We start from the raw sequence: 1138194 nt of genomic DNA on the forward strand, positions 1-1138194 counted from the left end.
ATTCCACAAATTCCTCTGGCTAAAAAAATTTCACCTCATCTTTGTTCTATTCTGAGGCTGTGCCCTCTGATCCTAGATTTCCTCATTTTAGGAAACTTTCTCTTCTATCTAGGCCTTTCGAAGTTCAATAGTTTTCAATGAGATTCCTCCCATATTCTTCTGGACTCCAGCAAATACAGGGCCAGATCTGGAAGGGCCACTTAGCCCCTTGGATTGTGAAGAGAGAGGATGTGAAGGGACAAGTGTTGCATCTCCCTTGGTTGCAAAGGAAAATGTCAGGGGAGGGAGATAGGTAGGTAGTGAGCATTAAGCAAGCCAGTGTTCCCTGAAGAAAGCACAAATGGATGGGGAGGGGCAGATGTAACTGGTGGTGAGATGGCATTGCTGCTGCTGGAAATAATAAAAAGTGATGTGCCGGAGGTTGATGGGGATGATATGGGAGGATCAACAGAACTCCGTCTGAGAAAGGGTGGTGAGAGTGCAAGTCTGGGAAATGGAGGAGTTGTGGATGTGGACTCCATCAACCACAGTAGAAGAGAAGCCACACTTCTTGAAAAAGGAGGGCATTTTAGATGTCTAGGAATGGAAAACATCATCTTGAGACTAGATGCAGTGGAAACTTGAAACATTGACATATTCCATATTCTTGCTATAACACCTTACCTACCTCAAAGTTCAAGTATGGAAATAACTGGCCATGTGGAGAACCTCAGGGCAGGAACCAAAAACATACCCATTTACACTTCAGGAACGCTCTGTTTTATTGGATCCCTCTCATGGACTGATGCTTTGTAAGATTGTCATTACCCATATACATATCTCTGGTCATATACTCAAGCCAGGACTGCACCCTCCATGGAGAACACGGTCACTACGACTTTCAACTTCCTTGCAACATGACCTTTCCAAGCAAAATAAAACTTTTGCAATATATTACAATTTGGTGCGCAGGAAGGTCACCCAGGTACTGTTTTCACATTAAAAATTTTCTTTGTACATACAATAAAATTATAATTAGGACAGGAACTGGCCCTTTGAACCTGCTATGCTATTATTCAACATCATTGCTAATCTTCAGCCTCAGCTCCATTTCCTTCACTGTCCTCATATTTCTTTATTCCCTCAATATCTAGAAATCTGTTGCTCTTTGTTTCCAACAGACTCAATGATTAAGTCTCCAAAATAATCTGAGGTAACAATTTCCAAAATTCCCTACACTTTGTCGGGGTTTTCTTTATTTCAGACCGAAATGAGTCTGATAGTATCCCTTAAACTGAGACTGGAATCCCTTACCTCTCAGCCAAGGGGGGCATCTACTCTGCATGCAACCCAAAAAGCCATGTAAGAGTGTTGTATGTTGTAGAGAGATCAGTTTTAATCATTCTAAACTTCAGAGAATATGGCACTGCTGGATATCCCCTCTGGGCAAATCAGATCTCCCAAGAACATGCTTGGAAAATCTTTAATACATTCCGTTTATGAAACGTGTATCTTTTTTTTTGCAAGGAGGACAAAATTGTGCAAAGTACTCCAGGTGTTGTTTCACTGAGGTTCTGCAGCCGTAGCTGTTTCCAGTTATAGAAAGGTGGTGACTAAGAACATAAGAAATAGGAGCAGGGGTAGGCCATCTGGCCCATTGAACCTGCTCCACATTTAGTGAGGAAGCAGATTTATGTTCACCAAAGGAAAAATAATTGGATGGTGTAAATCTGAAATAAAAGCTAAATATGCTGATAATACTTAGCAGATGGAGCAGCATTAGCAGAATATCTTTGATAATTTCAAACAATAATTCAGCCTTTTCACATCTTCTAGATTTTAATTATGTTGCATGAAATACCTTTTATGTTGTTAAATCACTTTCTTCAGAATCAGAATCAAGTTTAATATCACCGGCATACATCGTGAAATTTGTTAACTGAGTGGCAGCAGTACAATACATGGTAATATAGAAAACAGGTAAATCAATTACAGTAAGTATATATATGTATATTAAATAGTTAAATTAAAAACAGAAATAATTTTAAAAAGTGAGTAAGTGGTCATGGGTTCAATGTCCATTTAAGAATTGGATGGCAGAGGTGAAGAAGCTGATCCACCTTATCATGTATATACCTTGCTCTTTGTCCTTTCAATCACTCCAACCATTTTGTCTAAAATCTGTCAATCTTCTACTATTCCTCTTGGTGATATGAGTTTATGAAATACTGGCTGTTTGCTTCTCTTAATGGCTCCAACAACTTCTAGATTTTTATAGAATTAACAACATTGCTAAAAAAAATTAGAGACATGAAGAAATATTCCTTTTCCTTTGTAAAGTGTTTCCTGAACTTGAGAACAGTTACAATTTTAAGTCTATAAAGATAAATAATTGAAGGGAAAATTTGTGCAGGACTTTGGTGAAAAAGGTAGGGTTAAATGGAGTGTGATTAGATTATATTAAAGTTGGAATAGATTGTACGTCTTGTTTTCATTTCAATTTTCAGGTCACTTCACACCATTCCTTGAAATTGTGCCAGATAACAGTGCAGCATCCTTTACTACTAAAAAAAAGTGTTTGAACCCTCCAAAAAGTTTCACACTCCACTATGTTGCACATTGTAGGGACATTTTTGGTAAGGTAAGTGTTACATCCAAGCCTGCATATTTATGGAGAGATTTTATTTTGAAAGTTTAGGAAGTAATATTTTAAATTTTCAGATAACATAACTTCATATAATGACAACTTCTACAATGTATATTCTATTTTAATAAGTTTTTTCTTACAAATTGAAAGTTGACATGGCTTTGTCAATTCCTGTTCACGCAGTCACCATCTGTGAAAACTGAAAATTAATAAAAAAAACACTTCCACAGATTTTAAAAACATCATGGATATTAAACAAAGATTAACTATATTTCAACTCGAGATTGTGACCATCATTTTGCATACAGCAAATGTATCCGTGTTCTAAATATTAGTCCGATGACAAACTGGTATTGCTCGTTATGTAATTCATTCCAAGGTCAGTCTGGTTAATTATTCAAGCAACTGAAAAATAACTGGATATGAGATGGGATGAAATTGATTTAATTTTACCGCTGAAACGGTAAACAAACATTATCCAGAACTCACATAAATTAGTACAGCGTAAGTGGCAGAAGCCTATACAATACATACAAAGTGTGAATGCCCTTCAAATCTATATTTACATTTAAAAATACCCACAGCTCCCTCGCTTGTTGTGTGACCCATAGCGTGGCCGGACGAGAACGAGGTACGTCTTCGGTCTGCGGCCCGCCATTTTGTGGAAGTGCTCGGAAGCCGGGCGTGCTTTGGGGCCTGCTGCTGGTAGCGGGAGCGGAGTTGGGGGGCGGGGGGGTACGCTGGTTATTATCCAGGGCACGAAAGCGCCTCCTGGGGAGCCGGGAGAAGGGGAGGGAGGCTGAGCTGGGCACGCTGATCCTAGGAGGCACTGCCGGATCTCCAGCTTAACCAGGCGGGCGAGTGAGAACCCGGAACGAGAGGGGAGAGAGCGGCGAGACGGGATCGGAAGGCGCCGGGACCGTTGCAGAGCAGAGACATGTCGAAGCGGCACCGCGTGGACCTGGGGGACGATTACTCGTCCAGTAAGAAGCGCGTCACCTCGGACGGGTAGGTTAATCCGCGGTGTACGGCGGCGGGCTGCCTGTTTGAATGAGATCGCTGGGCGCTGGGTCACGCCGAACCGACGGCATCACGGCCTTGTCCACCAGGAGTTTTTTTTTGGGGGGGCGGAGGAGGGTGTTGATGTGGGGGGTTGTCGAGGAGCGGCAATCTCGGCTGGGCAGCGTGCGGACTGACTGACTGAGCGGAAGGGGTGGCTGCGGCGGTTCCGTCTCTGCCGCTTGCGGACAGACCGCTCGCTGGCGATCGGGAGCAGCAGCGAGGCCCAAGGCGAGGCCTGCGAGGGCTCGAGTGTAGGACCTTGCGACCCGGAGTCACCGGCCTGTGGGCTTTTCTGCCCATGTCTCGTTTCAGGTAGCTTTTGTTCTCTCTTGTTGCTTCCAAACGCCGCCTTGGTGGCTCGACGTCTTTGGCTTGGTTAGATAATGGATGCAGCCTCACGAATAGGCGCTGCTGCCCTGCTCTTGTTTATTCACATGGCCGGGCCACGTTTCCAAGGCCATGCCGGCTCTATTAAGAACCTATGCAGAACCCTAGAGTGAGGATGAAGAAGCGCAGCGGTGAAGTTTTTCGCATCCATCGATATGGCGCCGGAACTAATATTACTATACATTATTTTTTTTTCTGTTTGAAGTTTTATTTTTCGCATAGGTGTTTTTTGGTCGTATCTGGAAAAGGCATAGAATGGCTGTTTTTTTTTCCTGTTCACTTTAAGAATAAGGTTTCGGGATACAAGAATATGGGTTTTTTTGGCTTATTAAAAAGTGCTTTTTTAAAATCTTCACTCCCCCCCCCCCACCATTATGCCAGGGCTGCTGGGTAGGCTTGAAATCGTCACTAAAATGGTGCCCAACACTGTTGTCTTTGCGTAGGGAGATAAAGAACGACGGGTAGGAATAGGCCATCCAATTGAATAGCTGATCCTGCTCCAGTCAATAAGGTGTAGGATTCGATTGTTTCGTTGCTTCTGGGAAGATTGACTCTTCCTATTACAATTCATAATTGCCGTTTTTTTTGTTATTTTGCCCAAATATTTTGTTCATTTATTCATTGCTGGTCCAGCTGTTCACAACAAAACAAAGGGCAAAATAATTACATAAGTTCTTCATGAAAGAGAACCCAAATAATTTTCCCAAATCATAAGCGAGAATAAAGAGTCTGCAGAAAAATTGGAAATAGTGGAAATTATTGCTAGTTACAAAAAACCTGCTAGATAAATCAATAACACAAAGGATACAATCCTAGGGTCTGATATTCAATATCCCAGAGTATTCAAAGAGCAGGTGTGGAAATAGTGGTGTTTTGGTTGTCATCTTCTGAAATCTTACGGGTGGATCTGTTGCTGTGTATCAGAGAATGTCGAATGTAACCAGCCTGTTTTTTTAATGGATGGGGGGGGTGGTATAAAAGCAGGATTCTAGATTGATTAGCCAAACACCAGAAAACATCGGAAAATGATAAAACCTACAATGAAGGATGTGAAAATGGGGCATCTAGATGGATGGGAACAGAACATGTAATATTTTTCAGGTAGTTGACAGTTTGAAACTGGTAAAGATTGTAAGTTGCAAGAAGGATGCAAAGAACTTCAAGATTTAGATAAACTGAGTAAGAGGGCAAAGTCATTGCTGGTGTAGTATAATATAGAGAAAACTGAATCTACCTGATATAATGACAGTATTTTTAAATAGTGAGAGATTGGGAAATGTTGACATTCAAAGGGACTTGTCCATCTTTGTACACTATTCACTTAATGCAGAAGGCAAATAAATTATCTCACTAAGTGACAGCAGGCTCAAAAGTCCTATTTTCTATTTCTTGTATCAGCCAGTTTCAGTGTGATTAAAGAATGTTTCAGATCAGAAGACTTGCAATTCTATTTTTATTTACAAATCTAACTGAATTTAAAAGGCCCCTCACTGAGGGTGAAGGGGCTTGGGAGGAAGGGTGAGAAGGGACAAACAATAACCAAAGATGTAGTCTGTGCATGATTATAACTACAAGATGTAGTTCAAAGTAGCTAAAGGTTATGTTTTACAGAATGGCTGCATTACGTATAAGAATAGCTGGAACTTTAGCTGCATTAAGTTCAGTCTTGGAATGGTGCAAAGATCTTGAGAGATTGTAGAGATGGGAGTGGGGTAAAAGACCATATAGAATATTTAAAACAATGAGAGAATGAAATTGGGTTGCTGTGCAACTGAGAAACTAGGTTAGATTAGTGAGTGCAGAGATGATGGATGAATGGTCTCAGTATGATAGAGGATACAGACACAGTATTTTATTGAGATAGCATGGAATAGGCCCTTCTGGCCCTTCGAGCTGCGCCACCCCAGTCACCCCCAGTTTAACCCTAGTCTAATCACAATTTACAATGACAAATTAACTCACTAACTGGTATGTCTTTGGACTGTGGAAGGAAACCTGAGCACCTGGAGAAAACTCGCACATTCCTCTGGACTCTGTACAGATCATGTCAGAATTGAATTCCAAACTCTGACGCCTGAGCTGTAATAACGTCACGCTGTCTGTGACACTACTGTAGCTGATGAGCTCTAGGTTAAGGAAGATGGAGCTGGCTTGGGTAGCATTTGGCTTAGTGGAGTCCGTAGTTAAATATTGCTAGAGTTGTGGTTTAGGCAGTCAATGAGGCAGGAGTGTGGTCAGATGGTATTAGAGGTTGAAATGGTTGGTCTAAATGATAGCATGGTGTGTGGTTGGAACATATCTTAATGTAAAATATGACATAGGTTGAGAGCTATCAGGCTTGGTGTTGGTGGCCAAGACAAGGAGTCATTGTTTCTCCTAAAAGTTTACAGTTTCTACCCCTTCTCCCCAACTTTCTATTCTATCCCTTTAGCTCATGTTGTCCTTTTGTGAACGATGCTTCCACCTTTCCATTGCTTACTCTTCACCTTCCCTCTTTCCACTCCTCATCCTTTGCAAGCTGCTGCTGTGTTCTGGGGAATTTTTGCATATTTTTTGCTGAATGTTGGACAAATTAGACAAAATATGGTGCAGTAGCGGTCATTAATGCTTGAATACATGTAGATGAGAAATAATGTTGGGTTAAAGATGTATCCTGTCAGAACCTCACAGATAATACCAGTAGAAAATCGCCCTTTTCAGATGATTTTCTGACTAACTGGGGATAAAGGGACAATGATGCAGTCGAATGATTGAGGTACTGAGAAAAGGTTGTATGGTCAGCTGTGGCAAAAATGGCTGGCAGGTCAAAAGAGGTGTTAATTTACCACAGTTACAGCAAATAAGGTAGTTAAGCAGGTGTGTGGATTGTTTGCTTTTAATTGGATGAAGAACAACTGAAAAGCAGGGAAGTTGTGTTAAAGCTTAAACATATTTTTGCACAGAATGGCCATTTGATGCGCTGGGAATTCGTTGCATCCCAGTTGAACAAACCTATTGGTCCAATTCTTGCTCTTGTGCCCATCAATTCCTTTTTGATTATTTTGCCACCTCATTCCAAGGGATATTTATAATAGATGATTAATCTACCAGTGTGACTTGGACATGTGCAGAATCCGCATGGTTACAGGGAGAAGATGCAGATTTCACATGTGGCACCTGACACTGCTGGAGATGTGATGCACCGCCACTCTTCACAGCAGCTAGGCTTCACCTGGAGTCTTGTGAATAGTTATGGTTATCAGATTACCGGAAGAATGTGATAATGCTGGAGAGAGTGCAGCAAGAAGTTAAGGATGTTGTCAGGCTGGAGAACTATGATTGAGGAAAGGCAGGCTTGGAGTGCCTTTTTTTGGAACAAAGGATTCTCGAACAGCAGTTTAATTGAGATGTATGGAAATTGGGCAGCTTTAGAAAGGAGGAAACAATTGACTGTGGGGCTGTATTTTACAGTCTGAAGGTTGAGATTTGCAGTAGGAAGTGTATTTCAAAACTTTAATTGTTGCGACAAAGCTTGATCTTTCCAGATAATATTGTAGTCTCTTTAAATGGGAGAGTGTAGAGAAAATTTATTTTAGGCTGACATCTTTGTAAAATATGGGAAGATGGCCCTGCTATCCTTTTTAGTGGGTTTAACAGACCTAAATTCTATCAGTTCAAGCAGACTTTCTACCCTGAAATGGTGAGGACACTATTGATACATTCAAAAAGAGTAGCAGCCAAGATAATGATCTGCAGCTGTGTGAGTGGGGAGTCAAAAGTTTGTGTAGGTGGTGCTTGATGAGTTTGGGGGGGTGGGTCGATTGCATTGCTGAACACTGCTTTTGTATGGTGTTGTCTGAGGGACTTGAAGGTCAAGTTCAATTATCATTCAACCACACAAATACCCATGAATATAGCCAAACGAAACCATGTTCCTCTGGGACCAATGTACAAAACACAGCACTGATAGTCACACACATCACAAGGCACATAAGATAGCAAGTAAACATACAGTATATAGCCCAAGTCGTGAGAGACATTCCTTTAAATTAATGGTGCATGGGTGTTATCAGCATGAACGAGCAGCTCTCAGCAGTCAGCACATGGAAAGTATGCACGCGTGCAATCCAGTTTTCTTCCATTGACCGAACACTGGATGGCAGCACTGACGAGAGGGTCCAGCCCCCAACCCAGCATGGACACCACGTTACACTGCCTCCATATCTCCTCTCCTGGACTGCTGCAACAGGGAGGTCCCCCACTGTCTCATCAATAAACAAGGGAAATGGACTTGCAACATTTTACAGTACCAATTTCCAACAGGATCTTGTGATTACTCACTGTTAGGCTGCATACTGACTCCAATGCTTTTCTGTAGTAGGCAATTACACAGTTCACACCAAGTCCAGCTCCTGCATCAATGACAGCTCACTATTGGGGTAGACCTGCCATACCATACTTGAAGTTCTTAACGTTCAGCATTGTCTTGAGATAGTTTAAAAAAAAGATGTTTTTTAAAAAACGGTCAAAACACTTGGTTGGCCCCTGCATCTGAATGTACCACCATCTTACCTGAAGGAAGTGCTTGAGGTCTTCCTGTGTAATTCTCTGCTAGCTTGACTGGCCCTGGGCTAGAGTTCACCCACAAATGAATGAGGGTTTTGTATTTTCTCTTCTAACAAACTTGGTAGATTTCCTTAAAACATGTATTGTGCTGCTTGTCTTCTTAAGTTCATTACTTCTACTGGGCAGAGGCTGCCGATAGCTCGCCAGAGTCCTCTTTCCTAGGCTGGTCTTCCATTTTCACAAAGTGTAGCCAATCAAAGATCCTTGCTCTTCCAAGGATGAGTTCTTTGAAACTTCTGTTGGTGCTTCTGTGTAGCAATGGGTTTTTATGGGATGGGGTTGCTTGCCCAATGCTGAACTCTCCTTTTGCCGCCAGGCTTGGGACCGTTCATGGCAGAGTTGCTGCCTGTCATAGTTGTTTAGAATGTTGAGTTCCTGTTAAGTGAGTGGTTCATGTGAATGAACTGGAGACACAAGTAAGGACAGATGGAGCAGCACAAAGCATTGGAGGAACTCTGGGATAGTTGGCATCTGTGGCAGGAATTGGACAGTCAACATTTTGGTTCAGGACCCTTCATCTGCCCACTTCCTCTGCAGATGCTGCTTTACCCCCTGAGTTCTCCAGTGCGTTGTGGTTCCTCCAGATTCTATCATCTGCCGTCTCTTGTCTACTGAGTTCAAAACATGTCGCAGTGTTTGAGTGCACATCTATTTGTGTCCCATTGGTTTTGCAGAAGCTTGCTTTGTGCAATTTTTTTGTTTCCTACACGATACAAGTTAAATAGTATTTAAAAGGTACTTGGATTTAATTAGGTCATATGATCCTGATTTGAGTGCTTTACTCTTTATTTTAAATCTTAAGATGAAGCGAATTTTCTCTGTTCAAAACTTGTGTTCTAGTGCTACCCACTGTCTTACTACTGCTGCTATAAGCTGTTAGCACATTTTGGGTTTCAAATACAGTATTGTAGACTTGCATCAATAGTGGATAAAAAAATAAAATATTCCCGAGTACTATCTCTAAGCACGAGTCCTTCTAACTTTTCAATAACAACTTGGCCTGTTGAATGAATAAAATGTTTAACTGAGTAGTAAATGGAGTTCAAGCAACACACTCAAAATGCTGGGGGAACGCAGCAGGTCAGGGAGCATATATTGGAAGAGGTACAGTTGACGTTTCGGGCCAAGACCCTTTGTCAGGACTAACTGAAAGAAGAGATTTAAAATCTTTCAATACCTCTTCCAATAGATTCTGCTTGGCCTGCTGCATTCCACCAGCATTTTGGGTGTGTTGCCTGAATTTCCTGCATCTGCAGATTTCCTCGTGTTTGCGAGTAAATAGCATTTATTAATTTAAGCCATAAAGTTGCTGTGTTGAATCCTTTTGTCAATCAATTCATTTTTGTTAGGTATGAAAAATCTGGAAAATAATTCTGTGCTGTTCTAGATCTCTTACCTCATGGGGTATTAGGGCTCAAGGGCCTTGAGAAGTGTGTATGATTTAGTTCTGTAATGTAATCCCTTAGGCATGCAATGCTTCACCTTTGCTGCATGCTTGGCATATTTTGACATTCATGATGTTTCTTTATCATAGCTGACTCTTTCACAGTGCTGAAATTGCATTTCATTGTCAGCTACTTATCCTGCTTAAGTGAACAAAATTGGCAAAATCATTTTCTTTAAAACGTCCTGTTTTATGTCTCATTCCTCTGCTTTATTCCTTGTATTCTATGTATGTTATTATTTTTGAGTCTCATTTTTCTTTTGATGGTTTTTATCCCTTTTCCATTTGCCCACCTTGTCCTCATTGTGCTCAGCCAATCATCTTGCTCTCTGGACAAGTTTAAAGCCATGTTCCAGACCACTCTTGCTTTTTCACTCCTCAGTTGATTATTTTCTTTCTCTTGACTCCATGCTTTTGTGATATTTTTTAAGTGACCTAAAGAATATTTTATTCATCTCATTCAGAATGAAGCTACCAGAGAAGCCACAGTACCACTACCTGTTAAAACTATTGGAAGTTAGTTTATTGTGGTTTACATCCATAGTGGGGGAGGGGGGAGGAATCTTTTGGAAGTCATACTGTTCAAGTTTGGATCAGAACAGCAAGAGAAGTAAGGATTTGCATTCGCATCCTTAAGTAAATTTTTGAAATTGTTATGCTTTATGTAAGTTTTTTTTAATCTGCAGAATAGACTTTGCAGCAGTCTTTGAGGCAAACTGTCTATTCATAGGCAAGTAAAACTGTGTAGATGGCAATAGAGGATGATCAAAACAGGCGGGAAGCATTGATTGACATCCAGTTTCCCTGCCTAGCTTCCCACATCATCACCCAATGCGATTAGAGAGGGGAATTAAAAAAAAATAAATTTCTAATATAGTTTAAATTATTAATGGGTTAATTCTTCTTGGACTGGGCAAATCAACAGTGCAAAATTTGATTATAGTTAATTTAATCTATTTGGAACAAAGTTTTTGAACATTATATTGAGGAGCCAACTAGGGAGTAGATTGTCTTGGGCTTTATTTTGTGTAATGAAATGAAGTTAATTAGTATTCTGCAAATGATCCTGTAGAGCAAGGCTGCGGGGGTGGGGGGGTCCCAACCTGGGGTCCATGGACCCCTTGCTTAATGGTATTAGTCCATAGCATAAGTAAAATTGGGAACCCCAGCTCCTGGACGACATTTCTTAACTGGCAGGTGACCCAGTTTTTACATCGCTACACCCCATGTGGCATCATGCAAATGGTAACATGGAAATTGTGCCATGATGGCAGCCTACCAAATGCTGTGCCACAGGTCTTCCATTGCCATGAGTTTGTTGACTATCTAACCTTGAGTCTTTGCATATTCTAGAGTGCACCACTGCACTGGGGCTGTGAGGCACTGCCGCATAGGGGCTGGCTATTCTAGTAAATGTTATTGGTTGGACATATTGACTGACAGCTGCTGATGTCCTGCCCACCACCACACCCGTCACTTATATTTAATGTTTGTTTGTCATTTGCTTTTGGGTACACACAGAAACACAGATTCACTCAGAATAAAAATTATTTCAAATAAATTATGTTTTTAAAACCACCAAAACCATGCTGTAAATAAGCTGAAATCATTTAATGATGCAATGAAACTTTGGAAGTTCCACTTAACTTTTTCCACAAACCAGTTTCTTTCTACATTTAAATGTAATTTCAGTTACATTTAATTATAGCTGTAAACCTAGCACAGTTTTGATAGATGGAATTTATTGCTTATTGGCAGAAGTTGTTGAAATTCCCAGAATGGATCCACTGGTGCAATGTTGGATTAGCCAACAGCCCAAACAGCAGTAAGGCAACGATCTTCCTGACCAGGTACAGCTACAGATTATGTCCCTCATAACTTATACACTAAGAGTTGTCGGAGTGAATTGTTTTTGACAAAATAAAATTAAAAGTGTCATATAGTAGGGTATATTGCCTTACTTTTGCATGACTTTAGCAGCCTTCATATTTCAAAACATCAATTTTTAATAACTGATATGTACTCTGAATGATTTTGAGATCTTTTGGAGCTCCTGGTCACATGTTTTACTTCCACCTCTAATGTAACCATAGAACCATAGAAACTACAGCACAGAAACAGGCCCTTTGGCCCTTCTTGGCTATGCCGAACCATTTTCTGCCTAGTCCCACTGACCTGCACACGGACCATATCCCTCCATACACCTCCCATCCGTGGATCTGTCCAATTTATTCTTAAATGTTAAAAAAGAACCCGCATTTACCACCTCGTCTGGCAGCTCATTCCATACTCCCACCACTCTGTGTGAAGAAGCCCCCCCTAATGTTCCCTTTAAACTTTTCCCCCCTCACCCTTAATCCATGTCCTCCGGTTTTTTCTCCCCTTGCCTCAGTGGAAAAAGCCTGCTTGCATTCACTCTATCTATACCCATCATAATTTTATATACCTCTATCAAATCTCCCCTCATTCTTCTACGCTCCAGGGAATAAAGTCCTAACCTAGTCAACCTTCCTCTGTAACTGAGTTTCTCAAGTCCCGGCAACATCCTTGTAAGCCTTCTCTGCACTCTTTCAACCTTATTTATATCCTTCCTGTAATTTGGTGACCAAAACTGAACACAATACTCCAGATTCAGCCTCACCAATGCCTTATACAACCTCATCATAACATTCCAGATCTTATACTCAATACTTTGATTAATAAAGGCCAATGTACCAAAAGCTCTCTTTACGACCCTATCTACCTGTGACAACACTTTTAGGGAATTTTGTATCTGTGTTCCCAGATCCCTGTGTTCCACTGCACTCCTCAGTGCCTTACCATTAACCCTGTATGTTCTACGTTGGTTTGTCCTTCCAACGTGCAATACCTCACACTTGTCAGTATTAAACTCCATCTGCCATTTTTCAGCCCATTTTTCCAGCTGGCCCAAGTCCCTCTGCAGGCTCTGAAAACCTTCCTCACTGTCTACTACACCTCCAATCTTTGTATCATCAGCAAACTTGCTGATCCAATTTACCACATTATCATCCAGATCATTGATATAGATGACAAATAACAATGGACCCAGCACTGATCCCTGTGGCACACCACTAGTCACAGGCCTCCACTCAGAGAAGCAATTCTCTACCACCACTCTCTGGCTTCTTCCATCGAGCCAATGTCTAATCCAATTTACCATCTCTCCATGTATACCTAGCGACTGAATTTTCCTAACTAACCTCCCATGCGGGACCTTGTCAAAGGCCTTACTGAAGTCCATGTAGACAATATCCACTGCCTTCCCTTCATCCACTTTCCTGGTAACCTCCTCGAAAAACTCCCAACAGATTGGTCAAACATGACCTACCACGCACAAAGCCATGTTGACTCTCCCTAATAAGCCCCTGTCTATGCTATTTCTGCTGCTGAAAACATCATCCATATTTTACATTCCAACTTGGCGATTCCAATACTTTTCTGGTTGGACTCTCATACTGTCAGTTTACCTGAAGGTCTGCTGTGTTCCTTGAATCTAACTTTGTGTCATTCACTCAACACTTTTTTTTGCCTATGGACTTTTCCTTTCATCCCATTGATGCGTTCATGTAACCCTTATTGGCTTTAAACCTCTCATCTTAGTTTCCTGATAATGTGGCTATGATAGTGTGTGATGTGACATTTTCACAGTAAGGATGCTTTACATTATCACCATCCAAAAAGCGCACCATCATTGAGGCATTCCTTCCAATACTGGACAGGAATTGGCTTAGATTGTGATTATGAAATATCTGGTATGGGGTTGAAAGATGGACATTGTGCAGTGAGTGCTTCTGCATATGTCTCTGAATTTCCACTGTCCTCTCTTTCTTCAGGCCCTCTCCCAGTCCACCTTGTTTGTGAGATCCATCTAATCTTTTGTTGCTTCTTGTCTCCCCTATTAAGTGAAATTTCCCATCTTCAAATTGTTGTCACTTACCAGCTCCTCAAGAAATTAAAATTTGATCTTCTGTCTTTGTGAGCATTTGCTGCACCGCCAACATACTTGTTACATCCCAAATTTTTGTATGTGCTGCTTCCTCAGGTCTGAGCTTTCTGCATGCTCTTACAGCACAGCACTAAAAGGTTTTCTTAAAAATCAAGTGGCATCCTGTTTTGTGATAAAGTTAATCATCCTGCATGACTGTTGCCTTTGGCACAATTACACTATTTCTTCCCTAAACCTCTGTTATCTGTACCTGCCTACTTCAGTGTTTTGCAGTCTTAGACAAATACTTGAAGTAAATGGCATTCCTTATTTCCTCATTGTTGTCTTTGATTTTTTTTTTGACAGCCTGTCCTCGTCATCCTATTGCTCAGCCGTGGTGATGTTTCTGAAAATGGGGCATTCCCATTCTTTCCCTCTCTTGCTTGTTGTGGAAGCAAAGGTTATTTCAGAATTTAAAAAAGGTTTTAAAAATGTTGGGAAAGAGAATGGAAAATCGAAGGGTGAATTGTATCCTTGTATATGAACATGAATAAGAGATGAAAAGATAATAGAAAACCTACTCAATGATGTGATAGTGTACAGAAAGGTGATTTCAAGCTGTCATGCATATGATGGACTAATCTTTTTGAATTCCTTTAAGTGATTGAAGGATATAAGGTTGTGAGAATTTTTTTTTGCATACTGGTCTTCAGAAAATGGCTTTTTGCTCGTGACTAAGGTTAGAACACAAGTATGTGAATATCTATCAGACTAAACAGCATTCTCATTGCAAAGCAACAAACATTAAATGTTGGCAGCACAAGGCAAGTGCTTAAGGCCACTGGTGTAGGCAGTTTACATTAACAATGTGAAACTTTCATCAGAAGCACTAGAAATAATAACATTTGTGGATGGAAGCAAATTTTGGTTGCAGATGTTCCCCAAGATTGCAAACAAATGTGAATGATCGGTAGGAAAAGTGGAAATGATTTTGAGGCTATATGGAAATGTGCAGAAGCCATACATTTTTTCCCCCAGTAAGTTATGTGCTGTCAAGTGTCAGGGAAAATTAGCCTTGCGGTTTCACCAAGAAGTTGAAGTGACAACAATTGTCGTGGTGATACAGTTTGCTTGGAGCCCTGGTACTGAGCCTGGATCCCATTAAAAGAAAACGTAGCAAGTTTTGCAAAGGCTATGGATCTTCAATTGGCCAAAAACGGTCGTCACCATCAAGCTTTGGGCACAAACTCAAGCAAGCCCCTAGACAAAGAAAATACCCTATAGCCGACGGCATCATGGGGAGTTGTAACCTATTGGCTGGGTTCTTAACTCGAGTGGTTTCTTAGCAAGACATTAGAGGCCAGCTTGAATGCAATAGAGAGAGAGAAATTCAGCAGGACGGGTAGAATCCTTTTTTTTCCACCAGTTGGGATTGATACAGGCACATCAGCTGCCTTCTTTGCACCATGTCTGAATCATATTTTAGACAATTAGCAATAGCTCACAGGATTGTCCTTTGACAATCCTGTGGGCTATTATTAATTGTGTAAAAACTCTCATACCACTGATGTGGCTTATTTTTGAGAATTAATGTGACTGCTGAAGTGTATTTTGAACAAAATAATGTTTTTTTTCAATAGCTTTCTCCAAGTCTCCTGCCAGGAGCTTTGAGATCAATTTTCCAGTGTGGTCTTGATACTAATTCTGAACTTGTAATAATGTCTGGAAGTGTTTATAAAGCTACATTCAGATTTGACAAGTCTGTCAAAGGATGCATATACATCTTAGTGTTACCACCTCTAAACAGTTCAGTGTGACCCGGATCTGACTGTATTGGTGCAATACTTGATTGTATCTTTATTTTGTGCGACTAATGCCACCCATTTTGTAGAGAGGTAATTGGCAAGAGTAACATTTTATAAGGAATAGAGGAACAATTTGGATTATGAGACAGTTCTGTGCTTTGGCACTTGTAAATCATGCATGGTTCACTTGGTACGTAATTTGAATGAAGCCACATTCAGTTGGACTAATGTCCTTTTGCTAATGTGTACTGAACTTGGCATCAATGCATGACTGGTTTAAGAAAATTGCTACTGAATCAGCTGGAATGAGAAAATTGTTTAGTTTTGTTATTCACCAGCATTGATCTAGGTTGAATTTAATGTTGGTTCTGCAAAGGTAAATCAAACATTCTTCTGTTAAGTGTTCATGGGATGAGAAGGTTGGAGGATACAAAAGTGGATAAATGCATAGGTCAGCAATAGGAAGGAACTATTAACGAACATAGCTTAGTACTGGACTAGATGCTGTCTTATTCAGTTAATCTTCCATATTTATGTGTTTTGTTCTCCTCAAGCTGCTCCCAAGCTTCAAACATCCTAAAATAATTCTTGGCCTTATTGCAGTTTAGGAATTAGTTATTCTTGATGTACTTGGCTTGTTTTCCAACTTGGTTATTTTGCTCTGGCTTAACTTAATTCTTCTGTTTTTTTTAATCTTGTGTCAGGTTCCTTTAGATCTGATTAGTGCTTATTTTAACCTTCTGCCGGTGACGTTTACTAGTCAGCTTTACTCCATTAGGTTTTGCACTTACGCGGTTGACAGACTGGATATTATGGACAATGTGCACTATTGCTTGCCTTTGTAAAACAGCTGCTTTTGATTTCAGGTCGGATTGTTTTACTAATTGCTGTTGAATGACTCAACAGTTGTTTATTTCCACTCATTCAGCTTGATCATTTTGATAGTTTTACCTGATCTCTATACCAGAAAGTTTTGACAAAGGTGTTTCACCTTGAGCCTGCAAGATAGTTCGTAGATTCCCTCTTCTGTATGCACCTCCGTTATTTGTTTGTTTGTTGAGAAACAGCACGGAATTGGCTCTTCGAGCTGTGCTGCAGAGCAACCCCAGATTTAACACAAGCCAGATCACTGGACAATTAAGTTGCTAACTGGTATGTCTTTAGACTGTGGGAGGAAACTGGAGCAGCCAGAGGAAGCCTGTGCTGTCGGGTGGAATGTGCAAACTCCTTACAGACAGCAGTAGGAAATGAACCTGGGTTGCTGGTACTGTAAAACCACAATGCTACCAAAACATATGACCCCAACCTGTCATAAATTTTCAGTTTAACCTGTCTGACAAAATTACTCAGCAGGTTGAGGTAGAGAGTAAATAAATGTTGACATTTCAAGTTTTGATCAGAATAATTTCCATAAGACCATGAGATTTTGGACCGGTTTAATATCGACAATATTCTTGCATACTGGGGGCGGGGGGAGGTGGTGGGAGTTGGTAGGGTTGCCAATGAACAAGAGTAGCAGTCAAATACGTTGTGTTTGCCCCGAAAAGACTACATTGACCATGAAGCCTTGCACGGGCACTTCTGTGCGCATGCGTGTATGTGCCGATTTTTTTTTCTACAAATCGTTTTTGGCAATTCTGTTCAGTGAAACTAGGCTGTGTACTTATCATATAATTCCTGCTTTTACTATATGTTAGTGTTATTTTAGGTTTTATGTTATTTGGTATGATTTGGTAGGTTATTTTTGGGGTCTGGGAACGCTCAAAAAAATTTTCCCATTGTAACGATGTGCTACATACAGAGCTAGAAATAATGACACGCAGTCTGTAAGTTGCACTAGAGACTAGTTTATTCAAACTTCACGGTACTGGCTTTTACGCAGTTCCGTTCCCGTCTTCTCCGGGTGGAAATGATGTCAGAGGTGCGTTACAAAAGTCTCATCCTGTGTGTGGGCTTTCTTCCCTTGCTGGTGAAGAAAAAGGCCCAACGCCATTTTGGGGCTGGCCTCTCTGCTGACACGCGTGCCATTTTGTGAGCCGCTTCGCCTATGTAGAAAGTGGGTCGCCACACCATATAAATTAATGGTAATTACTTCTTCATTTTATGCCAGTTCGGCACGAAAGGTTTCATAGGAACGCTGTACTTAGCGGGGGAAATACGGGACAAGGGCGGTCCCGTATGCCCGTATGAGACAAACCAATTTAGCCCAATATATGGGATGCCTGGCTAATACGGGACAGTTGGCAACCCGGGGGGGGGGCGGGGGTGTTAATCACGACCGGAATATAGGTGATAGTCAACTATAAGTCACATAAGTGGCTAATACACTCAATTTCGTTTCTAAAAGGGTTTATCTAATGAATTTAATATTAAAGACAGTGCATATTTTCCTTGAATGAATATAGTGATAAGTCAATTATGTCACTTATAAGTCAATAGCATCATAACATTTTAAGTAACGTTTGGATATTAAACACACAGCACATTTTCCCCGTATGAACGTATAAAATCATTGCAACACACCACTGTCGCTGTATCAGTGGGAGCCCTGGGCTTGTTTCCCTGCAACAAGACAGTGCCATCGAGGGGTGATGGGAGACAGCGATACTCAAAGGGGGTTTCTTATGTCCAGTCTATTCCACAATTTAGTTTTCATTGCATTCATTGCAGAAAAGCCCACTTCGCAGAGATATGTTGGAAATGGGAGCAACGTTTTCAGTGCTTTCGTGGCTATCTCAGGATATTTAGCCTTGACTTTGATCCAGAATGCCAGTAGAGATGTTATGTCAAACATACTTTTCAGCCCACCGTCATTTGCAAGCTCGAAGAGTTGATGATCTTCCCGCGCTGACATGGATGATGCATGCGTAATGACCTCGTGTGCGTTCAAGTTCAACAGTGGGTGTGACAAGGAATGAGGAAAGGTGCCACTGACTCATATCGCCAAATCATATCGTTTCCTCATGGCCCGGTAGCTGTTGGGGACCGCTGAATTAGATCATTTGGTCCATCATGTCTGCTCTGCCATTTCATCATGGCTGATCCAATTTCCTTCTCATCTCCATTCTAAAAATCTGCCCCTTTATTCTGAGGCTTTGTCCTCTTGTCTTAGACTCTCTCACCATAGGAAACAACCTCTCCACATCCACTCTATCAAGGCCTTTCACCATTCGATAGGCTTCAATGAGGTCACCCCTCATTCCTCTGAATTCTAGTGAATATAGGTTTAAAGCCATTTGACGCTCTTCATATGGCAAGCTATTCAATTCTGGTATCATTTTTGTGAACTTCCTTTGAACCCTCTCTCCAGCTTCAACACATCCTTTCTAAGATTAGAGGCCCAAATGTGCTCTCAGTACTCCCAAGTGATACTTCACCAGTGCTTTATAAAGTTTGGACATTACATCCTTGCTTTTACATTCTAGTCCTCTTGAAATGAATGCTAGCATCACATTTGCCTTACTCACCACAGTCTCAACCTGCAAGTTAATCATTAGGGAATCCTGCCCAAGAACTCCCAAGTCACTTTGCACCTTTTTTTTGTATTTTCTCTCCATTTGGGAAATACCCTGCAGTCAACCCTTTCATTTTTTCTTCCCGACACTGTTTTCCATCTGCCATTTCTTTGCCCATTCCCCTAATCTATCTAAGTTTTTCTGTGGCCTCTCTACTTCCTCAAAACTACCTGCCCCTCCATTTATCTCCATATCGCCTGCAAACTTTGCAACAAAGCCATCAATTCCATTATCCAAATCATTGACATATAACGTAAGAAGAATTCGTTCCAACGCAGACCCCTATGGACCACTATTGGTCACTGGTAGCCAGTCAGGAAAGGCCCCCTTTATTCCTACTCTCTGCCTCCTGCCAATCAGCCATTGCTTTATTTATGCTAGAATCTTTCCTGTAATACCATGGGCTTGTAGTTCGTTTAGCAACCTCATGTATTGCATTTTGAAAATCCAAGCACACATCAGGTGATTCTCCTTTGTCTATCCTGCTTGTTATTTCTTCACAGAATTGCGACAGATTTGTCAGGCAAGATTTTCCATTGAGGAAACAATGCTGACTACAGCCTATTTTATCATATGCCTCCAAGTACCCCTCATCCTTAATCGACTTCAACATCTTCCCAACCACTGAAGTCAGATTAACTGGCCGATAGTTTCTTTCCTTTTGCCTCTCTCTCTCCTTAAAAAGTGGAGGGACATTTGCAGTTTTCTGGTGTTTCAAAGCCATTCCAGAATCTAGTGATTCTTTAAAGATTGTTACTAAAGCCTCCATGAACTCTTCAACCACTTCTTTCAGAATTTAGGGGTGTACACCATGTGGTGCAGGTGGCTTGTTGACCTTCAGACCTCAGTTTCCCAAGAACCTTTTTCTCTAGTAATGACAACTTCACTCTTACTAAGATTTAATTTATAACCTGAAAAGAGACTAAATTGTGCTAATAACTCTAAAACAGCAGGGATGGATTTTTGAGGATTAGAAATATATAAAAGTAAGTCATCAGCATAGAGTGATATTTTATGGGACTTTAAGCCCCGAGTTATCCCAGTAATATTTGCAGATTCTCGAATGGCAATTGCAAGAGGTTCTAATGCAATATCAAATAATAAAGGACTAAGAGGACAGCCTTGTCGAGTACCTCGAAAAAGAAGGAAAAAAGGTGAGCTTAGAGAGTTAGTACGGACCGAGGCCACAGGAGAATGATATAACAGTTTGATCCAGGATATAAATTTCGAGCTAAAATTAAACATTTCAAGCACCTTAAATAAGTAGGGCCATTCTACTCTATCAAAAGCTTTCTCAGCATCTAAAGAGATAACACACTCAGGAACATTTTGTGAGGGGGGTATAAACAATATTTAACAGTGTGCGAATGTTATAAAAAGAGTAACGACCTTTAATAAAACCCGTTTGGTCTTCCGAAATAATAAAAGGAAGTACTTTTTCTAATCTGTTTGCTAATAACTTAGAAAAAATTTTAGAGTCAACATTTAATAAAGATATTGGTCTATAAGATGCACATTGAGCAGGATCTTTATCCTTCTTTAATATTAGAGAGATTGATGCTCTATTAAAAGATTCAGGAAGTTTACGGATCGTGCTTTTCAAATTTGGAAGACTAAGGGTATTTCACGGTTTTTGGATTTATTTTTAGATGGTTCCCTTATGTCTTTTGAACAATTATCTAATAAATATAATTTATCAAGAATACATTTTTTTAGATACCTACAAGTTAGAAATTTCCTAAGTACTATACTTTCTTCTTTTCCAATGCTTCCTCCTACTTACATTTTAGATACTATAATTAACCTTAATCCATGTCAGAAAGGTGCATCGGCTATGATTTATAATATTATTATGAAACTTAGGAAAGCTCCATTTGATAAGATTAGGGTAGGTTGGGAACAGGAATTGGGGTCTATCATTTCTGTGGATGACTGGGAGCAGATTTTACAATTAGTCAATACTTCCTCTATCTGTGCTAAACATTCCCTAATTCAATTTAAAGTTGTTCATAGAGCACATATGTCCAAAGATAAATTAGCTTGCTTTTATTCTCATATTAATCCTTTTTGTGATAGATGTCCGGGGCAGATAGCCTCTTTAACTCGTATGTTTGGGTCTTGTCCTACTCCGGAAACTTTTTGGGGAGACATTTTTAATATTATCTCAAAGGTATTGAATATAGATATCTCTCCTCACCCTATTACTGCTATCTTTGGACTACCTAAAATTTCCAGTAATCTTTTTCCTTCAGCCCATAGAATGATTGCATTTCTTACTTTAATGGCGAAAAGATGTATCTTACAACGTTGGAAAGAGCTTAATGCTCCAACCACCTTTTTTTGGTTTTCTCAGACGATATTATGCTTGAATTTGGAGAAAATTAGAAGCAATCTCTATGATTCCTCACTTAAATTTGAACAGACCTGGAGATCTTTTATTCAATATTTTCATTTAATGTAATTTTTTTTCTTCTCTTTTTGTTCCATATTTATATACCCTTCTTGTTTTTTTTTACTGTTTTTAATGGAGGTCGGGTTTGAGGACGTGATTTTAAGTTCTTTAACTCTATTTGGTTCCAAGTTAGCCCATTGCTTTGCTTTGCTTTTAGTTTAGTTGCATGGTGGGGTTTTTTTTGGGGGGGGGTTCTTTTCTCTATTGATATATATATAAAAATTAGTATACTATTATGTTACCTTAGTATGTTATGTTTAAATTACATTGTTTGTATCACTTTTTTTTCTGTATTAATATCTCCTGTAATTTTATTATATTCTAACAATGTATTAGTGCCTATATGGCTTACCCTTTTGTATACTTATTCAATAAAAAGATTTAAAAAGAAAGAAAGACAACTTCACACACTTCATGTCCCCTGATACATGGAACTTCCTCCTGGCTGTGTCTTTCCCCATCTCCTTACAGATGCTCATCAATCGACTGATTTCTCCATCAGATTTGCCTGCTTCAGATGCAGCATTTTCATTCTCTTGAACTTCATGGCAATTTTTATTCCCCTGAGTATATTTGAAGGCAAGACATGTATTGAGCTAGCATCATTTTATGCCCTTTCCAAGATGTATTGCTAAATAGGAGAACAGTGTCTCTGACAAGATTAGCTTTATTCCCCAATTATTCTGCTAACTACTGTTGCAAAAGTAACTTGTAGTGTCCCATCTTCCTAGAATAGTGAAAACATCCACACTTGGATAAAGTGTGAACAATTAAACTTATACCGCGTGTTTCCATGTCTGTTATTCCGTGATAAAGCTATGCCAACAATGTGCTTTGTGATTGAGGATGTATTTATGGGGCATCTTGCTACTGTAGTCTCCTCTGGTTGCTTTTGGGCCACTAATCATCATGCTTATGTTAACATCCTTGGATTCCTGATGCACAACCAGAGCTAACTTGGTTTTATTCTAATATGATCCCTCCCCCCAGTGTGTGTGTGTGTGTATAAGGGAATGAAGAATTAAGGAAAGGTACTTTGCATCCGGAGTTTCTCCGGTTAGCGGATTATTTCCCTCTACACCTCTCTGACATAGTGGGGAACCACGTATGAGGCAAGTTGCAGCTGTGGTTTGCCATTGCCTTCTGCCGGGTGAGTTTCCAGAGATCACTAGCTCGTAACCCAGCACGGATGGAAAGCGTGCAGGGGAGCCAGCCGGAGCTGGATTCGAACTTGGGACCTTTCGTCCCGAAGTCCGTTGATGCCACTACGCCACCAGCCATGTCCAAATGAAGAATAAATAACTCCATAAAGTTGGTTTTTCAACTCCTGTTTCTTGATGCATGTGCACGTGAGGTGGTTTGATACAGAAAAATCATGATGTTTGTTTTTTTTGAATACCAGCCTTCCAGTAGTATAGGGTGTTATTTTTATTGTCACTAAATCCAATTGTGTGATTTGTTATTTGCTCACCTATCTAAGCTTCATTTGGCTGCCTTAAACCAATTTAAATTGTGTGTGAGTCTGATTTAAAAGGCAATATATGGGGCAGTCTATGATGTCCATTGACTATTACAAAGGCAGAGTCAACTTTTGAGAATGTGTTAAAGTATCTAACTCAGAAGATACTTCAAGTATATGGAATCAAAATTAATTGCTCTTATCTAAGCTGAATTAATTGTTCTTAATTGAAGTCCCTAAGGCAGTCCTATGTTGAGTTCAACGCGGACTGACTACTCCCGTGCTGCCGCTGGTACCAAACTGTTATCAGTTCGGTCTCTGGTGTTCCTTTGGATTAATCAGCTGTGTAGCGGGGCAACAGCTTGCTATGTGGGCAACAGTTTGCTCCCCATGTCATCCTGCTCTGACTTGAGTACTGGCTTGTGTGTCGTGTAGACAGCTGAGATGCAACATCCACAGTTGATCCTGACCAGTGGAGGGCCTCTGAGGTGACTGACACAAGTTTGATATTATATTTTATAATTTTATGTGGGAGACTGAAGAAATAGTTCAGAGGAAATTCACAAAGCATCACTTTTAACAGAAACTGAATGTCATTAAGTATGCAGTTGTGCAATCTATGATTTGACCATTGCGATGTAATGACATTCCCTTGGATTAACAAAGGATCAACTGAGTTATAGATTGTCAGTTCATTGATTGGTAGTATGGTAAGTTATGGAGTATTTAGTTCAACCGAACATTTAATTGAAGTTCATGTCACAAGCAGTTTAAATAAATGTCAATAAACGGATCAGTAAGAGTGAAGACAATGAACTGGTATAGAGAATGGAGTGAATATCTATTGTTTTCCCATAAATGCTTTGGTAGAAACAAAATTAAAATCTATCTGCTATCTTTTATCTGCAGGATGAAAGAGTATGCATTTAGAGTATTTCACATCACACAAAAGCATTTTAATTCCTTTGTGAATACTTAGTTTTTGGTGAACAGTACATTATGGATAAAGTTGCTTTTTATTGTTCAGCATTTCACTCTTCTGCAGTACACTTATGTCTGGTATTGGGTTGGAATAACAAGCTTGTTTAAATTCTGTCACTTTAGCCAGTGTTGTTTACCTTATTGCTGATGGCCACCAAATAAACTTTTTAAGTTTTCCTTTGAGTAATTGGAGCTAACGTTTTGCATATAATAAATGGTACTATTTTTATGTCATATGCCATCAGAACACGCTTCATACCTTAAGTATCATCTTTTGCTCTAACCTCAAAGTAATGCGGGTAAAATTCTAGATTGCCACACCTTTATGTGGAGCCACGTATGAAATGTCTTTGACAATGTTCAGTGAGTTCTTGCAGTTGTGTTCAAGCGTAACCCAGAACATTTGAAAAAAGATACTGAAATGCAATTGCACAATCAAATATATTGCTTTAACTTGGCATCATCAGGATTCATTTATTCAGTATTAAGATTGATATTTGGGGAAGTTAGTTTAGATAAGCCACCATGTAAACTAACTTGCTTTAACTAGCAGGTCTGTTGAATTATTGAAATGCTTTTCATGTTGTTCTTGATGATCTTGCGGCTTTAGGAAATACTCCAGAAGGTTATAAAACCTTTTTCTCCTGAGTTGGCAGAGCAGCATTTACTTTTTCACCTGACTCCAGAATGTTGTGCTTGTCTTTGGGGCTTGGGTACAAAGATGCTCTATCTGTTACCATCACAGTCCTATGTTCAGATGACCCTTCTCTTAGTTTAGCTTGTACCAATTTAACTCATTGGGTTGTAATGGATTACTTACCTATGTGTGCTCCAAAAAAATTGTTAGACATGAAAGCTACTAATCACTTATGTTCTCCCACCTTTTCACAATGTGGTTCCTTCTTAATAAAGCTCTTTGTTTCTATTTCCCCCCCACATTTTCTTTTTTTTCCCCCCTCTATGGTCACAATTAATATCTTTTTGTGTTTTGTTTTTAATTAAGTCTGTCCTTGGAATCAAGATTACAGAGGTAATTGTGTATCACAGTATCGCCTGGACCCTTATCAATACTCATGATTGTTAGTTAGGAGCATTATATTATGTTCCATTCAAGAAATAAACACTAACAGCAGCACCAACAAAATAAGATTATTTTTGTGTACTCACCTTGAAACCTTTACTGAATCGACAGGGTCATTATGAACTAACAAAGCGTTTAATTTATTCAACATTGGTGGGGGTTTTTTTTTGCATCTATTAAGGAGTTGAGAATTTGTGTATGCCTGAATTTTTAATCTATTTTTGCTGGTTGTTATACAGCATCTTCGCAGTCAGAGCAAAATAAAATCTTTGTATTGTATTTCCAGTGCGTGCCTATCTTTTATAAACTGAGAAAAGCGCAAAAGTTGTTGAAACCAAACGTATATGCATGGGGTGGGTGGGATCTGGTATCCTGTTAGTCAGTCTCTCGGTAGGGTCTTTGCAAATATTGGTCTAGTGGTGTATTGTCATTGGTTACTTTTCTGCTGTACTTGATTATAGAATCATGTACCATGAAAACAGATTCTTTGTCCCATCAAGTGACCATTTAGGCCCGGCTGAGATGACCTGATTCCATGACCTTTTAATTTAACCTGATCATTGCATTTAGGAGGACAGTAATTTATTGCTTTGTTTTCCTGTTTCCTGTGTGTCAGGTTTGAGGGCTTCAATATGAATTATGAGTTAACCAAATACTTTTGTCTGAAGAAAAGCAGTACTTTGGGGATATTCTATTAAAGCACTCTTTTGGTGACAAATTATGGAAATGTCCTTTCTTTTCATTGTATTGTGTATCCGGAATGCTAAAGAACCAATTAGGGGCCAGGCTAACCTCGATTGGGGACTGTGCTAAACAGGTTAGTTAATAATCTTGCAGCACAGGGTTCATCAGTGAAGATTGACCATAATTAGAATTCTTCATTAAGGTGGAAAGTGAAGCAATTCGCTCAAACTGAAGTTTGATTCAATCTGATCATGGCTCCGAAAAAAAATTAGGGAACATTAGATTGAAAGAGAATTTAGAACAGTTCAAAACTCAGCAGAAGTAGACCTAGATTGATTAAGAGAGCAAAAATGAGATAGGTATAAAAGTACATTGTTTGAAATATTATAGAGATGTGTAAAATTAGTGAAGACAAATATAGGTCTCTTGTCAGAAACTGCAGCATTTATAATGGTGAGCAAAGCAATTCAGCAGAACTTTAGTTCTGTCTTCATGGGAGAGAACACAAATGGCTTTACAGAAATGCTAGGGAATCAAACCTAATGAAAGTGGTGGGGGATTAAGTGTTGGAAAAAATTGAGGCGTTCAGAGTAGACTTAAATTAGTTTTGATGAGGTCCCTTGAATGAGTGTATAATACAACATGAAAGGTGATGGTAGTAAAGCAGATGCAATTTCAATGGATTGAAATTAGTTAATAGAGAAGGAGTAAATGCATGTTCTTCATGACGACTCATGGATACCATGGAGATGAGTGCTTGGGACCCTGACAGGAAATGTATCTCAGAGATCTGGATGAGGGAATGAAATATAGTTCTGAGTGGATGGCATTGAGAGATGCAAGGAGGATGTAAAAAATCTTAAGCTGATTTAAGATTTTGAGTAAATGGGCAAAAGCATGACAGAAGCAATATAATAGGGATACATTTGGTAGGAAAGTTAGAAAGTTAGAGTATTTGAGAAATGTCAATCTACAGTGGGATGTACATTACTAATTTAAAGCACACAGTAAAGACATCAAGAGAGTTCGAGTACTGGAACAGGATGTCTTGTCGCAATTATGCAACTGCACCAGTGTTGTGAGCAGTCCTGCTTTGCTTAACCAATGGTATACTTACCATAGCAGGAATGCAATAAAAGTTTTATCAGACTAATTACTGGGATAGCGGGACTGTCATATGAGGAATCAGTGCCTAGGCAGGTATTCACTGGAGTTTGTATAATTAAGAGAAGGTCTTGTTAAAACGTGTAGAAATTCTGACAGGGATGGATGTTGGGCAGATATTTTCCTTGGCTCGGGATGGTATGTCAGGGTCAGTGGTGTCAGGTATGAGTTAGTCTCGGGGCATGTCGTGCAGCACCACAAGACAAACTAAGAAATGTACTAAGAAATTTCCTCTCAGGAAAGTGACTGATTCACAGAAGGTGGAGGCTGCTAATTTGCTGAATGTATTTTAAGAAGGAGATGGATAACTGTCTGAACATCAAGGGCATTAAGGGGAATGGTGGATAATGGGAAAGAAATGAATATGATTGGGACAGAAAATTAACCGTGATATATTGATTGGCCAAGTAGGCGCAAAGGTTCAAATGGCCTCTCCTGTTTTTGTTTTCTTTTGCACTTTGCTTATGAACATATTCAATGGTCCATGAGCTGCTTTCAGAGCAATTACCGATAGACTTGCTGTTTTTGGCACTTGACTATTTTCTAGTCTGACTGTTTACATCTTCTAATGTTGCATTTTAATTAGGAATGGAGACCTAAGAAAGCTGGATGTAAAATGCAGCCTCTTTATTTTCAGCAGCCAGATAGGTGGGTACTGAAACAGAAAGATTGATTATTTGAAGCCCTGAGTTATCAACAGTGATCAAAGCCAATAGGAATGAGATTTAAAAGAAAAATATCTAATTGCTCTTTTCCCTTCAGAATTTTCCTTTGTTATTCTGCTCGCCACTATCTGCAGTTATAAAGGACCCTGTTGAAATTGCACCTAGAATTTCATGCAACAGGTTCACTAAATTGATTTGTGGTATGGGGAGCCGTACGAGGAAGGTATCAAATAGCCTTACTCTAACGTCTAAAGTTTCAAGGAATGAGAGGTGCTCTCTTGAATATTAGAATGGGTATTTCACTGGACTGGATTGTTTACAACTAGGGCTCACTACCTTTAAACAGGGAATCCTCATTTCAAGGCAGAGATACAAAGGCATTTCACCTAACATAGAGAGTAGTAAGTATTTGGAATTCTCTGTCCGAGGCCTGTGAAGGCTTATTCAAAAGGAGTGATACAGTAGCATAGTGGTTAGCACAACTTTTCACAATACAGGTGACCTCGGTTCAAATTCTAATCCCCCCGCCCCCCCCCCAATGCCTGTAAGAAGTTTGTACATTTTCCCTGTGTCCTTCAGTTGCTCCAGTGTACTTCCACAGGCCACAAAAGTTTCAGTTGGTCGGTTAATAGGTCATTGTAAATTGTCCTGTGATTAGGCTAGGATTAAATGGGGGAAATGCTGGACAGTGTGGTTTGAAGAGCCAGAAGGGTCTATTCTGCATTGTATCTCAATAAATAAATAAATATATTTAAGGTTGACAAGGTTTAGATATGAAGTGGTATATAGTTTAGCACAAGAGAATGATGAGAGAAAAGAACAGCTCTGGCAATCTACTCTTTCACTTCATTCATCTCTCTTACAGTTGCAGTATTCCATTCACTTAAGGTTCGCCCTTAACATTGGCGATAGCCTGAAAGATAGCCCTGTATTTGAACAACTAGCTTCCTAGTTCTTGTTTATCCCAGACGCAACCAATCCTGCTTCACCTCCAAGACAATCTGGAGGCCCTCTGCTTTTATAAGATCCATACTGGTGTTCATAACAACTGCCCTCCAGTAGCTGAACTACCTCTGCACTGAGTAGTAGCACTTTGGTTGTGTTAATATTTTCCAAATTTGAAATGGAAAATTTAAATGGAAAACGGAAAGCATTGTAACTATTTAGGTCAGGCAGCATCTGTGGAGAGGGAAATAGTTAACTTTTCAAAATGACGTTATCATTTTTCATCTCCACAGATATTGCCTACCTGCTGAGTATTTCCATTATCTGATTTTATTCTCCAAAGAACACAGTACTGCAGGAAGATGCTATTTTAGGAATCTTCGCGAGTCTATGGATATGTGGAACATCAGCTTTGCTAATTTCCACCCTTTTCTAACTTCACACAGCCCATCTGATAATTCCCTTACCTTCTCTTCTCTTAATTTATCAGTGTCAACTTGGGACTTTTCATTATTAGTTCCAGATTTCCATTGCCAGTTTGATTACATTTGTACTCCATTTCCTGTAAAGAATTCTACTTTCTTAGGTTCTCTTTTGGTTACATCCATTCTGATGATGCTAATTTAATACTGCTTCTGCCTTCTTTGTGTCCTCTACTTGTCTTTCTGCTGTGATTGACAGAGTAATTAACTATGCTTTTTCTACATCTTGCGTTTCTGCTCTTTTTCCTCCCACCTAACCTGAAAAATTACACTGTACACATTGTCTTTACACCCACCTTGCCGGTCTCCCCTTCGAATGGGATCTGGGAGGAATGAACAAGAATGAATGTCATTATGATCACTTATAGTGTGATGTCACAGCAGAGCACAGCTCCTCTCATTTTGATATTCCCTTGGGCTGTTTCTTCTCTGTGTCCTTCCGACAGTACATTCCCTTGCATGTCAAAGCAATGCAATGCCTATCCTTTACCTTCTCGCTTCTCATTGTTCCAGACAGCAAACACATTTCCCTAATGAAAAATATGACTTCCAATTGAGTGTTCTGTATCTAATGTAATTCTGCTTTTGGTGTGGCCTCCTTTGCATTGGGAGGAGCTAATGTAAAATGAATGTTTGCAGATTAAAACATAAAGTTTAACTCTTTTGCAGATGGTGCTTGACCTGAGTATTTCTAGCATTCATTTTTTAAAAATATTATTCATTTGCTAATCCCAGAATCTTGTTGCACTGTAATCTAAATCGGCATGAGACTAAGTCACCAAACATCAAAGTTGGATTAGGCTTTTTCACTGTTTAATTCAATTGTTTTTTTCCTTGGCAAATTCATATGACTGTTTACAATATTGAGGTTAAAAAATACTTTGCCAATAGGCTAAAATGTAATCTCAATGTAATAGGCAAAATTGAAATGAAACTAAGCATAGTAGTGTATTGGTAAGTTCATATTGGTAGTAAAACGTAAAACATTTTTTATTTCCAACAGACGAAAAGATAGAGACAGAGACCGAGACAAAGATTATGATCGCTCAAAGGACCGGGATCGGGATAGGGATCGGGAAAGGGATCGGGATCGTGACCGTGATAGAGATCGGGATCGTGATCGGGATCGGGATCGTGATAAGGATTCAAGGAACTTGTCTAATCCGGCTTTAACCGCGGGAGGCAATATGCCCCTCATTACAACTCCGGCACTTCATCAACAGGCTATCAATCCATTTACCAATTTACCCCACACCCCACGCTATTATGAGATCCTGAAAAAAAGACTACAATTGCCTGTGTGGGATTACAAGGAAAGGTTCAGTGACATCTTGACTAAACACCAGTCTTTTGTGCTTGTTGGTGAGACTGGCTCTGGAAAAACAACACAGGTTGGTAATGTTGAGTTGATGTGGAATTGTAAAAATGTATAGCCATTCCCAAAGTATTCATAGTTGTGACAGCACAGAAATGGGCCCTACAGCACTTCATGCCAACGTGCTGATTGTTTTGCCTATCTATGCTAATACCATTTCCCATATTAGTTGTGTACCCTTTTATCTCTTATTTAAGTGCCTTTCCAAATTTCTCTTGAATTTAATGATTTATATCTGACTCCACCACTTACTCTGGCATGTTCAAGATACCAACCACTCTATAGTTCATTAAAAATATTCCCTCAGGGCTCATTTTAAACTCTTTCCTTTCGCCTTAAACCTTTGCTCACTTGTTTGTGATATCCCTACCATGTGGAAAATGATTCTCATTATTTACCTTATCCCGGGTAAAGCCTTCCCTTCCATTGAGTGCATCCACATCGAGCATATTGCAGGAAAGCAGCATCCATCATGAACTCCCCCACCACCAATCATCCAGGCCATGCTCTCTTCTTGCTACTGCCATCAGGAAGTAGTTTAAAGGAGCCTTGGGACTCACACCACCAGTTTCAGGAACAGTTATTGCCCTTCAATCATCAGACTCCTGAACAAGAGGGGATAACTTCATTCAACTTGACTTGCCCCATCACTGAACTGTTCCCACAACCAATGGACTCACTTTCAAGGATTCTTTGTCTCACGTTCTCAACGTTTGTTGTTTATTTATTATTATTATTATTATTTTACTTTCTGTATTTGCACAGTCTTGTCTTTTGCTGGTTGGTTGTTTGCCCATTCTGTTGGGTACGGTTTTTCATTGATTCCATTATGGTTCTTCGATTTACTGAATATGCCTGCAAGCAAATGAATCTTAGGGTTATATGTGAGGACATATATGTACTTTGATAATAAACTTACTTTGATATCTGCCTCTCATAATTTTATGCTCCTCCATCATGTTACTCAGCTTCCTTCATTCCAGGGCAAGACAAATAAGCCCAGCCTATTGAGTTTGTTCCCATAAGTAAAGTCACCCAATCTAGTCAACATCCTGGTGAATCTCCTGTGCAATCACATCGTACCCATCATTGCTGTTGTGTGGTGACTCACACTGCATACAGTACTTTATATGTAGTTTAACTACTGTTCTGTAAAGTTGCAAGTCGATTTGATTTATGATTCAGTTTAGATAACTGACCATTCTCTCAAGTTGTCTAATTAGTGTTGTAATTGAGGGCATATAAGAAGCAAATATGCAGCATTCAGTTGCTGTGTGATCCATGAGTGCTCTGCATATTGAAATGGTGTTTTAATCAACAAATCAAAAGAACAACAGATCAGAGAGCTTTCTGAGTAATTTAGTTTGTTAGTATGTAAGTTATAAATATTCAATTTTCCCTGTTTTCCCGCTGGAGTTGACGTGGTACATGGATGTATTGGCATTCACTCCATAGATGATCTGTGCTTTGTTTTAGAGTGTTTTGACACATTTACTGGTGATGAGGCTAGGCAGCCAACAGCTGACTCAATATTTAAGTAAATTAACCAATGTCCATCCATCCCTGCATTCAGCAGTTCATCCCAGCAGTTGGTTAGTTTCTAGTGATTTGGTAACACATTGGATGTGGGAGAGGATAAGGATAAAAATTGACCTGATGATTTTTTTCCATCATATATTATCATGGCCAGTTACTTGATTCTGATAGACAGTTTTGGTAGATTAACATTTAAAGATCGCTGGTGCTGTACAGTGTTGCAATAACCATTATGTCAGTTGCTGTCTTTGTTTCCCCAAGAAACTACATTTCTCTCCAGCCGGCTTATACCCTGGATTTTTTTTATTTTCTACTGTATTGCAAAATTGGGCTGCATCATGGCATCACCCCATGGATGTAAGGGATGCCTTCATCCTCCAGGCTTCAATTAATTGGAATTGAAGGAAAAAAAGAGATTAAATATGTCAACTACTGAGATAACTTTGTGGTCTGTGATTTCTTCAGCATAGAAGTTCAGTTAGAGAACTCAAAGCAGTAAAACTTGGCAACAGCTGTTCATTCTGACAACGAGCATTTTGTACTGGTGGGAAGTTTTTAAAGGCAAAAGAAATAAGACCTTCATTTCAAAATAGCAACTTGTAAGCACTTGGGCATACATTTGCTTTTTCTTGCGCTTTGAGAGGCAGCAGTCAATAGAGGAGAGGAAAATAAAAGCTGATTGCGCTGCATGATTTTATTCCATGTTCATACTCCTTTCCTGATAGAAGACAGAATCTATCATGGATTGTGTAGTTGTGACTGGTTTGTATTTCATGCTAGATTGGAAAATCTGTTGCTACCTGATGCAACGCAGCCATTGTTCAGATGATAGACTAGCTAGTGCTGAGAGCAGTTGTTTTTTGTATACTTATTTTTAGAGCATGCATCAAGATTTATGCATTTATATTTGCAAAGTACAATATCCTGAGAGTTTTTTTTGCATAACTGTGGGTTTAAATGCGTATTAAGCTCAATTTGCTTGATTAACTGAAATTAATGCTTTCACCTCTTCAGCTGTTTCTTTGCCCTTCCCATTTTCAAAATCTGTCCCTCCAGTTCATGGCACCATTAACTAAATGTCTATTTATTCAGTAGCTCTATAAATCACCATTGTGGCTGCGTAAAGGTTTGTACAAAGTCTACTTAAACTTTGTGATTTTTGGCATTGGTTTAACCTTTGAAAGTATAGAGTTTGTTTTGATCTCTTCTGACTTTTTACATTGAGTTGGTCAGTAATTTAAAGAGGCTGTAATGTTTGTTCTTGAATGGACTTGCAGATTCCTCAGTGGTGCGTTGACTATGTGCGAGCCATGGTTGGACCCAAACGGGGAGTGGCCTGTACTCAGCCCAGAAGAGTCGCTGCCATGAGTGTAGCTCAGCGAGTGGCTGATGAAATGGATGTGATGCTGGGTCAGGAGGTCGGCTACTCCATTAGATTTGAAGACTGCAGCAGTGCAAAAACCTGCCTGAAGTAAGTGAATTTTCTTTTTCTGTTGGTCACATGCAGCCAAGTTTGTTGCAATTATCAATGCATCTTGAGGCCCTCCGTTGGTTGGGTTAACCATGGATATTGTATCCCAGCTGTCTTGTGTGATATACCAGCCACGGCAATACGATATGGAGAGCAAGCTGTTGCAAATGCAGTAGGCTCTCCCTCTCCACGCAGCTGATGAATCCAGAGGAACAGTAGAGACCAATACAGTTTGGCACCAGCAGCATCGGAGTTGCTAGTCAGTGTTGAATTCAAAGTAGGACTGCCTTAGGAAATCTAGCTCCGGATTTTTCCTCAGGGGTTTACTCCCAAGTCTTCCTTGTGAATGGGTTTGGCCGTAAGGCAGCGGAGGTTTGAAAACAGTTTTCATTCTAGATGATCTGCTTACCATGGCTGATGAGACCATCTTTCTAGAGTGACTGGTTTTATGGAGCCAGTAACCTGCCTTTGCCCCTTCTCCTGTCATTAGAATTGGTTCCTCTGGACTTAGTAGCTTAGGAGCTGGACTTAGTTGTCAGAAGCTATTTGAGACACTTGAAGCATTTAATAGGTAGTGGGAGTTTATCCCCACTATCACTTCCTGGCTATAACAACCTTAACGAACACATTTTACAAACTGTTTCAATTACATTACGATTTTCCCACATGCTCACATCAGAATGAAAGCAGAGTAGCTGAGAGCACCTGTTCGCTTCGTATGAATACCTAAATTGCAATATTTTACTTGAAATTTGATGTAATGTAGGGCTGCTATTCGTACACGTTGAAAGCATAGAGGTCTTTTCAGCTTATTCATCTTTGTATAAGTGATTCAGAGACTCCCTGATATCAGCAGCTCATTCCACATCCTAATTAATCACTTAAAATCTGCACCCATAGATTATCAAGATTAGTACTATATGTCATCTCAAGAAAGAATGAAATATTAGAGCTGGTTACTATGTCTTTTCACAGCCACTTGAATTGCTCAGGTGAATAGAAACTAGTTCAAGAGCCCGATGGTTGCAGGACTATGACTACTCCTGAGTTTGGTAGCATGGACCCAAGATCTCCTGCACCACTTGTCTGATGGTAGCAGCGAGTAAAGAGGGAAAGGGGTCAAGCCCAGGCAGATGGGACGAGCCAGGGTGGAGGTATATGGCAGAGAGGGGAAGAAATAAAAATAAATACCTTAGTTTCTATGAAAAAGGTCTCCATTTCTAAAATACTGCTCAAATCTACTCTTTTGGGACAAATTCAATCCTTATTCACTTCAGTAGCTGTTAAGTTCGGAAAGCACAGCCTGTAAATTGGCAGGGCAAACACATATTTGGTGAACGATTGGGTGGAGATGAAGTGTACAGGATACTAGCTGAGCAGGTATTCTAGGAAACAAAAGTCACATATATTCTGCCTGGTCAATGGACTAACTGGCACAAAATCAAAAACTACTAGATGTTGAGTGTGAGGTAGGGAGATAAATATTTTAAATTTAAAAGCAAATACTGTAAGATGACTGATAATTGCTTATCCAGCCGAAATATACTTTAAACATAATTTAAACATGGTGAAATTGGAGTTCATTTCAGTTTTTCTCCAAAGGAAAGCATTGTTGGCTTATCTGTTAGCAAATAGACTTGCCGAGTATATATCGTTGAACTGTGTTCAATCTGAGCAGTTCAGAATTGAACTCAATTTTCATTATTGGCCCTTGGTACAAAATGTTGGGTACCACATGGTTAGCCTGTATAAACAGTAATAGCATGATTGCTATGAACTCAGTTACACTGTTCATGCCACAGTGTTATCATTAGAACACTTGAATCCACTTCCACAGTTTGGAGTGTAGTTGCTCAGTGTTGCAGATAATCAAAATTCTGATGCGTAGGTCATTGAAAGAGGTTTGACAAGTAAGGCAGGTGAACTTGGGTTGATAGGAGACTCCATTGTCAGAGAAACAGGAGATTTTGTGAGTGAGGTAGACACACCCAGATGGTATGTTGCCTCCTGGTGCCTGGGTCAGGGATGTCTCAGATTTGGTCCATGGCATTCTCAAGTCAGAAGTCTTGGTGTATATTGGCATTAATGACATGGGTAGGCAAGGTGAGGAGATCCTGAAGAAAGATTTTAGGGGGTTAGGTAGAAAGCTGGAAAACAAGACCTCCAGGGTCGTAATCTCTGGACTGTTGCCTGTGCCACATGCCAGTGAAGGTAAGAATAGGATGATTTGGCAGGTGAATTCATTGCTGAGGAAATGGCGCAGGGAGCAGGGATTCAGATTTATAGATCATTGGGATCCCTTGGAGAAAGTATCCCCTGTACAAAAGGGACGGGTTGCACCTGAACCCATGGGGGATCAATATCCTTGAAGGCAGGTTTGTTAGAGTAGTTTGGCAGGTTTTAAACTAATTCGGAAAGGGAGGGAAGGAATGTTGACTCAGACCGTGAGAGGCCTGCATCGGGCATTTTCATGCCTTACAAGGTGCAGATTAGAAGTCTGTGTGGCGTGCCACTCCTCGCACAGGCACTAGAGCAATGTGTAGTTAAGTGCCTTGCTCAAGGACACAAACACACTGCCACAGCTGAGGCTCGAACTAGCGACCTTCAGATCACTGGACGAATGCCTTAACCACTTGGCCACGTGCCCAACTTTGGAAAAGGGGATGGGAACCAGTGATAGTGTTGAGGTGAGGTAGTTGGTTAACAAACAAAGGCACTCTGTAGTGAGACTTCTAGCAAGGAGAGGCTGATGATAGTGCAAAATTGCAGCCAACAGTATAAGTTGCAATGTAAATGGTGAACAAAATCGAAAAGGGTGATGAATAAGGACTGAAGATGTTGTATTTGAATGCATGCAGCATAAGTTAGATGAACTTGTAGCACCGTTACAGATAGGCACATGTGATGTTGTAGACATCACTGAATCATGGCTGTAAGAAAATTATAGCTGGGAGCTTAACGTCCAAGGACACACAGTGTATCAAAAGGACAGGCAGGTAGGCAGAGGGGGTGTTGTGGCTCTGGTCTAAAAAAAAATCAAATGGTTTGAAAGTGTGATATCGTTATGGATAGAGCTGAGGAACTGCATAGGTAAAAAAACTGAGATTTTATAGAGACCCCCAAACAGTAGTAAAGATGTGGTCTACAAATTACAATAGGAGATAGAAAATGCATGCCAAAAGGGCGGTGTTACAATAGTCATGGGGATTTCAATATGCAGGTAGATTGGGGAAAATCAGGTTGGTGCTGGATCCCAAGGGGGGAAATTTCAAGAATGCCTGTGAGATGGCTTTTTAGGCAGCTCATGGTTAAGCCCAGTAGAAGACCAGATATTCTTGATTGGGTATAGTGCAATGAACCAGAATTGATCAGAGACCTTGGGGGCAAATAATCATAATATGATCAAATTCACCCTGATATTTGAGCAGGAGAAGCTAAAGTCAAATGTGTTAGTATTACAGTGAGTAAAGGGAATTATAGAGGCATGAGACGGGAGTTGGCCAGAATTGATTGGAAAAGAACACTGGCAGGGATGATAGTAGAGCAGCAATGGTGAAAATTTCTGGAAGCAATTCAGAAGGCACAGGATATATTCATCTGAAGAAGAAAGAAATAGTTTAAAGGCAAGATGACACAACCAAAGAGAGGATATATGATAGAGCAAAAATTAGTGGGCTGTTAGAGGATTGGGAAGCTTTTAAAAACCAACAGAAGGCAGCCAAAAAAGTCATTAAGAAGGAAAAATGGAGAATGAAAGTAAGCTAGCCAATAAAATTAAAGAGGTTACCAAAAGTTTCTTCAGATACATGTCTAAAAGAGATCTGAGAGTGGGTATCAGACCACTGGAAAATGATGCTGGAGAGACAGTAATGGGGGACAAGGAAATGGCGGACAAACTGAATAACTATTTTGTATCAGTCTTCACTGTGGAAGACACTAGCAGTATGGTGGAAGTTCCAGAATGTCAGGGGCCAGAAGTGTGTAAAGTTACCATTACTAGGGAGAGAGGTGTTCGGAAACTGAAAGGTCTAAAGGTAGATAAATTACCAGGACCAGATGGTGTACACCAGTGGTCCCCAACCTCTGGGCTGCAGACCGATACGTTGCCGCGAAGAATGCAGTGGTGCAGCGGTAGTCAGAACGCACCCAGCACATCTTTAAGAAAAAAGCCGAAGTAGACAATCTAATTAATTAGGTGCTGCCTGGCCCAGGTCATCTGCTTTTTTTTCTTAAAGATGTGCTGGGTGCGTTCCGACTACTGCTGCACCACTGCATTCTTCACAGCAATGTATCGGTCCGCAGCCCGGAGGTTGGGGACCACTGGTGTACACTGCAAGGTTTGGACAGAGGTGGCTGAAGAGATCGTGGAGGCATAAGTAATGATCATTCAAGAATCACTAGATTCCAGAATAGTTTTAGAAGACTGGAAAATTTCAAATGTGACTCCACTCCTCAAAAAGGGAGAGAGGCAGAAGAAAAGAAATTGTAAGCCAGTTAGTCTGACCACAGTGGTTGGGAATATGTTGGAGTTGATTGTTATGGATGTGGTTCAGGGTTTGGAGGCACATGATAAAATAGGCTGTAGTCAGCATGGTTTCTTCAAGGGAAAATCTTACCTGAAAAGTCTGTTGGAATTCTTTGAAAAAATTATAAGCAGGATAGACAGAGGAGAGTTGGTTGATGTTGTGTACTTGGATTTTCAGAAGGCCTTTTGACAAAGTGCCATGCATGAGGCTGCTTAGCAAGTTAAAAACCCATGGTATTACAGGAAAGATACTGGCATGGATAAAACAGTGGCTGATTAGCAGGAGGCAAAGAGTGGAAATAAAGAGAGCCTTTACTGGTTGGTTGCAGGTGACTAGTTTTGTTTCACAGTGGTCTGTATTGGGACCACTTTATGTTATATGTCAGTGACTTGGATGATGAAATTGATGGCTTTGTTGCAAAGTTTATGGATAATACAAAGATAGGTGGACGGGCTGGTAGTTTTGAGGAAGTATAGAGGGGCTTAGATAGATTAGGAGAATGGGCAAAGAAGTGGCAGATGGAATACAGTGTTGGAAAGTGTATGGTCATGGACTTTGGTAGAAGTAAAAAGGTAGACCATTTTCTAAATGGGGAGAAAATACTAAAAGCTGGGGTGCAAAGGGACTTCTAATTTGGGCAGGACTCCCTAAAGGTAGAATCTGTGGTGAGGAGGGCAAATGCACTGTTAGTGTTCATTTCAAGAGGACTAGAATATAAAAGCAGGGAGGTAATGTTGAGACTTTATAATGCACTGGTGAGGCCTTACTTGGAGTTTTGTGAGCAGTTTTGAGCCCCTTATCTTAGAAAGGATGTGCTGAAACAGGAGAGGGTTCAAAAGAGGTTCTATAAAATGATTCCAGGATTGAATGGCTTGTCATATGAAGAGTGTTTGATGGCTCTGGACCTGCATTCACTGGAATTCAGAAGAATGAATTGAAAAATATCGAATAGTGAAAGGCCTTGATAAGAGTGGATGTGGAGAGGAGGATCTTTCCTATGGTGGGAGAGTTTAGGACCAGAGGACATGGCCTCAGAATAGAGGGGTGTCCTTTTAAAATGGAGATGAGGAATTTCTTTAGCCAGAGTGGTCAATCTGTAGAATTAGCTGCTGCAGGCAGTGTGGAAGGCAAGTCTTTATGAATATTTAAAGCAGAGGTTGATAGATTCTTGGTTCGTCAGGGCATGAAGGGATATGGGGAGAAGGTCAGAGATTGGGGCAAAGAGGAAAATTGGGCCAGTCGTGCTGAAATGGAGGAGCAGACGATGGGCTGAATGGTCTAATTCTGCTCCCACATCTTACGGTCTAGTAACTAGAGAGCCCCATTCAGGAGAGGGCAAAGCTCAGCCTGCTGTTCGGTAATATGGTGGGGCAAATGATTGCAGTGACAGTGGGAGAGTACTTTGGAACTTAGTGACCATAGTTCTGTTAGTTTTCAAATAGTTAAGTAAAGTATATAATTAGTTCACAGGTTAAAGTCTTTAATTGGGACAAGTTTAATTTTGATGATGAGCTTGCAAAGAATGAGATGTTGAGAGCCCATGTTCTGCATGTTTCTGTTAAAGTAATGGACAAGGCTGTTAGGAGTTGGGAACCCTGGATGATAATGGATATTGTGGCACTGGACATGAAAAAGGAGTCATTGTGGGTCACATGCAGACAGGTGGAATCAAGTAAATTCTTTTGAGAATAAGAAGGACAAAAAGGGTGGCATGAGATAACTAGCAGCGAAGACTTCGGAAAATCCAAAGTTATTTTAAAGTAAGAGGAGTAACTAGAGAGAGAATAAAGGCCCCTAGAAGACCTATGTGTGGAGCTGCTGGAGATGGGCAAGGTTCTTAATGAATATTTCTCAGGTTTTACTGTGGAGAAAGACGTAAACTTCAGAACTAGAAAAAAGTAAATGGGGAGGTCTCTGGAATAGACCATATTACAGTGGTGGAGGTGCTGGATATTTTGACAGGTATGAAGGCAGATATCTACACAACCTGACCCAAGAACACTGAGTGGCTAGAGAAAAAACTTTAGGATCCCAGGCTGACATATTTGCAGTTTTTTTTAGTCATAGATGAGGTGCTGTTAGACAGGAAGTTAGTGAATGTTGTACCTTTTATTTCAGAAGGATGCAAACAAAGGAAAAGCCTGGGAACTATAGGCGAGTAGCATTAACATTTGTGGTAGGCAAGTTGCTGGAAATGATTCTGAGGAAATAAAATAAGTATGCATTAGCAAGTATGGATTGGTTAAGAGTCGGCAACATGGCTTTGTGCATTGGAGATAATGTCCAACGAAGTGATTTAGTGTTTTTTTTTGATGAGGTGATCAAGACAGTTGATGAGGCTTTTGAAGTTGCATGTGGCAGGCTAAAAGGTAGGTCTTTCACAGTGAACAGCAAAACCCTGGAGAATATTGTAGTATAGAGGGACGGATTACAAATACGATTCCCTGCAACTGGAGTCACAAGTAGGCAAAGTGGTGAAGAAGGCTTTTGGCATACTGGCTTTCATAAGTCAGAGCACTGTGTATAAAAAAGTTGGGAAGTCATGGTACAGTTGCGTAGGAGGCTGCTGAGGTTACATTTGGAGTGTTGTGTTCATCCTTGGTCATCCTGCTATAGGAGAGATGTTCTTAAGCTAGAATGAGTGCAGTAAAGATTTACATGGATGTTGCCAGGGACTAAGTTACAGGGAGAGGTTGAGCAAGGTAAGTCTTAATTCCTTAGAGAATAGAAGACTAAGATGTGATGTTATAGAGGTTTATAAAGTCATGAGGGGCTTGGATAGGGTGAATCCATTGTCCTGTTCCTGAATTGGGGAATCAAGAACTAGAGGGCAGAGGTTTAAAATGAGAGGGAAAAATTTTATGGAAACTTCATGTGCAGCATAAAGTGCCACAGGAAGTGATTGGTGTTTACAGTTTTGGACAGCTATCTGGAGATGTTCAGAAAGTTAAGGGCTAGATACTGGCAAATGGGACTAGCTTGAATGGGATATCTTGGTCAGCATGGACCAGTTGAACAAAAGCAAGCGTTTCCAAGACGCATAACACTGAATTTGTTGTCTGAAGCTCTGAGTTATAAATTTTTCCTTTTTGCTGGAAAAATTGTACATCAGCGTTCGAGAAAATAGAGGAAATACGGCAAATACAAACCAGTGTGTAATAATTTTAAATTTGGTATGGTGTGCCTGAAAACAAAAAGTTTGGTTGATCAAGAGTTCTGGCATGGATTTATGAAGGGCTAATCATGCCTATTAAAGTTAATCTTTTCAAGTTTACTGAACTCAGGATTGTCTGTAGATGGAATTTGTATCTGGACTTTCATAATGAAAGGGCTTATCAAAGTTTTTCAAGTTCCATTAACTTCAGTTTTTTGATGAAGCAACAAAGAAGTCGTGACATTGATCCTTGTTGATAAAGCCTCTAAGATGAATTTAATGTTTGTGAAATTGAAGACAAATCCTTAGATTGTATGAGGCATTGGCTGTGTTAATGTGATAATAGTCATACCTTCAGCATTACCAAATGGCCATGGATATTTGAAAAGAACTGTGACAAAAGTTCTCGATTATATTTAAACTACTTGTTGGAAGCCTTCTAAAGTTGTCATAATCCATTCTGAGTCTAGCCAGCCTTTCCAGTACATTCTTTTCATCTGTTTTCAGCCCATTCATTATCTCTACTGTTTGCTTTGACCAAATTTTTGTCAACAGCATCTTCAGTTAAGATGTAAAGTATTTAAATCACCTTTTTATTCCCTCCTACCTCCCCCCACCCATCAAAGCTGCCTATCCCTATCTGTTATTATCTGCATTCTATTTACATGTTGATTGAAGATTCATCTTGTGTTAACTGCCATGCCAGTCTCCTATTCATTCTTCGAACTTCATTTTCCTGTTTTATTGTCATCTCAATTTCTTCTATTCAGCCTAGTTCCTGATTGAAATGCCTGATATATATTATAAAGCCTTTTGTTTCCTCACATTCTCATCATCCATGTACAGATGGCTTTGTTTCCCTTTTGTGAACATGTTCTTAGATGTATCTGAAAAATATTTGACTTTGGTTTTTCCTCAATGTTCTTTGCTTGCAATTCACTCTGCACACATCTCATACAAATTATGCTTTGGATTGTTTTTCTACATTTCTGATACAATAATCATACTCGGTCAGTGTTTGCGAACTTCATTCCAGGTCCTGCAGTGCCTCTTTCCTAGTTGCACATGGATACACTGGTGAGAATTTGAACCAGTGTGAACATTGCCAGTACAAAGGTCATAGCCTCTCTTGCTGTTTCTCAGTTCTGACTAAACCATTTCACATCTTGCCCCTTCATAGGTATCCTGTGTTCCAACACTGCTGTATCTGACCTAATTTAATACTGCCATTCCACCTCCCTTTTCTAGCTTTTGAACCCATGAATATTAAGTGATGAGTTCACACAATTTTTGAGCCACACTTAAGTTATTGTATTATATATTTTGACATGACTTAATACGAATTGCTTACCATCCATGTTCATTTTATCCACCTAGGTGCGTGCATTCTAAATCTGCTTTTTTATTCTTCATCTGTTAAGCAATCTAGTACTATCTGCATTGGTACTTTGGACCTCTTCTGTGAAAATCAATTGATGATGCTAGGTCAGTTACTAATGTTCAAATTGAAATTGGTTAACAAAAATATCAAGGGATAAGAAAGAAATAGTGGGTATGTGAGAAGTAGTGATGAGAGATGGCTTGATCTCATTCAGTGGCAGAATCACAGGTTCTATGGTGACATGTGCAATCAAGTGCTGAAGTTTTTATTTTTCTGTTTTGACTACTGCTGTGGTGTTGGCCTGTTGCGATCTCTCTACATAGATTGAGTTGAACTGTTGTTGAATTCTGCTTCATGGCATTGTGTCAACCACACCACTATCGATCAAGGGTTGAATGGCTGACTAATTAAATTTGTCCTGTTTTCCATAATCAATAGTTTGTTGGAAAACTTTTCACAAGATTTGATAGAGCCAGCATCATAGCTATATTAGTGGAATGGCTTGGCTATAGGTGTGCCCAAGAAGTAGACACAAGATGGGGTGTTGCTCAAAGTTTTTTCTCCATTGTCCACTCTTCATTCTGCTTACAGCTTTTTATTGCAGGTTTATTAACTGAATTTGCTCTTTTCTATCAGTGTGTGATTGAGCACAGTAGCAAGTAGTTAAATTGCTGTATGTCATTGCTTCACAGCGTATGCAAGAACGTTTTAGAACATATCAACATTGTATTGTTGATTAGCTATGTAACCCCCAGGTTCGGTGGGCTGCGTTAGTCTAGGGGAAGGCACTTTGCGGCCCGCCAAACTTGTGAAATTTCGTTTCTGTCGCTGCTACGTGATGTTTTCCCCTGTTACAAATCAGTACCACAAAATAACAAACAGTACACCATATGCAATTAAATGATTTAGCTTTATAATTCTTAATTTGACTAGAGGGTTAGTAAAGGACAAAAAAAAGAAAAGGGCCCATTTTAATGAAACAGTCTAATGCGCACGTTGGAGCTCACAACTTTCCTGTCTGTTCGTTTTCCATTGATTTCCCCTGGGCATCGTTGACTCCTGACCCCATTCCACATCAACTCAGTCCTGCAGTCTACGACCTCTCCGTTCTGGCATCTTCTGCCAAACAAAAGCCCGTGAATCCCTTGCTCTCAGGCACACAAGAAAGAAAACCACTCCCCTCACTGGCACATTCCAAAGCCCTATCTCTAGTCATAGCCTAAACACACTGCTGCTACAGAGAAACCATTATATTAGCAGTGAAATCTTTCCCAGGACATTACAGCTACATAACTAATAAGATGTTTTTAAATAATTTAAACAATATCTTATCAATGTTAACAGCAGTACTTCACAGAAGTGCCATTGGAGGATCATCGCACTGTTAGTAAAATTTGGAGTATGCTCTCAAAATAATACATGAACAATTGACAGATCTTTCAAAAGAAAATATAAATTTTGTCTTGCAGTAGGTCATTAAGAAATCTGAGACAAAAGTAGGTACTCATGTTAAGTTTCTTGGTCTGCACATAGCAGAGTCAGTAATCTATATTTTACATGCAGCATAAGTAGTAAAGTATTAAAATAGCAATATTGTAAATGTCATTTTAAAAACTTACTGGAAAAAGTATACATATTTTTTTTGGATTGACCAGATGTAATGTGTGACCAATGAATTAATTGGTGCTGCAGCTTCAACTTGCAATTAATGGGTATGATTGCTAACTTTGCTGATGGCACAGAGGTAGATAGAAAATTAAGTTCATATGGTCTAGTGCAGCTTTAAGTAGATAACCTGTGAAATTAACGGGTAAAAATCAGGCAAATGTGATTGCCTAAAATGGCCTGGAAAATGAGAGTATTTTATCTAACAGGTGAGAGATTGTAGAGTCCCTCGCTTTGGGAGCCTTGGTATAAAAGGCTAGTGTGTAGGTATACCAAATAATTGGGAAAGCTAGCAGAATGTTATCGCTTACTGTTCAGTAAATTGAACACAAATGGAAGTTGTCCTTCAGTTATTTAGGACATTGGTGAAATCGTCTCTGCACCACAGTGTATAGAACTAGTCTAAACAAAAAGTTGCTTATATATTGGAAGCAAATAATAGGTTTTGTGAGGAAAGATGCACAGAAAGATCAGCTTGAGTTTGAAAGAATAAGAAGGCTTGGTGGATATGGAGAGATTTCTTGTTGAAGAACTTAGAACTAAGGGTCGCTGTTTAAGCAGAAAGGGTGGCCTGTTTACAGCAGAGATGAAGTTTCCACCTCTGATTCATGACTATTTTGAACTATTTTTCTCAGACTGGAGGAAAAAATTCTTTAGAGGCAGAGGGAGATGCATCATATTGAAATGAATGAATGGCTAACATGGATGAATATGAATTAAGATCAGAATCGAATCAGCCATGATGCTTGATTGCAAGCCATGATGCTCGACTGCAGAACAAGTTTATGGGGCCAATATCCCTGCTTTTTTGTCTGCCAGTGTGAAGAGAACTGAACAGATTCTTCCAGCAACAGATAGAGTATAGCTATATAAATATCCTGTAGCATGGATGGAATTATAAAGTATCTCTGGGAGGAACCTAAGTTATAAAATTTGCCAAAATTGTAAAAGTGGAAGAATCACAGATGTGAGCTTCTGAATTCTTAATGTGCTGTCAAAGAGGTAATGTGTATATGTAGTTGTAAATAAGTGCTTTGTTGGAAGAAATAGTTCCATGACATTCATGAGCAAAATATCATTAACATTGTGTTTCTAAGAGAACCATCAGCAGATGTGTTGAAATTAAAGGAGAAATGTTTCCAAGACCTTTTGGACTTGGGCCTGAAGTTAAGTTTAGTATTTTTTTTGTTCCTTTGAACTGCGACTTAAGTTAGCATAAATACTTTTGTATATAGGGAAAACTTGAATTCTGTAGCTTAACTATTAAAGGATCATGATGAGAAAGTTTTGGTGATTGGGATATCATGTGTGTACCTTTTTAAATAATGTCTTAAGTTGCTGAATGCAAGTTCTTATATTTTAGTGGTCACTTTATTACATATCTCATGTACCTAACAAGGTGTAGGTGATCTGCTGCTCTTGTTCATCCACTTCAAGGTTAGTGTTGCGCGTTCTGAGATGCTCTTCTGCATACCACTGTTGTAATGCATGGTTATTTGAGTTGCTATTGCATTCCTGTCAGCTTGACCTAGTCTGCCCACACTCATTAATAAGGCATTTTCACACACAGCACTACTGCTCACTGGATGTTTTTTGTTTCTCATACCATTTAATGTAAACTCTAGATGCTGTTGTGTGTGAAAATCCCAGGAGATAAGCAGTTTCTGAGATACTTAAACTACCCTGTCTGGCACCAACAATCATTCCACGATTAAGGTAACAAAGAATGGGGGAAGAAATGTGATCTTACATTTGGTCTGAATAACAACTGAATGTCTTGACCTTGTTTTTTGCATTAAGTAGCTGCCATGTGATTGGCTGATGAGATATTTGTGTTAACGAGCAGGTGTACCTAATAAAGTGGCCACTGAGTGAAGTTTGGGATCATTCACCACTTGACAATACTTGGTTGTTTCTATTTTTGTATGAGCTGGCATTTACACATGTAACAACAGCTTTATCTTATGAAATTGTTAATAGGTACATGACTGATGGTATGTTGCTTCGAGAAGCTATGAATGACCCTCTACTAGAGAGATATGGAGTCATCATACTTGACGAGGCTCATGAGCGTACATTAGCAACGGACATTCTTATGGGTGTATTGAAAGAAGTTGTGAAGCAGAGATCAGATTTGAAGGTAAGGATTTTCTGGGGTGGGGCTAGAGGTTGGTGGTGGTCATGATGAATGATTAGACGACTAATTTTCTGTCAATTTTAACAGGAATGTTATAGCCTGAAGGACTTGCTTATCGTTTGTAATCGTAGGACAAGCCAGAATGCTCCCTGTAAATTGCTAATTTGATCGCAAGTGCCCATTGTAAGGAAAAACAATTACAGTTGCATTTTGTGATTAGGATTGATGTGTATTGATCATTAGGTTATTGCTTTCCTTTCTGTATTGGGATAAATGTTAGCTAGGACAGACCAAGAACCACTGCATTTTGAACTGTACGAGGGGTGATTGATAAATTTGTGGCCTAAGGTAGAAGGAGTCAATTTTAGAAAACCTAGCACATTTATTTTTCGACATAGTCCCCTCCTACATTTACACACTTAGTCCAGCAGCCGTGGAGCATACAGATCTTAGACCTCCAGAAAGTGCCCACAGCAGAGGTGATTGATAAGTTCATGGCCTAAGGTAGAAGGAGATGAATTATACAGCTCTTGTTACATGCAGGTCAACTCTTTGAGTGATTATGCAGAAAGTTTGAAGTTAATAACTCATCTCCTTCTACCTTAGGCCACAAACTTATCACCCCTGATGAGTTATTAACCTCAAACTTTCTGCATAATCACTCGAAAGAGTTGACCTGCATGTGCATGTAATGAGAGCTGTATAACTCATCTCCTTCTACCTTGGGCCACGAACTTATCAATCACCCATCTGTGGACACTTTCTCGAGGTCCAAGATCTGTATGCTCCACGACCTCTGGACTAAGTATGTAAATATAGGAGGGGACTATGTTGAAAAATAAATGTGCTAGGTTTTCTAAAATTGACGCCTGCCTTAGGCCACGAACTTATCAATCACCCCTCATATCAGAATATTTTTGGTGCACTTAAGGGGACACAGAATGCCTGATTTAATATCTCATATGAAATACAGCACTTATGAGAGTACCGCTCCTCCTTTGTACTGCATTATACTGTCAGCCTACATCACCAACTGAAGTCTTTTGAATGTGGCTAGCCTCTATGGCCTTCTGACTTGAAGACAAGAGTGCTACCATGGCTACCTTCTGCTTTGGTTAAGAATTTGCCTGAAGCAAAATCATCTGTTTGGCATACAAATCTCTGCAATGAAACAAACTTGGCCTTTGCTCTTACAGGCATATGTACCAGAAAACTAGTCTTTAGACTGTAAGTGTTTATTTCACTTTACTGAACCAAGAATTTAAACTTCATATACCAAGATGCCTTAAGTGTAGATGGGCCAAAAAATAATACTGGATTAAATTCATTTATCCTTAGAATAACCAACTGCATCCTAAAAAGCTGTGGGTGGGACCAGCTAGACTCCTATTGGAAAACTTAGCTGTGACTTCATCCCATAGTTGCAGGAAATGTGAAATCATGATGGTGTTCTTTAAATAGTTTTGTCTCACCCCCGCCCCCCAGTATCAGCTCATGCATTCTAATAATAGTGACAATAGTAGAATTCAAACAAGTGAACCTTTGCAGTCTGTTGTGTACTATAGGTAAACCTTGACTTGAATGAGCAATATGTCCCTTTTTCAAGATGGAAGCTCATTTGCTGTTGCCTCTAATTTTGGGGAATAATAAACATGTTAGGCTCCTTTAATTTGAAAGGAGGAAATAGTTTTGCTTTGCATGTGGGGTATTGTTTTTAAAACCAAATCCCTAGACTGTCAATATGATTGATTTCAGTCAGGAAAACCGTAACAACACAGAAAATAACAATTGTTTTGGAATAAGGAGAGAAAATAGTCTGAGTTTTTCACGTTAGCATGTTGTTCTTTCAGCTCTCTGTATATAGTTTGATGTTGAGTAAACTAGGCATTAAAATTCCTTGCTGTAGATTATTTGGAAAGGATCTGTATCACCAAAATGAAAGCTTTGGGGGGTGGGGGGGGGGAGAATGGATTTGACAAGGAATAAATGTAACTAACGAAAACAAGTTCACAAAACCAGATCCAAAAATGTGGAAGAAAAGTCAAAGTCAAAATAACCTGCAACTGTGAATCTGACCAACAGATCTGTGTGCAAACAGCATTGTTGTTACCTACTTTATTGGCAAATCATAAATGAATTATTTAAGGGAATGGGCATCACTTCAATAAGTTTTACAGTTCACGTTCATAGCTTCAATCTACATTTAATTAGAATCCCTTGGCTGCAGGAAGAATAGTAGAACAAATAGTCATTTGGCTTATAGATTAAATGTAGATATGGCATGCAAGCTTACACATTTGATGTATAGTTGCATCATGCTTCACACAGATTTGAAACTCATACTTGTGAAGATTTTAGTTTTGTACAGCAATGTTTGCAATTAGAATATGGTAATACATATATTTGATGGAATATATGCTTTTTCAGAGAGAGTCTGAGATTTACTTTTGTGGGTTTAGCTCTTGATGTGGATTGAGACGCAAGTGCATCTTTTTTTTCCAGATTATCATCATGAGTGCTACACTTGATGCAGGCAAGTTTCAGGTCTATTTTGATAGTTGTCCACTGCTTACCATTCCTGGACGTACACATCCTGTAGAAATATTCTATACTCCTGAACCAGAAAGAGATTATCTGGAGTCAGCCATTCGAACAGTTATTCAGATACATATGTGTGAAGAAGAAGAGGGAGACGTTCTTCTTTTCCTCACAGGTCAAGAGGTAAGAGTCTCAGCTTTATTTTTATAAACTCAGAATTGAATTCTATTATTAAGTACAGCTGTATTTGCTTAATTTATTATTTAAATCAAGAACCTAAAATTTAACATCTTATTAAAGCCATTGAGCAAGAGAAGTATGACTTAATATTTCTTCTTTATTCATTCAGTGAATTGTTTAGTTATAAAATGTTCATGCTAAGAAGTAAATTTGACGTGATTAAACTATATCTGATAGGGTATGTACTGTTTGAAGATTCATTTCTGAACTTAATCACCACAGTATTACTTTCTTTGTCACTGGTTACCACATGAATTCTGCTTTCCAATGTGTCAATTAAAAAAAAAGCTTCTGAATTATTTTGTTCTGAGAAGATAGCTGGGAGAAAATTGTACAATGTTCTTCTAGGTTGTTTAACAAAGTTTCAGTTTTATATATGAGAGGGGAACGGCAGAAAAATTTAGTCAGGAAATTTTAGCATCTGGGGCCTAGTTGAGCAAGTCATGGAAGAGGAGGGAACATTGGATCAGATATCTTTGGAGTGTGGTGTTGATGTAGATAAGTAGGCTTTGAAAGCAATAAAAGAAAATGAGATTTTTAAGTTTTGTTGGAATGACTAGATCAGTTAATATAAGAAAACATTGTTAGTTGGAATGTGTAAATACAGGTGAATATTTAATAGACAACACAAAAACAAGAATGGTTGGGAATTTTAACACCAAGAGATTGTAGAGGTGCTGAATTAAGTAGTATTCCTCAATTGGAAATGGGTATCCTTTTGAAAGAGCAAATTTGGATGAAACCTCGGTTTAAAGTTGACTAGAATTTCAGTGCAGTGAACACCTAGGTTCAACTTCGAACAGAGATTGGGTTAATTGTGATGAAGGTTAAGGATCGTATTGGTCTTCTGCCTGTTTAATTGGCAAAACCTATAGTAAATTCCAATATCAACCAATGCAAGTTCTTCCACTGAGTAAGGTAGAAGAGTTGCCTGTCATAGCAGCTTATAATCTCATGGTGCTGTGTAGATAAATGGGGGTTTCTGGAGGGACTCCAGATGAAGTGGGGTGATTTTTAAGAAGGGGAGCTATTGCTGGAGGTACTTGGTTATGATTGGGTATACAAAAGTGAGTCCAGCTGAAAGTTGAGCCGTAGACATGATACAAAATGTTTAGAGTGGGAAATAAGGGTAGCATAGTGGTGTAGCGGTTAATGCAACTGCTTTACAATGCCAATGATCACTGATAGGGATTTAATTCCTGCTACTATCTGTAAGGAGTTTTTATGTTCTCCCCGTGACCTCCAGGTGTTCTGGTTTCTTCCCGCATTCCAAAGACACTAGGGTTATTAAGTTGTGGGCGTACTATATTGGTGCTTGAACCATGACGACACTTGCAGACTGTTCCCATTACATCCACATTTGCGTTGGTTGTTGACTTTGTGGGCATGTGGCCAAGTGGTTAAGGCGTTCGTCTAGTGATCTCAAGGTCGCTAGTTCGAGCCTCAGCTGTGGCAGCATGTTTGTGTCCTTGAGCAAGGTGCTTAATTACACATTGCTCTAGTGTCTGTGTGAGGAGTGGCGCCCCACACAGACTTCCAATCTGTGCCTCTCATGGTCTGAGTCGACATTCCGTCCCCTAAGAAGAGCTGAAAGGATGAGCTGGGAATGACTGACCAATGAGCCTGTTACCAGTGCTGGGAAGTTACTGGAGGGAATTCTGAGAGACAGGATCTGTCTGCATTTGGAAGAACAATGATTAATAATGGTCAGCATGGCTTAGTGCATGAGAAATCGTGCCTTGTGAATTTGATGTGAGTTATTGTGAAGTGGCGATCAAGAGGATTGTTGAGGGTAAGGTGGTAGACTGATTTTAGCAGGTCTCCCATCATCTCATCTGCAAGATGAAATCACATGGGATCCTGGGTGAGCTAGCCAATTGGATATAAAATTTGCTTGGAAGGAATCAAAGGATGATAGTGGAGGATTTTTCCCTCCAGATTAGAGACCTGTGACTCTTGTGCCACATTGATGCTGTGTCCCCTATTTGTACTATTTGGATGAGAACATAGGTAGCATGATTAGTGTTTGTGGATAACACCGAGATTTTGGGTGTGGGAGATGGTAAAGAAGTTTGAACCTGTTGTAATAACAGGGAAGGTGGATGAAGGAATGGCAGATGGAATTGAACTCGTACAAGTGCAAAGTATTCATTTTTGCAAGTTAAACCAGGGCAAAATGTGCATAGTGAAAGAGGGTCCCTGGGAGCGTTCTAGAACAGAAATCTTGAGCATACAGTATAGTTCCTTGAAAATGGTGACACAGGTAGGCAAAATGGTGAAGTGAGCACATGGCACACTTGCCTTCATTAGGGCATTAATTATGAGAGTTGGGCTATCATGTTACAGCTATCCAAGTTGGTGGTGAGATTAAACCTGGAATGTGTGGGGTTGTGGTTATCGTAATGTAGGAAGGATGTGATTCAGCTGGAGAGGGTGCAGAAACAATTTGCGAGGATATTGCTGAGACTGCAAAGCTTGAGTTGCAAGGAAAGACTGAATGAGTTGGAGCTGTTTGCCTGGAGTGATAAGAGATGAAGGGTAACCTTAAGAGGTTCTTAAAATGTTGCTAAAGTGAATGCTCACTGTTTTTACCCAAGGACAGGCGGTCTAAAACTATAAAACATAGGTTCAAAGAGAAAATGGAAAAACTGAAAAGAGGACTTGAAGGCGGTGGGTATATGATTCAGAAATGGCGGAGGAGGATACAATTACAATGCTTAAAAGACATTTGGGATGTGTATGGATAGAAAAGGTTTAGAGGAATGTGGGCCAAATACAATCAAATGGGATGAGTTCAGAAGGCGTGATTATTGGCTTGGACAGATTGGGGTGAAGGTCTGTTTCAGTGCTGTATGGCTTGGTGGTAGACATGACTGATGGTGGTCATTTACCCCACAATGTGAAAACTGGTAAATATAAATCTGTCTGACCTTATCTACACCTGTACGAGGTCTTCAGCTACACCACGCATCCTTGAAAAATGGCAAGGGTTTATCCCTCTGCTATCATTTTCAGGCAGTGACTTTCTTAGTGGAAAGAATCATCTTCTCCTTCTACTCAAACCAATTACTATCTGTATATGCCAGTTAGTTTTAGTTGATGCAGAGAGAAATGTTATTGTTTATTTTGTCAAGACCTTTAATTTTCTGCATTACTATTAAGAATCCCTCAGCGTCTTAGTCCAGCATATGAGGTAGATGAGAAGGCCAGTAATATGGAGCATGTGGGATACAACTCTGAAAGTAACAGTGTTTGGAGCCTTCTGGGGCTTGGTGGAATGCTGAGAAGGGCGTAGGGTAATTGGACAGACAACTTATCCAAGAGAATTCAGGATTAGGACGTCATTAATAACAGTAGTAATGGTGGGATGAGTCAAAAGGAGGCTGAAATGGAAAAGGCAGTCTTCAACTGACCATCATGTCAGGGGCTTAAGGATGGTCTATACAAGCTTTGCAGAGATAATGAGATGCTTCATGGTTATAAGTAGGGTAGCCTTAAAGTCATCAGTTAGTGTAGGGATTAGAGTCGAACCAGCTTGAACAGGTTTAAAGGGTTGTTATGTTCAAATGAATCTTGGAGATGTTTGAGTGGAGTATCTGATTTTTAATTGTTTGCAGAGCAGCCGAGAACAGTAAGGTTGATAAAGAAGAATTAAGCCCAGGGAAACAGTAGTCATTTCACAACTGGGAGCTGTTTCTAGGATCCATTACAGAGTGCTGAGGATTGTAGAGGGTAGCAGGTGTTGGAGAAAAGGACACATTCCAGTTAGGAACTACTGTTCTGAAGGTTGAAGGAAGTCAATGACTAAAGAAAACAAGGTTTTGTGTGTGTTCAGGAGAGAGGGGACAGAGGAACGCAGTGAGGAAGTGCCAAGTAGCTGTTCAGGATGTGAGCAGAATCTAGACCTGGAAAGGAACAGCAGGAACAGGTGAAAGCTTGCCTCAAATAAATGGAAACCAGCCTACTGAGCCACAATGAGATATAAGTGGGTCAGCAGAGAATAGTCACCATGGAAAGTGTTGGGCAAGCAAATGAATGATGTGAGAAACTACCAAAATAGTTCAGACTGGCTGAAGATGGATTTCTGTCTAAGATCCAACCTGTTTGTAAAGTGAAACAGAAGCCAACTGAGTATGGTCTTAATTTCCCAAAGATAAAATTCACTGTCTTCCTGTTCTACTTTTCCAAATCAGTAGCAACACTCACTGTGTATTATTGTGTTTTTAGAACTGTTATCTAACAGACATCTTTTTTTGCCCTTGCGCCTGGGGCTGTGAGGCAACATTTGGCGTTGTTAAATACAAGTACTCGTAATTAAGTAATGAAAGTGTGCACTTTTTCCAGAGTCAAACAATTATTTCAAAGTGCAGTCATAATTATGTAGAAACACAAAACAGCAGTTGGTGCACACCTGTATGAGAATCACTTTTTGGTGATCTCAGCTAATACTAACATCCCACACCCATGCTCACTCTTTCTCTCTCCTCTCACTGCTGGCAGTAGGGTCAATTTAAGAACAGCTCGTCATGTGATTGCCTTTGGCAATCAGAAGCCTTGCCTATGATGCCAGTGACACAAGGAGAATGTGATGATCCATTCAACAGAGGAATGGTGATGCATTGGAATTGTAATGGAGCTAGATTTGTGTATCAGTGAGACATTGTAGTATTCTTCACTCATAAATCTGCATGTTACCCTTTTAAAAACAGGAAGCTGAAAGCTCAGTGCTAAATAAAAGATTCAGTTTAGAGTATAATGACTTAGCAGCAAAGATTATTGAATATTAATACTTGAAATGCCTTTTATTTGCAATTCTATTCAAATTGCAGTTTCATTTTCATTGTGTCTATTTATATTTTCAGAGCTGGGTATAAACTAACAAAGCCAGTGGCATTTACCTTATCTGCATTTTCCCTTTAACTGAGTGATTTGCTTGGCCACTCCTGCTATTTAATAGTTAACCAGTCAATGGGTCTTTAGACAGAATGGCTGAGGATGGCAGATCTCCTCCAAGGTGTCCCCTGAAATGCATTAGGAAAAAAGCCCCAATGCATTTTTATGACAGCCTTGTAGCTTTCCTGATAATCATGCCAATGAATAGTTTTATTAATTTCTAGCTGATAAACTGACTTCAAATTTCATAGCTATCATGGTGTGATATGAACTCTGGTCTCTAGATTTCAGAAACTAGAATTCCCAAAATAATATCTGCATTTTCCTATTTTGCAAAGTTCTAAAAGGGGATTACCTTATTGAACACTTTCTTTCTGACTTAAAATGTTGTGGATCCATTTCAAACAGCTAATAAATTTTATGTGGCATTACTGCCTTGGGAATTTCACTCAAGTGAAACAGATTAGCTATTTCCTTAGGAGGTGGCAAGTAACACATGACAGATGTTGTATTCACTAGTTGTTCCACTCTTGGTGTACACAAGGTACAACCAGTTCTGAAATCTATTGGCAGGAAATGTTCTCTGAGGAGGATGCAGTGCAGTTGTCCTTTTGAGAGTGCTAGAAGGCTCCGAAGAATAGATTAAAAAAAAACTCAGGACCGGTTGTATCTAAATAAAATACTTGATCACATGAATGTTTGTGTAGTTCAGAAGGTATAGGTATACCTGTGTTGAAAATGTTTTCTTAAAAATTTGCACAGTTAATTTTAAAAGAAATTTGCATAATAGGAGAGACTTCCCATAGAAGCCACAGGAAAGCTTTAAATAACTGGAAAATTATATTTTTATGTAAATCTTCACTGACACCGCTTAATTTTCTTTCTCTTGTACTGTCCTTGGTTGCATGTGTAGTAGTTTATCTTTGTGGTCTCACTGATTTGGCCAGGAAGTGTATGTGCTACCTCCATTGCCTCGATAGTGGGTTAATATTATCACAATAATACCCATTATACCTGTGGTTTTGTTTGCATGCCATCCAGTCAAATCATCACAAATGTAAGTACATTGGGTGGTACAAAAGAGGGAAAAAGAACAATGCAGTATGTAGTGTTAGAATTACAGAGAAAGAACAGTTCAGGTTGACAGTGCAAGGGCTGTGACAAGGTAAACTGAGGGATCAAGTAGTTCATTCGTTATGTGTCTTTATCATACTAGATGTCTTATACTAGCAGGATAGAGGTGGTCCTTGTGCCTGGTAATGTGTTCTCAAGTTTTTTGTATCTTCTGAAACACACTGAAAATGCTGCAGGAACTCAGCAGGCCAAGCAGCATCTATGGAAGAGTAGACAGCTGACATTTAGGGCTGAAATCTTTCAGGACTTGAGGATGAAGGGCCTTGCCCAAAACGTCGACAGTTTACTCTTTTCCATAGATGCTGCCTGGCCTGCTGAGTTCCTCCAGCATTTTGTATATTTTGGTTTTGTATCTTCTACCAGGTGGGAGGGAGAAAAGCGAATGAGCAGGGTAGGAAGGGTCCTTGAGTATGTTGGCTGCTTTCACGAGGGGGGTGGAAATTAATAGAGGGGAGGCTGGTTTGTGTTAGGAACTGGGTTGTGTCTGCAACTCTGCAATCTTTTCAGGTCTTGGGCTGATAAGTTGCCTCACCAATCTGTGATGCATCTGGACACGATGCCTTCAGTAGTTTATTCGTTATGTATAGTGTTGACTTCAGTGGTGCAGCTGTTAAAATAGGCATGTCACTGGAGACATGCTGAATTTCTTTACCCTTCTGAGGATCTGCTGGTTTGCTTTCCTGGCCATGTTGTTTGTTACTTGGAAAATTGTTGGTGATGTCTACACATACAAGTTGAAGCTCTCATCTGTCTCCATCTTGGCACTCAGCATTGTTGGGATTGCTTAGGGAAATTTGGTAAATTTGTATCTTTTCATGCAACTATTGTATCCAAACAGGTACCAAACTGATGAGAGGTAAATCCATGCAGTACAGTATGTGGTAACATGTAGCTGTTATTTCAGTAGTCCTCCATTCTAATTAAATAAACATTTGATTAAATAATTAGTTATTTGGGTCCAAATAATTAGACCAGTTACTGTCTCCTTGCAGGCACTGAGATCACTGTTACTGAATGCGGATTTGGCTCCTTCAAATTCTAATTAGATTTGTATTGCTTGGTTCAGCCTCAAAATAATGTTGTTTTGATCTTTAATTGGCAAGTTAGATTTCTAGTGTTCTATAATTAGGACATGTCACATGTGCAAGTCTCTGCATGTTTCTCAGTATATTGCTAATCAGGATGGATGTTTCATTAGGTAATTGTATCAGGATTTAAATGCACTGTATTAAGATTTGTATATTTATTTTTTCAATAATCAATATTCTATTACCACAAATTATTGGTTCATTTAAGCAAAGTGTTAAATCCTACAGGCTGACTTGACAGAAGTATAGTGTGATTTAACTGTGGGGATGTAAATCTTCTATTTTTGGTGTTAATGACCTGAAGGTACAATATGAATTGACTCCTATTAATCGTGACTTGTCAGAACAAAGATAACCTTCATCAGGAGCATCACTGCAACTGTGATTGTCATTCTGTCCTACTTAATCTTCAAATATTAATCATTTTCAGGAAAGACCTCTCGAGGGAGAAAATTTTCCTAAAATTGGAAGTGTTATAGCATGATTATTATGGTTACTATAGTGATAAAGGATCAGTATTTTGTTAAAGTTTGTAATAGCTGGGTCTTTAGATCTTAGGAAGAGCCCGATGTTCTGGGCAAAATAGCTTCCAACATTTAAAGAACACTTCTGAGCCAAGGATTTCTAATTGGAGCTTGTGTTTTAGTAAGTTCATTCTGAGTATCTTTCTATCCAGCACAAATCATTTGATTCCTCTATACTTGATAATAAATGGTATTTTGGGACTAACACAATTTTGGAAGTTTCTCTTTAATCCAGGAAAGTAACATATATTTGCAGCTGTGTCTGCTTTTCGTCTTTTTACCAAAGCCCCTGTGTTGGTAGTGGGATTCAAATGAAAATTGAGCCTGATGCCAGTTCATTCTTGCTGCTTCAATGTTATATCCAATGTCTGTGCATCCATAGAGTAAATCTAGTTAACACCTCACCTAAAGTGAAAATAGCATTAATAATTGTTGAAAAAGATGGTCTGTAAAAGTCTAACCATATATTATACCAATTCACTTAACTAATAGGATTTAAAACCTTTGAATTAAAAATTGTGAGTTCAAATGCCAGAAAGTGACATCAATTATAGGCTCTCACTCAAATATGTGCTGAGATACTGTCTCTTAGTGCAGCAATCAAAGGTGTTTTGTGAAAGAAAATGTGAACTCTTGACCAATATTCTTAAAATTGTTGAAACAAATTTCCTGACCATTATCACTGCTATTTACATAGAACGTAAGAAAGCAGGAGTATGCCATCTGGCCCGTAGAGCCTGCTCTGCCATTCAGTAAGAACACGGCTGATCTGGCCATGGACTCATCTTCACCTACCTGCCTTTTCCACATAACCTTTAATTCTCCTATTATGCAAAAACCTTGCTTAAATATATTTTTACTGAAGTAGCCTCCACTACTTCAGTGGTGGGCAGAAAAGTCCACAGATTCACCACTCTTTGGGAAAAGCAATTCTTCCTCATCTGTCCTAAATCTGTTATTCCGAATCTTGAGGCTATGTCCTGTAATTCTAGTATCACCTGCCTGTGGAAACCACTTTCCTGCCTCTACATTATCTATCCCTTTCATAATTTTGTTTCTATAGGATCTCCTCTCATTTTTCTGTATTCCAGTGAGTACGTTCCCAGGTGACTCAATCTCTCCTCATAGTCTAACCCCCCCAACTCTGGAAACAACCTGGTGATCCTCCTCTGCATTGCCTCCAAAGCCAGTGTATCCTTCCTCAAGTAAGGAGACCAGAACTATACACGGTACTTCAGGTGTGGCCCCACCAGTACCCTGTACAGTTGCAGTATAGCCTCCCTGCTCTTAAATTTAATCCCTGTAGCAATGAAGATCAACATTCTATTTGTCTTCTTGATAGCCTGCTGCACCTGCAAACCAAATTTGGAAAATCAGCAGTTGTATTTCTCACAATTTAAGCAATAGTGGCTTATCAGGAGCTTCCCACAGTGGAAATTGCCATTTTTGTTTGTAGTAACACATGTAAAATGCTGGAGCAAGTTTAACAGCATCCATGGACATTATTCAACTGTTGGCAATTCTGGCTGATTTCCTTCATGAGAACGGAAGGGGGGAAAGCCAAAATAAGAGAATGGGGAGAGGGTAAGGATAACAAGTTTGAAGGTGACAAGTGAAGCTTTGTGGGTGGGGAGGGAGTATGAAGTGAGAAACTGGGAGTTGATAGGTGAAAAAGGTAAAGGGCTGAAGACGGAGAATCTGATGGAGAGGTGAGTGGACCACGGGAGAAAGGGAAGGAAATTACAGGAAGTTAGAGAAGTCAATGTTTGTGCCATCGGGTTGGAAGCTACCCAGGCAGAATGAGGATTCGAGTACAGGAGCAGGGAGGTACTACTGCAGTTGTACAAGGCCTTGGTGAGACCACACCTGGAGTATTGTGTGCAGTTTTGGTCCCCTAATCTGAGGAAAGACATTCTTGCCATAGAGGGAGTACAAAGAAGGTTCACCAGATTGATTCCTGGGATGGCAGGACTTTCATATGATGAAAGACTGGATGGACTAGGCTTATACTAGTTGGAATTTAGAAGATTGAGGGGGGATCTATTGAAACGTATAAATTCCTAAAGGGATTGGACTGGTTTGATGCAGGAAGATTGTTCCCGATGTTGGGGAAGTCCAGAATGAGGGATCACAGTTTGAGGGTAAAGGGGAAGCCTTTTAGGACCGAGATTAGGAAAAACTTCTTCACACAGAGAGTGGTGAATTTGTGGAATTCTCTGCCACAGGAAACAGTTGAGACCAGTTCATTGGCTATGTTTAAGAGGGTGTTAGATATGGCCCTTGTGGCTAAAGGGATCAGGGGGTATGGAGAGAAGGCAGGTACAGGGTTCTGAGTTGGATGATCAACCATGATCATACTAAGTGGCGGTGCAGGCTCGAAGGGCCGAATGGCCTACTCCTGCACCTATTTTCTATGTTTCTATAGCAGAAGTGGAAGCCATGGACCAACATATGGGAATTGGGATTGGAATTAAAATGGTTGGCCATGGGAAAATGCTGCTTGTTGCAGATCAACAAAGCAGTACCCAAATTTACATCAAGTCTCACTAATGTCAAGGAGGTCGCAATGGGAGTGCCGGACACAGTAGACAATCCCAACAAACTTCCAGGTGAAGTGTTGCCTCACTTGCAAGGACTGTTTGGCACCGTGAATAGAGGTGAGGGAGGTGGTGAATGCAGTACTTGCAGGGATAAGTTTGTTTGGAGTTGCATTTTGATGTAAGGTTCAAGCTTTGAACATCCATTTTCTAGAAAGGCATAGTGTAGCTTATTTCTTGAAGGAGAATTGCTTGAAAAAAATTAGCCCTCACTTTAGTTTGCTTGTGATCATAAATGTTTCTCCTGTAAAGTCTCCTGTTATGAAATTTAGAATGCCCCTTGTATAATACTGAAGGGACTACTGATAAAGACTTGATTAAATATGTGCAAGTTGGTAAACAAACTTTGATTGACTTTATAACTTCTGTGTGTGGCCTCCAAAAGGGGAAGGTGGGCACTAGATAGAAACGGAAATGCTTTACTACTTTATCATTATGTCCAAAGTTTGTTGGTAACCTCAAAATGGAACTATTAAGCCATTGCTCTTCAATTTGAAACATTAATTATTTATCTTCCCAGCCTGACTTGACGAGTCTTTCCAGCATTGTCTGTTTTCATTTTATAACGTTAAACCAGAATTTTAAAGTACAGGTCAACCTTCACTAATCTGGCACCATTGGGACCTGAGGAGTGCCGGATTAGTGAAAATGCCGAATTACAGAAAGATCACATTAAGCATAATTAATGCTGGATTATCGAAGGAACCGGATTGCAGGTAGTCAGATTAGTGAAGGTCGACCTGTACATGGAAAGCTTGAATCTGTTGGAAAACTCTGTGCAGACAAATAAACTATTTATGGTCTATTGCTTGTAGGTTAAATGTGAAAATCCCCCTCTATTCTTCACTGAAATCATCTTAATCAAGGTTTTATGGCAATAGAAATAAAAGCAGCAAATGCTGGGAACATTCAACAGGTCAAGCTCCATCTGTGAAAATGAAACAAAGCTGATGTTTCAGGGGTCAGCGGAAAGAGGAGAAACGGTTAACATTTCGGGTTATGATGGGCCCAGGAAATGGAACTACGTTTATGGCTCTACCATAAAACTGGGCAAATTGATCTTCTGGTGTACTGCAGCATTTTCTGAGTTTATATAATAGCAGTTCAATACAATTTACATATTCAAACATTCCTAGAATAATAAAATAATTCAGCACACAAATAGGCATATTAGGCCCACCCTGTCCTTGCTGACTACAGTGCTTATCTGTGCTAATCTCACTTCCCTGCATTTAACTTGTATTTAAGTCTCTATGCCTTACCAATTTAAGATACTGCCTAAACGTCTTTTAAACATTGTGATTGTACCTGCCTCTACCACCCCTTCTGACAGATTTTCCAAATAAACGTAACCTTCTATGTGAAAAACGTGTCCCTTAGATCTCTTTTAAATTGCAATGTCTATTTTTATGAAATCAGATTTCAGGAATACTTTAGGAAAGCCAATTTTGTTCATAAAATCAGTTTGTACATGTAAATTTAAATTGAAAAATGAATAACTTGAAACTTCATGAAATCTGAATAAAATGAATTTAATTCAATGGCACTGATGTTTTAAAAAAATCTGTTTTTTTGGAGCAACTTAAAATCCATAATCCCCTGGAACCTGTACCAATAGTAAAAACTACCCAGTATTATTGCTGTGTACCATGGCATTATAAAACAGTAGTTCTATTATTAAAGTATATTAAATATTTCATGTAGTTTTAAAACCCTTTGGTAAAATAATGGTAATGGTGTGGGATTATTTTTGTTGCTGGTTTGCTGATGTACATTCACATAATACATAGTGCAGGTTTACAAGACTAATTCTAGTACCAGAAATCTTTTGAATCTATATTGCACAAGCAAAAATTTGGTTGCTTGCATGTGTCTGTGATAGAGAATTTTGCTAAGTAATTTGTAGAGTTACTATTTATACATTTGTATGTCACTTCATCACGCACTGGCTAATTGCCTGAAGTGTTTTTAGATGTTTCCTCTTAATATACCATAAATTCAGTGTTCTAAATTAACCCTTGAATTAAATGAAGGAGAGGGATGAAGAGGAAACAGTGTTGCAGTCATGGAAAGATGTTCATTTGTGTGAAATTAGGTTAAACATTTATTCACAAGATACTTGAATCATTAGCAGTCTTAATATGTTCATGCATTGCCAAAGTTGCAGTGTTCTGCATTTTTGAAATTTGACTTGCAACTTGATAAGATTTTTATTTTGCTGTCCACTTTCTATAATTTTTTTTTGCTTGCTAATCCCAATGACTCATGCTGACGTACATGCAGTTCTCTGGGCACAAGATGTTCCTCATCTGAATGAGTATTCTCTGTGTGAGCTTCATTGGGGAATATTGGCAGATATTTTTCACAGCCGACTCGGCCATCCTTGCAAATATTCTGATGTTGAGCAGGTGCTGTTGTGTTGGAGGTCAGTCATAAAAATTCTGTTTTCCTTCTCTAGGATTGCAGAACCATAGATGTTTACAATAGATAGGAGAGCATTTAACACTGGTCCTTTACCTTGTAAGTTACACCATATTCAAGAGCTTCTCAGTACATTTTAAAAGGAGAAGGTGGTTTCTACCTCCATTAGGCAGAATTTTCCAGACCCACACAACCAAAGAATAGAGAAAAAATTGCCAATTTCTCCCCATCTTCCAGATGAACTTGTCTGCCCAGTTGCCACTAATCTCAATATTGACTTCACTGTATCAAATGAGGTCAAAATTGATGGTTTTCTGATCCACAAATTGTTATTCTCTTAACTGTACCCAGAGCTGTAAATAATTACCTAAACATTGGGCATTCAACTGCTTGCATAACATCAGCTACATTAATGGTACAATTTCAAAGGATTTTGTAACTTTCACAAGTTAATTATTGTTTTTTTTGGACTAGGTTTTTTTTATATAAGAGCGAATGTATGTAGTTCAGTTCAAAGGTTAGTACTTTTAGCCAAAGACTTGAGAACCAACCAGTGAATTGAAAGCATTCGTTGTACCCCACTCTGACCTGGAATGTGATGCAGATCTAGAAGGTGGGATGCTTGCCTAAAAATCTTTTTTCTGATGATTCTTTAAGAAAAGTAATAATTTTTAGAGTACTGCTTTTTGCCGTCAAGCCCTGAAGTATTTTTGCATATGTCATACAGCTTGTGTTTGTGAAATGTTATCTTGCTACTGGAATGCATCAGTCCTGTCAAATGCTTAGAGATTCCATCAATAAATTTAACAACTGTATGTTTCCTTCCACAAAAGGATATTCATAAACTAATTGCCTTTATGACAACCCAACTGTTTGATTGGTACCACTTTTAAAATTATTTTTGACCATGATTCAAATTTGCACATTGGGATTTGATTGTAATTATATCTCAAGAAGGGATAGCTATGACTGAGGCAGCAGGCCAGTTCAGCCGCATTCTTGCTGCTGAGGTGACTAACCTGAACTTTAGAACGTGAAGCAGGAATAGGCCCGTCAGTCTGTGTTGTGCCAAACAAATTAATGGAGAAATCAATTGGAGATCTGAAGCCTGACAATACGTAGTCCACTCAGATTCGCCGATTGAGTAGATAAGACAGTGACTTGCGGCAGTCTAGTGTATTGAGCAGTGATCAGGATTGATCAGCAAGAACAAATAAAAAGGCAGGGGCAAGTGTAGCAGCCATTGTTGGAGTGGACAGAGTTAGAATGGGGAGTTTTAGACTTGAGCTCTCCTGAGGCTTCAGCCAGGAGAGGCTTGAGAGAAAACGAAAAGCTTTGGGTAGATTCTGTGTGTGTGAGACGCAGAGACACCCTACCCCCCACCTTTTCCTTCTTTATATTTGCTCAGTTAGAACACTAGGGATGTCAGCCGCTAGTTGAATGCTCCTCTTGAGGGATGTGGGAAGGCAGGGGGACCTCCAGTGTCCATGACGACTAAGAGAAGAGCATTCAGCTGCAGCTTCTAACACTCCATATTAAGGAGTTGGAGTTGGAGTTGGAACTGGAACTGAATGAACTCCAGATCATTCGGGAGGCTGAGCAGGTGATACATAGGACATACAGAGAGGTATTTACACCCAAGGTGCAGGACACAGAAAACTGGGCAACATTCAGGAAGGGGAAAGGGATTAACCAGCCAGTGCAGGGTACCCCTGTGGCCATCGCCCTCAACAACAGGTGCTGGGTTGGGGGTGGGGGGGAGCAGGGAGGTGACCTAGCAGAAGCAATCACTGCGGTCAGGTGTCTGGCACTGAGTCTGGTTCTGTGACTCAGAAGGGAAGGGGGAGAAAAGAGGCGAGTTGGGGTGATTGGGGACTTGTTAGTGAGGGGTACAGAAGAGGGGTTCTGTGGATGAGAATGAGATTCCCGATGGTATGTTGCCTCCTGGATGTCAGGGTTCAGGATATCCTCAGCATTCTTAAGTGAGAAGGTGAGCAGCTAAGGAGAGGTTGTTGTCCATGTCGGGATCAATGACATGGGTAGGAAGAGTGACGAGGTTCTACAAAGTGAGTTCATGGAGTTAGGTGCTATGTTGAAGGGCAGGGCCTCCAGGGCTGTGATCTCAGGATTGCTACCCATGCCACATGCTAGTGAAGCCAAACATAGGAAGATTTACAGTTTAGCATGTGGCTAAGGAGATGGTGTAGGAGGGAGGACATCAGATTTTTTGGATCATTGGGATCTTTTCCAGGGAATGTGGTACTGTACACAAGAGATAGTTTGCACCTGAACTGGAAGGGACTGATATCCTAGAGGGGGAGGGGCATGGGGTTTAAACTAGAGTTGTTAGTGGTTGGGAACCAGAGTGCCAGAACAGATGGTGGAGAGGTTGTGGAGGCGGATGAAGACAAAGTCAGGAATAAAAGGGTTGAGCATGGCGTGACTAATATCCTGAGCTCTGTATATTTCAGTGCAAGAAGTATTGTAGGAAAAGCAGGAGAGCTCAGGGCATGGATCAACACTATCATTATGATATTGTAGCCATTAGTGAGATGTGGATGCAGGAGGGGCAGGACTAGCAGCTCAAAATTCTGGGTGCTCTGTTAGGATGGACTGGAGAACTTGATTAGTGAGGCATTATGAGAAATACGAAAGTTATGATCATGTTAATGGGTTGATATTACAGACCACCCAAAAATCTGTGGGATTCAGAGGTACAAATTTGTAGAGAGAAACATAACTTGGATAGATATTTTATCGATCCCAAAGGAAATTACGGTGTCACAGTAGCACAAGAAGTGTTTGTGTATAAATATAGATACACAAATGTAGAAATATTAGAAGAAAAGTAAGAAAGAATAAAAAAAAAGTTGTTTCAAATAGTCTAATGGTTGGGGGCGGGGGGGGTGGGATTCATCACTTCTCTGGCTATAGGTTGACTCATTGTAAAGCCTAATGGTTGAGGGTAAGAATAACCTCATTGGGGCTCTTTGGAGCAGCACAGTTGTCTTTGTCTATTACTAGTTCAGCTCCTCTGTTCAGCCAAGGTGGCATGCAGAGGGTGAGTAACATTGTCCAAAATTGCCAGGATTTTCCATAGAGGCCTTTGTTCTGCTACAGCTTCCAGTGTGTCCAGTTTGACTCCTATAATAGAGCCAGCCTTTCTAATCAGTTTATTGAGCCTGTTGGCATCACCCATGTGATGCCATTGCCACAGCACACCATCGCATAGAAGATTGTACTGGCATCAGCAGACTGGTAGAACATGTGAAGGAGAGGCCTGCATACTCCAAGGGAGCTCAGTCTCCTCAGGAAGTAGAGGTGACTCTGGCCTTTGTGCATAGGTTGTTGTCGTAGGTGATTTTAACTTTTCACATATTGACTGGGACTCCCATACTGTAAAATGACGAGATGGGATAGAGTTTATCAAATGTGTTTAGAAAAGTTTCCTTAAACTGTAGTAATCCCAATGAGAAAGTGTGCAATACTGATCTGCTATTAGGACAGGTGATAGAAGTTTGTGTGAAGAATAACTTTCATCTAGTGATCATAATGCCATTAGTTTCAAGGTAAGTATATAAAAAGATAGGTTGATCCCTGGCTTGAGATTCTAAATTGGAGAAAGGCCATAGGCAAATGTCGATTGGGACAGGTGTAGTTGCTAAGAGGGAGGTCTTCAAAAGTGAAATTTTTTATGCTGTCAGAGTAAAAGGTAAAGGTAACAGGTTTAGGGAAACTTGGTTTTCAAGTGATTGAGGCCCTGGTTAAGGAAAGAAAGATGTGAATAGCAGGTATCGGCAGGAAGGAAAAAGTGAGGTTGTTACGATGAATAAGAAATGCAAGAGAATACTTGAAGGAAATCAGGAGTTCTAAAAGAAGGTATGAGGTTACCCTTGCAGACAAGGTGAAGAAGAATCCTAAGGGGTTCTATAGATATGTTTAGAGCAAAGGATTGCAAGGATCAAAGTTGGACCTCTGAAAGATCAGAATGGTGATCTATGCGTGGAACCAAAGGAGATGGGGGAGATCGTAAATTGTTTTTTTTTGCATCTATGTTTACTCAGGAGACAGTCCACAGAAATGAAGCAAAGCAGCACCAACTTCATCGACCTTGTACGAATTACAGAGGAGGAGGTGTTTGCTGTCTTGAGGCGGATTAGGGTAGATAAATCCTCAGCATCTGACAAGGTGTTCCCTCAGACCCACTGGGAGGCAATTCCAGGGGCACTAGCAGAGACATTTAAATCATCCTTAGTGACAGGTGAGGTACTAGAGGATTGGAAGATAGCTGATGATGTTCCGCTGTGTAAGAAAGGCTCTAAAAATAAACCAGGAAATTATAGACCATTAGTAGTGGGTTAGATATTGGAAGGTATTTTAAGGGACTGGATGTGAGTATTTGGATAGAGATGGTCAGTATGCCTTCGTGCATGGTAGGTCATGTCTAACCAATCTTGTAGAATTTTTCAAAGAAGTTACCAGGAAGTTGATGAAGGCAAGGCAGTGGATGTTGTCTTCATGGATTTTAGCAAGGCATTTGACAGAGTCTTGCATGGAAGGATTGGTGAAAAAAGTTCAGTTGCTCAACATTCAAGATGAGGTAGTAAATTCGATTGGATATTGGCTTTGTGGGAGAAGCCAGAGAGTGCTAGTTGATAGTTGCCACTCTGGAGTCCTGTGCCAAGTGTTTGTCATCTATGTCAATGATCTGGATGATGTGGTTAACTGAATCAGCAAATTTGTAGATGACACCAAGATTGGGAGTGTAGTAGACAGCGAGGGAGACTATATCAGAGCTTGCAGCGGAATCTGGACCAGCTGGAAACATACTTTATTGTCGCCAAACAATTGATACTAGAACATATAATCATCACAGCGATATTTGATTCTGCGCTTCCTGCTCCCTGGATTACAAATACTAAATAATAAAATACTAAACATAGTAAAAATTAGTAAATATTTAAAATTTAAATTATAAATCATAAATAGAAAATAGAAAAATGGAAAGTAAGGTAGTGCGAAAAAAAAACGAGAGGCAGGTCCGGATATTTGGAGGGTACGGCCCAGATCCGGGTCAGAATCCGTTCAGCTGTCTTAACACAGTTGGAAAGAAGCTGTTCCCAAATCTGGCCGTACGAGTCTTCAAGCTCCTGAGCCTTCTCCCGGAGGGAAGAGGGAGGAAAAGTGTGTTGGCTAGGTGGGTCCTGTCCTTGATTATCCTGGCAGCATTGCTCCGACAGCGTGTGGTGTAAAGTGAGTCCAGGGACGGAAGACTGGTTTCTGTGATGTTCTGCGCCATGTTCACGATCTTCTGCAGCTTCTTTCGGTCTTGGACAGGGCAACTTCCAAACCAGGCTGTGATGCACCCTAGAAGAATGCTTTCTACGGTGCATCTATAAAAATTAGTGAGGGTTTTAGGGGACAGGCCAAATTTCTTTAGTTTTCTCAGGAAGTAAAGGCGCTGGTGGGCCTTCTTGGCAGTGAACTCTGCTTGGTTGGACCAAGTCAGGTCATTTATGATATTGACCCTGAGGAACTTAAAGCTGTAAAATGGCAGATGGAACTTAATGCAGAGAAGTGTGATGTGTTGTACTTTGTAAGTCTTGCACAGTGAACAGTAGGGCACTGAGGAGTCTGGTAGAACAAAGGGATCTGAGAATACATGTCCATAATTCATTTAAAGTTGTGGCACAGGTAGATAGGATTGTAAAAAGAACTTTTGGCACTGAGTTCAGAAGATGGGATGTGATATTGAAATTGTATAGGACATTGGTGAAGCCTAATTTATAGTATTATATGCAGTTTTGTCACCTACCTACCTACAGAAAAGATGTAAATAGGGTTGAAAGAGTACAGAGAAAGTACCGGGACTGGAGGTAGAAGATTAAGGGGAGATTTGATAGCCGTTTTCAAAATTATGAGAAGTATAGATGGGATCAATGTAAGCAGGCTTCTTCCAGTGAGATTAGGTGGACTACAACTAGAGATCATGGATTAGGGGTGAAAAGTGAAAAATTTTAAGGGGAACATGAATGGAAGCGTCACTCAAAGGGTCATGAGAGTGTGGAACAAGCTGCCAGTGTACACACCAGCTCAGTTTCAACACTTAAGAGAAGTTTGGATATATACATGGATGGTAGGGATATGGAGGGCTATGGTCCCAGTGCAGGTAGATGGCAGTAGACCATTTAAATGGTTTGGCACAGACTAGATGAGCCAAAGGGTCTGTTTCTGTGCTGCTCTTTTCTATGACTATTGGCCTGAATATTGAGTTGTCATTAAAAACCTGTATCCTGCACAAGAATAAACTGTCCAGTAGCTTAACTGCAACATGATGTGGTATTGTTCCTGCACATTTGCAGCCAACTTCAGTAGCTGCTATTCTTGTCCAAGCAGTATGCCTGTCTAGAACATCCAAACCCAAAATGCATGTATTAGTGGAAAGTTTATTGTATTTGATGTCAACACATGTAAGAGTTCTCTGAGCAATCAGTATATTTCCTGTTATGGGAACTCTGTAAATGTGTTTCGCTCAATTGTTACATTTCCAACATAATATTTCAGATTGTAGATTTTGGTCACTCCTGAACTGTGGCTGAGTGATTTACTCGATTGTGGGTACTGCCACCTTTTGGATGAAATGTTAAACTGAAAATGTTAATCCTAGCCACCTGTCCAAGTGGATGTAAAATACAGCAACATATAATCCAGTGAGCAAAAGGGATATTCTTCAATCTAACAAATAACTATTTTTTTAAAAACTCAACCTAAATCAAGAATGATCATTCTTGATTGCATGGTGGGATGTTCCTGTATATGAAGTTGGAGTCAGATGTCTATTTAATGATGACAGCAGTACAAATGTAATTTATTGTCTAGGGTCACAGAGGCATGGTGGGTGATTCTTAATGTGTGTGTGTGTGTGTGTGTGTGTGTAGCATGGTGGTTGGCACAATGTTTTATAGTACAGGCGACTTGGGTTCAATTCCTGCCTCTGCCTACAAGGAGTTTGTATGTTCTTCCCATGACTGTGTGTGTTTCTTTTGGGTGCTCTGGTTTCCTCCCACAGTCCAAAGGCTTAGTGGTTGGTAGGTTAATTGGACATAGTAAGTTGTTTGTGTTTTGGCCAGGACTAAATTCGGCGATTGCTGGGCTGCATGGCTTGAAGAGCTGTGGGGGGGGGGGGGGGGAGGGTTGCTATTCTGCGCTGTAGCTCAGTAGTAATATTTTTTAAGTATATTTAGTTCTTAAAATATTTAATTAAGCAAAAAAAGAACCAATAAGGGGTTAAGCAACACACACAAGATGCTGGTGAACGCAGCAGGCCAGACAGCATCTATAGGAAGAAGCACAGTCGACGTTTCGGGCTGAGACCCTTCGTCAGGACTAACTGGAAGAGGAGATAGTAAGAGATTTGAGAGGAGGAGGGGGAGATCCAAAATGATAGGAGAAGACAGGAGGGGGAGGGTTAGAGCTCCGATCTGGAAAGTTGATTGGCAAAAGGGATACAAAGCTGGAGAAGGGGGAGGATCATGGGACGGGAGGCCTACGGAGAAAGAAAGGGGGAGGGGAGCGCCAGAGGAAGATGGAGAGCAGGCAAGGAGTAATTGTGAGAGGGACAGAGAGAGAAAAAAGGAAAAAAATAATAATAAATAAATACGGGATAGGGTAAGAATGGGAGGAGGGGCATTAACGAAAGCTAGAGAAGCCAGTGTTCATCTCATCAGATTGGAGGCTACTCAGACGGAATACAAGGTGTTGTTCCTCCAACCTGAGTGTGGCTTCATCTTGACAGTAGAGGAGGCCATGGATAGGCATATCAGAATGGGAATGGGACGTGGAATTAAAATGTGTGGCCACTGGGAGATCCTGCAGACAGAGCGTAGGTGTTCAGCGAAATGGTCTCCCAGTTTGCATCGGGTCTCATCAATATATAGAAGGGCACCCCGGGAGCACTGGACGCAGTACATCACACCAGCCAACTCACAGGTGAAGTGTCGCCTCACCTGGAAGGACTGTCTGGGTCCCTGAATGGTGGTAAGGGAGGAAGTGGAAGGGCATGTGTAGCACTTGTTCTGCTTACAAGGATAAGTGCCGGGAACGAGATCGGTGGGAAGGGATGGGGGGGTACGAATGGATAAGGGAGTCGTGTAGGGAGCAAGATGTGCTTGGTTGTGGGATTCCATTGGAGATGGCGGAAGTAACGGAGAATTATATGTTGGACCCAGAGGCTGGTGGGGTGGTAGGTGAGAACAAGGGGAACCCTATCCCTAGTGGGGTGACAGGAGGATGGGGTGAGAGCAGATGTGCGTGAAATAGGAGAGATGAGTTTGAGGGCAGAGTTGATGGTGGAGGAAGGGTAGCCCCTTTTTTTTAAAAAAGGAAGACATCTTCGTCCTGGAATGAAAGGCCACATCCTGAGAGCAGATGCGGCGGAGATGGAGGAATTGCGAGAAGGGGATGGCATTTTTGCAAGAGATAGGGTGGGAAGTAGGAATAGTCCAGGTAGTTGTGAGAGTCGGTAGGCTTATAGTAGACATCAGTAGATAAACTGTGTCCAGAGATAGAGACAGAAAGATCAAGAAAGCGGGGGAGTGTCGGAAATGGATCAGGTAAATTTGAGGGCAGGGTGAAAGTTGGAGGCAAAGTTAATGAAGTCAACGAGCTCAGCATGCGTGCAGGAAACAGCGCCAATGCAGTCGTCGATGTAGCGAAGGAAAAGTGGGGGACGGATACCAGTATAGGCTTGGAACATGGACTGTTCCACAAAGCTAACAAAAAGGCAGGCATAGCTAGGACCCATATGGGTGCCCGTGGCTACACCTTTAGTTTGGAGGAAGTGGGAGGAGCCAAAGGAGAAATTATTAAGAGTAAGGATGAATTCCACTGGACAGAGGAGAGTGGTGGTAGAGGGGAACTGGTTAAATCTGGAATCCAAAAAGAAGTGGAGAGCTTTGAGACCTTCCTGGTGGGGGGTGGAGGTATATAGGGACTGGACATCCATGGTGAAAATAAGGCGGTGGGGGCCAGGGAACTTAAAATCATTGAAAATATCCAGAGTGTGAGAAGTGTCAGGAACATAGGTGGGAATGGATTGAACAAGTGGGGATAAAACAGTGTCGAGGTACGCAGAAATGAGTTCGGTGGGGCAGGAGCAAGCTGAGACGATGGGTCTACCTGGACAGGCAGGTTTGTGGATCTTGGGTAGGGTGTGGGAACTATAAGGTTGGTAGCAGTGGATGGGAGATCCCCAGAGATGATAAGGTTGTTGATGGTGTGGGAGACAATGGCCTGGTGCTCCTTGGTGGGGTCATGAACAAGGGGTAAGTAAGAGGAGGTATCAGCAAGTTGTTGCTGCGCCTCGGCAAGGTAGAGGTCAGTATGCCAGACAACAACAGCGCCCCCCTTATCAGCGGGTTTTATAGTAAGGTGAGGATTGGTGTGGAGGGAGTGGAGAGCAGAGCATTTGGAGGGGGTGGGTTGGAATTGGACCAAGGTGTGGTGAAGTAATTGCAAATATTTGGATGTATTTTTCTTTTATCTTTATTACAATTTGATTCTATTAACTGCCTCGACATTTAATATTTGAAGTGATTAGTTTAAAGTACTATATTAATTCTCAGCAAGGAATGTTTTCAGCTAACAGTTTTATTTTCCACTAGTGGAGGGGAGTGGAAGAATCGAGCAGTTTATAATCTAGCAGTTTATTTCAAATCTCTTGGAGACTAGGTTCAAATTTCCATTAATTAAAATGTAGAATTTGCTCGACATTTTCAAGCAAATATTGTACAGTTAAACTAACTGGTGACTTTGAGTTACAATAGCCTACTAGCACTGTGGCTTTTGTCAAGATGTTGTCTCTGTGTGGACCTAAATTCCCAGATGTACACCAGGATATTTATTGTGTTTTACATTTTGGGTGAGCAAGGAAAAGCCTCATTCTACTTGGGATATAACCTTGGAATTTATTACTATTCTTACAGGAAATTGATGAAGCTTGTAAAAGGATAAAACGAGAGATTGATGACCTCGGACCTGAAGTTGGAGACATCAAGATCATTCCTCTTTATTCCACGCTTCCACCCCAACAGCAACAAAGGATATTTGAGCCGCCACCGCCAAAAAAACCAAATGGAGCCATAGGAAGAAAGGTACACGGCTCTTGAGTTTTGAACAGTCACTTTTTCCTGGTGTTAAATATGGCACAGATGCAGTAGAGTGAGGGGCAGCTAGTTAAGTTGCTGCTGTATAAATCCAACAGTTCATTCAATCCTGACTTTTGGGACTGCCTCTGTGATGTTTGCAAGCTCTCTCCACAACCTGTGTGAGTTTCATTTGAGTGCTCTGATTTATTCATACATTCCAAAAATCTACTCGTAGGTTAATTGACCACTAAATTGTTCCTAAGGTGGGTGAGTGGTACACTCAAAGGAAAGGAGCAGAGAATTGTGTTTACATGAAATGTGTGTGTGTAAATGAGATTTATTACAAAAGATAGGCTTTTTGCACTGTTTGGGAACTGAATGATCTGAAAGCCTTGGTGTATTATTTAAGCAACACACATCAAAGTTGGTCAGGTCAGGATGAAAGGTCTCGGCCTGAAACGTCGACTGTACCTCTTCCTAGAGATGCTGCCTGGCCTGCTGTGTTCACCAGCAACTTTGATGTGTGTTGCTTGAATTTCCAGCATCTACAGAATTCCTGTTGTTTGTGTATTATTTAATGTAGTCACTATGCTGTATTTAACTAGTGGATCTGTAAATTTGTCCTGGTAGCTCCTCTTAAAGTAAACCTTGTTCTATACTAATAAACTTTTGTACAGGTGTTGTAACCCAGTCGGTTAGATGCACATGTTTTACATACATTTTGATAAAAGAGCAGAAGTATTGGATACTTTGTTTCATTCCCCTATAACTTCAGTACTGTAGTCCATTATTGTGTGTGCAGTACTGCTTTGTTGGTAATCACTAACACAATAAACACCATTAATCAAATGTGCTACCCTCTGTATGCTTTATCAGTCAGTGCCTTGTGAGATGGCTTTAGGCAGAATTTTCAGTTTCTTCAAGTAGATTGGGGGGTCTGATTTGTATTCGCTCTTTCTGAAATCCCTCCTGGTCATCTAAAGGAGCCGTTATCCTATGCCATTTCTTCTGTGCACTGACGTTAGCCGTATATGAAAGACCAGGTTTTCTGTCTACTATTGGACATAGAAACTGGAGGCAAAAACTTCGAAATGTACCTTTAGAAAAACATGAAGTATTTTTTCCCTTTCAAAACTAAGAGAATACCTAATCGTGCTTTGGACATTGGCCATTATCTTTAAGGATTTTTAAAAAAATATGCGTGTGCACGCACACACTCACCCACCCACCAACCACCCAAACATCTGGCCAAGCATGAGGTATTGTCAGAAGTCAGATGAAAGAAGAAAGTATACAGTTAATCGTCAACCCCTAATAGCATTGAAGTACGGAGGGATCTTGAGATCCACATCTATAGTTCAGTGAAAGTAGGAACACAAGTGTATAAGTTCGTAAAGAAGGTTTATGGCAATCTTGCCACCATTTGTAAGGGTGTTGAGTATCAGAATAACAAAACCATACTGTAGCTATTTCAAACTTTAATCAGCCTACACTTGGGATATTGAGTACAGTTCTGGTCACTTCATTATATGAAGGATGTGGAGACTGGAAAGCGTGCAAAAGAGATTTATCAGGGTGCTGTCTGGATTAGAGGAGATGAGCTTATAAGAAAGGTTAAATAAGTGTTGGTTGCTCTCCCTAGAGCGTCAGAGGCTAAGGGGAGACCTGAGAAAGGTTTTTAAAATTGAGGGACAGGGTTGCGGTAGACAGAATCTTTTTCCCGGGGTAGCAGTGTCAAACATGAGTGGACATGCTTTTAAGGTTAGTGAGGGGAAGTGTAAAGGTGATGAGTTTGGCACGTTTATTACAGTGTAGCAGGTTCCTGGAATAAGTTACCAGGGATGGGAGTGGAATCGGGCAGTGTGGAGGAGTTGGAAGCTTCTGGATAGACTTGTGAATCTGAAGGGAAAGCAGGATATAGATAATACATAGGAGAGGATTTAATATAAATTGGAATCAAGACTGGCACAACATCCATGGCAGAATAGCCTTTCCAGTCCTGTGCTGTTCTACACTCAGGCTACTTCATTACATATAGTAGTGGAACCCAGTGTGATCTTCTGCACACCACTGTTGTAACATGTGGTTCTTAGAATTACTGTTTCCTTCCTGTCAGCTTGAATCAGTCTGGCCATTCTCTAACCTCTCTCGTTTAAAAAGTCATCTTTGCCCATGTACCTACTGCTCACTGGATCTTTTTTGTTTTTTGCATCCTTTTCTAAAATCTGGAGACTTATGCATGAAAAGTCCTAGGCAATCAGCAGTTTCTGAGATCACCTTGTGTAACACAAACAATTATTCTATGATTGTACTCTTTTTAAAGAAACATTTTTCTTCATATCAGGAGGCTTTCTGTTGTTTAAGACATTGGAGTAGAATTAGGCCATGGTGTATCGCATCTGTTCCACCATTTTATCATGGCTGTTTTATTATTCCTCTCAACCCCATACTCCTGCCTTCTCCCCATAACCTTTGATGCCCTGACTAACCAAGAATCTATCATCCTCCACTTTAAGTATACTCGATGACTTGACCTCCACAGCTGTCCGTGGCAATGAATTCCACAGACTGGCTACAGAAATTCCTTATCTCTGTTCTAAATGCATGTCCCTTTATTCTGAGGCCGTGCCTTCTGGTCCGAGACACACCACTATAGGAAACATCCTCACTACATCCACTCCCTCTAGGAATTTTCAAAATTTGATAGGTTTCAATGAGCCCCCCTTCATTTTTCTAAACTGCAGCAAGTACAAGACCAGAGCCTTCAAACATGCCTTATTAACTCTTTCATTCCTGGAATTATTCTTATGAACCAGCCCTGGACATTCCGAAGTCAGTGCACCTTTTCTTAGATAAGGGCCCAAAACTGCTCCTAATACTCCAATCTGAGTAATACCTTAAAGCCTCAGCATCCTTACTCTTACGTTCTAGTCTTCTCAAAATGAACGCTAACATTGTATTTGCCTTACTTACCACTGTCTTAACCTACAAGTTAATCTTTAGGAAATCCTGCACAATGACTCCCAAATCCCTTTGCACCTCTGTTAGTGAATTTTCTCCCTGTTTAGAAAATATTCTGCGCCTTTATTCTTTCTACCAAAGTTCATGACCATACACTTCCCTACACTATATTCCACCTGCCACTTCTTTACCTATTCTCACAATCTGTTCAAGTTTTTCTATAGACAGCCTGCTTCCTCAACATTCAACGTTACCTGTCCCTTCATCTATTCTTTGTATTGTCTGCAAACTTGGTTAGAAAGCCATCAATTCCATCATCGGAATCGTTGACATATTTGTGAAAAGAAGCGGTCACAATACAAACCCCTGTGGAACACCACTAATCACTGGCAGCCGGCCGGAAAAGGTCCCTTTTATTCCCACTCTTTTCCTCCTGCCAGTCATCCAATCCATGTCAATACTTTTCCTGTGATACCATGGACTCTTATCTTTGTAAGCAGCCTCATGTGCAGCACCTTGTTAAAGGACTTCTGAAAATCCAAGTAAGCAACTCCTTTGTCTATCCTGCTTATTATTTCCTCAACAAATTTCACCAGATGGTGACTTATTTCACCAGATAAGTCAAGGTTTTCACTTGAGGAAACCATGCTACCTTTTGTTTATTTTATCATGCACCTCCAAGTACCTCTAAACTTCATCCTTAATAATGGTAATGGACTCCAATATCATCCCATCCACTGAGGTCAGGAATCTAGCCTATAATTTTCTTTCTTCTTCTGTCCTCCCCTCTTGGATGGGTGGAGTGGTATTTGCAATTTTCCAATCCTTGGAAACTAGAATGTAGTGATTCTTGAGAGATTATCACTAATGCCTGCACCTTCTGTTCAGCTACCTCGTTCTACACATGAGACGTAGTCCATCCACCGTTTAGAATACTACTTAATCTTTGTGATTTATCTATACTGCATCTTCGGAATTGCTTACAGAAACTCCTGCTGTCATCCCTGCTCACGTCACCTTCCAATCAGCTTTGGCCGGCTCCTCTCTCATGCCTCGGTAATTCCCTTTACTCCACTGTAATAAATCTGTCTTTAGCTCTCCCTCTCAATCAGCAGGGTGAATTCTATCCTGTTTTGATCACTGTCTCCAAAGGGTTCCTTTACCTTAAGCTCCTGAATCAAATCTGGTTCATTTCACAACACCCAATCCAGAATTGCCTTTCCCTTAGAGGGCTCAATCACAAGCTGCTTTTTAAAAAGCCACCTTGTAGGTATTCTACAAATTCTCTCTTGATCCAGCACCAACCTGATTTTCCCAATCTATCTGCATATTGAAATCTCCCATGACTATCAATTGAATTGACTTTTATTACTTGCATCCTTCATATACATGAGTAAAAATCTTTGCATTACATTTCCATCTAAATGTGCAAAGTGCAATTATAAGAATTAATAAATATGTACAACAGGATAGTCAATATAACATAGAAATACAGTTGCACCAGCATGAATTAAGCTGTCTGATGGCCTGGTGGAAGAAGCTGCCCCGGAGCCTGCTGGTCCTGGCTTTTATGCTGCAGTACCATTTCCCAGATGGTAGCAGCTGGGACAGTTTGTGGTTGGGGTGACTCTGGTCTCCAGTGATCCTTCGGGCCCTTTTTACACACCTGTCTTTGTAAATGTCCTGAATAGTGGGAAGCTCACATCTAAAGATGCACTGGGCTGTGCGCACCACTCTCTGCGGAGTCCTGTGATTGAGGGAAGTACTGTTCCCATACCAGGCAGTGATGCAGCCAGTCAGGATGCTCTCAATTGTGCCCCTATAGAAAGTTCTTAGTATTTGGGAGGGCCATACCAAACTTTTTCAACCGTCTGAGGTGAAAGATGTGCTGCTGTGCCTTTTTTTTTCACCACTCAGCCGCAATGTACAGACCACATGAGCTCTTCAGTGACGTCTATGCCAAGGAACTTAAATCTGCTCACCCTCTCAAATCCAGATCCAATGAGGTCTATAGGGGTTAGTCTGTCTCCATTCCTCCTGTAGTCCACAACCGGCTCCTTTGTTTTTGTGACATTGAGGGAGAGCTTGTTTTCTTGACACCACTGTGTCAGGGTGATGATTTCTTCTCTGTAGGCTGCCTCATTATTATTTGCGATTAGGCCAATCAGTGTAGTGTCATCAGCAAATTTAATTAGCTGATTGAAGCTATGGGTGGCAGCACAGTCATGGGTATACAGAGAGTAAAGGAGGGGGCTCAGGACACAGCCCTGAGAGGCACCTGTGTTGAGGGTCAGAAGGACAGCCATGAGGGAGTCCACTCTTACCACCTGCTGGCAATCTGACGGGAAGTCCAGTATCCAGCTACACAAGGCAGAGTGAAGGCCAGGGACTCTGAGCTTTTTGTCAAGCCTGGAGAGAATTATGGTGTTGAATGCTGAACTGTAGTCCAAGACCAGCATTCTCACATAAGCATCCTTCGGGTGCATAAGGACGGTGTGTGGAGCTGTAGCTATTGTGTTGTCTGTGGATTGGTTGTGTCAGTAGGTGAATTGTAGGGGGTCCAATGTGGGTGGCAGTATGCTGCAGATGTAGTCCTTGACCAGCCTCTCAAAGTATTTGCTTATTATTGTGTGATTGGTTGTTATTATTATACTGCCCTTAGTACATGCCTACCTATTTCCTGTTGAAATTTGTATTGCACATCCTGGCTACTGTTCGGAGGCGGCCAGTAAATAACTTCCATCAGGATCTTTTTACCCTTGCAGATTCTAAACTGTACCCACCAGGACACTCTATCTTCCGATCCTATGTCACCTCTTTTCTAAGGATTTGATTTCATTTTTTTTTTACCAACAGAACCACCCCATTCCCTCTGCCTGTCCTTTTAATGCAGGGTGTATCCTTGGATGTTAGGCTTACGACTATAATTTTCTTTCAGTCACGACTCGGTGATGCCCACAATTTCATGCCTGCCAATCTCTAACAGTGCTACAAGATCAGCTATCTCTTTTATAAACCGCGTGCATTCGAATACAACACCTTCAGTTCCGTATTCATCACCTTTTTTGATTTTTGCCCCCACGTTATAATTCAGCTCATCGTACTAACTACATTTTTGCCCTCTCATCTACGCATGACCAACTGTGACATCTTGCAGGCGGCTTACAAAGGATTGTTCTGAACTGCAATTGATTACAGCCTGTAATTTCCTTTTGAGGAATGTATTTTTGTGCTGACTGATTTGGCATTTCTGTGATCTGGAGGATTCGGCATGGATGAAATTATGTGCCGATTCCTAATGATGGAGCACGAAGCTGTGGTCAGCTCCGTTACTCTGCATTGATTAAAGCAACCAAGATTTAATTGTTGAGGATGAGAGCGGAAAACAAGCAGGTGTCCAGCGCTGTCTGCCAGTGTTTGACTGGCCTCTCTCACTGCTGCTGACATACAGAAAGTGCAGGTATTATGTCCCACGCCACTGGGTTCGGGAGCGGCTGTTGTCTGGTAGCCATTGGGCTTCAGGATGAACTTGCTTCAGGGCTTAACATGCTGCACAGTTGTGGATCGCTTTGAAGACTCTTTAGTTCATGTTCCTTGTGTTTTTTGTTTACTACTTTACTCTGCATAATTTGACTGGGGATACTTCATCACTGAGCTATCTGCAGCTGTGTCCCCGGCCATCAGCACAGTGCTGAGGACTACCAGGAAGGCAATGAACCATCCTGGCTTCTGTTTTGCAGCTGCAGAATCTGCTATCTGTCATTCTAACTATTCTATCACTACCGCTTTGCCTGACTGTACTCTTCTCTGCTGAGCCTCGTAACTGGCCACAGTGTCACTGGCCTGGCTACTATTACTGTGCCCTGATATGTCACCAACTCCCCCCCCCACCCCACCCCAACCTCTTAACTTCTCTAAATAATTTCTAGCTTGTGCTTGTTGAGCCAAAGCTGACTACTGTAACACAGTCCGTGCCGACAATAGCGTAGCAGTTAGTGTGACACTATTACAGCTCAGGGTGTTCCGGAGATCAGAGTTCAATTCTCGCAATGATCTGGAAGGAGTCTCTGTACATCCTCCCTGTGGAATGCGTGGGTTTTCCCCGTGTGCTCTAGTTTCCTACCACAGTCCAGAGATGTACTGGGTAGGTTAACTGGTCATTGTAAACTGTCCCATGATTAGGTTATGGTTAATCGTGTTTGTGTGGTTGCTGGGGCAGCATGACTTGAAGGGCCTACTGGACACTGTATTGCTAAATAAATGGCCACTTAGATTAAACTCGTTTCTTTTTATTGGCCCGTGTAATTAACCTTGCCCTTACTATTAATCCAAGCAATCTTCTGCTCTGCAAACAAGTCCTGACAGGCCCAACTCACTTTTTAAAGCTGGCGCAGTAAGTCCGCAAGGAATTGTTTCCAACTTGCTCTCAGGTCTGCTGCTGCACAGTATCCAGTTCTTCCTTTCAGATTACTTTTATACCTTCTCCAGTGGTTGAGTGTTCTTGTGCTAGAAGCAACCTGACTAATATTTAATTGAACATGACTTATTATTACAATTACTATTATCTTAGAAGTAAATCTGGTGTCGTTTAACATTTTTAGTTGTTTTGCACTACTGCTTTTAATTGGTTCACTTGTGTATCTTGATCTTTTCTTCTTCCACTGCTTTGCATTTCTTTTTAATGCAAATGCCATATTCCTATTTTTTTTTCCACCATAGTTATTCACTTGTTTATCTATTTTCAAAGCAGTTTGCTATTTGGCAGCTTTACCACATCAATTTCTCCTCCTGTTTTTTCCTCTTCTCTTTGTCACTGTTGAGAGCTGATGCATCTTTAAGCCATTTGGCCTTAAAGTATGGTTGGTAAATTGACCTTTAGTGCTCAATTTGGGACGGAGGAAAAAGCCTATTTGGCTCAGCAGATCTGGCATGTGTCCTCAGAGAGTGGAGCAATTTAGTTTGCGCCACTCTTCTCTGTTTGAACCAGGTTTGGTCCAACTGATGTAGAGTTCTGGTGAAAGGTCATTACTTGAAATATTTTTTTCCTCTATGTTGGCCTCATCAATATACCCAGCATTTTTTGCTTTCTAAATTATTCATCCAGTGTATTTTATTGGGGTGGCACTTTATTTGGCTGTTCAGTCCCAAATCTCTTGGACAAAACTGGGTAATTTTTGTTGTCGTGTGCATAATTTGCTCTAAAGTCAAATCAAATGGAAAAACCTGCCAAAAGCCAGCCACTTAATGTTATTCCCTTCTCTCTTAGCAGTACTGTTATGTTTGAAATCATTTACTTCACTTTAAAAAGCATCATGGATTGTATCTTCATTCCAGTCTAGAAACTATTTTAACTGATTTAACTATTTTCCTGATGTCTTCATTTATCCTTCTATCCCTTCTGGTTACCGACCCATTCAAAGATGGTGGTGGTTCATGATTTGCCGATCAACACTTGTCATGAATTTGTATGCCAGTCATTTTGTCATCGAACACGGCTCCACTTTCCTTTTCTTGAAATGGCTCTTGCTTCCTTTTTGATGCCAGGCATTCAAAATTATGACATGTTTTAAACCGCATTTGAACTTTGCTTTTGAACTCATTGCATCTACCAAAATCCTAGGATTCCTTAACTAATTAAATAGCATTATTGAAATATCAGAACCCTTAAGTCTCTGTTAGTTAATAAAGAAAATATTAAATGTTTTTCAGCCTTACAAACTGCACTCCTTTGCATTTTTCCAAATTCAAAATTGTATGGTGTCTATTTGCCTGTCCTTAGATGGTTCTTCAAGACAGCTATCCATGAAAGATGAAAAATACACTTTGTGTGTAATTCTTGTCTTTCTTGCATGTAGATTTTGAGTTGATGATTTGAACTTTGAAGTCTGTGCTTCCTGCATATTATGATTGGTTTCCATTTTAGTGGGAAGCCCATGCAGAATTGCAAGCTATTTTACCCTGGCTGATAACTAGATGCTAATGAGAGATTTGGATTTGACATACCTTGGGGTGTGAAACAGTATGATATGAATGAGCAAGGCATTGGTTGGGGGGGTATGAAATTAATACAGACAGATAGATGGACATGATGGTCGGCATGGATACCAAAGGCCAGATAGCCTGTTTCTATGCTGTGACTCTTACATCTTGTTTTTACTGTCTGTTGGATACCATTTTGTAGATTGGCTTGTCTGAGGGTAGATGGTTGATGGTTTCCCTTGCTAAAGTGTCTGGAATTGAGGCATTCTCGAAATAAAGGTCATTCAGGTCAGAGGTGAAAAGAAAACTATTCAGTCTCAGGGTGGCCCTCTACTCTGTTATTCTCCAGAGGAGTTTTCTGTTTCATTTATAATGTACCCATGGTATTGTATGTTTAGGGTGCTGTTAAACTTTGATTGAGAGAGATAGACACCGAATCCTCACTAACCATCATAATTAACAGTAGCCAGTTATCCTAACAACAGGCATGACTTGTGGATGTGGGAGGAGACCCACATAGTTACAAAGAGAACATGGAAGTTCCACACTGACGTCCTAAGGTGAGGATTGAATCCAGGATTCTGGCACTGCGAGGCAGTGGCTGCTCTGTGATACAATATCAGTAGTGAGAATGCTGATAAGCTCTTTTGATGACCAGCCTGCAGAATATTGTTGACCTACTGCACACTTGACTAAAACTGTGCAGAGTGTAGCTGCTTCACACTACCGTGCCGTCTTTGTTTATGTGGTGGCAGTTACTTTTATGCTAATTGTTTTTCCTAACACATGAGAAAGTGTCTAATGTGTGTTGCAGTTGAAGTTTGGGCAAAATTATTCAACTTTTAAGGTACTTACTGTATATTAGGGGAAAAATGCCTTTTTGATTAGCAATTTTGATGCTACCTGGGTCTTTCTGTGGACTGGCAGGACTGCTTCATTGTTGATGTGATTATCAGCTCTATACTTGACCCCATCACAGATGGAAGGTCATTGGTGAAACAACAAATTGTTTATGGGTGTTCTGTGGATCCTTTCCTTTTCCTTTGTGACTCATTCCTGCATAGAGTGCTTTGAGAAAGCTCCCATTGATTTGTTGATCTCTTACTTTGTATCTATTGGGATGAGTTCTGCAGTGAGGACTGGAATATCATGATTATGATATGAGTGTTGCAACAAGGTGTGTTGCTATTTACTGTTCAGTTCCTCACGTATCGCATTCCTTTGCTGATAAAGGGAACCAGGGCAGTCATTGGAAGGGTGCACCAGTGTATTTTTTCCGATCTTTGTGGTAAGCCCCGAAGTTGTAGTCGCAGTGAAGAAACTAGTTCAGATTATTGTAGAGCAGAGTTCTTCAATATTTCCATCAGGATGTTAATTGAAGCCCAGGATCTTTGTTTTCATTGCACTGAGTATCTCCATCTCATGGGATGAATTAAGTGTTCAGGATACCAACACTATTGCGTATGGGTAGGTTTTATGTAGCCAAATGGAGGATGCTTGCAGACCTAAATTTCGTCTCTTGTATTTGCATATTGAGCTTCATTTTTGAAAATAGAAATTGTTGTATCATGCTGATTTAGGCTGCAATTTGTGGCCTCTATTCTAGAACCAAACCTAATCCAACTTCAGTCATCAAGCTCCAATACTCTGCGCACACTCGGAGGCATGTTCACTAAAACATCTGAAAGAGTTGCTCTAAGGGTCCTCTTATCAACTTGCCCTTGCTTTATGATGCTTCCAAACAGTAAAGATCCACTATGAAATTATGAAGTGCCTGATCACTTTCTATAACATTCTATCTTTCAGGGAAGTAGACTTGAATGAAGAAATTCTCCATCATTATTGATGTTGCAGAGTGGGCTTTGACTGTTTGAGGGCAAGAGCTCAAAGATCCTTTGGTCTAGCATTAACTTTGTAGTCCAGGCAATCATGCCCAGCAGAAAGATTCTAATAATCTTTAGCCAACTTCAGACTCTTCAAAACTTCATTGTGACAAAAGATTTTCAGGAGATATAGGAAATGAGAACATCTTCAGGACATACCACTCACATTGATTTGTAGGAATATTGACTGTATCCACTGGAAATGAAGGAGGAACATCCAGGATGGTGCTAGACAACTTGCTCTCGGGAGAATGTAAAAACCAATCATGAGCACCACGTGCTTAAAGCATCACAAAACATCCATCCATCTGAGTGGCAAAATTCATGCATCTTTTGTAGGCTTTATGAGCTTAGAGGTAGCTTGGCAGAATGACTGTTCTGTGATTTATTGAGTGTATTGTTGTAAGTTACTGTTATATGCTGCATTCTGTTAAGTTGGTAATGTAGTCTGCTTTAAATGCTGAAGCACATTTTTCGTAAAGATGCCAGTCTGTGTTACACTGTGTTGAAAAATAACAGCCTAAAAGATGTGCCCATTTTTGGAGTGATTACAAGCCTACTTGCGCCTGTCCAGATTAATTTTTTTGTAAATGAAAATTAAGCATCGCTGAGTTTGCTTCAGATTGAAAAGAAACGTAAGTATTTATAGTTTAAATCAAAAAAAGTAGATTACTTAGAATGCTGAATCTCAGCAGGTTAAATCCTTAAATGCAGATAGCTGTCAATTTCACATAAAGACTTGTGCTTCATTGCAGACTAAGCATTCTCTTTTTATGCCTGAGGTTTCTCATCAATTTTTGAGTAAATGTTGGAACTTCTATCAAATGGATATGCAAGTGCTTTTGGGAAAGGAAAGTGAGGGAGTCAATATGGAATAACTGGCTTGCATTGTTGATAGCAGGGGTCCAGAGATTAGTCCCGTGTGTGAAAGGCAGACTGCTGAATATTTTAATGTTTAATCAGTGAGCAGCTGAGCCATATGACTAAATCTCTTGGCACCTTCACTTTAGAGAGTCAAGTGGTATTTATGAAAAATCTCACGTGATTATTATTGCAGGGACACCTTGGGTTAATCTATTTCTCTATTTTATGTGTCAGCTCATTTAGTCAATGACTATAAATTGTCAACAAAAGTAATGCTGTAAGTAAGTGTTTAAAATGTGTGCAGTATGCATACATTTTATTCAAAAGATTGCATGTTGATTAAGTATTATGATTATGAATATAACTAGATCTGTGTAACTCACCCAGTAACATCGATCATTCTAATTTATTTCTGATAATGATTGTATTGAGGGGAAGTACTATTTTCACTGTCTGTAAGTCATTGTAACAGTGCCAATGAATTATTAGTGAAAGAAAGGAAGTAGGAATGTGTAATTTAAGTGCAATTCAGACTTGGAAAGCAGTTGACAAAAGTGAAGGAGATTGAGCTGGATTGGAGCCACTATTTTCAGAGGGGACAATGTTTTTTTTAAAAGGATAAAGAAAGTAAGAAAAGATGTTCATTGAAAATGCAGTACTCTTGGTAGAAAAATATCTATTATAATTAATGTTTGGCATGCTTGGAACAAATAGTGAGCTTATAATGGGAAACCTGATCAAATGTACTATATTTTTAACAAGGTTCTTGGCTATTTTTAGCCTGTGGATGTTGATTTCATCCTTTGGCAGTATTCCAAATATGATTGTTGTCATCTACCACTTTGCCACAGTTTGAACTATTGGCAGGTCAAGATGGTCTTGACGGAAGAAGCCAACTTTGGTCCTGGTTTTGACATGATTTTAGTGAAAATTGCTAAGATGTAAACAGAACTAGAAGCTCTTTCTCCATCTTCCTATAACTACAGAAGGAATTGCACAAATAATTTCTGAATAATTGAATCTGAGATTTTTAGTCCACATTACTCAAGTAGATGTTGCAGGTTTGTATTCAAGTTCTTCCTGTCCATTGACCCTAGGCAGACTGGCCTACATTGGATCCTGATTAGCACATCTGGATTTCAAAATTGTTTTCAAAATATAATACAGCTTTACTCTCACTAGCTGGCAACACAAGGGATTGCTGGAGAAACTGAACGGGTCAGCAGCATCTTTGGAGGCAGAGGGATTGCCATGTGCGATATGGAGGCTCATTCACTCTGAAATGGTGGGTTTTGCTGTACAAATCCATAAGACAGGGGTCCTCTACCAATTTGCCTCTGTTGCATAATGCTGCCTCTGAACAGGTCCACAATGAGATGTAGAAAAAGTTTCTATGAAGAGGCACTTTTCATGGATATATCAACCTCTGCCTTAAATATACAGGTTTCCCCTGCTATCCGAAAGTAGAGCGTTCCTATGAAACGGTTCGTAAACTGAAATGGCGTAGAGTGAAGAAGCAATTACCATTAAATTATATGGGAAAAATTTTTGAGCATTCCCAGATCCAAAAAATAACCTACCAAATCATACCAAATACCACACAAAACCTAAAATAACACTAACATATAGTAAGAGCAGGAATGATATGATAAATACACAGCCTATATAAAGTAGAAATAATGTATGTACAGTGTAGTTTCACTTAGCAGAATCAGGAAGATTTAGCCAAAACCAACTTGTAGAAAAAAATTGGCATGTGCATGCATGCGCACACACCTGCCTGCGCAAGGCTTCACGGTCATTGTAGTCTTTCTCGGGGTAAACACGTTTAAAGCAGGTGCCTTTTTTCGTAAAAGCGAAAATCCTCTTCGGATTTCTTTTGGTTAGCGAAGACAGGTACTGATGTAGGTCTTTTGTAAAAGCGAAGTGGTGTAAAGCGGGGGACACCTGTACATAAAGACCTGGCCTCCACAGCTGCTTGTGGGAAATCATTCCACAGATTCACCATTCTGGCTAAAGAAATTCCTCCTCATCTCAATTCTATGAGGACAGACTTTACTCATCCATTCTGTAAAGGGCTTTCACTATTTGATAGATTTCAATGTGGTCACCCCACATTCTTCTGAATTCTAGTGAATACAAGCCCAGTGCTATCAAACATTCTTCATACAACAAGCCATTCAATCCTGGAATCATTTTCATGAGCCTCCTTTGAACCCTCTCCAGTTTCAGCACATCCTTTCTAAGGTAAGCTGCACGCAATGCTCCAAGTGAGGCCTTGCCAGTGTTTTATAAAATCTCAACTTAAACAAGTGGGATATCAAGTAGAGACAAACTTTGCAAGTAGAATCGTACAGCCCAGAGGAGGCCATTCAGCACATTGCACCAGCTCCTGGAAACAACATCCGTTTAATCCCTCTCCTCTCATTGTCATGTAACTTTCCCACTTACTCATGCCATTACTTCGAGCATGCAATTCAGATATGTTAAGATAACTAAGCAGTTTATTCAGTATTTGCATGAGTATATTGTAAATTAAACCTGCTTTATTTATGAATTGTTAATCATTTGGGCTCTCTGACTAGCCAGCACCTTGCTGGGATTATAAAGTCCTGGAGGTTTATAGCACGAACTATCCACCCTCATCCAGCAGGGTGGCTTTGGTTGCAACACAGCACTCGTGCAAGTAATTTCTGCCACTATCTGAGGCAGGGAATTCCAATGTCTTTTCTTTTCCCCAGCTCTCCTTTAGCCATCCCACCCCCCCTCTCCCGGTTTATCTTCAATCTATGACTCTTAATTAATTTCAGCAGTTGTTGCAAGCTCCTCCTGTCTCCTGCACCATCTGTATGTCTGTTCTGTCTCTGTTGTAAGGATCCAGTCTTGATCTTGTGTTCCCAGTTTGGACAATAAAGGAAAGCAACGCATACTTCCTAGACAAGATTACCTAACTGGCTTGGTGATTTTAGGGACCACTGGACATGTGCATGAAGGTCACTTTGTTGTTCCACTCTTGTTATTTATTGAATCCCTCTTAAAACACATTGCTTTGTATCTCTGAATTGACTTGCATTTCAGTTTTCTTCTTACCTGACCAATCATTTAACCGGGGCAACCTGGATATTGCAGTGATTGAAGTGGTAAAATGCTACTTGAAATGCTCATCTTTATGAAGCAGGAAATATTTTCTTTTGAAGGTCATAACTTGCTGAATCAATATACTTGCATCAGGCTCTTGGCTTCACAGTAATTGCTGTTTCTTAGCAAGCTGCCATGTATACAAAATTGATGAAAACATCAAAATTCTTGACTGTACAATAGATGTCTCTTTGGGATACCTCCTGATACATCATTGGCCTAGATAGCAAGCATTGGTCAATTCTTATTTGAAATAAGTTTAAGGTTTTATTTTGAATTAAACCAGAAAATTGTAACACCAACCTAAACAATCAAGTGTTGCCTAATCTCTGACTAAATATTGTTGTTGGATTGTGCTCTTTAACAAATTACTGATTCTCGAAGGTTGCTTTTTGATTACTATTTGATCCTACATGTCCTTATTCCAGTCTAAGTGGTCACCTTTGTTGGGTTGTTATTCTCCTATTTCCAATATAAATTCCTTGCTCTGTATTTTACAATGGAAATTCATCATAGTTTCAATTCCCCATCCCCAGCCTCCTCACCTCCCCACCAGTTCAAGCTCTGCAGAGCTTGTCTTCAAGAAAAAATCCATATAACAAGCTTGAACATCAGAAGACTGGGCAGGGATAGACCACATGACCCAACTTGTTGAGCTGCTGTGTAGCTTTGCAGATCCTTGTTGTCAATTCCACTTTCTTCCCTGAACTCCACACCAAATCATGGGGGAAAAGAAATCTTGGCTTTGAAATGTGATAGCTGGATTTACACAATCTTTTGGATTCTTTATCCTGAGATGCAGATTTTCTAACCAGGAGAGAGTTGGGATGAAGACGTCTTAGGATTCACCTTGACAAGTCAAATCTTGTTTCATTCAAAATTCTTCGGTGCATGTAGGCTCTTCATTTGCTTCTCACAAGGTTACTCGTCAACCAACCATCTTTGAGCTTCCTTTGATATTCCACCCTTTTTGAAACAATAGCTGATCTCTGTAGCTTACTCTTCATTGGTCTTACCTAAACCATCAATGGGCAGCAGTATGATTTCCTCGTTGCACTCCCAAGTCCCATAATACAATTGCCTGCTGTACAATGTTTTATATACAGGGTGGCCCATACCTCTGTGAATACCAGGGTTCACTAGCTTTTCATTTTCTACCATTTTCTGTTCTTTCCATTAAAACGAATAACCTGACAAACATCAATCTTATTATTTCTTAATTAACATGCATTTATTTCCTTACAGATCCATAGTTAATAGTTAATTTCCCCACTCAGCTTAGTTATTTTGGAGGAGAAAAATGATTATACATTCTCAATAGCTTGGGCCCTAGTACTGATTCTTGTGGGACTCCGTAGTAGGCAGCTTGCTAGTCTATAAATAGCACATTTATTTTATCTGCTCTTCAAAGAATTCTCTCTCCATATTCTTATTTTCCCTTCAACATTTTCTTTGCTCTGCTAATTGCTTGCCCTACACCTGTGCGTTAATTTTGTTTAGTATATGTGGTGATCCATGTCTTTCTGGGCACTTGCATCTATGGTTCACTAAAATTGACATTTTTTGTTCTAAATGTGTTTTGTAAAAATTGTGCATAATTTGTTGAATTACGCGAATGCTACTTATGTGAAGCTGTGTGTTTATGATGCTGTTGCAAGTGAGTTTTTCACTGCACCTGTGCATAGATGTGCATATGACAATAAACTCTACTTGACTTGATTTTATAACCTTTTTATATGCTATATTATTAGATGCCTTTTGAAAATCTAAATATAGTACAACTTTTGATTGCAGTTAGCAAACATAGCAAAGGATTGTAGCGCTTTCAATCTCTTATCTGCACATGGGCTTGACATTTGTCAAGTTAAAATCACAGACTTTGAAAGAAGGATATTTTGGAGAGGTCGTCAACTTCTCACTCTGACTTCATTTGTCACTTGGTCAACATGCACCCTCCGATATTTGCCATTATTTAAACAAAAAGATCCATGTCTCTACACTGGCATATATGTAAAATTTAAAAATCTGCTGCTGATTTCAAATGGGGATGCTTACCTTGATTTTGTTATGATGACATAATTGGCACTTTGAAGCAGCAGACATTTTGACAGTTGTTCAAACTGACTGACCTAACTGTAGGACAATTCTTCTAGACCTAGTTCTTTATGGAACCTGCCCAAATTCATTTTACCATAGGGAAACAAATATTCATAATGGGCTTCCAGACCCCCCCCCATGAAATAAATGATCTAAAATTCTGGAGGGTAGTGAAGCCACTGATCCAGATCTAATTCTGCCTTCCTGTGTGGCCTCCTGAACCACTGGGGAACACTTTTTTAAACTAATTATTGTTAAAGAACAATGATGTATGCTGACTTGTACGCAGAGGAGGAAATATGGGGATAGTAACTCACAGGTGAAACACTCTTTCAAAAGTATAGTATTTAAATTTATGTGAACTTTTCACCACTTTACTAAAATGCAGTGTACCTAGTCACTATACAGTCATATACAGTCAGTACACTGGTGATGTACCAGTGATGATATAAACCCATGGGTACAATACAGAAAATCAAAATCAGAGCTGAATTGTCACCTCATTGCTAAGGATACAAACTAAATTTTTATGTACGTTTTCTGAGACTCCTATTATCATGATTTTTTTTTTTAAAAAATGACACTTGCCAGTTTTTAAGAATTTTCATTTGTCAAGATATTTCACTGGTTTCAAATGTGCTTAGATGTACACTCAGAGCAGAGTTAAATTCCTCTCTGTAATAATAACAGGGCAGAAGTCATTCTAATCACCCATCAACACAGAACATCTGTCATTTTATGATGGAAATCATTTTGATAGCTCTGAGCAATTTGATATTAGTGCACCTAATACATTTGTATCATACTGAGAACTTTCTCTGTCCAATCAGTAAAACTTTGTTCCTAGAATTATAGAAATTTATGACACAAGAAGTCAGGTGATATTTGGATTAATCTAAACTTCCAGTCTGTAGCCTTGTAGGTTACGACATATCATGCTCTCCCAGTTATTTTTTCCAGATTGCTTCTGCTTTTGCTACCATTTTGAACAATGAATGTTCTATATCGCCACAGCTCTGAGTGAAAACATTTTCCTTAACTTTCCCTTTAATCCTCCTACGAGTGACTTTAAGTCTGAGTCTGTACCTGGCTTTATCTACTTAAGAAGATTCTTACAATTCAGCGCAGCAACAATACCTTTTCAGTTGCTAAATAATTATTTATTATTATTTATTGTAATGCCTGCACTGTTTTGTGCAATTTATGCAGTCCTGGATAGGTCTGTAGTCTAGTGTAGTTTTTGTGTTGTTTTACATAATTCAGTGTAGTTTTTGTATTGTTTCATGTAGCACCATGGTCCTGAAAAACATTGTCTCATTTTTACTGTGTACTGTACCAGCAGTTATGGTTGAAATGACAACTAAAAGTGACTTGAATAGGCTAGTTTTTTTGTCATCTTTTTCATTCAAAGTATTCATGAAACATTGGAGGTTGTGTCTTTTGATTCTTACATGGCAGTTTTTGATTTACTTGTTCTGCTCACTAGATTCCTGTTTTAATATCCTGCAGTTCTGTGCTGCTGTTTTTTTTATTCTAGTCTACTGGACTTTCATGATCTTACAACTTTTTGTCACCTGATCCTCTGTAAAATTGTCGGAATTTGGAACCCGCCACCCCCATCCTTACCCTTGCTTTAATTGAAGCATATTTAGTATGTTTATGTTGCAAAATTTGCCTTTAAAACTGAAGAGCAAATGTTTTGAAAGTTTGTATTCCCAGAAAACTATATCCAAGTACATCCTTTCTCCAAATGTAATCAAGTTGGGAGTGGGGTGTGGTGGCGTTTTCCAGCTTCATTGAATATGTGAACTGTATTTTTCAGTGATTTGTCTTCATGATACTTTGCTCAAATCCTCATCTAGCATTGAAGTACTGACAGCTGCAGTAGAATGGGCTGCCTACTTTAAATTGTCGACTAAGATAGAAAACCAACTTCTGACATTCCATGATGCAAATTGTTTTTAACCTGATGCTGACCTTTCCTGTTCATTTTGATCAGTGAGTGCGGTTTTCATTTCAACTGTTTAATTGTTTAACACCAATTATGCTACCGTGTCACCTGATTATTCTGGTGATTGAATATTTGAATAAATTAGATTTTAAAATAGTACCAGTTTCTGGTTTTGATGTGCAGAAGTGTTGTCAAGCAGAATAAAATCCTGTGATTACATTTTTTAATCTAGCAGTTTTCTTCCTATCTGCAGCAGTTTCATTTACCAGCTTTGTATTGAAAGCCTAACATGTTTTTAAAAAAAAATGCAAACCAATTTAAAATAGAAATCAAGCAACACACATCAAAGTTGCTGGTGAACGCAGCAGGCCAGGCAGCATCTCTAGGAAGAGGTGCAGTCGACGGTTCAGGACGAGACTCTTCGTCAGGACTAACTGAAGGAAGAGTGAGTAAGAGACTTCTTTCAGTTAGTCCTGATGAAGGGTCTCATCCTGAAACGTCGACTGCACCTCTTCCTAGAGATGCTGCCTGGCCTGCTGCGTTCACCAGCAACTTTGATGTGTGTTGCTTGAATTTCCAGAATCTGCAGAATTCCTGTTGTTTGCGTTTTTAAAATAGAAATCAGTTTGCTTTGACTATGACCCATCATTGGAGCTCATTTGTTCTAATAACAGAGCAAAAAGTATTTTAATAATACAAATTTAGAAGGATAGTCCCAAGGGAGATGTACTGTATAGTGGTAGTGTGGCATGCCTGTTGATAAAGATAACTGTTATACTTGGAATCATCACAGACTATCTCTTTTCAATGAGGGTCCATAGGGTAAAAATTGCTGGAAGTTTTAATAAAAATAATGTAGTTTTACTATTGAAACACTATGGAAGAAGAAATGTTCTGTGTTGGCTGTCCTCTATTAGCTTGACAGAATTTCTATCAAGGGTGTGTATTGCCCAATAGAGATGCCACCAAATCCACAAGACCTGTCATAGTTCTATAGATAACAATGGGGTCATAAATTTGTTAAGTGTATAAAGAGATTGCATGGTTGATAAATGCTTTTCATGTAGGCTTGTGAAATTCAGGAGGAGCTGGGTATTGCAGTCCTGAGAAATAGCCACTATTTTTGCAATGGAACAAATTAGCGTTGAAGAGCTTGGCAATGATAATACCAGAAAGTAAATCTGGAGCAGCATCAGAAGCCTAAGATGGTTGGTTTTGCTCATCTCACCCATATGACTTCAGCCACTGTAAGTTTACCCCTGATCCCCAATGAGTTAATTTTATCTCCGCTCCTTTTGTTTTTTTTAATATTCGGGATTAAAGGCATCCGTTAGTTTCCCATGATGGGGGGGTCTAGTACGAGAGGGCATGACTTCAGGATTGAACGGCGCCCTTTCAGAACAGAAATGCGAAGAAATTTTTTTAGTCAGAGGGTGGTGAATCTATGGAATTTGTTGCCACGGGCAGCAGTGGAGGCCAAGTCATTGGGTGTATTTAAGGCAGAGATTGATAGGTATCTGAGTAGCCAGGGCATCAAAGGTTATGGTGAGAAGGTGGGGCAGTGGGACTAAATAGGATAAAATGGATCAGCTCATGATAAAATGGCGGAGCAGACTCGATGGGCCGAATAGCCTACTTCTGCTCCTTTGTCTTATGGTCTCAGTCTTGCGAGACCATGGATCTGCGCCTTGAAAGTCTTCACTCTCCAGGGCGCAGGCCTGGGCAAAGTTGTATGGAAGACCAGCAGTTGCCCATGCTACAAGTCTCCCCTCTCCACGACACCAATGTTGTCCAAGGGAAGGACATTAGGACCCATACAGCTTGGCACCAGTGTCGTCGCAGAGCAATGTGTGATTAAGTGCCTTGCTCAAGGACACAACACGTTCCCTCGGCTGGGGCTCGAACTCACGACATTCAGGTTGCTAGTCCAATGCCTTAACCACTTGGCCACATGCCCACATTCAGGATAGTCTCATTGTTATAACAATGTTTAAATCTTTCTGGTTGTACTGTTTTCCAGGTTAAAACAGATTGCTTCAGGTCAAATAAAAACTCAGTCAAATTTTCCTTTTCTGTTGGTAGATTCACTTGCCACTGCTTTTGCAATTTCAGATTTGGACCATAAAATGGGAAGTGACAAAATCGACATTGGTTTTTCAGAGTCCCTTTTTTAAAGAGATTGAGTCTGATGGAGTAATTGACAGCTGAGCATTTGATGCTGGACTCTCATTATAACCTCATTAGATGATCCCCAGCTACAGTTATGAATGCTGCAGACCACTAGAAGATAGTTCAATTTGTCATATGTACATTGAAGCATACAGTGAAATGCATCGTCAACAACCAACACAGCCAGCAGCTGTGCTGGTGACATGCTGCAAGTGTCTCCATGTTTCAGGTGCCAATATAGCATGCCCACATTCACTAACCCTGTGTATACATCCTTTTAGAATGCGGGTGAAAACCGGAGCACCTGGAGAAAGTCCACATGGTCATGGGGAGAACATGCAAACTCCTTACAGACAATGGCTGGAACTAAACTCCGATCTTAAAATTGCTAGTTCTGTAAATTGTTATGCTACTATGCCACCCTTGAGTTTGACATTTCAAGAGCTGCTGCTTCCTGAACCAGGAGTGTTTCTCTTAGTAACTGTAAGACAGGAGTTGCCTTGGACCAAATTTGAGCCACAGGCTCTAATTTCTAACCTCACATGTACATGTAGATGCTCAAGCATACTATCTGGGGCAGTGATCTTTTAGGACTTTTGTCATTTAAATTGTACTGATGGGATTAAGTAATGTCACTACCCTTTGGAGGCATCTGAGGTTGGTATAGTTGGTAAATAATGTGATTGGATTGCTTTTGAGATTTTAACTCTTAAAAAGGAGAAATATATTTAATTTGCCTTAAATAACAGCTGTGCTTGTTTAAACCTTGAGAGTGCAAGAAATGTGGTATGAGGCCATGGAAGATGAGAATGACCCCTGATATCTGAAAAATGTTTTCAGTCGTTTAAAGACTAAATAAAAATGTGATTAGTTTGCAAACGTGTATTTTAATTTTCACTTGATTTCATGGGGAGGTAGTTCAGCGTGGTTTTATGTTGAAATCTGATGATCTAGCACAACAGAGGAAGTAATTTGACTACCAAATATTGGATGGAAGGCACCTTTTTTAAAAAAAAAGACTTGTAACCCTCTCACGAGGATCGTATGCAAACTTGGCTCACTAGCTCAGCTAACAGCCACGTAACTCAGTGGTGAAAAGGCCATCTTTCATAAATAATATGTCTAGGGTCTGTATGATTTGGGGCTCAACCAAGCAGGAAGATCGTGATGTTCTGCTTAAAGAAACATCAATTTGAACGAATGCTGTGTAAATGCTACCCATAAAGAATTGTTGGTTGGCCAGAAATAACAGATCATGCACCACATAAAATTATAAAGGAAGTATATTTACAAATTTCAGCTTTATCAAACGGTTAATAAGGAAAAGACAATAAAAGGGCTTTTTACGGTTAAACCAGTCCAGTGTGCACAAGACCATTGGAGTTCATACTGGAGTCGTCTTTTACTTGTGCCTGGATCCACTGTCTGCATGAAGCACACACTGCATTCCGAACTTCCAACTCAAAACCCAACTTGAGCAAACTGGCTCTCTCTCAGGAATATTGGTCCTTCCTCCTTGGAGCCATTCATCTACACAAAGCACTTCATGCAATGGGGAATATCCTTCCACTGGCATTCTGCGGCGTCTTCCCTTCTGTCCCGCTCCACAGCTCCCTCCAAAACCCCCGAACCAGACTACTGGTCTTCAGAAAACTTCCCACAATCCTGATTGGCTGACTCACATTCCTAAGTTGGATAACATTTGTCCTTATCTTAGCCAAAGCCAAAACACACTTTCCAGCATGTCACACTGCTTTTACAGAAAACTACTAATATAAGCTACCTCACAGCAGAGCAGTAGAAATCTTAATCAGGGCATTACATACTTTTAAAGCATTAAAAGGTAGAGCAAAAACGTGCAATCATTTATGTAGCTAAAAATAGCATTTATGCACGAGTTGTACTAATACACCAGGCTAGATTGCCACTATGTAAAAGTAGTGGTATTATTTTCAACCAGTTCTAGAATGCTGTGCGATTGAACTGGTTTCGGACCATTTAACCATCAACCTGTGCATTAAGCCTTCCTTGCAATTTTAGTTTGTTACGTACTCTGTAACTGGGTTACCAAACCAGCAGAAATGGATCACTCAGTTGGAGGCTGGATTACTAGAACTAAGAAAGTTTTATTAAAGAAACGAGCAACACAGTAATCGAAAGGATAATAAATGCAACAGTTCAGTAATGATAAACACACATGTGCACAGAATTAAGATAACAGCATCAATCAAGCTCTATCGTTGTCTAGGGGTAAATGACCAAATTTCAAAGTGACACAAAAGTTCAGTTCGCAGTAATCGTTGCCATGGCGATGGACAATGTGGGGGGAGAGAGAACAAGAACGACTGATCATTCAGAAACAGCTTCCACTCACAGACCGGCGATATTGCTCACAAGCAGCTCCCGGGTGGGTCCTTTGTGATGTCACCTGCGGTCACCGACTGTGACCCCTCCTCCAGATGCGGTCGATCCTCTGCAGTGAACCCGGCACCCAAGCGAGGGTGGACACACACCGGGTTCCCGCTGATCGTACCTTTCCGCCCTGTGCGTTTAAGGTCCGGTACTTCCCACCGACTCGTGAGAGGCGCACCGCTTCCAGGGTCTCGTTACCTCGGGTGTCGTGTGTGTTGCCTTAGCGAACCTGTCCCTTTTTATCCCCCTGCTGGGGTATCGCCTGTCCATCACTTCAAACAGTTCAGGGTTCAAAGGGGGAGCCGCTCCAGACAGCTCTCTCTCCCGTCCCTTCATTACACATCTCCAGACGCTGCTCCATTGTTCCTCATCTCTCCTTCCCCTGAGGACAGGTGGCAGACCACTTGCTGATGCCACTGATGCTAACCCAGGCCAGCAAACATCTTAATTTTATGTGTATTCTCGTCACAAGTTGTAATCAGCGCACACATTGTGGCTTGCACACAAAGCTATTAGCCTGCATTTCTCAGCCATAGTTTCAATGTCCAGGTTTGAAAGCGTGAAGAATGTTGTGTGAGAATGTTGCAGCCATTTGTGAGAGAGGAATGCTCTTGGGTAAGGTTTATCATTGTTGTTATAAGTAAGTTTAACTAACTGTCAGAGGTGCAGAGGTTTGCATTTTTTTCAACATCTCATTTTAAAAAGGTTATTGCTGTAAGCTGTCAGTGGGGGCAAATGTAACTTGATGGTCATTTCAAGTGGTTCTCCATTTGAGAGCACAGCTGTCCGACTTATGACTCTTGCAAGCTTGGACGACATTGCACACACATCATTTGGAAGAACTGAAGGAAAACTGGAGATTACTTTGGCGTCATAGGAAGTCATTCCTGCCTGTGGCCATCAAACTTTACAACTCCTCCCTTGGAGGGTCAGACACCCTGAGTCAATAGGCTGGTCCTGGACTTATTTCATAATTTACTGGCATAATTTAAGTATTACTATTTAACTATTTATTATTATTTTCTACTACTATTCTATGACTATTTATTATTTCTATTAGTATTACTATTTACTAATAGTAATATTATTATTACTATTTCTATTACTATTTATTATTTATGGTGCAACTGTAACAAAAACCAATTTCCCCTGGGATCAATAAAGTATGACTATGTTATGATAAGTTTAAGAGTCACAGTTATATAGCATGGAAGCAAAACCCTTTAACCAAACATGTCCATATGAACCAAAATGCTACCTAAGCTGGTCCTATTTGACCCATGCCCCTCTGTTTTTCTTGTATTCCTGTACCTGTCCAAACAGCTGTTAAATGTAACTGTATCTCCCTCCACCACTGGTGCAGCTATAACATGATGCTCTAACTCTTTAATGCTGTATCTAATGAAGGCAAGCATGACATATGTCTCTTTCATCACCTTGTCTTTCTGTGCCAGCATTTTCAGGGGAGTTTCTCTGTTCCACATCACTCCCCTGGGCCCTTATAATGTTTGTTCCCTCTGATTTGTAAAATTTGTTGTAAATCAGTTATCTGCAAAATAGTTTTGTTTTGACCAGGTACAGACATGATATATTGTAGTTTTTGATCCTTTACAGGAAAGGGTAGTCTAAAGGATGGCATTCTATTGCAAACTTATACTGGCAGCTTTGGATGTGAAATGTTTAAAGCAGAATTGCTGTGATGCTCTCAGCCCAAAACATTGACTGTTACTCCCTGTTATTGATGCTGCCTGACCTGCTGAGCTCCTCCAGCATTTTGTGTTGCTGTGGATTTCCAACATCTGCAGAATCTTCTGTGTTGATGATTTGCTGTGATACTAACTGCATTTCCTTATTTTCTACATTAGGTCGTCGTGTCTACAAATATTGCTGAAACTTCGCTCACTATTGATGGTGTTGTGTTTGTGATTGATCCAGGCTTTGCCAAACAGAAGGCAAGTATTAAAATGTCCTTAAGGTATGGCAAAGATTTGCAGCTCCTTTCCTATCTGTGCCTCTTCTGGATTTTTACCTTGTTTTGTGGTGCTCAAGCTTCCCTCTTTGTTTACATGGTGTCTATCTTCATCGAACTAAATTCTCTAAGCTTTCCTCTCTGCCAACTAAACAGGCTTAGCTTGTGGGTTTTGTTTTCCCACCTTCCCCACATATGACTGAATGACGTCGTAAACACAAAATAATCTGCAGATGCTGGGGTCAAAGCAACACTCACAACACGCTGGAGGAACTCAGCAGGTCGGGCAGCATCCGTGGAAAAGATCAATCGACGTTTCGGGCCGGAACCCTTCGTCAGGACTGTAGGAGAAAGGGGCAGAGGCCTTATAAAGAAGGTCGGGGGAGGGTGGGAAGGAGAAGGCTGGTAGGTTCCAGGAGAAAAACCAGTAAGGGGAAAGATAAAGGGGTGGGGGAAGGGAGGCAGGGAGGTGATAGGCAGGAAAGGTGAAGAAAGAATAAGGGGAAAACACAATGGGTAGTAGAAGGAGGTGGAACCAAGAGGGAGGAGGTAGGCAGCTGGGGGAGGGGGCAGAATGACATAGGGATAGGGGAAGGGAGGGGGAGGGAATTACCGGAAGTTGGAGAATTCTATGTTCGTACCAAGGGGCTGGAGACTACTTAGACGGTCTATGTCAGAGTTGCTCCTCCAACCTGAGTTTAGCCTCATCATGGCAGTAGAGGAGGCCATGTATGGACATATCTGCCACCCACTTCAACTCTGCTTCCCACTCCCATTCAGATATGTCCATACATGGCCTCCTCTACTGCCATGATGAGGCTAAACTCAGGTTGGAGGAGCAACACCTCATATACCGTCTAGGTAGTCTCCAGCCCCTTGGTACGAACATAGAATTCTCCAACTTCCGGTAATTCCCTATGTCACTCTGCCCCTTCCCCCAGCTGCCTACCTCCTCCCTCTTGGTTCCGCCTCCTTCTACTACCCATTGTGTTTTCCCCTATTCTTTCTTCACCTTTCCTGCCTATCACCTCCCTGCCTCCCTTCCTCCACCCCTTTATCTTTCCCCTTACTGCTTTTTTCTCCTGGAACCTACCAGCCTTCTCCTTCCCACCCTCCCCCCACCTTCTTTATAAGGCCTCTGCCCCTTCCTCCTACAGTCCTGACGAAGGGTTCCGGCCCGAAACGTCGATCGATCTTTTCCACGGATGCTGCCTGACCTGCTTCCTCCAACGTGTTGTGAGTGTTGACTGAATGACCTTAATGGTATTGAGTCAAAACGGTAATATTAGAAAACTGTAACTGTCTTGGAATCACTCAGCAATTCCCCGGAAGTGGAAACAAAAGCAAATCTTGTGTTTCTGAATTTTGGCGTATGGGGCCAATTCCATGCCTGAATGGAAGCTCAGTTGATTCTTGTGTTACGGAGCACTGTACCTCCCCTCAAACTCCTTTGCTGTAAAGGCAACAACTCCAACTTGTCCTACCTAATTTTATAATTGAAATCCTTTTATTCTTCATCCGTAAAATGATTTTGCTATATTTCCTCTAAACTCTTAATCTTTTACATGATTATTTTTCTCTACTTGTGAATATCATTTACTGACCTTTGTGTTTGGCTTACTAGGTTTCTTTGGACTTCATTTGCTTCTGGCTTTCTCGCCATTTAGAAAATAATCAGCTTTATCACTTTAAGCTCCAAAATGGACAACTCACATACATGCATCAAAATTCTTTTTGTGAGCTTTTCCCATTCACCCAGTCTGTTGGCAGTGAAAATAGATCTACTTAATTACAATGCTGCACATTTTTGTCATCATCAGTTTCCAATCCAGTCATCCAAGTCTCTTTCAGCTGTGTTGAATAATTATGGTATCAGCGAGTACTCATGGGTGCCGCAAGCCATGTCCTTCCAATTTGAATACCTGCCCATATTCCATAACTTGTCAGCCAGTTTCCTAGCTAAGTTGGTATAGGCATTTTAATTCAGTGTATTTTTTGTTTGAACTAACCTTTTTTGTGGTGTCTTTGTGTTATCCCCATTGGACATAAATAACCATTGACATTCCAGTGTCCACAGTATTAATCACCAGATAATTCACTGAGGTTTGTTGGATGTGATTTCTATTTGCAAGTCTGAGCTAGCACAGTCTGATCAGCTGAAACTTTTCAAGTGGTTGAGCGAGCCTGTCTTTAATTGCTGTAATAAATTCCCCACAGAAAATATTGGAAAAACTGGTTGTTAATACTTCGATTTCCACACCCTTGCCTGTCACTGTTTTTAAATGTCAAGTGATAAATACAATTTTTCAAGCAAAAGGAAAATTTCTTGAATTGTGAACATTTGTGGAGATTAGGGTTAAACTTGTCTACAGTGATATAAAGTTTCACTGACTTTATATCCTGGGATGGAAACCTTCTGTTGCAGAGAATTTATCATTCAATAATGTCTTTGTTTTCCATCACTATTCTTTTGCTTACCATAACCCTGGCAAGATCTGTTCCTGATTCAGTACTACATTTCTTCAGGATGTCAGTCACACTATCTGATTCTGTTGTAAATATCTGTGAAATGTAGTTGTCTACTTAACACAATGACATTGTAATGTTTGTAGGGCTTGCACATTGCTTCAGAAACCACTTGCTTTTTCCTTATTTTGACTTTTAACATTTTTCACATTCCTTTTTCACTATTTTATTGTTAATACATTTTTACCCTCTTATTAGCATCTCCCAGTCACTAATAACTTTGTAGAATTTACCCCTCATTTGTGGTTCCATGAAAAGTGAAAACTATTTAATCATTCTTTGAACTCCTGATTTGCCAAACAAGAAACCCATTTTGATGTTGGAGTCAGTGGCTGGTATTACAAGTATTTTCTTAATTTACAGGTGTATAATCCAAGGATCAGAGTTGAATCATTATTGGTGACTGCCATCAGCAAAGCATCAGCACAGCAAAGAGCTGGCCGTGCTGGTCGTACTCGACCAGGGAAGTGCTTTAGACTTTACACTGAAAAAGCCTATAAAACTGAAATGCAGGTAAGCTTTCTATCATAGCTCTTGTTCTTCTGTCTTTGGAGAATTCTGGTGCAGGTTGCCAGAACTGTCCAGCTATTCTCCTGATAGCCTATTAGATGAATTTGTTTCCTGATTTGAATGGATTTTGAAGAACCAAGCCTTTAGAACCAGAAACTTATCTGGAATGAACAGGTACCTGTTACTTCGTGGCTACACTGAGGTCAGATTTGCAGGTAATTTTTTTGGGGATGCTCAGATGTTCTTGATTTTATTGATATGTTCTTCTCATGATGTTGGGACATGCTTTTTTCTTGCCTGAATGTTGGGGGGCAGCAAGATTAAGTTGGGCTAATGCAAACTCAGTCATATTTCAGTATTTGCTGTTTACAAAGTGGTGAAACACTTACAAGTTCTTTGAATTCTTGACTTTTTGAAAAATCATCCAAGTATTCCACTGATCTAGTAACTGAGTCTCTTTCATTTAACCTTTTTTTTTGTAGTTGATTGCTTCCTCTGATTTGCAATTGGTTATATTCAGTGTATAAGATGAGCAAGGGAAATTTCAGGCAAGGATCTATATATATATATATAAAAAAATACTATGATGTCATTGTTGAAGGACCTTGTCCTTCATAGTGCTTCTAAGATGACCTTGTTTCACGCTTGTGAAGGCAGCCCTCCCAGACAGGTAATCTTCATTAATAACATTTTGATGGTTGCTATTTTCTAGGCCTGATTCTGGTGTTCAGTGCATTTGTAATGCGAAAGCTTTTAGATGGTCTGTGTAATATAATGTATTCTGGTTGTTTTCCTAAATGCTTAGCTGTTAGTAGGAAGCAGGAAGCATTTAGTATAGTTTTATTTTACACTATTTATGACCTTTGTGAATGCTTTTATTTGAGATGTCTTGCTTTTTATTTTCGGGGGAAAAAAATTACCAGGACAACACATACCCTGAAATTTTGAGGTCCAATCTGGGTTCTGTAGTTCTTCAACTGAAGAAACTTGGCATTGATGACTTGGTACATTTTGACTTCATGGATCCACCTGGTAAGTGTCTCTCCTTGGGCTGTTTCTGATGGAAACTTCTAGAACAGCATTATCCACCATAAATCAAGTCGTTGTTCGGAATCATGTTTCAAATTTCAGAATTTATTTGTGCTTGGCCAACCCAAAACATTTATTACATTATTTATAATGTTATAAATAATACATTGGATCTGTTGGAAGACAAAAGAATAACCTTGAGTTTGTAGGGATAGAAAAATAATTAATCCTTACTAGTGAATGTGCCCCAATAACTCTTCTGTTTACCATGAAGAAAACTGAATGTACTTTCTGTGGTAATGTCTCTGTCCAAGTAATGCTCTTACAAAACTCCCTTTAGAAGCAGATCTTGGGCTGCATATTGGAGCAGGTGGGACCTGTACAAAAGGGATAGGTTGCATTTGAGTCCGAGGGGGCCAGTATTCTTGCAGGCAGATTCACTAAAGCTGTTGGGAGTGGTTTAAACTAATATCAGAGGGGGATGGGAACCAGTATGATAGAGCCGAGGATGAGCCAGCAAGTTTACAAGTAGGTGATGGGTGTAACATGAATGTAAGGAAGGTCAAGCCAGTGATTGGGTACAAATGCAGACAGAGCAAAGAGTTAAATTGTACCACAGAGGCAAAATTCAAAAGGGTAAAGAATGCAGGAACGAAGATGCTGTATTTAAATGCACCTAGCATTTGGAATAAGGTGGCAGAACTTGTAGTGCAATCAAAAATTTGGTTGCTTCGATGTTGTGGGCATCACTGAGTCGTGGCTGAAAGCACGCCATAGTTGAACTTAACATCAAAGAATATACTTTGTATCGAAAGGACATGCAGAAAGGCATAGGCGGTGGTGTGGCTCTGTTGGTAAGAGATGGAATGACATCTTTAGAAAGGTGACATAGGGCAGAGAATGTTGAATTGTCATTGGTGGAGTTAAGAGACTGCAAGGGTTTTAAAAGAAACACATTATGGGAATCATATATAGCCCTCCATATAGTAGCCAAGATGTGGTGGTGACTGGAAAGCTGAAAGCTGGAAAAGGCATGTAATAAATTGTAATGAGCGACTTTGATATGCAAGGGGATTGGAAAAATCAGGTTGGTGTCAGATCATGAGAGAGGGAATTTGTTTAACGCCAACAAGATGGCTCTTTAGAGCAGCTTGTGCTTGAGCCTACTTGGGGAAGGGCTATCATAGATTGGGTGTTGTGTAATAACCCAGATATTACTAGGGAACCCTTAGAAGGTAGTGATCATAGTATGATTGAATCTATACTGCAAATTGAGAGGGAGAAACAAAAATCACATGTATCAGTATCACATTGAAATAAAGGGGATTATAAGGAATGAGAGAGGAGCTGGCCCAGGTAGAATGGAGGAGGATACTGGCGGGGATGATGGCAGAGCAGAGATGAGTGACGTTTTTGGGAATAGTTCGCAAGGCACAGGATAGATATGTCCCACTGAAGAAGTTGTTCTCAAATGGCAGGGGTAGGCAACCATGGCAGACAACGGAAGTTAAGGACTGCATAAAAGCCAAGGAAGGGGCATATAAGATAACAAATGTGAGTGGGAAGTTGGATGATTGGGATGCTTTTAAAATCAAACAAAAGGCAACTAAAGCTGTAAGAAGGGAAAAGATGAAATATGAGGGCAAACTAGCCAATATGAAGCAGGATACCAAAAGTTTTTTCAGTTGTATAAAAAGTAAAAGGGAGGTGAGAGTTGTTATTGGACCACAGGAAAATGATGCTGGTGTGGTAGTATTGGGGGACAAAGAATTGGTTGATGAGCTTAATGGGTACTTTGCATATGTCTTCACTGTGGAAGACACTAGCAGTGTGCCAGAGGTCCATGAGTGTCGGGGGGGTGGGGGGGCAGGAGTGAGTGCCACTGCTATTACAAAGGAAAAAGTGCTAGGTAAACTGAAAGGCCTTAAGGTGGATAAGTCACCTGGACCGGATGGACTACATCCCAGAGTCCTGAGAGAGGTTGCTGAAGAGATAACAATGCATTGATCATGATCTTTCAAGGATCACTCGATTCTGGCGTGATCCCAGAGGACTGGAATATTGCAAATATCACTCCACTCCTTAAGAAGGGAGGAAGGCAAAAGAAAAGAAATTATAAGGCCAGTTAGCCTAACCTCAGTGGTTGGGAAAGTGTTGGGGTCTATTATTCACGTTGAGGTTTCAAGGTACCTGGAGACTGATGATAACTTAAGACCAAGTCAGTCTGTAAAGGGAAATCTTACCTGACAAATCTGTTACTTTGAGGAAGCAGTAAGCAGTGTGGATAAAGGAGAGGCAGTGGATGTCATTTATTTGAATTTTTAGAAGCTGTTTGATAAGGTGCCACACATGAGGCTGCTTAACAAGATAAAATTCCTATGGTGTTACAGGAACGATACTGCCATGGATAGCAGAATCACTGACAGGCAGGAGGCAGTGAGTGGGAATAAAAGGGGCCTTTTCTGGTTGGCTGCCAGTGACTAGTGGTGTTCCTCAGGGGTCAGTATTGGGTCTGTTGCTTTTAACATTGTTTGTTAATAATTTAGATAGTAGAATTGATGGCTTTGTGGTAAAGTTTGCGGATTATACAAAGATAGGTGGGGGGGTAGGTAGTGCTGAGGAAGCAATACAATTGCATCAGGACAGACAAATTGGAAGAATGGGCAAAAATGTGGCAGGTTGAATAAAGTGTTGGGAAATGTATGATAATCCATTTTGGTAAAATGAAAAATAGTGCAGACTATTAACTAAATGGGGAAAAGGTTCAAACAGCAGAGCTGCTGAGAGACTTGGGAGTCCTTGTGCAAGACTCCCAAAAGTTTAATTTACCGGTTAAGTCTGTGGTAAAGAAGGCAAATGCAATGTTGGCATTGATTTCAAGGAAAATAGAATATAAAAGCAAGGAGATAATGCTGAGATAATAATAAGACACCAGTCAGGCTGCACTTGGAGTATTGTCAACAGTTTTGGGCCCCATATCTCAAAGGATGTGCTGTCATTAGAGAGAGTCCAGATGAGGTTCATGAGGATGATTCCAGGAATGAAGGTGTTAACATATAAGGAGCATTTGGGAGCTTTGGGCCTGTACTCACTGGAATTTAGAAGAATGCAGGGGGATCTCATTGAAACCTAACCAAATGTTGAAAGGACTAGATAGGGTGGATGTGGAGAGGATATTTCTCATGGTGAAGGTATCCAGAACTAGAGGGTACAGCCTCAAAATTGAGTGTTGACTATTTAGAACAGAGGTAAGGGGGGATTTTTTTTTTATAGCTAGAGAGTAGTAAATTTGTGGACTGCTCTGCATAGACTGCACTGGAGGCCAAGTCCGTGCATATATTTAAAATGGAAGTTGATCATTTCCTGATCAGTCAGGATATCAAAGGATATGGCGAGAAGCCAGGTGTGTGGGGTTGACTGGAATCCGGGATCAGCCATGATGGAATGGCAGAGCAGACTCAAAGGGCTGAGAGCCTAATTCTGCTATGATTTATGATCTTATGGTCTTGTACCTCATGAGTTTCTTTCACATCCATGTGTGGAATCATTTGTGCGGAATCATTTGTGCTCTTGCTTTAGCCTCTTGTGAAAGGCAACATCTTGACAGATGCACTGCACTGGAGTTTCAGGCTGATTAGTGTGTTTGAAGTCTTGAAGAGGAGCACAAGCCTTTTGGTTCCTCTGGAACATCCGTTGTACCATGCTGGCATTTCATGTCAACAAGATGGGTTGAGCAAACTGGGGCTTTTGAAGTGAAGGAGGACGAGGTATGTCTTTATAGAGGTGTAGGAGATGGTAAAAGACATTTATCAAGTGGATAGCTGTGGACTTTTTTCCAGGACGGAAATGGCTAAATATCAAGGTTCATAATTTTAAGGTGATTGGAGGAAAATGTACGAGGAAGTCAAGAGGTCAGTTTTATACACAGAGTGGTGAGTCCGTGGAATGTTCTGCTAGGGCTGGTGGTAGAGGCAGATACATTAAGGGTGTTTAATAAACTTAGATTAGGCACATGGATGATAGAAAAATGGAGGCACAATATTATGGGCAAAAGGGCCTGTAATATGCTCTGTGTTGTAAGATGAACTGCAGGAGGGTTGTACATTGATATAGGAATGCTGATATTGGAAACTCTGTGATTGGGGCTTTTTGGGTTGACCAAATTTAAGTTCAGCTTCTTTAGTCATTGAAATCTTGCGTAAACGGTAAATAAAATAAAATCTAGCCAGATGTTTGTAATATAAATGTGAATCCATTCCCTGCCCAAGAAAATGTCTTTGGGGTGTATTTTGCACCCTTCTTTTCCTCTCTGCACTGATTATTCCTGGCTTTGTGTTCTTCCAGTCTCCCATGCTAGTTGATCTTTGAGTTAATTATTCATTCTTAAGGTTAGAGCCACATGAAATGTTAGCTGCAGTCAGTTGAGCTGTATAGTTTCAATCATCATCAATGATTTGGAGTACAGATCAGCGCACAGATGTCATTTGCTCAAAAAGTTTTTTGGAGTGAACTATGACTACTTTGAGCTTCATGTTGAAAGACTTGGACAGAATGAGGGTGACAAGTATGCACTTAAGTGATTTTGTCATCAGAGGTTTTGTTCATGACTCGTTGTTACAAATTACTTTTCAGCACCTGAGACACTGATGAGGGCCTTGGAGCTTTTGAATTATCTGGCTGCACTGAATGACGATGGTGATCTCACTGAACTTGGGTCCATGATGGCAGAATTCCCATTAGATCCACAGTTGGCCAAGATGGTTATTGCCAGCTGTGAACACAACTGTTCAAATGAGATTCTCTCCATCACTGCAATGTTGTCAGGTAATAGCGGGGATGAAATTGTCAAGACATGCCTTGCAGTTAAATTAAACAAATTATTAGGGAGAATTTCTCATGGAGTTGATCTTTTGCAAGATTATGTTTGGGATGCCTGTTTAAAAACAGAATGATAATTGTGCATTTGAATGTTTGTGCTAAGTACTGATGAAATTTTGATAGGTACTTTGAGAATTTATAAGCACAGCATATTAATCATGATTACAGTTTTCAGATTTGGTGCTTAGCTTTAGGTATTTTTTGTTTTTTTTTAATGTTTTACCCTGGCTGAAAATCAGTTCTATTTAAGCAGATGACTAGGAGAAGCCTATAAGAGCTTAATATAGGAGAGGTATTGATGAATATTGAGACTGCTCAGCCTAGTTCATGTTTCATGAGCAAAACAAAAACTGTCTTAGAATTTTAATAATACAGAAATTCTACACTTAATCTTCCCCTATGATTTAGGCAGACCACATACTTTAAGATATAATTGAGATATGGCTATCAAAAGCTTCCGTTAAAGCATTAGATTGAAAATATCTGTTGAATTAAACATCAAGAATAACATGATTTGTGGTCATTTTAGGGAATCCCTTTGGATGTGGACAACACTACATTGTTCATTTTGACTTGAACATTGGTCACTTATTTCACAGTTCTGGTTTTGTATTCCATTAATACTGATTCTATGCTGTTCAAGGCTTGTACAAAACCAATAATAGCCTGATTACATTTTGTAAGTAATATTTAGCAAGGCAACAGACTTGAACTCTGTCAGTAGGGTACTATAGATTAAATCAGATTCAGAGCAGCTGGGCAGGGCAGAATTTCACCCTTGCTTCCTTTGTTCTTGGTTTTTAACTTGTAGGCAAGGATGAGATTCAAGTCATCTGTTAACAGCATCACACACTTCAAATACTAAATGTTTGACAGCTACTTATCACTTTTTTGGCAGGTTAGGAAAATGCTTACGAAGGCATTCATTTAATACATTATTATAGTTCTGTATTTCCCTGTGCACCGCCTTTTTTCACTAAAAATTGGTAATTGTGTAGCTTCTGAAACACTCTTGTCTTGCAGATGTGAGTAGGTGTTGATGTTTGGTACCAAGCCAAGGTAGTAGACAATCCAAGATGCAGTTGGTGACCATATCCCATCATGCCCTGCCCAATGCTCTCTGAACTGACCTAGCTAGGCCTTGTTCCTGTGTCTGTGAATGAGTGACTCATCCATATGGGCGTCTGTGTTGGGCCCATACCAACATTGTTTAGTCCCACAGTGTTTTGTTCGCCCAACGGAAGCTAAGAAAGCAGCTGACGAAGCCAAGATGCGGTTCGCACATATAGATGGAGATCACCTGACCCTGCTCAACGTTTACCATGCATTCAAGCAGAGTGAGTAAACTATACTTCTATTTTTCAATTCCATAGTTAAGTATTTGCTAAACAGCCATTTTAATGAATTTTCAAAGCTCTTCGCACCTCAGACTGGTTAACTAATAGGTTATTAAGCAGTTACATTCTCTGCACAGATCATATGAGGGCATTTTGCGTTCTTAAGATTATATTCAATGAAACTACAAGTAGCGGAATAGTTATCCTTCTTGTGTTCCAGTTTCTAACAGGAGTAGTTTTAAATAATAACCAGGGCATTAATGCGCAGAAAGTGATTTTTTTTTAAAGCTTGGTATGTGGTACTGGTCCATACAAATCATGGGTTTGTAGCTTAATTTTAGTACATTCATTTAGATAGATGGAAAATTGAGCATTAGCACTTGTGATTTTCTCCAGGAAACACCCTTTCTCCAATTACCATGTCTATTTCAAATTGTATTCCATCTGTTCTCTGCTCTGTTTGTAGAACATCTTTACCTTCCAACCAATTTACTGGTACAGGGTCACATAAACATAGATGGTGAAATAAAGAAACAGGTAATGGAAGAGTTGGCCACAGGATTGCGACAAATGACAGCAAAAGTAGCAAAGAAATGGCAAAACAAAAAGTCCCATATGTATTGCAGGGATGGTGGCAAGATCAATCTATAGGCTGTGGCTAATATTGTTTTCTGGTGTTGCTGTCAAAGACTTACGTTTAGATGATGGGTAAATCCTTGGTCAATTAATTAGGGTAGGGTAAATCTCACAAATCTAATTAATTCAAGCTTGCAGCTTTATCGAGTTTATGACATCAACACAAATATCCACGCAAGTTTTGTTGACCCAGGATGAACTACTACTTCCTCTTATCACAGTTAGACTGTATCATCTCAAATGTGACCTCCACTGCTCTTCTACCAGTCTGATCTTTCCCAGTCCACTTCTGCCAATTATATCCTCGTTTTGTTCATTTTCTTCATTTAACATAAAAATGTATGTTTCAGACCCAGGGTGTTCATCCTCAAACTGAATTTTAAATTCTACCAGTTTATTCCTATTCTTTTCACAAGACAGGATTAATTGATATCATCAATTAATCTTGTCTCATTTAATTATACCCAATGTAAAATAACTTGCTCTGTAATGCATGCTGTAAACTTGTACTGACCTGATAAATCTCAATATCCTCCTTCCAAGTCTCTACTAGCCTTGCAATAGTGTTCAGAATTAAACTCTATTCTCCAGCTGTGGTCTTCTGGATAAACAGGGCAGCGGTCATTACTCTTATGTTTAGTAATACCCTGGTAATCCATTGTACAACTGTTTGTGAATCTCCATTCTTTTAGCAGCTGGCCCACCAGGTGATACGTGCCACACTCGGTTCACCAGTGTCTGCACTGCTTCAATCTCGCTGAATTTATGGGATAACTTATAGTTAGATATACTTTAATAATCCCAAGGGAAATTTGGTTTCGTTACAGCCACACCAACCAAGAATAGAGCGTAGGTATAGCAATACAAAAAACCCCCAACAATCAAACAACAAAATGCAAACTATGCCAGATGGAAAATAAGTCCAGGACCAGTCTATTTGGCTCAGGGTGTCTGACCCTCCACAGGAAGAGCTGCACGTTCGATGACCACAGGCAGGAACGACCTCCCGTGCCACCAAGTGTTGTATCACGGTGGAATGTGGCCAAAGTCCAACAGTAAAAAGTTCAATATCCAGTCCGCAAACATGTTCCTCGATCGTAATATGCCCCAGGTTGCACCATCCGTTGTTAGCCAGAACAGTAAGCACCCAACTCCTTTACGCTTACTGCTCTCAATGCACTTCTGGTCAGGTGGAAAGGGATTACCCACCGAACTCCTCTTCTCCAGAAGTCTCTGTTGTCTCGAATCAGTCCTCTTTCCTCGGCTTTGTGATCCCCTTCTGCATCCTCTGTGTGTTTTCCTCCGGATTTCAGCAGGGGTGTCTGCTGCTCTGCTCGCTAAACCGGCCGGCATTTGCTGGTCCGTGGAATACACAATGCGACCTTGCTTCTGTCCTGCGTGTCGGGTTGTAACCATTTCCAGCGCTAAAGAAAACCCAAATAAAACTCTCTACCAGCATGTTAGAGAGGGTGCAGCTTCGACATGTTACCGTGAGAAAAAAGATACAAAAAATAACGTAAATTAAAAAGTAAGAAGAAGAAAGTAAGAATAGATTGGAACGACTGTACCAGGCTGCATGCATGACCAATGCGCATAATAGTGTTGTGTAGCCTCTTAAACTGTATAAGCTTATAACATCTATAAAAGTATAGTGATTGGAATAGCATTTAGTCATTGATGAGTTCAGCAGTGTCAAAGCCCCGAGCATGCTGGATTGTCATCATTTTTGTGTGCATGTAGTCTGGAGCACCTCTGTCTCTTTTTTTTTGTACTTAATCATCGTGATGTTATTTTAGGTCACATTAGACATTTTTGCATCTTGCTTATTTGCTTAACACTTTGTTCATCTGTTTAATGTATTAATATCTTTGTATTTCCATACTTTTCAACTACTCTGTTTACAATGCCATCTATCACTGTGTCATTGGTAAACTTGAATTTCTGACTTGCAATCCCATCGTCCAAATGATTAATAAGCATAGTGAGAAGTTGAAGTCCAAGACAGATGCCTGTAGGACGATGCTTAAATGTAAAGCTGTTCATTGTAAAGTAATCCTAAAATTCCCCAATTTGGTAAAATCTAATAGGTACAGTTATTTCTATTTCATAAGTGAAATTGTGGATGGCATTTTTACTTTGAGTTGATTTATTGCCTATCAATAATATGAATGCCATGTAACTTAGTACAATATTGCTTTAAAAAGGAATCTATTGCTTCAAAAGATGTTTGATCTTTCGAGCAGAGTCTTAAATTGCACCATTGATAATGTAGTACAGATTATTTCGAAAGCTTGAGTAATTTTATGTTATACTGTCCATGTAGGATGAGAGGCTGCCCTGGATCAATGAGTTTCCCAGAAGCTTTATGCTGGGCATGTCCCTGAAATGTTTAATAAAGGAGTAAAATACTGGAACTGCTGTCAGATACTCAATAGGTCATGTAGGATCAGCAGATTCAGAAACACACTTCAGATGAATGTCTTTCATTTAAAAAGGGGGTACAGAGTGATAATAGGGAGCAAAATAATGCATGTAGGATTAAATTATATTAATTGAAAGAAATAAAGCTTAAATTATATTAATTGAAAGAAATAAAGAAATAAATTTTAATGCACACCAGTTCTGACATGTTATCCAATACAGCCTAAGTTTGGCTCTAGATCCACAGCAGTAAAGTTGTTATTTAACTGCCTTCTGCAAAGGCCTAATCAGCCATACAGTTAGAATAAGGTCAGAAGTAATTGCTGCTGTCATCCGCTTTACCCCCCAATTTCATTCATCAATCAGAAAAAGCAGTTGTTTGCTACATAAACAACCTGCAAGCATTCATAGAGAGAATAATCACAGAAGCCCTTTGTTCCTTAGCATAAATGGTTTATTGTAAACTAAACTGCTGCTTTCTTCAAATATAGAAAGGAAATGTTGCTGTGTATTTTCATGTCTATCCACAGCCTCCTCTACTGTAAAGATGAAGCCACACTCAGGTTGGAGGAACAACACCTTATATTCCGTCTGGGTAGCCTCCAACCTGATGGCATGAACATTGACTTCTCTAATTTCCGCTAATGCCCGACCTCCCCCTCGTACCCCGTCCGTTATTTATTTTCATACACACACTCTTTCTCTCACTCTCCTTTTTCTCCCTCTGTCCCTCTGTCTACACCCCCTGCCCATACTCTGGTTCCCCCCCCCCCTTGTCTTTCTCCCCGGACCTCCTGTCCCATGATCCTCTCATATCCCCTTTGCCAATCACCTGTCCAGCTCTTGGCTCCATCCCTCCCCCTCCTGTCTTCTCCTATCATTTTGGATCTCCCCCTCCCCCTCTCACTTTCAAATCTCTTACTAACTCTTCCTTCAGTTAGTCCTGACGAAGGGTCTCGGCCTGAAACGTCGACTGTACCTCTTCCTAGAGATGCTGCCTGGCCTGCTGCGTTCACCAGCAACTTTGATGTGTGTTGCTTGAATTTCCAGCATCTGCAGAATTCCTGTTGTTTGTGTATTTTCATGCAGTTTTTCAGAAAAAAAAACTGGATGCACTTAAATTTTAGAAACCAAAGGCATTTGGCCTGTTGGGCATTTTATATTTTCAAGAATGCACGCGCTGTTTTACTGTTAGACAGTTGAATATTTTGCTTTATTTTAGTTTTTTCCATGATATTGTTTGATCATGAACAGATACTTCTGTTATCTGTTAGAGAGTAGGTGAAGCATAAATTATTTCTTGGTTGACATCTGTTCAGATATAAAATTTAAAAGCTTATCTAAAGTGGATCTAGACACAGATCTGTCCAGAACTTGAATACACATAATTTTTTCCAGTAGGTAGTCCATGATTCAGTACAACAAAAGACCAGGCCTTTCAGCCCACACAATGCCAAAGTAAACTAAATCTTCTCTGCCTGTGCATAATCCTCCTTTCTCCATTCCTGTATACTCAAATGTCTATTTTTAAAGCCTTTTATACAGCACTACCCCTGGCAGCCTGTTTCAGGCACCTACATCTGCTGAGTAGTTTAAAAAAAGAAGTGCTTACATGTATCTTCCTAAGCTCTCCCCTCACACCTGAAATGCATGTCTTTCAGTATTAGACATTTCTACCATGGGGAGGGGAAGAATGTGCTTGTCTACTGTATCTGTGCCTCTCATAATTTTATAAACTTCTTAATTAGGTCTCCTCTCAGAGTTCAGTGTTCCAAAGAAAACAACCCACATTTGTCCAATCACCTTCAAGCTTGTAACTTCCAATTCAGGCAGCATCCTTCTTTCTGTGCCTTTTCCTGTTACATATGCATGGACGAAGAACTACAACAGATTAGCATAATTAAACCTTTTTACTGAGTCAAGTTAGTAACGGAACATGTTGGGCAACTGGCAGCGTGGGAGCAACAAACCGTGCCCACTGAGATGAAAAACATGCACATTCAAAAGGCGAGTACAGCCTGCACGTAGGAGGGCTCATCTATTCACCCCACGATCAATCATCCGATTGCACACTCATCACATTGTAGTTGATCTGATATGGTATATCTTCAAAGCCTCCTTATCCTCATAATCAGAGAACCAAAACAGCACATAGTGGAGCCTAACCAATTTTATATATAGGTACAATATGTATTCCTTACTCTTATACTCAATTCCTTTTTTACCACTGTGTCTACTTGAGCTTGGACCCTAAGTTCCCTCTGTATGTCAGTGCTGATGAGGGTTCTGCCAGGTACTATATACTTTCCTCTTTCATTACACCTCTCAAAGTGCAATACCCCAGACTTGGCTGGATTAAACTCCACCTGCCATTTCTCAGCCCATACACATAACTGATCTGTATTCTGTTGCCTGGAACTCTACTAACCTTTATGCTGTCTTGATTCGACCATTGCCTGAAATATATCCATTAAAAAACAGGCTGATGGAAAATGCACAACATTGTTCTAAGTTGACCTTTTTATGACTTCCTGCATACTTGAAGATATTTGAAATCATCCATGGTTTAACTTATTTTATTTAGCATAATGCTGCATTCGCTTGTATTTCATGGTCCATTAGAATTTGAATTATTCAGGGATCACTTGTTCTTTTTAGTGCTAACTATTTGGAAATTATGCTGTCAGAGTTATGTTCTTCATTTAGACCTTTAGTATTTATGCTGTTTATGCCCCCAATGTATGTATGCAGGAATGGAATAAAACAATATGCTTTCCATTGAAGTGGCCATGAAATAGTGGAGGATGAAATTTGAACCCTGTCGGCAGCTTACAGCTTGTCTGTACTGGGGATGGACTGTAAAAGGATATGGCAGTAATTCCCTGTCCTTTTGAGCAAATTTTTAAGTGGATGGGATCTGTTGAGACCTTTTGGTTTCCTGATGTGAGTTACTGTGTCATACTTGCCCATACCAGTCAGGAATGTTTTGCTGTGTTATTGATCCTATTGGAGGGATATACCTCTTGACGGCTGCATCGTGCTCCGAATAGTTGTAGATTCCAGCTCCGTAGAACATTTGGGTACCTTTTAGGAAGACAAAAAGCAAGTTCAGAATAGACTCATAGCCTCTTGATACTCTTGTTTACACATGAGAAATGACTCATGTCATCTGATTTAGAATAGTATGGCTATATGAATTGTCATTTTTGAGAGAAGAGGAGCTGGCAGGGGGCAAATTATCGTCAGAATAGTTGGTAGATCAAAATTTGTTGTCTTTCCTTTTCTGCAGCATGTTGCTGTTCAACAATTTTCCCTGCCATCTTTGCTTCTTGGAAATTTCAGTTAATTTTCAGATACAAAGCTTTTCTGATTATGACCTTGCGCTTTGAATGGATTAGTTCCAGTAATGCATAATTCTACGTTCATTACGATCCCCCGTAGTGATGTTGCAGAGAATTGAGTGAAACATTAGTATCCAAGGAGAGCTGCCTCTGCTTCTGATGTAGGTGCATTTTTTTTCCTGACTAAACAGTGTATGGGAAAGATCCCAAGTACAAATTGAAGTCTGTAAGGAGCATATTGATATATGTGAGCATTATTCTTGATGTCATTGGAACATTTTAGTGAACTGAGTCCACTTACCAAATATTGATTTTCAATAATACAAAGTAAGATATCAAAATGACTATCCACTGCAAAGAGTCAAATAACTAGAATTGTGACTGAGTTTTTATAAACCAGGAGAAAAAACATGACGGCCATATTTAGACCAATGTTGTGGTCCGTATATTTTTATAAAATGTCGGTGAAGTCAGTGAAAGAAATACCTGTACGATATACTCACAACAATATTGGATTAATATGGCAGTCATGTTCTTTCTCCTGGTTTATAATCTGAAATGTTTCTGAAGAACAGGGAACCTGTTAAGTTTCACCATTTCTGATGGTCAAGAGTGTTGCTACCAGACTACATAAATTTGATTAGTATGTTTCTTATACACTAATAGTTGTGACTGTGTGTATGTGTGTCCAGTTTTGCCATTTAATGCCATGGCTTATATTTGCTCATATTGTTCTAACTGGATGGGTATTTTGTGTATGGTAAATGAGCCTTTCTGAAAACTGATCAGAAGAAGAGCCTGAAGGCAACGGGATCAGATACTCATGAATCGATTCCTTTCATTCCACTTGACTCTTTTTCACAACAACAAATCATTTTCAGAACTGAGATCTGGGTAGCACTGTTTCAAAGTTATGAATTTGCTGGGGAGATCTCAGTAGATCTGTTTTTATGCCTTAAAGAGGTCTGTTTGAAATAAAATCGCATTTTTATTAATCATACACTATTTTTTATTTTTAGATCATGAGTCGGTTCAGTGGTGCTATGACAACTTTATTAACTACAGATCCTTGATGTCTGCTGACAATGTACGTCAACAGCTGTCACGAATCATGGATAGATTCAACCTGCCTCGGAGGAGTACAGAATTCACGAGTCGGGATTATTATATAAACATTAGAAAAGCACTGGTTTCTGGCTACTTTATGCAGGTATGCTTAAATATATTGCTGATTGTGATGTTTGTGTGAAATAGACAAATTCTCTGTCATTCATTTTAAATCTGACTGTACATGTTAAAACATGTACCAGTTGTCTGTATTATGATTGTTCTCATTGCAGGTTCTTAGAAAGCACTTTTAAGAGGATACAAGTAAAGGAGTAAAGCAGAAAGATTAAAAAAAAGCAGGGATGAGACCTCAGAGGAACTGGAAGTGATATGTGACAAATCAGTCAGAGGTAGAATAAAGTTAAAATGATATGGATGAAATGGAATGTAAAGGAGAATGGTAGAACTGTTCAAGCAAATGCAGGAGAAGCAGGAGTGAGCCATCTGGCCCTTGCATCCTAGTTACTACTAGATGTTTGCTAAGGATTTGGCTGATCATTGTATGTGCCTTCTAAAATTCCATTATTCTTTTGGAGTCTAAAAACTCTGTAGGTCACTGCCTCATGTATTCAATAACAGTATCACAGGCTTGTGAGATTGAGATTTTGTGGGTGAAAGATTCCCATCTCTCAAGTGAAGCTGTTTCTTGAACCCGGTCCCAAATGCCCGAATCAAGTAGTAGTTGGGAGTTGGGGAGAGGGAACATTATGTTTGCCAACTGCCTAACTCTAAAGGCAGGAAATGTGGCATCATCATATCGTTGTTGGAGAAAATCAGTTATTAGTTGTGACTGCCTGCTTGTGCTTACTATGTTGGAAAGCTGAACTCAATTTTGGGGCTCCTTCATCTCTTTGAAACTCAAACTTCTGACAAAGCTCAACAAACTTGATACAGCGTGGTTTTCCCTGGCTTTAGGAGTATTGATCATCATTTCAGGTTCTCAATGTTTATTGCTTGCTTGTTTATTTTTTTGTATTTGTACAGTCTGTTGCCTCTTGCACATTGGTTGGTTGTCCATCCAGTTGGGTGCAGTCTTCCATTGATTCTGTTGTGTTTCTTGGAATTACTGGGCTGTATATGGTGACATATGGTGCCTATAAAAAGTGTTCATGTCCCTTGGAAGTTTTTGTTTTATTGTTTTGCAACATTGAGTCACAATGGATTTAATTTGGCTTTTTTAACACTGATCAACAGAAATGACTTCCATGTTAGAGTGAAAACACGTTTCTACAAATTGGTCTAAATTTATTACAATTTTGAAACATAAAATAATTGATTGCATAATTACTCACCCCCTTCAAGTCAGTAATTAGTAGATGCACCTTTGGCAGCAATTACAGCATTAAGTCTTTGTGGATAGGTCTCTATCAGCTTTGCACATCTGGACACTGCAATTTTCCCCCCATTCTGTACAAAACTGCTCAAGCACTGTCAGCTTGCATGGGGATCGTGAGCAAACAGCCCTTTTCAAGCCCAGCCTCATTCTCAATTGGATTGAGGTCTGGACTCTGACTTGGCCACTCCAGGACATTACCTTTGTTGTGCTTAAGCCATTCCTCTGTAGCTTTGGCTTTATGCTGCAGGTCATTGTCTTGCTGGAAAACAAATTTTCTCCCAAGTCACAGTTGTCTTGCAGACTGCATCATGTTTTCCTCCACGGTTTCCCTGTATTTTGCAACATTAATTTTACCCTCTACCTTCACGAGCCTTCCAGGGCCTGCTGTTGTGAAACATCGCCAACATGCAGCCACCAATATGCTTCACGGTAGAGATGGTGTGTATTTGATGATGTGATGTGCTGTGCTTGGCTTATGCAAAGCATAGCATTTGGTCTGATGGCCAAAAAGCTCAATTTTGGTTTTATTAGACCATAGAACCACCTTCCAGCTGACTTCAGAGTTCCCACATGCCTTCTGGCAAACTCCAGCCAAATTCGAAGTGAGATTTTTTTTCAACTGTTGCTTTCCTTTTTCCACTCTCCCATCTCAGCCACTGAAGCTTGCAACTCCTCCAGAGTTGTCGTAGGTCTCTTGGTGGCCTCCCTCACTAGTCCCCTTCTTGCACGGTCACTCGGTTTTTGAGGATGGCCTGCTCTCAGCAGATTTACACCTGTGCTATATTCTTTGCATGTCCTGACTGACTTCCCTGTACTCCGAGAAATATTCAGTGACTTGGAATTGTTCTTGTATCTGTCTCCTAGCTTGTGCTTTTCAATAACTTGTTTGTGGAGTTGCTTGGAGTGTTCTCTTGTCACCTTGGTGTAGTTTTTGTCAGGATACTGACTCACCAGCAATTGGACCTTCCAGATACAAGTATATTTTTACTAGAATCATTTGAAACACCTTGACTGCACACAGGTTATCTCCATTTAACTAATTGTGTGACTTCTTAAACCAGTTGGCTGCACCAATGATGATTTGGTGTATCATACTAAAGGGGCAATCAATTATTGTGCGTGTTACGTGTGTAATTAATTTAAATCACTTTGTCAAGATTTGTTTTCATTTTGACACGAAAGTCTTCTGTTGATCAGTGTTTTTAAAAAACACAAATTAAATATGAAAACTTCCAAGGAGGATGAATACTTTTTTGTAGGCACTATGTATTTTGATAGTAAATTTACTTTGAACTGCCATATGAGGTAAGGGGGTTGTGAACTGTCATCCACAGAATGTTGTTCAGAGCAAGTTACTGAACGTGCTGTTCCAGTCACAAACGATATTAATGAGAATGGGGAGAGAGCGGGAATATAGTACTGAGACATAGGATTAGCCACGGTTGTGTTGAATGGTAGGGCAAGCTTGAAGGACCAACTGACTTCTACTTCTTCTATATTTTTTTCTGTATTTCTATGATTTGAATTAGCAGGGCTAATTGTACAAAAAAAAGACCAGGGCAAAAACCTCAGGTGTGAAATAAAACAGTGAGAAATGTATTTTTGAAGTCAGTCTCAAGTCCTTTGTTAGATATTGGACAGTAACAGGAATGTGTTATACACTCCAATAAACTTGTTTCAGAATTCAGTGAGATTATGGTTGATATGTATTTTCATGTCCACTGAGTGAGTATGTTTGCACTCTGACAAGTTATACCTGTGGTTTAATGACTTCAATAACGTGCCCCTCTATTTCAAAAAATATATTTTATTAGCCATGTTCTAGTTTGATGGTTATCAATTCTAAATTCATCTACCAGCCAAGAGCTTTGAATGGGTATATAAATTGAAGTTGTGAGCAAGCTTGTATTTCAGCAATAGAAATCAGATTAGGTGTTTTGATAAGCTGGTAGTGAAATTTAAACTTGTGCAGCTATGATAACCCATTAGATTGGTCTGCAGCTGAAAATGTTTCCAACCTTTTATTCACACGAGCTTTCCTTCCCTTTTTTCTATTGTCATCTTTATGATAGTGTTTTGTTAATTATCCTCGTATTGTGATAGCCGGGGGTTGGGGGGGGGTGGTTGGTTCCTAAAATAGTGCATTACAGAAAACCATTTGTGTAACCAGAGTATTGCATATTGGTAAAGTTGCAACCATGTGACAACCATTGCGGAAATAAGGATGTACAACTTAAGTCCATGATCTAGTTAAAAATTGCTTATCATTATTGATCTTCTTGACTAGACTGAAAGCTTGTTCTTTCTTTACATGGAAATAATCTTAAAAACACACCTTTGAGCTTTTCTTAATGAAATGGTTCTTTTTTTAGAGAATGTATCCAACCTGCAGACATCCATGGAAAAACCCCAGAGGAATGAACAGAAAAAATGTTAGAACCCCAAAGCCTTTCTCCCATTCCCTGCTCAAACAGCAGGAAAGCACCAACCTCCCTCCTCCCTCCCCCCCCACCCATTTCAGCAAAAACCATCATTGCCCACCACCCACAAACCCGCAAGGCACCCAGAGAGACAGTGATCTGCAGTCAACAAAAACTATTGTTAACCAACAGTTTGACATGACACAGTCAGTCTCCCACTCTCCACCCCTGCGGCTGGAGAATGTTGGAAAATGGCTGGCTGGCGAGCTCCAGCAGAGAGAACTCACCCACTATGGAAAAACCACAGTTTTGAGTGCCATTGCAGATCAGGGACCTAGATAGAATCCCAGCCGCCTTGAACCAGGGAAAAAAAGCCATTTAAAGAGAGGAATTCAAGCTGTTTCTGCAGATGAGCTCAAGGCAGCCATTTAGTGCCATCATTTGAGGCAATCAGTCAATTTGGTCTCTTGGATCTGTTTCAAGGTTCCACTGGATAATTCCTTAAGCAAAAGACTGCAGGTGCCGAAATTATGAAATAAAGCAAGATACTGGAAATACTTGGGTCATTTGAGTGAGAATTAATCTTTCAGCACTATTATAACTTGCATTATGAAGAGTGCTGTGTCTTTGTTGTGTGGCATTCTATGTAGCAAGCCAGAAAATACACTATCTTGCCTATTTCTTTTGTGTTTGGTGTTTCTCAGCTCCTTGTTTTCTGTAACTGAATTTGTTTTTTTTTAAAGCTAGCTTTTCCTTAAAATGAAATTAGCTATTCCTACTTACCAGAAGTGAAGGAGCTTTTTATTTTTCTAGCTTAGTTTCTGTGTACATTTGCTTGGAAATGACAACTTTCCTCATTGGTGTGTGTGATCCCTTAAATGTTGACATCTGACAGAATGACCCATTGTGTAGTTTCACAGTATTTGTGTCCCATAAACCAAATTTAATGCACAAACTATAATAGCTTTCCCCAATTATCTGATGTTAATGGGAATGTTTTGAGATATGTAAAGCTTAAGTGATTATTTTACCATGAGTTCTGTATGGTTTGGTATCAGTGTAGTCATTGCTGTTGAATATTGGTGCTAATTTTTGGGGTGGAGAGAAAGCAGTGGTATTATTTTTCATATTCAGAACCACAAGACATATAAATAGGCTTCTTGAGGCTTCAGCAAAACGCTTTCATGCATTTTTGGAAAATGATTTTATTTGAAACCAATGCATGGAGATGAAGTGGGTTATCAAATACTGATCTAAAATTTGTAACAATACGATCTTGCTCTAAATACCTGTTGAGTATGCAGATTAAATGTGGACAGATATAATCAGGTAGTTATTGTCTGAAGATGGAAAGTGCTTTTCCACAAGAATTATTTGACCTTCAACATAAATTAAAACTAATTTGAATAGGGTAATTGTATTATTAAAGGTCTTGCTCATACATAAGTAATTTTTTGTGTGCTTTGAAAAACTCAAGGCATATGATAGAATATATGGTGGAAACAAATTGATCAGTCTATGACATCACATCTTAAAAATCTGCCATGAAAATCAAAAAGCCTTGAAATAGATTTAGGTTATTATATGATATGAGTCATGCTTTTCAGAGGAACAGTAGATATTGATATTTTAATGGAATGCTGGTGCTTTGCAGTGAACTAATATGTTCATGTGGTCTTTTTGAAACTCTTGGCAGATATGTAAGCATTATTCTGAATGCTTTTTTGAACCATTAGATCAAATATAACCTTGTTGTTTATACTTAGTGCCAAGTGAGTACTTCAAGTTTAAGTAAATTATTGTATTTCTAACATCACAAGGTTTTCTGAAACACCTGTGCATGTCTATGTAAAGTGATGAGGTTTCACCAAGGTCAACTCAAACAACCCAATTGAAAGCAGTGGGAAAATATCAAAAGCATTAGGACGGTGGATATTAAATGGTCTTCACAACACATTTCAGTGATGCAGTATGTTGATTAGTAAGACTCAATAATTATTTGCTTTAAGAAAGATACCTTTTGTGTCCAAGATAAACCCCCTATAAATAGAATGAATGTGATATAATGACTGACACATGCATTGTGATGAATGTGATTTATTATTTTTTATTGAGACACTGCACGGAATACGCCCTTCTGGTCCTTCCAGTTGTGCCACCCAGCAATCCCTCGATTTAATCCTAGCCTAATCGTGAGACAATTTACAATGATCAATTAATCTACCGACCAGTATATCTTGGGACTGTGGGGGTGGGGAACCAGAGCACCTGGAGGAGATGCACGTGGTCACAGGGAGAACTTACACATTCCTTCCATGCAGCGGTGGGAATTGAACCTGGATCACCTGTACTGTTTTTAAAAAAAAGTTGTACTAACCACTGTGGTACCTTGTCACCCCAATGAATCCTAATATGGGTTTCCATTTCAAGCCCTCGATTTTTCTCTTTTGTACTTAATCTTTTCCTTTGCTGTCCACGTTGGAAAGATTAGTACTTATTTCCTGGTCATATTGTTAAGATATTTTCATCTTGTTAATTTTTGAAAGAATGTTGTCACATGCTTCAGCCAGAAGTTAACGGGAGATGTTCGCTGCTTGTACAGGTAAAGGAAAATTAGGTAAGACATCAAGGAAACTGACTTGTCATGAAAGCATTATGGATAGTAGACAGTTTTGTTGACATCCTAAAATAAGCATATGCTTCAAGCATTGATGGATTATTGTTTCTTTCCTCTTTCCACCCATCTGCCTCACCCCAATTTTCAACTGCAGTGTTTCGCAATTGCTCATTGAGCACTTTCTTCCACTTCTTTTTAGGTGGCTCACTTAGAACGCACAGGCCATTACTTGACAGTGAAAGATAACCAGGTTGTGCAGCTTCATCCTTCTACTGTCCTGGACCATAAACCTGAATGGGTGCTATACAATGAATTTGTACTCACCACAAAAAACTACATCCGGACCTGTACAGATATCAAACCTGAATGGTAATGTACTGAGATGTGGGTTTTGAAGAACTTGACTCTGCTGTAAATTGTTCCTAGTATCAATCATTGAATTCTAGTTTGAGATCCAATCTGAAATTTCAGATTGGGCTCATAAGAAGGAATTAAACTTCACAGCAGATGAGCACTGTAATTTAATGTAATTACATTTGCATAGCATCTAACTCATTTGTTTATTATTATTTTTGGTCTCAACCTTCCAGTTTCATAATTTTATCAAGATAAGGAAAAACCCCGCAGCAGGCTTTTAATATTGTAAAAGATGAGGTTAAAATAGTCTCAATCAATATGCTGATGTACAGTTTTTGCAAAAAATTCAGAGCAGACCTACATTTAAATTGGTGGAAAAAGAATATAGTTGTTGGATAAAATTGATATGGCTGAAGCACAGCACACCACTAGGAGAGCAGTGATTACTGTTGCCTTGAAATGGTCACTTCTGATACTTAGCTACAATCAAATACCTATAATCAGGCTGTAGACATCATGACAAATCACATTTAAATGATTTAGACTGAGTCATTTAATAGCATTTGTATGTGGAATTGTAGCGGTTGCATACTATTGACTGATGATCTGCCTGAACACAAGTTGCAGAGCCCGGAAAATGTAAGACAGACATAATGGGGTTCTTTTTCTTTCTTGCATCCAGTGCCTTAAAAAGAATTCAGCCCCCACAACTATTTTCACATTTTACTGTCCCATTTTCTAAATTTAAAATATATTGAAGTAGGATATTTTGAGATAAACCACAAAACATTGCGCATCATGGCAAACCAAAAGAGAAATTCCAAAACCTGTCAGCAATTTACTAAAACCTAACAACCAAACTTGCGATGCTATAGAAGTATTCATTCCCTATATAATCACTACACAAACTTTCATTGGGTGCAATACTGTTTATTATTGTACCACCTCACCCAAATTGTTGATGTAGAAAATTGGAGGATCACCTGAATAAATACCTCCTCTCTGTAAGGTCCAGCACTATGGTAGATTTTCAACAGACCAAAGCAAAATGAAGACAAGAGCATTCAAGGCAAGTCAGGAAAATGATGATAGAGGCACCTTCCCATCAAAGAAAGGGGCTTCCCTTCCTCCACTATCAACACTGTCCTCACCCGCATTGCTTCTATTTTACGCATGTCTGTCTGCCCTCAACCCATTCTCCTGCCACCCCACCAGAGATAGGGTTCCTCTTGTCCTCACTTACCACCTCACCAGCCTCTGCTTCCAGCACAGAATTCATTGTAGCTTCTGCCATCTCCAACAGTATCCCACTACCAAGCACATCTTCCCCACCCTTCCCCTGTTTTTGCAGGGATCACTCCCTACATTACTTCTTTGTCCATTCGTCCCTCCCGCTGATCTCCCTCCTTGCACTTATCCTTGCAAGTGGAATAAGTGCTACACCTGCCCCTACACCTCCTCCCTCACTACCATTCTACCATTCAGAGCCCCAAGCAGTTCTTCCAGGTGAGTCGATACTTCACCTGTGTGCATGTTGAGGTCATCTACTGCTCTCAGTATGGTCACCTGTATATCAGTGAGACCCAATGTAGACTGGGAGACCGCTTCGCCAAGCACCCATGTCCTGTTCAACAGGAAAAGCGGGATCTCCCCGTGGCCACCCATTTTAATTTTGCTTCCTATTCCAATCTGTTAGTTCTTGGCCTCCTCTACTGTCGTGATGAGGCCACACTTAGGTTGGTGGAGCAACACCTTGTATTCTGTCTGATTAGCCTCCAACCTGATGGCATGAACATAGATTTCTCAAACTTGCAGTATTGGCCTCTGCCCCTCTCCTTTACCATCCCCCATCCAATTTCCCCCCTCACCATATCTCCTTATCTGCCCATTATCTCCCTCTAGTGCTCCTCCCCTTTTTCTTTCTTCCATGACCTTCTGTCCTCTCCTATCAGATTACCCCTTCACTGGCCCTTAACTCTTTCACCAATCAACTTCTCAGTTCTTTACTTCACCCCTCCCCCTCTCCTGGTTTCACTTACCACCTGCTACCTTGTATTTCTTCCTCCCCCCACCTTCTTACACTGGTTTCTCATCTGTTTTTATCCAGTCCTGATGAATCAAGGGTCTCGGTCCAAAACATCGACTGTTTACACTTTTCCATAGATGCTGCCTGGCCTCCTCTGTTCCTCCAGCATTTTGCATCTGCAGATTTTCTTTTTGTTTTTGATAGAGAAGCACAAATCTGGAGAAGGATACAAGACCTTCTCAAAAGCACTGAACAGACTTCGAAGCTCAGTGCAGTCCGTCAAGAGAAAGTGGGGAAAAATGTGAAACCACAGCCACACTGCCTAGGTTAGGCCACCCTTCTAAACTCAATCACTGGAGAAGAATGGCACTTGTGAGACAGGCCACTGTGATACCAACAGTAACTGAGTGAGATGCAGAAGGCAGTGGCTGCAACCAGAGCCCTGGCTTAAAAAAAACATAACCTTGCTAGTAAAGACTTAGCAAAATATCACTGTGAAGATGTGGAAGTAGGTCTTGTGGGCAGATGAGACTAAAGTGGAACTTGGCCTCCACACTAAGCTGTATGTGTGACGTAAATCTAATACTGCGCATCAGCCAGCTAACACCATCCCTACTGCTAAGTATAGTGGAGGTAGCATAATGCTGTAGAGATGCTTTTCAATAGCAGGGACTGGAAATCTGGTCAGGATTGATGGGAAGGTGGATGTTACTAAATGCAGAGACCCTGATTTTAAAAACCTGCTAGCCTATGCCAGAAAGATTAAACTGGGGAGGAAGTTCATCTTTCAGCAGGACAAGACCAAAAGCACAGTGCCAGAGCAACCATTGAGTGGCTTCAACTGAAGAAAACTGATGTCCTTGAGTGAGAAGTCCTTACCTTAACCCGACTTCAGGACTTAGGTCTACCACCACTTCCCAACTAACCTGGCACAATTTTGCAAGGAGGAATGGGAATATCTTGCTCCATCATGATGTGCAAAGCAAATAGAGACTTAACCAAAAAGTCTACTGGCTCTGAGATGAGAAAATCTACAGATGCTGAAAATCCAACGAACACACAAAATGCTGGAGGAACTCAGCAGGTCAGGCAGCATCTATGGAAAAGAGTAAACAGTCAGCTATCCAGGCCAAGATCCTTCAGCAGGACTGGTCCTGATTCCTGATGAACGGTCTCAGCCCAAAATGTCAACTGTTTACTCTTCAATCAATGCTGAGACTACTGGCTTTACTAGCTGTGAGAGGTGGTTCAATGAAGTACTGAGCAAATGGGGATGTATACCTTTTAACTGCTGACATTTCAGTTTTTAAAATTTTACTTTTTCATGCTTTATTATTTTCCCTGTTTCTTTTTGTTTGGGCTGTGCTGTGGGGGTGGGGGAGGGAGCATGTGATTCGCCAATAAAAATTCTCAGTTAAAAATTGATCAAAGTCCCTGCTTGTAATGCTCATTTATGTGAACAAAGGGTTGGGGCTGAGTATTTTTACAAGGCACTAGAGAGAATAGTCTTGACAAATATAGTTCAGATAGTTCAATAGCAATTAGAAAGGTAAAAAAAACCACAAATATAATCGAAAAGATATTTGGACACCTGCTTTCAAAGTGGAGACCAGTACTATGGAATTCTTTGAAGAAGTACAATGAATGAACTGGTTTAATGCTCTAAAATATGTTGGATCATCATGAAACTAATTTATAACCAAGTTTACAGTACACAAAATGAGAAGATAGGTGGCAGAGTTAATAGCATGTTGATTATAAACTAGAAAAAAGTAATGAAGGTTAATTTTTCAAAAAAAGAAGCACTAAGTTTTTTCTTTAGATTTCTTCCATTTTTTTTTTAAATACATGAATTGCCTTAGCTCCCTGCTAGTTCTCTCATTATCTGCAAATTTAGATTATCATTTTCAATCATCATTCTAAATCTTAAGTAATCATCACAATTGTCTTGAAATTCCTCTTTCACTCCAGATTTCAAAATGTAGCAGTGATAATTCTCATTAAATTTCTTACATGCTGGATAATAAAAGTGTCTTAAATGTACAATTAAAAAACCTGCCATCCCTATTTTCTTCCCTCTTGCCAATTCATTTAGTGCAGGCAACATATCCCAAACAATTATACTTGAATTCGTTTATTTCATATTCAGAGATGAAAACATAGAATTGTTAAACCTTGATTAGACCATATTTCATTCTGTGCACTGTTCTGTCTTGATCAGAAAATAATATAGGAGCACTCGAGATGATGCAAGGAAGATTAATAAGGTTGTTAACTAGAATTGAAAGGTTAAATTTATCAGGAAGATTGAACAGACAGAAGCTTGTCGCACTAGATAATTTTGGCAAAAATAGACATGAAGCATTTTCAGTTGTAGAGAATATCAGAAGTAAACATTTGTTTATTCAGACCATTTGGGATGTAGAATTTCAAGTTCAAAGTAAATTTATTGTCAAAGTTCTTTAATTTTTTACTATATACTACCCTGAGGCTACGTCCACACTAGACTGGATAAATCTGTAACCGAAGCTTTTTCTCTTCATTTTGACCCTCTGTCCACACTGAAATGGCATTTTCCTCCCCTAAAAACGGAGATTTTCAGAAACGCTGTCCAGAGTGAATAAATCTGAAAACGCCTAATATCCGGCGTAGTGTGTACGGGGAACTGGCTATTTTTAAAACCGCTGTCATGACGTGCTGGAACAAATGGTGACGGCAGCGCTGCATTTCATTGTTTTCCTGAGGAGATTCATCCAAATATCCATTTTAATGTGGACAGGTATTTTAAAAAATGCCTAGTGTGGGCGCCTGTCGTTTTTACATGAAACCAGCATTTTCGAAATTATCCGGTCTAGTGTGGACGTCGCCTCAGATTCATGTCCTGCTGGGCTGTCACAGTAGATACAAAGAAACACAATGGGATCAATGAAAAAAAAACTACACGCAAGAGAAAGACAAACAATCAGTGTGCAAAAAGACGACAAATTGTGCAAATGCAAAAAGAAAAATAAAATAATTAATATTGAAGTCATTAAGTTGTAATGTCCTTGAAAGTGAATCCATAGTTGTCGAATCAGTTCAGTGTTGAGATAAGTAAAGTTATCCATTATGGTTCAGGAGCCTGATGACTGAGGGGTATAACTGTTGGTGAACCTGGTGGTATGAGACCCAAGGGTCCTGTACTTCCTTCCCTGTAGCAGCAGTGAGAAGACAGCATTACCTGGATGGTAGAGGTCCTTGATGAAGGATGCTGCTTTCCTGTGACAGCATTCCTTGTTGATGTGCTCAGTCGTGGGGAGGGCTTTTCCTATGACGGACTGGACTGTATCCACTACTTTTTGTTGGCTCTTCCGCACAAGGGCATTGGTGTTTTCATATGATGCAACCAGTCAGGATACTCTACACAGTACACCTATAAAAGTTTGTCAAAGTTTTAGATGACATGCTGAATGTTCGCAAACTTCTAAGAAAGTAGAGGAGCTTCTTTGTAACGGCACTTGTTTACTGGTCCCAGGACAGATCCTCTGAAATGGTAAAGCTGAGGAATTTAAAGTACTGGCCTTTGAGATGAATAGATGTATTTAAGGGGAGGTCCAAAGAGGGCAAAATGAAGACAATAATGAGCTGTAACAGTTTAATTCCAAGGATCTCTACCAACATTGACCAGTAGTTAAATGCCCTTATTTCCGTATTGTGGACTCCATTCAAGAAGATAGAATGCACCCATTTGAACTTCATAATATATAATATCCTCACAATGAAAGTTCAAGGGTTTGGGATTTTTTTTCTGATCAGTCAAATTGAAGAAATGTACTTTTTGAATCAGATTTCCTTTGATATGCTTAGGTATGCAGGTATGTTTGGTAACGTACATTTTAAGAAAGTGAAACAGATTTTCTGATCTGGTAATCACTTTGCAATATTTGGGCATCATTTTGATATTAACACTGGCACAAAATTTTAAGGAGGCTTAACAGTAGAATTTGAGATACTTTGCTAGCAGAAGAGTCATGAACAAGGCGATGTACAGTAGTTGCAAAATAAGGAGCCATTCATTTAATATTGAGGTGCATTCTTTGGGTAGTGAATCTCTAGCATTTCTACCCTTAAAAGTAGCAGAAGGCAGATCACCAGATATATTTAAGGTGGATCAGGGAATCGAGCCTTGTGAGGGACTTGCACAGAAGAGGAGTGGAGATCAGCATTGATTATCCATGGTTATATTGAATGGTGGGGTAAGCTTGAAGGGTTTTGCAGCCTACTCCTGTTCCTATCTTCTTGCCTCCTACTTAGCATATACAGTTGCAAGAAGTTTGTGAACCCTTTGCAATTACCTTGTTTTCTGCATTAATTACACATAAAATATGGTCTGATCTTCATCTGAGTCACAATAATAGATAAGCACATCTGCCTAAACTAATTACACACAAACAATTGTACTACTTCTCATCAATACCGAGTACAACCATTTAAACAATCAGTTCAGATTGAAAAAAAGTATGTGAACCTCTGAGCTAATGCCTTCTTCATAAGTTTTTTGCAGTCAGGTGTTCCAGTCAATCAGATTGGAGATGTGAGTTGCAGAGGTGCCCTGCCCTATATATAAAAAAAACAAAAGACGCACGAAGTCAGGTTACTGACAGAGCCTGTTCTTCTCAAAAAGATCAGTTTATGTGCATCATGCCTCGATCAAAACAACTTTCAGATGACCTTAGAAGAAAAATTGTAGAGATGCATGAAGCTGGAAAAGGCTACAAAAGCATTTGTAAAGACCTGAGTGTTCATCAATCAACAGAGAAATTGTCTACAAATGGAGGAAATTCAGCACTGTTGTGACGTTCTCTAGGAGTGGGCTTCCTGCAAAGATCACACCAAGAGCACAACGTTCAATGCTGAAGGGGCGGGGGGGGTGAAAAAGAACCCAAGGGTAACAGCAAAAGATCTGCAGAAATGTTTAGAACTTGCTAAAGTCTCTGTTCAGCTGTCCACTATAAGAAAACCACTGAACAAAAAAGGTGTTCATGGAAGGACACTATGGAGGAAACCACTGCTCTCCAAAAAAAACATTGCTGCACATCTCATGTGCAAAAGACCACCTGGATGTTCTGCGATGCTTCTGGGACAATGTTTTGTGGACAGATCAGACAAAAGTTGAACTTTTTGGCACAAATACACAGTGCTCTGTTTGAAGGAAAAAGGGCACTGCACACACCAAAACCTCATCTCAGCTAAGGAGCATCATGGTTTGGGCTGCTTTGTTGCCTCAGAGCATGGACAGGTTGCAATATTTGAGGGAACAATGAATTCAAAATTGTATCAAAACATTTTACAAGAGAACGTCAGGGTATTGGTCCATCAGATGAAGCTCAATAGAAGTTGAATGATGCAACAAGGCGATGATCTGAAATACAATAGTAAATCAACAGAGTGATTTAAAAAGAAGAAAATGCATGTTTGGAATGGCCAAGTTAGAGTCCAGACCTTAACCCAATTGAGATGCTGTGGCATGGCCTGAAGAGAGCTGTTCATGCAAGCTAACGCAGAAATATTGATGAACTGAGATAGTTTTGTATGGAGGAATGGTCTAAAATTCCTTTTTGCCACTGTGTGAGTCTAATCAGCGGCTGCAGAAAACATTTGGTGGAGGTTATTGCTGCTAAAAGTTCTACCAGTTATTAAATACAAGGGTTCACCTACCTTTTCCAACCTGGACTGTGAATGATTAAGCAGTCAGTTCAATAAAGACATGAAAAGTAGTTTAGGCGGATTATGTTTGTCTATTATTGTGACTTAGTTGAAGATGAGACCACATTTTATGAGTAATTAATGCAGAAAGGCAGGTAATTGCAAAGGGTTCACAAACTTCTTGCAACTGTATTCTATGGCATTAGTTGAAGAACTGCATTCACATGAATTTAAGGCTTGTTTCAGTAAAATATGCATTCTATTTTTCTCTGGTATGTTATGCCAGCAATTTTATTGCATTAATATTATAATTTCCAAAGCCCGCTCAACATTATTCTGCTTTCCAGTAAATTTCATGCTGTAAAATATCAGGGAGATCAATTGCATAGTTTTAAAAGTGTCTTACCTATTTCAATGAAATGCCAGCATTTTTTTTTCGAAATCAGAGTTCAAGCTCTGGTTTACTAATTTTTAGAGGTGCGTATGTAATCAAAAATAGTAACATGTACTTTCTGTTTAAATAGGTTGGTGAAGATAGCTCCTCAATATTATGAAATGGGCAACTTTCCTCAGTGCGAAGCCAAACGACAACTGGAACGCATTATTGGCAAACTTCAATCGAAGGAATATTCTCAGTATTGAAGTTACGCTGTTGTAGGAGGCTAGGCAAATTAAGATTTCATATTGAAGAAATATGGACTTCAGATTCTGCCCAAATATAACAAATTTGTCTGTTAAAGAAAACCCATGGATGTTTTCTTTCTAATGGCTGGACAATTCCTCACTTTTATTTTTTAAAAGAAATCCTTGTTTATGGCAGGTTGTGTAACACTTTGTTGAGCAACATAATATGTTGCTGGTGTTATGTGGCTTTTTTATTGTTATGTTAACTTTTTTCATAGACCCTGTTGGGCTTTGAATGGTTGGGGTGGGCAAAGTTTCAGAATAATGCTGTAACTGTTAATTTTTAAAGTTTCATCATTATTACAAATATTGTCTGAATTTCTCATAGTGATTCAGAGTTGGCAATTAAAGTATGTATTTCTTGACCACATACTGCATGATTCTGCCCATGTTGACATTCTTAATAGAAAGTTGTAGCTATTCAAAGAACATGGAAAGCTTATATGTAGGCACCTCTGAATTTTTCCCGACACAATTTTTGACTTAAATAAAGGTATAGTGACAAGTTAAATATTGTGTAAACAGTGTTTTATTGGAAGAAGTGATTTAAAGGAAATGTATTCTCATTCACTCCATTTTTCCAATAAATTGGCCTGCTAGGGAAAGATAACTACAGATAATGCCCATACGAAGAATAGGAGTCAGCTGTGCCGTTCACTGTTTATGACTCAAATTTTGGTCTTTAACTCAGTTTACCTCCCTAATTCCCACTCAGTCCTATAATCTATCTGAATCTCAAATATGCACAGAATCTAAACCTCTGTGTGCAAAAGCACAAGGATCCATATTTCCCTGTGACAAAGGAGGCCACCATTTCGGCCATCGAAATGGGCCACTCACAGATCAGTCCTTTTCCCCCATCTATTGACCCTGTACCTGGTCTCCCTATATTCCCATCATTCTCTCAACTGCCCGCCAGCAGCCACCCTCAATTCCAGCACTTGGCTAAACAGAAGAGGCCATTTATAGTAGCTAATAAACCTTCTGTTCACATATATTTGAGATATGAGAGAAAACTCTCAGTCATAGGAATAAGATGCAGACTCCACACAGGTGCCACTGGAGGTCAGGGTTAAACTTGGGTCTACTGGCTGTGTCAATTGTCTCTGGGAAGAAATTCCCCACTTACCCTGGTCCTTAGCCATCTACCCCTCACGTCCCCTCAGAATCCTGTATTTTTCTATGGGATTATCTCTTATTCTTTTCAAAAGCCTAGAATATAGGGTCAGTTTGCTTAGTAATTCCTTCTAAAACAAGTTTCCTTTCCTACATATCAGTTGAGTAAACCTTGGTAAAGCTTCCTCTAAGATGGGTGTACTCTTCCTTAAATAAGGACACCAGAATTATACTTCAGATGTGGTCTTGCCAAAGTACTATTCTCCCATTCTCTTCTCTTGAATTGCTCTTTTTGTTAAAACTTGGAACATTCCAGAATCTAAAGCATTTTGAAAACTGAACAAATGTATGTCATCTCTGCTGCCACTCTTTTGGAATGCGGAGTGTCAATTCCAGGGGATTTGGGAGTCTTTAGAGAAAAACACTAGGGAAACTAGTGATGTTGATTTATTGTAAATTATCTATTATTCACTGATGACTTACTGTTATCAGTGCATCCTTCACCATGAAATTCAGCACACTATTTAACATCTTTTTGTGTTCCTAATTTACCACTGTTAATTTTTCTGTCTTCTGAGGGGCCAACTTTTAATTTTTGCATCTCTATGCATGTTTGCAGCAAGCCTCCAGATTTGAATTCGTATTTCTAGCTAGTTTAACATATAACAATTACAGCATGGAAACAGGCCATCTCAGCCCTTCTAGTCCGTGCTGAACTCTTACTCTTACCTAGTCCCACCGACCTGCACTCAGCCCATAATCCTCTATTCCGTTCCTGTCCATATAGCTGTCCAACTTAACTTTAAACAACAACATCGAACCTGCCTCAACCACTTCGGCTGGAAGCTCGTTCCACAGAGCTACCACTCTGAGTAAAGAAGTTCCCCCTCATGTTACCCCTAAACTTTTGCCCTTTAACTCTCAACTCATGTCCTCTTGTTTGAATCTCCCCCACTCTCAATGGAAAAAGCCTATCCACGTCAACTCTATCTCTCTCCCTCATAATTTTAAATACCTCTATCAAGTCCCCCCTCAACCTTCTACGTTCCAAAGAATAAAGTCCCAACTTGTTCGACCTTTCTCTGTAACTTAGATGATGAAACCCAGGTAACATTCTAGTAAATCTTCTCTGTACTCCCTATTTTGTTGACATCTTTCCTATAATTGGGTGACCAAAACTGTACACAATACTCCAAATTTGGCCTCACCAGTGCCTTGTACAATTTCAACATTACATCCCAACACCTATACTCAATGCTCTGATTTGTAAAGGCCAGTATACCAAAAGCTTTCTTCACCACCCTATCCACATGAGATTCCACCTTCAGGGAACTATGCACCATTATTCCTAGATCCCTCTGTTCTACTGCATTCTTCATTGCCCTACCATTTACCATGTATGTCCTATTTTGATTAGTCCTACCAAAATGTAGCACCTCACATTTATCAGTATTAAACTCCATCTGCCATCTTTCAGTCCACTCTTCTAACTGGCCTAAATCTGTCTGCAAGCTTTGAAAACCTACTTCATTATCCACAACTCCACCTATCTTAGTGTCATCTGCATATTTACTAATCCAATTTACCACCCCATCATCCAGATCATTAATGTATATGACAAACAACATTGGACCCAGTACAGATCCCTGAAGCACACCACTAGTCACTGGCCTCCAATCTGACAAACAGTTATCCACCACTACTTTCTGGCGTCTCCCATCCAGCCACTGCTGAATCCAATTTACTACTTCAATATGAATACCTGTCGATTGAACCTTCCTAACTAATCTTCCATGTGGGACCTTGTCAAAGGCCTTACTGAAGTCCATATAGACAACATCCACCGCTTTACCCTCGTCAACTTTCCTAGTAACCTCTTCAAAAATTTTAATAAGATCTGTCAAACATGACCTTCCACGCACAAATCCATCTTGACTGTTCCTAATCAGACCCTGTCTATCCAGATAATTATACCATCTTTAAGAATACTTTCCATCAATTTACCCACCACTGACGTCAAACTCACAGGTGGATAATTGCTAGGTTTACTATTAGAACCCTTTTTAAACAATGGAACAACATGAACAATACACCAATCCTCCAGCACCATCCCTGTTTCTAATGACATTTGAAATATTTCTGTCAGAGCCCCTGCTATTTCCACACTAACTTCCCTCAAGGTCCTAGGAAATATCCTGTCAGGTCCCAGAGACTTATCCACTTTTATATTCCTTAAAAGTGCCAGTACTTGCTCTTCTTTAATCAAATTCTATTAATTAATGTAATCAAATTCCATTTTCAATTTCTGCTGGTTTATTAATAAACTTCCAGTCCATGAGCCTACTTCCTACCATTTGCATCATCAATTAAGTACTATTCCTAACTACCATAAGCTGCTAATGGATCACTTCCTAAATAGGATTTCTAAAATAAAATTTGTCATTAATTGGAATTATGACATTTACTGAAACATTTGCTCATGTTTATTCAGCCATCCCCCTCCTCATTTTGACCTAACTTTCCAGTTGCAGAATTGTATTTTGTTGCTGAAACTGTATATGAAATCTTATCATTTTGATTATTTATCTCCAAAGGATCTCCCACTCAGATTACTATTTAATTCTGTCTGACTATACATGACCAGATCTAAAATAACCTGTTTTCCAGTTGGTTCACATTAATTTGGGGAAGTACCTTAAATGCACTTCATGAAATTGTCCTTGGGACCACCTTTGCCAATTCAAAATGCCCAGTCTGTATAAAAATAAAAGTTGCTGAAGGTAATTCTGTCACCTTTCATCCAAGTCCCCAATAGTGTAGATATCTCCAGAGCCTGTGTGTCGTTTTCTTTATTTCTTCATTTATCTATTCTGTTTCCTAAGCTGATCTATGATCACTCTTGTCCTTGCACCATTTACCTCACGCACACGCACACACTCACCCCTCACAATTTCCATAACTTCTGCTGTCTTTTCTCCTGGATTTCCTTTGATTGCTGCCTTTTTAAGCCAGGGGATCTGCGCTTTCTGCTTATGTTGAATTCTCCCAGACAAATTCCCACCACCGCTACTGTTTGGAGTATTGACTCATTTTTTGTATTGTGCATGCAAGGTTTTGTTTTCTGCTCTCTGCTATATTCCCTCTACATGTACCATCTTCTAGTTTACTTGCATTGGTATTGTAAGTAGCTATTTTTGAGACAACTCTTTTTGTTTCATGGCATATGGTGATTCTTTTTACACTTCGTATACAATTTGGAGTTTTAAGATGTTAGCTAACTATGGACGTACAATCAGTCAGTGGCCATGGTTGGATTTTGAGATCAGATACTGCTGATGCATCATTGTGGCAGATAAAACACTTTGAAAGTTAAAACACTTTATTGAGAGCACAAGAATTGCCTTTTGGCTGCACTGACCAAGGGTTTGATGAACAGCTGAGACAAGAATTTCTTTCAGAATGCTAACCAATATGCATGCAATAGAACAATGAAGGAGAGGCTCCAGATTCTGAAATTAATGTAAAGTTATTAATTTGAAACAATTCTGCTCAAAATTTAACAGGATAGAATCAATAACCTGTAACATAGCCTTGAAATAGTTGCTTAATTTAGTCCCACAGTTGAGCTCTTCTCTATTACCTTGCAAATTAGTCCTCTAAGTATTTGACCAATTACTTCCAGCTTCCACCACCCTTTCAGGTAGTGCATTTCTGATCCTAACAACCCTCTGTGGAGAAAGTTGTCATCTCATTTTTCCTCTACTTCCTTTGCTAATGATTTTAAATTTTATTACCTCAATTGTCAACTTGTTTGCCAGTTTCTTCCTGCTTGTTTAATAAAAACTGGTTTTCTGAAGTAAAGAAATCAATCTCAGTTTCAAAAATCTATCCATGTAACTGAAGTCTTTTATCACCAATATCATGTTCTGTATTCTCTTCAAGACCATGTACTTATTTCCTAAAATACAGTACAAGAATTGCTCACAATGCTTTACAGCAGAGGTCTAATTAATAATTTGTTTAAAATGAAAGCTCACAGCCTTCCCTGTGTTCGTATTCAGTGTCACTATCTTCAAAGCTAATTAAACAGTCATAGGCATTGAACAAAGAATAGGCCCTTCAGCTCACCATCAAGTATCCCTCTATATTAATCCTATTTGCCAGCATTTGGTGTGTAGTCCAGTCCTTGGTAATTCAAGTACTCATCCAGACACTTAAATATTGTGACGGTCTCTTCCTCTGCCATCCTGTTAGACAGTGTTCCATACTCCAACCACTCCAGGTGGGAAAACAACTGTCTCAGGTTCTCTTTAGTCTCTTACCTATGCCTTCTGTTGATAGCAAGGGGATCAGTCACTCCAGTAATGGAAATGTTCCACCCCAAACAAAATCCTGGCAACTCTCCGCACCTTCTCCAGTGGAATCAGGTACTTGATTCGTGTCTAGTGACCAGAACTGCATACAAAGTTCTAGCTGTGCCTAGCAAAAATTCCATTACATATGCTTTTTTCTCCACCTTATTTACCTGTGCTGTCACTTCTTGAGATCGATGGCATTGTATACCAAGGTCTTCCTGTTAATCAATACTCAATCTAGTGTGTGACATACCCTTATCAAACCTCCCTAAATGCATCATCTTGCACTAGTCTGGATTAAATTCCATCTGCTATTGTTCTACCAAACTTATCAGGTAATCATTATCATTCTGTAATCCAAAACTGTTTACAGTTTCTCGTGTCACCACTATTTCAGGTCATCTGAAAATTTACTAAACACGCATCCAACACTCGCACCCAAGACATTAATGTATACAAGAAACTGGAAGTGACACAGTGTTGGTCCATGCAGTAAACCACTGATCACAAGCTTCTCCACTGCTAAAGCAACTGCCATCATCCTGTTTCCTATTATCAAGTCAACTTTTGATTCACTAGGCTAGTTTGGATTGGATCCACAAAACGACAATGTTTTGGGTCGTGTAAGGCTTTGACAAATGCCTTACTGAAGTTCACGTACATTACACTAACTGCATTGCCTTCTTCAATACATTTTGTTACTTTAAAAAAATCAAAATTGACAGAAGAAAACTTCCTATCTTTGATGTTAGACTTATTGCCCTTGAATAAAGAGGCCATATTTGGTGTCTTCCTGTCATCTAGCAACTTGGGGAATAAAAATCTCAGTCAAGACCTGCAAAACCCAATCATGTAGCTATCCAATCAGGACCAGAAACCCTGCTCCTTTTAGCAACCTGCTTAGTACAGATTTTGATAGATGGTAACCAATCATGATTAAAAGGGACTTATAAAATATTAACTGGTTCGCTGCAGCTATTGCTTGTCCAGCTGAGTATTTCCAGCATTGCTTTATTTATAACTTGTATGTCAAAGATATATTGCATCATCAAAAAGGTGGCATCTACCATTGAGGACCCCCTCCACCCAAGGCATGTCCTCTTCTCATTACTACCATCAGAGAGGGACAAGAGCCTGAAGCTTCTTGTACAGCATCTTCCCTCCCGTCTGCCTTTACTTTTGCTCTCTTTTTGCACTACTTGTTAATTCTTTTTGTACATATTTCTTATTATAATTTATAGTATATTTTGTGTATTACACTGTACTGCACTGTACAAATTTCACAACAGATGCCAGTGATGATAACCCAGATCCTGATGGTGATATTTATGCAAAATACGCACCTGTTTTCATATGCATTTATGATGAAAGTGCTGCGTGACTAAGCCAATCTAAGTGACCTGCGGCACTTTTATCAGGAATATATAATCATAAGATAATCAATTGTGACTCAATTACAGTTTCATTTATTTCAGTTGAATACCTTATTCCTCTCATAGGTGCAGTTGCTGGGCTATATTAGCCCCGAAGTCTTTGCATTTATGTTTTGTCTCGCTTAGAGTCATGGAAGTACAGCATAGAAACAGGCCTTCAGCCCCACCATATTTATGCCAATCTATTAATCCAACTTGCCTCATTTTCAATGTCCCTCTATGCCTGTTCTTTCTGTGCAGTCCTGTGGTACACACTATGATATAAATGAACTTGAGTCCACAGCTGAGGCATTTTTGCAAAATTGCTTCTTAAAATTATAAAGTAGGCCACAACAGATAGATGGCGCTGAGGCCGTGCTTGTTGGCTTTATGTATTAAAGTTTTTTGGCTCTTACTGCAGTTTATGTATTTTATCTTTCTCCTAATCTGTGAGAAGACAGTTTTCATCTTTGGTGTAGCTTATTTAAAGTCTTTGCTCTGAGCAGCTGAGCTATTCAGGTAAAACTTTCTTTGAGTTAGTACTGAGATCTGGGCATTGCCCAAATTTTTTAATGTTCTTGAGGAAGTGATGACGAGCCACCATTTTAAATTGCTGAATTCCTCTGGTGAAGTTATTCCCATAGTACCATTAAATGAACAACCAGAAGACAGCAGATGAGAGCCAGGAGAAATCCAGCCATGGTTGCCACCACCACCACATATACATGTCCCACCTGCAATAGAGCTTGTGGGTCCAGGATAGGACTGTATAGTCATCAAAGATATCACCATTAAAGTAGTGGACATTGTCATCGGATTTCGAAGGACAACCGAAGACCATTAAATGGAGAGTTCCAGGATTTAGACCCAGCAATGATGAGCAGATGATGTAATTCAATATGAGCAGCTTGGCAAGAACCCGCAGGTGGTGGTGTTTTCATATATCTGTTGCCCTTGTCCTTGATGGTAGTGGTCACTGGTTAGTAAACTGCTGTTTGAAGTAGTCTGGATGGATAACTGCGATGCAAAGTATAGTTGGTATACACTGCAGTCACAGGGACTGTGCTTATGATGGGATAAGGATTGTGCTGGACCAGTTTGGCACATTGATTCTGCAACTGTGACTATGTCAGATTTTTCCTTGACTATTCTGAGGGTTAGCACCCATGGTTTAAACACCGATCACACATCTGTGCAAAGTTGACTGGCTAGAGGTGACTTTAGTGTATTTGATTTTGGTGCCTAGGCTACCATTTTAAAAGTTCATCCAATTTTAAACCCTCTGATTGACTGTAGATGTAATGGTGCGACTAACTTGCATACTGGGCCACTTCGGAGGGTACATAAGAATAAATCTCATTAGGTGCTTCTAGAGCAGGGGTTCCTAACCTGGGGTCTGTAGATAGATTCCAGAGGGTCCATGAACTTGGATGTAAAAATTTACATCTTTATTTTCACTAACCTCTAACTGGAATTGAGCATTTCCTTCAATTATAAATGTAGGCAACAAACCACAATAGTGTTAGCAGTACCTGTCACTTACTCACCAATAGAAATCACAGATATCTTCATATCCGATTACAGTTGTTACAAATATCTCAAAATATTGTTTATGGTATGCTCATCACTAATTCAAAATTATGGTAGTTATTAGACCTGCCACTAGATCGAGCGTGATCTTAGTCTTCCTGTCTGCAGATACTCATTTGATGTAGCTGGCCAGCTGTCGGGCAGCCCTGCGCCTAGTAGTTGTTCAGCCGCCAAATGGTGAAGTTACATGTTCTTGCATTGGGACCTAGACATCTACGTTGCCCTCCATTATTCTCTATCTACAATTGCTTGTTGGTCAATATGTAGAAAGAGGTGAGTTGTATTTGTTGTTTGTTAAAGTTTTGCAAAACTGGACTGTTCAAATGAGAACTTTTAACTCTCTGTAAGGTCGCGTGGCCTTTTGTAATATCACGTAACTTGATGCACAATAGCTGAATTCCAGGAAGGACACGATGCCTTAACTACTTTTGTAATCCCTGTGTCTATCTGAGTGTCTAAAAGCCACTGAAAGTGTGAAAACCTTGGATCAATTGTAAAATCTGCCTTATTTTACTTACTTGGCATACACATTTGTTGATTAACATGTGGATTATTTATTTCTTTGCAGATATTGCAAACAAATCACTTGAAAAACATACAAAAATTAAGTTTCAAAAATGTCAATTGAATCAAATATTTTATTTTATCTTTATTTATTATATTTTTGCAGACCCAATTTAAGTTGAAATATTGAAGAAAAGCAAGTATGATTAAAACTACGTATTATATAGTTTCACGCGCGTATATCTATGTAATGGGACACAAAAGCCATGGTGCTTTTTGTGCATAAAAATTATTGCAAACAGAAGTATGAAGTTAGCAAAACTGTAAGAGCACCTCACACCTGTCTATCCTGAAAATGCACCGAGAGATGCGGGTTTTCTTTGTGTGAAGAAAGCTCAATTTGAAAAATTTCTAAAAGCATCCTATAAAGTTGCTTACCAGATGCCAAACAAAAGAAGCCCCACACTATTGGAGAGACTTTAGTAAAGCCATGTGTACTGTCTGGAAATGGTCGAGCTGGTCTGTAGACTGGAACAGAGAGTAAAACTAGAAGTGGTTCCCTTATCAAATAATTTGATACATTCTCGAACAGTTGATACTTCTAACATTTTGAAGCAGGTCATTGAGGAATTGGCAGCCTCACAATACCCATTCAGTATGCAACTGGATGAAACTACATTTAGTCAGCTCAAACAACAGGAATTCTGCAGATGCTGGAAATTCAAGCAACACACATAAAAACTCGGCCTGAAACGTCGACTGCACCTCTTCCTAGAGATGCTGCCTGGCCTGCTGCGTTCACCAGCAACTTTTATATTTAGTCAGCTCCTTGTTTTTGTTCGTTATGCATATGCTGATGCAATCAAAGAAGAACTCCTATTTTATGAGTCTCTTTTGGAAACACAAAGGCAGTCAATGGTTTGGAAATGGTAAAAAAAATTTGCCAAACAAAATTTTGACTGGAAAAATAAACTTCACACTCTTTGCACAGATGGAGCTCCTGTGATACTTGGTAATACATCTGGTTTTGCTACTTTAATGAAAAAGGAAACTCCTCACATCGTCATCACTCATTGATTTTTACACAGACATTGGCAACAAAGACTCTTCCAATAACCCTGAAAAAAGTTTTGTCATCAGCTATGAAAGTCATCAACTTTATTAAAAGTAGGTCTTTGAATAATCACATTTTAAGAAGACTTGGTCAAGAAATGTGTGTAGAATATGAAGTGCTTCTCAACCACACAGAAGTTTGCTCAGTTTCAAGAGGACGTCTTGAAGTGCTTGTTCAAACTACGTACAGAAGTTTCACTTTTTTGAAAGTAAAACCCACTCTTGGGACAGTTTGAAAAAAAGGATTGTATCCATGGTTGGCTTACCTGGCAGATCGTTTTACCCATATGAATGAAATAAATCTTTCAATTCAACATTCTGAAATCACCATTAAGGACGCTGCTGAAAAAATTATGTGTTTTCTTGGCTAAGCTGCTGATATGGAAGAAGAAAGTAGAGGCAGACATCTTTGTAAACTTTCAAATGCCGGAGGAAGTGCTTTGCCAAGATGAAGTTAAGATACAAATTTCTCTGACAATTTCTTTGAAGCGAGACATCTATGAACACCTGGAAACTCTCCAGAACTTTCAAAAATTATTTCCATTTTGATGGTATTAAAGTTGACCCATGAATCTGCAATCCTCTTTCTGATGTAAACTTTATGAAATATGTTGATCTTGCCAAAGATGAACTCATTGATCTTGGGACAAAAAAACTTACTTCAATTGGAGTTTAACACAAAAAGCCAAGGAGAATTCTGGTGGTTCTTGAGAGAAACCTATCATCTTGCTGTAAAGCTAGATCTGGAAGCTTCAATTCCATTTGAAACTATATATCTTTGCAACTCAGGATTTTCAATGCTTGTAACCATTAAAACAAAAAGCCAAAATCAACTGGATGTCCAACGTGACATACGTGTTGCTTTGTCAAAGTCCACACCACAGCTTAATATTTTTGTTCAAGCTAAGCAACAACAGCCTTAAGACTGATATGTCTTTAAAAAATAAAACTTAATTTTATCTTGCCAATATTTTAAATGTATGGTCTTGTTATTTAATGGGATAATAAAGAAGTGCATATATTACTATATCACAAATTTGTGTTTTTAATATTTTGATAACTATATTTCAATATAATTGGTTTCTTTTGTGATCCTATTTGTCTTATTCCATATATTTAAATAATTATTCTGAGAAGGGGTCCATGGGCTTCACCGGACTGCCAAAGGGGTCCATCGCATAAAAAAGGTTAAGAACTCCTGACTTAGAGTCACATGGAGGCCCGTGTGGATGAAAATGGTCAATTTCCTGCTCTAAAGGATGATTTTTTACAGAAATTGTGTAATTTTCAAGATCACCATTACTAAAAGGAATTGATGTTTTTGTCCACCAATGTTCAGATTATTAACTGAATTTAAATTCCATTGCCGATGTATTGGATTTTGAATTCTATTATTTGGATTATTTGTTGATGATTTATGATGAGTAAGAATATCATGAGAGCATGACAATTTTATTGCCCACACTTGTTTTATAAAAAAAAGCAAATCTTTTTGTTTAGTTATAAACATACTAAGAGATATCCTATCGGTTACCTACACATCCTGATCATGATGGAAATCCAGTTGTGATATGATTTTGACTGTACATTTTGTTGAAATTTGAATACCCCTCAATAGTGCACCAGATTGTTTCAAGTTACTTATCAGCCTTTCTGGCTGAACTTTCCTAGCTAGTATGAACTGAAGGAACCTTTTTCCCATGTTAGAAATTACTGCTTTTGCAACATTAATATTAAATTCAATTTGAAATCTCATGTTAGTTATGAACAAGAAAAGCCAATCAACTGTATACTGTAAATGTCATTAATCCAGAAGATCTCAAGCATCTTTTCTTATGCAATTTGTGAGTTTCCACCTCTATGCCACTCTGGAAATTTGTTTTCTTATCCTACTCCCATGATTTAATTTCCTTAGTTTAACCTTTCCATAAGATTTCCAATCTTTGTTCCACATAATGGCTTTTGTTGCTGTTTTCCAAACTGTGAAGTCTCCTTTCTAATCCTTCCTTATCACCCAAACCTTAAAACAGGAGAGGTAAGCCACTTGCTTCCTTTTTGCACTGCTTCCAGCACTCCAACTCTCGTGTGTCTTATGATCAGAAATGGACACGCGTTTGATGTGTTTCTATCAGTGATGCTGAAAGGATTACAGTACAAGTCAGCACCACTCTGCTCAAAGAGAAAACCTCCTAACACTTTGACTTTAACACTTTTCTATTAGCTACTGGTTAAGAATCATCTTGTATTGCCAAAGAATCTCGTGCAGGAGTGCTACCCATGGTCTGACTAGTTTTAAGCAATTGTAGCTTTAAGTAATTGGAATAATCTGTATATCTTGACCATGCACCAAGGGAAAATGAGTGCCAGATGATGTAAGTGCCTACATTTTCTGAGACTTGTCTGTGGAAGACTTTGGCAAGCTTAATTAATGTCTCAGCTACTTGTGTTTAATAACCTGTTAATTTTATTTCTGATACGAGCACTTTTGTTCTCAAGAGTACAGTGGCAATCTAGGTACATTGATTTTTTAAAATATCTTCAGTCTCTTCCATTGCTATTATTTGAAGGGTGAAATAGTGTTTACTGTTACAAAAGAAAAATGAACCTGAATGTTAATATTGTTGAAATTGAGTGTAGCTGAAAGGAGCAAGTAAGTTGAATAAAAATGTTAGAAAATCTTTTCAGTTGTTCTGCATAGAACTTAAACTTGGCACAAAATGTAGCTCATTAGTCAGGCGAATAAATTATACAGTTTTACCTTCTGGCAGGAAATAAACCTGCAGGTAAGATCAATGAATACTTTACTGGACAGATTGGCCACTTTCTGTCCTGGATCACTACCAATGCAATCTGATTATCGAGGAACTGAGTTATTGCTGAGTGCTACGAATCTAACCAGTTCTGATGGAGTCATTTTTGGTGGAGGGGAAGAAGCTGTTCCTAACTCGACAAGTGCGGGTTTTCAGACCGTTGTACCTCTCCCTGATGTTAGTTACAAGAAAAGGGCATAGCCTGGGTGCCATCTTCTACAGGCAGCAGCTTTTGAAGATGTCCTCAAAGATAGGGAGCGTTGTGCCATGATGGAGCTGGCCGAGTAGAACAATAAACATGCTCTTGTAATTCTGTGCATTGAAGTCTCCATACCGGGCTGTGATGCAACCATTCAGAATACTCCACCATACATCTATAGGAATTTTCAAGTCTTTGATGATGTACCAAATCTCAAACTGCAGATGAAGCAGAACCACTGGCATGCCTTCTTTGTGTTTGCATTAATGTGTTGCACCCAGGATAGATCTTCCAAGTTGTTTTCACCCAGAAGTATGAAGCTCACCCTTTCCACTCTTGACCCCCCCCCCTCAATGAGGTGTATGTTCTCCCAACTTCCCCTTCCTGAAATCCACAATCAGTTCCTTGGTCTTCCTGATGTTCAGTGCAAGACTGGTATTGCAACACCACTCAACCAGCTGATCTATGTCACTCCTGTACGCCTCCTCATCGTCATCTGAGATTCTACCAACAACAGTGGTATTTACATATGCTGTTTGGGTTGTGCTTAGCCACACAGTTATGAATATAGAGGGGGAGGAGCAGTGGGCCAAGCACACATCCTTGAATTGATAGTCAGTGAGGAGGAAACATTATAACCAATCTGCGCTGACTGTGTCCTCCCAATAAGGAAGTCAAGAATCCAATTGCAGAGGGAGGTACAGAGGTCATAGTTTGAAGCTTGCTTGTTAGTACTGTGAGAATGATTGTATTGAACAATGAACTGTAATTGATAAACATATGACTTGCATGTAAGCCTGTCATATGCCTTTCGGTTGTCTAGGTGCTCAAAAGAGAGACAGGGCAGTTAACTATGTTAAACTTGCAGCATCTTCAAATGATATGGACAGGTGGGGGCAGCTCACCTACTGTACTTGTGCTTGAGGTAATGGGTTTTACCTTTGGAAGGTGAAGTTATTATTGAAGTCCCACCATGGATTGGATTATCCAACACTTCCAGGGTCTTTGACCTTCATCTGAGTCACCCACAGAGTCTCTGGACTCCGTCTCGGGTACCTGCAAGGTCACTGCTCTCCGTAATCACTCCAGGGTTCTGAAATAGCTCTTGTCCATTTCCTAGTGCGCCTTACACCTCCTTTGGTAGAGACGTATCCCCACCCGGCACCCAATATGTTCTGAACATTTATATAAAACTTGTTCGTATGGTTTAAAAGCAAAATGCTGAAATGAAATTGATTGTGAAAGACTTGACTTGAAACACTGTTTCTGTCTCATCACAGTTGCTGCCTAAATATTTCCAGCATCTGTTTTGTTTTAATTTTCTGCTTTAGTTTAAGCTGTTTTCTCCAGAAATAAAGATATTTACTGAAATTGGCAAATCACTGCCAGTAAATATTACTTTACAGCAATTTTGTCTGTGCCTCAGCTGCAATGTTTTTGAATTTTGTCCTGTAATTTAGGTAGAAGCTTAGTTATTATGTTATATTGAACAAGCACAGCCAGATTAAAAATAAGCTATCGTACTGCCCTTTATCAGCAATGTGTTTTGCCTGCAATCTGAAGAATTCCCAGAGCAGCACTGATTTTCTTGTACCAGGATCAACTATTAAAGAGACAGATCATTTCAGCATGTGTTGCAAGCTGCAGTCATTTGGAAAGATTCCATTCTGCCCTTTGCAGCCACCAGCAAAAAAAGATTTTTGTGTTATTTTGGTCAACAAGTTGGATAATTTCTTTGCCATTACAACATATACTATCTTCAGTTTTATACGTGTACAGTATCTGATAAAACATCTAACCTACATAATTACACAGAACAATGCCATCAACCTTGCAATCAAAAATTGTGTGAAATTATTGAAGAGAAATAATGAAATAATGTTCTAAAATGGCTGTTTGCACCACAGAGTCACAAAGACAGCAGGAATTTGATTTCTAACAATGTAAAAACATGACTTCTCATTATAATATTTAATTTATCAAACCCTTTGATACAATACAATTTAGTGTTTCATTACAGCATTTCAAACTGTTTGCCATGCTGAGATGGTTTTACCTTTTCAGCGTTATCTTCCTGTCCCTGCTTTTCTGGATCCATAGCTTAGTTCTGAACAACCTCTGATGAACTTTTGCCATAGAGGCCTTGATGAAAATCCCAGATTTCAAAAGTTTTAGTGTTATTACCATCTTTGAGAGAAAGAGCCAGGATCTTTGAAAATTCAATTTAAACTAACCTTTGCTACAGTACTGTTTGGTCTTTGCAAGAAACAGAAGTAATATAAAGCATATTGACACTCTGACAGTGAGTCTGAATCCTGCTCATAAAGATTAAAAGACCATTCCTTAGAAATATATGCCTAGTTGGTGGTACAAAATGCACTACTTTGTTGCATGATTAGTGCTAAACATCAGGGATGAATTTGTAGGTACGTGTCCTCATTTACTATGTCAAGCAGATCTTCAGATTTATTGCATTGTATTCAGGAATGTTTATTCTAGTGATTTTTTAGGTTATAATAGGATTTAGCTTATGTTGTTTAAGTGCTGGTCTTTCATACTTTGCTTGAGGACCCTGGTATGACATTCATTTGTATTAATGGATTCTCATATCATTACTTAGTCAAAGTATCAGAAGCTAAAGTACCTTGCCATCTGTATTTTCAACTTCCATAGGAAATAGGAGCAGGAGTTGGCCACTTGGCTTGTTGAGCCTGCTTCAACATTCAATAAGATCATGGATGATCTGGCCTTGGTCTCATCTCCGTTTCCCTGCTTTTCTCCCCCCATATTCCTTAATTCCCTTGCTATGCAAAAATCTATCTAACCGTGTCTTAATTCTACTTAATGAGGTAGTCTGTACTGCTTCCATGGGCAGAGAATTCCACAGGTTCATAACTCTGTGAGAAAGACATTTCCTCCACATCTCCATCCTACATCTATCATCCTGAATCTTGAGGCTATATCTCTTAGTTCTAGTCTCACACAACAGTGGAAACAACTTTCCTCCCTCTTTTATCTATCCCTTCCATAATATTATGCGATTCTATAAGATCCCCTTTCATTCTTTTGAATTCTAGCAAGTATAGTCCTAGGTGAATCAATCGCTCCTCATACGTTAACCTCCTCATCTCCAGAATCAACCTTGTGAACCTCCTTCAGGTGTTGACCATCCAGTTTATACTGTTCCCGTCTCCCCCCAGAACTGATTTGATTGCCCCAGGAACCTGAAACCCTTCCTCTTCTACCATTGCTCAAGCAATGGTAACTTTGCTGCTACTCCTACTCTGACTAGCATGTGGCACAGGTAGAATTGTGATATAATTAACTTGAGGTCCTACTTTTTAATTTATCTACTAACTCCCTAAATTCCCTTATAGAGCCTTCCACTTGTTTCCTATGTCATTGGTACCTACATGCACCCTCACAACTCCATTTCCAAAATGCCCATCAGCCACTCTGAGACATCCCTGACCCTTGCATCTGGAAGGCAACACATCAACCGGGAGTCATATCCATGGCCACAAAAGCTCCTGTCTATTTGCCTTATCATTTAATCCTTTCCTGTGAAACTTCTGCCCCTCTATTTTCTGCCATCCTGTGCATCTTGATAGAATTTCTCCGTCATTTTCTACTATCTACAAAAATTTTTAAAAATTCACCAAGACAGTAGTGAAAGTATCTTGAATTGGATTTCCCTTGAACATATCTATCAAAAGAAAATTAATAACCACCTTCAGTGGGTCTGTTCCCCCTGTATGAATGGTTGAACGCTGCCTGTTTTTTGAGGCTCATCATGGTCTATTATGAACATTAATCTATTAGAACATTGTGAAAAATTGACCATAGTATTTCTAAGGATCAATGCTGTTCTCTGGTATGTTAATAGCTTTGCCCTGGGTGCAAGGTAAGATTCCCAAATCTGTGGACATCAAGTCTGTATATGTGGTAAATAGCAAGGAGGAGATTAGTATGCTCCAAGAAGACTTAGGCCGGTTGAATGAGTGAAAAAGTGTGAGAAAATTGTGAAGTAATACACTCTGGAAGAACGAATGGGAGCTTATATAAACCATCTGGCAGAGTTTTATAATGGGTGTGCAGACTGATATGGACCTTTGTGTCTGTGTGTAGAAAGTGTGAGGGTAAGTTGAGAGAAGATTAAGCAAAAAGCATGGGATCCTGATGATAAATAACCACAGAATACAAAAGTGGGGGGGTGGGGGGGATGATATGTTGAACCTGTAAAACTGACGTCAAATTTCAAAGGAATGCAAAGGTAGTAGAGAGACAGTGTACAGGAAAGATTTATTTAAGTGTATCCAGGAATGAGGTACTTCAGCTTTGTGGGATGAAAGACGTTTAAAGGAGACTTAATAGAGGTGTACAAGGCTTGACTGATTTAAACATGGCAGCTTGTAGGAAACTGTTCCCATGAACAGGTAGCTGAAGTTGTAGGTGACCCAATTAAGTTTATGGACAAGATACAAAGGGTAAGTGAGGAAAAAGCTTTTTCATTTGGTGCACTTGGGTACTGGAATTCACTGCCTGTAATGTGTGTGTGTATGTGGCGGGGGGAGACAAATTCAATTGGTGCTCTCAGAATGGAGGTGGATGGATATTTGAGATTGAATAATTTGTAGGCCCTTGGGGAAACAGTGAGTGACTGGGACAGATGGACTAGGAGCTGACATAGACTTGATGGGCCAAATGCCACCTTCTGTGCCATGCCAATTCTTGCATTGTACTTATGAAATAAGCTAATAGCTAGGATCCCACTGGAATAGTCACCTATAAAGTCATCTAACAATTTTGAGAAAGTTACTTCCTATTTCCAGCCAGCATGTGAGCAGGATAAATGAGACGATAAGTTATTGTGAGCAAAATAGAATGTTTGTGGATGACAACCTTCTGATTAATGATGAAGAGTAGTTGTTTTGCACTTCACTGAACTCAGCTTGATTAAATCTTTACAGAGCTGGAACCCGTACCTGTGAAGTTACAACATTTCAACATGGTAAAATTCTCCAATTAAATCAATGGTTCAAGTCTAAATAACTTGATGCTGGAAAATGTAATTACGATGAGATTTATTTCATTTTGAAGACAAGAAAATGCAAAGTTGGCTGAGTAAAGTTTAGTTAGCATGTTTACCTGTTGTTCACACATTGGCATCTCAGTCATCAGGAAGTCTTTCTACTAACTGCCAAGGGAGTAGAAGTTGTACATGTTATATCACATACTTATATCTTCTCTCTTTTACTAATATCTTGAATAGAGAATCTATTTGACTTGTTTGAAGGGAAATCAAGCAACACAAGGCAAAAGAAATATAAAAGTAAAATGGTGTGCGCTGAAGAGGATAAATGAAGATTCAGATTGTTGCATTGGTCTGTTGACTTGCATGGACTGTGTTTGTGATTTTTAAGTATTAGAGGAACTTGTTGTTTTGAAATAAACACCTTCTTAAAAATTTGTTTTTTTCAAATTTGATCTTTCTTTTTGTGATGCTGCCAATATTATGGACCAGATCACTGATTCCCTTCTCCATTTCTGGACTCACCAATGATGGAGCTTTTTGAAGGAAGGATTCATTTGCACTTTGCATCTGTCTTTAACTTTCACTAGGGAAGGGGATCCTCTGCATTTTATTCTAAGATTTCTAATTACAGTCATTGGCCACTGCATTTGGTACACCTGTACACCCACTTGTTAATACAAACATATAATCAGCCAATCGTGTGGCAGCAACTCAATGCATGCGCACATGCAGACATGGCCAAAAGGTTCAGTTGTTTAGACTAAGCATCAGACTGGGGAAGGAATGTGACCTAAGTGGCTTTGACAGTGGAATGATTGTTGGTGCCAGGCAAGGTGGCTTACGGTTAAGTTACGGTTACAAATTCCACAAGCTGTCTGGGTCGTAAGAGTGCTGTACAGATGAGCACAGCATCGGTGGCCTCCATCTCTCACGGTTGTGGGTGAGTGCTTGAGTTGCAGCAAAGCTCTCTCCGGTCCACTCTGCAATGTTGTCCGCCCATTTCTTCTTCTGTCTGCCCCTTTTTTTCTTTTCCCCTGCACTGTTCCCTGAAGAAGGGTCTTTGATAGTCCACTTGATCTTCTTATGTGGCCATACCATCTCTGTTTCCTCTTTACTGTGGACAGTAGATCTTCGTAGTGTCTCATGAGTTGGGTGATAGTTCTTCGTACTTCATCATTTGAGATATGGTCTTTATAGGAGAAGCCGAGGAACCTTCTGAAACATCTTATCTCTACTGCCTGGATCTTCTTTTGCAGTTCTGCTGTCAAAGTCCGTGATCCATGTACATACAAGAAGATGGAGGGCACAAGCGCATGCAGGAGTTTCAACTTGGATCTGAGAGCAATGTTATTGTCTTTTCAGATTGGTTTCAGTTTAGCCAATGTTGCTGTTGTTTGGGCTGTCCTTGCAAGGACTTCAGGCTTTGAACTTCTTTGGTTGATGATGGCACTAAGATATTTGAACTGTTTGACAGTCCCTGGTTCTTGTCCACCGACTGTGATTTTTGTTGTGATTGGCTCCTCACTGTTTCTCATCAGCTTGGTTTTCTCTGTGCTGACCTCCATGCCATATCTGGTAGATATACTGTTCAGATGGTTCACAAGGCAGGCCAATTCACCCTCACTTCCTGCCAGCCCATCAATGGTATTAGCGAACCTGAGGTTGGCTATGACCTGTCCTCCAATGCTGATTGTGCTGATATGGTCTTCCAGGGCATCTGTCATTACTTGCTCCAGGAAAATGTTCAACAATATGGATGAAAGGAGGCAGCCTTGTTGGACTCCAACTGATGTTTGGAACCACCCTCCAACTGTGCCTTGAACAAGTACTGCACTGATAGGTTTGGTGTAGAGCCTCTTGATGATTGGGATCAGCGTCTGGCCCAGGTTGTATCTCTTCATTATGATCCAGAGTGCATCATGCCACGCCCTATCAAATGCCTTCTTGAAGTCTATGAACACGTGGATGAAGTCCTGTTGATGTTGGTTGTATTTCTCGCACAGTACTCGGAGTTTGAATATTTGTTCTTTTGTACTTCTTCCACTTCTGAATCCAGCCTGCTCTCTGGCGGTTATTTCTTCTGCTGTGATTTCAGTCTGTTCAAGATGACTTTCAACATCACTTTGCTTGCATGGCTAGTAAGATTTATGGGTCTATAATTCTGGCACTGCCGTAAGTTGCCTTTCTTGGGGAGAGTGAAAGTGAGTGATTTTGTCCTGGGTGTTGCCCATTCTCTGGTCTGCCAGATTTTGTTGTAGATATTGGTGAGGATGTCTATCACTGTCTCTCCTCCATGTTTGATCAGCTCAGTCAGGCTGTTGCCTATTCTTGCAGCTTTCCCATTCTTCAGTGATCTTACGGCTGCTTCTACTTCTTCCCACAGAATTGGAAAGTCATCGTCATTTGATGAGCCCTGGCTTGCGAGTACGCCGGATTCTCTTTGGGTCTGTCAGTTGTAAAGGTCTGAAAATACTCAGTCCATCCGTTGAGAATATCTTAATCTTCTGTGAGACAGTTTCTTCTTTGTCTTGGATGCTGCTGACTCATGAGTGTCTCTGTTTAGTGAGGTCCTTCACAATTTAAAATGTTTGCCTGCTGTTGTTCTTGTTCAGGCTATCTTCTGTCGCTGTACACTGTCTCTCAGTCCATTCTTCCTTGGCATTGATCGTGTTTTTCCTGATCTTCTTGCTGATTCCTCTATACGTTACAGCTCCTGTTGTTGTCTTCTTAGTTTTCTTCAGGTTTCTTCTAGTGTCACATGTTTCCAGGATCTCCTGAGTTACCCAGGGTTGGTTTTTCTGGTGGTGTTTTCCAAGTATCTTATTGGCTGTTTCTGTTATTACTTCATCGGACTTAGCTGTCAATGTTTCAGCATCTTTGTCAAGCATCAGACGTGGTGCAAATTTTCTGCCAACTGTGGCTTTGAAGGTTCGGTGATGGAAGGGTCCTTCAGTCTGTCTAAGCTGCATTTCGTTCTGATGTTCTTGGGCTTCTTGACTTCCTTCAACCTAAATATAAAGTTCATTACCAGCAGGCCATGGTCACTTCCAAGGTGGTTTGAATACCTCACAAACTGCTGATCTCCTGGGATTTTCACGCACAACAATCTCTAGAGGTTACAAAGAGTGGAGCAAAAAAACCCAAAAAAAATCCAATGAGGAGCAGTTCTGTGGGCTAAAACACCTTGCTATTGAGGTAAGAGGAGAACTACTTGACTGGTTCAAGCTGACAGGAAAGCGTCAGTAACACAAAGAGCATCTCTAAGTGCACATCACATCAAACCTTGAAGTGTATGGGTTACGGCAGCAGAAGACCACACCAGTTTCCACCGCTGGTCTTATTGAAACCTAACAAATATTGAAAGGCCTGGATAGAATGGATGTGGGGGGATGTTTCCTATAGCAGGTGAATCTAGGACCATAGGGCACAGCCTCGGAATAGAGGGATATCCTTATGAAAGAGAGATGAGGAGGAATTTCTTTAGCTGGGGGTAGTGAATTTGTGGAATTCATTGCCACAAACAGCTGAGGAGGCCAAGTCATTGAGTTTTTTTAAAGCGGTGGTTGATAGGCTCTTGATTAGTAAGGGCCTCAAAGGTTACGGGGGAGAAGGCAGGAGAATGGGATTGAGATGGATAATAAATCGGCCATGATGGAATGACGGAGCAGACTCAATGGGCCCAATAGCCTAATTTTGCTCATATGTTTTATGGTCTTAAGGTCAATGCACACTCTTTTTATTGTTAATTTACATTTCATCTTACCTTATAAAACCATGGATCATATGAGCCCACTACTATCTCAATATTTACTTTTGGTTCAGTTACAACAGTCTGCAATGGTTTTCTGTCATATTATTCCTAACATATAATATTAATGTGACTACCTTGTTTCTTCTCAGTCATTTGCACAAGGCACAATTCTTTCATGAATGAGCCCTCGATTATTTCTGCATCTGCTTTACCTAAGCTTGCCATATTTATAGCAACAGACACGGATGCTTCTACATTGCATCAACTCCAGCTGTTCCTATGGACAGAAGCGGTTTGGCTGCATTATGTTAAAGGGCTCATTCAGATCATTACCCAAAGAACCCCCTCTCTATCTCTTCAGATTTTCATGAAGGATAAACCATTGTGGAAATGGAGCTCCTATTGAGTATCACTGCAAGCCTGTGATTTAATGACATACAGACAAAATAGTGGGATTATTGGCAGTGCCTCTATTATAATGTTTAGATTCTCACAGCATTCCTTTCTCCATTTTAACAATCAATATCTTAGTTTTGAACAAGGACAAGTGTGTCTGTTCCATATAAACAAATCAGAAACTCTATGGTGTCCCCTTTACTTATTTTGAAAGCCTCTGAATAATATCTGGCTATTTCGAATATTTGGCCAACCTCAAAAATAAGTTCCGGACCTATGAAAATTGCATTAGTAGAATTTCTATTGCATGCACTTAACTTAGTCTACTGATTCTATAATTTTTGAGTAGGTGTTATACGTAGTGTGGAGATAAATGTGACTGGGTCAAAGATAATTTTTATTTTGAAGATAAAGAAAAATATGATGCAAAACAGAAGTGGAGGCTTGACTAACTCATGGTTTATAGTTTCAGCTATCCATGGCCATAACATAACCACAATATTTGCTGCTGTTTGCAGCATTGTGTCTGAACTTACAATAAATTATGCAAAATACATTTCACCTCATGCCTTAAAGCAGTCTGTAGCTCTTGGTAACTTAAGAGTATTTGAGAATAAATGCAAAGAAATTGTTCTTTTTACCCCAAAGGTATATATTGCACACATGTGAGCATTATTGTTAACTGAAGCATATATAGCTATGACATAAGTATATATCATAAGACCATAAGACATAGGAGCAGAATTACGTCATTTAGCCGATCAACTTTGCTCCACATTCAATAATGGCTGATCCTTTTCTCCAGTCCTCAGCCCCACTTCCTAGTCTTTTCCCCATAACCTTTGATGCCATGGCCAATCAAGAACCTATCATTCTCCGCCTTAAATACACCCAACGACCTGGCCTCCACAGCTGCCTGTGGTAATAAATTCCACAAGTTCACCAACCTCTGGCTAAAGAAATTTCTCTGCATCTCTGTTTTAAATGGACACCCCTCTATCCCGAGGCTCTGCTCTCTTGTCTGAGACTTCCCCCCCCCCCACCACTATAGGAAACTTCCTTTCCGCATTTACCATGTCTTGGGCCTTCGAACATTCAAAAGGTTCAAATGAGGTTCCCCCTCATCCTTCTAAATTCCAGCGAGTACAGGCCCAGAGCCATCAAACGTTCCTCATATGATAACACTTCCATTCCTGGGATCATCCTTGTGAACCTCCTCAAGTCAAGACATGTGAAGTTTATTGTCATTTAACTACATATATGTATATAACGAATATAACCATGTAATATATATAGAATCAAGAAGTTTATTTGAACCAGTGTGTAAAGCTCGGTAGCACACAAAACACATGATAACATATGAAGGTAAAGACAAAACCTACAGATGAATCACACATAAATAACAAACTAAAGTGCATTAATTTAAATATTGAAAGTTACAGAATAGATTAACCAGTGACACTCTGAATACGATACAGCCGGGAGTTCAGAAGCCTAATTGCCTGGGGGAAGAAACTGTTTCTCATCCTGACAGTTCTTGCTTTTATGGATCGGAGTCTCCTGCCTGATGGTAGAAAGTCAAAGAGGATGCTGGACAGATGGGTGGGATCCTTATTAATACTAAGGGTCCTGCGCTTTTGAGCATTTATGCAGATGACAGATTGAAGGCACTGAATGAATGCTGCTAAATTTTTTGTTGATTACAACAGAACAATGTACCATAGTGCCACATATTTGCTTTAAACCTCAATGTTGTGAATTATTAGCTGCCTAATTTATTTAGATTTTTATTTACTGAAAACAAAGCCTCCATCTTTCACATACGAGAACAAAACTTTCTGAGATCATATTGATACAGAGTCTCACTGACTGTTTGGGTAGATTGGAGAGTCAGGTGTGCTTGACTTGCATTTCAGTAATCTGAGGCAGAAAAAAACTTGACTACACTAATAGCAAACAGGCGTCTCATAAACATTTTGATGATTAATGTCAGGTGCTATAATAAAACTTTGGGTGAGAAGTTAGTTATAGTGTGTGCTTTGTGCATTGAAACCCAAGAACATAAAAAAATTCTTAAAGAATCTATTTGCTGGAACAACTGTTTGTAGTGGTTACATCTTGATGCAGTTCGCTTCATATATTTGTTGGTTTTGTTGATAAACTTGCCATTTTTCTACGTCAAAATTTTCTTGCATTAGTTTTGATTATTAAGGGGATTTGAATCACAATTGAACAGAGCTCAGATAATAAAAGAAATCAAGATGCAATAAAAAGTGAGGCATTTTCTTGACACTGGTTAGCAGCCTTACAACTATGTTTCTATGCCCACTTCAACCTAAATTTTTTGTCCCTCCCTCCCAAGAATGCTTGCACTGGAACAGTTTTACCTGCTGAAGGATATGGTCATAGAGCACACAGCACAGAATCAGGCACATTGGCCCATGTTGTCCTTTCTGAGCTATTACTCTGCTTAGTCCCATCAACCCATACATGGGCTGTAGCCCCCTATACCTCTCCCATCCACATACTTATCTTAAATGTACTTAATACCATTCATGGCCCTCTATACCTCTCCCATCCACGTACTTATCTTAAATGTACTTAATCCCATCCATGGCCCTCTATACCTCTCCCATCCACGTACTTATCTTAAATGTTGCAATCAAACCTGCATCCATCGCTTTTGGTGGTAGCTCAAACCACACTCACACCACTCTCTGTGTGAAGATGTTTCCCACCCCAGGTTCTTACTAAATATTTCACATTTCAACCTTTACCTATCACCTCCAGTTTCAGTCCCACCCAACCTCAGTGGAAAAAAGTTTGCTTGCACTTACCTTATCTACCTGCAATAGTGGTGTCTCTTCCCAATGTGATAGGTTACTAATATATCTTCTTCATATAATAAAACCTCAAAGATATGAATCAAGCAAAAGAAAACTGCTGAGGGGAAAGATGGTATCAAATGTACAAAATATCCAGTTTAATTTGGTGGAGCTTTTTTGACATGTATGTTTTGTAAATGGCATTTGTACAGACAAGGGGAATCTTCGCATCAACATTATAAACTTAACAAAATGTGGATTTGTACCTAATAATTATTTAGGTGGTGTGTGACTTCAGATCCACATTGGTGGCAATTATCTAAGAAGCAGTAGGAGGTATGAAAATTGCAGCACAAAAAAAGGTCATTTGTTTGAATCAGATGCTTACAAGGAAATAGATATAATCACATTCACCCATTTGATATTTTTTAATCTCGTTTATCATAATACAATAAGTCATAGGAGCAAAATTAGGCTATTCAGCCCATTGAATCTGCTCTGCTATTCCATCATCACTGATTTATTATCCCTCTCAAACACATTCTCCTGCTTTCTCCCTGTAACCTTTGGTACCTTTACTAATCAAGAACATATCAACCTCCTCTTTAAATAAATCCAATGATTTGGCCTCCACAACCATCTGTGGCAGTGAATTCCACAGATTCAGCACCCTCTGGCTTAAGAAATTTCTTTTCGTCTCTGTTCTAAAGGGACATTCTTCTATTCTGAGGCTGTTCTCCTGGTCCTAGACTCCCCTGTGATAGGAAACATCTTCACCATGTCCACTCCATCTTGGCCTTTCAATATTTGATAGGTTTCAATGAAATCACCCTCATTATGCTTAACTCCAGTGAATAGAGGCCCAGAGACATCAATTCATTCCTGGGATCATTTTTGTGAACCTCTTCTGGACCCTCTCCAATGCCAGTACATCCTTTCTTAGATAAGGGGTCCAAAACTCTAACTCAGACTCTAAGTGCAGTCTGATCAATGCCCTACATCTGTATCCAATCCAGGTTTGAATGTTGACATAGTTTCTGCCTTTTATTATATGTAGAGTGCCTTGTAAAAGTATTCAATGCCCAAACCTTTGTTCACATAAATGAGCATTACATCCAGTGATTTTGATCAATTTAATAGAGAATTTTTATTTGTGAATCACATGCTCCTTTTTTTCACAGTAGAAACCAAAAAAAAAGAGAAAATTGTAATGTGTGAAAATTCAAAAACTGAAATGCCGGCAGAACAAAAAGTATTCATCCCCCTTTGCTCAGTACTTAGTTGAACGACATTTTGCGGCTATTACAGCCAGTAGTCTTTTTAGATTTGTCTAGGTTAGCTTGCACAACATGATGGAGTAAGATCTGACCATTCATCCTTGCAAAATTGCTCAAGCTGGGTCAGGTTAGTTGTGGAGCGGCAATGGACAGCAATCTCAAAGTCTTGCCAGGGATGTTCAATTTTCTTCAGTTGAAGCCACTCAGTGGTTGCTCTGGCACTGTGCTGTGGGTCTTGTCCTGCTGAAAGATGAACTTCCTCCCCAGTTTAATCTTTCCGGCAGAGACTAGCAGGTTTTTATCCAGGATCTCTCTGTATTTAGCAGCATCCATCTTCCCAACAATCCTGACCAGATTTCCAGTCACTGCTGCTGAAAAGCATCCCCATAGCATGATGCTACCTCCATCATGCTGCACATTAGGGGTGGTGTTACTGACTGATGTGCAGTATTAGGGTTACCCCACATTTACAGCTTAATGTTGAGGACAAAAGAATCCACTTTAGTCTTGTCTGACCACAAGAGCTCCTTCCACATCTTTACAGTATCTTCTAAGTGTTGCTTTGCAAAGTCTTTATGGGCAAGGATATGCAGCATCTATAGGAAGAAGTACAATTGACATTTTGGGCCGAGACCCTTCGTCAGGACTAACTGAAAGAAGAGATAGTAAGAGATTAGAAAGTGGGAGGGGGAGGGGGAGGACCGAAATGATAGGAGGAGACAGGAGGGGGAGGGATGGAGCCAAGAGCTGGAAAGTTGATTGGCAAAAGGGATACAGAGTTGGAGAAGGGAGAGGATCATGGGTTCGGGAGGCCTAGGGAGAAAGAAAGGGGGAGGGGAGCACCAGAGGAAGATGGAGAGCAGGCAAGGAGTTACTGTGAGAGGGACAGAGAGAGAAAAAAAGGAAAACAATAATAAATAAATAAATAAATAAATAAGGGATGGGGTACGAGGGGGAGGTGGGGCATTAGCGGAAGTTAGAGAAGTCAATGATCATGCCATCAGTTTGGAGGCTATCCAGATGGAATATAAGGTGTTGTTCCTCCAACCTGAGTGTGGCTTCATCGTTACAGTAGAGGAGGCTGTGGATAGACATATCAGAATGGGAATGGAACATGGAATGAAGCCACACTCAGGTTGGAGGAACAACATCTCATATTCCGTCTGGGTAGCCTCCAACCTGATGGAATGAACATTGACTTCTCTAACTTCCGTTAATAACCCCCCTCCCGTTCTAACCCCATCCCTTACTTATTTATTTATTTTTATTTTTCCCTTTTTTTCTCTCTCTCTCTGTCCCTCTCACAATAACTCCTTGCCTGCTCTCCATCTTCCTCTGGTGCTCCCCTCCCCCTTTCTTTCTCCCTAGGCCTCCCATCCCATGATCCTCCCCCTTCTCCAACTTTGTATCCCTTTTGCCAATCAACTTTCCAGATCTTGGCTCCATCCCTCCCCCTCACACTTTCAAATCTCTTACTAGCTCTTCTTTCAGTTAGTCCTGACGAAGGGTCTCGGCCCGAAACATTGATTGTACTTCTTCCTATAGATGTTGCCTGGCCTGCTACACTCCACCAGCATTTTGTGTGTGTTGCTTGAATTTCCAGTATCTGCAGATTTCCGCATGTATGGACAAGGATATTTTTTGTTTAGCCAGATCTCCTACTTTGCTACTCTTCCATTTTGTGCAAGGCCTCGGAGATTAGGAAGCCGTGACTTCATCTCCAGTTGCAGCAACTGACTTCTGCAGCTCATTCAGAGTGACTGTTGGCACCACAGTGGCCTCTCTTACAAGTGCTATTATTCTCTGGCCACTTACTTTAGAGGAGAGGTCTGACCTAGGCAGTGTGGCTGTGGATTCACACTTTTTTCCAGTTTTCACAATAGGCTGCACTGAGCTCCAAGGTATGTTCAGTGCCTTTGAGATAGTTTTGTACCCTTCCTCAAATTTGTTACTCTGCTACTTAAGAAGGGTGGGAGGCAGCAGAAAGGAAACTATAGACCTGTTAGCCTGACATCAGTGGTTGGGAAGTTGTTGGAATCGATTGTTAGGGATGAAATTATGAAGTAGCTGGAGGCACATGACAAGATAGACCAAAGCCAGCATGGATTCCTGAAAGGAAAATCCCTCCTGACAAACCTACTGCAATTTTTTGAGGAAGTTACAAGCGGAGTAGACGAAAGAGATGCAGTAGATGTGGTGTACTTGGATTTTCTGAAGGCCTTTGACAAGGTGCCACACATGAGGCTGCTTAGCAAGATAAGAGCCCATGGAATTACAGGGAAATTACTAGCATGGGTGGAGCATTGGCTGATCGGCAGAAAGCAGAGAGTGGGAATAAAGGGATCCTATTCTGGCTGGCTGCTGGTTACCAGTGGAGTTCCACAGGGGTTCGTGTTGGAACTGTTGCTTTTTATGATGAATGTCAACGATTTGGACTATGGGATGACTGGATTTGTGGCTAAATTTGCCGATGATACAAAGATAGGTGGAGGAGTTGGTAGTGTTGAGGAAACAGAGAGCCTGCAGAGAGACTTAGATAGTTTAGAGGAATGGACAAAGAAGTGGCAAATGAAATACAATGTTGGAAAGTGTATGGTCATGTACTTTGGTGGAAGAAATTAATGGACAGACTATTATTTAGATGGGGAGAGAATTCAAAATGCAGAGATGCAAAGGGACCTGGGAGTCCTTGTGCAGGATACCCCAAAGGTTAACCTCCAGGTTAAGTCAGTGGTGAAGAAGGCGAATGCAATGTTGGCATTCATTTCTAGAGGTAGGGAATATAAGAGCAGGGATGTGATGTTGAGGCTCTATAAGGCACTCGTGAGACCACACTTGGAGTATTGTGTGCAGTTTTGGGCTCCTTATTTTAGAAAGGATACACTGATATTGGAGAGGGTTCAGAGAAGATTCACGAGAATGATTCCAGGAATGAAAGGGTTACCTTATGAGGAATGTCTGGCAGCTCTTGGGCTGTATTCCTTGGAGTTCAGGAGAATGAGGGGGGGATCTCATAGAAACATTCCGAATGTTAAAAGGCCTGAACAGATTAGATATGGAACAGTTATTTCCCATGGTAGGGGAGTCCTGGTCAAGAGCGCACCACTTTAGGATCGATTTAGAACAGAGATACAGAGAAATGACTTTTGTCAGAAGGTGATAAATCTGTGGAATTTGTTGCCAAAAGTGGCTGTGGAGGCCAAGTCACTGGGTGCATTTAAGGGTGAGATAGATAGGTTCTTGATTAACCAGGGCTTTAAAGGGTATGGGGAGAAGGCAGGGGAGTGGTGATAACTGGAAGAATTGGATCAGCCCATGATTGAACGGTGGAGCAGACTCAATGGGCTGAATGGCCTACTTCTACTCCTATATCTTATGGTCTTATTTGTGCTTCTCTATTATCATTTCCCTGACTTACCATGAATGCTCTTTTGTCTTCTCTTTTTGTTTGGTCTGTCAAAAATCTACCATGCTGCTAGACCTTACAGAGAGAGGGGGTATTTATTCAGGCAATCCTCCAATTTTCTTCATGAATAAATTGGGTGAGTTGGTAAGGTAGTACTGTATATTGCACCTGAGGAAAGTTAGCATAGTAATTATAAATGGGATGAATACTTCTTTAGCCTCACAATTTTGGTTTTTAATTTTTAGTAAATTGTTGACAGGTTTTGGAATTTTTCTTTTGATTTTACGTGATGCACAATCCTTTGTAGATTAGCTCAAAAATCCTACTTCAATATATTTTAAATTTAGAAAATGAAACAGTAAAATGTGAAAATAGTTGAGGGGAAAATAGTTGAATTCTTTTTCAAGGCACTTTATCATGAGCTGAGATATATATTTTATCACTCATTCCTAAAAGTCCTTCAAAGGTGGTGGGTATGGATCTTCTTTCTGAATTACTTCAATCTGTCTGTCTGGTGAAAGTACCCCACAGTGATGCTGTATAGGGAATTTTGAGATTTACATCTGTTGACAAGGAAGCATTGATGATATAGTTCTAAGTCAGGATAATATGTTAGTTGGAAGAAAGATTGTAGGTAATATGCACATTAATTCCCAATTCTGCTTTGGCAGAGTTAATATTTGGGTTGGCAAATACAGTGCCAATCAAGTGCACTGCTTTGCCCCGTACAGTGTTGAATTCTAAAGTGTTGTTGGAGCTGCTCTCATCCAGGCAAGTAGAGAGTATTTCATCAAACTACTAAAGTGTCTTGTGGATAATGCAAAAGGCTTGGAGAATTAGAATGTGGGGCACTTTCTAACTAGCTCTTGCAGATGCAATATTGGTAAGTATGGTCCAGTTAAGTTTCTAGTCATAAGAACAGAAATTATCAGAAATACTCAGAAGTTCAGGCAGCATCTGTGGGAAGAGTGAGACAGAGTTCATATTTCAGATCAAAGAACTTTCATTTTTGACTGAAGCCTGAACCTTGTTTAATTCTGTTTCTCTTTCCAAAGATTCTGCCTGACCTCCGAGCGATTCCTTTATTTTCTGTTTTATGCCCGATTTCAGCACCTGTAGGTTTTGATTTTCAAGTTTCTAGTTGTTTATGATCCACAGGATAATGATGAAGGGAGATTTGGCAATAGTATTGTAATCACACTCATTCCGGATATGGTCGTTACCTATTAGTGTGTCACAGATGATACTTGCCATTGAATGTTATCCTGGTCATGCTGTATGCAAACAATTTCTTAAGTGGCGAAACTAAACATTGCAGTCATTAGGGAATATTATATATTTGACAATTCCAGGGAGGGGTCAAAGATGAAGCTGTTGAAAATGGTTGGGCTCAGAACACTGTTGTGATGAGCTCCTGAAATCATTTCCTTGTTGAATTGAATGATCTCTGATCTTAACCATTTTCCTTCCTGATTGGCATGTGGAGGGTTTTCCCTTTGATACCCATGGCTGAGTTTTATAAGGGCTTTATGATGAAATATTATCCAATGTTGCTTTAAGGTTGAGGACAGTCACTCGTCAACTCTTCAGTTCATGTTTGATCTAGGTCTGTAATGGAGTAGAGAGTTATTGGTGGTAACAACAAAATTATTATAAAACACAAATAGTTCATTGATGTCATTTAGTAAGGCCTATAGGTGAATTCCAGATCCACCCATAAGACTGACTCTTAACTGTCTTCTCCACCCCCACAAGAAGGGATTGTTATAGCTGTTGTTGACATGTTCCATCGTATTGCTGTTGATAATAGACAATCAGGGAGAAATGATTGTTTTGCCTTTTGTGTAAAGAAGAGTCTGGGTAATATTCCACATTATTAGGTAGTGCTGTAACCAAACTTGAGCAAGTCAAACTGCAACTTGTTTGGAGCATTACCTTAAAGCGACGTTCCCTCTTATTTTTTTTAGGGTTGCGCAGACCACCCATTTCTCTGCAGGAAATGTTTACACAGCCTGAGAACTGTGTGGAACTTTAATACTAACATTATATAAAAGAAAATTCCAGCTGCGTGACAATAAAGTCTCTGTGTGCAGGAACATTTCAGTTACTGCTCAGCTGTGCACCTGTGCCCTGAAGCCAGAATATAGCCTAGTTCCACGGATTCTGATGTACGCAGAGCACTTAAACATTTCTCGATAACATGCAGATTGAAGTAGCTGAAAACTAGAATGTTTAATGATGACACACCTGGTTGAAGATAGTTGTGTGTGTTTTAATATTTTCTTTGGGGCTTAGATGCTGGACTCCACCATTGCTCATTAAGGTTTTCCTTGATCCTCCCCTGAGTTGTTCAGTTATTCACAATCATTCATGTAAGGAGATGCTGGTCCTGCAGTTTTTATCTTATCTGATGATTAGCTCTTCTCACATAGTGCCACTTTCAATATTCACTATGTACTTAAACCTGCATTTTATTATCATCAGGTTGGAACTTCACTTTTATTTCTACTTGGCGTTGCTCTGTCGCGCTCCCTTATAGTCCACTTTGAACCAGGTTTTATAGGAATGGCAGGATGGGGGAAATGCTGATCACGATCCACCGTACCTAATCGAGTTCCGGTTTTGAGTTGTTGGATCTGTTCTGAATATATCTCATTTTGCACAATGAATGCTGTCTTCAGTATAAAGATGGGAATTTTGTTCCTTTAAGGGCTCTGTGATGAAATCACAGACAAAAGCATCTGCAATAGGTAAGTGGATGATGGGAACATTGATAATGCGCTTCATTGAAATGGTTTGTGAATATTAAATCACAAAGTATACAATGAAAATGTAACTATTTTCATGTAAAGAGGAAATAGCTGAATCCTACTTCTCAGTTCAATTAATTGCCATTGATGGATTAATATCAATCATTTGTAATTACAATACAGTATGCATAAATAATGGTAATAAAGAAACAGAAACTCTCTCTCCTTTTGGAAGGCCTGTTTGTTAACCAATTATCCTTGACCCTTCCCAAAAAAATATATCTTCTTCATTAATATTAATGACCCCTTCTTATGTTCATTTTCACAATTTTATGAATACAATTGACATAAAGTCTTCCTTGAATGGGGAGATTGCAATTACAGCAAAATTATTCAGCAGCATTAGCCCAAAGTTGAAACCAATAGCATTCAGTTTTTGGTTGGTTGTAGCAAAATGTTTTGAAATTACTTGAAGTTTAGGAAACAATCATGATGGTTCAGTTTGCAAATCGTTCATGGAAATATAAATTGAGATTTTTATTTATAGGACTGAATCTCTTGTATGTAAAGTTGCACTGGAAAGCAATATGATGACAGAGACTTTTCTTGATTCAATAAAGGAGTTTTTTTCCTGAAATATTACAGGCTAACTACCTTGATTTAGATACAACTATTTTAGTTTTCAATGTTTACTTGGAAGTCAGGCATTGTAATTTCTGCTAATATGATCACAATTAAACTATATAATGCAATTAATATTTCTGTGCAATGGATATCACAACTTTTCTAACTATACTCCTAGCAACTAATCTTTAACTATCAACACATTACTGATGGGTGTACCTCATACAATTCACGCTTCACAGTTTACACCAGTAATGGTAATCATGAAATTATCGGATTGTCATAATGGTTCATTAATGTCATTCAGTAGGGTCTCTCAGGGAATTCTAGATCCACCAATATGACCGACATTTAACTGTCTGCTCTATTTTCAAAAGTAGAGATGGAGAATAAATGGTAACATGGCCAGTGATATGAAGAAGTAAAATGCCATCCCTTTTCTCTGGGACTACGGCTTACTTTGGGCAATTGATGCTAAATTAACTTACAGAGATGATGCATTAATTGAATAAAATGGATTGGCAATGTCATGTAGCTGCTCACACCTTGTGTAAAACACAATTATCCCTCATTAGGTACAAAATTAGCATGGTATCTAACTCCTACCAATGTAGGCCCTTCTTGCAGGCTTGCAGGGCTGGATACCTTTCAGCTTCCTTTTAAAATGAATTTGATAGTTTGACCACCACTTGAATAAATATGGCCTTTAATGTTTTTTTAGACTTGAGATATAGCTGCCTTTTGTTGTCCCATGTGCTGTTCCAAATTCTGGAGCCTAAAAATTACTGATTATACTGTACCTTGGGAGCCTTCAGCTTTACTATTTTTGTCTGTGCATCCTGTAAATTCACGCAACAAGGATGTCTGTGAATAATCATGTGCATTTACGGCCATCACAATTTAACCAGGGAACAGATAGTTAGGAAATCTAGGAACTGTTGGTTAAAGGAGTTGTTATCTGTCTCTAGATATTGTTTGAACCATGTGTGTTATATTTTAAAGGATGGGCACTGTCTGTTTTAAAGTTCTAAAAGCATTTGGTAATTATATCCTGGGAGGACATGTAACTGTTGAAGCAGCTAATGCTAAGGTTCTTCACAGTTGCTGCTGCAGTGGTTCTTGCTGAAGTGGAAGCACTAATTTTAATTTATTTTTAAGAATTAACCATGTGATAAAATGTAAGTTTATTTGTTGCTCCAGTATTGTATACATTGGACAAATGATGTCATTTATTTCACTGGATATTTGTCAAACAACTTTACAAATACAAGTAAAAATAGAAAATGCTGGAAATATTCAGTAGATCAGGCAGCATCTGTGAACAGAAGTAGAGAATTAACATTTAAGGACAATGACCTTTTCTTTGACTTTGTGACCTTTGAGCTAAGTTTAGTTATATTCATCCAGATTACATTCTGATGAAAGGACATCAATATGAACTATCTAGTTTATGCTTCCTAAACAACTGGTTCTGATGCAAGGTGATTGACCTGAAATATTATCTATCTTTCACGTGCCTCAGATTATGGATGATTGATGTGTATTTCAGATTTCCAGCATCTGCAACTTTCGGTTTTTGATCACTATTAGAAATATTTTAGTTATTTCATTGTATTTTGAAGAACCTTGCTGTGCACAAATTGGCAGCTGTGCTTCACAAACTTACAGCAAGTTGCATTCCAAATGTAAGCTATAGAACGTTTTGAGACATCCTGAAGTTGGGAAAGGTAGAATTTCATATGATTTAAGGTGCTCCATGATTTAAGGTGTTACATGGTGTTAGCATTGGTAACCTATCTCTTTATTTTCCCAAATCCATAAAATTGTAGACATGGCCTTGCAGTAGATTTAGATTCAGTGTTTTCACCTCTTCTTCAAGATTAGAATCAGTCTTGACTGATAGGATGAAAGCCTCACTTTGATAATTGTATGATTTCCAGCTGAAATGTGTTTCAACATTCTTAAACCAATCCCTAGTGGACACACAGTTCAGCACTAATGCAGACACTGAATCAGCGGTTGCACTCATATAAACTGATAGCATTGCTGGTGTGGGAAATGGAAAGGTCTCGCTGATGCAATTGAAATTGTTATTCTGAGATTGAATTTAAAGCACATTGTTGGATTAATGTGAAGTAAATCAATAATATTTGTGTAGCAACCAGCCGTTATAATGAATGCATTTATGTCTTTGGGAAGACCATTAAAACAAAATATAAGATGCTGGACGAATTAAAAACTTTGGCCCCAAATTAAAATCCATACCCTTGTTTTCCATTTAGTATTAAGTTGCTTAATTCAAGAACTACCATTTATATTCCCTCTCCTACTCTGTAAAGATGAAAATAAGTCCAAAAATATTTAAAAATTATAAGTATATTAAAAACGTTTTGGAGTAAAAGCACAATTGTACCAATTATAACCCCCACCCACTGCATTCTCTTCTCCACAAGCACCTGGCCACTAGGTTTCTTCTCATTTTATTACCTTTCCCATATCCTCCCCTCTGCTCCTCCACCACTTGGTTTCATCTGTCCATCATCGCCCCCTCTCCCTGTTGCAATCTTTCCTTTACCACCTCATACCTTTTATTGTCCCAAGTGCTACTTGACCTGATGAGTTCTTCCTATGTTCTGTTTCTTTTCTTCTTCCCGATTCCATCTTAGCAGGCTAAATCATTCTGACCTGCTGCCTGGTCTTGCCATACAGAGTGTCCATCCCACTCTTTATGTTCATATGGCAATAATCAGTTACTCCCAATTACAAACCTACATTAAAATTTTGATGAGGGAACTGTGTTGAGTTTCTACAACTTAAAATTTAAAATTAAGTCTAGCATTTTTTCTAATCCTTAAGTAGTCACTCAGGATTGAGGATGACAAGTTGTGTGAGTTCTGAGGTAGTTGGTATTGCCCATGCAGGATCTACAGACTCTATCATGGGTGTGGCAAGGAAATGCTTGATGTGGTGGGTGATGGTTTGCTTGGGAGGCTCTGCTTCAAAGAGGATATTTTCTTTACTATTTGCAATGCATTTATTGATGATACATTTCTATATTTAAAAGTACCCGTGAGTGGGATGCAAAGAAGCTAGAGAAGGAGATGATACAGTTTTAATGAGTGAAGAAAGTAGTAATGTATGAAATATAATGAAAAATTGGTCATTTTACTAAATCTCATGACTTAGATGGCCCTGTACAAAAATCGCAAAGTTAATCTGCAGCAAGCAATCAGAAAAGATGATAGCATGTTAGCCTTTGTTGCAGGAGGAGTACTCTACTGGAGTAAAGAATTTTGTGGTTATTATATGGGCCACACTTTTATCGGAATATGGTGTGGAGGTTTGGTCTTTTTAACAAAAGTAAGATCAAATTGCCTTAAATAGGATGTAATTGAAGCTTGACAACATTGATTTCTGGGATGACAGAGCTGCCTCTGGAGTTTAGAAGAGTAAGAGGTCAATGAAATATTTAGTCCTGGAGCTTAGAGGAGAGACAGGTGATTTCCTGAGTATTTGATGTGGTAGATGTTGAGGTGTTGTCCAATCCTGCTAGAAAATCTACAAACTTGTGAATGGACCATTTGCTATGAAAATGAGAATTCTTTGGAATTGTAAATCTTTGGAAATCTCTATCTTTATGTGCTGTGATGTTTAGTTGTTGAATATATTCAAAATGTGAGAGGAGTAAAGTGAAGATGAGTGATGATCTCATTGAATGGCTGTTTGGCTTACCCTTTGAGGATATGGAATGGCAATAATGAAGGTGAAAGAGAGATGGCTAGAATTATCCATGACCTTGGTATTAAATAAACTATCTTTGACCATTTAACTTTTTAAGCAATTTTATTTTAATTAAGTTTAAAAGTTCTAATTTTTTATTTCAACCAATTCTTACACAATATATTGAATTTTATATTTATTACTTCTAAAAAGTAGTTTAAACAAGTACATAAATATTTACAATGGCATTTTAAGTAAGATTAACTGATTCCTTGTAAATTCTGTAATTTTAAGGGATTTATACAGTTTATTAATAAAGAACAGAAATAGTAAGGGACAGAGGGTCCAGTGAGATGGAGGAACTGAGTGAAATACATGTTAGTAGGGAAGTGGTGTTAGGTAAATTGAAGGGATTGAAGGCAGATAAATCCCCAGGGCCAGATGGTCTGCATCCTAGAGTGCTTAAGGAAGTAGCCTAAGAAATAGTGGATGCATTAGTGATAATTTTTCAAAACTCGTTAGATTCTGGACTAGTTCCTGAGGATTGGAGGGTGGCTAATGTAACCCCAATTTTTAAAAAAGGAGGGAGAGAGAAACCGGGGAATTATAGACCGGTTAGCCTAACGTCGGTGGTGGGGAAACTGCTGGAGTCAGTTATCAAGGATGTGATAACAGCACATTTGGAAAGCGGAGAAATGATCGGACAAAGTCAGCATGGATTTGTGAAAGGAAAGTCATGTCTGACGAATCTCATAGAATTTTTTGAGGATGTAACTAGTAGAGTGGATAGGGGAGAACCAGTGGATGTGGTATATTTGGATTTTCAAAAGGCTTTTGACAAGGTCCCATACAGGAGATTAGTGTGCAAACTTAAAGCACACGGTATTGGGGGTAAGGTATTGGTGTGGGTGGAGAATTGGTTAGCAGACAGGAAGCAAAGAGTGGGAATAAACGGGACCTTTTCAGAATGGCAGGCGGTGACTAGTGGGGTACCGCAAGGCTCAGTGCTGGGACCCCAGTTGTTTACAATATATATTATTGACTTGGATGAGGGAATTAAATGCAGCATCTCCAAGTTTGCGGATGACACGAAGCTGGGTGGCAGTGTTAGCAGTGAGGAGGATGCTAAGAGGATGCAGGGTGACTTGGATAGGTTGGGTGAGTGGGCAAACTCATGGCAGATGCAATTTAATGTGGATAAATGTGAAGTTATCCACTTTGGTGGCAAAAATAGGAAAACAGATTATTATCTGAATGGTGGCCGATTAGGAAAAGGGGAGGTGCAACGAGACCTGGGTGTCATTATACACCAGTCATTGAAAGTGGGCATGCAGGTACAGCAGGCGGTGAAAAAGGCGAATGGTATGCTGGCATTTATAGCGAGAGGATTCGAGTACAGGAGCAGGGAGGTACTACTGCAGTTGTGCAAGGCCTTGGTGAGACCACACCTGGAGTATTGTGTGCAGTTTTGGTCCCCTAATCTGAGGAAAGACATCTTTGCCATAGAGGGAGTACAAAGAAGGTTCACCAGATTGATTCCTGGGATGGCAGGATTTTCATATGAAGAAAGACTGGACGAACTGGGCTTGTACTCGTTGGAATTTAGAAGATTGAGGGGGGATCTGATTGAAACGTATAAGATCCTAAAGGGATTGGACAGGCTAGATGCAGGAAGATTGTTCCCGATGTTGGGGAAGTCCAGAACGAGGGGTCACAGTTTGAGGATAGAGGGGAAGCCTTTTAGGACCGAGATTAGGAAAAACTTCTTCACACAGAGAGTGGTGAATCTGTGGAATTCTCTGCCACAGCAAACTGTTGAGGCCAGTTCATTGGCTATGTTTAAGAGGGAGTTAGATATGGCCCTTGTGGCTACAGGGGTCAGGGGGTATGGAGGGAAGGCTGGGGCGGGGTTCTGAGTTGGAGGATCAGCCATGATCATAATAAATGGCGGTGCAGGCTCTATGTTTCTATGTTTCTATGTAAGAACATTATTTGAAGCATTTAAATTTTTGCTTTGGTTCAAAGAATTTTCAAAGGATATTTGCATCTATTTCTACTTGTATTTATTAATTAATTGGAGGATGTTAATTTTTCACGATTTTTCAAATTGTGATTGATAATTGGCTTTGTTGCTACTTCAGACCTGCTTATTCATATGTTCTATGCTACTCATGATTTGCTGTCATCTCTTGAACATGACATTTGTGTTAATCAGATGCTAACGTTGACACATTCCATCTATATAAATTTTGATTCCTTAGTTAAAATGGACACAGGCACATGTTAAATGTAAGACTTTTATACCTAGTGGCAAGCAGTGTGCTACCAGTCAAACAAAAAGAGAAACCTCAAGGATCCTCCTGAATTCACTGTTCTTTCTAAGCTGCATGGGTGTGTGCTTGCACAGCTACGCAGTAACTGAAATGCTCCCATGCACGTAGCCTTGGTTACTGTGCAGCTGGAGTTTTCTTTTATATAATAATATAATTTTGACATCTATGTTAATATAATTGTGAAATACATTGTAATTAATTATGTGTTAATGAATATAAATCATAAATCTTCTGAACAATAAACATACCACAACCTTTACTTTGAAACATTTTAGAGTTTCAACGTATTTACATTATCAGGGTTTCAAGTTACAACCTTGTTACAAATTGTAATAATAAAAACAGAATGGAAGTTGGTAGCTCATTGTTAATAAATCACTGGCCTGTTGAATGCAACACCGTCTCATCAATGTTCATAGCATGCATGTTACAAAAAAAAGTACTATGTAGTTTTCAGGCCACGTAAAAATTTTCTGCTCAGAGCAATGGTTGGTCTGTGCAGTTGTAAAAGAAATTAGAGGGAACATTGCACTTTGCCCAGTCTTTAGGATGCTACAAATTCACGGCAGTTTAGAAGTCCACATTACTCCTTAGTAATTTCATCCTAAGAATAAAGTTGCAGAATCTCAGGAATACTGTCGTTGGACCCCATAGGCATTGTGAAAGATTTGGCCCCACACTCCTGAAACCATTAATTAATTGCAAGGGCCCTCATTGCATGCCCTGGTTGTAATTTATTTTGTAAGGACGAATACTTATAGTCCTTTTTGGAGCAACTGGGTGCAGATGGAATGATTTTCACCAAGGTGTTATAATGCTTTAGAGGCTCAGGCTTGCTATTTCCTGAGCTTAGAAACTGACCTGTATCCATTTACACATAATGCTTCAACCAATAGGGTTTCTGCTGATCCAAACAGGCAATATGCAGTAAGAACGTAAGCAAATGGAACCCCTGAAGCTATCTCAGCCACTTGTTTAAGTTTTGGCTGCTTTGATTTTTAGCCATTTTGCTGCTTAATACTTGATTCTCTTAATGCCAAAAAATCTATCTCAGCCTTGAATTTACTTAGTGATTTGGTATCCACAGCTCTCTTACACTGGTTTAGATCTTCAGAACAATGTCATTTAGATCTTCAGAACAATGGAGAACGGGAGAATGGGAAAACGATATCAATATCCTGCACAGAAGGCTACGAGTTACATCATGCTGCTGGAAGTCTTCTTACTCTTGCATCTTACCTGAATTAACTTTTGAGTAACAGTCCCATTTAATCTGGTTGATTGTTGCAAATGTTATCATGCACAATTTCAGCTGCATACTACTACAGTTTGCTGGCCGGTGGAGTAGTTGGCATCCGCACTGGTGAGTGGTCCTGGGTTCGAATCCGATTGGCTCCCTGTACACTTTCCATCTGTGCTGGATTGAGTGTCAAGCAAGCAGCTCAGCCTTATAAAAAGCAAATGTTGAAGATTGCTGCCCGATGCACCAAACAAGCTATGGAAAGGAACAAAAAGAACTACAGGTAGTTCTGCTACAACATCTGTTTCCATGATGCAAATTGGTTATAATGCAATTAATAGATTAGGGGCATTATTTGCATAAAATGGGGGGGGGGATATTGATTATAGCAAGATCACAATCAGGAAAACCTGTTTAAATATGTGCATTGAAGGCAACTACAGACTGCTATAATATGACATTCTGTTACACAAGGCTTTTTAAGAAGGTAACGAAGTGTTATAGCAGAAATGCCTATAGGTCAAATATTATTCAGTTTGAAAATTGGAAACCTTTTATTCTGTTTCAGGTAAGACAATCCAAAAAATGCATAAAATGGAATGTCAGACTTTTTGTTAGAGTAGGTAAGAATCTCTTCAAATCTGAGTTCAACACTATGTATTGGAGAGGTGTTGTGAATTGTCAAAAGCTACAGGAGTGTGTTCCACCATGATCTGCTGAATCAGTTACTCTTTTAACCTTGGTTCAATGAGAAGTGTAGAATAGCATGTCAGGAGAAGCTTTAGATATACCTGAGAATAGATGCTAGCTGATGAAGCTGCGTACCTGCTACTACTAGACTTAAGCACAAATTATTTAGGTTCAAAGCTCTGGATTTCCGGACATGAAATTATGTATGGCTCAGCAAAATTATTCAACTAACTGAGTCCAGAACTTTGCGTGAAGAGTTCCTTAGGTCTTTTGCCAGGGCCTAAACATCTTACCTCCTACATCAGTGACCTCCACCATGCCAACAACTGACCAAACATCCACACTGTAAGATTAAAAGTGTGGATATCACAGAACACAATGTTCAGTCCTATTCATAATTCCCGGGATAATGAATCTGAATCCTTAGTTTGGTAGAAATGCAGATATGTGCCCAGTTCACAAGTTACATAAAATTGCACATAGATTCTAAGTCCAATTTTCAGCAACATACAAAGAGTTATCCTGTCCTTGATTTCAAATTATTGAATCCTCCAATGTCAACACCCTAGGTGTTGCTAGCTATCAAAATTTTCCCTGGACCAACCACACACAAGCTGGTCTAAAATATTAGATTAAAGTCTGTGTCCTCTGTGAGAAGCTACTCACCTTTTGCATTACTAACATTTTTTGTCACAAACATAACACAACTCAAGCTGGTGATGGAGTATTCTTTACTTACCAACAAGTGTTTTCTCATCCAACTTTTGTAAGTATATTAAACAAAACCTAATTTCTACTTTGAATGTTATTGTACAATACTTTTGTAGCCAGCAGAAGCTTTTCAGGAGATGAAACACTGGACTGATTACTGATTTCTTTAAGAAATACTCAGTATAGGGTACAGTGTTTCTGGTCAGAATCAGCAGAGCATAGGGAGCACAGGAGAAAATTGCTGTATTTCCACAGAGAAAAGAACTAATTGGCCCAAAACCCGAGCTACTGGCATTATGTATCCATCGACCTCTCTTAACTGCAAGACAAACAAGCACTGCTAGAAACCTTGTGAAGTGACCTGATGATGGCAGGCAAGATTAGAAAACTATCACTACTTCATTCCACTTGGGCATCTGGGAACTCCTTCAATGAGTATCCATAAACGGAATAAAAATGCTTATGCACTTCAATTCCATGCTTCTCTATCATTTGCTAGCAATGCATATTTGGAACTCAAGTCATAATTGTCTTCCTGCAAAGCCAACATTTCACAGTAAAAGTTCCTCTTTAATTCTGTTTTGTTCCCCAGTTAAAGAAACTGTTGCTAATTGGATATTGGGCTCATAATTTTGGAGGAGGTGGGTGAATGAGATAGTGATCTGGATAAATGTGTCATAAATGCAGATAAGACTGAGGCATGGAGTTATTAGGAGGCACTTTGAGCAATAGTGAAGTGGGACTGATTTAACTGAATATATGCAAAAGCATTGCTTGCATGCACCGTAGAACTTTAGAAAAAACAGCTACCAATTGTATCCCCAAATATTTTAATTTTGCCAATCTCCTGGTCAAATAATTCCTTCCGTAAATCATCTGCAGCTAAGGGAGAAGGAGGACTTTGATGGAAAGGATGATAACAATGAACATGATCCCTCTAATTATATCCTTTGCTAATCAATTTCTCATGTTACTTCTCTTTTATACTCATCAACACAGACATTCACACGAGGATTGATTAGGAAGATGTTTTCATTATGAAAGTATTATAAGGGTAAATGATGGGCATTTACTATGAAAATAATGCTGAGGCTAGGAACAGTTGCCATTGTTTGAGTGTAAAATGTATAGTTATATGCAAAGTAAAAATTAATGCCCAAGGTGATACCTGGTTGCTAAGTGAACTCTCTGTTTTATCATTTCCTGATTTGTCAGTGGAATGCAATGAATGGTGTTAATGATTCTGTTCCTGAATAGCAGAAATGAAGTTCCCACAGAAAGTCAAAGCTTCTGCATTTTACTCAAGTAACTTTCTTAAGTTGTGTGAATTGTATCAATTAATTGTAATTATGAAAGTCACATTCCTTTGATCTTTATCAGTAGATTAAAATTAGATTAAGAAAGCTCATGAATCTTTTTTTGTTTATATTCTATATCTCAGTTTTCCATCTTTATTTTGCTTTCTGTATTTGGGTTGATATTGAGTTCGAAATCCTAACCTGCACTTCCTAATTCTGACTGCTGTTTAAACCTCAATTTTTCAAACTGGTTAAAGAAAAACACAATTGTCAGGTGACACACTCTCCTTCTATCGAGGTTTGAGCCTGAACTCTGGTACTGTCGAGTTTGCACATTCTCCCTGTGAATGGATTTGTTTTCTCCCACATCCCAAGGATGTGCAGATTGGTAGGTTAAGTGGCTGATGCACCTTATTTCTAATGTGCAAATGCATGATACAATCTGGAAGGTGTGGTGATAGTCCAATATTGATGGGAATGGAGTGGCGGAGAGAATAAAATATGATTAATGTAGAATTAATGTAAATGGATGCTTGATGCTCAATGGTTGGTATGGAGTCAGATTGACCATTATATAATATGACAATTGCTCAAAAAGCAAAAAAAAGGCATTTGTTGGAAATTTGAAATTAAACATGGAATACTGAAAAGTGTTTCAGCATTTTAAACATTAATATTAACAATTGTCTGTGAAATGAAATAAAAATACACACTACCTAAGATTAAACTTTTCTGGAAGAGGAAGAAAGTGTTGCGTGTTCCAACTCCTGACCCACATCACTGTAAGTCAATACATTCCTGGCTTAGCAATTCTCTTTGCAATCTGGGCTAATATTTGTTCTTCAACCACAATCATTACATGAATGCTGTTAATGGGACTTTAATGTGTTCAGATAGCTATGTTTCCTTCATCAGAGTAGTGCCTACATTTCTATAGACCTTATTTATAAAATTCTTCGGGATCTTAGAAGCTCATGAAAATCTATTTAACTGCAAGTCTTTATTCCTTCCCAGGGCAAATGTGTTGCTTTGAGCACCATTTTGAGAGAATACTTACACGTATCTCCATAAGAATCAAAGAAATCCAACGTATTTTCAGTTATTTTCTGCCTAACAACCAAGCATTGTTCAATGGGGACACAAGAGACTGCAGATGCTGGAATCTTCAGCAACACAAAAGTCAAGTGAGAAACTCAGTGGGTGAAGCAGCATGTTTGGAATGAAATGAACAATCATTCTTTTGGATTGAGACTGAAGGAACTCAATCAAGGGGTCTTGAACCAAATTGTCACCTGTCCAATGCCTATAGATGATTTGTGTGTTGCTTCAGCATCATTCAAGACTATTTTACTTATCATTAGTTTTAATGACTTCAAACCCACAAATTATGAATTCACAGGTATGTACACTCCATAAAATGCAGGAAAATTCATCCTATTTAATTGCTATCTGACCATTTGTCAGCAAAGTAATGGAAGATTGTGGTTGTAATTAGTCGATCAGATCACTCGCTAGATAACCCTGAAGAATTCCCTCAGTAAAGTTCTTTGTCAAACCTGCAGCTGTTTCATCATCATCATCATCATCACAAGGTCAGAGCTGGCAGTTCAAAGGCAACAACCATCTCCAAAAACAGAGGACCTAATTCTTTTCCAGGGCAAGTGTGCAACACTGAACACCATAATGAGAAAACATTCACATCAGATTGCATAAGAATCAAAGGAATCAAGCAGGTTTACTCGCCCCCACTTTTTTTCTGAACAAAATACAGCCACTTTTAATGTAATTTTACCCATCATTAGATTTACTGAGCTTAAGTTCACAAATTATGAACCTACCATATATGCACTGTTCCCAAAAAGCTGGACAAATTCAATCACTACCAACTTCATGTGTGTGTGTGTGTGTGTGTGTGTGTGTGTGTGTGCGCGCGGGTGGAAGATGAGAAAGGGGTGGGGAGGCAATATCCCTTGACCAGAGAATCGAATGGGGAATGTAAATATGGTGGCTGTAAGAATGGGTGAGCAGGCTGTGTATACTGCAGAAAGAAAGTTACTTTATACTTTATTGTCACCAAACAATTAATACTAGAACGTACAATCATCATAGCAATATTTGATTCTGTGCTTCCCGCTCCCTGGATTACAAATCGATAGTAAATATTAAAATTTTAAATTATACATCATAAATAGAAAGTATAAAAATGCAAAGTAAGGTAGTGCAAAAAAAACGAGATGCAGGTCCGGATATTTGGAGGGTACGGCCCAGATCCGGGTCAGGATCCGTTCAGTAGTCTTATCATAGTTGGAAAGAAGCTGTTCCCAAATCTGGCCGTACGAGTTTCCAAGCTCCTGAGCCTTCTCCCGGGGGGAAGAGAGATGAAAAGTGTTTTGGCTGGGTGGGTCGTGTCCTTGATTATCCTGGCAGCACTGCTTCGACAGCGTCTGGTGTAAAGTGAGTCCAGAGACAAAAGGTTGGTTTGTGTGATGTGCTGCGCCATGTTCACGATCTTCTGCAGCTTCTTTCAGTCTTGGACAGGACAACTTCCATACCAGGTTGTGATGCACCCTAGAAGAATGCTTTCTACGGTGCATCTATAAAAATTAGTGAGGGTTTTAGGGGACAGGCCAAATTTCTTTAGTTTTCTCAGGAAGTAAAGGCGCTGGTGGGCCTTCTTGGCAGTGGACTCTGCTTGGTTGGACCAAGTCAGGTCATTTGTGATATTGACCCCGAGGAACTTAAAGCTTTTGACCTGTTCCACTTGCGCACCACCGATGTAAATTGGGTCATGCGGTCCGCTACTCCTTCTGAAGTCAACAATTCCTTTGTCTTGCCGACATTGAGGGATAGGTTATTGTCTTCGCACCATACCACCAGGTTCTTAATTTCCTCTCTGTACTCAAACTCATCATTACCCGAGATACCCGAGTTACCTCCTGATACCCCTCTATAATAATGCAGAAGCTGGGCTGTGACAGAATGCCCTTGCTTGTATGTGTGTGGCTCCAAAATTCCTCAGGAAGCTTGATATCATATAGTACAAAATTAGCCTTTTGACTTGCATCCTATCCACCAACAGTGCAGTCTTACCTGCCATGTATAGAAATGACAAAGTATATTGGAATCTAGAGCAACACACAAGTCAATGGGCAAATTCAGTGGGCCAGGCAGCATCTATCAATGGAAATGGACAGTTATTGTTTTGGCTACCGCATCAGCAGTTCAGAATCTCCTGATCTCACATTAAGAACAAGAGCAGAGGACCACGGGATCCACTACATGAACATACAACTTCAACTATCCCATTTTTGTCACTGGGTCAACCAAAACTGTGGGAGTACCTTCACTAAAAATCTGTAGTATTTAAGAAGGTAGCTCGCTATCATATTTTCAAATTATTGCTGGGCAATAAATGCTGGTTTTGCCAATATTATGAATAAAAATAACAGCTATATTCTCAGGGGTGTATGATCCATTTTTGTTGCTTCAGAACAAAACTGCACAGAAAGAGCTTATCTTTAAAGTTTCATTTGGCTTTTGGTGAAAGGATTGCACGTTCAGGGTTCCTGAATTGTTTATAAAAACATAACATGCTGGAAATACTCAGCAGGTCAGGCAGTAACTGTAGAGGATAAATGGGCTCACTGGTTTATGTCAAGGACCCTTCATCAATTTTCCACCAACTGCAGACTCTGCCATGGCTTGAGCAGGAGGCATTTGGCATGGTAATGGGGGCATGGTGGGTTTCTTCTGCAGTTGTTGATGGGCTTTCACATGCTTCCAATAAAACTCTTCAAAGTTCCCAATGGAGTCCTGGTTGTTTCTTCTCTACTCAGAGTGTTTGTGGGGAGTGGATTCCCATAAGGACTTCTCATTTTTTTATGAGGAAGTTTGGGATTATTCTTGATCCTGTTCTCCCAGAACAGAGGTTGGAATATAGTGCTCTTTTCAGGAATCTGATGTTGGGAATATGAATGCTGTGGTCCGATGGAAGTCAACTTGGTATAATCAGCAGTATACCCGACACTATCAGCAGTATACCAGACACTCAAGTGTGCCGGGGAAGAGAAGTGTGCGCAGTCACAATTACAACAGAGAAAGTACTCAGGAAGCTGAATAGTCTAAAGGTAGATAAATCTCCCGGACCAGATGGAATGCACCCTTGTGTTCTGAAGGTAGTAGCTGTGGAGATTGTGGAGGCATTAGCGATGATCTTTCAAAAGTCGATAGATTCTGGCATGGTTCCGGAGGACTGGAAGATTGCAAATGTCACTCTGCTATTTAAGAAGGGGGCAAGGAAGCAAAAAGGAAATTATAGACCTGTTAGCTTGACATCGGTGGTTGGGAAGTTGTTGGAGTCGATTGTCAAGGATGAGGTTACAGAGTACCTGGAGGCATATGACAAGTTAGGCAGAACTCAGCATGGATTCCTTAAAGGAAAATCCTGTCTGACAAACCTATTACAATTTTTTGAGGAAATTACAAGTAGGCAAGACAAGGGAGATGCAGTGGATTTTGTATATTTGGATTTTCAGAAGGCCTTTGACAAGGTGCCACACCTGAGGCTACTTAACAAGATAAGAGCCCATGGAATTATGGGAAAGTTACATATGTGGATAGAGCGTTGGCTGATTGGCAGGAAACAGAGAGTGGGAATAAAGGGATCCTATTCTGGTTGGCTGCCGGTTACCAGTGGTGTTCCACAGGGGTCCGTGTTGGGGCCGCTTCTTTTTACATTGTACATCAACGATTTGGATTATAGAATAGGTGGCTTTGTGGCTAAGTTTGCTGACGATACGAAGATAGGTGGAGGGGCCGGTAGTGCTGAGGAAACAGAGAGTCTGCAGAGAGACTTGGATAGATTGGAAGAATGGGCAAAGAAGTGGCAAATGAAATACAATGTTGGAAAGTGTATGGTTATGCACTTTGGCAGAAGAAATAAACAGGCAGACTATTATTTAAATGGGGAAACAATTCAAAGTTCTGAGATGCAACGGGGCTTGGGAGTCCTCGTACAGGATACCCTTAAAGTTAACCTCCAGGTTGAGTCAGTAGTGAAGAAGGCGAATGCAATGTTGGCATTCATTTCTAGAGGAATAGAGTATAGGAGCAGGGATGTGATGTTGAGGCTTTATAAGGCGCTGGTGAGACCTCACTTGGAGTACTGTGGGCCGTTTTGGTCTCCTTATTTAAGAAAGGATGTGCTGATGTTGGAGAGGGTACAGAGAAGATTCACGAGAATGATTCCGGGAATGAGAGGGTTAACATATGAGGAACGTTTGTCCGCTCTTGGACTCATTTCCTTGGAGTTTAGAAGAATGAGGGGAGACCTCACAGAAACATTTCAAATGTTGAAAGGCATGGACGGAGTGGATGTGGCAAAGTTGTTTCCCATGATGGGGGGAGTCTAGTACGAGACGGCATGACTTTAAGGATTGAAGGGCGCCCATTCAGAACAGAAATGCGAAAAAATTTTTTTAGCCAGAGGGTGGTGAATCTATGGAATTTGTTGCCACTGGCAGCAGTGGAGGCCAAGTCATTGGGTGTATTTAAGGCAGAGATTCATAGGTATCTGAGTAGCCAGGGCATCAAAGGCTACTCAGAAGGCGGGGGAGTGGGACTAAATGGGAGAATGGATCAGCTCATGATAAAATGGCGGAGCAGACTCGATGGGCCGAACGACCGACTTCTGCTCCTTTGTCTTATGGTCTTAATTAGGGCCTTGATATAAAGTATATAGTATGGGAGAGGAGGCTGAGATTGGTTTGTCTATTTTGCCAGTGGATTTGGAGGACTTTCCAGAGATAGATTGGTACTATCTCTCCAGAGCTTTGAGGTTCCTGCTGTTGGTAGTTCAGGTCAAAAGCCTCAGCTAGATATAATTCTTGAATCAGATTTGAGGTTTTAATCTTCAATTTCACTTCGTAGTCAAAACTGAACTACCATGGAGGGAGTGATGAATTTCTTCACTGACGCCTAACTTCGCTGAGATGTGGTTCCCCAGATAAACACAATACCCTCCATGGTCGAGGAGTAGTTGGACTAACTCAGAAATTCCCCAATGCATTTTCTGTTGCTATTAAGAAATCTAAATTACTTTTGACAATGCTGGGCACAAATACTTCGAAACTAAGATGACACGAAGTGCGCTGTCGAGTATAACACCAAAATATATCTTGAAAACGAGATTAATCAATCTTCTAAAAAATAAACATTTTAGAACCAGGAATGTCTTACGCTGGTGCATCGGTTGGATCTACCTTTTATTTGAAAATCACATTATCGAGGCATTATCCATTTCAAGACTTGCTTGTTTAGCAATTTGGAAAGTACTACCAAAGGCAGCCAAAATCTCTCAAATCAAACCGCTTTCTAGTCTGAATTTCAAGAATATCACTCATTAGATAATCCGATAATTTCTGGGATCGAAAGCAACATGTATTTAGAACAGCACGAGTCTGAGTGTCTTTGACCTGGTTTGTGCCTGTGCAAATGCATTCATGAATCCTGGAGAATTTCGGTGTATCATGGTGTAGCTTTCAATAATTCTAACTTGCAGTGTTATCATCGATGCAGCACGACGCGGGGAAAGCGGTATCAATCACATGGCAACGAGTTCCCACAGCGTATCTAATTAATATCAAAAGAAAATGCCAAGTAGACAAGCAGTGCTGGTCCGGACGCAACCTGACACTCACATGCACACAGGCACTTCTAAACACATGTGATCAACGTGTCTGAATATTCCATTATGCGGAAATGAATTTATAAACAGAATGATTTTCCATTCATAGCTTCCCACAGCTTTACAAAGCCTGAATACTGTATTGAAGCCAAACAGACTACGTACAAAAGTTGCTACTACAAAATCCAAGCACCAGTAAAATTGCCGTGAAGTAAACTTCCAGTACAAGTTATTGTAAATATACGTTTTACCAACATCATGTTTTTGTTGCCGACCCCGCCTATATTATAATACTTATGAAAAGGTTGCTTTATTCGTGTATAGTTTAAAAACAATCTCACTAGTCTTTACAGGAAAACAGTATTGGCTGCGGCTAACTCCACAAATCAGTAAAAGCGACGCTGCCTTTTCCCACGATAGGCTCGCTGTGTTATATTTGGTCGAGGCCACCCCACAGAATTCTGTGCACGGCGTGTTTATTCATTGCCCGGTTAGTGGTCGCGAACCCAAACTTTGCTTCCTGTGAAGCAGGCGAGGTTCATCTAGTTTACACTGCTGATTCTTCTGGAAAGCTGGGCTCCGGGACTTCAGCGTCACAAGCACTCGGAATTAAAGGGAAATCGCGTTGGTTTCACCAGATCCTCCGATGGCTTTCCTGTTGTTTAAACCTTTTTGGGTGAGACCACGGCTGAATGTTTGGGTGTATTAATAGGCTGTACTATAGTGTTGTGGAGTATAGGTCGATAGCAACGGAACTCTCCAAGGTTTCAGACGTTTCCATTACGTATTCGCCACCTGCATTGACACTCAGCTCATCATCCTCACATGACCTGGAAACACGCTTTTTATATCAACCTGTGCAGTCAGGAGGAAATATTTTGGAGGATGTTAAATAAGAGCTAGACGTTAAAAAACCAACTTGCAGACAGAACCTTTACCGCCGGCCTGATTTCCTATCTGGATATAAGGTGGTCGACTGAGAAAAGAGGAATGTGGAGTTTCAGCATTTCATAAACAATCTCCAATTCTAGTCTGAGCGGAAGTGGTGGCCCGAATAACTATCTTTCATGCGAACTGGACGAGGGAAGTAGGATTGTGGCATTCCTTGGACTTAAACCGTGTGGCAGATACCGCGCTGTCGTCTAACTAGCTCCGGTAATGAAGCAATGATCTAGCCCCTGATCTCGGCTTAAAGTGGCTAATCAGGGGAAGAGAACTGTATTTCACATAAATGACGAGCTGGTGATCTAAGTTTAAAGCGTGCAGTTTGCCTATCGGAAGTTAAACGTGAATTCGGGATTGCAAATATTGTTGGTGGCAGCTGGACTCACGCTAAAGGCACTGATGTTCTTCGTCTGGAAAACTTACTGTAACCGGCTGGTGTTAAAGTGCCGATTTTAGTGCGGGCCCGGTAAGTTTTAAATAAACGGCTCCGTCTTCACTACGGACTGTCTCCGTTTGGACTCGTGCGAAGACTGTGAAAACAGTTCCGCAGGGAATTAAGTGATCATCTTTGATACACTGTATAAACATGACCCCTGGCGGGAATTGATTCATTTAATCATATTACACCAGTCTTGTAGATCTGAACGCTGGATGTGCGAACGGTGGGCACACTCTCCTGGGACTTACAGTGAAAGTTAAAAGGAGAAGTGAGATCTCAGGTGCTGAACCTCACTGAACAGGGGTGGCATAACCCCACGTACGCTCATTGCACCGTCTGGATTCGTGACCAACGCGAAGACGACACACTGTCAAGGGAAATAAATCAAAGGAAGAGATCCGTACCATTTCACTCTCAACGCCCCACGCCTTCCCATTCAGGGATCTCCAGCATCTGTGACAGGAATAGGTGCCCAATTGAAACAAAGTCTACCTGTAATTCCCAGCCCCCTCTGCTGGCCTTGCCAGGAAGCCGGGACCGTGCACGTGACACTTTTGCCTTATTTCCCAGGAGGAGAAATTACGAGAGCGGGAGAGAGGGAGGAAAAGTCTCATCGTTGTAATTTTCCCGTATTAACAGTGGCGCTTCGGAGCACGATTTGAAACCTCTAATCATCTACCTCTGAGTCTGACTTGACAACATTTGAATCAACCTCCGGAGCAGTCTGTCTCTCTGGACTTGTGTCACGCTAGCTGGAGAAAGAAAGCGCGTTCCCGGCTGCCTGCGCGCGACTGCAGGTTGCACGAGCCCAGAGGGGGCTTCGCTCAGCAAAGCCAATCAGCGGCCGAGCTTGGTGCTTGCGGTGCACCGCGCGCCACTGATAGCAGGGGGCGTGCAACAGGTGGCCCGAGAGGCTTCAGCTTGGCGCGGTTCAGCTGCGTGGGTCCAGGCGCGCGGTTGGACTCCAGACCCGGAGCAGGCGCTCGCTCACGTGACTGCGGCTCGGACAGCGACTGTGGGCGCTCGCTCCCGCGCTCAGCCCCGCACCCGCCTCCCTCCTCCCCATCCCATCGCCCACTGAGGATGGCGGGCTGTGGACTAAACGAAGACCTCTTCTTCTCCTCGTTTCTCTTCAGCTACATCAAGGAGAGCCCATTCACTCAGCAGGTAAGTGGATATAAGATGGGAGATTGGAGTGCTCGGTGGGCTCGTAGCATCCACTTGATATGCCGCTGCTGCCTGTTGGGTTAATTCTTTTTCACAGAGACCGAAAAGGGTAATCGCCACATTGCGAAAAGGGTGAGTACAAACCGAGTTCACGGGTATCCTGTGAGGGAAAATGAACTTGTCAATGCAAATGTTCATCTTGTGTGCATTACCACGTATTTCCCCCAAACAATTGCTGGAAGCGTGTCCGAAGCGGAATGCCATTTATGTAAATAATGCATGGACAGTAATACAGTAACTACGTAACCGAGAACTGTGAAAAGTGCATCGCGGAGGCTGGCAGGTGACAATTCTATTTGCAATAAGTGGGTTAGCATCAGTTTGGAGTGATTTCGTGTTCAAAAACCTGGAAAGATGGAAAGGCTTTTGCCGAAGTGGCTAGGTTAGCAACTCAATGGGAATCGGTGCAGACTCCTCGTGTGGCAAAAGTGCTGCTGATCTAATGGAAGAGGAAAGGCAGTCGAGAGTCACCGTCTCCAGGACACTCGAGACCAAACTTCCCGTTGCCAGTGTAATGTTACTGATTAGCCGCCGATCAAGAAACAGGGCAGGTTAATAATACATTAATATATTAACATAATGGATAGAGGCGCTAACATTTGCGGAGTAAATTACTGTCTTAACTCGGACAGATATTCGGTGCTAACTCAATTACCGTATATTTCAAATAACATGCATCTTCTCAACGTGATCGAGGAATTATACCCTAAAAAGGTTAATAAATCATATTTGGTCTGCCCTGCTATCTGTGCGTTAAAATATCATGACTCCAGTAAAATATTCATTATTTGGTGCTTTAACCAGAGGTTGAAATCATAATGCAAAGTTCTCAGGCAGCTACGTTAGTTAGTGTGGTGCTTCCGAGTGGAGAGCCGGGGTTTGAAACGTCTGATTATTTCACACTCGGGTAAACCACTGCCTGATGTAACCAAAAGCGTTGTCCCTGTGGATGGCTATTGTTCTAATTACGTACCGCTCAGGGATCTAATGTACAGATACGCCTGGGGAATTTCCAAGCTAGGATCAGAGCATTGGCGCTAAAAGGTGGTGGATTATCAGGAATATGGGGGCGGGGAATTGAAAGGGATAGTGGTTAATTTAGGTTAAAATTTAGGGCATTGCTGGCGTTCATTAGCGACGGAAGTCGAACAAGACACTTTTACTCTGAACCGCTTTATGTATTCGAAGTACTGAAGTATTTTGCTGCACACGCACGGTTTACAGTATCCGAAACGTTCGGGTGTTATTAATTTTGGTTCTCCTCAGTAGCGGGTAGCGCTGTAATTAAGAGATTGACTTCTCACACACAATCAATCGAGCGGTAACTTTGATAAACTCAGCCACCAAGGCTAACACTTTTGCCTGAGGGGCTTAGTCATCTAATCATTTTCACGCTTCATGATAGCGACCAAACGTTGTTTCAGTCGAGTTGAAATCAAATTGTTTAAATATTTGATTGGCGTACACAGCGTTTGTGGGAGAGAACGCGGCGTGTAGGAACGTGAAATGTCAAATGTTATTGAAAGGACTTCGATGCGGAAAATTTGAAGATGATATTCTGGCGTAATTCACGGAATGTGACAGGGTGTACATTTGGGCTAAGAATTACAGTACCAGCTCAGGTTCAGCGAAGGCTGAGTGAGGAGTTTGAAATTTCTCTTATTGTAAAACATGAGACAGAGAATTGACATTGGCGACACTGCGGAAGGCCACACACTGAATTCTTACAGCTGATTCTTACAGCTTCAACATAATTAGTAGTAAGCACCGTCGAATATTTGTTTTTAAAGCATGGACTGTCCAGACGTTGTAATACAGGACCGGTGATCACATTAGACAATTATTGCACAACAATATAGACTCTGCTTGTACTGTCGTACCAGGTTAGAAGAAGATCAAATAAATTTCAACCGAAGATCATTTTCTAGAAAATGAAACATCTCAAGAATATGTCCAGTCTTCACTGACTTTTTAACCAAGCAGATTATTTGCTGGTTCTCCCTGTAACAGCAATTTAAGCTCAAACAAATATATTTAAAATATTATCATACTGTAAGTTTGTAGGCTTTCTGAGGGCGAGAGTTGGCTTTTACCATGACCTTTAAGCCCTGCTTGTTTGTTCAAGACGACCAACGACTAGCCTGGTGGTGGGAGAAAAGGTAACAAGCTGCTCTGTAGAAATGTTTTCGTGTGTTCCCAGTGTTTTCCACGAAGGCTGCGCAGCTAGCTCCAGTATTATTTAGGCAGGTGCATGTGCAGCAGGTACAATGACCCATCCCTTTGTAATAACTTCATGGCCCATTCTTTACAAGGTTATATCAGAGTTTACAATTATTTGTTAGATTCATTTGTTAAATGGCAAGGTCAATCATGGGATATTATTTCTTTTGACCTCGTGCCGAGTTTGTGACATTAAGGGACTGGACATGCTAGAGGCAGGAAACATGTTCCCGATGTTGGGGGAGTCCAGAACCAGAGGCCACAGTTTAAGAATAAGGGGTAGACAATTTAGAACGGAGTCGAGGAAAAACTTTTTCACACAGAGGGTTGTAGTTCTGTGGAATGCTCTGCTTCAGAAGGCAGTGGAGGCTAATTCTCTGGATTCTTTCAAGAAAGAGTTAGATAGAGCTCAATGATAGCGGAGTGAAGGGATATGGGGAGAAGGCAGGAAAAGGGTAGATTGTGGATAATCAGCCAGGATCACAGTGAATGGTGGTGCTGGCTGGAAGGGCTGAATGGCCTACTCCTGCACCTATTGTCTATCATCTATTGTGACCATGGTTCTCTGTGCCTTCAAAGTTTAATCATGAACTAAGTGTGCTCTTTGTTCATCAGGTTGTTTTGGTACAGCAGTGAGTACACTTACTTTTACTTGGAGGGTTTGAATTCAGGTCCTGGGTGTAGATGAGAGCCGGAGAGAGTTACTGCATTCAATCAGGCTGTTAGGTCCACCAAGTCTGCACTGCCCATCAACCACCCAAGTAGAGGATCAATTACTTCCATCCATTCCGTAAGCTTTCTGTGATTGTAAAAATGACTGCATTTCAGAGTATTTTACTGTTTATGGATCTCTTTCAGGCTATTAATATTAACAATATTAGGTTAATATTGTCATCACTTCTCTCCTGCCTATTTGATCATCAGTAATGACCATCCCTTCCCACATCTTCCCCTGATATAGCTTGTGAATTTAATCTTGGTTCCATCTTATTACATATTTCTGTGGACCTCCTCTGCAATATCACTTACAACATGTTTCAGTTTCACATGCACCTGGTTGAGACTGACTGATGGTCCAATATTCGCAAGCGGATGAGCAAAGCCTTCCTCCAGTGTTGAACAGAATGTTCAGTTTACATTTATAAACTTCGGGCCCCAGCTGTAAAATGTTTGAAACCAAGCCGGATAATTGACTGCATATTATATTTGGCCATAGGTTGTGTTTTTGTCCTTTTATACATGTTCACCTCAATATGTTGCCATGTTTTAGCTAAAACTCCCTTTCATGCCTAAGCTATCTCTAACTACTGTATATTTGTTCTGATTAGGCTCCTAATTGGTCTCCCGTATTTTGTTCTCAACAAACCTGAAGTCATCTATTCCCTAATTCATGCTTATTCTAATCTTCCTTTCCTCTCCATGACTGGCAGTTATGGCTTCAGCTATCAAGCTCCTACATTCTGGTATTTCCTTGTAAAGCCCTTCCACCTCTCTACTTTTCAGTTAACTTTTTAGATGATCCTACTTCCTGGACCTGAAATGGAAGCTGTAAGGTTATGGAAAGAACTATATAGATTCGTGTTCTTTTTATTTTTACCAAATGACTGTTGAAACTATAACATTTCATTTACACCATAACAAATAGTACATTACTTGCATTTAATGCCCATGTGAGACTTTGGTATTTCTATAGTGTTATAAAATTATTTTATAAGGGATTTGAATGCTATATTTAATATTTTTGGATATATTTTGCTACTTAAAATCATTTTATAAATTAAGTTTGTTGCTCTTTAATTGTGTTTCTTGATATTATATTTTATGGTTAACTGAGAACTTCAAATCTATAATTGGTCAAGCATTTTTGTAAATATTCTTTTTTTTAAAGCACTGTTTTCAATGTCTGTGTGTAGTAATTGTCAACTTCTACAAACAGCCTTTGAAACTTGAAGTAGGTGGCTTTGTGATGCTGTGTGTGCTGCAGAGTTATAGGATGATGTTACATGACCAAGATTTCCAGAGAACATATTGAATGGAGGTCACTAAGTGAACATAAATTTGGAGTGAGAGATAATCCAAATCCTTTGTGCATTTCCTAATGTCTGGTTACAAATCAGCACTGGCACAGAATTTTTTCCTGGTTGCCAGCTTAGTTCCACAGCTGGATATAATGTTTAGCTAGAGAGAGCCAAGTGAAAGCAGAAGTAAGTAGATTATAAAAGAGGATGTTAAAAGTGCAAAATCACATCACATTACATCTACAGTACATAAAATCACTTAATACATAATGCATATTGACAGAGTAGTTGTTTATAATAATTTTAATAACAGTTAAGACTATACTTTTACAATGTTCTGATCTCCTACTTAAATTTGGTGATATGTTGACATCAAAAATGCTTGGATCTGGTTCTTGGATATCATACATTGATCACAGGTGCTAGATTGATGTATGGTAACTTTGCTGGTTAATGACTTTTTCATTCACTTTTTCTTGCATTCCTCTCAGGTGCTGATTTGTGTCAGTAAGAGAAGAATTTCAGTCTTGGGAAATTTTACAGCTTACTATAAATCTTATCTGTACTTTCCCCAGTGTTAAAGTATCCTTTTTGAGTTCAGTGGCGGACTGTATATGATAATTGAAGTGCAGATTTATCACGATTTTATATATATTTCAATGTTTTCTTTCACTCTTTTAGTATTTTCTTCCTCTAAAAAAAGAAAAAAACATACTTTGCTTGCATTCTCAACTTGTATTGGTGCTTCAAACAAGTTGTTCATGTTTATTTCCAAATCCTGAACCTGAATCTCCAGTGAGTAGATGGTCTCTTTCTATCTGTCTCTAAAATGAGCATCCTAATACTGTTTTTATCAGATGGGTAGGAGTACAGATGCCCTTCATTTCCAATCTTGTGAATGAAATGCAGAAAAATGATATTTATTTTGTAAATCTATTATTTGAAGAATTCTATAAAGACGTTTCTTGATATATTTACTCTTGTGATTTATCTTATCAATTTCATTTTTCTGCCTTCAATTTTAATTTGCTCCCATGACCAGCTATTTACATAAATTAAATAAAATCGCAAGAGGTGAGAATCTTATTTGTAGATCATGTTGTCGCTTTCCAGTGCTTCCAATTCCCCAGGGTTTGGAAATTGAATATCGTGACTGTTTATCTGAATTTTTCTTTGTTTTGTGTCTCTATTGCATGCCTACACTGAATTGATCTTGTACATTTATGACTCTTACTAATTATTATTTTACATCATTAATGAGAAAGTAATACCTGCTTTCATGTATGGGAATAATACTGCTTGGGTGGACAACATGGCAGATTGTAGCTCTGGACAACGCTGAAGAAGGCATTTATTTTCCTGCCCTGTGCTTTGTGCACATTTTGCAATAGTCCCATTCACCATATACTGTTACTGTGGTTCTGTGAATTTTCTAGCTGAAATGCGCATGCATATAATTCTCTCCAAGTCTGGCCATTGTTGTGTACTTTATATTTGAGTAATACTGTAATTATATTTTTAAGCATTTAAAAAAATCATTTAAATAATTCATTATGGGCTATACATAATAGTAAGTGAATTGCATATGTCATGATGCTTCCACAAGATGAATGCATGCATCACTTAAAGTAAACACAAAGTCAGACTCACAATTTGTACTTCTTTGCTTTCCTTTCCATTAATTTTGTGTTTTGGAGTTACAAAACATAACGGTGGTGATGAGGTATTTTAAAAACAAATCCGAGACAACTACTTACCTGTTGAAGCGCAGTGAGACATTGGAATTTTTTTTTTTAGAAAAAGCAGTGCAGTATGTGTTCTTTGGAAGGAAAGATGATCAAGTTTAAAACAAAAGGCAGAAAGGTGGGTCATAAACAGTGAGTACTGGGTCATAATAGTCATTTAAAAAAAAAAGCAGAAATTGCCAGCTACATCAGAAAGATAGATTTGTTCCATTTCACAACAGATAAATGGATTTTGTGTACTGAATGGATTGAGCAAAATTTTAAAGCAAGTGCCAATTTCACTGATTGCATTGGATTTAAAGCCATAAGTTTGCTTCAAAGTTTAACTGTTCCAACCAAACTAGCTGAAATGAGCTTTGCTGATAATCTTGAAAGTAATGTAGGTACTTTTAGAACTGAAGTTGTTGTTGATTGCAGAATACTTTAGGTTTCATAAACGGAATCAAAGTGAAGGGGAGTCTATTTCCTTGTACATGGCTGAATCAAAGAGATTATCTGAACATTGTCTTTTCGATGATAGATTTAATAATGCACTGAGAGATCAGTTAGTTTGTGGAATCTTGCAAGAAAGCACTCAAAAACAGCTCCTAACTGAAGTACAACTTGCATTTAAAAGAGCAATTGAAACAGCTATATCAATGGAAACAGCAAAGAGGGACTTCAGTCAGGAGTGAATGTGAGCATGAACAAAATTGCAATGTCTAAGCAGAAACCAGCTTAGCTGAACAAATAGTATTACCATTGTGGCAGGATCTGACATACACCAGACCAATGCGGGTTTAAAGGCAGAACTTGCAGAAAATACCACAAAGTAGAACACATACTAGGAACATGTTTGGTAGACAAAAATAAATGGACTGCACAGTGAAGAGAAAAGCTTAAAAAGTCAAGTCACAGTTTAAAAAAAGCACTAATCTGCATGCTGTTAATGAAAAATGTGACAATGATGAGAGTGACTCAGGACCAAGTAGCCTTGAGATTTTCGGTGTGAAAACTAACATGAGACAAGCAAATGGCTTGCACCAGAAGTGAACAGGAAATTAATTAAAATTGAATTGAACACTGGCTTGGCTGTTTCGGTCATTTCACAAAATAGGTTTGAACAACATTTCAAAGATACTGACCTGAAGCTTGCAGATATCCAATAAGAACTTGTACTGGAGAAAAGGTAATCCCCTGTGGGAATGACATTTGTAACAGTGAAATACAACAACTATCAAACCACTCTGGGCTTGCAAATAATAAAAGAAACAGGAGGGCCAGCATTGTGGGGTCGTGATTGGCTGAGACAACTGAACTTCATTGTCCATACATCTATCGTTTGCATGCCAGATTCCATGCAATAGAGTCAACTGAAAGCGAATTAAAAAAGGTATTGGATGATACCATAACTGTCTGTCCATGCTGTACACCATACATGAGCTGTCGCCCAACTGAGGACATGCAGGTGTGGGTGCGAACCTCTGTGCCTCCAGCTGAAAGCATATTAACCAAGGAAGGACCATGCTGCTTAGAGGAATCGTGAAAGTGAGGAGTTCAGTTCTCTGACTACAACAGTTTATGTAGGCAACATAGCTGAGTAAGCTTCCACTATGCTAATCAAGCAGTTTCTTGAGAAATGTGGCTTGATTTTAAGCTGGGCGAGAGTTCAAGGAGCTTCAGGAAAGTTCAGCTTTTGTGGGTATAAAGAACCAGAATCTACTCGGTGTGCATTAAGATTATTGCATGAATTTCAAGTGGGAGACAAAAAGCTGCTGGTAAAATTTAGATGCAGAGACCAAAGCCCAGCTGGATGAATAGAAGGCCAAAAGGAAAGGAGCCAATGGAGATGGGAAAACAGGATTTGTCAGATGATGTTGTGGATGAGGAAACCAAGAGGAGTGATCAGAGTGTAAAGGGAGCGATAGAAGTGTTAATCAGAAAATACTTCAATCAGTTAGATGTACCTTCCCAAGAGCAAGGTGTACACCCTAGAAAGAAGGAAAAGGAAAAGAGGAGGATGGTATAAGTGCTTTGGAAATGGAAGGGGACAAATGAGACCTAATTTCTTGAGAAATTAGCAAATTCAGAGATACAAGAAACTAGAAGAAGAAAAAGGAAGGAAAGAAAAGGAAAGACAGAATTGAAAAGGAGAAAAGCAAGCATCGAAGTAGATACAGTGAGAAAAGAAGAAGAAAAGCTGTTGGAATCACTCCCTGCAGTCCTGGAGTCAACTCCTGCAACCAGCATAGAGGAGGCCCTAGAACTTGAGGTTGTTTCACATCCATAAGTCTTACCTGCCAAGGAGAGTGATCACCTTTGTCAGCAAAGACATTATCCCACAAGAATAAGAAAGCCTCCGCAGCAATTAAATCTGTAGGCCTGAATGGGACAATTTAAAATTTACTGTGTTGTGGATGTCTGTGCAGTAGTTGTATTATATAGTATACTGTATATATAGTTGGGATGCATTCTATATTGAGTTGGTGTTTGTGGCTAAGCAAGGAGGAGTGTTCTGTATTTAATATTTCAATAATATTTGAATAATATAGATGTATTTGATTAAGCAGTTTTGTTAGTTTAAATAATTCATTACAGGTTGTATGTAAAAATATGTGAATTATATAACGTCATGATACTACCACCTGATATGTGTGCGATTCGCTTAAAGTAAACATGAAGTTAGACTTGCATTTCAAACTACTTTGTTTTCCTTTCAATGAAGTTTATGTTTTGGAGTTACAAACATAACCATCATCATTGTTTCAGGTAATAAGTTCATAATGGTTTCCTATGGTAAAATATATCTCCTTATCATCCCTAGTTCTTTTTCTCAGTTATCTTTAAATCTGGGTCTGATGGCTATCAGTTCTCACAACAATACGAATAGTTTCTTTACATCTACTCTGTTAAACCATTCATAATTTTGAATACTTCTTTTAAATTCCAAACCTCTATTCATAAGTAGGTAGCAATCCAATAATTGGTAAACATCCCATGGCTTTTGGCCCATTAAAATTAACGGAGAGAAAAGCATTGACAACTTGTTTACAATTTCCTGCAATGCATAACCTGTACATGCACAATTATGGAATCTCAACATGACTGTCCAGTAAATTGTATTCAGAGATGCTTTCCACTTCTCTCCCCAATGTTATTTTGAAACTAATACTACCTTTTTATTGTAATGAAATACTATATGAAAATGTTTAACTGACTTTTAGAAAAAGCACCTTATCTAAATGGTTGTCTGTTGCTACTTGATGTAAATGGCAGTATTAAAATATCTTGTATTTTTGCATTGTTTACTGATTGATGTTGCAAATTAAATTAATCTGACATGTTACCTACAGCACTGCGCCCAATGTTTTAGTTTGACTGGCAGCAAAGTTACAGACAAATTAATGACCGGGGATTTTAGGGGACACAGCAGAGTTTTTGTTTATTTGATTGTGATCCATATTATATTATGAAGTGTTGGGAAGAAATAGTAGAAGTTTTCCTAGTCATAGACTCTCAAACAGGGAAACATTTCAGAATATCAGTTGTTTAATTAGTGGCACTGAATATAAAGTTTACAAAAATAAAATGCTTCATATAGGGTCACACAATTTTGCTGCAAGATTCAAGGTCAGTCTGATTTACATGACATGAAAACATTTTGTCTCATGCTAAATCTGCAAAAAGCAGTGGAGTTATTTGTTTACTTTTATGTTGGGGTAAATTATTTGGGTGGTGGGTCAGGCGGTTATGAAGTAGAGTGTGTTTTGCCATAAAGTACAATTTAATGAAGTATATTTTCAAAGAAACAAACATATTACTACCATCACTAAATTCTTGTTCATCAGATCAGTAATAACACTAACAACAGAGGTGAATGGCTTTAATATATTGTTGTTGGGTCTATTTCAACTTGGCTGCTTTTGCTGTCTCATCCCTTTTGACATTATCTATCATATACCTTGATGGTTTTTCTCAGATTCCTGTTGCGTGCACAGTACTGTGAAATATTTCTGGATGTTTCAGTTCTTGAAACTTGCTCAAGTTATAATCATTTTTTTTTTTGGAACTTCTTGTACAATCCATAACTCACATTCACCTATCAATCAGAATGCTGTTGTATCAAGTCTCATTTGCATGGTCATTTGCACAAAATTTGGGATAATATACTGTGCCGTACCGAAAGAGTCCTGTGCTGTTAGAGGTACCATATTTTGACTTCAAAGCGAGATTCCATATATTTTGTTCTGGTCATAAAATAGTGCATAGCACTATTTAAAGAAAAAATAGCCAGTAGAGTTCATTCCTGGTCAATATTTATGACCAAAAGAAGAATGATCATTATCAGATTGCTGCTGCACAACACTTAAGTACTTGCATGGCTGGAAAACTCCAGAGATAGTGAAGTGTGCTATATACAGTGTCTATAAAAAGTATTCACCCCCTCCCCTGGAAGTTTTTGTGTTTTCTTGCTTTACAACATTAAATCACAGTGGATATAAATTGGCTTTTTTGACACTGATCAACAGAAAAAGATTCTTGTGTCAAAATGAAAGCAGATCTCTACAAAGTGATCTAAATTAATTACAGATACAAAACACAAACAATTTATTACCGAAATATTCACCCCCTAAATCATCACTGGTGCAGCCAATGGGTCTTAGAAGTCACATGATTAGTTAAATGGCAATCACCTGTGTGCATTCAAGCTGCTTCAATTGATTATAGTAAAAATATATTTGTATCTGGAAGGTCCAACTGCTGGTAGGTTAGTATGCCGGCAAAAGCTACTCCATGAAGACAAAAGAACAGTCCAAGCAACTCTACAAAAAGGTTATAGAAAAGCACAAGTCAGCAGATGGATACAAGAAAACTTCCAAGCAACTGAATATCCCTTGGAATACAGTTAAGTCAATCATCAAGAAATGAAAAGAATATGGCATAGCTGTAAATCTACCTGGAGAAGGCTGTCCTCAAAAACTGAGTGACTGTGCAGGAAGGGGACCATCAAGAGACCAATGACAGCTCTGGAGGTGTTACAAGCTTCAGTGGCTGAGATGCGAGATTGTGCTTAATAACAACTGTTGTCCAGGTGCTTCGTCAGTCACAGCAAAAAGAAAGCCACTATTGGTGGTGGTGGGGGACTCACATGAAATTCTGCTAGAGTTTGCCAGAAGGCATGGGTGGCCGGACTCTGAAGTCAGCTGAAAGAAGAATCTATGGCCTGATGAAATCAAAATTGAGTGTTCTGGCCATCAGACTAAATGCTATGTTTGGCATAAGCCAAACACCGCACATCATCAAAAACACACATCCCTGCTCTGAAGCATGGTGGTGGCTGCATCATGCTGTGGGGATCCTTCACTGCAGCAGGCCTTGGAAGACTTGTGAAGATAGAGGGTAAATTTAATGCAGCAAAATACAAGGAAATCCTGGAGGAAAACCTGATGCAGTCTGCAAGAGAACTGACTTGGGCGAAGATTTGTTTCCAACAAGACAATGACCCACAGCATAAAGCCAAAGCTACACAGGAATGGCTTAAAAACAACAAAGTTAATGTCCTGGAATGGCCATGTCAGAGTTCAGACCTTAATGCAATTGAGATTTTGTGGCTGTACTTGAAAAGGGCTGTTCACTCATGATTCCCATGCAATCTGACAGATCTTAGTGGTTTTGTAAAGAAGACTGGGGGTGAGTAATTATGCAATCAATTATTTTGTGTTTAGTAATTGTAATAAATTTAGATCAATTTGTAGAAACTCCTTTTCACTTTCACATGAAAGGGTCTTTTTGGTGGTGTAGTGGCATCAGCATCGGACTTCGGGAGGAAAGGTCCTGGGTTCAAATCCAGCCAGCTGGCTCCCCTGCACTCTTTCCATCCGTGCAGGGTTACCAGCTGGTGATCTCTTTGGAAACTCACCCGGCAGAAGGCAATGGCAAACCACTGCTGTAACTTGCCTCGTATGCGATTCCCCACTACGTCAGAGAGGCATGGAGGGAAATCGTCCGCTAACCGGAGAAACTCCAGATGCGATGTACCTTTCCTTTACTGTCAAAAAAAGCCAAATTAAATCCACTGTGATTCAACGTTGTAAAACATGAAAATTTCCAAGGGGGATGAATACTTTTCATGGGCACCGTAAATGCAAAATCCTTTTTTAATATAATTTTCCTTTTACATTTTTTATATACTGTAACACTTGATTTATTTGTGCCCTCCATTTACAAGCAGAGGCTAATGCTGATCTAAAATTTATTGTTAAATTAACATTTAATTGGTCCATATCATTATTACCTTAATTATCTGGCAATTTGGGGTATGGAGAAAACACACAATGTTTTGTGAATCATCATATGTTGTTGGATGATTTGAGCTGTACTGCTTTTAGGTAAGTAAAAATTTAGCTTGCGAATTCATGATGTTGCTACTTTTGCACCTTGTTGCAGAGCATGCTGTAGAAAATTAAGCCTGCTACTTAACAGCTAAAGTAACAAGGAGATTTGTATTCGTGCAGTCTTTCAATCTTGTTGGTCCCGAAAGGAAGAAATTAAACACTGGAATTCTTATTCTTATGACAGTAAAATCTTGTTCAGGAATTAGATTCTGCAAATGACTAGGACACAGTGCAAGAATGGAAAATCACTTACTTAAGCATATCAAATGTCTTTTTTAAATATAGTAAATGTTTTTGGGCCAAATGGCCTAATACTACTCCTATGTCTTATGGTTTTGCATTTCATAAATAAACTTTGTGGTGATTGTAACTTTCTGTCATCTGTATCAGATGATGCAATGAATTTTAAGTCCACTGACAATGAAAAGACAAAAAATTGTAGCTGTTTGTTTTGAAGTTTTTTATGTAACCTAAAGTCAGACTGAGACATGACAGCTGCTTTATGAAACAAGTTCAGGTCCTTGCATGTAAGTTCCCAGTGGATACAAGAAACCAAACTGCTCATCATTTGGGTCTCACTTGAAGATGGTGTGGTCCAATAAGTTTTGGAAAGATAGAAAATCTAAATACTGCAATTAATGAACCTGAAATGAAGAAGTAGAAATTTTGGAACTCAACAATATCTGTGAAATGAATCATCATTTTCATTAGATGAAAAACACTTCATACTTGGTTCAGAAACAAATTCCTACAATGTTGTAGGGAATGCCCTGATGAGACTGGGCACATGTTCAAATAACTACACTTAATAACTAATTAACGACACTTTGCATTCAATATACTTGTTTATATTTGGACTGTTAAGCTATATCCTCGGTAGTTTTGATGCATTATTGAAGCAAATCTGCCTAATGGAAAACACTTACTGTACATCACAAATGAAATATTGCTGCATCATCTCTACTAAAAAGTATTGTGTACCTAAATGTTGAGGTTATTGTCGTGTAACTGTAGAATGCTTCCGTATGAACATATGAAGTCATATTAACCTAGTGTTAATTTTATTTCTAATATGTTAGTGTACTTATAATATACAATCATATGTGGCTCTGCATGCATTGGTTTGTACACATATAACACTCTGATTTTCTCTAAAAGACATCTGTAGGCTTTGGCTTAAGTACTAACCAGTCAGTAAGCAGAAGTATGGCGCTGCCTGTGTGATGGTCAGATTTACCTCATGCATGCCAACATTATTTTTATAGCAAGTGTACCTGATTTGAGAGGATTTGTTGGTGATGTTGAGAGAAGGGAATCTTATCAGGAGGCCTGGGTTTATTTATATTGCTGCAGACATCACTCATCTTCCATAGGTCATTAGTATGTATTTAAATTAACTGTATAGGGTTCTAAATTATTTGACTTGTGTGCATAGGAGGCATATATGATCAAAAAATACCTGGGTGGATTTTTCCTTCCCTGATGCCAGCCAGGAGAAACACTGTGAAATGCTGTTTTTTTTAAACTTGTGAAGTATTGGATCTTGGGTTTTTGATGCAGCTGAAAGATTGTGGTGAAACATACCTCCAGTGTAATGCAAAGTGGAACTCCTACATGCTGTGTCACCACATTTATTTAGAAAGGTATTTTTGTCATTTTCTTTCTCTCCTATTGCCTCATACTCTGATAATTGTGTGGATAGGTATGATATTCTCATTTTTCTCCCTATGCCATTGAGCGATCAGGCATTAACAGTGTTCAGTGCTGTTTTTTTTCAGCCAATCTTTTCAAAATGGGGAAGCACTCAGTTTCAGTTTATTCTTTGCTCTACAGCAAGCTGAGACTGAAAGCTGATTGCAAGAATAAGTACGTTAAGACAACTTGAAATATTTATAGTCTAAACTTTGAAATCATTTATACTCAAGAATTTAGACCACCAGTATATTGTCAACCATAAACATGTGGTTAATATAGAAGAAACTATTCCTTAAGATTTATTTTTCAGGGTATTGTTTATTTGAAATACTGATCTGCTTAACAAAAATTATATTCTAATATAACTGTTGTGAATATCATCATGATTGCAAAACATTTTATTTTTATTAAGTTCTTACTCATTATTTCCTGAACATTAATAGACTTTGGTTACTTTTATTTTAGAATTAAAAAAAATACATGTCATTTAAAAAGGACTGAGTAAAGGTTTATATATCAATGGCCCGATGCCAGTAAAAGCATTTATTTATTGTTTTCTATTTCAAATAGTATAGCTATCATAATAAAACATGTACTTTATATTCTAAATTTAAAATAGCAAAATATTCAAATATGCTTCACTGGATCTACAGTATATTAAACAAAATTTATGAAATGGTAAGTAGTATTTTATCTTCTGTTTCTGTGAATTTGGATTGTCACACATATCAATCGAGTTGCTGCAGTAATGCAGATTTTGTACAAGATGTCAGTCACATAAGGCAGCTATTATGATTCCAATTTAGCAGAGCAAACTTAGTTGTAGTGGTTTTCATTCTTTCTCCCGTACTGGTCATTAGCAAACATGCAATTTTCTTAAGAAAGATAATCTTTTATTTGTTTCTGGAGATAACACTGCTAAATTGGACCATATATCTATCTCTTCTAATCCTAGTTAATCTGAAAATATTGAGGGTATCTATTTTTTCGTCATAATTATGTTTACTGTGGCTCACTATGTCATTCCAGTTAGTATGTTGTACTCCTGTCACTTGTGGAAGGACCAGGGAAAACAACTATTTTGCCAAAGGGTATTAATATACCAATTGGTGCTTACACAACTTGCGGTCTGAGAGTGCATCACACTGCCTGAGTGCGGGGTGGAGGCAGGTGCGCTCACGACACTGAAGAAGTATTTAGACAAGTGCTTGAATTTCCTAGGCACTGAAGGCTGTGGGCAGAATGATGGTAAGTAAGATTAGACTAGATGAGTGCTTGGTGGGTCAAGAGGACTGTTTCTATGCTCTGACTCTATGAACGTACAATAATTCCAGAGGTTGGTTGTGAGTTTTCATTTTTCATGGGGCAAGTAGTCCTAGAGTTGTATTTCAAACAGGAAGTTATGAATCCATCAGTTGAGCTTCTGCTGAAAAATTGATCTGATTTGGAAAGTAAAAGCATGGTGAGTTATTTTTAAATGCCAGTTGAACTGCAGAAGGCCCAACCTGAGAAACTTGAGACCTCAATGTTTATGAATATACATTGAATATGAAAGTTGTGCAGAATAGACTGGCCCCATACCAAGTGATTGTTAATGTTTGCTTCTTGCACTGCATTTTTGTTCTGTAATTCTGAACTGCGATTCTTTGGGTCTCTTGCAACGGACTCACTGACACCATTTTTAAAGATGGTGCAAGCACAGAGAATGGGAACAGCTATCTGTGTTTCCTTATGATAGATAAAATCACAACAAAAAACTTTCATTGGGATATATCACCCATAGAAATGATCTGCTTTTAACTAGAGTATTTTTAAAAACCTCATGATCTATCCATATGATAGGCCAGATGGAAACTAGATAAGAATGAACAGAAATAAACACCACTTAATCTGTGCAATATCTCCTGTTTTATGTTTATAATTAAGTTCTGCTGAAGTACCATTTTAAAATGGGCTGATGTGTCTGTGTTAAATTCTATTGCCAGTAATTTAGGAACTAAATTTTATAAAAGGTAAAGTAATAATATATGCAAAGCTACTGATATCATAATGTGTTTTTTTTAACAAAAAAGAATCAGAATCAGGTTTATTAATACCAGCATGTGTCGTGAAATTTGTTAACTTAGCAGCAGCAGCAGTTCAATGCAATACATAATATAGAAAAAGAAAAAAACAATAAATAAGTAAATCAATTACAGTATACGTATATCGAATAGATTTAAAAAATCTTCCAAAACGGAAATGATATATGTTAAAAAAAGTGAGGTAGTGTTCATGGGTGCAATGTCCATTTAGGAATCGGATGGCAGAGGGGAAGAAGCTGTTTCTGAATCACTGAGTGTGTGCCTTCAGGCTTCTGTATCTCCTACCTGAAGGTAACAGTGAGAAAAGAGCATGCCCTGTGTGCTGGGCATCCTTAATAATGGACGCTGCCTTTCTGAGACTCCGCTCCCTAAAGATATCCTGGGTACTTTGTAGGCTAGTGCCCAAGATGGAGCCAACTAAATTTACGAACCTCTACAGCTTCTTTCGGTCCTGTGCAGTAATCCCCGCATACCACACAGTGATGCAGCCTGTCAGAGTGCTCTCCATGGTACATCTATAGAAGTTTTTGTGTGTTTTTATTGACATGCCAAATCTCTTCAAACTCCTAATGAAGTATAGCCACTGTCTTGCCTTCTTTATGGCTGCCTCAATATGTTGGGACCAGGTTAGGTCCTCAGAGATCTTGACATCCAGGAACTTGAAACTGACCCCTCTGTGAGGATTGGTATGTGTTCCTTCCGGAAGTCCACAATCGGCTCTTTTCGTCTTACTGATGTTGAGTGCAAGGTTGTTGCTGTGACACCACTCCACTAGTTGGCATATCTCGCTCCAGTACACCCTCTCAGCTCCATCTGAGATTCTACCAACAATGGTTGTATCATCAGCAAATTTATAGATGGCATTTGAGCTATGCCTAGTCACACAGTCATGTATATAAAGAGTAGAGCAATGGGCTAAGCACACACCCCTGAGGTGCACTAGTGTTGATCGTCAGCAAGGAGAAGATATTATCACCAATCCGCACAGATTGTGGTCTTCCAGTTAGGAAGTCGAGGATCCAATTGCAGAGGGAAGTACAGAGGCCCAGGTTCTGCAACTTCTTAATCAGGGTTGTTGGAATGATGGTGTTAAATGCTGAGCGATAGTCAATAAACAGCATCCTGACATAGGTGTTTGTATTGTCCAGGTGGTCTAAGGCTGTGTGAAGAGCCATTGAGATTGTATCTGCTGTTGACCTATTGTGGCGATAGGTAAACTGCAGTAGGTCCAGGACCTTGCTGATGTAGGAGTTCAGTCTAGTCATGACCAACCTCTCAAATCATTTCATCACTGTCGATCAGAGTGCTACTGGGCGATAGTCACTTAGGCAGCTCACATTATTCATGGTTGCCTTTTTGAAGCAAGTGAGAACTTCCACCCGTAGCATTGAGAGGTTGAACCACCAAAAAAAAGACAAATATTTGTAATTGCACATGAAAAGAAAAATAATGTCTTAAATATCAAATTACTATTAAGAATTCATAGTAAAATAAGGGGAAGTAGGTGTTTTGTTTCCCCAAGTTAAACCTGTTGTCCCAGAAATTAATCAGCCGTGAAGGTCTCTTTTGCCAAAAGGCAAAAGAGATCATGTAGAATTACCATTTTCTCAGCCATTCCTTTCAAAGAAAATTATGACCTGAACAATTTGACAAGAAAACTGCACCTGCATTTAGTTAGATGTAGTATGGTTAAGATAAAAAGAGTTGTCACTATAAAGTGCCAAAAGTTCACATCTTGACTGACTAGTTATTGATTCAAGTCCTAACAGTCTATCAGTCTCTGGTATTATGGATTTTTTGATGACACTTTGAAGAGGATGATAAAAGCTGATCTCTCATAAGATTCATAAAGAAAAATGGTTACTCCATGAATGATGAAATGATATGTTTGTAATAACCCCACTTAACTATTTCTGACTGAAGAAATTCCTGAATGACCCTTTGAATTCTGAAAGAGAATTTAAACCTTTTTAAGCAAACTACTAAATTATTTTGTAAAATAATTTATAAGCTATTAATTAATTTATGAATTTCAGTAATGGAATACTTCCTTTAAGCCATATATGAGGGACAACATATGAAATGTAATTTCTTTCCAAATACTGTACTAGTTATAAATTAACATAAAATCACAAATATGCAACAAATATTAAATTCTAACCTGTTATTTATTGTATTTCCTGTGAATGTTTAAATAAAATTAATTGTGGCGTATCTAACAGCAGTGACTCGATATAATTTTCTTGTACGTCCTAGGCCATGTTATGGGGAATTCAGATTCATTTGTATATGTGTGTTTACTACTAGTCATGATGATGATGCTGTTTTAACTAACAAAGCATGTTCAATTCAGTTAGACAAAAAATAAATTTAATTCCACCAGACACTTGGCATTATCTACTATTGAGAATACTGATTCTAAAGATGGATTTTTTTTTTTGAAGAAATATAAATTTCACTATCAGACCTGTAACATAAATATTTTACTAATTGTGAAGGCATTTAGAATTTACCTGCATTTTATCCAGAGTGCATGGGCAAAATGATGTGGCTGAGGGGATCAGCATTTATGATTAGTTTCCCACAACAAATACACAAGTGAACAGGAATTTTGTGCTGTGCATCAATTACAGAAACTTTACAGTTGAGGCAAAGTAATACCTTGTACCTGTTTTACACTTGTGTCCAGGGAGATTTTAATGGTCCTGCTTCGCAAGCTGATTTGAGTTTTGCAGTGTTTACACTTGTTGACGTCCAACCTTGGAGCCTAATCCTGCAGGCATCTGAAAGAGATGGCAAATGATCAATTCTTTGTTAATCTGCGACATGCTGTGGATCAAAGGATGCTATTGCTCTTGTATTGAGGAGATATTTAACATTGACCGATTCTGTGAATCTAACGGCTGAGGGATGAATATTTTTACTGATGACAGCGATTACATTATGACATGAATGATTGTTATGTACTGGAAAACATGTGGACTAGACATGGGGAACTGCAAGAGAGGGAGTACTAACTGTTTGTCTGTTCAGGAGAAATCTAAGATTAATTTGTCTAAAATGTCTCTGCATCCTATTTCATTTTGATTATTTTCTAGTTTTTTTTCTCAGAGACAAAAGGTTTGCAAATAAATAAAATGTGGAAACTATATAGATATTATTTAATATGTTATATTAAATAATATCTGTTATGATATTTAATCCATTGCTAAACTGTACTGTTCTATCAATACTCTCCTCCTCCTTGTGGAACATTGGCTGCCTAGTCAGCGGTGATTCTCATCCATTGTACCAAATATTTGAGATTTCATTCCAAAGTTATTGGGAAACATTTTTGGATATGGCAACTAGCTGTAAAAGCAAAACCTGTTGTAAGACTTTATTGAATTGTGCAAAAAGCAAGTGTATTCAATTGTTCTTTTTCCTCCAAGTATATTACTGAGAGAGCAGACAAAATAATGCTATTGATGTATACTTGGCCATGTAAGTACTTTAAAAATCTATGTTGATAGAGAATGAAATTGATTAGAAAATTGGCTTTAAATAAGAAACAGGAGATAGTCATTGATGGGAAATTTACAGGTCGAAATGAAGTTATGGGCATGGTACCAAAGATCTTTCTCCAGACCACTATACTCATTATATATATATATATATATATATATATATATATATTAACAAATATCATTAAAATATTGTACAGGATTATGAATGATACTTAAATAGGGAGCTGACAGTTACTAAATTCTAAAAGATCTTGATCTTTTGGGTAACTGGGTTAGAAGTCAGAAGTTGTAATTCATTAGTGTAGTAAGGGACCAATAAAGGGCTTGAATATTAAATCTAGTACTTTCTGAATGGCTGGTCACTTAACACAAAGGATATTGAAATTCTGAATGGCTTCAGAGCTGAGCATGAGAAATGATCCTGGAAATGAAGACCTTGAGTTATTTGGAGATATGAAAGAAATTAGGCCTATTTACTTTGGAAAACAAATCTATTGACAGTTTAAAATTGAAATTGGCAAAAAATGGAACCATGCAAATGATATACGTACAATAGTGATGGTTGAATACAAGTTGGTATATCTACTAAGTGAAATGAATACTTCAAATATGGATCATTGTGAATCATGGTAGTCGTTCGAACTGAAGTTAACCCTCTAACAAAACCACAAGTGTGGTGAAACTCGAGATGTTGAGGATTTACTGATAATTGTAACTCTAATTTTTCTTTGCATTGGACTCCACATGGAACCTAGTGGCCCAGTGGCAGGGCTTGGTTTTGCTTGGATTCCTGGGCTTCTCCTCCTTCAGTTCAGACCCGATGAAGGATCTGACAGCCCAATGGTTTTAACAGGTTTTTATAAGATAAAGATTAAGGAGGGAAGGGAAAGGTAAATTGCTCTTTTAAAATTAATTTGCCGTATTCTAGTTTTACATTTTCACAGATTTCTAACTTTTTGTCTTATGAACTTCAGAATTTCATTCTGAAAGCAGTGGTACATTATTTTTTCTTTTACTATTTACTTCAGTTTTAATAATAATTAAAAGTGAATTGCAGCCTTAACAGCAAATAAAGCTCTGCTTTCACCTTTGATTTCCATCAGGTATCTTGTGGGGTAGAAACTATTCCTCTACTGTATGCCATACCCACACAGTCACTGTCTGGTATGACTGCTGGTATCCAGGGTCCAGAGGACCATCAAAACGTGTCCTTCCTATTTGTTCTAGGTAAATACGAGTGGGTGATGTCTGCAAGCTGCAATTCTGTCCTTTGTGTTGTTGAGAAGGCTGGCTCCCAGTTGATTGGCAGATTAAGAGTAATGCAACATCTCTCTGGGTGCAAGTGACCTGCTCTGCTCTTGAACGGCCTCGGCGGCTGTTGAAGTCATGCTCCTAGGCTCATTGATTGTCCAAGAGTTTGCTGATCTGTTTTGAGTAACACTTCCTCAATCTATCTACTAAAAGTAGCTTGTATTTTGTTAGCAAAGAAAGTTTCATTCTAAACCTAAACAGAAAATCAACTGCAACTCCTGCCCCTGATAAATAACTCAGGACTATTGCTAGTAAATGTCTACACATTGATGTGTATGGTTCAGTTCAGGAATGACTGGTGTCCCCCAACAATCACAAACATTCTGGCCCACATGGCCAGTATGTTAACAGAATTGTATCTCAGAATGAGTATGTGCCTTTGAATAAGTAAAGACAAATAAAGGAGATTTCATGTCAAGTTGATGGTAAAATATAATTCACTGTATGGTTAAAGTATTCATTCCTTTAGTTTGAAAGCAAGATTACAAGCATTTAAAATGAACTGTATGAGGGGGAGTGACAACCATGCAGGAAGCAATTAACTTTAGCTGCACTCCGTTGGAATACTTGAATCTACTCATTTAATTCAGATTCAAAATTTTCCATTTACCCTGTTAGGTATTTCTATCTTAACAAATGCATATCATCCAGAAATCCAGCAAATGCCTCCAGTTATTCATGCTGACATGGCAAAATTCTCTTTTTGGTACAATACAGATTTTAAAATTAACTTTTTGTATTAATGACCTCCAGTGTAATATACATATATTAGAAATTTGTTTATTATATTTGAATAGCAGCAATCCCTCTTATTGGGGTAGTCAGTGGAAGTTGTCTACAACCAGTTCCCCTCTACCACCACTCTGCTCCGTCTAGTGGAATTAGTCCTTACTCTTAAAAATTTCTCCTTTGGTTCCTCCCACTTCCTCCAAACTAAAGGTGTAGCTATGGGCACCCGTATGGGTCCTAGCTATGCCTGCCTTTTTGTTGGCTTTGTGGAACAATCTATGTTCCAAACCTATTCTGGTATCTGTCCCCCACTTTTCCTTCGCTACATCGACGACTGCGTTGGTGCTGCTTCCTGCATGCATGCTGAGCTCGTTGACTTCATTAACTTTGCCTCCAACTTTCACCCTGCCCTCAAGTTTACCTGGTCCATTTCTGACACCTCCCTTCCCTTTCTGGATCTTTCTGTCTCTGTCTCTGGAGACAGCATATCTACTGATGTCTACTATAAGCCTACAGACTCTCACAGCTATCTGGACTATTCCTCTTCTCACCCTGTCCCTTGCAAAAATGCCATCCCCTTCTCGCAGTTCCTTCGTCTCCACCGCATCTGCTGTCAGGATGAGACTTTTCATTCCAGGATGAGGGGGATGTCCTTTTTTTTTAAAGAAAAGGGCTTCCCTTCCTCCACCATCAACTCTGCTCTCAAATGCATCTCCCCCATTTCACACACATCTGCTCTCACTCCATCCTCCTGCCACCCCACTAGGAATAGGGTTCCCCTTGTCCTCACCTACCACCCCACCACCCTCCGGGTCCAACATATTGTTCTCCGTAACTTCCGCCACCTCCAACAGAATCCCACCACTACGCACATCTTTCCCTCCCTTCCCCCCCCCCCGCTTTCCGCAGGGATTGCTCCCTACGCGACTCACTTGTCCATTCGTTCCCCCCCCATCCCTCCCCACCGATCTCCCTCCTGGCACTTATCCTTGTAAGCGGAACAAGTGCTACACATGCCCTTACACTTCCTCCCTTACCACCATTCAGGTCCCAGACAGTCCTTCCAGGTGAGGCGACGCTTCACCTGTGAGTCGGCTGGGGTGATATACTGCGTCCGGTGCTCCCGATGTGGCCTTTTATATATTGGCGAGACCCGACGCAGACTGGGAGACCGCTTTGCTGAACACCTACGCTTTGTCCGCCAGAGAAAGCAGGATCTCCCAGTGGCCACACATTTTAATTCCACAACCCATTCCCATTCTGACATGTCTATCCACGGCCTCCTCTACTGTAAAGATGAAGCCACACTCAGGTTGGAGGAACAACACCTTGTATTCCGTCTGGGTAGCCTCCAACGTGATGGCATGAACATTGACTTCTCAAACTTCCGCTAAAGCCCCACCTCCCCCTTCCCCTCGTACCCCATCTGTTATTTATTTATATACACACATTCTTTTTCTCCCTCTCCTTTTTCTCCCTCTGTCCCTCTGACTATACCCATTGCCCATCCTATGGTTTCCCCACTCCGCCTTTTCTTTCTCCCTAGGCCTCCTGTCCAATGATCCTCTCATATCCCTTTTACCAATCAACTGTCCAGCTCTTGGCTCCATCCCTCCCCCTCCTGTCTTCTCCTATCATTTTGGATCTCCCCTCCCCCTCCCACTTTCAAATCTCCTACTAGCTCTTCTTTCAGTTAGTCCTGACGAAGGGACTTGGCCCGAAACGTCGACTGTACCTCTTCCTAGAGATGCTGCCTGGCCTGCTGCATTCACCAGCAACTTTGATGTATGTTGCTTGAATTTCCAGCATCTGCAGATTTCCTCGTGTTTGCGTTGCCAACAATGATTTGGTATTCGAATGGGCCCTGCATTAGAAATGATAACTTGGAGAATTGATCATTCAATTATTAATAGGTGCTGCTGGAACTGTTTCAGTGCAGCAGGTGGCTGAGCAATTGGCTTGCAATAATAAGGGTGAAGGTCATGAACAAGTGGACCTTGGTTATAAGTGTCCTGTGATTCATTTGAAGCCTGTAGTAGATATCCCAAGAGCAATGGGAAAAATTAATCTTCATTGAAGATTTGCTGCCCCCTCGTCCTTTGATGTTGCCCGCTGGTGGCGTAGTGGCATCAGCACTGGACTTCGGAGCAAAGGCTCCCGAGTTCGAATCCAGCCGGCTCCCTTGCATGCTTTCCATCTGTGCTGGGTTGAGTGTCGAGCTAGCAACTTGGCCTCTTAAAAATAAGAAAGCCTGCTAAAAAAAAAATGCCGTTATGATGGCGTCCCGATGATTCCACTCGGAATTAAGTGCTTTCTTCTTCTCTTCTTCTTCCTTTGATGTGCAAGTGTGTCTTGTTGGATGGAGTAATAATGGGGAGTGAGGAAAAAGCAGCCAGATCTTGTGGTGGATTTTGTGCTGAATTTTGTGTCGTTATGCGGGTATTGCTAGATTGGTGTGTGATGAATTTATAGGACTATTAGTGTGTTGTCTATTAGAAGTTAGGCATTCCACCTAAGGCCTGTGACTGTCAAGAAATGCCAAAGGTCTGAGGAGAGACCTGGCTATTGTGTGTTTAACTGCAGGCTTGGCATCTGAATTGTAGATCTACCTCAGGCCTCAAAGGATTGGTACCAGAGTACACTGTATGGATGAATGGGTGGCTGGAATGAGATTTGATCTGCCATTTAAAAAAAAATTGGGGTTCAAAGGGCGAATTGAGTATAGCATTGAGAAGTGAACTATTGGGGAGGCCAGTGGCAGTGTTGAGGAGGAGACTGGGAGCTCTGGCCTTAGAATAAATGTGTTGGGATTAGGAGCCCTGGGGATGGGAAGGGATGCTGAGTTATGGAAATTAATATGTTAGAAGCAACTAAACTTGAATGCTGCCTGACAGTTAATGGAAAATTTATGCTAGACTATTTTAATATATGAGGTAGAGGTTTATCAGAAACATTAGCAAACCTACTGCTTGTACTACAAAGAGGCCAAATTTCCTAGATTGGGTTACTAGTTGACCCTCTTTGAAAGATTATAAATTTAATATAGGGCAATCTGCCTATCTGTTGAGTTGTTTGTGAAAGTTTGTTAAAGTTTTAGTATCGGGCAGGTTAAAACTTCTTTGACATTTTCATTGTATTGGAGATCCTATTTTGTTATTAAAGTAGACCACATTTGATGGTATAAGTCTGACACAAAAGTGATTCAGTACTAGCATTTCCACATTGTAGTGCATTCTATATTATAATTGCACAAATACTGCATTTTAAGCAGTCAGATGATGAATGAAACTCAAGCTGATATTTTGTCTATACCAATAATAAATTGTTAATTGGAGTTTCTATCTATTTCTTGTGTAAGTTACTTAAACTATAAGTTTTAATTAATCGTTACGGTCCATAAAATGTGCACCTATGTCCACTTTCTTGACGTGTGGGAATGTTGTTTAAATTCCCATTGCAAATTGCAGTGATCAGCATTAATTGTATCACCTGGATTGCACTAACTCAATATGACAGAGCATGAAAGATGGAGGCTTAAGATCATAAGGAAAACATTCTCTTTAATTGGACTATCAAGCCTACTTTGTAAGAAAATACTGCTGCAATGCACACAATGAATTAAGCCAAGCATGATTTAGTTGCAAATACATTGCTTGACATCACAATTAGTTGACATAAAGCGATATTAATTCTGCAGAAAATTAAGGAACATTAGAAATAAACATGATTATTTAAATTTATAAAGTTATCAGACAAATTGATAATATTAGTCATAGTCATACTTTATTGATCCTGGGGGAAATTGGTTTTCGTTACAGTTGCACCATAAATAATAAGTAGTAACAGAAATAGTAATACTCATAGAAATAATAAATAGTCATAGAATAGTAGTAGAAAATAGTAATCAATAGTTAAATAGTAATATGTAAATTATGAAATAAGTCCAGGACCAGCCTATCGGCTCAGGGTGTCTGACCCTCCAAGGGAGGAGTTGTAAAGTTTGATGGCCACAGGCAGGAATGACTTCCTGTGACGCTCTGTGCTGCATCTCGGAGGAATGAGTCTCTGGCTGAATGTACTCCTGTGCCCACCCAGTACATTATGTAGTGGATGGGAGACATTGACCAAGATGGCATGCAACTTAGATAGCATCCCCTTTTCAGACACCACCATGAGAGAGTCCAGTTCCATCCCCACAACATCATTGGCCTTACGAATGAGTTTGTTGATTCTCTTGGTGTCTGCTACCCTCAGCCTGCTGCCCCAGCACACAACAGCAAACGTGATAGCACTGGCCACCACAGACTCGTAGAATATCCTCAGCATCGTCCGGCAGATGTTAAAGGACCTCAGTCTCCTCAGGAAATAGAGACGGCTCTGACCCTTCTTGTAGACAGCCTCAGTGTTCTTAGACCAGTCCAGTTTATTGTCAATTCGTATCGCCAGGTATTTGTAATCCTCCACCATGTCCACAATGATCCCCTGGATGGAAACAGGGGTCACCGGTACCTTAGCTCTCCTCAGGTCTACCACCAGCTCCTTAGTCTTTTTCACATTAAACTGCAGATAATTCTGCTCACACCATGTGACAAAGTTTCCTACTGTAGCCCTGTACTCAACCTCATCTGCTTTGCTGATGCATCCAACGATGGCAGAGGTATTAAGTAGTCTGAAGAATAGATATGTCATTTTGTTGCTGGGATGGAGTACAATACTGGTTGAATGAGTGTTTAAATAATCAAATAGACAAAAGCAACTGAATTCCCCAAGTATATATGAACAAAATAGTTGGTGGTTATTTTAAGAAGATTGATGTGCTGCTAATTTGAGAAAGATTAAAAGCAACATTTCCTGAATGATAAGTATATTCTGGTGTGTGTGTGTTGGGGGGGGGTGGGGGGAGATAAATCGTTGCATGTATGTAGATAGGTTTGCCTTTGTGAAGCTTCAGTACCAAGAAAGAAGATTAGAAACTGGGTAAAAGATCATGTAATAGGTGTCACTTATCAATGGGATATAGACTGGTGGAAAAGAAAGGGATGAATAAATTAGTATTGATCAAGTAACACTAATTCTGAGATTTCAGAATTTTTTTTTTTGTAAAGGAAAGCTTTAAACTTTTAGGAATTTGTAAGTATATTGAGAAGAGCCCATACATGCTTGAGTATGTACCGGTGCCTGCTCCAATTACTACTGAGATTCAGAAGTAATGTTATACATTTAGTTTTTTTGATTCTTAGCAAAATAAACAACAATGTAAAGATTTAAAAACATATATTACAATATATCTTTCATGTTTTTTTTAGGTGCACTTAACTCAAAATTTCATATTTTCCCAGTGCACTACAGAAAGATCTGTTTTTTAAAAATTCCCGTTTCAGTGAAAATCCTTTCAGGAAAATCGTGCAGGACATACTGAAATATTCTATTAACTATTATCAGTCTTCAAGCAATCTCTGGGTGATTTCTAAAGATGTTTCCTTTCTAGTCTGCATAATAGGCAGCTATCCTTTTGATGAAGATTTCTTCTTTCATGATGGATAAGCCATACTTCATAATTAAAAGCATCAATATCACTGAAAAGTTCCAGAAAAGGAAAACACAATTCTGGCCATTGTTTGTTTCTAACTGTAGAATTTTTTTACATCATGTGATACATACTATTATCTTTCCATATAATTACAATGAGAGAATCAAATCTATTTGGTTAGTGACAGTAATTTCCATATATTTTAACCAATAGTTCAGAGAGCGAACGTTTTGAAGCAGAATTCACTACTGATGCTCTTTATCTCTATAAATAGGACAACATTTGTTTTCACAAACCATATTCCTTATTTACTATATCTCAGGAATAGAACTCTGCCATTCACTATTGTAGACTATGAAGAGCTTAGACTATACCCCCACTCTATAAGCCTAAATGCTTTGAAATTCTACAGAACAGAGAATTAAGAACAGTACTACACAGGAGCAGGCTCTTAGGCCCACAGTGTTTTGCCTAGCTAATTAAATTAGTTATCAAATGCCCAACAAAACCAATTTCACTCTCTAAACAATGTTAATGTCCTTCTATTTCTTGCACATTCATGTGCTTACCTGAAAGCCTCTTGAACATCTCTGTTGTATTTGCCACTACCACCACCTCAGGTAGCGCATTCCAGTCACCCACTCCTTGTGTCTCCTTTGAACTTGCCCTCTTCACCTTAAATGCGTACCCTTTGGTATTAGACATTTCAACCCTGGAAAAAAAAGATGCTGGCTGCCTGACCATGTTTCTCATAATCTAACAAACACCTATCAGATTTAGCCACAGCTTCTGTCACTCCAGAGAATACAATCCAAATTTGTCCACTCTTTCCTTATAGCACATGACCCTCTAAACCAGGCAGCATCCTGGTAAACTTACTCTACACATTCTCCAAAGGCTCAACTTCCTTCCTATAACGAGGAGGTCAGAAATGAATGCAGTACTCCAGATGCGGCCTAACTAGGGCTTTTTTAAAGCTGCAATGTAATTTCTCAGCTCTTGAACTCAATTCCTTGACTAATAAATACAAGCATACCATATGCCTTTAAACCCCTATCAACCTGAATAGCCACTTTTGGGGAGCTATAGACTTGGATACCAACATCCCCCTGCACGCCAACACTATTAAGGGTGTGCCATTTATAGTGTACTGTCTCTACAGTAATTCCAGAGTGCAACACTTCAGATTTGGCCAAGTTAAACTCCATTTACTATTTCTCCATTCTTATTTGCAACTGATCTATATCTCATTTTATCCTTTGCCAGTCTTCTATGCTATCCACAATACCACTCGTCTTTAATAGAACATAGAATAGTACAGCACAGTACAGGCCCTTCGGCCCACAATGTTGTGCTGACCCTCAAATCCTGCATCCCATACAAGCCCCCACCTTAAATTCCTCCATATACCTGTCTAGTAGTCTCTTAAACTTCACGAGTGTATCTGCCTCCACCACTGACTCAGGCAGTGCATTCCACGCACCAAACACTCTCTGAGTAAAAAGCCTTCCTCTAATATCCCCCTTGAACTTCCCACCCCTTACCTTAAAGCCATGTTCTCTTCTATTGAGCAGTGGTGCCCTGGGGAAGAGGCACTGACTATCCACTCTATCTATTCCTCTTATTATCTTGTACACCTTTATCATGTCTCCTCTCATCCTCCTTCTCTCCAAAGAGTAAAGCCCTAGCTCCCTTAATCTCTGATCATAATGCATACTTTCTAAACCAGGCAGCATCCTGGTAAATCTCCTCTGTACCCTTTCCAATGCTTCCACATCCTTCCTATAGTGAGGTGACAGAACTGGACACAGTACTCCGAAGTGTGGCCTAACCAGAGTTTTATAGAGCGGCATCATTAAATCGCGACTCTTAAACTCTATCCCTCGACTTATGAAAGCTAACACCCCATAAGCTTTCTTAACTACCCTATCCAACTGTGAGGCAACTTTCAGGGAACTGTGGACATGTACCCCGAGATCCCTTTGCTCCTCCACACTACCAAGTATCCTGCCATTTACTTTGTACTCTGCCTATATCGTCTGAAAACCTACTAGCAAATGGACAAGTCACTCTGCATCCCATGCACCTTTTGACCTGGTCAAAAGCCTTACTGAAATCCATGTAGTCAACATCTACAGCGCTACCTTTATCAATCGACTTCATCACCTTCTCAGAAAACTCAATCAAGTTACCAAGACACGACTTGCCTCACATAAAGCCATGTTGACTGTCCCTAATTAGGCCATGATTTTCTAATTGCTTATGAATCCTCTCCAGTATCTTCCTTACTAATGATGTGAGGGTCACCCATCAGTAGTTTCCAGGATTATCCTTAGCTACATGCTAGTTCTGTGGGACATTGCTTGTGGCTAGAGAGGACACAAGTATATTGGCCAAGGCCCCAACAATCTTATTTCTTCCTCATCTCAGTAAATGGAGTCTTGTCCCATCAGGCCTTGGAGACTTAACCACTTTAATGTTCTTTAAGAGACCCAGTGTTACCTCCTTTCTTTATCTTGAAATTACCTAGCACATTGGCATGCTCCACACTAATCTCCCTATCCTCTACATTCTTCTCCTTGATAAATACTGATGCAAAGTTATAATTTAGGATCTCACTCACATCTTTTGTTCATGTAAAGAGAACAAGTGGATTATGCTCAGCTCCTCAGAATCTTTTTCTACACTGGTCTTTGCTTAATTCAACCAATTAGATGTTTATAATATGCCATGTAGCAGTTTCTGTTCAGTAGTCTTTTGCTGCTAATTGAGAAAGCTAGAGGGAAAATTTAAAAATTTGTATTGTTGAAATAAATATTCAATTAGATAAAGGCTCGGGCATGAGGACTAATCTTTGTGCAGTACATTAGGTTAAATGATAGTGTGATGAAAGACGTTCAAAATTGAAGTAAAATTTTGAATAAATGGAGCAAAAAAATTGAAGTGATATGAAACCTCTGGGGTAGGAGCATGATTTAAGGGAGGATGGACCTGTCGATCAGTGTTCTTGCAATCTCTTAAAAGTTGTTCCATTTTATTATATTCCATCTACTCATTTACCCTAGCTTTATAAACAATGGAATCATGTAGCCATAGAGTTGTAAAGCACAGAAACAGGCCCTTTGGTCCACTACACCTGCACCAACCATTGCACCCATCAATCCTAATTTCATTTACCTGCAATAGATACAATTTTCATGATTGTCGTTTAGAATATAAAACATAGAACAGTACAGCACACCACAAGCCCTTCGGTCCACAATGTTGTGCTGACCTTTTAACCTAAGCTGAGATCAATCTAACCTTTCCCTCCTACATAGCCCTCTGTTATCCATGTGCCTATCTCTGATCCTCAGTTTATCACTTATTAGTTATTACCTGTTCTAAGTTATTTCTGTGCAAAGACAATGGCGAGCCATGTTTTGAACTGCTGCAGTTGTTTTGGAGAAGGTACTCCCAAAGTGCTGTTAATGCAGAGAGTGTCAAATTTCAAAGTGATTTTACTGTATTATCAAAGTATATATATATCACCATATACAACCCTGAGATTAGTTTTCTAGTGGCCATACACAGTAAATCCAAGATACATAATAGAATCAATCAAAGATTGCACCCAGCAGGATGGACAAACAACCAATGTGTAAAGAATAAGAAACTGTGCAAATACAAAAGAGAAAATATAATAATAAATAAGTAATAAATATAGAGAACATGAAATGACGAAGTCCATAGGTTGTGGGAACATTTCAGTGATGGGACAAGTGAAGTTAGCCCATCTGGTTCAGCATCCTGATGGTTGAGGGGTAGTAACAGTTCCTGAACTTGGTGGTGTGGGTCCTGGGGCTCCTGTACCTTGTTGACAGCAGTGAGAAGAAAGCATAGCTTGAGTGGTGGGGGTTCTTGATGATGGATGTTATTCTCCTGTGATAGCAGTCAGTGTAGATGCGCTCAGTGATCAGGAGAGCTTTTCCTGTAATGGCCTAGACCATATCCACTACTCTTTGTAGGATTTTTCATTCAAGGGCATTGGCGTTTCCATTGCAGGCTGTGAGCAACCAATTAGTATACTCTCTACCGCACACTTATGGAAGTCTGTCAAAGTTTTACCGTTTGTAGATATGCCGAATCTTCACAAACTTCTAAGGAAGTAGAAGCTCTGTCATGCTTTCTTTATAACTGCATTTATATGCTAGGTCCAGGGCAGATACTCTGAAATGATAACACAAAGGAATTTAAATTTACTGACCCTCTCAACCTCCTCCCCCCCCCATGAGGATTGGCCCATGGACCTCCAGTTTCCTTCTCCTGAAGTCAAATATCAGCTCCTTGGTCTTGCTGACATTGAGTGAAAGAGATGGTTGTTATGGCACCACTGAGCAAGATTTTCAGTCTCTCTCCTCCATGCTGATATGTCACCACCTTTGATTCGGCTAATGACAGTGGTGTAGTCAGCAAACTTAAATATGACATTAGAGCTCTATAGTCCTAAGTATAAAGCAAGTAGAGCAGGGAGCTAAGAAATGGTATTACTCTGGGGCTGAAGTGCAAAACAGTACCAATAGTCATACACAGTTTAAGGCACACATAGCGCATATAAGACAACAGTAAAATATAGGCACACAACAAAAATTATAGTCCAAATCCCTGTGTCCATGAATGTTGCAACAGTCTGTAGTCAATATATATTGTCTTCTGCTGAATGAACATTGGAGGGTAGCACTGACTCCAGCACAAACACAGTGCATCACCAGCACTCCAGTGGTGCACACCAACTCTGATGCTGCCACCTGGGACTGAGGGAAACAGACAAAACCATTGTTTGAGGCATAGTCTTCTCTATGACTGAGGCCACCCATGGTTTACCAATAAAACAGTGAATCTGACTTGCAGAATTCTACATTACCAATGTCCAACAGGGTGTTGTCATCACAAGAAAAGCAACTAAGATGATCGCTTGCTGCACACCGGCTTTGTGCACTGACTCTTCTCTGTTGCAGGCAGCAGCATGGTCTGCACCAAGTCTAGCTCATTCAGTTTCTCTGCCAATAAGCAACTTGCTGAGGGGATAGACCTGAAGTACTTTAAGTTCTTGATGTCCAGCAGAGTTTTGTGATTTTAAAAAAAAGACAACTCCTTTTGTTGGCTCCTAGAAGCCACTGCTTCCAAGTGCGATGCCATCTTATTGGAAGTCCTCCATAAAAGTACCTCTATGTTTTGATAGTCAAAGCGGACATTGAAGGTATTGAGCTCATCTGGGAGCAAAGCTTTATTGACACCTATGTTGCTTGGTTACACTATGTAAGAGGTAGTAGCATTCAAACCCTGCCACAGCTGTCGAGTATCCTTCAGTGATTCAGGTTTGGTATGGAATTGCCACTTCACACGTGAGATGGCTTTCTGGAAATCGTACCTAGACATCTTGTATCTTACTTGGTCACCAGACCTGAATGCCACTAATCTGGCCCTAGGCAGATTGTGGATCTCATGGTTTATCCAGGGCTTCTGTTTGGAGAAGATTTTGAATGATTTTGTGGAGACACTTGTCTACGACTGTCTTTATAAAGTCATTGACAGCCGTGATGTACTTATTCAGAACCTCTGAGTCCTCGAACACTGACCAGTTCACTGACTCCAAGTAATCCCTTCGCCACTTCGCAGCCTCCCGTGACCACCTCTTGTTGTCCTCATCTCTGAAACCTTCCTCTTTAGCCTCTGCCTGTATGGAGGTATGAGAAAGACAGCCAAGCAGTCAGATTTCCTGAAATATGGGGTCTAGATCTAAGATTGTTTGAAAGACCTGCATATATTTCTAAGTGGATCCTTGATTTCCTTACTTGCAAACCCAAGTCAGACTCAAGACCTTACCTTGAATATTGTGAACAGTCTTGGGCTCCTTATTTCAGAAAAGATGTACTGGCATTGCAGAGAGTTCAGAGGAAGTTCATAAGGATGATTCCGGGAATGAAAGCGTTATCATATGTGGAACGTTTGATGGCTCTGGGTCTGTACTTGCTGGAATGTAGAAGGGTGGGGGGGGGGTGGAATCTCACTGAAATCTTTTGAATGTTGACAGAGTAGATGTGGAAAGGACAAGAAGGCACAGTCTCAGGTAAGAGAGGTGTCCATTTAAAACAGATGTGGAGAAATTTCTTTAGCCAGAAGGTGGTCGCTTTGTAGAATTTGTTACCGCAAGCAACTGTGGAGGCCGGGCCATTAGGTGTATTTAAGGCGGAGATTAATAGGTTCTTGATTGGATACAACATCAAAGGTTACGGGGAGAAGTCTGAGGAGGGGGAGAAAAGAATCAGCCATGATGAAATGGTGGAGTAGACTTCATAGGTCAAATGGTCTAATTCTGCTCCTATGTCTTATGATATTGTGGATTGCAACAACTTCTCTACAATCACCATCAGCACAGATACACCATAATGCTGTGTGCTTAGTGCCCTACTCTACTCGCTTTATACTTATAACTGTGAGGCTAAGTATACTTCCAATGCTATATTCAAGTTTGCTGATGACACCACTGCTGTTGGCCAAATCAAAGGTGCTGACAAATTGGCATGTAGGAGGTGATTGAAAATCTGGCTGAGTCGTGTCATGTTAACAAACTCTCACTCAAAGTCATCAAAACCTAAGAGCTGATTATTGACTGCAGGATGTCCATGAGCCTGTCCTCATCAGAGGATCGGAGGATTTGGGTGGGGGGTGGTGGTGTCAGCAACTTTATATTCCTTGGCATTATCATTTCAGCAAATCTGTCTTGGGGCTAGCACATAAATGCCATTACAAAGAACTTACGGCAGTACCTTTACTTTCTTAGTTTCACAGATTCGGCATGTTATCTAAAAAAGATTTGACAAACTTCCATAGATGAACAGTGGTTGCATCATGGCCTGGAGTGGAAACAGCAATGCCTGTGAATGGAAAAGGTCTACAAAAAGTAGTGGATAGAGCCCAGCTATTACAGGAAAAGCCCTCTCCACCATTGAGGATAGCTACAAGGAGCTCTGCCACAAGCATCATGCTCTCTTCTTGCTGCTGCCATTGGGAGATGCAGAAGCCTTAGGTCCTACACCACCAGGTTGAGGAACAGTTCAACTTTCAACCATCAAACTCTTGCACCAGCATGGATAACTTTACTCACCTCAACACTGAGCTGATTTCACACCCTATGGATTCACTTTCAAAGACTGCAACTCATGTTCTCAATATTTTATTTATTGTGTTTGCGTACTTTGTCTTTTACACATTGGTTGTCCATCTTTGAGTCACTGTTTAATTGTTTCTGTTGTGTTTCTTTGCATGTACTGTGAATGTCTGAAAGAAAATGAATCTCGGGAATGTACCATAACATGTATGTACTTTGCTAATAAATTTTCTTTGAACTTTGAACTATTTGAACTTTTGATTTGAGGCAAATATACAGGTTGTGGTGGTCCTCCAAATTGCTGCTTTTTAATATAAGTTGAGGGATTGGGAAATGATATAGGAGTAATGCAGGAGAGTAATTAGTGTATTTCGTAGCTCATACACAGAGCAGTCATGATAGATGGTACCAGTCAACTAAACTACTTTGTGCTGAATGAGTGTCATCTGAGCTGAGGACGTCTAGGTAAGTAGAAAATACACCACCGTGTTCCTGTGAAGATGGTGGGGTGGGGGAAGAGTGGTGAGACTTTAATGTAAAAGGAAGTGAGTCACCTGGCCAGCTTCTGACCCATTATATTTATGTGGTAAATCCAGCTGAGTTGCAGATCAATGTTAATTCCAGGATTCAGATTCCAATTTATTCAGATTTATTTATCACATGTACAGTGAAATGCAACATTTGTGTTAACAATCAACCCAACCCAAGGATGTGCTGATGCAGCCTGCAAGTGTCGCTGTACGTTCCAGTGGCAACATAGCATACCCATAATGATCAGCAGAACAACACAAATTGCAGCAACATCAACAATTAGACAACAGCAAAACAAGCCTCTTTTATACACCCACACCCCCAGGACAAGATGGCCCCAAACTTGCAGACATCGGGCCTCTGACTTCCAGGCAAGCCAACCCAGGGGCTTCAATCTTTGGCCTCTAACATAGGACTCATTAACTTTGTTCTTTGACCTTTGGGGTTCTACATCCAGACTTGCCAACATCCGGGTATCAACCCAGGACGCACTGATCACTGGTTTGGCCTGCAGGCCTCAATCCAAGGAATTGCTGATCATTGGTTTGATCTTGGGTTTGATATTGGGAACTTGATAACTGAGCTCGCCTGGACCTCTGTCCCAGGTGACCTGGGTGGTCACTGGTTCTTGTGACTCCCACTTGTATGGACTCTCTCAAACTGAGAGGGTCAGTAGCCCTTGTAACTCCTGCCTGCAAAGAACCTCTGACCTAGGACTTGCTAACCTGGGGATTTGCTGGTCTGCTCCGCGCCTGCCAAACTGCCATCTGGGATTGCTAACCTTTGACTGGGGAGTTACTCTGACTTGGACCAAACACCGGCTCCTGCCCTTGACACTTTATTACTGCCCTTGATCTCTAACCCTTGATGGGGACAGCCGTGAAAGCGCAGAGGAACATCTAGAGAAACTTCTGAAATGCCTGCTTCGCTGCCGCTGCTACTGTCCAATCGAGAATCTCCGGAGATGTAGGCCCCAAATCCTTGGCTTTGCTTATCACCTGTTGCCGGGGCTGGGGTCGAAACGCTCGGCAGAGATGATGCTCGGTGCATTGGTGTCAGGAGGTGGTCGGAGGCTCGGAGTTTTTCGGACGGACTCAGGTTGGGCTGTGGTTGGATGCTTCCGGGATGCTGCATCAGCAAGTTGCCGGTGCTGGGGGTTTACTGTCTGCGTGAGATGATGGGACTTCCGAGAGACTCTGAGACTTTTACTGTGCCATGGTCTGTTCTTATCAAACTACGGTATTGCTTTGCACTGTTGTAACTATATGTTATAATTATGAGGTTTTTAGTTTTTATCAATTCTTAATGCGTGCATTACTAAATGACAATAAAAGGGAACTGCGTGTTCTCATAATCATAATAACTCTTCGTCATCCATGTCCCCGTACTCTGACTTGACCCCTAATTTCTGATACCATCCCTACGAACCTCAAGAAACTGCCACCTCAGAGCAACTAAGTCTGAGGATGTTGAAGGTAGGGTACTCAACGTTGATAATTCATTTAAACATTAAGTGGTTAGACTCATTTGCCGGAGGTGGACTTTGGCACTTTTTTTGTACTAATATTCTTGCCACTTATCAACTTGTGTCTGAATACTATCCAAATCTTGCTTCATCTCTCGTGATGAAAAGCAACTGAAGATGGCCAGGATAAGTAAGTGCCCTGAGGAATTCCTGCTGCGTTTCCCGAAGCTGGGATGAATGACTTCCAACAATTAAAATCCTTATTCTTTGTACAAGAAGTGACTCCCATTTTTTTTTTTTTGGACGGTTTTCCCTTTGAAGTCTATTGACTTCAGTTTTACTGTGGTCCGTTGATGCTGCACTGGATCATATGCTGGCTTGATTTAAAATTAGTCACTTTCAAACTGTCTCTGGAATTCAGCTCTTTGGTTCATGTTTGGACAAATGTTGTGCTGAGGCTGGAGTTGAGTGAGTCTTATGAAACTCAGACGGGGCATTGATGACCGGCTTTTTGGACAGGAAGTGCCATTTGATAACGTCGTTGGGAGTATTCTTCATTTTGTGAGCAAGATATTTTTGTGTATTTTTTTATGTTGTTAGGTCAAAACCGGTGCTGTAAATGTATTGGAATAGTTTGGTTCAAGGTGTGACCAGTTCTAGAGAGCACATTTTCAGTATAACTGCCAGGATGTTGACTGGTCACATAGCCCTTGCTGTATGCAGCACCTTCAGTTGTTTCTTAATATCAAATGCAGTGAACTGAATTCACTGGAAGATGGATTTCTGTGATGATGGGAATCCCAGAAGGAAGCCAAGATAAATTGTTCACTTAATGTTTCTGGTAAACATGGCTGTAAGCATTTCAACCGTTGTCATTCACATATAGTGTAAGACCATGATTAGAAGTGATTCATGACAAAATGGGGTAGAACTGCAGTATTTTATTCTGATCTGTTGGTTTGTGAGTTGCATAACTTTGTCTGTTGCATGCCGATTTTACTGCTAAACATGCATGTACAGTACTCCCATGTAGTAGCATCACAAGTACCTTATAAAACCTTGCTTTTATATTCTAGTCCTCTCGAAATGACTGCTAACAATGCTTTTGCCTTTCTCACCACTGACTCAACTTGCAAATTAACCTTTAGAGAATCCTGCAGAAGGACCAATTTCTCCCTATTTTCATTCCTTCTACCAAAGTGCATGACCATACACTTCCCAACACTGCGTTCAATCTGCCACCTCTTTGCCCATTCTTCTAATCTGTCTAAGTCCATCAGCAGCCTCCCTGCTTCCTCAACACTATCTAACACCTATCTTTGTTTCATCTGCAGACTTGGACACAAAGCTATAAATTCTGTCATCCAAATCATTAACATGCAACGTAAAAAGGAGCAGTCCCAACATTGACCCCTGCAAAACACCACTAGTCACCGGCAGCCAGCCAGAAAAGACTCCCTTTATTCCTACTCTTTGCCTTCTGCCAATCAGCCAATGCTTTATCCATGCTAGCATCTTTCCTGCAATACCATGAGCTCATGTCTTGTTAAGCAGCCTCATGTGCATTACCTTGTCAAAGGCCTTTTGAAAATCTAAGTACACAAATTCTACTGATTCTCCTTTTAACTATCCTGTTTGTTATTTCTTCAAAGAATTTCAACAGATTTGTCAGGCAAGATTTTCTCTTGAAAGAAATCATGCTGACTTTGCCCTATTTTATCATGTGCCTCCAAATACCCCAAAATCTCATCCTTAATAATGGACCAACATCTTCCCAAACACTGAGGTCAGGCTTATTGGCCTATAATTTCCTTTCTTCTTTCTCCCTCCTTTCTTGATGAGTGGAATGACATTTGCAATTTTCCAATCCTCTGGAGCCATTCCAGAATCTAGTGATTCTTGAAAGATCCTAACTATTGCCTCCGCAATCTATTCAGTTACTTGGGGTGTAGTCCATCTGGTTCATGTGATCCAGTTAGTAGGTTAATTGGTTATTGTAAATTGTCCTGTGATTAGGCTAGTGTTAAGTCAGTGGGTTGCTGGGCAGCGCAAAAGGGCCTGTTCTGCGCTGCAGCTCTAAATGAAATAAATAAATTGTGTTCTTATTATGGGAAGGATGTGGGGTCTTTGGAAAGGATGCAGGAGAGGTTTACCAGGATGCTGCCTGGATTAGAGGGTATGCACTATAAGGAGAGGTTAAACAAACTTGGCGGTTGTTGTTGTTGGTTTTATTTTTTTGGAGCAGTGGACAATGACAGGAGACCAGAGGACAATGACGGGAGACCAGATGGAAATTTATATGTAACGCTCAGTTATATTGGCTCGTATATGTCTAGGGGAAATCCCACCCAGCACCTGCCTAAATGCTTCCCACAGAGTCGGTTGGTGCACCACTGCCGCCCGAATCAATCCCAAACATCAATCATCATCCAGCACACCCAGTACGTTTTACCAAGTACACTTTATAGATATTACTAAGTCTATGAAATTAATATAAATTCAATACAGCAAAGGAAGTAATGGAAAAAAAAGCGCCAGACTTATCAAAGCCCAAGTTCTTCGTGCGCAACCGTTGGAGCTCAATCAATTCCTGACGACCACCCGGATCCTGTCGACTCACGGCTCGGGACCACCCGAAGTGATCGACCGGAGCCTTACTGCACGTCCGCCATCCTCCCCGTCTCTCCTCCGACTCCCCGCCAAAAACCCCGTTCCCACTCATGAGACAGCATTATCATCCGAAAAAAACGATACGTGAACACCCATTGGCTAATAGAACCCTGCTATCTGTATTAACCCAAGCAAATGTCCAGCTAGAGACTTTCTCAGCGTTTAACATAACAAAGAAGCCATTTTAAATTTAACATACAATATAAAGGAGCCCGTACATATAAAATTATCGGCGGCTCGGAGTGGTAGTATAGGGATGTATCTCTACCAAAGGAGGTGTGAGGCACTCCTTCCCTCTGCTTGCTTGCAGGTTACTCTCAGGCAATGTTTAGCACCTGCTTAGCACCCTGATCAGAGTCACATGAAGCCACGGCAGCAGATGTTGGGTGGTTGCATTAACAGCTGGTGCATAACACAAGTCCTGATATGCGACCACTGACACCAGGCAGACAATCTCTGCAGTGTATTGACAATGGTTGGGGTCACCCATTTTGTAAAGGCACTGCCCGGAAGAAGGTGATGGCAAAGTACTTCTGTAAAAAAATTTGCCAAGAACATCTTTTTCACCGAGTGGTGGCTGCCTTGAATTGGCAGCCATAGAAAATAGTGGAAACAAATAAGATAGATGCTTCTAAGAGGCTCTTAGGCACATTAATGTACAGAAAATGGGTGGGCAAGGAAGTTATGTAGACAGTAGAGATTTGTTTAGATAGGTGTTTAATTACTAATTTGATTAGTTTGGCATAACTTTGTGGGATAAAGTGTCTACTCCTGTGCTGTACTGTTCCTTGTTTTAAGAACAAAATAGGAATGATAACTGGAATGTTGCTGGTTCAAGACTGAGCAAATATCTCTTCAATGGATAAAATGCCAGAATTTTGAAAAGTATTTCCTTTTTAAGAAGTGTAGTTTTAAAGATCTGAGGGAAGAATTTAATTTCTCTATCACAGTTTCCAGGTGTACAATATAGTAGAGTGAGTATGTGTCGACCACAGTAGAGTGTGTACTACTCTGTTATGTAGTAAGTACATGTGACTGAGGACAAAGCTCTTCTTGTCTTGCCTCATAGGTTTCTTGCTACTAATTTAAAATTTCTGCAGTTTCAATCTAAACATCTGTGATCCAGATAAAAATCAGAATATAGGTTTTTTTTATTGGAGGAGAAAGAATAGGATGAAAACCTAGCTGCTTTTCTTGCTGCAGAAAGGGCTATTTACATTTGATCTTTCCTAAGCACAAATAATGTGGAATATCCAAGGAAACACAGAAGGAAATGCTGCAGAAGGAATGTAATTGATGTATGTTGAAATATTACCTACCAAAGACCTTCACTGCAAGGATCATACTATCAATGTTTGTCAAAGTCACCACTGTGTGAACTTTGATGCTCTACGACAATATATTGACAAGATCAGAACATTCTCATTGCACAAATGCATCAAATGTGTCAGTAGTTCACATTGTTTGTTATGGCAGTGGAAAGTACTAAAATAATGCAGCTTATGGTAGAACATTTCTACAAATGTAAAATACATTATTTTTGAAACATTAGCTTCTCTTGCCTCCCTGCAGATTCTAACTGACCTTTGAATTTGCCATTCTCTTTCTTTGCTTTCACTTCATTTCATTTTCCCAGTCTTTGAGCACATTTTCATCATTTTCCCTATGGAAAAGCAGTAACACAGTAAGGGCACCCTGCAAGTTTTACATATTTGCAGATTTCCCCAAGCTCTAGAAAGTTATTGATGACAAGCATATGGCCATCTGGGTTGCCCCCCACAAAAAAAAATATTAAAATAAAGGATTTTAAGTTTTATGTGTTTTCCACACTCAGGGTTCTTAAAGACTTAAAAAATATATTAAATGTTGTCAAATTCTGTGCAGGAGTTTCTGAGAAATACAAATGATGTGAATGACTAGTTAATTTGTTTATGTGGGTGATGGTTGATAGAAGGGTGTCAAGTAGAACACTGATGGAATTCAGTACTTTTACACTCAATGCTCTGGGTTCTTATCCATTTATCAGTTTCTGGGCAGAGAAAGTTCAGATTAATTACTTTATAAAGATTCAATTTCTAAGATTACAGTATTCTCTCAGTATTGTACTGAAATATCAGTTGGAAAATAACATGAACGACAGACCTGGTGTCAGCCAAAAGATGTGGGTTATATCTCATCATCATGCAGTTAAATGCCGTTTCTCAGGCTGTTGTAATGATACTGTCATTTTAAGTTTTAAAACGAACCCGAGATGACTACCTACCTGTTGAAGCACAGCGAGTCAGTAAAGTTTTTTTTAAAAAAAGGTGCAGCACATTTCTCTTCGGAAAGGGATAGAGAGATGTTTGAGTCAAAAAAAAGCCCAGCTTTCTTTTTCTCTCTTCGCAATAGGAGAGAGAGTCGTTTTTTTTAAAAAAGGCAGTACATGGACAAAATTCATTGGTTCATAAACAGTCAGTACTGGGCGATGATGATAAATTAATGAAAAGCAGAAATGGCTGGCTACATCAGAAAGACAGACACATTCAATTGCATAACAGATAACTGGATGATGTTTACTGGATGAATTGAGCTATATTTTAAAGCAAATGATATAGCCAATAAGAAATGATTGCAATTGGTGGAAAAGCATAAAGTTTGCTTAGAAGTTTAACTGCTCCAAACAAATAAGCTGAAATGAACTTTGCTGGTATCAAGAGAGTAACACAAGAACATCTAGAACTGAAACCTTTGTTGATTGCAGAATGCTTTAGGTTTCTTAAGTGAAACCAAAAGGAAGGGGAATCCATTTCAGCATGTGTGGCTGAATTGAAGAAAATGTCCGAGCAATGTCACTTCAGTGATGAGCTCAGTGATGCACCGAGAGATCATTTAGTTTGAAATCTTGCAAGAAAGCATTCAAAAACAGCTTCTAATTGAATCACAACTCCCATTTAAAAGAGCAGTTGAAATGGCTTAATCAATGGATATAGCAGCCAGAGATGCAAGTGAGTTGCAGTCAGGATTGAAAATGAGCGTGAACAAAATTGCAATGCCTAAACAGAAATCTGTCCAGTTGAACAAATTGTCTTATTATTGTGACAGGAGCTCACATATACCAGACCAATGCAGGTTTAAAGGCAAAACTTGAAGAAAATGCAAAAGAGTAGAACACATACAAAGAGCATGTCGGGCAGATAAAAATAAATGGGTGCCACAGGGAAGAGAACTTGTGGTTTCAAAAAGAGAACTTATCTGCATGCTGTTGTTGAAAATTCTGATAATGATGAGAGTGATACAGGACTGAGTAGGCTTGAGATTTACAATGTGAAAACTAACAAGCATAATGACTTGGACCCAAAGTTGATGACAAATTAATTGAAACAGAATTAGACATTGGCTTGGCTGTTTCAGTGATAAAATGAGTTTGAACGGCATTTAAGCTGATATCCAACTAACAACCTGTACTTGTCCTGTGGGAATGACCTGTGTTGCAGTGAAATTCAACAAGCCACATTAGGCTTGTGTGTGGTAAAAACAGAAGGGCCGCTATTGTGGGGCCGTGATTAGCTGAGCCAACTACAACTTGATTGGAGATCCATCCATCTTTTGCATGTCACATCCCCTCCAATAGAGTCGACTGAATGTGAATTAAAAAAAGTAAAAAAAAAGTACTAGATGATGCAACAGCAGTGTTCAAGGTTGGCACTGGAAAACTCAAACATATCAAGGGTAAAATAGCGTTAAATGAAAATGCCACACCCAAGTTTTATAAAGCCTGTCTGCTTCCTTATACCATCTGTGATAAAGTAACCAGAGAACTAGATCATATGGAGGCCAAAGGAATTCTATCCAAGCTTGAGTGGAGTCCATGGGCATCACCAATGGTCTTAGTGGCCAAGAAGGATAAGTTTGTCAGGAACTGTGGTGATTTTAAGGTCACCATCAACCCAATACTGAAAGTAGATCAGTACCCTCTACATATGATGGAGGATATTTTTGCAAACCTTTCTGGAGGGAAACACTTCAGCAAGATGGACTTAGATGAGGCCTACCTACAGATGGAGATGCAAGAAGAGTCCAAAATGTTTCTTGCCATAAGCAATCACAAAGAGCTTTATCACTTCTAGGCTTATTTTTAGAGTAGCATTGCCCCTACACTCTGGTGGAAAGCTATGGAGCAGATGCTACAAGGCAGTCCAGGCACTCAGTGTTACCGGGAAGACATCACTTTTACCAGTGAGGATGACAAGGAACATCTCCAAAATCTGAAGACAGTAATAAAAAGATTAGAAGATTATGGGTTCAGAGCACAACACGGCAAGAATGAATTCTTTAAAACAAGCTTTACTTAAACTGTGGTTGCAGTATTGACACATAAGGATTACACAAATGTGCTGAGAAAAACAAAGGATGTGTCACAGTTGTAGTCCTTTTTAGGATTTGTCAATAACTATAACAGGTTCCAACCAAAACTGGCTATTGTGCTCCACTCCTTGAGCTCATTACTATAGATCGGGAGTAAACAGCAGAGTGAAGTAGCTTTCTAAAAGACGACAAGGGAAACGGTGACATCAGAGACTGTCCTCAGAGAAGCTTGCCTGTGATGCCTCACCTTGTGGTGTAGGTGCAGTCATGTCACATGTTGTGAGTGATGGATGTGAACACCCCTTAGCCTTTGCATCACTTTCCCTTAACACTACAGAGAAAAATTACACACAGATTGACAGAAAGGTGTAAAACGATTCAACCAGTACCTGTATGGGAGAGAGTTTATCCTCATTACTGATCATCAATCACTAGTGTTCATTTCCACCTGCAGAAGAGTGTTCCACTAACAGCAGCAGGATAAGTGCAGAGATGGGCTCTGTTTCTTGAAAGACATAATTGTCCTCTTTACCCTTGGGAAAGGAAATACAAAAATTTTACAAAAGAAGACATTCCTCTTGATATATTCTCCCCAATGTAAAAGGAAAGTCTCCGTATTACAGCAGAGATAATCCAAAGGGAAACTAGAAAAGATCCCACACTGTCCCAGGTGTAAATGGCCAGCCAAAATGGCTGGAATATGCAGCAGAACTTTCAATTGCCCCATTTTTACAAGTGTTGGAATGTACTTGTCTCTTACAGGGGTTGCCTCATGTAGGGGTTGAGAGTTGTTGTTCCATCCATGCTGAGAGCTAAAGCGCTGTAGGAGCTGCATGCCATTTATCTAGTGTATTCAACTGGAAGCTCCAAGCTGTGTTTGGTGTTGTGGGATAGATCAGAGATCAGCTTGCCATGCACTGTTCAGGATGCTAACATATCCTGAAGATGCAAACAGCATCACTTCTCCATCCCTGGGAATGGCCTACATTGCCCTGGCAGAGGACGATGTGGACTTTGCTGGACTATTCATGGAGACAGATTTCTTGGTGGTAGTGAATGCAGCTACAAAGTGGCCAGAAGTGTTCCCATAGCCCCCACTACAGCCTTGCACACTGCTGATGTGTTGAGAAGCCTATTCTTAAGGACTGGTGTTCCAGAACACTTAGTCAGGGACAATGGATCACAGTTTATTGCAGAACAGTTTCAGTGATTCCTGAAAATGAATGGAATAAAACATATTACATCTGCACCGTCACCCAGCTACAATTGGCTTGGTGGAAAGATTTGTCCAGAGTCCAAAGAATGCACTGCGAACTATGTCAGCTGAACACACTACACTGACACTGAATGAGAAGCTCACTAATTCCCTCCTTGCATATCACAATGCAGCACACTCCACAACCAACAACTCACCAGCTATGCTGTTCCTCAGTTGTTCCTTGCACACGTGCTTGGGTCTCTTCAAACCCAATCTCAGAAGATGTGTCTAGGGCAACCAGCTGGGACAAATTGAGAGCTCCTCAAACAAGTTTTGGTGTTTCACTCTTGGACAAGCAGTCCTGGTGAGGGACTACAAAGCTATGCAAAGTGGGTACTTTGAAAGATTCAAGGATGGAACTGGATCACTGTCCTACCCAGTAGAGATTGTGTCTGATGGCATCTAGAATGGCACATCAATCAATTGAGGAGGGCAGAGTCAATTGTTAGAGAAGGAAATTGTCCAGAGCTGTCAAAACCATTTCCTGTAGTCCCAGAGTCAACTCTGACAAATGCCATAGAGGAGGCCCTAGAACCTGAGACAGCCACAAGTCTCTCCTGCCAAGCAGAGTGACTCCCCTCGTCAAGACAGATGTTATCCCACGAGAGTAAGAAATGCTCCACAGCGATTAAATCTTTAGGCCTGAATGGGACAATTTAAAGTTTACTATGCCATGCTAGTTTACTGTCCTGTATAGTAGTTACTTAAATATAGTGGACTGTGTGTATGTAGACTAGGGAGTAACATGTTATATCTTAGAATCGAGACGCATTCTATATTGAGTTGGAGTTTATAGCTAAGCAGGGATGAGTGTTGTGTATTTAGTATCTCAATAATATCTGAGTAATATTGTAAATATACTTGAATAAGCATTCTTGTGTTTTTACTTAATCCATTACAGGTTATCTGTAAAAAGTATGTGAATAGCATATGTCATTATGCCACCTTGTCATACATGGGTGCCTCGCTCAAGTAAAATGAAGTAGACACATTTATCCCCGGCTCCTGTGTTTTTCTTTCAATTAGTTTCTGAAGTTCGAAAACATAACAGGCTCCAAGGTGCTTCTCTTCATGCCATGCACATTGATCTTCAGGCATACATAATAACAGCTGAACAAAGAATTCAAAAGATTCCCATATTGCCACTAAGGTCATTATCAAACACACTGCAGGCATCTTGAAGGAGCAATTTAGATGCATTTACAGATTAGGGGACACTTTGCGATATTATACCATCAAGGTCTCAAAGGTTATCATAATCTCTTATAACAATGCATTAATTTGTCATTCAGGGGCCCTTCTCTGGGTTTGTGCCTCCACTGTAAAATGTGTCTTGTGCTGCTCCTACCAGGCTGCTACATACTCTATAGGCAGCCTTTCTCAACCTTTTTGCCCTGGAGGAACCCTTGAAATAATTTTCAGGTCTCAGGGAACCCCGGCATAAAAAAAACTATTATATCTTCAGCTCACGGTATGTTAGTGTGATCAGTAAGTTGTAGATATAATATCCAAAAATAATTGACAATGCTCTTTTGAGTAGAGAATGAATTTTTAGCCTATCTTTCTTTGGGAGGGGGGAACAGGTAGTTAAGCTTAGCTTACCTCTCTTGAAATTAATTTCTTTCTTTCCCTTTCATAAATTTTAAAAGCTCATAAGGCTACAGAAATTTATTATGTTTAAGTAACAGGCTTAAGCCAAAATGGGATTTAATTTTTCTAAGGTAAGCTTGGTGGATTTAGTTTAAATTGTAAATTGATTTTAATTAATGCTATTTAGAACATGAAAATTTATTGACAATGTTGAAGCAGTGTGTTTGACATTGTCAGAATTTTGTTTTACAAGAGAAATGAAACTTCTCATGTATCTAACCATTGATGAGGCACCATCAGTACAGATGCTAACATAGTTTCTCCAAGACAGACCTTTTGTTTCCAAATATGAAGAAAAAAAATTAAATATATATTGGCCTTTGCTTGTTTCCGGCAGCTCTTGGCAACAGAAAAAGTTTTCTTGAATTTCACCATCATTTACAAATCTTACAAATGCTACAACATGACATTTATTGGTGAAATCTGTTGACTCTTCAACCTTGATAGAAAAGCAGTTGTTTTTCAGTTCATCACACACCTCTTCAGTACATATGACATGTCATCAACACATCAACTTATCCTACTGTTAGGGAGTGGAACATTTTCAATTTCTCATACTGCATCTTGTCCTAGCATTTTACTCACTATAATTTTACATGCTGGCATCAGTAGGTTCTCACCAACTGAGTGACTTTTCCTTTTCTGGGTAATAACTTGTGCTCCTAAATAACTTGCTTCCTGAGTCTTTTTATTGTGACTTTATTAACATATGTTTTACTCTGTTTTGAGATTCCAGTAGCAGTTTAAAATAATCAGCACTTCTACATATGGCTGTGATTTGTAGTTAAGTGTCTTTTCAGTTTTGCTGGAGCCATTGCTGCTTTTGTTAGTTGTTTTGCCACAGACTAGTCTCAATGGAATGGGACAACTTGGATCACCAGTCCATGTAACACTTCACAATCCAATTCACTTCTGACCTGCACAATCCACCTGTTGCAATGTTTACAACAACAGCAAAGTGGCAGGCCAGCAGCTGAGTAGCGGTGCATAAAAATTCCTTCTCTAGAAAGAAAATTTCCCTCTAATTTTCTACTACACCAGTAGTTTGTCCTCTCCCACAAGTCAGTCGGCAGCGTGCAAGGGGAAGTTGGGGGAGGTAATTTGGGAGGGAGAGGCTGATGTCGCAGTCCAAGTTTGGCGAGTCCATGAAATGCTCAGAAAACGCACATCATGCTTATCATCAGCCTGCTGTCCTCCCCTTCATGCAACACAACGCTCACCAATTATCAACGGCCTCCCCTATCTCGTGTCAAAACCTGAGAATGGACTCAAGCAAATAAACATGGTCTTACTGTGCACTGCCGTACTGGGCTGAAAGACCTCTAATGAAATTGCTAATGGGGTGCTGGGTGACTGCCCACCACTGGTTAGCATCGCGCAATTCGCAAAGTTCAAAAAACAATATCTCTTGTGGAACCCTGAGATTCCAGGGAATCCCAGTTGAGAAACCCTGCTCTATAGTGAGTGACTTGCTCGTGGGTGAGCTTCTTTCTCATGCCGTAGTATAAATCTGCTGATGATCCACAGCTTTGTTAGGTCTGCTCTTTGTTTCTCAAGCTTATGAAGGTCGATGATATACTGTCTCACAATAGAAATTGAATATTAATAGAATTGACGTATGAAATTCTCCCAACTGATTACTACTTTTCCCTACATGGCAAAACCTATTGGGAATGATTATAGAATTTGTGTGCATATCTATCGAGGGGTCTTGAAGGAAAAGATGTTGCTGGGGTCACATTTGTTGCTCATTTGCAGGTATCATGAATCAGAATTTCAGGCTTTGCTGCTTAGCAAAATCATGATCTTGCTCTCCAGCCATCAGGTCCACTGCCACTGCTGTGAATTTGTGGTCTGTGATTTATCCAGCACACCCTCAAACTCAGCTGTCCAAAACCACTCAATTAGATGCACATGCTGGGCTGCTGGCCATCTGGAGTAAGTCAAGTTGGCTGTAAGAAAAACACATTAAGTTTCTGGCTGCGATATACTCTTCAAGCATTTGAAACGTCTGATGTGACCATGTACTTTAGTGGGTATAAATGAAGAAGAATGGTGTGAGCACACAGTTTTACAACTGACCTATTCCTTCAGAATGTTATGCTCTAAGCCCAGAAGATTTAAAAGTGTGTGTTCCTCTACCTGTTTGGCTTGATTACTGCTAACTGAACATAGTTTTGTCAGTAACGTGATTTTAGACACTTGAAGCACATGCATTCAATTGTTTAGATCTCAGTCTTTTAGGAGTAAAGGAATATGGAATGAGGTTACTTTGAATTTAGCATTGAGAAACTTCCTATTGACGACAACAGCAACAAAACTTGCCATTATTGAGTCAAGCATGCGTGTGATGATCCCCAGGTTTTTTTTTCAAGCCAGTTTTAGAATCTCACACATCAGCAGTATGTATAGCTAATTCATGGATATGTGATGTAACATTCTTAGTTCATAATGCATACAAAATCCTGGAGATATATCTGTTATTTTCCACTATGCACTCCCTAGTAGTAAGGCTTCCGATTGGGAGTCCAAATGTAAATAGAGATCTGTTACACTGATAGTGTAATGTTTCTTTAGACTAAGAGTACCACCTGAATCATGATAGGTCATATCAATTTCTCGGTTACCTGACCACCTGCTGTATGTAGTGAAGGCAATGAAATGAAATACTTTCTCATGCCTTTCCTCTTCTTTCAGAATTGAGTGTCACTAAATCACTTTCTTCTTGTGGTGATTATAACTTGCAAAGTGAAGTTGCACATCCGTACTTCTGTGAATACCACGCAGGAAAACATTCTCTAGGGAAACTTTCTGGTTAACTTTTTCTTCACTGACCAGCAGAGAATTAAAATTAAAGAGCAGCAATGGCCCATTTACACCATTTCTGCTGTACCTGCACAATTGTAGGTAAATCCAATCCATTTAGATTCTGCAAATATCTAGTAAGGCTGAACTTGAGAATTGTTTTACTAAATACAAGTTTAGTCTATACAGAACAACTTTTATTACCAGGTCATAGCATATAAGTCATTACTTCACATCGTTCCCATGCTTCGTTACATCATAGGAGGTGGGCATTCTCTCTGGTGGTCTTCAATGTAAAGCCAACCCTCAGAGCAATCTTAAAACCCCGCTTATTTCCCTATAAACTCTGCTCTCATAGGCCTTTATAAAAGACTAGTCAGGCTGCACTTGGAGTTTTGCCAACAGTTTTGGGCCCCATATTTCAGAAAGGATGTGTTGTCATTGGAGAGAGTCCAGAGGAGGTTCAGGAGGGTGATTCCGGGAATGAAGGGGTTAACATATGGGGAGCGTTTGGCAGCTTTGAGCCTGTACTCACTGGAATTTAGAAAAATGCAAGGGGATCGCACTGAAAACTACCGAATGTTGGAAGGACTAGATAAAGTAGATGTGGAGAGTATGTTTCCTATGGTGGGGGTATCCAGATCTAGAGGGCACAGCCTGAAAACTAAGGAGTGCCCCTTTAATACAGAAGTAAGGAGGATTTTTTTTTTTAGCCAGAAAATGATGAATCTGTGGAACGCTGTACTACAGACTGCAGTGGAGGCCAAGTCCGTGTGTATATTGGAAGTTGGTATTTCCTGATCGGTCAGGGCATCAGAGGATATGGCGAGAAGGCAGATCTATGGGGTTGAATGGGATCCAGGATCAGCCATGATGGAATGGCAGAGCAGACTTAATGGGCTGAATGACCAAATTCTGCTCGTATGTCTTGTGGTCTTATGCCTAATGATACCACCCTAGGGATAATTTGGAGTGGATAATTCACCTAACAACCAGCATGTCATTAAAATATGAGAGAAAACCAGAGCACCAGGGGAAAACAAAAAAATGATCACAAGGAGAATGTCCAAACACCAGACAGACATCTCTGGAGGTATGACTCCAATCTGAATTGCTGGGGCTGAGACAACTGCAATGCCTGCAGCACTGCAGAGTGATCAGGAGACTGCAGTCTTTGCTATCATATTTTTTGTGACATGGTTGAGTTGTGTTTCTAGATCAAAACCCAATGTAAATGGGGCTTAGCAAGACCATTATGCAGTAGAAATAGAATACCTGTCATCTCTCCAGGACTATTGTGGAGCTCTGAAAGTGCTGAGATCTTAAATCACAATGCCAGAAAGATGCCAATTTCCTTAGATTGTGCCCTTTAATTTTTTGTTAAAACATTTTTATCAATGTATTCCAGAGTTTGATCTGACTGAGTAGTGTGATTTAAACTATTTATTTCCTGTTAGCCACTTAGAGTCACAGACCACTACAGCGCAGACACTGGTGCCAACTTGCATCACCCTCTGAATGAAGAAGAGCCCCTCAAGTTCCCCTTAAATATTTTACCTTTCACCTGAAACCACTGACTTTTAGTTCTAGTCTCACCCAGCCTCACAAGAAAAAAATCTGCATGTATTTAACCTATCTATACCCCTCATAATTTTGTTTACCTCCATCATTAATCAATTTCCTTCGGAATCAATAAAGTATGACTATGGTCAAATATCCCCTTATTCTCCTACACTCCAGGGAATTAAGTCCTAACCTGTTCAACCTTTTCCTATAACTCAGGACCTCATGTCCTTGCAACGCCCTTGGAAATTTTCTCTGGACAGTTTCAAGCCTATTGATATTGTTTTTGTAGGGAAGTGACCAGGATACTCCAAATTTGGCCTCATGAATGCCGTATACTTCCAAAACATAACATTCCAGCTCCTTTACTCGATATTCTGATTTATGAAAGCCAATGTGCGAAAAGCTTTATGGCTCCACTTGCCTGTGACACCACTTTCAAGGAATTATAGATCTGTATTTCCAGATCCTTCTGTTCTACTGGACTCCTCAGTGCCCTTCCATTCACCATATTAGTTCTACCCTAGCCACAGGCCTCCAGTCAGAGATACAAGCATATACTACCACTCTCTGTCTTTTCTAGCGAGGTCAATGCTGAATCCAGTGGACTACTTCATCCAGATTGCCAAATACTAAACCTTCTGGACCAGCCTCCCATGCAGGACTCTGTCAAAAATATTGCTAAAATCCATGTAGATAATGGTCAGTGCCTTTCCCATCCAATCCTTTTACAGTATGGGCGTTGCTGTCAATATGCAGAAAGTTAAAATCACCACCTTACTTTTTTTTTCAATTGCTGCTATCTTTCTACAGATTTGCTCCTCTAAATCCAACTTACTATTGGGAGGTTTATAACATAAACTTATTAATGTGATCATCCCTTAATTATTTCTCAGTTCCATCCATATAATTTCTGTAGATGAGACCTTGAATACTGCCATGACATTTTCCCTGTTAAGTAATGTCCATCTGTCATGTGTAAAACAATAAAACCCTGGAATATTGAGCTGCCATTCCTGCCCCTCCAGCATCAAAGTCTCAGTAATGGGTACAGTATCATAATTCCACATGCTTATCTATGCTCTGGTTAGTACATTTGCCTTACTTACAATACACCTTGCATTGAAATATTTGCAACTCAGAACAGTAGTCCCGCCATTTTGGTTTTTGTCTTTATATGTAGGCTTAATAGCTACTTTCTCCACAGCCACTCCACTTGCTGATCTGCCACTTTGGTTTCCACCACCCTGCAACTCTAGTTTAAATCACCCAGAGCAGCACTAGTACACCTTCCCTCAAGGGGATCAGAAGGGTCTAATATCACTGGCATAGTTGTGAAATTTGTTGTTTTGCAACAGCAGTACATTGTAAAATATAATTTATAAAACTAACTTACAATAAGAAATATATATAAAAATTAAATGAAGTAAGTAGTGTTAGAAGAGAGCAAAAGGTACTGAGGTAGTGTTCATAGGTTTATTGTCCATTCAGAAATCTGATGGCAGAGGAGAAGAAGCTGTTCTGAAACGTTGAGTGTTTTTTTTTCAGGCTCTTGTATCCCTTCCTTGATGGTAGCACTAAGTATTGGGCATGTCAAGGACTCTATACAGATTAGAGGAGGAGATGTTTGCCGCCTTGAGGCAAATTTGAGTGGATAAATCCCAGGGCCTGACAAGGTGTTCTCTCTGATCCCGTGGAAGGCAAGTGAAGAAATTGCAGGGGCCCCAGCAGAAATATTTATATCATTCTCAGCAACAGATGAGGTACCAGAGGATTAGAGGATAGCTGATGTTCTGCTGTTTAAGGAAGGCTCTAAAAATAAACCAGGGAATTACAGGCCAAGGAGCCTGAAATCATTAATGTGAAAGTTATTGGAAGGTATTCTAAAGGACTGCATATATGAAGATTTGGATAGATAGGGACTGATTAAGGATAGTCAGCGTGGCTTTGTGTGTGGTAGGTCATGTCTAACCAATCGTAGAGTTTTTCAAGGAAGTTACCAGGAAAGTTGATAATGACGAGGCAATAGATGCTGTCAGCAAGGCCGTTGCCAAGGTCCTGCGTGGGAGGGTGGTCTGGAAATTACAGTCACTTGGCATTCAAGATGAGGTAGTAAATTGGATTAGTCATTAGCTTTGCGAAAGAAGCCAGGGAGTAGCTGTTGATGGTGATGCACCATCAGTAACTCCAAAAGACTGGAAGCAGAGTAAATACTGAAAGGCTTTTATTAGCGGTAAAATGTGACCTCCATCATACTGAGTATCTGCTCCTGGACTGAGGAGGAGGAGCAATGGCGCAATTGCCTTTATTCAGGGGTCTGTGGGAGGATCCACAGGGGCAGTCAGCAGAGGGGTGTGTCCAGACAGCTAACCCAGTTGCAACATATATACATGGTTTACCACATTCACCCCTCTTTTTTTAAAAGAGTCCTGCGGGGTGAAGTGACTGACAATATTTACAACAAGTATATTTACAGGTTGTCTATCAGGCGGTCGAGTCCGTCGCTGTGATCTACGTAGCACCGGTGGTGATTGCATCGGCGATGGTGGTTGTGTTGGCTCCGGCCTGACTTGAGGTGCCAGCATGTTAGGCGTTAATCCCTCGTGCGTGTGCATCGTGCCCGGTATGGGAGAGTCGTGTGGTGTCTGTGTAGGGTTTGGAGTGCGTGGTGTCTCGTAGGTACATACATTGGTGGGTACGGGGTCAATAGTCACCACGGAGTGTTCAGGGTAGGGGCCCGGAGCTCCTGCGGGCGCCAGTTTGCGGATGGAGACCGTGTCCTCCCGCCCATCAGGTAAAACCACGTGGGCATACTGAGGGTTCGCATGAGGTAAGTGAACCCTCTCGACCATCGGGGAGTATTTATTGCTCCTCGCATGTTTCCGGCGCAGCACTGGCCCCGGGGACATCAGCCAAGTTGGTAGGGTGGTCCCAGTGGTTGACTTTCTGGGAAAAGAAAAGAGCCGCTCATGAGGGGTGGCATTGGTGGCTGTGCATAACAGGGAGTGGATGGAGTGGAGTGCCTCGGGAAGGACCTCCTGCCAGCGGGAGACCAGCAGTCCCTTTGACCTGAGGGCTAAGAGGGTGGCTTTCCACACCGTGGCATTCTCCTTCTCTACCTGTCCATTCCCCCTGGGATTATACCTCGTGGTCCTACTAGTTGCAATTCCCCTAGCCAGCAGGTATTGGCACAGCTCATCACTCATAAACGAGGACCCTCTGTCACTGTGGATATAGCATAGGTATCCGAACAGAGTGAAGAGCTTGCGCAGGGCTTTTATAACTGACGTGGTAGTGGTATCGGGGCAGGGGAAGGCGAAGGGGAACCGCGAGTACTCGTCGATAACATTAAGAAAGTACACATTGCGGTCGATGGAGGGAAAGGGGCCCTTAAAGTCAACACTCAGTTGCTCAAAGGGGCGGGTGGCCTTGATGAGTTGTGCCTTTTTGGGTCAGTAGAAGTGCGGTTTGCACTCTGCGCAGAGTTGGCAGTCCCTGGTCATCGTCCTGATCTCCTCAAGGGAGTAAGGCAGGTTCCGGGCTTTCATGAAGTGGAAAAGCCGGGTGACCCCCGGGTGGCAAAGGTCTACATGTAGGGCGTATAGCTGGTCGATCTGCGCGCTGGCGCATGTTCCCTGGGATAGGGCATCGGAGGGCTTGTTGAGCTTCCCAGGCCTGTACATGATGTCATAGTTGTAGGTAGAGAGTTCGATTCTCCACCTCAGAATTTTATCATTTTTGATTTTGCCCCGCTGTTGGTTACTAAACATGAATGCGACTGAGTGCTGGTCAGTCAGCAAGGTGAACCTTTTGCCAGTGAAATAGTGCCTCCAGTGCCTTATAGCTTCCACTATGGCCTGGGCCTCTTTCTCCACCGCGGAGTGCCGAAGCTCAGGGCCTTGAAGCGTATGGGAGAAGAATGCCACTGGTCTTCCCGCCTGGTTGAGGGTAGCAGCCAGTGCGAAGTCAGAGGCGTCACTCTGTACTTGGAAGGGAATGGCCTCATCCACTGCATGCATTGCTGCTTTGGCAATGTCTCCTTTAATGCGGCTGAAGGCCACGCGGGCCTTGGCTGAGAGGGGGAATGTGGTGGACTTGACTGGGGGCGGGCCTTGTCTGCATAGTTAGAGACCCATTGGGCGTAATATGAAAAGAAGCCCAGGCACCTTTTGAGGGCTCTGAGGGTGTTGGGTAGAGGGAGTTCCAACAAGGGGCGCATACGGTCGGGGTCAGGGCCAATGACTCCATTCTCCACGACACTCCCAAGGATAGCAAGTCGGGTGGTTCCGAACACACACTTGTCCTTGTTATAGGTGAGATTGAAAGCTTTGGCCGCTTGGAAAAATTTTTGGAGGTTGTTGTCGTGATCTTGCCGGTTGTGACCGCAGATGGTGCTGTTATCCAGATATGGGAACGTAGCCTTCAGTTGGCACTGGTCTACCATCCGGTCCATTGCCCTCTGGAAGACAGAAACACCATTCGTGACACTGAAGTGGACGCGCAGGAAGTGATAAAACCTGCCGTCCTCCTCGAAGGCAGTGTAAGGGCAATCCTCCCGGCAGATGGGGAGCTGATGGTAAGCGGATTTTAGGTCTATGGTTGAGTACACTTTGTACTATGCTATCTGATTGACCATATCTGCGATGCGGGGTAGAGGGTACACGTCGAGCTGCGTGAACCTGTTGATGGTCTGGCTATAGTCCACGACCATCCTATTCTTCTCCCCGTTCCGAACTACCACCACCTGCGCCCTCCACGGACTTGTGCCTGCCTCAATGACCCCCTCCCTGAGCAGCTGCTGCACCTCCGACTTAATGAAAGCTCTGTCCCCCGCGCTGTACCTCCTGCTTTTAGTTGCCACAGGTTTACAGTCGGGGGTCAGGTTGGCGAACAGCGGTGGGGGGAGGGATCCTGAGGGGGGAGAGGCCACTAGTGGTGTCGGTAGTGCGGCTGTTGGCTTGGTGTTCGGTGGGATGTGTGGATCGGTGTGTGTGTGGTCAGTAGCGGAGGTATGTGACATATCCCTATAAAACTGGGGATTTACGACAGTAATTGGTGGGAGGGGCCCATCATACTTCATTGTCACGCTTTTCAGGTGGCTCTGGAAGTTGAGCCCCAATAGCACAGGGGCACACAGTTGAGGCATAACCAGTAGCGTAAAGTCTCGATATTCTGTGCCCTGCACCACTAGCGTTGCTACACAACCCCCTCAGATGTCTGTTGTATGCAACCCGGAATCCATGGCGACCCTCTGACTTACTGGCCGTGTCGCGAATCCGCAATGCTGCACCATGTCTGGGTGGATAAAACTCTCCGTGCTGCCCGTGTCAAACAGGCAGCTTGTCCTGCAGCCTTCCACCAGGATGTCCATCATTGAACTTGCGAGTTGGTGGGGAGCACTTTGGTCGAGGGTCACAGAGGCCAGGGTTGAGTCGCTGTCTTGGTCCGGCACGGTGGGGTGACCCATGAGCACTCATTGGTTGTAGGCGGTGGGAGGTCGCGCCGACCAAAATGGCCGCCCCCATGTCTCGCATGTAGTGGTGGCGTGCAGGGAAGATGGCGGCAGGCAAGATGGCGACCCTCCCCATGCCTCGCATGTGGCGCAGCTCGATCCCGCTCACAGTTTGGACTTACAGACCTTGGCGAAGTGGCCCTTCTTTCCACAGCTGGAGCAGGTAGCTTCTTGGGTGGGCAGCGTTTCTGGGGGTGTTTCTCGAGTCTGCAGAAGTAACACTTTGCGGACTTGCGACTGGCAGCAGCCGAGGTCAATTCGCCAGTGGGTTATGAGGTCTGCGGTGTCCACGAGGCCATCAGGGGATCACGTGCCTGGAGAGCCTCAGAGTTGTGCAGAGCGGCCTCCAGTGTGTCGGCCAGCTCAATTGCCGAACATAATGTAAGATCAGCTTGTTCCAGCAGCCGCTGGCGCACATACACTGACCTGGTCCCCATGACGAAGGCGTCTCTTGTTAGGAGCTCCGCATACTGTTCTGCCGTCAGTTCTTGGCAGCCGCAGGTCCACACGAGTGTCTGTAGTGTCTGGACAAACACAGCACTCGACTTCCCGGGCCGCTGCTGGTGTGTCGCTAAGCGATGCTGTGCGTAGACGGTGCTTACCGGCCGCAGGTATTGTCTTTTGAGGCCGCTCATCGCGCCGTCGTAGCTTGGCTGGTCTCTGATCATCGAATAGACCCGTGGACTGACCCTGGAGAGGAGAACTCTGTGCTTCGCGGCGGACTCTGTCACTTCAATCTCCTCCAGGTATGATTCAAAGCAGGCCAGCCAGAGTTCAAAAGCGTTTCCAGCTTCAGGTGTTTGCGGGTCGAGGTCTAACTTGTTGGGTCTCAGGATGTGTTCCATGCTTTAAAATTACTGCTAATAAAATTGATGCATCATTAATAACTCCAAAAGACTGGAAGTAGAGTAAATACTGAAAGGCTTTTATTAGCAGTAAAATGTGACCTCCATCATGCTGAGTAGATCGCCTTTATTCAGGCGTCTGTGGGAGGAGCCACAGGAGCAGTCAGCAGAGGGGCGTGTCCAACTGGTAACCCAGTTATAATATATATATAGTTTACCACAGATGGTTGCCTCTCTGATTGGACGACTGTGACCAGTGGACTACCACAGTTATTGTTGTTGGGTCCATTGTTTGTCATCTACATCAATGATCTGAATGATAATGTAGTTAACGGAATCAGCAAATTGCAGATGATACCAGCATTTGCAGACGTTCCCACCAATAATAAGTATATCATTTTGGGTACTGTTGATGGGGACGACCTACCAGGGACAACTTGCAGTGTTTGCTTCTCTGGCACCGAGATGGGACCCTCAGCTCAGAAGGGGAGGAGGGAAAAGAGGAGAGCAGTAGTGATAGGGGATTCGATAGTTAGGGGGATAGATAAGAGGTTCTGTGGGAGAGATCGAGAATCCCGGATGGTCTGTTGCCTCCCTGGTGCCAAGGTCCGCGATATCTCAGATCGAGTTCTCAGTATTCTCAAGAGGGAGGGTGAGCAGCCGGATGTCGTGGTCCATGTAGTGACCAATGACATGGGTAGGAAGAGTGAGGAGGTCCTGAAAGGTGAGTTTAGGGAGTTAGGCGCCAAGTTAAAGGACAGGACCTCCAGGATAGCTATCTCAGGATTGCTACCAGTGTCACATGCAGGTAGGTTTAGAAATAGTAAGATAGCGCAGATCAACACGTGGCTGAAGACATGGTGCAGGAGGGAGGGCTTCAGATTTATAGATAATTGGGCAGTTTTCCAGGGAAGGTGGGACCTGTTCCAGCAGGACGGTTTACATCTGAACCGGAGGGGGACAAATATTCTTGCAGGTAGGTTTGCTGGAGAGGCTCCAATGGATTTAAACTAGATACAAGGGGGGAGGGGAACTAGAGTGTAGGAACAGATGCAGGGGAGAAGGAAGAAAAAGAAAGTAGTAAAGTTGTTTGCACTGTTAGTGATAAACAGAGAGTAAGAACTGGAAAATTTCTTAAATGCATTTATTTTAATGCTGGGAGCATTGTAAGAAAAGTGTATGAGCTTAGAGCATGGATTGATACATGGAAGTATGATGTTGTAGCTATTGGTGAAACATGGTTGCAGGAGGAGTGTGATTGGCAACTAAATATTCCTGGATTTTGTTGCTTCAGGTGTGATAGAATCGGAGGGACAAGAGGGTTGCGTTGCTTGTCAGAGAAAATATTACAGCTAAATAGATCAGAGGGCTCGTCTAGGGAGGCTATTTGAGTGGAATTGAGGAAAGGGAAAGGTGTAGTAACACTTATAGGGGTGTATTATAGACCACCTAATGGGGAGTGAGAAGTGGAGGAGCAAATTTGTAAGGAGATAGCAAATATTTGTAGTAAGCACAAGGTTGTGATTGTGGGAGATTTTAATTTTCCACACATGGACTGGGAAGCCCATACTGTAAAAGGGCTGGATGGTTTGGAGTTTGTAAAATGTGTGCAGGATAGTATTTTGCAGCAATACATAGAGGTACCAACTAGAGAAGGGGCGGTGTTAGATCTCCTGTTAGGGAATGAGATAGGTCAGGTGACGGAGGTGTGTGTTGGGGAACACTTTGGGTCCAGTGATCACAATGCCATTAGTTTCAATATAATTACGGAGAAGGATAGGTCTGGACCCAGGGTTGAGATTTTTGATTGGAGAAAGGCTAACTTTGAGGAGATACGATAGGATTTACAAGGAGTGGATTGGGACAAGTTGTTTTATGGGGAAGGATGTAGTAGAGAAATGGAGGTCATTTAAAGGTGAAATTTTGAGGGTACAGAATCTTTATGTTCCTGTTAGGTTGAAAGGAAAGGTTAAAAGTTTGACAGAGCCATGGTTTTCAAGGGATATTGGAAACTTGGTTCAGAAAAAGAGAGGGATTTACAATAAATATAGGTAGCATGGAGTAAATGAGGTGCTTGAGGAATATAAAGAATGTAAAATGAATCTTAAGAAAGAAATTAGAAAAGCTAAAAGAAGATGCGAGGTTGCTTTGGCAAGTAAGGTGAAAATAAATCCAAAGGGTTTCTACAGTTATATTAATAGCAAAAGGATAGTGAGGGATAAAATTGGTCCCTTAGAGAATAATTGTGGACAGCTATGTGTGGAACCAAAAGAGATGGGAGAGATTTTGAACAATTTCTTTTCTTCAGTATTCACTAAGGGGAAGGATATTGAATTGTGTAAGGTATGGGAAACAGGTAGGGAAACTATGATGATTAAAGAAGAGGAAGTACTGGCGCTTTTAAGGAATATAAAAGTGGATAAGTCTCCGGGTCCTGGCAGGATATTCCCTAGGACCTTGAGGGAAGTTGTTGTAGAAATAGCAGGGGCTCTAACAGAAATATTTCAAATGTCATTAGAAACGGGGATGGTGCTGGAGGATTGGCGTATTGCTCATGTTGTTCCATTGTTTAAAAAGGTTCTAAGAGTAAACCTAGCAATTATCCACCTGTGAGTTTGACGTCAGTGGTGGGTAAATTGATGGAAAGTATTCTTAGAGATGGTATATATAATTATCTGGATAGACAGGGTCTGATTAGGAACAGTCAACATGGATTTGTGCGTGGAAGGTCAAGTTTGACAAATCTTATTGAATTTTTTGAAGAGGTTACTAGGAAAGTTGACGAGGGTAAAGCAGTGGATGTTGTCTATATGGATTTTAGTAAGGCCTTTGATAAGGTTCCACATGGAAGGTTAGTTAGGAAGGTTCAATTGTTAGGTATTAATATTAAAGTAGTAAAATGGATTCAGCAGTGGCTGGATGGGAGATGCCAGAGAGTAGTGGTGGATAACTGTTTGTCAGATTGGAGGCCGGTGACTAGTGATGTGCCTCCGGGATCTGTACTGGGTCCAATGTTGTTTGTCATATACATTAATAATCTGGATGATGGAGTGGTAAATTGGATTAGTAAGTATGCAAATGATACTAAGATAGGTGGCGTGGATAATGAAGTGGGTTTTCAAAGCTTGCAGAGAGATTTGGGCCAGTTAGAAGAGTGGGCTGAAAGATGGCAGATGGAGTTTAATGCTGATAAATGTGAGGTGCTACATTTTGGTAGGACTAATCAAAATAGGACATACATGGTAAATGGTAGGGCATTGAAGAATGCAGTAGAACAGAGGGATCCAGGAATATTGGTGCATAGTTCCCTGAAGGTGGAACCTCAAGTGGATAGGGTGGTGAAGAAAGCTTTTGGTGTGCTGGGCTCTATAAATCAGAGCATTGAGTATAGGAGTGGGATGTAATGTTAAAATTATACAAGGCATTGGTAAGGCCAAATTTGGAGTATTGTGTACGGTTCTGGTCACCGAATTATAGGAAAGATGTCAACAAAATAGAGAGAGTACAGAGAAGATTTACTAGAATGTTACCTGGATTTCAGCACCTAAGTTACAGAGAAAGGTTGAATAAGTTGGGTCTTTATTCATTGGAGCGTAGAAGGTTGAAGGGGGACTTGATAGAGGTATTTAAAATTATGAGCGGGATAGGTAGAGTTGATGTGGATAGGCTTTTTCCATTGAGAGTAGGGGAGATTCAAACAAGAGGACATGAGTTGAGAGTTAGGGGGCAAAAGTTTAGGGGTAACATGAGGGGGAACTTCTTTACTCAGAGAGTGGTAGCTGTGTGGAATAAGCTTCCAGCAGAAGTGGTAGAGGCAGGTTTGATATTGTCATTTAAAGTAAAATTGGATAACTATATGGACAGGAAAGGAATGGAGGGTTATGGGCTGAGTGCAGATCGGTGGGACTAGGTGAGAGTAAGCGTTCGGTACGGTCTAGAAGGGCCAAGATGGCCTGTTTTTGTGCTGTAATTGTTGTATGGTTATATGGTTATTGGGGGTATAGTGGACAGTGAGGAAGACTATCGAAGGTTGCAGTGGAATCATGACCCGCTGGAAAAATGGCAAACTGACTTTAATGCAGCCAAGTGTGAGGTGTTGCACTTCGGTAAGACCAACCAGGGTAGGTTTTACACGGTGAATGGTGTGCTATAGAACAAAGGGATCTGGGAATACAGGTCCATAATTCATAGATGGGACGGCAGATGGGGTCATGGAGAAGGCTTTTGGCATGTTGCCTTAAATAATTCAAAGCACTGAGTACAAGGGATTGGATGTTGTTTTGAAGTTGTATAAGACATTGATGATGCTTTTGTATAAGACATTGGTGATGCATTGGTAATTTGGAGTATTGTGTGCAGTTTTGGTCACCTACTACAGGAAAGGTGTAAATAAGTTTGAAAGAGTGCAGAGAAAATTTACAAGGATGTTCCTGAGACTGGAGGACCTGAGTTATAAGGAAAGATTGAATAGGTTAGGACTTTATTCCTTGGAATGTAGAAGATTGAGGTTCAGGTGCAAACTGCAAAACATCTCACTCCACTTTTCTATTTCATTCATTCTCAGGTTACATGTTTTGAAAAGAATCTCTGTACATTTAATTCAGTGTACTGCTGGACTCAGAACTAAGCTTCAAATCTCCCAACACATTCATCATCTAAAATGCCTATTCCCACTTCTGTAATTTGCCTATTTCAGTCAAAGCGGCATTGGCCCACTCCTGAAACTAATCCAGGTCTTTATCAGCTGCAGGCATAACTTCTTCTATGCCTCCTGAATTTTATCCAAAACTTCAGAGTCCAAGACTTTTTGGCAAATTCCAAGCACCTGTCACTATTTTTCTTATTAACCTTCATGGCACCTTGTCTCATACATATTAATTTTAAGCAGGTTTGTCCCTTTAATGATTCCCTATAAAGCTTCACTCACCCTGTGTCTGCTTCTTTTTGATGTATGCTGTGATTTGCATTACTTATCACATGTGTACCCCTTCTTGCCACCTTGCCATCATTGGCAGCTTTCAGCTATCATAACTCTTGCGTGCTGCCCCTTGAGAAATCATTTAAAAACAATGTCCATTCCCACAACACACATCTTGACTTCTTCAGCATTCTTAACTATCCCTAACACCCCTTCCTCCCAACTTTCCATAAATTGTAAATGGCTGATCTAAGCTAATTTCCTTGGCCCTGTAGTAAACTCGGCATATCAATTTGTCAACTGTCTACATGTTTGTTTGTAACTTTGGTGTCATAGTTGATCAAGGCGATTTTTGGATTCTATTTCTGAATTATTATTTGTATTCCACAGACTGTATTTCCACCACTGCTTCTGCAGCGGTCATCCCTGTCATCTGTATGCTTCTGACCTTCACACTTGATCATTCCACTTATTGCTCGTGGTTCTCTCTTGAAGTTGTCTTGATTTGACCCTGCATCTGTGGTTATTTATGAAAATAGAGGATTCTGAGAATGTAGGAGTGAACTCTGGCTCAGTATAGCCAGAAGTTCACTAGCCAAGACTATATGTACACATTTAATGTAGCTATACGTTATGCTTGGTTGAAGTCTTGACTCAGTTAAAACATAAAATTCCCAAGCGTGAAATGTAGTTTTTGAAATCTCTGCTACCTGTGTCTCACTGATCCCATTTATTCATCACCACCGAGCTTACTGACCTAATTTGGCTCCTGGTTGAGCAGTGTTCTGATTTTAAAATTTTCACCCTTGTTTCAGATCCCAACATTGTCACAACCCATTCTCTCAGTAATCTCCGCTGGCCCATTCACTTCTCTGTGAATTAGCCTCCTCTTCATCTGGAATTTATTTACTCCACTACTGCTGGCATCTCCACCAAGGCTCTATGATCCCTACGTTCCTTTTGACCCTTTCTTTAATTTTTCATTTTTAAGATGCTCCTTTTTAAACCTGCTTCTTTGATCCAGATTTAGAGTATATGCTCTTATGTTGTCTTGTGTAACTTGCCATCAAATTTAGTTTGTTTTACCCTTAAAAGACTGAATTTGGAAAGATGAGATTCTGGCTAACTCCGTACCGCTTGTCAATCATCGGAATGCAGGTGAGCTACTTGACTGTCTTCTGTTTACACTGATGACATTTAATGCTTGACCCTCTCAGGAGATTGATGGGAAAACTCTTTGAGATGTTTTTTGATGTGTCCCTTTTGGCGTACAGACCTCATAAGCACCGAAATCCCTAATATGGACGCAGCCGTTATTTGTCACTAAAGATATCCATATATCTTATTTGGAAGGTATGTGTAAAACAGATGTATACTACATATAAAAGTAACTTTGCAGGCTGGTTTACCCCTTTTAATTACATGAATTTAATCCTCTTTGTGATACTAAAGACCACCATATTCCTTCCTCACAACAGAACTGATCCTCTCTCCTACACCACCTTAGGTTTTTTTCTTCCTCTTGGACCACCTCATAATCAAATACCATGTTCTTGCTTAGTGTGTCACACAGTCGACAATCTCTCATCACTCAGGAACCTAGGTGCCCTCATAAACCTAGGCAGACCCTGGGTCACTGGAAGAAGAGACCACGTGGTCTGCAAGAGTAAGCACTCAGCTTTATGGCAAAGTGCTGAAAATGACCCCCGGCCACAGCAGTTCGAAGGTGAACTTGAGTAAAGACCAATTACTAGCAGTGATTGGATTAGAACATATAGTCCATTGCAAATTGTTGTATTTAATACATCCCTGCTTGTGTATCAAAGATTTTACAAAATCTAAGTTTTCCTCTAATTCTGTTTGGAGTTCATTTTCTCTCACGTTATCATATGAATGCATGAAAATGCTGTTTCCTACAGTCATTTAATGGAAGTTACATTTTGTGTCTTTTCTTCAAACCTTGTAAAGTATTTTGGAAGGTATGTCATCTTAGTTTAGTGACTTAACTTTTTGATTTCTGATTTCATTTTTTTTCAATCCATTTGCTATGCGGGGTGATTCTTTCAGAGACCCATTTTAAACAATTGTAACCCTCGGGCTCAGCCAGCACGTGTTCGTCTAGGGGAAGACAACTTCTGGCCCAGCCAAACTGAGAAATCTCGTTTGTGTGGATGCTGTGAGATGTGTTGCCCGGTTACAAATCTGCATCGCTAAATATCAGATAGTACACCATATGCAATTAACTGATTAATCTTTGTAAATCTTAATCCGGATATAGGGTTAGTAATGATAATAAAAAGAAAAAGGGCGCATTTTAAGAGTAAAGTCAAAAGTGCACGTTGGAGCTCACAAATACGGCCATTCGTCAACTATCGACCTCCTCCGAGCATCACCAACCTTCAGACCCTCGCTCCCGGTCCACTCCGTCCAGTGCTCTACCAGCTCTCTCCACACGCGTCTTCCTTCTTCTCCTCTTGCCGACCAAAGACTGCGAAAATCTCTTTTCCAGACTCACAAGAACCAACAACAGCATTCCAAACCCCGTTATCTCTAGTCATACCCAAACATTGCTGCTACAGAGAAACCATTACATTAGCAGTGAAATATTACAGAGAGGCCATTACACTAGCAGTGACACCTTACAGCGTGCTACACAATTATTGCCCATTTGAACTCCCATCTGCTGTGATGAAGTGCTTTGATAGGATGGTCATGGCCAGAATCAGATCCTGCCAAAGCAAGGATTTGGACCAGCTGCAATTTGCCTATTGCCACTATAGGTTTACAGTGGGTGCAGTGGCATGCCACTGAGCATTGGACCAACTGGACAATAACAATATTGTCAGGCTGCTGTTAATTGCTTATAGCTCAACTTTCAATAACATCATATTCTCAGTACTCTGCAACAAGCTCCAAAACCTGGGCCTCTGCACCTCCTTCTGCGATTGGATCCTTGACTTCCTCATTGGGAGACTACAGTCAGTGTGGATTGGAAATAACATCTCCTCCTCGCTGACAATCAACTCTGGAGCAACTCAAGGATGTGTGCTTAGCACACTACTCTACACTCTACATCCACTTACCAATTTGCTAATGACACAACTATTATTGGTAGAATTTCAGATGATGATGAGGGGGCGTACAGGAGTGAGATGGATCAGTTGGTTGTTGCAACAACAACCTTGCACTCAATGTCAGTAAGTCAAAGAAATTGATTTTGGACTTCAGGAAGGGGAATCAGCAAATTTATAGTTGGTGTTTGAGCCGTGCCTAGCCACACACTCATTGGTGTAGAGAGAGTAGAGCAGTGGGCTAAGTGCACATCCTTGAGGTACGCCAGTCCTCATTGAGAGACCAGCAGTGGAAAGGGTGCAACCGACATAAAAATTGCTGGTGAACGCAGCAGGCCAGGTAGCATCTATAGGAAGAGATACAATTGACGTTTTGGGCCAAGACCCTTCGTAAGGACTAACTGAAAGAAGAGAGAGTAAGAGAATCGTCGACTGTACCTCTTGCTATTTTTGTGTGTGTTGCTTGAAATTCCAGCATCTGCAGATTTCCTTGTGTTTGAGTGGAAAGTATGAATAGTTTCAAGTTCCTGGCTGTCAACATCTCTGAAGAACTATCCTGGGCCCAACATATTGATGCAATTGCAAAGAAGGCACACCAGCTGCAACATTTCATTAGAGTTTGAGGAGAAATGGTAGGTGAACAAAGACACTCGCACGTTTCTACAGATGTACATCTGAATGGTATGGAGGGGCCACGTTACGGAATTGGAAAAAGCTGCAGAAACTCAGTTCCATCATGTGGATGAGCCTTCCCATCATCGCCAACATCGTCAACAGGCGACGCCTCAAAAAGGCGGCATTTGTCATTAAGGACCCCCATCACCTCGGACATGCCACCTTCTCATTACTACCATCAAGGAAGAGGTACAGGAGTCTGATGACACACACCCAATGTTTTAGATGTTTTAAGTACAGCTGTATCGCTTCTTTCCCTCTGCCATCAGAATTCTGCATGAACAATTAGGTCATTTAGCCCATTGAATCTGCTATGTGTGCATATTGTAATTTATAGTTTTTTCTATTATGCATTGCACTGTTCTGCAAAACAACAAATTTCATGGTATATACCAATGATATTAAAGCTGATTCTTCTAAACCATCGTTTATGTTCTTCCTTTCCTATTTTCTCGAAGGCCCTAAGCATCCTGTCTCTTCCTTAATTTTATGTGGACCAAAATTAATACTTTCAGACAATGGGATTCAAGTTTCTGACACTCACAAGCCTTTAGATCATGTGTTAATTTCTTTGTGATGTTCAGTAGTGAACATCAAGTATTTTTGCCACAGAGGTGTAAATTTGAGTTTCTTTGTCAATTCTAAATTAGAGCAGAAATCTTTAGAGGCTTACTTGATGAGATTGAGCCTGCTAAGGCCAGTTTGGATCTGAATACGGCTATACAGTTTCTGTTGACTATTCTCCTTACTGATTTTAAATTTCAATTGTCATTAATTGGTACCATTTGGAATTTGTAGTTACTTTTAAGAAAACTGAAGAGTGGCACATGATACAGTTTACCCACAGAGCAGCATGGTTGATTGAATAAGTGTAGGACTTAACGTGGTAACTCTTGAAAATGTGCCTGGAATGATAAAAGAGGAGAGCAACACTACTTGTGACAAACTAATGATGGTAGAGTTACACAACCCAGTTTTGAAGAGAAGGTTTTGGGGTTTGGTCCCCTGGTGAAGATTTCACCACAAACATACCGCTGCCTTGATCTTTAAAAAATCAAAACTGTCCAATACTCATGCTTCAGATTCTTTCAAAATTTCTTACTTAGGGCTGTTGTTCAGACAGCTTCTTTGGGAACGCCCAGTGGTGAATCTCCGAACACGTGTCAACCACTGCTCAGCATGTAAGTGACGGGCTCAGAGAGTACCTCAGCCAGTTGGACCTGTGTGGATATGCATGCCTTGGATCTGCCTCCTGAGGCTGTCTACACTCTCCCATCAAACCCCAACACCACAATGCTACTGCTGAAAAGCAAAGCTGTAACCTTGCACTGTAAGAGGTGTGTGCTGGCACTAACAGTGTATATGCTGTGGACCGTGCTTTCATACGTATGTCGCCATATAAAACCCTGATACTCATTTTCTTGTGGGCAATCACAGTAGCTACAAGAAACAACAGAATCAATGAAGGACCACACCCAACAGGACAGACAAGAAGCAATGTGCAAAAATGAAGAGTTGCACATTTGGAGATGCTGTCTTATGGGTGAGAATTAAACTAAAATAAGTCGCCTGGATTTCTGGTCCATATTTATTCAGTCCTCAATGAACACAGTGATGAAGTGCTTTGAGAGGTTGGCGATGAAACATCAACTCCTCCCTGAGAAGGGTCTTGGATCCACCCCAGTTTGCCTAACAGCACAACAGGTCCACAGCAAATGCCATTTCCTTGCCTCTTCGCTCAACCCTGGAACATCTGGACAGCAGAGATACATAATCAGGATGCACTTTATTGACTACAGATTAGCATTTAGTACTATCATCCCCTCAAAACTAATCAATAAGCTTCAAGACCTTGTCCTCAATACCTCTTTGTGCAATTAGATCCTCGATTTCCTCATTTGCAGACCTCAGTCACTTCGGATTGGCAATAACATCTCCTCCACAGTCTCCATCAGTATAGGTGCACCACTGCTCTACTCACTTTACACTTATGACTGTGTGGCTAAGCACAGCTCTGATGCCATATTTAAGTTTTCTGATGACACCACTGTCATAGGCCAAATTAAAAATGGTGATGAATCAGCATGTAGGAAGGAGATTGTAAATCTGGCTGAGTGGTCCCACAACAACAACATCTTTCTCAATGTCCTCCAGACCAAGGAGCGAATATTGACTTCAGGAGGAGGAAACCAGAGGTCCATGAGCATTTTTTCATTGGGGATTCAGAGGAGGAAACTTTAATTCAAATCGAATCAAATTCAATTCTCATTTAACCATACATGAATAAAATCGAATGAGACAGCGTTCCTCTGGGGCCAAGGTACAAAACATACATAGCACATTCAAAATAATGAGAAAAAAACATAGTCACACAAAAAATAATATATGTATTAGCCAAAATCCCTGAGTGAAATGTTCCGCAATTTGATGTTGCAGTTCTCAGCAGCGTGCAAACATATGGCCGCAATCCAGCAAGTTATTCCACCGATTGAACACTGGAGGGCTGCCCCCAACTGAGCACAGAAGCCACCCCCACTGCCTCTGGCATCTCTTCTCCTGGATTGCATTCGCAGGCAAGCCCGTGGCTTGAGGCCTAGTTCTCGCTACAACCGAGGCCACGCAGCTACCCCGCAGTCTGCTGCACCACCAAGCAAGGGAAACAGGCGTGCAGAATCTTGCATTGTCAATGTTCAACAGGATCTTGTGATCGTAAGAGAAACATCCAGGGCAATCACTCACCGTTATACTGCACATTGCCTTCACGCACCAACTCTGATGCCTTTGATGGCTTCCTGAAGCAGGCAGCAAATGGCCTGGACCTAGTCAATCTTCTCCGTCACCCAGACTGGCTCTGCCCACACCCAGTCCAGCTACTCCGATCAATGAGCGGCTCACTGATGGGGTAGACCCACAGAACCCTAAGTTCTTGAGTCTAGCATTATCTTGTGATCGTAAAAAAGCCACTTAACAAAGAAAAAACACCTTTTGTTAGCCACTGACAGGCCCTGTCCTAGGCCTTTACGAAGTGCAATTACAAAGAAAGCCTCTACTTCCTTTAGAAGTTTGCAAAGATTCGGCATGACATCTAAGACTTTGACAAACTAATATAGCGAGCGGTGTAGTGAAGGGTATATTCACTGGCTGCATGACAGCCTAGTAATGAAAGCACCAATGCCCTTGAATGGAAAATCCTACAAAATCAGCGTAGTTCATCATGGGTAAAGCCCTCCCCACCACTGAGCACATCTACATGGAATGTTGTTATTGGAAGGCAGCAACCACCACCCAGGTCATGCTTTCTTCTCTCTGCTGACATCAGGAAGAAGGTACAGGAGCCTTAGGACTTAACCAGAGGAGATCACTTCACTCAGCTTCATTTGCCCCATCACTGAACTGTTCCCACAATTCACTTTCAAGGACTCTTCATCTCATTTTCTCAATACTTACTAACTGACTAACTATTTATTTATTTGTTTATTTAAAACATGTTTTTGAATTTGCAGAGTTTGTTGTCTTTTGCACACTGGTTGTCCTCCACGTTGGTGTGGTCTTTCATTGATTCTATTATGCTTATTGATTTATTGAGTATGCCCACGAGAGAATGAATCCGAGGATTGTATGTAGTGACATATATGTACTTCGATAAATTTATTTTGAACTTCGAACATTAAGCACATCGAGCTCACTTGGTATTTCATTTCTTTCTGTTTACGAAACTTGATTTTATAATAGAGCGTGTTATGGGAGCATTACTAGTATATCTGGAGTTAGATTATGCAATTATATTTATGATTTCATTGAAATTATCAAGGACTTTATTTTGAAAAATCAAATGAAGTGAAAGGAAAGATTTTTAAGGCTGCTCTGCTGGTTGTTATGGCTCTGGTCCCATGGTCCCCTTTCTATCTTTAGATTGTAGTTCAAAGAAAAAGACCCTTGATCTTGTGCTCTCTGCTCATAAATTCTGCCATCCTGTTCTTCCTGTTCCTAAACTCTGGGAGTGTTCATATATTTACTTCATGCAACTTATGTTCTTTTGGTGCTTTTGATTTTGGATATGGTCTGGAATATTATAATGCCTGTCCTATACTGCCAATTTCTCCTAGGCTCAGGCAGATTTTAGCTCAGTTAGTTATTCCTTGTAGTACCAGACCAAAGTACCTTCCATAGTCAATATGCATATTCAAGAATAAATTCTTATCACTTTAAATATAACTGACTCCTATAGTACTTACCTCAACTTGGAATATTCTGACCCTGGTTCTAACACATGCTGGTAATCACTTTCAGCTAACTACAAATTCCTTTAAAGAATTGGGAGCACCATCTCAGTTCTATTATTCCTTGTAACTCCGTTTTCATTGACAGAGAGCTCCAAGCTCTCAGATTCCTGGCCACCTCTCCAATGCTGGACAGCGTCCTTCACTCTTTTCCAGTTACAGTTGTTGCTTGATATCTGATTCGTCCAGCTATAACCATAGTCCTTTTCCAGTGCAGCCAAATTGTTGCTTCTACTGACAGAATTCCTTATACCAATGTCCTCAGTACAACTTCTCCAGAGTTCCCAAACCCAAGGACACTCTCACTATTGATAAACTGTGTAGTACTTGGCTGAAAAACACCAAGAAATATTTAAATAGTTAAACACATATTCACCACAATCCTCACATCACTCTTACCCTTCCTAAATGCTATTAAACAACAGATATCCTATTCACATTGTACTCATCTTTCAAAAAAAGTTCTCCATTTCTATTATATAAGAAGCAATTCCATTCAGATACAACCTCTTTTAGATATGGCCACTTTTTGGAGTAATTCTGCACATCCTTTTGGCCTTTCTGTCACCTATTTTTCTTTTTACCTTCCTATTTGAATTGCAATCATTCTGGCCTTCCAAACCTTCGTTGCATTCTTCTCATTTTCCCAGTTCCGATGACAAATCAGTGAGGCAAGGGATTAACACTGTTTTTCTCCCCACGGATGCTGCACAATCTACGGAGTATTTCCAGCACTTGCAATTTTGTGTTTATTTATAATTGGACCCCAAAATCCTTGTATCACAGTTTGTCCTGAAATATAATGTGTCCTGTCACAATGTGTAATGTGAAGTCCCATAAACAGTAAATTAATGACCTCATTATTGTTTGGTATCAGCAAGGATCCTGGAAAGATGCCCCACACTTTTTCAAACTGATGAATAAGATCTTTTCAATCCCATCGATTTATCATTTGATGTACACCTTACGAACAGAAGTGCAAGACGCCAGCCTCACCTCTTCTCTTTTCCATCAGTCTATCAATAGAATCAAAGGAGCTCTGAATAGCATTGACAGAGAATTGGCACAAGAGTAATGTGTATGCTTTACATCCGCTTTAGGACTTCAGGTTTGCTTTGGAAAATGAAGCACCATGGCACTGAAACATTCCCACATTATTATCCTGGACTGTCTGCTTGTGTCCATAATGAAGCTTGATTCCTAAAGGACCTTCTGCCTTGGGAGAAAACTAAACCGGGGCAACTCAATCATTTGATAGCTATTTCACTGTTGTTAAATTTCATATACCTATCTCCACTCTCTTGTATGATACTCATATATCCCAGTGGTACTTTTTCACAAATATGCAATGAGTCAAAATGTATTCTTTGCCATAATTATCTGTGATTCTACAGGAGATCAAAATTAAATGTGAACAAAACAAGCATCCGATAACAATCTGAATCATTCATTTTATTATATTCATACAAGAATGTAATGTTGCAATCCAGTCACTGCAGCTAAATTCTGTGTTGGTACATTGTGTTTTGTACAACGTAACCTATTTTGTAACCTATTGTTACAAAATAGTGTGCTCACTTTCATTCTTCAATTGATACTTAAAAGCAGGATCAGTACCAAACATCTGCTGCCTGTCGCTTTGTCTGCTGTCACGTGTTAATTTCTTTGGCACACTGTAAAGACATCTATAGAAAAGCATGACGACCCTTAAGAAACCCAAAATAACACAATCTGGATATTCTTAAGTTTTTAATTGATATTTGCATGAATTTCTCCAGTGCTTGCGTGCAGTAATTAGACACTGTTGTCTGAAAGGAATTCAGACAGAAGAAAATGCACTGCCCTAGAAACTCACTGGTGCCTCAGAGATGGGTTAATTCATTGCACAACATACTGGTGTCTCTTTTAGTTATGGGCCCGCCCTTTAAAAACTCAATAGTGCCTGTGTCCCAAGGTGCAGGTCCTACTGAATGGTGGTTACAAGCTTTTCTTCGTACATTGATTTTTAAAATCTGACTTTCACTTGCCCCTCCTAATACCTCTTTCTTTGGCTTTGTGCCAATTTATGTCTGATCACATTACAGGGAAGTGCCTTTTTCTTATTTTTCAGAGTTGCAGTTGAAAAATAAATGTGAGTTATCAATCCTGCATTATAAAGCTCTAAATTCTCTGGCTGTACAGTAAACAGAACCACAGAAGACTTGTTTGTAAATTATGCATGTATTGTGATGTAACTGATGCAAACAACCTTTAAGTGCTGTATCTTAATTTTGCTTTTTAAAGGCTTGTATGTTTAGGTTTAGACCTTGAAGGAACAGGGCTAATTCAAAGACATTTTATTCCAGTAGTTCATTTTACTGCAGGAAGAGGGTGTTTTCTGTTAAAGCTGCCTTTTATTTAAGATGAGGACTCCTCGTTAAACTCAAGTGAGTGATATTTCCTTTTGCAATGTTCTGTAAGACAGAGGAGCTGACAGGCTATTCAGACCATTGAGTTACTCCACCATTCCATCATGGCTGATTTATTGTCCCTCTCAACCCCATTTTCCTGCCTCCTCTCTGTAACCTTTGACACCATGACTAATCAAGAACTCATCAACAATATTAAATGTACTCGACGACTTGGCCTTCACAGTTGTCTGTGGCAATGAATTCCACAGATACACTATCCTCTTGTTAAAGACATTCCTCCTCATCTCTGTTCTAAATGGGCAACCCTCTATTCTGAGGTTGTGCCCTCAGGTCCTCGACTCCACCACTATAGGATCCTCTCTACATACTCTCTGTCTGTATTTAAAAGGTTTCAATGATATTCCCCCCATCATTCTTCTAAAGTCAGGTGAATACAAGCCTGGAACCATCAAATGCTCCACCTACATTAACCCTTTCATTCCCAGAATATTTCTCATGAAGCTCTCTAGACCCACCCTAAAACCAGCACATACTTACTTGGATAAGGGGCCCTTTATCCTCCCTTTAGAATAATCCCTCATCTCTGGGATGTATCTATCCTGCAGCTTTCAAATTGCTCACAGTAACTCCAGTCATTGCCGTTCTATCATCATCCCTGCTAGTGTCCTCTTCCAATCAACTTTGGCCAGCCCTCTCTCATGCCTCTAATTCCTTTTACTCCACTGTAATACTGATACATCTGACTTTAGTTTCTCCCTTTCAAACTGCAGGGTGAATTCTGTCATATTGTGATCATTGTTTCCTAAGTGTTCCTTTACCATAAGCTTCCTAATCAAATCTGGTTCAATACACAACACCCAATCCAGAATTGCCTTTCCCTTAGTGGGCTCAACCTCAAGCTGCTCTAAAACCTATCTCCCAGGCATTCTACAAGTGCCTTCTATTGGGATCCAGCACCAATCTAATTTTCCCAATCTACCTGCATATTGAAATCCTCCATGACTGTCGTATCATTGCCTTTATTTCGTGCCTTTTCTATCACCCATTGTAATTTGTATCCCACATCCCTGGCATAAAAGATGAAGGTAAATCTCTGCCACGTCCTGACTGAAATTTATCCGGCAACCGGTAACTTAGGCCAGGCAGTCTGTTTGTACATTGTATTCCTGTCAGTAGATTTTTGCTGAGAATTTCTTGTGTTGCTATTGTGACCACACTTCAAAACAGGTTCTTTGATTGTAAACTAATTTAGGGTGCCCTAAAGCTTTGAAAGCTCTATTATAAATGAATTATTTTTTCCTCACTAAAACAAATTAGAATTACTTGGTATAATACTAATGCCATTCTAATTAGATTGAACTCTGAATGGTATGTCAATTGCTGTGGCTTTTGGTCAGGATCCAGAGTAACTTGACTTCAGTAATAAGTAGAATTTGAGCCGGTTGTTGAAGTTTGAGTTAAGAAGCTGTAGAAAATGTGATACTCCTGTATTTGTATTTTTGTTTCCCAAATTTAAATTCAAATTAATGTTGACATTAGGTTTTAAATTTCAGAGCAATCTATTGCAAATAACAATAGGTGTTCAAATCAAGTGACCCTGACCTGTACAAGAAAACGAGATACAACCTCCATAAAGCTATCAGGGATTGCCAAGAAATAATACCAGTCCAAATCCAATTCCTAAAACAGCCATCGTTTCCTGATGAGCTTGGTATTGGTTTATTATCGTCTAGTGAAAAGCTTGTGTTGCATACTGTTCATATAACACAGTGAACAGTTAAACATTGCATTGAGGTAAAACACAGTAAAACAATAAAGTGTAAAAGCTACAGAGAAGGTGTAGTGCATGTAAAAAATATAAAATGCAGGGTTATAATGAGGTAGATTGTGAGGTCAAGTGTCTACCTTATTGTTAAAGAGCCCGATAATAGCAAGATAGAAGCTGTCCTTGAGCCTGGTGGTACATCCTTCAGGCTTTTTAATCATCTGTCCAATGGAAGGGGGAGGCGAGACAATGTCTGGGGTGGGTGTAGTCTTTGATAATGCTGGCTGCTTTACTGAGACAGGGAGAAGTACAGACTGAGTCCATAGGGCAGTAGTTCCCAACCTTTTTTATGCCCTGGACCTTACCCATTCACTGGTCCCTGCCATAGAGAGAAGGCTTGTTCCTTAGTGTACTGAGCTATGTCCGCAATTCCTGTGGTCATGTGCAGAACAGTTGCCATTTCAGGCTGTTATGCAATAGAATGTTTTCTACAGTGCATCAGTAAAAATTGGAAGGGTTAACAGAGACATGCCAAATTTCTTTGCATCCTTGGGAAGTAGAGGCATTGGTGAGCTTTCTTGGCCGCGACATCAGTGTGATTTGGTCAGGACAGGCGTTTGGTAATGTTCGCTTCTTAGAACTTGAAGCTCTCAACCTGAACACTGTTGATCTGGGCAAAAGCATATGTGTTGCCCCCTTCCTGAAATCAATGATAGACTGTCTTGTTTTCGCTCTATGTACCTGTCCAAGTGCCTCTTAAATTCTGTTAATATACCTGCCTTGACCACTTCCTCTGGCAGCTCATTCCATATATTGACCACTCTCTAGGTGATACGATTGCCGTCTCATGTTCCTATTAAATCTTTCCCCTCTCACCTTAAACATATGTCCATTATTTCTTGATTTCCCCAAACCTGGGGAACATTATGTGCATTCATCCTTTCTACATCCCTCATAATTTTATACACCTCTGTAATATCACCCCTTGTTCTCCTATTGGTTAGTGTAAAAAAAAAATCCCATCCTGCTCAACCTTTCTCCATAACATAGACTTTCAAGTCATGGAATGTCCTCATAAATCTCCTCTGCACTCTTTCCAGCTTAATAGCATCTTGTACAACTACAACTACAATAGTTTGGACTATTGTCCAAACTAATATACTCAATGCCTGACTGATGAAGGCCATTGTGTCAAAAGTCTCTTTCACCACCCTGTCTACCCGTGACTCCACTTTCAGGGAACTATGTATTTGAACTCCTAGGTCCCACAACACGCCCTGGGCTCCACAAACACGGTGAAAGCACTCCAAAGTGCAACACATTGTACTTAACTGAATTAAACTCTGTTTGCCTTTTTACTGCCCACTTACCCAGCTCCATTAGGCCTGGTAACCATTTTCACTGTCAATGATATCACCTGTTTTAGAATCACCTGCACACTTAGTAGCAATGTCTTATACATTCTCATCTGAATCATTGATATAGATGACAAATTACAATGGGCCTAGTACAGACCCCCTGAGGCTACCACTGATCAAGAGCCTCCAGTTTGAGAACCAACCTTCCACCATCATCTCGTCTGCTTCATGCCACTAAGCCAATTCTGTATCCGTTTCGCCAGCTTTCCCTGGATCCCATGCAATCTAACTTTCCATTGCAGCCTTCCATGTAGAGCCTTACTGAAGTTCATGTAGACTATGTCTACCACTCTGCACTAATGTTCATGAGTTATTTAATCAAAAAACTCAAATTCCTAAGAAATTATCTCCCATATAAAAAGCTGTGCTTACTATCCTTAATTGATCATGCCCCTTCTCTCCCCTGTCTTTGCAAATGCTTGTATATTTTGTCCTTCAGAATTCCCTTAAGTGACTTGTCTACTACAGATGTTAGGCTTACTGATCTATTGTTCCCAGGCTTTTTATTTGCAGCCCTTCTTAAGTAAAGGCATAGCATTAGCCATGATCCAGTCTTATAGCACTTCAACTGCCAATGATGATGCATATTCTCAGTGGCCACATTATTAGGTACCCCCTGTTTATCAGGATGTTGCATGGATTAGAGGGTACCTGCTATGACTCAAGGTTAGACAAACTTGTGTGGTTTTCTCTGGAGTAGTGGAGGCTAAAGGGAGATCTGATAGAGGTTTATAAGGCTATGCGAGGCATAGCTAGTGTCTTTTTTTTCCAGGGTTGAAATGTCTAATCCCAAAGGGCCTGCATTTAAGGTTAGAGGGGTAATTTCAAAGGAGATGTGAGGGGCATTTTTTTTTACACAGAGTGGTGAGTCTCTGAAATGTGCAGCCTGCGGGCGGTGGTAGTAGCTGATACATGACGGACTTCAAAGAGATGTTTAGATAAGAACACTAATGTGAGGGAAGTGTAAGGATGGACATTGTGTAGGCAGAAGAGATTAGTTCAGTTGGCCGTTTGATTACTAATTTCAAACAACAGGAATTCTGCAGATGCTGGAAATTCAAGCTTCCTCCACTATCAACTCTGCTCTTAAACGCATCTCCCCCATTTCACGTACATCTGCTCTCACTCCATCCTCCCACCACCCCACTAGGAATAGGGTTCCCCGGTCCTCACCTACCACCCCACCAGCCTCCGGGTCCAACATATTATTCTCCGTAACTTCCGCCACCTCCAACGGGATCCCACCACTAAGCACATCTTTCCCTCCCCCCCCCGCATTCCGCAGGGATCGCTCCCTACACAACTCCCTTGTCCATTCGTCCCCCCCATCCCTCCCCACTGATCTCCCTCCTGGCACTTATCCGTGTAAGCGGAACAAGTGCTACACATGCCCATACACTTCCTCCCTTACCACCATTCAGGGCCCCAAACAGTCCTTCCAGGTGAGGCATCACTTCACCTGTGAGTCGACTGGGGTGATATACTGCGTCCGGTGCTCCCGATGTGGCCTTTTATATATTGGTGAGACCCGACGCAGATTGGGAGACTGCTTTGCTGAACATCTACGCTCTGTCCGCCAGAGAAAACAGGATCTCCCAGTGGCCACACATTTTAATTCCACATCCCATTCCCATTCTGACATGTCTATCCACGGCCTCCTCTACTGTAAAGATGAAGCCACACTCAGGTTGGAGGAACAACACCTTATATTCCGTCTGGGTAGCCTCCAACCTGATGGCATGAACATCGACTTCTCTAACTTCCGCGAAGGCCCCACCTCCCCCTCGTACCCCATCTGTTACTCATTTTTATGCACACATTCTTTCTCTCACTCTCCTTTTTCTCCCTCTGTCCCTCCGAATATACCTCTTGCCCATCCTCTGGGTCACCCCCCCCCCGTCTTTCTTCCCGGACCTCCTGTCCCATGATCCTCTCGTATCCCCTTTTGCCTATCACCTGTCCAGCTCTCGGCTCTATCCCTCCCCCTCCTGTCTTCTCCTATCATTTTGCATCTCCCCCTCCCCCTTCAGCTTTCAAATTCCTTACTCACTCTTCCTTCAGTTAGTCCTGACGAAGGGTCTCGGCCTGAAACGTCGACTGCACCTGTTCCTAGAGATGCTGCTTGGCCTGCTGCGTTCACCAGCAACTTTGATGTATGTTGATTACTAATTTCATTGGTTTGGTTCAACATTGTGGGCCGAATGGCCTGTGCTGTGCTGTTCTATGCTCTGTGTTTTATGTCTGCATGGTTTTATGCGTTGAGTTGCTGCCACATGATTTGCTGATTAGATATTTGCATTAACAAGCAGGTGTACAGTTGTACCTATAAAAGTGGGCATCTCAGCTCAGGCTCTTGCAGTTTCTTTTCTAGTTTCTCAAGTTCTTAACTTTAAAGTTTAAAAGCATTTTATGATTTTGATTATTATGGAAAGAATTAGTAAAGTGTAAACTAAGGAACTGTTGCTGGGTCCATCTAAAGCATACAGTAACTATTGTAAGTACTTGTGCTGAGAACATCCCAGTGGCACAATGGCTTCAAAATCCATTGCAGCCACCTGTATCCGAAATGTGCTGATCAGAAAATGAATGCTCATTATGAGCAGGAGATTCTGTGCCTGGTATATTAATAAAGGCCATTGATAGCCCCAAAATGGGGATGCTTACAGTGATTCATATCTTAATGTAATATCATTGTGCAACTGATGTGAACATTTCAGCTTGTTTCACCAACTTGCAACATCACTATGAATTGCAAATCTTTTAGATTTAGAGCAGTATCTGCTTGACCAGAGCAATATCCATGGAATGATTACTGTGGGATTAATTTAAACGAATTATTTAATTGCTAATCAGTTAAGTTGTAAAACACTGATGCTTTGAGAATGAGAATAAATGTTCCCTTAAATCAGTAAATCATAATTCCTTTATCATCTATTTTTGGAAACCAATATACTGTACTGAATTCTTTAGAACAATGAGACTCATGTTAAATTGTACTGAGATATCTGTAGGAAATAAAGCTAATGAAGTAATAAAACAAAAAATACAGATGCTAGAAATCTGAAATAAAGAATGTACAAAGAAGATTGATCTGCATTTCTACAAAACAAAATCGAAGTGTTATCTTTGCCTACTTTAGACTGTCATCTATTGAGTGGCTGCATTTAAAATACTTAAATATTTTAATGTAGAAATTTATTTTTAATGTTGCTTACATTTTAACATCATAAACTCAAGAAAGTCTGCAGATGCTGGGAATCCAAGTAACACACACAAAATGCTGGAGGAACTCAGCAGGTCAGGCAGCATCTATGGAAATGAATAAACAGTTGATGTTTCGGGCTGAGACCCTTCTTCAGGATTCAATTGGAAAAATAATTCTACATTAAAATATTTTTATAAAAAAGTATTTCAAATGCATCAGTCACTCAATAGCTAACAGACAAAAGTAGGCAAAAATAACACCTCCATTTTGTTTTGTTGCATTTTTAACATGTTTCTTTTCACTGTGAATCGCAGATTTATTTTACTGGTTCTACTTTATTAGGTATTGTACATCTGTACACCTATTTGTTTATGCAGATATCTAAACAGCCAATCATGTGCAGCAACTCAGTGTATAAAAGCATGCTGACATGGTAAGGGGGTTTAGTTGTTCAAACCAAACGTCAGAGTGGGAAAGAAATGTGATCTATGTGACTTTGACTGTGGAATGATTGTTGGTGTCAGATGGGGTGGTAAATAGCCAAATTTTGCAACAGAAGTATGTAGAAGAGCATCTCTGAACACAGAACACGTCGAACCTTGAAATAGATGGGTTACAGCAGCAGAAGACTATGAGCATATACTCAGTCGCTACTTTATAAGATATAGGAAATTCCTAATAAAGTGGACAATGAATGTATGAAAAGCTTCTTAAACATTGCAACATTGGTTAATCAGGGCAGCTGCTTATTTGGGATAACTCTTAAACAACAATAACTAATTGAGAAAATAGTCGGGGTTTCCTTCATTTATTTGGGACTCTGTTGCTTAATTATGGCAGGACCCTGTTGCTGAACAATTTGTAACTAGCGTCAGACATGGGCACTTGTGAGGCCATTGAACTCTACACCATGCTTAGAGTGATCAGATTTTAAATAGCATCAGTTGCTTGTGTACAAAAAGCAGCCATTTTTGTCACTGATAGTTGGCTGATTGTTGATAAGCAATAAGACAATTCAGAACTGTTTTGTGGTTTTAAGCATTCAGCCTTGGAGACTGGGATAAACGTGTACGCTTAGTTTCTTTACTTTAGTGAGACATGCACTTATGACGTGGTGGCATAATGACATATGTCATTCATGTACCTTTACATATAACCCGCAATGAATTATATAAACAGCAAAGAATGCTTAATCAGACAATGTATTTACATTATTACTGAAATATGTTGTTCCTCTACATGCTTTGTGGTGCATCAGGCAGCAGTCTTCTTGTTTCTTTAGCATGTATCTTTTTTATGAGGCAGAGTTGCTACCTCGACACTCTACCCAGCACAGATGGAAAACGTGCAAGGAACTAGCCGGATTTGAACCATTTGCCTCAAAGTCTGGTGCTGATGCCACTATACCACTGGCCGGCTTACTCAAATATTTCTGAAATATTAAGTACATAACACTCCTCCCTGCCTAGTTGTAAACTCTATCTCAATATAGAATGCAACTCAACTTGTAGACATACATATCCAGATGACATCAGATGCAATCTCCACTGTGTAGGGGAGTTATCCAGTCTGAGGGGACACAAGCGTGAACGTATAGGAAAACCCAGGAACAACATAGCTGGTGAGTTGTTGGTTGTGGACTGTGCTGCATTGCGATATGCAAAGAGGAAAATGGCGAGCTTCTGATTCAGTGTCAGTGTAGTGTGTTCTGCTGACATTGCTCACAGTGCATTCTTTAGACTCTGGACAGATCTTTCCACCAAGCTAATTGTAGCTGGGTGGTACAGTGCAAATGTAATATGCCTTATTCCATTCATTGTCAGGAATGACTGAAACTGTTCTGCAATAAACTGTGGTCCATTGTCCCTGACTAAGTGTTCTGGAACACCAGTCCTTAAGAATAGGCTTCTCATCAATACATCAACAGTGAGCGAGGCTGTTTCCCATGGTGGGGGAATTCTAGGACAAGAGGGCACAGCCTTAGGATAGAGGGGCATCCATTTAAAACCAATGTGGAGAAATTTCTTTACCCAGAATGTAGTGAATTTGTTGAATTTGTAGAATTTGTGTTCCTGCAGACAGCTATGGAGTCCAGGTTTTTGGGTGTATTTAAGGTGGAGATTGATAGGTTCTTGATTGGCAATGCTATCAAAGGTTATGAGGAGAAGGCTGTGGGGCTGAGGAGGGAAACAAAAAAGGATCAGCCATGATTGAATGGTGTAGCAGACTTAATGGGCCAAATAGTCTAATTCTGGTCCTATGCCTTATAGTCTTATGGAGGCTGTGGTGGAGGTTATTGGGAACAGTTCTGGCCGTGTAGCTGGCATGTAGATCCTTCAACACTTTAGCTCTCAACTTGGATGGGACAAAAACTCTCAATCCTCACATAAGGCAACTTCCATCAATGGCAAGTTGCATGCTGGTGCTGGTAAAAAAAAATTGGGGAACTGAAATTTCTGTGGCATATTCCAGTCATTTTGAGTGTCTCTGTAGTTCTGTGGTTTGCCTTTGGACATCTCTGCTGTAATAGGAAGACTTTTGACTTGCATTAGGGCAAATACATCTTGAGGAGTGCCCCCTTTTGTAACTTTTTCAGGCATTTCCTTTTCCAAGGGTAAAGGGACGACCCATCAGCATTTCCATGATTAGTTGTCCTCTTGAATTCAACCTTGTAATTGTATCCTCCAAGAAACAGAGCATCTCTGCACTCGTGCTGCTGCTGTTAGTGGAAAACCCTATGTGGATTGAAATTGCTAGTGGTTGATGATCAGTAATGAGGGTAAACTCTGTCCCAGAGAAGTACTGGTTGAAACATTTTACACCCCAAACCAGTCTCAAGACCCCTCTGTCAGTCTGTACATAATTTTTCTTTTCAGTGGTAAGGGAACATGACGCAAAGGCTATGGGGTGTTCACTTCATCACTCATATCATGTGACATGACTGCACCTATACCGTAAGGCGAGGCATCACAGGCAAGCTTAACTGGATGATCTGGGTCATATTGTGTGAAAACAGTGCCTGATGTCTCCATTTCCTTTCTTTTGGAAAGCCGCCTCACTCTTCTTTGTCCAGTGTCATTTCTTCCTCATCTGTAATAATGAGTTCAAGGAGTGGAGCACAGTAGCTATGTTTGGCAGAAACCTATTGGACTTGGGGCATTCAGCACTGCTTGAGTTTTCTCAGCATATGTATTTCATTCTTGTGCATCAGTGGTATGACCATAGTAAGTGGCGCTTGGTTTAAAGAATTCACATTTGTTGCACTGTGCTCTGAGCCCATAATCATCTAATCTTTTTAACACTGTCTTAAGGTTTTGAAGATGTTTCTTGTCATCCTTAACGGTAACAATGATATCATCCAATACTGAATGCCTGAGTAGCCTTGCAGAATCTGGCCCATAGCTTTTTGCTACAGTGTAGGCAGATGCTGATGCTACTGTATTCTAAAAATAAGCCTGCTATAGTGATAAAGCCCTTTGTGAGTGTTTATGGTGAGGAACACTTTGGACTTTTCTTCTATCTCCATCTGCATGTAGGCCTCAGCTGTTCACTTTGCCAAAATGTTTTCCTCCAGAAAGGTTTGCAAATATATCCTTTATTCTGGGCAGAGGTTCTTGATCTACTTAAAGTATTGGGATGATGGTGACCCTGACAGACACCACTTTCTTGGCTACTGGGACTATTGCATTGCCCATAGGTTACAGTCAAGCGAGGAAAGAATTAGTTCATCCTCCATGACTATCATGGATCATGTAAGGAACCAGATAGGCCTTGGAAAACTTGGGTGTGGCATTTTCTTGTAACATTATTTGACCCTCACTATTATATCTCTCCATACAAGTCCTTAGTTGGATATCTGTAGGCTTCAGTTCAGTAGCCTTAAAATGCCATTCAAACTCATTTTGTGGAAAGACAAACAGCCAAACCAGTGTCCCATTCATTTTAATTAATTTGCTGCTCAGTTCTGGTGTAAGGCACATTCCTTGTTTATTGTTAATTTTCACATTATAAATCTCAAGGCCACCCATTCCTGTGTCATTCTTGTATTTATCAGAGTTTTCATCAACAACATGCAGATTGGTGCTCTATTCCAGTGGTCCCCAACCACCGGGCCGCAAGGAAATGATATGATTTGGCGATATGAACCGGTATGAGTCAGCTGCACCTTTCTTCATTCACTATCACGCCCACTGTTGAACTTGAACGCATGCAAGGTCCGTAAGAATATTGTCAATATTAAACCGGTCCGCGGTGCACAAAAGGCTGGGGACCCCTGCTCTACTTTACCTGACTTTTTATCATTTTCTCTTCCCTGGGCGGTCTAGTTATTTTCATCTTCCTGACGTGTTCTTTGTATGTGTCCTACTTTGTGGCATTTTCTGCAAGTTTCACCTGTCAACCTGCAGTAGTTTGGTGTATATGAGCCTCTGACACAATGGTAACACAATTTGTTCAGCCAGGCTGGTTTCTGTTTCGGCATTGCAATTTTGTTCATGCTCACTTTTATTCCTGATTGCAACTCAATTGTGTCTCAGGCTGCTGTTTCCATTGATACAGCAAGTTCAACTGCTCTTTTAAATTCTAGTTATGCTTCAGTTAGGAGCCAATTTTGAATGCTTTTTTGTAAGATTCCATAATCTACATGATCTCCCAGTACATCATTAAGCCCATCATTGAACTGACAATGCTCAGACAATTTCTTCAATTCAGCCATGCAAGCTGTTAATGGACTTCCCTTCCTTTTGATTTCAATTAGGAAACCTAAAGTGTTCTGCAATCAAAAATGGGTTTGATTCTAAATATTCCTGCATTACTTGCATGATATCAGCCAAGCACATTTAGTGTGTTTGGTTGGAGCAGTTAAACTTAGCAGTTAAACTTCTAACTTGGAGCAGTTAAACTTCTAAGCCTTTCCACACAATGCACTCAGCAAAACTGGCACTAGCTTTTCAGGGGTTATTTCATTTACTTCAAAATACTGTTCAATTCACTCAGTATACAATATCTGGTTACAGTGCCTATAAAAAGTATTCACCCTCTCCCCTTGGAAGTTTTCATGTTTTATTGTTTAACAACATGAAATCAGTGGATTTAATTTGGCTCTTTTGACACGATCAACAGAAAAAGACGCTTTTGTGTCAAAGTGAAAACAAATTTCTAAGAGTAGGGCCAAATTTATTACAGTTATTAAACACACAATAATTGTTTGCAGAAGTATTCATCTCCTTCAAGTCAGTATTTAGTAAATGCACCTTTGGCAACAATTGCAGCATTGTGTCTGTGTGGATAGGTCTATCAGCTTTGCACATCTGGACACTGCAATTTTTCCACATTCTTCTTTACAAAACTGCTCAAGCTCTGTCAGATTGCATGGGGATCAGAGTGAACAGCCCTTTTCAAGTCCAGCCACAAATTCTCAATTGCTTTGAGGTCTGTACTCCTACTTGGCCATTCACTTTGTTGTTTTTAAGCCATTCCAGTGAAGCTTTGGCTTTATGCTCGGGCCATTGTCTTGCTGTCACAGTTCTCTTGCAGACTGCATCAGGTTTTCCTTCAGGATTTCTCTGTATTTTGCTGCAACCATTTTACCCTGTACCTTCACAAGCCTTCCAGGGCCTGCTGCAGTGCAGCCAGGTGGGATGTTATGTTTTTGATGATATGTAGTGTTTGGCTTACGCCAAACATAGCATTTAGTCTGATGGCCAAAAAGCTCAATTTTGGTTTCATCAGACCATAGAACCTTCTTCCAGCTGACTTCAGAGTCACCCTTATGGCTTCTGGCAAAGTCCAGCTGAATTTTATGAGTTTTTTTTCCCTCTTTGCCATTCTCCCAAAAAGCTGCAACTGATGAAGCACTTAGGCAACAGTTGTTTCTCCCATCTCAGCTGTTGAAGCTTGTAACCCTGCCAAAGTTGTCATAGTCTGTCACTAGTCCCCTTCTTGCATGGTCACTCAGTTTTGTGAGGGTGGCCTACTCTAGGCAGATTCACCATATTGTTTCCATTTCTTGATGGTTGACTTAACTCTACTCCAAGGTCTATTCAGTGATTGGAAATTTGTATCCATCTTCTGATTTGTGCTTTTCTATAACCTTTTCACAGAGTTGCTTGGAGTGTTTTTTTGTCTTCCTGGTGTAGTTTTTGCTAGGATACTGACTCACCAACAGTTGGACCTTCCAGATACAGGTGTATTTTTACTACAATCAATTGAAACACCTTGACTATACACAGGTGATCTCCATTTATCTAATTAAGTGACTTCAAAAAACAACTGGCTGTACCAGTGTTATGTTGGGGGCGGGGGTGAATGTTTATGTAATCAGTTATTTTGTGTTTTATATTTGTAATTAATTTAGATCACTTTGTAGAGATCTGTTTTCACTTTGACACCAAAGAATCCTTTTCTGTTGATCAGTGGGGGAAAAAAAGCCAAATTGAATCCACTGTGATTCTTTGTTGCAAGACATAAAACGTGAAAACTTCCAAGGCAGGTGAATACTTTTTATGGGTACTGTATACCTTGTTCAATCTAATGCATCTATTGCCCACAATCTGGTACTCACTGTTTGAATCCATGAATTTCTTTCATTTTCTGCTTTTTTTTAAAATTCAACCATCTCAATCCTTTTTCAGAAGGAAAAAACCCATGCTGCCTTTTTCAAAAAAACTTGAACATTTCATTGTGGTTGAATAGATCGGTAGCCATTTCAGGTTCGTCTTAAAGCTACCTCTCTCCACTGTTGTTTTGTACTTCAGTGAGATGTGTACTTTGGACATGGTGGCATAACGATGTGTGCCATTCATATACTTTTACATGTAGCCCGTAATGAAGTATGTAAGCAACAAAGAATGCTTAATCAAGCAATATATTGACAATATTAATCAAATGTTACTGAAATTTTAAAGACACAACGTTAGGAACTATGAAAAATTTGTTTTGTACTGTGTGTGGGATGTATGAAGTCTGGGAGACCTCCAGTCTCCTGGATAAACACATTTGCACCAGGTGCACTGAGCTGCAACTCCTGCTGCCTGTCCATTTGATACAAAGTGTATCCTTGAACATTAAGCTCCAAACCATAATCTTCCTTCAGCATGATTCAGTGATGTCTGCAACATCGTACATGCCAATCTATAACTGTGCAACAAGTTCACCTACCTTATTCTGTAAACTGCGGGCATTCCCATGTCACACCTTCGGTCCTGTGTACACCCCTTCTGATTCTGTTCGCCTTTTACATTGTAACTCATCCTATTGACTGTAGTTTTGTCCTATCAACAGTCTCTCCTCACTTCACATTATCTGTGTTTGTAAACCAGCTACCTCATCTTCAGCACTATCACTCCAGTTCCCATCCCCCTGCCAAATTAGTTTGAACCCTCCTGAACAACTCTAGCAAGGATATTGGGCTCCCTCTGGTTCAGGTGTAACCTATCCCTGTTGTACAGGTTGCCCCTTCCCCAGAAGAGATTCCAATGATCCATAAACCTGAAACCCTGTCCCTGACACCAGTTCCTCAGCCACGCATTCACCTGCCAAATCTGCCATAGACCTGACCTGAGACATCCCTGACACTGGCACCAGGGAGGCAACGTGCCATCCAAGTGTCTCTATTGCACCCACAGAACCTAGTCTCTGTTCCTCTGACTCAGGAATCTTCAATCAACATTGCAGTCCTCTTCACACCTCAGATCTTCTGAGCCACAGCACCAGACTCAGTGCCAGAAGCCCAGTCACTGTGGTTCCCCCTAGTAGGGCATACCCCTCGATAGTATCTAAAGTTATAAAGTTACTACTGAGGGGAATGACTACAGGTGCACTATACACTGGTTGTGTATTTCCCCTCCTTCTCCTAACGGCCACCCAGTTACCTGTCTCCTGCAATCTCAGGGTGACTACCTCCCTGTAGCTCCAGTCTGTCATCTCCTCATTTTCCCATTTGAGTCGAAGGTCAACGAGCTGCAGCTCCAGTTCCTTAATAACGTTCTCTCAGGAGCTGCAACTCAGTGCACCTGAAGTCACAAAAAGTCGCTCCACTCTTTAAGAAGGAGAGAGGCAAAGGACAGGCCAGTTAGCCACACGGGTGGCTTGCAAGGTATTAAAGACCATTATTAAGGGTGAGATTGCAGGACATTTGGAGACACACAGTGAAATTGGCCAACATCAGCATGGTATACTTGAGGAAATTTTGCCTAACAAATCAGTTAGAATTCTTTGAGGAAATTGCAGGCAGGATAGACAAAGAAGAGACAGTGTATGTTGTATACTTGGCCTTTGACAAGGTTCCATACATGAACCTACTAAACAATTAAAAAAAAAAAATCATATTACAGGAAAGATACTAGTATGGACAGAAACACGAGGAAATCTGCAGATGCTGGAAATTCAAGCAACACACACAAAATGCTGGTGGAATGCAGCAGGCCAGGCAGCGTTTATTGGAAGAAGTACAGTCGATGTTTCGGGCTGAGACCCTTTATCAGGATTAACTGAAAGAAGAGCTAGTAAGAGATTTGAAAGTGGGAGGGGGAGATCTGAAATGATAGGAGAAGACAGGAGGGGGAGTGATGGAGCCAAGAGCTGGAAAGTTGATTGGCAAAAGGGATACAAGGCCGGAAAAGGGTGAGGATCATGGGACAGGAAGCCTCGGGAGACAGAAAGGAGTAGGAGAGACCCAAGGAAGATGGAGAGCAGACAAGGAGTTATAGTGAGAGGGACAGAGGAAGAAAAAAAAGAGAAAGATAAATAAATAAATAAATAAATAAATATTGGATGGGGTAAGAAGGGGAGGAGGGGCATTAACGGAAGTTAGAGAAGTCAATGTTCATGCCACCAGGTTGGAGGCTACCCAGAGGGAATATAAGGTGTTGTTCCTCCAACCTGAGTGTGGCTTCGTCTTGACAGTAGATGAGACCGAGGATAGACATATCAGAATGGGAATGGGATGTGGAATTAAAATGTGTGGCCACTGGGAGATCCTGCTTTCTCTGGTGGACAGAGCGTAGGTGTTCAGCGATGTATGGACAGAAGATCAGCTTACTGGCAGAAAGAAGAGTGTGAATAAAGGAGGGTTTTCCTGGTTGGCTGCTAGTGGTGTTCCGAACCAATAATATTAAATTCCAAAAGTTTCTTCAGATATATAAAGTGTAAAAGAGAAGTGAGAGTGGATAATAGACCACTGGAAGACAATGCTGGAGAGATAGTAATGGGGGACAATGAAATGGCGGATAAACTAAGTAACTTCACTGTGGAAGACATGATCAGTTTGGTAGAAGTTCCAGGTGCCAGGGGGCATGGCATTATAGGAGAGAAGGTTTTTGGGAATCTAAAAGGTCTGAAAGTAGAGAAGTTGCATGGACCAGATGATGTACACCCCAGGGTTCTGAAGGAGGTGGCTGAAGAGATCGTGGAGGCATTAGTAATGATCTTTCAAGATTCACTGGATTCTGGAATGGTTCTGGAAGACTGGAAAATTGCAAATGATACTCCACTCTTCAAGAAGGGAGAGAGGCAGGAGAAAGGAAACTATACGTTTGTTAGGCTGTCCTTAGTGGTTGAGATGTTGGAGTCAATTATCAATGATGAGGTCTCAGGGTACTTGGAGACACATGATAAAATGGGCCATAGTCTACATGGTTTCTTCAAGTCTGTTGGAAATCTTTGAACAAATAACAAGCTGGATAGACAAAGGAGAATTGGTTGATATGTGTTTGGATTTTCAGAAGGCCTTTGACAAGGTGCCACACATGAGGCTGCTTAACAAGCTACGAGCCATGGTATTACAGGAAAGATTCTAGCATGGATAAAGCAGTGGCTGGTTGGCAGGAGGCAAAGAGTGGAAATAAAGGAAGCCTTTTTTGGTTGGCTGCCAGTGACCAGTAGTGTTCCATTGGAATCTGTGTTGGGACTGATTCTTTATACATTACATATCAGTGATTTGGATGATGGAATTGATGGCTTTATTGCAAACGATATGAAGTTAGATGGAGGTTCAGGTAGTTTTGAGGAAGTGGAGAGACTCCAGAAGGACATAGACAGAATAGGAGAATGGGCAAATAAATGGCAGATGGAATACAGTGCCGGGAAGGATATGGTCATACACTTTGGTAGAAGAAGTGAAAGGGTTGACTGAATGGAGAGAAAGTACAAAAAAAAGCTGAGGTGCAAAGGGACTTGAGTTCTTGTGTAGGATTCCCTAAAGGTTAATTTGCAAGCAGAGTTTGTGGTGTGGAAGACAATTGTGCTGTTTGTATTCATTTCAAGAGGACTAGAATACGAAAGCAAGGATGCAATGATGAGACTTTATAAAGCACTGGTGAGGTCTCACTTGGATTATTGTGAGCAGTTTTGGGCCCCTCATCTTAGAAAGGATGTGTGGAAACTGGAGAAAGTGCAAAGGAAGTTCATGAAAATGATTCCAGGATTGAATGGCTTGTCATTAAGAGTGTTTGATGTCTCTGGGCCTGTATTCACTAGAATACAGAAGAATGAGGGGTGACCTAATTGAATCCTCTCAAATGGTGAAAAGGCTAGATAGAGTGGATGTGGAGAGAATGTTTCCCATCGTGGGAGAGTCTAAGACCAGAGGACACATCCTCAGAATAGAGGGGCATCCTTTTAGAATGGAGATGGGGAGGAATTTCTTTAGCCAGAGAGTGCTGAATATGTGGAATTCTTTGCCATAGGCAGCTGTGGAGGCCAGTTCTTTATGTATATTTAAGGCAGAAGTTGATAGAATCTTGATTGGTCATGGCATGAAGGAATACGGGAAGAATGCAGGAGAATGGGGCCGAGAGGAAAATCGGATCAGTCATGATGAAATGACGGAGCAGACTTCATGGGCCAAATGGCCTAATTCTGCTTCTATATCTTATGGTCTTATGGAATTTGAAAGTATGAACAATCATCTTGAATGTAACAATGAAAATGAAGGTTTGGAAAATTGAATTGTTGAAATTTGTATGAAGGCAGTCCATTATCTGCACTAGGTGTCTGTGCTGATTTTGTTCATTTACAGTCAGTCAAGAGAACATAGCACTATACACTGGATGAATTCCTCTGATAATTGTTAGGAACTAATAGACAACTTTATAGTACTGTAGTAGTATTGGTAATGTTCTAATTTGTTCTGTTTTTCATTTAAATACACAATTTGTTACCCAGTTTAATTCTAATTTGCCTTTTTTTATACCCTTTTAACTATTTTCATGAAACTTTGGCTAATTGGGGCAGCTGCTAAATTGGGCCAAAATGTACTGGTCCCCTTGTGTCCCAATTAACCAGAAACCTCTATTATATTTTTATTGAAAGTGGAAAAAATGGATCACAGTTATCCATATTGCCTGCCTTATGATGGAGCAGGGTGTAGAAAATAATTTTGTAGAACTGGATAGTATTTAAAAGAGCCTGTCTTTCTGATATTGCTAAATAATCATAAGTTAATATCTTGCAGTTAAGAATTTTCAGCAGAACACAGATTTGTTTTGAAAAATTTTGCAATCATTGTGACAGTTATTCAGGCAAGATCTTGGGGAAAAGAGACAGAATTAATGTTTCAGGTCAACAATGTTCCATCAGGTAGCAGAATGGCTAGAATTCTTAAGTGGTTTTTCCATAATACTTGGTTATGAATACTGTGCTATTATTTTACAGGGCTGTGTATAAAAACACTAATTAAGAAAAATTAGCAGAAATGGTTGTGAATCATGCTTGAATGCTGCAAACATTGTTAGCATTTCATGCTGAGACTCTATAAGGACTGTTGGTGCCACTTACAATCCAAAAATACTTCTTGAACACGTGCCACTTCCATGTGGGCATTACTGTACAAAGAAATCTGGTGTAATATTTCTACACCAACAGTCTCATGACCTCAGAATATTGCCAAGTGCTGTTTAAAAATAAAACAATCTATGCTCATGTAAAACAATACATAATGGTTTGTATCCCTAATTCAATTTTAGAAAACTTTACAGACACTTAGATTTATTCTTAGTGCAAAAATATTGAGTTGGTTCTGCAGCAATTTTGCATGTAATATATTCGAGAGTCCTCCCCTGGTACTGCAGACAAGCAGCCACTTGTGACGCAATGGGAGTTTTTACCTCATCCTTGGACGTCATTGGACTGAGTTGGACAGTGTCCTTTCTATGAATAACCCTGATTATAAGTCAGTATTCCCTTATATAGGAGCATTTTTAATTCACCGTTTAATGCAGCTGTCAGATCGTGGAGGAAAAAATTGTTATTGTTGTTACTACTATTATCAGAAAACCAAATTTGCAAAAGAACATTTAATCTTTTACATATTTTTATAATACACTCTGCTTTCTCTTCAGTAAAAGTTTATAAATATCACTATAATTCTGATATTTTCTATGTTTTAAATTCTTGCAAATGCAGCACCAGCAGTTGCTTTAAAGGGCTAAATATTTGTCAGCATAATCATTTTATAAGGAGAGATTATAGACTTCTATCATCCATTGTAGTCACTCATGCGTAAGCTAACCTTAGGCTGGTGTGAAGGACCGGTTAGGGCAGAAGGGTATTTTTTTAAAATTGATGACAAGCTGATCCAGTGGGTGTACATTTTTTTTTCTCTGTCTTATGTTTGACTACCTATTCCATCCTTAAGCCCAGAAGGGGGAAAAGAATAATTGACTAAGCATAATGGAAATCCAGCAAAGAAGGGAATAAATAAATGTTGCCTTCCCGTGTTAAGTCTTACGCCGGCCTAATTGTGGAGTATGTCCAGTTGAGTAGAAGACAGAATGAAGCATAGTAAAAACAAACTAGCGTAAAGGAATAATGTGGATTGAAGTAGATCCCAGGAGAATGTAAACTTGCACTCCTGTTCAACACTCACATTCATCTTGTATGGCCTCAGGAGAAGAATGTGTGGTTCTTTTCCTCTGGCTTGCTGCTCTGGTTGGAAATATATTTTGTATTTTTTTTACATTTGAAGCCTAAATAAGTTATTTTTTAAAATTAAATAACACTCTGTATATAAAACACAGCTTTAAAGGACAGTTGGTCTTTATGGTCATAAAGTGGTATTTTTTCCTAGGCGAATGTTGCAGCATTGAAAGAGGTGGCAGGAGCAGAATTTTGACTAACTGCTATTTGCTGATCCAGGGGAGAGGACAAATGCTTTCTCTCAATATTTTATTGAAATAAACCTTTAGTTTATGAAAGCAATTATTTATTATCGTGATTTTTAAAAAACATTTCCTCATGAAAACTTTACTTGTAGTATAATGTAGATTTCAAAACCCCATGTGGATTCTCTGTGAACTACAGTACTTGGAGATGACATCAGCATTTACTTGGTAGATCTGTTTAGGTTAAATTAGAGTTAAAGGTTTTGTTGCAGTTGCTATACTGATGTATAATTTCTGTATTTAATGTTTTATTGTTTTACAATATTGAATCACAGTGGATTTAATTTTGCTTTTTTGACTCTGATCAACAGAAAAAGACTGTCAAAGTGAAAACAAATTTCTACAAATAGGTCCAAATTTATAACAATTATTAAACACATGATAATTGTTTGCATAATTACTCACCCCTTTCAATATTTAGTCGATGCACCTTTGGCAGCAATTATGGCCTTGAATCTGTGTGGATAGGTCTCTATTAACTTTGCACATCTCTACACTGCAATGTTTCCCCGTTCTTCTTTACAAAACTGCTCAAGCTCTGTCAGATTGCATAGGGATCGTGAATGAACCTCCTTTTTCACGTCCAGCCAAAATTCTCCATTGGATTGAGGTCCGGACTCTCCAGAACATTAACTTTGTTGTCTTAAAGTCATTCCTGTACAACTTTGGCTTTATGTTTAGGGTCATTGTCTTGCTAGAAAACAACTCTTCTCTCAAGTCACAGTTCTCTTGCAGACTGCATCAGGTTTTCCTCCAGGATTTCCTTGTATTTCGCTGCAATCATTTTACCCTCTACCTTCACAAGCTTTCCAGGTCCTGCAGCAGTGAAGCATCCCCGCAGCATGATGCAGTCGCCACCATGCTTCACGATACAGATGGTGTGCTTTTGATGATGTGTGGTGTTTGGCTTATGCCAAACATAGCGTTTAGTCTGATGGCCAAAAAACTCATTTTTGGTTTCATCAGACCATAGAACCTTCTTCCAGCTGACTTTTGAGTCTCCCACATGCCATCTGGCAAACTTCAACTGAGATTTCATGTGAATTTTTTTCACCAGAGGCTTTCTCTTTGCCACTGTCCCATAAAGCTGTGCCTGGTGAAACACGCGGATAACAGTTGTTTCTCTCATCTCAGCCATTGAAGCTTGTAACTCCTCTAGAGTTGTCATAGGTCTCTTGGTGTCCTCCCTCACTTGTCCCCTTCTTGCACGGTCACTCATTTTTAAGAGGACGTCCTGCTCTTGGCAGATTTACATTTGTGCCATATTATTTCCATTTCTTGATGACGGACTTAACTGTACTCCAAGGGTATTCAGCGACTTGGAAGCTTTCTTGTATCCATCTCTGGATTTGTGATTTTCAGTGACCTTTATGCAGAGCTGCTTGGAGTGTTCATGGTGTAGCTTTTGCCAGGATACTGACTCACCTGCAGTTGGACCTTCCAGATACAGGTGTATCTTTACTACAACCATCTGAAACACCTTGACTGCACACAGGTGATTTCCATTTAGCTAATTATGTGACTTCTAAAACCAGTTAGCTACACCAGTGATGATTTGGTGTGTCATATTAAGGGGGGGGGGTGGGGTGTGAAAACTTATGTAATCAATTATTTTGTGTTTTGTATTTGTAATTAATTTTGATCACTTTGTAGAGATCTGCTTTCACTTTAACATGGAATATTTTTCTGGTGGTCAGTGTCAAAAAAAGCCAAATTAAATATGCTGTGATTCAATGTTGTAAAACAATAAAAAGGTAAAACTTCCGGGGGGGAGGGGAATACTTTTTACAGGCACTGAAGAAAGATTTTCCTACATTTATTCTTCCTCCCTTTGCAACGAAGACCAAAATTCCATTTGTTTCCTAATTACTTGTTTAGCTATAGGCAATAAGAGTTTTCTTAAGTCAGGAAATTCAGATACCTCTCTAGCATAACATTCTGCAGTTTCTTAATTTAAAACAATAATCTCTTCTACTTTTACTTTTTATTACTTAAAGACAGAGCACACTAGCAAGCCCCCCGGTCCACCAAGCTGGTGTCACCGACTTACACCCATGTGACCGATTAGCCTATTAACCTAGGCAACTCGCACAAAATGCTGGGGGATCTCATCAGGTCAGACAACATTTATGGAAAAGTGTAAACAGACGATGTTTCGGGCCAAGACCCTTCATCGGGACTGGAGAAGAAAAGGTGAGAAGTCAGAGTAAGAGGGCATTGGGAGGGAATGAAGATGTAGAAGGTAGTAGGTGATGGGTGAAACTGGGAGGAGGAGAGGAGTGAAGTGAAGAGCTGGGATGTTGATTGGTGAAAGAGGTAAAGGGCTGGAGAAGGGGGAATCTGGTAGGCCATGGAAGAAAGAGGAGGGGGAGAAGCACTAGAGAGAGGTGATGAGTTGGTAAGGAGATAAGGAAAAGGGGATGGGGAATGGTGAAGGAGAGGGTGGGGGATGTGGGTACATTACCAGAAGTTTGAGAAATTGGTGTTCATACCATCAGATTGGAGGCTACCCAGAAAAAATATTAGGTGTTGCTCCTCCAATCTGAGTGTGGCCTCGTTGCGACAGCAGAGGAGGCCATGGACTGATATGTCAGAATAGGAGTGGGAAGTAGAATTAAAATGGGTGGCCATTGTGAGAGTTTGCTTTTTCTGGTGGACAGAGCGTAGATGCTCAGTGATGCGGTCTCCCAATCTATGTTGGGTCTCACTGATAAACAGGAGGCCACATCGGGAGCACCAGATACAGTAACTAACCCCGACAGACTCACAGGTGAAGTGTCTCCTCACTTGGGATGACTGTTTGGGGCCCTGAATGGTAGGCAGTAAGGGAGGAGGTCTAGGGATGGGTGTACCACTTGTTCCGCTTGCAAGGATAAGTGCCAGGAGGGAGATCAGTGGGGAGGATTGAGTGGACAAGAGAGTCGTGGATGGAGCAATCCCTGTGGAAAGCAGAAAGTGGGGGTGTGGGTGGGTGAAAGATGTCCTTGGTGGTGGGATCCCGTTGGAGATGGCAGAAGTTAAGGAGAATTATGTGCTGGATGTGGAGGCTGGTGGGGTGGTAGGTGAGGACAAGGGTCTCGGCCTGAAACGTCAGCTGTTCTCTTTTGCAGTCACCAGGAGAACACACAAACACCTTTCAGACACGGGCAGAATTGAATCTGATTTGCTTTTGCTGTCATAGTGTTACACTAACCACTACACTACCCTACCACTATGTTCTTCTTACCAAAATGGAAAACATATTTTCCTGTATTGCACTCTATCTGCTAAAATTTTTTTCCCTTTGATTCATCTATTAATACCACTATATATATACTTTGTATTCTCCTCCTGGCCTGTTTTCTCGCCTGTCTTTGTACTGTAACCACATTTGACCACAGTGCACTTGGTTCTTTATCTACTGTATGTTTGGATTTTCTATGGTGCTAAATTTTTTAACATGCTGTTTAGATTAGTTAGTTTCTTCTTGTTTGGGAATTAAGACAGAGCTTCTTTCCGCTGAGCTGAGGGTCATCTTGGCAAAGTAACTACTGTGAAGCAAAGAGGTAAATCGCGAATCAGAACCACTGACTTATCTCATGAAATTTGTTGTTTGTGGCAGCACACAGTGCAAGACATAAAATAACTATAAGTTTCAAAAATATATAGTGTAAAAGATAAATCACAAGGTAATGTTCAGAAATCTGATGTCTGAGGGGAAGAAGCCATTTCTAAAACAATGAATGTTGGTGTTCAGGCTCCTGAACATCTTCCTTGATGGCAGTGACATGAAGAGGGCCTATCCCAGATGGTGAAGGTCTTTAATAATGGTTGCAGCCACCTTGAAGCACTGCCTCTTGCAGATGTCCTCATTGGTAGGGAGGGTTTTGCTCGTGAAGGAACTGGGTGAGTCTACAACTTCCTGCAGCTTTTTGTGATTCTGTGCATTGGAGCCTTCATATTAGGCTGTGATGCCGTAAGTGGACATTTTCAAGAGTATTTGGTGACATACCAATTTCCTCAAGCTCCCAGAAGTGGAGTTGCTCATGTGCCACCTTCATGAATGTGTCATTGTGGTGGGCCCAAGAGCACAGGAGCTTGAAGCTGCTCACCCTTTTCATTGCTGATCCTCATTGAGGACAAGTGTGTGTTTTCCCCCAGTTTCCTTTTCATGAAGTTCACAAGCAGTTGTTCCCTGGTCTTAATGACATTGAGTGCAAGGTTGTTGTTAGATCAACACTCAACCCACCAATCTGCCTCATTCAAGTACACATCCTTGTTGCTGTTTGAGATTCTGGTATCAATAGTGGTGCCATCTCATTTTTGTAGAAGAAATGGTGGCACAGCATTAAAGAAATTGTTAAATATCATTCCAGCTGTTCTACTGAAGGTCCCAGCTAGGGCCATTGGTCTGAGGGAGAAAAGATCCGTGAGGGAAAACATTACCATTTTCCAAGACTCATTGAAATCTCCCATCCCCCCCCCCCCGGCAAAAATCATATTCCTTTTCCAGGTCAGTGTTGAAACAAGATCAATGAAGAATCTTGACAATAATTTTGAGGTGACTCCCAATATTTGAGTCCATTGCTTCTGTGCTTGGTAGCCCACTAAGTTATATTTACAAGAATGTCTAATTTGTAATGTAAGATGTTATATCTGAGCACTTGGTGCTGGAATGGCAATAGTACTTACAATTTTGATACAGATGTTGTAGTAATTGGGTCTGTGGTAATAGATTAAGGTTTAGTAAATTGAAGAGGCTAAAAATAATATTTTCTTTGTTAATCCTTTGAAGAAGCTTATGGATAAGTTGGCACACATAGAAAAGCTTTGAATATAGGGTCTTGTAGTTAGGCTTACAAATAGTGTGACATCCTTTGTAAGAGTCAATGAGGTAGTGGCAGAATAATTTGTAAATTACTAACAAAACATGCAGGAAAATGTCACAAAGCACCAAGTCAAACAACATAATACATTGACAAAGAAGTATTGCTTCCAAAAGCAATGTAGCAATTGAGGATGATTAGTAAGAAAAATACATATAGAAAAGGTCAGAAACTTTTGATTAAAATAGGTTTTCCTAGTGGAAATTAAAATCAGAATATGTTACTTTCATATTCTTGCAGCACATTTCTCCCTGTTGGTGAGGTTGACATTTTTGTTGTAAATCCATACATAGTGATGAGGATCTTTAAATCTATTTGAATTACAAAGTAAAATCTTCACTTCTGCACTAAGACAAAACCTTGGATCACATCTTATTATAAGAATATCCCAAATTTCTTCACTGATAAATGTAGGAAAGCTGCTGGGCCATGACGAGAAAGGTTAGCACAAAGAAATTGGCTTTGGGAATATATTTAATGGAGGTGGAAAGAATTCCAGGGAGCAGGACCCAGGTGGATAAAATTACAGAGCCATAGCATCACTCAACATAGAAACAAGCATTTGAGTCCACCATGTTTATGCTAACAATCAAATACTAATAATATCTATACCAGGGGTTCCTAACCTGGGGTCCACAGACTCCTTTGTTAATGGTAGGGGTTCATAGCATAGAAAAAGTTGGGAACCCCTGATCTCATTTGCTGGCACATGTTATGTAGCTCATTATGTAATTCAAGTGCCTGCAATATTTTAATCCATGCTTTATTGTATATGGTGTGGATTAACTGTCACCACCTTTTAAAATTTGACATAGACAATAGACAATAGGTGCAGGAGTAGGCTATTTGGCCCTTCGAGCCAGCACCGCCATTCACTGTGATCATGGCTGATCATCCACTATCAGTATCCAGTTCCTGCCTTATCCCCATAACCTTTGATTCCGCTATCTTTAAGAGCTCTATCCATCTTTTTTGAAAGCATCCAGAGACTTGGCCTCCACAGCCTTCTGGGGCAGAGCATTCCATATATCCACCGCGCTCTGGGTGAAAAAGTTTTTCCTCAACTCTGTTCTAAATGGCCTACCCCTAATTCTTAAACTGTGGCCTCTGGTTCTGGACTCGCTCATCAGCGGGAACATGCTTCCTGCCTGCAGCGTGTCCAATCCCTTAATAATCTTATATATTTCAATAAGATCCCCTCTCAGCCTTCTAAATTCCAGAGTATACAAGCCCAGTCGCTCCAATCTTTTGACATATGACAGTCCCGCCATCCCGGGAATTAACCTTGTGAACCTACGCTGCACTCCCTCAATAGCAAGAATGTCCTTCCTCAAATTTGGAGACCAAAACTTCACACAGTCCTCCAGGTGTGGTCTCACCAGGGCCCTGTACAGCTGCAGTAGGACCTCTTTGTGCTTGTACTCAATTCCCCTTGTTATGAAGGCCAGCATGCACGTAGTTTTTAATTGCCAAAGGTGTAGAATTAGTTGACCTTCTGCTTAGAACTGCGATTTAAAACAAAACTTCTCGACAATGAGAATTACATATATTAGCACATGGGATTCTTGTTCATCTTAAAGCACAAATTCTTGCTGCCAAAAGCATGGTCTTGGGCTGTATATTCTGAGTGTCAGTGGTGCATACTGGCTGGAAGGTAAGATGGCAAGTTCATTCATGAGAGTGAATACTATCATCTTGAGCGAAATGAGATTTTCACTGCCACTCCAAAGTGGTACCTCAGTAAATCTTGAAATCTGCTGAAAGCCAGACACATATAATAATCCAGTTAATCACACTGTCAAACTCCACCTATTTGGAGAGTGGAGGAGACTGAATCCTGCATAGATCTCACTTGTTACCTCAGAGCCCATGGAGCTGTGGTGCAGGAATGCCATCCTTAACCATGAGGAACTGCAGAAGAAGAAAAGCCTGAACTTGCATGACAGAGTCTGAGCATCAACCATTGGGTGGTTCCTGGCTGTATTGTGTTATAAAGTGAAATATCAGCCACAAGCTGCCTCAGTGTGGTTGGATGGGGTATCCCTTTCTTCTATGCTGGAGAGAATGGCGCTGTAGTCTGTGTATGTTGGGGGCTCATTGACAAAACTTTCAGACTTTTTGACTGTCAGTACAATGTACATAGGCATTTAATTACGCACACCCAGTACCCTTAATCCTTGGGTTACCTGGTCAAAGTTTTTATCTGAATCTTCTGAATCAGAAATGGTGTAACCATTAATATCCAAAGAGCTTCTGGTCATGGTCATCCTTGTGGACATCACTTGCAGATCCCAGTATTTGTGTTGGTACCTAGATTATGTAATAAGTCAAGCAACATTGTGGCTTTATTTCTGGATGAGGGCTCATTGAAGGTTCAGCAGCCTTGAGTTCCTAGGTGTCAACATTTCCAGGGATCAGTCCTGTACCCTTTGAAAGGATAGGAATATCATCTTCGAGTATCACACAACGTATTTATACGCATTAGAGTTAGGTAGTCATAAGCAATGTTGCAACTTGTCAGATATGGGTGTGAAACTTATAGATATTGGTCATCAAACCACTCAACAACATACGTTGTGGATCTACAACCTATGGACTCACTTTCAAGGACTCCCCATCTCATGTTCTTGATAATTATTGCTTATCTATCTATCTATTTTTTAAATTTTGTGTTTGCAGAGTTTTTTTTGTCTTTTGCACATTGGTTGTTTGTCTGTCCTGTTGGGTGTGATCTTTCATTGATTCTATTGTGCTTCTTGGATTTACTGAGTATGCCCGCAAGAAAATTAATCTCAGGGTTGCATATGGTGACATAAATTTGATTAAAAAATTACTTTGAACTTTGGTTGTGAGCTGTGAATAGTGACTTTTAGTAATTGAATTATGGGTACTTGGTCCTTTTTAGCACTTTATGATGTCAGTGGAGTAGTTGATAGGATATGGCATTTGAAAATATGGTCATTAATTTTTTGGCTCGACGTAACCAGATCTTATGAGTTTGATTTCTAGCATTAACTGCCTGAGCTGTCTCTTTCATTAGTAAAATGTGCCAAGAGAGTTTCCTTCTCTTTGACTAATGCTACCAGTGCAATATTCAGTATTCCTTTATGTCCTTGTTGTACCATATCTTCCATGAGATTGAAATCAGCTCTAAAATGATTTGAATGGCATCCACATGCCATTTCTTTTTAAAAAGGTTTTACCCTGAATTGGTGGTGGCTGTTCATGAAATTGGCCCTGATATTGATACGTTAAGGCAAACAATACATTCAGTTCCAGCTGGCCACTAAAATCTTGACAGTGAACTAGCAGCACAGTGTGACCAAGGCCATGCAATCTGAACCAGGATGAATGGGCATCATGCTTCATGGTCCCTGTGAGGTTTTCTAGTAGTGTCCAATACAGCCAAATTATGTTATGGTAACAAAATCAAACATTGCATTTTAGTTCTTCTGGATGTTTTCACTTGCTGAATTATGGACTTCATTTATTTATTTTGCTTACATTCATTTATTTTAAATGAATGTAAGCGAAAACTCTCTTTTGTATGCTCAAACGATTCCTAAAGTAATCAAAGGTTCTTTTGGCCAATCAAACTGGGCGCTGTGCAGAAACTAATAATGTTCATTATTTTGTAACATTGCATGTAAGTTAAAATAAATTGAGTAAGATTTTATTGTTGCTTGCTTTGCTCATTTATTATGGAATTAAACTATTTAATAATTCATGCATGGGTATGCACAACATTCGACATTTCTTGAGAAACGTCGGATAGTTGTTTATGCAAAAATCAAGATTGTCTAACTTGGTTAAACAAAAGGATCTGGGAATACAGGTTCATAATTCCTCAAAAATGGTGCCTCGAATTGTAAAGAGAGCTTTTGGCACATTGGCCTTCATGAATCAAAAGACGCAGTTCTTGAATTAGAATGTTATGTTGAAGGTATACAAGACGATGGTGAGGCCAGATTTGGAGTAATGTGTGCAGTTCTGGTATCGACTTGCAGGAAAGATAGTCATAGTCATACTTTATTAATCCCGGGGGAAATTGGTATTCATTACAGTTGCACCATAAATAATAAATAGTAATAGAACCATAAATAGTTAAATACTAATATGTAAATTATGCCAGTAAATTATGAAATAAGTCCAGGACCAGCCTATCGACTCAGGGTGTCTGACCCTCCAAGGGAGGAGTTGTAAAGTTTGATGGCCACAGGCAAGAATGACTTCCTATGACACTCTGTGCTCCATCTCGGAGGAATGAGTCTCTGGCTGAATGTACTCCTGTGCCCACCCAGTACATTATGTAGTGGATGGGAACATTGACCAAGACGGCAGGCAACTTAGACAGCATCCTCTTTTCAGACACCACAGTGAGAGAGTCCAGTTCCATCCCACAATATCACTGGCCTTATGAATGAGTTTGTTGATTCTGTTGGTGTCTGCTACCCTCAGCCTGCTGCCCCAGCACACAACAGCAAACATGATAGCACCGGCCACCACAGACTCGTAGAACATCCTCAGCATCGTCCAGCAGATGTTAAATGACCTCAGTCTCCTCAGGAAATAGAGATGGCTCTGACCCTTCTTGTAGACAGCCTCAGTGTTCTTTGACCAGTCCAGTTTATTGTCTATTCGTATCCCCAGGTATTTGTAATCCTCCACCATGTCCACACTGACCCCCTGGATGGAAACAGGGGTCACCAGTACCTTAGCTCTCCTCAGGTCTACCACCAGCTCCTTAGTCTTTTTCACATTAAGCTGCAGATAATTCTGCTCACACCATGTGACAAAGTTTCCTACCGTAGCCCTGTACTCAGCCTCATCTCCTTTGCTGATGCATCCAACTATGGCAAAGTCATCCGAAATCTTCTGAAGATGACAAGACTCTCTGTGCAGTAGTTGAAGTCCGAGGTGTAAATGGTGAAGAGAAAGAGAGACAAGACAGTCCCCTGTGGAGCCCCAGTGCTGCTGATCACTCTGTTGGACACACAGTGTTGCAAGCACACGTACTGTGGTCTGCCAGTCAGGTAATCAAGAATCCATGATACCAGGGAAGCATCCACCTGCATCGCTGTCAGCTTCTCCCCCAGGAGAGCAGGGTGGATGGTGTTGAATGCACTGGAGAAGTCAAAAAACATGACCCTTACAGTGCTCGCTGGCTTGTCCAGGTGGGTGTAGACACGGTTCAGCAGGTAGACGCTGGCATCCTCAACTCCTACTCGGGGCTGGTAGGCAAACTGGAGGGGATCTAAGTGTGGCCTGACCATAGGCCGGAGCAGCTCCAGAACAAGTCTGTCCAGGGTCTTCATGATGTGGGAGGTCAATGCCACCGGTCTGTAGTCATTGAGGCCGCTGGGGTACGGCGTCTTCGGCACAGGGACGAGGCAGGACGTCTTCCACAGTACAGGAGCCCTCTGGAGCCTCAGGCTCAGGTTGAATACATGGTGAAGTACTCCACATAGCTGAGGGGCACAGGCTTTGAGCACCCTTGTACTGACACCATCCGGTCCTGCAGCCTTGCTTGGGTTGAGACGCTTCAGCTGTCTTCTCACCTGTTCAGCTGTGAAGCCCACTGTGGTGGTTTCTTGTGGGGGAGGGGTATAGTCATGAGAGCAGGGTGGGGGACTGTGAGGAGGGGTAGGAGGGGAGAGTGGAATATCTGTTGGTTGGGGGCCGACAACAGATGACTCGTGGGGGATGGGCAGGGGCCACATTGTCAAATCTGTTAAAGAACAGGTTAAATTCATTGGCCCTGTCCACACTGCCTCCAGCTCCTCTGTTGCTAGTTTGCTGGAACCCAGTAATGGTCCTCATCCCCCTCCAGGACCTCTCTCATGTTGTTCTGCTGGAGTTTCCACTCAAGCTTCTTCCTGTACCTGTCTTTAGCCTCCCTGATCCTGGCTTTCAGGTCCCTCTGTATTGCCCTCAGCTCAGAGGGCAATAAGATTGAAATAGTACAGAGAAGATTGACAAGGATGTTGCCAGGTCTTGAGTTATAGGGGAAGGTTGAATAGTTAGGGCTTTATTCCCTGTAGTGTAGAAGAATGCAGGGAGACGATGGAAGAATGCAAAATTATGAGAGGTATGGACAGATAAAACGCAAGTAGGCTTTTTCCAATGTGGAAACAACATTGGGTGAGGTGAGAACTAGAAGTCGTAGGTGAAGGGTGAAATATTTAAGGGGATGCTGAGGGGGAAATTCTTCACTCAGAGTGATGCAAGTGTGAAATGAGCTGCCAGTGGAACTGGAGGATGTGTGTTCAGCTGCAACATTTAAGAAGAGTTTGGGTAAGTACATGGAATGGGAATGGTATGGCGAGCTGTGGTCCAGGTGTAGGCAGAATAATAGTTCAGAATGGACTAGATGGGTAGAAGGTCCTGTTTCTGTGCTGTAGTACTCCATGACTATGTCATAGGTGTAGGAGTGGGGGTGGCAATATTGTTGCAGTCTGATAATGTGTTATTGTAAAGATAAATATTGGCTAATGCAGATATAACTCCACATAAAAACTGCTCTGACCAATTATGGAACGAGTAGGGCACTTGTATAATTGAGACTATTACCTTATATTTGTAACTGTTTGGATTATGCTATTAACTTTATTCATTTTTTCCATGAATGGGAGGGAACAAATATGGATATTTGGACTGTGTAGATTTGTGCTGAATTTAGTAAGTGGTGTGTACTTAACGTAAAAAGCTGTTTATCTTTAGAACTGTAGCAGGAATATTACCAGGATGCATAGTTTTCGCATTGTCCAGTGGATTGTTTTTTGAGTAAGTAAGTAGAAGCAGTAGTAATCCCAGGTTGCACAAGACCTCAGATTGTATTCATCAGCTGCTATTTAAAACCTTTGTTTTCAAATGGAGGAACATCTACCTGGTAACTGCTGCTACATCTGTCTTTGAAGTCTCTGGATCAGCAGAAAACCATCTGTTTCAAGGACACTGCAGCTATCATCTATTATATACTGGCATCACCAATGGCAGTAACAGTCAACTGGCTCCTTGAGTCCTTGCGCTATACATCCCTAAAGGTGTGTAGTAATTCTGTCCTATAAATGGATCTTTTACAGGAGTGGGAGATAGGGATTTTCTCTTTACTGCCATCTCATTGTGAACCTCTTCCTTTTCATACAGGGAATTGGTGTGTTCCAGTACTTGTCGCTTTGTTATGGATGTGCTTTTGTAGCTCCAAATTCATTTTGCAAGCCACTGAGTTTTGCTGCATAATTTTGTTACCCTGCAGAATGATGGCAAAAAATTTTTTAAAAGGTAGTTGATAGCTACTAAAAGCCTGCAAGAGATTAACTTATTTCAAAGGTACATTTAAAAATGTTATTATCAAAGTATGCATGCAGAATACAATTCTGAGACTTTTCTTTTCCAGATAGCCATAAAATACAGAAAACCATAGAAGCAGTTGAAAGAAAGACATCGATACCCCCTGCATCTAAAGAAAAATAAACAAAAACTCACAAAACCCCACACCAAAGTTGACAGATCACCCATATGTAGAAACAGCAAGAATATCAAGTCGCAAAACCCCAGCCCGCCAGTCAGCAACAAGAAAGAATGGGCAAAGGCATGAGAAAAAAACCATAGATGAGAAAATCTTCAGAAGCTGGAAATCATACCAATACCCACAAAATGCTGGAGAAACTCAGCAGGCCAGGCAGCAACTATGGAAAAAAGTACAGTTGCCATTTCAGGCCAAGAACCTTCGAAGAGTCTCGGCCCGAACGTCGACTGTACTTTTTTTCCATTGGTGTTGCCTGGCCTGTTGGGTTCCTCCAGCATTTTGTATTTGGAAATAAACATAGAACTGAAAGAGCCAATATGAACTACTGTTAGTCTGAGCTATAGTCCAATCCATAAATCTCAGAATTTCGATAACATCGCTGAGAGCAGTGACTTGAACCCAGCGGCCCCTCCGAGGGTAGCGACTCAAACCCAGTGGCCTCTCTGAGAACTGCTCGCTGTTCTTTGCATTTGCCTCGATGTTTCAATCTTCCTCAAAGCTTTAATCGGCAAGAAATGTAGTCGATCATGGCCTCTCGTCTTGTTTCTGAGCTTCTCCTTGTGGTAGCTCATGCTTGCATTTCTCTCCTGGAGTTTTCTCGGGACAGCAGAGTGCTAGCTCACTTGATTGAACTACAGACTGTAAGTAACAGTTTCAAAAGCAAAATTAAGATAAAAAGAAAAAGCAGAATGCATAGAAAAACTGAAATGATTGACTATCAGGAAGAAATGTTGGCACTGTCATGACCGGGAGAGCTCTTATGTGATCTTGATTTTATTTGCCAGTTAATTGCAGAAAAGTAGGATTTAAACACAATTCTGCACCTGCCATTCTTATCCTAGGCCAATAACCCTTACTCATCCACACCATGTAAATGAAATTTGCCTTGCAAAATCAAGAAGTGTCACTATGTTTATGAGATGGACAATGTATTAACATTTGCATTGTTCAAGAATATCTAACTGTTTGCCTAGTCAGAAAATATATTTCATTAAATGAAACTTTCATTGCGAATCAGAATCAGGTTAAGTATCACTGGTATATGTCATGAAATTTGTTTTTTTTTGCGGCAGCAGTACATTGCAATACATAATAAAAACTAGAAATTACAATGCGTATATATAAAAAGAAATAAGTAGTGCAAAAAAAGAGGTAGTATCCAGTTGCAGAAGGAGGTACACAGGCTCAGGTTTTGGAGCTTGTTGATTAGAACTGAGGGTACGAAGGTGTTGAAAGCTGAATTATAGTCAATAAATATTTGTGTTGGGCAATGGGCCAAGTAGTTAAGGCATTCGCCTAGTGATCTGAAGGTCGCTAGTTTGAGCCTCAGCTGCAGCAGCGTGTTTGTGTCCTTGAGCAAGGCACTTAACCACACATTGCTCTACTGTCTGTGCGAGGAGTGGCGTCCCACACAGACTTCCAATCTGCGCCTTGTAAGGCATGAAAATGCCCGACTCAGGCCTCTCATGGTCTGAGTCGACGTTCCCCTCCCTTGTTCTAATTGAAGGCCACTGGGTTGGAGAGCCAGTGAGACTGCTTCTGCTGTAGATCTAGCGGATAGTGAGGAAGACTATCAAAGCTTGCAGTGTGATCTGGACGGGCTGGAAAAATGGGATGAAAAATAGCAGATGGAATTTATTGCAGATAAGCGTGAGGTGTTGCACTTTCGGAGGACTAACCAGTGTAGATCTTGCACGGTGAGTGGTAGGGCGGTGAGGAGTATGCTAGAATAGAGGGATATAGGAATACAGATCCAAAGTTCCTTGGAAGTGGTGTCACAGGTTGATAGGGTTGTAAAGAAAAGGTTTTGGCGTTTTGGCTTTAATAAATCAATGTATTGAGTCCAGAGTTGGGATGTTATGTTGAAATTGTATAAAACGTTAGTGAGGCCTAATTTGGAGTATCATGTGCAGTTTTGGACACCTACCTACAGGAAAGATGAAATAAGATTGAAAGCGTACAGAGAAAATTTACAAGGATTGAGAACCTGGTTTGTAGGGAAAGGTTGTGTAGGTTAGGACCTTAATCCCTAGAATGTGGAAGATTGAGAGGATATTTGACAGAAGTATATAAAATTATGAGGGCTAATGCACGTAGGCTTTTACCACTCAGGTAGTGTGAGACTCCTACTAGAGGCCATGGGATAAGGTTGAAAGGTGAAATGTTTAAGGAAAACATGAGTGGGGTGAGTGTGTAATGAGCTGCCAGTGCAAGTGGTGGATATGGCTTTGATTTCAATATTTAAAAAAATTATGGTTAAATGCATGGGTGATGGGTATGATTCAGGTGCATGTTGATGGGATAAAGCAGATTAATCGTTCAGCACAGACTAGATGGGCCGAAGGGCCTGTTTCTGTGCTGTAGTGTCATGTGACTCTATAAAGTCTACAAAAAAATAATGAATCATTCAAATTGAGCACACACAGAAAACAGCAGCCTTGGGATGCACTTCTTTTGTGGATCAATTGGAGGAGGTAACAAAAGAAATAAATTTCAGTAAAGTGAGAGAAAGGATTTGAAATTCCACTAGAATTCTTGTACTACTTTCCATTGGCAACTCTGGTGGTGCTCTGATGAAATGTCAAGGAAATTAGCAGTGAATCACTTCCATCAGTATTGATTTCTCTGTATACAAAAGACCAGAACAGCATGACTGCTGAAGTGAGAGAAGAGGTGGGGTCTTTTAAGCTGGATGTTTATCCATTTGTTCTTCATTTGAGACCAAGCCTTAATATTTTTAATGGTATAGAAACAGCATTCTGTGTCACCATAATGATGTTTTAAAGAGGCCTATAATCATTTCACTTATCAGTTGTGGGGACTACAGATCAGTGTTCTTGTATTTCCTGGTGTAACACCATGCTGTGATAGCCTCCGAGCACGCCATTGCTTTAATCTTTTGCAAACCTTACACCTGTTGGCATTCAACCTCACTGTGTGCCCTTGACAGTCTGCTCTTGAGAATGTGCCACAATAGAATGCAGCTATCTTCCAGTTGCTACTGATAATGCATTGCCTAATACAAGATTTTCATTGCAGTGCTTCACAGGCATGCCAGAAAGTAAGAAAGCAAAGGCTTTTATTGTCCTAGAATGCAAACATTTTTAGGGCAGCTGTATGATATTACCATGCAATCTTTTTAAATAATAATAAATAAAAGTTTGTTATTTAACTATTCAAGCCTGTTCTGCCATTCCATGATATCACTGCTGATCCATATTATTTCTGCACAGGTTTGCTGCCTCATAGCTCCAGTCAATTATGACAGTTCTGTCTGTGTAAAGTTGCATGTTCTTCACCGATTTCTTCTCGGTGTTCCAGTTTCCTGCCACATCCCAAAGATGTCTGGGTTGGTAGGTTAATAGGCCACTGTAAATTATTCCTAATTGTAAGTCAGTGGTATGTTTGGAGGGTTGGGGTGGGAATAGGGGACTGATTGAACTTGGGGAGAACAACATATGGGATTAATTTAGAACTAGTGTAAAGTGGGTGCTTGATGGTTGATATGAACCAAATAGTGCATACCTGGTGTTGTGCGACTCTGATAATTTTGAATATGACAATGCCTATATCATTGATTCTTGTAATATTCAAATATCAATTGGTTTTGAACATACTCAGCAACTGAGTTATCTGTACAGCTCCTAAGAACCACAAATCTTTGGGTGAAGACGTTACTCCACAGCCTTGTCCTTGTAACCTTTCAGTTCAACACTTCCTAGTATTTAGATATTTTATTCCAGTGTCTATGTACTCAAGACCCATAAGAGCTTTATCTTTCTATAAGATTGTCTCTTTTGTTTTAAAACACTAGTGGGGAAAATGTTTAATCTCTTCAATATTTCCTCAGAAATAAATCCGTTCATTGGAATCAATCTAGTGAAATACTGCGTATGTTCTCAGACAAATATATTATTCTTTCGATAAAGCAACCCTGATAATGTATTGGAGATCTGGTTGCACCCAAGTTCTGTACAAGACTTATTTACAATTGCTATTGTTATACTTTTACAGTATTCTAATAAATGCTAGAACGTCAGTTATTTCCTAATTTCTTATTGAACCTTTACATTATGCTTTATGTACAGGGCTCGTCTGAATACTTTCATTTCCAGTCTCTTCACATTCACAAAATATTCTACTTATCTCTTTTTTTGCTAGCATCACATTTCTAAACTTTTTTTTATTATTGGCTTCAATGATTGTTTTATCATCACATTTTGGCTGACTACAGAATTTGCAGACTTTGTGGACTGAAATTTGTACAACCCATGCAAACAAATACTAAAATGAAATTCTGAGATGGATCTCTACTTGTTTCTTTGCCATTAATTTTCATGTCCACATCTTGCTTTGCTGAATTATGTTAAATACTCCATTACTATGCATTATATTTGTCACCGGCAGCCAGCCAGAAAAGGCTTCCTTCATTCCCACTCTTTGCCTTCTGCCAATCAGCCACTGTTTTATCCATGCTAGAGTTTTTCCTGTAATATCATGGGCTTGTAGCTTGTTCAGCATCCTTATGTGTGGCACCTTCTCAAAGGCCTTTTGAAAATTCAAATACACAACATCACCCAATTTTCCTTTGTCTATCCAGCTTGGAAACCATGCTGACTATTGCCTATTTTATCATGTACCTCCAAATATCCTGAGACCTCATCCTTAATAATCGGCTCCAACATCTTCCCAACCACTGAGGTCAGACTAACTGGCCTATAGTTTCCTTTCTTCCAGAATAGCTGATCCTCTAGAACCGTAGAGCCATAGAAACTACAGCACAGAAACAGGCCTTTTGGACCTTCTTGGCTGTGCCGAACCATTTTCTGCCTAGTCCCACTGACCTGCACACGGACCATATCCCTCCATACACCTCCCATCCATGTATCTGTCCAATTTATTCTTAAATGTTAAAAAAGAACCCGCATTTACCACCTCGTCTGGCAGCTCATTCCATACTCCCACCACTCTCTGTGTGAAGAAGCCCCCCCTAATGTTCCCTTTAAACTTTTTCCCCCCTCACCCTTAACCCATGTCCTCTGTTTTTTTTCTCCCCTTGCCTCAGTGGAAAAAGCCTGCTTGCATTCGCTCTATCTATACCCATCATAATTTTATATACCTCTATCAAATCTCCCCTCATTCTTCTACGCTCCAGGGAATAAAGTCCTAACCTATTCAACCTTTCTCTGTAACTGAGTTTCTCAAGTCCCGGCAACATCCTTGTAAACCTTCTCTGCACTCTTTCAACCTTCTTAATATCCTTCCTGTAATTTGGTGACCAAAACTGAACACAATACTCCAGATTCGGCCTCACCAATGCCTTATACAACCTCATCATAACATTCCAGCTCTTATACTCACTACTTCGAATAATAAAGGCCAATGTACCAAAAGCTCTCTTTACGACCCTATCTACCTGTGACGACACTTTTAGGGAATTTTGTATCTGTATTCCCAGATCCCTCTGTTCCACTGCACTCCTCAGTGCCTTACCCTTAACCCTGTATGTTCTACGTTGGTTTGTCCTTCCAACGTGCAGTACCTCACACTTGTCAGTATTAAACTCCATCTGCCATTTTTCAGCCTATTTTTCCAGATGGTCCAAGTCCCTCTGCAGGCTCTGAAAACCTTCCTCACTGTCTACTACACCTCCAATCTTTGTATCATCAGCAAACTTGCTGATCCAATTTACCACATTATCATCCAGATCATTGATATAGATGAGAAATAACAATGGACCCAGCACTGATCCCTGTGGCACACCACTAGTCACAGGTCTCCACTCAGAGAAGCAATTTTCTACCACCACTCTCTGGCTTCTTCCATCGAGCCAATGTCTAATCCAATTTACCACCTCTCCATGTATACCTAGCGACTGAATTTTCCTAACTAACCTCCCATGCGGGACCTTGTCAAAGGCCTTACTGAAGTCCATGTAGACAATATCCACTGCCTTCCCTTCATCCACTTTCCTGGTAACCTCCTCGAAAAACTCCAACAGATTGGTCAAACATGACCTACCACGCACAAAGCCATGTTGACTCTCCCTAATAAGCCCCTGTCTATCCAAATGCTTGTAGATTCTGTCCCTTAGTACTCCCTCCAATAACTTACCTACTACCGACGTTAAACTCACCGGCCTATAATTTCCAGGATTACTTTTCAATCCTTTTTTAAACAACTGAACAACATGGGCCACTCTCCAATCCTCCGGCACTTCACCCGTAGACAGCGACATTTTAAATATTTCTGCCAGGGCCCCCGCAATTTCAACACTAGTCTCCTTCAAGGTCCGAGGGAACACTCTGTCAGGTCCCGGGGATTTATCCACTTTAATTTTCCTCAAGACAGCAAGCACCTCCTCCTTTTCAATCTGTACAGTTTCCATGGTCTCACTACTTGATTCCCTCAATTCCATAGATTTCATGCCAGCTTCCTTAGTAAATACAGACGCAAAAAACCTATTTACGATCTCCCCCATTTCCTTTGGTTCCGCACAAAGCCGACCACTCTGATCTTCAAGAGGACCAATTTTATCCCTTACAATCCTTTTGCTCTTAATATGCTTGTAAAAGCTCTTTGGATTATCCTTCACTTTGACTGCCAAGGCAACCTCATGTCTTCTTTTAGCCCTCCTGATTTCTTTCTTAAGTATTTTCTTGCACTTCTTATACTCCTCAAGCACCTGATTTGCCCCCTGTTTCCTATACATTTCATACAACTCCCTCTTCTTCTTTATCAGAGTTGCAATATCCCTTGAGAACCAAGGTTCCTTATTCCTATTCAATTTGCCTTTAATCCTGACAGGAACAAACAAACTCTGCACTCTCAAAATTTCCCCTTTGAAGGCTTCCCACCTACCAATCACATCTTTGCCAGAGAACAATCTGTCCCAATCCACGCTTTTTAGATCCTTTCTCATTTCTTCAAATTTGGCCTTCTTCCAGTTCAGAACCTCAACCCTAGGACCAGATCTATCCTTGTCCATGTTCAAATTGAAACTAAAGGTGTTATGATCACTGGAACCAAAGTGCTCCCCTACACAGACTTGCGTCACTTGCCCTAATTCGTTTCCTAACAGGAGATCCAATATTGCATCCCCTCTAGTTGGTCCCTCTATATACTGATTTAGAAAACTTTCCTGAACACGTTTTACAAACTCTAAACCATCTAGACCCCTAACAGTATGGGAGTCCCAATCAATGTATGGAAAATTAAAATCTCCTACCACCACAACTTTATGTTTCCTGCAGTTGCCTGCTATTTCTCTGCAGATTTGCTCTTCCAAGTCTCATTGACTATTGGGTGGTCTGTAATACAATCCCACTAATGTGGCCATACCTTTCCTGTTTCTCAGCTCCACCCATAAGGACTCAGTAGACAAGCCCTCTAAGCTGTCCTGCCTGAGCACTGCTGTAATATTTTCCCTAACAAACAATGCTACTCCCCCACCTTTCATTCCTCTGCCTCGATCACATCTGAAACATCGGAACCCTGGAATATTAAGCTGCCAGTCCTGCCCCTCCTGTACCAAGTCATAATTCCACGTGTCAATCCACGCCCTCAACTCATCCGCCTTCCCCGCAATACTCCTAGCATTGAAATATATACACCTCAGAAGATTTTTACCACCACTCACAACCTTTCTATCAGCGGATTTGCTTAAACTTTCAACATCATTTATTTTCACCCCAGCCACACTGTCAGCTCTGGCACTCTGGTTCCCATCCCCCTGCAAATCTAGTTTAAAGCCTCCCCAATAGCACTAACAAACCTCCCTGAAAGGATATTGGTCCCCCTGTGGTTCAAGTGTAACCCGTCTCTCTTGTACAGGTCCCACCTGCCCCAGAAGGGGTCCCAATGATCCTGAAATCTGAAACTCTGCCCCCTACACCAGTTCCTCAGCCACTTGTTCCTCCTCCAGAGCATCCTATTCCTACCCTCACTGGCACCTAGCACAGGTAGCAATCCTGAGATTACCACCCTTGAGGTCCTGCTTTTCAACTTCCTACCAAGCTCTCTATACTCACTGTCCAGGACCTCTTCACTCTTCCTTGTTATGTCATTGGTACCGATGTGCACCACGACATCTGGCTGGTCACCCTTCCACTTCAGAATGTCATGCAATTGATCAGAGACATCCTTGACCCTGGCACCTGGGAGGCAACAAACCATCCTGGATTGTCTGTCACGACCACAGAACCAGAGATTCGGTTACTGCAGCTAGTCCCAGGTAAGTCACCCCCCCCAACAGTATCCAATGCAGTATACTTGTTGTTGAGGTGAATGGCCACAGGGGAACCCTGCTCTGCCTGCCGTTTCCTCTTCCCTCGCCTGACAGTGACCCAATTTCCTGTCCTCTGCTCCTTTGGCATAACTACCTCCCTGTAGCTACTATCTATAATCTCCTCATTCTCCCGAATGATCCGCAGGTCATTCAGTTCTTGCTCCAGTTCCCTAACACGGTTTGTTAGGAGCTGCAGCTGGATGCACTTCTTGCAGGTGTCGTTGTCAGGGACACCGGAGGGCTCCCTGACTTCCCATATCCTGCAAGAGGAGCATTCCAACGTCCTGCCTGGCATTCTCTCTATTCTAAAGAATCTGAACAAAAAACTTACCAGAACCTACCCTGGCCTCTGCCTGCTCTCGTCGAAGCCTGTTTGAGCCAAAGCCGTCCCACTCTGACTCAGTCCACTCTGACGATGGCCGCTACAACGATGGCCGCTGTATATGGTGCTCTGCTTTTTAAACCTTGGCGCGCTACGTCACGCGCCTGCGCAGTGCAGACCCTTTTCCCCGAGCAGTGTTTAAAAAAAAAAAAGACTTTTTCTACCCGATTTCTTCACTCCTTCTCAGCTGCTTGCTTTGACTGAAACAAGAACCGTTGAAAATTTCTCTTTTTAAACCTTGGCTCTAGTAGGCTCAACTATGAGCTGCTCTAAAAAGCCATCGCATAGGCATTCTAGCAATTCCCCAACTTGGGATCCAGCACTAACCTGACAGATTCCTGCTATCTCTTCGGAGGTTGCCAAATATATCAGTTCTCTCTCTTTTGAGTGGGTAGTTCATAGGTGAAGGCGTTATAAGAATGTAAATGAACATGCTTGATGCATTAACTGCTTAAGCATGCTGCTGAAAAGCCTGCAGCAGATATCAAGGAACCTGAGTAGGTCAGCTCCAAACTTTAACAAAGCTTTTCCTGGACACGGGAGATCATCCGCCCTAACAAGATGAAGATGGTTAGCTCTGTGCCAGAAGGTGTAACTCGTCCATGGGTCAGCAGGTGCTATCTGAAGGTTTGGTTGTTATTGAAGTACAACCAAACATGTTTCATTACTGCAGTGGAAAATCAGATTGCTGCTATCCAGAGCTAGTCCACTGTTATCCTAGTGTTGGACTCCACTTTTAGCTAATATCCAGAGATCATGACAGCAGCAGTGTGATTAGTCCTTGAGCATGTTGCAAAGTTATTTGATACTCTGGCTTGCGTAGGGAAATTGGATCTGTAATCCATGTTTTTTTTTTGTTAACCGTGAGGAGAATACTTACAAATTTAAGAAGCATACAGGCACATTTGGGAATATGCAGATTCACAAAGGATACGAATTAAGGCAGAGAAATGTGAAGAGATATTTTTGTAAGAATGAAGGTAGGCAATTTAAACAATAGTGTAATTAGAGGAAACATAGAGACAGGGGTATATAATACATACACATGTCAGAAAGTGGCCAAACAAGTAGAGAGTAGTGGTTAATTGTTGATTATCAGGGAACAAAAACAAAATAATTATGTTAAACTTTCATGAAGCATGAATGAGCTGGGGTATTATGGTAAATGGTCCAGAAATTATCAAAGCCCTGAAGAGGGTACAGAGGAAATTTACTGAAATCAAATGTATGAGGGAGTTCATTGAAGTGAGTAGATTTGAGACCTCCTTTAAAAAAAATTCTTCAGTCAGGGTGTTTTATTAATGTAGAGAAGGTATACAGTTAACATCACCAGAATGCTCCAGTTTCCATTCAAGAATACTGTAAATACTAGCCCAACTTGAAATAGGAAAGATTCGGAAAGGATTATTTAAGGAAACAACTCAGCACATAAATAATGCCAGAAAATATATCCTATTCAAGACGCCATATCAAAGGACGACGTCACACAGAATTTAAATTTGCCCAACAGATTTTATTAGAATGAAAAAGACCACTTGACTCATCTTGCTTGCAGTGTTTCTATTCTTAGGTGATATTCATCTCGCCCTATTCTCTCGCCCTTTTATAAACTCTTTATAACGGGAATAGAAAGTGATACATACATTAAACATGTACTCTATATATCTTCACTAGGAATAACATTTAAAAATCCAGAAATAGTAAAGAGCCAAAGGTCCAACAGAAACTATAAATTTGTAAGGAAAGAGTGTAGGGGAAAAAATAAATGAGGTGAAAGTCCAGAAGCCAATGCTTAGGTTTCAGCCAGTCGCAATCTATATCAATCTAAAAGGAAAATAACCGTATGCAAAAAATAATCATGTTTGCACAATTATCATCAGCTCCTTGTACCAATGAATTAAGAAAATCATAAATAAAAAGAAAAGCAATAATCTGTTCCCATATTGGTTTTCTGATGCCAATTTCAGTATTTTATCCATCACCTATAATGAATGCAATTTGTCACATCAGTGTTCAGTGAACAATAACATAACTGTACAATTGGTTAATTATCTCTTGTACCTTGGAGAGACCAAATGCAGATTCTGTGATCACTTTATGGATTACCTGCAGTCTTCAAGGATGACCTGGAGTTCCTTCTCTTTTGCCTGCTGCTTTCATTCTCCATCCCGCTATCACTCTGACCCGTCTGTCAGTGGCCACCTGTACTGTTTCATTGAAGCCCATTGTAAACTTGAGATGTATCAGCCCACCTTCCATCTGGACACATTTCAGCCTAATGGATTTAATATTGGAAGCATAGATTAAACTTTGTTCATTGAAATAAATGCTGTTTAACTTTCCCTACTTATACTGTGACCCTATCTGTCTTGATTACAAAACTTGCTCTTGCTGGCTACCACTTTATTGTATGACTTGCTCCTACTCGGAGTCCCATTCCCCTGTCAACCTAGTTTAACACTATCCATGTAGCATTAACCTCTCTGCTTCATGTGCAACATTTCCCTCTTGTATAGGTCACCTTTACCCCAGAAGAGATCCTAACGGTTCAAGAACTTGAAGCCACCTGCACCAGCTTCTCAGCCATATATTCATCTGGCCTATCCTTTTACTTCTGACCTCCTGAGCATGTGACACTGGGAGTGATCTAGAGATGTCCATCCTCAAAGTTGAAAGTAAATTTATTGTCACCATATACAACCCTGAGATTTCTTGTGGGCATACTCAGTAATTCCATAATAGAATAATAACCAGAAGAGAATCAATGAAAGACCACATCAACTTGGCCATTCAACCAGTGTGCAAAAGACAACAAAGTGTGCAAATACAAAAAGAAATAAATAATAATAAGAAATAAATAAGCAAAAATATTCAGAACATGAGGTAAAGAATTCTTGAAAGTGAGTCCATTGGTTGTGGGAACATTTCAATGATAGGGCAAGTGAAGTTGAGTGAAGTTCTCCCCTTTGGTTCAAGAGTCTAATAGTTCAGGGGTAACAACTGTGCCTGGTGGTGTGAGTTCTAAGGCTTCTGCACTACCTTCCCGATGGCAGCAGCAAGAAGAGAGCATGACCTGGGTGGTGGGCATCCCTGATGACGGATGCTGCTTTTCTGCAACAATGCTCCATGTAGGTGTGCTCATTGGTGGAAAGGGCTTTACCTGTGATGGAGTGGGCAGTATCCACTACTTTTTGTAGGAATTTCTGTTCAATGGCATTGATGCTTCCATATCAGCCTGTGATGCAGCCAGTTAATATACTCTCCAGCATACATCTATAGAATTTTGTCAAAGATTTGGATGTCATGCTCTCCACCAACTTATAAGAAAGTAGAGGCTCTGCTGGAGTTTCTTTGAAATTGCAGTTAATGGCTGGGCCCAGAACAGGTAGTCTGAAATGATAATACCGAGGAATATAAAGTTGTTGACCCTCTACACCTCTGATCCTCTGATGAGGACTGGTTCGAAGACCTTGTTGACCTCCTCCTGAAGTCAATAATCAGCTCCTTTGTTTTGATGACTTTGAGTAAGAGGTAGTTGTTGTGGCACCACTCAGTAGATTTTCAATCTTCCTCCTATGTGCTGATTCCTCACCACCTTTGATTTGGCTTACGACAGTGCTGGCATCAGCAAACTTGAATATGACATTGAAGCTGTGCCTAGCCGCACAGTCACAAGTGTAAAGCAGGTAGAGCAGGGGGCTAAGTACACAGCCTTGTGGTGCACCTGTGCTGTTGGAGATTGTGGAGGAGATGTTGTTGCTAATTCACACTGAGTAGAGTCTGCATATGAGGAAATCGAAGATCCAGTTGCATAAGGAAGTATTGGGGCCAAGGTCTTGAGGCTTATTGATTAGTTTTGAGGGCATGATGGTATTGAATTCTGAGCTGTAGTCGATAAAGAGCATCCTGATGTATGCATCTTTGCTGTCCAGATGTTCCAGATTGAGTGACGAGCTAATGAGATGGTGTCTGCTGTGGACCTGTTGTACCAGTAGGTGAATTGGAGCAGATCCATGTTGTTTCTCAGGAAGGAGTTTGATTATGTTTTATCACCAGCATCTCAAAAAAATTTATCACTATGAATGTCAGCGCTACTAGATGATAGATCTCAGTGATCGCTCCAGCTAGTTGAACAGCTCATGTCTTTAGTACTTGGCCAGGTACCCCATCCTTTTCATGGGTTCACCCTCCTGAAGGCTGCTTGTATGTTGGGCTCAGAGACTGAAGTTCCAGGATCATTGGGGACTGTAGGATTTCGTGATTGTTCCTCCATGTTTTGACAGTCAGTGTTAACGTAGAAGGTATTGAGCTCATCTGGAAGCAAAGCCCTTTGGTCGCCTGTGTTGCTTGATTTTTCTTTATAGAAGGTGATAGGATTCAAGCTCTAGCACAACTGTCAAGTATCCTTCGTTGATTCAAGTTTAGTTCGGAATTGCCACTTTGTTGTGAGATATCTTTCAGGAGTTCGTAACTGGACCTCCTGTAACCTTCTTGGTCACCAGACTTGAATGCCTCTGATCTGGCCCTCAGCAGATTGTAGATCTCATGGTTCATCCAAAGCTTCTGGTTGGAGAAGACTCTGAATGATTTTGTGGGGACACACCTGGCTGCAACTCAGGGTCCTGCATCTTAACTTTTTTTTAACCTAGATCTATAATTATTCTGCAGGATCTCTTTCCTTGTCCTACCTGTGTTGTTTGTATCAACATGTACAACAACTTCTAGCTGTTTACCCTCTCCCTCAAGTATTTCCTGTAGCAATTCAGAAACGTCATTGACCCTGTGCCCCGGGTGGCTACACACCATCTTGGAACCTTTTCTGCAGCCCAGAGTCTTCTGTCTGCCCTCCTCAATATTAAGTCTCCTATCACTATAACACTGCCTGACTGCACCTTTTCCTCAAAGCCTCGAAGCCAGAGATATGACTGCTGATGCTAGCCCCTTTTTACAAAAAAATCTCCCTCAACAATATCCAAACAAAGATACTTGTTGGTGAGGGGAATGTCCATAGGGAAATCTTGAATCAACTGCTACTCCCCTTACTTTTCCTGCTTGTCTATAATGCTCACAGATAAATGTTTAAAAATGTAAAGTATTTTAAACTGATGAACTTTTATAATACTTAAAACTTGTATGACATCTCAACTTCTGTGTTGTCCTGACTTTGTATAAAATGGTTAAACTGTTAGAAATTCTGATGTTTATTCCTGTTTTGTTACTTACATGAATTCTTCAATGTGATTGGGTGCTCAGTCAGTTTTTAACACCACTGTTGCTGCATGCCAAGAATCTTCTAGGTATGACACCTGTCAGTAACCAACATCAGAAATGCAGAATTCCATGATAGGGATAATCAGATCTTTGTGGGCGGTTTTCTTCAAGTTTTTTTAATGAATGTTATTTTTTGATGTTGATCACAACAATCGAAGGTTTTCCTGATAACATTGTTAGGTTGATCTGGTATATGGGGATTTTCTCCACCCTCTTTACCAAAGTAATGAAAGACTGTTTCTGTTTGTCTGTCTACATGAATTGGGAAAATGATCTGCCTGTTGTGTTTCGGAACTATCCTGGGTAAGTTGTGGAAGATCTAACTGTCAGAGCTTGCTGCTTCGTGGAAGACCAAACTGTCCCAGTACAGCACAATAACATCAAGCTGTTATGGAAAGAGCTGAAAAAGATAACTACGATCCAATCACATACAGCATGCTCTGCCTATCTTTGCCTGATTTATATTAGGAAAATGCAGTCCAAAAATACTGTTTGTGGAACAAATGAGCAGCAGTTTGTGCACAAAGGTAGAGTTAATATTTCAGGTCAATGACCTTGCATCAAAATGTGAAACAATAACTGCTTTGCTTTCTGGAAATTTTACCTAATTTGGTGAGTGTTTCCAGCATTTCATATCAGATTTCTAATATGTGCAGTATTTTAGCTTTGAAATAAGAGTTGTTAGTGGGAATCAGCAGTACAGTCAGCCAACACAGTTTGAGGTGAAAAGTTTTGGATTAACTGGATTTTTTAATGAGTGAAGAAAGAAACATTCTATCAAGGGGAATGTTTGATTTATCAGTTCTCAATTAGCAGTGATGTATACCAGATGAGGCTTATCTGCTTTGCGGGCAGCATTGCATGAAGGCTTGCTGAGCCTCTGTAACCCCCCAACTACACTACCATTTCTGCCACAAAAACATAGGATCAACTGGAAATAGAAGTATGAAATATAAAAAAAAATCAAATGCATTATGCCTCAAAGCCACCCACTTGCAGTTTTAATGAGGTCAGGAGGCTAGTCCAACCCAGGATGTGGGCTACTTACTTAACTGTTTTGACGAGTCCTTGAAGGTCATATTTTATTTCTTTTCCTTCTTAATATTGACTTGAGCTTCTGAGAAATCCTTCATGGAAGAAGCAAGTACTTTTCAGCATTGTGAATAGGAGGAAAGGGAATATTCCCACCCAACCTCACCCCTTCCTTCCAACCAAACGTGATGATATCCCCAAGAATTAGACTATTCCCAATTTCTGCCTAAATATTTCTAGATATACTTTCAATATTTGCTCAATTTTAGTTGATAATTCAAAGTTCAAAGTAAATTTATTATCAAAGTCCATATATGTTCCTTTTTTTGTGGACATGCTCAATAAATGCAATAACCATAATCAACTCAATGAATGACCACATCAACTGGGGGAACAACCAATGTGCAAAAGAGAAAAAAAACTGAACATATAAAAAGAAAGAAAAAAGAAATACTAAAAATTATAAATAAATCAGCAATAAATAGTGAGAACATGAGATGAAGAGTCCATGGGCAAGTGAAGTTGAATGAAGTTATCCACTTTAGCTTAAGAACCCGATGGTTAGGGAGAGGTTCCTGAACCTGGCAGCGTGATTCCTCAGGTTCCTGTACCTTTTTCCTGATGGCATCAGTGAGAAGGGAGCATGACTGGGTGGTGGCAGTCCCTGATGATGGATGCTGCTTTCCTGTGACAGCGCTCAGTGGTAGAGAGGCCTTTACCTGTGATCGACTGGGTTATATTCACTACTTTTTGTAGGATTTTCTATTCAGGGGCATTGATGGTGCCATAATGGGCTGTGATGCAGCCGGTCAACATGCTTTCCATCACACATCTATAGAAATTTGTCAAAGTTTTTGATGTCATGCTAAATCGTCGCTGACTCCTAAGGACATAGAGGCACTGCTGTGCTTTCTTCATAATTGCATATACATGCTGGGCCCATGGCCGGTCTTCAGAAATGATAAAAGTAAGGAATTGAAATTTGCTGACGCTCTCCACCACTGATCCCCCAATGTGGACTGGCAGATGGACCTGATGTCAACCACCAGATCCTTGGTCTTGCTGACATTGAGTAAGAGGTTGTTGTGGCACCACTGTGCAAGATTTTCAATCTCCCTCCTAAATGCTGATGAGTCACCACCTTTGACTTGGCCCACAACAGTGGTGTCATCAGCAAAGTTAAATATGGCATTGGAGCTGAGCTTAGCCACACAGTCATTAAGTGTAAAGCGAGTAGAACAGGGGGCTGTTGTGCATAGACTTGTGGTGCACCTGTGATGATGGAGATTGTGGAGGACATGTTGATGCCAATTTGAACTGACTGGGGTCTGCACATGAGCAAATGGAGGATCCGATTGCAAATGGAAGTATTGAGGCCAAGGTCTTGAGGCTTATTGATTAGTTTTGAGGGGATGATGGTATTGAGTGGCGAGCTATAATTGATAAAGAGCATCCTGATTTATGCACCTTTGCTGTCCAAATGTTCCAGGGTTGAGTGAAGAACCAATGAAATACTTTATACTTTATTGTTGCCAAACAATTGGTACTAGAACGTACGATCATCACAGCGATTTTTGATTCTGCGCTTTCACACTCCCTGGATTACAAATATTAAATATTAAAAATAGTAAAAATTAGTAAATATTAAAAATTTAAATTATAAATCATAAATAGAAAATAGAAAAATGGGAAGTAAGGTAGTGCAAAAAAACCGAGAGGCAGGTCCGGATATTTGGAGGGTACGGCCCAGATCCGGGTCAGGATCCGTTCAGCAGTCTTATCACAGTTGGAAAGAAGCTGTTCCCAAATCTGGCCGTACGAGTCTTCAAGGTCCTGAACCTTCTCCCGGAGGGAAGAGGGACGAAAAGTGTGTTGGCTGGGTGGGTCATGTCCTTGATTACCCTGGCAGCACTGCTCCGACAGCGTGTGGTGTAAAGTGAGTCCAGGGATGGAAGATTGGTTTGTGTGATGTGCTGCGCCGTGTTCACGATCTTCTGCAGCTTCTTTCGGTCTTGGACAGGACAACTTCCATACCAGGCTGTGATGCACCCTAGAAGAATGCTTTCTATGGTGCATCTGTAAAAATTAGTGAGGGTTTTAGGGGACAGGCCAAATTTCTTTAGTTTTCTCAGGAAATAAAGGCGCTGGTGGGCCTTCTTGGCAGTGAACTCTGCTTGGTTGGACCAAGTCAGGTCATTTGTGATATTGACCCTGAGGAACTTAAAGCTTTTGACCTGTTCCACTTGCGCACCACCGATGTAAGTTGGGTCATGCGGTCCGCTACTCCTTCTGAAGTCAACAACCAATTCCTTCGTCTTGCTGACATTGAGGGAGAGGTTATTGTCTTTGCACCATGCCACCAGGTTCTTAATTTCCTCTCTGTACTCAAACTCATCATTATCTGAGATACGGCCTACAATTGTTGTGTCATCAGCAAACATATATATTGAGGTTGATGGAAACTTGGCTACACAATCATGGGTGTACAGTGAGTGCAGCAGGGGGCTGGTTACACAGCCTTGTTGGGGAACCGCTGCTCAGAGTGATTGTAGAGGAGAGCTTGTCCCCTAGTTTTACAGCCTGGGTCCTGTCTGTGAGGAAGTTGAAGATCCAGCTGCAGATCTGAGTGCTAAGGCCCAGGTTCCAGAGCTTAGGAATCAGTTTATTTGGAATGATGGTATTAAAGGCAGAGCTGTAGTCAATGAAAAGGAGCCTTATGTATGCGTCTTTATTCTCCAGGTGTTCTAAGGAGGAATGTAGGGCCAGAGAAATGGCATCTGCTGTTGACCTGTTGCTCCGGTAGGCGATTTGCAAAGCGTCGAGGTTGACCGGTAGGCTGTGGTTGATGTGTGCCATAACCAATCGCTCGAAGCACTTCATAGCAATTGATGTCAGAGCCACAGGTCGATAATCATTCAGGCATGCCACCTTGCTCTTCTTCAGCACCAGGATTATCGTTGCCTTCTTAAAACACTAGGGGATCTTAGACTGAAGCAAGGAGCGGTTGAAAATGTCAGCAAACTCTCCAGCTAGCTCGCTTGCACAGGCCTGGAGAACCCATCCCGGGATGCCATCTGGGCCCGTTGCCTTCCTTGGATTTATCTTTATGAAGGCCCTTCTAACGTCCTCCTCGGTGACGATGAATTTCGATACCACCAGGTCCGGTTAATCTGGAGGGAGCGGGACGCGCCTCTTTCTTTCGAATCTTGCGTAGAATACGTTAGGTTCGTCAGGAAGAGAAGCGCCACAGTTATTGATATTCCCAGCCTTTTCTTTGCGCCCAGTGATCTCATTTAGAAATGGCATTTGCTGTGAACCTGTTACTCCAGTAGGCAAATTGAAGTGGATTCCAGTCGCTTCTCAGACAGGAGTTGATATGTTTCATCAGCAAGCTCTCGAAACACTTCATCACTCTGGATGCAACTGCTTCTGGACAAATGTCATTGAGGCAAGTCACCATGATGTTCAGTGCCGGAATAATTGAAACCTTTTTGAGTGGGTGTGTATGTCAGACTACCAAAGCAAGAGGTTGAAGATCTCAGTGAACACTCAAGCCATTTGATCAGCATAGGTCTTTAGTACTTGGCCAAGTACCCCATCTGAGCTGGATGCTCCCACCTGGTTCGGCTGCTTTCTGTGGGTTCACTCTCCTGAAGGCTGCTCACATGTTGACCTCAGAGACTGAAATCACAGGGTCATCGGAACCTGTGGGAAGCTGCCAGTGCGAGTGTAGAAGGCATTGAGCTGATCTGGAAGCGAAGCCCCATTGTTTGATTTCAGTTTGTAAGAGGTAATAGCATTCACACCCTGCCACCACTGTTGAGCACTCAGGCTTAGTCCGGAATTGTCACTTTGCTCATGAGATGGCTTTCCAGAGATTGTACTGGGCATCGTGTAACCCTCCTGGTTGTCACACTTCAGTGGTTCTGATCTGGCCCTCAGCAGATTGCAGATCTCATGGTTCATTCAGTGCTTCTGAATGGGGAAGATTCTGAAAGATTTTGTGGGTCACTGTTGTATATGACTGCTTTGATAAAGTCTGTGACAACCATTGTGTATTCATTCAGATCCACAACTGAGCCCCTGAACTGGCCCATTTCACCGACTTGAAGCAATCCTGCAGCCGCTCTTCTGCCTCCTGCAAACACCTCTTTGTTGCCCTTAACCTCTGGAGCCTTGCCCTTTCGCCTATTTGATATTTATAGTTCTAGTATTTACATGCTGCATTAAGCTTTACACATTTAGTGTCTATTACTCATTATCCAAATGAGAACATTATCAGATGTGAATGTCAATTTTCCTCATATTTGTGGATTACCATAGGGCAATCTTCTTTTTAAAATCAGAGAGGCTTATAGCATGGAAACAGATCTTCTGACCCATCAAAACTCTGCCAACCATCAAGCACTCTTTTACACATATCCACTTTGTTCTCCACATATTCACATCAATTTTGCAATACTCTGCCAGTACCCCAGTGTATGCTCACCTACACAATGGGAGTTATTTACATGGGCCAATTAACCTACCAGCCTACGTGTCTTCAGTGTGTTGGAGGACAAGAGGAGGAAACTTGCATGGTCACAGGGAGAATGTGCAAAGTCAACATGTGCTACTGGAACCATGTAGCTATGTACCTGTAGAAGGGTCTCGGCCTGAAACGTCAGCTCTACTCTTTTCCATGGATGCAGACTGGCCTACTGGGTTCCTCTAGCATTTTGTGTGAGTAGCTATGTACCTGGAATTGTAAAGCAGCTCTGTATTGCTTTATCATTACATTTACAATATAAAGGATAAGGCATTTGTGTCTTTGTGCTAGAATAAGGATAGGATCCTTCTCATTTTAAGCTGCCCCCTCTATGTTCCAGAAGTACACATTTTTGTCTGTTCCACTTTTAACCTGCTCTAAACAAAATGATAAATTTATTTTGCCTGTAACATTGGCATATGTAATCCCATTTTCTCAATTCTTCTTTGCTTCATTGCTTTCTTTCTGTACTTGAATTTTATTGGTGACCAGAAACAATTTTTTCTAATGACCTTGTATACCAAAATAATATTTTCTCTGTTTAAGATTCATTTCAGGCCATGCCATTACTTATGTTTTCGCAATTCAATGTTAGTAAGTTTAAAAAAAAATTCTTCCTTATTAAACAGAGTAATTTTTCCCAATACTCTGCATTCATTTCTACTCATTTTTACTGTGCATTTTTGTGCCTTTTTAGTGTAATCCAATCAGCTTGATTTTGATTTTCATTATCTTTTTGAGGATGTGCAATTGAAACCGTTGGAAACATAATTCCATGTAAAATCAAATTGCCACATTGGACCAGATTCACCTGACAGCTAACTGCACCATTCTTTTCCTTTGCTGCAGGAAATTAATTTGCATGTGACCCATTTAAATGAGCCTGCACGTCATTAGCGTGTATTTTGTTAATTGCGTAGGAGATGCCATTAGACACTAATTTAATGCATTGGAGCTACTCATATGGTATCCAAGTGAAAAACACAATTTAAAAAAATAACACAAATATACTTTGTATTACACCTTTACCCAAGTTTCATCTCCTTTCAATCAAATTTGAAGGACATTGGAACGCAAGGTAAAATTACAAACTATTACCAAACACAGCTAATTATTCATGCACACGCAAGAGATTCTGCAGATACTGGAAATCCAAAGCAACACACACAAAATGCTGGAGGAACTCAGCAGGTCAGGCAGCATTCATGGAAATGAATAAACAGTCGACATTTTGGGCTGGAACCCTTCTTCAGGACAATTATTCACGTAGCATTCAACAATTAAAAATTGCCATTAAGGTTTAGTGCATTGAGACGGGAAATCTACAGAAATCCACATAGAGAGAAGAGTGAGGGTTTGAATTGAAAGGGAAATATTCTCCATTGAAAGTCTGCAAAAGTTGCCATTTACAAGCAGTTAATTTCTCCTCAGTTAGAGAAAAACACTTTGTTTTACCATAGTGACAAGTGCAAAGGAAAATTTTAAAAGATTGGCTGTGTTCAGTAATATCTAAGATGGATTTACAATGCATGTACTATACTTTCAAAACAATATTTCATTGATAATCATTCTTAATATTACTATTAGATTTGTAAATATGTATGTAACCAGTACTGATCTGTTTCATCTGGTTCTTACATTTGAATCACTGGTTGTATTGTTTTGCAATTTGTTAATGTTATGGAGTTGAATTATTGGGTTAACAAGTTAAGTATAATTGTAAAATGACATGGTACAGTAATTTCTCTAGTGCAGTGTACAGTGTTATTTTCAATAGCCTCTAGCACAGCAGTCTGTTTACATTCTTTGGCATACAGTATCATAGCAGAGTCAGAGTATGCAGCATAGAAATAGTCTCCAAGTCATTCAAGACGTCCTGCTGAGCTCGTTCCATTTGTCTGCCTGTAGTCCATAACCCTCAAAATGTTGCTGAAAAATTTACCCATACAAGTATCTCTTAAACATTGTATTTTTAATCACTGTACCACTTTCTCTGGCAGCTCTTTCTAATGTCAGTTTAAGGCCACAATTCTCAGCATGGAGAATTTCTAATCAAAGGTTGTTTCCTAAGGGATACTCGTGCTTGATGAATTAGAGGAGAGAAAAAGTCATCATCATAGAATGTACTTGTGCACAATGAGTACCACTAGCCCTATTCTAACTATCCTTGACCCCTGCCACCATTCTCCCCATCCCACATCCTACAACAACAGACCATAACCCAAGCTGTAAGCATTATCCTTTGACAAGAGCTCCCTCATCCAAATTCTAAAACAGAGAATTCCTAATTTGGAAGGAGAGCATCCCACAGTGATGGCCAAAAAATACTGTATAAGCAGAGTTAATAATCTGAAATGTAAAATACTAGCCTTAGAAAAAATGATCATACAACTACTGGATTGTCATAAGCACCTGCATGACCCACTAATGTCCTGTGGGAAATCTGGCATCTTACCTAGTCTAGTTGATATGTGACTCCAAAATCTGTGGCAGTACTGCTCACTTTTAACTATTCTCTGACATGCCCCAAAATCTATTCATTTGTACCATAACTGGTACAATAAAACAGTAGAAGAGTAAAATTAGACTGTCCATTGACCTAGATACTAACTGGGCACTGCAAACTTGCTCATATTGCAATGATCCTTGCAATTTACTGTGCGACAATTGTGCTAAATGGCTTAGTCTCAAAACTGATATGGCATCTTAAACCCAAAAATCTTTGGATCATTGTGAACTATCTATAGCAGAAGAACTGTATGCCATTTTAATCTGTAATATCTTGAGCATATTCCCCTGACTGTATTCTTACAATCAAGATACAGATCAGCCTGGTTTTATGAGCACATAGCTAGAGCAGCATCATGAATGATGAAGCTGCAGCACGAGACTATAACTAGCGTGGCATGAAACATACAGGACTAGATGACGCTGTAACTGATGGATGGGACTGGAGCTTTGCAATTGTGTTGCATGTGGATGTGAATGACAGTGGCCAATTAAGCAGAAAGAGGACATCCTCAGTAATGGTAGATCCCAGCATTGTGAATGCTAAAAATAAAGGTGAAGTATTATTAACAATGTTGAGCTGGAAATGCTGAGTGGACAATCTACGTCAAGCTTCCACTTAAGTTTTTTGTATTGGTAGGTAATTTTCTACCATTGTAGAAAATTTATCTTTAACTATTTTGAATTACCCGATTAAGAAACAAGTCAGGGCACAGGATCAGGCAAAGTGTACAAGACCTGGCAACGCCATGACTGCAGTATTGAAAATGTGGAAAGTTATCCAAGTTTGTCCTAAAAGAAATGACAAAATCTAGCTCATTACTAACCAGTCAGTCTACTCTCAAACATCGGCATGTGATTAAAATGTATTACAGACAGTACTATTAATTATTAACTGAACAGTAACTTGTTCATTAATATCCAGTATGTTTCCAAGGACTTTTCGCTTTTGGATTTCATCAGGCCTTTTTCCAAGCATGGACACAGAGATGAATTCCAGGGGAGAGGCGAGAGTAACTGCCCTTGATTTTAAGGCAGCAGTTTATCATGTTTTGCACCAATAGTGTTGGTGAAATTGATGTCTGTGCACATTGAGGGACAACATTCAAATGCCATGCAAAAGGAACAAGGTTGTGGTTGTTGTAGGTTAATTATTTCAGCCTCAAGATTGCTTCTGCAGTCGTCCTCAGGCCAGTTTCTAGTCCCAATCATCTTCAGGTGCTTTATCAGTAATATTTCTTCCATCATGAGGTCAGAGGTAGAGATGTTTGCTATTGGATTAGAGTATAAAATTGTTACTTTTCTCCTAGTTTTCATCTGGTTTCTGATTAGTCCGGTCATCAAAGTTACGGAGAGAAGATAGGAGAATTTGGTTGGGAGGGATAATAAGTCAACCATGATGGAATGGCATAGTAGATTCAATGGGTGGAATGGCCTAATTCTGCTCCTTTGTCTTATGGTAGTGTTCCTATACAATGCTGCCCTTAAGGTTCCTGGTGGCAGAGGTAAATGTTTGGAAGGTGTTGTCAAAGCATTTGTATCAATGCAGTTCGCTTTGTAGATGGTACTTCCTATATCCAAGTCACCATTATTATGTGTGCAATTAGTGCAGTGGATGGAATACCGATGAAATGGATTGCTTTGCTCTGGATGACGTTCACAGTGTTCTCAGGGTTGTACATATCCAGGCATTCCATCAAAATACATCCAACACTGTAGGTGCGAACTATTTCATTTGTTTATGCCTTGTAGATTGTGGGCATCAGGAGGTGATTCAGCCGCTGCAGGATTCCCAGACTCCCATACTTTTAATTCTCAACTACCGTACATATGTGGCTGGTCAAATTAAAGAAGGCACCCAGAATGTTGATAGAGGAACAATGTTATTATCCCTCTTAGCCCCATTCTCCTGCCCTCCCCATAAACTTTGATGCCCTGACCAATCAAGAACCCATCACTCTCCACTTTAAATATACCATATGTATGTTCCCCTCCACATTGCACATCGTCCTTACTGAGAATCTTTCCCATTGTTCCTTCATTGCTCCTTAGTCTAACCCCTGGAATCCCACATATAACAGCAATGGAGAGGCATCTTTTGACTCTTGTAAAGCTTTTGACTGGGTCCCTCATAGTAGGCTGATCCAGAAGATTAAGGTACAACAGATCCCTAAAGACTTGGTAGATTGTTCATGATTGTTCATCAGTCACTGAAAGTAAACATACAGGTACAGCAGGCAGTGAAGCAAGCTTAATGGCATGTTGGCCTTCATAACAAGAAGAGTTGAGTATAGGAGCAAAGAGGACCTTCTGCAGTTGTACAGGGCCCTGGTGACACCTCACTTGGAGTATTGTGTGCAGTTTTGGTCTCCAAATTTGAGGAAGGACATTCTTGCTATGGAGGGAGTGCAGCGTAGGTTTACTGGGTTAATTCCAGGGATGGCGGGAATGTCATATGTTGAAAGATTGGAGCGACTGGGTTTGTATACACTGGAATTTAGAAGGATGAGAGGGGATCTGATTGAAACATATAATATTATTAAGGGATTGGACACGCTAGAGGTAAGAATCATGTTCCCGATGTTGGTGGAGTCCAGAACCAGAGGCCACGGTTTAAGAATAAGGGGTAGACCACTTAGAACGGAGTTGAGGAAAAGCTTTTTCACGCAGAGGGTTGTGGATCTGTGGAATGCTCTACCTCAGAAGGCAGTGGAGGCCAATTCTCTGGATTCTTTCAAGATAGAGCTCTTAAAGATAGTGGAGTCAAGGGATATGGGGAGAAGGCAGGAAAAGGGTACTGATTGTGGATGATCAGCCATGATCACAGTGAATGGCGGTGCTGGCTTGAAGGGCTGAATGGCCTACTCCTGCACCTATGGTCTGTTGTATTCAAAATTGGCTTAGCCGTGGAAGACAGTGTGTGTGGTGGAAGGGTGTTATTACGGCTGGAGGTCTGTGATCAGGATCTTTTGCAAGGATCAGTGCTGGGACCCATGTGGTTTATAAGATGTATATGATTTAGATTTTAAAAAATGGTGGGCTGATTAGTAAGTTTGCAGATGCACATAAAGTTGGCAAAATTGTGGACAGTGAGGAGGGTTATGGAAGGATTCAGAAAGATATAGGTCAGCTGAAACTATGTGCAGAGGAATGGCAGATTGAGTTTAATCTGTTCAGGTGTGAAGTGTTGCACCTTGGGAGGTCAAATGTAAGAGGAAAGTATACAGTGAATGTTTGGACCCTTAAGAGAAGTGATGTATTGATGGATTTTGGGGTGCAAGTCCATAGCTCTTTGGAGGTGGCAACCCAACTGGATATGTTTGTAAAGAAGGCATATGGCATAGTTGCCTTCATTATTGGAATGTTGATTATTACATCAGGATGTCATGTTGCAGCTATGTGCAATAGTCTAAATGTTCGTTAGGTAACTTTAGGAGTATTGCATACAGTTCTGGTCACTCCAGAAAGGATTTGGAGGGTTGGAGAGGGTGCAGAAGTGATTCAATAGAATGTTGCCTGGATTAGAGAGCATTAACTACAAAGAGAGGTGTGACAACTTGGATTGGTTTCTCTGGAGCACTGGATGCTGAGGGGCAACCTGTAAAGGGTTTATAAAATTAAGAGTGGCCTAGATAGTATTGATAGAATTTTCTCCAGAGGGTAGAATTGTCAAATGATATCAGAGGGCATTGTTTTAAGGTGAGAGAAGAAACATTTAAAGGAGATCTATGAGGCAAGTGTTTTTTACATGAAGTTGTATGCAGATGCCTGGGATGATTTGCCAGGAGGGAGTGGCAGATATGATAGTAACATTTAAGAGGCATTTAAGATAGATGAACAGATTATGGAGGAGTGTAGACCATGTACAAAGCAATGTGCAGTTTAAATTGGCACCTTGGTCAGCACAGACCTTTTGGGCCAAAGGACCCGTTCCTGTGCTGTATTGTTCTATGTTCTATATTCTTTCTTCTCCAGAAGATAGTACTGCTTCAGAAATATGACTGATCGCCATCTTTTGAAAGGAAACTAAGCTGATCTTTTCAGGGATGACCGTGTCCTGAGAATTAACAGGATTTATTTGAATTGCCACAACAAAAGCAGATATGTTTAAAAACATTAATTTAAAAACCTTTATGATTCTCACTGATGCCTTTGAAAATTTGTAGACTATTTCAGTGGTAACATTAATTCTTTACCCAGGTTAGCAAGGAGGAGTCTTAATTATTGACTTAATATTCTTCTTTTCTGAGGGGTTGACTTCTTGCCAGGTTTTAGTGCATATAATCTAGTTGACTTATTTCTCTCACTGATACTCATATTTAAGTATCAACTGAGCATATTGGAAGACTAGCTAACTTTTGGGAGCTCCAGAATTGAGCCAGAACCTATTCTTACTTCATAGCCACACTAGTACAAGGGTCATTTAACATTAATAATTAACAGAAAGCCTGGTTAATTTCTTAAAAAGTCAAAAAATACTGGAAATAATCAGGAGGAGGAGAAGATGGCGGCGCTATGCAGCACCCGCGGCCTCTCCGGTGATGAATATCTGTCATCTGTCAAGTAGGAGGCCGTGCACAATTCTGATTTGATGGAAGCAGGCGTGAGAGCACGGAGGAACATCTGGTGAAACTCCTGAAATGCCTGCTTTGCTGCTGCTGCTACTGTGTGATCTGAAATCTCCGGAGGGGAAGGCCCCGAATCCTCGGCTTTGCTTGGCGGCCAGGGCTGGGGTCGAAGCGCTCAGCAGAGATGGTGCTCGGTGCTCGGTGTTGTTGGAGGCTCGAAGTTTTCGGGTGGACTCAGAGTTGGACTGTGGTCGGGTGCTTCCAGGATGCTGCATTGGCAAGTTGGCGGCGCTGGAAGCTCATGGCAGGGAGAGTTTCTTCCTTCTACCGTCTGCGTGAATGAGATGTTAGGGCTATCGGGACTTTGAGACTTCTTTTACTGTGCCCGTGGTCTGCTCTTATCAAATTACGGTATTGCTTTGCACTATTGTAACTATATGTTATAATTATGTGGCTTTTGTCAGTTTTAGTCTTGGTTTGTCTTGTGTTTTTGTGATAACATACCGGAGGAACATTGAATTATATTTTAATGCATGCATTTCTAAACGACAATAAACGAGGACTGAGTGTCCTCATTATCATAATCATCATAAATAATCAGCAAGTCAGACAGCATCTGTGACCAAAAAAAACCCAGAGGTAATGTTTGAGCTCAGTGATTTCCATCAGATTAGTTTATCTCCTTTTTGACAGAAGATTGCAGGCAACTTTATGATCCTTGGCAAGAGATCAGCCATCTTCACTTAAATTTGTATTGAGCCTTTATTGCCAAGTACACATCTGTTTATTCTAATAAGCACAACCTGGAACTCCAAGTTACTTGTCATTTTAATTCTTCATCCTGTTTCCACTCTGACACCTGTCCTCAGCTTCCAGTGAAGCTTACAGTAGGTTCAAGGAGCAGAGTTTCATCCTCATATGATTGCTTTCTGTATCAGTACTGAATTTTACAGAAAGTCAGGAACTGCATCCTATATGCCTCTCATGATTCCAGTGATAAGTTTGTTTTTCCAAGTAACTACAGGGTCAATATGTGCATCTCATCAAAACCTATCATTGTTATTCACGAATGCTTTTTCTACCATTATCATTTTGTTTTGTATTTGAATCTCTCCCCGAGTTTTCTCTGCAAGTTAAAAGTTATTTCATCACTAATCTTCGTCTCCGTCTCCGAGCCTACTTCTTCAGCAAGGACTCTTCCACCCCTGCTGATGACCCCTTCTCCCGTCTTCAACCCTCCTCTTCTTCATGGACACCCCGCTCTAGTCTTCTGCCTGCTCTGGATCTCCTTATCACTAACTGCCGATGGGACATCAACTGTCTCGACTTTACTGCACCTTGTCCCCATTCCAACCTCACTCCTTCGGAACGCTCTGCTCTCCGCTCCCTCCGCACTAATCCTAACCTTATTATTAAACCTGCCGATAAGGGGGGGGTGCTGTCGTAGTCTGGCGTACTGACCTCTACCTTGCCGAGGCACAGCGACAACTCACAGATACCTCCTCTTATTTACCCCTCGATTGTGACCCCACTAAGGAGCACCAGGCCATTGTCTCCCACACCATCACCGACTTTATCCGCTCAGGGGATCTCCCATCCACTGCTACCAACCTTATAGTTCCCACACCCCGCACTTCCCGTTTCTACCTCCTACCCAAGATCCACAAACCTGCCTGTCCTGGCCGACCTATTGTCTCAGCTTGCTCCTGCCCCACCGAACTCATTTCTGCATACCTCGACACTGTTTTATCACCCCTTGTTCAATCCCTTCCGACCTATGTTCGTGACACTTCTCACGCTCTTAAACTTTTCGATGATTTTAAGTTCCCTGGCCCCCACCGCTTTATTTTCACCATGGATGTCCAGTCCTTACATACTTCCATCCCCCATCAGGAAGGTCTCAAAGCTCTATGCTTCTTTTTGGATTCCAGACCTAATCAGTTCCCCTCTACCACCACTCTGCTCCGTCTAGCGGAATTAGTCCTTACTCTTAATAATTTCTCCTTTGGCTCCTCCCACTTCCTCCAAACTAAAGGTGTAGCTATGGGCACCCGTATGGGTCCTAGCTATGCCTGCCTTTTTGTTGGGTTTGTGGAACAATCTATGTTCCGTGTCTATTCTGGTATCTGTCCCCCACTTTTCCTTCGCTACATCGACGACTGCATTGGCGCTGCTTCCTGCACGCATGCAGAACTCGTTGACTTTATTAACTTTGCCTCCAACTTTCACCCTGCCCTCAAGTTTACCTGGTCCATTTCCGACACCTCCCTCCCCTTTCTAGATCTTTCTGTCTCTGCCTCTGGAGACAGATTATCCACTGCTGTCTACTATAAGCCTACTGACTCTCACAGTTATCTGGACTATTCCTCTTCTCACCCTGTCTCTTGGAAAAACGCCATCCCCTTCTCGCAATTCCTCCATCTCTGCCGCATCTGCTCTCAGGATGAGGCTTTTCATTCTAGGACGAGGGAGGTGTCTTCCTTTTTTAAAGAAAGGGGCTTCCCTTCCTCCACTATCAACTCTGCTCTTAAACGCATCTCCCCCATTTCACGTACATCTGCTCTCACTCCATCCTCCCGCCACCCCACTAGGAATAGGGTTCTCCTGGTCCTCACCTACCACCCCACCAGCCTCCGGGTCCAACATATTATTCTCCGTAACTTCCGCCACCTCCAACAGGATCCCACCACTAAGCACATCTTTCCCTCCCCCCCCTTGCTTTCCGCAGGGATCGCTCCCTACGCGACTCACTTGTCCATTCGTCCCCCCCCATCCCTCCCCACTGATCTCCCTCCTGGCACTTATACTTGTAAGTGGAACAAGTGCTACACATGCCCTTACACTTCCTCCCTTACCACCATTCAGGTCCCAGACAGTCCTTCCAGGTGAGGCAACGCTTCACCTGTGAGTCGGCTGGGGTGATATACTGCGTCCGGTGCTCCCGATGTGGTCTTTTATATATTGGCGAGACCCGACGCAGACTGGGAGATCGTTTTGCTGAACACCTACGCTTTGTCCGCCAGAGAAAGCAGGATCTCCCAGTGGCCACACATTTTAATTCCACATCCCATTCCCATTCTGACATGTCTATCCATGGCCTCCTCTACTGTAAAGATGAAGCCACACTCAGGTTGGAGGAACAACACCTTATATTCCGTCTGGGTAGCCTCCAACCTGATGGCATGAACATCGACTTCTCTAACTTCCGTTAGGCCCCACCTCCCCCTCGTACCCCATCTGTTACTCATTTTTATGCACATATTCTTTCTCTCACTCTCCTTTTTCTCCCTCTGTCCCTCTGAATATACCTCTTGCCCATCCTCTGGGTCCCCCCCCACCTTGTCTTTCTCCCCGGACCTCCTGTCCCATGATCCTCTCATATCCCTTTTGCCTATCACCTGTCCAGCTCTTGGCTCTATCCCTCCCCCTCCTGTCTTCTCCTATCATTTTGGATCTCCCCCTCCCCCTCCAACTTTCAAATCCCTTACTCACTCTTCCTTCAGTTAGCCCTGACGAAGGGTCTCGGCCTGAAACGTCGACTGCACCTCTTCCTACAGATTCTGCCTGGCCTGCTGCGTTCACCAGCAACTTTGATGTGTGTTGTTCGAATTTCCAGCATCTGCAGAATTCCTGTTGTTTGCGTTTCATCACTAATCTTTCCCAGTTCCAATGAAAGATCATTGATCTGAAATATTAACTCTATTTCTTTCTCCACAGATGCTGTCAGTACTGTTGCATATTTTCATTATTTTCCATAAGACCACAAGACAAAGGAGCAGAAGTCGGCCATTTGGCCCATCGACTCTGCTCCGCCATTTTATCATGAGCTGATCATTTCTCCCATTTAGTCCCACTCCCCCGCCTTCTCACCATAACCTTTGATGCCCTGGCTACTCAGATACCTATCAATCTCTGCCTTAAATACACCCAATGACTTGGTCTCCACTGCCACCTGTGGCAACAAATTCCATAGATTCGCCACCCTCTGGCTAAAAAAATTTCTTCGCATCTCTGTTCTGAATAGGTGCCCTTCAATCCATAAGTCATGCCCTCTCGTACTAGACTCTCCCATCATAGGAAACAACTTTGCCACATCCACTCTGTCCATGCCTTTCAACATTCGAAATGTTTCTATGAGGTCCCCCCTCATTCTTCTAAACTCCAAGGAATACAGTCCAAGAGCGGACAAATGTTCCTCATATGTTAACGCTCTCATTCCCGGAATCATTCTAGTGAATCTTCTCTGTACCCTCTCTAACGTCAGCACATCCTTTCTTAAATAAAGGGCCCAAAACTGCCCACAGTACTCCAAGTGAGGTCTCACCAGGTCCTTATAGAGCCTCAACATCACATCCCTGCTCCTATACTGTATTCCTCTAGAAATGAATGCCAACATTGCATTCGCCTTCTTCACCACCAACTCAACCTGGAGGTTACCCTCAAGGGTATCCTGCACGAGGACTCCCAAGTCCTGTTGCATCTCAGAAGTTTGAATTCTCTCCCTATTTAAATAATTGTCTACCCGTTTATCTCTTCTGCCGAAGTGCATAACCATACACTTTCCAACATTATTTCATTTGCCACTTCTTTGCCCATTCTTCCAATTTATCCAAGTCTCTCTGCAGACACTCTGTTTTCTCAGCACTACCAGCCCCTCCACCTATCTTCGTTTCGTCAGCAAACTTAGCCACAAAGCCATCTATTTCATAATCCACATCGTTGGTGTATGAAGTAAAAAGAAGCAGCCCCAAAACGGACCCCTGTGGAACACCACTGGTAACCGGCAGCCAACCAGAATACGATCCCTTTATTCCCACTCTCTGTTTCCTGCCAATCGGCCAATGCCCTATCCACGTATGTAACTTTCCCGTAATTCCATGGGCTCTTATCTTGTTAAGCAGCCTCATGTGTGGCACCTTGTCAAAGGCCTTCTGAAAATCTAAATATACAACATCCACTGCATCTCCCTTTCGAGTTCTAAATTGCCATTTTTTTCCATTGATTATACCTCCATTTTTATGCAAATCTTTCATGCTTTCCTAAATCATTTTCTAATCAGTAACTTTACATTCAGTGATTAAGAACTAATCAGCTCAATTATTTTTGCTGTTGGTACAATATTTTATAGTCTTCCAACAATAACGTATTCAAGATTGACCCAAAGGATATCCTTTCTTTCAGATGTAATAGGAATAATCTTCTATTGTCTGATTTATAGCATTCCTTATAGTTATAATTAACTCATAATCATCATACCAAATAGAACTATTCATTATACAAATCCCTAGGTCATTAATTGAACTATGAAAGTGGAATAATAAGCACTTAAATCCATTTTCACTTCAGCATTTTATAATAGCTGAATTAGAAGAAATTAAAACAAAATCAATTCCAAAGAGAGCGGAGGGGAAGTGCTGAAACTTTGTAAACATTTGTGGCAGTGATATGGTCAAACTTCTCTAAAACCAAATGATACCAAACTCCTCTTTTGGCATTCTGCTTTTTAACTATAATTTGCTGGCAGGAGCCCGCCAATCATAACATTTGTGTCAATAACTTGCATGGGAAAGTCCAAGGTATCTCAAAGTCTAATGATGGGGCCTTGAGTGGTGGCAGTACCTTGGGCAATGCTGTGGAGGGTCTAAGATTCCCAAACTCCACATTTCACTTCTAGTCTTGATTTTATCCTGATGTCAGCAAGAACACCTTCCCATTTTAAATACGTCCTAATGTAGCGAAAGCTCAGCTACTCATATTCAGGTCCTCATTATCCTTCTCCTTGCTGCAAAACTTTGCTTCTTAGTTCTCTTAAATTCAATTTGAAACATATTATGATGCTCAAGTCTCTTCATTGTGTCAGTTTAGCACTACACACTCTTTGTTATTGCTAACTCTCCATTTAGTAATCTGGCTTTTTATGTTGGAATGCAGTGGATATTTTCAGACTTTCAGTCAGTAGCTAGTAGTGTGACACAGGTATCAGTGCCAGGGCTTCAAATACTTATAGCCCATATTGAAAACTTGAATGAACAGACCTTGTGTACCGTGGTCAAATTTGCTGACGATATACAGTAAATAAGTGTGTCAGCAGATTGTGAGGAGGAAATAAAGAGGCTCTAAAGGGATATGGAGAGATTGAGAGAGTAAGCAGAAATTTGGCAGATGGAGGATAATGTGTGATGATGTGAGCTTAATATAAAAATAGAAAATGCTGGAAAAAACAGCAGATCTCGCCACATTTATGGGAAGAGAAACAGAACAGTCTTTGACCAAAAACGTTAACCATGCTTCTCTTCCCACAAATACAGACTGACCTGCTGTGTATTTCTAGCATTTTCAGTTATTACTTTAAATTTCCAACATCTGTTGCTTCCTTTTGATTTCCATGTGCAATTATCTCCTTTGGAGGGAAGAAGCAAATTATTGTTTCAGTGGAGTGAGACTACAAAATCCTTTCAGTACAAATGGACCTGTTTGTAATAAATCATTGAGATAAGACACAACAAAGTTAGCTTTCAGGTATAGCAAGTAATGAGGAATATTAATAGAGTAATGATCTGTAGTAGAAGTATGGAGTATAAAATGGTTTTGGTGTAACTTTATAGAGTGCTGGTAAGCCTGCACCTGGAGTACTGAGTGTAATTTTGGTCCTCATGTTTATGGAAAGCTGTATTTACATTGGAGGTAATACAAATGAGAATCACCAGGTTGATTCCTGTGAAGAAGTTATTGAGGTAGTAAAGGTTGATTAGATTAGGTGTATACTTACTGTAGTTCAGAAGAGTAAGCGATCTTATGCAACATATTATATCCTAAATGGGTTTGACGCAGTAGGTTCAAAGGATAGTTGGGGCATCTGGAACAAGGAAGCAGAGTTTTGGGATAATCCCTAAAATAGGGAAGATGATAATTTTTTCCCTCGGCTATGAATCTTAAATTCATCACTTTTAACAACCTACAATATTTTTAATCACTTCTTAAAAATATTTATCTCCTCAATGATCAAGATTTAGCTTTTTTTTGCTGATTACCATTTGTACATCACTTTTTCCTCTGATGTTAAGTATTATATTATTCATTGTATAATAGCACTAGCTAACAATTATAATGTTCAAATAAACAATAAAAATACAATGTAGAAATCTGAGCATACTTGTTATTCTGGTTTAATCTTTAGTGTGTCAATTAACAAAATACAGTCTAAGTTACATTGGAATAGTTAATCCCATGATTCATAGATCAGTAATGATCGGGTCTCGAATTAATACCTCCAAATAAAAGTTTCAATGTTTTGAAAGAAAAGGCTTTGGATGTGTGAAGGAAATATGCAAAAAGATTAGATTTAGATGTGTACTGGAGAGGTAATAGGAAAATAAGACATGATCCTATTGGGGAAGAAGTTCATGCTTAGCCAGAAGTTTAGGTACATGGCACAGTTGTGGAGTGTGCTATGCTCCATTTAAGTGTTGCTGAATTTTAGAAACAGAATGGATAGAATATGCAGCAAGAATAAATTTTCAGGTTTTCAATTGTGTTTTCATAGAAGTTCTTGTGATTTCCTACTTGGATGTCAGCCAGGGATAAGGGAAATTATGTAACTGTTTTCATCTTTTTGCGCTGTTTACTTCCCTCACCTATTATATATTGGAATAGCAGAGCAGTTTGTAACATTCAATTTCAATAGGGATCAACAAATCCTGTGCTGTATTATCCAGATGGAAAAATTGTCAATGTTCGCTGTAACGGATGTTGTATCTACAGGTTAGGGATATACTTTGTCTACATGGGGTTGAAGTGAACTTCTCAGTTTTTCTGATGAGTTGAATTGATTGCTGTATAAATTGTGCACGAATGTTGTAAAATTTAAAACACAGATTGATGCAAATTTGTAAGTTTTAAAAATACAGGCTTCTGCCTGTGGATTGGCATGTGACAGAGAAACCATCTCAAACTGGATGAAATTTTGGGTTCAGTTTGAACTTGGGCAGCCAATTTCATCCGCTGTGGAAGTGTGATTGTAATCTAATATATGTTTTGGCAGAAATGGCAAATTGAAACAGAGTAATATTTGGGGGAAACATACTGAAGACCAGATGGTTGAAAGCCAAAGAAGTACACAATGCTATGCTGAAATGAGGAACTATTGCCACTAAAAGTGCAGCATTTGGATAAAATATAATAGTAAGGAAAGGAGTGTATTGGGGAAAGTTATGCAAGGGAGGAAATGTGAATCAAGGAGGAAATAATGATAGGGTTGGAGTGGTGATGGTTGTGGCATGACTGCATTTGGTAATTTTGGGTATGTGACGTGCTAATTTGTTTCAAAGCTGATTGTGAAAATAATCATAGCAACATCCTCCTGAAGTTTTCTTAAGCATCTTTGGTCTCTTTCTCCTCTCACACTTGCTACACAAGCCCAAATCCAGCTTATCCCTGTCTAGATATAGCGTTCAACTTGTGTCACATTGTATTACACTTGGTTTGCCCCTGATGCTTGTAATTTTTCTCAACACAGCCTTTGTGGTTTATATTGGATATTCCTTCTTAATGTTAAGTTCCAGTCATGGCATCTGTTGGTATCTTGTTTTTTTTTACTAAGTTGGGTTCTGATTTTGTTCATCTCTTTAGTCTGCTTCTGAGGTAGTTGTCTAACTTTTAATCTATTTTTTGTAAATTTTCCAGACATCTCCTGCTGCATAATTTTCTACTGTTTCTCCCGTGTTTCTCTCTGTTAAAAATAAACTCCCCTAGCATGTGTTTCTGATTTTTCAAGGCAGCTCTTCTCAAGTGTGCTCCAGTGCCTGGCTTTTTATATTTTTAAGCCCTACTGCTGATCTTACTCATTTTATTTTACTCACAAGACTGGTATTTATCCTTTTTTTGATATCCACCCACAATTTCTAAATATAATTTTGTTATTTCCTTTCAACTTCGGCGTCAACAGTTTCATTCCCTATTTTTGGTGTCATTCAGGGTATTTTAGAGTTTCAGTACTCCTCTTTAATTGAATTTATTTTACTTTCATATGCTTGTATTTTTAACTCTAGTCTGTGCTATCTCTTTTAATCTTCAGTCTCTGTTGCTCTTTTGTTTAGACTTGCTTTCACTTTGAAGGTTAAAATCATCTTTTCCCATTCAACTGCAAATACTAAGCTTCAAGTATCTAGTATTCCTTTCAATTCTTCCTCCAACTTCTCTGTTTTCATAATAAAATCACTATTTCACAAATGCAGCTTAAATGTAATATTTTTAAACTTAATATTTCTTTCAGAAATTTCTTTACGATGATCATTCTACGATCTTCTTCTATGCCAGTAGAAAACTAGCTCAGGAAGGTTTGAGGAATGATCTCCTGCAATTGTAAAGACGGGGTGAATCAATGAAGGTTCCCCTTTCATCAGCCTTCGGTGTGACTTCGACCTTGTGTTTGTTTGTCCAGATCCCAAAGTTGTCTTTCATGTTAATGCAGTTTCCTGCTCCCTTAATGTATCAGCACAGAAGAGTTAACATGTCTATGACATTAACTTGTGGGTTTAACATGTGTACAGTAATTGTCCTGACGAAGAGTCTTGGTCCAAAATGACGACTATTTATTCATAGATGCTGCCTGACCTGCTGAGTTCCTCTGGCATTTTGTGTGCTGCTATAGTAATTGTACATTCTTTCTGCACGGTGGATGAAACACAGAAATATCTTGAGCAATGACAGTAGGGTTTCACTTCTCTTCTCCCTGAAACCTTGAAGCAGCCTCTGCCATCCTTGAAAGAAATGTCAAAATAGCTGGTAAATCTGGAAGAAGACCATGTGCAATAGCAGCTTTTCTCCAGGACATTCCTCATGAAAAGATCTCAGTTGCAGGGGTTCCCATCACTGAGATCCTTCACTGTCATCCTGTTAATTTTTGCAAATGCCTTGTCCTCTTCCAGATGGATATTTTGCTGCAGTAGCCATTGTGATGGAGCAGACTATTGTAGGTTATACAGTATTTGCAGATTCAGAATCAAGTGTATTATCACTGCCTTATGTTGTTCATTGTTTTGTAGCAGCAGTACAACACAGTACATAAAAATTAAGTGAGCAAAATAGTGAGGTAGTGTTCATGGGTTCATGAATCGTTCAGAAATCTGATGGTAGAGGGGAAGAAGCTGTTCCTAAAATATTGAGTGTGCATCTTCTGGCTCCGGTACTTCCTCCCTGGTGGTAGTAATGAGAAGTAGGTGAAGGTCATTAATAATGGATGCCATTTTCTTGGGGCTTTGCCTTTTGAAGATGTTCTTGATGCAGGAAAGGAGCATCAGGTTGGTCTTCTAATTAGCTCAAAGATCCACCTGCATGTCAGAAGATTATGTTCTCTTCAGGCAGCCACTCAATCAGAAAAGAATCTCAAAGGGTCTTAGTCACCTTCTTGTCATCTTCCTCACCTTCGTCATAGCCCTGATTGTCGCTGTAGAAGGCTAGTCCAGATCCGACTTCTCTGTTGTGGCAATCACCTGAGCCATATTCTACTGCACTTGGGTATGGGTTGAATGCAGTGACCAGCACATCCTAGGATATATCTCAGCATCATGGGGGTAGGGGGAGGCTTGGGGGGGGTAGGGGGAGGCTTGGGGGGGGTAGGGGGAGGCTTGGGGGGGCAAGTGTACGCATCATTGCCCTTGTCCTGATGCCTACCTGTGCAAATGAGTGTACGTAGAACAGAAGTATGCAAACACTAAGTGTCACCATGTGCTGAGGTTGAACATTGCTATGCAATGTTCCATGCAGTTGGGACTTTGCTGTACCATCTTTCCTCTATAGAACATTCTTTTCAGTAAATATCTTTGACTATTTAAGTCAGATTTTTGTAAGAAAACACATGCCAAAAACGTTAATGATAATTGCAAAGGATGCAAAATAAATAATAATTTTGAAGGCAACCAGATTTTACAAAGAGCTCTGTACCTTTTGGTCAACAGATTTTTTTTTTAACTTCAAAGACGTTCTTTGTGCCTTGAAAATAATATTACCAATCACTGAGGGGCAAACATGCCCATTGACCATGAAATCTCATGAGATGGACAAAAGTTTTGTAATTTCACAAATGCCACAGGATTGTCAGAAATTGATTACTCACCTCAAATAGGTGGTAAAAGACAAAAAGAATACAATGAAGGAAAATGAAAAACACACCAAAGAAGCCCTGAGGTGCGAAAAAACACTTACTTATTTTTAGTGCATGATTTCTAAGCTGTTCCATCTATCCTATGAAGGAGAAATGATGTCCTTTAATGTTAACAGTTCGATAAGTGAAAAAGTATACTTTTTCTTGCTTACAAAACATTAGCAACAAAGATATATCATTCGCTCATAACTCTTGTTGACAACTCAGATATAAAGAAAGATCCTGTTACTAAGGTCCTTTACTTGGGAAGAATCTTTGCATTAGTGGCATGATTGAAGTGATTTACATAGAACATAGAACATAGAACATAGAATAGTACAGCACAGTACAGGCCCTTCGGCCCACAATGTTGTACCAACCCTTAAACCCTGCCTCCCATATAAGCCCCCACCTTAAATTCCTCCATATACCTGTCTAGTAGTCTCTTAAACTTCACTAGTGTATCTGCCTCCACCACTGACTCAGGCACTGCATTCCACGAACCAACCACTCTCTGAGTAAAAAACCTTCCTCTAATATCCCCCTTGAACTTCCCACCCCTTACCTTAAAGCCATGTCCTCCTGTATTGAGCAGTGGTGCCCTGAGGAAGAAGCGCTGGCTATCCACTCTATCTATTCCTCTTAATATCTTGTACACCTCTATCACGTCTCCTCTCATCCTCCTTCTCTCCAAAGCCTAGCTCCCTTAATCTCTGATCATAATGCATAATGCAAACCAGGCAGCATTCTGGTAAATCTCCTCTGTACCCTTTCCAATGCTTCCACATCCTTCCTATAGTGAGGCGACCAGAACTGGACACAGTACTCCAAGTGTGGCCTAACCAGAGTTTTATAGAGCTGCATCATTACATCGGGACTCTTAAACTCTATCCTTCGACTCATGAAAGCTAACACCCGATAAGCTTTCTTAACTATCCTATCCACCTGTGAGGCAACTTTCAGGGATCTGTGGACATGTACCCCCAGATCCCTCTGCTCCTCCACACTACCAAGTATCCTGCCATTTACTTTGTACTCTGCCTTGGAGTTTGTCCTTTCAAAGTGTACCACCTCACACTTCTCCGGGTTGAACTCCATCTTGCACTTCTCAGCCCACTTCTGCATCCTATCAATGTCTCTCTGCAATCTTTGACAATCCTCTACACTATCTACAACACCACCAACCTTTGTGTCATCTGCAAACTTGCCAACCCACCCTTCTGCCCCCACATCCAGGTCGTTAATAAAAATTACAAAAAGTAGAGGTCCCAGAACAGATCCTTGTGGGACACCACTAGTCACAATCCTCCAATCTGAATGTACTCCCTCCACCATGGCCCTCTGCCTTCTGCAGGCAAGCCAATTCTGAATCCACCTGGCCAAACTTCCCTGGATCCCATGCCTTCTGACTTTCTGAATAAGCCTAGCATGTGGAACCTTGTCAAATGCCTTACTAAAATCCATATAGGTCACATCCACTGCAGTACCCTCATCTATATGCCTGGTCACCTCCTCAAAGAACTCTATCAGGCTTGTTAGACACGATCTGCCCTTCACAAAGCCATACTGACTGTCCCTGATCAGACCATGATTCTCTAAATGCCCAGAGATCCTATCTCTAAGAACCTTTTCCAACAGCTTTCCCACCACAGACGTAAGGCTCACTGGTCTATAATTACCCGGACTATCCCTACTACCTTTTTTGAACAAGGGGACAATATTCGCCTCCCTCCAATCCTCCGGTACCATTCCCATGGACAACGAGGACATAAAGATCCTAGCCAGAGGCTCAGCAATCTCTTCCCTCGCCTCATGGAGCAGCCTGGGGAATATTCCGTCAGGCCCCGGGGACTTATCCGTTCTAAAGTATTTTAACAACTCCCAACACCTCCTCTCCCTTAATATCAACATGCTCCAGAACATCAACCTCACTCATATTGTCCTCACCATCATCAAGTTCCCTCTCATTGGTGAATACCGAAGAGACGTTTTCATTGAGGACCTCTCTCGCTTCCATAGCCTCCAGGCACATCTTCCCACCTTTATCTCTTATCGGTCCTACCTTCACTCCTGTCATCCTTTCTTTTCTTCACATAATTGAAGAATGCCTTGGGGTTTTCCTTTACCCTACTCACCAAGGCCTTCTCATGCCCCCTTCTTGCTCTTCTCAGCCCCTTCTTAAGCTCCTTTCTTGCTTCCCTATATTCCTCAATAGACCCATCTGATCCTTGCTTCCTAAACCTCATGTATGCTGCCTTCTTCCACCTGACTAGATTTTCCACCTCACTTGTCACCCATGGTTCCTTCACCCTACTATTCTTTATCTTCCTCATTGGGACAAGTTTATCCCTAATATCCTGCAAGAGATCTCTAAACATCGACCACATGTCTGTAGTACCTTTCCCTGCAAAAACATCATCCCAATTCAAACCCGCAAGTTCTAGCCTTATAGCCTCATAATTCACCCTTCCCCAATTAAAAATTTTCCTGTCCTCTCTGATTCTACCCTTTTCCATGATAATGCTAAAGGCCAGGGAGCGGTGGTCACTGTCCCCCAGATGCTCACCCACTGAGAGATCTGTGACCTAACCCGGTTCATTACCAAGTACTAGATCTAGTATGGCATTCCCCCTAGTCAGCCTGTCCACATACTATGACAGGAATCCATCCTGGACACATTTAACAAACTCTGCCCCATCTGAACCCTTGGAACTAATCAGAATTGAATTGACTTTATTTCTTACATCCTTCACATACATGAGGAGTAAAAATCTTTATGTTATGTCTCTGTCTAAATGTGCAATGTGCAATTTATAGTAATTTGTAATTAATAGTATCTACAACAGGACAGTCAAGATAGCATAGAAATACAATCGTATCAGCGTGAATTAATCAGTCTGATGGCCTGGTGGAAGAAGCTGTCCCAGAGCTTGTTAGTACCGTCAGGCTTTTATGCTGTAGTACTGTTTTCTGCATGGTAGTAGCTGGAGGAGTTTGTGGTTGGGTGACTTGGGTCACCAATGATCCTTCGGGCCCTCTTTGCGCACCTGTCTCTATAAATGTTCTGGATAGTGGGGAGCTCACATCAACAGATGCGCTGGGCTGTCCGCACCACTCTCTGCAGAGTCCTGCAATTGAGGGAAGTACAGTTCCCATACCAGGCAGTGATGCAGCCAGTCAGGATGCTCTCAATTGTGCCCCTGTAGAAAGTCCATAGAATTTGGGGATTCATACCAAACTACTTCAACCATCTGAGGTGAAAGAGGCACTGTTTTGCCCTTTTCACCACACAGCCGGTATGTACAGATCACGTGAGATCCTCAGTGATTTGTATGCCAAGGAACTTAAAGCTGTTCACCCTCTCAATCTCAGATCTATTGATGTCAATAGGGGTTAGCCAGTCTCCATTCCCACAACCAGCTCCTTTGTTTTTGTGACATTGAGGGAGAGGTTGTTTTCTTGACACCACTGTGTCAGGGTGATGACTTCTTCTGTGTAGGCTGCCTCATTATTATTTGAGATTAAACCAATCAGTGTAGTGTCGTCAGCAAATTTAATTAGCAGATTGGAGCTGTGGATGGTGACACAGTTGTGGTTATACAGGGAGTAAAGGAGGGGGCCTAGTACACAGCCCTGTGGGGCTCCTGTGTTGAGGGTCATAGGCGCAGAGGTGAGGGAGCCCACTCTTACCACCTGCCGGCGATCTGACAGGAAGTCCAGTATCCAGCTGCACAAGGCAGGGTGAAGGCCGAGGTTTCTGAGCTTCTTGTCAAGCCTGGAGGGAATTATGGTGTTGAATGTTGAACTGTAGTCCAAAACCAGCATTCCCACAGAAGCATCCCTTTTCTCCAGATGTGTAAGGACAGTGTGTAGAGCTGTGGCTATTGTGTCATCTGTCGATGATCAGTTGTGTCAGTGAGTGAATTGTAGGGAGTCCAGTGTGGGTGGTAGCATGCTGCAGATGTAATCCTTGACCAGCATCTTAAAGCATTTGCTTATTATTGATTTGAGTGCGACAGGACGCCAGTCATTCAGACATGTTACCTTGGTCTTTTTAGGTACCAGAACAATGGTGGATGTTTTGAAGCAGGAGGGCACTCTGCACTGGAATTGGGAGGGATTAAAAATGTCTGTAAGTACACCTGCCAGTTGTGCTGCGCACATCCTGAGTACCTGCTCTGCAATGCTGTCTGGTTCCACTGCCTTGTGACTGGCCACTCATTGGAAACATCTGTGTACTTCAGCCTCAGAGATGATCAAGGTGCAGGTCACTTTCGTGGCTCTCCTCGGGGGCTCAGTGTTGGCGATATTGAACCGAGCATAAAAATAATTTAGCTCATCTGGGAGAGAGGCAGTGATGTTGGCAGTACCATTGCGCTTAGCTTTGAAGTCTGTGACGGTGTGCAGACCTTGCCATAAGCTGCGTGTGTTGTTGGTGGAGAGCTGTGTCTGGATCTTGTCCCTGTATTGTCATTTTGCTGCCTTGATGAGTTTGCGTAGATTATAGCTGCATTTCTTGAAATCCTGCTGATTATTGGCAATGTAAGCTCTATCTCGAGTGATAAGTGCTGCTTGCATGGAACTGTTGATCCAAGGTTTCTGGTTTGGATAGACCCTGACCAATTTTTGAGGGACAACAACCTCGATGCACTCCCAGATGGCTGGCTGGTGGCGCAATGGCATCAGCGCCGGACTCCAGAGCGAAGGCTCCCGAGTCGAATCCAAGTTGGGTCACCCCCCCCCCCGCCCCGAGCACACTTTCCTTCCATCCCGGGTTGAGCGTCGAGCTAGCCACTCGGCCTCGTAAAAAAAAAAGGGTCAAGTCAGGAACGTTCGTATGTGACCAGTTAATCCAAAAGGAGGCCAATCCTGACACCACGTGCCAGACAAGAATGACTGACTGTCTGATGCGACACGCAAAAAAAAACTTCCAGATGAAGCTCATGACCCAATCCATGAACTCGGAGACATCCTCATCACGAAAGACATTCCAGTTGATGTAATCAAAGCAGTCCTGTAGCATGGAGACCGATTGGTTGGACCAACAGTGGACGGTCTTAACTATGGTCGCCTCTTGTTTCAGCTTCTGCTTGTATATGGGCAGAAGCAAGATGGAGGAGTGATCCAACTTTCCAAATGGTGGACAGAGGAGTACTTCGTAAGCATTGTGGAAGGAAGAGTAGTAGTGGTCGAGTATGCTGTCTCTCCGTCTGCTCACCTGGTTGGGTTGACAAAACTTCGAAGAGACTTTAGACGCGACGCTCTATTAAAGTCTCCAGCGATGATAAAGGCAGCCTCGGGGTGTACCGTCTCCAGGGTGCTGATGGTCTCGTACAGTTCTTGAGAGCCAGGTCGGTATCAGCCTGCCGCAGAATATACGCCACTATGATAATGACAGCCATGAAGTCTCTAGGCAGCCAGAAAGGTCTACGCAGCAGCACAAGGTACTCCGGATCTAGGGAACAAAAGGATTTGAGAGCATGCACATTCCAGGGGTCGCACCAAACATTATTGACCATGAAGCATACCCCACCTGCTTTATTCTTCCTCGAGAGGAAGAATATCCGTTCTGTCCATTCAGAACAGGGAGAACCCAGAGGGCTGGATGCCGTGATCCAGTATCTCCTTCATCAGCCAAGTTTCCACAAAGCACAAAATGTTACGCTTCTTTGTTTCCTGCTGATAGGAGATTCTGGCTCTCAGTTCACCCAGCTTGTTGTCTAGGGATTGAACGTTACTCAGGAGTATGCTGGGGAACGGTGGCCGATTAGCACGCCATCTCAACCTCACCAGGATGCCAGCCCTCTCCCTTGCCTGCGATGCTGCTTCTGAGGTAGCAGCGGTGTAATAAATGAGCATCCCATAGATCACGTAAGCTGGGGTTCCCAAAGGCGAGCAACACATATCCAAGGACTCCTGACGAAGGGTCTCGGCCTGAAACATCGACTGTACCTCTTCCTAGAGATGCTGCCTGGCCTGCTGTGTTCACCAGCAACTTTGATGTGTGTTGATTGATTTTCCAGCATCTGCGGATTTCCTCGTGTTTGCGTAGAAAAGGCGACATGCTGTGAGTAAATGCTATCTTGCTGATGTTCAGAAGAGACAGTATCATATCTGATGTGGCAAACAGCTTCTTGAACAAGAAATGCGAAGGAAATTGCAGAAATATGCTTGCAACACGACTGCCATATGCAGTGCCATCTCAATGTTGTCTAGTATTCCCTTACCAGAGTTAATAGGGTATTTGTGAAAATTATAATTCTTTTGACTTCTACATTGTATGCTGTCACATAAATACTATAGATGTTACTGCAAAAATGTTTGCATCTGACTGTACAATGGAGGAGCTGGGAGGCAAGTGGATTCCACACAGGCCAATATTAATGTGAGAAAGTTCTCATCTTACATGACATACTAGTTCTAATGATTTCACTAAGGTCAATGGAGTGAGAACTCCCAGTATTAGGAATACTGTCTTTTTCTTTGACCCATTGCTTTTCATATCACTGTTTTTGTGAGAGAAGGGGTAGTGTTGAATAGTTGCCAATGCAAGAGCTATCAGAATCTCTGACAATATCATAAGAAGTAAGTTGGAATTGCCAAATAAATGTAGTCCCTTTGTCCGTGTGGTTTTTTAAATCATTGACTTATTTTTAATATTATATGGATATATTTGAGCTTTTGCATGATTCCTCTAAGGCTTCTACAGCTATTCAACCTATTGTGATTGTTAGAATCCCTACTGTTTTCGTTAATCAATCATCAGTTGGTTATATTCTTGTTTCATAAAGATCAGGACCTGAGTGTCTGATAAGGGTGTAATAAATTGGGTGTATCTTTCCAGATGAGGCATAACATAGAATTAAATTTGAATGCTTTCATTTGCACATGGAAAATGTTATGGCATTGTACGGAATCCCTCCAAGCCTTCTACCCCAAATAAGGCGTGTAATTATTCATTTAATTTTATCCCTGTTGGGAGAAAGTTGTTTTCATGTTTGCTTACAAAAGATCAATGATCATACTTCAAAATAAACCTGCCCTATGGAAATGTTTTGGGATTTACAAGAATTGGATAAACTCTGAAACAAAAAAAAACAAATTGTTTTCCTTATTCATAAGTACGTAGTCACATTGCTAATAGAGGTGAGGATAAACAAACACTTCAGTTTTTTGAAATACAAATTGTTTTTCTCTCTTTTTCAATTGTTACTGTCATTCCAGTGTTTAATTACATTTAACATAATTGTGGAACCATGTGTTTCTTGATCATTCAATTTATTCATCCTCCTGAGTACGACTGTGGTAGTTTCTGGCATGTTTAGTTAAGTATCTAGCACTTTTCAGCATGCAAGTCCTATTACGTGAATGCTGTCCTTGCACATCAATATCCTTCCCTGTGTCCTAAGTAAGAAATGGTGCCAGTTGTTATGATAGCATAGTGCTCAGATCCGTTTTAAATTCTTCATATAATCCAAAGGCCATGCCTTCATGCAGCAAGATATGGACATGTTCTAGGGTTGGGATGTGTTGTTTGAGTTGTACCAAGTTGTAATATGGGAACTAAACATTTTCAACAATAGAGGACATAACCACATCCCATTTAATTGGATAGTATATGTACACCTGGTTGACAAGAACACCTTTAATATTAATCTTTCATTGAGACACAGTAATTAATCTGGTATGGTTCCTTTCTGCTCTCATAGGGTGGGTTATCTGTATTGAATAATAGGAGTGATATTTTACTAATAGGTGGAACTGATCTGGGAATCAATATATCTGGATTCTTCCCATTTTAAGGCCTTCTGATGGACTTAAGTTACTGTTTTCGTAGAGGATTCATGTACAACAATGCTGTGAATTTTGATCGTGATACAGAGCTTGGGAGGTTATTATTCTTTTGAAATATTCCTACCTTTTTAATATCTATCATGAAAGTGTGTGAAGTTTAACTCTAATTCTGCTCATCTCCAATACTACCTAAAATTTTCTTCAGAATACTATATTATTATGACGAATTTCATTGTTCCACCCCAAATATTTTGAAAATGTAAAAAAAAGCTCGCTAGCATTTTTCTAATGCTCTTAATTAATATTTCAGCATTACTATTTTTAAAATATATGATTGCTCACTAAGGTTTTTGTCAATAGCATGTTATGAAAAATGAAGCATTTTCACTCTGGGGTGATACTGACTGACTAGGAATTCATAAATGCTATGATCTGGATTTAAATGAATGACAGGATAGGATGAAGAGTCAAAAGTAGCTCAGAATCATTCCTTGATTTTTTGAAAAAGAATCAGGCCCTTCATTTAGGTTGGTATTGGTGGCCATTCCTGAAACATTGGTTTCATCAAAGGATAATCAAACAAAACATAAATTTAGTGATTTAAGTATGTTTGATTGCAACAATCGAGCAGTATCTGCTGAAATGTAAACTCTTAGGGGCAACTCTGTTGCAGGAGTCATCAAATAATAATCCAAATTCTGATCACTTTCTCAAAGTTCAAAGTAAATTTATTACCAAAGTACGTAGATGTTACTATATACTACCCTGAGTCATTTTCTTATAGACAATTGCAGTTTAAAAAAAAAAGAGTTTTATGAAAACTATACATAAACTGACTAAGACTAATCAGAAACCAACGTGCAAAAAAAGAAAAACTGTGTAGATAAACATAATATTGAGAACATGAGTTGTGAAGAGTCTATGGAAGTGAGTTTTAGGTCATAGAATCAGTTCAGAGCTGTGGTGAATGAAATTATCTCCTGCTGTTTTTTGGAGCATGATGGTTGTAGGGTGATAACTATTCCTGAACTTGATGGTGTGGGAAACAATGCTTCTGAAATTCTCTTGAATTTTACTTCACCTGAAGGGCAGACTTCCACATAGAACAAGAAATTTGTACATACAGTATTTGGTGATGTGGTGTCATAGGTTATATCGTAAGGTTTACACGTGATTTAACTGTTGAAATTTGATTAATTCTTATGTTGATAAAACTAGTATATTAATTATAAGACTATTTTTGTTTAGAAATTGTTCAATAATGACAATATATCAGAAAGGTGGAATCTAATAGTACAGCAGTACCGGTAAAGCTCTTTGCCTTGATGCTTTTTGTTTATGTGAAGCCATACTGTTGTTACTAAATACACCTAGCATCATAACTAGGTTATTTACAATATGTTATACACATTGCATCATGAAAACAATGCATCAGAGAGCCAGATTTTAGTTTGCTTGTGCCATAGTACAATATTTCCTGGGCCAAAGTTAACTGCTGGCACACATACAAAGCAGAGAAAGAATCCATGCACGATGAGAAGAAAGCAGGGAGAGGAACAATGGCTGGAAGATGAGATAGAGACAGACCGCCAGAGACTAATGATATCAAAGCAAAGCAGAGAAGGAAGCAAGAGATTAGCAAAAGAGATCAGTGAAACAGAGGGATTACTAAACGGGTTTAACCAAAGAGAAGGTGGGGGGGGGGAATAATTATCAGAAGGGATCAGCTTGAGAGAAAGATCAACCATTCTGGGTTCATATTGGTTGTAAGAATAATATGTACAAAGAGAAGCACTGGAATGTGATGTGGTGAGAAAAGAAATAGCAGAGTTCTGTATTCTTGCTTGAAATGTCAACCTGAGAAAACCTGAGCTGATGGGACAGAAAGGAGAAGCTCTGGATATTAGTCCAGATTTCAAACTAATGTGGGGCTTGTACTTACAACATTTGTTTTTAAAAAAACATTGATAGTACAGTATGCTGCCAAAGTGCAGTATGCTGACATTATCAAATACAGAAGCAGAAGGATATAATGTGAAACTTGATAGGCTGCAATTTGACGATTGAGTACAATTCAAAACAAAATGAAAAATAATGTGGATGCAACAATAAATAATGAGAATTACACCAGGATCAAGAAAAACGTAGCCTTTGTATCCTGAAATAAAGTTAATTTTCAAATGCTCCATAAGATATTCTTTGAAAGAAGGAAAGCCAACACCTCCAGGCAAAAAACCACAATTATCGTATTTTGAAAAAAAGTTGATTATTAGAAGAGAGAATGCTTTTACCCAAATTACCATGTGACTGCTGAAAAGAGACCACAACATAACATACCAAGCACTGGTAAAGTATTTGAAAAGAAAAAAAGAATGTCGAAGTGTACTGGAAAATAGAGAACTCTAGAGTAAGAATATTTTATCATTTAACTGGCATAACAAGAGTGACTACCAAGTATGATACAGACTGTATGAAGGCTCAGGAAAGAAAAGGAAAGGTGAGAGATAAGAAGGGAGAGAATTAAAGATACTGGAAGGGCATGATCTAAACAAGCGCAAAAGCTAAGAATCAAGCAGGGCTTTTATAATGATAATTCTGTATGATTCAAACGTAATCTGATCAGTTCCTATTACACTGATAAACTACAACATGCGTTCCTTTTACAGTGTTAAAAATCCCTGATTTGTTACAAAGCTAATGATGGGAACAATAAAATGTTACTATTGCACTTCTTTTGACATTGAAGGTTGCCATTAATTTCAGTGTCAAAGTTAAAGCAGGTTTGAAGACATTACAGACACAATGCATAAGTCAGATATTTGGGGTAATCTTTAGCAATGGAATCAAAGAATTTTACAAGGCATGTCACTATTGGCCAAAAAAGGCTTTGTTTTCATTTACAATAATGTGACAGATTATTGATCGCACCTATTCATATCGCTATCAGTGATATGTTTAAATGGGAAACATGCAAATTATATATGGTCACTGCAAAAATACAAATATATTTAATGATAAATACGAGAGATTCTGCAGATGCTAGAAATCCAGAGTGACACACACAAAATGCCGGAAGAACTCAGCAGGTCAGGCAGCATCAATGGAGAGGAATAAACAGTTGATGCTTTGGGCTGAGAGCCTTCAACAGGACAGGATCCTAAATATGGATTCTATACTTAATTCATATATTATTAAATATATTTAATGATTCAGTTTTGATGTGTAAACTGGGTGATGCGAGATCGGCTACCTTACTTCTTTCTCCTTGATAAGATTGTTAAAATGATGTAAGCTAAGGTATGAAATATTATGATAGAGAGAGGCATTACAATGAACACGAATGATAACAGTGAGCCAGGGAAGAGTAAAATTACAAAAAAACATCCAGGACAAGGGGTATAGTCAGAAAGAAGGTTCAATCACCATTAACACAAAGGGCCATACACTGTATTATGCTCTTGAGACTTTCGGACACATGTGTATTGACTGTAGTATCCTTTGTCTTACTTTTAGGTTTATTTATAAAGATTAGTTTTGGATGACAGAAGTGAAATTGTTTTTAACTAGTGTTGTATTTTGTTGCCTAAATGAAGAAGTGTTGACTTACCGAGCACTATGATTGAAAGCTGAACTACACTCCTTTTACAATTGCATCGTATAGCTTTCTCTAAACCATTCATTTCATTGATTTCCTAAATGTTATTCTGCCTTTAACAATGTTTGCCTTCATAACAGTGGCTGAATCCATAAAAATATCTCAGTCATTGGCTGGTTAAATTGCTATAATAATACACATGCTGAGATGACCTATTTTTAAATGATCTTGTTTTTCTGCCATGCCATTTTGGTTTCCAGAGTCATGAGAAATAAAAACAAGTATAGGATATTCAGTCTCTTGTACACGTTCTGTCTTTTAACCAGATGATGATGGCTGGTCTTTTACGTTTGCACTAACTCCATACCCTTTATTTCTTTAATATATAAAAATCTATCAACAACTGACTTCTTGATCCCCATTATCTAAAAATCTATCAATCATACTTTCTGTATTATCCCATCTTAATGGCACTGAAAAGTGGAAGGAGCATAATACAACCTTAGTGATTAGAGAATGCACCGAAGGATGACCGTACTTCTGACTAATGCACTCTAAAAGATCTAAGATCCACAACTCTTGTCTTTTGAAGCATTTTGTGCTAATATTACATAGGTGTCTTCGTGCCTCAGAATAAACAATGTATTTTTTTTACTTGATGTGTAAACCTTTTTATTTAATGATACATGTGCTTAACCTTCCTACGTAGTTGTGGACATACTGTATATCCTCCAGGAGAGCCAAAGCTTTCTTTTGGAGGTTTTGTCTGGAGGACCAGTTGGCCTATTCTGACCAGTTGGACTATCCACAAATGCAGAAGGGCTGCATTAAAGCTGCAGATATGACAACCGGTATTCTTGATCGATTTCATTTTGTAATAAAGAAACTTATGTTATTTCACAATATTCAGTGTGAACATAATGGTGTAAGTTAAAACATTTAGACTGATCTTTAGGGTGAGAGGATCATTACCATTATCCATACTTTGCTATGTAACATTTCTATTTTTCATTGATGTATATATTCTTAAAGGGCAGAGAAAATGTTTCCAAACTTGTAGTGCCCTGATCCTGCACACCCACATCGACCTCCTGTCCAAGATGTGAGACAGGATGGGCAGACTTATTCTTTCAGCATTCTGTTTCCCCTGGTCCAGTCACTTCCTACAATACTCTTCAGATATCTTCCAGTACTTCGACGGTTTCCAATTCCCTGGTCTCAACCAGCTCATCTTTATCGTATTTATAAATATCCTTTATACCTCCATCCCCCATTAGGAAGATTGAGTGTCCTCTGCTTCTTCCTTCCCTAATTAGTTTCCCTCCATTAAAGTAGTCATCCTTGAAATCCACTCACTTCCTCCAGTTTAAAGGAGTAACTGTGGTATATCCATGAGGCCAAGTTATGACTCCATTTTTGTGGAAGATATAGAACAATTTTTATCTGAGTTTTATGTGAGTCTTATTTGAGCCCACTCACTGAACTATTTCCAGACATAGATGACTGCTTGATGCTCCTTCCTGCATCCATGCAGAGCTCAGAAGTTCACTGCTTTTGCCGCCAATATGCACCTTGCTTAGACCCTCACATGGTCCATTTTTGACCCTTCCCTTCCCTTCCTGGGTCTCGCAACTGGGGAGAAGACTATCCAGAAATAACTATTACAATCCTACAGATTTTCACAACCATCTTGACTTTCAGCTTGACTCCTGTATGGCTGTAATTCATTCTCCCATTTCCTCCATCACCAATGCATTGATTCTGAAAACACGACTTGCTGTACAAGCACCTTTGAAATACCTTCTTTCTCCCTATACCGAAGACAGAGCTCTATGCATCTCTACTACTTCCTGCACCTCTTCTCTCATTTTCTCTCCTTCTAGAATATGGACAATTATCCTGGTCTTCGCCTACCACTACTACAGCCTCTTTACTGTATTTGATAGGTTATCCTTTGCAATTTCCACCAGCTCTTGCATTCAGTTTTGTCAAAGGACTTTTCTGTTTGTGACTTCCTGGTCTGCTCTTCCATCGCCACCAAACATTCCCTATCTTCTGGCACTTTAATTTGGAAATACAGGAAATGCATCTCCTGTTTTTTCACCTTTTTCCTTTCCACCACCCATTTCCATTTTCTTCCATTTGCACTTCTTCCAATCTAGTGTATTGTATATATGTGGTTCACTGTGTGGTTTGCACTACACCGGAGTAAACAAATGGGTGAATGCTTTGCAGATCTTCTGTGTTCCGTCAGCAGGAGCGGATATCTGGTTACAAATGAGAAAATTTGCAGATGCTGGAAACCAAACTGTTGAAGTTACGGGCTTAGACCCTTCAACAGGACCCTGCTGGAATTCCGATGAAGGGTCTTGGCCCAAAACATCAACTGTTTACTCTTTTCCATAGATGCTGCCTGGCCTGCTGAGTTCATCTGGCATTTTGTGTGTATTACGCGGATCTCTGGTTACCTGTCACTTTAATTTTCCATCCCATTCCTGCTCTTTGCTATCTGTCTGCGGGTTCCTGTGCTGTTGTAACAAGATCTAAAGAAGGCTTGACAAATATTATCTTACCTTCTGTTGGAGCACTTGGCAACCTTCTGAACTCTGTATTGGATTTCAGGAACTCACATTTTCTGTGTCAATCACGCCAGCTTTTTCGAAGATATTGACTTTTCTCTCTCCAGTAGCATAACCTGACCACTGGGATCATCCCTGCAATTAACAACACCCCTCTGATTGCCTCTATTAACCCATTTGATGGATAACTTCCATAACTCTTGTCTATGTCAAGCCTGGCCTCATCGTTTCACAGACATTCCTGTTGCCCTGTGCATTATTCCCACCACCTTGCCTAGTCTGGAAAAGTAGATCATATGGGATATGGGGTGAGCTAGCCAACTGGATACAAAGTTGTCTTTGTGGAAGGAGAGAGGGAATGGTAGTGGAGGTTTGTTTCAGATTCAAGGTTTGTGAGCACTTATTGACATAATCACTGCTGTTTGTCATCTACATTAAAGCTTTGAATGACAGTGTTGTTAAAATGATTAATAAGTCTGAAGTTGTCACCAAAATGGGTGGTTTTGTGGATGGTGAAGAAAGTTATGTAAGATTGAACAGGATCTAGATGAATTGGAGAAATGAGCTAAAGAATGGAAGGTGGAATCTAACACTGACATATACGAGGTGTTACATTTTGGTTGATTAACCAAGATGCTGGAGAGTGTTGTAGAAAAGAGAAACCTAGTATTACAGGTACCTAGATTCCTGAAAGTGGTAACACAGGCAGACCAGATTGTAAAGAAAGCATTTGGCATACTTGCCTTTAGTGCAATGAGAACACTGTTAGGATGCCATGCCACAACTATGCAAGTTGCTTGTAAGACCACTTTTGGAGTGTTGCATGTGTTTCTGGTCGCCGGCCTATAGGAAGGATGTCAATAAGCTCGAAAGATTGAAGAGGATGTTGTTTGACAGAAGGCTTGAGTTATAAGGAGAGGATGAATAGTTTGGGACTCTTTTCCTTGGAGAGTCAGATGCTGATGGGTGACCTTGTAGAGGCATATTAAAACATGAAGGACATACTGTAGGTAAGGTGGATAGTTTTTTTTTTCCCCCAGTGTAGGGGAGTCTAAAACTGGAAGAAGTAGATTTAAGGTGAGAAGCGAAAGATCTAAAAGGAATCTTAAGGGTGAAATTTTTTATACAGTGGGTGGTGGGGTTATGAAATGAGCTGCCAGAAGAAGATGTAGAGGTGAGTACAATTACAATGTTTAAATGACAATTAGATAGATACATGGGTAGATCAGGTTTAGAGGAATGTGGGCCAAACCCAGGCAAATGGGACTAGCTTAGACAGATATTATTGTCAGCATGGATAAGTTGGGCCAAAGGGCTTGTTTCTGTGCTCTACAATTCTAAGGCTTTCTCCACAACTTGAAGTCCCTTTTCCAGCTCATTTCCACTTCAAATTAAAGTTTATTATCATTCAACTTTATACATGTATACTACCAAGTGAAACAATGTTCCTCCAGACCAAGGTGCACAACACAGTACATATAACGCACAACACATAAACTAATATTGCCACAAATAAATTAACAAATAAAATATGATGATGGGTATTTGACCTGAGACATTTTGAAATGTTTTACTGCAATATATAATAATTTTAACTCTGTCTTTAATGCTATTTATTTTCTCCTCCCCCCCCCTTTGTATTTTATTGTCTTCATCTCCTTTTAGAGAAAAGGAGCTGATGTGATATTTACCTTCACTGAGCACCCTAATTTCTCACCTGCCACGTATTTTCAATCAATTGGGCAAATATTGTGTTTTTCACCTCAGCAGCCTATGAATAAGACAGTATAAAAGCTGGTTCAAGATTATAAGATAATTAAAAATAAGAAAAACTATTTGGTACATCCCACATTTTGCCTTTGCAGCATCTCATTATAAGAGATCACTGTGCAGACAGGTAAATTGAATTAAACCCAAATATTATTTGCCTGGTCAGGTGGTTATGAAACAACTGTTGAATATATGGGGAAGAGGAATATGATGGATCAACGGCTGTCCTGGTTAATACACCTCTCCAATTTTATGATTAAAACATTTGGTGTTTTTAAAACCTAATTTATATTGGTGAGATCTCACTAAGCTATTGTAATTCCCTGGAAATGCTATTGTAATTCCCTGGAATTCAATTGTCAAGATTCATCAGAAACTTTAAAGTGTGAAGTGCTATAGGATATCCTCAGTCATGGGAAGTGTTTTATGATCCAAATTCATACTTTCCTTGCTTTTCTTTATTGTATTTCTCACTGATGAGGTTTATTTCAAGTGTATTCAACTCTTTTGAGGAATTATGAGAGGTGCAGATAGGGTAGATAGTCAAAGTCTTTTTCCCAGGGTGGAAGTTTCAACAACTAGAAAGCATAATTTTAAGCTGAGAAGTGAAAAGTTCAAAGGAGATGCAAGAGGCAAATTTTTACACAAGAGTGTGGTAGATGCTTGGAACATGCTGCCATGGGATGTAGTGGAAGCAGATAAGATAGAAGTATTTAAGAGACATTTAGACAAAAGCATGAACAGGTAAGAGATATTCTCTTTACTCAAGCTGATGGGCCTGATATTGTGCTCTTTGATGTTATGTACTGTTGTGTATTCTAAATTCTTTGCATGAGGAAATTACAACTGATTCCATATTATATTTGATGTATTTGTTATCTGATTAAGTTACTAACTTCAAGAATAAAAATTGACATATTTTACAAAACATAATCATTGTTGCTGAACTACAGCCATTACTTATCAGCACTTAGTTGTCTTTTGGATGAGAGAATAATCTGAGGTACAGTAAATCTCAGCTGCATAAAGACGATACTATGGCACTAAAAAAAGAATGCCAAGCGAAGTTTCATCTGAATCTTAAAAAACAGAAGATTTGTTATCTTGTTGTTTTGGAAACATTGCTAATTGTAAATTAACTGCCACATTTCCCTGTAACCCATTGGTGGCTACCCTTCAAAAGTACAGTATTAAGTGATAAATTTTGCTGTATAAATGCAGGTTTTCTTTTATCATTGAAAATGTGTCTCTCTGTTTTAATCCTGTAATCTATAGCTACTGTATATTCCTAATTAATTTGCGTCATGCTTTGAATTCGCTGAAAGGTTTGAACCTCTCTTGCCTTTTTCCTTTACAGGGACCACTGTCACCTTTGTGACTCTGTGACCTCACTAAAGTACAGTAGCATCGAGAACTAGACACAATACTAAAGAAATGACCAAACTATGAGATTAATCATGATGCTTGTGATTCTATTGAATAATTTCAAGTAGTTTAGCATTCTGTTGCCTTTGTTAATTTGTCAGTCAATTGTCGAGCCTCTATAAAACTCTTTAATATCATAAGAACATATTAACATTGAGCAGGAGTGCACCGCTTCAGCACTCCTGTGTCTCGCCTGGTCAGCTATTTCGTAATATGCTGATATGACTGAAACTTCAATTCTATCTCCATGAAAGGTTATTTGGAAGAGAATTCCAAATTCTCATCACCCCTTGTGAGAAAGATAGATTCTTCTTGTCTCATGAGAGGGGTATGGAGGGCCATGGTTCAGATGCAGGTTGATGGGACTAGGCAGGATAATAGTTTGGCACCAGAAGAATTGTCCTCTCTATATCCAAATTAGGATCTTGCATGTTTCATCCTTGTTTTTCTAAACTTGGATACAAACCCAGCCTCTACAGCCTTTTTTCATAAGTTAACCCATGGGCGTCAGATCAGTGAATTGTCTCTGTACTGCATCCAGTGAATTAATAGTCTTTCTTAAATAAGAAATCAATACTGTACAAAGTACTACAGATATGGTCTTACTAAATGTAACTTTCTTATATTTGTATTCAATCCACGCTACAAATAACAAAAACATTCTTTTTGTTTTCCTAATTACTTCCTGTTTGGCATACTAGCCTTTTGCCAATCATGCACTAGGACACCTAAATCCTTCTGCATTTCAGAGTTCTGCAGCCTCTTACCAATTAAATAATACACTAAATTTTTATGCTATCCTACCAAAAAGGACATTTTTACATTTCCCACATTACCTCCAGTTGCCAGATTTTTCATGTGTTTTTCACTTCTTTCCTTTGCAAATTTCTGCTACTCTTCCACTCTTTGCTATCTTTACTTACCATCTAAGGGACAGGATATGAAAGTATTTGGATATGTAGGGCCTGATTAAGGATAGTCAGCATGCATTTGTGTGTGGAAGGTTATGTCAAACCTAACTTCTCTCGCATGTCTAGAGACCTGTGTGAGAAGACATGAGGGAAAACTCCCAGTATGAAAAAGGTTCATGATGGCATCAGGAGCCTGAAAAGGCATTGGTCCTGACTGGATCCCAGGAGAGATCCTTTAAGAAAGGTGGACTAACACGCCTGTAGCACATACATGCCTTGCTCCTGAAGGTCTGGGAAAAGGAGAGCTCAGGGATTCACTAATGGTGACCATTTTCAAGAAGGGAGATACAGCAGATTGTAGCAATTACAGAGGTATCTCCTCCCTGTCAACAACAGGCAAAGTGTTTCCAGGTATCCTTATCAACTGACTCCTTCCGCCATCTGAAGTACTCTTGGAATCACAATGTGGTTTCTGCTCACCTAGAGGTACTGCAGACATAATCTTCACAACACACCAATTAAAGGGAAAACGCCATGAGCAAAGATGACCCTTGTACTTGGTTTTCATAGATCTGACAAAGATATTTGATGCAGTAGATTTCCAAGGTCTCTGGCTTATGCTATTAAGACATGGCTGTTCTAACAACTATTTACAAATATTGAGGCATATTAGCCATATATACTGTGGCTAATACGCATGAGGGCATATCAGGCACAGTGCTCAGCAGTAGTGGCGCTGAATCAGAACCCTTCACAGAAGTCGAACAGGGCTGTATCTTGCACCCACCCTATTTGCCATCCTTATTGCTGTCATCCTTCACCTCATTGGCCAAGACCTGCCATAGGGAATCCCAGTCGTATACAGCAGGCTTTTCAACTGGAACTGGTTCAAGGCCAAGAACAAGGACAGCACCACCACTATCATGGAGCTTCAGTATGGGAATGAAAGCACCGTTGCACCATACTCTGAGGAAGATCTCCAATGTATCTTGACTGCCTTTGCCAATGCTCTGGATCTTGTTTTAAATATGAAAAGGACAGAGCTCCTATATCACCCACTGCCCAACCAGTCATTGATCCAGCCTTCCATAAAAGTTGATGATGTTGCCCCATGAAAATTTAGACTACTTTCCCTACCTTGGCAGCATTCTCTTCTCAAAAGCAGAATCAACTTAGAGATCCACCACTGCCTGAGCAGTGCTCATGGAGCCTATGCAAGATTAAGAAAAAGAGTCTTTGAAGACTGTGACCTACAGGTCCAAACAAAGCCTTTGGTTGCTACGGCAGTTGTCTTTCCTACATGATTGTATGGAGCTGAATCATGGACCACCTGACAGCTCTGGAATAATGCCGCCCAAGAATCTTATAAAAGGTTTTGAGCTGGAAGGACAGATGCACAGTGTACTGGAGGAGGCCAACTTGAGCAGCATTTCCACCATAATAAAGCAACACCAACTCTGATGGATAGGTCATGTCATTCAGATGTCTTAATTCATGCCATCCCAAACAGATCCTTTACTCCCAGTTGACGGATGGTCAGTGAGCTTCTGGTGGGCAAAGGAAATGCTTCAAAGATAATATCAAAATCAGCCTGAAGAAATTCAGCATTACATCAAAAAACTGGGTAGACATTGCACTCAATAGATACACCTGGAAGAAACCTGTTCAAGAGGGAGCTGCACTACATGAGAGTGACCTCCACTGTGCCTCAGAGAGCAAGCTGCAGCTGTGAAAGGAGAGAATAGGCAACCAAAATACTCAACCACTAACCACTTACTCACATCCACACTGCACCAGAATATGTGGATTCCAGCTTGGCCTCTGCAGTCACCTAGGACTCATCACTAGACAACCATTTAGGAGAACAAGTGATCACAGTACAACAACATGTCTGACCAATCTAATCAAGATTTTTGAGGAGATAATCAGGGAAGTTGATGAAGGAAGGGTAATGGAAGTTGCCCACATGGACTTTAGCAGACCTCTTACAAAGTCCTGAATGGGAGGCTGGTCAAGAACGTTCAGTTGCATGCCATTCAGGATGCAGTAGTAAATTGGGTTTGACATTGGGTTAGTGGGAGAAGCCAAGGAGTGATAGTAGATGGTTGCCACTGGAGACCTATGACTCATGGTGTACTGCAGGGATTGGTGCTGGGTCCGTTGCTGTTCTTCATTTGTAGCAATGATTTGGATCATGATGTGGTAAACTGGATCAGCAAATTTGCAGGTAATACCATGACTGGGGGTGTACTGGACTGCAAGGAAGGCTATCAAAGCTTGGAATGGGATCTGGACCAGCTGGAAAAATGGGCTGAAAATGGCAGATGGAATTTAATGCCCACAAGTGTGAGGTGTTGCACTTTGATAAGACTAATCAGGGTAGGGCACTGAGGAGTGCAGTAGAATGAAAAGAACTGGGAATACAGATCCGTAATTCTTTGAAAGTGACATCACAGGTGGATAGAGTCATAAAGAGAGCTTTTGGCATATTAGCCTTCATAAATCAGAGTACTGACCACAGGAGTTGGGATGCTGAAGTTGTACAAGTTCCAAGTAAATTTATTATCAAAGTACAGATATGTCACCATATACAACCCTGAGATTCATTTTCTTGCGGGCATACTCAATAAATCCAATGACCATAACAAAATCAACGAAAGACAGCATGAACAGGGTGGACAACCAGTGTGCAAAAGACAACAAACTCTTCAGATACAAAAAGGAAGAAAAAAAGGAAATAATAATAATAATAGTAATATTAAATAAATAAGGAATTAACTATTGGGAAAATGAGGTGAAGAATCCTTGAAAGGGAGTCCATAGGTTTTGTGAACAGTTCAGTGAGAAGTAAGTGAATTAAGTGATGGTAGTCCCTCTGGTTCAGGAAGCTGATGGTTGAGGGGTAATAATTGTTCCTGAACCTGCTGGTGTGAGTTCCGAGGCTCCTGTATCACCTTCCTGATGGCAGCAGTGAGAAGAAAGCATGACCTGGGTGGTGGGGGTCTTTTATGCTGAATGCTGCTTTTCTGTGACAATGCTCCATGTAGAGGCGCTCAGTGGTGGGGAGGGCTTTACTTGAGCTGGACTGGGCTGTATCCACTACCCTTTGCAGGATTTTCCATTTAAGGGCATTGGTGTTTCCATACCAGGCCATGATACAACCAGTCAATAAACTCTCCACCACACATTTATAGAAGTTAGTCAAGGTTATAGATATCATGCTGAATGTTTGCAAACTCCTAAGGAAGTAGAGGCTCTGCTGTGCTTTCTTCATAATTGCACTTATGTGCTGGGCCCAGGAGCTGTCCTCTGAAGTGATAGGTCTAAAGAATTTAAAGTTGCTGACCCTCTTCACCTCCGATCCCCTGATGATGACTCATGGACCTCCCGTTTCCTCCTCCTGAAGTCAATAATCTGGTCTTGGTCTTGCTGACCAATACTCTTGGTCTTGTTGACATTGAGTAAGAGGTATAAGACATTGGTATGGCCAAATTTGGAGTATTGTGTGCAATTCTGTTCACCTGCTTACAGGAAAGATATCAATAAGATTGAAAGTGTACAGAAAAAATTTACAAGGATGTTTTTGGGACTTGAGGACCTGAGTTCCAGGGAAAGATTTTAGTCGGAGTTTAGGAGAATGAGGGGAGATTTGATAGAGGTAAATTATGAAGGGTATAGATAGGGTAATTGCCAACAGGCTTTTCGGACTGATATTAGGTGAGACTAGAACTAGGGGTCATAGGTTAAAGGTGAAAAGTGAAATATTTAGGGGGAACCCCAGGGGGAACAACTTCACTCAGAGTGTGGTGCGAGTGCGGAATAAGCTGCCAGAGGAAATGGTAGATGTGGGTTTGTTTGCAAAATGTAAGTGAAGTTTGATAGGTACATAGATGGGAGAGGTATGGAGGGCTATTGTCCAGGTGTGGGTCGATGGAACTAGGAAGAATAACAGTTTGGCACAGACTAGATGGGCTAAAGGGCCTGTTTCTGTGCTTTAGAGCTTTATGACCCTCCAACACTTGGGAACCTTTGGATGCATTTCCAATTGTATCTGAAATTCAGGTTCCCAACAGGCAGAGCTTACAGTAATTGTTTGGGACCTATTTCGTTGTATATGTTATTCTCCTGCTTCACTGGGGAAAAGCGAGATGAAATATGGATAACCATTGACGTGTAAAGATGCAGAACTTGCTTTCCAGTTAGTAACATAAATGCTCATAGAACATAGGTAATGAATTAGCTATTTAAGGTGAAGTCAGGTGGTTTGAAAAGTGCCTTCGAGATCCAGTGAAATCTTATTAAACCATGTTTGACGTTGCACTCCATTAAAGGTTCCAGATTCTCACCTGCTTTAATTCTCAGATTTGTTAAACTGAAGAGAAGCTGCATTAATTTATAATTCTGGCTACAGAATAAGCAAAAAAAAAACTTGCTGCACCTGTGGATAATAGCCTGCTGGAAAGGTGGAGACAAAGCTATTATATATGATGCATGTGTCAACATATTACACCATATTCCCTTCAGATGTGTGAATTGCTTCATAAAGCAGGTTACCACTGCTCTAAGCCTCAAATATCCATTGTCAGCTTGTTACTGACTGTAAATGCAAAAGGTAATCTATATTATGCATTAATATTTCTGCTCTCATTCACAGTAATGTGCAAATAGCAATGTAAGAAAATGTAGTAACAGCTTTATTGCTTTCCATATGGCAAAATACATTACAATGTTTTGTATGTTTTATTCTGGTCGTAGTTTGGAAGTAAATTTCCATACTTGGTAATGAAAATCTTAAGTATTTTGAAATTAAGTTAGGATTTTCCATACTAAATTTTTAATAATGTTACAGTCATTATTAAAACTATTTTTTCAAATGTATTTCTGTTGCTAATCTTCCAATTGCAGCATGTGAAAGGTTGAAAATAAAAATGGGAACTGGATAGTAAAGGACATCTATTGTATTTAGTTGTAAAAGTTTTCACTACTTGAAATATGTATATTTCATTATTTCATTCATGTATGAAAAAATGATCAGTTTGGATATTGATCAGATTATGTCTTGTCCTTGCATTTTAGATCTGGGTCATGTCCAGCCTAGACTTATAACAGTGAAAACCTTACAAATTTCTGCCTAGATTTTCATGGGTCCGCAGCACAAAATTTCCCCTCATTCAATGCTAACTGACTTAGTGGCATTAAAATCCAAATACAGACTACTGTAATTTCTTAGTACTGCAACTGAAAATTGATTTAATTTCATGAGGTGACATGAGTCCCAATGAAGGGTCTTGGGCCAAAATGTTGACTATTTACCCTTTTCCATAGATGTTGTCTGGCCTGCTAAGTTCCTTCAGCATTTTGTGTGTGTTGCTTTGGATTTCCAGCATCTGCAGATTTTCTTATGTTTGCAGTAGAGATAACTGCACTATTTTATGTTTCTGGGTTATTTACAACAGGCATTTCAAAGCACTAGAAGGATACCAGTACCAAATCCTCCAAATTCACTGTCAGAATTAGTGAACAAACCTCAGTGTCCTTTCCTCAGGCATTGGTTACACTTAGTTAACTACATTAGGCAAACTATATCATTCACATGTCTGCAGTGAGATTCTTGTAGAGAAATTGAGATCAAATGATAATCATGGAAAAATGATTGGATGGGTATAGGAAAAGCTTCCTTCAAAAAAATTCAACATCCCCACTTTTTTTCCAGGCATCTCAGGCTCATTACTACTCAAAGTGATGCAGGAACATTCAGGATTGTATTGAGACCAAGCAAGACCAAGGAGCTGGTTATTTACTTAAGGAGGAGGAATACCAGAAATCCTCGAACTAGTCCTCTTTGAGAGTTCAGAGCTAGAAAGGGTCAGCAACTTTGAATTCCTTGGAGTTGTCATTCCAGAGAATCTGTACTCAGCCCAGTATGTAAGTGCAATTAGGAAGAAAGCACAGCCACACCTCTGCTTCATAAGAGTTTGCAAAGATTCAGCATGACATCTAAAACTTTGACAAACTTCTATAGATGTGTGGAAGAGAGTATATTGACTGGCTGGATCACAGCCTGATATGGAAACACCAATGCCCTTGAACAGAAAATTCTTGCAAAATGTAGTGGATATGACCCAGTTTATCATAGGTAAAACCCTCCCCATCATTGAGCACATCTACATGGAGTGCTGTTGCAGGAAAGCAACATCCATCATCAGAGAGTCAGACAGGCAATTCTGTGGACAGAGGGAAGAAACTCTGATAGTAGTTTGCCTCCCAGGTGCCAGGGTCCAGGATGTTTCTGATCGCGTTCAAGATACCCTGCAGTGGGAGGGAGAACAGCCAGAGGTCGTGGTACATATTGGTACCAATGACATAGGTAGGAAAAGGGAAGAGGTCCTGAAAACAGACTACAGGGAGTTAAGAAGGAAGTTGAGAAGCAGGACAGCAAAGGTAGTAATCTCGGGATTACTGCCTGTGCCACGTGCCGGTGAGTATAGGAATAGAACGAGGTGGAGGATAAATGCGTGGCTGAGGGATTGGAGCAGGGGGCAGGGATTCAGATTTCTGGATCATTGGGTCTTTTGGGGCAGGTGTGACTGGTACAAAAAGGGCGGATTGCCCTTGAATCCCAGGGGGACCAATATCCTGGTGGGGCGGTTTGCTAAGGCTACTGGGGAGAGTTTAAACTAGAATTGTTGAGGGGTGGGAACTAAACTGAAGAGACTGAGGAAGAGGCGGTTGGCTCACAAATAGAGAAAGCTTGGAGACAGTGTGAGGGAGGATAGGCAGGTGATGGAGAAGGGATGCACTCAGACCGACAGTTTGAGATGTGTCTATTTTAACGCAAGGAATATTGTGAACAAAGCGGATGAGCTTAGAACGTGGATCAGTACTTGGAGCTATGATGTGGTGGCCATTACAGAGACTTGGATGGCTCAGGGACAGGAATGGTTACTTCAAGTGCTGGGTTTTAGATGTTTCGGAAAGGACAGGGAGGGAGGCAAAAGAGGTGGGACGTGGCACTGTTGATCAGAGATAGTGTCACGGCTGCAGAAAAGGTGGATGTCATGGAGGGGTCGTCTACAGACTCTCTGTGGGTGGAGGTTAGGAACAGGAAGGAGTCAATAACTTTACTGGGTGTTTTTTATAGGCCGCCCAATAGTAACAGGGATATTGAGGAGCAGATAGGGAAACAGATCCTGGAAAGGTGTAATAATAACAGAGTTGTCCTGGTGGGAGATTTTAATTTCCCAAACATGGGTTGGCATCTCCCTAGAGCAAGGGGTTTATATGGGGTGGAGTTTGTTAGGTGTGTTCAGGAAGGTTTCTTGACTCAGTATGTAGATAAGCCTACATGAGGAGAGACTATACTTGATTTGGTATTGGGAAAGGAACCCGGTCAGGTGTCAGATCTCTCAGTGGGAGAGCATTTTGGAGATAGTGATCATAATTCTATCTCCTTTATAATAGCATTGGAGAGGGATAGGAACAGATGAGTTAGGAAAGCGTTTAATTGGAGTAAGGGGAAATATGAAGCTATCAGGCAGGAACTTGGAAGCATAAATTGGGAACAGGTATTCTCAGGGAACTGTACGGAAGAAATGTGGCAAATGTTCAGGGGATACTTGTGTGGACAGGGAGGTTATGGTAGGGTACAGGAACTGTGGTGTACAAAGGCTGTAATAAATCTAGTCAAAAAGAAAAGAGAAGCTTACAAAAAGTTCAGAAAGCTAGGTAATGTTAGAGATCTAGAAGATTATAAGGCCAACAGGAAGGAGCTTAAGAAGGAAATTAGGAGAGCCAGAAGGGGGCATGAGAAGGCCTTGGCGGACAGGATTAAGGAAAACCCCAAGGCATTCTTCAAGTATGTGAAGAGCAAGAGGATAAGACGTGAAGGAATAGGACCTATCAAGTGTGACAGTAGGAAAGTGTGTATGGAACCGGAGGAAATAGCAATAGAGGAAATAGAAACTTAATGAATACTTTACTTCAGTATTCACTACGGAACAGTGTCTTGGTGATTGTAGCAATGACTTACAGTGGACTGAAAAGCTTGAGCATGTAGATGTTAAGAAAGAGGATGTGCTGGAGCTTTTGGAAAGCATCAAGTTGGATAAGTCACTGGGACCAGATGGGATGTACTCCAGGCTACTGTGGGAGGTGAAGGAGGAGATTGCTGAGCTTCTGGTGATGATCTTTGCATCATCAATGGGGACGGGAGAGGTTCTGGAGGATTGGAGGGTTGCGGATGTTGTTCCTTTATTCAAGAAAGGGAGTAGAGATAGCCCAGGAAATTATAGACCAGTGAGTCTTACTTCAGTGGTTGGTAAGTTGATGGAGAAGACCCTGAGAGGCAGGATTTATGAACATTTGGAGAGGTATAATATGATTAGGAATAGTCAGCATGGCTTTGTCAAGGGCAGATTGTGCCTTACGAGCCTGATTGAATTTTTTGAGGATGTAGCTAAACACATTGATGAAGGAAGAGCAGTAGATGTAGTGTTTCTGGATTTCAGCAAGGCATTTGATAAGGTACCCCATACAAGGCTTATTGAGAGAGTAAGGAGGCATGGGATCCAAGAGGACATTGCTTTGTGGATCCAGAATTGGCTTGCCCACAGAAGGCAAAGAGTGGTTGTAGATGGGTCATATTCTGCATGGAGGTCGGTGACCAGTGGTGTGCCTCAGGGATCTGTTTTGGGACCCTTACTCTTCAGGATTTTTATAAATGACCTGGACGAGGAAGTGGACGGAGGGGTTAGTAAGTTTGCTGATGACACAAAGGTTGGAGGTGTTGTGGATAGTGTGGAGAGCTGTCAGAGGTTACAGCTGGACATTGATAGGATGCAAAACTGGGCTGAGAAGTGGCAGATGGAGTTCAACCCAGATAAGTATGAAGTGGCTCATTTTAGTAGGTCAAATATGATGGCAGAATATAGTATTACTGTAATGGTAAGACTCTTGGCAGTGTGGAGGATCAGAGGGATCTTGGGGTTCGAGTCCATAGGATGCTCAAAGCTGCTGCACAGGTTGACACTGTGGTTAAGAAGGCATACGGTGTATTGGCCTTCATCAATCATGGAATTGAATTTAGGAGTCGAGAACTAATGTTGCAGCTATATAGGACCCTGGTCAGACCCCACTTGGAGTATTGTGCTCAGTTCTGGTTGCCTTACTACAGGAAAGATGTGGAAACTATAGAAAGGGTGCAGAGGATATTTACAAGGATGTTGCCTGGATTGGGGAGCATGCCTTATGAGAGTAGGTTGAGTGAATTTTGCCTTTTCTCCTTGGAGCAACGGAGGATGAGAGGTGACCTGATAGAGATGTATAAGATGATGAGAGGCATTGATCGTGTAGATAGTCAGAGGCTTTTTCCCAGGGCTGAAATGGTTGCCACAAGAGGACACAGCTTTAAGGTTCTGGGGAGTAGGTACAGAGAAGATGTCTGGGGTAAGTTTTTTACGCAGAGAGTGGTAAGTGTGTGGAATGGACTGCCGGCAACAGTGGTGGAGGCAGATACAATAGGGTGTTTTAAGAGACTTTTAGATAGGTACATGGAGCTTAGAAAAATAGAGGGCTATGGGTAAGCCTAGTCATTTCTAATGTAGGGACATGTTCGGCACAACTTTGTGGGCCGAAGGGCCTGTATTGTGCTGTAGATTTTCTATGTTTCTATGTTAGAGACCCCCACCACCCAGGCCATGGTCTTTTCTCATAGCTGCCATCAGGAAGAAGGCACAGGAGCCTCAGGACTCACACTGCCAGATTCAAGAACAATTATTACCCCTCAATCATCAGACTCTTGAACCTGTGGGGATAACTTCACTCAGCTTCACTTGCCCCATCACTGAACTGTTCCCACAACCTATGGACTCACTTTCAAAGACTCTTCATCTCATGTTCTCAATATTTATTATTTGTTTACTGTTATCTCTTTTTTGCTTTCGTATTTGAAATTTCTTGTCTTTTGTGCATTGGTTGTTTGGTGTGGTGATTCCGTTATGGTTCTTGGATTTACTGCCTGCAAGAAAATGAATTTCAGGGTTGTATACGGTGAGATATGTACCTTAATAATAATACTTTGAAATTTGAAGCTTAAGTCTACATAGCAGCAGCAGCCAGAAGCCATGTGTATGTAAGCACATGGAAGGAACACACCCCCTCTCAAACCAGTTACTAATCTGTCCGAAAAGGGACTTCCTTGATCAGCTGTGGAAGAGTCTGTGGTTCCCACATTGGTCTCAAAAGCCACTTCAGAACCCACAAAAACAGTGGAAACAGTCAGCCTCATTCTCAAAGGACTGCAGAAGAAGAATAGGGAAAATGGTATAATGTTAAAAATCATGTAATTGCATGGCATTTAGAAGATATCGACAGGGTTAAACAAGGTCAAACTAGACGATATAACCAATAGGCTAGATAAAGATGAATCAGTGGATGTGAAGTATTTGGATCTTTGAAGGGCTTTGATACAGTCCATTGTGAGAGATCAGCATGGGCTTGTGAGGTAATATGTAAGCCTGGATTAAAAATTAGTTGACAAAGAAAGGTAGGCAGTGATTTGTGTGGCACCAAACGGATCAGTGTTTGAGGCCTCACATTATATATCTATGACTTGGATGAGGGGAGCAGATGTAATATTTCTAAGTTTGCCAGCGACACAAAGCTGAAAGAGATGTAAGCTGTGAGGAGGATAAAAAGGTTCAAGGCACTTCAGACACTTTGATTCAGTGTGGAACTAACTGGCAAATGCAGTATAATATGAATGAATGAAATTATCCAATTCTGTACAGATAACTGAAAGGAGGAATACTGTTTAAGTGGTGATTGATTGGAAACTGTTCATGCAAGTAGACCTAAGTGTCTTTGTATGCTAGTCACTGAAAGCAAACAAGCGGGTGCATAAGGCAAGTTGTTGTAAGAAGTATTAAGAACAGAAACAAGGATCTCTTGCCACAGTTATACATGGCATTAGTGTTATTTTATCTGGAATATTGTGTGCAGTTTTGATCTTGCCTAAGAAAAAATGCTCTTTTCTTCGGGAGTTTAGAGAGTTAGAGTTAAGAGAGTCTAGTAATGATTCATTAGGCCGTTTCTGGGATGGTTGATTGCTTTCCAAGAGGGTTTAGAGGAATGAAAGTAGATCTCATTGAAACATAGAGACTTTGTTAGGACTCTGGATGAAGAAAGCATGTTTTCCATGATTTAAGAGTGTAACACCAGGAGTCACAATCTGAGGATACAGAGTGAGACATTTAAGATAGATCAGGAGAAATCTCTTCATTCAGAGTGATGAATCTGTAGAAATCTCTATCACAGAAGCCAAGTTATTGACTATATTTTGTAAAAAGGAGATGGTGATTTCTCTAGGAGATTACTAGATACATAAAAATTAACAGTAGGGAAAGGGTGTGAATATGATATTGAGATAGAAGATCAGCTATGATCACTTGGGATGGTGGAATGCAATGGGAGGAAGATATTTTTGCAGCTGTTTAGCACTTCTGACTAATCTACAGTTGTAGACATTTGAGTTACATATTTAAGTGGCATGATTATCTGTTACCTATTTCCAGATTTCTTCTAATTTTCATTTGTCTCAGGGAATTGCAGAACTATTTTCTTCACAGTATTTTGGACATGATATTTGTAAAATATGATCTAGTGCAGCCTGTTTCTATTTTTGATAGTACTCTAGAATAATTTGATTTTACAAACTTTTATTTTTTTTAATGAGAGAAACATTAAATTTCTTTCTGGTATCTTCCTCCCTCCTTTCCAGCCCCAAAGAAGGGTCCCAACCTGAAATGTCAACTGTTTATCTGTTTATTCCTCTCCATAGATGCTGCCTGACCTGCTGAGTTCCTCCAGCACTTTGTGTATGTTAGATTATATACCTGAATGAGTAATTTAGCCCAGTGTAAGACTAGCTGAAAGCAGGTAGTGTTCAGTCATATGCCACAAAATAATCTCATTTGCAGTCTTTTCCTTCAAAATGACTGAAAATGCCTTTATAACAGCAGAGGAAATGATTGAAGAAAGAGGTGAGTGATGAGTTGGTTGGGAGTTTGTTGGTGAAAAATGTAGACGTCAACTGTTAACATTTAAGATGAACTGAATTTTGTTTTACTTGCAGATGCCCTCCTTATTCACAGGTGAGAATTAAAACAATACAATTAAGCTTTAATGGGAATTACTTATTTCCATCAATACTTGCAAAATGGAGATCGCTATACAGCAGATCTAAAGCTTCTAAATTTCTGATGGTATTGGGCTTGCTGACTGCAAAGTTCTGAACTCAGATGAAGACCTTAAGTCCTATCAGATAAAAATAACCACATGTGCTCACATTAAAAGAAGATTATACTGTAACTGCCCAGTCTTCAAAGACTAGATTACTTTCCTGTTTGTTCTCATGGTGTGTTTAGATGGCAATACCCACTATTCGAATCATGGGTCCTCTCTCCGTACCAAGGAGAAGGTACTTCCAGCCAACCAAATAGATTAAATCACAGCTTATTTATTTACGGTAATATATGTTTAAATCTAAACAAGATTCCTAAAACACATTTAAAACTCAGAGGATTTCCATCTTAAACACTTCCAAATTACAAATAATTTCCAAAACACTAACCATTTCATAAACAGAAAGTACAAAGCATAAAGGATTAAGCACCGAGCATATCCAAAACACAGGTACAATTCCTATAAATGAAAAAGACTTACCACAGTGCAGACAATGTGGTTATCTGTTGCAGAAACCGTAGGTAGAGAAATGGAATATAGTTCATCCCAGTTTCTTCCACATATCTTCTTGATGTTTTTTACTCCATTCCTAATAACCCTGAACTACTCTTTAATTTTATACCCTTTCTCTACCACTTGGATGTCTTAACATACATATGATATTTCCTCAGATGTACAAATGTTTGTACTTCCGAGTACATAAAACTCCCAACTATAAGCACATCAGTTATTGACATGTTAAATAATATTACTCAGCTGATCTGCAAACTTCCTTGAACTAAGCAACTTAAGAGTCAGCTTGTCTGTTTGAAACAACCCAGATTAAACATCTCATTGTCTTACACCACATCTTGAGTAGTAATAAAGCATGTGCAGTGACTACATTTATGGTCCGTTAAGCTGCTCTATAGACAATACTTTGTTTTAACTTCAACCTGATTACTGCTTTCCACTTACACACTAAGAACTGAATATTGGCTTCCTTATATGAGCAGAAACTAAACACACAGAAGTTTACTTGCAGTTGTTTTTGATTTTACAAGTGGCAGATACTGTATTTAGAAAACAAAGTCAGCAAAACTTGAGCGAGAGGCCTACTGGCCTAGGACAGGAAAAATCCATCACAAGTTTATATTCTGGATTGCAAAGTACTTCTTGAAAAATGAATTGAAAATAATCAATTTAAATCTTACAAAACAAATCTGAGTTGTGTGCTTTTCTTCAGGACATTTGGGACTACCCATTTTATCTGTGATTAAACTACTGGACTACAAGATGGGTATTTCAGTAAAACTGATTTATGAGTGACTCTCAGTGATGTAGTGCATAGGATTATGTGCTGTAAGGGAGTTTATTATCTTGTGGTAGCTGCACCAGTCTGTAATTAGCACCAGTATAGTGCTGAGCACCATATCAGTGACTTGGGAATAAAGGTCAATCAAAAAAGAGGCTTCACCATAAATGGACAGAAAGCAAAACACAGCTGCCTATTGAAGGTGAAGTGTCATATTGCAGTATATCAGAAACATGTTTATGCATTTTAACCTATTAAAATACATTTTTTGTTTGATTATTTAAATAGTAAAATGCATTTAGTTCCAATTACATTAAATTTGAATTTACAGTTTAAGTATTAATTTTGTTGCTTTGTAGTGATTAAAATAACCTGATTATGTATTTATTGTGAAGGGAAGTTTGATTAGATGTTTGTAATGGCATGTTAACATATATTTCTAGATGCTTAGGGCAATAAACAGAAAAATGTAAAGATGCTGCTACCATTTTAGCTGCAGATGAACTCATGACTAGTCAATTGAATATTAAATTTCAAAGCCTCCCGGAGTTTGCAATCTCAGTGGCAGATCAGAGAAAGACTTTCAGTCACATGCAAACATCATGCTTATAAATATCTTGAACCAGTCTAAAATAAATCTCAGCTATAGTTTATTTTAGTGCCTTGCACTGTAATGATGTCAGTGACCTTGGAGAAATTACCATGTGGTCATTTCCATTCACATTTTACTAAATGATTTCCAAATCGGGATGTAATTGCTCATTTCATACTTTGCATTCCAGACGTGACCACGAGGAGTCTTCCAGCACCCCCAAATTTGATCTTTTGGTTATTTCACGTTAACATGATGCAGTTATTGATGTTTAGTGTCCTCAGTGCAATGACTGAGTTGTGTAGGTCTAAAAAAAATCTGGAACTGTGCCCAGCACTCACTTTGTAACTGTATATCAGGAAGCATGAGGCAATTTGAGGTTTTGACCTGGAAAATCAAAGACACATTTCAGCTGAGAAGTTAATTCAAAATATAGAATTTATAGGTACAAGGTCACAGTGCTACATATTGTCGTACAATGCTCTGTATTAAGCGATCAGATATTGGAAGATCTCTAAAGTACTCTGTGAAGGAACTTGTGAAGGACTTTCATTTCTGTTCAACAGAAGGAAGGCTACAATTTATCATGTACTTCTCAATAAATATATAATAATGAACCATTAGGATCTTGAATATTAAAATCAATGAGGATCAATTACACAGTGTCCTATGATAAATCTTGGCACACTCTATATCTCAACTCTGAGTTGTGTAAAAGAATAAAGGACAGCTGATATTTTTTTGAAAATGCCACTAAGAAACTAATTAACAAAGTTATTGTAATTTCAGACTCAAAGTATGTTACAATAATTTTCTTGTGCCAAATAACACAATCATGTTATATTCCTGATTGGTTTGATTAATGTCCTTTGAGCTGCCTCTGTAGCAACACAGCTAATTATGAATAATGCTGTAGCAAATCCCAGTGCTGATAAGTGAAAGGTAAAATAGCCATTTTCATTTTTACACATGCAGTCTGTCCTGTTGTTCCTAGGACATGAATAGAAACTATCAATTAAGCCGTGTAACTAAATAATTCCCACATTTAATGTAGCACTTGGACACGTGTTTAAGGAAATGCAGCGGCTACACTAATGATTACAATTATAATAATGAATAAAATTTCAAGTAAATTATTATTTAAAAGGCAGTGAGTGTCCCTGAAGGCATTTCACAGAATTTCTCAGGCTGATACACAGCTTTCCTAGACACTTTACTTTGGAATCAACTTCCACTGTTCATGCATTGGTGTTAATTTAGCAATTCTGTGTGTTGGAAAAAACATGTCATTACAACTACATCAGTCCTAAAAAGTTATAAAATATGATATTTTCACTTACTCTAGCCCAAAGATTTTCCCTCAGTATCTTTATTGTAATATATAAAGATTTTTCAATAGTACTGTACTTTGTCCTATGTACAGTGACAAATCATCAGCATGCAGCAATCTATTCGGCAGTATCCAAATGGTGCAGATCTATTGTCAGCCAGTAGGGAGCAATCACAACCTGCTAGCTGTTTATTATGAGGGATCCCAGCCTAAGGTACCAAACCATTGTTAAAAAATATAGAAAATATTATGACAATTGGCACAAGATGGTGGAAGTGCTAATATTTTAGCTAGACATGAAATACCAACACTTTGTTCTGTTCTAGACATTTAATGATAAATCTTCAGCAGTTTTTAGTTTGTATTTATTGCAAAATTCCATTATTTATGTTACTTTTATTATATTACTGTGATTAACATCAACCATCCATAAATATATGGCAAAAAAGATTTTGTTCTTTTTCCATGTAATTTCTCTGTTTCAGCAAAATATAGAAGTTGAAAAGAACAAATTTATAGGGTCAAACGCTACCTCCAGGAAGCTATTGAGTTGATGTTTCATTTAGGAAATGAGTACCTATTGTAGACTGATGTACCACTCTGGTTATGTTGACTCTCAACTTCTGCATTCCCCAAACCAGGAAAGCTTTTCAGGCTGGAATATAAATTGCACTGTTCATCACAATATGTTCTGCAATAATTTTTCAGAAAATTTTAATGAGAATTAAAAAGGTGATAAATTTTAATTTCCAGTCTAGGCTTCCTGAAGACAGCCATATTTCTTCATTAAATTGTTCAGTACTTTTACCACATTTATTAAGATATGTAATCATATTTCATTTCATTTGAATACTGATACCACTGCTCCTGTGACGTGTTAATGATCAACTTCTTCCTTGGATTGCCCCAGCAAATGAGAGTAATATTTGTGTGAATGATGATTAATTTGTGTAGCTGCACGGGTAACCTGTACAATTCAAGTATGCAACACCATGCACCACCTAAGAATTATGCTTTATTCTTTTTAATGTTACCATGGATCAACTGGCCACTGTTTCTGATTCAGTAGAAGGTGCTTATTATGAACTTAATTATTTTATGAACTATTAAACTGTGAGGCTGGATAACTCTCAAGAAATTAATGAGTAAATTGAGCAGGATTCCTAAAAATCACCTTGCAGAGCTCACATTGTAAGGGAAATGCTAATACTTACAGCTGGAAAAACACCCCCCAGAAGTAAATCTGATGGTGAAGTGTTTAATGAAGAGAAATTATTTCTACTGATAGGAAAATTTGTAGGCACAAAGCACAGATTTACAGTATTTGGCAAAAGAATAGAGGCAACAGTAAGAAAGTATGCAAATATTTTTATGACTTGGAATGGAAGTGTGAATCACTAATAACTTTCAAAGAGAATTGGGCAAATTTTCGAAGTGAAAACATTCTGCTGGATTTTCGTGGAAAGAGCCAAGGGTGTTGTTGTAATTGGAGAACTTTTCAAAAGAGCTGACAGCAGTATGATGGCTGAGTGACTGCGTTGTCTTGCATTGTTCCAAAAATTCTATAATTCAGATAAGTTATTGTGTTGGTGCAAGTCTTGTGTGAGCAATTTGAGAAAAATAGGTATTAATTGGAATGGTTTATACCCAAGTGTATGATGAATTTTGATTAATTTATTTGATGATATTGAAAATGTAATTGTAGAGTTTTGAAATGAAGTTATATCCAGCAATTGTAGAGCAGTGAAATAAGTGGGAGAGAGAACTCTTATAGGTCCTGTAGGTTGTTGTTAATGACTCTGTGAGTGATCTAACTGTTAAGAATAGTTTGAGAGCATAGTCTTATATTAACTGTTATAGTTACATCATTGAATGGTTAATTGGATTACAGCAGTACAATTCCCCTTATATTGACATGGTCAACATTTTCTTTTGCCTTTCTCAGTGAACTGGAAAGCTGAAAGGCTTTCAGTCTTCCTTGGGTGCAGAAGATTGGCTTTCTTTTTTTAACATGCTGTTGTAGGCTGTGAAAGCATTATTGGTAAATATTAATGTTCTCTTACTTTATCCAACAGCCATTTAATAATTAGAAATTCTTCCTGATGGGTGTGGCCTGAATGCACTTCCACGTTAAGGCATGCTGGCAGTCTTGAAGTCCATTAGACCTGGAGCCAGTGAGTGGTGTGATGATTGCTGTCTGCACACCTGCAGGATTATAATCAGGGGCACTGTCTGAACCCACACTATCACGTGCAGGCAAAAACGTGCAGTGCTACTGTGCATTTTCCACCTTTATCACTCCATGTGCTGCATTCATTTATTGATCTTATCTCTATGTGTATGACTTATCTGATGTTGACTAAAATGGAAAAGAAATATTCATGGGTATGACTGAAATTAAGGGCCAATGTCATGTTTAACTTTAATTATTGATGCATGGTACAGAGTAATGTGTAGTAATGTTTAGATTTAAATACACAGTGCTCATGATATCATCAGTCAGGAGCTCTTTTGATAGAGAGAATGGAATAGAATTGTGTGTATGTTTGCATAAGCACAGTCATGTGCATATTAAGTGGGGAGATATTTTCAGTTATGCTTTAAGTATGTTTGTTGTTGCTTAGTTATTAGTTATGTGAATGTTTTGGTAAGTCATATTTGTAGGGCAACTTTATATACTGTAAAGTTTGTATACTGCTTGAAGATAGACATGGACATCTCATTGCCATGTCCGTAACGGTATCTGGCTGAGGGGGACAGCAATTAGCTTTTTATTTTTAATCTGCCAATGGCTAATGGAAAAGTAATTCTGAACATGTCGGTTTGGATTTCTTCTCAGCATTGGGGCATGATCTGCTACAGCTTTGATCCTTCCTTAATCCCAATCATGTTTTTGGACTGGGTCTCTCTGGCATACAGAAAAGGTTTCTGGAGGAATATCTCTGCCAAAAGAATGTGTCACTGTGACTGGAGGAAATTCTACCAGGACCGTTGCAGGTTTTGGCTGAGACTGGTCCCTGAAAAGGTTATTCCTAAGAGTGGATCAGAAGAGTAATCAGGTGTCACGTGTTACTTTCTCTTGCCTCTGAGTCAAATGATTACAATTTGAAGAAGCTTCGCCACAAAATCTGGGGCAGTGCCACTGCAGTACTGAAATATTGCTGAGCTATTAGAGGTGCTGTCTGTTGGATGAGACATTACACTAAGACTACATATGCTCTCATCAGAGATGAGGTACAGGGGCTTGAAGACACACACTCAACATTTTTGGAACAGCTTTTCTCATCCACCATCAGATTTCTGAACGGACAATGAATCAACCCATAAACACTGTCTCTCTATTTTTGCACTACTTATTTAATTTAATATTTAATACATATTTCTTATAGTATTATATTAAATTATGGTCATTAGATTATGTTTCCTATACTAAAGTTATAGTAATTTATAGTTTTTTTTATGTATTGTACTGTACTGCAGCCGCAAAGCAGCAAATTTATACAGTGATATTGATTCTGATGCTGACACAATCCTTTTTGGGAAAGTGAAAGCATCCCATTTCACAATTATTTTGAAATCTAACCAATAATTATTACTTAACAAATACATATAAATGGATTCCAGTTATTTAGGACACATCAGGACCAGTACATTTTGGCTCAATTAAGCAGCTGCACTAATTAGCTGAAGTTTCATGGAAATAGTTAAAAAGAAGAACTACTGTTTAACTGAGTAAATAAAATAATGTATTTACCTGAAATATAGAAGAAATGAAAACACTACCAATATTATTACAGCGCTATAAAAACTGTGTATAAGTTCCTGATCTCAATCAACTTCTTGCTCAATGTCAGCAAGACCCAGGAGCTGATTATTGACTTTAGGAGGAGGAAAGTGGAGTTTTGTGGCCCAGTCATCATCAGGGGATCAGAGATGGAGAGGGTCAGCAACTTTTAAGTTCCTTGGTGTTATCACTTCAGAAGATCTGTCCTGGGCCCAACACATGAATACAGTTACCAAGAAAGCACAACAGTGCCTTTACTTCCTTAGAAGTTTTCAAAGATTCGGCATGACATCAAATACTTTGACAGACTTCTGTAGATGTGTGGTGGAGAGTTTATTGACTAGTTGCATCATAGTCTGGTGTGGAAACACCAATTCCCTTGAAAGGAATATCCTGCAAAAAGTAATGGATTAGGCCCAGTCCATCATGGGTAAAGCTGTCCTCATCATTGGGGCATATCTACACAGAGCACTACTGCAGAAAATCATCGAGGACTCCCACCACTCAGAGCATGCTTTCTTTTTGCTGTTTCCATCAGAAAGAAGGTACAGGAGCCTAAAGATCAGGCTAGAAACAGTTATTACCCTGTAACCATTGGTCTGTTGAACTACTCATATCACTGAACTGTTCCCACAACCTAAGGACTCACTTTCAAGGTCTCTTCATCTCATGTTTTTGATTTTATTGCTTATTTATTATTATTAATTTTTTATCCTTTGTATTTTGCAGTTTGTTGACCTCACATATTGGTTGTTTGTCCATAATGTTAGGTGCGGTCTTTCATTGATTTTATTGTTTCTTGGATTTACTGTGTAGGCCCGCAAGTAAACATATCTCGGGGTTGTATATGGCGGTGTATACTGTATGTACTTTGATAATAAATTTAGTTTTGAACTCTTTAAAATAATTATGGATGGAGGGTGTGCTGCATGTTCTTGTGATTGATTATGAATGAACAAAATCAGTGCAAGCACCTAAAGCAGATAATGGACTACCTTCATACAATGCTTTTGACGACTGCTTCCTCTAAATCTTAATTTTCATTGTGACATTCAAGTTGATCGTTGTTACTTTCAAATTCTTCTTAGTTCCTAACTTGTTGAAGCAGTGAACTTGTTTTATTTTCACTCCTGGCTGCTTCTGGCATCTCCATGTCTGAATGCTTGAAACTGCAGTAAGCAAAACAGCTCTAAATTTTATTACTGCTTCTTTCTTCCCCACCATCAGTGACAAAAATCATTGGTTTTGAACACAAGCACATGCGACTGACGCTATTTAAAAACTGTTCTCCCTAAGCACAGTGCAGTGTCTAATGGCTTCACAACTGCACATGATTGACGTTAGTTAGAAACTGTTCACGACAGTCTCCTGTCAGAATTAAGCTATATATATATATATATATATAAAATATCTGTAACCTCCTCACTGGGCTCATATGCAAACTTTGCTCATTAGCCAGCTCTGCTAACAGCTGCGGACTCATTGGCAAAAAGGCCACCTTTCATAAACAATTTAAAGTTACAAATTTCAGCCATCGTGATTGGCTGACACAGCATTCCTAAGCTGAGCAACAAACACAACTTCTTGTCTCTAGCTGAAGTCAAAACATTTTACCAGCAAAACACACTGTATTTGCAGAATTTGCTAAAATGAAATATCTACAGCATCTCAGGCTACGTCCACACTACGCTGGATAATTTTGAAAATGAAGCTTTTTCTCTTCGTTTTGACCCTCCGTCCACACTAAAGTGGCGTTTTCATCCCCCAAAAACGGAGATTTTCAGAAACGGTCTTCAGAGTAAATAAATCTGAAAACGCCTAATATCCATTGTAGTGTGTATGGGGTAACTGGAGAAATTTAAAAATGCCAACGCCACAACAACAATGCTTTTTCTGCTTCTGCTTGGTACTGTGCAAGCACTGCCGTACGGCTGTTATAACGTGCAGTCAGTGTGAACGGCGTGAGAGGTAAATTGTAAAGTGAGCTTGTTTGACTATTTAAAAATGCTGTCATGACATGATGGAACAGATGGCCGCAGCACGGCATTTCGTTGTTTTCTTGAACGCAACCCCCAACATAACCTAACAATTTCAGAACGGACCGTAACAAGACTGAAGCCAGAAGAGTTAGAAATGTACTCACCAAATACTTTGACCCATAGCTTACTGAATAAATAAGTATACTCACTTTGACCTGTTTTCTGTCCTTGCTTGTATGAAGGTGGTTTACCTATTTATGCAAGTACTTCTCTGACAATAGATGTGTAACAGCCTAATGTAACATTGTATGGAAATACAAGATAACACTGAAGTAGACATGTTTTATACATTTAACAAGGTGCTTTATTAATGCAACAGAGATAGTCAGTTTTTCAGTGTTCGCCGTCAGCTGGGTCATACTGTCCGTGAACTCCCTGTCGGTTGCCTCCATACGCTCCAGTATTTGTTTTTTTTTTAGTTTTAAGTCCTCCTGTGTGAGAGCCAAGAGCAATTCCTTTAAAGTTTTTCTACTCAGTAACTGGACAAACGTGCACCAAGTATACTGTTTCCTCTTCGCTTGTTTTCTGTGTGTCCTGTGCATGCCCAGTAGGAGGAGATTCACCCAAATATCCACCTAATGTAGACGGAGATATTTTGAAAAACGCTTAGTGTGGACGCCTGTCGTTTTTACTCGAAACCGGCGTTTTCATAATTATCCAGCTTAGTGTAGACGTAGCCTCAGTAGAGATCTTAACCAGGGCATTATAGTCTACCCTTCCTTCCCCCCCCCCCACCAAAAATAGTCATGTCTTCATGACTTTTGAATTTATTAAACCAAATCTTAATCCCTGTGGCGTCCATTGTAAAGTACCTTGATACTTTCCCCGATACTAATTTAAACACATGCTGAAGCACACACACTGCTTAATCAATTCTTAACAGCAACTGCAGAGCATTCTGACAATCTCCAGGTGATGACCCCACAGATGTAACCCCCTCACTGAGCTTGTATACATACAAACTTGGCTCGTTGGCCGGCTCTGCTAACTGGACTCGGTGGTGAGAAGGCCACCTTCCATAAACAATATACGTCTAGGTTCGCTATGATTTGGGGTTCAGCCAAACAGGAGTGTCATGATGTTCTGATTAAAGGAACCTCAATTTGAGTGAACGTGGTGTAAATACTGCCCATACACAATTATTGGTTGGCTAGACATAACAGACCATACACTGTATAAAATGATAAAGAATGTACATTTACAAATTTCAGCTTTATTGAACAGTTAGTAGGAAAAAGAAAATAAAAAAGAATAAAAGGATCCATTACAGTTAAACCAGTCCAAATGTGCACATAAAGTTGGAGTTCATCTTGGAGTTGTATTTTTACTCACACTCTGGGTGAAAGCACACACCACATACTGAGCGTTGCTCGAAATCCATCTCGAAAAAATGGCCCTCTCTTGGGAGTATTGGCTCTTCCTCCTTGGAAGAGCCAATACATAACATGTTGTGCAAAAGTGACACTCAATTCCACAACATTCTCAACCATCTTCCCTCCTGTCCTCCCTGCAGCTCCTGTCAAAAAGACCCCAAACCAGCCTACTGTCCATCTCAATCTCTCTGCACCCTGTTCTCTTGAACTTTCAACCAATTCCACCATCCTGATTGACTGAAACAATGTTCCTAAGTTGAGGAGCAGGGCTTCTTATCTTTAGCTGAAAACAAAGCTTTGTACCAACAGGACGAACTGCTTTTGCAGAAGCTGCTAAGATGAAATATCTACAGCATAACAGTAGAAATCTAAACCAGGGCATTACATATTTCTATGCATTAAAATACTTTGAAAAGTACTGGAATTTTGAAAGATGTATAAATGAAGGTCTTTTCTTCCTTTCATCCCTTTTTGCTTTTTTTTCTTTTTTGTAATTTATTTTTTATTGAATTTCATCATTAAACAAACATTTCCATAAGATGTATTTCAGATACTGTACATCTATATCATATAATCTTATTTGTCACAAATCTCCACATAATATTTATCTGAGGTATACACTTATAGAAAGGGGAGGAAAGAAAAAACAATCAAAAGAACAAAACTATGTACAGAGTAGGGAGTGATTTTGTTTACAACATATTCATTGACTTGTGAGAATAAAATCAGGCCTATGAGGTGTTATGTAGTTAAACCATTTTTTCTAGTATGAATAAAATTGTTCCAACTTATGATTTACTGTTATAATGGGATTTCTGAGAGGGTGTAATAAAATATCTTATCAAGTTTTTCCACCCGAACTCCCTCCATTTCTGTGAACTGGTACATTTCCATTGATACCTCCATATTATTGTCCAGTCTTCCTCAGATATTTTTATCCCTCCTTCCTTCACCCATTTTGTTTTAATTTATGAAGTCGAATATGTTTTAAGATTTGACAAACCCTTATAAACACTTGAAATTATTCTACTACTATTATCTGAATTATATGCTTTTCTAAATAGCTCTATCAAACATGTACTTGTCTTCGTTACATTTTTAACCCTCCAATTAACATACTGTAAATACCGGAAAAGTCTTGTTTTTCTACTAAGTGTTTCTCTTTGAGCATTTCAAAACTGAACTGTATTCCTTCTTCCATTATATTGCAAATAGCTGTTATTCCTTTAGCTGTCCAGTCCTTAAATCTAGCATCCAGTTTATTCGGCATAAAATCCGAGTCATATGCACACCATTTAAGAATTGCAATCTCTCTCTAGTTTATATTCTTTTATAATAGTTTTTCATATTTGAAGAGTCCATTTCACTCACGGGTTGTCAACATTATTTATGTAACTTTGTAGGTTGTTATCAGCCAAAATTGTCTGTATGGGGATGGAAGGTACCCTCTCCTCAATGTTTTTCCATTGAGTGTCATATGATGGATTGCACCAGCATATCACAGCTCTCAACTGTGCTGCAAAATAGTAATCTCTAAGAGAAGGTAAGCCCCATCCCCCCTTTTCCTTGGATAATTGCAAAGTTTTGAAATGAACTCTAGGCCTTTTACCTTGCCATATATATCTTGTTAGCATCTTGTTCCATTCATTGAATTGATTTTGGTTACTCTCTATTGGTAGGTTCTGAAAGAGATATAGTAGTCTGGGCAGTATATTCATTTTAATAGATTCAATCCTTGAACTGAGACCAAGAAAAGGAATTAGGTTCCATCTTGTTATATCTTCCTTAATTTTTTTATATATAGGCTGATAATTGTATTCTGATAATTTTGCCAAATCTTTTGGCATAATGATGCCCAAATATTTGACAGACTCTGTTTGCCGTGCCCAAGGATATCTACTTTCAATTTCTCTTGGTGGGCTATAGTTATATGCAAGTAGTTAGGTTTTATCTGTGTTGATCTTGTATCCTGATAATTGGCCATATTGTTCAAAGGATTGCATCAATTTAGGTAAAGAGTTTGTTGGTTTCCCTAGACAGATCAAAATGTCATCCATGTAACAGGCCAATTTATGCTCTGTCCCTTTAATAGTAATTCCCCTGATATCTTCATTTTGTCTGATGTATTGAGCTAATAGTTCCAGATATAATGCGAAGAGTAGCGGTGACCATGCACAACCCTGTCTCGTGCCCCTTTCTAGGGTAAAACTATTTGATAAATACCCATTGATTTTAATCCTGGCAGTAGGATTGTCGTATAGTGCCTGTATAGTTTTAATAATTGTGTCATGTCGACCAAATCTACGTAAAACTCTGTAAAGAAAATTCCAGTTAACTGAATCAAATGCCTTTTCAGCGTCCATGCTTATCACTATTGCTTCAATTTCATTTTTAAAAATATGATCCATAATGTGAAGTGTCCTTCGTATATTGTCTTGTGTTTGGCGTTGTTGTATAAAACCTGTCTGATCATTATGTATCAGTGTGGGTAGAAACTCTTCTAATCGTTTGGCCATGATGGAGGTAAATAATCTATAATCCACATTAAGAATAGATATTGGTCTAAATGACCCACATTCTACTTTATCCTTGCCTTCTTTCGGTGTAGCTGAGATTATCGCCTCCTTCCAGCTGGGTGGCATTTGCGCCTTTTTTAGGGCCCAGTTCAGTGTGGGGAGTAAAATAGGAATTAACTCACTTCTAAACTCTTTATACCACTCTGCCGTATATCCATCTGATGCTGGTGATTTGCTTAATTTAAGCCTACAAATTGCAGTTTTTAGTTCAGCTTCAGTTATGTCAGCAGTGATCTTTCTATTTTGTTCTTTGCTTAAAGTGGGTAACTCTAAAGAATTCAGGAAGGTGTCAATTTGGGTTATGCTTCCCCCGGAACTTTGGAATATAGGGTTTTGTAAAACATTTCAAAAGCTTCTTGAATTTCACTTAGCTTATTTTTTTTATCATTTTTGTTCTCGGATCCCTTATTCTATGTATTTCTTCTATCTTTTTTTTCAGTTTCCATGCCAGTATTTTGATAGATTTAGATCCACTTTCATAGTGCCTCTGTTTCAGAAACATTAAATTTTTACTAATTTCTTGTGTAGCCAAATTTAATTTCATTCCTAATTTTTAAAATCTCCTCTATCCTGTGCCAAACTCAATTTGTGTTTTTTTTTCTAATTCCTTCAGCTTATTTTGTAATTCCTCTAATGTTCTAATCCTTATCTTTTTTTTATATGAAGATATTGCTATAAGACAGCCTTCAGAGTATCCTATAGAATGGGAGGTGAAACCTTTCCATTATCATTGAATTCTAAGTAAAGACCAATTTCTTTTTTAATTTGTTCCTTAAAATAGGGATCATTGAGTAGACTTGAATTTAGTTTCCAAATAGTATTCTTTGGTTGTTGGTCAAAATCAACAGATAAATATATAGGTATATGGTCACTTACATCTATTGTCCCAATTCCACAGTTGATTATTTTGTATCTATCTTTTCCACGTTATGAAATAGTCTATTCTTGTATATGTGGAATGGGTGGCAGGATAATGAGTGTAATCCCTTCTGTCGGGGAAAAGGTCCCTCCATATATCAATTAGACCAACATCTTCAAAAAGAGTGTTAACTTTCTTATGTAAGGACTTTGTTTCATAAGTTTTTCTATTGGAAGAGTCTAACTTTGGTTGTAATTGTAAATTTAAGTCTCCCCCACATATCAAGAGACCTTCTGTTTCTGTTACCATAATATTAGTAACTTTCTGGAAGAAACTAATATCACTTCCTGGGGGTGCATATATATTCAATAAGGGAGGGGAACATCGACTCAGGCCATGAGAGGCCTGTGTCGGGCATTTTCATGCCTTACAAGGCACAGATTGGAAGTCTGTGTGGGGCTTCAATAAAGTAACTGGATTTCCATCTTATTCCCCCTTACTAGAATATATCTGCCCTCCTTATCTTCCATTTTGAATACTTTTTCAAAAATTAGCTTACTTGAGATGAGAATGAGAATAGCTGAGAATAGCAACTCCCCTTATATGTCCTGATTTATATGAGGAGAAAAACAAATTAGTGAAGTCCATTCTCTTTAATTTTCCACGCTCATTATCACTTACGTGAGTTTCCTGTAAATATACTACATGGGCTTGTTCTTTTTTCATTTTTGTTAGAATTCTACTGCGCTTGACTGGATTCAACAGCTCATTGACATTAAAAGCAATGAATTTTACTTTGTCCTTAGCCATGTGTATTTATCTGTTAATATATCATTGAAATTTGCAGAATATAACTTAATCAATCTACTCCCTGAACAAATAAGAGCCAAGAAATGTGAATAATAAAATAAAGGTAACAAAGGTGTGATTCCAAGGCTGGAGCCTCTATATGACCCTGGGTTGGGCTAGAAGAAAAGTCTAGCCGTGGGGGATAGCCCCTCCTACCTGTGGGTTGAGGGCCTCCGCTGCAGTACCTATAAAAGTAAAAAAAGCTATGTCCATTACACAGAAATGATTTCCCTGTGTGTTCCTCCCATGTATATATTCTCATTTAGGTGGGGAAAAAGGAATGAATAAATGAATTAAAAAAAAATTGAGTAATATAAAATCCACATTATAACACGTATTTCTTGAGATAGGTATATCACCATCTAATTTTGCTTCCGTTTAGTTTATCAGCACTTTTAAAGTTAGCCAAACCTTATGGCTCTTCTGGAGGAGGTGAGGTCTGCCCTCGGAGAACTGACAGTCTCTTCCTAATATCCTTCCCTCATCCTGCTCCCGTCCCCTGCTTTCTAGGTTGTCTTACTGTTCCCCAAGCAGTTCGGGATAACTGCTCAGCCAGACTTTCCCTTGGTTTGACCACGCTAATGGACAGTCCTCTGTTGTTCATGTCTGTAGCCGCCTCTTCCACCGTCTGGTATAGTCGTATCCCTTCTTGGTAAAATACCCTCCGTTTAGCAGGGTACGGGGTTTGGAATTTAATCTTTTCTTGCTTTAATATTAGTTTTGCTTCGGAATATTCCTTCCATTTCTGTAGGACCGCCGGGGGGTAATCATGATCGAAGTATATTAACTTCTCTTTCCAGAAAAACCCTCTTCTTACCCCAGGCCCTTCGTAGAATCTGCGCCTTGCTCTTGAATCGAAGGAATTTAAGTACTATTGAGCGCTGTTTACTTTGTCTGTCTCCGGGAGGCCGCTAGAAGAGCGAACGATGCGCTCTCTCAATTTCAATCTCCATAGTCCGGGGAATTTCCAGCGCTTCCTGCAGCAGCTTGTCTACAAAGTCCATTATCGACGATCCCTCTGCTCCTTGGGGATCATTATAAATCCTGATATTTTTCCGCCGCAATCTTCCCTCCTGGTCAAACAATTTACTTTCATCCCCTTTTTCATTCCATTGAAGAATGATGTGCTACCTAAACCATGTTGTACTGTTATTTTGAGGCACACTAAAGCATTTCATTTGGCTGTCCATCTCCAGATCTGGTGAAGAAAATGGTAAAGAATGAAATTTTCTAGAGTTCTTGATCCTTTAGCTGACTTTTACACTGGACCTTTGATGGTATAAGATTTCATCTCTTCTTACAGAGCGTTGTTTAATAAAATTTGACATCAGGTACACAGAGAGGTATTCAGGCAATTGGTCAAAGTTCTGGTTGCAGAAATAGGTTTGCAGAGTCCTCAGAGGGTTACACCAGGATTTCCAGAGCTCAAGAAACTAGTTAGTCAAAAACAATGATGGAATTATTGCAATTAGGTAAGATTAAGAAATAAGAATTGAAAAAGTACAGAATCTAAGAGGACCATTTGATAAGGAGTGATAACTAGAACAGGATGAAGTAAGAGCATGAAAGGATGATGAACATTTTATCCTTACAATGTTACTTGATTGGTAGACCATGTTGATCAATGAGCTTGGGAATGACTGAACATGATACTGTGGGTGGAGACACCAGCAGTACTGATCCTTGTGGTACCCCAATACTAACAGCTTGACAACCTGATAAACACAGTTTGTTCCAGTTTATTCCTACTTAGTTCTCTGTTCTTTTACCAATCATATTTTAATACTGATATACTGTATTACATTCACCCAATGAACCTTATAAGAGGTGGATCAAGTGAATGGAATGTAAGGCAGATAATGGGTGTTTGGCTGGGGATTTGTGTTGGGGTTGAGATTTGTGGTTAATTGCAGTGGAAAGGAGATTGGGACACTCAGTAAAGATGGACATTAAAGAAGGCAACTTCCTGGCGGAGGAAATGTCACCTCCAGTAGTGGACAGGGTAGAGCTCATCCTGAAACAAGCCTACATCCTTATGTTAAGGATCTCATTGGGCTTATATGGACAAGATGAACTTCGCCATATCTAGTGGATTGTGCTTACTAATGTATTACGTTCGTACATGCATAGGAGTGTCAGCTGCAGTACTTGTTCATAGTTACCCTGAGAACAAGCTGTATATGTGTTCAAAGTACTGCTGCAATACTGATCCAGAAGTATTAATGATGCATGTTAGGTTGATTTCAGTTGGTGCACCCATGATCCTGCAGCTCTTGACTTTTGTGCTGCTAGAGATAAAGTCATGGCATGTTACTAATGAAGAGGGTGGCTGCCTAAACTTGTGCTTGAGTTGCTATTAAGGTTTACTGATTTACTTTGGTTGTTATGGAGCATGGGTGCACAATGTATGGCTTGCAGGCTAAAAGTAGCCCGATGTATATCTCAGTTTGTGTCTTGAAGGTACAATGATATTCTCCCAGGAACTCAAGTACAATACAAGGCATCATGCACAAGGGGAGTATTTGAGGCTTATCTTGTTTGATTTCCTGCCATTGTGGAGAGCAGAGATAAAGTGAATTGAGGAAAGAAGCACCCATGAGGAAGATGATAGGAGAGGATCATAGGAGATGAGGCTGGTTTGGAGACAGAGTTGCTTGCATTTTGAGGAAGGTATCTGAGAAGGTTTTATAGAGAGGAATGGGATCAGGCATATCACGGAGGGCAGTCCGAGGACTTCAGAGGAGATGGTGGCAATGGTCAATGAAGACTGCTATCAGGACGTGACCTCTGATGAGCCTGGACGACCCAAAGGTGGGTGTTATCATTTTCAATAAGGCTGGCTGTAGTGTTCTTGCTGACCTGTTCTCATGTAGACAGTTGCATAAAAAATGTCAAACTCATTTTATACTATAGCACATGTCCAGGGCTTTGTGCATTGACCTACCAAGTGCACAAAGGTGCTAGGTGTCATCAGCCCTTACTGTGCCCTGAAAAGGAACTACCAAATCCCATTGTTTGGGCACCCTGAGACCACTTATTCTAATCCATTTTATAGGAGTATTTCATCACATTTCTAACATGCTTTGATGAGTCGTTTGGTGTGATGTATTTGCAGAATATTCTACCTCTTACTTGTGTTACTAGAGAAGGAATATGTGTTGGTTCATTGAAGAGTTGTCAAACCTGATCCCTGTGATAGTGAGGAATTCAGTAAGGAAGGTGCAATTGAGTGTGAGGTGATGATGGTAAGACTCTGACTCGTGTTTGAAATTGCCACTTTTTGACCTGTTTATTGCAAAGGTATTGATTACCACTTATTAACCCAAGCCTTCATGTTTTCAACAGTTCATGATAGCATAGACTTATTAATGATGAGAAATTGTGAATAGAAGTGAAAACAGCAAAATACTCCACCACTCTGAATATTGAAAGCTATTAATGAAGCAACTAAAGACATGGGAACTGGGAACTCTTGCACAATGACTCAAGCCCAAGTAACAGGCCTCCGGAAACCATTATCATTGTCAATTGTTGCATTTAAGTCACTGGTGAATTTTACCCTAATCCTTATAGTAATTCAGTATTTCTTGGGATTTGTGGTGCCACACTGGTTCCTTGATGACAAGGTCAGTCATTCACAAATCACCTTTGGACTTGAGCTTCCCTTGTTTTCAATATTTTTATTAGTTTCTACATAGAAGAATACAGAGTACAAGAAAGTGTATATAACAGGTCAAAAAAAAATTTTAAAACTACCAATTAGATTATATCCATTCATAATAACAATCTCATTACCCCGTATTCATATGTTAGTCAATAGTTATATTGAAATATAATAATTTATTACAGAAAAAAAGCCTAACCCCTACTAAGACCGAAGCTGTTTATTAAGGAGAAAAAAGGTGAAATACCTTCTCGTATAATAAGAAATTAATAATAGCCAACATCTGAATTTAAACAACGAATTGAGGGTTTTGAAAGTTTTGAAAATAATTCAAAAAGGGTCCCCACAATGTTTGAAAGTCTTGACAAGATTCAGAAATTGAACAACGAATCTTCTCTAAATCTAAGCATGACATAACACTGCGTAATCATTGAGCATGAGTAAGAGGAAAAACATCTTTCCATTTGAACAAAAGTGCAAGACAGCTAAAGGCCAAAATATGTAAATCAGATGTCTTCAGCTTGATATCTTGTCCTGCAACAATACCGAATAGGGCTGTCAGAGGATTAGGCTTAAAATTGACTTTGAAAAGTAAAGAAAAAGTTTGAAAACTTACTTCCAATGTTTTCCAAGACACGGACAAGTCCAAAACATATGGATTAATGAAGCTTCTCTATTATTACATCTGTCACAGTAGGGAGATTTATCTGAATAAAAACGAGATAGCTTATGGACTCTATGTACCACCTTAAATTGTATGAGGGAATGGCGAGCACATAGCGATGAAGTATTAATCAGTTAAAAAATTTCTTTCCATTGCTTTTCGAGAATCTAATGATATTTGTGGTATTCTAAGAAGAGGTATCACCCACAAAATCTCCCTTTACGCTGATGATATATTGCTTTTTATCTCTAATGTTGAGACCTTGTTACCTTGCATACTTTCTTTACTCTCCCATTTTAGCCAGTTTTCAGGATATAAGTTGAACCTACATAAGAGTGAATTATTTCCTTTAAATAATTTGGTATCAACTAATACTAATCTTTTTAAATTTGTAAGGAATCAATTTACTTATTTGGGTGTAACAGTGACTAAGAATTACAAACACCTGTTTAAAGAAAACTTTCTTACTTTATTGAACCATGTAAAAAAGATATCATTAAATTGGTCACCTCTTCCAATATTGTTGATTGGATGAATTATTTCTATTAAAATGAATATTCTACCTAAATTTATATATCTTTTTCAGGCTTTACCTGTTTTTATTCCTAAATCCTTTTTTTGACTTTCTTGAATCTATTTTATCCTCATATGTATAGAAAAATAAATGTCCTTGTTTAATTAATGTTCATCTTCAAAAACCTATAAAGTCTGGAGGTTTAGCCTGATCTAATTTTAGGTTTTATTACTGGGCAGTTAATATATGATAGCTTATGATTTGGCTACATTATATTAATCGTGTAGACTGTCTGGTATGGGTTTCTTTAGAAGCTAACTCTGTTAGTAAATCTTCTATTATTTCTCTTCTTGGATCCTCACTTCCTTTATTTGTAAGTAAACTAACTGATAATTTAATAGTTAAACATACTCTGAGGATCTGGATACAATTTAGAAAACATTTTGGTTTATTGAGATTTTCCCTTTCTAGTCCCATTTATTCTAATTTTTTTAAACCCTCCATGACTGATTTAGTTTTTAAAGAATGGGACAGGTTGGGTATTAAATGTTTTTGGGATTTGTTTGTTGGAGGAAATTTTTTCTCATTTGAGCAATTGTCAGCTAAGTATAGCTTACCCAAAACTTACTTTTTTAGATATCTACAAATCAGAAACTTTCTAAGATCTCAATTATGCACATTTCCTATAAGCTCAGATAGGAACTTACAAGACGTAATTTTTAATTTGACACCTTTTCATAATGGTTCAATATCTAATATTTATGGTATGTTACTGGAGACGGGGAATGTTCCTTTAGACAAAATTAAGAATCTCTGGGAACAAGATTTACAGACATCAATATCTGAAGAAACTTGGAATTAAATTTTTAAAAACTGGACTTTAGCTTCCTATATAAGCTGTATAAATCCAGATATCAGTATAATCTCTGTTAATGTGAGCAACATAATGTAAGCCAATATTCCTGATGCTTTCAAGTATATCAATTTGTTCTTTAATAAAAGTTTTATTACAATATTTTGCTTATTTATTATAGGGGCTGCCCAAATTATTATGAATGATCTGACTTACCGATATCCAGTTGTATGTAAATTCTCCAAAATATTCTTAAAGCAGTTTTCAAGCAGGTAATACTAATAATAAGGAAATATTTCATAGTATTTACTAATATCTGGATACAATATATATTCCATTGGTTTAATTATGGGTAGAGTTATGGTGATTATTCAATTAATGAATGGATTATAGTGAGTATGTGGAGTGCTACAATATGGGTAGCTGAAGTAAGCAGATGTTTCTGACTTCTGGAAAAATCCGCTTACAAACAGTTCTCAGGAATAGATCCCATTTTGCAATTTGGGGACTGCCTCTGTTTGTCAAAATTTTAATCTAGGTCCGTGGCAATTCTATTAATCCCGTTGGAAAAAAATTTTCAATATTTAAAATGTGTAATAAACTAACATACAAGTGTAACACTCGCTTTGCCTAGTGGCCTGATCTCGGGGTGATATCCCCTGCCCAGCCAAATCTTAGAACTCTCATTTGGGTGAATGCTGTGCGATGTGTCCCATGTTTCAAATCAGTACCCCGTAATGACAAGCCGTACACAGGATGCGGTTAAATAATTAAGATTTTATCATTCTTATTTGAACTATGGAGTTAGTAGAGAACCAAAATATAAAATAAAATAAAGGTGCCACTATATCTTTATTCAGTCTGTGCACAAATAATTCGTTGGAGCTCACGCAATATCCACTTTCCACCATTCGAACTCCGCTGGGCCCCAAGACCCTGCTCAGGGTTCGCTCCTCTCACTGGGTCACAGCATCTCTTCGGGTGCGTCTTCTCTGTTCTTCCCCAGGGCGCGTCCTGTCCAAATCCCATACAGACAACGGCTTACAGACACACGAGAAAGAATAACATCTATCCCAATTGGTTAGCAAATGAAATCAAGTCCCATTATCAGTAATTATGACCCAAACATGTGGCTACAGAAAACCCCTTACATCAGCAGTTAACATTACAAAGAAGCCATTTTATTATACTTAGCAAGTAACATGAAGGAAGAACCCCTTATATAAGGACTCTCGGAAAGGCTTTATATTGCTTTGCTTACATCTGACCTCTCTGAGAACTATTTTCTGTTTTTTTTAAGGTTATTGACCAACTAAAAGTTGGAAAATCTGCAGGTTACTTCTGTGTATATCTTGAAGAGCAGTGCTTAATGTATAGCTTGATTTGACCAGAATATAAATTATTCTATATTTAACAAACATCTTGTTGATAAATTTCAATGTGTGTTTGTTACCTGGTCTGACCCCTGGATTACTGGAGCTGTGTCAATGTGGAATCCATAGTTGTTGCACACACTGCATGACTGTTAATAAACAGAAAGGTCACCAGAATTGGATTTCACATCTTATAATCTTCACATTTAAATTTTCAAATGGAGACAATTCCATAAAATTTTAATGTACTTTGGAAATAATTGTAATCAATTCTCCATCCATCTTATTAGCAAAGAACGCTTTAAGAAGAAAGTTACATCATGTTCTTTGAAATTATGTCATGATAGTTTTGTACTTTAGCATATTCTATCCTTCAATATTTTAAAGACATTTTTATGAAATAAGATGAGCTCAGATTGGTGACACTCTGCAGAATGAGAGGAGTTGAGTGGGTAAAGATCTACAATCTGCAGAGTATTTTCACTCAGAGTATGGAGCAGGACAGGTGGCAGAGGCGATGTTGAAAGAAGGAAGTAAGTGATGATCCAAGGGGCAGCAGAAAAGAATGAAGCAATAAGATCTCCATTAATAAAGTCCTGTACTTAGCCCTTTTAGTACATCCCAACATATTTCACTGTGTTGTTGCTGTTATAATTTGTGAAGTACAGCAGCTACTTTGTATAGAGCAAGCCTCCTGTAAACAGAACATAGAATGGTATAGACCCACAATATCTGTGCCAAGATTTACACCACTTGACATTGATGGCCTTTTGTGGAGATTGAGAGTTAGTGGATCATCCAAGCTAGGAGCTAAAGGTTAGGAGCAGTTACCTCTAGGACCTCTTCTAGCTGTGGTCAAAATGAAAGTGTTGGCTTGAAGCTTTGTCTGGTGTCCTGGGATAGATCAGCAGATCACGCAGCTTGTCCAGAAGGAGGGTGTGCACAGCTGTTAGAAGCACACCCTATAGTCCCAGAGTTAGCCCCTACAACCACCACAGAGGCCCCAGAACTGGTTGTTTCACAGCCTGCCAAGCAGAGTGATGCCCCTCCCCCTTGTCAGGAAAGATATTATCTCACAAGATCAAGAAATCCACAGCAATGAAGTCTTTTGGGCTGAATGGGGCAATTTAAAATTTACTATGCTGTGGATGTCTATACAGTAGTTTTATGATATAGTCTGTGTATATACAAGGTGACTAGAGAGCAATGTATTACATATTTGAGTTGACGTACATTTTATATTGATTTGGAGTTTATAGTGAAGCAGGGAGTAGTGTAACAAAACCCATTATCAGAAGTATGGATTTCCACCTGTTTATATTACTTAATTTCCCCAGATTACTATGGGAGCTGAAGTGTATGTAGGATGTCTATAATTATTGACCAATCAAAGTTGGGTTGTTAATATGTGAATTTCAGACTTCTTTCAAGATAGATGTTGGTTTATCCTGCACTTTATCTATCAATCTGTTTCTCAGCTGAATTTGTTACAACATTATTCCAATAACAATATACGTCTTTAGCTGTGGCATTAGTTTGGTAGCACAAGTGGATCATCATAACATTCCGAGTTGGAGAATGGTAGTTTTGATATCTCACATGTACTATTTGAACTGTTATTCTGGTTGTTCGTGTGTAACACAAGACATTTTCAGCTGTGTGGGATAAAGACATTGAATGGATCGAAACTAGATGCATAGCAGTCAATGGAACTTTAATTGCTAACTGTGCTTCTTATTACATTACCTTACCAATTGCAGTTTGTGCTTGTGGACATGCATGAAAATTCCTGAAATCCATGGATATTTAGATAGTTTTTTTAAAACGTTACCATTGAATTTACACCGGACCATTTTGTAGCCTCCTTAAGAGTTTAGAATTGGACAATTACATTTTGGTGAAAATCAAGTAAAATCTGCAGTTACTTAAAATCTGAGATGCAAACAGAAAATGCTGGAAATATTCGGCAGGTCAAGCAAATTCTATGGAAAGATATGTGGTGTTAATGTTTCAGGTTGAAGACCCTTGGATTCTGTTGGAGGTTCTCTGACATGAAATGTTAATATTTTGTTCTTCTGCAAAATGCATAGGACAGAATCTTGCATAGGTCAGTAGCCATATATTTGTGTAGTTTTGATGAAATTTTTGTAAACCATTTGATCATGATCCTAGTATAGGAATATTTTGCAAACTTTTGAAGTGTATTTTGCCGCTCCAGCATTTTTGTGTAGTGGAGAAACATAGATAAATTGGATTAGGTCACTTGGCCTTTTAAGCTTGCTCTGCTTTTCAATACCATCAAAGCTGTCATCTACAGCAATACCTTATGGTTACTGAGGTTCCATACCTCATGATGCTTTTAATATCTGGAAATCTGTTTATTTCCTTCTTAAACATATTTAATGGCTTGGCCTCATCTCTATAAGGAACCTGGATGTCCACAGGTTCACTATCTTCTGAAGAAATATAACATCACCTATAGTCCGTAGTGAATTTCCCTAAATCCTAGAATATGTTGACATTAAGAAAAAGGATGTGCTGGAACTAAAGAAAAACATTGGGATAGATAAGACCCTGAGGCCAGACGAGATGTACCCCAGGATACAATGGGAAGTGAGGTAAGAGATTGCTATATCTTTGGCCATGAGCTTTACATCCTTACTGACCATGGACAGGTGTGGAGTAGGATAACCCTGGGAATTGTAGAGCAGCGAGTCTTGCTTTAGTGGAGATTATTGGAGAAAAATCTTAGAGGCAGGACTTGCGAGCATTTGGAGAAGCATAGTCTGATTAAGGATATTTAGCATGGCTTTGTGAGGGGCAGGTCGTGCCACTTGAGACTGATTGAATTCTTTGAGTATGTGACAAAGCATATGGATGAAAGTAGAACAGTGGTATAATTTATATGGATTTCAGTAAGGTGTTTGGTAACTTTCCTATGGTAGACACATTCAGAAAGTCAGGAAGCGCGGTATTAGAGGCAAAACATACAGTAGCTGAATGGGTTCAGAATTGGCTTGCCCACGGATGGTAGAGGTGAATGTAGATGGAACATATTCACCCTGGGAATTGGTGACCAGTGGTGTTCTTCAGGGATCTGTTCTGGGATCCCTGCTGTTTGTGATTTTTATAAATGACTTGAATGAGGAGGTGGAAGGATGGGTTAGTAAGTTTGCAGATGATATGAATATTGGTGGAGTTGTGGTTAGCTTAAAAGGCTGTCAAGTGTTACAATGGATTATTGACAAGATGCAGAGCTGAGCAGAGAAGAAGCAGATGGATTTCAACCTAGAGAAGTGTGAAGTGATTCACTTTAGAAGGTCAAATTTAAAGGCAGAATACAGGGTTAATAGAAGAATTCTTAGCAGTGTGGAGGAACAAATGTATCTTGGGGTCCACTTTCGTAGATTCCAAAATTGCCACACATTGATAAGAAGGCAGATGGTGTTGCCGTCATTAGTTGGGAGATTTAGCTTAGGGGCTGTAAGATAATGCTGCAGCTACATAAAGCCCAGGTTAGACCACACTTTGAATATCCTGTTTAGTTCTGGTCACCTCATTATGGGAAGCACGTTGAAGCTTTAGAGAGGTTGCAGGGGAGATTTGCTAGGATGCTGCTGGATTAGAGAGCATGTTTTTTGAGGATGAGTTCAGTGAGCTAGGGCTTCCCTCTTTGGAGTGAAGGAGGATGAGAGGTATACATAATGGTAAAAGGCATAGCTTCAGTGGATAGCCAGAGATTTTTTCCCCTGGGCAAAATGGCTGATAGGTGGTGGCATAATTTGAAGGTGTGAAAGGGAAGTATGGGAGATGTCAGAATAAGTTTTTTACGCAGAGAGCGGTATGTGCATGGGATACCCTGTCAGGAGTGGTAGTTGAGACAGATACATGCTGGGCAGTTAAGAAACTCTTAGACAGGCATATGGATGATAGAACATGAAGAATAGGTTAAAAGGTTGGCACAGATTCATGGGCCAGAGGTCATGTCCTGTGCTGTAATGTTCAATGTTCTATAAGTAAAGGCAGTGGATTGTAACTTTCACAAATATGAATTATGGACGTGCATCCAAAACACCAATAAGTATCTGAAATTCATTGTAATCAATGCAACTTTTTGATTTTTATTGATTTGCTTTAACCATGGCCTAGATTGTAGCTTTTAATGTAGAACTCGATATTGGTTATTCATTGTTGTACAAATCAGTGTTTCTGTGATTACGTTATCCATTTTGAACTCTCTCATCGGCTTTGATGAACTTTTCATGTTGGAATGATCATGGTGGGAGTAGACATCACAGGACAAAAGCATGTAAAGCAGCTCATATGAAAAGTCAGAATACATACCTACCCAAAACAAAATGTCTGAGGTGAATGAAGAACAAAGTGATTGGACAAGTTGACCAGAAAACAGAGGTTATGGTTATAGTTCATTGTTATTAAAGTCAGCATTATGTGTAATAATCTGTAGCGTGTCCGGAAGAATTATGAACTACTCTGTGCTTTAATTTTGGCTCCAAAATAGTTAAATAATGAGGACAAGTTGTATATGGGGCTGAGCTTTACTTCTGCTGAATGTGAATAATGATTTGTTGATAAAAGGATTGATGGATGAACATATCCTCTGATGGGACTAATCTTCTGCTTATTTCCTCATCAGAGGATAAAGCCTGTTGCAGTTGCCGAGGATGGAGATGCTGGAGCTGGCAGTGTGTGGCTGGATTCAGTGCTGGGTTGGAGGCCAGCACCTCCCATCGGGGCTGCTCTCCAGTGCTCGCTCGGTGGGACACAAACTGGATTGTGTTCAACTGCGGCTGCACTATGCAATATGAAGAATTGTTATGGGCTGTTCTTGCAGAAATATGCCTCCAGGACAACACCCATGCACCATCAATCCACAGGCCATGACACTCAGGGACTTGAACTATTATATTATTACTATTATTATTAATTTTTTTGTAACTATGTTTATCTGCTATCAATTACATATGCTATATGTGCTCTCTATGACTGTCAGTTCTGTATTTAGCACCTTAGCCTCAGAGGGACACGTTGTTGTTTGGCTGTATTCAAGTGTATGGTTGAATAACAATTAAACTTGAACTTAGACAGGGGCTAAAATGACCTATTCTTTTTTGTATGTTCTTAACTATGGGGAAACCAAGTCAAAGCTTATAATAAGACTGCTGAACTGATCCTGACCCAGACCTGGGCCGTACCCTCCAAATATCCGGACCTGCCTCTCGTTTTTTTTGCACTACCTTACTTTCCACTTTTTATTTTCTATTTATGATTTATAATTTAAATTTTTAATATTTACTATTGATTTGTAGTCCAGGGAGCGTGAAGCGCAGAATCAAATATCGATGTGATGATTGTACGCTCTAGTATCAATTGTTTGGCGACTATAAAGTATAAAGTACTGGAGGAGGGTTAATGTCGTTGAAGCCAAGATACAGGTTATGAAATTGGAATGAGATATGAGAGGGAATGGATATTTTAGAAGGTAGTTACCCAGTTGCAATTTGTTCTTCCATTAGCAAGGAGACCATACCATGAGCACTGAATACAGTATACCAGATAGGAAGGAATACATTTGAACTCGTGTCTCACAGTGAAATCTTGTAGCTGATCCTGGATATAGGTGTGGGAAAAGACGAATAATCCTGTGTGGCTCTGAAAATGGCCAATGAATCATGAATGTCACTGAAATGTTCCTTAGGAACAATGTGCTTTGTGATGGGATGTGCAGTTAGAAATGATAGAAAGTTACCTGGAAAACAGAAGAGTTGAAGGTGATGTAAAGAGGACACATTAATGAGATGGCTGATTGGAAAGGTGAGAGAGAAGTACAAAAAGTGGGACACACTAATAAAGAGAAACTACTCTGCTTTCTGAAAAAATGCTAACAGTGCAAAAATAGAGAAAAAAAAAGTTCGCTGATCACTTCCTTCTAGGCAAAAGTAACCTGGCCTATAAGTAAGATTAATGATAATCGGTGTAATTAATAACTTCTGAATTTACTCAGAGGTTTTCAAACAATCCCTGTAGATCGAAGATGTTTATCCTAGCATACAGATGTCAATGAGTGGGCATACTGGAGTGGGAGAGTATGGCTGTTTAAGTGGTGTTGCAATGACAACCTTGCACTCAAGGTCAGCAAGATCAACTGTAGATTTCAGGAAGAGGAAGTCAGGAAAACAAACACCTATTATCTGGAAGAGGTCAGTGGTGGTAAGAGTGAGCAGCTTTAAGTTCCTGGGTGTCAACATCTTGGAGGATCTATCCAGGGCCCAACCATTAATGCAATCACAAAGAAGGCACATCAGCAACTCTTCTTTGTTAGGAGTTTGAGGAGATTTGGTAAGTCACCAAAGAATCTTGCAGATTTCTACAGATGTACAGAGCACACTGACTGTTTACCTCACAACCTGGTATGGATATTCCAATTGACAGGACTGCAAGAGGCTGTAGAGAGTTATTGTCATGGTTCCTCATAAATAGAAGTTCCAACATGATTTTCTGATGAAATGATGTTGCTGTAAAAACAGTGAAAGACTTTATTTGTGGTTTATGAGGAAAAGATCTGTGCAAAAAAATTCTGGCAGGCAGGATGTCAGTTTTCTTGAGTTGGAGCTCATTATGAATGTCAAATGGACTCCTTGAGGGATTATCATCATCAGTAATCAGTCTGCCAGTGTAAAGCAAGAAATTTGATAATGCATCTCTGGAAGATCCAGCACAATATAGAGGCATATATTCGATGCAGTTTGGGAATCAAGATCACGGAAGGCCTTTACATCATTCAAGGTTTTGGAAATGGATGGAAGGAAAGTAAGGTAATTCTCTATGGAGCACCTTAGGGCATTTCCTGTCACTCTCTCAGTCTACTGCAGTTCTTGGGAAAATGAGCAAAAAGAAAGGATATTTGTTAAATCTTGGATTCAAACTTCTCCATTCTTTTTTGCCGCTTTCCTTTACACAAATAAACACATGTACCGTGTACTGTACACTGTATATGCATATGTATACACAAAGATACAAATGAAGGAGAGCGAAGGAGTAGCAATTTCATCAATAAAGGGAGTTCCAAAATGGATAGTCTAGGACTTGTCTAGGTACTCCTCTGATACTTTTAATGTAGAGAGTTGAAAGAATAATACTCTTCATCCTATCCTTTGACAAAACTATGGTCAATAAACATAAACAGGGATTCACTGTAACAAAGAAGATAAATTAATGACAAGTAGGAAGCAGCTGCTACTTGTTGGGATGGTTGCAGTGTCTTCACAAATGAATGAAGGCACAGAGAATATAGAACAGTATAGTACAGGAACAGGCCTTTTGGCCCGTGATGTCAGTGTCAACCCATGTGCCAACTAATTCAATCTGCCTTCTCATCAATAATATCCCTCCAGTCCCTGCCTGTTCACGCACCTGTGGAAATGTCTCTTAAACATTGCCTTTGTATCTGTTTCCCCTGGCAAAGCATTGCAGGCACTTACCATTCACTATCTAAAAATATTTCCCTCCTAAATCTTTTACCCATGTTACCTTAAAGCTATGTACTATGGTATTTGATATTTCCACTCGGGGAAAAGACTCTCTATCCTGTCTCTGCCTTATATAATTTTATATACTTCTACCAGATTGCTCTTCATCATCTAACACTCCAGAGAAAGTATCGAAGATTTTTCCTACTCTTCATATCTTATTCTCTCTAATCCAGGTAACATCCTCTGAACCTGTTCTGAACACTTTTCAAAGCCTCCACATCCTTCCTGTAATGCTTTGACCAGAAATGCACTTAACACTCCAAAGATGTAATAGCTTAAAAATTCCCGTAGTTCAGCAGTGGGTGGAGGAATATTTTTGGCAATATAGTGTCAGGGTAGTGCTAAAGACAATTTAATGTTCAAGCAGGTTGATCAGTTGCTTCCAAAGTTCAGTTTGGATTATATGTTGGGAGTGGGATGAAGATTGCAGAAATTGGGTATCAGGGAACAGATAACTTTACGGAAAAACAAAAACATATCAAGGGCTTCAGGAATTTGAGAGAAGATGATGTATGTTACGGAGTTAGCTGCCTGGATCACTTTGTTGCCAATGGAAAAGCAAAGGGATGCTTAGAGGGGGAATGGAGGAATGAGAGAGGTTTGATGTTCTTATTTTCTACAATGATAGAGACCAATATAAATTGCAATTTAAGCATTGTTTACAGTAGTCTCATCCCATTGACAGCATTCAAGAGAGGCATTAGATCACAGTGAGAAAGATAATCATTTTCATTTGAATACTATTCTTAAATCGTTTTTTTCCTAATTTCACTGTCCTTCTTTCAGCAATTTATTTGCTTTTCCTGCTTCAAACTTCATTATACATTTCTGCTTAGGTGTTACCCAAAGTTGTTTCTTACCAATACATTGTCATTTACTGAATTTCCTGGGTGTTTCTCAAGCCGTTTTGAAACAGTTATGCTTTGCTTGGCCTGTTTGGGTCAGAAATAGTAATATAATCATCTACTAAGTATTCGGTAATAAAGATTTAGGATTTGGTATAATTAACACAAGGGTAATATAGCATGATTTGAACTACCCCATTAGGACATGTTGAAAACAATTAATTAATCCAAAATTATGTCTAAATAAACTGGTTACAAGAAAATAATAAATATTTTATTAACAATTACTAGGAAAGCAGATGGTTTCTTTGGAACTGCCAGATGGCATTAGTCCTGAGTTACCTTAGTACACTAAAATCCTTTGGCAGTGTTTGAATTTCAACCACTAATTTGTCAAATGTAACTCAATACTTATACATACAATCATTTAAGATAGTATATAATTTTATTGAAGTAAGTTCAGGCCTGTGTTTTATGAATGGTAGCTACATGTTCTGGTACTAAAAGAATATAATTTTTTTCTGAAAAAATGCTAAATTATGTCCTCATCACATTCCATCAAACTCCTTAATGTTAGTATTCTTACTCAGCACTGCTATACCAAAATAATTTCCTGAAGGGAAAATAAAGATTAATCTTGTCGAGCTTTTACATTTCAACTAATGGACTAAGAGAGTTCCCAATGCTTCAACTTGCCTTCAAGCAATTGTCTTTGCCTTAAAAATGTTGACTGCAGCTCAAATAACAAGATCTTAGTAGCACTCCAGGGTATTGTTCTATATATGAGCAGAATGAATCTTGAGTTGTTTTTAAACCTGTGATTTTGAAGGAAAGTGAGTTAATGAGCATTCAATGGCCCATACAACTTGCTATTCTTGTCTTGCTGTTCTTCTCCAGGTTCTGAAATTACCTTAAAGCAATATACTGCAGATTCTGGAAACTTGAAATAAAAACAGTAAATGCAGGAAAGATGCTGATGAACAGCTACTGACTTGAAATGTCAACCCTGCTTCTCTTTCCACAGATGTTGTGACTTGCTGAGTATCTCCAGCATTTTCTGCTTTATATTTCTCATCTGGGCAGAGAAAAGAGATGTTTACTGATATCAGTAGGGCCCTACTTTAGCTATGAATGTCAGATCTGATGACATATTAGTTCCCACCAAGTATTTTTACGAGCCCCAAAAAAGGAAATAAATATAGTTGAGGCCGCAATGTTGTAAGAACAGTAGTCCTGTTTAGAGTACGGCAAGGAGCTTCCCTGCCTTACCTTCCTTCAGCTACCCCTATCGGAAGCCCATTCTGGCCACTTAATCCAGTACCTGGATTATTCCTTTGGCTCTTAATGGTAGTTTTCTGCTCTCTATTGGAACTCCTTCCCATTTGTGTATCACCACTGTCCACCAGTGTTTCTGTAGGAGCTTTGTGAAAGGGATATAGAGGAATAACCAGGAGTTAAATTTCCTAGGTTTAACTCTGGCACAATTGGAATGGATTGCTGGCAGGCATTGTTTTGACCTGCAAGACTTTGCATTCAATTTAGAATTACAGATTTTAAAATTTAATGTGATGAGCATTATATTACATAAATGCAATGTCTGGTGCCTTGGAATCCTAGATGTTGTCTGGAACTAACGACGTCAAAGAGTTGGAGAGACAGAAAGCCTTGCAACATTTAAGAAGTACTCAGATGAGCCCTTCAAATGCTGTAATTTCCAAGGCAATTAACCCGAAGTTGGGAATTTTTTCAGCCAGCATAGATTGTGAGCCAAATAGCCTTCCACTGTGCCACGAATGTTTATGATTTTATTCCTGCATTTATTGATTAAGAATACATAGAGCAGCAAATGGTCTATAAATGTCTGCATTGAAATTCATCCTTGATGAATAATGCTAAATGCTTTATATAATAACACAGAGACTACTGGTCCTCTGGCTTCAATTCTATTGACTTTATTACAGGTGAATTTGTGAGGAAGGGTGCAATGATCTACGTGCAACTCTAGTTTGAAGTGCATGCTTGTGGAGAATGAACTGATTTGTAAACCTTTGGCTATTGACTAATATTTGAGTTCTAAAACTTCTGTAGAAATAAGTTTACCTTTTTATTTTATTTTAATGTGAAGATGTTAAAATAGCTGCACCACGTAATTATGAGCAACCAAGAGACCAAATAACTTTATTTGTTAAGACCGTAAGACCAAAAGACCCTAAGATATCGAAGCAGAATTAGGCCATTTGGCCCATCGAGTCTCCTCTGCCATTTCATCATGGCTGATCCATTTTCTCTCTCAGCCCCAATCTCCTGCCTCTCCCCATATCCCTTCATGATCTGACAAATCAAGAATCCATCGAACTCTGCCTTAAATATTCATAAAGACTTGGTCTCCCCAGATGCCTGTGGCTACAAATTCCACAGATTCACCACGCTCTGGCTAAAGAATTTCCTCCTCATCTCCTTTCTAAAAACATGCCCCCCTATTCTGAGGCTGTCCCCTCTGGTCTTAGACTCTCCACATCCGCTCTATCAAAGCCATCAAACACTTCATATGACAAGCCATTCAATTCTAGATTCATATTGATGAGCCTTCTTTGAACCCTCTCCAATTTCATCTCATCCATTCTAAGATAAAGGGCTAAAAACTGCACACAATACTCCAAGTGAGGCCTCCCTAATGCCATATAAAGTCTCAAAATTACAACCTTCCCTTTACATTCTAATCCTCTTGAAATGAATGTTAACATCACATTTACCTTCCACACCACAGACTCGACCTGCAAATTAACCTTTAGGGAATCCTGGACAAGGACTCCAAAGTCCCTTTGCGCCTCAGATGTTTGCATTTTCTCTGCATTTAGAAAAGTATCAACCCTTTTATTTCTTCTACAAAAGTGCATGACCATTCACATCCTGACACTGTATTCCATTTGCCACTTTGCCCATTCTCTTCATCTATCTAAGTCCTCCTGTAGCCTCTCTACTTCTTCAAAACTACCTGCCCTGCCACCTATCTTCATATCATCTGCGAACTTTGCAACATAACCATTAATTCTATCGTCCAAGTCATTGATATATAGCATAAAAAGAATTGGTCCCAACACAGATCTCTGGCAGCCAACCAGAAAAGGCTCCCTTTATTTCCACACTTCATCTCCTGCCAATCAACCACTGCTTTATCCATGCGAGAATCTTTCCTGTAATATCATGGGCTTGTAGCTTTTTAAGTGGCCTCATGTGCCACACCTTGTCAAAGGCCTTCTGAAAATCTAAGTACACAACATCAGCCAATTCTTCTTTGTCTAGCAACACACATAAAAGTTGCTGGTGAACACAGCAGGCCAGGCAGCATCTCTAGGAAGAGGTGCAGTCGACGTTTCAGGCCGAGACCCTTCGTCAGGACTAACTGAAGGAAGAGTGAGTAAGAGATTTGAAAGTTGGAGGGGGAGGGGGAGATCCAAAATGATAGGAGAAGACAGGAGGGGGAGGGATGGAGCCAAGAGCTGGACAGGTGATAGGCAAAAGGGATACGAGAAGATCATGGGACAGGAGGTCCGGGAAGAAAGACAAGGTGGGGGGGGACCCAGAGGATGGGCAAGGGGTATATTCAGAGGGACAGAGGGAGAAAAAGGAGAGTGAGAGAAAGAATGTGTGTATAAAAATAAGTAACAGATGGGGTACGAGGGGGAGGTGGGGCATTAGCGGAAGTTAGAGAAGTCGATGTTCATGCCATCAGGTTGGAGGCTACCCAGACGGAATATAAGATGTTGTTCCTCCAACCTGAGTGTGGCTTCATCTTTACAGTAGACGAGGCCGTGGATAGACATGTCAGAATGGGAATGGGATGTGGAATTAAAATGTGTGGCCACTGGGAGATCCTGCTTTCTCTGGCGGACAGAGCGTAGATGTTCAGCAAAGCGGTCTCCCAGTCTGCGTCGGGTCTCGCCAATATATAAAAGGCTACATCGGGAGCACCGGACGCAGTATATCACCCCAGCCGACTCACAGGTGAAGTGTTGCTACACATGCCCTTACACTTCCTCCCTTACCACCATTCAGGGCCCCAAACAGTCCTTCCAGGTGAGACAACACTTCACCTGTGAGTCGGCTGGGGTGATATACTGCGTCCGGTGCTCCCGATGTGGCCTTTTATATATTGGCGAGACCCGCCGCAGACTGGGAGACCGCTTTGCTGAACACCTACGCTCTGTCCGCCAGAGAAAGCAGGATCTCCCAGTGGCCACACATTTTAATTCCACATCCCATTCCCATTCTGACATGTCTATCCACGGCCTCGTTTACTGTAAAGATGAAGCCACACTCAGGTTGGAGGAACAACATCTTATATTCCGTCTGGGTAGCCTCCAACCTGATGGCATGAACATCGACTTCTCTAACTTCCGCTAATGCCCCACCTCCCCCTCGTACCCCATCTGTTACTTATTTTTATACACACATTCTTTCTTTCACTCTCCTTTTTCTCCCTCTGTCCCTCTGAATATACCCCTTTCCCATCCTCTGGGTCCCCCCACCCCTTGTCTTTCTTCCCGGACCTCCTGTCCCATGATCCTCTCGTATCTCTTTTGCCTATCACCTGTCCAGCTCTTGGCTCCATCCCTCCCCCTCCTGTCTTCTCCTATCATTTTGGATCTCCCCCTCCCCCTCCAACTTTCAAATCCCTTACTCACTCTTCCTTCAGTTAGTCCTAACGAAGGGTCTCGGCCTGAAACGTCGACTGCACCTCTTCCTAGAGATGCTGCCTGGCCTGCTGCATTCACCAGCAACTTTTATGTGTGTTGCTTGAATTTCCAGCATCTGCAGAATTCCTGTTGTTTCTTCTTTGTCTATCCTGCTTGTTATTTCCTCAAAAACTTCCAACAGATTTGTGAAACAAAATTTTCCCTTAAAGAAACAATGTGCTAACTATGGCCTATTTTATCATGTGTCTCCAAGTACCCCAAAACCACATTCTTAACAATCAACTCCAACATCTTCCCAACCACTGTGGTCAGATTAACTGGCCTATAATTTCCTTTCTTCTGCTTCTCTTCCTTCTTGAAGAATGGAGTGACATTTGCAATTTTCCAGTCTTCCAGAACCATTTCAGAATCTAGTGATTCTTGAAAGATCATTATAATTACCTCCATGATCTTTTCAGCCACCTCTGTCAGAACCCTGGGGCGTAGATCACCTGGTCTAGGTGTCTTACCTACCTTCTCCCTGGTAATGGTAACTTCACACACTTCATGATACCTGACAGATGGAACTTTCACCATGCTGCTAGTGTCTTCCAGAGTGAAGACTGATGCAAGATATTTATTCAATTCATCTGCCATTTCCTTGTCCCCCATTAAAACCTCTCCAGAATTGTTTTCCAACTGTCTGATATCCACTCTCACCTCTCTTTTACACTATGTATCTGAAGAAACTTTTGGTATCCTCTTTAATATTATTGCCTAGTTTACTTTCCTATTCTATCTTTACCTTAATGACTTTTTTGTTGCCTTCTGTTGGGTTTTAAAAGCTTCCCAATCCTCTAACATCTCACTAATTTTTGCTCTGTTATATGCCCTCTCCTTGGCTTTGACTTTTCTTGTTAGCCATAGTTGCGTAATCTTTCCTTTAGGATACATCCTCTTTGGGATGTACGTATCCTGTGCTTTCTGAATTGCTTTCAGAAATTCTAACCATTGCCGCTCTGCCATTATCCCTGCTAGTGGTCTTTTTCAATCAATTCTGGCCAACTCCTCTCTCAAGCCTCAGTAATCCTCTTTACTCTTCTGTAATACTGATACATCTGACTTTAGCTTCTCCTTCTCAAATTTCAGGGTGAATTTGATCATATTGTGATCACTTGCCCCTCAGGGTTCTTTTACCTTAATCTCTCTAATCAAATCTGGTTCTTTGTATAACAACCAATTCAGGATAGCTGATCCCATAGTGTGCTCAACCACGAGCTGCTCTAAAAAGCCATCTCATAGGCATTCTAGAAATTCCCCCTCTTGGAATCCAGTACCAACCTGATTTTCCCAATGTGCCTGCGTATTATTATTTCCCATGACTATTGTAATATTGCCCTTTTGGCATGCATTTTCCATCTCCTGTTGTAATTTATAGACCACATCCTTACTATTATTTAGGGGTCTATATATAAATTCCATCAGGATCTTTTTACCCTTGTAATTCCTTAGTTTTATCCATAAAGGTTTAATGTCTTCTAACCCTATGACACCTCTTTCTTATGATTTGACTTCATTTTTTACCAACAGAGCAACGCCTCCCCACGCCTCCCTGCCTGTTCTTTAAATACAATGTGTATCATAGAACATAGAACACAGAACATAGAACAGTACACAACAGTACAGGCCCTTCGGCCCACAATGTTGTGCCGACCCTTAAACCCTGCCTCCCATATAACCCCCTACCTTAAATTCCTCCATATACCTGTCTAGTAGCCTCTTAAATTTCACTAGTATATCTGCCTCCACCACTGACTCAGGCAGTGCGTTCCACGCACCAACCACTCTCTGAGTAAAAAAACCTTCCTCTAACATCCCCCTTGAACTTCCCACCCCTTACCTGAAAGCCATGTCCTCTTGTATTGAGCAATGGTGCCCTGGGGAAGAGACGCTGGCTGTCCACTCTATCTATTCCTCTTATTATCTTGTACACCTCTATCATGTCTCCTCTCATCCTCCTTCTCTCCAGAGAGTAAAGCCCTAGCTCCCTTAATCTCTGATCATAATGCATACTCTCTAAACCAGGCAGCATCCTGGTAAATCTCCTTTGTACCCTTTCCAATGCTTCCACGTCCTTCCTATAGTGAGGCGACCAGAACTGGACACAGTACTCCAAGTGTGGCCTAACCAGAGTTTTATAGAGCTGCATCATTACCCCATGACTCTTAAAGTCTATCCCTCGACTTATGAAAGCTAACACTCCATAAGCTTTCTTAACTACTCTATCTACCTGTGAGGCAACTTTCAGGGATCTGTGGACATGTACCCCCAGATCCCTCTGCTCCTCCTCACTTCCAAGTATCCTGCCATTTACTTTGTACTCTGCCTTGGAGTTTGTCCTTCCAAAGTGTACCACCTTACACTTCTCCGGGTTGAACTTGTCATGGTTTTACAAATGACAAAGAAGCGCCGAAGATTCTTCAAGAAATTTTAAACTTTAATTTGCAAATCAAAGCTGAGACGGACAGTGGGCTAGGCTCTGTGAGTCTGCCACTGAATGCCCACCTGTCTGTTTCACACAGCAATTTTTATAGGCCTCTTCTCGCATTAGCATACTGTTGTAAGTTTCACTCTAGCTAATAAATCAATTGCTCTTATCTCTCTTACTTGGCTACATTCATTTTTCTCGAGGGGTCAAAAATACACAGGTTTCATTCTAACTAATGAATCAATGGTTACATAGTCGAAATATCATAATAATCCCCTACACACTCAATAACAGACTCTTAATGCATAGTAAAGGCATGGTCAACATCTGAATAAACACTTGATGCGCAATAAAAGCACACTTAAATAAACACTTAGAAAACAGAGTATTACAATGTTTTCCAATATAATATCTCCTTTGAGATCTATAAGGTCTCACACTGAGAGAGGAAACTATGAGTCCACACACAAAAGCTCAAATAAAATCCAGAATTTACTCCCAAATCTGGGTCAAACTATAATTTCTTGTGCTGAGAACTGAAAGTGTTCTCTCCCTTCCTTCCTAGGCCACTGGGCCAAAAACCTGTCCCTTGGTGTCTGAGACAGGAAAAAAGACTCAGGAGCCTTTACAGTCTACTGCCACATTATCATTTCCCTCCTGTACATCTTGCATGTCGTGTAAGCTGTAACAGTACATCATCGGTGTTTCTCTTTCCACTGGGCTTGATTCAGCAATTTCCAGGAGCATCAGAAAGCGTTTTGTTGCAGCCTGCGCTATAAGAGACTTGAGACACGGAAGAAAACAGCACAAAACAGTCGCACAGCTTACCAATACAATACCTACAGTTATCGCTATCTTGGTTAGCCATGCTCTCCATCCCCCTAGTTTACTATCTAACCAGTCAAGTAACTGATGTCCGAACCCTGCATTCTGTCTAACCTCTCTTAGACTTTTCAATTTGTTCATTGCTCTGGTAAATGATCCCTCCGGACTAGTGTTATTTGGTATAAAAGTACAGCACTGTTCTCCAAACATTACACAAACTCCTCCTTTTTCTGCCAACAGCCAGTCTAGCACCTGTCTATTCTGCCACGCCACTCTACTAGTTGCATCCAGCTGTTGTGCTAGTGCCTCCAGCGCATCATCGGTGTAGTTAATGAATCTCTGTTGATTATAATATATATAATTTATCCACTCAATGTTTTTGTTAACCCCTATTACAGGTGTGATCGCTTCCCAGCCAGCAGCAATCTTGTTTCTTGCCTTAAACTCGTTAGGTATACCTCTTGGCTGTCCTATACTATCGATTCGGATCGTTGGGTCAGGTTCATATTTTTGCCTCGGAGCATCAAATTGTACTTCAGGGGATACTACAACATGTTGAATCAGCAAAACCCGTGTACATGTACCTGCCCAACTAAGGGGAAGTGTAGTCATAAACGAGTTGCCTTCCACTTCTTGCTCAGTCTCTAGTCTCCACCTTTTTAACTGATTTTCTACATAGGCTGCTGGATTCTCAGTGTCCCCCAGCAGATCCCCTTTCAGAGCTTTGGGGTCCACTTTGTGTGGGTAAAGCTTCCTGAGGGTCTGCCATACCTTCTGCCTCACTTGTTCAAAGCTGGTCCCGTCAGTCATTGGGCTGAACACATTTAGTAATCCAGCCGTTTCCATCAGCTCTTTTAATTTGGAGGTTCCCATCAACCTTATCAACAGTGCCTTCAAATCTCCCATAGCCAATAACCGTCCTGTAGTTTCTTCTTCAGAGGCTCTAATCCACTTCCCTGCTCCTTCATGTAAGCTCGGCAGGGTGTTTTTCAGCCCTTCCAGGTCCTGGGAGCCCCAAGGAACATACTGTACTTGTCCTGACCCTTTTACTAACAACGGCATCACTTTTTCCTTCTCACCCCGTATTCTGATTTTCCTCCTCACTCGACTCCTCAGTATCCCAGACTTTAAACTTTCCCCCCAGTTCTAGTTCTCTTGATAACACAGGGCACTGTTTAAGAGTCTCCTTCTCGTAATAAGGGGAAGGGGTTTCTGCATTTCTCGGGTCTGGGTATAGAGTCGGCTCTTTATTCCGTTTCTCCTGTGATTTACCAAACTGCTTTTCTTGTTTCTCGGTGTCTTTTTTACTTGCTACTGATATTCGTCCTTTCTTTCTCAATCTTTCTCCCTCCATCCTATAGAGTTTTAACACTTCTATCTCCTATTTTCTTTTTTTCTCTCTTTTCTTGGATTTATCTCTTGGTTTGTAATTTTTAATCAGCGCTTCCATTTCCTCACATAAACTTACATCAAATGTTCCTTCTTTCGGCCACTTGGCGTGACCAGATTTTTGGTTTTTTTTCCCCATTTTTCTGAAGTTTCCGCGATCCTACCTTGACACACCGGGAATATTTTACTCAATATTTCTACTGCTGTTGCTTTCCCTGTCATGTTATTCTTCCCCTTTTTAAGGTATTCTTAACATCTCACACCTTGGTAATACTATTTTCTGTAACCTATTTCTCTATCTAGCCTTATGGTTTCTTCTCACCCACGTCTAAATTATCTACCTAAGCTGTCCTTATCTTCTATTCTGTTCTGCCCGTGCAGACCCCTTTCTCGGGCAGTATCCGCAGAACTTTCTTTTTGCACCTCGCCTATTCAGACCCTTACTTTTCTTAAGGTGGTATTCACGAGGATTTTCTCTTTTCTTTCTTTCTTTCCCTGCCCGTTCAGACCTTCGTCTTGTACGAAGCGGTATCCACAGAGACTTACCAACACCACGTGGAATTTTTCTTACTTAACTTCTCGTTACCTTATTCATACTCACCCCCCTCGCTGCAGTGTTCTTGATTAATCCAACAAGCCTCCTTTTAACCCTCAATTCTGCCAGATTCTTTGAATTGGAGAGACCCTTTGGCAGTTGTTTCACACTTCTGAGTCCCCAAGATCTCCCCAAAAACCAACAGAACTCTTAGTCCAAATTGTCGCTAAAAAGCACTTACCTTTGTTCGGGTGCACCCTGAATTCTGTTAGCTCTGTGGAGGTCCCCCAGGGACCAGGAAGCGCCCTCAATCTGCCGTTTCCTTCTTCCATGGGTCTCTTCCCGATCCTGCCCGACTACGCCAGTTTTGTCGTGGTTTTACAAATGACAAGGAAGTGCCGAAGATTCTTCAAGAAATTTTAAACTTTAATTTGCAAATCAAAGCTGAGACAAACAGTGGGCTAGGCTCTGTGAGTCTGCCACTGAATGCCCGCCTGTCTGTTTCACACAACAATTTTTATAGGCCCCTTCTCGTATTAGCATACTGCTGCAAGTTTCACTCTAGCTAATAAATCAATTGCTCTTATCTCTCTTACTTGGCTACATTCATTTTTCTCGAGGGGTCAAAAATACACAGGTTTCATTCTAACTAATGAATCAATGGTTACATAGTCGAAATACCATAATAATCCCCTACACACTCAATAACAGACAATTAATAGATAGTAAAGGCATGGTCAACATCTGAATAAACACTTGATGCGCAATAAAAGCACACTTAAATAAACACTTAGAAAACAGAGTATTGCAATGTTTTCCAATAAACTCCATCTGCCACTTCTCAGCCCACTTCTGCATCCTATCAATGAACATTGGTATTTTACTTCAGAAGTTCAATGCAACTATCAGAAAAAAACATAATAATTTATTTCACAGTTGATAAGTAAAGGAAAAAGTAAAACATCTATTTTATTCATAGGTTTCTGGTCCTCAAGCTATCAAATTGTATGCAGGAATTTAAACTTGAATGTGTTTGAAAGGCATACTAAACATGCATGCATCAGAAGAAATAATAAAATCACAAAAGTTCAGTTATAATGTTTGATTTCATTTTGTTGGAGCGTAACTGCAAGAATCTGCAGGGATCTGTAGAGAGTTATGGACACAGCTCAGCATATCATGGAATTTAGACTCCCCTCCATGAATTCTGTCTATACTTCGCATTGTCTCTTTAAAGCAATCAACATAATCATAAACCCCACACACCCAGATATTCTCTCTTCTCCTCCAGCCCTGTGATCAGACAGAGGTCTGAAAGCACATGGCCCATGGTGATGTACATCTATTCTATTGTTATAAGACTATTGAATGGTCCCCTAATATGACAAAAATGCACTCCTAATCTCACAATCTACTTCATTATGGTCTTGCACTGCGCTTTCTTTGTCACATTTTATTCTGCATTCTGTTATTATTTTCCTTTTATTACTTCAATGCACTGATGTTATGAAGTTATCTGTATAGATGCCAAGCAGACAAAGGTTTTGAATGTATGTTGGTACACGTAACGATAATAAACCAATTTGCTAATTTATATGCATATATTTAAATTATACCAAATGCATTTCTATCTTTCTAAATGGGACCTTTTTTGAAAATCTAGAATGTTAAATAATTGACTTTTACCAAAGTTACTGAAATATGGGACTATGATTTCTGAAAAATCTGATTTGTGTTCTATTGAAATATTCCCTTGGGAGTCACATGCTGAAATAATCTCTAGAATTCAATTCATATCATCAGCTGGGTGCCAAACGAACACTATTTTGCTTTCATCTACCAAAATGCAAGTGCAGTTATGCATACGCTTTCTTCTGGTGCTGCAGCCATTTATTGTAAGAAGTGGTGTTTTTTCTATACTCTTTTGTTTTGCCATTACCTTTGCATACCCTGTTATTAACTTTGCAAATAATTTGCATTATATAATGTAAATAATGCATTACATCTATTAAATTTACCGAAGTCTAATGTCTGTCATAAAAATCTGGCAACTGTATAGGTACACAGTGCCTATAAAAAGTATTCACCCCCCCCCCACCAGAAGTTTTCATGTTTACATTGAACCACAGTGGACTTAATTTGGCTTTTTGACACTGATCAACAGAAAATATTCTTTTATGTCAAAGTGAAAACAGATTTCTGCAAATTTATTACAATTATGAAATACAAAATACAGTTGACCTTCACTAATCCGACTACCTGTAACCTGGTTCCTTCAATAATCTGGCACTGATTTCAAATTTTCCGTGCAACTGTAATTTCAAATTTCCCGGGCCACCGTACCAATCTGCTGTGCATTGTTTTGGTTGCGTTAGATCTGTTCACGTGTTGGCACGCTCTTGTAAGCACAAACAGGCGATTCCTGCTTGTTTTCCTGCATTTATTAATATCATTGGCTCTTTTTTACCCCCAATTATGGCCCCAGTGAGTAAAGGAAATGCACCTCGTGCTGTGAAGCGAAAACACCACACATTATCCATTAAAGATAAAGTTCAACTCTTGAAAAAACTGGACGGTGGTGTATCGGTGAAAAGCTTGTGCGAGTGTTACAACATTGGCTCTTCCACAGTGTACGATATAAAGAAACAGAAAGAAAAACTGCTACATTTTTTTGCTGATAGTAGCTCAAAGAAACAGATGTGCGTAAGAAAAACAATGAAAGATAGAAGAAGTTCGGAACTAGATAAAGTGCTGATAACGTGGTTTAATCTTCGTGTAAGTGAAGGTATTGGACTATCTGGAGATATGGTGAAGGAACAAGCAGAAGTGTTTCATGAAGAACGAGGACTAGATTATGAGTGTGACTATAGTGAAGGCTGGCTTTAGCGGTGCAAGCAGCGTCATGGCTTACAATTTCGTGCAGTGTGTGGTGAAAAACGTTCAGCAGACAAGGAAGCAGCAGCAGAGTTTGTTCAAGATGAAGATGTTCATGATCCTGACAACCCCACACTTGCAGATGTGTAACTTTGCCTGAAGGTATGTTAAACGTAGGCTTCCGGTTTGGTTGCCGGCTGCTCGACCATGGTTTCCGGTCTGGCGCTGGACGCTTGGAGAGATTCGGTGGGGGGCAGGCGCCCAGCGCTTGGCTGGGGGCCGGGGTCGAGTGGTCGGCGACTTGGGCCAGCTCCCCCACCGGACTTAGTCTGGTGAGGAGGGTGTGAGGACACCCAGCAGGACTCAAAAAAGCAAGACCTGACAAAGGGCGGATGAGCTCCTTGTGAGCCAACGGCCATCTTCCGTGGAAGAGATTAAAGTCTCACCACGTATCTACGAATCATTTGCTATGCACCTAGTTAGAAGAGATATGATGAACTTGGGTGCTGCCCCGTGTGCCCGGACCTGCCCAGGGCCTCCACCTAAGGAAGGGCTGAGATCGAAGATGTGGCCGTGGCTGGAGGCCGATATGGCCTTGGGCTTGAGTTCGGCGGGGGCGGCTGCGGGTGGTGCCAAGGCGGCCAGTGAGAATAAACTGGAGGAGAGGCTGTACTTGGTGCTGTCACAAGATCGAAGAAGATAGAGGTGCATAGCCGCCAACCCTGGATTCAGGACGGCACCCACTGACTGACTGACTGATATTAAACGCCTCACTTTAGAAGCAGAAGCGCTCAACTTTTCTGTATAAGTTAATTCCTGTACGTTTACCTGTACCCTTTATTTTATCTGTGCCTGTACAGTATATTACTTTATTAAAATTTCACTTGATATTTAATATTTCTGTTTCATTATTATCTAACTCGTACTGATTTACATGATATTTTAAAGGTATGATGAGGCGGTTAGCTATTGGTTAATGTGATCCTTCTGTAATTCCGCATTTTCACTAATCCGGCACTCCTCAGGTCCCAATGGTGCCGGATTAGTGAAGGTCGACCTGTAATTGATTGCATAATTTCTCACCTCGTTCAAGTCTGTATTTAGTAGATGCACCTTGGAGAGCAATTACAGCCTTGAGTCTGTGTGAATAGGTGTCTTATCAGCTTTACACATCTGGACATTTAATTTTTCCCTCTTCTTTACAAAACTCTGCCAGATTGAATGGGGATCATGTGTGAGCAGCCATTTTCAATTCCAGCCACAAGTTCTCAATTGCATTGAGATCTGGACTCTGACTTGGCCACTCATGGACATTAACTTTGTTGTTTTTAAGCCATTCCTATGTAGCTTTGGCTTTTTGCTTGGGGTCATTATCTTGCTGGCAAATAAATCTTCTCCCAATTCTTAGTTCACTTACAGACTGTAGCAGGTTTTTGCTCCAGGATTTCCCTGTATTTGCTGCTTTCATTTTACCCTCTACCTTCAAAAGCCTTCCAAAGCCTGCTGCAGTAAAGCATCTCCACAGCATGATACAGCCACCACCATGCTTCACGGTAGGGATGGTGACATTTCACATGAGTTTTTTTCAACAGCAGCTTTCTCTTTGCCACTCTCCCATAAAGCTGTGACTGGTTAAAAGTTGTTGTATGTGCAGTCTCTCCCATCTCAGTCAGTGAAGCCTAAAACTCCTCCAGATTTCTCATAGGTCTCTTGGTGGCTTCCTTCACTAGTCCCTTTCTTGCACAGTCACTCAGTTTTTGAACATGGCCTGCTCTAGCCAGATTTACAGCTGTGCCATATTATTTTCATTTGATGATTGACTTAACTGTACTCCAAGGGATATTCAGTGACTTGGAAATTTTCTTGTATCCATCTCCTGACCTGTGCTTTTCAATAACCTTTTTGCAGAGATGCTTAGAGTGTTCTTTAGTCTTCATGGTGCAGTTTTTGTCAGGATACTGACTCATCAGCAGTTGGACCTTCTAGATACAGGTGTATTTTTATTACAATCAATTGAAACACCTTGATTGTACGTGGTGATCCATTTAACTAACTATGTGACGTCTAAAACCATTTGGCTGCACCAGTGATAATTTGGTGTGTCATATTAAAGGAAATGAATGCTTATGCAATCAATTATTTTGTGTTTTATATTTGTAATTAATTTAGTTCACTTTGAAGAGCCCTCCTAACCTCCAGCTATCACTTTGACATGAAAGAGTCTTTTTCTGTTGATCGCTGTCCAATAAAAGCCAAATTAAATCCACTGTGATTCAATGTTGTAAAGCAATAAGGCATGAAAACTTCCGAGGGGGTTAGTACTTTTTATAGCACTGTAGTATAATGTTGCACAGAAATGGGCCACTGCATTCTATGCCTTGTCAATTTAATTACTTGTGAGAAAATCTGCCACCACTCAGGGAGTGCAAGAGTTGATAGGTGTTTTAGAAGTTAAGGGAATCAAGGGACTATGGGGTTAATACAGAAAAATGGAGCTGAGGCAAGATATCAACCATCATTTTATTGAATGGCAGAACAGATAGGAAGTGCAAAATGACCTAGTCCTACTTCTGTTTCATATATTCTTATGTTCTAATCCATGTTCTCTGTCGCCGTGTAAATTGCCTCATTTTGTTTCTGGACACTTCCACTAATAACATCACAGCACTTTTTGAGTTTAAATTTCCACAGAATATTTCTGTGTTGTGACTAGTTTCTTCTTGTCCTCTCTCTTAGCCGTTTTCTTTGCTGGTTCCACTCTGAAATTCATCTGGGTTAACGACTTAGCATCTGTCACATGCACTTTACTCTACTCTACTCTGTGTTTTATTTAGTCTTCCTTCATGTTCTGGCTTTGGGTCCCTCATCCATCTCCCTTGTGGGAATGCACTTAAGACAGTAGCCGAGGTCTCCAGTTGTCTTTCATTGGCTGCCAATTCTGATTGCAGTTTACCTCGCCAAACATGTTCACATCCCATTGGAATTGCCAGCTGATTATTTTTACCTTGGAGTCATCTATATATTATCTTGGTTTGTATTTTTATGCTTTCTCACTATGTTTATTTGCTTTACCTCAAACACAATGACTCCATTGTTCTGGGTACTAGTACCTGAGCTGGTGCTTCAAAGATGAAACATTTAGTACAATAGCAGTTGTAGATTGTTGCTTAAAGGAGAAGAAGTAGTGGCATTTATTAAGACTCGCAAAACAATTAAGATCATGAGGACTCTTACACATAGATCAACTATATGGCAGAAATGAAAATTGATAGGGCTGAGGAAAAGAGAATTTTAACCTCAAAAGCTTGCTGGGTAGTGTCAGGTTTCAAATGGTAAAATACTGAAATTTAAACCATACTCACCTGACTAATTTTTGGATTAATATGCAGTGAAAGAGCTGGAATAGCAACCATCTGCATATTTGGTAATTTAATAGATTTTTTTGGTTTCTTGTGCTAGGGAAATCAATTAGCATTGGCCACTAATTCAGCTGGTAGGTCTGGGATCAGATATAATTGGTTGCTTTAGCCTCCGGATCAGAAATATTTTCCATGCAAGCAAATAAAGCCCTCCTGACCTCCAGCCATTAGAGGTGAACTGGACCCTGCTTGAATTCTGCCACACTCTTCCATGTGACCTCTGCCTATAATGCCTTGAATCTGCCACTTTTTTCCACCCCTTCATCTTCTTGCCACCCCTACCCCTACTATTTCTTGCTCTGGCTTGTTTGTTTCTCGATTGTTGCCTTGGATTTACAGCTTTTTCTATGCTGGTCAATATAGTAATCTTGTTGATTATTGGATTGAAAATTCCATATAGGTCTGAGATATAATTTAGTAGCATGTCTGGTATGAAGTTTCCCAACCAGACACAATCACTCCTTTTTCATACCCTTAAATTTTAAGGGCATCATATGTGAAGCATTGGTACAAAGAGGGAAGTTTTACCATTGATGTGGCATAGTGCCATCATACACCTCCCAGACTTAGCTTAGAAATTTCTGAAATGCTTAGATCTCAAATGCTTAAATGCTTATTCAATCAATCAATCAATCTGGCTTTTTTCAGTGAGATATTGGTGTATTCTCAATGCTCTGACAAGCCTTAACTCGCAAAGCCACATTAATGAAGATAATGTGCCTGAACTAGGAAAACAAAACTCCCTCAATGATCCATTCCTTCTCACAATTTTGTGATTGGAGCGCTTTCCATGATATGATATTCTTTTGCTGTTCATCTTGAAGGTGCATTGTTCATTTTTTGTTGTTATTCCATCAAAAACAAAATGATGGCCATGCAAAGTTCAAAGTAAACTTATTAATAAGTACATATATGTCACCAGATGCAATCCAAAGATTCATTTTCTTGTGGGCATATTCAATAAATCAATACAATAATAACCATAATAGAATCAATGAAAGTCCATACCAACTTGGGCATTCTACCAGTGTGTAAAAGACAACAAACTGAAAGAAATAATAATAATAATGCTTAAATAAGCAATTAATATTGAGAACATGAGATGAAGAGTCCTTGAAAGTGAGTCCACAGGTTGTAGGAACATTTCAATGAAGGGGCAAGTGAAGTTAATCACTTTGGTTATAGTTGAGGGGTAATAACTATTCCGGAACCTGGTGGTGTGAGGCCTGTGGCTCCTGTACCACCTTCCCGATTACAGCAGTGAAAAGTGAATCTTTGCAAACTCCTAAGAAAGTAGAAGTACTGCCGTTCTTTCTTCGTAATTGCATTTATATGCACTTACCAATGATTGTATAGATTTTTAATCAATATTTCAATCAATATATTTCAAGAAAAGGGATCTTCTATTAGAACTTTATAATGATCTTGAAGGTTCTTGGCATTTTCTGCATGTTGGACTGTATTGTATTGTCACCTTGAATTGACTACAGGTATTGAATTGGCCTAGGCACAAGGGGTATCATTGACTTCCACTAGTACTCTCAGCTCTCCAGTTAGTAATGTCAGATTCAGGAGTGTGACTCTCCCCTTGTGAAGTGAAAATATTTACTTAAATGTTTCAGAAGCGTAGGTGTCTGGTTTTGTATACTTGGGGGAGGGGGTGCAAATAACAATTTTTAATTGTAGCTGTGTGAAATCTTGCTGGCAAAATTCCAAATCAAAGATTAGTAAAAACAAACTGAAACATTTAATTTCTGTAAGCCAGAAATAGAAAAAATATAGATGGTCCACTTCATTAAACAACTTCCTGTAAGGCCTTCTATGCCTGAGTCTCATTGTTCATTTTCTAAATAAGAAAGTACACAATGATTTCCCATGGGTAAAATCTTGCATGTGTTTATTTCCGTTTCATTATTATTTGTTAACATGTTAAAATGTAGCTTACTTATGGTTTCAGCAAGGTTCATTAGAGTAACTGAAAGCTCGCATTGGAACGTATGAAAATTGCAGTTCCAGGATGAGTAATATCCAACCACAATTTTCAATCCTAGAATGATTCAATCCAATTTGTTATTTTGTAATGGCAACAACAAAATTGATTATATGTTTTTTTTTGATATCCAGGACCAACATAATTGCTTTATTGAAGAATATCTCTTATTTGTTCCACATTTCTAATCCAGGTTAGATACTTCACAATTTCTGACATCAGCTGACTTATTAATACAAAGCAAAAATAATGACAGTTTCAGTTTATCATCAGTTCTAATTAAAAATCGATTTGCTATTTTAATATTGTTTGATTTATAAATCATTTACTACATTAATATAGCCTGTCATCCATTAGCAAACACATACCTAATATCTTGTGCATCTTGGCACTATCTGCTTGGTTTTAATAATCAGCTGCTTAACGGGATGGCACATTATAGCTTTTCATGTATAATAATGCCATTTTCATGTATCAATTTATTTTGTATCTCAACAGCAGAGATATGCCGGAGAAATGATTTTATGTTTTCTTTGTCACAAATACTAACTGTAATTATAAACATTAATATCTTCATAGGCAACTCAACATTTTAAAGGAAAATATTTGCAGGTTGTAAATAAATACTGTATCTTCAAATTGTGTTCCCTGTTTGAATGAACGAGCATTCAATTATGCTGTGACTTTCCATAATGCAAAATATCTGGGAGTTGCTCACAGCTAACGATGTACTTTATAAACTGTAGTGAGAATGCTGTAGTGTAGATAAACACAACAAACTTATAGACACAAGGTCCCAGAAAAACCACCAAGATTAATGACCAGATAATACATTTTCCAAGAGGATGGTAATGGGATAAATGTTAGTCACAACATATAGAGAAACACCTTCCTGATTTTTTTGTTTGAATAATACTAAGGGATCTTTATGCCCACGTGTGAGCAGACAGCTTTGGTTTAATGTCTAATCTGAATGACATACAAGGGGTGATTGATAAATTCGTGGCCTAAGGTAGAAGGAGTCAATTTTAGAAAACCTAGCACATTTATTTTTCAACATAGTCCCCTCCTACATTTACACACTTAATCCAACGGTCGTGGAGCATACGGATCCCTTCTTTGTAGAAGTCAGCATCTTGGACCTCTGGGAGGTGGTCCACAGCAGGGGTGATTGATAAATTTGTGGCCTAAGGTAGAAGGGGATGAGTTATACAGCTCTCGTTACATGCAGTTCAACTCTTTGAGTGATTATGCAGAAAGTTTGAAGTTAATAACACATCTCCTTCTACCTTAGGCCACAAACTTATCAATCACCCCTGCTGTGGACCATATGCTCCACGACCGCTGATCTAAGTGTGTAAATGTAGGAGGGGACTATGTTGAAAAATAAATGTGCTAGATTTTCTAAAATTGACTCCTTCTACCTTAGGCCACGAACTTATCAATCACTGCTCGCATAGCTTTTCTGGCTGAGATATTTTATCAAGATCAAAATGGTCAACAACTTTTAAAATTGTTTGCATTGTAATGTTATGCAAGAATGTTGCTCAATGCGTTAAAAATGGGACTAATGTAACCGTTAGCATAAAGCTATCACAATGGAGGTGTCCTGGTTTCAATCCTGCCACTGTCTTTAAGGAGTTTGTACGTTCTCCCCATGACTGTGTGGGTTTCCTCTGAATGCTCCCAGTTTCTTCCCACATTCCAAAGATGTACAGGTTGGTAGGTTAATTGATCACATCGGTGATACTGGGCAGCATAGACTCATTGAGCCAGAGGGGCTTGTCACCATTCTGTATCTCTAAATAATTATGTAATATTCAACAGAACAAATCACCCTGCTCTCATGACTATACCCCTTCCCCACACGAAACCACCACAGTGGGCTTCACAGCTGAATAGGTGAGAAGACAGCTGAAACGTCTCAACCCAAGCAAGGCTGCAGGACTGGATGGTGTCAGTACCAGGGTGCTCAAAGCTTGTGCCCCTCAGCTATGTGGAGTACTTTGCCATGTATTCAACATGAGCCTGAGGCTCCGGAGGGTTCCTGTACTGTGGAAGATGTCCTGCCTCGTCCCTGTGCCGAAGACGCCGTGCTCCAGCGGCCTCAATGACTACAGACCAGTGGCATTGACCTCCCACATCATGAAGACCCTGGAGAGACTTGTTCTGGAGCTGCTCCAGCCTATGGTCAGGCCACACTTAGATCCCCTCCAGTTCGCCTACCAGCCCCGAGTAGGAGTTGAGGATGTCATCGTCTACCTGCTGAACCGTATCTACACCCACCTGGACAAGCCAGCGAGCACAGTGAGGGTCATGTTTTTTGACTTCTCCAGTGCGTTCAACACCATCCGCCCTGCTCTGCTGGGGGACAAGCTGACAGCGATGCAGGTGGATGCTTCCCTGGTATCATGGATTCTTGATTACCTGACGGGCAGACCACAGTACATGTGCTTGCAACACTGTGTGTCCAACAGAGTGATCAGCAGCACTGGGGCTCCACAGGGGACTGTCTTGTCTCCCTTTCTCTTCACCATTTACACCTCAGACTTCAACCACTGCATAGAGTCTTGTCATCTTCAGAAGTTTTCGGATGACTCTGCCATAGTTGGATGCATCAGCAAGGGAGATAAGGCTGAGTACAGGGCTATGGTAGGAAACTTTGTCACATGGTGTGAGCAGAATTATCTGCAGCTTAATGTGAAAAAGACTAAGGAGCTGGTGGTAGACCTGAGGAGAGCTAAGGTACCGGTGACCCCTGTTTCCATCCGGGGGTCAGTGTGGACATGGTGGAGGATTACAAATACCTGGGGCTATGAATTGACAATAAACTGGACTGGTCAAAGAACACTGAGGCTGTCTACAAGAAGGGTCAGAGCCGTCTCTATTTTCTGAGGAGACTGAGGTCCTTTAACATCTGCCGGACGATGCTGAGGATGTTCTACGAGTTGGTGGTGGCCAGTGCTATCATGTTTGCTGTTGTGTGCTGGGACAGCAGGCTGAGGGTAGCAGACACCAACAGAATCAACAAACTTATTCGTAAGGCCAATGATGTTGTGGGGATGGAACTGGACTCTTTCACGGTGGTGTCTGAAAAGAGGATGCTATCTAAGTTGCATGCCATCTTGGACAATGTCTCCCATCCACTACATAATGTACTGGGTGGGCACAGGAGTACATTCAGCCAGAGACTCATTCCACCGTGATGCAACACAGAGCGTCATAGGAAGTCATTCCTGCCTGTGGCCATCAAACTTTACAACTCCTCCCTTGGAGGGTCAGACACCCTGAGCCAATAGGCTGGTCCTGGACTTATTTCATAATTTACTGGCATAATTTACATACTACTATTTAACTTTTTATGGTTTTATTACTGTTTATTATTTATGGTGCAACTGTAACGAAAACCAATTTCCCCCGGGATCAATAAAGTATGACTATGACTATTCCTATGACTATTTGTTGAGTTTGGAAAACAACTCACTGAATTTTTTCTTTTTTCCATTACATGAAGATAATTAACTTGGATAGGTATTGATATCTTTGTTAACATTTGTAAATTCTTTGATTTTATTTCAGTTATAACTTTATAATTACTCCATGGAATTATTTGTTTTCTCAGTCTCCATCAGCTTAACTGGACAAGCGACCCATTCAGTCGAGATTGGTTAGAATGTAGAAATTACACCCACATTGATATGTTGAGATGAATCAAATGTGTCCATTTAAGAGGATGTGAGATTAGCAAATGAAGGAGAAAGGAGCAGAAGGTCATGCTGATAGGATGAAATGAATATGGGAGAGAGAAAGTTCACTTGGAGCCCAAAAATGTGCTTTAGGGTTATTAACTAGTTGAGCCAAATGGTCCTTTTTTTGTATTCTGTATTATATGTAATTCTGTGGAACTGGCATTCTTTTACTTGAGTTTTACCACCAGATTCTATGCTGCATGACTTCTGGTCAATTTAATTAGTTAACTATTTTTTAGTCTGGATATTTAGGTAAAAGGCTTGTTATTTTGCCTTTATCTAGTCAAATACTTGTGGTGTAACAATACGATAATGTGGTTTCACAGATCTTGCTGACTTGAATATAAGCTTCCAAACGTTGTTTCTGCTTGGAGCACAGTGACAAGTAATGTATCTTAAGTATAAATATAGCCTGTTATTGATCAATTGCAATATGTGTCTTCAGTGTAAAAGAATTAATAAAAAATCTTTGAGAAGCAAAATTGCTTTCAGACAGCAGGGGAATTCATTTTACCTAGCTTGGCATTTCCCTGTGCTGAAAAGGCAACCTTCTTGCCTGAAGGCTGTAATCAATGCTTGGAAGAAGCAGGAATACAGCTGGGTGGAAGGTTTTAATGTAATAAATCAGCTTCTGGGTTATATTTTTCAGATTGCTGGAATCATGAATTATAACTGTTTGTAATACAACAATGATACTTCTGTACTTTGGGAAGAAAAAAGAAAACATCTGTTTCCCTTGTAGTCACATGCAGCGTTAGGCAGTAAAAAAACACTTAGTTTACTCTAAAATAGCACAGTTATTTTAGAAAAAATTACAGCTCCTGCAGTAACTGAGCTACTGGAGACACCTCATCAAGGTATATAAATCAAAAAGGACAAGATGTTGAGCTGAAATGTAGTCACTTATTTTTAAATATATGCATTGCTGGGTATACGGTAGTGTTCAAAACAAGGTAACGTTATTTTGTTGGCAGTTTAGTTGAAAACAATTGATTATTCCATAAATATAAGTTCTGATCAATTAGAGTATGGTTAATTAATATGGCACTTGAATCTCCTTTTATTGAGGGTTGTAGGGTGATTGAAAAAATACATTTGAATGGCATTGTTGATTTGTGTAAGTTTCTTAATACCATTGTTAAAATATATTAGTATCTTTGTCAATCAACTTTCTAACATGGCAGTTATATTTGAGGATTACCACCAGATTCTATACTGCATGACTTCTGGTCAATTTAATTATTTAGCTATTTTTCAGTCTAGATATTTAGACAAAAGGGCAATTTAACCCATGCACCTTTGGGATGTGAATGGAAACCAGGATACCTGGGGAGGGGAGTCCAGACCAGAAGGAGATCATGCAAAATCCACACAGACAGCACAAGAAGTCAGCATTGAAGTTAGATTGCTAATGCTCTGAGGCTGCAGCATTGCTTTCTGAGCCACTGCCCTTCTCTGGAACCGTATACATGCTGCCTCTATGTATCAAGTAGTTTACAGTTGTATAGGCAGCCCTGAAGCTTGTTTGTACTTGCTCATTTTGGTAACCGTGCTCATGAAGTGGGCTGGAAATATTGTTTATGAACAGAAGGCAAAAGAAAGAGCCAAATTTTGCTATCTGACTAAAAATTTTGGAACTGGTGAGATTAACCGAAAGGTGTTAATAACAAAATTGCTAAATACACCAGAGTGAACAATATGCCTAATTTATTTTATATATTTACTCAGAAGGAAACAATAATAGTAACTGCGGAAAAAATGGACTCCGTTGGTTACCTTGTGTAAAGTCATTTCTGTTTTCCAGCACAAATCAGTCTGGTGATGGAACAAATGGAAATATTTTTTCCCTACCTACAACCATTTACTGGATATAACATTTAGGGAGATGCATTCTCCTCAACCCTGGCTCTTAAACTTGTAAGGCTTTGTCTCTCTCTCTCTCACAATTTTGCAAACTTTTAGTTTATGGAGACAGATGCACAAGAGATACTGCAGATACTGGAAATCTCGAGCAACACACACAAGAGCAGCACGGTGGTGTAGCAGTTGGTGACTATTACAGCGCAAACAACCCCGGTTCAGTTCTGCAGCTATCTGTAAGGGATATGTATGTTCTCCCTGCAACCATGTGGGTTTCCTCCGGGTACTCCCATATTGTAAGGACGTATGGGATAGTAGACTAATTGATCACATGGGTGTAATTGGGCAGCGTAAGCTTGTTGTGCCAGAAGGGTCTGTTATTGTGCTGCATCACTAAATAAAAATATAAAATAAAAATGCAAGAGAAACTCAACACGCTGGGGAGCATTCATGGAGGGAAATGAACAGTTGACATTTTGAGCTGTGACTCTTCATCATGACTGGGAAGGAAGGGGGCGGAAGCCAGAATAAAAAAGTGGGGCCAGGTGAGGGAAAAGTTAGGTGGGTGGATGGCCGAGGGTGGATGATGTAAGAGGCAGAGAGGTGATAGGTGGAAGAGGTAAAGGGCTGAAGAAGAAGAAATCTGATAGGTGAGGATGTAGGATAAAGGGAAGGGGGTGGTGAACCGGTGATGGGCAGGACATAAGGGTAGGGGAAGATGAGACAGTAGAATGGGTAAATAAACAAAAAAATGTTTTTTAGACAGCAGTCCCCACCAGCCTTGCTACTCTTCCTCTCTGTGTTCTGCATCTGGCTCTCTGCACTTTATTTCCCTACCCAGCCTCACCCTATCCCAAGTCTCCCCTTTTAATCTTGCAGCCTGCTGCTTTCTCTATTCTGCCCAAAACTGCCTTCTACTTTGATTTACTCTCACCTCCCGCTGCAGTGCCGGTTACCTTGGCTCATCCGTGGTCATACTGTGGTCATCGGTTTGTTTCTTCACCAGCCTCGGTTCTGTGCTGCGCTGCCTGGATCTTTACCTTTATCTTGGGATACTCCTTCCCCCTGATTTCTTCTGCTTCCTACTTGTCCTAGCTACCAGCTACCGATTTCAGTGTTCTCCTTATTTCTCATTCACTTGTCAGGGATAAAACCAAACTGTTTCGCAGCACCATGCTTCAGAGTTCAGACTATGTTACAAGATATTTCCTCAACATACTGTATTGTCTGATGGAAAATGAGACTCCATTGACAGGATTCACATATTTATAGGTAGTGATATCATATTGTATTCCACCACTTTCTAATTGTGATGCTTTGAGTTTTTCAGGTAGAATTTTAAATCAAGAGTAATAGCAATTATAGTCAAAGTAAATTGATTGAAGTTAATCTATAAGAGCATTTTGTCATTTAAAAATAATAGGCTTGATTTTTTGGTTGTAATTACAGTCGTATTATTGGCATGCACTGCTATTATACTGCTGTAAGACTGACGGTAGCTTCTGGAGTTTGCAGCCTGCACATCTGCAGTTACACACATAAATCTAGAGACTGCTATCAGTGATTCCCTGTTTATCCACAGAGCCTTGTTTTGCAGCTCTCTTTATAATAATCCTATGAAATCAATGAACAGATGAGAACTCAAGGCAGTAACAAAATATTCTTGCTGCAAGAAGCCTTGAAAATATCATACTGCATCGTATAAAGTCTAAGTTAATTACTTAAGGCTGTTAACCCTGACAACTAGCAATAAGCTATGGCCCTAAAAATAATTTTATGCATGTGGATTGTAAATCTTTAGGGGCAAATATTGCAACAGGAATTAGTTATTTTTTAATTTAAGTTTTAAAATGATTTGATCTTCCAGTTTCCACTTTATGCTTAAATGTGCATTCAAATTTTTTTTTATGCTTGTAGAATGTTAAAAAAAATACTTTAAGAAAATCAAATACTTTTCTTCCTGGTATGCTTGGTGTAAGAATCATCATTGAGATTGCATGACCAGCTTGATGATCTGCTTGGGCTGATGCCTGTCAGCAACGAGCACAAGAAAAGGCTAAGTTCATTCTGCAGAATTCTAGACCTTTGAGGTTGGTAGCAAATTATATAGTTTCATCCAGACAGAAAAAATCCAGCCTTCTATTTTTACTGGAACTGGCGTAATCAGAGAAGTGTAATAAATAGCATCTCTGCATTTCATATGTGAGAATTTGTATGGTTGATAATAGATCAGCTTTTGCCCTTAAAATTAGAATGAAGCTAAGGATGTTTGCAATTATTTATGCATAAAGTGTTTTACAGTGTCAGGTGTGATGCAATTTATCCACATATATGGATAATTGCCAGATTTCAATAACTATTCAAGAAAGGAAGGAGATAGAGGAAGGAAACTTATATGCCAGTTAGTCTAACTGTCATTGGGAAAATGTTGGAATCTGTTTATAAAAACATAGTGGCAAGAAAATTAAATGGTTACAAGACAATAAACAGAATCAATATGGATTAATGAAAGGGAAATCATGTGTAAAGGTAAAGTAGTAGACATAACATATTTGGGTTTCCAAAAGAAATTTAGTAACACTGGACAACAATTTTTTTCAGAAGTGTTGCTTCCTCAGAATTCTTTTTTTGTTTATGATAGACTGTTTGAAGATTAACACAAATATAATTTCAGACTACTTGTATCACGTAGGAATTTGGAGAAATAACAAATTAAGTTTTATTGAATATAATGTGTTTAATTGCATAATGGTGCTGATGCTTTGCAATAGTTCAACTAAATTAAAAATATTTTGTTAATGATTTTCATTTGTACTCAGTGTCTAAGGCTTCTCGCTTAAGTGTCCAACAATAATTCACCAGCATTGATGGATTCCAGTTGCCCTGGTATCTTTTCTCCATGACCGTAGTGTCCTGGTGAAACCTTTCACCATGCTTGTCACTAACAGCATCAGGATTTGCAGGGAAGAAGTCTAAATGGGAATGCAGAAAATGAATCTTTAGTGACATGTTGCATTTCATGGTTTTAAATGCTTGAAGCATGCTTTCACCCAGCGGCATGTAGTTTGGTGCTCTGTAGATGCCAAGAAAAATTTCAACAACTTCCTTGGATGCCTTCCATGTGATTTTCTCTGGTCCCACTGGAAATTCTTCAAATTGCCTGTCATTGATGACCTGTTTAATTTGTGGACCAACATTAATCTTCGCGTCAGTTATTCTGGAAAGCATCTGTCTCAAATATCAAAGTCCTTCATAGAAATTTTTGTGCCTGGTGATAGCAAATTCGATCCTTACAGTCCTGAACCTGATAATTATTACTAAAAGCTGTCCTGTCATGCAGCAGCCATGCTGCCTAAGCATGCCCAAGCATGCCTGGACAAGATAGGAAACTTTCCAGTTTACATAGTAGGCAACATTTTAATTGACTTGAATTATGAATTGAGATAATAAACATAAGTTTATTAAAATATGGTGTGTGATAGGGAAATTTCATGGCGATCTTCATGATCAGTAGCCCAAAATTCGTAAGATACACCTAAAAGTATTCAGGAAGCAAAATCTTTGTTGTCCAGTGTAGTTTGATACACAGACCGTTCCTGCATAAGGTAAGAGTTTCATAGCATTGTTGGATGGTGGGTGTGAGGATGGGGGTTGTTGTTAATATATTTGTATGTTTAGATTATAGGTTAATCATTGGAGAACAGAGAATAATAAATAAGTCATTTTTAGGCTGAGAAGCTGAAATTATTTTGGAACACCAGGATTAATGCTGCGACTCAATTACTTGCAATCCATAATAATTTGATAAAGGATCTCAGTGTATCGCAGCCAAGTTTTCTGATGAAATAAAGATAGGTGGCAAAACAAGCTGTATAGCAGATACAAAGAGTCTGCAAAAGGATATAGATGGGTGAGAGGGGAGAAATTCAGCAGATGAAGTTTGATATGGGTGAATCTACTTTTTCAGTAGGAATAGACCAACAGAATATTACTTAAATGGAAAGATTCTATGGAGTACGTATTGTGGTACAGATGTACCTGGTTAAAATTGTTCAAGAAACACAAATTTAGCATGCATATGCGTAAAGTAATGAGGAAGGCAATTGGAACATCGGCAGATACTGTAATGCTGATGGACTACAAAATTAGGGATGTCTTGTTAAAACTGTGTGTTCCTGGTGGAGCTACACCTGGAGTACTGCATAAGAGTTTTGCACTATTGCTTCAGGAAGCCAATATTTTTAATTGGGGACAGACAGTTCAGAGAATTTCTGGGATGAACTGCTTGTCCTATGGTGCAAGTCTGATCAGTACTCATTGGAGTTTAGAAGAACTAAATGTAATTTTTTTGAAACTGAGGCAGACCAGTTCATCCATGACCCAACTGAAATGATGCAGGAGTAGGACTGAAGGGTCATGTAGCCTACTCCTGCACCCACTTCTTGCTTTCTTACATCCAACCGTTGTGGAGTTACAAAGCTCTGATGACATTTTCTTCACAGACGTAAGCATTTCATTTTCTGCCTTCCCACTGAAATTCATTGAATGTTATGACATTGCTTTACAAGCGCAAGAAATTTTTGTGACGTTTGTTAATCATTTTCAATTAGCCACTCATCCAGAATTAGTCACTTGAAAATGCAGGCTATTGTTTTTTGGAGTTTTTATAAATAAGAAATTTTAATTTGTTTCATTACTTCTTGCTCTCTCTTAATTCAGTTTTTCCTTCCATTTTATTCTTTGTATCTGATTTGACACTGAATACACTTTTTTAAAATTGATTTTTTGAGATACAGCACGGAGCAGTCTTTGAGCCATGGCACTCATCAATTCCCTGATTTAATCTGAGCCTAATCACGGGACAATTTACAATGACCAGTTAGCCTTCCAACTGATATGTCTTTGGACTGTGGGAGGAAACCAAAGCACCTGACGGAAGCCCACGCAGTCACGAGGAGAATGTACAAACTCCTCAGAGGCAGTGGCAGGGGTTGAACCCGGGTTGCTGCTACTGTAAAAAGTTGTGCTAACCTCTGTGTTACTGTTTTAATTTGTGTTTCTCTCTTTATCATTCCACTGTTGGTTTGTCAAACCTTCAAGTGAATTACTTGAGGAGATGATAAGCTTTTTTATTCACTGTGCCTTTATTATCATGCATGGAAAAAATATTTTGAGCTGAAGGGTGCAGGGCATTTCTAGATAATTGCGCCTGCAGATTATATGAACCTTAGTGGTCTGTTCTGGGGAAAGTGTAAACAATGAAACAGTGCATTCTATATTATATACTAAACCAATGCCTGTATTTTCTCGACATATACAATGGATTAATGTTCCCTGTCAAAATTGATGGCATTCAGAGTATTTACTATAGCTGCCATGAAGGTTTACAAGATACTTAAATTATATTATTGTTCATTGCAAGGAATATTTTGTCTATCAAGTCAATATGCAAAACATTTTAGTATCTATTTTGTTACTTGATTATCTATTATTAATACTGTGATATATCAATGTTTGAACGCCTATTAGTGACAAAAGATCACACCCTTGATATGAAAAGCTGTGCCTTCTATGAGAATGTGACCTGTCTCTCAGGGGTAGTGTAACTGCTATCCTGAGACAGGAAAAAATGGAGTAAAATTAAATCTGATATGTTCCAGTCCAATATTGAATGCTGTCAGCTGTGCTGCCACTGCAGTTGCAATGGAGTTGTAAAACCACTGCTAACATGAATATTAACAAAGGGAAATATAACTTATCAGTACCTCTTTGTGCTAATGTGAGTTTTGAATAAAAATGCTTGTGTTTAAAATCATATGTGCATGATATATAATTTGATGTTTAAAATTCCTTTTTCTTACTGTTCTCGTTATGCTAATACAATATAGTAAAAACAATAGCAATATCTAACAGTGGAAAATTGGCACAACTGACTCTTTATTGGCACAAGTTCGTTTTTTTTTGTTGGATTATTTCTAGCTAGGACTAAGCTAAAAAAGCTATGCTGATGTTGGCTTGAACTTGTCTGAGCTATTGCAAATTCAGTTCTCTTTGGCAATTCAATACCTGAAAGTCAGAACATGGCAGGTTTCATTTTACATGAGTTTTGGGTTTAAAATCTAATAAATGTCCATAGTGGATTTATTTATTTAATAATTGCATATATCATTGTCTAAAATGTCCATTGTTGAGGAGGAGGAGAAGATGGTGGCGCGACGGCAACACGCGCGGCCACTTAGGTGGTGATGTCTGTAATCTGTCAAGTAGGGGACCGTGCACAATTCTGATTTGATGGAGACAGACGTGAGAGTACGGAGGAACATCGGGAAGACTTCTGAAATGCCCACTTCGCTGCCGCTGCTGCTGTGTGGTAACCGGAATCTCCGGTGCAGAAGGCCCCAAAATCCTCAGCTCTGCGTGTTTCAGTGGCTGGGGTGAGATCAAAGGCGCTCAGCAGAGGATGGCGCTCGGGAGGCTGTATCGGAGAGGCTGTTTGGAAGCTGAAGTTTTCAGATGGATGGATTCAGTGTCGGCTGTGGTCGGCTGCTTCCAAGGCATCGGCAAGTTGACGGTGCCTGGAGGTTTATGGCAGGGAGTTTCTCCCTTCTGCCACCTGCTATCGGGGACTCGGGAGTCGATTGACTCGGGGACTTCTGAGACTTTATTTACCGTACCCATGATTTGTTCTTCATCAAATTATGGTATTGCTTTGCACTGCTCTAACTATATGTTATAATTATGTGGTTCTGTCAGTGTTAGTCTTTGGTTTGTTCTGTTTTATGTGATATCACTCCGGAGAAACATTGTATCATTTCTTAATGCCTGAATGCATTTCTAAATGACAATAAAAGGGGACTGAGTGCTCTCATAATCTAATCTAAAAACAAACAAGCAAAAAACATATTGAATGCTACTGGAACTCAACAAACTGCAGGAATTTTTTAACAAAATTAGTTAGAATTGGAATGAAATGTGATGTGAAATAAAGATTTGCATGCTACAACAAGAAAGTAATTTTAAAAAATCAGCATTCGATTAGTTATTCAACTAAACTTAAAGGTAACACCAGCTGTATTTGTGGTAATTTTAATAGTAGATTCAGATAATAGTATATTTCTATATCAGTTCATAGAACTTTAATGCATTTAGATTTCATTTTTCAGCCGATATAATGTATCAACTGCCAAGCTTAATATTCTTGTTGTCTCATTGACATCAAATTGTCAGCTGGGTTTTGTTGAAGGACAGTTTGATGTCCATTTCCAATATGTGCATAGTTTCTTTGTCGTTCTGGCTTGCAGGTGCATTTGAATGATGTGTTATAGCCAGTCAGTTAAACAGTAATAATATGAAAATGGTATTGATGATGTCAAGAGTATTCTTTTTTCTTTAGGTAATGCAAGGCCCTGGATGAGTTTTTTTAATGCTAACATGCAGTCCTAGTATTGAATGCTGGTTAGAAAACTGAAACTTGCTAATTCTCCTTTCATGCATGGGATAAACGTTCTGCTGTAAAGGTCAGCAGTTATTGCCTTTGAACCGAGTGGCAGTTCACAGTCAAGTGCTGTGGATCTGGAGTCACTTATTAACTAAATTAGTTATAGCTTACAAATGTCCTTCCCAAAAACATATAAGTGAAGGTATTCTTTCTTTCTTTCTTTCTTTGTAATTTATTTTTTATTGAAGTTCATCATCAAACAAAACTTTCCGTAAGATGTATTTCAGATACTGTACATATACATCATATAGTCATATTTGTCACAAATCTCCACATAATATTTATCTGAGGTATACACTTATAGAAAAGAGAGGAAAGAAGGAACAATCGAAAGAAGAAAACTATGTACAAAGTAGGGAGTGATTTTTTACAACATATTCCTTGACTTGTGAGAATAAAATGAGGCCTATGAGGTGTTATGTAGTTAAACCATTTTTCCCAGTATGAATCAAATTGTTCCAACTTATGATTATCAGATGCTGTTATCTTCTCCATTTTGTAAATGTCCATTGTAATTTCCATCCACACATTTAAAGTTGGGCTCTCCTGTGATAACCATTTCCTGGTAAGAGTCTTTTTACCAGCCGCCAGCAGTATATTCATTAAATATTTATCTCTTTTCAACCATTCTTGAGGTATATACCCAAAAAATATGGTCTTACTTTCTAAGGGCGTTCCACATTTAAAGATGTCTTGTAGGGCATTGTATATCCCACTCCAATTGTCTTTGATAACGGGGCATTCCCAGAAAATATGATAATGGTTTGCTCTTTGATTTCCACAATTTCTCCAGCAACCAGGGAGGTTACTATCATAATGGGATTTCTGAGAGGGTGTAGTAAAATATCTTATCAATTTTTTCCACCTGAACTCCCTCCACTTCTGTGAACTGGTACACTTCTATTGATACCTCCATATTATTGTCCATTCTTCCTCAGATATTTTTATCCCTCCTTCCTTCTCCCATTTTGTTTTAATGTATGAAGTCGAATGTGTTTTAAGATTTGACAAACCCTTATAAACGCTTGAAATTATTCTACTACCATTCTCTGAATTGTATGCTTTTCTAAATTGCTCTATCAGACATGTACTTGCCTTGGTTACATTTTTAACCATCCTATTAACATACTGTCGCATCTGTAAATACCGGAAAAGTCTTGTTTTTCTAATAAATGTTTCTCTTTGAGCATTTCAAAACTGAACAGTGTTCCTTCTTCCATTATATTGCAAATAGCTGTTATTCCTTTAGCTATCCAGCCCTTAAATCTAGCATCCAGTTTATTCGGCATAAAATCTGAGTCATATGCACACCATTTAAGAATTGCAATATCTCCGTCTAGTTTATATTCTTTTAAAATAGGTTTCCATATCTTAAGTCGATTTCACCCATGGATTATCAATATTATCTATGTAACTTTGTAGGTTGTTATCAGCCAAAATTGTCTGTATGGGGATGGGAAATATCCCCTCCTCAATGTTTTTCCATTGAGTGTCATATGATGGATTGCACCAGCATATCACAGCTCTCAACTGTGCTGCAAAATGGTAATCTCTAAGAGAAGGTAAGCCCCATCCCCCCTTTTCCTTGGATAATTGCAAAGTTTTGAGACGAACTCTAGACCTTTTACCTTGCCATATATATCTTGATAACATCTTGTTCCATTCATTGAATTGATTTTGGTTAATCTCTATTGGTAGAATCTGAAAGAGATATAGTAGTCTGGGCAGTATATTCATTTAAATAGATTCAATCCTTAAACTGAGACCAAGAAAAGGAATTAGGTTCCATCTTGTTATATCTTCCTTAATTTTTTATATATAGGCTGCTAATTGCATTCTGATAATTTTGCCAAATCTTTTGGCATAATGATGCCCAAATATTTGACGGACTCCGTTTGCCGTGCCCAAGGATATCTACTTTCAATTTCTCTTGGTGGGCTATAGTTATATGAAAGTAGTTGGGTTTTATCTATGTTGATCTTGTATCCTGATAATTGGCCATATTGTTCAAAGGATTGCATCAATTTAGGTAAAGAGTTTGTTGGTTGCCCTAGATAGATCAAAATGTCATCCGTGTAACAGGACAATTTATGTTCTGTCCCTTTAATAGTAACTCCCCTGATATCTTCATTTTGTCTGATGTGTTGAGCTAATGGTTCCAGATATAATGCGAAGAGTAGCGGTGACCATGCACAACCCTGTCTTGTGCCCCTTTCTAGGGTAAAACTATTTGATAAATACCCATTGATTTTAATCCTAGCAGTAGGATTGTCATATAGTGCCTATATAGTTTTAATAATTGTGTCATGTAGACCAAATCTATGTAAAACTCTGTAAAGAAAATTCCTATTAACTGAATCAAATGCCTTTTCAGCGTCCACGCTTATCACTATTGCTTCAATTTCATTTTTTAAAATATGATCCATAATGTGAAGTGTCCTTCGTATATTGTCTTGTGTTTGGCGTTGTTGTATAAAACCTGTCTGATCATTATGTATCAGTGTGGGTAGAAACTCTTCTAATCGTTTGGCCATGATGGAGGTAAATATTCTATAATCCACATTAAGAACAGATATTGGTCTAAATAACCCACATTCCATTTTATCCTTGCCTTCTTTTGGTATAGCTGAGATTATCGCCTCCTTCCAGCTGGGTGGCATTTGCGCCTTTCTTAGAGCCCAGTTCAGTGTGAGGAGCAAAACAGGAATTAACTCATTTCTGGATTCCCTATACCACTCTGCCGTATATCCATCTGATCCTGGTGACTTGCTTAATTTTTAGTTCAGCTTTAGTTATGTCAGCAGTCATCATCCTATTTTGTTCTTTGCTTAAAGTGGGTAACTCTAAAGAATTCAGGAAGGTGTCAGTTTGGGTTATGCTTCCCCCTGGAGCTTTGGAATACAGGGTTTTGTAAAACATTTCAAAAGCTTCTTGAATTTCACTTAGCTTATTTTTTTATCACTTTTGTTCTTGGATCCCTAATTCTATGAATTGTATTTTCTGCTATCTTTTTTTCCAGTTTCCACGCCAGCATTTTCATAGATTTATATCCACTTTCATAGTGTCTCTGTTTCAGAAACATTAAATTTTTTCTAATTTCTTGTGTAGCCAAACTATTAATTTCATTCCTAATTTTTAAAATTTCCTCTAGTGTATCCTGTGCCAAACTCAATTTGTGTTTTTTTCCAGTTCCTTCAGCTTATTTTGTAATTCCTTTAATGCATCCTTAAGTATGATATATATATATTCTTGTTTACATAATTCAGTATGAATATACTGTATGTAAACGTAAGTGAATGGCATACATCATCACCACACCACATCATAAAAGTGCGCCTCAGTTTTAACAAACTTACTGGAGTTCTTTGAGGACATAATGAGTGCAGTGGATAGAGGGGAACAGATGGATGTCGTATACTTGGATTTCCAGAAGGTGTTCGATAAGATGCCGCACAAGAGACTTATAAGTAAGATACGGATGCATGGAGTCAGAGGAAGTGTATTGGCATGGCTAGTGGAGTGGTTAACTGATAGAAGGCAGAAATTTGGTGTAAATGTGTGTTTCTCCGGTTGGCAGTCAGTGGTGAGTGGGGTGTCGCAGGGGTCAGTGCTGGGCCCGCAGCTGTTTACCATTTACATTGATGATTTGGAAAAGGGAACTGAGTGTAGCGTAGCAAAATTTGCTGATGACACTAAACTGAGTGGAAAAGCAAATTGTACAGTTTGGAAGAAATAATAGAAGAGAGGATTATTATTTAAATGGTGAAAGATTGTGGCATGCTGTTGTGCAGAAGGACTTAGGAGTACTTGTGCATGAATTGCAAAAAGTTGGCTTGCAGGTACAACAGGTTATTAAGAAGGCAAACAGAATGTTGGCCTTTATTGCTAGCGGGATTGAATTCAAGAGCAGGGAGGTCATGTTGCAACTATACAGGGTACTGATGAGGCCGCACCTGGAGTACTGTATGCAGTTCTGGTCTCCATACTTGAGGAAGGATATACTGGCTTTGGAGGCAGTGCAGAGGAGCTTCACCAGGTTGATTCCGGAGATGAAGGGGTTAACCTATGAGGAGAGATTGAGTTGCCTGGGACTATACTCTTTGGAATTCAGAAGAATGAGAGGGGATCTTATAGAAACACACAACATTTTGAAAGGGATAGATACGAGGTAAGATAGAAGTAGAAAAGTTGTTTCCATTGGTAGGTGAGACTAGAACTAGGGGACATTGCCTCAAGATTCAGGGGAGAAAATATAGGATGGAGATGAGGAGAAACTGTTTTTCCCAGAAAGTGGTGAATCTGTGGAATTCTCTGCCCAGGGAAGCAGTTGAAGCTCCTTCACTGAATATATTTAAGATACAGTTAGATAGATTTTTACATCGTAGGGGAATTAAGGGTTATGGGCAAAAGGTAGGTAGATGGAGCTGAGTTTACAGACTGATCAGCCATGATCTTATTGAATGGTGTGGCAGGCTCGATGGGCTGGATGGCCTACTCCTGCTCCTATTTCTTATGTTCTTATGTTCTCACTACGGTTAAAATGAAACTAAGAAGTCCACATGCTTTTCCCAGTCTTCCATGTTTTATTTTTTGATTAGGTTTCACGTTACAAAACACACTACGTCTCAGTCTTAGTGTCATCTGCAAATTTGCTGATCCAGTTTATCATATCATCATTGAGTTTGTTGTGATACAGTAGATGACAAATAACAAGACCAGAAGACATAAAAGCATAGAATTAGGCCCATTCAGCCCATTAAGTCTGTGCCGGCATTCTATCATGAGTGATTTATTATTCCTCTCATCCCCATTCTCCTGCCTTCTCCTCATAACCTTTGACACCCTGATTAATCAAGAACCTATCCACCTCCACTCTAAATATACTCCGTAACTTGGCCTCCACAGTCGTCCATGGCAATGAAATCCAAAGATTCACCACCCTCTGTCTAAAGAAATTACTCCACATCTCTTTTGTAAATGGACATCCTTTTATCCTGAGGCTGTGCCTCTGGCCCTGTACACACTCACTAGCTGAAATATCCTCTATACATCCACTCTGTCTTGGCCTTTCAATATTCGTTAGGTTTCAGTTTGATTTCCCTTCATTCTTCTAAACTCCAGCAAGCAGAAGCCCAGAGTAACCATATATTAACCCTTTCATTTCTGGAATAATTCTTGTGAACCTCTTTTGGGCCCTCTCCAATGCTAGCACATCTTCTTTTAGATAAGGGGCTCAAACTGCTCACAATACTCCAAATGCAGCCTGACCAGTACCTTACATAACCCCAGCATCATGTCCTTGCTCTTGTATTATAGTCCTCTTGAAATGAATACTAACATTGCATTTGCCTTCTTTACCACTGACTCAACCTACAAGTTATCCTTTCAGGCAATCCTGCACAATGACTTCCAATTCCCCTTGCGCCTCTGATTTTGAATTTTCTCCCCACTTACAAAATATTCTATGCCTTTATTCCTTCTATCGAAATGCATGCCCATACGTTTGCCTACACTATATACCCTGAAAGTTCATCCTTAATAATGGGCTCCAGCATCCTCCCAGTTGCTGAAGTTAGGTTAATTGGCCAATAATTTCCTTTTTTTCCCTGCTTTCTTCCCTTCTTAAAGAGTGGAGTGACTTTTGCCATATTCCATTCTCCTGAACTATTCCAGAATCTTGTGATTCTTGAAAGATCATTTCTAATTCCTGCACAATCTCTTCAGCTACCACTTTCAGAAACCTGGGGTGCAGTCCATCTGGTCTAGCTGACTTACCTGCCGTCAGACCTTTTAGCTTCCCAAGTACCTTTTCCTTAGTAACAGCAACTATACTCAGTTCTGCCACCTGACATGCTTGAATTTTTGTCAGACTGCTAGTGTCTTCCTCAGTTAAAACTGACAGGAAATATTTATTAAGTTTGTCCACAACTTCTTTGTCCCTCATTGCAACCTCTCCAGCATCATTTTCAAAAAGTCTGATGTTCACTCTCACCTCTCTTTTACACTTTACATATCTGAAAAAGCTTTTGGTATCCTCTTTTATATTATTGGCTAGTTTACCTTCATATTTCATGTTTTCTCTCCTTATGACTTCTTAGTTGCCTTTGGTTGTTTTTTAAAAGCTACCAATCCTCTAACTTATTCTAATTTTTACTGTATTATGTGATTCTCTTTGTTTTTATGCTGACTTTTACTTTGATTATCAGCCACAGTTGCCTCATCCTCCCTTAGGAATACTTCTTCATCTTAGGGATGTATCTATCCTGCACCTTCCAAATTGCCCCTAGAGACTCCAGCCCTTGTTGTTCTGCTGTCATGACTAGTAATGTCCCCTTCTAGTCAACTTTGATCAACTCCTCTCTTATGCCTCTGTAATTCCCCTAACCCACTGGAATACTGATACATCAGCCTTTAGCTTCTTTCTCTGGGTGAATTATTGCATAATGATAACTGCCTCCTAAGAGTTCCTTTACCTTAAACACCCTAATAAAATCTGGTTCATTACACAACACCCAATCCAGAATAGCTGATCCCTCGTGGGCTCAACCAAAAGCTGCTCTGAAAAACCATCACGTAGCCACTTTTAGCATATTGCATATTGAAATCCTCCATGACCTTTGTTAAATGCTTTTTCTATCTATCATTGTAATTTATATCCCACATCCTGTCTACTATTTGGAGGCCTGTATATAACTTCCATCAGGTCTTTTACCCTTGTAGTTACTTAATTCTACTCACAAGTATTCTACATCTTCTGATATTTGGATATTAAATTCCAAGCTATGATCTACTTTCAGCCGCAACTCAATGATACCTTACTTTATTCCATATATTGTGTGCTTTCAAATGTAACACCTTCAGTCCTGTATTAATCCTGTAAGGTAATGTTACAGCTATATAAGACTTCGGTCGGACTCCACTTGGAGTACTGTGTTCAGTTCTGGTCATCTCACTACAGGAAGGATGTGGATACTATAGAAAGAGTACAGGGGAGATTTACAAGGATATTGCCTGGATTGGAGGGCGTACCTTATGAGAATAGAATGAGTGAATTTGGCCTTTTCTCCTTGGGGCAATGGATGATGAGAGGTGACCTGATAGAGGTGTATAAGATGATGAGAGGCATTGATCAAGTGGATAGCCAGAGGCTTTTTCCCAGGACTGAAATGGCTACCATGAGGGGGCATGGTTTTAAGGTGCTTGGAAGTAGGTACAGAGGGGATGTAGGGTAAGTTTTTCACACAGAGTGGTGGGTGCATCGAATGCAGTGCCAGCAAAGGTGGTGGAGGTGGATACAATAGGGTCCTTTAAGAGACTCTTAGATGGGTACATAGAACTTAGAAAGCTAGAGGGCTATGTGGTAGGGTAATTCTAAGCAGTTTCTAGACCAGGTTATGTGGTAGGCACAAGATTGTGGGCTGAAGGACCTGTAATGTTCTATGTTTTTTTCGATACTCCCCATGTTATACTTCATCTCACCCCACTGACTGCAATTTTGCCCTATCATCTACCTGTCTGTCCTCACACTCACTACACACTGCAACTACAGTGGTGGTAGAAATTTTGTGAACCCTGTAGAATTTTCTCTATTTCTGCATAACTATATACAATCAGATTCTTCATGTAAGTCCTAAAATTAGGTAAAGAAAACCCAATTAAATAAATAACAGAAAAAACATGATACTTGTTCATTTATTTATTGAAAAAAATGATCCAACAAATGTTTTTGTTGGAAAAAGTAAGTGTGTGGACCTTTGCTTTCAGTAACTGGTGTGATTCCCTCCCCCCCCCCGCCCCCGCAACCGTACATCAATAACTTCAACTAAATATTTCCGGTAACTCTTTATCAGTCCTGAACATCGGCTTGGAGGAATTTTAGGCCATTCCTCCTCACAAAACTGCTGTTAAATGTCTTGATACAATTTTGAATTCATTGTTCCCTCAATGATTGCAAGTTGTCTAAGCCCTGAAGCAGCAAAGCAGCCCCAACCCATGATGCAACTTCCACCATGCTGCACAGTTGTGTTGAAGTTTTGGTGTTGATGTGCAGTGCCCTTTTTCCTTCAAACATAGCAATGTGTATTTCTGCACAAAAGTTCCACTTTTGTCATCTATCCGTAGAACATGGTCCCAGAAGCATTGTAGAACATTCAGGTGGTCTTTTGCAGACTTGAGATGTGCAGCAATTTTTTTTCTGAAGGCAGTGGTTTCCTCTGTAGTGTCCTTCCACAAACTCCATTGTTGTTCAGTGTTGTTTCTATAGTGAACACATGAACAGAGACCTGAGCAAGTTCTAGAGATATCTGCAGGACTTTTGCTGTTACCCTTGGGTTGTTTTTCACCTCCTTCTGCATTGCACATTGTATTCCTGGTGTGATCTTTGCAGGATGCTTGCTGTTAGGGAAAGTAGCAATAGTACTGAGAGAATTTTGTGGACTGATGAACACTCAGGTCTTTAGAAATGCTCTCGTAGACTTTTCCAGCTTAATGCATCTCTACAATTCTTCTCTGAAAGTTGCTTTAATCGACACATGGTGCACATAAACAGATAAGTAGAGAAGAAGAGGCTCTGTCAGTATCCTGACTTTGCATCTATTTTTTAAAGGGCAGAGCACCACAACCCACACCTCCAATCTCATCTCATTGATTGGAACTCAACTCCAAATAGCTATTGTAGAAGGTATTACCCCAGAGGTTCACATACTTTTTCTGATAAATGCACGTAATATTTGATCATTTTTCTCAATAAATAAATTAACGTATAATGTTTTTGTGTTATTATTTAATTGGGTTCTCTTTATGTAGTTTTAGGACTTGCACGAAGATCTGATCACATTTTAGATCATATTTATGCAGAAGTAGAGAAAATTGTACAGGGTTCACAAACTTTCTTGCACCACTGTACTTGTGTACTAACTGCTACATCCTCAGCCCTACCACTCCAGTTGCCATCCCCTGTCAAATTAGTTTAAACCCTCACCAACAGCTTTACCACTGATCCAACAATAGATCGAGCATTGATCCCTTTGGCGTACCATTAGTCACAAACCTCCAGTCAAAGAGGCAACCATCTACTACCACTCTCTGACTTCCCTGTTAAGATACTGTTGAATTCAATATACTACTTTATACTGAAGACCAAGTGATTGGACCTTCTTGTCCTGCCTCCCAGCAGAACTTTGTCATAGGCCTGCCAAAGTCCATGTAGAGAACATCCACTGGCTTTACTTCATCAATTTTCCTGGTAAACTCCTTGAAGAACCCTGTAAGATTAGTTGGACACAATCTACCACACACAAATTCATGTTGACTCTCCCTAATCAGTCCTTGTCTATCCAAATACATATATATCTTGTGCCTTAGAATTAATTAATGATGTAATTAAGATGGCACAATTAAGTAGCAACTGTTCGTGTGCAACCTCGATGTGAATCATCGAATATTCCCACTTAGGACTACTAGGCTGAAATCCACTATCACAGCTATGGGTACTTTTGAAGCAGCATTGTTTTAAGACCTTAAAAAAAAATCTATCAGTACTCAAAATCATCAAATTTCAGACAGCAGACTTGGGTTGCAATTGCAGGGAGGCGGAGGAGCGCTTACAGGACTGTTTTGAGTTGGTGGAGTGTAAACAACTGACTTACAGAGATTCATCTTCAAGTCTGAATGAATATGCCAATCTTGACTTCATCAAGACCTGTGTGGATGAGTGTGCACCTTTGAGAATGTAGTGGACATACTCAAACCAAAAGTCGGGGGTGAACAAGGAGATTCATAGTCTAATGAGGGCTAGGTCTGTGGCATTCCAGACCAGATAGATCCAGAACTTCACAAAAAGTCAAGGTACAAGCTATAGAAGGCTATTTTAAGGGCAAAGAAACAATTCCGATTGAGGTTAGAGACGGAATCGGTTGCATGTCATCTCTGAATGGATTTGCAGTCCCTTTCTTCCTACAGAATGAAACCTAACATCATGAATGGGTGTAATGGTTCACTCCCGGATGAGCTCAACATCTTTGATGCATGCTTTGAAAGGGAGAATAAAACTATACCTGTGAGAATACTTACAGGATCTGGTGACTTTGTGATCTCTGTCTTGGAGGCTGACATCAGAATATCTTCAAAGAAGATGAACCCTTGCAAGACGTCAGGCCCTGATGGTGTTTGTGTTAGAGCCTTGAAACTTATGCCAACTGACAGGAGTGGTCAAGGACATTGTCAATCTCTCATTACTGCAGTCGGAGGTTCTTGCTTTAAAATGTTGACAGTCATCCCAGTGCACAAGAAAAACAGGGTGAGCTTCCTCAAGGATTACCGCCCAGTTGCACTCACATCTACTGTGATGAATTGCTTTGAGAGTTTGGTCATAGCTAGAATCAATTCCTGCTTAAGCAAGGATTTGGACCCGCTGCAATTTGCTTATTACCACAATAGGACTACAGTGGATGCAATTTTACTGGCTCACAATTCAGCCTTAGATCATCTGGACAATAGTAATACCTACGGAAGGTTGCTGTTTGTTTATTCCAGCTCAGCATTCAACATAATCATGCCCACTGTTTTAATCAACATGGTCCAAAACCAGGACTCTGTACCTCTATCTGTAATTGGATCCTTCACTTTCTCATCGAGAGATCACAGTCTGTATGGATTGGAAATAACATCTACCCTTTGCTGACAGTCAACACTGGCGCACCTCATGAATGCATGCTTAGTCTACTGCACTACTTTCTTTACATCTATGATTGTGTGGCTAGGCACACTTCAAATACCATCTATAAATTTGCCGACGGCTCAATTATTGTTGGCAGAATTTCAGATGGTGACGAGGAGCCATACAGAAGTGAGATAGATCAGCTGGTTGAGTGGTGTTACAGAGCAACAACCTTGCACTCAACATCAGTGAGACCAAGGAATTGATTGTGGACTTCAGGAAGGATAAATTGAGGCAATACAGACCAGTCCTCAGAGAGGGATCAGAAGTGGAAAGGGTGAGCTGTTTCAAGTTCCTGGGTGTCAACATCTCTGCAGATCTATCCTGTGCCTAATGTACTGGTCCAATTACAAAGAAGACATGACAGTGGTTATACTTCATTAGGAGTTTGTGGAGTATTGGTATGTCACCAAAGACACTTGCAAGTTACTACAGATGTAACATGGAGAGCTTTCTAACTGGTTGCATCACAGTCTGGCAATGGAGGGCTACCGTAAAGGTTCATAAAAAGCTGCAGAAAGTTGTAAGCTCAGCCAGCTTCATCATGTGCACTGGCCTCTCCAGCGTCTTGGACACCTTCAAAAGGTAGCATCCATCGCCACGGACCACCACCACCCGGGACATGCCGTCTTCTCATTTCTACCATCAAGGAGGAGGAACTGGATTCTGAAGGCACACACTCTGTATTTTAGGAACAGCTTCTTCCCCTTCGCCATCAGATTTATGAATGGGCAATGAACCCGTAACCACTATTTTCCCTCTCCTTTTGCTGCTCCAGAACAAAAAAAACAACATATGCCAGTGATTCTGATTCTGACTTTCCAGTAATTTACCCACTACTGATGCCAGGCTCACTGGCCTATAATGGCCCTGCTTATTCTTAGAGCCTTACCTGAACAATGGAACAGTGTTAGCTATGCTCCAGTCCTGAGGTACATCACCCATGGTTAAGGACATTTTAAATACCTTTTCCAGGGCCCTGTAATTTTGCACTAGCCTGCCTCAATATTCGAGGGACACCTTGCCAGGCCCTGGGGAGTTATCCACTCTAATTTGCCTCAAGACAGGAAGTACCTCCTCTGCTATAATCTGGATACAGTCCATGATCTCACTTCTGTTTTGTCTCAGTTCTATAGAATCTGCAACGGTTTCCCTAGTAAATGCAGATGCAAAAAATCCATTTAAAATCTTTCCTATTTCATTCAGCTGCATATATAAATGACCACGCTGATCGATTGGACCAACTTTGTCCCCTGCTATCTTTTTTCTCTTAATATATCCGTAGAAGCCTTTGGGATTCTCCTTCACTTTGTCTGCCAGAGTTACCTCATGCATTATTTTAGCTCTTCTGAATTCTGTTTTAAGTGTTCTCTTCATTTCTTACACTCAAGCCTCTCATTTGTTCCTTGCTGCCTATACCTGCTATGCATCTTCTTCTTAACCAAGGACTCAATATCCCCAAAACCCAAGGTTCCCTAAATCTGTTAGCCTCGTCTTTATTCTTACAGGAACATACAAACTCTATATTTTCACTATTTCACCACGAAGCCCTCTCACTTAGCAAGCATTTAATCTGTGCTGTGAATTAGTGTTTACTAGAGTAGCTGAGCCCGTGCTTTCGGGTAATGCTGTGATTTCTTGGAACTTAGCATTTCATCTCTTCTCTCTCTCAGTAAGGAAATAATTGCTACCCATCACCCCACCAACATATCTCATTCTTACTCATTAGCCAATGTCCTTGCAGCCAACTCAGTGATGCCACCCAGCCAACATGGTTCCATTAGAACTGTTGCAGGCTGACTTACAAGGCAATCTGCAGACTCACACATCCAATAAGCCATCAAAAATAAGAATGGACAATTGTATGCAGAATGATTTCACATATGATTTTGGCTTAGAATGTTTAGTGTGTGATAATTTTTATAGTACACATTTTTGTGTTTTTTTGTTTATTGGTAAGATGCAGGACTGTATATGTTAGAGCTGCAGTTACTGTCATCCTACTTGAACGAGGTGGTTGTGTACAGAACAATGGAAATGGTTGCTTCCTTCAATACTCCTTTTCCTTCCTCTCTAGTTCCACAGTAGCTCACCACTTAGCTTATCTCACAGGGCTTACACTTCTCAGGAAGCTGCACTGTATGCAGTAGGCTTCTGTGAATCTTCACACCATCCTGATGAATAGTGTAGATCTTCTCTATACAGCTGCAGGCAGCTGTGAACATCTTTTCACCCTACTGGGTACTCAGACTTTGGTTTCTGGTGGTAAGTCAAATATAACTAGCATTGAAGACTACAGCAGAATTCTGATTGCTACTAGAATATTAGATGTGATTTTCTGCTTGGCCATTGAGTGAGTAGAATCGAGCAGAACTGGCACGTCTTACAAAGTGACGTTTACAGCCAATGGCTTGGCAAAGCCAACAATCCTCATGAGGCTGCATATGCGCTCTTTTGCCTGTTTGGCATTGCCAAGGCCGAATGTAATTGATGTTGCCCTCTTTGGGTTGAATTCTCTTCGAAAACAATGGGTAACAAACTGTGAATGATGCAAAGATTTCCTGCTCTAGATAGGGAGGATCCAAATGCATACAGTATATCTTTAGTACCATGGTCAATATGACAGTCTCTTGCAATGAAGTCCTTGATCTTAGTTGAGATTGCAGTTGCCTTCAATTTCCTGAAGTTATCTTTAATGAAGTGTAGATATCATACATATTGTTTCTTGCTAACATTCAGGACAGAGAATTGAGGAAGAAATCCCTTGACAATTGATTTGTTACTGTTGTGTGCTGTTTAACTTCATTTAGAAAACATTTCAACAGGAACATGAATAATAATGGTTTGGAGGGATATTACCAAGCTGTGGGAAAATAGGACCAAATTAGATGGGATCCTTGGTCGACATGGACCAGATGTATCCAAGGGATTCTTTCTGGGCCGTATGACTCTAAATCAACCTGCAATTAACTATAATTGGTGGGTGATATTTTTAAGTAGGGCTAGGTGTCTTTCTTATTAGTGAGCACTTTTTCAACCATGCAGGGTCAAATGTGTGCTGGAATGCTACACTCCACTGTGATGAAGCTGACATGACATTCTTTCATGTGGAAGTTCATTGTTTCTGCCAACACCCGCATGAATATGCCACCTCCAGGATAGTCCAAACTCATTTCATGGTCTCTGTAAGAAACTAGTTTTGTACTTTGACTTGCTCTTAAATTATTTTTGAGTTGTCAGTTCACCCAATGTGCTCTGCTGGAAGGAGTTCCTAGAAATCTGCATTTTTCTTACTAGTTTTCACCATTATTTTAAGGAAACAGTTGCTATTATTACTAACAAATAGAGAGGCATGGATTGCCTTCACTAGCAATCAACACGGGTACTTCTCAACGATGCCTGCTCAGCCTACTGCTCTCCTCTCTCTCTACGCTCACAACTGTGTGGTGAAGCACCGCTCAGATGCATTTATCGATTCTCAGATGACACAACTGTTACTGATAAATCTGGAGGTGTACAGGAATAAGATAGTTTGGGTAGTTGAGTGGTGTCACAACAACAATCTTGCATTCTACATTAGGGAGACCAAGGAGTTGAATGTGCACTTCAGGAAAGGGAAGTAGGGAGAACCTGCACCAAACCTCATTGAGGGTGCAGCGGTGGAAAGAGTGAGCAACTTCAAGTTCATGGGTATCAACATCTCTGAGGATCTGTCCTGGGCCCAATACATCACTGCAATCACAAAGAAGACTATACTTCATTAGGAATTTGTGGAGATTTGATGTGTCACCAAAGACTCTTGCAATTTACTGAAGATATATAGTGGAGAGCATTCTGACTGGCTGAATCACTGCCTTCAATGAAGGTTACAATGTGCAGGATCACAAGAGGCCGCAGAGTACAGTGGACCAGCTTCATCACAGGGTTAATCCTCCCCACTATCGAGGCCATCTTGAGTCGTTAAGGACGCGCACCACCCAGACATGAACTTTTCTGGTTAGTACCATCAGGGAGGAGGTACAGGAAACTGAAGACTCATACTCAACAATTTAGGGACAGCTTTTTCCCCTCTGCATTTAAAGTCCAGTAGTTGGCTGACAAAGGACATCCGAGAGTCTGTGTTGGATTGCCAGCAATGCAGAAGTGTGATGAAAGGCATCCATGGATGTCAGGCTGTTCCAGGATAATGGGATCCAGGACTGGATGTCCGTGCGAGCAGGAGGTGTGAAAATTAGTGTGCCTGGTGTTTGGGGTCCCGTCATCAGCTAGTGTGGAGGTTAATACCGAAAACCAAAGCCTGAAAGTCAAACAGAAGTCTGGAAATTGAACCCTGATGGCCAAAGCCAAGAGACTGGAGGCTTGGAGGATTGATCTGGAGGAGGTGGACTGCCATTGTGTGTGGGCAGGAGGGAGGGTGGTAGGATGGAAAGGGGACTTGTTTTGCAGTTGTTGTTCAGTTGCTTGTGGTGTTCTGTGTTGTTCAGTGAGCATTGTGGGCATGCTTTGTTGTCACTGGAATGTGTGGCAATGCTTGTGGGCTGCCTGCCACCAGCACATCTTTAGGTATGTTGGTTGTTGATGCATGTATGTTTCCATGCACATGTGATGAATAAATCTGAATCTGACATGTATTTTGTTTTTTTTCCCCTTCTGGAGTGGCAGAGTCTGGTGAGAGATTTGATAGAGGTGTATGTGATGATGAGAGTATGGAGTAGACAGTATCTTTTTCCCAGGGTTGAAATATCTAATACCAGAGGGAATGCATTTCCTCTGGTATTAGGCATGGTAAGAGGGGCCTGTTTAAAGGAGATGTACAGGGCAAAGATTTTTACACAGAGAGTGGTGGATACCTGGAATGTGCTGCCTGGTGTAGTGGTGGAGGCAATTATGATAGGGTGTTAAAGGGGCTCTTAGATAGGCACATAGATGTGCAGGAAAATAAGAAGGATGTGGACATTGTGTAGGCGGAATGAATTAGTTTAGTTGGGCATTTGATTACTAATGTAATTAGTTCGACACAACATTATGTGCTGAAGGACCTGTTTCTGTGTTGTATTGTTCTGTGTTCTATCAGGCAAATTAAGCTTCTGGTCCTTCATCCTTAATGATAATGAAGAACCTAGACAATACACTCAGTCTGCTGTGTTCTCCAGAATTAATGATTTGACTAATTCTATAAGTATTTACTATTCTGCTGGTTCATTGAATTCTATTAGCTCCTTATGTTGCTTCAGATTTTTGAAATTCACAGCATGTAAGAATTGCAATGTGGTCTGCTAATTGCTTTTAGGAAAACTTTTAACTGAGTAATGTATTACAATAGCTCTGTCTGCCATTCTACTTAATGAACAGCCGTTTCACCGGGTAACCAAATGGTTAATGTCTCTTCTGCAATGCTAACTCCTTTACATAAATGACTTATGGACTTACAGACTGAAGAAACAGTATCTAAACTCGATAATGACACAAGCTGCAAGTTGTGATAAATTGTGAAAGCTTGCAACACAAAGCTAGATTTGAAGAATGGATAGATAAGATCCAGTGGAATATGGAAAGGAAATAAATATTTTGGAATAAGAATAAGGTATCGAAATGTATCTTATGGTAACATTTTAAGTGGAGCAGTAGGTTTTGATGTATAGATACTTAGGCCTTGTGAGTGAATAACACCATTATTATGCATTGAAAGGCACATAATATAAAGAGAAAATGTAGATATTTAGTAGGTCAGTTGGTTCGCCGTTTGGTTGAGGTTTATAATTTCAAGCACTCCATTCTGGGGAGGATATAAAAGGCAGACAAAAAGTACAGCATTGTCAAATGTTACCAGAATACTGTGCTGCAATTATGAAAAGAGACATAAATGTGTATAGAATTAGAGGTTAGATGTCCATCCTCTGGTTTCAGTCATGACCTCAGCAATAGCCAACCCAATAATGCCTTTGATTCTTCAAAGTGTAATAGAGTTATACAGCATGGAAACTGGCTCTTCAGTTCACTGAGTTCCTACTGACCATGAAGCGCCCATTTGTACTGAACCTACATTAACTCCATATTCCTATCAGCTCTCACCAGATTCTACCACTCACTTACACACTACCTGTGATATATAATGGTGAATATATGATATGGAGATGTACATATTTTTCTCTGTTTTGACATTTACCATTGCTATCAGTATGCCACAATGCCCTGGAAGAGTGAGGGATATGTGTCAACAAGTGCCATACAATATGTTTTGGTGATGTAGCCTGGAATAAAACGGAGGAATTTTGCTGACTATACTGGCCAACTCCCCTCTACACTCTCAGTCCTAATGCAGGGTCTCAATCCAAAATAATGACTACGCTCTGCCTGAACTGCTGAATTCCTTCAGCAGTTTATTTTCTTTTGCTTAAAATTTTCATAGGTGTTGTCATCTTGCTAATTTAATCTGTTGTATAAGTCACTTACTTTCTCTGACACACTCTTTACTAGCCTGTGCCTAGTATTTTCACCTCTGAATGTCAGGTTTGAGTAGCTGGGAGTGTGTGCGAGTTGTGAAATGTTGCAGCACCACTAAACTTGTGGGGTAAGATAATTTTGGGTATGAGTGACTATTGATGGACAACTGTAGCAGATGTCTAAGGTGAGGGTCGGTGAATTGAGCTCTGTCTAGGACCAGTACTTCAATTAGTGGGATATGGTATTGATGGATGAATTGATAAAGTGGGCATGTTTAACTGTATTGCAATCAATTGCAATTTAACAGTAATGTTCCCATAATCCTTATGAAAGTTTTCAGGAGCTATTGAATTTAGACTATTTGTGTGTCTTCTAACTTGAATAGTGTAATGAAATATGCATAAGATAGACATTTAAGCTTGCTCAAATATCTTATATTTTTTTAAAAATGGTTTGTTGATTTTGGATTGAGCATTATCAACTCAGTCATTTCCTCTTGTACTTCCTGTTTCACCTTTGAGGCAAATTTCTCAGTTGTGAGTTGGCTATTTTCAGGTTTGGTGAGATTAGACCAAAATACTTTATACTTTACTGTCGCCAAACAATTGATACTAGAGCGTACAATCATCACAGCGATATTTGATTGTGCGCTTCGCGCTTCCGAGAGTACAAATATACATGGTTCTATCTTTTGTTACTGACCTATACTCTCTGGACACTTTATTAGGTACTGAGTGTATGTTCATTGTCTTCTGCTATTGTAGCCCATCCACTCAAAGGTTTAATGTGTTGTGCATTCAGAAATGCTCTTCTGCAACCCACTTTGTAATGAGTGGTTATTTAGGTTACTGCTGCCTTCCTGTTAGCCCGAAATAGTTTGGACAATCTTTGCTGACCTCTCTCATTAACAAGATGTTTTCACCCACAGCAGTGCTGCTCATTGGATGTTTTCTTTTTGTTTTCACATCATTCTCTGTAAACTCCAGAGACTATTGTGTGTGAAAATATAACAAGATCAGCATTTTCTGAGATACTGATACCACACCATCTGGCACCAGCAATTATTCCACCGTCATAGTCACTTTGATCACATTTCTTCCCGATTCCGAATTTTGATCTCAGCAACTGAACCTCTTGACCATGTCTGCATGTTTTTATGAATTGAGTTGCTGCCACATGATTGGCTGAATAGATATTAGTCTTAATGAGCAAGTGTACCTAATAAAGTGGCTACTCAGTGTAGTTCCATGTTCTGAATATTTTAGTTGTCTGTATTGCCTTTTGGGACCTTCTCAGTATTAAGATTAAAATTCAGAGTTTCGTTGGAAATAAAGCAGCCTCAAAAATGCAAATAACCTGAAATACATACAATGATTAGGTAGTTCTGATTTACTATTTAATTGTTGTTAAGTGGTGTCATATGCTTTATTTTTTTAGTCTGTGTACTAATATTCCACTGTATTCCTTATAAAATTGTTCATTTACAGGAATAATTATTGACAAATTTAAGAAGCGATTGTTTACTAAAATAATTCAGTTAAATTAAATACTATTATTTCTGAAATTTAAAATCATAAATGTCATTTACCACTTATTGAATATTGTAATTTAAGCACACATAGTATGTATAACCAGTCTTTCAAATTAACAGAGCCAGAATAATAAAATATTCAAGTCACAAGAAAGATTTATGGTTTCAACAGTTATTTGCATTGCAACCACTTAAAGTCTAAATTTTCAATGCTTCATAGATATTCTACCTTCAGGCTTTGATTTCATCACATCACAGTGATTTACTTTGGGGTAAGAAAAAATGGTTAGGTCTTTCTTTGGAAACTTAAGGATACCTGCAGTTTTTTAATGACTTCTTCCTTTAAACCCCACTGTGCTGTTTGTTTATACTATATCCAAGAAATGGCGAGGCATTCCCTGCCAGAGTTCAAAAAACTGATAGATTTGTTTCTTTTTTTAATTATAATTTTCAGCCAAATTTTTAATAGTTAAATGGAAAATATGTGACAATAAAATAGTAATTTAATTGAATAATATTTAGGAGATCTACAAGAAGATAGATGCTCCCATCCCACTTTATTGTTCTAGAGCTAACTCTATGTTTGCTTTCCTCCTAAGGCACTTCCATATTGTTTTATCGCTGTTGACAGTCTTTCCCGTACTTGGCCTAATTGAACCTTCTTCAGGTGTTATTCGTGAAAGTGAACGTTAGCAGGCTTCATGAAATACTGCACCTGACTACAGTTTCATTCAACTCCCAAAAGTGGTTATTGACCTCTGGTTGAGATCAAAGACCCTTTTTTTCCACTACTGTATCCAAGATACTGAGACTAAGTGCAGACCTGACTGAACAAAGTAATCTTCTGAAATCACAGGATCTACTATGTCAGTACTAACTCACTGTATCATGCACAAAGTCCTTAATAAATACTTTGCTTCAAGTTCACCAAGGAGAGGGACTTTGATGATTGTGAGATCAGCCTGAAATAGGCTAAAGGGCTGGAGCATGTTGAAGTTAGGAGCAGTTTTGGAGCAATATTTCCTCTAAACTTTTTTTTAACAGCTGTGCAGACCAACCATTGTTCTGAGCAGGACATTTTTACATGGCCTGAAAACTGTGTGGCACTTTAAAATTTTGTTTTGATATATATGTTATGAATATTTAGAATGAAAATTGAAAAATCACATGCTTTTGATGTTATTTATTAATTGAAGGGTATAATAAAATATAGTCCAACAAAGAAAACCTTTCATGCTTTGTAAACATTTTCTCTTCTGTCTTTATTACAAATCCATTTTCTACAAACACTGTCCAGATTAATTTTGCATCCAGATGAAAGGTATGTCTTGAATCCTCATTAGATCATCCAAATGTTCCACTTCCAGTCTGTTTCTGTAATTTCATTTGATTGAGTTCATAAAAGTGAACCCAGGTTCACAGTCAGCATTAGAAGCGTGAAATGTTCCCATGATGTCGATAAGAATTGACAATTCTTCAAATTCTTTGTTTCTAAGCATGTAGTTCAGCATATTAGTGAACAGCTTTATTGGACCAGTCTTAACATTCTCAGAAACAACAAATTTGAAACCATAGTATTGCTGCGATTTTTTTGAGGCAATACTTTTGTTGTAGTTTATAATAGTAGCTGAGTATTATTTTGTAGATCATTCAACATTCTCTTTTGCAGATTCAAGATCAGTTGCGTTTGCAATAGCAACAGGGTCAAAAGTTTGCCATTCTCTTAACTCATCGTCAGGAAATATATTATCCAAGTGGTTACGCATATACTGAGTGACTCGAATAATAGGCTCAGTATCGATATCAGAACTCACAGTTCCAAGAACGTTTCACTTTGTCACTCCAATAAGCAGCATTGCCAAGATACTGTGACAAAATTATGATCGCATTATATAAGAGAAAATTCCAGCTGTGCAGCAACAAAGGCAATGTGTGCAGAAGTAGTTCAGTTACTGCACTGCTATGCACCCTGCTCATGTTTAGATTATGAGGACACGCAGTCCTCTTTTATTGTCGTTTATTAATGCATGCACATTGCACAGTAGCAGTGGCAGCGAAGCAGGCATTTCAGAAGTTACTTCAGGTGTTCCTCCGTGTTTCACACGGCTGTCTCCATCAAATCTGGATTGTGCACGGCCCCCTAGTTATGCATATGATATTCATACGGAATGGCTGCGCATGCTGCATCGCACCGCCATCTTCTCCTCCCTCCAGAAGGAACCGTGTGTTGAAATTTCTAAAATACATTAGTATAGATAAGTCCCTGGGGTTAGCAAGGTATATGAGAGGTTACAATGGGAAATGAAGGGAGAGATTGCAGGGCTGTTGTTAATAATCTTTGTCTCCTTCCTGGCCACAAGAATGGTACCAGAGGATTGGAGGGTTACATTGTTCAAGAAAGGTAATGGGAATAGCCCTGGGAATTGTAGACCAGTGAATCTTACGCAGGCGATGGGACAAACTGTTGGGAGAGGATATGTAGGGACAGGAGGTATAAGTATTTGGAAAAGCATAGTCTTGTTAGGGATTGTCTGAATGGCTTTATTCGAAATTGGCCTGTCCAGAAAGCAGAGAGTGGTAGTAGATGGAGTGTATTCTGCTTGGAGATGTTCTACGGGGATCTGTTCTGGAACCCCTATTCTTTGTGATTTTTATAAATGTCTTGAATGAGGAAGTGAAAGAGAAGTTCGAGGTTTCTTCATTCCCAGAAACTATTGAGCTCTGTTTTAAATAAACATAACAATTCATCATCTACAGTCTGCAGGACGAAATGTTGACTGCCAGAAAAAAAATCTTCACATCTCAGTCTTAAATGGTCTACTCCTTATTCTCCAACTCTGGCTGCTGGTCCTGGACATCTTAATCAGGAAAACATCTTCATTGCATCTCATCTTTCAAGCCCTTTAAGAATTTTGTAATGAGCTAGGATACTGAAAGCAAGGGAGAGTGTTAGTGCTGGAGAAATTATCAGTATTATATAGTTAGACTGGATTTTACCCTTGTTCTTCAGAATTCATCTTTGTAATCTCCTGGAGGGGTAAACCTAAAAGGCACATTTTGGTGTACTTGAAGAACATTTTAACTTTTATGTAAAATGGTTGATTAACGATGAATGTTTAAAAATATTTTAATATATTCATCAAATGGTTTGCTGTATCACAAAGTTGTAGAAGCTACTGAAATAATCACACCTCCATTCCCAGGAGGGGGCTATTACGATCCAGTATTTTCAGGACTATCGTGTGTATCCAAATATCCAGCGTTAGTGTGTCTTTTCGTAGTCTGAACTTCTATTGCTCGATAAGTTGGCTTCTCCTGTATGTAGAATGCAGAGTTCTATACGGAGCTTTGGATTTCCAGCATCTGCAGATTTTCTTGTGTTTGTGACGGTTTTATACAGTATGGTTTCAGCATTTGGGATCAAAATTAGTCAGAGCTCAATAAGCAAGAAGCTGACATACAATGACTTAGGTTCTGCGATGTCACTGAGCTGTGATACTATAAGAGGTAATGTTGCAGCTATTATAGGACCGTGGTCAGACCCCACTTGGAGTACTGTGCTCAATTCTGGTCGCCTCACTACAGGAAGGATGTGGAAACCATAGAAAGGGTGCAGAGGAGATTTACAGGATGTTGCCTGGATTGGGGAGCATGCCTTATGAGAATAGATTGAGTGAACTCGGCCTTTTCTCCTTGGAGCGACGGAGGATGAGAGGTGACCTGATAGAGGTGTACAAGTTAATATGAGGCATTAATCGTGTGGATAATTAGAGGCTTTTTCCCAGGGCTGAAATGGCTAGCATGAGAGGGCATAGTTTTAAGGTGCTTGGAAGTAGGTACAGAGGAGATGTCAGGGGTACTTTTTTTTACGCAGAGAGTGGTGAGTGCTTGGAATGGGCTGCCGGTGGAGGCGGAAACATAGGCTCTTTTAAGAGATTCCCGGATAGATACATGGAGCTTAGAAAAATAGAGGGCCATGGGTAAGCCTAGGTAGTTCTAAGCTAAGGACATGTTCGGCACAGCTTTGTGGGCTGAAGGGCCTGTATTGTGCTGTAGATTTTTCTAAGAACAAATGTTGTGCTGTTGTTTTTATAAAAAACATTGAGTGCCTGTGATTCAGCCATCTGGTTGTTACTCATCTGAAAGTAGTGCTAACTTTTGTGAATTCATTGATATTATTAATCTACTTTTGACACTGCTGGGTGGTTCCTGGGATTAAGGAAGTGCCCTTCACAGTCATTTCTGCCTCCCAGCACAGTTCTCATGATGCCACATGTGATGTATGTTTTTTTTTCCTGGCATTTGTGACTGCCATCCCTCTACTCACTAGCTTCTAATGTTTCTTCAGTATCATTTTCTGATAAGCCAAAACATTTCCTGTTTGTCTTCTTTAGAAGATTTCATTCCCTCTTCAGTCTCCAATCTACACAGGTCACTCTTGTTTTAGAGTTCCTTGCTTTTATTACCACCATTGCTAAAGGTAATCCATCTTGGAATTTTCTTCAAGATTGATTAGTATTTTGGATTTTGATAAATTTAAATCCTGTTCTATTGAATGTGTACTGATGGAACAGTATCCTGTGAATTTCCAGCTTAGGTAATTTTACTTCCATTTGCTTCGTCATTGTATTGAGAAAAATGAACATGTTCTACTGGAACGAAGTGACCAGATCAGATTAATACTGGCGTATGTACTGAAAAATAATTAATAGAAGTATGGTAATGTTAGGATGTTCCAATTCAGTGGATTCCAGTTAATTGGGCCATCAGTTATTTGGGACAACTCTTGAACAAAAACAAATCAAGAAAATTCCCGGGATTCCCTTCACTTATTTGGGACACTTTACCACTTAACTGGGCAGGAGATTTGCCGAACAGGTTCTAACTAGTGCCATTTGCATGAACCTCTGTGACGGTTAGGCCCTACACCATGCTCAGAGTGAACAGCTTTTAAATAGTGTGAGTTGTGTGCATTTGTGTTAGAAAGCGGTGATTTTTATCACAGACAGTAGGTTGATCATAGATTAGCAGAAAGACAATTCAGAACTGTTTTGCTCTCTGCAGTTTCAAGCATTTAGACTTGTAGTTGGCAGAAACAGCCAGGAGTGAAAATGAAATTATTTCAATACAAGTTAGGAACTATGAAGAATTTGATGGTATTGACAACCATTTTGGGTATTACAATCAAAATAAAAATTTGGAGGATGCAATGATTGATAGAATTGTATGAAGGCAGTCCATTACCTACACTAGGTGTCTGTGTTGATTTTGTTTATTTACAGTCAATCAAAAGAACATGGCAGCATACGCGGGACTCATTCCTTCATCGATAACTATTAGGAACTAATACACAGTTTTATAGTACTGGAGTAGTATTGGTAGTATTCTAATTTGTTCTGCATTTCATTTAAATACAAAATTTGTTACTCAATTAAATGGAGGTCTGTCTTGTTTTTTTATCTTTTTAACTATTTCCATGAAATTTTGGTTAATTAGGGCAGCCACTTAATTGGACCAAAATGTTTGGTCCCAATGTGTTCTAATTAACTGGAATCTGCTGTATTGCATTGAATGCTGTCACTCTTAAAAATGCATGTAAATACAGCAGCCAGCTTCTGCAAAGTTACGCAGTTCTGTGGTATTGGCTAGGTCACCAGGATAATTCTCATAAACACAAGAGATTCCACACATGCTGGAAATCCAGAGCAACACACACAAAATGCTGGAGGAAATCAGCAGGTCAGGTAACATCTGTAGAAATGAATAAACAGTCGATGTTTCAGACTGAGACCCTTCATCAAGATAACAGAATGAAAAAAAAGGTAGGGAAGGGGAACAAGCTAGAAGGTGATGGGTGAAGCTAGGTGGGTGGGAAAGGTAAAAGACTGGAGAAGAAGGAATCAGTACAATAGATGACCCCAACAGGTTCACTGGTGAGGTGCTGCCTCACCTGGAAGGACTGTTTGAAACTCTGAATGGAGTTGAGGGAGGAGATGAATGAGCAGGTGTAGTATTTCTGTCAGTTGCAAGGATATGTGTCTGGAGGAAGATTAGTGGTGTTGGATCTGACTGTTTAATTCTTAGATTGGACTATTTAATTGTTATTTTCTTTGTAATTTAACAATTATCTGCTTGTATTTTATATAATTACTTATATACAAATAACTGCTTATTATGTTTCCTTGTGGCTCTTAGTATTCAGGTAACTGTTTAATATGACTTTAGTGATTATACAAAGTATAATTTTGGAAAGTTCTGAAAGCTTCTTTGTTCTATAATAAGCGACTAACTGTTTTCTTATTGGTTAACTTGGTATTGAAGTATATGAATGAGTACTTTCTAATTGGTTGGCTCTTATCTACAAATTTCAGTGGCATCTTCCTTATCCCAATAGTATAAAACTTGCCATTTAATGCTAGGTGTCGTCTTAAATTTCCCTCTTCTTCAAGTAGTAGACCCAAGTCACTGTTCTGTTCCTATTATCATTGTTCTATCAACTTTTAATTAAACCATCTTGAAGCAACAAGTTTTGTTCCTTGTTCCTGACTTCTAAAAGAACCTTGGATTTAGTCACCAGAATTCAACAATGGGGTGGGACAAATGGACAAGGGATTCCTGGAGGGAGAAATCCCTGCAAAAAGTCAGAGTGAAGTTGAGGGAGGGAGGTGGGTAAAGTTTGATGGTAGGGTCTTGTTGAAGATGGTGGAAGTTGCGGAGAACGCTGTGCTCCATGCAGAGGTTCATGTGGTGGTAGGTGACCAAAAGAGGAGCTCTGTCCCTGTCAAGGCAGCAGGAGGATGGGTGAGCATGGATGTCTGAGAAATAGAGGAGATGTGGGTGAGGGCAGCATCAATGGTGGAGGAAGGGAAACCTCGTTCTTTGAAGGAGGAGGACACCTCTGACGTCCTGGAAAGGAAAACCTTATCCTGGGAACAGATGTGGCAGAGTTGAAGGAACTGAAAAAAGGGAATAACATTTTTACAGGAGATAGAGTGGGAAGAGATATAGTCAAGATAGCCATGGAAATCTGTAGGTTTATAGAAGGTGTTGGTAAATAGTTTGTCTCCAGAGTTGGGGACAGAGAGATTGAGGAAGGGGTAAGAGGTATTGGAAAGGAATTAAGTGAATTTAAGGGTAAAATGGACGATAGAGGCAAAGAGGTAAAATTGACAAGCTCAGCTTGGGTGCATGAAGCAGTATCAATGCAGTTGTCAGTGTAGCACAGAAGGATTTGGGGAGGCTGTTCCACATAGCCACTGAACTGGCAGGTATAGATGGGGCCCATGTGGGTGCCCATGGCTACCTGTTGAGTTTTGGAGAAGATGGAAGGAGCTGAAGCAGAAATTGTTGAGGATGAGGACTAGTCCTGCAAGATGGAGTAGGAAGGTGGTGGAGGGGAACTGGTCGAGAAACTGGTCGAGAAAGAAGCAGAGAGCTTTAAGACATTCTTGATGGGGGAATTAAGGTGTATATTGACTGGACATCCATGGTGAAAATGGGGCATTCAGGGCCAGGGAATTGAAAGTGGTTGAGGAGATCGAGAGCATGTGAAGTGTCGAGGATGTAGGTGGGAAGGGACTGAACCGAGGTTAAATGAAAGAGTAGAGTCTGCAGACACAGGTTCAGTGGGGCAGGAACAATGGGCCTACCCAGATATTCAGATTTGTGGCTTTTGGGTAAAATGTAAAAGTGAACACTGTGGAGTAAGGAAACTATGAGTTTAGTGGCAGTGGATGGGAGGACTCCAGAGTTGGTGAGGTTGGTGATGGCGCAGGAGACTATGGCCTGATGGTTCTGAGTGGAGTCCTATTCAAAGGGTAAGTAAGAGGAGGTGTCTGAGAGTTGCTGCGTGGCCTCAGCAAGGTAAAAGTTAGTTCACCACACTTTAACACCAACCCATCTGAGTGCAGGTTTGATGGTATGGTTGGGATTGGAAAATCCTTTTAAAGGGGTGAGTAAAAGGTTAATGATAATTCTTAAGCTCTTCAAAAAGTGCAACTGAAATTTATATCTCTTCAGTAGGCACACTCGGTTTAATGGGCATAATTATACTTAAATCTGTTCGTTGCTTCAATTTTCTGGTCCTGGGCTAGCTTGTCTTTAACATCTATTCCTGCTCATGGAAATGTGGAAGTCAGAGATGAGCTGTCAGTCAGTCTGGTACATCTGACTTCTCACGCCATTGCTAGTGATAAGGAACTGGATGTACTCCCATTACGCCCTTCAGCTTGACGCCAGCCATAGCTATTGACTTCAATTTCTTCTTTTCAATGTATTTATATCAGTGTTGCCTGCATGGAAAATAACAATGGCTAAACCCGAATTACCTTAAATGTTATTTGTCTCTTACCTACTATTGATTGGGCTGGATCTTTCCATCCAGTTTTGAAGGAAAACATACACAGATGGAAAAACTCAGCAAATCAGGCAGCATTTATAGACAGAAATAGACCTTCAGTATTTTGGGTCGCGATCCTTCATCTCGAGTCCAGGTGAAAGGTCCCAACCTGAAACATTGACTGTCCATTTCTCTCCCAAAATGCTCTTGATTTGCTGAGTTACTCCAGGTTTTTGTTTGTTGCTCCAGATTCTAGCATCTGCAGTTACTTGTGCTTTCACAGTTTTGAAATGTTGTATTCCCCATCTCGAGGCAGTCAGGACCCATTAAACTATGTAATTACAAAGCTGATGATATCTTTATGTTCAATTATTTTAAATGGTTTTTAACAATAAAAGAACAAATACCTCTGCCATTTGGAAAAGACCACTAACATGAAACAGTCTGGTTTTGAAAACCCCAGAGATCACATTCATAAACTGGTCTAATTAGTGACTTAATAACCTTTGTCACTGATGTTACAGAAAATTCATAAGACAAAAAAAAAGTCATAATATAGGGAAAAAAGCAGAAGGTGCAGCCATAACTCGTCAAACAAGTTACAAAGAAGCTGGCATCCAACCCGATGTTTGATAGTTGTTGAAGTTGTGGTGACATTCATGAAGTGCCGGTAAGTAATGCGCCCTCAGTGTCAACCCATGACACCATTTCCATAGGTCAGCAATGCAGAGTTGCTGCAAGGAGGTGAACCTGTCACTGAGCTGCTGCTGTGGAAAGACACAGAAAGATTCAGTATTCGGTGACAAGACCAGCTGGTGCACAGTGCCACTGTTTGTATACAGCAATGGAGGTAGTGCGTGTGACAGGGAATGAGCAATGGAACAAAGAAGTGTTGATCAGCAGACTAATAAAGGAGGCTGCCTGGCAGGTCAGTAACATTAAATGGAAACATAATGACAATGAATGGTGAATAGAGCACAGTAACATATGCAGTTATTTAGCCAGAAAATTATTGCAGCATTTACATGGTTCATATTTTGTAAAATAAAATATGCAAAATCCATTTATCAAATGTGAGATTATAGTTCTGGCTCAAACATTCAATTTGAATTGATTATTTAACCTTGAGTTCAATTTTTAGAATTGTTATATCTATCCCAGTGGATTAAGATATTTCAAGAGTCATATAACGTCGAGCTGTATGCATTCTGACTTGAAGATAGCAAAAATGACTTAAATTAGGATTTGTAAGAGTTACAATTGTGGTGTAGGAATTTCCAACAATGACTGAATAAAATTGGGTTGGAATTCGTTTGCATTATATTTCTGTCTTTAATAATCTTTCACCATTTAATATGTTACTCTTATTTATTAAGGATCATTTTTGGTTTATCGATAAGGAGGCTTCATCGCTGATGAGCATATCAGAAATATAAGTGCATAGCACGCACAATTTCCTTGAGCATGTTTTCATGTCAGCTTAGATTAAGTCTGATTAGGTCAATTAAAAAGAATGGATTCTGATCTATATTCAATAGCACTCTGAAACAGATAAGAAGACCATAATATGCAGTTAAGTTATGTGAGTTGACTGAGTTGCAGTGCTATCTTTATATTTCCATGGTCACAATATCAAAATAGTCATAACTGTGCCATTGCTAAGCTGAAGATATCACCAAGATGGTAATACCATGAATGGTTTGCTCCAGTTAAAACTAATCCTAACAAGGAAGTGCACTAGACCATGTGCTGATTACTACTCATAAGCAGGGCTAATCCTGGAAATATTGAAGAATGGTGTAACATGATAATCAGCAGGCTTTGGTGGAGGAGATACTTGGTTACACCTATAATAGACCAGGAAGTTCTCCAGAGAAGACTTTCTTTGTAAGTATGAGACTAGGATTGTCATAATGATATGCTGAATAGGAGGACGTCCCCTTAGAACAGAAATGAGGAGAAATTCTTTTAGCCAGAAGCAGGTGAATCTGTGGAATTCATTGCCGGCATGTAAGTGCAATTGCAGAGAAAGCACGACAGCGCCTCTACTTCCTTAGGAGTTCGCGTGGATTTGGTATGACATTTAAAATTTGACAAACTTCTATAGATATGCACTGCAGTGTATATTGACTGTCTTCGTCACAGCGTATGGAAACAGCAAATCCCTTGAACAGAAAATCCTACAAAAGGTAGGGGGATATGGCACAGTCCATCATGGGTAAACCCTCACCACTATTGAGAACATCTACACGAACTATTGATGCAGGAAAGCAGCATCCATCATCAGGGACCCCCACCAACCAGGGCATGCTCTCTTCTCGCTGCTGCCATCAGGAGGAAGATACGGGAACCTCAGTACTCACACCACCGGGTTCTGTTATTACCGCTTAACCATCGGGCTTTTGAACCAGATTGGATAACATCACATAATTTCACTTGCCCCATCACTGAGATGTTCCCACAACCTATGGACTCACTTTCAGGGACTCTTCATCTCATGTTCTTGCAATTTATTGGTTATTTATTATTATTATTTATTTATTTTTGTATTTGCATAGTTTGTAGTGTTTGGACACTGGTTGAACACCCAAGCCAGTTTGGTCTATTGATTCTATTATAGATTTTATTCTATTATGGATTTTTATGTATGCCCACAAGAAAGTAAATCTCAGGGTTAAATATGGTGACATTATTGTACTTCGATAATAAATTTACTTTGAACTTTGAACACAGACAGCTGTGGAGGCCAAGTCATTCGGTATATTTAAAGTGGAGGTTGTTATGTTCCCGATTATTAAGAACATGTTTAAGGTTATGGGGAGAAAGCTAGAGAATGACTTTGAGAGGGATAATAAATCATCCATGATTAAATGGTGGAGTAGACTTGATGGGCTGAATAGGCTATTTTTGCTCCTATATCTTGTGACCTAATTATGTTATCTAGTAGTTAATTAGAGAGACTGTGTGGTTATGAGAGAGGGAGAGGGAGAAAGAGAGAGAAAAAGAGAAAGAGCATGCAGTCGACGTTTTGGCCTGAAACGTTGACTGTACTCTTTTCCATAGATGCTGCCTGGCATGCTGAGTTCCTGCAGCATTTTGTGTGTGTTGATTGGATTTCCAGCATCTGCAGATTTTCTCTTGTTTGTAAGAGCATGCAGATTGCTCTGTGTGTCAATATCAGGAGTATAGTCCTGAAGACTTGGCTTCAGTCAGTGAAAGTTTATCATCAAAATTCATATCTTACTATTTGGCACGATCTATTCCTCAATTCACTGAACTTCCATTGCTTGACTACTAATCTGTATCAGTCATGGTTCATAGCTAATGTTCATGTGCTCTACAAAATGCAGGTGAACACTACTAATCCAATACTGCATTGATGGTTTTCTAATGTAAGTAATTTCAGGCTAGATTCAATGTAAATGAGCATCATGGGCTCTGATAAGCAATGCTTCATCTTGTCCTGCTTTGTTAAAAAATACAAACTATATCTTCCTGTATAATATTGTTTAACCGTATTTTGTATCAACCATGCTTAGATTAGAATGAATTTTTTGCTTAACTTGAACATAAATATTTTTATTATATCTACCAAGCAAAATAATGTGCATAATTTTCTTGAAAATTTGTGGTCATAGGAAAATTGAACATCAGTTTGAAGTAGCGTAAAAATTGAAATGTTGTTATGCTGATCTCGTTAAATAGGCAGCCAGCATAGGGAGATATGTTGCAGGATTGAACTGTACCAGTGTAATTTTTACTGGCATGGTATGGCTACTCTGGTAGTTACTATTTTGACAAACTATGTTGGAAAATGTGTTTTGTTGAATATTGGTATTGCATTGCTAATAGTCTGCAAGCTAGCCATAAGAGAAAAGCTTTTGATGCGGATGTAAATTTAGTTTAAGCTGACTCTATGGTGGAATGAGAACTAGAAGGCAAGATTTTCTATTTTAGCACTTTGATTTACCTTTGCAAAATTGAAAATTTGGAATGGCTGAAACCTTTTCTCTGAGCATTAGAAGCACTTGCCTAAAACAGATGGGGACTTCAGTTTTTTATTGGGAAATGAGGATATCAGCTCTTCTTTTAGATGCCCCCTTCCATCATCCCATAGCTAGAAAAGTAAGATGTGAAAGATGTTAAATTTGAGGCAATATCCTCAGTTCTACAGATGTTGTCCTTATGTACTTAAGAATTTGGCAAGGAATGTGAATCTTTGTTATAGCCAAATGAGAGATCTATGAATATGCAAAATCAGGATTTACTATCTGCATTCCAATGCGAGATATGATATTATCCCAGGCCACGTGAATGACATAAATTATAGACTGTGGCCTAGAATGATACCATGCATCAGATCTGGGCCCTGGTAATGTATTCTAAATTTTGGAAAGTTCTCTATATGGGAAAGGAAATGCAAGTCACTTTTGTGCTTTTTGCTTCCTGGGCTTTACTCCCCCTTTCCCATGATTATGATCATCTTTCCTTAAAATTACCAGGTCGGTACATTCTTTTAGGGACAAAAATTTGGAAGCCTTCTGTTACAGGTTTTTACCTTGTTGCCACCTTCGCTTGATGTCAGCTGTGAGCTATTTGTGGGATATTGAAGAAGATCTGAGAGCAAAATAAGTCCAGGTTTTATACCGGAGAATTGGGCCAAACCTACTGCCTACAGATGCATCTCTGCCTCTAGCACAAATTGTCCTATTCAAAGAACATACACAGGAAATAAATAAACTGAAATTCCTAGGAAACAAGCTGTCTTGAGAGCTGATTTTAAAAAACTTTTTTTTTAGTATTTGAAATCTTTTTTCTAGTGATCTGGCTCTGAATTTTCAGCTGATGTGCAACAGAATATACACTCCTAGTGAATGTAAGCCTTTCCCTCTTAACCTATGGTTGGGGTAGTTCCTAAAAGGCTTTCCCCTATTCCCCCATTATAGACAAACAGCCCTAACAATAGATATGGCAACGGAGGGAGTCTGTCTGACAGAGAAAGGACTTGTGATTCCTTCTACTGCTTTGGACTTTTCCCATGGTAAGATAGGTTGAGGCAACTTTGTCTCGGTTTGGCAATAAGTCAAGCATCAAAAAGTTCATTTTCTGAAAGGAAATTGGAATACCAGATAATCCACAATCTTGGATGTACTGGCTAAATATCCCAATACAGGATACAGCAGGTTTTACTGACATAGTATGAAAGGAATTCCAGCTTTAATTGTTTGCCATTCAGCCAAAACACTGCTGCAAGCAATGATGGGTTTAACTTACCGCATCCTCATGCTTCATTGCAGCTATGTTGCCTTGATAATCAATGGAGATGTATCATCAAGAGATCAGTTGTTGTACTTTGATGATATTTCTGTTCTTTTTTACAATGCAGATAATGTAAAGAACATTTGTTGTTGAAAACTGGCTTTGCTGAGTCAATAGCAGCTGTGCTGAGGTTGCTTACGCAATCTTATTAAGAAGAAAAGTTATTGACAATGACCAAATTATGATGAAGGTACAGTGATAAATGTCCAATCCAGGATAGTGTGTGACCTGTTGTAGAAGCTGAAGTTGGCTTTTCTTAGTGGTAGTAGTTTTAAAGCTGTGATGATTTGATAAACTCAGCATGTCAGGCAGCAACTATGGAGAGGTATAATCAGTCGACGTTTTCTCAGCCTGAAATGTCACCTGTTTATTTCCCTCCATAGACGCTGCCTGACCTGCTGAGCTCCTCCAGTATTTTGTGTTGGTCGCTCTGGACTTCCAGCATCTGCAGAATTTTTTGTGTTTGATTTGATGAAGTAGCTTGCCTGACTATTCAATGCATAATGAAGCTGTCATGTGGTGGTTGCTGATTAAAAGGAGGGACTGTGCAGATAGTTTTGAGCTACAGTGCATACTAAACCTGCTGTTGGTTGATGTGATTAGACAGGAGGAGATCTTGGTTTGGCTAGTTCACAGAATTATGTGAAGGTTACAAACAAGCACCCATATGGCCTGATGTGTCCATGGGCTTTCATTCTAAACCTACATGTTTTTTTTCTATGTAGTTCAAACCCCTTTACAGCTGTATTTCTTTTAGCCATTTCTTTAATCTTTGTTTTGAAATATTAACATAGCTTCAACTAACTAACTTTAGTTAATGTTCCACAAGTTCATGTGACCTTATACTAGAAATGTTTTTCTATTCTGTGACAGAAATCCTTCATATAAGTGCAGGTGGAACCTCTTTACTAAAAGAATGGCAAGTATATGAACAAGTAGTTGGTGTGGGTGGTGGAATAGGAAACTTTAATCCTTTTCAAGAAGTATCTAGACAGATTCTTGGCAATTAATAAGACTTACAGACTTTTGAAGTGTAGCAAGTAAAATCTGACGGCAGGTGGCCCAGATGGAAACATAAATCTCTCCTGTCTGAAACTGTTCTTTATTTCTGGGTCCCTCAGCCACTGGAAACCTTGGCCTGGAAGTTATTTTCCTCTGAATTTCACACTAAAACAAACAGTGTGATAATACACATCTTCCTAAGAGTCAACCTGAAATTTTGACTCTTGTTTCTCTCTCCATAAATGTTGCCGGGACTGCTGGGCATTTTCAACATTTTATATTTTTATTTTAGTATTCTTGTAAGTGCAGTATTTTTGCTTTCAGCAGCATATAGAATTTTATTCAAATTAGCACTGCTCATTATTTTAGGATTCTGACTCCAGAATTGAATGCTCTCATTGCATCAAATATTATCTGATATGGGTGCTGACTCAGACCTCTGTCAGCTCTCTCGTACACTGATGACTATCTAACGATATTGGTAAACAACATCTTCTTGGCATTATGTAGTTCTTAGAATCATGGATTTTAAACAAAAGTATTGGCTTTATTCTGAAAAATCCTGATTAAAAATATTGTGCTCGAGATGATCTGAAATATCTCCTGTGTGTTTTGTAGTACAGGTTTTAGGCTACTACTTCATTTATATATTTTTTAAAAATTGCATTATTTGACTAATTTCTTGCCGTCAGACATCAGGACAGGTGGTTGTAATCTGGCAGTTTATAAGCAGGTGCTGGGTCCTCTTAAAGTTAGATGTTAAAAGATTGAACTTTTCACATAATATCAAATATGCCTCTTTTTTGCCCACGTTGATACTGTAACCAATCATCTTTGCTAGTGGCTCCACACATTGCATATTGTATACTCTATAATGTCGTTATAACTCTAGATAAGATCATGGTAGAAAAATAGTGAAGTGCTAAGGAAGCATATAGTTATTAATATGAAAATTGACTAGCAAGTCTAGGGGATAAGAGGGGAAACCATAAGTTATGATTATCCATAACATGCTGGTCAATTTATATTGTTATACCATTTGCTTTGCACAAATGACAGCTTGCCCCAAGTCTAGTTGTTAATTTTAAGAATTTACTGGGTTTGCAAATTGATTGGCCATCATACTGACTGCAGAAATTTAAATATGACAGATAAGAACATTAGTAAGTTTTTAACAGGGTTTTAATTATTAATGTGATGCCAATCAACATTTGGCTCCAATAGAGGAAATTAATGCTTCAATATAATTGCTACATGTGGGCAATTGCTTAAGTAGGAGTTTAAAATTTGATTTTCTTTCTTGCTTAATACAACATTCTTTATCTATTTATAGACTTTTATTTTCTATACTTGCTTTGACTCTAATTTGCTCTTTTCTCCCCCTTCACTTGTTCTCCTTGATTTTCTCAGTATTTAAAATTCATTGGTTCAGGAGATGCACTGTTTATGCTTTGTCACTCATCTTTGGGGTTGTGTTTGCATCAAATTACAGTTTTTGTGATGCTTAACTCTAACTAAAGTGAACATTTCAAATAAATACCGTGCATGTTCAGCAGGATAGCCAGCATCTCTGGGCAAAGAAACTGTCATGAATAGAAATTAAATCAGAAAAAAATGTGTTTAATTTCATGCATCAAAAGCATTTTATGCATATTCAGAAGTGTTTTTTGCAACAATTTACTGTTGAAGTCAAACCCACTGCAAAATTGCATTGGACACTTCCTCATGCATTCACCCCATTATGGGTGACATGTCTGCATCATCACTCAAGCAAGTTGGGTGTAATCAGTGTAGATGATGTGTTTTCCTGTCTCACTAGCAAAATTGGATAATAAGTTCCCGTGTCCTTTGTCTCTAATTTAGAGTGAAATGATGTGCAAAGAAATATGGGAACCGTATGTGAAATAATGGGACCCCACCAGGACAATGATTTTACCTTGAAGTCTCTTGTATTGAATTTTATGTACAGTCCCCTTGCACACTGACAGCACTGGAAAAAAATGCTGCACCTGTGCAAAGTGCACCTTATGTTTGCGATGGCAGTGGCCTTCTGTGACTGCCATAGAGGGTGCATTGTAATAGTGTTGACCTCCTCTGCAGTGGGTAATATATAATTGTGGCAACTCTGAGCTTAGCAAGTAACTCCACCTGAAAGTAAAATTAAAGTCTACTACTTCTGTGAGAGAACACTACTGTATTGTCAATTTCTTAAAGCAAGAATGTCCTAAGAATCTCTTCTCCTATCATTTTGGATCTCCCCCTCTCCCTCCCACTTTCAAATCTCTTACTAGCTCTTCTTTCAGTTAGTCCTGACGAAGGGTCTCGGCCCAAAACATCGACTATACCTCTTTCTAGAGATGCTGCCTGGCCTGCTGCGTTCACCAGCAACTTTTATGTGTGTTGCTTGAATTTCCAGCATCTGCAGATTTCCTTGTGTTTGTGTTTTTAGATGTCCTAATATTGTAGTTTTTTTATGGTGACCTCAGATTTGACATCAGGTCAAAATGCCAATGTGTACAGGAGAGTGGTAAAATTCATTTTCTGCACTTAGGTGTTTCAGGTCAAGGTATGCTGTGGGGTTTAGATGCCATGTAGATAAAAAGGAATGGATCAAAATAAATCAAGCCATAGGAATATGGCAAGCAAAGAAAAGGGATGTGCCATTCAGCCTTTTAACACAATAATGTTATTTAAATCAAGTAATGGAGAAAGAACAATTTTTTTTAGATCTTTTGGGTCATAATCACATGATGCAACAAAGTACATCTTTTAATCTCAGTTGACACAGCACATTTTGGGAGAGTGCTTGCAGATTTCTCCTAGATTTTGTATGAACGATTGCTTTGTGACAGTTTTTTGTAAATGGTACTGGCCTACTTCTGAGATAAAGTCCTTTTGTTCTGGCTACTGCTTCTAGAGCACATAATCTCAGTAGCATATCTTGTGAGACCTGCTTATTATCTTGATTTAGAACATCCTTAACTTTCTGAACTCAGCTGAATGAGATATTCTTGTAGTAACCTTGGAAGTAAATACAGTGATGTAGAGCCATTAAATCAGCTGATGAAAACTTGCTCAAAAATGAGGGAAATAGAAGACTAATGAGGCAAGCAAAGTAAGATGTTCCAATAAAACAATAAATGGGAAGAATGCAAATAATTAATGAGACACATGGTATAAGAGTTAGTAATTATAGATCTGCCGAATTTTAGATATTTAACGAGAATCTATCAGAGACTACTCTCAGTATTAAACTACTTGTGAAGTATTTGGATGAAGGTATAGTATTTGTAATTTAAATTTTTTTTCCCATTCATGAAGATGTATTAATTTGAAAGCTGATGCTCAACAGTTTACATAAGTTATGATGATGCCACAAAACAAGTTGACTAGAAATCCTGTAAATTGATGCATTCTGTGATGCAAAGTATGAAGATATATTATCTCATCCTCATGATGTCATTGGAGGCCTCCTGAGATTGGGCCAATACTATTAATCCCATTTCCCTTCTCCTCAATTTCCTGCAATATTTCTTCTTTCACATTTGCCAATCAACTCCATTTTGATTTTTTTTGCTATTATCTTACATTGAGGGTTAATTTACAGCAGCTAGTTAATCCAACAGCAAAACATAAACTGCTCAATGGATCAAGTGGCATCTATGGAAGTAAGGGAGTTATTGGTGTCTTAGGTCAAGTGTAATTGGAAGATAGCCAGTGTACAGAAGTGGGAGGAAATGTAGTTGACAGCTATTAGTTGACATTTGGAAACAGTTAAGTAGAACCAGATGGCAGAGGGAAGATGGAGGATAGATACTGGGGCACAGAAGCCAGTAGCTACTTGATTGAACCAGGCAAAGGAGGGATGATCAGTTGGAACCAGGTAGGAGAGAAGGGGGAATAGCAAAGATGAGCTAAGGGAAAAAAAAATGAGGTGGATAAATATGTGGTTGGTAAGCAGATGGAACATAGTGGAAGAGGAAGTCTTGGTAACAGACTCGAGTCTTGGGACAGGAATATATATTTTTAATGGTGGCTTTGTGCTGGAGCTGCTGGAAATAAGGAGATGTTTCAAAGGCTGGTGTGAAGAAAAGGAGAACCTTATCATGGTTCTGGGAATGAGTGAAACCAGTGAGAGTAGATATGTGGAAATTCTGATGCAGCATGATTTGGGCTTTAATTTTTTAAAAAAATCAGCTATTATTAAATGTGACTCAAAATGCTAAACGGTAAGGATTGCAATGCTTAAATTGTGGGAAAGAAACTAGAAGCAATTATGCCAGATGAAAATACATTTTGAAAACAGTGACCAAATCCTTGCTGAAATCTAAATCGGAGTAGAAAATACTATTTGAATATATCACCTTTTAGAGGGGATACAATGAATAAGGAAGGAGAAATGGAAAACCAGATGAAAGAGAGAGTGAATGATTTAGGAAGGACTAAAATAGGCACAGTAGTGTTTCTGTGCAAACTAATGTTTATATTTAGAGATCAAAGATTAAAAATGGGTTGTAATGTGGTGGGCTTCATCTGTAAGGAAATTGAAAGTAAAATACAAATTAATTAATTTTACATTGGGAGGGAAAAGATAGTAAATGTACATTGGGATTCCTGAAATGAGTATAAAATCCTTCAGATTATTTGTTTAGGGGTGGAGAGGCAGTGAGGCATTGTTAGATCTATGTATGAGCAATCATATTGATCAGGTGTATAGTCTGATTGTGAATGAACATCTTGTAAATATTATATAATACATTTGACCTCCAAATAGAAGGTGTAAAATTTAGTCCAGGAACTGAAAACAATAAGAAGTGAGCTGGTTTAGGTGAGGTGTAAAGAAAATACGAGGAATAGGATCAACAGTAATTTTTGTGAGGAATAAATACATTCTGTTCTCCAAAAGGGGATATGTTGAAAGCTAGTGATTTTGTGAATAAATAAAAAGGTAACAGTGAACCTATGTAATTCACTCTCTCCAAGGCATGGTGTATGATAAGAATAAAATGATGAAAGAAAAAATAACTGGAGTGAGAAAGATGTGTATAAAGGAAAAAGTGAGTTTAAGGGATCAGTTTCAAAATGCAACAGGTTCAGCATGTTTTTCAGAAAGGTTTGTTAAATGTGAAGGGAGATGATAGTAAGTTAAAGGACAAATTTGAGTTGACAGGGATGTTTGATAAGTATTTCTTATCTATGTTTTCAAAGAGGATGTATGGGGAATACAATTTCGAACATGGCAAAAGGTGCCAGATACTATAAAATTGAGGTGACATATACTATAGTAAATTAAAAGAACAATCGAGCAAGTTAGTTAATTTAAACAAGAGTTAAGTACTACACTGTATGGGGTAATATGTAAAAAACGAGAGCAATACCCTGGCTATATATAGTCCATTTAGTTGCTCGAGGGAATATTTTAGATTGATTGATTGATTATATTTAAAGTTAATAAATATGTGCATGAGGTAACTAATTCAGGCCTCAGTAACGTATTGTATTCCTGGACCGACCTATAGGCTTTCAAGGAGGCTAAAGTTATGGTACAGTATTAGGAAAAATTGCACAAGATTTGAAGTTCAGAGGTATGACATTTTGACAAGCACCACACTGGATATTAATGGAGAATATTAAATTGTATAAAAATAGGGAAAAAAGCAGGAAGTTATATTTACCGAATAAAAGGGGAGGACATGATGGAGGGTTTTCCCTTTTCTTTGTCACCAGGATAGTCAGCTGCTTGGAAATCAGTGTAAATGCTCTATAGGATCTTGCACATGAACAATCTCTGTTCATAGTGACACCAAAACAAAATTTGAAAAGAGAATCAGAGAATTACAGATTCTGTGACTTTAAACAAAACAGAATAATTACGCTTTGACCAAGGAAAGCACAAGTGCAAAGATCTCTATGTTCCTGTTCACAATGTAAATATGAAGCATCTCAAATTGACAAGGTTGTCAAAAGTAATGGAATACTGGATTTTCTGACAAGAAGTGTGGAATATCAAAGATTAAACCTTAAGGTGAACCTACAGAAAGCATATGTATAACCATTCTGAGTACTTTCTCATACAGATTTATAAAGGGATTCTTGATAATTAAGTGCTATTTTTATAAACTTAAAAGCTTATGAAATTATGTAAGAGAATGATTTAAAAGTATGTAATTAGTGGATGCAGACAATTTCCAGTGAAGCAGCCATCAAAGGCAAGACGAGGTAATAAGGAACATGAGAACCGGCTATGCAATTGAGCCCCTTGAAACCATGTCAGCATTCTGTGGCAGCCGCACAGTAACTTGACATAATTTACCTGCCTTCTTATCTCTCAATCTGATCAAAATGTATCAACTGAATCTAAAACATTCCAACTAACTCTATATCCATAAATCTTATGGAAAAAAATCATATATATCCTGCTGAAGGGTCTTGGCCTGCAATGTCGACTGTCTCTTTTCCATGGATGCTGCCTGGCCTGCTGAGTTCCTCCAGCATTTTGTGTGTGTTGCATATATTTCCATTACTGTATATGTTTCACTTTTATGTATTAAAGTTCTCATTTCATGATTATAATCAGATTGCTTTGAATTCAAAATCTCAGCCCCAGAAGTTATTATTTCAGTGCATACAGCGAGTGGAATTCCATCATTATTTCTAATTATATCACTTCTCAATCTTGTAAGCTCAACTAATGTTTATTTAATTTATTCTTATAATTTAAGCTCCTGTTTAAGCCTATGCATTAGTCCTCCTGAGGTTTGACAGTTTTACATTACTTTTATTGAATTATTTCTTTTATTATATTTTTCCAATTTATTATTTTTAACTTAATGGTGCTTGAAAATGTCTGTCCTTCCTGATGAAGCCATTATACAGAAAAAGCTGCAAATCTAGTGGAGTTGCAAAATAAATAAAGGGCCTTTTTGCTTAAAGGTTTTTTTTCTTGCATGTGACATAAAATACTCAAAGGATGCAATGTAATGCATTGTTGAAGTTTTGCTCTTTATCTTAAAATGGTGATTGCACCTATGCAAGTTTTGCTATATAATTTGCTGACTCTTGCATATGTTGTCTTTTTTAATAGCTGAGTATAATTCATCACATATACTGTATAGTGCCTTATCACTTTTCTCAGAGGCATCTCAAAATGCTTTACATACAATGAATTACCTTGTCATGTTGCTCTTATACTGTTGGCAAATTCAGTATCTGCCAATCAATTCTACTCTTAACCACTTATGAAATACTTCAGGAATGCAATTATCCCATAATCCTGATCATCAGTTTTGATACAAATTAGGAGACATTGTATATTTGCAAGAAGTAATATGTGTCTGATAAAAGGAATTTTAAGTAAAGGCAAGAATAAAGAACAATATATACTAGTATAATGTAACTGTTCAAAACTGAGCAAAAAGGAAAATTAAGAACCATTCAAACTTCATGGAAAGCAAGTTATTCCTAACAAATCATCAGAATTGTAGGATTTTTTATAGAAAGATTTGAAATTTGGGTTATAAGATAACAGAATTGTAAATTCAGTATTGACAGATATAACATTGAGAAAAGATTGTGAAGTGAGAAGGCCTGGTAAGTTAGTTGCACTGATGAGAAGATATTAGTGGTAGAGGGAAAAAAAAGTTACATGATCAAGTAAGATACTGAATCTGTATGGTTTGAAACCAAGCCTAAGAAGAGATCAATCATTTTAATAAGGATAATTACATGTCATTAAATAGAAGAAGAAATGCATAGGCGTATAAAGGAATTTGTAAAAGATCTTGAATATTATCACAGGCAATTTCTACTATCAGAATGCAAACAAGAGAGACAGAACAAAAATGGAAAAAGAAATAGATCATTTACAATATGTTCAAGGTAATTTTCCTACCCAGTTCAGTAAGGAGCCAAACCAGAGAGGAATCACTGCTGGATTTTAATATAGAGAACGCAGCAGAGAATCAGGTATGCAACTATAGTAAGATGGTGGTTGAGTAACTGGGATAGTATCTAGAGTGCTCAACTGTTGGCCAAGAGGCATTAATGTAAATGACATTGCATGTATAGGAAACATATAATTAATATTAAATACAGGAACAAAGTACATCGGTAACACTGAAGTAATAGAATATTGTTAAGATCCAATAGGCCCGCTGATGTACTTCAGGGAATAAAACCTCACTCTCATACAATCCAGTCCATATGTCACTCCAATCTCACCTCGGTTATTGATTCTTAACTACCTTCAAATTGAAAAAGTAAATTATTGATTACAGAGAATCATTTGAGAATGGCAATATATGCCATCATTCTTGGTGATATCCTGTATTACCTCAAAATAAAGGTAAAGTAAGTACTAGAAAACTCTCCGTCAGTATTGATCATAACATCGTACAAGTTAATGGAAAGGATAAAAACATGATGAAGACCAACGTGTTAGATTGGGATGTAACCAATTTTAGAAGGAGTAAGATTGGAGTGAGGAGAGTAAAACAAAAGAAAAGGTAAAGTGAGAAAACTGTGGCTGTAAATAATCAAAACTATTATCTATATGATAAAGAAACCCCTCCTTAAAAATTCAAGAAATCTGGTAATAATAAACAACAGATTAAAGATAGGTATAATTGCAACTAATTAAAATGCTTAATCAGAAAGAGATTGCTAATAGGTGGTGAGCACAAAATGGGATATAGTTAGGAAAGAAATCAAAATAACAGCTTTTATTAGTAAAGAGAAAGTTGCAAGAGGGTTATAATATAGTTAATGTAGTTTCTTTATTTAAACGATCAGACAGAGCAAGCACAGGTAACAAGTGAACAGTTTATATGTTATTTTCTTTCTGAATATTTATATTAAAAAATATTTGGAATCCTAAAATGTAATGAACAGTTTTCAGTATGGATTTATGAAAAAGTCATGCTTTATCAAAATGGAAAATAATGGAAACACTTATCAAACCAGGCAGTAACTACAGAAAGAGAAACAGAGTTTTTTAATATAGGCGCCCATTAATCTCATGAGACCATGGACTTGTACCTTGGAAGGTTTCCAGGGCGCAGGCCTGGGCAAGGTTGTATGGAAGACCAGCAGTTGCCCATGCTGCAAGTCTCCCCTCTCCACGCCACCGATGCTGTCCAAGGGAAGGGCATTAGGACCCATACAGCTTGACACCGGCGTCATTGCAGAGCAATGTGTGGTTACGTGCTTTGCTCAAGGACACACACGCTGCCTCAGCCAAGGCTCGAACTAGCGACCTTCAAATCACTTGACGAACGCCTTAACCACTTGGCCATGCACCAACACAACTACAGAAAGAGAAACAGAGAGAACCCCTAATATTACAGTGCTTCTCTTTACATAGATACTGCTCGAGCTGCTGGGCATTACTAGCATCTTATGTTTTGAGATTTTGAGGAAGCCTTTGATAAGGTGCAGCACATGAGGATGCTTAACAAGAACCCATTGTATTACAGGAAAGATGCTAGCATGGATAGAAGATTGGTTGACTAACAGAGACAAAGCGTGGGAATAAAGGGGGCCTTTTTTTTGTTTGGCTGCCGGTGACTAGTGGTGCTATACAGGGGTAGGTATTGGGGCTGCTTCTTTTTGCATTATATGTTAATGATTTGGATGAAGGAATTGATGGCTCTGTGGCCAAGTTTGCAAACGATACAAAGATAGGGGGAGGGACATGAAGTGTTGAGGAAGCAGGACGTCTGTAGAAGGGCTTTAACAGATTGGGGGAATGGGCAAAGGAGTGGCAGATGGAATACATTGTTGAGAAGTGTGTAGTCATACACTTTGGTAGAAGGAATGAAGGCATAGGCTATTTTGTAAATGGAGAGAAAATTAAAAAAATATGAGGTAAAAGGGACTAGGAAGTCCTTGTGCAGGATTCCCTGAAGGTTAACTTTCAGGTTGAGTTGGTGGTAAGGAAGGCAAGTGCAGTGTTAGCATTCATTTCGAGAGGACTCAAACACAAAAGCAAGGATGTAATGTTGAGGTTTTATAAGGCGTTTGTCAGAATCAGAATCCTTTATTATCACCGAGTATGTGGACACATACAGGGAATTTGATGCCAGTTTCCCTGAGCTCTCGCTGTACAGAATCAAAAAGCAAACAAAACAATAGTGCAAATAATCGTGAACTATATACAATGAGGTATACCTGTGTATGTACAGGTGGACTTGGTTTATAATAAACTAAAATTCAAGTGTTCATAAGACTGATGGCATACGGAAAGAAACTGTTCTTGTACCTATTTGTCCTGACGTACAGTGATCTAAAGCGCCTACCAGAAGGAAGGAGTTGGAACAGATGATGTCCAGGGTGTGATGGGTCTATAATGATGCTGCTTGCTCGCTTCCTGAGTCTAGATGCATATAAGTCCTGGATCGAGGGCAGCTTCACACCAATAATCCTTTCTGCAGCCCTGACGGTTCTTTGGAGTCTATTCTTGTCTTGTTTGGTAGCTGATCCAAACCAGACAGTGATGGACAAACAGAGAACAGAATGGATTATTCCTGAATAGGATTGAATCAGCAGCTCCTGAGGCAGGTTGTACTTCCTGAGTTGACGTAGGAAATAGAACCTCTGCTGAGCCTTTTTGATAAGAGTGTCCACGTTGGGTGTCCACTTCAGGTACTGGGAGATCGTGACACCCAGAAACCTGAAGGTCTCCACAGCAGTCACAATACTGTTGAGTATAGTGAGTGGGGGGAGTATTGGGGGGCTCCTCCTGAAGTCCACTGTCATCTCCACAGTCTTAAGCATATTTAGCTCCAGATTGTTCTGACCACACCAGAGGGCCAGCCGTTCCACCACCCGTCTGTATGCAGACTCATCACCATCTCAGATAAGGCCAATGACTGTTGTGTCAGAGTGCACTTGGAGTATTATGAGTAGTTTTGGGCCCCTTATTTAAGAAAAGCTGTGCTGGTGTTGGAGAGGGTACAGAGGAGGTTCATGAGAATGATTCTGGGAATGAAAACGTTAACATGTGAGGCTCTGGGCCCATACTCGCTGGAGTTTATAAGAATGGTGGGGAGAACTCATTGAAACCTATCAAAATTTGAAAGTTCTGGATAAGGTGGATGTGGAGAGCATGTTTCCTATAGTGGGTAAGTCTAGGACCAGAGGGGACAGCATCAGAATAGAGGGATGTCCATTTAGAACAGAGATGAGGAGGAATTTCTTTAGCCAGAGGGTAGTGAATCTATAAAATTTACTACCACAGATGACTATGGAAGGCAAGTCATTGAGTATATTTAAAATAGAGTTTGATAGGTTCCTGATTAGTCAGAGCATCAAATGATAGAAAGAGAAGGCAGGAGGATGGGATTGAGAGGGTTAATATGTAAATCAGTCATGATGGTATGGCTGACGAGACTTGATGGGCTGAATGGCATGATTCTGCTCCTATGTCTTATGGTCTTATAAACCTGATGTAAACATTTGTAGATTTAATAAATTGGTGTTGTCATTACCATAAAATAATACGAGTAAAGTGTGTTAACATTATAACATAAAAACACAATAGCGCAGTAAAAAGCATGGATTAATAAACTGTGGAATGGTTATACAATAGAAAAATGAATTTCACTTTAGTTAAACATTTCATGGTACATTTTGCTGTAAATTTCTATACTTTTTTTGTTATTCGCATGCTCATGCCTGAACAAAATGGTGACCTACATAACTCAATAATATCCACATGTGCATTTTTGGCTAGATTTTATAACAGATCAGAATTGATTCAACATCTAGGCATCTGAAGCAATACACTTGAACTAATTTTCCAGCACTAAAGGGGCAAACGAAGTACACTCACTGTTACGTAACTTCAAAGCATTAAACTAATTCAAAGAAAGACATGGGAGTCTGGCATTGAAGGTTTAACGTCGACTTTAAGTGAGGGGTGCATATATCGTGGTAGCACGATGATGTATGCAATTAACATGTTTTTACATATAAACCTGTCATGAATTAGGTAAGTAAACAATGCTTAATCTACCAATATATATACAAGATTATTCCAATATTTTATTGAAATATTAAATACACAGCATTCACAATCCATTAAAAGTAGCAACTCAGATTAACGAGGGCATTTAAAAAATAGCTGATTTCACACTTTGGTTCACTTTTAAAGGGAAAGAGTTGAAATGGAGGGAAATCACGAGGTTTTTACCTTGTGCAGCTAAAGGCAGGTTTCAGCTGTAAGAGGTTAAGTGAGGGCTTTAACTGCACTGCTGAGTTCCTCACAGCATTGCACACCAATTGACATGATCACTCTATAGTTATCCGAAAAAGCTGAGAATACCCAGACAATCAGGCAACATCTGTAGAGAGCGAAGAGTTAAAATTTGAGATCTGTGGCTATACAAAGAGATGAATAATTTTACAGACATAACTGGTTATAAGCAATCATAGAAGGGAGGAGAAAATAACAAGGGAAAGTCTATAATAGGGTAGGAATAATTTAAATGGCAAAATGATAATATTGAAAAGCAAAATAAATTGTTAATGGACAAGGGAATGATAGGTTTGATAGGTGTTTAATCATGCTAATAAATTCATTACCAATATCTGTTGTGCAGAAAAATGGAAGTAGCAGTTATGATCAGATATCATTGATATCAGTATTGTCCAGAAGTCAGTAATGTGATGAGTTGCTGTTCCTTGAACTCCAATTAAGTTTCCCACAGGAATATGCACAAAGATCCATGCACATGAACATAGGAACAATCGATCAGGTTTCTCAAATTGGCCTCACCATTTACTATGATCATAACTGATCTCCCCATAGCTTCTGCTTCGGTACTAGTCCCACAGCTCCTCAATAGGTACATTTAATGTCAGACAAATGAATGCAATATACATCCTGAAATTCTTTTTCTTCTCAAACATCACAAAAACAAAGTGCCCCAAAGAATGAATGACAGTTAAGCATTAGAACCCCAAAGTCCCCCCAGCTCCCCCCTCCCACGCACAAGCAGCAACAACACACCCCCACCCCCACCAGCAAAAAACATTGGCACCCTCCACCGGACACTCAAGCGTACAGCAAGCATCAATGAAGACACAGACTTGCAGTACTCCATAAACTACTTGTCCACCCAGTAATTCAACATACCACAGGCTCTCTCTTTCTCCCTAATAAGGGAAAAAACTGTGTTCCCATTTCACAGCGAGAGGGGAGACATAACAAACAACTCACTGATTTATGATTCTCTGGTCTTTCAAATTTAACCTACTACCTCTATAAATACAAAATGCGGGAGGAACTCAGCAGGCCAGGCAGCATCTGTGAAAAAAAAAAGTACAGTGGATGTCTCGGCCTGAAATGTTGATAGTATTTTTTTCCATAGATGCTGCCTGGCCTGCTGAGGTCCACCAGCATTTTGTGTGTATTGCTTGGATTTCTAGAATCTGCAGATTTTCTCTTGTTTGTGATTGGACTTTTTAAAATACCTTGTGTTCTTGCCTTCACAATCATCTGAGGTTGAGAATTCTAGTGCATCACCATTCTTTATGAGAGAAAAAAAATCCTACACACCTCAGTTTTAAAATGACTGTTCCTTTACCTTGTAATGATAACCCCTTGTTCAAGAGGAAGTATAATACTTGCCACCTTAGGATATTTTACACAGTGTATTCCAGTTAATTGGGGCACTCCAAGACCAATATATTTTGGCCCAATTAAGCGGCTGTCCCAATTAGCTGAAGTTTCATGGAAATAGTTAAAAGGTACAATATAGAAAAACCGAACTACCATTTAACTGAGTAACAATTTATGTACTCAGATGAAATACAGAACAAATTAGAGTAGTACCAATATCTCTATAGTACTATAAAACTGTGTATTAATTCCTAATGGTTACCAACGGAGGAGTTCATCTTTCATGTATTTTTGATGGACTGTAAATGAACAAAATCAGCACGGGCACTTAGTGCAGATAGTGGACTGCCTTCATACAATGCTTTAGTTGACTGCATCCTCCAGATCTTCATTTTCAATGTAACATTCAAGATGATTGTCGATACCTTCATAATTCCTAACTTGTTGAAATAGGAAAATCATTTTACTTTTACTCCTAGACATTTATGGCATCTCCAAGCCTGAATGCCTAAAACCAGAGTGAGCAAAACTCTTCCAAATTGTCTTACTGCTTATTTGTCACCAACTGTCAGTGACAAAAATCACTTCTTTTTGGACACAAACACACGCAACTGATGGTATTTAAAAACTGGATGCTGTAAGCACTGTGTAATGTCTAACGGTTAAGCAAGTGCATGCGTCTGACGCTAATTAAAAACTGTTCAGGAACATTCTCCTATGCCAGTTAAGTGGCATAGTGTCCCAAATAAATGGAGGGAATCCAGGCTATTTTCTTGATTTAGATTTTGTTCTTAAAGAGTTGTCCCTAATAAAAGGCTGCCCCAATTAACTGATAGCTCAGTTAACCAGAATTGACTGTATTTCAATAAGATTACTTTTCATTCTTCTAAACTTCAATGAAGATACTTCTAACTTTTCTTTGGTAATTTATGATGATGACAACCTTCTCAACACGGGAATTAGCTGAGTGAATCTCTTCTGGACTGTCTCCAATGCTAATATATCCTTTCTTAAAGTAGGGGACCAAAACTGAACACTGTATTCTAGGTACAACCTCCCCAACATCCTGTACTATTTTAACATTACTCATTGGTCTCTAAATTTCAGCTCTAACTTTGTGTGTTTCGGCAAAATAAAGCCTAGGTTCTTCTGTACTCTACTCATTTACTTTCTCTCTCCATTTATGTATGAGTCTACCATTTGAATTATCTTACCAAACTACATGGCTTCATTCTTACTTACAATACAATCCACAACAGGAAAACCAAGGTCAATCTTTTGGATTTTGCTAAGTATATAGTAATCATTTTTAGTCCATACTTGGAGCATTATATCGTACTTCAAATCAAAGAAGGGATACAGGCCTACTGGAGATGGCCCCAGTAAAGTTTCATAAGATTGATACTGGTTGAGTACCCCTTATCAAAAGTGCTCGGGGCTGGAAATGTTTCAGATTTTGTTTTTGTTTTCAATTTTGGAATATATAGTGAGATAGCTTGGGATGTCATCATTTCTGACTCTGAAGTTATGTGCCACCGGTAAGGAGTCTTTCTCTTACATTTGTTCATCACATATATGTACTTAACAGTCAATTTTATCACATACCTGTGATGTAATAAAAGTTTAATGTGTGCAGGGTAACAAAAGCAGCACAGCAGCATAGGAGAGTAACTGTATCAGCTGATGAACAACAAAAAATGGCAGATATCAGTCTCCATTTACAATGCTGTGTTTTGATGGAAAGGTTACAGTACACTACTAGTATTCTACATTTTTTCGGTTTTAAGTAGAGTATAAAAACAATCAGCATCGTAGACTTGTTCTGGTGTCAGTTTTTCATCAGTGACAATCTTTGCAAACTCATCAATGAATGTCTGTGATACTTTATGATCAGCAGATGCTTTACCTGTAACTTTATTTAAATCTTTAAAAATTTCATACCATGCCTTTTCTTAAATTTCTGCAACCAGCCAGCTGAATATTCATAATTTCCTTCAATTTTCAGTTTGTCGTATAGATCTTTGTTTGTACCATGATCAGCATACTGTTAAGTGGCATGTGTTCACTCTGACACAAACAAACCCACTCTTTCAATACACGATCAAGGCCTTTATTTTTCACTTTCTGCAGTGTTTTTCTATTTTTCATTAACTTCTGTTCATTGCACATGTGAGGTCACTTCTCAGAACCGGCTGTGATGCACAGAAACCTGTGCATGCCTGGGATCCTTCCCAGTGACTTGTGGAATTTTCCATTTGAGACAACCTGTCAGTGCTCATAAAAATGCCAGATTTCAGAGGTTTTCAGAATTAGGAATTTTGGATAAGGGGTAGTCAAGTTGTACTAGACTTGCAAAGAGATACAAATTAGGAAATCCTGAGCATAATGAGAAAGCTTTAATGGTCTGACTGAAGTCTTTTACGCAATGAAAGGATTTGATGGATTAGGTTTAGCAAAATGTTTCCACTCTGGTGAATCCAAAATTAACGGTGCAAAATGATAATCCAGTTGCTAATAAATCCAACAAAGATTGAAAATGTATCATATGAGGAAGTGAGAAAGGCTTTGCATAGTGGCTTTTACAATCTTAATGATTAATACCAACTTAATGATATTCACTAGCCAGGAGTATCTTCATTAAAATAGTGTCCAAAATTCAAAAGTCTATAAATCTCTAAGTTGGTAAACAAATCCAGTGATCTACAGAAATTTTGGTGGGCCTGTAAAGAACGCACTGGGATTGTTTTGATATGAATTTTATTAATTGTCCTGATGTGTTGAATTTAATTTCTCCCTCACATTTAAAGCCCTCTCTACTATTGACCATTGAACCCTACAAAGACCACTGCCACGAGAAAGTAGCATCCATCATCAAGGACCTCCACCATCAAGACTGTGTTCTTTTCTCACTGCTGTCATTGGGGATGAGGTACAGGCGCTGGAGGTCCCACACCACCAGGTTCAGGAATAGTTATTACCCTTCAACTATCAGGCTCCTGGATAACTTCACTCACCTCAATACTGAACTGATTCCACAACCTGTGAACTCACTTTCAATGACTCTATAACTCATGCTCTCAAAATTATTTATTTATTTATTTATTGATTGTATTTTATTTGCACACTCTTGTTTTGCACATTGATTGTCAGACTTTGTGTGTACTTTTCGTTTTTCATTGATTCTATTATATTTATTTGTTCTACTGTTTTGAATGTAAGAAAATGAATCTCAGGGTAGTATATGGTGACATACACGTACTTTGATATTAAACTTACTTTGAATTCTCACTGAAGTCAGATGTAATAGGTTGGGAGAGAGATATTGTTCTGAGATCTTCTAAAGATAGGTTCTCCCTGGACAGAGAGTTTAGGTTCCCCTGCAGTGGTCCAGAACAAGATTTGCATGGGGAATAACATCAGCCTAGGTTGCCAAGGTGACGACGACTATTGTCTGATTGTATTTTTTGAGCAATGCAGAATGATCTAGAAAAACTTTACTCCTCTTTACTCAGGGGAAAATAAATCTTAAGTTGCATAACAATGAACAAAAAAAAAGTAATATGTAATAGAATTTTGAGGCATAGGTTAATCAGAATTTTGCACACTTCTGCGAATGCAGGCCAACTAGGGTTGTTAATTTTTTTGTGTGTTTCTTTCATATTTCCAATATTTGCAGTATTTTGCTTTTGTAAAGACACCTGATTTCGATTGGATTAACTCGAAATCTTGTATTTCTAATATCAATATAAACCAGATATTCAGCTTTTCATCAAGTCCTCTACATTTTTCTGCCAAAGCAATATCAAACTGTCCCCAATGTTTAAAGCTAATTTTGTCTCTTTATTCATTGTTTTGTATTCATTGAATGGAAAAACAAAGGGAAATTGGGTTACTGCAATCACGTGAGTTAGCACTGAATTAAGCTTTTGTTCTAATGTAACAAGACTAACTTTGTTTCACGTTATCTTGAAAAATGCTGACATTTCAATCGTCTTTAAAAAGCTTTATGTAATAATCTAATGGCAAAATTAAAAATGACAATTTGGAACTTAGTTTATTAACTAATTAGTTTTTTTTTAGAAATCAGAAACACAGGTTAGCCTGCAGTTACAAAGCTCCGGCGAAATGTGCAACTGATTTGCAATACTCTGCAATTCATGGTAAAGGAAATGCCAAACACTGGAATGCTGTTTTGCTCATCAATGCCAATTTCTTTGTGAGCCGCTCATTATGGAAGCCACAGCCCACTCAGATCTGCGGTGAGCTATGCTCTGGTTACTCACCTTGACCATGTAAAATGGTGCTGGACAAAACTATCATCAAGTCCAGTCTGAGCTCCAAGGATTTCAAGGGGTTTCAGAAGCTTCAAGTTAGCTTTTTTTTCTGCAAAGCCATTATTGAATTTGTCTGAAGAAAATTAATGTTTAATTTAATTTCACTCCTTGCATTAATTTCTTTTGTTGCAGAGGGCATAATTTTGCATAATGACTTGTTTTTTTTCCCTTTTGCAAACAAAGTGCTGAGGCAGAGAGTTCCATTGGGAACTCCCACAACATTCCACAATTTGAATACAAGGGCACCAAATAGGTGTTTGGTGATAATTAGAGAATATGTTCAGATCTGTTTGTACCTTAGAACCCGCACTTACCTGCATAAATACAATCACAAGCTCTGGTGCGTATCTAGGAGAACTATAAAACTACTGTTTCTGTTTCATAGGAAAACTAACAATGAAAAGTGTTGTTTCTTCCATAGTAAACAGCAGGTAAAATTCTATTGGATGGACAATCTTCTCCTGGGTGCTAAACCACATTTTTTCCAGCAATCCAGGGAACATTTGCCAGTTAAACTAACGTAAATTCCACATATGTTTCAATAAAATGACAGATATATTGTTCATGGACATCTTCACCCCTTGTGGAAAGGACAGTCCTGGATTGTATTTGGATGCAGGGTTGTCAAGAATGTAAATGCAGAATATTTTACTGAAGGTATAATGCCTCTTCACTGATCCTGCATGTCACATCAACAAAGGTTGTTGCCATTCAATTAATGTTCATGTTACATCAGACTTGAGGAACATAACATGAGCAAATATCTATTATCTGGAAAGTATCTGGGAAAGCTTAAACAGGCAGCTTATTTGCCTGTAATGTTTAGTAGCTCACACAGATGGAATGGCTGGCTACTGGGACCACAACAATTCATTGCAACATTATTTCTGATTGGCCTTCCCAGTTTTCTTCTAGCAATGAGACAAAGCCTAAATCCCACAGCTATAGTAAGCATTGTTTAAGTGCATGAAATGGGATGCTCCCCTAGAATTGAGCAAAATAATCAGATCTGAGACGTTGCATGACTTAAACCAGTGATAAAGAGAAGCTCCATGGTATAACAGTGACAGAGAAGGAACAAGTGAACCAAAGGTCCAACTTGATGTATGATGAAAACTATCACCCATTTATCGGGCAGTTCTCATGACACATCAGAGAAGATTCATCAAGATATTGGCTGGATTGGATTACAAGGGGCCATTGCTATAAGGTGAATGGGAGGAGTTTAAAGGAAATCTAAAGGGAAGGGTTTCTTTACGCAGAGAATGGTTAAAAATTGGAATCTGCTGCTGGAGATGGTGATGAAATCAGATGCAGTCGCTACATTTGGCAGGCACTTGAATAAACAGGCTTAGCACACAGACCCAATACGGGCAAATGGGATTAATGTGGATGGACAAAAAGATCAGAATGGAAGGGTGGAACGAAGGACCAAGCTCTATGCTGAATGACTCTATGATCCTGTGCAATTATTTGTACAAGTATTTTAGATTACTGAATCACCACTGACCTCAGAGAAAGGAAGGTGCATCGTGGTGTTCTGTTTATCAATTTCAAATTGTCATCAATATGACTAATATGGTTCTTCAGTTAAAACATGGCATTAGTGAAAGGGCCCAAAATAGTTTGATTGATTGATTGTTATCTTATGAAAATAAATTGTAAGAATTGCTTACCATTAGGTCCCAAATTGTTGATTCTATGTAGTCTGCTCCCTATATTGCTTAATTATTGTTACCTTTAAGTGCTTCCTCCAGAAGAGTAACAAGACTGGCAACAGACTTTGGAATACATTGTTGGCCTCAGGGGAGGTAGCACAGGTAGTTCTTAGTGGCACACGATGTGCTCTTAATGCTGTTTTAGTCACATCTGAGAAGAAAGCAACTAGGAAAGTCTGCCTGCTGGTTGATATTATTTGAAGTGATTTGAGAAGCTTGGCTGGAGTCATTTAGTGGAAGAGGACATTGCCTTATCTGATCCTATTTCTGTTGGTTGGTTTTGTAAAATGGCCCTTTTGTTCTGATTGTAAACAAACCATGTGAACAAACTAGATTATTACTGAGGACTGTGAAGCCAGCTGTTCAGGTTTTCTTAAACGGATCCTTACAGACAGTCTGGTCCAGGCTTGTCAGACTGATGCATATTGGAGTCCGTGTTCACTGTAGGCTTAGTCACAACCTTTGCAGTAGAAATGCTAACTAGCTTTGATCCCCTCTGCCCTCTTCAGTGTTTGTGAGATTGGCAGTCATCCTGTGATGTATTTTATTAATGTAAATCACTGCGACTCTGAGATCAGAAGTATGTTGCTGCTCATTCTCTGTTGTGTTTTACAGGATGTTTAGTTTAATTTCAAAATGATGTTGGGAAGATGACTGAATGGAAGCTTCCCACTCTTTGGCTTGTAACTGTAGTGGTTTCTTATCATTATATTAGGTGTTTCATATGCATTCCTTCATCTTCATTGATCTAAATGTTCCAGATAATTAAGTGTGCATTCACATAGGCTGGCTGGTGGCGTACTGGCATCAGCGCCGGACCTTGGAGCGAAGGCTCCCAAGTTCGAATCCAGCCGGCTCCCTTGCATGCTTTCCATCCATGCTGGGTTGAGCGTTGAGCTAGCAACTCGGCCTCGTAAAAATAAGAAAGCCTGTTTAAAAAAAAACGCTGTCACAACGGCATCCCAATGATTCCATTCAGAGTTAAGGGCTTTCTTCTTCTTCTTCACATAGTGCAATTTGCCAGATGGAATTTACAAAACTATCAAATTTACTGGGATCGGTGTGGGGAAATTCCAGCTTCTAAGTTCCAGAAATGCCTGCATTTTTCTGCAAAATCTAGATGCTAGTTTAACTGCAATGCTGAATGAATCTTTCATTGTATTCCCCATTTTGGCAATCATCTGATAACTTTGGAGATTTTAATGAGTGGGAGTTGAAGCCACTTCATCCCCTGGAAACTAGAGTTAGAATTTACATAATGCAAACATATAACAAATAATGTTAGGTTGGAAAATATGCACACCCCAGAACTAATACACTTCCTGATGTTCCATATGACTTCAGTTAAATATGCATACTTGATTGGAAATTGTCAGGAAAGATAGAGGAGATTTGACCCAAAAGCAGAGCAGTGGTGTTGATTTAGCAGTAAATGATACTTTACTAATAAACTGCAAATAACAAGACATGAGGGGCCACAAACAAGAGAGCAAACACCTAGCAGTAACTGAAGGCTTGGAGCAACTGATTGAGGCTGCCTGTTTCAATGGGCAGACAAAGGACTATGGATAAAAGCTGGGTTTAAGTAGGCTGCAGGAGATGAGTTGGAAACGAATGGTAGGTGACTTCTTTTAGCTGAATGGAGACTGGGAAAAGCCTGACAGAAATTCAAAGGTTAGGAATCTAACTTCATCAATAAAGAAAATTCTATCCCCAATAGTGTTTTATGTATCAATCTTGATATATTTAACTCTATGAGAATTGCTATTTCAAGGAGTTTCTTTTCCCCACAAGGCCAAGTGCAGCATCATGAGTGATAAAGTGGATATTCCCAGGTTAACTGATTAACTAATTTTACTTACCCTTTTCTGTTACTGTCCTTGAAATATTAATGGAACTTGGAAATATATTGAGTGAGACGTGGAGCGGTTGTGAGTTCCATTAATTAAAATAAAAGCTACTCCAAGGTTTTGAGATTTAGAAATGTACTGTTGTGACTTACTGTGACAAATAGTGCATACTATTTTCTATTAATTTGAAATAACTTTTTTTACCCCTTTGAAAGTCATTTTCAGTTTGCATATATGCTACAGTATTTAGAATGGAGTAATTTGCAGAAAGCTTTGACCATCGTTATCGCTGATTGGCCAAATTAACTCTATTAAAATGAATATATTACCTAAATTTATATATCTTTTTCAGGCATTGCCTGTTTTTATTCCTAAATCTTTCTTTGATTCTCTTGACTCTATTATATCTTCTTATATATGGAAGAATAAGTGTTCTAGATTAAATAAAATTCATCTTCAGAAAAATAAAAAGAATGGAGGATTAGCCTTACCAAACTTTAGATTTTATTATTGGGCAGTTAATATAAGAAATCTTACATTTTGGTTATATTACATTAATCGTGAGGATTGCCCAATGTGGGTTTTTTTAAGAAGCTAACTCTGTCAATAAATTTTCTATTATTTCTCTTCTTGGATCCTCACTTCCTTTGTCTCTGAGTAAGTTAACTGATAATCTGGTAGTTAAACACACTATGAGAATTTGGATACAATTCCGAAAATACTTAGGCTTAATGAGATTTTCTCTTTCAAGTCCCATTTTTTCTAATTATTTTTTAAACCCTCTATGATTGGTGTGGCTTTTAAAGAACGGGATAGATTAGGTATTAGATGCTTTCAGGACTTGCTTGTAGCGGGAAGTCTCTTTTCGTCTGAACAACTGTCAACTAAATATAGTTTACCCAAAACTCATTTTTCGATACCTACAAATAAGAGATTTTTTACGGTCTCAAATAAGTACATTTCCTAAAAGTCCTGATAAGAATCTATTAGATGTAATTTTTAATTTGAAACCTTTTTATAATGGATCTATATCTAATATTTATAATATGCTGTTGGCAATGAGAAGTGTTCCTTTAGATAAAATTAAAGATCTTTGGGAACAAGATTTACAGACTTCGATTTGTGAGGAAACTTGGAATCAAAATTTTAAATTGGTTAACAGTTCATTTAACCAATTTCCCCCGGGATCAATAAAGTATGACTATGACTATTGTTATGTGTCCGCCACTCTCTCCTACAATTTAAAGTGGTCCATAGGGCCCATATGACCAAGGATAAGTTGTCTTGTTTTTATTTATATATATATCTCCGTATTGTGATAAATGTAATAATGGAGAAGCTTCATTCATTCATATGTTTTGGACATGTCCGAGTCTTGGAAAATATTGGAAAGAAGTATTTCAAACTTTCTTGACACTTTTCGAAGTAAACTTTAAGCCTAATCCTTTGACTGCTTTATTTGGTATTGTTGGAGGAAAGGATATTATTTTGGAGTCATCTGACTTGCACATTTTGGCTTTTATTTCCTTATGGCCAGAAGGACACTTCTGCTTAAATGGAAAGATGCGGCCCCTCCTATTCACGCTCAATGGTTATGTGATGTGATGTCATGTTTAAATTTAGAGAAGATTCGATGTTCAATCTCTGAATCTAGCCAAGACTTTCAAACATTGTGGGGACCTTTTTGAATTATTTTCAAAACCTTTGATTTGCTGTTAAAGCACAGATGATGACTAATAATTTTTTTCCCTTTTTTTCTTCACTAATCAGCTTCGGTCTTGGTAGTGGGTTAGATATGATAAAATTACTATATTTCAATGTTATGAATTAATTAATCTGTAAGAATATAGGGTAAGAAGTCTTTACATGTGATTTAGTATGTATTGCTATATTTTTTTTCTTGTACTTTGTATTCTTATATGTAAAATTAATAATAAAAAAATTGGAAAAGAATTTCTGCTGGCATGATTTTTTTTTAATGAAATTTCTATGATTATTATTTTAGTAGAAGTTAACATGTTTGTTTTAAAACATCAAAAGGCATGTATTTTAAAGATCTTATCTCTGTTATTGCCATTAGTAATGTTTTGTGATGTTATGAACCAAAATTGTTGGACATGCATGTCAAGATGTTGAACATTAAAAAGTTAAAAAATACAAGGAAATGGTTAGCTGCCTCTCAGACCATCATTCCAAGGCTTTGTTTCAACTAAATAGCTGTGAGGGCAATTGAGTTTGAGGGTAGAAGAGAGTGATTTTAATGTGAATTCATTGGTATGTATTGATAACTTCTTGATTAATTTTGTAATCCATTGGTAAGCAGAAAGAATCAAGCAGAAACCAGTAACTGGTTTAACATTGTAATTATCTTATAACTATCTGACTGATGTTAAATGTGGCTGACTAAAGTAAGGGGGAGACAATAAGCACATACAAGTTAATAAGCTACAAGGAGCTCATAACAGATGGGTAATATTTGACATGAGTCAAATGGTGAATGAGAGTGATAGTAAGTAAAAAAAATAACTGGTACATCGTATGAGATCAATTTGGTGAAATTTGTTTAATGTAGGCGGCTCGGGTAATTAATGCTGGAGTGAAATTGGTCTATATTAGCGGCATGAAATGAGTTCATCGTAATCCACTTTACATAGAAAATCTTTTTTTTTCTATTAGATTTACTTGCTTGTCTATTAAAGATCCATGGAAAAAGAAATCAGAAGTACAGTACCTATAAAAGTACTCAACCCCCTTGAAAGCTTACATGTTTTAATGTTTTGCAATGTTAAATCACAGTGGATCTAATTTGGTGTTTTTGGCATTATCAACAGAAAAAGACTTGTGTGTCAATGTGAAAACAGATTTCTACAAAGTGATCTAAACTAATTGCAAATATAAAACTCAAAATAATTATTGCATAAGTATTCACCCCCTTTAATATGACACACAGAACCATCACCGGTGTAGCCAATTGGTTTTAAAGTCACATAGTTAGTTAAATAGCGATCACCTGTGTGAAGTCAAGGTGTTTCAATTGATTGCAGTAAAAAGGCACCTATATTTGGAAGGTCCAACAGCTGGTCAGTCAGTATCCTGGTAAAAACTGCACTATGAAGACAAAAGAACACTCCAAGCAACTGAGTAAAAAGGTTATTGAAAAGCACAAGTCAGGAGATGGATACAAGAAAATTTCCAAGTCACTGAATATCCCTTGGAGTATAGTTAAGACAATCATGAAGACATGGAAAGGATATGGCACAGTTGTAAATCTGCCTAGAGCAGGTAGTCCTCAAAAAATGAGTCACCGTGCAAGAAAAGGTCTAGTGAGGGAGGCCTCCAAGAGACTTGTGGAAGTCAAATCCGGATAAAGTCACTCAGAGACTGTATGTACAAACTCTTTCTTCAAAGCACCTGGGGCTTACTCAGTTAGTCGCTGTGACTGGGGCTTACTCAGTTAGTCTGTGACTGTTCCTGCCTGGTCCACCAACTAACTCACAATTCCCCTTACAAAAAGGGATATAGTCGTTCAGATACCCTCACACAAGACAGGCTAGAGGCAGACTTATCTGTTGCTTGACAGTACCAAGAGACAAATTACAGAATAGGTTTCAAGGCCTCATACACAAAACAGGCTGGAGTGGTCTTATCTCTGTGCATGACTGCAGAAAGAAACAAAGACCTTAAAACACTGTCTAACTCTGAGAAGAAATATGGCTCAGCATAGCTTAGCACATCTGTTGATCATCAGCAGTTTCTTTCAGAAAAACAGCCTGCTCTGTTTAACTGACCATGTTAACCCTTTACATACTTTATCAGACCTATGCCAACTCTGGAGGGATTACAAGCTTCAGTGGCTGAAATGGGAGAGGCTGTGCACACAACAACTGTTGACTGGGTGCTTCACCAGTTGCAACTTTATGGAAGAGTGGCAAAGAGAAAGCCACTCGCATGAAATCTTGGCAGGAGTTTTCCAGGAGGCATGTGGGAGATTCTGGAAGAAGGTTCTATGGTCTGATGAAACCAAAATTGAGCTTTTTGGCCATCAGACTAAGCACTATGTTTGGCATAAGCCAAACGCTGCACATCATCAAAAAAACACCATCCCTGCCGTGAAGCATGGTGCTGGCTGCATCAGGTTATGGGGATGCTTCACTACAGCAGGACCTGGAAGGCTTTTGAAGGTAGAGGGCAAAATGAATGCAGCAAAATACAGGGAAGTCCTGAAGGAAAACCTGATGCAATCTGCAGAGAATTGTGACTTGGGAGAAGATTTGTTTTCCAGCAAGACAATGAACCCGCAGCATAAAGCCAAAGCTACACAGAAATGGTTTAAAAAAAATAAAGTTAATGTCCTGGAGTGGCCAAATCAGAACCCAGACCTCAGTCTAATTGAGAATTTGTGGCTGGACATGAAAAGGGCTGTTCACTCACAATCCCCATGCAATTTGACAGAGCTTGAGCTGTTTTGTAAAGAAGAATGGAGAAAAATTGCAACGTCCAAATGTGCAAAGCAGATAGAGACCTATCTACAAAGACTTAAGGCTGAAATTGCTGCCAAAGGTGCATCTACTAAAAACTGACTTGAAGGGCGTGAATGCTTCGTAAGCAATTATTTTGTGTTTTATGTTTGTAATTTAGATCACTTTGTAGATCTGTTTTCACTTTGACATGAAAGAGTCTTTTTCTGTTGATCAGTGTCAAAAAAAAAGCTAAATTAAATCCACTGTGATTCAATGTTGTAAAACAGTAAAACAAGAAAACTTTCAAGTTGCCGGGGGTGGGGGGAGGATGAATACTTCTTATAGGCACTGTATGTAAAATGGACCAGCATTCCCTGTGAGAAGATAACACAATAGTTGTGTGGACCAATTTGATTTCAATTATCCAGCAATGCACTTATTTTCCATAGTGGGCAAGTTTATAAATTTACAGCTATAGGGAATACCCTCAAACATCTGGGCCTCAAGGGATTGAATAGAAACATAAATGTTGCCAGGTATTTTCAGATGACTTCAAGGAGACAAACACTTACAAACATTTGGAGACCCACTGCACAAGTTGGCTAATAAAAAAAATCCTTGATTTCTATTGAAGAAAAGGGATTTCATTACTAGAGGGCAATAATAAAACAGTAGAGTGGGTAAATAGATTTGTAATAGAGAAGGGAGGATTTGATAAAAACAAATTGATCTGAAATTTTCGTAAAGATACCAGGTATCGAATCACATAGAAGAGATTGGGAATAAAAGGGAAGGCAATTCTGACTAATAGCTTGGAGCAGTGGAGTGAACAGTTCTCTCAGGAGGGAACCTGCTCTAAAATTCATCACTGCTCTGCAGGATTCCCAGGTGTCAGGAAACTCAGTAGTGAAAAATGGGTGAGAGCTGTAGGTGCCACAAGGCAAGTGCTCAACTTGGCACCCACTGTGTATAGATGGTGAAGAGGAGTGCACTGTCAGCTCCTCAAGGAAGCTTTTAGTCACCTCCATCCTCCTTTAATCATTTCCTCCCCAGGTGGTCCATTTGCTGGCTCCCTGACAGAAAAAAAGAGCTAGTCTTTTAATGCCAGGCAGTTATGTTTGGCTTAAACTAACTTTGTCAATTTCATCACCTATTTTTGACCTTTTCTGCACCTCCCTTGTAAATATTAAGGCCAAGATGTTTGCATGTGCTTGATAACAATGTCTACTGTTGTCTGTTTGTAATTGTAAGTTCACCCTCTGATGATGTTGAAGGATGTGGCAACAAGGAAATTTCATTCTTGGGTAACATTCCCCTCCAATGAATCAGCTGATCGTATTCCAGCTATTGTTTGCAAGAAATTCTTTATTTAAAATAATTAAATCAGCAGATTTAAATGTTACAATCTCCTGCATGCCTTTGGGCTGTCTTAGGTTGGACAATGATGGATGGGATAGGGAACTGGTTGTGTCTGTTGAGTATTAAGTAGTCTGCTGATTAGGATTAATCAGGTTATAAAAAAGGTTGCACTTCAGAAATGAAAATGATTAATCAGTGATTATATCTCCAAATTTAGGGATGGACCTTATAAACTCCCACGGAAGTGACTACAAACAATTCTATTATCAAAATATTTCAGGAGAAATTGTTTTTGACTTGAGAAGCATTTTTGCATTAAGTTTCAAGAAATCATGCAAGGCCCAAACTAAAGTGTCACAAATTAAATTAAAAATGATTGGTGTACCTTTATATTCACATTGCCTTTCTGTAGCTTTGAAATTCACTGCAACTCTGCAAAATGTAATTTAAACTTTTCTTGCATCAACATCAATTTCCTGACTTTGAAATATACTGCTGGCCCATTGTCACTGTGCATGCTTGCACTCCATATCCAAAGAAAGTGTGATACCATACTCATCACACAGATTGCAGGGCTTCATAAAGATAGATCCAAGTCTTTTTCATGGGCATCTCATGACTAGCAATAAATTATGCTCATCCCCTAAAATTATATATTAAAAGATACATATAATATAAATAGATTTGTTTTTTTGTATCATCAAGTTTATAGACCACCACATTTTCAGTCCAATTCCTTGTCATCACAGCTTGCTTTCATATGGTAATTTTAATTCAGGGGTATATAATAAAATTTCTCTAAGGTAGTCAGGTGTCTTGAAACTTGGTAAAATGGGACTTAAAAGAAGAGGGAGAGGTGGAGAAATAGCATGGTCGTGTAAGGAGTCTGAAAGAGTCAGATGTTGTCAAATTTGAGGTGAAAGAAACTGGAGATGCACAAAGACTGAAAAATAGGAAATGAAGAGCTCTTGGAAGGTCTGGAGGAGTTTGAGAAGATAGAGATGTGTGAGACATTGGAAATGATGTGAACATAATTATGAACTTAAAAGCATTTCTCAGCTCAGCACTGGAAGTGATCAAACTTGTCTTGGTGGGAGTTTCAGCAGCAGAGAAGATGAAGAGTTATTTATGGAGATGAGCATCGACAGTTTCATGTGATAAAGAAGTTATGATGTTTAAAAGCTTGATCAGCATTGTTTCGGATACTGAATTTGTCAAAGTCTAGTCCTATCTGCAACTATGGCCATTGTGAGGAAAAGAAACAATGATCAGGGAACTGGGTATATGGAGGATGCTGAAGATAATAAATTTGGTTTTCAAATAATTAATTTGAGAAAATTGTGATTAACGCAGGACTGGATATTAGTATAACCATCTCATAACAGGTGGTTTTAGGGGTTATTAGAAGCAACAAAAAACATCTTTTCTTAACCAATGCTGTGGAGGTTCCAAAGCTCAAATAAAACTTTATCTCGGTCTTCAGCCTTAATGCACTTCAGCTTTTTACTAGAACAGTGCAGCTCAATCAACCACCAAGAGACCAAACCAACAAGTAATTTTCTTTCCAGTGTAGGGCTAAGAATGGCAGGATCATAGTCATGCCATCTTTTCCAAAGTTCCAGCCAGGTTTTGCTGTGCCCTGACTGTTAAAATGATGTTTGCTTTCATATTTTGATGGGGTGGGTAGGGCATTAACTAACTGCTTTGTTTTCTGAAAACCCATTTGTAGTTATAGTGCAGAATTTTAAAATAGTGAATCACAAATATTATTTAGAGGCCGAGTATTAAATCGAATCTGTAATTGCTGAATATTTAAAATAATATGAGCTGCATTTTGGTATCCAATGCAAATGTTGGGATGTTCTTCTGATGAGTAAGTTATAGTCATAATAGTTGCACTGCTCTTAAAGGACAATATTTTGTGAAGAGCATGGTGCTCCCACTGAGGTTTAAAAGGCAAACAAAAAGAGGTTAAAACCAGCCCAGAAGTAATAGCAGATCAGGACAGCACTAAGTGTTCAAAATATGTTATATCAGTGCTGAGTTTGACTGTGTGCTTTATCACACTAAGAATTTCAAAGATTGCTTTTATATGCATTACAGTATTTGATGATCAGAGCTTCTGAAGTACATATGGACTTTTTGGCATACCCACGGTAGAAGCTGAATAAACAGAGTTCAACAAAAGATTAAGCTGTAGCAACTGCCACAACAGGCAAAACAACAAGGCATAATGTCATCAGTCAACACCAGTGCTCTCTCTCTTGTTCTTAATATCCCTAATTAATACAATTAGTATGTTTGCAGTGTTTATAGATGAAAGAAAGAATGCAGATTAAGCTGTTTTAAAAATGAAAGGTGAAGATCCAAATGTAGATTATTAATTGGAAATTATGATAAGTGTCCAAACTCCAATGGATTGTTTCTTTTCAGGCTTCCAGCCGGGTACGGGTATCAATTTTACCCAGCATTTCGATGACAAACTCTACTATCTTCATCAGGGATGGCAAATTTGTCATTGAAATGTCAGTTAAAATCAATACCTGTACTGCAGGAAGCCTGAGAAGAGTTTATTCATCATATGAGCAAGGAGAGTACTGGACCCTTTTTCAGATTGTATTTTGTTTTTGGCTTTATGAAATCTGAGTTGCAGCTGCCACGTAGGCACTGTAAAGGCAGCCCTCGAGTAAAACGCTCAATCGTTCCAGCCTGGGTTTACGTTGAACAAGGGTGGATCGGAGTAATATTAATTTAAAGCATCCTTGTGAAGCTCTCCTGGCCCTTCTCTCTTAACAAAGAATTTAAAATGCTGACTATAATCAGCCACTTTGATTAGTAGGAAGAGAAACAGGGTTAAAATTTCAGTCAGTAACCCACTTATTAAAATGTTTTCTTGCCTTGTTGAGAATAGCCACCAGGAATCCTTCTTGAGGGCCACAGGTTAGGCTCCAATGATTTGGAACATCGACTGCAATGATCAATCCACTTTGCCCCCCCGCCCCCCCGCCCAACACATTTGAATTATGCTCCTAAAAATGAGATCATGGTAGAAAGGAACAGTGAGTGGACTTGGAGTGGGGAGTGGCGGAGAGAGAGATTGGTGTTGGGACATTTTATTCCAAAATTATTCACTGTAATCCTTATTTTCTACAGATTAAATTGGTAGAAATCAGTTGATTTTCTCTGTTTTAGCCCGGGAGTCATACAATAGTCAGTGAAACATAACTAAAAGTAAATGAATGAGGAGAAGAAGGAGTAGAAGAGCAGATTGTGGATAGCAGCAGGAAAGATCCAAATAAAGCGTGAGCTACATTAATAACAGCTGGCATTTAAAAAGCAAGAAGATCCATTGAGGCAATGTCAGGAAGCAAATGCTGTGGGTTGGAGAGAGTTAGAAACTTTGAGGTTAAGAATTCATTAAATTATTAAAGAAAGATTTGTACACTTGCCGTGTTTAATTTAACTGTGAACTCTGCGGCAACTGAGGATAGGTTTTCCGACTCATTTCACCAATGAGATGTCAGATCTGAGTCTGGAAATTCAGAGAAGGATCACTTAGCTTATTTCTCAATTGATGCAGGGTAATGATGGAAAAAACGAATGATTAAGAATGTCACTGCACATTCGTGAACCACATTAAAATGGACAGAATAATGAAAAAATATTTAATTAGACTGAAGGTATTATATTTTGGCTTTATCAATATGATCTTGCTTGCTTTTGAAGCCCATCTGGACCAAGCCTAAGGGAAGCTGCATGCGTTCATAAAGTACTGAGAATTATTTGCTATTTTGTTTCATGTGCAGTTTAATCTTCCATTCTTGGTCTTGCTTTACATCATCTGGCATTTAAAAGAAATCTATTCTTCATTAATTTAATCATAATTTTAAGCTTAAATTCACACTAAATAATAAAATTGTGTGCACTAGTTTATTAAAGTCAATTAATTAATATGTGGGGAAGGGTTCTAAAGAAGAGCGAAGATGGAAAAGGTTGGCATAAAAATACTAGCTTTTATAGTACTACAATGGTGAAGAAATGTTTAAATACAAGTTGCAATATTTTGTGGTCAGCACATCATGGTGACATAGTTGATACGAGATGGACTTTTAGGTCTTCTTAACAGTATTTCATGATTAATATGGTATTGCATGAGAGACATGCCACAGCGAAAAGCAGTTAAAAGAACTACAATACCAATGCCTATTATTATCATGCCTGCAAGTTCCCACATTGCCTTGACTATGGAAACTGGATGGTTGCCGAGCTGTGTTCTGTGCTGCAAGGCCAACAACAACACAGGAGTGCCAGAGAAATGGCACTATGTTAATAGTAAACTCAGGGCTAGAAATTCATGCATGAAAATAGGTGTTAAAATGGTGCTGTACAGAGTAATGATTTTCCATTGCTTAAGGGTATTGAAAGCCATTGGTGCACTCTGTTCAAAGTTCCATGTAACTATAATTAACTTTATAACTGGAACATGAGCTGTGAACTAATCTGTTCAATGCTCTAGCAATGACAGTATATATTGCAAGTTTAGTTACTGGCTTTTAGCACCATAGTGCTCAATTATAACTTGAAGTCATGAGACAATTTTGAGTGAATTAATATGAAATGTGGAGATGAACATTGGGATGGGCATCTTGCTTCTCTGCTCTTGATTTGGAGGATACAGTAAAGGGGTGGACAGAGAGAGATACAGATGTTGGAATCCTCACTAAGTAACATCCAAACATTTGATCCTCCTTTACTGTTGTTGGGAATGTATTCATAGTCTTGGTGAGTGTCCACGTCTCGCATCCGTACGTGAGAATGGACTCTATGACTGCTATGAAGATCCTCTTTCTAAAACCCCTGGTCAGGTTCGACTTCCAGATTTCCTTCATGTCGTTCATAGCCCTCCACGCCAGTGCCTTCTGTATCTTTATGTCCTTCTCCGAACTCATCAATCTTGACCCGAGGTACTTGTAGTCAAAGACTTTCTTAATGGTATCATTCTTTATGGTCTTGAGAGTACCTTCGTCGCAGTTAAACACCATGTACTCTGTCTTTTTAGTATTTAGGTGAAGTCCAACTTTATTGCACTCAATTTCCGCTTTTGTCAGTAGCTGCAGTGCTTCCTCCATCTGGTCACAGAGCAGGACTATGTCATCTGCAAAATCGAGATCTGTGAGCGTAACTGGTCTGACCTTTTTGGTTCGTCCTGCAAAAGCCTGTAGATGGTTGCTGTACACGAATGCTCCGGATGGCTCTTGATGTGAGTTGGCAATAGCACATGACGAACGTCGAGCTCTATGATGACCTACCGATGCTCACCACTAAAACTGAGGTGAAAAGACTGCAACTAGCGGGGCACTGTCTACACCACCCCGAGCTACCTGCCGGCCTAGTCATCATATGGGAGCCCAAGCACTGGAGGATGAACACTGGGCGCCCCCCCAAGGCTATGGTCAACACACTCCTAGAAGACAGTGGCGCGGCTAATGTAGATGAACTAAACACACTGATGAGGGAGAGGGAGAAGTGAAGAGTCCAACGTCGTGCCCAACGCCAGTCCCCGAGGCCTGAGTCGACGTAATAGTAGAATGTATTCAACCAGCGTGATAAACAACATTTTGTGGTATTCTTGACGTTTACCTTGTAGATGGTAGACAGTGTTATGTTTGTTCTTAATAAAGACAAACTTGGCATGGTTAAATGCTAGAACATTTTTTTACTCAACACTGTTTAACACTGAGTGCACGTGACCTGGTCACCATTGAAGCTTCCGATTCCGGGTAAGCTGCCAGCATTGCCCACTAGGAACTGAAGTTCTTTACTAGTAGGCAGCCGTTGATCCCAGGGCAGACATCCCACCTCTCCCGGAAGTTCCGGGAGTCTCCCACATATTAATAGTGCCTCCCTGATGCTCGCAAATTATATACAATATCACGGAAATCAATTTTTTGAGAGCGAGCACGCGAGCGAGAGAGACAGAGGGCGCAAGAACAACCACGAGAGAGAGCGCGAGTGAGAGAGAAAATGAGAGCAAGAGAGAAAGCAAGCGAGAGAGAGAGCGTGAGAGCGACCACTAGGGAGAGAGAGAGAAAGCGCGAGCGAGAGAAAAAGGGAGAGAGAAAGCAAGTGAGAGCGTGAGCAAGAGAGCGCCATGGCAGAGTGTTCCAAAAAAAAATAAAACGTACATCAGCCCAGACTGCACGAAAGTGTACCCCTGCCTAATAGGGGTCAAAATAATGACAGTGTTGCTCACTGCACTGTTTGCAACAATGACTTTTCTATTGCCCATGGTGGGTTAAGACTGTAAAAGACATGTTGAGGTGAGTTTAACAGGTGTCATTCGTTCATTAGCATAGCTAACGTTATTTAAACTAGCTGGCTAGCTGCTAAGGAGCTCCTCTATTGCAGACATCCCACCTCTCCCGGAAGTTCCGGGAGTCTCCCACAGATTGATGGTGCTACCTCCCTGAAATGAGTTTTTGCAGGGTGGGATGTCTGCCAGGGGATCATGGGTTTGCGCCTTTGGTGAACTGTGTCTTCAGGGCGCAAGTCTGGGCGGGAAGATTTGAAGAACCGACTGTTGCCCGTGCAGCAGGATCCCCCTCTCCGCATCATCGATGTAGTCCAAGGGAAGGGCAAGTACCATTACAGCTTGGCACCACTGTCATCACAGAGGTTGCCCGAGTGAACTTGTAAACAATATCAAACTGCCTTAGGGACCCTGGCTCCAGATTTCTTCCTCCATTTCTCCTTTCCCATGGGCGAGTATGGCCGCAAAGCAGCGGAGGTTTAATTCAGGGTTTTCCTTCGGTTGGACGGGCTGCCATCCAAGGCTGACAAGCCCCACCTACCCAACTTTATTTTATATACACACACACACACAGACACACCCTTAAAAAGAAACAAAGACCTCATAAACCTGCAATGAACAATAATCCATTCCAACAAAGATATCTACATTCTTTAGCCAGACCCTTTTTTACTCAACAACTTTCAATTTGTCTCTGAGGTGGTTTAGCGATCTTTTTTGGTCTGCTAAAAGTCTCCACAGGTGTATTGCTTGTATTTGGTGTATTAATATTTCTGTCTTTCTGAGAAATCTGATCAACAAGTTCATTTCTTTCACATCTTTCTGCCAAGATCCTATCTGTTCATTTCTGATTTGGCTCTTGCTGTTTGACCGTAATTAGCTCCACCTGCCCTATAATGGAGCTCTGGACTGCATCCATGTGATCAGTGAGTCTTTGCACAAACTCCAACTGATTCTCTCTCAATTCACAGAGCTCCATCTGTTGACTGCATTTCGTCAATAGCAACTTTGGTTGGTTGTGTGGAACTGTTGCAGTTGTTTTGACTTTGGATCTCCCCATCTTCCTTATTTTAAAAATGTTTTCTCTTCAAATTCGGAGAGGATCATGGAGATATTTTTGATTTCCGGTCTTTAACTGGAAGTCGATGATAGGCACATTTTGAACCAAAGCTGCATGATGTGGAAGCAATACTAGTGACTTCTTCATAAAGATCACTCAATTCAGCACTGGCATCCTGATTGCCATGCTTCTGTAGCTGGTACAGATGCCGATGGAAGGTGGAGTTCTTGTGCTCATCTTGCATAACCTCTCTGGAGCTCTTATGGAAGCTGTTACAAATTTCTTGAGTAACATCAGGTAAGCATCCAACCCACTCAAAGACATCTGCGTACTTTCCTATGAGTGAACTGTGGTCATGTTTGGTCTGTGAAGCCATTATGAGAGGCTTGAGAGTTTTGTAATTATCCATGAATAACAGATTTACCTGGGCTCAGGCATCAAGCTTGAATGGAATTACTGTCTCATTCACAGTCACTGGAACAATCCATTCTGTTTCACCAGCAGACTGTAGGGAATCCACAAAGACTTCCTTCATTTCTTCAGCAACCATATGCACCTTTCTCTTGGTAGACCCAGCTTTGCAGCACATTGCAAAGTGATTCTTATTACAGGACTTTCTGTGACTACCTCCACGTTTGCTGTTTGAGCCTTCCTTTTTGCTTTGCTCTTACTTTGGGAAATTCTTTGTGCTCCGCTCCTCTGCTTTTACAGCATACCCTGTTATTTCTGACCTGTACAGCTTCTAAGCTTGTGCTTGTGCTACACATACTTTCTTCTTGGGCCCTTAGCTCCCAATAGGCCATCAATGACCTCCCATCTTTATTATCCTCTGTTCTGATCCAGCTTCACAAGGGTGGACCAGGAGTACCCCATGGTCTAATTTCAGCCTCGACATCTCTCCTCCATGTGTTCTTTGGATGTCCGTTCTTCCTCTTTCCTTGGGGATTCTATTTTAATGCCTGCCTGGTGATGTTGTTGGTTGGCTTCCCTCAGGTGCCGCTAATCCACCTCCATTTCCGTTTGCATCTCTATAGATTGCTGGTTGGTGTTTTTCCATAGTGTCTGGTTGGTTACTTTGTCAATCTATCTGATGTTTAGGATCCTTCTCAGGCACTGGTTGATAAAAATCTGTAGATCTTGTAATGTCTTCTTTGTTGTTATCCAGGCTTTAGAGCCAAATAGGAGCAGTATTTTAACATTTGAGTTAAGATTCTGACTTTAGTTTTCCTTGTTATGACTCTGGATGTCCACACTTTCTTTAAGATGTTGAAACATGCTCTGGCCTTGTTGATCCTGGTTTGACATCCTCATCCATTCCACCATATATACTCACAATGCTTCCAAGATAGACAAAGGAAGTCACTTCTTCTAGGGCTGTATCTCTATGGGTCTATTGCTAGTGCAGTTTACCTTCATCACTTTCATTTTATCTACATTTGGTCTTAGACCCAGCATGGTGGAGTTAGGGGTAAAAAGTGTTGATTTCTCTTGCATCTGTTGGTTCGAGCTAGACAGTAGGGCAATGTCATCTGTAAACCCTAGGTTATCAATTTGCCTCCACATAGTCCATTGGATTCCATCTCATTTTTCACTTGTCTGTTTCATAAACCTGTCTACTGCCAACAGGAACAGGAAAGGAGCCATCAAACATCCCTGCTTTACCCCAGTGTTGACATTCAAGCTTTCTGACAGTTTTCCCACATGTATGACTTTGCATGATATATTGTTGTAGGAGTTCCTGATGCTATTGATAAATTTCTGCAGTATTCCATAATGTTTCATAATTTTCCATAGGTTGTTTCTGTCTAAGCTATCGAAGGCTTTCTTGTCGTCGATGAAGTTGATGTAGAAGGAAATATTCCATTCAATTGGTTGTTCTATAATTATTCTTAAGGTAGCTATCTAATCTGTGCAGGAGTGAGTTTTCCTGAAGTCTGCTTACTGGTCCTTTAATGTTGTGCCAGCAGCTTGTTGAAGGTGTTACAGAACCTTTCCGACCACAGACGTTAAGGATACATCTCTGTAGTTTTCAGTCTTATAGGTCACCTTTCTTTGGGAGCTTCATTATATGACTTTCCTTGCACTCTTATAGCACCTCTTTTTTGTCCTAGATGTTACAGAACATGGTGTATAGGATACATGCCAAAAGTTTAAGATCTGCCTTCAATGTCTCTGGTGGAACACTGTCTGGGTTTGTTGCTTTTCCTGACTTTAGGCTCTTGATTGCCTGTATGATTTTCTTCTTTGATGGCCTGGCACAGTTGACATCCAAATCTGATGGTGCTTATGGAATTAAAGGAAATTCCGGATGAGGTGGTTTGTTCAAAAGCTCATTGAAGTACTGTGCCCAATGCTGGAACTGTTTGTTTTTAGTTTGGATGTTGATCTGGCTGAATTTGCCAGCTAGTTTCTTCATATCATATAGTTCTTTCATATTCCCATTTGTTGAGGCTTCCTCTGCTTGGGACGCAAGAGTGTTGTTGTACTCTCTCCTGTCCCTCTTGATGTTTCTCCATACTTCCTTGAGCTCCTTGTCATATTTGCATCGTGCTTCCATTTTCTCATTCCTAGTTCTGCTTCTATTGCATTTTTCTTTTAATATTCTCTTCTTGCTTATTCCTGGTGCAGTCCACTCCTTATGCTCAAATGTCCTTTTTCTCAGCACTTCCTCTCAAATTTCATTTATTGCTTCTTTGATAGCGGTCCATTTGTCTTCAATATCAAGGTCCTTAAGTGCCAGGAACCTGTTGGAAAGTGTGAGGGCAAATCTCTGAGCTGTTTCTTTGTCTTTCAGGTAGCTCACATTGTACTCCAGTCACTGATTAGGTGGTGCGCAGTTTCTTTTTAGCCTCATCTGTACTCATCTGAAGCATACATGGTTTATCTGGTTCTCTTGTTACCTTGTTTGGTGACAACCATGTTGCCTTGTGTATCAAATATTTCCTTGTTTCTGTTCATTTCTCCGAGACCTTGTTTCCCCTTTACCTGTTCATATCCTCCGTTATCCCTGCCTATTTTAGCATTGAAACCTCCCATGACAATGGTCAGGTCTTTTTACTTCCCTCGGCTGATGACTCCACTGTGTGCATTGTAGAACTCATCTTTGTCTTCATTTAGCATCATTTGCTTGTGCGTTATATTGGATAACTTGAGGTGTTATCTTATGCTTGGTTTTAATGCTAGCAGTGATGGTTTTGGAACTGATGTCTTCCCATATGCGATCATGGCTCCCTGTGCTTCTGGTGTCATGGTGTATGTGGTATATCATTGCTCTGATCGCCTGAGTAGATGATTTTTATCCCATCTGTCAGTTGAGTCTCTCCAGATGACATCCAAGAATTGATAATTTCTACCTTTCCATCTCATTTGCTATGATAGTGAGTTTTCCTGCCTGGTACATGGTTCTCACTTTCCAGGTACCCAAGGTAAATATGGACTTTGGTGTCAAAAGAACTGTCAGCTGTGCATGATCTGAATTGCTTTCCCTGCACTGTGTCATGTGCTCACTCGATGATGAACCTCTTCTCACAAAGTTGTTGGTATAGTTGGAGTTCATCAATGTTTCTGTAATTCATTGTATCCACTGAACAGGGGATCGGCCTATGTATCTCCAATGTCTCATAGTCTAAGCTGAAGGATTGTCAATGCCTCTTTGATCCTGTCCTTATTTTCTCATTTGCAAGATGAAGTCTTGCTGGCTAGACCAGTACTTATTGTCTATCCGTAATTACCTGAAAGACAATGCTGTAGAGTTGCCTTATTGAATTGCTACCATCTTCTGTGCAGGGCCTCCCACATGCTCTTGTATGATAGTATATTGCAGCATTTAGAGCCATCAGTGATGAAAGACTGGTGATATGTTCCCCAACCGTGTAGCGACCAGATGGCAATGTTTTCATGGAGACTTGTTTGTCAGTATTTGAATGAGTATTTATAAATGAGCTGACTGCAGAAAAAGACTGTTGTAGAATTGGAATGTTTATGATGAATGAAAAACTTGGACAAAAATGACCAATTTCCTTTGGTGTGGATACCTAGTACAAGAGTAAAAGGAAAGGAAAGGTACGTCGCGTCTGGAGTTTCTCCGGTTAGCGGACGATTTCCCTCCATGCCTGTCTGACGAGGTGGGGAATCGCGTACGAGGCAAGTTACAGCAATGGCTTGCCATTGCCTTCTGCCGGGTGAGTTTCCAAAGAGCTCACCAGCTCGTAACCCAGCACAGATGGAAAGCGTGCAGGGGAGCCGGCTGGCTACAAGAGTATGATTTTAAAATTAGAGCTAGCGCAACACATTTATACAAAAGGTTATGGAAATTTGCAGATTTGCTTAAAAGAGTTATTGAAACTAGAAGACTTAAAATCTTCAGAACTAAGGTGGGTCAATTTTTGTTTTCAGCAAAAACATTGAGGATTACAGCAGTAAGGTAGGAGATGCAGGGAGGTGTGAAGTTGAGGTATTATATTGTACAGTATCTATACAATAGGAAATTCACATCACTGGTGCTTAGTTTCCAGTATCTCAAATGTTTTTTTCTTCTTTTTTTTTTTAAATAGAATATAATTGCAGGGGTTTCCAGATGGAATTGTACCAACCCCAAAATTCACAGGTATTACTACTCACAAACCCATCAGATTTTTTTTCCCCATGTCAAAACACAAGGGATCCTGCAGATGCTGGAAATCCAGAGCAACACACACAAGACGTGAGATGAACTCAACTTGTCAGACTGTATCTATGGAAATGAATAAACTGTTGACATTTTTGAACCAGAATCCCTCATCAGGATTGGAAAGGGGAAAGGGGAAGAGATGCCAGAGTAAGATGGTGGGGGGGGGGGGGAAGGAGGACCAGCTAAAAGGTGATAGGTGAAGCCATGCAAATGGGGGAATGGGGATGAAGTAAGAAGATGGGAGTGATAAGTGGAAAAGGCAAAGGGTTGCAGTTGAAGGAATCTGATAGGAGCAGAGAGTGGATCATGGAGAAAGGGAAGGGGAAGGGGCCCCAGGAGGAGGTAATGGGCAGGTAAGGAGAAGAACTAAGATGCCAGAGTGGGGAAATAAAGATGAGGGAAATGAGAGGGGAAGAAATTTACCAGAAGATGGCGAAATCGATGTTATGTACATGCCATCAGGTTGGAGGCTACCTAGGTGGAATATGAGGTGTTGCTCCTCCAACCTGAGAGTGTCCTCATGGTGGCAGAAAAGGAGGCCATGAACCAACAAAGCAAATTTTAATTCCAATCCCCATTCCCATCCAGGAAATGGAAGGGAGCAGAGGATCAGGTACTTCACCTGCATCAAGGCTCATGCTCAGTGCTAAATTACACCTTGAAATTCAGGACCATCACGGTGGAGTGTGGCTAGAATCCCGAAACACTGCTGGCTCATTACCAACATTTGAAAGACTAGTTATCTATCTGGGATATGCTCACTGACCTCATCACTCGGGCCCTCTGAATTGACAAGAGTCTGATGGAACAACTCTCCAGTTCATCTGCTGGAACCTCATTTCAGGTCCCAGAACCATTTCAGGCTGCAGTACCTTCATCAACAATGCCTCCAGAACCCACACAGTTAGGGAGAGCTCCCTTGACCCTCCCCCCCCCCCCACCCAAAGAGTGTGAACGCATGTGTAGAAACAACTTGAGCACTTAGTGCGGAGCTGCCGATCATCCACACAGCAAATGCCCACTGCGTCTGCGGAAGTGCTACAGTGAAAGGACCATGGACCCACAGGGAGAGCACGCCTTTGTTGAATGTTAATGTTCCTGGCCACTGCAGTGCTGCTTGGGCTTATTCAGCTTCTTCCACTGGCTCATTAGAAGTTACAGGCAAATTGCTGCTCCTCTTACATCACTCACCTACCTCATTGATAACCTGTCAACTGCTGCGGACCACACTTTCAAGGAGCTCAATAGACACTTCACCACCATTCTCTGCCTTCCAATCCCCTCTGGACGTTTTGTGGGAGAGCTGGATGCATCTGACATGGGTGCTGGGGGCATCCCCTCCCTGCGAAGACTGGATGGGAAGACATGCCTTCTTCTCATGCACATTCAACTCTACATAGTGCCTTTATGGAGTAGGAAACAGGGAGTTAATCATCATCAAATGGGCCTTGGATGAATGGAAACATTGGCTGATGGGGAACACCGAACCCTTTCTGATGTGGATTGACCACCAGAACCTTATACCCATTCAGCAGACTTGCCATATCAAACCACGTCAAGTTCGCTGGGTTCTTTTCTTCGAGCAATTCAACTTCATCATCTCCTATCGACCCGGCTTCATAAACACTAAGTGGACACCCTGTTATGATAGTTCAGCCCCAGCTGAAAATGGAGATCAACCCTCAGCCCATCATTCCATCCTTCCAGATCCTCAATCCGATCATCTGGGACCTTGAAAACCAGATCTGCCAGGCCCTACGGCTCTGGCTGACACACCTGAAACCACATGTACGTGTTGGCAACTGCGTGCTCTGAGGCACTCTAGTGGGCCCACTCCACACACCTCCTTGGCCATCCAGGCGACAAATGGACTGGATTATGTGCGATGCTGGTTCTGCTCACCTGCCATGATCGCAGAAGTACATCAGTTTGACGCTGCCTGCCCTCAATGTGCCCAGTCCAATTCCTCCATCTAGTGACCCTCTGGACTCCTGTGGACCCTGCTGGTCGCTCAACACCCTTGGTTGCACATCGCCATGGATTTCTTCACCGTCCAATAGGTCCATGGTGATCATGACAGTGGTTGATTGCTTCTCCAAGGTGACCCTCTTAGTTGCTCTCCCCAAACTAACATCAGCCGCTGAGACGGCAGACCTGGTACTCCAACATGTAGTTTGCCTCCAGGACAATGTGTTGGACTGGTGCTCACAGTTCATCTCCCACTTCTGGTGAGCCATCTTCTCCCTCCTCCACACCTCATTGAGTTCGTCCTCTGGCTATCACCTGCAGACCAAATGACAGTCAGAAAGAGCCAGTTGGCAAGTGGAGTAGTTTCTGCAATGCTTTGCCACCTTTGACCTTCTCACATGAAAGAAGCATCTGTTTTGGGGTGAGCCGCCCCATAATCTACACACTATCTCTACTATAGGTATGTCGCCCTTTGAAGTGCTTTATAGATACCAACCCCGCCCCCCCCCTTTCCCTGTGAGGAGCCACTGATGGAGGTGCTGTCCACCTTGGACCCTCATTGGCTGACAGAATGCATGGAAAAGGGTATGGAGGACCACTCTAGCTGCTCACCGTGCCTACTGCTGTCAGGCTAACCACCATCAGCACCCATCCAGATTACTCTGGATAACAGAATTTGTCTGATTGTCCACCCAAGATCTGCTCCTGTACACCGACTCCTGCAAGCTCTTGCCTCAGTCCATTGGTCTCTTCAAGATTACCCATTGCATCAACCCAGTCTCAAGCTGCCACCGTACATCAGGATTACATGTTCCACATGTTCTGCCTCAAGCACTGTGACTATGGATCGTTTAGCTCACCTGAGCCTTCACCACCAGGCTAGGATGTTGGAGGGTGCTCCAGTGTGCACGGCATGTCATAAAGCTCAAAGTAAGTTGTATTATCTAAGTGCATACAGTGCCTATAAAAGGTATTCACCTTCCTTGGAAGTTTTCATTTTTTTGTTTTACAACATTGAATAACAGTGGATTAAGTTCGGCTTTTTTGACATTGATCAACAGAAAAAGACTTTCATTGGATTGAGTGTGTGGATTGAGTCTCTCTCAGCTTTGCACATCTGGACACTGCAATTTTTCCCCATTCTTCTTTACAAAACTGCTCAAGCTCTGTCAGATTGCATGGGGATTGTGAGTGAACAGCCCTTTTCACATCCAGCCACAAATTCTCAATTAGACTGAGGTCTGGACTTCAATTTGGCTACTCCAGGAAATTAACTTTGTTTTTTTTCAGCCGTTCCTGTGTAGCTTGGGGTCATTGTCTTGCAGGAAAACAAATCTTCTCCCAAGTCACAGTTCTCTTGCAGACTTGCGTCAGGTTTTCCCCCAGGATTTCCCTGTATTTTGCTGCATTCATTTTACCCTCTACCTTCACAGGCCTCCCAGGGTCTGCTGCAGTGAAGCATCCCCACAACATGACTCAACCAACACCATGCTTCATGTTAGGGTTATTGTGTTTCTGATGGTGTGTGGTCTTTGGCTTACACTAAAAATAGCATTTAGTCTGATTATCAAAAAGCTCAGTTTTGGTTTTATCAGAGTATAGAACCTTTCAACTTACGTCAGAGTCTCCCACATGCCTTCTGGAAAGCTGTAGCTGAGTTTTCATGTTTTTTCAGTAGTGGCTTCCTCTTTGCCACTGTCCCATAAAGCTGTGATTGGTGAAGCACCTGGACAACAGTTGTATATATAGTCTCTCCCATTTCAGCCACTGAAGTTTGTAACTCCTCCAGAACTGTTGTAGGTCTCTTGATGGCCTCCCTCACTTGTCCCCCTTCTTGCACAGTCACTCAGGTTTTGAAGATGACCTGCTTTTGGCAGATCTACAGTGGTACCATATTCTTTCTATGTCATGATGATTAACTTAACTGTATCCCAAAGGAAATTCAGTGACTTGGAAATTTTCTTGTATCCATCTCCTGGCTTGCGCTTTTCAATAACCTTTTTGCAGAGATGCTTGAAGTATTCTTTTGTCTTCATGGTGTAGTTTTTGTCAGGATACTGACCACCAGCAGTTGGACCTTCCAGATACAGGTGTATTTTTACTACAATCAATTGAAATGCCTTGACTGCACACAGGTGATCTTCATTTAACTAATTATGTGATTCCTAATACCAATTGGCTGCACCAGTGATGATTTGATGTGTCATATTAAAAGGGGTGAATACTTATGCAATCAATTATTTTGTGTTTTATATTTGTAATTAATTTTAATCACTTTGTAGAGATTTGTATTTACTTTGACATGAAAGAGGCTTTTTCTGTTGATCCGTGTCAAAAAGAGCCAAATTAAATCCACTGTGATTCAAAGTTATAAAACAATAAAACATGAAAATTTCCGGGGGGGGGGGGTGGGAGGAATACTTTTTATAGGCACTGTATACGTCACCTATATGTCACCATCTACAATCCTGAGATTCATTTTTCTGCAGACATATTGAGCAAATCATAGAACAGTAATTATAACAGGATCAATGAAAAATCAACTAGAGTGCAGATAACAAACTGCAAATGCAAATATAAATCAACGGCAATAAATAATGAGAACATGATAAATTGAGTTAATTGGTTGTGGCAACGTCACAATGGGTGAGCAAGTGAGTGTTGTTATCCCCTTTTGTTCAAGAGCCTGATGGTTGTGGGGTAGTAAATGTTGAACTTGGTGGTGCAACTCCTGAGGTTCTTGTACCTTCTAGCTGATGGCAGCAGCAAGAAAAGAACATGGCCTGAGTGGTTGGGACCTTTAATGATAGATGCTGCTTTTCAAAGACAGCGTTTCATGCAGATGTTCTTAATTGTTGAGAGGGCTTTTCCAGTGATATATTGGGCTGAATCCACTGGCTTTTGTATGATTTTCCTTTCAAAGTCATTGGTGTGTGCATACCAGACTATGATACAGCCAGTCATTACATTCTACACGATACGTAAAGAGAAGTTCGTCAAAGTTTTAAATGTCATGCCGAATCTCTGCAGACTCCTAAGGGAGTAGGGGCATTGCCATGCTTTCTTTGCAATTGCACTTACAGGACACTGGGTCCAGGATAGATTCTCTGAATTCTCTAACACTTTGGAATTTAAAGTGCTAACCCTCTCCAACTCTGATCCTCCGATGAGTACTTGGTTATGGATCTTTTGCTTCCCTCTCTTGAGATCTACAATCAGTTCCTTGGTCTTGCTGACATTGAGTGAGAGGTTGTTGCTATGATACGACTCAGCCAAATTTTGAATCTCTCTCCTGTATGCTGATTCATCACCACCTTTGATTTGGCTCAACATAGTGGTGAAATGAGCAAACTTGAATATTGTAGTGGAGCTGTGCTTAGCTACACAGTTATAGATGTAAAGTGACTAGAGCACAGGGCTAAGCACACAGCCCTGTGTGCACCTGTGCTGATGGAGATCATGGAGGAGATGTTGTCGCCTATCAGCACTGACTAGGGTTTACAAGAGAGGAAATCCAGGATCCAGTTGCACAAAGAGATATTGAGGCCAAGGTCTAGGCGCTTATTGATTAATTTTGAGGGCATGATGGTATTAAATGCTGAGCTGTAATCGAAAAAGACCATCCTGATGTATGCACCTTTGCTGTCCAGATGTTCCAGAGTTGAGTGAAGAGCCAGTCAGATGGCATCTGCTGTACACCTGCTGCTCCAGTAGGCAAAATGGAGCAGATCCAAGTCACCTCACAATCAGGAGTTGATATGTTTCATCACCAGCCTCTCAAACACTTCATCACTGTGGATGAAAGTGCAACTGCGTGCTAGTCATTGACGCAGGTCATCATCTTCTTAGGCACTGTATAATTGAAGACTGCTTGAACCAGTTGGGTACCACACTTTGCTGAAGTGAGAGGTTAAAGATCTCAGTGAACCAGCCAGTTGGTCAGCACAGATATTTAGTACATGGCCAGGTACCTAGTCCAGTCCAGACGCTTTCCTTGGATTCACCCGCCTGAAGGCAGCCCGCATGTCAGCTTTAGATACTGATATCAAAGGATCATCGGAAAATCTGGTTCACGATGGTTCCTCTGTCTTGATGGGCAAAGTGAGCCCTGCCACAGCTGTCAAGCATCCCTCATTGATTCAAGTTTGTTCCATAATCCTCATTTCACCCATGAGATGGGTTTCTGGAGATGATACCTGCACTTCTTTTAGCTTTCTTGGTCTCCAGACTTGAATGCCTCTGATCTGGCCCTCAGCAAATTTCAGATCTCATGGTTCATCCAAAGCTTCTGATTGGTGTAGACTCTGAATGATTTAGTGGGGACACACTCATGAGCCTATTCCTTTTTTGTTGGGCGAGCAAGGATTTAGGGGTTGATGATCGTGCTGCTGTTCTTTCTTGGTTTCACTATGTGGAGAAGAATTTCAGAGTTGTATACTTTGATAATAAGTGAACCGTTGAACTCATCTACCTCTGTTTTAATTAAGTCGATTACAACCATAGTGAATTCATTCAGATCTCTGGATAAGCGCTTGAACGTAGCCCAGTCTACTGACTTAAAGCAATCCTATAATCATTCTTCTGCCTCCCGCGACCACCTCTTAGTTGTCCAGATCTCTGAAACTTTGCTTTTTAGGCTCTGCCTGTATGCAGGTAGGAGGAGACAGCCAAATGATCTGATTTACCAAAATGCAGTCTGGGCATTCCTTATCTTAGTGCAGCAGTGGTCTAGTATGTTGGGACCTCTGGTGCCACAGGTTATGTGCTGGTGACGATTGGGCAGGGACCATAAGACCATAAGATATTAGAGCAGAATTAAGCCACTTGGCCCATTGAGTCTGCTCCACCATTTTATCATGGCTGATCCATTTTTCCTCTCAGCCCCAATCTCCTGCCTTTTCCCCATATTTCTTCATGCTCTGACCAATCAAGAACCTATCAACCTCTGCCTTAAATATACATAAAGATTTGGCCTCCACCTCTGCATTTGGCAATGAATTCCACAGATTCACCATTCCCTGACTAAAGAAAGTTAATTCTAAAAGGATGCCAGTCCCTATCTGGATCATCCCGGGCCATTGCTGGCTGTATGAAGGGGTTCCCTTCAGGCCTGCTCAGGCAAGTACCTCACAGTCTCCACCCAGCTAACAGGAGTCACTTGCTACTCATTTCCAACTTTTAGAATGTTGAAAGGGTTGGACAGAGTAGATGTGGAAAGGTTGATTCCCTTGGTGGGTGAGTCCAGGACAAGAGGCCGTAGTCTTAGAATTGGAGGGTACCCAGTTAAAACAGAGATGAGGAGAAATTTTTTTAGCCGGAGGGTTGTGGATTTATGGAATTCATTGCCACATACAGCTGTGGAGGCCCGATCATTGAGGGTGTTTAAGGAGGAGATTGACAGGTATCTAATTAGTCAGGGTATCAAGGGATATGGGGAAAAAGCCAGAAATTGGAACTAGATGGGTGAATAATTTAGCTCATGGAGGAGCTGCGGAGCAGACTTGATAGGCCGAATGGCCTATTTCTGCTCCTTTCTCTTGTGATCTTGTGAATTTATAATCTGCAGCCTATTTAAACCAAGCTCTCATCCACAATCTATGTTCTGTCATTCAAACCAGCCAGCCTCATCCGGTTACTCCTAGTCTATAGTTACCTTGTTGCCTTCTCAAGTTAAGTTTCCATTCCCTCTTGTTTTGTGGGCCCTCATGGCTTGTTATATTGCAGTTTATTATTGAAATTATTGCTTACTACTAAAGTCTCCACTGTTTTGCATTTATGTCAAGTCTCCTCTGCATTTCCTGACATATGCACGCTTTTCCTGTGACTGTGTAGGTTTACTCCTTGTCCCCTGCTTTTCTCCTACATCAAAAACATATGCAGGTTGATAATTTAACTGACCACAGTTAATTGCTAATAGTTTGTTGATGGGTGGACAATTATTGGGAATGTAGAGAGAATGAAATGGTTTTAAGTAGGATTAGAATAAAAATGAGTGCCTGATGTTTGGTGCGGGGTCAGTGAGTTTCTGTTCTGTTTCATGTGACTAAGTGTCAAACCATTTCATGCTTTATCAGCTATTTATGGAAAGTTATTTCTTATATCTCCTCTTCTTATTCATTCAGCACAAATTCAAATTGATCAGTCCTTGCCACTAATTTCACACCAGAGAATGTATTTGTGTATTAACTTATTTGAATCCTTAATAGTTAAAAATAATTTATTATAACTTTTGGGCACTTGGTATCCTTGCTGGTGTTGCACAGCATCAGTATCCTTATCCATTCTATGGTGGCCACTTTCTACATGTACAAAATGCCTCAAATGTGGCTGCACCACAATGCAAACAAAAAAAAATCACAATGTGTACCCTATGCTATTATTATGAAAGTTAAATTACTTTATATTCGTGAATCTATGAATAATTCCAACGATCATCTCATTGACCCATTCATTTAATCTCTATGAAAGATTATGCAAATTCCCAGCTCCATCCAGATCCCCTCTACCCTGCCATACAACATAATCAAACTGCTAAATACTGACCTAATTTTACAGACTACTTTACTTATCCTCAACTTTCACGAATGGGTTAGATGTGTAGTCCCAGCAGTTCAAATGCCATCATATTTCACACAGCATTCAATTACTGCTTTGTGTACCTAGCTTTCCTAACCTTCAACTCCTTCCTAATTAGATATTTATCTAACTCTTTACTGAAGATGTTAATCAACGTAGCATTAACTACTTTATCTAGGAATCAATGCCACATAATTCAGTAATCTGTGGGAGTAACGTCCTGATGAATTTACATCTTGCTTCAGGCTAACTTGTTTTATACGTGTCTCCTCTAAGTTCTTATTCACAGCATACAATGAATAACTTATTTCTGTATTTTACTGAATATAGATAATGTAACTTTTCAGAATTCTTTCTCATTATACTAGAAAGCTCAGTGCTGATCTCTGAACTGCCTTCAATGCATAATATTTTTCTATCAGTAGAAAATAGAATATTGTCTGCAAGGATCTTAGAACAAGACCCGGATATTTCCACAGAGAATGGAGTGTTAGGGTTCAATGACCCCATTTTACTATTTTTTCCTTCTTGGATGGAAGTAGAGTTTTACTCTTATTCAACTCATTTTAAACTTGCGGTATATGTCAACTCTACCAGAAGCTCAGATTCAACCTGGTGCCATGTGGAGCTTCATATTGCTGAAACTTATCCATTTGCATTATGAAATGAATAATTTATTCAAAATATATTTATCCAGGTTATTGCAGATACACCTGGAAAAATGATTTGCAATTTGTTCCTGTCAAATAAGTACTGTTGAAAGCTAACTGTATTGCATCAGCAACTTTGGGCATGGTCTCAAAGCCAGATTTAAATTTATGGATGAAGTAGCTGCAGATAGCTGAAGTTTGCAGATACTGCTGATAATCTGTTTCTATCCTGCTATTGACCCCTCTTCCTGACCCAAGCCAGGAACCAGCACAGAATTCTACTTCATGATAATTCCAAGATTGAATAGATCAGGGATGGCCAACCTTTTACATTCCATGCGTCAATTTTTTCACATATGAGTTCAGATGCGATTTTTTTCATGCACGAGTTCCATATTAACATATTTTTACAAGAATTGAATGAGGGTACAAGAGTTGTATGGCACATCTGAACTCATTAGTGAAAAAATTGACACATGGAATGTAAAAGGTTGGCCACCCCTGGAGTAGATGATTATGTTTGCCACAAATACGATTGAAGACTTTTAAAGAGGGAAAAAGTTGAAAAGGTTGATGAATACAGGGCTGAAGGTGTTATATTTGAATGCACACAGTATATGGAATAAGGTAGATGAACTTGTAGCACAGTTACAGATTGGCATGTATGACATTGTGAGTATCACTGAATTGTGGCTGAAAGAAGATTATAGCTTGGAGTGTAATGTCCAAGGATACACATTGTATTGAAAGGACAGGCAGGAAGGTAGAGGGGGTGGGGTGGCAGCTCTGTTGGTAAAACATGAAATCGAATCATTAGAAAGAGGTGACATAGGATCGGTAGATACAGAATCATTGTGGGTAAAAATACCCTGATGGGAATTATATATTCCAAACAATAGCAAAGATGTGGTTAACAAATTGCAGTGGAATATAGAAAATGCATGGCAAAGGGGCAGTGTTACGAAAGTCATGGGAGATTTCAGTTTGCAGGTAGATTGGGGAATATCAGGTTGATGCTAGATCCAAAGAGGGGGAAAGTGTAGAAAGCCTACAAAATGGCTTTTTAGAGATGCTCGTGGTAGAGCTCACAAAGGGATCAATTATTATGGATTGGGTGATGAGCAATGAAGCAGAATTAATTAGAGAGCTTAAGGTAGAGGAACCCTTAGGAGACAGTGATCATAATATGACAGAAATCACCCTGCAATTTGAAAAGGAGAAGCTAAAGTCAGATTGTATCAGTATTTGAGTGGAGTAAAGGGAATTACAAAGGCATGAGGGAGGAGATGGCTGAAGTTGATTGGAAGGGGACACTAGCAGGAATGGCAGCAGAGCAGCAATGTCTGGAATTTGTGGGAGCAATTCGGAAGCTACAGTATAGATACATCCCAAAGGCATATTCGCTAATGAGAGAGCATATAAAATTAGTGGGAAGTTAGAGGATTGGGAAGCTTTTAAAAACTAACAGAAGGCAACTAAAAAGTCATAAAGAGGGAAAAGGTGGAATACACAGGTAAGCTAGCCAATAATATTAAAAATGATTCTGAAAGTTTCTTCAGATATATAAAGTGTAAAAGAGTGGTAAGAGTAGATGTACAGTAGGACTGCTGAAATATAATGCTGGAGAGGTAGCACTGGGGGACACTGGTCAGGTCACTCGTCTGAGTGCTACTGGTACCATGTAACCCAGTACTACCTGTCGCATGGTCGGGTGGTCAGCGACTAAACTGGCTCCTCCACCAGGCTTGTCTGGTGAGGAGGGTAGCTAGACACCCTCCAGGACGAAAAACAAGACCTGTCAAAGGGCGGGTGAACCCTCTCGTAGGGTCAACGGCCATCTAGCAAACACATGCCGTGAAGTGCGGAAAGGACATCCCTTGCATCGAAGCTTGGTCTGGCCATTCACTGCAACAGAACTTCCCCCAGCCGTCTTGGACCCCACCATACTGCTGGATCCGGGAGGGGATGTCGAGAGGGTGGGTCTGGACCTGTGCAACCCCCTACTCACCTAAAATCCATTCACACACACACTGTTTCATTCTGAGGAGTGGGGTCCTACCCCACTAACTGACTGAAAGGAACCATCATCATCCTATGGGATGGCGAGAGAGAGAGAGTGAGAGAGTGAGGATTTGCCACATTGATAACATTTTTGGTTTCTTGCACCATTCAGGGATATTTTGTGCACTTCACATTTAAACCTCCTTTTCTGTAGTTCTACTGCAGTCTCTAATGATAATGCAATGATCAATGCCCATTCTAAGTTTAGGTCTCTTTCTGCCAGTAGCCTCATTTGAGAGCTTTGACTATGCATGCCGACAAGCCTATCCCTTAATGCACCAGAAAGTCCATCTCTAAAGTCACAGTTCTGGGAAAGTTTGTACAGTTCCGCAATGTGTTCAGAAGGGCTTTCATCTTTTTTGTAAAATCTAAATATCTCAGCTATTACCAGCAGTTTGAGGCTCAAGTGATTTTGTAAAACTGTAACAATTTCGTCAAACATCTTGCCTGCTGGCATTTCAGTTGTTACTGAATTGTGTAAGACACTAGATGTTCTTGGGCTCACTAAGTTAAGAAGTCAGGTCAGGCTTGCCTGGTGAGGAGGGTAGCTAGACACCCTGCAGGACAAAAAACTAGACCTGTCAAAGGGTGGATGAACCCTCTTGTAGGGTCAATGGCCAACTAGCAAACACTTGCCGTGAAGTGCGGAAAGGACATCCCATGCATCGAAGCTTGGTCTGGCCATTCACTGCAACAGATCTTCCCCCAGTCGTCTTGGACCCCACTATACTGCTGGATCCGGGAGGGAATGTCGAGAGGGTGGGTCTGGACCTGTGCAATCCCCTACTCATCTAAAATCCATTCACACACACACTGTTCCTTTCTGAGGAGTAGGGTACCACCCCACTAACTGACTGAAAGGAACCATCATCATCCTATGGGATGGATAGCCAGAGAATGGGGGACAAGGAAATGGCAGACAAAATGAATATGTATTTTACATCAGTCTTCACTGTGGAAGACACTAGCAGTCTGCTGGAGGTTCGAGAGTGTCAGGGAACAGAAGTGAGTGAAGATACATTATGAGGGAGAAGATGCTTGGGAAATTAAAAAGTCTGAAGGTAGATACATCACCTGGACCAGATGGTCTACACCCCAGGGTTTTGAAAGAGGGTGCTGAAGAGATCATGGAAGCATTAGTAATGCTCTTTCAAGAATCAATGGATTCTGGCATAGTTACAGAGGACTGGAAAATTGCAAATGTTACTCCACTCTTCAAGAAGGGAAAGAGGCAGAAGAAAGAGAAAATTGTTGGCCAGTTAGTGTGACCTAACTGGTTGGAGTTAGTTGTTAAAAATGTGGTTTCAGGGTATGTAGAGGCACATGATTAAAATAGGCTGTAGTCAGCATGGTTTCCTTAAAGGAAAATCTTGTCTGACATATCTGTTGGAATTCTTTGAAGAAATGATAAACAAAAGAAACAAAGGAGAATTGGCTGTTGTGTACTTAGATTTTCAGAAAGCCTTTGACAAGGTGCTTAACAAGTTCCGAGCCCATGGTATTATAGGAATGATATTAGCATGGATAGAGTATTGGCTGATTGGCAGGAGGCAGGGAGTAAGGAAAAAAAGAAAGCGTTTTCTAGTTGTATGCTGGTGACTATTGGTGCTCCCAAGGGTCTGCGTTGGGATCGCTTTTTTTTACTTTATATGTCAATGACTTGGATAATGGAATTGATGGTTTATGGTCAGGTTTGTGGATGATATGAAGATAGATGGAGGGGAAGGTAGTGTGGAGGAAACAGAGGCTTCAGAGGGACATAGACGGATTATGAGATTGGGCAAAGAAGTGTCAGGTGAAATACAGTGTGTCAGGAAGTGTATGGTCATGCACTTTGGTAGAAGAAATAAAAGCATAGACTATTTTCCAAATGGAGAGAAAATTCTAATATCTGAGGTCCAATAGGATTTGGCAATCCTCATGCAGGATTCCCTAAAAGTTAATTTGCAGTTTCAGTCAGTGGTGAGGAAGGCAAATGCAATGTTTGGATTCATTTCGAGAGGATTAGAACATAAAAGCAAGGATGTAATTTTATGGCTTTATACGGCACTGATGAGGCATCACTTGGAGTATTGTGAGCAGTTTTGGTCCCCTTTTCTAAGAAAGGATGTGCTGACATTGAAGAGAGTTCAAAGGAGGTTCACGAAAATGATTCCAGGATTGAAAGGCTTATCATGCGAGGAGTGTTTGATAACTCTGGGCTTCTACTCACTGGAATTGAAAAGAATACGGGGGGATCTCATTGAAAACTATCAAACGTTGAAAGGTCTCGATGGAGTAGATCTGGAGAGGATGTTTCCTATGGTGGGGGAGTCTAAGCCCAGAGGGCACAGCCTCAGAATGGAGGGACATTCATTTAGAACAGAGATGAGGAGGAATTTCTTTAGCCAGAGAGTGGTGAACCACGTGGGCTTCATTGCCACAGGCGGTTCTGGAAGTCACGTCATTGGGTATATTTAAGACAGAGGCTGATTACTTAGGGCATGAGGGGGCATGGCAAGGAGGGAGGAGTTTGGCGCTGAGAGGGAAAAGGATCATCCATGATGAAATGGTGGAGTAGACTTGATAGGCCAAATTGCCTAATTCTGCTCCTATATCTTATGGTGTTATGGGCTTATGGTCTTAAAACCATAAGCAGCCAAAGCAGTCTACTTGTTTTCTTTCCACTATCAGAGTTCTGGTAATAGATTTAAGAACTGTTTTTTCAAGCTGTGGCATCTCATGTTAAAAGTCTTCAATGATTTTATTTTAAATATTATTATTTCTTGGGTTGTAGGCAGCACCACAGGGAACATACTGTTGATAGTAGAGTAATATAAAATTATACAAGGCATAGATAAGGCAGCCAGAATCTTTTTCCCATAGTGTGAATATCAAATCGATGAGTACATAGAATTAAGGAGAGAGGAAAGAGCTTTAGTTTTATTTTGAAGAGTATGGTTTATTCTTACCTAAAGCTCACTGCCTGTGGAGGTGTGGAATCAGATAGTCACTATGTTTAAGAGGCGTTTAGATAAGGCACTTAAATGGACAAAACGTAAGAATGCAGACCTGATGCAAACAAATGGGAAATTGTGAATAGGCAAAATGATGGGCATGAACAAGGAAGGCCTTTTTCCGTGCTGTTGGACTCCATGGTTCTATGATACAATTAGCTGTATATTGATTCAAATCTGATAGAAGAACTCAATTAGTTGGTATTTTATTTAACAAGCTTTTGTTTTATTTCAACATTTAATCTAATTCTAGTCATAGCTTAAAATCATTCATCATAGAACGGGTACAAAATAGAAGGAAGCAATTCAGTCCATTATGTCCACACCGGCTCTCAAGAATAATTCATTATTCACAGTACTTTAGCATTTTAAAGGTTATGATGGCCAGTTTGAAGGCCTGATAATTTGGAGAAAGGGAGCATTAAAAATTGAATCAACACACATCAAAGTTGCTGGTGAACGCAGCAGGCTAGGCAGCATCTCTAGGAAGAGGTACAGTCTACATTTCGGGCTGAGATAAAAATTGAGTGGTCATTCAGAAGGAAAGTTAGTCACAAGATTTAGTTGCATCACTATAACTTGGAAAAGTTAATTGTTCAATGAATTTTTGTCAAACATTATGGATATGACTAGAACAATTGTTGAGTATATTGTAAGGATAGAGCAGCCCAAGGAAATTCAAGTACTATGAAATACATTACCCAGGTGTATACTAAAGCAGTGTTTCTTATCTGGGCATGGTGAAAGATCAGAGTAGGGTCAGATTCAGATTCAGCAAGGAAACCTAGATCCACAAAGACTGGGAGCACATGAAAAAAGTCACTGGATGTCACCCCACGTTAGAGATTCAAAGATTCAAAGTACATTTATTATCAAAGTATGTATACAGTATGCAACCCTGAGATTCGTCTTCCTACAGGCAGCCACGAATCAAAGAAACACCATGGAACCCATTCAAAGAAAACTTCAAACATCCAACAACACAGAAATAAAAGATCAATGTGAGCAAGCAGCAAACAGCAGCTGAATAACACACCAAATATTAAACATCAAATCGTAGTGTCCTTAAGATGGTCTAGTGGAGTACAGTTCAGTTCAATTCAGTCTAGCACTGTGTCGTTCATTGACAACAGAGCTATTATGTGCCAAAATGCCCCAATCAAATTGTGCAAAATAGCAACGGAAGAGTAACCAGAATCCAGAAACACATGTAACATGAACTGCAGGGTCCTCCAAAATGTGTCTACAGCCATGAGTCATACAGATCAAGTCTTGCATTGTGGAACCTAAGAGTCACATAACTGTGTATGATATAATGTAGGAACAAAAACTGGCTTGAAAAACTCGGCAGGAAAGACGGTATATGTGAAAATAAAAGAATTAACTTTAAGATTGGTGATATTTCAACATCAACTGTCACATGGTCTTCTCAGGTTACTACAATGAGTTCTGAATGAGGTAGCATTGGAGATTGTGGTGGCACTAGAAATGATCTTTCAAAAATCACTGGACTCTGGCATGGTGCCAGAGGACTGGAAAATTGCAAATGTCACTCCACTCTTTGATAAGAAAGGAGGAAGGCAGCAGAAAGGAAATTATAGGCCAGTTAACCTGAACTCAGTGGTTGGAAAGATGTCAGAGTCAATTGTTAAGGATGGGGTGATGGAGTACTTGGTGACACAGGACAAGATAGTACAAAGTCAGCATGGTTTCCTTCAGGGCAAATCCTGCCTGACAAACCTGTTGGAATTCTTTGAGGAGATTGCAAGTACGATAGATAAAGGGGATGCAGTGGATGTTGTAGTTTTAGACTTTCAGAAGGCCTTTGATAAGGTGCCACACATGAGGCTGCTTACCAAGTTAAGAGCCCATGGTATAACAAGAAATTTACTAACATGGTTAGAGCATTGGGTGATTGGTAGGAGGAAGTGAGAGGGAATAAAAGGATCCTTTTCTGGCTGGCTGCCAGTGACTAGTGGTGTTCTGCAGGGGTCGGTGTTGGGACCACTTCTTTTTATGCTGTATATAAATGATTTAGATGATGGAATAGATGGCTTTGTTACCAAGTTTGCAGATGATACGAAGATTGGTGGAGGGACAGGTAGTGTTGAGGAAACAAGTAGGATGCAGAAGGACTTGGACAAATTGGGAGAATGGGAAAGAAAGTGGCAAATGAAATACAGTGTTGGAAAATGCATGGTCATGCACTTTGGTAGTAGAAATAAATGTGCGGACTATTTTCTAAATATAGGGAAAATCCAAAAATCTGAGATGCAAGGGGTCTTGGGAGTGCTTGTGCAGAACACCCTAAAGGTTAACTTGCAGGTTGAGTCAATTGTGAGGAAGGCAAATGCCCATGATAGCATTCATTGCAAGAGGTCTAGAATACAAGAGCAAGGATATGATATTGAGGCTTTATAATGCAGTCGTCCCCAAACACCGGGCCACGGACCGGTACCGGGCCACAAAGCATGTGCTGCTGGACCGCGAGGAAACTATATGATTTGGTGATATGAAGCAATATGGTCAGCTGCACCTTTCCTCATTCCCTGTCACACCCACTGTTGAGCTTGAACGCTCGCGAGGTCATTACCCACGCCGGACATCACCCACTCCGGAGGTCATCAGCCAGTATGAGGAAAAACAAACATCGCTTGAGAATTTCTTTGGAAGAGGACATAAAATGCCTAACGATGATGATAACGCAGACACAGCTGAGGCAGAGACTGCAAAAAAAAAAGAACATTTCCTTCAACAGAAAATACAACGAGTCGTACATAAAATATGGCTTTATTGCGATCGGTGACTCGCACGCTCCAAGCCCCCTGTGTGTGATATGTGGAGACAAGCTGTCTAATGAGGCAATGAAGCCCTCAAAACTGTTTCGGCACCTTGAGTCTAAGCACCCTGCACTTGAAGACAAACCCGTTGAGTTTTTTTGAGCGGAAAAAACGTGAGCAAGCGGGACAGAAGTAAGTGCTGAGATCTACCACCTCCACAAATGCTGCTGCTCTGAGAGCGTCCTACTTAGTGGCTAGCCGTATTGCTAGGGCTAAGAAGCCTTCCACTGTTGGTGAAGAATTGATTCTGCCTGCTGCCAAGGACATGTGCCATGAACTGTAGGCAGAAGCTGCAGCTAACAAGATGGCACAGGTTTCTCTTTCAGCTACCACGGTTTCAAGGAGAATCGATGACATAGCGGAAGACATCGAAGCACAGCTGTTGGAACGGCTTAACGAGTCACCATGGTATGCTATCCAGGTCGATGAGACTACCAATGCTGACAACAAGGCAATGCTGCTGGTTTATGTGCAATATATATTTCAAGACAATGTTCAGGAGGATACGTTGTGTGCACTGCCACTGCCAACTAACACAACTGGGGCAAAATTATTCAAGTCTTTGAATGACTACATGTCAGGCAAACTGGACTGGTCATTCTGTGTTGGAATATGCACAGACAGGGCTGCAGCTATGACTGGATGGTTGTCTGGTTTCACTACCCGAGTCAAAGGGGTTGCTCCTGAATGCAAGTCTACACACTGTCATACACAGGGAAATGCTGGCTCTCCGAAAAATGTCACCTGATCGTAACAGCGTATTGAGTGGTGTTGTTGAAGTTATCAATCACGTCAAAACAAAAGCCCTTAACTCACGTCTGTTTGAGCAACTTTGCGAGGAAGTGGATGCAGAGCACAAACGCCTTCTCTTACACACTGAAGTCAGGTGGCTATCAAGGGGGAGAGCCCTGGTCAGGGTTTTTGAGTTAAGAGAGCAGCTGCAGAGATTTCTTTCAGGAAAAAAAAGTCACCACTGGCAGCACACTTCAGTGACGAGGAGTGGATAGCAAAACTACGTCGCTACGCTATGCTACGTCTATGCTACGTCGACGACTACCTTGGTGCTGCTTCCTCTTTGACTCCATCAATTTTGCCTCCAACTTCCACCCTGCCCTCAAATTTACCTTATCCATTTCTGACATCTCCCTCCCTTTTCTCTCTGTCTCTGGAGATAGTTTATCTTCTGATATCTTTTACAAACACATGGATTCTCACAGATACCTGGACTATACCTCTTCCCACCCTGTCATTTGTAAAAATACCATCCCCTTCTCTCAATTTCTCCATCTCTGCTGCATCTACTCTCAGGATGAGGCTTTTCACACAACTAATGAAATCTTTTCCTTCTTCAAAGAAAGGGGCTTTACTTCCTCCACCATCAACATGGCCCTCACCCACATTTCTTCCATTTCGTGCACGTCTGCCCTCACCCCATTCTCCCACCACTCTGCCAGGGATAGGGTTCCTCAGGTCCTCACCTACCACCCCTACAGCCTCCGCGTCCAGCACATAATTCTTCTTAACTTCTGCCATCTCCAACCAGGATCCCACCACCAAGTACATTCTTCCCTCCCCCTACTTTCCGCAGGGATTGCTTCCTGTACGAATCGCTTGTCCATTCATCCCTTCCCACTGATCTTTCCCTCCTGGCACTTATCCTTGCAAATGGAACAAGTGCAACACTTCCCTCTACACCTCTTCCCTCACTACCATTCAGGGCCCTAAACAGCCCTTCCAGGTGAGGTGACATTTCACCCCTGAGTCTGTTGGGGTCAGAAACTGTATCCGGTGTTCCTGGTAGCCTCCTGTACATCGGTGAGACCTGATGTAGATTGGGAGACCGCTTTGCCGAGCACCTACGCGCTGTCTGCCAGAAAAAGCGGGATCCCCTGGTGGCCACCCATTTTAATTCCACTTCCCATTCCTATTCCAACATGTCAGTCCATGGCCTCCTCTACTGCCGCGATGAGGCCACATTCAAGTTAGAGGAGCAACACCTTATATTCCATCTGGGTGGCCTCATACCTGATGACATGAGTATCAATTTCTCAAAGTGATGGTAATTCTCGTTCACCATTCCTCATTCCCATTTCCCTCTCTCACCTTATCGCCTTATCCGCCCGTCACTTCCCCCAGTGCTCCTCCCCTTTCCCTTTCTCTCATGGCCTTCTGTCCCCTCCCTTCAGATTCCCTGTTCTCCAGCCCTTAATCTTTCACCAATCGACTTCCCAGCTCTTTGCTTCACTCCTCCCTCTCTCTTGCTTTCACCTACCACCTTGTACCTCTTCCTCTCCTCCCATCACCTTCTTACTCTGACTACTAATCTCTTTTTCCCAGTCGCGATGAAGGGTTTCAGCCTAAACGTTGACTGTTTACTCTTTTCCATAGATGCTGCTTAGCCTGCTGAGTTCCTCCAGCATTTTGTGTGTACTACTTTGATTTCCACCATCTTCAAATTTTCTCTTGTTTGAGAAGCAGTTGTTTTCCATTTTTGGATCAGAATTTCAATTACCACAAAAAATCAAAACTACAGCAAAGAGCTATTATCCTATTCCAGCGTAGTTATTACATTGGAAATAGAGCACCTAAACAGAACACCACAGCAGGTTCATTGTTAAGACTGCCTGACAAAGCTGTGGTACAGATTGAAGAGCATGATTTTCCTGTTAGAGTGGTAGAGTTAGTTCCAAAGCAAGTTTATGAATATGTTTCAAGTAGCTGGAGTAATTCAAAGATATGTTTGGATTAGAACATAAAACCTTCCCATCACATACATTATCAGTTATCTTTCAATCAAGGCTTCATTAGGTGTGTCACATAATGGTTACTCAAAAAATACTATGAAGCAGACTAATTGAGGAAATTCACTGAGGAACATTTGGCATTATTCATATGAAGGTAGCAATTTGTAATTTTGTTTGCTGGTCCAGTATTGGCAAGAATCTGGATGTTCTAGCCAGTAAGTACGCACAGCACTAAGGCTGTAGTTCACAGCTGCTGAATTCAGCTTTCCAAATTATAAGCTGCCCATTCCAGTGAGCACAGATAGACTTCCTTGAGAAAGGTGTGAGCAGCTTCCTGGTGTTTGTGCACGGCTATTCAAGATGGAAAGAGGTAACACATGTAGAATCTTGCATCATCACTAAACATACCGCAGAAGAAGTCGGATTCATTGAGATGATATACAGTCTTCATATTGTATTCAGTAACAATCCACAATCTCAGTCATTTCAACATGAAGTGAAAGAGAATTGCTTCACTTTTCCTTATCAGCCAGCCTCAGACAGAGAAGCTAAGAGATCAGTACATTTAATAAAAGAGTCAATAAATAAGTGTGTCATGCAAGGGAGATTAAGTCTTGCTATGAAGCATTTACTCCCAGATTTTCTTCTGAGCTGCAGATCAATTTTGCATACCAGACATACTCCTTCACAAGTGCTGAATCACAGAGGAGTCAAGACATATTTGAAAGAAAGGGGCCTAGTTTTCTTAGCAAGGGTCAAAAATAGATTAAAATATAGACTTAAAGTAATTTGCAGAGGGAACAGAAAGGAAATGACAAATATTTTGCTCAGCTGGAGGATGGTAAGGGCCTAGAAATGACTGGCTACAAGGGTGAGGCAGACAGAAATCCTCATAATAAAAAAATACTTGCGTGTACTTGAAGAGCCATGATCTGCAAAGTTATGGACCAGTTGCTAAAGGATGGAATCTAGCACCTTTGCTCCATCTGCAACAGGCAAGATTTCCTGGTGACTAACCATTTTAATTCTTCTCCACATTCCCATTCTGTTATGTCACTCTTTGATGCCCTCTACTGCCACAATGGAGCTACTCTCAGGATGGGGGAGCAACACCTCATAATCTGCCTGGGTAGCCTCCATTCTGACGCATGAACATCGATTTCTCTCACTGCTGGTAATTTCTCCCCCCTCCCCTACTTCTCCTTTCCATTCCACATTCTGGCTTCCACTCTTACATCTTCTCTTTTCCTCACCTACATAGCACTGCCCTGTGGTGCCCCTCCTCCTTCCTTTTCTTCCATGGTTCATTCTCCACTCCTATAAGATTCCTTTTTCAGTCCTTTACCTTTTCCATCTATCACCTCCCAGCTTATCATATCATCACCCACCACATCCACCTACCTCCCCCCCCCCCACCACCTTCCTTCACCTTCTTGTACTGGCTTCTTCCTCCTTTCTTTCCAGTCCTGATGAAGGGTCCCAGCCTGAAACCTCAACTGTTTATTCCTATACTTCATGCTGCCTGACCTGCTGAGTTCATAAAGTATCTTGTTCTAGAAGATCGGAGTAGGTGGGTTGCATGTCTGTCAATCTGGAAGGAAATAAAACACCAAAATTGCCCCCCCCCCCCGTATCAGTGGAAACATGTAATTTGCAGAGGAAACAGAGAAGAAATAACTAAATGTTTTGTTCAACTGGAGGATGCTAAGGGCTTAGAACTGACTGACTACAATCGTCTGATTCTATGATTCCAAGATGCTGTGAATTTTCTATAGTTCTGTAGTTCTAAATATGGTTATTTGGGATTGGGGAGCATTTGGCCTTATTGCAATAGTTAAAGGTTCAAACTATTCTCAAAACCTGACTGGTTGCCTGACTTTTCGCTCCAATTCAGTTGAAATAAGTTCATTTCAAGTCCAAGTCAAGTCCGGATTTTCATTTTACATTTTAACACATAATATAACATCAGCTCTCCTGTTTGGGGTATTAAGGTTTACCCTTGAGTGAGTGATAGAATATGGTCAGCTGGATTTTATCGCTTTTGAACTTATTGAGCAGAGAATATGGAAGACTAACAAAGGGGGTGGGACAACAAGGAAATGAGTTGAGAGGTAATAAAAAGCATAATTAGGCATTATATTTCCAGCGAGATTGGGAGTCAAATGTGTAATGTTACTGAGGTGGAAGCATTTGGTTTTGGTATTTGTGGATATGAGATGAACCCTATCTCATATAAACCCTAGCAGAGTGATAGGGCTGAGGATGGGGTAGTTGGTTTAAAAATAGAGGTAGTGTGCAGTGAGACTGCTAGCAAAGACAGGCTGATGATAGGACAAAATTGCAGTCAACAGGATCAGTTGCAATGCTAAATGGGGCAAAATTGAAAAGGGTGATGGATATAGGACTGAAGGTGTTATATTTGAATGCACACAGTATACTGAATAAAGTAGATGAACTTGTAGCACAGTTACAGATTGGCATGTGTGATGTTGTGGATGTCGTTGAATCATGGCTGAAAGAAGATTATAGTTGGGAGTTTAATGTACAAGGATAAACATAGTATTGAAAGGACAGGCAGATAGGCAGAGGGGGTGGCATGGCTCTGTTGATAAAAAAAATGAATTCAAATCCTTAGAAAGAGGTGACGTACGATTGGAAGGCTTAGAATAGTTGTGGATATAGCTAAGAAACTACAAGGGTAAAAGACCACCGAAGACTAGCAAAGATATGAGCTCTCAATTACAATGGGAGATAGAAAATGTATGTCAAAAGGGCAATATTACGATAGATTGAAGAAAATCAGGTGGGTGCTGGATCCCAAGAGGGGGAATTTGTAGAATGCCTATAAGATAACTTTTAGAGAAGCTTGTTGTTGAACTCACTAGGGAATCAGCTATTCTAGATCGGGTGTTGTGCAGTGAACCAGAATTGATTAGGAAGCTTAAGGTAAAGGAGCCCTTAGGGGACAGTGATCATAATATGATAGAATTCACCCTTCAATTTGAGAAGAAGTTAAAGTCAGATATATCAGTACTACTGTGGTGTAAAGGGAATCACTGAAGCACGAGAGAAGAGCTGACCAAATTTGATTGGAAGGGACATTAGCAGAGATGACGGCAGAACAGCAATGCTGGAGTTTGTGGGAGCAATTGAGGAGGTGCAGGATAGACTCATCCCAAAGAAGAAGTAGCATTCTAAAGGCAGGATAATGCAACCATGGCTGACAGGGTTGGAAAAACCAACATAAAAGCCAAAGTGCGGAGATATAATAGAGCAAAAATTAATAGAAACTTGGAGGATTGGGAAGCTTTTAAAAAACAACTGAAGGCAACTAAAAAAGTCATTAAAAAGGAAAAGGTGGAATACCAAGGTAAACTAGCCAATAATATTAACGAGGATACCAAAAGTTTCTTCAGATATATAAAGAGCAAAAGAGAGACAAGTGTAGATATTGGATCACTGGAAAATTATGCTGGAGATAGTAATGGGGAACATGGAAATAGCAGATGAACTGAATAGTTATTTTGCATCAGTCTTCACTGTGGAAGACACTAGCAGTATGGTGGAGGTTTGAGAATGTCAGGGAGCAGAAGTGAATGAAGCTGCCATTACTAGAGAGAAGGTGCTTGGGAAACTGAAAGTTCTGAAGGTAGATAAATCACCTGGATCAGATGGTGTATGCCCCAGGGTTCTGAAAGAGGTAGCTGATGAGATTGTGGAGGTATTAGTAATGATCTTTCAAGAATCAATAGATTCTGGCATGGTTCTGGTGGAATGGAAAGTTGCAAATGTCACTCCACTCTTTAAGAAGGGAGAGAGGCAGAAGTAAGGAAACCATAGGCCAGTTAGTCAGACCTCGGTGGTTGGGAAGATGTTGGTGAGTTGATTATTAAGGAAGTGATTTTGGGATACTTAGAGGTGCATTATAAAATAGGTTGAAGTCAGCATGGTTTCCTTAAAGGAAAATCTTGCCTGCCAAATCTGTAGGAATTCTTTGAAGAAATAACAAGCAGAATAGACAAAAGAAATCGGTGGATGTTGTGTACTTGGATTTTCAAAAGGCCTTTGATAAAGTGCTGCAGATGACGCTGCTTAACAGGTTTAGAGGTCTGATATTACAGAAAAGATATGAGCATGGATAAAGCATTTGCTTATTGGTAGGACACGAAGAGTGGGAATAAAGGGAACCTTTTCTGGGTTGACTGCCGGTGACTAGTAGTGTTCCACAGAGGCTATGTTTCGTTCGCTTCTTTTTATGTTATAGGTCAATGATTTGGATGCCAGAATTGATGGTTTTATGGCCAAATTTGTGGATGATACAAAGATAGGTGAAGTAGTATTGGGGAAGTAGAGAGGCATGGACAGATTAGGAAAATAGGTAAGGAATGTAGTGTCAGGAAGTGTACGGTCATGCACATTGGTAGAAGAAATAAAAGCATAGACAATTTTCTAAATGGAGAGAAAATTCAACAATCTCAGGTGCAAAGGGATTAGGAAGTTCTTGTGTAGGATTCCCTAAAGGTTCATTTTCAGGTTGAATCGGTGGTGAGGAAGGCAAATGCAGTGTTAGCATTCATTTCGAGAGGATGAGAATATAAAATTAAGGCTGTAATATTGAGGCCTTATAAGGCACTGGTGAGGCCTCACTTGGAGTATTGTTTGCAGTTTTGGGCCTCTTATCTAAGAAAAGATGTGCTGATATTGGAAAGTATTCGAAGGAGGTTCACAAAAATCATTCTGTGATTGAAAGGCTTTTTATATGAGAAGTGTTTGATGGTTCTGGGCCTGTACTCACTGGAATTCAGAATGTGGCGGGGTGGGAAAATTTCACTGAAACCTATTGAATGTTGAAAGGCCTTGATAGAGTGGATGTGGAGACGATGTTTCCTAGAGTGGTGAAGTCGAGGACCAGAGGGCACTGCCTCAGAATATAGGGACTTCCATTTTAGAATGAAGATGAGGAGGGATTTCTCTAACCAGAGAGTGATGCATCTGTGGCATTTTGCCTCCAACTTTCACCCTGCCCTCAAGTTTACCTGGTCCATTTCCGACACCTCCCTCCCCTTTCTAGATCTTTCTGTCTCTGTCTCTGGAGACAGCTTATCCACTGATGTCTACTATAAGCCTACTGACTCTCACAGCTATCTGGACTATTCCTCTTCTCACCCTGTCTCTTGCAAAAACGCCATCCCCTTCTCGCAATTCCTCCGTCTCCGCCGCATCTGCTCTCAGGATGAGGCTTTTCATTCTAGGACGAGGGAGATGTCTTCCTTTTTTAAAGAAAGGGGCTTCCCTTCCTCCACTATCAACACTGCTCTTAAACGCATCTCCCCCATTTCACGTACATCTGCTCTCACTCCATCCTCCCGCCACCCCACTAGGAATAGGGTTCCCCTGGTCCGCACCTACCACCCCACCAGCCTCCGGGTCCAACATATTATTCTCTGTAACTTCCGCCACCTCCAACGGGATCCCACCACTAAGCACATCTTTCCCTCCCCCCCCCCACATTCCGCAGGGATCGCTCCCTACGCAACTCCCTTGTCCATTCGTCCCCCCCATCCCTCCCCACTGATCTCCCTCCTGGCACTTATCTGTGTAAGCGGAACAAGTGCTATACATGCCCTTACACTCCCTCCCTTACCACCATTCAGGGCCCCAAACAGTCCTTCCAGGTGATGCAACACTTCACCTGTGAGTCGACTGGGGTGATATACTGCGTCCGGTGCTCCCGATGTGGCCTTTTATATATTGGCGAGACCCGACGCAGACTGGGAGATCGCTTTGCTGAACATCTACGCTCTGTCTGCCAGAGAAAGCAGGATCTCCCAGTGGCCACACATTTTAATTCCACATCCCATTCCCATTCTGACATGTCTATCCATGGCCTCCTCTACTGTAAAGATGAAGCCACACTCAGATTGGAGGAACAACACCTTCTATTTCGTCTGGGTAGCCTCCAACCTGATGGCATGAACATCGACTTCTCTAACTTCCGCTAAGGCCCCACCTCCCCCTCGTACCCCATCTGTTACTTATTTTTATGCACACATTCTTTCTCTCACTCTCCTTTTTCTCCCTCTGTCCCTCTGAATATACCTCTTGCCCATCCTCTGGGTCCCCCCCCCACTTGTCTTTCTTCCCAGACCTCCTGTCCCATGATCCTCTTGTATCCCTTTTGCCTATCACCTGTCCAGCTCTTGGCTCCATCCCTCCCCCTCCTGTCTTCCCCTATCATTTTGGATCTCCCCCTCCACCTCCCACTTTCAAATCCCTTACTCACTCTTCCTTCAGTTAGTCCTGACGAAGGGTCTCGGCCTGAAACGTCGACTGCACCTCTTCCTACAGATGCTGCCTGGCCTGCTGCGTTCACCAGCGACTTTGATGTGTGTTGCTTGAATTTCCAGCATCTGCAGAATTCCTGTTGTTTGCATCTGTGGAATTTGTTGCTACAGGTGACCGAGGAGGCTGCGTTATTGGATATATTTAAGACAGAGGTTGATAGCTTCCTGATTATTCAGGGCATGAAGAAGGAGAAGGTGGGAGATTGGGTTTGAGAGGGAAATGGATCAGCCATGATGAAGTGGCAGAGCAGATTTCATGGGCCAAATGGCCTAATTCTGTTGCTATATCTTATGGTCTGGTAGTCTTATAAAGAGAAGTAAAAGTTAATTGAGAAAATATTAATGGGCAACTCCCCAGAAATAAAATAATTTTATCCAATTTTTGTTAATGTTTTTCACAACCCTTACAAAAATCAAAAACTAGATGTGTGTGATTTGAACAGAATTGATATTACGCATGTTTATTTAAACTACTGAGATCTGGAGATTTGGTGTTTGGATTGAAAACGGTTGTTAACTAGTTAAGCCACAGAGGCTATTTGAGACGTGCACCATTAGGAGCACCTAATAGGCAGTGGCAGCTTATTTCCACTATCACCCCTGGCTATAACAAGCTTTAGGAACCTCCTAGCATTAAAGGCCCTAAAATATCGGCCAAGCAAAGAGGTTGCCATCCTATTGTCCCTGTAGTTGCCATTGTGGCTGAGATAAGAGATGAGATCTGCCATGGGTCAAAAATTAAAAAGGCTCAACTACCCTACCTCATCCCTATGCATCAGTCATGCACTATTATATTGTATTTCACAAAATGTTTTCAGAAATGCATTATTATTCTCATTTTATAATCTACTGAATCTGAGCTGGTGCCTGGGGCGAATAAAAATGTTGATGGATGGTTCTGTGAGCAAGCGTTTCCGTACTGCTGATTCCCACAGATTACTGGGTTCTTCCCTCTGAAGAGACTACAGAGAACATTTTGAGTGCATAAGGTTACAACCTTTAGGTATTACATTATCATTACTGAACTATTAATACATGAACTTTATTGATATATTAATATAAGGTATGGTCTAGATCTTAGTTATAATCTGGCTTTATCTCCTGGGTTATGTTCCTGTCTGCACTCCTATCCAAGGCCTTCATTAATCACTTTACATACCTCTGTCCAGTAAAAGAATTCTCTCATAACTGGTTAGTAATTGTTCTTTTGCTGTCTCTGACTTACATTTCTATTGCACAAAGGAAGCTAAAGAGGAACAGGAGTAGCTCATCTGGCCTGTAGAACCTGCTCTGCCATACAATAAGATATGGCTGATCTGCCCATGGACTCAGCTCAATCTCCCTCTTTCCTAACCCCTGTAATTGTTCTCCTCTGTCGGTTCCACTCATACTTCAGCTCAGAGGACTCCGGTAGGTGTGTCAAGCAGCCCCTGCCCTTCATGAATCTATGCTATGTCTGCCAGATGGAACCACTTATTATGACATAACATGGATTCATGAAGGGCAGATGCTGTCTGATGCACCTACTGGAGTCCTTTGAGCTGAAGCATAAGAGCAGCAGATAGAGGGGAACTGATGGATGTTGGATTACTACTTTATGATACTACTCACTATTACTACTTTATGATAACTTCAAGGATTTTCTTGATCACAGATGTTCAATTCACTGGCCTATAGTCACCAGCCTTTTCAAGATTCAAGGTTAATGCTTATTGTCACTCTTCAGTACATGAGTGTAAAGGAGAATGGAATGATTGTTAGTCCCGATCCAATGTAGCATAAAGAACACAATAAACAAAAACAAAAAAAAACACAACAAATATAAATGTAAAAGCAATTGTATAAAGCATAATGTACAATTAACTGTTAAATGTACGTACTGTATCAATTCATTGACTGATTGCATGTGTATAAAGTAATGCTAGGTGCTGTGTATGTAGCGGTGGTGCGGTGGGGTAATGGGTGGAGGTGTTGATCAGCCTGATGGTTTGGGAAAACTGATTTGAGCCGAGTGGTCCTGGCGTGGATGCTGGGCAGCTTCTTCCCTGGAGGGAGTGGGACAAACAGTCTATAAGCACGGTGGGTGGAATCCTTCATGATATTGCTCGCCTTTTGCCGGTGCTGTTCTGCATGTATGTCCTTGATGGTGGGTAGGCTGCTGCTGGCGTTACGTTGGGCAGTTTTAGCTGTCTGTGTGAGCCCTTACGTCCTCCACAATGAAGTTTCCATACCACACAATGATACAATATGTTAGGATACTCTCCATTTCATATCTGTAGAAGTTTATGAGTGTTGATGTGCGTAGACAAACTCTTCGCAGCTCCTCAGAAAGTAGGGGCATTGGTGAGCTTTCATGGCTATGGAGGATGTGTTCTAGGACCATGAGCGGTTGTGCAAGGTACGCCCTCTGAGTTTGAAACAGCTCACAGTTTCCACTGCTGTGTTGCCAGTGTGGTATGGCTTTTCTTGAAGCTGAATACCATCTCCATTGTCTTGTTAACATTGAGAAAGAGTTTTTTTGGCTAGCACCAAACCTTGAGCTCTTCCACCTCCTCTCTGTAGGCCATCTCATCATTGTTGGTTTTGCCTTTAAATAGTGGTAAATTATCACAGAAAGCTCTACTATAACTTATTCCATTTCTTTCAGTACTCTGGATACATTCCATCAGGAGCAAGGGACTTATCTACCATTAAGCCCACTAATATACTCAGCAGTTACTTTGATAGCAGTTATATCAAGGTCCTCACCTCCCACTGCATCCATAAAATCTCTTGGCATATTAGATACATCCTTCACCATGAAGACCAACACTAAGTCAATCAAACCCTCAGTTATTTCTGCATTATGCGATATTAATTCTCCCCATCAGCTTCCATGGGACCTACATTTACTTTAGCTACTCTTTTCTGCTTTTATTCTATAAAAGCTGTTTATATTGCATTAGTTTACTTTCTTAGAGTATCTCTCCTTTCTGGTTGTTTGCTTAGTGGTTCCTTATTGCTTTTTAAAGTTCCTTCATTCCTTCTGTTTCCTACTACTCTTGGCAACTTTGTATGCACAAACTTTTAGTTTGATGCCTCCTTTATTTCTCTAGTAATCCAAGGCTGGCTCTCCTCACCCTTATTGTACATTACTTTTAACTGCAATAAGCTTCTGTTGAGCAATAAAAGTCTTCCACTATTCTTAACTGTCATAGCCTGTGTCCCCTTCTACACTAGCCAACTCATCCCTTACCCATTGTCGTCTCTCTTGTTCGGCATGATACCTGATTTTAGATCAGAATCAGGTTTATTATCACCAGCATGTGTCATGAAATTTGTTAACTTAGTAGCAGCAGTACAATGCAATACATGATAATATAGAAAAATATGTAAATCAATTACAATAAATATATATGTATGTTAAATAGTTAGATTAAAACTAGAGCAAAACAAATAATATTAAAAAAAGTGAGGTAGTGTACATGGGTTCAACGTCCATTTAGGAATCAGATGGCAGAGGGGAAGAAGCTGTTCCTGAATGGCTGAATGTGTGCCTTCAGGCTTCTGAACCTCTTTCCTGACGGTAACAATGAGAAGAGGGCACGTCCTGGATGATGGGGGTCCTTAAGCATGGACGTCTCCTTTCCGAGGCACCGCTCCTTGAAGATGTCTTGGATATAACAGAGGCTAGTACCCAAGATGGAGCTGACTAATTTTACAGTTCTCTATAGATCAAACTATTGCACCCTCCATTTGTGTGATAAATTCAATCATACCATAATCACTCTTTCCAAGAGGATCTCTCATGATAAGATTATTAATTTTACCTGTCTCATTGTACAAGACCAGATTTATTGCATCAGATTGCACAACATTTGCCCTTGCAGGTTCAGTAATGCATTGTTTCAGAAAGCTGTCATGGGTGCATTCTATAGTTATCAACACTGCCTCATCCAACTTGATTCACCCAATCTATGTGCAAGTTAAAGTTTCCACCATTCTATTTTCACATGCATCAGTTATTTCTTGGTTTACTGCCTGTGCCACTGTAAAGTTGTTTTAGTTGGTTTATTGACAGCTCTGTGATTTCTCCTTGTATTATTCCTAATCTCAACCCAGAGAGACTCAACATTCTGCTTCTTAGATTTTAGATCATCTTACTATCACTGATTTCATCCTGAAGAGTGCTGCCCCACCACTATTACCCTCCTTCCTATTGTTCTCTGTTACCTAATACCCTTTGATATTTAATTCTTAACCATCTTCACCCTGTAACCATGTTTCTGTAATGGCCACTAGCTCATACCTCTTTGAATGGATTTGTGCCGCAAGTTCACTAACCTTGTCCTGAATACCATGGGCACTGAGATAAAGTGCTCTTACACTCATTGTCCTTTTAGAATCTAGTAATCTGTCCTTTATATTACATGTTTTTAAAAATAAAATTTGCTTTGGTCTCTACATCATTTTCCTTCGCCTTTCTTCCATCCCCCTGACATTTTAGTTTAAGCCCTCTCCTAAATCACTAGTAAACACTCCCCTCCCCCATGGCATTGTTCTCAGTTCTGCAAAAACTATCCCGCGAGGATATCGATCCTGGTCCTGCCCTGCTGTGGACTATCTGATTTGTACTGTTCCCACCTCCCCAGAATCAGTTCTAATACCTCCAGAATATGAAACTATCCCCCCAACTGTGATCAAGCCACATATTCATCTTAACACCTCATGGCACAGATAGTAATCCCGAGACTACTACCTTTGAAGATTTACTTTCTAACCTATCTCCTAACTCCTCTTACCATGGAATCCCCTATCATTGTAGCTCTCCCTCTGTCTTCCCTCACTCTTTTGACCTGCCTTCCCATGCAACAGAGCCACTCAGAGTCATAAGACCATGAGACATAGGAGCAGAATTAGGCCATTCAGCCCATTGAGTCTGCTCTGCCAGTCCATCATGGCTGATCCCGCGTCCGATTCAACCCCATAGACCTATCTTCTTGGCATATCCTTTGATGCTCTGACTGATCAGGAAACAATCAACTTCCGCCTTAAATATACACAAGGACTTGGCCTCCACTGCAGTCTGTGGGAGAGCATTCCACAGATTGACTTACTCTCTGGCTAAAAAAATTCCTCCTTAGCTTTGTCCTAAAAGGTTTCCCCCTCAGTTTTGAGGCTGTGCCCTCTAGTTCTGGATACCCCCACCATAGGAAACAACCTCTCCACATCCACTCTATCCAGTCTTTACAACATTCGGTAGGTTTCAATGAGATCCCCTTGCTTTCTTCTAAATTCCAGTGACTATATGCCCAAAGCTGCCAAACACTCCTCATATGATAACCCCTTCATTCCCAAAATAATCCTCGTGAAACTCCTCTGGACTCTCTTCAATGATAACACATCCTTTTTGAGATACGGGGCCCAAAACTGTTGACTAAACTCCAAGTGTGGCCTGACTAGTGTCTTATAAAGCCTTGGCATTATTTCCTTGCTTTTATATTCTGTTCCCCTTGAAATAAATGGCAACATTGCATTTGCCTTCTTTACCACAGACTCAACCTGTAAATTAACCTTCTGGGAGACTTGCACAAGGACTCCTAAGTCCCTTTTCATGTCTGATGTTTGAACCTTCTCCCCATTTAGATAATAGTCCGCACTATTACTCCTTTTACCAAAATGCATTATCATACACATCCCAACACTGCATTCCATCTGCCACCTTTTTGCCCATTCTTTCAAATTTTCTAAGTCTTGCTACAATCGCGTTGCTTCCTCAGCACTACCTATCCCTCCACCTATCTTCATATCATTCACAAACTTTGCTACAAAGCTAGCAATTCCATTATGTAATTCATTGACATACAATGTGAAAAGTGGTGGTCCCAGTACTGACCCCTGAGGAACAGCACTAGTCACTGGCAGCCAACCAGCAAAGACCCCATTTATTCCCACTGGTTGCCTTTTGCTTGTCAGCCATTCCATGCCAGTATTTTTCCTGTAATGCCATGGGATTTTATCTTGTTAAGCAGCCTCATGTGTGGCACCTTGCCAAAGGCCTTTTGAAAGTCCAACTAAATCACATCCACTGCCTCTCCTTTGTCCACAATGCTTGTTACTTTCTTGAAGAACACTAAGAGGTTTGACAGGCAAGATTTCCCTTTACAGAAACCATACAGACTTTGACTTATTTTATCATTCATCTCCAAGTACTCTGAAACCTCATCTTTAATAATGGACTCCAACACTTTTCCAACCACTGAGGTTAGGCTAACTAGACTATAATTTACTTTTTTTTTTGCCTTCCTCCCTTCCTAAAGAGTGGACTGACATTTGCAATTTTCCAGTCCTCCAGGACCATGCCAAAATCAAGTGATCCTTGAAAAATTATGACCAATGCATTCATTATCTCTTCAGGAGTCAGGAGTCCATTTGGTCCAGGTTACTTATCCACCTTAAGACCTTTGAGTTTGTCTAGCACTTCTTCCGTTATAATAGCAATGGCACTCAGTCCTGCTCCCTGACATTCACGGACCTCTGGCATACTGCAAGTATCTTTCACTGTGAAGTCAGATGCAAAGTACTTACTAAGTTTATCAGACATTTTTTTGCCCCCCCATTATCAGCTCACCAGCATTATTTTCCACAGGTCCAATATCAATTCTAACCTCCCTTTTACTCTTTCCATAACTGAAAAATCTTTTAGTATCCTGCTTAATATTATTGACTAGTTTGCCCTCATGTTCATCATTCTCTTCTTATAGCTTTTTTTTAAGTGGCCTTTTCTTGGATTTTAAAAGCATCCCAATCATCCAACTTCCCACTTTCTTTTGCTACAGTATATGCCCTTTCCTTGGCTTTTATGCTGTCCTTAACTTCCCATATCACCCATGGTTGCCTACTCCTGTCATTTGAGAACAACTTCTTCTGTAGGACATATCTATGCCACGCCTTGTGAACTATTCCCAGAAACTTCAGCCATCTCTGCTTTCTGTCATCCCTGCCAGTATTCTCCTCCAATCCACCTGGGCAAGCTCTTCTCTCATGCCTTTGTAATTCCCTTTATTCCATTGCGATACTAATACATGTGACTTATACCTCTCCCTCTCAAACTGCAGTATGAATTCAATCATATTATGCTCACTGCCTCCTAAGGGTTCCTTTACATTAAGCTCCCTTATAAGATCTGATTTATTACACAACCCCAATCTAAGATAGCCTTTCCCTGAATAGGCTCAAACACAAGCTGCTCTAAAAAACTATCTTGTAGGCATTCAACAAGCTCCCTCTCTTGTGACCCAACACCAGCCTGATTTTCTCAATCCCCTTGCACGTTGAAGTCCCCCATTACAATTGTGTCATTGTCCATATTACATTCCTTTTCCAGTTCTCTTTGCAATCTCAACCCCACATCATGGCTACTATTTGGAGGCCTATATATGATTCCCATAATAGTTTTTTTTTACCCTCGCAGCCTCTTAACTCCATCCAGAAAGGTTCAACACTCTCTGACCCTATGTCACCTCTTTCTAAAGATGTAATTCCATCTCTTACCAACAGAGCCACTGTTGCTTTGGTTATAGCACCTATACCTTCCTGCCTGTCCTTTCGATACAAAGGATATCCTTTGACGTTAAGCTCCCAACTATGGCCTTCTTTCAGCCATGAATCAGTGATGACCCAACAACATACTGACCAATCTGTAATTGCGCCACGAGTTTGACTACCTTATTTTGAGTACTACATGAATTTAAATATAGCAGCTTCAGTCCTGCATTCTTCGCTGTTTTGAATTTTGCCTCTGTGGTACAATTTAACACTTTGCGCTACCTGCATTTGTACCCAATCACTGGCTTGTCCTTCCTTACATTCACGTTACACCCATCATCCACTTGTAAACCTGCTGCCTCATCCTCAGCTCTATCATACTGGTTCCCATCCTCCTGCCATATTAATTTAAACCACTCCCAACAGCCCACAAGAATATTGGTTTCACTCGGACTCAGGTATAGCCCATCCCTTTTGTACAGGTTACAGCTGCCCCTGAAGAGGTCCCAATTTTCCAGAAAATTGAATCCCTGCCCCCTGTTCCAATTCTTCAACCGCACATTTATCTGCCATCTCATTCTATTGATCTTGGCTACTGCTGCCTTCTCCAGATGATGCATCTTCTTCAACTGTAACCAGAGCAATAGAAGCTGACCACACACTTCCTGCACCACCTGCAGCTCTACCTGTTGGTCACCCATTCCTTACCCTAAGGCCCATCAATGGCAGTGTGATTAACTCACTAAACATATTACCTACAAGCTCTCAACATCACTGAGGCTACAAAATGTATCTGTGCACAACTCAAATGGCAGCCTGCTAGGAGCTGTAACTGGATACTTCCTGTACAAAGTCATCAGGGACTCTAGCAGCCTCCCTGAGTTCTCACATTGCAGAAGAGGAGCATGACAAGTCTGCTGTCACTAAAAAGCTTCGAGGATAATAAAAACTAAACCATCCGTCACCTTACTATTGCCTACCCTTCTCATCAAAACCCACAAGAAGAAGAACTCCTCTTCCTTCCCACTCTCCTTCCTCCATCTCCACCCCTCCACCCCTTCTCCTCCTTCAGCCCCTCCCCCTCATCACCTTCTCTCCATCCTCCCACTCTCCCCTTCTCCACTTTCCCCCCACCCTCCCCTCCTCTACCCCTCCCTCCTTGCTAACTCCCTCTCTCCCCTCCTCCCACCCCTCACGCCTCTGTGATGATTGGGCAATTACTTAAGTTCCCTGCATTTACTTATGAATCTAAAATATTAGGTTAGTAAGTACTTTCTCAGATGCTGCCTTACTTCTTGAGTATTTCCTATATCTTTTTCTTTCTGTTAATGTACAGTATTTTTAGACCTAAAGTGGATGTTATTACTATTTTTGGACTATATTGCTACCAACAAAAGTTGTCATACATGTAATGGCAAAACTAGGTGATATGATACAGTAAAGCTGCAACCCTATTTTTGGTATTTTCATACATTTTATCAGATGCTCATGAAGTATGAAATTGAATTATTTAATATGACAGATTGATTTTTATTCACTGCCATCAGATTAATGTGCCTTCAACTTAACGTGATATAAAGAGATATCGTCTATACTTTAATTATCAGAAGTTGTCAAAAGTCATTTAAGAAAGATCTCTGTTTATTTACTTTGGCTAGGGGACATTGAATTATTGAACGTGTGATCGGCTGTAACAACAGCAAAATCCCAGTAACTAAAGTATTTTATTTGAGCAAGCAACAATACAATTATTTGTGGTTTATTTGTGATTGGTATCTGAGGATTCAGTAGTGGTTTTCTTTGAGTTCCTTAGGTAATTTACCAATATTTGTGTATGTGCGTTGAATCTTGGCAAACAATGTCATTCTGGATGAGGGTACATCGCAGCTGAACCCTTATCCAGTGCCTGCCCACAGCTTTAGCAAAAAAAACAAACTGTTGGAAGAACTCAGCAGATCAAGTAGCATCTTTGGAAGTAAATAGATGCTTTGTGCGGGTTCATAACCTGAAACATCAACCATTTGTTGTTTCCGTCGGGTTGTCTTTTGTTTAACCTAGATTCCAGCATCGCCAGCCTCTTGTGATTCTAGGTTGGAAGCTTTGTCTGACTATGCTCACCTTAAGTAGTAGAATCCTTACTGTTGACCCCAATAAATTTAGCTAAATGTTGGAGTGTAAAGATTGAACTTGAGGATTAAATGGACTGCATACTGTAGTTCAGCTTTGCACTGATTAAAATTACCAAGGCATCAAGAAGAATCCCCAGACTGGTTAATGCAGTTGATAGAGTCATAGAAAAGTACAGCACAGAAACAGGCCCTTTGGCCCATCTAGTCTGCTCCAAACCATTTAAACTGCCTAGTCCCATCTATCTGCACCCAGACCCTAGGCCTTCATATCCCTACCATCCAAGTACTTATCCAAACTTCTCTTAATATGTTGAAATCGGGTTTGCATGCACTACTTGCGTTGGCAGCTTGTTCCACACTCTCACGAGCTTCTGAGTGAAGAGGTTTCTCCTCATGTTCCCCTTAACTTTTTCACCTTTCACTCTTAAACAATGACCTCTAGTTGAAGTCCCACCCAAACTCAGAGGAAAAAGAATGCTTACATTTATCCCTCATAATTTTCTGTACCTCTATCAATCTTCTACATTCCAAGGAGTAAAGTCCTAGTCAATTCAATCTTTCCTTATAACTCGGTACTCCAGTTCCAGAAAAATCCTTGTAAATTTTCTCTGTACTCTTCCAACCTTATTTACACCTTGCCTGTAGGTAGGTGATCAAGGGTAAAGATAACAAGTTTAGGAACCTCCTCTGTAATCTGTATCGGGCCCATGACCTCGCTGCTGCTTTGCCTCACATCTGTAGACTCTGTGTCCATCTCACGAGTAAATACAGATGCAAAACGATCATTTAAGATCTCCCCCCATCTCTTTTGGCTCCATGCATAGATTACCTTTCTGATCTTACAGAGGACCAATTTTGTTCCTTGCAATCCTTTTGCTCTTAACATATCTGTAAAATCCCTTCGGATTCTCCTTCACCTTGTCTGCTAGGGCAACCTCAAGCCTTTTTTTAGCCCTCCTGATTTATTTGTTAAGTGTTCTCTTGCATTTCTTAGACTCCATGAGTAGCTCATTTGTTCTTACCTGTCTATTACCTTCTGTGCACGTTTTTTTCTTAGCCAGGGACTATGGTGTGGTGGTATCAACACCAGACTTCGTTGAGAGGTCCTGGGATTCGAATCCTTGCATGAGTTCTACTGGTGCTGGGCTGAGCATCGAGCTAGCAACTCAGCCTCATAAAATAGACAAACGCTAAAAAAACAGCAAGTTTGCCACCCAATGCGCCAAATTGGCATGGGGAGAAATAACAGGGCAATATCACTCAAAAAACAAGGTTCCCTAAACCTGTTAACTTCACCTTTTTATTCTAATAGGCACCTACAAAATTTGTACCCTCAAAATTTCACTTTTGATGGCCTCCCTCCCTCAAGTACTGTACACCTTTGCCAGAAAACAGCCTGTCCCAATCCACACTTGCCCGATCATTTCAGATACCATAAAAATTGGCCTTTCTCCAATTTAGAATCTCAACCTGGGATACAGACCTATCTTTCTCGTATTTACTTTGAAACTAATGGAGTTATGATCACTAGGTGTGAAGTGTTCCCCTACACAAACTTCTATCACCTGCCCTGTCTTATTCCCTAAGAGGAGATCAAGTATTGTGAGCTCTCATTGGGACTTTTATGTGCTAATTAAGGAAACTTTCCTGAGCACATTTTACAAACTCTGCCCTATCTAGTTATTTTGCAGTATGGGAGTCCTAGTCAACACATGGAAAGTTAAATCACCTACTATAACAGCCTTATGTTTCTTGCAACAGTTTGCGATCTCTCTAGAAATTGATTTCTCTAAATCTTGTGGACTACTGGGTGGTCTATAATATAGCCCCATCAATGTGGTCATACCTTTCTTGTTCCTCAGTTCCATCCATAAAGCCTCATTAGACGAGTTCTCCAGTTTGTCCTGACTGAGCACTGCCGCAGTATTTCTCCTGACTAGTAACACCACCCCTCCCTCTTTTATCCCTCCTGCTGTGTCGCATCTAAAACAATGGAACCCCGGAATACTGAGCTGCCAGTCCTGCCCCTCCTGCAACCAAGTATCGCTAATGGCTAAAATATAATAATTCCATGTGTTGATCCATGCCCTGAACTCTTCTGCCTTTCCTACAATATTTCTTGAAATGTGCACAGCTCAGAACATTAGTTGCACCATGCTCAACCTTTTGATTCCTGACTTTGGGGTCTGAACAACATCTGTCTTCCCATCCTCACCACTATCTGTTCTGGCACTCTGGTTCCCATCTCCTTACAACTTGATACTTTTACATGTTTTACATTTAGATTACTCCAGTATTGTCAATATAAAGTGGAATTTTCACATTGTGCGTAACTGATATTTACTTAATTCCCTGTAATACATGTTTTTTTTGTGTGTGTTATTCTCCTGATACTAAAAAGATCAATTTGAGTAAAATGATCCCTGAAGGGCAGTATGCTGTTTAACTGTATACAATAGAATTGTTCTGTTAACATTGTCAAGGTTAATGTTATTTTTGTTCATTACTTTTGTGAATACTTTCAGCAAGAGGTTTTGTTGAACCAAGTATAGTTTGTTTTTACTTATGCATTTCTCAGTCCTTTTATCATTTCCCTGTTTATATTGTTGTATACAACTACCTTGTATTATTTTGCTATTGAAAGCAGCAGAAAAATACTTCCAAATTTAACTTGGAGATTATGAGGGAAAGAAAAAGAAATGAGTTATCAGCAGATAGAAAAATGCCAGAATGCTTTTTATATTTTAAATAAATAAATACATTTTACCTTAATTAAAAATGATTTATTAACTTTTCGCATATGGAAATGACAACCCTGAATATCTCTGACAAACATTTACTATGACTTTCAAACTAACTATGCTGTATTTATAATTTGTACTGACTTGAACAATAACACTTACTGTAGTTGCTAGAAGTGTATCTGAAACATTTTTATGTCAACAGAGGGCATGGAAACGCTAAAGAAATGGTGGCAAGGAAGGATCTAAATTAGTCAGGTATAAAATGCAAAGGTGAAAATATTTGTTATTTTATCCCCTACATGGGAGTCCTCTGGGAATAGTGGCATCATTGTCTGTTTGCAGCAATATGTCATCACCATAAGAGATATAAAAGAACAAAACTGGGAAGCTTGTTCTAGACATTTAATAAATTCAATTAAGCAGAGAGTTGAAATGCATTTCCAGATTATACTAATAACCAGCAATTTAAAACTGGGCTTCAGTGCCTTCCTTAGTAGACTCTCAAAATCAGGCTGATAAAATTTAAATCATAACAATGGAATTTGAAATGTTGTGTCTCACTAAAGCTACAGATGAAAACATACAATGATGTTCATTTAGTTTTTGCTGATAGAAATCAGTGATAGTGATCTTGCAAGAATAGTGAGACAAATCCGCTTCTGGATCCTGAATTCTCAAAGTACTTGCTATGATTGTACTCTTCCATTCCCCGTAAAAATGCAGCATTCTTTCAGGACTAATTGTAATTTAAAATTCCATTTCATGCACTAATTTCTAAATCAAAGGAAAGAAATGAAAACTTACCCTTTTAAAGTATGCTGAGCTGTCAACTGTTGGATGTCAGCGAGGTTAAGTTTTCAGTTTCTGCATACCCACATAAAAATATCCAGCAAAATGCCTGCAACAATACAATGAATTGTCTGTCATTTAGCCCACACTTTCTTTGTAATATTTCTACTGCTCAGTATGACTAATGTAAAAGACAAGAACAGGTTTCAGGCTCATTATACTGGGTGGAACAGCTGCTTGGTAAATGATTGGTCTTTCTTTGATTCTTTAAATTCTTTTGCTCGTACATTATAAATAATTTGGTGTTTGATGATGCTTTCCATCTAAAAATGCAAAAATATTTCAATGTCAGTTAATGTAAAATGTTGCATGATTGGGGAGGATGTAGAATAAGTTTCATTTTAGCTCCTCCATTGTTTAGTAGGTAAGTGGACATTAATGTGAAACCAGTACGATAGTTGGAGTCATACTATGTATGGGAGCGACCTTGATTGTGATTATGATAAATTTGCTGGTGCTGGAAATCATACACACAGTGCTTGAGGAACTCAGCAGGTCAGGCAACATCTATGGAAATGAATAAATAGGCGACGTTTTGGATCAAGACCATTCATCATATTCCTTTCTATAGATGCTGCCTGACCTGCTGAGTTCCTCCAGCATTTTGTGTGTGTTGCCTTGATTATGATTTTGGTTGGTGGTTAGTCATTTTCATCCCCAGGATATCGCAGTAGGAGTTCCTTATCCACAGCCATTTTCAACTGCTTCATTGGTGACTTTTGTTCTGTCAAAAGATCCAAAATGCAGTGGCTTGCTATTAATTGTACAACGTTCAGTTCTTTTTCTGCAAATGAAGCTGTCCATGACTGCTTGTAATGAGACACAGGCAACATTCGGGTGTGGTACCAGGCCCTTCACTCTCTCCACGGCAGAACCATTGATGTGCAATGGAGAGTGATCGACCTGTGCCTTGCTGAAGTCCACAGTCATCTCTTTTGTCTTGTCCATGTTGAGACTCAGATTGTTGTTCTCTCACCATTTGACAAACCTCTCTACTTCCTCTCTGTATGCTGACTCATCATTGTTGCTGATGAGCCCAACTACTCTAGTATCATCAGTGAATTTGATGTTGTGGTTTGAGGTGGATCTGGCAGTGCAGTCGTGAATCAGCTGTGGGCTGAGCACAGAGCCTTAGGGGCACCAGTGCTCAGTGTGATGGAGCTTGAGATGTTGCTGCTAACTTGAACTGACTGAGGTCTTTCAGGATCCAGTTACAGAGAAGGGTGTTGAGTCCATGATGATAGTTTATCCACCAGCCGAGGGATGATCGTGTTAAATGCTGAGCTGAAGTCAGTGAACAAAAACCTGCCATATGGGGCATCATTTTCTAGGTGGGGCAGGACGGAGTGGAGGGCCGAAGCTATGGCGTCATCAGTGCACCGGTTTGAGCGGTGGGTGAACTGGAAAAGGTCTAATGTAGCTGGAAGGAGGGATTTTATACAATCCATTACTAGCCGCACAAAGCACTTCAGGTCAGTGCCACTGGGCAGTATTCTACAGGGCAAACTATCAGGAATATATGACCAGAAAAGCACATTGCAGCACACTCTAGAATATTCTTTTAGATTAGTTGCTTCCTATGCTTTATCCAATATGCTGTTGTACAATTCTGACAACAGAGAAAGTTATTCAGTTTGTCTTATCTATGCTTGGTGGCACTGTAGCATAGCAGTTAGCATAACACTTTGCAGTGCCTGTAATTGGGACTCAATTATCCCCACTATCTGTAAGGGATCTGTACGTTCTCCCCGTGACTGTGTGTGTTTCCTCCGGCTCTCAGGTTTCTTCCCACTTTCCAAAGACGGATGTGTTAGTAAGTTAATTAGTTACATGGGTGTAAATGGCTGTGTGGGCTCATTGGGCCAGAAGGGCCTGTTACCTCTAAACCCTAAATCCCATCAGTCCCATTCACCCATGGTTGTAGCGGGGACTAGACCTCGTGCCGCAGGCCTGCCCATTGCAGCAGTCCATGAGGGGAGACGCCTGAGGCTGTGTGCCATGCTAGTTTGAGGGCTGGCCCTTCCCATCAGTGCTGCCCTCTAGTGTTCGCTCGGTGGAAGACAAGCTGGATTGCGTGCGTGTGTGTGCTCATCTGTGGACTTATGAAAGCTGTTTGCTCTTGCTATTGACACCCATGCACCATCAATTTACGGGACAAGCCACTCAGGCCCTTGGGCTACATACTTATTTTTTCTTGTGTGACTCTATGTTGAATGCTATCTTAAATGTGTGATATGTGCCTTAGCTGTGTATGACTGTTGCTACTGTGTTTTGCACCTTTCCCTGAAGTAATGCTGTTTCATTTGGCTGTACTTATGGGTAATCGTGTATGGTTGAATGACAGTTTAGCTTGAAAGTGAACTTGAACTTATTTCATCCTACCCCTACAAGTTATTCTCTCTCACATGCCTTCAATCCTTCTATTTTTGCCATTAACCAACACGAAGGGATAACTCACAGAATCTAATTAACCTACCAGCGTGTTTTTTGGATGTGGGAAGAACTTGGGGCATTTGGAGGAAACCATGGGGATGGTGAGCAAACTCTCAACAGATACCACTCAAGGACAAGGTCAAATTTGGGCTCTGTAACTGTATGTGGCATTAGTAACCAAACCATCCTGGACTGCTTTATGTGGCACAAGCATTGTGAATGGTATCTTATGAGGTGGACTATTCTTTATTTATTTCTTTTATTTAATTTACTTTCTTTCTGGTTTCAATCTTATTTAATAGCAACCATGAAAATACCTTTACAGTTGAATAGCTGAAATCATTACTCCTGCGCACCTGTGCAATTCTGGTTCCTGCTATACTGTACAAGGCATGTGATTAAGCTAGAGATGGTGCAGAAAAGATTCACAAGGATGTTACTGGGTCAAGAGTTATAAAGAGCGACTGGATAGGCTTGCAAACACGAGGAAATTCTGCAGATGCTGGAATTTCAAGCAACACACATAAAAGTTGTTGGTGAACGCAGCAGGCCAGACAGCATCTCTAGGAAGAGGTACAGTCGACGTTTCCTTGGACTTGGACTGTTTACTCTGGAGCAAAGAAGCATGAGGGGGTGACCTTACAGAGGCATGTAAAATCTGGAGAGACATTGATAAGATGAATGGTCATAATCTTTTTCTAAAAGTAGGGGAGTCTAAGAAAAAGGGCATACGTTTAGGTGAGAGGGAAAAATCTAAACATGACCTGAGGGTCAAGTTTTTCCTACAGAGGATTCAAGATTCAAGATTCAAAGTACATTTATAATCAAAGTGTGTGTGCTGTATACAACCCTGAAATTCACCTTCCCCACAGTCACAAAACAACAAAGAACCATGAAACAAATCCATTCAAAGAAAAAAATCAAATATCAACCCCCTTCTCCACCATGCACAAAAAAATCGTGCAAACAGCAAAAAAAGACTGAAAACACAGAATACAAAACTCAAAATCAAAAGGCATATTTCAGCTCAGTGTTCTTTATTTGCAGGTTGTCCAATTCAAAATACACCCAAAAGTAGTAACCAAAAAGAGCATGCATCATAAAAGCTGAATTAATGGTCAAATCTACAATCTGTGACAATTAAACATTGCTCTGACACCATCCACCGGAGGTAGAGAGAGATCACTCAAATGCAAGGACCTTCCCTTGGGAGCGGAGGACGAGAGACCGCCACACGCAGACTTCTCCTGCAGTAGCGAGCTGGTAGACGCGGCTGACATTCGCTCACTTCCTCACCGGCCTCAGTGATTTCAATCTTCCTCAGGGCTTTAATCGGAACGATCGGCAAGAGTTGGAGACTATCATGAGTTCGCACCCTGTCTCTTGGCATCCTGGCCTCCTTGCCGCATGCTTTAGTCACAGCCTTGTGCATCACTCTCGGAGACAGCAAAGCACCAGATTGCCTAATCGGCCTGAAGTCACACCACCAGACTGTAAATAACAGGCTCCAACAGCAGCAGAAACATAGCCAAAATATCCAAAATAAAAGGAATTGCGGAGTGAATCACATTGAGAATATCACCTTTGGTAGTGTTGTTCACAGGCATCTTCATCTTCCAGAGAATATTGGGTTTATGGAACAAGCTGACAGAGGAAGTGGTAGAACTGGGGTAAAATGCCAACATTTAAAGAACCTTTAGTAAGAAGAAAAGATGTAGAAGACCAAGTGCAGGCAAACGGAACTGGCTCAGTTAGGCACCTTGATTGGCATGGGTGAGTTGGACCGGAGAGCCTGTTTTCATGCTACAGTACTCAATGACTACGTATTATATACAGTGCCTATAAAAAGTATTCAACCCTCTTAAAAGTTTTCGTGTGTTATTGTTTTACAACATTGAATCACAGTGGATTTAATTAGGTTTTTTTTACACTGATCAAGACTCTTTTGTGTCAAAGTGAAAACAGATCTCTACAAAGTGATCTAAATTAATTACAAATATAAATCACAAAATAATTGACTGTGAACAAAAGAAAATCCTCAGATGCTGGAAATCCAAGCAACACATACAAAATGCTGATGGAACTCAGCAAGCCAGTCAGCATCTATGGAAAATAATACAGTCAATATTTCGGGCCAAGGACAAAAATAATTGATCCTTTAATATGACACACCAACTTATCACTGCTGCAGCCAATTGTTTTTAGTTAAAGAACATTTGGACAGGTTAGTAAGAAGAAAAGGTTTAAAGCAGAGCAATAATTAGTTAAATATAATTAGTTAAATGGAGATCACTAGTGTACAGTCAAGGTGTTTCAATTGATTGTCTTAAAAGTATACCTGTATCTGGAAGGTGCAACTGCTGGTCAGTTAGTATCCTCGCAAAAACTACACCATAAAGAGAAAAGAACACTCCAAGCAACTTCGTGAAAAGGTTTTTGAAAAACACAAGTCAGGAGATGGATTCAAGAAAATTTCCAAGTCACTGAATATCCCTTAGAGTACAATTAAGTCAATCATCAAGAAATAGAAAGAATATGGCACAGCTGTAAATCTGCCTTGAGCAGGCTGTCCTCACAAACTGAGTGACCATGCAAGAAGGGGACTAGTGAGGGAGGCCACTAAGAGACCTATGACAACTTTGAAGGAGTTACAAGCTTTAGTGGCTGAGATGGGAGAGACTGTGTGTACAACAACAGTTGCCCGGCTGCTTCACCAGTTGTAGCTTTATGGGAGAGTGGCAAAGAGAAAGCCACTGTTGAAAAAATCTCATGAAATTCAGCTAGGGTTTGCTAGAAGGCATGTGGGAGACTCTGAAGTCTGCTGGAAGAAGGTTCTATAGTCTGATACATTGAACTTTTTGGCCATCAGACTAAACACTATGTTTGGCATTAGCTAAACAATGCACATCATCAGAAAAACACCATCCCTACCATGAAGCACAGTGGTGACTGCATCATGCTGTAGGGATGCTTTATTGCAGCAGGTCCTGGAAGGCTTGTGAAGGTAGAGAGAATGCAGCAAAATACAAGGAAATCTGGAGGAAAACCTTTTGGAATCTGCAAGAGAACTGTGAGCTGGGAGAAGATTTGCTTTCCAGCAAGACAATGATCCACTGCGTAAAGCCAAAGGTACACAGGAATGGCTTAAAACCAACAAAAGTAATGTCCTGGAGTAGCCAAGTCAGAGTCCAGACATCAATCCAACTGAGAGTTTGTGCTGGACTTGAAAAGGGCTGTTCACTCACAATCCCCATGCAAACTGACAAAGCTTGAGGAGTTTTGTAAAGAAGAATGGGGAAAAATTGCATTGTCCAGATGTGCAAAGTTGATAGAGACCTATCCACACAGACTCAAAGCTGTAATTGCTGCCAAAGTGCATCTACTAAATACTGACTTGAAAGGGGTGAGTAATTATGCATCAATTATTTTGTGTTTAATAATTGTAATAAATTTAAACCAATTTGTAGAAATTTGTTTTCACCTGAACAAGAAACAGTCTTTTCTATGGATCAGTGTCAAAGAAGCCAAATTAAATTCAATAAAACAATAAAATATGAAAACTTCTAGGGGTGGGGGGGGTGAATACTTTTTATAGACACTGTAGATATCTTAAGGCTATTTGGAGGCTATTTTATGCTTGACAACATGCAAGAGAACAGATACAATTGAATTCAATGACTTAGAATTGTAAATTCAAGAAGGCAACAGGATCTAAGCATTTTTCAATTAATTATTGAAGTCACAGAAAGATAATATCAGGAAGTATAAATAAATGAAATGTATATTGAGGAGAGATTAACAATGTGCAATAGATCATAAAGAAAATTTCATCTTCACATCTATAGGTTGTTTGTAGCAATGTATTGATAGATTCTAAGAGGCACAGTACAATATTAACTAAAACATTCTGTTGATTGTCTTCCTCACATTTACAATAATAATTATAATAATAATATTAAGTATTTTATTGATCCCAAGTGGAAAATTATTTTGTTACAGCAGCAACTTTTAAAAACACAATTAGCAATAATAATAAATATAATAATAACTAAAAATAAAGAACAGAATAATAATTTACACAATAATAATTTGCCAATCTGCAATAATAATATACGAAGTAATAAAACAGAGACTATTGTACTATGGCGTGTGTTCTCCTGTCGCACAGTAATGAACTGTTGTATGTGCTTATTGCATTTGATAGGAAAGATTTTCTGTAACGATCCTTGTAACAGCGGAGCTGAATGAGCGTGTTTGAAAGGATACTCCTCTGCTTGTTCAGTAGGTCATCGAGACGATGTGCTGACTGTCCATAATGGATAACAGTTTGTTTTGTTTCCTCCTCTCCACCACTAACTCAAAAGAGACCGAGTTGTAGCCAAAGATGGATCCAGCCTTTTTGATGAGTTTATTAAGTGTTTTGCATCACCAGCACCAATGTTGCTCCCCCGAACATAAAGCCACAAAGAAGACTGCACTCGCTACAACAGACTAGTAAAAGATCTCCAACATCCTGCTGCACACATTGAAGGACCTCAGCTTTCTTAGAATATAGAGTCAGCTCATCCCCTTCTTGTAAACAGCCTTTGTGTTTGTTTTCCAGCCAAGTCTGTTATTCAACCCAGCTTCATCATTTGGCACATAACGTCTCACTTGGCTGTCTCTTACTGAAGATATCATGGACTGATGCATCTGTCAGAGCTAGATAAGTGAGGACAAAGCCTTTTTAAAATGTGCATTTTTTCCCAACATTTGGAAAAATCCTTGATGCCTCATCCAGAGCATGAAGATGTGCAGTTTGAATGGTAGGGGTAGCACACTGCCCTGCAAACAATCAACTTGAGCACTCTACTGAGCAGCTCCTGCCCCAATCTGATGGTCCCACATTAGCTTCATAAGTCACAACAAAGCCCACAAAGTTGGAGTAGAAACAGGTCATCCTTGATTTCAATGTACTGCCTAAGAGCAAGAAAAAAAAATACCAAGAATCTTTGGTGATTACATTAAAATTGTCCAGAAAAAGTACATCCTGTGCCTTGCTATTAAAAGTTCAAAGTAAATTTATTATCAAAGTGCATATATGTCACCATATACAACTGAGATTAATTTTCTTTTCTTTCTTTTTAAATCTTTTTATTGAATAAGTATACAAAAAGGTAAGCCATATAGGCACTAATACACTGTTAGAATATAATAAAATTACAGGAGATATTAATACAGAAAAAAAATGATAAAATGTAATTTAAACATAACATACTAAGGTAACATAATAGTGTACTAATTTATATATATATATATATATATCAATAGAGAAAAGGAAAAAAAAACCCAAAAAAAAACCCCACCGTGTAACTAAACTAAAAGCAAAGCAAAGCAATGGGCTAACTTGGAACCAAGTAGAGTTAAAGAACTTAAAATCACGTCCTCAAACCTGACCTCCATTAAAAACAGTAAAAAAAAACAAGAAGGGTATATAAATATGGAGCAAAAAAGAGAAGGAAAAAAAATTACATTAAATGAAAATATTGAATAAAAGATCTCCAGGTCTGTTCAAATTTAAGTGAGGAATCATAAAGATTGCTTCTAATTTTCTCCAAATTCAAGCATAATATCGTCTGAGAAAACCAAAAAAAGGTGGTTGGAGCATTAAGCTCTTTCCAATGTTGTAAGATACATCTTTTTGCCATTAAAGTAAGAAATGCAATCATTCTACGGGCTGAAGGAGAAAGATTACTGGAAATTTTAGATGGTCCAAAGATAGCAGTAATAGGGTGAGGAGGGATATCTATATTCAATACCTTTGAGATAATATTAAAAATGTCTCTCCAAAAAGTTTCCAGAGTAGGACAAGACCAAAACATATGAGTTAAAGAGGCTATCTGCCCCGGACATCTATCACAAAAAGGATTAATATGAGAATAAAAGCGAGCTAATTTATCTTTGGACATATGTGCTCTATGAACAACTTTAAATTGAATTAGGGAATGTTTAGCACAGATAGAGGAAGTATTGACTAATTGTAAAATCTACCCCCAGTCATCCACGGAAATGATAGAACCCAATTCCTGTTCCCAATCTACCCTAATCTTATCAAATGGAGCTTTCCTAAGTTTCATAATAATATTATAAATCATAGCCGATGCACCTTTCTGACATGGATTAAGGTTAATTATAGTATCTAAAATATATGTAGGAGGAAGCATTGGAAAGGAAGGAAGTATAGTACTTAGGAAATTTCTAACTTGTAAATATCTAAAAAAATGTATTCTTGATAAGTTATATTTATTAGATAATTGTTCAAGAGATTAATTTTCTTGTGGGTATACCTAATAAATCCAATGACCATAACAAAATCAACGGAAGACCACACCAACAGGGTGGACAACCAGTGTGCAAAAGGCATCAAACTGCAAGTATAAAAAGAAAGAAAAAAAAGTAATAATAATAATAATTAATAAATAAACTAATAAGCAGACAATAAATATCGAGAACATGAAATGAAGAGTCCTTGAAAGTGAGTCCGTAGTTTGTGGGAACAGTTAAGTGATAGGGCAAGTGAAGTTGAATGAAGTTATCCCCACTGGTTCAGGAACCTGATGGCTGAGAGGTATTAACTATTCATGAAACTGATGGTGTGAATCCTGAGGCTCTTATACGTTCGTCCTGATGCAGCAGTGAGAAGAAAGCATAACCTGGGTGATGGGGGTCCTTTATGATGGATGCTGATTTCCCATGGCAGTGCGCAATGTCAGTGGTCCCCAACCACCAGCTTTACCCATGATGGACTGGGCTGTTTCCACTACTTTTTGTAGGATTTTCCATTCAAGGGGATTGGTGTTTCTTTATTGATCAGTATTGAGGGGATGATATTATTGAATGCTGAGCTTAAAAGTGCTTTTTTCCAAGTATTGCTCAAGGCCAAGGATCACTGATTCATCAGCTGAGAGAGGATAGTAATCAGGAGTATATTTCCTTGCCCAAGTTTGACCCAGTGATATATGAGTTCATTGCACTAAGCTGCCACCTCTGGTGGGTGTGTTCCTGTGGGACAAGGTATATCCAGGGGTTGTGATAGAATGTGTGGCATATCCTCCGTGTGTTTTGATTCTGCGGCATGATTATGTCAGGCTATTGCTTGATGTTCCATTGGACAGGTCTCCCAATTTCGAAACCAGTCCCGAGATGAGCTTACAAAGTCAACTGTGTTCGGAATGAATTTGCTATGCCATCTGGTCTGCCTAGTTCAAATTATTTTCAGCTTCAACACAGCAATGTGATGAAACTGAATGGCTTACTAGGTCATTTCAAAGGACTTTTAAGAACCATTTTACTGCATTTAAATGATAACTGTGGATGTAGTTCTTAAACAAGACCAACCTGACCTTTATTTTATTTATGTTTTTAGGCCTCTTTGAGTATCATAATATCAAATATAGATGACTCTGATTCTAAGCAAAGATACACTTCCCAAAAACTAATTATTTTGCTTTCTGAAAAGCGAGAATGTTTGAAGACTAGTCTTCCATGTTGACGTTGACAGATGAACTGTTTTTGTTTCTGTGTATTTCCAAATAGCCTGCTGCTCACGTGCTAATCATAAATACAAATTTATTATTTGCAAAGATCTCTGAAAATTACAAAACCTGTTCTACACAAACCAGATAAAATCTTGTCTAACATAGAAACATAGAAACATAGAAAATAGGTGCAGGAGTAGGCCATTCGGCCCTTCGAGCCTGCACCGCCATTTATTATGATCATGGCTGATCATCCAACTCAGAACCCAGCCTTCCCTCCATACCCCCTGACCCCTGTAGCCACAAGGGCCATATCTAACTTCCTTTTAAACATAGCTAATGAACTGGCCTCAACAGTTTGCTGTGGCAGAGAATTCCACAGATTCACCACTCTCTGTGTGAAGAAGTTTTTCCTAATCTCGGTCCTAAAAGGCTTCCCCTCTATCCTCAAACTGTGACCCCTCGTTCTGGACCTCCCCAACATCGGGAACAATCTTCCCGCATCTAGCCTGTCCAATCCCTTTAGGATCTTATACGTTTCAATCAGATCCCCCCTCAATCTTCTAAATTCCAACGAGTACAAGCCCAGTTCATCCAGTCTTTCTTCATATGAAAGACCTGCCATCCCAGGAATCAATCTGGTGAACCTTCTTTGTACTCCCTCTATGGCAAAGATGTCTTTCCTCAGATTAGGGGACCAAAACTGCACACAATACTCCAGGTGTGGTCTCACCAAGGCCTTGTACAACTGCAGTAGTACCTCCCTGCTCCTGTACTCAAATCCTCTCGCTATAAATGCCAGCATACCATTCGCCTTTTTCACCGCCTGCTGTACCTGCATGCCCACTTTCAATGACTGGTGTATAATGACACCCAGGTCTCGTTGCACCTCCCCTTTTCCTAATCGGCCACCATTCAGATAATAATCTGTTTTCCTATTTTTGCCACCAAAGTGGATAACTTCACATTTATCCACATTAAATTGCATCTGCCATGAGTTTGCCCACTCACCCAACCTATCCAAGTCACCCTGCATCCTCTTAGCATCCTCCTCACTGCTAACACTGCCACCCAGCTTCGTGTCATCCGCAAACTTGGAGATGCTGCATTTAATTCCCTCATCCAAGTCATTAATATATATTGTAAACAACTGGGGTCCCAGCACTGAGCCTTGCGGTACCCCACTAGTCACCACCTGCCATTCTGAAAAGGTCCCGTTTATTCCCACTCTTTGCTTCCTGTCTGCTAACCAATTCTCCACCCACACCAATACCTTACCCCCAATACCGTGTGCTTTAAGTTTGCACACTAATCTCCTGTGTGGGACCTTGTCAAAAGCCTTTTGAAAATCCAAATATACCACATCCACTGGTTCTCGCCTATCCACTCTACTAGTTACATCCTCAAAAAATTCTATGAGATTCGTCAGACATGATTTTCCTTTCACAAATCCATGCTGACTTTGTCCAATCATTTCACCGCTTTCCAAATGTGCTGTTATCACATCCTTGATAACTGACTCCAGCAGTTTCCCCACCACCGACGTTAGGCTAACCGGCCTATAATTCCCCGGTTTCTCTCTCCCTCCTTTTTTAAAAAGTGGGGTTACATTAGCCACCCTCCAATCCTCAGGAACTAGTCCAGAATCTAACGAGTTTTGAAAAATTATCACTAATGCATCCACTATTTCTTGGGCTACTTCCTTAAGCACTCTGGGATGCAGACCATCTGGCCCTGGGGATTTATCTGCCTTCAATCCCTTCAATTTACCTAACACCACTTCCCTACTAACATGTATTTCGCTCAGTTCCTCCATCTCACTGGACCCTCTGTCCCTTACTATTTCTGGAAGATTATTTATGTCCTCCTTAGTGAAGACAGAACCAAAGTAATTATTCAATTGGTCTGCCATGTCCTTGCTCCCCATAATCAATTCACCTGTTTCTGTTTGCAGGGGACCTACATTTGTCTTTATCAGTCTTTTCCTTTTTACATATCTATAAAAGCTTTTACAGTCTTCAGCTACTGCTAGTAGATACTGGGATTCAATCAGTAAACTAGTCCTCACATTTATTTTCTACTTCCCTCAGCCTCTGCAGGGCAAATTTTCCCTTCAAGAGTGATATCATATTTAAAGATCATCCCAGTGCATCCAATCCTAGGACCCCTCCAGAGTTTCTAACCTTACTCCAGTGCACCAATACCATTTATTTTATTTAGTGCTGCTGAGCACCAGATTGGAAAAAAACTCAGGTGCAGGACTCAGTGCATGGCTCATGACTCAGTACTGTTGGCTTCATTTCAGCCATGACAAAGAGGCCATTTTAATACAGGGTGGGCTTCAGCAAAACTAATTAAATTTAAAGTGGCAGCTTGCAGAAGACATAAATGAAATTGAATGCTTTTTTTCTCGATGTGCTATTGCTATGCTAACAGTAATTAGCTGCACTTGAGTCAATTGCCTTTCAGTTATTGATATTTGGAGCCTATCAATAATTATGTACATCTCCTACCTAGAGATACTATTTACTGTTGATAGTACAATGAAGTAAACAGGGAGGAAGATCAAAGAAATCCCAAACCCATGTCACTCACACATCCAAAACTGTTTGCAGCATGGGTGACTGGAAGAATGAAAGACAAAAAAAAACCATCTAGAGTCCCTCCCTTTCATTGAATTTCCTAGTAACACTGCAAAATGAGAAGAATAGTTTCTACCCTGCATTACTAATTCTATACAGTGTCCATGGTGCCACATGGGCCTCACTCATATCAAAGTAGACAGATTTATTTCTATGTAAATGTATTATATACGTGACTTTTCTAATGTAGTAGATAATTGCAAATTGGAATTCACAGTAGAAGTTATGGAAATATGTGAGCTGAGGAAGTTAACAGTCAATATGACCTTGGCCTTCATAGAGAGAGCATTCTGGTTATGGAAACCTTCCACAGAATGTCACACATCTCAGTGATGATAGCCTTGGAAAACTTGAGCCTGTGGACACTGTGTAAACCAGGGAGGTGGGTCATGCTGGGATGAAGGAGCTGATGGCCATAGTGATCCCTCCAGTAATGGAATGGTGCCAGCAGACACTCTTGAGGGACCCATCACTGCAGCAGTAAAAAATAAAATCACCCTTACTTTCAAAACACATTGTAGATTTTAGAGTAGGTTTAAGCAGCCTACGTTCACTTTTGAAAGTGTCCAGTCAGGTCCTCTGACTAAGTGCCCCTTTAAGTATCAAGAAAAATAACAAGTTATACAATGTTCATTAAAGTTGCTGGTGAACGCAGCAGGCCAAGCAGCATCTATAGGAAGAGGCGCAGTCGACGTTTCAGTCCTGACGAAGGGTCTCGGCCTGAAACATCGACTGCGCCTCTTCCTATAGATGCTGCTTGGCCTGCTGCGTTCACCAGCAACTTTGATGTATGTTGCTTGAATTTCCAGCATCTGCAGAATTCCTGTTGTTTGAAGTTATACAATGTTCCTTGGTTTGACTAGAAGTGTCCATCAGTTGTAGTGTGGAGCTTCTTGCTCCAATTAATGTCAGCATGAATAGAAACCTGTGTTATCCAAAAACTGACATAGGTCTTATGTGAACACATCAGGAATTCTGTTGTGTATAGTGTATTCAAAAGCCCAGTGCAATTTTGTGTCCACCCAAGTTCAGTATGAAGCGATCTCCAGTGTGATATATTTCCGGTGAAGTTAAAATGTAACTCTGTATCATCTGAAAATGAGTGTTAAGAAATTTAGTTTCAAGGCTAATGAAGAATTGGAATCAGGTTTATTGTCACTGGCATGTGTCGTGAAATTTGTTAACTTACCAGCAGCAGCAGTTCAATGCAATACATAATATAAAAGAGGAATCAATCAATCAATCAATCAATTACAGTATACGTATATGGAATAGATTAAAACTTGTGCAAAAACAAAAATAATATATATTAAAAAAGTGAGGCCGTGTTCGTGAGTTCAATGTCCATTTAAGAATCTGATGGCAGAGGGGAAGAAGCTGTTCCTGAATCGCTGAGTGTGTGCCTTCAGACTTCTGTACCTCCTACCTGATGGTAACAGTGAGAAAAGGGCATGCCCTGGCTGCTGAGGGTCCTTAATAATTGACGCTGCCTTTCTGAGACATGGCTCCTTGAAGATATCCTGGGTACTTTGGATGCTAGTACCCAAGATGAAGCTCACTAAATTTATGACCCTCTGCAGCTTCTTTTGGTCCTGTGCTGTAGCACTGTCTCCCCATACCAGACATTGATGCAGCCTGTCAGAATGTTCTGCACAGTACTTCTGTAGAAGGTTTTGAGTGTTTTTTTTAACGTACCAAATTTCTTCAAACTCCTGATGAAGTATCGTCACTGTCTTGCCTTCTTCATAGCTGCATGGATATTTTGGGACCAGGTTAGGTCCTCAGAGATCTTGACACCCAGGAACTTGACACTGCTCACTTTCTCCACTTATGATCCCTCTATGAGGATTGGTATGTGTTCCTTCGTCTTACCCTTCCTGAAATCTACAATCAGCTCTTACGTCTTACTAACGTTGAGTGCAAGGTTTTTGCTGCGACACCACTCAACTAGTTGGCCTATCTCACTCCTGTATGCTGTCTCATCTCCATCTGAGATTCTACCAACAATGGTTGTATCATCAGCAAATTTATAGATGGTATTTGAGCTATGCCTGGCCACACAGTCATGGATATGGAGAGAGTAGAGCAGTGGGCTAAGAACACAGCCCTGAGGTCACCATCGTTGATCGTCGGGGGGAGGAGATATTATCACCAATCCGCACAGATTATGGTCTTCTGGTGAGGAAGTTGAGGATTTATACTTAAATGTCCAGGGCAAGGCTAAAATAATAAGTACTTTCTGTTGGGAAGGTCGCTCCCCAACAGAAAGCATCCTTTAGTGAATGATTGAAACTTGCTCCTGATTTCTTCAGTTAGAAAGATGATAGTCCAGTTGGGTCCAGATTGGTTAAAGAGTTGTCCTGTAAATGGACAGGACATAGTGGAAGACCTTGCCACAATCTTCCAATGTACAAACGTACATCGAAGTACTTCTGGTTTAAGGTGGCACGACTGAAGTTGGTGACAGCTCACTGGTAGTTCAAAAAGCAAGAAGTATAACTAAAATATTATTAATAATACTTTATCTGAGGTAAATTGCCGTAAACTATCACCGCAAACATTGAAAAGGTGAGTGAAGGCAAAGCTGACTTGAGGGGTGAGCTGTGCTGGTGCGACGCAAAGTCGGAATGTCACATGTTCAAGTTGGAGTCAGAGTCAAAGATGGAGTTACAGCCAGCGATTTAGAGAGGAGTCAAGGCGGAGGTGTTTCTGTGCCTGTCCACCTAAACCAGGAGCAAGGTTGGATCAATCTAAGCAGTGAACTGGTTTGGAAAGGTCAAGAATGGCTTTGTGCTAGGCAGCAAGGTCTAGGCCCAGAGTGTATCACTGCGGCGGGGCTCAGGTCCTAGTGCGCGGCACGACCGAGTGTTTGCACGATTTATACACCAGCCCAGATAGACTGAAAAGGCAGAGTGTCAGGACAGGAGGCGAGGGTTGGGCCAATTCCGCTTGCTCTTCTTCAATGTTCACTCCTTCCTCTGTGATGCTCAGGCCATGGGACTGCTCGGGCTTTTACGTGCTTTGTGTCTGTGAGCTTCGTGGTGATTTTCCCTGCTATGTGATGAACTGAGACTGAGGCTATGGGCTTACTCCAGCTGCTCCAGGATTCGGGTCTATGGACTCAATTTGGTTCGGAATGCTATTGCTTGCTTTTATTGTTTGCATGATTTGTGTTTTTTCTGCTCTTTCTCAGCACAGAGGGTGTTAGTCTTTTTTTTAATTGGGTTCTTTCAGGTTTTATGCTTTGTTGCTGCCTGTAAGCAGACAAATCTCAAGGTTGTATAATTTATACATACTTTGTCAATAAGGAAGCACTGTAGCATAGTGGTTAGCACAATGCTTTACAGTACAGGCGACCTGGGTTCAATTCCTGCTGTTGCCTATAAGGAGTTTGTACATTCACCCCGTGCCTGCGTGGGTCTCCGGTTTCCTCCTATGGTCCAAAAACGTACCTGTTGGTAGGTTAATTGGTCATTGTGTGTTGTCCCATAATTTAGACTAGGATTAAATTAGGGGATTGCTGGGATGCATGGCTCAAAGAGCCAGAAGGCCCCACTCTGTGCTGTATCTCAATCAATCAATCGATTAATCAATAAATAAAATGTATTTTGAATCTTTTGAGTCTAAAGGAGAAGGAGCCAAATGCTTGGAAAGTGGAAAAGACGTTAAATGTTATTAATAATGACATTCCTAGTCAATAACATCACTGGCAGATGAGGTTTCAGAAACAATAATCAAGAAGATTTAACTGGCATTTGGAAAACGTTTAAGTTAGTTAATGAAAGGCAGCATGAATTTGTGAGAGTCAGATTGTGCTTGACTAATATATCTTTTTTTAATTAAATTAATAGTTGATGAAGGGAATAGAGGTTGTCAAAATGGACTTTTTTTTTCTGAGAAAGGACCACATAGAATACTTGTTAACAAAACTTCAGGAAGCATGTGAAGATTCTTGTGATGATGCAGAGAAGTTACACCATAATAGTTATAGTAGTAACAAATTAGAGAAGCTGGTTGTGATCTGATGCAGACCAGAAGCTAATCCCAATGAAGTTTCTTGGCCCAAAACATTGACTGTTTATTCCCCAGCAAAGATGCTGCCTGATCTGCTGAGTTTTTTCAGCATTTTGTGTGTTGTTCTAGAGATGCTGGTGCTGTTTTCCTTGAAAGGAAGGTTTGAGAAGAAAAGTGATAGATCTGTAGAACATTATGACAGGTTTAGGTAAGGTAGACAAATAAAAGCAGTTTCCATTTGGTGATGGTACAAGGACCAAGGGATATAATTTATGGTTTTGTGCAAAACACTGAGAGGATATGAGAAATATACTTTTATGCAAGGAATGGGTATCGGCTGAAACTCTGCCTAAAAAGGTGGCAGAAATATGGTTGATCAATAATTACAAAGAGAAATTGGGTAGATACAAAGGAAATAAACCTGTGAAATATTGAGCAAGGGAAATAATACTCATTGAATTACTCTTTAGAGAAGTGGTGTGGACTTCATGGCTACATGCCCTTTTGTGTTGTATTGACTCTATGATGTTGGCAGTCTAGCTCTTGGGATCTAGAATATCTGACTTTTTGTCCTGTGTTTGAAATTTATCGTACATTTATTATCAAAGCATGTATATAGTATACAACCCTGAGATTTGTCCTTCTGCAAGGCAGGCACAAAACAAAGAAACACCATGAAAACAACAAATATCCAACATGCAAAAAAAAAGAACATTTTGCTCAAACTGCAAAAGTGGGCGAACATATCTGTTTTTTTACCTGTTATGGGAGCATAAAGAAAGTGAATGAAGTTTATAAACTGCTGTTTCTGAAATTTTAAATTAAGGTCATACCTCTCTTTTCAAGTGGATGGCAGGGACCTCACAGTACTATTTCAAGAGAAGCTGAAGATTGCATCTTGGTGTCTTTCCTTGAATCCTTTCAATGTACGTTTGAAACCCTAAGAGAACATTCATCATCATCATCATCAGGTGCCATGCCCAGTTTGAGCTTTGACTGCCATGGCCCACATACTCCTGTTTTGGGTCAAGTGGATCAATTCATTGGTATTCATTTCCAGTTCTCTGGCTGCTGTCTCCATCATCATTTGTCTTTGTCTTCCTCTTGCTTTCTTACCTTCAATCTTTCCCAAGAGAACATTACTGAAATGTATTAGCTAACCGTAAGTTCATTGCTATTTGTTAGAGCTTGCTGTCTGCAATTTGGCTGTGGCATTTCCCACATTAAAGGGACTTTAGAAATGACATCCTCCTGCACTTTCTAACTGCAAAGGACAATTCCACTATGGTTTTTTAAAATAAACAATGACAGCAAGGTTATTCTGAATAATTTTTATAGCACATGATAAATAAAATAGCTATATTTGCAGCTAGTTTTAAAGTGAAACTTCTGTTTTATAATCACTTTAGTCTTTAGGCAGATATACAGAAAAATGATCAATTCTCTATAGATAAATGGGTAAAAATTCATAGATTTTCTGTAGGCAGCACAGTCTGTTTGCACTCAGAGCCTAACATGTCCCTGTTCAAAGATTGCCTTGCAATGAACAATTTAATTAAATTCTCTGAAATACAAACCATACTTACAGCAAATTACATTACCAGACATTTGTAACAGCATCATTGACTAGGACCATTTTCTGTCCTTAGGCGGCATATAAAGTAAGTGACATTTGAAAGATAATATAACTGTGAAGTTTGCATTCTAGTCACTTTATTCATTTCCCACTGCATAGTTATCTAGAAGCAGTGAGGTTTGGGGAATCACCCTAATGAATTGCCCAATGTCAATTATTAGTACTAGCTTGGTAGAGAATATTTTCTAACTAGATAGTCACCTGGGATTCAAATAAACCTGATAGAAAGGTCGATCTGTTATGACACAGGATTAATGGAGTAGTTTGGGCTTTTTATTCCCCAGGAAACTTTTCTGCTATTTAGAGTGGCCATAGAGCTAGCTACAAGTGGTAATAGAAAGTTTTTGAACTCTGTAGAATTTTCTCAATTTCTGCATAAATATGACCTAAATGGTGATCACGTCTTCATGTAAGTCCTATAACTAGATAAAAAGAACCCAATTAAACAAATAACACAAAAACATTTTACTTGTTCATTTATTTATTGAGAAAAATGATTCAATAGGTATTTGTTGGAAAAAGGTATGTGAGTCTTTGTTTTCAGTAACTGGTTTGACCCCCTAGTTACCAACTGTTTCTGGTAACTGTTGATCAATCCTGTACATTGGCATGGAGGTATTTTAGGCCATTCCTCCTTACAAAACTGTTTCAACTCTGGGATGTTGGTGGGCTTCCTTGCATGAACTGCTTGCTTCAGCTCTTTCCACAGCATTTCTATAAGATTAAGGTCAGGACTTTAACTTAGGCATTCCAAAACACAAATTTTCTTCTTTTTAAACCATTCTGTTATCGATTTACTCTTGTCTTTGGGATCATTGTCTTGTTGCATTATCCAAATTCTATTAATCTTCAGGTGATGGACTGCTACCCTGACATTCTCCAATAAAATGCACTTTGTTACAATTTTGAATTCATTTTTCCTTCAATGATTGCAGGCTGTCCAGGCCCTAAGGCAGCAAAGCAGCCCCAGACCATGATGCTCCTTTGACCATGCTTCACAGTTGGGATGAGGTCTTGGTGTTGGTGTGCAGTGCTCTTTTCCCTCCAAGCATAGCAACGTGCATTTCTGTCAAAAAGTTCAACTTTTGTCTCATCTGTCCACAGAACATTGTCCCAGAAGTGTTGAAGAACATCCAGGTGGTCTTTTGCAAACTTGAGATGTGCAGCAATTTTTTTTTTGGAGAGCAGTGGTTTCTTCCATGGTGTCCTTCCATGAATACCATTCTTGTTCAGTGTTTTCCTTATAGTGGACAGATGAACAGAGAATTCAGCAAGTTCTAGAGATTTCTGCAGATTTTTTGCTGTTACCCTTAGGTTCTTTTTCACCTCCTTCAGCATTGCACATTGTGCTCTTGGTGTGATCTTTGCAGGATGCCCACTCCAAGCGAGAGTAGCAACAGTACTGAGTTTCCTCCATTTGTAGATGATTTGTCTTACTGTGGACTGATGAACACTCAAGTCTCTAGAAATACTTTTGTTGCCTTTTCCAGCTTCATGAATCTCTACAATTCTTTTTCTAAGGTCCTCTGAAAGTTGTTTTGATGGAGGCATGGTGCACATAAACAGATATTTCTTGAGAAGAGCAGGCCCTGTCAGTAACCTGACTTTGTGTGTCTTTTTTATAGGGTAAGGCACCTCCACATCACACACCTCCAATCTCATCTCATTGATTGGAACATCTGACTCCAAATAACTGTTGTAGAAGGCATTACCCCAGAGATTCACATAGCTTTTCTAACAAATACATGCAATATTGGATTTTTCTCAATAAATAATGAACAAGTATAATTTTTTTTGTGTTGTTTATTTAATTGGGTTCTCCTTATCTAGTTTTAGGACTTATGTGAAGATCTGATCACATTTTAGATCATATTTATGCAGACATAGTGAAAATTCTACAGGGTTCACAAACTTTCTGGTACTTCTGTATATACTCTCTGCAAACTGATATACATGACACACTGTGTCCTAGAAAAACTGACAGTTGGCTCAGACTGCGGACAACAGCTGCCTTGCAAAATGAAGATGATTCTTCAGAGGGCTATATTTGCATTAAGTGCCAGATTGGAAGGGGAGAAGACACTGACAGACATTAGACAGGCATGAAGTAGTTGCAGAGTCAATGCAACTACTTAAAGAATCTGACTATTCTATCTTTGAAAGAAACCTGTATTGATTTGCTACCCCATTGAAAAGAGACATTAATTGTTTGGCTCACTTCCACAAATAAACAGAAAGCCTTCAAGCTCTTTGTATCATATATGATAAAATCAAATGCCTTCGCTTCAATATCATCTGTCAACGTCTCATGGTAAACATTTTGAGCAACAAGTATTCTTCATTGGTAAAGAATTCTGATTAATATAGCTCACAAGTACACATACTCATTCTTTAAACAGATAAACGAGAAAAGATGAATTTTGCCATTAACGATTATTCAAAATAGCCTATATTAAAACAAGGTAAATAAGAAAGGAGAATGTTCAAAGTAATTTCCAACAGAAATAACTCCAGTTTCATTAAGTAACAAGCCTTACTAACCTACACTAAATTGAGATCATTAAATAAAATGTTACAGTAGTAATGAAGTAATAACAATGTAATAATAATAGGAAATAGTAGCTTATACAAGTATGCAACAAAAGTGCTTAGAGTGTTTGTGTGCCACAAGATGCTTTCCAGTTAAGTAAGAAGCCAATGAAAGAATAATAGGAAGTTTGTGTAATTTAAACTTTGATGAGGAAAGACTGTATTATATTCTTATAAAGAGCAGCATGGCCTGGTTGGGCTGAATGGCCTGTACCTGTGCCTCATAGCTACGCAGTAGAGGTAATCAAAGTTAGAAATAAGTTTTTAGAGAGAGTTTGAAACTAAAGAATGGTAAGAAAGTTATAGAGCTCACATTTTAAGGAAATGTAGATTATTGTCGTATTGAGAGAATCCGTACTGCACAATCTATTCAGTGGCTGGAATTGAGTGGAACGTTGGTTTCTGGGGGACAGTGGCTATTTTCTACATTCTACATCTTCAGCTGTTGCAACTAGTAGGCTCTCTAACTACAGCATCTGTGCACAGGTATAATGAGTGCTGTTGAAAGATTGTAGTGGAAAATTGCACAGATCTCTTGATCTTGAGTTATTTTCCATGCATTGGTCCAGCGGCCTCTAGTACTACATGCAAAGCAAATATGGAGACTTCATTATTGCTGCACAAGTTGTCAATCTAAGACTCTACAGCCTATTGAGTGGATGAAGCAGGCATTGGCTGCTTAGGATATAAAAGGAATCCCTCATAGTCAGATGATTTTCATAAGGATCCTGCAAAATAATATTCCCCCGTGCAAGATAAATGCCCTTCTGAAGTAGAATCCTTAACACCAACATTTTACAGCAATGAACAGTGGTGTGCAGATAATCTTATATTTTGTAGGATTAAAGCATTTTTTTCAACATTGATTCTTTTTTGGGGAATCTCACTCCTGGTGTAGACTATTGCTGTCATTTTGGCTAGGTTCTTCATGTGGTTCTGGAGGGCCTTTAGGCTTTGCTAATGTATATCTTCCTCCTCCTGACATGTATTCCATTGGCCAGAACTTGCACATTCCTTTGAGTGAACGTCCTTTTCCTTGAGACTTGGTCATTCCCAGGGCAGCCAAAGTACATGTTGTCGCTGAATGGCTACAATGGAGAGTTTATTTTTAAGGACTGACATTCTTGTCCAGTTTTTGTATGGAAAAGTATTTGGAGAGACAAAGCCATGTGTGATTTGTGTATATAGCATTTATCTTTTTTTCTTTGGGAGTAAGCATTTCTAAATCTGTCCTAAACAGAGTTTTGGGAAATTTTATGATTTTCTTTCTTTTCATTGGATTCCATTGCATGTTAATGTTAACAAAGCTCTGTTTTTGCATACTGAAAATAGTTGGAATCCAATTTCTAGGTATCTATCTCTGCTTTGCTATCCATTTATTAATTGGTGTTGAAAACTGTTCACAGTCATTCTATTTCATATTTTCTTTTTATCAGCTTTATTTTCTCTTCATTTCTCCTCTCAGTTTATTGCATTTAGCCTATTTTGCACATAGAATTCACCTGATGTGCATCATTTATTTTGTTTCCCCCTTTTCCCCTTTCACTTTAAAGGAAATGTCCCTCCTCCTTTAAGATCATCCATTGTTCTATTACACTTCCTCCTGTCATAATCTCCATTTTTGATAAACAAATGAATTCTCTAGAATTGTTTCTGTACAAACCAAAACAAAACTTTGGACAATATAAGAGTCTCGATATCTTTGCAGTAAAAATAATGATTGTGAAAACTTTAGGGTAGAGGTTTGACTTAAAAGCAACCTTGAAATAGAATTAAAAATTTAGTCAGCTCGGAGTCAATTTATAGTGTACAAATGATGTCTGTTTGGAATTTGTGCTTGTAGTAATGATTAGTAATCACATTGCTGAACCCATGGTACTCATTTATACTTTCAGCACCTTAGATACAGGATTAGAAGCTATTCATTAAATCCCAATAACACTGCAAAAAGTTATATTTGTAATTATAGAATTGTCTGAGGCATAGCTTCCTTCGGTTGAGAATGGGGATTAAATTTGCCACGTCTCCCACCACTGCACTTGAGTACTCGGAGTTAGGATATGAATAGACTTTTCTAAACTGGTTGATCATGTAATTGGACACATTATTTTAAGCTGGTTTTATAATTTATAGTAAAGTTGTAAACCTTGTGAGCTCAAAAACATATATTACACGCTGTCTCTTATAACCTTATTTAATACTGCCACTAATTTAATGTAAATATTAATAAGATCCACAACTTAAGTGCTCCTCTCTGATTAGTTTTCTTTATTTCAGTAAATCAAATTTTTTATATTATGGTGTTTACATGACGACATTCTATTAAAATACATACTTTGAAGAAGTCCCAAATTATATCTTGCTTTTATTCCTAAATTGGAGTATGTTCTTAGATATAAAGCAGGAACATGACAGCAAAATTTCTGCAGAGTTAGTTTTCTTTTATTAGTGTTTGTGCTGTCAAGTGCTATATTGTTCTCTAAAAATATGTTGTCACAAGACCAGCATATTGCTTTGTTTCTTTACTTCACATATCCTTTTCTTTAATGCCTACTCTGACGCTAACTATAAATATTATGTCACAAAAATATAGCAACTGATTTTAAAAAATAAATTCTATTGCTATCTAAATTATACCCTTTGACTGTAGATTTGATTTTTTAATATATTCTTTCAGCAGTGGCATTAGGCACTCCCAGTATGTTATCCTGTTATGGAAATTGATTCTGTATGTACCTATTTGTACTATAACAGGACTTAGTATGGAATAATGGAATTCCATTGCGACTTGACTAAATCGCCACATCTTATACATGCACTTATTGTCAATCTGAAGACAGACAGACAGACAGACACACACACACGCACATACACACACATATAAAGAAACTTGGAAAGAAAGATTAAACAACTTTATTTTACATCACGTGAATAGAATAATAATGATCCCATTCCTTTATTGCAATTATTTAAACTTGGTTTTGCGTGATACATTAAAGCAAGGACCTATTGCAATGCACCACTTAGGGGTTATACGTATCTAAATGAAATGATGTTCTTAATTTCTGTCTGTCTTAGAGTCTTTGGCAATCTGACTCTTTAAAGTTCTCACTCAGGTAATTTTGACTTTATAAAATTGTTTTTAAGCCATGAGTTTTGAAAAGCTTACTTGGCACCAGGTTCTGCAGGGTGTAAATAGGTTACATTGTCACAGGAACAAATGAGTGTGAAAGGTTGCTGGAATGGCAAATTATTATTTTGTTTTTAACAGTAAGCTTATGAAGATGACCCATCTAAAATCTCATTGACACTTGCCAGCCGTGCTGTCCTGTGAATTTAACCCCCTGAGAGTTGTTTAGCTCAGTAGTAGTGCTATTAATAAATATTACAACAAGGTCTACTTGTGATAGCATGGTATGAAATTGGAAGTATGATATTTTTAGATAGAATAGATAGTCTAAATAACTTTCTTTTACAATACTGCGTATAGGCTAGAGGAGTAGAACTGAAAAATCAGCAGCAGCATTAGAAGAATATCTAATCAATATGACGGACTTAATAATCTAAAAGGGTAAACTGAATATATAATTATTACTTTCTAACATAGAAATATTGGTTTAAATCTGTAAATTTAAAAAAAGTAATGTATTATTAATTAGATTTGATCTCAAAAGACATGTTGAAATATTGCAATGTACAACTGGTAGCAGGATGGTCCCACCAGTGGGATACTATTAACACCTGACTTGAGCTTTGTAATTGGAGAAGTTAATATTCATTCCACAGGGCGAATGTGAAAAGCACGAGCAGCTCCCTTTCTTCTGCTTAAACTGTCCATATTCCAAGGTTATTCATCTCCTACATCAGTCAGTGCCTGCTGTTTACTTCAAAGTAACCTTTTTTGGTGCATTTTTTTAAAATAAGTATCATAATTTCTCCTAAGTTACAAAATATAGCTGGATATGCTTAGAATGTTACTTAGACCTGGGTGGAGAACTTAAATTTATTTCAAGCTCCTGGGTGTCAATATCTCTGAGGATCTATCCTGGACCCAACATATCGATGCAGCTACAAAGAAGGCACAACAGTGACTATACTTCATTAGGAGTTTGAGGAGAATTAGTATGCCACCAAAGATACTCGCAAATTTCTACGGATGTACCGTGGAGAACATTCTGACTGGCTGCATCACCGTCTGGTATGGTGGAGTGGCTGCTGCACAGAATTGAGATAAGCTGTAGAGAGTTGTAAACTTTTTCAGCTCCATCATGGGCACAAGACTCCGTAGTATCCAAGACATTTTCAAGGAGTGATGCCTCAAAAAGGCAGCATCCATCATTAAGGACTCCCATCACCCAGGTCATGCCTTATTCTCATTGCTATCTTTTCAAGTCTTGACAACAACTCTGCAGCCTCAGGATGCCAATATGTCTGGAATCTTAAATAGGTCAACTGACATAGTCATTTTATGCCTTCTAAGATGTCACTTATTCACACGAATCCTTTTCCTTGTAGTAGTTGAGGGTTATTGAGAAGAGTAATGGAGCTAGGGAATATGGAAGTGGTAAGTATTCCCTATTCTCAGCTATTGCTCTCCCAACTAGTACTTAATATATTGTTTCTCCTTAAGACCATAAGACATAAAGCAAATCATTTATCCATGTTAGTATCTTTCCTGCAAGACCATGAGCTCTTATTTTGTTTAGCAACCTCATGTGTGGCATCTTGTCAAAGACTTATGAAAATCCAAGTATACAACATCCACTGGCTCTCCTTTGTCTCTCCTGGCTGTTTCTTCAAAGAATTCCAACAGATTTGTCAGGCAAGATAGCCCCTAAAAGAAACCATGCTGACTTTGACCTATTTTATCACGTGCCTCCAAGTATCCTGAAACCTCGTCCTTAACAATGAACTCCAAAATCTTCCCAACCACTAAAGTCAGGTTAACTGGCCTATAATTTCCTCTCTTCTGCCTCACTCCCTTCCTAAAGAGTAGAGTGACATTTTCTCTTCTAATTATTAAGATTGGTTCTGCACAAGTTTAGACTGAACAGTCTTTGAAAGTGCATAAAGAGTCTTTAGCCCCAGAAGGTATTGGGCAAAAGTGCCCGAATTTCAGGGAAGAGGACGGAATTGACTTCCTCTGACCTTTTAACTCACGGTGGTTTCATGACAACAAAGTGGTAGGAAAGCCTTTGTACTTAAACAAGAGCATTCCAACAAGTATTTCTACAAATACTAAGTTTGGTGTTTGTTTGGATCACATTAGGTTTATTACATAATGGTACTAGTGGCATAATGGCTTAGTTCTGGATTATTAATCCATAGGTTTGGGCATGAACAACATTCCCTCTAATTGTTCTTACAGTTGTATAGACCAGCCATTGCTCTGAGCAGGAAATTTTGATATGGCCTGAAAACTGTGGCACTTTAAACTTTTTTTATAATATGCATTTTATGAATATTTAGAATGAAATTGAAGAATCACATACTTTAGGTTTTATTTATCAATTGAAGAGTATAATAAAATACAGTAGAACAGAGAAAATCTTTCATGTTTTCTAAACTTTTTGTCGTCTGTCTTTATTATAAATCCATTGTCTATAAATACTGTCCAGATTAATTTTGCATCCAGATGAAAGATATGTCTTAATCCTCATTACACCATCCAACTGTTCCACTTCTAGTCTGTTTTGGGATTTACATTTGATTGATTTCATAAGATGGAATCAACATTCACAGTCAGCACTAGAAGCTTGGTGTTTCAACAATGTCAACAAGAATTGACAGTTCTTCAAATTTTTCATTTCTAAGCACGTAGTTCAACATATCACTGCACGTCTTAATTGAACCAGTCTAACTTTCTCAGATACGACAAATTTGAAATTACAGTATTGCTGCGATATCTTGGGGCAACACTTTTGTTGTTGCTTGCAATAGTAGTTGAGGTTTTTTTTGTCAGTCATAGAACATTGCCCTTAATTCCATTGTTTTTATTGTTACAATTTGTAACAATGTTGTAACTTGAAACACTAACAATGTAAATATATTGAATCTCTAAAATGTTTCAAAGTAAAGTTGTGGTATGTTTATTATTTAGAAAATTTATGGATTACTTTCATTAACACACAATTAATTACAGGGTACTTCACAATTATATTAACATAGATTTCAAAATGATATTGACATTATGTAAAAGAAAATTCCATCTGTGCAGCAACAAAGGCTGTGTGTGCAGGAGCCTTTCAGTTTCTCAGCTACTATGTGGCTGCACACTGGAGCAGCTTAAGTGGGACAATGGGCATGAATTTGAATTATGTAAAAGATGTTAGGACATTTAATTCAGTTAAATAAATTCTGGATTGAAACATTTGTTCCGATAGTAACACTGGACAGCAAAGATTTTGCCCCCGAATACATTTGGGCGTATTGGATTTTGGACTGCTGATTATGAAAATCACCGTGAAATTTCTCTATTGTGCATTTAAAAAAAATTGCATATATTTGTTATTAAAATTCACAATTCAAGTCAATTAAAAAGTTGCCTCAATGTAAGCTGAGAAGTCTCTATCTTATCCGGCACGCCTGGGCAGGCTTTGGTTTGCCAGCATGACCCAGAGCAGTGGCGTTTTTTTCTTTGATTCTTCAGTGTTAAACCTGAAAGCTGGCTGACACACAACGGCAATGCGCACCCTTCAATGCCAGTCGGCTATGCGGTACTCATGAAAGAAAACTACTGATGTTTGGAAGTCTTGTTGAACCATCTACAATACAACAACTACAACTAGAACATTTGTGTTGATCTGAAAGAAACAGCGTTGCTACTAGGAATGCAGCTCGGATACACCAGGTGCTGTTATTTCATTTGCAAGTGGGACAGCCGTGCTAAAGGATCTCATTACATTAAAAAGGATTGGCCACTCCATAAATGGTTGATTCCAGGGCAGTAAAGTATGGCACCTGAGCCTCTTGTAGACCCAACAAAAATATTTTTGCCTCCTTTTCATATAAAGCGGAGCTTTTATCGTGGATATTGTCGTCGTGTAGCAGCACTGCTTTCAGGCTTAACATTGTAAAATTTTGTGAAAGTGATGAACAAGGAAGGTGAAGGATTTCAATATTTGAGACAGATGTTTCCCAGAATAACTGATTCCAAGATTAAGGGAGGCATTCTAGTTGGTCCATAAATCAAACAGGCCATCAATGACAGGCAATTCAAAGAACTTTTAGTGGGACTGGAGAAAGTCACATGGAAGGCATTCAAGGATGTTGTTGAAACTTTTCTTGGCAACTACAGAGCACCAAACTATGTGCAGTTGGTTGACAACATGCTTCAAACATACAAAACCATGAAGTGTAACATGTCACTGTAGATTAATTTTCTGCATTCCCATTTAGATTTGTTCCCTGCAAATCTTGATGCTGTCAGTGACAAGCTTGGTGGAACTTTTCACCAGGACATTGCAGTCACGGAGAGACTGTATCTATCAATCTTGGCTGATTATTGTCATAGACTTAAGCGAGAAGTCTCAGACAATGAGTACAAACAAAAATCATCAACAAAACATTTTTAGCTTAGTTGAGCTATTGCAAAGCGTCAGCACTGTTATGCAGTTATATTCAACACAGTATATACAATAAAAGTTAATTTCATGTTTCCTTTAATTCCTATGTGATACAAGCAGTCTGAAATTGTATTTGTATTTAACTTCAAGCAGTCTATTATAGCCATACAGAATTTCTGAGGAAGCAACAGTTTAAAAAAAAATGCTGTTCGGTGTCATCATGACCATAAAACCATTAGATTGTTGGGAAAAATAACTCCTTCACTAAGATCCTTGCTTGCTCGGATTTCAGAGAATTCCAGATCCACAATTCTAATAAAACTTTCTTTTCAAGGGCAATTCAGAAGAGCCATTAAATGTTGACCTTGTTAGGAACAATCAGTTTGTCTGAGTGAATTAAAAATAAAGACGTTTGTTCCACTTTCTTGTGTTACCTGGTTTAGTTGCTATGATGGAAATCTTCCTTTCCTGTTGCATGCAGATGTACCGGAGGTTATGCATAACTGTGGAAGTGAATAAATACTTACAGAGCTACTTTGTGTCAGTAATATTGGCATGTACCTTCAATCGATGTAGCATTCTTCCTTCGTTTGACCCCATGGCCTGGCAGTTGAATACAGTATTAAAAGAGTGATCTCCATGAACCAGTGTGAAAAGGACTGCACGATAGTTTAAATAGTAGCCAAGGCCTTTCATTCTATATCTGTAACACATTCCTACACAATATCATTTTGACTTGTGAGAAAACTAGACTGTAAGGATAACCCACATCCGGGTCGTTGATGGAAAAGAATAGTGTCACTGTACTGTGTGAATTGAAGAAAAAAAAGATGAAGGTGTTTGACATGAGAAAGTAAGGTTTTACGGTGCAGATAGGTACTTTTGAGAAGGCAATTTATTATGGTGGTGAGGGAGGAAGGGGAGGGTATAGCAGTTTGTTGTTGAGAGAGCAAAAGAAAGGAAGATCTGTACATAGATTTGTACATTAACCACTGTTTCCAGGGTACTTTTGGAAATATTGACTCCTTTCATCACACCTATTTCACCCTGCCTTTGGAGACACAATTGCAACTTGAGAAAAGCGTAGAATGTACAGTGATAACTTAGGGAATCTCATCACCTCATTTGTGCTGAAGTGTTTTTCCACTATTTCCAGCACTCTAAGATCAAATCAAAATAAGGAATGCATCTTAAAAGAACTGTCAGGAATCACAAAGGGGATGATTTGCTTGACAAATCATCAAGCAAAGCCTTGATTCCACTAGCAGTCATTTATTTTCATGATTTCTCCAGTCCAATTAAATAATCTGAACTTGGCCATTTTCCAGTCAGTGGTGTTAGAGGTATTCCCTACTTGTAGTAGTATAATCACTCAAATCGTGCATGATGCTCTCCTAATGGGTTGCCTGTTGATAGCTCTTCAGGTGGCTGTAGAGGGTGTCACATATTTTGGTGCAGCGTGGGCAAGAGTAAGTGATGGCTGTGGTTAGTGGCTGGGGTTTGGGCTGTTCACTCCGTCCTTTCATAGCTGCCACCTATATTCTCTGTGGCAATCAATTGCTACAAACCTGTTTGCTGTATTGCCTTTAATACTGTGATTATTACTGGCCCCAATAACCAGCTGGTGATATTGGTGGTACAGAACAGAAAATCAGGCATAATTGACCCTGTAGTGACAACTGCAAAAATATCATGTGTTTGAATGATAGTTGTATTGGTTGGTATTAGCTTTAATCTATTAATTTAATTAGTAATTTTGAAAACTGCATGATTCATGTAAGCAGAACATCCTTTTGTAAATACTGCAGCCCTAATGTATACACTATATATGTCCTGTGATCCTCCTAGAGTTTTCATCTACATAGTAGAATGTTACTGTTGTATCAAAATAAAAGATCTTCATATTTAAAATCCATCCCTTAATCTTAAAAATATTTTGAAACACACTGTGGTTTAAAACTCATGATTTTGTCATCCATGAAAACATAAAAACTTTGCAATAGGTATCTTTTGTCCAGGGTGCAGATAAATAGGGCCCAACACATTTGAGTGACAGAAATGCTTTGGGGATTTTGTGATTTGAGTATCATTTATGAAAAAATGCTGCAGTAATTAGGAGTAATGAGAGTGTACACTAGTCTGAAAGATTTTTGTGGAATACTAGACTGGTTGAAAGCTGGCATTGAATATGTTAGCATCATAATTTGAAGATGCCTTTTATTATCCAGTTCAGACTGAACCCAGTGCTGCTCAAAACTACTTAAAATTAGTTCTGCACCAGCTCTGTTATTAGCAAACAAACTTGAGTCTCTTTCATGTATGAATTGTCATTTTGGTTGTTTTTGTTACAAACCAGTCTATGGCTGGCTGCGTTCAAAGGAATTCACCAGATGAACTGATAAAGCCGTAAAAGTATATTGATGAAGCTAAGCTCGCAGTACTGAACAGCGAGTTGCAGTAAATCACTGTAGTACATCTATTTCCTCTGGTAAGAAATAGATGTACAACTTTAGATTTGCCTTGTTGTGAAAAAAAAACCCACAGTGACCTAGTGTAAGAGGCCTCTCTGTGCATATGCTACCTGTTTCCATTTGGCAGAAATAGTTAAAATCAGTGTCTTTGTTACACCTCAGAGTAGCGAAGTTCTTCATATTAAAAGAAAAACATGATTTTCTATAAATTGCCATTAATATTTTGTGCAACTGGTTTGAATAATAATTTGGCACAGTGTGTAATGCAGTAGGTTGGGAGTGATGTCTGCCATTCCATGTAGTGATTCCATTTTCTTTCTTGTGCTGTAAGAGAGATAACAGAATGAATGCTTAGCATGTTGCCACAAGGGAAAAAATAGATTGAAGGACAAATGATCTGCACTGCTGCCGTCTACTTTCTGGTGACAGCTCAAGTGAACTTATTGGCTTAAGTGTGCAAGAAGCATGCCTGCCCTTGTGGCGCTGAATAGTACATGTGATTTGTTAAATCATAAAAAAGGAATGAAAATTAAGAATACAATGTGAATCCTAGCATGCCCTCTTTTTTCCCATGGTACTGAAATAAATTAATAACATTCTTGATTTAAAAAAATAAAGATGCTGAACCAAATGTTGCAAATGGAATCCCATACTTTCTTGTCTGCCTTATTCAAAGAATTAAACATTTTTGTGGAAAAGCACCATAACCACTTACTGAAAGTTAGCTGTAAAATAAAGTGATATTTCGCACAGCATGGTTTCAAGTATATGTATTTAGATTTGCCTTTGACAACCAATTTCTTTTTAATGCTGGGCCTTCTTTGTTTATTTAAGATATGCATTTTAATGTAAAATAACCAGAGTTGAAACAAAATTATACAATTCTACATAGTACTAAAATATAACATTCTGCCCTTGACATTTTTAATCTTCCTTAAAGAAATGCACCTTAGTAATTAACAAACAGACAGCCATAGTACTGAGTGATCCAAGTACCTGCAGTAGATATAGACCTCAAGTCCTAGCTCTTGCAGTTGTCCTGTGAGGCAGACTGGATTGTAAGGCTTTGGGTGGTCAATCCTGAGACATGCTGGAGTACCTGATGGCCTTTTGACGGCTCACTGATCAGACATGTTAACCAAAATCAGTTCAAACTGATTTACATTATAGAAATTATTCAAAAGCAAAAAAAAACTTAAGACTCCCAAGCACTAAAAATTAATTAAGAACAAAGAAAGTATAAGGATAAAGCCACTTGCCTGTGTTTTATCTAATCAAGGTGGGCAGTATTATTTTAGTGAAGAACATCCGGGTCTGCTACTCGATACATCTGTGTTCTGCCTATAGTCTCAGCGGAGGCCAGCTGTAGAGTAGGAGTAAATGTGACAGCATCTCAGCTCCAGCTCATCTGTGAGTTCTTTATTTCAAAGAGCAGTAGCAGAAGGTACAGGCAAGCTGACCTGAAAGGATGGCATTATCTGATGCCAAAGTTTCAGCCCAACGTATCTCACTGGTTTTCAGGGAATAGTAATGGAGCAGACTGAGATTGCTGGCATTGGAACATCACATGGAGATGCAGAATGGAGGTAGTCACACCTAGGCTGTTGGAAGCAGGTCGTTGGGTGACAGTCAGAGGGGGGAAAGCAAAGGTGAGCAGACAGGTAGTGCAGAGCACCCCTGTAGCCATTCCCCTGAATAATAAGTTTACCGTCCTGGATACTGTTGGCGGGGACGACCGACCAGGTGTGAGCCACAGTGGCAGGGCCTCCGGCACCGAGTCTGACCCTGTGGTGCCGAAGGGTGGGACGGGGAAGAGGAGCGCTGTCGTCATTGGAGACTCATAGTCAGGGGAGCAGACAGGAGATTTTGTGGACGTGAGAAGGACACCCGCATGGTTTGTTGCCTCCTGGGTGCCAGGGTCCGGGATGTCTCTGACCGGGTGCACGACATCCTGATACGAGAGGGAAAGCAGCCAGAAGTCGTGATACTTGTTGGTACCAGCGATATAGGCAGGAAGAGGGATGAGGTCCTGAAGTGTGAGTTTCGGGAACTAGGCAGAAGGCTGAAGAACAGGACCTCAAGGGTGGCGTTCTCAGGATTGCTGCCAGTGCTACGTGACAGTGATGGTAAGAATTGGGGGAGATGGCAGTTCAATGTGTGGCTGAAGAGTTGGTGCAGGGTGCAGGGTTTTAGATTTTTGGATCATTGGGATCTCTTCTGGGGAAGGTGGGACCTGTACAGATTGGATGGATTGGACCTGAACTCAAGGGGGAGAAATATCCTTGCAGGTAGGTTTGCTAGCATGGTTCGGGAGGGTTTAAACTAATTTGCAAGGGGGATGGGACCCGGAGCAATAGAGCAGTGATAGAAGTGCATGGAGTAAAGCCAGATCTTAGAGAGGCTTTGAGGAAAGAGAAGCAGATTAAACGGTGTAAAGGTAGTAAGGCAGAAGGGCTGGAGTGTGTGTACCTCAATGCAAGAAGCATCAGGAACAAAGGTGATGAACCGAAAGCTTAGATACATACATGGAATTATGATGTAGTGGCCATCACAGAGACTTGGCTGGCACCAGGGCAAGAATGGATTCTCAATATTCCTGGATTTCAGTGCTTTAAAAGGGATGGGGGGGGGAGGGGAGGAGGGGTGGCGTTACTGGTCAGGGATACTATTACAGCTACAGAAAGGGTGGGTACTGTAGCAGGATCCTCTTTTGAGTCAGTATGGGTGGAAGTCAGGAATAGGAAGGGAGCAGTTACCCTATTGGGGGTATTCTATAGACCCCCTGGTAGCAGCAGAGATACCGAGGAGCAGATTGGGAGGCAGATTTTGGAAAGGTGCAAAAATAACAGGGTTGTTATCATGGGTGACTTTAACTTCCCTAATATTGATTGGCACCTGATTAGTTTCGAGGATTTAGATGGGGCAGAGTTTGTTAAGTGTGTCCAGGATGGATTCCTGTCACAGTTTGTGGACAGGCTGACTGGGGGAATGCCATACTAGATCTAGTACTAGGTAATGAACTGGGTCAGGTCACAGATCTCTCAGTGGGTGAGCATCTGGGGGATAGTGACCACAGCTCCCTGGCCTTTAGCATTATCATGGAAAAGGACAGAATCAGAGAGGACAGGAAAATTTTTAATTGAGGAAGGGCAAATTATGAGGCTATAAGGCTAGAACTTACGGGTGTGAATTGGGATGATGTTTTTGCAGGGAAATGTACTATGGACATGTGGTCGATGTTTAGAGATCTCTTGCAGGATGTTAGGAATAAATTTGTCCCGGTGAGGAAGGTAAAGAATGGTAGGGTGAAGGAACCATGGGTGACAAGTGAGGTGGAAAATCTAGTCAGGTGGAAGAAGGCAGTATACATGAGGTGTAAGAAGCAAGGATCAGATGGGTCTATTGAGAAATATAGGGAAGCAAGAAAGGAGCTTAAGAAGGGGCTGAGAAGAGCAAGAAGGGAGCATGAGAAGGCCTTGGCGAGCATGGTAAAGGAAAACCTCAAGGCATTCTTCGATTATGTGCAGAACAAAACGATGACAGGAGTGAAGGTAGGACCGATTAGAGATAAAGGTGGGAAGATGTGCCTGGAGGCTGTGGAAGTGAGCGAGGTCCTCAATGAATACTTCTCTTTGGTATTCACCAATGAGAGGGAACTTGACGATGGTGAGGACAATATGAGTGAGGTTGATGTTCTGGAGCATGTTGATATTAAGGGAGAGGAGGTGTTGAAGTTGTTAAAATACATTAGGACAGATAAGTCCCTGGGGCCTGACGGTATATTCCCCAGGCTGCTCCACGAGGCGAGCGAAGAGATTGCTGAGCCTCTGGCTAGGATCTTTATGTCCTCGTTGTCCACGGGAATGGTACCGGAGGATTGGAGGGAGGTGAATGTTGTCCCCTTGTTCAAAAAAGGTAGTAAGGATAGTTCGGGTAATTATAGACCAGTGAGCCTTACGTCTGTGGTGGGAAAGCTGTTGGAAAAGATTCTTAGAGATAGGATCTATGGGCATTTAGAGAATCATGGTCTGATCAGGAACAGTCAGCATGGCTTTGTGAAGGGCAGATCGTGTCTAACAAGCCTGATAGAGTTCTTTGAGGAGGTGACCAGGCATATAGATGAGGGTAGTGCAGTGGATGTGATCTATATGGATTTTAGTAAGACATTTGACAAGGTTCCACATGGTAGGCTTATTCAGAAAGTGAGAAGGCATGGGATCCAGGGAAGTTTGGCCAGGTGGATTCAGAATTGGCTTGCCTGCAGAAGGCAGAGGGTCGTGGTGGAGGGAGTACATTCAGATTGGAGGATTGTGACTAGTGGTGTCCCACAAGGATCTGTTTTGGGACCTCTACTTTTCATGATTTTTATTAACGACCTGGATGTGGGGGTAGAGGGGTGGGTTGGCAAGTTTGCAGACGACACGAAGGTTGGTGGTGTTGTAGATAGTGTAGAGGATTGTCGAAGATTGCAGAGAGACATTGTTAGGATGCAGGAGTGGGCTGAGAAGTGGCAGATGGAGTTCAACCCAGAGAAGTGTGAGGTGGTACACATTGGAAGGACAAACTCTAAGGCAGAGTACAAAGTAAATGGCAGGATACTTGGTAGTGTGGAGGAGCAGAGGGATCTTGGGGTACATGTCCACAGATCCCTGAAAGTTGCCTCACGGGTAGGTAGAGTAGTTAAGAAAGCTTATGGGGTGTTAGCTTCCATAAATTGAGGGATAGAGTTTAAGAGTCGTAATGTAATGATGCAGCTCTATAAAACTCTGGTTAGGCCACAATTGGAGGACTGTGTCCAGTTCTGGTCACCTCACTATAGGAAGGATGTGGAAGCATTGGAAAGGGTACAGAGGCGATTTACCAGGTTGCTGCCTGGTTTAGAGAGTATGGATTATGATCAGAGATTAAGGGAGCTAGGGCTTTACTCTTTGGAGAGAAGGAGGATGAGAGGAGACATGATAGAGCTGTACAAGATAATAAGAGGAATAGATAGAGTGGACAGCCAGCGCCTCTTCCCCAGGGCACCACTACTCAATACAAGAGGACATGGCTTTAAGGTAAGGGGTGGGAAGTTCGAGCTGGATATTAGAGGAAGGTTCTTTACTCAGAGAGTGGTTGGTGCATGGAATGCACTGCCTGAGTCAGTGGTGGAGGCAGATACACTCGTGAAGTTTAAGAGACTACTAGACAGGTATATGGAGGAATTTAAGGTGGGAGGTTATATGGGAGGCAGGGTTTGAGGGTCAGCACAACATTGTGGGCTGAAGGGCCTGTAATGTGCTGCACTATTCTATGTTCTATGTTCTAATGCAAAGATGCATCACAGTAAGTTACAGGGTACGATAGTACATTGCAGGATGTTACACTAGCATTAAGGCATGACAATATGTCAACAACAGGAATTCTGCAGATGCTGGAAATTCAAGCAACACACATAAAAGTTGCTGGTGAACGCAGCAGGCCAGGCAGCATCTCTAGGAAGAGGTGCAGTTGACGTTTCAGGCCGAGACCCTTCGTCAGGACTAACTGAAGGAAGAGTGAGAAAGGGATTTGAAAGTTGGAGGGGGAGGGGGAGATCCAAAATGATAGGAGAAGACAGGAGGGGGAGGGATGGAGCCAAGAGCTGGACAGGTGATAGGCAAAAGGGATACGAGAGGATCATGGGACAGGAGGCCCGGGAAGAAAGACAACGGGGGGGGGGGACCCAGAGGATGGGCAAGAGGTATATTCAGAGGGACAGAGGGAGAAAAAGGAGAGTGAGAGAAAGAATGTGTGTATAAAAATAAGTAACAGATGGGTACGAGGGGGAGGTGGGGCATTAGCGGAAGTTAGAGAAGTCGATGTTCATGCCATCAGGTTGGAGGCTACCCAGACGGAATATAAGGTGTTGTTCCTCCAACCTGAGTGTGGCTTCATCTTTACAGTAGAGGAGGCTGTGGATAGACATGTCAGAATGGGAATGGGATGTGGAATTAAAATGTGTGGCCACTAGGAGATCCTGCTTTCTCTGGCGGACAGAGCGTAGATGTTCAGCAAAGCGGTCTCCCAGTCTGCGTCGGGTCTCGCCAATATATAAAAGGCCACATCGGGAGCACCGGACGCAGTATATCACCCCAGTTGACTCACAGGTGAAGTGTTGCCTCACCTGGAAGGACTGTTTGGGGCCCTGAATGGTGGTAAGGGAGGAAGTGTAAGGGCATGTGTAGCACTTGTTCTGCTTACACGGATAAGTGCCAGGAGGGAGATCAGTGGGGAGGGATGGGGGGGGAACGAATGGACAAGGGAGTTGCGTAGGGAGCGATCCCTGCGGAATGCAGAGAGGGGTGGGGGGAGGGAAAGATGTGCTTAGTGGTGGGATCCCGTTGGAGGTGGCGGAAGTTACAGAGAATAATATGTTGGACCTGGAGGCTGGTGGGGTGGTAGGTGAGGACCAGGGGAACCCTATTCCTAGTGGGGTGGCGGGAGGATGGAGTGAGAGCAGATGTACGTGAAATGGGGGAGATGCGTTTAAGAGCAGAGTTAACAGTGGAGGAAGGGAAGCCCCTTTCTTTAAAAAAGGAAGACATCTCCCTCGTCCTAGAATGAAAAGCCTCATCCTGAGAGCAGATGCGGTGGAGACGGAGGAATTGCGAGAAGGGGATGGCGTTTTTGCAAGAGACAGGTTGAGAAGAGGAATAGTCCAGATAGCTGTGAGAGTCAGTAGGCTTATAGTAGACAGCAGTGGATAATCTGTCTCCAGAGACAGAGACAGAAAGATCTAGAAAGGGGAGGGAGGTGTCAGAAATGGACCAGGTAAACTTGAGGGCAGGGTGAAAGTTGGAGGCAAAGTTAATAAAGTCAACGAGTTCTGCATGCATGCAGGAAGCAGCGCCAATGCAGTCGTCGATGTAGCGAAGGAAAAGTGGGGGACAGATACCAGAATAGGCACGGAACATAGATCCCTTCCGACCTATGTTCGTGACACTTCTCACGCTCTTAAACTTTTCAATGATTTTAAGTTCCCTGGCCCTCACCGCTTTATTTTCACCATGGATGTCCAGTCCCTATATACTTCCATCCCCCATCAGGAAGGTAAGGAGCACCAGGCCATTATCTCCCACACCATCACCGACTTTATCCGCTCAGGGGATCTCCCATCCACTGCTACCAACCTTATAGTTTCCACACCTCGGACTTCCCGTCTCTACCTCCTACCCAAGATCCACAAACCTGCCTGTCCTGGCTGACCTATTGTCTCAGCTTGCTCCTGCCCCACCAAACTCGTTTCTGCATACCTCGACACGGTTTTATCCTCCCTTGTTCAATCCCTTCTGACCTATGTTCGTGACACTTCTCACGCTCTTAAACTTTTCGATGATTTTAAGTTCCCTGGCCCCCACCGCTTTATTTTCACCATGGATGTCCAGTCCCTATATACTTCCATCCCCCATCAGGAAGGTCTCAAAGCTCTACGCTTCTTTTTGGATTCCAGACCTAATCAGTTCCCCTTTACCACCACTCTGCTCCGTCTAGCGGAATTAGTCCTTACTCTAAATAATTTCTCCTTTGGCTCCTCCCTCCAAACTAAAGGTGTAGCTATGGGCACCTGTATGGGTCCTAGCTATGCCTGCCTTTTTGTTGGGTTTGTGGAACAATCTATGTTCCGTGCCTATTCTGGTATCTGTCCCCCATTTTCCTTCGCTACATCGACGACTGCATTGGCGCTGCTTCCTGCACGCATGCAGAACTCGTTGACTTTATTAACTTTGCCTCCAACTTTCACCCTGCCCTCAAGTTTACCTGGTCCATTTCCGACACCTCCCTCCCCTTTCTAGATCTTTCTGTCTATGTCTCTGGAGACAGCTTATCCACTGATGTCTACTATAAGCCTACTGACTCTCACAGCTGTCTGGACTATTCCTCTTCTCACCCTGTCTCTTGCAAAAACGCCATCCCCTTCTCGCAATTCCTCCGTCTCCGCCGCATCTGCTCTCAGGATGAGGCTTTTTATTCCAGGACGAGGGAGATGACTTCCTTTTTTAAAGAAAGGGGCTTCCCTTCCTCCACTGTCAACTCTGCTCTTAAACGCATCTCCCCCATTTCACGTACATCTGCTCTCACTCCATCCTCCCGCCACCCCACTAGGAATAGGGTTCCCCTGTTCCTCACCTACCACCCCACCAGCCTCCGGGTCCAACATATTATTCTCCGTAACTTCCGCCACCTCCAACGGGATCCCACCACTAAGCACATCTTTCCCTCCCCCCCCCCGCATTCCGCAGGGATCACTCCCTACGCAACTCCCTTGTCCATTCGTTCCCCCCCATCCCTCCCCACTGATCTCCCTCCTGGCACTTATCCGTGTAAGCAGAACAAGTGCTGCACATGCCCTTACACTTCCTCCCTTACCACCATTCAGGGCCCCAAACAGTCCTTCCAGGTGAGGCAACACCTCACTTGTGAGTCGACTGGGGTGATATACTGCGTCCAGTGCTCCCGATGTGGCCTTTTATATATTGGCGAGACCCGACGCAGACTGGGAGACCGCTTTGCTGAACATCTACGCTCTGTCCGCCAGAGAAAGCAGGATCTCCCAGTGGCCACACATTTTAATTCCACATCCCACTCCCATTCTGACATGTCTATCCACAGCCTCCTCTACTGTAAAGATGAAGCCACACTCAGGTTGGAGGAACAACACCTTATATTCTGTCTGGGTAGCCTCCAACCTGATGGCATGAACATCGACTTCTCTAACTTCCGCTTATGCCCCACCTCCCCCTCGTACCCCATGTGTTACTTATTTTTATACACACATTCTTTCTCTCACTCTCCTTTTCCTCCCTCTGTCCCTCTGAATATACCTGTTGCCCATCCTCTGGGTTCCCCCCCCCTTGTCTTTATTCCCAGACCTCCTGTCCCATGATCCTCTCGTACCCCTTTTGCCTATCACCTGTCCAGCTCTTGGCTCCATCCCTCCCCCTCCTGTCTTCTCCTTATCATTTTGGATCTCCCCCTCCCCCTCCAACTTTCAAATCCCTTACTCAATCTTCCTTCAGTTAGTCCTGACGAAGGGTCTCGGCCTGAAACGTCGACTGCACCTCTTCCTACAGATGCTGCCTGGCCTGCTGCGTTCACCAGCAACCTTTATGACAATATGTCAGATCTTTTTTGCTTGCAACCACCAACTGCAAATGCACCCCATAGGGAACTTCACAGTCCTTGTAAGTGAGAAGGTGACTCAGCTGTGAGTCTTCTGAGTCCTTTATTGCATCTGGTGCTCCTGGTTCAGCCTCCTTTACAGTCTGTGAGACCCAGTGCAGACTGGGGAGTCGCTTTGTCAAGCACCTTCGTTCCATCTGCTGTAACAACCAGGATCCCCTGGTGGCCACCTATTTCAATTCCACTTCCCATTTCCAAACCAACATGGCTGCTTATGGCCTCCTTTACTGTCAGGATGAAGCCTTATGCGGGTTGGAGGAACAATACCTTACAGGCCATCTTGGTAGTCTCCAACTTGATGGCATCAACATTGAATGATCTAACTTCTGGTAACTACTCCCCTTTGTTTTCTCTTCACTCCACTTTATTTTCCCTTATTCCAGTGGTCCTCTTTCCCTTTCCCTTCTCCTCCTCCAGCCTTATGATCTGCCCATCACTTCCAGCTGGTTCCCCTCTTCCTTCCCTTTATTCCATGGTCTACTGTCCTCTCCTATCAGATTCCTTCTTTTTCAGCCCTTTACCTCTTCCACTTATCATTCCTAGCATCTCACATCCCATCATGCATCCCCCTCCTACTATCTTTTCACTGTGGCTTCTGCCCATTTCCATTCCAGTCCTGCTGAGTGGTCTCAGTCTGGAACGCTGACAGTTAATTTCCCTCCTGCTTGACCTGCTGAGTTTCTCCAGCATTTTGCATGTTGATCAAGATTTTCAGCATCTGCAGAATCTCTTGTGTCCCTGTTTTGCTGTTCCATATACAGCTCAATCTTGTAGTTACATCCTGAGGCCTATCTTACTGGACCTAAGCCAGCAAGATCTATGATGCCTCACTACTGCAGGAATACTTCACGATGCCTTTTCATATACCATAATGCACCGTGATGCGTTATTGTGTTCAGCACCCCAGTGTGATGTGCCATTACCGATAGTTTCACTCTGCTCCCTTTTATTGTGTGACATGTGATAAACAGTAGCACGGTTTCTCAGATGGCAGTGAGGAGGCACAACCCCCAAAGATAGCTCCAGTAACTGAGGTAACCAGTAAAGTTGCTACTTTGGGCGATTTTGAATCAGGGCAGCCTGCAGATAATAGAAACATAGAAAATAGGTGCAGGAGTAGGCCATTCGGCCCTTCGAGCCTGCACCGCCATTTATTATGATCATGGCTGATCATCCAACTCAGAACCCAGCCTTCCCTCCATACCCCCTGACCCCTGTAGCCACAAGGGCCATATCTAACTTCCTTTTAAACATAGCTAATGAACTGGCCTCAACAGTTTGCTGTGGCAGAGAATTCCACAGATTCACCACTCTCTGTGTGAAGAAGTTTTTCCTAACCTCGGTCCTAAAAGGCTTCCCCTCTATCCTCAAACTGTGACCCCTCGTTCTAGACCTCCCCAACATCGGGAACAATCTTCCTGCATCTAGCCTGTCCAATCCCTTTAGGATCTTATACGTTTCAATCAGATCCCCCCTCAATCTTCTAAATTCCAACGAGTACAAGCCCAGTTCATCCAGTCTTTCTTCATATGAAAGACCTGCCATCCCAGGAATCAATCTGGTGAACCTTCTTTGTACTCCCTCTATGGCAAAGATGTCTTTCCTCAGATTAGGGGACCAAAACTGCACACAATACTCCAGGTGTGGTCTCACCAAGGCCTTGTACAACTGCAGTAGTACCTCCCTGCTCCTGTACTCGAATCCTCTCGCTATAAATGCCAGCATACCGTTCGCCTTTTTCACCGCCTGCTGTACCTGCATGCCCACTTTCAATGACTGGTGTATAATGACACCCAGGTCTCGTTGCACCTCCCCTTTTCCTAATCGGCCACCATTCAGATAATAATCTGTTTTCCTATTTTTGCCACCAAAGTGGATAACTTCACATTTATCCACATTAAATTGCATCTGCCATGAGTTTGCCCACTCACCCAACCTATCCAAGTCACCCTGCATCCTCTTAGCATCCTCCTCACTGCTAACACTGCCACCCAGCTTCGTGTCATCCGCAAACTTGGAGATGCTGCATTTAATTCCCTCATCCAAGTCATTAATATATATTGTAAACAACTGGGGTCCTAGCACTGAGCCTTGCGGTACCCCACTAGTCACCGCCTGCCATTCTGAAAAGGTCCCGTTTATTCCCACTCTTTGCTTCCTGTCTGCTAACCAATTCTCCACCCACACCAATACCTTACCCCCAATACCGTGTGCTTTAAGTTTGCACACTAATCTCCTATGTGGGACCTTGTCAAAAGCCTTTTGAAAATCCAAATATACCACATCCACTGGTTCTCCCCTATCCACTCTACTAGTTACATCCTCAAAAAATTCTATGAGATTCGTCAGACATGATTTTCCTTTCACAAATCCATGCTGACTTTGTCCGATCATTTCACCGCTTTCCAAATGTGCTGTTATCACATCCTTGATAACTGACTCCAGCAGTTTCCCCACCACCGACGTTAGGCTAACCGGCCTATAATTCCCCGGTTTCTCTCTCCCTCCTTTTTTAAAAAGTGGGGTTACATTAGCCACCCTCCAATCCTCAGGAACTAGTCCAGAATCTAACGAGTTTTGAAAAATTATCACTAATGCATCCACTATTTCTTGGGCTACTTCCTTAAGCATTCTGGGATGCAGACCATCTGGTCCTGGGGATTTATCTGCCTTCAATCCCTTCAATTTACCTAACACCACTTCCCTACTAACATGTATTTCGCTCAGTTCCTCCATCTCACTGGACCCTCTGTCCCTTACTATTTCTGGAAGATTATTTATGTCCTCCTTAGTGAAGACAGAACCAAAGTAATTATTCAATTGGTCTGCCATGTCCTTGCTCCCCATAATCAATTCACCTGTTTCTGTTTGCAGGGGACCTACATTTGTCTTTATCAGTCTTTTCCTTTTTACATATCTATAAAAGCTTTTACAGTCCGTTTTTATGTTCTCTGCCAGTTTTCTCTCATAATCTTTTTTCCCCTTCCTAATTAAGCCCTTTGTCCTCCTCTGCTGAACTCTGAATTTCTCCCAGTCCTCAGGTGAGCCACTTTCTCTGGCTAATTTGTATGCTACTTCTTTGGAATTGATACTATCCCTAATTTCTCTTGTCAGCCACGGGTGCACTACCTTCCTTGATTTATTCTTTTGCCAAACTGGGATGAACAATTGTTGTAGTTCATCCATGCAACCTTTAAATGCCTGCCATTGCATATCCACCGTCAATCCTTGAAGTGTCATTTGCCAGTCTATCTTAGCTAATTCATGTCTCATACCTTCAAAGTTACCCCTCTTTAAGTTCAGAACCTTTGTTTCTGAATTAACTACGTCACTCTCCATGTTAATGAAGAATTCCACCATATTATGGTCACTCTTACCCAAGGGGCCTCTCACGACAAGATCGCTAATTAACCCTTCCTCATTGCTCAAAACCCAGTCCAGAATAGCCTGCTCTCTAGTCGGTTCCTCGACATGTTGGTTCAAAAAACCATCCCGCATACATTCCAAGAAATCCTCTTCCTCAGCACCTTTACCAATTTGGTTCACCCAGTCTACATGTAGATTGAAGTCACCCATTATAACTGCTGTTCCTTTATTGCACACATTTCTAATTTCCTGTTTAATACCATCTCCGACCTCACTACTACTGTTAGGTGGCCTGTACACAACTCCCACCAGCGTCTTTTGCCCCTTAGTGTTACGCAGCTCTACCCATATCGATTCCACATCTTCCCGGCTTATGTCCTTCCTTTCTATTGCGTTAATCTCTTTTTCTTCTGGTCATAATGAATGCTAGCTGAACTGATTTTGATTTCTCAGGGTTGTATATTGCATACATACTTCGATAATAAATTGCCTTGAATCTTTGAATCTTTGTTGAAGCCCTGACTCCAGTTTTACTGGCTGAAACATATCTGATGGATTTTGAATAGTTTCTACTAACCTGAGACTCAGCGATTCAGATTTGTACAAGGAAGTCCACATATGACCTCTATAAGGCAATTGTGAGCACAAGGATGCGATTTCAGACTAAACTGGTAACACAAGTAGATGACCATTTGCCGTGGCAAGCCTTGCACTGCATTACTTCCTGTGAGGTGAGATAGTGGTGACAACCCATTGAGTCATGGATGAGCTCACTGCCTTATATGAACAATTTCATAGGGAGAACTCCGCTCCTCCCACACGTCCCCACATCTCTGGGTGACCTAGTGATCACGGTCTCTGAGATTGATGTCTGGTCATCCTCCAAGAAGGTGAACCTACAAAAGGCATCTGGCCCAAAGCTGTACCTGGATGAGTACTAAAGACCTAGACAGACCAATTGGCTGGAGTATTTACAGACATATGCCAGCTCTCACTTCTGCAGTCTACGGTCCCAATCTGCTTCTAAATGGCAGCTTTTGTACCTGTTATCAAGAAGTGTGTGGTGACCTTCCTCAGTGTGTACAAGCTTGTAGCATGTACATCAACTATAATAAAGTGCTTCAAGAGGTTGGTTATGGAACAAATCAACTTCTGCCTCAGAGGTGTCCTGGATCCGCTTCAATTTGACTACCACCACAACAGGCCAACAGGAAATGTGACTTCCCTGGCTCTTCACTGTTCTGGGCCATCTGGACAACAGGAGCTGGTAAATCAGGCTGCTGTTGATTGACCACAGCTTGGTATTCAATACAACCATCATCCAAATTTGTCATCAAGTTTCTAGATCTGTCCTCTGATCTACCTCTTATTGGCAGACCTCAGTCAGTGGCAATATCACCTTCACCATCATATTGGGAAATTTTAACCAGGCCAGTCTGAAAAAAATCACTAAGCAATTACCATCAACAGATCACTTGCAACACCAGAGGAAACAACGCACTGGACCATTGCTACACCACCATCATGAATGCCTACCGTGCTAATCCATGCCCTCACTTTGGAAAGTCTGATCACCTAGCTGTACTTCTACTCCCTGAGTATAGGCAGAGAGTGAAGACTGCAGCATCAGCAGTGAGGACCAAGAAGGAATGGACAAGGGAAGCACAGGAGCTCCTACAGGACTGCTTTGAATCGGTGGACTGGACTGTATTCAGGGATTCATGTTTGAATCTGGATGAGTATACTGCAGTTGTTACCAACTTCATTAAAACCTGTGTGGATGAGTGTGTGCCTACAAAGACTTACTGTACATTCTCAAGCCAAAAACCATGAATGAACCAGGAGGTACATCATCTGCTGAAGGCTAGATCTGTGACATTCAAGTCTGGCAATCCAGGCCTGTACCAGAAAACTAAGTATGATTTGCAGAGGGCTATTTCAAGGGCAAAGAGACAATTTTGAATGAGGTTGGAGGCAACATCAGAGGCAAGGCAACTCTGGCAGGGTCTGGAAGACATTACTTCCTACAAAGCGAAACCCAATAGTATGAATGGCAGCGATGCTTCACTACCAGATGAACTCAACACCTTCTATGCACACTTTGAAAGAGAGAACACAACTACAGCTGTGAAGATCCCTGCTGCACCTGATGACCTTGTGATCTCCGTCTCAGAGGCTGATGTTAGACTGTCTTTAAAGAGAGTGAACCCTTGCAAGGCAGAAGGTCCCGATGGAGTACCTGGTAAGGCTCTGAAAACCTGTGCCAACCAACTAGCGGGAGTATTGAAGGACATTTTCAATCTCTCACTGCTATGGGTGAAATTCCCACTTGCTTCAAAAAGGCAACAATTATACCAGTGCCTAAGAAGAATAACGGGGGCTGCCTTAATAACTGTCACCTGGTAGCACTCATATTGACAGTAATGAAATGCTTTGAGAGGTTGGTCATGACTAGACTGATCTCCTGCCTCAGCAAGGACCTGGACCCATTGCAATTTCCCTATTGCCACAACAGGTCAACGGCAGACGCAATTTCAATGATGCAGTTCCAATCCACAATCTGTGTGGATTGGTGATAACATACCCTCCTCACCGACGATAAACACTGGCACACCTCGGGGTGTGTGCTTAGCCCACTGTTGTACTCTCTATATACACATGACTGTGTGGCTAGGCATAGCTCAAATAGCATCTATAAATTTGCTGACGATACAACCATTGTTGGTAGAATCTCAGGTGGTGACGAGAGGGCGTACAGGAGTGAGATATGCCAGCTAGTGGAATGGTGCCGCAGCAACAACCTGGCACTCAACGTCAGTAAGACAAAAGAGTTGATTGCGGACTTCAGGAAGGGTAAGATGATGAACACATACCAATCCTCATAGAGGGATCAGAAGTGGAGAGAGTGAGCAGCTTCAAGTTCCTGCGTGTCAAGATCTCTGAGGATCTAACCTGGTCCCAACATATCGATGTAGTTACGAAGAAGGCAAGACAGCGACTATACTTTATTAGGAGTTTGAAGAGATTTGGCATGTCAACAAATACACTCAAAAACTTCTGTATTTGTACCATGGAGAGCATTCTGACAGGCTGCATCACTGTCTGGTATGGAGGGGCTACTGCACAGGACGAAAAGAAGCTGCAGAAGGTTATAAGTCTAGTCAGCTCCATCTTGGGCACTAGCCTGCAAAGTACCCAGGACAGCTTTAGGGAGCAGTGTCTCAGAAAGGCAGCGTCCATTACTAAGGACCTCCAGCACCCAGGGCATGCATTTTTCTCACTGTTACCATCAGGTAGGAGATACAGAAGCCTGAAGGCACACACTCAGCGATTCAGAAACAGCTTCTTCCCCTCTGCCATCCAGTTCCTAAGTGGACATTGAAGCTTTGGACACTACCTCACTTTTTAAAAAAATATACAGTATTTCTGTTTTTGCACGTTTTTTAAAATCTATTCAATGTACATAATTGATTTACTTGTTTATTTATTATTATGTTTTGTTTTATGTAATATTATTTTTTTCTCTGCTAGATTATGTATTGCATTGAACTGCTGCTGCTAAGTTAACAAATTCCAAATTTCATGTCACATGTTGGTGATAAAAAACCTGATTCTGATTTTGATCCTTGAAGACTATCAATACAGTTGCAGCTCAAGGTTGCATGCTTATCCTCCTGATCTACTCGCTATTACATGATTGGTTAAGCACAGCTCTAATGCCGTATACAAATATGCTAATGACATCTCTGCAATTGGATGAATCACAGGTAGTGATGAATCAGCTATCTATCAGCAAGATAGGTCATTTGGTTGAGTAGTGCTGGAACAAGAACCTCTCACTCAATGTCAGTAGAAATAAAGAGCTGATTGTTGACTTTAGGAAGGAAAAGGAGGGTGAACGAATCCACACAGCCCTAATCACTAAAGTTTAGCAACATTCTGACCACTGATCACTCCACTAAATTTCATTTTCATTGTTTAAAAAATCACGTACTCTATTATAAAAATTGTGCATAATTTGTGTTTATGTATTTCTTGTGAACGCCACTATAACACGCCTTATGTTTGTGATGTTCCTGCTAGTTTTTCATTGCACATGTAAAGAGATGTACATAACAATAAACTCAAGTTTGATTTTGACTTAAAGGCATTTACAAACTATGTAAAGTGTGATAGATAATTAAAAAAAAACAAACTTAAAAATAAATTAGCCAAATCATTTAACCTATTAAATACTTTTTTTAATTTCAAAAATTGTATACATCTTCCCCTTGAGTTCTTCACTGGAGACTCAGAGTTATCATTAAAATTAGTGGGGTCTCATATCTTGTGCCAAATCCAAGTTGACACAAGATCTGGTAGCTGATTCTTCAGTATAGGTGTGGGGTAATTTTGATAAGATTACCCAACACCTGTACTGAATTTCTCCACTCGACCTCGTGTGATTTCCACCAGCAGATTTGGTGTTCTGAATCTGTCTGTAAATTTAGGGCTTTTGTGTATTTGTAGAGTAATGTGAGAGCCCCTGCCTTGCTTCCTGTTGAATGAAATAAATTCCACTTGTTCCATTTGATGGAACCATTGACACTTAACAGGAAAATACAGGCTTATAAGTTGCAGAGAGTGATAGTGAAAGATAGTAAGTTAGAGAGAATGATAACCCTTCATGATTAGTTACATAAATGAAAATACACCACTGAATCATAATCAACAATAATACATCACAATCAGTTCCAGTCTGTGGCAATATGTCACAATGTTTAACATGGAGAAATCATATATTTTGGTGACACAGAGTCAGTCAGAATATTTCACATGTTAGAGTGAACAACAATGCTTTACAGTGAGTTACAGGGATGATATAATATCACAGTAAGCTACAGTCAGTGATAGTACAACACCGTGAGTTCTAGGGACTGATAATACATCATGTTAAGTGGTTATACATCATACTGGTATATCACAATGAGTTTGGTCTCATATTGAAGGAAAATAATGCTTACCTGTGAGATACATGAGTGATAATGCATCAATGAGTTAGTCAGTTAATACACAATACCGTTGATGGTAATGATATTTCATCATAGAGGATAAGATATTACAATGAGTTACAGTCAACAATTATATCATAGTGAATTTAGTCAGCAACAATCCATCACAGTAAATTTCATTTGATGTAAATAAATAGTGAGTTGCCATTGGCAAAAGTCGAACACAGTGTTACATTTAACAATTATACTGTACTCGGTGAAGTACTTTAATAATTTATCAATAATAATATATCACATGGATTATCAGAGAATGAACTAAAACATGGTGCTTGGAAAACAGCAACAATACAACATGCTGGAGGAACTCAGCAGGAGAGGCAGCATCTATGTGGGTAAATGGACAATTGAAGTTTTGTGTCGAGACCTTTCATTAGCTTTTTGTTTGGTTTTGTCTCTTGAAAATATATTATTGTACATCTGCAGTTATTTAAAAATGTCTTGTATTAAAATTATTTCCATCAATTGCGGATAAGTAGGACTTTCATCTTTGCCTTCCCTGCACAGGAATACTGAGCGCTGTTGCTAGTCTGTATTGTGAAGTGAGTTATTCACATTAAGCTAAAATGCATCTAATTAAGATCTTATGCTCTTGTTTTGACTAAGTAAAATTTAACCCATATGCATATTGTTGATAATTGAATTGCATTTCAATGCCTGAAATTCTTTGGGACCTGTGAATTATAAATTATAGGTTCATTCAATGTGCAATTATATTTACACAGCCAGATTGCATGGCATCTAATTGGGACAATGCCTATATTTGTATTTCCCTTTGGCAATTTGAACAGTCCTTGCCCATCCCAAATTCACAGGCAGAAATTCTCGGCGTTTTCACAAATAAAATTCTCAATCTGCTGTTAATGAACAATTTCAGTTTGCACCAGCTACAACTGATTTTTTTTAAAAATGTTGGTTTCACAACTTAATCATTGCTTTGCTTAGCACATTTTACAGCAAGCGTTTGTACATTTAATTAACAGCTGCTTAGATGAGAGGTTCTTTATTGGAAGGAAGATGATGGTGGACCAAAAGTTAGAAATGCTGTAGCAAGCAAAAACTATAGAAAATCAAACAGAGAATATGTACACAGAGAAAAAATAATGAGAGAGAAAAGAAATAAAACAAGAGATATAATCTCCATTCTGTTTCTATGTCTTCTGAGAAACAGAAGGGAGAGTGTGTTAAGAAGAGGAATAATGGGAGAGACTAATAGAAAGGAGAAGTGGATAAAGTGAGAAAAGTGAGATAACCTTAAAGTTAATTTGCTTTACTTTCTATTCAGCATGGGGAATGTTTCCTTTTATTCATGTAAGGGTGGTATTTTTAGGCCATAATGCCCTTGAGAAATGGTGGTGAGCTGCCACATCGGGTTGCTGCAACCCTTGGTAAAGGAACTTCCACTGTGTTCTGGTAGAGGGTACCAAAATTTGTACTGAGTAGCAATAAGACAAAGACAATTTATTTTAGGGTCAATATGGTATGTTATTTACAGTTGATGGGATTCCTATGCATCTACTGCCCTTAGGCTGCCAGTGGTAAAGATCATATCGGTACTGTATGACCAGCTCAGGCACATAATAAGAATGCATTTTGCAGATAGTACACAATACAATCACAGTGCTTATGTTGGTCGGAGTACCAATTAAGTGAATTTGGAGCTGTGCTTATCCAGGCAAGTGAAGACTATTCACTCTCCTGACTTGTAGCTTGTCTAGGATAAAGAAGATCTGGGGTGTTACAAAGTCAGTTTCTTTCTGCAGGATACCCATCCTATTTTTGTTGTTACTGATTTTTTTTTGCCAGTTATGTTTTTAGAGAATGACATCCCATCAAGATGTTGACGGTGGGGTTGGGTGGAGGTTGTGGAAGGAGGGGTTGGCTCTGTTGATGCCATTGAATGCCATGGGTAAATGATTAAACTTTCTTATTGGAGATGGCCCCTGCCTAGCACTAGTGTGGCACAATGTTACTCGCTGCTTACCAGTTCCTGTTTAAATGTTCTTTAAGCCTTGCTGTATGCTTCATTTGCTGAGGAATTACAAATGTTATTGAGCATCACACAGTCCCCCACAACTTTGGACTCCGTGGTGGAGGAAAGGTTATTGACTCTACCTGAAGGAGCTCCTGCTGCAATGCCCAGAACTGGGATAATTGAAAGACACAAAAGATGACATCATCCTTTTGTGAAAGGGATGATTACCAATATAGGACTGTCTTTCCCTGCTGCCCATTGACTTCAGCTTTACTAGGGCTCTTTGACCTCATTTTCAGTGAAATACCAAATTGATATTATGCCAAGGGCAGTCACACAAACCTCACCCATGGGAATCATCTTTTTAATTATATCAAAGATCTAAAACAAGTGGCTCTAACCCAAAATAAGTTTTTTTTTCCCATCTCACCACCCTGTCACTGATCATTACCACTGTCTAGCAGCCATGTCTTTCAGGACTCTGCGAACCTAGCAATGGTGCTAGTGAGCTGCTCATGATGATAGACATTAAATTCTTCGAGCAAAACACATTATGTACCTTTTTTTACTCCCAGTGATATCCTTCAATAGAAAGTTACTCTAGGCCTAGGATAATAATCAGAAGGACTTCTCCTCGCCTGAGTTGGTCCTGATCCCAAGAGACTATTATGGGAATTGAAATCAATGTGAGGTCTCTCAGGTTCTATTAGTTCCCTGCTGTGCCACCACCCGTGTAGCCCTGTCCACTAGTGAGTTTTGATGGAATATTGTGGTACATTGGCTGTTAGATTTATTCATGTGAGTACAGGCTTGTCTGTGGGACAGTTCTCCCATGTTAGATAAGATGTTTGAGAAGTGGATTAATTTGGTCAAGTGCAGCTTTTCCAGATTTGGTGCCAGTGCTGATGCCAGGTAGGCTGCCCAGTTTCATCCTTATTGTGTTCAACACAAGATTTTATAAAATTGATTGACTTTCTGGAAAGTTACAAATTAACCAGATTGCTGTGCGCCTTCAGTCACACATAGAGCAAACTGGGTGAGTCAGTAAAATGTAAGTAATAGCATGAATATATATGACAATCAACTTGTTCTATTATTGCCATTAATGAAACTACTTTTTTAAAAAATTCCAGTTTATTTAAATAACTGAATTTAAATCCCCACCTGACTATGGTATTTGAGCTCAGGATTGCTAGTCTAGACTCTGGATTATGAGTCAGCAAATTTAACCAGTGTGTCATTACTGTTAATTAGGGGATTGGTCACTTGCCTAGCTTCTTGCACCATCTATTTCCATTCCCCGTTCACTAAGGTAATCTTTAATTCAGTAATTTGGAGGACACGTGGTTAATGAACCACAAAAATGAAAGTTGAATAAGCTTGCCCATTGAAGTGGTATTTTCAGGATGCTTCTCCACAGTTGGTGGCTTTCCCATTCCAAAAGTCAGATGGCTAAAATGACACAGAGCAAGAACGGATGCCAAATCATGCCCTGTATATGGATTGTTCCCAGCAGCTGGAATTTAGAGAGTTGCAAAGGGTAATAGTGAGAAGTTTACAAATTGGTTATTATTTTTCTTTGGGACATTCATTGAAATTTGCTTTAAAAAAAACACGTCCGCCTTAACCCTGGGATTAAACAGTGGTAGAAAGTTCCTGCATTTGTGTTCAACTCTCTGTGTTTTCACGTAGTGCACATGATTTTGCTGCATATAACTAAACATTAAAACAAGTAAGGCCTTAATTTAACTTAATAGGTAAGGAAATGCAGTCTATCATTTATCACTTTCATGACATAACAGATGAGGTTATTGAATTGAATGCAAAGGATTATCCGAAACAGAATGTGAAAGAAGTCACTGTATATTTTTGGCACCTTCTGCAACCTCAGGAAAACCCAAGATATTTTATATTAATTAAGCTTTTTTTTTGAGAAGTAGCCTCTGTTTATCTTGAGAATGAGGCAGCAATGCTGCGCATAAGGCCTTGGTGAGACCGCACCTGGAGTATTGTGTGCAGTTTTGGTCCCCTAATCTGAGGAAAGACATCTTTGCCATAGAGGGAGTACAAAGAAGGTTCACCAGATTGATTCCTGGGATGGCAGGACTTTCATATGAAGAAAGACTGGATGAATTGGGCTTGTACTCGTTGGAATTTAGAAGATTGAGGGGGGATCTAATTGAAACGTATAAGATCCTAAAGGGATTGGACAGGCTAGATGCAGGAAGATTGTTCCCGATGTTGGGGAAGTCCAGAACGAGGGGTCACAGTTTGAGGATAGAGGGGAAGCCTTTTAGGACCGAGATTAGGAAAAACTTCTTCACACAGAGAGTGGTGAATCTGTGGAATTCTCTGCCATAGGAAACTGTTGAGGCCAGTTCATTGGCTATATTTAAGAGGGAGTTAGATATGGCCCTTGTGGCTACAGGGGTCAGGGGGTATGGAGGGAAGGCTGGGGCGGGGTTCTGAGTTGGATGATCAGCCATGATCATAATAAATGGCGGTGCAGGCTCGAAGGGCCGAATGGCCTACTCCTGCACCTATTTTCTATGTTTCTATGTTTCTATAACAAATAACCGTATAACAATGTGGTAACGACCAGCGGAACTGCTTTTATACATATTGATAATATTCATCAGGACACCATGTGAAACCACTCGAAGTAATTTCAAGACATGGGTTCCATTACATTTCACCTAAATGGTGGAACCATTAACTGCATTTCTCTGTCATTGTGACTCGGTAGTATCATCTTTGATTTTTTTGTGTTTGTCTTTCAAGCAGTGCTTGAACACGCACACAACCCTTTGGCACAGAAGCGAGCATGTAACTAACTAAGTAATGGCTAACATTTCAATGCCCTGATGTTATACTTTTCAGGCCATAAGATGCCCCATTATGACAAAACTGTGTATCCTCCAACTTATTTTGAAAAGTGCCATGGGAAATTGTTGTGTGAACTCCGGTTTGCGGGTTCATGAGTGGGGACAGAAGAGATTCACTACCAGTAAGTAGGTTAACTATTTGTCTACAAGACAAGATACTGTAGACACTAAACATTCAGTAAACTCTAAAGGCTAAACTCCATTATAAGTACATATCTAAACTGAGCACCCAAAGTGTTGGGACAAAACAGACACTAAACATATACACAGTGGCAAATACTTATCTAAAAGGTGTGCCCGGGTCTCCTTTACTACAGTGTACCCCCACTGTCTACAGTTTCCATAGCACCTTCTACTACCTGGTCCACGGTGACTTAGAGATGTGAAAAAAGGCCACATGGTTATTGCATGCCAGATTTAAACTCTACCGTTGCCCACAATGTCATCAGCTAACTGGAAGTAGTGGGAGAGGCTGCTCAAAGGTCTTGCTAAGTCCATGTAAGACAACATCCACTTTTCTGGTAACTTCCTCGAAAAACTCTATCAGATTGGCTAGACACAATCTACCACTCACGAAATTATGCTGACTATCCTTAATCAGTCCCTGTCTATCCAAATACTCATAGATCCAAACCCTTTTATTTTTCTTCATATTTATTTGATGTGCATATAGTTGTTGTTGATGCCCCAAGTTGTGAATTCTCTTTCTCAAGCTGAGTTCTTTCTTTGGTTTCTGTTCAATATCAAACTCTCTTACATTTTCATATTACTTATTCCTGCTCCTTGTGTATCTACATTACCTTTATAATGTAACCTGGGGGAAAATACATGCGCAGGACAAGAAATACTTTTTCGGGTCTTTAATTCCTTTATCTGTTTTAGATGCTTTAATGCAGAAAGAGGGTATCGAAATAAAAACAACGAAATGAATAAAAAAAAAATCACAGTTCCTGCTGCTACAATCTCAACTTAATTTCGGAACACACCCTTGTTACGTATGCAGTATGAAAACAACTAAAACAAAATATGCAAAACCAATATGGTAATTGCAATTTTTGGCGCACACACATGCTTTAATTCCAAACACAAATGGGCAAGACCTTGAAATGAGTTCTCCTCACTTATGCTATTAGGAAATAGCAAATAATAAGGAAATTTGCACAACCATGCTATTCCAGCATTGATCAATTTACTCGTGAATTTCCTCACCAAACCTGGGAAAATCACTCGAACGTCATTCTCTCTAAACATGGCAACTCTTCGTTCTACTCCACCTGTGCAAAATGACGGCACTGTTTTCTCTTAAAGGGACAGGCAGTTATTTTAGCATTACCAGTGTGAATACATAAGTGCACTTTAATAATAAAATATGATATTCAGCAGTCACCTGGTTACAATAATTTCATGAACATCATAACTCACACACTGCTGAAAGGGGGAGCAATGGCTTTTTTTTGCACAATATCATCCTTACTTTATATAAAACCTCTAACCCAGTAGCATGTTAGAAATTGCTTCAAGGGATCATCCTCAAATTTAAAAAACCACATCGGGTCACATGGGAGATTTTAAAAGCTTAGTCAAAGAAATTAGGCTTTAATAAGTTATTTGTAAAGATAGGTAGAGGGGTTAAAGGTTTAAATCAGGAGCTTGGAGCCTTGGTAGCTAAAGGCATAGCTGTGAATAAGTGAAGTGATTAACTATGATGACAATCGACAGAAGAGAACTCTGAAGAGGAGTATAGATATCACAGAGGATTAAATGGCTGAATACTGTTACAAAGCTGCAGGGAGTTGTGTGGTGGGACAAGTCAAGGAGAGAATATTGGTGACAATTTTTAAACTGATATGCTACTTAAATAGGTGACATTGTCAACTTGTAACCAAGCGTAACTGGTGTATTCCACATGGTGTGTTTCAGGACACAGAGAGCAGGGGTATAGATGGCTTCACATTTACAAGATGTGGGAGTGAGGAATACTATCTGGTGGTAAATTGTAATAGACAAATCTGGAAGTACCAAATATGTGGATGTAGGTTTCAGCAACATCAGATCTGAGATAATGGTAGTGTCAGGTAATATTATACAGGGAGAACTAATGGGTCCTGTGACATGAAGGTTACCAATTGATTCAGCTTCACAAATTACTTTGGAGAGGGGTGGAATTAATGCCAGGAAACTGTAACTACGTCTACATCTTTAATAGTAGATTTGTGTTGTCACTCAGGTTACCAATTGAAGCTTTGGTCATGAGCCCTCCATATCAAAATTCAGATGTGTTTAGGGTCTGCGATCTTGAGCCCTGCTGTTTACTAGTCACACAGCCAAGGGATGGGAAGGGGAAAACCGGCATTTAGTGGCCTAATTGAAGCTGGAAGGGATATGGAGGAGCCTCAGACACTGAGTCAGAGGGGTTAGGATCGAGTTGCGTGGAATGGGTGCCCAAAGGGTGAAACGAATAGAGATGAAGGGGCAGAATATTCTGTTTCTCAGCAGCACATGGGATTGCTTGAGGAAGCAAGAAGGTTGCTCAGAATCCCAAAATAATTCATTATTAGAATTCTTATGCTTTTGTTTTGGAGTGGCAACGGGATTTCGTTTAAGAAATCTAGTTGAGGCTTCTCACTGCTTTGTGTAAACCTTATAAATTAGCCCTGAAATTTGTGTAGGAATTTAGTTTTTTTACCTTTTCAGTCAGCCTGTCGATGGGGAGGCTTCCTTGAATATTCCATCAAATAAGTCACTGACGTAGAAAGAGGCAGAGGACCCTTCATCCCTATTTGTTACTGTTGGCAAAACTTATTTGATTATAGTATGTTCTGCTCCGCTCTATAAAAAGTGCAGTAGTCATATGTTTTACAACTATCTTTGTCTATTACCAAAGATGTTAATATACCTATATGTGTGTTAAAAGATAAAGATATTAGACAATTATAATCACTAGCCTGGTGTAGTGTTTCATTTTTCATTGTGGCTAAGTTATCATGTTGTCAGAGGAAAATGCAGGTTCAGCAAGATTTCTTAAGCAGAAGGAGAGATCACTGAGAGAGTTACTGTCTGAGAGGATCAAGTGCATCACTGATTAACTGAGTGGGAAAATGTGGGAAAGTGCATGGTCATACAAAACGGACCAGAAAAAGAGCAAACAACAGGAATTCTGCAGATGCTGGAAATTCAAGCAACATACATCAAAGTTGCTGGTGAACGCAGCAGGCCAGGCAGCATCTGTAGGAAGAGGTGCAGTCGACGTTTCAGGCCGAGACCCTTCGTCAGGACTAACTGAAGGAAGAGTGAGTAAGGGATTTGAAAGTTGGAGGGGGAGGGGGAGATCCAAAATGATAGGAGAAGACAGGAAAGGGAGGGATAGAGCCGAGAGCTGGACAGGTGATAGGCAAAAGGGGATACGAGAGGATCATGGGACAGGAGGTCCGGGAAGAAAGACAAGGGGGGGGTGACCCAGAGGATGGGCAAGAGGTATATTCAGAGGGACAGAGGGAGAAAAAGGAGAGTGAGAGAAAGAATGTGTGCATAAAAATTTGTAACAGATGGGGTACGAGGGGGAGGTGGGGCCTTAGCGGAAGTTAGAGAAGTCGATGTTCATGCCATCAGGTTGGAGGCTACCCAGACGGAATATAAGGTGTTGTTCCTCCAACCTGAGTGTGGCTTCATCTTTACAGTAGAGGAGGCCGTGGATAGACATGTCAGAATGGGAATGGGATGTGGAATTAAAATGTGTGGCCACTGGGAGATCCTGCTTTCTCTGGCGGACAGAGCGTAGATGTTCAGCAAAGCGGTCTCCCAGTCTGCGTCGGGTCTTGCCAATATATAAAAGGCCACATCGGGAGCACCGGACGCAGTATATCACCCCAGTCGACTCACAGGTGAAGTGATGCCTCACCTGGAAGGACTGTTTGGGGCCCTGAATGGTGGTAAGGGAGGAAGTGTAAGGGCATGTGTAGCACTTGTTCCGCTTACACGGATAAGTGCCAGGAGGGAGATCAGTGGGGAGGGATGGGGGGGACGAATGGACAAGTGAGTTGTGTAGGGAGCGATCCCTGCGGAATGTAGGGGGGGGGAGGGAAAGATGTGCTTAGTGGTGGGATCCCGTTGGAGGTGGCGGAAGTTACGGAGAATAATATGTTGGACCCAGAGGCTGGTGGGGTGGTAGGTGAGGACCAGGGGAACCCTATTCCTAGCTCAGCTTTTTTTTTTATCTAACTTGTGAAATGCTGGAAAATTTAGAGAAATAGAGATATTCTATACTTCTAATGACACAGAAGGAAACTATTCAGACCATTGAGTTTACGCTGGCACACTGGGGAAAATCCCATTAGTCTCATTCCTCTCACACACAAGAGAAAATCTGCAGATGCTGGAGATCCAAGCAACACACACAAAATGCTGGAGGAATTCAGCAGGCCAGGCAGCATCTATGGAAAAGCGTACAGTCTACATTTCTGGCCGAGACCCTTCAGCAGTGTCATTACTCTTCTCCATTACTTCCCTCTACCCCTGCAGCACACTCTGACATATCCCATCAACCCTGCTGTGATTCTTTCAGCTATTAACCTATGCTAAGGGGTTATTTCCAATCACTAATTTACTTCTTGCATGTGTTGGGGATGTGGATAGAAGCTGGAGCACCCAGAAGATACCAATGTGATCACAGAGAGACTGTGCACACTTGCACAGGCAGCACCTAGAGTCAGGATTGAACCCAGGCACTTGGAGCTGGAAGGCAGCAGACTAGGATTCTGAGAACAGAAATTGCTAGAAAATAGTTAGGCAAGTAGAAAGTATAACTTCATGGACCAGACCATGAATTCGGAGAGGGTAAAAGGTGGGCCTCTGTGTTTATTGATAAACTATTTGTGGTGCTTGGACACTGTGCCCAGCCTTCACACTCTTATTACACTGACCTGGAACATCCGATGATTAAGATCGGACTGTGCTACTTACCAAAAGGTTTCTCCTCTGTGATCCTGACCACAGTTTTCATACTGCCAAAGGCAGTTGCTAAAAAAGCATTCGATGTATTGAATGCCATAATTAGCAAACAAGAAACTGTCTGCCCCAAAGCCTTTCACAAAATAGTTGGGGACTTCAATCTTGTTTGTAGAAATTTCTGCCCAGCTATTATCAGCACATCAGCTGCAGCACCAGGGGTCCCAACACACTTGACCCCCGTTACACTATGATTAGGAATGCCTACTGTTCCGTGCCTAGACCACATTTCGAGAAGTCTGATCACTTTGCTGTTCTTCTCCTACCGGCATATAAGCAGAGGCTAAAGAGCAAGACTCCAGAGATAAGGACAACAAAGAGGTGGTCTTGGGAATCCGAGGAGTGGCTACGAGGTTTCCTGGAGTCAGTAGACTGGGCTGTGTACAAGGGCTCATCAGAGAATGTGAATGAATACACCATGGTTGCCACAGACTTTATAAAAACAGTTGTAGATGGGTATATCCCACAAAATCATTCAGAGTCTTCCCTAAACAGGAGCCCTAGATGAACCCTGAGATCCTCAGCCTGCTGAGTGGCAGATCAATGGCAATCAGATTTGGCGACCATTTTACAGTCAAGAGGTCCAAGTACAATCTCTGAAAAGCCATCTCACATTTGTAGTGCCAATTCCGGACCAAACTTGAAGCACTGAAGGATGCTGAATAGATGTGGCAGGGCTTGAATGCTACCATCTCCTACAAAGTGAAACCAAGCGACACAGGTGACAAAAAGGCTTCACTCACAGATGAGCTCAATGCATCTTATGTTCCCTTTTACCATGAAAACACAGAGGCACATTCATGGATGCCCACAGCTCCCAATGACCCTGTGATTTTAGTCTCCTAGGCTGATGTGAGAGCATCCTTCATAAGGATGAATCTACAGAAGACATCCAGCTCGGGGTACTTGGCCAAATATTAAAGACCTGTGCTTATCAACTGCTGGAGTGTTCAGTGATATCTTTAACCTCTCGCTTTGACAATCTGAGGTACCCACCTTCCTCAAGCAGACTTCAGTTCTACTGGTACCAATGAAGAACGTGGTAATATGCCTCAAAGGCTATCATCCAGTAGCACTTACATCCACAGTGAGAGGCTGGTGATGAAACATACCAACTCCTGCCTGGGAAGTGACAGGGATCCACTCCATGCCTACTGTCACAATAGGTCAACAGCAGATGTAAGCTCATTGGCTCTTCAGTCATTACTGGAATATCTGGACAGTAAAGATGCATACATCAGGATGCTCTTCATTGCCAACAGCTTGCCATTCAATACTATATTCCCTCAAAACTTATCGAGAAGCTTCAAGACCTTGACCTAATAACCTCCATGTGCATCTGGATCCTCGATTTCCTCACTTACAGACCCCAGTCAGTTCAGATTGGCAACAGTATTTCAGTCAGACAGGTGCACCACAAGGCTGTGTGCCTAACCCCCACTCTACTTGCTTTATACTTATGACTGTGAGGCTAGGCACAACTCCAATGCCATACTTAAGGTTGTTGATGAGCCCACTGTCATTGGCCGAATCAAAGGTGGTGACGATCAGCATATAGAAGGGAGATTGACACAGTAATAACCTCTCAGGTTCAGCAAGACCAAGGAGTTGATTATTGACTTCAACAGGAGGACCCAGTAGTCCATAAGCTAGTCATCATCAGGGATCAGAGATGGAGAATGTCAGCAACTTTAAGTTCCTCGGTGTTATCATTTCAGAGGATCTTTTCTGTGTTCAGAACCTAAGTGCCACTATGAAGAAAGCATGGCAGCGCCTCTACTTAGAAGTTTCACAGATTCAGCATGTCATCTAAACTTTGACAAACTTATCAGGATGTGTCGTAGAGAGTATATTGACTGTTTGCATCACAGCCTGGTAAGGAAACACCAATCCCCTTGTACAGAAGAGCATACAGAAGGTATTGAATATGGCCCAGTTCATCACAAGCAAAGCCCTCCCCACCATTGAGCACATTTATGCAGAGTGCTTTCACAGGAAAGCAGCATCTATTATCAGGGACTCCCACCACCCATGCCATACTCTCTTCTCACTGCTGCCATCACAAAGAAGATATAAGAGCCTCAGTATCAACACCATCAGGTTCAGGAACAGTTATTATCCCTCAGCCATCAGGGTCTTGAACCGGGGGAATAACTTCACTTGCCATGTCACTAAACTTTTGCTACGAACTAAGTACAGTGCAGAAGTCCTGTATAGCTAGAGTGCCTAAGACCTTTGCACAGTAATGTAGTAATTTTATGTGTTGCATTGTACTGCTGAAGAAAAAAAAACAAATTTCATGACATATATGAGTGATGATAAACCTTATTCTGATATGGTTCTCTATTGTGGGGTGAGCGTAGGAAGGGGGCAGTGAGAGGGGAATCATGGTAGGGCAAAGGGGAAGAACAAGAGAGGGTAGCTAGCTGGAAGCACCAGAGAGACATTCTGTAATGATTATAAACCAATTGTTTGAATCAAATAACCTTGCCTGGTGTCTCAGGGCTGGGTGTGTCTGCACCTGTGCCATCTTCTGCCCCAGTGCTCTTTCTCTGCCACCTATCCCACACCCTTTCCACAGCACTCCACCATCGCCATTCCCAACATCGTTTGCTTCCGCCAAATTTACAATCGCACTCTGCGCTCCATGTTGATTGTGAAAAGTATTAGGAGCCCCTTGCTATATATATATATATATATACATACACACACAGTATGTGCCTAAGACTTTTGCACAGTAGTGTATGAACTCACCGTCAAGGACTTTTCATCTTATGTTCTTGATATTTATTGTTTATTTATTATTATTATTTCTTTTTTTCTTCTCTTTTTCACATTAGTTGTTCATTCTGCTGGATGCATTATTTCATTTATTCTATTTTTGTTACTCTGATTGCTCACAAGAGAATTAACCTCAGGGTTGTATACAGGTTTCCCCCGCCATCCGAAGGTAGCGCGTTCCTATGAAACGGTTCATAAGCCAAAATGTCGTAAAGCAAAGAAGCAATTACCATTTATTTATATGAGAAAAATTTGTGAGCATTTACAGACCCAAGAATAACCTACCAAATCATGCCAAATAACACATAAAACCTAAAATAACGGTAACATATAGTAAAAGCAGGAATGATATGATAAATACACAGCCTATATAAAGTAGAAATACTTTTCCACAATCATTACTGAACTGTTCTCCATAGTGAAAATCTCGTGCAAGCGCTCTCGGCAGAAAATCTCACGCAAGCGCTCTCCAGTAACCTTTAAGCTATGAAGCTGCCAAATCATACCAAATAACACGTAAAAATACACAGCCAATATAAAGTAGAAATAATGTATGTACAGTGTAGTATCACTTACCGGAATTGGTTCAGTGCCAAGCACACTGATGATGGTGTGTTAGACTGAGTCGCCGCAGGTTGGGTGGTGCAGTGGCCCCCACCCTCCAGGCCACCGACAGATACCGAACCACGAAGCATGCAGGGGTGCAGTGGTAGCCGGGAGGCATCCAGCACATCTTTAAGAAACAAGCCGAAATAAACATGCTAATTAACTATGTGTCAGGTGGCACCTAATAATTAGCATATTTATTTCGGCTTTTTTCCTAAAGATGTGCTGAGTGCCTCCCGGCTACTGCTGCATTCTCCGCGAATCGGTACGGTATCTATCCCCGGCCTGGTTGTTGGGGTGGTGGGACACTGGGGTGTCATCTCGTCGTCTGTTTCCATTAGAGCAGGCAGCTCATCTTCTCCTATGACTGCCTGCCTCGATGTCAAAGGCCGAGGTTCGTCGTCTGCTGTGGCTGATGTGGAAGGCTTGCTTGACTGCTGAGCCTCGCGCATTTTTCTATCATACAGTTCTTTATAAGGACTCAAACCATCCTGCAAATATCCCCTAAACCTATGCACCCTTTCAAAATTAAAGTTGTACTTTATCATTGCAGCGAAAATCTCACGCAGCTGCTTTACGTTCAGTTCCTGGACGACTTCACTTTCGGTCCATTCGCTACTGTATTCAGTTTCAATTGTTATTCTTTCCTCTTCCAATTGTATCAACTCTTCATCTATCAGTTCTTGGTCATGGGATGCCAAATCCTCTTCAACATCATCTTCGTCAGCTTCCACAAGCCAAAAACTCACTTAGTCCTTACTTTGTACACCACGCTCAGAATGCTTAATTATGTCTAGTTTTATGCTAAGTGTAACACCCTTACGAGCTCTTTTAGGCTTTTCCAATACAGGTTTCCCCCGCCATCTGAAGGTAGAGCGTTCCTATGAAATGGTTCATAAGCCGAAATGTCGTAAAGCGAAGAAGCAATTACCACTTATTTATATGGGGAAATTTTGTGAGCGTTCACAGTCCCAAAAATACCTACCAAATCATGCCAAATAACACATAAAACCTAAAATAACAGTAACATATAGTAAAAGCAGGAATGATATGATAAATACACAGCCTATATAAAGTAGAAATACTTTTCCACAATCATTACTGAACTGTTCTCCACAGCGAAAATCTCACACAAGCCCTGTCGGCAGAAAATCTCATGCAAGCGCTGTTGGCAAGAACACTCTCCCCAGTAACCTTTAAACTATGAAGCTGCCAAATCATACCAAATAACACGTAAAAATACCCAGCCTGTATAAAGTAGAAATAATGTATGTACAGTGTAGTATCACGGGAATCGGGAAGATAGCTTGCCGAGCACACTGATGATGGTGTGTTAGACTGAGTCGTCGCAGGTTGGGTGGTGCAGTGGTCCCCACCCTCCAGGCCGCCGAGTGATACATTGCCACGAAGTATGCAGGAATGCAGCAGTAGCCGGGAGGTACACAGCACATCTTTAAGAAAAAAGCCGAAATAAACAAGCTAATTAATTAGGTACCGCCCGACACGTAATTATCGGCCCAGATCAGTGCCGATTTCCGATTGCATCGTCTCTGATCTGGGCCGACAATTACGTGTCGGCGGCACCTAATTAATTAGCATGTTTATTTTGGCTTTTTTCTTAAAGATGTGCTGTGTGCCTCCCGGCTACTGCTGCATTCTCCGCGAATTGGTACAGTATCTGTCCGTGGCCTGGGGATTGGGGTGGTGGGACACTGGGGTGTCATCTCGTCGTCTGTTTCCATTAGAGCAGGAAGCTCATCTTCTCCTATCTCTGCCCGCCTTGATGTCGAAGGTCGAGGTTCATTGTCTGCTGTGGCTAATGTGGAAGGCTTGCTTGACTGCTGAACCTTGCGCATTTTTCTATCACACAGTTCTTTAATAAGGACTCAAACCATCCTGCAAATATCTCCCAAACCGATGTACCCTTTCAAAATTAAAGACGTACTTTATCATTACTCATTCGGTTTTGATTGTTATCCTTTTTTCTTCCAATTGCATCAGCTCTTCATTTGTCAGTTCTTGGTCATGGGATGCCAAAACCTCTTCAACATCATCTTCGTCAGCTTCCACGAGCCAAACTCACTTTGTCCTTACTTCGTTCACCACAATCGAAATGCTTAATTATGTCTAGTTTTACCGTAAGTGTAACACCCTTACGAGCTCTTTCAGGCTTTTCCGATACCATAGAACTCATCTTGCAAACGTCTGCTCACAGGCACGTGTTTAAGCAATGCCGGTGAGAATGCCGTTCCGAATCCGGGGAGAGTGGCTGCTTGTGGCACGTGGCACGCTGCCTTTTATCGTGCGCTGATTTTCCCCGCGCGCTGCTTTTTTTTTGTAAGTGAAAACACCTTCTGAATGCGAAAACGGAGTACTAATGTAGGTCTTTTGTAACAGTGAGGTTTCGTAAAGCGAACGTTTGAAAAGCGGGGGACACCTGTATGGTGATATATATGTACTTTGATAATAAATTTACTTTGAACTTTTGAACTTTGAATAGAGAGAAATTGCTTTCTCTGATGTGGTAATAATCTTCAAATGTCCAGTTCCTTCATTAGTATCATATGCATAATTTCTTCTCACATAATGGGAGTCTGTATTTCTTCCCTTCAAACCAAGTTATTCGAAATTTTTAACAAATGAATTTGATAGGTTATTGTTAAGTAAGGCTGTAAAAAGGTATAGATCTAAAGCATTAAAATGAAATTAAAGTAGATATCAACCTTATTAAGTTGGAGAAAGGCTCAAAGGGTAGAATGACCAACTCAAGTTTTATGTTCTTGCAATATGTAATATGTATTTTGTTGCAGTAGGTGAAAAATTTCAGAAGGTAGTAGCAGATAGAACATTCCAGAAGTGCAAATGGATATGAGGTTTCTGGAGTTTTAACTTTATGATCCTTTGGAGTCAATGTAAACTAATTTCAAACTGCAAGCAAAATTCATTTTGGACGATATAGTTTTAATCCAAGGTTCTTTTGGAAGTCAGGAAAGGGGCACAAAATTTGCTGCTTCAAGACAATTTTTATTAAGAATTGTTAGAACAGTGATGGGGTCTACTAGTGAAGAGAAAGACAAAGGAACAAAGATGGTGCCTAGCATAGAACAGCTATTTTTATATTACAGATATAAGAAAAATTCCATTCAAATCTACAAATAAGAATTAACCAATACTGCAGCACCAAGTTAACCAAAGAAAAAGCTCATATTCAAGTAATGCAGAACCAAGAAGCTTATCTAGTGCTTTCCAGAATTATACTTTGTGTAACCACTGGAGGCATATTAAACTGTTATGTGCGTGTAAGAACTACTTATAATTCAAGCAGATAATTAGTTGTTAAACTGCAAAGAAAATAATAATTAAAGAGTCTAATCTATGTATTGAAACAGCGAGATCCAACAACAATATGTGATGTAGTAAACAAGGTAAACCTGTTTTTATTTTGACTAAGTAACTGAATAGCTTAGTCTTTAGTTGTTGGAAATATTTTTGTATCAATTGCACAGTATTTCCTGGGGTTGAGGAAAGTTTGCATTTTGTAAGATGCTTGTAGGTTTTTGACTTCCAGTAAAACAAATTTGGTTGCAATCTGTTTTCATTACAAAATGTTTGAAAGTCTGGAAAACAAATGGAGAAAAGGTGCTGCATTCACTTTCTCCAGACCGAAGGAGTGGCCATCAAAACTCACATAGGCTCCAACTACATTTATTTCTTTTGTGTGATACATGGAACAGTCCTTCTTTCAATCCCACTCAGGCTGCCTCCTACAACTATTTTTATAGTGCATTGATGACTGTATATTGGTGCTACTCCCTACATTCATGGAACTTGACATTTTAGATACTTCTGTTGTCAATTATCCACCTTGCCACTTTCACTGTTCATATTTGACTCTTCCCTTCCCTATAAGGATGTCTCTGAGGACATAACTAAGTGACCAAGGTCCATTAAACCACGCAGAATATGACATTTTATTTAATGAATTTCCATTTCTGATACTTCTTCACTTTCCCCGTCCATTCAGCACTCAGTAAGGATCTTTGCGGCTTGCTCTTCTATTTCCACTGGATAATTTCCTTTTCATGGCACCTTTCCAACAACTGTAAGACTTGCAACATCTGCTGTTTTACTTTGTTCCTTCTTACCATTTATCCAGGGACCCAAACAGTCCCTTTGATTTGAAACAGTGATCCACTTGTATTTCTTTAATTATAGTGAAATGCATTCAGTGCTCATGATGTGATTTCCTCTACAATGGAGGAACCAAACAGATTGGTTGACTGCTTTAAAGGTGACCCAGAGCTTCTGGTTGCCACCCACTTTAATTGTCTATCTTGCCCAGTCCCACTCTCAATTACAGTATGTGTCCGTGGCCTTGTCTTTTTTCTTTGTATTAGATCTGGCAATCTTGTTTGTGCATCAACAGCTGAGTTAGATGGATAAATCTTTAAAACTAATTGGAAAGACTTTCCAGACTTCTTTTCTACCTAAGGCGATAATGTGGTTTTAAAAGTTTTATGGCTCACTACAGTATTGTACATTTAGATGTTCAAAGCAGCATCACACAAGATTCCCATGAGGAATGCAACAACAAATTTTTGTCCAAATTCGCAAAACTGAGCTAACATTCCGTGGGAAATAGATCTACTATTTTTCATTTGCTGTGTGTGGGCATTAAAGTTTTGACCAGAAAATAAATAGCTTAGTAGACAAATAAATATTTAGGTGTAGTTCAATAAAATAATACAGCAAGATATAAATCTTAGATTAATAATCTGTCAGTGAATCAGATTTTTAAATATTTCCTCACTTTATGTAATATGGTTGATTTAATGTGTAAAGTTACTGTCTTTCTCTTTCAATGTATCATTTGAAGCTTAGAAACTAATCTAATACTGTACCTTTACTTTCCTCCTATCTTAAACATTTTGTCTTTTCTTAATATAATATTTGTAAAGTTTTGTATTGAAAGAAATTGAATCAAACGCCATGTGGTATAGTGAAGGGAATTTTTCAAACTTTCAAAGTTCAAAGTTAATTTATTATCAAAGTATGCCAATATCACTGTATACAAGCCTGAGATTCATTTTCTTGTGGGCATTCACAGTAAATACAACATAACAGAATCGATGAAAGACCACACCCGACAGGACAGACAAACAATCAATGTGCAAAAACCAATGAACTGTGCAAATACAAAAAGAATGAGAAAAGAAAGAAAGAAAGAAAGAAATAGATAGGCAAGCAAGCAAGAAATAAATATTGAGAACGTGAGATGAAGAATCCTTGAAAATATGTCGTTAGGTTGTGGGAATAGTTCGATGATAGGCCTAGTGAAGTTACCTCTTCTGGTTCAAGAGCACAAGGACAATGAAGGTGTATTCTTTGCACTTCACCTTTAGAGATGAGCAAAATGTCTGTATTACGTACACGTGATGACAACTGAACCATGAGTTTCACTTGTAAGAGGCCTTTTACAACTATGGAACATTTTGATATGGATCCCATTAGGCTGTGTGCCGTATCCTGTAACTTCTGCTCTGTCTTGTAGTCTGCATCTGTCATGAGACAAACATTCTAGTACGGTGTAACAGCTGAGAAACCATAGCCTCTTGCACGTGTTTCTCCTTCCCCAGAGTAAGTAAGGCGAAGTTCAGCTGAAGGACAGATCTGTACTTTAGAGTCATGTGATATTCAGGTGAGCTGTTTGGTCTGTGCTTTATGATATTTTAACCAAACTAGTCCAGACAACGTGAAAAAGGATTTAAAAGCAACCAGCAGCTTATTCTCTTAGGTCAGATCATAGTATGCTAGTTTTGTGTGATTAATGACATAATGCATTTCTTAATTTTTATGAGGGTCAGCTAAGAACCACTAAGAGTGCCTAAGATTCTGATTTTTCAGTTGTCCTCTGTTTGAAGATTAAATGAATAAAAACCTGGAGGTGAGGTGAGGGAGAGACAAGTAAGGTGTGTGAGATTTATCAGAGCAAATTATTGTACTGATTATACTTTCATATTGCAGTCTTTTCAGATTAGATTGCTCTTATGTAAAGATCTTTCGAAAAGATGAAATGGAAATGATAGTGCATTATTCAGGTCACATGTCATGCAGAGCTATTACGACGGACTTACGTAAATTGTTGGGGCTGCTAGCACTTATTACGGTTTTATAGGTGCTGTTACATAATCAAACTGTTCAATGTCTGTAAATTGTATCAGCACCATATTGGATTTGATAGCAGTGTGCGCAGACATGCTATTTGCCACAGATATGCAGAACAGCATGTTGTGCCAATTCATATCCGTTTCTGATTTGAAAGAATTGCTTAATACCCTCTTAAAAGAATCATAAATTACTTACAGATTTCTTGTTACATGACTTCCTCTGAAAGATTTTTTTCTTGGAGTTTTCAGGACCTCTGCACATACCTAGTGCTTCCAGGATTAGGATGCATTGATAAGCATTGGATTGTAGCATAATTGGGAGAAAGAAAGAAGGCATTTAGGGTAGGGCAAGTTTCCAGAAAAGTGAGGAACTTTAGGTGTGCTGTGGGGGTGTGTGGAGGGAGTTACAAAAAGGATGGATTCTCACATGGAGACTGTCCCTCCCAAAGGTATTCTGTGAGTAATTTTCCTCCCTTAATTTTAACAACAAATAATGTGTAAGATCTTTTAATTTTGATAAAGATGCAAATATCCTTTAAATACAATATGGAGATGCTACAAGAGCAGAGCTGGAGATTTATTACCACTGTTGTCTAATGAGGTCACAGAAACTCTCAATTCAAGGAGAATTACTAATAATTGTTAACATAGCTTAGTACACAGCCTTGCTGTAATTTCAGGTTTTCTCATTGTTTAGGTACCAATGATTGCAAGTGGTTTATTGGTGCAGCAAATCAGTCTTGTGAGCTATCAGGAATTCCACTCGCCTAATGGCAAGTCGCATGTGACTAGGGGCTGTGAATTATGCACTTCAATGCCCAGTATCCTAGCAGCAGTCATGACTTCATTCTGTGACAGTCCTGTTCCTTGTAGTTTGAAGTAACACTGCAGAACACTGAGTGAAGACACGACTTATGACTGTAATGCATAACCTACAGTATATTCACGTTGGTGTATACTAACAAAAATGGCCACAGCAGTTCAAAAAAAATTGCCACACTTTGCTGCTCTTCAGCACAATTAGTTTGCCTGTGGCAGTCCAACAGTGGAGCATTTTTGTTTTATGCTTTTGTGTTTTCCCAGGGTGGTACTTGAGACAAAGTCTCATCTCCCAATTTATAAGATACTGCCAGATAAAGGGGATGCAGAGTCTCCCTGGTCAATGAAAGCCAAGCTCATGACTTTTGCCTTGGTCAGGCAGACCTGCAGGTTTTCTTGTCTGACAGTATTCCCAATGATACTGAGAGCAAATGACTTGCTCCTCATCTCGTTGGAAACAATATTACAGAACCCCGCATGTCAGGGACCTAAAAGGAAATCACTTCCTCAATGTAGTTGGCAGATGGTAATAGTTAATTCTCATTAACTGGTGTCTGACTATGAGAATTTCACCTTATGCCAGTTCACTTTGTCCATGTTTTTTCAGCCATCTTACAAAATCAACAGGTAGGCTTCGACCACCTAAAGCCAAGAAAGAGACACAGATAGGGATGCTGCACCCCCCCCGCCAAAAGATACTTAAGCAATAGTTCCATTGCCTGACAGTACAGCCTAGAATAGGTTTGTGTAGCTCATAGATTGGCAACTCCCATACTAACCACTGTGAGAGTCATTTCAGCCAAGTGGCAACAGCAGGTGCAGAAAGTTTTTATGGGCAATAAGGGATGATGATTAAATTCAAACTTTGTCAACGTTACCTTAATCCCACAAGTGAACGAAAAACAATTTCTAGGTCCTATCTGATTTCTCCTGTTTTGCTAATCTATAATTCATAAATATAAGATCAAACTGAATTACCAACCTAGATATAATTATACATCCAGGTTTGACAATAACATATAAAAGTCAACTATTCACCCTGCAGCATTCCCCAAATGCTGGTCCTACATGTCTATGTCTGTCTTTTTGCCATTATGTAATGCAGCCCGAGTGGCTGGAACATAGCAGGAAGGCTGCTTCCCATGTGCAGAAGGCCACTGGGGTGATCTGAACATAAGGAATAGGAACAAGAGTGTGTTTTAGAGATAGTATTAGATAAGATCACGAGCGCTCTGATTGTTGGCTTCAACTCCACTTTCATCCCTGGTGCACATAACCCCAGAATTCCTGTCACTAAAATAAATTCTGAATAATCCTTGAATATACTTAATGACCAAACATCCACAGATCTCCTTGGACAGCATGTCATAATTCACAGCCCTCTGAGATTCCATGAAGCAGACCACAAAATGGCCTGGAACCCCAACATTTTACAGTGAGCAGCAGCTGCCAGGGCTAACTGCTTGCCAAGCAGCAAGGAAGGCAATGGAAGGCATGGTTTATGCTATCTTCATCCCGTAAATTGGAAGAAGATAGCATTCTACAATGCTATCACTCCAACCCTTCTAGAGAATGTAGTATTTTGTTGAACTTCTTGAAACATTACTGGATGATGGCTGTCTTATAGTTGAAAAACTGTAAGTCTAAATATGGGAATGAGATTTGGAATAATTTTAAATGTAGAAAGAATGGGCAGGGCCTAACCATCCTTAGCCGAGAAAAGGCATTTAGTTGTTGGGAGGGTGAAAAAGAAAAGAGGACCTTATATAGCTTATCTTCCAGTTTCCCTTGTGATTTCATATTTTTCAGTCTGTCTTTCTTCACCTACCCTTTCCCATGACAAAATCCAACTTCCTTTGTGTCCTCACGGTCATGTGATGGAAGAACTTCTAAAAGGACTAATTTCCAGTACTATCGGTACAGACTTATTAACCAAGGAAAATTACAAAAATCACATTCAAGTCCAATACTAGGAACTGTATTGTATACTGAGATGCTGACCCATTCCTTCCACCAGAAACCAAGGAGGAAGAGTGTATAGGTCAATTCCATTAAAGCACAAATTCTAATTTTCTAAAAACAAGAAAAAATCTTTAAACTGAGCTAAGTATCTATGAAACTCAGTAATGAAACATAGCAGTCTCACAGAAGATGTTAAAATGTGGTGCTCCATTAATTGCATTTTCTATTTTTGGATATTTTCATGATTTTATTTATAATCAAAGATTAAAGCATCGAATTTAGTTTATTATATTGCTGGCTGCTTTCTCAGGAAGGGTAAAAAGCTGAATTTTTTCTCCTTGAGGGTTTAGTTTATTTCTGAAGAAAATTAGCCAATGTTTTATGGAGGTTATTATCTCCATAGTAGGCAGAGAAGAATCAAAGATTCAAGATTCAAAAAACTTTATTGTCATTCTAACTGTACATCAGCTCTGCAGGGCAGAATGAGACAGCATTTCCCAGGAGCAGTGGAATCATAACATAACAAATGCAACACTAAATAATAAACATAACAGCCACATGTCAGTTAAAATCAGTTATAAGTGTCCATTGCAAGTTAAAAGTGTCCAAAGCAGAGTCAGGTGGAGCAGCTATTTAGCAGTCTGACTGCCTGTGGGAGGAAGCTGTTTAGTAGCCTTGTGGTTTTAGTTTTCATGCTCCTGTAACGTTTGCCTGATGGCAGAAGAACAAACAGTTCATGGAGAGGGTGTGAGGGGTATTTAATGATGTACCGTGTCTTCTGGAGGCATTGACTCTGAAAGAGGTCTTGGACAGAAGGTAGGGGACCACAACAACCTTCTCTGCTCCCCTAACCACCCTCTACAAGGCTTTTTTGTCGACAGCACTGCAGCTGGAGTACCAGGTTGTGACGCAAAAGGTCAGCACACTCTCAACTACGCCTCTGTAGAATGTAGTTAAGATGTTAGAAGCCACATTCTCCAATGCTGATAAAAAAAATCAGCCTCTTGAAAAGAAAACATTTTTAAAGTGCTTGAAATTTGCTGATACAGTGTACATCACTGACTTTATTAGTAAACTGTTTCATATATTCATTGTACTCTACATAAAATGGCTAAATTAAACACCCTCATTCCCTCCACTTTCTAATCTCAAGCCGTCTCACTAGTGAAAGATGTAATTAAAAAAAGTTTATTAGAAATAAAAATGTTTTTTTAAATCAGATTCAAGGGGATTTAATTTAAACTAAAGATAATTTTTAAGAACACTGCAGCAATGTTTGAAGAAAAGTCTTGTCAAATTTGGAGGGAGAGGCCTCATGAATTAATACTAAGAAACTAGCATCAGTTAAAGCCACATTACTTTATCATGTTGCATACCTCACATAGTTCCATGAAACAATTGACTGGCCTGCTCAGAGTTTTACTATTAACCAGTAAGCCAGCAAACAGGTGGAGGAACAGAGTAGCAAAAATGTATCAAGCTATTTGTAGTGTTATCCAAAGGTTGCCTTTTGTTAGCCACAAAGCTCTGCGGAGCAATTTTGTCATGTTTACCAACCAAATCATGTATAATTGCCACTACATTCAAGATTGTTTTTATAATTGAGTAGATAGATTAAAAGAGATTATAATGACAATCCAGAATATTTTTAAAGGAATAGGGTATGTCCATGTTTGGTCTTCATAGGTCATCTGTAATAAAAATTTTTAAAGCTCTAATTCTCCTGTGTTAGAGAGTGCTGATCACATTGTGATGAGACTTCTAAGAGCGTTTATGATGCCATTAGTCCTCCTGCATGTGATAGTCATCTGGATGAAATCCAACTCTAAGGGTCCTCACCCTGATCTGCATATTTTCTCATTTGCACTTTCTGTTAGGTTAGTATTAAGGATGGGAGCTCTTGGATGTTGTTTTCATTTCAATCCCTGAAGTACTGACCTATACAACTGCTGACCTGGCAGCAACCAGGCAGGACAGTAGAGACCAAGAAAAGAATTGGGGGCTTAATAATGAACTTGAATTTTAGCTTCATCAACAATGGTCTGATACAGGTGCACTGGATAACCTACCTGAAGATTTCTATGCAATGTGGCCTCAAAATTTGTTTGTACAACTCCATAAAATATGCTGTGCAGTTTAAAATAAGCGTAACACAGACTAGAGTAATTCTTCATACATTTCTGTGAGTCTTAGCACCTGTTAGAAACTTGACTCCTGACTTTTCAGTGGGGAGTTTGTTTGCCTAGCACTTTTGTTTGCACAAAACTATCTCAACTGACATCACCAGTAGAGCAATGCATTAAAAAAATCAGCTGCATTGAGACTCTCAACCTCACTGATCTGAAAACAATAATTCCTGTTTACTTGCACCACAGCTTGCTCTTATTCACTACTTCCCCTGAAACAGTGCTATTTAATGGGCTTAACACAACTCATTTCTTTGTCTTCTGAGAGTCTGTGACCTTCCATAATCTCAAACAATCTCACACGTGTGCCTACATGATTTTGCTTGCGGAGGTCAGGGTAACAGTCACTGTCAACTTTTCCTAAATCATTGCAGGCTGCTGCAGTTGACCTGTGCCATGTCTCGTAGTTTGCAACTCACTGGTGGACTTTGGAAGGTGACTTCCACTTCTTGTCAACCCAGGACAGCAGGCAAAGGGAATAAGGGCATTTGTCAGTATGCAGGCTTCTCCAAAGTTCAGGCATTCGTAGATCATAGCAACACACACAAAATGCTGGAGGAACTCAGCAGGTCAGGCAGCATCTATGAAAAAGAGTAAGCACTCGACGTTTTGGGCCAAGACCCTTCTTTAGGACTGCATAGACAGAACAGAGACGTCCCCCTGGCAACTTAGAAACTTTTCAGGGCTACTGCCATGTCCTCCCAGCAAAAAAAAAAGAACAGAGACATTAATTTTTAGAACAGTGTTGTCATGTTTCCTGTGTAATGTTGCACTAAAGACAATATTGTCTGCTTTACCACGGAATAGTCGATTAATTCTTTGCATAATCTTGCATCCGTCAGTATTTAGCCCAGCTGGAGGACTTAGTTGTAGCCCCAGAGGGCTTTCAAGCCCCCATGCATATAAAAATAGTACAGCAAGGAGAGCTGCTGTCTCATAGTACTAAAGACGCAGGTTCAAATGTTATCTTGGATGCAGTCTGTGTGGAGTATACATATTATCCTTGCAGCTGTGTGGGCTGGGGCACTGATAAGAATGTGGAGAAAATGTTTTAAATGATAAATTTAGAAATAGTATAAATGTATAGTTTAATGGTCAACATGGGCTCAATGGGACAAATGACCTGGCTTGGTGCTATAAATCTCCATGACCCCCTTTCCACAGGCACTGTTGCTCATCAGCCCATCCAGACTGCTCTGACTCTCTCATCATTGCTGCATTGATTTGTTTAGTATTCATTGCTTCCCTGCATCTGCAGGAGTGTTACATGTATTGTAATATGTTCCTTTCAAGAGTGGGCTGCAAGTGTCATACCCGCAAGGTTAAGTGCTAACAACTGTCAGAAGATGCAGTACACAAAACTATGCTGAAACAGACAATAATAGCTTTAATGCAACATTACACAGGGAAATTAAACAATGCTGTTCTGTAAGTCCTGGCAATTCATGATGTTTTATGAAAAATTGGAGCCACTGATGTCAATTTTATGCCCAAATTATACATGGATGCAATTCAGTCTGTACTAGATCACGTTAGTTATAATTTCTCAGTGAAATTGTCTCAGTCACTTCCATGCACAGGTCATCTTAAAACACCTGGTGTTTTTTTTTCCCCAGTACCACCCATGCTTACTAGTTGCAAACTGAGTATTTCCTCATTGAAGCTCTTTGGTTTAACTTCCGATAACAATCTCGGCCCAAAATTCCATTGATGCTGCCTGGCCTGCTGAGTTTTTCCAGAATTTTGTGTGTGTAGCTACAGGATTTAACTTTCACCACTTAGTTGCATTTATGTCTACTTAAATGATCATTCTGCTGACATTGGGAATCCTGATTCAGCAGCTTCAGGACAGACTGCAGGCCTTCCAAACCCCATCTGAAGAGCCAGATTGTGTTTAAGCCAACACTTCCTTCGGTATTCATTTGCTACATTCCCATTCAATAGGTAAACACAAGATAATCTGCAGATGGTAGAAATCCAAAGCAACATACGCCAAATGTTGGAGGAACTCAGCATGTCTGGCAACATCTATGGAAATGAATAAACAGATGATGTTTCAGGCTGAGGCCCTTCACCAGGACTAGAAAGGAAGGTGGAAGACACTAGAATAAAAAAGATGGGGGGAGGGGGAAGAAGGATAGCTAGAAGGTGATAGGTGAAGCCTGGTGGGTGGGAAAGGTGAAGGTCTGGAGAAGAAGGAATCTGATAGGAATGGAAAGTGGACCATGGGAGAAAGGGAAGTAGGAGGGGCACTGGGTGGGGGGGGGAGATGATAGGCAGGTGAGAAGAGATAAGAGGCCAAAGTGGAGAATAGAAGAAGAGGGAAGGGGGACAGATTTTTTTTTTACTGGAAAGAGAAGTTGATGTTCATGCCAACAGGTTGGAGACTATCCAGAAGGAATATGAGGTGTTGCTCCTCCTCCCTGAGAGAGGCCTCATCGTTTCACGAGAGGATGCCATGGATTCTCATGTTGAGACGGTAATGGGAATTGAAATTAAAATAGTTGGCCACTTCAGGCAGATGGAGCGAAGGTGCTCAACCCATTCAATAGGTGAATTGTTGATGATACCATAGAGAACACTCTATTAATGACCTTTTAGAGTGAGATGGGGAAGGGGCTGCAGAAATGCCAGCAGCTGCAACACCTGTGTGACTTATCTCTGGAAAAATAAGAATGAAATGGGCAGCAAATGAGAATATCTTTCAACAGTATCAGTGTATTGAGAATACTTATTAAAAAGCCAAATTAAATTATGGGTTAATAGAAATCATATTGTATGTCAGTAAAATCAAATATTCTAATACATTATGAAAACAGCATGTCAGGTTACATTTGTGAGAACAGAAACAGAATGAATATTTCAGTGTCAAACTTTGTCAAAACTGGGAAGAAGGGAAAAGAAGTTTTTCCAAGGGTGACCAAGAGGTTAAGTTGTAAACAAAGTTATCTGGTCAATGAGTGAATGGGAACAGCTTAAGACTGAGAAAATAGACTAAAGAAAATAGGAGTGTAAAATACAGAGCAATAAAACATGCCTGGCAGGTCATGATGTGGATGTCCTCTATTTCAAGAGAGAAAAAAAAAGAGAAAAATGTAACAAACACAATGAGCCAATATCACAGATGGAGAATAAAAAAGGCAGGCAACAGGAAGCTCAGAGTCCTCAATCTGCATTTAATATATTTGGTATAGAAGAGGGCTCTTTGTGACTACCAAATACAGTACACTAAATTGGAAGTGTACTGCTTCACTTGGGAAAAAGCTGTTTAGCTCTTTGGAAGGTAAGAAGGGAAAAAGTGAATGGACAAGTGTCATGAAGTGCCATAAAAAGGTGGGGAAGAGGATGGTTGCTGAAACTGGAAGAGTAGACCAGGGAGTCATGAACTAAACAGTTCCTGCAAAATGCTGAAGGAGAGGAGGTGGAAGAGGTGTTGAGTGACGGAATATCTTTGAAGGGGTGGAATTTGGGGAGAATAATGTGTTGAATGCAGATGCTGGTGAAGTGCAAGGTGATGACAAGGGGAAGTTTGTTCTTGTTCAGTACTGGAGGAGAGGGAATTACAACAAAGGTACAGGAAATGGTTGAGATGCAGTCCGGGACGTTGTTCACAATGGCTATTGGTTCAAGAAGAAGGAAAATATTTCAGAGGCACCAATGTGAATGAAGGAAATGCAACAGAGAAGGAGGAAATGGAAGAATTGAATAGAGTTTCTTGCAGGACTCAAGGCACAACAAAGAGTAGTCAAGATAAATGTGGAGTACCTGAGAGCTCCAGCAGAGATGAATCACCTGTGATATGAAATAATAGTGGAGCAGTCTGTGTGCCAACTGGTAACTAAATATGCTTAGGTCTGCCCTTGAATAATGTTCACTTGGGTGAGGTATGAAAAGGAACTCAGTGCACATAGAGCAGCACCCTAATGAAAGAAGTAGGTACATAAAAAACAAACAAAATTGAGTAGTGAAATTTAGGACTACATATTCACAATAATGGGTAGAAGTTGCTGTACTATCTTAGATTAGTTTTATGTTTGTGAAAGTCACTTGAAGATCAAGTCCCTAGGGACTGGAACCCACATCAAATTGGGACTGCATAAAATATAAGATGAATATCTGTCAGGTTTCCTTGCAAAAATATCAGTAAATTAGCCAAAAAGATATTTAAATATGATATGGTTCCTAATGGAATCTCATTCATTTTAGCACAACAGCTGGCACCTTGCTGCAAATTAATCACAAAAGGGTGTCACTCTTAAAGGCACACTTCCTGTGACAGAGCAACAACACAATTATAACTGCCATTGAAGAAAGAGAGTCTGCAAGGCCAAAAGATTCTTACCTTACTAGGTGGGCCAAGTAGAGTCCCATATCAATATAAATACTGGCCTTCCCTATTCTCATCTTTCCACATAATCAAAGTACAAACAACCAATTAAGCAGTTAACTACACAGATTGTTCCTCCTTCAATATCTTCCACACTTTCCTTTAACAACCTAATCATCTCAACATCACTTCAGGGATGAGCTCTATGTTGGACAAGGAAAACAAGATGAAGGAATATGCATCACAGTGAGCTACAGAAGACACTAGTAGTGGAGATGAGAGATCCTGCCCTGACTTTAGATATCAAGGATGTGTTGAAATCCTATTATGGTGCTTATTAATGCAAGTTGCAGCTATAGTGAAAGCATAATCTGAAGCAACACAAAATCCTTCTGTCTCTGCACAGCCACATACTAATTCAGCTAGGGTCTGCTCTCTCCCAAGCAGAAAATTCTTGAAGTACAGTGGCATGTTACCAAAGAGTGACTTGGTTTGCAGAGAGGAGAGATGCCACTCCTGAATAGACTGCTGTCTCACTTTTTCATTTGTGAGCAGTCTGCTTCTATCCGTAGACATGTGAGCACCTCATTGTTTTCCAGGACAAGAGGGATGCTCTGTGTTAACAGACATCTGTTCCAAATGAACAGACAGATGCTGCACACCAGCCGACCACTTTCCTATAGGAGCAGAGAGATATAGCACAAGGGAACTCAATCTGCTCCTTGGTGCTCACACATCACCTCAGCATGAAGAGAGTCTAGTTCTGATTGCGCTGAGAATGGAATCCAAGAAGAGAGAATGAAGTAGGGCCCAGACACCTATTACTCAGGGCTTGTAAACCAGCTTAGCCACTGGCCTTCAAATTGACACGGTGCAGGAGCAGTTTGATGCAGCATTGTCCACCCAGTCTCCTGAGAGATTACTTGGTATGCATTTTCAGGACATTGATGCCCCCTTGTGAGGACACCATCTCACCTCCAACTGAAGCCTCTCAAGCAGGATACTCAGCTGTGACTCACAAGTAGAAATCCAAGATTATTCTTTTCCATTGGTTCAGTCCTATATCCAGGGCATAAAAGAACAGTTGAGTGTGTAGGAATGAAACCTGGGGCATCAAATTACATGGAGATTATAGAATGCAAATTTATCTTCCTTCTCAATTAATCCTTTGTTTGTGTTTGTTTATATCAGTCCAAGTCCGATGTATCTCCCCCTGAATTCCTTTAACCACATGTGCATTTTTTCCTTTAAATGTTGGCCTAGTCTCTGCTTCAAGCACTGATTCTGGCAATGCATTGTCTTAAACTAAACTACTTATGTATATCATGCTTGTTCTTTGCTCTAGATTTCTTTCAACTTAATTGAAATTTCTCATCTGTTTCCACCTACTCTCTCCATCCATTCATGGTATAATTGCCTGTTTAAAATAACCTGTATTCTAACAACAGCCCATTATTCTGCTCTGTTCAGAGTGATTTAGGGAACTAGTCACTAACTTTAAAATTGAAGCTTTAGAACTATAAAATGCCATTTGAATCGTAAAAAAGTATACAGTAGTCTGTGGACATAGACATAGAGCATAGAAGCAGGCCCCCCAGTTCAGTTGGCCAATGCCAAACAAGATTCCCATCTAACCTATTCCAGGCTGCCTGTATTTACCTTAGATCTCTCTGAACCAGGGGTTCCCAACCTTTTTAATGCCATGGACCACAGTCTGGGAACCCTTCCTATCCATTTATCCTTCCATTTACCTTTTAAATGCTTTTAATATGCCTGTCTCAATTACTTCCTCTGGCCACTTGTTCTGTATATTGACCTCCTTCCAGGTGAAAAAATAGCCTCTCTGGTTCTAATTTTATCTCTACACTCTCATCTTAAACCTATGCCCCCTAGTTCCTGATCCCCCAACTCTGGAAAAGGTACTGTGTTCAATGACCTTATTTAAAACCCTCAAGATCTTATACATCTCTATATGGCAAGGTAATGGGGTAACATGTGAAAACTAGAACAAGCCCTGTTCAAAACTCCTCCAGAAGCTTTTAACAGATGCCAAAGCCCCAACCCGAGCCCTGCCGTCTGAAAAGGCTCTGAGTTTTTCAATATTATCAAAAACAAGGGGCAGCATGGTAGTGTGGTAGTTAGCACGACTCTTTACAGTAGAGCCACACTGGGTTCAATTCTCACTGCTGCCTGTAAGGAGTTTGTATCTTCTCCCCTCGACCACATGTTTCCTCTGGGTGCTCTGGTTTCATCCCACAGTCCAAAGACCTACCGGTTGTTAATTGGTCATTGTAAATTGTCACCTGATTGTCTAGTATTAAATCAGGTGACCTGGGTGGCTTGGCTTGAAAGGCCGGCAGGGCCTATTCCAAATCAATAAATAAAATGAAAAATTGGTCATGTATCGGAAGTATTGAACACATTTGAAAATAAAATAAATCAATTAAAATGCTTTAAAACATCTAAAACTGTAAACACATACAATCTTTTTTGTAAAGCTGTTACTTATTCTTCCATTCCTTCTTTGTGGTCTCACATTTCCCATGAAATGAATGTCCTCACCTGATCACGATCCTGGTGTTAGTTCTGGAGAATTTCATCAAGTTGATGCTCTGCTGTTGGACACCACAGGGAATCAGGCAGAGTGGTACAGCTGGAAATCATCCAGGTTCAATAGCAGCTAATCCCCTTCAGCCATTTAGTTCTTGAACCAACCAGCAAAACCTTCATCATAATGACCACTTTGCACTACAATGAACTTCTCTTTTGCTCCAATTTTATTCTTTCTTGCAAATATTGTATCTAATGTATGTTTAATTTATGTTTTTTTTCTGATGAATGCTGCTTGAAATAAAGCCCAAGGGACTAAATGTGGAATGGCAATGTGGATATAAAAATATGTTAAGGACAGAGAGTTGTGGGTAACCGTGAATGATTGTTTCTTGGACAGGAATGAAATATTCTGACTGAAGATTAAATTTTAATGGTGGGTAGAATAAAGAAAAGCAATATGCACTTTTAGAGAGCATGTCAGAAGAGTCCTGGGGCATATATTCACAAATCTTTGAAGTGGCAGGAGGAGTTGAAAAGGCTATGAAACAGCATTTTAGCTTTATTAATAGAAGCTGAGTACAAAAGCAGCAAGTTATTCTAAACTATAAATCACCAGTTAGACCTCAGGTGGTGTTATAGTCTAGGCATCATATTTTAGGACAGATGAAGGTGTAGAAGAGATTTAGTTGATGAAGGGCTGCAGTCATGTAGAGAAACTGCTGTCATCCTTCCCAGAGCAGAGGATGGTGTGATGTGATAAAAAGAAGGCTTCAAAATCATAAACATTTTTGAAGGATTTTTCATGCACACTTGGCTGAGATCTAGAATGCACTTGCTGAAAGGATGATGGAAACAGATTTAAATGTAACATTCAAAAATGAATTGAATAGTTATAATACAGGGTTTCAATCCAAGACATCAACTATCCTTTTGCTTCTATACATGTTGTCAGACCTGCTGAGTTCATCTAGCAGTTTGTTATTTGCTCCAGATTCCAGCATCAGCAGGCTCTAAGGTCTCCTTGGATCAGTAGTTGATTGGAAACAATTTACAGTGCAGTGAAGAAAGAGCTGGGGAGTGGGGCTGGTTGGATTCCTTTAATAAAGAACTGACAGAAACAAAATGGGCTGAATATTCTCGTCCGGTGCTGTGATAATTTAGAAACTTTGGTGCAGTACTGAAAGACTGCAGATTATCAGAGATTCATTTCTTCAGATGAGATGTTAAACTAATTTTCACCTTTGTCTTATTCATGGCATTATTTAAAAAGCACCAGGTCGTAGTTAGGTATCCTGGGGAGTATTTGTCCCTTGACCCATATCATTAAAACAGGTTGTCTGGCCTTTTATATCTTTGGTATTTGAGGGACCTGGCCGCGTTAAAATTTGGAATGTGCATTTCTTCACATTCCAATTTCTTCTAAGTACTTCATTAGCTGTGGATATGCTCTATGGCACTCTGAATTTCTAAAAGCTGTCTTTTTCATTCTCCCAAGACATGGAATCACCACACTTAGAAATCTTTTTAATGTGCCTCTAGAGAAGCTTGTCTTTGCCAGTGTGACAATCCGGTAGTGCAAAACATTAACCCATTACCTGCTTGATTAAGTCACTTTTGCTATTTGCTCTGATTCCTACTTGTTAATGCTATCTGTCAACCTGGGGTACATTGATCTTCCCCAGATTTACACATTACAATCATGTTCAGTGTCTATATTGCCCATTTAGCATACTATCACATGCTAATTTTGTTTTCAAATGACTTTGCCAATAAAACAGTGCCTACTATATTTTGTTTTATAATACTCTTTAAATTCTGACACTATCCATCCTTTTTGTTTCAATATTATTTTTCTTTTAAACTTCTTTTATTTTTAAATTTCTCATTTGTAGTTAATATCTTTAAAAACAAATGTTCTGAGGTACAAATCCAAGCCAAAATAGTGCCTTTGCTATCAACCATGTTTCTGAAGAAGTTTGTTCTGCGGAGGGATATTTCAAAGGCGAAAGGACAATTTTGAACGAGGTTGGAGGTGACATCAGATGCACGGCAACTCTGGCAGGGTTTGCAGGACACTACTTCTTACAAAGTGAAACCCAATAGCATGGATGGCAGCGATGCTTCACTACCAGATGAACTCTATGCCCGCTTTGAAAGGGAGAACACAACTGCAGCTGTGAAGATCCCTGCTGCACCTGATGACTCTGTGATTGTTTCAAAAAGGCAACAATTATACCAGTGCCTAAGAAGAATAATGTGAGCTGCCTAAATGAGTATCGCCTGGTGGCACTCACATCGACAGTGACGAAATACTTTGAGAGGTTGGTCATGACTAGACTGAACTCCTGCCTCAGCAAGGAACTGGATCCATTACAATTTCCCTATTGCCACAATAGGTCAACGGCAGAGGCAATCTCAGTAGCTCTCCACATGGCTTTAGACCACCTGGACAACCTAAGCACCTATGTCAGGATGCTGTTCATCAACTGTAGCTCAGCATTTAAAACCATCATTCCCACAATCCTGATTGAGAATTTGCAGGAACCTGGGTCTCTGTAACTCCCTCTGCAATTGGATCCTCAACTTTCTAACCAGAAGACCACAATCTGTGTGGATTAGTGATAACATATCCTCCTCGCTGACGATCAACACTGGCTCACCTCAGGAGTGTGTGCTTAGCCCACTGTTCTACTCACTATGTACACATGATTGTGTGGTTAGGCATATCTCAAATACCATCTATAAATTTGCTGACAATACAACCATTGTTGGTAGAATCTCAGGTGGTGACGAGAGGGTGTGCAGAAGCAAGATATGCCAGCTAGTGAAATGATACTGCAGCAACAACCTGGCACTCAATATCAGTAAGGCGAAAGCTGATTGTGGACTTCAGGAAGGGTAAGATGAAGGAACACATACCAATCTTCATTGAGGGATCAGAAGTAGAGAGAGTGAGCAGTTTCAAGTTCCTGTGTGTCAAGATCTCTGAGGATCTAACCTGGTCTCAACATATTGATGTAGTTATAAAGAAAGCAAGAAAGTGGCTATACTCTATCAGAGTTTGAAGAGATTTGGCATGTCAACAAATACACTCAAAAACTTCTATAGTTGTACCATGGAGAGCATTCTGACAGGCTGCATCACTGTCTGGTATGGAGGGGCTACTGCACAGAACCAAAAGAAGCTGCAGAAGGTTGTAAATCTAGTCAGCACCAAGTTGGGCACTAGCCTACAAAGTATCCAGGACATCGTCAAGGAGCGGTGTCTCAGAAAGGCAGCATCCATTATTAAGGACCTCCAGCACCCAGGGTATGCCCTTTTCTCACTGTTACCATCAGGTAGGAGGTACAGAAGCCTGAAGGTGCACACTTAGTGATTCGGAGACAGCTTCTTCCCTTCTGCCATCCGATTCCTAAATGGACATTGAACCCTTGGACTCTACCTCACTTTTTTTAATATACAGTACTTCTGATTTTTGCATGTTTTAAATCTATTCAATATACATGTACTGTAATTAATTAATTAATTTATTATTATTATTTTTATTTTATTTATTTTTTCTCTCTTCAATATTATGTATTGCATTGAACTGCTGCTGCTAAGTTAACAAATTTCACGTCTCATGCTGGTGATAATAACCCTGATTCTGAAAAGCCAAAATACCTTTATTTTTATCAATTACATAGAATTCTAACTTTAATATTTTTAACACATTTGATTCTGAATAATTCACAACTTCAAGAAAACATAATCTATATTCTTTGGTCCACCTCAGTCTCTACTTCCCACTTCCAATAACACTTCAATCTCTTGCTATAGTTCAAAGTTCAAAGTAAATTTATTATCAAGGTACAGCTATGTCACTATATACAACCCTGAGGTACACTTTCTTGCAGGCATACTCAATAAATCGAATAATCATAATTGAATCAATAAATGACCACACCAATAGTTGGACAAACTGTGTGGATACAAAAAGAAGTAAAAAATAAATGGTAATAATAATAAATAAGTAATAAATATCGAGAACATGAGATGAAGAGTCTTTGAAAGTGAGGCCATAAGTTGTGGGAACAGTTCAGTGATGCGGTGAATGAGGTTATCCCATTTAGTTCAGGAGCTTGATGGTTGAAGGATAATAACTGTGGTGTGAGGCCTGAGGCACTCGTACCTTCTTCCTGATGGCAGCAGTGAGAAGGCAGCAAACCTGGATGGGGGAGGGTCCTGATGATGGATGCTATTTTGTCAAAGTTTTAGATGTGATGTCATGCCAAATCTTTGCAAACCCCTAAGGGAGTCGAGGTGCTGCCATGCTTTCTTCATTATTGCCCTTATGTGCTGGGCCCAGGACTGCTCCTCTGAAATGATAAGACTGAGGAATTTAAAGTTGCTGACCCTCTCCACCTCTGATGCCCTGATGAGGACTGGCTCATGGACTTCCAGTTTCCTCCTGAAGTCAATAAATAGCTCCTTGGTCTTGCTGGCATTGAGTAAGAAGTTGTTGTTGTGGCACCACTCAGCTAACTTTTCCATATTCCTCCTGTATGCTGATTCATCACCACCTTTGATTCAGCCTACGACAGTAGTGTCATCAAAAAACTTGTATATGGCATTGGAGCTGTGCTTAGCCACATGTTCATAAGTGTAAAACAAAGTAGAGCAGGGGGCTGAGCATACAGCCTTGTGGTACACCTGTGCTGATGGAGATTGTGGAGGACATGTTGCCGATCCAAACTGACTTGGGTTTGCAAGTGAGGAAATTGAGGATCCAATTACACAAGGATGTATTGAGACTAAGGTCTTGAAGCTTATTGGTTAGTCTTGAGGGGATGATACTATTGAATGCTGAGCTGTAGACGATAAAGGCCATCCTGATGTACGATTCTTTGCTGTCTAGATGTTTCAGGGTTGAGTGAAGAGCCAATGAAATGGCATCTGCTGTGAAACCATTGTGCCAGTAGCCAAATTGTCTCAGGCTGAAGCAGACATTTTACAATATATATTATGTAGTGTACATTAAACCTTGCACACACAATCCATCACCACTGCCACTCCTAACCACCTCTGCAAAGTATTATATGTTTACTTCTAAATTGAGCTTCTCCAACTACTGGATGCTTGTAAGTTTGTGATTTAACCACTATCAGTATTTCCGTCCTAGACCTATAGAAATTTAAAATTACTTTCATTAAAATTTCCACCCTGATGATCCTGATCATCACTGGCAGTCATTGGCACCCAATCTCCAATGTATTAAGATGGATTATATACATCAATTTATAAATACCTCTGAGCTTTGCTGTGTTTGAACTTTCTAATTTCCATCAGTCTGAAACCCTCATTGGAATGTTGTATTCTTCTCTCTTTTGCCTTTTGTATATTTCATCTGCTACATAGCATTTGCCAAAAATTTAAGTTATCTTTGAGTTCTCTCCTAATTCCTGTCAACAAACCTACCCACATTTAAAATTTTCATCCATGTTCTTCTTTGTAATGAATCTTGTTCTTGTGTCTCGGTACGTGTTCTCCTTGCAGCTACTTACAAAGTGTCTTGAGACATTGATCAATGTCTAGGTACTTTTTTAATTCATGTTGCTGTTGCTGAATACAGGCACTTAAAGCTATTCCCTGAATATTCATCTATTATTAGATCCTTCTATCAGTAATAATTGATTTATTTTACTTTTTAAGATATTTTGCTTCATCTTAGAATTTGTTTGTAAAGCACAAATTAAACCAATTTTACACGTCAAATAGGTGAGCAAATCACATACTTTGGTATTTATGTTGCTCGACTGGACTGCAGATGAAGACATACCAGTGGAGCTAGATTTGGAACCAACTCTGTAATTTTATTGTAAGCACATTGCAAAGTTTTCCCATAGTGAATGGCATGAAAGTTGATGGTATTGTCTACAACAGGATATAGATCAGATGGATAGTTAGGTGGACAGATGGTAGGTCACTAAGTATTGTTGATAAACAGAGGAATCTAGAGAATCCATTCCAAAGTTTCCTGAAAATTGCAGCATAGGTAGATAGTGTGGTGAAGAAGGCATAAACCATACTTGCCTTTATAGGTTAAGGCACAAAATGTAAAAGTTGGAACATTATGTTGCAACTTTTCAAAACATTGGTTAGTTGCCAAACTATAGGATAGATGTGGTTGTGATGTAGAGTCAGAGGGAATTCACCAGATTGTTCCATAGATTGGAAGACTTGAGTTAAGGCAAGAGATTGGATTTCAGGGCTTGTTTTCCCTGGAGTGAAGGAGACTGAGGAGTACCCTGATAGAGGTATATATAATTATATAAAGCACAGATATGGAAACTTGTCAAAATCTTTATCCCAAGATGGGAAGGTATCAAAAATTGGAAGGTTTAGCTTTAAGTTGATAGGAAGGAATTTTAAAAGAGAATTGAGAGAAAGGTTTCACACAGAGAGTTCTTCATATCTTTAACTCACTTTAGAGGAGGTAGTGGAGTCAGATGTAATCACTAACTTAAGAGACGGGAGTAGTGTAAAGGGGCAAAATGTTGGCATTGATGTGGTGGACTAAAGAGCTTGTTTCTGTATGGGGCATCTCTATGACTATGACTCTATGATCTCTGCTACAACTTATCTTGATTTTTTGATAATTCCATTTCCCATGTTCTCTCAATGATGATAACTGAAGGGTCTTGGCCTGAAACGTAGACTATTCAGTCATTTCCATAGATGGAGCCTGACCTGCTGAGTTCCTCCAGCATTTTGTGTGTGTAACAGGTTATTAGTGTTATCTGCCTCTAACTGAGTAGATGTGGCTCTTAAGAATGTAAAAGATGTCTGCTATTTTGATTATATCAGCCCCAGGTAGTTTTAGAACTGTAGTGTGTTATAGTCACTTTATTTTTGCAGGATTATTTGGCTGAAGATTATGTGTGCAGTTGGAGTTGTTTTATTGTGGAATACATAGCAGATTGACCATTGCACAAACCAGTAAGAAGGTCAGAGTAAAACAAGATGAGCTTAATGTAGCAACTACATTAGTGAGAAGGTATTTTGTTGTTCAGTATCAATCAGCCACAAAAATACTCAATTGAGTCTTCTTTGACATACCTGGAGGAGTTCAGTTAACTGTATTTGGTTAACTTGCAATCATTAAATAATGAACTTCTCCTGCTTCACAATACTATGCAATGTGGAACTGTCTTTGAGCTCTGGGTAACTTTTAGATTGCACAGGTACGACCTAAATTCTGCCAAAACCATATTCCAAAGTACTATACCGAAACATCAGTTTAGCTGATCTGCTTTGTATTTGTGAAATAAGATTTAAACCTGAAATCAGACTCATCAACAACAGTGCTAGTAATAAATCAAAAGTAAAGCTTATCTTATGGTTGCAGGTAAAAACATCTTCCTCATACAACAGAAATACAATTTTCTTTTTCAAAATCTGAACTTGGTGTTACTTTCAGGAAACTGACTGGTGCTGCACAGAATGGTTAATCGAATGTTACATTTGTACTGGTGTTTTTATTCAGTTGAATAAAATCTTCATAATTCACATCTGCTTGGACTTTACATGAATTACGGCTGTTTCAGAGTAATAAATATGTAGCAGGTTGGCTGGAGTATAGAATGGAATCTTAGGCAATTTGCCAGTAAATGATATTTTTTGGAAATAAACTTAGTTATTACACACAGTAAGATATTTGATTCAAAATACCCAAATTATTTAACATCTAACTGTAAATTTATTTCAAGACTTGGCATTGGGAGGGCTGGGTTCCCTTGTAGCATATTGTGAGCATATAAACTTTGCTGGAATCAATCTATAACATTTAGATTGCTTGCGGCTAGGCCGACATGTACCTTCCCTAGAGAGCAGCAGAACACCAGCCGAGCAGAAGGTGACATCCAGTCCTAACACTGTCCTCAGAACATGAGAATCATACAAGTCAGCAGATGCTGCAATGCTGATAATGAATATTATTATCAAACAGTCAGTGTGTTTTGCTTGAACCTTGTGCAGGGCATGAAATGACTGTGATCCACAGGATCTCATGAGAATGGAATAATTTAAGGCAAAAAAATTCAAAGGGATATGAACACTATAAATGTAAGTGGCTGTATATGGGGATAACAATGTTGAAGCCTTTTGGAAAGTTCAAAAATTATTTTTCTGAAGTTTTACATGTGAAAGAAGTGATAATTGAGAACTGAATGACAAAAACATCCAAAACAGGACTTCTTTTCAGTCTTATAGTTTTCTATATTCTGTGTTTTCGCCCAATCTCATTTTTTTGAATGCAGCGGAGGGGGATTTGGGTGTCGATGTGCCTATTCTGTTTTTGTTTGTTTTATTTGTGTGGGGAGGATGAATCTGGGGGTTGATGATCGTGCTGCTGTTCTTTTCATTCTTGGTTTCGGAGAAGAAGAATTTCAGAGTTGTATACTTTGACAATAAATGAACCTTTGAATCTGAGAATGTAGACAGGTGGCAGAGCCATCTCACACATTAATCATTTGATGATTGACAAAACCCAGCGTACTGCAATATGAATTATTGTAAGAAAGTTCAAGCTCCAAAATAAATTTCCCTGATGTCGGTGGACGAGCACTCAAAAGATGAAATAATGAACACCCCCCCTTGAGTTACCTGTGTGATATAAAAGCAAATGCATGAGAAGTTAGCACATTTTAGAGATTTGCCAAATTGCCTTAACAAGTCAAGTCACTTTTTAATTGTCATTTCAACCATAACTGCTGGTACAGAACATAGTAAAAATGAGACAACGTTTTCCAGGACCATGGTGCTACATGAAACAATACAAAAACTATACTGAACTACGTAAGAAAAAAAAAACACAAGAAGTACACTAGACTACAGACCTATCCAGGACTGCATAAAGTGTACAAAACAGTGCAAGCACTACAATAAATAATAATAAATAATAAACAAGACAGTAGGCACAGTAGAGGGTATAGTAGGTTGGTGTCAAGCCAGGCTCTGCGTATTGAGGAGTCTGATGGCTTGGGGGAAGAAACTGTTAAATAGTCTGGTCGTGAGAGCCCGACTGCTTTGGTACCTTTTTCCAGATGGCAAGAGGGAGAAGAGTTTATATGAGGGATGCGTGGGGTCCTTCATAATGCTGTTTGCTTTGCAGATGCAGCGTGTGGTGTAAATGTCTGTGATGGTGGGAAGAGACACCCCGATGATCTTCTCATTGACCTCACTATCCACTGCAGGGTCTTGCGATCTGAGATGGTGCAATTTCTGAACCAGGCCGTGAAATACCAGTTTCTAGTGAATATACTGAAAATGCTACATTTTTGTTAACCTATTTCAAATGCTTATTCTAAAGCATTAACACCTAACAATAATAAATGGCTAAAGTTAATACAATAGGAACATTTCAAATTAATCTTTGGTTCAATTAAAAGAATACTTTATGCCCAAAGCAACAATTAGAATCAACTAAAAAGAAAAGAAGCAGCAATTAGCTGAAGGAAAATCATGTGCAGATAGAAATAAAAGTGTTCCAGTTGACTGGGAGAACATGGAAGTACAACAAAGTCATGCAAATATAATAGTAAAGTGGAGTAGCAATGGAAGAATAACAATGGGGAAATGGGTCCGATAAAAACTAATATAGGTGATAAAGGGGTGGGTTTTAATAAAATGGCAGATTTTTGAAATATATACATTCTCAGAGCAGAGATAAAAGGTGTTTTATCATTGGTCCATTGCAATTTAAAGGTAAATCTGAGAAGAATTTGCTTAACAAGAGTAAATAAACATTAGTGGAAAATTAATGGGAATAAAAGGAATCATTGGACATTAAGACTATCGCACTTATGGACTGTGGACTTTTTCAGATTTATGGTTTTTATATTCTGTGTTTCTTTCTCACCTGTTCCTTTTCCGTTTTGTTGTGGGGGGAGGGGTTGTTTGGGGTTTGATGTTCTTGTTGCATTTTGTGCCTGTTTGGGGGTTTGGGTGTTAATGATCGGGATCCTGTTCTTTTTGCACTGGTGGTGGGGGGGGGGGGTGAGTTTAATGTTTCTGTCTGAAAGACTTTCATGTTCTTTCTTTGTTTCTTGGCTATCTGGAGGAGACGAATCTCAAAGTTGTATATGGATATATACTTTGGTAATAAATGGACCTTGGAACCTTTGAACCTTTGAACATTAAGGCAGAAATGAGATGAAAGTTACAAAACTGTAGACTTGTCATTTTAATTCCAGAAGTTATTGGAATCAATATAATCGGAGTGTTTGACCAATATAAATCGGTTAGTGCTGAACAAAAAGGCTCAGCGTGGATTTATGAATCATTACTTTAGTTAGTTTTTCTGAAATGGTTTCTAACATGCAGCATACATCAAAGTTGCTGGTGAACGCAGCAGGCCAGGCAGCATCTATAGGAAGAGGCGCAGTCGACGTTTCAGGCCGAGGTTAGTCCTGACGAAGGGTCTCGGCCTGAAACGTCGACTGCGCCTCTTCCTATAGATGCTGCCTGGCCTGCTGCGTTCACCAGCAACTTTGATGTATGTTGCTTGAATTTCCAGCATCTGCAGAATTCCTGTTGTTTGCGTTCTAACATGCAGGTTTGGTTTTCTGGTATCTGTTGATGCAGTTCCTTATTTGAACAATAAGATCACATGGAACTGGAGGTGACATTATATGGGATAGAAATTAACTTAGTCTGGAAAACAGTAGACAGCTGTTCACTGAGGAGATGTGGAAATCTGAGATTCTCTTGACTAGCTGAATATTCCATAGATTTTTGTTAGATATTGTAGACCAAAATTGAGTTAATAGAGTTTAAGCAGGGACTACCTTTGGTAGAACTTTGGTGATGTACTGTAAAACTTAAAAATGCTAGAAATGTGCAGCAAACCAGTCAGCATTTGTGCATTGAGAAATGTGAAATATTAATTTAATCTCACTCTTTAGCTTTTTCACATGAGCATAGTAAAGCTAGTATAAATAATTATTACCACACAAATCTATCTGATTTACTGATGTCAAGGAAGAAAATCTGATGCCTACTGACTTGTTTGATCGACATGTAATCCCAGATCTACTAATATAGTTGACCTTTAACTGATCTCTGAATTGCTCTAGCAAGCTTATATATGCTTGTGTAAACAGCCATAGTCATATCGTAAGAATGAAAAAGTATATACATTGAAGATCAAATATTATTGCAAACCTTGTCACATTCTCAGGTTTCTGAGGTCCATATGTCAACTCATTGGCATTCAGATCTGATCACTTGCTGACATCAATGCAGGCTTTAGGCTTCCTTTGGTAATTATTTGGTACCACATGCATTTTAGAAAGTGAGCACTTATGCTGACATTGGGCAGCTGTCTTGTTATTTTTTTAGAAGAACTATAGTTAGAAGAGAGGCAGACAGAAAATAATTTTTTTTTTAAATGGCATATTGACCTTTATTGTTATGGGGTTGTAATTTCAAAATACATGGATATTGTTAAAATATGCGAGCACTGGTAAGGCTGCACCTGGAGTATTGTGTAGAATATTGGCTCTATTATTTAAAAAAAAGGATATACTAACATACTAACAGGCAATCCAGATTCATTTGGCGCAAGGAGAAATCTTCTAATGCTTCGTAAATCCCTGAAAAAGATTGCAATGCACCCATTTTACAGATCTAACTCAAATATCTGAGTTTCCTGTTTGGTGGATGACATGGATATGCTCATACTTTGCCTAAATACCTGTATTGATCATAAGACCATAAGACATAAGACATAGAAGCAGAATCAGGCCATTTGGCCCATCGAGTTTGCTCAGCCTTTTCATCATGGCTGATCCAATTTTCCTCTCAGCTCCAATCTCCTTCTTCTCCCTGTAGCCCTTCATACCCTGACCAATCAAGAATCTATCAACCTCTTCCTTAAATACACATATAGACTGGGGCCCCACAGCTGCCTGTTGCAATGAATTCCATCGATTCATCACACTCTGGCTAAAGAAATTCCTCCTTATCTCCATTCTAACAAGATGCCCCCCTATTCTGAGGCTCTGTCATCTGATCTTAGGCTTTTCCACCATAGGAAACATCCTCTCCACATCCATGCTGTCAAGGCCTTTTACCATTCTATAGGATTCAACGAGGTCACCCCTCATTCTTCTGAATTCCAGTGAATACAGGCCCAAAGCTATCAAACACTCTTCATATGACAAGCCATTCGATCCTGGAATAATTTTCGTGAACTTCTTTTGAACCCTCTCCAATTTCAACACATTCTTTCTAAAATAGCTGCCCAAAACTGCTCACAACCCTCCAAGTGAGGCTTCACCAGTGCTTTATAAAGTCTCAGCATTACATTTTTGCTTTTATATTCTAGTCCTCTTGATATGAACGCTAACATGGCATTTGCCTTCCTCACCCCAGACTCAAACTGCAAACTAAACTTTAGGGAGCCCTGCACAAGGATTCCTAATCCCTTTGCATCTGTTTTTTTTTTCAATTTTCTCTCCATTTAGAAAATAGTCAACCTAGTCAACCCTTCCATTTCTTCTACCAAAGTGTATGACTATACATTTCCTGACACTGTATTCCATCTGCCACTTCTTTGCCAATTTTCCTAATCTGTCTAGGTCCTTCTGTAGTCTCTCTACTTCCTCAAAACTATCTGCCCCTCCACCTATCTTCAGATCGTCTCCAAACTTTACAAGAAGGCCATCAATTCCATCATCTAAATCATTAATGTATAACATAAAAAGAATCGGTCCCAACACAGACCCCTGGTCAGACCACTAGTCACCAGAAGCCACTAAAAAAGGCTCCCTTTATTCCCACGCTCTGCCTCCTGCCAGTCAGTCACTGTCTTATCCATGCAAGAACCTTCCTTTTAATACCATGTTAAACAGCCTATAATTTCCTTTTTTCTGTCTCTCACCTTCTGTGATGAGCGGAATGACATCTACAAATTTCCTGTGTTCTGGAACCATTCCAGAATCTGGTGATTCTTGAAAGATCATTACTAATGCCTCCACAATCTCTTCAGTCACCTGTTTCAGAACCCGGGGATGTACACCATCTGGTCAAGGTGACATCTACCTTCAGACCAATGTTCCCTCTAATTTTTAGTAGTGTGCGCAAAAATATTATGTTGTGCAAACTTTTTCCTGTGACAAAAGTATGTGCGCTCTGAATGCACACATGGCATAGTTTATGTAGGTTTACAAAATATTTGACATAAAACTGCACAGAATAACAACAAAATAACATACATATTTAAGTCACTCAGTTATTTTTTCTCTCTCTCCTGTCTTTGGCATTTACCCATTCTTTGTAAACACTATGTAGACTAATAGAACTTTCATCCAATTGATAGCTTTTGATTCTCATTAACATATTGAAATGACATTCACCTACGGTTTCTCAGCTTGTTTTTGAGTTGATTCATTAGGCTAAAACCTCACTCACAGTCCGCACTAGATGCAAGAAAGGTTCCCCCAATGTCCATCAACTGTGCAAGGTCGCAAAACTGTTCATTTTGAAGTACAAATGCCACCATTTGAGCAAGGTTTGAAATCGGTTTGGATTTAATTTTTTCTTGCACAGATAATTTGAAATCATTAAACTGTCTAACTATTACAATATTCTCAGCTAGAAAATCATGATATTTCAGACATAAGGCATTAACTTGTTCATCGCCAAATGTGAAGTCACAATCTGCAATTGCGGAGAAATCAAAAGCTGACCATTCTTGTACCTCAACTTTGATCTCCTCTGGGTTTGATTGTTTTCACTCTCGCTCATCTGCACTCAACTGTAACAAGCTTAGCACTCCTGTAATGTGTAATGACGGATTCTGTTGCCTGAGCTTTTGTACACCGTCTAAGTGTGATTTACTTGCCAAATGACTCTTCAAAAAGTCAAGTTTCCAAATATCATCCCACTTCTTTCCACTAGCAAATTCTCCAGCAACTTTTGCATCACGACAATACAAAGAGATAACTCCAGGTTCCAAATCATACATAAATATTTCTTGTAGCTGTACGTTCATGACCTCATGAGCTTTCAGTGTAACAGTTTCTACTATTTTGTTAAGCCATTCAACTTTAAACAAATTTGCAGTTCTTTTGCGCTTCATGCCCTTCGCTTCTTTTGAATTCGACATAGTAAATCAATATTCTTTCCAATAAAAACTTAGTAAGCTATCTACAGGACTTGAAACAGGTCCTTGTAAACTTTAAGATATGAACACTGTCCGTCAAAGATGGCTGCTGCCATGATGCAGCTGTACAAACCAGAACAGGAAAGGTGAGGTGACATAAATTAGTGATATGCATTGCGGTATTTGAAAAACCGACTAACTAGTTAACAGAAACAGTTAGCTAAAAGATTATTTTCAATAAGTATAATTATTAATTACTACATTATTTTAGGTAACTAACCTTTTGTGCGCACATTAATTTCCTTTGTGCACTGGTTGAAAAACGTGTGTGCGCATACACGCGCACAACTTAGAGGGAACTATGCTTCAGACCTTTCAATTTCCCAAGAACCTTCTCCCTAGTAATGGTAACTTCACACACTTCATGACCCCTGACTCCTGGAACTTCAACCATTCTGGTAGTGTCTTCCACAATGAAGACTAATGCAAAATACTTGTTCAGTTGATCTGCTATTTTCCTATCTCCCACTACTACCTCTCCAGCATTATTTTCCAGTACACTGATATCCACTCTCACCTCTTTTTTACACTTTATGTATCTGAAGAAACTTCTGGTATCCTCTTTAATATTATTGACTAGCTTCCTTTCATATTTCAACTTTATCTTCTTAATGACTTTTAGTTGCCTTCTGTTGGTATTTGAAAGCTTCCCGATCCTCTAACCTCCCAATCATTTTTGCTCTTTTATATACCCTCTATTTGGTTGTTAGTTGGCTTTGACTTCTCTTGTTAGCCATAGTTGTGACATCTTGCCTTTAGAATACATTAATCATCTAAACCAGTTTATCCCAACCTTTTTTTTAACAAAAGAGGTGAATCCTCACCTCTTCTGGATTAATAGCAGCCCTACAAATTATAGATCATATCTTAATATTTTTACATGTTTTTTGTACACTTTCAAGCTAAGTAAAGGCATCCGTTAGTCGTGCGAGACCATGGATCTGTGCCTGGAAAGTCTTCACTCTCCAGGGTGCAGGCCTGGGCAAGGTTGTATGGAAGACCAGCAGTTGCCCATGCTGCAAGTCTCCCCTCTCCACGACACTGATGTTGTCCAAGGGAAGGGCATTAGGACCCATACAGCTCGGCACCCGTGTTGTCGCAGAGCAAAGTGTGATTAAGTGCCTTGCTCAAGGACACAACACGTTCCCTCGGCTGGGGCTTGAACTCACGACATTCAGGTCGCTAGTCCAATGCCTTAACCACTTGGCCACGTGCCCACAAGCTAAACTACACCAATATCAGTAAAACCTCAAAAACATATAATTTTGAGAGCCAAGTTTGTTAAACAATTATCTGAGACTTTTTACCTCATACAGGCGTTAGGCTCCTTACCTCAGCAGTTCAGAATCAGAATTAGATTTATTATCACTGAATATGACATGATATTTGCTGTATTATAGCAGCACCACAGTGCAAAGATATAAAAATCTACAGATTGCATAAATAAATAAATAGTGGAAAATGAAAGGAACAATGAAGTAGTGCTCATGGATTCATGTGTGGCCTGATGTCTTTTTTAGGCCTCAATGAGAATGACATTAGTATGACTTAGATGATCAGTTATTCCATAGTCAAGTTAATGGTAAACAAGGTAACTGCAAGGAGGGCTACACAAAATATAAGTTAATGATTATCTACTTATTGTGGAAGAATATGAGCACTTCTGGCTTGATACTCAAACTGTGTGTTGCTGCTGGCCACAGAAGCTTCTGCCCAACTGCCAGTCCTCCCCCATCCACTTCCAATCCCCAATCACCACATTACCCTATTTATACTTTCAGGCAGCAACTGAGCTGGTTGGTCATGATGATTACCTGATTGTTAAAGCCTGTCGGTACCATGCCAAAGAGGCTCGCAGACTAGCATTCCACAGCCCTGCCTGGTCTCATTATGTGTGTGCTGTGTCAACTACACTAGGATCAGCCTGGTCTAATTTCTACCCTATCAAGCCTGAGAGGCAAGCACTCATAACTGATGTCACTGTTGTGAGATCGACTGAAGTTGCCAAGGGATCTATTCTCCGAATCTCACCTTTGTGTTTAATCTGAAGGCTAAAAATTCATTTATCTTCATGATGATATATGAACAGTCAATGAATGTTATAATGTTATAACATTCAGTGTAGAGTATATGCTGAAAGGATTGAATTGCCTCTAAGTAGGAGAACTAAACCTGGTGTATTCTTGAAGGTGACGTCTTCGAAAGAAACAGAAAAAAAAAATGAACCCCAATTCCTTTTCTGCTGAATTTTAACTACCTGGATGACATTTATCGGAAGATTAATAAAATGAGTTTTTATCACATATGCTATTTACTATATTTTCTGGATACAAAAATGTCTGCAACATTTATCAACGTACTAGTGAGCAATTATGAAAAGTAGCTAACTGTACTGTTCAAGAAGTACTTTTGAACATTCAGGGCATCCAAATTATTTACAAATGCAAGCTCTTCCTTATTTCATCTGATATGTTCCTGAAGGAAATATGGAACTCTTGAATGTGAGTAATACTATATGAGCATCCAGTAAAGCAGAACATAATAAGGACAGGTTCATTCTTTTTCACAAGCTACGGGCACTCACCTCTGAGAAGTGTGAAGTTAGTGAGATTTAGAATAGTGGGCTGGGTCATACTGAATCCACTCTGGACTAATCCTCCACTCTCATCTTGCGACCACATTTGCTTACTGTGGGATTACTATGGCATTAGAGGTCTCTGTTCCATGTCACTTCCTCCAGATGGAATGGGTCAAGAGTTGTGATCAGGCCTCACATAATGAAGCCTGAACCCTGCCTCCAGCTCCCAGCACTCCATTTATGATCTTTGCCGCCTGATTGCTAACAAAGGCATCTTCACTACTTTTTGAACTCTTATATTCATGGAGATTTTAATTGGGTTTCAATAATCAAAATATATGCAAAAAAATCAATAACAGATTAGTTAAAAGTTTATTGTACTAAATTAGGTAAATTTAAAGTACAATATATAAGTAAAATAAAAAATCACTTTACCCAAACTAGAGAACCTAGGGGAAGCCCACACAGAACAGGGAGAACTTACAGTCTCCATGTGTTGGTGATTAGGATTGAGCCAAAACACTAGAGCTGTGAGAAAGCAGCACTACTTGTGTGCCACTATGCAATGCTTTGCTCTGGCACATTGCTGCCTAATATTAGTTAATATAGCATTAATTAGGTAATATATGATATACTTCTTAATTTTGAGAAACAGCATGGTAATAGACCATTCCAGCCAACGATCCCACACTACCAATAGCACCCATGTGACCAATTAACCTACCAACCTGTACGTCTTTAGAATAGGAGAGGAAACCAGAGAACATGAAGGAAACACGTGGTCACAGGGAGAATATACAAACTCCTTAAGACAGCTCCTTACAGATATTGCCACTTAGCAGTCAGTCATGTCTGAATGGATATCCGTCTCACCCCCAGTGTCAGAGCGTTCAAATCTGATTTGAAAGATGAGTGTAGAATCTAGGCTGGCACTCCAGTGTCGTTTTGATTGGCTGCAGGGGATTTTACATGATAGGTATTATATATATAAATGTTTTTTTTCTTCTACTGAGAAATCTATTTTGCTGCAAGCTTTGTAATTTTGGTGAGCTGGGAATCATTATCTGTGCCTCTCAACTGTTCAAATCTATAGAATAGTGATATAGCCTGATTGAGTGTGTATCATTTGCAGTTACATAGCTGCGTAATAACCCCACTTATGTATTGACAATTATAGTAAGAATAAGAATCCCGTGAACTATAATTAACTATCTTACTGAGTGCTGAAGGTCCATTTTTATGACATGATCATTGACTTTTACCTTGGACCTTATAAATTTGAAGACTATATACTACAAATTATCATTGGGGAAAAACTGACAAATTGTTTAATTTTGTAGTTCAGTGTTCTAAAATTTGGAAAATTTCTTTTGCAAAGCAAACTGTAGAGAATGATATTTCACTGCAACTCCTGTGTTTGCCCACCCCATCAACGTCTACTGGCAGCTATGGGCTGTCTCTAATTGAAGGTGAAATTCTATGTGGCGTGTATATAATCAACCCAACTGAGCTAAATACAGGGTTGAGTAACCCCTTGTATTTATGTTAGTCTTAAAGCCGGGCAAGTTAAAACTCAGATTCTTTTCAGAGCCAAAGTAAATTCAAAGACATAGACTGCAGGGAAATAAGGAAGTAAAAGAGTAATTGAGTGAAGATAAGTAGTTCAATTATACAGCACCTCATTATGTCCTTGGGATATTTTGAAAAATTTTATAACCATTAAGTTAGTTTTGAAGTAAAGAAAAATCCAGAGACTTATTTTTTTCTGTAGCAGGCTTCTGAATTTAATGATGGCTTGGATCTTTTTTCTGCTTGAAGAAATATCAAATGTTTCTGCTGTTGGGCAACAACTATTGAAAACAAGACATAATCACTAGAAACACTCACAACACACTGGAGGAACTCAGCAGGTCGGGCAGCATCTGTGGAAATGATCAGTCAACGTTTCGGGCCGGAACCCTTGGTCAGGACTGGAGAGGGAAGGGGCAGAGGCCCTATAAAGAAGGTGGGGGGAGGGTGGGAAGGAGAAGGCTGGTAGGTTCCAGGTGAAAAACCAGTAAGGGGAAAGATAAAGGGGTGGAGGAGGGGAAGCAGGGAGGGGATAGGCAGGAAAGGTGAAGAAAGAATAGGGGAAAACACAATGGGTAGTAGAAGGATGCGGAACCGTGAGGGAGGTGATAGGCAGCTGGAGGACGGGGCAGAGTGAAATAGGGATAGGGGAAGGGAGGGGGAGGGAATTACTGGAAGTTGGGGAATTCTATGTTCATACCAAGGGGCTGGAGACTACCTAGATGGTATATGAGGTGTTGCTCCTCCAACCTGAGTTTAGCCTGATCATTTGTGTTTACATAATCACTAGATTTGTCTGATTTATGTAGGGGTTTGGGATAGGCATGCATTCACATTACTGCTTTCCAGCAGGCCAGCGATTTTTAGGAATAGTGAATGATCTCCGCTGGGTTTCACCAGCTGCAAAAGGAAAACAGTACTGCAACTGGAAATTGATACATGCTGGGAATACTTACACTGTGAATGTAATTTTTGACTTTCTAAAGCCAAGCAGTGATGGTCTTCCTAAACCAGTTCAGAGAATACCTTGCAGTCAATTGGTAATACCTTGCAGAGAGCAGACTGGTCAGTAGTTAGCTGGATTGGATTTGCATAGCCTTACATGGACTGTCTTGGCAATTTTCCACATTCTCAAATAGATGCCGATCTGTAACTGCTAGAAAAGCCTATATAGGACCACCCTGGTGTCAATGCAAATACAGTTCTCACGTAGTACAATGTACCTAATTTTCAAAAATATCTCATTAACACTCATGATGGGTTTCTTTTTCTAGCTTCTTGGTACTTTCTTTCTTGTTTCTGAAAAGTTTTGTTTTAAAAGTTAAGAATTTCTTGACAGATTGCAAAATTTTATTAAATTATAGTTTATGGTTAGTATTGTTCAAAAGGCAGACCTGTATGATTCTTTTCAAACAGGAACTAAATATGTAAGTATGTATGTTTGAAGAACAGATTCTTGATTGCATACCTGCTCTACTTTTGTCCGAACTCTATAAACGTTATGAAACTGTGGGATAAAATGAGAGAGGGAGATGGACAAAATAAACAAGAAATTGGATTTCTGCTGGGTATTTGCACAAAGCAAAACACACACCAGAGGACATTGTCCCAACTCTCAGTCTTAACTGGATATTGATCTTCGATTAAACTAACATCCCAATCCATGTTGCTGATCAGCTGTGAGCGTACTCCTAAAATCAGTCTCTGCAAGCACAAAGCTTCACAGATCTGAAGGTGGCCCCAGAAGAGATGGAAGGTGGAAAACAAGGGTCTCTCAAGCCCAAAGTGGCTTTACTGTTGTGAAATTAATTTGTTCCCTGATAGACTCAGGGGGTTGATTCCGACATTGAATATTATGGACCAAGATTGCTTCCTTGAGCACTTATTTAACATCCAAAAACTAGGCGTGTTGCAGAATATTTTTACCCTGTGCATGGCTTCCTTCTTCATGCCAATATAAATTCATTAATAAAAACACAATTGGATTTAATTGTTAAGTCAGCAGCATCTAATTATCATTGAGTTTCTTCCAGTGTTACTTTGACTGAAAATCTAATCATCACTGCTTATCCATCTGGATTTTGCTGCTGGTTAAGAATGTAAACTTTTAAATTACCAATAACCTTTCGGCATAATGAGAGGTCAAGAAAGAGGGACACAGAAATGGGCTCAGTTCAAAGGTGATTGCAGTGGAACCAGTCCAGGAAGGTTGGTGATGGAGGAAAGTGAGTGATGATGCTGAAGAGAGATAATGCAGAACTGGGTAATGGGAGAGTCATGTTTGATGGGGAAAGGGAGCCCAAACATTACTTAACAATTTTGAATGAAGATTTTTTTGGAGTTGTCTGAAAGCAACATTGCATTGTTGTTTAGGGATGTCAACAGGAAGAATGTGTTCTGCTATGGTCAGTCCACCCAGTCCTTTTTTGACCCACTTCTATATTTTTAAGACCAATAAAGGAAAATGTTTGAAGAAATGGATAAAATGCATATTTTTATCTTATGTCATCATGACTTCTCTCCTTGTATGAGTGCAGCAATATCAGGAAGATTCTCTTTTGGCTTCTGTAGTGCGGGACTATCCTTGTGAGTAGAATAGCAATTTAGTATGGATTCTATCTCTATCAGAGCTTCTCAATTTGCTGAATGAATGAATTCCTCTGTATTAGTCTGAAGGATAAAATTAAAAGGCCAGGCAAAGAAATATGGTATATATATATGCACATACTAGGCTGCTATTTAAAAAAAAATACAATTCAGATTGTGCAGGTCAAGGCACAAGGTTCATGACCTTTGACCATTTTGTCTCCACACTGACCTCAGCCAAATGCAAGCCTTTTTTTACTGGGACCTCAGCATCCTTGAATTTAGCAGCAAAATTCAGATTGGGACTGGCAGTACAATCCCATTCCTTAAACATCCTATACAGCAGATAAGATTGGGAACAGACCTTTATCTTCCATTAAAACTGAATTTAATGTTTTATGTTTGAAATTCAGAGATTTCTAAAACCTATAAACAGAAATATATACAACATATCTGAACAGAAATAGTTAAAAACATTCATCTAAACAAAACCATTTAAAAAAGTAACCTATCTTCTTCTTTATCTCCTAAATCTATGCTTCATTAGGTTATGATATCATTAGGTGTCATGTCCTGAGTAGTGATTAACCAGATTTATCCTGGGAATTTCTGGCAAGGTGAGGGTCTAATGTAGGATTCGAGAAGAAGCCCAGTAATGGGATGAGCTTGCAGATTGTGCTGCCCTTCTCCCCACCGATCTTTTCCACTGAATCTGCCAATAATTCCTGAACATCTGTGCCTCACAGAATGTGTCCAAGTTCAGGATTTATTTCAGCTTCAGTGTGAATGGTGACCATTTCATTTGGAAGTGCCAGCAACAACTAGCATGCTTCAGCCCCGTGCCTTCAGTCATTGTAAATCAGGGGCCTTAATGCTATGTGCCACTTATACTGCTACTGATAACAAAACAATAAATTCTTGGCTTCACTCTCCAGAACTCTGGGAAGTTTGCCAATGTATTCAAAAAGCATAAGTGCGGCTTCTGCTACCTCTGCATATTTATATTTCTCCTTCTACTTTGGTAAAATATCATTTTTAAATGCTAAGGGTTGAGATTGACTTTATCCTAGTGTGCTATCATAATACTTGGTGAAGGGCCTGTTAATTCGTCTTCACTCATGCTTGCCTTCTCAGCTTCTATGAAGTTTTAGGAGGTCAATGCTAAGGATACATTCAGGTGGTTTTGTGCCCTGCGGGTATGTTTACTTATCCTTCCTTAACTGCGCCCCCATCATTGAAGACAAGGCCTCTACTGAAGTCACGGGTAGACGGATGTTATCACTTTTTCCAAGAGTCTGTAAGATTGGGGCCCAGGAACATTCTGAAACTCTTCTGCACATATAATCAGCGGTAATCAAGTCCAGCTACACTCCCATTCCTTGGTGCGGTCACAGCCACCCTGCACAGTCCATTACAGACCACTTGAAGTCATGTTAAAACACAGTCACACTAGACTGAAGTGGATCAGCATTATCAATTCCTTTTTCCACATTAAGTATATTTTCCCTTTCAAGTCTTAACTGCAAAAATATCTTGCCATTAGCTCAGTACCATCATATATTTATACCTGAATTACATTGAAAGAATGCCTACATTTGTAGAATGCCCAAACTATGCTCTTGAAAAAACAAAAAGAGGTGACTTATTTAGACTGAAGTAACATCAGTCACAATGAAAATAACATAGTCGAATGAAGCTGTGTCTCTTTAGGTTGAAAGATCTCAGCTATTATCACTCCTTGCTAGAATTTTCTGCCAGACTACTTGGGAAGTAACCACAACCTCAAGGCAGATATCAGGAAAGTTAATGGGGGAAGCAAAATACAGCATGTGCTAAAAGTCACAAAGTACTATAAGCAATAGATTAGCTGACATCTTTGAGAGGGTTGGGGGTTAGGTTGAGAAGGTATGTATATATATCTGTAAATCTCAACACCTTTTTGTTCCCCTTGGTTTTGTCCCTTCCTAATGACATCCGTGATACTTGATGTGCTGTTCATCCCTACAGAAATCATCAGATCCCTGTTCCCGATCATCTTATTTTTACTAGGGATATGCAGTCCCTATACACTTCTGTCCCCATTCAAGAAGGCACTGATACTTTCTTGACAACAGACTTAACCAGCTCCCCTCACAACCACTCTCCTCTGTCTGGCGAAATGGGTTCTAACCTCACAATTTATCTCTTGGCTCCTCCCACTTTCTCCAAACCCAAGCTGTAGCCATGGGCACTCACAGGGGCCCCAGCTATGTCTGCCTTTTCTTCAGCCACAGGGAACAACCCATATTCCAAGCCTACACTGGTAATGCTCCCCAACTCTTTCTCTGCTATACTGATGACTGCATTGGTGCTGCATCCTGCATCCATGCCGAGCTCATCAAATACATCAATTTTGCCTCCCATTTCCACCCTGCCATTAAATTTACTTCTTTCACCTCTAATACTTCTCTCCCCTTTCTCAATCTCTTTATCTTGATCTCTGGGGGCAGACTATCTGCTGATATCTTTTACAAACTTACTGACTTTCACAATTACCTTGACTACACCTCTTCCCACTCTGTTATGTTAAAAATGTTATACCCTTTTCTTAGTTCCTCTGTCTCTGCTATGTCTGTAATCAAGATGAAGTTTTCCCTTCTACAACATCTGAGAGGTCCTCTATTTCTCAAAGATTGGGGTATTCCTTCCACCACCATCAATGCTCAGAAGGAAGAATTAGAATCAGAATCAGAATCAGGTTTATTATCACCGGCATGTGTCATGAAATTTGTTAACTTAGCAGCAGCAGTTCAATGCAATACAAAATATAGAAGAAGAAAAAAAAATAAATCAATGACAGTATATGTATATTGAATAGATTAAAAATCTTGCAAAAACAGAAATAACATACAGTATATTAAGAAAAACGAGGTAGTGTTCATGGGTTCAATGTCCATTTAGGAATCAGATGGCAGAGGGGAAGAAGCTGTTCGTAAGTCATCGTGTGTGTGCCTTCAGGCTTCTGTACCTCCTACCGGATGCTAACAATGGGAAAAGGGCATGACACGGGTTCTGGAGGTCCATAATACTGGACGCTGCATTTCTGAGATACTGCTCCTTGAAGATGTCCTGGGTACTTTGTAGGATAGTACCCAAGAAGGAGCCAACTAAATCTATGGCCCTCTGTAGCTTCTTTTGGTCTTGTGCAGTAGCCCACAGCCCACTGCCGCCCCCCCCCCCGCCACACCAGATAGTGATGTAGCCTGTCAGAATGCTGTCCATGGTATATCTATAAAAGTTTTTGAGTGTTTTGTTGACATACCAAATCTCTTCAAATTCCGAATGAAGTATAGTCGCTGTCTTACCTTCTTTATAGCTGCATCAATATGTTGGGACCAAATTAGGTCCCCAGAGATCTGGACACCCAGAAACTTGAAACTGCTCACTCTCGCCACTTCTGATCATTCTATGAGGATTGATATGTGTTCCTTCGTCTTGCCCTTCCTGAAGTTCACTATCAGCTCTTTCATCTTACTGACATTGAGTGCAAGATTGTTGCTGTGATACCACTCCACTAGTTGGGATACCTTGCTCCTCTACGGCCCCTCGTCGCCATCTGAGATTCTACCAGCAATGGTTGTATCATCAGCAAATTTATAGATGGTTTTTGAGCTATACCTAGCCACACAGTCATTAGTATAAAGAGAGTAGAGCAGTGGGCTAAACACACACCTCTGAGGTGCACCAATATTGATCGTCAGTGAGGAGGAGGTATTATTACCAATCCGCACAGATTGTGGTCTTCCTGTTAGGGAGTTGAGGATCCAATTGCAAAGGGGGGTACAGAGGCCCAGGTTCTGTAACTTATCAATCAGGATTGTGGGAATGATGGTGTTAAATACTGAGCTATAGTCAATGAACAGCATCCTGACATAGGTGTTTGTATTGTCCAGGTGGTCTAAGTCCATGTGAAGAGCCATTGAGATTGCGTAGCTGTTGACCTATTGTGGCGACAGGCAAATTGCAGTGAGTCCAGGTCCTTGTTGAGGCAGGAGTTCAGTCTTGTCATGACCAACCTCTCAAAGCATTTCATCACTGTAGATGTGAATGCTACTGGGTGATAGTTATTAAGGCAGCTCACATTATTCTTCTTCTCCTCACCCACATCTCCTCTATTTCATGCACATTTGCCCTCACCCAATCGTCCCACCTACACCTCATCCAGCACATCATTCTCTATGACTTTCAACATCTGCAACTAAGCACATCTTCCCCGCCACCCCCTCCCCAACTTTTCTGCTTTCTATAGGTATGGCTGTCTCATCCCTCCCCACTCATCTCCCTCCTAGCACTTAACCCTACTCCTACATTTCCTTCCTTATCACCATTCAGGGCCCCAAACAGTCCTTCCAGCTGAAGCAACACTTCATTCTGAGTGTCTGTTGGGGTCATTTATTGTATCCAGTGTCCCCGGTGCAGCCTCCTCCACATCGATAAGACCCAGCGTGGATTGGGGGACTAGTTTGTTGAGTACCTTTGCTCTGTCTACCGCAGAAGGCAGGACTACCTGATGACTACCCATTTCAATTTGGCTTCCCATTCCTATTCTGCCGTGTCTGTCCATGGCCTTCTTTACTTCTATAATGAGGCATACTCAGGTTGGAGGAACAACACTTTATATTCCGTCTGGGTAGCCTTCAACCTGGTGGCGTGAACTTTTATTTCTCTAACGTACAGTAATTACTCCCCCATCCCCTGCTTCTCCATTCTCAGAAAAGAGCAGCATTCTTTTAGAATGGAGATGAGGAGGAATTTCTTAAGCCAGAGAGTGGTGAATCTATGAAATTTGTTGCCACATATGGCTGTGGAGGCCAAGTCATTAGGTATATTTAAGGCAGAGGTTGATAACAGTCTTGATTAGTCAGGGCATGAAGGGGAGAAGGCAGGAGATTGGGGCTGAGAAGGAAAATGGATCAGCCATGATGAAATGACAGAGCAGACTTGATGGGCCAAATGGCCTAATTCTGCTCCTATGTCAAATCAAATCAGTTTTAATTATCATTCAGACCATACATGGATACAGTTGAACGAGTCAGTGTTCCTTTGGGACCAAGATGCATAACATACATTCAAAATAGCGGGAGAGAAAAAAACACACACACACATCATTACGCAAGAAAATACATGAACCTTATGGTCTTATTGTCTTATACAGTAGCTATGATTAATTTGGGCTACATAAGGATTTAATTACATGGGACATTTACACCTGGGAAAAGGTAAAATCATTAATATATATTTTAAATCAGAAAACTAAAACCATCATGTTGTAACCACTTTTCAAAACGTTCTTAATTTTTTCTGATTTTGTTAAAATTTATAGACAATTACCTTTTAATTGTCCATATCTTTCTGATTTGGATTGAAATCTATATTTTACTATTAATTGATCTGTTGATGTGCTTTCATTCAATATCCTATGGAACTGTATACTGTAAGCAGCCAATCTTGGGATATGAAAGGAATTTTTCATGAGTTGTAGCACAACCACTGGATCACAGGGAAGCTGACTCAGTTCCTCAGAGGTTTGCTTGTAGTGTGTGTAACAGATGATTTATTTTAACATGAAAGACACAGTAGTGGGGCTTTCTGTCAAAGCTTTTTTATTCTGAAGTGATGGTCAGATGCACTACTGCTCCGTGCAGTATTTCTCAGTTGGAGAAGACTATAGCAGAGGTAACTTTTAAAGTCCTATTTTATTTGTGTTGTGCCCATTCACTTAATTTTCTCACTTTCCATAAAGATTAACTATGTTAAGATGTAATATGATAGGGAAAAGCATAAAAAGGTTTGCACTTCTGCTGTGACTACATATAGAAACAGCATTCTGTTTATTTGATAATGCCAATCAGTTGTTTCAGGGTTTTATTACAAAGCTGTTGGTTGAAGGAAATTACACACTTAAAATTGCCTTCTTTTCTTCACACCAAAGCCACTTCCACCTTCACCATTGAACAATTTTACTCCAGCACCCTAAAATCGCTCACCCCACATGTCTTCTTAACAGAGAAAACCTACAGCACAATACAGGCCCTTCAGCCCACAATGCTGTGCCGAACATGTACTAATTTTAGAAATTACCTCGGGTTACCCATAGCCCTCTATTTTTCTATGCTCCATGTACCTGTCTCTTAAAAGACCCTATCATATCTGCCTCCACCACCATTGCCGGCAGCCCATTCCATATACTCACCACTCTCTGTGTGAAAAACTTACCCCTGTCGTCCCCTCTGTACCTACTTCCGAGCACCTTAAAACTGTGCCCTCCCATGTTAACCATTTCAGCCCTGGGAAAAAGCCTTTGACTAGCCACACAATCAATGCCTCTCATCATCTTATACACCTGTATTCTTGTTTAATTATTAAATGCAAATGATGTCATGAGGCTTTACTGTGCCAGAAACCTGGGTCATACCCTGACCTCAGGTACTGTCTGCCAGGACCCCCTGAACCACATGGGATTCCTCTGGATGCTTTACCTTCTCTATGATATGTGCTTTGGTAGGTTAATTGGCCACTGTAAATTGCTGTGAAGGTGTAAAGTAGAATCTTACCGGGAGTTGAGAATGTGAGGAGAATAAAAGAAGAAATTAATGTTGAATTAGTGTGAACGGTTGATTGATGGCTAGTAAGGACTTGGGGGCTGATGGGACTGTATTGGCACCATATGATTTTATGACATATATATGAAAATGCTTAAAGCTTCAGGAACAATTTTATAAAAAGATAAATCCTAATCAAGAATTTGAGACCTTAAACCTGCAACCTTAATAAAACTGTCATCGGGTACATTAGTCAAGCAACAAGAGCTTACTGTCATTAGTAGGCAATCATATTTTGCATTGCTAATGGCAGGTCTTGGTTTTACATACCCTGCTAGCTTATGCATGTCAAAAAAGTGAGGGTGCCAACAGGAACACAGTAACAACTTCGGGGTGAAATGAGAGCTAAACGTGTTAGATTTTCCTTTCAAATCTTCAAATCATTGTCACCACCATGCCTAGGGCCTGCCCTATTGAATTCAACTAGCTAAGTGAGGAGAGGAATGTTATAAGATTGTCGTTAGTCGCTTAGTGACAAAACAAATGTCTTTATGTTCACTGCTGAGCCTATGTAAATTGATACCTCAGTGTTCACCCCAATTAACCTATTCCAGCCAAGCTATAGTAATTACAGCCCCCGATAAGAAAAAGCAAGTTATCTGACAGACTTTATGAGGTACTCATAAAGCAAGTCCAAAACAAAGTAGTAGTCAATGTAGTCTCGAGCAGAACATCCAGCCCTGGTTCACTGCGATATAAATCATGCAGTGCAACACTTGGAAGAGTGACAATGGAGGGACAGCTGGGAGAACTAGCAAAAGCCGAGGGTAACGATGAGGTCTTGTGGCGTCTGTAGTCAATCTTGTTATGACGACAGACTAACAGGTATAGTATTACTGCTGTCATTGCCATACAGTCATGGGAACCTGCCTCGCTTTGAATTACTATGTCAAATTTTCCTAGAATCGTAAGAAGTTAAGTAGAGTCTCAGTTCATTTATAGCATACAGTTGCTAAAACACTTTAATTGAGAGAAAGAGCCTTGAATCAGTTTAACTTTAATGATATAATGCAAAAATAAAGCAGTAATGCATTTCAGTGTAACTTTTGGCAGTGTGTTTTTTAAGGAAGTAAACAATAGAAAGTTTGTCAAGGTCTTTGAAATGAAAGTTACAACCTTCAAGTAACCTATTTGCTGATATCCTTAAGCTGAAAACGCTATCTTAATTGATCTAGATGTGCAAATCAAGGAGCAAAGTCTCTACCTCTCTTGTGTTTCTTTAGAAACCCCAGAATGATCTCCACTACTTTTATGTATTTGAGGCTGTGCTATTAACAGAGCTGTGAGCTTTGTTACTTTCTAACTACCATGATAACTATTGGACACAAGGAGCTTCAAAGGGAGAACTTAATTAGATGTGGTTAGGTAATTACATCCCATGCATCATGATTTATAAAGATTAATACATTCACAATTACTGTACTACAAAGTTCACAGAGGGCAGAATTCAGTAGTGGAGCATGAGAGAGATAAAGCACTAAAAAGGAACAGGTACAGAGAATAGAAAAGACTAGAAAAAGGCAGAGAGAAAGGAAGAATGAGGAAAGAAGGAGGTATAGAATAAAGAAAGCATAATGTAAGAACATAGGGAATGAGACAAATTAAGTGACAAAGAGGATGAGTAGAATAAAGGATGGAACTGATAAAGGGAGAAGGTGAGCTGGTGGGTGACCTCACCTGGTCTCGATTATCTGCTTATGTGAACAAAAGTTGTAATTCTTTAATATTGACAAAAGAATATCTATTTGAAAGCATTATAAGTGTTCCATCTGGTTTCATGAGGTTTACCAGCATGGAAAATGGGATCATGAAAATGGTGCACAATGGGATACTACAGAACTGGAAGTGTTTATAAAGCCTTCTTTTGCTTTTCATGCTGATTTGTTTTCTGAGGCACAAATTTATGTAAAATGATGACAGAATCAGTGTAAATTTGAAAACAAAATTACCAGAGAATGAGGATCAAAAAGAAATGGGGCAAGATACCATTATTTAAGGTGAATCTATCTTTTTTTCATATAATGCCAGTATAGAGAGCATGTGGTCAATATTTATTGCAGCACTGAACAATGGAAAAGTTTAGTAACTTTAGTAATAATTGTTAAGCGTTAACAACTTTTGCTTGTTTTGCATTCCTTTAAGGTTCATTATTTTCAGGTCTGTGATACCGAACTTTGTCCTGAGCGTAATTTAAATCAGTTAAATAGCCTTATCATGCAATCTGCAAATTGGCATAAAGGAAATTAGCTTCAGTTCACTTGTACATCCACATTTAGTAGACTTTATGTTTTGAAAGGAATTTTTACAACAGAACAAGGGCAAAAGTAAAATGATAACAGAATGGTACAGGTTATGAAAGTAAACTACTAAATACCTCTCAAGCAATGCTGAAAATTGGTTTCCCTCCAGCAGCATAGTAGACTATGAACCCTGTCAAAACAATAAATGCATCCCAGTCCAGCAACTCGAGGGTAAAAGGTCAGATTTATTCCCCATATCAATCCATTGCATCTCAAGGTCACCATTATCACAGCTATTCCTGAGAAACTCACCAAGTCTCATTTGACCTATCTGCAGTTTTTAACATGATTGACCGTTCCATTCTCCTTATTTGCCCATCTGCTGATGTCCAACTGTGCAGAATCACATTTCTCTAGATTGATTCTTATCTGTTTAAATGTCGCTAAGGAGTCATCTTCAATGACTTCTTATCTTCCCTTGCACAGATGGGACATTCTGGCTGGAAGTCCATGGTTTGTGGGATCTCTGTGGTATGTGATATATATATCACCTGGATGAAAAAGTGGATAAATGGGTAGTAAATTTGCAGATGATGCAAAGATTGCTGGCATTGTGGATAGTACCCGGGCAGTATTTTCCTCCATTGAAATACTGGGAAGGCTAAAGTCAATGATTCTGGCCCTCCAAATAACCTTCACTCCTTCGCATTCTGTTCCTTCCTCCCCTGGCAACCATCAGAAACTGAACTACGTTTGTATCAGTTCTGACCACAAGATGCAAATCTGCATGCTCTGGCCACCTATTTTCACTTAGAGTCTAAGAGTAATACAGTACAGAAACAGGCCCCTTGGCCCGACGGACCGCAGCACCCTCCAGCTAGTCCCAGTTTCCCCTGTTCTGCTCATAACCCTCCAAATCCCTCCCCTCCACATACTTATCCAAGTGCCTCCTAAATGTTGCAATTATACCTGCCTCTGCAACTTCCTCTGACAGCTCATTCCAGGTACTCACATCCTTCAGTGTGAAGAAGTTACCTCTCAAGCTTCTTTTAAATCTTCCCCCTCTTTTTTTTGTATCCGTGCCCTCTAGTTTTGGATTCCTAAGCCGTGGGGAAAGGACTATGACTGTTTTCCTTACCCATATGCCTCAGGATTTTTATGACCCTCTATGAGCTCACTCCACATTCTCCTATGCTGCACAAAATAAAGGTCCAGTGTGACCATTCGGACCCCATAACTCAGGCCTTCTAGTCCAGCAGCATCTTCGTAATCTCTTCTGTAAACTCTCCAGCTTGACAATTTCTTTCCTATAACAGGGTGACCAAAACTGCATACAATTTTCAACTGCGGCTTTACTCATAACTTACACAACTGGGACATAATGTCTGTACTCTTACATTTAGTTGCCTGGCTGATGAAGGCCAGTGTGCTAAGCGCCTCCTTCGCCATCCTGTCTACTGGCATGGCCACTTTCACTGAACTGTGCATTTTGTGTTCACATATCCCTCTGTTCCACAGCACTCATCAGTGACCTGCCATTTACTATAAAGGTACTAACCTTGTTTGACTGTCCAAAATGCATCACCTTACTCTCATCTAAATTGAAATTTCTTTGGCATAACTTAGTTCATCTCCCTAAGTGATCAAGATCACTTTTCAATTAATTGTAACCTGCGTAACTAATTTAATGCCATTAGCAAACTTGCTAATAACACCATGTACAGTCATACCAAAATAGTGAGTAACAGAGGTCCCAACACTTCTTCAGTTCGTAACAGAACAGGTCCACAGGTTAATTTATGATCTTTTCCCATAAATATTTTAAAACTAACAATTGTGATTACTGGATCCAATGTGCTCCACAGCTGCCCCTTCGGTTACTTGGGCAACCTTATTCCATAAGAGAAGGTCCAGTATTGCTCTTTCTCAAGTATTGTGTGAGGAAACTGTCTTGAACTCACTGAATTCTTCCCCACCCAGGCCCTTTGAAATCTGTATGGCCCAGTTGATACTGAGAAAATTGAAATCTCCCACTAGCACTACATTACATAGAAACATAGAAACATAGAAAATAGGTGCAGGAGTAGGCCATTCGGCCCTTCGAGCCTGCACCGCCATTTATTATGATCATGGCTGATCATCCAACTCAGAACCCAGCCTTCCCTCCATACCCCCTGACCCCTGTAGCCACAAGGGCCATATCTAACTTCCTTTTAAACATAGCTAATGAACTGGCCTCAACAGTTTGCTGTGGCAGAGAATTCCACAGATTCACCACTCTCTGTGTGAAGAAGTTTTTCCTAACCTCGGTCCTAAAAGGCTTCCCCTCTATCCTCAAACTGTGACCCCTCGTTCTAGACCTCCCCAACATCGGGAACAATCTTCCTGCATCTAGCCTGTCCAATCCCTTTAGGATCTTATACGTTTCAATCAGATCCCCCCTCAATCTTCTAAATTCCAACGAGTACAAGCCCAGTTCATCCAGTCTTTCTTCATATGAAAGACCTGCCATCCCAGGAATCAATCTGGTGAACCTTCTTTGTACTCCCTCTATGGCTCTTTGTACTCCCTCTATGGCATACCTTTCTCATACTATGTGCAATTTATCGACACATCTGCTTCTCAAATTCCCACTGACTATTGAGGGGGCAGGTATGTTGTTCTATGATATTGTCCTACCAGCGTAGCCATCCACTTCTTATTTCTAGATTCTACACAAATGGCCTTGTTAGATCATCCCTCAAGAATATCCTTTTCAAGCACTGCTGTTATGTCCTTCATTTTTAAAAAAGGCAATACTCACAACATTCTTACCTGTTCTTCTGACATGCCTGAAGCATCGGTGTCCTGGAATATTGAGTTGCTAGTCTTGTCTTTCTCTCAGCACCATTTCTGTTGTGGCCATAATATCCGAATCGCTAGAAGCAATCGCACACCCTCAGTTCGTCCGCCTTACCTGTTAAGCTATATGCATTGGATGCAGTTTAAAACAGTGGTCTTATCTGCTCTTTTACTACTGCTTCACTAATGTTCAACCTTACCACGGCTTCAGCTCAAGTAGTGCTGTGGCCCACATTCATACTTCTGTTACCTCTAGACCTGATTATTTTAATATACTCCAATCGGCCTCACTCATTCTACTTTTTATGAACCTGAGAAATGTATTTATTTATTTAGTGATATAGCATAGAGTAGGCCCTTCTGGCCCTTCAAGTCATGCCACCCCAGCAGCCCCACAATCCTGATTAACCCTAACCGAATCACAGGACAATTTTATAATAACCAGTTAATCTATCCAGTATGTCTTTGGATTGTAGAGCACCTGGGGAAAGCCCACGGATTCCATGGGGAGGACGTATAGAGACTCTTTACAAAATGGTGCCGAAATTGAATTCTGAACTCCTGAATCATGCCAATTGCTACTCTACTGTGGTACTTAACATTTACAATTACTGTCACTGCTGGGTTACGTTAATTTCCTTCTCAGCATTGCTTTCATTTTACACTTCCCTTCCTTTCCAGATTCCTTAATGGCTCTACATCATGGTAATCATGTTGTTTTCATCAACCCTATAGTTCTCCCCCAAGTCTTTAGTTTATCCCTGACCTGAATCTCTCCATTCATGGTAGCAGGGTCTTTAGTGGACATGACAGGTGATAGATGAAACAAGGTGAGGGGGAAAGGTGGGTGGGTGGGGGAGGGGGAATGAAAAGTAAGAAGCTGGGAGGTTCCAGCTTGTACTCCTTCCCCTCTCGAATCTTCTGATTCTGGCTTCTTTCTCGTCCTGATGAAGGGTCTCGGCCCTTATTCCTCTCCACAGATGCTGCCTGACTTGTTGAGTTCCTCCAGCCTTTTTGATGTGTTTCTGAAGATTTCCGGCATCTGCAGGATCCCTTGTGTTTATGCTTTGTTACTGAGTATTTATATATCCCAGTCTAGAGATCTTGGGATCTAGCTCCAGCTCCACAAAAAACTTAGCAAATCCAGTCTGGCTAGTGAGTGCTACATAAGTCTACACTGAATATTCATGAAACAAATGTTGTATAGTCTCTCACTAGGCACCACTTTCAATCAACTTAGAATTAAGATATCATTGGTTTTATCATGAGAAGTATAATTATTTTTGCACAATGTAATTGAACCAGCTTGCTTTCCAATATTTCCAGATATCTTCAGTAACTCCACCAGTGAAATGCCTTCCTTTGTAAGTCAAGAAGTGCTGAAAAACATTTGGTTCTACTTGGAACTCTCTGCCTACCATATAATCACAGAAGATTAAAATCGTAAACACAAGAGATCCTGCAAATGCTGGAAATCTTGAGCAACTCATAGTTCCAGTATCCAATCTCCTCATTTCTGTTTCCTACCCAAGATCCACAAACCTCACTGTCCAGTATGCCCATTGTTTCTGATTGCCCCACTGAACTTGTGTCTGCATACATCAACTTCATTTTGTCCCACTTGGTGTAGTTCCTTCCAACCTACATCTGTGACACTTCATATGCTCTCTATCCCTTCAATATTTTCATTTCCCTGGTGTGGATCGTGTTTTTTCCACTTTGGATATCCAGTCCCTATATACTTCCATCACCCATCAAGAAGGTCTTAAAGCTTCTTTCTTGACAGCGGACCTAACCAGCTTCCCTCCTTCACCTCCTTCCATCTGGTGGAGACTGGTCCTTACTCTCAACAATTTCTCTTTCAACTCCTCCCACTTTCTCCAAATCCAATGTGTAGCACAAAGGCCTTACCTATTCCTTCCTTTTTATTGGCTATGTAGAACAGTTCATGTTCCAAGCCTACACTAGTAACCTTCCAACTTTTCCTCTGCTACCCTGACAACTGCATTGGTGCTGCATCCTGCATTCATGTTGACCTTATGGATTTCATTTGGTTAGCCTCCAACCTTTATCCTTTCTTCTGTGATCCACAGTCCTCTCCCATTAGATTCCTTATTCAGCCCTTTACCTCATCCACCTATCTCCTCCCAGCTTCTTACTTCATCCCCCCTCATTCACCCACCAACACACCTTCCACATCACCTGGTCTCACCTCCCTCCTGCCAGCTTGTATTCCTTTCCCTCACTCCAACTTCTTATCTTGGCTTCTACCTCCATCCTTTCTGTCCTGACTGTCTGGTAATGTCAACTGTTTATTCACCTCCAGTGATGCTGCCTAATTTGATGTATTCCTCCAGCAGTTTGTTTGTGAGGAGTAGAATAAACTTTGTTTTATGTCTTCAGTCCCATGATATGATCGATTTAGCATTAAAAATCAGCAGTGTAAAAACTACATTATTATGATCATATACCAGAAGGATATCAATGAAAGTTAAACTTGTAATTGTTGAAGCTCATGAACAGATGGTTAAGTACCTGAACTGAATTGCTCTGTGCTTTTTTATTCAGGTACTAATTTGTTTATCTTAAATGTAAAAATTGTGACTAATATTGTATCAACTGTAGAGGAATCAGAAATAGAATGTTACCAGATACTGTGTAAATTCCCATGGTATCTAGTGATCCAGTAATCAGTCTCAGAGGCTGACGTCAGAACATCCTTCAAGTGGCTGAACCCTCTCAAAGCCTTGGGCCCTGGCAAGGTATTGAGAACCTGTGCCAACCAACTGGTTGGAGTGTTCTAGGATATCTCTAAACCTCTTACTGCTGCATTCGGAGGTTCCCATCTGCTTCAGAAGGGCACCAATCATTCTGGTGCCAAACAAAACCTGAGTGAGCTGTCTCAGTGACCCAACCGCAACAATAAGTCAACAGTGGAAGCAATTTCATTGGGCTTTAGGTCACCTGGACAACAGCAATACCTACGTAAGACTGCTGTTTATCAATTACTGCTCAACCTTCGATGCCATGATCCAGTCCGCATTAATTAACAAGTTTTAAATCTTTGGCCTCTGTACCTCCCTCTGCAACTGGATTTTTGGTTTCCACAGTCAATACAAATTGGTGAAAACATCTTTGCCTTGCTGAGAATCAACACAGGCGCATCTCAAGGATATGTGCTTAGTCTACTGCTCTGCTCTATCTACACTCATGACTGTGTGACTAAGCACAGCTCAAGTGACACCTATAAATTCACTGCTGACACCACTGTTGTTGGCAAAATGTCAGATGGCAACAAGGAGGTGTACGGGAGTGAAAAATATCGGTTGGTCAGTTGGAGTTGTAACAACTATGCACTCATCATCAGCAAAACCAAGGAAGTCAGGAGAGTGCACACACACACACACGTGCGCTTGTCCCCACTGAGAGGCTGAGAGGTCTGGCAGAAAGGAGGAGCGGTTTCAAGTTCCTGGGTATCAACATCTCAGAGGATCTATCCTGGGCCCACCATATTGATGCCATCATGACAAAGGCATGCCAGTGGCTAGAATTTATTAGAGTTTGAAGAGACTTGGTATGTCACTAAAGATCCTAGCAAGTTTCTACAGATGTACCATGGAGAGCATTCTCACTGGTCAGATTATTTTCTGGTATGGAAGCACCAAAATTGTTTCTTATTTATTCATTTACGGGATGTGGGCGTTGGCATCTAAGCCAGCATTTACTGCCCATTCCTAGCTGCCCTTGAGAAGGTGGTGATGAGCTGCCTTCTTGAACTGCTGCAGTCCCTGAGGTGTAGGTACACCCACAGTGCTGTTAGGGAGGGAGTTCCATGATTTTGACACAGCGGCAAAGATGGGATGGCGGTATGTTTCCAAGTCAGGATGGTGAGTGACTTGGAGGAGGATTTCCAAGTGGTGGTGTTCCCATGTATCTGCTGTTCTCATCCTTCTAGATGGTCGTGGTTATGGTATGGAAGGTGTTTCCTTGGGAACTTCGGTGTGTTGTTGCAGTGCATCTTGTAGATAGTACCCACTGCTCCAATTGTTCGTCGATGGTGGGGGGGGATTGGATGCTTGTGGAAGGGATACCAATCTAGTGGGCTGCCTTGTACTGGACGGTGTCAAGTTTCTTGAGTGTTGATGGAGCTGCACTCATCCAGGTGATCATCCTAGATGGCGACAGGTCTCATCCAGGTGATCATCCTAGATGGCGACAGGTCTCGGGAGTGAGAAGGTGAGTTACACGCTACAGGATTTCTTGCCTTTGACCTGCTGTAGTAACCACGGTGTTTATATGGCTAGACCAGTCCAGTTTACTGTCAATGGTAACCCCCTGGATGTTGATAGTAGTTGATTCAGTGATGGCGGTGCCACTAAATGTCAAGGGATGATGGTTAGAGCCTCTCTTGTTGGAGGTGGTCATTGCCTAGCACTTGCGTGGTTTGAATGTTACTTGCCAATTGTCAGCCCAAGCCTGCATATGGTCCAGGTCCTACTGCACGTTGTTATGAATTGTTTCCATATCTGAGGAGTCACAAATGGTGCAGAACATTGTGCAGTCATCTGTGAACATCCCCACTTCTGACTTTATGACAGAAGGAAGGTCATTGATGAAGCAGTTGGTTGGTCCTAAGACTCTTCCCTGAGGAACTCCTGCAGTGGTGTCCTGAGGATGAGATGATTGACCTCCAACCACCACAACCATCTTCCTTTGTATTTAGTATGATTCCAACTTGCGGAAGATTTTCCCCCCAATTCCCATTGACTCCATATTGGCTAGGGCACCTATATCCCATACTCAGTCAAATGCTGCCTTGATGTTGAGGGCTATAGGGGATCAAAAGAGATTACAGAGGATTGTAGACATAGCCAGCTCTGTCATGGGCCAAGTCTTCCCACCATTGGGGACATCTCTAACAGGCAGTGCCTCAAGAAGGCGGTATCCATTATTAAGGGCCCTCACCACCCAGGACGTGGCAGGAGGTATAGGAGCAAGACCTACACTCAATGTTTTAGGAACAACTTCTTCCCCTCTATCAGATTTCTAAACATTTCATGAATGGATGAACACTACACACTATTCCTCTTTCGCAATATTTATTTATTTTTATTGTAAGATTTTGTAATTTGTAATTGGCTGCACAAAACAATAAATTCGTAATTGGCTGCCACAGAACAATAAATTTCATGACTTGTATCAGTGACAATAAATCTGATTCTGATTCTGCAACTCATTTTTTGTATTTTTTCTTTAAACAATTATTCCTATTCTGCCTTATTCACATCAGTATGATCATCAATTTGTTTTGAGGGTTTAAGTGATGCCATTTTGAAACTTTCATGTCTCTACTTCCAGTGAAAGCAATAGAATGTCCCTGGAAAGTTTAGGCTCGCACCAATCTATTATAGGTGTTGTGCTTAATTTAAATGAGCTAATTTAGGCAAAGGTGGGCTCCTTTCTGGCAAAGTAGATTTTAGTTTTGATCAAGTGTATTGCCAGCCATAAATTCCAGGTGCAATTATTGATGTGTGGGAATTTATGCTAATCATGAAGATAGCAGGAACCTTTGTGGATGAGGATAGCAAGCATTAATAACATGTGATTGGTGAAACCCAGTGTTCCTGTGCCGCATTCCAGTGTGCTATTTTAAATGTAAACACTGTGACCAGAATCATATTGCACCCTTCAAAGAACTTACAGAATGCATAATCTTTTTGTTTGAAGTGACAATCAATACCATGCAAGTATAGAAGTTCACAGCCCAGAATGAGGCCACTTGACCTGTTGCATTCATTCTGGCTGAGAAAGTTAATTCAGATTTGTACCTCGAAGTTAAGAAAGGTATCAGAAAAGGCGAGGTGAGTAGACAGGAGGTGATGGTGAGTTGATTCAGGCAGGTAGCAATTAGGAAAAGTAGGGAGGTAACTAAGAGAGGGGTGTTAAGGTGAGGTGGTGAAACTGCATTTGGAAGAGGGAAAAAATATCAGGAGAGGGTGCATTCATTGCCATTGTGGCAGACAGCAAATTTCATTTTGGACACATAGGCTCCTATTTTATGCTTGCTTGATAAAGATATCATCAGCTAGTTTTTTCTCTTTTGAATAAGTAGCCTCCACCTGTAGTTCGTAGCATGATATTTAGGCTGACATCAACAATTTAGTAAGTGTAAGACTGGAGAGTAGAAGCTGCACTAAGTGGCTACTTTATTAGGTACACCTGCTCTTTAATGCAAATATCTAATCAACCAGTCATGTGGCAATGACTCAATGCATAAAAACCTGCATTCATGGTTGAGAGGTACAGTTGTTGTTCAGACCAAACATCAGAATGAGTGAAGAAATGTGTTTTCAGTGACTTTGACCGTGGAATGACTGTTGGTGCCAGATGGGGTGGTTTGAGTAGCTCAGAAACTGCTGATCTCCTGGGATTTTCACACACAACAGTCTCTAGAGTTTACAGAGAATGGTGTAAGAACAAAAACCATCCAGTGAGTAGCAGTTTTGTGAGACAAGAATGGCCAGTCTGGTTCAAGCTGAAGGGAAGGTGACAGTAACTCAAATATCCATGTGTTACAACAGTGGGGTGCAGAAGAGCATCTCTGAATGCACAACATGTTGAACCTTGAAGTGGATGGGCTACAGCAGCAGAAGACCATGAACTTACACTCAGTGGCCACTTCGTTAAGTACAGGAGGTACCTAATAAAATGGCCACAGAATGCATATTCTGCCACTGAATGATAACTTGTGGTAGTTATATTATGTCTCAAGTAGTGTTTTTGCAAGAAAATGTGAAGTTTTAAATCTCTACCAATTTCACTAAAGTATAATGTTGTATTGCTTTTCTGTTTTGACTATCAACACAGATGAGGTGTGTGCTTTTATTATGTTCTTATGAGGTGTGTATATTTTGGTAAAGTACATGCTTAGAGTATCTTTATGAATTTATGGCAATCTTATTTATTATATCCACTTAATAGGGAAAAGTGAATGCTCTATTATTTTATTAATTTTTGTACAAGATCATTGCAATTCCTGGGAAGTTCATTGCATGTCTTGGCTTAAGTCAAAGTAGGAAAGAGATACAAATTAGAAGCATAAATTATTGTTTGATCCCTACAATGTTGTTTTATGAAGTAAATTTTTAACAAAGCAAATAAAAATCTATTTATAACTATATTCCTGGTATTTATCTGAAGTACTGTAATACATTTCAAGATTAAAATATAGTAAAGACTATTTTATGATTTAATTTCTCTAGCTGGTAAAACTCTTTTGAAGGTGTGGCTCAAAATGAAGGGTTTAATCACAGCATGGTACTGCAGATTCAAAGGTTGAGTAGTTTAAAGATTGACTGTACTTAGTAGCTCCACCTTCTGAAAACGTCATTGGTTTTATCATGGAACAGTACTTCTGACTGACAGCATAGCTACTTTTAATAACCTTGTCATGTGACACTGAACAGTAGCTTTAGTGTAGTAGTAAGTCAGGTGCATTCAGTTCAATCTTTGTAAGGGGCTAGCACCCACACGTGTGCCTGCTGTATGTGTGTGCTTGTGAATGTGTGTGCATGTGTGCGTGGATTTATTGAAATTTTAAGCCAGAAGCTGAATGGAGTGGGACAGGTGCAACCAAGACTCTGAGTGGAGTGAAACAGAGGTGAGCAGTAGCATGATTCAATGATCTTTGCACGAGAATGAGTAGGAATGAAACTTAACTTTGAATTGACCAGGGAATTCTACATAAGTGTACTCACCTAAACCTCAACTGTCCTGAACTTGTTCTGGCAGTAAATGATTTGAGGCAGTGTCACAGGCAAGAAGAATGCTGCTTCTATTATTTTTCAAGAGATGAACTAACTTTTCTGAACTTGTTTTATGAACTCAGTTTAAAACTTTTAAAACTTCTCTGAAGTATTTTAAGCGGGACAGAAATTCCATCTCATGTTTATCTGCCTCCTTCATTTGGAATGCAGTCACATGTCATGTGATTTTCAATGCTGTGAAAAGTGACAGACTTCTTTTACTTTGCTGTTCATTTCTGAAAATTAAAATCCCACTGTCATTTGGTAATTTGCGGGAAGTGTACCATAAAAACAATGTGCTTGAGTAAATTAAGTATCTTAACTCAATGCATGAAGCAAGAGTTCGAATTAAAGTTGTAGATATTTTTAAGGTGTTGATAATGTCCTTAATTCTTATTGTTGCATTGTTATCTCCCAAATAACTTCTTGAGATTAACACTATTCAGAGTAGGAATGTGACTGCTCCAGAATGTAAGAAAAGGCTGCTGCTGGTGGTATAAAAATAGGCACCAATATATCAAGTCTATATCACCTGCATGAGAACAATTCATGAAAAAAAAGCAGACAGGTTCACAGCTGCTCTTTGGTTTATAGCTCTGTGAAGGGGGTTTTAGGTGTTCACATTCAAATCCAGAAGTATTTATTGGAAAAGAAGATTGAGGTTAACCTTACAAAAATCTTGATACACAGTTTTAGAATTAATATAATCTTCCATGAAGCAGAAGATGTGACTTTGTTCACTTTTTGCATCCCAATACTTTTAGGTCCTTTTATATTTTTACAGGAGTGTGAAGTCATTTGTATTATTGCATATTGTTGATGTTATGCTCACCAACCGCATATACTATGTAAATCCTGCACCACCTTTAAAGAGGAGCTAGGAATACCCGCTGTTATCTGGATGCCTCTGAGGTTTTATTTGTTTATAAATAGCTGATTGGTTTGGTCAAAGAAAGGATTTCAGCAACTGTTTTCTTTAATCCTTCCAAATTGTGTTACTTCTGTCATGTATTAGATCTGTGAGTGAATGACAAGGATTAAATTTGATTTATCAGGAATATATTTTGTAACCTCACCAATAATGTATTGATGTCCTATTAGGAAAATATTAATTAAATATGAGAATGTACTATGTATATACTTTGAATTTTATAATGCAGTTACAGTATAAACTGACATTGTGGAAAGTTTTGTTCTATTGCCCTTGAAATTCATTAGGGGCAAAGGTACAGTAACTATGTTGTATAACAAGCAACCTTGATCAGTCTATGATCTGTGTTATAAAATCAAAACTGTTCTGTGCATTCCAGAGTTTTAGTTAGAAAGGGACCAGACCATGGAAATGATCCCATAATAATAAATGTTATAGCCTTTTATAGCTATGATGTCTTTTCATCTCAGATTTCCTGGTTTATGCTGAGAAGACACATCTTAAGAATAAATAATTTCTGTAGAACTCCCCTTATTGTGACAAATTAAAGTGACAATTCAATTGCATTAGTTATGGATGGGGTGCAGTGGGTTGTGGACAACACTCAGTGTTTTTGAGAGCACTGAAATTAAGTGTTCTGCACTTTATAAACCTCAATATTCAGTGATTTTAAACATGAAATACAATAAAGTTGGAAACTGAACAATAATCAGGAAATAAATAAGATTGCATCTTTGTACCATGCTTGATCATAAAACTATTATCTGAAGACAAATGCTAAGAAACATAGGATCAATTCAGCTGCCTGTGGATAGCAGTTTATAATGGAGTTTGGGGTCTTCATCCAGGATCCTCATTCTTCATAATCGGCAAGTCCTAGGGTTGATACCAAAGATTGAAGTCTGAAGGTTCATCGAAAGTCTAGAAGTGAAGGCCTAATGGCCAGAGTCCTGAGTTTGTGAGTCCACTAGGAAGTCAAATCCCAATGTCTGCAAATCTGCGAGTCCACCAGAAGGCTGGAGGCTGAAGATGGCCTGTCCAGGGATTGGAAGACTGTAAATGTGGATGGGTGTGTGTGTGGAGAGAGGGAGGAACGGGGCTTGCTTATCTGTTGTTTTTTTTCTGTTGTTTGTTGTGTTCTGTGTTGTTCTGCTGAGCATGTGGGCATGCAATTATGGTGCCAGAAGTTGTGGCGAAATTTGTGGAATGCCCCCAGCATATCGTTAGGTTGTGTTGGTTGTTAAAGTAAACATTGCGTTTCACTGTACATGTAAATAGAAATGAATCTGTAAGTTTGGGACCTGCAGGAGATGAGCCTTTTGGCTTGTTCTGCCACTGGACTTTGCGCTAAACCCTAAAATGGAACAGAGCCTTGCAGGGATTCCCTAGCATTATATTGAGGAACCACCACTAGGATCCTATGCCAGGTTAGACTTGGCAAAGGATCTCAGATCCTATTGATTTTCATGCAGAATTCTAAAACCACAGATTAGAAGGTAAATGACAAAATAAACTTTTAAAAATTAATTTTGCTACATTTTCACACACGAAATGCTGGAAGACTTCAGCAAGTCAGGAAGCATCTACGGAGGGAAATTAACAGTCAATGTTTCATGTCGAGAACTTACACAAGGACTGAAGGGGCAGAAGCCAGAATAAGACCTCGCTTTCGGTGGTGTTTTTAGTTATTTCCAAGTGTTTGTTGTCATTTTAATGACGTTTAACAATTTTATTCTTACTTACCTACTTGCTGTAATTTTCATTGTTATGAACACAGTTCAGAGACATTTAAAAACTGACAGCTTTGATAAATTACAAACTTCCATGCTCAGCTTTGCTTTTTGTCAGGACTAATTTGGAGGTGAAGGCTCCTCACCAGGTTGATCAGTCAGATCATACTACAGGACTTAGGGGTGCAGGTGAGCAATGATATAACCCCTCTATGTCCGGCCCCGATGTGCAGAGACTATAAGTGATGGTTCTGGGCAGCAGACTCATTACAGCCTAATTCAGTCCAAGGATAAACACAAGGTATTCGGTAGATGCTGGAAATCTTGAGCAAAATGCACAATTTAAAACAAATTAAGAGATACAGTATGGTAACAGGCCCTCCCAGGCCAATGAGCCTGTGCTACCCATTATAGCCATGTGACCAATTAACTTACTAACCTGTATGTCTTTGGAATGTGGGAGGAAACCGGAGCATCTGGAAGAATGGGGAGAACATACAAACTCCTTACAGACAGCGGTGGCAATTGAATCCCGGTCTCTGGTGTTACACTAACCATTGTGATGCTAGAGGGACATAGAAAGTTAGGCAGTGTCTATGGAGGAGAGTGAACAGTCGACGTTTTGGGCCAAGACCCTTCATCAGGAAACAGATGAACCAATTCAAGGCTATTTTTAAAAAAAATATTTGTGACCAAGCTAAATAGATATTTGATAATAGATGATAAACAACTAAATGCAGATAATTAAATGAACTAAAACTTCATTTTAAAAATTTTTACCAGTAATGCAAAGAATTTTACTCATTGCTCTGTATAGGAGAAATTTAATAAAATCATTTCAGAAGCAGCAGCCTAGTGCAATGCGTAGGTATAGCAATGAGATATGCATGAATTGCTGCCAGCAATTCTCCTCCCAATTTCCCAAAGTTAATTTCCTAACCTCAGTCAGCATTTAAAACCTAACTTGTACTATCAATTCATCAGGCTGAAAAAAAAAGCAAATGATAAAAGTATTTTGCCTTTTAATTGCTGGAGATGCATCACTTTGGTGGTTTTCTGGACAATAAGAGTGTAATTCTGAATTCCAAGTTTGTTAATCTCTTTTTGCAGCATATGCAAGTAGCAAACTATTTTAAATAAGTTGTTTTTAATCTAGTTGGAAGTTCGCAAAATTGTTGCAACCAAAAATATTTGTTTAGAATTAGGTTGCATTGTTTTAACTGCTACTTATTTAACAAATCTGGTACAGTACCAAGTTCAGAACAGACAGGTGATATGATAGGAACCTTATTTGTTCTTTGGTAGAAGCATGAGGTTCACCATTCCTTCTGCTTGCCAATGTACCTTTTTGCTGATTCTTTTATCCAATTACCAAAGCTGATCTGCACTGAAAACAGCACACCTCTGAACAACTAAGTGGTTAAAAAAACAGCTTCGCTTTGAAAGTTTTTTATATAATTCAAAGGTGATTATCTAGAAAATAAAGCAGAAAAGATTTAAAGAGGAATAATACACATCTGTCTTGGATTCCTGTTAAAAATTGTCTACCAAGTAGTATTAGACAAAACATTGACGGTCAAGGTACTGAAAATCCTTGGTGAAATTGTTATTATAGTAAATTAATAGTGCAATATTTGTCAGTGAAATCAAGCTTCTTAAAGTGTGTTTTGCTTTCTCTATAGTGTGCTGCCTTAGTTGGTGAAGATCAACCTCTTTGTTCAGATCTCCCTGAACTAGATCTTTCTGAGCTTGATGTGAATGACTTGGACACAGAAAACTTTCTGGGTGGACTCAAGTGGTACAGTGACCAATCAGAAATTATTTCCAATCAGTATGGCTCTGAATCATCTGATCTCTTTGAGGTAAGCAGCTGAAATACCTGTAGCATACACCAAAGTCAAAGGTTTGTTTTCTTTTAACCCAAAACAATCTGCTGAACACATTACTCCTTAAACAAGATTTTTCTCAAAAGACTTGCAAAAGAAGATGTTGAAAATAAAAATAGACTTCCTAAACCCACTAAGTTCCATGCAAACTAATATTCCATATTTAGTTTGAAACAACTCAGATACAATTTCAGTTTTATTAATTTGACATGTATTGTTGAAAAAGCAGAGAGGATATGTTGGTATGAAAGCAAATTGATCCATAACTCAAGAATGAGCTGACCTGATAATTCATGAAGATTGTGTGCGATATGATTAATTACTCAAGTGGATTATAAATTGCCTTTCAACACCACAACTGTATGTTTTGGTTTTGAAATAAATAAATTAATTACAATTAAATTAAAAGTGATTGGTACGCAGTGGTGTGGTTGCTAGAACTGCTGCCTCACGGCACCAGCAGCTCAGATCTGATTCTGACTTTTGGTGATGTCTTTTTAGAGTTTGCATGTTGTTCATGTCACCACTTCTGGCTGTACAGATTACCTCTCATGACCCCAAATAGACAGGTTGATAGTTTAAATGACCACAGCAAATTACCCCTATTTTTTAGGTAAGAGGTTTGAGCAGGGTTAATGAGAATGTGGGGCGTATGATATTGGATTACGATAAATTGGTGCTCAATGGTTCATGTGGATTTGGAGGGCCAAACGGCTCATTTTTGTGCTGTATGGGAGTCTGTGACAATGAGTCTACTCACAAAGGTTGAAAATGTTGATACTAAATCGAAAGTAAATTAATTCAGAATTCCAAACCTGGTTTTGCTGGTGACGTTTTCTCACTTAAATATAGAAAAACTATGGGCCAGATTTTTGGGCAAAGGCAGCAATTCACATTAGAAACACCAGTACGTCCATTGCAACTTAAGACATGGACTAGTACACATGCGTTGAACAAGGCAGAAGTCTGAACATTACTGACTGATTCAGAAAGCTGTATTCTGGACTTCCCATGTGTCTGACTGCAGTGCCCAATCTCTCTGGGATTCCACCATTGCATAATGAGGAATCATCACTTGGAGAATCAGACTGGACAGCTATGTGTGGAGCCAAAAGAGATCGGGGAGATTTTAAACAATTTCTTTTCTTCAGTATTCACTAAGGAGAAGGATATTGAATTTGTAAGGTAAGGGAAACAGATAGGGAAGTTATGGAAACTGTGATGATTAAAGAAGAGCAAGTACTGGCACTTTTAAGGAATATAAAAGTGGATAAGTCTCCGGGTCCTGACGGGATATTCCCTAGGACATTGAGGGAAGTTAGTGTGGAAATAGCAGGGGCTCTGACAGAAATATTTCAAATGTCATTAGAAACGGGGATGGTGCCGGGGGATTGGCGTATTGCTTACGTTGTTCCATTGTTTAAAAAGGATTCTAAGAGTAAACCTAGCAATTATTATCGGCCTATGAGTTTGATGTCAGTGGTGGGTAAATTGATGGAAAGTATTCTTAAAGATGGTATATATAATTATCTGGATAGACAGGGTCTGATTAGGAACAGTCAACATGGATTTGTGTGTGGAAAGTCATGTTTGACAGATCTCATTGAATCTTTTGAAGAGGTTACTAGGAAAGTTGACGAGGGTAAAGTGGTGAATGTTGTCTATATGGACTTCAAGTAAGGCCTTTGACAAGGTTCCACATGGAAGGTTAGTTAGGAAGGTTCAATCGTTAGATATTAATATTGAAGTAGTAAAGTAGATTCAGCAGTGGCTGGATGGGAGACACCAGAAAGTAGTGGTGGATAACAGTTTGTCAGATTGGAGGCCGGTGACTAGTGGTGTGCCTCAGGGATCTGTACTGGGTCCAATGTTGTTTGTCACATACATTAATGATTTGGATGATGGGGTGGTAAATTGGATTAGTAAGTATGCAAATGATACTAAGATAGGTGGAGTTGTGGATAATAAAGTAGGTTTTCAAAGCTTGAAGAGAGATTTATGCCAGTTAGAAGAGTGGGCTGAAAAATGGCAGATGGAGTTTAATGCTGAAAAGTGTGAGGTGCTACATTTTGGTAGGACTAATCAAAATAGGACATACATGGTAAATGGTAGGGCATTGAAGAATGCAGTAGAACAGAGGGATCTAGGAATAATGGTGCATAGTTCCCTGAATGTGGAATCTTATGTGGATAGGGTGGTGAAGAAAGCTTTTGGTATGCTGGCCTTTATAAATCAGAGCATTGAGTAAAGGAGTTGGGATGTAATGTTGAAATTGTACAAGGCATTGGTGAGGCCAAATTTGGAGTATTGTGTACAGTTCTGGTCACCGAATTATAGGAAAGATGTCAACAAAATAGAGAGAGTACAGAGAAGATTTACTAGAATGTTACCTAGGTTTCATCATCTAAGTTACAGAGAAAGGTCGAACAAGTTGGGTCTTTATTCTTTGGAGCGTAGAAGGTTGAGGGGGGACATGATAGAGGTATTTAAAATTATGAGGGGGATACATCGGGTTGATGTGGATAGGCTTTTTTCCATTGAGAGTAGGGGAGATTCAAACAAGAGGACATGAGTTGAGAGTTAAAGGGCAAAAGTTTAGGGGGAACAAGAGGGGGAACTTCTTTACCTAGAGAGTGGTAGCTGTGTGGAACGAGCTTCCAGCAGAAGTGGTTGAGGCAGGTTAAATTGGATAGCTGTCTGGACAGGAAAGGAATGGAGGGTTATGGGCTGAGTGCAGGTCAGTGGGACAAGGTGAAAGTAAGCGTTTGGCACAGACTAGAAAGGCTGAGACGGCCTGTTTCCGTGCTGTAATTGTTATATGGTTATATGGATCACAGGTAGAAACTGACTACAGGATCTGAGACCCCAGTATTCAGTGGCAATTGTGGAGATATAGGATGGTAAGGATAAGTTGTATTACTTCTTAAAAAATTACTTCATTTTAGTTCAATGTTATGAATTATTTATTGGTGTTTTATATGGCAAAATCCCAGCCCCCGTTTTGCCTTCTGTGTATGGCTTTTGAGGCAGGGCCTTTGAACCACATCTTTCAATGCGCTGTTACTGACTCTCCTTGTCCAGCCCAGGTTAATATTGCCTTGCAGTTCAATCCATCCGTTTATTTCCTAGTATCACTGTGTAGGCAGGTTATCACCTACACATGCTCCCACATCCCCCTTTCTGTTAGATAGTAAAGAGGAGTTGGAAAATTGAAAATGACAAGGAAGTGTTTACTGATGGGGAGTTTAAAAATAGCTGTGAGAGTCAGTAGGCTTATAGTCCTGTCGAAGGGTCTCGGCCTGAAACGTTGACACCTCTTCCTAGAGATGCTGCCTGGCCTGCTGCGTTCACCAGCAACTTTGATGTGTGTTGCAGGAAGTGTTTACTGTTTTGTTACTGTCAATACCTGGAAACTTGCCATTTTGGTAAAGCTTTGAAAAAGGTGGTGCGAATGCCTGCAGAAGTAGACTGGGGTTCATGAGCCTACTGAAAGCATGATCTGTTATTGTAATATGTTGTGCAGTCACTCTGCTAAATACTGCTCCAGGCTTCTCAATAAAAAAATCTTTAAAAATTGAAGCAGTTCCACATTACACATTAATATATATGTTCTGACCCGTTGTGATCACCAGTCCCTATGTGGTTGGGCAGTCCCAACCAGTCAGAATCTATACATCATCTGGTGCTGAAAGACCTTTGAGTAGAATTTGCCCTGGAGCTGTGGTTGGTCCAAGGTATGAGGATGGCAGCAAGCAGCTCATGTTGACGACTGAAGGAAGTTCAGATTGATCTTGCACTGCTCCCCTCATTCCAAGGTTTGTTGTTTGTAGGTATTCTACTATGTAATCCCATCACAGGGGTGAGGCCAGATCAGCTCTGAAAACATGCTGAAAAATGAAACTGACAGCCAGCTAGGCCATAACACCTGGCCTTGTCAAAACTTGCACTTGGGTGTACAGGGCACAGATGTCAAAACTTGCAGATGACATGAAGCTCAGCGGTATAAAGATCTTGACTTCAAGGAAGAGAATAGTAACTGTAAGGAAGGCAGAAGTAAGTTCAAGGAGGTGATGTGACTGTGAAGAGTTCAGTGATAAACCTAAAGAGAGAGGGTAATAACTGTGAAAAGAATGGTAATAGATCTAGTACCCACTTTCAGTTGTGCCTCCTAAAGTGTAAAATTTCAGTTTTCCGCATTGGGTCTCATCTGATGCCGAGCCATCCATTACACAAGCTTGTCAACAAAACAAATGCTTCAAGCCAAACACATTTATCAAGCATTTTGGCAATTCTGTCACAAAAAAATTCACCTTATTAAAAGAATTTTTATCACATTAGGTTGTAGAATATCTGATGGTCCTGCTCATTTCGATAAACCACTGAAGGGTCTCAGCCTGAAGCACTGACTGTTTATTCCCCTCCATAGAGGCTGCTTGAGTTGCTCAGTTCCTGAAGCATTTTGTGTGCGTTATCAGTGGATTTTCTTTCAGGTCCTATCCTGGTCTGCATTTCAAGCTGTGTTTGCAGATGAGCTGCTTTTATTGCTCTAAGTTTCTGGATTGTGGAGGTAAAAATTTATCTGAGTTGTCACTTCCCTTCACTTTATCGACGTCTGTTGGATTTTATCTGTGTGTCACATGAGCACACATATTGCATCTATATTTGTCACACTAGGAAGGGATTAGATTTGTGTGAGATACATTCACAGTAAGGCTGTCTAGTGATATTCACTGACTAATCACAGTGCAGACTGGTCCTTTTGTCTAAGCTCTGAAAGGCTGCCAGTACCGGAGGACCATTCAGTGCCTTCACGAGAAGATGTTTTACACTTGGTTTTCCAAATCTCCTGGATATGCATCTTCTAAATGTGCATATAAAAAGGATGCTATGTAATCAACAAAGAATGAATAGCTAGCTCTGAAGTTTTAAGGGATTAAACAGTTAACAGGAATGGATTCAGTTGGATGCATAAATGGTTCCTACAGCTGACCTGAATAATATCAGATTGCTGCCTTTTTTTCCTTAAAAATTTCCATTTAAATTAATACATGCAAAATTAACCATGTATGCTGTCAGTCTAGGTGCAATACTGAATTTTGAGCTGTCTTAGTTACGTTAGTGAGCGTAAAAAATCTGAATTCCATTGTAAACTATTACATGATTAATAAAGGGTTGTTGCAAGGTTGTTTGTTGTTTGGTAACTTTGGTATGTTTGAATTGATTATAAGTTGCTTAAAATCTTTCATTAGTACAAATAAATTTGACTATAATCTGACATTCAGTCCGAGCTATACAATGGAGTTGCATAGTAAGCTGATATGTTGCACTATGGGTGTCTTGCATCTGGTAAGCATGTAATTTCAGCTATAGGAATTTGTAGCCTTGCAAAGAGGAACCTTGAAAATTTGGTAAATTCAGTTCATATTAGGTGTATAGTGCTTTATGTGAAAGGACGTAGAATTAAAATTGGTTTAAAATTTAAACCAAAATCAAGAGGATTATATTTCTAAATGGTACAGTTAAGAAATCAAATAGAATACAAGGCTACAAAGAAAATGCAAAATAATTTCATACCTTGAAGTAACTACACAGGATTATTTTTTAAAGAAATATGTAATATAGGAATTCAAATTGTTCATTTTTATTTTTAGTTCAGAGTGTTGTTGGCAATGTCTACCATATCACCAGCATCCAGGACAGCCCATTAACAAGTCAGGTTAGTTAATAGTCTAGATGCACATTTCGAAAGGCATGCAGAGTATTCTCAAATGAAAGTTAATGGAAGTATAAATTCCGGGTGGTTTATGTTCTTTATCAACAAGAAGATTTATCTGTGGAAAAAGACTATGTTTCCTAGTAGGCCATCAGAGAGTTTTTCTTTTCAATTTTTAAAATTGTAAAATTCAAGCTCTCTATATATAAAGTGTACTATTTTCTTAGGAACTGTGAAAAAAAGCACACTGTCACTGCAGTATGAATCATATGGTAGAGTATACTGCAGCATGAGTCATATGGTCGAGTAACACAATGCAGGAGCTGGTCTCGGCTTGAAATAGATTGACAAAGTCTGCCACAAATTTAAAAAAATAAAATCTGCAAAGGCTTTAAAAGTGCACAATTTAAGCTGCAACATAACACACTTTGTTCAAAAATGATATAGAAAACATATCTCTCAATCCCTTAAAGGAATTATGTATAATAGTTACATATTGTTTCATACAGCTTCTTAGTATTGTTACGTGATGTTAGTTGCTCACTTTAACTCAATATATTTAACCTTGTGAGCTCCAACTACTTGTTTCATCTTCCATTTCAAGAAAATAATTTAGAGAAACAAGGTTGTTACATTTTATACAAACTTGCATTTTGTTCCCTTTTCATCATTATTTTTCTCATATGGTGAAAAGACCACATATGGAGCAATATCATTGGAAATAAGTATTACTTAGAAGCTTCTTGGAGGACTTAACAACAAATTAATTGTTTTAAAGTTATTTTCCATGTTGCCTAGGTCAGTAGAATGACATTGAAAATGAGCCCAGGGACACCAGAATAAAATATTCCTACACTGTTCCCCTTCCCTAGAAATAGGATGCATGCAATGGAGTAAGTGACCCAACAATCAACTCTATACATTTGCATTAGATTTAAATGATAATTTTGTTCTCATTGTTTATGAAATAGATTGTGTCCCTGTCATGCCCACTGATCATGAAAAATTTTGAGCAAACCATTCCAAACTCTGTGAAGTCTCCAAAACCACTCGGGCAGATAATATGGCTTAGAAAAGCAAGCAATTGAGGCAGCTCTTCCTTGGTGATCCCCAGGGAATTGAAATATTTATCAGGCCCAGGAGAAGTGCCAGCAGGAGATCTTCATGTCTGCTTTCCTAATATTCCCCAATCACCATTACAACCCCAGCATTGTTGATGATGACCACTCACTTAAGAGGACAGTGCGAAATGCAGACTATGATTCAGGAGTAATAACTCCAGCTAATGAAGTAGAGCTTGGTAAAAGTTGAACACTTGGTGTTTTTGGTGGTACTACTTGAGGAGGAATTTCTGTTCAGGAAAGTTCCTGCTCTTTGCATCAAAGGAGTTTGAGAAATATCAAGATTGCAAAAACAGGACCTTAACTTGAATCTTCATCCAAAAGACAGGTGCATGAGTCTCTGGATAAAGGATATGGCATTGAGTAACTCCTGGAGTATATTTTGAATTGAAGCACATCTCACCAACAAGCAACCAACTAGGCTAAGCTAGGATTGTGTGGTTACTGCAGGGACAAACCAGGCACAGTGGCTTAACATATGAGCAACAATTTGTTAATTTGATTCCCCATTCTTGGCTTTGCATTGTAGTGGAATAAGTTAGGGTATAGGTAGTGGAAAGTAAATGGGATTGTTTTATGAGGATAGGTTGAGAGAACTAGAGCTTTTCTCTCCGAAGTGAAGGAGGATGAGAAGTGATTTGATTTATATTCATCTTTGCCTTTTCCCTTGCAAAGCATATTTTAGGCATATCAAAAGCAGACCCCTGTTTATTTTCACATGAAGCAATGAAGGGTCCAGCAGAGCTAAGGGAAATAGGTCATTACACTGAGTTCTCTTATTCAAGCTGTGAAAAAATAATGGCTGACAGAAATATCACTGAGAGCTCAGTTACCTGCACTTCTTGGATCTCAGAAACAGAATTGTACAGCACAGTGCAGGCTCTTCAGGCCACAGCGCTGTGCTGACCTTTCAACCTGCTCTAAGATCAATCTAATCCTTCCCACCTACATAGCCCTCTATCATCCATGTGCCTATCTAAGAGTTTATTAAAAGTCCTTAATGTATCTTCCCCCAACACCATTCCTGTACAAGATGATGGGAAGCATAGATCGAATGGATAGCCATAGACTTATTCCTAGGGTGGAAATGTCTAAATCGAGGTGCATACTCTTAAGATGATTGGAATTATAGGGGAGATGTCAGAGGTATTTTTTTTTCTTAGAAGGTAGTCAGTGCATGAAATGCCCTGCCAGGAATGGTGTTGGGGGAAGATACATTAAGGACTTTTAATAAACTCTTAGATAGGCACATGGATGATAGAGGGCTATGTAGGTGGGAAGGATTAGATTGATCTTAGAGCAGTTTAAAAGGTCAGCACAGCGCTGTGGCCTGAAGAGCCTGCACTGTGCTGTACAATTCTGTTTCTGAGATCCAAGAAGTGCAGGTAACTGAGCTCTCAGTGATATTTCTGTCAGCCATTATTTTTTCACAGCTTGAATAAGAGAACATGGTGTAATGACCTATTTCCCTTAGCTCTGCTGGACCCTTCATTGCTTCACGTGAAAATAAACAGGGGTCTGCTTTTGATATGCCTAAAATATGCTTTGGAAGGGAAAAGGCAAAGGTGAATATAAATAATCCGGAAGCATTAGTAACAGGATTTGTATGTATCATTCTTCTGTTTTGGTTTTCATTTTCTCTTGTTTTATGCCAGTGGCAACTTCTACTGATCTGTCTTTGCCCATTTGCTGGGTAGTTATTATTTACCCCTCACAAGTCTATTTCAGACTGAAGGATATTGGGTTCTCATTTGAAGGCAGGTTGGCAACTTGCCTGAAGCCTCGACAATGGGTTACATCCATCTCCTGGTGCACTTTCAGTGGATTATACAGGCTGGAGTGTAAAAATGCCCAGTTATCCAACAAAGTGCTTCAGATAGCTTTACTTTACAAATTATGTGTCACTGAGATATGCCTTATGCTGCAGCCCAACTCCAAAACTGACTCTCTATCATGTGCAGTACTCAGGAACTCAACTGAATTTGATCTTAATAGAGTAATATTGGCTGGTCTAGCATCAGGAGGGAGTTGCTAACATCAGCCGTTACTAACAATATATAACAAAGAAGACAAATATCCTGCTGCAGCATGCAGCATGGCAGGTCACTACTATCTTATTGAGTTTTCATTGCCCTAGAATTCTGTGACAGCAAAGTACTGCTTCCATACTTCATCAAAAGCATTATCCACATCCAGAAGATTATTTTATATTCTCTACAAACTGCTAAGCTGTGATCAACAGTCCACCTTACACTTGTGAATACTCAAATTGCTGGTAACACACCATTTATAATGCAGTTTAGTAAGCTAGATCTTGCACCCCTCGTAAGATGATGCATTTTAGCAAGGCAAGCAAGGGTGGGCCATGCACAGGAAATAATGCTGATGAGCCAAGTGACCTTGGAGAAGTCCATAGATCCCTGAAAGTGGCAGGATAGTTAGTCAACTAGGTATATGGGATAATTCAATGACCTTGGTAAGGAATATAAGAGCTAGAATGTCACGTTACAACTTATAAAACCTGGTTAGGCCCAGCTGGAATGTTGTTTACAGGTTTGGACATCACCCTTTATGAAGAATATGACTCCACTGGAGAGGCTGCAAAAAATATTCCTCAGGATGTTATTTGGATTAGAACATTATGTTTATAAGGAAGGACAGGATAATCTCGATTTGTTTAGCCCAGAATGGAGAAGGTTAAGCCGTGTCCTGTTAGTGATATATAAAATTAGGAGGGGAATAGATAGAGCAGGTAGTAACAATGCTTTTCCCATGGAGGGGATAGCTAATGCAAAAGTGGAAGGATTTAAGGTGAGAGGTACAAGGTTTTGAGGGGACTGGAAAGGGAATATTTTCACAGTGAATGTAGTTGGAGTCTGTCCTGCTTGGAGAGGTGTTGGATGAAGATAGTCTCACAACATTTAACATGCATCTGGACGATTACCTGACTAACAAGGTATCTATGGTTATGGATGTAATGCAGGTAAATGGGATTAGTGTAGAATGGTGCAATGGGTAGGATGGGCATAGAGAAGCAGAGGGATTGTTTCTGTGTTATACGACACTCTGACTCTATAACAATGATTCATTTTGTTGGCTGGATCATCCATTATTGAAGATATTTATTCACCATCTCAGAATGAGTCAAGTATCAACCATTTTTAAAAGAGCTTGCTGTTGGCATGTTGAAATACTATCAGTTTGTATAAATTGAATATTCAAGTGAAAAAGAAGCATTTCTTCCATCCAAAGAAAGCATTGCATCTGGTGGGACCCATAAGAACATATGAAACATTATCAGATGGCACCCTATTGATTCCTCAAGCTTGTCCCACCATTCAATAAGAGCATAGTTGATCCTAGCTTGATCTCAACAATACTTACTCACTCTCTCATGGTACCCCTTAATTCCTTTAGTATAAATATCTGTTCATCTTTGATCTAAGTACACTCAGTGACTCCATTTCTAAATCACTCTGTGGTAGATAATTCAAAAAATTCATGATCCTCATAAAACATATGTTCATTCTCATCTGTATCTGAAATGGGAATGCCTTTTCTCAGTTCTAAATGTTACCACTGGAAATTCATTCACTTAGCATTCACCTTACAATTTTATTTGTGTCAATAAGATGATTTTTCATTCTTTTGAACGCCAGTAAGTCCAACTTGCTCAACCTTTCTTCAGTCCTTAAACCCTCTTTTTAGGAACCTAGTGAAGCTTCCCTAAAATGCAGTACATTGTATATATTATTTTGTAAATATATTAAGTCTGGAGACCAAAACTATGCAGAATATTCCAGGTGCAGTCCCAACAGCTCCTGTCATGTTGGATCAAAGCTTCCCTATTTTTATACTCTATACCCCTTGCAATGAGGACCACCTTTCCATTAGCCTTACAAATTTCATGATATGCCTCCATGCTGACATTTTGTGTTTCACGTACTCCACCCTCCAAATATTCACTTTGTACCACTGCAGCTTGTAGTCTCACATCATTTACATAGTATTTTACTTTTTCATTCTTCCTTCCAAAGTGGATAAGCTCACACTTTCCCATGTTACACTCCTTTTATCCACTCACTTAACCCACCTTCGTCACTTTTCAGGTTCTTTGTATTATTCTCACAGCTTGCCTACACACTTATCTTTGTCTTCCCCCTTGGTTTCATTCAAAACACACCTGCTGTGGGCTAGTGTTATCCAGGAAGACAAAAGAAAAAGTAGATTTCAAAATGCTGTTATGATATAATTATTATTGTTCAATTGTTATGTCAGTGTGTATGATATATTCTTTGACCTTTGTAAATTTCTGAGAAATGCTAAGGCAATGTAGAGTGTTGATGGGCTTCTGAAGGAATAGCTGCAATGTCGGATAGATTAGGCGCCTGTGTGAAATGAGGTTTGAAGGTGTGACCGGTGAAAGAGCATGCGTTTCAAAGTACCATAAGTAGTAGAGTTGAAAGTGTCAAAGAACTAAGACTTAGAGAAGAATCTGATAAAGTTAAGGAATTTCTTTCCATTTTGCCTGTGATCCAGAAAAGCTCACTCCTGCTGGCAATGTCATTGGTTACTTTCTCTAAATTGCATATCATCTAAATTCCAGAAACCTCCCAATAAACTTTGCTAAAGGTCATGTCTGCTGCACTCCATCTCAGCAGCAAGAAGCTGAGATCCATTCAAAGTAGGAAGCTGTACTTCTTCTCTGCAGGGCCTCAAGCGTAGCTTTTTCAGCTCTGAAAATACATTTCCAGAAGTGCTGTGATTTTTGTGATCTTTAAGGAACACTCCCATTACATCAGCCATTAATGTTTAGACCTGCGTAAGTGGCTTAAAAACAGTGTTGAGCACTGAAAATACAGATAAAACTGCTTACACAGTCACTATAAAGCACAGTACCTGTCCTGGATTGGCATTGATCAATATAGATTAAACATATAGCACAGGCATTGTGTTATTTAAGAGTGATCCACAAACTTTCCTATATTTTCTATGTATAATGTGTGAATACAGATGACTAATGCTTTATACCTTAGGGCTGCCTTTCAGGTCTGTACATAAAGTATGAATTCATGAACCTGATTTATTCCTTCTCCTTGGTGTAATGAGTAACAGTAGTAATACAGTGGCTGAATGCTGTGTGAGGTTTGTGTAGCTGATAGAACCATGATCAGTCTCTACCTGTGCTTCATAGACAGCATGGCCTTGCCTGCACTTTGCTTCACCATTTTGACAGGAAGCCTTATGTGCTGATGTATCCCAAGAGGCAGCACTGTCATCTCATTGTATTCCTGTCATATCCTGGGGTGCTATCTGTCATCAGTCTCTCCTGTTATTTTTTTTTCATCCTTGAAAAGCATTCAGGTATTGAAAAGTACCCATTGCATCTATGGAATGAAGTGATGCTCTGATCTTACAGTACCTTGTGCCCTTGGTAATAATGATGCCATGAAAATGTGAGAGATAATTATATTTGATTTAAATTTTTGTGCAATGTTTACACACAAGGATGTGATTAAAGGAATATCTTCAGGTAGTGTTTCAAACTGCAAAAGGCATTGTGTTACTTCATAGCCAGTCAGGGCAACAGATTAAGCACTTCAACAAAAATGGGAGGAGAATCAATGTCAGTAAAATGAACGCTTCCTTGTTAGATGAGTCTGAAACTTAGTTGATCTGGTGTGGTGAAGAATTTTCCAGATCTGAGAGGTTATGACGGTGTGGTTGTACTGCCTTTGATCTTCCTTGCCATTTCCTTTTGTCACCAGAAATTTTCAAGGGACTCCTTCATTCATTTTTGATTAAATTGTTATTCCACCTTTGTCCACCTTCTGATAGCACTATGTTAACATTCTAAGTCACCAGCCAAGAGTGAATAGTGGGTAAACACGAGGAAATCTGCAGATGCTGGAATTTCAAGCAACACACATAAAAGTTGCTGGTGAATGCAGCAGGCCAGGCAGCATCTATAGGAAGAGGTACAGTCGACGTTTCGGGCTGAGACCCTTCGTCAGGACTAACTGAAAGAAGAGCTAGTAAGAGATTTGAAAGTGGGGGGGGGAGGGGGAAATCCGAAATGATAGGAGAAGACAGGAGGGGGAGGGATGGAGCCAAGAGCTGGACAGTTGATTGGCAAAAGGGATATGAGAGGATCATGGGACAGGAGGCCTAGGGAGAAAGAAAGGGGGAGGGGGGGAAACATTGACTTCTCTAACTTCTGTTAATGCCCCACCTCCCCCTCATACCCCATCGGTTATTGCCCATCCTCTGGGCTTCCCCCCTCCCCCTTTCTTTCGCCCTAGGCCTCCCGCCCCATGATCTTCTCAGATCCCTATTGCCAATCACCTGTCCAACTCTTGGCTCCATCCCTCCCCCTCCTGTCTTCTCCTATCATTTTGGATCTCCCCCTCCCCCTCTCCCTCCCACTTTCAAATCTCTTACTAGCTCTTCTTTCAGTTAGTCCTGACAAAGAGTCTCAGCCGGAAATGTCAACTGTACCTCTTCCTATAGATGCTGCCTGGCCTGCTGTATTCACCAGCAACTTTTATGTGTGTTGAGTGAATAGTGGGAACTGTTCTACGGTACAGTAGATTATAGTTAACTAGGACACATTGGGACCAGTACATTTTGGCCCAATTAAACAGCTGCCTCAATTAACCAAAGTTTCATAGAAGTAGTTTAAAATATATAAAAAAGATAAACTACTATTTAACTAAGTAAAAAAAAGTGTTTAAATGAAATAAAGAAAAAATTAGACCATGACCTATACTACTATAGTACTATAAAACTATGTATTCGTTCCTAACAGTTATCGATGTAGGAATTCATCCAGTGTACAGTGCCATGTTCTTTTGATTGACTGTAAATGAACAGAATTAGCTCAGCCACCTAGTGCAGATAATGGACTGCCTCATACAATTTTCAACAATTGTATCCTCCAAATCTTCATTTTCATCATAACATTCAAGATGGTTGTTACTACTTTCAAATTCTTTGTAGTCGTATCTTGTTGAATTAAAGAAATTGTTTAATTTTCACTCCTGGCTGTTTCTGCCATTTCCATGCCTGAATGTTTGAAACCTGCAATGAGTAAAACAGTTCTGACTTATCTCACTCATATCTCTTGCCGACAAAAATCACTAATTTTTGAACACAAACACACACAAATGATGCTATTTAAAAACTGTTCACTCTAAGAAGGGTGTAGTGTCTAAAGCAGCCACATGAGTTCAAACACCTGATGCTAGTTAGAACCTATCCAGCAACAGTCTTCTGTCCCAATTAAGTGGTATTATGTTCCTAGTAAATGAGAGGAATCCCAGCTATTTTCTTGAATAGATTTTTTTCTTTTAAGAGTTTTCCCAAATAAGTGGCTGTTCCAATTAACCAATGGCCCAATTAACCGGAATCCACTGTACATACCTTTGACATTTGGACAAAAGTATTTGTTTCTTTCAGATAAAACAATACTGATGACATGAACCCCATTTTAATTCTGCAAGCACATGAAGATTTTTTCTTTTCCTTTCTCTCATCCAACCCAAAACCTATAATTCCAATATTCAATTTCAGGAGCTTGCTAAATCTCTGAAATGTGTTCAATGCTGCTATTGTATAGTGTGAACAAATATGATTGTAGGCAAAAGAAAATCCTTTTTTCACAGAGGTTTAAATAAGAATCAGAACTGCAAACCTTTACTTGTTGTCTTCTATCATGAAATAGTACAACACTAAACAAACAGCAAAACAGAAGGCTATGATGCAGATATTTTGATATTGCTGATTGTGAGTTTGCTATCTATATATTGGTCACCTGAATTCAATTTTACATTACAATATTGAAACTGTTCCAAAAATAATTAATTAGTAGTAAGGTGTATTGGAGATCTTGAGGTTGTGAAAAGGACTAAATATATATGTGTGTATGGAGATATATTAAGCAAGTATTTTCATATAATGTGTTGGTTTAGCTAGGTATTTTCTGGATGTAGTTATACTGAAAGGATTAGGTCTTAAGTAGAATGATGTTATTTCTATACATTCAACAACTTCTAAATGGAACTTCTTTCCTAATACCCACAATGAATAGTACTCAAAGACTCAGGAATTCTCTTCCTTCAAGAGTAGTGGAAGCAAAACTCATGACTCTCAGAGAGAACCAAATTCACCTCTCTTCCCTTAAATGTATGACCCATGTTTTTATAGATTAACCCCTAGTTTCAGAAGCTCTCGTAAGAGGAAGCATTCTCTCCAAGTCCACCCTGTTAAGACCTCTTAGGAGAATCACTGTCAGTAAAATGAATGCTTTCTTAATAAATGTGATTGAACCTGAGTTGATATACTATGGTGAAAGATTTTTCAGAGAAATTATGGTGGGATGGTTTTGCTGCCTCTTATTTCCCTAGCATTTCCTTCCACTCATTATATATTTTTGGTATGTCAGTCAACTCCCATTTCACTCTGATAAACTTCAGACACTGAGCAAAGCCTATCCAAACTTTCTTTATATGACAAGCTATCCATGCTAAGTACTATCAAGTAAATTGCCGAACTATTTCTAGTGCATTTCATGCTTAAGTAAAGAAACTAATATTAGACACAGTACTCGTGCTGAATCCATGCACATAGTTCTCCAGGTGAATGCAGTGTTTTTAATGGATTGATATTGCTGCTATAACGTTCAAGTGCACACCTGCACTTCAGAAAACATAAGGACCTTGAGTGGAAGTTTAAATCTGAACAAGAGGAAGGTGGCTTGATTTAATCGTGGAATCAGAATTGTGCAGCATGGAAACAGGTCAGTCAGCTTGACATCTTCACCATCATCATTAGGTATCCTTCCATACTAATCCCATCATCCAGAAAATGGTCTATGGCCCTCTGTGGCTAAGGGATTCAAGTTCTCCTCTACTGTCTTCTTAAATAACTTGGCAAACCAGTTTCAACGGGCTTCTAAATCTCTTCCCCTTACCCTAAACCTGTGTCTAATAGATTTTTTTCTTTGATATAGGGATAGGTTTCCTACAGTTTACCCTATCTATAGCCCCCAGAATTTTATATACCAGAATGTCCCTTAACAATCAACAAATCTTATTATGTTGGAGGGAATGGCTCTGGCATTTAATGTAGAATTTACTTTCTTTGAGAAGAGCCCAACTATTCCAATGAATTCCCTGAGTGCCCATTTCTACTACCTTTATTCCCACTGAAGAGACATGGTGACTATATACTCATAAAATTAAGGATTATCCAGCTTGAGAGGATTACACTGAATGTGCATCCAAGCAGTTATATGTTGTATTTTCCTGTTATTGAATAATGCTTGAAACCTATCAGTTTTTATGCCATATAGCCAATAGTCTGAAACTTCTATCTATAAATCTGTGGCATCTTCCTTTAAATAGCTTTTGGATTAATCTCAAAATAATTATTACCCACAAATTGGATATCCCAAAAATTTTGCCATACAACTTCAAAGTTGCGATAGGATTGTTAAAGTAATTGTTATTCAGCAGATGACCACTTAATGGCTCAGTTGAATACAAAAAGAGAGGACATTTATATAGGATGTTGGTGTTACTATGTCTAGAGTAGTTTTATTTAAAGATTTTAAAGTGTTCAAAGCATTTTACTAGACTAATACTTGAAAAGGATAGGAGAATTTTGCTGGAAAATGGAACTTAGAGACTCCATAATCTTGTAAGTGATTAGTAGTTTACTCCTGCTCCTCTTGTTCCTCATATTCTTACTTTAAAAATCACAATAGGATCATAAATTGCCGCGAGCTGTCAATGTTAGACTCCACTTCAAGTAACAGGACAGATTCAATAAACATTTTTTTTGGAGAAAAATTGGGAGGGTCAAAAGTTAGTCTGCTATTTCAAAATGATAATAAATCAATTGTGGATGTTTAAAATGGGCCTGTTCACAAGGCTAGAATGGCAACATGTATTGTGCAGAGCTCAAAGTACAGGAATACCATCTAATGGATGCTGTCATTCCACGTGGCATTAGCGTGTACACTGACCTTAGTTCAAAGTTTTGTTGCTACTTTAACATTGATGGATGTTTGTACTGATTTGAAATTCACAGATACCAATGGCCTTAGCTTCATAAATATTCAACATAAAAATAGAACTTGGAAGCATAACATGTCTCATGTATGTAGCTAGCTTTGACCTTTGCAATGCAATATGGAAAGTAGCCTCACATGCCTTAGGGATGTAGAAGGCTTTGTGATAATATATGTGGCAACAGCAGATATCTACTTTTCTAATATTATATGTAAAATAGTACCATTGCCAATACAGAACCTAGGACAAAGTCTTAAACCTTATGTAGAAGCACTACAGATACAATAAAATTCCAAAATCCATCACCTCACACTTAACTCTATCGATTGGTTTTATTTGTCACATGTATATAGAAGCATAGTGAAATGGATTGTTCGCATGAATGACCAACACAGTCCGAGGATGTGCTGGGCACAGCCCTCAGGTGCAACATGCTTCTACTACCAACATAGCATGCCTACAATTTATTAACTAACCCTAACCAATATGTCTTTGTAATATGGGAGGAAACCATAGTACCTGGAGGAAATCCACACAATCATGGGGGAACATACAAACTCTTTACAGACAGCGACAGGAATTGAAACACAATCAGTGATCACTGGTGCTGTAAACTATTGTGCTAATCACTACACTACCATGCTACTCCATTATCAACTCTTAGTTTCATGTCATCTGAAAACTTACTAATGACGCCTTGTACATCTGCATCAAAATTACTTATATAAGTAATGAATAACATTTTTTCCAACACTGTCTTTGTATCATCAGAAAATCTGGCACACAGTCAGTGTTCTGTCTAAGCTGCTCAGGTGCACGGTAGCGTAGTAACTGAAATGCTCCCACACACATAACCTTTGTTGCTGCACAGCTGGAATTTTCTTTTATATAATGTTAATATAATTTTGATATATTGCTAATATAATATTCAAATCAATGTTAATATAATTGTGAAATACCCTGTAATTAATTATTTGTTAATGAATATAATACATAAATTTTCTGAATAATAAACATACCATAATATTTACTCTGAAACATTTTAGAACTTCAATGTATTTACATTGTGAGCATTTCAAATTACAACTCTGTTACAAATTGTAACAATAAACACAGAATGGAAGTTGGTAATTTATTGTCAATAAACCACCAGACTGCTGAACACTGATGCCATCTAGTTAATATTCATAGTATGCATATTAAAAAACAGTATGTTTAAAGTGCTGCGCGTTTTCAGGCTGTGTAAAAATTTCCTGCTTAGAGCAATGGTTGGTCCACACGTATGTAAAAAATAATTAAAGGGAACATTGCATACAATACTTTCAGTACCAGCATTCAAATCATTAATATTAATTATACATTGTTGATGCCCTAGCATCAAACCATCTAGCATCTCAGAATGACAAATCAAAATATAACCTAATTTTCCTGACTACCCTGATCTGAAGTATCAGCATTTAGATAAGCAGTGTCTATGAGAAGGAGTCAGCATGGCTTTGTGCATGGAACATCGTGCTTAATGAACCTGTTAGAGTTCTTTGAAGAGGTATCCAAAAGGTAGATGAGGGCAGGGCAGTAGATGTTGTCTATTTGGACTTTAGCAAGCCCTTTGACAAGGTCCTGCATTGGTAGGCTAGTCTGGAAGGTTATGTCCCATGGAATCTAGGGAGAGCTGGTTAGGAGGATTCACAGTTGGCTTGGAGGTTTGACGTGGTGATGGTTGAAGGTTGTTTTTCAGAATGGAAGCCAGTGACTAAGATGGAGATGGGAAATGTTCCTTTTCCAAAGGCTCATGGATCTTTGTAATTACAGACCTCACAGAACTCTGGAGGGAGAGTTACTGAAGTTGTTGAAGGGGGAGACTGTCAGACGTATGAAATGCAAGGGCTTAAAGGGTATGTGAAGGGAGAGGAAAAGTAATATTGAAGCCAAAAATTAGTCAGTCATGAATTTACTGCATTGTGACACAGTCTTAAAGGACCAGTTGGCCTATTCCTGTTTCTGTGTTTTTTTTTGTGTGTGTTTCTTGTGGATACTGCTGCAGATCGAATGTTTACAGATCATGGGGAGGGAGAAGTCATTTTAGGTTAAAGCATTTTAGGTTAGGTAGATGCTTTTATCATTATGGCTGTAAATTGTGTTCACCTCCCTTCACTGACCAGAAGAAACACTGAAGTTTGCTGAATCCCTCTCAGAAAGATTTTTGGTGTGCCCCGAAATGGGGCCCCCCTCTGTTACTTGACAGCCGGTTAAATCTGGCACATTTCCACTGATTTTAATTGTGAGATGTTAGGTCCCACTGAGAGTTGTGGTTGTGGAAACAAGCTGTCAGATATTCAGCCCTCACATGTACTTCTGGACTTCTAAGGAGTGGGCTGATGGCCCAACTCCTTATGAAGCCTGTAGAGTTCCTAACTTAAGGTCAGGACTTACTATTTATTTCTGAAGTCAAACAAACATCTTTTAGCCAAATTATTGTCCTTTTTTCTCATTTGCTTTTGAATACTCAGTTCTGGGGCACAAGTTGTTGCTCATATGCATGAGTAAACAGTCTACACTTGCCATGACGATGATGCAGATGATTCGTCATTAATGACACTTTTGTTTTTTCCCAAAATAGAAGTTGCTGAGGCATTTATCCTGTAGGCACTACTGCTTCCAAGTACTTAAATTTTCTTTTGTTGAAAAATTACTTTTGTTTCTTTGACAAAATAATAACTATTTTAAAAATGAAGATAAACAGCTCAAATAATTGAACATTGATTTAGCAGGCACCAGTGTCAAATACATAGGTGAATATGGAAAGCAGTATGGCAGGTGAATAAGGCTAGAGTAGGTACAAATGTACTTCTTTGCACAGTTAAAAATATTTTTTTTATTTGACTACATCACAAGCAATTCTGAATGAATTGCTATATTAATGCAAACAAAACTTTTCATTGACCAAAGGGTTCAAAATCCGCTGTTTCAAGAGGTTTGGCAGAAAAGATGTTATTTTCACAATTTATTTGTTGCATTTGTTCAGATTGGCCATGTGTTTCTGTACGAAGTTAATTAGATCCTGTTTCAACTGTGCCTTTGCTCATGTGTTTGAATTGGGATAAAACAGCTGTTGTGTCAACTTAAATGTTTAACTGCTCTCCCAGCCACTGTCTTCCACTCCTGGGCATGTGATGTGGTTATTACAAATGTGCAGGTCACAGTCATGTTACACAAACATTCCACCACATTCATTAGTACTTCATTTGGCAGTTCTGAAGCTTCAGATTTCAGTTCACGCCCACCTTAACCGAAGCATATGCTTCCTAACCCACTGCAATTTGGCAGACTTTTTATCTGCTAAAGGGCAATTGCCATCATCCTGCTAGAGACTTGATGAATTTTTGATCCTTACTAAAACTGGAGACAAATGGTCAATCTAATTATAAAAGGCCTTCAGTTCTGTCATAGAGGACACAGTGTACTGTGGTTACCATCCAAATACACAGTGGCATCAGGTCAGCTGTCTTACAAGCCAGTGTTGTCTCCAATGAGTGTGAAAAAGTGATTAAAAATGTCTTGGCACTGTCAATCAAGTCACTGCAAATTTAAAACAATGGAACTCATTTCAAGGTAGCATTCTGCATTAGATATAATAAATCCAGTGTGTGCATTTAGATGCATTGTAAAAATAATGCAATTGTTAATTGCTAAAATAGTCAAATTTGTTCCAGGCCATTTTATATATGCTATGATGTGTCAGCAATACACAAGTTAGATATTTTATTTGTGCTATATTTAGCCAGAAAGTAAGATCTCTAAAAGGCTTTTGAGTCTGTATCCAACCAATCAATTCTGATGGAGGTTGTCATAAAGTCATCTAATAATTTCTGTCTTGGATATTAGATGTCCAATCTATAAGGAAATATTCAAATATATTACTTTTCCAATATGTTACGAATTGACCAAATCAAATTGGCTTTTTTTAAAAAAAAGGTGAATCTTCACTGCCTCAGAAAGAGAAAACAGTAATTTTTTTCTGCTTTTTGAAGTTCAGTGTTTGTAGCATCTTAGTGTTACTGTGAATATACTTACATATGCGTTAGAAACGAAAATGGTTATCTGATATTAAGTAATTTTTTCATATGCTAATTTATCTTATTTTTTTTATCTTGGGAAAGGGAGAAGTGTGGCAAAAAAATGCTAAGACTAAAATAATGAAACCGGATTAACTTTTTTTTTGTTTATTGTTTTAAACCCTCCTATATGCATGGACTGCTAAAATAATAATTCTCTTTGAAACAACCTTGCAATTTATTAATATTTATGTCAGAACATTTGACCAATTTGTTTCAACAATTTAGAATTTATTGCATATTGCAAAAAATAATAGCATGGTAGTACAGTATTCCCGTTTTGTAATTTTGAGATTCGTAGCTCACTTGCAGTGGTCTCCAGGATTTCTTTTTTTCACATTTCCTTTATTGTCAACCTGTTTTAGCAAGTGTTTAGCGGCACTGAAACCTTCACTCTTGTTTGAGTGGCTAGCCTTGCCCCAAAAAGAAATATGTAGGATCTTTCCTTCAGGCTACTAACTGTTGTGAGACTAAAGTTAAGGTGAATTTCAAGTGAATATCCTGTTTCAGATTCAGCAAGGGACTTTTGGAATTTCAAAGAAAACAGCAGAGGTTTTCCACTTCCAGATTTGTTACATGTGTTTTTATTTGCCTTTATTTGAAGGGGAGAATGTGTCACTGAGGTCAGGGGGAAGAATTTTCACCTAATCCTTGAAAGAATAGAGCTGAGTGATAGGGCCACGATTTCCAAGATGTGAGTCGTTCTCCTTTGCCTGAAAATCATTCCTATATTGTCAATTTGCCTGATGCATCTAGTAATTAGAGTGCAGGCCTGTCAAATGACTTTGACTCCTGAATCCATAGCATTTATTATATTACAATACAATGTTATTCATAACAGCCCACTATAGGACAGTTCCTGATGTCTTCAATAGGTAACAAATGTTAACTCAAGTATTACTGACTCCCACATGATCCAAGCAAACGGATTGCTTCCCAATGACTCCAGCACTGCTTCTGAGTGACTCCAGAACCATTGATTATTTCAACAGTTACAACATAAAACAAATTATATTTCATATCTCCTCCATTTCAATCACTTTGAAGGTGGCTTTTATAGTTTTAATGGAAGAGGAATGAAAAGTCCTTTGGGCCATGAAGCCCCAGTTCTCCATTCCTTCCATTGTATTCTGTGGCACATCACCAGGTTAAATAGAACTAAGACTAAGACTAAATGTAGCAACACAAAAGCAAGTTCTGGGCCAGAGGCAGATTTGTAGTATATCACATTCAGTAGACTGATAGCAGATTTCTCACTTTAGCATTAAAATCCAGGTGGGGGAACCAACCTTGCTTCAATGAAGATGCAGAATAGCATGGGACAAGTAGCAATGGGTGTGCCTAAAAGTGTATGCTAGCCTGGTAAAGCTACAGCACTGGACCACCACTCATGATAAACAGAGAAAGTAGCATAGGTTACACTATGTATACCAGCAGAGCAGATTTATCAAAATTTGCAGTGACTGCCGGCGAGCAATTAAATACCTACCAGTGGGAACATGTCCTTGAGAGCCCCACCTTGACGGAAAATATGATACTTTAGTACTCATATTTTCAGGATTGGGAAAGGCCAGCCTACATTGTCCGTTGCTTATTCTTCTCAAGAATGTCGTAGTGAGCTGTCTTCGTAACTGGCTGCAGTCCTTCTGGTGAAGGTGTTTCCACATTATTGTTGAATAGGAAATTCCAGGACTTACAACCATAAGCATAAAGGACAAGTGATATATTTCCAAATCGGGATGAAATACAAACTGGACAAAAATCTGAATGAAATCTGTGCGCCTACTGTCCTTGCCAGTCTTGATGGTGAACCTCACAGGTTTGGAGGTGGCATTGAAGTAGCCTGAATGAGTACCTGCAGTGCATTTTGTAGATGATACACCCAGCGCACTGGTGATGGAAAGAACAAATGTTTAGGAGGGTGGATGGGTTTCCAATGATGTGGACTGGGTTGTCTTGGATGGTGTCAAGCTTAAGAGTTGCAGCTGTGCTACTCAAAGCAAATGGAGGGTATTCCATCATGCTCCTGACTTACAGATCATGCAAGAATTTGAAGTAAGTGGTGGTGTTATCATTTACCAGTGACTACCCAGCCTGTGACTTGCTATTTTAGCCACAGTGTTTATGGTCCAGTTGAGTTTTTGGTTACTGGTAACTCCTAGGATGTTGATTATCAGTGACCCAGTGATGCCATTTCCAATAAATGTGAAAGATAGATGGTTAGAATTTATCTTACTAGAGACTTGTTGCTTGACATTTCTGAGGCACAAAGGTCATTTACCAGTTCGTATCTGAATGTTGTCTTGGAATGGCTGCCTATTAGGCATGGGTTTCTTTATTTACTGGGGAGTTGCAAATGGATTTGCATTTTGTACAATGATTAGTGAATATCACTCTCGCTGACCTCATGATGGAATAACGGTCAATGACGAAGCAGCTGGAAATAGCTGGGTCTAAGACATTACCTTGAAGAATGCCTGCAGTAATGTGATATGGTTGTGAAGATTGACTTCCAACAGCCACCTTCTTTTGTGTGAGGTATTACGCCAGCCACTGAAGTGTTTTCTCCTTTAAATGCCCAAAACTCTATTCCAAACATTCCCTTGATGTCAAGGATGATCACTAGCACCTCAACTCTGGAATTCATCTCCTTGGACCAAAGTTGTAATGAGATCTGGGGCCTAGTGATCTTGATGAAATCCTAACTGAATGCCAGTGAAGAGGTTATTGGTGATTGAGTATTACTTGATGGTACTGTAGAAGACATCTCTATCAGTTTGCTGATGAATGAGAATAGATGAACTGTGCAGTAATTACCAAGATTGGATTTGTCCTGCCTTTTGTGAGCAGAACATGCCTGGGCAATTTCCCACATTGTTGGGTCAAAGCCAATTTTGTATCTGTACTGGAACAGCTTGAACAGCTGTACTGGAACAGCAAAAGGTAGAATTAGTTCTGGAGTGCAGATCTTCAGTACCACATTTTGGATATTGTCTGATAGACATTGCTGCATCCTTTGCTCTCTCTCAGCTGTTCCTTGCTTTCACTTGCATAAATCAAGTTAGCAGGAGACTGGTTCTTGTGATGGTGGGGAACTCAGGAAGAAATGTTATTTACTTAGCATGTCTGACTGAACGTGGTTTGAATTCTTAGTCCTTGTCTTTAACACACATACCAGGCCCACCATCAAAGAGAATGAAAATATTTCCGGAGTCCCCCTTCTCCTGTTGACATTCATTCATGATGATGGAATTGCAGAGCTTCCATCCAATCATTGGTTGTGAAATTCACACAGTTAAGTCTTTTGTCTGTTAATGCAAAAAAAATGAAGTAGGAATATTTACAGTAATCCTTTTGCAGTAACAGCAAGTGGATAATGCACCCTAGTTTCCCAATTAAGAGCCCCACCAGTGCAGCAGCCAGTCTTCAGCCAATTCAGTTCACTCTGCATGGTATCAAGAAAGGACTAAGGCACCAATAACGTTTGGGCTAGCCATTATTCAAAATGGACAGGGCTGTGGTGTTGAAGGTTTGTACTTAAGATCCAGGTACTGATTCAGTAGTACAATAAAATGGAACTTTGACCCAGAAATTCCTGACAACAAAAAGCAGGATAAGGCCAAGCCAATCAATTACTATCAACTTACTTTCAATGTCATGAACATGCCTATGTGGTTACATTTACTCAACATAGTTTCCATGAGTCCAGTTGAGTCCAGACTTCATAATGGACCTGGTCCATATCTGGGAAAAGAAGCTGTATTCCATGCTCAGGAGAGTCTGTCATTGACACTACAGCAGCATTTGACCAAGTATGACATTGAAAACAAAAACTGAAAATTTTGAATGCAAGTTTTCAACACCACAACCAAGATATGAAATTTTCACAAGCTGTTTGAGTCTAGGCTAACATAAGCCTATAAATCCTCTCCATTGCAGGATTTGCTGACTTCAATCTCAATAATTTCTCTCATTTTCACCTCTCCTTCAACACACCTCTTTCTGATGATCTTGTACATTCCTTTGCCTTTTCGGGAATCAGCTGTACAGTGGTCTCCCAGTTTTAACTCTCCAAAACCTTCAGTTTGTTTGAAATATTGCTGCTCATACCCTCTTCCATAAGAAGCTCTGGTAATCCATCACTCCTCTCCTTATAAGTTCACATTGTCTCTAGTCTCATTATTCCATTTCTTCTTAGTTGCTACTGGCACCAGTGTTTTCATTCATGGCCACCCAAAACTCTAGAAATCCCTTCCTAAATTAAATAGCCTGCACACCTCTCCAGCTTCCATTCTCATTTCAGAACCAGTGCAACGATTGCCAGATGACGAAGGTCACAGTTACATGTCTTGATACCTCTGTTGGCTAAACAAATAATTTTTATTTGGTTAGGACATTGTGATGTATTTTGAAATGTTATTCTTCAATAATGGTGCTACCTAAATGCAACACACACAAAATGCTGGAGGAACTCAGCAGGTCAGGCAACATTTATGAAAATGAATAAATGGTTGATGTTCTGGCCAAGACCCTTCATCAGAACTGGATCTTACTTAACTACAAGTTCTCTTTGTTATTAAGATGAAGAATTTCTAAGATGCTTTCAGATAAGTCTATAATTGCTTCCACCTACCCGAAGGCAAAATGAAAATACTCTGGCCACTGTTTAGTATACTGTTAACAGAGCATTATCTCCAGAGGGACAGAGTCAATTCCACTTAAAGGGCAAATCTGATGCTTCCAATTGTGTTGTTATTACATGTTGATTTTGCTGAGAGATACTTCCCGCGAGGGCAAATAGATTTTAAAAAATGGGTCAACACAGGGTTCCTCTGCAGTTAAAAATTATTTAAACAAATGATTAATTGGCAGGCTGTTTCTAAGAATGTATAATATCTAGTAACACTTCAGTAAACAGAAGCAAACTGTTCCTATTTTCCTTCCGCCTTTGGTTGTCCTTTACAGTTAAAGTTAAATCTGTTTCAGAACAAAGCTTTAAGATAACAGATAAAAATGATTATATAATCAGCACTTTGCTATTTGAAATCAGAACTAAAGTGACTGAGCCAGATCATATCATTTTTACTTACTGGTGTTTACATTTTATAAATATAATTATATAAATTACACAATGACCTTTTGTTATACTGATCCAAACTGAATGAAGTTTCAGCCATTCATAGGTTTAAGGGAGCATAGATGTTGATAGAGAATCCATAATCTATATAAATCTCTACATAGGAGCATATTTTAACTACTTAACTTTTTTTTATGGTGCATAGAATTACATTGTGTAAAATAAATTAATTATGCTGAAGAAACATCAGTATCTGAAAAGGATAATATATTAATAATACTGATGAATGCTTGGAAGGTAATTTTTTCTGCACGAAGCATTAATCTTATTATGGCTGATAGCAGAGGTTTATGCACTGCTTCAGGCTCGGGTTGCTGCCTTTAGGTCAGGGATAGGATGCGACTCCAAAGTCAACAAGAGCCACGTACTCATGTGCTATCAGAAAGGCAAAGCAAGAGTACTCACAGAAAATTCACAGATACCTTTGTGATGCCAGGGACATGCGACATATGTGGCAAGGTACACAAACCATAGCAGATTAAAAGACCACCCTGTGTACCAATGACAGTGACACCTCCCTTCCTGATAGGCTGAATGCCTTCTATGCCAGATTTGACACAATAAATGATATGTCATAGGGGAAAGCCCCCTCTTCCCTGAGGAAAAGGCACCCTATCTGGCCACAGCTGCAGTGAGGAGGATCCTAGCCAGGAAAATCCCACGCAAACCTGCAGGATCGGACAACAGACCTGCTTGGGTGCTGAGGTATTGAGCGTCCCAGTGAACAGAGAGAGGTCTTAAGATATTTTCACAACAGTCCACTGTCCCTGCAGTCTTCAAGGCAGCCCCCAACACTCTGGTGCCCAAGAGGGCGATGGTAACTGGACTAAAGGATTATCACCAGTGGTACTGACCTCAACAAACTTGAAGTGCTTTGAATGGCTGGTAATGGATAGGTTAAAATCTAACATTGGACCCTTTTCAGTTCACCTTCCATTCAAACCATTGCACAAACCACCAGATGTGAACATTCACTCTGCTATCTCCATTAATAAAAGATTCAGTACTTGCAGCTGCAATGACAAAACTATGGACAATACACAATATGCCAGGTTGCTGAAGGAATTGGCAGAGGTTATAGTAGACGTGTCGGTAATCATTTATCAAAAATCTCTAGACTCTGGGCAGGTCCTGGCAGATTGGAAGACAGCAAATGTCACTCCATTTTTTAAAAAAGGATGTAGGCAAAAGATGGGCAACTATAGGCCAGTTAGCTTAACGTCTGTAGTCGGGGAAAATGCTTGAAGCTGTAATTAAGGAAGAAATAGCAAAACATTTAGAAAAGAGTGGTTCCATTAGACAGACGCAGCATGGATTCAGAAAGGGCAGATCCTGTTTGGCAAACTTACTGGAGTTCTTTGAGGACATAATGAGTACAGGGATAGAGGTGTTCGATAAGGTGCTGCACAAGAGACCTATAAATAAGATACAGATGCATGGAGTCAGAGGATGTGTATTGGCATGGATAGTGGATTGGTTAACCAATAGAAGGCAGAGATTTGATGTAAATGGGTGTTTCTCCAGTTGGCAGTCAGTGGTGGGTGGAGTGCCACAGGGGTTGGTACTGGGCCCGCAGCTGTTCAACATTTACATTGATGATTTGGAAGAGGGGACTGAGTGTAGATTAGCAAAATTTGATGATGGCACTAAACTGAGTGGAGAAGCAAATTGTATAGAGGATGTGGAGAGTCTGCGGAGGGATATTGATAGGTTAAGTGATTGGGCCAAGATCTGGCAGATGGAATACAACGTTGGTACATGCGAGATCATCCACTTTGGAAGGAATAATAGAAGAGCAGATTATTATTTAAATAATGAAAGATTGCAGCATGCTGTTGTGCATAGGGACTTGGGAGTGCTTATTCATGAATCGTAAAAAGTTGGCTTGCAGATACCACAGGTTATTAAGAAGGCAAACGGAATGTTGGCCATCATTGCTAGAGGGATTGAATTCAAGAGCAGGGAGGTCATGCTGCAACTATACAGGGTACTGGTGAGGCCGCACCTAGAGTACTATGTGCAGTTCTGGTCTCCATACTTGAGGAAGGATATACTGGCTTTGGAGGCAGTGCAGAGGAGGTTCACCAGGTTGATTCCAGGAATGAAGGGGTTAACCTATGAGGAGGGATTGAATCGCCTGGGTCTATACTCTCTGGAATTCAGAAGAATGAGAGGGGATCTTATAGAAACATACAACATTTTGAAAGGGATAGATAAGGTAGAAGTAGGAACGTTGTTTCCATTAGTAGGTGAGACTAGAACTAGGGGACATTGCCTCAAGTTTCAGAGGAGAAGATTTAGGACGGAGATGAGGAGAAACTGTTTTTCCCAGAGAGTAGTGAATCTGTGGAATTCTCTGCCCAGGGAAGCAGTTGAGGCTTCTTCAGTGAATATATTTAAGAAACAGTTAGATAGGTTTTTACATAGTAAGGAAATCAAGGGTTATGGAGAAAAAGCAGGTAGATGGAGCTGAGTTTACGAACAGATCAGCCATGATTTTATTTGATGGGCAGGCTCGATGGGCCGGATGGCCTACTCTTGCTCTTATTTCTTATGTTCCTATGTTCTTATAGCCTTGGCCCTCCCTTCCATCATGTCCCACCTAGAAAATAATGCCTCATATGCTAGGTTGGGGTTCATCAACTTCATCTTGGCATTTAACATGGTCATTCCTCAGAGGCTCGTTGGGACTCAGCACCCTTCTCTGTAACTGGATCTTGGACTTCTTAATGGAAAGACCCCAGTCAAATTGAGTTGGGAGCAACATCTCAAGCTCCATCACACTGAGCACTGGTGCCTCCCAGGACTATGTGCTCTCAGGACTGCTGTTCATGCTGCTGACTCAGGCTGCCAGATCCGGCTCAAACCACATCATCGAGTTCACTGTGGCCTCATCAACAATAATGAAGAGTCGGCATACAGAGAGGAGGTAGAGAGGCTTGTCAAGTGGTGTGAGTACAACAACATGGGTCTCATTGTGGACAAGACAAAAGTGATGATTGTGGACTTCAGCAAGGCACAGGTGGATCACTTTCCATTGCATAATCAATGGCTGTGCTGCGGAGAGAGTGAAGAGCATAAAGTTCCTCGGTGTGCACATAATGGAAGATCTAACCTGGACCCAAAACACCTCATTAGTCAAGAAGGCTCAGCTGCATCTACACCTTCTGAGGAGATTGAGGCATGGAAGGCTCCCTGCCCTTATTCTAACAACTTTCTCCAAGAGTATCATCGAGAGTGCTCTGTCTGGCTTTATCATTGTGTGGTATGGAAGCTACAAGGCATCAGACTGCAAGTCCTTACAAAGAATAGTAAAAAACATCTAGAGGATCACCGGGGTCTCCCTCCCCCCTATTTGTGACCCTTTCTGGGATGGTTGTATATTAAGGGCCTAAAGCATTGTTGAGGATCCCTACCACCCATCCCACAATCTCTTTGAGACACTACCACCGGGAAAGTGGTACAAGAGCATTAGGAATAGGGCTGCCAGATTGGGAAACAGCTTCTTCCCTCAGGCTGTGAGTCTAATGAATACCCTGCCACCACTGAGGTCTTGTCACTAGGACAGCGAGCCGGTTCCTGACTACTGTACTGTTTACCTGTGCCGTGTAATACATGCACATTGAATTATATTTTATTAACTTATTTGTGGTAATACTTTATTTTATGTGCTGTGTGTGATATATGTTTTGCGGGTGTACCATGGTCCAGAGGAACCTTGTTTCATTTGGTTAACTCTATGTTCAGTCAGATGATAATAAACTTGAACTTACTTCATGAAATATTACTGTATATTTTACTTTTGCAAGTATATGAATCCACTTTGTGCACTGCTGAAATCAAATCTGATGAATCATCATTGAAGCATTAATCTCTATTTATTGTAAATAACAAGCCCTTATATCCTAAGAGCCATCTTCACTACATCTGAACGAACTGCATGTCATGAGTACTTTGTGATGTAAGATCACATAGGAAGTGTGACTTCTAATTTGCATAGATCAAGTTTACAGAAACAACTATGAAAACAAATAGGACAAACTAAGTTAACCAACTGATAGTTCTATGGAAAAGTGATGGCTATCAGCTTTTGTGTCCAGTCTTGTGTCTAGATGTTGGTCAGGGATTAAATATTTACTCGATTTCCAGCATCCTTACATTTCTTTCCTGCACTACCAATTCAGAATAATTCTTCAGGAAATCACTCTTCACCAGTTCAGGTATAGAGTCATATAGCATAGCATAGACCATATAGCATGGTTCATGTTGACTAAGATGCTCATCCAAGCTAGTCCCATTTGTTCACGTTTGGCCTATATTCTTCTAAATCTTTCTTATCCATGTTGCTGTGCAACTGTCTTTTAAAAATTGTTATTGTTCCTGTCTCAACTATTTCTTCTGGCAGCCTTATGACATGCCAGTATTGGGCTTGTTGACTGCGAAGTTAAAAACTCAAACAAAGACCTTAAGCCCTATGAAACATAAATAGCCACAAGTACTCTCACTAAAGGGAGATTATACTGTAAGTACCCAATCTTCAAAGACTAGTTCACTTCCCTGTTTATTCTCCAAGGTGAAATTAGCTGCCAATACCCACTTTTCAAGTGGTGGGTCCCCTCTCCCTACCAAGTTGAAGATACTTGTAGGTTAAAAAAAAGTCATTTAAAACACAGTTCATTTATATTCAGCAATACATGTTTAAATCCAAACAACATTCTTAAAACACATTTAAAACTCACAGTAGATTTCTATCTGACACATTTCCAAATTACAAACCATTTCTAAAAGATGAAGCATTTCCTAAATACAAAGTGTTTCTAAAACACAGAGCACAAAGAACTCTAAACACAAGTATAATTCGTATAAACTGCAAAGATGCAAATAAATATATCATCTTTCACAGAAACCTAAGATAGAGGAGTAGATTATTCTTCACCCCATGTTCCTCTCATCTTTCTTGATGTAATTTACTGCATTCTTAATAAACTAATACTTCTTTTTTTCATTTATATAGATTCTTTCCCACTTGGGTGAGTTTACACCTACATGGTACTTCTTCAGTGCTCCTTTTACACAAACAATCTAAAAACATCTTGGAGAGATAGATCTCAGATTAATGTTCACAGCTCACAATTAAAGCTGTAAAGCTAACTTTCTTGAGTACATAAAACTCCCAATTATAAACGTGTTATTGAAATTCTAAAAAATATTATCCATCAAGTCTGCAAGCTTTCTTGAACTAAGGCACTTGGGGTTAGCTTGTCTGTTTGAAACCAGCCATTTAACAGATGTATAGTTACATGGCCATTGCATCAACTTGAGCATTTTTAAGTAGCAGATTACTTTTATTTACAGGCAAGAATAGGTATTTAACTAAGCTTAGATCCACTTTTAAAGAGCCCAGTGAACTTGAAAATGCACTCAGGCAAAGCAAAGAAGTCCTGAAACCAGATGAAAGAAATTAGATTGATACGAATTTTCCTTGTAAGGCGTGTGTGTGTCTTTTGCTGCAAGTGCACAAAGGAATTTAAACTGCGCAAAAAAGGTTGTCACCCTCTATCCTCGTTAGCATGTCAAGTATATTATATGATCGTACACAATCACATTTGCTTTTCCGGTTTCTGATGTGGACGATGTTGACAACATGGAGTTTGTGATGATTTGTCTGCAGGTTTTAGAATGGCTTATTTATACTGTTTTTATTGAAGAAATTATTGATTCACTGTGCTGAAGCAAGGGGCGTGCAGTGCAAAAGAACTGCCAGTTCATTTAAAGCAGAATGGCTTAATGAAACAGTAGAAACTGCTAAACCAAAAGCTCATGAGGTCAGGAACATGCAGCTATGAGAAATACTTATGTACAGTGCAGAAACTCATGTTATCTGCATGTAATGTGGCTATGTAAAAGTTGCTGGAGAATTTACAAGTGGGAAGAAGTGGAGTGATATTTTCAAACTTGGCATTTTAAGGCTTCATTTAGCAAGCAAATCACATATGGACAGTGTGCAAAAGCTCAGGTGAGAAAAACCTTCATTAACTGCTACAGGCCTTCTATGTATGTTTTATGAAAGTGCAGATGAATGAGAGAGCAAACGATCAAACCCAGTGGTGATCTAAATTTTTATTGACAGTGCACACATGATGTTATCACTTAGCAAAAAATTACGCAGCACAAGATTTTTGTGCATACTGGTCATTACATATTAGAGGGAACATTGACTGATACCATACCCAGCAAGTAGAACTGCCAGTGGTTTCAGCTGATTTTACTTACCAGCATATATTGATAGCACAAAAAATGAATCTGGACTGGAAAGTGGCGTTCAGGATGGATGCTTCAAAATTATACTCAGCCAAACTATTAGGAAAGTATATAGAAATGTTCATAAAAACCTACATGTTAACAGTGCCCATATCTGTATCAAGTCGGATGCAAAGCCAATCTACAGTATGTGTCAACATGTCCCTTATGCATTGATGAGCCAGATGGAGAATAATTAGATAAACTGGAACAAAATAAAGTTCTAGTGAAGACAAGCTAGACTGACACGGCAACACCAAATGCATTTGTGCCTGAAACAGACAACGGTGTTCAACCATGTGGTGATTACAAAGTGACATTGAATCAAGCAGCTGACAATGAGCAGTCCCTGTTGCCTACTTCACAGTTTTGTGGGAGGAGTTGGCAGGAACTAAAGTTTTTACGGAACTAGATCTATTAGGTGCATGTGGTCACCTTTCACAGAACATGAGAATCATCAATATGGACTATGTACATAAAACTGTCTTATTGTCTATTCTGATCAGCAAAATATTTCAAACGACTGTACTAATATTCTGCAAGGTATGGATGATTGACTCTAAAACCAAGATGATGCATGAATACATGAATATCTACAAGTACAAGAGAAGAAAGTCTTAGAAGTGTGCGGGCAGCTGTACAAACAGAATGTAGAGTTCAAATGAAACATGTGCATGTTCATACAAAAAGAAGCAGATTTTCTTGGCCTGGAATTAGATGCAAGTAGATTTCAACCATTAAAAAAAAGGCGGATGCAATTGTAAAGGAAAGGAAACTAAAAACGATGTGGATTAAAGGACAATGGCACAATGATATGTCAGCTCTTGTTTTTTAAACAGATTTAACAGGATATAACCAGACTTGTATCATTTTCTGACGGACAGTTAAAAAAGGAAGTTGAATGCTTGTGGTTTACAGCTTATATAAGGAGAATCTGTGAACCTTGTGGTACAGTGTGTAAATTGAAATCTGTAAAACATTGGATATGGACTCATTCCATAATCAGGCATTTAATGGATGATCAAACAGAGTCAACTTATATCTTGTACATTTTCAAAGTCTGAGTCTATAGAAGTTGCTTAAATTGAGAATGAGATATTAGGAATTGTCATTTTAAAATCTTTTATATTAATTATTATTGAAAATCAACAAAAATACATTAAAATAATCAAGTCCACATGTCAATATGTATAATAAGAATTAAATTATCAAATAACTGATTAACAAAGCTAAACAATGTATCAATAATAAGAAGAAAAAATAAAATGTTAAAACTATTTTTTTTATATGAAAAAGAAGAATTGTCAGTACTGTGGGAGGATTTCATCAGTTGTTATTGGGCAGATTTTCTATGTGGTCACAGCCCATCAATTTTCATTTGGTATTCTTAGTACTGAATTAGCAATACTGCCAATAGTTGTATTTAGATTGTACGTATATTGGATTGGATTGGAGCTTAGAAAAATAGGGGTCTATGGGTAACCTTAGGTAATTTCTAAAGTAAGTACATGTTCTGCACAACATCTTGGGCTGAAGGGCCTGTATTGTGCTGTAGGTTTTCTATGTTTCTATATATATCCCTTGCCTCAATATGATTATATGATCAAGTAGAGAAGTAGGAAATAAAGTGCAAATTAGATTACCTGTTCAAGATTGCCACATGAGAACTAAGATATAGAAAATAAATACATGAGCTACACATTGAAAATAGCTTTTAGTTTCCAGCCTCTGAGATAGATAAAAAAACATGAGACCTTAGTATAACTAATGATGTGAGTTACTGAATGAGGCCATAATAGTGACTGTATTGAAATACTTTTTTAAAAAAGAACTTCACAGTGAATATTCTGGTACTGTGAGCATGAAGGTAAATGCCAGAACTCAAGCATATTAGCTGGGTTAGAAAACGATCTTAGAGCATTGTTAATTAAGGAGCCAAGCCAGCAAATATAGTTTAATGAAACTGAAAAGGCCAAAAACATCTATCCAAAATTCACATGTTGATTATTGTGAGAAGTTGTTTGCTAACTATTTGTTTCTCGTGGACAGTCACTTAAAATGGAAGTGAATCATGTTGACCTCAGTTCTACAGAAGAGCACACCTTTGAACAATGCAGAGTCATTTTGTCATGTCCTGACTTACCAAATAACTTGTTTTGGATAATAGTCCTGAATGCTATTCATTTCTATTTGTACACTTCATGAAATAAAATGATGTTAATGATACACTCTTTTCTTCCTATCATCCAGCATCAAAGGGTGTGGGTGAGAGGTTAAAAGGAGTTGGCAATTAAACTATAATGGAAACCGAAATTACAAGCTTAAACAAATTCAGTAATGAATTTGAAAAGGCCAACAACATCAGAAATCAGCAAATATTCTGTGAAACTAGAGACTGGCACAACCTTTCTGCTGTGAGGAGGACCTGGGACATGACTGAACTTGTAGTACAACCAAATCTTGAGGGGAGAATTAGAAGATATGCAGCTGAAACACATGAACTCATGACTAAATTCACAGAAATGAGTTAGAGTTTGCGTGTTAATATTAACTCACAAACCTGTCATTTAGAAATGTGGCCAGAGTGATAGAAAAAGAATGCATTACAAAGAATATCTTGTTGAAAGAGGACATAACATTAGAAGCATACAAATAAATCCTTAATTCGTAAAAAAAAAATGCAAGAAAACATCAAATATCTCATTAATCTCAAAGCCAATTATAGGGCTATGCTTAAAGAGGCATAAAGAAAATGTAAATTACTTTTTATAATTCTGTCTTTTTAATATTTCTAGCTATGAATAAGTATTTTTAGCTAATTTACTTTATTTTTTAAAAATGTTATTAATTACTTACTATAATTTTACAGTTTTAAGATTTTTCAGAATGTTACGGATACTTAAAGATTGTTAAGCATCAGTTGCAGAGTTACGACAGGCAAGGTCCCCTATCAACTTTGTCAGTTGCCACAGACTGCCCGAGATATTTCAGAGCAGCATTTTCCCCTCACTGTGCTGCTCAAGACCCAGCAACCACTGAAATCATACTGCTAAACTCTAGAATGCTTCCGTCTATAAGATTTGCCTTGCAGCAAAAGGAAAAATGATCATGGGAGACACTGGGTCATGATTCTGAGCAGGACAAACTTGGCTATTGCTTGTACATCAATATGTAAGGAAGCTATTCTTGCATCTAGCTCTAATCTTGCATCTTGCATCTATTCTTGGGTAGTTGTAATAGTTCACGTTCCTTCTCCTTTCAAACTGTAATTAATCATCTGGGTGAGCATCCTGTTACGTATTTGCATTCATTCATGGATTTGTAAATTTAAAATTCTTCACATTAACATTGAAGTTGAGTGGGTAACTGCTGAAGGTCAGTTATCAGCATCTCATCAGCAAGTATATAATTAGACATCATTAAGCATTACTTTATAAAACACCTCAGATACTGTACTGTTTCGAAAGTATACAACTTTACACATCTTGCAGTGCAGGTTTACTGTGCATTGGTTCTGTTGGAATAACCAACTGGTAATTGATTAAAGCTATGGAGATTAATTTTGGATCCAGGATGGAAAAAGCATAATTATTTTTTACTTTTCATGGGAACTGTTGTTTCAATAGGAAGCATGCTTTATATACTGAGTGAAAGGAAAATTTCAGGAACTAAATTAAATGTCCCACCCTCAGATTTAACTTGCTTGACTATTCTCCCATTCCTAATAACTCAATTTTCCCACTCTGATACTTCGGATTTTATTTGTACTTGAATGGATATAACTTTTAAAACATGTTTGGTGTCCACTAACTTGGAATCCATTTGTGGCATTATTTTGGATATTGCAATAAATGTTGGATTATTGGAATAAATAATATTTATAAACAAGAGATCATTTCACTGTTGTGTCAATACATTGGCAATCTTTGCATCTTAAAAGAAAGTTAAAGTATAAAATAATTTTATTCCAGAGCTTCATAATTTTTCTCCCAACAAAATTGGCATTTTTCAACCTATCCGTAATATAAAACAATGAAAACTCAAGCCAAGGATTTCATCCAAGTAACTACATCCATAGGTTGGCATATATACGGTATTGTAATGATGCCACCAGCACAGGAATAATGTTTAGTTATCTCAGTGAAGTACAAAAGCAGAACAATTCATTTTCTGAAGCAGTGGTGATTTTCCTTTAGATAATAGAGACAATTTAATCTATCCTAGTGAAATGGCTACATGTGTGATTTTTTTCCTTTAAAAGTCAAGCTTGTTTTTACTATAAATGTCAAGTTTTTCATGGAAACTATTGATAAATAGAAATCCACCAGTTTTGCTAGCTTTCTCTGTTTTGCATCATTCTATTGATTAATTTATTTCTCTCCTGATAATATTTTGAGCTATGGTTTAAGTTCAAATATAGAAAACAGTGAAGTTCAAGTTTCATTGTCATTCAACCATAATACAGCTCAAGGAGGCAGTGTTCCTCTGGGGTCAAGCTGGCAAGCAGTATGTCTGCAATTTTCTAATACATATTAGCTCTAAGGTAGCATTCAGGAGCCCAGTAAAATGTACCACTTTTGTGTAACAATGTAAAAGCAAAGTGAAAAGTTGATTGAGACAACTAAGTTTACAGCTGACATTAGTTGAGTGGTATATAGATTCAGAAGCCCACAAAATGAAGTACCTAAAAAAAATGTTGGAACCTGATGTAAAAATTCCACCTTTTTATTGGGACTACATGACTACATAGTCACGGGAAGTGAAAATATCATTTTACCACCTTTCACTCCTCCGGTTGCAAGACAGTGCATTTGCTGCAGTTATATTATTATCCAGATTTTAAAAGATGCATTAAATGTCACTGAAAGAGAAATCCACTCTAAAATATTTACAGGGAATCCCTCGAGCCTTCCATCAACAGGAACCCATTTTGAGGATTCTTCTGCCAAGCTCCTCCACGTTCTTAGTAACCCTATCGCTGTGGCTGAAATAATGTCCTTCAGCATTTCCAAAAGCCCACGGTGAGTGAGGAGCCATGGATATAGGGAATACCCATTTTCCCTCAAGTATTGTCCAATGATATGTTGACTAAAGTATGTATTGGCACACTTCATTCCTTCACAATGGTTAAACCACTGAGTTTCTTTGCCTATTAGTAACGGCTATTAGGATCTATTTGGAAATGGACACTCACTATTTGCATACTGAGTGATTCTTACCCTTCTCTGTAAATGAACAGTGCCTAGTGGAGAAACCAGCACAATCTAATATTCAGGAAGCCTATAAACTGCACAGATTTACACACTGATTCTATCTGCTGTTCTCTATTTAGTAATAGGTTGCAAGCTGTGAGCCACGGAAGCCACCATGTCTGGGATAATTAGGTTCTCAGAGGTTGAGTGGCCCATGCTTGTGTTCATGATTGGAGATCTGTCAGCAAAACACACATTTTTGGGATGCAACAGCCTTTGAAAAACTCATTTGCTTCAATGTATGTAGTGACTCCCAGAAGACTCCAGAAGGGTTGACTCTTCTCTCCTTCTCATGCTTTGGTCTGCTCTTTTGAGAAAGACTTGCCCTTGGGCCTTTTCCTGCTACCAGTTCAAATCATTCATTACTTGAATGAAAGAAAGCCTTTACCTCAGCACAGAGAATATAGTGCAGGTAGTTTATTGATCTATATATTTACTTATTTGGACATACAGCATGGAACAGGTTCTTACAGCCCAACAAGCTGCATCACCCAGTAACCCACCTATTTAAACCTAGCCTAATCACAGGACAATTTACAATGAACAGTTAACCTACTAACTGGTACATCTTTGGAATGGGGAGGAAACTGGAACACCCGGAGGAAACCTAAGTAACTCGGTGTCCTTGTAAACAAATTATTAAAAGTTAAAGTTTAGGCACAACAAACATTTAGGAAGAGTAAAGTTATCTTGAGCTTCATTACTAAAGGAATTGAGGATGAATAGAGAATATTATATGAGGCACCGGTGAAATAACATATGGAATATAGTGTATGGGCCTGATCTTCCTACTTAAGAAGTGATATTCTTTTAATAAGGAGAAACAGTAATGGTTTACCAAATCGATTCCTGAGATGGAGGAGTTTACATATGATCAGGAATTAAGCAGTGGGGAGGGATTGCAGTTGGAGGGAAGGTGGTTGCCCTCTCTCTTCAATTTAGTAGGATGAAAAGTGGTGTAACTGAAACATACACAATTATTAAAGGCTGACAGCAAATATGTAGGGAACATAATTCCCTTTTCTGGGGAGTTCAGAATCAAGCGGTGAAAATAAGGGGGCAGCTATTTGAGGCAGAGATAAGAAGTAGTTTCTTCACTCAGTGATTTTTTTGGAATTCAGACCCAAAGAGAGTCTTGATTAATCAGACACTGAGAATATACAAGATATACACAAAGATTGTTTTAGGTATTAAGAGAGTCAAGGGATATTGGGTTAGTGCTCTGAAGTAAGGGTGAAGTAAAAGATCACCATGATCATTTTGATTAACATAATTGACACAGGATGTAGGTGGCCCATAGCTGCTTCTATTTCTTATGTTCTTATGTTGTCAGAATCCTCCAGCAAGTTCTCCTCCCATCAATCCCAAGTAATTGCTGGTGTTGTCAAGTAATATGGGGTGGAGAGTGATTGAAAAACACTAGATCTCACTGGGAAATCAAAAACCTACTGATGCCTGAAATCTGAAATAAAAACAGAAAATGCCCTGTCCTCTAGTCAGCTTAAAGTTAACTTGCTGCATTTCACTTTCCTTGCTCAATAAGGGGTCTTTGATCTGAAACATTAACTCAGTTTCTCTTTCCACAGATGTTGCCTGCTGAGTGCTTCTGGCATTTCCTATTTTTATTACAGGGACACTTAACCATTTTCCCACTGTGTTGTTTTCTAAGATATCTTTCTCAATAGCCTCTGGAGTTATAGTACACACTACGATGCACCTTACTTTCTCATGCTCTCAGATGAATAAAATGAATTCCAGATTTTAGACAACTTCTTGGGTTAAAGAGAGTTTTTAACAAAATGCAATTTTTATTCAAGCTAAATTTTCAATAATGATAGTGTTTTTTTAAAGTGCCTCAAAGAGAGTTTTGAAATGCTCGAAGATAAAAGATGCACTCTAGACCACTTAGCTGACTCTTAGCTCAATACAATTTTATTAAGGCAATTGTACCACACTGATTTCACAGTGATCAGGCAATCACGGTGATCATTTGTTTAAGATTGAGATTAATCTCTTCAACTGGCACTGTTATTTTTGCTTGTTTTAGTGAGAGAATGTAAAAGACACATATCAGGAACTTGATGGAGCAAATAGCTGACATCTTGATGTTGTATTCCAAATAGTTTGGGGCAGCTTACTGTGCATATTGCAGTGATCATTATTTGTAGCATTCAATATTAATTTGTGGGGATTATCCTGTGTTCAAGATATAGGCAATGACCAAGAGATTATCACTTCGGAAATACCCATGTTGGCAAGAAAGTGCTTGTACTTGGCATGATGCAGGGTTTCAACCCAAAATGTAAAAATTCCTTTCCTCTCACAGGTGCTGACCTGTTAAATTCCTCCTGTAGATAGCTGATCCAAATGTTTGCATGAAATACTCATACATAAGATATTCATCTAGATTTTTCTGTTGCTGATAATAATCCAAAAGTAACGTACTGCAGATGCTGTAGATCTGAAATAAAAACATAAAATAATGCTAGAAGCACTCAGCAGGTCAGGCAATATCAATGAAGAGAGCAACAGGGTTATGTTTTCGGTTGAAGGTCATTGAAAATCTCTGTTAAAATTAGCAAACCAGGTGGAAATTATCCTTTGCAATCTCAAGAATTCTTGATGATTATCTGTTGCTATCCTGCTGTCTTATTCTATGCCAGGTGAAGGTGACAGTAAATTCTGCATATTATCATATCTTTGGGCAGATTATGTGGGTTTAATACTGTATCTATTGTAGCTCAGGGTAAAAAATGCCATTTTAGACCTATCCTTTTACATTTCTTAAACTACCACTGCCTCAGCTGGGTCATAAGTTTGCTGGGTATCTATACTGCTACTGGAAGACAGTAAAAAAGTTAAATGTTTTCTGGTAGATACACAATACCAGAATATCTGCTTAGCTTTGACCAATGTGTGAACATTTACCAGATCGCTGAAGGATCTTCCATAAAAAGGTTGTTTTTCCAGCTTTGGCAAGGAACAAATATTCTCTACTTTTGTCAATTATCTTACATTGGAGAAATTGAACACTTACAGTTTTAACACAATAAGCTCTTCCTCCTTTACCATTTTCTTATCAGTAGTTTTGACTGAAAGTTCATCCCTATATTGTGCAGTGTAATTTAATAAGAAGAAGTAATAATACATCCTGTTTTCTTAGTTGTCATCCCTAAGCTATTCAAATTCGAAGGCATAACTAGGCACTTGCAAATGACAAAGCAGTAAGTGGGACTGATCACAGTTTACATTTTTCTGCGCTGCATCGTGTCTTGCAAAGGTCAAGCAGATAAAGTTACGATTAATTAACTACCTATTTTGACCCTGTTTGTTCCAGATCCATAGCCATACGTCACTAGGGAAGAGGAATGACATTTTACTGGTACATTGTATTTACACAACATTATTTACAGGGGAAAGGTACAAAGTAATCAATCAGATTCAGTTTTAACATCACAAACAGGAAAACATTTGCAATTGCACATTTTTAGCAGTCTTATACTTGCTGCAGGATATTAAAGAAGCTTTAATTTTTTGTTTAATGTGATGTTCAATGGTTTTCAAGCCTTTGATAAAGAAACGTTAAGAGGAAAGTGAATTGAAAAAGGAGGATATTTAAAGACAATTTGCTTTAGGTGATTTTATTCCTTATTCATTAACTTGCTTCAGATTGATATCCTGCATGCTCACAACCTTATGTCCTCTCAAACAATTGCTAATCTTTATCATGGTCTTCTTGAAGTCAGTGAAAGTTTAGTTTCTTTCATTTCTTCAAAGTGGTTTCTTTGTGTCACTCACAAAGCGAACTAGTAGCTGACATGTGATAGATCTGCCCTTTAGTCTTCTTCATCAATCACCCTTTTGGGTCGTCTTACCTTCTCCGACCTTAAATGGAACTTGTATTCCCTTAAAACTGTCCAAGAATATTGATTTCACCTTTCACTTCAAAAATGTTATCCTGAACACTATTAACTCTTTACAAAGCAGAAATGGCTAAAGATGTGAAAGTAACTTCCATAATAAAGACGGGATTGCCAGCATTTATATTGTACTCTTGTACAGAATACAGAAACATTATAGACTATCATTTCTTTATCGATGACTCCTCTCCTTTTCTCACTATGTTTGTCTTTCTATTTTAATTGATACAAAGTGCTGAGTACCCGTAATCCGATTTTTGTGTTTCCTTTTGAATTTTTAGTATACTATTTTCAGGACTGGAAAGGAAGAGGGAAGAAGACAGAATAAGAGGGTGGGAGAGGCGAAAGAGGGGAAAGGCTTATTCAGAAAGTTAGAAAGCACGGGATCCAGGGAAGTTTGGCCAGGTGGATTCAGAATTGGCTTGCCTGCAGAAGGCAGAGGGTGGTGGTGAAGGGAGTACATTCAGGTTGGAGGATTGTGACTAGTGGTGTCCCACAAGGATCTGTTCTGGGACCTCTACTTCTGTTCTGGGGGTAGAAGGGTGGGTTGGCAAGTTTGCAGACGACACAAAGGTTGGTGGTGCTGTAGATAGGGTAGAGGATTGTCGAAGATTGCAGAGAGACATTGATAGGATGCAGGAGTGGGCTGAGAAGTGGCAGATGGAGTCCAACCCGGAGAAGTGTGAGGTGGTACACTTTGGAAGGACAAACTCCAAGGCAGAGTACAAAGTAAATGGCAGGATACTTGGTAGTGTGGAGGAGCAGAGGGATCTCGGGGTACATGTCCACAGATCCCTGAAAGTTGCCTCACAGGTGGATAGGGTAGTTAGAAACATAGAAACATAGAAAATAGGTGCAGGAGTAGGCCATTCGGCCCTTCGAGCCTGCACCGCCATTTATTATGATCATGGCTGATCATCCAACTCAGAACCCAGCCTTCCCTCCATACCCCCTGACCCCTGTAGCCACAAGGGCCATATCTAACTTCCTTTTAAACATAGCTAATGAACTGGCCTCAACAGTTTGCTGTGGCAGAGAATTCCACAGATTCACCACTCTCTGTGTGAAGAAGTTTTTCCTAACCTCGGTCCTAAAAGGCTTCCCCTCTATCCTCAAACTGTGACCCCTCGTTCTAGACCTCCCCAACATCGGGAACAATCTTCCCGCATCTAGCCTGTCCAATCCCTTTAGGATCTTATACGTTTCAATCAGATCCCCCCTCAATCTTCTAAATTCCAACGAGTACAAGCCCAGTTCATCCAGTCTTTCTTCATATGAAAGACCTGCCATCCCAGGAATCAATCTGGTGAACCTTCTTTGTACTCCCTCTATGGCAAAGATGTCTTTCCTCAGATTAGGGGACCAAAACTGCACACAATACTCCAGGTGTGGTCTCACCAAGGCCTTGTACAACTGCAGTAGTACCTCCCTGCTCCTGTACTCGAATCCTCTCGCTATAAATGCCAGCATACCGTTCGCCTTTTTCACCGCCTGCTGTACCTGCATGCCCACTTTCAATGACTGGTGTATAATGACACCCAGGTCTCGTTGCACCTCCCCTTTTCCTAATCGGCCACCATTCAGATAATAATCTGTTTTCCTATTTTTGCCACCAAAGTGGATAACTTCACATTTATCCACATTAAATTGCATCTGCCATGAGTTTGCCCACTCACCCAACCTATCCAAGTCACCCTGCATCCTCTTAGCATCCTCCTCACTGCTAACACTGCCACCCAGCTTCGTGTCATCCGCAAACTTGGAGATGCTGCATTTAATTCCCTCATCCAAGTCATTAATATATATTGTAAACAACTGGGGTCCCAGCACTGAGCCTTGCGGTACCCCACTAGTCACCGCCTGCCATTCTGAAAAGGTCCCGTTTATTCCCACTCTTTGCTTCCTGTCTGCTAACCAATTCTCCACCCACACCAATACCTTACCCCCAATACCGTGTGCTTTAAGTTTGCACACTAATCTCCTATGTGGGACCTTGTCAAAAGCCTTTTGAAAATCCAAATATACCACATCCACTGGTTCTCCCCTATCCACTCTACTAGTTACATCCTCAAAAAATTCTATGAGATTCGTCAGACATGATTTTCCTTTCACAAATCCATGCTGACTTTGTCCGATCATTTCACCGCTTTCCAAATGTGCTGTTATCACATCCTTGATAACTGACTCCAGCAGTTTCCCCACCACCGACGTTAGGCTAACCGGCCTATAATTCCCCGGTTTCTCTCTCCCTCCTTTTTTAAAAAGTGGGGTTACATTAGCCACCCTCCAATCCTCAGGAACTAGTCCAGAATCTAACGAGTTTTGAAAAATTATCACTAATGCATCCACTATTTCTTGGGCCACTTCCTTAAGCACTCTGGGATGCAGACCATCTGGCCCTGGGGATTTATCTGCCTTCAATCCCTTCAATTTACCTAACACCACTTCCCTACTAACATGTATTTCGCTCAGTTCCTCCATCTCACTGGACCCTCTGTCCCTTACTATTTCTGGAAGATTATTTATGTCCTCCTTAGTGAAGACAGAACCAAAGTAATTATTCAATTGGTCTGCCATGTCCTTGCTCCCCATAATCAATTCACCTGTTTCTGTTTGCAGGGGACCTACATTTGTCTTTATCAGTCTTTTCCTTTTTACATATCTATAAAAGCTTTTACAGTCCGTTTTTATGTTCTCTGCCAGTTTTCTCTCATAATCTTTTTTCCCCTTCCTAATTAAGCCCTTTGTCCTCCTCTGCTGAACTCTGAATTTCTCCCAGTCCTCAGGTGAGCCACTTTCTCTGGCTAATTTGTATGCTACTTCTTTGGAATTGATACTATCCCTAATTTCTCTTGTCAGCCACGGGTGCACTACCTTCCTTGATTTATTCTTTTGCCAAACTGGGATGAACAATTGTTGTAGTTCATCCATGCAACCTTTAAACGCCTGCCATTGCATATCCACCGTCAATCCTTGAAGTGTCATTTGCCAGTCTATCTTAGCTAATTCATGTCTCATACCTTCAAAGTTACCCCTCTTTAAGTTCAGAACCTTTGTTTCTGAATTAACTACGTCACTCTCCATGTTAATGAAGAATTCCACCATATTATGGTCACTCTTACCCAAGGGGCCTCTCACGACAAGATCGCTAATTAACCCTTCCTCATTGCTCAAAACCCAGTCCAGAATAGACTGCTCTCTAGTCGGTTCCTCGACATGTTGGTTCAAAAAACCATCCCGCATACATTCCAAGAAATCCTCTTCCTCAGCACCTTTACCAATTTGGTTCACCCAGTCTACATGTAGATTGAAGTCACCCATTATAACTGCTGTTCCTTTATTGCACACATTTCTAATTTCCTGTTTAATACCATCTCCGACCTCACTACTACTGTTAGGTGGCCTGTACACAACTCCCACCAGCGTCTTCTGCCCCTTAGTGTTACGCAGCTCTACCCATATCGATTCCACATCTTCCCGGCTTATGTCCTTCCTTTCTATTGCGTTAATCTCTTTTTTAACCAGCAACGCCACCCCACCTCCCCTTCCTTCGTGTCTATCCCTCCTGAATATTGAATATCCCTGAACGTTGAGCTCCCATCCCTGGTCACCCTGGAGCCATGTCTCTGTGATCCCAACTATATCATAATCATTAATAACAATCTGCACTTTCAATTCATCCACCTTATTACGAATGCTCCTTGCATTGACACATAAAGCCTTCAGGCACTCTTTTACAACTCTCTTAGCCCTTTTTAATGCTTGCCCTGGATTTGTCGGCCTGCCACTTTTACTTTTCCCCTTTGTACTTTTTGCTTCTACGCTCACTTTACACCCCTCTGTCTCTCTGCACTGGTTCCCATCCCTCTGTTGTGAACTAACCTCCTCACACCTAGCCGCTTTAATTTGATTCCCACCCCCCAACCATTCTAGTTTAAAGTCACCTCAGTAGCCCCCGCTAATCTCCCTGCCAGGATATTGGTCCCCCGAGGATTTAAGTGTAACCCGTCCTTTTTGTACAGGTCACACCTGCGCCAAAAGAGGTCCCAATGATCCAAAAACTTGAATCCCTGCCCCCTGCTCCAATCCCTCAGCCACGCATTTATCCTCCACCTCATCGCATTCCTACTCTCACTGTCGCGTGGCACAGGCAGTAATCCCGAGATTACTACCTTTGCGGTCCTTTTTCTCAACTCCCTTCCTAGCTCCCTATATTCTTCTTTCAGGACCTCATCCCTTTTCCTACCTATGTCATTGGTACCTATATGTACCAGGACCTCTGGCTCTTCACCCTCCCACTTCAGGATATCTTGGACACGATCAGAAATATCCCGGACCCTGGCACCAGGGAGGCAAACTACCATCCGAGTCTCTGGACTGCGTCCACAGAATCGCCTATCTGACCCCCTTACTATCGAGTCCCCTATCACAACTGCCCTCCTCTTCCTTGCCCTACCCTTCTGAGCTACAGGGCCAGACTCTGTGCCGGAGGCAGGGCCACTGTCGCTTCCCCCGGGTAAGCTGTCCCCCCCAACAGTACTCAAACAGGAGTACCTGTTGTTAAGGGGCACAGCCGCCGGGGTACTCCCCATCACCTTCCTTTTCCCCTTCCCCCTCCTAACCGTGACCCACTTGTCTGCCTCCCGTGGCCCCGGCGTGACCACCTGCCTTCCACTCCTCTCTATCACCTCCTCACTCTCCCTGACCAGACGAAGGTCATCGAGCTGCAGCTCCAGTTCCGTAACGCGGTCCCTTAGGAGCTGCATCTCGATGCACTTGGCGCAGATGTAGACGTCCGGGAGGCTTGGAGACTCCAGGGCCTCCCACATCCGACACCGAGAACAGCAAACTGCCCTCACAGTCATAATGCCCCTCTCCTCAAATAGCAACAGAAAATGAATGTCAAACCTTCCTCGCCTCACCCGCTTCCGCCTAAGCCCGGTGAGCCGAAGCCCTTAAGTCTTCACTCTGCTCCCGGCTCACTCCGCCGCCCGCAAACTACGCTGCCCGCTCTATGAGGCTCTGTTCCTTTTAAATCTGCCGCGCTGCACTGCCCTACGTCACACGCCTGCGCAGTCCCGCCTCTCAGAAAGCCGTTGGAGAAAAAAAAATAACGAAAATTTCAAAAATCTCTTTTTCGGCACTCCCACTCAGACTCTCAGACTCCTTCTTCGAATCAAATCCGAAGCAGGATGTCTGCCCTTTTAAATCTGCCGCGCTGCACTGCCCGACGTCACACGCCTGCGCAGTCCCGCCTCTCAGAAAGCCGTTGGAGAAAAAAAAATAACGAAAATTTCAAAAATCTCTTTTTCGGCACTCCCACTCAGACTCTCAGACTCCTTCTTCGAGTAGTTAAGAAAGCTTATGAGGTGTTAGCTTTCATAAGTCGAGGGATAGAGTTTAAGAGTCACGATGTAATGATGCAGCTCTATAAAACTCTGGTTAGGCCACACTTGGAGTACTGTGTCCAGTTCTGGTCACCTCACTATAGAAAGGATGTGGAAGCATTGGAAAGGGTACAGAAGAGATTTACCAGGCTGCTGCCTGGTTTAGAAAGTATGCATTATGATCAGAGATTAAGGGAGCTAGGGCTCTACCCTTTGGAGAGAAGGAATATGAGAGGAGACATGATAGAGGTGTACAAGATAATAAGAGGAATAGATAGAGTGGATAGCCAGCGCCTCTTCTCCAGGGCACCACTGCTCAATACAAGAGGACATGGCTTTAAGGTAAGGGGTGGGAAGTTCAGGGGGGATATTAGAGGAAGGTTTTTTACTCAGAGAGTGGTTGGTGCGTGGAATGCACTGCCTGAGTCAGTGGTGGAGGCAGATACACTAGTGAAGTTTCAGAGACTACTAGACAGGTATATGGAGGAATTTAAGTTGGGGGCTATTATGGGAGGCAGAGTTTGAGGGTCGGCACAACATTGTGGGCCGAAGGGCCTATACTGTGCTATACTATTCTACATTCTTCTACAAACTAGAAGGTGATAGGTGAAGCCCCATCAGGGAGAAGGGAGCCAGGTGGGAGACAGGGTTGAAATGAGAAGCTGAAAGGTGATAGCTGTAAAAGAACAAAGCACTGAAAAAGAAGGAATATTATAGGAGAGGACAAGGGATCATTGGAGAAAGGGAGGGAGGAGAGGCACTAGAGGGAGTTGATTGTCCTCCCCACCATTGAGCACATGTACAGAAAGTGTTGCAAGGAAACAGCATCCATCACCAGGTATTCACACCACCCAAGTCTTGCTTTCTTCCTACTGCCCATCAGCAAGAAGGTTCAGGGGCCTCAGGACTCACACCATCAGGTTCAGGAAAAGTTATTACCACTCAACCATCAGGTTCTTGAACCAAAGGGGTGTCTTCATTCAACTTCACTCACCCCAGCACTGAACTGTTCTCAAAATCTATGGACTCACTTTCAAGGACTGCTCATCTTATCTTCTTGATATTTATTATCTATTTATTACTATTATTTCTTGCTTTTAGTATTTGCACAGTTTGTTGTCTTTTGCACATTAGTTGAACGCCCATGTTGGTGTGGTGTTTCATTTATGTTTATTATTCTATTATGGATTTGTTGAGTATGCCCAGAAGAAAATTAATCTCAGGGTTGTATATGGTGACATACATGTACTTTGGTAATAAATTTACTTTGAACCTTGACAGGCAGATGAGGAGAAGAGAAGAGGTAAGAGGGGAGCCAGAATGGGGAATGGAAAAAGAGAGAAGGAGGAGGGGGAGAAATTACTGGACGTTAGAGAAGTTGAAGTTCATGCCGTCGCGTTGGAGGCTACCCAGATGGAATATAAGGTGTTGCTGAGAATGGCCTCATCATGGCAGTAGAAGAGGCCACAGATCGACATATCAGAATGGGAGTGGGCATGGAATTAAAATAGTTGGCCACCATAGTATCCTGCTTTTGCAGACAAAGTGAAGTTACTCAAGACAGCGTTCTACAACGGGGCTCACCAATGTAGAAGAGGTTGTGCCTATTGCACTGGATTACTCCGACAGACTCACAGGTAGAGTGCTCCCTCATCTGAAAGGACTATTTGGGGCCCTGAATAGTGGTGAGGGAGGAGGTGAATGGGCAGGTGTAACATTTCTTCCACTTGCAGGGATAAGTGCCAGGAGGCAAATCAGTGAAGAGGGATGGATGGACAAGGGAATCATGGAGAGAGCAATCTCTACGGAAATTGGAGAATGTGGGGGGGCGGGGTGAGGTAACTATGTGTTTAGAAGTAGGATCCCATTGAAGATGCTGGAAGCTGCAGAAATTGATGTGCTTAATATGAAGAACAGAAAACAAAACACAACAAGCAACAAAACAACAACAGCAAAACAAGCTCCGTCCCTCCCTCCCACCTGCCCATGCAAACACATGGTCCTCCAACCCCAGAGCTGGCCATCTTTGGTCTCCAACAGTCTCATGGAGTCACAGATCAAGTTTTGACTTCCCCAGTAGACTTGCAGATCCAGGCTTCTGCAAACTTCTGGATTTCCAGTCTACCTCAGGCTTTGATCTTCAGTGTTAACTCCAGGACTCCCCATTGACGATGAATAAAGACCCTGGATGAGGATCCTGAAAATTAGGCCTCAAATGCTGGACTCTCCAATGACCAGCACCCCAATCATTAGGCCCCAAACTCCAGTCTCGCCAATTTGTGTACCTAGGGGACCACCGGCCCTCATGTCTCCTGTCCGCATGGAACTTCAATTCCAGAACATACCAGTGACACAATGCCCTTGTGGGTGGGCCTCCAGCCTTCATCCTCACTGGTCTGCTATCCAACTTCTGACCACAGATGACCCACTTAGCTGTCGTTAGCCTTCAAACACAGAGCAGAGGCCTAGAGTCTGGTCTGACCTCTCTATTACCCACACCTCTGATCTGAAACTCTAACTTGGCCCCTATATAATCTCTCTATAACCTCCCTATATAAACCGAAGGGTTTTCAACCTGAAGAATTAACTCCATTTCTCTTTCACAGATGCTACTGGACCCTTTGACTGTTTCCAGCATTTTCTGTTTTTTTTTATATATTTGAGAAGTCAAAATCAAAATTAAAACCAAGCATTTACATGAAAGTTGAGAATGTATGGTGAATGTGATAGCTCAGGTCAAGTAAGAAAGTTTAGTAATACAAATATCTAAACATGAGGAATTCTGCAGATGCTGGAAATCTAAAGCGACACACATAAAATGCTGGAGGAACTCAGCAGGTCAGGTAGCATCTATGGAAATGAATAAACTGTCATTGTTTTGGCCCGAGACCCTTCTTCAGGACTGGAAAGGAAGAGGGAAGATGCCAGAATAAAACAGTGGGGCAAGGAGAAGGAGGATAGCTAGGTGATAGCTGGATAGCCAGATGGATAGAAAAAGTAAAGGGCTAGAGAGGAAGTAATCTGATGGGTGAGGAGAGTGGACCAGAGGAGAAAGTGACGGAGGGGAGGGGATCCAGGGGAAAGTGATCGGCAGGTGAGAAGGAAGAGGCCAGACTGGGGCTGAGAAGAAGTGGGGGGTGGGGTGGAAAAATTTTTTTTACAGGAAGGAGAAATCAATATTCATGTCATCATGTTGGAAGTTACCCAGACAGAATACAAGGTGTTGTTCCTCCATCCTGAAAGTGGCCTCATTGTGGCACTAGAGAAGGTCACGGACTGACATATTGGGATGGAAATGGGAATGGAAATTAAATGGTTTAGCCACCAGGAAGTTCTGCTTACCAGTGCAGATGAGTCCACATTGGGAGTACTGGATACAATGGACCACCAAGCAGATTTGCAGGTGAAGTGTTGCCTCATATGGAACAAATGTTTGGGGCCCTGAAGGGAGGAGATGAATGGTCAGGTGTAGCATTTTGCCACTTGCAGGGATAAGTGCTGGGAGGGGCGAATAGACAAGGGAAACATGGAGGGAGCGATCTCTGTGGAAAGAGAGGATGAGATAAAGATGTTTGGTAGTAGGATCCCTTTGGAGATGGTGAATGTTGCAGAAAATGATACCCTTTGGAGATGAAGGAACTTATCTGCATCTCCTCCATTTCCCAAACATCCATACCTACTCCATCTTCCAGCTGCCCTAACGGTGATGGAGTTCCCCTTGTCCTTATCTACCACCTCATGAGCCTCTGCATCCAACACATCATTATCAGCAACTTTCTGCCATCTCCAATGGGATCCTACCACCTCCCCCCTTAAAGAAATGGGAGGTAAAGGTATATTGTTACCTCCCCCTCTCTTTCCACTTTCCACACTAACTAACAAGATTTACTTAGTGATATTTGCCATGCTTTGTGATTTCTACTACGTAGAAAGACAAAGGGAATTTATGTACGTTACTCTTCAGGCTGTCTGCCATCATAGCTTGCAGATATATTACTGTTTGTTCACCTATGCTGGACCTAAGCCTGAGAATTTCCTATCCAACAGAATTGTGGGTGGATCTTTACCGCAAGATCAGCTGCAGTTCATATTACTGGATTGTGACCATCTTTAAAGACGGGCCATAAATGCTGGGTTTATCATGTCTCTATAAAGAATACAAAAAGGTTATTGGTAATAATTTTTTCAAGAGACCAAGTACTATTTAACAATGGCTGAAATGAAACAAAATTAATAAATTTAAAGTCACCAGGAAGGGAAGAGAGCAAATGAGGGTCAGTAGGAACTCTTGTCAATGGAGGTTCTGAGAATTTTCCCCATTGGAGTTACAATGAGAAATTGAGGATAAAGATTGAATCTAGATTTAGTCTCACCTTTAGGTAGTGTTTGAGGGTTGCTATTTTTGGGTTAAGAAGAAGAAGCTATGTTTCCTTTCTTTTAGCCAAATTTTTGTGATAAATTGGTTAACTTTTCCTCAAGGTCCTTATTGTTAAATTTAGTGCTTAGTGTAAATGCAAGCTTCGGTCCAATTGCTCCCCTGTCACAAGACTTCAATGTGGAGAACAAATGTGATCTTGCAGTTGGCTTCAACACCACTGGACTAAGTAGGAAAAATATCAACTTGAGTTCCTGTATCTGAGTGCAATCTAGTAAGTCATGTCAGAAACTGAGGTGGAGTTTTGAAATTTGGAGAGGATACGATCAGATTATATAGTGCTGACCATTGTCAATATGCATTGTCTATGCTCGTATAGGAAGAATGATCATTTGTCCAGATTGACCAGAGAGTACCTGGTGGACTAGAACCATCCCAGGGAAGAAGTCATCACTTAAAATGAGATAACTGAAAGGATCTTGCTGTTCAGAGTTTGCTATCCAGAACCCCTGCTTGTAGTTGCTAAGCTTATTGGAGCTATATGCAGAGTAATTTTACTGGCCCATCTCTACATCTTTAAGTTGGAATAGCAACTGGTTTGAACACAAGCAGCAGCTTGTCTTTAGGCAATGCAGTGTGGACACCCTGCTCCAGAATGATCCCAGCTGAAACAAAGTTGGGAGTGGACTTCTGGCTTCCAACCAAGCTATTTTTGATTTTTGATAAATTTAAACTTCTCCAACTGTGAAAAATAATAAAAATAAATAATTACAATTATCTTTAAAAAATAAACCATTTAAAACTGATTTAAACCACTTAATATTATATACAACAATAAACTAATGCAAAATATTTTTTTAAACATGACACGTCTTACCTTTTCCACCACATATTTGTTCTGTAGTCCTTAATGAAATTAACAAGATGTTGGATCTTTTGCTATGTTATACCTGGATAATGCTGAGGAATACCAACAGGTCTGGAGCCCCCTCAGTTAGACTCCTTGAGAAAACCAGTGGCAAGGTGAAATGATAGGCTAAAGGCAGCACTCTTTCCATTAGTATGGGTTGACTGCCTGATTCCGTTCAGAACATTAGTCAAAGATAGAATGATTTAGCCCAAATGGAACAGAAGTTCCTTTTTATTTAGGTATTGTTTTTTATTTAGACATATAACATGGTAATAGGCCCTCTTGGGCCAATGAATCCATGCAGTCCAATTGCTCACATGTGACCAGTTAACCTACTAATTCATATGTCTTTGAGATGTGGGAGGAGACAGGAGTATCCAGAGGAAAGGCACGTGATCGCTCAGAGGACTTACAAACTCCTTCCTCACTCTAAATGCTGAAGGGTCATATGTGAAATGTCAGCTGCTCATCATTTTAGGAAAAGGAGGATCAGATGGTGCAAATATGTGGAATAATTGAATAATTGTGGAATTTGCCAGCAGTCCTTCATTCTGTCATTTTTATTATTTATTCAATGTAATTGGTTTCATTTTAGACCATATTCAAAGTCATTTTCAGCATGATATTTTTAAATTAAAATATCTCTGCTGTCCCTGATTTGAATTGGATATTTTATTGCATAATATTCTTATAAATGATTAAAATAATGGAAAACGTAAGGTGACCCCCCCCCCACGAAACCGTGCATTTTTATGCTAAATATTATTGTAAGGATGTGCACTTAAGTGTTTATCAATTTACCTCACTTTCAATAATCATTTTCCTGGATTTTAAAATTGTTTCAGCCCAGACAACTCACAGAATATGAGTTGGTAGGTATTTTTAAGATCTATAAATTAGTCAACAAAACTGATTAATAAGCTAATATAGTTTTGTATGATATAATGAAATTTCACCGATATACACACAAAATATTTCAGTGTATGTATATATACACATTCTCTAATGAACGAATTATCCCTTGGAATGACTTTCAAAAATATAGCAGTTTCCAATCATCATCAAAAAAGATGTTGCTTCTGAATGTTATCTTTTTTGGCCTCATTTTCACTTAATGAATGGAATTTAACACTGATGAAAACTAAAATGCAGCTTTTTTGTTTAAACATATGCTGAAGAAGAAAAACAACCTCTTGTGTCTCTCCTCTGCTAAAGGCATTGATTGCTCTTGAAATTGTTGTACAGCATCTGTTACTCTCCAGTACTTCAGCCAGTGAACCATTATACATTTGCCAGCTTTGACAATATGTACCAGAATGCTATTGCCATTGAGGAACATGGACCCAAACCTGATATTGCCTTCGTGCGGTTTCCAAACAAGATTACTTCCTTCAATGGCAGTTAGGAAAATCTCATTATTTTTACCTCTGCAATCACATGCTTTGATCGTACCAGCAACTGCACTGATAATCTTAACTTTAGAAATCAACTCCATAAGCTTTTCAAACATCTAAGGTAAGGTACTAGATTGAGACTAAGGAGGCAATTGCTAAGGCGTGAAGGGCTTTGCAATGTCTGTGACTTCCAGAATAAACCTGGAGTAAGAGATTACTTTGAAAGCTGATAATTTGGTGGTGCTTTAGAAAGTGGCTGATGATCTGGGCTAAGAAGCTGTGTAGGGAGCTGATATTGAGCTGAAGACATATGAGATCAGCAGTTGACCCTGGGATTATTTATTTCAGAAAAAAGAGGGGATGTAGAAGATACTTGTGAAGTGTTCAAGATCCCTGAGATAAATGGAGCTCTGTAGTAAATTAGTGATTGCAAGAACTTTGCAATTAGGGATGCAGCTTGAAGAGAGCTGATGGAGAGTCAGTTTAACCATATAACCATATAACAATTACAAATTCAATTACATTAAAAACTAGACAATGATGTCTGGATAGTTAGTGTAAAATAATAATTGGGAACTGTATTAGAATTACAGATAAAAAAACTACTAAGTACTAGTTTTGAGACTAGTCAATTGAATTGTGAAACATTTCCAGTCATGTATTCCTTTTCATCTGAAGTACTTCATTAAGCACCGTACAAGAATGGTTTGCATTATGATAAAATTAAAATCATGTTATGATTTCCAGTCTAGATGACTGCAAGGTATTTGTCTATTTAGATTAGATACAGTTGAAATTTGTTTTAAAGCGTAAATGTACCAGATAATTGAAGATATCCTATCGTGTAGAAAGCTATACAATATTTATACAAGCAAGGACAACTTGAAAGACAACTAATTTGATAACAGAAATCCCTTTGTTGGAAAAGAAAACTTGGTGTTCACTGGTAAAAATTTAAGTAAGTTGTTGAGGATATATGTTAAACAAACACATTCGATAGATACTGTGGAATGGAATTTTATCTTTACAATAATCTCACTTGCTCATTTGCTTTAGAACCAAGTTATGTTCATTCATTTGAAATCAAATTGCAGAAACTAAAGGTCAAAGAATATGATTCATTGTTCAGTTTTCATCCATAATTTGATAAAATTGGAAAAACAAATCTGTGCTATGTTATGAAGAAATGCAGGGGCAGAGTATGAATTTTAATTCCGAGTGCCTCATTTATTAGACCCATGGCAGAATGCAGCATTGTAAATGAAACTAGGAATTGACATTTAACTATGTCTCTGACTTTTAAGTGGGAAATGGGTGTGGAGCAACTGTCAGCAAATATTCAAACCTCAGACAAGTCAGTAGAAAAGGAACCCAGGAGAGATATGGTGGTAATCATTGACAGGAGAAACTTAAATTTTCCTTTTGTTTTATCCAGTTCCTTGAATAACTATAATAAACCTGACTTCAATAGTGTCTTTTGCTACCAATCCACTTCCAATATTAGTGTGGAAAGTCACTGAGTCTTCATTCAAAGTTAAACGTACAGCTCTAGTCTGTACATTTAAAGGAAACCTTTGCAGTTTAAAGCAATTGCTAATGCTGCCTACTCAGAGCACTCGGTTAAAATGAAGGATGGAATGATCCATTCAAGACAGTAATTCATCTGGCCAATTTAAAGATCTACTGTATAGGACCTGCTAAGTTTGGTCTGACTTCATACTAAATATTTATTACACTTTAATCAGAATTTCACTGTCCGCAATTGTCGCCTTCAATTGCTACTTCCCAGAATCTTTTCTAAGCAAGGAGCGAGGAGGACCCAGCCTAGCCTGACTCCAGGTGACAGGTCAGAAGAGGTCTTGGTTTGTGAATCTTTGCTTTTACAGCTAGCAAAGCCCTGACCCTAGTTTTGACTCTGTCAAAGTCTTAATGTTTCTGAATACCTTTGCTGTTGAGACATCTAAATTTAAAATAAAAACTTAAATTATTAATAGTTTTCTTTTAAACCAGCTAGAATGGTTTTTGGTAATAACTCTGTATCTCCCTCTGCAAATGGATCCTTGACTTCCCCTTCAGGAGATCACAGTCAGTAATAACATCTCGTCCCCTCCAGGCAGCATCCATGGGGAAGAATAAAGAGCCAATCTTTCAGCCTGAGACCCTTCATCGGGACAATATGCAGTATGTTTACAATAAAAATAAATGGGCTGGACTGATATATAGATAGGTTACACAGTAGCCTAGGTAGTAGAGATGCTGCCCCAAAGCTCCAGTGACCTGGGTTCGATCCTGATTTCCAGTGCTGTCCGTGTGGCGTTAGCACGTTCTCCTTGTGACTACGTGGGCGTCCCCTACTGCTCCAGTTTCCTCCCACATCACAAAGACGTGTTGGTCAGTAGTTAATTGACTGCCCTATAACAACTAGGCGGGCAACAGGAGAATTAGAGGGAATAGGTGTGGTGGGAGCAGCAAAGCAAGGGTTAAAATGGTGTTCTGACAGAACAGTGTGCAGGCACTGTACCGTCTGAAGCGGAACCAAACCTTTGAGAGCTGGTCTGCCCCTTTGTTCAGCCTTTTCTGAGTGTGGAGTTTCAGTAAGGTAAGGGTCTTTTTAGAACAGAGATGATGAGGTGTTTCTTTAGATAGAAGCTGCTGCTGGATCTGTGGAATCCGTTGCCACAGATGTCTGTGGAAGCCAAGTCACTGGGTATATTTAAAGTGAAGCTTGATAGGTTCCTGATTAGTAAGGGTGTCAAGAGTTATGGGGCGAAGGTAGGACATTTGAGTTGAAAGGGATAATAAATCAGCCATGGTGGAATGGCAGAGCAGACTCAATGGGGCAAATAGCTTAATTCTGCTCCTGTGACTTATGGTCTCATCAACCTGTGAACATTAGCTCATTATTCCTCTTTTGCACTATCAATCTATCTATCTATCTATCTATTCAACTATTTCTCTATCTATTGTAAATTATAATAATTGTTATGTATTGCACAGTAGTCCTGCTACAAATTTCATGATATACAGTATGTCAGTAATCATTAATCTGACTCTAATTCTGATCATTTTTACAATCTACCCATAATTGAAAAAAGAACTAGCTTGCTACTTGTCTTCCAAACAGCCAGACAATCTACACTTGAATTTAGGGGCTGTCATGTCCTGCTCTGTATCGACCATGGTATAGTATTCACGAACAGCCTGGAGAATGGGCACACTGATCTAATTGCTTAGGAAACCCAGCAACATCTGATCCTGCCATTGGAATCAACCATGCGAGCCTAGGATGGAGCAGACATGGGAAATAATCAACTGCGCTTGATCCCTGGTAGTTTTTTAATTGTTCACACAGGAATCACAAAATTTATGCTGAGAAATCTGGGCCATTATTTTCCCTTCATTTCTGAAATTGATATTGAGATAACATTTCTGAATAATGCCTGTTTTGTAAGAGAGTTAACAAACTGAAAGACTAGTGTTAATTGTATGTATGGTTTACAGTTATGGAGCAATAACTCTGTCATTGTAGCATTTTAATGGGAAAAGTAGTGTCATGCTCTAATGGTCAGAGTTGCAGTGTGTGAGTACATTAGCATTCAGGTCCACCTAAATTTTATCTGCTAAGTTTGTTGAAAGGTCAATATTTGAAATATGAATTCTGGGCATCTATGTTTAAACAGCAATAATATCTGAAAGTTCCAGTCCTTTCATTGCACAGCTATACTATGTACTAATGCTATGTTTTCTTTAAGTTGCAGTCTGTTTCTATGACAAATAAACTGGAGGTTTATGTTTGGATTGAAAATCATGCGAGCAGCAATTAAAAGATCCTTTCTCTTTTGACAGAAGATGGATGAAGAAAATGAGGCCAACTTGTTGGCTGCTCTAACGGAGACACTAGACAGCATCCCAATAGATGAAGATGGACTGCCATCATTTGATGCACTGACAGATGGGGATGTGACCAGTGTCAATGCTCCTAGCCCTCCTTCAACGCCTGACGGCACCCCTCCAACTCTGGAGGCTGAAGAGCCGTCTCTAGTAAGAATCCTTCCTACTGTTTAGCAAGAATTGGATGAGCCTCTGGCTTCTCGCTGCATGGGTATGATGTAGTCAAAATAAGGTTTGGATTTTTAAATTATGCCCACAAGGAAAATGAACGTAATGAATGCCTCAAAAATATAAGTTTAAGAAGATATGCTGCATTTTAAAAACAGGTTATATAGTAACTTGAGTACATTATTACAAAAGGCTTCTATATATCCACACATGTAAGTATGTTTCTCTCATTCACAATTTGCTATCAATTATTTCTGAAATGATTAAAAACAACGCAGCATAGAATCTTGCAACTGGAGTAATTTGAATGACTCATGATTGGATGAAAAATTGTTTACACAAAGAGACCACATATTTCATGCCTTGTTTAAATTTTCCACCTATTTGATTGTATTTTTCCAGTTGAAGAAGCTTTTGCTGGCTCCTGCTAATTCCCAGTTTATCTACAATGAATGCAATGGAGGCAGCTCACACATTCATGCGACCAGTAATAACAGGATTATATCAAGCCCTGCTGTTGTCAAGGTACATATTAATGGTGTAATCAGTAATCTTTGTCCAGGTCAGAAAGAAATATTTTATTCTTTAAAGAATGAGAGTGATTGCAATATAAACTAATGAACTTCATATTCTGCAATGATTGAAAATCCTGATGAATTATTGACTTTTATTTCAATAAAAACTTGTGGATTACTGACTTTAATTGTACATGAAAGAAAAAATCAGTAAGAGCATATATAATAATAGGAATGACTAAAATTATTACACTTGGCATACACTTTCAGATTGGACTGCCTTGTATTGTATTTCGGAATATTGACTCTGTCATAGCATGTCAAGTGCATTGTAGCTATGGGGCTGAAGAACATTAGGCAAGGCTGTTCCACTATTGCAGAAATGTATTGTCTAGGCATATAATGTCTACAAAGAAGACAAATTCAATCTATCATATTCCTGCCCCATCAGTCTAACTTTTACCATCAGCAAGGTAAGGTTATTTACCATCAGTCCATCAGTGGTGGCAAATTTCACCAATATCTTCTCACAAGTGAAAATCAAAAGAAACCACAGTAGCTGTAAATTGGTAGGATAAACAAAATATGCTAGAAATACTCAGCAGGTCAGGCAACATCAGGATCCTTTCATCAAAAATGAGAAAGAAGGAAGATGCTCTTGGGTGTTAAATTTTCTACACAAATAGATCAAAAGTTATCACCCTGGAGGGAATAGCACACCTTGTCTTTCCACAAAGCCTTTTCAACATTTATAAACATCATTCAGAAGTATTATACAGGTAATATAGTTCATTTGCAATTGCAAATCCAGTGACATTCAAGATAATATGAACATTGGTTTCTCTAACTTTTCCCCCCTTCCCTCTTCTTTCCTTTTCCATTCCCCATTCTGTCTCCCCTCTCACCCCTTCTCTTCACCTGACTATTACCTCCCTCTGGTGTCCCTCTTCTTTCCCATTCTGCCATGGTGCATTCTCCTCAACTATCAGATTCCTCCTTCTTCAGCCCTTTACCTTTTCCACCAATCACCTCCCTTGGTGTCTCTTCCTTCCCTTTCTGCCATGGTCCACTCTCCTGTACTGTCAGATTCCTCGTTCCCTTTCTGCTACAGTCCACTCTCCACTCCTAATAGATTCCTGCTTCTGCAGTCCTTTACCTTTTCCACCTGTTACCTCTCAGCTTCTTACTTCATCTCCCCTCCCCCATCCACCCGCCTTCCCCTAACCTGGCTTCATCTATCACATTCCAGCTTATACTCCTTCCCGTCCTCCACCCACTCATCCTGGCTTCTTTCCCCTACTTTTCCAATACCGATGAAGGGCTTTGGTCTGAAACGTTGACTCTTTATTCCTCTCCGTAGTTGCTGCCTGATCTGCTGTGTTCCTCCAGCACTTTGTGTGTGCTTTTCAGAATATTACCTGTTTCATTAGAAGAGTCCTATGCCCCTGCTGTTTCTCTCCAGTGCTGCAAGTTATTCTCATAGGGGCCTATCCAATGTCCGTTTCAAGGCCTGATTGATTCTGTTTGCACCATTTTTACAAGCAATAAATTCCGGCACACAATTACTTCTGCATGAAAATAATTGTCTCTCCTCCTTCTTGTAATCTTTTGGTCAAAAATTTAAAAATTGCCCTCTGGTCCCTGAAACATCCATTAAAGGAACAGTTATCCTCCATCTACCATGTCTAAACCATTCATGTTCCTGTTTCATGTTCATGTTTAACATAATATTATTATGTTAAAGCAGAGCAGTATGGCTGTTGCTCAAAATTGTGGGAAAATGATGCATGGATTTTGAAGTTCGTTTCCCTTCTTGAACCAATAGCCACACTTTAACCCAAGGCCAGCACTCACAAAATGATTAAAATTTTCTGTGATCTCATTGAATTAATAATATCCCATATCTGGCCTAGTTATTTAGTATAATCAGTTTTTACTTTTTTTGCCTTGCTGTGATAGTGTATATGCTTATTATCTGCTGAATTGCTATTCATGGATCCCTCGCCGGTAAGTATGGCCTGAGGTCATATTAAAAAAAATTTGAGACAGCCCAAAAGAGTGGGCACATGTAAAGATGTATTCTCCTCCACATGACTTTGTTTTACAAATAAATACAAAGCCAACAGAAGAATTATAACATTCTGCCTCCTCCCCGCTGCCAGCTTCTTTTCCTTCCAATCTCCATCTCCAGTTGTTGGTGCAGAAGAAACCAGCTGACCCCACACAAGGCACCACTATTCAAGGAAAATATTGAGTGCCACGTTATTTCCACTTGCAATGGTGCAGTGTTCAAGATTACTCTATCAAGCATATGATAGTATTACTTCTTGTATTGTTACATTAACTTACTGTGTACTTACAGATTTTAATGTGTTTTCTGAGTGGCGGGTGAAGATGTGGAGTTTATAGAAAGCAAACATTATACTAGCAACCTATTAACAGTTGATCTATTGATTAAGATTTAACAGTGCAAATTGTTTCCTTCTGCCTTTAAAAGGTGGAGCAAACTTCAAGTCTAAAGGCAAGGAATATTTGCCATCAGCAGAAATCACAGGCCCAGCGTCGCCGATGCACAGAACTGCTCAAATATTTGACTGCTAATGATAACCCTCCTCAGTCTCGAATAAATGAGCACAAAATTAGTAGTAAAGACAAAAGCATCTCTAAAAAGAAGACACAGTTGCAATCCCAGCAATCATATAACCTGCAAGGTAAGAAGAAAGCCTACAATAAAATCATCATCATAAATTTGTGTTTTTATGCATATTTTTCTGGGTTTTGTGGTGTCAGTGTCAGCTTCTTACTTCAATGGGAGTCAAACCACAAATCTCTACATCTGCTGGTATAAGCATCTGGATCCTTAAATCATCCAAAGCCATGAGGTTCAAAACCCAGCAGGAGAAACTAAAATTAAGTTATTATTAAATTAATTTGAACTAGGAGAAGAATAGCCAATGATATCCTGGAAACTTCTGGAATGCTGTAAAGGACAATTTGGTTCATTAATATAATTCAGAAAAGAAAATCTGAGATACTTTCCTGGTCTAGCCTGTATGTGACCCCAGACAAATTATGATGAATTACATTGATGCTAAGTTCTCTAGACAACTGCCAATTAGTTGGAGAGTATATACTAACACATTATAGACTTCTGCATCTGTACCCTACAGCTTATGAGTGTATAATGATCCTGACGTATCTAACTTCCTGTCACATCAGTAACCCAGCACAGAGTCCCAGGGTGACTCTTAGTGAAGAACTGAGCCAAGCGGAAAGATTTTCATATGACACTCTCACCAACAATGATGGAACAGTGACTAAGTCCTTAGTTTTAGAAAAATTTTTGAGGATAATAGATAATCAGGAAAACAGGGAGGATCACTTTCTTCCACCCTAAGCTTGTACAGGTAGATGTAGCGATCTCATAGTGTAATGCTATGAGATCTCTTTCATTCACCTCAGAACATTATTGGCGTGAATATTGCCTGTAAAGTAAGGAAAGCTTTTTTTTAATCAAAATTCTCTAACACAGGGAGCCCTCAGAACCTGCAGTGGTGCTTCCCTCTTGTTAAAGGTTTTCAAGCAAGATTTTCAGCTGCTGTGTATTTCTATCATTTTCTGATTATATAGAGTAAACACAATTTTTTTTGTTTAATCCTGTTGGTTACAAGAATTTTTTTTGCTGTTATTTAATCAGGAAAGGAAATGTAAAATACCATGTATTTAAGGTTATTAATGATTCATTTAGCTTTGTTTTCAATTTTGACAGCAAGACCAACAACTCTTTCTCTGCCCTTGACACCAGAATCATCAACGTAAGTGTTTCAAAATAATATCGGACTGCTCATATTTGGAAGAGCAATGCATTTGATACTTTTTTAACTGCAAAAATATTAAGCAACTGAAAGGAATAAAACACCTTTTTTAGTGATCCAAAAGGTTCCCCATTTGAAACCAAGACCATTGAACGTACGTTGAGTGTGCAACTTTCTGGTACTGCTGGTAAGGCTCCTTTTTTGCTTCACTTTATATTATCAATTAATTCTTCATTAAAGTTGAATTAATGATTCAGTAACAGGAATACATTTTCCAGAAATAGTGTTGTTTTCTTGGTATATTCTCCAGAGTGTTTTATGATAGATCTTAGTAAGCTAACTTTTACTGAGGAGTTCTCATTATTGATTTTTCCCTATACAAATTAGCATATGAGCGCCTTAACTATTAAAGGTATTCAGCAGCCACTCGATTTGACAGGACATCTGAGAAGACATAAATGCAGAATAAAATGAGTCTGCTGGGGAAATAGTGTTATACAACTCAGAAAGAGGCAATTTACCCCAGTGAGTTCATGCCATCCATCAAGCACCCTTTCGCACTAATCCCATGTTTTGCTAACAACTTGCTACACACATTTACCTCAAAAGCAAAAATAAATGACCCAGTTCCAATATGTTTCTAATATTCCAAAATGCTTTACAACTGCAAATGCTTATTTGGACTACAAATTCATCTCTATAATGCCAACTGATGCTTTTGCTTTGCGATGTTGAAAATTGTATTAATGATTCTTTTTTACACATAATTGTGAATGTCTTAGCAATCTGTTGCTAATATCACATGCTCATTTTTAGTGAGTTTTTTTTATTCTTGGTAGCATTATTTGCCTTGTTCACGCTTACCCAAAGGATATCAATATTAGTGCACTACCCAAAACTGGTCATCAGCAAAATTTTTGTCCATTTTGGTCAAGAGGTAACAAGTCATTGTAGGAAAACCAATTTGTTTCTAATGCTAGAGACTCAAAACAATGTCATTGAAATGAAGAATCACTCTGAACCTCTACTCATTGACAGACTACTGCATATCACACTATAAACTCATGGGTTAATTCACAAGTTAATTCTAACTCATGTATCTTCAGTTACTCCTCTGTAGATAAAATTACTTCTCTTTATGGATGAACTACACTTAAAATTAAGCTTTCTTTCCACCTTCAACAACTTTTTTACAAAAGAGAATTTCTAAGTATTTGTCTGAAAACTTTTTTTTGTTGTTTAGCATGGAGGTGAAATCTAGGCCTCTGCAAAACATGTAGTTGCTATGGCGATCATCACCCTACATTTTAACTGCCCAGAAAAGTATGCAGGAAATGACCAAAGTCTAGAGAGGCTACTCTTTCAGTAAAACAGTCACTTATGAAATCTGTGACATCCTTAGATGTTCAGTATCCAAGAGAGCTTCACAATCAATGTCAAACTTATCATTACACTCAGAGTTCTAGCCTTAGGATCATTACAGGCTGCTGCTGATGATTCGTGCTTCATCTTACTGTTTGCTGCCAATTTAGAGAGGTCACCTACATTTCTTACAGAATTTGCAAAGTTATCTTCAATTTTTGTGGACTTCCCTAAAATACAGGCACCCAAGACTGTATTCATATGATGATCTTCTTTGTAGAGACCTTGGTAGCAACTTCTTGTAGACACATATGATTGTGGTTGTGGAAAGTCTTTCTGAATTTTTAGCATATAGAACATCTATCCTCCAAGTAATGTTTTAATGTCTCTGTTTGGATCTAAGAGCACTCTTCCCTTCCCTCTGCTGAAAGTGTGGCAGCCATTCCCGAAGCAGTGGCAATGTTACTGTGGATGGAGAAGTGCTGGCTACTGAGATCTCAGCTACAAGATTAAGTGCTGGTGGCTGGGTGGCAATGCAATGAGTAGCTCAAACTAAAAGTGAGAGAGCATTTTGTCATGCTAGGAAACATGACAATGCTGTTGAATGAACCTTTCAGTAGAGGCCTGTGATCTTTATGGTATTTTAAAACAGTATTAGAGCATCACATGATGCTGCTTTGCTGTCAGTGAAAAGTAAAAAGAAAATTTTAAGCTATTGGGCCTACATCCATCTGGTAAACATAACCTATTATTACCCCAGTTTTTCCTCATGCAAATGCTCATTAAATCAATAATAAAGGCATACACTGCACATTATATTTTACACAATACCTGGTAATTCAATGTTTATTATATGCTTTTGTTATTGTACTTTTCATAATTACCATAAGTAATTCAATATTCATAAGTGTTGATAGCCACCAGCCTACCAGCCATCAAGAAAGATACATAAAGCAAGGTGCCAGAAAAAAGCCAGTAACATCATAAAGGATCCCACTCACCTTGCTCCTGGACTGTTTACCCACTCCCATCAGGGAGGAGGCTATGTAGCATCCATGCTGGGTTCATCAGACTCAAAAACAGTTACTTATCTCAAGCAGTAAGGCACCTCCACTCACCACACCACCCCCTCCCCACCATTACTTTATCATTTCCTGACAGAGTTACCTTATGTACAGATACTCCTGTGCCTAGCATCCCTTTATGTGCATACAATCAATCTACGTATTCAAGCTATCTCATATAGTTATACTTATTGTGGGTTTTCCTTTTATTACTGTGCTCTTTATCTTATTGTGTTTTTTTGTGCTGCTTTGGATCCGGAGTAACAATTATTTCATTCTCCTTTACACTTGTGTACTGGAAATGACATTAAACAATCTTCAACCTTGAATCTTGGAATGCTGTTGGAGAGGAAGAAGCAGTCAGCATTTCAGGCTGAAGCACTTCCTCCGGACTCATGGAAGGTCTCAGCTCGAAATGTTGAATATTTATTCCTCTCCATAGCTGCCGCCTGACCTATTGAGTTTCTCCAGCATTTTGTGTGTGTTGCTCTGGGTTTCCAGCATCAAAAGAATCTCTTGTGTTTATTAATTCAACATTTCCATTTCACTGAAGTATTATAGAGCATGGTGTAAACTGAAGATTCAATAAGGAGCAGTGGAATGCAGTATTTATTTCTTTCACTGCTATAACTCATTCACAGTTTTCTCATTTGTGAGTTATATTCTCTTTTCTCAAACATTTCATGAAACATAACTGTGTGTTTGCAGTGACTGTATAAGATTTGTGCTTTGATCAGTTAAAGCACTTTTCATAACCACTTTTAAGAGTTGAAAAATTGGATTTAAAATGCTTCCTTTATGCTACATTACACCCAATTTATGCAATGGGATCCATAATTTGAATACTTTGAATAGGAATTCAAGTCTATTTGGGTCGTATAATAGAAATGCTTAACCTCTATATGGATGATCTATAATGAACATCATGCTCTTTCATGCCTTTTGCACTATTGTATCTTATACCTAAAAGAAAATTTCTGTGTTAGTAATGTGATTAGTTTTAGTGTGTGCTTTGTGAATGTTTGTTTACAATGCTGGAAGCATTGCAGAGTCCCTGGTCTGACAATTAGGCAGACCATAATGTGTCTGATCTTATTGACTCAAAGCAATTGAAATAAAATCAAAGTAATGGTAGAAGGTGAAAGTAATGGATGGGGGATTGGCTAAAGGATAATAAACTGAAAGTAGCAATGAGTTTTCTAGTTGGAAGACCTAGCAATAGGGTCTTTTGGAATTAGTACTGTTTCAGTAGTTTAAAGTTTTTTTTAATAACTTTGATGGATGGAAAAGGTGGTGTGTTGGGACCAGAGATGAGAGTGGGTTCGGTTCTGCCCACTGCTCTGTGATGTTTTCCTGGCTCTGCGCTGAACTGAGTCTAATGCTGTGGCCTGCTTTGTCTGCTCCCGGCTTTGTGTCTGTGGACTCACTTTCATTCTGAATGCTATTTGCCTACTTTCATTGTTTGATGATTTGTTTTTTTCTCTCTCTCTGCAAATTGGGTGTTTTACTGTCTTTTTTATGGGTTCTTTTGGGTTTGTTTGCTTTGTGGCTGCCTGTAAGGAGACGAATCTCAAGTTTGTATAATGTATACATACTTTGGTAATAAAGATACTTTGAACTTTAGGATGTAAGCAGGTAAAGAGCAATGCATCAGTGTTTGTTAATAATACAAAATAAACTTGGAAAGTAACAGTGGGGAGGATGCAAAACCCTGCAGTAAAATGTGCTGTTGTACTACAGTAAAATAGAAGTTAGTGTTAAGCAGAGAACTGATTTGATTATAATGTGAAAAGCTGTATAGCATTTTGAATGATCGGATGTCATTAGAATTTGGTGTACAGAGCGAACGTGGTGTGCTACCGTATGAGATGTAAAACATTAATTGTGCAGGTAGAGCAGGCAATTACAAATACTAATGGTAAAATGGCTTTTATTTCCAGGCTGTTCAAGTCAACAAATCAAAAAGCCTTGGTACATAACGTGGATGCAGTAGACGCAACAGTGACATTAATCATTGTGCAATGCATATTTGACCGAATGGGTACCCAATTGGACCATGCATGTATAACATTGAAGCAATGGGAACCATGAGCAGGAAAGCACAGAGAGACGTAATCCCATCTGTGTGCAATTTCCTACCTTGCGCCTTTATTGGGGAGTTATTTACAGAGGAAACAGATGGGGTCAGTTCAGCTGCAGTAATGGGCCTGATCTTGAATTATCATTCAGCTGAAGCCTTTTACATTATTTTTACTTGACACCCAGCACACCAATTGTCTCCTCAGGAATCTGCCTCTGCCACCACAACACCCCCAAAGATCAGCAAAGTGGTTGGGTGCGTATTCCATTGTCCTCCTCAGCAGTCTTCATGCCATTTCATCCCACTGTCCATTATTCCCATCGTTTGAACAGTGGAGCACTTTGAAAGCTCCAGCTACCCTTGAAGGATATGCTGCATAGTTCATATTACATGCAAATTCTGAATTAAAATGAACATAACTACACACAAGTTAGCAAGTTGAACTACCTATGCATACGATGCTCTTCATAATGAGTGTTGATGAAAATAATTCTGTGGCAATAGCAGAAGAAATAATGTGGATTTCCTCCATGCTGCTATTTCAGTATGTTTTTCAGGTATCTTAATTTCTAAATCCTGGATGTTTCAGGCTGTAAGATAAGGATCAAAAATTATTCTCAAATACACGGGATACTGTAGCAGTTGAGAATTAGACTGCTTCTAAATTAAGATTCCACTGAAGACTGGGTTTACCACCTACACATTGCTCATTTAGCATTGGCATTCACAACCAATTTTCTACTCTACAGTATTATAGAGGCATGTTACAACACTGGAAAGAGCTAATTAAAATTAAAATCTGTCAGGGAAGTTGAAGATGAGTTTAAATGAGAGAAAAAACAATTTACAAATATAAATATGAATTAAATTAAAATTAGAAATAGAAAAATATATATTTTTTTAAATAGTGAATTCCAGTTAATTGGGACACATCAGGACCAGTATATTTTGGCTCAATTAAGCAGTTTGCCCAATTAGCCGAAATTTCATGGAAATAGTAAAAAATACAAACTACTGTTTAACTGAGTAGCAAATTATGTATTTAAAAGAAATACTGAACAAATTAGAACACAAGCAATATTACTATAGTACTATGAAACTGTGTATTAGTTCCTAATAGTTATTAATGGAGGAATTCACACAGTGTGTGCTGTCGTGTACTTCTTGATTGACTGTAAATTAGCAACATCTGTGCAGAAAATACCTTCATTGCCTTCTTACATGAAGTCATGTCAAAAATCACTGCTTTTAATTCGGCGTTAGTCAGTCCAAATGAGTAACATAACACAAGCATATGACGCTATTGAAAAATTGTTCATTCTAAGCACTGAGTAGTGTCTAATGGCCGCAAAAATGCACACAGCTGATGCTAGTTTGAAACTGTTGCACGCTCCAGATCCTCATTTTCATTGTAACATTCAAGATGATTGTTGATACCTTCAAATTCCTCATAGTCCCTAACTTGTTGAAGTACTGAAATAATTTTATTTTGACTCCTGGCTGCTTCTCACATCTCTAAGCCTGAGTGCTTTAAAACGCAGTGAGCAAAACAGTTTTGAATTGCCTTGCTGCTTATTTCTCACCAACTATCAGTGACAAAAATTACTGCTTTTTGAACACAAACATACACAACTGACTCCATTTAAAAACAGTTTGCTCTAAGTACAGTGTAGTGGCTAATGGTCACACAAGCGCACATGACTGATGCTAGCTAGAAACAGTTTAGCAATGGTCTCCTGTCCCAATTAAGTGGCAAAGTGTTCCAAATCATTGAACGAAATCCCAGCAATTTTCTCGATTAGTTTTTGTTTTTTAAGACTTGTCCCAAACAAGCAGCTGTTTTGATTAAATAATGGCCGAAATAACTGCAATCCAGTATATTTAATAATAGAAATTTTCTTCATGAATCATGTATACATGGAGTAATCTTTCAGGTACAGTGTGGAGGTGCAAATCTTGGAATAATTTAAGAAGCAGCAGGATAAAGCATTGAGATTCCTTGTGGATGAATGGCAGTTTGCTAATGCTCCCATCTTCCAATTACTGTAAGCTAATTGTCACACTGCCCATTCTTAACTCATTAGCATATTTATATGATAATGAATACTTATCAGCACATTATGCAACTAAATAAGATATACCTTTCAATTCTTTAGTACATTGGTGATTTACATTATTAATGATCATAACATTTACATTGGTGATTGAAAGTATCTTCTGTTTTTAGTTAATATAGGCCTTTTCACATTCTATATCTAACTAATTTTTGTTTACATTTAAAATTCAGTACTCACATCATTCCTAGATCTTTAAAAAAAAGGACCTAACCACATTTAAGCTAAAAAGAAATCCCTGTGAGATAACATTACAATATTAACAGGGCTATCTCTAGTGTATTATACAAGGGTGACTTGATTGCTACGATGGACAAGAAGTGAGAAGAATAAAGAGAAAAGAAAGAATGGAGCAGTGGGACACTGAAAAAAGAAATGAATGAGAAAAAGGCATTAAAACAGGTGTGAAGAAAAAATGAAAGAGAGAAATGTATGAGTGGAGTAGAGAATGATAAACTACTGTCACTAATTAAAAAAGATACTTTGAGAACCACAGTATGGGCGGAAACTTTCACTCTTGCTCACCAATGTTATATACGTCACTAGGAATGCTGGAGTTCAAATCTTTTGCAACAACGAATGCTAACGTTCTGAATATCAGAGGAATTACAACTCTACTCACAAATAAAAACATAAAATGCTGGGCCTGACAGCATCTGTGGAATGCAAAACAAAAGTAATGTTTCAAATTGATGATCTCCATTTAGACATCAACATCTGTGAATAAGCAAAGATGAATCAGAATCAAATCAATCAGGACTGATAACAAATTCATTGCTGTTTTTCTTGTCCCACACAAGAATATTGATCTCATATATAGAGTTCAAAAATTACATTGGGTCTTATTTACAGTAACACAATTAATGAAGAGAGCAATATACTTGTATTGCATAAAAGCAAAATCATAGAAAAAAAAACTGACAGCTTGTCTGTGTCAGGGATAACTCCATAAAAAAATTTGTTCTTGCTTCTGAGACTTCAAAATGCCTGCAAGGACCACAGAAGAAAACTTGCTGGATTTCATTCTTTTACTTTCATCAGACTGGACAAAGTTTGCATTTCTCATGGCCTTACTGCCTAATAATGACATTTTATGGGGGTGTATCCATGTATGAGAGTATTTTTCTTTTTGCTTCTGACTTAGGAGAGAGAAGAGGCATAACAGATGTTAATTGGGAGTGTGTTCAGCAAGGCCACGTCATTTCCCTTTTCCAAATGCTGCTGATTTGAAAATAAACACCAAAACTATATTTACACTCAGTCTGCTTGAAAGGGTCAGTTGTATTACCTGGCAGATAAGTGAAAGATAGAGAAAGCCCGAGGGAGTAGAGGGCAACATTTGCTCTTTATGACCTCTTCAATCTTTCTGGGTGTGAACCCCAGCATTGTGCCCTGCTCAGACTGTGGAAAAAAGATTTCCACTGATGTAATAAGCCTCCCAAGTAGGAACATCATCTGTTACCCAAAAAAGTGTTAGGAAATCCCCTTCAGATAGTAATGCAGTGGATTATTGATTCCCCCCCACCTTAACTGACTACCTCAGTTTCATTGGCCTACTAAATACAAATTATGCAATAGTGATTTTTCTGCATAATGGAATTGTTTTACATTAGCAAACAAAGAAGCTTGAGACTGTTCATTCGATGTAGATGATGCTTCTTCGAACTATTTCTGAAATCTTTGCAAAACTAGTTCCCTAGAAAATAAGATTTCTCAATTGGCAGCAACTCCTGTAAAGCAGGTGATCAATTTAAATTAATAAGTTAAAACAAGAAACACTGGAAACATTTTGCAGGCCAGCCTGCATTCTGTGGGAAGAGAAACAAAGCTAACATTTCAGGATAACAAATTAACATAACCTGAATACCATTCTACAGTTGTTTTAACAGTAGATTAAATTCAAAATGCCCACTCAGCCCAGTTATACTGTATATGAGTGGAAATGATAGACAGAGATAAATCAACCTAACTTATTTATCAAATAATCCAGGTAGTGAATGCCAACCAAATCTCACCTTTAAAGAAGTATCAAAACATATGGAGAATGATATCAACTCAAATCAGCAATAATTGCGCTGGAGTCAAGCCATAACTGTCGCTACTCTTTCAGCTCCAAAAAAGCAAGCCTAGAACTTATTAACCCTAACTATATGCCTTTGGAATCCGGGGGGTGAAGGGGGTGGGGGGGGGATAACCGAAGCACTTGGAAGAGGCCTATGTGGTCATAGAGAGAATACACAAACTTCTTACAGACAGCGTTGGGAATCGAACCCCAATCAGTCATCACTGGTGCTGTAAAGCGATGTTGCTAACTGCTATGCTATATTCTTAAGATGCAAAAATTCAACACTTAAGTAGCTAGTTTCATTATATGAATGGCTGAGTCTGGTAAAATTCTGTGCACTTTTAAGTAATTTTACAGTGCTATAAGTATCTATCTCCATGTATAAAATGAGCTTCCATCCTGTATAGAATGGAATTGCACAGCCAAACATCTTGGTTCTGAGAGAAACGATCCTCAGGTTCAATGGATTTGTATCTATCATCTATGCTCACACTCCAGCATTGTACTGATGGAGTACTGTATTGTGTAAAGCACTGTTTTTCACCTGAGATTCATTAGAAGTAAGGGCAGAGCTGATAAAAGATGTAGTTGATAAGCTTACAGCAGAGGAAAGGGGAATGCCAGGAATACTAACTAAATATTTTATTTGATCTTTACAGAGAATGAATTATCTTTTTATAGGGTTCCTATTAAATAACAAAAGGGATAATGGAGGAGAGAATGTTTGGGAACAAATAGAATAAAATAAATTACTTTTGCATTAGAACATTACAGTAGGAGACCCACTATTCCGTTGCTAACATCACTCAGGTCTGTAATTTAAATCCTCGGCTTCCAGAATTTTGTGAAGAAAGGAATTGTGTCAAAGAAGTGAAAAGTAATCATAATGACTACTCGGAAATAAATTGCAGATATGCCCAAAATATTATGCCAGTTACTGTGACTGCTGTTGCTGATGGACTACTAGTGACCACAGCACTGGGTGAAATGATTGAATGCTTGAAGAAACTTGGAGTTATTATGATCCATCAGCAGTTTATCCTAAAATTTCAGAGATAGCATGCTTAAAAAGTAGGAAAAGAAGAAATTTAAGTTCAATATTATGAAAGTACATGTATGTCACCATTTACAGCCCTGAAATTAATTTTCTTACAAACATACTCAATAAATTGAATAACCATAGTAGAATCAATGAAAGACTGCATCAAAAGGGTAGACACCAATGTGTCAAAGGCAACAAACTGTGTAAATACAAAAATAAATAATAATGATAAATAAATAAGCAATATTGAGAACATGAGATGAAGAGTCTTTGAAAGTGAGTCCATGGGTTGTAGGTACGGTTCAGTGATGGGGCAAGTGAAGCTGAGTGAAGTTATCTCCACAGGTTCAAGAGCCTGTGTGAATCATGAAGCTCCTGTACCACCTTCTTGATGGCAGCAGTGAGAAGAAAGCAAGACCTGGATGGTGGGGAGGGCTTTCTCTGTGATAGACTTGGATTTTCTGTCCAAGGGCATCAGTGTTTCCATAGCAGGTTGTGATGCAGCCAGTCAATATACTCTCCACCATATATCTATGGCTTAATATGGAAAATATGGCTTATGTTGGAACAGTTCTGGAAGTTATGTGTTAGCATTCTTGGACAAATTGATGATTAGAGTTGAAGGATAAAGAACTCTGTAGATCTGCCAAAAGAGTTGCATTTCTCCACCTGTCTCCTTTCCAGAAAAATTCTCCCTAAAACCTACCCGCTCTTTTATCTCCTTAGATGATTTAGCCTTACATTTTATTGGATATACTCTGATGAAACACCATGGGGTGCTTTACTGAAATTATAATACAAATGAATTATATTGTTGTATAACTGATTAAAAATATAATGCATAGAGTACAATGTATTTGTAATACATGTTGAAGTATTTATTGGATATATTCTGAAGACTGAAGTTTTTGTTTTTGATCCTCTGGGGACATACTCAGAGCTTCACACATTTACAGTGTGGTGTGTTAAGGTGTACAATGTATGCCTACCTTGTGAACTGCCCCTGTAGGTATATGGCTTTCACTAAAACAGTGAGTTATGGTTCAGTTATAATTAAAGACACACTTCCGCCCTTGGATTCTTGCGGTGAAAACCATTAGGAATCCTATAAGAAGATAGAACTTGCCTCATTGCAAGTCTCCCTTAGGATTCTCTCCTCAACACCACATCTCAAACTCAAGTGAATAGAATCCTAATATGTCCCATCAGTGTGTCATAACCCTGAAGAATTTCTGCGCACATGAATTCAAGCTAATTACCGACTAGATCAAGATATGTAAATGTGTAAAATAGTGAGTCATCAGTCCTGTTTAACAACTTTCCTGATTTGTACTCCCAATGAAATCATTCATTTGAAATATTAAGTGGGCTATTAATTTGCTTCATTCATATTCAATATTGCTCTCAAGTCATATTCAATCTCAACATGTCTTCATTCTGAAAGGAAAAGTTAGTTCATAATCTTGTTCTTGAGACAGGAGGGACAAGTTATAATATAAGGAGGGAGAGACATCTATTAAAAACAATAATTTTACATTATATTTAGATCCAAAGCTAAATCTAGTGAGATTAAAAGACTGTTTGCAGACAAACTAGGAAGTATATAAACATAAGATAGTTAAGGTGCAATCTGGAAGCAGTTGTTCAAATAAAAAGCATTTGAAATTCCATAAAGTTGAAATTTCTTGAAAGAAAATGGAAATTAAACATAAAATGACACCTAAAGGAATCACTTGTCAAATTGACGGCTAGTGGTAAGAAGTGGAATTCTGAACATGTAAAGAAGTAAAAATTGATTAGTAGTAAATGTTAAAATAGGATATGAAATGCCTCCCCTGGTGCCAGAGTCAAGGATGTCTGTTCGCAGGACAGGTCATTCTGAGTGGGGAGGGTGAACAGCTAGAGGTCATGGGCCATATAGAATCCAATGACATAGGTAGAATCGGAATGGGGTCCTGCAAAGGGATTTTAGGGAGCTAGGTAGGAATTAAGCATGTCTTCCAGGGTTGTAATCTCAGGATTGCTACATGTGCCATGTGCTAGTTAAAGTGAGTTACAAGACGGTTTGCATCTAAATTAGACGGGAACCAGTGTCTTTGCTGGGAGGTTTCCTGGTGCTGCTTGAAAAGGTCTAAACTAGAATGGCTGGGGGTTGGGAATCACAGTGGTAGGGCAAGGGATGATAGAGCTGAGGGCAACAAAGGTGGTTTAACAAGGAAGACCCAAGGAAGGACAGCAAGCTGCAGGTTAATGAATATAGTAGGACTGGTTTGCTGAAATGTGTTTATTTCAGTGCTAGAACTATTATGGATAAGGAAGATAAACTTAGAGTTTGGATCAGTACACGCATGAGGAGCAGGACTGGAAGCTCAATGTTCCAGGGTCTCATTGTTTCGTCATGATAGAGATGGGGTAAAACAAGTACAGGGGTTGCACCACCAATTAGTCACAGCGGTTCTCATAGAGGACACGTTGGATGGCACATCCACAGAGGCCATTTGGGTGGAGCTCAGATACAAGAAGTAATAGGGTTATACTGTAGGCTCCCCAATAAACACTGAGAAGTGGAGGAACAGTATGAAGATAGATTATAGAAAGGTGCAAATACAACAGTTATAATTGAGGACTTTAACTTCCCCAGCATTGCTTGGAACTTCCTAAATAAGGCTAGTGCTTAAATGGAGCAGGATTTCTTCAGTGCATCTAAGAGGGGATCTTGTAGAGAGTCTAACTAGAGGAGAAGATAGACAACCTGGTTTTGGGAAATGAGCCAGGCCAGGTAGTGCAGGAACATTTTAGCAACCTGATAGTTTGTAAACATTTTGGGAACTGTGACCACGACTCATTATGTTTTAAGATAGTTATGAGTAAGAATAAAATTGGGTTTTGTGGAAAATTTCTAAATTTAGGTGGGTGTGGTGGGATGCTGGGGGGACACTATGAGAGGAACTAATGGGTGTTGATTTTATAACAGCTGCTTTTGACAATCCACATCTGATATGTGGGCGTTGTTTAAACTAAGGCTAGCTGATCAGAGTTCATGAGTTGGATTTTCCAATAAGAAGTAAGGACAAGAAGTGGTAAGGTAAGGAGACCTTGGATGACCTGAGAGGTCCTAAATTTAGTTAGGGGCAAAAAAGGAAGGTATACAAGGTTTAGGCATTTAAAAGCTTATATACCTTCCTTGCAGAATATATAGTAGGAAAGTGCTCGAACGGGTGATTAGGAATGTCCAAAGGAGCCATGATAAGCAGGCTCAAGGAGAATCCCAAGGCAGTTTATACTTTCATTAAGAAGAAAAGGATAACCATGGAGAGGGTAGGTCTACTCAAAAATAAGGGAGGGAATTTATGCTTGGAATCAGGGCAAGTTGCTGAGGTACTAAACGAGTACATTGCATCAGTATTTACTGAGAAGGATTTGAAAGATAGTGAAAACAAAATGGGGCATGCCAATGCTCAGGGGCTGTTTGAGATTAAGGAGGTGTAGTAGTGGGTTTTTGAAAATCATTAAAGTGGATAAGTTCCTAGGGTCTGATGGCATCAGTGCTTGGACCTCTAGCAAGTTTGTGAATAACACTAAAATTGGTGGAATTATCAACAATGTAAAGGACTAGCAAATAATACAGTGGGATGTAGATCAGTTACAGATACAGGCAGAGAGGTGGCAGATGGAGTTTATTACAGGCAACTGTGTGGTGCCTCAAATTGTGGGGGAGGAGGTATACAGTTAATGGTAGGCCCTTTAATAACACTGAGATGGATCTTGGTGTCCTTGCCTGTAGTTCAGTGAAAGTAGTTAAGTTGATAAAGAATGTGTATTACCTGCTTGCCTTCATTGGTTGGGTGTTGACTATAAGAGTAAGCATCATCCTGCAGCCCCATTATAGGAAAGATATGGACACTAGAAAGAGCATAGAAGTGGTTTACCAGGATACTGCCTGGATTATAGGATATGAACAATAAGGAAAAATTGGACTAATTTGGATCAGGGGCTTAGGGGAGACTTGATAGAGGTTTATAAAATTACTAGAGGCATCAATAGTGTAGACAGTCAGAATTTTTTCCCCAGGGTGGAAATGTCAAAGACTGGGGGACATGCGTTTAAGGTTAAAGGGAGGAAGTTTAAGGTATCATGAGGGACAGTCTTGTGGTTTAAGAAGATTTTTGATAGACACATGAACATGAAGGGAATGAAGGAATGTGAATGATTCATAGGAGAAGGACATTTAGTATAAATTGGAATCGAGATTGACACAACATAGGCCGAATCACTTGTCCAGTCCTATTATGTTCTACAATATGATGGGAAATTATTTTCTTTGCATTAAAAATAACAAATAAGTTGATGGAATGATGAGGTCACATGGGAACATATGACATAGGATGAAAGTATGTCACAGAAAATTCTTAGTTTTCAGAGAATGAAAACAAACGTAGAGAAAGACAGGCATGGAATAATTAGATAATAATGGCCTCTGGAATAGAATGTTGAAAAGACAATAGTTCTGAAGTACTTAAGGAAAAAGACTCTTACGACATCCTTGAATATGGAGCTAGTAGCAGAAAAATAGAGGATTATCAATTTAACACTTGATTTTAGGTAGAGGTAAAGGGATGAACATATAGATCAATCAGTCCAATGTTGTTAATCAAGTAGGTTTCTAAAGGCCGTGTGGGAAAAAAATATATACTCACTTAGAAAGATAGATTAAGTGAATACATCCTGTGTCATTTTATGAAAGGCAAGTAGAAAGTTTAACAGAATGATTTGAGGAAATGATGGAATATATTACCAGGGAAGATCCTATGCATGTTGTATCAATTAATTTTAAAATGGCGTTAACCAAGTGCTGTCAGAGATGTTTGATTATGTGAAAGTGAATATATCCGAAAATAGAAAGATTGTTAATTGACAAAAAGCAAGGTAATGTTGCCTCTGATTCACGGTATTTGAAAAATGCCCACAGGACCAGTGTTAGGCTCAATACATATAAACTAAATGAACATGGATTTGAGGTATGACATCAAAATCTGTATGCAATACCAAAATAAAGACTATTGTTAACTGGGAAGAAGATCTTAGGAATATCAAGAGCAAATGAAATGTGATATTACGGAGGTAGTTATTGGATGAATTTATTTTTTGAAAAATTGTGAAGTGATGCATTTTGAAATAACTGATACAACTGAAGGGTAGGAATGCAGAAAAATGTCTTTTGAAATGTGAAAGGTATAAAATTTTTAAAAGTGAGAGATAAAATTTGATATAGTTGTTTAAACCTGGAGGAAAAGAGATCATGATTAATGGAAATGGAGATAAAAATCACTGCGGGGGAGAAGTCTCATTGCAGAGAATGAGGAAAGCAGTTGAAGTAAAAAACTTGTCTTGGTACTTAGGTGTAAGTTATAAATGAGGGTTTTGAAAAAAAAGGAAGAGAGTGTTTCACATGATCTCTTCTTCTTCCATTGTGCTACCATGGATAAGGTCACCTATGATCATTTCCCTGTGTCAGTCTTTTTCTAAATTCCTTCTATTCCTACCAAATCCATTTGAATAAAAGCTTTTTTCAAATCACTTGTGATGTAATTCATCACATCATTTCCACTACTGAACTGCTCAATCATTCCATCACCTCCACTTTGTTGATCTTAAATCCATTGCATTTTCTCATTTTGCTTAGTCTTCTAGCCTTCTGTCTCAATCAGGGCATGCAGATTCAACATTCATGGTGGCCCACACATCACCAGATTTGGTTAAGCCAAACTAAGTACTAAATAAATAGAAATATATTAGAGATGTATGGTACAGAAAAGACACCATTCATCTCCACATGGCTATAGTGGCTATTTAGGCTCAGCTTACTTCCTAGCTCTCAATATGAAATACTGTAGAATATAATTGGGCACATCCAACCAGTTCAATTTTAAATATGATGTCGGTTTTTGCCTCCTTTTTAGATAGTAGGTTCCAGACCCTCATTACTCTATGGTTAAAAAATCATTTTGTCATATCGCAAATAAATTAAGCACAAAAATGATTTCATCAGCCTTCTATTAAGTAATGTAAAATCATTGTCTTATAGTTATTTACCACACAATGGGTCCTACTCTTTCATCTTGCCTGGATTTCTCTGTAAAGTTACTTAAATTTCATCTGAATGATACAGCGTACAGTAGCGAAACTACTCCAGCATAACCTATCACTTCTTGTGGAAAATATTTGCAGCTTGGGCAATGTTCTTATAAATTTCCTTTGCACCATTTTGAGTGCTGTCACATTTGTTCTTTAGTTTGGTAACTGGAAGCCTGGATGCAACATTTAAGCTGTGGCCTAAAGTAGTGTTTTGTACAATTTAGCTAATTTCTCTATTCTGTTTTTTGATTTAATGCAAATTACCCTGTATGCCTTATGAACTGCTTGTTTTTTGTTTATCCGACTACCTTTTAATCAACTGGTAAGTTCGCAAGAATGTTACTTAACTTTGACCAGTGCAAAGTAAGGACTGTTGGGAAGTTAACATCTTCATTGGATTACAAGTATAAACATAGTTTCCTGAAAGTGGTAACACAGGTAGACAAGCTGTTGAAGAAGGTGTCTAGAATGCTTGCCTTAATTGGCTGAGACATTGAGGACAGGAGTTGGACATCATGCTACACATGTCCAAAATGTTGGTTAGGCCACACAGGGAGTTCTGTTTGCCACATCATACAAAGGATGTGATTAAGCTAGAGAGGGTACAGAAAAGATTCACAAGGATATTACCTGGACTGGAGAACTTGAGTTATAAGAAGCTTCTGGATAACTTGAGACTGCTTTCCAGGGAGGAACGGAAGCTGGACAGTAATGTATTAGGGATTTATAAAGTTGTGAGAGGCACAGAAGGGGAAGATAGCCAGAGTTCGTTTTCATGGTGCGTGTGTCTAAAACTAGAGAGCATTAGTTTAAGGAGAGAAGGAGGAGGTATAAAGAGGTTCTGAGAGGTAAATTTTTCACTTAAAAAGTGATTGTGGTATCTGAAATGAGCTGCCAGAAGAGGTGACGGAGGCTGGAGGAGTAATACATCTGGGCAGGTGCTTGAAAGAGCAGAGCATGGAGGATTATGGAATTAATTACACACCAAGTTGGGTTAGTATAGATGGGAAGATGGTCAGCATAGATACATTGGGCTGAAGTGCCTGTTGCTAGGCTGTACAACTCTATGACTCTTCAGGGATCTGTTGACATGAACTCCAAGATGTCTCTGTTCCTCTACACCTTTTCACAGCCTGTTGTTTATTGTTTTCTTTCCCATGCCATATTTGCCCTGCACTGATATTAGGCCTGCCAGTACAGAGCTGCTCGTTCCCTTTCTCTGTTTCTCCCTATTTAAATAGTGGTGAATTATTAGTTGTTTTACAGCCCTCCAGAAGTAAGCCCGCAGCCACAAATTACAAAACGAAAGTCAGAGTCTTCACTTCCTTCTTTTCAGATCTTAGGATACAGGCACTTGGGATCTGGTAAATTACCCACTTTTCAAGATACCTGACCCTTTAACCATTCTATTTACACATTTTTTACTTCATCAACATTACTGTCTATTTCACCACCTTTTCCATTAACTTCCATGCAAAATATTTGTTCTGCCTCTTCATTCAGAATGCCATTTTGTTTTCTCATTGATCTTTTACTTGTCTTCTCACTCTTTGTATATTTAGAGGGTTAGAAACGTAGAAAACCTACAGCACAATACAGGCCCTTCGGCCCACAAAGCTGTGCCGAATGTGCCCATAACTTAGAAATTACCTAGAGTTGCCCATAGCCCTCTATTTTTCTAAGCTCCATGTATCTATCCAGGAGTCTCTTAAAAGACTCTATCGTATCCGCCTCCACCACCGTTGCTGGCAGCCCATTCCATGTGCTCACCACTCTCTGCGTAAAAAACTTACCCCTGACATCTCCTCTGTTCCTCCTTCCAAGCATCTTAAGACAGTGCCCTCTCATGTTAGCCACTTCAGCCCTGGGTAAAAGCCTCTGACTGTCCACACGATGCCTCTCATTATTTTATACACCTCTATCAGGTCACCGGTCATCCTCCGTTGCTCCAAAGAAAAAAGGCCAAGTTCATTCAACCTATTCTTATAAGGCCTGCTCCCCAATCAAGGCAACTTCCTTGTAAATCTCCTCTGCACCCTTTCTGTGGTTTCCACATCCTTCTTATAGTGAGGCGATCAGAACTGAGCACAGAACTCCAAGGGGCTCTGACCAGGGCCCTATATAGCTGCAACATTACCTCTCGGCTCCTAAACTCAATCCCAAGATTGATGAAGGCCAGCACATACAGTTTCTTCCATGCCACCTGCTAATATTTTTTACATAAATGCTCTGTATCTTTCTAATTTCTTTTTTAACTCACCTGTACATTCTGTACATCCCTTGGTTTTCTGTAATGTTGAGCTCACAGCATCTCTTCTTTGAGTAGCCTACATGATCTTTGACATTTATAAAGAATTAAATATGTGAATTCCCCACATATCCAGAATTTTGGTGGTGTTGTGGATAGTGTAGAAGGTTGTCACAGACAGGATGCAGAGTTGGGCTGAGATGTGACAGATTGGGTGCAATCTGGAAAATTGTGAAATGATGCACTTTGGAAGGCAGAATGCAAAGTTAATGGCAGGATTCTTAGCAGTGTCAAGGAAAAGAAAGATTTTGGAGTCCAAGTCCATAGATCCCTCGAAGTTGCTACACTAGTTGATAGAGTGGTTAAGAGGGTATGTTCTTCTTCCTGAGTTGGTAGTAAGGAAGGCAAATGCGATGTTAGCATTGATTTCCAGATGACTAGAATATTCTATAAAATCAAGGATGTATTGCTGAGGCTTCATAAGGCACTGGTGTGATCGCATTTGGAGTATTGTGAGTAACTTTGGGCCCCTTGCCTATGAAGAAATTTGCTGGCGTTGGACATGTCCAGAGAAGGTGTACAAGAATGATCCCAGCAATAAAAAGGTTAATGTATGATGAGTGTTTGGCTCTGGACTGTACTCACTAGAGTTTAGTTCAGCCATGTTCAAATGGCGGAGCAGAATTGATGAGCCGAAAGGCCTGGTTATGCTCCTATGTCTTATGGTCCTTTAGATTGAGTTCAAGATTTGCGAGGTAATGTTATAACTCTATAAAGCTGGCTCGACCACACTTAAGAGTATTGTGTTCATTTTTGGTTATGGAAGGATATGAAAGCATTTGAGAGTGTGCAGAGCAGATTTACCAGGATGCTGCCTGGATCAGAGAACATATCTTATGAGGAAAGGTTGAGCAAGCTATGGCTTTGCTCTTTGGAGTGAAGGAGGCTGAGAGGCAACTTGTCAGAAAGTAAGATTATAAGAGACCTAGATAGGGTGGGTCGTCATCACCCTTTTCCCAAGGTAGCAATAGCTAATACCAGATGAGATCCATAAGATCATAAGACATAGGAACAGAATTAGGCCGTTCGGCACATCGTTTGCTCCAACATTTCGTAATCATGGCTGATCCGTTTCCCTCTCAACCTCACTCTCCTGCTTTCTCCCCATAACCTTTCACGCCCTGACTTATCAAGAACCTATCAAACTCTGCCTTAAATACACCCAATAACCTGGTCTTAACAACTGCCTGTGGCAATAAATTCTACAGATTCATCTCATTCTGGCTAAACAAATTCTAGCTCATCTCTGTGTAGCCTGGGGAAAAGTACACACTCAGGACAACAAAGACTTTTTCGGGTTTTAATTCCTTTATCTGTTTTAGATGTTTAAGTGCCAGAAGAGGGTCGTGAAACAAAATGAACGAATTTACAACAAGTTCTTGCCGTTACAATCGCAGTTTAACTTTTGATCTACACCTTTGTGCATGGACAGAATTGCGTATGCAGTATAAAAAATACCAGAACTAATATGGTACTAATACGGTAGTGGCAATTCTGAAGGAACATAATACAAACAACATTACAATCCCCCCCACCCTGCATCTTATACATAACAGCGAAAAATGTAAGTGAATACATCTCATCTAAAACATACACACGTGCTGAACTTCCGAACAGAGACTAAACATTCACGTTACGCGGTTACATGCACAATCAGTCCTGATACAATGAAGTTAAACAAAAGGTACACTTTGGCACAACTTCTACAAGGTATTGCCTGGTAGTTAAATTACAGGAAAACTGACCTACTTGGATGGTGAGGAACTTTGTATAAGCCACACTACCCAGTGTTGATTCCTTCACTCGTGGAAATCTAAAGCATCCACATGTAAAACATGTCAAATTACCAATATTTTTGATCCGCCAACAAGCATAAACGATTTCATATGGATATTGTCAATTAATGCTCACCTTTCCTCACCATGCCCAGCACACTCTGGGAGGAACCTGATTCCAACTCCCCACCAGCGCCTTCAGCAGAAACAAAATGGTCTCCCCACTATCCTGTGCGTGCGAAATGACATCACTGTCTCCCTTTAAGGCACAGACAACTATTCTAGCATTACCCGGATGGATGCCTAAGTACACTTTTAATGATACTGAATAAGATCCTACGGTTACCCGGTTACATCTGTTTTAAATGGATGCCCCTCTATTCTGAGGCTGTGCTCTCTGCTCCTGGACTCCCCCACCATAGCAACATCCTCCCCACATCCACTCTATCTAGGCCTTTCAACATTTGATAGGTTTCAATGAGGTGCTAAATTTCAGGAAGTACAGGACCAGAGCCATCAATCACTCTTTGTTCTATAACACTTCCATTCCTAGAATCATTCTCATGAACCCTCTCCAATGTCAGCGCATCCTTTCTTAAATAAGGCACCCAAAACTGCTCACTATACTCCACGTGAGGCCTCACCAGTGCCTGATAAAGCGTCAGCATTACATCCTTGTTTTTATATTCTAGACTGCTCAAAATGAATGCTAACATTGCATTTGCCTTCTTCACCACTGACTGAACTTGCAAACGTGCAAATTTTTTGGGGAATTCTGCTCAAATCCCTTTGCATCTCGGAATATTGCAATTTCTCCCCGTTTATAAAATAGTCTATGCATTTATTGCTTCTACCAAAGTGCATGACCATACACCTCCCGACACTGTATATCATTTGCCACTTCTTTGCCCATTCTCCTAATCTGTCTAAATCATTCTGCAGCCTCCCCTCTTTCTCAGCACGATCTGCCCCTCCCCCAAACTTAGTATCATCCACAAACATGGCCACAAAGCCATCAATTCTGCTTACCAAATCATTGACTTACAACATATAAAGAAGCAGTCCTAACATCAACTCATGCAGAACATCACTATTCACTGGCAGCCAATCAGAAAAGGATCCTACTTCTCCCACTCTTTGCCTTCTGCCATTCAACCAATGCTCTGTCCATGCTGTAACTACCATGGGTTCTTATCTTATTAAGCATCCTCATGTGCAGCACCTTGTTAAAAACCTTCTGAAAATCCAAGTACGCGACATCTATCAATTCTCCTTTGTCCATCCTGCATATTATTTCCTCAAAGAATTCCAACAGGTATGTAAGGCAAAATTTTCCCTTGAGAAAATCCTGTTGATTTTGGCCTACTTTATCATGTACCTCCAAATACCCCTAAACCATATCCTTTTACAATCGACTCCAACATCCTCCCAACCACTAAGGTCAGGCCAGCTGGCCAGTAATTTCCTCTCTTTTGCCTCGCTCCATTCTTGAAGGCTGGAGTGACATTTGCAAATTTAAGGTGAGTGGAGGAAAGCTCGGGGAAGAGGTACATATTTTACATAGAGTGGCAAGTGCTTCGAATATAATGTCAAGGGTGGTGGTAAAGGTTGGTACATTAGGGAGATTTAGGAGACAAATAGCCATGTAGTGAAAGAAAATTGAAGGTTATGGGCTATGTAGGAGGGAGTGGTTAGATTGATTGTGGAGTAGGTTTAAAGGTCAGCAGCACATCCTAGGCTGAAGGGCCCACACTGTGCTGTACTGTTGTATGTGCTGTGTGCCCCAACATTTTCTTATTGGGAATAACCAAGACCTAGAATCATAGAGACATAACGACACAAAAACAGCTAATCCTGCCAGTATTTTGCAGGTTGCCTATGAGGTGGAACACCTATGACATGAAGTAATAACAATTACTGTATGTTCATTTAATACATTCTACAGAGCAAGTCACTGCCTATTTTACCATTATCTCATACAAGGACTTGCTGGAGTATGGGTAACAGAGTCTTGGATGAGCTTTAGTGTGCAAAGGAGGAAAGAATATAGCAGGTGTTTCTTGATGGGCTAGTGATCAGTTTGTTGGATTGAGGTTAGTGATGTTAATATTATAGTTTGCGATCTGGTGAGATGAATAGGGTAGGGGACTGAAGGCTGGTGGATTGATTATGAGCATGGATCAACACATGAGATTGGCCAAAACTGTGGATTGGATGTGGGGGACTGATTAGAATGCAGTGCTGGGAGATCAGCGTGTAAGAGAATTGGGAAATCTGTGGGTAAAGCAGTTAGGAGATTGGAGAATAAATTGGTGAGAGTTGTGAGCTACTGGGAATCACAAAGTATTCAGATAAATTAAAAGTAACTTGAATTAAGTTTGTTTTGCCAAAGTATGGCTAATACATGGAGGCCCTCTTTGACCATGCTCCAGCATATAAAACAGTCCTTATTGCCCTTAGAGTGGCCATTCCCAGCTAGGTCTTGGAGAAGTATAGTCAATTCTACTCACTATATGAGCAGTGCACACCATTGTGATTACATGCATGTCTAATGAAAATGTGTATTCACTGCAAATATGTCTTACAAACAAATATATGCTTGGTTCAGTTTCTAGAATGATGTGATTTGACTTGGAGATAATCATATTGACATTCTCAAGAATAAAATCGAGCTGTATTTGTTTAGTGCTGAAAAACACATCTGAATTTCTAGTTAATACTGTAGTGTCTTGTTTATTGTGAGGTCAGATTCGATTCAGAAAGTTCACTGTTGCATAAGTTAAGGGATTTATGTCTAGAAACTTTTCAGCAATTTTGATGAGTGTTCTAATTATGAGATAGCAATAGAGAAATTAATTTTGGGACTAACAGAATTTGATTTGAGTATCTTACAGACTCCAGTATTAAACCAGGAGATCCCACTGTAAAAAAATGATTGTAAAAGAATGACCTTCAATAAATGGCTTCACTGAAGTTGTTAGCTAAGACATAATTTAAATTATGTAGATTAATTAAAATGAATCAAATAAAATAAGTTTGAGACTTAATAGGTAACAATGTTTTGCTGGTGTTTGGAGATCATAGCTGAATAACTTAAATTCTTATTCACTCTCCTTCAAGACTATCAAACAAAATCAATTCATTAATAATTGTTAGTAATGAATCTGAACAGGACCATTGATATCCATTTGTTGGATGTCGTGTTATCATAGTCTTGCTTTTAGTCAGCAGCTTGTAGGATTATAGTCACAATTTATTCTATCCCATATTTCCTAAAAAATGTATATGCATTTACACAAAGTCATATAACAAAAGGTTTCCTAATATTCTGATCCATGACAAGTACTTTGAATGGCAAAAATTGTCATAGTATGAAAAAGAGTCGTATTTGTGAATTTGACTGCTGAGTGTTCAGGAATTATAGCCAAGGGGTTCCTTGTGACATTTGACAAGTAGGCTACCAAAGCCATCTAAAAAAAGGCAGAATAATGAGAAAGACTTTGCTTAGCATTCAGTTGAATGTGGTATTCACAAACATTCATACACCATCAAAAATATGAAATTAAATGTGAAAATATGCATGAAGCTTATAATAAAAAATCTTCAAAAAAGCATTTTTTTTAGGAAATGTTAAGCTTCACTAATATTGTTTATCCAGAAAAATAATAATGCCCAAGACAATTACTATTTGTGTAATATATATCAAGTTATTTGTTGTGGACTTCAAATGTGGCAAAGAGGTGACAGGAAAACAATAACCCAAATACATTTGAGTATAGCATTATTTTGCAGGGTACATGTGCATATATAATAGACTCATAAACTGCTGTTTGTTGGCTTTTGGCATCGAACAGTCATCTATCTTTACATAAATCTGTCGGCATTTGTTGGCACAACACAGTATTAGAATAGTAAAAATATGCTTGCATCACATTGATAAGAAATTAATATATTAGCAAAAACCATGTTAGTAAGTAGAGAACAAATTCTATAGGAATTCCTATGAGCCATTTTACCTATGCATTTTACTTGTATGCTGTTTTATGGCTAAAGGGATTTTTATTATTTGTTGCATATAGATATGTCTAAGTCTGAAGGAAATGCTGTTTCATTTATAAAATTCAAACTGCATTAGTAGTACTTCATTTAAACAATGAGTAGCAATGAGACAGGAACATTGTAATCAAGTCATTTAAAATCTGTTGCTCACCGCATTAATGCAAATTGTGCTGTCAGCTACACAAGGCAGTGCTGTACTGAATATATCACAGTGTGGTTTAGCTTTTGGCACCTGATTATCTGAGAACGTCCTGTTTCAAAAAGCTCTTAATTTTAACTGTTTGCCTTATACCACTGCCAAGAAAATATATATTGTCATTTGTATTTCAGGTCTGACACCACCAACCACTCCTCCACATAAAACTAATCAAGATAATCCGTTTAAGACTGCAGTCAAACATAGGTCATCTTGCAGTTCTTCAGTGCGTAGTCCACCACCAAAGAAATTACGGTTAAGTGATTGTGCCTCAAGCTGTCAGTTAAGCAGTCCCATAAAAAAAGGTCCTGAACAAACTGAACTCTATGCCCAACTCAGTAAAAGTTCAGAGCTACCCACTGTACTTAGCATTACCCAAAGTGAAGAGAGGAAGGTAAAATGGACAAATACAAGACTCTTCGGTGACCATGATTACTGTCAATTCGTGAATGCAAAGGCAGAATCATTAAGTACAATGGCATTCTGCAAAGCAAGAGAACCCAAAGACATTAAACTCCAGAATCACCCTTCTAGAGAGCCCTCACCCAGAGAACATAAGACAAATATACTTCCTGTTAAAGAAGATCAAGTATGTAAGAAGGAAAGTCAGCAACAAGAAGCACAGTCTGTTAACTACTCTGTTCCCAGATTACAATTGAAAGACCAAGAAATCAGGGCTGAACTGAACAAGCACTTTGGTCATCCATGTCAAGCCTTTTTTGATGAAATAGAAGATGAGGCAAGTTATCATCAGGAAAAAGACTTTTACCATGGATATTACTCAAAACTGCCAACTTATCTCAGCGCTGGAATGTCTCTGGATGGTGTGTTTGATGACAGTGATGAAGAGACTGAAAAGTTCCTCTATCCGTGGGATGGAACACCTGATGGGTTATTATTAGAAAGATCTTGTTCACGTTCTCTGTCCAGTTCCCCATGCAGTGATTCCATCTACTCACCAAAGACTTATGCACCTTCTCAAAGAATAGTCAGGGCAAGGTCAAGATCTAGTTCCTATCCCAGACGCAGACATTATTCTTGCTCCCCATATTCTCATTCCAGATCAAGATCTCCATACAACAGATCCTCATCTAGGTATGTATACAAATCTTTCAATTCCTTCAGATAGATGGGAAATAAAGTTATTGATAGAAATGTTCTACATTAATTGCATCAAGATCTATATGAGTAGCACGTTGTACTCTTTGCACTCATCTTAATTTATAAATTTTGCTTATTGGATTCCTGCCTTTGGAAACAATGCAAGTGATATAGTATTGCTCTTTTGTATCATATAATGTCGTGTTGCAATTCCTGTTCTCAGTGACTTGCTTATGTGGCTTCTGATGGACATATTCATTGTTACCATTTCATCCCAGAGTTGTGATGGCAATGGTAGTATTTAGTCCCATCTGAAGAGTTAACTGCGGTTTATACTCCCGCTCTATAAAAGAAAGGGATCGAATAAGAAAAGAATTTTCAATATTCTGTACTTTGGCATAAGGAATGAAGGGGAAAGCAGTTTTCTCTTTGCGTTTTCTGGGCCTAAATTGCAATCCTCTTTTTGTGTAAAAAACTGAATTATTCAGCATAAGCAGGTTTGTTGTACATTTTAATGATTTTTTAAAAAAATTCTATTACATGAAGAAATAATCATTTTAGGTAGTAAAGGTGTAATCAATGATTCATAAATCTACTGTTATCTTGCTTAGGGAAATAAGCCTCTGCTTTAATTTAAGATCGATATTATTAAAGCTGTATTAGCATTATAATGAATTATTCACCTCAATTCAAGATATGTTCAGGGAATGGAAGTATTATTAAGAAAGAGCCTCACTTATGCCATCAGAGAGGTCACTTTCTTCTGTTGAGAAGGTTATGTACAGGCTCATTATGCCTGATCTTGTGGGTTTTGTATCATGATTCAGTAACAAATATTGTAATGTAATTTAGCAGAAACATCTGTCTTGCTTGTGATATAAGCTCAACATTTCTTTAACATTTGTTACAGTAAAGCAGGCCAGGATCCATATTTTGATGAGGAATGTTCACTGCAAAAACAACATAGTCCATTGCTATCACAGTCCCAGAAGACTTCTTACAGAGAACACAAGCTTAAAATAGAGATAGATAGATAGATACTTTATTGATCCCAAACAAAATTACCGCGTCACAATAGCATTACATGTGCACAGATACACAAATATACAAATATTAGAAGAGAAGTAAGAAAGAATAAAAAATAAGTTACCTCAAGCAATCTAACAGGGGAAGGTCATTCTTTCCTTGGCTATAGGTTGACTCATTATAGAGCCTCATGGCTGAGGGTAAGAATGACCTCATATAGCGCTCTTTGGAGCAGCACAGTTGTCTTAGTCTATTACTAAAAGTGCTCCTCTGTTCAGCCAAGGTGGCATGCAGAGGATGAGAAACATTGTCCAGAATTGCCAGGATTTTCCGTAGGGTCTTTTATTCTACCACAGCCTCCAATGTGTCCAGTTTGACTCCTATAAAGGGGCCAGCCTCTCTAATTAGTTGATTGAGCCTGTTAGCATCATCTGTGTTGATACCATTGCCCCAGCACAACACTGCATAGGAGACTGTACTGGTGACAACAGACTGGTAGAAATGTGAAGGAGAGGCCTCCATACTCCAAAGGACTCAGTTTCTTCAGGAAGCACAGGCAATTTGGCCCTTCTTGTACACAGCCTCTGTGTTGGTGCTCCACTCAAGTCTGTCATCCAGGTGCACCCCTAAGTACTTGTAGCTCCTCACCACATTTCCATCAATAGTAATTATCAAAAGTGTAGGCTTAGTTTTCCTAAAGTCCATCACCATCTCCTTTGTCTCATTGGTGCTGAGCTGCAGGTGATTCAGCTTTCACCATTTGACAAAGTCCTCCACCAGGGCCCTGTATTTATCCTCCCGTCCTCCCTTTATACACCCAACTATTGCTGAGTCATCGGAGAATTTCTGCAGATGACATGACTCAGTGTTGTATCTGAAGTAATCTGTACAGGGTAAACAGGAAAGGAGCCAATACAGTTCCCCGTGGGGCCCCAGTGCTGCTTATAGCCAGGTCTGACACACAGCTCTGAAGCTGCATAAACAGTGGTCTGCCAGTCAGGTAGTCCATTATCCAGAATACAAGCATTACTTGAGATAGTTTTCACTATGTTTAAGGATAATTGAAGATGCAAGGCATTGTATTTACCTCAATTATATGCAATAAATACAATTCACTGGTAAATAAACTATATAATTTGTTGTATAGATTGTATACTGATACACATTATGTAATATAAAAGCCAGACCATTAATTTTGTGGCTGTGTACCCAACCTATTTTAAAATAATTAATAAAATCCTATCTACCTGACTGACAACCTAATCTACATTTAAGACATTTGTGTTGGCTGTTGCAGTATGCACTGGACCAATCAAATCCTGTAAAATTGATTAAAAAAACTGCACTTAACGGGGCGGGAGGGGGGGCGGGAGACAAGGATGAAAGGGTATTGAGTGAATGTCAATTAGCCCTGCTGGATTCTATGAAAAGCTTGCCAAGGCTACAGCTAAATTAATGACCTCTGCTGGAAAACAGATTTTATTCGTTTATACAAGAACCTCACTTTGCAATTAGAGTGCTTGTTTCTGAGGCAAGATGTGAATTGTTTTTTCCTTTGCATTTAAATGAGATATTTTTCCTATTAATTTTACGGTTACCTGCTTTACTTGTCCTTTTGTTAGCAATGGATAGAAATCCACAAGCAACACAGAGAGATATCAAAATATGGTTATAATGCTTTACCCTTTGTTTTCTTCTTTCCATTCCTGAGAATTCGGATTGCCTGTTGGACAAGGATTCCGAGACAGAATTTTGCCCTCCATTATCATACCTCAGTCACATTCTTCATATGTGCTATAGCTAGTGAATGGCTGCAGGTTATTGCATCCAAGCAGGAATCCCTGCTTAAGCTAAATCTTTGCTGTATTTCTACCAGAAGCCACTGGACAGTAATCAGAAGGGAATCCTGATCTGTTCTCTTTTTAGTAACTCATGATGGCTTTATATCACATCTGATAATTGTTGTTTCAATACAGACCAAGGAATCAGCTTAACCCCTCTTGGTTAACTAACTGGACTGTCATCTAAGGAACTGAACCAATGAGGATATTTTATTAGAATTCCTGTACAATTTTATGATGTAATTTTAATTTTTGTCATTTTCCTCTCTCTTACGCGTCCTTCCTACCATGCCATGATATTCTTTAACTGAGAGTTCATCTGCCCCACTGGTTGTTGCCAATTCCAAAGACTAATGAAGTATACAAACTTCTTTGAGCTCCCTGGTGTGCAACGGCAGGACATTGCTCAGCTCTTCCCTGAAGGTTTGGCTGTGCACTTGAGAAATTAAAACCATGAATGATTTAATAAATACTGAAAAGATATCCATTCTCATACCTTAAAAAGTTATGTTATCAGTTACTATTTTGAAAAATGGTATATTTATGTTCATTTTGCTTTGTAGATCACAGCACTACTATGATTCAGGGCGCAGTAGGGTACAACACAGGTCTCGTGGAAGTCCTTGCTCACACTCAAGGTCATGCTCCAGGTCACCCTTCAATCGTTATAGTAGACCCAGGTGAGGGATTACAATAGTGCAGAAATGTTTTATGTATTCCATCAAAGCCAAAACTTTATTAACTTAAATTTCCTCCTGTTTTCAAACAAAATGATAAATTAATAATATCAGGTAGTTCTTTGCCAGTTTAAATGCTGTTTTATACAAAAAAACTTTGTTATAACATTTGAGGTACATCGTGGTTTCCTAACTTACTTGTCTGAAATATCTATTAAATGGATTCCTTAACCATGTTCACACATGGCCACTTTTATTCAGCAGCATCTAGGGGAATGTATGGGTGCAGTATTAAGGAAAAATCGGCATTTATCCAATGATTGAGAAGAAAACTGGACATTAACATATTTTCCTCAACTACCCTTTTCACATTTTTTGTTGACCCCCATTTTATTAACCAAGTCTTTGATACCATTGTGCTTCTGTTTCCATGGTTATGTCTAAAGTTCCCTTTGTGGCATCCTGATTTCCCTACTTTTCACAATTGCATCTGCCTTAAGATTTTCAACTCGTATAGTATGTACATTTTAGAAAAATAGTGATCTCCCAGCAGCAGAGAGATTTGGACAATGTTGTCTTGTTTCCTACTGAAGATAACAGAATGCTTCAACAAGAAGAAAGACCAGGATAGCCCACTCATTTATTTCTGTCAATGTCATAGTGGGAGTTAGTAGCTCTGTGTTAACTATCCCTCACCTTGATAAATGCAAGAACTCATCACAAAATAAGTATTGGTTCCTGTGATAATGTCATGGAATATAATTCTGTGCCAATTCTCAATAACAATGAAACTGTGTCAGTTGGTAATGGGTTTCTGTTGGTTCAGCAATTTAACAAATTATGAGAAGGCCCCATGAAGATTAATCAAAGTGCTTTTTGTTGGTTGTTTCCTGTTCAGCATTGCTGACCTACTTCTGTATTGTTTGATCAATACTGTAAATTTTGGAGTGACGATATGATTAAATGTGTTTTGCTGCAGTAGGAAAATTACAGTTTTAGTGTACTACATGTAAGGCATGGACAGAAGATGCTAAAACAACTCAGTGTATTTCATTTACAATAGAAAGTACTTGACAAGTGCAGGAGTACTGCTTGTTAATGTTCCTAACACAATAGCCTAGATTTTACGATCAGTGGTCAAAGGATGGTGTCTATCTTTTGACCACGAAGAAAGCTTCCCACAAAGGTTTAGCAGACTCTTGTAATGTGATTTGTCCAGGGCACTTATGGTGTTCAGATCTAGCAAAGTTATCAGACAGACTGAACAGCCAATTAGATTGAAGCAGGAAATAAAAAGTACAGATTATGATTAACTTAGTATTTTTACAGAAAGTAGAGAGACAACTGAAATGATTCATTAACCATCTTATTTAACACATCTAACTGCAAAGAGCAGAGCCCAATTGCCTGATATCTCTGTCAGAGGATAGGGGCTCCTGAACACCAAAGGGCTGTGAATTTTCCATTGTTAACTTTGTTCAAATTTCCTATTGATAGATTTTTGGACACTAAGATTTTTGTTTGGGTTGGACAAGTTTTACTGAGTTGCGAGACCAGCCATTATCTTAGTAGGCAGCCGTCAATCCCAGGGATCATGGGTTTGCGCCTCTGGACGCAAGCCTGGGCGGGAAGATTTGAAGAACCAGCTGTTGCCCATGTAGTGGGTACCCCCTCCCTCTCCATATCACTGATGTAGTCCCAGAGAGGGGCAAGCTCCAATACAGTTTGGTACCGGTGTAGTCACAGGGGATGCCAGAGTGAAGTTGTAAACAACATCAAACCTCCTTAGGGACCCCGGCTCCCAGTTCTTCCTCGGGGTTTACTCCCGAAACCTTTCCCATGGGTGGGTATGGCCGCAAGACAACGCAGATTTAAAATCAGAGTTTTCCTTCTCCTAGGCAGGCTGCCGTCCAAGGCTGACGAGCCCCACCTACCCGAAGCAACGGGTTTTGAAGCACCAGTGGTCAACCATTGCCCCTTCTCTTGTCAATAGAAGGAATTCCACCAGGCCTAGTAGCTAGGCCACATGCGAAGGCCAAGAGTTGGACTTGGTTGTCAGAGGCTTTTAGAGTTGCACGCCGTTTGAAGCACTTTATAGGTAGTGGGAGCTTATCCCCACTACCCCCCCTCCCGGTTATAACAACCTTAGGATCCACCCATTGTCTTATTGAATGGTGAAGTATCCATATTATCCATGGAAAAAGATTTGCTCCTGTTAAGTCTAAAATTAGGCTGCCAGAAGTATCCAACTTTATTTTTATATCATAAATACTAACCTGAAATTCACCAGGAACTGTCAAACAATGCCTGTTTTTATACCAAGATATTACATGCACAGATTTGACTGTTAACATTTTTCATTTCCTTACTACATGATAATTTTTTAAGGTATGACAGCTATGAGGAATATGAAAATGAGAGGCTGAAGAGGGAGGAATATCGAAAGGACTATGAGAAACGTGAATTTGAAAGGGCTAAGCAAAGGGAACGTCAAAGGCAGAAGGCAATTGTAAGCATTGTTGTAGCTCTCTTTTCTTTCAGATTTAGACAAGCTGTAAATATATGACACGTGACAACTGGTTTACAAAAATGTTCTTAAAATCTCTCCAGGAGGAACGCCGTGTTATTTATGTGGCAAAAGTCAGGGGTGACATAACCCGTACAGAACTAAAAAGACGTTTTGAGGTTTTTGGTGAAATCGAAGAGTGTACTGTGCATTTGTGTGAAGATGGGTAAGATTATGAATAGTTACATATCACATGATAAATGTGCTCCTGAAGAAACAAAGTGTGTTTTTTTTCTGTCTGAGCTAAAAGGCGTGATATAGAACTTTAGTAACATAGAGCATGTATGAATACTCATAATTTTGGAACTTGAGTAGAGTTGAAACTTTCCTACAGATGATTAATTGCTTCTGTTAGTGGCCTGATTTCTATAATACAGACATCAATAAAGGCCTCCTGATGCAAGTCAGAAGATTTGGAAAGCCTTATGTTTTCCAATTCAGCTTTAGGCAAGAAATATACATTAGATTTTGGAGTGAAGGACAAATGGTTATGGATCTAAATGCTTTCTGCAGAGAAGCATTCATACTATTCTAGTCATCACCAAAATAGCAATAGCCATGCCTTGATCTTTTACAGTGTAGAATGTATGCAGTGTATGGTCCAACCATTTCCAAGCCAAAAGAACAGTTGATCTTCAGACCTTGGTTTCCACTTTGACAGAGTTATTGATTCTGCAACAAACAGGCATACTGGACATCAAGGGGCACTCAGTTTCGAATTACTAAGAATCACGTTGTAAGGTTTAGTCCTGCTTGTCTTTAAGGCTTGGTCCTCTACTGCCCTTTAATGCCATAAAAGATTATAAATTGACCCCAATCTACAGAGATATAAAATACTGTTATCTTTCAGTTTATTTTAATATGCCATTCAAAAATAGCAGAATTTTCCCTTTGTTCTTCTTCAGCCAATTAACTAAACAGATTGTCAGTGCTGTTTGTGGAGTTTTTCTCCCCGAAGAACTGTTTCCACATTTATTTACGGAAGTATTTAAACATGTCTCTTTGCATATAAATTAAAATTTGAAGATCTTTCTACATAGATGTATAACAATTAAAAGAAATCAAATTATATTCGGCAGCTAATTTACAATGCACTGGATGTGCTGCAATGAGGGACACACATTAACTTTGATCCAATTCTTTCCAGTGACAACTATGGTTTCATCACATACCGTTACACTTGTGATGCTTTTGCTGCCCTTGAAAATGGACACACTTTGCGAAGGTCTAATGAGCCTCCGTTTGAATTGTGCTTTGGAGGTTGTAGACAGCTTTACAAGTCTAACTATGCAGATCTGGGTAAGATTGCTCTACAACACAATTGTTTTGCTTTTTCATTGACAATGTGGACATTTGAATAGACAGTTTTGAATCCTTGTTTTAATGAACTTTGATATATTTATTCATAAGTGTAGACTCACCCTACTCACATCAAATTCTTAGGTTTGCAATTGAAAATAGAAAATCATACAGAGTCAGTAGAGGTTTCTTTACAATTGAATCCTTTGTAATATGTATCATGTATCAAACCTTCATCTGAAAGTTGGTCAAATTAACAAATGTAATTAGGCGGCTTCTTGAAATGCTGTGCAAATATCACAACAATTTATTGTCACTAGGTAACTTCAGTAGGGCTAAGCTTTCACCGAACAGGCAAGATTAGGAAAAGTCATATTAGTTTTTGTATTTGACTATGAATAACTGTGATAGCAATAGGAAAATGAATTATTTTTATGTTGATGAAGGACAAGAATAAAAGGAAGACTGGAGATAATGTGAAATCTTATGACTAATTAAGGGTATACACAGAGAAAATAAATCCTTAAAATTACTTCATGATGTATAGAATGTCTTTTCAAAGTTCAATGTACATTTATTATCAAGGCATGTATACCATATACAACCTTGAGTTTCGTCCTCTTGCAGGCAGTCACAAAACAAAGAAACACAATAGAATTCATGAAAAACTGCACACCACAAAGACAGTGATTACCCAATGTGCAAAAAAAGAATGAGTTGTGCAAACATTAGAATAAGTAAACAAATAATACACTGAACATGAACCAAAGCATCCCCAAAAATGAGTCCACTGTCAGAGGAGCCAGTCACCACCGCAGCTGGCGCGAGAGCCCGGTTGCTGTAGGCAAAAGCCGCAGAGCCAGGTTCAGCACTGAGTTGAGTGCTGATGGCTGCAGAGTCAGTTCAGCACCTATGCAAGTAAATCCTCATGGGGCAGTGTGTTAAACACCAGTTCATTCTTCGCCCTCAGCCTCTACGCTTTAATCTTTTTAATCTGGTTCGGCACTTAAATCAGCTAAACATTGGTTAGTTTTCCACTCTCTGGCTTGGGCCTTGCCACTTCAATCCGGCCCCAAGTCTGCTCCAGCAATAGCCACCGTAGCTGTGCCTGCACTCTAGAGGGTCCAGTTTGCCAAAACCTTCAGGGTACTGCAAAAACGCCGGGTCACACAGATGGTCCAAAGGCACACTACCCCAAAGCGAAATTACAGACTGAGGACTGCAATGATTGCAATGCAGAAAACGTATATTTAGTAACTTTGTTAGCTGTCCGCAAAACATTGCTGTGTCTCACCAATGCCATCTTTGAAGAAATGTACTGAACAACTGAGAATAACTAATATCAGTACAGTATTAGGCAAGTAGATAATTGACCCATTGATCAGAATGGGAATTAGAAAATAGACAAATGTTTCTTTGCCTTTTTGAAGGATTGTTAGCTGAGTTATGTTTCAGAAGATGACCAAGAAGTAGAATAGATAGGTAGTGAAAATTTACATTCCTAACACATCTGCCAAGGGTTATTCAGAGGCCCTGGATATACAGGAATTCCCTTATGGGGACTGCGAGCTCAGAATCTCCAAATCATCCTTGAACCTATTCAGTGGTTTATTGATACAAATCCTTATTGTACAGCAAAGTTCCAGGCATGTCTGCCTGCATCACCCAAAAGTTTCCAAAAACTAAAGCAATGTGTGAAGGTAGCTGGTCTCTTGTGAAAGTACATTGACATTGTGCCATAATTTTAGGAATAGCAGATTTTTAGTTTCACTGTGTACAGCTCAAAAGTGTTCGTGCATGACCCTTGCACATCTCCAGATTTCATTCCTACAATTGATAAGGATATTTGAGGCTCTAGAGAGGCTGCAGAAGACATTTAACTGTCAGCAAAACAGAGAGTTCGGTTATGAGCTAGGTTCCAGGATTTAGAGTTATTTGCTTTGGTGATTTGTAGCATTGAAATGAATATTACTTTTTAAAATGATTAAGGGAATAAATTTGAGCTAAACAATGTTAGTGAAGTTCGTACTCATGACTTTAAAATCCGTATACCCTGTGAAGTGAAGATATTGAGATGGGCAGTGAGCTCATAAATACTAATGTATTAATAAAAAGGTTCCTGAGAGTTGAGGATATTCCCAGTTAAATGTGATCAGTTTTTAATCAGTTGTGACTGTGATGAGACATGCAAAGATCTGGTCCTAAGAAGCATTTCTTAAATGCTTTAGGGAATGAAAGTATCTTTCAAGACTTCCCTTCAACAGATTGAAGATAACTCTCTCTTTTGCAAGGGAGAGTGCATAGGGGGTAAAAGTTGTACAAGTACAAACTATTAAGTACAAGTACAACAGACTTGATAACTTTCATCAGAATTTGGGTAGAGTTGACGAGAATATATGGATAAGATGAGAAAACATTACATAGAAAACCGCTGGGGGGATGGATTTTTTCTGTGATCTGACGTGGACTTGATGTGTTAAAGTGGCCTTCTATATTGTAAAATATAAAATATCTACCTCTTTTTTGAATATTTCTATGTCTAGGTAGTATTGCATATTCATTACACAATATCCATGTCATGATGTCATGCATTGTATGCCTTTACACCTGTAAGATTAATTCTTCTGAATCATTTTGTATCTAATCTAGTTGTGGCGTAACAAGCACCGTTTTACTTTATGCAATTATTAATCACCCAGTCCATGTGTGTCAGACAGAATTTATCCTTATTAATTAACGTAGCAAGGACCTATACTGATTGCATGCAGAATGCAGAATACACGTACAACAGAGCAGCAATGCTTCTGGTATTGTGCCCATCTTGCCTTAGTCATTTAATATGTGGTGATTAGTAAGAAGGTGGCATAAAAAAAAGTCATTCAAGTTTTTTTTTGGGTGAAGTCAGGGGAAACAAATGAGCTCCTTCTGGATTCATCAAAAAGCTGGTCTCATAGGCAGCTACCATTGCACTTCTTGCTACTGTGGAATAGTCTCAGCTCCCAAAGCTATCATATCAATTTGATATTTGCGTTATCTGGTGCTTTTGATTGAAGACCCAATGTACTGTACAAGTAGCTCAGGCCTCTGGCTGATTGGTATTCAGCAGGACAATTATTTTTGGGATGTTTGCTCCATGGAGCCTTCTGCCATGTTTCATAGTAGTTTGTCATTGTTAAGTGAATTGCATGCTGGTTTCCGAATGTCAGTACTTAATGGCTTGCATTTCCTGTATGTGATGTCAAACTGTCAAACCTGTCAACTCTTGCTTTAAAACTGACAGGGATTTCTCTCGTTTGCAACTGCATAGTTACGTGTTGAAATTTAGAAACTTGCCAATACCCATTTGATCATTAGAAGTCTCAAATTATAGTTGCAAATATTTTTGAAGGAAATTAATTGATAATAATATCAACATTTTTTGGAAGGATAGGCATAGTGAATGGAGGGTAGGCTGCTTTTTGAAGTATACTGGGCTCTATTAACTACTCTGCAATTTCATGCAGTCTTGGGCAGAGAAGTTGCCACACCAGGCTCTGTTGCATCCAGATAAATATCAGATGTAATCTCTGTTACTTTAGGAATTTAAATTTTTTATTTATTTTAAGCATTATTTACTGTACCAATTAAGTGAACGACAAGCTCTGAGAGCAAAATATTGTTTTTATTGTTTTTGTATGTTAAAATAGGATCATCCTGCTTAAAGCACTTAAAAAACACTCATTCATTAATAATGTAAACTCACCAACTGGAAGGCAATGGGCCAAGGCCCTTCATCGGGACTGGAAAAAAAAGGATGAGAAGTCAGAGTAAGAAGGTGAGGGAGGAGAGGAAGAAGTACAAGGTGGTAGGTGATTGGTAAAACTGTGAGCGGGGGAGGGGCTGAAGTAAAGAGCTGTGAAGTTGGTTAGTGAAAGAGATAAAGGTCTGGAGAAGGGGGAATTAGCTAGTTGCTCTATTAAAGCAAAACTTGTGACATGTACCATACTGAGGTGATAAACTCCATTGGACTTTATCAACTATTTTGTTTAGAATTTTTTAAAATTACATCAACTAAGATACCTCTAGCAAAAGAAATTCTGCAGGGTTTCAGCCCAAAACGTTGACTGTACTTTTGCCTATAGATACTGCCTGGCCTGCTGAGTTTCTCTAGCATTTTGTATGTGTTGCTCAGGTGTCTCTTGGGGATGTTTTCCATCAGCTTATTATTATGTTAAAAGAAAACACCAAAAGAAATCATCTAGTCAATATTTCCAGCAAAATCAAATATAGCAGTTGGAGAATATTGGTGGTGAAATCCAATGGGCTAAAAAAACTATCATGATAGTTATAATAAACTGAGCATGTATTAGTTGAATGAACATTTTATGTATATTACAAACAGAGGATGTGAAATTTACCTGATGAATGCAAAGGCTTTCACTTACTTCTTCATGGCAATCTATCATTGCTGTCAAAGTCTGCATTTATTGCTTTTGTCTTTGAGAAGGTGGTTCTGAACTCGCCTTCCTGATGCAGCTGTTGAGCTTGCATGTGAGTTTAGAAGCCAGATAAGTGTTAATCACATCACTGTAGCTCTGGACTTGCATACAAACCAGGTAAGATAAGAAAAGCCAATTTCCTTTCCCGAGCAACACTAATGAGTTAGATGTTTTCTTAAAATTATAATTCAATTGTTATAATTTCATGAAAACCATTTTATTTCCATTTAATATGAACTTATTTATTTTGTTAATCAAATTTAAATTCATCAGCTGACATGATGGAATTTAAACTTTTTTTTGGAATATTATTCTGCATCATAGTTTACTGGTTTGATAACTAACTTGCCACTGAATTGTAGTGTCAACGTTTATATATTCATTTATTTATTTAGAGATACAGCGCAGAACAGGCCTTTCTGGCCCAATGTACTACATCGCCTAGCAGCCCACTGACTTAACCCTAGCCTAATCACAGGACAAATTAACTGCTACATCTTTGGAATGTGCGAGGAAACCCATACATACAAACTGCTCACAGATGGTGCTGGAATTGAACATAGTGAGAAGTGGGTGTCCAGTAGCCTAATACAGTGGAGGCTAAGTTATATAACTTTTGAACTGATGCAAGAACAGAAAGAACTTTGAAGAAGAGGTTTTCAATAGTTCAATGGTTCAATTTAATGTCAGAGTATGTATATAGTATACAACCTGAAATCCTTACTCTTCGCAGATGACCATGAAACAGGGGAAGAGCATCAGTCCCCCACCACGCACTCTGCAAGCAATGGCAAAGCCCACAGAGACCATGGTCTCGAGTCCATTATAAACTACTGTCCATCCTAACACTTCAACATCTCAACAGGCCCTCTCTCTCACTTACGAGGGAGAGAGAGAGACATCGCTCCTGCCACAGCAAGAGGGGAGGTCAACAGCTCACTGTTTTGAAGTTATAGTCTGCAGTGTCACTTATTCAAGTTCCCCCAACTTGGAGCCAACAGACTCTCACTTACCATCATAAGAGAGAGAGAGAGAGAGATCGCTTGAGTGCAGAGGCCTCCGACAGCTAAGCCTTCTGTCTTAGTGTTTCAATCTCTCATGATGCTTCAGTTGGCGATATTGGTGAGGAATTGTGTTATCCGCAGGACTGCACCCCGAATGCTCATGTCTTCCAAGCTGCTGCTGGAGATACGGAGGCGCCGGTCGCTCGGCGACTTCCGAAGAGCAAAGACCCACCATACATGAAGAAAGTGCAGTTATATGGTGAGCGCAGTTATAGATTGTGGACTCTGACAGGACCCCAGCTACCTTGAAAGGGGAAAAAGAGAACAGAAGAATTAAGCTACTTTGTGGGTGAACTGGAGGATGTCGACCAGGTCTGCAAAAGACTCTGGTGCCATCTTTAGCTCCTCCCACTTTCACTTCTTTTGGAGAGAAGCTGCATGTGCACAGGTCTTTGAAACTGAAGGGCTAGATAAACAAAACAATAAATGGAATATATCTTATATCTTAGACAAAAGCCAGGAAGAATTGCTGGTGTAATATAAAGCCTTATTAGACTCTGCCTGTAATATAGTGTTCAGTCATGAGCATTGTTTGATAGTGAAGTTATGAAAGTTTCGAGAAAGAAACAAAATATAACAAAATCTGTTTCCAGAGGTAAAGAATTACAATTATGTGATTAGACTGGGAAATTCTAGGGTTGCTCACCATACAGAAGAAAAGTCTAAAAGGACATTTGATGGAGATGGAGAAATTTTAAATCACAAAAGAATAATTAAGAAAAAGGGTCGTCTGGAAATGTAAAAACTTATCGTCAATAAATAGTAACAGACAATCCATGTCTGCTTAATCTAGGGGTGGGTTGGTGTGGCAAGTGATATTTGAGTGTGCAGGGTGTGCAAGGCACATGTGCGCTGGCAACTCAATTTCTGGACTTTTGGTGTTGATACGAATATTAATTGTACACAATTTCAGCAATGCCATACAAAGCACAAACTTAGATGTGTGAGATTCTGTCATAGCTGAAGCTTTTAAAGAAGTAGTCTGAACTGGAACTGGGTGAACTGGGCCTGTTAATTGTTCTCCCAAACAAGTAAGCAGCCACATTTTTCAATCATTTAAAGATCTGGTTCATCAAAAAATGAGAGATGAATTTGTCATTGTCTTTATTGGAAGTGATGGTATAGTCCTTCCCTTCAAGGAATGCAAGATCGGGTCTGCTTCACTCTTTCACTTTCTCTCACCTTTCAGTTTCTTCCCTGGTTGTTTACACTTAGGCGCTATTTCGGTGATGTCAAAGTCATAGCAGGCTGAATGGTAGCAGACGTATTACACTTACCGAGTGCAATATGCACTGTGTGTGCAGGGGGAAGTCACGACTGAATTTACATGTCAGCCACGAGATATAAAAATGTGCTGTTGATTCAATTTATCTGATGTTTGTAAAGTCAAGTGCATAGATCTGAGGTGATAGTCAAAGGGGTTATGAGGGAAAATGTTTTACTCAATGTAGGACCTAGAATTGAAGTGCTACTGGGTAAGGATTTGGAAAAAAATTCTAATGATAGTTTTGAAAAGGAATTTAGCTAAACAAGCAAAAGAAGAGTAAGACTAAATATAATATTCTTTGACAAAATCAGCACAGACTCAAAAGGCCAAGTGGCCTCATTCTGTGCAGTGCAAATCAATGAATGTGAATTTATTGTAGAGTGAAAAGAAATAAAACTGAAATGAAACATTTTTGAACAGGTTGGAATAACTCAGATTACCTGGAAAAGATGAGGGGAAGTATATTCACTTAAGTGAATTGTAAAGCTAATTATTTGATAAATGATATAGCAGTAAGAATGCAACACAGATGGAGAAGATAAATAGCAGCATTTTCTGTTCAGTTGCATTAATACGCAGAAAAAGCTCATGAATGTGTTGAGCTTGCTTGGTTTTGTGGCTGGCTGAGACTTCCACAGAGAACCATCAGCTAGCTGTAGACATCTGACCTCTCACTATGCTCCTGGACTCAGCTCTGAACCTGGGGATTTTCTGTAATGTGCTGAGCTGAGGCACAAATACATTTCACCCCTTCAGCTTCACACCAGACACAGCGGACACATGTGACTCAACCATGTTTAAATGTGGTCACCCATCATTATTGAAAAGATAAATGGTTTGCTTTATTACATTGTTTTAAATAATAATATCAAGAACATTTGTTTCAGTAGTTAAGGAGTTTTCACATGGTTTTGGATGCCTCTGATCACTAGAGACATTAGGATTCATAAAGGCCTTTGATAACGTATAAACTACTTGAAGGTCATCAATTGCCCCCACTTTGCATCATTAGTAGAACTGAAAGATGCATGGTTATACATTTAGAGACTGCACAAGATGGAAATCCAAGCAACAGATACAAAATGCTGGAGGAAATCAGCAGGTCAGGCAGCATCTATAGAAAGGAATAAAGAGTCCTGTGTGGAGAGGAATAAAAGGTTTCAGGCCAAAACCCTTCATCAAGTTATACATAAAGGTGAAGCGCAAAATTGCATACATATATGTGTAACCGGGTGTTTAGTGTAAGGAGTGAACGCAAGCAATGGGCATGATCTAGCACCACACAGTCCATTGCCTTCTATCATCCCACCTGAAGATTCAGTAAAGAATTAGAGGTGCTAAGATCAGGAAAGGATGATGAGAAGCTTAGTACCTGCCCCTGTGTCTTCCACCCAATCTCAAAATTTCTCCCAGGGATTTGTGAGCTTTGATGCAGTCTCTGGAGCTTTCTGGCACATAAGATAGGGCCACCTTCCTTTACAATCTTGCAGTCCACACATCAATAATACAGTTGGTTTAAAAGTTTATCTGGTCCCTAAGTACTGTAACTGCTGGTCCCACGTGTAGTAGTCCATAGAAAACTATGATTTGCCATTTTACAGTGACTGGATTACTCTTTGCAGCAGGAATCCTGCCTAGCTTCCATTGTGCAGAACTTCAATCCATACAACTGAGTTAGTTTATTTAAATATTGGGATTTTGGTGGGGTGTTGGGAGCAGGTGTGAAATGGAGACATCTCTTTCAGTTATTAGAGAGAGAGAGAGAGCACCTGTGGTATGTCAAATACTGGGTGAATGCGTAGTCTTTGGAGTACTGCAAGTCGGTGTCTTTGCTGTTGATTTTGCTACATGCTTGAGTGCTCGATGGTGGGCGCCGATGCTTTTTTTTGCTGGTGAGAGGAGGGGGGGATTGTTGCTTGCTGCCACTTACTCACAGGAGGGAGGGGAGCTGGGGGAGACTTTGGGTTCCAACATTTAGCTGTCTGTCAATCTTTGGGGCATTCCTCTGTTTTCGTGGATGGTTGCAAAGAAAAAACATTTCAGGATGTATATTGTATACATTTCTCTGACATTAAATGTACCTTTGAAAGCTTTGAAATCCCCTGCTGCAGCTGGACTCTGCCCAGAGATAGACAACCTCAACCAATATTTTATACAGTAAATTATTCGTTATCTTGTTTAGATATTGTAAACTTAAACTGTTTGCCTGTGGTTATTTTTATTTTTTAATGTTCTGTACTCTACATTTGATGAGACTTGAGTTCTAAATGTGATTTTTTTTTTTTGCATTTTTACATTTAGTAAATAGCGGGAGATTTGGCATAGTGGTGATTACCACTGGATCAATAATCTGGGGACCCAGTTATACGCTGGGGACATGAGTACAAATCCCATCGTGCATTTGAATTCAATCAAAATATCTGATGACCACGAAACCATGTAGATTGTCGTAAAAATCCATCTGGTTCGCTAATGTCCAGGGAAGGAATCCTGCCGTCCTTACTTGGTCTGACCTATATGTGACTCCAGACCCACAGCACTGTGGTTGACTCTTAAATGTCCTCTGAAATGGCCTAGCAAGCCATTCAGTTGTATCCAACTGCTAAAAAGAAAATAATAAGGAATGAACCTGGACAGACAACCCAGCTTCGACCTAGGCACTGAAAATGACAACAGCAAAACCAGCCCTGTCGACCCTCAAGGTCCTCCTTACTAACATCTGGGGACTTGTGCCGAATTCGGGAGAGCTATCTCACAGAGTAGTCAAGCAACAGCCTGACATAGTTGTACTGATAGAATCGTACCTTACAGTTAACATTCCGGACTTCACCATCGCCATTCCTGGGTATGTACTGTCTCACCGGCAGAACAGACCTAGTAGAATTGGCAACACTGTGGTATGCAGTAGAGATGGAGTTTCCCTGGCAACTCTCAACATCAGCTCTGGGCCCCATGAAGTCTCATGGCACCAGGTTAAACATGGGCAAGGAAACCTCCTGCTGGTTACCACAAACCGTCCTCCCTCAACTGATGAATCAGTACTTCTCCATTTTGAGCAGCACTTGGAGGAGACATTGAGGGTGGCAGGGCACAGAATGTGGCTGGGGCGTGGGGGGTTTCAATGTCCTTCACCAAGAGTGGCTCGGTGGTACCACCACAGACCGAGCTGGTTGGGTCCTACTGGACATAGCTACTAGACTGGGACTACAGCAAGTGGTGAGGGAACTAACAGGAGGGAAATAAAACACTTGACCTCACTCTCACCGACCTACCTGCCGCGAAAACATCTGATAATGACAGCATTGATAGAAGTGACCACCACACAGTATTTGTGGAGACTAAATCCTGTCTCCACATTTCTGAAACTCTCCACTGCATTGTGTGGCACTACCACCATGCTAAATGGGATAGACTTTGAACAGATCTAGCAGCCCAAGACTGGGCATCTATGAGGCACCATGGACCACCATCAGCAGCAGAATTGTACTCAACTACAATCTGTAACCTCATGACCCGGCATATCCCCCACTCTAATATTACCACCAGGCCAGGGGATCAACCCTGGTTCAATGAAAAGTACAGGAGGGCATGCCGAGAACAACACCAGGCATACCTCACTATGAGACACTGCCCTGATGAAGACACGATACAGGACTACTTGCACGCCAAACACCATAAGCAGCAAGTAATGGACAGAGCTAAGTGGTCCCACAACCAACGGATCAGATCTAAGCTCTGTAGTCCTGCCACGTCCAGCCGTGACTGGTGGTGGACAATTAAACAGCTCACTGGAGGAGGAGGCTCCACAAATATCCCCATCCTCAATGATGGAGGATCCCAGCACTCCTGTGCAAAAAATAACCGCTGAGGCATTTGCTACAATCTTCGGTCAGAAGTGCTAAGTAGATGATCCAGCTTAGCCTCCTCCAGAAGTCCCCAGTACCCCAGATGTCAGTATGCAGCCAATCCAATTCACTCCACATGATATCAAGAAAGGCAGAAAGCACTGGATACTGTGAAGGCTATGGGCCCAGACAAAATTCTGGCAATAGTCCTGAAGACTTGTGCTCCAGAACTTGCTGTGCCACGAGCCAAGCTGTTCCAGTACAGCTACAACACTGGCATCTACCCGGCAATGTGGATAATTGCCCAGGTATACCCTGTACACGAGAACCAGGACAAGTCCAACCCAGCCAATTGCCACCTTATCAACCTACTCCGTCATCAGCAGAGTAACAGAAGAGGTCATCAACAGAGCTATCATGCAGCACCTACTCGGCAATAACCTGCTTACATAGAACATAGAATAGTACAGCCCACAATGTTGTGCTGACCCTTAAACCCTGCCTTCCATATAACCCCCCCCCACCTTAAATTCCTCCACATACCTCTCTAGTAGTCTCTTAAACTTCACTAGTGTATCTGCCTCCACCACTGACTCAGGCAGTGCATTCCATGTACCAACCACTCTCTGAGTGAAAAACCTTCCTCTAATATACCCCTTGAACTTCCCACCCCTTACCTTAAAGCCATGTCCTCTTGTATTGAGCAGTGGTGCCCTGGGGAAGAGGCGCTGGCTGTCCACTCTATCTATTCCTCTTAATATCTTGTATACCTCTGTTATGTCTTCTCTCATCCTTGTTCTCTCCAAAGAGTAAAGCCCTAGCTCCCTTAATCTCTGATCATAATGCATACTTTGTAAACCAGGCAGCATCCTGGTAAATCTCCTCCGTACCCTTTCCAATGCTTCCACATCTTTCCTATAGTGAGGTGACCAGAACATGGACACACCAAGCGTGGCCTAACCAGAGTTTTATAGAGCTGCACCATTATCTCGCGACTCTTAAACTCTATCGCTCGACTTATGAAGGCTAACACCCCATAAGCTTTCTTAACTACCCTATCTACCTGTGAGGCAACTTTCAGGGATCTGTGTACATGTACTTATACTTTACTTTATACTTTATTGTCGCCAAACAATTGGTACTAGAACGTACAATCATCACAGTGGTATTTGATTCTGCGCTTCACACTCCCTGGATTACAAATATTAAATATTTAAAATATTAAAAATAGTTAAAATTAGTAAATATTAAAAATTTAAATTATAAATCATAAGTAGAAAATAGAAAAATGGGAAGTTAGGTAGTGCAAAAAAACCGAGAGGCAGGTCTGGATATTTGGAGGGTACGGCCCAGATCTGGGTCAGGATCCGTTCAGCAGTCTTATCACAGTTGGAAAGAAGCTGCTTCCAAATCTGGCCGTACGAGTCTTCAAGCTCCTGAACCTTCTCTCGGAGGGAAGAGGGACAAAAAGTCTGTTGGCTGGGTGGGTCGTGTCCTTGATTATCCCGGCAGCACTGCGACCGGTGCCCAGTTTGGGTTTTGTCAAGGCTACTCAGATCCTGACCTCATCACCTCCTTGATCCAAACATGGACCAAAGAGCTAAATACCAGAGATGAGGTGAGAGTGATAGCCGTCGACATCAAGGCAGCATTTGACTGAGTATGGCATCAAGGTGCCCTAGTTAAAATAGAGTCAATGGGAATTAGGAGGAAAACTCTCCGCTGGTTGGAAGCATACCTGACACAAAGGAAGATGTTTGTAGTGGTTGGAGGTCAATCATCTCATCCTCAGGACATCACTGCAGGAGTTACTTGGGGAAATGTCCTAGGATCAACCATCTTCAGCTGCTTCATCAATAATCTTACTTCCGTCATAAGGTCAGAAGTAGGGATGTTCACAGATGACTGCACAATGTCCTGCACCATTTGTGACTCCTCAGATAATGAAAATGTTCACACCCGAATGCAGCAGGACCTGGACAATATCCAGGCGTGCGCTGACAATTGGTAAGTTATAATTGAGCCATGCAAATGCCAGGCAATGACCATCTCCATCAAGAGAGTCTCTAAACATCGTCCCTGGACATTTAGTGGCATCACCTTCACTGAATTCCTTACTGTCAACATCCTGGGGGTTACCATTGACTTGGAAACTGAACAGGTTTAGCCATATAAACACCGTGGCTACTAGAGCAGGTCAAAGGCTAGGAATGCTGCAGTGTGTAACTCACCTCCTGACTCCCCAAAGCCTGACAACCATCTACAAGGCTCCAGTCAGGAGTGTAATGGAATACTGGCCACTCGCCTGGATGAGTGTAGCTCCATCAACACTCAAGCAGCTTGACTGCATCCAGTACAAGGCAGCCCACTAAACTGGTAGCCCTTCCATCATAGGCAGCAGTCGATCCCAGGGGATCATCAGTTTGCACCTCTGGTGAACTATGTCCTCTCCAGGGTGCGAGCCTGCACGGGAAGATTTGAAGAACCGGCTGTTTCCCATGCAGAAGGTTCCCACTCTCCATGTTACTGATGTAGTCCAAGGGAAGGGCAAGTGCCAATACAGCTTGGCACCAGTGTCTTCGCAGGGGTTGCCAGAGTGAAGTTGTAAACAACGTCAAACTGCCTTAGGGACCCAGGCTTCGGATTTCTTCCTCGGGGTTTACTCCTGAAGCATTTCCCATAGGTGGGTTTGGCCACAAGGCAGTGGATGCTTGAAAGCAGAGTTTTCCTTCTTCGAGGTGGGTTGTCGTCCAAGGCTGACGAGCCCCACCTGCCCAAAGCAACTGGTTTTGAGGCATTAGAGGTTCACCTTTGCCCCTTCTCCTCTCAGTAGAAACAGTTCCACTGGACCTAGTAGCTAAGCCACACATGAAGGTGAAGAGTTGGATTTGGTTGTCAGAAGCTGTTAGAGTCACACGCCATTTGGAGCACTTTATAGGTAGTGGGAACTGATCTCCACTACCACCCCTGGTATGACAACCTTAGGAATCCCTTCCACAAGCATCCAATCCCTCCGCCACAGACGAACTGTTGCAGCAGTGTGTACTATCTACAAGATGCACTGCAACAACACACCAAAGTTCCTAAGGCAGCATCCTCCAGACCCACAACCACGACCTTCTAGAAGGATGAGAACAGCTGATACATAGGAAAATCACCACTTGGAAATCCTCCTCCAAGTCACTCACCATCCTGACTTGGAAACATATCGCCATTCCTTCATTGTCAGTGGGTCAAAATCATGGAATTCCCTCCCTAACAGCACTGTGGGTGTACCTGCACCTCACGGACTGCAGCGGTTCAAGAAGGCAGCTCATCACCACCTTTTCAAGGGCAACTAGGGCTGGGCAATAAATGCTGGCTTAGCTGGCAATGCCCACATCCCATAAATGAATAAACAAATACAAAAATAATGTTGGTATCTGATAACATTATCAAGTGGCCAATGTGACCACGAATCTGATATTAATTATCAGCTTACTTTGCAGGCATGGATTTTGCAAGCTTGGAAGCTGCCTCTATTTCTAGTGGCATCAGGAGAAGCTCCTGCAAATAAATGAACACATTAAATATGCACAGGGGATATGTCAACTCTCCTTGCAGTGTACCATCCATGTGAATTGTTATCCAGGAGAGAACTCCACCTGAATGAGTCTCCAGTTCTGTTTAAAAACAGTGATAATATCCTTAATGGCTGCAAACTTATGAGCGTGTTGGAATGTGCAGCAGAAGCAGTTCTTCCGGGAGTTTGTCCCACAATTTCAGCAGAGGTAGTAAAGAAGTAGATCCAAAACATACAAATAGCTAACAACTAATTTAAACAGTTACTGAATATAAACGGGCCTAAACCACTTTCAGTTGACCATGGAACGCCATCAAGATAGTCCACTTTGTTTGTCTCCCTCTTGGCCCAGCAGGATTCTCTGCAGTTAACAAGTGGCCTTCAATCCAGGCAATTGAGATGAGTTTGATTAAAATGAGTGGCAAGTTATCCCATGTCAGCAGTGCTCTGTCTGGAGAAGGACAATCCGGACTAACACATAACAAGAGTAGAATATTGATTACTTTAATCAATCATTGTTAAAGCTGTGTTCAACTGTTATTTTACTTATACTAATGTTTTGTACTCTAGTTTGAAGAAACAAAAAAAAATCATTATTATTGTCCAGCTCAGGACAGGCCTTCTAGTAGTTCATTAGAGCAATTTTTTACTACCACCTTATCCTCCCTTGGCTCAGGACTAGGACTTCTGAATCAGGTTTACAACTGAAGAGGCTTATAGGTTTGTGTTAGGATCAATAGACTCTATTGGTGAATGTGAGTTTGAGCCCAAGTAAATATTCTATATTTCAGCTGTATATCACCTTTGATATTTAGGATCATATTTGTTATGATTATTTTTTAGCCATTCATTCAAATATATTTGCACCCAAAACCATTACTAGAACTAACATTCAGGAGGGAAGACAACATTTGGTCTTTACTGAAGGACGATTTGATTACAAGCACAAAGACAGACAAGTTGCTCTAATTACAAGGAGCTCCAATGAGACTACATACAGATGTTTCTGTCTAAGGAAGGGTATATATGCAAAAGAGGGAGTGCAGGAAATGATCATCAGAATCTTGGATTGGGGAGTTTATCGTCTGTGTAGAAATTAAGCAGGCTAGGCCTGTACTCTCTTTTTAGAGCTGGTGCTGTTGATTGGAATAGAGCAAAATCCTTCTTGGGCAAATTCTTGTCTTCAGCTATTGGTCAGCATATTGGAATTATATCATCTCCAGAGAGATTCAAGTTTTCATCTTTAGATTTTCTTTTCATTTTGCCTCTTATGTGTTAGTTTCTTTTTGGCAAAGGTTACTATTTGGGTGGGATGCAAAGGTTACTAATTAGGTGGGATACCTCGATAGCTTTTTCTGAAGGGTTTCTGAATTTCTTTTGCCTTCTCTAGAGGTCCTTCAGATTTACTGTCATGTACAGCTGGTTGCAATAGGATTCCTTGCTCGCGTGAAGTTCAGAGAGTAAACCATATACATGGTAATAATAAATACAACAATTAGCTATGAAGGCAGTTGCAAAAACAATGGACTGGTGCAAAGTGTAGTACTGTAAATAGAAATGCTCATGTAACAACAGCAGAAGAAGTAGAATTAACGGTTTGAGAACGTGGCAGTATCACTGGGAAGGGAATATGAAAGATGTGATTGATTTAGTAGCCTGATAGCAGTGGGGAAGAAAATGTTCTTAAGTCTAGTTGGAAACCATAGAAACCATAGAAAAATTACAGCACAGAAACAGGCCTTTTGGCCCTTCGGCTGTGCCGAACCATTTTCTACCTAGTCCCACTGACCTGCACACGGACCATATCCCTCCATACAGCTCCCATCCATATATCTGTCCAATTTATTCTTAAATGTTAAAAAAGAACCCGCATTTACCACCTCGTCTGGCAGCTCATTCCACACTCCCACCACTCTCTGTGTGAAGAAGCCCCCCCTAATGTTCCCTTTAAACTTTTCCCCCCTCACCCTTAACCCATGTCCTCTGTTTTTTTTCTCCCCTTGCCTCATTGGAAAAAGCCTGCTTGCATTCACTCTATCTATACCTATCATAATTTTATATACCTCTATCAAATCTCCCCTCATTCTTCTATGCTCCAGGGAATAAAATCCTAACCTATTCAACCTTCCTCTGTAACTGAGTTTCTCAAGTCCCGGCAACATCCTTGTAAACCTTCTCTGCACTCTTTCAACCTTATTTATATCCATCCTGTAATTTGGTGACCAAAACTGAACACAATACTCGAGATTCGGCCTCACCAATGCCTTATACAGCCTCATCATAACATTCCAGCTCTTATACTCAATACTTTGATTAATAAAGGCCAATGTACCAAAAGCTCTCTTTACGACCCTTTCTACCTGTAACGCCACTTTTAGAGAATTTTGTATCTGTATTCCCAGATCCCTCTGTTCTACTGCACTCCTTACCGTCAGTGCCTTACCGTTATCTGGGCTTTCAAGCTCCTTTTCTCCTAGAAGGTAGAGGAGAGTAAAGGAAATAGCTTTTTCTCTTCAGTGGTAACACTGTTAGCCTTACTGATTTAATACACCATAAAGATGGATTGGATATGATAAACTAATGGACTGGGCAATATTTAACCTTTCTCTGCAGGTTCCAATCGTTCAGAGCACAGCGGCTACTGTACTAGGCTGAAATGCAACCCATCAGAATAGTTTCTATAGCGCATATCCAAATACTTTCTTACTTATAAGTTTAATACAAATGAAGTCTCAATACTCTTCCTAATTGTGATCTCACAGGATCACAATTTCAACCCTTTGAAATTGCTCCTGAAACTATGCAAATACACAAAAGCTAGGAGAATTGGGATCAAATATTGCAGTTCCATTTGAGTTGGTGTTCTAAACCTTCCAGTAATAATTCAAGTCTCACCTGTACAAATGTCAGTCTATATCAATTCAAGAGTCAATCGGGAGTTCAACTGATGAGGCAGTAGAAACATTTGAAGATGGAAAAAGCAAAGAAAATTATTTGACTTTACAGGCTGAAAGGTTTATTCACTTGAATGCAATATGATCATCCCCCAAGGCTGAAAAAAGAAGTGACAAAAAAAAACTGTCAGGTGGAACAGAAAGAAAGAGATTTTTACATAACTATTCATATCAACTGTATACATAGTTAAAGGCATATTGTATTTCTTTAAAAATAACCCTGGATCCCTCTGTTTAAGCTTGCTAGTCATTTCAGGGATTTCAGCAGATTTTACTGTCAAGGATATTATATGGTTTGCCTGATGATTTATGCAGTTCTTATTAAGCAGGACAAATGGTATTTTAGATTTTAGAAACAGCTGGGGTGAAATTGGACAATGGAAATCTGTCTATAAAATGGCCTGATAGTCAATTGGCAATCCATTAAGCTGATAATTCACTATCAGCTATCTCCTTCTATTCACCAATTCCACCCCACAAAGTCCTGTTCAGAACACATGCATTGAAACCCAGCTGAAGCTGGTTACTTTTGGAGATCAGAAACAAATGACCATCATGACTTAAATTTAATCCCCTATGGTTAATGAATACATGAAGATTTGTGTTACCCAACCGTTATAAGCTATGCACTGCTGAAAACTGAAAACAGTTGCACACAAATGGTTTAGAGATCAAAGTGCACGTGTTTTTCTTTATTACACGGAAATAGAAAATATTTTGTGGATTATAAACCAGCTCTTCATTTTAATTACCCTGAAATTTCCTTTTAGCACACAGTAGCCTTCGTTAAACTGAAATTCTTTAACCAAATTACCAAAATAGTAAAGTTGCTTTGCGTTGATATAGCTTCTTTTCGCTCACTAATTTTAAAGCAATTACTAAAGTAAGATGTTAGGACAGGACCTCAATTTATAATGCTGTATGTGGAAAATGTTAACTAAATGATGCTTCTTTGTTGTAGATTCCAATTCAGATGACTTTGACCCTGCTTCAACTAAAAGCAAGTACGACTCAATGGATTTTGACAGCTTGCTGAAAGAGGCTCAGCGAAGTTTGCGTAGGTAACAGACACCAAATGTGCTAAATGTGGAGAAAAACCACCGTACCTTGCAGGCATCCTGTCATTTACCATTAAAGAACTTGCATTGGTCATCCTGGGATCTAATCCCTCTTTACACTCTGTACAAATGAAGTTTACATGAACCCAGCTGCTGCAGTGTGTGAGGAAAGTTGAAGAACATTCAACTTAAACAAAAAGGAAACCAAAAGCAGGAGTACAGATAGTAGGCTAGTGATATTTTACATGTGCTATATAAATGATAATCAGAATGGTGAAATATGCAGCTTGTTCAGCAATTTTTCTGACACTTGGATGTGGTATTACATTATTGACGAGAGTTGGGAATAAATACTTGGGGTATTTCAGATATTTTATTTACTAAATGCTAAAATGTAGTTACAGATTTACTAATGTTAAACTGAGATATTTTTATTTTATGTAAATATGACAATGTTGTTTTTTGTTACAGCTATGCACTGTACATGCAGCCTTCTTTTAAATAATTAAAACAAGAATGTAACCATAAGTTAAACACTAGTGTACACTAATATATTTAGAAAATTGGAGAGGTATAAAGCTGAGATGGGTAAGGTAGTCTGTGTGTCACATGGACCAATGCTCATTTACCACAACGTAGCTTTACAATGACCTTGCAACTGATCAATTTAGAAAATGAATCAGGTCACCACTTCCATTGCTATGACTAATCATTAAAGTTGCTTTCATTTGTTTTGCCTTTTACAATAACTTAGATGCAAGTTAATAAATCAGAAGAATAAAATAAAAAAAATCACGTTTGCTTCTGATTTCATTACAGACCATTACACAATGCTTAAAATATGATGATTATCACTCAAATTCCACGTATTTCAGAGGAGGTTTTGGGGCAGGTATGTTGGTAAATTATAGATTAGTTTAACTTCATGATTTTTTTTGAAAAAATGAGGGACTACATATTTGTCTTTGGTGCTAGCAGTATATGTCTGCTGCACTATTGACAACCATTGTGTGCACATCTATATATTTGTAGAATTGACTACTAGGGCAGGAGGACAACATTAAGTGCCAGCAGTCAAAGGTGAATTCCTGCCCCAGGATTTCCAAGATAACTCTGCACCTGTTCCTCACTCCATCATCTCCACTAGCAGCTATAGAGTATTCACCTAAGCTCTTTTTGCTTACAGTTCTAGCAGGTGATATCATTATTTATTTGTCCATTTTGACTTTGTATTGAGTGATCTTAATGTCTGCCATTGGAAAATTGTCTTCATATATTTGGTAAACTGAGTTGTCAACTTTGTAAGTATATAAAAATAGCAATATAAAGGTTTTGACCTAAACATTCATTCACCGTAGTACCACTGGTCTTTTATCTCTGCTCGCACTCTTATTAGAAATAGTTTCAGGTCTTTTAACTCATTTTATCATATGATGCCAAACTGAGGTTTACATTTTCTTCCCTGTATTTTGAATATTCTCTTCTTTATTGTAATAGTAAGATTGTAAAAAATAAATACAAAAATAGCAATAAATGTTTATTTTTAAAGATCTAATTTTAGCATATCATGTTGTGAGGTGGAGGACCAGGCACATTACCCAGCTTCTTTAGGTGCTTAATGTGTGTTTCAAGAAATGTTAGACTTCTAACTTATAACAACTACAGTATTTCATAGTTTTGTGTGTAGCAATCGCTAACTTAAAAAACAAAATAAGTGAAATTGTGTGTTCGTAGCTAATGTTAGTTCTCAACTATCCTTTATAACTTGGGTAATGATGTTTTGTCCTATCTGGCAAACTTGATGAGGATTTTAATTGTAAAATAAATTTTGCTCTGTACAATAACTAGAATAGCAATGTATTATATCACTTGATTATTCTTAATTTTAACTAAAGTAATTTCTGAGGACACTGTGCTGTTAGGTGTGTGGGTGAAAATATATTAGTTGATGGAACTGTACTGAACAGGAAATATGAAGGAACATCCATGTGAGTTTCCTTTTGACTGACATTTCTAACTGTAATGTGTGGTTGAACCATTGTATAGAATTACTGTGATTTTTTTTTAAATGTGCAGTTTTCATCAACCTTACTTAACTAATAAAGAGAAACAATGTTTCAAACACTGCCCTGTGTGTGCACTCATCAAACAAGCAAAATATATTTACATTACTTAATAATTGTAAAAATCATAAAGTACAAATTTAGATGAATTGGAGTATTAATAATTAGTTCCCTAAACAGTTTGAACTTGAGTGATATCTTGATTTAAATGTACTCTGAACTAATCTAATAGATGCCTTAAGAAACTGTTTTTCTTGCACTGTAGATCGGCAAAAAATACAGTGTCATAGAAAATTAACAAACTTATAAGTTATCAGGAGCTTCAAAAAACTGGGAAGTGAGCCACATAAGGAAATATCAGAGTACACAACCAATATACTGGTTTCTAATACACAGGAGTGTATTAAAGGAGCAAAGAAGTGGAAGGCTTCAGGGAGGGAATTCCTCAGCTTAAAGGCTTTGGCAGCTGAAGGTATCATAAAAACAAGGGTATGGATTTTAAAATCCGGTGTCGATAAAACTGGATCATTGTGTTTTTTTTAAGTGTCACAAAACCCAAGAGTGATCTTATGGAGAGTAGATTGCATGAGCAAATATTTTGGGTAAAAATGCAGATTGCGAAATGTTTCTAGTCACAATTCAAGTTAATACATCTTATGTTTTTTATCCCCAGTGACAAACAATTGCCAGGCATTGCAAGTTTTGGACGTTACCAACATAGTGGAAGCATAAGTCATTGTCAAGGAACATTCTCAGAACTAGAAGCACAGCAGGATGTGATCATGATTAACTCCTGACCCGAAGAGACACTCTGTTGACATAGGGAAACTTTACAGGGCAGTTTCAGACCAGACAGCAGAAAATGCTAAAACTAGCTGGGAGTGCATTTAACTACCAATCTATTCTTTCAATTGGTACCTCAGTGCTAATACTACAAGAATCTCTACATTACTGGTTGTGTCAGGACAATTGTTGTGGGTGTCTCAGGAACAGAGACAAAACATGTCCATCTGTGAAGAATCAATTCCCAGCAGGTATTCAGATACACCACTTTGTACCTGGTTCTTTTGAGTGAGCCTAAACTTTGTCAATGGTATCTCTCAACCTGTCTACTGGATCATTCCTGGTATAAGACTATAAGACATAGGAGCAGAATGAGGCCTCTTGGCCCATTGAATCTGCTACATCATTCCATGACTGGTTTATTATTCGTTTCATCCCCATTCTTATGCCTTTTTCCTGTAACCTTTGATGCCTAATCAAGAACCTATCAACCTCTTCTTTAAATATACTCAATGACTTGGCATCCACAGCCATCTATGGCAGTGAATTCCACAGATTCACCATCCTCTGGCTAAAGAAATTCCTTCTCTTCTCTATTCTGAGGTTATGACCTCTGCTCCTAAACTCAACCTTTATACAAACCATTCTCTCCACTTCCACTCTCTCTAGGCCTTTCAATATTCGATAGGTTTCAATGAGATCCCTCCTCATTCTTTTCAACTCCAGAGTACAAGCCCAGAGTCAACAAACACTCCTCAAATGTTAACCCTTTCATTCCCAGAATAATTCTCATGAACGTCCTCTGGACCCTCCCCAATACCAGCACATATTTTCATAGATAAGCGGCTGAAAACTGCTCTCAATGCTCCAAGTGCAGTCTGACCAATGCCTTATAAACCTCAACATCACATCCTTGTTTTTATACTCTAGTCCTCTCAAAATGAATGCCAACATTGCATTTGCCTTGCTTATCACCAACTCAACCTGCAAGTTAACCTTTAGGGAATCCTGCCCAACGACTTCCAGGTCTCTTTGCACCTCAGACTTTTGAATCACCTCTCCATTTTGAAAATAGTCTACATCTTTATTCCTTGTAATAAGGTGCATAACCATACACTTCCCTGCATCATATTCCAGCAATCACTTCTTTGCCCATTCTCCCAAACTGTCCAAGTCCTTCTGTGGCCTCTCTGCTTCCTCGAAACTACCTGCCTCTCCGCCTATCTTCATATCATCTATAAACTTGGTCACAAAGCCATAAATTCTTCTGTCCAAATTGTTGGCATACAGTATAATGTGAAAAGAAATAGTTCCAATACCAACTCCTGTAGAACACCTCTTGACACTGGCAGACCACCGGAAAAGACCCCCTTTATTCTGACTCTTTGTCTCTTGCCAATCAGTCGGTCTTTGGTCCATGCTAGAATCTTTCCTGTAATACCATGGGCTCCTGTTATGCAGTCTCATGCTGCACCTTGTCAAAGACCACCTGAGAATCCAAGTAAACAACATCCACTGCCTCTCCTTTGTGTATCCTGTTTGTTATTTCCTCCAAGAATTTTCATACATTTGTCAGGCAAGATTTCTCCTTAAGGAAACTACGTGGACTTTGGTCAATGTCATCATGTGTTTCCAAATACCCAAAAAATTCATCCTTAATAATAGACTCCAACATGTTCGTAACCACTGAGGTCAGGCTAACTAGTCTATAATTTCCTTTTTCTCAGCCTCCCTCCCTTCTTAAACAGTGGCGTGAGAGTGACATTTGGAAATCTCCAGTCCTCCAGAAGCATTTTAGAATCTAATGATTCTTGAAATATCCTTACTAGTGCCTCCACAATATCTTCTGCTACTTCTTGCAGAGCAGACTCGATGGGCCAAATTACCAAGTTCTGCTCCTATATCTTATGGTCTTCTTTCAGAACCCTGGGGTGTGATCCATCTGATCTAGGTGACTTATCTACAATCTGCCCTTTGAACTTCCCAAGCACCTTCTCCTTTGTAATAGCAACTACACTCGCTTCTGCTCCCTGACACTCGCAAATTTTTGGCATACTGCTAGGTGTCTTCCACAGAGGAGACTGATGCAAAATACTTATTAAGATTGTCCACCATTACTTTGTCCCCCATTTCTACCTTTCCAGTGTGATTTTCCAGTGGTCCTAAATCCACTCCTGTCTCTCTTTTACTCATCACATATCTGAAAATTATTTGGTATCCTCTTTGATATCTTTGGCTAGCTTACCTTTGTACTTCATCTTTTCTCTCCTTAAGATTTTTGTTGCATTTTGTTGGTTTTAAAAAAACTTCCCAATTCTCTAAATTCCCACTAATTTTTGCTACACTATATGCACTCTTTTTTTCTTTAATGCTGTCTTTGACTTTCCTTGTCACCCATAATTACCTCATTCTCCCTTTAGAATACTTCCTCATCTTTGAGCTGTATCTATCCTGCATCTTCCGAATTTCCCCAGAATCTCCAGCCTTTGCTGTTCTGCCATCATTCTTGCTAGTATTCCCTTTGGCCAGCTTTGGCTAGCTCCTCTCTCATGCCTCTATAATTTCCTTTACCCCACTGTAATACTGATGTATCTGAGTTTAGCTTCTTCCTTTCAAACTACAGGGTAAATTCTAATATATTATGATTACTGTCTTCAAAGGGTTCCTTTACTATAAGCTCTCTAATCAAATCTGGTTCATTACACAGCACCCAATCCAGAAATGGCTTTCCCATAATGGGCTCCACTATAAGCCATCTTGTAGGCATTCTACAAATTCTCTCTCTTGGGATCCAGCACTAACCCGATTTTCCTAATCTACCTGCATATTGAAATCTCCCATCACTATCATAACATTGCTCTTATTACATGCCTTTTCTCTTTCTTGTTGAAATTTATATCCCAGACCTGGCTACTGTTCAATGTCCTGTATATAACTCCCATCAATGTCTTTCAACCCTTGCAGTTTCTTAAATCTACCCACAAAGATTCTACATCTTCCAATCCAATGTCACCTCTTTCTAAGGATTTGATTTCATTTTTTACCAACAGAAACACCCCACTCCCTCTGCTTATTTGCCTGTCCTTTCAATACAAGGTGTATCCTTGGATGTTAACCTTCCAACTATGATTTTCTTTCAGCTACGTCTCAGGGATACCCACAACATTATTCCTGCAGATCTCTAATTGCACTGCAAGATCATCTACCTTATTCCAATACTGTGTGCATTCAAGTATAACACCCTCAGGCCTGTATTCATCATTCTTTTTGATTTTGTCCCCATGTTACCCTTCACCTCATCGCACTGACTGCAATTTTGCCCTATCCTCTGCCTGTCCATCCTCATAGTCTCACTACACACTGCATCAACTTGTATACCAACTGCCCCATCCTCTGCCCCACCACTCTGGTTCCCATTCTCCTGCCAACTTAGTTTAAACCCTTCCCAACAGCTCTAGCAAACCTGCCCACAAGGATATTGGTCCTCCTTGGGTTCAGGTACAGGTCATACATTTCCCAGAAGAGATCCAAATGATCCAAGATTACTGAAACCCTGTCCGCTGCACCACTTTCTCAGTGACTCATTCACTTGTACCATCATCCTATTCCTGCTCTGAATAGCACGTGGCACTGGGAGTAATCCAGGAGATTACTACCTTAGGTGTCCTGTTCCTTCAGCCTTTTCCCTAACTCCCTATCCTTTCACCTTTCCACCTATGTCATTGTTGCCAATGTGCACACAACCTCTGGCGACTCATCCTCCCTCTTGAGAATCTTCTGCAGCTGCTCTGAGACATCCTGGACCTGAGCACCTGCGAGGCCACACACCATCACAGCTTCTCTTTCACAGCCACAGAATCTCCTGTCCGTACCCCTAACTATCGAGTCTGCTATGGCGACCACCCTGCCTGGCTTTACCTTTCCCTTCTGAGCCTCACAATCTGTCACAGTGCCGCCGCTCCGGCCACTGTTGCTGGGTCCTGATACGTCACCCACCCCAGCAGTACCCAGAGGGCTATATTTGTTGGTGAGAATAGCTACAGCGGAAGCTTACACGGACTATTCACTCCCCTTACATCTCCCGGCTGTCACCCATTTTCTATCTGAAGCCTGCACTGTGGGTGTGACCGACTTAGTAGAAGACTCACCTATGAAGCTTTCAGCCCCCCAGGTGGTCCTGAATGCATCCAGCTCCAATTACTTGACCTTGTCAGTCAGAAGCTGAAGTTGGGTTCACTTCCTGTAGATGTAGTCACTGGGGAGACCGTTAGGTATCTCGAAGTACCACATCTCATCAGAGGAGCATTCCGCTGCCTGAGCTACCAAACGGCCCACTTTTCTTATGCCTCTGGATTCTCAAACTTAAGTACTACCCTGCACCTGTTCTCATACAAAGCCAGTTGAGCTATTGTCTGCCCATTCTAACACTATCCAATCACACAATGGTCACTCCGCTCAAACCTACTTTTTTTTATTGGTCCTTGTTAGTGAACCTGAGTTACTAATAAACTAAGCGACCTCCTTTGCCACAGACAAGTCCCGAGAGACTTTGCTGGCTATTAACACTGGCGCTTTTTAAAACTGGCATCAGCATCCACTGCTGATCTCTCCACTGATTCATGTCCAATCTGCTGCTCATCTTATTGTAAGCTAGATTCTTGAATCTGTCACTATAGAGTAGTAACTTCTGTTTCTTAAAAATTCCATTGAGGAGAACGTGCCCCTTAGGCATATGGGGTCCTACAATTAGAGGCAACTATTGACTGTACTTGTGCTCATAAGAGCTCTATAAAATTATTTGAATCTATTTGTTAAAGGAAAGGAATTGTCCAAATCAAAATGGATCATGAGAAACCTTACTTGATGTTGAATGCCAGATTTCCTGCCAGTTTCCAGGACACTTTTACTTTGAGGTAATGCACAAGGCAAGGCATTATTATAAGGGAGCACAACCCTTTGGGATGGATCCCGGGCATAAGGACTACCTTCTTTTGCAATGGCATCTTACACTAGTTTACTTTTCATCCATAGCAGCCAACCATACGTAGCTGCAACAGTCACACAATGTGCAATGATTATGAAGGCCGTTGGTCTCCACTAATTCCATGCATTGAAATGTATACCTAACACATCCAATATATACCTAATACATCCAATATATACATAACACATCCAATGTATACCTAACACATCCGATATATACATAACACATCCAATATGTACCTAACACATCCAATATATACCTAATACATCCAATATATACATAACACATCCAATATATACCTAGACAAACAACACGGCCTGAAACGTTGACTGTACCTCTTCCTAGAGATGCTGCCTGGCCTGCTGCGTTCACCAGCAACTTTGATGTGTGTTGCAATATATACCCAGCACATGCAAGAATTGCGTAGTGCCTGTTTCTATGCCGCACAGTCAGGCAAACATTAAACAGCAGTCAGTGCTTGAGGAAGAGCAGGAAACAGACTTGTAGCCTGAAGGCCATGAAACAGATCTTGAAGATCAATGTGAGCTGGCGACGATGAAATCTGCCGAGCACTCTCCATACCATTCACAAAAGCTGCACTTTGGATGGCTATTTCACATTGATGGTGTTCGTTTATATATAGGCAATATAGTTGAGATGAATGCATATTGTGAAACAGAATATTGATTAAATTAATGAGTAAAAAGTTGGGAGATGCATTTTGGGGCTCTTATTTCAGGAAAATAAAGTTTGCTTTTTTTCAGGTACGAGGAATCAATCACTAAATTCACTCTAGCACACTGAACAGGGTGACCACTCCAGGATACACATGAAGCAGTTTCATAACAATGAGATGTCATCACTATGGCATCACACTGTCCTGCTCAAAACGCTTGCTTCTGTTTAATAACTATTTATATATTCCTGTCACTTGTGCACAATAAAATGACACTGAAATAGGCAACCTTAGAGCAGATGCGTCATTTCACCTTGGGATCTTGTTCACTTTCTTCGACCTTTTGTAAGAGCTCCCCACTCCCCTCAGAGGTTGTTATAAGTATTGGAAATAGAAAGAGGCAGGAAACAGTTTAACATTGATTTAACAGTAGGAAGGACATATGAGACCCAAGCCCAACAGGACTCAGCAATACATGTTGGGTTTGGTACTGATCAGCTTTCAAACTATGTACATCTTCAGTCTCAGGCCAGATTGAGCTTGTCTAGAGTGTTATAAATAATTCAGTAAACCTCATTAGGTTATAAATAAAAGCATGCACAAACTCACCTCTCTCCTGCAAGAGTAGAGACTTGCCCTCCAGCCCTTCTCCCCACTCACACCCCTCTTGACCATGAGTAGAGTCCTGGTGCAGCAGTGCAACAGACTGAGATAGAGAGAAAATGCTGGGGCCAAGATTAATATGATTTAGAACCTTGGATATCATGTTTTCCAGCAATGATGAGTATGACCCAGAGATCTGCCCGGGTATAACATTAATATCAAACCCACATCTGAAACTAACATTTTTTATATACCTGACTCAACCAAGCGTGATTCTTGCTATCCAGAATTCTATCCTCACATGTGCCCACTCGACCCAGAATGAAGATGTGATCTAGGATGCTGAGCTGTGGATCACTAATGGGTGTGTCAATTGAATAGCCATGTTGGGTGGTGAACAGCCAGCCTTGTGAAATCTTCTACCTGCAGATCAATAGACTGGGCAATAATCTGATGGCATCCAGACTCAGAACTTCAACCTACAAGTCTGAGGCAGAGCTAGCTAACAGACTCCGAATCACAGGCATCTGGGCCTCACCACCTTCATTCCTCTCAGTTATGAATAATCCTGTTTAGCCTCAGACAATCAAGTGTGAAAGTGATGGAGCTGGTGATTGAAGCCATTGGAACAGAATTTATTGCCAGTTGTAAGCAGCTGTTCTGTGAGATAAGTATATATTTGCATTGTCCAGATCTGCTAATGTCAGCTGATGCCCAGTTGCATCCCAATCCTGAATGGTTAGGACTTTTACTGGGTTAAGGCTTCGCTTAACATAAATACGCCTCTGATAAACCAAGTGAAAAGGCTTTGCGAACTGGCTACACTGCAATTTCAAGTTTGTCAATTGTCAAATCTATCAGGAATATACAGAAATTATTTAAAATTAAACATGAAAATAATCAAAAATATTAGTCTTTTAAAGTAAAAACAAACTTAAAGCAATTACTTCAACTCAACACATGTTTATTAACCTTTCTTCTTTTTCTTAGGCAGTCTGTCAAGGTCAAAGATTATTTGCTTACATTGCATGGGCTATGTTTTCTTACTGCTGTAATCAATGAGTCAGGAAGACACCGACATAGAGCTCAGGACATCCGCAATTGTGTGAAACTTCATAACACGCCGCATTTTGCATTGTAGTGACACTGAGCATGACTGGGCCCTATGCGGAGTCCGTTGATGGTGCAGTCTGACAAGTGTGGTGGCTTTATCACTCAGTATGGTTTGCAGGAGGAGCCTCAGAAAGTCTGTGGTGTACTTAGGTAGGATGCCAAAACTTTGGATGTCCCCTTCTAGACCACTGACCACTGCCAGCATGGTTCAGTCAAACAGTAAATGGAGGAAGTTTCTACACAGCCAGTACTAGATGACAATTTAAGGGCTTAATATCAAACCATTCAAGTCTTGTTTCTGGAGAAGTAACCAATAAAATGCTTTCCAATTGTTCATGTGGTGACACTCTAGTGAGTCCTCTCAGGTATGAAATAACACAGTCAGGTGCTCCCTCTCCTTTGCCCCAACCTATGAATAGAAACCTTATACTTCCAGTGACTGTGTTTTAATTTATCTTACTTTGAGGCCCCCATTGGTCAGGGTCGAGCAGGGATGTTGTGTCCTAGCTGTCTAGATATGCAAGCCTGGCCAGTGCAATATGGTGCACAAGCTGCCCCCAACCCCCTTCATGCATCTGATGAACCCAAAGGAACAGCAGCGACCGATAGTTTGGCACCAGCAGCAGCACCGAAGTTGCCGGTCAGCATTGAGCTCAATGTAGGATTGCCTTAGGGACTCCAGCTCCAGATGTTTCCCTCAGGGTTTACTCCCAAAGCCTTCCCCACGAGTGGGTATAGCCTCAAGTCAGTGTGGGTTTGAGATCAGAGTTTTCCTTCTTCTAGATGAACTGCCAACCATGGCTGAGGTGCCCATTTGCCCAAAGTGACTGGTTTTAAGACACCAGGTACCCAATGTTTGCCCCTCTCCTGTCAGTAAAAATAGTTCTGCCAGGCTTAGCAGCTAAGCCACACATGAAGGGCTATTTGAGGTGCACGCCATTGGGAGCCCTTAACAGGTAGTTGGAGTTTGTCTCCGTTACCAACCCCAGCTATAACAACCTTAATGAACCAATTTATCTTACTATTGTTGTTATTTTAATATTGGCTTTAATTTTGTATGCCAGAAAACCAAGGAGGCTTTCATTTTCTCACTGGTGGCTATATCTGAGTATCCTGGTAGCAAAATGGTACTACTCTACCGCTGAATTACCCTGACTCCTCCACTTCAAATTTTCCATAAAATTCATGTTTGATATTTAGGTTATGGATACCCATAGCATTCTCTCCTTCTAAATTCTCTTTCTATACACAGCCATCTTTAATTCAATTAATTAATCACCACATTGCATAACAAAGCTGTTCCCTCAAGTTCGTTTCCCCAATAGTTTGGTTGTTCATTAACTCTCAATTCTTTATTATGTTATATCATAGATTCCTCTGTATTTTATCAGCTATCACCTTCAAGCTGTACCTAAATTTACAAGATTTTATTTAATGATTCACATTGATGGAATAAGGAATTTGGTTTACTTTCTTCACTGGAATAATGACCATCACTGTTGAGTTCTGATTGTTCTACTTCTGCTATATTTGCATAACTATTCAGCAACGTAAACACAGATGGTGGAACATTGCCTACTGCATCTAAAAAGTATCATTAAAATGTGCTTTTGCAATAGAATCAGGGAACAAGTCCTAGATGCATTTCTCCAGTTATCAAGCCTTGTGTATGATGCTGCATTGATGAGGTAAATCAACTCTAGTTCCCTTAAGATAACTTACTGGGTATTTATGTTTTTCTCCATTTCATAAAAACTTTGAGTCAAACAAAAAAAACCATTATTTCAGCTGCAGCATGGAGATAAATCCATTTACAGAAACAACTTAAACAGCACTAAAACCGAGACTTATATTCTGTGTATATATAAGATGAAAAAAATAAAAGCAATAGAGTTGAGACATACATGAACCTATGTAGGGTTCACCCATCATTTTGAAGATCATTTGAAGTACCTGAATTCATGATACATAAAGGCAATTGTGAAAATAATGTCCCATGAGGAGATGGATGAATGTTATAGGACTGAAGAAAAATCAATTTATAGTACATTCTGACAAGGTATTGTACAATATCTTCCTTGTTTTTTTTCTTGCAATTATGCTATTAGAGAATGGCTTGTGACTTTCAATTTTCTGGGTTCAAGTCTCATCCCAGACATTTTCCATTAAATCCCAGATTGACGCCTTCTGACATATAAAAGGAAGACTGCATCTTGAAGCATTGCCTTTGGATCAGATGCTAATCAGTTCACTTTGTACCTAGAGGTGGATGTACATGACTCCAAGGTGTCTTGGAGATAAAAACTGGAGTTATCCATGGCATCCTGCTCAATGCTCATTACTCAGCCAAGGCCAAACAAAGAAAATAAATAATTACCTGGTCATTAGACCTTTGTTGTTTGTGGGAGCATTCTGTGTGTTCAAACTGGGTGTTAATTTTCCTATTTTGCAATGGTGCCTGCATTTCAAAAGTACTTTGTGCCCAGAAAGTACTTTGAGATTACCTAAAAAAGGGTGAAAAAGGCTATACAGACACGAGTGTTCTTTAGTCTTCACTTCCCAACGTGTTGACTTTCACACAGCCTGATCAATATGGCATATATCATTTCAAATTAAAGTTCTCATTTTATATCATCAACAGCTGCTGGTATTTTTAAATTAGTGTGCATTTTCCACTCTTTTCCCATGAGTTGGCAGGTACAATTTTATTTACATTTGCACTGGAGCATAACGCATCTTGTGATAAGTATCAGATGTGCACCATTTATATTATTACTGACAGTGAGCTTCTCTGATTCTGCTCCACAGACTAATTGTTCTTATATTACAAATTAGCATTAAAAAATTTGGAACCGAAACATTGTTCATGAAAAGATTATTATTTTGATGAGAATGAATAGATTGTTAAGAGTCCAGGTTCAAACAAGCATTTATTAACACTTTAATAACACCCTTACTCAATCAATAGCACATAGGCCTCAGAGTCAGATAAGTACAGTCTAAGTGTCATTGTAATCTCCAGCACATGACCGAAACTGATACTGCAGGTCTGAACAACTATCAGAATATTTGCTGAGATATTAATTAGAAGTTCCATGTTTTCGGTTGCATAGGAGGGTGTACAAGGTCCTACAATATTATTTGAATACAAGGAATTCCAAACTAATGTTCCACTCTCAATCAACACAATCAAAACAAAGAAATGCTTCTTTTTTTTCTGATTTAGAAACATAGAAACATAGAAAATAGGTGCAGGAGTAGGCCATTCGGCCCTTCGAGCCTGCACCGCCATTTATTATGATCATGGCTGATCCTCCAACTCAGAACCCCGCCCCAGCCTTCCCTCCATAACCCCTGACCCCCGTAGCCACAAGGGCCGTATCTAACTCCCTCTTAAATATAGCCAATGAACTGGCCTCAACTGTTTCCTGTGGCAGAGAATTCCACAGATTCACCACTCTCTGTGTGAAGAAGTTTTTCCTAATCTCGGTCCTAAAAGGCTTCCCCTTTATCCTCAAACTGTGACCCCTCGTTCTGGACTTCCCCAACATCGGGAACAATCTTCCTGCATCTAGCCTGTCCAATCCCTTTAGGATCTTATACGTTTCAATCAGATCCCCCCTCAATCTTCTAAATTCCAACGAGTACAAGCCCAGTTCATCCAGTCTTTCTTCATATGAAAGTCCTGCCATCCCAGGAATCAATCTGGTGAACCTTCTTTGTACTCCCTCTATGGCAAGGATGTCTTTCCTCAGATTAGGGGACCAAAACTGCACACAATACTCCAGGTGTGGTCTCACCAAGGCCTTGTACAACTGCAGTAGTACCTCCCTGCTCCTGTACTCGAATCCTCTCGCTATAAATGCCAGCATACCATTCGCCTTTTTCACCGCCTGCTGTACCTGCATGCCCACTTTCAATGACTGGTGTATAATGACACCCAGGTCTCGTTGCACCTCCCCTTTTCCTAATCGGCCACCATTCAGATAATAATCTGTTTTCCTATTTTTGCCACCAAAGTGGATAACTTCACATTTATCCACATTAAATTGCATCTGCCATGAATTTGCCCACTCACCCAACCTATCCAAGTCACCCTGCATCCTTTTAGCATCCTCCTCACAGCTAACCCTGCCACCCAGCTTCGTGTCATCCGCAAACTTGGAGATGCTGCATTTAATTCCCTCATCCAAGTCATTAATATATATTGTAAACAACTGGGGTCCCAGCACTGAGCCTTGCGGTACCCCACTAGTCACCGCCTGCCATTCTGAAAAGGTCCCGTTTATTCCCACTCTTTGCTTCCTGTCTGCTAACCAATTCTCCACCCACACCAATACCTTACCCCCAATACCGTGTGCTTTAAGTTTGCACACTAATCTCCTGTGTGGGACCTTGTCAAAAGCCTTTTGAAAATCCAAATACACCACATCCACTGGTTCTCCTCTATCCACTCTACTAGTTACATCCTCAAAAAATTCTATGAGATTCGTCAGACATGATTTTCCTTTCACAAATCCATGCTGACTTTGTCCGATCATTTCACCGCTTTCCAAATGTGCTGTTATCACATCCTTGATAACTGACTCCAGCAGTTTCCCCACCACCGACGTTAGGCTAACCGATCTATAATTCCCCGGTTTCTCTCTCCCTCCTTTTTTAAAAAGTGGAGTTACATTAGCCACCCTCCAATCCTCAGGAACTAGTCCAGAATCTAACGAGTTTTGAAAAATAATCACTAATGCATCCACTATTTCTTGGGCTACTTCCTTAAGCACTCTAGGATGCAGACCATCTGGCCCTGGGGATTTATCTGCCTTCAATCCCTTCAATTTACCCAACACCACTTCCTTACTAACATGTATTTCGCTCAGTTCCTCCATCTCACTGGACCCTCTGACCCCCACTGTTTCTGGAAGATTATTTATGTCCTCCTTAGTGAAGACAGAACCAAAGTAATTATTCAATTGGTCTGCCATGTCCTTGCTCCCCATAATCAATTCACCTGTTTCTGTCTGCAGGGGACCTACATTTGTCTTTACCAGTCTTTTCCTTTTTACATATCTATAAGAGCTTTTACAGTCCGTTTTTATGTTCCCTGCCAGTTTTCTCTCATAATCTCTTTTCCCCTTCCTAATTAAGCCCTTTGTCCTCCTCTGCTGAACTCTGAATTTCTCCCAGTCCTCAGGTGAGCCACTTTCTCTGGCTAATTTGTATGCTACTTCTTTGGAATTGATACTATCCCTAATTTCTCTTGTCAGCCACGGGTGCACTACCTTCCTTGATTTATTCTTTTGCCAAACTGGAATGAACAATTGTTGTAGTTCATCCATGCAACCTTTAAATGCTTGCCATTGCATATCCACTGTCAATCCTTTAAGTGTCATTTGCCATTTGGGACCTTATTTGCCTGTGTATTGACTGTTACATTTGTCTACCAAAATAAGTGACTGTAATTTAAGAGTAATTTGTAATTTATGCCGTGGGTTGATATGTTACATTCACATTGTGGAAGAAGGAGTCATAGGTGTCAGGAAATCAAGTGAGCTCCCTGCAAGCACTTATTTTAGCAGGTGTAGCATGATGTTTTAATGTCAAGATTTACAGGTGGATTTTAATAGTTGGTTGTCAAGTAGAGGGCCAGCGCTGACGACAGAGTTGTTGCTTTTCAGAGAGCCGAGCTTGAATGACTTCAAGCAAACTGCAATCACCCTGTTTAAAAGTTATGTTAACACTGAATTGGTGAGGGGTGCAAATTCCATCAAATTCCCCATGGGCAATTGAAAACAGTAGGATTTGACCCTGTCATTTTGGGGAGTTCCTATGTATAGGATTCTTTGACAATATGCACTACATCACAAATTTCTGATAATGAATCCTTTTGAACACCAGATACTTCCCTCTATTAACATGCAGATGGTGTGTCATCAACAGTGTGAATCATGCTACTTACCTAAAAACTATATAATGCAATCACATTGCACCAGACCCACAATATTTCTGACAATTGACTTTGCTTTCAAAGGGGAAGCTGGTTACCAAGACACAAGAGCAATAGTCTCAACATTTGGTTCCTGGCACCTCCATATTTAGTACCCAAACTGCCTTACATTTATATTCATGATAGAATCGGAATGTTCAATGAAGACACCATTCAGTGCTAAAACAAAGAATCTTTGCTGGCAAGACTGGTGGCTTCCCACAATGTCTCTTGTTGGTGATCCAATTAATTATTACTTCCAGGATGTTGTATATAGTTTTCATTAAGTTTTGTAATTCCAAAACATAAAACTATCAAAAGAAATGCAAGGGAGCCCAAGAGGTATGCATGTAAACTTTGTTTTTACTTACAGCAAGGTGCACACATATAACATACTGGCATGATGATGTATGCAATTCACTTACTTTTACATATAGCCTGTAGTGAATTATTAAAACAAAGAATGATTAGTCAAAGAATATATTTACAATATTACTCAAATATTATTGAAATATTAAATACACAACACTCCTCCCTACTTAGCTATAAACTCCAACTCAATATAGAATGCATCTCAACATACAGTATGTATATAGATGCTGGCCAGTGGTATAGCTGCATCTGCATTGGACTTCAAGACGAGTGGTTCTGGGTTCAAATTGGGCTGGCTCCTTGCATCCGTGCCTGCTTTCCATCCAAGCTGGGTTGAGCGTCGAGCCTGCAACTCAGCCTCATAAAAAAACAATCTGACAAAAATGCTACGGAAACAGCAAGGTTGTCACCCGATGGGCCATAAGGTGTGGAGAGGAACATCCACAGATAGTAAATTTTAAATTGTCCCATTCAAAGCTAAAAATTTAATTGCTGTGGACAATGTTATACACTTGTGGGGTAACGTTTTTCCTGACAGTGGTGGGGGTGGGGGAAAACTTTGCTTGACATGTGAGACTAGTGGCTGCAAAACAATCTCAGGTTATGGGGCCCCCTCTGTGATGGTTGAGCAAGTTGACACCGGGACTGCAGAAAGTGGTTCTGATAGTTCTGGACACTTTTATACTGGATGAGTTGGCACTTCAAACAGAACACGGAAACCAGCTTGATCTGCCGATCTGTCCCAGGCCAACAGACAAAGCTTCGGGCCAATGCTTTCATTTTGACCATGCCTGGGTGACCAGCACGTAGCTCCTAAACACCTCAGATCTCAGCTTAGGTAGTACAACAACTCTCGATCCCTACATAAACTGACCTCCAGTAAGTCCATTTTCATCCTGATGCTGGTAAAAATATGGGAATGGAATTTTTGCTGCACATACCAGACATTCTGGGTGGCTATGTAGACCTGAGACAGTGTCAGGATTTTTCTGGTTTCTCTTTGGATCTTCTCTGCCATAACAGGGAAACTTTCAGTTTTCATTAGAGAGAATACATCAAGAGGAGTGGCCTCTTTTGTAAATTTTTCAGGTATTTCCTTTTCCAAAGGTAAACGGGACACTCCAGCAGCATTTTCATGATTAGCCATTCTCTCGAATTCAATCTTGTAATTGTGTCCACCAAGAAACAGCTCATCTCTGCATTTATGCTCGTGCTGTTAGTGAAACACCCTTCTTCGGATTGACGATGGACACTGGTGGTTGCTGATCAGTAATGAGGGTGAATTCTCTCCCATACTAATATTGTTTGAAATGCTTTACACCCTACACGAGACACAAGGGCTCTCTGTCAAGCAGTGCATAATTTTTCTCTGCAGCGGTAATGGAAAGTTATGCAAAGGCTATGGGGAGTTCACTTCCATTACTCATAACATGTGACATGACTGCACCTATACCATAAAGGGAAGTGTCACTGGGTGATGTGAATCATAAAGTATGGCCGTCACTATTTCCTTTACCTTTGTGAAATTCATCTCACACTTCTGTAAAACTTGAGTGTGGCATTTTCATTTAACACTGCTTTATCATTGATATGCTTAAGTTTACCAGTACCGTCCTTGAACACTGCTATGGCATCATCCAGTAGATTTCTTAATTCACTTTCGGTTGGCTATTTTGCAGGGTATGTGGCATGCAAATGGTCAATGTATCTCCAATCAAATTGTAGTTGTCTCAACCAATCATAGCCCCAACAATGCTGGCCCTTTTGTTTTTTCACTACATATAAGCCCAGTCTGGCTTATTAGTTGTTGTATTTCACTGTTACTAATATCATTCCCACGGGAATTATTTTTTCTCCAGAATAAGTTCTTAGTTGGACGTCTGCAAGCTTCAGTTCAGTGTCTTTGAAATGCTGTTCAACCTCACTTTATGAAATGACTGTAACAGCTGAACCAGTGTCCAATTCCATTTTAATTAATTTGCCTTATTCCTTCTCTATTGTTAGTTTTCATATTGTAAATCTCAAGGCTAGTCAGTCCTGTGTCAGTATCATCACAATCACAGATTTTTCATCAATAGCATGTAGATTAATTGTCTTTCTGAAACTGCATCTTGACATTTTGTCTTTACCTCTTCCCTGTGCGGTCCATTTATTTTTGTCTGCCCGACATGCTCTTTATATATTTCCTACTTTGTTGCATTTTCTAGAAATTCCACCTTTAAACCTGCATTGCTCTGGTGTATGTAAGCCCTCACCATAATGGTAACACAATTTGTTTGACCAGGCAGGCTTCTGTTTATGAACCCCTTAATTTGGCCTTTTTCTGCCTTTTATTTAAAACTCAAACATTTTGCTGCACTTCAACAGGTGAGTAGTTGTCTCATGTTCATTTAAAACTTCCATATTGCCACTGTTATGTTTTGAAACACCAAAACATAAAAGTAATCGAAAGAAAACAAGAGAGCCTAAGAGATGTGTGTAAGCTTTGTTTTTACTTTTAGTGAGGTCTGCAAATATGACATGGTAGTGTGATGACGTATGTCATTCACATACTTTTACATATAACCCATAATGAAATATGTAAACAAAAAATGCTTAGTCAAACAATATATTTTCAGTATTACTCAAATTTACTGAAATATTAAATATACATCTGTTTTCATTTTAATGACAGACCTTTTCTTGGCATAAAGCATGGTTCTGATATTTTTTAAATGTATAACACTGATTTTCTCCTGTAGGGACATCAGCTAGAGCTGAATGCTCTGTATGACAATGATCATGCAAAAGACTCAGCAAAACTAAATGCGCAGTCAGTGCAACACACACAAATACTGGAGCTCAATAGGTCAGGCAGCATCTGTGGAGGGGAATAAATAGTCGATGTTTTGGGCTGAGACACTTCATCAGTGACATATAAAAATCCCTTGTATTCTTATGGACTCTAAAGTGGGCCTGTACAATTCCCAATGGAACATCATTGCATTCAACATAGGCCAACTCTAGAGTTCCATTTATGTTGACTATAGTACGTCAATAACTGAATCTAATTGCTTAGATGACTTGTTTGATCATTTTTGTATTTTCTTTTGAGTGGCACCCAAAGATCCACGGTAGCTACTTTGTCCTTTGAGGCTCTCTGCTCTGCAGCTGTGAACAGGGTTGTAAGGATTACCTGTTACACCTGTGAGATCATCAAGTCACATTCTCTGTTGCGCATTGAGGCTAACTTCTGAAGACAATTACTGCGGTTAAAGTATGACAGGCCTGGTAAGACTGCAAGCTACACTAGTACATAGGATATTCTTCTTGGCACATATCTAATCAACCAGGACTTTGATGACCCTTTGAGTGATGTGCCAGCTGTCTTCTTCTCCCCTGTGCCTTCCGTCTCCTCTATGGCAGACATAATTCGCATTGCTGCCGTCTGGCAATCAGTCATGGTATGCACACTTTCAAAGGCTGGAATTCTCTGAGGTTTGGGCAGCAAAGTATTGGGAGGTACATGGAATGCAATAATATTCCATTGGGATTTGTACAGGCCAATTTAGAGTTTTATTCCAGTCAAGATGGAGCCCAGCTGCACTTTCTGTTGGAGCTGTGTCTCCAGTTTAGTTGTTTTTTAAGTTCTTAGGGCTGGTTTTCGGGATAGAGAAGGGAATTTGTGGTCAAGTTAGGGTTTAAGGACAGATATATAGAGGAGCTAAAGGGCTGGCGTCTTAGCACTCCATGATGATGAAAACCGTGATCTGTGGATGATGGGCTGTCCCTGTCGTTGGGTCCCAGCATCAGGATGCAGGAGGAGGCTCAAGAGTCAGCGAGCCCAGAGTCCAGAGTCCCAGCTTTTGTGTATTTAATATTTCAGTAATGTATGAGCAATGTTGTAAATATATTGTTTGATTAAACATTCTTTATTGTTTACATAATTCATTACAGGTTACAGGTAAATGTATGTGAATGGCATATATCATTATGCCACCATGTTATAAGTGCACGCCTCACTAAAGTTAAAAAAAAAGCTGAGTAGATATCTTATTCGTGCTCATGTTTTATTTTTCATTAGTTTAATGTTTTGGCATTACAAAACATAATGGAGGTGATGAGGAAGTCCTAAATGAACCTGAGACGACTACCTGCCTTTTGAAGCACAGTGAGACGTTTGAGTTAAAAAAAAGCATTGCACATGTCTCTTCAGAAAAGGAGAAAGAAGGTCAAGTTAAAAAAGACAGAAAATGGATAAAATTCACAGATTCCTAAACAGTGTGTACCAGGTGACAATAATCTTAAATACAAAAAGAAAGCAGAAATGACTGACTACATCAAAAAGTTAGACATGTTCAATTGCACAATAGATAACTGGGTGATGTACACTAAGTGAATTGAGCAGTATTTTAGAGCAACAGGAATAGAAAATCAGAAACAAATGCCAGTTCTGCTGAGTACAATTGGTGGAAAAGCATACAGTTTGCTTTGAAGTTTAACTGCTCCAAATAAACCAGTTGAAATGAGCTTGCCCAGATATTGTGAAAATAATGTAGGAACATTTGGAACAAAAACCATTGTTGATTGCAGGATGCTTTAGGTTTCATAAGCAGAATCAAAAGAAAGGGAAGTCCATTTCAGCTTACGTGGTTCAACAGAATATATTGTTTTAGCATTATCAATTCAGTGATGGGCTTAATGATGCATTGAGAGATTGCTTAGAATGTCAGATTGCAATTTCATGATCTCATAGGTTTGTCAGGCAATTTGCACATCCCTGCTCATAGATGCATAACATCATGCCACCGCGTCATATGTGTGCACCTCGTCAAAAGTAAAAATGAAGTTTACACACATCTCTAGGTATCCCTTGTTTTTCTTTCAATTGGTTTTATGTTTTGGTGCTATAAAACATAACAGTAGTGATATGGAAGTTTTAAACGAACCCGAGATGACTACATAACTGTTGAAGTGCAGGGAGAAATTCAAGTTTTAAAAAAAGGCAGAACACAGGTCATTTCCATGGATTCATAGACAATAGACAATCATAAATAAAAAATAAGCAGAAATGGCTAACTTCATTGGAAAGATAGACACAGGCGATTGCACAAGATGTAATGGGATTTTGTAAACTACGTGAATTGAGCAGTATTTAAAAGCAAATTGAATGGGCAATAAGAAGCAAATGGAAATGCATAGCTTGTTTAGAAGTTTCACTGCTCCACCCAAACTTGCCGAAATGAGCTTTGCTGATATTGTAAAAGTAATGTAGGAATATTTAGAAGCAAAACCATTATTGATTGCAGAACGCTTTAGGTTTCATAAGCGGAATCTAAAGGAAGGGAAGTCCATTTCAGTGTACATGGCTGAATTCAAGTAATTGTCTGAGCATTGCCTGTTCTTTGATGGGTATAATGATGCACTGGAAGATTGTTTAGATGGTGGAATCTTACAATAAATTATTCAAAAATCGTTCCCAGCTGAAGCACAACTCACTTTAAAAAGAACCATTGAAATTGCTGTATCATTTGAGTTGCAGTCAGGAAAAGAAGTGTGTGTGAACAAAATGGCAACATCTAAACAGAAATCTGCCTGGTTGATCAAATTGTGTTACCATTACGGCAGGGGCTTACATACACTTGACTAGAGGAATGTGGGTTTAAGAGTGAAACTTCTAGAGCATGCAACAAAGTAAGACATATACGAAGAGCATGTCGGGCAGACAATAATAAGTGGCTGCATAGGGAAGAGAAAAGATAAAAAGTGTATTTGCAGTTTCAAAAAAAGCACTAATCTGCTGTTGATGAAAAATCTGATAATGATGATAGTAATACAGGATTGAGTGATCTTGTGATTTACAAAATAAAAACGAACAATATCGCGTACATCAGAAGAGAACGGCAAATTAATTAAAATGAAATTGAACACTGGTTTAGCTGTTTTAGTCACTTCACAAAAGGAACTGGAATGGCATTTCAAAGATACTGAACTGAAGTCTACAGATATCCAACTAAGAACTTATTCTGGAGTTTTATAAGTGATGGAAGTGAGGGTCGCATAGCATTTGCCTATATTGCTGCAAAGAAAAATTATGCGCAACTGGTTTGGGGTGTAAAACATTTTAAGCAGTACCTGAATGGGAGACAGTTTACTCTCGTTACTGATCAACAATCATTAAAGTCTTTTTTCAATCCACAGAAGGGTGTTCCACTAACAGCAGCAGCACAAATACAGATATTGGACTTGATTCTTGGAGGATGCAATCACAAGAAGGAAATGAAGAGGTCAGCCAACTGCAGGTGGATTGTCCCATTCACTCCTTGGGAAGGAAATAGCTGAACAAAGTAAAAAAAAACATTCCTCTTGATGTATTCTCCCTAATGCAAATGGATAGTCTCCTTATCATAGCAGAGGTGATGCAAAGGAAAACCAGAGAAGACCCCATTCTGAATCAGGTCTACATGGCCACTCAAAATAGCTGGAATATGCAGCAGAAATCCTAGTTGCCCCATTTTTACCAGCACCAAGATGAGCTTGCCTTTACACTTGTCTTATGTGGGATTGACAGTTGTACCATACAAGGTGAGAGCTAAACATAGAAACATAGAAAACCTACAGCATACTACGGGCCCTTCAGTCCACAAAGCTGTGCTGAACATGTCCTTGCCTTAGAAATTATCTAGGGCTACCCATAGCCCTCTATTTTTCTAAGCTCTATGTACCTATCCAGGAGTCTATTAAAAGACCCTATCGTATCCACCTCCGCCACCATTGCCGGCAGCCCATTCCACGCAACCACCACTCTCTGTGTTAAAAAACTTACCCCTGACATATCCTCTGTACCTACTTCCAAGCACCTTAAAACTGTGTCCTCTCGTGCTAGCCATTTCTGCCCTGGGAAAAAGCCTCTGACTATCCACATGATCAATGCCTCTCTTTACCTTGTACAACTCTATCAGGTCACCTCTCATCCTCTGTCACTCCAAGGAAATATAGCCGAGTTTATTCAACCTGTTTTCATCAGGCATGCTCCCCAATCCAGGCAACATCCTTGTAAATCTCCTCTGCACCCTTTCTATAGTTTCCACATCCTTCCTGTAGTGAGGTGACCAGAACTGAGCACGGTACTCTAAGTGGGGTCCGACCAGGGTCCTATATAGCTGCTTCATTACCTCTTCGCTCCTAAACTCAATCCCAGCTTTGAGTGTCAGCAGAGCTACATGCTGGTTGTCTAGACGTGGTCAGTATGAAGCTTTGACTGGTGACCTGGAACAGAAAAGCAGATTGAGCAGCTTGCCAAGTACTATTCAGGATGTCAACACATCCAGAGAATATCAAGAGAAATTCGTCTTCATCTCTTGGAATGGCCTGTGTTGAGCTGACAGAGGATTAATGTGGATCTTTCCAGACCAATCATGGGCACAGATTCCTTGGTAGTAGTAGATGCAGCTATAAAATGGCCTAAAGGGTTCCCAATAGCTTCCACTACAGCCTTGCATACTGTTGATATGTTGAGAAGCCTCTTCTCAAGGACTGGTGTTCTAGAACATGTAGTCAGTGATGAAGGACCATAATTTGTCATGGAACAGTTTCAGTCATTCCTGAAAATGAATGGAACAAGACATGTTTAGAGGAGTAGACTTGAGATTCTATTGGCGCAATGGAGACACTCGGATGGTACGTAGCCTCCCAGGTGCCAGGGTCAGGGACATCTCAGATTGAGTCCACAACATTCTAAGGAGGGAAGGTGAGCAGCCAGAACTCTTGGTAGATATTGGTTCCGATGACATGGGTAAGAAAATAGAGGAGCCCCTGAATGGAGAGTTTAGGGAGCTATGTAGAAAGATATAAAGCAGGACCTCTGGGATAGAAATCTCTGGATTGCTGCCTGTGCTGTGCTCCAGTGAGGGTAAGTATAGGATGATTTGGCAGATTAATGTCTGGCTGTGAAATTGGTGCAGTAAGAAGGGTTTCAAATTTTTGGATCATTGGGATCTCTTCTGGGGAAGGTATGACCTGCATAAAAAGGACGGAGATCACTTGAACCCAAAGGGAACCAATATCTTTGCGGGTGGGTTTGCTAGAGCTGTTGGGAAGGGCTTAAACTAATTTGGCAGAGGGATGGGAACTGGAGTGATAAGGCTGAGGACAAGCAGAGGCAGTATGTAGTGAACCTGTCAGGAAGAACAGGCAGATGATAAGGCAAGATTTCAGTTAGTGGGATGAGCTGCAGTGTAAAGGAGAGACAAAATTGAAAAGGGTGACAGACACAGGACTGAAGCTGTTATATTTGAATTTACACAGTATGTGGAATAAAGTATATGATCTTATAGCACAGTTAGAGATTGACAGGTATGATGTTATGGGCATCACTGAGTCATGAAGAAGATTATAGTTAAGAGTTTAACATCCAAAGATACACATTGTATTAAATGGAGAGGGATGTAGACAGAAGGGTTGGCCTGGCTTTGTTGGTAAAACATGAAATCAAATCATTCAAAAGAGCTGACATAGGATTGGAAGATGTGGGTAGAGTGAAAAAACTGCAAGGGTAAAAGACCCTGATGGGTGTTATATACAGGCCTCCAAACAGTAGCCAGGATGAGGGAGATAGAAAATGCATATAAAAAGGGCAATGTTATGATTGTCATGGGGGATTTCAATAGGCTGGTAGATTGGGAAAAGTAGTTTGGTATCAGATCTCAAGGTAGAGAATTTGTAGAGTGCCTGTGGGATGGCTTTATAGAGCAGCTAGGGGACCAGCTATTCTAGATTTGGTGCTGTGTAATGAACTGGATTTAATTAGGGAGCTTAAAGTAGAGGAACCCTTAGGAGGCAGTGATCATAAAATGATCGAATTCACCCAGAAATTTGAGAAGGAGAAGCTAAAGTCAGATATATCAGATTTACAGTGGAGTAAAGGGAATTTCAGAGACATGAGAGAGGAGCTGGCTAAAATCAATTGTAAGGGGACACCAGAAGGGATGACAGCAGAGCAGCAATGGCTGAAGTTTCTCGGAGCAATTTGGAAGGTGGAGGTTAGATACATCTAAATGAAGAACAAATATTCTATAGGCAAGATGACACAACTGTGTCTGACAAGAGAAATCAAAGCCAACATAAAAGCAAAAGAGAGACACTGGGAAACTGTTAAAAACCAACAGAATGCAACTAAAAAACCTTAAAGATGGAAAAGATGAAATATGAGGGTTAAGTAACCAGCAACATCAAAGAGGATACCTAAAGTTCTTTCAGATATATAAAGAATAAGAGATAAGTGAGATTAGATATTGGACTGCTGAAAATATTGCTGAAGAAGAGGACAAAGATATGGTGGATCGACTGAATAAGTATTTTGCGTCAGTCTTCACTGTGGAAGGTACTAGCAGTATGCCAGAAGTTAAAGTGTGTTGGGGGGCAGAGGTGTGAAGTTGCCATTACTAGAGAGAAGGTTCTGGGAAATTGAAATGTCTGGACCTGATGGTATGCACCTCAGGGTTGTAAAAGAGGTGGCTGAAGAGATTATGTAGGCATTAATGATAATCTCACAAGAATCACTAGGTTCTGGAATGGTTCCAGAGGACTGGAAAATTGCAAATCCCCCCTTGAAGTGGGGACGGAGGCAGAATGAAGAAAATTATAAGCCAGTAAGCCTGAGGTCAGTGGTTGGGAAGATGTTGAGTCAATTTTTAAGATGTGATTTCGGTATATTTGGAGGCACATGTTAAGTTAGGCCAAATTCAGCACGTGTTGCTTCAGGTAGGGGTTCCTAGCCTGGGGTCCATGCACCCCTTGCTTTATGGTATTGGTCCATGGTATAAAAAAGGTTGGGAACTCTGCCTTAAAGGAAAATACTTGAGGAAGGATATACTGGCTTTGGAGGCAGTGCAGAGGAGGTTCATCAGGTTGATTCCAGGGATGAAGGGGTTAACCTATGAGGAGAGATTGAGTCGCCTGGGACTATACTCTCTGGAGTTCAGAAGAATGAGAGGGGATCTTATAGAAACATACAACATTTTGAAAGGGATAGATAAGATAGAAGTAGGAAAGTTGTTTCCATTGGTAGGTGAGACTAGAACTAGGGGACACTGCCTCAAGATTCAGGGGAGAAGATTTAGGATGGAGATGAGGAGAAACTGTTTTTCCCAGAGAGTGGTGAATCTGTGGAATTCTCTGCCCAGGGAAGCAGTTGAGGCTTCCTAACTAAATATGTTTAAGAAACAGTTAGATAGGTTTTTACATAGTAGGGGAATTAAGGATTATGGGGAAAAGGCAGGTAGACGGAGCTAAGTTTACGGACAGATCAGCCATGATCTAATTGAATGGCGGGGCAGGATTGATGGGCTGGATGGCCTACTCCTGCTCCTATTTTTTATGTTCTTATGTTCTTATTATGTAAAATTTTGCCTGAAAATATGTTACAATTCCTTGTGAAAATAACAAAAAGGATAGACAAAGGTGAAATCAGTGGATGTTGTGCACTTGAATTTTCAGAAGGCCTTTGACAAAGTGCCACACATGAGGCTGCTGGACAAGATAAGAGCCCATGGTATTATTGGAAAGATGCCAGTATGGATAGAGCATTGGCTTATTGGCAGGAGGCAGAGAGTGGGAATAAAGGGAGACTTTTCTGATTGGCTTCTAGTGATTAGTGGTGCTGCATAGGGGTTTTTACATTGTATTCAAATGACTTGGATGATAGAATTGATAGCATTGTGGCAACTTTTGCGGACAATACGAAGGTAAGTGGAGGAGCAGGTACTGTTGATGATGCAGGACGGCTGCAGAAGGTCTTGGACAGATTAGAAGAATAGCAAATGGAATTCAGTGCTGGAAAATGTATGGCCACGCAACTTGGAATAAAATTAGAAGCTATTTTCTAAACAAAGAGAAAATCCAAAAACTTGACGTTCAAAGAGTCTTGCGATTCATGTAGGGTTCCCTAAATGCTAATTTGCAGGTTGAGTCAGTGGTGAGGAAGGCAAATGCAATGTTAGCAGTCATTTGGAGAGGACTAGAGTATAAAAGCAAGGATGTAATGCTGAGGCTTTATAAAGCACTGGTGAGGCCTTACTGGAGTATTATGAGCAGTTTTGGGCCCCTTATTTAAGAGAGGATGTGCTAAAATTGGAGAGGATTTGGAGGAGGTTCATGAGAATGATTCTGGGAATGAAAGGCTTATTGTATGAGGAGTCAATGACAGTTCTAGGCCTTTACTCATCGGAATTTAGAAGAATTATAGGAGATCTCATTGAAACCTATCAAACGTAGAGGGGATGTGGAGAGGATATTACCTGTAGTGGGGGAGTCAGGACCAGAGGGCACAGCCTCAAGTTAGAAGGGCATGCATTTAGAACAGGGATGAGGAGGAATTTGTTTAGCCGGAGGGTGGTGAATCTGTGGAATTCAAAGCCACCCAAAAGACAGGCATCAAAGGGATTAACTTCTTTCCCTTTTTATGGAATTATGTTGATGGAATACACGCATCTTGGCTGAGATAGCACTTTGTGTTCCTGAATCTTACAGTGAAAATATGTTGGATGTTATCGTTATACAAACAAGGGCGGAGCTTAGGAAGACAATGGCACCTAACGGCGACTGCTTTGCTTGCATCTTCGGAAACAGCTCTATTTCTATCTTTGATATCTCTTTTATTTTCCTTTTCTTCTTTCTTTTCCAATATTTTTATTAAATTTCATACACACAAATACAGAATTCATAAGGATATTTATTATAAATCAAAATAAGGTAGCACAAAATGCACTATATATAAATCACACTGATACAATCACAGTATCCCATATTCATAATCAATCAAACAAAATAAATTGAATTATGAAATACAATAATATGGTTATTTATATTATTTAAAAAAAACTACACCCACTACCAAGACAAACCTGGTTGGTAAAAAAAACAAAAGAAAAAAAGGAGTACTTTACCATATGGTGTTTTATAATAATAGACCAGATCTATATTTTAATAACAATAACAATTCAAAGATTTTCAAAATATTTCTGAAAAGGACCCCACAGCGTTTGAAAATCTTGTTTAGAATCAGAAATTGAACAACAAATCTTCTCTAAATTTAAATATGACATAACATCGCATAACCGTTGAGCATGTGTGGGGGGGGGCAGCCTCTTTCCATTTAAGCAAGATCGCCCTCCCAGCCATAAGAGAAATAAAAGCCAGTACCCGCAAATGAAAAGGCTCCAAAATTATAGCTCTTTCCTCAACAATACCAAATAAGGCAGTCAAAGGATTGGGCTTAAAATTAACTTTAAAATGTACAGAAATAGTTTGGAATACATCTTTCCAATACTTTTCAAGGCTTGAACATGACGAAAACATATGAATTAATGAATCCTCTCCATTAGTACATCTGTCACAATAAGGAGATATATCTGCCAAAAAGCGAGCGAGCTTGTCTTTAGCCCTCTGTACCACTTTAAATTGTAGGGGGGAATGATGAGCACATAATGATGAAGAATTAACCATTTTGAAAATAGCTCCCCAGGTCTCATCAGATAATAAAGTCTGTAAATCTTTTTCCCAATCTTTTTTAATTTTGTCTAAAGGATCCATTCTCAGTCCCAACAACAGACGATAAATATAAGATATTGAGCTATTACCAAAAGGTTTCAAATTAAAAATTACATCTATTATGTTCTTATCCGGGCTGGTAGGAAATATATGTAGTTTATATCTTAAAAAATCTCTAATCTGTAGATATCGAAAAAAGTGAGTATTTGATAGGTTATATTTCACTCAGAGCTGCTCAAAAGAAGAAAAATGGCCTCCACAAACAGATCCTGAAATCGTTTAATGCCTAATCTATCCCATTCACCAGCAATTTTTATGTGTGTTGCTTGAAATGCCAGCATCTGCAGATTTCCTCATGTTTGCACTATAAAAAATAGATCGGCCATCGATGGTTTAAAAAAAATTAGAAAAAACAGGACTGAAAAGGGAAAATCTCAATAAACCGAAATGTTTTCTAAACTGTAGCCAGATCCTCAAAGTGTGTTTAACCACCAAACTGTCAGTTAATTTATTTAAAGATAAAGGAAGAGAGGATCCGAGAAGAGACATAATAGAAAATTTCGTAACAGAGTTGGCTTCCAAAATGACCCATATTGGACAATCCTCACGATTAATATAATATAACCAGAACATGCGATTTCGTATGTTAATTGCCCAATAATATAACCTAAAATTGGGTAGAGCAAGGCCTCCATTCTTTTTAATTTTTTGAAGGTGGGCTTTATTTAATCGGGGTTTTCTGTTCTTCTATATATAGGAAGAAAGAATCGAATCTAAAGAATCAAAAAAAGACTTTGGAATAAAAACAGGTACGGCTTGAAAAAGATATATAAATTAGGTAAAATATTCATTTTAATAGAATTAATTCGACCAATCAATGATAAAGAGAGAGGCGAACAATTAGAAAGTGTCTTTTTCACATAATTCATTAAGGTTAGAAAATTTCTTTGAATAGATCTTTATAGTTCTTAGTGATTGTTACACCCAAATATGTAAATTGTTTTCTTACAATTTTAAAAGGAAGGTTAATATCAGTTGGTATCAAATTATTTAAAGAAAACAATTCACTCTTATGTAAATTCAATTTATATCCTGAAAACTGACTAAAATTAGTCAGTAAAAGAAACATAGAGTGTAAAGAAGTTGTAACATTAGATATAAAAAGCAATAGGTCATCAGCATAAAGTGGGACTTCATGAATAGTACCTTTCCTTAAGATACCGGTGATATCTTCAGACTCTCGAAAGGCAATTGCTAAAGGTTCTAATACCAAATCAAAAAAGCAAAAAGCTCAATGGACATCCTTGTCTGGTTCCACGATGGAGTTTAATTGGTTTAGAATTCTGAAAGTTAGTAAGGACCCGAGTGGAGGGAGATAAGTAAAGTAATTTAATCCAATGAATAAAATTGGGCCCAAAATTAAATTTTTCTGAGGTTTTTAATGGGTAATTCCATTCAACTCAGTCAAAAGCCTTCTCCGCATCCAGGGAAATCAGATATTCCGATATTTCCTTGGATGGAGAATGCATAACATTTAACAATTGCCATATATTAAAATGAGAATATCAATTTTTAATAAATCCTGTCTGATCATCAGATATTATAGAAGGTATATTATTTTTGAGTCTATGGGCCAAAACTTTAGATAGGGTCTTAGCATGAACATTGAGTAAAGAGATTGGTCTATATGAAGAGCATTCAGTGGGATTCTTATGCTTTTTAAGAATAAGTGAAATGGAAGCTTCATAAAAAGACTGTGGCAATCTCCCCACCTTGAAGGAATCAGTAAGGGTAGAACATAAACGAGGTATAAGCAATGAAGAAAAAGCCTTACAAAATTCTCCAGAGAATCCGTCAGGTCCTGGAGATTTCCCAGAATGCAATGAACGTACAGCCTCAGTGATTTCCTCCTGAGAAATAGGTTGATCCAATTGCTTTCGATTAGCAACCGAAAGTCCAGGAATATATAATTAGTCTAAAAAATTGTTTATTGCAGCATTATCTTTAACAAAATCAGAACTATACAGTTTAGAATAAAATTCTCTAAAAGTGACATTTGTTTCAAAATGGTCAGTTGTCAAATCACCATTGGTTTTGCGAATTTCTTTAATTTGCCTTTGAACTATAAAGGTCTTCAACTGATTAGCCAATAGTTTACCAGTTTTTCTCCATGTATACAGAATTGGCTTCTATCTTTTAAAAATTAGCTTTCAATTGGATACGTTATAAGAAGATCATATTTAGTTTTAATTTCAATACATCTTTTGTATAGTTCGGGGTTTGGTGCCAAAGCATATTTCTGGTCTTATTGTTTTAATTGATTAACTAAATCAGTTTTCTCTTTATTAGCTTTTTTCTTAATATATGCAGTATAAGAGATAATTCATCCTCCAATATGCCTTAAAAGCGTCCCAAATGATAAGATTAGAAGTCTCTTCCAACGCATTTTCTTCAGAAAAAAGAGTTATTTGATTCTCCAGAAATTTTAGAAAGTCCTTATCAGATAACAAAGTTGGCACTGTACAAGCGCCTGACGTAGCGCACCAAGGTTTAAAAAGAGGAATTTTCAACGGTTCTTGTATCAGTCGAAGCAAGCAGCTGAGAAGATGGGAGTTAAGAAATCGGGTAGAAAAAGTCTTTTTTTTAAACACTGCTAGGGGAGAAGGGTCTGCACTGTGCAGGTGAGTGATGTAGCGCGCCAAGGTTTAAAAAGAGACCACCATATACATCGGGCAGCGTTGTGAGCAGGCAGTGGAGTGAGAGGGAGCAGAGTAGGACGGCTTTGGCTCAACAGGCTTCAATGAGACCAGGCAGAGGCCAGGGTAGGTTCCAGTAATTTTTTTTATCCAGTTTGTTTAGAGTAGAGAGAATGCCAGGCAGGATGTTGGAATGCTCCTCTTGCAGGATGTGAGAAGTCAGGGAGCCCTCCGGTGTCCCTGACAACGACACCTGCAAGAAGTGCATCCAGCTGCAGCTCCTAACAAACCGTGTTAGGGAACTGGAGCAGGAGCTGGATGACCTCCGGATCATTCGGGAGAATGAGGAGATTATAGATAGTAGCTTCAGGGAGGTAGTTACGCCAAAGGAGCAGAGCACAGGAAATTGGGTCACTTTCAGGTAAGGGAAGAGGAAAGGACAGGCAGAACAGGGTTCCCCTGTGGCCATCCCCCTCAACAACAAGTATACCGCATTGGATACTGTTGGGGGGGGGGATGACTTACCTGGGACAAGCTTCAGCAGCCAGATCTCTGGCACTGAGTCTGGTTCTGCAGTGCAGAAGGGAGGGTGGAAAAAGAGGAGAGCGGTAGTGATAGGGGACTCGATAGTTAGAGGTACAGATAGGAGGTTCTGTGGTCGTGACAGAGAATCCAGGATGGTTTGTTGCCTCCCGGGTGCCAGGGTCAAGGATGTCTCTGATCGCTTGCGTGACATTCTGAAGTGGGAGGGTGATCAGCCAGATGTCGTGGTGCACATCGGTACCAATGACATAGCAAGGAAGAGTGAGGAGGTCCTGGAGAGTGAGTATAGAGAGCTTGGTAGGAAGTTGAAAAGGGTGGTAATCTCGGGATTGCTGCCTGTACTATGTGCCAGTGAGGGTAAGAATAGGATGCTCTGGAGGATGAACAAGTGGCTGAGGAACTGGTGTAGGGGGCAGGGTTTCAGATTTCAGGATCATTGGGACCTCTTCTGGGACGGGTGGGACCTGTACAAGAGAGACGGGATACACTTGAACTACAAGGGGACCAATATCCTTTCAGGGAGGTTTGTTAGTACTATTGGGGAGGCTTTAAACTAGATTTGCAGGGGGATGGGAACCAGAGTGCCAGAGCTGACAGTGGGGCTGGGGTGAAAATAAATGATGTTAAAAGTTCAAGCAAAGCCGCAAATAAAAAGGTTGTGAGTGGTGGTAAAAATCTTCTGAGGTGTATATACTTCAATGCTAGGAGCATTGCGGGGAAGGCGGATGAGCTGAGGGCATGGATTGACACGTGGAATTATGACGTTATAGCAATTAGTGAAACTTGGCTACAGGAGGGGCAGGACTGGCAGCTTAATATTCCAGGGTTCCAATGTTTCAGATATGAGAGAGGCAGAGGAATGAAAGGTGGGCGGGGTAGGATTGCTTGTCAGGGAAAATGTTACAACAGTGCTCAGGCAGGACAGATTAGAGAGCTTGTCTACTGAGTCCTTATGGGTGGAGCTGAGAAACAGGAAAGGTATGGCCACATTAGTGGGATTGTATTACAGACCACCCAATAGTCAGCGAGAATTAGAGGAGCAAATCTACAGAGAGATAGCAGGCAACTGCAGGAAACATAAAGTTGTGGTGGTAGGGGATTTTAATTTTCCACATATTGATTGGGACTCCCAAACTGTTAGGGGTCTAGATGGGTTAGAATTTGTAAAATGTGTTCAGGAAAGTTTTCTAAATCATTATATAGAGGTACCAACTAGAGGGGATGTGATATTAGATCTCCTATCAGGAAACGAGTTAGGACAAGTGACGGAAGTGTGTGTAAGGGAGCACTTTGGCTCCAGTGATCATAACACCATTAGTTTCAGCTTAATCATGGATAAAGATAGATCTGGTCCTAGGGCTGAGGTTCTAAACTGGAAGGTGGCCAAATTTGAAGAAATGAGAAAGGATCTAAAAAACGTGGATTGGGACAGTTGTTCTCTGGCAAGGATGTGATCGGTAAGTGGGAAGCCTTCAAAGGAGAAATTTTGAGAGTGCAGAGCTTGTATGTTCCTGTCAGGGTTAAAGGCAAAGTGAATAGGAATAAGGAACCTTGGTTCTCAAGGGATATTGCAACTCTGATAAAGAAGAAGAGAGAGTTGTATGACATGTATAGGAAACAAGGAGTAAATAAGGTGCTTGAGGAGTATAAAAAGTGCAAGAAAATACTTAAGAAGGAAATCAGGAGGGCTAAAAGAAGACACGAGGTTGACTTGGCAGTCAAAGTGAAGGATAATCCAAAGAGTGTTTACAAGTATATTAAGAGTAAAAGGATTGTAATGGATAAAATTGGTCCTCTTGAAGATCAGAGTGGTTGGCTATATGCGGAACTAAAAGAAATGGGGGGGATCTTAAATGGGTTTTTTGCGTCTGTATTTACTAAGGAAACTGGCATGAAGTCTATGGAATTAAGGGAAACAAGTAGTGAGATCATGGAAACTGTACAGATTGAAAAGGAGGAGGTGCTTGCTGTCTTGAGGCAAATTAAAGTGGATAAATCTCCAGGACCTGACAGGGTATTCCCTTGGACCTTGAAGGAGACTAGTGTTGAAATTGCAGGGGCCATGGCAGATATATTTAAAATGTCGGTGTCTACGGGTGAGGTGCCGGAGGATTGGAGATTGGCTCATGTTGTTCCCTTGTTTAAAAAAGGATCGAAAAGTAATCCGGGAAATCATAGGCCAGTAAGTTTGATGTCGGTAGTGGGTAAGTTATTGGAGGGAGTACTAAGAGACAGAATCTACAAGCATTTGGATAGACAGGGACTTATTAGGGAGAGTCAACATGGCTTTGTGCCTGGTAGGTCATGTTTGACCAATCTATTGGAGTTTTTTGAGGAGGTTACCTGGAAAGTAGATGAAAGGAAGGCAGTAGATGTTGTCTACATGGACTTCAGTAAGGCCTTTGATAAGGTCCCGCAAGGGAGGTTAGTTAGGAAAATTCAGTCACTAGGTATACATGGAGAGGTGGTAAATTGGATTAGATATTGTCTCAATGGAAGAAACCAAAGAATGGTAGTAGAGGATTGCTTCTCAGAGTGGAGGCCTGTGACTAGTGGTATGCCACAGCGATCAGTGCTGGGTCCATTGTTATTTGTCATCTATATCAATGATCTAGATGATAATGTGGTAAATTGGATCAGTAAATTTGCTGATGATACAAGGATTGGAGGTGTAGTGGACAGTGAAGAAGGTTTTCAAAGCTTGCAGAGAGATTTGGACCAGCTGTTTAATGGGCTGAAAAATGGCAGATGGAGTTTAATATAGACAAGTGTGAGGTATTGCACTTTGGAAGAACAAACCAAGGTAGAACATACAGGGTAAATGGTAAGGCACTGAGGAGTGCAGTAGAACAGAGGGATCTGGGAATATGGATACAAAATTCCCTAAAGGTGGCGTCACAGGTAGATAGGGTCGTAAAGAGAGCTTTTGGTACATTGGCCTTTATTAATCAAAGTATTTAGTATAAGAGCTGGAATATTATGATGAGGTTGTATAAGGCATTAGTGAGGCTGAATCTGGAGTATTGTGTTCAGTTTTGGTCACCAAATTACAGGAAGGATATTAATAAGGTTGAAAGAGTGCAGAGAAGGTTTACAAGGATGTTGCCAGGACTTGATAAACTCAGTTACAGAGAAAGGTTGAATAAGTTAGGACTTTATTCCCTGGAGCATAGAAGAATGAGGGGAGATTTGATAGAGGTATATAAAATTATGATGGGTATAGATAGAGTGAATGCAAGCACTTTTTCCACTGAGGCAAGGGGAGAAAAAAACCAGAGGACATGGGTTAAGGGTGAAGGGGGAAAAGTTTAAAGGGAACATTGGGGGGGCTTCTTCACACAGAGAATGGTGGGAGTGTGGAATGAGCTGCCAGATGAGGTGGTAAATGTGGGTTCTTTTCTAACATTTAAGAATAAACTGGACAGATACATGGATGGGAGGTGCATGGAGGGATATGGTCTGTGTGCAGTTCAGTGGGACTAGGCAGAAAATGGTTCAGCACAGCCAAGAAGGGCCAAAAGGCCTGTTTCTGTGCTGTAGTTTTTCTATGGTTTTTTTCTTAAACTAAAATGCCAGGATCTGTTCATATGAATGAAACCAGGAAGATTTATTCCATTAGTTCGATTAATTGAATATAAAGAAATAGCTGTATCTGACCATTATCCTGTATTTCTATCTTCATTTTCCTTTTCAAGGTTCTTTTGAAGACCCTGACCTGGAGTTACACGCTGACTTTGGTTCTTTGCAGAAATGGCACCCGCTCTCGGGGCCTCACCACCGGCTGCTTTTCGATATGCCAAGGATGCGGCCTGAAAGACCAGCATGCTTTCAGGGTACTGGATTTTCATGGCTGTGGAGGTGGCTGGAGTCAGGGCTGGTGCCACCGCCTGATGCATCGTGGGAGACGGAAGATCGTAAGCAGCGAGCTGGCTACTGGCCATGTGCCCAGAGACCAGAGTTCTTTAGGCACAGAGCTCAGAAAAAGCAACGCAACAGACTTTTAACACCATGAATCAGCGAGTTGCTTTGTTAGGTCTCCCCTCTCGCTGTGAAACAGGGGCACCTCTTTTTCCTTATTAGGGAGAGAGAAAGCCCATGGTATGTTGAATTACCGGGTGAACTAGTCATCTTTGTGGTACTGCAAGTCTCTGTCTTATTGATGCTTTGCTGCACACTTGGTGCTCGGTGAGGGGTGCCGTTGCTTTTTTTGCTAGTGGGAGTGGGGGGGGGGTCATTTCTTTGTGGCTGCTTATGTTTGGGAAGGGGGAGCTGGGGGGGTGGCTTTGGGGTTCTAACATTTAACTGTCATTCTTTGGACACTCCTCTGTTTTTGTGGATGTTTGTGAAGAAAAGGAATTTCAGGATATATATTGTATACATTTCTCTGACATTAAATATACCTATTGAAATCGATGTTTTCAAAATTTTAGGTCTTCTTAGATAGGAAGCTTTATTGTTTGAGTTTACAGTAATTAGTCTACAATGAGTGAGATGTAGAAAAGTAAGTTAATATTTATTATATTTAACAAATATAGAGAATATATGTTAGAGTTATTCTGTGTATTATGTAATCATTTATCTTATGTAATTTAAGCCTATTATTAGTACAAATGCAACACCACAATTTGGAAGGTCCATTTATTTAGCCTTTTGTCCACACAGAGAAAGGTAAAATTACTTGACAGTACATAATATTTCCCAAAAGTTAGTTCATATTCCAAGACTTGCTGTTTTAAATCCCAGGTAATATAACCTTTCTGGGAACTGGTCAGCAAAACACAAACACCAGATCGACGGTCAAGACAGCTTGGCTGGACAGACAGCTGGTGAGCTGAACGTCAGGGAACACCTGATGTAAAATGACAAAACACAGCAAGAAGTATTTAAAAAAAACTACAAAATATAAAAATGCACCTTCTTCCTGTGAAGTAAATATATTTTCACATATTCTTATGACAAAATTAAAGTTTAGGCTACTGTGTAAACTATGGCTACAGGAAACAATTTCAGTAAATATTTGGCGGTGCCTGTTGAAAAAGCTGGATAGAGCTATCCTGAATGGTCAACAATAGCTTCTTGGGCTTCTATCTTTGCTTTGATGAAAAAGGCAGTTGAATTCAGCAAAGTATCTGTAATCAGTTACGCTAAAACAAAACCTCTAGGTAATTAAATTACATGGGAATGAATGTAACCAAACTGAAGAATTGGCAGCGTAATAAAGCCAAAGGCATTTTTGAATTCCAGTGTTAGTTTTAGTTTATAAATTATTCCCAGGCAATCCACAAGCTTCTCTCAAGCAGGAAAAAGCTAAGCAAGAAAATACCACTATGGTGTGCAATGCCATGACCGGACTAAACTCAGGAGATGGTGGTGGCTGCATATCCCTAAAGCCAACAATGCTTTTAGGGAGTTATTATCTGTAGTCACAGTAGAAATGCATGAATCAAAGGAGTTCTTTTTGACGTATAAGCCAGGAAAGTCACCTTGGCAGTTTGAACTATGGGCTCACATGAACTGTTTATGCCTAAATGCAACTGAGTTAATGTTTATATGATCCATGTCTGGAATGCAGCTCTAGGACGCTGGTGTAATTTACACAAAACAGCACTGTGTGAAATGTTTAATGTGGAAACTGAATGTTTAACATTATTATTCTTAAGCTATGGCCACCACTGGCTGGGCTGGTAATTATTGTTTTTATGTTCTTTCCTTCAGGATGTGGGGGTTGCTGGCAAGACCAGTATTTATAGCTTATCCCTAATTGACCTTGAGAACGTGATGATGATGATTTGCCTTTATGAAACTTCTGCATTTCTTTTGCTGACAGTGTTCCCACAGTGTATTGGGTAGGGAATTTTTAGGTTTAGACACAATAGCAGTGAAAGATTGGCGATATATTTCCAAAACAGGCTCATTAGGGACTAGCAGGGGAACACGAAACTGTTAGTGTTCCATGCACTTTCTGCCTTGCCTTTCCTGTCAGTAGGGGTCACAAGCTTGGATGTACTTTGTATCTGGTATTTATTGTGGTCATAGTCCACTGATGCATCAACAATTCTGCTGAAACTGGTGCAAAGGCTTGGACTTTGACTCTGGCACTCTTGCTCACTTAGAATCCTAGAGTTATACTGCATGGATACAGCCCAGATGGTCCATCATGTCCGTAATAATCAGTGAGCACTCATCCATACTAATTCCATCCTCCAGCACTTGACACATAGCTGATGGTCTAACAAATTATACCACTGATGTTATTGGAATCCCCTCCTCCATCACCTATTTATGTATCCATTATCCTTTACAATTAGTGTACAGAGTTTTCATTTGATTCATAGGCTGTGAATTGCTTGTTCTGTCTGTTGCATGCTGATCTTGCTCTTCAGCATTCATGTACTCATGTATTGTGCAGTCTTGTCTATTTGAGGAGCTGATGGTCTATTTGAATCACTGCAGACCTTTGTGCTGATTTTATGCAAATCATGTGGTTTAATTTAGGGGCCAACTAACAGCCTGGTTTACATTTGGAATTAAATAAAATCCAAATAATGGCAATACTTCTCCTTCACTGAAGGAAAAGTATTGATTTTAGTACAATCCAATATTGTCTTGAACATTTTTGAGAATTCTTAATCTAAACTCAAACCCGTAGATTGGATGTGGATGGTGAACTCACTTGATTATGAGTCATGGCCATCAAATTATTAATCCATTAACATGTCTATGCACTGTTGATACATAATAATGGCTTTCAGCTTTCCTTAGGTGTTGAGTAGATCAATGTGATCCTTTCATTGTGTGGAAATCCACTGCCTTATAAAATTAGAGATTTGTGTTCTTAACACTATGTTTTTCTCATCAGCAGAAGGATCATCGGCACTTTACAGCATTAGGGATCATAATGATAACCAACTAGTAGCAGTGACTCTCTTTGAACCCATTAATCTTGTGTTGACATGGCCAGCAGAAGATAATTTCGAGAGCATTGTTAGCAGTGACAACAACCCGATATCTAGACTATCAAATAGCATGCAAATTGCTGAATTATACAAACTGTCAGGAGTGAAGAAAAGATATAGGTTCAGACGTGTGGAGTCTAAGAGCATAACAGCATTCAGAGATGGAACAATCTATCCCCAAGACAGTTGTGACAAATATTGCAGTGCATTAGTGTGAACTTAACACATCAAATGGCCTCAACATGCTTTTGCAGCAGACTCTGTTGTTTGGATTGAGAATGGCCACCTTCAGTGAAGGACATACTGCTGTTAGCTTTACTCTTGTCTGAGTGATGGTAGTTGCAACAACAATAAATATATCCACTGACACTACCTCTGTGCTGATGATTAGATGTGCAATTAGACTGTTAGGTAGGCACATATTGGATTCATTGGCTGAATATTGAACTGAGCAGCAGCATCTATTTGCCCTCTTAATGGAGTTATGTGGGGGTTTTCTTTAAAATAAACAAAATTGAGGTCCCAGAGGAAACATAACTGAGGAACATAGAATATAGAACAGTCTAGCAGAGTACAAGCCCCTTGGCCCATGATATTGTATTGGCTCTTTAACGTACCATAAGATCAATCTAACACTTCCCTTCCACCTAGCCCCCAATTTTCTTTCATCCATGTGGTTATCTAAGAGTCTCTTAAAAGTCTCTAATATAACTGCCTATAATATCGCCCTACTCTGTGTAAAAACCTACTTCGGGCATCTTTCTATACTTTCTTCCCAACACCTTAAAGTTATGCCCACTCATATAGGTGATTTTCGCCTTGAAAAAAAAAGTCTGTGGCTGTCCACTTATCTACAGTATCTTTCATCATTTTGTACAACTCTATCAAATCACATCTCATCCTCTGTTGCTCTGAAGAGAAGAGCCCTAGCTCAGACAGCCAATCCTCAAAGACAGGCTCTCTAATCCAGGGAGCATCCTGGTAAATCTGCTTTCCACTCTCTCAAAGATTCAATATCCTTTCTATAATGAGATGACCAGAACTGAACATAACACTCCAAAAGTGGCCTGGCCAGGGTTTTATAGAGCTGAAGCATTACTTTGTGGCTCTTGGACTAATTCCAATGACTAATGAAGGGCAACACACCTTCTTAACAACCCTATCAACCTCCCCTGAAACTTTGAGGGGGTCTATGGTCCCTCAAGATCCCCAAGATTCATCTGTTCCTCCACTCTGTCAAGAATTCCACCATTACCCTTTGTTCTGCCTTCAAGTTCAACTTTCCAAAGAGAATCACTTCACACTTTTCTCGATTGAACTCCATTGCCACTTCTCTGCCCAGCTCTGTATCCTAAGAATGTCCTGTTGTAACCTATAGCAAGCTTCTAAACTACACCAACAGCCTTTGTGTCATTTGCAAACTTACTAACACACCCTTCTACTTCCTCATCCAAGTCATTCATAAAACTCTCAAAGAACAGGGGTCCCAGAACAGATCCCTGTGGAACATCAACCTCCAGGCAGAATACGCTCCATCTACTATCACCCTCTTCCTTCTGGCAATTCTCATATCATGTTTCCCTGGATCCCATGCTTCTTTGAGTTTCTGAATGAGCCTACCATGGGGAACCTTGTCAAATATCTTATTAAAATCTATATACATCACATCCACTGCTCTACCTTCATCAATTTGTTTTGTTGTGTCTTCAAAGAATTCAAATAGGCTCATGAGGCCTGATATGCCCCTCACAAAGCCATGTTGACTATCATTTTTTGGTACTATGCATCTCCAAGTGCTTGTAAGTCCTGTCTCTAAAAATCCTCTCCAATAGTTTGTCTGCCATTGACATGAGACATACATGATGATATGTTAGGAAAGGAAAGTGATTTTGCTGCTAGCAATAGGAATGAAAAACATGAAATTTGGCAGTAAACTACTTCCAAAGTTTCATTTAAGGACATTATGGAGACTTTGAAGGGCCGCTTCAGTCCACTGTTGTCTGAAGCTGTTGAAAGGGTTCAAATGAAAAAAAGTTAATACAATGAACTTAACATGCATAGGGGCATGCAGGATTTCCACCAAAATGGAGGCAGCAAGTGAAACGTGAGGCAGCTTTCATGAGGCATGATTCTGAAGTGTAAGACTGAAACAAGGTGACAAAGTAAGTAATGACCCGATGATACTCTTCACTAAGGCAAGATCATGTGGATCATATAAATGGATTAGGCAGAAAATCAGCAAATGTAAAAAGTAACTACTCATCTGGGCAGAATACCTTTCTATGTTTGCCATTAGAGATAAATAGTTTCAGAATGGCTGGTATTACAATCACTATAGGACAGGGTGCTTTGCACCAGCATACAAATTCTTCAGGAAATAAGTGAATGGTAGAGAAGACCGTTATGGCTCAGGAGCAGGAAGCTACTATATGCTTATGGAACAGATTCTTTGGGGACCTGTACATTCAATAGAAACTAAGGATAGTAGGGTAGAAATGGAATTACATTTGTAGCATTTCTGAAAAGGGGATGATTATAAAAATGTGTGTGGATACCAGGGTGAATCATTCTATAATGGGACAGGAAGACTACTTTGGGTACCTCCAAGACCTGTCACTGAAGTGGACTAAGATAGTATTTTGCATGTGTGTGGGAGACATCCTGAAATCTTGGGTAGGATAGAACTATTGGGTGTCTGGGCAAGGATGCATAGGGGCAGTTGCCAATCAAGGTCAAAAGTACTTCACCAATTATGTATCTGATTTGAGTCAACTGGACAGCCGGAAAATGTTTTAAAAGTATCACAACATTAAGAAATGGAGGAGATCTAGAAACTGATCACGCTCTAGAATGTACTGACCTCATTCAAGCAAATATATGGTCAGCTATCAGACATCAACAAAGAAAGATTACAAGTTGGAGGTTGAAGTAGCCACCTATTGATTTTGGAAACAAAAGGAAAAATGGACAAAAATAATATCTTGCGAAGAAGGAAAATTTCCACTATCATGTGCTAAAGCAGGGGAAGGTAGCTGATCTTCAGGAAGTACTAGTGCAGCTATCAGATGAATGGAAGGGAGAACAAGAAGCTTCTGATAAAGATGCCCAATAATTTAGGGAGTTATTGGAACAAGGCAAATCTTTGAGATAGAATTTGAAGTCCCCATGTTTGGAAAGCGATAGTGAAGGAGAAGAGCAACACACATCAAAGTTGCTGGTGAACGCAGCAGGCCAGGCAGCATCTCTAGGAAGAGGTACAGTCGACGTTTTGGGCCGAGACCCTTCGTCCTGACCCTAACCCACCTGGATAAAAAAGACACGTATGTTCGAATGCTGTTCATAGACTTCAATTCAGCGTTCAACACAATCATTCCTCAGAAACTGATTGGAAAGCTGAGCCTACTGGGCCTGAACACCTCCTCTGCAACTAGATCCTAGACTCCCTGACTGAGAGACCTCAGTCTGTCCGGATTGGAAGCAGCATCTCCAACACCATCACACTGAGCATGGGGGGGCCCCCAGGGCTGTGTGCTCAGTCCACTGCTGTTCACTCTGCTGACCCACGACTGTGCTGCAACACACAGCTCGAACCACATCATCAAGTTCGCTGATGACACGACCGTGGTGGATCTCATCAGCAAGAACGATGAGTCAGCATACAGAGAGGAGGTGCAGCGGCTAATGGACTGGTCCAGAGCCAACAACCTGTCTCTGAATGTGAACAAAACAAAAGAGATGGTTGTTGACTTCAGGAGGACACGGAGTGACTACTCTCCACTGGACATCGATGACTCCTTCATAGAGACCGTTAAGAGCACCAAATTTCTTGGTGTTCACCTGGCGGAGAATCTCACCTGGTCCCTCAACAACAGCTCCATAGAAAAAGAAAGCCCAGCTGCGTCCCTACTTTTTGCGAAGGCTGAGAAAAGTCCATCTCCCACTCCCCATCCTCACCACATTCTACAGAGGTTGTATTGAGAGCATCCTGAGCAGCTGCATCACTGCCTGGTTTGGAAATTGCACCATCTCAGATCACAAGACTCTGCAGTGAATAGTGAGGTCAGTTGAGAAGATCATCGGGGTCTCTCTTCCTGCCATTACAGACATTAACACCACCCGCTGCATCCGTAAAGCAAACAGCATTATGGAAGAGCCCACGCACCCCTCATACAAAGTCTTCTCCCTCCTGCCATCTGGCAAAAGGCACCGAAGTATTCGGGCTTTCACGACCAGACTTTGTAACAGTATCTTCCCCCAAGCCATCAGACTCCTCAATACCCAGAGTCTAGACTGACACCAACCTACTGCCCTCTGCTGTGCCTATTGTCTTGTTTATTTTTTATTGTAATACCTGCACTGTTTTGTGCACTTTATGCAGTCCTGCGTAGGTTTGTAGTCTAATGTAGTTTTGTGTTGTTTTACGTAGTTCAGTGTAGTTTTTGTACTGTTTCATGTAGCACCATGGTCCTGAAAAAAGTTGTCTCGTTTTTACTGGGTATTGTACCAGCAGTTATGGTCGAAATGACAATAAAAAGTGACTTGACTTGACTTGACAAATAATCAGTTAGGATTTATGCAGAATGCCAATTTGATATGTATGGGAAATTTAAAAGGAGCTGTAAAAATAGTAACATGGCCTCACAAAATATCATAAAAACATCAAGTCACTTAATCTAATATTTCTCAAAAACTTCTTGGCAACACTTTCCAACTGTTAACTTGACTGCCTTCTGTTTCAAAAAAAAATTCTCTTGCCGTCTGTTCTAAACTTGCACTTCATTGCTGGGGAAATCAGGCATGTAAGCCATGTTGATGCTCTGGACTGGCAGGAAAACTGGATACATTGCCAGGGAAACTGTATTCTATGGGCACAAAGACTCAGAAGACTTTCAGGGTAATCAGACATTGCAGATGTGTAATCTACACTGCAAAGGAAGGCAGAATTTTACACCTACCTGAACACATGGGAAATTGAATGTTTTGGATATATAAACCCACTGGACTGCCAAATAAATCAAAACTATTGATGCATGGATTTACTAGTCTGCTGGGAAAATCAGATATTGTGGATGGATAAACCCATAGGTCTAAAGGATAATCAGGGTAATGAGACAAAGCAAATGCACAAAGCCATGGATTGCAAGAAATGAGACTCATTAACCTAATAGCCTACCAAGGAATTTGGACAGAGAATCATAACCATATGAAAGAGGAAAAGAGACCTGCACGCTTAATAGGAATCTTAATTTTGTGAAAATAGTTATTCTTTTGCCTGTATTATATATGCATTTATTCCTATTGGAACAGCTATTAATTAATACCAATAGGATTTCACAGATAAAACTATATTACAATTCCAAAATCAAGCAATCGTCACCCCTAAACATTCCCCTGAAGTAAATTAGATTATTGCCGCTGCATTTTGGATCTTACATAAATTCTTGCTTTTAACACTTGTGTTGTTACAATATACATTTGGATTTAACATGCATTTGTCAGATCTGAATATCATTTCCTCACACAGATCAAATCCTGTGCATGACACAGATTCAAGGATTTAAAACAATAGGCATCTCAGACACCCTTAATGCATAGAAATGGGACTGGACATTTCTATGGCTGCCTTTAGTACAAATCTGTTTCCATGCTAAAGTAGGTCAAAATCAAGTTTGAAAAGCAAATTTGGGTGGTTTACACAAATACTAAACTGTGGTTCCCTGCAGGGCTAGGCTCAATTAATCACTGATGCCAACACTTTCTTCCACCTTAATGCCAACAAGACAAAGGAGATGGTTATCCACTTCAGGAGAATTCACACCACTCATACCCCCCCCCCCATTACTTTGGCAGCGCAACTGTGGAAACTGCAAGCAGATTCAATATCCTGGGAGTGCACATCACACACAATCTCTCATAGTTCCAGAACATATTCTACACTGTCAGCAAAGCTCACCAGCGCTTCTTCTTTCTGAGCTGACTGAAGAATGGTGGACTATGCCTATCTATACTCATGTCATTCTATAAGTGTGTAACAGAGAGCACCCTGACAAGTTACATCCCTGCTTGATATGGAAACTACACCTCAGTGGACAGGAAGGCTCCATGACAGGTAGTCAAAACGGTCCAATACATCAAAGGCACCAGCGTACCCACCATCAAGGACATATATCCAGAAAGATGCCGGAAAAAGGGCCTACCCCCACTGCTCATGGACTATTTGTCCCACTCCTATCAGGGAGGAGGCTACATTGCATCCATGCCAAGACCACCAGACTCAAAATACAGTTACTTTCCCCAGGCAGTAAGTAAAGCTAACCAACAACTCCACCCACTAACCATTATGTATAGATGTCATCTTATGTACAGATAATCATGTGTCTAATGTTACTTTATGGACATACAATCAATCTATGTATATAAGCTACTATATGTGTTTATATTTATTGTGTTTTTATTACTGTTATGTTGCTATTTTTGTGCTGCATCTGTGACGAGGGACCTTGATGAGGATGGATTGGACCCAGATGTTGGAGTATCTGAAGCTGGAATTGAGACATGTTATCAAACTGCGATGAGAACTGATAGAAGATATCTCTAGTTAGGCCTATGATTGAGCACCAAACCTCAGTTCAGCTGCTCCTTAAATACCGAATTCTTGATGCCCAAAACATGACTGCCAATTAGCAGAAGTGTCCTGAATCCCTAAAGGGTCTGTGCCAGATAGCGATACTCCAGAGAGTTAGTGTGTCCAAATCCTGGAAGCTGGTGCAGTTGGGAGTGTCTTGTAGAAGGACCTCCTCCCTTACGGCCAACTCCTGACAGCCCTGGCTGCTCGGAGATACAGTGATGGTAGTTGTGGATGAGAGCTAGATCCAAGCTGTCTCTTTCAGTGACACCCAGTACCTCTCCTTGGGTCGAATCCTTCCAAGACCACGAGGTATTGCTGACCACACCAAACAATAAGTGAGTCCAAAAGTCTTCTCACCATGAAGTCCTGTTCCCCATCAATGAAAGATGGTGACAACAGGGCTGATAGTGGTGGGGATAAGGGGCTGGTGCAGACAGGTTTTAATTTAGTGATGAGGAAGGTTGGATTGATCTTTAGGGTCTTCTGGAGCTACAAGGTGTAAGCCAAAAGGTTTACTTCCCTCAGGACTTTGAAAGGTCCAGTGAACTTGAGATCCAACTTTCTAGACTCCACCTGGAGTGGCAAATCATGAACGAACAGCCAGACCTTTTGCCCAGGCTGTAAAGAAGTTCCCTGTCTCTCCTTCAGTTGACCTTAGTCTCCACCTTCTGCATAGAGGCCAAAAAATTCTCTGTTGTCCTAATCCATTTTTGTTTGCAGGGTTGGATGAGATCTTTGGCCGCAGGGACACCAATCTTGACTTCTTGTTCCAGAAAGAGAGGCAGAGCATAACCGAACTGCCACTTGCACAGAGACGTCCTATACACTGAATGCTGTAAGGCGTTGTGGGTGACCTCACCCCACATCAGATGTTCGCATCACTCATCAGGTCCTTCAGAAGCCAGGCATCTTAGGGTAGGTTCTAAATCTTGGTTGGTCCGCTCTGTCTGGCCATTGGACTGCAGGTGAAACCCAGAGGAAAGGCTTGCTGTTGCCCCTTCCATCTTACAGAACACCCTTCAGACATGTGACGGGAAATTGTGGTTCATGATCCAAGCCAACATCCACCGGGAAACGATGGAATCTGAAGACCTGGTCCAGGACAATTTTAGCTGTCTCTGCCACAGGTGGTAACTTGTCCAAGGCAATGAATCTGCAGGCCTTTGAAAATCGATTGAAAACTACCATGACCACAGTCTTCCCCCTAGAGGATGGAAGACCCATGACAAAGTCTATGGAGGTTTGCACCCATGGTCTGTTCAGCACAGGAGCTCTTGAAATTGGGTACACCTTGCATGCCTGCACGTATTGTCGAACCTCTTTCACCGTTCTGGGCCACCAATACCTTCTCATGAGAAACTTGAGGGTCCTGGCAATCCCTGGGCAAATGGTCATTCTCAATGAATGCCCCACTGGAGTACCTGTGATCTGATGGAGTTTGGGATAAACAGTCGACCCGAAGAACCGTCTTCAGGAGTCTTTCCTTGTGCCTGGGCCTTGTGAACAAGCCCACTGATTTCCCAACAGATTGTCACTATCACCTTCCCTTGGGAAAAATGGTGGTAAGTTGCTCCTCTCCTTTGGGTTCATTGAACTACGAGACAAGGCATCTGGTTTTTGATTCTTTGACCCTGGTTGATAGGCCAGGGCAAAGTTAAAAAGATTGAAGAAAAGAGACCACCTCACCCACCTGGAATTCAATCTCCTAGCCTCCTGAATACAAGCCTTCTTGTGGTCTTGTGGTCTGTCCAGACAATAAAAGGGCTTCCTGAAGCCAGTGACGCTATTCCTCTAATGTGAACTTAACTGCTAATAGCTCCCAATTCCCAATGTTGTAGTTTCTCTCTGCTGGGGATAGTTACGTGGAGAAGAATCAACACGGGTGCGGTTTACTGTCCAAAGGTGAATGCTGAGACAACTCTGCACCCGCTCCCATGGCTGAGGCATCCACCTCCATGATAAAGGGAAGGTCCGGGTTAGGTGAAACCAAGATAGGAGCTGATGTGAACCGCTGCTTAAGGTCTGCAAAAGCAGCCTCCGCTTCAGTAGTCCAGATAAAAGGGGCCCGTGGATCGTTTAGATAGAGCTGTCAGTGGAGCTGCCACTGAGCTGAGGTTCCTGATGAACTTTCGGTAAAGCTCAGCTGGAATTGTTGGATTTGTTTGACACTGGATGGTTGTGGCCAATCTCTGACTACCTGGGTCTTCACAGGGTCCATCTTGAGACTGCTGTTAGAGATGATGAAACCCAAAAATGAAGTGGTTGTCATGTGAAATTTGGACTCCTCCAACTTGACATACATTCCATGATCTAGGAGCCTCTTTAAAATGTCCCTGACATGAGTAACGTGCTCTTTCATGGACTTGGAGAAGATTAGGATACCATCCAAATAGACAAAAGCATACTTATGGAGAGTACCCTGGAGCACGTTTTTCTTAAGGCCTGAAAGTCTGCTGAAGTGTTCACAAGACCGAAGGACATAGCCAGGTACTCATACTGCCCCGTCGGTGTATTGAATACAGTCTTCTGCTCACCACCTTCCCTTACACAGATCATATTGTATGCACTCTGTAGGTCTAGCTTTGTGAATACTCTTACCCTGTGGAGGATCTCAAAGGCAGTATTCATGAGCGGAAGGGGGTAATGATTCTTAATTGCTATGTGGTTTAATCCCCTATAATGAATACATAGCCACAGGCTCCCATCTTTCTTTTGTACAAAGAAGAAGCCTGCGCTGGCTGGTGAGGTGGAGGGCTGAATAAATCCCATTGCAAGAGCTTCCTTTATATATTCTTCTATTGCACTTCTCTCTGAACCTGAGAGCGTATATAATCAACCATGCCAAGGACAAGTAGCTGGCAGAAGATCCATAGGACAGTCATAGGGTCAGTGTGGTGGAACAGCTGAGGCCATTCCCTTGTTGAAGACCTCTCCCAAATCTTTGTACACAGAAGGAACTTTGACTGAACTAAGTGTTGCAAGTTCTTCTGAATTCTCATTCGAGGACGACTCCCGAGGCTTCTTGGATGGTAGGGATGGTTCAACTGACCTCCGAGTCTTTTCCCTGGGTTCACGAGACTCCGTCCTATTCTCAGGTGATGGCAACAAGGTGTTACAGACTCCAAGGGTCCGCATTTAGAATTCTTCCCTTTAGCTGGGACCTGGTAGCTAGATCCGTGAGGCTTTGGGCTATATGGCACTGAAACCTGTCCCCTTGCTGGTTGTTGGTCTCAGGAGAGTCTGGGGTCAGGAGCACCATGCCACAAACATACCCTGCTACAATATCTGGACCAGGCACTGATTCTCCTTTCTGTTACCAGAGGTGAAAGGACACTAGACCCCGTTTACACTAACATACCAGGTGCCTATAAAGTAGTCCCTTGACCCTACATTGGACTGTCAGATCAATTATCTGTAATGTTAATTCCAGCATACAAACCAGTGATCAAACAGGTCAAACCTGTTCTAAAGTTGGAGAAAATCTGGCCTGAGGGTGCAATCTCTGCACTGCAGGATTGCTCTGATAATACGAACTGGAGAATGTTCAGGGAGGCTGCTACCTATGGCAACCATGTTAACATCAAGGGATATGTGGATTCTGTACCCAGCTACATAGAGAAATGTACTGAGAATGCTACCATCATGAGAACAAATCAGAAGCCATGACTTAGTGTGGAGGTCCGTGCCAGGCTGAGGGAAAGTGATGAAGCCTTTAGACTGGGGGATGCAACAGCTCTCAGGGAAACAAGAACTGCGCCTTCCTGCTCCATCAGGAACAGGATGTGAATTCTCTGTAAATTCTCTGCGAATTTATAGCCACTTCTGTGATACCAGAGACATGAGGCACATGTGGCAGGAAATTCCTCTGAATCTGTGCAAATTTCTGACCTTCACTCCCAGCACGCGAGGGCCCATGCGAGGCCTCTCCCAGTCAGGAGAAAGATCATGAAGGCCGCTTTTCTGCGCTCCAAAGGGAACTGGGATGGCTGGAGTTCGAACGAGCATTGAGTGAGGAAGCTGCGGCAAGAACCCGGGTCTTCATTGAATCTCTTGGGGGTTGGAAGATGTACTGCCTCCACAGAACTACCAACAGCTTCTTCTGAGTGACCCTGCCATCCTCCTTGCGACAGCTGGTATGCAGCAGCCTGGAGATCGTGTATCTCCAGGTTCTGTCTGGAAATCCTCTCGCCATGGCTGGCCACAGCGGGCAAGAGACTCTGATACCCCGCTGGATGCATGTTGGCTCAACTGTACTCTGATGAGAGACCTTAACGAGGATAGCTCAGACCCAAGTGCCGGAGTATCCGAGGCCAGGATCGGGACACAGTATCAAGCTGGAAGGAGAACTGAGCAAACACAAAATGTTGGAGGATATCTCTAGTTAGGCTTACTATTGAGCGTCAGACCTCAGTTCAGGTGCTCCTTTAATCCCTTAACAAATTCTTGGCATCCAAAATATGATTGTCAATTAACAGAGCTGTCCTGAACCTTTAAAGGGGGCTGTGCCAGCTATCCATACTCCGGAGAGTTAGAGCATCTAAGTCCCGGAAGCTGGCGAGTTTGGGAGCGTCTTATAAGAACACTGGATTGGGAGTAACAATTATTTCATTCTCCTTTACTCCCGAGTATAGCACATGACAATAAACAATCCTGAATCTTGAATCTTTATTGTACAGCAATCACAGAAGAGCTTTTTGATCTGCTTCAGTTGAGGATGGGCATGTATTGAAACAATCATTTGTGTCCCATCACAGATAACCTTCTGGACTGAAGTAGAGGTACTTATTTTATTGCATTAAAGTGCATTAAAGGTAAATTCCCCAAGGCAGCCACTCATCAGTAGAGACATCATGGTTGGTGTTGAAGAGACAGGGAAATGAAGTAATTAGCCATGGGTGTTTGAAGGGTAGAATATTTGTATGTAAAAAACCAACCAGGCGCACTGTTAGGAGGGCTTGACAGGAGGTGACTCAAGTATCCTCCGAGAGTGAGAGCCCCCCAAAGCAAGGGGCATTTCTGCAGAAAATTTCAAGTGCCAAGGTTGCCTATATGCCATTAGAAACTGCTCCCTGAGACAATCACACTTATCCATGCAAATTAGACATGTTATCCATCCATCCATCCCATCCTTTCCTGCACCCAAACCCCATCCTCATCCCACCAGCAAAACACTATTCACTTCACCTGCACATGGAGGCCAAGCATCCAAAGAAACGGTAATTAACAAAAATTTTTTCATTGTCAGTCATCTCTAACAGTCAGGCTGGAACATTAAGGAATAAGAGAGAGGACAATTGCACTGGAAAGACCATTGTAAACATAGTGAACCCCTAATCCTTCTCAAGAGTAGCAGGTAGAAAATGATGTTTCAATTGATTTTTAATTTGATCAGAAGTAGACAACGCCATTATCACTCGAGCAGCTGCTTGCCTTTATTTTTCTTTGCAGGATTTCGGAAGAAGCCTCCTGCTTTTCTCTGCTTTGAAGGCCACCAGAAGCAGAAGAGAGGGCATTCAGAGCATGAGGAATAGAAGAAATTGGAGAGATAGCAGGAGCAGGAAGGAAAACCCGAGGGATGGGAGGATGTAATGCATCCATCATAGCGACTTCCACTCCCCAGCACTACCAGGATTATCTCTAATACCTTCCTTGACCAATAACCATATAACCATATAACAATTACAACACAGAAACAGGCCATCTCGGCCCTTCTAGTCCATGCCAAACACTTACTCTCAACTAGTCCCTCCGACCTGCACTCAGCCCATAACCCTCCATCCCTTTCCTGTCCATATAGCTATCCAATTTAACTTTAAATGACAACATTGAACCTGCCTCAACCACTTCTGCTGGAAGCTCGTTCCACACAGCTACCACTCTCTGAGTAAAGAAGTTCTCCCTCATGTTACCCCTAAACGTTTGCCCCCTAACTCTCAACTCATGTCCTCTTGTTTGAATCTCCCCTACTCTCAATGGAAAAAGTCTATCCACATCAACTCTATCTATCCCCCTCATAATTTTAAATACCTCTATCAAGTCCCCCCTCAACCTTCTACGCTCCAAAGAATAAAGACCCAACTTGTTTAACCTTTCTCTGTAACTTAAGTGATTAAACCCAGGTTACATTCTAGTAAGTCTTCTCTGTACTCTCTCTATTTTGTTGACATCTTTCCTATAATTCGGTGACTAGAACTGTACACAATGCTCCAAATTTGGCCTTACCAATGCCTTGTACAATTTTAGCATTACATCCCAACTCCTATACTCAATGCTCTGATTTATAAAGGCCAGCATACCAAAAGCTTTCTTCACCACCCTATCCACATGAGATTCCACCTTCAGAGAACTATGCACCATTATTCTTAGATCACTCTGTTCTACTGTATTCTTCAATGCCTTACCATTTACCATGTATGTCCTACTTTGTTTAGTCCTACCAAAATGTAGCACCTCACATTTGTCAGCATTACACTCCATCTGCCATCTTTCAGCCCACTCTTCTAACTGGCCTGAATCTCTCTGCAAGCTTTGAAAACCTACTTCATTATCCACAACTCCACCTATCTTCATATCATCTGCATACTTACTAATCCAATTTACCACTCCATCATCCAGATCATTAATGTATATGACAAACAACATTGGACTCAGTACAGATCCCTGAGGCACACCACTAGTCACTGGCCTCCAATCTGACGAACAGTTATCCACCACTACTCTCTGGCGTCTCTCATCCAGCCACTGCTGAATCCATTTTACTACTTCAATATTAATACCCAACAATTGAACCTTCCTAATTAACCTTCCATGTGGGACTTTGTCCAAGACCTCACTGAAGTCCATATAGACAACATCGACCACTTTACCCTCGTCAACTTTCCTAGTAACCTCTTCAAAAAATTCAATAAGATTTGTCAAAGATGACTTTCCATGCACAAATCCATGTTGTCTGTTCCTAATCAGATCCTGTCTATCCAGTTACTTATATATACCATCTCTAAGAATACTTTCCATCAATTTACCCACCACTGACGTCAAACTCACAGGCCAATAATTGCTAGGTTTACTCTTAGAACCCTTTTTAAACAATGGAACAACATGAGCAATACGCCAATCTTCCGGCACCACCTCCGTTTCTAATGACATTTGAAATATTTCTGTCAGAGCCCCTGCTAGTTCCACACTCAAGGTCCTAGGGAATATCCTGTCAGGACCCGGAGACTTATCCACTTTGGTATTCGTTAAAAGCACCAGTACTTGCTCTTCTTTAATCATCATAGTTTCCATAACTTCCATATCTGTTTCCCTTACCTTACACAATTCAATATCCTTCTCCTTAGTGAATACTGAAGAAAAGAATTTGTTTAAAATCTCCCCCATCTCTTTTGGCTCCACACATAGCTGTCCACTCTAATTCTCTAAGGGACTAATTTTATCCCTCTTTTGCTATTAATATAACTGTAGAAACCCTTTGGTTTTATTTTCACCCTACTTGCCAAAGCAACCTCGTATCTTCTTTTAGTTTTTCTAATTTCTTTTTCAAGATTCTTTTTACATTATTTATATTCCTCGAACACCTCATTTACTCCATGCTGCCTATATTTATTGTAGATATCTCTCTTTTTCTGAACCAAGTTTCAATATCCCTTGAAAACCATGGCTCTCTCAAACTTTTAACCTTTCCTTTCAACCTAACAGGAACATAAAGATTCTGTACCCTCAAAATTTCACCTTTAAATGACCTCCATTTCTCTATTACATCCTTCCCAGAAAACAAATTGTCCCAATCCACTCCTTCTAAATCCTTTTGCATCCCCTTAAAGTTAGCCTTTCTCTAATCAAAAATCTCAACCCTGGGTCCAGACCTATAACACTTGCAACTCTCCACTCTTCTGGTACTACGTCCGTGGCTGGTGATGTCACAAAGGTCATTGCCATGTCAGTGGTGGGCAAATAATTGGAGAGGTTTTATAGAGACAGGATTTATGAGCATTTGGAGAAGCATTGTCTGATTAGGGTTAATCAGCATGGCTTTGTGAGGGCCTCCAAAAATAATTGAATTTTTTAAGAAGGCGAGATAACAGATTAATGAAGGTAGAGCAGTGGATATGGTGTATATGGATGTTAGGTGTTTGGCAAGGTTCCCCTTAGTAGGCTCATTCAGAAAGTTGGGTCGAATGGGATCCAGGGAATCATGGCTGCGTGGATTCAGAATTGATTTGCGAATTGAAAGCAGAGGGTGGTAGTAGATGGAGCATATTCTGACTGGAGGGCAGTGAACAACAGATTTCTGCAGGGATCTGTTCTGGGTCTCCTACTCCTTGTGATTTTGATAAATTGGATGAGGCTGTGGAAGGTTTGCAGATGACATGAAGGTTGGTGGTGCTGTAGAAGACTGTCATAAGAGACATTGATAAAGTTGCTGAGCTAGACTGAGAAGTGGCAGATGGAGTTCAATTTGGAAAAGTGTGAAGTAATACACTTTGGAAGGTTGAACTTGAATGCAGAATACAGGGTTAATGGCAGGATTCCTAGCAGTGTGGAGGAACAGAGGGATCTTGGAGTCCATGTCTGTAGTTCCCCCAAAGTTACCATGCGAGTTGATAGGGTGGCTAGAAAGGTGTCTGGCATTTTGGCCTTCATTAGTCAGGGGGTTGTAGCTCAATAAAATTCGGGTTAGACTACAGTTTGTGTATTGTGCTCAGTTCCAGTCACCTCCTTATGGAAAAGATATGGAAGCTTTAGAGAGGGTGCCGAGGAGTTTTGCTGCATGGATTAGAGAGCATGTCTTATGAGGATAGACTGAACAAGATTAGGGCTTTATTCTTTGGAGCAAAGGAGGATGAGGGGTGACTTGAGATGATAGGAGGCATAAATAGAGTGGACTGCCAGAGACTTTTTTCTCCAGGACAGAAACGGCCAATACAAGGAGCATAATTTTAAGGTGATTGGAGGAAAGTTTATGGGGGATGTCAGAGGTAAGATTTTTCATGAAAATTGGTAGGTGCATGGAACTTGCTGCCAAAGGTGATGGTAAAGGCACATACAATAGAGACATTTAAGAGGTTCTTAGATAGTCACATGGATTAGAGAAAAATGGAGATCTATGTGGGAAGTGAGGATTGGGTAGATATTGGAGAAGGCTAGAAGTTCAGCACAGCATAGTGTGCCAAAGGGCCTATACTGTGCTGTTCTGTTCTGTGCTCCATTTTATAACTCATCACAATTCCTACTGAAGACTTGATGCTGTAAATGCAGCCCGGCAAAAAATAAAATCAAAAATTAATTGTAAGAATTTTTCAATTCAGCTATATGCCACGTCTAGGGAACACTGGTGGTGATGTTTTGCCGCCTCCTATAGCTGATATAAGCAGCCTGAAATTTAATTTTGCAGATGTCATGGACATGAGTCAAGAGCTGGCCACTCATTGGCAGTTATTGGGAAAGACCCAATTCCATCATCAATACCAATATCCATTCTGCAACTATCCCAGCTCTCTAACAGATTCCTATTTCTATATGTTTACAAACACCATATCGTACCTCTCAGTATTAAGAATTATTTTATAAATGGACAGTTGTAATTTTTTACCTTTGTTCATTGTAAATAAAAACAAAAAAAATTGTAATTACCTTCTAATGAGGTAATAGAATAATCTAAACTAATATAACCCTCTATTGATCATTCATATGTAGATTAGGAAATCAAAATTACTGATCTGAAGAGAAACTGAAGTCAAGGTATTGGAAAAACCTCAAATGAGGTATTAATTATATTATTTAATTATTAGATATATGTAACCATATTTTCTGATGAATGATCAGCCTTCTATACCATTGTGGGGGATTTCAACCAGACAAGCTTGAAGAAATCTCTGACCAACTACCACCAACATGTCACCTTGACCACTGTTCTAATTCAAGATGCTCGCTGTGCCCTCCCATGCCCACACTTTGGAAAGTCCAGTCATCTGGCTGTACTTTTACCTCCAAGGTACAGGAAGAGGCTGAGGATTGCAGCACCAGTGGTGAGGACCACAAAGGTACAGCCAAGGGATGCAGAAGAGTACATATAGGACTCCTTTGAATTGGTGGACTCGACAATATTCAAGGAATCATCTTCAAATCTGAATGAATTGCAAAAGTTGTCACCAACTTCATCAAGATATGTGTAAATGCGTATGTGCCTTGGTAAAGTTATGGGACACATCCAAACCAAAACCTATGGCTGAATCAGGAGATTTACAACCTGTTGAGGGCTAGATCTGTGGTGCTTAAGAGCTGTGATGCAGAACTATACACAAAGTCCACGTAGGACCTGCAGAAGCAGAAAACCCCCAATTCCAATTGAAGTTAGGGACAGAATCGATGCCTGTCAGCCCCAGCAAGGTTTGCAGGCCTTTACTTCCCACAAGGTGAAACCTAACATCCTGAATGGCTGTAATGCTTCACTCCCAGATGAGCTCAACACCTTTCATGCATGCTTTGAAAAAGAAAATAAAACTATACCTGTGTGAATCTCTGCAGCATCTGGTGACCCTGTGATCTCTGTCTCGGAAGCCAACGTCACAACATCTTTCAAGAGGGTGAACCCTCACAAGGGGTCAAGCCCTGATGGTGTGCCTGGCAGAGCACTGAAAACCTGAGCCAAAAAACTGGCAGGAGTGTTCAAGGACACCTTCAATCTCTCACTTGTGTAGTCAAAGACTCCCACCTGCTTCAAAAGTGCAACAATCACACCAGTACCCAAGAAGATCAGAATGAGCTACCTAAACACCTATCACTCCATTGAACATAGAACATAGAAATTTACAGCACATTACAGGCCCTTCAGCCCACAATGTTGTGCTGACCATGTAACCTACTCCAGAGACTGCCTAGAATTTCCCTAGCGCATAGCCCTCTGTCTTTCTAAGCTCCATGTACCTATCTAAGGGTCTCTTAAACGACCCTATTGTATCCATTTCCACCACCACTGCTGGCAGTGCATTCCACACACCCACCACTCTCTGTGTGAAAAACTTATCCCTGACATCCTCTCGGTACCTATTCCCAAGCACCTTAAAACTATGCCCCCTCGTGTTAGCCATTTCAGCCCTGGGAAAAAGCCTCTGGCTATCCACATGATCAGTGACCCTCATCATCTTATACATCTCTATCAGGTCACCTGTCATCCTCTGTCGCTCCAAGGAGAAAAGGCCAAGTTCACTCAACTTATTCTCATAAGACATGCTCCCCAATCCAGGCAACATCCTTGTAAATCTCCTCTGCACTCTCTCTATAATATCCACATCCTTCCAGCAGTGATGCGACCAGAACTGAATACAGCAATCCAAGTGGGGTCTGACCAAGATTTTAGATAGCTACTCATACTGCACTCATATCTATTGTGTTGAAGTGTTTTGAGAAGTTGGTCAATGCCAGAATCAATTCCTGCATAAGCAAAGACCTGGATCTGTTGCAGTCTGCCTATCGCCATATTAGGTCGACAGTTAATGCAATCTCACTTGGCCTTGGACCACCTGATTAATAGCAACACCTACATCAGATTTCTATTTATTGATTACAGCTCAATATTCAACACAATTATACACTCAATACCTCCCTCTGCACTGGACCTTGGACTTCCTCATCGAGAGAACACAGTCAGTACAGATCAGAAATAACATCTCCTTCTCTCTGTCAATCAACACTGCTGCTCTCAAGGATGCCTGTTTATCTCACTGCTTTACTCTCTCTACACCCATGGCTGTGTGGCTAACGCTAGCTCAAATGTCATCTATGAATTTGCTGATGAGACAACTCTTGTTGACAGAATTTCAGATAGTGATGAGGAGGCAGACAGGAGTAAGTTAGATCAGCTGGTTGAGAGGTGTCAGAAAAACAATCTTCCACTCGAGCAAGGGATTGATTGTGAAATTTAGGAAGAGGGAGTGAAGGGTACACACAGCAGTCTTCACAAGGGTTCAGCAGTGGAAAGGGTGAGCAGTTTTAAGTTCCTGGGTGTCAACATCTCTGAGGATCTATCCTGGGCCCAACATAATTCATGAGCTGTTTGAGGACATAAAGCATGTTGACAAAGACTAGAAAATTTCTTTAGATGTACAATGCAGAGCATTCTAACTGGTTGCCTCACTGTCTGGTATGGTGGGACCACTTCACAGGATCAGAAAAAGCTGCTGAAAGATGCAAACTCAGCCATCTCCATCACAGGCACTAGCCTCCCCAGCCTAGAGGACATCTTCAAAAGGCGAAGTCTCAGAAATGTGGCATCCTTGGTTAAGGAGCCCCATCACCAAGGACATACCCTCTTCTTATTGCTACCATCAAGGAGGAGGAACAGAGTTCCCTTCTGCCAACAGATTTCTGAATGGACAATAAACCAATGTGTTAATTTAATTTTGTAACTGTAAAGCATAAAACTAATCAAAAGAAAACCATGGAGCCCTGGTTAACATGTCATTAATTAATTTTTATTTTAGTGAAGCGCGTACATATGATGTGGTGGCATAATAACGTATACCATTCACATACTTTTACGTATAATCTACAGTAAATTATTTAAACAAACAAAAATGCTTAATCAAACAATATATTTGCAATATTACACAAACATTACTGAAATATTAAATACACAACACCAGGTACACTACCCGACTAATTTTCCCTCTCTTTTCTCACGTTATTTAATTTAAAATTTTTATATATGTATAAATTTCTTATTGAAATTTACAATGTTTTTTTTATTATGTATTGCCCTGTAAAACAAAAAAAAAATCACAACATATGCCAATGATGTCAATCCTGAGTTTATTTTGGTTCTGATTCTGATTCTGAATGCAACTTGTTGTAAACTGTCTGACTTCTCTTCAAAGTTTAGTTAATCTTGGATTTACATACAGTATCTTTGCATTGGATCACACTTGGACCCTCGCATATTTTCAGGTGGTCTTAGCAACAGGAAATTTCATCCAGCATTGTATTTGCGCTAGGTTCCTGAGTAATATTTGCAATAGGATTCTCAGGAGGATTTACCGTAATTTGCTGTAGTAAATCGGAATAGTTAACTTTTAACCATGTTCATTGGATTTAATAATTGTCCTTGGTGTCAGGTTCTAACTTCTCAGTGTTGCCTATTCCCGTATCTTGTGAGAAGTAGGACAATATCTCGTCAAATCAAAACTCATTGTACTACTTAATATTTGTAAACCTAGTGACTATAATCAATAAATAACGCTCAGATGCTAGTCACTACAAGACCACTGAACACTTTGTCAGAATACACTACATTGAAGCTCATTTCTTGGTCCAAAACCAGAATGAGCTTCAAAGCTACTGGTCAGAACTGGCTGTGAGCCTAGCAGCAGAGTACTGACATGCTGAGGCAGGCAGCTAGTCTGCCCCTCATCCCCTCAGTCTCTCAGTCTCTCAACCCCTCAGTTTGACTGCAGAGGCTGTAATTCTGTTATCCTGTGAAGGGGGTGCAGATGCTGCAATGCCCTTTTTCATTTTTTTTTACATGTATAATACATTTTTCACTTAACAATTATCTATTGAAGATATTGGTCAACTTAAATATGCTTGGCTATTGGAGGCATTTAAACATAGTTCCCCAAAGCTGTCATGGTATTCTGGTAACATAGTCTCAGGTTTGGACAATCAGAATTATGCAGCTCATTCTTTCCTTTGGGACTCTGAGTTATATGAGTCAGCTTCTGTGTGCAGAGCAGATTAGAGCAGGTGGACTGGGATTGTGAGCAGCAAAACCAAATTTAGAAAGATTCAACCTTATAATCACGTTAAATTTGAAGTCTGCTTTTGTTCTTTGCAAGAAGCTTATTTATAAATACAATTTACACAGCCATTTCTTCCCTTCTGCCATAAATGTATATCACTCCATTTTTTTCTAATAGGGATGACTAATTGAAGATTTCATTTCCTCTGCTTCCTCATCCGAATGTCTATTCCTCACCACTTAAGCCTAGGCAGTGAGTATTTGGCAGGCTGTTAACCCTTGAGGGAAAATTCCAGCTGAGCCCAATCCTGTTCTCACCTGCTATCCATTGACACACATTTTCCAGAAGGCCAGTCCGGACAGTAGGAATAGGTGCCGGATGATTGAAAACCATTGATTATCAAGGTCTGTGGCCCAAGCACAGTGACAGCGGTGATGGTGTGCATGCAGCTATCTCAACACAGCCTTTCTGTCCTATTTCCCAATAACAAATTCAGATCTACTTTACAGTCTCGAGATGCAGTAGTTAAATCCCTGCTAAGTTGTATCCTAATTTGAATTAGTTACTTTCTGTTTAAATTTAATTGCTACCAAACTGCAAAGCAGTTTATGCTTTCCCCTGGCAAAACATTTCTGAAGTGCAGCAAAATATTTTTTTTGATGACGCATAAGAAAGGAAATAGCAATAATCCTGGAAACTCATCTGTAGTAGGGAAGCTGTTGCAGTGGATTCTGAGGGATAGAATTTATGAGCATTTGGAAAACCATGGCCTAATTAGAGACACACACAAAATGCTGGAGGAACTCAGCAGGCTGGGCTGCATCTATGGAAAAAAGTACAGTCAACGCTTTGGGCTAGACCTGTCTTGCCAAAGGGTGGGTTCCTCCAGCATTTTGTGTGTGTTGCTTAGATTTCCAGCGTCTGTAAATTTTCTCTTGTTTGTGGCCTAATTAGGGACAGTCAGCTTTTTGTGGGGTAAATCTTGACTTACTGATTTGATTGAGTTTCTCAAGAAGGCGACAAAGGTGATCAATGAAAATAGAGCTGTAGATGTTGTCTACGTGGATTTTACCAAGGTGTTTGACAAGGTCTATCATCCTGGGTGATCAAGGCTTATCCAGAAGATTAAAATACGTAGGATTGGCCATTTGGCTTGCACATAGAAGAAAGAGGGTAGTGGTTGATGAGATTTATTTTGGTTGGAAGGCCATGACTAATGGTGTTCTGCATGGGTCGGTACTGAGACCTCTGCAGTTTGTGACTTATATACTTACTTGACCTGGATAAAAATGTGGATTGGGGAGTTACTAAGTTCTCAGATAACAAGCTGTTGTTGGGGATAGTATAGAACATTTCCAAAGGATACAGCAGGGCAAAGACCAGTTGCAGTAATGAGTGGTGAAATGCCAGATGAAGATTAATCTGGTCAGATGAGAGGTGCTGGGCTTTGGGAGATCAAATGTAAAAAGACAGTGTATTTTTAATGATTAGACCCTTGACAGTGTTGAATCTCAGTGGATCTCAGGGTCCAGGTCCGTAGATCCCAGAAAGAGTCTGTACAGGTTGACTGGGTGCTTAACAAGATGCTTGCCTTTATTAATCAATATAAAAATCTAGTTAGGCTGCACCTGGAGCCTTGCTTTCAGTTCTTGTTGCTCCATTATAGGAAGCATGTGGAAGCTTTGCAGAGGGTACAGAAGGGGGTTTATCAGCATACTGACACAAGTGTGCTGTTATGAACCAAGTGCGGAAGGAGAGGCATGAAAGCAGATGAACAGTTCACTGACCTTTCAAAAGTACTGTGCAGGATAAAGGCAAAACAATAAATGCTAGGCCAACAGGCCGTGAACTGAAACTCTCATACTGAAACCCAATACCAACACAGTGGCTAGGAAGCAGTATCTTATCACTGAATGAATACAACTTCTTTACAGAGCCAAACGAAATGGTAGTCTTCCTTCCTGGAATGACAACAAAGGTAAGCAGGAGCATAGACTTTGCTGTGCTTTTGGTCAAGTCTTGACATGACTGGCATTAGAGGAAGGGAGTTAAATACCTTCACAATGAAACACTAATTGGCTGGAATGTGCATACTCAGGAGCGTGATTCCCAAACCCGTTCCACAACTCGCCTGTAGGGACACGCAGACCTCACTGCAGAGTCCATGGTTGTGAGAGGACACCCCTCCCTAAGCACAGCTCCTGAGACACCAGAGACCTGTGCCTGCTAGAGTCTTGAATGAGAGGTTTTTCCAGAATGTCATGGGCCAGAACCCAGGAATGCTCTTCAGGGCCAAACTACTCCCATTTGATGATATACTGGACTCTGGTGAGATGCCAGGAGGCCCCACACAGAATAGACTAGGGAACCATCCAAGTGGGTAGTGACTGGAGCAAGTGGGGAGGTAGTCACTGACTTCAGCTGGGAAACACAGAACACTGGGTGGATCTTCATTGATGATGGTAGGCGCAATCTATATGATTCCTTCTCCACTACAAATGCTCCCATGTAGCATGGGGTCAACATGTGACTCTTGACTTTCAAGGGAATATCCCTAGATACCAGCCAGACTTTCTCCCCTGGCTTGAGAGGCCTCACCTATTAGTGGAGCTGATCAGCTTGCTGGGCATGTTGTCTCTAAGTACGCAGCAAAGAAACTCTGACCTGCCTCCGCATGCACTGCGGTGTTGGTCCAATTGTCCAGCAGCAGGAAATCCCATGGCAGCCTCCCGGTCCAGGAAGAGTAGCGGCTGAAATCCCTTCTGGCATTCAAAAGGTGCCATGCCAGTGGATGATGACTGGAGGTTATTGTGGGCAATCATGAGCTCCAGGGTGTGGGGTTGGAAGAGGCAAGGCGGCGCAGGGCTGTCTCCAGCTCCTGATTCACTCTTTCAGTCTGGCTGTTAGTTTGGGGATGGAAACCGGATGAGAGATTGGTAGAAGTTACCACAAGAGAACAGAAGGCTTTTCAAAAACGGGACGTGAACTGTGGTCCTTGATCGGACACTATGTTCTGAGGAAAGACATACATCTTAAACATGTGCTGAACGGAGTGGTTGGCAGTTTCATTAGGGAGAGTAATGAAGTGGGCAGCCTTGGAGAATAAGTCTACAACTACCTGGTCTCCCTCAGATGGGGGCAGACCAGTGAAGACACACACTGAGAGGTGGGACCAGGGGCAGTGAGGGGCGGACTCACAGGGCATTGGTGAGACATCTTGTTCTGGGCACAAATGGAACAGGCAGAGATGAAGTCATGGACTTCTTGGTACATAGAAGGCTACCAAAATTGTCTCTTGATAAATTCCAGGGTCTGATGAATTCCCGGAGGGCTAACGAGATGGGGGGAGAGACCTCATTCCAACACTCCATGGCATCGTGGCAGGGACAAACAGCCGGTTGGGAAGTCTCCCAGCTGGGCCGGGGTCCGTCCGTTGGGCGCTCCTCAACCCCGCCTCTGTTCCCCAAATTACCAGAGTAGCAATGCATGGGTGAGGAAGGATGGGCTCGGTACTGGCGTTATCCTCAGACTTGTCAAACTGCCCAGAGAGAGCATCAGTCTCAGTATTCTTGCTACCAGGATGGCAGGTGAGGGTGAAATTAGATTGGGTGAAGAAAAGCGCAAAAGGTTTGATGGGAATTTAGCCTCTTAAAGTCCCAAATGTAGGAGAAGTTCTTGTGTCATGTTTGCACCAAAAAAGGGGTGCTCTGTCCTTCCAGTCAATGTCACCATGCTTCCAAGGCCTCCATGACAGCCGGAATTTCTTGGTTCCCAACATCGTAGTTACTCAGCTGGAGTCAAGTGATGGGAAAGAAAGGCACACAGGTGCAGCTGGCTATCTACAGAGGAACACTGGGAGAGTACACCTCCAATGCCAACATCTGAGACATCCACTTCGACAATGAATGGCCGGGATGGGTCTGACTGTTGTAGCACTGGGACAGTGGTAAAGCATCACTTTAGTTCCGAGAATGCTTGGTTTGGCTTCACCTTGTCCAGTGGATTCCTGCAGAGGCCTTCCTGGTAAATGCAGTTCAATTTCTCTTTCCTTCAATGGGTGAGGATGCCCTAGTTTTGTGGTATGGTAGTTATTACAAACTGCAGTTTAGTATAACTTTAGAATAGTGAACACCGTATGGTGAACAATATGGGGTTGTAATGGCCTTGATGTTGTCATGGGGCAGGGTTATGATGAAGACAGGCTGAAGGACAGATCAGATCTGGGATATGAAGGCCTTGTTGAATGATGTCATCCGCATTTTTAGAATCTATTTCTTGTCTAATAGCTGGCCAAATAGACAGCCATGCTAGTAGTTAGGAGGAGAAGCTACTGACTAGCGGTATATAGTTCTTGGCCACTAGAAGGAGAAAAATTGGTCAAGGTAAGGAGAGAAGGGAGGGAGGGAGGGAGGGAGAGGCTGTGGATATTGAGAAGCTCGAATGCCTCCTTGAGAGGCCAACAGGAACACCCTTAAACTTCCTGGTCCTCAAAGAATGTAAACAAAAACACATACATTGTTGTTGAGTCAACATCTCCTAATCCATGTCATTACTGGATTTTTCACCTTAGAAATCCTGTGTAATTTTATTGGGTGCCAACTGTGGCATGGGAGTCTGATTTAGATACTATAATAATGTATCAAATTTATCCATCATGGGGCAATTGGCCTTATTAATCTCCACCATTTTACAAAGGCAAGAGTGTAATTGCCAGTGGATTATGGTTGTGTTTTGAATATTGCAACCCCGACCCTTCTCTCCCCCTTGTGGGTGACTAGAACAGAGGCCAAAGAAGCTGATGTTTCTGCTGGATTAATATTCTTCTTTATGTTAGTTCATTTCACATTTTTTTTGTGGCGGATGCTAAGAAATAATTCAAAGTGTACATGAGGTTCTGCCAGTTCATGTTATAGAGTATGTATGAACACAAGCTTTCAAACAGATATTGCTGCCAAGAGGCTTGTGATTTTATGTGTGTGCAAAGGGTCACATGTACTTTTCCTAGTGAGGACATTAAATTTTACTGGTGAGGACATTAAATTCATTTTCAGCAAAACATTTGTGTCCTTTACTTTAGCTACTCTTTGCCTTCAGAAACCTTATTTTTGTGGTAAGGCAAGAGGGTGCTGTTTGTTCTCTTGGCTTCCTGCAGTGTCTGTGTTATGCCTTCATCATCACAGCTGAATGTTCATGAGCAAGTGCCCTCCAAAATTCTATATTGTTAATGGAATCAGAAATCCTTCTCCTTGGAGCTTTCCATTTAAAAACAGGGAGACATAACTTCTTACAGGATATCTGGCTTAAAGCTTTAGATTCCTACAAGGTTCCAACTTTGCTCATTCAGGCTCTATTGGTTTTCCCAATGACTGAAGATACTGTACATTAACTTCCAGTGAGCAGCTTTGTAGTACAATTTATTTTTGTAACTTTATTTTTTTTTATAAGTCTCTATTCTTTATAATTGTTGACTGTTGTTTTTCGTGGCATGTCATGCCTAACCAACACATGACAGCAAATTCTTGACATATGTAAATGTATATGGCGAATAAAGTCCTTGATCTTTGATCCTTGAATTGAGAATTATGACTGCAGCCAAGAGGAATCCCCATTATTTAAGTAAGCCTCCTATGAAAACTGCTGTAATAAAATCTTACTTTATGCTGAGTGCTCCCCTGGAGTGCTGCCCACTCGTTGCACTCAGAATATCAACTGCTTCTGGTTTTAGGGTAAAATATAAACACATAGATGGCATATGATAAGGACCTGTGGGAAACTATGTATATCCCCAGGCTTGTAATTCATGAATTATAAAGACAGTAGTGAATTCCAATGAGTGCCTTAAGTAGGATGCAAATTATACCATTTGGCTTTACTTCACACGTCTTTGTTGGCATTATCTACCAGTAAGTAATTAAGGGCTCTCTCAGCATACTGCAATGCAGTGTGAGGGGCTTTGGGTCTGTGCCTGTGGTTTCCACTTAAGAAATTGTGAGACTCAGCTGTGCCAGTGTGAGCAGTTGATAGGAGGTATTTCCATTTTTGAAACAGAGGCTGGGAGAGCCCTGAATCCTTTGCTATCCTGCTGAATCACAGAAAACAAACAGAACAGAGATCTAGCTGACCATCTGCTCAGGCCATAAGTGGAGATACATAAAGTACCTGCTTCAGGCTGCTGGTAAGGGGTAGATAAACATGTGTTCATCTGGTATGTGTGATTGGACAAATGTGCTTAGGGAGCAGAACTGGATGCCATAAAGAATCAGCATAGACTGTTCTGGGCTGGCCAGTTTCAGAAGAGACATTGCCTTAGTTTATGTGGCTTCATTCAGAACTCTTCACTAATTTCTATTAGCATTTGGTAGGAAAGGGCATTCAATGAATGTCAGATGATGTTAGTTTTGTGAGAATGGGAAGCCCATAAGGACAGGGAGAAGTGCCAACATCCCAAGAAATGCCCTTCCAGAACCTCAATTATAAACTCCATCAGAGTTTGTAAGATGATGAAGAGGTTCTACCTAAAGAGGACAACCATCATCAGCAGCTGCTGCAATTTGGGGGAGATAGTTCATCTATCAGAACTTACTTCCAACAAACTTATTGGTGAGGCTGAAAAATTGTCCTTGGTTTGAGGATTTTTGGGAGTTTATGTCACTTCTGTCATAGTTTACCAAACACTAACACTCATTAGTTAGTGTCTATTTTGACATTTAGAAATATTTTAGTGAACTCCTACTGCCCTAAAGCGACGAAGGTAGGGGAAAGGTGAGGGGCATTGTAACTCCTGAGTAAAAGGACCTGAAATTGCTGTCCAAGATTCAGTTTTAGTGGTTGAAACTGATGTATGTACAACAGGCCCAAAATAGACATGCGCAGGTCTTTCTGGCAAAGATAAAGCTGTTCAGAACCACCTTACAACTTTAGTAAGTTGCAGGACTTGATTGGAGGGAAAGGGAGACTGGGAGCAGTCGAAGGGGTGTTCTGATTTCCTCCCACATCTCAGAGTTCTGTGGGTTGATAGATTAATTGCTCATTTTAAATTGCTCCTTGTTTACATGCAAGTTAGAAATTTCGGAGAGTTGATGGGAAGGTGGGGAGAGTAAAATGAGATTCGTGTGAATGGGTGTTTGGTGAGGCTTGGTGTGCTGAGTTCTAGTGATATGCGATTCTATCTTTGGCTAATCGTATCTTATGTGAATTCAATCCAAAACTTTTCATGTTCATAAACAAATAATACATGTATAAACATCTCTCTGTACACCATATTTGTCTAATGTTTAAAAATGATTTGATAATTTTATTTTAAAAATATATTTATTAAGCATGGCCTTTCTTACTAAATTCATACTGACTCTCACAAATTACAGTTCTTTTGTCAATTCTAAACTAGTTATTTCTTGGCAACAGGTTTGAAGTAAATTGGTCCCTAATTCCCTTGATTCTATAGCAGCTGAAACAGAGGCATGACTTTTCAATCTACAGTAATAGTTCCCTGATTGAGGAGTCAGCCTGCTAACTCACAGGAAATCAGTGGGATTTCTTATTTTCCTTAGTCACAAGGAGAGTTTTGAAATTGGCTGAAATAAGTGAATTTTGATGACATCAGTCGTTAACTGTTCATAGCTTATAAGATTTGAGGTTTACAATCAATACCCAGGACTTTCGATGACTAGTCAATAGGACTAGACCACACGTGTAAAACAAAGATGAATGTGCTTAGGTCTTGTGTTTTGAAAATAAAAGAGAATGAGTTGCTGTCTGATTTCTATCGTCACCATTACAAGGGTAAGAGTGTGTCAGGAAATGGAGTCAGAATTAGTACATATGATATGATCAAATTAAAGGCTGTTTATCCAAATTCATTCAATGTTTGTAACAAGGTAGTTGAGTTGATGACATAATCAGAAATAACTTTGTTTGTGTGGATGTGGTTGCAAGGTGACTGAGGCTGAGACCGGATACCAGAGATGTTTGACGTTTTGGAAGGGTAAGTAAAAAGGGGAAGGACGTGGAGTAGGATATGAGCATTGTAGTGATGAAGGATTCAAGTGTCTCAAAATCTCAAGATGGAAAATCATTTTGGGAAGAGCTAAGAAGTAACAAGGGTTAAGAATTCACTTGTGGGAACAATGTACAGTATAGGCCCATGACCAAGAGCTATATTGCAGGTTAGAGTATTCATCAAGATATAATGCGGATTTTTTTATAATCATTGCTGATCATAATTAATATATTGATTGACGAATTGAATTGGCAGGAGTAGCCTTGAGGATAAATACATAGAATACATTTGGGAAGGTTTATTAGAGCAATACTTTGAGGAACCAACCAGGGAGCAAGCTATTTTTAAATTGGTATTTTGCAAAGATGCAGGATTAATTAATAATCTCAGAGTGAAGGATCCCTCAGGAAAGTATAATTATAGCATGGTAAGATTTCAAATTTGGTTTGAAGGTGAGAAAGCTGGGTCTGAAACTAGAGTCTTAAGTTTAAATAAATGTAATTGCTGGTATGAAGACAGAATTGAACAAAATGGATTAGGAAAGTAGATCAGCAGTGACAGCCATGTGAGGAGATATTTGATAAATAGCAGTGATTCATGATGGGGAAGAATGCTTTGGAGATGCAAGAAGAGAAAGATGGTAACAAATTAAAAGAGAAGGCATTCATTGTTGCAGTGATTAGTAGCAGGCCACAGATTTGTGAAGTATTAAGAAATCAGCAACATATAACTACAAAGATTATCACAAAAGAGAATAAATGGAAATAAATTAGTATGTAAATTAAAACCAGATAGTAGGAAATTCTTCAGGTAAATAGCAAATGAAGAGGGGAGAATTTAAATATTGGTCCTGTGCATAATGAGAATAGGAAATTAATAATGGGAATAGAGAAGTGGCAGAACTTCTAAATGGTTGTTATCACTGAGAACATCAAAATAATCATGGACTTGTTTCCTGAAATCTTAGAAGTGACTGCATGGATATGTTAATGTAATCTACAAAAACTCCCAAAATTCTGAAGTGCAAGAGCCTATAAACATAATGGTGCTGCTCATGAGAAGAGGTAGACAAAAAAAATAAACTATGAACCAGTTAGTCTAACATCCAGCATTGAAAAAATATTGTAATCTGTCATTAAAAATGTAGTAGTGGAATGTTTAGAAATCAAGCAAAATGTTGGCTAATAAGAATCTTGTATAATGGCAAATTATTGGGAGTCCCCAACCATAGAGGCAGATTCACTGAATGCATAAAAGGTGGAAAAAAATCAGGAAGTAGAATTCCAAGAGAGTCAACAGATAGTGGGAAATGCTGGTAAGTGGTGCTAAGGATAACAGTGGATCACCCATGGACTTACTGAATGGCACAACATGCTTTCATAAACAGTTGACCTACACTTCTCTTGTTTTTTATGTTCTTATGTACAATATTTCTTGGTGTCTAGAGCTAGTGAAAGAACCTGCCTGAGTTAACATAATGCCCTTTAAATACGATGGTTCGTTTCGAATAGAACTGAGTGGCATGCATGCTTTGTGGGTTTTACCCAATATCAAATGATAAGCAGATGAATTGAAGCCTACGTTATGGTTTTAGGGCTGTTGATATCATCATAAATAAAACTAGTGATGGAAGTTTTCTCTGTTTTGTTAATCAGGAAATTCAAGTTTAATTATCCTTCAACCATACAAAATTATCCATGAACACAGCCAAATGAAACAGAGGGTCAAGGTGCAAAACACAGTACCAACAGTCATACATGGCATAAGGCATATCTTGTACATATAAGAAAGCAGTTAACATACAGTCACACAAATATATATCTCAAGCCCCTGAGTGACATGTCCTGTAAATTGATGCTATGCAGTTTCTAGAACATGCAGTTCTCAGCAGTCTTCAGATGAATGTACACATGCACAATGCACGCATTCAATCCAGCTTATCTACAACCGAGCCAACACTGGAGAGCAGCAGCAACGGAAAGGGTCAGCCCCCAATCCCGCATGGAAGCTGCACCACACTGCCTCCGGTGGCTTCCCTCCTAGACGGCTGCAACAGGGAAACCCGCAGCATGAGGCATCGCTCTCGCTGCGCCTGATACCACACAGGTCCCCTACCTCCAACCGATGTGAGGAGACATCAGTACAGTTGAAGCACTCTGTGTAAGAGAAATTGCATATCTCACCACAGCCTGAAAGAAACTCTCGCTTATACTGAAAAAATAGTCCTCTCTTATAGTAGATTTATTATGGCCTCCTTACTGAAACCGTCCAATTAATGATAATTTGAGTTGAAATGTGAGGTGTCTTATGGGAGTTGGAACTTGGCTCAAAGTACACAAACTCATTTAACGTATGGCTCTCATTAGTGATAAAAATCTTTTTAAATTAAGAAAATGTTAGATAAAGATCTTCCCCTACCATTGAGTCCCCACATTTTCCAAATCTTTTTTTTACCTGAAACAGCTGTGATGTTTTTGCTGCTGGACCGTCGAGTCATCAGCCGGGTCCATCCGTCTTCAGACGTTTCATCCCCTAACCCGGAGCATCCTCGAGATGGTGGGACAGCAGAGGGTGATCAGTCTTCTACCCCCGACGGTCAGACTTCCGGCTACTGTTGTCCCTTCGCAGCCAAAGCCAACAGGACACTCTCTCTGCTGCTTGGCCCATGGTGTTAACGGCTCTCTTCCTGGTTCTACCTTGTATCTTCCAGCATGACATGGCGGGAAATCCTCTTTCGACAGGGAAGTTCCACGTCTGCCAGCCTAGCCGTCTGCAGTCCTCCACCAGGTCTTCCTACCTCGCAAGCTTCCTCTCGTGAGCCTCTTGGCATTAGGTTTCCCATGGTACTGTTAGCTCTATCACCACGAGCTTCTTTGCACTCTCTGACAATAGTAGAATATCTGGTCGAAGTGTAGTCGCTACTATTGGTGGGAACACCAGTTTCTTTTCAAGATCGACCTTCATCTCTCAGTCCTTTGCCATGGTCAGGATACCGTTTCTACGATTGTTTGTTGCTGCAGCATGTTCCCCGGTCCTGATGAAGTTTGGTTGGCTCCCCTTTTTGTGGTCCTTTTTCCTCTCTGTCTCCAAAGTGTGGGCGAGTGCTCTCAAAACCTGGTCGTGTCTCCATCTGTACCGTCCCTGGGAAAGGGCAACCTGGCATGGAGAAAGAATATGCTCTAGTCGCGACGAAGGGTCTTGGCCTGAAACGTCGACTGCACCTCTTCCTACAGATGCTGCTTGGCCTGCTGCGTTCACCAGCAACTTTGATGTGTGATGCTCTAGGTTGGCTGGTTTCTGGCACAGATGGCACATTGGGTCTTCTGTTATTCCCCAGTTCTGCAGGTTTGTTGGAGTTGGTAATACATCGTACACAGCCCTCAGTAAGAACTGGAGTTGGAAAGATGTATATTTCTATATATCATCCCATATCAACACTCTCTGTTCTGTTTCCCACTTTGTCTAGGTCCCTTGACTCCCCATTTCCACTGCTCGCACATGTCCAGCCTCCTCTTCTATCTTCCTTATCTCCTGCTGAACCAAGTGCCACCTGTCCTTAGGGTTGGCCTCCCTCCACCTGGTTGTTGACTCACATCCTAGGCCTTGTCTGCCCTTACACACTATTCCGACAACGTCTCGGTGGCGAAGTTGGGACTCTGCTCTTCTACCGCCTCTGCCGCCTTCCATTTGCTCCCTGTCTGTATCTTGACTCCTGCTTCACAGACCTTGTTATCCTTGGAGTCTTTGAGGGTCATGATGAGGCATGCTTTCCCTGCCTTAAATTCCTCTACAACTGAGGAGAGGGGCAACCGGAGCTTGGCTGACTTGCTGTATAGCCCTGTTGAAGAGAAGCACTGCGGTACAGTACTCCTAACCACCTTCTCAGATACCAGTTTATTTTTCCCCATTTAATGCCTAAATTTCACTCTTTCCGAGAAGCTACCAAAGGTTCCATTGCATTCCTTCCAAAGCAATGGATATTACAGTAAAATTGCCTCCTTCTGTTCTCTGTAAAATGTACAAATGACTAATCTTTCCAGTAGATACTATTATTTAGACAGTAGCACTAAAAAAAAACGTGGTTTGTGTTTCTCCTCCTGAGCTTTGGAACGCCAGGAGCAATTCTACTTGGACTTTGATTAACTCACAGACACAGGTTGAGCATCAAACCTGGTGCTTTTTCACTTACTTTGCTTAACACTACATGGCTTTGCCAATAGTACCATTGTAAGAGCTGGGGGAATGGAGATTGATGGGATTGCTCTGAGAGATGACACAGATTCGATGGACTGAATACCTACCCTCTATGCCACAAGTGGTAATTCTCTCTTATCATTCATAACAGGCGTAGGATCTAGAGTGACCTAATTACTCTGACCATTTCTGAAGGAATTCTGACAGTTTTACTTCAGGGTTTTTAGTTTTTGTTTAATTACCAGACAGTCACATAGAAAAAGTTGAATAGGGATCCGATACAATAAATCTGTATTGATTCTAGACTGATCTCTACTCATTTATTAAATTGTACTCACTGAATTTCTTAGCTTATGCTTATCATGAGTTCTTAGTTATTTACATGCTTGGGCATTCATAACTTACTTTTGGTTAAAGCTAAAGGTTCATATTTTATAGTATGAAAGTAGACTAGAGTTTATTTTAAATTATAATAATTAGTTTAAGTAATATAACCATAAAATAATTTACTTTAAAATTTTTATTTTATTATGTTCCAGTTTTTGATGTCCGCAGTCCTCCTGATAATATGCAATTTACAATATGCTTATTGCTGAATATGAATTGTAACTGACATTGTCTCTGTTCTCTGCATTTTCACACAGATGCTGAAGACTGGAATAATTTTGGTGGTTTGTTTGTTTAACTGGACAGCACGGAATTTCAGAAATTTTGAGACAAGGAGGATGGATGCCAAATGCTCGAGTATTTGTGAGAAATATTATACTTTAGATGGAAAAACATTTATTAGTGTTTTCCATTGACTATCCAGACGTTGACCTGATTTTTTTTAACCAGCTCCTTTAACTTACTACTTACTTTGGCAATAATCAATCATTGGCCTTTAGGTAATGTTCTTTTAATCTTTGAAGGAAAGAGGTGTTATATAACTTTAAGAGGACCAACTTTAGGATTTGTCGGTGACCCCAAAAGAAGATAAGTGCCGTAGCTTTTACATCCACTTCTTTTGGTGAGAGCTGATATGCTAAGATTTCTTGGATATGACTAACCTTAATAGTCAGACCAAGGTCATAACTTAAACTGGTGTGCCAAAAAAGCGGAATCAATAGAAAGATTTAAAGAGGTGCAGCAATTCAAGGTATGTGTCAATTAACACAACAAAGTTTTATAAAAACTAATAAATCAACTCACCAGACACTTGAGGTTCACAGTACAAAAATGGTTTGCAGTAAGGAACATGGTAACTTGGAGGATGGAAATGGAGCTTGTGAGTTGGAGCCAACTGCAGCTTCACTGTGCTCAGACTCAGTTAGTTGGAAACTGAACTGCACGAGTAGCTGTGAGGATGACTGTGCTGTTCATTAAAAGAAAGCTTATACCAAGTTAGTCATACAGTGCAATGACAGACCCTCTGGCCTACTGAGTCTGCGGTTTACACAAACCGTTCGCTAATCCTACAATATCTTCTCACGTCCCCATCAACTACCCCCAGATTTTGACAACATACAAGGGGTTATTTAGAATGGGCAATTAATCTACCAACCTCCACTTCTTTGGGAATCTGGAGCTTCTGGAGGAGCTGTACAGGGAGAATGTCCAGATTCCAAACAGACAGCATTTAGAGTCAGAATCAGATCCAGGTCACTGGAGCTGAGAGGCAGTAATTCTAATAGTACACCACTGTCTATCCGGTTCTCCTACTTTCCATGAGTTGGAAGCAGTTTAATTATAATTACGAAAAATATTTGCTGTGCAGTAACTACTGGAGTGAAAAAAACTTTGCAGGCATTTTTAATGTCAGGGTAGATTATAACCCTTTATGAGTGATATAAACTCCTTCTGAAGTGAGTCAATATGGAAGTTGACAACCATCTTAAGCAAACTACTAATTACCCTTCACATTGTTGCAAGTTAAAATTTACCCAAGAAAATTCAGCCTCCCCCACTTCAGGTTAGTCAAGGAATGTGTGTAATAAAACAAATTTAACTTGTTTACCTAATTTCGGTGAGGGGCTGCCGGAACAAAAGGTCAATGCTGGGAAGCCTGGTGACTTCTGAATAATGAGCTTGATCTCATCACTATGTTTTATATTATTTTTAACACCAGAGAAAAATATAATGAAAGTATATGGTTATGAGATAAAATCCCACTGACAATGACAGAACAAAAACTGAAGAAAGAGCAAATTCAACCCATTATCTGGACTCCTGCTTAATCAACACAATCCTTTTCTCCCACGAGGCATGAAATTTATTATGAAGAACTTGGTGTAATGTTTGGACTTCAATGTTTGAGTTTTTTCTACTTTTCCCTGGGAGAAACTCAACATATAAAATGAGAAAGCATATGTCAAAGATGAACTGATTAAATTTCCACTGCAGAGATATTTCAGTTTTCGCTACCACCCCTCCTTGTCAAAAAAGAAGGCTTATGATAGCTGAGTAAGTGTTCCCACTAAATATTGAAGAGTGGCTGATCAGCAGGCTTTTGGATTATCCTGGGGTGTATTTAGCACTAATAAAGGTCAGCATCAAAATGGTCAGAAACTTGTGGAAATAGGAACAGCAGGACCTGCTGGGGTTTGCAGCCCTGTTACCAGTTTTCCACCTTGTGAAGTTGACTTTATTAGCAATAATGTTCTGGCATTGTTTTATTACCCACTTCTAATTAACGGTGACTGAGGGTCTCTTCAGGGTAACTAATGCCAAATGAGGCCATATATCACTGTGTGAATTAATTCTTATTTCCTTTGCAGCTGAGTTGCAGTTCTTTTATCTCTAGTAGGTGTGGCTATTGGAATTATTGCTCCCCTACATACTTAACAATAGTGATTACTAATAACCATGTGTGTATATCATTTGACTTGGCAAATCAGGTGTAGTCAGCATGAAGTATAAGTCAGGGTAATTTTTAGTTTGCTTTAATATATGCAGTATTCTGAAGACTCCTGTTGTCTTTGTGTGTTTTATGCTGAAAGAGTGAATCTGCAAAACTATTGTGGCATGCAAATGTGAAAGAGAAGGTTTTCTTAAATCAACCCTGCCTATGTTCTCAGATTACTCAAGAGATAGAACAGTAAATGGAGTGACATTGTATTCTGTGGCTCTGATTTTTTGGGTGCTACAGAGCATCATAAAGTACCAAAATAGTGTCTAGAATGAACCTACATGCCAGATGTCGGGAGGTCTTATTTGTAAAGTGCCAAACTAATAACTGAGGAGCAGACAGATCATGACAACTAACAGCAGGATAGAACACTCATTTCATTCCAGTTCTGTCAGTTTGAAGCACCAGACTACAGCCAAAGCCCACTTAATCTTACAGAGCTGAACACGAGGTTAAATGTAACATCGACTCTCCGCCACTGATTCTACCAGCACCATTTAGATTGATCATGAACGAGTGGGAGGTTGCTTGCTGCAAATTCTCAACAGCGTGTGAACTTTTCCATGGTAGTTACAAGTTTCAGTGCTCAACAGAATGATGTCCTTCTTAGGTTACTTAAACACTTCTGCACAAACCAATAACTTTCAGGTGTGGGTGACCGAGCAGAGCTCTCTCCCGGTGTTGAACATAGCCGGGAGAGTGACTGGATTCCATGGAAAAGATTGAACTGGTGCAAGACAACAGGGAAAAGAGTAATCTCAGCAGAGAGCAATATCTTCAAGGGGTATTAATGGAGCAATGCTTCTACCTATCCTTCTCTTGTCATTTTCTAATAGGCTGCCTCCTCCCCTAGCACCTCCCATGAGAGAATATGACATCTTTCCTACTTCCTATTACCTCCAAAAAGACACAACGTGCAGCATCAGAACAGGTAGGATCAGTCATTGTAGCTTCTTCCACAGCAGAAGGAGAACAAAAGCGAGAGGATTGAGAAGGAATAAGCCAGATAACCATGCCATCAAAGTTTAAATAATGTGAGATCTCTGGCAGTGCTTGTTACTTCCAGCTCTAGACCCGCTTCACCAAACTGTGCAACCAATGAGAAACTTAAGGAGGTCGCCTACATAATATAATGGTGCTGCATATCAAAACATTCCCACCCTGACTACATTTCTCCCAATGGCATGCTGATCACAAGTCACAAGCCCTCCAAGAGCTTCAAGGCTTTTCCAAGGATCTTTCTTGAAACTATTTCTTACACTGCCCAGTGAAGTAAATGTCCTTTCAGTCTCTAAATATACCTTTGCATAAGTAAATGAGGTACACTGAAAGGCAGAAACTTCCCTCAGACCTAAATGTGGACAGCACCATGTTAAAATGTGACTCTTGCATGTTTATTCAACTTGTGAGAAACTAGCTATTTAGTTGTAACAAGCATTTTTAAAAAATTCATATTCATTTTTCAGGACTGGAGTAACACGGCCAAGGGCAGCATTTGTTGTTCGTCCCTAATTGCCCTTAGAAGGCAATGATGAACCATCAAATTCAATCTTTGCAGTACTTCCACAACGCCATTTGGTACCAGAATTCAGACACAGCAAAACTGAAGGACCATGGATTTATTTTCAAGCCAGAGTAGTGTGTAAAAGGGGAAGGGAACCTCAGCTGGTGTTTCCACCATGCCCTTAAACCCCTGTCCTTCCTGTAATTGGAAGTGGAATTAAAAATAGTTTAGTATTGTCACATGTATCAAAATACAGTGAAAAGCTTTTCTTGCAGAATGTTCATTCAGATCAGATGATTGCACAATACACACGCCAGCAACAATGCAGAATAACGTGTAACAGCTACCAAGAAAGTGCAGTGCTGGTGAACTGTATGGTGCAAGATTATAATGAGGTAGATTGTGAGATCAAGAGCCCAATTCAACATGTTAGGAAACTATTTAATAATGTTATAACAAAAGGTAGAAGTTGTCCTTGAGCCTGGTGGTACCTACTTCCAGACTTCTATATCCTGCTGAATAGAGGAGGGTAGAAGACAGAATTTCCAGGGTGGGTGGGACCTTTGATTATGCTGGCTGCTTTACTGATATTGCAGGTTTTGGAGGTGATTGAGGACCGGCAGGTAAGTGCAACCAGTGTAGCAGATGAACACAATGCAGTCACCTATGGTCAAAAGAATGTGTATTTTGGATGGTGAACTGGGTGCTAAACAAGCAGGCAGTTTTTTCCTGGATGGTTCAAGTTCAAATTCGAGTTCAAGTTCAAATTTATTGTCGTTCAACCGTACACATGTATACTGCCAAACAAACAATGTTCCTCCAGACCAGGGTGCACAACATAATGCATATAACTCACCCAGATAACACATACAGTACTATTACCACTAGTAAATTAACAAATAATAAGGTGCATTTGCAACGCAAGTTTAAAAAGTAAGCAGTATAACGCTGCTGGGGCTTCTTGCGTGATGAGACCTGGCAAGGAGTTCAGTAGCTTCATGGCCAGCAGGAAGAATCTATTTGAAATACTAATAGTTCTTGTCATAATGTGATGGTACATTATAGATATTGTTGGACCGATGGGAGGGATCATTAACAACGCTAAGGGCCCTGCTTACGCAGCACTCCTGATAGATATCTCTGATGGATGGAAGAGAGACCTTGATGATCCTCTCACCAGTCCTCACAATCCTTTGTAGGGACTTGCAGACAGATGCTTCACAATTCACTTACCAGAGGGTGATACAGATGCTCAGGGTACTCTCAATGGTACCTTTGTAAAAATTAGTTAGACTGGGGGTGGGGGTAGGGGATGCTCAGCTGTCTTAATCTCCTCAGGAATTGGAGATGCTGCTGTGCTTTCTTGAACAAAGAGGTGGTGTTGAGGGACCAGGTGAGATTGTTGGACACGTGGCCAAGTGGTTACAGTATTCGTCTAGTGATCTGAAGGTCGCTAGTTCGAGCCTCAGCTGTGGCAGCGTGTTTGTGTCCTTGAGTAAGGCACTTAACCACACATTGCTCTAGTCTGTGCGAGGAGTGGCGCCCCTCACAGACTTCCAATCTGCGCCTTGTAAGGCATGAAAATGCCCGACTTGGGCCTCTCATGGTCTGAGTCAACGTTCGACCCCTCCCTCCTGAGATCGTCTGTTATGTGCACTCCCAGAAACTAGGTGCTCTGAACCCTCTTAGCGGATGAGCTGTGTATGTGCAGTGGTGTGTGGTTAGCCTGCATGTTTCTAAAATCCATAATCACCTCTTTGGTCTTGTCCACGCTGAGACTCAAGTTGTGCTCTCACCATTCTACCGGCTGCCGTACCTCCCCTCTGTAAGCAGTCACATGGTTGTTGTTGGTGAGACCAGCGACTGTTGTGTCATCAGCAAACTGGATGATTCAGTTGGAAATGGGTCTAGCAGTGCAGCTCATACGTCAGCAGTGTGGACAGCAACGGGGAGGGCGGTGCTCAGCGTGCTGGAGTCAGAGATGTTTCAGCCAACATGTATGAACAGTGGCCTTTCTGTCAAGAAGCTCAGGTTCCAGCTACAGAGAAAGGTGCTGACACCCAGCGAGGTCAGCTTACACACCAGCTTCTGAGGGATGTGCACTTTGCCCCCTGCTCTACTTGTTTTATACCTATAACCGTGTGACTAAGCGTGACTCAACACCATGTATAAGTTTGCTGATGATACCACTGTTGTGGGCTTTATGAAAGGAGGTGATGGATCAGCATATAGGAGGGAGATTGAAAGCTTGGTTGAATGGTCTTTTAACAACAGCCTCTCACTCGATGTCAGTAAGACTAAAGAACTGATTGTAGACTTCAGGAGAGAGGAACCACCCCCTGCCAACTTCTGCAGGAGTCTTCTATATGCCAAACTTTAAGTCAATTCAAGCCAAGTCAAGTTTATTGTCATTTCGACCATAAGCTGCTGGTACAGCTTTACACTGTATACATTTTTACACAGTAAAAATGAAACAACGTTCCTCCAGGACCCTGGTGCTACATGAAACAACACAAAACTACACTAGACTATGTGAGACAGCACAAGGCTACACTAGACTATGTAAAACAACATAAAAAATGCACTAGACTACAGACCTGCACAGGACTACATAAAGTGCACTAAACACTGCAGGGCAGTATAATAATTAATAAACAAGACAATAGGCACAGCAGAGGGCAAATTACAATATAATAATAAATGATGTAGATGTCAGTCCAGGCTCTGGGTATTGAGGAGTCTGATGGCTTGGGGGAAGAAACTGTTGCACAGTCTGGTCGTGAGAGCCCGAATGCTTCGGTACCTTTTGCCAGATGGCAGGAGGAAGAAGAGTTTGTATGAGGGGTGCATGGGGTCCTTTACAATACTGTTAGCTTTGCGGGTGCAGCATGTGGTGTAAATGTCTGTAATAGCTGGAAGAGAGACCCCAATGATTTTCTCACTATCCACTGCAGGGTTTTGCAATCCAAGACGGTGCAATTCCCGAACCAGGCAGTGATGCAGCTGCTCAGGATGCTCTCGATATATCCTCTGTAGAATGTGGTGAGGATGGTGGGTGGAAGATGGACTTTTCTCAGCCTTCACAGAAAGTAGAGATGCTGCTGGGCTTTTTTGGCTATGGAGCTGGTGTTGAGGGACCAGGTGAGATTCCTGGTGCTCTTAATGATCTCAACGTAGGAGCCGTCAATGTTCAGCGGAAAATGGTTGCTCCGTGCTCTCCTAAAGTCAACAACCATCATCTCTTTTGTTTTGTTCACATTCAGAGACGGGTTGTTGGCTCTGCACCAGTCCATTAGCCACTGCACCTCCTCTCTGTATGCTGACTCATCATTCTTGCTGATGAGACCCACCACTGTCGTGTCATCGGTGAACTTGATGATGTGGTTCGAGCTGTGTGTTGCAGTACAGTCGTGGGTCAGCAGAGTGAACAGCAGTGGACTGAGCACACAGCCCTGGGGGGCCCCCTGCTCAGTGTGATGGTGTTGGAGATGCTGCTTCCAATCCGGACTGACTGAGGTCTCCTAATCAGGAAGTCTAGGATCCAGTTGCAGAGGGAAGTGTTCAGGCCCCGTAGTTTCAGCTTTCCAATCAGGTGCTGAGGAATGATTGTATTGAATGCTAAACTGAAGTCTATGAACAGCATTCGAACATACGTGTCTTTTTTGTCCAAGTGGGTGAGGGCCAGGTGGAGGGTGGTGGCGATGACATCGCCTGTTGAGCGGGTGGGACAATACATGAACTGCAGGGGGCTATTAGCGAACTGCAGAATGCACACCCTGATGGACTGTTTATTGTCGCTGGAGATTTTAACCACGCAAACGTCAAGTCAGTGTTCCCAAAATTCCATCGCCATCGGTTGCAGCCTCCCTGAACATGTGCCTGTCAGTGTGCTCAAAGCAGTCTTGAAGAGCAGAGATGGCTCCTGCTGGCCAGGTTTTCACCTGCTTCAGAACTGGCCTGGAGAACTTCTGTAGATGTATGATGGAAAGTGTGCTGACTGGCTGCATTTCAGCCTGCTATGCGAACACCAATGCCTTTGAGTGGAAAATCTTACAAAAGGTAGTGGATTCGGCCCAGTACATCATGGATATAACCCTCCCAACCATTGAGCACATCTACATGTAATGTTGCCATATAAAATCAAAATCCATCATCAAGGATCCTCACCACTCAGGCCATGCTCTTTTCTCGCTACTGTCATCCGATAGAAGGTACAGGAGCCTCAGGACTCGCACCACCAGGTTCAAGAACAGTTACTACCCCTCAACCATCAGGCTCTTGAACAAAAGGAGATAACTACACTCATTCTGTTCCTGATGTTCCCACAACCAATGGTCTCACTTTAAGGACTCTTTATCTTGGTATTTCATGCTCGGTATTTATTACTAATTATTTATATCTGCATTTGCACAGTTTGTTGTTAATTGATCCTGTTTACAGTTACTGTTTTATAGATTTGCTAAGTATGTCCGCAGGATAAAGAATCTCATGGTTATATGTGGTGACGTGTACGTACTCTGATAATATATTTTACTTTTGAACTTTGAAATTTTTTTGAACTTTATTTTAAATGTCAAGCTGAAGTCGATAAACAGCATTCTGAGATATGAGGCACTATTTTCCAGTTGGGACAAGACAGAGAGTGGAGTGCAGAGCCCATGTCATCATCAGCTGGCCAATCTGAGCGATAAGTGAACTAGAAAGGATCCTACGTAGCAGGAAGATGGGATTTAATGCGATTCATTTCCAGATGCTCGTCACTATTGTTGAGGTCAGTGCCTCTGGACAGTAGTCATTGAAGCAGGTTACTGTCACCCTCTTGGAAACTGTGATGATGGTGGCTGCCTTAAAGCCTGAGGGGACAGTAGACTGTTCCAGAGAGAAAATGGAGGTGTCTGTTAGAACCTCTGTTAACTAGGTGGCACAGCTAACTGTTGTGCTTCTTGAATGCTGTTGTATTTGCACTCACCCAGGCAAATCTGGCTTGTGCATTATTGATGTATAGATGTACAAGGGTTTGATTCAGGTGTCTGGATAGGGGTGGGGACTGGAGGAGGAGATGGGGAGGTAAATCTATCATTACAGGACATCTAGCCTGTAACTTCCTTTTTTTGCCACGGTAGTTACAGATATGTGGATGGTGCATTTAAGTCCTTGGCCAATGGTAACCCATAAAATGTTGGTGGGAAATTTGGTGATAGTAATGCCAGTGAATGCAAATGCAGGTGCTTAGACTCTTTCTTATTAGAGAAGGTCACTGCCAGATACTTTTGTAGCATGCAGGTTGCTTGTCACTTATTAGTCCATGACTACATGTTGTCAAAGTCTGAAGAGTTGTGAGTAGGAATTAACATATTACAAATGTCAGTAAACATCCCAATTCTGACTTTATGATAGAAGGAAGGTTGTTTGTGGAGGAACTGAAGATGGTTGGCACTAGGACCACTGCCTTGGTGAACTGCTGCAGCATCAGCCCAGAGCTGGAATTGCCAACCTTCATGAATCACACCCGTCTACTCAAATTGAACTTTCCTGAGTGCTGATTTGCCAGGGTGGTATATTACATTCATGATTATTGCCCTATCAAACCAAGTTACAAATAACATTCCCATTCACACATAACACTTTAGACATGGGATTTGAACAAAAGTAGCTAAAAGCTACCTTATCTGTATAATGTAAGTTATAGAAAGAATCCTTCCATTTTGAAACCTGTTGCCATGACCACCAAGCTGATTTGGGCGCATAAATGAGGATCAATATTGAAGGTACGTTAATTTAAAGAATTACACTTTATTTCATTGATATGGGAATAGCAAAAGGACAACTACATTACACAATAGTCTCCTTCTAACTATCCAATTACTTTACATTTTTGGTTCTCTGAAAGTTGTTAAGTGTCCACGTTCAGCTCATTTGGTGCATTCCTTGGCACACTTTTCTCAGTTTAGTTGGCTTTATCCCTGAGGATTCAAAAGGTCACTTCAATTTTCCAGCAATGCTCAAATCGATTCCACAATGTGCAGTCTTGAGAGCTGACTTTGCCTCTGCCCTGCCTGGTTGTGGAACAGCATAATTTCACTTTTCATAGTTTCACTTTCCGCAGCACATTTTACCATCTCAGCTGTTACTTAAATTAGTAAGATGTTGTTAAGCCTCTTGAGAAATATGAAATTTGTATGAACACTGGCACTAAGAATTTCCAGTCCTAAATATAACCCCATTATAATAAAAGTAGTTCCACAGAAAATACAGAAAGTTTATATTTAATAAAAGATAAGCAAACAAGTATACCCCTTTGGAAATTGCTAAGGGGAATGATTTATCAGGGCACAGCAGCAGCAGCCAGATCAGTGACACTGTGCTAGCTCGGAGGCAGGCAGAGCTATAGCGATGGAAGACTCAATAGTTAGTGAGAAAGACAAGAGTTTCTGTGGCCATGTGGCCACGATAAAGAAACCAAGAAGGTGTGTTGTATCCTGGGTGTTAGGTTGAGGATATCTTACGGCGACTGCAGAACAGTCTGAAGGTGGAGGGTGATCATCCAGAGGTTTTAGTGCATACAGGTATGAATGTCATGGATAGATATGGGGAAGGAGCCCTGTGCAGTGAGTATAGGGAGGTAAGCTGCATGTCATCTTGGTCAATGTCTCCCATCCACTACATAATGGACTGGTTGGGCACAGGAGTGCATTCAGCCAGAGACTCATTCCACCGAGATGCAGCACTGAGCGTCAAAGGAAGTCATTCCTGCCTGTGGCCATCAAACTTTACAACTCCTCCCTTGGAGGGTCAGACACCCTGAGCCAATAGGCTGGTCCTGGACTTATTTCATAATTTACTGGCATAATTTACATATTACTATTTAACTATTTATGGTTCTATTACTATTTATTATTTATGGTGCAACTGTAACAAAAACCAATTTCCCCCGGGATCAATAAAGTATGACTATGATTATGACTATGAAGAAAAAGGTTGAAAAGCAGGACCTTAAACGTAACACAGTCTCCGGATTACTCCCGGTGCCACATGCTAGTCGGGGCAGGAATAGAAAGGTGGAACAGTAAAAGAATGGCTGAGGAACTGGTGCAGGTACAAGGTTTCAGATTCCTGGATCATTTGAAACTTTCTTGGGGTAGGCATGATCTGTACAGGTGGAGGTGAACCAGTATCCTGGCTGGGAGTTTCAGTAGCGCTGCTTGAGAGAGTTTAATCTAGGTCGACAGGGGGATGGGAACCAGGTCAGAAAGAGGAGGGATGGACAAAAAGGTAGATGCCATTATCAGTAAGAACAGACTGGAGTAAGTTAGGAGACAGAATGAGACTGGCGGGTTGAAGTGTGTGTATTTTAATGCTAGGAGAATATGGGTAAGGATGATTAACCTAGACCACCAATCAGTACATGGCCATAATAGAGTCTTGGCAATTAGGATTAAAAAGGAAGCATATGTATAGTTTAGGAAGCGGAAATCAAACAAAGCCTTTAGGAAAGTCAGGAGGGGCCATGAAAAATCCTTGGCAAGTAGGAGTAAAGAAAAATCCCAAAGAATTATATAATCTATATATCAGGAGGATAACTAGGGTGCAGGTAAAGCCACTTAAAGATGAACCAGGAATCCTGTGCATGAAGGCAGCGATTATGAGTGAGTGCCTAAATGAGTACATTGTAGCAGAATTTACCAAGGAGAAAGAGATGGAGGATAGGGAGATTAGTGTGGTGTGTGCCACTTTGCTAAGGCATTTCAAAATAAGGAAGGAGACAATACAGGATCATTTAAAGAACGTTAAGGTGGATGTCCCCAGGCCTGCTGGGATATACCTCAGCTTATTGAAAGGAGGAAGAGATGGAAATTGCTGCAGCCTTAATTAATATTTCTGTGTTCTCTTTAGCCACAATCAAGATCCCAGAGCACTGGCTAATGTAGTTCCATAATTCAAGAAAGGAAACAGGGAAACTATAGACCAGTGAGTCTCATGCCAATGGTAGGGAACTTACTGGAGATGACTCTTATGAACTTGATTTATAAGCATTTAAGAAAGCCATCACCTAATTAGGGACAAACAGCATGGCTTTGTGTCATGTCTTACTAACTTAATCGAGTTTTCCGAGGAGGTGACAAAGATGATTGATGAAGATAGAACTGTGGATCTTGTTCTCATGAATTTTGGTAGGGCGTTTGATAAGGTCCCTCATGGGAGGGCTCATCCAGAAGATTAAGATACATGACATCCATGATCATCTGGCCATTTAGATTCAGAATTGGCATGCCCATAGAATATAGAGAAGAGTAGTAGATGGCACTTATTCTGGCTGGAGATCTGTACTGGGACCTCTGCTGTTCCTAAAGTATAAATAGCCTGGATGAAAATGTAAAAGTGCAGACTAGTAAGTTTTTCAGATGACATGAAGATCAGTGATGCTGTGGATGGGATAGAACACTGGCAAATGATATGGCGGGACACAGAACAGTTGTGGATAGAGCAGACAAAGGGCAGATAAGGTTTAACCCAGCCAAATGTGAAGTGTTGCGCTTTGCGAGATCAAATCCTCCCGGGAGTGGGGAGAAGATGGCGGCCCGAGGACAGCGCACGCGGCCACTTCCGTGATGAATATCTGTTATTTGTCAAGTAGGGGACCGTGTGCAATCCTGATTTGATGGAGACAGATGTGAGAGCACTGCAGAACATCTGGAAAACTTCTGAGATGCCTGCTATGCTACCACTGCTACTGTGTGGTAACCGGAATCTCCGGAGCTGAAGGCGCCAAAATCCTCGGCTTTGCGTGTTTCAGCGGCCGGGGAGAGGTCGAAGGCGCTCAGCAGAGGATGGCGCTCGGGAGGCTGTATCTGAGAGGCTGGTCAGAAGCTCGGAATTTTTGGACGGATGGACTCACGGTCGGCTGTGGTCGGCTGCTTCCAAGGTATTGGCAAGTTGACAGTGCCTAGAGGTTTATGGCAGGGAGTTTCTCCCTTCTGCCGTCTGCTTTCGGGGACTCAGGAGTCGATCGACTCAGGACTTTGAGACTTTTTTTTATCATGCCTATGATCTGTTCTTTATGAAATTATGGTATTGCTTTGCACTGCTGTAACTATATGTTATAATTATGTGGTTCTGTCAGTGTTGGTCTTGGTCTGTCTTGTTTTCTGTGATATCACTCCAGAGAAACATTGTAGCATTTCTTAACGCATGTATGCATTTCTAAATGACAATAAAAGAGGACTGAGTGTTCTCATAATCTAATCTAAAAAAAATGTAAGGAGACAGTACACTGTTAATAGCAAGACTGTAAACTATGTTAAAGTGCAGAGAGCTCTTGGAGTCCAAGAGCATAGTTCCCTGAATGTGGCTACACAAGTTGATCAGGTGGTTAAGAAGGCATATGGAAAGCCCCATCTGCCCACAATGACTGGTTTTAAGCTGTCAGTAACATGCCTTTGCCTCTTCTCCTGTCACAAACAGTAGCTAAGCCTGGCGTAAGCTTAGTCACCAGGAGCTGGACTTGGTTATCAGAGGCTTGGTTGTCAATGGGAGCATTTAGTAAGTAGTGAGAACTTATCCCCACTACCATCCCTGGCTATAATAACCTTAAGGACAGGCATATATAGAGCAGGCATACAGTGTCTTTTTTCCCAGGGTCTCAGTGTTTAATACTAGAGGGCATACATTTAAGGTGAAAGGGGTGTAAATTCAAAAGAGATGTGTGGGGCAAGTTTTTTAACTCAGGTTGTGCTGGGTGCCTGGGATACATTGCCTAGCGTAGTGGAAGCAAATGCAATAGGGGCATTCAAAAGCTCTTAGATCGGCATATGGATGTGCAGGAAATGGAAGGATATGACATTATGTAGGCAGAAGGTATTTGATTACTAATTAATTTGATACTACATCAGGGGCTGATGGACCTGTTCCTGTGCTGTACTGTTCTATGTTAGATTTTGGTGATTTCAAAAAGAAGAGCATTAGCACTAAATCAAGCAATAGAGCTATTAACATTATAAATGACTAGAGCACCATTTCCTTTAAACTCAATCATTTTTGTTTGACCTGACAAAAACATTTTTATTAACCTAAATGCTAACCTTGTTCACCATTGTCAAGGATATTCCCTGTTTATGAGTGTAATGTGTGAAAGGCATTAGCCTGTAACATGTTGAAAGAACAATTACTTACATAAAACCTGCTTGAAAAAAAATCTGCTTTTTGCAACATAAACTTGGTCACACTTTAAAGATTATTAATCAACCAATCTGTTTTCTTTATTGCATTTTGTGATTAATTCTTAATCTCTGATTTACAGGATTTATATCTTAAAATATACTATGTAAACAAGACCAACTTCCTAATCAAACAAACGGCCATTCTGCTTTGTAATCTTGTATAAATTTGTATTTGTTAATGAGGCTAGAACATCAGCATGTGCCCAATTCCCAAATCTTTGTTAACCCTCGGGGAGCAGTGTAACGTATAACTAATAAATAATACGAGACTGCACCTGTGTTTAGAGCAGTTCAGCACATACCATCGTTGTACTCAAAGTATGGCCGGAAACATTGGGATTCCACTCTAACTGCTTACTGTGTGTCATAAATGATGGAGCATATTAAAATTCCTTCTCCAGCAACTGCAGATCTTCAGGGCTCTGTTCCTGTCCCTCCATTCTTCTGCAATCTTATTCATACTTCTCATGCTGAGGAATCAATTCTAATTCAAAATTTTTATGTTATATAGCCCCAGTGCACAAAGCATGTAACTCCTTTAAAATTCAATGGTCATTGGGAATGTTGCTCATTTAATTCCTGAAAGGCAGAACAATTGCAATAATGTCAAATTAAATGGCATGTTAGAAGTTTTTAAAAAATTATACAATGAGTTAAATAGTCATAAAGTGCATGCAAACTTTATACTTGTAAATAATTAATTGCAATTACATTCTTCATCTTTTGCAATTGACTTTATCTTGAACTGACAAATGCTACATATATACAGGCCTTTCGACCCACAAAGCTGTGCTGAACATGTGCTTATTTTAGAAATTACCTGGGGTTATCCATAGCCCTCTACTTTTCTAAGCTTCATGTACGAATCCAGGAGTCTCTTAAAAGACCCTATCGTTTCCACCTCTGCCACTGTTGCCGGCAGCCCATTCCACGTACTCACCACTTCCTGCATAAAAAAACTTACCCCTGATATCTCCCCTGTATCTACTTCCACACACCTTAAAACTGTGCCCTCTCGTGTTAGCCATATCAGCCCTGGCAAAAAACCTCTGACTATCCACACGATCAATGCCTCTCATCATCTTATACACCTCTGTCAGGTCACATTTCATTTTCTGTCACTCCAAGAAGAAAAAGGCTGAGTTTCATCAACCTGTTCTCATAAGGCAAGATTCCCAATCCAGGTAACATCCTTGTAAATCTCCTCTGCACCCTTTCTATGATTTCCATATCCTTCCTGTAGTGAGGCGACCAGAACTGAGCACAGTACTCCAAGTGGGATCTGACCAGGGTCCTATATAGTGCAATATTACTTCTCGGCTCCTAAACTCAATCCCATGGTTGATGAAGGCCAATAGACTGTATGCCTTCTTAACCACAGAGTCAGCCTGCATAGCAGCTTTGAGTATCCTATGGACTCGGTCTCCAAGATCCCTCTGATCCTCCACTCTGCCAAGAGTCTTACCATTAATGCTATATTCTGCCATCATATTTGACCTACCAAAATGAACACTTATCCGCGTTGAACTCCATCTGCCACTTCTCAGCCCAGTTTTGCATCCTATTGATGTCCTGCTGTAAGCGCTTTCCATCCATGCCGGGTTGAGCGTCGAGCTAGCCACTCAGCCTCGTTAAAAAAAAAAGGGTCGAGTCAGGAACGTTCATATCATGACCCGGTTAATCCAAAATGAGACCAATCCTGACACCACGTGCCAGACAAGGATGGCTGACTGTCTCGTGCAACACACTAAAAAAAAACCTCTGACAGCCTTCCACACTATCCACAACATCCCCAACCTTTGTGTCTTCAGAAAATTTACTAACCCATTCCTCCACTTCCTCATCCAGGTCATTTATAAAAATCACAAAGAGACGGGGTCCCACTGGTCACCAACCTCCAGCAGAATATGACCTGTCTACAACCACTCTTTGCCTTCTGTGGGCAAGCCAATTCTGGATCCACAAAGCAATGTCCCCTTGGATCCCATGCCTCCTTACTTTCTCAATAAGCCTTGCATGGGGTACCTTGTCAAATGCCTTGCTGAAATCCATATACACTACATCTACTGCTCTACCTTCATCAATTTGTTTAGTCACATCCTCAAAAAATTCAGTCAGGCTCATAAGGTACAACCTGCCTTTGACAAAGCTGTGTTGACTATTTCTAATCATATTATGCCTCTCCAAATATTCATAAATCCTGCTTCTCAGGATCTTTTTCATCAATTTACCAACCACTGAAGTAAGACTCACTGGTCTATAATTTCCTGGGCCATCTCTACTCCCTTTACATAGAAACATAGAAAACCTACAGCACAATACAGGCCCTTGTGCCGAACATGTCCTTACCTTAGAACTACCTAGGCTTACCCATAGCCCTCTATTTTTCTAAGCTCCATGTAACCATCCAGGAGTCTCTTAAAAGACCCTATCGTTTCCACCTCCACCACCGCTGCCGGCTGCCCATTCCACGCACTTTAAATTCAATTCAGTAAAGAATTGTTAATCTGAGTCATTAAGGAGACAGTGAATTGAAGTGAGAAAGAAAGACAACTTGAAACAAGGAAAATCAAATGGTGGAGGAAATAAGAAGTTAAAGCTGGGATATTAAAAAAAGAGAAAACAAGAATTTAAAGGTAAAGTGGATAAATGCAACTATTTGCTTTCTTGTGCAACAGCATAATTCTTCTCTAAGCATTGGACCTTTAATTTTCTTTTTGCCATGAGCAAGGGTGGAACAGAAGCCGGTGTAAAATTTCACAAGGAAAGAGGCTAAATGAAGCAGATTCACTTTGGATCATTTAGTTCACTAGTCTTGATCGTTTTCAACACCAGTGTCAATGGGGGAACGTTGAATGTAAGTTGCTTTCTGTTTTCTTTGCTACATATACATTAAAAAAAAGCTGTGGAATGAAAGACTAAAAAATTAGGAAGAATTAAAAAAAGGGGAAGAAAGGTGGAAATAAGGAAAAAGTAGATAATAAGCTATTCCAGCATGGATGGTCCCAAGACTGGCGGTGAAAAGAGAAGGGTTGGGCATTCGGGTAGCAACCACATCCCATAAAAAACCAGTGCTACAAAAATGCCAACAGAAGCTCCCAAGATCTCATGCCCGAGAGAGGAAGGATATTCAAAGATGGGCTACATCTGGCCCAGGACAGATCACTCTGGTGAGCTTCTGTCGGCAGTCTAATAGGGGTGATGGGTTTAAGAAGAGACAGAAAAGAAGCAAAATGACTTATTCATTCAAACCTATCAGACATTGAAAGGCCTAGATAGAGTGAATATGGAGAGGGTGTTTCCTATCCCTGGGGAGTCTAGGGACCAGGGGGCACAGCCTCAGAATAGATGGATGTCCCTTTACAACAGAGATCAGGAGGAATTATTTTTTCCAGAGGGCAATTAATCTGTGGAATTCACTGCCACAGACAGCTGTGGAGGCCAAGTCATTGAATATATTTAGAGCAGAGGTTGTTAAATTCTGGATTAGTCATGGTATCAATAGTTATGGGGAGAAGGCAGGAGAATGGAGTTCAGAGGAATAATAAGTAAGCCATGAATGAATGGTGGAGCAAACTCATTAGGCTGAATAGCTTAATTCTGCTCCTATGTCTTATGGTCTTATGATCTAAAACAGAGTGCTGCGTACAACGATGAATAGAAACAGCATGAAGAAAACTGAAGTAAGAACTAATTAATCTATCTCTGAGGAAGTAAGGAAATAAATATGTAAATTAAGACAGAATTAAATGTTACAATTTAAAATGCACACATCAGGTAACCTCTGCTGCCATAAACATTCCATTAAGCAGACACTGTAAGAAGGAACATGCTTGATTATTTGAAAAAAATTTCTGGCTGATTGAGTGGTATATAGAATAATTTTCTTTCTCTTGCTAGGCCGTTCTGCATGATCAAAGATAACTTGCTTCCACTCTGGTTTTCTGGTTTCAGAGACGGCTAACACAGTCAGTGTGGTAGTTGCAGGCTCTTTCACACATCTGAGAGAGGAGGTGTCTGAAGGGGCAGGTTGTTTGTGAGATAGTGTACTCCTTCCATTTACAGGTCTGTTGCTTGGATCCGAAGTGTCTGTGCTGTTCTTAATACTATCTTTCTCCTTCTCCACTTTCCCCTCATTCCCTTCCTAATAGAAAATAACTACGACTCTTCATTCCAGCAGGTGCACTCCAGTCAATACTCCACACTAGCTTCCCCCCATCCTTGATGTTAGTACTCCTCTTGTACATGAATGGAACGTGGCATTTGTACAGATACACCATCATATTTCCTTTGTTTGTCACAGGTGTTGGATATGAACTTAACTAATCTTTTACTTTATCTGAGCACTTAAAACTCATAATTCTTAATAATAAAAATGGACAACACATAGAAGTTAGCATATCGCTATCATAGCTCTAACGAACCTTGTTCAATTCCATCGCTGTCTCTAAGGAGTTTATACATTATTCCTGTGACCACATGGGGGTTTCCTCTGGGTGTTTCAGTTTCCTCCCACATTCCAAAGACGTATGGGTTAGCAGGCCAATTGATCTCATGGATATAACTGGGCAGCAGAGGCTCGTTGGGCCATAAGGTCCAGTTACCAAGCTGTAGCTCCAAATAAGTAAATAAACAAAGAAACAAACGAACACACACACACACACATACACATATACATCCATATATATATATAGGTACACACACATTTAAAGTTGCAATTCTTGGTTAAAATAATGAAATGCCCTATGATAGTTAAAAATCAAACTTCAGTGCAAAATATGATAAAAGTTTACATAAACTTCGCAGGTTTTGAGGAAAAATTTAAAAGGATTTAAAAAAAGTACTGCGAGTTATGGAGGGAATTTCTGAGAGTAAGGGCTTCACAGCTTAAGGCAAAGCTTTCACTGTGAATGCTTAAAATCAGGGAAATCCAAAAGGCCATGAGAGTTTCTTATGGAATATAAATTGTCTTTTTTATCTTTTAAACCAAGCTAAAATTCTCATCAAGAAGTTTTCATCCCTTCAAATGCAATAAGCTCTAGAAGGTTACTCAAATATCCCATTTAATAGTTTATACACTTAAAAGAAATTTATCACTGACATGAACCGTTTATGTAAAGAATAATAGCAGAAACCTGCGCATGATTACAAGGTGATAATCTCATTTGAGTAGTCAGCTGAAATTATATATCAAGGTTTTGAGGTCAATAACTACATTTGAAGTCCTTAATGAGATTACTGCCTTGAAATTACTCTACCAGTTTTATATAAGTACAGTGAAACTGGTAAAACGAGTTTTGTTTTATTGTTCCTGGATTGTCTGGTTCTTGTAGATGACTTAGTCAACATTAAAAACTTTAATGGACAAGTAAAGTTGATATAATCAGTGTAAGTGATATTCTGCATTTATATTTCCAGAAACTAATCTCCACGAACACATAAAACACACAGGGGTTTATCTTATCTCTTTTCGGTAAGATGCTTAGCCTGCCCTCCTAGGGGTGAAAATGTTACAGTGATATTCAGAAAAGACAAAGAAGCTCTCCTAGTAGCCTGGCCAATACTTACCCTCAACCAAATTCCATCAAGGCTGGAAGCAGTTAATCATGTGAAATCATCACTGAAGGAGTGGCAGGATTAATGGAACAATTACAGTCCAGGGACCAGTATTACACATGGCACATACAGGTATGTTAAACTCCTTTTTTATGAATGAAATGAAGGAAAAAATGCATCTAAATATTAGTTCCGTCTCTGCATGCTCTACTTTGGCACAATAGATTGTCACTCCCAATGTGCAGTTAATTTATCATGGTGGCCTGTGAAAGAGCTGTGGTATACTCATTCCGTATAACGTTGCTTTGTCTCTGTAACAGTTTTCATCGAATGTGCATCTGCAGTGGTCTTCTTGTGATGGCTGTTGTTCCATATATATGGATTACATACCTCTTTTATGGTCTGATGTAATCTGGATTGTGATATATGCTGTTTAATCCTTGCCTTGTGTCAGATCTGGTGATGGTCTGATGTAGACTGCATTCTCACCGAGTCTCATAATGTTGGTAGATCATGGGCACTTCTGCTGTATTAGTGTATCTTCCTTCTTACAGTCCACATAGAATTGTTTTCCCAGGAGTTTTTCACTTCTGCTCTGAACATCTGTTATTAGGAGTAAAGTTCTGATTCACTTAGTTACCATAATTAGAGAGAAGGTATTATAACTAGGGAGAAGGTTCTTGGGAAACTGAAAGGTTTGAAGATAGATGAGTCACCTGGACCAGATGGTTGAGTTCTAAAAAAGGTGGCTGAAGAGACTATGGAGGCAATAGTGTTGATCTTTCAAAAATCACTAGATTCTGAAATGGTTCTGGAAGACTGGAAAAATGCAAATGTCACTCCACTCTTTAAGAAGGGAGAGAAGAAAGGAAACTATAGGCCAGTTAGAGTGACCTCAGTAATTGGGAAGATGTTGGAGTCAATTATTAAGGATGATGTCTCAGGGTACTTGGAGGCACGTGCTAAAATAGGCCGTAGTCAGCATGGTTTCCTCAAGGAAAAATCTCGTCTGACAAATCTGTTGGAATTCTTTGAAGAAGTAACAAGCAGTAGACAGAGGAAAATCAGTGGATGTTATGTACTTCGATTTTCTGAAGGCCTTTGACAAGGTGCCGTACATGAGGTTGCTTAACAAGCTACAAGCCAATGGTATTACAGGAAAGATTCTTGCATGGATAAAGCACTGGCTAATTGACAGGAAGCAAAGAGTGGGAATAAAGGGAGCCTTTTTTGGTTGGCTGCTGATGACTAGTGGTGTTCCACAAAGGTCTGTGTTAGTACTGATTATTTTATGCTATATCTCGATGATTTGGATGATCTAATAGATGGCTTTGTTGCAAAGTTCACAGACAATATACTGCTAGGTGGAGGGGCAGGTAGTTTTGAGGAAGGAAAGAAGCAACAGAAGGACTTAGGCAGATTAGGAGAATGGGCAAAGAAATGGCAGATGGAATACAGTGCTAGGAAGTGAATGGTTATGCACTTTGGTAAAAGAAATGAAAGGGTTGACTATTTCCCAAGTGGAGATTAAAATACAAAAAATTTAGGTGCAAAGGGACTTGGGAGTCCTTGTGCAGGATTCCCTAAAGGTTAATTTGCAGGTTGAGTCTGTGGTGAGGAAGGGAAATGTTAAGTTAGCATTTATTTCAAGAACATTAGAATATGAAAGCAAGGATGTAATGTCGGAACTTTATAAAGCACTGGTGAGGCCTCACTTAGAGTATTGTGAGCAGTTTGGGGCCCCTTATTTGAAAAGGATGTGCTGAAAGTGAAGAGAGTTCAAAGGAAGTGCACAAAAATGATTCCAGGACTGAATGCCTGTTGTATGAAGAATGTTTTCTGACTCTGGACCTGTATTCACTAGAGTTCAGAAGAATGAGGGGTGACCCTATTGAAACCTATTGAATGGTGAAAGGCCTTGATTGAGTACATGTGGAGAGGATTTTTCCTATGGTGGGAGAGTCTAAGACAAGAGGAAATACCTTTACAGTACAACACTTTACAGTACCAGTGACCTGGGGTTGAATTCCCGCTACTGCCTGTAAGCAGTTTCTACGTTTTTCCTGTGACCAGGTGGATTTTCTTCGGGACCTCTGATTTCCTTCCACAGTGCAATGATATATTGGTTGGTAGGTTAAGTGGTCATTGTAACTTGTTCCATGATTGGGTAAGGATTCAACTTGGGGATTACTGCGCGATGCGGCTTGAAGAGCTGGAAGGGCATATTCTGCACTGTATCTCAAAAAGTAAATAAATAGAAGCTCTGTACATATAGTGCATGTTATAGATGAAGTAATTGTTTCTGCTGAACCAATCTTTATTGTCCCATCATGGTTTATCTTTGTCATCCCCATTTTCTCTCCTTCCAAGTATCAGTGTAACACCTTTCTGATCTACAGTAATGAAATCACTACATACCAATGACTCTTTAGGTTTTCACTACCTTTGGAGAACCCTTCCCAGCAGACATGAACATTACAGCATTTGACTCATTGGTTTCAACTAAATCACCTTGAGATTGATAGTTTCCTGGGGGTTGACTACATGTCGCTCCCAAGTCAAGTTGAAATGTCACTGATTGCCATTGAATTAACATCTTAGAGTTGATGCATTGATTATGTATTTCTTTCAGAGAGCTGAACTCATTGGGCAACAAGTACACTTTTTCAATGCAAAGCTGACCCTATCTCTCTCGCTCTGCATCCTCACTCATCTATTCCACGCAACTTTGATGACCTATTCATTGTGCAATGCTTGTTGAAAAAGATTATAAAACTGACATAATGCAGGTTCTTTACTGTAGGCTTGGCATGTTTTTTTCTCATTTTGCTGCCTATATTTCCTTCTCTTCTCTGCCTATTGTCACTCCATGTTGTCTTTGTCCAACACTTCTAATCTGCAGTTGGCTAAGTCTATAGTTGTGCATATCACTTTTCTAGAAATAATTCTGTTTCATGTAGTAGCTATTCTTTGTGTCTGGATTCCCAGATTCCACAAATTGTCAGATATCTAATTGGGCAGTGTTTTAAATCTGCAAAAATTTAAATTATCTGCTAACAATCTTAGCTCCATTAGGAATTAGCACAGGATTATCCTCTTGTGACCAATGAAATATTAAAATCTTTAATTTTGGCTGTCCTGGTTTATTTGCTCAGTATACAGTGTAAACTCTTACATTCGCTCCATTCTTTAGGCGTGGCAATTACCTGGGCATCCGGCAGTTTGTGTAGCTTTATTTGTTCAGCTGTATACTCTTCCATTTGAATAATACAGCCCCCGTTTCTCACTAATCATCCAAATGTTATTGTCATACTAAAGAACAAAATGATCTTGGTGATTTGCCTAAACCTGCATGTTTCTTCTGGTAGCAGTATATTTTGAGACTTCTAGTGCAACCTGTGACTTTGGTGAGCATTCACAGAAAGTAGAACTCTGGTGTATGGTGCAGGAGCTGGTAACGAGACATCAGTTAAATGGACTCCACTATAATATTGATGCCTTGATAGCAATACCTGCCAGCCCGTCCTTTCAATGGTTCCTGCATCAGTTGTTCTCCATTATTCGTCAACAATCTTTTTGTGGAAATCACATCTGAGTTTCGTCTTGGGCCTTGATCATCCTACACCAATAAGACAGTGTGGCAAGACTGAGCCAAGGCAACTGTGTGCCCACTCACAGAATATCACCTTTGCTTCCTTCCCCCATGTTTTATCTCCACTCTTATGTTCGTCTATATGCAGCTGTTCGGTAAAGGGAGAGTTCCTTTAAGTTCTGCTACGCTTCTCTGTGATCAATGTGGCAAAGCTGTCTTTGTGGGGAGGTTCCAAGTGGAACGACACAAATTCCATTTTAGCACAGAGTCTATGTGCAAACTGCTGTACCACTGATTTTAATGCAATTTTGCTCATTTCATGCACGCTTGCAGTGGATTCAATTAGACATTCAAACTCTGAGTACATATGTTTTATGAGGAGGGTGAAATCCAATTTCTAGGCAATAGTTTCCCCGCAGCATGGCATAGAACGTTAATGCTAGTGTGCATCATCAACATGCTGTTTAAAATCTGTTCATTAAATAAATAACACGGGAACAGATCTCCAGAATTGAAGATTGTGTCAGGGAAAGCTGTGACCAAATCTCAAAATGCTCTGCTCGAAACATACTGTGAGGACAATGGCCAGTTCAGGTCACTGAGGAGCAGTAAAGGTATTCAACTATGATGAAAGTCTAAATAAACCTGGGATTTTCAATCTGCCAATTAAATACTTGACAATGATCCAATTGAACATTATCAGAATGCAAACAGAATGGATACATTAAATTCTGAATTTCACTTGAAGTTGTGAAGCTAAACCTAGGGCACAAAGATTAAAAGTGATAAAAATGCAATGTTAAGATTGATAAAATGAAGTTCATTTCACATAAAAGGTAACCAACAGAGTAGACAGAATATTGGAGCTAAGAACTTTAAAATCAATTAAGAGAAGTTGAATGTTGCATTGAGGATGACAGAATTGAGATGAGTTAAATGGTCCTTTGAATAAATAATGTCCTTATTATATTGTGATAAAGGAATGCTCCTGTGTATGTAGCATAACAAGAGATTGCACTGTAATTGTCATGTGGTGGTCTAGTGGTTCATTACATTACCACAATGGTTGCTAGACGAGGTGCCACAGTTCTGGACCATTGATTCAGAGATATGAGCTGGAAGCCCATTATGTTGAGGGGGTAACTTCATCCTAAGTAATTACATAAATCTGGATTTATTTTAAAAAGTGCTAGTCTCAATGAAAGAACAACATAATACAACTAGTTCATTGTAAAATCCCATCTGGTTCACTTCAGGGAAGAAAATCGATTAATATTATGTTTTCTAGCCTGTGCTGATTTCATTCTAGACAAAATGTTTAATTTGTCATTCAGGGCAATAAGTATTAGTCTTAGCAGTGACGTTCACATCCCATTAATGTCTAAAGAAATATGCAATAACATTATTGCCCATGTATCCCAGATGAAAAATGATATTTGTTCAGGATCTAGTAGGATGAAGGTAGAAGATAGGTCATATTTGATGTCAGAGGATGAAATTCAGGGTGGGTTTATGACCATCACAGGTTTGAGGTTCAAGAAAGGCATTTGAGGACAGAGGGTGGAGGATGGAGTCAACCTTCAGAGAATTAGAGCTAGAGGGAGGCACATGAGAGGCGATCAGCATTTAATAAGAGTTAGCTCTATGAAGGAACGTGGGAGAGAGGGAATCTCAAAGAAAGAAGGTATGAAAAAGGGAATCTCATTTTTTAAGTGGAGTCCTAGTACTGTGTTGTGATAGAAAACAGGAAAATGTTAGAAGCTCTTATTAATATTATAGTTGGACAAAAAATCAACGTAATGAGAAAAGTCGACATTGTGAAAGGGAAGACATACTTGATCAATTTAGTGGAGTTCTTTAAAGAAGAAACATATGTCGTGGAGAAAGGGGAGAACTGATGGGCATTCTATACTTAGATTTCCAAAAGGCATTTGATAAGCACATCAAGCATTAATGCTGAAAATTATAGGTCCATAAGACCATAATACCATAAGATATAGGGTCAGAATTAGGCCATTTGGCCCATCAAGTCTGCTCCACCATTTCATCATGGCTGATCCAATTCCCTCTCTGTAACTGGTAACACACTGGTATGGATGGATAACTTTCTTGCCAGCAGGAAACAGAGAGTGGACGTAAATGTGTGTTTTTTATTTGGCAATATGTGCTCATAACGAATGGTTTATCACGGAAAATCAGGGCTAGCGTTTCAAATTTTTATTACTTATATCAATGATTTGGTGAAAGCACTGACAATATTAAATCTGCTTGAGGTACAAAGACAGGTTGGAAAGCAAGTTATGGTAAATGCACGAGGAGGCAACAAAGTGATATCATAAGATGAAGTGAGTGGGCAGAGATTTGGCAAATGGATGATAATATGGAAAAAGGTAATTGTTCATTTTAGCAGGAAAATCAAAAAAACTTAAGACTTATTATCTCAGAACTCTGAGATGCAAAGAAATCTTGGGGTTGTAGTTTATGATTCTCAAAAGGCTAATATGTATATGTAGCAAGCCACTGATGAGACTATATTTGGAAGGCTGTGTGTAGTATTGGTCTTCCTGCTTAAGGAAGAATGTAATGCATCGGAAACAACTCAGAAAGATTTACTAAACTGTTCCTGAAATAATAGGTTGTTTTCTAAAGAAACTTTGGACAAGCTAGACGTTTCACCTGTGAGTCTGTTGGGGTCATTTACTGTGTCTGGTGCTCCAAGTGTGGCCTCCTGTATATTGGTGAGACCTGACGTAGATTGGCAGAGCACTTCACTGAGCTTCTATGCTCCATACGCCAGAATAAGAAGGATCTGCCAGTGGCCACCCATTTTAATTCCACTTCCCATTCCCATTCCAATATGTCCATCCATGGAATTCTCCACTGTCATGATGAGGCCACACTTAGGTTAGAGGAACAACGCCTTACATTTTGTGTCTGGGTAGCTTCCAATCTGATGGCATGAATATCGATTTCTCAAACTTCCAGTAATGCCCCCCAACTGCCCTTCTCCATTTCTCATCCCCCTTTCCCCCCTCACCTCATCTCACCAACTAACTTCCCAGCTCTTTCCTTCATCTCTCCCTCTCCAGGTTTCACCTATCACCTGGTGGTTCTTTCTCCCCTCCCCCTACCTTTTAAACCTACGCTTCAGTTTTTTTTCTCCAGTCCTGCTGGGGGGTTCTGGCCAGAAACTTTGACTATACCTTTTACCATAGATGCCGCCTGGCCTGCTGAGTTCCTCCAGCATTTTGTGTGTGTTGTTCAGATCTCCAGTATCTGAAGATTTTCTCCTGTTTTAGGTTTGTATCTGATCAATTTTAGTAGAGTGAGAGGGAATTTGAATGATGCCTTAAGTTTCTTAGCATTCTTGACAAGATGGATGTGGGTAGGATGTTTTCCCTTGTGGGAAAATTGGTAAATTGGTTTATTATTGTCACATGTACCAAGTGAAAAATTTTTCTTCCATACCTTCTATACCAATCAATTCATTACAAGAAGCTGTCCTTGGTGGCATGTGCTTTCAGACTTTTGTATCTTCTGCTCAATGGGAGGAGTGAACAGAGAATGGCCAGGGTGGCTGGGATATTTGATTATCAGCTACAAACTTGTAGATGGTTAGAGCAGTTTGCAGATGATTTGAAGATAGGTGAGAGGCATATGGTGTCGAGGAAGCAGAAAGGCTGCAGAAGGATTTGGACAGTTGAAGAGAATGGGCAACAAAGTTGCAAATGGAATACACTGTTGCGGAGTATATAGTCATAATCATACTTTATTGATCCCGGGGGAAATTGGTTTTCGTTACAGTTGCCCCATAAATAATAAATAGTAATAAAACCCTAAATAGTTAAATAGTAATATGTAAATTATGCCAGTAAATTATGAAATAAGTCCAGGACCAGCCTATTGGCTCAGGATGTCTGACCCTCCAAGGGAGGAGTTGTAAAGTTTGATGGCCACAGGCAGGAATGACTTCCTATGACGCTCTGTGCTGCATCTCGGTGGAATGAGTCTCCGGCTGAATGTACTCCTGTGCCCACCCAGTACATTATGTAGTGGATGGGAGACATTGACCAAGATGGCATACAACTTGGACAGCATCCTCTTTTCAGACACCACCATCAGAGAGTCCAGTTCCATCCCCACAACATCACTGGCCTTGCACTTTAGTAGAAGGAATAAAGGCATAGACTGTTTTCTAAACGGAGTAAATTCAAAAATCTGAGGTGCAAAGGGACTTGGAAATCCTCATGCAGGATTTTCTAAAGGTTGATTTGTGGGTTGAGTTGGAAGGCAAATGCAATGTTAATTTTCATTTTGAGAGGACTAGAATATAAAAGCAAGGATGTAATGCTGAGGCTTTATAAGTCACTGGTGAGGCCTCAGAGTATTGTGAGCAGTTTTGGGCCCTTAATTAAGAAAGGATGTGCTGACATTGGAGAATATTCAGAGGAGGTTCATGAGAATGATTGTGGAATGAAAGGCTTATTGTATGAGGAGCTATTGATGGTTCTGGAACTCAGGAGAATAAGGTGGGACCTCATTGAAACACGTCAAATATTGAATGGCCCAGATAGAATGGATATGGGGGGGTTGTTTCCTATGGTGGGGTTATTTAGGACTAGAGGGCACAGCCCCAGAATAGAATGGTGTCCATTTAGAAAGGAATTCTTTGCCACAGGAGACTGTGGAGGTCAGCTCATTGGGCATATTTAAGGTGGAAGCAGATAGGGTCTTGATGAGGAGGGTCGTGAAAAGTTTCAGAGAGAAGGAAGGAGAATACGGTTGAGAGGGAAATAGTGAAATGGCGGAGCATACTCGATGAGCCGAATGGTGTAATTCTGCTCCTATGTCTTATAATCAAGCCAGAGGTGTTTTTGCCTATCCTTACTCAACGTGTTCTGTTGTTCAGGAAGTTAAGTATCCATTTGCAAAGAGAAGTGTTAAGTTCCAGTTTTTGGAGTCTGGTGATGAGTTTGCTTGGAATTATAGTATTGAATATGGAGCTGTAGTCAGTAAACAATAGGCCAATATACTGTCCATATGCTCCAAAGATGAGTTTAGGGCTGCGGTGATAGTTCTACTTTAGATTAGTTTTAGCAGTAGAACAATTGCAGTGGATCAGTGTTGTCTGGGAGTCTGGAGTTGATGCATGGCATGACCAGCCTTTCAGTGCCCTTTATTTTGGTGGATGTCAGAGCCACTGGGCGAAAGGGCACTGATGGCAAATAAGAAGTTGCCTTGGAGGGCAGCAATAAGAGATAAAGCCTTTTAATTTATTTTCAGCATTATTTTAGAAACTGCTACTGTTTTGCTCCTTTGATGTAAAGGAGTAGTGCAATCTTCTCCAATCTGTGTCGTCCCAAGTTCAAGTCTAATTGTCATTCAACAGTGTACATGTAACAGCTGAAGGAACAGCATTCCTCTAGGGCTAAGATAACAAGACACAGTACATACTGTCACACACAGCATACAACACATAGAGTTTAAAAGCACATACTGTCACAAAATAAATAATAATATTAACCCAAATCCCTGAGCGGCAAGGCCTGAAGATGGATGGTGCCCTGGAGCCATGTTTCTACAAGAACAAGTACGCAGCATTCCTCATCATAGACTAGTGCAGCCGAAGATGAACGCAATCCAACTTGCTTTCCACTAAGTAGAGACTGGAGAGCAGCACCGACCGGAGCGGCCAGCAACCAGCCCAACATGCCTGCCGCACCCCTGCTCTCTCTCACACCACTTCTGGCACCTCCTCCCCTGAGTGGCTGCAACAAGTGATGCTGTGGCCATCCACCTCTCAGCAATTATCAACCATATCATTGGAGAAATATTTGGCAAAATCTTGAGTAAGGTTCTGGTGGAATCGTTAATTTTGGGATGGAAAAATTTGAGGGAGCACCAGAATAGATGCAGGATGCCACAGACCTAAGACTCCAACTCTTATTTCTGCCCTTCAAGGTGACCTCTTATTTTTAATCAGCACCCCCTAGTCCTGGATTCTTCCACACAAGGTGGCACCTTCTTCACATTCATCCTGTTAAGACCCTTCAGCATCTTGTATGTTTCAAATCAAGTCCTCTCTTTCTGAAATTAGCCTGTGCTTTTTTTTTAAAGTGATGCAAAAATATTACAATATTCTGAAATATGACCCTTACTTAACTCTCTCCAATGGGACTGCCTGACTGGCTGATGGCTTATCGTACTTTCTGTTTATGTTACAAAATATACAGGTTTGTGATGTGAGATTGGAGCCTAAGTAGTGCAGATTCTCACAGAGCCCTACTGAGGAACCCCTATTGTTTTTAATCTACATAACTGATGAAAACAACTACAATCTGGTCAAATTTTATGACTAAAATGCAGAGAGAGCAGCAGAGAGTAGGAATACAGCAAACAATGATAGATTGGTTTTTCAATTGGGAAGACAGTTGACAACTGAAATGTAATACTGATGAATGTAAGGCATTATTTACATAGGTCAAAGTACATGGAACTTAGTGTTTGGAATGATTGAGACTGAACTATCACAAAGGAACACAGAAAAGAAACCAAGGCTGTCATTAATATGTCACTGTCAATGTCCGCACACTGGAGCAAAGCAGCCAATCAAGGTTCTCAGACTGAATGGTGAATTTTTCACTGTTGTGCCATGAAATCTCGACAGTAGTACCTAAGGTAGTGGGAAATGCTTTGTTGCAGATTTTCACTCCCAACAGTGTTAAATTCTGTGCTGGATAATGGAGTGCTTACCTGGGTCAGGATATGGCTTCATTTATTATGCAGGGATTGTCTAAAGCTTTACAAAGGATGTCACATTGGTTTGATATGCCCTCCAGGATTTATTCCAAGATATCTATCTTCAGGCTAGAGGCTGAACTCTGTCAGCTGAGGTCAGCAGAATATGTTGGGGTTCTCTTCCTCCACTCATACCCCACCATCTTAAAGCTATTTCCTCAAATGGATTTGAACTGTTAACAATTCACAGGCAGCCATCCAGTGGTTAAAATCTCTTCGGTTTGGTGTATCAGTGTCAAAGAGATTAACATTTGATTCCTGGAGAAGCCAGGACAACCCAGAAAGGCTGTCAATGTTGGATGTTAACAACACTAACTCTTGAAGAGTTTGCAGTCAAATTATCCTGGCCACTAACCATGATGTCTTTGGACTGCTGCTGAAAGATAGCAATAAGTAAAGTCAAGCCAAAAAAATTTGCTGGGGAAATTAAAATGTAGTTTTGCTGTTATGGTGATTTGGTTAATTTCAATGCAATCCTGAGACCACTAAATATCTGACTATATAATGTAAAAAGAGCAGAATGATCGTAGAGGTTTGTGCAGAGGCATACCTACCAGATCCCTTCGGTCTTTAGCACTCAGTAAGGCTGGAAACTTGCCATTTTCAATGAAATTCAATTGTATTAGAAGTGACAGAGGATAGGGCAACAGGACAGCTGCAAATCTTACAAAATGAGCCATAGAGAAGATTAAAGAATCATTTTGCTCCGGAAGTGTCAGAAAGGTGATACTAAATTGTTTAGATAAGATAAATGCAGATTTTACTGTTAAAAAATAAGAAGATGGAAAGCCTTGGGCAAGGAAAAGGTGTGAGTCAAAGCTATTGTGATTATTTACTATTCAGTTGGATCCTTTGATTGAGTCTCAATGCAGTAGAAGAATAACTTCATTGAGCCCAATGGCCATAGCTCATCTTTGACTTTTGTAATGCTTTTATCCTCTGTTCAGTTTGTCACAACAATAAACTTTCTCAAACAATTTGAAAACATTGTATTTTCCAGTACATCAACATTTTAACTCATTGCAAAACTGTATAGAAAATACTAACCTTGTGTTCAGAAGTTTGAAGCTGTGTTTGAAGAGCTGTTTGTTAACAACCTTTCTGCGTTGATTTCTTTAATTTCAAATGCCCTGTCTATAAGTGACAGGAAAGATTTATGGCTCCTTGCCACTGTTAAGAGCTATAAACCTTTCTAGTACTACAGAAACTGGTCTGATAAATCAGAATGAATGATATTATTCACTACAAAGAGAATATCAGCATGAGCTCTCAGTGCTCTTTCACACACAGCATAATCTACAAAAAAAGCTTTGCGTTCCTTTATGTGCAGGTGAAGCTTCATATTTATTATACTTTATAGAGATAACTGTACAAGGCCAGGTACACAGATTTTAAAAGTAATGACAATGAAAGCTATTATATTAAATATTTTTGCCTAGATGTTTAAATCACAAAATAAATAACTGATATTAAAATGAATTCAGTATTAAAACAAGTTAAAGGTGTGTATGTAGGTATATTATAGAGATTTTTATTACAAACTATGTGTTATGATGTACAATAACTGACAATTTTTTCATAACCATCTCAATCCATCTGTTCCCCAAACTGTAATCATAGCTAGCCAAGACTTCTTCAATCACACTGATTGCTCCTATGTGTTCTTTCTTGGCCGCACATCAGTCACAGTTTATCAAATCCTTGCTTACCTGCTGAATTAACAAAATGCTTCATTCTTATCAATTTTGTATCACACACTCCTAGTCACAATGAAAAATGTAAGCTATCCTCATCGATTTCCTTCACAGAAAAATTAAAATGCCATGTGTGTTTGTACTGCCTATTGTGGTTTTGAATTTACTCAAAATAAAGACATTTCTTTTCCAGATCAAGTTTCTTTCAGACCACATTAAATTTCCTTTAAATATGGGAATAGTCTCCTTAATGTTACATGATGCAAGAAAGTCATACAGCCTGTTTGCTTGTTTCCAAGTGATGAGTTCTTCGGTTAACTATCAGATAATATCAGTGCACCCTGTTCTATTATCTGAACCATGGTACACTCATGAAATAAACCTAAAGCGTGCTTTGACTATTATCAGTTTCTCATCGGATACTCTATCAGCCTGAACACCATCTGCAAGATTAGAAGAATGCATTTAACTTTTTAATTTTTATCTGAATGTTTCCTGGATTCAGCCACTGTCCAAATCAAGGGCTGAAATTCAGTTGCGCATTTGCAAAATACTTGTCTTCAATTCTAGATTTATTGCAGGGTTCCATATATTCTTTCAATGTTTTTCCACTTTGAGGTTTATCTGCAACAATGCTATTATACCTAAATACCCTTTCTCCTGTAAGTTGCCACTCTGAATGGTGCAACCCATATTTTCACCCTCATAAAGTCCTGCATTCAATCATCACAGTCCTTTCAAGCTGAGCTGCTTCACATAGTCATTGAGTTCAACATCCCCATCTGCATCTTCATCTCTCTTATGTCTTCACTGTAGCTTTTTCTCTTACCTTAAGCTCTCTTTTTCTGACACTGGATGCCTCCATTCTTTCCGTCTCTATGTGCTGAAAATCTTTTAAGTTCCTTTCCTAATTGCCTGTTCAATTTTTTTTTCATTCTGTTACTCCTTCCCTCAAATTCTCTAATTCCAATTTTTCCTGAGAATATCCCTTTTCTAAATATGTGTGGTTTCCAGTGTTTTATGATGGATGAAGCTATTGGTTATGTGCCTGTTGATATGTTCCACGCTTCCATGACTGTGAATGCTGTAATTAATTTGGGACATGCCAGACTCCACACTAAGTTCTGGGGTGATCCCAGACTGCACAGGCCTGAGACATTTTGCATCTGGTCTCCTAGCCTCATACCAGTCAGCATATCCAGCACATGCCTATGCATTTCCATTTTCCCACTGAACTTTATTCGAAAGGGAAATGTGATTGTTTTTCTCTTCAAATTCCCCTACAACTGATTTAATTAATTACATGAATGTACTTTAAAGTAAATATATTTTAATTTTTAAGTATTACTTCAATATACACCAGCTGTTTCTAAATGTTTCATTTTCCACTTTCTTCCCCATTCTCCTAACCTGCCTAAGTCCTTCTGCATCCTACCTGTTTCCTCAACACTACCTGTCGCTCCACCAGTCTTCGTATCATCTGTAAACCTGGCAACAAAGCCATCTATTCCATCATCTAAATCACTTATATACAACATAAAAAGAAGCGGTCCCAACACCGACTGCTGTGAAACACCACTAGTCACTGGCAGCCAACCAGACAAGGATCCTTTTTTCCCCACTCGCTGTCTCTTATCAATCAGCCAATGCTCTAACCATGTTAGTAACTTTCCTGTAATACCAGGTGCTCTTAACTTGGTAGCAGCCTCATGTATGGCACCTTGTCGAAGGCCTTCTGAAAGTCTAAATATACAACATCCAATGCATCCCCTTTATCCATCCTACTTGTAAGCTCCTCAAAGAATTTGAACAGGTTCATCAGGCAGGATTTTCCGTGAAGGAAACCATGCTGACTTTGTCCTATCTTGTCCTGTGTCAGCATATACTCCATAGCTTCATCATTAACAAATGACTCCAACATTTTTCCAGCCACTGAGATCAGGCTAAATGGTCTATAATTTTCTTTCTGCTGCCTTCCTTCTTTTCTTAAAGAGTGGAGAGACATTTTCAATTTTCCAGTCCTCTGGCATCATGGCTGAGTCCAATGATTTTTGAAAGATCATTACTAATGCCTCCACAATCTCTACCGTTACCTCTTTCAGAACCCTAGGGTGCAGTTCATCCAGTCTGAGTGACTTATGTATCCTTAGGTCTTCTAGCTTTTTGAGCACCTTTTCCCTTGTAATAGTAACTACACTCACTTCTCTTCTCTCCTACCCTTCAACATCTGGCACACTGCTAAGGTTTTCCACAAATACAACTGATGTAATATACTTACTTAGTTTATTGGACATCTTCTTGTCTCCAGTTATTGTTCTTCTGGCCTCATTTTCTAGTGGTCCTCTATCCACTCTCATCTCTCTTTTATTTTTTATATACTTGAAAATACTTTTACTATCTATTTTGATATTGATTGCTAGCTTGCTTTCATATTTAATCTTTTCCCTCCTAATGATTATTTTAGTGGCTCTCTGTAGGTTTTTAAAAGCTTCTTAATCCTCTATCTTCCCATTAATTTTCACTTTGTTGTATGCCCTCTCTTTTGCTTTTACATTACCTTTGACTTCCCTTGTCAGCCACGGTTGTACTGTTTTGTCATTTGAGATAGAGTGGTGCTTCCAACAGAGGAGGAGATTAGGACAGAGGGAACAGCCTCAGAATGTAATGATGTTCCTTTAAAACAGAGATGAGGAGGAATTTCTTTACCCAGGGAGGGGTGAATCTGTGGAATTCATTACCACAGATGGCTGTGGAGGCCAAGTCATTGTGTGTATTTAAAGCAGAGGTTAATAGGTTCTTGATAATTCAGGGCATCAATGCTTATGCAGAGATGGCAGGAAAATAGGATTGAGAGGGATAATAAATCAGTTGAATAGAGGAGCATACTAGATGGGCCAAATGGCCTAATTCTGCTCCTATGGTTTATGGTCTTATGGATCAGTAGTTTGCATCACTTGAGGTACAGTGGCAGCTCATTGGCAGAGTCACCTTGCAGGACCTTTGCCATATGAATGCCAAAGATGATTGTGATCATAAGGCATGGATCAGCTCTCTCACTTTATACCTACAACTGCAATGCTAAGTACAGCTACAATGCTGTATTTAAGTTTGTTGATGACAGTAGTGTTTCTGATCTAATCAAAGGTGGTGATAAGTCGGCATTTTGGAGGGAGATTGAAAATCTGCTTGAGTGGTGCCATGACAACCTCACAATGTCAGAAAAAAAACGAGATAATAATTGATTACAGGAGGAAGAAGCCAGAGGTCCATGAGCCTTCAGTAGAGGACTGGAGGTAGAGAGGGTTATTGGCTTTAAGTTGCTTGTTAACACACCAGACAATCTGTCCTAGCTCCAGCAAAGAAGACACACAGTCTCAGAAATATGCATAGATTTGGCATATCACCAAAAACCTTGACCAACTTCTACAAATGCACAGTGTAGCATATCCTAACTGGTTGCATCATGGTCTGGTATGGAAACACCAATTCCCAGGAATATAAAAGACTACAGAAAGAGATACATACAGCCCGATCCTGCACAGGGAAAGTCCTTCCCACCATTGAGTACATTTACATGGACCACTGCCACAGTAAATAGCATCTATCATCAAAGACCCCCATCTTCCAGGCCATGCTCTTTTCTCACTACTACAATCCAGCAGGAGGCACAGAAGCCTTAGGTCCCACACCACTAGGTTCAGAAACAATTATTACCCTACAACTGTCAGCCTACTGAACTGCTGTGGATAACTTTATTCACCACTACTCTGAACTGGTTCTATGACTTGCAGACTCACTTTCAAGGACTCTTTACAATTCATGTTCTCAGTATTATTTTTATTTGTGTGGTTTGTCTTCTTTTGAACTTGGTTGTCAGTCTTTGTATGTTTATGAATAGTTTTTCTTAAAATGCTATTATATTTCTTTTTTTCTTGTAAATTCCAGCAGGAAAATGAACCACAGAGTAGTATATGGAAGCATACACATTCAGTCGCCACTTTATTAGCTACACCTGTACACCTGCATGTTAATGCAAATATCTAATCAGCCAATCATGTAGTAGCAATTCAATGCATAAACACATACAGACATAACCAAGACATTCACTTGTTGTTCAGACCAGACATCAGAATGGGGAAGAGATGTGATCTAGGTGACTTTGGCTGTGGAATGATTGTCGGTGCTAGGCGGGGTGGTTTGAGTGCCTCAGAAACTATGTAACTCCTGAGATTTTCACTCAGAACAGTCTCTAGAGCAGAGTTTCTTTACTGGGGTTCCGTGAGAGATTGTGATAAAAAAACACATCATCTTTTGAACTTTGCGCAACGTACAATGCTAGCGCTCGCAGTGGTGGGTAGTGACCGAGCACCCCTGTTAGCAATCTCGTTTGAGGCCTCTCAACCCAATATGGTAGTATGCAGTAGGACCATATTTATACGGTTGAGTCCATTCTCAGTTTTTGATGTGAGATAGGAGAGTCCTTTGATAATTGGTGAGCGCTGTATTGCACAGAGGGGAGGACAGTAGGCTGATGAAGAGTGTGAAGTGCATTTTCTGACCATTGAATGGATTCGCCCAACTTGGGCTGTGACGTTAGCCTCTCCCTGTTGTTGGGCCTGGTGGACTTAAAATATGGAAGATAATGTCGAACTCAAATGGGTCAAGGACAGTAGAAGCAGACAGATCAATCGTCTTTGTTCCTGCCATGTGCTTAGAGATGGAGGCTGCCATTTTGTGGAACTGTTTTACATCCTCCATTTTGTGAGATGAAGTTGCACAATGATGTTTCAGGTAATCTGCTGAACTGGAGATCATTACCAAGGAAGTTATTAGCGAGGTGTTCTTTAATATAATACAACATGCAGGTTTGTGAATGTTGGGGTTGGTGCCTGCTTGGAGTGATTTGAGCTGGTTACTGAAGAGAACAAAGAGCCACTTTCTGGGAAGAGGGCAATAAATGGATGCTGGCCTAGAATCAGAGCCAATAAAACGGTGTTAAAGGTCAATCAGCTGACCTACAGCCAATGATACTGGAATGCAATTCTTGAATTGGTAAGGAACGAATATAAAAGTGGACACTTCAAGTGTGCTATCAGTTGTAACTCTGCCAAGAGACCCACCGTCGCAAGGAAGAACACCCATGCCAGGGTCGAGGCAAAGAAAAGGTCAATCATCTGGCCAATGGAGATCCCCTATTTCGACGTTATAAATTGGACAAGCTGCCTGAGTGAGTATTGTTACAAAGGGAACAGCAGAATCATATTCTGATTTGTTGGCACAGGGTCAACATAGTTACATTGTTGTTTGTGCAGAGACAATAAAGTGCGAGCTTTGATTAATTACAAGTTGTGTAGTGAATTTCCTAACCTAGTTCTGTGAATGAACGGTCAACACTGTGCAAAATACACAGGGGTATTTTATTAACCCCTATGTTTCACAGTCATGTCGGACGGTAAAATTCAAGAAAACATTTTCATTTGCAAAAAGCTGCCCAAAACAAGCAAAGGCCAAGATATATTTAATGTTTTTTCTTTATATTTGGAAACAAAAGATCTGTCTTGGGGGAACCGTTTTGGCATCTGTACTGATGGTGTCCCATCAATGGTTGGCTCAGTGAGAGGTTTTGTTTCTCTTGTACAAAAAGAAAATCCTGACAATGTCACAACATGCTGCTTTCTTCACAGAGAGGTGCTGACGTCAATTGATAAAAGTCTGGATGATGCTCCAAAAGTTGTGAACTTCATTAAACAAAGACCAGTTCACTCGAGAATGTTTAAAAACTGTGTAAAAACACGGGCGAAGAGCACACCAATCTCCTGCTACATACAGAAATCCGGTGGCTTAGCAGGGAAGAGTTCTCAACTGGGTGATTGAGTTGAAAAGTGAATTGCAGGAGTACTTTCAAGAAAATAGTTGGCCAGATTTTGCTGAGTGCTTTGAAGATGAAGAATGGCTGCAGAAACTAGCTTACTTAGCAGACATTTTTCATCATATGAACCAGTTAAACAAGTCTCTGCAAGGCCCTGGACAAAATGTTTTGACTTCAAGTGACAAGATTCTTGGATTAGAAAGGAAACAATCTTTGGAAAAATGATGTTGCAAAAGGAAATCTTGAAATGTTTCCTCTGCTGCTTGGGCCCGAGAGTGAGGAAGGATATCAGAAAGAGTAGAGTCTTATTGAAAACCACCTGGAAGAACTGCAGAACAAAATTGAACAGTATTTTTCCTCCCTTTCAATACAAGTGTAAGGCTGAATGAGGGACCCTTTCTCTGATTCTTCTGCTCAGCCCGAGAACTTGACTTTGAGAGAAGGGGAAGAACTTTGTATTCCAGATTCTGATCATGCACTCAAGATGAGATGTACTGACCTGCCCCTGGACAAGTTTGGGATTTCCATGAAAGAAGAGTATCTTGCCATTCATAGGAAAGCAATGAACATTTTGTTGCAGTTTTCAACTTCTTACATGGGTAAGCAAGCTTTTTCTTGCTTAGCAAGCATCAAGAGCAAGGACAGAAATCGTGTTATTTCAGCTGAAGGTGAAATCTGTGTGTGTCGTTCTCAAGTTCAACCCAGAACTGAGTATTTGTGGAGCAAAAAACAAGCACAAGTTTCACATGCTAGGCCTGTATTTGAGCCTAATCATGTCACTTGGTGCAAAATACAAAAAAAAAATCATCCAGTGAGTGGCAGTTCTGTGGGCAAAAATGCCTTGTTAGAGAGGAAAATGTCCAGATTGTTTCGAGCTGACAGGAAGGTGACAGTAATTCAAATAGCAATGTGATGCAACAACAGTGTGCAGAAGAGCATCTCTGAATGCACAATACACTGAACCTGGAAGTGGATGGGCTACAGTAGCAGAGGACCATGAACATACACTGAGTGGCCTCTTTATTAGGTACAGGAGATACCTAATAAAGTGGCCACTAAATGTATGTGCTTTTATAATAATATGAAGGATTTTGATATTTGAGATGGGTGCTTCCCGGAATAACTGATGCCAAGATTAAGGAAAGCACTTTTGTTGGTCTACAAATCAAACAGGTCATTAATGACAGGCAATTTGAAGAATTTCTAATGGGACCAGAGAAAATCACATGGAAGGCATCCAAGGAAGTTGCTGAAATTTTTCTCGGCATCTACAGAGCACCAAACTACATGCAGCTGGTTGAAAGCATGCTTCAAGCATATTAAACCATGAAATGCACCATGTCACTAAAGATTCATTTTCTGCATTCCCAGTTAGACTTCTTCCCTGTTAGTGACAAGCATGGTGAAAGCTTTCACCAGGATATTGTGGTCATGGAAAAAAGATACCAGGCCAACTGGAATCCATCAATGCTGGCGAATTATCGTTGGACACTTAAGCGAGAAGCTGCAAACACTGAGTACAAATGAAAATCATTAATAAAATATTTTTAACTTAGATGAACTAAATATTTTTAGTTGAACTATTGCAAAGCATCAACACCATTATGCAATTAAACACATTATATTCAATAAAAGTTAATTTGTTGTTTCTCCAAATTCCTACGTGATACAAGTAGTCTGAAATCATATTTGTGTTCATCTTCAAGCAGTCTATCACGAACAAAAAAAAATTCTGAGGAAGCAACACTTTTGAAAAAAAATTTTGTCCAGTGTAGTTGATTTAATTTGAACTTTGAACTAATTAACTTTGAAATTTTGAACTGGGTCCAGTTCAATCTGCACAATTATCAATAGAGACACAAGAGACCACTACGGTTGGAATCTGGAGTCTGGAGGAAAAGAAAAATAAATATTTGTGAAAATCTTTGGTCAAACTACATATGAGGGGGATGAGGGGGATCTGAGGGGGAAATGCAAGGAAGTATTGATGTTTGGGGTCAAGACTCTATATTATATTTTTACATTAATATGTTCATACACTTTTGGCAGTTTTCCAATTTCAAGGCATAATTTGCTTGCAACGTTTGTTTTCCTCACATATAACATAAAATTATCAAATATTCATCTCAGTCCACCCAAAAATGGGTAATGTTTCTCTGTCAGATTTTGTGCAAATGATGGCAATGTACACACAATTTCTGAAGTATCGACAATTGGATAGTAATGTGAAAACAAGCAGACTTTGTTGTTCACTCAGCTAAGCGAGGAGAGCATGATGCAGAAAGCCTGGAACCATGCATGAATTGAAGAATCCCTGCTGGGATAACACTTCTGCTTTCATTAATTCCCCCAATTAATTTTAATGTGCTGTCTTTTGCTGGCAGGCAGCATTGTCAAAGATTGCAACATAGGTGAATAAGATGCTACCTTTTCCGGCCCTTAGTAATTACTGTAGAGCAGCCTGTTTGGCCTTATTAAGCTCTTTCCCTAATCCGTCCCACACACCTATTTCCTCACAGTCCTTCCACTTCTTTGCTCACCCTCAATCTCTCAATTCTTCACACTAGCTAGATGTGGTGGCATATACCTGGTGGTGCCATATATGAGCAAATTTGAATGGAAAGAACTACAAAGGTGATCTTTTTAAAGCAAGTTTTTTTAATTAACAAATTTTATGATGGCATCTTGTTTGGCACATAGTTAAAACATAATTCCAACTGAGCTCACCAAAAATGTTGAAATCCAATTTCTAGGAAAAACACTTAAATTATACACTTAGAGGCCACTTTATTTTGTACACCAGTACACCTGCTCATTAATGCAAATACCTGATCAGCCAATCATGTGGCACCAACATAAAAGCACGAAATCAGTCAAGACATTCACTTATTGTTCAGACCAATCATCAGAATGGGCAGAAATGTGATCTAAGTGACTTTGAATGTGGCATAATTGTTGGTACCAGGCACATTGGTTTAAGGATTTCAGAAACTGCTGATCAGGGATTTTCATGCACAATTATTGCTATAGTTTACAGAGAGTGATGCAACAGACAAAACGAAAAAAAAAATCCAGAGAGTGGCAGTCCTGTGGGCAAAATGACTTTGTTAATGTGAGAGATCAGAGGAGAATGGCCAGATAGATTCAAACTGACAGGAAGACAACAATAACCTAAATAACCATGCGTTACAACACTGATGTACAGAAGAACATCTCTGAATGCATAACAATTCGAACCTTGAAGCGGATGGGCTACAGCAACAGAAGGACATGAACACACACAAATACGCTCAGTGCCCACTTTATAAGGTACTTCCTGTACCTAATAAAGTGGCCACTGATTGTATTTCAATTCACTACCAAGCTACGCCTACACTTACAGTAATATCATCTTTTGGCTAAGACAGTAAAGCTAGATCTTTTTTGGTCTCTTGGGTAGATGCAAATCACTCCATAAGAGTACTTTGAAGAACAGTTAAGTTCTCTTGTGCAAAGCAACAGTGATCTTTCAACCAATGCCATGAAAGCAAATTATCTGATCATTTATGTCATTGTTATTCAGGATTCCTTGCTGCATCAAACTGGAAGCTATACGTTTTCCAACAATGCAGTACTGATTGCTTAAAAGTATGTATTGTAATTGGCTTCAAAATAATTTGGAATGTCTTGAGGTGATAAAAGCTGCTATATAATTCTGCTATATGGTGTTTCTTTTTGAGTTATAAATAGAAAGCCTGCATTTTCCTGCTATATAGGTTGAGGGGAGGATCTCATTGAAGCCTAATGAATACTGGGTAGGGTGGATGTGCAGAAGATGTTTTATTAGCCTAGAATCTGAGGGTACAGCTTCAAAATAAAGAGACATCCTGTACCTTGAATATGGGATGAGAAGGAACTCCTTAAACCAGAGAGTGGTGAATCTTTGTAATGTATTGCATTCAAGGGCTGCGGAGGCCAAGTCATTGGATATATTTAAGGCAGAGATTGATAGGTTCTTGAGTGGTAAGGGAATTGGTGGTTTTAGGGAGAAGGCAGGAGAATAGGGTTGAGGAAGAAAAAAAATCAGACAGATTACTCGGAAGGCCAAATAATGTAATTTTATTTCTTACACCTTGTGTAAGGATTGGCAGGTAAGGCTCCATACCACAAGAGCAATTTTGTTAAATTGGTCTCATATCTTCTTCAGGGACATTCACTGGGACAGCATAGCTGAAATATTGAATCTCAGGAGATGTCACTTTGTCCTCTCTCAGGTTTATGTACCTCTAGTAGTAGGAGAAAGTAGCATCAGATTGATTAGAAGTGTGTTCGAGAGATAAACTGTCAAAACTAAACTGACTAGTTACCACTGACAATTCCTATCCCCAATAAAATCACATTTATTTTTCTTATGAAGCACTGGCATGTTAACAGACTCAAAATTCTATCAGGTAAGACAAGATATTTAAGAGCTACTGTATGGGATAGCTTAGGCATGCGAAAACAATCTGCAAGATTGGTTGAAAATACTCACAGGCCAAGCATCATCTATGGAGGTTTTGGATTGAGACCCTGCATCAAGATTTTGGGCTGAGACCCTGCATCAGGACTGAGTGTGCAGAGGGAAGATAGTTGGCATAAGGAGCTGAGAGTGAGGGGTGAAACAGAGGCTGATAGGTGATAGGTGGAAACAGAAAATGATGAAAGAAACAAATTGGGCAGATGGAGACAGGTGGAGTGAGGGCAGAGGTAGGCAGAGACAAAGACTGGATGGTCAGGAGTGGGTGGGATGATGAGTAGAAGGAACTAGATGGTGGAAAGGATAGAAGGAGAAGAAAGCCAGGTGGATAGGTGTGTGGGATGAAGGCCAGATGGAATTAGGTGGGAGAGGGTAATGAGTCATGGTAACAGATTTCATGGGAGGAAATGGAAAAGAGAGAGAGACCATGGGTGGGTCAGTAGGAGTGGGAAAATGACACCGTGGTTGTGGGTTACCCATGTTCATACCATTGAGTGTAGGCTACTTAAATGAAATATAAGGTGTTGTTTTATAGTCTGCTTTTGGCCTCAGCATGGGAGTGAAGTAGGGCGTGTGCACACAGGTCAGTGTGGGTATGCAAAGGGGAGTTGAAGTGACATGCAACTGGAAACTCCAGATAGCCACCACAAATGGAGCACAGATGTTCCACCAAATGGTTGCCTCAGCCACTTGGTCTTGCAGTTGAATACACAGCTACACCGAGAGTGCCAAATGTAAGACTGATCAACAGGCTGAGATAAAATGCATTGTGTGCAGTATAGAATTGATCATCCTTTTCAGTGTGAATGCTGTGCTTATGCACAAAGGCCTGGCAGTGGTGTGAGTTGGTGCGCAGTGGTGTGGTAAATCATATATATATGTTGTAACTGGGTTAACTGTCTGGACACGCCCCTCTGCTGACTGCCCCTGTGGCTCCTCCCACAGAGTCCTGTATAAAGGTGTTCGCCTTGCCCCTCCCCCTCAGTCCAGGGGCAGACACTCACCGTGGAGGTCGTATTGTACAGCGAATAAAAGCCTTTCAGTATTTTACCAAACCTCAGTCTTTTGGAGTTATTAAAGGTGCTTCAGTTTTATTCACTGTACATTTTAAAGCATGGAACACACACTGAGACCAGACAAATTAGACCCTGATCCACAAACACCTGAAGCTGGAAACGCTTTCGAACTCTGGCTGGCCTGCTTCGAAGCGTACCTAGAGGAGATTAAAGCGACCGACCCCATAGCGAAGTGCAGAGTTCTACTCTCCAAGGTCAGTCCACGGGTCTATTCGCTGACCAGAGATCAGCCGAACTACGACAGCGCGATGAGCGCACTCAAAGGACAATACCTGCGGCCGATAAACAGCGTCTATGCTGGGCACCGCTTAGTGACATGACAACAGCAGCCCGGGGAACTGAGTGCTGAGTTTGTCCGGGCACTACAGTCGCTTGTGCGAGCCTGCAATTGCCAGGAGCTGACGGCGGCGCAGCATGCAGAACTCCTAGTGAGAGACGCCTTCGTCACGGGGACTAGGTCAGTGTACGTGTGCCAGCGGCTGCTGGAAAAAGCCGATCTTACCCTAAGTCCTGACGAAGGGTCTCGGCCTGAAACGTCAACTGCGCCTCTTCCTATAGATGCTGCTTGGCCTGCTGCGTTCACCAGCAACTTTGATGTATGTTGCTTGATCTTACCCTAAGTTTGGCGATCGAGCTGGCCGACATGCTGGAGGCTGCTCTGCACAACTCTGAGGCTCTCCAGGCACGTGATCCCCCGATGGCCTCGTGGGCACCGCAGACCCCGCCACCCGCCGGCGAATCGACCTCGGCTGCCGCCAGTCGTGAGTCCACAAAGTGCTACTTCTGCGGACTGGAGAAGCATCCCCGGAAACGCTGCCCGGCCCGACAAGCTACCTGCTCCAGCTGCGGAAAGAAGGGCCACTTCGCCAAGGTCTGTAAGTCAAAACCGTGGGCGGGATCGAGCAGCGCCGCGTGCGAGACATGGGGGTCGCCATCTTGCCTGCCGCCATCTTCCCTGCACGCCGCCACCACGTGGAAGACATAGGGGCGGCCATCTTAGTCGGCGCCACCTCCCACTGCCTATGACCAACGGGTGCTCACGGGGCACCCCACCGTGCCGGACCAAGACAGTGACCCCACCCTGGCTTTCGTGACCCTCGACCAAAGCGCTCCCCACCAGCTCATAAGGTCAATGATGGACATCCTAGTGGAGGGGTGCAGGACAAGCTGCCTGTTTGACACAGGCAGCACAGAGAGTTTTATCCACCCGGACACGGTGCAGCATTGTGGACTCATGATACGGCCGGTAAGTCAGAGGGTCACGATGGCTTCTGGGTCGCACACAACAGACATCCGGGGGAGTTGTGTAGCGACACTAGTGGTGCAGGGCACAGAATATTGAGACTTTACGTTACTGGTTATGCCTCAACTGTGTACCCCTGTGCTATTGGGGCTCGACTTCCAGAGCCACCTGAAAAGAGTGACAATGAAGTATGATGGGCTCCTCCCACCAATTACTGTCGTAAATCCCCAGTTTTGTAGAGATACGTCACATACCCCGCTACCGACCACACACACACACCGACCCGCACATCCCATCCAACACCATGCCAACTGCTGCACTACCGACGCCACTTGCGGCCTCTCCACCCTAAGGATCCCTCCCCCACCGCTGTTCGCCAACCTCACCCCCGACTGTAAACCTGTGGCAACTAAAAGCAGGAGGTACAGCGCGGGGGACAGAGCTTTCATGAAGTCGGAGGTGCAGCGGCTGCTCGGGGAGGGGGTCATTGAGCCAAGCACAAGTCCTTGGAGGGCGCAGGTGGTGGTTGTTCGGAACGGGGAGAAGAATAGGTTGGTCGTGGACTACAGCCAAATCATCAATAGGTTCACGCAGCTCGATGCGTACCCTCTACCCTGCATCGCAGATATGGTCAATCAGATAGCACAGTACAACGTGTACTCGACCATAGACCTAAAATCTGCTTACCATCGGCTCCCCACCCACCGGGAGGACCGCCCTTACACCGCCTTCGAGGCGGACGGCAGGCTTTATCAATTCCTGCGCGTCCCCTTCGGTGTCACGAATGGTGTATCTGTCTTCCAGAGGGCAATGGACCGGATGGTGGACCAGTGCCAACTGAAGGCCACGTTCCCATATCTGGATAACATCACCATCTGCGGTCACAACCGGCAGGATCACGACAACAACCTCCAAAAATTTTTCCAAGCAGCCAAAGCTTTCAACTTCACCTATAACAAGGACAAGTGTGTATTCGGGACCACCCGACTTGCTATCCTTGGGTGTGTCATGGAGAATGGAGTCATTGGCCCTGACCCCAACCGTATGTGCCCCCTGTTGGAACTCTCTCTTCCCAACACACTCAGAGCCCTCAAAAGGTGCCTGGGCTTCTTTTCATATTACGCCCAATGGGTCTCTAACTATGCAGACAAGGCCCGCCCCCGGTCAAGTCCACCACATTCCCCCTCTCAGCCGAGGCCCGCGCGGCCTTCAGCCGCATAAAAGGGGACATTGCCAAAGCAGCAATGCATGCGGTGGATGAGGCCATTCCCTTCCAAGTAGAGAGTGACGCCTCCGACTTTGCGCTGGCTGCTACCCTCACCCAGCGGGAAGCCAGTGGCATTCTTCTCCCGTACCCTTCAAGGCCCTGAAATTCGGCACTCTGCAGTGGAGAAAGAGGCCCAGGCCATAGTGGAAGCTATTAGGCACTGGAGGCACTATCTTGCCGGCAAAAGGTTCACCCTGCTAACTGACCAGTGCTCAGTCGCATTCATATTTAATAATCAGCAGCGGAGCAAAATCAAAAACGATAAAATTCTGAGGTGGAGAATCAAACTCTCCGCCTACAACTATGACATCATGTACAGGCCTGGGAAGCTCAATGAGCCCTCTGATGCCCTATCCCAGGGAATGTGCGCCAGCGCGCAGGTCAACCGGCTATATGCCCTACATGTAGACCTTTGCCACCCAGGGGTCACCCGGATTTTCCACTTTGTGAAAGCCTGAAACCTGCCTTACTCCCTTGAGGAGATCAGGATGATGACCAGGGACTGCCAAGTCTGCGCAGAGTGCAAACCGCACTTCTACCGACATGAAAAGGCACAACTCATCAAGGCCACCCGCCCCTTTGAGCGACTGAGTGTTGACTTTAAGGGCCCCCCTCCCTCCACCGACCGCAATGTGTACTTTCTTAACGATACCGACGAGTACTCGCGGTTCCCCTTCGCCATCCCCTGCCCCGTCACCACTACCACTTCAGTTATAAAAGCCCTGCACAAGCTCTTCACTCTGTTTGGATACCCATGCTATATCCACAGTGACAGAGGGTCCTCGTTTATGAGTGATAAGCTGTGCCAATATCTACTGGCTAGGGGAATTGCAACTAGTAGGACCACGAGCTATAATCCCCGGGGGAATGGACAGGTAGAGAAGGAGAATGCCACGGTGTGGAAAGCCACACTCTTAGCCCTCAGGTCAAAGGGACTGCCGATCTCCCGCTGGCAGGAGGTCCTTCCCGAGGCACTTCACTCCATCCGCTCCCTGTTATGCACGGCCACCAATGCCACCCCTCATGAGCGGCTCTTTTCTTTTCCCAGAAAGTCAACCACCGGGACCACCCTACCAACTTGGCTGACGTCCCCGGGGCCAGTGCTGCTCCGGAAACATGCAAAGAGCAATAAATACTCCCCGACGGTCGAGAAGGTTCACTTACTTCATGCGAACCCTCAGTATGCCCACGTGGTTTTACCTGATGGGCGGGAGGACACGGTCTCCATCCGCGACCTGGCGCCCGCAGGAGCACCGGGCCCCTACCCTGAACACTCCGTGGTGACTATTGACCCCGTACCCATCGATGTATGTACCCACGAGACACCGCGCACTCCAAACCCTACACAGACACCACACAACACTCCCATACCGGGCGTGACGCACACGCACGAGGGATTAACGCCTAACGTGCTGGCACCTCAAGTCAGGCCGGAGCCAGCACAACGGCCATTGCCAATGCAATCACCACTGGTGCTACGCAGATCACAGCGACGGACTCGACCGCCTGATAGACTTAACCTGTAAATATACTTGTTGTAAATATTGTCAGTCACTTCACTCCATGGGACTCTTTTTTAAAAAAAGGAGGAGTGAATGTGGTAAACCATATATATATGTTGTAACTGGGTTAACTGTCTGGACATGCCCCTCTGCTGACTGCCCCTGTGGATCCTCCCACAGAGTCCTGTATAAAGGTGTTTTGCCTTGTCCCTCCCCCTCAGTCTGGGGGTAGACACTCACCGTGGAGGTCGCGGAGGTCGTATTGTACAGTGAGTAAAAGCCTTTCAGTATTTTACCAAACCTCAGTCTTTTGGAGTTACTGAAGGTGCTTCAAGTGGGTGTTGCTGTTTCTGTGGAGTTGCACTGCCCACACATGCAAGAGCAAGGAAAATAAAGACCTGACCCTTCCGTTTGTTTTGTAAATCCACAGTAAGGGATGCTTGGTTTAAAGAATTCACAGTTGTCATGTCATGCTCTGAGCCCATAACCTTCTAATCTTTTTAACACTGTCTTGAGATTTTGGAGATGTTTCCTTGTCATTCTCACCAGTAACAATGACGTCATCCAGGTAATACTGAGGGCCTTGGCAGCCATGCAGCACCTCGTCCATAGGTTTCTGCCAGAGAGCAGGTGCAGATGCCACTCCTAAAGTGAGCCCTTTGTGGGTGTTTATGGTGAGAACCACTTTAGACTCTGCTTCCAATTCCATCTCTATGTAAGTCTCAGCTAAGTCTACTTTGCCGAAGTGTTTTCCTCCAGAAAGGTTTGCAAAGGTATCCTCTATCCTGGGTAGTGGGTACTGATTTACTTTCAATATTGGGTTGATGGTGACTTTAAGATCACCACAGATCCTGATAGACTCATCTTTCTTGGCTACTGGGTTGACTGACATTGACCATGGGCTTCACTCACCCTTGAAAACAATTCCTTCAGCCTTCATGCGATTTAGCTCCCTGGCTACCTTGTCGAGGATGGTATAAGGAATTGGACAGGCTTTGTAAAACTTGGGTGTGGCATTTTCATTTAACACTATTTTACTCTTGATATATTTGAGTTTTCCAGTGGCAACCTTAAACACTGCCGAGGCATCATCCAGTACCTTTTTTAAATTTGCTTTCAGTTGGCTCAGTTTCAGGGGTTGTGGCATGCAAGTGGTGGGTGGATCTCCAATCAAGTTGTAGTTATTTCAGTCAATCACAGATCCACAATACTGGCCCTCCTGTTTTTATCACATACAAGCCCGATGTAGCTTGTTGGTTGTATCTCACCGTTATGAATGTCATTCCCACAGGAGCTATTTTTTCTGCAGTAAAATTTCTTAGCTGGAAATCTGCAGCTTCAGTCCAGAAAATTTGAATTGTCATTCAAACTCATTTTGTGGAATGACGAAAAAGCTGAGCCAGCATCTAATTCCATTTTAATTAATTTGCTGTTCATTTCTGGTGTAAGCCATGCTGTTTTGCTGTTTCTTTCTTGTTAGTTTATGCAAACACATCTCAATGCTACTCAGTCCTGTGTCATTCTCATCATCATCAGATTTTTCATCAACAGCATGCAGATTGGAGCTCATTTTGAAACTGCAACTTGACTTTTAATCTTTTTCTCTTCCCTGTACAGTACTGGCTGCTTGTTAGCTTTGTTTATTTTCGCCTTTTCTCTTTTTTAACTCGAACATCTTTTTCTTCTTCTGAAGAAAAAATGCTGCACTTCAACAAGAAGGTAGTCATCTTGGGTCATTTTATCCCACCCAATTTGCTACTGCTATGTTTGTAACACAATCTATGGACTCACCTTCTTGGACTCTTCATCTCATGTTCTTGATATCTATTGTTTACTTATTTATTATTATTATTTCTTTTGTTATGTATTTGTACAGTCTGCTGTCATTTGGACACTAGTTGAATGCTCAAGTTAGTGCGATCTTTCATTGTTTCTGTTATGGTTATTATTCTATTATGGATTTATTGTGTATGCCAGCAAGAAAATAAATTGTCATAATAAAAAGGGTAGCATGGTAGCATGGTGGTTAGCGCAATGCTTTGCAGTACTAGTGATGCAGGTTCAATTCCTGCTGCTGCCTGTAAGGAGATTGTACGTTCTCCTCATGACCATGTGGGTTTCCTCAGGATGTTCCAGTTTCCTCCCACAATTTAAAGACAAACCAGTTGGTAGATTAATTGGTCATTGTAAATTGTCCCATGATAAAGCTGGAATTAAATCCAGGGATTGCTGGGTTGTGCGGTTCAAAGGGCCAGAAGGGACTATTCTGCACTGTAATCAATAAATTCAAAAAAAAAATTAATTTGAACTTTGAACTTTAAACTCCAGAAACTAATTGAAAGCAAAACATGGGAGCTGAGAGATGTGTGTTTACTTAGTTTTACTGTAGTGAGGTTCTCACGCGTATGACATAAAGACGTACGCTATTCACGTACTTTTACATATAACTCATAACAAATTATGTAAACAAAGAATGCTTAATCTAACACCTTATTTACAATATTACTCAAATATTACTGAAATATATTAACACCGCCCTTCTTTCATTAAAAGGCTGCTCTTTACCCTTGCTGTTATTTATAAGTGCATCAGTGAAGAAATCTTTAAACTCTACCCCACTGCTTCTGAAAAAGCCTTCCTCTTTAAAGTGCAGGCTGATACTTGCCTCATCACACAAAAGCAAAGCTATGCCAAATACTGTATGTGTCACAACTTAAACCAGGTATTCTACTAAGACATTGTAGCTTGCAAAAATCCAGGATATGTGATGGATATGTGCATGACAAGTTGCATATCTTGTCTGAAGGAAATTCAAATCCCTATGCCACTGCATGGTATGGATTCTCTTTCAATTCCTTTGTAGTGCACAAGTATTTCTAAACCCATGATTCTTACCTATACATTAGTAAATTTTCTTGCCCTACAGGATGGCTCATATAGATTAGTTTCCTTAAAGTTTTAAAGACTGGATAAGTATTTAGCTAATCAGCCAGTTAAATAGTAGATAAGTCAGTAGTTACTATATATTTTGATCAATTCACCTCCTCACTTTTAACTATCCTACTAATTCACATACAACATATTATCATGACAATAACAATTATGTCTGCATCACTCTAACATACCTTAATACCTCGTGAAGTTACATTCCTGTTTACTCCCTAGCCTATTGCATTTGTCTTTTAAAACCCTAGGGACAAGATAGATTATAGATAGACAGATTAGCTTTATTTGTCACATGTATATTGAAGCATTGAAACATATAGTCAAATGCTTTGTTTTACATCAAATCAAATCAGCAAGGTTTGCGCTGGGCAGCCTACAAGTGTTGCCACACTTCCCATGCCAACATAGCAGGCTCACAACTTACTACCCTAACCATCCGTCTTTGGAAAGTGAGAGAAAACTAGAGTATCTGGAGGAAACGTGGTCATGGGGAGAATGTACAAACTACTAACAGACAGTGGTAGGAATCAAACCCCAATCAAACAGTTGGCACTGTGAAGTGTTGCTCTAACCGCTACGTTACCATGCTGCACCCAAGGTACATGAAGGGCAAAGATTTCTATGTAGGGCTTCATCTTCTGGGGATCTATATCATCACCAGACGTTATATATAGGGGTCCTGTTGATGAACAATGCCAGAAAATTCCCTCAGAGCTGTTTACTCTCCTCACCAGAAGGATCATGATTTTCATATGTGTAATGCTCTACTGCTATGCTGTGAGGTATTTTATTTTAACAGTTTTCTGTAAAAGCAGTGTCCTGCTTGTAAAAGTGTTTTGGCTTCTGCTAAAGATAAGGACATGTTGTCCAACCTAGGAATGTTGTGTCAGCCAATTGTAACTTTCTGCCCAGTGGAAGATTTAGGAGAGCTGGGCGGGAGGGATCAGATTTCTGAAGGACAGTAGACTGGTTTGGGGACTTTTAGCAGAAGCTGCAGAGCGAGTCACAAGGGAAGATGCCACAGAATGCTGTTGGAAGGAGAGTCCCTGTTGCAAGAATTCTTTGTGCAGATGAATGCCTCTAAGGAGATAGGGCCAATACTTCTGAGAGAGCCAGTTCGTTCGAGGGAAGTTTGGAATGTGATGGGTGCTTTCACGAAGTCTGCAGTTCTAGTGTGTGAGTGAAGTGACACACCCTGGACTACTCCAGAATTGAGCTCCAATGTTTATGTGCACATTGGACTGGATTAACTGTAATGGGCCCTTTTATTTTTCCTTTTCTTTTTCTGTAACTGTTTCTTAAAGTTGAAAATTTGGTAAATATACTTTCTTTATAATTTTCTGCTGGTGAATGGTCTGTCATTTCTGGGCTAACGATAACTGTGCATGAGCAGTATTTACACAGCATTCGCTACAATCCATGTTCCTTATTGGCACACCCAAACTTTCCTGTTTGATTGAACCCTAAGTCATACTGACCCTAGACATATATTGTTTATGAAATATGGCCTTCTCACTGCTGACTCACGTGCCTATTACTAGAGTTAGCGAATGTATACAAGCCCTGGTGAGAGGGTTACATATGCAAATATGAGAAATTTCCAGAGAATGTGTAGTGGACAACACATCAAAGGCTTTGAAAATATTCCAGGCCAATTCATTGCCTTACTGACACCAAGAATGAGGAATGATATCAACAAATCATTGTCCTTATTCATCCCAATATAAGGCTGAACCACATACCACATGGCAGAGAGTGCTATACAAAATAACCTAATGTACTTTATACTTAACACCAGTCACACCATCTGTTGAGAAAGGCAAAATCAAAAAAACAAAACTGCAATACTAATTAAAGATAAAACTAAAATTTGCTGAGGCCATCTTCGGAGGTCAAATCTAATCTGGGTGATCACATTGAACCAGCTTAAATTGTCTGACATTTTATTTATCTTTTATAAGATTTGGCTTACTCCCGACAAGGAAATGGTCCAGCTCTATGGTAGGCAGAGATTTAGCACTTAGTGCATGAGGTGATAACTTATTCCTGTAACTTATAACTTATATCTGTTATCTGCTGGAAAAGGACGAGCCTATTACTCCAATCTAAATCTATTCTTGTAAACTTCTTGGCCTTCTCTAGTTTATTAAAATAGATTAAAAAACATCATTACTACTGCAATTTAGCCCTATAATTATTTGATATACTTTGTCAGAAATTCAAGAATTTATGCATCTCTAAATTAATTAGGTTCAGCACGTGAGCTTCATTTGAAATACTTCCTTAACATTCATATTGCCTGTACATGGAGAAGGGGTCCAAAATTTGACATGATATTTAAATTGCAATTTAAATGAAGGCTTAAATAAGAGCAAAATAGCACGTTCTGCTTTGTTTTGAATTGTCCCATGTGTTTTGCTTTGCTTTCTGATTTTATTCATGAATTAATTAAAGCTGATTTAGAAGTATGAATTAGAATCAATCTATCAAGTCAGAAGTTATCCATTACTCTACAGTAGATTTATTGTTTGTCTGTAAAATAGTTTGCTGAAATTTCTTTTCAAAACCCAGCAGTTCTGCACGGAAACGCCATTTGCATTCCTGAACATCTGTGCACCTGAGCACTGCTGTCAACCTGACTATTCCTTGACCTTGGATATTGGAGTTAGCACCTCTCTAGTTTCTCAGCGGGTATCCAGGGAACTTAACTCCATTACCTCTTTAATTCCACATGCCTACAGCTAAGATTCTATCATTCACCTGCATAGTACTGACGATTAATAGTGGCCAATCACTGTCCCACCAGCCCAACTGACTTTGAGATTTTGGAGGAAACTGGAGGAACCAGGCGAACCCTACATGGTCGCGGTGAGAATGTGTTACACCATTAAGACCAGAAAGACATAGGAGCAAGATTAAGCCATTTGGCCCATCAAGTATGCTTTGCTTCGCCATTCCATCATGGCTGATTTATTATCCCTCCCAATTCCGTTCTCTTGTTTCCTCCCCGAAATCTTTGATGTACTTACTGATCAAGAACCTATCAACCACTGCTGTTGGAGACTAATGGTGATTTGCAATTGTTGGTATTGAGACGTCCTTTTCACGTTACATTTCAACAATTTGGATGACAGAATTGATGGCTTTGTGGCCAAATTTGCAGGCGATACAAAGATAACTGGGGGGATGACAGGTAGTGTTGCGGAAGCAGGGAGTCTGCAAAAGGAATTAGACAAATTAAGAGAATGAGCAAAGAAGTGGGTTTTGGAATATAGTGTAGCGAAATGTATAGTCATATACTTTGGTAGAAGAAATAGAGGAGTAGACTATTTTCTAAATGGGGATAAAACTCAAAAATCAGAGGTACAAAACACTTGGGAGTCCTTGTTCATGATTCATTTTGAAAGGACTAGAATACAAGATCAAGAATGTACTGCTGAGACTTTGTAAGACATTGGTCAGACCACACTTGGAATATGGTAAACAGTTATGGGCCCCTTATCTAAGAAAAGATGTGCTGGCATTGGACAGGGTCCAGAGAAGGTTCATGAGAATGATCCTGGAAATGAAAGAGTTAACAAATGAGGAGCCTCAGTGCCTCACCGGAGAAGATGCACAAGAGTTCCCTGGATGCACAGTGTTAACCAGAAGAAGCTCTTGCTGGTGGTGGTTACATGCAATCTGCACATTCAGTGACTGAGGGTCTTTAAAGAGAATAGACATATGGAGTAATTAGGCCAAATCGACACTGTTTATTGCTTCGTTAATCATCAGAAAGCTCACAGTCTGTCAAATCCACCTGCTCACACATCTTGATACTCTCTACTAAAGAAGGATGGCAAATCTACATTCGCTGAGAAGAGGATCCCAGGACATGCTGGAGGCAGTAGAGATCTTCAGCTGCTTTCAGACTAAGTTCAGTGCCTGCATCTCTAAAGTCAGTGCAGCTATTCCATGGGCATGCAGCTAAATCACATCCAGTGGAACGTCAGATCCCTTGTCATCATCATAGTCCGGTGCATTCTTGGCCAGCTAAAGGTAGAAGAGTTGCTGCAGGAAGATCCCTGAGGATTAAGCCTTCCAGTTATTATGCTACATCCTTCAGGGTGGGAATTTATATTTATTTCAAAGTTCAAAGTAAACTTATTATCAAAGTTCATATACATTATGTTACATAAGAACATAAGAAATAGGAGCAGGAGTTGGCAATCTGGCTTGTCGAGCCTGCCCCGCCAGTCAATAAGATCATGGCTGATCTGGTCGTGGACTCATCTCCACCTACCTGCCTTTTTCCCATAACCATTAATTCCCCTACTATGCAAAAATCTAACCAACCTTCTTAAATATATTTACTGAGGTAACCTCCACTGCTTCACGGGGCAGAGAATTCCGCAGATTCACCACTCTCTGGAAAAGCAGTTCCTCCTCATCTCTGACCTAAATCTACTCCCCTGAATCTTGTCCCCTAGTTCTAGTATATACAACCCTGAGATTCATTTACTTGTGAGCATTCATAGTAAATACAAGAAATTCAATAGAACCAATGAATGACCGCTCACAACAGGATGGACAAACCATCAATGTGCAAAAGACAACAAACAAGTAAATGCAAAAAAAAGAGAAATAATTATTGTAGTACTAATAAATAAATAAGAAATAAGTATCAAGAACATGAGATGAAGAGTCCTTGAAAGTGAGTCCATAGGTCATGGGAAGAGTTCAGTGATGGAGCAAATAAAATTGGGTAAAGTTATCCTCCCTGATTCAAGAGCCTGATGGGTAGGTGTAATAACTGTTCCTGAACCTGGTGGTGTGGGTCCTGAGGCTTCTATACTTTCTTCTTGATGGGAGCCTTGGGTGGTGGTGCTCCTTGATGGTAAATGCTATGTTCCTACAACAGCACTCCATGTAGGTGGAGAGTAATTTACTCGTGATGGACTGGCCCACATACAGCACTTCTTGTAGATTTTCATTTAGTAGGACGGTCCTGAACCCTTAAAAGGGCTGTGCCAACTATCAATATTCCAGAGAGTTAGAGCATCTAAACCCTGAAAGCTGGTGCAGTTGGGTGCATCTGACACCAGGACCCCTCCCCTACGGCCGACTCCTGATGGCCTTGGCTGCTTGGAGAGATGCGATGATAGTCATAGACGAGAACTGGGTCCAGGTTGTTTCTTTCAAGCACTCAGCACCTATTCCTCCCAGTCCACAAGGTATTGCCAAATACCCCAAACAGTTTGTGGGTCCAAAAGACTCCTCACCATGAAGACCTGTTTCCCATTGACTAACCTGGGTGGTGGTGAGGCTGATGGTGGTGGGGCTCAGGGGCTGGTGCAGACAGGTTTTATTTTAGAGATATGGAAGGTGGGTTTGATCTTTAGGAGCTTGGGAAGCTGCAAGATGTAAGCCTCTGGGTTTACCTCCCTCAGGATTTGTCGTTATCTTTCTAGACACCACCCCAAGAGGTAATTCATGAGTGAACAGCCAGACTGAATGCCCAGGCTGCAAAGGGGGTCCTTATCTTCTTCTTCGGTTTGCCTTGGTCTCGGCCTTCTGGCTATAGGCCAGCAAAACCTTGTTTGCCCTAATCAATTTCTGCTTGCAGCATTGGATAAAATCTTTGAGGTAATTCAACAGACCTCCGAGTCCCCTCCCTAGGTTCACAAAACTCATTCATAGAAACAATGGCCAAATCAGAGTTCATATTCTCGTCTGTATCCTCAGGGGACAGCAGCAAGGCATTACAATGGTCCCTGTCCCTCCGGGAATAGGCTTCAAGGATCTGCGTATAGGAGTCTTTCCATTCCTCGAGACCTGGTGGCTGAATTCCTTAGGCTTAGCTGCAAGTGTTCCAGACTGCTACGGCATCTCCTTGGTCCTCTCCTGGACTAGAGATTCCCTCTCTATAGTTCCCATGTGGTCCCAACTAGACAGGGTCAGGACATTGTCTGTCCTTGAGGGCATTACTAGGTATTTGGAAGGCCTCATGTTACCTCACACTGAAGGCCGCCTCCTTGTTGGTCTCGGGAGAGTCTGGAAATCAGAACACCATGCCAGAAATATACCCTCTTACTCTGACTGGACCAAGCAATGGTACTCCCCTCCCTCCAGTCCACAGACGGGTTATGTTGGAACAGACAAGGGTAACTGAGGATCGGGGGTAGGAGTGGAGAGTCAGTGACGTAGAAACTGATGTCCTCCACATGATCCCCTGTCCTCATCAGCAAAACCACAGTCTGTTGTTGGACCTGCCCAGAACCTGCAGGTGGCCATTCAAGGCAGGTACTGGCTCAACTCTCTCAGTGGTATGTTGGGCCGACAGGCATATCCTAAGTCCAGAAAATTACCTGCTGTCCCAGAGTTCACAGAAGCCCTCGCCTACCCCTGGTTCTTACCCTGGGTAATCTCCGCCTTCAGCATGAAACCAGAATCCGTGGGACTGGGAGTAGTGACTGCTAACATTACAGTCCACCCAACACAGGACGGTCTTTACTGTTCTCCCGATGGTTACAGCCTCAGCCATTCGACCCGCAGGTGGCCTTTCTTCCCATAGTAGTAGCAGCAGCCTTGATTCCAACGCCGGGAGCTCTCATTGGTGGAAAGTCTAGTTCAGCTGATCTGCGTGGTTTTGATTCAGCACTGAACAGGGGACGTGCAGGTCATGGTCCGAGATCGAGGGCTGGAACTATGATGCCTTAAGGCCGGGCTTGGGCTACCCCTCTTTGACCTCTTGAAGTAGTCCCACTTACGCTCTGCCAGAGGATTATTGAGATGAATGGACTAAGTCCTCTGCTGGCTCTCCCAAGGCAAGGGCATCCTTCAGTTCGCCTCAGAGTCCACGGCAATAGAAGGTGGCCAAGGCCTGCCGTTCCAGCCACTCTCTTGGGCCAAGGTCTGATACTCAATTGCGGAGTCAGTCACTGACCATCTGCCCTATCGAAACTTCATCAGACTGTCCGAGCCTTGGCTGCCTCTGGCAGGGTGATGGAACACCTTCCTCATGGTAGCCATGAATTCCTCCAAATCCGAGCAAATCTCCAACCTTCAGTCCCAATATGCGGTGCCCAGGCCAGGGTTCTTCCAGTCAGAAGAGAGGTAATGAAGGCCACCTTTCTGCACTCCGAAGGGAACCAGGACGTCTGGAGTTTGAACACTAATGAGCATTTAATGAGGATGCTGCAGAAGGAGCCTGGTCACTGTCGAATCTCTCTGGGTCTGGAAGATGTACTACAGAGTGACCATCTGGTCTTCTGAGTGACTCTGGCTTCCTTCTTGCAAAAGTTGACAAACGGTTACCTGGAAGTCATGTATCTCTGGTCTCTGTCTGGAAACCGCTGGTCAAAGCGGACGAAAGACTCTGAAACCCTGCTGGGTCCATACTGGCTCAATGGCACTATGATGAGAGTCCTTGAAAAGGATGGTTTGGACCCAAATGCTGGAGTATCCAAAGCTAGGATTGAGACACGGAGTAAAACTGGATTGAGATCTGAGCACAAAACAACAGACTGGACAACATCTCTGGTTGGGCTTACAATTGAGCATGGAGGTAACATTCAGGTACTCTTTACTTAATTCTTGGCATCCAAAACATAATTGCCAATTAGCAGGGTGGTCCTGAACCCTGAAAGGGGCCAAGACAGCTATCCATGCTATGGAGAGTTAGAGCGTCTGAACTTCGAAAGCTGATGTGGTTGGGTACATCTCGTAACAGTGCATGGGATGGAGAGAAGGGGCTTTGGGGTTCTTATGTTTTTTCTGTCATTCATTCTTTGGATTTTTTATTCTGTTTTGAGGATGTCTGCGGAGAGTGAGAATTTCAGGTTGTATATTGTATACATAATCAGATATTAAATGGAACTATTGAACTATTGAAGCTGTGCTTGGCCTCACAGTCATAAGTGTAAGGTGAGTAGAGCAGGGTGCTAAGCACACAGCCTTGTGGTGCACCTGTGTTGATGGAGATTAAGGAGGATTTGTTGTTGCCAATTTAAACTGTCTGGGGTTTACAAGTGAGAAAATTGAGGATCCAATTGCATAAGGAGGTATTGAGGCCAAGGTCTTGAAGTTTATTGATTAGTTTTGAGGGATGATAGTATTAAATTCCGAGCTGTAGTCAATGAAGAGTATTCTGTATTCTGTATGCATCTTTGCTGTCCAGATGTTCCAAGGTTGAGTGAAGATCTAATACAATGACATCCGCTGTTGACCTGTTGTGACATAGGCAAATTGGAGTGGATCTAAATCGCTTCTCAGGCAGGAGTTGATATGATTCATCATCAGCCTCTCATAGCACTTCATCACTGCAGATGTAAGTGCTACTGGACATTATTCTTTGAGGCAGGTCACCACGCTCTTCTTAGGCACTGGTATAATTGAAGGCTGCTTGAAGCAGCTGGGTACCTCTGACTGCCAAAGTGAGAGGTTAAAGATCTCAGTGAATACTCCAGCCAGTTGATCAACACGGGTCTTTAGTACTCGACCAGGTTCCCCATGTGGCCGGATGCTTTCCATGGGTTCACCCTCATGAAGGATGCTGTCACGTCAGCCTCAGAGATGGAAATCACAGGGTCATCTGGGGCTGTGGGAGTTTGTGAAGTGTCCTCCATGATTTGATGGTCAAAGTGAAGCCTTGCTGTCACCTATATTGCTTGGTTTCACTTTGTTGGAGGTGATAGCATTCAAGCCCTGTCACGCATCGTCAGTGATTCAAGTTTGGTTCAAGAACGCTAGCTGACACGTGAGATGATTCTTCAGAGATCATATCTTGACCTCTTGTAATTTACCTGTTCACCAGGATTGCAGACCTCATTTTCCATCCAAGGCTTCTGGTGGGGGAAGACTGTATGATACTGTGGGGACACACCTGTCTACAACTCCTTGTTATAAAGTCTGTGACAACCACGTGGTGTATTGGTTCAGATCCTCTGATAAGTCCTTGTACCTTGGATGCAGACATGTTTGGCAATATCAGCATTTATTGCTTATTCCAAATTGCTCTTGAGAAGGCAGAGGTGAAGCACAATCTGAGACTCCTGCTGATATCCTTGTGAAGATACAACCATGTTACTATTGGGCAGGTAGTTTCAGCATTTAGATCTAGTAGTAATGAAAGACCGGTGATATATTTGCATGTTAGGAAGATATGTGACATTGATTATCAATTGTGGATGGTGTTCTGATGGGTGGGAATCTGTCACATATTTGCAGTGTCCCAGTTAATGCATTTTTGAAAAATTATTTCCAATATTTTTCAATAGCTTTGTCAGAACTGCTCAATGCAGTCTTCTCAAAGTGATGTAATGATGTTTTTTCATAGCTATTGGAGTTGGTGATAGTGTGGGGGGGAGCCGTGGGGGGAAGGTGATGCGGTTGCCAAGAGCTATTCTTTGAAGAAAGATCTGAGCACCTGGTCTTTCTTCTATAGGGCATTTGCTTTGCTGTGTTGCAATGTGATGAAATTCTGATTGTCATCACAGATGGATTTCGATCTATTCATTGTATATCATCACTCAAGAAAGGAGTGAACGGAACTTTTTTCAGAAACAAAAATTCCTTGGCCAATGAGAAACTCAGAACTGCACAGACAACTGTTTGAGAGAGGAAAGCTGACTAGATTATTATTGTAACTTAAGAAATCATTACCTTCGGCTTGGAAGGCATACAGTTACATAATAGTTGATGCAATTCAAATGGATGTGATGCAAGATATTTTGGCAAGTAATATTTAGCAAACACCAAAATCTTGCGATAGAGCTGAATTAGTCTTGAACAAAGATTTGTCAGAACTTAGTGCAGCAGTGACCTTGTGAAATTCTGTACGGTGTCAACAGCAATAAACCCTCACAAGTGAAATACTTGGCAGTCAGTATATTTCTTTTGTGGCGAAGCAAATATTGGCTTGGAACCAAATGTCGCACCATTTATTTTCCAATGAACGTGACATGAAATGTCTTTAAATTTTTACTAGAGTGCGAAATCTACCACGTGAAAGTACTAACAGTGTGAAAATAAACATTAAGGATGTAGATGCTCAAACTTCAGCAAACTGTAATTAAAATGCTTAAATTAATATAATTTAGTGAGAAAAAGAACAGATGCTTTTGTATCATGAAGACTGACAACCAGTCCCTTTCAGGGTGTCACTGTTTTTGACTGAAACAAATTAATAAAGAATGTGTTGAAAGACTAAGTACAGTGGTAAGAAGGTGAGACCATGCACATTTCATTTCTAATACTTTTAAATACAAGTCACATAGACCATTAAAGAGCTACCTTTAATCAGTTGAAACTGCTGCCTGTGCTGATTTAATTTTCTTATTGAATCAGTCTATCTGCAAAGTGTTTGCTAGCTGACATACTCTCTTGCAGCCCTCAGAACACAAGCTGCCAGGTCTATGAGGCAAGTAATGTCAAAACAGGTGGCTTGTGTCCTTTCCTTAAAAGTTAATTAATAAATCAACTTTTTCTGAAGTGAAAGGAAACCAGGATCTGTGTAAAATAGAGTTGGCTAATGTCTTCTGCCCTTCCGCTGATATCCCTTCCAGCCCCATATATGTGTTACACATTGTCAAATGTGTTTTCAACTGAGATAAATTGCTTGAATGAATATCCTACTGACTGCAACTGCAAGCATGTCAAGCAAAATGATTTTTGTAAACAATATATGTGACCATAGAAAAGTCTGAGAAATTCACCGTACAGTACCTTTGTGCTTATAGTTCATATCAAAGTCGCCGTTTCTGGTTTCCATCTACCTTACCTGAGTATATCTTAATTTGATCATGATGGAGTATTTGTCATTTTATTTGATCACCTGATTAATCTTGTGGTCATATACACTTGGTGGCCACTTTATTAGGTACACCTGTACACGCGCTCATCAATGCAAATATCTAATCAGCAAACCATGTGGCAGCAACTCAATGCAGTTGTCAAAGGATGCAGACATGGTCAAGAAATTCAGTTGTTGTTCAGACCAAATGTCAGAATGGGCTAAAACTGTGACTTAAGTGACTTTGACTATGGTGCAAAAAGGGGTGGTTTGAGTGTCAAGAAACTGCTGATCTCCTGTGATTTTCATGCACAATGATCTATAGAGTTTGCAGAGAATGGTGAGACCAGCATAAAAAGACTTCTAGTGAGAACCAGTTCTGTGGGTCAAAGCCCCTCGTTAATGAGAAAGGTCAGAGGTGAATTGTCAGACTGTTCAAACTAAGCGTAACTCAGGTAATCACGTGATACAACAGTGGTGTGCAGAAGAGTGTCTATGAATACACAACATCCAAACCTTGAAGTGGGTGAGCTACAGCAGCAGAAGAACACAAACATAAACCTTCTCTTACTTACCCCTTGAAAATGACCCCATTAAGGAGCATCAGTTCATTGTCTTTCACACCATCACCGATCTCATCAACTCTGGAGATCTCCCATTGACTGCCACCAACCACAGAGTTCCCTTACCCTGCATCTCCTGTTTCTATCTCTTACCCAAGATGCACAAAGCTGGCTGTCCAGGGAGACCCATTGCTTCTGTGTTCCTGCCCCACTGAACTCATATCTGCATACCCTGACTCTGTTTTATCCCTCTTGGTTCAGTCCCTTCCTACCGACATTGGTGACACTTCACACACTCTCGATTTTTCAAAGTCGTTAAGTTTTCTGGCCCCGATCATCTCATTTTGACCATACATGTCCAATGCCTATACACAGGAGGGACTATCCCACATCAGGAGGGCCTTAAAGCTCTCTATTTTTTTTTAATGGACAACAGACCCAACCAGTTCCCATCTACCACCTCTCTCCTTCGTCTGCTGGAACTTGTCCTCATGCTCAACAATGTGTCCTATGGTCCTTTTCCACTTCCGTCAAACCCTAGATGTGGCCATGTACACACTCACGTGGGTCCCAGCTATGCCTGCCTTCTTGTCAGCTACGTGGAACAGTCCATGTTCCAAGCTTACACTGGCATCACTCCCAAACTCTTCCAACATTACATTGACGACTGCATTGGCATTGCTTCTTGCACCCACGCTGGGGCCGTCAACTTCATCAACTTTGCGTCCAGTTTCCACCCTGCCCTCAAATTTACTTGGTCCATTTCTGACACCTCTTTCCCCTTTCTCAATCTCTCTGTCCCTATCTCTTTATATCTTTTATAAACCCACTGACTCTCACAGCTATCTGGATGATACCTCATTGCACACTGTCACTTGAAAAAATGCCATTCCCTTGTCTCAGTTCCTCCAACTCTGCCGCATCTGCTTCCAGAATGAGGCTTTTCATTCCAGAACAACTAAGATGTCCTTTTTCTTAAAAGAAGGAGGTTTCCCTTCCTCCACCATCAATGCTGTCCTCACCTTCTATTGTGAAAATTTGTCCTCACCTTATCCTTCCACATCAGGGATAGGATTCCTCTTGTCCTCACCTACCACCACTCAAGCCTCCGTAACCAGCACATAATTCTCCGTAACTTCTGCCACCTCCAATGGGATTCCACCATCAAGCACATCTTTCCCTTCCCCCAACTTTCCTCTTCCCATGGGGATAGCTCCCTGTGTGATTCCCTCCCCACTGATCTCCCTCCTGGCTCTTATCATTGCAAGTGGAATTTGTTGCCACGAGTGGCTGTGGAGGCCAAGTCATTGGGTGTAGTTAAGGCAGAAATAGATAGGTTCTTAATTAGCCAGTGCATCAAAGGGTATGGGGTGAAGGCAGGGGAGTGGGGATGACTGGAAAAATTGGATCAGCCCATGATTGAATGCCGGAGCCGACTCGATGGGCTGAATGGCCTACTTCTGCTCCTATATCTTAAGGTGTTATGGTCTTAAAAGCTACTCCTGCCCCTACACCTCTTCTCTCACTATCATTCAGGGCCCCAAACAATCTTTCCAACCAACAGTTCACCTGAGAATCTATTGGGGTTATCTACTGCATCCAGTGCTCCCAGTGTGTCCTCTTGTATATTGGTGAGGCCTGATGTAGATTGGGAGACTGCTTCATTGAGCACCTTCACTCTGTCCACCAGAAAAATTGGGATTTTCCGGTGGTCATCCATTTTAGTGCTACTTCCCATTCCCATTCCGACATGCCAGTTTCATGGCCTCCTCTACTGCTACGATGAGGCCACGCTCAGGTTGGAGGAGCAACACCTGATATTCCATCTGGGTAACCTCCAACCTTGTTGGCATGAACATTGATTTCTCAAACTTCCTGTAATTGCCCCCACCTTTCACCATTCGTATTCCTTTGGTGCCCTTCCTCCTTCCCTTTCCTCCATGGTCTTCTGAACTCTCCTATTCAATTCCCCCTTCTCCAGCCATTTACCTCTTTCACCAATCCACCTCACAGCTCTTTACTTCACCCCTCCCCCTCTCTTAATGTCACCTACCACTTGCCACCTTGTATTTCTTTCTCCTCTTCCTTCTCCCCCCACCTTCTTATTCTGACCTCTTCCTTACCTTCCGGGCCTGATGAAAGGTATCGTCCCGAAATGATGACTGTTTACTCTTTTCCATAGATGCTGCCTGGCCTGCTGAGCTCCTCTAGCATTTTGTGTTTATTCCTTTGTAGGAAGTAGCTCCTGGATGTGGGGAGAGGCCTACATTTTTCACACTTCTGGCATGAATATTTATTATTGGAGGACAGTGTGATATAGCAGGGCAGCTTGTTAGAGTACCTTTTGTTATGGGTACTGAGTGTCAGGGCAAACCTCCCATATGCTTCACTGAAACTGCTGGCAATGCCTTGGAGTTTGTCCCCCAAGTATGGATAAGTGAAAGTATTATCTGTATTCTACAGCTTGCTCACTGAGGTTTTGGATAGACTTGGTTCCAGACTGCCATCCCTCTATGTTGAATAGCTTCCCATAAGTAGTTGGAAATGTTACAATGAAAAGTGATGAAGAAATGTGTTTGTGCAACAATACACCCTGGTCTGACAACATTCTTCACTCAGAGTGGTAGATGCTTTTGTTGCATTGCATCTGCATCAAGAATAAGATGAAAATGACATCCTGGGCCAGTACAATTTGTGGCTGGTAATAATTCCCCCTCCCCCAACTACTTGTGAAGCCATTGTATACTGAAGGTCATGCCCATTGTGCCTCAGGAAGATCGAAATCCAAACCGTCAATTAGACAGCAGCTTTTTGGCCATGGGAGACGGCAATTAAGATGGAAATGGTACTGACTTTCCCTGCAACTGGCAACAGGGAGGCCCTCTGTATTGGGTTGATGGATTCCTATGGCTTTGGGTGGTCTCCAGCCCCAGCATTCTGTGGCTGCATTGGGTCACTGATCAAGAGATCAGTGATTTGCTGTCATCAGTTCACAGAAACCTCATTCTGTACCAGGTGCTACCAGCAGCAACGTTTCATAGAAATAAAAAAATCATATAGGAAGATTTTCAACACTTAGCAGTAACTTGAGGAAAATTGCAAATCAAGTGTCACTACTTTCAGTGCATTTTGCTCCTTATTGAGCTGCCTGTTATCACTGCAACTTGTAAATTGTGACCTTTTGATCCAATACCATCATTAAGTAAATAATATGTGCTGTGCATGTTGATGGTACCATTATGCATACAGGATGCAACAGGGAAAATGATATTAGTGTTAGGGAATCATGCCAGGAAATGGCTTACCCAATTTCTTGATGGACAGGACTTCACTAGGAAATGTGTGCAAATACTGCAAAGTATGGTAACTGCTATTTACGGGAAAAGAACAGGTGTAAATTATCTATTCTAATCTAATTTCTAGACTGTTCATTGTCATGAAAAAGAACAATTTAAATAATCTTTCAAAACCATCATAGCATCTGAACATTATTGGCAAAGTCAGTGTTTACTGTCTATCCTTGCCTGTGTGCATCTCCACATATGTTTATCTTTTATAATCAGGTGACTGCTTTGATCTAGTAACTTGATCAAGACCTCACTTTCACAAGACCACATAGCATCCCACATTAAAAGAATTCATGTTCTGTCTTCTACCATATGGTGGATGAAAGTTATCCTTGACCTAAAGAGATTGCTGAAGAAGAAGATGGCGGAGAAAGATAAGAAACTCTTACACAAGGAAATCTGTTGGAATTTCAAGCAACACACATAAAAATTGCTGGTGAATGCAGCAGGCCAGGCAGCACACATAAAAACTCTTGCTGCCTTTTCTTTAATGTTTATTTTCATAACCATTTCAGATCTCAGATAAGTTTATTTTCACATATTGTAGGGCGCTCTGAAATTCCCTTTTATCATGCAGATCACAAAGTAAACAGAGTACTCCATTTAGATAGGGTGATGCATGCAGTCCTTTTCCAGGGTTGTGGAATCAAGCACTAGAAACATACAGTACGTTTAAAGTGGGAGGGGAGAGTTTTAATAGGAAACTGAGGGGCATCTTTTTCACCCAGCATGTTGTCCGTATATAGAATAGATTTCTGGAGGAAATGCTTGTGGCAGGTACATTAACAACATTTGATTGTCACTTGGACAGATACGTAGATAGGAAGGGGTTAGAGGGTTATGGGCCAAACACAAGCAAACAGGATCAGCTTAGGTGTTAGCATATTGAGCTGAGGACCCGTCTCTGTGCTGTATGACTCCATGACTCTATAATAACTACAACAATAAAATGCAACAGTGAGTGAAGAACAGCAGAATGGTCCAAAGATTGTAGTACAATGAAATCATGCAAGAAGGAATGCTGAGTGACTTATAGGCATCCGATAGTCTCAGGAGACCATGGATTTGCGCCTTGGAAAGTTTCCAGGGTGCAGGCCTGGGCAAGGTTGTGTGGAAGACCAGCAGTTGCCCATGCTGCAAGTCTCCCCTCTCCATGCCACCGATGTTGTCCAAGGGAAGGGCATTAGGACCCATACAGCTTGGCACTGGTGTCGTCGCAGAGCAATGTGTGGTTAAGTGCCTTGCTCAAGGACACAACACGCTGCCTCAGCCAAGGCTCGAACCAGTAACCTTCAGATCACTAGACGAACACCTTAACCACTTGGCCACACGCCAACACAATGCTGAGTGATACTTATGGAATAACAGAGCAAAGTAGAGTAAGGATTCAAGTACATGGAAGTGAGGAAGCAGCTGCTAAGTCTGGGTACTCAGGTTTTCAAACTCCAGTCTCTGCAACCTGTAAATTGGAATCTGTTACAAAGGATAATATATCAAGACATCTAATAAATATTATTTGCTGCATAATATTATTTGTGCCATTTAATTAGCATTTTGATTGTTTTTATGAGGCTGAGTTGTTAGAACATAGTAGATAGAAAACCTACAGCACAATACAGTCCCTTTGACCCACAAAGCAGTGCCGAACATGTCCTTACCTTAGAACTACCTAGGTTTACCCATAGCCCTTTATTTTTCTGAGCTCCATGTACCGATACAGGAGTCTCTTAAAAGACCCTATCGTATCCGCCTCCACCACCGCCACCGGTAGCCCATTCCACGCACTCGCCACTTTCTGCGTAAAAAACTTACCCCTGACATCTCCTCTGTACCTTCTTCCAAGCACCTTAAAACTATGCCCTCTTGTGCTAGCCATTTCAGCTCTGGGAAAAAACCTCTGACTATCCACATGATTAATGCCTCTCATTATCTTGTACACCTCTATCAGGTCACCTCTCATCCTTTGTCGCTCTAAGGAGAAAAGGCCGAGTTCACTCAAGCTATTCTCATAAGGCATGCTCCCCAATCCAGTTCAACTCTCAAACCAGCATGCATGGAAAACATGCAAGGAGCCAGCTGGATTTGAACCCAGGATCACTCGCCTCGAAGTCCAGTGCAGGTGCCACTATACCATAATATAGAGATGTGAAAATAAAATCATGTTTGAGAAACATACCAGAGTTATTTGAGATTGTTTCTAGTAGAACAGAGAGGAATTCGTTTAATTGTTGCATTTGGGTTTTTGAAAGAAGTATTTTAAGATTGCATGTGGGAGATTGCTAAACAAGCTTAGACCATAGGATTCTGGGTGGTAATATATGAATGAAAAATTGGTTAAGGAATAGAAGACAACGAGTAGGAATTAACAGGTTTTCCTCACATTAGTGAACAATGATTAGTGGTGTACCACAGTATTAGTTCTCAAACCCCAACTATTCATGATCTACATTAACAATAGAAGACTAAATGCAACATTTTTAAGTTTGTTGATGACTGAATAGGAATATGAGTAGTGATAAGGATGCAAAGGGTTTTCAAGGAATTATTAACAAGCTGAGTGAGTGTACAACAGTATGGCAGATGGAGTATGAAGTGATTGGTATTACAAAGTTTGTAATCTTCTTTTTGACTCTTTCTTCTCTGCTTTAGACAAAACAATTAGAACCAAAAATCAGGAAGAAAACTAATTCTTCTGTTAGAAGTTATTGATTTGAAACTTTAACTTTGTTTTTCTCTCTCCAAAGATGCCACTTGCTCTGCTGAATATTTTCAACATCCATTGAAAGAAAATGCACTTTGAAATATTTTTGATAAAGAGGAGCAGCATGGATTTGTTAGAAGTAAATTGTCCTTACTAACAGTACAATTTGTTAATGAGCTGCCAGAGAATAGAGTGCAGTAAATGTCTTTGTGGAACTTATATTAAGACATATTTAATATAAGGAAAAGAGGATAAATGAAGAGAGTATAGGTCCACTCAAGGGTAAAGGAGTGAATTTGTGCTTGGAATCAAAGCAAGTGGCTGAGGCACTAAACGTATTTAATGTCAGTATTTAATGAGAAGGATTTAGACAATAGTGAAAGCAGAGTATGGCACGCAAACATGCTGTGACATTCTGAGATTAAAGGGGATGTGGTGCTGGGTCTTCTGAAAAGAATTGAGGAGGATGTCCCCTGGGTTTATGGCATATTTCCCAGATATTGAAGGAAGCAAGTGAATAGTTTTCTGGGGCTTTGACAGACATCACTGTGTTCTCACTAGCAGCAAACAAAGTAACTGAGCACTGGAAAGCAGCAAATGTTATGCCAGTGCTCAAGGAAGGAAGTAGAGATAATTCAGGTAATAATAGGCCAGTGAGACTCACGTCAGTGGTGGGGAAGCTATTGGAAAAGAAACTGAAGAATAGGGCATCTATGAATTTGGAAAAGCAGAGCATGCTGAGGAACAGTCAGTATGGTTTTGTGTGGGTAGATCATATCTTAAATTTTGATGAAGCTTTTTGAGGAGGTAACAAAGGTGCTTGATGAGAGTGAGGCAATGGACATTAACTCCTGCACATTAGTAAGGCATTTGATAAGATTCCTTTCAGTAGGTTGATTCATAAGATGATGATGCAGAGGATCCAGAATGAATTGCAAGTTTGGATTTAGAAGCGGATTTCCCATAGAAGGCAGAGAGTAGGGTCGAAGACTGTTATGCTGGCTGGATGTCTGTGACCAGTGGTGTTCTGCAAGGATCAGTGTTGGAATGTCTGTTGTTTGTGATATATATCAATGATTTGATGAAACTGTAGGTCACTGGATTTGCAAGTCTGCAGATGACACCAAGATTGCTGGTGTTGTGGACAGTGTAAAGGACTATTGAATTTTATTTTATTTAGAGAGACTGCATGGAAAAGGTCCTTGCAACCCAAAGAGCTGCATCACCTGGTCACCCACCTTTTTAACCCTAGGCGAATCACAGGACAATTTACAACAATCAATTAACCTACTAACCAGTGGACGGAAACTAGGGCACCCAGAGAAAACTCATGCAGACACAGAGAGAACATATAAATTTATTACAGATGCTGCCGGAACTGAACTCCAAACACTGACACCCCGAGCTGTAAGAGTGTCACGTTAACCGTTACACTACCCTGGTGGCCTTTTTGGGATGTCAAATGAAAGGAGAAGTTAGATAAATAATGGTTGATGCCTTAATTGAGGTACGGAGGAGTCTTGGGTCCAGGTCCATAGTTCACTGTAGGTGGCCATGCAAGTGGATCAAGTGGTAAAAGGAGGCATATGGCTTGCATGCAGGGGATTTGAGTATCAGAGTAGGGATGGTATGTAGCATCTCTATAAAACTTTAGTCAGACTGCTCTTGGAGTATTGAAGTACAGCTTCAGTTTCCCCATTATAGGAAGGCTGTGGAAAAGATGCAGAAGAGGTTTACCAGGATACTGCCTGGATTGGATGACATGAACTATAAAGAGAGGTTGATCTATCTTGAGTTGTTCTCCCTGCAGTGTCGGAAGCTGAGGGGAGACCTGACAGAGGTTTTTAAAATTAAGTGAGATAGGATAGACAGGCAGAATATTTCCCCCAGGGTATAAGTGACAAACTCCAGGGAATATGCTTTTAAGATCGGGGGGGTGAAGTTTAAAGGTGATATGAGGGACAATTTTTTTAACGCAGAGTGATAGGTGCCTGGAATAGGTTACTGGGTGTAGTACTGAAAGCAGGCAATTTGGTGGAGGTTAAGGAAATTTTTAGAGATTAGAGATCAGCTTTATTTGTCACATGCACATCAAAACATCAAAGCAAACGGTGAAATTTGTCACTTCTGTCAACAAACGACACAGTCCAACATAGTTCTAGGGGTAGACCACAAGAATCAAATGCTTCTATTACAGACATCCCACCCTGCAAAAACTCATTTCAGGGAGGTAGCACCCCCGCCCCCCGCAACCCCATATCCTCCCCCACCTCCTCCACGGTCGACCTCCAAGGGTGTATGTAATACTTGGTTTAGTGATTTTGTCTAATCTGTAAACCAAGTTGGGTATATGCAGAAAATGTGACATTAAAATATGTCATTATATTATATTATCATGGTTATTCTATTACAACTTTAAGCAAGTCTACAGGGAGTTTGGCCTCAACAAGTAGGACATCAATAGTGTAGCTCCTTAGCAGTCAGCCAGCTAGTTTAAATAATGTTAGCTATGCTAATGAACGAATGACACCTGTTAAACTCACCTCAACATGTCGTTTACATTTTAACCCACCATGGGCAATAGAAAAGTCACTGTTGCAAACAGTGCAGCAAGCAACACTGTCATTACTTTTGAGGTCGACTGTAAAGCCTGCCCACAGCGAAAACTAATAGGTCTACTTAGCAGGGGGCCGCAATCGTTTTTGCACCACAGACTGGTTTAATATTGACAATATTCTTGCAGACCGGCCGACCGGGGGCGGGGGTGTTAATCACAACCGGAATATAAGTGATAAGTCAATCGCATCATAACATTTTAAGTAACGTTTGGATATTAAACACACAGTGCTATTTTCCCCATATGAACATATAAAATCATTGCAACACACCAATATTGCTGAAATCAGTGGGAGCCCTGGGCTTGTTTCCCTGCAACAACACGGTCCTATCGAGGGGTGATGGGAGACAGCGATACTCGAAGGGGGTTCCTGATGTCCAGTCTATTCTGCAGTTTAGTTTTCGTTGCATTCATTGCAGAAAACTCCGCTTCGCAGAAAAATGTTGGAAATGGAAGCAATGTTTTCAGTACTTTCATGGTTATCTCAGGATATTCAGCCTTGACTTTGATCCAGAATGCCGGCAGAGATGTTATGTCAAACATACTTTTCAGCCCGCCGTCATTTGAAAGCTCAAGGAGTTGATCTTTTTCCCGTGCTGACATGGATGATTCACCGGGGACATTCACAAATGGGTCATGGACCCATTCCTTTGCACATCTTGGGTCACTGATGACCTCGCGAGCGTTAAAATTCAATAGTGCGTGACAGGGAATGGTGCAGCTGACTCATATTGTTTCATATCACCAAATCATATCGTTTCCTCGCAGCCCGGTGGTTGCGGACCATTCTTAGCACGAAGAGAGAACAATCAGGATGCTCGCTCTCCCTCCCTCCCTCCCTCTCAAAAAAATCTATTTCTGGGATATTGTATATAATTTCCGGGCATCAGGGAGCCACTATCGATATGCGGGAGACTGCCGGAACTTCCGGGAGAGGTGGGATGTCTGCTATTGCCAATGTAGTACACCCAGAATTTACTAACTTGGCCGCCCTAAGCCGTACACCTTTTGGAATGTGAGAGGAAAGTGGAGCACCCTCGGTCACAGGGAGAACATAGAAACTCCTTACAGACGTTGGTGAGACATTGGTCACTGGCACTATAAGCAATGCGCTAGCTACTACACTATCATGCTGTGGAAAGCGGCCAGTGAGTGAGTGGGCCAGTGAAGGAGTGGAGATTTGAGGCTTTGACTCGAGAGGCTTTGACGAGAAGAGGCGGAGGACAAGCTTGCTCGTAGTTAGTCTTTACAATGCCTCCTGAGACGGTGATGTGCCTCTCATGTGAGATGTGGCAGTCTTGGGGGAACTCCCCTCTCCCGCAGAGTCACATATGCCAGAAGTGCATACGGCTGGGTGATCTGGAAGACCGTGTAAGGAATCTGGAGCAGCAGCTGGATGACCTTCGACTCATAAGGGAGAATGAGGCAGTCATAGATGAGAGCTTCAGGAAGGTAGTCACACCTAGGCTTTCGGAAGCAAGTAGTTGGGTGACAGTCAGAGGGGGGAAAGCGAAGGTGAGCAGACAGGTAGTGCAGAGCACCCCTGTAGCCATTCCCCTGAATAATAAGTTTACCGTCCTGGATACTGTTGGCGGGGACGACTGACCAGGTGTGAGCCACGGTGGCAGGGCCTCCGGCACTGAGTCTGACCCTATGGTGCAGAAGGGTGGGATGGAGAAAAGGAGAGCTGTCATCATTGGAGACTCTATAGTCAGGGGAGCAGACAGGAGGTTGTGTGGACGTGAGAAGGACACCTGCATGGTTTGTTGCCTCCCGGGTGCCAGGTTCCGGGATGTCTCTGACGACATCCTGGTACGAGAGGGAAAGCAACCAGAAGTCATGATACATGTTGGTACAAACGACATAGGCAGGAAGAGGGATGAGGTCCTGAAGTGTGAGTTTCAGGAACGAGGCAGAGGGCTGAAGAACAGGACCTCAGGGCTGGCGTTCTCAGGATTGCTGCCAGTGCTAGTGACAGTGATAGTAAGAATTGGAGGAGATGGTAGTTGAATGCGTGGCTGAGGAGTTGGTGCAGGGAGCAGGGTTTTAGATTTTTGGACCATTGAGATCTCTTCTGGGGAAGGTGGGACCTGTGCAGATTGGATGGGTTGCACTTGAACTCGAGAGGGAGAAATATCCTTGCAGGTAGGTTTGCTAGCATGGTTCGGGAGGGTTTAAATTAATTTGCAAGGGGGATGGGACCCAGAGCGATAGAGCAGTGAAAGAAGTGCATGAAGTAAAGCCAGATCTTAGAGAGTCTTTGAGGAAAGAGAAGCAGAATAAACAGTGTAAAGACAGTCAGGTAGAAGGGCTGAAGTATGTGTACCTCAATGCAAGAAGCATCAGGAACAAAGGTGATGAACTCAGAGCTTGGATACATACATGGAATTATGATGTAGTGGCCATTACAGAGACTTGGCTGGCACCAGGGCAGGAATGGATTTTCAATATACCTGGATTTCAGTGCTTTAAAAGGGATAGAGAGGGGGGAAGGGGAGGAGGGGTGGCATTACTGGTCAGGGATACTATTACAGCTAAAGAAAGGGTGAGTAATGTAGCAGGATCCTCTTTTGAGTCAGTATGGGTGGAAGTCAGGAACAAGAAGGGAGCAGTTACTCTATTGGGGGTATTCTATAAGCCCCCTGGTAGCAGCAGAGATACAGAGGAGCAGATTGGGAGGCAGATTTTGGAAAGGTGCAAAAAATAACAGGGTTGTTATCATGGGTGACTTTAACTTCCCTAATATTGATTGGCACCTGATTAATTCCAAGGGTTTAGATGGGGCAGAGTTTGTTAAGTGTGTCCAGGATGGATTCCTGTCACAGTATGTGGACAGGCCAACTAGGGGGAATGTCATACAAGATCTAGTACTAGGTAATGAACCGGGTCAAGTCACAGACATCTCAGAGGGTGAGCATCTGGGGGACAGTGACCACCGATCCCTGGCCTTTAGCATTATCATGGAAAAGGATAGAATAAGAGAGGACAGGAAAAATTTTAATTGGGGAAGGACAAATTATGAGGCTATAAGGCTAGAACTTGTGGGTGTGAAGTGGGATGATGCTTTTGCAGGGAAATGTACTATGGACATGCGGTCGATGTTTAGAGATCTCTTGCAGGATGTTAGGGATAAATTTGTCCCGGTGAGGAAGATAAAGAATGGTAGGGTGAAGGAACCACGGGTGACAAGTGAGGTGGAGGATCTAGTCAGGTGGAAGAAAGCAGCATACATGAGGTTTAGGAAGCAAGGATCAGATGGGTCTATTGAGGAATATAGGGAAGACCATAAGACCATAAGACAAAGGAGCAGAAGTAGGCCATTCGGCCCATCGAGTCTGCTCCGCCATTTTATCATGAGCTGATTCATTTTATCCTATATAGTCCCACTGCCCCGCCTTCTCACCATAACCTTTGATGCCCTGGCTACTCAGATACCTATCAATCTCTGCCTTAAAGACACCCAATGACTTGGCCTCCACTGCTGCCCGTGGCAACAAATTCCATAGATTCACCACCCTCTGACTAAAAAATTTTTTTCGCATTTCTGTTCTGAAAGGGCGCCCTTCAATCCTGAAGTCATGCCCTCTCATACTAGGCTCCCCCATCATGGGAAACAATTTTGCCACATCCACTCTGTCCATGCCTTTTAACATTCGAAATGTTTCTATGAGGTCTCCCCTCATTCTTTTAAACTCCAAGGAATACAGTCCAAGAGCGGACAAACATTCCTCATATGTTAACCCTCTCATTCCCGGAATCATTCTAGTGAATCTTCTCTGTACCCTCTCCAATGTCAGCACATCCTTTCTTAAATAAGGAGACCAAAACTGCCCACAGTACTCCAAGTGAGGTCTCACCAGCACCTTATAGAGCCTCAACATCACATCCCTGCTCCTATACTCTATTCCTCTAGAAATAAATGCCAACATTGCATTCGCCTTCTTCACTACTGACTCAACCTGGAGGTTAACTTTAAGGGAATCCTGTTCGAGGACTCCCAGGTCCCGTTGCATCTCAGAATTTTGAATTCTTTCCCCATTTAAATAATAGTCTGCCCATTTATTTTTTCTGCCAAAGTGCATAACCATACATTTTCCAACATTGTACTTCATTTGCCACTTCTCTGCCCATTCTTCCAATCTATCCAAGTCTCTCTGCAGACTCTCTGTTTCCTCAGCACTACCGGCCCCTCCACCTATCTTCGTATCGTCAGCAAACTTAGCCACAAAGCCCTCTATTCCATAATCCAAATCGTTGATGTACAATGTAAAAAGAAGCGGTCCCAACACTGATCCCTGTGGAACACCACTGGTAACTGGCAGCCAACCAGAGTAGGATCCCTTTATTCCCACTGTCTGTTTCCTGCCAATCAGCCAACGCTCTATCCACGTATGTAACTTTCCTGTAATTCCATGGGCTCTTATCTTGTTAAGCAGCCTCATGTGTGGCACCTTGTCAAAGGCCTTCTGAAAATCCAAATATACAACATCCACTGCATCTCCCTTGTCTAGCCTACTGGTAATTTCCTCAAAAAATTGTAATAGGTTTGTCAGGCAGGATTTTCCTTTAAGGAATCCATGCTGAGTTCTGCCTATCTTGTCATATACCTCCAGGTACTCTGTAACCTCATCCTTGACAATCAACTCCAACAACTTCCCAACCACCGACGTCAAGCTAACAGGTCTATAATTTCCTTTTTGCTTCCTTGCCCCTTTCTTAAATAGCGGAGTGACATTTGCAATCTTCCAGTCCTCCGGAACCATGCCAGAATCTATCGACTTTAAAAAAGATCATCGCTAATGCCTCCGCAATCTCCACAGCTACTTCCAAGCAAGAAAGGAGCTTAAGAAGGGGCTGAGAAGAGCAAGAAGGGGGCATGAGTTGGCCTTGGTGAGTAGGGTAAAGGAAAACCGCAAGGCATTCTTCAATTATGTGAAGAAAAAAAGGATGACAGGAGTGAAGGTAGGACCGATTAGAGATAAAGGTGGGAAGATGTGCCTAGAGGCTGTGGAAGTGAGCGAGGTCCTCAATGAATACTTCTCTTCGGTATTCACCAATGAGAGGGAACTTAATGATGGTGAGGACAATATGAGTGAGGTTGGTGTTCTGGAGTATGTTGATATTAAGGGAGAGGAGATGTTGGAGTTGTTAAAATACATTAGGACGGATAAGTCTCTGGGGCCTGACGGAATATTCCCCAGGCTGTTCCACTAGGCGAGGGAGGAGATTTCTGAGCCTCTGGCTAGGATCTTTATGTCCTCATTGTCCACGGGAATGGTACCGGAGGATTGGAGCGAGACGAATGTTATCCCCTTGTTCAGAAAAGGTAGTAGGGATAGTCCGGGTAATTATAGACCAGTGAGCCTTACGACTGTGGTGGGAAAGCTGTTGGAAAAGTTCTTAGGGATAGGATCTATGAGCATTTAGAGAATCACAGTCTGATCAGGGTCAGTCAGCATGGCTTTGTGAAGGGCAGATTGTGTCTAACAAGACTGATAGAGTTCTTTGAGGAGGTGATCAGGTATATAGATGAGGGTAGTGCAGTGGATGTGATCTATATGGATTTTAGTAAGACATTTGACAAGGTTCTACACGGTAAGCTTATTCAGAAAGTCAGACGGCATGGGGTCCAGGGAAATTTGGCCAGGTGAATTCAGAATTGGCTTGCCTGCAGAAGGCAGAGGGTCGTGAAGGAGGGAGTACATTCAGATTGGAGGATTGTGACTAGTGGTGTCCCACAAAGATCTGTTCTAGGACCTCTACTTTTCGTGATTTTTATTAACGACCTGGATGTGGGGGTAGAAGGCGGGGTTGGCAAGTTTGCAGACGACACAAAGGTTGGTGGTGTTGTAGATAGTGTACAGGATTGTTGAAGATTGAAGAGAGACATTGATAGGATGCAGGAGTGGGCTGAGAAGTGGCAGATGGAGTTCAACCCAGAGAAGTGTGAGGTGGTACACTTTGGAAGGACAAACTCCAAGGCAGAGTACAAAGTAAATGGCAGGATACTTGGTAGTGTGGAGGAGCAGAGGGATCTCGGGGTACATGTCCACAGATCCCTGAAAGTTGCCTCACAGATGGATAGGGTAGTTAAGAAAGCTTATGGGGTGTTAGCTTTCATAAGTCGAGGGATAGAGTTTAAGAGTTGTGATGTAATGATGCAGCTCTGTAAAACTCTGGTTAGGCCACACTTGGAGTACTGTGTCCAGTTCTGGTCGCCTCACTATAGGAAGGATGTGGAAGCATTGGAGAGGGTACAGAGGAGATTTACCAGTATGCTGCCTGGTTTAGAGAGTATGCATTATGATCAGAGATTAAGGGAGCTAGGGCTTTACTCTTTGGAGAGAAGGCGGATGAGAGGAGACATGATAGAGGTGTACAAGATAATAAGAGGAATAGATAGAGTGGATAGCCAGTGCCTCTTCCTCAGGGCACCACTGCTCAATACAAGAGGACATGGCTTTAAGGTAAGGGGTGGGAAGTTCAGGGGGGATATTAGAGGAAGGTTTTTTACTCAGAGAGTGGTTGGTGCGTGGAATGCACTGCCTGAGTCAGTGGTGGAGGCAGATACACTAGTGAAATTTAAGAGACTACTAGAGAGGTATATGGAGGAATTTAAGGTGGAGGGTTATATGGGAGGCAGGGTTTGAGGGTTGGCACAACATTGTGGGCCGAAGGGCCTGTACTGTGCTGTACTATTCTATGTTCTATGCTGTCCTTTTAGGTAAACACATGATTATGGAGAGATACTGGTGATATATAAGAAAAGAATATTCAGTTCAAATTGGCATCACGGCAAACACAACATCATGGACAGAATGGCCTGTCCAGTAGTGTACTGTTCTATGCTTTATGTTCTATATTCAGCAGGCACTTGATTATGTCACACAGAAAAATCTGGACAGGGAGGGAGAAAATACAGTATTTTTTTGAACTTGGCATTAGGGTTCTCAGGGTACAATTCTGGGGTTAAAAGTAAGTGTTAACAATGTAGTCATGGGTATGCAGGGTAAGCTTTCTCATCTATTCACAGAAATCTTCCACATTCTTGCCCATAAATCTCTACCTCTGCCGTAAAAATATTCAAATACTCTGCCTCTAGTGTGCTATGAATAAGATATGAAGTATCATAGTGGTCTGGAAGAGAGCAAAATGTTCCCACAACTCTATCTTAAATGAGTGATACTTTTCTAGGCATTGATCCTTAGTTCTAGATTCTTGAAAAAGAGGTCAGTTTTCTCCACATCTCCACATTTACATTACTAAGCCCCTTCAGGAAATTCTCGGATTTCAAATTTTCAGTAGATATAAGCGCCAGATATTAAACCTTTCCTGACAAGTGAATGTCCCATCCACTCCAGGTATTATTCTTGTAAACCTTCACTGAACTTCCAATGCATTTCCATCCTTCCTTAAAAAAGGAAGCCAATTCTGCACACAGTACTCCGGATATGGTCTCACTAGTGCATAAAACATGAATTGCCTACTTCAGTATTAATTTCTCTCACAATGAATGATAAAAATCTGTTGTCTTCTATAATTACTTATTGTACTTGCATATTATCCTGTGAATCTTGCACCAGGTTACCCAGATTCCACTGCAACTCAATGTCCTGTAACCTCTCACTCATTTACACATTTATTTTATTTTTTCTACCAATCTCTGCCCACTCACAGCTCTTTGAAGCCTTCTTATCTCTTCACAATGTACCTTCTTACTTATCTGCCTACTCTGAATAAAGGAATTGTATTTGCTATTTTCCAGTCTACTGGTAATATTCCTGAATCTATGAAATTTTGGAAAATTAGAAAGCAAGGCATCAATTATCTCACAAGCACTTCTTTTAAGACTCTAGGACAATATACATAAAGGCCTAAAGGTTTGTTAATTTACTGTTCCATACTATTCAATACCACCTCCCTGGTGATTTTAATTTTCCCCTCCCTTCCAATTTCCAGTTTGGAGCTATTTCTGCAACTCCTCTAGCATGAAGACGGATGCAAAATAACTGTATAATTCACAGACCATGTCCTTGTCTTCTGTGATTAATTTCCCAGGTTTGGTTTCCATAGGATCAATGCTCACTCAAAGTTCAAAGTAAATTTATTGTCAATGTACATCTATGTTACTGTATAGCACTTTGAGATTCATTTTCTTGCAGGCAATTACAGGGAAGAAAAAAATAAAAGAGAATTTACAATAAAAACTATACATAAACTGGCAAATCCTGACAAACAACCAATGATCAAGAGAAGACAAACTGTGCAAATTAAACAATCAGAGTGGATCCAGGTCGCTCCCCAGGCAGGGGTTGATATACTTCATAACCAACCTCTTGAAGCACTTAAGTGCTATGGGATGATAGTCACTGAACCAGGTTATTGTGTTCTTCTTGGGCACTGGCATGATTGAAGCCTGCTTGGACCAGGTATTTATCCCATCCCGCCAAAACTATTTTATTTTTCAGTTATTCACAGGATTTATCACTTGCTGTTTTTCTTATATTTTACTAACTATGTCTCATGGCTGAACAACTTCTTATTGATCTTTAAATAATTCTTTGCTATTTTATATTATGTTTTAGAAGTGCTGATCCAGTCCTTTGCTCAATTTTACATTTTTCCTTTAAACATAATACAGTTTTTAGATTTTTAGCTAACTACAGATAATGGATCTTTTTCAATTTTTTTTTCTCATTGAAATGCATCTATTCTGTATATTCTGAAAAGTTTCCTAAATATCAATCACTGTGATATAACTGATTCACCCCTTAACCTAATCTGCCATTTCGCCTGAGCCAAGTATGCTACTAACTCTTATTATTGATCATATTTAAATGTAATACTCTTAATCTATTCCTCTCCCCTTAATCAGAATTTCAATCACAATATGATGACTGCTACCTATCAATTGATTATCTACCGACAGAGCTCCTCTTCTCCTGACCTACCACCCCATGAACCTCTGCTTCCAACACATCATCCTCTACAACTTCCACCATCTCTAACTTCCACCACTAAACACATCTCTACCTTCCCGCCCCCACTTTCCATTTTCCACAGGGATCGCTCCCCCCACGGTTCCCTTGTCCATTCATCCCTCCCGGCACTTACCCCTGAAAGTGTGCAAAGTGCTACACCTGCCCATTCACCTCCTCCCTCACCTCCACACAGGGCCCCAAATAGTCGTCCTTCCAGGTGAGACAACACTTCACCTCTGAATCTGCTGGGGTCGTCTATTGTGTCTGGTGATTCTGATGTGGCATCCTCTATATTGGTAAGACCCTTCTTTGAGCACCTTCACTCCATCTGCCAAAGTAGAACTTCCCGGTGGCCCAACATTTTAATTCTGATTCCTATTCCGACATGTTGGTCCACGGTCTCCTCTTTTCCCATGATGAGTCCATTCACAGGGTGGAAGAGCAATGCCTTATATTCCATCTGGGTCACCTCAAACCTGATGGCCTGAATATCGATTTCTCCTTCCCGGTAAAAAAAATCCCTCCCCCACCTCTCTTCTTCTATTCCCCACTCTGGCCTCTTATCTCTTCTCACCTGCCTATCACCTCCCCCTGATCACCCTCCTCTTTCCCTTTCTTCTATGGTCCACTCTCCTCTTCTATCAGATTCACAAGATCACAAGACAAAGGAGCAGAAGTAGGCTGTTTGGTCCATCGAATCTGCTCCACAGCTCCCCCATGAGCTAAACTATTCACCCATCTAGTTCCAATTTCCGGCTTTTTCCCCATATCCCTTGATACCCTGACTAATTAAATACCTGTCAATCTCCTCCTTAAACACCCTCAATGATCGGGCCTCCACAGCTGTATGTGGCAACGAATTCCACAAATCCATGACCCTCTGGCTAAAAAAATTTCTCCTCATCTCTGTTTTAACTGGGTACCCTCTAATTCTAAGACTATGGCTTCTTGTCCTGGACTCACCCACCAAGGGAAACAACCTTTCCACATCTACTCTGTCCAACCCTTTCAACATTCAAAATGTTTCTATGAGATCCCCTCTCATTCTTCTATACTCTAATGAATACAGTCTAAGAGCCGACAAACGCTCGTCATATGTTAGCCCCTGCATTCCAGGAATCATCCTCGTAAATCTTCTCTGAACTCTCTCCAACATCAGTGCATCCTTTCTAAGATAGGGGGCCCAAAACTGCACACAGTATTCTAATTGAGGTCTCACTAGTCCCCCATAGAGCCTCATCAACACCTCCTTACTCTTATACACGATTCCTCTTGAAATGAATGTCAACATAGCATTCACTTTCCTTACCACCGATCCAACTTGGTGGTTAACCTTTAGGGCATCCTGCACGAGGACCCCCAAGTCCCTTTGCACTTCCGATTTTTGAATTTTCTCCCCATCTAAATAATAATCTGCCCGATTATTTCTTCTCCCAAAATGTACAACCGTACATTTGTCAACATTGTATCTCATCTGCCATTTCTTTGCCCACTCACCTAAACTGACTAAGTCTCTCTGCAACCTTTCCGTTTCTTCAACATTTCCTGCTCTTCCACCTATCTTGGTGTCATCCGCAAACTTAGCCACAAAACCATTTAATCCATAATCCAAATCATCGATATACATCGTAAAAAGTAGCGGCCCCAATACCGACCTCTGTGGAACACCACTAGTAAACGGCAACCAATCAGAAGAGGATCCCTTTATTCCCACTCTTTGCTTTTTGCCTATCAGCCAATGCTCCACCCATTTCAATATCTTTCCTATAATTCCATGGGCTCTCATCTTATTAAGCAGCCTCATATGCGGCACCTTATTGAAGGCCTTTTGAAAATCCAAATACACAACATCCACAGCCTCTCCCTTGTTTGAGATTACCTCAAAAAATTCCAATAGGTTGGTGAGGCAGGATCTTCCCTTCATGAAACCATGCTGGCCTCGGCCTATCTTGTCATGCACCTCGAGGTATTTCATAACCTCGTCCTTGAGGATTGACTCCAATATCTTTCCAACTACCGATGTCAGACTAATAGGTCTGTAATTTTCTTTTTGCTGCCTCCTTCCTTTCTTAAAAAGCAGAATTACATTTGCGGCCTTCCAGTCCTCTGGAACCGTGCCAGAGTCTATTGATTCCTGGAAGATCATTTCCAATGCTTCCACAATCTCTAAAGCGACCTCCTTCAGAACCCTTGCATGCACCTCATCCGGACCGGGAGACCTATCAATTCTTAGTCCACTTAGCTTCCCAAGCACTTTCTCTCTAGTAATCTTGACTGTACCTAATTCTATTCCCTGATACCTCTGGCTATCAGGTATATTGCTCATGTCTTCCACTGTGAAGACTGATGCAAAATACTCATTCAGTTCCTCTGCCATCTCTTTGTTATCCATTATAATTTCTCCAGCATCATTTTCAATCGGTCCCGTATCTACCCTTGTCACTCTTTTACTCTTCATATATTTAAAAAAACTCTTAGTATCCTTTTTTATGTTAATCACCAACTTCCTTTCATAATTCATCTTTTCTCTCTTAATGACTTCCTTAGTTTCCTTCTGTAAGTTTTTAAAAGTCTTCCAGTCCTCATTTTCCCCACTAATTTTTGCTTCCTTGTACGCCGTTTCTTTGGCTTTTATTTTTGCCTTAACCTCTCTTGTTAGCCACATTTGTGCCATTTTTCCATTCATGATTCTCTTTTCATTCATCTCCAGCCCTTCACCTTTCCCACCCACCTTGCTTCACCTATCACCTTCTAGCTATCCTTCTTCCCTTCCCCCCACCTTTATATTCTGGCATCTTCCCCCTTTCTTTCCAGTCCTGAAGAAGGGTCTCATTCTGAAACATTTCCAGACATGCTGCCTGACCTACATTTTGTGTATGTTTTCCTCCAGCATTTTGTGTGTGTTGCTTTGGGTATCCAGAATCTGCAAAATTTCTTGTGTTTATGATGAAGTCATCAATTAATCCTATGCCATTGCACAAGACCAGGTCTAGAGCAGCTCGATCTCTATTTGACTGCAGAATGAATAGTAGCATCCTAAGAATTATTGAGGAACAGAGGGACCTTGGTGTACAAGTCTAAAGATTCCCATAGCACAATTAGATGGGCTAGTGAAGAAAGCATGCTGATTACTGGCCTTCATTTGCCAGTGTCCAGTGTATAAAAGTAGATAGCTGTTGATATAGCTTCGTAAATCATTGGTTTGAACCACAGCTAGAATGTTTTTGCAGTTCTAGTTGCCTCACAACAGGAAAGAGATGATTGCTCTGGAGATGGTGCACAGGAGATTCACCATGCTGTTGACTAGGATGGAATGTTTCGCTCATGTGGAGAGTCTGGGTAGGCTGGGTTTGTTTTTCCTGGAGCAGAAGTAGTTGAAGGGAGACCTGACAGAAGGTATCCAAAATCATGAGAGGCGTAGATAAAGCAGATATTAAGGAACTTTTCCACGTGGAAGGCTGCCTAGGATTAGAGAACATGGGTTTACGGGGTGAGGAATAAAAAGTTTAGAAGATATCTGCGGAAGAATTTTTAACCCAGAGGGTGGTTGTGATTTGGAATGTACTGCCTGAAGGTGATGGGAACAGATACCTCTCACAACACTTAATATGCAACTGAATTAAAATCTGAATTGCCAAAGGATTGAAGTCTACAGACCAAGTGCGGGTAAGTGGGATTATTGTAGATTAGTACTTAATAGTCAATGTAGACATGGAGCACCAAAGGACATCTTTCTGTACTATATCGCTCTAGGACGTAGACCATGCTTAAATTTTTGAAAATGTGCAAATTGAAGGAATGGTTAGTAAAGCTTACGGAGTTGCAGTAAAGCTTATGGAGTTGCATGTTAAAAGTAAATGAAGAGAACACAGAAGGAATGAGGATGTGTGGAAATTTTTAAAATGTGGATTAGATTGCTATTAAATATTACATCCAAGTTTGATATAGGCATGGTGGCACTTATGGTTTGATCCTGCCTATCTTCAGGCTGTATTGGTTGTGCAAATGACACATTTCACTCTATATTTTGATGTTTCAATGTATATGTGACAAATAAAGTTAATCTCTCTCTCTTTATAATTTTAGGTGCAAGGTCAAAGGTGGATGCGAAGAAAAACATTTTTATTTGGAGAATTATTATGATCCGAATCTCATTGTCTTTAAAGATGTTGGAAACAGAATTCAGATGTTCAAAAGCAAACTGTCTAGGCAGCTGAGTAAAACTAATTTGCTGGGCTCTGGGTAGATGTGGGAATTGGGACTGATAGAGTTGGAACAGGCTCGCAGACCGATTGGTCTGTTGTGACATTAAATTCTATTATTCTATATTTCTCCTGCTCTATAAACTGAGGTGAACTATATTAGCTTCCCTTGTATGCATCAATAAATTCCAAAATAATGTGGACTTGAGCTTTCTGATTTGAGATCAGATCCAAAAGCTTGTACCACAGCAGAAAGTCACAGGTCTGACAGAGTTTGTGACATAATTTGAGTTCAATATGAATATTAGAAATAGAACCACTCCTCTTAGCAACAGTGATGTAAGAAACTATGAGGTGGACACATGGCAGCTGATAAATTGGCAATTAATGCTGACATGCTAAAGTCACCCACATCTCAAGAAGAAATTTTAAGCACAGCAAACAGAATTGACTGCCGATGGTGAGGAAAGAACTAATAATATGAGATTCATCCTGGCCACTCATTCATTCACAGCTTGTTTCAGTCTCCCACAGCTGAAAAGATGAGAGTCAAGTATTTGCATGCTGTCCTGCCTGTAGATAGTGCACAGCCTAAACAGAGGAAACTGGTGAATAGGGGTAATGACAGAAAATATTGTTTATTAACAAGCATTTTGATTTTCAGTTTATTCATAACAAAAATCAGATCACCCTAAATTAAAAAAATGTATGGCATTGCTACATTGGTTGGTAAAATGATCACATTAACAATCTTAAATGCCATTCACTGAAAAATGATTTTAAGAAATCCTCAAATTATTTAATTTGGCCCCTCTTGTATGTATCAAACAGCTAAACAAAAACTACTACAGTATTTCTGATAGACTTGCTAAATTGTAACTTGGTTACAAGGTTGAAAAAAAAATCACACTTGGTTTTTAGTTAATGCTTTTCCAGACAAAATGCTACACATTTTCAAATGAAAACATTTTTGCTTACTGGTTGTGCTGGGAACCTAGAAACTCGTGCTTTTGTAAAGCACAGAGAGAAATTAATGCAGGAATCCAGAGGCCTGCTCTGTTGATTCAAAGTTCAAAGTAAATTTATTATCAAATAAGGCATATGCCACTGTATACTACCCTGAGATTCATTTTCTTGCAGGCATTTACAGTAGAATAACAAAATACAATACAATTAATCAAAAATTACACACAGAGACTGACAAACAACTAATGTGCAAAAGAAGACAAACTATGCAAGGCAGAAAAGTCAAATAATAATAATAATAATATTAAGGGGGAGATAAGGGGGAGAGTTGGCGTAGTGGTAATTACCACTGGATCAGTAATCCAGAGACACAGTTGTATGCTGGGGTCATGAGTTTGAATCTCACCATGGCAGATGGAGAATCTGACTTCAATAAAAATATCTGATGACTATGTCGATTGTTGTAAAAATCAATCTGATTCACTAATATCCTTTATGGGAGGAATTCTGCAGTCCTTTCCTGGTCTGCCGTATATGTGAATCCAGACCCACTGTGGTTGACTCTTAAATGTCCTCTGAAATGGCCTAGCAAGCCATTCAGTCGTATCCAACTGCTAAAAAGAAAATAATAAGGGATGAACCCGGACAGACAACCCGGCTTCGACCTAGGCACTGAAAATGACAACAGCAAAACCAGCCCTGTCGACCCTCAAAGTCCTCCTTACTAACATCTGGGGACTTGTGCCGAATTCGGGAGAGCTGTCTCACAGAGTAGTCAAGCAACAGCCTGACATAGTTGTACTGATAGAATCGTACCTTACAGTTAACATTCCGGACTTCACCATCGCCATTCCTGGGTATGTACTGTCCTACTGGCAGGACAGACCTAGCAGAGGTGGTGGTACTGTGGTATACAGTAGAGATGGAGTTGCCCTGGCAACTCTCAACATCAGCTCTGGGCCCCATGAAGTCTCATGGCACCAGGTTAAACATGGGCAAGGAAACCTCCTGCTGGTTACCACAAACCGTCCTCCCTCAGCTAATGAATCAGTACTTCTCCATTTTGAGCAGCACTTGGAGGAGACATTGAGGGTGGCAGGGCACAGAATGTGGCTGGGGGGGGGTTTCAATGTCCATCACCAAGAGTGGCTCGGTGGTACCACCACAGACCGAGCTGGTCGGGTCCTACTGGACATAGCTACTAGACTGGGACTACAGCAGGTGGTGAGGGAACTAACAGGAGGGAAATAAAACACTTGACCTCATTCTCACCAATCTGCCTGCCACGAAAGCATCTGATAATGACAGCATTGATAGAAGTGACCACCACACAGTATTTGTGGAGACTAAATCCCGTCTCCACATTTCTGAAACTCTCCACTGCATTGTGTGGCACTACCACCATGCTAAATGGGATAGACTTTGAACAGATCTAGCAGCCCAAGACTGGGCATCTATGAGGCACCATGGACCACCATCAGCAGCAGAATTGTACTCAACTACAATCGGTGACCTCATGACCCGGCATATCCCCCACTCTAATATTACCACCAGGCCAGGGGATCAACCCTGGTTCAATGAAAAGTACAGGAGGGCATGCCGAGAACAACACCAGGCATACCTCACTATGAGACACTGCCCTGATGAAGACACGATACAGGACTACTTGCACGCCAAACACCGTAAGCAGCAAGTAATGGACAGAGCTAAGTGGTCCCACAACCAATGGATCAGATCTAAGCTCTGTAGTCCTGCCACGTCCAGCCGTGACTGGTGGTGGACAATCAAACAGCTCACTGGAGGAGGAGGCTCCACAAATATCCCCATCCTCAATGATGGAGGATCCCAGCACTCCTGTGCAAAAAATAACCGCTGAGGCATTTGCTACAATCTTCGGTCAGAAGTGCTAAGTAGATGATCCAGCTTAACCTCCTCCAGAAGTCCCCAGTACCCCAGATGTCAGTATGCAGCCAATCCAATTCACTCCACATGATATCAAGAAAGGCTGAAGGCACTGGATACTGTGAAGGCTATGGGCCCAGACAAAATTCTGGCAATAGTACTGAAGACTTGTGCTCCAGAACTTGCTGTGCCATTAGCCAAGCTGTTCCAGTACAGCTACAACACTGGCATCTACCCGGCAATGTGGATAATTGCCCAGGTATGCCCTGTACATGAGAACAGAGACAAGTCCAACCCAGCCAATTACCACCCTATCAGTCTACTCTCCGTCGTTAGCAAAGTAACAGAAGAGGTCATCAACAGTGCTATCATGCAGCACCTACTCGGCAATAACCTACTTACGGATGCCCAGTTCGGGTTCCATCAAGGCCGCTCAGCTCTTGACCTCATCACCTCCTTGATCCAAACATGGACCAAAGAGCTAAATACCAGAGATGAGGTGAGAGTGATAGCCCTCGACAACAAGGCAGCATTTGACCAAGTATGGCATCAAGGTGCCCTAGCTAAAATGGAGTCAATGGGAATTATGGGGAAACCCTTCCACTGGTTGGAATCAAACCTGACACAAAGGAAAATGGTTAATGGTCTCATCCTCAGGATATCACTGCAGGAGTTCCTCAGGGAAGTGTCCTAGGACTAACTATCTTCAGCTGCTTCATCAACAATCTTACTTCTGTCATAAGGATGTTGCCTGGATTGGGGAGCATACCTTATGAGAATAGGTTGAGTGAACTCGGCCTTTTCTCCTTGGAGTGACGGAGGATGAGAGGCGACCTGTTAGAGGTGTACAAGGTAATGAGAGGCATTGATCGTGTGGATAGTCAGAGGCTGTTTCCCAGGGCTGAAACGGCTAGCACGAGAGGGCATAGTTTTAAAGTGCTTTGGAAATAGGTACAGAGGAGATGTCAGGGGTAGGTTTTTACACAGAGAGTGGTGAGTGTGTGGAATGGGCTGCCGGCAACGGTGGTAGAGGCAGATACGATAGGGTCTTTTAAAAGACTCCTGGATAGGTACATGGAGCTTAGAAAAATAGAGGTCTATGGGTAACCCTAGGTAATTTCTAAAGTAACGACATGTTCAGCACATTTTTGTGGGCTGAAGGGCCTGTATTGTGCTGTAGGTTTTCTATGTTTCTATGTTTCTATAAGGTCAGAAGTGGGGAGGTTCGCAGATGACTGCACAATGTTCTGCACTATTCGTGACTCCTCAGATACTGAAGCAGTTTATACCCTAATGCAGCAGGACCTGGGCAATATCCAGGCTTGGGCTGATGAGTGGCAAGTAACACTTGAACCATGCAAGTGCCAGGCAATGACCATCTCCAACAAGAGAGGCTCTGACCATCATCCCTTGACGTTTAGTGGCATCACCATCACTGAATCCCTTACTGTCAACATCCTGGGGGTTACCATTGACAGGAAACTGAACAGGTCTAGCCATTTAAAAAGTGTGGCTACCAGAACAGGTCAAAGGCTAGGAATCCTGTGGCACATAACTCACCTCCTGACTCCCTAAAGGCTGTCCACCATCTACAAGGCTCCAGTCAGCAGTGTAATGGAATACTGGCCACTCGCCTGGATGAGTGCAGCTCCATCAAGACAAGCAGCTTGACACCATTCAGTACAAGGCAGCCCACTTGATTGGTACCCCTTCCACAAGCATCCAATCCCTCTACCATTGACGAACAGTTGCAGCAGTGTGTACTATCTACAAGATGCACTGCAACAACACACCAAAGTTTCTAAGGCAACACCTTCCAGATCCACGACCACTACCATCTAGAAGGACAAAAACAGCAGGTATCTGGGAACACCACCACTTGGAAATCCCTCTCCAAGTCACTCACCATCCTGACTTGGAAACAAATCGCCATTCATTCATTGTCACTGGGTCAAAATCATGGAATCCCCTCCCTAACAGCACTGTATGTGTACCTACACCTCAGGGTCCACAGCGGTTCAAGGAGGCAGCTCATCACCATCTTCTCAAGGGCAGCTAGGGATGGGAAAAAAGGCTGTCTTAGCTGGTGATGCCCACATCCCGTAAACAAATGAAAAAATTAATAAATAAATGAAAAATTAATACTGGCAACATAAATTGTGGAGCCCTTGAAAGTGAGTCCATCGGCTGTGGAATCAGTTCAATGTTGAGGTGAGCAAAGTTATCCACACTAGTTCCAGAGTCTGATGGTTGAAAGGTAATAACTGTTCCTGAATCTGTTGGTGTAGGACTGGAGGCTCCTGTACCTCATTCTTCATGGCAGCAGCAAGAAGCGAACATGGCCTGGATGGTGGGTGTCCTTGATGATGGATACACATTATTGTGGCAGTGCTCCTTGTATATGTGCTCACTGGTGGTGAAAGCTTTGCCTGTGATGGACTCAGCTGTATCTATTACTTTTTTAGGTGTTTCCATTCTTGGGCATTGGTGCTTCTCTACAAGGCCTGAATTCAACCAGTCAGGATACTCTCCAAACAACAGGAATTCTGCAGATGCTGGAAATTCAAGCAACACACATACAAATTGCTGGTGAACGCAGCAGGCCAGGCAGCATCTTTAGGAAGAGGTGCAGTCAATGTTTCAGGCCGAGACCCTTCATCAGGACTAACGTCAGGATACTCTCCAATGTGCATCTATATAAGTTTGTCAAATTTTTAGATGACATGCCAAATCTGAACAAACTTCTAAGAAGGTAGAGATGCTGCCATGCCTTCTTTGTAATAGCACTTATGTGCTGGTCCAAGAACAGGTCCTCTGAAATGTTAATGCCAAGAAATTTAAAGTTACCGACCCTCTTCTCTTCCGATCTCCTATTGAGCACCTCAGGCATCTTCCTCCTGTGGTCAATAATCAGCTCTTGGATTTTGCTGATGTTGCGTTAGGAAAACATGTTCAAATTCCACTACAGATGCTGAAGAATTTTATTTCAAATATTTAAATAACAGATGAAAACTTGCCATCAGTAATTGTAAAAACGGATCCGGTTCATCCATGTCCTTCAGGGAATGAAATCTGCCACTCTGATCTAGTCTACCTTAGATATGACTCCAGAGCCTCTGCTGTGGTTGACTGAGTTCAGGGGAAGTTAATGATTGTCAATGGATGTTAACGTTGCCAGTGACGTAATTGTGCTGTGAATGAAATTATATAGTGTCTCGGTTTACATCCAGAGTCAGTAAATTTAATTAAGCTCCATTTTAGCTACTTTGATAGGTATTGGAGAGGAGACTACTGAGTGGAAATAGTTCTCAAATGTCTCTTTCCTCATCTTAACTTGCCTGAATTTGATAAGGAAAAATACCAGTCCCAGAGGATTAAGGACTTGGAAAAATTGAATTTGTGCTATAATTACATCATCTTGATATGCAGACTAGTTTTACTACAAACCCAACAAAGACCTCACGGTCCTGAACTGCATTAATAAAACATTAAATCTTTTGACCTCCAGAGCCCAGGACAAGTCGAAGGCTCCCACCTGCTTCAAAAGGGAATAATGATACCAGTCCCCAAAAAGAGCTGGGTGAGCTACCCCAAACACAGGTAGCGTCCACATCTGCTGTGACAAAGTTGGTCATGGCTAGAATGAACTCTTGCCTGAGCAAGGATGTGGAGCCAATGCAATTTCCCTACCACCACAACAGGCCTACAGCAGACGCAATCTCACTGGACTACTTGAATAACACAACACCTACATCAGGCTGCTGTTCATTGATTATACCTCAGCATTCAACAAATTATCCCTTCATTACTAATCAACAAGCTTCAAAACGTCTGTACCTCCTTTTGCAACCGGATCCTTGACTTCCTCATTAGGAGACCACAGCCATTGTGTATCGGTAATAACATGTCAATCTTTCTGACTATCAGTGCAGATGCACCTTAAGGAGGCATGCCTGGCCCACTGCTCTCTCTCTTTATACTCATGACTGTGTGGCTAGGCACAGCTCAAAGACCATGTATAGCTTTGCTGATGACACAGCTGTTGTTGGCAGAATCTCAAATGGCAATGACGAGGAATACAGAAGTGAGGTAGATTGTCTAGTTAGGCGGTATCACAACAACAACCTGACACTCAAAGTCAGCAAGGCTACGAAATCAAATGTGAACTCCCGGAAGTGGAAGTCAGAAGAACACATAGCAATACTCATTGAGGGGTCAGCAGTGGAACGAGTGAGCAACTTCAAGTTCCTGGCCGTCAACATCTCAGAGGGTCTATCCTGGGCCTACCATAGTGATGTAATTACAAAGAAGGCATACCAGTGGCTATACTTCATAAAGAATTTTAGGAGATTTGTATGTCACCAAAGACTCCAGCAAATTTCTGCAGATATACAATGGAGAACATTCTGACCTGTTGCATCACCCCCTAGTGTGGAGGCTCCAATGCATGCATAGGATTGAAAGAGGATTGCAGACTCAGCCAGTCTCATCACAGGCACATCTCCCCACTATCGAGGACATCTTCGAAAACCAGGTATTGCTGCCACAAAGCAATAAATTTCACAACATGTGTCAGTGATAATAAACTTGTCTCTGATTCTGAAAATTTTGAACTCATTAAACATATTTGTGGATGACAGCAATAAGAATGCTACTTGTCACTTCATAGGGAAACATTGCCTCCCCTCCACTTGAATGCAAACTTCCTTCCCTGATTCCACCCCCAATTCTCCCAGACACTTGATTTCCTGATGGGTAACAGACATTCAACGATTATTAACTCCTATCCAGAGCATTTCAATCAGTCCACATACCTTTGAACAACTGATAGAGTCATAATTTGTTATTCCAGGGCTTAATCTCTCTCTTCTAGTTCAAGTTCAAGTTTGTTTATTGTCATGTGACTGTACTTAAGACACACACACACACACACACACACACACACATATATACACACACAATCAGATGGAACAGCATTCCTCTAGACCACAGTGCACCCACACAACATATCACACATAGCACATAAACCAAAATATGACACTATAAATAAGTTAATAAAATATAATTCAAAATGCATGTAGTAAAGCCCAGCACAGGTAAACTGTAAACAGTAAACACCTCTCTGTCCTAGTGATGAGAACTTGGTGGTGGCAGGGTATTTATTAGTCTCAGAGCCTTGAGGGAAGAAACTGTTACCCAGTCTGACAGTCCTAGTCCTGATACTTCTGTACCTCCCTCACGATGATAGTGGGTCAAATAGATTGTGGGATGAGTGGTAGGGATCCTCAGCAATGCTTTGGGCCCTTCATCTGCAACACTTCTGGTAACACAAGTAAGGTGGAGGGAAACGCTGATGATCCCCTTAGTTGTTTTTACCATCCTCTGTGGGATCTTGCAATCCAATGCCTTGCAGCTTCTCTACCACACAATGATGCAACCAGACAGCACACTCTTGATGTTTCTCTTGTTAGAGTGGCAGCAGAGAGCCTTACACAACTCAAATCTCCTCAGAAAGTATAGACGCTGCCGTGCCTTCTTGACTAATCGAGGAGGTGTTGTGGGTCCAGGTTAGATCATGCATTGCATGCACACAAAGGAACTTCCTGCTCTTCACTCTCTCCGCAGCAGAGCCATTTATGTGCAATGGAGGATGGTTGACCTGTGCCTTTCTAAAGTCCACATTGAAACTTGGATTTTTGTTCTTGCACCATTTGACAAACTTCCCTACCTCCGCTCTGTATTTGACTCATCATTGTTGCTGATGGGGCCAACCACTCAGCGAACTTGATGAAGTTTGAGCTGAAACTGGCAGTGCAGTTGTGAGTCAGCAGTGGACTAAATACACCTGGAGGGCACCAGTGCTCAGTGTGATGGAGCTTGAGATGTTGCTGCCAACATAGACTGACTGGGGTCATTCCATCAATAAATCTAAGATCCAGTTACAGAGAGGAGTGTTGAATCCCAACGAGGCCAGTTTACCCACTAGCCTCTGAGGGGTGATCATGCTAAACGCCAAGCTCAAGTTGATGAACAACATCCTGGCACAGTGAAGTCCAGAAGGATGCTGCCTCTGAGTTAGAATTGAGTGTCCAAGCGCTTTTCATTTCCGATAACTTAAAAAGGCTCATTGAGATGTTGCAATGTTATGATCAGAAGCGGTTCATGTTGATACAAAATAAATAAAAAAAATGCTGCAAGTATTCTGCAGGTCAGAAAGCTCATGCAAAGAGAGAGAGAGGCAAAATTAACATTTTAATTTACTGGTGATGCACATTGCAAGTAATGTCAGAACTATTTGCTTTAGTCTCAGTAGTAAAATCTGGAGCTGGAAACTGAGTCCATGTATACAGGTTTCTTTCCCTGTGTAGTAATATTGATTCAGGATGCAGTCTAGAATAAATACATGTAAATATAGAATATGGAGCTCTCTCCCTTGGTTGTATTATGAGTCGGCAATGTTGTGATAATGGAAGATTTCCATTAAACTAAAAATAACTGAGGTAGAAAAACAGAGCAGAGTTCCAAAATTGCATTCAGAACTTCTTTACTTAGGTACGTAATAAGCACAACAAGAGAGAGAGAGAGTGAGTGAGTGAGTGAGAGAGAGAGAGAGAGAGAGAGAGTGTATGGAGAAAAACTTCAGATATATTTTCAGGGAATGAAGATGGGTTGGTATTAGTATTGTAGGAGTTATCATTACTGAGGTAGATTTAGCACAAGTATGAAAAGGATTCAGGTTTTAAATGGAGTGAAGCCAATGTTACTTAGTTGAGAAATTATTTATCACTAGTTAATTATCTGAAGACAAATCATTCTCAGAGATCAGGTGCCTTTCAAGAAAGACCATCAACAGATACATGGTAAATATGTTCCCACAAGGACTACCAAACCTAGAGCCCCTGTATGACAAGGTGCCGAGAGGGTTAGTTATGCAAAATTAAAAGAGAAACTTATGTCAGACACTAAAACAGCAAAATGTCTGCAAGGGTAAGTGAAGGAACGAAAGTAAAATGGAAATTAGGGAACTATGTAAAAAATAATATTGCCAAGTGAAATCCTGGAGTATGTAGTCACAGGTCCTTAAAGGCAACAGGGCAAGTCAACGCTGGGGTTAAAATGGTGTAAAGGAGTATTGATTAGCCAAGGCACAGAATATAAGAGCAGAAACATTATGCTAGAACCTTCTCCAACACAAGTTAGGTGTAGTCTTAGTATTTTTTACAGTTCTACTCAGATTATGGGAAGACATGGAGAGATTGCAAAGGAGACAGGTAGATAAAAACAGAAAATGCTGAAAGTACTCATCAGGACAGGTAGCATTTGCAGAAAGAGAAACAGTTAAAGTTTCAGATTGAAGAAACTTTGTCAGAACTGGGAAAGAGAAAATACTTCTGCCTCATTACTATGCAATAAATTTTCTATGAATCTGCAAAGGAAAAATAGCAAAGAGGTTCAAGCCCTGAAAAGCTCCTTATACCACTAACAATCACTTCCAGCAAACATCACACACCTTCTCCAACTTGGAATGAATGTGGCGATATAATTTCACTAACCCCAGCTCCCAGGAGTTGCAATGAGGCCTCAGGCTATGTACTGCTCAGGCCCTGTCCCAAAAAACCGCGTAAACCATTGATAGATGACAAATAGGTGATTTAAAACCCAGATAAGTGTGAGGTAATTCATTTTGGTAGGTCAAATATGATAGCAGAATATAGCATTAATGGTAAGACTCTTGGCAGTGTGGAGGATCAGAGGGATCTTGGGGTCCGCGTCCATAGGACACTCAAAGCTGCTGTGCAGGTTGACTCTGTGGTTAAGAAGTCATACGGTGCATTGGGCCTTCATCAATCGTGGGATTGAGTTTAAGAGCCGAGAGATAATGTTGCAGCTATATAGGACCCTGGTCAGACCCCACTTGGCGTACTGTGCTCAGCCATAGAAAGGGTGCAGAGGAGATTTACAAGGATGGTGCCTGGATTGGGGAGCATGCCTTATGAGAATAGGTTGAGTGAACTCGGCCTTTTCTCCTTGGAGCGACGGAGGATGAGAGGTGACCTGATAGAGGTGTACAGGATAATGAGAGGCATTGATTTTGTGGATAGTCAGAGGCTTTTCCTTAGGACTGAAATGGCTAGCACAAGAGGGCATAGTTTTAAGGTGCTTGGAGGTAGGTACAGAGGAAATGTCAGGGGTAAGTTTTTTATGCAGAGAGTGGTGAGTGTGTGGAATGGGCTGATGGCAGCAGTGGTGGAGGCGGAAATGATAGGACCTTTTAAGAGACTCTATGATGGCTACATCGAGCTTAGAAAAATAGAGGGCTATGGGTAAAGCCTAGGTAGTTCTAAGGCAGGGACGTGTTCGGCACAGCTTTTGGGGCCGAAGGGCCTGTATTGTGCTGTAGCTTTTCTATGTTTCTATGTTTCTAAAAGTTATTTAAAATTAAGGTATAAAATATAGAAAATCACATTATAACACTCACAAACCAATCAAAAATTAAATCTAAGTAAAACAATTTAAAAAAAACCACACTTTCCCAGTCTCCAGGCCGACAATGCCCACTGGAGTGAGGTGTTTGATACTATGTTAGATTTGGGTGAGTGGAGAACTCCCTGGCGTTTTGCTAGGAAATCCCATCTAGATTGGGTGTCAGCCTTGGAATCCATGCAGAGTTAATGCGTCACTGAGCACATCCTAGATCCAGGTTATTCTGCATATGCTGAGATCTTATTTGCATGTGAAAGGCTTGAACACTTGTGATTCCCTTTGAAATCAACAGCCAAAACTAGACTATGGGGTCCCAATGCTCTCATAAAACTTGATTATGTTAAATCAATTGAAGGGAGGGTCTACTCTGGGAAAGGCAACTTCAGGCACAATTAGTGTCCAACCCTTGGCCTGTCCAACTGGAATTTCTACAACTGAGCCAGATTCCATGTCAATGGACCAACAGAGCATGTTAAAAACTTAAAAAGCCATATGCATCTTTCTTTCCGATGACACAACATCTTTTCTGGCCTGCTTTTCAGAGGCTTATTTTTCCCATCTGTTGTTTGCACCGTTTCATCCCTTCAATATACCAATTTCCTGGACTTCATCCACTGGCAATTCAGGCAGCAAAGCACGAACATATACTGCAGAGAGTGCTTACTCTTATTCCATCACACGCATGTATCTTTTGTCTTGAAAAAGACAAATGAAGCTACAGAAGGTAATCAATGCCATTGTCTTCTATGTGAAGAAGCTTAGATATGGGTGCTTCTGAATTTTATTTTAAGCAGTAATGAATAAAGAAGTTAGCAGCTTACAAAATTAACTCTAATTTTTTGGAGCAATTTTATTTTGAAAAATAATATTGAAGAATTGTAGTACTCAGACTCAGACTGCTAATAAAGTTTTTTGGTTTAAGCACTAGGGTTTTGCATAAGAAGTGCAAGTAATTGAAAGTTATCATCAACTTGGTGTAAAACTGGACTATAGATAATCCAAATACAATGAACATTTACGGTATATGAGTGAATAAAAAGCGTAGAGTACTCTTCCATATGTAATTGTGTGTGAACTTCAGCCATCTGAACATAATTTTTTGTGCAGTCACTGCTACAGCTACATTAAGGCTTACAACAGAACCAATACCATGCTTTCCCAAGGCATAAGTTGTGTGACTGGCCTTAATTATATAAAAGTGTTGCAAAATTATAGATGGGCTAATGTATCAGTAAAGTCAGATGTATCAGTATTACAGTGGAGTAAAGGAAATTACAGAGGCATGAGAGGGTTGTTGGCCAGAATTGATTGAAAAAGAACACTGGCAGGGATGATGGCAGAGCAGCAATGGCTGGAATTTCTGGAAGCAGTTTGGAAGGCGCAGGATATATACATCCCAAAGAGGAAGAAGTATTCTAAAAGCAAGATGACACAATCATGGCCATCAAAAAAAATGATATTGTATCTGTTAAATAGGGGCTGTGGACAATTCTGATTTGATGGAGAATGGACGTGAATTTCTGGAGAAATTTCTGAATCGCCCGTCCGCTGCTGTCATTACTGTGTGGCCAGGAATCTTTCGGAGGGTAGACCTCAAAATCCCAGGCCTTGCCTGCTTTTGGCGACTGAGAAAGAGGTCGAATCATTCGGCAGAGATACCGCTCAGTACTCAGTGTCGGAGAGCTGATCAGAGCTTGAAGTTTTCGGATGACTCAGAGTCGGATTGTGGTCCACATGGCAGGGAGAGTTTTTCTTCCTTTTCCCGTCTGCGTGAGATGTGGGACATTTGAGAGACTTTGAACTTTACTGTGCTCACGGACTTTCTTCATCAAGTTATGGTATTGTTACACTGTTTGTAACTGTATGTATAATTATGTGGTTTTGTCAGTTTTTCCAGTCTTGGTTTGTCCTGTGTTTTGTGATATCACACTGGAGGAAATAATGTATCATTTCTTATGCATGCATTACTAAATGACAATAAAAGGGGACTACGTGTCTTCATAATCTAAAAAAAAGTTAAGGCCAACACAAAAGCCCAAGAGAAGGCAATAATAGAACAAAAATTAATGGAAAATTAGAGGATTGGGAAGTTATTAAATACCAACAGAAGGCAACTAAAAAGTCATTAAGAAGAAGGTAATGATGGACTATGAAAGTAAGCTAGCCGATAATATTTGAGGACACCAAAGGTTTCTTCAGATACATGAAGTGCAAAACAGAGGAGAGAGTGGATATTGGACTACTGAAAATGATGCTGGAGAGGTAGTATTGGGGGACAAACAATTGGCGGACGAACTGAATAAGTATCTTGCATCATTCTTCATGGTGGAAGACGCTAGCTGAATGGTGGAAGTTCCAGGTGTCAGGGGGTATGATGTGTTTGAAGATACTATTACTTGGGAGAAGGTTTTTGGGAAACTGAAAGGTCTGAAGGTATGTAAGTCACCTGGACCAGATGGTGTACAGTCCAGGGCCCAGAAAGAGGTGGCTGCAGAGACCGAGGAAGCATTAGTAAGTATCTTTCAAGAATCAGGAAGACTGGAAAATTGCAAGGGTCACTCCAATTTTCAAGAAGGGAGAGAGCCAGAAGAAGGGAAATTATAGGCCAGTTATTCGAACCTTAGTGTTGGGAAGATCTTGAAGTCAATTGTTAAGGATGAGTTCTCCGGGTACTTGGAGGCACATGATCAAATAGGCAATAATCAGCATGGTTTCCTCATGGGAAAACCTTGCCTGATAAATCTGTCAGGATTCTTTGAAGAAATAACAAGCAGTTTAGATTTGAATTTTCGGAAGGCCTTTGACAAGGTGCCATGCATAAAGCTGTTTAACCAGCTACAAGCTCATGATATTCAAGAGCACTTCCAGCAGAAGTGGTTGAAGCAGGTTCGATGTTGTCATTTAAAGTTAAATTGGATAGATATATGGACAGGAAGGGAATGGAGGGTTATGGGCTGAGTGCAGGTCCATGGGACTAGGTGAGAGTAAGAGTTCGGCACGGACTAGAAGGGCCGAGATGGCCTGTTTCCGTGCTGTAATTGTTATATGGTTATATTACAGGAAGTATTCTAGCATGGATAAAGCAGTGGTTGATTGGCAGGAAGCAAAGAGTGGGAATAAAGGAAGCCTTTTCTGACTGGCTGCCAGTGACTAGTGGTGTTCCACAGGGGTCTGTGTTAGAAAAGATTCTTCCTACATTATAAGTGAATGATTTGGATGCTGGAATTGATGTTTTTGTTGGAAAGCTTGCAGACGATATGAAGATAGGGTGGAGGGGCAGGAAAGTTTCAGGAAATAGAGAGGCTACAGAAGGACTTAGACAGATTAGGAGAATGGGCAAAGGAGTGGCAGATGGAATACAGTGCCAGGAAGTATATAGTCGTCCATTTTGGTAGAAGAATTGAAAAGTTTAACTATTTTCTAAATGGAGAGAAAATTCAAAAATCTGAGTTGCAAAGGGAGTCCTTGCATCCTTGTGCTAGTTTCCCTACAAAACTTTACAGGTTTTTTGCAGGTAGAGTCTGTGGTGAGGAAAGCAAATACAATGTTAGCATTCAGTTCAAGAGGACTAGAATATAAAAGCAAGGATGTATGTTGAAACTTTATAAAATACTGGTGAGGACTCACTAAGAGTATAGTGAACAGTTTTGGACCACTTATCTTAAAACGATGTGCTGAAACTGGAGAGGGTTCAAAGGAAGTCCATGAAAATGATTCCAGGACTAAATAGCTTGTCAAATGAAGAGCATTTGATGGCACTGGGCCTGTGTTCACTGGAATTCAGAAGAATAAGGGGTGTCCTCATTGAAACCTATCAAAAGGTGAAAGGTCTTGATAGATTGGATGTGGAGAGGATATTTCCTATGGAGAGTGTGTCTAAGAACAGAGGACACAGCCTCAGAATAGAGCTGCATCCTTTTAAAATGGAGATAATAGGAATTTTGTTAGCCAGAGAATGGTGAATCTATGGAATTCATTGCCACTGGCAACTGTGGAGGCCACGTCTTTATGCATCTTTAAGGCAGAGGTTGATAGATTCTTGATTGTTCAGGGCATGAAGAGATTCAGGGGGAAGGCAAGAGATTGGGGCTGAGAGGAAGATTGAATAAGACCATAAGACAAAGGAGCAGAAGTAGGCCATTCGGCCCATCGAGTCTGCTCCGCCATTTTATCATGAGCTGATTCATTCTCCTATTTAGTCCCATTCCCCTGCCTTCTCACCATAACCTTTGATGCCCTGGCTACTCAGATACCTATCAATCTCTGCCTTAAATACACCCAATGACTTGGCCTCCACTGCTGCCCGTGGCAACAAATTCCATAGATTCACCACCCTCTGACTAAAAAATTTCTTCGCATTTCTGTTCTGAATGGGCGCCCTTCAATCCTTAAGTCACGCCCTCTCGTACTAGACTCCCCCATCATGGGAAACAACTTGGTCACATCCACTCTGTCCATGCCTTTTAACATTCGAACTGTTTCTATGAGGTCTCCCCTTATTCTTCTAAACTCCAAGGAATACAGTCCAAGAGCGGACAAACATTCCTCATATGTTAACCCTCTCATTCCCAGAATCATTCTAGTGAATCTTCTCTGTACCCTCTCCAACGTCAGCACATCCTTTCTTAAATAAGGAGACCAAAACTGCGCATAGTACTCCAAGTGAGGTCTCACCAGCGCCTTATAGAGCCTCAACATCACATCCCTGCTCCTATACTCTATTCCTCTAGAAATGAATGCCAACATTTTCATTCGTCTTCTTCACTACTGACTCAACCTGGAGGTTAACTTTAAGGGTATCCTGTATGAGGACTCCCAAGTCCCGTTACATCTCAGAACTTTGAATTCTTTCCCCATTTAAATAATAGTCTGCCTGTTTATTTTTTCTGCCAAAGTACATAACCATACACTTTCCAACATTGTACTTCATTTGCCACTTCTCTGCCCATTCTTCCAATCTATCCAAGTCTCTCTGCAGACTCTCTGTTTCCTCAGCACTACCGGCCCCTCCACCTATCTTTGTATCGTCAGCAAACTTAGCCACGAAGCCATCTATTCCATAATCCAAATCGTTGATGTACAATGTAAAAAGAAGCGGCCCCAACACTGATCCCTGTGGAACACCACTGGTAACCGGCAGCCAACCAGAATAGGATCCCTTTATTCCCACTCTCTGTTTCCTGCCAATCAGCCAACACTTTATCCACGTATGTAACTTTCCCGTAATTCCATGGGCTCTTATCTTGTTAAGTAGCCTCATGTGTGGCACCTTGCCAAAGGCCTTCTGAAAATCCAAATATACAACATCCACTGCATCTCCCTTGTCTAGCCTACTGGTAATTTCCTCAAAAAATTGTAATAGGTTTGTCAGGCAGGATTTTCCTTTAAGGAATCCATGCTGAGTTCTGCCTATCTTGTCATATGCCTCCAGGTACTCTGTAACCTCATCCTTGACAATCAACTCCAACAACTTCCCAACCACCAATGTCAAGTTAACAGGTCTATAATTTCCTTTTTGCTTCCTTGCCCCCTTCTTAAATAGCGGAGTGACATTTGCAATCTTCTAGTCTTCCGGAACCATGCCAGAATCTATCGACTTTTGAAAGATCATCGCTAATACCGCTGCAATCTCCACAGCTACTTCCTTCAGAACACGAGGGTGCATTCCATCTGGTCCAGGAGATTTATCTACCTTTAGCCTATTCAGCTTCCTGAGTACTTTCTCTGTCGTAATTGTGACTGCGCACACTTCTCTTCCCTGTCCCCCTTGAGTGTCCGGTATACTGCCGATGTCTTCCTCACTGAAGACTGATGCAAAATACTCATTCAGTTCCTCCATCATCTCCTTATCTCCCATTACAATTTCTCCAGCATCATTTTCTATTAGTCCTATATCTACTCTCACCTGTCTTTTACTCTTTATATATTTGAAAAAGCTTTTAGTATCCTCTTTGATATTATTTGCTAGCTTCCTTTCATAGTTAATCTTTTCTCTCTTAATGACCTTCTTGGTTTCCTTTTGTAAGGTTTTAAAAACTTCCCAATCCTCTGTCTTCCCACTAATTTTTGCTTCCTTGTATGCCCTCTCCTTTGCTTTAAGTTTGGCTTTGACTTCTCCTGTCAACCACGGTTGCATCCTTTTTCCACTTGAAAATTTCTTCTTTTTTGGAATATACCTGTCTTGCACATTCCTCATTTCTCGCATAAACTCCAGCCACTGCTGCTCTGCTGTCTTTCCCGTCAGTGTCCCTTTCCAGTCAACTTTGGCCAGTTCCTCTCTCATGCCACTGTAATTTCCTTTACTCCACTGAAATACCCACACATCAGATTTCGGCTTCTCTTTTTCTAATTTCACAGTGAACTCAATCATGTTATGATCACTGTCTCCTAAGAGTTCCTTCACCTCAATCTCTCTAATCACCTCCGGTTCATTACACAATACCCAGTCCAGTACAGCCGATCCCCTAGTGGGCTCAACAACAAGCTGTTCTAAAAAGCCATCTCGCAGGCATTCTACAAATTCTCTCTCTTGAGATCCAGTGCTGACCTGATTTTCCCAATCTACTCGCATGTTAAAATCCCCCACAATTATCATAACACTGCCCTTCTGACAAGCCTTTTCTATTTCCAGTTGTAATTTGTAGTCCACATCCCTGCAGCTGTTTGGAGGCCTATAAATAACTGCCATCAGGGTCCTTTTACCCCTGCTATTTCTTAGCTCAACCCATAAAGATTCTGCACCTTCCGATCCTATATCACCTCTTTCTAATGATTTAATATCATTTCTTACCAATAAAGCCATGCCTCCCCCTCTGCCTACCTTCCTATCCTTCCAATACACCGTGTATCCCTGGACGTTCAGCTCCCAGAGACATGCATCCTTTAGCCAGGTCTCAGTGATGGCCACAATATCATACCTGCCAATCTGTAGCTGTACGACAAGATCATCCACCTTGTGCTGCGTGCATTTAAGTACAACACCTTAAGACCAGTATTTGACACTTTTTGCTTTGATTTCACTGCAACTTTATTGCACTGCAACTCATCCCAATGGCTACAAATTTGCCCCAACACCTGCCTGTCTTTCCTGACATCTTTACTGCTCACTATCTTAGATTTATTTCTGTTTTCCCCTTCCTCTGCTCTATCATTCCGGTTCCCATCCCCCTGCCAAATTAGTTTAAACCCTCCCTAACAGCTCTATTAAACTTTCCCGCCAGGATATTCGTCCCCTTCGGGTGTAACCTACCCTTTTTGAACAGGTCATACTTCCCCCAGAAGAGATCCCAATTACCCAAGAATCTGAAGCCCTGCCCCCTACACCAGTCTCTCAGCCACGCATTCATCTGCCTGATCCAACTATTCTTGCCCTCGCTAGCACGTGGCACAGGAAGCAATCCCGAGATTACTACCCTGGAGGTCCTGCTTCTCAGCTTCCTTCCTAACTCCTGGAAATCTCCCTTCAGGACCTCCTCCTTTGTCCTATCTATGTCATTGGTACCAACATGTACCAAGACAACTAGCTGCTCACCCTCCCCCTTTAGAATATTCAGGACCTGATCTGAGACATCCCGTACCCTGGCACCTGGGAGGCAACACACCATGCGGGTATATCTGTCAGGCTCACAGAATCTCCTGTCCGTTCCTCTGACTATGGAATCCCCTATGACTACCGCATTTCTCTTCTCCCTCCTTCTCTCCTGTACAACAGCACCAGGCTCAGTGCCAGAGACCCGGTCATCGTGGGCGTCCCCTGTCAGGTCATCCCCCTCAACAGCATCCAGAACAAGATATTTGTTGCTGAGGGGGACAGCCACAGGTGTACTCTCCACTATCCGGGCATTTCCCTTCCCTCTCTTGACAGTGACCCAGTTTTCTGACCCCTGTAGCCTAGGGATGAATCATCAATGATGAAATGGTAAAGCAGACTCGTTGGACCAAAGGGCCTAATTCTGCTTCTGTATTTTATGGGCTTATGACTTGTACGTATCATGGAATTCTCACGAAGAGTTGATTCATCTTGGTGCTTAACTGAGTAATTCTGTTTATGAAGTTGTAGTTTTTCATCTAACTTCTCCAATGTGGTAACAAATAAAAGCTGATTTATGAGAAATTGAAAAAACTGAATAATTATTATTTTTAATAATTAGGATAGAATATGCAATGGAAATGCAGTTCAAATTTTAGGCCTTCAACTGGGCGCCACAGAGTGAAGTGAATGTGAGCACTTGAATGGGCTGCAGCACAAAAGCATTGGAACACAGTGAAATATTTTACTGTTCAAACTGGAAATAGAAAGGGAATAAAATAAGGGAAAAGACCATGCCTTGAAAATTGATTTGATATCTTGTCTCTTTTTTTATCACTGGCTTTTGGTTTGCAAACTCTTTCACTGCACCTAACTGAGGCACTCAAAGAGGAAATAGACACCATGTTAGCACAGCGGTTATAGCACGATGCTATTATTACTCGGGGTGTCAGAGCTTGGAGTTCAATTTTGATGTCATCTGTAGGAAGTCTGTATGTTCTCCCCTTGGAATGTGCAATTTTTCTCCAGGTGCTCTAGTTTCTTCCCACAGTCCAAAGACTTGCCAGTTAGTAGGTTAATTGGTCATTGTAAAGTGTCCCATGATTAGGCAAGGGTTAAATCGGGGGTTGTTGGGTGGCGCGGCTTCAAGGTCTGGAAGGGTCTATTCCACGCTGTATCTCACCAAATAAATAAATTACTTAATTCTTTTTTTTTGTTAGCATTGTAGCACCTCATGTAGTTGCTCCCTCAGTTTCGTTTCTAATTGTCTGGCATCGAGATTCTATAGATACGTAAATGATAAATAAATGAACTTGCTTTCTCAAGAGATCAATAGATTTGTTTTGTAAAAATATATAATATGTAATATTAATTAACTTAATTTGCAGTTGCAAACATGGTATGATTGGTGTTGAGAGATCCTAAATGTTCACATTAACATTACATTTCCAGCTTGTGCATTAGATAGACCCAAGGAAAAATAATATGAAATCATTAGTTTTGAGATTCAGTATCATCATGAATAACAGTAAGTCATGTCATTATAGCAGTTCACTGTGAATGAGTTAAAACCGTGTTACTGCAATGTTGATGGAAGGAAATATTACCTGAAAGAATGGCTGTGGAGAGGGATAAGATAGATGAGCTCTTTTTCTCATCAAGATGAGTGATGTCCATACTGGGAAATTGTATACGTTCTCTCTGCAAGCAAACAGTGGCAGAATCAAACACATAAGTCAGGTATGCCTCAGATATAGCTCAGACTATGGTTCTATTTGACAATATATCTCGGTGTCTTACTCAGAAAGACCACCCATTATTACGACCAAGTAGCATTTTGTTTTATTTCCCATGTTGTCTATCACTGGCTTTGTGTGCATTTGCAAGCAATGAGAAGTTCCTCTATTGACGGTGTTGTTTGTGAGTTCTGGACCAGAGAATATACACCCAGTGTTGGGTTGCACATAGGTACTCATCATCCATATAATGAAGAAAGCAAAGGCTGGAGAATGGAACCAGAAAATGTTTGCTGCCTTTGCAATGATCACTGAAAATAATAGCTGCCTTGACCCTGGCACACAATTCTGCAGTAAATATGGCTGAACTTTAACATTGTAGTTGAAAATTTCTCATTCTCACTGTGTCCTGAGCTGGGTATATTTCAATGCAAGAAGTATCATAGGAAAAGCAGCTGAGCTCAGGACATGTATCAACACCTGGAATTAGGACATTGTAGCCATTAGCGAGACTTGGTTGCAGGAGAAGCAGGACTGGCAGCAGAATACTCCGGGGTTCTGTTGCTTTAGACGTGACAGAGTAGTGGGGATTAAAGGAGGAGAGGGGAAATAAAACAGCAGTGCTCCATCAGGACAGACTGGAGAACTCGTCTAGTGAAGTATTATGTGTAAATCTGCAAAATAAGAAAGGTATGACCACGTTAAAGGGTCTATATTACAGTCCACTCAACAGTCTGAGGGATTCAGAGGAATAAATTGGTAGAGAGAATACAGACTGTTGTGAGAAACATAAGGTTGATATATATTAGGTGATTTTAACTTTCTACATATTGACTGGGAATCCCATACTGTAAAAGAACTAGATGGGACAGTTTGTCACGTGTGTCCAGAAAAGTTTTCTTCAACAGTACATAGAAGGCCCAATGAGAGAGTATGTGATGCTGGATCTGCTGTTAGGAAATGAGACAGGACAGGTGACAGAAGTTTGTGTAGGGGCACATTTTGCATCTAGTGACCACAATGCCATTCATTTCAAAGTAAATATGCAAAATGATGGGTCTGGTCTGCAGGTTGATATTCTAAATTGGAGCAAGGCCAATTTTGATGCTATCAAAAATGTTCTGACAAGTGTGGATTGGGACAGGCAGTTTTTTGGCAAAGGTGTACTTGATAAATGGGAGGCCTTCAAAAGCAAAATTCTGAGAGTACAAAGCTTGTATTTGCCTGTCAGAATAAAAGGTAAAAGATAACAAGTGTAGGGAATCTTGGTTTTCAAGAGATATTGAGGCCCTGCTTAAGAGTCAAAAGGAGGTGCATAGCAGATATTGGCAGGTAGGAACAAATGAGATGCTTATGGTGTATAAGAAATGCAGGAGGACATTTAAGAAAGAAATCATGAGGGCTACAAGAAGGCATGAAGTTGTTATAGCAGACAAGATGAAGGAGAATCCTAAGGGATTCTACAGATATGTTACGAACAAATGGATAGCAAGGGGAAAAATTGATCCTCTGGAAGACCTGGATGGTAAGCTATATATGGAGCCAAAACAGATGGGGGAGATCTTAATTTTTTTTTGCATCTGTATTTACTCAGTTGATGGACACAGAATCTATAGAAGTGAAGTAAAGTGGCAATCAACTTCATGGACCCTGTATAGGTTACAGAGGAGGAGATATTTGCTGTCCTGAGGCAAATTAGGGTGGATAAATCCCCAGGGCTTGACAATATGTTCCCTCAGATCCTATGGGAGGCAAGTGCAGAAATTGCCGGAGCCCTAGCAGAGCTACTTAAGGTACCTCATACTTAGCAACAGGAGAGGTAACAGAGGATTGGAGGATAGGCAATGTTGTGCCACTGTTTAAAAAAGGCTCTAAACATAAACCAGGAAATCATTGGCCAGTGAGTCTGACATCAGTTGTGGGGAAGTTATTCTAAGGGACCGGTTATATAAGTTTTTGGATAGACATGGACTGATTAAGGATAGTCAGCATGGCTTTGTGAATGGTAAGTCATGTCTAACCAATTTTATAGAATTTTTCAAGGAAGTTTTCAGGAAAGTCGATGAAGGCAATGCAGTGGACGTTGTCTACATGGACATTAACAAGGCATTTGACAAGGTCCAGCATGGGAGGTTGGTCGAAATACTTCAGTCACTCAGCGTTCAATATGCAATAGTAAATTGGATTGGATATTGGCTTTGTGGGAGAAGCCAGAGAGTGGTAGTAGATGGTTGCCTCTCTGACTGGACACCTGTGGCTAGTTGCGTGCCACAGGGATCTGAGTTGGATCTGTTGTTTGTCATCTACTGTATATGAATCATCTGGATGATAATGTGGTTAACTGGATGAGCAATTTTGTGGATGACACCAAGATTGGGGATGTAGTGGACAGCGAGGAAGGCTATCATGGCTAGCAGAGGCATCTGTATCAACTGGAAAAATGGGCTGAAAAATGATAGATGGAATTTAATGCAGACAAATGCGAGGTTTTGCACTTCGGTAGAACCAACCAGGGTTGGTCTTGCACAGTGAATGACAGGGCACTAAGGAGTGTGGTAGAACAAAGGGATTTGGGAATACAGATACATAGTTCATTGGAAGTGGTGTTACAGGTAGATAGGGTCATAAAAAAGGCTTTGGCACATTGACCTTCATAAATCAATACATTGAGTAGAGGAGATAGAATGCTATGTTGAAGTTGCATAATATGTTGGTGACGCCTAATTTGGAGTATTGTGTGCAATTTTGGCCACCTACCTACAGGAAAGATGTAAGCAAGGTTGAAAGAGAACAGAGAAAATTTACAAGGATTTTGCCCGGTCTGGAGGACCTGAGTTATAAGGAAAGGTTGAATTGGTTAGGGCTGTATTCCTCAGAATGTAGAAGATTGAGAGGAGATTTGATAGAAGTATACAAAATTATGAAGGGCATAGATAGTGCTAATGCAAGCAGGCTTTTTCCACTGAGGATGTGTGGGACTATAACCGGAGGTCATGGGTGTAGGGGTAAAAGGTGAAAAGTTTAAGAGGAACATGAGGGGAAACTTCTTCACTCAGAGGGTCATGAAAGTGTGGAATGAGCTGCCAGCACAAGTGGTTCATGTGAGCTTGTTTTCAACATTTAAGAGAAGTTTGGATAGGTATATGGAATGTAAGGGTATGGAGGGCTATAGTCCCAGTACAGGTCAATAGGAGTAGGCAGTTTAAATGATTCGGCGTGGACTAGATGGGCTGAAGGGCCAGTTTCTGTGCTGTACCTCTCTATAACTCTATAACTCTGAATAAGGTACAGGAAATTTCAAATACAGCTAAAGAGAAAGTCAACAATCAAAAGACGAGTCTATAATAAAACATCATTAAACATGCTATAATATTTCATATCTGGCCATGATGTCTTCTTTGGTTGCTGGTCATTTTGAATCATTGAAAAGTGTAAAGTGCCCCTAGGCCACATTGCATATTAGTGTCAGTAGATAGTAGTGAAATTCCGTAATAATTTCAAATTAAATTATATAGCAAGACAATGTTCTGATGTAATATTTATAAGTTTTAAAGTGAGAGCTCTAGGCACACAAGTTCTGGCAGTTCCATTGAACAGTGCACAATTTCTATGTGCAACTGATTACTAGCACAAAATCAATTGCTTATAAAATACGCTGTGCACATTATAATTTTTGGTCAAGCAGTTCACAGCACATTATGCACACACCAGTGACACAACTGACAGCAATCCATTTGCAATACACAGCCGGCCACTGGTGCCAACTTTCAGACTGAGTGAGCCCAAGTTCATCAGAGTGCGAGCTCATCAGATCCTGTCTTTATGTTGTCCAATCGTGGTCCTCATCCCAGTGCACCAGAGCAGAAGTGGTGTTTAACCACTACCACCTGCACATAACTTTGCCTTTAGTCAGCTCTTGTAGTTCCCTCCTTCGAACTAAACCGTACTGGTGGATGCCATCATCTCCTTTCTCCTCCTCTAACTCATGTGGTTCTCCTGGCTAGGCTTGACCAGGTGGTATCATGTGTGAATTTGAATTGGGAAAAGCAAAAGGGTTTTGGTGAGGGAAGGGCCACGTTAAAGGGTGTATGTTGGAATCACCTTGGTACTCTAAGTGAAAAATCACTGTAGGTGAAATGGAGATGTGAAGTGTGAAGGAAAATTGGATAGAATTATAAAATATCCCTTTGCTGTCTCCATCCACCATTGACCACAGCCCTGTGACAGCCAGAGCATGGTCACAAGAATTCTCTTCTCCTAGGGTGAGGCTCTAGGTACAGTCCGAAACTCCTCTGCTCTACTGCTGCAAACATTCAGTGGAAGGATCCACCTCCTTGCAAGAACAGAGGAGAAGTGTTTTACAATCTATGGATGGGCACAGTTGCCAGGGTTGAACACCTTTAAGTATGCTTGATGTGTGAAGACTGAAGAATCGAGAGCATTGTGGAGTACGTGCCAGCTAGTGACTTTGACCGGATGTATGGTACCATTAAATGACTTTGAACACTGAGAATAATGCTTTTACCAGTAGCCAATCGGACATTAGAAGTTTGGGGAGGAGGGGACTTCAGTCAGGTCCACTGCCCGAGGATAAAAGGCAGGAGTGGATCATGACAGCCTAATGGAGCTTTTACCAGCAGCCAATCAGTGTATGGGATTAATTAGTAAGAGCAAATTGAAGGAAGGCAGTTGTCATCATTTGTAGTGGACATAGAGTGGTGACCTTAAGGCTTTAGCTCTACGAGGTTTCCGCAAAGGGAGACTTCAGTCTGGGAAAGAAAAGCTCTTTTTTTTCTTTCTCTCCTTATATCTGCTCAGCTAGGTGGAGATGACAGGCAGGATAGTGCAATGCTCCTCTTGCGGGATGTGGGAAGGCAGGGAAACCTCCAGCATCCCTGACCACTACAACTGTGAGACGTGCATCCAGCTGCAGCTTCTAACAATCCACATTAAAGAATTGGAGCTGGAACTGGATCAACTCAGTACCATTCAGGAGGCTGAAGGGGTGATAAATAGGACATATAGAGAGGTAGTTACACCCATGGCGCAGGACACAGGAAAATGGGTCACAGTCAGGAAGGGGAAGGGGGTTAAGGAGGCTGTGCAGAGTACCACTGTGGCCATCCCCCTCTACAGCAGGTATATCACTTTGAATACTGTCGGGGGGGTGAGGGTGTGGTGAGCTAACAGAGGAAAGTCACAGTGGTCAGGTCTCTGGCACTGAGTCTGCCTCTGAGACAGAAAGGGGGAAGAAGATGCATGCTGTGCTCCTAGGGCATTCATTAGTTTGGGGAACAGACTGGAGGTTCTGTGGGCGAGAACGAGATTCCCAGATGGCATATTGCCTCCAGGGTGCCAGGGTCCGGGATATCTCAGATCGAGTCCTTAGCATTCTTAAGTGGGAGGGTGAACAGCCAGAAGTCATGGTCCCTGCAGGTACCAATTACATGGGTTCGACAAGTGACCAGGTTCTGCATGGGAGTTCAGGAATCTACTGCTAAGTTAAAGGGCAGGGCCTCCAGGGTTGTGATCTCAGGATTGCTACCCATGCCACATATTAGTGAGGCTAGAACTAGGAATAATATACAGTTTAATATCTGGCTAAGGAGTTGGTGTAGGAGGGAGGGCATGAGAATTTTGGATCATTGGTCTCTCTTCCAGAGAAGGTAGGACCTGTACAGACGGGACGGTTTGCACCTGAACTGGAGGGGGACTAATATCCTAGTGGGAATGTTGGTTAATGGGGTTTAAGCGAGAGTTGCATAAGGATGGGAACCAGTGTGCCAGAACAGGTAGTGGAGAGGTTGAGGAGGCAGATGTTGGTAAGACCTCAGACAAGTTAAGGAATCAAAAGGTTGAGCATGGTGCAACAAAATCAAAAAGGGTGAATACAGGCCTGAAGATGTTTATGGAATAAGGGAGATGAACTTGCAGCACAGTTGCAGATTGGCAAGTATGATGTTGTCAGCATCATGGACTCATGGCTGAAAGATTATAGCTGGGAGCTTAATGTCCAAGGATACACATAGGCAGGAAGGCAGAGGGGGCAGTTTTGCTCTGTTGGTAAAAATGAAATCAAATCATTAGAAAGAGGTGACATAGGATAAGAAGGTGTTGAATCATTGTGGATAGAGCTAAAGAACTGCAAGTGTAAAAAGACCCTAATGGGAGTTGTATACAGACCCCGGAACAGTAGTAAGGATGTGGTCTACAAGTTACAATGGGAGAAAGAAAATGCATGCCAAAAAGACAATGTTACAATAGTCATAGGGACTTCAATAAGCACGTAGATTGAGGAAATTAGGTTGGTGCTGGATCCCAAGAAGAGGAATTTCTAAAATACAGACAAGTGTGAGGTATTGCACGTTGGAAGGACAAACCAAGGTAGAACATACAGGGTTAATGGTCAGGCACTGAGGAGTGCAGTTGAACAGAGGGATCTGGGAATACAGATACAAAATTCCCTAAAAGTGGCGTCACAGGTAGATAGGGTCATAAGGAGAGCTTTTGGTACATTGGCCTTTGTTAATCAAAGTATTGAGTATAAGAGCTGGAATGTTATGATGAGGTTGTATAAGGCATTGGTGAGGCTGAATCTGGAGTATTGTGTTCAGCTTTGGTCACCAAATTACAGGAAGGATATAAATAAGGTTGAAAGAGTGCAGAGAAGGTTTACAAGGATGTTGCCGGGACTTGAGAAACTCAGTTACAGAGAAAGGTTGAATAGGTTAGGACTTTATTCCCTGGAGCGTAGAAGAATGAGGGGAGATTTGATAGAGGTATATAAAATTATGATGGGTATAGATAGAGTGAATGCAAGCAGGCTTTTTCCACTGAGGCAAGGGGAGAAAAAAACAAGAGGACATGGGTTAAGGGTGAGGGGGGAAAAGTTTAAAGGAAACATTGGGGGGGCTCCTTCACACAGAGAGTGGTGGAAGTATGGAATGAGCTGCCAGACGAGGTGGTAAATGCGGGTTCTTTTTTAACATTTAAGAATAAATTGGACAGATACATGGATGAGAGGTGTATGGAGGGATATGGTCCGTGTGCAGGTCAGTGGGGCTAGGCAGAAAATGGTTCGGCACAGCTAAGAAGGGCCAAAAGGCCTGTTTCTGTGCTGTAGTTTCTATGGTTCTATGGTTCTAATACCTACAAGATGGCTTTGTAGAGCAGCTTGCGGTTGAGTCCATTAGAGGATCAGCTATTCTGCATTGGCTGTTATGCAATGAGCCGAAATTGATCAGAGAACTTAAGGTAAAAGAACCTTTAGGGGAAAGTGATCATAATATGATCAAATTCAACCTGAAATTTAAGAAGGAGAAGCTAAAGTCAGATGTATCAGTATTACAGTGGAGTAAAGGGAATTACAGAGGCATGAGAGAGGAGCTGGCCAAAATTGATTGGAAAAGAACACTAGCAGGGATGACAGCAGAGCAGCATTAGCTGGAAATTCTGGAAACAGTTCCGAAGGCACAGGATATATATTGTACATCCCAAAGAGGAAGAAATATTCTAAAGGCAAGATGACATAACTGTGGCTAACAAGAGGAGGCAAAGCCAACATAAAAGCCAAAGAGAGGGCATAAAATAGAGCAAAAATTAGTGGGAAGTTAGAGGATTGGAAAACTCTTAAAAACCAACAGAAGGCAACTAAAAGAAGTTATTAAGAAGGAAAAAATGGAATATGAAATTGAGATAGCCAATAATATTAAGGAGGATACCAAAGTTTCTTCAGACACATAAAGTGTAAAAGAAAGGCAAGAGTGGATATTTGGACTGCTGGGAAACGATGCTGGAGAGATAGTAATGGGGGACAAGGGAACAGCGGCTGAACAGAATCAGTATTTTGCATCAGTCTTCACTGTGGAAGATACTAGCAGTATGGTAGAAGTTCTAGGTGCCACGGGGCATGAAGTGCGTTAAGTTATCATAAGTAGTGAAGGTTCTTGGGAAACTGAAAGGTCTGAAGATAGTTAAGTCACCTGGACCAAATGATGTACACTGCAGAACTTTGTAAGAGGTGACTGAAGAGATTGTGGAGGCATTAGTAATGATCTTTCAAGAATCATCAGTTCTGGAATGGTCTGGAAGACTGGAAAATTGCAAATGTTCACTCCACTCTTCAAAAGGGGAGAGAGACAGAAGAAAGGAAACTATAGGCCAGTTAGTCTGACCTCAGAGGTAGGGAAGATGTTGGAGTCGATTATTAAGGATGAGGTCTCAGGGTACTTGGAGACACATGATAAAATAGGCTGTACTCAGCATAGTTTCCTCAAAGGCAAATCTTGCCTGACAAATCCGTTGGATGTCTTTGATGTAGCAACCAGCAGGATATACAGAGGAGAATCCGCTGAAGGCCTTTGACATGGCGTCACACTTGAAGCTGCTTAACAAGCTACAAACCCATCCTATTACAGGAAAGATTCTAGCATGGATGAAGCAGTGGCTGATTTGGCAGGAGGCAAAGACTGGGAATAAAGGGAGCCTTTTCTGGCTGGCTGCCGGTTCCATGGGGGTCTGCATTGGACCAATTGTTTTTACGTTATATGTCAATATATTTGGATGATGGAATTGATGGCTTTGTTGCAAAGTTTGCAGATGATATGAAGATAGCTGGAGGGGCAGGTAGTTTTGAGGAAGTTGAGAGGCTATAGAAGGACATACAGATTAGGAGAATGGACAAAGAAATGACAGATGGAATAGGGTTGATATCAGTTAATACTGGTCAGTTTCAGAAGCTGTTTGCTGCTCCTGAAATTCACCCTTACTGGTCTCTAAAAGGAAGAATTAGGATCTCTAACACACACAAAAATCATACCTTCACAGTACTAAAGCAAATGCTGCAGGTCCCTTGTGTAGCACAACTTAATGTATTTCTTTTCATGGGCTAATAAATTTCTGGTTCAGAGCCTCTGATTACATATCAAGATAATTCAGAATCTCTCTCGGGTCAACTTTGCTGTCGCAATTGTTATTTTTTTTCCCTAAATGACCTTCCACCTTTCTTATTGTACAAAAATGAAATCCCTCTGAAGCAAGCGAGGAAGAATAACTTGGCAGGGGCATTTGGTAGTTTCAGGCGCACATTTACAATGTAATCCAAAATGCATCATTGGAAGTACTAAAAAGGGTAGGATCTGCACAATGAATGACACAGCCCTTTATAGTATTTGAGGAACAGTGGAACATGGGTATACATTTTTGGATCACTTAGGGTAAATAGGGTAGTGAAAAGGACATACATGTATTTGCCTTTAAAGGTGTGGGGCATAAAAGATGCCAGAGCTCATGGTACAACTGTATAAAACTAAGCCACAGTAGGAATATTGTATGAAGTTCTGATCACCATGGATGGACTTATTTGCACTGGAGAGGGAGCAGAGGAGATTCACCAGGATATCGTCTGGCTTTGAACATTGCAGTAATGAGGAGAGTTTGTTTCGTCTGTATGTATTTTCCTTGAAATCAGGAAGGCTAAGCTGGGCCCTGATTAAGTTATATAAATTATAAGGGGTACAAATAGGATAGATAGGTAAGAAAGCTCTCACCATATTAGAGGTGTACAAAAGCAGTGGGAATTAGTTTCAAGTAAAAGGAAGGAGGCTTAGAAGGATTTGAGGAAGATCTTGTCACCCAAAGGATGGTTGGAATTGCTGGAGGCACAGAATCTCATAACATTTAACAAGTATCTCATGAACAACTGAATTGGCAAGGCATTGAAGGCTACAGACCAAGTGTTGGAAACTGGGATTAGTATAGATGAGCAACAAACAATCTGCTGGAAGAACTCAATATGTCAGACATATCTATCTGAGGAAAGGAATAGTTGATGTTTCTGAATGAAGGCTTCCAACTCAACTCAAAATGACAACGCTGACTTCCTCCAGTCAACCAATTTTTTGCACAGATTCAGACATCTGCAATCTCTTGTGTCTCCTTCGTATAAATGAGTATTAATGGCTAGCATAAATATTTCGGTCTGATGGGCTGTTTCTCTGCTGCATAATGTTGTAATCAATGCACATTCCTTCAGACAACAAGATGATTTAATCCTGTAAGATAAACTTACAAGAAAATTTAATTTTCATGTAGCATGAAATAAATTGATATTTTGCCCTCTGCTGGATCAGTAAAGAAGCTACAACTCTGAGTTGTCTCCCATCAATTATTTTATTGCTCAATTAATGGCTTGAAAATCACATCATGACAAAATAAATGAACCAACAATAATTTGACTATTTCCAATTAGATTACTTTTCAAAAATTGCGTTCTGTTTCTAGTTTTTACAAAACTGTATCCTTCCAGCTCAGTCTATTGTTCTGCCTGTTTAAAACAGGAACATTATTCCAATCAATGTTGAATTGCTTCTGTTACATTATCAGCAGTTTATTCTAACCTAAATTATAAGCAATCATTATTCAATTTTTATCATCATATTTATATTTAACATAATTGAACTGGAACTGCCAAATGGCAATTTATTAGTGTATGAAGATTTTTGATCAAATTCTATTTGGTTCTGTGCTGGGGTAATTTTGACGGTTTGAACAAGTGGCTCAGAAAGAGGCTTGGCTGGCAGCTGGAATGTGATCCCTGGGATTATGAAGTTCATGATACATGAGATATGACAGGCGAGCTTTGGAGCTCCACACAATTATACCGTTACAAGTTGGTGAACTTAAATCTCAGGACCAGGCCAACACGGCCTTATGTAAGGTAAATCATTGTTGGCAGTGCAGAGCAGGCAGGGAAAAACTGCCTGCCCTGCTGTGTGGGAGGGCTGGGTCCAAGACCGAGGAAGGACCCAAGGTTTGGATGACTTAAGTGCCAGGCCACATTGAGAAAGTCAGGGTGTCAGGACCAGAGGCAAGGGAGGGGCTGGTTCAGCTCACTGCTCTGTGAGGTTTACTCAATTCTGTGCTGAACTAAGGCTGTTACCTGCAATTATTGGTCTCCTGAATCAGCTGCAGTGATGACTGGCTTTGTGGCTGTGGACTCATTTTTGTGAACTTCAGTTCTGATCGCTATTTGATTACTTCTATTGTTTGCACAATTTTTAATTTTTTTCTGCACATTAGGTGTTTGACAATCTTTTTCTAGTGGGTTCTATTGGGTTTCTTTGTTTTGAGGTAGTCTGTATGGAGACGAATCTCAAGGTTGTATAATGTATACTGTACATACTTTGATAATAAATGTACTTTGAACTTTGATGACTGTTCTCCTGTAAGGTTTGCAGATGGAATTATGAATTGTTAATCACATTTAATTGGCTGCATTTATTTTCCAGTAAGTTTATTAGAAAATAGTTATGCCAACAAACAATTTAAAAAACAAACTGCTGGCAGAACTCACTGGGTTCAGCGACATCAGTGGAGGGATTAGCAATTGTTGACATTTCGAGTCGAAGTCTGAAGCAAGGTCTCGGTCCAAATTGTCAACAATTCCTTTCGCCCCTCAGATTCTTTACAACCTACTGAATTCCTCCCGCAATTTAATTTTGCTCCATGTTCCAGAATTTGCAATCTCTCATGTCTCTAAACAATGTAATTTTGCTTCAGTAATTGTCTTGGTTTACTGGTACTTGTGCAGCAAAGACCACTTATAGTTTATAGGATTACTGCAGGTGACAATGCTTATGCTCCATCTCTTATTTTGACTAGTAGATTTGTACACTAATGTTAAAAGGAATAATTTTTATTCTTACACATCCTTCCTTAATTTGAGATCAAGTTGAACCATTTAGAGACTGACTACCTAGATGCCACCTTTAACATTTATTTTGAAATTCGTACTAAATGAAGAGCCTTGTGGGTATATTAGTTTCTCCAATTTTCATTGATATGAAGTGCCTACTCCAGAATTAGATTACCAAGCTTTTCATCATTCATACCAGCTAAGTGGCTGCTTAACTGCTTGAGTGGTATTAAAGGATTATTATTTCAGGTATCGCCTGATTGGCTGGCTTCTTGTTTAACATCACCAGATAGCCAGTTTAATGAAAACATCCATTTAAAAATCACTTCAACCTGCCAATTTGTTAACGGGCCATTAAATTCTTTATATTAAAAAAAATCTGGAAAAATTAGTCTGGACACAAAATTAAATTTCCAATTGTTCCATTGAGGAAATAAAAGAGTTAAAGTTATTTATGTAAGTAAGAGCAGCAAACAGTAAGCCAGAAGCAGAACAGCTTTAATTGGCCTGGCATTGCACGATCTGACAACAGCTGCTCAAGATTCCATTCACTTTGAGTAGTCAAATTCAATAACTATAATAAAAGAGGGAATCATTGTTTCTGAAGAAATATTTATGATGTGGATTTTAAATGGAATTAATAAAGCTCTTTTTGTTCGGCTAACGTAGTTTTGAATGTGACTTGATGTTTAAAATATTGAAACAATGGATAGGTGGAGTCAAAGGATGTCATTTGAATCCCTGCAGTAGGATGGTTTAGGAATGGTGAGTTGTTAAATTATAAAAAACATAGAAGAGTACAGCACAGGAACAGGCCATCTGGTCCACAATGTTGTGTTGTACCAGCTAAAAAAGCAAATCAAAAACACCCAAACACTAATCCCCCCTACCTACACTATGTCCCTATCCCTCCATCTTCCTTACATCCATGTGCCTATCCAGATATCTCCTAAAAGCCACTATTGTATTTGCTTCTACCACCATATCAGGCACCGCATTCCAGGCATCCACCATTCTCTAAGTAAAAAACTTACTCCTCACATCCCCCTTGAACCTACCCCCTCTCACCTTCAATGCATGCCCTCTGGTATTAGACATTTCAACCCTGGGAAACAGATACACCCTGTCCACTCTATCTATGCCCTTCATAATCTTATAAACCTCTATCAGATCTCCCCTCAGCCTCCACTGCTCCAGAGAAAACAACCCAAGTTTATCCAGCCTCTTCTGATAGCACATGCCCGCCAAACCAGGCAGCATCCTGGTAAACCTCTTTCGCATCCTCTCCAAAATCTCAACATCCTTCCTATCGTGGGGTGACTAGAACATAACGCAATATTCCAGATGTGGCCTAACTAGAGTTGTATACTAACAAACTCAATCGCTTTGGTTGTAACAGAGGTGGGACAGGGACTGGGTGATTGGGGGAAGGGGGAAGGGTGGGCAGCAGAGGGCAGCTGCTGGGGTTGAGATGGGCAGTTGTAATGATGAGCAACCAAACCACTGTAAGGAGGGGCTCAGATTGAATTCAGACTCAAATTTCGATTCCAGATCCTCTACAAATGACTTCTAAACTATATCGATTAGCTACTGACCATCTGTTAAGAGAAATAGGTGCTTCCTGTTTATTCAGTTTTAGGCTTCGTAAAATCTTATGCAACTCCTCCATTTATTCCATAAACAAGTGCATTTACATTCGTGCTCGTTGGCCAGGAATCTAACTCGCCACGTATCCAACAATGACATCTCTCCTCAATCTCCTTGCTGGAATATTAACACACCATTCTCTGAACACAATATCTGTCCCTATGTAATCATGGTCTCTTCATCCAACCCTCAGACATCTCCATTTCTTCACATGATTTCTCCCTGAAGAGTTTCCTACCTGCTCACTGTTTCCTCGCCGCAGCACTTTTATATGGATATTAATATTTCCTGCCCAACTTCCATGAAGAGAACCCATCAATCAGGTTGGGAAAATGAATCACAGATGTTTTTCTAGATCAGTACGTTCAGGAACCACCAACAGAAAGGCTATTTTTGATCTTGTTTATTGCAGGAAGAAAGGATTTGAACATAATCTTGATGTTAGGAGGCCTTTGGGGTAAAGCAGTATTGAGTTTGAACATGAAGCAGTTCAATGTGAAATCCTGCTCTTAAATCTAAACAAAAGGAATTGCGAAGGCATGAGAGAAATGTAGGCTGTGGTTGATTGGGAGAACACATGGAAACTTATGATAGCTGACAAGCAATGTTTCGCATTTGATAAGTAATGTATAAATGAAAAATACATATCTTAAAGCACAAAAAAACAACAGAAAAGGTGATTCATATGTTGCTGGCAAGAGAAATTTAAGATAATATAAAATCACTAGAAATAACTGTAAACCTGAGGATTGGGAGTATTTTAGAACAGGGGTCCCCAACCTTTTTTGCACTGCGGACCGGTTTAATACTGACAATATTCTTGCGGACCGGCCGACCGGGGGGGTGGGAGGTGTAGGATTGCCAGTGGACAAGAGTTGCAGTCAAATACGTTGTGTTTGCCCCGAGAAAGACTACAAAGACCATGAAGCCTTGCGCGGGCACCAGTGCTCATGCGTGATCTGCTGATTTCCACCTCCCCCCCCCCCCCGCAAATCATTTTTGGCGATTCTGTTCGATTGGGGGGTTGGGGGTGGTTGTTAATCACGACCGGAATATAGGTGATAAGTGGCTAATACACTCAATTTCGTTTCTAAAAGGGTTTATCTAACGAATTTAATATTAAACACAGCGCATATTTTCCTCGCATGAATATAGTGATAAGTCAATTATCAGGGGAGCTTGAAGTAAGTGTTGAACAAACTTCCAGTAGAAGTGGTAGAGGCAGGTTTGATATTATCATTTCAAGAAAAATTGGATAGGTATATGGACAGGAAAGGAATGGAGAGTTATGGGCTGAGTGCAGGGCAGCGGGACTAGGTGAGAGTAGCGTTCGGCATGCACTAGAAGGGCCGAGATCGCCTATTTCCGTGCTGTAATTGTTACACGGTTATATAGGTCAATGGCGTCATAACATATTAAGATATTAAACACACAGCACACATTTTCCCCGTATGAACATATAAAATAATTGCAACACACCAATATTGCTGAATCAGTGGGAGCCCTGGGCCTGTTTCCCTACAACACGTCAGTCCTATCGAGGGGTGACGGGAAACAGCGATAGTCGAACGGGGTTCCTTATGTCCAGTCTATTCCACAATTTAGTTTTCTGCATTCATTGCAGAGATACGTTGAAAATGGAAGCAATGTTTTCAGTGCTTTCGTGGCTATCTCAGGATATTCAGCCTTGACTTTGATCCAGAATGCCGGCAGAGATGTTATGTCAAACATACTTTTCAGCCCACCGTCATTTGCGAGCTCGAGGAGTTGATCTTCTTCCCGCGCTGACATGGATGACGCATGGTAATGACCTCGCGTGTGTTCAAGCTCAACAGTGACCGTGACAGGGAATGAGGAAAGGTGCAGCTGACTCATATCACCAAATCATATCGTTTCCTCGCGGCCCGGTAGCACATGCTCTGCGGCCCGGTGGTTGGGGACCGCTGTTTTAGAACACAGAAAAAAAAAGACCAGGAAAGGCAAGATAGAATATGAGTGTGGACTGTTAATAATCATGAAAACAGACTGTAAGAGTTTGTATATGAACATAAAAAAGAAAAGACTAGTGTGGCTCCCTAACAGAAAGTCAGGAAGATTTATAATAGGAAATAAGGAATTGGAAAATGAATTAAACAATTTAGTTGTGTTTCTCTTCATGGAAGTAGACACAAAAAGCCTGCAAACATTTTGGAGAAACTGGAGTCTAGTGAACATCAGGAACTAAAGGAACTAGGCATAGGTTAACAACTAGAATTAGAGAAATCAATGAGTTTGAAAAGGAATAAATCCCAAGAAATCATTGATTTACATTCCATAATTTGCTTTGGCATTAGTAGTAATCTGATTATCATCTTGAGGGCAGCATCAGTGATGATACAATTTAAGGAAAGGAGGAGAGAGAAAACAGAGAACAATTGTCCTGTTGGCCTAATGTCTCTTGTAGCAAAAAACATTAGAACTTAACCGATGTCGTAACAGAACAGTAGGACTGATCAAAACAGTTTAATTCATGACAGAAGATCACATTATGAAGTATTTGAACAATCTGCTGGACTCCTTTGAGGTTGCAACCTGCAGAATAAATAAGGAAGAACCAGTGGCATGGTACAATTGGAATTTTGGAAGACACTTAGTAAGGTTCTATATAAAAAGTTGAATTAAATGATACAGCCCATGCCATTGGGATTAATATATTGACAAAATTAATTGGCTAATAATATACTGATATCAATTGAGAATGGCTTATTTGGAAAGAAAACAAAGTGTGAGAATAAATAGGTGCTCCTTAGGTTGGTAGGCTGTGACTAGTGAGGTACCAAAGGAATCTTTGCTTGAATCTAGGTTTTCACAATCTATAGCAAAGGTTTGGCTGAGGGAAACAAATGTTTGTTGATTATACCATTACTAGCTGTGACTGTAATTAGGAAGACGAATGCTAAACAAATTCAAAGGATTATATATAGGCTGAATGAGTGAGCAAGAACCTGGTTTATAAAATACAAATGGAAAACAGAAAAAACAGTATATTTGTTAAATGATGAGAGATTTGGTAAAGTTGATGTTCAAAGAAATGCAGGGATGCATGTAAACATGTTGTTGAAGGATGACGTGTGGGTGCAACAATTAAGAAGGTAAATGGTACATTAGCTTTTATTGCAAGAGGATATGAATATTGTAGTAAGGACACCTTACTGAAATTGTATATGACCTTAGTGAGACTACATGAAGAATATTTTGTGCAGTTTTGATTTTCTTACCTAAAAAGGATATACTTGCCATACAGGGAGTACACTAAGGTTTCACTGGACTGATTGATATGAGAACAGATTGATTGCCTTCCCAAGTGGTTGAAGAAAGAGAGGCGATCTAATTGAAATATATAAACATTCTTAAAGGTCTTGGCTGGTTAGATGCAGGGAGGATGTTTCTCCTGCCTGGGAGCTGAAGATTAAAGAACACGTTTTCAGAATGAAAGACTGGTTGTTCTTGACTGAGATAAGGACTGATATCTTAGAATTCGCTGATTTATTTTTGGAATTCTCTGCCCTAGATGGCTCTTAAGGTCCAGCAGTTGTGTCTGGACATTAAGAGAATCAAAAGTTGGACCAGGTAGAAGACTATTAATGAAGCAGAGTAGTTTTTATAGGCTAGATGGCCTACTCCTGCTCATTTTCTTTTTATTTTTATGTTCATATAGAATCACCATCTTGTTATTACCAGCTCCTCACTCTCTAATTCCCTTTCTCCATAGCCTTGCTTTTTTCCTTCACCAGATATTTGTCTAATTCCCTTTTGATAACTACAGTAAAACCTTCAACCACATCAGCAGATAGTGCATTCCAGCGGCCATCCACTAAGTAGAGTATTCTACATTGTCTCTCCTCATTGATTCTACTCACATTTCTCCCCATTAAACTTCATCTACCAAACCTCTGCACATTTTACCAACCTATTTACAGTACCTTCTTAACAAAGACACAAAATCCTGGAATAACTCAACAGGTCGGACGGCATCTGTGGAAAGTCAAAGAGTCATTTCTTTAGGTTTGTAACCTTTCAATATCAGGTTTTAAGGCCCTGATTTGCTGTTCTTTCTTTACCCCTCACAAAAACGTATCTCTTTCAGTTTTACCTGTTGGCTATTGGTTACAATTAAACTGGGCCAAATCCATTTTTGCCCTTCCTTCAATTAATTATGCATTTCTTGGATTGCACCTTTTGTATAGCTATTCTGAATTTCATGATGTTATGATCTTTATCTCTTAAATATTTCACTACTAAAGCTTAGTGCACTTGGAGTCAATGTCCAATCAACGCCCCAAGGTTGGCAAGGCTGTCCCAGAAACAGTTTAATAATTATCACTAGCAGGACTTTAGTAAATGAAGCCTCAAATGTCTATGTACAGTCTCATCTCCTTATCTACTGTACCCATGTGCTATAATCAAATATGGAAGAATATTTATAAGATATGTAAAGACATGCATTCCCATCAAAGAATACTGCAGACATTTGGATTAATTTAAATCATTTTTAAATCTCCTTATTAAAGAACAGGTCCTCCATATTCAGTGGAAAGGAAAAAATGAATCAAAAAAGGCAATTATCTGAACCTAATGTATGAAAGGGGAAAAAACGTTTTAAATCCTCAGATAGACACTAGTAAGGCAGTTAGAAATAGCAAAGCTGGATTGGAGTTGCTGGGATGGATATGCAAATGAATGGTATTTTAGTGAAATATGTGAACATTTGTAGGGTTGTCATTAAGATAAATACACAATTTGCATTTATTCTAGCTGTTCTCTTTGTCATTTTTTTTTACTTTATATACTCTACCTTGGTTTAAACTAAGGAATGCAAATTGTCAAGGAGGTAGAAGATTGACAAAAATAGATGAAATCATCAAGAAAAAATTGCTAAATCCTTAAGCCTATCAAGGATTGTGACTGAAAAGTTCATGGGGTGAATTTGGAAGTCTGTGAGCCCTTGTTTTAATTCCAGATTCATGTAGATATTAGTTTAAGTCCATAACAAATACTGAGTGTAATCAAAGCAGCTGTAATTAGTTATTAAGCACAGAAGAAATAGTGATATAATGTGAAATAATCCTCAGCAGAAAGTACTTCACTGCAATAGCAGGAGTAGAACAAAATGGCTGATAGGACTCATGCTGATTATACAGTATTCGAAACCTTGTATGGTTCTATACGTGTGTCTTTCAGCTGGGGGTGATGTGTGAATGTGTCAGTACAAAGTAAAACCCAAGAGTACTGCAGAAAAAAAAACATTGACAATGTGGTGATTACTAGATAATTTGTAAGGTTGAGAAGCAGAAATCTGTTTCACTGGATTTGTAAAGAGAGTTGGCAAGAGCTAACATTTTCACTAAATGTAAGTAGTCACAGAAATATGCTAGGCTTAAGGTGGAAAAGGTAAGTCAACAATATTTGCCAATGAATAATCAAAAGTCTGTATTGATATACAAAAATACCATAAACTATAAATTTATTATTAATTCTGTTTTGGACATCACTACCAGATACAGATCACTGTGCACAACAGTAATGATAAACAAGTAGCTGCAGCAACCAAAGAAGAAAAACTTTGAGCTTTAGAAAAAATACTCAAGAGGTCTTGCAAAGTGAGAGTAAGAGTTCGGCACAGACTAGAAGGGCCGAGATGGCCTGTTTCCGTGCTGTAATTGTTATATGGTTATATGTTATATGGTTATAAAAAGTAACATTCAAGATAAGCAATTTTCCAGAAAGTAATAGTAGGTTAATAGTAGATGAAAATGGATGCAACCAATCCAAGAAACAAGGGAAGCAACATTTTAGTAAGGAAACCTAAAATCATTGCAGACCTCAGTTCATTCTTTGCCATAATATTTCCTAAGTTAGATTTTTTTCTGATCATAGAACAGCACTGAAGTCATTATACAAGTTAAGTGGCTACACAGGTCAATAGGCTGATAAAGAAGGTTGTTGTTGTTGTTGTTGAATACCACTGAGTCATTGTTGACCCTCGTCAACTCATGCCGACCCTATGGATAGTGTAGTTGTCCATAGAGTTTTTGTGGCAAGATACCGAAGTAAATTGCCAAGCAGATGTTCAGTGCAGATACTGCTGTTGCCCAAGATGGGAGCTGGCCAGATTCAAACTCAGGACCATCCACCTCGAAAGTCCAGGACCGATGCTACTACACTACCAACCGGCCCATGATTAAGAACGTACATGACATTTCTTAGTCAAAGCATTGAGTTCAAAGGTCATGAAGTTACATTGTGGCTTCATAAAACTCTAGTTAGGCCTTATATGGTGTATTTCATGCAGTTCTAGTCACTCCATTGCAGGAAGGATGTCGAGACTTTGGAGACGGTGCAGAAGAGATTTACCAGGAAGCTGCTATAATGAGAGGATGGACAAACTTTTCTTTTCTCTGGAACAATGAGGTTGAGGGGAGATCTGACAGAGGTTTATAAGATTATGAGAGGTATAGATAAGTAGAGAGATAATATCTTTTTCCCAGGGTTGATATGTCCAATACTAGAGGGTATGCATTTAAGGTGAGAGGGGTTAAGTTCAAAGGTGACGTGAGGGATACATTTTGTTTTAAATGCAGAGTATGGTTGGTACCTGGAATGTGTTGCCCAGGGCGGTGGCAGAGGCGGATATATTAGGGTTGTTTAAGAGATATTTAGATAGGCACATGAAGGTGAGGGAAATGGAAGGGCGTGGATATTGTGTATGCTGAAGGGATTAGTTTAATTGCACATTTGATTACTAATTTAATTGATTAATTACAAAATTGTGGGTCGAAGGGTCTATTCCTGCTGTACCTGTGTATGTTCTAAAGCTGAATAATGGAATTGAGATAAAGAAAGACAGCAGAAGGCCTCTGACTAACGTATGATAAGTCTAAGAAACTGCTATTTTAGTTCACTGTGATATAGTATTTATCTTGAAATTTGGCTTTCGATACTTTGAGTTATTAAAAAATATTATTACAGATGTGTTTTCAAAATTTTTCTATATGAGTATTCATGTAAAAGAATTATTGCATGATCATTATTGAGAATATTTCCAAATGTTTTGTGGTTTAATAATGAAGACAACGTGCCACATCAGAGCTTATTGTGGAAAGTAAAAGTTCATAGTGTGGAGGATAACATATGGGTAAGGATAGAAGACTGGCTGGTGTACAGGGTGTAGAGTAGACATTTTTTTCTGCTTGGCAGGATGTAATTAGCGTCGTGCTACAAGGATAGTTCTGGAGTCTGAACTATTTGCAATTCATATGTAAATTGGATGAAGGCATCAAATGTATGTTTGCTAAATTTGCTGATGATTCAAGTAGGGAAGTATATTTTGAAGAGAACATAAGGAGGCTTCAAAGGGTTGTGAATGGGCAAAGATTTGACAAATGGAAGAAGATGCAGAAAAATGTGAAATTACCCATCTTGGCAGGCAAGAAAAAGAAACATATTGTGTTAATGATTGAGAAATCGCAGAGCTCTAAGCTGCAAAGGGATCTGGAAGTCCTCCTGTAAAAGGTTAGTAAGCATGCACCACAAGTCACTATCAAAGGAATACAAAGGTAGGAAGACCATGCTTCAATTCTACAGGCAATTGAGGAGACTATATCTGGAGTATTGTGCTTACTATTCTTCTTTTTATTAAAGAAAGATGCAAATATAGAGGAAGTAGTTCAAAAAATGTTTACTAAACTGATATCCGGAATGGGTGGGTTGTCTTATAAGGCAGGGGTGGACAGCTAAACGTATATTCACTAGCATTTAAACATATGTGAAATATCATTTTTTTTCTTGTGGAAGAATATATCTCTGCAGTCACTGTTTAAAAATAAGACAAAGGTAGAGTGATATTTTTCAGTGATTCATACATTAGATGTTTGGCATTTTGTTTCTCAGAGACTGAATGGAAGCAGAATATTTAAATAGTTTTATGACAGAGATAGATAGATTTTTCATAAACAAGGTAGATAAGTTCCTGCTAAGAGAAATGTGAATGGTTACTGCAAGTAGTAACCTCAAGTAGTGAGGGTGCAAATCTGTGATTACAGTCAGATCAACTACGATACTTTTAAATGCAGGAGCAAGTTTGAGAGCTCTAGTGGCCTATGTGTGTTCATATGAGAATGCCAAGAAAATATACAAAGATTTATTCTGACACAAGTTTTCAATATATTTAAAGGCATCCATTAGTCTTGCGAGACCATGGATCTGCGCCTAGAAAGTCTTCACTCTCCAGGGCGCAGGCCTGGGCAAGGTTGTATGGAAGACCAGCAGTTGCCCATGCTGCAAGTCTCCCTCTCCACGACACCAATGTTGTCCAAGGGAAGGGCATTAGGACCCATACAGCTTGGTACCAGTGTCGTCGCAGAGCAATGTGTGATTTAGTGCCTTGCTCAAGGACACAACACGTTCCCTCGGCTGGGGCTCGAACTCATGACATTCAGGTCGCTAGTCCAATGCCTTAACCACTTGGCCACATGGTTAATGTCCATATGGTAGCTTAATTAGCTACTGTAAATAAACCTTGGTCGGAGTCGGAGTTTATGAACACCTGAGAAAAGGTTACAGAGAAATAAAGAAGAAAATGGGATGATAGGTTTGCTCTGAGCCAGCATAAACTCAGTGTGCCAATTCAAACTCTTTCTATCCTATTTAGAGATACAGTATAATATGAACACCTCATTATAACTGATGATGTGGAATGCCCATAAAAAAACATTGTGTTACAAGGAACAAAGAGCTTTCATAAAATATGTACAGACAGAAAAAATAGTAGAGGTTCACATTGAAAGTTCCGATGTTATGGGAATGTGGATAATACACAGAGGGTTTGTCTATTTTCCAGATTGTGATAAAAATCTTGAAGAGGTAGTAGATAAATGTCCAGTCTGTCAAACCCAATTTATCAAAGGCATTTTTATTGAGTTGGAATTGACCAATGAGACATTTCCAAAGAGTGCATGTTGATTATTATGAGAAGGGATTGATCATGTCTTTAGTGCTCATTGATAGTCGCCTGAAATCTATTGAGGTGAAACACTTTGGATCCTGTACTACAACAAAGTATACTAGCAAAGAAATTATATCCAATTCCTCAGCTCATTGTTTATAAGGGGAACAAGTTTTTGATAATAATCCTCAGATTTGTTCATTTGTACTTGTGAACTTTCTGAAACAAAACAATATCAACCATCATGCATTGATTTCACATATCAACATTGCAAGCAGATCAATGAGAATTATCAATGAAGCAATGAAAAAACTACTATTATGAAAGTGCTTAAGTTTAAGATATCAATTATCAAACTGCATTTCTGGGCTTTTGTTTTCAGAACGGTTTATAAAGACTTCACTAAGGTAAAGAACCTTGAAATGTGAACTCACTAGCAACAATTCATTCTTGTATTAGTCCTCTATCTAAGCTGGATGTTGAAGAATTGTGACAATTTAATGTTCTTGGAGGAGGACACCAGGGTCTGGTTCAAAAGTCTGGATCCACATTTCACAAGGACTGTAAAGATTAGTGATTTTAAATGCTCATCCTTGGTTTCAAGTCCCTCCAGGATCTCAGCATTATTTGGCTCTGTGCCCTCCTTCAACTTTCTGAGACCTTTGCACTCTTTTAATTCTATTCTTAACATATCCCTGACTTCCTTCGCTCTGCCACTGGTAACCATATGTTCAAGTTGTCAGGATACTGAATTGCAGAATCTCCACACTAAACCGTTTTACCCTTTCTTCCTTATTCTCCTTCTTTAGGACCCACGATATAAATCAAAATTTTGACGACTTTTCCAAATTTCTCTTCCTGTGAGTAGATGTCAGATTTTGCTTAATAGTTGTGTAGCTTCTTGGGATATTTTGCTGCATTAAATGTGCCAGGTAAAAGCAAATTTTCATTTTTATTGTTTTCTTTTGGGATAGATATGCCTTTTCATAGAATAAACTGATAAACCCTTCTGACTGTATAAGATTAGCCACATTCCTGGCTGATATAGAGACATTATGGTATTCATGGTGATGTCTAGGGATATTTAGGGATCTCTTGCAGGATGTTAGGGATAAATTTGTCCAGGGATGTTTAGGGATCTCTTGCAGGATGTAAGGGATAAATTTGTCCCAGTGAGGAAGATAAAGAATGGTAGGGTGAAGGAACCATGGGTGATAAGTGAGGTGGAAAATCTAGTCAGGTGGAAGAAGACAGCATACATGAGGTTTAGGAAGCAAGGATAAGATGGATCTATTGAGGAATATAGGGTAGCAAGAAAGGAGCTTAAGAAGAGGCTGAGGAGAGCAAGAAGGGGGCATGAGAAGGCCTTGGCGAGTAGGGATCCCACGGCATTCTTCAATTATGTGAAGTACAAAAGGATGACAGGAGTGAAGGTAGGACCGATTAGAGATAAAGGTGGGAAGATGTGCCTGCAGGCTGTGGAAGTGAGCGAGGTCCTCAATGAATACTTCTCTTTGGTATTCACCAATGAGAGGGAACTTGATGATGGTGAGGACAATATGAGTAAGGTTGATGTTCTGGAGCATGTTGATATTAAGGGAGAGGAGGTGTTGGAGTTGTTAAAATACATTAGGACGGATAAGTCCCCGGGGCCTGACAGAATATTCCCCAGGCTGCTCCACAAGGCGAGGGAAGAGATTTCTGAGCCTCTGGCTAGGATCTTTATGTCCTCATTGTCCACGGGAATGGTACCAGAGGATTGGAGGGAGGCGAATGTTGCCCCTTGTTCAAAAAAGGTAGTAGAGATAGTCTGGGTAATTATAGACCAGTGAGTCTTATGTCTGTGGTGGGAAAGCTGTTGGAAAAGATTCTTAGAGATAGGATCTCTGGGCATTTAGAGAATCATAGTCTGATCAGGGACAGTCAGCATGGCTTTGTGAAGGGCAGATCATGTCTAACAAGCCTGATAGAGCTCTTTGAGGAGGTGACCAGGCATATAGATGAGGGTAGTGCAGTGGATGTGATCTATATAGATTTTAGTAAGGCATTTGACAAGATTCCACACAGTAGGCTTATTCAGAAAGTCAGAAGGCATGGGATCCAGGGAAGTTTGTCCAGGTGGATTCAGAATAGGCTTGCCTACAGAAAGCAGAGGGTCGTGGTGGAGGGAGTACATTCGGATTGGAGGATCGTGACTCGTGGTGTCCCACAGGAATCGTTTCTGGGACCTCTACTTTTCGTGATTTTTATTAACGACCTGAATGTGGGGGAAGAAGGGTGGATTGGCAAGTTTGCAGATGACACAAAGGTTAGTGGAGTTGTGGATAGTGTAGAGGATTGATGAAGATTGCAGAGAGACATTGATAGGATGCAGAAGTGGGCTGAGAAGTGGCAGATGGAGTTCAACCCAGAGAAGTGTGAGGTGGTACACTTTGGAAGAACAAACTCCAAGGCAGAGTACAAAGGAAATGACAGGATACTTGGTCGTGTGGAGGAGCAGAGGGCTCTGGGGACCATGTCCACAGATCCCTGAAAGTTGCCTCATAGGTAGATAGGGTAGTTAAGAAAGCTTATGGGGTGTTAGCTTTCATAAGTTAGGGATAGAGTTTAAGAGTCGTGAGGTAATAATGCAGCTCTGTAAAACTCTGGTTATGCCACACTTGGAGTACTGTGTCCAGTTCTGGTTGCCTCACAATAGGAAGGATGTGGAAGCGTTGGAAAGGGTATAGAGGAGATTTACCAGGATGCTGCCTGGTTTAGAGAGTATTCATTATGATCAGAGATTAGGGAGCTAGGGTTTTACTCTTTGGAGAGAAGGAGGATGACAGGAGACATGATAAAGGTATACAAGATATAAAGAGGAATATGTAGAGTGGACAGCTAGCGCCTCTTCCCCGGGGCACCACTGCTCAATACAAGAGGACATGGCTTTAAGGTAAGGGGTGGGAATTTTAAGGGAGATATTAGAGGAAGGTTTTTTACTCAGAGAGTGGTTGGTGTGTGGAATGCACTGCCTGAGTCAGTGGTGGAGACAGATACACTAGTGAAGTTTAAGAGACTACTAGACAGGTATATGGAGGAATTTAAGGTGGGGGGGGGTTTAATGGGAGGCAGGGCTTAAAGGTACGTACAACATTTTGGGCCCAAGGGCCTGTACTTTGCTGTACTATTCAATATCTATATCTATATCTACATAATTATTAACCAGCCTACAAATTCTTCTACAACTTTATTTTATCCTTGAAATAATCATCAAAAAGAAAACTATGAAAATGTGAAACCAATGATCATTATTTAACAACTTATTATTAACCTGGCATCTTAGCACATTTTCACCCTAGCTGTTCCAGTTTGAGTCCTTTGCTAGCAAGGCACAACCTGCTATTTTTTGAACGTATTTAAAATGACACAAACTTTAAATGGATTTAAACATAAACAGAAGTGACACAGGATGAAACCAATACCAAATAGGAAGAGAATCATTTCATCTTGGGGAAGAAGCCTTATATTTTACATCTAATGAAAACAATTTCACATTTAAACATCTGGATTCAAAGATTCAAAGTACATTTATTATCAAAGTTTGTATGCAGTATACAGCCCTGAAACTCGTCTTCCCCACAGACAGTCACGAAACAAAGAAGAACCATAGAACCAACCCATTCAAAGAAAAACATCAAATATCAAGCCTCCTCCCCCAACATGCTAAAAAATTGTATGAATTGAAACAAAAAAATGAGCAAAAACACAGAAAATAAGACACAAAATCAAAAGGCATACTTCTGCAGAGTTCAGATCAATGTTCATTATCTGCAGGCCTCCCCGATTCAAAAATTGCCCAAAGGTGGTAACAAAAAAGAGCGACTAGAATTAGGAACTAGAACACATCATAAACCTGCATTAGAGACCAGATCCACAATCTATAATCCTAATAATGTAATGCTGATGCAATAAAATATGTAAACAAAATGGGGAATTGTAACAGCTCAGTTTTGACATAGCTTTTGCTTTCCTCTCATTTAAATCTTGCAACATATTTTATATAACACAAGTCTTAAAACCCCAAACTGTTCAGCAAAAACAGCTTTCACTTTAAAATGTTTGAAATGATGAGCAGAAGATTTTTCATTCTTTTCATTTGGCAACTGGATAAAATTCAAATGAATTTTTTCTAGAAAAGTGAGTGGAAGCTGATGATTAAGCTGGATGAACTACCTAGATGTTGAGTTAGCTGTTTTACAGGAGAAGGTCAGTCTTCTTAGATTTTAGCTGTTGTTTGTGTATGGGGGTCAAAGGTTTTCTCTGTCCCTGGAGGATCATGGCCTTGAGTAATGAACAACCATTGCAAAAATAGTGAGTAACATTTACTCTTATGCAAAAAATAGACCCAGTTACAACCACCATAAGACTTTCCAGTTCAGCTTATCGTATCCAAAATTTTTCTAATGTAATTCTTTCTTCCCACATATGGCCTTCGCACTTATGGGAGAATAAATAGGATAGAGAAAATGCTAACAAACCTGACAGCTTGACGCACTTTATTACTTTCTAATTAAGTTCACTTCATTAGGACTGCGAAGGTCCTGGTGCACATTGGCACCAATGACATAAGTAGGCAAGGTGAGGATGTTCTGAAGAGACATTTTAGGGAGCTAGGTAGAAAGCTGAAAAACAGGACCTCCAGTGTAACAATCTCTGTATTGCTGCCTGTGCCACATGCCAGTGAGGTTAAGAATAGGATGATTTAGCAGGTGAGGAACTAGTACGGGAGCGGGGTTCAGATTTATGGATCACTGGGATCTCTTATGGGGAAGATACGACCTATACCAAAGGAACAGGTTATGGCTGAAACTGAGGGGGGGGGTCCAATATCTTTGTCAGCTGGTTTGCTAGAGTTGTTAGGGAGAGTAATTTGGCAGGGGGCTGGGAACCAGAGTGATTGTACTGAGGATGAGGTAGTTGGTTAACAAACAAAGGAAATCTGCACTGAAACTCCTAGCAAGGAGAGGCGGATGATAGGGCAAAATAGCAGTCATCAGGATAAGTTGTAATGTAAAAGTTGGGCAAATGTAATGTAAAAAACGAAAAGGGTGAATACAGGACTGAAGGTGTTATATTTGAATGAGTGCAGTATATAGAATAAGGTAGATGAACTTTAACAAAGTAACAGATTGGCATGTTTGATGTTCTAGGCATCACTGAATCATGGCTGAAAGAAGATTATAACTGCGAGCTTAACATCCAAGGATACACATTGTATTGAAAGGACAGGTGGTAGGCAGAGGGGGTGGTCTGGCTCTGTTGGTAAAAAATGAGATCAAACCACTATGAAGAGGTTACATATGATTGGAAGGTGTTGACTCACTGTGGGTACAGCTAAGGAACTACAAATGTAAAAAGACTTGATGGGAGTTGCTTACAGATGCCCAGCAGTAATGAGGATGTGGTCTACAAATTACAATGGAAGTAGAAAATGTATGCCAAAAGGGCAATGTTATAATAGTCATGGGGGATTTCAATATGCAAGTAGATTGGGAAAATTAGGTCAGTGCTGGATCCCAAGAGGGGAAATTTCTAGAGTGCCTATGAGATGGCTTTTCGGAGCAGCTCATAGTTCAGCCCACTGAGGATCAGCTATTTTGAATTGGATGCAATGAACCAGAATTGATTAGAGAGCTTAAAGTAAAAAAAAACTTTAACAGAATCCTTAAGGGGAAAAGTGATCATAATATGAGTGAATTCACCCTGAAATTTGAGAAGGAGAAGCTAAGGTCAGATGTATCAGTATTACAGTGGAGGAAAGGGAATTACAGAGGCATTAGAGAGGATTGGCCAAGATTGATTAGAAAAGAACTTTGACAGGGATGACAGCAGAACAGCAATGGCTGGGATTTCTGGTAACAATTCGGAAGGCACAGGAGATATACATCCCAAAGCGGATGAAGTATTCTAAAGGCAAGATGACACAACCATGGCTAACAAGTGAAGTCAAAACCAACATAAAAATCAAAGAGAGGGCATATGATAGAGCAAAAATTAGTTAGAGGATTGGGAAGCTCCTGAAAACCAACAGAAGGCAACTAAAACGTAATTAAGAGGGAAAAGATGGAATACGAAAGTAAGCTAATCAATAATGCTGAAGAGGATACCAAAAGTTCCTTCAGATACATAAAGTGTAAAAGAGAGGTCAGATTGGATATCGGATCACTGGAGGGGTAGTGAAGAAGGTGAACTTGTTATGTAACCGGAAACAATGAATAGTAATTGAGACAGGTATATAAAAACAACCAAACATTTATTAAACACGTATAAACGATAAGGAGAAAAAAAAACAAACGAGAACTTTAACCGGAGGATAACAGGTACGCAGCCGTTTACCAACTCCACTCGGCTCTGGTTCTTAAAGCGTTAAATGCATATACAGTTCTTAAAGCGATACAGTCAGATATAGTTCTTAGAGCAATAACTTCGAAAGTCCAACAGTTTTACACATTCAATTGGGAGAGACTTCTCTGGAGAAGGATTTCTTCACAGACGCACCTTTACTGCTGGTTCTGTCTACAGGATCCACGATGCCGAAAATAAACAGTTTAAATCAACTGACCTTAACTTCCTTTTAGAAAGTGAGCACTTTTTTGCATGAACTCATTGCCCTTTTGCAAGAGTTATCTCGATGCAGTTTCTCTCTAACGAAGACTCAATAAGGTCGATTCTTTATTAATCTGCCAAACGATGCCGACTTCTCTTGATTCTTCACTTCGATGAATTCTTCACTCTCCCTTCAAAATTGTCGGAATTGAGTAAATTGGCACATCCAGCCACAGATTTCCAGTCCAATAATATACTATATCTTATAAGCGAACTCACCCTCCATTTTAAAAATGAAACTGCGTCACAAAAACAAACACACAACAGAAATGGAGGCATGACACGTTCTACCTGGAAATCTACAAACTCAAAAGCTAATTGCGTCACCTGGGTCAACCCTTATATAGTCACAGGGCACATGTCATCACATGACCTCACATTGGTGGGAAAATCACATCAGGTGACCTCCAAAAGACCATTACGTCATTCGCAAAATAAAAAAACAGATCTCCTTGAGCATGTAACAAACTGAATAAGTATTTTGCATTAATCTTCACTGTGGAAGATATTAGCAGTATAGTGGATGTTCCAGGTGTCAGAAGTCATGAAGTGCGTGAAGTTACCATAACTAGGGAAAAGGTTCTTGGGAACCTGAAAAATCTGAAGGTAGATAAATCACTTGGACCAGATGTTGTACACTCCAGGGTTCTGAAAGAAGTGGCTGAAGATATTGTGGAGGCATTAGTAATCATCTTTCAGAAATGGTTCTGAAAGACTGGAAAATTGCAAATGTCACTCCACTCTTCAAAGAGGGAGAGGAGCAGAAGAAAAGAAATTATAGGACAATTAGTCTGCCTCAGTGGTTGTGAAGGTGTCAGAGTCCATTGTGAAGGATGTGGTTTCCGGGTATTGTGAGACACATGATCAAATAAGCAATAGTCAGCATGTATATGGATTTTAGCAAGGCATTTGGTAAGATATCCCATGCAAGGCTTTTTGAGAAAGTAAGGCGGCATGTGATCCAAGGGGACATTGCTTTGTGGATCCAGAACTGGCTTGCCCACAGAAGGCAAAAAGTGGTTGTAGTTGGGTCATATTTTGCATGGAGGCCAGTGACCAGTTGTGTGCCTCAGGGATCTGTTCTGGGACCCCTACTCTTTGTGATTTTTATAAATGACCTGGATGAGGAAGTGAAGGGATGGGTTAGTAAATTTGCTGATGACACAAAGGTTGGGGGTTTTGTGGATAGTGTGGAGGGCTGTCAGAGGTTACAACGGGACATTGATAGGATGCAAAAATGGGCTAAGAAGTGGCAGATGGAGTTCAACCCAGATAGGTGTGAGGTGGCTCATTTTGGTAGATTAAATATAATGGCAGAATGTAGCATTAATGGTAAAACTCTTGGCAGTGTGGAGGATCAGAGGGATCTTGGGGTCCGAGTCCACAGGACACTCAAAGCTGCTGTGCAGGTTGACTCTATGGTTAAGAAGGCATACGGTGCATTGGCCTTCATCAAATCCTGATGAAGGGTCTTGGCCCGAAATGTCGACTGTACCTCTTCCTATAGATGCTGCCTGGCCTGCTGTGTACACCAGCAATTTTTATGTGTGTTGCTTGAAATTCCAGCATCTGCAGATTTCCTCATGTTTGGGCCTTCATCAATCGTGGGATTGAGTTTAAGAGCTGACAGGTAATATTGCAGCCTTACAGGACCCTGGTCAGACCCCACTTGAAGTACTGTGCTCAATTCTGGTCACCTCACTACAGGAAGGATGTAGAAACCAGAGGATATTTACAAGGATGTTGCCTGGATTGGGAAGCATGCCTTATGAGAATAGGTTGAGTGAACTCAGCCTTTTCTCCTTGGAATGATGGACGATGAGAGGTGACCTGATAGAGGTGTACAAGATAATGAGGGACATTGATCGTGTGGATAGTCAGAGGCTTTTCCCCAGGGCTGAAATGGCTAGCACCAGAGGGCATAGTTTTAAGGTGCTTAGAAGTAGGTACAGAGGAGATGTGAGGGGTAATTTCTTTATGCAGAGTGGTGAGTGTGTGGAATGGGCTGCCGGCGGTGGTGGTGAAGGTAGAACTGATCGGGTCTTTTAAGAGACGGCTGGATGGCTACATGGAGCTTAGAAAAATAGAGGGCTATGAGTAAAGCCTAGGTAGTTCTAAGGTAGGGACATGTTCGGCACAGCTTTGTGGGCCAAAGGGCCTGTTCTGAGCTGTATGTTTTCTATGTTTCTGTGTTTCCTCAAGGGAAAATCTTTCCTGACAAATCTGTTGGAATTCTTTGAAGAAATAACAAGCAGGTTAGACAAAGGAGAATTGGTTGATGTTGTGTACTTGCATCTTCAGAAACCCTTTGACATGGTGCCACATATGAGACTGTTTAACAAGTTAAGAGCCCATGGTATTACAGGAAAGATAATAGCATGGATAAAGCAGTGGCTGATTGGCAGGAGGCAAACATTGGGAATAAAGGGAGCCTCTTCTGGTTGGCTGCAGGTGACTAGTGGTGTTCCACAGGGGTCTGTTTTGGAACCACTTCTTTTTATGTTATATGTCAATAACTTGGATGATGGATTTGATGGTTTTGTTGCAACGTTTGCAGGCAATGTAAAGATATGTGGAGGGGCAGGCAGTTTTGAGGAAGTAGAGAGAAGAGACAGATTAGGAGAATGGACAAAGAAGTGGCAGATGGAAATCAATATTGGAAAGAGTATGGTCATGCACTTTGGTAGAAGAAATGAAAGAGTTGACTATTTTCTAGATGGGGAGAAAATTAAAAAAAAACTGAGATGCAAAGGGACTTGGGAATCCTTGTGCAGGATTCCCTAAGGGTTAATTTGCAGGTTGAGTCCGTGGTGGGGAAGGCAAATGCGATGTTAACATTTATTTCAAGAGGACTAGAATATAAAAGCAAGGATGCAAGGATGTAATGTTGAGGTTTTATAAAGCACTGGTAAGGCCTCATTTGGAGTAATGTGAGCAGTTTTATGTGCCCTTTATCTAAGAAAGGATATATTGAGACTGGAGGGGGTTCAAAGGAGTCACACAAAAATAATTCCAAGATTGAATACCTTGTCATATGAGGAGTGTTTGATGGCACTGTGCCTGTATTCACTAGAATTCAGAAGAATGAGGGGTGACCTCATTGAAACCTATCGAATGGTGAAAGGCCTTGATACTGAAGAGGATGTTGAGAGGATGTTTCCTCTGGTGGGAGAGTCTAGGACCGGGGACACAACCTCAGAATAGAGGGGCGTCCTTTTTATAACAGAGATGAAGATAAGTTTCTTCAGCCAGAGGGTAGTGAATCTGTGGAATTCATTGCCACAGGTAGCTGTGGGGGCCAAGTGTTTATGTAGATTTAAGGCAGAGGTTAATAGATTCTTGATTGGTCAAGGTATGAAGGGATATGGGGAGAAGGCAGAAGACTGGGGCTGAGAGTAAAAATTGGATCAGCCATGATAAAATGGCAGAGCAGACTCGATGAGCTATATGGTCTAATTCTGCTCCTATATCTTATGGTCTTATACAAATTTTGAGGACAGAACTTCCATTTCCCTGTCAAATTTTGCCCAATCCTTATCCATTTTCTTCTCTGAGGGAGCATGTTGGTCCACAGTTGAGATTATCAACAATGGAAGTGCCATTGCATAATCAGAACAGCAAGAAAAATTCAGGAAGCAGAAACAGAAAGCAATAGAAATACTCAGCAGGTCAGACAGCATCTTTGAAGAGAGAAATAAAATTAACATTACTTGGTTAGTGATACGTCATAAAAACTTGGAGAAATTGAAAAATGTACAATTCAAGCTTGGACGGAAGCAAGGAAAGAAGTGAAAAGGACTGAACCAAGGAAACTGTACATTATTAAATTAAAAACAGACAAGATTAAAAGGCAAAATGGAAGATGGTGCATGGCAAAACTTGTGATTATTAGACAAGGAAAATGAGATGTTGTTGAACGCATGTTAAGTTCAGAGGCTTTAACTGCCTAATCAAATGGTGAGGAGCTGTTTCCCAGATGTCCTCTGAACTTCATTCAAACATTGTAGAAAAACAGAGAGACTAATTCAGTTTTGGTCTCCAGGGTTAAGGAAGGACATCCTGGCTGTGGAGGAGGTGCAGCGGAGGTTCACTAGGTTAATTCCTGGGATGTCCGGACTGTCTAACGCAGAGAGGTTAGAGAGACTGGGCTTGTACACGCTGGAATTAAGGAGATTGAGGGGGGATCTGATTGAGACATATAAGATTATTAAGGGATTGGACAAGATAGAGGCAGGAAATATGTTCCAGATGCTGGGAGAGTCCAGTACCAGAGGGCATGGTTTAAGAATAAGGGGTAGGTCATTTAGGACAGAGTTGAGGAGGAACTTCTTCTCCCAGAGAGTTGTGGAGGTGTGGAACGCACTGCCTCAGAAGGCAGTGGAGGCCAATTCTCTGGATGCTTTCAAGAAGAAGCTAGATAGGTATTTTATGGATAGGGGAATCAAGGGTTATGGGGACAAGGCAGGAACCGGGTATTGATAGTAGATGATCAGCCATGATCTCAGAATGGCGGTGCAAGCTCGAAGGGCCGAATGGTCTACTTCTGCACCTATTGTCTATTGTCTGTTGTCTATTGTCTAATGGGGAAGGAGAACTGAGAATTAAGTTTTGTTGTCATTACTGAGGACAATGAGATTGTAGTGCTACTTAGTTCAGTGCAAAACATAATGTTGACAATTCAATTACTAAAAATACAATGACTAAATGTTAAAATAATGGCTAAGTTATTAGAGTGGGAACCTTATAAGCTCTGAGTCACACAAACCAAATGGAGGTGTTTCATAAAACCCAACATTGTCCCCTCAATGTTTTCAGTCTCCCTGAAGTGGAAAGAACTTTGTGAACAATGAATATGTAAACTAAGTACAAATGGAATCAAATGCCAATAAATTGCTCTTTCATGACAACATGAGTTGACTCCTACAAAATTGTGAAAGAAGTAGGTTTTTCTCAGTACGGGAGATCTGGAGATGACATTTCTTCTGGCTGGAGTGCCCTGATCCAGGAATGACAGCCTCAAAATGAAGTTTAACAGGACAAGCAACACACATAAAAGTTGCTGGTGAACGCAGTAAGCCAGGCAGCATCTCTAGGAAGAGGTACAGTCGACGTTTCGGGTCGAGACCCTTCTTCAGGAAGGACAAGGATGAGAAGAAAATTTACCATTTAGAGGTTAGAGAATATTTCAAGTTCCCTACTAAGATATGTGGATCCCCAGTTGCTACGTTTATTCCAGAGAGAGACCAAAAGATTTCTTTATTCTCAGTAATTAGATTAGATTAGATTATGAGGACATGCAGTCCTCTTTTATTGTCATTTAGTAATGCATGCATTAAGAAATGATACCATGTTTCTCCAGAATGATATCACAGAAACACAAGACAAACAAGACTGAAAAACTGACTAAAACCACATACTTATAACATATAGTTACAACAGTGCAAAGCAATACCGTAATTTGATAAGAACAGACCATGGGCACGGTAAAAAAAAGTCTCAAAGTCTCTCAAAAGTCCCATCATCTCACGCAGATGGAGAAGGAAGAAAAACTCTCCCTGCCATGAGCTTCCAGTGCCGCAAACTTGCCGATGCAGCACCCTGGAAGCACCCGACCACAGTCCGACTCTTGAGTCCGTCCGAAAACTTCGAGCCTCTGACCAGCCCTCTGACACCGAGCACTGAGCACCATCTCTGCCGAGTGCTTCAACCTTGGCCCCGGCAACAGGCAATAGGCAAAGCCAAGGATTTGGGGCCTTCCCCTCCGGAGATTCTCGATCGCACAGTAACTGTGGCAGCAAAGCGGGTATTTCAGAAGTTTCTCCAGATGTTCCTCCATGCTTCTCACGTCTGCCTCCATCAAATCAGGATTGTGCACGGCATCCTACTTACAAATATGATATCATTTCGGAGCGGCCATGTGCGCTGTGTCACGCCGCCATCTTCTCCTCCCCTCCTTGGGGGACATAAATAGCTGACATTTCAAGCCTGAAATGTCGACTCTTTATTGCCCTCCATAGATGCTGCCTGACTTGCTCAGTTCCTCCAGCATTTTGTGTGTTGCTCAAGATTTCCAGTATCTTCAGAATCGCTTGTGTTTATTCTTCTTTTACATCTTCTGTTCCTCTTTAGCAGCACCTACACTTGTACAAGTAGGTATCATAAGAAAAGTAGAGTCTAATTATAATGGAACAAAAAAAGGGAACAGTCCATTTGATTGTGGAGTGATGAGGATTGGTGAATGCATGTTTCAGAATGGTATTGCAATAGAGGTTTAGGAAATGGCAAACAATAACCTACTGAATGCAAAGGGAATTGGGATCAAAAGTAAGCATGCCAGAAACTTATTGTGATGCAAATGTAGAAGTTGGGAAAATGGAATAAAATCTTTGTAGGAAGCAGCTTGCGAGGAAAAAGTAATTAAATTAGACATTGGAGTCAAAAGATATCAATTAGCCCCCTTTTAAAAAAAACAACGGTATAAATAAAGTTTTGGAAGGGTGGTTTCAAGGAAATAACCAGCTAAAGAATGGAAGCAAAGTTGGTAAGCAAGTTTGGTAAGCAAAAGGTGAGAGAAGGAAATAGAGCTGTTCAGCTATCAAGGCAAGTCAAGTTTTTTGTCATTTACTATATACATGTATATACCGTACATAGCCATATAATGTACATAGAAATGAGACAATGTTTCTCCGAACCAGGGTGTAAAGCACAGTAGTATACATAACACACATTACACATGATAAATTATGAAGGTACGGATAAAATCTACAGATGAAGCACACATCAATACCAAACTAAAGGGCATTAATTTTACATATTGGAAGGTACAGAACAGATTAACCAGTGACACTTTGAATACGATACAGCCTAATGGCCAGGGGGAAGAAACCGTTCCTCTTCCTGACTGCTCTTGTTTTTATGCATCACAGTCTCCTGCCTGATGGTAGAAAATCAAAGAGGATGTTGGAACAATCAGTAGGATCCTTAATAATGCATACACAGCGCTTCTGATAACTTTCCCTGATGGATGGTAGGGAGAGCTCTATGATCCTCTCAGCTGTTCTCACAGTCCTTTGTAGGGACCTCTGGTCCAACGCTCGACTGCTTCCATACCAGATGGAGGTGCAACTTGTCAGGATGCTCTCAATGGTGCTCCTGTAAAACGCAGTTAAGATGGGAGGTGGGAGTCTTGCTTGCTTCAGTCTTCTTAGGAAGTGGAGGTGCTGCTGTGCCTTTTTGTTCAGGGAGGTGATATTAAGGGACCACATGAGGTCATCCGTGATGTGAACTCCCAGGAATCTGGTGCATTTAGCTCTCTCTATGGAGGAGCCATGTATTCACAGAGGGGGATGGTTTGTCTGAATCTTCCAGAAGGTATTGGAAACACACCTCTGGGAGAGAAACGTATTGAACAGAGATGAATCTACTGATTCATGGAAAGGTACGGAAGATTATACTTATAAAACGTTTGACTTCAACTATTTTTTCTTTCAAGGATGTGAAAAGGACAAGTCATTCAATCTGAGAACAACTTAAGCCGGGAGTTGGAATATGTGGACTCGTTTACAGGAAAAAGTGGCTCCTTTGTCTGCCCTAAAAGACTTGGAGGAAAAATAAAACTGAATGTTCTTGCAGAAGAGCAGATGTTTGGAGGTAAGAAATTGGAAACTTTAAATTTCCTGAGATCATCAATTTGGAACAGTCCCTTTGATCATGCTCATAAAAGCCAGTTTGTATCTCTGAACAGAATTGCTGACAGTTATTTGCTTAAATAACAGTAAGATCAAGACTACAAGGTGCACGCTGTCAAATGCAGATGTCCGAAATCTACTGAAAAGTTTGCCGATCTGTCAGTTTATATTACTGCTTGATTCCACATGGAGTCAAGCACACAATGAAATAACAGATTTAGCAAATTCACAAGGAGTTACACGGCAGAGCTCAGTTTTTCCAAGATTCCTTTATATTCACACCTCTAAGATCGACCTAATCATCAGTTTTGTCAGCAACCACAACAACATCAGTAGAAATTACAGAGATGCAAGTATAAACCAAAAGCTAATTACCTTAATAAATTACTTTGGTTTAGTATAATATTTCCTTTAATTATTATATATGTGTTTGTGGATGTTTTTACCTAATTTTTCTGTGCCTTAGTCTGATTAATGGAACAGATACTGTAGGATGAGTAAAACTTAATTTCATTCATTTGACAAAGATTGAGCATGATCATTAAAATGCCAAAAATTAAAGATTTAGTTTGGAAGTTTAAACCTTTTTAACTATATTTCATGCCATGTCCCATCCATAACTGACATTAAGAAAAAGGTGATCAACTTTCTTGAATGAGAGTACAGCTTGTGGTAAAAGTAATGCTATATTATTGTAAGTATGTAGGTTGTTCCTGCATTTCAGCCAGTAATAACGTAGAACTAACAATACATTTTCCAAGTTGAGATATCATGAGTGTAGTAGATAATAGTTCTCCCATACATCGAACTTTGGGGTTGCATTGATTTTAATTATATTGACAAAACCTTGTATCTTGCAGGTAGTGCACATTACAGCCATGGTGGGTCAGTATTAAGGGGAAAGACTTCTTTAGAAAGGATGTGGTTCCAGTTAACTGGGTTGTATTTTCTCGAAGTCTTCGAATTACCTGATCTTTGTCATAATTTTATTTGTTCAGCCAGAGAATGAAAATGGGAAGAACATATATTCCAATATTATTGATGGTATTATTGATGGTTTATGAATTGCAGATGTGGAAAAGTTTTTGAGAGCAAGGAAGTGAATCATCTGCTGCAGAACCACACACTCAGATCCCAGCACCACTCCTTGGAGCCTAAATACATGCACTGCTAAATGGATTTTAGATTCTTGTCAGTAGTGACTGTCCAGAAGACAACCATGGACTGTCCGAAGATGACAACATTTTTGAATGTCTACACAAGAGACTGCAGATGCTGGAATCTGGAGCAACACACAATCTACAGGAGGAACTCTGCAGGTCATATAACATCTAAAGCAAAAACAAGAATTGCATCAAAAGTAGTCCTGATGTAAGGCTTTGACCTGTAGCTTCCACAATTCCTTTCCCCCCACAGATGCTGCTTGACCAGCTGAATTCCTGAAGCAATTGATAATTGCTTTTGAATGTCTAGATTTTCTTTAGTTTAAGATGGTCAGTTCCTGGCAGTTTTGTGCCCTGAATGTTAATGTCATATACCAAGTCAAGTATCAGTGTCTCATGGGGCCTGAGCCTTGCTATTCTCAGCCAGACTGATGGAGAAATAATTCTATTGATGCAACTAAGAAGCCTAACCATGCCCTGGTACCACATCCAGTCTGTGGGCATTTCTTTGATCCTTCTCCTCCCTCTTCTCCTGAGAAGGAAAAGGATGAAGGCAGTACCCACATCATAGCAAGATAATGTACCAAGCTAATTTAAATAGGACACCATATATAAAGAGGACAGGTATGCATCTTCAGTAATGGAAATCTTTGTTTTATGACCCCTAAGATGATTTCCACAATGTTGTAAATGATTCCTCAGCTCTCAAATTTGGTTTGCTCAGCTCTACTCTCTAAGGCCCTGACTGGACGATGAGCCAGGGATTCATGGGAGAGTGACTGGTTAGTTATGAAATATGCCTGAGAATGAAAATCAAGTTCACGTTCAAGTTTATTGACATTCTTCTGCATACATGAATACCACCAAACGAAACAAAATTCTTCAGGACCAATGTGCACAACACAATACATATAACTCACACACAACTCAAAGCTAATATTACCACAAATAAGATAACAAATGATAAGGTGCATTTACAACACAAGCAAACAATATATGCCACTGGCTGCGCTGGGTCGCGTTGTGCTCTGTGTATTATGAACTCTATAGCTGGAAAAGTCCTCCTTACCAGAGCCCTTGTCCTCTTGATAAGTGTTCTTCCACTCAGGCGATCCACTCCTGATTCTGCTGGTCCTAATACTTGGACAAAAGGGGCCTCCTTATATTTCAGTAATTCTTTGCAATACTATTCAAACAAATTTGAAGTTTAATAATTGTCAATACTTGGAAAAATAAGGTTTTTTTTATCTTGGGCAATAGTGTAGAGAGGTGGTTGTGCATTAGTAGTCCAGTCCACCTTCTAAAGTTTCCAAGGACTGAAATGAGCCATCACTCATTCCGTCGTTTTAAACAAAGTCAAGTTTAGCCCCTAATGGATTTTCCCATATGAGGAAGATCTGCCATCAGAATATTTCAGCCTTTTGTGTTTGACAGCCTTTGGGAAAATTGCTCAACAACATATGAGTAATTCTGTAACCAATGAAATCCACAAATCTTTGTCAATTACTATAACTTATCCACTTTGAAAAGCTTATGCGATGGAAACCACTGAAGGGAGATTGAAAGTTAAAAGTACTGATTATTCCTGTAATCCATTTTGGTCATATGGATGCAGAAGCTTATTGCCATCATATTTCATTGAAGTGATTAGACTCAGTTATTAGAAAAACAACTATTCATCTAAGTTGGTACCACTGTTAGTTTTTCTCTTGTTAAAAATTGGTTAATCAATAGATTTGGATGGAGTTTAACCTGGAACAGATGGAAAACTGCCCCCAATATCAAAGTTGCAGCCTAGAAACTGTATACATTATTAGATCATTGTGTAATATACCAATAATTGTTTTTTTACGATATGGATCATTTCAAGAAATTCAGTGGTTTCCAAGATCCGAGGAAGTTTCTAATGGTTCAGATCAGAGACCCAGCTTGGGATGATGGGCTAGGTAAAACGTGAAGGAGTATTATTAGTGATATTAGCTTTATTTGTTGCATATACAGTATATTGGAACATTAAAACATAGCGTGAAATGCATTATCTGCGACAAATCAGATTGGCAAGGATTGTGCTGGGGGATCGCCACAGTCTCATCACCAACCAGCATGGCCACAATTAACTAACCGTAACCCTAACTGTATATCTTTGGAATGTGGGAGGAAACCAGAGTACCTGATAGAAGCTCACATGGTCACAGGGAGAACATACAGACTTATTATAGACAGTGACAGGACTCGAACCTCGACAGTGTTTGCACTAACCACTATGATACCATGCTGCCCTTAATTGCATCTAGTTACTGTAGTCATTATATGTCTGGGGTCTGATAGGATGGGATAGGAAGAGAAGGCCAGTGGCTTACTTATGGCCTAAGATTTGGGTGGAGGGTCAGACATTAAGTTCAATATTAGTGTTAGATCAATGTTTAGGATCAGAGGAGGACAGAGGTCCAGGAACTCGAGGTTTGGTAATTGGATGTAGGCTAAGAAAGGCCTAGGGATTGGGGATAAAGGTCAGCCAAGGGGTAACTGAAGTGGTTAAATTTGAGGTCTCCATTGGACTAATAATTAGATGATTGGAAGGTTTGGACTACTGGGGAACTGGAGGGTCAAAATCAGAGGCAATCAGATGGTTAGGCCACAGGTTAATGGGAATTTAGATGGAGTTGAAGTTATCTGATGTGGAATTTTACCATGGTGCAGCTATGGATGGATTATTAGGCCTGATAGTTATAGCATAAGTATGATCTTATCATTGGTGGACACTCCTCAGCAAAAGTTGATCATTTTTTTTCTGAAATTGTGACTTGGCATCCAGCAATGCAAAATGTCTAAATGAGTTTGCAGAGTGAATGTGGAATAGGCCACAAATGCTTGACGCACAGTATAGATGGAGGGTAACATGGATAAACATGAAGTTATCCAATTTGTGTGAAAGAAGTAGAAAGGCAATATATATTGTTTAAATGATTAGAAACAGAACTTCCTTTAATTTGTTTGCAGGCAAGACCAGCAGTTATTGTTTGATTTTAATTTCCCTGGAGAATGTAGTGATGAACTGCATTCTTGAAGCTCTGAAGTCCTTCAAGTGAAGATATCCTCACAGTGCTGTTAGGTAGGGAGTTCCTGAACTTGCTTTCAGCAACAACACATTTGCTGGTCAGGATGAGGTGCAACATGGTGCGACCTGCAGGTGGTGAGTATTGGTAGAAGTCGTGAGTCTGGGAGGTGCTTCAGAGTAGCCTAGGTGAGTGACTGCAGCACATTTTGTTAATCATGCACACTGCAGCCACTGCGGACGAGTGGTGGTGGAAATGTGTATTTAAAGTTGCTGATGAGGTGTCAGTTAACTATCCAGGGTAATGTTGTACTTCTTGAGAGCTATTGATGCTGCAAACATTCAGGCAAGTGTAGAATAAGGCATCACTCTCTTGATTTGTAGACGGTAGAAAGTTCTTGAGATGTCAGGAGGTGAACTGCTGCTGTTTCTGACTTCCTCCTGCAGCAACGATATTTGTAGCTTCTTCAGTTGACCTTTTCATCTGCAGTGACTCTTTGGCTATTGATGGCAGGGGATTTGATAATGGTGATGCACTGAATATCAAAGATTTTGGTTTTGATGTGTTGTTTTGGAAATGATCAGTGTCTGTCACTTATGTGGCATAAATGTTCTTGGCCACTTATCAGCTGATACTTGAACTTTGTCTAAGATTGTTCTGCATGTAGTCATGGACAGCTTCATTTGCTGAGGATTTGGAAAACTAATTGAGATTGTGCAGTTATTAGCATACACTTCCACTTTTGATGCTATGATACAAGGAAGATCACTGATAGCGTGAAGAGGTTTGAGCCTAGGACACTTGTGTTAAACAGTGTTGAGGAATTCCTGTAGTGATATTCTGGAACTGGAGTCATTGACATCTGACAGCTACAGCCATCTTCCATTGACCACACCCTTAATGCTTCTTGACTTCAGATCTACCAAGGTGTCTCTAGGTTCAGAGTAGTCACTTTCAGCCTATCTTTAAAATTCAGCTCTTTGGTCAATGGTTGGTCCAAATGTATGATCAGGTCTGAAGCTGGGTGGTCTGGTTAAGCGGAAATTGCCTGATGGTGACTAAATGCCACTTTGTGATGCTGTTGACCATCACTTTAATGATAATAGAGTTCACATTTGGGTGGAAAGTAGAAAAAAAAGTGAACAATATCCTAGAATTGGAAGGGGAAGCTGATATGGTGAGATCACCAAAGTTTCACAATATGTTTCTATTAAAATACAGTACCACTACCCAAGATTGAGGCAGCACATATAACATGCTCAATTCTTGCACCACGCAGGCCAAGAGGAGTCTAGCTTAAAGATGCATACACTGGAAAATCATCTCAGCTGAATGCAATATATTTGAACAAGGAACAATATATTTGAACAAGGTCTTTGGTGGATAATTTAGTGGTTTGGATTTGTCTTTTTTTTTGTGAACAAGGCATAACTGGGTAATTTTCCACAGTGTCAGTTAGATACCAATGTTCCAATTGAAACATCTTGGCAAAAGGCATGGCTTTTTCTGGAGTGCAGGTTATCAGTATTTCAGCTGGGATGTTTCCTGGTGCAGTATCCTTTTGTGGACCCAGTATGTTTGTCTATCTGCACTGTATTACTCCACACTTTCTATAACTCTAACACTATGTTCTATATTTTCTTTTCTTTTCTGCTACCTCGATGTACTTGTGTGTGGGGTGATCTGTCTGGATGGCGTGCAAACAATGCTTTTCTCTGTATCTTAGTACATGTGACAATAATAAAACAATTAGTGATTTCAGCAGTTTTCTTGATATCATATTGAGTAAAATGAATTAGTTGAAGACTGACTTCTGTGATGCTGAACCTCCTGGGATGAAGCCAAGAAGGATCATCCATTTAGTATTTCTGACGAAATGTGGTTGTGAATTCTTTGGCTTTTGCTTCAGCATGCACAAGCAGAATTAGTCATTGTTCAAATGGGGATGTTCTTGGAGCTTCCTTATCCCATTTGCTATTTAATTCATGACTAGATGCAGTCATGACTTGATGCAGTAGGACTGCAGAGCTTTGATACATTTCATCGCATAGATTTGTCTATTGCTTTTTGTTTCTGCTGTTTAGTATTCAAGTGGTCCTGTATTTAGTAGGCTGATTATTTCCATAGCCTGCTAGCAGTGGCAGAGTGAGTGGTATGGCAAGCTATCTGTAACAGTTTGTAGTGGTGTATATTTCTTTCTTTTTAAATCTTTTTATTGAATAAGTATACAAAAGGTAAGCCATGTAGGCACTAATACACTGTTAGAATATAATAAAATTACAGGAGATATTAAAACAGAAAAGAAATGATACAAACAATGTAATTTAAACATAAAATAATAAGGTAACATAATAGTATACTAATTTATATATATATATCAATAGAAAAAGGAAAAAAAAAAAAAACCCCAAAAAACCACCGTGCAACTAAACTAAAAGCAAAGCAAAGCAATGGGCCAACTTGGAACCAAGTAGAGTTAAAAGACTTAAAATCATGTCCTCAAACCCGACCTCCATTAAAAACAGTAGAAAAAAACAAGAAGGGAATATAAATATGGAGCAAAAAGGGGAAGAAAAAAATTACATTAAATGAAAATATTGAATAAAAGATCTCCAGGTCTGTTCAAATTTAAGTGAGGAATCATAAAGATTGCTTCTAATTTTCTCCAAATTCAAGCATAATATTGTCTGAGAAAACCAAAAAAAGGTAGATGGAGCATTAAGCTCTTTCCAATGTTGTAAGATACATCTTTTCGCCATGAAAGTAAGAAATGCAATCATTCTACGGGCTGAAGGAGAAAGATTACTGGAAATTTTAGGTAATCCAAAGATAGCAGTAATAGGGTGAGGAGAGATATCTATATTCAATACCTTTGAGATAATATTAAAAATGTCTCTCCAAAAAGTTTCCAGAGTAGGACAAGACCAAAACATATGAGTTAAAGAGGCTATCTGTCCCGGACATCTATCACAAAAAGGATTAATATGAGAATAAAAACGAGCTAATTTATCTTTGGACATATGTGCTCTATGAACAACTTTAAATTGAATTAGGGAATGTTTAGCACAGATAGAGGAAGTATTGACTAATTGTAAAGTCTGCCCCCAGTCATCCACGGAAATGATAGACCCCAATTCCTGTTCCCAATCTACCCTAATCTTATCAAATGGAGCTTTCCTAAGTTTCATAATAATATTATAAATCATAGCTGATGCACCTTTCTGACATGGATTAAGGTTAATTATAGTATGTAGAAGGAAGCATTGGAAAGGAAGAAAGTATAGTACTTAGGAAATTTCTAACTTGTAGGTATCTAAAAAAATGCATTCTTGATAAATTATATTTATTAGATAATTGTTCAAAAGACATAAGGGAACCATCTAAAAATAAATCCAAAAACCGTGAAATACCCTTAGTCTTCCAAATTTGAAAAGCACGATCTGTGGAAAAGGGAGGAAAAAATGTTACCTAAAATAGGAATCGCTAGCCCAAATTGGTTAAGATCAAAACATTTTCTGAATTGAAACCAAATACGTAAGGTATATTTAAACTATTGGGTTAGAGATCTGTTTGAGGTGTTTCAAATCAAAAGGAAGAGAGGAACCTAAAATACAGCCAAGTGTATAGCCCTGAGCAGATTGTAATTCCAATACTACCCATTTAGGAATGGATAGTATATCCTGGTCAAGTAACCAAAATTTCATATGTCGAATATTAATTGCCCAATAATAGAATCTGAAGTTAGGTAATGCTAAACCTCCATCTCTCTTAGCTTTCTGTAAATGTATTTTACCCAGTCTCGGGTTTTTATTTTGCCAAATAAATGAAGAAATTTTTGAGTCAACTTTATCAAAAAAAGATTTTGGAACAAAAATCGGTAATGCCTGAAATATATATAAAAATTTTGGCAGAGAAAACATCTTAACTGCATTAATATGACCAAAGTTAAATATAATGGAAACCATTTAGATGAAAGTTGAGTAATATGGTCAATTAAGGGTAAAAAATTAATCTTAAATAAATCTTTGTGTTTACAAGTAATTTTAATCCCAAGATATGAAAAATAATTATTAATCAATTTAAACAGAAAGTTGTGATATAAGGGAAGTTGTTTATTAATCGGGAAAAGTTCACTCTTACTAAGATTTAATTTATAACCTGAAAAAAGACTAAATTGTGCTAATAAATCTAAAACAGCAGGGATGGATTTTTGAGGATTAGAAATATATAAAAGTAAGTCATCAGCATTGAGTGATATTTTATGGGACTTTAAGCCCCGAGTTATCCCGGTAATATTTGGAGATTCTCAAATGGCAATTGCAAGAGGTTCTAATGCAATATCAAATAATAAAGGACTAAGAGGACAGCCTTGTCGAGTACCTCGAAAAAGAGGGAAAAAAGGTGAGCTTAAAGAGTTAGTACGGACCGAGGCTACAGGAGAATGACATAACAGTTTAATCCAGGATATAAATTTCGAGCTAAAATTAAACATTTCAAGCACCTTAAATAAGTAAGGCCATTCTACTCTATCAAAGGCTTTCTCAGCATCTAAAGAGATAACACACTCAGGAACATTTTGTGAGGGGGTATAAACAATATTTAACAGTGTGCGAATGTTATAAAAAGAGTAACGACCTTTAATAAAACCCGTTTGGTCTTCCGAAATAATAAAAGGAAGAACTTTTTCTAATCTGTTTGCTAATAACTTAGAAAAAACTTTAGAATCAACATTTAATAAAGATATTGGTCTATAAGATGCACATTGAGCAGGATCTTTATCCTTCTTTAATATTAGAGAGATTGACGCTCTATTGAAAGATTCGGGAAGTTTACTCAGTTTTAATGAAGCCTCGAAAACCCTACAGAACCACGGGATTAATGAAGATGCAAAACATTTATAAAATTCTGAGGTAAACCCATCAGGGCCAGGAGCTTTCCCCAGGTTCATAGAGGAAATAACATTCTTAATCTCATCAGTGGTAATGGAAGTATCTAGCATAGAAGACATATCCCGTGAAATCTCAGGGAATTCTAGGTTATCTAAAAAATCATTCATATATTTAGAGTCTCGAGAGGACTCTGATTGATATAAGGAAGAATAAAAATCAAAAAAGGTTTGATTAATCCCCGCATGATCAAGTATCAGTCGATCATTTTGATTATAAATCTGATTAATTTGAGATTTAGCATAATTAGACTTCAGTTGATTAGCCAACAGTTTGCCAATTTTGTCACTATGTACGTAAAATTCACTTCCTGTTTTCTTTAATTGGTTTACAATCGAGGACGAAAGTAATAAACTGTGTTCCATTTGAAGTTCAGTTCTTTGTTTATATAACTCCTCAGAGGGAGCTATAACATATTTCTTATCAATTTCCTTAATCTTGTCCACAATTACCAACTCCTCCTGCTTCAGCTTCTTCCTCAAAGCAGCAGAATACGAGATAATCTGACCACGAATATAAGCTTTAAAAGTATCCCAAAGAATGTTCACAGAAATATCCTCTGTATAGTTGATTGTAAAAAAAAGATCAATCTGTTCATTCATAAAGTTAACAAAATCCGTGTCCTGAAGCAACAGCGAATTAAAACGCCATTGTCTATTATTTTGTGTATTGGCCTGAATTTTAATAGAAAGCTTAAGTGGAGCATGATCTGAAATGGTTATAGAGTCATAATCACATTTAATCACTGAAGAAATAAGACGAGAGTCAATAAAGAAATAATTAATTCTTGAATAAGAATGGTGAACATGTGAAAAAAAAGAAAAATCTTTTTCCTGAGGATGCAAAAAACCCCAAATGTCCGTCGACCCAGAATCAGAGAGGAATGAATTAATCAAAGTTGCAGATTTATTAGGTAAGGTCCGTAGAGGAGCCGAATGGTCCAAAGCTGGAGATAAACGGGTATTAAGATCTCCGCCCCAGATCAATGAAAACTCATTCAAATTCGGGAACTGATTGAATAATGATTTATAAAATTCCGGGCAGTCCATATTGGGAGCATAAACATTAACCAAAACTACCTTTTTATTAAATAGTAAACCACTAACCAGTAGAAATCTACCATTCGGATCAGAGATAATATCATGTTGTATAAAAGTAACTGAGGAGTCTATAAAAATAGAGACACCTCGAATCTTAGCGTTAGAGTTCGAATGAAACTGTTGTTTCTTCCAGAATTTAAAAAAACGTAGTCTGTCCCCCCTCCGCACATGGGTCTCTTGTAAAAATAGAATTTGTGCTTTAAGTCTCCGGAACACTTTAAAAACTTTTTTCCTTTTAATAGGATGGTTAAGACCATTAGTATTCCAGGAGACAAAATTAATAATAGACTCCATAAATCCTAAAGTCAACCCACAAAAAGGAGGATTGACGATAGGCTCGACCCACGAACCCGGAAAGGGAACAGTACAAGCAAGAGATACCGGGAAGGAGAACGCAACCAATACTTCAATAGTGTACATAGCCTAAGAAGAAAAAAACTAAAACGTGAAGCCCCTCCCACCACCCCCCACCCCATGACTCCAAGGCTAAATCTAAAACAGACCAGCCAGAAAGAAGCAAGCACTAAAACTACCCCCATGACTTCCGATAGACGCTCCCTAAAAAAAAGTGTAAATATAAAAAAGATCAGCTAGTTATAAAACAGTAAAAGAATAAAAAAAGTAAATCAATTAAAACAAACACTTAATATAACAGAGAAAAAGCCAGAAAATATAAAAAAACCGCAACAAACCCCAGACCCTATGAATAAACAAAAAAAAAGAAATGAAATTATTAACATAAACTAGTATAAAAACCTACAAAAAAAGTAGATTTAAAAACTACAAAATTTAAGGCCTCAAAGGAAATACGTAGAATGACGTTGAGGAAATAACCACCCAAAATCCCCTGGGAAAAAGAAAGGAATGACGCTGATAGAAAGAAAGTTTAGCAACCATATTAATTAATCAAAAATAAACTTTTCTGCCCATATAAGGCAAAAAAAATTAAGGCCGACAGATTCACAACCTCTGATCAAACGGAGATAGTTAAAAATTATGATTAAGATGTTGAAGGTGAAAATTGATCCAGATAACTCTGGGCATCCGATGGAGATTCAAAAAAACGGAGGGCTCCATCCAACGTACAAATCCTTAGACGTGCTGGGTAAAGCAGCGCTGGTTTTAAATCCATCTTGTAGAGTTCCGACATCACAGATCTGTAACGAACCCGTTGATCCCGAATTGGTTTACTGAAATCCTCCACGAATCGGAAATTAAGATCCGAAAAATCAATGTAACCTTTAGATCGAACGAATCGAAACAGTTTCTCCTTGTCTTGAAAGTAATGAAAACGTAAGATGACATGTCGAGGTTTATCTGACTTAGACGAGTATGATGGAACTCTGTGAGCCCGATCCAATAACGGTGATTGGTCAGGAAATACAGTAGGAAATGCATCTTTTAAAAGTTGAGAAAAAAACTTCATAGGGTTGTCAGATTCCACAGCTTCGTGCACACCAGTCATTCGAAGATTCTGCCGTCGCATTCTGGATTCTAAGTCAGAGTTTTTAAAGGTCAGAAAGTCAAGTTTTTTCTTCATTATAGTAATTGTTTCTTCAATTTTCCCCATCTTGAGTTCATTTTGTTGCATGGATTTTTGAAGATTAGATATAGCCGACTGATGTTCCATAATAGATAATTGTATTTTATCGATTGAATCGGCAATTTTCTGGAAATTAATTGAAATTTCCGAACGAATCAGTTCCGTAATAGAGGTTGAAATTTCCCTTTGAATTAGATCCGATATAGCTTTCAAAGTCACCGGTGGTTCAGTTGGAGGAAGATCGGTACCTTTCCGTCTAACCGGAGGTTTGCCGTCTTTCCCATTTTTTCCATTCTTAGACATAGCAGACCTTAAAAACATCCGACTATCGAAGAGCCCAATTTGTTTCAAGGTATTGTAAAAGTCGATGCCTTAATGGTTAGTTAAAATATAGCTGATCATAAGAAAAAAAACTCAGAGGTAATGGAGCGAGTCAAGAACACGACTTCACTCCATGAGCTCTACTGGAAGTCCCCAGTGGTGTATATTTCTGCTGCTGGAAATGGTTCACAACAGCTTTCAGACAACTTGTTTTGATCACTTAGTTATATTGAGAGTCTAAAACAAGAGAAAATCTGCAGATGCTGGAAATCCAAGCAACACATACAAAATGCTGGGGACTCTCAGCAGGCCAGGCAGTATCTATGGAAAAGAGAACAGTCGATATTTTGGGCCGAGACCCTTCAGCAGGACTGGGGATAAAAAGCTGAGGAGTAGATTTAAAAGGTGTGGGGAGGAGAGAGAGAAGCACAAATTGATAGATGAAACTGGGAGGGAGAGGGATGAGGTAAAGAGCTGGGAAGTAATTGATGAAAGAGATACTGGGCTGGAGTAGGGGGAGTCTGATAGAAGAGGACAGAAGGTCATGGAAGAAAGAAAAAGGGAGAGGAGTATCAGAGGGAGAGAGGGAGGTAATGGGCGGGCAAGGAGTTGAGATGAGAGAGGGAAAATGGGATGGGGGATGGTGAAGTGGGGTGGGGTATTACTGGAAGTTCGAGAAATCAATGTTCATGCCATCAGGTAAGAGGGTACCCAGACAGAATATAAGGTGTTGTCCCTCCAACCTAAGTGTGGCCTCATCACAACAGTGCAGGAGGCCATGGATAGGCATATCAGAATGGGAATGGAAAGCAAAATTAAAATGGGTGGCCACTGGCAGATCCTTCTTTTTCTGGCGGACAAAGCATAGGTGCTCAGCGAAGTGGTCTCCCAGTCTACGTTGGCTCTCACTGATACACAAGAGGCCACATTGGGAGCACCAGGCACGGTATATGACCCAAACAGGCTCACGGGTGAAGTGTTGCCTCACCTGGAAGCACTGTTTGGGGCCCTGAATGGTAGTGAGGGAGGAGGTGTAGGGACAGGTGTAGCACTTGTTCCACTTGCAAGGATAAGTGCCAGGAGGGAGATCAGTGGGGAGGGATGAATGGACAAGGGAGTTGCATAGGGAGCGATCCCTGTGGAAAGCAGAAAGTGAGGGGGGGAGGGAGAGATGTGCTTTGTGGTGAGATCCTATTGGAAATGGCAGTTGTGGAGAATTTTGTGCTGGGCGCAGAGGCTGATGGGATGGTTGGTGAGGACAAGAGGAACCCTATCCCTGGTAGGGTGGCAGGAGGATGGGATGAGAGCAGACGTGCGTGAAATGGAAGAGATGTGGTTGAGGGAAGCATTGATGGCGGAGGAAGGAAAACCCCTTTCTTTGAAGAAGTAGGACATCTCTTTTGTCCTGGAATGAATAGCCTCATCCTGAGAGCGGATGCAACAGAGACGGAGGAATTGAGAAAAGGGGATGGAGGTTTTACAAGTAACAGGGTGAGAAGAGGTATAGTCCAGGTAGCTGTGAGAGTCTGTGAGTTTGTAATAGACATCTGTCTCCAGAGATAGATTCAGAGAGATTGAGAAAGTGGAGGGAGGTGTTGGAAATGGACTAGGTGAATTTGGGGGCAGGGTGGAAGTTGGAGGTAAAGTGAATGAAGTCGACAAGTTCCGCATGGGTGAAGGAAGTAGCACCAATGGAGTCAGCAATTTAGCATAGGAAAAGTTTGAGATAGTCAGCTTGGAACAAGTCTGTTCTATGTAGCCGACAGAAAGGCAGGCATAGCTGGGACCCATGCGAGTACCCATGGCTGCACCTTTTGTTTGAAGGAGGTGGGAGGAGCCATAGGAGAAATTATTAAGAAAGAGGACAAGCTCCACTAGGTGGAGGAGAGTGGTGGTGGAGGAGAACTGGTTGGGTCTGGTGTCCAGAAAGAAATGAAGAGTTTTGAGGCCTTCCAAATGGGGGATGGAGGTGTATGGGGACTGGACATCCATAGTAAAATAAGATGATGGGGGCCAGGGAACCTGAAATCATTGAAAAGATCCAGAGCGTGAGAAGTGTCACGGATGTAGGTAGGAACGGATTGAACCAGGGGAGATAAAACAGAGTCAAGGTATGCAGATATGAGTTTAGTGGGGCAGGAACAAGCTGAAACAATGGGTCTACCTGGATAAGCAGGTTTGTGGATCTTGGGTAGGAGGTAGAAATGGGAGGTGCGGGGTAATGGAACAATGAGGTTGGTGACGGTGGATGAGAGATTCCCAGAGTCAATAAGATTGGAGATGGTGTGGGAGACAATGGCCTGGCACTCTTTAGTAGGGTTCAGCTGTCATGAGTTAACAGATGAACCTGCTAAATTTAGCATGACTTTTATGCCATGTAGCCTGAAGTATAGTGGTTTCGATCTGAAGAAATGACTTTGCCTCCACAAGGATTGAGAAGCCTGTCATTTCTACCAGTGCTACAATAAGCAGGTTCATCTGTCATGAGTTAACTAACACAGGGATAATGTAGGCTTATCCCTGCATTGATTCACTTGTTACCTGCTGCATTACTGTCTTAAGGCTCTTTTAGTGATGGACAATGAAGTGTCTCTTCCAAGTGTTGTTCAATTCGGAGGAGCACTGATTCATCAGCTGATGGAGGATGAATGCAGTAGTCAGAGAAGTGGCCTTTGAATTGCTTAGAGTCTTCAACAAAGTTTGTTCATTTATCAGTCCTTGAACCATACAGTTACACAAGGCATGACCTAAAAAAGCACTGAATGGCAAATATGAGTTTGTTAATGAAGCAATGCATTGATTAATTGCCTTACTTTGGGTCTAGCTCTTTGTGCCTGGTAGAAGCCATCAATATGCCAAAGCCTAATGATGTAATTTTACATGTTAATCATTACAGTTTTGCAATGGTAATCAAGACATTCCAAAACTCATTTGCAATATTTGTGCAGCATGCTACAAGAAAGTGTACATAATGATTAAAACAATAATTAAATGAAGTTCTGCTTCCCCATTACAACACCATACCTGAGCTGAAGGTGGCATTGATTGGTAGGTATTACATAGTGAACAGCAGGACATTGAGGAGTGCTGTAGAACAAAGGGATCTGAGAATACAGGTCCATAATTCATTGAAGGTGGTGTCATTTGTAGATAGGGTCATAAAGAAAACTTTTGGCACATTGGCCTTCATAAATCAAAGTATTGAGTACAGGAGATGGGATGTTATGTTGATGTCATATAATATATTGGTGACACCTAATGTGGAGAATTGTGTGTAGTTTTGGTCACCTAACTACAGGAAATGTGTAAATATGGTTGAAAGAGTGCAGAGAAAATTTACAAGGATGCTGCTGGGACTGGAGGACCTGAGTTATAAGGAAAGATTGAATATGTTAGGGCTTCATTCCTTGAGACGTAGAAGACTGAGGGGAGATTTGATAGAGGTATCCAAAATTATGAAGGGTATAGATAGGGTAAATGCAAGCAGGTTTCTTCTACTGAGGTTGGGTAAGTCTACAACTAGAGGTCATGGGTAAAGGGTGAAAAGTGAAAAGTTTAAGGGAAACATGAGAAGAATCTACTTCACTCAGGGTCGTGAGAGTGTGGAAGGAGCTGTCAACACAAGTGGTGCATGTGAGCTTGATTTCAATGTTTAAGAGAAGTTTGGACAGCTACGTAGGTGGTAAAGGTATGGAGGGATATGGTCGGTGTAGGTCAAATGGAGCAGACAGGTTAAATGGTTTAGCATGGAACAGATGGGCCGACTGGCCTGTTTCTGTGCTGTACTTCTCTATAACTCTATAAATGAATCTGTGGAATTCATTGCCACAGGCGTCTATGGAAGCCAGGTTATTGGGTGCATTTATGGTGGAGGTTGATAGGTTCTTGATCAGTCAGGGCATGGAAGGTTGTGGGAAGAAGGCAGGAGATTGTTGTTAAGAGGGACATGGATCAGCCAGGCAGGAATCATGGAGCAGACATGATGGGCTTAATAGTCTAATTCTGCTCCTATATCTTATGGTCTAAGTGCACCAAGTTCTGAAGTAGGTTTAGTAACATGAAGCGATAGATGTTAGGCTAGAGAAACTTCACACATTCACACACAGAAAGTATAATTATGCACAAACTGAGAAGGAAATTTCTACCCAAGGTACTTGAACATAATAGCTCTTGGCCATCATGATGTGAAGAGATTTGTCAGCTTGGCTTCTGCTTTTCCCATCATCTCCAGCAGGACTATTGTTTTTACACTGATATATTGTATTGTATTAGGATTTCATGACGTTGTCTTCACCTTTAATCTCTAGGATATAGTTTGCTTTAAAGAATGCAACTATCTATCTGATACATGTGCTGAAAGGTTCGCAAGTATGGCTGTACATGGCTGTGCTCCCAATGCAACCAGTTGAGGCATCCATGATGTCTCACATTGATCCAGCAGTGACAGGGCTAATCTTGATGCATATGATAGTCTGGTGATAAGTCAGCATTGCTGTCCCTTGGCCCTATAGCATGCTGTGCTGCGCACATCTGTCACTGAATATGACAGCTTTACAGAAATGAGATTCAGTTTGAGCATTTGCGTGAAAACATGATGAAAAGTCAGTCTAGCTGTTAAACCTACCTAAAAACTTGCCAGCTGTAAATCACAATGGCCTTCAACGTGTCCTCATTGCCAAATTATAATTTCTTCACAAATGTACTGATGCACCGAATATTGTGTAAACTATAAACACCAGAAAGTCTGCAGATGCTGGAAATCCAAAACCACAAAAACAGGAACTCAGCAGGTCAGACAGCATCTATAGAAATTAATAAACAGTCAACATTTTGGGTCAAGGCCCCTCTTCAGGACTGAAAAGGAAGGGGGAAAGTGCCAAAATGAAAAGATGGTGGGGAGGGGAAAGTGGCTAGCTAGAAGGTGTTAGGTGAAGCCAGATGGGTAGGAAAGGTCAAGGGCTGGACATGAAGAAATCTGATAGGTGAGGAGAGTGGACCAAAGGAAAAAGACCCAGAGGGAGGTGATGGGCAGGTGAGAAGAGGTAAAGGGCCAGAGTGGGGAAGAGAAGAAGCGAGGATGGGGAGGAATATCTTTTTAGCCTGAAGAAGAATTCGTTATTCATGCCATCAGGTTGGAGGCTACCCAGACGGAATATAAGGAGTTGCCCCCCAAGATAAGGGTGGCCTTATCTTGGCACAAAGTGGAGGCCATGGACCAACATGTCAAAATGGGAATGGGAATGGGAATTAAAATATATGGCCACTGGGAAGTTCAACTTTTGGCAGTTGGAATGGAGGTGCTCAGTGGAGCACTACTCCAATTTACAATGGGTCTCAGACATGTAGAGGAGGCCGCATTGGGAGCACTGGACATAATAGACAACCATTTGCAGGTGAAGTGTTGCCTCACCTGGAAGGACTGTTTGGGGCCCTGAATGGAGGCGAGGTAGAAGGAGTAGCACTTAGACTGCTTGCAAGGACAAGTGCTGGGAGGAAGAGTAGTGGAGAGGGACAAATGGACAAGGGAATTATGGAGGGAGCGATCCCAGCAAAGAGCCGGGGCAGGATTAGGAGGTAAAGACTTGCTTCGTGGTAGATCCCTTTGAAGTGGAGGTTCATGGGTTGGTAGGTAAGGACAAGAGGAACTCTAGCTCTGTTAAGGCAGCAAGAAGATTGGGTGAGTGTGGAGGCAATATGAAGATTGGGTGAGAGCAAAAGTGGCAGTAAGGCGAGGTGACCATATGTATACCACAGAAGAATTTGTAGCTTTGGGGAATGACTGAATAAGCTACTGGTGTTTTCTTTGGAAAAAGTAGACTGAAGGGTAACTTTAACTGAGGTGTATAAAACTAGGAGGAACCTAGATAGAATAAATAGTGATTAGGGGGCATAGGTGAAAGTAACTGGCAGCAAAATTACAGAGGAGATGAATATTTTGTTCACTCAGAGGTAGTAAAGATCTGTAACTCAGTGGTGGTAGAGATCCTTATCACATTTAAGAAGTGTCTGGGTGTGTACATGAAGAACAATAACATTCAGCTGAGTGTTTAGTGCAGAAAGGTGGCATTAGTTTAGGAAAGATTTCTTTTTTATCTGACACAGACAAGGTGGGCTGTTTAGCCTCTTGTGTTGTTAATTTTCAATTATTTTTTGACAGAGGTCCATTTGCAAAACTCTGCAGCAATGTCAAAGACTGGAAAATTGAGCCTGGAGTGTACTGGTGAGCCCACTGTACTCAATGTCTAATGCTTCAATGATCATTACTTACCACAGTCTTGTCAGTGCAGACCAGCCAAATCTTTCAGTTGCCAAAAGAATGCTCAGATTTTGAAAGGCTATAGCTCGAAGGCTGAGACAAGCAATAAAAACTATTTCGATGATAATCCAAATGACAACAGAAAGGAAGGCTTCATAGTTTACCACTTCATTCTGACAATGAGGAACTAGGATTGTACAGTAGCTATGCTACCAGCAGTAACAGCAACATCTGGACAGACTCAATAAAGGTGTTGATTAACAATCAGTGCATTGATACATGAAATTTCATAGTCATAGTCTGTTCAGCAATATGTAATAGCAAGCTTAGCTATGTACCAGTGACAGAAAGTAACATCACATTGAAAACTACTTTAAGTAATCAAGTCTTCATCTAAGATTTACCAGACCCCTATGGATGTAATGTTTGAAGATATTGAATATTGATTGTGTAGCTGAGACAGTCCATTAAATTTCATTACAGAAGAAATCCTGTGATTGTGGAGGACTTAAGTAGAAGCACAATATGAAGGTAAATTTATAAGAGGAAATAGTATACCTCAGATGGAAGTTTGAAACCAATGGTCTATAACCCTTGAGGGAAAAGGTAGATACATGGAGCTTAGAAAAATAGAGGGCTATGGGTAGGCCTAGGTAGTTCTAAGGTAAGGACATGTTTGGCACAGGTTTGTGGGCTGAAGGGTTTGTATTGTGCTGTAGGTTTTCTATGCTTCTAAGACATCACCAAAATGATAAATATAACAGAAGGAAGATTGTTCCTGGAAATGACTCATTCCAAATTGTATTCAGACTATTGCATCATTCATTGCAAAAAAATTTGAAATGATGATGGAACAAGGAACAATGGAATGTGTGATAAGTGTACGAAATGATTAAAAAGGGAATCTCCCTTTTTCCATTACAGCATTACATGTTGGTGTAATGATAAGTCATGTGACAGATGATGAGTGGAAGAAATGGATCATTTTTGTTTCTTGCACATTTATTACCAGAAAGCACAATTATGGACAAACTTAGAAGGAAGAATTTCGAAGATTGTTCGAAACCAAGAAATTCAGCCTTTATCCCCAAAATGGATAAAAATCCATTACTTTCAGTATCAGGTCTCAAGTCAATAATACTACCAGTAAAACCATTAAGAAAGCAACAACAGGCAATCTTTTTATCACATAATGTAATTGATTACAGGAGTTCCAAACAGAACACCTTCCTCATTATCTGTATATGACTGCTGCATGACAACTCTGACGTTGAAAGTGAAAACATGATCAAGGGCAACACTTTAAATGATATTGATGAGGAATTTCCAGTAACTGTGTTGGAAATCAGAGGCATCGTCCAGAAAGAAGAGTTGGAAAAGATCTTTGAACAGATCATTACAATGAATTGTCATGTGAGTCAAGTACCTTAAGTAGAACGTTAATGCTCACTATACCGTGAGAAAAGTTACTGGCTACATTACTAATGGAGCACATAGGAATGGTCAATTGCAGAAAACTTTGCTTATCTGTTTACAGAAAATTAAAACACTGATCTCAAATTATTGGTAAGCAAACAGAACATGTGGACAAACTAGCAAAACAGTCCTATGCTCCCATCATCACAGCCAGCTAGACCCTTTCTGAGAAAGCATTCAGAGAAAAGGGGAATGGTAATTTTCGGATACTGTCCCTGTACTAAGGTGAAACACATGGATTCATTTCTCACTACTAAATTAACCTAAGGTGACTTGAGATCCATTTGTGCATATCACGTGCTAAGTTTTGGGACCTTAGATTCAATACATTCTGTTCTCAAGATGTATGAAAATCTTTGCTTTTAAGGATACCCATATCTTTCATACTGTCTAACATCAAACGGAACAGTCGGTAAGTCAGAATAGTAAGAATCAGTTGTTGCATATATTCCAAACTCCTCACGTGCAGAATTCAAGATGAAAAGAAGCCTGAGAACATTCTTGAGCTTTGTTCGTCCAAAGTTGGCCTTCAGATTTGAACAGAGGTTGAGTTAAAAATATGTTTCTAAACTAGTCAAAAAGAATGTCATTTCAAGCCTGCAAACACACAAGTGGGGAGTTTGTGGAACTGGATTTTGATTCATTTATTTATTACATGTATATTGAAACATACAGAGCAATGTGTCATTTGCATTAATAACAACACAACCTAAGGCATGCTAGCTGCAGGCCGCGTGTCACCACACATTCCAACAGCAACATAGCATGCCCACGATACATGGTAGAACAACACAGAACTCAACAAAGCAGAACACTATAAGTAACCAAACAACAATAGCAAAACAAGCTCCTTCCCTCTCTCCCACTCATATACACACACGGACAGTTCTCCAACCCCAGGAAAGGCCTCAGGACCTCCAGATCCAGTCTCTAGTCTCCAGGCTTTGGCCTAAGGGCTTTAACTTTTGGATTTCCATTTGACCTTTGGGCTTCAATCTACAGTATCGATCCTTGAACTAGCCGTTGATGGGACCCTGAACCCCAGGCTCGGCAACTCACCAACCCTGTGCCTCATGATCATACAGATGGTGCTAGCTTTTGCGTGCGGAGTGGAGGCCAAAACTCTGGATGTCTTTCCTCACCTGACCACACTGTGGGCCTTCAAGCATGGAGTGGAGTCCTGGACTCCGGATATCCTTTGGCTCATGTCTACATGCTTGCCTTTGAGTGCGGAGTGTAGGCCTAGACTTTGTCCTTCGTCAACTATCTACATTATTGGTTTTCAAGCACAGAGCAGAGGCCAGATCATATGTTTGACACTGGTGCCAAAATTGCAAGTGTTCATGTAGATCAAATGATTCTTTTGGAAATGAATCAATTCTGAATGCTAAATCTCTCAGTCATGAAGTTGTGCCCACGTGAGACTATAGGAAATGGAGCACCAAATCCAAGATAAAGGTAGAACCTTTGGCGAGTTCAAATACAGAATCAAATAATCTAAGAGTGGATTCTACATCATAACTCAAAACAAGATCAGAAAGATTCTAAAACCTGGTTACTGGACTACCATACATTACTTACATAATATTGGTATCTCACTGTTACTTCAGAACAAAAAGGAGACGAGAGTGCAATAAATCTTAAACATGAAATATGATGTGTTCATTCTCTGATCTTGATTGAACAGGAGAGTAATGTGGTGTGCCTGCTTCTCAACAATAGAACTGTTTACACAGACATTTAGTTTGCACCAGCAGCTTAAACCCCAACATATACAAATAGTGCTACTTTGCAAATAACTCTTTGCTTATTGGATAAATACGTACATATATATTTATATATGTTGTATCTCAATGCATTCATGAAGACATTACAATTGCTTAATGCTTAGCTATGTCTAGTTTCTGATGTGCTCAATATATAGCTTCCACTCTTTTAATAAAAATCACTCAGGGGAAACTCTACTTTGCCACAGGGAAATCACCAGTGTCTTCGATTGAATTACTGCTGTCACTGCATAAACACAATCTTGTTTGATGTCGTCTTACCATTCGTCTTCTACGTGCTGTCTTTTATCTAAATCTAAAGTAATGTAAACTTCACCACTGTAACTCAATAACTTTTTCACAGATCCAGTCATTTGGCATTGCCATTTGTCTCACAAAGCTCTCCGGTTATTGAAATGCCAACTATGATTTCATCTAAAAGCAGGTGTAAGGAAGTTTTGCAGCAGCACAGCATGAGATACAACTTAATGTGAAATTTCTTATTATATTGTGATTGGAATTACCTTTGTACAGCTTACCCGGCAGAAAGTATTTTTAAATCTGCAGAATTTTCATCAATCACTCCTTTCTTGTTTTTACTTCCCTTTGCATATTTGAGAAAAGAATTAGCTGCAATCATAGTTCCATGAAAGAACATAAAATCCATTTTCTCTGCCTGTAATATGAACAGGCAGTGATTATTATCAAAACTGTAGCTACTATGTGATTGCACAACTTAATTTCTATTAATTAATCAAATGGCAATGTCCAGATTTGAAATATCAGCTTAGCCAATTATCAGTCAGCAGAAACTGCAGAACAATAAGAGTTCGCACTAACCTTGTGCAGGTGTCAGAGATGAATCTGCTGATGAAATCAGCTCTAATTTGGTGGCAAGGTCCTGCACCACATACGGTTCTTCGGTGATGCAGTTGCCTTACAGAGAGGGAGCAGAACAAGTCCTGTCCATGAAGTCACCGTAAAAGAACAGGCAGCTGTGCCACATCCTCCAGCTGAGCCAACTGTCCAAATCATCATAACAGAAAATATTTCAAAGTTTTGCTGATATTCAGAAAGTGGCCACTGTGTGCATGTCTGTGGTCTTCTGCTGCTATAGCCCATCCACTTCAAGGTTTGATGTGTTGTGCGCTCAGAGGTGCTCTTCTGCACACTGCTGTTATAACGTGAGGTTACTTGAGTTACTGTCACCTTCCTGTCAGCTTGAACCAGTCTGGCCACTCTCCTCTGACCTCTCTCATAACAAGGCATTTTCGGCCACACCACTGCTGCACACTGGATGTTTTTTTTAATTTTTCACATCATTCTCTGTAAACTCTGGAGAGTGCTGTGCATGAAAATCCCAGGAGATCAGCAGTTTCTGAGATACTCAAACCATCTGGTCTGGCACCAGCAATCACTCCACAGACAAAGTCACTTAGTCATTTCTTCCCCATTCTGATGTTTGGTCCAAACAACAACTGGATCTCTTGACCATATCTGTATGCTTTTATGCATTGAGTTGCTACCATATAATTGACTGATTTAGATATTTGCATTAACAAGCAGGTGTACAGGTATAACTAATAATGTGTCTACTGAGTGCATATTTTTGATATTATATATGATGTATATAAAGCATAGTACATTTTATTATGTTATCATTCTGCAATTTGCATGCATATCCTACAATGTTAATAAACATGGAACCAGAATTTCTTATAGAATCTGGTTAGTCTAATGTCAACTTAAAAATAATTGAAGGAACCAAATTCTTTGAAGAAGACTTTCATCTCCATCAGGTTCTCTTGTGTTGAAAACACTAGTTTATGCAAAGGTCACAGATATGGGTAAATGAAAATCTGCAGATATAACTCTTGTCCTTACTCTGCCTTCACCACCATCCGGGGACCTCAGTAGTCCTTCCAAGTGAGGCAAAGATACATATGCTTCTTCTCCAAACTTGTGCATTGCTTTTGGTGCACCTGATGTGGACTCCTCCACATTGATGAGACCAAGCACAGACTTGGCCAGTGTTTTGCAGAACACCTATGCCCATTCTGCAGTGACAATTCAGATTGCCCAGGTGCAGACCATTTTAACCACATTTCCCATTCCCAGACTGACCTGCCCATCCTTGACCTTCTCTACTGTCAGGTGAAGCCCTATGCAGACTGGAGGAGCTATTATGTTCTGCCTTGGGTAGTCTACAATCCGATAGTTTGAGTATTGAGTTTTCCTATTTTAGGTAAAGCCCTACTTTTCCAATTTTCCCCGTCACACATTTTCCCATGCCTGCTCTCCCTCCATTTCTGATCTTCCAATCCTTCAATTTTGTTCCCTTTCTCATCAGCCTACCCTATAGCCATCTTAACCCATCTTCATCCCTTTCTCCCTCATGGCACCAGCCACCCACTTTACACATAGGGCCGCCCCATCCTTCATCTGGTTCCAAATGCCTCCATCTATCATTCACCTGTCACAGTCTTCCAACGACACACCTGCTCACTTCTCTCACCTGGCACTACCTGCCTGTCACCTTAAACCACTCCTCAGTCCACCAATTGCCTTAGAATCTTTCGTCTCTGCTCCTTTTCTCCTCTTAATACTGGCCAGTTCAACTTTCCATTTGCAGTCCCGATGCAGGCTTTTGAGCAGCTACTTTGACAAATTATTTCTTCCCACAGATACTACATGACCCATTCAGTTCCTCCAGCACATTGTTTGTTCTATTCCCAATGCACTGACTGTTGAACATGAGTGTGCCAAAAGCCTTCTTCATCACTCTGACTACCTGTAATGCCACTTTCAGGGAACCACAAATTTGACGTCCCAAGTTCCTCTGTTTTATAACACTCCCCAGGACCCTACCATTAACTGTGTAAGTCCTACCCTGTCAGTACATCCAGTTGAATTCTGTCTTTTTGTGTGTCTCCCTTTAGCCGTCAGTCTATGGTTTTGTATTGCTATGTGCTCCTGCTTTGTTCCGGCCCCTGTATTACTGAGTACTCTGTCTCTCACCTGTTTCTCATTATTACCTGTATTGCTGCCACCTGTGTCTCATTGTGCTCCACCTATCATCTGCCTCTCTGTTTATTGCTCAGTGTAGTTCAGTCCTGTGTTTTCATCTGTTTGTTGCCAGATTGTGCCAGTGAATTTTCCTGAGTCTTTCCAGTGTTCGTATCTGTACTCAGTCTGTCTGAATATTGAGTCTGCCTGTTTCCTGATTCTGGTTTTTGGATTTCTTTGGATGTTTTGATCTCTGCCTAAACTTTGATGCTGACTTTGTTTTCACCTTGGGATTTGTTACTCAATTAATGTCACTGTGTGCATAGTACTGGGTCTGCAATTGGATCCCTGCTCCAGTGTCCTGACAGTACAATCTGGTCAGAATAGATCCAGCAGACCCTGATCATCTGAGATCTGCCCTGGAACCACAGGGAGTGATGCTGGGGAGACACCAGAACCAGTTGAACTCTGTTCAGGGCAGTGGAGTCACTTTCTGCCAATGTAGCTGATCTTGTGGCCCAGACTCAGTCACTCCAGTTGTCCCAGAGTGCCCATCAACATTTTGCGACAGCATCTTCAGCCCTGCTCTCTGCGTTCTCACATGCTCCTCCTGTCTAAGAACCCTTTGGGTCTTTTCTTTCCCAGTGCACCTCGTTTTTAAATTGCAACCAACAACATTTCTGACTGATCGAGCCAAGATAGCCTACGTCATCACGCAACTATCCGGTCGGGTGAGAGAATGGGGAACAGCTGTCTGGGAGGCAGGCTCACCTCTCTGCAGTATCTTTCAGTTATTTTCTGAGGAGATGAGAGAAGTGTTTGATCGCTCCAAACATGGGAGAGAGGCTGCCCCTGAAATGCTGCACGTGTCCCAGGGGTGCAGATCTGTGTCAGATTACACCATAGCGTTCTGGACCCTAGCCACCTCCAGTGGCTGGAACTCAGGCACAGTATGACACCTTCCTGAGTGGCCTCTCTGAAGACATCAAAGATGAGCTGGTCACCCAGGACTTTCCTGTCGTCTTTGAAGCCCTGGTGGATTTGGCCATGCTTATTGATGTTTGCCTTCAGCAGCACTGCAGAGGGAGGGGTTCCAGAGTGTCCCTGGGGGCACTGGGTGAGTTCCAAGCTCCTCGTCAGTCTACATTGCCCTGTTATTTGTCCCCACCTACAATTCCTGTTCCAGAGCCCGAGGCTATGCATGTTGACCGTACCTGCCTGATGCCGACTGAAAGTGAAGGAAAATCAGCACCCATTGCTATCTGTACTGTGGCCAAACAGACCGCCTCATCTCCATCTACCCAGTAAAAGCCAAGTGCTCACCAGTAGAACAAGGAGTTCTGGTGAGCGTGACCCCTGTCCGGCCTTCCTTGACACCACTCACTTTCATACCTGCTTCTCTGGAGTGGGGCGTCCAACAGTGAGCAGTCTCTGTCTTGGTCAATTCTGGTGCGGAGGGGTGTTTTATCGATTCCAGCTTGGCTGCCTAGTGGGGGTTACCCATGTCTGCTCTGCAGTCACCATTAATGGTTAACACCTTGAACGGTCAGAGACTGGCTAACATCACCCATGTCACAGCCCCAATGAGTCTCAGTTTATCCAGCAATCATGATGAACAGTTAACCCTTATGTTATGACTCTCTTCAAGCTCCCATTGTCCTGGGCCATCCCCGGTTAGTTAAATACAACCCTCACATTGACTGGCTCAGTCGCAAGTTGTAGGCTGGAGCAAATTCTGTCACTCCCACTGCCTCTGCCATGCTCAGATCCCCTTTTCTCCAAGCCCAGATCTCCACAAGGAATTTCCTGCCTTAGTTCCATCCCTCCTGAATACATGGACCTCAAGGCTGTGTTCATCAAGTCCCGGACCACTTCCCTACTGCCTCATCATCCATATGATTGCACCATTGACCTCTTGCCTGGCACATCTCCCCCAAGGGGCTGCCTGTATTCCCTGTCCGTACCTGAAACAGAAGCCATGAATAAGTACATTCAAGAGTCTCTGGCTGCAGGCATCATCCGGCCACCTTCCTCCCCGGCTGGTGCCTGTTTTTTCTTCGTTGAAAAGAAGGACAGCTCCTTGCGTCCATGCATTGAAATACCAGGGACTGAATGAAGTCACTGTTAAGAACCGCTACCCTCTTCCGTTCATGACCTTGGCAGTTGAACTACTGCAAGGAGCCTCAGTTTTCACCAAGCTTGATCTCCGTAACGCCTACCACCTTGTCCGCATCTGCAAAGGGGACAAGCGGAAGATGGCCTTCAATACCACCTCAGTATCTGGTCATGCCATTTGGTCTCACCAATGCCCCCACTGTCTTCCAAGCCCTGGTAAACGATGTTCTTGGGGAAATGCTGAACCAATTTGTTTTTGTGTATCTCAATGACATTTAGATTTTTCTAAATCCCTTGTTGAACACACAGGTCATGTCTGCAGAGTTCTCCAGTGCCTTCTGGAGAACCAGCTCTTTGCGAAGGCTGGGAAATGAGTTTCATCGCAATACAGTCTTCTTCCTGGGGTATATAATTTCAGGCGGTTCCATTTGAATGGACCAACAGGCATCAAGGCGGTGGTCAAATGACCCCAACCTTCGACTCGTCAGGAGTTGCAACACTTCTTGGACTTTGCTAACTTCTATTGCTGCTTCATCAGAGATTACAGTACACTGGCTGCACCCCTCACTGCTCTTACCACATCGGCTGTCAGATTCTCCTGGTCCCCTGCTGCTGAAAAAGCATTCTCTGACCTGATGGAATGTTTCACCTCTGCCTCCATCTTGATTTAACCTGACACTGACTGGCAGTTCATTGTGGAGGTGGATGTGTCTGACATTGGTGTAGGAGTTGTTCTCTCTCAGCGCTCCACCAAGGATGAGAAGGTACACCTCTGCGTCACCTTCTCTCATGGCTTCACTCCCACGGAGCAGAATTACAATGTCAGAAACCAGGAGCTGCTGGTTGTGAAGCTAGCTCTGGGGGAGTGGAGGTATTGGCTGGAGGGAGCAAAGGTGTCATTCTTAGTCTGGACTGATCACAAGAATCTGGAATACATCTGTACTGCCAAGCATCTCAACTCCCGCCAAGCTCGTTAGTCCCTGTTTTTCTCAAGATTCAATTTTAATCTGTCCTTCTGCCCCAAAGATTTCCTTCCTCTGAGACCCCTGAGGTACCTGATGTCATCCTCCCTGCTCACAGTCTTGTAGGTGCAGCACAATGGGACATTGAAGCCATGATGCGAGCTGCTGAACAGAGCGAGGCACCCCTAGTCAATGCCGCACTAACCGTGTTCTGTTCCCAGCTCTGTCCGCACACAGGTATTGCAGTTGGGTCATTCTTCCCGGTTATCCTGTCACCCTGGAACCAAGCGTACTCAGGCCTTCATCAGTCGGCGGTTCTGGTGGCCCTTCATGGGAGATGATATCTGCAACTTTGTCTCAGCCTGCTCGGTCTGTGCTCAAGGCAAGAACTCTAACCAGTTACCTGCTGGTCTGTTACAACCCCTGTTTATCCCCAAGAGACCCTGGTCCCACATTGCCCTGGATTTTGTCACCGTTCTTCCCCCATCAGATGGTAACACCACCATTCTCACAGTAGTTGATTGTTTCTCCAAGTCTGTACACTTTGGTCCTTTACCTAAACTCCCCTTGGCCAAAGAAACAGGAAAATTACTAGTACTGCATGTTTTTAAATTACATGGCTTACCGGTAGATGTTGTGTCAGACAGGGGCTGTCAATTCACATCCAACTTCTGGAGGGCAATCTGTAATCTTCTGGGTGCCTGTGAGTCTGTCTTTAGGATTCCACCCACAGACCAATGGCCAGACCGAGCGGGCCAACCAACAACTAGAGACATTGTTGCAGTGTCTGGTCTCCCAGAACCCCTCTGCATGGAGTCAGCACTACCCTGGGCCGAGTTCACCATAAACTCCCATCCGTCCTCATACACCAGTCTGTCTCCTTTCAAGTACTGCCTTGGCTACTAATCTCCACTGTTTCCTGCCCAGGAGGAGGAGGTTGGCATTCCATCTGCCAAGGCATTCATCCGTCATTGTCAGTGGACATGGAGACGCACTTGCTCTGTCCTTCTCTGTGCCTCTGCTAGGATCAAACGTCAAGCTGACCACCATCGCTCCAAGGCCCCACATTACTGCCAGGGACGGCGTGTATGGCTTTCAACCTGAGACCTGCCCCTCAAGGTGGATTCCTGAAAGCTCGCCCCCTGCTTCATCAGCCCTTTTCCCATTGCTAAAGTCATCAGCCCTGCTGTCGTCTGTCTCAAGCTCCCCTCCACTCTCCGCTGCGTTCATCACACCTTCCATGTGTCCCGCATCAAGCCTTATATGAGCCACCCCCCCCCCCCGTGTCCTGTCCCCAAACCTCCCCCTCCCCCACAGCTCATCGCTGGGACAGAGGCCTTCACAGTGTCAACTACTGGATGTTCGTCGCCAGGGCTGTGGCCTCCAGTACCTTGTGGACTGGGAGGGCTACGATCCTGAGGAGAGTAGCTGGGTGTCCACTCGTAACATCCTGGACCCCTCTCTCATCAGGGACTTTCATCACCAGCACCCTGCTCTACCTGCTGTGATGCCAGGAGGCGTCCATAGGGGGGAGGTACAGTCATGCCTCCAGTTCAGCTGTCTTTTTGTGTGTTTCCCCCTCGCTGTCAGTCTGTGGTTTTGTATTACCATGTGCTCCTGTCCCCACTCCTGCTCTACTCCGGCCCCTGTATTACTGAGTACTCCACCTCTCACCTGTTTCTCATTATTACCTGTATTGCTGCCACCTGTGTCTCATTGTGCTCCACCTATCATCTGCCTCTCTGTTTATTGCTCAGTGTATTTCAGTCCTGTGTTTTCACTTGTTTATTGCTAGATTGTGCCAGTGAATTTTCCTGAGCCTTTCCAGCATTCCTATCTGTACTCTGTCCTTTTGAATATTGACTCTGCCTGATTCTGGTTTTTGGATTTCTCTGGATGGTTTTGATCTCTGCCTGAACTTTGACTCTGACTTTGTTTGCACCTTGGGATTTGTTACCCAATTAATATCACTGTGTGCACAGTACTGGGTCTGCAATTGTATCCCTGCTTCAGCGTCCTGACATACCCACATTTTTCTTTGAAAATACAATGCTTTGCACTTACCCAAATTAAACTCCATCACTTTACTCTTCTTTGTGGGTTATGAGATGCTTCCACACTTTCCATGCAACTATGATAGCATCTCCACAAAAACTATTCTATGGCACAGAAAGCCCATTTTCCAACAGACTCTGTGCCAACAATCAAGCACTTCTTTACATTCTTCGTAAGCTCACCACCTCTGCTGGAGTATAGACGCTGGCAGCAGTTCGCCAGAGTCTTCTGCCCTGGGCTAGTCTTTCAAGTTGTTCCCAGGTGTCCTGATGAAGGGTCTTGGCCCGAAACGTCGACTGTTCATTCATTTCCATAGATCCTGCCTGACATGCTGAGTTCTTTCAGCATTTTGTGCATTTGCCTTGGATTTCCCGCATCTGCAGATTTTCTCGTACTTTTCCAGGTGTAGCCCAACTTGGAAGATTTTCCTCTCCCAGGGATGCAGCCCTTGCCTTGGAGCTTCTGTTGGTGTTCCTGTAGCTCTGGATGGGGTTGGTAGCCCATGCCCATGCCCAAGTCCTCTCCTTTTGCAGCTGGGCTTGGGACTGTTCATGGCAGAGTTCTTCACATTACTCCTAAATCTTTATGATTCCCACATTCTCATTAATTTCCCCCCGATTCCACTCATCACTAGTATTAACTTACAGTGTGCAAGATCAGGAAATTGAAACACCAAGAGGAAACCTGCACAATTACAGGAAGAGCAAGCGAATTCCATACAGACAACATCCAAGATTAAGATTTAACCTGGCTGGCTAGCACTGGGACCGTGGTTCTACTAGCAGTATGTTTTAAGTTGTTTAGGGTGATTTGATGCAATATCTTACAAATCCAATGGTGAAGTGAGGTGAGAATATCTTGCATTTTCCACTATTACTCCAGTTGGAGGGTAGGGAAGGGACAGTGGTACATCAAATTCTAGTGTCCCTGCAGGTCCTCATTTGGCTTTTAGGAAGCAGAGCACATAGCAGTCAATCTGGTTGTAGTTGCATAGGATAATCTTGCAGGAAAAGGGCTCACTGGGATTGTGTATCCTGATGGGTTGTAGGGCAATGTAATGGGTGACAGATGACACATGTCGTTCATAATCGACACTGTTCCACACAATTCACATACACCATCATTGAGTTGTGTTCACTTGAAGAGGTGGAATCTGACGTGATGATGTCAGTGTAAAGCAACTGCTTTGGTTTGTTTGTAATGGAAGTAAAGAGCTGCTACTTTTGTTAAGCACTTAAGACAACCCTCGCACGTTTCATTGACAAAATCCTACATTGGTGACTCCAACAGTTTCTGACAATTCCGGAGTTATTCAACCAATCCAGTCGCTCTGAAGCTGCCGGAATTTTGGGAGAAGCATGGTACCACGTGGTTTGCACAGGCAGGAGCTCAGTTTGCTCTGTAAGAAATCATACCAAATTTTACTACATCATAGCATTGCTAAGTAGTTCCACTGCAGCCAGAGAGGTAAGTCTACTAGAAGACCTGCCTGAACATAATAAGGAAACTCACCTATTTCAGACTTTTGGACTGTTTTTGTCTGAGCGGGCCAAACACCTGGTCTCCTTGCCAGCCTGGGTGATGCTAGGCCTGCAGAACTAATGGACCATATGCTATCTCTCTTGGGCAAGCACCATCCTTGTTTTATTTTTAAAGAACGCTTTATACAACAAATGCCTGATCAAGTTAACACACGCCTCTCTAATACATGAAGGACCTTGGGGAGCATGCTAAAATGGCCAATAGTTTACACTCAGCCAGGCCGAGATGCATCGTTCCTCCTCCTTTTCCTGGCTCAATAAGACCTGTCAGCAGACTCTCACTCACGGCTCTGAACCAGACAACATTGGGTTAATGTTTTTACCACACAGGCTTTGGCACAAACTCCAAGAAGTGCTTTTGTCATGCAGTTTCGACAGAGCCAGCACTTCAAAACATCAGGGGTCTGTCAACACCAGGGTCGCCTGTCATTCATTACAGACACCATTTCAGGGCAATGCTTCCTGTGTGACATGGGGGCTCAAGAGAGTGGTTGTAGATGGGTCATATTCTGTATGGAGGTCGGTCACCAGTGGTGTGCCTCAGGGATCTGTTCTGGGACCCCTCCTCTTCATGATTTTTATGAGTGACCTGGATGAGGAAGTGGAGGGATGGGTTAGTAAATTTGCTGATGACACAAAGGTTGGGGGTGTTGCGGATAGTGTGGAGGGCTGTTAGAGGTTACAGTGGGACATTGATAGGATGCAAAACTGGGCTGAGAAGTGGCAGATGGCGTTCAACCCAGATAACTGTGAGGTGGCTCATTTTGGTAGGTCAAATATGATGGCAGAATAAAGTATTAATAGTAAGACCTTTGGCAGTGTGGAGGATCAAAGCAATCTTGGGGTCAGAGTCCATAGGACACTCAAAGCTGCTATGCAGGTTGATTCTGTGGTTAAGAAAGCATACAGTGCATTCGCCTTCATCAATCATGGGATTGAATTTAGGAGCCGAGAGGTAATGTTGCAGCTATATTGGACCCTGGTCAGACCCCATTTGGAGTACTGTGCTCAGCTCTGGCTGCCTCACTACAGGAAGGATGTGGAAACCATAGTATGGATGCAGAGGAGATTTACAAATACGTTGCCTGGATTGGGGCGCATGCCTTATGAGAATAGAGTGAATGAACTTGGCCTTTTTTCCTTAGAGCGACAGAGGATGAGAGGTGACCTGATAGAGGTGTATAAGATGATGACAGGCATTGATTGTGTGAATAGTCAGAGGATTTTTCCCAGGGCTGAAATGGCTAGCATGAGAGGGAACAGTTTTAAGGTGCTTGGAAGTAGGTATAGAGGAGATGTCAGGGGTAATTTTTTTTACGCAGACAGTGGTGTGTGTGGAACGGGCTGCCGGCGACAGTGGTGGAGGCGGATACCACAGGGTCTTTTAAGAGTCTCTTGAATAGGTACATGGAACTTAGAAAAATAGAGGGCTATGGGTAACCTTAGGTAACTTCTAAGGTAAGGACATGTTCGGCACAGCTTTGTGAGTGGAAAGGCCTGTGTTGTGCTGTAGGTTTTCTATGTTTCTATGTAATGCATTCTGTTAAAATTTTGGATTTTATTTTTGTTTACCTGGATAACATATGTGTCACCAGTACATCCAAAATTAAACACATCACATCTACGCTCACTTTTCAGATGCTTAAGCCAATATGGGCTGATTATTAATCCTGCTAAGTGCCAGTCTGGCTTGTGTACTATTGACTTTCTCGGCCACCGTATCTACACAGAAGGTGCGACACCCCTGCCATCAAAAGTTACCACTATTATGGACCTTCCACTACCCCTCACTACCAAAGTACTGCAAGAGATTTTAGGTAGGGTGAATTTATATCAGTCTCATCTGTGAGCTGCTGAACTTATGCTCCGCTTAGTGGTGCCTAATGGCGACTCTTTCGCTTGCATCTTCAGAAACAGCTCTATTTCCATCTTTAATATCTCTATTTTTCCCTTTCAGGATTCTTTTGAAGACCCTGACTTGGAGTTACACACTGACTATGGTCCTTTGCAGGAATGGGACCCACTCTCGAGGTTTCATAACTGGCCGTTGTTCTGCACACCAAAGGTTCAGCCCAAGAGTCCGGATCGAATTTGGAAGCCTAGGATCACAGGGCTCTAGAGACAGGCAGATCGAGGGCCAGTGTCACGACAGGAGACCCGTGTGTCGTCGGGGGAGTTAGAATATCTGCTGTGTGCCTGGAGACCCAGATCTTTGCGATCTTCAGGCACAGAGCTCAAAAAAAGCGCGTAACGGACTTCTAACAACGTAAACCAGCGAGTTGTCTGTTATGTCTCCCTGTTCGCTGGGAAAATGGAGACACCTCTTTCTCCCTTATTAGGGAGAGACAGACCCTGCGGTATGTCGAATACAGGGTGAAATGTGAAGTCTTTGGGGTAACTGCAAGTCTGTCTCTTTGCTATTGCTTTGCCCGCACTTGAGTGCTCAGCGGTGGTGCCAATGCTGTTTTTTGCCAGTTGGGGGAGGGGGGATTGTTGCTCACAGCCGCTTGCGTGCAAGGGGGAGCTGGTGGGGGACTTTGGGGTTCCAACACTTAACTGTCGTTCATTCTTTGAGGCACTCCTCTGTTTTTGTGGATAGTTGTGAAGAAAAAGCATTTCAGGATGCATATTGTATACATTTCTCTGATATTAAATTGTATCTTTGAACCTTGTATGGTGCCCTTAAAGGCAGAGCCCCTAGTCGCATGCTTGAATGGGCAGCAGACATGATCAGAGCATTTGGCAACACCAGCTGAGCTCTTTCAAACATGTCCCTACAGGTGCACCTGCTCTCCAATGCACCCAAGGTCATCACTACTGATGCCTGTCTATGCTGTGGCTACTGCTCCAGAACAGTTGGTTGGAGCCAGTGGCAGTTGCTCACTTCCTTTGGCCAACAGCTCTGTTTCACCCCACTCCACCACCCCCCACACACCGGGGAGGAAGTACAGCAAGTATGATCGCGAACTTCTTGGTCTCTATCTGGCCTGCCTTCTTTGTTTTCTACTGGAGGATCGACATTTCACAATGTGTTGACCACAAAGCCCCTGTACACACTCCGGCCAAAGTGTCAGACCCTTGGTCTGCACAGCAGCAACAACACCTGGCTACATTTCAGAATTCGTGACTGACAGACAGCATATTGCCATTGCACACAAAACAAAATGCTGCAGCTGACTGCCTCTCAAGGCCAGCTGCTGAGGCCGTGCACGTTGTGGTTGACTATGCTGGCATGGTGGCCAACCAATCTACCAACCCAGAGCTCCAGGCTTACAGGACAGAACTTACGGGCCTGCAGTTGGCTAACATCAAGTTTGGGGGTGCAGGAGTTTCTCTTGTGCTATGTCTCAACCTGTTTCCTGCAAACTGGAGGTGTACTGTTTTTATCTCCATTCGTGGTCTCTTGCATATTGTTAGGATTCACAGAAAGCAGTTGCTTTAAGGTTTGTGTGGCACGGCCTGGATGTGCAAGACTCGAGTGCAGCCTGTGTTGTGTGTCAACAGGTGAAAATTAAATGTTACGTTCGGGCACCAATGGCATCTTTCAAGTTCCCTGAGTGACAGTTTGACCACGTCAATGTGGACCTGGTTGCTCCCCTCCCGCACTCCTGCAGCTCCTTATCAGCTGGCCAGAGCGCGTCCCTCTAGCAATGACAATGGCTGCGGACTTGACTCAGATGTTCAGTGACACCCGGATCACTCAGTTTGGTTTATTCCTTCCAGCTGCGGTCCCCGATTCACGTCAGACCTCTGGGCCGTAGCGACCCAGAACCTGGACGTTAAGTTGCATCACGCCAACAGCATACCACCTGCGTTCCAATGGCCTGTACGAGTGGTTTCACTATTCCCTTAAAGGCTGCTGTGAGGGCCTCACTGACAGATGAGTATTAGCAGGATCGTCTCCCATGGAACCTGCTGTTCAGAACAAAAGAGGACCTGCAGTCCTCCACACCTGAGTTAGTGTCCAGGCAGCCGCTACATTGCTGGTTGATTGTATCCCTGATGCCGTGGCTGCCTGGATGGCGTCTCAGCAGCATCGCTCCCTCCTCAGTAAAATCAATTCTTTTACACCTATTCCTACCTCCCATCATGGTGTTCAGCACTCTTTGGTTCCAGTTGACTTTGTTTGGTTTGACCGCCATGATGCACATCAGCACCCCCTTAAACTCCCTTACGATGGCCCCTTCCCCATTTTGGAGTTAGGAAGAGTGAACCTCAATATATTTCTTTCGATTGCCTGAAGCCAGTCCACCAAGACCTGGATGGTTCCACTATCATACCCCATGCATCACGATATGGCTGTGTGGGTTTTGGTGAATTCTGGGGCGTGAGGGCGGGGGTGTTGTGTGGGGTAATGTAATGGGTGACAGATGACACATGTTGTTCATGGTAGAAACTGCTCTACATAATTCACAAACACCGGCATTGAGTTGTTGTGTTCACTTTAAGATACGGTATCAGCCATAATGATGTCAGTGTAAGGGGAAACAACAGGAATTCTGCAGATGCTGGAAATTCAAGCAACATACATCAAAGTTGCTGGTGAACGCAGCAGGCCAAGCAGCATCTATAGGAAGAGGCACAGTCGACGGTTCAGGGGACTGTTTTTGGTTCGCTTGTAATGGAAGTAAAGGGCTACAGCACATGAAATGACTCACGCATGTTTTATTGACAAAATCCTACAGGGTAACTCCCTGAATGGAGTTTTAATATTTGTCACAGAATGGCTTATCAGCAAAACTTTCAAACACTTGCTTAGTTAGTTGGTGAGAAAAGCCATTCCTGTCATATGCTCCATGCACAGCTGCAGTCTCAACACCACCACACACTTCCTGTGAGCTGGCGACTGTGGGAATGAGACAATTAGTCATCTCCTTCTGTAACGTGGATTTGAGAATGGTCTGGAAATGGTCTTTGTCAAACTTCATCTTCTACGTTGTGCTCCATGGGATTTTCTTTGGGATACAGAGTAAGACAAATATCAAACATTTGGTGGCCCAGTGGTCATTCTACATTATCAATTTGGTGAGGGACATACTTTGGTTTCCCTAATATTTCTGGTCTTCTAGAACAACTGAGCTCTGTAAGTTGGAATATTCCAAGCAGCAAGGCTATGTACTAAAGGATTCATTTCTGGGTCTCAGGCAAATGTCCTTAAGAGCGAGAAAATGAAGGCAACCAACCTTGAGTGCCTTATATGTAAATGCTGATACAAACCACTTTATACAAAATATCAAAGATCTGATACCACTCCTCCTGAAGCCAATTTCCTCAGGTAGAATAGTTGGTCATTTGGGGTAGGTGAGTAATATTCTCCTCATATGCTGAGCACTTTTGGGGGTTATTTAACTTAAGGGACAGTCAGCCAGGTGTCACTCTAGCTGGAGTTCTAAATAGGCGGTCTTTCAATTTGTGTTGGGCTGTGTTTCAACATAGCTTACACATTTCATTTCAATGTAAAAGTAGGAACAATTGCTACACACTGCTGACTCCATGTGCAGGAAGGGAATATCAAAGAATGCTTAATACATAGTTTAAATGTTTTGTGGATAAATTATTTATCCCAAGCAACATAAAACAAAGTCTAATCGGGTAAATAATAAATGTATAATGACAGATTACATAAGTATAACTAGCCTTCACTGATTGAAACTTGTATGGTCTATGCACATTCTCAATTCAGCTGGAACTGTTTATATAATTTAAAATGATCCTCTGGCCGTCTTTTTTTTAATGAATGCGGGTTGCAACTCAATTTTAGCTTGAAACAAAAATAACGTTAAATTTAGGAATAAGAACACAATTGAACAAAACATTTATTTAGACCAAAGGAGAAAATGCAGTAAAATAAAAGTCATTGGAGTTTAACTCAGTTGTAGAAAATGTTGCAATTTTTGGATAAGATATAATCACTCCCATTTCTCATTTGGTAAGGCTGGATATAATAGTCCATCTGCACTGCTAATGGGGGAAAAGGCAGGAAAGCTGTTTCTTAAAACCACACAACAAAATGTCTTCAGTGCAATAATTGAGCAGTAAAAAAACAAATTGATTGCTCCTCACCATATTGTGCATGTTTGCTGAGGGTGTTTGCATGATATGATAGTTATAGGCTCAGTACTTGACCTTCTTAGATGTTCTACATTTATAACAGAAAATTCTGTAAACAGTTTTCTGATTCCGCTTTTCTTCAGCTTCATGTTATTACGTTTGTTTAATTAACAACCGATCTTCAGCAACGCTGCTTGTAAGCACTTTACAGCTTGGGAATATGTTTTCTGATGTTTATTATAGTTCTGAAACAGACTAGATACAAAATGATTACAAACACTATTGCAAATTTCCTGTATCACTGTCTCAGGCTAGCAATATCACCCATCTTCCTGATACACCAGTGAATTTACTTCAAAAATACTTATTTGACTGAAAGTGCTTTAGGATACTTTGAGATCGTGAACAAATGCAAATCAGTCTGATGTTAAAAGCTATAGGATTCATTGCTATATTTGTTTTGTTTACATCCCAATTTACAAAACTTCTTTAAGATTCAAACTTCGTTATTACTTCCCCAAGGCCTCTTAATCACAATTATTTAGATTGTAAAATATTTATAGCTTTGCAATACTTTCTGCAAAGCATTCTCGCCGCATATATTTTATTTGTTATTCACCCATCTATTCTCTAAAATGTTCCTTTCTCTTAATATTATATTTATTGGGCTAAAACCAGGGGGAAATGAGCAGCAATATTTTTACATAGCTGCTTATAATGATTTGAAATTTACTGCCAGAAAGAGTAGTAGTAGATTCTAAACGGGACTGGCTATGCACTTGAAAACTAACATTTGCAGAAAACCAGAGAATGTGCCATCCATTGCAGACACTGATTCTGGAATGAAAAGGGCAGATCATCTGATCTGGTGATTTGCAGTTACTCTAATGATATCCTTCATTTTCAGTTTTTGATCAGGAGGACCAAGTTAGTGGAATGGCTTGCCAGTTGCCGAGCTAACCACCTTTAAATGCCTGCCGCAGAAGCAGATGACTCAATGTGCCAGTGGAAAGTAGAATTTCCTAATTTTCTAGCTCATAGAAGCTTATACCCTCGACAACACCTTGGAAATCCAGCTCCACCAAGATTTTTCAGTGCAAGGGAATATTCGATGGTGGAAGACCTCAAGCTGAGAGACATCCTGAAATTTTCACCAGATTTCTGGCTTAATTTGAGATTAATTGTTGTGAAAATTATCAAGAGAGGGGGGTGAGTCTAGGATAGTAAATTTGATGAATTCTGTTTATAAAATTATTTGTTTAAAGTATCTTCCAACAAGGCAAAATATTAAAAGTAGTTCAGGAACACAATTAACAGAAGACTGGTATTGGTCCTGATATTTTTTTCAATTTTTAGAAAATACTTCGAAGTTTCTTCAAATTCTCTCTGTTCCCAGTGGCATTTATCATCTGTGCCCTTTTTAGGGGGTTGGGCAGTTACATGAGCCCTGAAAAAAGTCTCAGCTGAGATTCATTTCAATCAGTGTGAAACAAAGGATGACATGACATCGGAGTGCACAAAGGTCGGCTAAGTAACACCTTTTCCCCATGTTTGTGCTGATAAACCTTCAGTGGTGGGGAGTGTACCAGTGGGTTACCCTGAAGAGTTTAGCTGGGAGATTGGCAGGCTCTTTATTGAACAAGTAGTGATATAGGCTGCAATCACAACCAATCAGAGAATCCGGGGCAGATATCCAGTGAGAGTGCCTGGCTCAAAAATAGCGGCAGGAGTGGAACATGGCGTCCCTGGAACTTCCTCTCTCATATAATAAGATCATGACTGACCAGGCTGCTTGGGCCCCATATCTCTGATTCCAAATATCTAGCTGTACAGTTAAATGATTTCCACAGCCCTTTTATGTTCCTAGTCTTTTTATAGAGCTTTAAAATAATTTTGTTCTGGAAAAGGCAGAAGGAGAAGCGGTAAGCCAGTAATTCATTTGGGGAAAAGAGCTGATCATTTGAAAAGGAAAGAGTGAGTCGATAGGACTGACAGAAAAGCCCTGATTTCACTCATTTGGGTTTCAAAATCAGCAGTGTCAGAAGGAGGAATTGAAGAAATGGGATTTGGTGCCATTGGATTCTAGCCACGCTGAGCTGTATCTTAACAGGGACGTCCTATTCTGTGTTCTGTTGGGAAGGTTCCAGTAAAGCAATGGATTTCTGTTCTGACATATGGCTGTTGGCGTGATTACAGCTTTGTCTTTCAGATCAGGTTGGAATCTTCCTCAGTAGAGCTTAGCCCTAGGTGTTTGCTGTCAGTCAGATCGTGATGTGGAAGGAGATCCATTCATTAGCTATTGTGTATCCATTAAGACTAAGCTTGAAGAACTGGGTGTAGTTTGCCTTGCATACAAAGTGATTTTTAACTGAAGCCTGGAAAACTCAGCAACTCAGATTCAAATCTGCAATAACTGTGAATTTAAGATGTCACAGAGTCAGAAAACTATACAGCACAGAAACAGAACTTGCGGCTCACCTAGTCCATGCCAAACTATTAATCGGCCTAGTTCCATCAACCTACACCCGGACTATAGCCCTCCGTGCTCCTCCCATTCATACACCTATCCAAATTTATCATAAGTACTGAAATTGAACCCAACATCCACCACTTCCGCTGGTAGCTTGTTCCACATTCTTGCCACCATATGAGTGAAGAAGTTCCTGCTCATGTTCCCATTAAACATTTTACCTTTCACCCTTAATAGCCAATAGACTGCCAAAAGACTGGTCCTGGATTTATTTTCCATCTGGCATAGTTTTGCATTTTGTTGTTTGATTGTTGTTTTTTTTTGTATTGCTATATTTACGCTCTATTCTTGGTTGGTGCGGCTGTAACGAAACCAAATTTCCCTCGGGATTAATAAAGTATATCTATCTATCTAACTATCTAGCTATCTAACCTATGGCATCTACTACTTTTCTCAAGAGGGAAAACTGCAGTTATGCCATATAGTCAATGAGACTAGGTTGAAGGTGACTTAGAGATGGGTTTTAGACTTTAAACAGTTTGTCTTCCGAAGTTAAGATATGCATACTGCTGATTCAGATAGGTTTCTAGTCAAATGGAACATTCCAGATGATGATGGAGAGCGATTGGGGTCAAAGGGAGAAGATTAGATTCTCCGTTGTTGCAGTGATTTGTGAAGAGGATGCAGAAGGGATTTGGGAATACACTGGGTAACTAGAATTAGTGTAGATGGACTAAGGGTTCAGTGTAGACATGACAGGCTGAAGGGATTGGTTCTGCTCTGTACAAGTCTGTAACACTATGATTCTGGACTGATTAAGTGGATGAGTCTATTTGCCATATACAAAAATAAACAGTTGAGTTAATTTATCTGTGGTACATTTTTTCTTTATTTTCATTAATTACAATATACTTAGTGGCATAAAAAATCCTAGATGTTTTTACAATTTGTAGGTCACAATTGTATATGGGAGCTTAAGGATGCTCCCTGTACGAGGAGACCTGCATTTATGTTCTTTTTGCGTAAGAGTACAGATGGTTGGCTCATCCTGATTGTATGTCAGCTAACCCAGAGATCCATAGACTGGTAAACTCTACCCATGTGCAGATTAATTCTTTACATTTAAGCCCAGAGCTCATCATATTATCACACTCTGACTGTCCAATTGTGAATAACCACTATAACAGATCCTCACGGTCCCTATATGCATATGAGGAGGAGAACGAAAGGAAGAAGTGGAAGAATAAGAGAAAGAGACAAGGAGGGGAAAGGGCTGTAAATGACAAAGAGAAAGCTCTGTCTGGGTGGGCATCAGGCCATACCTTAAATGCTATTTAATATGGTGGAAATCTTACAATTTTCCCTTAACGTGCTTTACCATTGACTATTCCCCCAACAACATGCCAGGGATCACCAGCGATCTAGTTACTACAGGTGCATTAAATGCTGCATATGTAACAGAGAGAAGTTCAGGTGCTAGCTTTACAAAACTGTTCTTCCATCTGCAAGACACATCATATTGGTGAGAGGCATTCTCAACTGCTTCAATACATTGAGTCTCAAGAATCCCATGTAGTACAGTAGCCACTGCACTGCCACCCATTTAGCTGAGTTCAGCTTCCACTGGAGACAAATGCTGACAGAAGACCTGCAATCTGCAACACTCCAAGTGGCTGATCTCTGGAGGACCTCTGATGCAGAAGAAATCCCGAAGGGTAGACGTGGGAAACGATATCTCCCTATGGGCGTGTTGAAAGTACATAATTTGGAACTTTCTTCATCCAGCTTGATCTGCCAGAAACCTTAATTTACATCTAATACTGAAAAGTATTTCGCATTAGTCATGTAGGAGACAACCTCTTCAACCGTGAGCAGTGGATAGTGCTCTCTTTTGATGGCTTGGTTGAGATCTTGTGGATCCATGCAAATCCTCGTCTTTTTTTCTGTGACCACTGTCACCATACTATTCACCCAGTCAGTTGGTTCTATTTGTCTTGTTATGACCCCCACCTGTTCCATTCTGTGTAGCTCCTCCACCTCTCGATCCCTGAGAGCTACTGGAATCTTTCTCGGGGCATGCACGACTGGTGCAATAGTTGGATCAATCTGGATATGGTGTTTCCCTGGTAAACATCTTAATCCAGAAAACAAGTCATCAAAGACTTTGAGAATGTCATTTTCTTTTTCAACATCATAGATTCGCTTCACCAGGCCTAGCTTCGTGCATGTTGCTTTGCCCAGTATTACTGGAACTTGTTGCTGTACTATTTCAAACTCGATTCTTGTATTGTTGACCTTTGTACACACAGGTGAGTGCTTTTTTGCCCAGTGGCGCCGTCTTGTGGCCGAAATATGCAACAAGCTTGTAGGTGGATTTTCCAGTCTTCCTCTGATGTCCAGTGAGTTGAATATTTCTGCTGACATTCAATTGCGCTTTGCCCCAGTGTCAAGCTTAAATGTCACTTTCCTCCTGTTTATTATCAGATCTTGAGTCCAATCATTTTCATCCTCCATCTCTGCATTGTCAATATTCTTGATGCATAGCTCCTGTTCCACTTCAACCGTGCCAATGAACATGTCACTGTTGCCCTCACTCTGTTCCACAGCATGCATCTTCCTTGCGTGCTCTTTCGATTTGTACATCTTTGCAAAGTGATTTCTTTTCTGACATAACTTGCACATCTGACCAAAGGCTGGACATTTTCTGTATCCATGTTTATAACCACATTTATTGCAGTTAACTTCCTTTACATCATCCTGTGGAGCTGGCTTTGTCCTACTCTTGTCAGTTTTCACAGTTTCTTCTATTTTCAATTTCTTCTCCCCCCAGCGGGTTTCAGTGTTTTTATTTTGTGTACTTCAATCTCTTCATTGAGCACTTCAACCTGACTTGACGTGATCTCGCTGGCACGGCAAACATCAATCGCCTTTTCTAATGTAAGATCCGTCTCTCTCAATAGCCTGCCTCTCACTTGATCATCTCGTATGCCGCATACAAACCTGTCACGTATTAAAGAGTCATACAGTTGTCCGAACTCACAGTTTTTTGCCTTGTTCTTCAAATCTGTTACATAGGTGTCTATGATCTCTATTGGTCCTTGAGCCCTCGTGAAAAATCTGTGTTGGATGTACGGTAGGTTTTTTCTCGGTTCGCAGTAATCTTGAAACTTTTTCTTCAACACTTCAATTTTATCTTGCTCATCATCTTGGAAGACAAACTTGTTGCAAAACTTTTTTGCCTCTTCTCCCGCCACCTGCAGAAATGTAACACATTGCACTTTCTCTGTCTTTTCTGCTACTACGCCGGTAGTGGTGCAAAACAGCTCAGACTTCTGGATGCATATTTTCCAGTTCTCAGCAGGATTACCTTGTAGGCTTAAACTTGACAGTGGCTGTAACTGTGACATCTTTTACATGTCTTCTCTTCCTTTTTTTTTGCGATTTCTTCTGACACCATGTAATATTGATGTGACTCGGACACCACTATAGATTGAACAACACGTTTATTCACCGGACTTCCATTTTACTTCTCTACGTCCTGACGTCATACGCACTCTGACCTTACGAATACTCACATAATACATTACGGGATTGGGGTCACAGTTCATTAACTCTGAACCCTACTCCATTCACCCTAAATTCACATTTCCTCATATATCATGACACTGTGGTGGAAGGGGGTAAATGGGGGGACTTTCAGCTTCCTGTTTGAAACAAACTGAATGTAAATCATGCTGAATTCTGCAAAGGTGACACACAATCCAATTGGCCATCAGAGGCAAAATGAAACTGTTGGAAGAGCTTGGTGTGCCAATCAGCATCGGTGGAGGCAAAAGGATGGTCAATATTTCAGGTCAAGACTATGCATCAGGACGTTGCCTAACGTCTACTAACCCATTCCTTTCATAGGTATTGTCTGACCCACTGAGTTCTTCCAGCAGCAGTTTTTACCTTGCTCCAGCATTTCAGCATCTGCAGTTGCTTGTGTGGCCATCAAAGGTCACAGCGCTGTCCTCTCAGATCACTCTGTTCAGCAACTTCTACTTACCTCAGGTCAGCAAATACTTTTCTTTTTTAGTTTTTGTTTCAGCTTGGCTGTGACTATCTGGTTACTATATTTAACAGCAGCTGAAAGGTCAAAAACACTGCGAGGGATCTGTGCTCCTTTCAGCTATTGAAACCTGCGACAGCACAAAATGTTCCTCCTCAGTTATGGATAGAACATTGATTCCTGGGATTCCCTTCAAAGCCATTTAAATGAGTTGAACTCAGAAATATGACTGAGTTCAGCCAAGGTCTAGTGATTGTGAAGGTGGTTTATGCAATCAGTTTCTAGGTATCCTTTTGACAATACAATCATTGCCATAATGTTTCATTCTATGAATATTCTTGAGTAACCTGCATCACATGTCTGCTAAATATCTCTCTGTGCAGGGCTGATTGATGACTCTGTAATCTGACAAAATGTGAGAACCTTACAGAAGAACACAAAAATGCAAATTGAAGCAGATTTATGTTGTCCCTCAGTTAGCAATGCTACTGAGTGCAAACATGATTAATCTTGCGTTCCAAATCCCCTTGCCTGCTTGATCCTCATTGCCTGTCCAAAAATCTATTGATTTCAGCCTTAATCTAATGACTGAGTATCTGCAGCCACCTGAGCTGGACAAGTTGATAGATTTACAACTTTCGATGTCAAAAAGCTTCTTCTCTTCTGAGTCCTAAATGACTGAATCTTTTTACTGGAATCTTTTTACTTTTTACCTATAAGTTCTTAACATACATGCTAGAGGAAACACCCTCTTGGCATTTTTCTCATCAATATCTCTCAGAACTTTAAACAGTTTAATGAAATTACCATCTATTCTTCCAAATACCCCTGTCCCAACACTCAATAGAATGGGTCACTACATGATGTCCTCACAACTACACCTGTCTTTACCGATGGGGTAAGATTGTGTACAAAGCACCAAATGAGGTCTCACCACAGGTGCCATGGTGCCAAGCAGCAGGCAGTGGAAGGGCTGCAATGCTCCTTAAATGGGCCAATCCTGAACTAGTTCGGGGAAGCAGCTTTCAATGAACAGATAAACACTCCTTCAAAGTCGCAACACCGTGAAGTTCAGCCTGCAGGCTAGTATAACCCCTGCAGATGCCCCACTATACTACACACAAAATGTAACACTATGATACCCAGAATTATTAGCCCACCATTGCTACCCAGTGTACTACTGCAGTAAGTCATAAACACAAGAAAATCTGCAGATGCTGGAAATCCAGAGCAACACCCACACAAAATACAGGGGGAACACAACAGGTCAGGCAGCATCTATGGAAAAGAATAAACTGTCAACGTTTGGGGCCGAGACCCTTCTTCAGGACTGAGAAGGAAGGGGGAAGATGTTAGAATAAAAATGTGGAGAGACGGGAAGGATGCTAGCTGGAAGGGGATAAGTAAAGCCAGGTGGGTGGGAAAGGTCATGAGCAGGAGAAGAAGGAATCTGATCTGAGAGGAGAAATTGAAGGAGGAGAGGGCCCAGGGGGAGGTGATAGGCAGGTGAGAAGAGGTAAGAGGCCAGTCGAGAATAGAAGGGGGGAGGGAATTTGTTTACCAGAAGATAAATTGATATTCATGCCATGAGGTTGGAGACTACCCAGATGGAATATGAGGTGTAGCTCTCCACCTTGTGCCTCATCATGGCACAAAAGGAGGCCATGGACTGATATGTCGGAACAGGAATGGGGATCAGAGTTAAAATGTTTGGCCATCAGGAAATCCCGCTTGTGGCAGATGGTGCAGAGATGCTTGATGAAGCAGTCTCCCAATTTCTGATGGGCCTCACCAATGTAAAGGGGCTGCATCAGGAGCACTGGACACAATGGACGACCCCAGGAGATTCGCAGGTCAAGTGCTGCTTCACCTGGAAGGACAGCCTGAATGGAGGTGAGGGAGAAGATGTATGGACAGGTGTAGCACCTAGATCATTTGCAGGGATAAGTGCTGAGAGTGAGATTAGTGAGGAGGGCTGATCGGACAAGGGAATTGTGGAGGGGGTGTTCCCTGTGGAAAGTGGAGGGTGGGATGTAAATACATGTTTAGTTGTAGGATCACTTTGGAGATTGCAGAAGTTGCGGAGGATGGTGTTTTGGCAGCAGAGGCTGATGGGGTGGTAGGTAAGGTCAAGAGTAACTCTATCACGATTAAGGTGGCGGGAAGGGAGATTGAACGCAGATGTGCGGAAAACAGAGGAGATGCAGTAAGGGCAGCATCAATAGTGGAAGGAAGGAAACGCCATTCTTTAAAGAAGCATGACATCTCTGATGTCCTGGAATGGAAAGTTGTGTCCTGGGAACAGATGTGGCAGAGGTGAAGAAACTAAGAAAAGGAAATAGCACTTTTACAGTATATAGGGTGGGAAGAGGTATAGTGAGATAACCATGGGAATCAGTAGGTTTATAAAAGATTTCATATGACTTGTCTAATCCCAAAGTCCCTACTCTGACAGTAATCCCTCTGCCTACAGGGAAGGGGAAGGAGTGTTGGTGCAGGGAGTACAACGAGCACAGGCCCAGTCATTCAGTGAGGCACAGTAAGTCTGAGCAGGAGCAGTGATCTGCAACAACTGTGTTGACACCTAATGACGCTGTGAAGGTGGCACGCCCTCAATGCTAAATGGTATGGCCAGGCTGTCCCGTGAGCTGGTATGCACGACCTCTGTGATGGAGATGCTGGCCAATGAGATGCACACAGCACTCATGAATACAGAGGATGCATTGGCCAGAGAGCCAGCTGAGATGATGGCTATTAGGATGGTGGCCTTTCAAAACTGGATGGCCTTGAACTATCTGCTTGCAGAAGGAAGAGAAACCTGTGCTGTGATTGGTTAGGAGTGCTGCACCTACATCCCCAATGATCTCACCTGGCTGATCACATCCAGCAGTCAGTAAATAAGATCAGGAAATTAGGGGGCCATACCCTTAACTACTATATGTTGAGGGGAAGTTGGTATCCTAAGATATTTACTCCATTCAAGTTCTTTCAGGCCATTCCCATACGATGGTGCAAGTTTGGCTGGAATGGATTGCTTCTTCCTGGCTTCCGCAAAATGGAATGCCAAAGCCGAAGGAGCTGGACAAGTTCCCTTAACAGCCCTGTTCTTCGTTAAAGGGGATCAGTATCAGTGGCACCCCCTCTGCAGCATGGGTCGGCCTCCTTAAGCAGATCCAACGGTCCATAGCATTGTTGTGGTTCGCATACATGTTCATATCCATAGGATCGTGTTGTAGGACTTCACAGAGACACTGTCACCACCACTGCCGTCAGCATCCACCACTTTGCCATTCTGTAATGTGGGGAAACACAAACTCCCTCCCCGCCCCCCCACATCCTGGTTAGTTGTTGCGTATTTAGACAGGCTATTGCCTATTCCCCATCTCGTATTCCATGGTTCACGTGCCACAATCTTGCGTCTGCCCCCCTCCCACTCTGTGGGTGCTGCACCCAAACCTTCCCTGATTTCTCCTCCAACTCCACCTCTTCCACCTTTGGAGAATCCAGCATTGCCCAGTGCCAGGACATGGGGACTGTCCCCTGCCCACTGACCAGCAGTTCAAGTCATCCACCGTCTGCTGCAACACACACAGCCACCCCTGTAAGGCGTGGTTGGGGGTCAACAACATCATTTGCACAAAATGCCGAACTCTTCAGCCCACTGCTGACTTTGGCTCCTGCAAGATGTGAGCCATTGTCTAATTGGATCTCCCTCTTGGCCAATCCCACCAGTACCTTTGCCCCTGCCACCCCAAAGTTAACATGATCCTTACTTATCTGCAGGGATCTATCCCCCCAGCACATTTATGCCTAGAACGCACTCAAGAGAGGGCGGCACCAAGACAGTCATGGCTCTGGGCTGTCCTGGTCCCACGACCACCCACAAGGTGAAGTCCCGGGAGGGGAGAAGTGAACCATTAACCCTTCTATGGTAACCCTGAGGTTACCCAAAATGAAGGCGTTCTCGGTACTAGTCTCCACCAGTGTCATCCATCGCTGCAATTCCCTTTCTCCTGATGTACTGCGATAAGTAAAGTACGTGAGGTCTCGGATCCCCTGGCTGGGAAAAGGCTGGGCATAACTGCATACTCCTGTCCTTTAACACATTAGTTTGAGTCTGTGCTGACTGAGAACCCTCCCCCCCCCCGACAATACGTCACTGGTTTAGCACTTCTACTTCGTTTTTCCAGCCATCTAAACCTGTGAGATTGTCTTGTATTGCTGCTTCACCAGCCAGAAAAAACTCGTCTGGCTTCCCCTTCTCTCAGAGAACCCTACTTCATGAAGTATAGTCACGATGTGGTGCCCCATTTTCAACCGACAGGAGTCCAGCTTGTCTGACCAATCTACTGGTGTTCTGTGGCCTACCAACAGGTTGGGAAGACTCTCAAATCCGGCACTGAAGTTGGTCAGCTGCTGTCAGTCCATTCGGCTCCTCACACGCTGGGGTGGTGGTGTGGGGTGTCTCTCTCTTATTTTTTACTTTAAATATATTAATCTTCTGTTCAATCACTAAACACTGTAACACTGTCCACAGCGCCAATTGTTGTGTGAAATTAGGTTTGCAGGTTTGGTGAATGGGGACAGAAGACACTCACTACCAGTAAGTTGGTTTACTATTTATTTACAGGACAAGACTGATGCTAAACATTCAGTAAAGTTCAAAGTTCAAAGTAAACTTATTATCAAAGTACATATATGTCACCATTTACAACCCTGGGATTCATTTTTGTGGGCATATTCAATAAATCCATAATAGAATATTAACCATAATAGAATCAATGGAAGACGTCACCAACTTGGGTGTTCAACAAGTGTGCAAAAGACAACAAATTGTACAAATACAAAAAGAAAGTAATAATAATAATAAACGAATAAGCAATAAATATCAAGAAAATGAGATGAAGAATCCTTGAAAGTGAGTCCATAGGTTGAGCGACCATTTCAGTGATGGGGCAAGTGACATTGAGTGAAGTTATTCCCTTTGGTTCAAGAGCCTGATGGTTGAGAGGTAATAACTGTTCCTGAACCTGGTGGTGTGAGCCCCTGAGACTCCTGCGACTTCTTGCTGAAAGCAGCAGTGTAAAGGGAGCATGACCGAGGTGGTGGAATCCCTGATGCTGGATGCTGCTTTCTTGCAACAGTGCTCTGTGAAATTGTGCTCAATGGTGGGGAGGGTTGGGATTTGCCTGCTGGCCACCGATGGAGTAATAGCTCTTTCCTGCTGCTCCTAATTTACTTACTTTTCCCTCCAAACTTTTGAAATACTACTGTTAGATGGGATATTACTTTACTATGGCTACCAAAGCAGCTTTGGAAGCTATTACGGGCTCAATTCAAAAGCTTACTGAGGAGTTTCAACAGTTCAGAAAAGAAATCAGCACTGAAATTAAACAAGGGCCAAAGGGCCTGTTTCTGTGCTGTATTTTCTATGGTTCTATGTGTGCAGGTCAGTGGGACTAGGCAGAAAATGGTTTGGCACAGCCAAGAAGGGCCAAAGGGCCTGTTTCTGTGCTGTAGTTTCTATGGTTCTATGGTTCTAAATAGGTACGAAACTAGAAGATATTCAAGCAATTCTAACCGAGCATGATAAGAAGATAAAGGAACATGAAGATGTTATTACTTTACTGGATGAGAGAATGGATGATATGCAAAAGCTGTATGAAAAACAATCCAAGTCCAACGAAATAATGAGACAGAAGATTATTGATTTGGAAAACATAAGTAGGAGGAACAACTTACGAACCTTGGGACTTAAAGAACAAATGGAAGGAGATAATCCTAAAGAATTCTTTGCAAACCTTTTGATGGAATTATTCCCTGATATTATGAAGTCTCTGCCTTGATTGATCGTGCCCACAGGTCACCTATCTACGGATTGACTTCAAAATCAAAACCAAGATCAGTCATTATATGTTTCCATGAATTTCAAATAAAGGATCGTCTGATTTGTGCTGCCCGTGGAAAAGGTATGATTGACTACCAAGATCAAAAGATTCATTTTGTTGAAGATTTTTCATCAGAAGTTATGGCAGAATGTGTGAAGTTTAAAAAAGTTATGGTGGAGTTGTATAGCCGAAACTTTAAACCCTCTCTTCGTTCTCCAGCTTGATTGAGAATTACATTGGAAAGTGGATCATTTAAATGGTTTTATATGAAGGAGCAGGCGCAAGAATTTTTGGACTTAAAAAAATGACTGTATACATATATTGAGTAGATTAAAAATCTTGCAAAAACTGAAATACTACATATTTTAAAAAATGACTGTTTAATATTTTTCAGTATGAATAATTGCTATTTCTGTTTGATAAATCTGTCTAAGCTTGTTTTCCACTATATTATTTAGTCTTGGTTGGAACAGTAAATAACTTTGAATTCTTTGGAGCGGTTCCAACAGGCTTTCTAAGGGAATGTGTTTAGGGGAAGTAGATTGCAGTTGTTCTTTGACTGAGTTTCTCTCTTTGGGAGGAGGGAGGGGGATGGATAGTTCTTTTTTCTTGAAGCTGATTTGGGAATCTAGTCAATTCTGTTGCTTAGCTAATGCATCTCAAGGTTTATTATTTGGGTTTATTTTATATTTTTCTGATTGCTACTTTAACCTTTCTTGTAAATAGTTTTAAAATGGATCAAAGTATTAATTTACTTAGTTTTAATGTGAAAGGGCTAAATCACCTTGTGAAAAGAAATAAGATTTTTGCCTATATTAAAAAACTTAAGGTACCAATTGTTTTTCTTCAAGAAACCCATATACGTAAGTTTGACAATTCACACCTTTTTAATCGATGGAGAGAATCTCATTTCCATTCCTCGTTTCAGGCCAAAGCTGGAGCGATTTTAATAATAAAGTTCCCTTTGTTCAACATAAAGTAATTTCTGATACTAATGGGCGTTTTGTTATAGTATCAGGGAAACTAAATAACAAATTAACGGTATTTGCCAATGTATATGCTCCGAATATAGATGACCCAGGTTTCGTTGAGCATTTTTTTTTTCATTTTTGCCAGATCTAAGTCTATACTCATTGGTGATGGGTGGAGACTTTAATTGTTGCTTAGATCCAGTTTTAGATCGGTCATCTTCCAAACCAATGATACCAAATAAATCAGCATTGCTTATTAAATCTTTTTAATGAAATGTGGTATTATTGATTCTTGGCATTTTTTTCATCCAGTAGACAAGGAATATTTCTTTTTCTCTCACGTTCATCATACATATTCCAGGATTGATTTTTTTTTGATTGCTAGCCAAATGATTCCATTAGTTTGATCCTATGAATATAAATAGATTGCTGTTTCAGATCACGCTCCTGTATTTCTATCTTTAAATCTCCCTGGTCTTCTTCAAACAAATAGATTTTGGCAACTTAATCTAAGTTTGTTATCTGATAAATATTTTTTAAAGTTTATGGAGAGACAAATTACTCTTTTTTGAAGAGAATACATTAGAGGAAACTTCCAGTCTTATCAGATGGGATGCCTTTAAGGCATATATTAGAAGACAAATTATTTCTTATACTGCAAGTATTAAGAAAAAAGCTAATAAAGAGAGAAGTGATTTAGTTAATCAGCTGAAACAGTTAGACCAAGAGTATGCCTTGGCTCCAGAACCTGCCTTATATAAAAGACGTGTTGAAATTAAAACTAAATATGATCTCCTTTTAACTTATCCAATTGAAACCCAACTCCTAAAAGATAAAAGTCAGTGTTATATTCATGGAGATAAAACAGGTAAATTATTGGCTGATCAGATTAAAACCTTTATAGCTAAACAACAGATTAAAGAATTATGCAAAGCTAATTGTGATAGGACAACTGATTATTTAGAAATAAATGATACTTTTAGAGAATTTTACTCTAAACTTTATAGTTCTGAATCTTCTAAGGATAACACTGTAATGAACAATTTTTTTGATCAACTAAACATTCCTACAATTTCCGCTGACAACAGAAAGTTGTTGGAACGACCTATTTCTTTTGAGGAAATTGTTGAGGCTATGCACTCATTACATTTGAGGAAAGCTCCGCGTCCAGACGGATCTTCTGGAGAATTTTACAAGACCTTTTCCTCATTGCTTATACCTCATTTTTGTTCAGTTTTTTTTGGATTCATTTAAGTCGGGCAGACTCCCTCAATCTTTTTATGAGGCTTCCATTTTTCTTATTCTTAAAAAGAATAAGAGTACAACTGAATGCTCTTCTTATAGACTTCTCTTTACTTAATGTTGATACTAAGATCCTATCTAAAGTTTTGGCCCATAGGGTTGAAAATATTTTACCATCTGTCATTTCTGATAACCAAACCCAATTTATCAAAAATTGATCTTCTCACTTTAATATTCATCAGTTATTAAATGTTATTTAATCTCCTTCTAAGATGATATCAGAATGTGTGGTATCCCTAGATGCTGAGAAAGCTTTCGACAGGGTTGAATGGAATTATTTATTTAAAACTTTAGAAAAATTCAATTTTGGACCTGTTTTCATTCAATGGATTAAATTACTTTATTTAGCTCCTTCTGCGAGGGTTATCACTAATTCTCATAATTCCAAACCATTTAAGCTTCAATGTGGCACTAGACAAGGCTGTCCGTTGAGCCCTTTGCTTCTTGATCTGGCGTTAGAACCTTTAGCTATTGCCTTCTGAGTACCTGATATCACCAGTATTTTAAGGAGAGACACTATTCATAAAGTCTCACTGTATACTGATGATCTGCTGCTATTTATTTCTAATGTTGAGACTTCATTACCCCATGTTCTTTCTTTACTCTCCTGTTTTAGCCAGTTCTGAGGTTATAAATTAAACCTATATAAAAGTGAACTTTTTCCTTTGAACAATTTGATACCAACAAATTCTAACCTTCCTTTTAAAATTGTAAGAAACCAATTTACCTACTTAGGTGTAACAATCACTAAAAACCATAACTGTCTATTTAAAGAAAATTTTCTTACCCTATTGAATCACGTAAAAAAGATACGATCAAATTGGTTGCCTCTTTGGTTATCGCTGATTGGTCAGATCAACTCTATCACAATGGGCTAAGGATAAGTTGTTTCATTTTTATTTGAATATATCTCCGTATTGTGATAAATGTAATAATGGAGAAACTTCACTTATTCATACAGAAACATAGAAACATAGAAAATAGGTGCAGGAGTAGGCCATTCAGCCCTTCGAGCCTGCACCGCCATTTATTATGATCATGACTGATCATCCAACTCAGAACCCTGCACCAGCCTTCCCTCCATACCCCCTGACCCCCGTAGCCACAAGGGCCATATCTAACTCCCTCTTAAATATAGCCAATGAACTGGCCTCAACTGTTTCCTGTGGCAGAGAATTCCACAGATTCACCACTCTCTGTGTGAAGAAGTTTTTCCTAATCTCGGTCCTAAAAGGCTTCCCCTTTATCCTCAAACTGTGACCCCTCGTTCTGGACTTCCCCAACATCGGGAACAATCTTCCTGCATCTAGCCTGTCCAATTCTTTTAGGATTTTATACGTTTCAATCAGATCCCCCCTCTATCTTCTAAATTCCAACGAGTACAAGCCCAGTTCATCCAGTCTTTCTTCATATGAAAGTCCTGCCATCCCAGGAATCAATCTGGTGAACCTTCTTTGTACTCCCTCTATGGCAAAGATGTCTTTCCTCAGATTAGGGGACCAAAACTGCACACAATACTCCAGGTGTGGTCTCACCAAGGCCTTGTACAACTGCAGTAGTACCTCCCTGCTCCTGTACTCAAATCCTCTCGCTATAAATGCCAGCATACCATTCGCCTTTTTCACCGCCTGCTGTACCTGCATCCCCACTTTCAATGACTGGTGTATAATGACACCCAGGTCTCGTTGCACCTCCCCTTTTCCTAATCGGCCACCATTCAGATAATAATCTGTTTTCCTATTTTTGCCACCAAAGTGGATAACTTCACATTTATCCACATTAAATTGCATCTGCCATGAATTTGCCCACTCACCCAACCTATCCAAGTCACCCTGCATCCTCTTAGCATCCTCCTCACAGCTAACACTGCCGCCCAGCTTCGTGTCATCCGCAAACTTGGAGATGCTGCATTTAATTCCCTCATCCTAGTCATTAATATATATTGTAAACAACTGGGGTCCCAGCACTGAGTCTTGCGGTACCCCACTAGTCACTGCCTGCCATTCTGAAAGGTCCTGTTTATTCCCACTCTTTGCTTCCTGTCTGCTAACCAATTCTCTATCCACATCAATACCTTACCCCCAATACTGTGTGCTTTAAGTTTGCACACTAATCTCCTGTGTGGGACCTTGTCAAAAGCCTTTTGAAAATCCAAATATACCACATCCACTGGTTCTCCCCTATCCACTCTACTAGTTACATCCTCAAAAAATTCTATGAGATTCGTCAGACATGATTTTCCTTTCACAAATCCATGCTGACTTTGTCCGATCATTTCACCGCTTTCCAAATGTACTGTTATCACATCTTTGATAACTGACTCCAGCAGTTTCCCCACCACCGACATTAGGCTAACTGGTCTATAATTCCCTGGTTTCTCTCTCCCTCCTTTTTTAAAAAGTGGGGTTACATTAGCCACCCTCAAATCCTCAGGAACTAGTCCGGAATCTGACGAGTTTTGAAAAATTATCACTAATGCATCCACTATTTCTTGGGCTACTTCCTTAAGCACTCTGGGATGCAGACCATCTGGCCCTGGGGATTTATCTGTCTTTAATCCCTTCAATTTACCCAACACCACTTCCCTACTAACATGTATTTCGCTCAGTTCCTCCATCTCACTGGACCCTCTGTCCCCTACTATTTCTGGAAGATTATTTATGTCCTCCTTAGTGAAGACAGAACCGAAGTAATTATTCAATTGGTCTGCCATGTCCTTGCTCCCCATAATCAATTCACCTGTTTCTGTCTGCAGGGGACCTACATTTGTCTTAACCAATCTTTTTCTTTTTCACATATCTATAAAAGCTTTTACAGTCAGTTTTTATGTTCCCTGCCAGTTTTCTCTCATAATCTTTTTTCCCCTTCCTAATTAAGCCCTTTGTCCTCCTCTGCTGAACTCTGAATTTCTCCCAGTCCTCAGGTGAGCCACTTTTTCTGGCTAATTTGTATGCTTCTTCTTTGGAATTGATACTATCCCTAATTTCTCTTGTCAGCCACGGGTGCACTACCTTCCTTGATTTATTCTTTTGCCAAACTGGGATGAACAATTGTTGTAGTTTATCCATGCAATCCTTAAATGCTTGCCATTGCATATCCACCGTCAATCCTTTAAGCGTCATTTACCAGTCTATCTTAGCTAACTCACGTCTCATACCTTCAAAGTTACCCCTCTTTAAGTTCAGAACCTTTGTTTCTGAATTAACTATGTCATTCTCCATCTTAATGAAGAATTCCACCATATTATGGTCACTCTTACCCAAGGGGCCTCTCACGACAAGATTGCTAATTAACCCTTCCTCATTGCTCAAAACCCAGTCTAGAATAGCCTGCTCTCTAGTTGGTTCCTCGACATGTTGGTTCAAAAAACCATCCCGCATACATTCCAAGAAATCCTCTTCCTCAGCACCTTTACCAATTTGGTTCACCCAATCTACATGTAGATTGAAGTCACCCATTATAACTGCTGTTCCTTTATTGCACACATTTCTAATTTCCTGTTTAATACCATCTCCGACCTCACTACTACTGTTAGGTGGCCTGTACACAACTCCCACCAGCGTTTTCTGCCCCTTAGTGTTATGCAGCTCTACCCATATCGATTCCACATCTTCCCGGCTTATGTCCTTCCATTCTATTGCATTAATTATGTTTTGGACATGTCCGAGTCTTGGAAAATTTTGGAAAGAAGTATTTCAAACTTTCTTGACACTTTTCAAAGTAAACTTTAAGCCTAATCCTTTGACCGCTTTATTTGGTATTATTGGAGGAAAGGATATTATTTTGGAGTCATCTGACTTGCACATTTTGGCTTTTATTTCCTTATGGCCAGAAGGACACTTTTGCTTAAATGGAAAGATGCGGCCCCTCCTATTCACGCTCAATGGTTATGTGATGTGATGTCATGTTTAAATTTAGAGAAGATTCGATGTTCAATCTCTGAATCTAGCCAAGACTTTCAAACATTGTGGGGACCTTTTCTGAATTATTTTCAAAACCTTTGATCTGCTGTTAAAGCACAGATGATGAAAAATAACTTTTTTCCTTATTTTCTTTACTAATCAGCTTCGGTCTTGGTAGTGGGTTAGATTTTTTTTATATAATAAAATTACTATATTTCAATGTTACGAATTAATTAGCTTGTATGAATATAGGGTAAGGAGTCCTTATATGTGATATAGTATAATGTATTGATATACATTTTTTTCCTGTACTCTGTTTTCTTATATGTAAATTAATTAATAAAAATATTGGAAAAAGAAAAGAAGGGTGGGGAGGGAACCCATGATAAACTGGGCAATATCTGTATTTTTTTAGGTAAGATTTTCCATGTAAGAGCATTGGTATTTCCATATCAGGCTGTGATGCAGCCAGTCATATATTCTTCACCCACAGATCTATAGATTTTTTGTCAAAGTTTTAGATGTCATGTCAAATCTTTGCAAACTCCTACGAAGTTAATGTGTTGACATGCTTTCTTCATAATTTCACTTACGTGCTGGGCCAAGAACAGGTCCTTTGAAATGATAACACTGAGGAATTTAATGTTGCTGACCCCCTCCACCTCCGATCACCCAATGAACACTGGCTCAGGGACCTCCGGTTTCCTGCTGAAATCAATAAACAGCTCCTTGTTCTTGCTGACATTGAGAGAGAGGTTTCTGCAGCACCACTCTGCCAGATATTTGATCAAAGATGATTCATCACAACCTTTGATTTGGCCTATGACAGTGGTATCATCAGCAAACATGAATATAGCATTGAAGCTGTGCTTAGCCACATGCTCATAAGTGTAAAGTGAGTAGAGCAGGGGCTAAGCACACGGCCTTGTGGTGCACCTGAAGATTGTCGAGGAGATGTTGTTGCCAATCCGATCTGACTTCGTCAGCAAGTGGGAAACTGAGGATCCAATTGCACAGGAATGTGTTGAGGTCAAAGCTTGTTGATAAGTTTTGAAGGGATGATGGTATCGTATCTGTGCACAACTATTTATCAATTAAGTAAAAGCATGCATATGGGAGATGGTCTTAACCGGTGTATTCACATTGCAGTGAGAGAGCAAGAGAGAGAGAGAGAAAACTTTGTGCAAGTGTAGACAACGGAGCATGCGCAGACAACAGATCAATATGTAGTGCTGGGGTGGGGGGAGGTCATTGCTTTAAAAAGAAATAGATCACTTCTCGGGCAGGTGTTGATATGTTTCATCGCCAACCTCTCTAAACACTTCATCACTGTGAATGTAAGTGCTACTGGATGATCGTTATTGAGGCATTTGTGGTGGCTTTCTTGAACAGCATCTTACTGAACCTATAAGGGAACTTGCTATCTTAGATCTGGTCCTGTGTAATGAGACAGGTAAAATTAGTGATCTTGTAGTTAAGGATCCTCTCAGAAAGAATGATCACAGTATGATTGAACTTCTCATAAAAATGGAGGACACAATAGTTCAATCTAAAACCAGTGTATAATGCCTAAACAATGGAGATTACAATAGGTTGAGGGAGGATTTGGCTAGTATAGACTGGGAACACAGGCTCTATCATGGGACAGTTGAAGAACAGTGGAAAACTTTCAAAGAGAATTTTCACGGTGCTCAACAAAGTATATTCCAGGTAAAAGCAAGGACAGTAAGGGTGAGGGAAGCCAGTCTTGGGTAACTAAGGAAATAAAGTAAGACATCAAACTAAAAACTCATGCATACAAAGTTGCCAAGAGTAGTGGGAAACTGGAAGTTTGGGAAAACTTTAAAAAGCAGCAAAGTATCACTAAACCAGCACTGAAAAAAGGGAAGCTAGATTATGACAATAAACTAGCAAAAAATATAAAAATGGATAGTAAAAGTTTTTATAATTATATAAAATGAATGTAGGTCCCTTTGAGGACAAGAAGGGGGAATGGATATTGGGTAATGAGGAAATGGCAGAGGCTTTGAATGACTATTTTGTGTTGGGTTTCACGGTGGAGGACAAATCTAACATGCGAAAAAGAGATTTTATGGACGTGATGGGAGGTGAGGACCTCAGTACAATAGCTATCACTAAAGAGGCAGTGCTGAGCAAACTTGTGGGCCTGAAGATAGATAAGTCCCCTGGTCCTGATGCAATGCATCCCTGGGTACTTAAAGAAATGGCAGAAGTTATAGTAGAGGCTTTGGTGATAATTTACCAAAATATTCTGGACTCTAGGTAGGTCCCAGTGGATTGGAAGATGGCGAATGTCACACCACTGTTCAAAAAAGGATGCAGGCAAAAGGTAGATAACTATAGGCCAGTTAATTTAACATCTGTGGTTGGGAAAACGCTTGAAGCATTCATGAAAGAGGAAATAGCGAGGCATCTGGAAAGAAATGGATCCATCAAGTAGATGCAGCATGGATTCAGCAAAGGCAGGTCCTATTTAACAAACTTACTGGAGTTCTTCGAGGATATAATGAGCACAGTGGATAGAGGGGAACAGATGGTCATTATTTACTTAGATTACCAGAAGGCGTTTGAGAAGGTGCCACATAAAAGACTTATCCATAAAATAAGGATGCATAGAGTTGGGGTGATGTATTAGCAAGGATAGAGGATTGATAATAGAAAGCAGAGAGTTGGTATATATATGCATTACTGTCGTTGGCAATCAGTGGTGAGCAGTGTGCTGTAGGAGTCAGTGCTGGGCCTGCAACTGTTCACGATATACTTTAATATTCTGGAAGAGGGGACCAAGTGTAGTTTGTGGATGATATCAAATTGAGTGGAAAAGCAAATTGTGCAGAAGATATGGAGAGTCTGCAGAGAGATGTAGATGGGTTGAGTGAGTGGGCAAGGGTCTTGCAGATGAGTACAATATTGGTAAATGCGAATCATCCACTTTGGAAGAAAAAATGAAAGAGCAGATTATTATTTAAATGTCAAAAATTGCAGCATGCTATTGTGCAGAGGGCCTCAGGAGTGCTTGTGCATAAATCACATAAGGTTGGTTTGCAGGTGCAGTAGGCTATCAGAATGTTGGCCTTCAGTGCCAGAGGGATTGAATTCAGGAGCAGGGAGGTTATGCTGCAACTGTACAGGGTACTAGTGAGGCCGCACCTGGAGTACTATGTGCAGTTCTGGTCTCCTTACTTGAGGAAGGATATACTGGCTTTGGAGGCGGTGCAGAGGAGACTCACCAGATTGACTCCAGAGATGAGGGGTTTAGATTACGAGGAGAGATTGAGTTACCTGGGACTGTACTTGCTGGAATTCAGAAGAATGAAAGGGGATATTACAGAAACATATAAAATTATGAAAGGGATAGATAAGATAGAGGCAGGAAAGTTGTTTACAGTGGTAGGTGAGACTACAACAAGGGGACATAGCCTCAAGATTCGGAGGAGTAGACTTAGGACAGAGATGAGGAGGAACTGCTTTTCCCAGAGAATGGTGATTCTGTGAATTCTCTACCCAATGAAGCAGTGGAGGCTACCTTAGTAATTATATTTAAGACAAGGTTGGAAAGATTTTTGCATAGTGGGGGAATTAAAGGTTATGCTAAAAAGGCAGGTAAGTGGAGATGAATCCATGGCTAGATCAACCATGATCTTCTTGAATGGTGGAGCAGGCTTGATGGGCCAGAAGGCTTACTCCTGCTCCTATTTCTTATGTTCCTATGTAGATAAATCACCACGTTCTTCTTCAGTACTGGTATAATTGAAGCCTGCTTGAAGCAGGTGGGTATCTTAGAGTGCCAAAGTGAGATGTTAAAGATCTCAGTGAACACTCCAGCCAATTGATTAGCACAGGTCTTTAGTAATTGGCCAGGTACCCCATCTGGGCCAGATGATTTCCATGGTTTCGCCCTCCTGAAGGCTGCTCGCATGTCAGCTTCAGAGACTGAAACCATGGGATTGTCGGGGGCTGTGGGACTTCATGATGGCTCCTCCATGTTTGGACAATCAAAGTGAGCATGGAAACCCTTCATATTACACCCAGTTACACATACTTACCTAAAGTGTGCACTTGGCCCTCTCTCTCTGCAGCACATTTCCACTCTTCCTGCAGCACCGGTCATGACCCAGTCCATCGGTGAGCTCCTGAAGCAAAAAGACCATGCGCTTTCAGCACGATAGATTTATTCTCAAACGGCACCATGACATCGTTAGCCAGCACCCTGGCGCCAAGAGCAGCCAATGGAAAGGCTGCAATGCTTTTTAAAAGGGCCAATCACTAGCTAGCACAGGGCAGCGGCTTTTGATGAACAGGCAAGACTGACACTTACTGCAACAATCCGATGTTCCTCTCTTCATTCCTCTAATTCAGAGTTTGCCTGGTATTATCCTGCGCCATTCAAAGTTCCATTGTAGGTAATCATTCAGCTTTTTCTATGCCTTAAGCTTAAAACATGCCAATGCTGACTATAACTTTTGAATCTCATTTAAATATGTTGATACAGCATTTCTGTCCAGAAACTGTGAGGATAAAGCAGGCAATAGGTTAATCTAACACTAACAGTGTATAAACTCTTAGTATCTACATTCTGAGATAAATTCAGCTACCAAAGACTGCCTATGTGGACAGACAACGGTAACTGAAAAGACATACCCCTCCCCCAAAATGGTTCTCCTTTTGGCTTCTATTTTCATTTTGCCTCAGGATCAAAATTAAGTCTTTCCACATGTTCACTTCAGCCAGCTGCCAGTTAGCATTCGATTTCTTTTTCAGCTGGTGCTGAGGTTGTTTTTTAAAAACCATTTTGTCAAGCTTACTTAGTAACCGAGCTTGATAACTTTATTTAAATGTAAATAAATGACTGCTTGCAGTTCAGATTTAAGTATGCTATCCAGATGCAAGTGCGTTACTCAGGAACCAAACATTCAGAAATTGTTAAGGTTATATATCAAACTCATAAAACCTGATTTCTAGCATAATCACACTTGGTTTTTAGAGGTGTTTGGATTCCAACTCGCCAGTAAGCAATTTTTCAAAGGATTCTGACATTTCTGAACACATGCCTAATTATTTTTCCCTAGAAAATCCAAAACTTTTATACTACATGCCACGTGATGCTGAGAAATGTTAAAAAAAGAATTCCTCTGCGCAGATCTTTGGGCTTTGATATGATGTGTTACAGAGAAACAGGAGGTATTCCAACTCTGCGCCTTTAAACCACCTGCTCTGAATTGTTACAGCCAAAATGGTCTATTTACATCTGCTTTAACTGTTCTAAAGTCAGGATGTGAAAACACCAAATGGAAGAATTCACTCAAAATGAGAATGTATGGATTAGTGTTATAATAAAATAGATTCCATTTTCAATATAGACTAACTTCTACTGTCTTCGCAATGTCCTATCTACTGCCCTTGATAGCATTTATGTCATTAATCAATCAAACGCGTGTCACCACAGAAAGGTTGGCATTATTTCAGTCTCCCAGCGCATACTCTTTAGATAGAACAATTAATATTAAAACAGACTTAAGTATAATTGCCACAGTGTGTGTGCTGCCTGCTGTCAGAGGATCCTCCAGTGTTCAGTTACACAATATGCAACTACAGCACTCATCAGTTGTAATGGTGAACTTTGCCCTGACTGCACTGAACACCTCACTCCACTTGGTCCATTCGGGCTTTTTGTAGAATCATCGGACTGGGAAGAATGATGTAGGGTGGCAAAATTTCAGGTTACAGATTTAGAAGATGAAGTTTATTGCATGCTATGGAGTTTAATTCTGTAGCATGTGAAAAAAATATCAATTTTGGTGCATCCAGTACACAGCCCAGAAGGCAACCTTGGCCTCCAGTTGAGTAGCTGCACTCTGAAGGAGACTTCAGAACAGGGGTGGTCCAAACTCTGATAGCAGAGTAAGATCCACCTAAAATTCATGACCTCTTTGATCCATGAATTAGATTAAATTGATTTCTCATTGGGAGGGAGTGTGGAAGATGGGCATGGTTTGTCAATGGCAAACCCAGGATGTGGTGAGCAGGATTGGACACAATGTTCCATCTGAATCAAACCATATAGGCTTTCAGAATTGCTTATGGGCCTTAGTATTCAATGAGGCAAACCTTCTTGGCTGTGCCTGATGGATCTGTAGAGAACCACCAGCATTTTGCGATGTAAAGTAAATGTGGACTTAAAGGAGCTGCTGCATATTCTAACCATTGAAAGACCAACCATCAAATCTATACTCTGTCTTCAGGCTTCACAAAATTATATTTGTACAAAGTTGTCTTTCAGATCCTATGCCAGATTAGTTCTGGTTTAGGATCAGAGGTACCATCAAATTTCAGTGGGAATTCTAGTTTACGGATTAGGAAACAAAGAGCAAGGTCATTATTTTGTATTTTACTTTAGGTTTTAATTATTTTGAAGTATTCAAATGTGTTTCAATTAAACTTACTGTAAACTATGGTTTAGAAAAGTAATTTGATTGCACTTAATTTTCAAAATTATTTACAAGTACTTTTAATAGTGCTGAAATATCAAAGATATGAGAAACAGAGATTGTTTTATACAGAGAGTGGTGGATGCATGGAATGTGCTGCCGGGGCAATGGTAGGTGCAGATACATTAGGGATATTGAAGAGACTGAGATGGGCATATAGATGAAAGAAAAATGGACGGCTATGTTGGAGGAAGGGGTGGATTAATGCTAGAGTAGCCTAAGAGTTTGACATAACATTGTGGGCCAAAGGGCCAGTATTGTGCTGCACTGTTCTAGGTTCAATGTTCTGTTAAGTAACTGTTCATGCCCATGACAACTTTGACACAAGGCAAGGTTAATGTCCGTAATTCTGTCAGAGTCTATCAGGGTGTTCCACAGGCAGGACAACAGCAGCTGTTGTCTGAAGCTCCATGCCAGACTCAAAAATGTATCCTACAAAATTGGTCCTATGCATCCAGACTAAGTGAATGCGAGCAGGCAGGCACCAGGTGGCAACTTTAGGTGAAGGTTCATATGATATAACAGCCAAGTCTCGTTCTATAAAGTCTGTGGTCCCATGTCTTTTATTAAATTATTTGTTAACCTTTCCTCTCAGTTTCAATGATTTGCGTGTGGGGAAGCTCAGGCCCTTCTCTTCCTGTCCCTTCATTGAAACTAAGGTTAGTGGAACCAGATTTTGGAAGCAGAGTACAAGATTTGGCATACTTAGCACAAATGACCGAGTCCCAATTTCTTTGTGTTGTCTATCCTTGACCGATTTTGTATCCATGCATCTACAGTTGCTTTAATCCCATGGGATTCAGTTTTTCTAATAATCCTATTCCAGTGTTCTGGCAATTTCCTTGTTTACCAAAGCCTTCTTTATAAACATTACGGTGAAAATCCCATGCTTATTGCTTCCACTGGAGGCTCACCAGTTTGGTCCAAAACTGGTCCCATTAATTTTATTTCAGCTGTTTTACTGGTAATACACCTAAAGAAGACCTTGGGATTCCTTTTAATATTAGCCAGTAATTTATTTTGTTTTCTTGTTCTCATGCTTCTATTTCTGTTTCTCAGTCTGTACTATTTCTATTTATGCTCATTCTCCTTTGTATAATCAAGCTGGAATTCTCTATATGCTGATTTTTTCTGCTTCATGACACTTTTTTACTCCTTCATAATTCAACGTTGCTGATACTAACTATCCCCTCTTTTCCCTTGTTGAGGATTTCTCCTGGATGCACCCAAATATTTCTGCTTGCTGGTTTTTGACTCATTTCACCCTGGCCTGATCGCTCCTCATTTCACTGAAATTAGTCTCTAAAATAAAAAATACATATTTTAGACCTCTCTTTCTCCAGCTCCATTATTAGCATAAACCTTACCATATTACGATTGCAGTGGCTGTGATCCTCCGTGCCTGAATTCTTCTCATATTCATCCTCTTCATCCTTCATCAATAAATCCAATGAACACACTCCCTTCTGACTGAGCAGGCAATATTCAAAAAATCCTCCTCACACTTCAGAAATTCTCTGCCATTATCATAACCTTTGCCCATATGATAATAGAATAATTAGAATTCTTCAGCTATTGCTTTCCTAAAGTTATTGAACTTTTCAATAATGCATTTAAGAAGTTATCCTTTACCTCGTACTTGGAATATAGCTGTGTGCAAAAGAGACGTTGTTTATTGATCTCTTCGTGATATTTGCACTCTCTCTAACATTGCAATACTTTCTCTAAGCTAAACAGCTATCCCATTTATTTTCTTCCTTCCCTACTTTTCCTTAATCTCTTGTGGTCAGGAAAATTCAGCAGTTAATCCTCATTTTCATCACTATAACATATTTTCAGATTGCCACTTAAACCTACTGGTTTCCAAATTAATAACTTCACTGTACACCTAGACATACAAGCTCTACAATCTAACTTACTTTGTACTTTCTCATTTTCCTCCAGTATTGATTCTCTGGCCCCTGACTTCTGCTAAAAGAACATTCATGGATACTTCTACAAATCTGACAGCTGTTTCAAATACTGGCAGCCCGTGGCTGCTGCTATTTCAGTCATACTTTCAAAGAAATATTACTCACTCCAACAACAGTGAATATAGCAAAGGCAACCAGATCACGTCAAAATCTTCAAAGCAAGTAAGGACCCAGGGTGAATTTGCAGCAAGTTGGTGACATATCTCCATTGGTGAGTGCATTCCACAAATGGGAAGGAAGTGTAGGCCCAAAGGGACAGAAGATAAACTTCTGAGTGGTCCTACATTTGTAGCTCTATGTGAAATAAATAAATAAATAAACCATGCTTCTAGATCTTCTGCTCTGCTCTAAAGCTGCTTTTCATACTGTTCAATTGTATTAAATTACGACAGTTTAAGAAGGCCAGCCACAAGCTTTTCAGGAAACTAGCATTGGACATTGAAGTCTAGAATTGCTATTGATTTTTATGTCCTGAGGATGAATTTTTAGAATATTGGTAAAAGGTAGTCCATCCTCATAAGCAAAGAGGGAAAATCCTTTTTTAAAAATTCATTTATTAACCAAAAAATTAGTTTTCATCGGGTGCACATTACCATAGAAGATAGGTTTTTATTCATTCATTGAATAATTTAAAGTAATGGATTAATATAGAGGAAATTTTTGTCTTAAATTTTTAATAATTTTTTATAATGACAGCTTGGATAACTGCCCTGGTTAGATCATCTGTTTGACTAAGATACATTCAGTGATAAAAAGCCAAAACAGCAGTGTGGACTGGGAAGGCTTGAACAGTTACAGGACTTTGCATCCAGGCATCCATTACAGGAACAGAAAAATGCCGGCTCCGGTTGGGAAATCTACCATAGTTAATGGAATTTTCATTAATATTTTATTTTGAAAACTATATGTAGTGAATAATATTTCATAGGGAATTTAAAATAACAAAACATTTGGAGTCAGAATGTTCAGGGATGATATATATTTATTACCCACGTCTAGATACAATCTAATAAATAATGTGCTATGTTCAGCATTAATTTATTTCAACTTTCCTTTCATTTGTAAGCTCATACTAGCATACTGATTTCTCGTGCACCTCCTCTGGACCCTCTCTAATGTCAATGTACCTATTCTCAGATAAGGGGCCTAGAATTGCTCACAATACTCCAAGTGCAGACTGACTAATGCCTTATGAAGTGCCAGTATTGTATCCTTCATTTATATTCTGCTCTTTTCAAAATGAATGCTAATATTGTATTTGGCTTCCTTACCACCGACTCAACCTGCAAGTTAACCGTTAGGGAATCTAACAAAAGGATTTCCAAGTCCCTTTCTGAATTTTCTCCCCATTTAGAAAATAGTCTATGCCTTTATTCTTTATACCAATGTGCATAGCCATACAATTCCCTACATTATATTCTATCTGCCACTTCTTTGTCCATTCTGCCAATCTGTCTATGTCCTTCTGCAGAATCTCTTCTTCCTCAACGCTACCTGCCCCTCTACCTACCGTTGTATTGTCCAATTACATGGCCACAAAGCCATCAATTCCATCATGTGAATCATTGACATATAACGTGAAAAGAAGCGGTCCCAACACCAGTCCCTGCAGAATACCACTAATCACTGGCAGCCAACCAGAAAAGGCCCTATTTATTCTCACACTTTGCTTCCTGCCAGTTAAACAAATTTTTACCCATGTTAGTTCCTTTCTTGTAATACCATGGGCTCTTATTTTGCTTTGTAGCCTAATGTGCAGCACCTTGTCAAGGCGTTCTGAAAATCCAAGTAAACAATACCCATGGATTCTCCTATGTTGGTTTTCCAACCCTCTAACTTCCCACTAATGTTTGCTATATTGCTTTTATACTGTCTTTGGCTTCCCTGGTCAGCCACAGTTGCATCATCCTCCCTTTAGAATACTTCTTCTGGGGATATAGCTATCCTACACCTCCTGAATTGCTCCCACAAACTCCAGCCACTGCTGTTCTGCCGTCATCTCTGCCATTATCCCCTTCCAATCAACTTTCCCCACTCATGTCTCTATTGTTCCCTTTATTCTATTGTGATACTGATACATCTGATATTAGCTTCTCCCTCTCAAACGGTAGGATGAATTATATCATATCATGATCACTGCCTCTTCAAGGTTCCATTACCTAAAGCTCTCTAATTAAATATGATTCATGCCAAAATGTTCACTGATAATGATAGCAAAATATGCTTTGCTCTTATCAGATTGAATGGATAACACTAAAAAACATTATTTGCATTTTTGTCAATAATTTTGGTTTCATTTTCCTTGTAAAAGTTTAGTCTTTTGATTGATAAACAATGTGGTGCTGTTTGTAAAAACATATTTCTGGTACCAAGAATTCACACAGCCTTTAAACCAAATGCATCAGTATTTTTAATCCTAACCTCCTCTTCAACAATATCCTTCATCTCCTGTTTTATGGACACAAAACTCTACCTGCCATGTATTTTCCAACATACAGTATTGCAAAGTAGTCTTGAATAAAGAGGACCTTTCTTTTCTGACTCTAGTGAGCTGGCAAAGTAGGCTACAAAAAATTAACTGACTGTGGCAGCTCCTAGCAATGTAAGTAGTAATGTTGGTTAGAAACAATTTGCACATAAGACTAGGAGGCCATAAGACATAGGAACAGCAGAAGGCCATTTAGCCCATTGAGTCTTTGCTGCCTTTCCATCATAGCTAATTTATCATCCCTCAGAGCCCCAGTCTCCTTCCTTTTCCCCATAACCTTTGATGCCCTGAGTAATCAAGAACCTATCAGCTTTTGCTATAAATATACCCAATGACTTGGCCTCTACAGCATTCACATTTAACAAATGAAACCTTGTTTTCCATAGTTACAGCACAGAGGGTCTTAGTCAAGCTCAGCTTGTGAGTCTCTGAGCCTTTGAAACTTCTGCGCCTCTGCATTCTAGAGGGTGAAATTGCTTGCTCTACCAGAATGATTCGTTTTTAACTTGCTAATTAGATCTGTGCACAGTTGATTGGCAATCACTACTGATATTCCCTGTGTGATTTAATGGTTGTTGAAGTAAATTCTACAAGCAGTAGCACCCTGAGGTGCTAATCCTGGTGAAGCATGTGATAGTTATCGTTTACTTGGTAAAATAAAGTCTTTCCATGCAGAGCTCATCAGATTGAGGTAGATTTATATTTCCATTCACACCTACCATCCCTGATTTAGCTTAATGTGAGTAAGCAACTGAATCTGTGTAAGGGTGCAGTTAACTGGGAAAAAATGGAAAGAAAAATACCATATTTTCCTAATCTACAAATCAGCAGTCTTAAGGTTGTGGAAAACTGTGGCAGAAAATGACCTGGACAAAGTTCATGGAACAATTTGAATACAATGGTGCCCACTTTACACAATTAAGCACATCTAAATTGTAAACAGAAAATCTCTTCGGAGAATTCAGATTTAAATATTTATTTCCCTCAATAGAATCACAGATAAATGATAACCCTTTATTCTTCCTTTAATAAAAGACCACTAATCCCAGTGATAATAAGATGTGTAGCTCATTCTTGATAAATGAGACAAGAGACAGGTGGGTCCTCACTTTTACAGATCTCACGTAAACGTTCTTAATGTTCAAAGTTCAAAGTAAGTTTATTATCAAACTCCATATATGTCACCATATACAACCCTGAGATTCAATTTCTTGTGGGTATACTCAGCAAATCTATAGAATAGAATAGTAAATATGACTGGATTAATGAAAGATCACAAAGAGTGCGAAGACAATAAGCTGTGAAAACGTAAATTTAAGTAAATGTTCCCTCAACCAATTCTAACTGCAACCTGTTCTTACTGCAAATATTAGAAAGAAAATAACATGAAATTAGTTATATGACAACCCTTGAGTTGTAAATAACATTCTTTCCCAATCAGCATATTATCAGAGCAGAAATTCTCTCTTCAATTCATTTGAAGGAGGTGAAAGTTACATCAAATACAGAAAACAAAAGATGAAGTGGACTGTCCTACTTGTTGCAAAGTTCTGTCTGAAACATTTCAAAGAACATTAAAAATACAGCAATACTATAGATACATCCACAACATAGTAAACATTAAATTGTCCCATTCAAGTCTAAAGATTTAATGACTGTGGAGGATACTCTTATGGAATAATGTCTTTCCTGACCAGGGAGGTCACTCTGCTTAACAGATGAGACTTGTGGCTGTGAAACAACCTTAGGTTCTGGGACTTCCTCCAGGGTGGTTGTAGGAGTTGACTCTGAGACTGCAAGAAGTGGTTCTAACAGCTCTGGACACCTTTCTTCTCTTTTCCACCTCACAATGCTTTGTCGATTGGCATTTCTTCCTGGTCTGTAGTAATGAGTTCAAGGGCTGGAGCACCGTAGCCTGCTTTGGCAGGAACCTGTAATAGTAATTTACGACTCCTAAAAAGGACAAATAAACAGATGCATCCTTTGGTTTTGGGGTACCACCAGTGTTTGAATTTTCTCAGCACTCTTGTGTCAATGATGTGACCACAGTAAGTGATGCTTGGTTTAAAGAATTGACAGTTGTTGCATTGTGAACTGAGCCCGTAATCTACTATTCTTTTTAAACACTATCTTGAGATTTTGAAGATTTTCATTGTCTTCTTTACCAGTAATAATGATGTCATACAGGTAACACTGAGTGCCCGGGCAATCTTACAGCACCTGGTCTGTAGCTTTTTACTAGAGTTCTGGTGCACATGCTGATGCTACCGCAAAAGTAAGTTTATTATAACAATAAAGCCCTTTGTGAGTGCTTATAGTGAGAAATATTTCAGACTCTTCTTTCATCTCCATCTGTAAGTAGATCTCAGCTAAGTCCATTCTGCTGAAATGTTTCTCTCCAGAAAGTTTGAAAAGATATCCTCTATTCTGAGCAGAGAGTATTCTGTACAGGGTTGGTGGTGACCTTATAATCATCATGATTCCTGACAGATCTATTTTTATTTGCTGCTGGGATTATTGGTACTGCCCTTCCACTCAAGCTTAGAAAGAATCCCTTCGGCCTCAATGCAATCTAGCTTACTGGCTATTTTATCAAGGATAGCATAAGAACCTGGATGGGTTTTTCAAGACTTGGGTGTGGCTTTTTCATTTAACAGTACTTTACCCTTGATATGTTTGAGTTTTCCAATGTTGTCCTTGAACACTGCTGTGGTACCATCTAGTATCTTTCTTAATTTGCTTTCAGTTGATTCTTTTGTAAGTTATGTGGAGTGCAAATGGTGGATGGATCTCCAATCAAATTGTAGTTGATTCACTGTGGCTTGTTGGTTGTTGTATTTCACTGTTACAAATGTCACTCCACAAGAGTTATCTTTTCTCCGGTTCTTAGTTAGGTATCAGCAGGCTTCAGTTTAGCACCTTTGAAATGCTGTTCAAATTCATTTTTGGAATGAGTGAAATAGCCACACTTGTGTCCAATTCCATTTTAATTAATTTGTCATTCACTTCTGGTGTATGCAATTTTGCTTGACTATTGTTAGTTTTCATATTGTAAATCTTAAGGCTACTCATTCCTCTGTCACTCATCATTATCAGATTTTTCATCAGCAGCATGCAGATTACTGATTTTTTGAAGCTGAAACTTAACTTTTGATCATTCGCTCTCTGTGCAGTCCATTTATTTTTGTCTGTCTGACATGCTGTTTGTATGTGTCCTACTTTGAAACAGCTTCTGCAAGTTTTGCCTTTAAATCTGCATTGGTCTGGTGTGTGCAAGCCCCTGCTACAATATGTTCACCTAGGCAGGTCTCTGTATAGATGCTGCAGTTTTATTCACACTCACTTTCATTCCTGACTGCAACTTAATTGCATCTCTGACTGCTATTTCCATTGATACATGTATTTCAACTGCTCTTTTAAATGTAAATTGTGCTTAAGTTAGGAGCCATTTTTGAATGCTTTCTAGTAAGATTCAACAAACTAAATGCTCTCTCAGTACATCATTAAACTCATTAGCAAACTGGCAATGTTCAGACAATTTCTTCAATTCAGCCATATGTGCTGAAATGGACTCCCCTTCCTTTTGTTCTGATTATGAATCCTAAAATGTTCTCCAATGGTTTCAGTTTCTAAATGTTCCTGCATTACTTTCAGAATGTCAGTAAATCTCATTTCAGCTGGTTTGGTTGGAGCAGTTCAGCTTCTAATCAATTTGTATGTTTTCCACCCAATGCACTCAGCAAAACTACTACTTGTTTCTTCTTGGCTATTCCATTTGCAAAAATACTGCTCAATCAGTTCATTATACATATTCCAGTTATCTCTTGTGCAATCAAATGCATCTATCTTTCTGATGAAGCCAGCCATTTCTGCTTTGTAAAAAATCATTATTCTTATCACCCAGTACTCACTGTTTATGAATCAATGAATACATCAGTTTTCTGCCTTTTTTAAAAAAACTCAACTGTGTCTGTCCCTTCCAAAGAACACATGCTGTAATATTTTTAGGTTGAATGTTTTGCTGCGATTCAACAAGTAGGCAGTCAACAGGAATTCTGCAGATGATGGAAATTCAAGCAACACACATCAAAGTTGCTGGTGAACGCAGCAGGCCAGGCAGCATCTGTAGGAAGAGGTGCAGTCGATGTTTCAGGCCGAGACCCTTCGTCAGGACGAAGGGTCTCGGCCTGAAACGTCGACTGCACCTCTTCCTACAGATGCTGCCTGGCCTGCTGCATTCACCAGCAACTTTGAAGTAGGCAGTCATCTTGGGTTCATTTGAAACTTCCTCATCACCACTGTTATGTTTTGTATCTACAAAACATAAAACTAATTACAAGAAAAAGAGCCCAGGAGAACAGCCCTTAGTTTCATTTTTACTTTAAGCGAGGCATACACTTATGACATGGTGAGTGTGATGACATATGCCATTCACATACTTTGTACATAGAACCATAATGAAATATATAACCAACAAGGAATGCTGAATCAAACCATATATTTACAATATTACTCAAATATTGCTGAGATATTAAATACACAAAAAGAAGAGGATCAAGCAATACAGAAACTTGGTCCCAGCTTTAAATTACATATAGAGCAATTTTGTAGTTTTTATGTGATTTTAGATCCAAATTATGCTTCTGAATATCTGTATGAGGATTCCATTCTTCATTTAGATTGCTTATGCATGGTGTCCGATGAATGAATTGACCATGTGAAATCAAAACTTCTTTCAGGCTCAGTTAGAAAACTTCTGTTCTAATGAGTTTTATTTGTCTTTATAATATCCTTGGTTCCTTAAGGTTGTCATAGTCGGGGGAGGTAGTGGGATAAGCTCCCACTACCTATTAAATGCTCTCAATGGCGTGCATCTCAAATAGCCTCTGACAACGAAGTCCAGCTTTTGGCCTTCATGTGTGGCTTAGGTACTAAGCCTGGAGGAACCACTTCTACTGACAGGAGAAGGGCCAAAAGTGGGTTACTGGCGCCTAAAACCCAGTCGCCTTGGGCAGATGGGCTCATCAGCTGTGGTTGGTAGCTCATTTTGGAGAAAGAAAACTCTGATCTCAAACCTCCACTGCCTTGCAGCTATACCCACTCATTGGAAAGTCCTGGGGAGTAAACCCCATGAAAAATCCAGAGCTGATGTCCATAAGGCAGTGCTCCGTTGAGTTCAATGCTAACTGGCAACTTCTGCAATGCCATTGGTGCCAGACTGTATCAGCCCCTGCTGTTCCTTTGGATTCATCAGCTACATGGGCCAAAGCTTGCTTTCTATATCATTGAATTGAATTGAATTGACTTTATTTCTTACATCCTCCATATACATGAGTAAAAAATTTTACGTTACATCTCCGCCTAAATGTACAATGTGCAATCATAGTAATTTATAACAATTTATAATAAATAAAACAGTCAATATAACATAGAAATACATTGAAATCAGCGTGTGTTAATCAGTCTGATAGCCTGGTGGAAGAATCCTGCTGGTCCTGGCTTTTATGCTGCGGTACCATTTCCCAGATGGTAGCAGCTGGAATACATTGTGGTTGGGGTGACTCGGGTCCCCAATGATCCTTTTTTCACATCCGTCTTTGTAAATGTCCTGAATCATGGGAAGTTCACAACTACAGATGCGCTGGGCTGTCTGAACCACTCTCTGCAGAGCCCTGTAATTAAGGAAGGTACATTTCCCATACCAGTCAGTGATGCAGCCAGTCGGGATGCTCTCAATTGTGCTCTGGCTTACGTACTGACTTGCACATTATGTAGTTACCTAGGATGTAATAATCATGGTTGACCCCCAACCAATGGATAGCCTCAGGAACCATTTATGTCAGAGGCTGATTTAGAGTTGGAACAGCTCTTTGAAATTTCTGAATACCTTGATATATCAAATGTTGAGTCATTAGAGGAAACATGTAGAGAATGGAGCAGAACCCATAAATTAGTACATCTTTCACAAGATTAATTTTTCCATTGCTTTAATTTATGAAGAAAATGGCTGTAAAATGAAATCTCACATGATACAAATTGCAGTTTTGGTTGCTCAACTTTGGTTTCAGTTTAAGACAAAAATTCTGAGCAAATTTGAATATGTATAATCCAACATTGTTACTGAGAAGCTCTATTAAGAAGTAAACAAGACAGATTTATCCAAAAATCATGTTGCCTTTTTGAAACAAATGATAACTTATCACCTTATGAAGTGATGCCACCTTAATATTTTCTGAAGGACTGTGTTTTTTATGATCATTCAATACTCTATTCATGTTTCAAATGACCAATTTTTTAAAGCTTGTAAAAAATGGTCAGATGGTGAATTATTAGCACTGAATATTCTTCAGTGATAATGTTTTTCTGAACTGATGGTAGTTGGTAGATAAATGTTTGTCTGTATGTGATAAAACTAATCATTCTTTAAGCACCAAGATGGAACCTTTTATATCAATTTGCAGGAGGAGATTAACGTCTCACCTGAAAGATGGTTCACATATTGATAATGCACCAAATCAGTGTATGGTTAGATAGAATGTACAAATATAGAAAAGTGTGCTTTTACACTGAGAAGGTTAGGCCAGATCCAAAGCATTATATCAAATAAGATCTTGTAAGATTTAACTTTTAAAAATTGGTTTCCTGATGGTTGTGTTTTTTTTTTCAATTGAAGTCATACAGCCACAGAAACAGGCACTTCAGTCCACTGAGTCCATGTCAAATATAAAACACCTTTTAACACTTGTACATTTTATTCTCCCACATTCTCATCAGCTCCCCCACTTTCTGCTACTCACCTACACTGGGCAGTGCACAGTGTCCAATTAACCTATCAGGCTGCCTGTGGGAAGAAACTGAAGCATCCGAAGGAAACGCACGCAGTCACGGGGAGAACTTGCGAACTCTATACAGACAGGTTGAAGCGGGTCACTGGAGCCGGGCAGCAGTAGCTTTACCAGTTGAGTCACTGAGTTGACTCTTAGATTATTAATATTTGATTTGAAAATCAGGAATTGGCAATTACTATAGAAGTCTGCTGCAGTTAAATCTCTTCCCCACATAGAGATTGGCTCCTCTGTGGTACCCAGAACTCAGAATTTTAGAGCTGATTGGAGCGCATCTTGGTTCAGGAGTGTTGTGTAATTTGTTCACCGATCATTTCCACATTTTAAATTAAAACTTTGAATGTAAATTGAAAAATGGTTCAATTGTTTTTCTTTTGAATGGTAAATGTATATCTGAACTGAGAAATATAAGGCTCTTCGGGCCTTCTAGCTTACCTATTCTGCACAGCCTTGTTACATCAAGTTCAGATAATGCAAGTGTGATGAACCTGCTTTAAATCTCCCTAACTAGTGCTCAAGAATGTTCTCTCATCGCAAACTGCAGATAAAGACGTTACTTGGGAGAGGTTGGCTACCATAGAGACGCAAATCTTTCTTTGCTACCTTCATTTAATTTATTCTTCCTCTGCCATACCCACCAAAATTGACTCTGAGTAGAAAACAGTCTTAAAGCTTCCTTTAACTTTAGTCGAGCTATCCTAACACACTCATCACACACTCACCACACACACACATGAACTCATGAGAAGTGGTTTATTGTCCCAAACCTGCTAATAAATGAGGGTTGGCTGAACAGAATTAAATAATGTGGAGGATTTAGTGCTTCTCCTTAGATGCTATAGCACCTCTGCTTCCTCAGGAGGCTAAAGAAATGTGGAATGTTTGCTCTGATAGCATTCTACCTGGATGCATCTTGGTTTGGTATATCAACTGCTCTGCCTGTGACCACGAGAAGCTGTGGACACAGCTCAATGCACTATGGAAAGTAACCTTTTCTCTGAAGACTCCGTCCTCACTTCGTGCTGCTTTGGTAAAGCAGTCAGCATCTATCCCAGACATTCTCTCTTTTCCCTTCTCCCGTCAGTCAAGATACAAAAGCTTGAAAGCACGTTACCACCAGGCTCAAGGACATCTAGACCACTGTTATAAGACTATTGAATGGTTGCTTAGTACGATAAGAATGTACTCTTGACCTCACAATCTACCTCATTATGACCTTGCACCTTATTATCTATCTCCACTGCACTTTGGTATTGATTTATCTTGTATTTCCTCAATGCTCTGTTATAATGAATTGATCAACATGAACTGTATGAAGACAAGTTTTTCACTGTACCTTGATACATGTGAAAGTAAGATGCCAATTTACTGAAGGCTATTGTGCAGACCAAAGGAAATTTCTATTATTAATATATAGGTGGTTCTGATGGTTCTGTCTGCAATGCCAGGTGCTTTTTGATATCTGTCCTTGAATGTATGACATGCCTTGCAGAACAATGAGTGAAAATTAGGCAGCAAGCAAGAGAAAGAAAAGAACAAAGCTGAGAAATCATAATTGTTGAGAGTGAGCTTAAGAAACATATGAAGGTTGGGAGAGAAATGATACATTGGAGTGAAGAGACTACATAAGGTTAGAGTCTAGAGCAAGTGATGTTGACCACTGATAATAGAAAAGAAAGGAAGTCATACAATGTAGAAACAAGTAACATAGGAGCAGGAATTGTTGGTGGTAGGGCTTGGCTACTGGGAAAGGAAGCAAGTAATAGAGTTGGAAGATATTGCAAGGTACTTAAAGCTAATTTGTTAGAATACTGATGGCTCTGGGCCTGTACTTGCTGGCTCATTAGAAGAATGGGGGTAGGAATCTCATTGAAACCTATTGAATACTGAAAGGCATAGATAGAGTTGACATGGAGAGAATATTTCCTAAAGTGGGGAGTATAGAACTGGAGGGCACAGCATCAGATTTGAAGGATGTCCCTTTAGAACAGAGATGAGGAGGAATTTCTTTATCCAGAGGTGGTGAATCTGCGGAATTCATTGCCATATACAGCTTGGGAAGCCAAGTCATTGGGTGTATTTAAAACCGAGGTTGATAGATTCTTTATTAGTAAGGGTGCCAAAGGCAACAGGGAGAATACAGGAGACTGGGGTTGAGAGTGATAGTAAGTCAGTCATGATGGAATGACAAAGCTGACTCATTAGGTCAAATGGCCTAATTTTGTGACTGTGTTTTATGGTCTTATGGAAATAGGAAGGCAGTAGAATTGATGGAGTGAAGGGAACTGGAGTTGCAGGTGGAAGAAGTGTTGCCCACAGAGCAGTAGATGGCCTGCAGTCTGCAGAGAGTGTAAATGTAAAAAGTAATGACAGAATGTTGGAGGAATTTAGCCCTGAGGTCAGATAAGAATCTCTATTGCAGATAAACAGCTGATGTAACAGAGCTGAGAGAAAATGCTTTGGTAACATATTGCGTTTAGGGATGAGTGCAGAGATGGATGATGCTGCCAATAAATTTTGGTTATGGCATCAGAAGCAAACCAAAACAAGAGCCCAAATATTTCTCATCCCAATATTTTCTGGATACTGGCCAGGTGACACTAGGGTATCAAATCATTTCCCTGGTAGGATCTTGCAGTGTAAAGGGTGATGGAGATTAAAGTGAATGGAGGTGTGAACCACAAGAATGGAAAGAGAACTTAAGCTGGGAAATATTTTGTCCCTCGAGTATGTACATCATTTAGGAGGCATAAGGACAATCTGCTTTGCAATATTCCTAGTAAAGTAATTAAAGGAAAGATAGATGTTTCATAAATAAATTAGTGAAAACAAAAACAAGAAATTAATGAAGGTTTGTACAGCAATCCAGAATGCCAGAATTAGGTGTGCATTGTGTACTGCAGTACCCTCTTGTGGTCAGTTCAGAACTGTTAATGCAAAATAGTGTTGACAGCAGAAATCTGATGTGAGAACTGGAAATACTGGAAACATTCAGTGTGCCAGGCAGCTCCTCTGATGAGAATAAACCAGGTAAACATTCAAGGTAATTGCTTGCCGCTGAAGAAAATTTAGAAACCCAAATGTATACCAGATATTAAGCAAATGCAGACCTGCTGAGTGTTTCTAGCACCTTCTGTTTTTAATTTTAGGTGAAGTTAGTAGATCTATGAGTGACCACGAGCCGTCAATAAAATACTCTTAATCATCTTCCCATGCTCATTTAAACTTCTCCATAAACTTCTCCTTATCTTTCAGCTTTAAGACCCTCCCTAACATTCATACCTTTGAACAAACTTAGTTGGCCTTCCCACTTTTATACATTAAGATCTTTTACTATGTCAACGTTATCAGTTGTCATCAGTTTTTCTCCTTACTCATATCATGCTTTTGAATCTGGATGGAAGTGGAAAAGGACATCACAGTCACCTTAGGGAGTTATACTTAAGGATATTTGTGTAAAAGTGGCCATCAAGATATTAGTTGTTTATCCATTTATTACATAACAACACAATTTTTTTTTAGCATTAGGGAGAACCAAGGCAGGTTAATCAAACCCTGAGTTATCTGAACATGGTATGGTGTGGTGTGTGGCCAAGTGGTTAGGGTGTTGGACTAGTGATCTGAAGGTCATGGGTTTGAGCCTCGGCCGGGGCAGCGTGTGTGTCCTTGAGCAAGGCACTTAACCACACAGTGCTCCAGTCTACCCAGCTGAGAATGGGTACCGGCAAAAAATGCTGGGGTTTAACCTCGCGATAGACAGGCATCCTATCTGGGGAGGGAGTCTCATACTCTCAGTCACTTCACGCCACAGAAACCGGCATAAGCACTGGCCTGATGGGCCACAAGGCTCGTGACAGACTTTAATCTTTAATTTATCTGAACATGAGCAAATCTGCAGATGCTAGAAATCCAAAGCAACACACACAAAATGCTGGAGGAACTCAGCAGGCCAGGCAGCATCTATGGAAATGAATAAACCATCAACATTTCAGGTTGAGATCTTTACCTTTCTTCAGGACTGAAAAGGAAGGGGGAAGGTGGGGGAGGGATAGGAGGATAGCTTGAAGGTGGTAGGTGAAGCCAGGTGGGTTAGAAAGATAAAGGGCTGGAGAAGAAGGAATCCGATAGGAGAGTGGAATAGACCACAGGGAAAGGGAAAGGAGGAGGAGACCCGGGAGAGATGATAGGCAGGCGAGAAGAGGCAAGAGGCCAGAGTGGGGACTAGAAGAAGAAGGGAGGGGGAGTGACATTTTTTTACTGGAAGGAGAAGTTTATATTGTCAGTTGTAACAAAGCAGAAAAGGGTAAGCAATGAGGCCAAACAACCTTAAATGAATCAATCCAGAAATACACTTTAGCATTCTACCTGGGTGTAAATAATATTGATTGCCATGTTTTCTCTAAGATCACATCTTACTAACAACTAGTGCTGAAGTGCATGCTATGGAATTAGAGGGGCTTCCTACAGCCACAAGCAAACTCTTTGCATTGTACATTTGTAAGCATATTACAAATACTAAAAAGAAATAAAGAAACTTTAAAGAATGGCTTATTTCAATGGGCCAGCATTGTCTCACCACAGCAGGCTTGCTCTTGACTTTATTACCCGATGTTGCACTTATGCAGATTGTTCAGTGGCATTTTCATTACCGAATCTGTGCAGACACTTGTTACTAAGGCCCCTCAGTAGGCAGGACATTCCAGGTATATGTACCATCATAAAGCATGGCCAGAACAAGCCCCGACCACACCACAAAAATCATGCAACAAAAAACTGTTGCTATACCATGGCATCTCATAGGTGGGGTATTGAATCTATTAAAAGCATTGAGCCCTGATATTACATGCTATATCCTATCATACTGCTGTTTGCAACACAATGGGCCCAATGTGGATGTGAAGTGACAAACTTGCATGTGACACATTCTCTTATTGTATTTAATGCTGCAGCAGAAATTCAACCAATTGCTTCAGGCTAGGATTTGTACATAACCAGAGTACTTCAGTGTCTTTATGTGCAAGTTCCTTTTGGAAAGTTATGTAATAAAATGAATCACATCAGTATGTGAAACTATGATTTGTGGTCACTTCCATCACAACAATACTTTCTGGGACTGCCTTACCAAGGACGTCCTTGCCTGAAGCCATTTTCATCCGCCCACACCATACCCCATACCCAAAATCACAATCTTTATGCTCTTGACATTGGCCTCCAACTCCTAACCTCACTTGACTTCTAACCCCAAGCCCCTCAAACTTAAACACACTTATACTAAGCTTTCAATCACAACATCCCACTTTCCTGAGACCTGAACTGCACCTTGTTGTGTATTTAACATTTCAATAATATTTGAGTAATCTTGTATATATATTGGTTGATTAAGCGTTCTTGTTCATTTAAATAATTAATAGTGGGATATTTGTAAAATACATTAATTGCATACATCATCGTGCTACCACATGATACTGAAATGCTTCGCTTAAAGTAAACTCAAAGTTAAACCTACATTTCTGGACTCCCATGAGTTTCATTTGAATTAATTTAATGTTTTGAAATTATAACACATATGCACCCTATCCCCCCTTCTTCCCCTCAATGAGACATTTTCCCCTGACTTTCCAGTCCATAATGTATAGCCCAAAGTCTTGATATCTTACTTCTTCAAATTCCCTAACCCTCACCTGTCTATGATCACAGAAACCTCTCCTCCACCTGATAATGAAGCCATCCTGGATTTCCTAAAAGCTCAGAGATGCCCAATGACATTTGGGTCAAATTGAAGATGTAGAATCGTTCAGCATCTAGGTCAAAATGTTTCTTGATGCCTGCCATTCAAACTCCAGCAAAAATATAATTAATCATGCACAGAATTAACATATTTTAAAATGACTGCTTAAAATTGATTAAAATTTTCCATTAAAGCTTGTTGTGAAATATTTAAATTGAGTAAAATTTACCTTGGTCCCTCACAGCTATTGAATTGAATTGAATGGAGCCACTGTTTATTTGCTAACTATAAAATAAACAGGTTCAGCCAACTGAATCTATCGTATTATTGCTGAGGAGACACATCCTATGACTGGACATGAAGAAAATAACAGGGCTTGTGTGTTGTTCAGAAATTTAGATTCTTTGCCTTTATTTATTCATGTACGGATATCCTAAACTTGCAAACATTTATTCAGGGAAATTTCAGAAATTTTACATGGAGAATTTCTCAGAAAAATACAAAATATTGGGCTTTGGTGTACTTGTGATTAAACAGAGAAACAAATTACTCCAAGGTCCATGGTAAATAACTACATCAAATAACAATAACTCTGTAAATACTTCCATTTTTTAATTTTTTGATAATAATATTGTGCAAAAGTCTTGAGCACATATATATAACTAGGGTGCCTGAGATATTTGCACAATACTATAGTCATTTTATGTATTGCACTGTACTACTGCCGCAAAACAAAAATCACGACATACATGAGTGATGATAAACCTGATTCTGATACGGGTCTCTGTTGCGGACTGAGAGTGGGAAGGAGACAGGAAGAGGTGAATCATGGTTGGGGAAAGGGGAAAGGAGAAAGGATAGGGGAGGGAGCAGGAAGCACCAGAGGGATATTCTGAAAATGATCAATAAACCAATTGTTTGGAATCAAATGACCTTGCTTAGTGTTTCAGGGCTGGATGTGGCTGCACCCATGACAACCCCCATCCCCCGCCCCGGGCACTCCTTTTCAGCCACCTGACCCACGCCTATCCCGTGGCGCTCCATCCTCACCGTTCCCAATATCCTTTACTCCTGCCAGATATACAAACTCACTCTCCACTCCATGTTGACAAATACAGGACGGTGAAAATGGCTTGTACACCCTAGCTATATATATATGTGCCCAAGACTTTTACACAGCACTGTATCTTTGCATCTAGGTCAGTTGTTGTTACAATATACCTATAGTTCAATGTACATCAGTACATATGCAATGGCATGCAATTTTTACCAACCTTGGTCCAAAAAAAATCCCATTTATATTTATTAAGAATGCCCCATGATATATTGGGAGCATGATAAATTTCTTCGTTTACAAACTCATTCTAGCATAATCTTAAAGGATTTTACTCTAATCTCTATGCTGCAGGAATGTCAAGCATTGGAGAAGCATGAAATGCATTGAAAATAGGGAGGCTCTCACTGGAATATTATTTAAATGGAAATACTCATATGACAACTTACTAGTGAGTTTTACAACCAGTAACCTGAGTGATGATAAAGCAAAGACTAGCAGAGTAATGACAGTGCTGGTATTTGAGGCCTGTTACAACTAAGCAGAAAATGAATGGCCATCAGTTTGCCAGCATAAAACTGTAATGACAGGTTTCTTATCATAAAACACCACGTCATGTCTATTTTTAAAATAAATTCATCCAAGATCTTTCTCTGCAACATTTACATATGGTAACCTAAGGATCCAGATTTAACTCTTTGAGTTAGAGTTGTTTTTAGAGCAAATTTATGCCCAGAGTTATCACTGCACAGAAACAGTGCCTGATCTAAGAGGCTCAAGAACAAATGGGTTATAACTCTCAAATGGGTAATGTGACAACACCTGATACATCTTTGTAGACAAGTCATTCAGAAGAAGAATCAACTTTGGATTTCCTTAACCTTGAAGGTAGCAGCTCTGAGGGGGCCACTCAACCCATCACATGTATGTTAGCTTTTACCAAAACAATCATGTCAGTCATATCCCATCATTATTCTTCAAGGCCCGGCAAATAGTTCTTGCTCAATTGCCCATTCAATGTCCAGTCAAATCTCTCCCAAAACCTCTATGGGCAGTGAAGTCCAGATCATAACTGCCCTTTGGATAAAAAAGCTTTACCTCACCTACCCTTTGGCCAAAATTTTAAAGCTACAGTCCCTGAACCTTCACTTATCTGATAATTGGAACAGCATCCCTCATTTACCCTGTCTAAATGTGTCATGATCTTTCACATCCTTATCAAATTCCTTTACAACCTTGTTTGCTCAGGGCAGCTTCTCCATCCTTTGGCTAAAATTTCTCAGCTCTGGAAAGGTAAATGTCTTCTGTAACCTCCCCAAAATGTGACACTGTACACATAACCTCTCTGACCATGTGTTCACAAATCCCAGGATCACACGTACTGTATTTCACTAATAACTCTTTCAACATACCCTGCTGCTTTCAGGGTTTAATGTTCACATACCTACAGGTCCCTCTCTTTCTTTACAACCTTTAGAACTGTGCATTAAGGCTATATTGTCTTTCTTTTTTTAGGTGTTTGGACAAGGAAGACATCATTACAGTGTAACCTCATATATTAATACTTAATGCACATATAAATATATCTGCAGAAACATTCATGTGTGTTAATATGTGGGATAGCAACATAATCAAGGGAAGAATATAGGATCATTAGGAATTGTTCCAATGTTGCTTGCAAGTCATTGAAAATGGCTGAGGAGAGCAGAGACAATAGCGGCAAGAGGGAGAGAGATAGTAGAACTGCTTCAATGCTTCTTCAACACATGCTTTGATTTGATTTTTTTAAAACTGGGATCCCCACAGACAATCTGTGCAAGAATGGACATGATATTTAATTTACATGTTTGACAAGTTAATGGGGAAAGCACCATATAGGTTAAGCTCAACAGCAGTGAACAAGAACTAAATTAAAATGTGCGACTTTCAGAATTGCATTTGGGAATACAAACTTAATAGTAATCCCTTCTGGAAAAAGATAATTTTGCCATATTTTTCATAACAATTTTAGTTTTAGGAAAGCAACAGATGCATTTTTCTTTTACAAAAAGTAGCATGAACTGACTGACATACAACAAATTATAAAAAGTTTTTCAAGAAATATAATTGATTTATCAAAAAGAAATTTGCCAGCATCAGATGACTGCATATTACCTGGTAAGTTGCATGAACCAAACTTTTATAATTAGACATTTTTAGGTTTAGATCAGTAAGGTGCTTATTATTTGATAATTAGTGAATGGCAAAGCTGAACAAATTCAATTTATTCATTAAAATAAATGACCTACATTTCTTCTTTATCTCGTCTCTCAGAGACAACAAGGTGGAATTAAACAAACGCCTGGTAATGCTGACCGCAGATTTTTGAATTACATTTAAAAGCAACCTGATTCCACAGTTGCCTTGGGGAAAATAATCTGCTATCTTTTCCCGAATTGACTCCAGAACCAGAGCAACATGTTTGATTCCTAAAATCACCTTGTTCAGAGGCCAATGATGGGCAATAAATACAGGTCTTGTCAGTGAGATCGACATCCTGAATGAGTGAATAGATAGATAGATAAATAGATAACTCTGATGGCACTTCACATTACTAATTCTTTTTGGGAGAGCAGGCTGTTGCTATGTAGACACACTAATTTATTGAGCAGATTTAATGAAGAAAAATTGCCCAGGGTTAATTGTGGAAGTTTAATCAGCCAAAACATATTATCAAAGCAAAGAAGAAATGAGAAGGTTTAACAAAAGATTTTTGAAATGTTTAGATAAAGGGGCTAAATCATCAAGAGAGAGACAAAGAGAAAGAAATTTAAGGAGGAATAATTTTACAATTTAGGGCATTGAAACCTACTCCACAGCAGCTAACAATGAGGGGAAGAGTAGGGTATGCACAAGAAATCAGGAGCTCTTTAGGAGATGAGCAAACTGTAGATCATCAGAACTGTTGACATCAATGGGACTGTAGTTGAGAGGGGGAGGGGTTTCAAATTTCTCAGCACACACTTCACTAAGGATCTCACCTGGACTGTACATACTGGCTGCGTGGTGAAAAAAGCACAACAGCACCCCTCCCACCTCAGAAGGCTGAAGAAGTTTGGCAAGAGCCCCCAAATCCTCCGGACTTTCCACAAAAGCGCCATCGAGAGCATCCTGATAGGCTGTGTCACTGCTGGGTATAGGAACATTACTAAAGTAGATTCAGGATATAAACCACATTTACAGACACTTGGACAGCGTCAGATAGGAAAGGTTTCAGGGGATAGGGATCAAACAAGGGCAAATGGGACTAGATTAGATTGCAGTCATGGGTCATGGTTAGCATGGAGCAGTTGAGCCGAATGGCCTGTTTCTTTGTGATATGACTCTATAACTCTACCCTCAATTGCAGGGCACTGCAGAGAGCAGTGTGGTGCAGATAGCCCAGTGCATCTGTGGATGTGAACTGTCCTCTTTTCAGGACATTTACAGCAGCAGGTGTGTAAAAAGGACCCGGAGGATCATCAGGGACTCCAGTCACCCCAACCATAAACTGTTTCAGCTGCTTCCATCTGGCAGATGGTTCCACGGCATTAAGACCAGGACCAACAGGCTCCTGGACAGCTTCTTTCACCAGGCCATCAAATTGATCAATACACATTGATCTGATTGAATATCTGACCGTACATACATGTATACAAAGCAATTATGCATACAATCTTAGTGTTTGGGCAATATCCTCCCACATTTCCCTCCCTTATTGCCTTTACATTGCAATGGAGATGCAACATAAAAATTTTTACTCCCTCATGTTGTGAGAAACAAAATTCTAAATCTAAATCTAAACAAATCAGAACAGTCATCTCTTGAGGAGCTTTGTTATTTATTTCTATGGTGAAAACATTGCTAGCAAAGTCAGCATTTGCTACATATCTCAGAATCAGGTTTATAAATTACCCAGAGAATAATGATATGGGTCAGAAAATGAAGTCGTTGACAGGGATGTGTGAATTGGGTCGTGTTCCAAGTGCAGTGCACACTGTAAGCATCTGTAGAGGTTAGTGGCATCACCAGGTAATACTTTGTCTGTTGTATCTGTTTATTACAGTAAGCTTCGAGAAGATAGTTACAGCCCCAAGGATGCACAGATAACCTCAGGAAGCAAAAATCTCAAATACCCAGATGGAATTAGATAGTATAGGAAGACATTCCTTGGTATGTAAAACATGGTAACTCACAATACCTGTTGCAGCCAGTTCAGGAAATAGAGAAAATTCATACCATGTAACCATATAACAATTACAGCACGGAAACAGGCCATCTCGGCTCTTCTAGTCCGTGCTGAACTCTTACTCTCACCTAGTCCCACCGACCTGCACTCACCCCATAACCCTCCATTCCTTTCCTGTCCATATAGTTGTCCAATTTAACTTTAAATGACAACATCGAACTGCCTGAACCACTTCTGCTGGAAGCTCGTTCCACACAGCTACCACTCTCTGAGTAAAGAAGTTCCCCCTCATGTTACCCCTAAACTTTTGCCCTTTAACTCTCAACTCATGTCCTCTTGTTTGAATCTCCCCCACTCTCAATGGAAAAAGCCTATCCATGTCAACTCTATCTATCCCCCTCATAATTTTAAATACCTCTATCAAGTCCCCCTTCAACCTTCTACATTCCAAAGAATAAAGACCCAACTTGTTCAACCTTCCTCTGTAACTTAGGTGATGAAACCCAGGTAACATTCTAGTAAATCTTCTCTGTACTCTCTCTATTTTGTTGACATCTTTCCTATAATTCGGTGACCAAAACTGTACACAATACCCCAAATTTGGCCTCACCAATGCCTTGTACAATTTCAACATTACATCCCAACTCCTATACTCAATGTTCTGATTTATAAAGGCCAGCATACCAAAAGCTTTCTTCACCACCCTATCCACATGAGATTCCACCTTCAGGGAACTATGCACCATTATTCCTAGATCCCTCTGTTCTACTGCATTCTTCAATGCCCTACCATTTACCATGTATGTCCTATTTTGATTAGTCCTACCAAAATGTAACCCCTCACATTTATCAGCATTAAACTCCATCTGCCATCTTTCAGCCCACTCTTCTAACTGGCCTAAATCTCTCTGCAAGCTTTGAAAACCTACTTCATTTTCCACAACTCCACCTATCTTAGTATCATCTGCATATTTACTAATCCAATTTACAACCCCATCATCCAGATCAGCAATGATCATACCTCAGATCATTTTTTAATTCTGCCATCTGGATTGCTTATTCCAATAACATGTATTTAAATGGTGTTAATTCATGAGTGGCTGGCATGAGTTGAGCTCTGATCCTAAGCATTGTTGATAGGGAAACTTGAAGGGAAACTTGGTCAGATTTGTTTTGCGACATAGCCAAGACCCAGCACCTTGATTTCCAGATGATCTTCTAGAAGCTTCCACACACAAGCTGGAGCAAAAGGAGATCAGGAAATCAGGAAGTCACCTCCCACCATATCAAGGAGGTTATATTGAAGTCAACAAGCAGAGAGTAACACAATGGACATAAACACAGTGCTACAAAATATTTGTGACTCATATACATGCCAAGATGTGCGAAGACTTAAAAGCACATTTTACAACAAGCCTCACACATTGCTTCATCCAACAGAACTACCAGAAGTAAGAATAGGTCAGAACTTGCATCTAATGTTTCTATGCCATTCCAATGGTCACACCAGCTTGGTAATCTTCACTGCACTTGCCTCATCACTGAAATATTCCCAGAACCTCTTGACTCACTTCCAAGAACTCTTCATCTCATGCTCTCAATACTTATTGCCTAATTATTTAATTATTATTTTTTCTTCTTATTTGCAGTTCGCTGTCTTTTGCACACTGGTTGAATGGCCAAGTTGGCGCAGTCTTTCATTGATTCTATTATGGATTTATTGAGTATGCCCACAAGAAAATGAGCCTAAGGGTTGTGCATGGTGACAGATATGTACTTTGATAATAAATATACTTTGAACATCTCACAAGTTGCAAGCACTTCCAGCTATTCAACAGTAGTGTACATATTGCTGAGGTGCTTTGCAAGATAAACTTCTCTCTTCTAGCTAAGTCTGTCAAACTATCAGCTGCAGATTAGGAGGGTAAGCTGAAAGCCATTTCTTTTTGATTTTCTCCTTTCAGATACCCAAGAGCTCCCACATGGGCTATTAAGACAGCAAAGAAGCAGGCATTCATCACTTGAGCTGACTCTCACAGCCAGTCATTTAGATAGCGGCACTTCACAGAACAATTACAGCACAGGAGGAGGCCATTCTGCACATCAAGTCTTTGCTGGTAATATCGAACGGAGTCTATAACTAGAGTGAGGAGTTTGTATATTCTCCCTGTGACCATTTGGGTTTCCTCTGGGCTCTCTGGTTTCCTCCCACATTCTAAATTTGCACGGGTTAGTGGGTTAATTTGTCACATTGGGCAGCATGAGCTGATTGGGATGGAAGGGCATGTTACCCTGTTGTATGTCTCTAAACTTTAAAAAATGTGTGGACTGCAGCCAAGGCTGTGAGTAAGGGTAATGCAGAAGGCAGTAGCTGTTAGGGCAGGTGGCACGTGGGTTCTGTCCCTGTAGATTTAAGATGAAGAACCTTGATGGGTAACCTACACATGAAGAGTGGTGAGTGTGCATGGCTTGGACATTGACAAGCCTATCTGAAAGCATGTGTGAAATATTGAAAATAAAATCAGAAACTGCTAGAAACACTCAGCAGACCAGCCAGCATCTGTGAAGGCAAAAATAGTGTTAATATTTTGGATTAAAACCTCCTTACGTCAAATATTCAGTGTACTTGCACATTTTTTTTCTGTGGCGAGAAGAAACCATCATTCCAAGAGATGTACATCTTTACTTCAAAACTCATGGATCTAACACCATCTACTGAAGGACGATAGAGTAGATGGGATCAGCTGTTGCTCTTTCATGTGACTGCTGGAACATGCAAATATCAGCAACACAGCAACATAACAAACTACAAAAGACGCGAACTGTTAAGTAAACAGCAGTGAGTTGTGAAACTGCATTATTCCACTCAAAACTTAGAATTCACATGAGTTCTGTGAGCTCATATGAGGTCACTACATGCACACTGTAATGGTATGGTTTTGATCTTGATTGCAAGTATAACCATGGATTAGCTCATAGGCGAGGGGCACTGATAGAAATGCAAGACAGGAACTGATAGGAAATGAAAGACAACATGGATTTAATGGGCAGATTCTTTTCCTTCTATAGTTTCTGATTACTATGTATGAGATATAAGTTCCTGAAAGCATTCCTTGTCTTTTAGTTGTGATATACTAACAGCTGAGATAATCATGCACTGTGCAAAAGACGATTTTGTATTTATTTTTGGAGGAGACCATATTTTGATCGTCTCCAATTGCCCTAAGGAAGATATCGGAGAGGCATCCTGTGGATGAGGAAATTTTAAGACCTTGCCCCAGGAGCCGTGAAATCACCACCACATTTTTCTGAATGGATACAAGTGGTGACGTAGCCATACAATTGCTTCCTTGCCCTTTCAGGTAGTGGAGATCCACACTGGCGTGTACACAGTATAAACTGCAGTCACTGGACAATGGTGGTGGAGAAAACAGGACAATTGATGAGGTTGAAGTCCCATGTCACTAGTTTCAAGAAAGCTGTCTGTGGCAATGAAGTCCACAGATTCACTACCCTCTGGCTAAAGAAATTCTTCCTCATCTCTCTTCTAAAGAGACATCCTTGCATTCTGAGGATGAGCTGTCTGGTGCTAGAGAGGAAACGTCCTCTCTAACTATTCTAACTAGTCCTTTCAATATTCAATGTTTCAATGCAATTCCCCCCTCATCTTCTAAGCTCCAGCAAGTTTAGGCCCAAAGCTATCAAATGCTCCTCATGCATTAACCCTTTCATTTCTGGGATCATTCTTGTGAACCTCCTCTGGACTTTCTCCAACGAGAGCACATCCTTTCTTAGATAAGGGGCCCAAACTTGCCGACAATGTCTGAAGTGCAGTCTGAGCAATGCTTTATAAAGTCTCGACATTACATCCTTGCTTTTATATTCTAGTCCTCTCTAAGTGATGGCTGTATTGCATTTGCCTTCTTTCCTACTGACTCAACCTACAAGTTAACATGTAGGGCTATAGGAGCAGAACTAGGCTATTTGTCCCATCATTTGTTCATAGCTAATTTATTTTCCCTCTCAATCCCATTCTTCTGTCTTCTCCCCAATACTGTTGATACCCTGACTAATCAGGAACTTATCAACCTGCAATTTAAATATACTGTACATAATGACTTGGCTTCCACAGCTGACTGTGATAATAAATTCCATAGTTTCTCCACCCCACCCTTTAGCTAAAGAATTTCCTCGTCATCTCTGTTCTAAAGGGATGCCCTTCTATTCTGAATCTGTGCCCTCTGGTGCTGGACTCACCTTATTTGAAACACCCTCTCCACATCAACTCTGTCTAGGCCTGCCAATATTTGATAGGTTTCAATGAGATCTCCCCTCATTTTCCTAAACTCCGGTGAATAAAGGACCAGAGTCATCAAATACTCCTCATACCTTAAACCTTTAATTTCTGGGATCATTCTTGTAAACTTCTTTTGAACCTTCATCAATGCCAGCACACACTTTGTTAGATACAGGGCCCAGAACTGATCACAACTCTCTAAATGTGGTCTCACCAAAGCCTTATAAAGATTCAGCATTACATCCTTGTTTTTATATTCTAATTCTCTTCAAATAAATGCTACATTACATTTGCCTTCCTTTCTACTGACTCAACCTGCGTGCTAACCTTTAGAGAATCCTACATAAGACTCCAATGTCCCTTTGCATGACTGCGTTCTGAATTCACTCGCCTTTTAGAAATAATTGTTTGTTGTTCCAGATTCCAGCATCTGTAGTCTCTTGCGTGTTCAGAATTGGAAACTAAACTGGGGTTTGGTTCACTGATTTTCTAGGTCTGTGTAAAGAAAAGGAACATATCCAGTGTTAGAATGGCTTATCTACTTTCGTTCCTTTATTATTTGAATGGGCTTTATGCACAGGGGAGCAAATGGGAATTACTTCCCATTCTCATTAGCTATGTATTGGGAAACTAGGACATGCAGCAGTCCTAAGGGACAGCTTTGGCTGCAACGCACCATAAAGCCACATAGTGAGCCAAGAATAGTCTGCTTAACATATTCTGGAGGTTTTATTTGTTTTATATGTTAATAGAGCATAGAGCATCACGGGCAAAGCCTTCCCACCATTGAGCACAACCACATGGAGCATTGTCACAGGGAAGCAGCATCCACCATCAAGGACCCCGCACCATTCTGGCCAAGCCCTTCTCTTAATTCTGCCATCAGAAGGAGGTACAGGCCTCTCAAGACCCACACCACCAAGTTCATGAACAGTCATTATTACCCCTCAATCATCAGACTCTTGAACCAGAAGGGATAACTTCACTCCTCCCGCCCCCCCAGCACTGAACTGTTCTCGTAAGCTATGGATTCACCTTCAAGGTCTTTTCATCTCATGATCTTAATAGTTATTGCTTATTTATTTGTTATTATTTTCATATTTTTATTATTGTATTTGTACAGATCGCTGTATTTTTGCCCATTGGTTGCTTGTGTGTGTTCTTTCATTGATTCCATTATGTTTGTTTGTATTTACTGTGAATGCTCACAAGAAAATGAAACTCAGGACAATATATGATGATGATATGTACTTTGATAATGAACTTAGTTTGAACGTTGAACTTCGAACTTTCTTCTCTCTTCTTCTCACAGAAACATCTGCATGATGTTAAGCTAGGGCACATCATCAGTGATACTACCTGGGGTCATCAGGTGTTTCGGGTCTTTCGCCCAGACTGGGGTTGATCAGACCCCGGCCTGTGCCCTAGCAGCAAGCCACGGGTCTGCCCTCTTTATCCAGAGCCATCTTGATACTTTCTCTGCTGCATCTATGGTGGTAGAAATGGCTCTCCCTCTTCTCTCTCCTGTGATTCCAAGTGCAGTGTATACTTTGCAGAGACTGGCCTGCAAAACCACGACACCCAACCTCCACGGGCCAACACTTTGCTCTCCAGCCTCTTCTTTGGCAGTTGTTCTTCAGATCTTCGTACTTAGCTCTTTTCTGCTTGTAGGCCTCCTCCATGCGTTCTTCCCATGGCACGGTAAGCTCAAGCATAAGAACGTGCTTCAGTGAGTCGGACCACAACACAATGTCGGGCTGCAATATACTCTCTGTGATATGGGGAGGACTAATTTTTACTTGCTATTGTCTGTGTTGCCTGATGACAGTAATTTGCCTTATACTATGAGAAGCAGTAAGCTCAATCAAGCAGCAGAGGGCACTCTTGTTCTAACTAACCTCCGTAGATCAAAGGTCAAGAACATTTGATTCTAAAATTAGACCGATCTCATGGAAATAGTCATTTATGGATGCATCAAAAACAACTTCCTTTTATGTGTAAAATGCATAAAAATAGTTTGAAATATTATGTGAATGGGATTCCAAACACAAACTCCTTTCTCACTGTTACAAACAAAATTACAAGTTTGCTTGATGTCATGCACATTAAAATAGAGAGAGAGATCTACGTTAGTGTTTTATGGACTGGAATAAACTATGTCTTTATTGGATCATATGAGTACTCCTATTTTAATAACCCCACAAGTAAAGGTTCTTTTTAAACTTTTCTAGATTCTTTTCTTACCCTGTGCACCTGGTGTGAAAGATATTAAGACACCCTGTTGAGTTCACCACTTTAAACTGCAGTCTGGATTCAGTGACAGAACTCAGCCTTGTTTATTCGGCCAAGTGCCCTTGCCATCTGTTTAAAATAGCTGGTTAAAATTAGAGAGACAGCATGAGCAAAATGGGATGCAGTGGATATGTCAACAGCATGTCTATTTCCACCATTTCTTTGAAGTTAAAAATCTCCCTTGGCGTTTAAATTAATATTATTAGAACTGATCATGTGGAGATTTGTATGATGGAAGAGTACAGATGTCCAAAAATAATCTCGACTTTCCATCAGCCAGATCAGTGATACACTATAAATGGTCAATGCTTTTTCATAGAGACATACATTTCAGAAACAGGCTTATAAGCCCGCACAAACCATTAACTTTCCATTTACACTCATCTGATATTAATCATCTTTTTCTGTTCTTCCCACACCTTCATAAGCAACTCCCAGATGCTACCAATCACCTACACACTAGGAGCAATTTACAGAGGCAAATTAACTTACCAACCTGCATGTCTTTAGGATGTGCAAGGAAACCAGATCACCTGGTGGAAACCCTTGTGGTCACACACAGATAGGACCCAAAGTCAGGAGAGAACTCTGAGACAACATCTTCACCAGATACATTACTGAGCTGCTTCAATGCTTCTGCCCAGCCTGTTACAGCAAGAGACAGACTAACTGTAGCTACCAGTGTGTGTATGGATTTCCCTGAACCAGGTTCTGAATGGGGCAGAGTTATACCTCTTCACGAGGAAGATGAACAGGGTGTTTGACCAGCTGGTCAGTGGACGAGAGGCAGCCAACCAACTTCATCAGGATACCGATAGCGTGGATGACTACGCAATCAAGTTCCACACTCTGATGGTAGAGGGTTTTTGGAACACTGAGGTCCTTATAGCCCTATTCCATTCTGGGTTATCAGGTGAAATTTCATGGACCTTGGATTAGCAAGACATCATTGAATTCCGCTGGCCTGTTTCAACCAACTAGTCATGGCAGTGGTGCTGGATGGAGGTCCTTTGGGTCCCGGGAAGATCTGCCACCTTAGCGCTCCCATTTCTCTACATGTAAAACAGCAAACCAAAATTGTCCAATTTCACCTTATTCAATCTTACGAGTTCCCATTGATCTCAGGACACCCTTGCTGATCCTCCACAACGCACAAATTGACTCGTCCGCAAGTGCACTCCACAGATGGTCTTCTCATTTGCCTACCCACCTCCTGCCTCTCTCGAACTGCCCTCTGTCTCTCTCGTGCTGTCCTGAGCGCCTCCCAATTGTGCAGACGTGTTAGAGGTTTTTAGTTTAACAAAAGGGTCACAAAGCCCTGCCTCATTGAACCTATGACTTTACAATTGCATTTCTGTCTGGAACTTTTCTGCACTGAGGTAGACGCTACTCCCTGTCAGTTCCAGAGAAGGTGGCCATGGAGGAGTACATGCAGGATGTCCTAGCATCCAGTTTCATTCTCACCACAATCAAGCAGCTCCAGAGACTTTTGGGGTTTGCTAATTTTTACCAGAGGTTCATCCACAATTTCAGTTCCATCATAGCACCCCCTACTGCTCTGACCAAGGGAACCTTTGGTCCATTTTGCTGGACCTCTGAAGCTGAGGTGAGGTGGCTTTTCAGGAATTGAAGCAGCACTTCACAACAGCTCCCATCCTTGTTCTCCCTGACCTAGAGCTGCCACTCATTGTGAAAGTAGATGCCTCAGACATTGGGGTTGGGGCTGTTCTTTCACCATGACCTCTATATGACCAGAAATTCCACTCCTGTACTTTCTTCTTCCAGCAGCTCTCTCCCGCAGAGAGGAGTTATGTCACAGGGAATAGTGAACTGTTAGTGGTCAAATTAGCCCCGGAGGAGTGGAGATATTGGCTGGAATGGGGCTAAACATCCATTTGTATTGGGACTGACAACAAGAACCCTGCCTATAGTCAAAAGGCAAAGTGGTTAAATTCGTGCCAGACTCCATGGTCTCTCTGTTTTAACCATTTTGACTTCATCATTACCTACCAGGTGCCCTCTCCAGGTAGTTTGAACATCAGGCCTGCCTGCCACCCCAATTTCTATCCCCATGAGGTCCAGGCTGGTGGAATTGGTCCAATGAGAGGTTGAAACCATCATCAGCAGGGCACCAACAGTAGGAGGCAGACCCTGGGAACTTTTCTTACTTAACTCTGTCCATTCAGATGTGTTACAGCAGGGGTTCCCAACCTTTTTTGCACTGCGGACCGGTTTAATATTGACAATATTCTTGTGGACCGGCCGACTGGGGTGGGAGGTGGGTGGATAGGGTTGCCAACGGACAAGAGTAGCAGTCAAATACATTGTGCTTACCCAAAAAAGACTACAATGACCATGAAGCCCTGCGCGGGCACCAGTGCGCATGTGTGTACCTGCCGATTTTTTTTTCTCCCTGCAAAACTTTTTTGGCGATTCTGTTCGGGGGGGGAGCGTGTTAATCACGACCAGAATATAGGTGATAAGTGGCTAATACACTGAATTTTGTTTCTAAGAGGGTTTAACTAACGAATTTAATATTAAACACACAGCGCATATTTTCCTCACATGAATACAGTGATCAGTCAATTATCAGGGGAGTACAGGGGAGCTTGAAGTAAGTGTTGAATGAACTTCCAGTAGAAGTGGCAGAAGCAGGTTCGATATTATCATTTAAAGAAAAATTGGATAGGTATATGGACAGGAAAGGAATGGAGAGTTATGGGCTAAGTGCAGGTCGGTGGGACTACGTGAGAGTAGCGTTCGGCACGGACTAGAAGGGCAGAGATGGCCTGTTTCCGGGCTGTAATTGTTATATGGTTATATAAGTAAGTCAATAGCATCATAACATTTTAAGTAACGTTTAGATATTAAACACAAGGCACATATTTTCCCTGTATGAACATATAAAATCATTGCAACACACCAATATCGCTGAATCAGTGGGAGCCCTGGGCTTGTTTTCCCACAACAACACGGTCCTATCGAGGGGTGATGGGAGACAGCGATACTCGAAGGGGGTTCCTTATGTCCAGTCTATTCTGCAATTTAATTTCGTTGCATTCGTTGCAGAAAACCCCGCTTCGCAGAGATATGTTGGAAATGGAAGCAACGTTTTCAGTGCTTTCCTGACTATCTCAGGATATTGACTATCTCTTGACTTTGATCCGGAATGCCGGCAGAGATGTTATGTCAAACATACTTTTCAGCCCACCGTCATTTTTCAAGCTCGAGGAGTTGATCTGCTTCCCGCGCTGACATGGATGATGCATGGGTAATGACCTTGCGTGCATTCAAATTCAGCAGTGGGCGTGACAGGGAATGAGGAAAGGTGCAGCTGACTCATATCGCCAAATCATATCGTTTCCTCGCAGCCCGGTAGCACATGCTTTGCAGCCCGGTAGTTGGAGACCGCTGTGTTACAGTAGGGGCATGAACCACATATCACAGGACATCCAGGGACTGCTTGAGTGGCCTAGTTCAAGAGCCAGTTCTGGTGGTTGGTCATGGATAGGGTGTTAATCAGAACAAGTATTCCAGATCACGTCCACAGGGGCTGCTACAGCCACTGCTCATCCCTTCCCATCCCTGGTCCCATATCTCCATAGACCATCACCAACCTGCCACTATTGCAAAGCAACACCCAAGCTTCCTTCAGCTTGGGAGAAGGCCAAGTTTACAATGCAACGCCTGCCTTGAGTGCACAGTTTTCCCTGGAATGTTGTTTCTGACCGAGGCCCTCAGTTTACCTTCTGGTTCTGAAAGGCCTTCTGTGGCACATTCGAGCTACAGTCAGCCCCTCTTTGGGATTTCAATGGACAGATGGAGAGGACCTGCCAGGACTTGGAGAAGACTCTGAGGGGCCTTGTTGTAGTCAACCCAACCACCTGGAGTGATCACCTGCTCTGGGCAGAATTTGCTCATAACATTCTGTGGCACTCTTCTATGTATGTCCTTTTGAGTGTCAGTTTAGTTAGCCACTCCCTCTGTTTCTTGAGAAGGAGTACAAGGTGGGAGTCATGTCTGGTGAATAACTGGTCTGTCACTGCTGGCAGAGGTAGAGAAAGGCTCTGGCTGCCCTACTGAAGGCTTCTCTGCAACAGCACTGCCATGCCTGCCATCAAAGGCAGCTGGGGCCTCCACTGCATCCAGGTCAAAGAGTCTGCCTCTCCACCTATGGGTTGAATCTCAGAAACTGGCACCACGATACTGCACTGGACCTTTCAAGGATCCCCCCAGATCAACCCAGTCATGTATCTTCAGTTGCCACACGCCATGTGTTTCAACCAGACATTTCATATCTCCTGACCAAAGCCCCTTCTATGCACTCCACTGTGCCAGTCCTGAGATTGTCCTCGGCTCCTTGCCATCAACGATGGTCAGCAGGCGTACACCATCCATCGGCTTTTGGACTTCCACCTGATTCATTGCTGGTTCCAGTAATTGGTGGATTGGGAGTGTTACGGCCCAGAGGAAAGGCTATGGTTTTCCTCCTGTAACATCCTGGACCCAGACCTGATCTGATGGTGAGACCAAAGGGCACAGCCTCAGAATAAAGGAGCGTCCTTTCAGAATGGAGATGAGGAGGAATTTCTTTAGCTAGAGAGTGGTGAATCTGTGGAATTCGTTGCCACAGATAGCTGATAGAGGTTGACAGATTCTTGATTATTCAGGACAGGAAGAGATATGTGAACAATGCAGGCGATAGGGTGGAGCTGAGAGGGAAAATGGATCACCCATGATGAAATGGTGAAGCAGACTCATTGGGTCAAGTGGCCTAATTCAGCTCCCAAATCTTATGGTTTTATCTTATGGTTTTATTATAGTCACCAGATCACCCTGGAATGTTAGGTGCCAGCGGTAGGTGGGTGGTGGGTGGGTGGCGGGGGGGGGGGGGAATGCTATCATGCTTCATTCTGATCACCTGGTAGCACTGGAGTGTCCTCCAAGCTCTAACACTCCTCCTTTCATGTTTAGAGTTGATTATTTTCACATACGTCATGTTTTAATTATCAGCACACTGATGCCTTGTTTAGTTTCTCTATTTAAGTTCCCTCTGTTTTGCTTGTCTTTGCTCAGTCTTGTAGTAGTGGTTCTCAAGTCCTAGCCTCCATTCTCTACAAACCAATCTACAAGTGAAGATTCTTCATTCAATTTCATCCTCGTCTCTGGTCTGCTCTGTACTTGGGTCCACCTGATTTAAGTCTCTCCTGCAAGTCCATTAGGTAAAGATATGGAACTTCACCACAACAACCCCAGTTCAAACCCAGCCTGGCAACCACCTCCTTTACAGATCATCAACAAAGATACAACAACCTTTCTTCTTGTTTTCTGTTGTAACCTGGGGGTATATGCCATTTGGCCCTGGGACTTATCTATCCAAATGTTTTTCAAAACTTCTAGCACATCCTCTTTCTTAGCCTTGACATGTTCTACCCTATCAGCCTGTTTTACACTGTCCTCACAAATGTCAAGGTTCTTCTCACTGGTAAATACTGAAGCAAAGTATTCATTAAAGACCTCCCTTACCACCTCTGGCTCCAGAAACATGTTTTCTCCTTTATCACTGACCAGTCCTACCTTGACTCGAGTTATCTTCTAGCTTTTCACATACATTTAGAACATCTTGTGGTTTTCCTTAATCCTACTCACCAAGGCTTTCTTATGTGCCTTTCTGGCTCTCCTAAGTCCCTTCTTAAGCTCCTTCTTGGCTACCTTACAATTCTCATAAGCCCTGTCTGATCTTTGGTACCTAAACATTAAATATTTACCTTTCTTCCTCTTGTCTAAATGTCCCATATCTCTTGTAAACCACAGTTTCTTCGCCCTACCATTCTTTTCCTGCCTCAGTGGGACAACCTACCCAGAACCCCATGCATGTGCTCCTTAAGCAACCTCTACATTTCCACTGTTCATTTCCCCGAGTTTCCCAATTTACACTCCCAAGTTCCTGCCTAATAGCATCACAATTCACCCTCTCCAAATTAAATACTATTCCACTCTATCTGCTCCTATCCCTGTCCAAGGCTAGGTTAAAAATAAAGGAGCTGTAGTCACCATCCCTCAACTGCTCACCCACCTGATTAGATTCATCGCTTAGTACTGGAACCAGTATGGCATCTCCTCTAGTCAGCCTGTTTACATATTGTATTCGGAATCCTTCCTAGACACATCTGACAAATTCTACCCCATCTACACCTTTTGTACTAAGAAGTGCTAATCAATATGAGAGAAGTTGAAGTCACCCATGACAACCCTGTTACTTTTGAGACTTTCCAAAATTTGCCTCAGGATCTGCTCCTCTTGGGTGGCTCACCTGCAGAACACTTCCAATATAGTGATTACTGCCTTCATGTTTCTGACTTCCACCCACACCAGCTCAGTAGACAATCCCTCCATGACATTTCCCTTTGTGCAGCTGTGATACAATCTCTGATTAGTAATGCCATTCTCTTGTCTCTTTTTACCACCTTCCTTGTCTCTTTTAAAACACCTAAGCAAAGAAATATCCAGCAGTCATTTCTGTTCTTGTGACAGTCAAGTCTGTAAAAGCCACAACATTGTAGTTGTATGTGCTGATCCATGCTGTTCAACACCCTTATTCCTGATAACTCTCACATTAAAATAGACAGACTTCAACCTATCCCACTGACTGCATTTATGTCCTATCCACTGCCTGTACTTCCTCACAGTCTCTCCACATTCTGCATCTACCTTTACACCAACTGTTCCATCCTCTGACCTAAAACTCTGGTACCCATCTACCTGCCAACCTCTACTCATTGCCCACTTGATTAGCTATCTCATGTACATGATAAAGAAGCCACTTTAGCCCATCCACTTTAAAGTTCAACTTGTTGCACCTTCAGAGATAGTCTTCTGCACACTACTGTAATAACACATGAGTATTTGAGTTACAGTGCCTATACAAAGTATTCACCTCCCCACCCCCGGAAATATTCATGTTTTATTTATTTACAACATTGAATCATAGTGGATTTAATTTGGCTTTTTTTACATTGATCAACAGAAAAAGACTCTTGTGCTAAAATGAAAACAGATCTCTACAATGTGATCTATGTTAATTAAAAATATAAAACACCGAATAATTAATTGCCTTAGTATTCACCCCCTTCAAGTCAGTATTTAGTAGATGCACCTTTTATTACAGCCTTGAGTCTGTGTGGGTAGGTCTCTATCAGCTTTGCATGTCTGGACACTGCAATTTTCCCCCATCCTTCTTTACAGAAGTGCTCAAGCTCTGTCAGATTGCGTGGGGATCATGACTGAACAGTCCTCTACAAGTCCAGCCACAAATTCTCAATTGGATTAAGGTCTGGACTCTGACTTGGCCACTCCAGGACGTTAACTTTGTTGATTTTAAGCCATCCCTGATTAGCTTTGGCTTTATGCTTGGGGTCACTGTCTTACTGGAATAAATATTTTCTCCCAGTTGCAGTTCTCTTGCAGACTGCATCATGTTTTCTCCAGGATTTCCCTGTATTTTTTGCATTAATTTTACCCTCTATCTTTACATGCCTTCCAGGGCCTACTGTAATGAAGCATCTCCACAGTATGATGCAGCTACAACCATGCTTCACAGTAGGAATGGTGTGTTTTTGATGATGTGCGTGAGCCAAACATAGCATTTAGTCTGATGGCCCAAAAGCTCAATTTTAGTTTCGTCAGACCATAGAACCTTCCTCCAGCTGATTTCAGGGTCTCCCACAAGCCTTCTGACGAACTCTAGCTGAGACTTCATGTGATATTTTTCAATAGTGGCTTTCTCTGCATTCTCCCATAAAACTGTGACTGGTGAGGCAAACAGGCAATGGTTGCGGTATGCACAGTCTCTCTCATCTCAGTCACTGAAGCTTGTAATTGCACCAGAGTTGTTATAGGTCTCTCGGTGGCCTCCCTCACTAGTCCCATCCTTGCATGGTATTCGGTGTTTGAGGACGGCCTGCTCTAGGCAGATTTACAGCTACGCCATATTCTTTCCTTTTTTTGACAATTTACTCCCAAGGATATTGGAAATTTTCTTGTATCCTCCTGACTTGTGCTTTTCAATAACTTTTTTGCAGAGCTGCCTGGAGTGTTCTTTTGTCTTCATGATGTAGATTTTGCCAGGATACTGACTCACCAGCGGTCGGACCTTCCAGATACAGGTGTATCTTCACCACAATCAATTGAAACACCTTGAGTGCACACAGGTGATCTCCATTTAACTAATTATGTGACTCCTAAAACCAATTGGCTGCACCAATAATGATTTGGTGTGTCATATTAAAGGGAGTGAATGCTGATGCAATCAATAATTTTGTTTTTTATATTTGTAATTAATTTAGATCACTTTGTAGAGATGTGTTTTCGCTTTGACACGAAGGAGTCTTTTTCTGTTGACCAGTGTCAAGAAAAAAACAAATTAAATCCACTGTGATTTAATGTTTTAAAACAATAAAACATGAAAACTTCCTGGGGGCGAATACTTTTTATAGACACTGTACTATCACCTTCCTGTTAGCTTGAACCAGTCTGACCATTCTCCTCCGATCTTTCTCCTCAACAAGGCGTTTTCACCCACGGAACTGCTGCCCACTAGATTTTTTTCTTGTGTTTTTTTTGCATCACTCTTTGTAAACTGTTGTGCATGAAATGCCCAGGAGATCAACGGTTTCTGAGATAGTTAAAATACCCTGTAGGATGCCAACAATCATTCCATGGTCAAAGCCACTTAGATCACATTTCTTCCCAAGTCTGATGTTTGGTCTGAATAACAACTGAATCTCTTGACCATGTCTGTACTTTGCTATGCATTGGCTAATTACATATTTGCATTAGAGCTCTTAAAGATAGCGGAATCAAAGGTTATGGGGATAAGGCAGGAACTGGATACTGATTGTGGATGATCAGCCATGATCACAGTGAATGGCGGTGCTGACTCGAAGGGCCGAATGGCCTACTCCTGCACCTATTGTCTATTGAACAGGTGTACAGGTGTAGCTAATAAAATGTTCACTGAGTGTCTCCTCTGCCCTCGCTCACTAACAAGGGTTTTCACCACAGAACAGCCACTCACTGGATGTGCACAGGTGTACCTAGTAAAGTAGCCACTGAGTGTAGTTTAAACCTCCCCAAATGCTCTAGCAAACCTGCCCACAAGGTCATTGGTCCCCTCAAGTTCAGGTGTGGCGTGTTCCTTTTGTATAGGTCATACCTTCCAAGAGGTCTGTATGTCCTTAAAATGTGGAAAAGCTCTGCAGCTGACCTATTGACCAGCAAGTCCTGATCCTCCAGTATCACTTCCATTTGCCACTCTGCATGTTACTCTTCTAATTATCACCCGTGATGGGCACACCTGTTCTGATTGACTTCAAGTTTGGTGTGAGTCACAGGCTGACATGAGAGTCAGGAGACAATGGCTTGCACTAGAGAAACTAGTCAATGAAAATGGTGAAAATTCATTAATTGATGCTGTTACGTATTAATCTAATGTAGAGATTATATTGACAGAGTCTATACAAATAGTATAAGTTATATAATCTCACTCATGCTAGCAGTATTTCTTCTTCTTGGGCCCCTATCTCCCATTGGAGTGTAGGCCATTGATGACCTCCCATCTCCATCGTCCTCTGTTCTGAGCCAGTTTCTTGAGGACCAGGAATGCCCCTATCATCTAATTTCAGCCTCAACGTCTCTCCTCCAAGTGTTCTTTAGATGTCCAGTTTCCCTCTTTCCTTGGGGATTCCATTTTAATGCCTGCCTGGTGATGTTGTTGGTTGGCTTCCTCAGGGTGTGGCCAATCCTCCTCCATTTCCATTCGTATATTTGTATCTCTACAGATTGCTGGTTGGTGTTTTCCTTGTGTCAGGTTGGTTACTTTGTCAGTCTATCTGATGTTTAGGATCCTTCTCATTGACCAGTTGATGAAAGCTGCTAGGAGTATCACACCATTCTATAAGTGTAAACTTTCAACTTCTTTTTAACCCAAGTGAATAGAAGATTCAATTTCTGATAAACAATGATGATACATGACATGTACACTTGAAGGTAGTTAAGACATTATTATTATTACTATGTGTAATTTATAATTGGAGAAGTTTACATCTATCTATCATTGTTATTCTATTGGATGTGGTATTTGCACCAGAGAACGAATTCTTTAGTTTCAATAAATATCCCGACTGGCATTCAGTTCTAACTCCAGATATTGTGGTGGATTTTCAATGTTAAAATTGTGGTTGGGTTTCCCAATAAAGAAGTTGATTATAATAAATTTAGACTGAATAGTGTTGTGTTGTGTTGCAAAATTGGCCCTGGAGATACAATTGGATGAAGCATGAATAGAGATGATTGTAAAATCATAGCAGCTACTTTGATGAAGGTTATTTCTGTTTTCATTTTATCTTGAAATATGAGAGTAAATTTTTGTCTTGAGTGCCTGGGTGGTAATCGGGCAAGCTCGTTCATCAGTCCAGAATCTACATTAAATTGACACCCTGCTGATGAAGTTGGAAGATTTCACTGTGATATTTGAATAATGTATATTGTCAATATGCAAATACAACTATTTTTTTGGTTTGCTGCAAAGGCAAATCACAGCTGATAACCATTCTTTTTAAGTAAATGGATTTATTTCAACCTACTCAAATCTCCCAGGCCCATTAGTTACTGCTCACAAGAAGAGTGTCACATTTGTCAAATTTCTAAAGGCTCTGGTAAAGTTCCAGCTTCTGTCAGAGACCAGGGAAGCCTATTTTGATTGATTAATTTCAACACCCAGACCAGCTGTGAATTAATCCTTTTTTTCTCCTGTCATTTTTTAGATTATCCACTTTTTCTTGCAATGTCATAACATCTATTACAGTGTGCTTGGCTTCTCGATTCATTTTTTGTCTGAGAACTTATTATTTTACACAGCAGTATATCTTCCCATAGCTGGGCTCTAATTTTCACTCTATTTTGGTGAGGCCTTAAGGGTTTAACTTTGTAGTGAATAATTCAGTTCGTCAATTCTCATAGACGTTAATAGCATATGAAATATTTTCCCTATCACAGTGACATTTGGGGAAAAGTTCAAATTGAAATATTGGAAAGATGTCACTCTGGGAACCATAAAAATAGTTACAAGTGGTTATTCTGCATCTTATAATAGGGTGTGATTCATTATAACCCCATAAGCCATTATTGCATTCCCAGTTCAGGAAGGAAATTATGTTACCCTCCAAAGAATGTTCTCGATTTCTTGTCAACTTTATTCTTATTAATCACCACTGCAAGTGAATGTGCAATTGCAATCGACTGCAATCCGTTTTCATTTACAAAGTCATCTCATAAAGCGTAATAAACAAAAATGGCTTTGATGTTCATCTGGTAAACAAAACAAAAGGCATGAATGAAAATGAAGTATTCACCTTGAAAGACATTATATTATAGTCCTTGAAAACACTGCAATATCATTCACTTGACAGAGTGAGGTCAGGCTAAAGGATCCGGTACTTAATAACAATAAAAAATACACTTCTGCCCTTTATTCAAAATCAGAATAACTGCTGATGCAGTCTAAAATAAAAAGAGAAAATGCTGGAGAAACTCTGCAGCTCATGCAACACCTGGGGAAAGGTAAACGTTTCTCCTCTTCAGTAATCATTGCAGCAATAAGTCACATAGTTTTTATATTCTGGTATATTAAGAAACAGTTACAATTTAATTAATTGATGAATTTGATTACGCTGAGAAACATGTGGTAGCATAGTGATACAGAAGGGAAACGGATCTGGTGCCAGTCACAAAGGAAGTTATACAGTTACTGTGTCAAGCACTATTGTTTGTACTCCCTTGTGTATTAACATATGTTAATACGCACCCTGGGAATTACCTGGTGTGAACGGGTGCCTCACACTAAAATACTTGTAAAGACCAGCTGCAGAAGTATTGAGGCCATGATCACCCAGCGTCAGCTGCAGTGACTGGGGCATGTGATAAGGATGCCCCCATGTCGGCAAAGTGTTATACAGGCAGCTACATCATGGTCAATGCCCAACTGGAAGGCCAAAGAAGTGCTATAAGGATTAGATGAAGAATGCTTTAAGGGAGTGCAAGATCAGACCCGAGGACCTGGAGGAGGTTGCTGCTGACCGTACCTCGTGGCGACAGCTGTGTAGGGACAGGGTTCGTATTCTGGAGATGGAAAGAACAACCAGAAGACAGCAGAAGAGAGCTAGGAGAAATGCAGCCATGGTTGCCACCACTACTACATATACATGTCCCACCTGCAATAGAGCTTGTGGGCCCAGGATAGGACTGTATAGTCATCAAAGATCTCACCGTTAAAGGAGTGGACGTCGTCATCAGATTTCGATGGACAATTGAAGAGAGATCAACACAGAATGACTTCGTGTCGTTTCCAGTCCTTAAGACCAAGTGAATCCTACTCATGCTGAATTAAGTATCTGGCATCTTTGAAAAGGGAGGTCCAAATAAAAACCAAAATTAAAGAACGCCGTCAGTCAAGCAATATCTATGGAAAAAGAAACCAGTTAACATTTCAGGTCAGGGACTTCCTCAGAAGTGGAAGAAGAGTGGAGGGTTTACAGTTTCAAAACAGACCTGGAGGGAGAAGTGAGGTGTAAGAGAAAGAAATCTATATGGAGATTGGTTATGCCAGATCCAGTGTCAGGGAGCACATAAGTCCTGTAATCTCCAGCCTCTCTGGAAGTCACTCGGCTAGATCATCTGACTCGATACCTGCCATTCAGTCACCAAAAGTTGGTGATTCCAAAGTGTATCACCCACTACTTACCCATAAACCCTCTTAACTAGCTAGTTGAATTAGGCAGACTGAGCCTCTGGTAAATTTGGCCGCACTTGCCAATCACTGGTGTGGGTGAAAGACTATGTGACCCATTTCTTGTTGGTGCTGGCAACAAGCAATGTTCAGTCCTCCCAGTTGATTAACAGGCATAGTCACAGTGACGTGCCTCAGTAAGACCTTATTGGGTGTGGTGGGGCCTCCTGTCCTTTCTCATCCCAAATAAGGACACAGTTCAGAAATCATGTTGAGATTTTCCATGTCAATTACCAGCGAGGAAGCAGGTATTATCTGATAACCTAGTGACGTTGGTCATCGCTGGCACATCTTCTAGACTATTGGGTTAGGCCTATTACTATCCAAACACACCTTTAATTAATTTCCCACAACACTGTGAATCTAAAGGCAGTTTAAAGAAAGGGCTGGAAATAGAGCCCAGGTGAATGTAAAAAGAGCGCAGGAAGCAGGGCTGCAGTGAAGACATGGGATCCTGGAGAGTTTAAAGGTAGTGTGGGAACATGGCCCTAATGTGGTTAAAGGGAGAGCAGGAAACAGGGCCTTGGGTAACTTTAAGAGAGGCATTTGAAACATGGAGTATGGGAAACAGAACTTTAGTGAAGTTAAAAGCTTGTGGGAAACAGGATGAAGCCAAACTCAGACTGAAGGAGGAACACCTCATATTCTGTCTATGTAGCCTCCAACTCGATGGTATGAACATCAATTTCTATAACTCTGGCAATCACTCTCCCTTCTCACTTCTCTCTTTTCCATATTCCATTCTGGTTACCCTCTCTCTTATTCTCTTCTCAACTGCTCATCACCTCCGTCTAGTTCCCCTTCTTCTCTTTCTTTCATAGTCCATTGTTCTCACCTATCAGATTCCTTCTTCTTCAGCCCTTTACCTCATTGACCTATCATGACCCAGCTTCTTACCACATTCCCCCTCCTTCCACCTATCCACCTTGTCCCTCACCTTGTCTCACCTATCACCTGCCAGATTTGACTCCTTCTCCTCCCCTCCCCGCACCTTCTTATTCCGTCTTCCGCCTCCTTCCTTTCCAGTCCTGATGGACGGTCTCAACCCAAATAGTGAGGATTTATTCACTTCCATAGATGTTGTCTGATTTGCTGACTTCCTCTAGTATTTTGTTTCTGGTGATCTGGATTTCCAGCATCTGCAGAATTTCTTGTGCTTAGGTTCTACCAGCTATTTAGCCATGACAAGTAGATCACATACCACATTACAGTCTGCTCAATCATATCTACTCTGTAGCAGCAAATGGTACATGACCATCTTCAACAACAGCACAAGGAGGGCAGATGTGACTATATGTACATGACTGCCCTGGTAGAAAAGCTGTTGGTAAAAAACATGCAGAGGTCATTGAAAGTGATTGTGTTACTTGTTTCTATAGTTTCTTCCTACACTCTTCTTCACTCCTCTTAATATTCATCTTTTTCCTCTCTGCTAGAAGGTCGAGAAAGTTTGACCATGTCTCTTCCACTTACTCCATTCATTTCTGAAACCCGACCCAGTGCTGCTCTTTACTTAGCAAACTTTGCAGGCTATAGTGAGTTTAAGATAGGGTCTGTATGAACTCAGTAATCAGTTTCAATTAGCCTGAAGTCACAGCTGGAGAGAAGGGCAGTTCATGTGCCAACCCAAAGTAGAGCGTAAGGTCATGCATGAGTCCTGCTCCAGCTCCAAATAACATGAGGTTTTTCTTGATCTCAGAACTCATTCTTTACTGCTTGGAATTGGCAGCCAACACTTTTGGATTGAACCACAACCATGGAGCATTAATTGTTGGAAGTCTCAGAATAGGGTAATCCTATTTCTGACAATACTGATTTCAGCCTTTCAATCTTGGACTGTTGAAGCTCGACAGTGGAGCAGTGACAACAGTTCTATAGATTGTGAATCAACAATCCTCTCTCATGGAAATATCACTAGTAATCCCACCACTTCCATTCCAAAGGAGTTCTCTTTGTTGGCCATTTGTCAGTGGGCTCAGACAGTAATTAATTGGTGAAAAGCTATAGTGAGATGCCAAGTTACCTTGGCTCAGAGCTGCTTAAGGTCATTCAGTACAGCAATCTGCAACCTCCTTCATGTACGGAAATGACTCCATATGAGCCTGCAAACCCCATGGACGATCTTTGCGCCTAAGTACAAATGCACATGAAAGAGTGGAAATAGGGATTTACCCATGGGTAATTGACATCTTGAATTATTTGGTCTTGCTGACATGACCAGATTCAGATTTATTTATTTATTATATGTACATTAAAACATTCAGTGATATGCATGGTTTATGTTAACAACCAGCAAAATCTAAGGATGTGCTGGGGGCAGCCCACAAGTGTTACCACACATTCCAGCACCAACCTGACATGCCACAATGTTCAGCAGATCAACACAAGCAAAAACACAACAACAACAACATGAACAACAAAACAACCACAGTGAAACAAACCGCTTTCCCACCGACTCACATACACAAGCAGGTCCCGAACCTCAGGACAGACCGTCTCCAAGCATTTGACCTCCAGTCCTTGACCTTCGGACCCTCAGACTTACAGACATTTGGATTCCAAACTGCAACCCCTGGCTCAGACTCGCAGTCTCACAGACATCAGGCCTCTGATCTCCGGACAAGTTGACCTAAGAGCTTCAATCTGCTGGGCTCAACCTCTGGACTCTCTGACTTCAGACGTCACCGGAAATGTTTGAAAGAGAAGTCACAATAGAGTTTGGTATTGTAGCACCATGTGATCTGTGACATGGGAACAGTATTGCTAGAAAAATTTGAGTTTATTATTTGGTATGTCTTAATGCAATTAATGCACCTAATTGTCCTTGAAGAGGACACCTTCTTGGGAGGTACTTTCTTGATTTGTTGTGGTACTGTGATGCTCTGATCTAAGCTGCAACATAGTGACTATGAAGAGTAATAATATCTTTACAACTCTGAATGGTATCCAGTGCTGTCATGGAAAGCTTGGTAAATAGCTGCCAATCTGTTTTGCCAATGGTATATACTGCAGCCTCAACACATGGTAGAGGCCAATAGGTCAATTGGTACATTTAATATCTGATAAATGTATCCAATATACATCCTGAAATCCTTCTTCTTTGCAAACATCCATGAAAACAGCAGAGTGCCCCAAAGAATGAAAGACAGTTAAATGTTAGAACCCCAAAGCCCCCCCCAGCTCCCCCCTCCCACACATAAGCAGCAGCAAAGCAATGATCCCCCCTCCCCACCAACAAAAAAAGCATCAGTGGCACCCCCCCCCCACCGAGCACTCAAGCATGCAGCAAAGCATGAATATAGAAAGAGACTTGCAGTACCCCAAAGACTACTCGCTCACCTGGTAATTCGAGATACCACAGGCTCTCTCTCGCCCTAATAAGGGAAAAAGAGGTGTCCCCATTTCACAACGAGAGGGGAGACATAACAAAGCAACTTGCTGATTTATGGTGTTAAAAGTGGCCATTGGTTCAAAATGAAGGCAAAAACTAACCAGGCTGCTTGTCCTGAATGAGGTAAAGCTTCTTAAGCATCTTTGGGGCTTCAGTCATGGTAAGCGGAGAACATTTTTCAATGTGGTTGAAGCTGCATGTGGAACATAATTTTCACCATCTCTAAATTTGGTTTTGCATTGGAAAAGCTTTGCAAAGCCAATAGCTGAATCTCTTATTGAAGAACATCCAACCTCAGATGTGGTCTTTCATTTTCTCATATGGAGTAATTGACCCCTGGCTGGGGCCAATTTCTAATTAATTATGATCCTCAGGAAGCTGAGAGTAGGAGACAGTAACAGTAACAGTGTTAATTGCAAGGAGAATGAGCATCGATGGGCAAGAAATCGACTAAATTATATACTTGGACATGTAATTTGCTAGATTATCCCACACTTTTGAGTGTTGTCAAGGCCCCTGCTATATGCAAGCATGATTGCCTCTTTTCTTGAGCTTTTTTTCAGATTCTGCTTCGGATAACAGCATCTTGTAAGCTTCCAAGGTGCACAATGTTGATATTAAGAATGTTGCAGGTAGACAAGCAAAACTTGCAGAATCAAGTTTGTCACCATAAATAGATTGTGGTTCCTGTACAGACTTTAAAATATGCAGTGATAACATTAATAAATTGTGGAACCATCATGTTCAGATTATTTTATGTGCTGAGAAGTAAGTTTTACAATGTACGGTTTAGCAGAATGACTCAGCAAAGACAAGTTGGGCTGAAGGGCCCGTTACTATGCTGTAAGACAATTTGTCTCAACCAGGTTAATTTTTTTAATGATGTGAACTCAATAATTATGTTGTTTCAATTATCATTGAGTGTTTTGTATCCAAGGGGATTAAAAAAATGTAATTCCTTTCTTGAATGTTGTAAGTTCGTCCCTGGTGTTGCAAATTCAGTGGTGCATGACAAAGCAGGACCCGCAAGCCCAAAATAAAATCATTACAATGCAATTCAATTTCAATCTGTTCAACACAAATTCAACATAATCACATTATTTATGTTAAATATGGAGGAAGCATGGCACTAATCAAATTCATTTGGAATCTGTAAAATTTGGTTTGATAAGAAGTGCCTATTTCTATTCAGTCTGTTCTTCATTTTCTTTTCCTGCGCTTGCATTAATGAAGTGACTTAAGGGACAAATAAAAGTTGATTTAATCAACTCCTGTACCTGCCTAAAGGGAGATTTTAAAAAAGCAAGGTAATGAATGCTGAAACACAGCAGAGAATATTGATTAACTGCAAATGTAAAAATCAGCCCCTAATTTCTTGTAATGTTCAGATTATATTGTACTCTCGGGAGCAGGTTTTATAATGCATCATTTATCAGGACGATCAGGTTAAATCTTTTTATGATGAGAACGCTGTAATTATGTTGCTTCAATTATCTTCATCCTTTTAATTTTTGAATCATCCATTAACTGACTTCAATTATGAATTAAAGCATTAATTTAATTAGTATGGCCACATTGTAGAGCAAATGATCTGTTCCGTACAATACTGGTCTATGTTCTCTATTCCATGTGACCACTTTAGCAAAGGCTAAGCGAGTTAAACTTTCAATAATTTCACTCACTACTAATAGTTGTGTAATATGACTAGTTCCTTTGCTTGCCTCATCACTCTTGCGTATAAATTGAGTAATAATACCGAGCTAAGTCCATGAATTACAGTCTGAAGCAAATTTAGTTTTTAGGGTCATATATCCCCATTTTAAGTCCAGTTTTCTTTTCATCGGTGATCAGAGTTAAAAAGTAGCCTAGTACTGCTGGGTCCTGCTGTGCATTTCCTACTCAGTTCGGGTAGGAAGTCATTGAGAAGCCTGAAAATTGAGAGGTCCTGAGGCAAGATCAGCTGCCCAGTCATCAGCTGGGAGTCTCTCATTCACTTGATGCAGTTTAAGCGAGAGTTAGACAAGGTTTCTTTGTGAAGTGGAGGGGAAAAACGTACACGCTTATAATAAAGCAAAATTAAAACCTTACCATTTTGGACCTCTTCCAATCATTTTTATTTTGACTTGGCATGGTGAGAAACCCAGTTTTCTTTCTTTTTCAGCAAGATCCTAAATGCATATGGAATAAAGTAACTGATAGAAAACAATGGAAGCTGTTGAAGGACAGTGATCATGTTTTTACAGATTTATTTGTATGTGCTTGCTAATTTGATTTTTATAAATGGTGAATTTATTTTTTGCTCATTCATGAGTCCATTATCTTGGGATTGTTGGATTAGACTGGTTAATTGTTATTTCTTTTGCAATTTAACAATTAATTTCCTGTTCGTAGTTCTTATAACAACTTAAGTATGTGTAACTGTTTAGCATGGTTCTTAATGGTCGCAGTATATGTATACAGTTGTTCAGTGTGTCTTCCAGTACTTACATTTGTATGATTCTGGAAGTTTCTCTTGGTATTGTATTATATGAATAGGAGTTATCTGATTGATTAACTCTTATTTGCAAGTTTGGAACATTTCTTATCTATAGAATATATAAAGTTCTGACCATGCAGTGGCATGTCTTTCTTCCTTTTTTCTTTCTCTCCCTTCTGCTGCTAGCTTCTTTTCCTGTTACTGTCGATTTAACAATTTACTTTGTTCTATTAAAGCTTAATAAAATGATTGTGAACCAACAAATTTTGTGCCCCTTTCCTGACTTCTGAAAGAACCTTGGACTAAGAACATCAAAATCCAACAATTTGGCGTAGTCAACAAGAATGGTTACAAAGATATAAGGACCTGGAAAAATCACAAATGAAGTTGAAATATTTAGCGCACCAACAAAAGAGGTAAGAACTTCCTCTGATTCCAATTTGCCTGAGAGAAAATCTAGTTCTGACTTCAATACATCATTGGATGGAAATTAGAACTGAGAAACCACGATGTTGCTATTTTAAAAAACAGATCTATAAAAAATCAAAATGAGCACTGAAATTAATATCAGGCTCGGCCATACAAGCTGGTACAATATGGGAGAATCTCAGTTGCAGGACAATCTACTGAAATTTTGGTCACATAATGATCTATTGAAATTTTGATTTCAGGACAACCTAGTGAAATTTTGGTCGCATGGCGATATATTGAAATCTTGCTTGTGCAATCTATTGGTTGCAATCTATTAACTTGGTTGCTGGATAATCTATTTAAACCTCAGCTGCAATTTATTAATATTTAAAAATCATGGCGAAGTAATAAAAAGTACATACAAATTAAGATCACAGTAAAACAATGGCCAAAATCATGAAACCTGCCTTTTATGCTTTTACCTGAATAAAATACCTCAGCTTGAAAAAACTTAATGAAAAAGTCTGGACAAAATATACCAACAATGTTAAGTTTATTAAGGAGGCATGTGATAAGATCCAGAAAATATCTGAGGGAAAGGAAAAACCTGCAATGCATGAGTTACAGATAAGAACATGCTGTCAGTTCTATTAATACCCCTCATGATTTTATATACCTCTATAAGATTACCCCTCTTTCTCCTACATTACAAGGACTAAAGTCCTAATCCATTCAACCCATGACTGAGGCCCTTGAATCCTGGCAACATGCTTATAAATCTTAACTGCACTCTTTCCAATTAAATGTTGTCTTTCCTATAACAGGGTAACTAAACTGTACACATTACTTCAAATGCAGTTTCACTCACTTCTTGTACCGCTGCAGCATAGCATTCTAACTTGTACTCAGTGCCCTGACAACTGATGCCATATATCTTCTCCACCTTCTCTTCCTGAGATGCCATTTTCAGCACAGGATCTTCTACAGTGCCATTGTGGAAGGAGTTTCAAGATTCTAGCAAAACAGTGGCAGATAGTCAATTGTATATTTCAAGTTACAGCTGTGTAGGATTTGGAGAAAAGCCTTACAGGAATGCTCCTTGGAACTTTATACTTTACTTTATAAACAATTGGTACTAGAACATACAATCATCACAGTGATATTTGATTCTGCGCTTCACACTCCCTGGATTACAAATATTAAATATTAAAAATAGTTCAAATTAGTAAATATCAAAAATTGAAATTATAAATCATAAATAGAAAATAGAAAAATGGGAAGAAAGGTAGTGCAAAAAAACCGAGAGGCAGGTCCGGATATTTGGAGGGTACGCCCCAGATCCGGGTCAGGATCCGTTCAGCAGTCTTATCACAGTTGGAAAGAAGCTGTTCCCAAATCTAGCCATACGAGTCTTCAAGCTCCTGAGCCTTCTCCCAGAGGGAAGAGGGACAAAAAGTGTGTTGGCTGGGTGGGTCATGTCCTTGATTATCCTGGCAGTACTGCTCCGACAGCGTGCGGTGTAAAGTGAGTCCATGGACGGAAGATTGGTTGGTGTGATGTGCTGCGTCGTGTTCACGATCTTCTGCAGCTTCTTTCGGTCTTAGATAGGACAACTTCCATACCAGGTTGTGATGCATCCTAGAAGAATGCTTTCTATGGTGCATCTATAAAAATTAGTGAGGGTTTTAGGGGACAAGCCAAATTTCTTTAGTTTTCTCAAGAAGTAAAGGCACTGGTGGGCCTTCTTGGCAGTGAACTCTGCTTGGTTGGACCAAGTCAGGTCATCTGTGATATTGACCCTGAGGAACTTAAAGCTTTTGACCTGTTCCACTTCTACATTTTCCCTTCAAACAACAGAGTCTATCCTACAAAGTGTTTCATCACACTCCTGCATTGTATTTTATAGATGGTCAGAAGGCTTTGGGACCTCGTGCGTGAATCATTTGTCACATAATATCAGCAAAAAATAGCAGTAAATATCAAGGGGAGGTGGTTCATCTCTGTTTTGGGATGGAAATAGCATTTTTGTGGTGCAGTGGTTGCTTGCTCTATATTAGACCATAATACCATAAGACATAAGAGCAGAATTGGGCCCTTTGGCCCATTGAGTCTTCCCCACCATTCCATCATGGCTAATCTATTTTCCCTCTTAATCCCATTCACCTGCCTTTTCCCTGTAACCTTTGATGTGCTAACTAATCAAGAACATTATCAACTTCTGCTTTAAATATACCCAATGTCTTGGCCTCCACAGCTATCTATGTATGTCAATGAATTTTACTGATTCACCACTCTCTGTCTAAAGAAATTCCTTCTCATCTTTGTTCTGAGGGGATGTCCTTCTGTTCTGAAGCTGAGGCCCTACACTGTCCTATTATTTCAAACATTCTCTCTCCTCATCAACTCTGCCTATGCCTTTCAGTATTCAGTTGGTTTCAATGAGATACCCCCTTATTCTTCTAAACTCCAGCAAGTACAGGCCCAGAATCTCTGAACACTCCTCATACATCAACCCTTTCAATCCTGGGATCATTCACATACATTTCCTCTGGACTCTCTCCAATGCCAGCACATTCTGACCAAAGCCTTATAAAGTCTTATAAAGCCTAATACATCCTTGCTTTATAATCTAATCTTAACATTGCATTTGCCTTCCTTACTACCAACTTAACCTGCAAGTTAACCTATAAGGAATCCATAATCAGAATCAGAATCGGATTTATGATGACTGGTATATGTCGTGAAATATGTTGCTTTGAGGCAGCAGTACATTGCAATACATAATACTTAGAAATAAAACTACAAATTACAATAAGAAATATATATATATATAATTAAACAAGTAGTGTAAAATGACAGCAAGTAAAAAGAAGAAAAAATAATAAGTTAGTATACATGGGTTCATTGTCTATTTAGAAATCTGGTAGTGGAGGGGAAGAAACTGTTCCTAAAACATTGAGTGTGTGCCCTCGGCTCCTCTTCCACCTCCTTGATGGTAGCAATGAGATGAGGGTATGTCCTGAGTAATGGGGATCTTTTACGATGGATGCTGCCTTTTTGTGGCATTGCATTTTGAGAATGTCCTCGATGCTGGGGAAACCAATGCCCATGATGGAGCTTGTTGTGTTTTTAATGTTTCAGTAATATTGTAAATATATTGCTTGGTTAAGCATTTTTGTTGTTTAAATAATTCATTACAGGTTATATGGAAAAGTACATAAATGGCATATGTCATCACGCCACCATGTCATACATGTACGTATCGCTAAAAGTAAAAACAAACCTAAGTCATGTTCTCCCGGGCTCCCACCTTTTTCCTGCAATTAATTTTATGTTTTCATGTTATAATACATAACAGAGGCAACAAGTAAGTTCTAAATGAACCCGAGCTGACTATCTACCTGCAGTGAGATGTTTGAGTAAAGAAAATCGCAGCATATTTATTTTTACTTTGCAAGAGGAGAAAGGCATTGGAGTTAAAAAAAAGGCAAAAATCTGACAAACTTGCAGGTTCTTAAGCAGTGAGTACTGTATGATAATAATAGCAAGTTTTTTAGGGAAAGCAGAAATGGCTGGCTGCATCGGAAAGACAGACATGTTTGATTGAACAAAAGATAACTGGCTGCAGTATATGGAATGAATTGAGCAGTATTTTGAAGCAAATGAAATAGCCAATTAAAATCAAGTACTAATTTTGCTGTGTGCATTGTATTTAAAGGCATACAATTTGCTTAGAAGTTTCACTGCTCTAACCAAACCAGCCAAAATGAACTTTGCTGATATCGTGAAAATAATGAGGAACGTTTAGAACCAAAGCTATTGTTGATTGTAGTGGAATCAAAAGATGGGGTGTCAGTTTCTGCATGTATGGCTAATTGAAGAAATTACCTGAGCATTGTCAGTTCAGTGATGGGCTTTATGATGCACTGAGAGATCATTGAGTTTGTGGACTCTTGCGAGAAAGCATTCAAAATTAGCTCCTAACTGAAACACAACTCCATTTAAGAGCAGTTGAAATTGCTGTATCAATAGAAACAACAGACAGAGACACAACTGAATTGCAGTCAGGAATGAAAGTGAGCACAAATAAAATTACAATGTCTAAAAAGAAACTGGCCTAGCCAAACAAATTGAGTTACCATTGTGGCAGGGGCTCACATACACCCCACCAATGCAGATTTAAAGGTGAAACTTGCGAACAATGCCATAAAGTAGGTCACATACAAAGAGTATATTAAGCAGACAAAAATAAATGGACTACACAGGGAAGACAAAAAGATAAAAAGTCAAGTTGCAGTTTCAAAAAGAGCACAAATCTACAAGCTGCTGGTAAAAAAACTCACAGGTGGGGGGTTCCTGTTGTAGTCTGCTGGACTAACCTATACCTTGCTGTGGCCAGGCAGCAACTTTCAGACCCCCTCCTCTTACCTACTTGGCAGCATCGGGCTGTTGTCTCCTGCACCATCACCAACTTCATTGACTTTGGGGATCTCCCATCTAGTGCCACCAACCTCATAATTCCCTTACCCTGTAATGCTCCTTTCTACCTCCTACCCAAGACCCAGAAACTTGATTCTTCAGATAGGCACATTGCTTCAGCCTGCTCCTGCCTCAATGAACTTTTGTCCACATACATCAGCTTAATTGTCCCCCTCAGTCAGTCCCTTCCTAGCTACACCCATGGCACTTCACACTCTCCCAATTACTCGAATCACTTTAAGTTCTCTGGCCCTGATTACCTCATTCTCACTATGGATGTCTAGTCCTCATACACTTTTATTCTCCCATCAGGAAGTCCTTAAAACTCTCCACTCCTTTCTGGACGACAGACCTAACCAGTTTCCCTCCACAACCATCCTCCTCTGTCTGGTGGAACTGGTTCTCACCCTCAGTAATTTCTCTTTCATCTCCTCCCACTTTCTCCAAACTCAAGGTGTAGCCAAAGGGACCAGCATGGGTCCCAGCTGCCCATCACCTCCCTCTGGTGTCCTGCCTTTCCTTTTCTCCCATGATGCACTGTCCTCCCCTATCAGATTCTTTCTTTTTCAGCCCTTTACTTCTTATACCTATCACTTCCCAGCTTCTTACTTCGTCACCTCTCCCCCCACCCCCACCACAACCAACCTACCCTCTTCCTCAACTGGTTCCACTTGGTTGTGGCTTGAAACATTGACTCTACTATTTTCCATCGATGCTGCCTGGCCTGCTGAGTTCCTCCAGCATTTTGTGTGTGTTGCTTGGATTTTCAGCATCTGCATATTTTCTCTTATTTCCACCTGTTACCTACCAGCTTGTACTCATTCCCCTCCCCATCTTTCTAATTCTGTCTTCATCCCCCCTTTCTTTCCAGTCCTAAAGAAGGATCTCGATCTGAAACATTGACTGTTTATTCCTTTCCATAAATGTTGCCTGGCTTGATGAGTTCCTCCAGCACTTTGGGTCTGCAGCTTATGATTTAAGGTATACTGGTTTCTAGCTTTTTGTAATTGTATCTCAACAATTTGACTGAGGACCAAATTACATATTTCCAGCTTGCCAATGGTTGCAAACTATGTGTGAGTGTGAGATTGTGAAGAGAATGTAAATAAATTCAATCAGTGAGGAACAGCATGGCACATGAAATATAATGAGGAAAACTGTGAAGTTTTTCAATTTTGTGGACAAAACAGAAAAGTAAAGCATATTTTTAAAATGGTGACACATTGATTACTACTGATATTCAAAGGTACCTAATATTCCCGTACACAAGTCACTGAAAGCTAAAATATCAGATGCAACTTGCAATTTGGAAAACAAATGGTATGTTAGCTTTTATGATGAGGCAGTTTGAGTATATGAAACTTCGTACTGCAGTTATACAGGGCCTTGGTGACTTTGTATTTGGAGTGCTATTCTTACTGAAATAAAAAATTATATACTTGCCACAGAGGAAGTTCAGCAAAGATTCACAGGGACGGTAATTTACAGTATCAGGAGAGAGTGAATCAACTGTATTATCTAGAATTAAAAACAATTAGAAGAGACAGGACTGAAACTTTAAGATTTCTTATATGGGTCAGCAGCTCAATGCAGAGAGGATTTTTCTTCTGGTTTTGGAGTCTATTCCCAGGGACCAGAGTCCCCAAATATTGGGTAGACCATTAGAACTGAGAAAAAGAGATATTCCTTCATGTAAAGAGTGCTGCATTTTTGGACTTCTCTACACTGGAGGGCTGTGAAGAATCAATCACTGACTTCATTCAAAACAGATCGACAGATCAAAATTTCCGGATACCAAAGAAATAAAGGGATATAGAAATAGGGAGAAAATGCAATCAATTAAAAATGTACCCATGATCTCAATGAATGGCAGAAGAGGTTTAAAAAGCCAATGGCATACTCTTGGTTCTATTTCTTCAGTTATTGATAAAGCAACTGAGATGTGCAGACCCAGAGAACTGGCCTGAAAACCTTCGATAACATTGTCTATAGGAGATGATTGGTCTCATAAAGCCATAGCAATTTTCCTTTTGGCTAGACATGATGGCGTTCACTGGAGTTTTTTTTCCTTTCATTCTATTAACCTCAAATTTACTTAATGCTGTGTTTTATACAATCTTGATGTCTAGAGCAGTCATTTCAATTTCACCTCTGTTACTCATCTGCTTTGTCTGTCTGTATTGTCTTCATCACATTTTTAAGAAACAATCATATATTTATTTTCAAGGATTTGGAGATGAGGTCATGAAAGATATGAAATGTATTGCTGATGTTATATACAGTTTATAACATAGCATATTTATATTGTGGGATATTTATGCTTTGCAGATTGTCTAATGAGAGAAATATTTTAAAAAATTATAATTGTTTTTATAACTCTAGTTAAACTTTGTAGTAAGTAATCTTCATCTAACATAGTATTCTTTAAAGATAAGCAACATTTTAAAGCAAATATCTAAGTAAGAAGGTATTGAACTGCTTGGACCTTGTGACAATCTAGAATGACAGTAGGAAAAAAATCACTTGAACAACAAACTTTAATTTCATTGATCTAATTTTAATTTTCCCAGTTCATTGCTGGCCCTGATTTTGTTCACTTTATTTTATAATTTCCTTTTTATCAAGTTAGCAATTATAATTTCAGTACTATGATATACAGGGAATATTTATCTTAAAATTAGTAGCAAATTAGAGATACTTTAAGCAGTCACAGGATTTCAGCATCAAAGCTTAAGAATCAAACATATGAAGGCATTTTGTCGAGACAAACATTCATAAAAAATATATTCTGGGAGTGACTGAGAGAGTCTGATAGCAGTGACAAGGTAAGTTTAAAATTACTGCATTTAGATAATTCTAAATACAGAATATTGTGATTTTAAATTTTTGCTGAATAAAAACCTTCCAAAGAAATCAGCCGAGTAACCACTTGGAATATTTTATTGTTAGTGTGATTTCCTAGGATGACTAAAATTTTGTTCATGAGAATATAATGAAAATTCTAGTTCAGGAACTTTGATTTATTGCTACACACGGCTAAGCTAGATACTACTTGAATTCCTGCAATTTTTCTTTTTTTATCTTATCTAAGTCTGTCATAAATGTTCAAGTTTTTATTAAATTTTGATGTCATTATTCTATATTTTGCAATTGTAATTGACTATCTATCACAGAGATCAGATTTCTAAGTGCTTTTGGTAGTAGTTAACTATACAACCCCTGTGCATAACATTTTTAAAAATATTTTGAGTTTTTAAAAATATTGATAAGCCAAACTAAATAGGGGCATTCCATTCAATGGAATGATCAAAACTAAAGGATATCAATAAAATATAGTCACCGGAAAATCAAATGATGAATTTGCTTTTGCAGGTAATGGATGATGAAGATCATATTGCTGTTTAAACAGGAGTAAAGATTCCGGAAAGGGAGTAGGGCTAAGAAATTCCTCTGCACCATTAAAAACGTACTAAGTCAAATTCTGCAGCTTGTTGTGAGCATGTCACTGCGAAAATCCACTAGCACCTTGAATATTACTGATCACCTGTTGCAGACTTCCCTTAACACAGTACTGAGCATGCAAATAAAAATACAATAGGAGGAGGGTCAGCAATAGTGAGGACAGTGCCTGAGAGCTATTTGCACACTGGTATGGGGAGGGTGAGGTTTTAGCTAGAGAAGAGGAACAGTATTGGTGGATGAATACGCCTGTAGGGAGTGGAGAGAGCCTTTGAGGAGATCGTGGCCTGCACCTGAATAACGGGCTTAGGGAGGATCATTGATAGGTCTCGTGGGGCACTGAGCAAAGGTGGACGGGAGAGGTGAGCTGGAGTCCGAAAGACAGGTGAACTAGAAATGGGAATTCAGCCAGGTCAGATGCCCAGGGTAGGGCTGGGAGCGGCTCTATAAGACATCCTCTAAAAACCATAGTTTTAGAAGCATACTTAAAGCTTAGGAAGCAAAGATCAGGCAGAACTCTTGAGAATTATCAGGTAGCCAAAAGGATTTGAAGAAGGAACTTGGAATAGCTGGAAGGGGACACTAGAAGGCTTTGGTCAGTAGAATTAAAGAAAACCCCAAGTTGTTTTACACATACATAAAGAACAGGGGGATGACTAGAGTGAGGGTAAGACCGACCAGGGATAGAAGAGGAAACAAGTGCTTGGAGTTGGAGGAGATACAGGAAGTCCTTTGATTCAGTGTTCACTGGTGAGAGGAACCATAATGAAAGTGAGATCTGCATGAAATATACATGTTGACGTTAAGTAAAATGTAGTGCTGGAGTTTCTGAAAAACATTTGTATAGTTAAGTCCCCAGGGCCAGATGGGGTGTAACCCAGGATACTGTGGGAAGTGAGGGAGGAGATTGCTGGAGCATTGATGATGATATTTGTGTCCTCCCTGGACACAGGGATGGTACCAGAGGACTGGAGGAAGGCAAATGTTGTTCTGTTGTTCAAGAAAGGTAAGAGGGAGAATCCAGAGAACTGTAGACCAGTGAGTCTACTGTCAGTGGTGAACAAGCTATTGGAAAGGATTCTTAGTGACAGGATTTAGAAGCATAGCCTTGTTAGGGTGAGTCAGCGTGGCTCTGTGAGGAGCAAGTCATGCCTCACATGCTTGATTGAGTTTTTCAAGGAAGTTACGAAACAGATTGATGAAGTTAGTGATATAGAAATTGAGCACTTGAAGGTGAGTGGTGTTGTGGAGAGTGTACAAGGTTATCATAGCTCACAGTGGGATGTAGACAGAATATAGAGCTGTGCTGGGAATTGGCCGATGAAGTTTAATCTGGAAAAAGGTGAAGTGATACTCTAAGGAAGGTTGAACTTGAAGGCAGAATACAAGGTTAATGACAGGATTCTTAGCAATTTGGAGAATCAGAGGGACCTCAGAGTCCCTCATAATTACCACGCAAGTTTATAAGGGGTAAAGAAGGCATATGGTGCCCTGGCCTTCATTAGTTGGGGATTTCAATTCAAGAGCCACAAGATAATGTTGCAGTTCTGTAAAACTCTGGTTATGCAATGCTTAGAGTGTTTTATTCAGCTCTGATCACCTCATTATAGAAAGGATATGGAAGTTTTAGATAGGATGCAGAGGAGATTTACCAGGATGTTGAACATGTTTTAAGAGGAGGGGCTGAGTGTGTTAGGGCTTTTCTCTTTTGAGTGACGGAGTGTGAGAGGCAATGTATTAGATGCATATATGATTATGAGAAGCATAGACAGAGCCGATAGCCAATACCCTTTTTTCCGAGGTGAAAAACGCCAAATCAGAGAATATTCATTTAAGGTGAGTGGAGGAAAGTTAAGAGGAGATGTCAGAGGTGGGTCATTTTACACAAAGAGTGGTATGCACCTGGAACACACTGTTGGGGGTGGTGAAAGATGCTGACACATTAAGGACATATAAAAGACTGTTAGATAGATACATGGATTTAAGAAAAATGGAAAGTTGTGGTTGTGTAGGAAGGAAGGGTTAGATTGATTGCAGAGTGGGTTTAAATTGATCAGCATAACATTGTGGGTCAAAGGGCCTGTACTGTGTTCTGTCTTTCTATGTTCTATGTACTAGTTTCCAGTGCTCTAGAGGGACATACCTAATACAAGGAGTGTGTCATTGTTGTTGTGTAGTTAATATTTCAGTAATATTTTAAATATATTGTTCGATTAAGCATTCTTTGTTGTTTAAATAATGCATTATGGGTTATATGTAAAAGTAGGTAAATGACATAAGTCATCACGCCATCACATCATATGCACCTGCCCCAATTAAAGTAAAAAGGAATTAGACATGTTATTCCCAGCTCAGTGTTTTTAATTCAATTAGTTTCATGTTCTGGAGTTACAAAATGTAACAATGGCAACAACTAAGATTTAAAATGAACCTAAGATTACTACTTACCTGTTGAAGCACAGCAAAGTGTTTGAGTAAAAAAAAGTGCAGCACGCTTTCTTTGCAAGAGGAGAAGGCATTCAAATTTAAGAAAAGACAGAAAATAGACAAATTCATGGGTTCATAAACAACAAGTACAAGATCATGATAATAATAATAATAAATAAAGCAGAAATAGCTAGCTATATCAGAAAGATAGATGTGTTTGATTGCACAAGAGATAACTGGAATATACATACTTAGTGAATTGAGCAGTATTTTGAAGCAAATGAAATAGCCAATGAGAAGCTAGTGACAGTTTTGTGGAGTGCATTGGGTTAAAGGCATACAGCTTGTTTAGAGGTTTAACTGCTCCAACCAATCCAATCAAATATTGCTGATATTGTGAACATAATGCAGGAACATTTAGAACTCAAACCATAGTTGATCGCAGAAAGATTTAGGTTTCATAAACATAATCAAAAGGAAGGGGAGTCCATTTCAGTGTATTTTGCAGAATTGAAGAAACTGTCTGAGCATTGTCGGTTCAATGATTTGCTTAATGATGAACTGAGAGATCATATAGTTCATTGAACCTGTCAAGAAAGCATTCAAAAACAGCTACTAACTGAAGGACAACTTACATTTAAAAGAGCAGTTGAAATAGCTGCATCAATGGAAACAGCAGACAGAGATGTTAATTGAAAGTGGGTGTGAACGAAATTGCAACATCAAAACAGAAATTGGCCTGGCCAAACAAATTCTTATGGCAGGGACTCATAAACACCTGACCAATGTAGGTTTAAAGCAAAGCTTGCAGAAAATTCAAGAAAGTAAAATACATACAGACAACATGTCGAGCAGACAAAAATAAATGAAGTGCACATGGACGAGAAAAAGATAAAAAGTCAAGTTGCAGTTTCAGAAAGGACATTAATCTACATGCTGTTGATGAAAACTCTGATAATGTTGAGGGTGACAGAGGAGTGGGAAATCTTGAAATTTACAATATGGTTTACACCAGAAGGGAATGGAAAATTAATTAAGATGGAGTTGGCCACTGGCTCAGCTGATCAGTCATTCCACAAAATGAGCTTGAATGGCATTTCAAAGAAACTGAACTGAAGCCTGTAGATACAACTAAGAAGTTATACTGGAGAAAGATCATTCCTGTGGGAATGACATTCATAACAGTGAAATACTACAATCAACAAGCCACATTGGGCTTACATGTGGAAAAATCAGGAGGGCCAGCATTGTTGGGTCATGATTGGCTGAGACAACTAAAACTTGATTGGAGATCCATTCACCCTTTGCATGCCACATACTTTGCCGTTGAGTCAAATGAAAGAGAATTAGGAAAGGCAATGGATGATGCCACATCAGTGTTCAAGGATGGCATTGGATATCTCAAATATATCAAAGTAAAAAAATAAAGTAAAAATGCCATATCCAAGTTTTGCAAAGCCCATCTGTTTCCTTATACTATTTGTGATAAAGTAGCCAGTGAGCTAGATTGCATGGAGGGTGAAAGAATTCTTTCCAAGATTAAGTGATGCCCATGGGCAATGTCAGTGGTCCTAGTTGCAAAGAAGAATGGATCTGTCAGGATCTGTGGTGATTTCAATGTCACCATCAACTCAGGACTGAAAGTAGACCAATACACTCTGTCCAGGATAGAAGATATTTTTGAAACCGTCCTGGAGGGAAGCACTTCAGCAAAGTGGGTTCAGTTGAGGCCTACCTACAGATGGAGATTGAAGAAGAGTCCAAAGTGTTTCTTACCTTAAACCAGTGATTCCCAGCAGGATTGGTATCACCCCCTGAGGGGGCAGTTATGTGTCTTAAGGGGTTGTTAGGGGAAACGGAAGTCATCAGGGAGCATTCAAGATTCTTGTAGGGAGGTGGTAAGTGACACTCCAACTTGAGGCACGAGACCTGACTGACCGTTAGTAGAGCAGGCACGTCGAGAGAAAAAGGATGAGGCACTGGAACAGGAGAAGAAACGTAGCTTTGCATGTGGTGAGCCCTCATCGTTACAGCATGTTTGAAATTCAGCAATCTCATCTGAACTTACCAACCACACAAACATTATTAGGAATGCATAAATTAGCAACCAGGATGGCACGGAACAAGTCCATGCTATTTAACAGATGGTAAGTCAAGTACACACCTCTCAACTTTCTCTGGAATCGATGGAAAACAGGTTGCCAACAAAACACCACTGGCTGGAATGAAATGGTGAAATAGAGCCAATCCGTAAACCTGCTGAGGGGTTCAAAGCGACTGTTGCTTCATATATGTGGCCAAGAACAATATTTGGAGATTATGAGACCTTACGTGATTGGTCAATAGTACTAACAGGAATGGTATAAAGGTAGCTTGCCAAACAATTGCTCTATCCCAACTAACATTTAGATTCCAATTTGTGTCCTTGTCAACGTAATTTTTGTTGTTGTAATCATCTTCATCATTTGTGTCAACTCACTGCCGTTGTCAACATCTCTTAGGGATTCCCAGTTCATGTCAATTTTTTATTTTAATTTGGTTCTGTTAATGATGGACAAATATGTATGGTGTGATCTATATGAGTCTGAAGGTGATGAAGCTTTGAATTCTAATCCTGTTAAGAAACAGAAACTACAGAAAGTGCATCAATACAATGTTACATACCTGGAGAATGGTTTTATTCCATTCCCATCAGATCAGTGACACCCCATGTATCTTATTTGTGATACTGTACTGTCTAATGAAGCCATGAAACCATCAAATTTGGAGGAACACTTCTGTAAAGAGTAAGAGTGAGACTAAGAGTTCAGCACGGACTAGAAGGTCCGAGATGGCCTGTTTCCGTGCTGTAATTGCTATATGGTTATATAGTAAAAGATACCCTGAAAAAGGCTACTTATGGTATTACTCAGTTCCAGAAGATGAAAGGAACATTTGAAAAGTGTTGCATACTCAAGTCATTTGCCTTGATAGTGGTTTCATTGCTTCTCGTAACATTTTCAAAATGATAACAAAGTGTGGAAAATCTCATACAATTGGTGAAAAATTAATCATAAGTGCTCACCACTGTTCTCAAAATGGACATCAGTATTTTAAAATCAATTCCTCTGAGTAATAACTCTGGAGCTCGTCATTTTGATGAAAAAAATGAAGACGTTGACTATCACCTATGCAGAGAGCTACAAAAAACAGAATTTGGGATACAAATGGATGAGTCAACTGTGTGAGACAATGAGGCATTACTAATGGCATATGCACAGTTTATCAAAAAAGGAGAAGTTTATGAAGAGATTCTCTCTTGTAAAAGTTAAAAATAAATATCAATGGAGAATCAATCTATGATGAGCTCAAAATGTATATTGAGGATAAAAGTATTATTGTGCAACAGATGGAGCACCATATATGACCAGTTGCCATGCTGGTTTAGTGGCATTTATGAAAGAAGAAATTCCAAGTCTGTTTGCAATCTATTGTGTAATTCATCGTCAACATCTCTCAGCCAAATACCGCAGCCAGCAACTTCTTTAAAGCATAATTCTTGTAATATCTGCTATCAACAAAGTAAAAGCTCATCCATTAAATAGCAGAATATTTTGCCAGTTATGTCAAGATAACAATGAAGAGTTTGGACGCTTGCTTCTTCGCACTAAAGTACATTGGCTATCAAAAGGCTGCTGCTTAAAATGTTTCTTTGACCTTTTTGACACTGTGGTTGAAGTTTTGTTCAAAGTCGACAAGAGCTTGTGAAACAAGATTGAACTTCTACATGAAGATGTCACATACCTCGCCGATCTATATGACAAAATGAAGGTAGAGCAGTAGATGTAGTGTACATGGATTTCAGCAAGGCATTTGATAAGGTACCCCATGAAAGGCTTATTGAGAAAATAAGGAGGCATGGGATCCAAGAGGGCCTTGCTTTGTGAATCCAGAATTGTCTTGCCCACCGAAGGCAAAGAGTGGTTGTAGACCGGTCATATTCTGCATGGAGCTCGGTGACCAGTGGTGTGTTTCAGGGATCTGTCCTGGGACCCTTACTCTTCATGATTTTGATAAATGACCTGAATGAGGAAGTGGAGGGATGAGTTAGTAAATCTGATGATGACACAAAGGTTGGGGGTGTTGTGAATAGTGTGGAGGGCTGTCAGAGGTTGCAGTGGGACATGGACAGGATGCAAAACTGGGTTGAGAAGTGGCAATCCAGATAAGTGTGAGGTGGTTCATTTTAGTAGGTCAAATATGATGGCAGAATATAGTATTAATGGTAAGACTCTTGGCAGTGTGGAGGATCAGAGTGATCTTGAGTTCCGAGTCTATAGGACACTCAAAGCTGCTGCGTAGGTTGACTGTGTGGTTCAGAAGGCATACGGTGTATTGGCCTTCATCAACCGTGGGACTGATTTCAACAGCTGAGAGGTAATGTTACAGCTATATAGGACCTTGGTCAGACCCACTTGGAGTACTGTGCTCAGTTCTGGTTACCTCACTACGAGAAGGATGTGGAAACTATAGAAAAGGTGCAGAGGAGATCTACAAGGACGTTGTCTGAATTGGGGAGCATGTCTTAGTCATAGTCATAGTCATATTTTATTCATCCCGGGGGAAATTGGTTTCTGTTACAGTTGTACCATAAATAATAAGTAGTAATAAAACCATAAATAGTTAAATAGTAATATGTAAATTATGCCAGTAAATTATGAAATAAGTCCAGGACCAGCCTATTGGCTCAGGGTGTCTGATCCTCCAAGGGAGGAGTTGTAAAGTTTGATGGCCACAGGCAGGAATGACTTCCTATGACGCTCTGTGTTGCATCTTGGTGGAATAAGTCTCTGGCTGAATGTACTCCTGTGCCCACCCAGTACATTATGTAGTGGATGGAGACATTGTCCAAGATGGCATGCAACTTGGACAGCATCTTCTTTTCAGACACCACCGTCAGAGAGTCCAGTTCCATCCCCACAACATCACTGGCCTTACGAATGAGTTTGTTGATTCTGTTGGTGTCTGCTACCCTCAGCCTGCTGCCCCAGCACACAACAGCAAACATGATAGCACTGGCCACATTGTGAGAGTAGGTTGAGTGAATTTGGCCGTTTCTCGTTGGAGCGACAGAGGATGAGGGGTGATTTGACAGGGGTGTATAAGATGATGAGAGGCATTGATCATGTGGATAGTCAGAGGCTTTTTCCCAGGGCTGAAATGGCTAATGAGAGAGGGCACAGTTTTAAGGTTCTTGGAAGCAGGTACAGAGGAGATGTTGGGGTAGGTTTTTTACGCAGAGAGTGGTGAATGTATGGAATGGGCTGCCGGTGATGGTAGTGGAGGTGGATATGATAGGCTCTTTTAAGCTACTCTTGGATAGGTACATGGAGCTTGGAAAAATAGAGGGTTATGGGTAACCCTAGGTAATTTCTAAAGTAAGTACATGTTCTGTACAGCGTTGTGGGCCAAAGGGCCTGTATTGTGCTGTAGGTTTTCTATGTTTCTATGTTATAAGATGCGATTGCAAAATGGGTAATAGAGGAGGAATGGCTACCTTTGTCAATAGTGGGATAGCACATAGAGTTATGGAGATTGGGGGTTGTTTATGAGTCAATTGTGGTTAAAATTTGAGGAATGAAAAGTAAACTGCAGATCATAAATGTTTTACCCCTGTGAAAGGTTAACACCTGATATATTCGAAGGAGTGGGTGGAAATAGGAAAACTAAGGTTATAGTACAATGTGGGGTTGCAGTGACATAAATGTGAATGGGATGGTGGTGGAGGACTTTATGGAAGAAAATTGTTGGGTTTGTTTGAATGATGATAGGAGTGCATGGATAAATCTATTTAACAACACTGTTTCTGCTATAGACCTTACACTGGCATCTGAGGATATAGCAAGTGAGTGCAACTGGGAAATACAGTATATAATGATACAACAGTGGGGAATGATCATTTCCTCATTATCTGTACAATGGGAATAGGTGAGTATCAAAGGAAAGGTTCTGACATCCCCAGATGGAATTTTAAAAAAGCAAATTGGGATGTGTGTGATGATTCATGTAAAAGTAGATTTCCTGATTGTTTGGTTTTGGAGGATATTGAGATGAGTAATAATACCTTGTGCTTTGTACTCAACTGAATTAGTGGTTGTTATGCCTATATTGAAATCTGGCAAGGAGTGAATCAGATCCTTACCGTTATAGACAAATTTCTTTAACTTCCTGTCTATGTAAGATAATGGAATGAATGGTTATAGGAAGCCTTTCTAACTTTGTGGAAAGTAGTGGAAAATTAGATGTATACCAATTTGGATTTTATAAAGGGAGAATGGCCATGGACTCGGTGATAAGTTTAGAATCTGATATGCATAAGGCCCAGGTTAATAAAGTATTGGGGTTTCAGTTTTCTTTGATGTAGAGAAAGTTTAACATATGTTACGACACAAGGGATGCTCTTTAAACCAGAAAAGATGAGGATTGGATGGCAGAATGTTCAACTGGATTCAAAATTGTTTATATGATAGGAAGATACAAGTTAGGGTGGGAACAACATTGTCTAAGGAGTATGAAATAGAGATTGGGACTCCACAGCAGTACTTTTTAATATTATAATTAATGATATTTCTTAAATGATAGCTCAGACATTTCCAAATCATTATATGCTGCTGATGGTGCAGGGTGGAAGAGGCAGGAATGTAATTTATATAGTTAGTGAAATACAGACCGCTGTTAATGAAGTAGAAGAATGAGGATGTTGGGAGAGGTTTACATTTTCTGTTCCAAAGACTCAAGCTATTTGATTTTCTGAAAGGAACATTTCACCCAGACTTGACCTCAAGTCCAAAACAAGAGACAATGGTAAAGTTTCAAGGTATGTGAATGGACACAAAACTAACAAGGAAGGTGCAAGAGAATAAACTTCTAGAGAAGTGAAAAAAAAGCCCTAAATGTGCTTAGTTGGGTGTGGTTGGGTTGCGGGAAGGAGGTCACTTAAGCAAATGTATCTTGCTTTATTCAGATCTGTCTCTGATTATGGATGTGTTGCTTATGGGTCAGACTCACCAGTAGTCCTAAAATACTAGATAAAGTTCAAGCTTAAGCATTGAAATAATGTTGTGGTGCTATTAAATCATTCTTAGTTTCAGCATTACTGGTAGAAATGGGTGAAATACCATTACTTCTACGCAGGTTACAGTTAGTGATGGTTTACTGCGTTAACATAAGAGGATAAAAAGTTAGTTATCCAATATTGACAACTTTAGTAGAGTGTTGGGAGCACTGTATTTGTAAGGTCTTGAGTTTTGGGTGGATAGGAAATGAATGGACACAAAATCTTGAGTTGTTGAATGTGGAATATGGTCCCAGTGTACCCATATCTTTTCCTTCTCCATGGTTTTTCGCTTTGCCTGCGGTTGACTTGAGTCTTTAGGAAAGATCAAGATGAGGAGTGATTGTATATCAGTGGCTCAGGAAGTTCAGCAATATAGGCAAGGCAGATATTATGGATTCTTCACAAGTCAAATCAACTCAAAGTACTTTTTTCTTGGGCTATGTACACTATTGAAGTATTGGTTGCGTTCTCCTTCCCGGTATCTCTTATTTGTTCTGTTCCCTTTCCGGGTTCATGGGTCGAGCCTATCGTCAATCCTCCTTGTTGCGGGTTGACTTTAGGGTTTATGGAGTCTAGTATTAATTTTGTCTCCTGGAATACTAATGGTCTTAATCATCTTATTAAAAGGAAAAAAGTTTTTAAAGTGTTCTGGAGACTTAAAGCACAAATTTTATTTTTACAAGAGACCCATGTGCGGAGGGGGGACAGACTACGTTTTTTTAAATCCTGGAAGGAACAACAGTTTCATTCGAACTCCAACGCTAAGATTCGAGGCGTCTCTATTTTTATAGACTCCTCAGTTACTTTTATACAACATGATATTATTTCTGATCCGATTGGTATATTTCTACTGGTTAGTGGTCTACTATTTAATAAAAAGGTAGTTTTGGTTAATGTTTATGCTCCTAATATGGACTGTCTGGAATTTTATAAATCATTATTCAATCAGTTCCCGAATTTGAATGAGTTTTCATTGATCTGGGGCGGAGATCTTAATACCTGTTTATCTCCAGCTTTGGACCATTCGGCTCCTCTACGGACCTTACCTAATAAATCTGCAACTTTGATTAATTCATTCCTCTCTGATTCTGGGTCGACGGACATTTGGGGTTTTTTGCATCCTCAGGAAAAAGATTTTTCTTTTTTTTCACATGTTCACCATTCTTATTCAAGAATTGATTATTTCTTTATTGACTCTTGTCTTATTTCTTCAGTGATTAAATGTGATTATGACTCTATAACCATTTCGGATCATGCTCCACTTAAGCTTTCTATTAAAATTCAGGCCAATACACAAAATAATAGACAATGGTGTTTTAATTCGCTGTTGCTTCAGGACTCGGACTTTGTTAACTTTATGAATGAACAGATTGATCTTTTTTTTACAATCAACTATACAGAGGATATTTCTGTGAACATTCTTTGGGATACTTTTAAAGCTTATATTCGTGGTCAGATTATCTCGTATTCTGCTGCTTTGAGGAAGAAACTGAAGCAGGAGGAGTTGGTAATTGTGGACAAGATTAAGGAAATTGATAAGAAATATGTTACAGCTCCCTCTGAGGAGTTATATAAACAAAGAACTGAACTTCAAATGGAACACAGTTTATTACTCTCATCCTCGATTGTAAACCAATTAAAGAAAACAAGAAGTGAATTTTATGTACATAGTGACAAAATTGGCAAACTGCTGACTAACCAATTGAAGTCGAATTATGCTAAATCTCAAATTAATCAGATTTATAATCAAAATGATCGACTGATACTTGATCATGCGGGGATTAATCAAACCTTCTGTGATTTTTATTCTTCCTTATATCAATCAGAGTCTCCTCGAGACTCTAAATATATGAATGATTTTTTAGATAACCTAGACTTCCCTGAGATTTCACAGGATATGTCTTCTATGTTAGATACTCCCATTACCACTGATGAGATTAAGAATATTATTTCCTCTATGAATTTGGGGAAAGTTCCTGGCCCTGATGGGTTTACCGTAGAATTTTATAAATGTTTTGCACCTTCATTAATCCCTTGGTTCTGTAGGGTTTTCGAGGCTTCATTAAAACTTGGTAAACTTCCTGAATCTTTCAATAGAGCGTCAATCTCTCTAATATTAAAGAAGGATAAAGATCCTGCTCAATGTGCATCTTATAGACCAATATCTTTATTAAATATTGATTCTAAAGTTTTTTCTAAGTTATTAGCAAACAGATTAGGAAAGGTACTTCCTTTTATTATTTCGGAAGACCAAACGGGTTTTATTAAAGGTCGTTACTCTTTCTATAACATTCGCACACTGTTAAATATTGTTTATACCCCCTCACAAAATGTTCCTGAGTGTGTTATCTCTTTAGATGCTGAGAAAGCTTTTTATAGAGTAGAATGGCCTTACTTATTTAAGGTGCTTGAAATGTTTAATTTTAGTTCGAAATTTATATCCTGGATCAAACTGTTATATCATTCTCCTGTGGCCTCGGTCCGTACTAACTTTCTAAGTTCACCTTTTTTCCCTCTTTTTCGAGGCACTCGACAAGGTTGTCCTCTTAGTCCTTTATTATTTGATATTGCACTAGAACCTCTTGCAATTGCCATTCGAGAATCTCCAAATATTACTGGGATAACTCGGGGCTTAAAGTCCCATAAAATATCACTCTATGCTGATGACTTACTTTTATATATTTCTAATCCTCAAAAATCCATCCCTGCTGTTTTAGATTTATTAGCACAATTTAGTCTCTTTTCAGGTTATAATTTAAATCTTAGTAAGAGTGAACTCTTCCCGATTAATAAACAACTTCCCTTATATCATAACTTTCCATTTAAATTGATTAATAATTATTTTTCATATCTTGGGATTAAAATTACTTGTAAATACAAAGATTTATTTAAGATTAACTTTTTACCCTTAATTGACCATATTACTCAACTTTCATCTAAATGGTTTTCCACTATATTTAACTTTGATTGGTCGTATTAATGCAGTTAAGATGTTTTTTTTGCCAAAATTTTTATATATATTTCAGGCATTACCAATCTTCGTTCCAAAATCTTTTTTTGATAAAGTTGACTCAAAAATTTCTTCATTTATTTGGCAAAATAAAAACCCTAGACTGGGTAAAATACATTTACAGAAAGCTAAGAGAGATGGAGGTTTAGCATTACCCAACTTTAGATTTTATTATTGGGCAATTAATATTCGAGATAAGAAATTCTGGTTACTTGACCAGGATATACTATCCATTCCTAAATGGGTAGCATTGGAATTACAATCTGTTCAGGGCTATACACTTGGCTCTATTTTAGGTTCCTCTCTTCCTTTTGATTTGAAACGCCTCAAACAGGTATCTAACCCGATAGTTAAATATACCTTACGTATTTGGTTTCAATTCAGAAAATTTTTTGATCTTAACCAATTTGGGCTAGCGATTCCTATTTTAGGTAATATATTTTTTCCTCCCTCTTTTACGGATCGTGCTTTTCAAATTTGGAAGACTAAGGGTATTTCACGGTTTTTGGATTTATTTTTAGATAGTTCCCTTATGTCTTTTGAACAATTATCTAATAAATATAATTTATCAAGAATACATTTTTTTAGATATCTACAAGTTAGAAATTTCCTAAGTACTATACTTTCTTCTTTTCCAATGCTTCCTCCTACATACATTTTAGATACTATAATTAACCTTAATCCATGTCAGAAAGGTGCATCGGCTATGATTTATAATATTATTATGAAACTTAGGAAAGCCCCATTTTATAAGATTAGAGTAGATTGGGAACAGGAATTGGGGTCTATCATTTCCGTGGATGACTGGGGGCAGATTTTACAATTAGTCAATACTTGCTCTATTTGTGCTAAACATTCCCTAATTCAATTTAAAGTTGTTCATAGAGCACATATGTCCAAAGATAAATTAGCTCACTTTTATTCTCATATTAATCCGTTTTGTGATAGATGTCCAGGGCAGATAGCCTCTTTAACTCATATGTTTTGGTCTTGTCCTACTCCGGAAACTTTTTGGAGAGACATTTTTAATATTATCTCCAAGGTACTGAATACAGATATCTCTCCTCACCCTATTACTGCTATCTTTGGACTAGCTAATACTTCCAGTAATCTTTCCCCTTCAGCGCGTAGAATGATTGCATTTCTTACTTTAATGGCGAAAAGATGTATCTTACAACATTGGAAAGAGCTTAATGCTCCAACTACCTCTTTTTGGTTTTCTCAGACGATATTATGCTTGAATTTGGAGAAAATTAGAAGCAATCTTTATGATTCCTCACTTAAATTTGAACAGACCTGGAGATCTTTTATTCAATATTTTCATTTAATGTAATTTTTTTTCTCCTCTTTTTTTGCTCCATATTTATATACCCTTCTTGTTTTTTTTTACTGTTTTTAATGGAGGTCGGGATTGAGGACGTGATTTTAAGTTTTTTAACTCTGCTTGGTTCCAAGTTAGCCCATTGCTTTGCTTTGCTTTTAGTTAGTTGCACGGTGGGTTTTTTTTGGGGTTTTTTTTCTTTTTCTCTATTGATATATATATATATATATATATATATATATAAAATTAGTATACTATTATGTCACCTTAGTATGTTATGTTTAAATTACATAGTATCATTTTCTTGTATTAATATCTCCTGTAATTTTATTATATTCTAACTGTGTATTAGTGCCTTTATGGCTTACCTTTTTGTATACTTATTCAATAAAAAGATTTAAAAAGAAAGAAATCAAAGTACATTTATTATCAAGTAGAAATTTAAATTATACAGATTGAGATTTGTTTGCTTACAGGCCACCACAAAGCATGAAACACAGATGGTTCAAAAGAGCAAGTGATAGGTCATTCAGGTGTTCCTGTTTATGTTCTAAAGTTTCAGATGACTTAAGAAAGGATTATCAGACAAAGCATCAGTATTCACATCTGAGGTGGTTGTTGTCATTTTAGCCTTGGGATGGAACAAAGAAATATACCCTGATTATGTACTTCCGTGCTCTTGATTCATTTTTGCTCTTGATATCTATTAAAACAGATATTTAAAATTGTAGGACATAAATTCTTCTTGAGATTGGATAATACCTGTTGAGGCTGCAGGGTCTAGGCTGGTATATACATTTCTTATGGACCCCTGCCCATGTTGGGGTTGAATGAAATGAATGGCAGACATTCTTGCCAAAAAAAATCACTTTAAATAGAGGACATAAATGTAGTGGTGCCTTTGCAAAAGGGAGAGGTGAAAGCCATAATTAAAGAGACTATTTGATCACTGTGGCTATAAAGTTTGGATAAGGAAAAGGACAGCATTTATATAAAATTTAGAGGATGGTGGGAACCCAACTGGGAGATGGGTACAAAAGGAGGAAAGTTATACTTACGCTATTATGTATTGGGCATATTAGGTTCAATAATTCCTTGTACAGAATTAATATACATGATACAGGCATTTGCAGGGAGTACACGTGTCAAGAACCTGTGCAGCATATATTGTTTGATTACAGTTTCTATGAACAAGCAAAGAATGGATGCAAATCTCAAGATATTGTTATTGTCATGGGAGAGCTAAATGCTAAAGTAGGACAAGGTACTGATGGAAATACCATAGGAAAATTTGGACCAGGGGAAAGAAATGAAAGAGGTGAGAAATGGGTAGAATGGTACAAGATGAATAATTAGGTCATTATGAATACAGTACCTTCTTTAAAAACCATCCAAGATGCTTGTGGACCTGGAAAAGTCCTGGTGATAACACTAGAAATCAAATTGACTTTATTACTATAGACCAAAGATTTAGAAACTCAGTGACTCAATGCAAAACATATCCAGGTGCAGACTGTAATAGTGACCATAACCCAGTAGTATGTCATGTAAAAGTAAAATTAAAAAACTAAAGAAGCAAAAACCTAAACAATCCCTTGACTACTTGCAATTAATTAAAGAAGAACACTTAAGACAAAAATTTACAATTAAAGTAAGAAATAGATTTCAAAATCTAGAAATAGAATTAGTTGAAGATGATAGCCATCATGTAGAAATGAAATTTAACTCTCTAAAGGATGCCTTGATAGAATCAGCAAAGTCAGTGATTCCTAAAAAAGAAAAAAGCACAGAGAATAAATGGATGATAGATGAAATCAAAAATCTAGTGGAAGAAAGGAAACTGAAGAAAGCAATTCCTATAGAATATAAATCCTTAGATTAGGGGTCGCCAACCCGTCGATCGCGATCGACCGGTCGATCTTTGAGACTTTCCCAGTAGATCCCGAAGAAAAATTAAAAATAAATACACAAATACTGTTGTAATGTGAGCATTATAAAAGTAATACTAATTAGGATAATGGTAATATAGCAATATTTTTGCTAAAAAGCTGTTTGTAAAGAGAGATTGTTTCTGGGTTGCAGGGGTTTAGTTCTGTTCTTTTTGCCCAGTTCTCATATGTGTAGTTCCCCTGCCATGCACCGCGTTTTTGGCGTAGACTGTGCTGCATCAAAGTGACCAATTAGATTAGATAAGAGTACAGACTGTCGCAAACATCAATATACGGCAGTGTCCCCAACCTCCGGGCTGCGAAGCATGCAGTGGTGCAGTGGTAGTTGGGATGCACACAGCACATCTTTAAGAAAAAAAGTCGAAATAAACAAGCTAATTAATTAGGTGCTGCCTGCACGTAAATGTAGGTTCAGATCAGAGGCGACACAATCAGCAATCGCTCGTGATATCCTGATAGCATGGCGGAGGCTCCACGAAAGAAGGCGAAAATGTACAAACTCCATCCAGAATTGGAAGAGGAATTTCTGTTTACCTTGGTGAAAGACAAGGGTGTATGTATGTTGTGCCACCAAACACAAGCACTGACTAAAAGAGGGAATCTGGAGCAGCACCACAACACCAACCACCAGGAATTTAAAGACACCTACCCCCCCCCCCCCAAAGAGCGCAATCCGTGCCTGGAAAATTGAGCTGAAACCGGGGTTGAAGGCCCAGCAATCGTTTCCCACAAAACATGCTGCTCAAAATAAGGCTGCTATTGAAACATCATTTCGTGCAAGTCACCTTTTGGCTAAACATGAGAAGCCTTTTACAGATGGCGATTTATTCAAGGAAGCAATGGTCATTACCACAGAGACTGTTTTAATGACTTTAAAAACAAAAACGGCATCACAATCGCAATACATAATGTACCACTTGGCCCTGCAACAGTGACAAGGAGGGTAGAGTCACTGTCAGAGGACGTGGATCAACAAGTGTTCAAGAACTAATCCCTGGATGTAATGCAAACAGCTCAGCATGTTGTATTTATCAGAATGGCTTTCCAGGATTTTACAACAAAGGAGGACTTCCTCACTCTTTTGCAATTAAAGGAAAGAACGAGAGGTGAGGATATTTACAATGAGTTTAAAAAATATGTCCGCGAAAATGACATCCCCATTCATAAACTGGTGGCAATTACTACTAATGGGGCCGAGCAATGCGCGGTGTGTGTGTTAGTTTTGTAGCACTAAAAGTCAGTGCCTACTTCGGGTCAACTTATCTATGTGAAATTGCATTTTCACAGATGAAAATTATTAAATCTCAGTACAGGAGCAGACTTATTGACAGACACCTCACTAGGGTTGCCAACTTTCTCACTCTCAAATAAAGGACAAAAGCAGCAGTCAAATCCCGGGACATTTGTGTTTACCCCGAGAAAGACTACAATGACCATGAAGCCTTGCGCGGGCACCTGTGTGCGCATGCGCGTATGTGCCGATTTTTTAACCCCACAAATCAGTTTTGGCTTAATCTTCATTATTTCTACTTTATATAGGCTGTGTATTTATCATATCATTCCTGCTTTTACTATATGTTAGTGTTATTTTAGGTTTTATGTGTTATTTGGTATTATTTGGTAGGTTATTTTTTTGGGTCTGGGAACGCTCAAAATTTTTTTCCATATAAATTAATGGTAATTGCTTGTTCGGCGTAAAGCATTTCCACACGAAAGGTTTCATAGGAACGCTCTACCTTAGCGGGCAAATATGGGACAGTTGGCAACCCTACACCTCACAGACTGTCTCGGACTGGCTGTCTGTAGTTATGAGCCAAATTTCAGGGAACTAGCAGAAAGTATTCAGCCCCAGTCATCACACTGAGTGCAACAGTCAATTTTTATTCATTTATTTTTTATGTTGAAATAAAATTAAATAATGAAACTTAGAATTAAAGGTGTGAAGTATTGTAATATTCTTAAAGAAAGACAGCTATGGCCTGTTTGATATGCTAGTTACACTGTTTTCTTGTTTGAATTAAGTTGAAAGTTTGACAAAAGTATTTTGTGTAACTCAAATAGAATTCACCCAAATAAAAGGCCTCAAATTGGAAGTACAATCTGAGCTGTTTTTTCTCTAAACAATTTAGTAGGTAGATCTTGCCTTTCACTGAGGTCGAGGTAGGGGATCTTAGGCTTAAAAAGGTTGGTGACCACTACCTTAGATAAGAAAGTTAAAAGCTTATGTCAAAAGCCGAAGAAGAATGGTTAAACCAGGAATGTGAGTAAATAGAAAGAATCCCTATTGCTGATCCAAAAAGGTTACATCAACAAATCAAGAATATCACTGGCAAAAAGCTCTCTGTTCTTCAGGTGGATGTTTGAAAGCAAAGGACGGTACCATTATCATGGAAAAAGATGAGATTATGAACAGACAGACTGAGTATATTCAGGAATTATTTGAAGACGATCGAGGTGAAGGTCCAAGTATTTTAAAATCTGAAGTCATAATGCAATAAATAAGATGAAGAAAGGAAAGGCAGCAGGTCCTGATGAATTAGTAATAGAACAAATTATCGCCCTTGAAGATTATGGAATTGAAAAACTTACTGATTAAATCAATGACATTTATGAGACTGGAATAATATCAGAAGAGATGAAAAAAATCAGTATTTATCACTTTTCCTAAGAAACCTCAAGCAATAGAATGTGAATTACATAGGATCATAAGTTTAATGAGTCGAATCACCAAAATACTTCTAAGAATTTTAAAGACAAGAGCTAAAAGTAAGATACAAGCTAAACAATGTGGTTTTGTGAAAGACTAAGGTACAAGAAACGCAATATTGATGTTAAGGATACTATCAGAACGAGCTATTCAAGTGCAAAAAGATCTGTTTGTTTGTTTTATCGACTACACAAAAGCATCTGATAAAGTGAAGCACAATAAGTTATTTGAAATATTATAGGAAACTCTAGATCTAGATTTGAAAGACCTCCACCTAATCAGAAATCTGTGCTGGGAACAAACTGCCGCTGTAAGACTAGATAGAGAAGTGAGTCCGTTTATGAAAATCAAGAGAGGCATTAGACAAGGGTGTGTTTTCTCCCCTGACTTATTTAATGTGTACAGAGAAACAATATTACAAAAAATAAGGGGCACCTTGGGAATCAAAGTTAGCGGTGAAAAAAACATAAGTAGTTTCAGATATGCAGATGACACTGTGTTAATTGCAAGTACGGAGGAAGAACTACAAAATTTAATTGATATAATTGTTGAAGAAAGTGCAAAAATGGGTCTCTCTATCGATTACAAAAAGACAGAATGAATGGTGATATCCAAAAAGAGGGAGAATCCTATCAGCAGGCTGAGAATAAACGGGGAAGACATAAAACAAGTACCGAACTTTTTGTTACTTAGGAAGCTGGGTGACATCAGATGACAGGTGTGACATGGACATCAAAAGAAGAATAGGGATGGCAAAAGACACCTTTATGAGAATGAAGAGTATACTGACCAATACTAAACTAGGCATGACAACCCGCCTCAGAGTACTGAAATGTTACGTTTATCCAGTTATGTTATATGGCTCAGAATGTTGGACAATATCTAGAAACATGAGGAAACGACTTGAAGCAGCAGAGATGTGGTTTTTGAGGAGGATGGTAAGAATATCATGGACAAAATGAATATCTAATGAGGATGTCATGAACAGAGCAAGCACAAAAAGAGAAATAATGCATGAGATCATGAAAAGGCAACGTAACTTCATTGGACATGTGATTAGGAAAGAGGAGTTAGAATGCATGGTAATTATGGGAAAGATTGCAGGGAAGAAAGCAAGAGGAAGACAAAGACAAATGATGATGGAGACAGCAGCCAGAGAACTGGAAATGAATACCAATGAATTGATCCACTTGACCCGAAACAGGAGTGTGTGGGCCATGGCAGTCAAAGCTCAAACTGGGCATGGCACCTGATGATGATGATGATGACAGTTTCTATGAGGTGCAAAGGAAACATCCAATTCTAAATTGAGATCTTTGTGACAGACAGAGCTTAACATGGAAAGTTTGTAAGGAAATCGCTGCCATCATAATGTATATATGACTTTCTGGAAAGCAGTGGACTTTTTGATATTATTTGAGTTGTGGGAGGGGGGATTTCAGTGGGTATACTTCCTGTCTCTTTGCTCCACACTCCAACTCAGTAGGTGGCGGTAATGCACCTTATAATTGGTCTGCCAACCGCCATTAAAATTTACAAGAAGAAGAATCAGACGCAGAGGATTGGAAATGTTTTGGAATGGAACTCAGAAATGTAGAGTCTAAGCAGTTGATGGCACAAAGTAGGAGGATTAAAATAAGTAATGCGCAAGAGGTCAGAATTGAAAGAATGCCGATATCTCAGAAGGTTGTAGAGCATGAGGAGATTGTAGAAAAGGGAGCAGGGAGGAGGTATGGATGAGAAGTGATGACAATGTATTATTGATGATATTTTAATATGTAGGTATTGCCTAACCAGAAACAAATGTAATATGCAGGCAGAAGTGATTGATAAATGATGGTAAACACTAGGACACTAGAAATATGCCTTTTGTCTTATCCATTTCATTGCCAATATCATTGCATTTTAAAATCAACTGTTTTCACTCTTTTCCAGTTTGATTGAAAGGTCTTTGATCGGAAATGTTAACTTACTTTTTCTTTCTACAGATGCAGCCTTACTGCTGAATGTTTCCTGCATTTTCTGTTTCTATTACAGAGGCAGCAGAGTTTAGAACATAGAATAGTACAGCACAGTACAGGACTGGCAGCTGTAAAAGGGTGGCAAAAATTCTTTGTGTGAGAGAGCATCAAATATGTTATGAGTTCATTTTTTGTTTAAATATGTACAAGATATGGGGTGTATGGGGTGTTGATCCTGACTAAATATCAGGAAATGCCATTAGTGATTATATAGCTTCTCCCACCCAAGACAACTCCGCCTTCACACAGGACTTGTGTCCGGGTGCACCCTGTCTCGCTGAAGGAGCTCTGTCTACGGCGAGTGTTTGGCACCAGAAAAATAACCAGACCAATGGTGGTGGTGTCACCTAAAATCACTGAAGTCTCCGGCAGCAGGGAGATGGATTCCAAGCTTTGGTGGAGGATTGTCTTTGTACAACAACAGCAAAGGTTGGGCGACGTCTAGTGTATGATTCCCAATTGGGAACACCAGTAGAGGTCAAATGCTCTAGTTAGATAAGCACTGCGGCAACAGAAGACAATGGCAAACCACTGTTGTAATATCTGCCTAGTCAATCATTGAAAGAAACAAAAGAAGGAAACCAGACAACAGCGTAAATGGGATTGAGTCTAATCAACAGAACAACACCTCACTTGGTAGGGCTAGTCATGTGCTGCAGGTGACACCAGACCGTCATCCAGAGACTGTAAGCAATAGGGAAAGGCCAAGGGTAGCAACATGGAACATCCGTACACTTTACCAGAAAGGAAAGTTGGACAACACATTAAATGAAATGAAAAGGTTGGAAGTTGATATCTTAGGCCTGTCAGAAATTAAATGGACCGACAGTGGCAAATTCTCTAAGAATAGTTCTCTGATAATATATTCTGGAGGTCAACAGCATATGTATGGAGTCGGAATTATTTTAAACAAACAAGTATCAAAATGTCTTAGGGATTTTGGGCGATATCTGACCAGTTGCTTTTATTTAAGGTAAGGGGTAACCCTTTTAACATTAGCATCATCCAAGCCTGTGCACAACAAATGATGCGGATGAAGAAGATATCAACAAGTTTTATGAAGATCTTAACAGTGCTTATGAGTAATGTAAATCTCAGGCTATAAAACTAGTCATGGGAGATTTTAACTCCAAAGTTGGACAGGAAAGGATTGACAACATCATAGGACCTTTTGGATTAGGGGAGAAAAATGAAAATGGAGAAAGGTTTACTGATTGGTGTGTCAGAAACAACCAAGTGATTACCAATACTTGGTATAAAAACCCATCCACATAGGTTGTGTACTTGGATTAGCCCTGGAGACAGAACAGGGAATCAAATAGATTTCATTACCATCAGTGAATGCTTTAGAAATAATATCACAAATTCTAAAGCCCACCCAGGAGCAGACTGTGGTTCAGATCACCATCCAGTAATAGCTACAATCAAAACAAAATTAAAGAAACTGAAACATGGAAAAAAGAGAAAGCAGGATATGTTGGGAGAACTTAAAAATATCAGCATACTTAAGCAATAATTCAAAACAGCTGTAGAAGAACACCTCAATGAAAATGAAACAACACCTTTTTGGGACAGATTTAAATATGCTATACAGCAATCAGCAGAGGAGATAACCCTAGTGCAAGAAATCCAACACACTAACAAAGGGTGGATAAATAAAGAAATTGTAGATCTGATGGAGCAAAGAAGGTTAGTGAAGAATAATGAAGTGCAATATAGAGAGCTTGACAGACGGATCAGACAATTGTGCAATATTGCAAAGGAAGAATGACTGACGCAGAAATGTAATGAAGTAGAATGCCATATTAACAACAGCAAAGAAATGCACAAGAAAATTAAGGACATTACTGGAATTAAGAAAACTTCCTCTACAGGATGCATAAGATCAGCAGACAGATCCATACTTAGAGATCCAGATAAGATATTTGAGAGGTGGATTCAGTATATATTGCAGCTTGTTGAAGATAATAGAGGGGAACCCCCAGATATTAAACACCCTAACTCTGGCCCACCTATTACCAGAGAAGAAATAACTAAAGCAATGAAAAGGGTGAAACATGGTAAAGCCACTGGACCTGATGAAATTTCAGTGGAAATGATACAAGCCCTAGAATATCTGGGCATAGATATTCTTTCTGAACTGTTTAATGGCCTATATGAGTCTGACGATCTCTTGAAATCAGTATTTATAACTCTGTCAAAAATTCCTGGAACTATTGACTGTGAAAATTATAGAACAATCAGTCTTATGAGTCACATAATAAAGATTTTGTTGAGAATTGTTCCGAGTCAATTAAAAACAAGTTAAGGCCAGAAACTTCTAACCAGCAATATGAGTTTATTGAAGATAGAGGAACTAGGAACACAATTTTCTTACTACAAATGCTTTCAGGAAGGGCAATTGAATATCAAAATGATGTCTTTTTATTGATTTAACTAAAGCATTCGATAAAGTGCAACATGAAAAATTATTTCAAATTCTCACTAAACTAAACATTGACGGTGTTGTAGCATGGATGAAATCACCAGAGAGACAGAGTCACTGGTAGATACAAAGCAGCTTCTTTATTCGACACAAGGTACAGCAGGCTTCTTACGGATGGAGACGCTTTCCGCAGAAAGGTCTTCTAGCTCAATGTGGGCTCGACATTTATTTGCTAAACACAAAGGCAATCGCTACTTAAAAAGTTGTAGACCATGCTTAGACAATGCTTCCTATTGAAGCTACATACAAATTATCACACCATCCTTTCCTTCCAACGCCAACATGTCTGGGTTGGTATCCACAGCCTTTAGTTCAATCCACAATACATTTATTTGGCATTTTACGTGCTAACATAGAAGACAATTAATATTTATAATGTATAGATAATACTGTCTTCGAAACTACAGCATTAGGTCAAACTACGGCGCCAGAAACATCTGGTATTCACACCTTTTTAGGAAGCCCATTGTGGTGGACTCAATCCACAATACTTTGTCAAATAGAAGTCTGGTGGCCAAAGTCATTTAGGTGTAAACAAATCATCTACCCAAAAAACTCACTCTAACAGACAGAAGGGACCAACAACTGCTTCAAAATTTATATTTAATCAAACGGCGGCGGTAAAAATTGATGATAATATAAGCAGTTGGACTGAAATTCAAAGAGGAGTTAGACAAGGATGCGATGCCTCACCGGAATTATTTAATATCTATAGTGAAATGATTCTAAGAGAAATAGAAGACCTAGATGGGATAAAAATTGGAGGTGTTAACATCAACAATATAAGGTATGCAGATGATACCACCCTAATAGCAAGTGCTGCAGAAGATCTACAAATCCTCCGAGACAAAGTAGTACAAACAAGTGCAGATTTTGGTCTAACCATCAACTGTAAAAGAACCAAATGTATGGTAATATCAAAATAGCAGGATACTCCCAACTGCCAATCGTACATCGGTTACCAAGAGATTGAGCAAAAGACCAGCTTCAATTACCTTGGTAGCGTTATATCACAAGATGCTAGAAGTAAAGTAGAAATGAAAAGAAGAATTGCCATTGTCAAATCCAACTTCCAAAAAATGAAACAACACACATAAAAGTTGCTGGTGAATGCAGCAGGAAGAGATGCTGCCTGGCCTGCTGTGTTCACCAGCAACTTTTATGTGTGTTGCTTGAAATTCCAGCATTCGCAGATTTCCTCGTGTTTGCATTCCAAAAAATGAAACCCATTTTTACCAACAGGCACATTTCTATGACAACAAGGCTTAGGCTACTAAAATGTTACATCTGGTCAATCTTGCTGTATGCTTCCGAAACATGGACTATAACATCAGAACTCCAAAGAAACTTGGAAGCAGCAGAAATGTAGTTTCTTAAAAGAATGCTGAAAATATCATATAGAGATAGGGTAACTAATGAGACAATACTCCAATGTTCCCATATAAAAAGATCTTTGGTGAAACATTAAATGAGAGGAAAGTTAAATTCCTGGGCCATGTCATCAGAAAGGGAAAAATAGAATGCCTTACATTACAAGGCTGTATGCCTGGGAAACGCGGTAGAGGAAGGCAAAGAAGAAAATATATGGACACTGTGAAAGAACTAACAGATCTAAGTGTGTGAGATATCATTGACGCTGTGAGGGATCGTTCGATGTGGAGAGCCATGATCGCCCAAGCGTGTTAACGCACAAGGCATATGAAGAAGAAGACGATTCTGATCAGGGAAATTAGAAATGAGTAATAAATCTTGGTTTTGCAAGAGATGCCTACATCCTTCCAAAATTATAAATAAATATAAGAAAATGCATTGTTCTCTTCAGCACTGACTTTGCCTAATTCTCAGATCTATTGATTGCAATCATCTATGAAGTGTGGAAGTCGAACAACACCAAAAGTAAACACACTGGGGTAGAAGTTTGTTTTTGATCAATACTCACTTTTCTGGCAGGCTGGGATTGTGTTTCATTTCTAGAGCATGGTTCGCTGATTTTATTGGAGCAGAGTTTCAGAAGCAAAGTCTATGATGTAGTTACTGCTTATTGTAAGTTATAAATTGAACCTTTAGATTCTGTAAACATTGAAGTTGTGTAGACAGGAATGCCTATGTTGGATATATCCCATGATTTTTCTAACAGTATTCATTATTTATTTAAGTTCTGACTCAGGAGAAATTGATTAGGGTACAATTACTAGGTACTCTCCTACTTACAATTTTGTGGTTGTATACAGTGCCTATATAAAGTATTGACCCCACCCCCTTGGAAGTTTTCATGTTTTATTGTTGTACAACATTGAATCACAAAGGAATTAACAGAAAAAAAATTCTTTCATGTCAAAGAGAAAACAGATCTAAATTAATTACAAATATAAAACACAATCTAACTGATTGGGTAAGTATTCACCCCCTTTAATATGACACAACAAGTCATCACTGGTGCAGCCAAATGGTTTTAGAAGTCTTTAGCTAAATGGAGATCACCTGTGTGTAGTTGAGGTGTTTCAATTGATTGTAGTAAAAATACCCCTGTATGGGGAAGGTCCAACTGCTGGTGAGTCAGTATCCTGGCAAAAACTACACCATGAAGACAAAAGAACACTCTAAGCAACTCTTTGAAAAGGTTATAGAAAAGTATGAGTCAGGAGATGGATACAGAAAATTTTCCAAGTCATTGAATAGCCCTTGGAGGAGAGTTAAGTCAATCATTAAGAAATGGAAATAATATGGCACAGATGTAAATCTGCCTAGAGCAGGCTATCCTCAAAAACTGAGTAACCGTGTAAGAAGGGGACTGGTGAGGGAAACCACTAAGAGACCTATGACAACTCTGCAGAAGTTACATGCTTCAGTGGCTGAGATAGGAGTGTGTGTGTATATATATATATATATATATATAAAAAAAACAACATTTGCCTGGGTGCTTCACCAGTCACAGCTTTATGGGAGAGTGGCCAAGAGAAAGAAACTGTTGGGGGTGGGGGGAACTCACATGAAATCTTAACTAGAGTTTGCCAGAAGGCATGTGGGAGACTGTGAAGTCAGCTGGAAGAAGGTTCTATGGTCTGATGAAACCAAAATTGAGCTTTTTGGCCATCAGACTAAACACTATGTTTGATGTAAGCTAAACACTGCACAGCATCAAAAATACATCATCCCTACTGTAAAGCATGGTGGTGGCTGCCTCATGCTGTGGGGATGCTTCACTGCAGCAGGTCCTGAAGGCTTGTGAAGGTAGAGAGTAAAATGAATGCAGAAAAATACTGGGAAGTCCTTGAGGAAAACCTGATGCTGTCTGCAAGAGAATTGTGGCTTGGGAGAAGATTTGTTTTCCAGTAAGGCAATAACCCCCAAACATAAAGCCTAAACTATGCAGGAATGACTTAAAAACAACAAAGTTAATGTCCTGGAGAAGTCAAATCGGACTCCAATTGAGAATTTGTGGCTGGATTTGAAAAGGGCCATTCACTCACAATCCCCATGCAATCTGACAGAGATTGAGCAGTATTGCAAAGAAGAATGGGGGAAAAAATTGCAATGTCCAGATTTGCAAAGCTGATCGAGACCTATCCACACAGACTCAAGGCTGTAATTGCTGTCAAAGGTGCATCTACTAAATACTGACTTGAAGGGGGTGAGTAATGCAATCCATTAGTTTGTGTTTAATAATTGTAATACATTTAGACCAATTTGTAGAAATGTTTTTTCTTTTGACATAAAAGAATCTTTTCTGCTGATCAGTGTCAAAAAAGCCAAATTAAATCCACAGTGATTCAATGTTGTAAAACAATAAAACATGAAAACTTCCAAGAGGGGTGAATACTTTTTATAGGCACTGTATTAATCTCAACTATTTTATCTGACTGGTTACAGATGCAGTAATCTGTAAAGATAGCTTAATTCCATCCTGGTTTTGAATTCCGCAAATACAAAAGAAAGTATTAGAAGGGACACTATGAGACCATAAGACAAAGGAGCAGAATTAGGCTATCTGGCCCATCAAGTCTGCTCCACCGTTCAATCATGGCTGATCCTTTTTTATCTCTTCCTAAACCCCAGCTCCCGCCCTTTTCCCTGTAACCTTTGATGCTGTTTCCAATCAAGAACCTATCAATCTCTGCCTTAAATACACCCAACAACCTGGCCTCCAGAAATGCACGTGGCAACAAATTTCAGAAATTCACCACCCTTTGGCTAAAGAAATTTCTCCGCATTACTGTTTTGAAAGGGTGCCCCTCTATCCTGAGGCTGTGCCCTCTTGTCCTAGACTCTCCCACCATGGGAAACATCCTTTCTACATCTACTCTGTCTAAGCCTTTCAATGTTCAAAAGGTTTCAATGAGATCCCCTCTCATCCTTCTGAATTCCAGCGAATACAGACCCAGAGCCATCAAACATTCCTTGTATAATAACCCTTTCATTCCTGGAATCATCCTTGTGAACCTCCTCTGTACCCTGTCCAATGCCAGCACATCTTTTCTAAGATGAGGGGCCCAGAACTGTTCATAGTACTCAAGGTGAGGCCTCACCAGTGCCTTATAAAGCCTCAGTATCAAATCATTGCTCTTGTATTCTAGTCCTCTTGAAATGAATGCTAACATGGCATTTGCCTTCCTCACCATCGACTCGACCTGCAAGTTAAACTTCAGGGTGTTCTGCACAAGGACTCCCAAGTCCTTCTGCATCTCAGACTCCTAGATTTTCTCCCCGTTTAGAAAATAGTCTGCATATTTATTTCTACTACCAAAGTGCATTTTCCAACATTGTATTTTCATTTGTCACTTTCTTGCCCATTCTCCAAATCTGTGCAAGTCCTTCTGCATCCTACCTGTTTCCTCAACACTAGCTGCCCCTCCACCAATCGTTGTATCATCTGCAAACTTCGCAACAAAGCCACCTATTCCGTCATCTAAATTATAAAAAGAAGTGGTCCCAACACCGACCCCTGCAGAACACCACAAGTCACTGGCAGCCAACCAGAAAAGGTCCCTTTTATTCCCACTCACTACCTCCTACCAATCAGCTAATACTCTAACCATGTCATACCATGGGCTCTTAACTTGGTAAGCAGCCTCATATGTGGCACCTTATCAAAGGTCTTCTGAAAGTCCAAATATGTAACATCCACTACTTCCCCTTTATCTATCCTACTTGTAATCTCCTCAAAGAATTCAAACAGGTTCATCAGGCAGAATTTTCCCTGACTTTTCCATGCTGACTTTGTACTATCTTGTCCTGTGACACCAAGTACTCCATCACCTCATCCTTAGCAATTGACTCCAACATTTTCCCAACCACTGAGGTCAGGCTAACTGGTCTATAATTTCCTTTCTGCTGTCTTCCTCCTTCCTTAAAGAGTGGAGTGACATTTGCAATTTTCCAGTCCTCTGGCACCAGGACAGAGTCCAATGATTTTTGAAAGATCATTTCTAATTCCACCACAATCTCTAACGCTACCACTTTCAGAACTTTAGGGTGCAGTTCCTCTGGTCTGGGTGACTTACGTACCTTTAAGTCTTTTAGATTTTTGAGCACCTTCTCTCTTGTAACAGAGACTGCACCCACTTATCTTCCTTCACACACTACAACATCAAGTGCTAGTGTCTACCACAGTGAAGACTGATGCAAAATACTCATTTAGTTCATCATCCATCTCCTTGTGCCCCATTATTATTTCTCCTGCCTCATTTTCCAGCGGTCCTATATCCACTCTCATTTCTCTTTTATTTTTAACATACTTGAAAAAACTTTTACTATTCATGTTGATATTATTTGCTCGCTTGCTTTCATATTTCATATTTACCCTTCTAATGATGTTTTTAGTTGCTCTCTGTAGGCTTTTAAAAAACTTCCCAATCCTCTATCTTCCCTCTAATTTTTTCTTCGTTGTATGCCCTTTTGTTTTACTTCTACAATAGCTTTGACTTTCCTTGTCAGCCACAGTTGTACTATTTTACCATTTGAGTGTTTCTTCATTTTTGGAATACAAGTGTCCTGCACCTTCCTCATTTTTCCCAGAAACTCACTCCATTGCTGCTCTGCCGACATCCCCGCCAGCAGCTCCTTCCAATTTATTTTGGCCAACTCCCCTCTCATACCACTGTAATTTCCCTTACTCCACTGAAATACTGCTACATCAGACTTTACTTTTTCCTTATCAAATTTCAAGTTGAACACCATCATACTGTGATCACTGGTTTCTAAGGGTTCTTTTACCTTAAGCTCCATAATCACCTCCGGTTCATTACATAGCACCCAATCCAGTATAGCTGATCCCCTGGTAGGCTCAATGACAAACTGCTCTAAAAAGCTATCTCTTAGGCATTCAATAAACTCTCTTGAGATCCTTTACCAACCTGATTTTTCCCAATTGACCTGCATGTTAAAATCTCCCGTGACCACCGTAACATTGCCCTTTTGTTTTGCCTTTTCTATTTCTTGTAACCTGTGGTCCATCTCCCAGCCACTGTTGGGAGGTCTATACATAACTGCTATCAACCCTTTCAGTTTCTTAACTCAACCCACAAGGATTATGATTATGAGGACACGCAGTCCCCTTTTATTGTCATTTAGTAATGCATGCATTAAGAAATGATAAAAATGTTTTTCCAGAATGATATCACGAAAACACATGACAAACTGACTTAAAAACTAACAAAAAACACATAATTATAACATATAGTTACAACAGTGCAAAGCAATACCATAATTTGATAAGAACAGACTACGGGTACAGTAAAGCCTCCAAGTCTCTCAAAAGTCCCATCATCTCACGCAGACGGTAACCTCCAGCGCCGCATCCAACCACAGTCCGACTCCGAGTCCGTCTGAAAACTCCGAGCCTCCGACCAGCTCTCCAACACCGATGCACCGAGCACCATCTCTGCCGAGGGCTTCGACCCCGGCAACAGGCAATACGCAAAGCCGAGGATTTGGGGCTTTTGTCTCTGGAGACTCTCGATAGCACAGTAGCAGTGGCAGCGAAGCAGACATTTCAGAGGTTTCTCCATATGTTCCTCTGTGCTTCTCACGGCTGTCTCCATTAAATCCAGATTGTGCACTGCACCCCTAGTTACACATATTGATATTCATTTGGAAGGGCCACACGCCCTGCGTCGTGCCGCCATCTTCTCCTCCCTCCAACCTAGGACTCAACGTCTTCTGATCTTGCATCACATCTTTTTCCTGATTTGATGCCATTCTTTACCAGTAAAGCCACACCACTCCCTCTGTAGCATAGTGGGAGCTGAATGTCAGTGAAAATGGGTTACAACTGAGTATTTGAATTAACCACAGTACATTGGATATCCTAAGGAGTCCATTCAATATTAGCGTTGATTGTTAAATATATATTACTGGGTTTGCTTTCACCATATGTCTAAGAGTAAAGCAGAACCAGTAAGTATATTTATAATTTGAATATATTTTGAATTCGGAGAAGGAAGTCTGAGGATTGGAGTGGGAGTGTGGAGGAAGCCATTTTGAATTTTTTGGTTATTTTCATTGGAGTTCAGAGAGGCGGGACTGTGCAGGTGTGTGATGTCGGGCAGTGAAGCGTGGGAGATTTAAAAGGAACACAGCCTTATACAGTGGGCAGCATCATTTCTGGGCTGCGGAGTGAGCAGGGAGCAGAGTAAAGGCTTAAGGGATTTGGCTCAACAGGCTTGGGCGGAAACGGGCGAGGCAAAGAAGGTTTGGTATTCATTTTTTCCTGTTATTTGAGGAGAGGGGGAAGTATGAGTGTGAGGGCAGCTTATTGTTCTCTGTGTCGGATGTGGCAGGTACTGGAGTCTCCTAGCCTCCTGGACGTCCATATCTGCGGCAAGTGCGCCAAGGTGTAGCTCCTAAGGGACCGCATTAGGGAACAGGAGCTGCAGCTCGATGACCTTCGTCTGGTCAGGGAGAGTGAGGAGTTGATAGAGAGGAGTTACAGGCAGGTGGTCACACCGGGGCTATGGGAGGCAGATAAGTGGGTCATGGTTAGGAGGGTGAAGGGGAAGAGTCAGGTACCAGAGAGTACCCCAGTGGCTGTGCCCCTTGACAATAAGTACTCCTGTTTGAGTACCGTTGTTGGTGGGGGGCGGGGGACAGCTTACCTGGGGGAAGCAACAGTGGCCGTGCCTCCAGCACAGAGTCCGGCCCTGTAGCTCTGAAGGGTAGGGAAAGGAAGAGGAGGGCAGTAGTAATAGGGCACTCGATAGTTAGGGGGTCAGAAAGACAATTCTGTGGACGCAGTCTGGAGACCGGATGGTAACTTGCCTCCCTGGTGCCGGGGTCCGGGATGTTTCTGATCGTGTCCAAGATATCCTGAAGTGGGAGGGAGAGGAGCCAGAAGTTGTGGTACATATAGATACCAATGACATGGGTAGGAAAAGGGAAGAGGTCCTGAAAGGAGAATATAGGGAGTTAGGAAGGGAGTTGAGAAGAAGGACCGCAAAAGTAGTAATCTCGGGATTACTGCCTGTGCCATGCAACAGTGAGAGTAGGAATGCAATGAGGTGGAGGATAAATGCGTTGCTGAGGGATTGGGGCAGGGGGCAGGGATTCAAGTTTTTGGATCATTGGGATCTCTTTTCGCGCAGGTGTGACCTGTACAAAAAGGACGGGTTACACTTGAAACCTAGGGGGACCAATATCCTAGCGGGGAGATTTGCGAAGGCTACTGAGGTGACTTTAAACTGGAATGGTTGGGGGGTGGGAATCAAATTGAAGAGACTAGGAGAGAGGATGTTAGTTCACAAATAGAGAAAGCTAGTAGACAGTGTGTGAGGGAGGATAGGCAGGGAGTACAGATCGGGTGCACTCAGACCGAGGATGTAGGGGAGAAGGAAGAAAAAGATAACAAAGTTGTTTGCTCCATTAAGGATAAACAGAGAGTAAGAGGTGGAGAGTTTCTTAAATGCATCTATCTGCTAGGAGCATTGCAAGAAAGGTGGATGAGCTTAGAGCATGGATTGATACCTGGAAATATGATGTTGTAGCTATTAGTGAAACATGGTTGCGGGAGGGGTGTGATTGGCAACTAAATATTCCAGGATTTCATTGCTTCAAGTGTGATAGAATAGGAGGGGCAAGAGGAGGAGGTGTTGCATTGCTTGTCAGAGAAAATATAACAGCGGTGCTCTGGCAGGATAGATTAGTGGACTCGTCCAGAGAGGCTATTTGGGTGGAATTGAGGAATGGGAAAGGTGTAGTGATGCTTATAGGGGTGTATTACAGACCACCTAATGGGGAGTGAGAAGTAGAGGAGCAAATTTGTAAGGAGATAGCAGATATTTGTAGTGAGTTGAGGCCAGTTCATTGGCTATATTTAAGAGGGAGTTAGATATGGCCCTTGTGGCTAGGGGGATCAGAGGGTATGGAGGGAAGGCTGGTGCAGGGTTCTGAGTTGGATGATCAGCCATGATCATAATAAACGGCGGTGCAGGCTCGAAGGGCCGAATGGCCTACTCCTGCACCTATTTTCTATGTTTAAGCAAGGTTGTGATTGTGGGAGATTTTAATTTTTCCACGCATTGACTGGGAAGCCCATTCTGTAAAGGGGCTGGATAGTTTGGAGTTTGTCAAATATGTGCAAGATAGTTTTTTGCAGCAATACATAGAGGTACCAACTAGAAAAGGGGCAGTGTTGGGGATCTCCTGTTAGGGAATGAGATAGGGCAGGTGATGGAGGTATGTGTTGGGGAGCACTCCCATTAGTTTCAATATAATTATGGAGAAGGATAGTACTGGACCCAGGGTTGAGATTTTTGATTGGAGAAAGGCTAACTTTGAGGAGATGCGAAAGGATTTAGAAGGAATGGATTGGGACAATTTGTTTTATGGGAAGGATGTAATAGAGAAATGGAAGTCATTTAAAGGTGAAATTTTGGGGGTACAGGATCTTTATGTTCCTGTTGGGTTGAAAGGAAAGGTTAAAAGTTTGAGAGCTACGGTTTTCAAGGGATATTGGAAACTTGGTTCGGAAAAAGAGAGGGAACTACAACAAATATAGGCAGCTTGGAGTTAATGAGTTGCTCGAGGAATATAAAGAATGTAAAAAGAAATTAGAAAAGCTAAAAGAAGATGCGAGGCTGCTTTGGCAAGTAAGGTGAAAATAAATCCAAAGGGTTTCTACAGTTAGATTAATAGCAAAAGGATAGTGAAGGATAAAATTGGTCCCTTAGAGAATCAGAGTGGATGGCTATGTGCAGAGCCAAAAGAGATGGGGGAGATTTTGAACAGTTTTTCATCAGTATTCACTCAGGAGAAGGATATTGAATTTTTTAAGGTAAAGGAAACAAGGGTAGTTATGGAAAGTATGACGATTAAAGAAGAGGAAGTACTGGTGTTTTTAAGGAATATAAAAGTGGATAAGTTTCCGGGTCTGGACAAGATATTCCCTAGGACCTTGAGGGAAGTTAGTGTGGAAATAGCAGTGGCTCTGACAGAAATATTTCAAATGTCATTAGAAACGGGGATGGTGCTGGAGATTGGCATATTGCTCATGTTGTTCCATTGTTTAAAAAGGGTTCTAAGAGTAAACCTAGCAATTATCGGCCTGTGAGTTTGATGTCAGTGGTGGTAAATTGATGGAAAGTATTCTAAGAGATGGTGTATAGAATTATCTGGATAGACAGGGTCTGATTAGGAACAGTCAACATGGATGTGTGCGTGGAAGGTCACGTTTGACAAATCTTACTGAATTTTTTGAAGAGGTTACTAGGAAAGTTGACGAGGGTAAAGCGGTGGATGTTGTCTATATGGACTTCAGTAAGGCCTTTGACAAGGTTCCACACGGAATGTTAGTTAGGAAGGTTCAATCATTAGGCATTAATATTGAAGTAGTAAAATGGATTTAGCAGTGACTGAATGGGAGATGCCAGAGAGCAGTGGTGGATAACTGTGTGTCATATTGGAGGATGGTGTCTAGTGGTGTGCCTCAGAGATCTGTACTGGGTCCAATGTTGTTTATCATATATATTAATGATCTGGATGATGCGGTGGTAAATTGGATTAGTAAGTATGCAGATGATACTAAGATAGGCGGCGTTGTGGATAATGAAGTATGGTTTCAAAGCTTGCAGAGAGATTTAGGCCAGTTAGAAGAGTGGGCTGAAAGATGGTAGATGGAATTTAATGCTGAAAAATGTGAGGTGCTACATTTTGGTAGGACTAGTCAAAATAGGACATACATGGTAAATGGTAGGGCATTGAAGAATGTGTACAGTTCTGGTCACCGAATTATGGGAAAGATGTCAATAAAATTGAGAGAGTACAGAAGAGATTTACTACAATGTTGCCTGGGTCTCATCTCCTAAGTTACAGAGAAAGGTTGAACAAGTTAGGTCTTTATTCTTTGGAACGTAGAAGGTTGAGGGGGGACTTGATAGAGGCATTTAAAATTATGAGGGGGATAGATAGAGTTGACGTGGATAGACTTTTTCCATTGAGAGTGGGGGAGATTCAAACAAGAGGACATGAGTTGACAGTTGCAGGGCAGAAGTTCAGGGGTAACATGAGGGGGAACTTCTTTACTCAGAGAGTGGTAGCTGTGTGGAACGAGCTTCCAGCAGAAGTGGTTGAGGCAGGTTCGATGTTGTTGTTTAAAGTTAAATTGGATAGATATATGGACAGGAAAGGAATGGAGGGTTATGGGCTGAGTGCAGGTCGTTGGGACTAGGTGAGAGTAAGAGTTCGGCGTGGACTAGAAGGGCCGAATTGGCTTGTTTCTGTGCTGTAATTGTTTTATGGTTATAATCAAACACTAATATCAGGGACTCCTCAGGATATCCAGTTCAGATATGATTTTTAAAAATCACTGTATATGATGACACTAAACTATATGAGCAAGAAATGTTTCAGGACTAACCCCTGTTCTCTGAAGAACTGGATAACACAGTGAAGCTTTTCCAGTTGGTCAGTGGTGTCTGGGATACTGAAAAAAGCTCTTTGGCAGTGCTGTTGAGCTATATTATATTGTAAGATTTTGTTCACATTTCGGACTGTTTGGCTGGACAAACCATTATTGCTGCTTCCCTAACAGTATTTTCTCCAGGCCTGATATTAGGTTAACCTCATGGGAAGAACACAATTGGTTTTGATATTGGTTGCATGTTCACCCTCTCCCTTCACAAGATAATCTGCATGTTTGGTTGGAGACAGCGTAATAACATAGTACATCTTGTTTTGGGGTTTTACTGAGACACAAAATTTATTAAGTAGTAATAGAAGAAGTGAATTGTGGTTGCACAAAATATTTTTACAGCAGAGCTTTCTATAGTATAATTACGTTTGTATTTTACAAAGTTGGTATTTTTCCAGTAATTATAGTTATTCAGTTTAGTTATAACATTTCTAAATTTTTGGGTTGAGTCTCTGATTTAGAAAACAACTGCAAATAAACAATTTTGAAACATTTGCTGAAAAACTGTTAGTAAATGAAAATAATTTAAAAAAACCCTGCAGTATCTGGCAATCCGAAAAATAACCAGAAGATGCTTGAAACACTCTATAAGTCAGGCAGCATCCATGGAGGGGACAGCCTAATAAAGGATCTTCAATCTGAAATGTTAACATTTATTTGCCCAGATGTGTTTGCATGTTGTTTTTGATGTTGCTGAATGGCAGTGATATTTAACAACTGTTCAAATAAACTTAAGTTTTATAACAGGCAGAGGCTTGCAAATATCCACCCCAATCCCAGCTGTGGTAGCTGTTAAAAGCTGTCATCTTCACTGCTTAGCTAAAGGCCCTGAATTCCAGAATATAGCCAGCTTGAGGCATCCTTTGCAGAAAAGTCCACTGCATCAATCTGTGGTAAATATGGGCATATGTAGACTTTTATGATTATTCTGAAATCTGGCTGAATGAGCACACATATTGAAGTTATTCTTCTACAAACATATTAGGTCTTAGTAATATATTTGCTATAATCAAGATTCTTATTGAACATGTAATATAAATCCTGCAAATTTGTTTACTTTAACAACAAATTTTAGTTCTTGTGCTATCCCATCTTAAAAGGGATAAAGCCAAATGTTATAGCCCAAGGGTTCCCAACCGTTTTTATGCCATGGACCCCTCTCATTGTCCTTGGGTGCCAGGTTGAGAACCCCTGATTTGGCCTATTCAAAATCCTCGAAGTGGGGGGGGGGGACAATATTAACTTATCAATTGAAAAATATACCTCAAGACAAAGATAAAAGATAAAAAAAAAATCCACCTTACTGATGAAAGGAAATTGCTTTACCTTTGATAAACACCAGGAGCATAACAGAATAATTTCTATATGCCAAGATGAGTGCAATTTCCACAACACTCAAGAAATTGGACTTCATCCAGGACAAAGCAACTGGTGTTTTGCACCCCAAACACTCATTTCCTCAATCACTGTACAAAGTAGATGTAATTTGTACAATTTAAAAGTGCATTGTAGTTCCTTAATTAGCAAACTCTGACAGCTCCTCCTAAACCCATAAACACTGCCACAAAAGAGAAGCATCTAGATGTTTTTCTACAAATCTCTCATTATCCTAACTTGGAAATATATTTTGGCACTCTTGGTGGTCGACGCTTGCCCCAGTATTCCTAAAGGCCAGCACTACTTATTGTTCTTGTTTTTAGAATGTGTTCATGGTGTGTGTGTGTGTGTTCAGTAGAATTATGATGAGTTGTTCAAGTTCATTTATTGTTAGATTTTAGCTCAGGTTATACGGTTGTTTGTTTGTGTACCACCCTGAATGTAACCAAGGTGTGTAATAATCACCTGCCCCGTCTGTATGTGACTGAGTTGGTTCTCACAGAGCTATTGTACTCTGTCTGTTATTGTTCTTGTCGCAATAAAAATGGCAGTTGAGGTAAACAAGCTTTTCATGTCTGTCATCATGGACCGAATGCTCGCCACAATATTATCCTGATTTGGATATACATTACCATTTTTTCATTGTCACTGCCCATAAGCACTGCAGGAGGCTTAACATGGAAGTACTGCAGCTGTACGAGAAAGCGGCATGTCATCACTTCTCGGGCATTTGCGGAAGGGCAGTAAATGCTCGGCTTGCTGATACACAGGCACCCCCAAAATCAAGTCATTGCAGAACAGATCTTGCAAGTGTGAAAATTAATCTATTGCTTAAAAATATTGCCAGACAGACTTGTTAAATGCAATTTCTCTTTAACAAGATTGAATTATTTGATATAACAGACAGTTGATTAAAGTGATGCAGTAAAAGTACACGTAGACTCCCCAAAAAAAGCTCCTCATCAAGCTTGTTAAAAGATGGAAGCCCATAAAACATTTGTTGAGTGGCAGGATAGATAGAAAGTTTAAATCAATGATGTGAAGCAGAGGATGTGTTGTATAGGTGTTCCTCCATTACATCATTTGCAGCATATTTTCCTTAAGATCTGTTTTAAGTTCATTGCTCATTTCACTTGTGAGGTGGAACTGAAATGATACACTCTGGAAGTACTAATAGTGAATGAAAGTAAACTATAAATGGAATGATTTTGCAAAGTGTAGATAAACATGATGATCTTCATCTTCAAAGGTCTGATATTCAGAAATATTTAAAAGCTAGAAAATGTTTAAATAGATACATTTAAAAGACCTTCCTTACAATAAATCAATGAAACAACCCTGTAATATCTTTAAATACTTGAAAAGTAAACAAAGTACAATTAATATACAATATTGTAAGTTATTTCATTTTAACCTTTCTTCCTCATGGGTGAACAAACCCTATTCAGGTATATATACACCATCAAAGTATGGTGTGTGTCTGTATATATTTGTTGCAAAAAAAACTCTTAGCCCTTTAAGATTAAAACTGTAGCTATACTAGCTGCATTGATGTGTATAAAAGGTGCCCGAGGCAGTCTATTAAGTCCTTGGATACCCTAGTCAAATTTTAAATCCTATGCATTAATTTGGATACTCTGCAAAGGACTTTGTTAAAAGTTGAGAACTGAGCATTACATACTCAGCTGCTGTTCATAAGGCTGTGCGTTTTGCCCGTGGGATTTGGTAACATAGTTAAGATAAAAATGCACCATTAAAAGCTATCCAGAAAGGTATGCACAATGAGTTTTACATCATTGATAATGGTGAAAGTAAAATGTAACGGTGGAAGTTTCAACTGAAAAATCAAGATTCCTGAGGTGGTGACTAGAGATCCAATATCTGGAATAAGAAAGAGAAGCTGAAGTTATGGGATCCAAGCTCCAAAAAGAAGGGTTTCATATTTCACTCGAACAGAGCTAAGGATCCTGCCCCACTCCAGAACTATTGTTACGTCTTCTGGAGTTAACATTAAGGCGGATTATTAATAAATGAATGCCTTGGCCACCAAGTAAGGAAAACTTGGAGTGAAAATGCCACTGCTGACATACCTCAACTTGTAGCACTCTCAGCTTAGATTCCATAGACCCTAAACTGATGAGAAATCCACAGATTTACCAATCTTTTGCGGAAGACATTTGTCTTCATCACAGACTTTAATGGCTTAGTCTGTGACTTCTGGTTCCAGACTTCCCTTGTAAAGGGAACATTCTTCATGTACCCAGTCTGTCCAGTCCATGTGTTTTTTTTAATGTTGATAGTTGGTTTATTATTGTCACATGTATCAGGACATAATGAGAAGCAGTGATTGAAAACTGTCCAAACCTACCATTCCATATTTAAGTACATCAAAGTAGTACAAAAGCAAAATAAAAACAGAATGTGGTGTTACAGAGAAAGTGCAGTGCAGATCGACAAATAAAGTACAGGGTTCATCTTTATCATAGAAGATATGTTCCAGTCCTATTTTAAAGTCTGATATACTATTGAATATACATTCATTATGTATCATCATATGGAATATTCTGAGTCATGAAAGAGGTTAGAACTCTTGCTTTCATCTGTGCTATTTTGTGGCTTTTCATGCCTTTAGTCATGGAAAATAATGAGGTGCTTCTTGATTCTTTCACCATTGCCCTATGAGGAAATTCCCGTATGTAATTCCAAAGTGCATTTCCTCAAGTACTAAGAAATACCACAGAACTCGTCGTACAAAAAAAAAGCTCGCTTCATTCAGTCGCCATTGGGTTACGTAAATTGGAAAACAACAATAGGCAGTTATTTGGCACCTTCCAGGAAACGTCTTGAGTTATTTGCCTGCAACTCTGATAAAAAGGTCATCGACCCCGAAACGTTAACGCGAAACGTTTCTCTGTCTGTACATAAAGCCTAACCTATTTAGTGTTTACCTCAGAAATAACTTTGCTAACGTGATGTAATATTAATGCAGACTACACAGTTCAAAGCTTTTTTAAAAATCCTGATATGACTCACTAAAGTTACGATGGGCAAAGTCAACCTGCGAACAATTTGGCGACCTCCGACAGTGGAGATCAAACTTGGCTCTGGGGCTCGTTCAAAGGTAAAGTGGAACTGCTACAAATGAGAAACCTAAAGAACATTTAAACAAAAACAAGGCTGCTGATCGAGTAAAACGTTATCGCTGATCGCCCTATGACCCTCTGACCGAGGAGCGGTGACTGGTACTCCGTGCTGTGCCCAGAGTTGGCGCGATGTCCTGGGAAAGGCTTAACATGGAGGCGGCCGGTCGGAAATGGGCTCTTCACTGACGAAGTTTTTTTTCCAACCATTGAGCTGAGTACGAAAACAAAAGACCATCAGCGAACTGCTTGCACGACTCGTGCGACTCGGAGGGGCTGGGAAAACCAACTCCATTCTCCACCTCTCCCTCCTCCTCTTGCACAGAGCCAGAACACCCCCACCCCCTGCGAGAGGATACAACAAAGAGGCAAAGGAAAATTTGCACTGAGCGGGTGCGTTTTATTTGGAGATTTAAAAAAAACAATTTCCTCTCGCTTGCAAAGTTTCCAGCGGAGCAGAGCCCAAACTCGGCGAGCGGAGAGTGAAAAGTTTCTGGCCTCAGGTCCAGCAAGCGCCCCTGCAGGTGGGTCGTTGGGCCGGTGTGAGGTGCGAACGAGGCCGTGGTGTGTGTGAATGATCGGGATTCCTTTGTGTGCCAGCGGGCTCGGCGCTGCTGCTGGTTACTGGGGCGGCCGGCGCACCATCGCCCGGCCCGGCTCGGCTCGGCTCGCCTCAGCCCTGCCGACCGGGGGCTCGCTGCTGGATGGTGCTGGTGGAGAAGGACGCTGCTGCTCGATCCGGCGGACAC

The 1138194-nt window shown here is 40.3% G+C and overlaps 2 protein-coding genes across 9 annotated transcripts; both read left to right on the forward strand.

Annotated features, from left to right (window-relative positions):
* The first annotated feature begins 3290 nt into the window (after positions 1 to 3290).
* On the forward strand, positions 3291 to 130986 carry dhx15 (DEAH (Asp-Glu-Ala-His) box helicase 15). 3 transcript variants are annotated; one of them, XM_063043359.1, is made up of 14 exons: positions 3296 to 3634; positions 30307 to 30694; positions 33492 to 33685; positions 46392 to 46551; positions 49051 to 49269; positions 71967 to 72134; positions 97448 to 97534; positions 100441 to 100590; positions 101511 to 101619; positions 106249 to 106440; positions 107709 to 107831; positions 115249 to 115439; positions 121909 to 122078; positions 130302 to 130986. In XM_063043359.1, the coding sequence occupies exons 1-14, from the start codon at positions 3564 to 3566 to the stop codon at positions 130417 to 130419; spliced, it is 2340 nt and encodes a 779-aa protein (XP_062899429.1). In that variant the 5' UTR covers positions 3296 to 3563; the 3' UTR covers positions 130420 to 130986. The 3 variants fall into 3 exon arrangements, with proteins under 3 accessions (XP_062899431.1, XP_062899429.1, XP_062899430.1); XM_063043360.1 differs by lacking the exon at positions 3296 to 3634 and adding an exon at positions 3773 to 4000; XM_063043361.1 differs by lacking the exons at positions 107709 to 107831; positions 115249 to 115439; positions 121909 to 122078; positions 130302 to 130986 and adding an exon at positions 107518 to 107702 and having other exon boundaries at positions 3291 to 3634.
* A 50370-nt stretch (positions 130987 to 181356) lies between these two features.
* Positions 181357 to 768772, forward strand: ppargc1a (peroxisome proliferator-activated receptor gamma, coactivator 1 alpha). Of its 6 annotated transcripts, none has more exons than XM_063043362.1 (13): positions 181357 to 182852; positions 653428 to 653607; positions 711175 to 711369; positions 711790 to 711912; positions 714400 to 714613; positions 715672 to 715717; positions 715831 to 715904; positions 740052 to 741012; positions 744449 to 744565; positions 746951 to 747071; positions 747173 to 747294; positions 748276 to 748427; positions 766559 to 768772. In XM_063043362.1, exons 1-13 carry the CDS (start codon positions 182769 to 182771, stop codon positions 766660 to 766662), a joined length of 2493 nt encoding a protein of 830 aa, XP_062899432.1. In that variant the 5' UTR covers positions 181357 to 182768; the 3' UTR covers positions 766663 to 768772. The 6 variants fall into 6 exon arrangements, with proteins under 6 accessions (XP_062899432.1, XP_062899433.1, XP_062899436.1 ...); XM_063043363.1 differs by having other exon boundaries at positions 711178 to 711369; XM_063043366.1 differs by lacking the exon at positions 181357 to 182852 and adding an exon at positions 636896 to 637023.
* Positions 768773 to 1138194: the final 369422 nt, after the last annotated feature.

The sequence above is a fragment of the Mobula hypostoma genome, chromosome 3 (assembly GCF_963921235.1).
Source record: "Mobula hypostoma chromosome 3, sMobHyp1.1, whole genome shotgun sequence".
Classification (NCBI taxonomy): domain Eukaryota; kingdom Metazoa; phylum Chordata; class Chondrichthyes; order Myliobatiformes; family Myliobatidae; genus Mobula; species Mobula hypostoma.

Coding starts and splice junctions, on each gene's coding strand:
- dhx15 (XM_063043359.1), top strand. CDS start 3,564: ATGTCGAAGCGGCACCGCGTGGACCTGGGGGACGATTACTCGTCCAGT. Junction 30,695..33,491: donor GCTCTGGAAAAACAACACAG/GTTGGTAATGTT, acceptor ATGGACTTGCAG/ATTCCTCAGTGGTGCGTTGA. Junction 101,620..106,248: donor TGACTTCATGGATCCACCTG/GTAAGTGTCTCT, acceptor ATTACTTTTCAG/CACCTGAGACACTGATGAGG.
- ppargc1a (XM_063043362.1), top strand. CDS start 182,769: ATGGCGGGCTGTGGACTAAACGAAGACCTCTTCTTCTCCTCGTTTCTC. Junction 711,913..714,399: donor CAAGCCCTGCTGTTGTCAAG/GTACATATTAAT, acceptor TGCCTTTAAAAG/GTGGAGCAAACTTCAAGTCT. Junction 714,614..715,671: donor GCAATCATATAACCTGCAAG/GTAAGAAGAAAG, acceptor CAATTTTGACAG/CAAGACCAACAACTCTTTCT.